This window comes from Carcharodon carcharias, chromosome 1 (genome assembly GCF_017639515.1).
Source record: "Carcharodon carcharias isolate sCarCar2 chromosome 1, sCarCar2.pri, whole genome shotgun sequence".
NCBI lineage: Eukaryota > Metazoa > Chordata > Chondrichthyes > Lamniformes > Lamnidae > Carcharodon > Carcharodon carcharias.
The window spans coordinates 245,513,344-246,495,464 of NC_054467.1; the positions used below are offsets into that span (position 1 = coordinate 245,513,344).

At 43.6% G+C, this 982,121-nt stretch overlaps 2 protein-coding genes and 1 long non-coding RNA gene across 4 annotated transcripts; 2 read left to right on the forward strand and 1 right to left on the reverse strand.

Moving 5' to 3' along the window:
- Nucleotides 1-139,859: 139,859 nt before the first annotated feature.
- On the forward strand, nt 139,860-302,953 carry gfra4a (GDNF family receptor alpha 4a). The gene is made up of 9 exons (XM_041183680.1): nt 139,860-140,103; nt 209,644-209,744; nt 211,746-212,073; nt 246,081-246,161; nt 255,526-255,871; nt 281,069-281,178; nt 281,546-281,680; nt 285,823-285,986; nt 302,813-302,953. The coding sequence occupies exons 1-9, from the start codon at nt 139,860-139,862 to the stop codon at nt 302,951-302,953; spliced, it is 1,650 nt and encodes a 549-aa protein (XP_041039614.1).
- Nucleotides 302,954-303,277: 324 nt separating this feature from the next.
- LOC121279917 lies at nt 303,278-381,979 on the forward strand. Its single transcript, XR_005943525.1, has 5 exons — nt 303,278-303,413; nt 368,654-368,703; nt 368,992-369,167; nt 377,578-377,659; nt 380,573-381,979. It is a non-coding gene; the product is annotated as an uncharacterized LOC121279917 (long non-coding RNA).
- atrn (attractin) lies at nt 347,437-714,400 on the reverse strand. 2 transcript variants are annotated; one of them, XM_041191464.1, is made up of 29 exons: nt 714,048-714,400; nt 651,568-651,651; nt 639,001-639,114; nt 613,201-613,329; nt 590,594-590,799; nt 584,386-584,548; nt 581,307-581,397; nt 577,751-577,994; nt 569,259-569,442; nt 566,184-566,338; nt 554,082-554,166; nt 550,888-551,108; nt 549,655-549,776; nt 547,374-547,512; nt 541,821-542,002; nt 535,349-535,568; nt 528,633-528,818; nt 524,621-524,842; nt 524,333-524,470; nt 519,752-519,845; nt 515,575-515,627; nt 512,875-512,969; nt 512,201-512,279; nt 510,215-510,372; nt 472,463-472,524; nt 462,844-462,922; nt 397,374-397,481; nt 364,245-364,359; nt 347,437-354,948 (listed from the first exon to the last, which is right to left on the reverse strand). In XM_041191464.1, exons 1-29 carry the CDS (start codon nt 714,320-714,322, stop codon nt 354,824-354,826), a joined length of 4,128 nt encoding a protein of 1,375 aa, XP_041047398.1. In that variant the 5' UTR covers nt 714,323-714,400; the 3' UTR covers nt 347,437-354,823. The 2 variants fall into 2 exon arrangements, with proteins under 2 accessions (XP_041047398.1, XP_041047407.1); XM_041191473.1 differs by lacking the exons at nt 347,437-354,948; nt 364,245-364,359; nt 397,374-397,481; nt 462,844-462,922; nt 472,463-472,524 and adding an exon at nt 503,654-503,708.
- Between the last annotated feature and the right edge of the window lie 267,721 nt (nt 714,401-982,121).

The following is a 982,121-nucleotide window of genomic DNA, read 5'->3' on the forward strand; positions in this document are numbered from 1 at the left end:
ATACAGAGCACTAGTGAGACCACATCTGGAATACTGTGTACAGTATTGGTCACCTTATTTAAGGAAGGATGTCAATGCGCTGAAAGCAGTTCAGAGAAGGTTCACTGGACTAATAACTGGAATGGGCAGGTTGTCTTATGAGGAAAGGTTGGACTGGCTAGGCTTGTATCAACTGAGTTTAGAAGAGTAAGAGTTGACTTGATTGAAACATATAAGATCCCGAGAAGCCTTATCAGGGTGGATGTGGAGAGGATGTTTCCTTTTATGGAAGAATCTAGAACTAGGAGTCACTGTTTAAAAATAAGGGGTCACCCATTTAAAACAGAGATGAGGTGAATTTTTTTCACTCAGAGGTTCATGAGTCTTTGGAACTCTCCCTGAAAAAATGATTGAAACAGTCTGAATATTTTTAAGGCAGAGGTCGGTAGATCCTTGATAAACAAGGGGGTGATAGGTTATCAGGGGTAGGCGGGATGCAGATTTGAGGTTACTATCAGATCAGCCATGATTTTATTAAATGGCAGAGCAGGCTCGAGGGGCCGAATGGCCTATTCCTGCTCTTTGTTTGTATGTCTGCATGTGTGCTAGCGTGACTGATGCCACAACCTGTAGAGAGGAGAGGACCATGCTCTTATCAATGTGCAGCTTGTTTGCAGCAAGCTGCACCACATCACAAAATGGTTGCTCAGCTCCTTGAGACTTGCCAGAACGCTTTCATTTTAAGGCAGCCCACCCTGTCTACACTGTTTTGCCACAAAGTGAATTCCCTGGGGGAGATTCCTGAGAGTTTGAGGCTACACTTTGCAACCGTGGCTGTTGTTATCTGTGTGGTTTCCAGGACACAGGCCAAGCACTAGAAAATCAAGGAGTTGGGAAAAAATGGAACGCACCATTGACTTGTTGAATGAATGTTCCTGGTGCCTAAATCAATCAGGAAGGTGTCCTGCAATTTCTTCTAACTGAGATGTCAAAAATCGTGTTTGGAATCTAAACTTATCTTACAAAGATGCCCCAAAGGAGAAAACCCCTGAATAGCAGCATCAAAACATTAGGAACATGAGTAGGCCTTCCAGCTGTTTGGGCCTTCCATGCCATTCAGTTCGGCTCATCTGTACCTGGACACCTGTTTTCCCATCCTTGCTCCATATCCTTTGATACTCTTACCTTTCAAAAATTTATCTCTCTCAGTCTGAAAACTCCAATTGACATTAGGGAGAATAATGACATGGTTAGCACATTATTTCTGGTTGGGGCTGTGCCCAATCAGAAAATCTAAGCTCTTCAGCAAGGTTTCCGGTTCCTGGGGTGAAGCAAAATGTGATCGACCCTGGGGCAGAACTGGCAGAATACAGCTCATTCCAACAATCTGAAAGAATTCCTCACTTTATTGACCAACTCAGTGTCAAAATGCTTCTCCCTTTCTGCCAGAATATCTTCTTATCCTAATTCATGAGCTTTTATGCAAAAGGTTAATTCACCAACCACATAGCAATGGTATGTCAAAGTTAGGACGGAAAGAGATTGGGTTACACAAAGCCTAGTTCAGCAATATTCCATAGCACCTTCTTGATTGATCCAGGCACCTGAAAAGTGGCTTCAATAATGTGTTCAGTTATTACTCTGGATTTCATTTTCCAGTGTCTAGCTTGTGTCCACATAGGTGTCATCAACCATGGCTGCAATGGGTAGCTTCAATCATCCCAAAAATTTCCCAGAGATAGGGGTCACAATAAGACCATAGGGTTATACCTTACTCATATCCATGGGTCTTTAAATTTGTTCAAAGCTGGGTTAGACAGATTTTTGATAGACCTGGGACCCAAGGGTAATGGGAGGAAGACAGGAAGGTGGAGCTGAGACCAGACCACAACCAGATCAGTCATGATCTTATCGAATGGCGGAGCAAACTCGAAGGGCCAAATGGCTCACTCCCGCTTCTAAGTCCTATATTCTTATGTTCCTATGGTCCTACTTGTTGATAACAGCCTTCTCTTTGCTCGATAATTTCAATAATTAATCCAAGGTCCCTTTTTCTGCTGATAAAGCAATGTCCAATGTCTTCATGTGCTTGATGCTACCAAACCAGTGCCAATTAACTTGCTTTTAGGATTGTATTAATGGTAGCTAAAGGGCTTAAATTGAAGATAATGGACAAGCCAGAGGTGAGGAAAATTTCTTTTACTCAAGTAGTTGTTAGGATCTGTCGGGGTGGTGGAATTAGATTCAACAGGAACTTTCAAAAGCACACTGGATATAAACTTATAAACAAGTTTTCATGGCTATTAAGGAATGAGAAGGGACTTATTAAATAGCTCTTCCAAAAGGCATGATGGACTGATGGCCTCCTTCTGTGATGAACGATTCCATGATTAAAATTTCCTGGCCGTTTCTTTGGCCCAGCCCTTTAATTGACCTGGATCTATTATTGACAGTTACTGATCCATTCAGTGCCCAGAGCTGTATATCTAATGCTACCATGCAGACAATTTAGCATAGTGCCCACAGTCACAAAGACAATTCTGTTGGTTCTGACCAGCAATTTTAAAGTATCAAAAATAGCAAGGAGAGAAGGCTGACAGACATAAGGGACCTCCACTATCTGCCTTTATAACATGTATCATTATGAGGAAATTTCAGAACATGTAAAGGAAAACGAACAGATAGTAAACCCACCTCATAACCATTCTCCTCAGGGCTCTGATCTGAATAAGATATTGAGCTAATGATAAAAATATCCACAGGTTTGTCTGGTTTCATATAATTATTTTTCCTCAAACTCCCGGAAGATTGACAGCCCCATGTGAACCTTGATTGGAAATCTAATTCTATCCTCTCCTACAATATTCAGACATAGCTCAAAGCATCCTTATAAATTACTTTTCCACACAGTACTCAATTAAGCTCCAAAGCTGCCTCCAGATCTCAGCAGAAAATCATACAATGCAGCAGCCAATTTACACACAGCAAGCTCTCACATACAGCTGTCAGATAATGGCCAGGAAATCAGTTTTAATGCTGGTGGAGTAGTAAAGATTGTACAGGACACTCACACAAGAGAGCTCTTTCTTCCCATGACAGTGCTAACCAAATGAGTAAGTACCCCACCCCTCAGCGAACAGCACTTCCTTGTCTTGTTCTTCAACCCTCAAAAACAAGCAACTTAACTCTGTTACATTTGCTAATCGATGGTTTCTCGTTGCGGGTTTCGGAATAGTTGGTTTTGTTGCTATGGTCACATTAATGAATTGACAGTCACGGAGACTTGAGCAGAGACTTACAGGGCTAATGTTAATCTTTGGCACTGAGGTGCAAATTGGACAATGCCAGATCATCTGTCCATTATACACCCCACCAGATTATCATTCCGTTGAAGCTGATATCGCCCATTTTTCAACATTACTGGGAGTTAAAATTGCTCCCAACCCCATGAAAATGAAGACAAGGTTCAAGGGGGTACCCAAGAAAGGTGATGAATTAACCTTTCCAATAAAAAGGTCATTTAAGCACAAGAATGAAAGGACTGTTAGGAATGAGAAAAACCCAAGAGGCCTGACCCTTTTTTGATAACTCTCCATGGAACTCATCCCACCTTCCTCAACAAATTACCTAAGCTCTTCCTGTTTCTTCTATGTGTCAGCTATGACTCAGTTGGTGGAATTCTTGCTTCTAAGTCTGAAGGTTGGGGATTCAAGTCACACTCCAGACATTTGAACACAAACTCTGGGCTTGCAGTGTATAGGTAGAGATGTGCTATTTCTCAGATGGGATGTTACCTCTCAGGTAAAAGATATTGTGATATTTGAAGAAGAGCAGAGCGTCCTGTGCAATCTTTACCTCTGATTTTCTGGTCATTATCCAATTGCCTTTTATAAGAGCTTGCTGTGTGTAAATTGGCTGCTGCATTTCCTACATTACAACAGTTTATTTCAAAAGTGCCCAGTTGTCTGTAAAGTGCATGGGGATGTCCTGAGGTTATACAAGTGGTAAAAATACAAGTTTTTCTTTTTTACCTTTCTCTCTTTTCTCTCCACAAACATAAGTTGTCTCTTGAACGCAAAAGGCAAGTTAGAATATTTATTAAAGAACCCAATTGGGACGAATTTCCTCTCATCAATAATTTCACTAAAGTGCTAGTGCGAGTGTTAAGTGGAATTGTGTACTCAGGACCAGAAGCTTAGGTGAAGAACGCTCTTCTTACCAGAAGACTACTTGACAGTGTTCCCATTTTACATTGTTACAGGCAGGAAGGGGGTTTAAATTAAAACAGCCCTGATTTCTCCACTCACTACCCATCTGTAAGCAGAAAGGTGTTTTTGATTTCTGATTTCCCCCTTTTAAAAGTGGTAGCTTATTTTCCCCAACCCCTCAGTTTTTGGAGTAATCCAATCCTCTATTAATAACTCCACAGCAAACTTGAGATAGTGTAAAATCAGAGGGTTAGTTTATTCTGCACACACTCAAAACACGGGGAGGGGGGCTGTTGATACGTAACTCTGGTACATCCATAGGATAAAAGAGGGGTAAGGGAAAGAAAGAGCAAAGAAAGGGCAAAGACCACAGACAAAATAAGAATTATTGTTTCATGTGAGTCCAGAGTCCAGATTCAGAAGTCCAATGGTGTATTCCTCCTGAGAGGGTAGCCAGCAGAAACCGATGTGGAGTGATCCACTTTTCTAGTAGCACTGGCTTCAATGATGGGAGAAGCACATAGGGATGAATCAGTTTTGCAGTAGGCACTGGTACAGGAGTTCAGATGTTCTAGTAGAAAACAGTTTAGATGAGGGCCAGACAATTTAAACCTGTTCAGGCCTCTGTTTCTGCTGCTGCTTTGTTGATGGAAGATGGCAGACCACTTTTGTTCACCTCCACAAGGCAATGTTACAGGTTCTAGCAGCTTGGGAGTGGGGGGATGTGGGGGGGGGTGGGGGGGGGGGGGGGGTGGTCATGTGACATAACTCCTATTTCTCCCCCCTTGGTTTTGACAAAGGATGCATATTCCTGGGCCAGGATTTTACAGCCCTGCCATAGCGTGTCTTCCCCCGGCAGGTGTGGTGAGCCATTTAAATCTCCATTCAGTTCAGTAGGACCATAATATCCCAAAGGGAGGGAGGGGCTGTAAAATACTGGCCCTTGTCTAGATTCTTGAGGTAGTTACTATGGCATCCAATGTTAAATTTCAGCGGTTCCAGCGTCCCTGTGTCATCACAGACGTATATTCTCTGTTGACCAGAGCTCTGCCATGGAAATGTAAAATTTCCTTGGGCATTACCTTGGAATTTGATTTCTACAGTCACAGGGGGCATTGCAGCCTCTTTAGAGGTAATGAAGTCCTGAAGAAGAGTCATATGGACTCGAAACATTAATGCTGTTTTTCTCTCCTCAGGTGCTATTAGACCTGCTGAGCTTTTCCAGCATTTTCTGTTTATGTTGCTAATGAAATCCTTGTAGTTTTCTGAAGGCTAAAAATTCCTATTGTGTGAGTTGTGCCTAGTCAGGCTTCAGTCAGTGTGAAGCCTTTGCCCATTTTGAAAAATATAATAATTTTATAAAGTAGCCAGGATGATATTGACATAAATATATATTTTTTCCTTCATGTCTTCTGCGCAAGACAACGTCTAGATTCTTAATCATTTAGCAGTACAGAGCTTGAGTATTTCCGAGAAAAGAGACATGCTATCAAAACTTCTTATCTTGCACTCATCCAGATAGCTCGCAAAAAAATTGCCAGCAGTAACGGGGGAACAACAATTCATAGTTCATGGGAAGAGAGTTCTCCAGTGTCTTGTCTCAAATGTTATTCCTGGTATTCCATACAAGCTGCTTATCACCCAGTAATGAAAGAAACCCTTCTTCGCATCCATTCTAAATTTGTCCATCACAACCTTGAACCGAGGACTTATTGCTCTGGTATGTCTGAATTAACATTTATTGTGTTTGAAATAACTATTTTCTGCTTGACTGGATATAAAGCAGTTAAGCACTTGGTTTCAAACCTCAGGCAGTGGATTGAAAGCTGCAATCCTCAGCATTACAGGATTGTGTTCAAATCCAACTAAAAGTATTAAGCAGAATTTTGCTGCCTGTACTTGTTCACCCTATGCCTGCTGACCAACGTTAGCTGCTGACCCACCAATTCTAAAATTCTCATCCTCATGTTCAAATCCCTCCGTGATCTTTCCCCTCTCTATGTCTGTAACCTTCGCAGAGCCCCACAACCCTCTGACAACTCTGCATTCCTCTAATTCTGACCTTTTGCACACCCCCCCCCCACCAATTTTCTTTGGCTCACCATTAGTGGCATTTGCCTTTAGCCATCTCAGCCCCAGGGATATCTCTGTGATCAAGCTCTTTTTCATCTATCGTAATGCCCCCTTCTTGGCCTCAGTTTCAATTTTTGTCTGATCTCTCTTATGAAGTGATTTGGGATGTTTTATTGAATTAAACATGCTACATAAATGCAAGTGGTTATGTTTTGATGAATGGATTCATCTGGAATGTCCCATTATCCCAAATATTATGAAGAGAGATGCCTGTGCATTTCCCTTTACTTCTCAGTTTGTTTGCTGTGGTTTGGCAGATATGATTGTTCAAATATAAATAGTGAAGAGAGTTATCCATTCATGTATGACAGCCGGTGTTTCCTATCCCTATATCCAGCCCAATTAAAAGGAGCAGATAGAAAATCACGGGCTGGGGAGCTGGGGAAGTGGAATATCTTGCTCATGCGTATCTCTCCAAAGTGCTTGAAATTACCTCATGTAAAAAAGGATTACCTTGAAATGCAGTGACAGTAACAGTTGTTGCACTGACAAAAACAGCAGCTGTCTGTGTGCATCAAATTTCCACCTACAACAATGAATCAAAATAGTCTTCCATCCAGTTTTTTTGATGGAGGGAGAAAGAAAAACTTGCATTTATATAGCACCCTTCACAATCTCTGGACATCCAGGGATAAATCCTGGTCAGGACGCCAGAGAGAATTCCTCTGTCCTTCTTCACCAGCAGCCATAAAATGGTTACACGTCAGAAGGAAGCCATTCAGCCCATTGTGTCCTTGCCAACACTCAGCAAGAGCAACAAATTTCTTCTCTTCGGATAATGATCCAATTTCCTTTTGAAAGCCACAATTGAATCTGCTTACACCACACACATAAGCAGTACATTCCAGGTCCTAACCACTTGCTGAATAAAGCCGTTTTTCCTCATGTCAACTCTAGTTCTTTTCCCAATTAGCTTAACTCAGTGTCCTCTGGTTCTCAATTCTTGTGCCAATGGGGACAGTTTCTACCTATCTACTCTGTCTTGGCCTCACGTGGTTTTCAATACCTCAATCGACTCTCCTCTCAACCTCTTCTTCTCTAAGGAGGACAGCCTCAGCTTCCCCAATTTGTCCACATAACTGGAGTCTCTCAGCCACGGAACCATTCTTGTAAATCTTTTCTGAGCCTTCGCTAATGCCTCACACCCTTCCCAAAGTGTGGTACACGGAATTGGACACAATGGCCAAAATCTTACGCTGCTCTTGCAAGCACGTGCCCAAACTGGAAATGCGTGAAATCGCGCTGCCGCTCATCCCGACATCATTCTGCTCACGCGCAACATTATGGTCGGCCGCGTGTGGAGGGACTCGGGAGCACACCCGCCGACAACTAAGCGGAGAATTAAGCCCATTAAGGAGGTAATTGTCAGTGATTTTACACAGCCTGTTCACTTTTACAGTGGGCGGAAGGGCCAAACGGCCTTCATATTTTCGCTACAAACTACAACCAGGCAGGATGAAATGTCCAGGATTAAATAAAATAAAAGAAGACAATTGAAGCTTGGTCTGCTATGTGGTCTGCTGCCAGGTGCTTGCATTTACAGCACTGTCACAGCTTACAGCAGTTTACTCAGCTCATTTCATTTTTAAATCACTGCAGCTCCCTGAGGCAGCTCCACAGCCTTCAAGGAGCACGAGCCCACACCCTCCCTTCTCTCGGCGCCCGCCCTCTTCCCGCATCCCCCATTCCTCCCCCGGCAGTGCTGAGCCATTCTCTGCTGGCTTGATAAGCTCACCCAACGAACGTAAGATTCAGGCCAACACTCCAGTTGAGCCCAAAACAGTGTTTTATAATAGGTTCATCAACCTCCTTGCATTTAAGGCTCTATTTATAAAACCCAGGATCCCATATGCCCAGGATGTAGAAACAGTTTAGGTAGAAATGAGAAACGATAAAGGCAAGAAGTCACTTGTGGGAGTAGTGTACAGGTCTCCTAACAGTATCCACATTGTAGGGCAGAGTATAAAGGAAGAAATAATGAGAGATTGTCCGAAAGGTACGGTGATAATCATGCGGGATTTTAATCTACATATAGACTGCATAAATCAGGTGGGAAAAGTTAGCCCAGATGAGGAGTTCATAGAGTGTTTTAGCGATAGTTTCTGAGAATAGCACGTTCTGGAGCCACCCAGAGAACAGGCTATAAGAGACCTTGTATTGTGCAATGAGACAAGATTAAATAATGATCTCATGGTGAAGACACCTCTATATAGCAGCAATCATAATATGACTGAATGTTACACTCAGTTTGAGGGAGAGAAGAGTGGGTCCAAGACTAGTATTTTAAACTTAAGTAAGGGCAATTAAAACGGCATGAAAGCAAAACTAGCTAAAGTGAACTGGCAAATGAGGTTAAGATGCAGTTGCAGACATTTAAAGGGGTATTTTAGAATACTCAGAATAGGTACATTCCAATGAGAAAGAAAAATTCCAAGGAGTGGATCCACCATCCAAGGTTAAGTGAAAAAGTTAAAGGTAGTATCAAACTTAAAGAAAAAGCATATAATTGTAAAAGGATGGGTAGCAGTACAGGAGACTGGACAAAATATAAAGAATAGAAAAGAAAGGTTAATAAGGAGGGAAAAATTAAGTACAAGAGAAGGCTAGCTAGAAATATAAAAACAGATAGTGAGAGTTCCTATAGATATTCAGATAAGAAGAGTCAACAGAGTGAGCATTGGTCCGATAGAAAGTGAGTCCGGGGAATTAATGAAAAATAAGGAGATGGCGTATGAATTGAACAGGGCTTTTGCATCAGTCTTCACTATAGACGACACAAGTAACATCCAAGAAATAGCTGTAAATCAGGAATTGGAAGGGAGGGAGGAACTCAGGAAAATTACAATCTCCAGGGAAGTGGTATTGAGCAAATTGTTGGAGTTGTGGGCTGACAAGCCCCCAGGACCTGATGGACTTCATCCTAGAGTCTTAAAAGAAGTGGAGTGGCTAGTGAGGTAGCTGATGTGCTGATTTTAATTTCCTAAAATTGCCTTGATTTGGGGACAGTTCCATTAGATTGGAAAATAGTGAATGTTTCAAATGTTTCTTTGTTATTCAAAAAGGAAGGGAAACAGAAAGCAGGAAACTACAGGCCAGTTAGCTTAACATCTGTCATAGGGAAAATGTTTGAAGCTATTATTAAAGGTGTTATGGCAGGGCACTTAGAGAAGCTCTAGGCAATCAGGCAGAGTCAACACGGTTTTGTGAATGGGAAATCATGTTTAACCAGCTTATTGGAGTTTTTTGAAGGAGTCACATGTGCTGTGGATAAAGGAGAACTGGTGGGTGCACTGTATTTAGGTTTTCAGAAGTCATTTGTGCCTTCAAATCAAAGGTTATTGTAGAAAATAAAAGCTCATGGTGTAGGGGGTCACATATTGGTGTGGATAGAAGATTGGCTAGCTAACAGGAAATAGAGAGTTGGCATAAATGGGTCTTTTTCAGGTTGGCAAGATGCAACGAGTGGTAAACCACAAGAATCAGTGCTGGTGCCTTTGACTTTAATGAAGGGACCCAAGATATGGTGCTAAATTTGCCAATGGCACAAAGATAGGTAGGAAAGTAAGTTGCAAAGAGGACATAAGGGGGCTACAAAGGGACATAGATAGGTTAAGTGAGTAGGAAAAGACCTGGCAAATGGAGTAAAATAGGCAAATGTGAAGTTGTCCATTTTGGCAGGAAAAATAAAAAAGAAACATATTATCCAAATGGTGAGAGATTACAGAGCTCTGAGATTCCGAATGGCCTAAGTGTCCTTGTGCATGAATCACAAAAGGCTAGAATCACAAAAAGCGGGTAATTAGGAAAGCTAATAGAATGTTATTGCCAGAGAAATTGAACATAAAAGTGGGGAGGTTATGCTTCAGTTATACAGTACACTGGTGAGACCATATCTGGAGTACTATAGATGGTACTGGTCTCCTTATTTAAAGAAGGATGTAAATACGCTAGAAGCAGTTCAGAGAAGGTTTGCTGGGCTAACACTGGGAATGGGAGGGTTGTCTTATGAGGAAAGGTTGGACAGGTTAGACTTGTATCCGCTGGAGTTTAGAAGAGTAAGGGGTGGCTTGACTGAAACCTTTAAGATCCTGAGGGGTTTTGACAGGGTGGATGTGGAGAGGATGTTTCCTCTAGTGGGAGAATCTAGAATATGAGGTCACTGTTTAAAAATAATGGGTCGCTCCTTTAAGAAAGCGATGAGGAGAAATTTCTTCTCTCAGCTGGTAGAGGGTCTTTGGCCTCAATCTTACATTCCGAGGTTGGGCACATGCCCCACCCGAACGCAGGTAACATTCTGCAAAAAGACGTCGGGCTTGCATCCTGACATCATTGCCCACATGTGCAATATTGAGGCCGGTGGGCCCACATGGGAGTTGGAGCAGCGCCCTCCGACAATTAAAGGGCCAGTTAAGATCATTAAAAAGCCTATTGACTGTGATTTTACGTTGCCCGTGTGATTTCGAGCTCATTGCACAGGCAAAATGGGTTGGCAGAATTCACGTTTTTATCATTTATCATTTCCTCATCCACGGGTGGGATCAAAGGCTCCTGGACCAGCAGCACTTTCTCTGTCATTGCCAGTCCTTTGCTGTGTGAGCACAGAGCTGTCCCAGAGTTTCTTGGCATCTCATTTGATTGTCAAGCCTGCCTTTCAGCATCTGGAAGGTTCCTCTAAGTTTTGCAGCACAATGATCTTTCGTTTTCAAGGCAATGCTCCATGAATCCCATCTAATGGGGATAGTACATTCCGCTGGTAGTGCCTCCTCTGATGAGGAAAAGAGGGGCAGGAGGGAGAGGAGGCCAGGTGAGCACAGGCAGCATCCCAAGGGCAGGCCTTCAAGAGGGGAGGCACGGGCTCAGTTGGTTCAGGGCCAACAGGGAAGCCAAGGCGGGAGAGCATGCTGAAGACACCTCTACCCAGTGTCTAGAATGTTCAGGCAGTGCTCCAGCTACCTCCAGCTGTCGGAGGTTCAGCGCAGCAGGAGACTCCGCCTCTCCAGGGACACAGTAACAGCAATGTGTCACATGATAGGTTCAGAAATCGCCTCCAACTGCGTGGGTGGATACCCCATGCCGGCGACTTTGAAGGTCACAGTGGCCCTGACCTTTTATGCCTCCGGCTCTTTTCAGGGCTCAGTGGAGGATCTGTGCAGCCTTTCTCAACCAGCGGCAGAGAGAGCACGAGGCTTCGCTGAAATGGCTGGCTTCCCCCATGTCCAGTGTGTAATAGACTGCACTCATGTGGCCATCAAGGCACCAGCAGGTGAGCCTGGAGCTTTCGGCAACAGACATTCAATTCAATGAATGTTCAGATTATCTGTGACCATAGGACACAGATTCTCCAAGTTTGTGCCCATTACCCTGGGAGCTCACACGATGTTTATGTCTTGTGGCATCACAGGTACCAAGGCTGTTCATGCCTCCTGCACAAGTGGATGGATGGCTCCTGGGTAACAAGGGCTATCCCTTGTAGAGGTGGCTGATGACCCCACTCTGTCACCCAAGGACTGAGGCTGAGGAGAGTTACAACAGTAGTCATGGCTCCACAAAGTCGGTGGTGGAGAGGACCATCGGGCTGCTGAAGATGTGCTTCAGGTGCTGGACCAGTCAGGGGAGCATTGCAGTATCCTCCAGAGTGTGTCTCCCTCATAGTCATCACATGCTGCGCTCTGCACAACCTGACTCTGGCAAGACTCACTGGAGGCTGAAGAAAGCAAGGCAGCTCCACAAGCCACGGAGGATGACTCTAATGGTGGCTCAGAGGAAGAGCTTGGGGAGATGCAGGGTGAGGACCATGAGGCAGAGGACTGGAACCCTCATGGAGGCAGGGACACCAGGGATGCTTTGATGCAGCAAACCTTCTTCTAGGCATCCAAGACAATGATGCCTCATCAAGCCAATGGCACTGTCTCCTTTGTTAACAATCAGTAAATGAGAACCCAACCCAGTACGCCAGCACCACACACCACACTTTTACAAGCCTGTGCTGCATCCGGCACCTATGAAACCATCCAACCAACTCAGCCCATTTAAGTCAAATAAATGTTTATGTTACTTCACTTGAACAAACAAATAACAAACAACATGTCCATCACTAACACGAGTCAAAATTATTAACACAAAAAATGTCACCCGTGACATGCCCCTGCTGTGCTCAAGGTGCCTTCAACTTACATCTGTGGGTGCTCTGCCTTGGTGCCCCCATTCCCCTTTGCTGACAGTGGCGTTGGAGGCTGCCTGCTGGCTCTGCTGTCCTGGTGGCCCTGATGACATTGGCGGTCGTCCTCTTGCAGTAGGAGCCTAAGCAGGCTCTGCCTGGGAGAGAGCATCCAGCGCCATGGCTGGGCACTTCTCGGTTGTTGCAGCATCATCAGAGGAGCTGGTGCCCTCATCCACAGTGCCCTGAGAGAAGCTCATAGAGACGACAGGCAGCTCGTCTGCCAGTGTGAGGTGCATTGGCACCTCCCTGCTCACCATGATGAGGACCTTGCAGGGAGACTAGGCGCCTCATTCATCTCTCACATTGGCCGTGACCTCCTGAGGTCAGTGCCTGTGTGAGTGTTTGCAGGTGCAAGTGCAACCCCAGAAAACCCTGAGTCTGCTCCTGAAATTACCTCTCCATGTGAGTCGACACTCTCTCAATGGAGGAGGCTGTATGCTCGGAGTTAAGGATCAATGTAGAATTCATGCTCTGTATGGACTCCTCCATGACAGAGACCATGGCACGCAGACCCCCCACGCATCCTGCTGGACATCTAGCATCTGCTGCCTGATGGACAACTCCAGAAGCTCGTCATCTGCCTTGGCACTGGTCCCTATCGGCTCCCTGGAGCCTCTCTGCCTCCGTCAGCCCCTCATGTGAGTGTGATGTGCCCTCACCACTGTGTGTTACCCGCGGAGCTAAATAACTAATGCCCACTGACTTGTGAGTATCTGCGCTGGTGTCTGGTTCGGAGAGACAGTGTGACACTGGTGCAGGTGTGATGTCTTCCTCGGAGTTCAATGGGGGGTCCTCGGGGTCGCTGGCAGCTCCTGCGGATGGTGCATCTGAGGGAGGGAGGCAAAAGATCAGTACATTCAATCATCAAAGCTACTATGCTTACTAGGCGGGCTTACTTGCTGCATGGTGCCATCTGCATTGGAGCTGCAATGGGCTCTCTGGCCACCACAGCTCAGTTTCTGATGAGAGGAGCCCATATTGTTTCCAGTTTCCACCACACAATCTCCTGTCACCTGCACGCTTACCTTCATCCGAGACCCCCTACCTCACCACAACCGGAGAAGCAAGCTGGAGGGTGGCACTCCCGCTCCAATGCATCAGTCTCCTGCTTCATGAGGATGGACAGATTTGGCACTCCTCCACCCATTCTGTAGCGCTCCGCAGCATTATAACTGCTCTTCTCCTGACAGGGAAAAATAGCTTCATTATTGCTCTGTCTCTCTGAAGGTCCTTTCCTGGTTTCCACCCGCCCTCCCACATGAGCATTTGGTAGGCCATGTGACTGTGGCACATCTCACCCTGCAATGTCCTGAGGCCAATCCTGCTGACATCCCAGCCTTGGCAGGGCAGGCTTAAGTGCCAGTTGGCACACAGACTCTTAGACCCCTGAATGTTCCTAGCAACGGGCACCCAACTAAAGTTCTCTGCACAGGTCCATGCCATTTCTGCACTTACCTTTGCTGACCACAGCAGATCATTGAACCTTTTGCGGCAGTTAAGCCACTGACCTGGGCAGCGACCTCTGTCCAGGTGGGGCGGCCTTGGTCAGGTGGGACGGCCTTCTCTTGCCATCCTTAGGCATTAGGATATGCCGCCTGGGAATGACCTTGACTAGTACTCCCAGGCACTTATCCGAGAAACAGGGGGTCAGAGTGCCCACCCGACCTGCCCTCCCACCTTCCATGATGACCAGGCGCTGAGGCCATGTCTGTACACCAGGACATTTGTTGGATTGCTTCCAAACACCTCCCTCAGCCTCCCCCCCACAACTCCCGGCAGCCTTGAGGGAGGCGCCTCTCCTGTTTTTTGAACACCCCACTGGGTCCCCATTGCACCCAGTGCCCGGTGCGTTCCCACCCCCGTGCACAGAAACCACATCCAGAGGTTGCGTTTAATGGTGGCCGAGCCCTAGTCGGCCACTCAGTAAAGGGTCGCGTTCACAGTGCGAGCTCGGCCGGGAGCGGGTTTTCCATCAGCTTCCGGCCGTGCCGAATTCGGGTGCGCCCCGAGGGTAGAATTTAGGCATTTGGAACACTCATCCTCAAAAAGCAGTGGAAGCAGAGTCTTGGGATATTTTTAAGGCAGAGGGAGCTGGATTCTTGATAAACAAGGGGGTGAAAGTGTGAAAGGTTATTAGGGGTAAGCGGGAGGTTACAATCAGATCAGCCATGATCTTACTGAATGGCAGAAGAGGCTGGAGGGGCTGAGTGGCCTATGCCTGCTCCTAATTTGTATGTTCATATGTATGTGTTAACCAATTTCTCAACCCACCCGGACACCTTCAATGATTTGTGCACATATACCCCCAGGTGTCCCAGCTCATACACTGCCTTTAGAATTGTACCCTTTATTTTACATTACCTCTCCTTGTTCTTCCTTACAACATGCATCACTTCACTTTTACATCCATCTGAGAGGGCAGATAGAGCCTCAGTTTAATATCTCACCTGAAAAGCAGCAAGTCCAACAGCTCATAATCCCCTCAGTGCTGCAGTGGAGTGTTAACGAGCCAAGAATTGTTGTTCACTTTTCTAAAGCAGGACTTGAACCCACAACTTCCTGATGCAAAGGCAAGCATGCAGCCCACTGAGGACTGGTCAGGACTCTGGGGAGACTCCCTGCTGACCTTTCTCTTTTCCTCCCTGCATTGAACTGAAGCCAGTTAGGGCTCTGTTACTGCTGCTTTGACTGAAATCAAGGATGCATTACAGACTGAGGATTCGTTGCATTAGGGTTTATTGATCGATCAGACATGAACTATTTTCAAAGCCATAGGTTTACACGCACAAGCGTTGCATGATGTATTAAAGAGGAGTTTGGTGTATCAGGCTCCCACTGGTGCCACAAAGGTGAGGCAGCTACTGGGGGATAAAATAAAAGTAAACAATCATCAATCGGCAGGATCCAAGTCATTTCTGAGGTCAATGCAGTTTTCTCTTGAAATGTTCCTTGCAGAATGAAGATTCTGATGTCACTGTTGACTTTCCCCATTCCCATCCAACAATACCCACCTGGTGAAGATGTGCACAACCTTAGCTCTCCATAGTTTTATCACAGATACATGAGCTAATTTTTCTAAGGCCTCCCAAAAAGCAACTGCAAAGGTTTTCCATTTTATGATGAGTTTCTTGGATGAAAGAACACATTAAACTCACTTTTCAAGGTGGAGAGATAGACGCAGAAGAAATGAAAGGGATTTAGGTGGGATACTAAGGGCAGAATCTGGCACTCGGCATAAGGGCACACACCCGACACGCCCGAGGGTAAAATGACGCGCGATGACATCGGGCTATTTATCAATCTACGTGAATTCAAATTTAAACTGCCCATCCAACCTTACATTTTTTAAGAAACCTCATCCACGAGTGGGATGAAGTTTCCTAAAACAAATAAACATTAAATAAAAACTTTATTTTGGAATTAAAAACATGTCCCATCTCACGTGACAGAGTCACATGAGGGGACATGATTTTTTAAAAATTTTTCCTGTCTTTAATAATTTTTTTAAAAAGTGCTTCAATCTCCCTGAGGCAGCTCTGTGCCTCAGGAAGATTTGAAGCGCTCTTTCACACGCATATGCAAGCTACGCGCCAGACCCGCTCTCCCACTTCCCCCCGCCTACACAGGTAGCGCTGAGCGCTGCCACTCACGATCCATGCAAGGCTTCCTGACCTCCCCCGCCCACTCCCGCCGAGCCCGCCCAACGAGGGAAAAATTCTGGCCTAAAGGCGCAGTCAAAGATTAGCTCTGAAGGGTCTTTTGAAGACAACGACTTAATTTGGAGGCAATGTGGTTTTTGAAGAGAGTCCCAGAGGGCTGGAGAATTACGGGAGATGTTGATTGAGATTATGGAGAACAGGAACAAGCAGCAGGCTGGAGTTCAAGGACCCGTGAGAGTGCTGGGAATGAACTTCAGGCTGGAGTGCCATGGAGGGATTTGAAGACAAGGATGAGAAACTTGAAGCTGAGTCACTGAGGTAGATGGAGCCAAAGTTGAGAGGTGATGGCGATGAAGACTTTGAGTCAAGAGAATAGTTCACAAAGAATAAAGGGTTCGGAAATTAATCCTCAAGGTGAAACAGGCATGAATTTGGGATTTTCAACAGTGCAATGTAAGAGACAAATGATTCAGAATGGAAATTGTATAGTCCTGGCCTCAGACTGGAAGTGGGAATAACTCAGGACTTTGAAGCTGCAAAGAGAACAGGGCTCTGAGAATGATTTTCCAATCTTCACTAGATACAGGGGAGGTACCGGAGGACTGCAGAAATGCAAACGTAGCTCCATTATTTAAAAAAGGATCAAAGGAAATGCCAAACAATTAAAGGCCAGTTAGTCTTACATCGGTGGTGAGCAAATTAGTAGAATCAATCCTGAGAGATAGGATTACCTGTCATGTGGAAAGACATGGACTAGTCAGGGATGGTCAGCATGGATTTGTTAAAGGAAGGTCTTGCCTCACAAATTTGATTGAATTCTTTGAGGAAGTGACAAGAAGCGTTGATGAAGGTAGTGCAGTGGATGTTGTGTACATGGATTTTAGCAAGGCATTTGACAAGGTCCCACATGGCAGATTGGTCAGGAAAGTAAAAGCCCATGGGATTCAGGGTGATGTGGCAAACTGGATAAAAGGTTGGCTTTGTAACAGGAAACAAAGGGTAATGGTCGATGGATGCCCTTGCGAATGGAAAGTTGCCTCAAGTGGTGTTCCACAGGGCTTGGTGTTGGGACCCTGCTGTTTGAGTTATATATTAACGATTTGGACGTGAACATGGGGGGCACGATTGGGAAGTTTGCAGATGACACAAAGATTGGCCAAGTAGTGGATAGTGTAGGGGATAGCCATAATCTCCAAAACGATATAGATGGGTTGGAGGAGTGGGTGGTAAAGTAGCAGATGGATTTTGACAGAGAGAAGTGTGGGGTCATACATTTAGGGAGGTCAAACAGTTACAGGGATTACAAAATAAATGGGACTAAGAGGGGTAGATGAAGTTAGAGATCTTGGGGTACAAGGCAGCAATTCAAGTAGACAAGGTTGTAAAGAAGGCATATAGAATGGTCTCCTTCATTGGCAGAGATATAGAATATAAAAGTAAGGATATAATGTTCGAATTGTATAAAACACTGGTGAGGCCACAACTGGAGTATTGTGTGCAGTTCTGGTCACCACATTACAGGAAGGACGTAATAGCTCTGGAGAGATTGCAGAGGAGGTTTACAAGAGGAGGGTTAGAAAAGTGTAGCTATGAGGAGAGATTGGATAGGTTGGGGTTATTTTACTTAGAACAAAGAAGGCTGAGAGGTGACTTGATTGAGGTAGACAAAATTATGAGGAGAATAGATAGAGTAGACAGGATAAAATTGTTTCCTTTGATGGAGAATTCTAGAACCAGAGGACATAGATTCAACATAAGTGGCAGAAGGTGTAGGGGGACATGAGGAAGAACTTTTTTACGCAGCGGGTAGTGGGTGTCTGGAATTTGCTGCCCAAGTTGGTGGTAGAGGCAGAAACTTTAAACTCTTTTCAAAAGTACCTGGATCTGCACCTAAAGTGCTGTAAGCTGCAGGGCTATGGGCGGGTGCAGGAAGGTGGGATTAGAAAGGGCACCTGGGTATCCTCGGGCTGGCATGGACAAGAAGGGCCGAATGGCCTCCTTCTGTTCTGTAACTTTTCTATGGTTTCTATGGCAAGCAGATCAGTGTTGGGTTGCTCTGGCGAAGAGCCGAAACAGATGTTGACTGAATTGCCGCCTTCTTCACTGTAAATATCTATGGCTCTATAACTGGGTTCAAGTTAAGAAGGGAATTAATGGTATTGGGTCAACACAGACAATGACATCAGCAGGAAACTTGATACTCTCTTTCTTCAGAAAACTGTGAGGACGGGAAATTTCCTCATCCGAGTTTGATAGAATTTTGTTTGTCAGATGGGATATGGATCCAAGGTGGTTAAATGAACTTAGATGCTGATCAACCATAAACCAACTGAATGATGGAGCATCTCGTGGGGCTGAGTGGCCTACTCCTGTTCTAACGGGAAAGATGGTCTTATTTTGCCACCAAGCCCAATGGCATCATTAACTCTCGCCACTTTTAGATTTACTGGGAGATCCAAGGCCAAAAAATTGCCTGAGAAAGAAAGAGACAATAATACCACTTTCTGTCGACACAGCTGACGCTCTTGTTATTTGAAGTTGATTATTTTGGTAGATTACAGCGGCTGATGTTTCTCTGAGTATTTGATCATTGGTTGCCCTATAGCCTCCATACACAATCTTAACCAGGGTATGTCTTTCTGTCTTGAAGGACAAAGAACAGGAGACACCAGTGCTACAGACCAGAGGGGAATTAATTTAAGCAGCCCTGATTTCTCCTCTCACCATCCGTCCGTAAACAGAAAAGCGTCTTTGATTTTTCATTTTCCCCCCTTTATAAGTGGTGGCATATTTTCTGCAACCCTTCAGTTTTAGAGTTATCCAATCCTCTATTAATAACCCCACAGCATACTTGAGATAAAGTGAAATAAGAGTAGTTTATTTGACACACACACAAAATGTGGATAGGGGTTTCGCAACATCGTCCCTTTTTGCATTCGTACAATAAAAGAGGGGTAAGGGAAAGAAAGGGGTACGGGGTAAGACCACGATAAAAATAAGAGTTATGGTTTTCACGTGAGTCCCAGAGTCCAGAATCAAAAGTCCAGTGGTATCTTTTAGGTGGTTTTGTCCAGTGGAATTTCTGGTTTTGGTCCAAGGGGCTCGGCTGCGGGTTGAGTCCATTGAAGATGCAGCAAAGTATCTTGTATCCTGAGTATTAGTTCACTCTGTAGGCAAAATACAAGGTTCTTTCTGGAAATCAGGCTTGGAGAGAGATGGAGGTCAAAGGCAGGCTGCTCCCCGGAATCCGGTTTTTCCTTCAGAGGTTAGGCCGCAACTGAAGATAAAATTCAAAAGCTGTATAACTAATTCTTGGTCTTGTGACAGCGTGGTTTTGGGTTGAGCTATTCAGCTAATGAGGTGCCTGGTGGAAACCCATTGTGTTTTGGAGCAGGTAACGACGGGGTCATTCGTGCCACATTGGAGATTGGGAGTCACAAATAGTTCTGCCTTTGTCCATAGCTGGCTGGTGCAGACTTATGGTTTATGAATCCTTTGTGTTGGCTTGGCTGGCATGTTTATGCAATACAAGTCAGATTCCAGGGTGATAATGTGGCCTTTGTCCATTGGAACAGCTTAGAATCTTCCAGAAACCAGCATCTGATCAGCTGTGGCCATTTTTATCAGCTCAACCATTTGTCCATTTAAAAAAACAGAAAAAAAATTTTTATAAAGTAGCTGAGCTGACGAAGATTATTATAGATATTTCCCTTCCTGGCTTCTGGCCGGGATACCAGGTTAACTGCTTTTGCTGAAAGTCTGCCCCATATAATCACTACTCTGGTGGGAAATTCTTTTCATCTCCAATCACACTTGAGGCCTGTTAATCTTGTGCTTCTGTTCTCTCCCCAATGCATTCTTTTCAGGAGGCTTCAGAGGAATGGAGCAATGGAGTGTCTCTGTTATGGACACAGCAGGTGCATAAAACTAGCAGAAGACAGGTCATTTTCCACTCACCACCACAGATGTTGCAAATGTGAAAGTAAATCACCCCAAATGCAGCTTGGCACCTACGGCAATACAGCACTCCTTCGGTTCCGCACTGGGGTGTCAGCCTGGAAAATATGCTCAAATTTCTGGAGAGGGTCTTGGAAGCTTCTCCTTCTGATTCAGAGGCAGGAGCCCTACTGAGCTATGGTTGGAGCCTAAAGCAAAATGGTAGTGCCAGACAGGAGCCTGCAACTCAAATCTTCTTGAGCAATGAATTTGGCTGGCTGATGACATTGTGATGCAAAGAATTTGCAATGAACATTAGGAATTTATAGGATTAGTTTATCGGCTTGAGAAATAAGGGCACCAGCCTAACGAGAAAGTCCTCTTCTCCAGTGTCTGTCAAGTCTCATCCACTGAGCACAAGAACTGGGTGTTGTGGAATTTGACATTGTACACGAGCAATCCCTGTAAATGAAATCAATACCAGGAGGAGATTAAGGAGCTGTCTCTCCCATGAGTCCTCCTAGATAGAGTTAGCTCTGTTTCTGTCATTGTCAAGCAGAAATTTATAAGGCCACTGTAAAGCTGCAAACTGTGAGCTGTGTTACCATTATCAGTGGTAAAAATTAATCAGTTTTATCATCCCGTTTCTCTCCCTCTTTTGCCTTGCTTTTGGCTTTTAGCTCAATTCTCTCTACATTTTCATTTGCAGCCCCTTCCTCCCCCAGCTCAGGAGTTTAAACCCCTACCCCCAGCCCAGCCCTGGGGTCACACAAAGTCTGAGGCATTAAAATGAGTTCACACCAGGGAAACACTCCATGCAGCAGAGGACAGCAACATGCTGATTTATTCCTTGGAGTGGGACATTTCACCCAGGGAGTTGGAGACATATTTGAGAGAAAATAAGAAACTTCAGACTGAGAAAAAAATGCCTGATGCAATTCAAACATCAACATCCCAAAAAAAAACCAGATTACCTATTCGTTAGTTTATTCCGATTTTTTGGAAACTTGCTGTGTGCAAATTAGCTAGCATAATAGGGACTGTGCTCCGGACTATATTTTCATTGGCTATAAAGTGCTTTGAGATGTCCTGAGGTCAGGAAAGGCACCATTTGGATGCAAACCTCTCTTTTTTTCAGTGACAACAGACCAGTCGCCAGGAATAGAGAGTTCTAGCCGAGAGGGAGGATTACTTAAACTGGTGCTGTTTTCTTTGGAACAGAGGAGGCTGAGGGGAGATTGAATTGAAGTGTATGAAACTATAAGGAGCTAAGGGTGGATAGGAAGTGTTTATTTCCCTTAGCAGAGACTCAAAACCATGGGGCATAGATTTGAGGTATTTGGTAGAAAGATTAAAGAGGATGGGGGGGGCAGGGGTAGTTGAGGAGAAATCTTTTCATCCAGAGGGTGGTGGGGGGCTGGAACTCATTTCCTGAAGGGATGGTAGGGGCAGAAACCCTCATCGTATTTACAAAATATTTGGATATCCCCGTGCATGTGTCGCAATGTACAACGCTACATACCGAAGTTAGAAAGTGGGATTGGGCTGGCTGGCTCTTTTTCAGCTGATACAGACACGATGGGCTGAATGGCCTCCTCCTTTGCCATAAGCTTTTTATGTTTTTATTTGCCCTATAATGGGTTTGCTCAAACTCACCCTAAAAGGGTGGAATTTAATGGTGGCGATGATGGCCCAGTCGACTGGCTGGAGAGCCCTTGGCAACCCCACTGCAGCCAATTGCAGGAGCCCCGATAGGATGGAGCCCCAATCAGGCAGCCTGCTGGCTACCTTCCGGGTTCCTGGGTCCTGCAGGGGGAATGGCTTGCCTCCCAGGGCTGCCAGCCAATCAGAGGCCTGCAGCTCTTTAGTACCAGCAGTGCTGCTGAGGGCGATGTTCACTGCCAGCACTGCAGTAGGCCCGAGGAGAAGAATTATCGATGGAAGCCCCGGAACACAGGTATGTGGCGCAGGCTCACTGGGGCCAGTCAGGCAGGACCCAGCAAGGAGGTTGAGGGAGCTCAGTGCGAAGGCCAGGGAAGAGTCTTCCCACAAGAGCAGCCCTTGCTGCCGGTGAGTCCCATGTCCTGGGCACAACCCATCCCCCCACCCCACCCCAACCCAACCATCAGGCTGCAGGCAGACCTGCCAATGTATGCTTGGTGGCTTGCTCACGGAATGTGGCCTCCCTCCCACCACTGGTACAATGCCAGCAGCGGCAGGTTGAGTGCCACTTAAGGGCCTCAATTGGCCCCCCCGGGTGGGAAAGCCGTCCTTAGCCCTTCCCGCCCCAGATTTAACTCGGGGGGAGTTGGGAAGGCAACAGGCTCTCCGGCCTAATCTGTTCCACCGATTATATGCCCATCCCCCTCTATCCCACCACCCAGCTTTCCAGGCATTGCTGGGGGGAGGAGGAGCACATCAACTTCTGCCAAATGTATGAGGGAGCTTCCTTAATTAGATTCAACATTGCAGGATATCTTCTTGGACTTTTCTCTTTCCCCTGCTAACTGACCTGTTGTGTTTTTCCAGCATTTCTGATTTCCACCCGGACATTTTTCCCTTTTCCCCTCATACGAGTATCTGTGGGTTTCTATTCCACTCGTGCTCTAATTTTATCATCCACTTTGAAAGATGTTATTATTAATGATATGGAAGCCTGGGAGGAACAGGGTGGAACATCAACATAGAGGGAGCCTCAGGGCTCCAGCATGTAGAGCTGGGTAGTGTCGACTGGTTAGGGTGTTCCAGCACTTGTGGAAAAGGCAACATACCGCATTCATATAGCACCCATGAGGCAGAAAAACATCCACAAGACGCTTTGCAGGAGCAATGTCAGACAATTGGTGAGGGTCAAGCATCGAGATTGTGGGCATAGACTCAGGAAAGAGAGCTTGCAGATGGGAGCTTAGGCGGATCCACTTCATGTACTTCTCTTGGTTTCACGGCAAGCACTTGTTATTATCAGGCATTGCAAACAGCTTACATTCAACCCTATTGCTGAAGGAAACTTTACTCATTGAGTACACCTTACTGGTGTCACCAAAATTAACATCATGGAGTGCTCAAAGGAAGAACCATATCTTTCATAACATACTCAGCAGGGTGCCTATGTGTCTTCTTGTCCCACCGCCCCCCCACCCCCAACCCCCCCTCCCCCCCTTAAACCAGCTTATATTTCACCCCTTTTCTATTTTTCCTTAGTTCTGTTGAAGAGTCATGCGGACTCGAAACGTTAACTGTGCTCCTCTCCACAGATGTTGCCAGACCTCCTGAGTTTTTCCAGGTATTTTTGTTTCTGTTGTGCTAGGCTCAGTTATTATGTAAAACAAAAACAGAATTACCTGGAAAAACTCAGCAGGTCTGGCAGCATCGGCGGAGAAGAAAAGAGTTGACGTTTCGAGTCCTCATGACCCTTCGACAGAACTTGAGTTCGAGTCCAAGCGAACTCAAGTTCTGTCGAAGGGTCATGAGGACTCGAAACGTCAACTCTTTTCTTCTCCGCCGATGCTGCCAGACCTGCTGAGTTTTTCCAGGTAATTCTGTTTTTGTTTTGGATTTCCAGCATCCGCAGTTTTTTTGTTTTTATCTCAGTTATTATGTCACCAGTCACTCTGTTTTTGCCCATCTTAATTAGCACGTACATGTTAAGTGAGTGGCTAAATTGTATTTAACAGGCTTCTTGCTATAGATTCACTGCAGGGTTCCACAAACAGAATGACTTTATTTTTTGACTGCCAGTTGAGATACACAGTGATTGCGGTCTTTACAATTCCATTAACTTTGCCTGCTAACTAACCAGCCTGTAAGTGCATAAGAATACACACCTATGCAATATTAGGATTCTTATAGACCGAGAAAGGAACTTTCCACAACTTTATTGCACTTGTAATAGTTTCACTGTCGTTCATTCTCAGGATGTGGGCATCACCAACAAGGCTGACCATTAATCACTATCTCTAGTTTCCCTAAGAAGATGCTTCATCTTAAACCCTCGGTTGGGGTTCTATACCCTCCTGGGCCATTTCACAGGGGCAACTGGAGTCACACAAAGGCCAGACCAGTAAAGATGGCAGGTTTCCCTCCCCTAAGGAATTAGTGAATCAGTTGGATTTTTACAACAATCCAAAATTTTCATGGTCCCTTTTACAGATACCAGCTGTTTTATTTTCAGATGATTAAATCTGTATTAAATTTCTCAAAGTGCCATATTGAGGAGCGCAGCAGGCCCCAGACGCTGAGCATTGCTGGGGGCCTGGAGAAGAAGGCAAGTGGATTGGGCTTACAATGGCCCAGGCAGGCCCCAGCAAGCGAGGGTGGTGATCAAGAGGCGGGTGAGGGGACTTTAAGCAGGGGCAGCCCTTTCTGCTGGTAAGGCCCTGCATGAGGCAAAGGTTGCCCAAACAGGAGGAAAGCCCCACTCCCCCAGCCTACCGGCAGGCTAGGTTATACCTGGCAGCCTTGCCACCTAGTGTGGGCACCCCAAGTCACTGGTAAAATACCAATGGAGGTAGGTAGGTGACAGGCACAGTGCTATCCCACCCAATTGTATGCATCCCCACATCTGGCAGACTGCTCCCAGGGCTAGTGATTTCAAAACAGGTTAGAATTGGAGACCCACATGGTGAGCTTCACCATCTTTATACCAATGAATAATGAGTTGGTTCCACCAAAGGTCAGGGGTGGTATTTAGAGTATACGGCGCCAATGGCCATTCAGCCCATCAAGTCCATGCCGGCTCCCTGCAGAACAATTCAGTCAGCCCCACTCCCCTGCCCAGTCCCTGTAGCCCTGTAAGTTGATTTCCTTCAAGTGCCCATCTAGTTTCCTTTGAAATGATTGATGGTTTCCACATTGGCCACCCTTCTGGGCAGTGAGTTCTAGGTCATTACCACTCACATTCCCCCTGCACCTTTTGCCTAAAATCTTAAATCTGTGCCCCCTAGTCCTTGTTCATTCAGCTAATGGGAAGAGATTTTCCCAGTCTACAATACCTAATCCTGTCGCAGGGCCAGAATTTTCTGTGCCTGCTGGCGGGTGAGCAGACAATATGGCAGGAAGGCCAAAAATCAGTTTCACGCCATCATGAAACACCTTTGCAGCCGTCCGCTCCACCCATCAATGCTGGGCCCGCGTTTCCTGCCTTCAGACATCAGGAGTTTCATTGTAATACATTTGCATATGATTATAAGCCCAGCTCATCGGAATCATCCCCCACCTCAAATTTACCACCCATGTAAGGGGATCAAAGGTTACGGGGAGAAGGCGGGAGAATGGGGTTGAGAAACTTATCGGCCATGATTGAATGGTGGAGCAGACTCGATGGGCCGAATGACCTAATTTCTGCTCCTATGTCTAATGGTCTTATGTCGGTGGGAAAACACGCCGGTGCAGAACACGTCTTGCTAAGTGTGACATGCAGAAGTTGGGACTTATCCCCAGGGTCTTGCTCACATCATGGACATCCAAGAAACAGAAGATGCTGGAGCCTGACAGTAACAGGATCCTGGAAGAACGTCCATGGCATGCTGGGTGGATTCTCATGGACATGGTTCCACCACAAAGCACAGCACAGGAGGTGGGAAATCACTGTTGAGGGTCTTCTTAGGGACTTCAGTGTCTTGGAATGGTCCGCTACAGATGATCGTCGAGGGGGTGGAGAGGAAGGTCCAGCTGTGAGTACAGGAGATAATGTACCTGGGGGGAGTGGTAGTAGAGGAAGGTTTAGGTTTGACTGGGAGAGGAAGGTATGCCAGGGGGTAGGGGGGGGGTGAGGTTGGAAGGGGTAAACAAAGGTGTTGGGGCAGGTGAGATTGGGAGGGGGAGGGGGATGGAGTATGGGGGAGGGAGGAGGTAACAGGGGAGAATAAAGCAACTGGGGAGGTAGGTGTATGGAGGGGAAGAAGGTGTAGGGGGGGACTTCAGAGGGGCTTAGGAGTCTGGAGGGTGGAAAGGAGTCCAAAGAGGAGAAGGAATCCAGGGGGAGGATGGCATCCGGGGGAGGAAACAGTAAGGGCGGAGGGAGAAGTCAGGAAGGTGGAAGGAGTAAGGCTGGAGGAAGAAGCAAGAAGCGGAAGAAGGATTCCAGTGAGGGAAGGAATAAGGGTGGAGGAAGGGGTCAGGAAGGGGGAAGGAGAGGGGAGGGAAGGAATCCGGGGTGGTGAAGGAGTCCAGAGGGGGGAAGGAGTTCCAAGGGGGGAAGGAATTCCAAGGGGAGGAAGGAGTAAGTGGGAAGGGTGGGGGTGAAATGTCCAGGTGAATGTGCAAGGGAGGGTGCTGCAAAGTAGATGAATGCCTCCCGGGGAGCGAAATGAGGGTGGGTGTGGTAGGAGGGACTGTTGAGAATGAGAGAGGTCAGAGAGAGGCAGTAGGGTGGGAGGGTGAGGATTCGACAGTATCGGTAGAAGGAAGGGCAAAGATGGCTGATGGGGGTTCAGAGGCAGACACGGACCCAGGGTGTGGGAAGGAGGAGGCTGGGGAGGTAATGTGGATGGGGTAGGATTTTCAGGAAGGTAGGGGATACGCATGTTCACCTGGACATCCCTGAAAGAAAAGGGTTCTGGTTGGCAGGTGACGATGAGATGATGCCAGGGGGTCAACCGTAATGGGGAAAAGAAATGGGTGACTGGGGCTGTGGGGGGGGTGGGTCGGGGTTGGGCGGGGGCGGGTGGAAGGACAGAGGTGCTGAAGAAGATTGATAAACACATCATGCTTGCAAGTCCAAAAGTGAAAGGAGCCTCGTGTTGGGCGGGAACAGGTGCTGCATGTGAGTGTGGTCAGTGGGTGGGCGGAGATGCAGATCAGCTCAGATAGACAACTGAAAGCAAACCCCAGCAGGCAGCATTGAAAATGCTCAGGAGAGTGAGGTGAGTGTGATGGGGGAAGGTACTTGCACGAGGCTCCAAAAGGCCCTGCCACACAATCACTTCTCCCTCTAGAATCATTCGTGGGCTGGCTGTGTGAAGTTGAACTGCTCATGGGGTGGTGGATGCAGGGGGAGGACTCATGAAGCCTGTCAATGAAGCTGAAAGACAACATGACACATTATTCGGTGAAAGTGAATGTATTTTCAGTTTATAAAGTGACAAAATGCGTTCATCCGTGCAATCAACTGCGATCAGAATGTCTTAACTTTTCTAGGCCTAACACCTCTAGGTGCTGCCCTGACACTCGCAGCAGGGGTGGAGACAGCCTGTGCAATGGTTGGCCCTGTTGCGTCTGATGACTTTGAAGTGGGTCTTCTAGAGAGCCAAGGCCTTGGCATCCTGTGGGCTGGTTGCTCCCTCTGTGGACGAGGTTGAGGGGGTCACAGGCAAAAGGGATGCGGAGGGAGCGAACAGCCTCTGGATGACTTAGGGATATCCAACTACGGCTCCTCTTCCTTTCGGGTGCCTGAAGGCCATGGCCTGACTCCTTGAGGGGAAGGAGCACCTGGAGAGACATCAAGGTGCCCCGTTTCCCTCTCGTGTTGCCACTGCAGGAACTCACCCATGGCTACCGCAATGGAGTACAGGTCTGCAAACATCTCCGCTTTCTGCTAGGCCAGGGACTCCATGGCATCCACGTTCCTTCACATGGAGACCTCCATACACGCACATGAGAGCACCACTTCATTAGAGAGCAGGCGGACGCACTCCCTGATTCACATTCCACTCTGTTGAGGGCTTCCAACAGCTCTACGTGATGTTCCCCTGCCTTCTGCTGACTCTCCACGATGAGTTGGAAGGCTGAATCCAACTGGCTCGGACCTCACAGATGCTTCTCCCCTAGCAGTTCTCCGAGTGCCGGGGAGCTTGGCCGCACCTGCCTCCTCTTGCTGCAAACACGTGTCTGTGTGGTGACCACCAGATTGTGAACCCGAGCCTGCTCTAGATCTAGGTCCCACCGAGGTGTGTGTCTCTGCGCTGGTGGAGGGTGTGGGTAAGCGCTGAAACAGATATTCCAGGCTGCTTATTTCCAGTTCTGCAATGGAGGAGGTGTCCTCTTGGTTGGAGGTGAGGACCTAGATAGAGCTGGGGATCTGGCTGGCTGAGGGTGTCGTTCGCTTGGCAGAGCTCCCTGTGAACTAAAGTAATGAAAATTAGTGCATGGCAACAAAGTCAAAAACAGGAAAGAGAGCACCACAGTTGCATTGAGAGAGGGATGATGTGGTGCAGGATCCTCACGAGGCTGTTCGCCAGAGACCTCAATGTCACTGCAGGCACGGTCCACGTCCTCACCAATCAGCACAATGGCACACTCCTCAAAGCGAGTGAGGGGCCTAACGTGGGCCACTCCACCCCTGGTCTGGGACCTCTCCCTGCTGATATGAACAGGATTCTCCTGGATGAAAACATGGGGGAGGATTTTCTCCCCATCGCAGAGGTTGGTTTTGCGGGAGCGGGCGCAAGTGTGCGCGCAGCCAATTGCCGCCCGCAATCGGCTGGGCACTGCCATTTTACATGGGCGGGCCAAATAAGCCTCGCCCAATGTGACACGCATCCGGAAGCACTGAGCACTACCTGTGCAGACAGGTGGGGGGGGAAGGGTTGCCTGAGTCGGGGCCTGTGCTTTTTCGCGCATGCACACAAAAGAGAGCAGAAATCTCCGTGAGGCACAGAGCAGCCTCAGGGGGATTAGTTTGAGTTGAAAAAAACATTTTTAGGACATGTCCCCTCATGTGAAACTGTCACATGAGCTGGGACATGTCTATGAATTTTATTAAAAGTTTTTTCAAGCCATTAAAACCTTCATGAAACCTCATCCCGCCCATGGATGAGGTTCCATGAAAAATGCGAAGGCCGCCTGCCCCAGCCACGCCCCCCCCATCCCCACCCCCCAACCCCAACAACCTTAAGGTTGGACAAGCAGCTCAGTTTATTGTTTTAATTGATAGTTAACTGGCCTTAATAAGCCCTTGACAGTTCGAAGGGTGCGCAGCTGACTCGGGTGTGTGCCCGCCGAACTGAAAACCTGAATGACGCGCGATGACGTCGGGACACACGCCCAACATCACCACATGTCATTTTATGCCTCGGCGAGTGGGCCCCGCCCTCAATTGCCGAGCCGAAGATTCTGCCCGTGGGGAGTGTGTGAGTAGGACACTTGGCAATGCGTGGAATGTTTGTGTGGTGACAGGATGGATGGCTGTTGGTTGACAAGTGCTGTCTGTTGATGGCTTATGACGCCTCTCCACCACCCAAGAACAGAGGCAGAGCAGCGTTATAATAGGAGTCATGCCTCCACAAGGGCGGTGATAGACAGGACCATAGATCTTCTGAAGATACGCTTCCAATGCCTGGACCGTTCAGGGGGAGAACTATAATACCTCCCCCAGAGTGGGTGTCACTGGTTGTGGTTACATGCTGCACTCTCCACAATCTAGCACTGTCAATGGGGGGCCCGCTGGAGGAAGAGGATCTTGACGCAGCTCCACAGGCCACAGAGGATGAATCCAGTAGTGATTCAGAAGAGGAACAAGGTGAGGAGAACGCTGAGGGTGTGGAGGCGCACCTCAGTAACCTCCAGGGAGGCAGGGATGCCTTGATCCAATGCTCCTTCAGCTAGGCCACCAAAGATCAGCTCCCACCTCATACCAGGGCTGCCACCTCCATCCACAATGTCCGAAATGCCTCTGGCATGTGAACCTAAAGTCCACTCAGTGCCTGTGCTATAAAGTTTAGAGCCACTCACATCCAGTATTACATACTGGCGTACCCTGCACCAAAACTAAAAGGTGGAGCATACTCAGGCCATCACAACAAAAGCAAATTTAATGTTATTGTCACGTTGAAATCACATTGACATGACCATTACTGGTGATGATGTCCACATCAATAGACATATAAACCAAACATAACTGAACAGAAGATCACCCATGAACAGTCCATCTTGTGCTCATGGTACCTTAAACTTATGTTTGTGAGTGCTATGTCTTGATGCCCCTTCCCCTTCACTGGCAGCTGCATTGGGGGCAGCCTACTGACTCTGCTGCCTTGTTGGCCTGAATTGACTTTGGTGGTCATCCTCAGGCCAGTGGAGCCTGTGCTGGTCCCATCTGGGAGGGAGCGGTCAGTGCCACGGCTGCATCTCCCCTGTCATTACAGTCTCATCAGATGCCATGGTCACTGGCGGAGCGGCGGAGGAGCTGCTGCCATCATCCGGAGCACCCTGAAATGACGAGCAGGTGGTGCACCAACGTAAGGTTGCTCTGGACCTTCCTGCTGGTCTACTGGGTGCCTCATCCATCTCCCACACTGGCACTGACCACCTGAGGTCATTGCCTGTGTGAGGGCTTGCAGGTCTGAGTACAACCCCAGGAGCCCCTGATTCTGTCGCTGGAGCTGCCTCTCCATGAGAGTCTCCGCTCCCTCACTGGAGGAGGCAGTGTGCTCGGTTATGAGGGCCAACGCAGTGCTTATGCTCCACATGGACTCCTCCACAACAGAGACCTGTATCTGCGCTGGTGCCTGGTTCAGACCGCAGGTGTGATGCAGGTGCAGGTGAAGCCCAGCAGTCCTCTGGCATCAAGGGTGGGCCTTCAGGGTCCTCCTATTGAATGCGTGCTGGTGACTCTAAGGGAGAACAAGGACATGTCATTAGTTAAAGTCATCAAACTGTCACTGTGCATGCCAGGCACCCTGGTGAGACAATGGAGATCTGCATCATAGTGCCATAATCTTTCAATGATCAATGGGGACTCCATGTTTGAGGCTCCCATCAACAAAGAGACTATAATGGTTGCACCATCTGAAACTCTCACCTCTGTGCACTGCATTCTTACCTTCGTCCGATGCCGCAGCCTCTCTGCAACCAGTTGCATGGGGAGCTTGCCGGCTCTCCAGTTCCAGGGTGTCCTGCTCGAACCTGGTCAGCAGCAGCTGGTTGGGTGGGCTCTGCCTGTCCGTGACCTCTCCAATTGGTTATGGCTTGTCTTCCCCTGAAAGGACAGAGGAGCATTGATTAGTCCACTCTCTACCTGCAGCGCCATTGCAGCCTGGCCAACCCCAGCTGAAGAACACCTTCCAGGGCACATCCGAGTCTTGGCCCTGGAGCTGCATGACAGTCAGTCCATGCAGCCAGGGCTCACCCCTTTGGCCAGCTCTAGTTTCATTGACAGTTGGCACTCACCCCTGAGCTCCATGGGGGGGATAGCCAGCCCTTAACATTTCTGCACACTGATCCATGCGAACACGGTACTCACCCTTCCTGAACGCAGCAGGTCATTGATCCTCTTGCGGCAATGCACCCACATGCGCCGCACCACCACACCACATCATGGCCACTGACCTGCACTGATACCTCCTCCCAGGCTTTCTTCATCAGGTGTGTGGCCTCCTTCTGTCAAGGGTGTCCCTCCCAGCAGCCATCTCCTCCAGGAGCACGGCGAGGCGCTTGTCTGAAAAGTGGGGGACCGAGCGCACACCCGATCTGCCCTTCCGCCTGGCATCTCCAGCTGCTGCCAAGGCAATAGGTGCCGTCTCCGCAACGCAGACTGTATGCTTATTCACTGGCAGCTTTCAGGGGGCTGCCTGTACCGTTTTTAAACTGCCCGCCGGGTCACCATTGGACCCGGTGAATGACATGCTGCCCCCTACTTTTGTATGAATTCTGCCAAGGCAAGCTCAGAATGTGTGCCATCAGAGGTGAATGCAGGGTTGATGTTAGTCAAACCCTACTCCTTAGCTAGGCCCTGGTCCCTTCCCACTTCCATGATGACCAGAGCTTGCAGCCTAGTCTGTCTCTCTCCAGTTCTGCTTCTTAAGTGAAAAAGCAAACAAAAGTTTGGTTCATTAACTCCGCTGCTTGGCACTTTTTAATGGTAATTTTCATTAATTACTCAATTTTTCAAATGACCAGTTTATCGCTCTGACCGCAATTATTTGTTTTTGCTCAGCAAGTTGTTTGTGTTTTCTTCATACCTTAATTATTTTTTTTTAATTCATGCTGAAGTTCTGCCAAACCAGATCTTAGGCAGCATTTTTTTATTCATGGGATGTGGGCATCGCTGGCTAGGCCAGCATTTATTGCCCTTGCTCAGAGGGCATTTAAGAGTCAACCACATTGCTGTGGGTCTGGAGTCACATGTAGGCCAGGCCAGGTAAGGACTGCAGATTTCCTTCCTGAAAGGACATTAATGAACCAGATGGGTTTTTACAACAATCATTTCATGGTCATCATTAGACTTTTAATTCCAGCGTTTTATTGAATTCAAATTCAAACCCAGGTCCCCAGGACATTACCCTGGGTCTTTGACTTACTAGTCCAGAGACAATACCACTACACCATTGGGTTTCTTGCTGATGGGGAAAGGGGCTCAGAATAAGGCTGATTGCTCTTTAGAGGGCTGGCTAAAGGACTTATTTTTGCTCCAATAGAAATGATATGTGTTGGAAATGCTCAGCACATCTGGTGGCATCTGTAAAGAGAGAAACTGAGGCCAGTGACCCTTCATCAGACAGTGCAGACCACGGACCTGAAGAATTTACCCTGTTTCTCTCTCCACAGATGCTGCCTGACCTACTGAGCATTTCCAGCAGGTTTAGATTCCATCATCTCCAGCACTTTGCTCTGCTATTATATGTTCCATGCCAGGCATTTATAAGTATGGTTAGTTTCAATTAAAAATGAGAAAATATTTATCACTCAATGTAAAGTGTATTTTTCTGTTAACAAAGCCCACTTGTGTGGATAGAAATACTACGTTATCACACGTGAATTGGTTGGTCCTAACTTACTGGAAGATTTTGTCATTTTTAAACTTGGAAATGAAACCAAGAGTCATGCACCCATAGAATAGGTCACTATTAGTTCAAGATGTTCTCATTTCTACATGGGATTTTTGTTTGCGGTGCTTGTGAGGTTCAAAGCTTTTTGATGTTGCTGTCCAGACCCTACATAGGGACAGGTTCAAACAGTTGGAGCTGGTTACATAATATGAACGACCAAGTTGTGTGTAATTTTCTGACAAAGCTGTGATTGTTAAGTATATGACATTGAAATCTGAGCATTTGATAAGCTTTATAATTAGAGGCATAGACTACAAAAGGCAAGAAGTTTTGCTAAACCCATATGAAATGGTTTGACCTCACTGTGACTATGGTTGCCAGTCCTGGGGACCCAAAGGATGTGAAGAGGAGGCTTAAAGGGGAGGGGGAGAAATAAGGGGCTTGGAAGCAGGAGAAGAACCAGGGCCAATGATTTCTCTCCCTCATTCTGGATCCAAATCACTTATAGAAACATTGAAAATAGGAGCAGGAGTAGGACATTCGGCCCTCTGAGCCTGCTCCACCATTCATTAGGATCATGGCTGATCATCCAACTCAATAGCCTGCTCCTGCTTTCTCCCCATACCCTTTGATCCCTTTTGCCCCAAGAGCTATATCTAACTCCTTCCTGAAAGCATACAATGTTTTGGCCTCAACTATTTTGTGTAGTAGCAAATTCCACAGGCTCACCACTCTCTGGGTGAAGAAATTTCTCCTCATCTCAGTCCTAAATGGTCTTCCTTATATCCTCAGATTGTGTCCCCTGGTTCTGGACTCCTCCACCATCGGGAACATCCTTCCTGCATCTACCCTGTCTAGCCCTGTTAGAATTTTATAGGTTTCTATGAGATCCCCCCTCATTCTTCTGATCTCCAGCGAATATAATCTGAACCGACTCAATCTCTCCTCATATGTCAGTCCCACCATCCCAGAAATCAGTCTGGTAAACCTTCGCTGCACTCCCTCTATAGCAAGAACATCCTTCATCAGACAAGGAGACCAAAACTGCACACATTATTCCAGGTGTGGTCTCACCAAGGCCCTGTACAATTGCAGCAAGACATCCCTGTTCCTGTACTCGAATCCTCTCGCTATGATGGGCAACAAACCATTTGCCTTCTTTACCTCCTGCTGCACCTGCATGCTTACCTTCAGCGACTGGTGTACGAGGACACCCAGGTCTCATTGCACATTCCCCTCTCTCAATTTATAGCCATTCAGATAATAATCTGCCTTACTGTTTTTGCTACCAAAGTGGATACCCTCACATTTATCCACATTATACTGCATCTGCCATGCATTTGCCCATTCACTCAGCTTGTCCAAATCATACTGAAGTCATCTCTGCATCCTCCTCACAGTTCACCCTCCCACCTAGCTTTGTGTCATCTGCAAATTTGGAGATATTACATTTAGTTCCCTCATCTAAATCATTAATATATATTGTGAATAGCTGGGGTCCCAGCACCGATCCTTGAGGTACCCCACTAGTCACTGCCTGCCATTTGGAAAAAGACCCCTTTATTCCTACTCTTTGTTTCCTGCCTGCCAACCAGTTTTCTATCCATCTCAATACACTGCCCCCAATCCCATTGACTTTAATTTTACACCCTAACCTCTTATGTGGGACTTTGTCGAAAGCCTTCTGAAAGTCCAAATAAACCACATCCACTGGCTCCCCCTCATCAACTATACTAATTACATCCTCAAAAAATTCCAGTAGGTTTGTCAAGCATGATTTCCCTTTCATAAATCCATGCTGACTCTGTCCGATTCTGCCACTGTTTTCCAAGTGCTCGGCTGTTAAATCTTTTATAATGGACTCTAGAATTTTCCTCAATACCAACATCAGGCCGACTGGTCTATAATTCCCTGTTTTCTCTCTACCTCCCTTTTTAAGTAGTGGGATCACATTAGCTCCCCTCCAATCTGGAGGAACTGTTCCAGAGTCTATAGAATCTTGGAAGATGACCACTAATGCATTCACTATTTCTAGGGCCACTTCCTTAAGTACTCTGGAATGTAGATTATCAGGCCCTGGGGATTTATCAACCTTCAATCACATCAATTTCTCCAGCACCATTTCCCTACTAATACTGATTTCTTTTAGTTCCTCCCTCTTACTAAACCCTGTGTTCCCCAACATTCTTGGTATGTTATTTGTGTCCTCCTTTGTGAAGACAGAACCATATATATATATATAAAAGCTGTCTCTGTTATATATAGCAAAAAAAGCTGTGCTCCTAGTATTGACCCTTATGAAACACTACTGCCTACTACCCTCTAGTCTGAAAAACAACCATTGAACACAACTCACTGCTTTCTGTCCTTAAGCCAATTTTTTCCAATTGCACAAAGGCCCTGCTATTCAATAAGCTTCAATTTTGTCAACGAGCCTTTTATGTAGTGCCTGTCAAATGCTTTCATAAAATTCATTGAGACAACATCCACCACATTCCCTTCATCAGCCGTCTCTGTTACTTCATTAAAAAAAATTCAATCTGATTAGCTAATCATGATCTGCCTTTTACAAATCCATGCTGGTTCTCTTCAATTAACTTAAACCTCTTCAAGTGGCTGTTGACATTTTTCCTGAGTAAGATTCAAAACCATACCCATCCCTATTGTTAAACTAAATGGCCTGCAATTGCCAAGACTGTCCTTGTACTCTTTCTTGAATAAGAGTGTCATATTTACCGCTCTTCAATTCCCTGGTACCTCAGCCATATGTAGAGAAGCTTGAAAAATTAAGGCAAACCCTTCTACTATCTCCACCCCTACTTCCTTTAGCAACTTGGAATGCCAGTCATCCAGACCAGGTGACCTATCTACCTTAAGCATTGCCAGCCTTTCCAGTAACTTTTACCTCTCAATTTTCACACTATTCATTGCCTCCACTATCTCCACTTCTGACAATATTTTATCAGATTCCACATCCTTAGTAAACACTGATACAAAGAATTCATAAAATATTCTATGCCTGCCTTGCAACTCAACGTATACTTCACTTTCTTTGCCTCTTCTAGGACCCACTCCACCTCTTACCCTCAATTTACTGTTAACATGCTGGTAGAAGATTTTTGGGTTCCATTTTATGCTGATTGACACTCAATTCTCATTCTGTCTCTGTCAGTCTCATTTTTCTATTCACCTCCCCTCTTAGCCTATTGTATTTGGCCTGGCCTTCACTTGAAGAACTCATCTGAATCATGCACCCTCCTTTTGTGTCTCATCATAATCCCTATCTCCCTCGTCATCCAACGATCCATGTTTTTGGCTCCCCTAATGTGCCTAGCCTGCACCTGTAGCTTCTTTTCCTTAAAGATCACCCGTTGCTCCATTTCAGTTTTTCCTGCCACTTCCTGGATTCATTTTACCCTGGCCTGCAATTGCCAAGACTGTCCTTGTACTCTTTCTTGAATAAGAGTGTTATATTTGCCGCTCTTCAATTCCCTGGTACCTCTGCCATATGTAGAGAAGCTTGAAAAATTAAAGCAAACCCTTCTACTATCTCCACCCCTACTTCCTTTAGCAACCTGGAATGCCAGTCATCCAGACCTGGTGACCTATCTACCTTAAGCATTGCCAGCCTTTCCAGTAACTTTTACCTCTCAATTTTCACACTATTCATTGCCTCTTTGCATGGAAATTAGCCCTCTTCCAATATATAAGTTCTATATTAGATTGTTCCTTGCTCTTCTCTATTACTAATCTAAACCTATGACACAATGATCACTCTTGTCCAAGTGTTCCTGCATAGACACTTGGTCCACATGGCCTACCTCATTTCCCAAAACCAGATTCAGCAATGCCTCCTTTCCATTTGGGCCGAGAACTGTGGATTAAGGAAGATCCCCTGAACAGAATTCAGAAATTCCTCCCTCTCCTTACACTTTACTCTAACATTACCCCAGTTAATATTTGTGTAATTAAAGTCCGCAAGAATCACCACTCTATAGTTCTTGCAGATATCTGTTTTTACCTCCATCTCGCTCTCACTATTTGGAGGCCTATAAATTAACCCAAATTTATTTTTTTTTGCAGTGTACTGCCATTCCATCACTGCCGCTGTGTCAAAGTCCTGGAACTCTCTTCCTAAAAGCACTGTGGGTGTACTTATGCCACATGGACTGCAGCGGTTCAAGAGGGCAGCTGCTCAAGGGCAATTAGGGGTGGGCAAAAAATGCTGGCCTTGCCAGCGATACCCACCTCCCGTAAATGAATGGAAAAAAAAAAGTGCAAAAGATAAGGTTAAATCATTTGCAACAACTTCAGCCAGAAATGCCCGATGCATGGTCCATCTCAGCCTCCTTCGGAGGTACCCAGCATCACAGATGCCAGTCTTCAGCCAATTCAATTCATTCCACATGTTATTAAGAAATGGCTGAAGGCACAGGATACTGCAAAGGCTATGGGCCCCGACAATATTCTGGCAATAGTACTGAAGATTTGTGCTCCAGAAATTGCCGCGCCCCTAGCCAAGCAGTTGCAGTGCAGCTACAACACTGGCATCTATGGGCAATGTGGAAAATTGCCCAGGTATGTCCTGCCCACAAAAAGCAGGACAAATCCATCCAGCCAATTGTTGCCCCAATTAGTGATTGTCAATAAATGTTGGCCTAGCCAGTGACACTCACATTCCGTGAAAGAACAAAAAAAGGTTTTGGCAACATGTCTCTATTTTCATGAACATTGTAGTATTGGAAAGAGAGGATTTACATAAAGACACTGCTGTTAGGGAGGGAGTTCCAAGATTTTGACCCAACAACAGTGAAGGAACAGCAACATGTTTTCAAGTCAGCATCGTGAGTGGCTTAGAAGAGAATTTCCAGGCGGTGGTGTTCCCAGGTGTCTGCTACTCTTGTCCTTCTAGATGGTAGTGGTCAGGGTGCTGACTAAGGAGCTTCGGGGAATTTCTGCAGTGCACCTTGTAGATGGTACACACTGCTGCCACTGTTCGTCGGTGGTAGAGGGAGTGAATGTTTGGAAAAGGGACACCAATCAAGTGGACTGTTTTGTCTTGGATGGTTTTGAGCTTCTTGAGTGTGTGGGAGCTGCACTCATCCAGGCAAGTGGAGAGTATTCCATCACATTCCTGACTTGTGGCTTGTACATACGAAACTACGAACAAGGAGCAGGAGTAGGCCATTCAGCCCCTCGAGCCTGCTCCACCTTTAATAAGATCATGGCTGATCTGATAGTAACCTGAAATCTGCATCCCACCTACCCCTGATAACCTATCACCCCCTTGCTTACCAAGAATCTATCCACCTCTACCTTAATAATATTCAAAGACTCTGCTTCAACCACCTTTGCAGGAAGAGAGTTCCAAAAACTCATGACCCTCGAGTGAAAAAATTCCACCTCAACTCCGTTTTAAATGGGCAACCCCTTATTTTCAAACAGTGATCTTTAGCTCTAGATTTTTCCACAAGAGGAAACACCCTCTCCACATCCAGCCTGTCAAGTCCATCAGGATCTTATATATTTCAATCAAGTCACTTCTTACTCTTCTAAACTCCAGTGGATACAAGCGAAGTCTGTCCAACCTTTCCTCATAAGACAACCCACCCATTCCAGGTATTAGTCTGGCAAGCTTTCTCTAATCTGTTTCCAATGCATTGACATCCTTCCTTAAATAAGGTGACCGATACTGTACACAGCAATCCAAATGTGCACACACTAGTGCCCTATACAACTGAAGCATAATCTCCCTACTTTGGTATTCAATTATCCTCGCAATAAATGATAACATTGTATTAGCTTTCCTAATTACTTACTGTACTTGCATACTAATCTCTTGTGATTCATGCAGTCGGAAGCCCAGATCTTTCTGCATCTCAGAGCTCTGCAATCTCTTGTAGATAGTGGACAAGCTTTGAGGAGTCAGGAGGTGAGTCAGGATTGCTAGCCTCTGACCTGCTCTTGTAGCCATAGTATTTATATGACTAGTCCAGTTCAGTTTCTGGTCAATGGTAACCCCCCAGGAAGTTGAGAGTTGGGGATTCAGTGATGGTAATGCCTTTGAACATCAAGGGGCAATGGTTGGATTCTCTCTTGTTGGAGATGGCCATTGCTTGTCACTTGTGTGGCATGAATGTTACTTGCCACTTGTAAGCCCAAACCTGGATATTGTCCAAGTCTTGCTGCATTTGGACATGGACTGTTTCAGTAGCTGAGGAGTCGCAAATAGTGCTGAACATTGTGCAATCATCAGCGAACATCCCCACTTCTGACCTTATGATTAAAGGAAGGTTATTGATAAAGCAGCTGAAGATGGTTGGGCCTAGGACACTATCCTGAGGGACTTCTGCAGTGATGTCCTGGAACTGAGATGACTGACCTCCAACAACCACAACAATCTTCCTTTGTGCTAGGCATGACTCCAACCAGTGAAGAGTTTTTCCCCTGATTCCCATTGATTCCAGTTTTGCTCGGACTCCTTGATGCCACACTCAGTTGAATATAGTCTTGATGTCAAGGGCAATCACTCTCACCTCACCTCGGGAGTTCAGTTCTATTTTCCATGTTTGAACCAAGGCTGTAATGAGGTCAAGAGCTTGAGTGGTCTTGACAGAACCCAAACTGAGCGTCAGTGAGCAGGCTATTGCTAAGCAAGTGCCACTTGATAGCACTGTTGATGACCCGTTCCATTACTTTACTGATGATTTACAGCCAATGAAGTATTTTTTGAAACATGGGGTGGAATCGTCCCAGATTCGCACTAAGTGCGGTAGCGGGCGGGTAAAACGTTTTAGTCGCCAGCCTCAATGGCAGCTTCTCACACCGTATCATCCAAAACCTGCCGTCTTAATTATGCATTCCCAGGAACCACGCCGTTTCCATGGCGACTGAGCTCTCATTCGCCCGCCATGCCATCACCTCGCCGCTTCATCACGCTGGCTATATTTAAAGTGCAGCTTTGCGCACACCTCTCAGTGCTTCCAGCCCAGGGCTGCCCTGAAAGGCAAAAAGACTACAGCCCCCAGGTTTAGTGAGGCATCCCTCATGCACCTTTTGGACGCTGTGGAGACCTGCCATGATGTCCTCCATCCCCGTGCAGGATCGGAATCCCCTCCAAACGGACTTTATGAAATATAAAAACTCCAAAACTCACAGACACAAGTACCGTGAATAAACAGGCCAAACCTCAACACAAAAACACACAGAGGCAGGCTACACTGTCAGGGGTTCATTTTCAAAACATTCCAATTTCGAGCAAAACCTACACTATGAAGAAAGCAAAATACTGCGGATGCTGGAAATCTGAAACAAAACCAAAAATTGCTGGAAAAACTCAGCAGGTCTGACAGCATCCGTGAAGGGAAAGACAGAGTTAACATTTCAAGACCATATGACTCTTCTTCAGAACGACAGAGAAGTAGAAATGTGGTGCACTATATACTGTTTAAGAAAGGTGGGACAGGTGAAGCTGGATAGAAGGCCAATGATAGGTGGAGGCAAAGGAGAGATTGCAAAAGATGTCATAACCAAAAGGGCGAAGGGGTGCTGATGGTGGTATTTTTGTTTTTGTCCCTATACTATGAAACTTCTACTATGAAAGGACATTTGGACATTAACACAACAATGACACAAGATAGTTGCCATCAGATAAACTCAATTAAGAAAAAAGCAAAATATTGCGGATGCTGAAAATCTGAAACAAAAACAAAAATAGCTGGAAAAACTCAGCAGGTCTGACAGCATCTGCGGAGAGGAATAATGTTAACGTTTCGAGTCCGTATGACTCTTCATCAGAACTAAAAAAATAGAGATTCTGATGAAGAGTCATACGGACTCGAAACATTAACTGTGTTCCTCTCCACAGATGCTGTCAGACCTGCTGAGTTTTTCCAGCTATTTTTGTTTTTGTTAACTCATTTAAGAAGCTGGGAAGACCATTGTAATAAATGAGCCCCAGACAACAGCTGTCATACAAACAACATCAACAACGGCCAAGAAAGAGAGGAACCTGCTACATGCACATCAGTCTGGGAGCCAGAGATGCTTGACCAGAGTGGGGTCCATTGTTTTGGTTGTGGAAAGAACATCAGCGATGAAAGGGTCTGTCTGGACCAAGGTGGGTAACAGGCTAAAGAGATCAAAGGGTTCTAAGCACTGACCATCTGGCAGGATGACTTCAGGAAATATGTTCAGCATATCCATTCTTATATTTTCGATAAGTATCACCATAAAAGGCCAAGATCGAAGTGTCCAGCACTGCAGTCGGGAAGAGGGCTCAGGAACGGTCAGCCTGACTCATGGACCTACAACTTTCTCCGGAAGGATCAACCGTGTGGGGATTTGTAAATTATCAGCCAAATCCAAGGGACATTGGGGCTGAGGTTTAAAGGGTAATTTAAGTGTAACAATCAAATCCTGAGGGGGTTGGGTAGAATTAAGGAAGGTTTTGGGCAGAAACGTGGGGTTTTGCCTGTGGTTTGTCTGTACAAGCTTTTTAAGAAGTCATGGGTATTTTTTGCGTATTTACGGGAAGCCGAGGTTAAATTGTGGAGGGATTTGAATCGGGCTGACCAATTAAGTGTTGTGTAGTGTCACTTGCACTAGTTTAAAGCTCTTGTATCAGGTCATTAGGAGTGTTTTAATAAACGAGCTGGTTGTTGAGCCAACCCCCGTGTCTGCGTAATTTTGTCCTTTATAAAATCCTAAAGCCAAGAGCCATCAGTACAGGGAAACGGGAGTGTGAACCTCTTACACCCACTCTGGCCGCATGATGGGCAGTGACGTCGCCAATCCAGCATGGGAGGCAGTGGCAGTAGTGGTCAGTGCCAATGCCCTGCAAAAGAGGACAGCCACCCAGTGCCACTGCAGGGTGAATCCAGTCATCTGGTCCGCAAGGGTAACTTATTCTTCTCATCACTCTCGACTCACACACTCACAATCCCATCACACATCCACAGGGTTCTCACACTTCAACAAGGGACAACACCACTAGCTCTCACACACACCCTCACATCTCCATCAGGCTCATACACTCTCGCGCTCGCATCCTCATCCTGTCCATGGCTCCACTCACCACACAAACATTCCGGGCAATGCCAAGTGTCCTGCTCACACTCTGTCCAACTGTTTTCATGCAGGAGAAGCCTGCTCACATCAGCAGGTAGAGTTACCAGACAAGGGGTGGAGTGGCCCACATTAGGCCTCTCGGTCACTTTGAGGAGCGTGCCATTGGGCTGACTGTTGAGGACATGGGCTGTGCCTGCACTGATGGTGAGGTAAGCAGCGAACACCCTCATGAGGATCCTGCACTACATCATCCCTCCCTCAACGTAAATGTGAATGCTCTATCTGCTGATTTTGTGGATGTGTGATGGGTTTGTGAGTGTGTGAGTCGAGAGTGATGAGAAGAGAAAGTTACCCTTGCGGACCAGATGACCGGATTCACCCTGCAGTGGCACTGGGTGGCTGTCCTCTTTTGCAGGGCATTGGCACTGACCACTACTGCCACTGCCTCCCATGCTGGATTGGTGACGTCATGTACTAATTATCTCTATTTTGGTTCACAGGGAGCTCTGCCAAGCGACCAACACCCTCAGCCAGCCAGTCCTTCAGCTCCATCCACGCCCTCATCTCCAGCCAAGAGGATACCTCCTCCATTGAAGAGCTGGAAATAAGCAGCCGGGAAGACCTGTCACAGCGCTTACCCAGACCCTCCACCAGCACTGAGACACACACCTCGGTGAAACCTAGATCTAGAGCAGGCTTGTGTTCAGAATCCGGTGGTCAACGCATGGACACATGTCCGCAGCAGGAGGAGGGAGGTTCAGCTGAGTTCCCCGGCACTCGGAGGACTGCTGGGGAAAAGGCATCTGTGAGGTCTGAGTCAGATGACAAGGCTCTGGATTTGGCCTCCCACTTCAGCCTGGAGAGTCAGCAGAAGGCACCAGAAGGGAACATCATGCAGAGCTGTTGGAAGCCCTCAACAGAGTGGCACATGAGTTGGAGGAGTGTGTCTGCCTGCTCTCTGATGAAGTGGTGCCCACGTGTGTGTGTATGGAGGTCTCCATAGGAAGGATGGCAGATGCCATGGAGACGCTGGTCCAGCAGAATGCGGAGATGTTTGCAGACCTGTACTCCATCGCAGAAAGCATGGGTGAGTTCCTGCAATGGCAACGCGAGAGGGAAATGAGGCACCTCAATGTCCCTTCAGGTGCTCCTTCCCCTCAAGGAGTCAGACCCGGGCCCTGGGCACCCGAAGGGAGGAGGAGCGGCAGCTGGACACCCTTGGGTAATCCACTCAGTAGTCTCAGAAGCTGTCCTCTTCCTCCAAGTCCTGTTTGCCTGTGAGCCCCTCAACCTCGTCCTCTGTCACTGCAGAGGGAGCTGCTGGCCAATGAGTGATTCTGGAGGGAGAAGCATGTGTGTGTTTCGGGGCCTCATGCAAGCTCTCTCCCAGGCACTCAGATCCTTCACGTTTCACACTCACCTCAATGTCCAGAGCGTTTTGAATGCTTCCTGCTGGGGGTCACTTTCAGTTGTCCATCTAAGCTGACCTGCGTCTCCACCCGCCCAATGATCACACTCCCATGCAGCACCTGATCTTGCCCACCATGGTGCTCGTTTCACTTTCAATTTGGACAGCATGAATTTGAATCGAACTTTCATGCGTCTTTTCCTCTACCACAGTCACCCATTCCCTTTCCCCCATCCCTGTTGACACTCCGGCATCACCTTCACCTCCCCTCCATGACCTTTTCCTTTTCCCTTTTCCTTCGGGGATGTCCAGGTGAATGTGCACGTTCCCTTCGCATGGATCACAGAATCTTAATGACACAGAAAGAGTCCATTCAGCCCATCATGCCTGCACAGGCTTTCCAAATGAGCATTATGACCTAGTGCCATAACGTCCATGACTTGGCACATATTACAGGACGCATATTCCACTTGACTGAGTTGCCCTGCCATGTCTTAACTCTACTTCCCTCACATTAACTTTATTCTACTTTGGATTATTTATATTACTTTATTATATTGGCCCTAAATTTCCCTTATTCCTGATGCTTCACAGTTAAATCCGAGTATAGGACATTAAAAACGCTTCTTACAGGGTATTACATGGGAGATTACTGGAGAATATTTTGGAATTGAGGGGATGATAGCAAGTTGGATATAAAGTTGTTTAAAAGAGAGCCGGGATTTTCCACTCCCATTTGCAGCAGGTGTCATAGCGAGTGGGAACAGAAAATATCGGGAGATCGCAAAAATCGGTTTCACGTCATCGTAAAACCAGTTTCCGTCAATGGCAGGCTGTGTTTCCCATCGCTGCGCATCAGGAAGCTAATTTGATACATTACAAACATACGAGAAAGGAGCAGGAGTAGGCCATTCGGCCCCTCAAGCCTGCTTTGCCATTCCATAATATCATGGCTGATCTGATAGTAACCTGAAATCTGCATCCCGCCTACCTCCCGATAACCTATCAACCCCTTGTTTATCAAGAATCTATCCACCTCTGTCTTAAAAATATTCAAACGCTCTGCTTCCACCACCTTTTCAGGAAGAGAGTTCCAAAGACTCGTGACCCTCCGAGAGAAAAAATTTTGCCTCATCCCTGTCTTAAACCGGAGACCCCTTATTTTTAAACAGTGACCCCTAGTTCTAGATTCACCCACAAGAGGAAACATCCCTTCCACATCCACCCTGCCAAGACCCCTCAGGATCTTATATCTTTCAATAAAATTGCCTCTTTCTCTTCTAAACTTCAACGGATACAAGTCTAGTCTGTCCAACCTTTCCTAATAGGACAACCCACCCATTCCAGGTATTAGTCTGGTAAACCTTCTTTGAACTACTTCCAACACATTTATATCCTTCCTTAAATAAGGTGACCTATACAGTACATAGTATTCCACTTGTGGTCTCACTACTGCTCTGTATAACTGAAGTATTACCTCCCTCCTTTTGTATTCAATTCCCCTCACAATAAATTATAGCGTTCTATCAGCTTATAATGAGATTAGAATCTCATTATAAACCCTGCTCGCTGGAATCATACCCCCATGCTGGATCGTGACATCATCACACTGACGTGTTTCATGGTACATGAATCACCTGACGAGCTGCACTTTACTTGGGGCTTCGAGGTTTGTTTGTCTACCTTGCTTCAGGCAACACTTGCAGTCATCAGCGCCAGGCTTCACAGGCATAACCACAACATTTTTGAGGGGGGGGGGATCTCAGGCAAGTCTTTACCTACCAGAACTGCATTAAAGCGGGGGTGGTTTTTCAATGTCTGCAGGGCTAGGGCTTGCTTGGGAAATGGGGAGAAGTGGCCTCAGCCAAGGGAAGAGGCTGTACTGGGGAAGGGGGGTATCCCCAGGGTGTATGAGGAGGGACCTGTTGATCTGTGCAAGTGGCCTCAAGATGGTGAGGGCTGAGGAGCAGTCTCCAGAGGAGATGAGCCCAGACAGATATGTAAGGGTGTGTGTGAGAGAACGAGTGGTGATGTCCCTTGATCTGCCAGTGAGTGAGATGCTAGTGAATGTGTAATGAGCTTGTGACTGTGTGAGTTCAGAGTGATGAGATGGTTGCCTTACCCAGGTGGTATGGATGAAATCATTCATCCTCTTTCTGCATTGGATGGCCAACCTCTTCTGTGCAGCATTAGCACTGACCACCACTGTCATCACCTCCCAAGCTGGGGCGGTGAAATTGCTGGACCTCCTGCGGCCAGAGCGGGGGTGAAGGACATCACGGCTGGCCTCCAAAAGGCATTCCAGTGATGGGTCACTGCACTCTTCTTGGCTTTTGTGGCCATGTCGTCACTGGAGCAGTCCTGGGCTGCAAGCACTGAGAGCTGTCTGGGCGGCTGCAGTTTAGATATGGCACCCGGGCTGAGGAAACAGTGAGGTAATGCATGGCGGATGATTCAGAGGCCACCCGCCAGCGATACAACGTGTTTCCTGTGGCTGCGTAATTAATGAGACGGCAAGCAGGCGCAAAAACCGCCATTGCAGCTGGCAGGAAATATGACCTTTCTCCATGCCCGCCAACGCACACTCGGTGCAATTCAGGGAAAATTCTGGCCAAAGAATGGGGTTTAAGGGTGGTTTTTCAGAGTGGTTAATTGGCAGTGGACAGTGGTGTTCAACAGGATTCACCTCTGTTCACTGCGTGAAAATTGATGATTTGGATCGCAGCCAATGGTTGAGTGGTATTGAAATTTGGAGATGAAACTGAAATAGAAGGCATCATTAAAACTTGCAAAACTAAGGAAAGCTGCAAAGGGATAAGATCGGGGGATGGGCTAAAAATTGGCAGAGGGAATCCAATGTCAGGAAATGCGAGGTTTTACATTTTAGTTATAATAAAACCCAGCAGTAATTATTTTCTGAATGGAAGTAGGATCAATACAGTGGACGAGCAGAGGTTTCAAAGATATAGATTAACAAAGCATTGGAGGCAGCACTTCACATTAATAAGGCGATAATAAAAGCTAATAGAATTCAACATTTTACAACAAGAGTGTGGAGGACAAATAGTAATGATGAAACTATATAAAACCTCAGTTAGAACAATATGTGCAATATAGGAAGGTTATTAATGCTATGAGGAAGACACAATAAAGTATTTTAGACAGCAGAGAGGGACAAACGGAACTTCTTTAACCTCTCCCTGCCTGTCCACAAGCAAGTTTTTCAATTGTTTTAAAAACTAGGTTGTGGTGTGTTTCCCCAAACCATCAGTTAGTGTCGTCCAATTTTATAAGTAACATGCAGGAAACTCACTTCATGATTAACTCAGAAGGTTAATTATTTCATACTCAAATCTGGGGTAAAGGATGTTCGCAGCTGCACACATACACATACATATACACAGACACACACACACACACACACAGAGAGACAAACACACATACACACAAACACTCCCACACACATAACACAAAAAATAGGAGCAGGAGTAGGCCTTTCGGCCCTTCAAGCCTGCTCCACCATTCATCATGAATGATCATCCAACTCAATAGCCTGCTCCTGCTTTCTCCCCATATCCTTTGATCTCTTTCACCCAAAAGCTATATCTAACTCCTTCTTGAAAACATACAATGTTTTGGCCTCAACTACTTTGCGTAGTAGCGAATTCCACAAGCTCATCACTCTCTGGGTGAAGAAATTTCTCCTCATCTCAGTCCTAAATGCTCTAACCCATAACCTCAGACTGGGACTCCTGGGTCTGGACTCCCCCACCATCGGGAACATCCTTCCAGCATCTACCCTGTCTAGTCCTGTTAGAATTTTATAGGTTTCTATGAGATCTCCCCTCATTCTTCTGAACTCCAGTGAATATAATCTTAATCGACTCAATCTCTCCTCATATGTCAGTCTTGCCATCCCAGGAATCAGTTGGGTAAACCTTTGCTGCACTCCCTCTATAGCAAGAACATCCTTCCTCAGATACGGAGACCAAAACTGCACACAATATTCCAGGTTTGGAATACAGGTCTCACCTGTATAATTGCAGCAAGACATCCCTGCTCCTGTACTCAAATCCTCTCGCTATGAAGGCCAACATACCATTTGCCTTCTTTACCGCCTGCTGCACCTGCATGCTTACCTTCAGCAACTGCTGTACGAGGACACCCATGTCTCGTTGCACATTCCCCTCTCTCAATTTATAGCAGTTCAGATAATAATCTGCCTTCCTGTTTTTGCTACCAAAGTGGATAACCTCACATTTATCCACATTATACTGCATCTGCCATGCATTTGCCCACTCACTCAGCTTGTCCAAATCACACTGAAGCATCTCTGCATCCTCCTCACAGTTCACCCTCCCACCTAGCTTTGTGTCATCTGCAAATTTGGAGACATTACATTTAGTTCGCTCCTCTAAATCATTAATATATATTGTGAATAGCTGGGGTCCCAGCACCAATCCCTGCAGTACCCCACTAGTCCACTGCCGGCCATTCGGAAAAAGACCCCTTTATTCCTACTCTTTGCTTTCTGTCTGCCAACCATTTTTCCATCCATCTCAATACACTGCCCCCAATCCCATGCACTTTAATTTTTACACATTAATCTCTTATGTGGGACTTTGTCGAAAGCCTTCTGAAAGTCCAAATAAACCATATCCATTGGCTCCCCCTCTACTAGCTACATCCTCGAAAAATTCCAGTAGATTTGTCAAGCATGATTTCCCTTTCATAAATCCATGCTGAGTCTGTTCGATTCTGCCACTGTTTTCCAAGTGCTCAGCTGTTAAATCTTTTATAATGGACTCTAGAATTTTCCTCACTACCAACATCAGGCTGACTGATCTATAATTCCCTGTTTTCTCTCTACCTCCTTTTTTAATTAGTGGGGTTACATTAGCTCCTGTCCAATCTGTAGGAACTGTTCCAGAGTCTATAGAATCTCAGAAGATGACCATCAATGCATACACTAAGACTGCCAATGCATCCACATACACAAACACTCACACACATATGCACAAACACTCACAAACACACACACACAAACACACACACACACATACACACACAGATACACATACACAAGCATATACTCATACACAAGCATATACTCATACACACAAACACACACACATACACACAGAAACAAACACAAGTCTTATACACACACATGTACCCACAAACAAACACACTGTACACACACAAACAAACACAGAAATCAAACACACATGCAAACATATACACAAACATATGCACACAGATACATACAACAAACACACACACAAACACACACACACAAACAGACACATACACACAAACATATACTCACAAACAAGCAAGCACACACAAACAAAAACACACAAACATACACAGACACACACAAGCACACACACATAAGCACAAACACACACACAAACAAATACACGTATGCTCACACACAAACTTCACAATCACACATTCATATACACAAATACACAAACACATACAAATATATAGACATACACACAAACACACAGACTCACATACACATATGCAAACAAACACACACATAAGCACACACAAACACACAGACATGCACAAAAACATATACACATACATATAAACACTCAGACACACATACACAAACAAATATACACATATACACACAAACACACTAATATACACACAAACATATACACATATACACACACACACACACACACACACACACACACACACAAACAAACACAAACACATATATGTACATGCACCTACACACTCCGTTATGATGTGGCAGGTGCAAAGGCTTTTTAACACAACTTTAGTTACTGGACACAGCAGACTTCTGCAAACGTGGCTGGAGGCTTCCCCCAAGGCTGCTTCACATGGTGTAAAGGCATAGCCTTCCATCTTTCTTTATAATGTTTCTCTTTCTTTAATGTGTAAAATCCTATAGTTCTACAGGTCTTTGGAAATGTACTTTTCCCATAATATAAGAATCTTTCACGTTGTCAATCTGGCCTCTTTCCTTTTTTAGGAAAATAAACATAGGGCAGAATTTTCCGTTGTTGAGGGGGTGAGCAGGTGCGGGTGGGCGTGGACCTGGTCGCCGCCCATGATCGGTTCCGCCCTGCCATTTTACACGGGCGGACCAAGTGAGGTCCGCCCAGCGTATTTGCTGACTCCCGTGGATAGCGGGAGTGTGCTGGCGGCGGCGGGAGTGCACAGACCGCCGGGTCCGATGGCGACCCGGCAGTCTGTCTAAAAGAAGGCCTGGCAGCCTCCTGTAGGCTGCTGTCATTGGCCAGTTTGAGGGCGCACCACAGGGGGTTGGCTGAGCAGGCCAGGCTGGAGGGAAGAGCAGAGGAGCGGGGCAGGCTGCGGGGTAGGCCAACAGCCGGCCAATGTGCCCCTCGTTTTTCAGATGACTGCCTTGCTGTCCTTCTTGAGGAGATGGCAGCACGGCGAGAGGTGCTGCCCCCCACCCCAGGATGGGAGGAGGAGTCCCCTCCACCTGACCAAACGTGCCTGGGAGGTGGTGGTGAGCTCCCGTGATGTGGTGCAGCACACCTGGATCCAGTGTCGCAAGCACTTCAACAATTTGTCGCGCTCTAGCGGGGTGATACCATGTTGGCGAGCATTTAACCAAGCAGGTAGCCTTAGCCTTTGAGGCCCCCCCCCCTCCACCCAGCAATTCTTATTGTCGTGACTGCATTGAATCATGTATGGCATTTTTCCTTCGCTGGGTGGCCAAGCAGATAGTGCCCATGCTTGGATCAGCCTCAGTGGTTCATGAGGAGATGAGTTCTCCCCCGCACCATGTGTCACACGAGTAGTCTGGGGGCAACCTGCAGGAGATGCAGCTAGGCGCATACTTTGAACTTCAGCACATGTCCTATTCAGGGTGATGAGATGGTGGAAGGGGAGCTTCAAGGTGTCGTGGCAAAGAACAATCTGCTGCCCTCACCGCTGGTGCGGACCCTTGCTATGGGATCAAATACCATATGGTTCCTAAAGTGATGGACGCAGCAACTGGGGGAGTTGGGAGCAGGCATATTATCTTTGTGTGACTGATTAGCAGTAGCGGTGAGAGAAGGCACTGGAGGCCTGGTATGGCCCACTGTGGTTGGGGTGCGGCTTGCACTTGCAGTGTCTGTGTACAATTTGCCATAATGAATGGTCTTCTCTCTTTCTCAGGAGAAGAATGCTCATAATGCCTCAGAGTGTGCGAGGACTGGAGCCAGCCAGGCTCACCTCCTCACCTTTAGCAGATTCAAGCAGGAGGCTCTTGAGCTGGAGAGGCAGCATGCACCCAGGTGAACCAGTGTTGGTGAGGCTGGGGTGGCACGGCCAGGTATTTGAGGCCAACAGTGAGATCTGCAAAGTCTTCCCAACATCCATAGCACTGATGATTGGAAAATTTGTTATTGTTGCAACATTGCTCGGTCACTGAGTGATAGAGTCAGAGGTGTGGATCATAGAAAAAGGCCCTTCAGCCCATCAAGGATTCGCGGGTCAAACACGTACCTAACTATTCTAATCCCATTTTCCAGCACTGGGGCCATACCCTTGAATGCCATGGCATCGCATGTGCACATCCAAATACTTCTTATATGTTATGAGGGTTTCTGCCTCTACCACCCTTTCAGGCAGTGAGTTCCAGATTCCCATCACCCTGTGTGTGCAAAAGTTGCTCATCACATCTCCCATAAACCTCATGCCCCTTACCTTAAATCTATGCCCCCTGGTTATTGATCCCTACGTCAAGGGGAAATGTTCCTTCCTGTCTATCTTATCTATGCCCCTCATAAGTTTATGTACCTCAGTCATGTCCCCCCTCAATCTCCTCTGCTCCAGGGAAAATAACCCCAGTCTATGCAATCTCTCCTCATAACTGAAACTCTCCAGCCCAGGCAGCATCCTGGTAAATCTCCTCTGCACTCTCTCTAGTGCAATCACATCCTTCCTATAATGCACATTTCAGAACTGCACACAGTACTGTAGCTGTGGCCTAGGCAGCGTTTTCTACAGTTCGAACAATACTTTCCTGCTCCTATGTTATATGCCTCGGCTAATAAAGGCAAGTATGCCATATGCCTTCTTAAACGCCTTATGTACTTGTCCCACTACATTAAGGGACCAGTCGACATGCACACCAAGGTCCCTTTGATCCTTGTTACTTCCTAGAGTCCTACCATTCATCGTGTATTCCCGTGCCTTGTTTGTGCTGTACAAGTGCATCACCTCACCCTTATCCACATTAAATTCCATTTGGCACTCATCAGCCCATCTGACCAGCCCGTCTATATCCTCCTGTAATGTAAGGCTATCCTCGTCACTATTTACCACCCCATCAATGTTCTTGTCTATTGGTTCTGGAAGGTCGTGCACATAATGAGCCAGGGGGAAATGGACAAAGTGTGTCAGTTGTGTGCACGCTGACTGATCCACTGTCCTTGTCGTTCCTTTCAGCATCATCAGAACACAGCTGGCAAGAGGAGCTGCAGATGTCCCCTCTCACACCTGAGGGCCCTCAATTCTCACCAGCGTCACACCATTTCTGCGAGGCAGGCACCAGCGCAAATAGTAGCACCTTGGTGGGTATTGGAACATTGGCTAGTGTCCCGGGGCACAGATGTGAGGGCACTTCACATTCACTGGAGGAGCTGGCAGAGACAGAGAGTGCCGATGGCGCCAGCAGTCGGAGGGCTGCAGGAGACCAGGCATATGCTCAGTCGGTGCCTGATGATGTGCCTCTGGAGTTGTCTGCAACGCAGCAACTGCAGAAAATGTGGCCGGGTGTGAGGGAACATCTGGGTGTGATACATGAGGCTATGCTTGGCTTGCTGTCCGTGGTGGAGGAGTCTACGTGGACACCTGCCGAAGCAATGAGCCACAAGTCCGAGTGCCATGCGTCCTCCATGGAGAGAGTGGCAACTCTCATGGAGTGCCTCCTCCAGGAGACCCACCAGAGCTTCCTGAGGATGCGCTCTAACCAGCAAGCCCTCACATCGGCATTGACCTCAGCTGCTCACTGCCATTGTGGGAGATGGTGAGGGGATCAAACTTCCCAGCTCGTTGCCCATCCATCCATGGTGAGCAGGGAGGTCCGAGGTGACCTTACGTCGGTGCAGCAGCTGCCTGTTGTCTCGGCAGGCACCTCTCAGGGTGCTCTGGATGAGGGCAGCAGCTCTTCCGCCCCTCTCCCAGTGACCGTATCATCCGGTGAGGCTGTGATGACTGGGGAGATGCCAGCTGTGGAACTGGTAAACCCCTCCCAACAGGACCCAGCACAGGCTCCACAGACCAGAGGACGACTGCCAAGGTATCGAGGCCAACAGGACAGCAAAGCCAGCAGGCTGTCTCAGGTTCCACTCTGAGCAATAGTGCAGCACCAAGATGTAACACCCGGAAATGGAAACATAAGGCACATTAGGCACACCACAGGTTTCTCGCTGGTACTTTTGTGTTGGGTTGAGCTTAGGTCCTTAGGATTTCTTTTTGTCTGATTACAGTATTGTTTAATAACTGGGAGAACTTCTGATTTGAAAATTAAAATTCAGATGTGTGACCATGGCTGAGGGTGGCTCATTTGTTCTGCATGTGTATGTTTAAGAAAGCTATAGGCCCGCAAAAGATTCCTGACTGCAGAGAGCTGACCTGAAGGTTAAAAATGCACAAAAAGCTGCTGGAATATGTTCTGAACTACTGCCGATCACACAGGCAAATTAAAAATACTTTCTCCAATAAATACTCCACAAAGCAGATTGATGACCCCACTGAGCCCTTTTATCCCACCTTTGGGTGAGGTTCATAGAAAAGTCTCCTATCCGCCTGCCCGTTGCGCCTGTGCGCCGACCTGAAAATCGCACGGGCGCCTGAAAATCGGCGTCGATTGGAGGCTAAAGGGCCTTAACTGGTTCGTTAATTAATGGCGGGTGCGCGTCGGACTTCATCGCACGCCCACCCAGCGAAATGTTGCAATGGCGCACGGTGACATCGGGACACTCGCCCGGCATCACCATGTGTCATTTTACACGCGGATGTGTGGGGCCCTCCCCCCATACATCAAACTGAAAATTCTGCCCATAATAACCTTGCCCTATTTACCATAACAAAAACAGAATTACCTGGAAAAACTCAGCAGGTCTGGCAGCATCGGCAGAGAAGAAAAGAGTTGACATTTCGAGTCCTCATGACCCTTCAACAAAACTGACCATGTTAGTCGTAAACATCCTACCAACCCTTTGAAAATCAAACAACCCCTTCACTTAACTAAAAAGACAAATTTCCTTCACACCTTATCTGCAGACCATTATAATCTAGCTCACTCATTGGCATTTCAAATACCCTTTTTACACATAACCCTTTTGCTAACTTCCATCTTGCAGTCTACCTGACTCTAATTCACTTAAATCGGTCACACACATCGGGCAGGATTTTTCAGTCAATGTGCAGGGTCGGGCCCGACACGTGTAAAATGACGCGAGATGACATTGGGCGTGCGCCCTGACTTCATTGCGCTGAGTAGCAATGCACATACACACACACAAACAAATGGGGGGACACACACACACACACACACACACACACACACAAACAAACAAGCACACATATACACACACAATAAGGGAGATGGAAAAGAGGGGGTATTTACAACTGTGGATAACGACATTAAAAGAATCAACAAAATGAATATTAGTTCACGTGAATTCCAGAGTCCAGAAAGTCAAAGCCCAAAGTGTGTTTCCTTCATGGAGGTGTTCATTTCTGGTGAGTTCTTGGCTGGAGACAGCAGCATGAAAGTCCCTGAAAGCAAAGGAGGATGCAGCACGATAGAGTTTCCACACATAGGCTGTTCAGCAGGTAATGGTCAGATGCTTTTAAAATAAACCAGGCTTCGAGGAGTTGACAGATGGTTGCTAGCTGCTTGGTCAGCCAGGAGACCTGCTGGAGTTCATTCTGGCTGGTGTTAAATTGAGCTATGAGGCTAGAAATGTAACATTAAAATGGTCCAAAAGGCTAGAAGCATGGGGGTCATTTGATGTGGCCCATTAATGAGTCAATTACTGATGATACAAAGATAGGTAATAATAATAAAAATAATAGAGGACATAAGAAGGCTACAAATGAATACTGAAAGGTTAAGTGATTGGGCAAAGATCTGGCAAATGGAATATAATGGGGGAAAATGTGCAATTGTCCACTTTAGCAGGATGAATAAAGAAGAAGCATATTATCTAAATTGTGAGAGATTGCAGAGCTCTGAGAAGCAGAGGGATCTTGATGCCCTGGTGCATGAATCACAAAAGTTAGCATGCAGGTCCAACAGGTAATTAGGAAAGCTAATAGAATGTTATCATTTATTGCAAGGGGAGTTGAATACAAAGGTAGGGAGGTTATGCTTCAGTTATACAGGGTATTGATAAGACCACATCTGGAGTACAGTATTGGTCTCCTTATTTAAGAAAGGATGCAAATACATTGGAAACAGTTCAGAGAAGGTTTACCAACCTAATACCTTGAATGAACTTTTAATTCATTCATGAGATGTGGGCTTCGCTGGCTGGGCCAGTATTTATTGCACATCCCTAGTTGCCATTGAGAAAGTGGTGGTGAGCTGCCTTCTTACAACCGCTGCAGTCCATGTGGTGTAGGTACAGCCACAGTGCTGTTAGGAAGGGAGTTCCAGGATTTTGACTCAGTGACAGTGAAGGAACCGTGATTTTTTCCAAGTCAGGATGGTGAGTGACTCGGAGGGGAACTTCCACGTGGTAGTGTTCCCATCCATCTACCTTGTCCTTCTCGATGGTAGTGGTCGTGGGTTTGGAAGGTGCTGTTGAAGGAACCTTGGTGAATTCCTGCAATGCATCTTGTAGATGGTACACACTGCTGCTACTGTGCTTCAGTAGTGGAGGGAGTGAATGTTTGTGGATGTGGTGCCAATCAAGTGGACTGCTTTGTCCTGGATGGTGTCAAGCTTCTCGAGCATGTAGGAGCTGCATTCATCCAGGCAAGTGAGGAGTGTTCCATCACACTCCTCACTTGTGCTATGTAGATGGTGGACAGGCTTTGGGGAGTCAGAAGGTGAGTTACTCACCACACTATTCCCAGCCTCTGACCCGCTCTTGTAGCCACAGTATTTATATGGCTAGTCCGGTTCAGTTTCTGGTCAATGGCAACCCTCAGGATGTTGATAGTGGGGGATTCAGTGATGGTAATACCATTGAACATCAAGGGGCGATGGTTGGATTCTCTCTTGTTGGAGATGGTCATTGCCTGACACTTGTGTGGCGCGAATGTTACTTGCCACTTGTGAGCCCAAGCCTGGATATTGTTCAGACCTTGCTGCATTTGGATTCAGTGAAAAGAAACATATAAGATCCTGAGGGGTCTTGACAGGGTGAATGTGGAACCGATGTTTCCTCTTGTAGGAGAATCTAAAACCAGGGGACACGGTTTAAAAATAAAGGGTCACCCATTTAAGGGAGAGATGAGGAGAACATTTTTTCTCGCAGAAGTCTTTGGAACAAAAACAAAAATAGCTGGAAAAACTCAGCTGGCCTGACAGCATCTGTGCCGAAGATGACAGAGTTAACGTTTTGAGTCCATATGACTGCTCATCAAAACTAAAGAGAAATAGAAATGAGGTGAAATATAAGCTGTTTAAGGGGGGTTGGACAGGTGGAGCTGGATAGAAGGCCACTGATAGGTGGAGGCAGAGGAGAGATTGCCAGAGATGTCATAAACAAAAGGTTAAAGGGGTGCTGACAGTGGTGATATTAGCTAAAGGATGTGCTAATGGTGACATTAAGGGTAGAAAGCAGGACGAGCAACTAACAGATGGCCCTAGTGGAGGGTGGGGTGAGGGGGAAGGGATCGAAATAGGCTGAAAGGTGGAGATAAAACAATGGATGGAAAAAAATTCTAAAAATAATAGAAATAATATGGTAAAAGAAAAATACATATATAAAAAATATATAATAATGATTAGAAAAAAGGGGGATCAAAAAGGGGATGAGGATGGAGGAGAGAGCTCATGATCTAAAATTGTTGAACTCAATATTCAGTCCGGAAGACTGTAAAGCGCCTAGTTGGAAGATGAGGTGCTGTTCCTCCAGTTTGTGTTGAGGTTCACTGGAATATTGCAGCAGGCCAAGGACGGACATGTGGGCATGAGATGTGTCTAACTCCTTCTTGAAAACATAATGCTTTGGCCTCAACTACTGTCTGTGGTAATGAATTCCACAGGCTCACCACACTCTGGGTGAAGAAATTTCTCCTCATCTCAGTCCTAAATGGTCCACCCCATATCCTCAGACTGTGACCCCTGATTGTGGGCTCTCCCATCATCATGAACATCCTTCCTGCATCTACCCTGTCTAAGTCCTGTTAGAATTTCATAGGTTTCTATGAGATCCCCCCTCATTCTTCTGAACTCCAGCAAATATAATCCTAACTGACTCAATCTCTCCTCATATGTCAGTCCCGCCATCCCAGGAATCAGTCTGGTAAACCTTTGCTGCACTCCCTCCATAGCAAGTACATCCTTCCTCAGATAAGGAGACCAAAACTGCACACAATATTCCAGGTGTGGTCTCACCAAGGCCCTGTACAATTGCAGCAAGACATCCCTGTTCCTGTACTCGAATCCTCTGGCTATGAAGGCCAACAAACCATTTGCCTTCTTTACCGCCTGCTGCACCTGCATGCTTACTTTCAGCGACTGGTGTACGAGGACACCCAGGTCTCGTTGCACATTCCACTATCTCAAATCTATAGCCATTCAGATAATAATCTGCCTTCCTGTTTTCGCCACCAAAGTGGTAACCTCACATTTATCCACATTATACTGCATCTGCCATGCATTTGCCCACTCACTCAGCTTGTCCAAATCACACTGAAGCATCTCTGCATCCTCCTCACAGCTCACCCTCCCACCCAGCTTTGTACCATCTGCAAATTTGGAGATATTACATTTAATTCCCTCATCTCAATCATTAATATATATTGTGAATAACTGGGGTCCCAGCACCGATCCCTGTGGTACCCCACTAGTCACTGCCTGCCATTCGGAAAAAGACCCCTTTATTCCTACTCTTTGCTTCCTGTCTGCCAACCAGTTTTCTATCCATCTCAATACACTACCCCTAATTCCATGTGCTTTAATTTTACACGCTAAGCTCTTCAGCAGAATTTTGCCCTCGGATGGCGTTCAGGCCCCACCAGCTCGGCGGTGGGCGGACAGCCAACCCCCGCCACTGAAATGGGGCCCACCACCATTTTGAGTGGGCGGGCCAATTAAGGTCCGCCCAGCGGCCTGCCCGATGGGAAGCGCTATGCGCTTCCTGTGAGGGGGTGGGGGGGAGGGTTTCCCCATCTGTCAAAGTGCACTGTTTCGCAAATGCACACGAAAGAGCACACTGCTCCCTGAGGCTAAGTGCTGTCTCAGGGAGATTAGTAACAGGTAAAAAAAAACACCAAAAATAGAAAAATATTAAAATTATTAACATGTCCCCCTCATGTGACAATGTCATACGAGATGGGACATGTCAATAAGAAACACATTAACTTTATGAAACTTTTTAAAAACGGACATAAAACCTCATCCCGCCGGTGGATGAGGTTTCATGTTTTATCAGAAGCCGGCTGGGGCTCCTGGCCTGCCCAGCAGCCTTAAGGTTGGACGGGCAGGGCATTTAACAACCTTAATTAGCCTGTCAATGGCCTTAATTGGCCATTGACAGGTCGGCGGGTGGACAGCTGATTTCATTGCTTGCCCGCCTCCCTGAAAATTTAAAGGGACCGGGATGACATCTGGGGTTCCTCCCGATGTCATCCCGCGTCATTTTCCCATCGGCGAGCGGGCCCCACACCCAAATCGCTGACCGGAAAATCCTGGCCCATGTGGGAGTTTGTTGAAAGCCTTCTGAAAGTCCACATCAACTGGCTCCCTTTACTGGATGTAAAGTGCCAAGAGATGGCCGCCCATTGATGTTGAGTCATTGCTTTCATTGTTTCCACATGCACTGCATCCTGAAATGGCTGAACTCCCGCAACATTTTCGCATGTGCTGGCGGAAGGCGGAAGTTTAAAGAGTGATGAAGAACAGGAGAATGTGAATGAGGAGTCCTCCATGCTCAAAATCAGACATGTTAATTACCCCTGCCTAGTGGGCTCTCTGTACGGACCTAAGCATCCTTTACCTAAAAATTATCGCTGCTGAAACAGGCAAGACTTCAAATGGTGTCCTAAAAATCTGAAATTCCCAAGCAAACAATCCCAGTAGTTTTATGAGATTGAGTCCGTTGGTGCCCTCCTAGTGCTGGCCCCACCCTAAAGTTTGTCGGGTCAATGGGAATGCAGCTCATTTGCAGGGGACTGGTTAATATAAGTGTCGCTACAGGTGTGATCCTGGTGTGTGCATGCCCCCATGCGACAGCAATCTGTAGCATCCACCTGCCAACGTTGGGGCGGTTGGACAGTGTCTATCTGTGCTCCTACCCAATCCCTGCTATTTCCTACCTGGACATCACTCATGGGGCCCAGATCCATTCACCTGGAGATGCCGAGGCCTGAACTCACTTCAAAAGCTCAGCGACACAAGCAGAGATTCCCAGAACATGGAGTTCCAGCCCCTTCTGCCCTCAACAAAAAAAAAATGCCATATCTGGGGTGGGTGAAAATGGGCCTCTGCCATTTTCTAGAAGATTCTGCTTGGCCTTAGCCCCTGCTGGATTTATGACAAGAGAGTGCCAGAACCCCCAAGAAATTCTAGTTGCCTAATCTCTAAACAGTTACACAACAGGTACATAATACCTCAACGTGATACTAAACTACTTGCAGTACCTACGTATCAATAGTATACTCAATAGTTTCCCGTTAAGAGTGTGGTACATAATCCCCCAAAATAATCTGCCATGAAAGGTGAGCTCTAATTAACTATAACTCCACAATGATCTTCGCTTGAGCATTTTTCCTCAGCGTATATGGCAGAAGTGGAACATAGTTCGTTGTTTATACACATAAATATTTTTTTAAAAATGATCATAATGAAAGAGGTGAGAATTCACAGGCTGACACATCTGGCTTTGCAGAGATCAGTAACACTCACAGGTGGGAATAATAGCGGTGCTTATTGTTCCACAATGAATCATGGAGAGAGACAGCAGGCTGCCACTGTGAGTCATTCCCAGCCCTCCGACAATAAGTCAGTGGGGTGGGGGCTGGAGGGGGGAGGTGGTGGGCATGAAAGGCAATGTGAAAGACTGCACGTGAAACACTGCTCCAAATGGAGAACATATGAGAGACAATAACAGCTGAAAGCTGTTCGCCAGTCATCTCATCATCCCTGGGAAGTAGATTGTCTTAAACTGGCACTGTCTTTAAGAACAAGAAGTTTATCAAGCCGGCTTCAGTTTCTTTCTTTTAACTCTTTCCCTCATTTTGACCCTGGATTTTTTGATTCTGTGAGGGGTCTACATGGTGTCAAGTGTGACTCAGTGGGTAGCAGTCCAAACTCAGAGTCAGAAGGTTGTTGATTTGAGACCCACTCCAGAAACATGAGAGCACCTAAGTTAAGGAAGTGCTGCATTGCTGGAGGTGCTGCCTTTTAGGTATGATATCAAACTGAAATAAAAGCAAGAGGCAACCATGGCTGACAAAGGAAGTCAGGGACAGCATAAAAGCTAAAGAGAAAGCATACAATGCAGTGAAGAGCAGTGGGAAACCAGGGGATTGGGAAGCCTACAAGGTCCAACAGAGGACAACTAAAAAAGAAATAAGGAGGGAGAAGATTAAATATGAGGGTAAACTAGCCAGTAATATAAAAGAAGATTGCAAGAGTTTTTTTAGATATATAATGGGTAAGAGAGAGGCTGCTGGAAAATGACGCTGGAGAAGTAGTAGTGGGGAACAAAGAAATGGCGGAGGAACTGAATAGGTACTTTGCGTCAGTCTTCACAGTAGAAGACACGAGTAACATCCCCAAAGTTCAAGAGAGTCGGGGGGCAGAGGTGACTATGGTGGCCATTACCAAGGAGAAGGTGCTAGGAAAACTTAAAGGTCTGAAGGTGGATAAATCACCTGGGCCAGATGGATTACACCCCAGAGTTCTGAAGCAGATAGCTGAAGAGATAGTGGAGGCGTTAGTGGTGATCTTTCAGGAATCACTGGAGTCAGGGACGGTCCCAGGGGACTGTAAAATTGCTAATGTAACCACCCTGTTTAAGGAGGGAGTGAGGCAAAAGACAGGAAATTACAGGCCAATTAACCTGACCTCGGTTGTTGGTAAGAATTTAGAGTCCATTATTAAGGATGAGATTTCAGAATACTTGGAAGTGCATGGTAAAATAGGGCAAAGTCAGCATGGTTTCATCAAGGGGAGGTCATGCCTGACCAATCTGTTAGAATTCTTTGAGGAGGTAACGAGTAGGTTAGACAAAGGAGAGCCAATGGATGTTATCTACTTGGACTTCCAGAAGGCCTTTGACAAGGTGCCGCACAGGAGGCTGCTCAGTAAGATAAGAGCCCATGATGTTAGAGGCAAGGTATTAGCATGGATAGAAGATTGGCTGTCTGGCAGGAGGCAGAGAGTGGGGATAAGGGGGTCCAGGATTCTCTTCAAGTTAACTTGCAGGTTGAGTCGGTAGTTAGGAAGGTAAATGCAATGTTGGCAGTTATTTTGGGAGAATTAGAGTATAAAAGCAGGGATTTGCTGCTGGTAAGACCACATTTAGAATATTGTGAGCAATTTTGGGCCCCGTATCTCAGGAAGGACGAGGTGGCCCTGGAGAGGGTCCAGAGGAGGTTCACGAGAACGATCCCAAGAATGAAAGGCTTAACATATGAGGAATGTTTGAGGACTCTGGGTCCATACTCGGTGGAGTTTAGAAGGGTGAGGGGGGGATCTGATTGAAACTTTCAGAATACTGAAAGGCCTAGATAGAGTGGACGTGGGGAAGATGTTTCTATTAGTAGGAGAGACTAGGACAAGAGGACACAGCCTCAGAGTAAAGGGAAGACCTTTTAGAACAGAGATGAGGAGAAACTTCTTTAGCCAGAGAGTGGTGAATCTATGGAATTCATTGCCACAGAAGGCTGTGGAGGCCAGGTCATTGAGTGTATTTAAAACCGAGATAGATAGGTTCTTGATTGGTAAGGGGATCAAAGGTTACGGGGAGAAGGCGGGAGAATGGGGTTGAGAAACTTATCAGCCATGATTGAATGGTGGAGCAGACTCGATGGGTCGAATGGCCTAATTTCTACTCCTATGTCTTATGGTCCTATGTCTTATACACTGCGGATGCTGGAAATCTGAAATAAAAAGAGAATGCTAAAAAAAACTCAGCAGGCCTGGCAGCATCTGTGGAGAGAGAAAGAGAGTGCATTGCAAATCACCATAACATGCGGTTAAAAACATTCCTCTTCATTTCCTCCCTCAAAGTTCAACTGATCAGCCATTTTAAATCTGTGTCCACTGGTTACCCACTCTCATAGCAGTGGAAGCACTTCCTCATCACCTACTCTACCTAAACCTCTCATCATTTTGAGCACCTCTATTAAATCTCCTCCGAACCTTTCTCTATCAGTCCTGGCTTTTTTCTCGTCTCGCCACATAACCGAAGTTCCCTCATCCTTTGTACCGTTCTAGCAAATCTCTTCTGCACCCTTGGCACTTGTGTAAACAGAACAGACATTAATATCTGATACCCAGAGGTTGTCTGGAGAAGGTGTTTCGAGCTGTAGCTAATTCTCATTCTACCTCTCCAGAATCTCACTCATAGATCAAAGGAATGCTGACTACTGTTTTACTAAAGAAGTCTATCGGGAGAGTTAAGGGCTCCCAGTGCAGTTAGAGAAAACAGCTGCCGGCTTTATCAGAACAATTTCTGTTTTGTTTCTCATTGCAATTTCCAGACCTTAGTTCAGATCCCATCAGCAGATTTATGACTGTAGTCAGCTCCTCTCAAGAGCAATGGGCACATTCCTGCAACAAAAAGAAACTATTATTAAGTGAATGCTGCGCTTTATTTTTAAAGGATTGGTCACATACACAAAAGTGCCTTGAGAACCAGTGTTCCTGGTACAACAACCTTAGTGCAAATATCATTTTTAAGTATAACCCCTACTGTCTACATGCTTTCATTCAGTGCAGTGAGCAGAGCCTGAGCTGTTAACTGAGTGGCTGGTGCATGTGAGGTTTATTAGTTAAGGGTAGCACAATGGAGCACATGCAGGTAGGTAAATGGGGTTGAGGTACAGAAAAACTGTAATCCTATTGAATGACTGAACAGGCTGAGGAACAGAGTGGCCTACCCCTGTTCTGAAATTCTTCCGCCTGGTCACCCCCCTCACTGCTTTCAAGGGACTCACAAAAGTCTTTTCTTGTTGACTTTGATTTCAGTTTCACTCCTGGCCCCCTTCCTGCCTTCAAGTTTACTTTAATTCTTGTTGAAAATTCATTTTTCCCACAACACCGAGCGATCTTTCTGTAATTGACAATAATGATCCACTTGCCGTCATAACTATTTGGCTGACATCCCAGCTGCCTCTTTTTACTTAGGGTCAGCCAGCTTTGGTTTGGAGACTTTTATGCAGGTTGCTTGGTTTCCTGGCAGATACCCATCTTCCAGTCTTCAAACCAAGTGACTGAGGACTCCGTACTCTCAGTTTATGTTTGCCCAATGCCCCTTATCCGCCGATGCTGCCAGACCTGCTGAGTTTTTCCAGGTAATTCTGTTTTTGTTTTGCCCCTTATCCATAGTCAGACAGATTAGACACAGCTTGACATAAACGGATTGGCACAAAGTGGGGTAGCGGGGTGGGAAAACTGTCGTTTTACCCGCCGGCCGCAATGGTAGGTTTTCGCGCTGTATCATCCCATTCCTGCCTCATTAATTATACATTCCCAAAAAAACATGCTGCCTCGTGGGTGGGTGACCTCCAATGTGCCTGCCGTGCCATTACCTCACTGCTGCCTCACGTAGGGTGCCATATTTAAACTGTGGATGCGCAAGGGCTGCCAGAAGCAGGTGGAATTTTCCATCGCCATTGGCTTTGGAGGTCATGGTGGGCGTTGGGGGGTCATGGTGGGCGTGAGCGGCCAGTATGGCAGGAAGGCAAAAATCGGTTTAACGACATCGTGAAACCAGTTTGCAATCATCTGCTCCACCCATCAATGGCAATCATGCCAACGGGCCTGGATAATCCAGCATCGGAGGGCGATTCCCACGAAAGGGCTTATAATGACATGCAGATTTATTAAAATGACATTCTCGACATCCAGCAGAGGGAAAGACACCCCACCAATGATAGACGGAGCAGACAATTGCAAACTGGTTTCATGCTGTCGTGAAACTGATTTTTGGCTTTCCCACCATATTGTCCACTCATGCCCGCCCTGATACCCGACGCTAACAGGGATGGAAAATTCCACCCATGGTCTGGCTTTTAGGGACCACCACTTTTGCACAGGGGTTTAACCAGCTAAAACAGCAGTCAGCAACCTGAAGCTCCTCTGCACGCAACTCATTAAGGACTCATGAGCTGTTCCCAAACTTGCTTGACCTTGATTTTTCTCATTAGTAATTTTTAGAAAATAGTTATCGCGATGTGCTTCTAATTGGAAAAGAACATCAGAGATTTAAAAATCTCCTTGGTGATGGATATTTTTTAACCGATAACAGCCGGAACTTGTGAAATGTTTAATCATATATGAAATATGAAATTCTGGTGAAAACTTGCTTGGATCAAAAGTCATGACAAGCTACAGTTGCACTGTTTTGTCAAACAAATTGATGTCATGTGCCAAACCGACTCCCATTTACACCTCTGTTAAGGCAACAGTAAAAACAAATAGTTTTCAACAGACCCAGGCAAAGCAACACAATATCCTGGATAGCGATGTTCATAGTGAGTTTTCTTGGCTTCGGTTCTTGTAGGCAGCAACTTGCTACTTTGAGGCTGCGGGCTTTTCACACTTATTGGATCTTAGGATGTCTTCTGCTTACACATAACATCTCCTTTATACAGGTTTCCCCCTTTTTAATGTAAATTCTATTGTCCCAAATATGTCTTTGCAACTTTAACTTTTTCCATAATTTAAATCTTCCATAGTACTTATATCATCAGCGATCTAATACTTGGTTTAGCCTCTGTTGACTAGGTGTGACACCTTACCATCTCTTTGAAAGTCACAACTCTGCTTTATCGAAAAATGCAAATGTTCTTCACACCTCCCATTCTAAAACTTCAGCCATGTTTACATATTTAGCATTTCAAACCTAGCTTCTCTTTTGATAAGTCAAAAGCTCCAGACTAGCTGTCTACAATTCAAGTTAGACCCCCACACATACATACACAGAGAAACTAATCCAAATCCCACCACTTACCTATCTTTACTATAAATCACAATAATATTATGAAAATTATATTTTCGTGACATCAGTAACACTGTACAGGATATTAAAGCCAACAGATTTTTTTAAGCTGATTAACATTTGAATTTAATTTGAAAAAAAATTGACATAATTAGACCCATTGAAACGTCAACAAAGAAGAGAAAAATCCAAGATGAGGATTGAGAATTTCAAGACTAATGAACTGATTCACCCACATTCATTCCGAATGGCCTCCCTGACGGATTCGTTTGCAATCAGAAATTCACCAACAACAAAAAAAATAAAATCTTGAAAGGCATTTTACTCAAAAGAACACTACCTTTGCCGAAAAGTATCCACTTGGAAATGCCAGAGAGAAAGCTATGGGTGAACTGGAGAACAAGGCAGACAAATCTAGGACGATGTCCGCTAACTGGATGAAATCATCAAGTAGTTCAAATACTTCTCGTTTTGTGACAGCTGAAGAGATTATGGGAAGGGGACACCAATGGCTAGTATGTAAAAGAGTGGCAATCAAAAGTATGAGAGCAGTCATACAGTGATTTTAGAAACAAAAACAAAATTATTTTAAAAATTAAAGGCAGGCATTTATCTGCAAAGCCTGTAAGGGGCCGGACAGTGAAAATGGCCATTGATATCACCAACCTGCTGATTAAGGATATAAATTCAGCTCCGGGCTTCTCTTCTGCTTGTGATGAATCATGCTGGTATGTGAATGAATAGCAGTAAAAAAGTGTTACATAGAAATCCATAAATGTCTTGCTAATCATTATTACTGGCAATTAAGCAATAGCATTGTGCCTCTTAAGATATTACATTTTTGCCTACATTTTAAAAATGTCTCCCCTGAACTAAACCATGGCACAGAGGAAACTTCTCATCAACCAAGGGCACGAGGGTTTGAGCACTCACCACGCAGAAACAAATAGGGGAGGTGCCCATGAGCATCATGAGTCTAACTCACCACCAAATGGCCAACGCATTGCCTCAAATCTCCTGACCAATGTATGGGAAATGCGCCATATGCTTTTGGACAGCAGTTCCATCAGTTGAAGCTTAGCAGTTTCTCTGAAAACGTTGGATGTAGGAGCATTCCAAACCCAGCCTCCAGCTAATGTCTATCCAAGTCTCATCAGCTAAGTTAGACATCTGCCTTGAGTGGTGTGGACAGGCCTAAGCAGAGCAACATGTGAGTTCCAAATGTTCTCATCAGACACTAGGCTTACTCAGATACTTAAAGCAGGTCCTCCAACATAGGACTTTTGCAGAGAGGTGTACCTGCCAAAAATAAAGAAATGCCTGACTTTGTATAGTGTCTTTCACAGCTTCAGGATGTCCCATTGCACTTCACAGCCAAGAGACAGTAGGAGGCAGTGGTGGTGTTGTATTATCACTGAACTAGTAATCCAGAGACCAGGGTAATGGTCCTATGGACCTGGGTTTGAATCCCACCAGAGCAGATGGTGAAATTTGAATTCAATAAAAATCTGGAATTAAAAGTCTGATGATGACCATGAAACCATTGCCGATTGTTGCAAAAACCCATCTGGTTCACTAATGTCCTTTGGGAAGGAATCTGCTGTCTTTACCTGGTCTGACTCCAGACCCACAGCAATGCGGTTGACTCTTAATTAGGGAAGGGCATCAAATGCTGGCCTTGCCAGTTACACCCACATCCCATCAAAGAATAAAAGAACTACTTTTTGAAGTGTGGTCACTGTTGTAATTGTTACAATTATGAGGATTATAAGATCGTTATCTGTTGGGATGTGTTTTTAATTAAAGGTAAAGTGAAGGGGGATCATGTGACCTGTTCTGCAGTTTGCCTGACAGTAAGCCTGGGTGGATTAAATGTTAAAGCTTAAAGGGAGCCCAGGTTGTTTTACTGGGAAGGTGAAAGGTGCTCACACTTTGAGAAAATGACAGCAGCCTGTGTGCTAACAGGGTATAGACTGTGAGTCTCTAAAAGTCCCAGAGAAGTGTTGAGAATGTTGGTTTGTAAACAGTTGAGCTTTAAACTGTCATTTACTTCCAAGATGAAAAGAATTGGAGTCTCAAAGATAGCTAATCAGCATTTATACCTGAATACAAAGGTCCATGTGATTCATGTTGCCATGAAATTGGGCTTTGAGAGGGGAAGGGTTTCTATATATCCCTGAAAACTCACGAAGTTAGCCTGCCAGGATTGGGGGGGGGGGGGGGGGGGGGGGGGAGGAGAAAGAGCAGCTATAGGCAAAAGGTTTCTGTGGTTCACTGTGTGGGCGGGAGCTTGCGCTCGGATTGGAAAGGCCAAATTTATGAGTCGTTAAAATGAGGCTGGAAGATTTGCCCAGCTTTAGCTAGAGGGAGAAGTCTCCAGGAAAATTTACATGAAAGACAGCTCTAGAGTTAAAAGGATCCAGGCTAGGAAAGGAAAAGATTGGAAGTAAACCTCTGCGAGCTAAGAATCATTTTGGCCTGGTTCCAGGAGAATTGAATATCTACTTAAAGGGCAGTGTAATATTTACTTGGTAGTGGGTGTTTTGTTCATGTTAAAGGTTCTGTTATGTATTTGAAGTATAAGTTGCCTACAAAAATATTGTATAGTCAATAGTGCTTTTCGTCTGTTTGTTACGGTAAACACCTTAAAACTTGAAATCTTGTTGTCTCATCCATTCAGCTATTAACAAGATTTGTATTTTTAAAAATTATCAGTTTCTACAAGGATCATAACATAATGTAAGAAACACTAAGTGGAAAATGTGTACTTCACACAGTTTCTGCCAAATCTTGCAGCAGACTCCTAAAACAGGCAGTACTTGGAAATCTCTGGTGATTAAATTGGGAATAAATCACTCCCGATTTTGACACACTTGAAACTACCATGTTCCACTGGCTAGCTTATTGCTCTTTAGTGTTTTCTTCAGGACGTGGGCATCACAGGCAAGGCCGGCATATATTGCTCATGCCTATTTGCCCCTGAAATGGTGCACACTTCTGATCCCTCACATGCCTTGGATTTGATCTCTACAATCTCTTCTGTAACCCGTAGCAGAAACGATAGTGGATCACTTCACATGGTTGAACCAAAACAAAAATAAAAATATCTGGGAAAACTCAGCAGGTCTGGCAGCATCTGCGGAGAGGAACACAGTTAATGTTTCAAGTCTGTATGACTCTTCAACAGAACTAAGTAAAAATAGAAAAGAGGTGAAATATAAGCTGGTTTAAGGGGGGAGGGTAGAGCTGACTAGAGGGCCAGTGATAGGTGGAGATAACTAAAAGATGTCATAGACAAAAGGACAAAGAGGTGTTGAAGGTGGTGATATTATCTAAGGAATGTGCTAATTAAGGGTAGAAAGCAGGACAAGCAAGGTACAGATAGCCCTAGTGGGGGCGGGGTGGGGTGAAGGAATCGAAATAGGCTAAAAGGTAGAGATAAAACAATGGATGGAAATACATTTAAAAATAATGGAAATAGGTGGGAAAAGAAAAATCTATATAAATTATTGGGATAAAGGTTGGGGGGGTGGGGGGAATTGGAAAGGGGGTGGGGATGGAGGAGAGAGCTCATGATTTAAAATTGTTGAACTCAATATTCAGTCCGGAAGGCTGTAAAGTGCCTAGTCGGAAGATGAGGTGCTGTTCCTTCAGTTTGTGTTGAGCTTCACTGGAACAATGCAGCAGGCCAAGGACGGACATGTGGGCATGAGACCAGGGTGGAGTGTTGAAATGGCAAGCGACAGGGAGGTCTGGGTCATGCTTGCAGACAGACTGAAGGTGTTCTGCAAAGCGGTCACCCAGCCTGCGTTTGGTCTCTCCACTGTAGAAGAAACCGCATTGGGAGCAACGAATGCAGTAGACTAAATTGAGGGAAGTGCAAGTGAAATGCTGCTTCATTTGAAAGGAGCGTTTGGGCCCTTGGACAGTGAGGAGAGGGGGAGTAAAGGGACAGGTGTTGCACCTTCAGCGGTTGCATGAGAAGGTGCCGTGGGAGGGATTTGAGGTGTAGGGGGTGATGGAGGAGTGGACCACGGTGTCCCGGAGGGAACAATTCCTATGGAATGCCGCCGGGGGGGTGAAGGGAAGATGTGTTTGGTGGTGGCATCATGCTGGAGTTGGTGGAAATGGAGGAGGATGATCCTTTGAATGCGGAGGCTGGTGGGGTGATAAGAGAGGACAAGGGGGACCCTATCATGTTTCTGGGAGGGAGAGGAAGGTGTGAAGGCGGATGGGCGGGAGATGGACCGGACACGGTTGAGGGCCCTGTCAACCACTGTGGATGGAAAACCTCGGTTAAGGAAGAAGATTAATTGAACCAGTTGGATTTTAATGAGAATCCAACAGTTGCGAGGACAATTTTACCGACAGGTCCCCATCACTTGTGTGTGAACTCATGTGTTCCTGCTCTATGTGATGACACAAACAGAATTATCTTTTATAAGGAGCAGGTGGTCTAACATTGAGCTTTCTGGAATAATAATAGTCATGTTTTTGGTTGTGGAGTGCTGCCAGCCCATTGTTCTTTGCTCATGCAGACTAACCGCAGCTGTCACCTATGGCCCCGTTTGCTCTGTATAAGCTAACAAAGGCAGACGACCACTACTTGTCTCCACTGAGCAAAGTCGAAATGTGATTATAGGGAGGTGGGAAACAATCAGTGTCTCCTCATTCGACAATTCACTAACTCTGTTCAATGTATTTATAACCTCCTCCACTTAGACAAGAAACAAAACAAAGGAGCAATGATTCTGACATTAGAAAAGATCAGTTCAATCTTGTCTCATTACCAGTTTACAGTGTGTACATTATTGTTTGTAAATAGGCATTTATCCCATTATGTTAATTGAACACTAACAAGGTGCAAAGCTGTCTCTGAACAAAATAAAGAGAGGATTTATAAAATGAGCAGGATAGAAGCAGGCCAATCGGTCCAACTGGTTCATGCTGGCATTTATATTCTATAGAAACTTCCTTCCACCCACTCTACATCCAACCATAACTGCAGAACTCTGTTAATTTCTTCTTCATGTATCCATCTAATTTTCCCTTAAATGCGTCAATGCCAAGCAACTCAACCAGTCCTAGTGGCAACAATCTAACAGGGAGAATGACAATGAGGACAATGTAGACAGAGAGAGAGAGACAAAGAAAAACTGGTCCCATTTGCTGCTGGCACAAGGACTAATGGACAGAGATCTAAGATTTCAGGCAGGTGTTATGAGGAAGCACTTTATTCATGCAGCAAGTGCTCATGACCTGGAACACACTGCCCACTAGAATGGTGGAAGTAGAGACGATGAATGATTTCAAAAGGAAACTGGATGGTCATGGGACTGATTGGATTGCTCTACAGAGAGCCAGCATGGACTTGATGGGCCAAATGGTCCTCTTCTGAGCTCTACATTGAATGATTCTATAACTGTCAACATTGAAATTGATGTTAGGGTAAATGAATAATGGTTAACATCTTGTGGCCAATATAAGCACTGCCAACTTCAAATGTGGATATTTTAGTTGATGCGGACTGTACCAACTTATTATGTCTAGAGTGGATTATCACAGAATCAGAGAATTGTTACAGCGCAGAAGGAGGCCATTCAGCCCATTGTGTTTGCACCCGCTCTCCGAATTAGCAATTCACTTTGTGCCATTCCCCAGCTTTCCCCCTTTAACCCTGCACATTCTTCCTTTACAGATAACAGTCTAATTTCCGTTTGAGTGCTTCGATTGAACCTGCCTCGACCACACTTTAGGGTGGTGCATTCCAGGCCCTAACCACTTGCTGTGTGAAAAAGTTTTTTCTCACATCACTCTTGCCAATTACTTTCAATCTGTGCCCATTCATTCTTAATCCTTTCACGAGTGCATTTTGCGCTCAGCACCCACACTGTGGCAAAACTGAAGTCAATTTTTTTTAACTGTTTTCTGCCTGCCTTTCCCTGAAGGTGCTGGTTCATCTGGCATGTGATTCTATAGGTATTTGTTACCTTTCAGTTGCCTTGCCAAAGTAGTCACTCAACGTGAATCAATGGATTGAGGGTGGGAGGTCTTGCAGCACAATGGGGAACATCCCTGCCTCTGAGCCAGAAGCTCTGGGTTGAAATCCCACTCCAGGACTTGATGACCAAGGATGGCACAATGTAATGGCTTAATAGTTATGGTAATTAGTTAGTGATGTGTATCATGGTGTAGCAGGGACATCAGGGGTCAAGTGCTAGAGACTCTGTACAACAGTTGGTTCATTCTTCATCACAGAGACAACATCCACTGGACCCTGAGTGCAGATTGAGATTGAAGCTAGACCGGAGGATGTGGACACAGAAGACACGGCAGTGTACAATAGCCATCCGCAAAAAAGAACCTTTTGGACCTGGGTTGGCTCTTTCCTGAAGAAGGTTATGAGAAGGAAGCCGTTGAAGCACCTAGTGATCCATGGGAAGACAAGGTCCTACAGGTTGGTGTAATATTCAAATCTATTGCTGAACCATGTGAAGTTTCTGGTTTCTTTTTCTGAGCTGTCTTTGCTATGGAAGAGCATCTTTGTCCCATTGAATCCTCCAATGCAATGCCTTGTATATCGCCAGTTGACCATAAAGAGTTGTCCAGGGAGAACAAAATGCTTGATTTTACAGATGATCACACTTCCAGAGTGATGGTGCAGCCTATCACTTTTACTTCGAACTTATCAGAAAATCTTCCCACTAAAGCTGCCCTTCAGCGCGGAAGCTGAGGCCGAATCTTCAGAGCTTCGGCAACTTCAGAATCCCCTGGATTCATCTTCATATCATTCTAGAGATTCATTCCATTGCTGAAAATGGTGTTGCCTTATCTTCTTATCCTGACACAATCTTCCCATTGCCCATGGTGGAGCAGCCTGAGGAAAGAATGGCAGTGTTACCACTACCTACGAAAAGTGAAAGTCATTTCCGAAATTTTGTCCTGGGAAGCCATATCTTCTTCGTTTCCTGCAATGTTCCAGGAATTTTGTCATTCTTCTTGTCATTGTCCAAATTTGTTCGAACCCCAGTGGTGCTGACCTTTTACATCCTCAATGCAGCAGTGAATGACATAGCTATGAAATTCTTCTTTGGAGCTGAAGATACTTTATCTTCTCAGGTCTTTCCCCAGTGTGCTAAGAGGGAGCAGGAGATCCCTGTGCCATGGCGGGACCCACCATACTGGGGTATGCGGCAGGCCAGCCAAAAGTCCATTGCCTTTTGGCGGGAACAGACAATCCCGGCAGCAGACGGGGCCGGAAAATCCCGCCCCTAGTCTGTCTTCTTCCAGTTCAAGAGAGTTCAAGTGTCAAAATCTTTCAGTCTTCTCTCTTAGATCAGTCTTTCTTTGAAAAGGTTCCACAATCTTCATAGCTGAGCTTTCATGAAGTTCACACCCTAATTACCAGCAGTTCTGGTAATTCACCAATGATGATGCCCTCCAAGAAAGAAAGGATTGCCGCATGTACCCTCGACGTCTTTCCAGAGAGCCAGCAACACTGTGGGAGATTGAATCCCTCATAACAGTGACTTATGTAGGGGGAAGGGTAGGAAAGGAGTTGGATAGAATCTGTAACAGCAAAAGAAAGTTACAGAAATGTAATGTAAATAGTTTAAGACTTTGTTTAACATTGTTTTTAAGGAAATTGATATTATGCTCGGAGGCAGGTACAGTAAAATGGGTTAATAGTTATGGTAATAAGTTAGCGCCAAGTATCATGATGTAACAGTGACATCAGCAGTCAGGTTCCGTAGGGCAGGTGGAATAGACTGCACTAAAGAGAGATACCTACCCTGTAGCCTATCTTGCCTTTAGTGTTAATAAAGCAGTTTTAAATAACCTACATGAGTCAGACCAAAGTTACTCAAGATAAGATAAGCCACACGGCCAACATACAAAACAGAAGGTGCAGTTATAACGCGGCCAAACAGGTAAATCCTTCCAACACATGCCAATGGCAGGTGGTAAGAGTGGGAGAGATTCATGGTCAGCCATTTGATGGAAACCTCAACCATCACTACCCATAGCTCCAGCCTACAACATGCATGTAAAAGTAGATGTTGCCACAGCAACGTGGACTCCTTGTGGGAAGGTGGGGGGCAGTTGGCACAATTGGCTGGACAGCTGGTGTGGGTCAGATTGGTGCTGTTGTGATCCTGGACCCCCAAGTTTTTGTAAGATCTGGATAGCGCCCAATAACGTTTTGTTTACAGCAGACAAAGTTTGAGATTCAAGACACTTACTAAGAGAATAAAGCCACAAGATTCCACAGGTTTTGAACAAACAAAACAAACTTTACTATACAAGGTCAGAAAAATAAAATAATTTACAATATCTATCATATATAGGGTAAATATGAGGTACATGTGAATTAACAGGCAAACTGTGTTCAAACATACCACACCACACAATAATTGTCGCTGGGTTCAAAATCCTGAAAAGATCTCCCTAACTGCACCGTGGGTGTACCCACACCACAGGGACTGAAGTGGTTTGAGAAAGCAGCCCACCAACACCTTCTCAAGGGCAATTAGGGATGGGCAACAAATGCTGGCCTAGCCGGCGATGCCCACATCCCATTAAATGAATTTTTTAAAAAGTCAGTAAACACTGTGAGTCAACCAATCTCACTGAAACTCTCTTTCTCACAAGGGATTCCAGTCTTCACTTTTGAAGATCTAACCCCGGAATTCACTCCAAAAGTTGCTCCAACTCAGACAGGCACCTCGCAGGGTTTGGAACTCGTCTCCCAAGACTCTGTTCCCCTGGATCCCTGAGTATGCACTCAAGCACCAACTCACAATTGCTACTTCAGATCCTTGGCCTGAAGAATTTAAAATGCTGAATTGTACACATGCAGCCTGCTCCCAGTCAATGCATGTGAGGTCCATCCGGACTTGGAGTTCTGAACCTCTCGCTGGACTTTTAGGGTGAGTCGGATTTCATAACAGTCCCAACAATGGGTGTAATCCCATTCCAGCTGGGGTGGATTCAGGACCTGCAGCCTTGGCCCATCACGTGGTGGAGGCTGTGGTGGTGTGGGTCGGACCTGCCTTCAGACAGGGAACTGATGAAGAGGGGTTGGCGGCGCAAAGGTGTGGGGATTATCCTACCCTCATTTAACATTCCCACACCCACACATTCCAAGTAAAATCACTGGACAGCAGACAAAGAAGGGACCTCAACAGTGGGTAGAGGATGCATCTGTCTTGGAAGCAAGGAGAAAAATTGAAGGGGAATGGCACTGCCTGGATGCTCTGCAAAGAGCCGATGGGCCAAATGGCTTCCTTCAGTGCTATAAAGACTCTATGACTCTAGGAGTTGCACTAACTGGATTGCCTTCAGAAGAGCTGATGCAGACTCGTTGGAACAAATGTCCTCCCTCTGTGCTGTATTATATGATTCAAACCAGACTATCAAAGCTAAGGTTGTAATACTGAATAAGATATGATATGAATGAGGCAAGAGCAAATGGCAATTGTACCCAAGTTTCTTTACCATTTACCCTGCCTATTTCAGCACATGGTGAGGGGGCGGGGGGGGCGGAGTCTGTGGGATGAACTGGACACTCTTGTCCCATTATTTCTCCTTTTGATGATCCTAGATCAGGTGTAACACTAATTCTTGGAAACTCTGATAAGCTTAGACGAGAATAAGAGGAGGTTGATGTGAAGCACAAATAGCAGCATGGAGCAGATTTTTAAAAATTTATTCTTTGATGGGATGTGGATGTCAATGACAAGACCAGCATTTGTTGCCCATCCTTAATACTGAATGGCTTGCCATACCATTTCAGAAGGTAGTTAAGAATCAACCACATTGCTGTGGGTCTAGAGTCTCATGTAAGACAGAGCAGGTCAAGACAGCAGATTTCCTTCCCTAAAGGACATTAATGAACTAGAAGGGTTTATACAACAATTGATGATAGCTTCACAATCAGCATTCCAATGACTAGCTTTCAATTCCAAATTTAACCAATTGAATTTAAATTCCAACCTGCGGATATGGTGGGATTTGAACCCATGCCCCCAGATCATTAGCCATGGCCGTCTAGATTACTAGCCGAGTGACATTACCACTATGCCACCATCTCCCCATCATGGCCTGTTTCTGTGCTGTAAATTCTATGTAAATTTACTCAAACTTGATGTTGTGCCTGGCAACATGCAGTTAAGTGATTTATTTGAAGGCATCAATCTGTGGTCTATTACAAAGGTCCAGTTGGCACACACCTTCCTAAACAGATCACTTCAAGCTTTTTGCATGGCTATTCAATAAATGTGCCAGTGTTGCCCACTCCATGAAAACAGATTTTAAAAAAGCACTACAGCTACCAATCTCAGAGCTTCCACTGGAGGTTTATACTTACCTTGAAACTACTGGTTCAATACCTGTTTACGGCAATCTGGTGATGTTTACTTATAAAGAATTAAGTCCAGCATCTTTAAGAGGCCAATTATTCACCTATGGGGCATCTCAGTGACAAAAGAAACTACATAACTGTGAGGTTTGCATAATATATCAATCTATAATTCACTTTCATCCTCCCATTTAACTGCAGGTAAAATGTGCTCGTGCATATAATGGACACGCAGCTTTTTGCTGCACTTTGCAATATAAATTAGTGTGCTTTCTACATGAAAAATGCTGGTATTCATTGCAACTCTCACAGGTTAATTATATGCCATGTGGGATCAATTCATGGCTCATTGCAAACAATGGGACAGATAATTGCCATTGGGAATCTGACTGTTCTGACAACTAAAGCTGAGAGCTAATAGCTCATGACAGATAGCTCTGGTCCATGACCTTCAGGGACCCTGTGGTGCAATGGTGACTGTGACTGGATTTGATGCTCCTTCAGCATCTGACCTGCACAACACCACTTCTCTGCCTGAGAGGAGAGAGGTTGGAGATGTAGCTGTCAGTCGTGACTCAGTGGCAACACACTTGCCTCTGTGCCATTAGGTTGTGGGTGCGAGCCTCTGCAGAGGGACTTCCATCTTAGTGTGTAATCAAGGCTAATTCCCAAGTACTGTAGGCAGGGAGATCTGCATTATTGGAGGTGCAGTCTTTTGGACGAGATGTTAAACTCCATAAAAATAATGGTATTTTATTCAAGAAACACAATTGCAGCCCCAATGCTGAATTGCAGTGTGACTTACATCAAAAGTTCATATGTAGACTAAGTAATCAAGTTAAAAACGTGGAAACATGTAACAATCATGTAGTAACTTCCAATTTCTTTCAATGGGATGGGGGGGATCTCACCGGTAGAGCCAGTATTTCTTGCCCATCCCTAATTGCCCTTGAACTGAGTGGCTTACCAGGCCATTGCAGAGGGCAGTCAACCACATTGTTGTGGGTCTGGAGTCACATGCAGGCCAGGCCATGTAAAGATGGCAGATTTCCTTCCCCAAAGCACATTAGTGAACCAGATGGGTTTTTACAAAACACTCGATGATAGTTGTCATGGTCACCATTACTGAGACTAGTTTTATGTTCCATTATTTGAATTCAAATTTGACCAGCTGAAGTGGTGGGATTTGAACCTGTGTCTCAAAGCATTAGCCTGGACCTCGGAATTTGGCAGGTGGGTGCTTTGGGTTAGGATTTAGAGGGTGTCCTGGGAGGGGCTGGGGGCCCAGCCAGTTGTGCCAGCCTCAGGCCTGAAACGGACACTCCCCCCACCCCCCCTCCCTGCTTATGGCCCCCATGGCAAAGTGTCCCTTATATTTCTTCCCCAGAGTTGGTCACGCTGTTCAGAGAAGACGTTAAAAATTGCACTATTTTGAAGAACAACAGGGGAGTTATCTCCCTATTTCCTGGCCAACATTTATCCCCCAATCAACATCACAAAAAACAGATTATATGGTGATTATCACATTGCTGTTTGTGGGATCTTGCTATGTGCAAATTAGTTGCCAGTTTCCTACATTACAACAGTAACTACACTTCAAAAGTACTTCACTGGCTATAAAGGCTTCTGGTGGGCATGAGAAGTCCAAGTCTTTCTTTCTTTTGCTGTTTGTGGAATCTTGCTCTGCTCAAATTGGCTGCTAGGTTGCCTTAATTACTCATAGACTCATAGGTGCTTACAGCACAGCCATTCGGCCTATAATGTCTGCGCTGGTCAACAAAGATGTGACTACATTAATCCCATTTCCCAGCACTTGGCCCATAGCCCTGGAGTCTATAGCAACGCAAGCAAATATCTAAATACTTCTTAAATCTTACGAGAATTTCTGACTCAACCACCTTTTCAGGCAGTGAGCTCCAGACTCCCACCACCCTCTGCGTGAAGAAATTTCTCCTCAACACCCATCTTAGTCTTCTACCTCTTACCTTAAATCTATGCTCCCCCTGGTTATTGACTCCTATACTAATGGAAAAAGTCCCTTCCTATCCACCCTATCTATGTCCCTCATAATCTTATACACCTCTATCAGGTCCCCTCTCAACCTTCGCTGCTTCAAGGAAAACCCCATCCTATCTAATCTTTCCTCAAGGCTCAGACCCTCCAACCCAGGCAGCGTCCTGGTAAATCTCCTCTGCACCCTCTCCAGTGCAATCACATCCTTCCTATAATGTGATGTCCAGAACTGCACACAGTACTCCGGTTGTGGCCTAACCAGCGTTTTATACAGTTCCAGCATAATCTCCCTGCTCTTCTATGCCTCGGCTAATAAAGGCAAGTATCCCATGTGCCTTGCAACAGTAAAAGAACTTCAAAAGCTCTTCATTGGCTGTAAAGCAGTTTCGAATGTTCTAAGATTGCGAGAAGAGCCATACAAAAGCAAGACTTTCTTTCCTTGGATTAATTAACCAGCCACAAATTTTAACTGCTAAATCAATCATACCTACTGAATGGAGGTTTTATCCCCTTCATTTCTGCTCAGCCATGGGGTGAAGAATTGGAACAATGTAGTTCTCAGTCCACAATGCAGGGTTAAGATCCTTCCCCAGAATTCAGCTACAGATTCTACAGTGATTACCCAGTTCTTCCCTGTAAAGGGAAAAAGCTCTGAATAAGTACTAAACGGCCTTTGAAGATAGTGTAGAATAGCTCCAGAATATTCACCCACCCTCACAGCTTGTTCTTTAACTTTAGTTTGCTGCCCTCCATGGACAATTGCCCTACCATCAACCTCCTGCTGCCACTGAAACCAGTGCAAGTTCTTATTTTCTCAGTCTATGCTCTACAATGTTTTGTATCATTTTGACAGAGGAAGAGGTGATCTTTGTGAAACGGTTTTTAAATTCAAGCGTAGAGCTGAATGACCAAGTCCACCATCGTACAGCTGTTTCTTGACGTGCTGTTGGGGGAGATGAAGCCCCTGCAAGGATCTAATTCCAGGCTTTCCTCTCACCATCTAAGGTCGGAAACAGGGTACAAAGTAAACTCATCAAACACTGTCTCCAGCTACATGATGGCTACACAATGAACATCAAAGATTGATGCTTCTGAATCAGGAATTTCTTCTCTCTGGGGGAATTGCCTTCTGGCAAGTAATAATCTGTTGCTAAAGTGGGAAGGAGGCAGGGACTCTGACTGTTTTGAAATGTATCAGAGACAGAGAAACGCTGTTTTATTGAAGAGCTACAGATGACTGACCCCCAGTTTGTTCAGAGTGTAAGATGGGAGCAATGCAATACTGGGGAAGAGATGATAAAATTCTTCCAATCAACAGGGATTGATTCAGGAGAAGCTACATGGAATTACATACATGGCATTACATAGATATTACAGCAAAACGCAGTAACATAATGCCTATGGCTAATAATCTAGAGAGCTGAGTTATTGATCTGGAGACATGTGTTCAACTCCCACCACAGTAGTTGGGAAATTTAAATTCAGTTAACTGTGTCAGGGACAGTACTCTGGCAGTAATGATGCGGGACAAGTAGTAGTTCAGAGACCCAGGTCAATGCTCCACAGGTTCAAATCCCACCGTAGCAGATAGTGCAATTTTAAAAAGGGAGATAGTGGTAATGTCACTGGACTAGTAACCCAGAGGCCCAGGTGAATGCTCTAGGGTCAAGGGTTCCCACGACAGCAGCTGGTGGAATTCAAATTGAATTAATAATCTGGATTGATATGATACTTTCAGTAATGGTGACCTTGAAGGCATTGTTGATTGTTGTAAAAACCCATCTGGTTCACTAGTATCCTTTATGGAATCTGTCATCCTTACATGGTCTAGCCTACATGTGACTCCAGACCCACAACAGTGTGGTTCACCCTTAACTGCCCGCTGAATTGGTGTGGCAAGCCACTCAGTTATACATATCTACACATCCATGTGTTTCAATTAGTTTGTTTGTTTAGCTGTTAAATGAGAGGTAGAGAGACTGAGGCCACACTGGGATACCAACTAATATTGTTCTCTTTTGGAGTGCACTGGAACAGAGTGGAATTACTGTGAGTTTGGTGAGAAGGGAGTGAAATTTAAAATTCTAAGCATTAATCTTTCATAAAATCTAGTATTACCATAGAACTACAGAAACCATAGAAAAGTTATGGTGCAGAGAGAGGCCATTGAGCCCATCGTGTCTGCACAGCCATAAAAAGAGAAAAAAGAAGCTAGCCACTCATTTTTAATCTCACTTTCCAGCACCTGGTCCTTGCAGGCTATAGCGCTTCAGGTGCAGATCCAGGTACCTTTTAAATGAGTTGAATGTTTCAGCCTCAAACAACAACTTAGGCAAATAGTGAAGCAACAGCCTGACATAGTCATACTCATGGAATCATACCTTACAGATAATATCCCAGACACCACCATCACCTTCCCTGGGTATGTCCTGTTCCACCGGCAGGACAGACCAAGCAGAGGTGGCAGCACAGTGGTATACAGTCGGGAAGGAGTTACCCTGGGAGTCCTCAACATTGACTCCAAGCCCCATGAAGTCTCATGGCATCAGGTCAAATATGGGCAAGGAAACTTCCTGTTGATTACCATATACCGCCCTCACTCAGCTGATGAGTCAGTGCTCCTCCATGTTGAACACCACTTGGAGGAAGCACTGAGGGTGGCAAGGGCACAGAATGTACTCTGGGTGAGGGACTTCAATGTCCATCACCAAGAATGGCTCAGTAGCACCACTACTGACTGAGCTGGCTAAGTCCTAAAGGACATAGCTGCTAGACTGGGTCTGCAGCAGCTGGTGAGGGAACCAACTAAAGAGAAAAACATACTTGACCTCATCCTCACCAACCTGCCAGCCACAGATGCAACTTCCATAACAGTAATGGTAGGAGTAACCACTGCACAATCCTTGTGGAGGCAAAGTCCCATCTTCACGTTGAGGTTACCTTGCATTGTGTTATGTGGTACTACCACTGTGATAAATGGGGTAGATTTCGAACAGATCTAGCAACTCAGGACTGGTCATCTACGAGGCACTGTGGGCCATCATCAGCAGCAGAACTGTATTCGAACATAATCTCTATCCTCATGGCCCGGCATATCCCCCACTCTACCATTGAGACCAAGCCAGGGGATCAGCCCTGGTTCAATGAAGAGTGTAGGAGGGCATAAAAGGAGCAGTGCCAGTATACCTAAAAGTGAGGTTTCAATCTGATGAAGCTATAACACAGGACTACTTGTGTGCCAAACAGCATAAGCAGCAAGTGATAGACAGAGCTAAGCGATCCCACAACCAACGGATCAGATCTAAGCTCTGTAGTCCTGCTGCATCCAGTCGTGAATGGTGGCCGACAATTAAACAACTCACTGGAGGAGGAGGCTCCACAAATATCACCATCCTCACTGATGGGAGAGGCCAATATATCAGTGTAAAAGATAAGGCTGAAGCATATGCAAGAATGTTCAGCCAGAAGTGCTGAGTGGATGATCCACCTCAGCCTCCTCCGGAGGTCCCCAGCATCACTGATGCCAGTCTTCAGCCAATTTGATTTGCTCCACGTGATATCAAGAAACAGATCAGCCACGATCTCGAGGGGATGAATGGCCTTCTCCTGCTCCTTGTTCGTATGTTCATAAACGGCTGAAGGCACTAGATACTGCAAAGACTATGGGCCCTGATGATATTCTGGCAATAGTGCTGAAGACTTAAGCTCCAAAACTTGCCATGCCCCTAGCCAAGCTGTCCCAATACAGCTACAACACAAGCATCCACTCAGCTATGTGGAAAATTGCCCAGGTATGTCCTGTACACAAAAAGCAGGACAAACCCCACCTGGCCAATTACCACCAACCTCCCCCCCAACCCCCTCCCACCCCAATCAGTCTACTCTTATCTCGATCATCAGTAAAGTGATGGAAGGGGCCATTAACAGTGCTATCAAGTGGCACTTGCTTAGCAATAACCTGATCACTTACGCTTAGTTTGGGTTCAGGATCACTCAGCTCCTGACCTCATTACAAATATGGACAAAAGAGCTGAACTCACAAGGTGAGGTGAGAGTGACTGTCCTTGACATCATGACAGCATTTGAGCAAATGTGGCATCAAGGAGCCCTAGCAAAACCAGAGTCAATGGAAATCAGGGGAAAACTCTCTGCTGGTTGGAGTCATACAACAAAGGATGTTGATTATGGTTGTTGGAGATCAATCACCTCATTTCCAGGACATCACTGCAGGAGTTCCTCAGGGAACTGAGGAACTGTCCTAGGGCCAACTATCTTCAGCTGCTTCATCAATGACCTTCCTTCCATCATAACGTCAGGAGTGGGGATGTTTGCTGATGATTGCAAATGTTCAGCACCATTCACAACTCCTCTGATACTGATGCAGTCCATGTCCAAATGCAGCAAGACCTGGACAATATCCAGGCTAATGCTCAGTGGCAAGTAACATTCGCACCACACAAGTGCTTGGCAATAACCATCTCCAGCAACAGAGAATCCAACCATCGCCCCTTGACATTCAATGACATTACCATTGCTAAATCCCCCATTGGTAACCCCCAGGATGTTAATATTAATCAGACACTGAAAAGGACTAGCCATATAAATACTGTGGCTACAAGGTCAGGTCAGAGGCTAGGAATCCTGTGGTGAGTAACTCACGTCCTGGCTCCCCAAAGCCTGTCCACCATCTACAAGGCACAAGTCAGGAGTGTGATGGAATACCCTCCACTTGCCTGGATGAGTGCAGCTCCAACAACACTCAAGAAGCCTGACACCATCCAGCACAAAACAGCCCATTTGCTTGGAACTCCATGCACAAATATTCACTCCCTCCACCACTGACATACAGTGGCAGCTGTGTGTACCATTTACAAGATGCACTGCAGAAACTCACCAAGGCTCTTTCAACAGTTCCTTCCAAACCCATGACCACTATCATCAAGGGCAGCAGACACATGGGAACATCACCACCTGGAAGTTCGCCTCCAAGCCACTCACCATCCTGACTTGGAGATATATCACCATTCCTTCACTGTCGCTGGGTCAAAATCCTGTTACTCCCTCCCTAACATCACTGTTGGTTTACCTACACCACAGGGACTGCAGTGTTTCAAGAAGGCAGCTCACCACCACCTTCTCCAGGGTAGTTAGGGATGGACAATAAATCCGGCCTAGCCAGCAACACCGGCATCCCATGAATGACTAACAAAAAAATAATAGGCTTGAGTAGGGCTAATCAAGCAAACCAAGCTCTCTGCTGAAGAACAGGTGAGATCAGCAAATTGAGTAACTGGCCTAATCTGGTTCTATAACTATTTCTATAATTTCTGATCTCCCTTTTTCCAATAATTAATATTTTTTAAATATATTTTTCTTTTCCCACCTATTTTTAAATCTATCATTTTATCTTCACCTTTAGCCCATTTCGATCCCTTCCCCCCACCCCACCCCCACTAGGGCCATCTGCCACTAGCTTGTCCTGCTTTCTACGCTTAATGTCGCCATTAGCACATTCCTTAGATAATATCACCACCGTCAGCACCCCTTTGTCCTTTTGTCTACGACATCTTTGGCAATCTCTTCTTTGCCCCCACCTATCACCGGCCCTCTATCCAGCTCTACCTGTCCCACCCCCCTTCCCACCCCCCCACCAGCTTATATTTCACCACCTTTCTATATTTCTTTAGTTCTGATGAAGAGTCATACGAACTCGAAACATTAACTGTGTTCCTCTAAGCAGATGCTGTCAGACCGGCTGAGTTTTTCCAGCTATTTTTGTTTTTGTTTCTGGTTCTATAACTGCCAGTTTCATCTGAATCTCAGTACTATAAATAAGAGAGGTTCAGTACACTGTCATGCAGTGCACTGGTACAGAGTGGAATTACTCTGAGTTTGGGGAGGAGGGAGAGTGGTGAGCAGGGGTGGTGACCTTTTGCTTTTCTTTCTCAGCCTGCAGACCAGGAATTGAACAGCTGCATGAGAGGGCTGAGTTTTGAAAACATACAAGAACTTTTTTAGCCAGTACGTAGAAAGCCCAACAAGGGAGGGGGCAGTTCTGGACCTAATATTTGGAAACGAGCCTGGGCAGGTGAAGGCGTATCAGTAGGGGAGCATTTTGGAGATAGTGACCATAACTCAGTTAGATTTAGGATAGTTATGGAAAAGCATAAGTTTGGGCTGGGAATAAAAGTTCTAAACTGGGGAAAGGCTAATTTTACTAAGATGTATATACTAGAATATAAAAGTAAGGATATAATGTTGGAATTGTATAAAACACTGGTGAGGCCACAACTGGAGTATTATGTGCAGTTCTGGTCACCACATTACAGGAAGGATGTAATAGCTCTGGAGAGAGTGCAGAGGAGGTTTACAAGAATGTTGCCAGGGTTAGAAAAGTGTAGCTACGAGGAGAGATTGGATAGGGTGGGGTTATTTTCCTTAGAACAAAGAAGGCTGAGAGGTGACTTGATTGAGGTGTACAAAATTATGAGGGGAATAGAGTGGACAGGATAAAATTGTTTCCCTTGGTGGAGAATTCTAGGGTAATGGGTGTCTGGAATTCGCTGCCCAAGTTGGTGGTGGAGGCAGAAGCTCTAAACTCTTTTAAAAAGTACCTGGGTCTGCACCTTAAGTGCTGTAAGCTGCAGGGATATGGGCCAGGTGCAGGAAGGTGGGATTAGAAAGGGCAACTGGGTGTCCTCGGGCTGGCATGGACAAGATGGGCTGAATGGCCTCCTTCTGTGTTGTAACTTTTCTGTGGCTCTATGGTTCTATGAGATGTGATTTAGCCCAAGTGGACTGGGAGCAGCTATTTGCAGGTAAAACTGTCAGAGCAGTGGGAACCATTCAAGGAAGAAATAGCAAGAGTATAGGGCAAATATGTTCCTGTAAAGACAAAGGTGGGGACCAAGTCTGGAGAACCCTGGATGTCAAAGGACATAAAGGTTAGGATTAAAGAAAACAGAGAAGCTTACGGCAGATACCGAGGGCTCAGTAGGCAGGGTAGTTAAAGGAGTACAAAAAGTGCAAAGGGGAACTTATAAAATAAATTTGGAAACCTAAGAGACTGCATGAGAAAGCTTTGGTTGGTAGAATAAAGGAAAACCCAAAGGGTTCTTTTTTAAATATATAAAGAGCAAGAGAATAACTAGGGAAAGTGTAGGGCCAATTAGAGACCATAGAGGTAATGCGTGTGTGGACCCAGAAAATGTGGGTACAGCCCTCAATGAATACTTTGTCAGTCTTCACAATGGAAAAGAGCGATGCAGATATGGACATCAGGATGGAGGACTGTGAAGTATTAGAGGAAATTAACATAGAGAGCGAGATGAGGTATTAGCGGGTTTAGCAGCCTTAAAAGTGGATTAATCTGCATGGCTGGTTGAGATATATCTCAGGCTGTTGAGGGAGGTCAGGGAATCAGAGGCCCTGGCAGTAATTTTCAAATCCTTTCTGGCCACAGGTGAGGTGCAGAGTACTGGAGGACTACTAACATTGTCCCAGTGTCAAAAAAGAGAGGAAGGGATAGGCCAGGAAATTACAGGCCAGTCAGTCTAACCTCGGTGGGGAAGTTACTAGAAAGAACTGAGTAACAGAATATATCTGCACTTGGAGTGACACAGATTAATCAGGGATAGTCAGAGAAGGTGGTGTTTCACAAATTTGATCGAATTTTTTAAGGACGTAACCAGGAGTGTTGATGAGGGTAATGCATTTGATGTGATCTACATGGACTTTAGCAAGGCTTTTGATAAGGTCCCTCATGGCAGACTGGTCAAGAAAGTAAAAGCCCATGGGATCCAAGGCAGAGTGGCACGTTGGATCCAAAATTGGCTGAGTGGCAGGAAGCAGAAGCTGATGGTGGAGGGATGTTTCTGTGACCGGAAGTCTGTTTCCAGTGGTGTTCCGCAGGGCTCAGTGCTGGGGCCCTTGCTGTGTACATAAATGATTTGGGCTTAAGTGTGGGGGGGGGGGTGATCAAGAAGTTCGCGGATGACACAAAAATCAGTAGGGTGGTAAATAGTGAGGAGGATAACTGTAAACTGCAGGATGATATCAATGGACTGGTCAGGTGGGCGGAGCAGTGGCAAATGGAATTCAACCTGGAAAAGTATGAGGTAATGCACTTGCAGAAGGCTAACAAGGCAAGGGATTACACTATGAATGGTAGGACCCTGGGAAGTACTGAAGATCAGAGGGACCTTGGTGTGCATATCCATAGGTCCCCGAAGATAGCAGGACAAGTAGATAAGGTGGTTAAGAAGGCATATAGGATATTTGCCTTTATTAGCTGAGGCTTAGAGTGCAAGAGCAGGGAGGTTATACTGGAACTGTATAAAACACTGGTTAGGCCACAACTGGAGTACCATGTGCAGTTCTGGTCACCACATTATAGGAAGGATGTGATTGCACTGGAGGGGGTGCAGAGGAGATTTACCAGGATGCTGCCTGGGCTGGAGGGTCTGAGCTGTGAGGAAAGATTGGATAGGCTAGAGTTATTTTCCTTTGAGCAGCAAAGGTCAAGAGGGGACCTGATAGAAGTGTATAAGATTATGAAGGGCATAGATAGGATGGATAGGAAGGCACTTTTTCCACTAGTAGAGGGGTGAATAGACAGGGGGCATCGGTTTAAGGCAAGAGGTAGAAGGCTAAGAGGAGAGTTGAGGAGCAATATTTTCACCCAGAGGATGGTGAGAGCCTGGAACTCACTGCCTGAAAGGGTGGTTGAGTCAGAAACTCTCATAATATTTAAGAAGTATTTAGATATTCACTTGTGTCCATAGCCTCCAGGGCTATGGGCCAAGTGCTGGAAAACGGGATTAGTGTAGTCAGATCATTGTTGACTGGGCGTGGACATGATGAGCCGAATGGCCTCCTTCTGTGCTGTAGATTTCTGAGTCTGAGTGGCATCACAGGAAAAACGTAAGTTCATCGGTTGGTGAGAAACTACAGTTAGGGAGGGTCTTCACGTTGCTGAAATTTAGAAAAATGCATTGTTTTTAAAAGGAGCTACTTAGATTTCAGTAAGAAACACACACAATAGGGAAGTAAAGTTAAGTCAAGGCCAGGGAAAATAAACTAATATAAGTGAACCAAAGTAAAATAAATTTAACATAAGGGAAGTAAATTGAAGCCATGGCAAGACAGCTCGGTCGTGTTGAATGTGTGCCCTGTGATATGTGGGAAGTCATGGATGCTACCACCGTCCTAGATAACCACATGTACAAGTGTCACCAGCTGCAGAACCTTGAGCTCCAGGTTTCAGAGCTCAAGTGGCAGCTGGAGTCACTGTGGCACATCCATGAGGCTGAGAGCTACATGGACAGCACGTTCAAAGAGGTGGTGACAGTGCAGCTTAGTAACTTGGAGGCAGAGGGGGAATGGGTGCTTGCCAGGCAGTCCAGGAGAACTAGGCAGGCAGTGCAGGAGTTCCCCGGGATCCTGCTCGCCAATCAGTTTTCCATTTTGGATACTGGTGAGGGCATTGGTTTCTCGGAGGAGTAGAGTCAGAGCCAGGTTTATGGCACCACAGGCAGCTCCACTGTACAGGAGGGGAGGAAGAAGAGGGGAAGAGCAGTAGTAACAGGGGATTCATTAGTTAGGGGAACAGGCAGGAGGTGTTTCTATGGTTCTGTGCGTGACTCCAAGATGGTATGTTGCCTCTCTGATGCCAGGGTGAAGGGTATCATGGAGCGGCTGCGGGGCATTCTTCTGGGGGAGGATGAACAACCAGAGGTCGTGGTCCACATTAGTACCAATGACTTGGGTAGGCAAGAGGATGAGGTCCTGAAAGCAGATTTTGGGGAGCTAGGAAGGAGATTGAAAAGCAGGACCTCTAAATCAGTATTCTCAGGATTACTCCTGGTCCCACGTGCAAATGAGTATAGAAAATGAGCAATTGAACATGTGGCTAAAAAGCTGTTGTAGGAGGGAAGGCATCAGATTTCTGAGGCATAGGGAACTGGTTCTGGGGAAGGTGGTTCTGTAGAAGCCGGACAGTCAACACCCGAACAGGACTGGGATGAACATCCTCACAGGGAGATTTATTAGTGCTGTTGAGCTCCAGGTTTAAACTAGATTGGCAGGTGACTGGGAACCTTAGGGCAAGTTCAGAGCAAGGAACAGGAGATGGAAAATTAGTGAGTTACTCTGAAAGACAGAAGTAGCACAGGTTAAAAAGTGTACAGCACAGGAATTTGGCAGGATTAAAAGACGTATATGTAAATACATGGAGCATAGTAAACAAAGCCAAAGAGCTGAGGGCACACAGATAGACACATGGCAGCATGATATCATTGCTATAACGGAAACTTGGCTTAAAAAGAGGCAAATGTGGCAGCTCAATATCCCTGGATAAAGTTTTCAGGCAGGATAGAGAGGGGGATAAAAATGGTGGCGGTGTAGCATTATTGGTTAAAGAAACATTACAATTGTGAGGAGGGATGATAAATGAATCATCTGATGAGGCCATATGGGTTGAGCTTAGAAATAGAATAGGGGCAGTCACATTGCTAGGAGTGTACTATAGACCCCCAAATAGTGGAAGGGAGTTAGAACAGCAAATATGTAGGTAAATCTCTGAGTAAAAAAAACAATAATGCAGTAATAATCAGAGACTTCAACTACGAATAGTGTGAAGGGCACAGAGGGTGCAAATTTCTTGAACTGTATTCAAAAGAACTTTTTCAGCCAGCACGTAGAAAGACCAATGGGAGGGGGCGCAATTCTAGATTTAGTCTTAAGAAATAAAACTGGGCAAGTGGATGAAGTAGCAGTGGGGAACATTTTGTAGATAGTGACCATAATAGTTTCCTGCCTTTTCCCCATAACCTTTGATTCCCTTACTGATTAAAAATCTGTCTATCTCTGCCTTGAATATACTTAATGACCCAGCCTCTATAGCTCTCTGTGGTAAAGAGCTCCACAGATTAACTACCATTTCAGGATTAGTTAAAATAAGGAAGTTTATGATAGTCACAAAAAGCTTAATACTGTAGATAGCCCAGAGGAGTATAGAAAGTGCAAGCTGAAGTAAAAATGGAAATTAGGAGAGCAAGGAGAGGATATGAAAAAATATTGGCAGGTAAAATCAAAGGAAATACAGATGTTCTACCAGTACATTAAGAGCAAGAGAATAACTAAGGAAAAGGGTAGGGCCTATCAGAAATGTGCATGGTAACTTGTGCGTTGATGCAGAAGATGTGGGCAGGGTTTTCAGTGAGTGCTTTGTCTCTGTCCTCACTAAGGAGAGGGATGATGCAGACATTCTGGTTAAGGAGGAGTGTGAAATGTTAGATACAATAAGCATAATGAGAGTGGAAGGACAGGCATCCTTGAAGGTGGGCAAATCACCAGGGTCAGATGGATTGTATCCCAGGCTTTTGAAGGAAGCCAAGGTGGAAATAGCGGATGCTTTGAGGATCATTTTCCAATTCTCACTAGATACAGCCAAGGTAGCAAAGGATTGGAGGTCTGTGAACTTTGCACCAATATTTATGAAGGGAGCGAGTGACTGGCCAAAAAATTATAGGCCAGTCAGTCTGACTTTGGTGGTAGGCAAATTATTGGAATCCATTCTGAGAGACAAGATAAACTGTCACTTAGAAAGGCATGTATTGACTAGGGATAGTCAGCATGGTTTTGTTAGGGGAAGATCATGTCTTACTAACTGAATTGAACTTTTTGAGGAAGTAACAAGGTGGATTGATGAGGGTAATGCAGTGGATGTTGTCCACATGGATTTCAGTAAGGCATTTGACAAGGTCCCATATGCCAAGGCTGGTCAGGAAAGTGAGATTCCATAGGATGCAGGGGAAGGTGGCGAGTTGGATCCAAAATTGGCTCAAGTGACAGGAAACAAAGGGTAATAGTCAATTAATGTTTTTGCAAATGGAAAGCAGTTTCCAGTGGTATTCCACAGGGCTCAGTGTTGGGGTCCTTGCTGTTTGTTGTATATATCAATAATTTGAATTTAAATGTAGGAGGCATGAATGGGAAATTTGCAGATGACACAAAAATTGGCCGTGTAGTTCATAGTGAAGAAGATAGCTATTGCCTCTAGAAAGATATCAATGATTCGGTTGAGTAGACAGAAAAGTAGCAAATGGAATTCAATCCAGAAAAGTAATGCATTTGGGGAGGGTGAACAAAGCAAGGGAATACTCATTAAATGGGAGTATATTGAGAGGGGTTGAGGAAGTGAGACCTAGGAGTGTATGTCCACAGGTCCTTGAAGCTGGCAGGACAGATGCATAAGGTTGTAAAGAAAGCATATGGAATGTTTTCCTATATTGGGTGAGGTATAGAATACCAAAGCAGGGATGTAGTGATGGAACTATATAAAACACTGGTTAGGCCACAACTGGAATTTTGTGTACAGTCCTTGTCAGCAAATTACAGGAAGGACATAATTGTTCTGAAGAGAGTACAGAGGATATTTACAATAATGTTGCCAAGGCTGGAAAATTGCAGCTATGAGGAAAAATTGGATAGGCTGGGGCTGTTTTCCTTAGAACAGAGGAGGCTGAAGGGGTGACCTAATTGAGGTGTACAAAATTGAGGAGCCCAGATAGGGTAGGTAGGAAGGAGCTGTTTCCCCTTGCTGAGGGTCAATTACCAGGGGGCATAGATTTAAGGCGGTTGGTAGAAGGACTAGAGGGGACATGGGGAAAAACTTTCTCACCCATTCAGTGGGCATCTGGAATTCACTGCCTCAATTGATGGTTGAGGCTGAAATGCTCAACTCATTTAAAAGGTATCTGGATTTGCACCTGAAGCGCTGTAACCTGCAAGGCTATGGCCCATCGGGTGTGCACCGACACGTGAGAAACACCTGACCTACCTACCTAATCCCATTTACCAGCACTTGGCCCATGGACTTGAATGATATGAAGTGCCAAGTGCTCATCCAGGTACTTTGTAAAGGATGTGAGGCAACCCGCCTCCACCACTCTTCCAAGCAGCACATTCCAGACCGTCACCACCCTCTGGGTAAAAAAGTTTTTTCTCACATCCCTCCTAAACCTCCTGCCCCTCACCTTGAACTTATGTCCCCTTGTGACTGACCCTTCAACTAAGGGGAACAGCTGCTCCCTATCCACCCTGTCCATGCCGCTCATAATCTTGTACACCTCGATCAGGTCGCCCCTCAGTCTTCTCTGCTCCAACGAAAACAACCCAAGTCTATCCAACCTCTCTTCATAACTTAAATGTTTCATCCCAGGCAACATCCTGGTGAATCTCCTCTGCACCCCCTCCAATGCAATCACATCCTTCCTATAATGTGGCGACCAGGTACTGGGAAGTGGGATTAAAATTAAGCAGCTAGTTTTTTTTTCTCTTTTTTTGGCTGGCGCAGACACAATGGGCTGAATGGCCTCTTTCTGCACTGCAATTGGTTTATGCCAATTTTTACGCCTCACATGAACCTCCTTCGTCATATTTCATCTAATCCTATCAGAATTTTCCTCTATTCCTTTCCCCTCATGTAATTTTCAATCCTCCCCTTAAATGAATCCATGCTATTTGGCTTGCTCTAAATGATAGCAAGTTCTATTTCCTCACCACTCTAGATAAAGAAGATTTCTCCTCAATTCCCTATTGAATGTATCAGTCACTGCATTATATTTGTGATTCCTAGTTTTGGTTTACTGCACAAGTGGAAACATCATTTCCACGTTTAACCTTTCGAACACACTTTCATAATTTTAAAGACCCCTATTGGATCACCACTCAGCTTCACTTTTTTTTTGAAAAGAGCTATAGCCTGTTCAATCTTTCCTCATAATTATGTCAGTTCTGTAAATCCTTGTAAAGCTTTTTCGCACCCTCTCCAGTGCCTCTATATCCTTTTCGTAATATGTAGACCAAAGCTGTTCACAGTACTCCATATGTGAAGGTTCTATACTACTTTAACATAACTTCCCTGCATTTCAATTCTATTCCTCCAGAAATGAATCCCAGTGCATTTGTTTTGTTAACCTAAATTGCTACTTTTAAAGATCTGTGACTCTGTACCCCTAGATTCTTTTGTTACTCTACTGCATTTGGTGTCTTATTTTCCAAGAAGTATCGGGTACATAAGAACATAGGAAATAGGGGCAGGAGTAGACCATACGGCCCATCGAGCCTGCTCCTCCATTCAATACAATCATGGCTGATCTTTGGCATCAACTCCACTTTCCAGCCGACCCTTCATATCTTTTATTCCCTGAGAGACCAAAACTCGGTCTAGCTTAGCCTTGAATATGTTCAATGATAGAGCATCTGCAGCCATCTAGGGTAGAGAATTCCAAAGACTTACAACCCTTTGAGTGAAGAAATTTCTGCTTACCTCGGTCCTCCTTATTCCTCCTCCCAAAGTATACCATCTCACACTTGTCTATATTGTAATTCATTTGCTTTCTAAGCACCCACACACTTATTTATGCTTTCTTGTACTTTGTCGCTGTCTTGCTCAGTATTAGATTCCCCAAATTAGCATCACCTGCAAATTTTTATGTTGTACTTCCCATTCCCAAGTCATTTATATTTATGTAAATGGTGAACAACAACATTACATTTAGGGTGTTTCTGAGAGAGGTGATAAGGTGCTCTATGATGAATGCACCTTCTATCTCTTCCTAACAGCACTGTAAGGACCTACACCTACAGGGGATGGACTGCAGCAGTTCAAGAAGGCAAGGGCAATTAGGGATGAACAGCAAATGCTGGCCTTGCCAGGAACACTCACATCCCATGAAAAAATGGGGGGGCGGGGGGAGTGCTAATTTTATGGTTCATCTGGATTAAAATCCTACAAGAATGTACCCCATGACAAGCTGTCTGGTGAAATGGGTCACTTTACAAAGACAACTTTTCAATACCTAGCGGCAGCTGTCTGCTCCCCACCTCTTGGCATTATGCCCAACAAAGCCTCTTTCAAGTAGGTCGCTGCTGACTACCACTGATAAATTTGAGGACATTTATTACCCTTTGTGCCCAACAAAGCCTCTCTCAAGTGGGTCGCTGCTGACTACTACAGATAAATTTGAGGACATTTATTACCCTTTGTGCCCAACAAAGCCTCTCTTAAGTAGGTCACTGCGGACTACCATTGATAAATCAGGACATTTATTACCCTTAAACCAGAGATATGTACATCTGGATTTCCACCTCATCCAGAAGCAATGAAACAAATTACTGACACAAAAGCAAAATATTGCAGATGCTGAAAATCTGATATAAAAACAGAAAATGCTGGAAATATTCAGGATACTCCAGCAGCATCTGTGGATAGAGAAACAGAGTTAACGTTTCAGGTCAATGACCTGAACAATTCTAATGCATTGGACAAATTACAATGTATTTTGAACAATCCAATCTAACTAACATGAATCTAGAAAGGGGGTGGGGTGCTACAGGGTAGTAAAATAGAGCACAGAAGATTAGGTGCAGATTTAATGGAGGTGTTTAACATTTTGAAGATTTTTTACAGAGTAAATAAAGAAAAATTGTTCCCACCTAATGATACATCAGTCTTCCAAATTAAGTGGGGAGGAGATTCTGGACATGTTTGGAAATTAGAGAACATAAAACATGAAATGCTTGGCTCGATTAGCAGCAGTGTCACCACCGAGTGAGCATGTTGTAACTTTAAGCCCCACTCCAGAACAGTAGCTAGTTTAGGCTGGCACCTCATGCAGTGGTGAGGGTGTGCTGCACTGGCAGCATTGCCACCCCTTATGAGACATTAGAACTCTGACTGTCTATTCAGCTGGGTGATAAATGATCCTATGGCACTAGAAGCGGTGCAACTAATTCTGGAACATAAATCCTCAGTACACAGCCGAGATATTGTCAGGGCCCATGGCTTTTTGTGTATCAGTGTCTTCAGCCATTTCTTGATATCAAGTGGAGTGAATTGAATTGGCTGAAGACTGGCATCTGTGATACTCAGGACCTCAGGAGGTGGCCAAGATGGATCATTCACTCAGGACCTCTGGCTGAAGATGGTTACAAATGTTTCAGCCTTGTCTTTTGCACTCATGTGGAGGACTCTGCCAATGGCAATATACATTCCTTTACTTTTCTCTTTTGCTTATCCAATGACTTGACAGTTAACTTTAAACTTGGCCTCACCTAGTCACTACTTCCCAAAGCTCCTCATTCATTCACACTGTCTTCAACAATTGTGTTGACCTATTCTCCAGTCCTTAGTCTTTCACCCAAAACTCCTCAGTGTCTGAAAAATATGCACAAGCTGACATTGGGGGGTATATATTTCTCTGTGTTTCAAGTTTAAGAAAATATCTTTAACAAAATATTGCTAGTTTATAGTAACTGCTTTGTAAATATTGTAATTTTACATAGATATATTCTAGAGCTCCTTCTCATTATAACTCATCGATTGAATTATCACTTCCCAACTCACTACCATCCTTCTGTACTTAAAGAGCAAAATGCAAAGCATTTTAACACAACAAAACATAGATGCACTCAACACAGGAGGCCACTCAGCCCATTGTGCCTGTGCCAGCTCTTTGAAACAGCAATCCAATCAGTCTCATTCCTCTGCTTTCCAAGAATCTACCCAATTCGCTTCTGAAAGTTCCCATTGAATCTGCTTCCACCGCCCATTCAGACAGTGCATTCCAGATCAGAACAACTCACTGCCTTAAAACAGTCTGCTCATCTCCCCTCACCATGCATGCAAGGGGTGTTTTTCTTTCGCTTCACTTCCAGGGCGGTGGAGAGGTGGGAGCTGCTCTCTGGGATTTCCCGGGCACGATCGTTAACGAACGCCAGACCAGGCAGTCACAGATTAAAACTGGAATGAAGCGAGTCTTCCACCAAGCTGAGCAAAAGTGAGCCTTTCACTCCCTCCTCCCGGAAAGAACTGGCAATTCTATATCAATTAAAGGTGTTCTTTATCTAAAAACCACAAAACCCGTCAATGATGTGCCTTCTTGTAAACACTTCCTTGTGCCCATTTACCTCTTAATAACACCGCCCAAGTGTACGTGAGAAAACAATGTGATTGGCAACCAGTCTATTTACGAACCATATATCCCCATTCCTCTGCATCAAAACGTCAATAATTTGTTGAGACTTGTTCGGTTTGCAAAAAAAGAAAAGAAAATCTGTTTGACATGTCGTCAGGCATTCCAACCTGTGGACATAAATAAAAAGCTCCACTCACGCACAAGTTTCAAAAATGACTAATTAAAATAACTTTCTGCACAGCGCTGACAACAGCACCCCCTGTAGGAGGTAGCCCTGCAGAGCGACAGCTTGGAAAATCGCCTTGTCCGAAGTCAATCAAGTCATGCCGGAGATTTTAGAAAGCATGTTTTTTTTTTGGCTTCAGCAATATTGTGAGGAGCCTTAGAGATTCGGTGGGGCGTGTGCGTCAATAACAGATGCAGTTTGTCGGCTGTATCGAGTGAATGCATTAGCTATTGATCCCCTGACGCCCTGTTGCAGGAACTCAGTGCTATTTTTGCTCAGTTTTGCAATGCTCGCCTCCTGCCATCACCACCCTCCCGCCCAAACCGCCTTCCTGTCCTCCGCGCCTGGAGGTGATGACTTTTGCTGGAGCAGAGTTTCCGCAGTTGGACTATGGAGGGCATCACAGAAAGGCAGCTGTGTCAGGTGGCATTTATCCCGCCAGGCAATTCTTTCATGGGATCTGGGGGCCGCCGGCAAGGCCAGCGTTTGTTGCCCATCCTTAATTGCCCTTGAACTGAGTGACCATTTCAGAGGGCAGTTAAGAGTCAACAGCATGGCTTTGGGTCTGGATCACGTGTCGGCCAGACCCGGTGAGGACTGCAGATTTCCTTCCCTAACGGGCCATTAGTGAGTGTGGGGAGGTAGGGGAGCACACTGGAATTGGCACCTGGGTCAAGAAGAAATGGAAGAGTTCTGCATTTGAAAGGGTGGCAATAAGAGTGAGAGGGTGCCCAGTGAGAGTCCGAATATAGTGAAGTATACTTGCCTATTGGAAGCAGTGTCTTTCACCCAATGACCCAAGTTACAAGTGGGGACATGAAGAGGATCAAGGTAGACCATTATATTAGAAAGGACAAGTAATTATTTAATTAGTTTACCTCTCCCTGCAGAACAGATGCATTTATTTCTTCAACTTATTTTTAAGCAGCTCTTTTAAGATTTTTACAGACATTGTGGCACAGGAGAGCTGATGAGTGAATTTACCTTGGTGGCTAGGCCAGCATTTATTGCCCATCCCTAATTGCCTTTAAGGTGGTGGTGGTGAGCCGCCTCCTTGAACCGCTGCAGTCCATGTGGTGTAGGTACACCCACAGTGCAGCTAGGAAGGGAGTTGCAGGATTTTGACCCAACGACGGTGAAGGAACGGCGATATATTTCCAAGTCAGGATGGTGAGTGACTTGGAGGGGAATTTCCAGGTGTTGGCATTCCCATGTATCTGCTGCCCTTGGATGCTGCATTGTAACACTGAAATCCTGCACAGCTGAGCAGCCAGGCATGGCTTTATGTCAACAATCCGCTTGAAATACTGGGTTCCCTATCTTGGCGGCATTAATTTGGGGCTTGGAGGAGCAATCTGACAGAGGGCCACTCTCTAGCGACCAGCCCTCATCCCTCCCCGCCAAATCACATGACCATTGACAGGGATAGAGGAGAGGATTTTCAAAATCTGCTGCCAAGATAAATATTACTTAAAATTAAAATGGAATTTGAGAAATTTAGTATCAGAGAAGAATCCTTTAAGGGGAATCTTATATAAGCAAATGAGAGAGAAAGGTTATGCTAATTGGTTCATATGAAGGGAGGGAGAGAAGGCTTATATGGTATGGAACATTTAGATAGAAAGGCCTATTTCTGTGTGGTGTGTTCCAATTCTATGTAAAAAAAACCCTTTAATTTAAATTTTGATTAGTGTATATATAAATTACACAAACAGTAAAAATATGACACTTTAAGATTTCATTTCTTCCACAAACATTCACTCCCTCCACCACTGACGCACAGTAGCAGCAGTGTGTACCATCTACAAGATGCACTGCAGAAACTCACCAAGGCTCCTTAGACAGCATCTTCCAAACCCACAACCACTACCATCTAGAAGGACAAGGGCAGCAGACATATGGGGAACACTACCACCTGGAAGATCCCCCCCCCAAGTCACTCACCATCCTGACTTGGAAATATATCGCCGTTCCTTCACTGTCACTGGGTCAAAATCCTGGAACTCTCTTCCTAACAGCACTGTTACCTACACCACATGGACTGCAGTGGTTCAAGAAGGCAGCTCACCACTACCTTCTCAAGGGCAGTTGGGGATGGGCAATAAATGCTGGCCCAGCCTGTGACGTCTACATCCCATAAATGAATAATAATAAAAACATTGATTCACTTGACAAAGCCAGAGCAGAATTTGATCCACACACAGACGCCAAGAAAGAATATAGTAAAGTGCAGTTTGTTTCCAGACAGCTGACCTGAGCTAGGTGGGTGGCAGCTGCCTCTGCAAAAAGAAATGGAAAAGTGGTGATTTTCTGATGGCAATTTGGTGATTCTGCCTTGACCTCACCACCCCCACCCCCAACCCCAACACACCTCCGTGGATATCAGGTCAGTGTAAATATAACACTTTAAAAAAGTCACTCAGAAACTTGATCAGCTCAGCTCCGAGTCTGGGGCTTGTGATACCTTCATCGCAGAAGGAGGCCGTTCATCCCATCATACTCATGCCAGCTCTTTGAATGAGTAATCCAATTAGCCTCATTTTATACGTAGCCCTGCAATTCCCGCCATCCCCCTTTGCTACTCAAGTATGTATCCAATTCCATTTTGAAGGTAACTATTGAATCTGCTTCCACCTCTGAACAGTCTCATTCTCGGATTAGCCTCTGACACCGAAAATACCCAGAGTCACATTTTATTGGAAAGCAGTCGCAAGGTACCAGAATACACCTGTATCCCATGAAACCAAAATCACCGGGTGGGAGGAATCCCGATTATTTCCCCACCCGCCCCAATTTCGAACAAGAGAAAAAGCCAACATTAGCAATGGGGATAAAATATATCTTTGTAAAACTTTTAATGTGGTCGGTTCGGGGGGTTGGGGGGTACGCTGAGGGGGTGGATGTGGATGGTGGCAGTGGTCGGGCATGCCCATTTCGAGAGAGCGCTTGAAGGGTTAATCCCCAGGCATCCAACACATGCTGATCATTACCGGTCAGAGAGACTTGGGGGAGCCCAGGTGAAAGTGGGGGGGGAAAGCTGTCTTGCTTTAAGCACTGGCTTATTCCCACTGACGCGAGGCGGCAGAAGTAGAGAAGGTAAATGCTTGAGAGAGAGAGAGAGGGGCGGGGAGGGGGAATTAAAGCTGGATCGAGGAACACCAATATTTCATACTCTTTCCTCTTACAAAGTAGGTCGGAACAAACAATAGGACAATGATTTACTACCTAAATACGATGGATTTAAGACGTTCCCGTGCTCGGACCAGCGGGACTGCATTGCAAACCCTCATTCTCATCTAACAGATTCCCAGCTTCTTCCTCGTTTGAAGAAACATTTAAAAACTGGGGGTTTAAACAGGAGTTCCATTTTTCTCTCTCTCTCCCTCGCTCTCTCTCTCTCGCTCTCTCTCCCCCTCAAGCCAAAAATTGATCGGACTTTTTTTTTATTTTGCATCGAATCCGAAAAGGAATGATTCCAAAGAAAGATCCCAGCAAAACCCAGCGGATTATATTTTTTATACGAGATTGGACAAGTGATTTTTGAATCGATTTCTGTTTGTGAGGCGGGGAGTGTGCTGAGGGAAAACGGCTCTCACGCAATGTTGCTGATGGGGATTTGTTTAATCTTGACACTTATTGGTAAGTGCCCAGTTATCTTTAATCGCGAAGGTGTAATAAACGGGGTGCCACTATTTATAATGCATTTAATGCACATGAAGGAACGTCCTAAGCAAAGACACTTTGCAAGCATCAAATGTTAGCAGTTATTTTGTTTTAGCATTTACCATGTGGCTTCTGTCACATCAGGGTTACTTTGAGTTCGAGTAGACAGTTAATGTGCTTCTGAAAATTAAGGTCTTTTTTCGGTTTTAATTATCCCAGCAATTTTGACTTTTTGAGGAAAATAATCTTCAACTTTTTAAAATAATCTTCAACTTTTAAAATAAGCTCCGACTTTTTTTTAATCTCTAAAACAAGAGATGTTTCTTTGAGCGTAAAATTATGCTGGGAGTCCACATTCGGGAAAATATTATTTGTGTTAGCGATCAAATTGTTGCCTCATATTAAGGGAGAAAAAAATAGGGAGAACTTTACTGAAGCGTAATGGTTTCGGACGCAAGGAGCCAGCTACGGCTGAGAGAAAAAAAAATGTTCATTTGAATGGGACAGAATTATCTCCAGGACATTAATATCGACTTTTCTTATCAACATGAAGCGATTTCACAGCGTTGCAAAGGCAAGAATGGACTGAAAATAAAAGGCTGGAAAAAAAAATTGCTCGGCTTGCGTTCTGTTGAATGCAATTGGCTTCTTGATATACGACACGATCTGTTTTTTGAAATATACTTGCGTGTGTGTAATTATGTGTAAGTAAGTGAAGGTATGTAAGGATGTGCGTGCGTGTGTTTAGATGTGTGCGTACAAGTGTGTAAATGTGGATGTGTGTGTGAATGCTTAAGTATGTATGTGTAAATGTGTGCAAGTGTGTTTGAGTGTGTGTCAGTATATGTGTGTGAATATGTCAGTCTATGTGTGCGTTAATGTGTGTGTATGTGAATATGTGTGAATGTGTGTTTGTGTTAATGTGTGTATGAGTTAATGTGTGTGTGAATGTGTGTGTGTGTTAATATGTGTGTATTTGAATGTGTTAATGTGTGTATGTGAATGTGTTAATGTGTGTGTATGTGAACATGTGCATGAATATGTGCAAGTATGTGTGTGAAAGTATGTGTGCGTGAATGTGTGTTTAAGCACATATATGTTTAAGCATGTATGTAAAGTACATGTTTAAGCACATGTGTATATATATATATATAAAGCTATTCAGCAGTTAATGAAACCTAGTACCAGGTAGAGATTCCCATTAGTCCCCATTTGAACCGTTATCCCTTGTCTCTTGTTTTATGGATTTATTTAGCATGTATGCCTATACTCTACCTAAATTAAGATATATTAAATATATCATTAATAGTCACGCAGTTTACATGTTACTGCGTCTTTTAAAGATCAGTATAGATTTTTATGGGGTTAAGTGGGGCTGCGGCGGGAGTCGGGAGTGGTTGGGATCTATAAAATGTACTTAATCCTGCCCTTTTATTCAAGAATTTTACAAAAGCTTAAGTTGGCAGAGAATGCGGGTGAGATGCATTGTGAAGAAAGCAGATTTGGATGTTTGGTGCAGAAGGGGTTAATATGGCAGGTGCTGGTTTTTATCTCTTTCTCTGGCTCCCCCTCTGTTCCTCTGTCAGTCTCTGATATAAATGGGAAATATGTCCGCTATTTGTTTCAAAGCACAGCAGACCTTAATAACTGAACTGAAACATCCACTAACTTACCCACATCAAGGTATTTTTAAAAAACGCAAAACCAGAATGTTGGAAGTGCGCAGTAAGTCAGTCAGAATGAGCAGAGTGGGAAAAAAAAACCTTTTTAAGTTCCACACACATTGCCCCTGCCTCAGAACCCCTGACTTCCAAAGGAATAGGGTCTGTCAGAATTACGAAAGCTGTCTGAGCTCTCCGCAGATTCTGACCTTCCAGCATTGCAAACTTTCCTTTCAGATTTCCAGCACTTGTAGGGTGTTATAGATCCATGGAATCATACGATGCAGAAGGAGGCCGCTCAGCCCATTGTGCCTGTGCTGCCTCTTTGAAAGAGGCCTCTTCGAGTTCCCTTGTGAAATTTCCTATCAAATCTACTTCCATCACCCTGTCAAGCAATGCATTCTAGATCATGTCAAGTCATTGCTAAAAAAAAAAACACCCTCATCTCCCTCCTGATTCTTTTATAAACCCATTTCTAAAGAAAGCAAGTCTTTAAAAAGGGGGACACTTGGAATGGAAGGAGATTCAATTCAGAATCATATTTATTAAAATAAAATTAATTTAATCAATGAATAATTAATTTAATAAATAATTGATTTAATGAATAAAATTAATAAAATTTAACTGAAAGAATGGCATTTTGAGTATAAAAGAGGCATAACAGGTGTGGTGCTGAACTAGTCTCACTCAACAGGAATGTATTTTTTTCAATACATTGTTTTGTAAATGTTATTGGTAAAGTTGAACATGCATACACTCACTATTGGTGTTGTCCCCATTGTATGAGATCAGTCAGTAAACTGAGTGTGTGTCCATTGCTGTAACTTGCACGATCAGTGCAGACAGTTGTGGGGTGGAGGAGGAGGATGGTGGTGGTAGCGGTGAGTTGAGAAGCTTGGATCAGGCATCACGTAAAGAGGTGTCGCTGCTAATGGAAAAAAAAACATTCGGCCAATCTTTCATTCTATCCTGCCAAATTTGGCGATGCAGTGACCGTGGTTCACTGTCAGATCTGCTATTGTGTCACCAGAAGTGCTGCTATGTGCTCGTGAGTGAAAACACAATGACAGAAAAATGACTCCATTCTCAGCAATAAAAATGGTCCCCCGTTAATTCTATCTTAATCTTTACTAATCAAACTTCTTAAAAAAAAGCCATGATTACCCTGATGTAATGATAGGAGCATATACACCTATACAGATTTATATTGATGGCTCTATCAGACAAGTAGAGGAAGATAGAGGGAGGGAGTAGGACAATGGGATCAGTGGTGGATTGTTCTAGCAAAGAGCTGGCACAGAAAAGCTAAATGGTCATATGTACCCCTTCTTGTCTATGGTTCTCAGTAATGTAAACTACCGAGGAAACTCTTGTGAAAATACACTTGAATAGAAGTCAAGTCTGTGTTTTAAAAGCTGTATTCCATTAGTGCATTTGGATTCACAGAATCACAGAATTTTAATGGCACAGAAGGAAGCCATTTGGCCCATCATGTCTGCACTGGCTCTCCAAATGAGCATTATGACCTAGTGCCATTGCCCTGTCTTTTCCCTGTACCCCTGCACATTGGTTCTGTTCAAATAATCATCTAATGCCCTCTTGAATGATTTGATGGAACCTGCCTCCACCACACTTCCAGGCAGTGCATTCCAGACCTGAACCACCCATTGTGTGAAAAAGTTTTTTCTCACATCATATTTGCTTCTTTTGCAAATCAGTTTAAATCTGTGCCCTCTCGTTCTTGATCCTTTTACAAGTGGGAACAGCTTCTCTTTTTCTTCTCCACCGATGCTGCCAGACATGCTGAGTTTTTCCAGATAATTCTGTTTTTGTTTTGAATTTCCAGCATCCGCAGAATTTTGTTTTTATTTACAGCTTCTCCCTGTCTACTCTGTCCATCCCCTTCATGATTTTGAACATCTCTATCAAATCTCCTCTTAGTCCCACCCACTGAAGATGCATCAGACTCTACAGTCCTAGGTACACCATCAATTTTGGGTCTTTCACAGCAAAGCAATCACGGCAGTATAGCTTTAAACCGATTCTATGTTATTATGAAACACACTGCATTTACGCAGAATGTCCCTCTGTGTTTTCTTCCCTGCATTTGTTAACTCATTTCGGTTCAGCCCTCAAACTTAGGACAAGCACAAAGAGGGAGTTAGTCCACGTCCATTAAGTGTTTGGAACAGCCAGTCAGGTCATTTTTAACAATTGCTGGAAACACTCAGCAGGTCTGGCAGCATCTGTGGAAAGAAAAACAGAGTTAATGTTTCATGTCAACAAGCTGTCTTCAGAGCTGAAAGATGTTAGACACAAACAACTTATAAGCAAGAACAAAGCCAGGGAAAAGGTTGGTGGGGGATTGCCGGGGCGGGGGTGGTGGATGGTGGGACGGTGATCGGGTGGAGTGACAAAAAGGATGAGGATGCAAGGCAAAAGGGGTGATGATGAAACAAGTCAAAGTAAAAGATGGGTCCAGAAAAGAATAAATGGTTACAGCAGAATAGCAGAGAGAGATTTTTTTTTTTCTTTCATTTATGGGATGTGAGCTCCACTGGTTGGGCCAGCGTTTATTGCCCATCCCTAGTTGCCCTTGAGAAGGTGATGGTGAGCTGATAATTATCCTGAAACTTGCTAGAAATCAGGACATATTCCATTTCCAGACTGCACCAGTTGTTAGACACACCTGGCCTTCCCCTTCCCCAGTGTAACCCTGGTGTGGTCTCAGGGTGGAGCCCAGAGTGCCAAACACAGAGCAGCAGCATTAACCCGAACTTTATGCAAAATTGAACTTGAAGCTGAATGGGTCCGATCCCATATGTATGTCGCTTGCATAATTGAAGACTAGTTGACAACCTCCCTCCCCCCACCCTCACCCACCCCCAAAGCAGTAACCACATTGTCGCAATGTCTAAGATCTTCTCTTGTATTGCAGCTCGATGGGATAGAAGGGCTGTATATAAAAGCAGCTGCTTGTTCTCATGCCAATTGTAATGCTTATTGAGGTTAAGACTCTAGCAGAAACACATTGCCGCAGCCCACCCTTATTAAACAATGAGTATTGAGGAGGTTAAGGTAAAACCAGAAGCAACTTTCTAACTGAAATCTACGTACAATGCTACACGCTCTCACCACTGTATATTTAAGGCAATCTTCGGTCATACAGTACATCACACTGTGTTGCCACCATTTCTTCTGTCTCACTCAAGGAAATATATTTTCTCCAGCAAAATGTCTATCAAATGTTACACCAATAGCTCACAACCAGTATTCTGCTAATCATAGCTCCTACATTGACATCAGTCAAAGTCTTGGTGCATTCACTGATGCCACTTTTCAAGGGCAGGAATGCTTTATGGGAATTTAGTGACAATGTACATTCCCTTATTTCACCCTTTTTCTCTTTTGCTCCATTGACTTTACAAACAGTTAGATTCAAGCTTGGCCTCACCTAATTACTGCTTCTCAATAGGCCTCATTCATTCCTGCATTGTATGGGCCTGTTCTATGGGCCTTAGCCTTTCATGGTTTTACCCAAGGCTCCTCAGTGTGCGAAGAAAGCTTTCAATCCCAGAGATTCTCCTCCTATTAATGAAACATACATGCTTTGAAACGTATATATTTTCCCCATGCTTGAAGTTTAAGAAAAAAATCTTTACTGAACTATCACTGGTTTATAGTGACAGTTTTGTAAATATTGTAACTTTAGACAGACATTGTACCCTAGAGCGTTTTGTCATCATAACCCATCGATCGAATAATCACCTCGTAATTCACTGTCAACCTTCTGTACACTGTCTCCAGCAATAGAACCTATAGAAAAAAAGCAATTCACTTTAACAAAACGTAGAATCATACAGCACAGAGAGAGACCATTCTGCCCTTTGTGCCTGTGCTAGCTCTTGGAAATGGCAATCCAGTGAGTCCCATTCCCTTTTCTTTTCCACGCAAATGTTTACTTTTGCAAGTAATCGTTCAATTCCCTTTTGAAAGTTAGTTCCACCAAACACCCTTTCAGGCAGTGCATTCCAGAGGGCAGTGCATTCCAGATTCTAACTGGTCCAGATAGTGACCATAACTCAGTTAGATTCAGGATAGTTATGGAAAAGGATAAGGTTGGGCCAGGAATAAAAGTTCTAAACTGGGGAAAGGCTAATTTTACTAAGATGATGTATGATTTGGCCCAAGTGGATTGGGAGCAGCTACTTGCAGATAAAACTGTCATAGAGCAGTGGGAGCCATTCAAGGAGGAAATAGCAAGAGTACGGGGCAAATATGTTCCCCAGAAGACAAAGGGGGACCAAGTCCAGAGAACCCTGGATGTCAAGAGACCTAAAGGTTAGGATTAAGAAAAAAAAGAGAAATTTATGGCAGATACCGAGGGCTCAATACGGCAGAGTCCCTGGATGAGTATAAAAAGTGCAGGGGGGGCCTTTAAAAGGAAATTAGGAAAACTGAAAGAGTGCATGAGAAAGCATAGAATAAAGGAAAACCCAAAGGGATTTATTAAATATATAAAGAGCAAGAGAATAACGAGAGAAAGAGTAGAGCCAATTAAGGACCATAGAGGTAGCCTGTGTGTGGACCTGTAAGACGTGGGTGTAGTCCTCAATGAATACTTTGCGTCAGTCTTCACAAATGAAAAAGACGAAGCAGGTATAGACAGCAGGTATAGATTAGGGACAGAGAAAATTGATCAAATTTTTTGAGGAGGTAAACAGGAGTGTTGATGAGGATAATGCATTTGATGTGGCCTACATGGATTTTAGCAAGGCTTTTGATAAGGTCCCTCATGGCAGACTGGTCTAGAAGCTAAGAGCCCATGAGATCACACAGGTGGAAGACTGCGAAATATTAGAAGAAATTAACATAGAGAGAGAGGAGGTACTAGCGGATTTAGCAGCCTTAAAAGTGGATAAGTCCACAGGCCAGGATGACTTGTATCCCAGGCTACTGAGGGAGGCTAGGGAAGAAATATCAGGAGCCCTGACAGTAATTTTCAAACCCTCTCTGGCCACAGGTGAGGTGCTGGAGGACTGGAGGACTGCTACCATTGTCCCATTATTAAAAAAGGGAAGAAGAGATAGACCAGGAAATAATAGGCCAGAATTGTGAGGGACAGAATATATCTGCACTTGGAGAGACACAGATTAATCAGGGATAGTCAGCATGGATTTGTTAAGAGAAGGTGGTGTTTGAGAAAATTGATCAAATTTTTTGAGGAGGTAAACAGGAGTGTTGATGAGGATAATGCATTTGATGTGGCCTACATGGATTTTAGCAAGGCTTTTGATAAGGTCCCTCATGGCAGACTGGTCTAGAAGCTAAGAGCCCATGAGATCCAAGTCAAAGTGGCACGTTGGATCCAAAATTGGCTGAGAGGCAAGAAGCAGAGGGTGATGGCAGAGGGATGTTCCTGTGACTGGAAGTTTGTTTCCAGTGAGGTTCCACAGGGCTCAGTGCTGGGGCCCTTGCTCTTTGTGGTGTACATAAATGATTTGGGCTTAAGTGTAGGGGGTATGATCAAGAAGTTCACAGATGACACGAAAATTGGTAGGGTGGTAAATAGTGAGGGGAATAGCCATAAACTGCAGGAGAATAGCAATGGACTGGTCAGGTGGACAGAGCAGTGGCAAATGGAATTCAACCCGGAAAAGTGTGAGGTGATGCACTTGGGGAGGGCTAAAAAGGCAAGGAATTACACTATGAAAGTACTGAAGATAAAAGGGACCTTGGTGTGCATATTCACAGATCCCTGAAGATAGCAAGGCAGGTAGACAAGGTGGTTAAGAAAGCATATGGGATGCTTGCTTTTATTAGCTGAGTCATAGGATACAAGAGCAGGGAGATTATGCTGGAACTGTATATAAACGCTGATTAGGCCACAGCTGGAGTATTGCGAGCAGTTCTGGTCACCACATTATAGTGATTGCACTGGAGAGGTTGCAGAGGAGATTTACTAGGATGCTGTATGGGCTGGAGGGTCTGAGCTATGAGGAAAGATTGGATAGGCTGGGGTTGTTTTCCTTGGACCAGCAAAGGTTGAGAGGGGGCCTTATAGAGGCGTATAAGATTATGAGAGGCATAGATAGGATGGATAGGAAGGCACTTTTTCCATTAGTAGAGGGGTCAATAACCAGGGGGCATAAATTTAAGGTAAGAGGTAGAAGGCTAAGAGGGGAGTTGAGGAGAATTTTTTTCACCCAGAGAGTGGTTGAGTCAGAAACTCTCATAACATTTAAGGAGCATTTAGATATTCACTTGTGTTGCCATAGCCTCCAGGGCTATGGGCCAAGCGCTGGAAAATGGGATTAGTGTAGTCAAATCTTTGTTGACCAGTGCAGATACGATGTGCTGAATGGCCTTCTTCTGTGCTGTAAACGTCTATGAGTCACTCACTGTGTACATTTTTTTCCCCACATCTCTTCGTTGATTCTTTTGCCAATTATCTTAAATTTGTGTTTTCTAGTTACCAACTCCAACCCCTGCCCCACCCCCTTCCCAGTGGAAACAGTTTCTCACTCTTTACCAGAACCCTTCATGATCTTGAAATGTTAAAATTATATTCTGTGATGTATGATACAGTGTCAGGTTTAACTGTACATTCCTCAATGCTGTGAATTGTTACAACCCAATTCCGTGATAACTTGTAAGTCAGGTCAGTAACTGTTGGGACACATGATTGGAAGAGAGGAAAAGGCGAGGGGATTTTTGGTGTGCACATAGAATCATAGAATGGTTACAGCACACAGTGAGGACATTTGGCCTTTTGTGTCTGTACTGGATCTTTGCAAGAGCAACTCATTAGTCCCACTCTCCCGCTCTTGCTCTGTAGCTTGCAAATTTTTTCTCTTCAGGTAAATATCCAATCCCCTTTTGAAAGCCATGATTAAATCTGCCTCCACCACACTCTCAGGCAGTGCATTCCAGATCCTAATCAATCGCAGTGTAAACAAGTCCTGCCTATGGTTCTTTTGCCATTAAATTCGTATCTCCTGGTTTTTAACCCTTCTGCCAATGGGAACAGTTTCTCTCCATCTCCTCTGCCCAGGCCCCTCATAATTTTAAACACCTGTATCAAATCTCCTCTCAACCTTCTCTTCCTTAAGGAAAATGGTCCCAGCTTCTCCAATCCATCCGCGTAACTGAAATCCCTCATCCCTGGAACACTTCTCCTAAATCTTTTCTGCACCTGCTTTACAATGTCTTCACATCCTTCCTAAGGTGGTGCCCAAATTTGGACACAATACTCCAGTTGAGACCAAACCAGTGTTTTTCAAAGGTTCACAGTAATCTCCTTGTTTTTGTCCTCTCTGCCTGTATTTGCCAGGATCCTGGATGCCTTATTAATCACTTTCTCAACCTGCCCTCCCACCTTCTACGAATTGTGCATATATGTCCCCAGGTCCCTCTGCTCCTGCATTCCCATTAAAATAGCACCCTTTATTTACTCTCCTTATTCATCACTTCACACTTCTCTGTATTTTATCTGCCACATATCCACCCATTCCATCAGTCTTCTATGCCATCTTTAAATCTATCACCTCACAATTCACAATACTTCCAAATTTCATATCGTCTGCAAATTTTGAAATTATGCCCTGCAGGCTAAGGTCTAGGTCATTTATATATAAATATGGAAGACTAGCAGCCCTAATACTGACCCCAGGGGAACCCCACTCTACACCTTCTCCTGTCCTACCAAATATCCATTCACCACTGTGATAAAATCATAACACTGCAGAAGCTGGAAATCTGACATAAAAACAAAAAATGCTGGAATAACTCAGCCGGTCTGGCAGCATGTGTGAAGAGAGAAACAGAGTTAATATTTCGTGTTCATATGACTCCTCTTCAGCGCTCTGTCCCTTCCATTCCATAACATTCAACTTTGCTGACTTAGCCTGTTATGTGACATTTTATCAAAGACTACATCAATCGCATTACTCTCATGGACCCTTTCTGGTGCCTCAGCAAAAGTACTCAAGTGTGTTTGTTAAACACAATTTTCCCTTGACAAATCTGTGCTGGCTTTCCAATCAATATGGTAGTGGTGGGAAAAGGAACAATTTCAACTTCAGGACACTCAGATATTGGATCCAGCAATAAGGCAATACTCCAAGCTAAAACCAATCAGCCGGAGTATCAGACAAAATTGGTCCTCTTGCACCACAGGGACTATCCCAGTGTGGGCTGAAGATACCTGCCGCACCACAAGAGCCAATGTGCTGGTTGCGAAGAAGGTGAAGACTGGGGACACTGGGCCAAGCATGAACTGGGGGCTTGGGGGAAGGAGATGGTGGGGGTCGGAAGGGAGATGTTACTGGTAATAGCAGCCAACCTTTTTAATGAAGGAGTGCCCTTTCCTCCACATTCAGGAAAATATATATTTTTTTGTTCTGTTTCTCTCTTTTGGTGGCAGCCTTCAGCGGTCCCCTTCAAGATTATTAGTTTGGCTATGTGTCACCTAGCGTGACGTGCAGCCAAATTCCTGCAACTGTAACAATATAAAACTTTTACCTTGCCCGTAACACAAAGACCTCCCTGAATGAGACACCCAAGAAGGTGGAGGTATTTTGGTGCTGTGACTTCAGCACCACTAAGTGCTTTTGGTTCATCAGTCTAGGCTGGATGTAAGGCAGGGAGGTGCTAGACCCAGTAGCTAACCAACAGAACCATCCAGTCCTCCAGGGAGATGGGCTGTGCAAACAGAAAGCAGCTCTGAAAAAAAAGGGTAAGATGAATTGAACCGGTATTTTGCATCAGTATTCACTATAGAAGTAACAGCCCAGAAATAGCTGTAAATCGGGAATTGGAAGGGAGGGAGGAACTCAGGAAAATTACAATCACCAGAGAAGTGGTGCTTAGCAAATTGTGGGAGCTGCAGCCTGACAAATGCCTGGGCCCTGATAGACTTCATCCTAGGGTCTTAAAAGAAGTGGCTAGTGAAATAATTAATGCGTTGGTTTCAATTTTCTAAAATTCGCTGGATTTGAGGAAGGTGCCATTAGATTAGAAAATATAAATGTAACTCCTTTATCCAAAAAGGGAGAGAGATAGAAAGCAGGCAACTGTAGGCCAGTTAGCTTAACATCTGTCATGCAGGTAAAAAAGTGATTAGGAAAGCTAATAGAATGTTATCGCTTATTGTGAGGGAAATTGAATACAAAAGTAGGGAGGTTATACTTCAGTTGCATAGGACACTGGTGAGACCACATCTGGAGTATTGTGTACAGTATTGGTCTCCATATTTAAGGAAAGATGTAAATGCATCAGAAGCAGTTCAGAGAAGGTTTCCTGAACTAGTGCCAGGAATGGGCGAGGAAAGATTGGATAGGCTAAGCTTGTATTTGTTGGTATTTAGAAGAGTGAGAGGTGACTTCATCAAAACATGTAGGATCCTGAGGGGCCTTGACAGGGTGGATGAAGAAAGAAATGAGAAGAACTTTTTTCTCCAGGGGTAGTGAGTCTCTGGAACTCCCTTCACAGAATCACAGAATCAGCCCATCGAGTCTGCACCAACATGTGAGAAACACCTGACCTACCTAATCCCATTTACCAGCACTTGGCCCATAGGCTTGAATGCTTTGACATGCCAAGTGCTCATCCAGGTACTTTGTAAAGGATGTGAGGCAACCTGCCTCCACCACCCTCCCAGGCAGTACATTCCAAACCGTCACCACACTCTGGGTAAAAAAGTTCTTCCTCACATCCCCCCAAACCTCCTGCCCCTCACCTTGAACTTATGCCCCCTTGTGACTGACCCTTCAACTAACGGGAACAGCTGCTCCCTATCCACCCTGTCCATGCCCCTCATAACCTTGTACACCTCGATCAGGTCGCCCCTCAGTCTTCTCTGCTCCAATGAAAACAACCCAAGTCTATCCAACCCTCTCTTCATAACTTAAATGTTTCATCCCAGGCAACATACTGGTGAATCACCTCTGCACCCCCTCCAGTGCAATCACATCCTTCCTATAATGTGGCGACCAGAACGGCACACAGTACTCCAGCTGTGGCCTCACCAAGGTTCTATACAACTCTAACATCACCTCCCTAGTTTTGTAATCTATGCCTCGATTGATAAAGGCAAGTGTCCCATATGCCTTTTTCACCACCCCACTAACATGCCCCTCCACCTTCAGAGATCTATGGACACACATGCCAAGGTCCCTTTGTTCCTCAGAACTTCCTAGTGCCATGCCGTTCATTGAATACTTCCTTGTCAAATTACTCCTTCTAAAGTGTATCACTTCACACTTTTCAGGGTTAAATGCCACTTATCTGCCCATTTGACCATCCCGTCTATATCTTCCTGTAGCCCAAGGCACTCAACCTCACTGTTAACCACCCGGCCAATCTTTGTGTCATCCACAAACTTACTAGTCCTACCCCCCATCATCTATGTCGTTTATATAAATGACAAATAATAGGGGACCCAGCACAGATCCCTGTGGTACGCCATTGGACACTGGCTTCCAGTCACTAAAGCATCTCTCTGTCATCACCCTCTGTCTCCTACAACTAAGCCAATTTTGAATCCACCTTATCAAATTACCCTGTATCCCATGTGCATTTGCCTTCTTTATAAGTCTCCCGTGTGGGACCTTGTCAAAGACTTTGCTGAAATCCATATAAACTACATCAACTACACTACCCTCATTTACATACCTATCATCTCCTCAAAAAATTCAAACAAATTTGTTAGGCATGACCTCCCTCTGACAAAGCCATGCTGACTATCCCTGATCAAACCTTGCCTCTCCAAGTGGAGATAGATACTCTCCTTCAGAATTTTCTCCAATAGTTTCCCTACCATTGACGTGAGACTCACTGGCCTGTAGTTCCTTGGCTTATCTCTACAACCCTTCTTAAATAGTGGAACAACATTAACTGTTCTCCAGTCCTCTGGCACCTCCCCCGTGGCCAGAGAGGAATTAAAAATTTGGGTCAGATCCCCTGCAATCTCCTCCCTTGCCTCCCTCAGCAGTCGGGGGACACAAGTCATCCGGACCTGGAGATTTGTCCACTTTCAAGCCTGCCAACACCTCCAATACCTTGTCACTCCATATATCAATTTGCTTCAGAACCTCGCAGTCTGTCTCCCCGAGTTCGATACCTTCATCCTCATTCTCTTGGGTGAAGGCGGACATGAAATATCCATTCAACACTGTAGCGATGTCCTCTGGCTCCACCCATAGATTGCCCCCTTGGTCCCTTATGGGCCCTACTCTTTCCCTGGTTATCCTCTTCACATTGATATACTTATAGAATATCTTGGGATTTTCCCTACTTTTACCAGCCAGAGCTTTCTCATATCCCCTCTTTGCTCTCCTAATTGCTTTCTTAAGCTCCACCCTGCACTGTCTTTACTCCATTGATGCCTCTGCTGAGTTCCTTCCCATGTACCTGCTAAAAGCCTCTCTTTTCCTTCTCATCGTAACCTGAATATCTCTTGTCATCCCTGGTTCTCTGGGCTTGTTACTCCTTCCTATCACCCTAGAGGGAACATGTTGAGCCTGTACCCTCCTCATTTCCTTTTTGAACACCCCCCACTGTTCCTCCCACAACTAACTGTTCACAGTCTACCTTGGCCAGATCCTGCCTTATTTGACTAAAATCCACTCTCCCCCAAACCAAAACATTTTTTTGCAATTTGTCAATTTCTTTGTCCATAACAAGCTTAAACTGTACCATGTTGTAGTCACTATCACTAAAATGCTCGCCCACCACCACCTCAGCCACCTGTCTGGCTTCATTCCCCAGAATTAGGTCCAGCAATGCGCCGTCCCTTGTTGGACCCTCTACATATTGACCTAAAAAGTTCTCCTGTACACATTTCAAGATATCCACTCCATCCAAGCCCTTAACACTATGTCTATCCCAATTATGTTGGGCAAGTTAAAATCACCTAATATAATTACCCTATTGTTATTGTTTTTACACACCTCCGCAAATTGTGCACATATTTGCTCTTCAATTTCCTGCTGACTATCTGAGGGTCTATAATAAACACTTAATAATGTGGTTGCACCTTTTTTATTCCTAAACTGTACCCACAAAGCTTCATTTGATGCCCCTCCAAGATATCATCTCTCCTTACTGCAGTAACTGACTCCTTAACTAATAATGCAATGCCTCCTCCTCTTTTACCCCCTCCCCTGTCTTGCCTGAAGATTCTATATCCTGGAATGTTGAGCTGCCAATCCTGCCCTTCCCTCAACCATGTCTCAGTGACAGCTACTATATCACAATTCCACGTGTCAATCCTCACCCTTAACTCATCTGTTTTAATTGTAATAATCCTGGCATTAAAGTAGAGGCCATCCAGCCTTGCCTTACTCCCTTGAAACTTAATGCAGCTGTACTCCCTCTGACTTGATTGTTTTACTGTATTATGACGTGTCCCTATTCTGCTAACATTCTGTGTCCCCTCCCCCTGCCGAATTAGTTTAAACTCCTCCCAACGGCACTAGCAAACCCACCCGCAAGGATGTTAGTCCCGCTCTGGTTCAGATGTAGACCGTCCCATTCCTTAGAAGACAGTGGAATCAGAATCTTTGAATGTTTTCAATGCAGAGTTAGATAGATTCTTGATAAACAAGTGGATGAAGGGTTATCGGAGGTAGGCGGGAGGTTACAGTCAGATCGGTCATGATCTTATTGAATGGCGGAACAGGCTCAAGGGGCCACGTGGCCTACTCTTGTTCCTAACTCATATGTTCATATGCTTGTATGTATCTGATCAAGGCATTTAAAATGTTAAAAGGATTCAATAGGTAGATGAAGAGAGACTATTTTCTCTGACGTGGGAATGGGTGCGGTGTCTTCCGAGAAAAGGTTGGATAGGCATAATCTTAAAATTAGAACCAAGCCCATTTATGAGGAAAATCAGGAATCATTTTTTGCCTCAGTTGCTGTAGTCATCTGGAACTCTCTCAGGTAGATGCTGGGGGCCAATTGCAGCTTTCAAGACTGAGTTCAATAGACCAATGATCATCAAGGGATTTGGAGGTATGGCAGGAAAATGGATTTGAAGTACATGTCAGCTGTGATCAAATTAGACGTTGGAACAGAATTGAGGGGCTGACTGGCCTTCATGTCTTCTTGCATTACTATGTTTGTACAGGACACCATTCTATTTACTTTGAGACATAGTTCAAAGATGTGATTGAACAAGAAAGATGTAAAAATGATCCCATGCATTTCTTCAGCAACCTGCTGTCCAATTTGGCTGATTTAATCACTTGAGCTACTTGCTGAGGAGGAAACCCTAAATTTTCCTGCAGCTCGTAGAATGTGCTTTAAAACAAAGCAAAACATCCCATGGGATGTTGGAGGATTCGTTGTGAGGGTGAAAGTGTTTGAAGCTAATTCAGGACAGGTGTGTGTGTGTGTGTGATATAACAGGGTAGGCACAAGGCTCAGGCCGACAAGAGAATGCCTTAGGAATGCTTAACTACTGCCTTTTAATTGGTGTTTATTCAGCTTTCTTGTCCCAGTAAGGCTTGTTAGCTTTACTGAAGTAGATTGGAGAGGTTGGGACTGTGTTCCTTGGAGAAAAGAAGGCTGAGAGGAGACTTGATAGAGGTATTCAAGATCCTGAGGGGTATGGGCAAGGTAAATAGTGAGAAACCGTTCCCAATCAAGAGAGCATCAAGAACTAAAGGATACAGATTCAAAATAATTGGCAAAAGGAGTAAAAGAGATGTGAAGAAAAAACTTTTTACCCAGAGGGTGGCTGAGGTCTGGAACGAACTTCCTGAAAGGGTGGTGGAAGCAGCTTTGACCGAGGTATTCAAAAAGGAATTGGATTGCTACCTGGAAAGAGAGAATGTGCCAGGTTACGGGGATAAAGCAGGGGAGTGGGACTAGGTGGAATGCTCTTACAGATAGCCTATGCCGATTCGATGGGCCAAATGCCTCCTTCTGCACTGTAAAGATTCTGTGATCATGTGAAATGTATTGCGTAATCAGGAGTGTGATTCAAATGTTCCTGATAGACAGGCGGTTCCAAGCATTTGGTTGGCCCCAAAGAATTTTTTTACCCCAACTCACCAATCTTGGTAAGCTGTCTGACTTGACAGTAGATCCCCCTTCCCTCTCCTAGATAGTGTCATTCGTTTCTTGCCTAATTTGCAATGCACTGCCATGCTGAAGGTGACTGGAACTGTGGTGATATTGGTGTACTGTCTGTGTTTCCAAGGGACTCAAAACACTGGAGTTTTTGTCCTTCAAACTCTAGGCTTCTAACATTCAAACTCAGTGTCATCTATACATTTTTTTCTGATTCATTTTGTCATCCTTCCCACCCTTCTCAACCAATACTACTTGACCTTCACCCAGAGTTTTTTTTTTGTTCTCTGGATGAGGGTGTCACTGGCAAGGCTGGCATTTATTGCCCATCCCTAGCTGACCTTGAGAAGTTCGGGGGAGAGGTGCTGGGGGCAGTGGCCTTTCTTTGAAATGCTGCAGTGGTGAAGGAACTTCCACAGTGCTATTGGGAAGGAGTTCCAGGGTTTTGAACCAGCGACGATGAAGGAATGACAATATGGTTCCAAGTTAGGATGCTGTATAGCTTGGATGCGGTCTTGGAAGTTGTGGTGTTCCCATGTACCTGCTGTCCTTGTCCTTCTAAGTGGTGGAGGTCATGGATTTTAATTCATGGAGACTCTAGGGAATTCCTAGAGGATTGGCAATCCTACTTGTGGGCTTTGAAGGATTCAGGAGGTGAGATACACATCACAGAATATCCAGTCCCAGACTTGTTCTAGTAGCCAACATATGCATGTGACTGGTCCAGCTAGGTTTAGTGTCAAGCTTGACACCGTCCAGAACAAAGCAGCCCGCTTGATTGGCGCCACATCCACAACCATTCACTCCTTCCACCACCAATGCACAGTGGCAGCAGTGTGTACCATCTACAAGATGCACTGCAGGAATTCACCAAAGCTCCTAAGACAGCACCTTCCAAACCTACAACCACTACCATCTGGAAGGACAAAGGTAGCAGATAAATGGGAAGGGAACACCACCACCTGGTAGTTCCCCTTCAAGTCACTCACCATCCTGACTTGGAAATATATTGCCGTTCCTTTACTGTCACTGGTTCAAAATCCTGGAACTCCCTTCCTAGCAGCACTGTGGGTGCTCACCACATCTTCTGACGGGCAGCTAGGGATGGGCAATAAATGTTGGCCCAGCCAGCGAAGCCCACATCCCACGAATGAATTTTTAAAATGTTGATGGTTTGGTGATGGTGATGGCTTTTTATGTTAAGAAAAGGAGGTTCAACTCTTGTTGAAATAATAATTTCCTGTCCCTTATGAGCATGGATATTACATGTCACTTATTAACCCATGACAGGTCCTGCAACGTTTGGACACAAACTGCTTCATTATCTGAGGAATTGCAAGTGGAGCTAGAGACTGTGCTTTCATCAGCAAAGAGCAGTGTCAGCCTAAATTATGTGGTTTCGGGCTTAATGTTGAGTTCAACAACTTCAGATCATGAACTCTTTCTGCATCCCCACTCCCTTTCTGATCCCCCTTTTTCCAATAATTTATAATTTTTAAGAAATATGTTTTTCTTTTCCCACCTATTTTTAAATTAATTTAGATCTATTATTTTTCCTCCACCTTTTAGCCAATTTCGATCCCTTCCCCCCACCCCACCCCCACTAGGGCCATCTGCCACTTGCTTGTTCTGCTTGCTACCCTTAATGTCACCATTAGCACATTACTTAGATAATATCACCACCGTCAACACCCCTTTGTCCTTTTGTCTATGACATCTTTGTCAATCTCTTCTTTGCCTACACCTATCTCTGGCCCTCTATCCAGCTCTACCTCTCCCATCCCCCCCTCTACCAGCTTATATTTCACCTCATTTCTCTATTTCCTTAATTCTGATGAAGAGTCTTACGGACTCGAAACGTCAACCGTGTTCCTGTCCGCAGATGCTGTCAGACCTGCTGGGTTTTTCCAGCTATTTTTGTTTTTGTTTCAGACTTCCAGCATCTGCAGTATTTTGCTTTTATCTAGGTGCTGAAGTATCTGGATTGGAGTTCCAGTCCTATAGCCCTGCAATATGTTGGCACTCCTCCAATTTTGTCCACTGGCTCATCCCCAATTTTAATCGCCCTACCCTTGGCAGCCTTGCTTTCAGCTCTAGAATCCTCTCTCTAAATCTCCCTGCCCCTCTCGATCTCTCTCTCTCTCTCTCTCTCTCTCTCTCTCCTCCTTTAAGATATTCCTTAAAATTGACCTGGTTGGCCAAGCATATGTCATCTGTCATGACATCTCCTTATGTGGCTTGGTGTGAAACTTAATTTTCTAACGCTCCTCTGAAGCACATTGGGACATTTTATTGCATTAAAAGTGCTGTTTAAATGAAAGTTGCAAGATTCCACAGCAAATTGGCTGTCACTGAGACAAGATTGACACTGTCAATGTCTCTATGGCTGGGATCATTTGAAACAAGGCAACTTTGACATCCTTGCTGGATTGCACATGTGCAAACTCAATAAAATGCATATTTAGTTCGTGGCAAAAAGAAAAGGAACATGTCAAGCAAGATGGCAAAGTGGCTGTAAGTATGGATATGATTTATATTGCACTGCTCTTAAATTCATTCATGTTGATCACTGCATTAAACTTGCATCAATATATTTATTTCTTTGTCTTGTGATGAACTTTACTGCAGTTACCATGTTTCAAATTTCTTTACAGTACTGAAACAAATAATTGAAGCATTAGACTGCATTCAAGCTGCTTGTGTAATTTCCCCTTCCCACTCCTCCCCAACCACCACACCCCCCCACCCCACCGCACCCCCCACCGCCCCCCCCACCCCCCCACCACCCACCCCACCCCCCACCAATCCTCTGTCTTTTTCTATTTACTCCCTTCACCCAAAGTCAGTTACAGAGATTAGATAAGGTGGCCTGGAAGCCAAGGCCGGAATTTTCCAGTCCCATTAGTATTGGGCATCATGGCAGGCGGTGGGGGTTGGGGTGTTGGAGTGGGTGGTGGGGGGGGGGGGCTGCAGTGATGGGTACAGGAGGGACAATATGGTGGGAAGGCCAAAAATTGGTTTCACGCCAGCGTGAAAGCACAGTGGGATCATCCGATGGCGTCCGCCATGGTAGAATGTCAATTCCACCGGAGGCTGGTGTGAAGCCATTCTGCACCCCCCTAATGGGATACAAAGTAAGGACCGACCAGAATTGTCCCCCCCACGCCAGATTTTCCAATGGTTGTCTGGTTCTAGAGAACTTGAGTATTGCTGCAAAAAATACATTTTGTCAAGGCTTTTCATCTTTCACTCATCAGGACAATCGCAAGAATGCCAATGTCAGGGGAAGCAACAACATTATACTGTATGAGAAGAGAGTGCTGATTGGGTGGCAAGTGGATTCTGATTGGTAGAGGCGTTGCCATGGTGAATGCACCGGTTAATGGTAACTGACAGTTAACTGCCAAGAATTGTTTGAAATTTAAACCAGGATGCTTGACTCTGATTGGTCAAGGCATTGCCCTGAGGAAAGAACCAGCAAAGGGCCAACACTTAGTTTGTTTAGCTGAAACGGGCACCAGTGCGTTTACACACATTGCGCCTGTCTCAGCTAAACAAAATTAGTGATAGCCATTCATCCTCTTCCTGCACTGGATGGCTAACCACATTTGGGGTCCAGTGGTGCTGACCACTGCTGCCACTGCCTCCCAGGTCGGATTGGTGACTTTGGTGGACCTCCTGTGGCCAGAGTGGGGGTAGAGGATATCGTGAAGGCCTTCCTCTGTGACCAGAGAGGCATCGCTTAAATTTGTGGGCTGCCTTCTTCTTTGCTTTCAGGGCCATCTGTCACCTGGAGCAGTCCTGACCTGAAGACCTGAGGTAGGCATGCACCATGGTTCCCCCTAAATATGGTACCCAGAGCGAGGAAGCGCTGAGGTCATGGTGTGGCGGGCCCACCAGAGATCCGGCATGTTTCCCGTGAATGAATTATTAATGAAGCAGGATGCACGAAAAGCCACCATTGCGGCCCGCAGGTAAAACACCCTTTTTCCCGCCCGCTACCACACGTGGGACAATTCTGCCCCATGGCTCAGTTAATTGCCCAAAGTTGTGTCTGCTGCACCTGCAACCCCACCTCCGAGGTAGGATGACCCCCTTCCAAGGGCCGCCGGCCATTCAGAGGGTCAGAGGTTCGTGTAGCAGAACTGGCACGATACTCATACTGAGAGGACAAATTAGTCAGACAGCCCAATGCAGTGGCAAGAACGTAGACCTGGAGTTCCAGATCATAGAAGGGATGCAACAGCCACTCATCTCAGCTGACGCAAGTCTAAAGCTTGGGCTGGTAACCTTAAACGTGCCAACAGAGATTTACAATGTGCCGCAGCGCACAAAACCCTTGACTGCTGAACAGGTCCTAGAGGAGCACAAAGATATGTTTACAGGGTTGGGATGTCTATCAGGTGAATATCATTTTGAAGTAAATGAGAGTATAAGACCAACTCAGCATCTGCTGAGAAGAGTTCCCACTGCCTCCAAGTCAAGCCTAAAAACAAGATGGAAGAGCAGGAATAGAAGGGAGTAATCAAGAAAGTGACAACTCCGACAGACTGGATTAGCAGCCTGATAGCATTGAAACAGTCTGGAAAGCTGTGAGTATGCTTGGACCCTAAAGGGTCTAAATAAAGCACTGAAGAGATCTCACTACCCCATGCCAGCCATTGAAGGAATTTTGCCAAGGTAAAGATCTTTACTACCTTAGATGTGAAGGATGGTTACTGGCGAGTGAAGCTAGATGAAAGCAGCAGCTTTCTAACAACATTCTGGATGCCGTTTGGGAAATACCAGTGATTGTGCCTACTGTTTGCATTTCCACAGCTCCAGAAGAGTATCAACACAGGCAGCATGAGATAGTCAGTGATCTTCACGGAGTGGAAGCCATATTGAATGATCTACAGTCTATGGATGTGGAGACACAATGGAATGAACCATAGCTGACCATGACCAGAATTTAATACGACTGCTGGAGAGAGCTCACCAGATAAACCTGAAGCTGAACAAGAAAAAATTGCAATTGAAGAAGCCAGAATCCAAGTACATAGGTCATGTACTAACAGTAAAAGGGCTTTGTTCGGATCCTGACAAAGTGAGAGCTGAAGCAGCGATGCAGTGACCGACAGACGTGAAAGCAGTGCAACAATTTGTTGGATTCTTGAACTATTTAGCAAAGTTTGCCTATTTGTGTATTTAAGACCGAGATAGATAGGTTCTTGATGGGTAAGGGGATCAAAGGTTACGGGGAGAAGGCAGGAGAATGGGGTTGAGAAACTTATCAGCCATGATTGAATGGTGGAGCAGACTCGATGGGCCGAATGGCCCAATTTCTGCTCCTACATCTTATGGTCTTATAATTTTTCATCTGAGTGTGAGCCATTATGCAAGCTCACTGCCAAGGAGGTGAACAGAACCAGAAGCAGCGCTCACTAGAATCAAACAACTAGCGACAACAATGCCAGTGCTGAACTACTATGACATCAATGATGAAGTCACTTTGCCAGCGAGACAGGTCTTGGAGCAACCCTAATGCAGCAAGTACACCGGTCTCATTTGCATCCAGGGCATTAATGTAAACTGAACGGCACTACGCTCAGCTGGAGAAAGAGTGCCTGGGTATTGTTTATGCTTGTAAGCATTTTCATCAAATCCTGCTTGGGAGAGAAAAAGTAACAGTGGAGTCCGACCACAAGCCACTTCAAATATTTTTTCTCAAACCACTGCTGTCTGCTCAAAAGTGTTTGCAAATAATGTTACTTTGTTTACAGAGATATCATTCTGGACGTGACATACAAGCAAGGGAAACAGATGTGCATTGCTGACATGCTGTTGAGAGCAGCATTCCCCATGAAGAAAGTTAAGGACACTACTACAGAATGTGAAATCTTCCAAATTCAATGTGAAGCAGCTTGACATGATCTGGAAGTCATCAACTCTGCAGAGGCATTGAATCTGACAGCACAGCGCCTTGCTTAAATCAAGCAAACAAGGTGCAACACTCCAAGTGCTGCAAGAATTAGTGATGAAAGGATGACCTGAGATCATCAAGGACACACTTGTGGTCGCAAGAGCATATTGGGCATGAGATAAATTGACAGCCCAAGATGGCATTTTGTACAAAGGAAATAGAGTCATCATCCCTAAGGAGATGAGAGGGGAGATGTTGAAGCGCATCCATGCAAGTCTTCAAGGAATTAAATCGAGCCTGAGGAAGACCAGAGAACTGCTCTCTACTGGCTAAATGTGAGCAATGGAATTAAAGACCACATCACCCAGTGCGGTGCTTGTAACCAGCTAGAGAGCTGTTGATAACACGTGACATCCCAGACACACCATGGATGAAGCTGGGAGTAGACCTCTTCACTTTAGCAGGAACTGACTATCTTGTCACTGTAGACTACTATTCGGACTACTGGGAGTTCCACCAACTCACTTCAACGATGAAAGGAGAGATAGTAGAATGCCTGAAAGCACACTTTACTCGTTATGGCATTCCAGACATTGTGATGAGTAACAATGGCCCTTAGCTCACGAGTGAAGAATTCAGCCACTTCACCAAGGATTGCGAAATTCAACACCACACATCATCTCTGCGTTCTCCCCAGTTGAAAGGAAAGGCCGAGGCAGCAGTGAAAATCGCCAAAGGGATCATCAAGAAATCAAGCAAATCTTGCATAGATGTATACAAGGCAATCCTCAAGTGGAGACACAGAGCGACTGAAAGGAGTCCAGTCCAAAGACTAATCGCATGCCGCACCCAAGCTACTCTTCCAATAACAAAAAAGCTACTGAAACCAGAAGTTGAAAGAGGCGTGTGTGAAAAAAAATCATGGTGAAATGGCAGAAGGTCAAATTTCATTTTGACAAGACTGTCAAACCATTACCACAGTTGAGCATTGGATAGCCAGTCAGGGTACAAATCTTCAACAGCCTCAATAGGAATCAGCCCTCATGGAAATTTGGGACATGTATAGAGTAGTTGTCAGCTCAATCATGTGTGGTGGAAGCAAACGACCATTGATACCAATGTAACCACAGGCATATAGGAACCACAAGAGAAACTGTTCCCTCAAAGCAGGTCAGGAAGTTGGGATCTCACCAGCTGCACAGAGTACAGAACAATCATCACTCCCAGAGGTCCACCAGTCCCCAACAATGGAAATGGAACAGCAGCAACAGTTAGCATAGCAACAAGCGCCCCAGGAACAATACTCCCCAGACGAACAGCCAATGATAACACACATGTGTACTATTAAGAGACCTGCATGATTTAACGACTATGTACGCAATGTATATGCAGCAATTGACGAAAATAACGGACAGCTTGTTAATGAATGAGAAGAATTGTGGTTTAGTGGGTGACTTGGGTAGCTCACAGTTACACATGATAGTGCATGCAAATTTGTATTTCGTTTGTTAGAACAAGGGGGATGATTGTGTCTTTTGTTTATTATGAAAAGGGAGATGTTTGGGTTTTGAAATGCAATCATTACTACCTATCCTAGCTGTCTTGCTGTAGTCATGTGACCTCTGCTATGAGGGACTCCCTGCAGGCAGTCATCTAACAGTCCATTCAATAAAGGCACTACATTAGGAAAACTAGTCTTTGAACTCATAACAAGCCCCTCCTGCCATAATTGAGCCCACTTCAAAGAACTTCCTACGCTATGAAACAATGTGAAACAAATTTTTGAGTCTGCAGTTGGTGGATTCAAGTCCTATTCCAGTGATAAAAATCTAGGCTGACACTCAGTGTCAGTGCTACACTGTCAGAGGTGCTATCCTTTGGATGAGACATTAAACCCTGCTTGCTCTCTGAGGCGGACATAAAATATCCCATAGCACTATTTTGAAGAAGAACAGGGAAGATCTCCCTAGTGTCCTGGCCAATATTATCCTTCAGCCAACATCACTACATTTGATAATGGTGATTGGCCCATTTCTGTTTGTAGGGCCTGCCATGCACAAATTAGCTGTCGTGGTTCCTACATTATAACAGTGACTAAACTTCAGAAACATTTCATCAGTTGTAAAGCACCTTGGGATATCCTGAGGTTGTGAAAGGCGCCATAGAAATGCAAGTCTTTCTTTTCCCAAAATTCTCAACTTATATGGGTGACATTCATCTGCCCTACACTGGGGCCTGGTTATTTTTGTATAGTAAAGAGGCCAGGCAGCACACGGTGAAGTGGGTACTTGCCAGCTCATGTCCTCTCTTCTGGTTCCTGCCTTGTCACCTGCGATTCATGTCCCAATGTCCTGGGTCTTGCAAAAACACAGCAGAAATGTCATGAAAGCGCAGTGTTGCAGGAGCGAAGACTACCATTTGGCAACCAACTTCCTGCTAAATCAATGTTCAATGCAGTACATTAAATTCAATGATCAATTCATAGAAAACATTCATACCCAGAAAACACTCACAGTTCAAATGCCTTTATCAGAAACCGACTTGGACACTCGGTCAAGTAACAGATGTTGGTTTCTGAGGTCAAATCATCATTGTGTATAGACAATATGTCTTATTAATAGAATCTTATATACAAATGTATACAAAATACACCTTTGCACTCATGAATAGGGTAGGAAACCTTCAACAGTGACTGCCATCTGCTGGGCATTTCCTTGAATTACACACCAACTTCACACATTGGGCAATTGACTGCTATTGACAGTTTTTTTTCACTGTTCATTCTTGGGATGCCAGCGTCGCTGACTAGGCCAGCATTTATCGACAATCGCTCATTTTTTTTATGTTCATTCATAGGATGTGGGTGTCACTGGTTGGGCCAGTATTTATTACCTATCCCTAATTGACCTTGAGAAGGTGGTGATGAGCTGCCTTCTTGAACGGCCATAGTCCATGTGGTGTAGGTATATCCACAGTGCTGGGAGGGAGGGAGTTCCAGGATTTTGACCCAGCGACAGTGAAGGAATGACAATATATTTCCAAGTCAGGATGGTGTGTGGCTTGGAGGGGATCTTCCAGGTGTTGGCATTCCCATGTATCTACTGCCCTTGTCCTTCTAGCTGGTAGTGGTCATGGGTTTGGAAAGTGCTGTCTAAGGAACCTTGGTGAGTTCCTGCAGTGCATCTTATAGATGGTACATACATTGGCCACTTTGTATCAGTGATTGAAAGGAGTGAATGTTTGTGGATGGGGTGCAAATCAAGTGGGCTGCTTTGTCCGAGATGGTGTTGAGCTGCACTCATCCAGGCAAGTGGGAAGTGTTCCATCACTCTCCTGTCTTGTGCTTTGTAGATGGCGGACAGGCTTTGCGAATTCAGTAGGTGAGTTACTCGTCACAGGATTCCGAGCCTCTGACCTGCTCTTGTAGCCACAGTATTCTGGTCAATGGTAACCCAGGATGATGATAGTGGGGGATTCTGCGATGGTAATGCCATTGGAAGTCAAGGGGCGATGGTTAGATTCTCTCTTGTTGGAGATGGTCATTGCCTGACACTTGTGTGGCACGAATGTTACTTGCCACTTGTCAGCCCAATCCTGATATTGTTCAAGTCTTGCTGCATTTGTATGTGGACTGCTTCCGTGTCTGTGGAGTTGCAAATGGTGCTGAACATTGTGCAATCATCAGTAAAAGATCATTGATGAAGCAGTTGAAGATGGTTGGGCCCAGGACACTATCCTGAGGAACTCCTGCATTGATGTCTTGCGAGTGAGATGATTGACCTCCAACATCCACAACCATCTTTCTTTGTGCTCGATGTGACTCCAGCCAAAGGAGAGTTTTCCCCCGATTCCTGTTGACTTCAGTTTTGCTCGGGCTCCTTGATGCCACACTCGGTCAAATGCTGCCTTAATGCTAAGGGCAGTCACTCTCAACTGTAAAGTATGGTTCCGTGAGTGTGACTATGTCAGGTTGCTGCTTGAATAGTCTGTGAGACAGCTCTCCCAATTTTGGCACTAGCCCCCAGATGTTAGTAAGGACATCTTTGCAGGTCGACAGGGTTGAGTTCCAGTGCCTAGGTCAATACATGATTCTTGCATAAAAGCAAGTTCTGATAAAGAATCATTCAGACTTGAAACGTTATCTGTGTTCCTCTCCGCAGAGGCTGAGCTTTTCCAGCTATTTTTGTTTTTATGACATGATTCTTGCAATTGTGATAAACTGAGTGGCTTGCTAGGCAATTTCAGAGGGAAGTTAAGAGTCAACCATATTGCTTTGGATCTGACATTAGTGAACCAGATGGGTTTTTACAGAAACAGTGGTTTCTTGGCCAGAGTGGGGGGATGGGGCCGGAGCTGAGAGGGGGGAGTGAAGGGGGAGTGGGTCAGAGCCAAGAGGGGAGAGTGAGGGGGGAGTGAGGTCAAATCCTTGAGTGGGGAGCAGGGCTGGAGCCGAGAGGGACTTTTAATTCCAGACTTTTTGAATTCAAATTCCACCACCTTCCATGGTGGGATTCAAACCCAGGTGCCAGAGCATTCAGGTAAAGGCAAAATACTGCGGATGCTGTAAATCTGAAACAAAAACAAAAAATGCTGGAAAAACTCAGCAGGTCTGACAGCATCTGTGGAGAGAGAAACAGAGTTAACATTTCGAGTCCGTATGACTCTTCAGAGCTAAAGAGAAGTAAAAATGTGGTGAAATATATACTGTTTAAGGGTGGTGGAACAGGTGAAGCTGGTTAGAAGGCCAGCGATAGGTAGAGGCAAAGAAGAGATGGCAAAAGATGTCATTGACAAAAGGTCAAAGCGGAGTTAATGGCGGTGGTACTGGCTAAAGGAGGTGCCGATGGTGACATTAAGGTCAGAAAGCAGAATGTGATAATAGCAGGACAAGGGTAAGCACACTGGAAAGAACAACATGAACAAGTGACTGATGGCCCAAGTGGGGGTGGGGTGGGGGAAGGGGACGGGGTGGGAAATAAGATCGAAAATAGGATAAAAGGTGGGGATAAAACAATGAATAAACATGGAAGTAAATTTTAAAAATAATAATAGAAATGTGGGAAAAAAATTTAAAAGTAAAAATGAATATTGAAAAAAGGGGATCAAAAAGTGGTGAGGATGGAGGAGAGAGTTCATGATCTGACGTTGTTGAACTCAATGTTAAGTCCAGAAGGCTGTAAAGTGCCTATTCGGAAAATGAGGTGCTGTTCCTCCAGCTTGCATTGAGCTTCACTCAACAAGGACGGACATGTGGGCATGAGAGCAGGGTGGAGTGTTGAAATGGCAAGCGACAGGGAGGTCTGGGTCATGCTTGCGGACAGACTGGAGGTGTTCTGCAAAGCAGCCACCCAGTCTGCGTTTGGTCTCTCCAATGTAGAGGAGACTGCATTGGGAACAGCGAATGCAGTAGACCAAATTGAGGGAAGTGCAAGTGAAATGCTGCTTCACCTAATAGGAGTGTCTGGGCCCTTGGATGGTGAGGAGGGAGGGAGTAAAGGGGCAGGTGTTGTACCTTCTGTGGTTGCATGGGAAGGTGCCCTGGGAGGGGGTTGAGGTGTTGGGGGTGATGGAGGAGTGGACCAGGGTGTCCTGGAGGGAATGGTCCCTATGGAATGCCAACAGCGGGGGTGAAGAGATGTGTTTGGCGGTGGCATCATGCTGGAGTTGGCAGAAATGGATCGGACACGGTTGAGGGCCCTGTCAACCACTGTGGGTGGGAAACCTCGGTTAAGGAAGAAGGAAGACATGTCAAAGGCACTGTTTTGGAAAGTGGCATCATCGGAACAGATGCGACGGAGGCGAAGGAACTGAGAGAATGGGATGGAGTCCTTACAGGAAGCGGGGTATGAGGAGCTGTAGTCGAGGTAGCTGTGGGAGTCGGTGGGTTTGTAATGGATATTGGTGGACAGTCTATCACCAGAGATTGAGACAGAGAGGTCAAGGAAGGGAAGGGAAGTGTCAGAGATGGACCATGTGAAAATGATGGGGGGGTGGAAATTGGAAGCAAAATTAATAAATTTTTCCAGGTCCAGACTAGAGCATGAAGCAGCACCGAAGTAATCATCGATGTACCGGAGAAAGTGTTATGGGAGGGGGCGGGAGTAGGACTGGAGCAAGGAATGTTCCACATAGCCCATAAAGAGACAGCATAAGCACCATCACCATTAACATCCCCTTTGACCTTTTATTTATGACATCTTTTGCAACCTCTCCTTTGCCTTAACCTATCACAGGCCTTCTATCCAGCTTCACTTGTTCCACCACCCTTAAACAGTATATATTTCACCATATTTTTACTTCTCTTTAGCTCTGAAGAAGAGTCCTACTGAGTCAAAAGGTTAACTGTTGTTATCTCCATAGATGCTGTCAGACCTGCTGAGTTTTTCCAGAGTGTTTTTGTTTTTGTCCCTAGAGCATTACCCTGGGTCTTCGGGTTACTCATCCAGTGACAATACCACTATGCCACCACCTCCACCTGCCCTTGAGAAGATGGTGGTGAGCGGCCTTCTTAAACTGCTGCAGTCCATGTGGTGTAGGTACCCCCACAGTGCTGTGGGAATGAGTTCCAGTATTTTGATCGAGCAACAGTGAAGGAACCGCAATATAGTTCTAAGGCAGGATGGTGTGTGGCTTGGAGGTGGCGGTGTTCCCCTGCTGCCCTTGTCCTTCTAGGTAGTAGAGGTCAGCTATGAAAGTTGAGTTAAGAGTCAGTTTTCCATTGGAGATGCTATGAGCTGTTTTGAAGCATTTTAGTGCTTGTAAAACCATAAGACATAGGAGCTGAAGTAGGCCATTCAGCCTATCGAGTCTGCTCTGCCATTCAATGAGATCATGGCTGATCTAATAATCCTCAACCCCACGTTCCTGCCTTTTCCCCATAACCCTTGATCCCCTTACTGATTATAAATCTGTCTATATCAACCTTGAATATACTTAATGACCCAGCCTCTACAGCCCTCAGTGGTAAAGAATTCCAGATTGACTACCCTCTGAGAGAAGAAATTCCTCCTCATCTCTGTCTAAGTGGGCGACCCCTTACTCTGAGATTATGCCTCTAGTCCTAGACTCTCCCACAAGGGGAAACAACCTCTCAGCATCTACCCTGACAAGCCCCCTAAGAATCTTATATGTTTCAATAAGGTCACCTCTCATTCTTCTAAACTCCAATGGGTACAGACCCAACCTACTCAACCTCTCCTCATAGGAAAATCACTCTATATCCGGAATCAACCTAGTGAACCTTCTCTGGACTGCCTCCAATGCCAGTATATCTTTCCTTAGATAAGGGGACCAAAACTGTTCACAGTGTTCTAGGTGTGGTCTAACTAGTGCCTTGTTTAGCTTTAGCAAGACTTCCCTATTTTTATACTCTATTCCATTTGAAATAAAGGCCAACATTCCATTTGCCTTCCTTCCCTATTACCTGCCGAATTTGTATGTTAATTTTTTGGGATTATGCACAAGGACTCCCAAATCCCTCTGGGCTGCAACTTTCTTCAGTCTTTCTCCATTTAAATAATATTCAGCTCCTCTATTCTTCCTCCCAAAATGCATAACCTCACATTTTCCCACATTATATTCCATCTGCCAAGTTTTTTCCCACTCATCTAACCTGCCTATATTCCTCTGCAGACTCTTTGTGTCATCCTCACCACTTGCCTTCCCACCTATCTTTGTGTCATCCACAAATTGGTGATAGTACATTCACTTCCCTCATCCAAGTCATTAATATATGTTGTAACTAATTGTGGCCCCAGCACTGATCCCTGTGGCACTCCACTAGTTACAAGTTGCCATCCTGAAAATGCCCCCCTTATCCCAACTCCCTGTCTTCTATTAGTTAGCCAATCCTCTACCATGCTAATATTCTATCCCTAGCACCATGGGCTCTTATTTTATTAAGTAGCCTTATGTGTGGTACCTTACTGAACACCTTTTGGAAATCCAAATATATTACAGCTACTGGTTCCCCTTTATCTATCCTGCTTGTTACCTCCTCAAAGAATTCTATTAAATTTGTCAGGCATGAATTCCCCTTCATGAAGTCATGCTGACTCTGCTTGATTATATTATGCATTTCTAAATGGTCTGCTATTACATCCTTTATAATAGACTTCTAATATTTTCCCAATGATGGATGTTAAGCTAACTGGCCTATAGCTACCTGTTTTTTGTCTCCCTCCCTTTTTGAATAAGTGCATTACATTGGCAGTTTTCCAATCTTCTGGGATTTTTCCAGAATCTAAGGATTCTTGGAAATTTACTACCAGCGCATCCACTATCTCTCTAATACCTTAGGATGCAACCCATCAAGGTCCAGGGCACTTATTGGCCTTTAGCCCCATTACTTTTCCTGGTACTTTTTCTCTAGTGATAGTTATTGTATTTATTTCCTCCCCCATAATTATTTAGTATTTTTTGGAATGCTATTAGTGTCTTCTACTGTGAAGACTGATGCAAAGTATTTATTCAGTTCTTCTGCCATTTCCTGTTTCCCCATTATTGTTTCCCCAGCTTCATTCTGTAAGGGGCCTATGTTCACTTTGGCCTCTTTCTTCCTTTTTATATGTTCAAAGAAGCTTTTACTGTCCATTTTTTATATTACTTGCTAGTTTACCCAGTTTATTTTCTCCTTTATTATTTTTTTGTTCATCTTTTATTGGTTTTTCAAACTTTTGTAATCCCCTGGCTTACCACTAATCTTTGCAACATTGTACGTTTTTTCTTTCAATTTGATATATTATCCTTAACTTTCTTGGTTAACCCATTGTTGGTTTATCCCCTTCCTATAACCCTCCTTCCTCGCTGGGATATATCTTTGTTGTGAGCCTTGAACTATTTTCTTAAACTCCTGCCATTGTTCATCAACTGTCTTTTCTGCTAAACTCCTTTCCCAGTCCACTCCAGCCAACTCTGCCCTCATTCTCTTGTAATTACCCTTATTTAAGTTTAGCACAGATGTTTCCGACCCAAGTTTCTCACACACTAGCTGAATGCTGAATTCTACCATATTTTGGTCACTGTTTCCTCAGCTATTTTGTACTCTGAGATCATTTATTAAACCTGCCTCATTACACAATACCAGATCCAAAATAGCCTGATCCCTGGTTGGATCCATAACATATTGTTCCAGGAAACTGTCCCAAATACATTCTATGAATTCTTGCTCATGGCTATCTCTGCTAATTTGATTTTCCCAATCTACATGAAGATTAAAGTCACCCATGATTAATGTGCTGCCTTTTTTACTGCCCTCATTGCCTCCTGATTTATTCTCTGTCCTACAGCATGGCCACTGTTAGGGGGCTATAGACTACTCCCATCAATGTCTCCGTCCCCTTGTTATTTCTCACCTCCACCCATATGGATTCTGTATCTCCCGATCCAAGATCATTTCTTGCTGTTGTACTTATTCCATCTCATGCTAACAAAGCTACCCCACCACCCTTTCCTTCCTGCCTGTCCTTTCAAAAAGCCACATGCCCCTGAATATTTAGTTCCCAGCTTTGAGCTTCTTGTAACCAAGCTTTCATAATGGCTCTAAGATCACACCCATTAATCTCTATTTCTGCCGTTAATTCATTTATTTTTTTTCGAATACTACATGCTTTTAAATAAAGAGACATTAATTTTGCCTTTTTACCATTTTTTTCTCCCTTTGACCCTATTGGCTGCTATTTTTTAATGTTTGTAAACTTCCTGTCACACTCTGGGTATCATTACCTAAATAGCTGTCCTGCAATGCCGCCATATCCTTTTGCTTTGTAAGCATAAGTATCCCTTTTCCAGAACCACAACCACCCACCCCACCTCCTCCACACACACACACACACCCCCCCCCACCCCCCCAACTCTATTTAGTTTAAAGCCCTCTCTACAGCCCTATTCCCAACACAGTTCAAATGAAGCACGTCTCATTGGAACAGCTCGCTTCTACCCCAGTACTGGTGCCAGTGTCCCATGAACTGAAACCCATTCCTCCCACACCAATCTTTGAGTCATGCATTTAACTCCTTGACTTTATTTACCCTATGCTGGTTTGCCTATGGCTTAAGTAGTAATCCCAAGATTATTACCTTGGATGTTCTGCTTTCTAATTTAGCCCCTAACTGTTCAAATTCTTTCAGCAGAACCTCCTTTCTAGTCCTATTAATGTCGTTGGTACCAACGTGGACGACGACAACTGGATCCCTCCCCTCCCACTCCAAGTTCCTCTCCAGCCCTGAGGAAATGTCCTTAACCCTGGCACTGGGCAGGCAATACAGCCTTTGGGTCTCACGCTCACAGCTGCAGACAACAGTATCTATCTCCCTAATTATACTGTCCCATAAAACTACTATGTTCCTATATCCTCCCCCCACTTGAATGGCTCCCAATACCCCAGTGCCGTGGTCAGTTCGGTCATCCTCCCTGCAGTCCCCACTCTCATCCATACAGCTTGCACGAACCTCATAACTGTTGGACAGTTGCAGGGGCCGAGGCTCCTCGAACGCTAGCCCCTGGGTCCCCATACCTGCCTCACCTACAGTCACACCCTTCTGTCCCTGATCACAATCAAATTTGAATTACCTAATCTGAGGGGTGTGACCCCTTCCTGAAGCAAAGTGTCCAGGTAGCTTTCCCCCTCCCTGATGTGGTACAATGTCTGCAGCTCAGACTCTAGTTCCTCAACTTGAATCCGTAGTTCCTCGAGCCTCAAACACTTAGTACAGATGTGTTCACCCTGGATCACCTTGGTGTCCAGCAGCTCCACATGCTGCAGCAGCAACACATCACCCGTCCTGCCATCACTATCGTATTTTATTTTATTTATTAATTAATTACTCTAGTATTCCTGCTCCTTACACTTGAAGAATCCCCCGCTCTTTACACTTCATTGTAATTATTTTTTATACACCAGTAGCGATCTTATACTTAACAAGCTATTTTTAAGAGAAAGAGAAAAACAGGACTAGAGACCTAAACACAAACTAAAGACCTTACTTTCATTTTAAAGACTAGAAGCACTCGCCAATCCTAGTCACCAATCAGCCGCTCTCCACGCTCTTTCCCCTTTCACGCTCTTTAATGGTCTTTCACCTCTCTCCCTCTGCATTCTTTAATGGACTCTCGTCTTTCTCTCTGCGTTCTTTAGTGATGTCTCGCCTCTCTCTCCATGCTCTTTAATGGACTCTCGTCTCTCTCTCTCTCCGTGCTCTGTGATTCTTCTGGCCACTTACAAGTCATTGCACAGAAGTAATTTTCACAGCATTTCAAGTATGTGTTGATGAGGTTGAAGTTGCTTTGTGCTCTTTATGCATAGCAAGATGCCAAATATGGCAACAAGATAAATTACATTTCACTCTGTTTCTGGTGGCGATAGTAGATAAATTTGCTAAGAATACAGAAAAAAACATTCTGCTTTTTTTTCTGAATAGTGAAGGAAAGAACCTACATTTATATTAGCACCTTTCTCAACCTCGGGTAGTTCTAAAACATTGCAAAGCCATTGAAATATAGCCACTGTAGTGATGTCTGAAGCACACAGGCAACATGCACACAGCAAGAACCCATAAACAGAAATAAAATAAATCGACCAGATCATTTGTTTTTGGTCATGAGATTGAGGCATAAATGTTTTTCCTGTCGCCAACCTCCCCTGCACTTCTTTGCAAAGCGAATCTTTAACATCTACCAGAGAAAGCAGGCGGGGCCTCGGTTTAATGTCTCATCTGAAAGATGGCACCTCTGGCAGTGCAGCACTCCCTCAATACCTCAATTTAGTGACAGCCTAGATGAAGGATGTAAGGGACTAGCCATTTAGAACTGAGGTGAGGAGGAATTTCTTCACTCAGAGGGTGGTGAATCTTTGGAATTCTCTTCCCCAGATGGCTGTGGAGGCTGTTATTGAGTATGTTCAAGACTGAGATTGATAGATTTCTACATATTAAAAACGTCAAGGGACAAGGGGATAGCAGGAAAATGGTGTTGAAGTTGAAGATCAGCCAGGATCTCATTGAATGGTGGGCTCAAGGGGCTGAATGGCTTACTCCTGCTCCTATTTCTTATGTTCTTATGAAGCACTCAGGTCCTTGAATGGGACATAGAATCATAGGCCAGTTGTATCTGTTCATTGAAAAGACTACCTAATTAGTCCCACATCATGCCTTTTGCCCATAGCCCAGGAAATTTTCCCTTTTCAGCTGTTTATTGAATTCCATTTGGGAAGTTACTAATGTATCTGTTTTCACCAACCTGTCAAGCAATCCCTTCCTGATCTCAATCCCTTCCAACTCGCTGTGTAAAAAACAAAAACTCTCCTTGTGTTGCCTTGGAACCACAACCTTCTGACTCAGAGGTGAGAGTGTTACCAACTGAGCCAAGGCTGATATCTTGGCGCCATATACTGTTCAACAACCACCTGCGCTGATGGACGAGGGCTCAGTTTTAACGTCTCATCTGAACAATGGCATCGGTAAGAGGAATCTGGTGTGTTAATAGTAAGTTTAAAGGGACATTGCCCTGAATGGGCTGACTCTGAGCCCAAGTGGAAAATGACTAGCACCAGGAATCATGCTGGAACCAGCCGGCAGCGCCTGCCACTGCCAAATATTCCAATTCCTGACTCCTTAGGTCTTGCCAGCTTGAATATTTCCTGTGGATATATCTCACTGGCAATATTATATCACGTTCCACCCTATCTGTAAATCTTGCTATTTTTAGGAGCCTATTATAATATTGAAGATAATTTTTCATGAAACATCCTTCCCTAATTTATATTTGAACAATGCGAGACACCTTTTGAGTCCCTCTGATCCACCTGTGAGGTCCTGGGTCCACCTGTGAGGTTCTGGGTCCACCTCTCAGTGCCTCCTTCCACCCGCGAGGTTTTGGGTCCACCTCTTAGTGTCTGGCCTGGTTCCACCTGTGAGTTGGGGGGTAGGGCCAAGGGGATCAATTTAAACACTGCCGGGCTGATTCTATATTGTAGTCAAGCACTGCTCGATTCCGTTGTCGAGACTGTCAGGAAAGCCAAGAGGAACTTTTCCTTTTATTATTTTCCCTCTCTCCCAAAGCACCTAGGGGTTGCCAACTCTCCTGGATTGCCCTGTTATCTCCAGAAATACAAACGTATGAGCTAGGGGCAGGAGCCGGCCATTCGGCCCCTCAAGCCTACTCCACCATTCAATAAGATCAAGGCTGATCTAACTGTGGCCTCAACTCCACTTTCCTACCCCCAATAACCTTTGACTCCTTTGTCAATTAAGAATCAATCTAACTCAGCTTTAAAAATATTCAATGACCCTGCCTCCACCACTCTTTGGAGAAGAGAGTTCCATAGACACACGACCAGTTACAATTTTCCACATAGCTGGGTAGATGCCAGTGTTGTCACTGTCCTGGAATAGCTTGGCTAGGAGTGTGTCAAGTTCTGGAGCACAAGTCTTCAATAACATAGTCAAAATTTTTTGAGAATCCGTAGCAGTATCCAGTGCCTTCAACGGTTTCTTGATATTATGTGGCATGAATTAAATTGGATGAAGACTGGCACCTGTGACCTCAGGGGTAAGCTGAGATGGATCATCCAATTCAGGCTGAAGGTTGTTGTAAATGCTTCAGTCTTGTCTTTTGCATTAATGTGCTGGGCTCCTCCATCATTGAGGATGGGGATATTTGTGGAGTCACCTCCTCCTGTGAGTTATTTAATTGTCCACCAATTCAAGACTGGATGTGGCAGGATGCAGAGCTTTGACCTGATCCATTGTTGTGGAATTGCTTAGCTCTGTCTACCACTTGCTGCTTATGCTATTGGCATGCAAGTAGCCCTGTGTTAGAGCTTCATCAAATTGACACCTCATTTTTAGGTAAGCCTGGTGCTGCTCCTGGCATGCCCTCCTGCACTCTTCATTGAACCAGGATTAGAAATATAGAAAATAGTGGCGGGGTAGGTCATTCAGCCCTTCGAGCCTGTTCCGCCATTCAATATGATCATGCCTGATCCTCTATCTCAACGCCAAACACCCGCTCTCTCCCCATACCCCTTGACTCCTTATGTGTCTAAAAATTTATGATTCCTTCTTAAACATATTCAGTGGCTTGGCCTCCACAGCCTCCTGTGATAGAGAATTCCACAGGATCACCACCCACTGAATGAAGGCGTTTCTCCTCATTTCAGTCCTAAATGACCTACCCCATATCCTGGGACTGTGACCCCTTGTTCCAGACCACCCAGCCAGAGGAAACATCATCCCTGCATCCAGTCTGTCCAGCCCTGTCAGAATTTTACACATTTCAATGAGATATCCCATCATCATAAGTTTCAATGATCCACTGGCTTGATGGTTTGGTGAATGTGATAAACTTGGTGTACCGGACAGGTTTCTAGTTAGAAACGGTAAAATTTATTTACAGAGCTCATCCTTTAAAAAGTACCTGGATGAGCACTTGGCACGTCAAAACATTCAAGGCTATGGGCCAAGTGCTGGTAAATGGGATTAGGTAGGTAGGTCAGGTGTTTCTCACGTGTCAGTGCAGACTCGATGAGCCAAAGTGTGCTTCTGTGATTCTGATTCTGTGAAGCTACATGCTTGAACCTGGTCCAGGACTAGAAAGCTCCGCCCCTAAGACTACCTCTGTTTAGGGCTGACTCGTCTTCCACTTCCACTTGGTATGACAAAGGTCTTGTTTCAGAGACAATTATACCAGGAACCCATCTCCAAAATTTTGCACAAAAACCATCTCTCCCACAGTAAATTTTCGATCTTTCTTGTGAATATCATGAGTCACTTTCTGATTACTCTGGTTCTTCTCTACCTTCCTCTCTACTTCCCCTCTAAATTAGGGAACACCAGACTCAATCTTGTACGAAGGTGGCATTTCATTAGTAATTCAGATGGTGTTGGACCCATAGTTGTATGAGGAGTTGTGCGATAGTTGAGAAGAAATCACAAAATTCATGCTTCTAACATTCCTTCAGATAATTTCTTCATTCCTGTTTTAAAAGTTTATACTGCTCTTTCTGCTAACCCATTGGATGAGGGATGATATGGGGCTGTTTTAATATGTTTAATCCCACTTAAGTTCATAAACCTCTGGAATTCCGAACTATTGAAAGCAGTACCATTATCCAAAACAATGACTCCTGGTAGGCCATGTACACTAAAACATTGGCACAGCTTTTCAACAGTAGCACACAATGTCAGTGATCTAACTTCATACACATCCACCCACCTAGAATGCGCGTAGATAGTCACTAAAAACATGGTACCTAAAAATGGACCTGCATAGTCTATATGTAGTCTTACCTAGGATCAACCAGGTCACTCCCACGGATGCAGTGGAACTGAAATGGGCAACTTCTGTTGTTGCTGACACTGGAGGCAGTGTTTAATCATTTTCTTCTATATCACTGTCTATACCTGGTCACCAGATATAGCTTCGTGCAAGCCTCTTCATTTTCAAAATGCTTGGATGCGCACTGTGAATCTCTGTCAGTAGTGGTTCTCTTCCTTGCGAAGGGATGACAACTCTTGCTTCCAACAACAAGATCCCCCCAACAAGATTCCATCTCGACAACATAATTCAGTTTTACGGGCATAGAATGGTTTTGACTCTTCAGAGACTTGTGCATTCGACCATCCTTGTTCTCAGACGCTTGATAAAGTTTGATCCCGGTTTGTCCAATTATTTATCTGCTTTGCACAGACCGTTGAGGAGTCCAGGAAATTCAACGCAAGTATAACTTCTTGAGGCACTGGAGCATGTATAATGCTACCTGGCAAAGGAAGCTGACTGAGAGAGAAACAAAAATAGCTGGAAAAACTCAGCAGGTATGACAGCATCTGTGGAGAGGAAGACAGGGTTAACGTTTCGAGTCCATATGACTCTTCATCAAAACTAAAGAGAAATAGAAATGAGCTGAAATATAAGTTATAATGCTGAACGTTCAGTGCTCAGGAAAGGGCTCAGTTTCATATCCTTACATCCTCACCTCAATGAATTTCGGGCTCGGCACGATGCTGAACTCTTCTTCCGGCGTCTTCATCTCTGTGCTCACTTCTTTGGGCAGGAGTCCTCTCCCCATTCAATGGATGTTTTACCCACCTCTAATATTCTCCCTCCAGCTGGACCCCTTCCTCTGGATTCTTACCTTCTCTTGATCTTTTCATTGAGAACTATCGGCGGGACATCAGTCATCTCAATTTCTCTGCTCCTCTCACCCACTCTAGCCTGTCTCTTTCTGAACTTGCCGCATTCCGTTCTCTCAGGTCCAACCCTGGCTTTGTCATCAAACCCACTGACAAGGGTAGTGCTGTTGTTGTCTGGCGCACTGACCTCTAACTCGCAGAGGCTGAGCATCAACTCGCAGACACTTCCTCCTACCTCCCCCTGGACCATGACCCCACCACTGAACATCAAGCCATTGTTTCCAGGACTGTCACTGACCTCATCTTCTCTGGAGATCTTCCCTCCACAGCTTCCAACCTCATGGTCTCCCAACCTCGGATGGCCTGCTTCTACCTCCTACCCAAAATCCACAAACAGGACTATCCCGGCAGACCGATCATGTCAACCTGTTCCTACCCCATGGAACTCATTTCTTGCTTTTTTGACCGCATTCTCTCTCCCCTTGTCCAGTCTCTTCCCACCTGCATCCACGATTCCTCTGACGCCCTACATCATATCAACAATTTCCAGTTCCCTGGCCCCAGCCACCTCCTCTTCACCATGGACGTCCAATCTCTCTACACCTCCATCCCCCACCGGGATGGACTGAGGGCTCTCCGCTTCTTCCTCGAACAGAGGCCCAAACAATCCCCATCCACCACCACTCTCTTCCGTCTGGCTGAACTTGTTCTCTCACTGAACAATTTCTCCTTAAACTCGTCTCACTTCCTCCAAATAAAAGGTGTGGCTATGGGTACCCGCATGGGCCTCAGTTATGCCTGTCTCTTTATGGGCTATGTGGAACATTCCTTGCTCCAGCCCTACTCAGGCCCCCTCCCACAACTCTTTCTCCGGTACATCGATGACTGCTTCAGTGCCAATTCACGCTCTCATCTGGACCTGGAAAAACGTGTTAATTTTGCTTCCAATTTCCACCCCTCCATCGTTTTCACGTGGTCCATCACTGACACTTTCCTTCCCTTCCTTGACCTCTCTGTCTCAATTTCTGGTGATAGGCTGTCCACCAATTTTCATTACCAGCGCACCGATTCCCACAGCTACCTCGACTACAGCTCCTCACACCCTGCTTCTTGTAAGGACTCCATCCCGTTCTCTCAGTTCCTTCACCTCCGTTGCATCTGTTCTGATGATGCCACTTTCCAAAACAGTTCTTCTGACATGTCTTCCTTCTTCCTTAACCGAGGTTTTCCACCCACAGTGATTGACATGGCCCTCAACTGTGTCCGGTCCATCTCCTGCACATCCGCCCTCACACCTTCCTCCCCCTCCCAGAACCATGATAGGGTCCCCCTTGTCCTCACTGATCACCCCACCAGTTTCCGCATTCAAAGAATCATCCTCCGCCATTTCCACCAACTCCAGCATGATGCCACCACCAAACAGATCTTTCCTTCACCCCCCCTGTCAACATTCTGTAGGGACCGTTCCCTCCAGGACACTCTGGTCCATTCCTCCATCACCCCCTACACCTCAACCCCCTCCCATGGCAACTTCCCATGCAACCACAGAAGGTGCAACACCTGCCCCTTTACTTCCCCCCTCCCCACCGTCCAAGGGCCCAAACAATCCTTTCATGTGAAGCAGCATTTCACTTGCACTTCCTCAATTTAGTCTACTGCATTCGCTGCTACCAATGCGGTCTCCTCTACACTGGAGAGACCAAACGCAGACTGGGTGACCGCTTTGCAGAACACCTTTGGTCTGTCAGCAAGCATGACCCAGACCTCCCTGTCACTTGCCATTTCAACACACCACCCTGCTCTCATGCCCACATTTCCGTCCTTGGCCTGCTGCAATATTCCAGTGAAGCTCAACGCAAACTGGAGGAACAGCACTTCATCTTCCTATTAGGCACTTTACAGCTTTCCGGACTTAACATTGAGTTCAACAACTACAGATCATGAACTCTCTCCTCCATCCCCACCCCCTTTCCGATCCCCTTTTTTCTAATAATTAATATATTTTTTTAATATATTTTTCTTTTCCCACCTATTTCTATTATTATTTTTAAATTTACTTCTATCCATTGTTTTACCTTTCAGCCTATTTCGATCCTTTCTCCCCACCCCACCCCATTCCATTCCCACTAGGGCCATCTGTACCTTGTTCATCCTGCTTTCTACCCTTAATGTCATCATTAGCATATCCTTTAGCTAATATCACCACCATTGACACCCCTTTGTCCTTTTGTCTATGACATCATTGGCAATCTCCCCTCTGCCTCCACCTATCACTGGCCCTCTATCTAGCTTCACCTGTCCCACCCCCTTAAACAGCTTATATATTCAGTTCATTTCTATTTCTTTTTAGTTTTGATGAAGAGTCATACAGACTCGAAACATTAACTCTGTCCTCCTCTACACAGTTGCTGCCAGATCTGCTGAGTTTTTCCAGCTATTTTTGATTTTGTTTCAGATTTCCAGCATCCGCAGTATTTTGCTTTTTATCAAGATGACTGAGAGCGTCTGCATTTGCTATTTGCATACCTGGACTCTGCATTAAAGTACACTCATATGCCAACGAAATCAAAGCCCATCTTTGAATTCTGGCAGAGGCTATCGGTGGAATTGCTTTATCTTCACTAATTTAACCCCTTAGTGGCTTGTGATCTGACACTGTGGTGAAATGTTGACCATGCAGATTCTGATGGAATTTCTTTACTCCAAATGTGACGGATAAGCCGCCTTTTTCAAGTTGTGAGTAACCCTTCTCGGTTGCAGAGAGGTTTCTGGAGACATATCTTATTGGCCTTTCGGATTTGATTACTGTCTTTTCTTCTTGTGTCTGCCACATGGTTTTATCACATCCTTCGTTCTGATTTCACAGTCGGCCAACTTTCTGTCTGGTGAAATCTTAACTTGGTTTGGTTTGGGGGTTGGGCCACCCATGGCTTTGTTACCCACTCGCATCTTGGAAAGTTCCATGACTTTTCCTTCTACTGCCTCTCTTGTCTCAATCAACTGATTCTTCAGTGCTTCAGTCTCCTTTTTGTACCTTCTGGCTTCCTCTTGGAACATTGAACATTGTCGAGCTTTTCCTGCCAACTGTTTCTTCAGCTTGTTCAGAGTGGCTTCTTTTCATGATTTTCCTGCAAAGCTCCTTCAATTCTCTTATCTCATTCCAAAAGACACCATCACATTCCCTTAAGGACATAGGATTTCTTCCTGTTCTGGCTTGAAAAATTTCTGACCAATTATGCTTTATTTCTTTTAACTAATCGTGGCCCAGAAGGCTAGGTCCTTCGCCTGTTACAACAATCACTGGCAGCTGCTGCCTGTAGGATATAACTGTATTGCCTCTCCAGTGTATGTCTTCAACTGAGCTGTGGTTTGCTCCAGATTCAGTGGCTGGGTACCTTCGCTTAGGTATTGAAAGACGTGTTCTCTCACCACTGTGGTCGCTGCTCCTGTGTCAACCTCCATGACTAGAGGCTTCCCATTTACCTGAGAGGTGATGATGATTGGTTCAGTTTTCACGGCTTTGACATTGTACAGGGAATGGATATCAGTATCAGCAGCTTCTGGTTCAGTTATATTGTGCACTTCAATCATCTTGGTCTGCCGTCTGATTGGTTGTCTTGATTTCACCTTGCACTGCTTTATAACATGCCCTTTTTGTGACAGTGGAGGGATTCTGCCTCTTTAAATCTGCAGGTTTCCACTACGATGTTAATCCCACATTGGTAGCAAATTAATTTCTGAGTCGCTGGTGAGATGCTTCCAGTATTCCTTTTCATTTTTCGAGTGGTGGAGACTATTTCCCACTTTGCTCTTGTCTCCCTGGTTTTTGCACCATGCCCAGTGGTAGGTTCCCGCCCAAACTGCAGAACGGTGCCATGTTGCACACTCAGCCATGCCTGCAGATCCCTCTCGACACTCTCCATTCCTAGCGCTATTTCCATGGTGCGCTTCAGATCAATATTAATTTCTGCAAGTAAACGGCACTGAATGGTGTCGTCCTGTGCACCTCAAACCAAATGATTTCGCAACATGTCATCGAGGGTGTCCCAAAATCACAGTGCTCCGTTAACTGCTTTAACTTCGTGATATATGTTGCGATTGACACAATCGGGGCCCTTACTCTAGAGTAGAATTTGAATCTTTGCATAATGACCGATGGCTTAGTCTGAAGATGTGTCTTCACGAGGTCTACAAGCTTGTTAAAGATTTGGAATTGGGTGCATTCGGGGCGATCAGACTACGGATGAGGCTATATGTGGTTGCTCTGGCAGACAGAAGAGTTGCTTTCTGCTTCTGCATCTCCTCCGCTGTTATTTCATTTGTCACAAAGTTGAAACCTGGGCGCTCTATGTACTGGCTCCAGTCTTCCATAGACAAGTCGCACAGGTCGATTCTACCGAAGGGTGGCATGACTGGTGAGTACACTTTTCTTGCTTCCCTTAAAAAGTGAAATACTCACATTCAGGAGGCAAGGTGCAGCACAGAGCTCTTTATCCTCGTCACCAATTGTAATTCACTTTGTGTAATGGACAGGTTCCTTGTTAGTAACAATAAACTTTATTTACAGACCTCATGAAGAAGCTACATGTTCAAATCAGGTCAGGACTATAAAGCTCCACCGCTAAGATTACCCGCACTTAGGGCTGATTCATCTATACAGTCACGTGATCCCCAAAATAGTGTGAAAAGGTTTTACTAACATCACTACAGTGAAGTGAAGGACTTGTCAAGCCATGGAGTTACAGATTGTGGTTGAAGACACTTTTGTTGCTGTTGATGGCACACAGCATTTCATAGATGCTCAGTTTTGCGCTGTTAGGTCTGTTCTGAATCTACCCTTTTTTGCACGATGGTTGTGCCACACAACACGATGAGCGGTATCGTCATTGTGAAGATGGAACTTGTTATCCACAGGGACTGCGCAGTGGTCACTCCTACCAATATTGTCATGGAAAGATAAATCTGCAACATGTAAATTGGTGAGGGTGAGATCAAGTAGGTTTTACCCTCTTGTTTATTTCTTCACCAACTGCCCCAGGCCCAGCCTGGCAGGTAGTCCTTCCTTCTGCCAGCTATAGTACTACCGAGCTACACTTAGTGGTAGACATTAAAATCTCCAGACAGAGTATACCCTGTGCCCTTTCCACCCTTAGTGCTTCTTCCAAGTGGTGTTCAGGACGGAGAAGCATTGATTCATCAGCTGGGGGGTGCAGAGCATGGTAATCAGCAGGAGGTTTCCTTGCCCTGTTTTACCTGGTGTCATGAGGTCTCATGAGGTCCAGAGTCAATGTTGCGGAGTCTCAGGGTCACTCCCTCCTGACTCCCACCACTGTGCCACCACTGCAGATGGGTCTGTCCTGTCAGTGGAACAGAACATAATCAGGGATGCTGATAGGACATTGTCATACTTACTGAATTATACCTTAGAGTCAATGTCAGGCTGTTGCTTGACTGGTCTGTGGGACAGCTCTCCCAATTTTGGCACAAGTTCCCAGATGTTATTAAGAAGGACTTTGCAGGGTCAACTGGTAGAGTATTCTTTTGAGGTTTTTGGTGCCTAGGTCGATGTCAAGTGGTCAGTCCAGTTTTATCCTTCTTTGACTTTTCAGTAGCTACTTGATACAACTAACTGGATCACTGGGCCCATTCAAAGGACAAATAAGAGTCAACCACAGTGCTGTGGGTCTAGAGTCACATGTGGACCAGACCAGGTAATAATGGAAGATTTCCTTCCCTAGAGGGCATGAGTGAACCAGATGGGTTTTTATGACAATCCACTAGTTTCATTATCATTATTAATGAGACTAGCTTTTCATTCCAGATTTATTAATAAAAAAAAACAAAAACAGAATTACCTGGAAAAACTCAGCAGGTCTGGCAGCATCGGCGGAGAAAAAAAGAGTTGACGTTTCGAGTCCTCATAACCCTTCGACAGAACTAGGTAAATCCCTAGGAAGGGGTGAAATATAAGCTGGTTTAAGGTGGTGGTGGTGGTGGTGGTGGGGGTGGGGGGGAGGTGGGGGGTGTGGTTGGGTGGGGGGAGAGAAGTGGAGCGGGGTGGTGTGGTTGTAGGCAAAAGCAGTGATAGAAGCAGATCATCAAAAGATGTCACAGACAACAGAATGAAAGAACACATAGGTGTCGAAGTTGGTGATATTATCTAAACGAATGTGCTAATTAAGAATGGATGGTAGGGCACTCAAGGTATAGCTCTAGTGGGGGTGTGGGGAGCATAAAAGATTTAAAAATATTTAAAAGTAATGGAAATAGGTGGAAAAAAGAAAAATCTATATAATATATTGGAAAAAAAACAAAAGGAAGGGGGAAGAAACAGAAAGGGGGTGGGGATGGAGGAGGGCGGTCAAGACCTAAAGTTGTTGAATTCAATATTCAGTCCGGAAGGCTGTAAAGTGCCTAGTCAGAAGATGAGGTGTTGTTCCTCCAGTTTGCGTTGGGCTTCACTGGAACAATGCAGCAGGCCAAGGACAGACATGTGGACAAGAGAGCAGGGTGGAGTGTTGAAATGGCAAGCGACAGGGAGTTTTGGGTCATTCTTGCGGACAGACCGCAGGTGTTCTGCAAAGCGGTCACCCAGTTTACGTTTGGTCTCCCCAATGTAGAGGAGACCGCATTGGGAGCAACGAATGCAGTAGACTAAGTTGGGGGAAATGCAAGTGAAATGTTGCTTGAAAGGAGTGTTTGGGCCCTTGGACGGTGAGGAAAGAGGAAGTGAAGGGGCAGGTGTTACATCTTTTGCGTGGGCATGGGGTGATGCCATAGGTGGGGGTTGAGGAGTAGGGGGTGATGGAGGAGTGGACCAGGGTGTCCCGGAGAGAACGATCCCTATGGAATGCCGATAGTGGGGATGAAGGAAAGATGTGTTTGGTAGTGGCATCATGCTGGAGTTGGCGGAAATGGCGGAGGATGATCCTTTGAATGCGGAGGCTGGTGGGGTGATAAGTGAGGACAAGGGGGACCCTATCATGTTTCTGGGAGGGAGGAGAAGGCATGAGGGCGGATGCACGGGAGATGGGCCGGACACGGTTGAGAGCCCTGCCAACGACCGTGGGTGGAAAACCTCGGTTAAGGAAGAAGGAGGACATGTCAGAGGAACTGTTTTTGAAGGTAGCATCATCGGAACAGATGCGATGGAGGCGAAGGAACTGAGAGAATGGGATGGAGTCCTTATAGGAAGCGGGATGTGAGGAGCTGTAGTCAAGGTAGCTGTGGGAGGCGGTAGGCTTGTAATGGATATTAATAAAATTTCAATTCCACAAGCTGCAATCTTGGGATTTGAACTTGTATCTCCAGAGCATTAGACCGGGCTTCTAGATTACTAGTCTAGTATCGATACCACAGTGGGCGGAATTGTCCCAGGTATTCAATAAGTGCGGTAGCAGGCATGAAAAAAGACGTTTTACCCGTTGGCTGTAATGGTGAGTTTCACACCATATCATCTTCTTCCCGCCTCATTAATTATGCAGTCACAGGAAACACGCTTTCTCGCTGGCAGGCAGCCTCGCCACTTCCTCACACAGGGCGCCATATTAAACTGCAGTTTAGATAAACACTTCTCAATGCTTACAGCCCAGGACTGCTCCAGTGAAGAGATGGCCCCAAAAGCCAAGAAGAGTGCAGCCCCCCGGTTCAGTGACACATCCCTGGGACGCTATGGAGGCCCACTGCAATGTCCTCTACCCCTGCTCTGGCCACAGGAGGCCCATCAGTCTCACTATTTCAACCTCGGAGGCAGTGAGAGGTTGTCAGTGCCAACACTGCACACAAGAGGTCAGCCATCCAGTGCAGAAAACAGATGAATGATCTCATCCATGCCGCCTGGGTAAGGCAACCATCTCATCACTCTAAACTCACCCACTCACAAGGCTATCACATTTTCACTGGTATCACACTCACTGCCGGCTCAAGGGGCATCACCACTCGCTCTCTGTCACACACACTCACATCTCCATCTGTCCTCATCTCCTCTGGAGACTGCCTCCTCAGCATTTTGAGCCCACTTGCATAGATCAATATCTGTCCCCACACATAACCTGGGACACCCCTCCTTCCCCAGTACAGCCCCCACCCTGCGGCCTCTTCCCTTGCCTGAGGCCATTTCACCCGCTTCCCCAAGCAAGCCCCAGTCCTGCAGCCATTGTAAAGCCACCCCCACCTTACAGCCGGTCTGGTAGGTAGAGAGCTGACCTGTGACCCCTAAAAGTGATGTGGAGCTGCCTGTGAAGCCTGGCGCTGATGATCGCGAGTGCTGCCCAAAGCAAGGTAGGCAAACAAACCTCAAAGTCCCGAGTCAAGTGCAGTTCACCAGGTGCATGTCGCTTATGTACAGTTGTGAAACGTGTCAGCATGGTGCCCTGATGATCCAGCGGGGGGGGATGATTCCAGTAGGCAGGACTCTTAATGAGATGCTAAAGTATTGAAATTAGGTTCCCGATATGCGACAGCAGGAAACACAGCCCGCCACTGACAGGTGGAGCGGACGATTGCAAACTAGTTTCACGACAGCACAAATCCAATTTTTGGCCTTCTCACTTTATTGTCTGCTCACGCCCACCATGATGCCTGCTGCCAACAGGACTCCATCCTATATTATTACTTTAGGTTGATCACCTGAACTGATGGGTCAAATGGCCTGTTTCTGTGTTGTACATCCTACATAACATCTACATCCGAAGATGTAAGAAAAATCTCACAAAGGCAGAGAGTAGATCCAGCAGCTGAAGTCATTTATAGAAAGGTTCTCTCTGCAGTTTGCTGAGTTCACTGCATACGTAGATGCCACAGTGATAATCTCAAGCCTTTGGAAACTGACTTCCCTCAGAGAGGAATCTAAAATATAGAGGCCAAATACACCTAGAATTCAAAGAAAAGAAAAGTACAGCACAGGAACAGGCCCTTCGGCCCTCCAAGCCTGCGCTTGAGAGTCTGAAAAGATCTAAAGAGGAACGAACACACCTCAGTCATTCTGTACTTCAGATATATTCTGATTGTTGTGTACCCGTAATATTAGACGTAATGTGTAGTGCATCAGGGCTGTACACTGATCTGTCATTACAACAGACACCATTGTAAAATTTTTCCCTCACAGTGTTAGCCATTACTGAGGAAGGATAAATTCAGTCTCGTTCCCTCACCAACCCCCCTTACAAATACACCCCTGCACATACACCCCAAACAGTCACCATCATCCCTCACAAACACACACACACATTTGGGAATCAATAGAACAAGTTCACCCAAGATGTCAGACTGTTAGTCACTTTGCTTCCTACAGTAGATGTGTGATGAATGAACACTTGCTCAGAGTGCGTGCCTTCTTGGTGTTCGGTAATTGAATCTATGTTGGGATTCCTCGGCACTGACTCATGATAATAATAAAGACAGCCATCATCATTACTAACACTCACCCTGCCTACCACAGACGTAAAAACAAAACAACCCAGGTTTCAAACTAGATACAAGAATCCAATTGATATAGCACATTTGCGGTTTAGCACAAGATTGTTTACGATTAGTGGGATATTTATGAGTCCCAGAGGTAACATGGGTGAGACAACTGGAGTATATCTTACTGAACTGCTGGAAATCTCAAAATAAACTGGCTTAAGCTGTGGTGCTGCTTAGCAAAAATGGCTGCAACTGAAGGCACAGAATGATGTAAAACATAGGCATGACTTTTAGCGTTAGTGGGATTGTGGTAGAAGAATGGAAATCACCTGTTGAAATCACACCCAAGGCCTACCCCACTCGATTTTCGAATGATTCTGCTCAGAACAGGTAGGAGCATCATTTAAATATTTAAGCTAGAGTCGCAGTGCCTATATGGAATTCTCCGGCACAAAAAGACAATCCGTCAAGATAGTGAGAAGTGTACACGAGCAAAACGTTTGACTTAAAGCCAGTGAGCATGGAATTACAAGCCTCTAGATTACTAGTCCAGTATCGATACCACTACGCTCCTACTTCAGGCTATCATCTGAACTGTTGGGCCAAATGGCCTGTTTCCGTGCTGTACATCCTAAGTAATATCGACATCTCTCTAAACCTGAAGGTGTGAGAAAACTCTCACGGAGGCAGAGCAGATCCAGTAGCTAAAGTAATTTATAGAAAGGTTTTCTATGCAGTTTCCTGATCTCACTATCAGAAACTTACATAGATATGGCAACGACTGAAGATAATCTCAAGCCATTGGAAACTGACTTCCCTCAGAGAGCATAGAATTCACGAGCATGGTCAGGGAGTGGCAGAGTGGACCAACTCCCATTGTTTTTTCCTTCAGCAATCTTATTTCACTTCTTCTCATGTGAATTCTCATTGAAGGCCAATCAATTTGGGCTGATATCCACTGTTATCATGTTCGTTCTGGTGGGTCTCCATACATGAAGGCAACCAGATGGATTAGATATGCCACATAAGGCCTGGGTAAGAGTGAGTAGGCAATCCCAGCCAGCAGTCAGCAGTTACAATGGCAATAAGGTATGAGTTTCCCGGGGGCTCGAATGGCTAGATGGATAGATTATGATGCAGAATGATGCCAGTGACATAGATTCAATCTCTGTACCAGCTGCGGAAGTTCATGGAGGCTTGCCACTTCTCCTTGCCCCACGTTGCCCTTCAAGCTATCACAGAATCACAGAATTGTTACAGTGTAGAAGGAGGCCATTCGGCCCAGCGTGTCTGCACCGGCTCTCTGAGCATTTTAACTTAGTGCCAGTCTCCTGCCTCTTCCCCATAACCTTTCACACTGTTTCTGTTTAGATAATCATCTAATGCCCTCTTGAATTCTTCAATTGAACCAGCCTCCATTACACTTCCAGGCAGTGTATTCCAAACCCCAACTACTCGCTGTGTGAAAAAGCTTTTTCTCAACTCGCATTTGCTTCTTTTGCAAAACACTTTAAAATTATCCCCTCTGGTTCTCAATCTGTTTGCAAGCGGGAAGAGTTTCTCCCTTTCTGCTCTACCAGGCCCCTCTCAGCCTTCTCCTCTCCAGGGAAAACAGTTCCAACTTCTCCAATCTTTCCTCATAACTGAACTGTCTCATCCCTGGAACCATTCTCATAAACCTCTTCTGAACTCTCTCCAATGCATTCACATCCTTCCTATAGTGTGGCACCCAGAACTGTGCACGATATTCCAGCTGAAGTCTAACCAGTGTCTAATATAAGTTCATCATAACCTCCCTGCTCTTGTACTCTATGCCCCTATTAATGAAGCTTAGAATATGGCATGCTTTAGAAACAGCTCTCTCTATCTGTCCTGCCACCTTTACTGACTTATGTACATATATATCCAGGTCTCTCTGCTCCTGCACACCCTTTAGAATAGTATCCTTTATTTTATACTGTCTCTCCATGTTCTTTGTACCAAAGTGTATCACCTCATACTTCTCATAATTGAACTTCATTTGCCACCTATCTGTCCGCTGCACCAATGTGTCAGTGTCCTTTTGAACTCCTACACTGTCCTCCTTACCATTTACAATTCTCCTAAGTTTTGTGTTGTCCACCAACTTTGGAATTGTCCCCTGCACACCAAGATCTAGATCATCTATATATATCAGGAAGAGCAGGGGTCCCAGTACCAACCCCTGGGGAACTCCACTACAAACCTTCCAGCCCGAAAAATACCCATTAACCATTCCTCTCTGTTTCCTATCCCTCAGCCAATTGGTATCCACGTTGCTGTTGCCCCTTTTATTCTATGACCTATAACTTTCTTCACAAGTCTGTTGTGTGGCACTGTATTGAATGCCTTTTGGAAGTCCATATACACCACATCAACGGCCTTGCCCTCATCAACTATTTCTGTTAACCCTTCAAAAAACTCCAGAAAATTAGTTAGACACGATTTTCCTTTAACAAATCCATGCTGACTCTTCCAAATTAATCCAGATTTTTCCATGTGACTATTAATTCTATCCCGATTAATTGTTTCTCGAAGTTTCCCCACCACTGAAGTTAAACTGACTGGTCTGTAATTGCAGGGAAGATCTTTACAATCTCTTTTGAACAAGAGCATAATGTTTGCAATTCTCCAGTCATAGAGTCATAGAATTATACAGCACAGAAACAGGGCCTTCGGCCCATCGTGTCCATGCTGGCCATCAAGCACCTAGCTATTCTATTCCCATTTCTCAGCACTCGGCCCATAGCCCTGTATGCTATGGCATTTCAAGTGTTCATCTAAATACTTCTTAAGTGTTGTGAGTCCACCGGCACCTCCCCCGAATCCAGGGAAATTGAAAGATTATTGCCTGTGTCTCTGCAATTTCCACTATTACTTCCTTCAGTATTCGTGGATGTATCTCATTCAGTCCCAGTGCCTTATCAACTTCAAGTACCAATAGCTTATCCAATATCTTCTCCTTATCAATTTTAAGTCCATCTAGTGGCTGAGTTTCCTCCTCTGTCACCATGGCCTGGGTAGCATCTACCTCATAGGTAAAGACAGATGCAAAGTGTTCATTTAACACCTCAGCCATACCTCTTGCTTCTATGTGTAAATCTCCTTTTTAGTCCCTAATTGGTCTTACTCCTCCTCCTCCTTTTACCAATAACCAGTTGTCTCTCTCTAATGGAGAGAGATGCCCATGGTCCTTTGTGGACTATGGCTAATTACTTACCCATTGGCTTATTGGAGACCATAATGGGATGCATTGCCAGGGTTACCCTAGAATGATCTCAGACTAATTCTCTAGGTTTCTAAAGGGCTCCCCTGCACTCCACCCCTAGAATTTCTTAAACAGGGCAGGGTCACACTGTACAGTTCCTGAATCTGTCAGATGATCTGGCAGCCCGCCCTCATCTCCACCCTCCAGTTTTGACCCTCGTTCTCTGATTCATGATGGATCTAGCGCATCTACCCATCTGGGACGGACATGATGGACTGACTGACCTACTTCTGTGCTACAGATAATAATGAGAATGCAACCTCTGCTGGGTTAGGAAAACACTCATTAGCTCTGTAGCATTATGTTTACGCCTTTCCCTCAGGTGTTCCCAGTCTGTTCAGGTATCTCTTCAATACTGAAATTGGTCGTATGCTACTCATTTGCATTCCTCATCTTGCTTTGTTTTGATAGTTCAATGAATAAGAAGGAATAAAACTAGATGGACCACCCGGCATGGACCTAGGCACTGGAAACGACAACAGCAAACCCAGCCTGTCAACCCTGCAAAGTCCTCCTTACTAACATCTGGGGGCTAGTGCCAAAATTGGGAGAGCTATCTCACAAACTAGTCAAACAACAGCTTGACATAGTCTTCGTCATGGAAAATACCTTACAGATAATGTCCGAGACACCACCATCACCATCCCTGGGTATGTCCTCTCCCACCGGCAGGACAGACCCAGCAGAGGTGGTGGCACAGTGGTATACAGTCAGGAGGGAGTTGCCCTGGGAGTCATCAACATCAACCCTGGACCCCATGAAGTCTCATGGCATCAGGTCAAACGTGGTCAAGGAAACCTCCTGCTGATTACCATGTACCGCCCTCCCTCAGCTGATGAATCAGTGAGTCTCCAGGTTGAACACCTGAGGGCGGCAAGAGAGCAGAATGTACTCTGGGTGGGGGACTTCAATGTCCATCATCAAGAGTGGCTCGGTAGTCCTACTACTGACCGAGCTGGCCAAGTCCTAAATGACATAACTGCTAGACTGGGCAGGTGGTAAGGGAATCAGCAAGAGGGAAAAACATACTTGACCTCATCCTCACCAACCTGCCTGCTGCAGATGCATCTGTCCATGGCAATATCAGTAGGAGTGACCACTGCACAGTTGTTGTGGCGACGAAGTCCCACTTCACATTGAGGATACTCTCCGTCGTATTATGTGGCACTACCACCGTCCTAAATGGGATAGACTTCAAACCAATCTAGCAACTCAAGACTGGAGGCCTTGAGGCGCTGTGGGTCAACAACAGTGGCAGAATTGTACTTGATCACAATCTATAACCTCATGGCCCAGCATACCACCCCCATCAGCAACAAGCCGGTGGGTCAACCCTAGTTCAATGAAGAGTGCAGGAGGGCATGCCAGGACCAGCACTAGCCATACCTAAAAATGAGGTGTCAACCTGGTGAAGCTATAAAACAGGGTGACTTGCATGCCAAACAGCATAAACAACAAGCAATCCCACAACCAATGAATCAAATCTTAGCCCTGCAGTCCTGCCACATCCAGACATGAATGGTGGTGGACAATTAACTCACTGGAAGAGGAGGCTGCACAAATATCCCCATCCTCAATGATGGAGGAGCCCAGCACAACAGTGCAAAAGATAATGCTGAAGCATTCGCTACAATCTTCAGCCAGAAATGCCGAGTGGATGATCCATCTCGGCCTCCTCCCCCAGCATCACAGATGCCAGTCCACAGCCAATTCAATTCACTCCACATGACATCAAGAAATGGCTGAAGGCACTGGATACTGCAAAGGCTATGGGCCCTGACAGTATTCCAGCAATAGTACTGAAGACTTGTGCTCCAGAACATGCTGTACTCCTTGCCAAACTGTTCCAGTACAGCTACAACACAGGCATCTACCCGGCTATGTGGAAAATTGCCCAGGTATGTCCTATACACAAAAAGCAGGACAAACCCAACCCAGCCAATTACTGCCCTATCAGTCTACTCTTGATCATCAGTAAAGTAATGGAGGGGATTAGCAACGGTGCTATCAAGCGGAACTTGCTTAGCAATAACCTACTCCCTGATGCCCAGTTTGGGTTCTACCAGGGCCAGTCAGCTCTTTACAGCCTTGGTTAATGGTCATGTAATAAAAAGGATAGTAGCAACATGGATACAAAATTAGCTAAAAACAATAGAAAGCAGAGAGTAATGGTCAATGGATATTTTTCAGGCTGGAGGAAGGTTTATAGTGGAGTTCCCCAGGGGTTAGTATTGGGACCCTTGCTGTTCCTGATACATACTAATGACATAGATCTTGGTGTGAAGGGGACAATTTCAAAGTTTGTGTATGATACGAAGCTTGCGAGTGTTGTAAACTGTGGGGAGGATGGGTTGAAACTTCAAGAGGACATAGACAAGTTTGTGGAGTGGGCAGATAGGTGGCAGATGAAGTTCAATGCGAGAAGTGTGAGGTGATGCATTTTGGTTGGAAGAACATTGACAGACAATATAAAATAAGGGGTGAAATTTTGAAGGGAGTGCAGCAGCAGGAAGACTTGGGTGTATATGTGCATAGATCATTGAAATGGCAGGACAGGTGGAGAGAGCAGTTAATAAAGCATATAGTATCCTGGGCTTTATTAATAGGGGCATAGAGTACCAGAGCAGGGAGGTTATGCTGACTTTATATAAGACACTCATTAGACCTCAGCTGGAACATTGTGTATAGTTCTGGGCACCATGTTATAGGAAGGATGTGAACACATTGGAGAGAGCGCAGAAGAGGTTTCGAAGAATGCTTCCAGGGGTAAGAAATTTCAGTCATGAGGATAGAATGGGAAGGTCGGGACTGTTCTACTTGGAGAGAAGAAGGAAATTTGATAGAGATCTTCAAAATCATGAGGGGGCTGGACAGAGTAGATAGGGAGAAGCTGTTCCCATTCGTGAAAGGATCAAGAACAACAGGGCACAGATTTAAACTGATTTGCAAAAGAAGCAAGTGTGATGTGAGAAAAACGTTTTCACATGAGAGGTTTGGGTCTGGAATGCACTGCCTGGAAGTGTGAAGGAGGCACGGTCAATCGAGGCATTCAAGAGGGTATTGGATGATTATTTGAATAGAAACAATGTGCAATGTTACAGGGAAAAGACAGGGCAATTGCACTAGGTCATAATGATCATTTGGGGAGCCAGTGTAGACATGATGGGCTGAATGGCCTCCTTCACTGCTGGTAAGATTCTATGATTCTGTCATTGGTTCAAACATGGATAAAAGAGCTGAACGCCCAAGGTGAAAGCAGCTGCCCTTGACACCAAGGCCGCATTTGACCTAGTGTGGCATCAAGGAGCCCTAGTGAAACTGGAGTCAATGGGAATCAGGGGGAAAACTTTGCACTGGTTGGAGTGACACCTAGCACAAAGGAAGATGATTGTGGTTAATGGAGGTCAGTTACCTCAGCTCCAGGACATCACTGCAAGAGTTCCTCAGGGTAGTATCCTCGGCCTTCCTTCCATCATAAGGTCAGAAGTGGGGATGTTCGCTGATGATTGCACAATGTTCAGCACCATTTGCAACTCCTCTGATATTGAAGTAGTCCATGTCCAAATGCAGCAAGACCTGGACAATATCCAGGCTTGGGCTGACAAGTGGCAAGTAACATTCACGCCACAAAAGTGCCAGGCAATGACCATCTCCAACAATAGAGAATCGTACCATTGCCCCTTGATATTCAATGGTATTATCTTTACTGAGTGCCCCACTATCAACATCCTGGGGGTTATGATTGACCAGAAACTGAACTGGATTAGCCATATAAATACTGTGTTGAGTAACTCATCTCCTGCCTCCCCAAAGCCTGTCCACCATCTACAAGGCACAAGTCAGGAGCGTGATGGAATACTCCCCACTTGCCTGGATGAGTGCAGCTCCAAAAACACTCAAGAAGCTTAACAGCATCCGGAACAAAGCAGCCCACTTGATTGGCACCCCATGCACAAACATTCACTCCGTCCACCACCAACGTACAGTTGCAAGAGTGTGTACCATCTACAAAATGCAGTGGAGGAATTCACCAAGGCTCCTTGGACAGCACCTTACAAACCCACAACCACTACCATCTAGAAGGACAAGGGCTGCAGGTAGATGGGAACACCACCACCTGGAAGATCCCCCTCAAGTCACTCACCATCCTGACTTGGAAATATATCGCCGTTCCTTCACTGTCGCTGATTCAAAATCCTGGAACTCCCTTCCTAACAGCACTGTGGGTGCACCTAAACCACATGGACTGCAGGGATTCAAGAATGCAGCTCACCACCACCTTCACAAGGGCAACTAAGCATGGGCAATAAGTGCTGGCCTAGCCAGCGATGCCCACATCCCGTAAAATAATTTTTAAAAAGCGAATACATTCAGAAAAAAATACTCACACAAACATTAATAGTGCAGACACCTTATCCCAGTATCTTGACGAATGTTAACTAAAATATGTAATCTGGTCTTGGTCACAGAATCACAGGGTCACAGAATGTTTTAATGGCATAGAAGGAATCTGCACAGGCTCTTCACATGAGCATTATTGCCCTGCATTTTCTCCATGCCCCTGTGCATTGTTTCTATTCAAATATCCATCTAATGCCCTTTTGAATGCCGCGATTGAACCTGCCTCCACCACAATTCCAGGCTGTGCATTCCAGACCCAAAAAACTCGTTGTATGAAAAATATTTTTCCTTATGTCACACTTGCTTCTTTTTCAAATCATTTCAAATCTGTGCCCTGTCGTTCTTGATCCTTTTACGAGCAGGAATAGCTCCTCCCTATCTACTCTGACCAGCCCCCTCATGATTTTGAACATCTCCATCAAATCTCTTAGCCTTCTTCTCTCCAAGGAGAACAGCCCCAACCTCTCCAATCTATCTTCGTAACTGAAATTTTTCATCCCTGGAACCATTCTTGTAAACCTCTTCTGCACTCTCTCCAATATGTTCACATCCTTCTTATAATGTGGCACTCAGAACTGTACACAATATTCCAGCTGAGGTCTAACAAGTGTCTTATATAAATTCGGCATAACCTCCTTGCTCTTGTACTCTATGACCCTATTAATAAAGCCCAGGATACTATATGCTTTATTAACTGCTCTGTCCACCTGTCCTGCCACTTTCAATGATCTGTGTACATATACGCCCAGGTTTTTTTGATTCTGCACCCCCTTCAAAATTTCACCACTTATTTTGTATCGTCTCTCCATGTTCTTCCTAACAAAATGAATCACCTCACACTTCCCCACATTGAACTTCAACTGCCACCTATCAGCCCCCTCCACCAACTTGGCTATGTCCTTTTGAAGTTCTACACTGACCTCCTCACAGTTCACAACACTCCCAAGCATCATATCATCTGCAATCTTTGAAATTGTCCCCTGCACACCAAGATCTGGATTATCAATATATATCAGGAAAAGCAAGGGTCCCAATACTGACCCCTGGGGAACTCCATTACAAACCTTCCTCCAGCCTGAAAAACATCCATTGACCATTACTCCCTGCTTCCTATTTTTCAGCCAATTTTGCATCCACGTTGCTACTGTCCTTTTATTCTATTAGCAGTAACTTTTCTCACAAGTCTGGTGTGTGCCACTGTATCAAATGCCTTTTGAAAATCCATGTACACCACATCAACAGCATAACCCTCATCGACATTTTCTGTTACCTCTTCAAAAAACTCCAGCAAGTTAGTTAAACATGATTTCCCCTTTAGAAATTTATACTGGCTTTCCCATATCAATTTTTCCATGTGACTACTAATTCCATCCTGAGTATTTGTTTCTAGAATCTTGCCCACTACTGAAGTTAAGCTGACTGGTCTGTAATTGCTGGGCTTATCCTTACAACCTTTTCTGAACAAGGGCGTAATATTTGCAATCCTCCAGTCCTCTGGCACCTCCCTGAGTCTAGGGAAAGATGAAAAATTATAGCTAGTGCTGCTGAAATTTCTACTCTCACTTCCTTCAATATCCTTTGATGCATCTCGTCTGGTCCCCGTGCCCTGTCAACTTTAAGTACTGACAGTCTATTCAGCACTTCCCCCTTATCAATTTTGAACCCTTCTAGTGACAGATTTTCCTCGTCTGTCACCATGGCCTGCGTAGCATCTACTTCCTTGGTAAAGATGGATGCAAAGTATTTATGTAATAACTCAGCCATGGCCCCTTCGTCCATGTGTAAATTCCCTTTTAGGTCCCTAATCAGCTTTACTCCTCCTTTCAGCACCCTTTTACTATTTAGATGTCTGTAGATGAATTTGGGATTCCACTTTATGTTGGCTGCCTGTCTTTTCTCATAATCTCTCTTCACTTCTCTAATGTACTTTTTCACCTCCCCTCTGGACCTTCTGTATTCTGTACTGTTTGTGTGAGCTTGCTGTGAACAAACTGACCACTGCGTTTCCTACGCTGCAACAGTGACTACTCTCCAAAAGTACTTTATTGGCTGTAAAGTGCTTTGAGATGTCTAGGGAAAGGTGCTTTATAAACGTAAATTCTTTCTTTAGTGAAATTAACAGGAAAGAAAATTGAGTTTTATGATGGGCGGACATTCTAATCCAGCCACTTAACACTCAAAATCAGTGGGTGAAAATGACACCAGGAAGTGGGAGGTGTAGGTGAAGGTCAAGGGTCAGTGTTGCTACTGACAGTTCGATAATCAGTGACCAGGTTTTGTTTCATTTTAAAAGCTGGAAAGAGGTTAAAAAAAAATTACAGCATGATGTGTAAAGATGATCAGGCAGTGCAAACCCCTTAGAAAGACAAAAGAGGAATAAAAACATTTTCAAAATTAATGGGATGTAGGTGGAAGAAAAAGGCAGGAAAATGGGGGAGAAGGTTTAGGTCTGAAATCCATATTTTGACCAGAGGGCTACATGCTGCTCAGGAGGAACATGATGTAGAAGCCCAGAGCTTCCTCTTCCCTCATTCCACCACCCCAACATTCAGTAAAGTTACCTCATCCACTCAAAGGTCAGGATCAAGGTTCAGAGTCATTGGGGGAAGGGAGTTGGTGGGGGGGGGGGGGGGGGTGCGGGGGGGTGGTGGTCGGGTGATGTGGGGCAGGGATCTTGGGGCAGTTAGGATCGGAATAGCAGAGTCAACAGTAATTTCCAAAGGGGAATTGGATAAATACTTAAGAACATAAGAAATAGGAGCAGAAGTAGACCATTCAGCCCCTGGAGCCTGCCCTGCCATTCAATGAGATCCTGGCTGATCTCCTATTTCAACACCATTTTCCTGCACTATCCCTGTGTCCCTTGATGTTTTTAATGTGTAGAATTCTATCGATCTCAGTCTTGGACATGCTCAATGACTGAGCTTCCACAGGCAGAGAATTCCAAAGATTCACCACTCTCTGATTGAAGGAATTCCTCCTCATCACGATCCTAAATGATCTGCCCCTTATTCTGAGACTATGTCCCCTGGTTCTAGGTCCCCCCAGCCAAGGGAAATATCCTTCTTGAAGGGGAATATGTTTACAGGGCTACAAAAGGAGAGTTACCTTTAAATCCTTTATGTCTACTTCTCCCTGTTGAATAAACTATTCTCCTCACTCTCTTTGTGAGAGGTTTGGATGGATGACCTCTATGTCACTGACTCCCTGATTCGTCTTTTCCCAATCACCTTCTAAAGTCTTCCATAATTCTTTTCTAAAAACAACTCATTGAGTCTCCTCTGAGCTCTCTCTACTTCAGTGGAAATAATCCCAGCATCTCAAGCCATTTGCTGTGCCCTTGCCTCAAGGTCATTGGTACATCAATGTGTTGGAGAGCACACCAGGAAGCCGCATGTTTGAATGCTGGGGAAGCTCTCTATTAACTTGTGTGAGACTCTGGTGCATGGCATCGACTTCTCTGCCATTAACAATGGAGTATCTCATCATCCTAATGTGCACCGTGGAAGGGTCATACTTCCAGCAGTTAATGGTGCAGCAGAAGCACCTCTCAGGGGTTCTCAGACTAGCCCTCCTGTTGTTATGGAACATGGGGCAGGATTTTCAGGCTATCGGGCGCACACCCGCCCATGGGGTGTAAAATTCTACCCATAGTGCCTGAGAGGGTGATGGAAGCAGGTTAAAGTAGGAACTTTGAAAAGACAGTTGAATAAATATTTGCAAGGGAAAGATTTGCAGGACAGTGGGGAAAATCAGGGACTAATTGAACAAATTAATTAAAGAGCAGACATGAACCCAATGGAATGATTGACTCCTACTGTGATATATTATTCTTTGATCTGCATTTTTTTTAAATTCTTCCACAGGATGTGGATGGCATTGGCAAGGCCAACATTTATTACCATCCTTAATTTCTCAAACTGAGTGGCTGGTGTGGCCATTTTAGAGGGCAGTTCAGAGTTAACATAGAGACCAAACTGGGTAAGAATGGCAGATTTTCTTCCTTAAAGGACTTTAATGAACCAGATAGGTTTTAATGCCAAGCCAGTAATTTCTTGATCACCATTACTGACAGTAATTTTTTATCCTAAATTTGTTTAATTAACTAACTGAATTTAAACTCCCCCAGCTGCAGCACTTGAAGTCATACCTCTAGATCATTAGTCAAGGCCTCTGGACTACTAGTCCAGTAGCATAACGACTATGTTAATGTACCCCATTGATAAACATGTCTATGGATCTAATGTTTGTTTCAGGCATGGATAAAAGATTCCTCTTGTTTGTCCTTATCCAATATGGTAGTCAACACACTTCCAGTCAGAAGTGTGTGTGCTCATCCTGCCCTCCAATCTGGGGGTGTATGAGGCCATGTAGCCCCTAAAAAAAACCAGCTCCTCGTGACCCAATTTCTAGGCCAATACACAGAAAAGCCCTTCATCCCAAGTGACTATTAAAATTAAACTACTTTCTGCCCGGGTAGGAACGCTGGCCATTTACCCCTCCGAAATGCAGCGGTGGCACAAAGTGGGAGGGGTTCTAGCTGAACAGAGCTTCTGCCTTACTAGTGGGACAGCCAGCATGGAGTGGGGAATCCAGTGACTTCTCTTAAAAGCCCTTGCAAAGTTTTGTCAGGGCAGTGTAAGAGATGGAATGCAGAAAGATCAGCGTGGCAATGGTATAAAGCTTCTTTTTACCCGTGAGAGCCCCCCCAGTTACAGGTAAAATTAATTCCCTCTTGTAAGGCACATTTTAATAGCCACTCACTGAAGTCAATTATCCGTAAAATCTCCAAGAAGATAAAGCTTTGTGAAATGCATCCCTGGCTCCCTAAAGTAATGTAGTGAAACTTCAGGATATCAATCTAACAGTACAATCTGCATTATTCAATACTGGCCAGTTGTATCCTGGAGAGCAAGAGAGATTCTCCCTTGGTCCCAGCGGCACATGTTCAATAGACTGTTTGATCATCTCTCTCTACTTATCCTTCTAATCTCCAAACTCAGTCTTGAGCAGATGTTCTCTCAGCTCCCTTCGGACTGTATTGTGTGCTCTCTCTACACACTGAGCTCAAAGATCAGAAAGGTATGGACAGATGATGGAAGTTATTCAACTCATTTATTTAATCCTTCGATATACGTTTATGATCTCCCCAATAGGTTTCAAAGTTCCAGAGTTTTTCTCTTTTATCCAGGGGATCATTCCAGTTATTAATAATTCCTTGAATGAAAGTGCATTAGTTGACAAAAGTAGTGAGCTTGCCTTTTATCAGCAGGTATGTATGTTCTCCTGCCCCTACAAAGTCCTTTCTTACACACATCCTTTCAAGGCTGAAAGGTTCTTATTTTCTATCTTTTTTCTCATAATTCGCTCTTCTGATACCAAGGGTATTAAGACTTAAACAAGTAGGAAGATCAGCAACCCAAGGAAAATTTAGGATCTGGGAATTCACTGCCTGAACAGTTGGCGGCATCAGATTTATAGAATCATAGAATGATACAGCACATTCGGCCCATCGTGCCTGTGCCAGCTCTTTGGTGGAGCTATCCATGTAATCCCACTCCCCTGCTCATTCCCCAAAGCCTTATAATTGTTTCCCTTCAAGTATTTATCCCATTTTCCTTTGTGTGTTATCACTAAATCTGCTTCCACTACCATTTGAGGATGTGTAAAGCAAATGTTTCATGTTGCATCTGGATCTTTCGCCTTAAATCTGTGTCCTCTGATTATCGACTTTTCTGCCACTGGAAACCATTTCTCTTCTGTTCCTCTATCAAAACTGTCCATTATTTTGAACACCTCCATCAAATCTCCTCTTAACCTTCTCTGCTCTAAGAAGAATAACATCCACTTCTGCAGTCTTCCCACGTAACTGAAGAGCACCTTCCCTGGTGCCATTCTCATAAATCTCTTCTGAATGCTCTCCAAGGCCTTGACATCCTTTTTCAAGTGTGATGCCCAAAATTCAGTAGTGACTTTTAAAAGCAATCTGGATATACCCTTAAAAAGGGGAAAAAGTGCAGGGCTATGAGGGAAGAATTAGGGGAGTGAGATGAACTGGATAGCTCTTTCAGTCGTGTGTTTTTATTTATTTGCTCAAGAGATGTGGGTGTTACTGGCACAGCCAGCATTTGTTGTCCACCCATAATTGCCCTTGAGAGGGTGGTGGTGAGCTGCCTTCTTTAACTGCTGCAGTCCATGTGGTATAGATACACCCACAGTGCTGATGGGACAGAGACCCAGCGGCAGTGAAGGAATGGCGATATATTTCCAAGTTCAGATGTTATGTGGCTTGGAGGGGAACTTGCAGGTGTTGGTGTTCCCATGCATCTGCTGCCCTTGTCCTTCTAGGTGGTAGAGGTCACTCACAGGTGTGGAAGGTGCTGTCGAAGGAGCCTTGGCGAGTTGATGCAGTGCATCTTGTAGATGGTACACACTTTTTATTGTTTACTGTTGTAATGTAGGAAAGTTCTTTTAAAGGATATCAATCGATGCAGAATGAACAACCTTCTGTGAGAGTCTGGCTTCTTTGAGGGTTGATATTGATGAAATCAAGCTGCATGTAGTGTAAAGTGGAACAAGAAGAAGAATCTAGTGAACAGTGGCAAGAATTAATGTTATCCAGGAGGGGGCTCGCAGGACAAACGATCTACTGGATAGGGGAGGGATGTTCTCTGGAGAACAGCAGCCCAGGATGGATAGTGAAGATATAATTTATGAGCATTGTGCTTGATTACCTTTAAGGATCAGGTAATATTTATATGCAATCATTTCTCGGGAGAATAACCGGGTGATGGAATAATTAAAGAAGGGTGTGTTTTCACTGGAAAAGAGAAGGTAAGAGTGGTGATAGAAGTGCTGTTTTTAGGATTCTGAAGTGACTGGATAATGTAGGCCATGCCAAGTGGTTTCACCGTGTCCAGAACAGTAGAGCTGGGGATATAGCCTGCACTTGAAGAGCAGTGAATTCAAAACTGACCTGCAGAAACAATAGCCCGGATTTTTCTGTCAGCAATGAAGGAATGATATTCACTGACAGCTGCCCACAATATTTCTCCAGGGTATAGAGCAGTCTTGCTCTAATCTGGTATCTGATTCTGTGCATTAATTTTTAATAGAGGATCTGGTCCAACTGTAAGCAGGTCATGAGGTTCTTCAACCAATCGTATTGAACAATCCTCACTAGATGATGCAAGTTATAACTAGGAAGCATAAAGTTGGAAGTATGAATCAGACTTAAATGATGTACAGAAAATGAAATAAAGGTTGGGAAATACAGACAGACAGAAAAAGTAAAAAAAAGACTTGAATCTACAATGCTAATTAACTTCTGAAGGAATGAGATTCCACACTTCCAATTTTCTGGGCTAGAGAGGTTGCTTGGCAATAACAATCACTTCTTATGCTGTTGAAAACTCACTTACTCATGAGTGCACCAGCCCTATTTTTTTTTAGCCGCTTTTAGCGGACAAATACAGCAAATTTACCTCATTGCCTTGATTTCAATGCTGAGTTTATTGATGAGCAAAAGTTGGCCATTCAGCCCATTAAGCTTGCTCCCCCATTCAATGCAATTTTGCCTGATTTTCTGCCTCAATTCTACTTTTTCACCTGCTCCCTGTATCCCTTGACTCCCTTAGCGCCCAAAAGATTTATCAACCTCAGCCTTAAATATCCACAGCTCACTGAGGTAGAGAATTCCAAAGATTCACAACCCTTTAAGTGAAGAAATTTCTCAACTTAGTCCTAAACGATCATCCCCTTATCTTGAAACTGAGCCTCCATGTTCTAGATTCTCTAGGGGAAACAACTTCTCAGTGTCTACCCTGTCAAGCCCCTTCAGAATCTTACTGCAATCTATCCTGTCGAAGACCAGGTGCCTCTGACAGCAACTCCCTGATTTTCAGGTTTAACTACATGTGTGGATGCTGGAAGTTGCTTTCCCATTACAATGATGAATGCTGTTAGCCTTAACAGTATCATCTATGCAAAATCCATGCCAAATATTTCAGTGACTGAATGGTCAGCCTGTGGAGCAGAATCCCAGGGAGATCGTGGAAGCTATTACTATTGATTCCTCCAAATGCATATTAAATAGTTTTCTTTCAGAAAATAACATTTTGGGATACAGTGAATGAATAATTCGAACCATAGCATGAGGTAAGCATCGTAAATGTGTGAGGAAAAGTGAGAGTTTAGGTTCCTAAGTTTTCCAGCACTGGCAATTTGTCACTTGATGTGTCTGGTTCCAATCGATAGAGATTGATTACTATGATGAGTTAATAACTCATTGTCATTGTATTATACCAGGATGGTAGATGGTGAACTGGATGGACTTAGATGATAAAGAGACCAAAGTCCATCCAGAAATTGTTAGATGATAAAGAGACCAAACAATTTCTATGTTATTAAAGAGCTTCTATTTCTATTGTTCCTTCCACACCTCCAGTCATCCCGTTGGACTGTAGAATGATTAGATTAGTTAGGGTTAATTTTTCTGATTACATATCATGAGGGAGGAGGTAGCCTTGCCTTTCAGCTATCCTACCAAGAAATCACTAGCACGTTAACCATTATTTTCTTTCCAAACTATAATGGGTAGTGTATCAGTTAAAAGGTTGGGCCAGGAAACAGGGAGTCTTGATCCCACCAAAGCAAGTCGTGAAACTAAATTAAATAAACCTTTGTCTTTTGTGGACTGGCTGCAGAAAAAAAATGGCCATGATAAACCTCCAGGTTGTCTTAAAAACCAAGGTGGTCCACTAACATCCATCAAGAAAATGAGCATGTCACTCTTACCCAGTCTGACTTTTGTATGATTCCAGCCCCACACTTTTGGGTTTTGATCCTTGGAGAAACCTAATGAGCCACTCCATTCTGGAGCAGCAGTTCAAGGATAAGTCCCACTGCCACTACTTTGTTAACACAACTAGACATGAGCGACAAACAAAGTTTCCTGTGGTATTGCCCTCCACCCCACGCACCCCCACCAAGCGGCATCCTGAGATTTTTTTTTTAGTTTCTTTAATATTACTGGGACTAACAAGATTATTAAACCATTAGGGCACATCACATTGACTAGACTTGTATTCCCTTGAATGTAGCTGAATAAGGGTGATCAACTGAGTTGATTAAGAAGATTAAAGGAGTTTGATAGGGTAAATGGAAGAAAATTGTTTCCTCTGGTGAGGAAGCCTAGAATAAGGGTGCATAACCTTAAAGCTAGAGCAAGGCCATTCGGGAGTGATTCTTGAAAATACTTCTTCACACAAAAGTTAGTGGAAACCTGGAACTCTTCCCCAAGATTTACAGAACCAACGTAGGACAGACAGACAGAGTGAGTTGAGGTACAGATTAGTCATGATCTAATTGAATATCGGAATAGGCTTGAGGGGCTGAATGGCCTGCTCTTGTTCTGATGTTCTTTTTTTGATCTATTCTTTCTTTGATTGTGACACTTCAGGTTGACCTTAGTTCTAGAAAATAATTTCAGGCTGTTTCTGTCATGGCTTTTTACAGTAATTCCCTCAGGTCAGAATGAATAGAGGAAGATCATTTCCTCTGGTCGGGAAGTCAGTAGTGAGAAATCATTCATTTAAAATTGTTACTAAGAAAGTAGGGTGACAGGGTGAGTGGAAAATCCTGCACACAGAAAGTTGTTGCAGCTTGGAATGCTTTGCCACAGGATGTAGTATGGGCAGAGACAGTAATATCCCTCGATAGCGTGATCTAAAAAAAAATTTGTCAATCTCAGTCTTGAAAGCTCCAATTGATCCCTGGCATCCACAGCCTTTTAGGGCTGAGAATTACAGATTTCCACCACACTTTGACTGTCAGCTCAAGGCCCTCTTACAGCTGAATCACAAGGATCTGGGTTCAAGTCCCCTCAGGGCTTGAGCACAGAAATCACAGCTGGCACTCCAGTGCACTACTGCTGGAGCACTGAATTACTGATAGTGCTATTGTTTGTGTAATGGGGAATTCAAGCACATGACTGCACTAAGGTTATAAAACAGGGATCCTTTACTCCACTGGCATCAAATCTTTCTAAACATTAATTAAAAAGCTTAACTTAGAGGAACAGACTATTTACAGTGGATATTTATGACTGACGCTCCAGATCCACCAGGATACTGTGAGAGTGTAACTCTACATCGCTAATCAGCCGGGTAGCAGAGTTCAGTTCGTGGGGTTCCTACTGCTAATCACCCACGATCATGTGACCTGATTACCTCGTCTCCCAGAAATGAGGGGAATCTCACTGTCCTTGAATGTTCTCGGACTCAGGGGAGCTGCCCAGCTGGTCCGACTAGCTGTCCAGCAGCTGCATGCCCACTCCACTTCACTTTCCTGGTTCTCTAGCCACTGTCAGAGCTTTGAGCCACCCTTTTCATGGCCTTTTGGGACAGTTGATTACTCAGGAGATGATGGTGTGATGGTAATGTCACTGGCCTAGCAATCCTGAGGCCCAGGCTAATCCTCTGGGGACACAGGTTCAAACCCCACCACGGCAGCTGGTGGAATTTAAGTTCTGCTAACAAAATCTGGAATTGAATGCTAGCCTCAGTAATGGAGACAGTGAAATGGTAATCAATTATAATAATAATAAATGTAAAAACCCACCTGGTTCACTAATGTACCTGGTCTGCCTTACATGTGACTCCAGACCCACAGCAATGTGGTTGACTCTTAGTTGCCCTCTCAAATGACTTAGTAAGCCACTCAGTTCAAGGGCAATTCGGAATTGGCAGCAAATGTTGGCCTCGCCAGCAATGCCCACTACACATGAAAGAATGAAGAAAAAAAGGTGTCATAGCTCTAATCTTAAGTTTATGTCCCCTTGTTCTTGATTCTTTGAGCAAACAAAATAATTTGTCTGTATCAACCCTGTCAAATCCTTTAAACACCCCAATCAGAAGCGCCCTCAGTACTCAAGGGACTACAAGCTAATTTTATGCTAAATGGCCTCTAATTTTTCTCTCATTCCACCTAACCTGCTATACTGAGCTCAGGAACAGTTATATTGCTGACTGAGGCCTCAAGCAAATGCAAGCCTGAATTATCCCAATTTCCTAACTTTTAGATTTTCAGACATTGGTTTGGTACATGCTCATCTCATTATCCCCTGACACTCATATCCAAATTTTGCTCAGTTATTGATACCAAGGGGCACATGAATTAATTTGCTCAGTGCTAGCATTTCAGGAGCTCCTTAACACACTAAAATATCTCAATATGCTGCTCATGAGGAGATATTTTCAAAGCGCAGTGATTAAAATTATTCAATCGTGCAGATCAGAAGACTATTCAGCCCCTTGTGCCTGTGCTGGCCCTTTCATCTATCCCTGTTCCAGTTCTTATGTCCATTATCTTTAATTTGCGTTTTCTGGTTATTGACCCACCTGCCATGGGAAACATGTCCTCCCTGCCTACTCCATCAAAATCCCTCATTATACTCCCCTCTAGAAGATTCCACGTTAGCCACTCTGGGCAAGCAGTCATGAGATAAATGGCCAAGAAATCTGTTTCTGGCGGGATTGCCTAATGGGGAATGTTGCTCAGGAGACAGGGGTTTGGGGATGGGGGGAGTGAGGGGGAGGGGGAGTGCAGTTGGGTTGGGTGTGGGAATGGTAGGGGGAGCCCCATGCCCTTTTTTTAAAAAAATGTACCATGGAGTTTTTGATGCCCCTTTGAGCTGAACAGGCAACAGGAGGCAACTCAGTGAGGCAGACAAGAGATATAATATTTGCAATTTGGGCATTGAAAATCAGCGGGCCACACAGTGCATTCTGTGTATTCGTTTTAATTTGTTTTAATCCACATCAGGAAACTGCTTGGTAAACAAAAAAGGAGAATTGTTCATGACACACATGGCCAATTGGCCACTTCTTGGTGGGGAGCGTGTGATACCTGCAACACTGGGAATCTGGGGCACTGTAACAACCCTGACCCAATACTGAAGTAAGTCGACTTAGAATATCTCTCCCATATTACAAAACTGCCCGGATTCAGAAGATGTTCGAAAGCAGTTGAGCTTTACAGCTCGCAATTTATATCCTCTGCATCCCTGTAGTGTGTACCCCAGTCATGCGATGAGAAACTGAGCACAAAACAACACATTTGGCAAAGTTTTAGAACTGCCTCTCTGAAGAAAGTTGCTGTCTGCTTATGTTTCATTCCTCTCCATTCCAGTTGCCAAAAGGACAAATTTCTTGAATTGGTTTGTGAATTTAAAGGAAGACTGTGCCCTTTGGGAATGGAATATATTTAGGAATTATACCTCCCCAAGCACCACAAACCATAGCCCTAGTCTGACCTGAATACAACCTGCACCCTGTCCACTAATCTGAATAGGTATAAGATCATTGACTTGTGGGTTCATAATTCGCCAATGCCTCACTCTCTGTGAGCATCGCTCCTTGTGGGAATCATCCCTTTTAGATTTCCCTGGCTGTAAATATTATTTTTGAGATTTGGTATTCTTGCAATTCTGTCCTGGTTGAGGTTAGATAGAGTTGGGTTGTTTTCATTGGAGCAGAGAAGACTGAGGGGCGACCTGATCGAGCTGTGCAAGATTATGAGGGGCATGGACAGGGTGGATAGGGAGCAGCTGTTCCTCTTAGTTGAAGGGTCAGTCACAAGGGGACATAAGTTCAAGGTGAGGGGCAGGAGGTTTAGGGGGAATGTGAGGAAAAACTTTTTTACCCAGAGGGTGGTGACGGTCTGGAATGCACTGCCTGGGAGGGTGGTGGAGGCGGGTCGTCTCACACCCTTTAAAAAGTACCTGGATGAGCATTTGGCACGTCATAACATTCTAGGCTATGGGCCAAGTGCTGGTAAATGGGATTAGGTGGGTAGGTCAGGTGTTTCTCACGTGTCGGTGCAGACTCGATGAGCCGAAGGGCCTCTTCTGCACTGTGTGATTCGGTGATTCTGTGATGAGTGCAAGGCGAAAAGCTTCGCCAGCTTGTCTCTTTTTTCAGCAGTACCCAAATATTATTTTCTAATTGTTTTTTGACCGTAATAGGTGCAATGCTGATAAATTGTTGGCGTTAGAGGTTGGTGTTTAGTGAGTAACGTAATGAGGGGACTCTCTGCCTCAGTCACCCTTAGAGACAGGTGACCAATCTTATTCACTAGATCTACCAGACAGTTGGCATTAGCCAAGATTATTCTGGATTTCTGCCAGCTGTACAAGACCCATGTGTCAGGAACCTAGCTATATATAAATACATAGGGGAGAATTTTCTGCATGTCGGGCGGGCTGGTTGGGAGTGGGCGCAGGCGGGCACGGAGCCGATCGTCACCTGCAATCAGCTCCGCGCCACCATTTTACATGGGTGGGCCAATTAAGGCCATTGGGGAAGTAATTAAGATCATTAACAGTGCTGTTAATTATCTTAATTACTTCCCCAATGGCCTTAACAGGCCTTTGACAGTTCCGCGGACATGCAGCCACCTCCTGCACATGCCCGCCCAATGAAAGATCTAAATGACGTCAGGACGCACGCCCCACATCATCGTGGGTCATTTTATGCATCGGCGTGTCAGGCCCACCTCCACACACCGACGCCAAATTCTGGCCATCAATTTTATTTTGTTGCGAATGGTTTTTCCCATTGTTAGATTCCCAAGCTCTGGTAAAACTAGGTAAGTTGCATTTGTAAGTAGCTCAGGGCATTTATAGGATTGTATATGCATTCAGATATAACCTCTGGACAAAGTTTGTGTTTCTAACTCAGCAAAGAGGCTGCGCCAGCCTGGACAACAACAATAAAATGACCCAAGAACACGTCACAGCAGCATTCTCAATCATAAGTTGATGCAAAGCCATATAAGACATGAGGATAGATGACCATAGGCTTGGTCTGAGGTAGGTTTTTAAGGGGTATCCTGGATATCCTGGAGGAGGTTAGAGAGGTGGGGTAGCAGGGAGGTTTAGGGAGGGAATTCCAGACCTTAGGGTTGAGGGAACTGAAAGCATAGTCCTTTAGCAGAAGTAGGACTAATGGGAAACAAAGCAGCAGTTTAGCGTGTTGGGGGGGATGGATTCAACTTCATGGAAAATTATGAAAAAACGGAAAAGAAAGGAGAGCCCTGGAGAGGCTATTAAAGTCTCCAGAACACAAAATAGGACAGAGTGTTTGGAAAGGGCGAGGAATCTAACTTCAAGCACATCAGATAAAGGGACGACAATGAGAAAGGGGACGGGAAATACAGGACTGAAGGTGTTGTCTCTGAATGTACGCAGTATACGAAATAAGGTAAATGAGCTTGTGGCGCAGATTGAAATTGGCAGGTATGATGTGGTGGGCATTACGGAGACATGGCTGCAAGGGGATCAGGACTGGGAGCTAAATATCGAAGGATACACATCCTATCGAAAAGATAGGCAGGTTGGCAGAGGGGGTGGGGTTGCTTTGTTAGTAAGAAATGAAATTAAGTCGATAGCAAGAAATGATGTAGGGTCAGATGATGTAGAATCTGTGTGGGTAGAGTTGAGGAACCGCAAAGGTAAAAAAACCATAATGGGAGTTATGTACAGGCCTCCGAACAGTAGTCAGAATGTGGGGCACAAGATACACCAGGAGATAGAAAAGGTGTGTAAGAAAGGCAAGGTTACAGTGATCATGGGGGATTTCAATATGCAGGTAGACTGGAAAAATCAGGTTGGTAGTGGATCCCAAGAAAAGGAATTTGTGGAATGTCTACGAGATGGCTTTTTGAGCAGCTTGTGGTGGAACCCACTAGGGAACAGGCAATTCTAGATTTAGTGACGTGTAATGAGACAGATTTGATAAGGGAGCTTAAGGTGAAGGAACCCTTAGGAGGAAGTGACCATAATATGATAGAATTTACCCTGCAATTTGAGAGGAAAAAGCTGGAATCAGATGTAACGGTATTACAGTTGAATAAAGGCAACTACAGAGGCATGAGGGAGGAGCTGGCCAGAATTGACTGGGAGATGAGCCTAGCAGGAAAGACAGTGGAACAGCAATGGCAGGAGTTTCTGGGAGTAATTTGGGAGACACAGCAAAAATTCATCCCTAGGAAGAAGAAGCATAGTAAAGGGAGGACAAGGCAACCATGGCTGACAAGGGAAGTCAGGGACAGCATAAAAGCTAAAGAGAAAGCATACAATGCGGCGAAGAGCAGTGGGAAACCAGGGGATTGGGAAGCCTACAAAGACCAACAGAGGACAACAAAAAAAGAAATAAGGAGGGAGAAGATTAAATATGAGGGTAAACTAGCCTGTAGTATAAAAGAAGATTGCAAGAGTTTTTTTAGATATATAAAGGGTAAGAGAGAGGCAAAAGTGGACATTGGGCCGCTGGAAAATGACGCTGGAGAATTAGTAGTGGGGAACAAAGAAATGGTGGAGGAACTGAATAGGTACTTCGCATCAGTCTTGACGGTGGAAGACACGAGTAATATCCCCAAAGTTTAAGAGGGTCAGGGGGCAGAGGTGAGTATGGTGGCCATTACCAAGGAGAAGGTACTAGGAAAACTGAAAGGTCTGAAGGTGGATAAATCACCTGGACCTGATGGATTACACCCCAGAGTTCTGAAGGAGATTGCTGAAGAGATAGTGGAGGCGTTAGTGGTGATCTTTCAGGAATCACACGAGTCACAGAGGGTCCCAGAGGACTGGAAAATCACTAATGTAACCCTCCTGTTTAAGAAGGGAATGAGGCAAAAGACGGGAAATTACAGGCCGATTAGCCTGACCTTGGTCGTTGGTAAAATTTTAGAGTCCATTATTAAGGATGAGATTTCAGAATACTTGGAAGTACATGGTAAAATAGGGCAAAGTCAGCATGGTTTCATCAAGGGGAGGTCATGCCTGACAAGTCTGTTAGAATTCTTTGAGAAGGTATCAAGTAGGTTGAGTAGGTTAGACAAAGGAGAGCCAATGGATGTTATCTACTTGGACTTCCAGAAGGCCTTTGACAAGGTGCCACACAGGAGGCTTCTCAGTAAGATAAGAGCCCATGGTGTTAGAGGCAAGGTACTAGCATGGATAGAAGATTGGCTGTCTGGCAGGTGGCAGAGAGTGGGAATAAGGGGGTCCTTCTCAGGATGGCGGCCAGTCACTAGTGGAGTTCCGCAGGGGTCAGTGTTAGGACCACAACTTTTCACTTTATTAATGATCCAGATGAAGGAACTGAGGGCATCCTGGCTAAGTTTGCAGATGATACAAAGATAGGTGGAGGGACAGGTAGTATTGAGGAAGTGGGGAGGCTGCAGAAGAATTTGGACAGGTTAGGAAAATAGGCAAAGAAGTGGCAGATGGAATGCAACCTGGGGAAGTGTGAGGTGATGCACTTTGCTAGGAAGAATAGAGGGATAGACTATTTTCTAAATGGGGAGAGAATTCAGAAATCTGGAGTGCAAAGGGACTTGGGAGTCCAGGATTGTCTTAAGGTTAACTTGCAGGTCGAATCGCTAGTTAGGAAGGCAAATGCAATGTTGGCATTTATTTCGAGAGGACTAGAATGTAAAAGCAGGGATGTGCTGCTGAGGCTTTATAAGGCTCTGGTGAGACCACATTTAGAATATTGTGAGCAATTTTGGGCCCCATATCTCAGGAAGAATGTTCTGGCCCTGGAGAGAGTCCAGAGGAGGTTCACGAGAACGATCCCAGGAATGAAAGGCTTAACATATGAGGAATGTTTGAGGACTCTGGGTCTATACTCAATGGAATTTAGAAGGATGAGGGGGGATCTGATTGAATCTTACAGAATACTGAAAGGCCTGGATAGAGTGGACGTGGGGAAGATGTTTCCATTAGTAGGAGAGACTAGGATCCGACGGCACAGCCTCAGAGTAAAGGGAAGGCCTTTTAAAACAGAGATGAGGAGAAACTTCTTTAGTCAGAGAGTGGTGAATCTATGGAATCCATTGCCACAGAAGGCTGTGGAGGCCAGGTCATTGAGTGTATTTAAGACCGAGATAGATAGGTTCTTGATTGGTAAGGGGATCAAAGGTTATGGGGAGAAGGCGGGAGAATGGGGTTGAGAAACTTATCAGCCATGATTGAATGGCGGAGCAAACTCAATGGGCCGAATGGCCTAATTTCTGCTCCTATGTCTTATGGTCTTATGGCCTTAGCGCTAAGGTCCCTCAGAACACAAGATTCATAGAAACAAAATAGTTTTTTTTTAAATTCAGTGCCTTAGCTCTTTGCATTGAAATCAGTTGCCATAAGTTGTACCCAGTATTTCAACTAAACCCCCGAAAGAGACACATTCCGCTGTTTTGTTATTGAGACAATGTGAAGGCTACAGCTTCCTTCTGACACATTCTAAATCATCGCACACGGTCCAAAATTCCCGGACATTCAAATTAGAAATTTCAGGCATGACACATTTCATTTCTCACCATGCATTCATCTAATCAAATCTAAAATAATGTTATATTATACCACAATAACAACATTTTATAGCACCATTTTACTTAATTTAATTCATTTCTGGTTATCAAACTGCTACTGCAAGAGGCAAAATGCCCCAGATTTAAAGCATTTTTTTTATTGGAATGATACCGCTGATCAGCGACTTCAGTTATATGGAGAGACTGGAGAAATTAGGATTGGTCTACCTACAGCAGAGAAGAGTAAGAGGAGATTTAATAAGAAGTTTTAAAATCATAAGAGGGTTTGATTAAGTGAAAAAAGGAGAAACTGCTTCCATTGGCTGAAGGGTTGAGAACCAGAGGGTACAGATAAAAGATAATTGGCAAAAGAAGCAGAGGGGAAATGAGGAGAAATTATTTTACAGAGTGAGTTGTTATGATCTGGAATCCGCAGCCTGAAAGGATGGTGGAAGCAGATTGAATAGTAACTTTTAAAAGGTAATTGGATAAATACTTGACAAGAAAAATAATGCAACGCTAATGGGTGGGGAAGTGGGTCTAATTGGATAGATGTTTCAAAGAGCCAGCACAGGAATGATGGGTCAAATAGGCATCTTCTGTTTTGTATGATTCTGTAATTCAAATAGGATGGCTTGTGAATCAGGGGAGTCTTCCAACCACTTAATGAGTAAATCCATCATGCGAATATTGCTAAACTATACAGTCCAGATGGCCTCCAGGTTATATTTCAGTTAATCTCAGCATTCTTGGTCTCTAGAATTCAGCAGGATACCACTGAATAGAATGAGCCAATGCTCTCTGGAGTTTTGAAGAATGAGAGGTAATATTGAAACATTTCAGATTCCCAGACGGCTTGACAGGATAGGTGTTGCAAGGCTGTTTCCTCTGGTTGGAGAATCTGGTACCAGAAGGCATAGCATAAGGATAAGAGGATGTCCATTTCAGATGGAGATGAGGAGAGATTTCTTCACTGAGGGGTAACGTTCCCACCAAGCCGTATGCGTGTGTGGCTGCACAGTTACCTAGAAGCAGGGTGACCAACTGTCCAGAACTTTCCAAGACTGTTCCAGAATTCCACTTTTCATCCCACATCCCGATATGAGCTTCCAGGGACACCATTTGTTCCGGATTTCTCTAGTGTCTGAATTTTATATGTCGGTGCGTGCGTAACGTGCTGCTCTGCATGCGTAGGCCTGAACCCACTCAGCTATGAAACAGCAGAGGGAGCATTGGCTGGCACTCTTCTCAGAGAGCTGCTCAGCTTCAACTAGTTGGGTGGTTTGGGTTGGGGGCTGGAGAGTGTCCAGCGGGTGTCCGGGTGCAGCCTCAGACCTGATTCGGGGTGGGGCGGTGGTTCCAAATTCAGATCAGGCGGTAGAGGCAGTCTCCGGCCCGAGTACAGGCTTGAAACCACCCACCCTGCCCACCACCCCTGCTCCCACAGACCCCATGGTGAAGTGTCCATATTGTCTTTCACCAGAGTTGGTCACCTTGCCTGAAAGGTACCACTTGTTCAATTTAAATACACATGGAAAGGGAATACGTATGGAAGAACCTGACTGCACACAACAAGGAAATTTTATAGGGAATATTTCTCAGAGGTTCGTGAATCTTTAGAATTCTGCATGCCAAAGAGCCATGGATGTTCAGTCAATGACTGTCATCAAAACTGAGATTGTTAGATTTTGTAACTCTGAATCGAGGCATGTGGAGATTAGGTGGGAAATTGGCAGAAGATTAACCATGATCGTACTAAATGGCAGAGCAGGTTCAGGGGGCTGTATGGCCTACCCTGCCTGTATTTCATATGAAATAGCCTCGGGACCAAAGAGGAAAAGACTCTTACAGTTTCTGCTCCTAATCGCAGGCTTTGTGGAAAGTATGCTTTCTTGGATATCAGTTCTGGCTCGGCTGTAATCGCCACTTTAGATGAACAGCTCATCAGCACTTGCTGACCAGGCTTACATAAGAAGAATGGTCATTGAGTGAGAGGGGCTGTCAAACTGTATCCCAGTATGAGTGAGCATTTTCAGACACGCAGAGAACTGAAGTGGACAAAATGCAAGTTGGCACACGTGGGATACGGTGACCCAGTCATTAGTGTTTACAAGCTTGAGTTGGTGAAGGTCACACACAAAATCATAACATCGTACTGCATAGAAGGAAGCCATTTGGCCCATCATGCCTACGCCTGGTCTTTGCAAGAACTATCAATTGACCCCATCACCTTCTCTTTCCCATTGTCTTGCAAATTTTTGGTAGGCTTTCCACAAAACTTATATTCCTCATCCTTGGCATCATCCTCATAAATCTCCCCTGGACCCTCTCCAAGACTTTGGTATCCTTCCAGAATTGGACACAATACTCTTTGAAAGAGCTATCCACTTAATTCCACTCCCCTGCTCTTTGCTGAGATGTCTGCATATTTTTTTCCCTTGCAGGTAGATATCCATTTTCCTTTAGAAAGTTACTGTTGAAACAGGTTCCACCTCCCTTTCAGTTGGTACGCTCCCCATCGTAACATAGTACTGGCAGTGTTGGTGGGATTTATCTTCTGAGTTGGGGGTGAAGCATTACCTCAGCTCACAGCTTGTAGCAAAACTGTAAACATAAGGATTAAGACAATGGCCTAGGATTGGCTGGGAAAATAACAGCGCAAATTATGGGCAAGCCTTTGCCAATGTGTAAAGAACCCAGCAGTTTGTGGCAAGGAGGGGGACATGCTGTGAGTTGCAAGTTGTCACATTTTGCTGGAAAACTTAAACTGTTCAGTCATTGATCTCAGAAATACTAGATCATGTTGTCAAATTCCCCATGAGCTTTAAGAAATTGCTTGATTTAGGGGGTAAATATGAATTAAACTCGTGCAGAATGTTAGGGAGGCTGCGATATTCCTGATTTCAATACGTACACTATTGGTGATGGGCCACCAGAATCCATCCTGTGGATTGATTCATGACTTAACTCTGAGAAAAGAAATGGTGGTAAAATACTTCATTCCCAGCAATGACAGAATGAACACACAAGTTCTCCTCTTTAAAGGGCAAATGTACAGCCCTGGGTACTCACTGCTATCAGCAATGAACTATCACAGTGAAATCATTTGAAAACTGATTGTGAAAGCATTTCAGAAATTCAACCCTCGGACATATGACTAACTTTGACAGTGATGTGAGCCTACGCAGTAGTCATTAGATGCTTTCCAAATGAGGCATTCCACCATAAACTTGTTAATTGAGAGTGTGTTACTAAAGCCTCATTATGCTGTGCTTCTTTAACCTAGAGAAATAAAGGTTTCAGAGTGCCTAGGATTTTTGACTTGGAATCAGATTGATTTGAGATATTTCAAACAACAAAAACAAAATCTCACATTTATATAGCACCTTTAATGTTGTAAAACAACCCAAAGCATTTCACAGGAGTATTAGCAAATAAAAAATTGACACTGAGCCACATAAAGAGACATTCGCACAGATAACCAGAAACTTGGCCAAAAGAGATTTCTTTAGGGACTCTCTTAAAGGAGGGAAGAAAGAAAGAGAGGTTTTATGGAGAGAATTTTACAGCTTAGGGCCTCATCAGCTGAATGCATGGCTGCCATTTGTGGGGTGATGGAAACTGGGGGCATGTGAGGGACCAGAATTGGAGCAATGCAGATATCTCAAGGGGTCAAAGGTTTGGAGGAGATTACAGAGATAGGGAGGGGCAAGGCCATGGAGTAACCTGAAAACAAGGATGAGAATTTTAAATTCAAGATGTTGCCAGACTGGGAGCCAATATCACACAGTGGTGATGTTTGAATTGGACTTGGTACGAGCTAAGATCTAGGCAGCAGGGTTTTGCATTTAATTGCAGGGAATTTCCATTGAAATTCAGGTGCAGTTTATGGGCCGTGGTAATAACAGTCACTCAGCTGCTGGCAAAATTATATTTTCAAGGCCAAATATGTTCAGTTCCACATGTAACTCCTGAGATACTGATGCAGACCATGTCCATATGCAGCAAGATCGATACAATACCAGACTTGGGCTGGTAAGTGGCAAATAACATTCATATCTGCCAGACAATGACCATTCCAACAAGGGAGAATCCAACCATCTCCCCATGACACTCAATGACATTACCATCACTGATTCTCCCACCAACAACATCCTGGGGGTTACCATTGATCAGAAACTTTACTGGAACAGCCACATAAATACTGTGGCTACAAGAGCAGGTCAGAGGCTGGGAATTCTGCAGAGAGTAACTCACCTTCTGACTTCCCAAATCCTGCCCACCATCCACAAGGCACGAGTCAGGAATGTGGTGGAATATTCATCACTTCCTTGGACGAGTGCAGTTTCAATAACAGTCAAGGAGCTCAACACCATCCAGGACAAAGCAGCCCGCTTCATCGGCACCCCGTCTACCACCTTAAAAGTTCACTTTGCACCACTGATGCACAGTGGCAATAATGTGTACCTTCTACAGTATAGCAACATAGGAATTAAGAGCAGGAGTAGGCCATTTAGCCTTTCCAGCCTGCTCCTCCATTCAATATGATCATGGCAGATCTGATTGTGGTCTCAACTCCATGTTCCTGTATGGCCATCATAAAACTTCCCATGCCAACCAAAAATTTGCCTAACTTAGCCTTGAATAAATTCAATGACCCAGCCTCTGTTGCTTTCTAGGAAAGAGAATTCCACAGAGAATTCCACCCCCTGAGAGAGAAAAAATTCTCCTCATCCCCACCTTAAAAGGAAAATCCCTTATTCTTAAACTTTGTCCTCTGGTTCTAGTCTCACCCACAAGTGTAAATATCCTCCCAGTATCTATCCAATGGATTCCCCTCAGGATCTTATATGTTTCAACAAGATCACCTCTCATTTTTCTCATATCCCTCAATGGGTATGGGACCATCTCTTCAATCTTTCCGTAAACTTTCTCTGAACTGCTTCTAACACAATTGTATCCTTTTTCAAATAACGAGGCCAAAACTGTACACAGTACTCCAGATGTGGTCTCACCAAGGCCGTGTACAGCTGCAGTAAAACTTCCCCACTTTTATGCTCCATTCCCCGTGCAATAAACACCAATAATCCATTTGCATTCCTAATCACCTGATGTACCTGCATACTAACTTTTTTGTGATTCATGTATCAGGACACCCAGATCCTTCGTCCGAGTCATTGTAAATAGTTGAGGTCCAGCACTGATTCTTGTGGCACTCTACTAGTTCCAACTTGCCAACCTGAAAAAGACCCATTTATCCCTACTCTCTGCTTCCTGTTAGCTAACCAATCCTTAACCCATGCTAACATGACATGAGGAAAAACTTTTACATGCAGTGAGCGGTTAAGGTTTGCAATGCACTGCCTGATTATGTGGTGAAGGCAGGTTCAGTTAAGGCATTCAGAAAGGAATTATACTGTTATCTGAAAAAGAGGAATGTGCAGGGGAATGGCACTAGATGAATTGTTCATTCGGAGAGTTGGTGCAGACACAATGGGCTGAATAGTCTCTTTCTGCGCGGTAATGATTCTGTGATTCTGTTACCCCTCCAACATAAAGTTTCATTTAGTATAGTAACCTTTGATGTGGCATCTCATCAAATTCCTTGAGGAAATCCAAGTAAACCACATCTACAGGTTCCCCTTTATGCACCTTGCTTGTTACTCCTCAAAGAACACTAATAAATTAGCTAAACGCGATTTTTTCATAATATCATATTGACTCTGCCTGATCCCGATATGAATTTCCAATTATCCTGCTATAACCTCCTTAATAATGGATTCTCGCAATTTCCCTGTGGCAGATGTTATGAGTTAAGAGCAAGAGTACATTAGGAGCACCATTTGGCCCCTTAAACCTGCTCTGCCATTCAGTAAGATCACAGCTGAACTGAATAACCTCAACCCCACATTCCTGCCTACCCCGATAACCTTTCACCCACTTGATAATCAAAAATCCATCTAGTTTTGCCTTAAAAATATTCAAAGACTCTGCTTCCACGGTCTTTTGAGGAAGAGAGTCCCAAAAACTCACAACCCTCTGAGAGCAAAAATTTCTCCTCATCTCTGTCTTAAATGAGCAGCCCCTTATTTTTAAACAGTGAACCCTAGTCCTAGATTGTCCCACAAGATGAAACATCCTCTCCACATCTACCCTGTCAAGACCCCTCAGGATCTTAAGGGTTTCAATTAAGTCACCTCTTACTCTTCTAAATTCCAGTGGATACAAACCTAACCTGTCCAGCCTTTCCTCATAGGAAAACCCGCCTATTCCTGGTATTAGTCTAGTAAACCTTCTCTGATCTGCTTCTAATGCATTTATATCTTTTTTTAAATAAGGGGACTAGTACTGTACAAAATACTCCAGATGTGTCTCACCAATGCCCTGTACAACTGAAGCATCATTGTAATCTTTGTAATCAATTCCCCTCACAATAAATGATAACATTCTATTAGCTTTCCAAATTATTCGCTGTACCTGCATACTAACCTTTTGCAATTCATGCACTAGGACACCCAGATCCCTCTGAATCTCAGAGCTCTGCAATCTCTCACCATTTTGATAAGTTTCTTTTTTATTCTTCCTGCCAAAATGAATGATTTCACATTTTCTCACATTATACTCCATTTCCCAGATCTTTTCCCACTCACTTGACGTGTCTATGTCACTTTGTAGCCTCCTTACGTCCTCTTCACAATTTACTTTCCTACCTATCTTTGTGTCGTCAGCAAATTTAGTAAGCATACCTTTTGTCTCTTCATCCAAGTCATTGATAAGAATTGTAAAAGTTGAAGCCCCAGCACTGATCCTTGTGGCACACCACTCGTCATATCCTGCCAACCAGAAAAAGACCCATTTATGACAACTCTCTGCTACCTGTTAGCTAGCCAATCTTCTATCCACGCCAGTATGTTATTCGCTACGCCATGAGCTTTTATTTTCTGCAGTAACCTTTGATGTGGTGCCTTATCAAATGCCTTCTGGAAATCTAAGTACAGTACATCCACCGGTTCCTCTTTATCCACAGCACATGTAACTCCTTCAAAGAACTCCAGCAGATTGATTAAACATGATTTCCCTTTTACAAAACTATGTTGACTCTGCCTTATTGTCTTGGATTTTTCTAAGTGCCCTGCTATAACATTTTTAATAATAGCTTCTAACATTTTCCTATGACAGATGTTAGGCTAACTGGCCTATACTTTCCTGCTTTCTGTCTCCCTTTTTGAATAAAGGAGTAATATTTGCTATTTTCCAATCAAATGGAACCACCCCAAATCTAGGGAAATTGGAAAATTGAAACCAGTGCATCAACTGTCTCACTAGCCACTTCTTTCAAGGCCTTAGGGTAAAGTCCATCCAGCCCTGGATATTAGTCAGCCAACAGCCCCAACAGTCTGCTCAATACCACTTCCCTGGTGATTATAATTTTCCCAAGTTCCTCCCTCCCTTCCATTTACTGATTTACAGTATTTCCAGGATGTTACTTGTGTCCTCTATAGTGAAGGCCGAAGCAAAATACCTGTTTAATTCATCCGCCATCTCCCCACTTTCCATTATCAATTACCCAGGCACACTCACTATAGGACCAATGCTCACTATGTTAATTCTTTTATTATTTAAATACCTATAGGAACTCTTACTATATTTCTTTACATTACTAGCTGGCTTTCTCTCATACGCTCATTTTTCCCTCCTTATTAATCTTTCTGTCATTCTTTGCTGTTCTTTATATTCTTTCCAATCTTCTGACCTGCCATCCATCGTTGTGTAATCATATGATTTTTCTTTAATTTTGATACTGTCTTTAACTTCTTAAATTAACCACAGGTGGGCCCTCTGTTTGGAATTTTTCTTTCTCATTGGAATGCATATATTCTGTGTATTCTGAAATATTCTGAAATTCCTTTTAACTGTCTGCCACTGAAATTCTATCAACCTATCCCTTAACCTCATTTGCCAGTTCACTTCAGCTAGCTCTGCTTTCAAGCCCTCATAGTTGCCTTTATTTAAGTTTAAAATACTAGTTTTGGACGCACTCGTTTCTCCCTCAAAATGAATGGAAAATTCAATCATATTATGATCACTGCTACCTAGGGACGCCTTCACTAGGAGGTTATTAATTAATCCTATCTTGTTGCCCAATACCAGGTCTAGTATAGCCTGCTGCCTGGTTGGCTCCAGAACGTGCTGTTCTAGGAAATGATCCCGGAAACATTTTATGAACTCCTACGCTACCTTTGCCCATCTAATTTTTGCAGTCTATATGTAGATTAACATCCCCCATAATTATTGCTGTATCTTTCTGGCAAGCTCCCATTATCTCTTCTTTTATACGCTGTCCTACTGTGTAGTTATAATTAGGGGGTGCGTACATCACTCCCACAAGTGACTTCTCGCCTTTATCATTTCTCATCTCAATCCAAACCATTTCTACATCCTGTTTTCATAAGAACATAAGAAATAGGAACATAAGACCATAAGACCATAAGACATAGGAGCAGAAATTAGGCCATTCAGCCCATCAAGTCTGCTCTGCCATTCAATCATGGCTGATAAGTTTCTCAACCCCATTCTCCCGCCTTCTCCCAGGAGACCATTTAGCTCCTTGAGCCTGCTCCGCCATTCAATAAGATCATAGCTGATCTTCTTGTGTTTCGGTTTCCATATTCCCATCTATCCCTGATAACCTTTGGTTCCCTTGCCTAATAAGAATCTATCTAACTCTGCCTTAAAAATATTCAATGACCCCACCTCCACCACCTTCTGAGGCAGAGAGTTCCAAAGTCGCACAACCCTCTGAGAGAAAATATTTCTCCTCATCTCCATCCTAAAAGGGTGTCCCCTAATTTTAAAATAGTGCCCCCTAGTTCTGGACTCACCCACAAGAGGAAACATCCTTTCGACATCCACCTTGTCAAGACGGTTCAGGATCTTGTATACTTCAGTCAAGTCACCCCTCATTCTTCTAAACTCCAGTGGAAACAAGCCCAGTCTGTCCAACCTTTCCTCATTTAACAAACCAATCATCCAAGGTATCAATCTAGTAAACCTCCTTTGAACCGCCTCTAATGCATCTACATCCTTCCTTAAATAAGGAGACCAAAACTGCGCACAGTATTTGAGGTGCAGTCGCACCAATGCCCTGTATAAGTGAAGCATAAAATCCTTACTTTTATGTTCAATCCTGAACTTAGGTCATCCCTCTCTAATGTGCTAATACCATCACTAATTAACAAAGCCACCCCACCACCTTTTTCCTCACTTCCTGTCCTTCCTAAATACCCTTCAATATTCAGGTCCCAATCTATGCCATCCTGTAGCCATGAGATTAGTTTTGCCAGTATCTTTTCCCTGGTGATGGTTTTTGTTTTAATTTTTTTCCTCCCTTTCACCTCTTGATTTTCAAGTATCTTTGGGAAGTTCTCTAAGTCCTCAAAGTCTCAAAGATGCATTGCATCTTCAATGCATCTTCAATAGCACCTTCCAAACCTGCAATCTCCACCAGCTAGAAAGACAAAAGCAGCAGAACAGCACCACCTGCAAGTTCCCCTCCAAGCCATATGCCACCCTGACTTGGAACTGTATCGCTGTCCCTTCACTGTCATTGGGTCAAAATCCTGGAGCTCCCTCCCTAACAGCTGCGGTTCAAGAAGACGGCTCAGCACGACCACATCCATGAGCACATGAAAAAAGTCTCTGAGAGGTATAGAACTGTCTTCGTAAACCTAATTTACCTTTCCATTGCTCTCTTTAAGAGTGATATTTCTGCATTTTCTACTGCCATCTTGTAGGTTACCTGTTGTTGTCCTTCACCCAATAGGAATGGAGTTGATCCTGCTTAAAATAGTTTTCAATAGGATCCTTAAGAGTTATTCGAGATTCCATCCGGACAATCTGTACTGCAGCTAATCCCAGGTTCTAGTGATTATCTGTCGCACAGTACACAGTGGGATATGGAACAAAAGCGGATAAATGGAGATGGACTCCCAAACAATTGTCACTTAATTGAATGGTGGAGCAGGCTCGAGGAGCCTAATATTCCTATGTCACAGGAAATGGAAATCGGGAGCCATATATAATGGCTAGTTGATCCGATATTACCTGTTTCGTACGCTTGCCTGAAGTCAAAATTAGGCCCAGTCAACCATTAAGTGAATTTTACATGCAGTGATTTTTGAGGATTGACTAATGCGATTGACAGACAGGAGCATAGTATCACAGTGACAGTGGATCATGCCATTCCACTGAACCCTGCCTGCGTTTCTTTGCATTTTGCTTTCGTTAGCTGAAAGAGATCTGCTTCTCAGCAACGAGCAAGTAATAACTGCCAGTGCCTTAATTTCAGCATTTTTTCATTAACCCTGGCTGCAAACACTGAAGAGCATTGCAATGAGAGCCAGCCACTGTTGGAACCTGCTTTGACAGGCTGGATAGATGGATATCCGATTGCTTGAAGGGTGACAGGAGTAAGCAGAATCATTTTGGCAGTCTGAAATACTGCCTGGCTTGCCTTCTCATTTTCAATGCTCCACATATCGTGCTTTTAGGCTCTTATTATGGGTAAAAGTTGAGGCTTCATACAGGCTAGTCAATCAAGCAATCAAGGAATGATTGCGGTATGCAAATACATCTTGGTGAAGCGACACCAGAAATCTAAAGGGTCATAAAGGCCCGTTCTGCTCACTGCCTTGTTCTTTGCTGCTACAGAGGTGTCATGAATTGCTGGTTCCACACTTTAGATTGGTTGTCAGATGTCAGTCTCTGTTGGCCATCGTTCCACTACAGGTGAGGCCATTTAGAGCGTAACTGAGGAGAGAGTTCTATGTACAACTGGCCGCAATTCTTCAAGGTTACCATAGCTATAGGCAGTCATTCAATGAAAACATTAGGAAAGGCACAGCAAAAATCTGCTCCAGAGCAGGAGTAAATCTTTGCAAGCAAGCTATTTAAAAAAAAAAGGACTTGCATTTATACATGGCACCTTTCAGGCTGTCCCAAAACACTTTACAGTCAAACGCTTGTGAAGTGTAGTCAATGTTGTAATGTAAGAAATGCAGCAGCCAATTTGTGCACAGCAAGCTCCCACAAACAGTAATGAGATGATGACCAGATAATTTGTTTTAGGTAAAAGCAAAATACAGCAGATGCTGGAAATCTGAAACAAAAACAGAAAATGCGGGAAAAGCTCAGCAGGCCTGACAGCATCTGTGGAGAAACAAAAGCAAAGTTAACGTTTCGAGATAATATGACCCTTCTTCACAGCTGAAGAGAAGTGGAAATGTGATTAAATTTATACTGTTTAAGGGGGGTGGGGCAGGTGGAGCTGGATAGAAGGCAAGCGATAGGTGGGGGCAAAGGAGGGGTTGACAAAGAATTTGTTTTAGGTAAAAGCAAAATACTGCAGCTCTGAAGAAGAGTCATATGGACTCAAAACGCTAACTCTGTTTTTCTCTCCACAGATGCTGTTAGACCTGCTGAGTTTTTCCAGCATTTTCTGTTTTTATTTGTTTTGGTATTGGTTGAGAGGTAAATATTTGCCAGGACACCAGGGAGGAGGACTCCTGTCCTGTTTGTCCAGTAGTGCCATGGGATCTTTTACGTCCAGCTGACAGACAGGGCCTTGATCTAACATCTCATTCAAAAGACTGCACCCTGACAGTGCTGCACTCGCTCAGTACTGCACTGGAGCCCCAGTCTAGATTTTCTCTGGAGTGGGACCTGAACCCACATTCAACAACAATAACAACAATTTGCATTTATATAGCACCTTTAATAAAAACCTCCTGAGGTGCTTCAGGGGAGGGTTATCAAGTAAAATTTGACATTGAGCCACATAATGAGTTGCTCCAGAAAGGTAGATTTTAGGAAGAGTCCAACAAGAGGAGAGAAAGAGAGGTTTACGGAGGGAATTCAAAGGCGAGGGTCTAACCAGCTGAAGGCAGAGCCTCACTGCTGGAGAGATTAAAATCAGGGATGTATAAGAGGCCAGAATTGGAAGAGTGCAGAGATGTACGCCACAGCGGTTCAAGAAGGCAGCTCATCACCACCTTTTCAAGGGCAATTAGGGGTGGGCAATAAATGCTGGCTTAGCCAGCAATGCCCACATTCCGTGAACAAATAAAAAAAAACCTCAGAGAATTGTGGGGCTGGAGGAGGTTGCAGAGATGGAGAGGGGCAAGGATAGAGAGGGATTTGAAAAAAGGATAAGAATTTTAAAAATCAAGGCACTGCCGAACTGGGACCCAATATAAGTCATTCAGCACAGGGTGATGCATGAACGGTACTTGATGCAAGTTAGAATACAGGCAGCAATGTTTTGGATGAGCTCAACTTCAGGAAGAGTGTAAAATGGGCAGCCAGCCAGGAAAGTATTGAAAACAATCTATTCCAGAGATAACAAAGATATGGAAAAAGGTTTCATTAGTGGATGGGTTGAGATAAGTGACTTACTCTGACTCAGGGGAGGGTTATCATGATCTTTAAGGACTAAATGCTTTAACCAGTTGGATTAGGGATAAAACAGAGAGAAGTGAGATTAGTATTAAGTGAATTCATCTAGTCCACGAGACCTGCTCTCTCGTCCCTGTTCCCACTAAACTACTGACTACCCAACTTCCCTTCCTGGCTCCCATGTTAAATTATTAACATTGCTGACATTGAGCTCTGTCCCCTTAGATTCCATCCCTCATTCCTTCAAATCTGCCATCATCACGTTCTCCTTAAAAAAACCAACCCTTGACCTTGTAAACTACCATTCCATCTCCAGCCTTCCTTTATTCTCCAAAGTCCTTGAATGTGTTGTTGCCACCAAAAATCATGCGTCTCTTTCCCGGAGCTCCATGTCTGAGCCCCTCCAATCAGGTTTCCGCCTCCGCCACAGTACTAAAATGGCTCTTGTCAAACTAATTTATGACACCCTGTGTGACTGTCACAAAGGCAGATTATCTTATCATCCTTCTCGACCTGCCTACAGCCTTTGATACAATAATCACACCATCGTCCTCCAAAGCCAGAGAAGAAGCAAGATAATGGCAACAGCCCCATGATCACAGAATCACAGAATTGTTACAGTGCAGAAGGAGGCCATATCGCCCATCGTGTCTACACTGGCTCCCCGAGTGAACAATTCACTTAATGTCATTCCCCTGCCTTCTGCCCGTCACCCTGCACATTCTTCCTTTTCAAACAACAGTCTGATTCTCTCTTGTAAGCCTTGATTGAACCTACCTCTGCCACGCTCTCAAAGCGGTGCTTTCCAGACCTTAACCACTCGCTCGTGAAAAAGTTTTTCTCACATCGCTTTTGCTTCTATTGCGAAAGCGACATGAGAAGAGAAAAAGTAAAGCTGTAGTTACAATGAACAAACGAACATTGATCTCTTCCCAACAAAGCCTTTGTTGCAACCTCGTCTGGATAGCAAAGTGACCAGGGTGGTCAGGTCCCTTTGTCTTGGGAGACTATCTGGTCATTATCACATTACTGTTTCATTCATAAATGTTGGTGAAATACAGATGTTAGTCTGTGATGCCAACATGACCAAAACAGAAACAGAAGTGTGTTTGTTGATCTCTGTTGAATAACCGCAACAAACGATTGGAATTGCAATTGCAATATCTGTAGTTTAATGTACAAATAATTTAATAATGAAAATGCTAGAACTTGGACTCCTGCACTCTCCGTACACTGGTTTTATCTTGCTTTCACTGAATCTGTAGTTTAACAAACCATACATAACAATCCCAGAGTGTTGATGCGACATCATCAATATACAGGACATTGCAGCATAATGTTTATATTCTTTTCATGGGACATTAGCATCGTTGGCTGGGCCAGCATTTTTATTGCTCATCCCTAGTTGCCCTAGAGAAAGTGGTGGTGAGTTGCCTTCTTGAACCACTGCAGTCCATGTAATGTAGGTACAACCACAATGCTGTTAGGGAGGGAATTACAGGATTTTGACCCAGCGACAGTGAAGGAACAGCGATATATTTCCAAGTCAGGATGGTGAGTGACTTGGAGGAGAACTTCCAGTTGATGGTGTTCCTATCTTTCTGTTGCCATTGTCCTTCTAGATGGTAGTGCTCATGAGTTTGGAAGGTGCTATTGAAGGAGTCTTGATGAATTCCTGCAGTGCATCTTGTAGATGGTACACACTGCTGCTACTGTACATTGGTGCTGGAGGGAGTGAATGTTTGTGGATGTGGTGCAAATCAAGTGGGCTGCTTTATTCTGGATGGTGTCAAGCTTCTTGAGTGTTGTTGGAGCTGCACTCATCCCGGCAAGTGGAGAGTATTCCATCATACTCCTGACTTGTGCCTTGTAGATGGTGGACAGGCTTTGGGGAGTCAGGAGGTGAGTCAGGCTGTGGGGAGGTTGGGAGGGGGTAATGATGGTGTCAGTTTGGGGGGAGGTTGGGAGGGGAGGTAATGAAGATGTCAGATTGGGGGGAGGTTGGGATGGGGGAATGAAGGAGTCAGGATGTGGGGAGGTTGGGAGGGGGTAATGATGGTGTCAGGATGGGGGGAGGTTGGCAGGGGGGAATGAAGATGTCAGGTTGTGGGGAGGTTGGGAGGGGGGAATGAAGGTGTCAGGTTGGGGGAAAGTTGGGGAGGAGGGAGAACTGGGTTGAGGGGGATAACAGGGGAGAAGGCTGCAACTGGGGAGGTAGGTGTAAGGGGGGGCGGTGGTGGTGGAAGGTGCAAGGGAAGGAATAGGATGGGTGTCCAAGGGGAGGAAGGGGCGCAGAGAAGGCAAGATGTCCGGGAGCAGGAGGGGGTGCGGAGAGGGGAGGGTGTAAGCATTGAGGAAGAAGAGAGTGGAGGAAGGAGTCAGGAAGGGGGTAGGAGTAAGGCTAGAGGAAGAAGTGAGGCTGGAGGAAGGAGTCAAGAGGGAGGAGGGACTAAGTGGGGAGGTGAATCTAGAGGGGCCTGGAGGAATGGAGGGGGGCTTCCGGGGGAAAGGGGTTCCAGGGGGAAGGGGTGCGGAAGAGGGAAGGGGTGGGGGGGATATACAGATGAACGTGCATGGGAGGGGTCGGATAGGTCCATGTCTGCCTCCTGGGGAGTGAACTGAGGGTGGGTGTGGTATGGAGGAAGGGTGAAAATGACTGAGGTTCCAGTGAGGCGATAAGGTGGGGGAGTGAGTGTTGTACGGTAGTGGTGGAAGGGATGACGAGGGTGGTTGATGGGGATTCGGAGGCAGACACGAACCTTGGTGAATGTGGATGGGAGTGGGATTTTTGGGAAGGAAGGGAACGTGCATGTCCACCTGGACATCCCCGAAGGAAAAGGGTTGTGGCTGGTCACAGAGAGGAGGTGGAAGGTGATGCCAGGAGGTGATGGAGGAGAGGAAATGGGTGTCAGGGGGAGGGTAAAGGATGGGGCAGTGAAAGTAAAACTGAATTAGCACCACGCTGTCTAAATTGAAAGTGAAACGACAGTCATGGTGGGTGGGAACAGGTGCTGCATGGGAGTGTGATCAGTGGGTGGGCAGAGCTGCAGATCAGCTCAGATGGACAACTGGAAGGGAACCCCAACAGACAGTATTGAAAATGCTAGGGACAGTGAGATGAATGTGAAACATGAAGGATCTACATGTATGGGAAAGTATGCACAAGGCTCTGAAAGGCCCTGCTACACACACACCTTTCTCTTCAGAATCACTCGTGGACCGGCTGCTCCCTCTGCGGTGATGGGTCTTCCAGGCTGCTTATTTCCACTTCTCATGGAGGAGGTGTCCTCTTGGCTACAAATGAGGACGTGGATGGAGCTGAGGGATTGGCTGGCTGAGGGTGTTGGTCCCTTGGCAGAGCTCTCTGTGATCCAAAGTAAAGATAATTAGTCCATGGCAGCAGAGTCAACAGCAGGAGAGAGAGCAGTTACATTGAGGGAGGGCTGCTGTGGTGCAGGATCCTCATGTGGGTGTTCATTACTGATGTCAGTGTCGCCGTAGGCATGGTCCATGTCCTCATCAGTCTGCGTGATGGCACACCCCTCAAAGTGAGCAAGGGGCCTAATGTGAGCCACTCCACCCCCGGTCTGGGACCTCTCCCTGCTGATGTGAGCAGGCTTCTCCTGCACGAAAATGGAGAGAGTGTGAGCAGGACACATGGCGCCACGTGGAATGTTTGTGTGGAGAGCAGAGCCATGGACAGGATGAGGATGCGAGTTCCAGAAGATATGAGCCTGATGGAGATGTGAGGGTGTGCGTGAGTGTTAGTGGTGTTGACCTTGAGGTGTGAGATCCCTGTGGATGTATGATGGGTTTATGATCATATGAGTTGAGAGTGATGAGAAGAGTGACTTACTCTGGCAGAACAGATGAGACCATTCGTCCTGTAGCGGCACTGGGTGGCAGTCCTCTTTTGCAGGGCATTGGCACTGACCACTGCTGCCACAGCCTCCCAAGCCTGGTTGGGAACGCCGCTGCCCATCCTATGGCCAGAGCGACGGTAGAGGAGGTTATGGCAGGCCTCTAAAGCATCCAGTGTCTCGTTGTTGAACCCAGGGGCTGCAGTCTTTTTACCTTTCATGGACTCTTCCCTGCAATGGTTGTGGGCTTGAAGCACTAAGAGGTGTGCGCGTGTCTGGACTTTAAATATGGCGCCCGGCATGATGAGGAGGTGAGATAATGGCAGGCGGGCGAATGGGAACCCGCCTGCCATGGAAACAGCATGTTTCCCAGAAATGCATAAATAATATGGCGGGTTTGCGATGATACAGCGTGAAAACCTGCCATCGCGGCCGGCAGGTAAAACATCATTTTACCCACCCCGTGCCGCACTTAATGCAAATCTGGGAAGATTCTGCCCAGAGCATACATCACTGCCTTTTAGTCAATTTCCTAAAAATTCACTGCAAGTCCCATTTTGATTTTAAATTTTGATTATGAATTAGAATGCCAGATCTCTTTCTCACTCAATCTGCTTCAATGTTTTTCCCTGAAGTGTTTAAGCACATGGATTTACCCCTAGCTTATATGCGTAACGCTGTGCTATTCCAAGTTAAACATCCATGGCTTACAAGGGAAATTAGAGATAGTATTAGATCCAAGGAAGAGGCATTCAAATTGGCCAGAAAAAACAACAGACCTGAGGACTGGAAGCAGTTTAGAATTCAGCAAAGGAGGACCAATGGATTAATTAAGAAAGGGAAAATAGAGTACGAGAGTAAGCTTGCGGGGAACATAAAAACTGACTGTAAAAGTTTCTATAGGTATGGGAAGAGGAAAAGACTGGTGAAGACAAATGTAGGTCCCTTACAGTCAGAAACAGGAATTTATATTGGGGAACAAAGAAACGGCTGACCAACTAAATACATACTTTGGTTCTGTCTTCACAAACGAGGACACAAATAACATACCAGAAATGTTGGGGATCACAGGGTTTAGTGAGAGGGAGGAACTAAAACAAATCAGTACTAGTAGGGAAATGGTGTTGGGGAAATTGATAGGACTGAAGGCCAATAAATCCCCAGGGCCTGATAATCTACATCCCAGAGTACTTAAGGAAGTGGCCCCAGATTAGTGGATGCATTGGTGGTCATCATCCAAGATTCTATAGACTCTGGAACAGTTCCTACAGATTGGAGGGTAGCTAATGTAATCCCACTATTTAAAAAGGGAGGTAGAGAGAAAACAGGGAATTATAGACTAGTCAGCCTGACGTCGGTAGTGGGGAAAATTCTAGAGTCCATTATAAAAGGTTTAGTAGCTGAGCACTTGGAAAACAGTGGCAGAATCAAAGAGAGTCAGCATGGATTTACGAAAGGGAAATCATGCTTGACAAACCTACTGGAATTTTTCGAGGATGCAACTAGTAAAGTTAATGAGGGGGACCCAGTGGATGTGGTTTATTTGGACTTTCAGAAGGCTTTCAACAAAGTCCCACAATCTCCCACAGAGATTGGCGTGTAAATTTAAAGTGCATGGGATTGGGGGTAGTGTATTGAGGATGGATAGAAAACTGGTTGGCAGACAGGAAACAAAGAGTAGGACTAAACAGTCTTTTTCCGAATGGCAGGCAGTGACTAGTGGGGTACCGCAGGGATCGGTGTTGGGACCCCAGCTCTTCACAATATATATTAATGATTTAGATGAGGGAACTAAATATAATTTCTCCAAATTTGCAGATGACACAACGCTGGGTGGGAGGGTGAGCTGTGAGGAGGATGCAGAGATGCTTCAGTGTGATTTGGACAAGCTGAGTGAGTGGGCAAATGCATGGCAGATACAGTATAATGTGGATAAATGTGAGGTTATCCACTTTGGTAGCAAACGCAGGAAGGCAGATTATTGTCTGAATGGCTATAAATTGAGGGAGGGGAATGTGCAACAAGACCTGGGTATCCTCATACACCAGTCGCTGAAGGTAAGCATGCAGGTGCAGCAGGCGGTAAAGAAGGCAAATGGTATGTTGGCCTTCATAGCCAGAGGATTTGAGTACAGGAATAGGGATGTCTTGCTGAAATTATACAGGGCCTTGGTGAGACCATATCTGGGATATTGTGCGCAGTTTTGGTCTCCTTATCTGAGGAAGGATGTACTTGCTATAGAGGGAGTGCAGCGAAGATTTACCAGACTGATTCCTGGGATGGCGTGACTGACATATGAGGAGATTGAGTCAGTTAGGATTATATTCACTGGAGTTCAGAAGAATGAGGGAAGATCTCATAGAAACCTATAAAATTCTAACAGGACTAGATAGGGTAGTTGCAGGAAGGATGTTCCGAATGGTGGGGGAGTCCAGAACCAGTGGTCACAGTCTGAGGATATGGGGTAGATCATTTAGGACTGAGATGTGGAGAAATATCTTCACACAGAGAGTGGTGAGCCTGTGAAATTCGTTACGACAGAAAGTAGTTGAGGCCAAAACATTGTATGTTTTCAAGAAGGAGTTAGCTATAGCTCTTGGGGTGAAAGAGATCAAAGGATACGAGGAGAACGCAGGAGCAGGCTATTGAGTTGCATGATCAGCCATGATCACAATGAATGGCAGAGCAGGCTCGAAGGGCAGAATGGCCTACTCCTGTTTCAATTTTCTATGTTTCTATTTGGTTAATCACCCAGCACACTAGGATCTATCTGAAGCACCAGACCATTGTTCAAAGTCCTGACATTCATATGGATCTCTATATCATCTACATATTTACAGATCATGCCCTCAACACCTACATCCATCAGAATAGCAAAGTGCAATGGTTTGAAAACTGGACCCCCAGGACTTCACAGGTCCTCCAAACAGATCTCCAAACAGATCCAAATCTATCTCTGCTTCTCTGCTGTGCTCCTGCGTTGCCCTATGCTCCACTGTGGGCACGCTGTGCTCTGCTCCTCTGCCGTGGGCCCACTGTGCAGTGTTCCTCCACTGTGGACAGACTGTGCTCTGATCCTCCACTGTGGGCCCACTGTGCTCTGCTCCTCCGCCGTGGGCTCACTCTGCAGTGATCCTCCCCTGTGGGCACACTGTGCTCTGCTCCTCTGCCGTGGGCCCACTGTGCAGTGTTTCTCTGCTATGGGTTCAGTGTGCTCTGCTCCTCCACCGTGGCACACAATGCACCTCCACTGTGGGCCTACTGTGCTCTGCCCTTCCGCCAAGGGCCTGCTGTCCTCTACTCCTCTGCTGTGGGCCTGCTGTGCTCTGCTCCTCTGCCGTCAGCCTGCCTGTGCTCTGCTCCTCCGCCATGGGCCTGCTGTGATCTGCTCCTCCGCTGTGGGCCTGCTGTGCTCTGCCCCTCCGCCATAGGCCTGCTGTGCTCTGCCCCTCCGCTGTGGGCCTGCTGTGCTCTGCTCCTCCGCCATGGGCCTGCTGTGCTCTGCTCCTCCACTGTGGACCTGCTGTGCTCTGCCCCTCCGCCATGGGCCTGCTGTGCTCTGCTCCTCTGCTGTGGGCCTGCTGTGCTCTGCCCCTCCGCCAAAGGCCTGCTGTGCTCTGCCCCTCCGCTGTGGGCCTGCTGTGCTGTGCTCTGCTCCTCCGCCGTGGGCCCACTGTGCTCTGCTCCTCCGCCATGGGCCTGCTGTGATCTGCTCCTCTGCCATGGGCCTGCTGTGCTCTATCCTCTCCAGTTCCCTTGGTGCTCCTGTCAAGGATACACAGGCACGAACAAGAAACAGGTACCTTCTGATATATAAACACCTGTTTCTTAAAAACACTTTAAGGCACTCTTTTAACATAGTACTTTCATACGGGGTTGTGGCCTGTGATTAGTAACCATTTGAAACAGGTCCTTTGGCCAAAAAAAAAGTTTGAGAATCACTGCACTGGTCGTACAGGATGTACCTCTAGCCCTTGCTATACCTGGATCTTCTCCTGTTGTCCACGAACAGTGAGCTGCTGGCAGCCTCCACCAGTCTCTTGCTTCTCAGCGTGACCTCTTTGACCTCTCGCTGGCGGCTCCTGCCCCTTAGGGTTGGGGCTGGGGGCTGTAGTTTCCTGACGATTGGATGCTTCGTCTTGTTGGGATGGTTCTGTTGTGGATGGGCACTTGGCCCATGGGTTTATTTTGCAGCTCAGGTAGCATAGGGTAAATTATAGCCTGGTGATAATGTCATTAGACAAATAATCGAGAGGCCCAGGCTAATGCTGTGGACGTGGGCTCAAATCCCACCACAGCAGCTGGTGGAATTTAAATTCAATTAATAATCTGGAATTGAAAGCTAGCCTCAGTAATGGTAGCTGTGAAGCTATTATTGATTGTCATAAAAACCCATCTGGTTCACTAATGTCCTTTCGGGAAGGAAATGTGCCATCCTTTCATTTCAGAGTTACTGGCTAGTGCAGAATTTATTGCCTATCCCTAATTGCCCTTGAGAAGGCTAAGCCACCTTCTTGAACTGCTGCAGTCCATGTGGTACAGTGCCCACAGTGCTGTTAGGGAGGGAGTTCCAGGATTTTGGCACAGCAACAGTGAAAGAATGGGGAAGTATTTCCAAGTCAGGTTGGTGTGGGCTTGGAGTGAAATTTGCAGGTAGTGGTGTTCCCATGTATCTGCTGCCCTTGTCCCTCTAGGTGATAGAGGTTTGGAAGGTGCTGTTGAAGGAGCGCTGGTGAGTTCCCTGCAGTGCATCTTGTAGATTGTACACACTGCTGTGTGTTGGTGGTGGAGGGAGTGGATGTTTAAGGTGGGGAATAGGGTGCCGATCAAGCGGGCTGCCTTGTCCTGGATGGTGTCGAGCTTCTTGCGTGTTGCTGGAGCTGCACTGATGCAACAAGTGGACAGTATTCCACCACACTCCTGACTTGTGCCTCATAGACAGTGCCTTAACTAGTTTGGCCTACATGTGACTCCTGTTCCACAGTAATGTGGTTGACTCAACTGCCCTCTGAAATGGCCTAGTGAGCCACTCAGTTCAAAGGCAACCAGGGATTGGCAACAAATGCTGGCCATGCCAGCAATACCCACATCCCATGACAGAATTTGAAAAAGCATTGCTGGTGAAGGGAAGAGACCCAGGGATCCCCAACATCCCCTCCCTCTTTGGTTTCTATGGCTCCATTGTTGCCTTGGTAACACCTCGCCCTAATGATGATGAGCCTTCTCTCTTTGCCTGACACCCAGCAGCTATGAGGCCTAAGTTCTGCATCTGGTGCCTTACGCTGTAGGCCTCTGAGGGGAGAATGATGCAATGAACCTCCTTCACCTCAGGTGGGGCCACGATTATACCCAGGTAAGAGGGAGGATTTTTTTAAACGTTTTATGGAAAAGCATTTTCAGATGCATTTATATAAAGAGCTCTGACCTGTTAGGGATTAAATAAACCATTATTAAGATTTCTAAACCGATTGTCAAGCTATATTGTTTTATGTGCAGATTTTTACACAGATCTCTTGATTTCAACAGTTTGTCTCATTATTTATGAAATGGTGGGGTTAATTGGCATTACTGCAAGCTGCAACTTCATAACTACTTCAATCAAATTTGTGCAACATGAGCTTTTTTTGAAGCATTGAAATTCTGAGCTTTAACCTTTGCTCTGAATTGTTGATATCCCCTCTCCTATCAAACTAAATTCTATGTCAAGCACCAAATCACAAAAATTTGCATATATAACATATCTGTAAATGTTGCAGAACTACACAACCTTATTGAAAGATATTTGCATACCATCGTCATAGCAACAGCTCCTTTTACGCAAAAGGTGCTGATTACTTTTTTTTTAAAAGAGGGCAGTGTATGGATTTTGTGCTTATCGAGTTAATGGATGTTACTGGAAGGGAACTTTGAAGCATCTAAAAGGAGCTTCATTGTGTGTCTGACTGCTATACCCAACTCCAAGCATTTAGAGGTAAAGTAATGCTCCTTTTCACTTCTGGCCCATAGATAGAATCTCAGAATAAAACAGAATAGTTACAGCGCAGAAGGAAGCCATTTGGCCTTTTGAGCCCATGCTGGCTCCCTGAAAGAGCAATTTTTCTAGTTCCCCACTACCCTTTCTCCATAAGCCCTTTGAACTTCATCCCTTCAGGTGCTTATCCAATTCCCATTCGAAAACCACATTTGAATCTGCCTCCAACACACGCCCAGGCAGTGCATTCCTGATCGCTGCAGCAAGTAGCTTTCCTTCATGTCATCTTTGGTTCTTTTTCCAAACACTTTATACATCCGGCTCTCAATTCTTCTGCCAATGGGAATAGTTTCTCCTTATTTACCCTGTCTAGACCATTCATGATCCTGAACACCTCTATCAAATCCCCTCTCAACCTTGGCTTCTCTAAGGAAAACTGTCCTAACTTCTCCAATCTATCCTTGTAACTGAAGTTCCTCATCCCCTGGAGCCATTCTTCTAAATATTTTCTGCACTCTCTCTGATATCTTCACATTCTTCCAAAAGTGTGGTGGCCTGAATTGGATGCAGTACTCCAGTTGAAGCCAAACCAGTGTTTCATAGAAGTTCACCTCGCTTTTACTCTATGTCTCTATTTATAAAACTCAGGATATGAACCCATATGCCCAGCTAGTTAGGCAGGATACTAGATGGGCAATAATGTGGAATTAAATTAAACTCAGAGCTACAGCAGTTATAGCTTTAAAATAATTGGTAAGACAGCTATATGGAAGCAAGGAATAAAATCCACTTAAAGAGGGCTATTATGATCTGGAATGCGATACCTGAAAGGCTGGAGGAACCAGAATCTATAGGAACTTTCATAAGGTGATAGCACATGTACTTGAAGAGGGAAAATGGGGAAAAAGATAGGGTATGGGACTAAATTAGATAGCTTTCAAAGAACCAGCACAGGTGTGATGGGTCAATGGCATCCTTCTCAAAAGTCATTAAGAGCTACTTATGGCACAGAAGGAGGCCATTCAACCCATTGCATCCATCTATGCTAGACTGTGCTGTAAGATTCTATTCTATGATCCCATATTTGAAATACTGTGCATATCATTGCATTACCTGTCAGATCATTGTGCCCCTTTCCGTTTGGCTGTCTGGTTCCTCCTTTTAATCTGTGTAGTATTGTCTTATCCCCCTTCTTTCCAGAGTTTTCTCCCTTTCCTCCATCATCTCATCTCTCTTAAGGGTGTCTGGGATACAGTTGTAGATGTATCAGCCATCCTCTAGCACCTCCACATGGCAATTCTTCATGTACGTGAGCCACAAAGCTATATACCAGCTAGCTATTCAACAGCACAAGGTGTCACAGCCAAGCTGATGCTGGGCCCTGCTCCTTTAAAGAAATGTTAAACGGTGCTGCAATTTTCTTTTTCCCCAGCAGTCAATATAACATAATATCACAGCCAATTCGTTGCTGCAGAATGATTTGTGACATAAAAGGAATATAATCTTTTCAAAAGATCTGAAGGTCTTTGAGGACTCAAAGTGTTAACGGTCTGCAAACTGCTGATAGATGAAACGAGCATACACTGTCATTTATTTGTGGCTGAAGAAATTATTTCTAATTCTGGATCTGAATTTGACAGATAGTTCAGTCTATAATTTCTAGATGTTTCATTTTTTATTAAAAGAAAAAAATTAATTCCATCACGTTTGTACTTCATAGTCAAACTAACTCACTGTTCTGTAATGCTTTGGGGTATTTTACTATCCCTTTTGATCACTGTTGTACAAAGTGGCGTATCTGTACCAATGGTATCATTACTTCAATGCAGGAGTCTTAGGCATCATAAAATGATGGACACAACCAGTGAATTATGTTGAAAATTTAACTCCAATTGCTTCTGGATCTTTTTACAATATCCTAAGATTACATTGACTGGCATTCCACCAACGCCCTGATTTTAAACACTTCTTTCTCAAGTTCAATTCTCTCAGTGGCCTCCCAATCTCTGTAACCTGCTCCTGGCCTGCAACCCACCGAGATCTCTGTGTCCCTCCACTCATTATTCGTTCATGGGATGTGGGAGCTGGCTCGGCCAGCATTTATTACCCATCCTAATTGCCCTTGAGAAGGTGGTGGTGAGCCGGCTTCTTGAACCGCTGCAGTCCATGTGGTGTATGTACACCCATACCCATCCCCATTTCATTCACTCCACCATTGGCAGACATGCGTTCAGCTGTACAGGCAAAGCTTCTTTGGAATTGCTCGATTTAATCTCCGTGTCCTCCTGTAAGACCCTCCTTATGACCTACCGCTTTGCTCATGCTTCTGATCACATGGCTCAGTGTCTCCTTTGTTGAGTCAAATGTCAATTTTTTGTCTGAAAACAATCTTGTGTTCTACTCCAGATTTCCAAGCAGTGAAGAATACAACTAGAGCCTAGTACGTATTTATCCATTCTATAAGCTTTTATTTACAGAAACGCTCATTACAAACATGCACCTCCTAACCCAACAGCTACAGTTTCAGCCTACTCCTATATATAGGGGCACAGGTGAACCCCAGTTAACATCCACCACTAGAGAATGCAAGTAAATACTCAATTACAATATAATTAACACTGTGAATCACTTTCAGGTGTTTTTCTACATTAAAGATGCTATAATAATGTTGGTCTTTGTTGTTTTAGATAAAAATGTGGTGGGGGTAGTGGATGTTAAGGTACTGGATGGGGTGCCAACCAAATGGGCTGCTTTGTTCCGGATGGTGTCAAGTTCCTTCAGTGTTGTTGGAGCTGCACTCATCTATTTCTCATACCTACCTCCTCCATTCCATCTCTAGCCCAGAGTTGCAGAGTTTCTTTAGTAAATTGGCTCCTTAGGATGGAGGTGGGCTGTAAAAGCCAGGAAAATTCAACCTTCTGTCCCCAGTTTGCAATGTGCTTGCTGGTCTCAAGCAGCATTCTACAAATGTGCCCAGCATCTCTGGGCTAGAGATGGAGTGAAGGAGGTGGGTATTAGGAAAAAGCCATGACGAGTGTTGCTGGGGCATTACGGGGCTTGGAGGGGAATTTCCAGATGGCGGTGTTCCCATGCATCTGCTGCTCTTGTCCTTCAAGATGGTAGTGGTCGTGGGTTTGGAAGGTGCAGTCTAAGGAGGCTTGGTGAGTTTCTGCAGTGCATCTTGTAGATGGTACACACTGCTGCTGCTGTGCGTCAGTGGTGTGGGGAGTGAATGATTGAGGATGGAGTGCCAATCAAGCGGATTGCTTTGTCCTGGATGGGTCAAGCTTCTTGAGTGTTGGAGCTGCACATGTCATGGCTTTTTTCTAATACCCTCTCCTCCACTCCATCTCTAGTCCAGAGATGCTGGGCACATTTTTAGAATGCTGCTTGAGACCAGCAAGCACATTGCAAACTGGGGTCAGAATGTTATATTTTCCTGGCTTTTACAGCCCATCTCCATCCTAAGGAGCCAATTTACTAAAGAAACTCTGCAACTCTGGGCTAGAGATGGAGTGGAGGAGGTAGGTATGAGAAATAGATCATGATGAGTGCAGCTCCAACAACACTGAAGAAGCTTGACACCATCCGGGACAAAGCAGCTCACTTGGTTGGCACCCCATCCAATGCCTTAACATCAACTACCTCCACCACATTTTTATCTAAAACAACAATGAGTCACCATCCTGACTTGGAAATATATCGCCGTCCTTTTGCTGTCGCTGGGGCAATATCCAGGGACTCCCTCCCTAACGGCACTGTGGGTGAACCTACATCACATGGACTGCAGCGGTTCAAGAAGTCAGCTCACCACCACCTTCTCAAGGGCAATTAGGGGATGGGCAATATATTCTGGCCCAGCCAGCAATGCTCACTTCCCATGAATGAATTTTAAAAAAGCATGCAGATACAAGGGGTGTGATTGCAACTCCATGGCAGCAGAGCTAGCTGACAGAATAATTGAGCTCATGATAACATCTATCTCAATGGAAGCTTCCCTATAAGCCATCTTGGACCAACCCAGCACTGCTACAAAGCAGACACAAGTATGAAGCCATACTAATGGGTAGGCATAATCTACAGGTTGTGCATAATTCGTCCACCATTGACATGATAGCCAATGCAGGCAAACCTAGTAAGCAATGCAGGTGGTGCCGCCTCTTACATATACTAAGAAAATGCCCAGCTTTTAACACTGTATACAAGGCATGTGGCACCAGAGGACACTGGAAGCGCCAATGCCACATCCAAAAGCCAGACAGGTACAGCATTCCAACCAACCAACAGCACGTACTAAACAACATCAAGACAATATCCATGAAATGTCTAGCCAAGCTGGACGATTAGATAATGAGGATGACCAGACCATGGGCGCATGCAGTGAGCAGACATTCAGCATGGTGAGCGTAAAAGAATGTATTGGTACAGTGGTACCTACAGAAGGCTTTGTCACTGTACAGATTATATGCCCACAGATGCAGAGTCAACATAATCCATATGCAAAACTGGATAGAGATGCAGATATATTAAAATGTACCGTATATACCCAAGTAATGCTCGACCTTAGTTTTTCATATATCTTGTGCTACTTTAGGGAGTGAGGTTGGTGGGAACAGTCCAGTGAGTTTTTGTCACAAGTGCTCTTTTCTGATTTAAACTAGCAGAAATAGATTGCCAGGGTGTTCAGAACCATGGTCAGCAACCACTGGGACAGTGTTGTTATCGGTCATTCGGCAGTTCTCGGTATGGATTTCAACCCACCAAAAGTAGTACTCATGTAAAAGTCAACTCCTTTTTGCCTAAATATCTGGTCCCAAAAATTAGTCTTTTATACAGGTAAATACGGTATATACTCAGACTGGACAAGCGATGATTCAACCAACCACTGCCAAACTCACCATGTACAACGGCTCAAAGATTTCATTCCTTGGATCCATTACACTCAATTTTCACTCCGAAAACTCACCCTTGTAATCCCAGAAATTTCATATTGCGGACACCTCAGGTCTAGTGATCACAGGCCTACCGCTGTGCAAGGTCCCGTCCTTGGTCACCAGCCATGGTATCGTCAATGACGAGGACCAGAGACCACAAGGAGTACTATTGAAAACCCTGTGCTTAAACTGGGAGAAGATCACCTAACTCTGCAAAACAGGTCATCAGCCTACTGTACATTCTTTGAATCGAGTAGGTATACCCATTCTGAATTTGCAAATGTCATACTGAGGAATTGCTATTCAGCAACCAGATGCAGACAATATTACCCTGTCTTTACTCGTCGTTACTCCCAGGAGTATGTGATGCATTACTCAAAAAACAAGGGAAGATGAAAGATGCCCACAACCAGCCTGCAGGTGTCAAATTACTTAACCTGAACATCAAGCAGAAAGAACAAATACAACACCCAACTGATGGCACCTGGAATCCAGCAGAAATTGTCAGCATATGCCTAGAACTAAGATCGTATCAAGTACAAACAACAAATGGTGCGACAGTGTGACGAAACAGATGCCAAATCAGAACCGGACCACCATCAGAACACCAAATAATCCTACTGAGAACAGAACATGGTCCAAGATGCAACACAACCAAAGCACCCCTCACCTGCATTCTGAAAATGTGCAGCAACCTTCCACAAAGATCACCATAACTAAAACTGGACAGATAAGCAAACTGCCGATACAGTTCAGGGATGTGTAAATTCATTGCTCTGAACTAAAGTACATTCAGACACAATGTTATTTTATTTTGCTTTCATGTAAATAGTTTGATTCCTTAAAGAGTAAACCTCTAGTTAGAAAAAAATGGGATGTTGTGATATGGTGTGCATGCACTGTCAATCATTACCACCTCAACAAGATGTGACATATCAGTCCCATGACTTGTAGTCAGTCTACATGCAGCAGTAGTAGAGATAAGAGGTATTATAATTAGCCTTCTGGTGAATACTATCTGTATATAGTCCTATCTTAAAGAAACCACATTATTGTTTCATCAACCCTTGTGTATGATTGGTACATTCATGGCAGAGAGAAGAAGAAAGTAACATTACTGAGACTAGCTTTTTATTTTAGGTTTATTTAATTAACTGAAATTAACTTCCCAGCAACCATCATGGTATAAACTCATGTTATTGGATCATTAGACCCAATCTACTTGATTACTAGTTTAGTAACATAACTACTATGCTACCATTCCCACCCAGCACCATGTGACCTCCTTATCTTCCGTAGTCCAAGGAAGATTTGCTCAAATGGAATCTGGCATTAAGCCAACAGATATGCTTCTTAACATTTAAACAAATGAGTGCATATTACTTGTTTACAGTAATTAGTAATTATCCTTGAAATAGCGAAACAACAGTTAATTTTTGACACAATCACTTTTTAATCACCCACACTAACCCTCACCATAAAGTTGATTCTTGGAACGCAGTCACTCATCGCTAACACTGCCATGGGACCACTGAGTAAACACAATCTGTCAGCTAGTGCAAAACTCCTGACTGAGTTAAAATTAGATGTCGATGCACCAGCAAAAGAGATTGGGTGCAACATTGGTATTATGGGATAGTGCAAAAATGGGAGACACCGAGCTAGCCCCTTTTGTATCTTTTGCCATTTTTATTTCTATTAGCCTGTGGAATTGGGGGAGATATAAATGAGCTGCTGACTAGCTAGCATCTGCTTTACAGTATTCTAGTGGGGGGCAGATGGTGGAATTGTGGCATTGTGGTAATGTCACCAAGCTAGTAATCAAGGGGTCCAGGCTAATTCTCTAAGGACATGGGTTCAAATCCCACTGTGGCAGCTGATGGAATTTAAATTCAATTCATAAATCTGGGAAATAAAGCTAGTCTAAGGATTGGTGACTATAAAACTATCATCGATTGTCTGGTTCACTAATGTCCTTTAGGGAAGGAAAACTGCCATCCTTACCCCATCTGGCCTACAGGAGGAAGGCCAACTGTCACAGAACAGAATTGCCCCAAACATTACATTGCTGTACTGTTTCCATCCCCCCCCTACTCCTCAAACCCAAAAAAAAGAGAGGGAGAGGCAGTACCTTCAGGAGTGCACCAGACCTGCGAGGTACACTCTTCTGAAAGTGGATTTTTAAAAAAAGCAGCTGATTGGTGAGTAAATCCTGGTGAGTTTTTTTTCAATCTATTAAAGTAATTCATTGCTTAATACTGAGGTAGGAGCTAAAAAATAAAAGTAGAGAGTAGTACTCTACAAGTATAATTAGTCAAGAAACAAGGTTCCTAGCTAACATAAATAAGGCCCCAAGCTAGCGTATTTTTTAATTGAGAGGCAGGAGAACTCAGCCCCTTGATATGCTCCTCCTGGTGGGTTTGGGAAATGACGCTTCCAGCGCCCCTGGTGACCATGTGTGTGGAAGGTGTGTCCAAATGCAGCTTCTAGCTAACGGGACTTTGGAGCTGGAGCTGCGGGTGGACTAATTGTGGAGCATCCACGATGCTGAGCAAGTCGTGGTTAGCATGTTTAGCAAGGTGGTCACACCACAGGTGAAGATTACACAGGCAGAAAGGGAATGGGTGACTATCAGGAACAGTAAAAGACTCAGGAAGGTAGTGCAAGACACCCCTGTGGTCATCCCCTTCTCTAACAGATATACCGCTTTGGATACTGTTGGGAGGGGCTGGCCTTTCAGGGGAAAGCAGCAACAGCCAAGTTCACGGCACTGCGGGTGGCTCTGCTGCTCAGAGGGGTGGGAGGAAAACAAGTGGCAGGGCTATAGTGATAGGGGATTCAATAGTTAGGGGCACAGACAGACGCTTCTGTGGCTGCAAACGTGAATCAAGGATCCTGGTGCCAAGATCCAGGATGTCACGGAGCGGCTGCAGGACATTCTGAGGAGGGAAGGTAAACAGCAAGTGGTCATGGTACACATTGGTACCAAAGACATAGGTAAAATAATGGATGAGGACCTGCAAGCTCAGTACAGGAAGTTAGGAGATAAATTAAAATGCACGGCCTCAAATGTAGTAATCTCAGGATTACTCCCAGTTCCACGTGCTAGGGAGAGCAGGAATAAGAGGATGGACCAAATGAACACGTGGCTGGAGAGATGGTGTAGCCGGGAGGGATTCAGATTTTTGAGGCACTGGGACCAGTTCTGGGGCATGTGGGACCTGTACAAACCAGACGGGCTGCACCCAGGCAGAGCTGGGACCAGTGTCCTTGCAGGGGCTTTTGCTAGTTCTGTTGGGGAGTATTTAAATTAGTGTGGCAGGGGATGGGATCCCAGGTGTAGGTTCAGATAGGTCAGATTCAGATCAGAAAAATGGAGGTAGAACATTAGCTAGGGACATTGTGATGGACATGGAGTTACAGGAGAAGCAAAGTTTACAAAGTGTCCAGCAAGGGAAATTGACGGGGTTGAACTGTTTATACTTCAATGTAAGGAGTATTACAAACAAAGTAGATGAGTTAAGGGCACAGGTAGACACATGACAGCAGAATGTCATTGCTATAACGGAGACCTGGCTAAAGGAGGGATAAAACTGGTGGCTTAATATCCCTGGTTATAGTCTTCAGACACGATAGAGTAGGAGATAAAAAAGGAGGGGGAGTAGCACGAATGGTTAAAGAATCAATTCCAGTTGTGAGAAGGGCCGATATACTAAATGGGTCAACAAACGAGGCTCTATGGATTGAGCTTAGAAATAAAAAAGGGGCAGTCACACTACCGGGAGTATACTACAGACCCCCAAAAAGTTGTCTCAAGTGGTGTTCCACAGGGCTCGGTGTTGAGACCCTTGCTGTTTGTGTTATATATTAATGATTTGGACGTGAACGTTGGGGGCACGATTGGGAAATTTGCAGATGACACAAAGATTGGCCAAGTATTGGATAGTGTAGAGGATAGCTATAAACTCCAAAACGATATAGATGGGTTGGTGGAGTGGGCGGTAAAGTGGCAGATGGATTTTAACATAGTGAAGTGTGAGGTCATACATTTAGGGAGGTCAAACAGTTACAGGGAATACAAAATAAATGGGAATATACTAAGAGGGGTAGATGAAGTGAGAGATCTTGGCGTACAAGTACACAGGTCCCTGAAGGCAGCAGTTCAAGTAGACAAGGTTGCAAAGAAGGTATATGGAATGCTCTCCTTCATTAGCAGAGGTATAGAATATAAAAGTAAGCATATCATGTTGGAATTGTATAAAACACTGGTGAGGCCACAACTGGAGTATTGTGTGCAGTTCTGGTCACCACATTACAGGAAGGACATAATAGTTCTGGAGAGAGTGCAGAGGAGGTTTACAAGAAAAGTGTAGCTATGAGGAGAGATTGGATAGGTTGGGGTTATTTTCCTTCGAACAAAGAAGGTTGAGAGGTGACTTGATCAAGGTGTACAAAATTATGAGGGGAATAGTAGAGTGGGCAGGATAAAATTGTTTCCCTTGGTGGAGAATTCTAGAAACAATGGACATAGATTCAAGATAAAAACAGAATTACCTGGAAAAACTCAGCAGGTCTGGCAGCATCGGCGGAGAAGAAAAGAGTTGACGTTTCGAGTCCTCATGACCCTTCAACAGAACTGGATCTGTTGAAGGGTCATGAGGACTCGAAACATCAATTCTTTTCTTCTCTGCCGATGCTGCCAGACCTGCTGTGTTTTTCCAGGTAATTCTGTTTTTGTTTTGGATTTTCAGCATCCGCAGTTTTTTGTTTTTATAGATTCAAGATAAGTGGCAGAAGGTGTAGGGGAGACATGAGGAAGAACTTTTTTTACACAGAGGGTAGTGGGTGTCTGGAATTCACTGCCCAGGTTGGTGGTAGAGGCTGAAACTCTAAACTCTTTTAAAAAGTACCTGGATCTGCACCTAAAGTGCTGTAAGCTGCAGGGCTATGGGCCGGGTGCAGGGAGGTGGGATTAGAAAGGGCACCTGGGGTGTCCTCGGGCTGGCATGGACAAGATAGGCTGAATGGCCTTCTTCTGTGCTGTAATGTTTCTATGGTTCTATGGTTCTATATGACTCCAGACCCACAGCAATGAGGTCGACTCTTAACTTCCCTCTGGAATGTTTAGTTCATGGCCAATTGGGGATGGACAGCAAATGCTGGCTTTGCCAGTGACACCCACATCCCATGAAAGAATAAAGAAAAAAAATCTCCTTCCCAGTAAAACCGCATGGTCCAGGATTTCCTTGAAGCTACCCCTGCTGTGCCTTCATGTATAAACAAGTGTTCCATCGCAATTCTAGCGCAATCACAGCAGCAGAAAGGATACAGATCTGAAGAAATTCCTACTCTGAGCTGCATCAGGTAGACTTGGTGTCCATTACATAAGATGCTTCAACCTACTGGCTCATTGCTTGATTCATTGATTTCATTGTCTTCAGTGCAGGTTAGAAACCAGAAATCCATGCACTGTCTCCAGTAGAGATTACAAACCAGAGATCCATGCACTGTCTCCAGTGGAAATTGCAAACCAGAGATCTATGCACCATCTCCAGTGCTCAAATATCTCACTTGTGTCTTGGTAACCAGAGGCGGACATAGATATCAGTGTGGGATCTGTCTAGCACACTGTACAGTCTGAGTATGACTGCTGACTGGTAGTCTACTGCTTGGGATATATAGTTCAACATTCTATTTTCATTATTGATTGTTCCTTTGTAATTTGAACGTGTTGGTAATAATGCAAAATGGGCGATCGTGAATCAGGTGCTTGTTTTACACCCTGCTTGATTTTCTTGTTTCATTTTATGTTTTCTACATTATAACAGCGACTAGACTTCAAAAGTACTTATCTGGCTATGAAGCACTTTGGGATGACCAAAAGTTATTGGAAGGTGCTGTATAAATTCAAATCCTTTATTGACTTCAATAAAAAATAAAATTGGATGTAAAATGGGCTGAAGATTTGCTACCTTCCATTTCCTGCCTCAGCCCAAGACTGATTTTACTTTCATCGATTTCTTGGTCTTTTTCAGTTTCATCCTTAGCAATCTTGACACCAGCTCTACAATGCACATGTTACCCAGTCTTTCTTCCAATAGGCAGTACCCTGCAATCAGAATCATAGGAATCATACAAAACAGAAAGAGGCCACCCGGCCCATTGACCTGTGCCAGCTTTTTGAAAGAGTTGTCTAATTAATCCCACAGATCTGCTTTTTTCCTCATTGCCCTGTCTTTTGATATTCCCTTGTGACAGTTTCTATTGAATCTGCTTCCAACACCATTCCAGTGTGTTCCAGATTGTAACCAGACACTGCTTGTAAAAATATTCTCCTCATCTCCCCTTTTTTGCCAATGCTCTTAAACCTTTAGCTAATTTTTCTCCATATTAAATTTCATGCACCAATTGCCCAGGCCACGTAGATATTTAATTGAAACAAAATAAACTAAGGGGTCAGGCTGGGGTCAAGCAGCGATGGTGTGTGAGTACCAATTGCTAAGCAATTTAGATATAAACACATTGTGGCATATGGTGAGAGATACTTAAATCTGCGAGGGCACCTGAAGTGTTTTCATTAGTAGGAGAGGGCTGAAAAGGAAGAAGCAGCAACATCGACCTTTAATGACGGATGATTCAATGCCCAACACATTGTTACTGCAGCATTAGCAGTTTATTGGTACAGCTCAGATCCTATGACGCTGTACTAATGAATAATAATGGTGCTAACACAGTCAGCTCATTCTTTTTTTAAATGGGATCTTCACTCCTCCATAGTGTAACAGAACAGATGATTTACATCCAAGTTTGCATTCGACATCAGCCATCATCTTTCATCCTTTCAAACCTGGATCACATTTCCTCCCAATCTGTTCTTTTTTAAAACTGCAATCAAAACAATCTCCATTCCGTAACCTGATAATTTAACACCCTGACTCCCAAAGTGCTCCTTGTCACTCTACCCTGAAACTTCCTGCAGTGCACCAAGCGCCTTTTGGAAATCTGATGCACCACGTGTGCAGGATAATACAAAACTCCTCTTGCTAATGAACTGGTGATATACATATATGCAACATGACAACTGGTGCTCCAAAGTACAGTTACATTAACTTGAGATGCCTTTCATTTGCCGATTATCTTGACAGTTAAGGAGAGGGATAAAGAAAGAAAGACCTGCACTTATATACCGTCTTTCGCATCCTCAGATCATACCAAAGCGCTTTGCAGCAAATGAAGTTCATTGTTGAAGTGTAGTCACTTTTGTAATGTTGGAAGGGTGGCAGCCAATTTCCACATAGCAAGATCCCATAAACAGAAATGTGATAATGACCAGATAACTTGCTATTTCTTGTGATGTTGATTGAAGGATAAATATTGACCAGGGTACTGGGTATTATAATATAAAGGTATCTGACATAGCAAGGGTTAATGTGGTAGCAGGAAACAGTACTGCCCACAGTATTATGTAGAGAATCATGACCTGAGACTAGAGTCAGTGATGGACTGGAGAGAGTATAAAAATATACATTTATTTATGGCCTCATCAGCGCATCTTCAGACTCATGGAAGACAATCATCCTTGCTAGTGAGCATATACCGAGCAATGTGGAAAATTGCCCAGGAATATCCTGTACACAAAAAGCAGGACTAATCCAACCCAGCCAACTACCACCCCATCAGGCTGCTCTCGATCAGCAGTAATGTGATGTCATCAACAGCTATCAAGCAGCACATGCTTAGCAATCACCTGTTCACTGATGCTCAGTTTGGGTTCCGCCAGGGTCACTCAACTCCTGACCTCATTACAGCCTTGGTTCAAAAATGTACAAAAAAGCTGAACTCCTGAGGTGAGGTGAGGTGAGAGTGACTGCCCTTGACATCAAGGCAGCATTTGTCTGAGTGTAACATCAAGGAGCCCTAACAAAACTGGAGTCAGTGGGAATCAGGGAGAAAATCCTTCACTGGTTGGAGTCATACCTAGCACAAAGGAAGATGGTTGTGGTTGTTGGAGGTCAATCATCTCAGCTCCAGGATATCACTGCAGGAGTTCCTCAGGGTAGTGTCCTTGGCCCAGCTATCTTCAGCTGCTTCATCAATGACCTTCCTTCCATCATAAGGTCAGAAGTGGGGATGTTCACTGATGATTGCATAATGTTCAGTACCATTCGCCTCTCTTCAGATACTGAAGCAGTCCCTGTCCAAATGCAGCAAGACCTGGACAATATCCAGGCTTGGGCTCACAAGTAAGAAGCACCATTCGCGCCACACAAGTGCCAAGCTCCTTAGGCAGCACCTTCCAAACCCACGACTACTGCCATCTGGAAGGACAAGGACAACAGATACATGGGAACACCACCACCTGGAAGTTCCCCACCAGGTAACTCACGATCCTGACTTGGAAATATATCGCTGTTCCTTCACTGTCGCTGGGTCAAAATCCTTGAACTCTCTTCCTAACAGCACTGTGGGTATACCTACACCACATAGATTACAGCGGTTCAAGAAGGCAGCTCACCACCACCTTCTCAAGGGCAACTAGGGATGGGCAATAAATACTGCCCGAGCCAGGAAGCCCACATCCTGTGAATGAATAAAAAAAATATTATGAATGGGCAATAAATGCTGGCCTAGCCAGCAATGCTCACATCCCATAAATGAATAAAAAAAATTGCTTTGCATTAAAGGCAAATTATTGACCTGATTAGGTAATTGGATGCGTGGGAGGAGACAGAGTAAGGTTAAAGGGCATGTACTGTAATTGGCAGGATGATCCCAATAGTGTCCCACAAGGATCTATGTTGGGACCTCAGATTTTCACTGTACTCCCTTATGAATTCGATGATGGGATCGAAAGCCAAATATCCAAATTTTACCAATGACACACTGATAGGCAGTATTGTAAGCATTGTAGATGGAAATATAAAATTACAACGTGACGTTGATAGCATTACTGAAAAAAGAGACATGCTGTTGATGCTTTTTGTCTTGTGCTCATCAGGACAGACGCTAGAAAACCAAATTTCAAAGGGAGCAACAGTTCACACTGCATGAGAAAAGGGTGCTGCTGAATGGTTGGCAAGTTGACTCTGATTGGTCCAGGTGTTGCCATGAAGAATGTAGCAAGGAACTATAGTCCTCTATAAACTCTATAAACTATAAACTCTTTTGTTTAACTCAAAAAAGGCATCTGAACGGGGTAGCTATTAACCCACTAGATAGCTTTGATAAGCTTTATTTTGCAGTTAAGTTTGCAAGGTGAACAAATGGCTTGGGCCCTGCAGGATAATGGCTACCCCGTTCAGATTATTTCTTGCTTGAATAATGCTTACTCCCAAATGGGCCTAATTTTGTGTTTTTATAATGATATAAAATCACCAATCACTCATAAAGGATTGGGTAAAGACATTGTGGGCTCATTTATTGAGACTAGGCACATGAGGACATTTATACAGAGGCATAAAGCTTGGAGACATCAGCAGCAGAGCTGTCTGTGTGTGTGCTCTGCTTAAAAGCAAAATTGAAACTAAACTGGATTGCATGACACGCTTCCTTTTTAGTGATGTCATGCCCCTATACTTAAAGGCATTTTGCAACACAAAAGGCCCCTACTTTCTAGGCATCCTTGAAATTAGTGCTAGGTACAATTATAGGTTTGGACTTCAGATCAGAACCCTGCCTTTGTTGGTAGGGAGGTCATTTGGGAAGCAGCAGATATTCTGGGCTGAATATTCCTGGTCTCATGATGGTGGGCCTCAGAAGAGCATAAGTGGCATTGGGGGTGGTGGAGAAGGGGGGGCTGGTAAAATAGGGAGAGTCGAGTTGGGATGTCTCCCCATTCCTGCTGCGGAGGAACTTTCCCAGGGCAGACAGGGACTATGATCGGCTGCACAGAGGGAGGTACCCAATTAGGTGTGATTTTATGGGCTTGTCAGTAAGGGAAGGGCTAGCCATTCTGGAAGTGGCGTCCCTGTGGCAGGCTGGAGTTCACTAAGGCTCCATGACCCAAAGAAGGGGCAGGAAAGGCTGCAGCCACAGCCAAAATGATTCCCTCGGAGGGCTTCCCCTTCCACACCAAGGGGCCTAATGTCTTCACCCCCTAGAAATTTTAATTTGGATGCACACCTCACAGAGTGCCTCCATTTTGAGGTACCTGCCCAGCCCCCAACCTGCCTCGCCTGGTGGGCTTACAGAGAATTCAGAGCTGCTGATTGGATCAGCAGCATTGGGAGTCCACCGAGATCCTTAATTGAGCCTTGAGCGTGGAGACGGGGAGTTAGGAGGCCACCTCTGTCAATCTGGCTGCCGGCACATGAGGGTTCAGGACCTCCTTCTGGTTCAGATGTTGGGGGTCCCGAAGCTCACGGTAAAATCCGGCCCTGAGTCCGGTATTAAATATGATGCAGGAATTTGCATTAGACAGTGTGTTGTGTTTGGTATGTGACATGTAGATTGTGGCAAAGCTTTCCTCATTATATAACTAGCAAACGAGGGGCAATGAAGTTAAGCTAAAAATACAATTCATTGAACCATTTAGAGGCCAGAGCATGCAAGTAAATTGTGACGGTTGACATAGCAAAATCGTATGAGAAATGTTGACGACAATTTACAATAGTAATTGTTGAGAGATAAGCAAATGTTGAAAGGATACAACATGGAACATACTGCGAACTATCTTCTCTGTTGTGGGTTTTCACCACAAGAGGGCATAATCTTAAAATTAGAGCTGGGCCATTTTGGTGTGAAATCAGGAAGAGAAGCACTTTGTCAAATAAAAAGTGGTGGAAGCCTCCGAAAAGGCTGTGGACGATTGGTCAGTTGGAGGCACGGAGGGATTTGAACAGGAAGAACTTTACAACTGAGGTCAACATTTTCAGTATCAAGTAATATCAGGAGATATGGAGCAAAGGCGGGTAAATGGAGTGCGTGCAGGCACAGATTAAGCATTATTTGATCAAATGGCATCACAGGCTCGAGGAGCTGAATGATCCATTCCTGTTCCTCTATTCAATTTAATTATTAAAACACCTCGTAACTTAACTTTCTTTGAAATGCGCCCAAACTTTTCAAGCGTTTCCTCACAGCTGTAGCCCTTTATCCTTCCGTATTGTTTTGATGAATATTTTCCCATGCCTTTTTTATGACCTGGACATCTCTTCCAAAGTACCGTGCCCTAAACTAATTGTAGCTGGTGCAAGAGGGAGGACAAGTGCTTGCGGAACCCAGTAATATGAGCGGCTGGAGGCATAAGGGAAGAACATAAAAGGGGCTTGTGAGGGGAGCTTACAACATAGGTTCCAGGTGGAAGAGTTTTGGAGACTTGCTAGACCATGGTGCACTGTGAATGAGGTATTTTTGACTAGTGAGAGACGAGGAACTGCCAAGCAGCAAAGAAATGGTGGTGTCCATTTACACAAGTCACTGAAGGTTGGTGGACAGACATGAAAAGCAATTAAAGATGCCAATCAACTGTATACCACTGTATACTACAGTGGGACCAATAAGCAGGAGTTTCTCCTGACTGGATTCGTAGGGGCCCTTTGATACTGTACCAGCAGCTACTGAAGCCATTCATCAAACCTTCATTGACAGCAAAAGCAAGCATGAAAACCCAAGCCACTATCCCAAACCCATACTCCAGTCCCGTTCAATCGCTGCCTCAGGAAAAGAATGGGGAGCCCGAGATCCAACAGCTCGTGAGGCAGTGCTGGAGGTTGTAGCATTCCCTTATATTTGTTTTGTTTCCATTCCCCATCTTCCACCAGTTTTCTTTCCTTCTCAAAGTGCTGACGCTTACCTGGGAGAGTTCCACAGGAGCAGGGAGATCTCCAAGCTACATGTGCGCCTAGGTTGTAAATGTTGTTGAGCTGTTTGGCTGTGGGAACAGCGCAGAATAAAGAATAAGTGCTTAGCAGCATCTGTCATTGGCTAGCAATCCAGGAAAAGGAGCCCTGGCTCAGTTTTCCTTCTCCGCTCCCCCCACTCCAGCCCAGGGAGTCAATTGCAATCCCTCCCTACTCTGCTCCAGCTGAGGTAATCCAGCTAAAAACACGATGCAAGCTGCAACATTCCTGTACAGCTTATTAGCACAGCACATCATGCATTTATCCATTAGACCATCTGGGTAGCTCTACCAAATGGTTTTAAGCCGATTGAAATGTTTTGCCAGGTGGTTTTGCACTCAGGCAGTTGTGACATTTGAAGGAAGCGAGAAATTAAACCATCTACGGTTTCTGCAAGATGTCACTTTATGTTCTGAGGGATCTGTCTAATCCCAGGCACAGGAGACCAGGTGGCAGATGATGTGCTTTATTCTATTCGCAGTCAAAACACAATGATGGCGCTGGAAGGTCGAGGCAGCGTTGTTTCCTCAACTCTGGTGGGTTTTAGTCATCAAACATCAGTTTGACTGGAACAAATAGCTTGTGGGATCTTGAGAAAGATCAGGATTAATGGAAGCAGCTTTCTCTGTGTATGGAAAATCCCATAACAGCAAAGAGTATTTGTAATACTTTCTTTTGGACAATCCATTACATCTCTCGTGCAATATAGTGTGGATAGAGCAAACAAACTCCTAATGTAAAAGTTAGGTCACACTGAGAGCAGGGCATTATGCCTTGGATTGGTGGTTTAAGTAAAAACAATTCCCTATCTCTCTATTTTTAGGAATTATTTCACAAAACATTATCTTCGTTTCTCTTGCTTTGGTCGTTTGCCCAGCTCCTGCTCAGCACCCTCCATTCTACCCCTTTACCTGTATGTTTTGTTATTCTTCATCCTCATCTCCCCACTTGCCCCTACTCTCCAATCCTCACCCCATCTTCATCTCCATCTGCTGAGATGCACCCTGACTAACATGCCAATGATTTTCATATGTGAGTAAGTCATTGAAGAAACGCAGGCACATCCCCCTCCCTTCCAAAATGCTACAGACAAGCTATACTTTTAATTGAATTAGTGGAGCAGGCATGAAGGGCTGAATGGCCTACTCCTGTTCCTAATCTATCACAGAATCACAGAATTGGTACAGGGCAGAAGGGGGCCATTCGGCCCATCGTGTCCACACCAGCTCTCTGAGACTCAGTGCCATTTTGCTGCCTTTTCTCTGTAACCCTGCACATTGTTTCTATTTAAATAATCATCTAATGCCCTCTTGAATGCCTCGATTGAACCTGCCTCCATCACACTTCCAGGCAGTGTATTCCAGACCCAAACAACTCATTGTGTGAAAAAGTTGTTTCTTACATCACATTTGCGTCTTTTGCAAATCACTTTAAATCTCCCAATCTCGATCCTTTTATAAGTGGGAACAGTTTCCCCCTATCTACCCTGTCCAATCCCCTCATGATTTTGAACACCTCTATCAATTCTCCTCTTAGCCTTCTCCTCTCCAAGGAGAACAGTCCCAACTTCTCCAATCTATCTTTGTAACTCAAGTTTCTCATCCCTGGAACCATTTTTGTAAACCTCTTCTGCGCTCTCTCCAAAGCGTTCACATCCTTCCTAAACTGTGGCACCCAGAATTGTACACAATACTCCAGCTGAGGTCCAACTAGCTTCCTATACAAGTTCAGCATTAACCTCCTTGCTCTTGTACTCTACGCCCCTAATAATAAAGCCCAGGATACTGTATGCTTTATTAACTGCTCTCTCCACCTGTCCTGCTGCCTTTACTGACTTATGCACTTATAGACCCAGGTCCCTCTGCTCCTGCATACCCTTTAGAGCTGGACCTCTTATTTTATATCGTCTCTCCATGTTCTTCTGATCAAAATTAACCATCTCACATTTCTCTGCATTGAACTTCATCTGCCACCTATCTGCCCACTCCACCAACTTATCCACGTCTGTGAAATAAAATGCAATAAATTCTTTTCAGGGCAGTGAGAAGGACACATGTCCCTGAGTCAGGAGACAAAAAAAAATATGAACAGCCAGCATTCCCATATCTGGTCACCATAATGACTATTAAAAAGTGCATCTGTGTGGATTCCGAGCGAGGGAGGTGCAGCCTAGGTTGCATTACTCTTCACTGTTGAATATCCAGTTCCATTTTGAAAGTTAATTTTGAATCTGTTTCCAGCACACTTTCAGGGAGACTCCACATCACAAGTTGCCCTGTTAAATAATGCTCTCCTCATCTCCCCTCTTTGAGACATTTTTCGTTTGCCAAAAGTGGTATAAGAATGCTGATTGATCAATGGAAGCTTGATATGAAATTGCTATGTAGAATCACAGTCTTAGCGCAAAAGGATGTAGCGCAGCCCATCATACCTGTGATGGCCCTTTGTAATTAGACCCATTTAGCATTTCAATGTTAGAATCTGGCATAAAATAATATATTCCACGAAAATCTTTCCAAGATTTGATCAGTAACTAGAGACATTTCAGTGATGTGGACTTTTTTTGTTCCTTTCCTCCCTTGGTAGATGGACTGTCGAATGTGGAAGGGGCCCACAACGACTGTTTGCAAGCCAGCGAGACCTGCATCAATGACCCTAAATGTAGCCCCAAGTACAGGACGTTCCGCCAATGCATGGCAGGCAGCAGTGCCGCTCCGCTCGGGCCTGGAGCCAAGAACCAGTGCATGAGTGCGGTCATGTCACTTCTGTCCAGCCCCCTGCACAACTGCAAGTGCAAGCGAGGCATGAAGAAAGAGAAAAACTGCCTGGGGATCTACTGGAGCCTGCATCAGAGCATGACGCAAGGTTAGTCCTTCCAACCTTTCTTTCTTGGCTGTGCACAGTGACACTCCAAGTCCTGGCCAGAACAGAAACGGACAGGTAATTCCTCCGCCAATCACACCTGGAGACCCACACTGCTGTAAGTGACTGGGATTGACTTTCCATACATAATGTATGTGATGCAACTATCCTCCATTCACTGCATTTTGCATTTTTCTGGGGTTCCTGTAGTTCCAGTCAAGTTTAATTGTAGTCAGTGGAGATTTCTCTTAAATATTGTTAACTGGACACTAGACTATGCCCTGAGGGAGGAAGCACATTGTAGCAATCACTCACAATCTAAGCTGTTCTCTTCTGTTATTCATGGGTGGAATGGTCCAGAGGATCTGGAAATAAACGCGACTGGTTATTACGACACCAATTGGAGTGTTTATTCAAACACTGTGAGTTTCCCAGCTCTGTCATGCCATCAGAGGGAGACGGAAAAAGTGTATGCAAAGGCTTCTTGATCAAAAAAATTAGGAAGGCAAGATGTAAACAGAAAATGAAGCCCCTCACGGGTAAAGGCCTGGGAGTAAGCTCTTAAGCTGTCCCCTGGTGAGGTTTGCCAACATTCTGTTAATGGAGAAACTCAGCAGGTCTGGCAACATCTGTGGAGAGAGAAACAGAGCTAATGGTTCAAGTCTGCATGACTTCTTCAGAGCTCTGAAGCTCCAGCTCTGAAGAAGAGTCATACGGACTCGAAACATTAACTCTGTTTTCTCTCGACAGATGCTGATAGACCTGCAGAGTTTTTTCCAGCATTTTCTGTTTTTATTTCAAATTTCCAGCATCCGCAGTATTTGGCTTTTATTCTGTTAATGGAGATTAATTTCCAGGACATTGATGCAAGCAAACCAAGGGGGAAAACCATAGGGGCATTTAGAAAATTGATTTTATCTTTTCATTTTCTTTAAACATTTTTGTTTCTAAGTTTGAAGAATGTAGACAATGCGAAAAAGGTTGACCAACAGTCAAAATTCATCCAATCAGGTCATAAAGAGTCTAATCGCTTTCTAATTAGTCGGTGATGTGGATGAGGGTGGATGTGTTGGGCACCCCATGGCAGGAGCACGGGGCAGGCCAGTTAAAGGTGGGAGGTCTCGTGATGGAACCACCAGAAATCTATCCGACCAGAGTTGGCAACGCTACACGCAGCGTAGAGACGCATAGAATGAGGGGGAAAGAAACAACGCCACAATTTCAGTTCAAGTTTTTAAAACTTTTTGCAACTCTGAAAATCTAAAATAAAAACAGAAAATGCTGAAAATACAGGGCAGCTCAGTCAGCATCTGTAAAGAAAGGTTAATGTTAGGGGTGTAAGACATTGAGGTGGGTTTTGTATTTGAAACATTAATCATGCCTGCTGCATATTTTAATTTAAGGTCTTTTCTTTGTTTGTTGAAGATATTTCAGCTTTGTGCTCAAAGGGAATGATAGCATAGTGGAACTGCTGCTGGACAAGTAATTAAAAGCCTGTACTAATGTGCCAGGCACATGGGTTCAAGTCTCATGGTGGCAACTAGTGGAATCTCAATTCAATTAATTAATAAATTGCTGAGAGAAGGGAGGTGTTTTGCCAAAGCTTTTCATCTTGTACTCATCAGGACAAATGCAAGAATGCTAAATTTCAAACGATTGGAGTAACTTATACTACAGGAGAAAAGGGGTGCTGATTGATTGGTAAGTTGACTCTGATTGGCCGAGGAATATCCATGGAGCAAACACTGGAGAATTATAGACTCCTCAAACCTCTGGGTAATTCAAAAAAGGCACAAGGCTTGAACATGTTCCTTTTGTTTGCAGAGAATGGGTCCCTGTGTATGAATGTATGTCACATCTAGCAAGCATAAATGAGCCATGCTGACTTCAACTGATGATCTTAAACTGGTTGTTAGTGTAGCTATTAGCACATTCAGGATTGTTCAACAGGTGCTGCCCAATCGCAGAATCACATCGAGCAGCAGACGTCTTGTTTTGGGTTTTGCAAGCGCTGGTCGGTTCATTATGGCCTGTACTCTGCCTATTATGAACAGCCAAAGCAATGTCTTGTTTGATTCAATCAGCCAATCGTTTGGACATACAGCCGGTGCAATTCTGTTAGATGTGATTCCGCAGGGTGGCAACACTTGCTGAACAATCGTGAGTGCGCGACTAGGTACACTAGCAACCAATTTAAGATAGTCAGTTGAGCTCATAATGTGGCTGGTTTATGCTTGCTAGAAGTGACATACAGTCTTACTCAGGGACCCGTTCAATGTATCTGTATGTTGCTCTTATAATGTTCAAGCTTTGCATCTCTTTTGAATTACCCAGAGGCTTGGGGAACTTATAGTTCCCTGCTGCTTTCTCCATGGCAATGCCTCAGCCAATGGAGTTGACTTGCCAACCAATCTGCACCCTTTTCTCCTGTACTATAAATTGTTGTGATCGTTTGAAATCTGGCATTCTTGTGTTTGTCCTGATGAGTACATGATGAAAAGCTTCGGCAACATGCCTATCTTTTCAGCAATATTCAAGTTCTGCACTGCCAAACAACTGTTAATTAATAAATATAGGATAAAAAGCTCAGTCTCAGTAATTGTGACCACGAAACACTAGATTGTCAAAAAAACCTATCCGGTTCACTAATGCCCATTAGGGAAGGCAGCCTGCTGTCCTTAGTTGGTTTGACCGACATGTGACTCCAGACCCACAGAAATGTCTCTCTGAAATGGCCCAGCAAGATGGTCAGTTGTATCAAATTGTGTCAGAAAAGTCATTGCGCACCATTTGGCATCAACGTTAAGCACCGGAAATAATAATGGCATACCCATCCCTGTTGACCCTGCAAGGTCTTCCTCACTAATATCTGGGGGGGTTGCACCAAAATTAGGAGAACGTTCCCACAGACTAATCAAGCAACAGCCTGACATAGTCATACTCATGGAATCATACCTAACAGATCATGTCCCAGACACCAACATTACCATCTCTGGCTCTGTCCTGTTCCACAGGCAGCACAGATCCAGTAGAGGTGGCGGCACAGTGGTACACAGTCGGGAGGGAATTGCCCTGGGAGTCCTCAACATCGACTCCGGACCCCATGAAGCCTCATGGCATCAGGTCAAACATGGAGAAGATAACCTTCCGGTGATCAGCACTTACCGCACTGGTGCCTGCCACCCGCAGCAGCTCCGCCCCCCCACCCCCACCCACCCGCTCAGCTGATGAATCAGGACTCCTCCATATTGAATACAACTTGAAGGAAGCGCTGAGGGTAGCAATGCACTTGGAGTGGGGTCTTCAATAGTGGGAGCACTACAGCTGACAGAGCTGGCTAAGTCCTGAAGGACAGTATCTGCTCGATTGGGTTTGCGGCAGCTGATGAAAGTAACAACAAGAGGGAAAAACCGGCTAGACCTCATCCTCACAATCTACCTGTGGCAGATTGTTTTTCTTTCAAACATATACTTCATTTATAAATTTGTAAAAGTACATTACATACTGTTCAAATTTGACATTACGTAAAGTGCCATACAGTTCAATTTTTTTTCAAGACTGTGTATGTCATTCACTACACTTAAAATGTAAATGTAACAAGTAATTTTATGTCAAACCTTCTCTGGTGCATATAGTTTATATGGGTTCCAGCCCATGAGGGCTGGAATGAGGGCCTTAGACTGTGGCCTTTTCCAATTGAACCTCTGCAGTGGTTCTGAGCTTTAGTGCACCCCTCTGTAGATAACCCTGGATCTTGCAGTGCGCTAGTTTGCAACACTCGGTTGTGGACAGCTCCTTGTACTGCAAGACCAACAAGTTTCAGACAGAATAAAGAGCACCTTTCACTGAGTTGATGGACCTCCAACAGCAGGTTTGTCTTGGTGTGAATCCCTGGGAACAGCCCATGGAGCAGAGTCTTGCACAAGGGATCTGCTCAAGATGAACCTTGACTAAAAACCCTGCATCCCATTCCAGGCTTGTTTTGCAAAGCACACTGTTGGGCGACAGTCTATTCCCCATCACAGCCACTTTACGATGGCATTGAGACTCAGGATCTGACAGCAAAGGCACTTCTCACCACCTGTCAAGTTAAATATTGGTACATGTTTGAAAGTTCTCTTGATGAGACCTTCTGCCAAATGACAGCCTGCTTGGGGACTCTTCCAACGGGATCCTCCATTTCCTTTATCCACGGGTGCTTGAGGACATTACCTGAGTGCCAGGGTGGTCAGGGTGTTTTTCTACACAAAATTCTGCACAAAGGACAGGTGGTGTAGCATGGTCCAAGTGAATGGCGCATTCTGAGGCCAGACTCATCTTTTGCAATACCAGGCACAGTTGGAAGCTCAGCACTTAACAGTTACTGTTTGTGTACTGAGGGTCTACACACAGCTTGATGCAGCCACACACAAAGGTAGCCTTCAGGATGAGGGTGACATTGGACACATTTCTCCACCCTAGCCCCCACTTTATCTAGACAACTATATGTGGCGTTCTTATGGACATGCTCCATTTTTGATTGGAGTAGAGGCCAGATCTGCGCCACATAGAGTAACACCAAAAGCACCTCGCACCTGATTATCAGGATATGTTTTGTATACTCTCACAGAATGTGTGCATTGCTGGCTAGGCCAGCACTTATTGCCCATTCCTAATTGCCCTTGAGTAGAGGGTGGCAATCTGGCCTTTTGAACCGCTGCAGTCCATGTGGTGTAGATACACCCATAGTGCTGTTAGGAAGGGAGTTCCAGGATTTTGACCCAGTGACAGTGATGGAATGGCGATATATTTCCAAGTCCGGGTGATGTGTGACTTGAAGGGAACCTGCAGGTTGTGATGTCCCCATGCATCTACTGCCCTTGTTCTTCTAGGTGGTAGAAGCAATCCATGTCTGAATGCAGCAAGACCTGAACAATATCCAGGCTTGGGCTGACAAGCAGCAAGTAACATTTGCGCCACACAAGTGTAAGGCAATGGCCATCTCCAACAAAAAAGAATCCAACCATTGCCCTTTGACATTCCATGGCATTACCATCACTGAATCCCCCATTATCAACATCAGCATCCTGGGGGTTACCATTGACCAGAAAAAGAACAGGCTAGCCAAATAAATACTGTGTCTATAAGAACATGTCAGAGGCTGGGAATAGTGTGATGAGTAACTCACCTCCTGACTCCCCAAAGCCTGTCCACCATCTACAAGGCACAAGTCAGGAGTCTGATGGAACATTCTCCACTGGCCTGAATGAGTGCAGCTCCAACAACACTCAAGAAGCTTGACATCATCCAGGGCAAAGCAGCCCTGATTGGCACCACATTCACAAATATTCACTCCGTCCACCACAACCGCCTAGTGGCAGCAGTGTGTACCCCATCTACAAGGTACACTGCAGGAACTCACCAAGGCTCCTTCAACAGCACAACTACTACCATTCAGAAGGACAAGGGTGGCAGACACTGTCAGATAGTCTAACCTGACAGTGAAAGGGGCAAAGGATTGGTCGGCCCAGTTCCCAAAGAACATGGCTCACTCTTTCTGCTATTTACTTGGGGTCCACCAGTTTACCTTTTGCAGATGCATCTGTCCATGTCAGCATTGATGGGAATGACCACACCTGATCCTTGTGGAGGCTAAGTTCCAACTCCACACTGAGAACACTCGCCACTCCATCGTGTTGTGTGGTATTTCCACCGTGCTAAATGGGATAGATTCAGAACAGATCTGGGAGCCCAAAACTGGGCATACGTGGGCCATCAGCAGCAGCAGAATTGTATTCAACCACAGTGGAAGCAGCATGCAATAGACAGAAATACAAACAGAAAATGCTGGAAAACTCAACAGATCTGGCAGCATCCGTAGAGAAAGAATTAACGTTTCATGTCCATATGACTCTTCTTCAGAACATGAGTCATACGGACTCGAAACATTAACTGTTTCTCTCTGCACAGATGCTGGCAGACCTGCTGAGTTTTTCCAGCATTTTCTGTTTTTATTTCGGATTTCCGGCATCTGCAGTATTTTGCTTTTAATTCATGCAATAGACAGAACTAAGCGATCCCACAACCAATAGATCAGATCTAAGCTCTGCAGTCCTGCCACAGTCAGTCATGAATGGTGGCCAACAATGAAGCAACTAACTAGAGGAGGAGGCTCCACAAATATCTCCATCCTTAATGATGGGGAGCCCAGCACATCAGTGCAAAAGTTAAGACAAGCATTTGCAACTGTCCTCAGCCAAAAGTGCCGAGTGGATGATCCATCTCGGCCTTTCCTCGTTCGGTCTAGAGTATCACAGTTCCCAGTCTTTAATAATTTAATTCCTTCCACTTAATGTTAATAAATGGCTGAAAACACTGGATACAACAAAGACTGTGGGCCCTAAAAAATCCCAACAGTAACACTGAAGACTTGTGCTCCAGAAGTAGCTGCACCCTTCGCTAAGCTGTCCCAGTACAGCTACAACAATGACATCTACCCAACAATGTGAAAATTTGCACAGGTATGTCCTGTACACAAAAAATAAGACAAATCCAATCTGGCCAATTACTGCTCCATCAGTCTACACTCGATCATCAGCAAAGTGATGGTATCCTTGACAGTGCTGTCAAGCAGCACTTCCTCAGCAATAACTTGCACACTGATGCTCAGTTTGGGTTCTGCCAGGGCCACTCAGCTTCTGACTTCATTGCAGCTTTGGTCCAAACATGGACAAAAGAGCTGAAATCCCAAGGTGAGGTGAGAGTGACTGCTCTTGACATCAAGGCCCCATTTGACCGAGTGTGGCATCAAAGAGCCCTAGCAAAACTAGAGTCAATGGGAATCGGGGGAAAACTCTCCACTGATTGGAGTCATACCTAGCACAAAGAAAGATGGTTATGGTTGTTGGCAGTCAATCATCTCAGTCCTGGGTCATCACTGCAAGAGTTCCTCAGGGTAGTGTCCTAGGTCCAACCATTTTCAGCTACTTCATCAATGGCCTTCTTTCCATCATAAAGTCAGAAGTGGGGATGTTCGCTGATGATTGCACAATGTTCAGCACCATTCGCAACTCCTCAGATACAAAACAGTCCATGCACATATGCAGAAAGACCTGGATAATATCCAGGCTTGGGCTGACAAGTGGCAAGTAACATTTGCGCCACACAAGGGCCAGGCAATGACCATCTCTAAAAAGAGAGAATCTAACCATCTCCCCTTGACATTCAATGGCATTACCTTCGCTGAAGCCCCCACTATCAACATCCTGGGGGTTAACATTGACCAGAAACTGAACTGAACTAGCCATAGAAATACTGTGGCTACAAGAGCAGGTCAGAGTCTGGGAATTCTGCATAGAGTAACTCGCCTCTTGACTCCCCAAAGCCTGTCCACCATCTACAAGGCACAAATCAGGACTGTGATGGAATACTCTCCACTTGCCTGAGTAAGTGAAGCTCCCACAATACTCAAGAATCTTGACACCATCCAGGACAAAGCATCCTGCTTGAATGGCACTCCATCCACCACCTTCAACATCCACTTCCTCCACCATCGGCGCACAGTGGCAGCAGTGTGTACAATCTACAAGATGCACTGCAGGCAACTCACCAAGGCTCCATGTTGTGACACAGCAGTTGGTAAAGGCTGAGTTATTTAAAATTCCTGAGGAATCTTTAAACAACTGTCATAACCTATATTTTCAATTGGTGTTTGAGATGCAACTCTGAATTCAGAAATGAAACCACCAAGCCTCCAGAGGTTTTTTTTATATAAATTAAATTAAACATTTATTAATTATACAAGGTAGTAAACACATATGCATATACAAATTATTGCCATAATAACTATTAAACAAATCTTCAATTAATTACTCCCAAGTAATCTTCCCCAAGACAACAATAACCCATACATTTAAACAGACACCAGGCCAAGCACATTTTTATCTTACGAATTCAAAGTGTGGTCCCTTTCAGTTTGTTCCTTCACAGAGACAGTGGTAAGGTTTACAGGCTGCTTAGACCTCACATGCCTCTAATTTCCACACACAAAACTCTTCTGTATATGCCTAGCCTTCGCTTTGAATGTAAATTCTCATTGTATCACCAGGCCCTTTGAACTCCACCTCTTCTAACAATAAAACCCCTTTCATAGGACCAATGTTATTAGTAATATAAACATATTGCTTGGTGTCTCCTAGCTAGGTGCAAGATTTCACCCCCAGTCTTTGAATGGTTTATTCAACAAAATGCAAATATACCCTTTACCTTACTGTTTACATCTCAAAACTACTATATATCAAAGCACCCAGACTAGCTGGCTTTAATCCAATTAACATACACACACTCACAGAAACAGACCCTGCCACAAGTCCAATTTAAAATAATTTCCAAAAACGTTATATGCATGACTTGGAAGGGAGCTTCAAGGTGGTGGTGTTCCCATCTATCTGTTGCCCTTGTACTTCTAGGTAGTAATGGTCATGGGTTTGGAAGGTGCTGTCTAAGGACCCTTGGTGAATTCCTGTGATAGCACCTTTCTTGTTCCTTAGCACTAGCCAAATAGATTCTGTCCTTGGCCCCTCTGGCTCATCCTCTTCTTCCAGCACTGCAATGTTCTCCTTAATCAATACTGCCACGCCTCCTCCTTTTCCTCCTTTCCTATCTTTTCTGAACACCTTGAATCCAGGAATATTAAATACCCAGTCCTGCCCTTCTTAGTGCTAGATCTCTGTTATCACCACAACATCACAACATGCCTCTGCATCTGCAACCCACTAATCTTGTTTACCACACTCCACACATTCACATACATGCACTGTAACCCTAATTTAGACTTTATTACTCTCCCTCTTAACGCTGAAACAACCTAATGCCTTACGTTTTCCTACTCTAGTGCTATTTGTCTCTCCTAATATTCTGTACACTTTGGTATCCCTCTCTGATATGACCTCATAGTTCCCCAGCCAAGCTAGTTCAAACCAATCTCAAAGCACTAGCAAATCACCAGCGAGGAAACTGATCCCAGCTTTGTGCAACTCGTCAGGCCTGTAGAAGTGTCAGTTCCCCCAGAACTGATTCAAATGTCCCAAGAATTTAAAGCCCTTCCTCCTTCAGCATCTCTCCAGCCACACATTCATCTGCTCTATCCTCCTATTTCTGTACTCACATGAGTGTGATACTGAAGTAATCTAGAGATCACTACCTTTATAGTTCTGTTTGCTAAGTTCTTACCTAGCTTCCTAAATTCTGATTATGGGACCACACCTCTTTTTCTACCTATGTCATTGGTACCAATGTGGACCACAATGTTTGGCTGTTCATGCATCACCACCACCCCACCAACACCTCCATTAAAATGCTCTGCAGCCACTCAGTGACATCCTTGACCCTGGCACCAGGGAAGCAACATACCATCCTGGATTCATGTCTGCAGCCACAGAATGCCTGTCTGTTCCCCTGACTATTGAGTCTCCTATCATTATTGCTCTTCCAGTCTTCTTTGTGCCCCCACCAACCACCTCCCCCCACCCTCTGTACAGCTCAGCCAGCCGTGGTGCCATGGACTTGGCTCTGGCTGCACTTGCCAGATTAACCAATACCTTCAAAAGCATTCAGAATTGATTGTTGGATGGAGAGTGTGATGCACTCAAGGGACTCCTGCACATCCTGCCTATTTCTTTTTGACTGCTCAGTGGTCACCCATTCCCTCTTCCCTGCAAACTCTTAAGCTGCGGCATGACTACATCTATAAGTGTGCCATTCACAAAGTTCTCAACCTTGCAGATGTGTCACAGTGACACTAGCCAAGAATTGAGGCTGCTATAGCTGATGACACTTGCTGTAAACATGGTTATACAGGAAACAGGAAATGTCCTGAAGTTCCCACGTGGAACAGAATGTGCACACCAGGGGTCGGAGCTGTCCTGTCATTCCTCTATCTATTAGATAATAAAATTTGCTACTTAAAAAAAGGACCCACCAACTTCTCATTTCTCTTCTTTGATTGCCAGTTAAATATAGGGAGATGAATTGAAATGCTTTACTTAACTGTTATTATCAAAAAAAATCCCAGCTCCTGATCCAACTTGTTAACTTTGGAGAGAGGAAACAAAGGTACAATATTCAGCAGCCAATCAACTTACAGCCTTCGTGTGATGTCACAGTTTAATTTATTTTTCTTTGACTTCAGTGATCGCATCGCCTCACAGAGATCCCAACCTGCTGTGTAATCCTCCCGGTCTGATTCACAGTGATTCTGACCTGCTGTACATTCCTCCCAATCTGCTTCACAGTGATCCCAAACTGCTTCACACTCTTCCCAGTGTAGGTTATATATGGAGTATTTTAATTGATCTTAATTATTAATCATACAATTATCTGACTTCATATTAATTCAATAAAATCCAACAAATGTTTTGGCTCGAACAAAACTTAGCCATAAGGCAAGATGAACTCTCAAATAGCACATTAAAAGAGAAAGGTCATTTTAAAAAGGAAAAGATATACTTAACAACACAAAATAGACTTTACAGCTTTAAACAAGTGATCAGTCGCTGAAGAGTAAGGTTGTCCTCTGGTTCCTTCTTGACAGCAATTCCTTCAAGTTCTGCCTCGGGAACATCCAGTGCGTGACTAGATAGCAAAGTTGTCATTCAAAGCTAAAGCTAAATGTTATTCCCTAAATTATCAATACCTCATCTCGTACTATGGGCGGAATCTTCCCAGATTTGCACTAAGTGCAGTAGCAGGCACAACAAAAGTCCTTTTACCCGCTGGCCGCAATGGCAGATTTTTGCACCATACTGTCCCCTTCCTGCCCTGCCTCATTAATCATGCAGCCACAGGAAACAGGTCAGTCTGGCTGGCAGGTGGCCACCGATTTGGCTACCATGCCGTTACCTCACTGCTTCTCATGCCGGGCACCATATTTATACTACAGCCATGCGCACAATTCTCAATGCTTGCGGCCCAGGGCTGCTCTGGTGAAGACATGGCCCCATCCAGTTCAGTGAAGCATTGCTGGGATGCCTTCTGGACACTGAGGAGGTCCACCCAAATGTCCTCTGCCCCCACTCTGGCCGCAAGAGACCCATCAGTCTCACCACTCCGGCATGGGAGGCGGTGGCTGAGGTGCCAACGCTGCAAAGAAATGTCGGCCATCCAGTACAGAAAATAGATACATGATGTCATCCATGCCGCCAGGGTAGGGCAGCTATCTATCACTCTAAACTCTCACACTCACAAGCCCATCACATATTCACTGGCATCCCACTCACTGCCAGCTCAAGGAACATCACCACTCACTCTCTCACACACACCCTCACATCTCCATCTGGCCTCATCTCCTCTGCAGACTGCCTCCTCAGCCCTCACCATCTTGAGCCCACTTGCACAGATCAACATGTGTCCCCACGCACACCCTGGGATACCCACCTTCCCCAGTACAGCCCTAGCTCTGCAGCCTCTTCCCTTGCATGAGGTCACTTCTCCCCCTTCCCCAAGCAAACCCTAGCCCTGCAGCCAATTAGAAACTGCCCCCACCTTACTGACCTTAAGACCAAAAGACATGGGAGCAGACGTAGGCATTCAGCCCATCGAGTCTGCTCCACCATTCAATGAGATCATGGCATATCTGATAATCCTCAACTCCACTTTCATGCCTTTTCATGACCATAACCCTTTATTCCCTTACTCATTAAAAATCTGTATCTCAGCCTTGAATATACTTAACAACCAAGCCCTCTGAGGTAATAACTACAGTCCTCTGCGGTAAAGAATTCCACAGATTCACTGCCCTCTGAGAGAAGAAATTCCTCCTCATCTCTGTTTTAAATGGGCGCCCCCTTACTCTGAGCTAATGCCTTCTGGTCCTAGACTCCCCCACAAGGAGGAACAACCTCTCAGCATCTACCCTGTCAAGCCCCCTAAGAATCTTATATGTTTCAATAAGGTCACCTCTCATTCTTCTAACCTCTGAGTACAGGTCCAACCTACTCAACTTCTCCTCATAAGAAAAACCCTCCATACCTGGGATCAACCAAGTGAACTTTCTCTGGACTACCTCCAATGCCAGTATATCTTTCCCTAGATAAGGGGACCAAAACTGTTACATAGAAACTAGGAGCTGGAGTAGGCCATTTTGGCCCTTCAAGCCTGCTCCGCCATTCAATGTGACCATGGCTGATCCTCTATCTCAATCCCATATTCCCGCTTTCTCTCCATACCCCTTGATGCCCTTAATATCCAAAAAATTATCAATTTCTTTCTTGAATATACTCAGCGAACCGGCCTCTACCTGTAGTAGAGAATTCAACAGGCTGATCACCCTCTGAATGAAGAAATGTTTCCTCATCTCAGTCCTATATGTCCTGCCCCATATCCTGAAACTGGGGAATCTGGTTCTAGATTCCCCAACCCGGGGAAACATCCTTCCTGCATACGGTCTGTCCAGCCCTGTTAGAATTTTGTATGTTTCAATCAGATCCCCTCTCATTCTTCTAAACTCTAGTGAATACCAGCTCAGTTGAACCAATCTCTCCTCATACGATAGTCCTGCCATCCCCGATATCAGCCTAGTGAACATTCGCTGCACTCCCTCTATGGCAAGTATATCCTTTCTTAGGTAGGGAAACCAAAACTACACACAATACCCTAGGTGTGGTCTCACCGAGGCCTTATATAACTGCAGTAAGACATCCCTACTTCTGAACTCAAATCTTCTTTCAATGAAGGCCAGCATGGAACACTTGCCTTTATCAATCGAGGCATAGATTACAAAAGTAGTGTTGGAGTTGTATATCAGTGGAGATTCACCAGGATGTTGCCTGGGATGAAACATTTAAGTTATGAAGAGAGGTTGGATAGATTTGGGTTGTTTTCGTTGGAGCAGAAAAGACTGAGGGGCGACCTGATCGAGGTGTACAAGATTATGAGGAGCATGGACAGGGTGGAAAGGGAGCAGCTGTTCCCCTTAGTTGAAGGGTCAGTCATGAGGGGACACAAGTTTGAGGTGAGGGGCAGGAGGTTTAGGGGGGATGTGAGGAAAAACTTTTTTACCCAGAGGGTGGTGACAGTCTGGAATGTGCTGCCTGGGAGAGTGGTGGAGGCGGGTTGCCTCACGTCCTTTAAAAAGTACCTGGATGAGCACTCGGCACGTCATAACATTCAAGGCTATGGGCCAAGTGCTGGTAAATGGGATTAGGTAGGTAGGTTAGGTGTTTCTCATGTGTCAGTGCAGACATGATGGGCCAAAGGGCCTCTTCTGCACTGTGTGATTCTGTGATTCTGTGAACATACCATTTGCTTTGCTAATTGCTTGCTGCACCTGCCTGTTTATTTTCATTGACTGATGTGCAAAGGCACCCAGATCCCTTTGTACATCCACATCCCCCAATATATCACCATTTAAATAATACTCTGCCTTCCTGTTTTTACATTTATCTACGTTATACTGCATCCGCCATGTGTTTGTGTGGTCTAACTATTGCCTTGTATACTTTTAGCAAGACTTCCCTATTTTTATTCTCCATTCACTTTGAAATAAAGGCCAACATTCTATTTGCCTTCCCTATTACCTGCTGAACATGTATGCTAGCTTTTTGTGATTCATGCATGAGGACCCCAAAATCCTTCTGTGCTGCAGCTTTCTGCAGTCTTTCTCCATTTAAATAATATTCAGTTCCTCTATTCTTCCTGCCAAAGTTCATAACCTGACACTTTCCCCACATTATATTCCATCTGGCAAGTTTTTGCCCACTCACTTAACCTGTCTATATCCCTCTGTAGACTCTTTGTGTCATTCTCACTACTTGCCTTCCCACCTATTTTTGTGTCATCTACAAACTTGGCGATAGTACATACAATTCCCTCATCCAAGTCATTAATATATATTATAAATAGTTGTGGCCGCAGTACTGACCCCTAGTTACAGGTTGCCATCCTGAAAATGCCTCCCTTATCCCAACTCTCTGTCTTCTATTAGTTAGCTAATCCTCTACCCATGCTAACATACTACCCACAACACCGTGGGCTCTTATCTTACTAAGTAGCCTTATGTGCGGCCCCTAATCGAAGTCCTTTTGGAAATCCAAATATGTTACATTTACCGGTTCCCCTTTATCTATCCTGTTTGTTACCTCCTCAAAGGATTCTAATAACTTTGTCAGGCATGATTTCCCTGCCATGAAGCCATGCTGACTCTGCTTGATAATATTATGCATTTCTAAATGTTCTGCTGTTACATCCTTTATAATAGACTCTAACATTTTCCCAATGACAAATGTTAAGCTAACTGGCCTATAGGTACCTGTTTTTTGTCTCCCTCCCTTTTTGAATAAGGGTGTTATATTGGCAGTTTTCCAATCCTCTGGGACTTTTCCAGAATCTAAGGATTCTTTGAAGATTATTACCAGTGCAATCACTATCTCTATAGCTACTTCCTTTCATATCCTAGATTGCAACCCATCAGGTCCAGGTGACTTATCAGCCTTTAGCCCCATTAGCTTCCCTAGTACTTTTTCTCTAGTGATAGTAATTGTATTTATTTTCTCCTGCCCCCTTTTGCCCCTTGATTATTTAGTATTTTTGGAATGCTATTAGTGTCTTCTACCATGAAGACTGATGCACAGTATTTATTCAACTCCTTTGCCATTTCCTGGTTCCCCATAATTATTTCTCCAGCCTCATTCTGTAAGGGGCCTATGTTCACTTTGGCCTCTCTCTCCCTTTTTATATATTTAAAGGAGCTCGTACTGGCCATTTTTACATTACTTGCTAGTTTACCCTCAAAGTTTGATTTGATACTATCAAATCAATTTGAAACTATCCTTAACTTCCTTGGTTAACCATGGTTGGTTTAGACCCTTCCTAGAATCTTTCTTCCTCACTGGGATATATCTTTGTTGTGAGTCATGAACTATTTTCTTAAACATCTCCCATTGTTCATCAACCATCTTTTATGCTAAACTCCTTTCCCAGTCCAATCCAGCCAACTCTGCCCTCATTCTTTTGTAATTACCCTTAATTAAGTTTAGCACAACCCAAGTTTCTCACTCTCAAATTGAATGCTAAATTCTACCACGTTATGGTAATTATTTCCTAGGGGATCTTTTATTCTGAGATCATTTATTAAACCTGCCAGCTGGTCTGGTAGGTAGAGCCCTGCCCATCAGCGCCAAAATGATGTGGTGTTGCCTGCGAAGCCTGGCGCTGATGACAATGAGTGTTGCCTGAAGCAACGAAGGCAAACAAACCTTGAAGTCCCGGGCAAAGTGCAGCTCGCCAGGTGCACGTTGCTTATGTACAGTTGTAAAACAGATCAGCGTGCACTCACGCTGACATGCCTGGATGATCCAGAATGGGGGTCGATTGAGCAGGGGTTATAATGAGATGCTAAAGTATTGAAATTAGGTTCCCATCATGCGGTGGCAGGAAAAGTGGCCCACTGTTGATGAGTGGAGCAGACGATCGCAAACTGGTTTGACTACAGCGTAAAACTGGTTCTTGGCCTTCTCGCCATAGTATCCGCTCGTGTCCGCCATGATGTCTGTCACCAACGGGACTGGACAATTCTGCCTAGGTCTGTGTAATTTCATAATTGGTTAATTTAATTATTGGTTTGTTTTAGTTGGAGTTTAACTATCTCTTTTCAATGTCTCTTAAAAGGACAATGTTTCTTATGCAGTGTCTTTTGTTGTCTTACTTTTCTCTATTTGGTCATGGCTTATGCTGAGTTTAGCACAAAATATCTGATTTGATACTCGTCCAAACCAGAAACTTTAAACTTTTAAGCTTTTAAATCCAGCCTTAACATAATTACTTGATTAATTACTATTTCTTCAATTACAGGTTAATTGAGGTACACCATTTGGTTCCTAATTATGTAATAACCCTTAATTAATAAATGTGAGTGATTATAAACTACAGAGCACAAAATGGCTGCTTATCTGTGTTAGCACAAAAATGGTGTTATGGTGTTGTTAGCTTATTACATTGAACATAACATGAAATTAATCTATAAAGAATATATCGGATTTTAAGAAACTATTCTATCTTGAATGTAGAACTTAAAAAGGTGAAGTAATACTTTTAAACTTAAAAGTTCTGCTAAGTAAGTAGTGTTAATTCTTTGGCTTGTCGCCAAGGTACATTGCTTTTAATTAATCTGTTTCTTCTGGCATGTGTTTAAGTATGTTATCATAGTTACAGGCACGCATATATCTACATTGTTTCTAAATACATTAAATATTAAGTGTACATATTGTTTTGCTGACTCTCTAGGTGTTATGCGCCAAACTTAAAGTGGTTGTTTCTAACTGTTTTTACATAATTCACTGAAAGTTAGGTAAATTGACTTAAAACGGGCCTAAAAACAACTTACACCAGTCTGCTTCACAGTGATCTTGATCTGCTTCACACTCCTCCCGGTCTGTTTCACAGTGATCCTGATCTACTTCACACTCCTCCCTTTCTGCTTCACAGTGATCCTGATCTACTTCACACTCCTCCCGGTCTGCTTCACAGTGATCCTGATCTGCTTCACACTCCTCCTGGTCTGCTTCACAGTGATCTTGATCTGCTTCACACTCCTCCTGGTCTGTTTCACAATGATCCTGATCTGCTTCACACTCCTCCCGGTCTGCTTCACAGTGATCCTGATCTGCTTCACACTCCTCCCGGTCTGCTTCACTGTAATCCTGACCTGCTGCACTCTCTTCCTAGTCAACATTCACCCCTCTGCCTCTTCTAACCCCAGCCATTCTCAGCTCTGCCCCAGCACAATTTCCTCACCTTTATACACAGGGGTAGAATTTTCCCAGGCTGGTGGTGGTGAGTTTGGGGGTGGCGGAGGTGGGAAAATCGCAAAAAATTATCCCACCCCCTTCAAGCTTCCCAAGGGTTGGGTTGGAAAAGTGGCAGGGAACCGCCATGCCGCAAGCCAATTGAAGCTCTTAAAAGGCAATTAGGAGCAATATTGAATTTCCTCTTTCCCAATACAGCAAGTGAATAGGAAAACAAACAGTATGTTGGTCTTTATTACAAAGGCATTGGAATACAAGATTAAAAATAGTTAAAAGCAAAATACTGCAGATGCTGGAAATCTGAAACAGAAACAGAAAATGCTGGAAAAACTTAGCAGGTCTGACAGCATCTGCGGAGAGAGAGAGTTGACATTTCGAGTTCGTATGACTCTTCTTCAAAGCTGTGAAGAAGGGTCATATGAACTCGAAATATCCACTCTGTTTTTCTCTTCACAGATTAAAATTGCCCTTGAACTGAGTGAGTTTGTTGGCCATTTCAGAAGACAGGTAAGAATGAATCACATTGTTGAGTCACATGTAGGCCAGCCCAAGTAAGGATGGCAGATTTCCTTCCTTAAAGGGTCATTAGTGAACCAGATGTTTTTTTTACAACAATCAATGACAATTTACTGGTCACTATTACTGAGACTAGCTTTCAATTCCATGGCGAGAATTGAACCCGTATCGCCAAAGCATTAGCCTGGGCCTCTGAATCAGTAATCCATCGACATTACTACTACACCACCACCTCCCTGAAATTTGCCATCCAATGTATTCTATTTTATCCCTGGAACATTGCCCATCTGTATCTCTATCCTTGACATTCCATCGCCAAAGCGCAATTGTTTTTATCATCTCACAGCTGGATGCCACCAAGATTCGCCTCACAAATATCCCTTCTTTAATATTTATAAGTCATCTGGGATACCCATGACTTCCCCTACATTAAGGTCTATATTCCTATCACCACAGGTTCTAACTAAGCATCATTGTCTTCCCATAAGAACATAAGGAATAGGAGCAGCAGCAGGCCATTTGGCCCCTCAAGCCTGCTCCACCATTGATTAAGAACATCACTCATATGATCGTGGCCTCAATATCACTTTCCTGTCTTCCTGCCATAACCCTCGACTCCCTTGTAAATCAAAAATCTATCCAGCTCAACTTTGAATATATGCAATGACCCAGCCTCCACCGCTCTCTGGGGAAGAGAATTACAAAGATTAACAACCCTCTGGGAGAAAGAAATTCCTCCTCCCCTCCATCTAAAATAGGAGACCCCTTATTTTTAAACTGTGCCCCTTAGTTCTAATTTCCCCCATGAGGGGAAACATCCTCCCAGCATCTACCTTGTCAAGCCCCCTTATATCTTTAAATACGGTCACTTCACATCCTTTTTTTTTATTCATTCAAGGGACGTGGACTTCGCTGGCTGGACCAGCGTTTATTGTCCATCCCTAGCTGCCCTTGAGAAGGTGGTGGTGAGCTGCCTTCTTGAACCACTGCAGTCCATGGGGCGCAGGTACACCCACAGTGCTGTTAGGAAGGGAGTTCCAGGATTTTGACCCAGCAATAGTGAAGGAACAACAATATATTTCCACGTCAGGATGGTGAGTCACTTGGAGGGGAACTTCCAGGTGTTGGTGTTCCCATCTATCAGCTGCCCTTGTCCTTCTAGATGGTAGTGGTCATGGGTTTGGAAGGTGCTGTCGAAGGAGCCTTGGTGAATTCCTGCAGCGCATCTTGGAGATGGTACACACTGTTGCTACTGTGCGTCTGTGGTTGAGGGAGTGAATGTTTGTGGATGTGGTGCCAATCAAGCGGATTGCTTTGTCCTGGACAGTGTCAAGCTTCTTGAGTGTTGTGGGAGCTGCACTCATCCAGGCAAGTGGGGAGTATTCCATCACACTCCTGACTTGTGCCTTGTACATGGTGGATTGGCTTTGGGGAGGCAGGAGGTGAATTACTCATCGCAGGGTTCCTAGCCTCTGACCTGTTCTTGTATCCACAGTATTTATATGGCTAGTCCAGTTCAGTTTCTGGTCAATGGTTACCTCCAGGATGTTGATAGTGGGGAATTCAGAGATGGTAATGCCATTGAACATCAGGGAGCAATGGTTGGATTCTTTCTTGCTGGAGATGGTCATCGCCTGACACTTGTGTGGCGTGAATGTTACTTGCCAGTTGTCAGCCCAAGCCTGGATATTGTGCAGGCCTTGCTGCAGTTGGGCATGGACTGCTTCAGTATCTGAGGAGTCACGAATGGTGCTGAGCATTGTGCAATCATAAGCGAACATCCCCACTTCTGACCTTATGATGGAAGGAAGATCATTGATGAAGCAGCTGAAGATGGTTGAGTCGAGGACACAATCCTGAGGAACTCCTTCAGTGATGTCCTGGAGCTGAGATGACTGACCTTCAGCCACCACAACCATCTTCCTTAGTGCTTGGTATGACTCCAACCAATGGAGAGTTTTTCCCCTGATTCCCATTGACCCCAGTTTTGCTAGGGCTCCTTGATGATATTTTGCTTTTCGCAAATGTTTGGAAACTAACCTCCTGTTGGACTGTTGCTTTTGTGTTTAATTAGAGTTGAAGCACTTGCAATTTCTGGAATGCTTTTTGTTTGTCTTGCCTTGATGTCAAGGGCAGTCGCTCTCACCTCACCTCGGGAGTTCAGCTCTTTTGTCCATGTTTGAAACAAGGCTGTAATGAGGTCAGGAGTCAAACTAGGAGTCAATGAGCAGGTTATTGCTAAGCAGGTGTCGCTTGATAGCACTGTTGGTGACCCTTTCCATTACTTCACTGATGATCAAGAGTAGACTGATGGGGCGGTAATTGGCCGGGTTGGATTTGGCCTGCTTCTTGTGCACAGGACATTCCTGGGCAATTTTCCACATAGCCAGGTAGATGCCAGTGCTGTAGCTGTACTGGAACAGCTTGGCTAGGGGAGCAGCAAGTTCTGGAGCACAAATCTTCAGTACTTTGCCGGAATATTGTCAGGGCCCATAGCCTTTGCAGTATCCAGTGCCTTCAGCCGTTTCTTGGAATCCTGTGGAGTGAATCATATGGGCTGAAGACTGGCATCTGAAATGCTGGGGACTTCCGGAGGTGGCTGAGGTGGATTATCCACTCGGCACTTCTGGCTGAAGATTGTAGCAAATGCTTCAGCCTTATCTTTTGCGCTGATGTGCTGTGCTCTTCCATCATTGAGGATGGGGATATTTGTGGAGCCTCCTCCTCCAGTGATTTGTTTTATTGTCCACCACCATTCACGACTGGATGTGGCAGGACTGCAGAGTTTAGATCTGATCCGTTGGTTGTGGGATCGCTTAGCTCTGCCTATCCCTTGCTGCTTGCATTGTTTGGCATGCAAGTAGTCCTGTGTTGCAGCTTCACCAGGTTAATGCCTTTTTTTTAGGTATGCCTGCTGCTGCACCTGGCATGCCCTCCTGCACTCTTCATTGAACCAGGGTTGATTACCTGGCTTGATGGTAATGGTAGAGTGGGGGATATGCTGGGCCATGAGGTTACAGATTGTGTTCGAGTACAATTCTGCTGCTACTGTTGGCCCACAGCGCCTCATGGATGCTCAGTCTTGAGTTGCTAGATCTGTTCGAAATCTATCCCATTAAGCATGGTGGTAGTACCACACAACAAGATAGAGGGTATCCTCAATGTGATGGTGGGACGTCATCTCCACAACGACTGTGCAGTGGTCACTCCTACTAATACTGTCATGGACAGATACAGGCAGGTTGGTGAGGATGAGGTCAAGTATGTTTTTCCCTCTCGTTGGTTCCCTCACCACCTGCTGCAGACCCAGTCTACCCAGCTATGTGATTTAGGAGCCAGCTCGGTCAGTAGTGGTGCTACCAAGTCACCCTTGGTGATGGACACTGAAGTTCCCCACCCAGAGTACATTCTGCGCCCTTGCCGCCCTCAGTGCTTCCTCCAAGTGGTGTTCAACATGGAGGAGCACTGATTCATCTGTTGAGGGAGAATGGCATGTTGTAATCAGCAGGAGGTTTCCTTGCCCATGTTTGACCTGATGCCATGAGACTACTTGTGGTCCGGAGTCAATATTGAGGATTCCCAGGGCAACTCCCTCCTGGCTGTAAGCCATTGTGCTGCCACCTCTGCTGGGCCTGTCCTGCAGTTGGGACAGGACACAACTAGAGATGGTGATGATGGTGTTTGGGACATTGTCTGTCAGATATGTTTCAGTAAAAATGACTGTCAGGCTGTTGCTTGACTAGCCTGTGAGACAGCTCTCCCAATTTTGGCACTAGCCCCCAGATGTTCATGAGGGGGCTTTGCAGGGTCAATAGGGCTGAGAGTGCCGTTGTCGTTTCCGATGCCTAGGTCGATGTCAGGTGGTCCTCTGGTTTCATTCTTTTTTTGTGACTTTGTAGCAGTTTGATACTGCTTAGTGGCTTGCTAGGCCATTTCAGAGGGCATTTAAGAGTCAACCACATTGCTGCCACATGTAGGCCAGACCAGGTAAAGACATTTGATTTCCTTCCCTAAAGGACATTAGTGAACCCAAATTGCAATGAGTCCCATGTCCTGCAGTAACAACTTGACGCCCTCCATTTATTTCTCCTTCCATGTCCATGTACACAGCCTTTTATCGTCGAACATAGGCCTTCATTTTATTCTCCATTCCCTTCATCACTGCTCCTTCAGACAATTGGAACTCCAGCTTCAACACCTTCCGCAGTACCGCCCTCACCTGCTGTTAAGAGCTGAAAGACTACAATCTTTCTGGTGTAGTGTCTTTATTCAACTGAATGTAACATGGCTACATCCAGCTCTGTGCCTCATGGCAGAAGTCGCATGACTACAGCAAGTCAGATAGGACATATTGTAATGATTGCATTTCAAAACCCAAACACCTGCTTTCATAAAACCCCTTAATACAACTCCACACTGGTTTGATGCTTACCTGCTACCCTGTAAAAGATGCCCTTGGTACATTATGAGTGCTGTAGAAATGTATTTGTTGCTTGAGTTAGTTCTAGCTCCAACCTATCTCTCTCTCTCTACCACCTTTTCATGTCTATTTTTATAAATCCCCCTTTTATCAGTTTTTTTAATTGTTCATGGGATGTGGGTGCCGCTGGCTAAGTCAACATTTATTGCCCATCCCTAATTGCCCTTGTTCAGGGGACATTTTTAAGAGTCAACTGCATTGGTGTGGGTCTGGAGTCACATGCAGGCCAGACCAGTTGAGGACAGCAGATTTCCTTCCCTAAAGAACCAGATGGGTTTTATGATAATCGACAATGGTCATGACATGGTCATCATTAGACTTTTAATTCCAGATATTTATTGAATTCAAATTCCACCATCTGCCATTGTGGGATTCATACCTGGATCCCCAGAGCACTACCCTGGGTCTCTGGGTTACCAGTCCAGTGACAATGACACTACTCCACTGTCTCCCCACAGAGTGTTCCTCTGAGTTCCCTCTCTTTTTCCTTTTAAGCACCTATATTTTAAGGTGATCGCCAAAGAACCAGGAAGAGATTGATGATATGAGACAGCCGTTTGGTAAAGCTGAGTTATTTAAAAATTCCAGAGGGAAACTTTAAACAACTGTCATAACCTATATTTTAAGTGGTACGTTTGAGTTGCAACTCTGAATTCAGGAATCAGACCACCAGTTCTCGAGAGATTTTATTTCAAACTAAATGAAACATTTTATTAATTCACACAAGGTAAATATATGCACATGATTACAAATTACTACTATCGTAGCTTCTAACAAATTCTCAAACTAATCTCCATTAAGGCAACAGCAACCCATAGATTTTTAACCAGACACCTGGCAAAGCATTTTCACCTTACAAATTCAAAATGAGGTTCCTCTCACTTTGGTTCCTGTAGAGACAGTTGTAGACTTACAGCTGCTTTGATCTCACATTGCCTCTGCTCCGCGCACACAAAACTGCTATCCTTAGACCTAGCACAGCTCATTGAAGGTAAATTCTCATTGTATCACCAGTCTCTTCTAACAATAAATCCCCTTTCATAGTACCAATTTTTTTAGTAATATAAACATATTGCTTGGTCTCTGCTAGCTAGGTGCCAGATTTCACCCCACTTCTTGAATGCTCTGTTCCAACATACACTGCTGTTCAGTTTAGGTTCAGTTCTCATGCTGATGGTAGCTATCTATGAGGATGCTGATATTCCTTCGATCTTTGAAAGAGATCGAGGCAGCATCGTTCTGCTCTTCAATCAGTAGTCTCAGCAGTCTTTCCCATCTGCATAATTTCGTCCCCGGTGCTACTGACTCAAGTGTTCATCATGTATGTAGACCATCTCTCTGTGGCTGTTCATCTCGTAGGGCGTGGGGTTCCAAACATACACAGGAGCTGTCTTGGTCTGCTGCGTATTATTAATAAAAAGAACATAACAACATAAGAACATAAGAAATAGGAGCAGGAGTAGGCCATTTAGCCCCTCAAGCCTGCCCCGCCATTCAATAAGATCATGGCTGATCTGCCCCAGGCTTCAACTCCTCTTTCGTGCCAGCTCCTCATAGTCCTCAACTCCCCAATATTTCAAAAATCTATCTACCTCCTCTTTAAATACTTTGTGTTCTAGCCTCCATCACTCTTGTGAGTTGGAGAATTCCAGACATTCACTACCCTCTGAGAGAAGAAATTCCTTCACATCTCAGTTTTAAATGAGTGTTCCCTTATTCTGTAACTATGTCCCCTAGTTCGACATTCTTTCACTAGTGGAAACATCTTCTCAACATCTACCCTGTCAAGCCCCCTCAGAATCTTGTATGTTTTAATAGGATCGCCTTTCATTCTTCTAAACTCTAATGAATAAAGGCCTAACCTGTTTAGCTGTTCTTGATAAGTCAATCCCTTCATCCCAGGAATCAGCCTAGTGAATTTCTTTTAAACTGCCTCCAGTATATCCTTTCTTAAATACGGGGACCAAAACTGTACACAGTACTCCAAGTGCAGCCTTGCCAACACCCTGTACAGTTGTAACAAGACTTCCCTAGTTTTAAACTCTAACCCCCCCTAGCCAAAAAGGCCAAAAACAAAGTTTAGAGCAACATGTTTTTTTCAATATATGTTGAGGAAATATTTCAGAAAACTAAAGTACTTTGCCTGATTTTTTCTTCCTTCCCTTTCAGAGTGACTCCTTAAATTGGACCTACTTTGATTCACTTCCACAACGGGAGCTTATTAACTTTAATATGACAGTGGGGATGATATCATTCTTTAAATTGACTGTCCACCTTTAGCAAAATTGCATTAACAAAGATATGAAACCCTTTGGCAGCCAGTGAGTGACCCCTGTGAAAGGATTGCTTTCATTTGGCAATATTTATTGGAGTAGATCATTAGGTATGGGAGAAGCTGGTGGGGGGTGGGGGGTGGTGGTGCTGCAGTGGTGGTGGGGGGGAGGGTGAGGTTGCCTGTTTTACTCTTTACTGATGAAAACCAGAAGGAAACATCTGGAAAGTATGTCAATGGAAGGGGAATAAAATGGCCCTTAAGGAAGCTTTCAAATTCTATCATTCCACATCCCGGAGGGGACAAAAAAACATAAAACACAAAGGATGGATGGTACTCGAGAGGATGCAACACATCTTTCATCATTTTCTTGGAACATGTTGCGATGTTGATGTTGGCCATTCTACCTAAGTTTCTAAAGTTTTTAAAGAAAATAATTTAAGGAACAGAGGCTTCAGCTGAAAATGGTCTTTGAAATGTTGGATTTTTTTTGTTGGAAGGCACTGAAGCCCAGGTGGGTTGCTCCTGTTGCTTGGACGCAGGGCAGCACACGTCTAACTAGGCTAGCTGCCTAATTAGTTGCCATTAGGAGCAGTGGCACTGGGCAATTTTTAAATGCTGAGGGCTCTTTCTCTCCGTGATTGATGATTTGGTGTAACTAAGGACTGTCCTAGTTCCAACTCAGATACCACAAGCAATACCACCGCCCCCCCCCCTCCTCCCCCCTTGTACCGTCCAGCAGTGTAGAAAGGTGGATTTGTTTTATGTAAAAAATAAATCACTGAAGATGACCCAGTTAGCTCCATCATTTTCAGTGGCGGCCTGCGCTCAAATTCTGACAGGATTCATTCACTCAGCCTTGCGGAGGTGAGTGCTAGCTATTACAATGTAAGGAGAAGAATGGAAAAGTTGGTGAGGGTGGTGTGCTTGCCAGTTTGGCACAAGTATTGCTTTCGTGGCTGGAGGTAGTTGAAATCAGGTCAGCAGCAGCTCGGGCTTCCATCGGCGTCCAAGATGCCAAATCGCTCATTTTCCCAATTTCCTGCTGATCTCTTGTGAAGCAGATTTCTATAAGAGATCATACAAAATGTGATAATAGCCAGATAATTAGAGGTAGTGAGTTGAGACTGACAGCTCAATAGGTGGGCAGAAACCCAGCTCTTCCTATTTAATGTTACAGGTGCTTGGCGCTCTTTGGTACTTAGTCACCACAGAGCATGAGCCTTATGGTTTCATCGCCGAAGTGACAACAGGTGCCTTCGCTGATCATCCTACTTCACAGTATAGCTGTGGAGAACGGCGCCCTGAGAAATGATTTGTTCCTCAGCAATCTATGTATCCATCCTACATACTGTCACCCGCAGAATCACAGCAATGACAGGACAGAATAGAAAGAGACACACCATGCTAGTCCATTGTTATGACCGTGCAGGTGGTACAGCAGAGTTATTAAAACATCCCAGAGGGAAACTTTAAACTGCTGTCATAACTATAGTTTTAAGTGTTATGCTTGAGACGCAATTCTAAATTGAGGAATCAGACCACTAGTTCTCGAGGTTTTATGATAACACAGATTTATGATAATTGATAAAATATATGGGTGGGTGGGAGGAGTAATGATGAGAAATTTTTTTTTACGCAGTGATTAAACTAAATGAAACATTTTATTAAGTTACGCAGTTAAAATATATATACACAAGACTACAAATTACTACGATCGTAACTTTTAACAAATTCCCAAACTAATCTCCATGAAGGCAACAGCAACCCATAGGCCTGAATTTTTCATTCGTCAGGTAGGTTCGGTGGGAGCGGGCAGGGGCTGTTGGGAAGTCGACCTCCGCCCGTGATCGGCTCCGCACCGAGATTTCACGCTTGGCCTGCCCTGTGTGGATCACGAGCGCTAGTGCTGAGCGCTACCTGTGCGGGTGGGAGGAGGAGGGAGAGTCAGGCCTGGTGCGCAGTTCACGCAAGCATGCGCAAGAGAGCTTCAATCACCCTGAGGCACGGAGATTGAAGCGCTTTTTAATAAAATAAATAAAGACATTAAAAATTTAATGAAACATGTCCCCTCATGTGTCTATGTCACATGAGAAGACACATGGTTTTATTTTCAAAATAAAGTTTTAATTTAATTTGCATTAGCTTTAGGAAACCTCATCCCGCTCGTAGATGAGATTTCCTAAAAAATGTAAAGGCCGCTTGGCCTTTTCACCTGCCTGCCAACCGTTAGGTTGGACGGGTAGCGTAAACTTCAGCTTAATTACCTTGTTAATGGCCTTAATAGGCCTTTCAATTATCGGCGGGCACACAGCCGACTCCAGCGCACGCCCACCGAGAGAAATGTCGCACAAGTGCGCGATGATGTCAGGACACACGCCCGACGTCGTTGTGCGTAATATTACACTCGCACGCACGCCAAAGGTAAAATTCTGGCCATAGACTTAACCAGTCACCAGGCAAAGCATTTTCACCTTACAAATTCAAAATGAGGTTCCTTTCACTTTGGTTCCTTGCAGTCACCGTGGTAGGCTTACAGGCTTTGATCTGACATTGCCTCTGCTCTGAAAACTGCTGAAGTTATACCTCGCAGAGCTCAATGAATGTAAATTCTCATTGTATCACCAGCCTCTTTGAACTCCACCTATTAACAATAAAACCCCTTTCATAGTACCAATTTTATTAGTAATATGAACTTATATATAACTTGTATTACTTAGTAGCTGCTAGCTAGGTGGTCGTTTTCACCCCACTTCTTGAATGCCCTATTCAAAAAATGCAAATACACTCTTTCTCTCTTACATATCAAAACTAGTACACATCAAAGCACCCAGACTAGCTAGCTTTAATCCAATTAAGACAGAGCCACAGGCTAAACCTCTACTTTAAAAGAAAACTATTTTCCAATATTATTATATACATTAATAGGTTCATGACACCCATCAACTAAAGCTGGCAGAAACCTACACACAGGAGGAAGACATCTAGCCTATTGTAATTGTGCTTTTTGAAAGAGTTATTTAATTAGTCTCACTTTCCTCTGCTGTTTTCAGCAACTTTTTCCCTTCAAGTGTTTATCCATTTCCCTTATAAAAGTTACAAATTAATCAGCTGCCAGGCAATGATATATGGATCACAACTCGCTGCTTAAAAAAAAATTCTCATCATTGCCCGCCCATTTATTTTATCAATTATCATAAATCTGTGTTCTCGACAAGTGGAAGTAATTTCTCCCTATCAACTCTTTCAAAACCCTTCATACTTTTGAACACTTTGGTTAACTTTCCCCGTAATATTCTCTAGTAAAGCTGTTTAGTCTGATTTCCTTCTACTTCCCTATATCCTTTTAGGCTCCTTCTTTCCAAAGATGTTTTTTATTTGTCCTCATGATGTGAGCATCACTGGTAAAGTTGGCATTTATTGCCCATCCCTCCCTTGAGAGGGTGGTGGTGAGTCGCCCCCTTGAACCGCTATAACCGTTATAAATACAGGCCAAAAGTGGAAAGTGGGATTAGGCTAGATGGTTACTTCACAGAATCACAGAAACACAGAATTTTTAACGGCACAGAAGGAGGTGATTCGGCCCATCGTGTCTGCACCGGCTCTCCAAATGAGCATCATGACCTAGCGCCATTGCCCTGCCTTTTCCCTGTACCCCTGCATATTGTTTCTATTCAAATAATCAGCTAACGCCCTCTTGAATGCCTTGATTGAACATACCTCCACCACAATTCCAGGCAGTGCATTTCGGAGCCAAACCACTCATTGTGTGAAGAAGTATCTTTTTCATGTCACATTTGCTTCTTTTGCAAGTCACTTTAAACCTGTGCCCTCTCGTTCTTGATCTTTTTACCAGTGGGACCAGCTTCTCCCTATCTACTCTGTCCAGCCCTGTTATGATTTTGAACATCTCTATCAAATCTCTTCTTAGCCTTCTTCTCTCCCAGGAGAACAGTCCCAACCTCTACAAACTATCTTCATAACTGAAGTTTCTCACCCCTGGAACCATTCTTGTAAACCTCTTCTGCACTCTCTCCAATGTGTTCACATTCTTCCTATAAAATGGTGTCCAGAAGTGTACACAATATTCCAGCTGAGGTCTAATGAGTGTCTTTAATAAAGTCAGCATAACCTCCCTGCTCTTATACTCTATTCCCTATGAATAAAGCCCAGGATACTATATGCTTTATTAACTGCTCTCTCCACCTGTCCTGCTACCTTCAATGATCTATGCACATATACACCCAGGTCTTTCTGCTCCTGCGCCCCCTTCAAAATTTCATCCCTTATTTTATATTGTTTGTCCATGTTCTTCCTACCAAAATGCATCACCTCACACTTCTCCACATTGAACTTCATCTGCCACCTATCTGCCCACTTCACCAACTTGTCTATGTCCTTTTGAATTTCTACACTGTCCTCCTCACAGTTTACAACACTCCCAAGCTTTGTATCATCCACAAACTTTGAAATTGTCAAATGCACACCAAGATCTAGATCATTATATATCAGGAAAAGTAAGGGTCCCAATATCGACCCCTGGGGAACTTCACTACAAACCTTCCTCCAGCCCAAAAAATATCCACTGACCGTTACTCTCTGCTTCCTATTTTTCAGCCAATTTTGTTTCCACATTGCTACTGCCCCTTTTATTCCATCAGCAATCACTTTTCTCACAAGTCTGTTGTGTGGTCTTTTGAAAGTCCATGTACACCACTTCAACAGCATTACCCTCATTGACCTTTTCTGTTACCTCTTCAAAAATCTCCAGAAAATTAGTTAAACACGATTTCCCCTTTAGAAATCCATGCTGGCTCTTCCTTACCAACCCATATTTTTCCATGTGACTACTAATTCTATCCTGAACAATTGTTTCTAGAATCTTGCCCATCACTGAAGTTAAACTTACTGGTCTGTAATTGCTGGGCTTATCCTTACAACCTTTTTTGAACAGGGGCGTAATGTTTGCAATTCTCTAGTCCTCTGGCACCAGTCCCGAGTCTAGGGAAGACTGAAAAATTATGAGCAGTGCCCCTGCAATTTCTACTCTCACTTCCTTCAATATCCTTGGATGCATCTCGTCCGGTCCCGCTGTCTTGTCAACTTTAAGTACTTGTTGACCAGCACAGCCACAATTGGCTGAATGGCCTCCTTCCATGTGGTAAATTTCAATGACTCCCTCTCACAGGAGGAAAGCTGGCAGGAAAAGAGTTCCCGAATTTTGATCCGGTGACAGTGAAGGAATGGCGATATCATTCCAAATTTCTAGTCTCAATAATGGTGACCATGACAATGATCATCAGTTGTTGTAAAAACCCATCTGGTTCACTAATGCCCTTTAGGGAAGGAAAGCTACCATCATTACCTGGTCTGGCTTACACGTGACTCCAGATCCACAGCAGTGTGGTTGACACTTAATTGCCCCCTAAAGTGGCCTAGCAAGCCACTCAGTTCAACAGCAATTAGGGATGGGCAGCAAATGCTGATCTCACAACGATGCCCCACATCCCATGAAAGAATAAAAAGAAGCCAGCATGGTGTTTGACTTGGAGGGTAACTTGCAGATGGTGGTGCTCCCATCTGCTGTCCTTCTCCTTTTAGGTGGTAGAGGTCATGGGTTTGGAAGGTACTGTTAAGGGAGACTTGGTAAATTGCTCCAGGTCATGTTGTATATAATACAAACTGCTGCCATTGTGCATCGGTAGTGGAGGGAATGAGAGTTGAAGATAATGAATCAAATGCCAATCAAGCACTGCTTTGAGCTTCTTGAGTGTTGTGGGAGCTGCACTCATCCAGGCAAGTGGAGAGTATTCCATCACACTCCTGACTTGTGCCTTGTAGATGGTGAACAGGCTTTAGGGAGTCAGGAGGTGAATTTCTCATCAGAAAATTCTAAGCCTCTGACCTACTCTTGTAGACAGTATTTATATGGCTGATCCTGTTAAAGTTCTGATTCCAGGATGTGGATGGTGAAAGATTCAACAATGGTAATGCTATTGAAAGTCAAAGGGGGATGGTTAGATTCTCTCTTGTTGGAGATGGTCATTGCTTGACACTTGTGCATGAACACTTGCCAGTTATCAGGCCAAGCCTGGATATTGTTCAGTTCAAACTGCTTTTGGGCATGGGTTGCTTCAGTATCTGAGGAGTCATGAATGGTGCTGAACATTGTGCAATCATCAGCTAACATCACCACTTCTGACCTTATGATGAAAGGAAGGTCATTGATGAAGCAGCTGAAGATGGTTGGGCCTCGGACACTTCCCTGAGGAACTCCTGCAGTGATATCCTGGAACTGAGATAATTGGCCTCTAACAACCACAACCATCTTCATTTGTGCCAAGTATGACTCCAACCAGCGGAGGGATTTCCCCCTGATTCCCATTGACTCCAGTTTTGCTAGGGCTCCTTGATGCCACACTCGGTCAAATATTGCCTTGATGTCAAGGGCAGTCACTCTCACCTCACCTCGGGAGTTCAGCTCTTTTGTCCGTGTTTGGGCCAAGGCTGTAATGAGGTTTGGAGCTGAGTGGCCCTGGCAGAACCCAAACTCAGCATCAGTGAGTAGGTTATTGCCAAGTAAGTGCCACTTTAGGGCACTATTGACGACACCTTCCATCACGTTGCTGATGATCAAGAGTAGACTCATGAGGCGGGAATTGGCCAAATTGAATTTGTCCTGTTTTATGTGGACAGGACTTACTTGGGCAATTTTCCACATTTTCTGGTAGATGCCAGTGCTGTAGCTGTACTGGGACAGCTTAGCTACGAGCACAGCTAGTTCTGGAGCACAGACTTGGATGTTGTCAGTATCCATAGCCTTTGCAATATCCTGTATTTTGCCATCACGTGACGTGAATTGAATTGTCTGAAGACTGGCATCTATAATGGTGAAAACCTCTTGATGATGCCAAGATGGATCATTTGCTCAGCATTTATGCCTGAAGATGGTTGCAAATGCTTCAGCCTTATCTTCTGCACTGATGTGTTGGGTTCCCCCATCACTGAGGATAGGGGTATTTGTGGTACCTCTCCCTCAAGTTAGTTGTTAAATTAGGCAATATCATTCCTGACTAGATGTGGCAGGCCTACAAAACTATTCCTTATTGTGGGATTGGTTAGCTCTACCTATAGCATGCTGCTTCTGCCTAGCATAAGTCAAGTCCAGTGTTGTAGCTTCACCAGCTTGACACCTCATTTTTAGGTAAGCCTGGTGCTGCTCCTGGCATGTTCTTCGACACTCCTCATTGAACCAGGGTTGATTCCCCAGCTTGATGGTAATAGTAGAACGAGGGATATGTCCGGCCATGAGTTTAGAGATTGTGATTGAATACAATTCTGCTGCTGCTAATCCACAGCACCCCATTGATGCCCAGTTTTGAGCTACTAGATCTTTTCCCAGTCCATCCCGTTTAGCACAGTGGTAGTGCCACACTACATGATGGAGGGTGACCTTAGGGTGAAGGTGGGACTTCTTATTCACAAGGACTGTGCGGTGGTCACTTCAGTCAATACTGCAGGACAGATGAATCTGTGACAGATAGATTGGTGAGGACAAGGTCAAGTATATTTTCCCCTCTTGTTGGTTCCTTCATCACCTGCCACACCCAGTCTAGCAGCTATGTCCTTTAGGTTTCAGCCAGCTCGGTCAGTAGTGGGGCAACTGAGCCAGTCTTGGTGATGGACATTGAAGTTCCCCCCAGCCTCCCCCCCTCCGCCAGAGTACATTTTGTGCCATTGTCACCCTCAGTGCTTCTTCCAATTGCTGTTCAACATGGTGAAGTGCTGATTTATCAACTGAGGTGAGGAAATAGGTGGTAATCAGCAGGAAGTTTCCTTGTCCTTGTTTGACCTGATGCCAAGAGACTTCATGGTGTCAGGAGTCAATGCTGAGGACATCCAAGGCCTCTCCCTCCTAATTGTATACCACTGTACCACCACCTCTGGTCGGTCTGACCTGACTGGAATGAAAATGGAGGAGTCTGGGACATTGGCTATAAGGTATGATTTGGTGACTTCACTAGTCTATGGGACAGCTCTCCCAATTTTGGCCCAGGTGTTAGTTAGAGCGAATTTGCAGAGTTGAATGGGTGTGCTTTTGCTGTTTCCAGTGCTTAGATAAATATTAGTCTCTTTCTTATTCGATGATTTTGTAGTGGTTTGGTACAACTGAGTGGCTTGCTTGACTACTTCTGAAAGCACACACCAGTAGACCAGACCAGGCAGGGACCCACAGAGGTTTCCTTCCCTGAAGGGCATTCGTGAACCAATTACTGGTAGTTGAATGATTATTATTAATGAGACCAGCAATTTATTCCAGAATAATTAATTGATTGTAAATTCCCCTCAGCTGCTGCGGTGGGATTTGAACTCATTCCTCTGGACCATTAGTCCGTGCCTCGGGATTATTAGTCCAATAACATTACTGCTATGGCACTGCCCCCCTTATTATCCAATTCCCTTTTAAACGGTGTTACGAGGCAGGATTTTCTGAGGCCTCATGTCACCAGCGGGGCTTCACAAGCAGCTTGGTGGAGCATTTTGGCATTTCCTCTGCAGGGGACAGAGAAGGGTGGTCTGCCTCTGAGCTTTCCCCCTCTGCCGCGGTGACATAACAGAGTTTGGGCATAAAATCCTGGTGAGGCAGGCGAAGCTCTGAGGAAATTCACCCCGCCCCACCCCTGCCCCCACCCCTACCACACTTGCCTCAAAGATCCACATGTGGTAAAGCATTGAAAGAAAGTGCTTTCCTCTTTTTATCCGTGGATGTGGGTGTCACTGCTCGGCCACTTCAGAGGGCAGCTAAGAGTCAGCCACATTGCTGTGGGTCTGGAGTCACATGTAAGCCAGACCAGCTAAGGACGGCAGATTTCCTTCCCCAAAGGATGTTAGTGAAGCAGATGGGGTTTTTACAACAATCAATGATAGTTTTATAGTCACCATTACTGAAACTACCTTTCAATTCCAGATTTATTGAGTTCAAATTCCACCAGCTGCTGTGGTGGGATCTGAACGCACATCCCCAGAGCATTAGCCTGGGCCCGTGTATTCCAGTGGCATTACCACTATGCCATTGCCTCCCCCTGACTTCCCCCAATTTAGTCATTTCACCCAGTACTTGTAGGGTGGCGGGGTTTCCCTTCCCACCATCCAAAGAGTCGGCAGGGACACTGCCTCCCACAGCCATTTAACGCTCCAACGAGCGCTTATTGACTGGAGGCGAGACTTCTGCCCTCACTTGGGAGGAAGTCCCACCTTGGGGGCTGTCAATCTGATTGGCCAGCGGCTGTCCAGTCCCTACAGCGCCAGAAGCTGCGGTGGGCAGGACTGGGACTGCAATCAGTCCCCCAGAGCCTAAGTCCCAGGATTCCAGGAGAAGGTAAGTTTTGGGGATCCCAGGGCAGGGAGGGTCGGGGAAGCCTGGGGTGGGGGTGGAGGGGGTGTGGGCAAAGGGGAATTGGGGTGTGGGAGAGGCTGGGGGTTGGGGAGTGGGGGAGGCTGGGGGTTACTGGACCTGAAGTCGGGGGGGTGGTGGGGCCCGCCGGATGAGGCCTGAACCTGATTTATTTTCAGGCGTTCCCCCATACCCAGGAACCCCTCCCACCAGCCTGAAAATTGAAGCTGGGTGGGAAATGGCCCTTAGGTGGTCAATAATTGACCACTTAACCGCCTCAATTGGGGCAAAGGCAGTGGGGCCCGCTGAGGCCTCACCCACCCCAGCTTGAAATTCCGGAGATATCCGGGCAGGCAGGAACCCAGTGGGGAGCCCATCCGGGAAATTTTACGCTCGCACCCCCACCGCCCCCCCAACCCCCCACTCAACCCTGTCTACAAACCTGCCGGCAGGGAAACGTAAAATTCAGTCATACATTTCATCCCATTTAAATGGAGAGCTGGTTAAGAAAGATAAATTGACTGAAGCAGGCAGATGTGAACATAATGTTGTGAATCCTTTGGTTTGCAGGTGAAGAAATGGATGACAGTTCACCCTATGAACCCAGCAAGAGGGGGTATGACTATGCCAGACTGGCCTCAATAACAGCAGGTGAGTCTCCTACCCAATAAATAAAAAGCTGCTCCAGTGCCCGTGGACATAGCCTTGAGTATTTGATTGGGCCTGTTTAGCAGATCCGACGTGGTGAATGCCAGCAGCACTGAGTTGTACCACTCGCTCGCTCCACCTTACACCATGCTGAGGCAAATATCTCTTTACTGAATTCCTTGGGGCTGGATTCTCAGTCTGGGTTTGGAAACCTGAAGTCAGGTTCAGCTCTGGGCGCGGAGCATGCTCGCCGTCCAGTTATGGATGGTTTATGGTGGGCTTCCGAAGGTGGAGCGGTCGATGAGAGGACTAACACATTGGTAGCCGCACCGGGCCAAGGTGGGAACTGCTAATTCATGATGGCAGGAGAGAAAGAGAAAGAGAGAGACATGCTGCCTCAACATGAAGGTGGTCTTGGAAGCAAAGGTCAGCCATTTTTCATATTTACAAATGCTGAAGCTGTCTCACTGTGATCCATGGGACGGCTAGCAGTCATGGATATGGCCCAACAGCCATGACTGGTGTACTCCATCTGCACCCCCCACCCACACCACCCCCCCCCCCCCCCCACCACTTTTTCCAACATGAGATCATCACGGTTGTCTGACCATGGTCCAGGCCGATGTCTCCTGCCTGCATTACTAACTGAAATCACAGTCGGCGAGGGAAGTAAGGCCCCATTATTGGCCCTAATATCACTCAATTGGCTATTGGCTGCTTGTGTGCAGGTAGCTGTTCCGTTCCCGACTTGGCCTCTTCTAAACTGGCTCGGGCTCCGGATCGTGGTACCGAACTGGCTCCACAGCTGGTGGAGCAAAATTGCGGTGCCGACTCCCTCCAATCCCAACACAAACCTGTCTCTAAAACGCAGCTCCAAGTGTCTATACCAGCACGTTTTTCAGCAGGGGAGGCTGAGTAGAGATCAGGCTCTGGATTCATCTGTTTTGGAGCAGGGGATGGGATGCATTTGGCAGTAAACAGAAAAAATGCATTCTAAAGATACCGCCTCAAGTCCACCAAAAAACCCTTAATAGTTGAGTTCATCCAACAAAATATCAATTCCCTTTAAGGCCCACTGCAAGTCCATTCTATCACATTTAAATAGGGTCAAATGGGCATGGCTAGCCACTTATCATAGAATTGTTATAGCACAGAAGGAGTCCATTTGGCCTGTCATATCTGTGCTGGCTCTCTCCAAGAGCAAATCATCTAGTCCCTTTCTCCCTTGCCTTTTGCCGTAGCCCTCCCTCTCCCCATTTCAAATAATTATCCAGTTCCCTTTTGAATGCCATGATTGAATCTGCCTTCACCACAATCTCAGGCACTGCATTCAGATCTACCCACTCGCTGTGTGAAAAGGTTTTCCTGCATGTCGCCATTGCTTCTTTTGCCAATTTCCTTAAATCTATAACTTCTGGTTCTCAATCTTTGCACCAAAGGGAACAGTTTTTCCCTGTTTACTCTGCCCAGACCCCTCTTTGACTCACTGCCAGTTCATTTCTGCCCCATATCTGCCAGGTCACCCTCAGGTAGCTACCACACTGAGGAGGGCATTGTATGTGCGTCTATGGAAAGTAGCCACTTGCTTCTTTAAGGATTCAGTCATGGCTTTTGCTGCTAACTATACTCCATTCACCTCAGAGTATTGCTTTGACTTCTGATGACATATTTTGATGTTATGAAGAGGAGGAGGATGAACACATGGAAGAAGCCAGATTGAAAGCTCTCAGAGTCAGTCATTCTGAAGGTATCCTTTCACTATACATCACTGCTCATGCACCAGGGTCTACAGAACAGGAAGGGTTCACAGCATGAGGATGGTGCATAAGATGGAGAAGGAGTGGAACAGGGCAGCCAGCTGCTGGAACAAGCACAGCACAAATGAGAGCCAAGGACTTTCAATAGTTTAAGATTGACCTGCCAAATAAAGTCAACACATCTGCCTGCTCCCCATCTTCATCCCTCACAAAATCCCTCACTTCCTAAAAATTCTGACAAAGCCCTTCAGAAGTCCACAATTCCCACGCAATCATCTAACTCACAAGAGTTGAAAGCAGATGCGGAAATGAACTCATAACTATGTGACCAAGATGTCTTTACTTGAAACAACATTCAACAAGAATTATAAACAAAATATGTTCTTTATTTCTGCATCTACTTTTTAACAATATGACTAACCTCCAGCTAACTTGCTCCAGCTCTTAATTTTCTACTTCTAAGAGGTGTTCACTAGGTGTCACGATTGAACTGTGGGTGGCTGGGATGTGTCCCCCCTTGGAGCTTTACATGCCTGAGACGACTCTCAGGAATGACCTTTCTGGTCTTTACAATAGACAGGGTTACCTGATTAAAAACAGAGATAAAAACAAAAAACTGCGGATGCTGGAAATCCAAAACAAAAACAGAATTACCTGGAAAAACTCAGCAGGTCTGGCAGCATCTGGCAGCAGTGCTTCCTTGGATTCGTCTAGTTCTGTTGAAGGGTCATGAGGACTTGAAACGTCAACTCTTCTCTGCCGATGCTGCCAGACCTGCTGAATTTTTCCAGGTAATTCTGTTTTTGTTTAGGGTTACCTGATTCTTGCCTGAAGCTCTCCCATGTGAAGGTATTGGGAGGGAATTTAAGCAAGTGGGCTCACTGGCACTCTGTGGAGACACCATTACTTCTGTGCCTACTCCTTGAAGCTGGGAAAATACTCAGAGGTGCTACAGACCAAATAGTCCTGGTGAGGTCTTGGAAGCTCTGTGAAGGCGCGCTGTATAAAACATCTAACTTAAGCATTGGTAGGTTCTACTCCAAGGGACATCAATGTCCTTAGACAACCAATGACAAACCTGTCTAATTCCTTGTGAGGGTTATCTGCACACAAAGGTTCCAGGACACAGTTGGCAAGAACATGGCACAGCTTTTGGAAGTGCCCTCGGGTTCCTTGGGAGTGGCTGGCCTCTTCCTCCAAGGCAATTAAAAAAAGAGAGGTGTTTGTTTAGCTGTGCATGCAGCAAAACCTGTCCTTGAAGAATTGCTATAACAATTTTATGATTTTAGCAACCTTCTCTTGCCACTTAACCTCCAACCTCACCCTCTCCTATCCATCTGATAATTTCATCTCCTGGTTGTCCTTCAATGGCCTTTTCTCCTGTACGGGGAGAAAAGACAATGTTACACACCAGTGAGTGGCAAGAAGACTTGTCCTGTATGATGTCATTAAAAGTCCATGTATTTCAAACATCTGGCTAACTTAGCACAACCAGAGTTTGAAATATTTGTACTTTTAATTATTTTCCTTATAAATGAGCTTTGTCAGCTTTATGGCAGAGATTTCAGAGAAGGACAGGCACTGGGAGAGTCCTCAGTTGTGCCACCATGTTAGCTGCCAGATGGAAGGACCATGGCACCAGACTTACCTGAGGCTGCCTGTATACAAATCCATTAAGACACATTGCAAGGTAACTATGTCCCCTTTAAGAAAAAGATGATCCACTAATTCTCAGTAAAACTAATTCTCAGAGTTATACTCTAGTCTCTCTTTAAAGATCCTGAGTATTGATTGCCAATAGCTGATCTGATGTTCCATTATTTAGTCCGATATTTTCGGGACAATTTCTTAGAGCAGCACCTGCTAGAGCCAACCAGATAGTAGGTTATTCTAGATCTGACAATGTGCAGTGAGACAGGACTAATTAATTACCTCATTGTAAATGAGTGCCTAGGTAGCAGTGATCATAACATGATTGAATTTCGCATTCAGTTCGAGGGAGAGAAGGGTGGGTCTAAGACTAACTTTTTGAACTTAAATAAGGGCAGTTATGAGTGTATGAAGAACATAGAAAGATAGGAGCAGGAGCAGGTCATTTGGCCATTGAACCTCCTCTGCCATTCAAACAGATCATGTCTGATCATCTATATCTATACCTGTTTTTCCCCACTATTTCCATATCCCTTGATGTCATTAATGTCCAGAAATCTGTCGATTTCTCTCTTGAACATGCTCAATCGCAGCCCTCTGAGGTAGAGAATGCCAAAGATTTACCACCCTCTGAGTGAAGAAATTCCTCCTCATTGCAGTCTTAAATGGCTTGCCCCTTATTCTGAGACTGTGTCCCCTAGTTTTAGACTCACCAGCCAGGGGAAACATCCTATCTACATCTACCGTGTCAGGATTTTGTAAGTTGCAATGAGATCACTTCTCCATTGTGTGAACTTTGGAGAATACAGGTCGTTTCCTCAATCACTCCTCATAAGAGAATCTCGCCATCCCAGGGATTAGTCTGGTGAACCTTGGTTGCACTCCCTCTATGGCAAGTTTATCCTTCCTTTGATAGACAGAGTTGGGTAAAGTGAACAGGGAAATTAAGTTAAGTGATAGGTCAGTAGAGAAGTAGTGGCAGACATTTAAGCAGATATTTTGTAAGACTCAGCAAAGATACATTCCAGTGAGAAAGACTCTAGGGGAAGGATGTACCGTCCGTGACTAACTAAAGAAGTTAACGATCACATTGAAAGAAGAAACATATAATTCCGCAAAGATTTAGTGGCAGGTTCAAAGATTGGACAGAATATAAAAAACAGCAAAGAATGGCTAAAAAAAAGGAGGTTGAAAATAGAGTAGGACAAAAAGCTAGCTAGAAATATAAAAAAAACAGGTAGTAAGAGTTTCTATAGATATTTAAAAAGGAAATGAGTAAGTAGAGTGAACTACTGGTCCTCTGCAGAATGAGTCTGGTTAATAATAGGAAATACGGAAATGGCGGATGAATTGAATAGATATTTTGCATCTGTCTTCGCTCTAGAGGATACAAATAACATCCCAGAAATAATTGTGCATCAAGAGGTGAAAGGGAGGGAGGAGCTTAAAACAATTACAATCACCAGGGAAAAAGCACTGAGAAACTTATTATAACTAAAAGCTGACAAGTCTCCAGGTCCTGATGGACTTCATCCAAGCGTCTTAAAAGAAGTGGCTGCTGAGATAGTAGATGCATCAGTTTTAATTTTCCAAAATTCCCTAGATTCTGAAAAGAATTTTCCCATCAGATGGGAAAATATCAAATGTGACTCTTCAATTCAAGACAGGAGGGAGACAGAAAGCAGGAAAGTACAGGCCATTAGCTTAACATTTGTTATGGGGGAAAAGCTGGAATTTATTACTAAAGAGGTTATAGCAGGGCAGTTAGAAAATCTCAGTGCAATCAGGCAGAGTCAACATGGTTTTATGAAAGGGAAATCATGTTTGATCAGTTTGTTACAGTTCTTTGTGTTATGATCCCAGCTGATGTTACTACTGGGCAAGTCCGGCCGCAGAGTGGAACCCAGCTTGATAGATCCTGACTTTTTTTAAAGTAGGTGGAGAGTGGCTACTTAACAGAGTCACAGGAGTCAGCTGATGAACTTTTAACAAAAGGATAAAACATTTATTAAACAAGAAAAGATAAACTATATTACAATACTCCTTCACCCACATTTATACCTTTTACAGATAAATACAGATTTGTAAGGATAATACAAGCTACAAAAGCTATCTTATGCTCTAATGTTCACAGTAAATACACAGCTCATGTAAACCAATAGGTGATCTGTGGTCAGAAACACCACACTCTGAAACCAAGTGACAGCTGCCGCCCCAGCCACCTCAACTCCCACCAGACACTTGTCACACTGTGGCCAACCGGTCTCACTTAACTCTGTCTTTCATATGAGGGTTTCCAATCACCATTTTCCAAGAACTCGCTTTGGAATCTTCTCCCAAACTGACGCTTTCTCTCAGACACCTACCACAAGGATCCACCTCCAGGTTTTTGAACTCTCCTTCCAATGTTCCTCTCCCCACATGCCACTGCATTCAAGCTTTCTTCCACGCACTCTCTCCCTGACTCAGCCATGCCAACAGAACACCACGACTTCACATGCCCATGGTAAAGATTTACAGACCTTCGACTGTCTCCTTGGATCTTCTGGCTTCTCGCACGCCTATATAACTTCAAATATGCGTCCTGTCCTTTAAGCTTGAAGCTTGGATCCTTCCCCTCTGCTCCTTACTTTCACTTCCACAGAACAAGACCTTTTCCAGCTTCCTGTCCTTGTCTTTTGGCTAGACTGTCTTCTTGAGACCTTTCCTGTTCCACTCCCCTGGACTTGGGGACTTTCTTCTTTAGTTTCTGCAGTTTCTTCTCCTGTCCTGCTTCTCCTGGCAGCTGTCTTCAACTTTAGTTTGGGACTTGCTATCTGTCCCTCTGCTATTCAGCCTCTCTGGAATCCTGGCTTCAACTGAACTGAAACTGCCTTTTTTAGGGGGGGGTGTGTGTGTGTGTGTCTGGCCTCTATCTCTGGACTCCTGTTGCTAGGCAACAGCAAAGCTTTGCTGCAGTTGTGCAGGGTTTTGGTGAGACCACATCTAGGCAACTTTCTATAGTTTCGGTCTCCTTAAAAAAAGACGTAGTTGCATTAGAAACAGTTCAGAGAAGGTTCACTTGACTGGTTCCTGGAATGATGGTGTTATCCTATGAGTAAAGATTGGACAGGTTGGGCCTATATCCATTGGAGTTTAGAAGAATGAGTGGTGACCTTATTGAAACATATAAGATCCTGCAGGGCCTTGATAGGTGAATGCTGAAAGGATGTTTCCCTTTATGGGAGAGACTAGAACTAAGGGAGATGGTTTAAAAATAAGTGGCCCCCCAATTAAGACAGAGATGAGGAGATTTTCTTTCTCTCAGAGAGTCCTGAGTCTGTGGAACTCGCTTCCCCAGTGTTTTTCTACTTTTGTTTAACTTCTTTTTAAGAGTCGTAAAATCTTCATTAAAAGGCAGGCACCTTTTAAAGTGAAACTAAAAACAACCTCACCTTTTCTTAACACACAAATACAGAAAGACAAATTAAACTTAAAGCTAAAACTTAAACCTAAAAATATATCTTATTCCTAACATACCCAAATACACATATAACTTACTTAAACTATCTCTATTTCCTTACATTTGAGTAAGTAACAAGCAACATGGATAAAGTGGAACCAGTGGATATGCTGTACTTAGATTTCCAGGAGGCATTTGGCAAGGTGCCACATCAAAGGTTACTAAACAAAGTAAGAGCTCATGGTGTAGGAGCTAACATATCAGCATCGATAGAGGATAGGTTAGCTAACAGGAAACTAAGAGTAGGCATAAATGGCACATTTTCAGGTTAGCAAGATGCAGCAGTGGAAAGCCTCAATAATCAGTGCTGTGGCCATAACTATTTACAAGCTATATTAATTAATGGCTTGCTGATGTATCGAATGTATGGTTGCCACATTTGCTGATGACATAAGATGGGTAGGTAAGGAAGTTATGAAGAGGACATAAGGAGTCTGCAAAGAGATATAGATAGGTTAAGTGGGTGGGTGAAAATTTGACAGATGGAGTATAATATGGGAAAATGTGAACTTGTCCATTTTGGCAGGAAGAATAAAAAAGCAGCAAATTATTTAGATGGGGAAAGATGCAGAACTATGAGGTACAAAGGGATCCAGGTGTCCTGGTACATGTATCACAAAAAGTTAGTATGCAGGTACAGCAAGGGATTAGGAAGGCAAATGGAATATTGTCATTTTATTGCAAGAGGATTGGAATGTAAAAGTAGGAATGTTTTGCCACAGTTGTATTGGGTTTTAGTGACACCACATCCAGAGAACTTTTTATAGTTTCAGTCTCCTTATTTAAGAAAGGACATAATTGCATTGGAAGCAGTTCAGAGAAGGTTCACTCAACTAATTCCTGGAATGAGTAAAGATTGGACAGGTTGGGCCTGTATCCATTGGTGTTTAGCAGAATGAGAGGTGACCTTATTGAAAAATATAGGGGAGAATTTTCTCCTCATTGGGGGGTTGGACGGGAGTGGACACGGGTGGGTGTGCAGCCGATCGCCGCCCATGATCGACTGCGTGCTGCCATTTTGTGTGGGCTGGCTAATTAAGGCTCGCCCAGCGTGACGTGCACCCAGTAGCGCTGTGCACTCCCTGTGAGGGAGGGGGGGGGGAGAGTCGGGGCCTGCACTCTTTCACACATGCGCGCAAAAGAGCGCAGAAGTCTCCCTGAGGCAGATTAGTTTGAATTTCAAAAATTTTAATGAAGAAAAAAATAATTTTTAAGACATGTCCCCTCATGTGACAGTGTCACATGAACTGGGACATGGCAATGAATTTTATTAAAAATTTTTAGTAAACTTTAAAAACCTTCATGAAACCTCATCCCACCCGTGGATGAGGTTTCATGATAAATGTGAAGGCCGTCTGGGCTCTTCACCTGCCCGCCAACCTAAATGTTGGAAGGGCAGCTCAGTTAATTATTTTAATTGGTTTTTAAATGCCTTAATAGGCCTTTGACAGTTCGGCGGGCATGCAGCTGACTCCGGTGCACGCCCGCCGAACTGAGGATCTGAACGACGCGCAGTGACATTGGGATGTATGCCCGACGTCACCACGTGTCATTTAACGGGTCACCGACCCGAAGATTCTTGCCATAAGATCCTGAAGGGACTTGATAGGGTGAATGCTGAAAAGATGGTTCCCTTTGTGGGAGAGACTAGAACTAAGTGACACAGTTTAAAAATAAGTGGATGAGAAGAATTTTTTTCTCTCAGAGGGTCCTGGTCTGTGGAACTCTTCTGCAGACAGTGGTGGAGGTAGGGTGATTGCATATTTTTAAGGCTGAATTGGATAGATTCTCAATTGATAAAGGAGGCAAAGGGTTAAGGGGTAGGAAGGAAAGTGAAGTTGAGGCCACAATCAGATCAGCCACGATATAATTGAGTGGTGGAGCCGGCTGGAGGGGCTGAATGGCCTACTCCTGCTCCTAATACATATGTTCAAATATTCGTATATTGCCCTAAGAAAGCTCCAGACTTCTCCTCTGGCCTCCTGACTTTGAAATTGTCACTTAGCATTGGGGAAATGAATGGAGAGACAAGTTGCTCTTCCTTTGTCTTGTCTACAGGCATCTAAAGTCCAGATTTGGGCTTCTTGATTCTTGATTCATCAAAACTTCTCTCCTGCAGCAGCTAATAACAAAAAACATAAATTAAACGTTCATTCATCTTCATGCTGGTTGTGGAATCTTGCTGTGCTCAACATGGCTGCCATGTTGTAACAAAAGTGACGCCAGTTCAGAGCAATTCACGGCATTTTTGGGATGTTTCTAATAGAGTCGGTCAGATGTCGCATAAGTCCAAGTCTTTCTCTGTCAATGTAAATGTCATCATCCACTGCGGAACTTGGTTTCTCTATCAATGTAAGGTTGCTGTCTCTGCGGTATGTGCTCTGATTGTTAGCTATTGTCACCTCAATTAGCACAAGGTCTATAGGAAGGTTCAATGTTTGTCCAATTGGTTTCACAGGATCTGACATTGGCATCACACGGGCCAACCGCTGCCTGGACGCAGCCAAAGCCTGCAACGTGGACGAGTCATGCCAGAAGTTACGGACGGAGTACGTCTCCTCCTGCATCAAGCGCTCCAGCAAGTCTGAGACCTGCAACCACCCCAAGTGCCACAAAGCCCTCCGCAAGTTCTTCGACCGTGTGCCCGTCGAGTTCACGCACGAGCTGCTCTTCTGCCCCTGCGAGGACACGGCGTGCGCGGAGCGCAGAAGGCAAACCATCGTCCCGTCGTGTTCCTATTACGTTAAGGAGAAGCAGAACTGCTTGACATTGCTGGAGTCATGCAAAATGAATGTTGTTTGCAGGTAAAGAGATTGGAGCGTGCGGACCAGCTGCCTCAGTGAGTTGACACACACACACACACACACACACACACACACACACACACACACACACACACACACACACACACACACACACACACACACACACACACACACACACACACAGTGACTTTGTGAAATAGTCCAAACGAGTTGGCAACCTGTTTTACATCCATTTGGCTTCAGTGGAAATAAAAAAACTGTATAAGGGGGTGGTTGTTTTACACTATCGCTTCCCCCAGCTCCCCCCTGCTGATTCTTTGCCCAGAGGATCAGAGTTTGAATGGTTAGAAGGGTTTAAGATCTCCTGTCTCGGCCAGCTGGTTAGGTTTCTACATGAAACAAGGTTAGTACAATGTCAACAAAGCTCCCAGGAGAAGCATAAAACTGTCCCTAATTTGGCATTAAATTGATATCCTATTTGAAACAGACACGAGTGTGGGAAATACAAAATTTCACGCTAATGCAGTAAGGGGTGTTCTATCAAAGCTGGAACTAAAGCGTGTTGCAGGGAAATACTGAGTTTCAAATTGCATACAATTTTTGCTAAACCTGACCGTATGTGCTTGCCGTTGATCCTAGGTACCAGTGTTGGCAACTCTCACTTTAGTAAACAAGTAGATTAAATATCTCGCCCCCACTCGCTGACTGGAAAAAGCTGCCCCTACATTCTGTTGTTCACTCTCAGCTAGCGAGGTGAACTAAGATGCAATTTTCTAGCCCTGTACTGTCAGTAGTATCATTTTTGTAATAAGCAGGCTTCTTTTTCTCATGTTAATTATTCCTGCCTTTCCTCATCTCCAGAAGATATTGATTTTGCCTGGCAGGTTTCCACAGGGGTGAGAAACCATGTTCACACCAAGTTGTTGGGAGGCCATTATCCATTGTGAGGGGTTGGAGGACACCATAGCAAAACCAATCCAGTGTTCTCTTGATTTACACATATGCAAATATTAGATTTTATTAGATTTAGGGATTGTGGCATTGCAAAAGAGTCATTGATCAGTGGGTCGCATCCTTCACCTTGTTACTAACATCACTGGGAGTAATAGTGTTTTAGAAGCTTCCGTCAGCTCTGTTTTTGGTATTCCCTCTGTATAACCATGAGGAATCCTGTACATTTTTTCACTGTTAGCTTACTTATGAGGTAGATTCCCTGAAGTCCAGTGTAGCAGGCCCAGATCTAATGACTAGTATCAAACTATATAGCAGCAGAAGAGAAAAACAGATGCCCTTCATTGTGCTAATTGCTACTTCAGCCTCTAGAGCAATTGCATCATTAACTAATACGAACGTACAAATTAGGTACAGGAGTAGGCCACTGGGCCCCTTGAGCCTGCTCTGCCGTTCAATAAGATCATGGCTGATCTGATTGTAATCTCAACTCCACATTCCTGCCTACCTCCATAACCTTTCACCTCCTTGCTTATCAAGAATCTATCCACTTCTGCCTTAAAAATATTCAAAGATTTTGCTTCCACTGCCTTTTGAGGGAGAGAGTTCCAAAGACTCATAACCCTCAGAGAGAATGAAATTTCTCCTCATCTCTGTCTTAAATGGGCGCACCCTTACTTTGAAACAGTGACCCCTAGTACAAGATTCTCCCACAAGAGGGAACATCCTCTCCACATCAACCCTGCCTAGACCGCTCAGGACCTTATAAGTCTCAATCAAGTCACCTCTTACTCTTCTAAACTCCAGCAGATACAGGCCTAGTCTATCCAATCTTTCCTCGTAAAACAACCCGCCCAAACCAGGTATTAGTCTAGTAAACCTTCTCTGAACTGCTTTTAGAGAGTAATGGTCAATGAACATTTTTTGGGCTGGAGAAAGGTTTGTAGTAGAGTTCCCCAGGGTCAGTATTGGGACCCTTGCTTTTCCTGATATATATTAATTATCTAGATCTTGGTGTGCAGGGACAATTTCAAAATTTGTGGATGATACAAAGCTTGGGAGTGTTGTGAACTGTGAGGAGGATGATGTGGAGCTTCAAGAGGACATAGACAAGTTGGTGGAGTGGGCAGATAGGTGGCAGATGAAGTTCAATGCAGAGAAGTGTGTGGTGATGCATTTTGGAAGGAAAAACGTGGACAGACAATATAAAATGAGGGGTGAAATTTTGAAGGGGGCGCAGGAGCAGAAAGGCTTTGGTGTATATGTGCATAGATCATTGAAGGTGGTGGGACAGGTGGAGAGAGTAGTTAATAAAGCATATAGTATCCTGGGCTTTATTAATAGGGGCACAGAGTATGAGAGCAGGGAGGTTATGCTGAATTTATATAAGGCATTCATTAGACCTCAGCTGGAATATTGTCCACAGTTCTAGACACCATATTATAGGAAGGAGATGAACACATTGGAGCGAGTGCAGAAGAGATTTACAAGAATGGTGGCAGGGATGAGAAATTTCAGCTATGAGGACAGATTGGAAAGGTTGGGACTGTTCTCCTTGGAGAGAAGAAGGCTGAGAGGAGACTTGATAGAGATGTTTAAAATCATGAGAGGGCTGGACCGAGTAGATAGGAAGAAGCTGTTCCCATTCATAAAAGGATCAAGAACGAGAGGGCACAGATTTAAATTGATTTGCAAAAGAAGCAAGTGTGATGTGACAAAAATCTTTTTCACACAACGAGTGGTTTGGGCCTAGAATGCATTGCCTGGAAGTGTGGTGGAGGCAAGTTCAATTGAGGTATTCAAGAGGACATTAGATGATTATTTGAATAGAAACAAGGTACAAGGGTACAGGGAAAAGGCAGGGCAATGGCACAAGGTCATAATGCTCATTTGGAGAGCCGAATGGCCTCCTTTTGGGCCATTAAGATTCTGTGAGACAACATTTGCCAGGTCTTTGCCCACTCGCCTAACCTAACTATATCACTTTGTTGCCTCTTTGTGTCGTCTTCATGTCTTACTATCTTACCTAATTCTGTGTCATCAGCAAATTGAGCATCCATACCTTTGGTCCCTTCATCCAAGTCATTGGGACCCCAGTACTGATCCCTGTGGCACATCACTGATTACATCTTGCCAACCAGAAAAAGACCCATTTATACCTACCCACTGTTTCCTGTTAAATAGTCAATCTTCTATCCATGCCAATGTTATCCTTACACGATGAACTTTAATTTTTTGCAATAGCATTTAATCTAAATACACTACATCTACCAGTTACTTCTTCAAAAAACTCCAATTGATTGGATAAACATGATCTCCCCTTCACAAAACCATGTTGACTCTGCCTGATTGCCCTGAATTGTTCTAAGTGCCCTGCTATAACATCTTTAATAATAGCTTCTAACATTTTCCCCATCACATATATTAAACTAACTGGCCTGTAATTTCCTGCTTTCTGTCTCCCCCACTTTTTGAATGAAGGAGTTACATTTGCTATTTCAAATCAAATGGAATTTGATTGGTAAGGGGATCAAAGGTTACGGGGAGAAGGTGGGAGAAAGGGGTTGAGAAACTTATCAGCCATGATTGAATGGCGGAGCAGACTTGATGGGCCGAATGGCCTAATTTCTGCTCCTATGTCTTATGGTCTTACGGAACCTTCTCCGAATCTAGGGAATTTTGGAAAATTAAAACCAATACATCAACTATCTCATTAACCATTTGTTTTAAGACCCTAGGATGAAGTCCATACGGACCTGAGAACTTGTCAGCCTGCAGGTTCAACAATTTTTCTCTGTACCACTTCCCTAGTGACTGCAATTTTCCTGAGTTCCTTTCTCCCTTCCATTTCCTGATTTACAGTTATCTCTGAGATGTTACGTGTATCCTCTATTGTGAAGACCAATGCAAAACGCCAGTTCAGTTCATCTGCCATTTCCCCTTTTTCATTATTAACTCCCTAGACACACTTTCTATAGGACCAACGCTCACTTTGTTAACTCTTTTCTTTTTTAAATGACTATAGAAACTCTTACTACCTGTCTTTATATTACTAGCTAGCATTGTCGCATACTCTAATTTTTTCTTCCTTATCAACCTTTTGGTCATTCTTTGCTGTATTTTATATTCTGCCCAATCTTCTGACCTGCCACCCATCTTTGTGCAATTATATGCTTTTTCTTTAAGTTTGATACCATTTTTAACTTTTTCGTTAACCACAGGTGGGGAGTCCTCCCCTTGGAATTTTTCTTTCTCGTTGGAATGTATCTATTCTATATATTCTGAAATGTCCCCTTAAATGTCTGCCATTGCATCTCTATTAACTTATCCCTTAACCTAACTTTCCAGTTCACTTCAGCAACCCTGTTTTTATTCCCTCATAATTGCTCTTATTTAAGTTTAAAATACTAGTCTTAGAACCATCCTTCTCTCCCTCAAATTGAATGCCAAATTAAATCATATTATGATCGTTGCTACCTAGGGGCACCTTCACTATGAGGTCATTAATTAATCCTATCTTGTTGCAGAATATCAGGTCTAAAATAGCCTGCTCTCTGGTTGACACCAGAAAGTGCTGTTCTGAGAAACTATCCAAAAAACATTCTACAAATTCCTCATCTATGCTACCTGTGCTCATCTAATTTTCCCAGTCTATATGCAGATTAAAATCCCCCATGAGTATCGCCGTTTCTGACAACCTCCCTTATATCTTATACACCATGCTACCAGATGGTTACTGTTAGGGGGCCTGTACACTACTCCCACAAGTGACTTCTTGCCATTATCATTTCACATCTCTACATCCGTTTCTACATCCTGGTTTCCTGAACTTAGGCCATACCTCTCTACTGTGCTAATGCTATCATTAACAGAGCCACCCCTCCACCTTATCCTAGCTTCCTGACCTTCCTAAATGTCACGTACCCTCAATATTCAGGAACCATTCAATGTCAGCCTGCAACGTGTCTCTGTAATGGCTATCAGATTGTACTTACTTATATCTATTTGTGCTTTCAGTTCATCTGTTTTGTTTACAATGCTGCATGCATTCAGATACAGAGCCTTTAGTTTTGTCTTTTTATTATCTTGTAACGTCTAGCCTTATCTGCTGATTTACCCTTAGCTTTGTACTCTATGTACTCTCTGTCTCTTCCTGTCACAGTCTGTTTATCACTTCCCACAATATCTTTCTACCTTGCCTTTGCTCTATTCTTTGATTTACCACATCTTCCTAAATTGATCCTACTATTTGCAGGATCGGGCAATCCAAAGTCGTCTTCAGTGGTGCATACGTTTTGTTTTTCCCCCTTACTTTCTCCTATTCATTACTGTCAGATGTCAAAAGTAAAAGAGCAAGGCTTTGCCAAGATGCTGACAAGGTGAAAAGAAGTGGAAATGGGAAGGTGGGACAAATCTAAAAGGTCAAAATCAGTTGAGGCCATGCCTTGGTTTGTAGAAAAGAGGATTAAAAGAGATGAGAAATACCACAGTTTAGTTTAAAACCCTGTCTACTTCCCTAGCTATGCAGCTCACGAGAACACTGGTCCCAGCACGGTTCAGGTATAGACTGTCCCGACGGTACAGACCTCATCAGTTATAGTAAGATGTTTCTTTCTTATACTTTGACCCATGAATTGCAGTAACATTGGATCCTGTATCTCCCACTTTTTTTTTATTCTTTGAAGGGATGTGGACATCACTGGCAAGGCCAGAATTTGTTGCCCATTACTAATTGCCCTTGAACTTAGTAGCTTACTAGGCCCTTTCAGAGGGCAATTCAGAGTAAACCACATTTCTGTGGCTCTGGAGTCATATGTAGGCCAGATGGGGTAAGGATGGCAGATTTCTTTCCCTAAAAGACATTAGTGACATTAGGGTTTTAATGACAATTAATGATAGTTTCATGGGCACCATTACTGAGACTAGCTTCCAGTTCTTGTTCCCAATTCCATAATTGAGTTACACTATTAATAGCAGCACCCAAATTATGCCTTGTAATGCAAGTAACTTTTCCCCAAGACCTCAAACAGTGGTATTTCTCATCTCTTTTAATCCTCTTTTCTACAAACCAAGGCATGGCCTCACCTGACTTTGACCTTTTAGGTTTGTCCCACCTTCCCATTTCCACTTCTTTTCACCTTGTCAGCATCTTGGCAAAGCCTTGCTCTTTTACTTTTGAAATCTGACAATAATAAATAGGAGAAAGTAAAGGGGAAAAACAAAACGTATGCACCACTGAAGACGACCTTGGATCGCCCGATCCTGCAAATTCCTTGGATATCCTTGTTGCAACTGCTGAATTTTCCGACTGGATAGCGATCAGGATTAGCTTATTTTTCCTCTCTCTCTAGCCCAAGATGTGAAGGCATGCTTGTAGCAGTCCCTACTGCTACCCCAGCTTTGAATCATTCTTCTTCCCCAGGCAACATCCTCAATTATTCGAGGGTCGCCGAACCACAGCTTATGCCATGATTTATACTATGGGGCAGGGTCAGGAGGCAGGCTCCAAGTCTACCTCAGTAGGAACAGGGATTGTGCCCCATGCTTTTGATATTATTCTGAATCAGAATCACATTAGCTGTCTAGCCAACAGAGCTAATACTGCCCCCACCCCCTGCCGACCCCCCCCCCCCACCCCCCTCCCTCCACCACCACCACCCCCACCCTCCCCCCCACCGATCATTAACTTGACAGAAATGGTAGATATTTAATTTTTACCCTATAATCCTACTGCCTTTATCTGACTAGAATTGGCTGGGGATGAATGCTATCACCTGAAGCTAACAATATTGGATCAATAATGAAGTGCTACTACATTCTGGAAATATTAATGTTTGCCTGGCAACAACAACAACAACTTGTATTTATATAGCACCTTTAATGTAGTAAAAAAAAGACCCAAGGTGCTTCACAGGAGCTTCATAAAGCAAAATTTGACACTGACCCACTTTAGGAGATATTAAGGCAAATAGCCAAAAGCTTGGTCAAAGGGATAGATTTTAAGGGGCATCATAGAGGAGGGAAGAGAGATGGAATGGTGTAGGGAGGGAATTCCAGAGCTTAGGGCCTAGGCAAGTGAAGGCACAGCCACCAATGCTGGAACAATTAAAATCAGGGATGCACAAGAAGCTAGAATTAGAGCAGCATAGATGTCAGCAAGTGTTAAAGGGGTTACAAAGATGGGGAGGGTGAGGCCATGAAAGTATTTGAAAACAAGGATGAGAATTTACAAATTGATGCATCGCTTAACTGGAAGCCAATGTAGGTGAGTGAACACAGAGTTGACAGGTGATTTCATTGTGGTATTGTCACTGGACTAGTAATCCAGACACCCAGGGTAATGCTCTGGGCACCTGGGTTCAAATCCCACCATGGAAGATGGTGAAATTTGAAGTCAATAAAAATCTGGAATTAAAAGTCTGATGGTGACCACAAAGCCATTGTTGTAAAAACCCATCTGGTTCACTAATATCCTTTAGGGAAGGAAGGAAATCTGCCGTACTTACCTGGCCTGGCCTACATATGACTCCAGACCCACAGCATTGTGAGTGACTCTTAAATGCCCTCTGAACAAGGGCAATTAGGGATTGGCAATTGATGCTGGCCTAGCCAGCGACACCCACACCTTGTGAATAAATTTAAAAAGGGCTTGGAACGAATAAAGACACAGGCAGTAGAGTTTTCTGAAGAAGTTGTATTCCACTCCACATGTGAATTCTGTCCACAGATGCTGCCAAAGCTGCTGAATAGTTCCAGCATTATCTGTTTTTAGAATTAGTGAGGGAGAAATATTGGCCAGGGCATGGGGGTGGGGGAGGGAGAGAGGTGTGGGATGGGAATGTCCCTAAGTGCAAGGGATATATTGCCTTGGGATCTTTTACAGAGGGCAAACAGAGCCTCAGTTTAATAATTCATCTGAAAGACGGCACCTCTGACAGTGCTGTACTCCCTCAGCTTAGATTTTAATGCTGAAGTCTCTGGAGAAGAACTCAAACGCACAACCTCATGATTCAGAGACGAGAGTGTTACAAACTGAGCCATGGTCACAACCAAAGCAGGCCAATGAGTGAACCACTGATGGGTCACATTGTTCATTCTTATATATAATGTTAATTATTCATATATCCCTTAATATTCAAGATTCACAAAGTTTTTGGGTTGTGTGGAAGGACATCTCCTTCTGGTAAATATCCCCTGCACCCTCTCTAGTGCAATCACATCCTTCCTATAATGCGGAATCCAGAACTGCATGCAATGCTCCAGCTGTGGCCTAACCAGCAGTTTATATAGTTCCAACATAACCTCTCTCCTTTAAATGCTATGCCTCAGCTAATAAAGGCAAGTATCCCATATGCCTTCTTAACCACCTTATCTACCTGTCCTGCTACCTTAAGGGGCCGGTGGACATTCACACCAAGGTCCCTCTGATCCTCGGTACTTCCCAGGTCCTACTATTCATTGTTTATTCCCATGCCTTGTTTTTCCTGCCCAAGTGCATCACCTCACACTTATCCGGATTAAGCCTGCCAGACCACTTAGAACCTCCTCCCTTTCTATGCTAATTTCTTTAATTATATCACAGTCCTTCTGCCTGATTTCCATACCCACTTCGTCCCTCTCACTTGTGAACACCGACACAAAATGTTCATTTAGAACCCTACATACATCTTCCGGCTCCACACAAATTACCACTATGGTCCTTAATGGGCCCTACTCTTTCCCTAGTTATCCTCTCAATGTACTTGTAAAATAACTTTGGATTTTCCTGTATTTTACCTGCCAATGTTTTTTTCATGCCCACTTTTTGCTCTCCTAATTTCCTTTTTAAGTTTCCCCCCTACACATTCTATATTCCTCTAGGGCTTCTGCTGTTTTGAGCCCTCGGTATCAGCCATAAGCCTCCTTTTTTCTCTTTATTCAATCCTATATATTCCTCGACATCCAGGGTTCCCTGGATTTGTTAGTCCTGCCCTTTGTCTTTACTGGAGTATGTGGGCCCTGTACTCTCCCTATTTCCTTCCTGAATGAGTCCCACTGCTCTGTCGCAGATTTACCTAAAAGTAGCTGCTCCCAATCCACTCTGGCCAAATCATATCTAATCTTATTAAAATCAGCCTTCCCCCAATTTAGAACTCTGATTTCTGGCCAATCTTTGTCTATTTCCATAACAACCTTAAATCTAAAAGAGTAATGATCACTATCGGCAAAATGCTCCCCCACTGATACGTCTACCACTTGTCCGGCTTCATTCCCTAAAATTAAGTCCAGGACCGCCCTTTTTTGTCCTCTCTTGTAGAACCTTTGATGTACTTGCTTAAAAAGCTCTCCTGGATGCATTTTAAGAATTCCGCTCCCTCTAAACCTATCACACTCTGACTAACCCAGTTAATGTTGGGGAAGTAGAAATCCCCTACTATTACTACCCTATTATTTTTACACTTCTCTGAAATTTGCCTACATATCTGCTTTTCTATTTCTCTTTGGCTGTTTGGGGGCCTGTATTACACTCCCAGCAATGTGATTGCTCCTTTTTTGTTTTTCTGTTTTTCAGTTCTATCCATATGGCTTCATTTGAGAAGCCTTCTAAGATGTCATCCCTCCTTACTGCTGTAATTGATTCCTTGATCAATATTGCGATACCCACTCCTCTTTTACCTCCTTCCCTGTCTCGCCTGAAGACCCTATATCCTGGAATATTGAGCTGCCAATCCTGCCCCACTCTCAACCATGTCTCTGTGACAGCAATTACATCATTATTTCATGTGTTAATTTGTGCCCTCAACTCATCTGCCTTATTTGTCAGACACCTTGCACTAAAATAAATACCATCCAACCTTGTCTGTGATAGGGGCAAAGGCAGCAGGGAGGGTCTGTGATAGGGGCAAAAGTGGCAGGTAGGGTCGGTGATAGGGGCAAAGGCAGCAGGGAGGGTCTGTGATGGGGCAAAAGTGGCAGGAAGGGTCTGTGATGGGGCAAAGGTGGCAGGAAGGGTCTGTGATAGGGGCAAAGGTGGCAGTGATTCAATGACAAGCCAAAAGAAAATGATAATGGGACAAGTAAAGAAACTAGAAAAGTTTTAAGAGGGAATAGCAGCATCTGCTATCTGAAAAAATGGGGCCAGAGTTTAAGGTCTGAAATTGTTGAACTGCGAGTTTGGATGGCTGTAATGGCCTAACTGATTGAAAATAAGCTCTTGTTCCTTGAACCTGTGTTGAGTTTCATTGCCTGTCAGTTTAATTCTCTACCCTTAACCTTGTGCATTGTTGTAATATATGGGTAGGCCATTTAGGACTGAGATAGGGAGAAACTTCACACAGAGTGTGGTGAATTTGTGGAATTCTTTACCACAGAGGGCTGTGGAGGCCAATTCACTGAATATATTTAAGAAGGAAATAGATAGATAGATTTCTGGACTGCCAAGGGATATGGGGCAAGAGCGTTGAGATAACGGATCAGCCATAATCATTCAATGGCGGAGCAGGCTCGAAGGTCCAAATGGCCTACTCCTGTTCCTATTTTCCATGTTTCTATTGAGACATGTTCATAGTGTCTGGACATCATCATCACTCCCTCAAAACGAGGATGATAACTGTTCATAGAACATGGAATTGCCATAGAACATGAAATTCGACCTATTAACTCTGTGTCAGTTATCTGCCAGAGCAGATAATGATGTAATTGCTAGAGGCTTCTTTGACAGCACCTTCCAAACCCAGGACCGCTAACATCTACAAAGACAAGGACAGCAGATAGATGGGAACACCACTAACTGGAAGTTCCCCTCCAGGTCACTCACCATCCTGACTTGGGAATATATTGCCATTCCTTCACTGTTGCTGGGTCAAAATCCTGCAGCTCCCTTCCTAACAGCACTGTGGGTGTACCTACACCCCATGGACTGCAGCAGTTCAAAAAGTAGCTCACCACCACGTCAAGGGCAATTACAGATGGGCAATAAGGGCTGGCCCTGCCAGCGAAGCCCACATTCCATGAATGAATTTTTTAAAAAATTCAATCCCCCACCCTTTCCCTGGGGCCCTGCAATTCTTTTCTCTTCAGGTGCTCTGCCAAGGAGAAGAGTTTATCGCTATCTACTTTGCTAGACCCCTCATGATTTGGAACACCTCTATCAAATCTCTTAAACTTCTCCCTGAGTAGAATTACCCCAGCTTCTCCAATCTATTTACATAAGTGAAGTCCCTCACCCTGGAACCATTCTCGTAAATCTTTTATGTACCCTCATCCTTCCTAAAGTGCGGTGACCAGAATTAGACACAATATTTCGGTAGAAGCTCAACCAGTGTCTTATAAAGGTTCATCATAACTTAACTTGGCTTTTGCACTCTAGGCGTCTATAAAGTCCAAGATCCTGTATGCCTTTTTAACCACTTTCTCGACCTGTCTTGCCACCTGGGTTTCTTTGTTCCTGCACCTCTGTAGAATTGTACCCTTTAGTTTATATTGCTTCTCCTAGATTTTCTAATCAAAATTTGTCACTTCACATTTCTCTGCATTAAATTTCAACAGCCATGTGTTTGCCCACTCCACTAGCCTGTCTATGTCCTCTATCATTATCTCTTAAGGATTCACAATACTTCCAAATTTCATATCATCTGCAAATTTTGGAATTGTGTAACGCACACCTAAATCATTAGTGTATATTTCAAAAAGCAGTGGTCCCAATACCGACCCCTGGAGAACCCCACTGTAATCCCTGCCCCAATCCAAAAAACAATCATTCACCGTTACTCTTTGATTTCTGTTACTTAGCCAATTTTGTATCCATGCTGCTACTGTTTTCAACTTTGCTGGCCAGGCTTCATGATTTGTGTGTCTCAGGTGACTCAGCAGGCCAATCCTGGAGCCACGGGTCTTTGGGCAGAGAGGACACAGGTTGTCTTGAGCAAAGGGGGTTCTCAAGCTAGGTTTCTGCACTCTCTCGTTACGTTTTTGTTGTTTTTCCGCAGCAGAGTTTATGCAAATAGTTTCCGACTGTGTTGCAGCTTATTGGATGAGACACCATCATGTGGCATGGTTTGTGCAATTTCCTTCTTTGCACCGACGTCAATTTTTCTCCTTTTCAATGAGGCCTTCAGAGTTGCCATTCTTAAGTTGTGAAAAGTGGATCTGCTTCAGAAGTCGATTATTTGGCAGGCGGGTGCAACACCCAGACCAGCAGAGCTGATTTTGCATGATCGTGGTTGTGATGCTGGAGGTATTGGCTTCAGTCAGGATGCCGGAGTTTGATCACCTTTCTTCCCACTTGCCTTTGAAGGGATACAACAGTATTGTAGACTAAAGCCTTTTTCCTCTTATGGAGACCCAGTTGCATAATTTTTAGAAGGCTGCACTGGCACAGTTGATTCTCTGCTGGATCTCTTCCTCGATAGTGACCTTTTGAGGAATATATCCGCTGGAGTTCAGAAGAATGAGGGGGGATCTCATAGAAACCTATAAAATTCTAACAGGACTAGACAGGGTAGATGCAGGAAGGATGTTCCTGATGGTGGGGGAGTCCAGAACCAGGGGTCACAGTCTGAGGATATGGGGTAGACCATTTAGGACTGAGATGAGGAAAAGTTTCTTCACCCAGAGAGTGGTGAGCCTGTGGAATTCATTACCACGGAAAGTAGTTGAGACCAAAACATTGTATGTTTTCAAGAAGGAGTTAGTTATAGCTCTTGGGGCAAAAGGGATCAAAGGGTATGGGGAGCAGGCTATTCAGTTGGATGATCAGCCATGATCAAAATGAATGGCGGAGCAGGCTCAAAGGGCTGAATGGCCTACTCCTGCTCCTAGTTCCTATATTTCTGTGAGGAAGGTAGCTGCCGAGATTTGGGAAGTCCTCAATGACTTTTAAAGTCTCCCCATCAACAATATCTGGAAGTCTATGTGCTTGTCCAGGGAAGGGCTGGTGGAGGATTTTGGTCTTGTTGCTGTTGAGTGAGAGACTAACTCTTTTGTACGCTGACCTGAAGAGGTTGAGGGTGGTCTGAATGTCGCTTACATTGTGGGCCACAGGTCATCAGCATGTTGTAAGTCATGGATGTGCTGGAGAGTCAATTGAGTCTTGGCTCTCATCCTGTTAAAATTGAAAAGCTTCCCATTGAGTTAGCCTTCTCTATCCACCACATATTCTTGATGACATTCTCATTCTCTGAGCTTTGGATTTGAGTAGTAAGTATTCTTCTCATTTCTGTTGTGATGTAGGGTGATTTTGACACGTAATGGAGACTTGATGTTTCTGATCAAGAACATATTTCTATATCTTTCTTGTCAAGCCAGTTTTGGGTGCCTGTGAGATTTAAAACCGATGATCTGGGCGCATATCTCTTAGATCTCAGATTTGATCTTGTCCCAAAGCCCTTCCACAATGATACTGGCATTATTGGAGCCTGCAAGAGCAAGATGGGAAGAAAGTTGCACATGGAATTGTTCTCTTGGTTTCATATGCTGCAGAATGTGGATGTTAAACCTTCTGGATTTCTTTGAGAATCTTTGATCTTTAAGTGCATGGTGGAGCATGCAAGTCTGTGTTCTGTCCAGCAGCTGTTTGCATCCCAAATGGCTCAGAGGATGTGCACATCCTTCCTATCCTGGGCTCAGACAATGGCATAGTTCAGGAGATGCCAATGCTTGTACTGGGAATGGTTCCACATTATCCTGTATTTATCTTCTTGATGAAAGGATGTATTTGGAGTGGTCAGCGATCAGGCAATATCCTTGCACTGTTTTTTTTTATTCATTCACAGGACATGGGCTTCACTGGCTGGGCCAGCATATATTGCCCATTCCTAGTTGCCCTTGAGAAGGTGGTGGTGAGTTGCTTTCTTGAACCGCTGTAGTCCACAACGATGTTAGGGAGGGAGTTCCACGATTTTCACCCAGCGAGTCAAGTCAGGATGGTGAGTGACTTGGAGGGGAACTTACAGGTGGCGGTGTACCCCTCTATCTGCTGTCCTTGTCCTTCTAGATGGTAGTGGTCATGGGTTTGGAAGATGCTGTCTAAGGAGCCTTGGTGAATTCCTGCAGTGCATCTTGTAGGTGGTACATACTGCTGCTACTGTGTGTCGGTGGTGGAGGGAGTGAATGTTTGTCAATGAGGTGCCAATCAAGTGGGCTGCTTTGTCCGGGATGGTGTGAAGCTTCTTAGTGCTGTGGGAGCTGCACTCATCCAGGCAAGGGGGGGGAGTATTCCATCACACTCCTGCATTGTGCCTTGTAGATGGTGGACGGGCTTTGGGGAGTCAGGAGGTGAGTTACTCATTGCAGGATTCCTTGCCTCTGACCTGCTTTTGTAGCCAGTTTAGTTTCCGGTCAATGGTAACCCCCAGGATGTTGATAGTAGGGGATTTAGTGATGGTTAAGCCGTTGAACATCAAGGGACAATGGTTGGATTCTCTCTTGTTGGTGATGGTCATTGCCTGACACTTGAGTGGCACGAATGTTACTTGCCACTTGTCAGCCCAAGCCTGAATATTGTCCAGGTCTTGCTGCATTTGGACAGGGACTGCTTCAGTATCTGAGGAGTCGTAAATGGTGCTGAACATTGTGCAATCATCTGCGAACATCCCCACTTCTGACCTTAGGATGGAAGGAAGGTCATTGATGAAGCAGCTGAAGGTGGTTGAGTTAATGACACTACCCTGAGGAACTCCTGCAGTGATGTCCTGGAGCTGAGATGACTCACCTCCAACAACTACAACCATCTTCCTTTCTGCTAGGCACGACTCCAACCAGTGGAAAGTTTTCCGTCTGATTCCCATTGACTCCAGTTTTTCTAGAGCTCCTTGATGCCATACTCGGTCAATTGCAGCTTTGATGTCAAGGGTTATCACTGTCACTTCACCTCGGGAGTTAAGCTCTTTTGTCCATGTTTGAACAAGGCTGTAATGAGGTCAGGAGCTGAGTGACCCTGGCAGAACCAAAACTGGGCATCAGTGAACATGTTATTGCTAATCAAGTGCCATTTGATAGCACTGTAGATGAACCCTTCCATTACTTTACTGATGATGGAGAGTAGACTGATGGAGCGGTAAATGGCTGAATGGATTTGTCCTGCTTTATGTGGACAGGACAAACCTTGGCAATTTTCCACATAACTGGATAGATGCCAGTGTTGTAGCTGTACTGGAACAGCTTGGCTAGGGGCGTGGCAAGTTCTGGAGCACAAGTCTTCAGTACTATTGCCAGAATATTGTCAGGTCCCATAGCCTTTGCAGTATCCAGTGCCTTCAGCCATTTCTTGATATCACGTGGAGTGAATCGAATGGCTGAAGACTGGCATCTGTGATGCTGGGGACCTCCGGAGGAGGCCGAGATGGATCATCCACTTGGCACTTCTGGCTGAAGATTGTTGCAAATGCTTCAGCCTTATCTTTTGCACTGATGTGCTGGGCTCCCCCATCATTGAGGATTGGGTATTTGTGGAACCTCCTCCTCAAGTGAGTTGTTTAGTTGTCCACCACCATTCAGAACTGGATGTGACAGGACTGCAGAGCTTAGATCTGATCCGTTGGTTGTGGGATCGCTTAGTTCTATTACTTGCTGCTTATGCTGTTTGGCATGCAAGTAGTCCTGTGTTATAGCTTCACCAGGTTGACACCTCATTTTTAGGTATGCCTGCTGCAGCTCCTGGCATGCCCTCATGCACCCTTCATTGAACCAGGGTTGATCCACTAGCTTGATGGTAATGGTAGAGTAGGGGATATGCTACGCTGTGAGGTTACAGATTGTGTTAGAGTACAATTCTGCTGCTGTCGATGGCTCACAACGCCTCATGGATGCCCAGTCTTGAGTTGCTAGATCTGTTCAAAATCTATCTATGCACTTAGCATGGTGGTAGTGCCACACAACACGATGGAGGGATCCTCAATGTGAAGGCGGGATTTTGTTTCCACCATGACTGTGCAATGGTCATTCCTACCGATACTGTCATGGACAGATGCATCTGCGGCAGGCAGGTTGTTGAGGATGAGGTCAATTATGTTTTTCCCTCTTGTTGGTTCCCTCACCACCTGCCGCAGACCCAGTCTAGCAGCTATGCCATTTAGGACTCGGCCAGTTCGGTCAGTAGTGGTGCTACTGAGCCACTCTTGGCGATGGGCATGAAAGTCTTTCACCCAGAGTACATTCTGTGCGCTTGCCACCCTCATTCTTCCTTCAAGTGGTATTCAACATGGAGGAGCACCGATTCATCAGCTGAGGGAGGGCGGTACGTGGTGATCAGCAGGAGATTTCCTTGCCTGTGTTTGACCTGATGCCATGAGACTTTATCGGGCTCAGAGTCGATGTTGAGGAATCCCTCCCAACCATATACTGCTGTGCCGCCATCTCTGCTGGGTCTGTCCTGCTGATGGGACAGGACATACCCAGGGATGGTGATGGTGGCATTATGGGACATTATCTGTAAGATATGATACCATTGGGATGACTAGTCTGTGAGACAGCTGTCCCAATTTTGACACTAGACCCGAAATGTTAGGGAAGAGGACTTTGCAGGGTTGTTTCCAGTGCCTAGGTTGATACCAGGTGGTCCACCCCGTCTCATTCCTTTTCTGTGACTTTGCAGCCGTTTGATACAACTGAGTGGCTTGCTAGGGCATTTAGGAGTCAACCACATTGCTGTGGGTCTGGGTTCACATGTAAGCCAGACCAGGTTAGTATGGCAGACTTCCTTCCCTAAAGGACTTTAGTGAACCAGTCCAACAATTTCATGGTCATCATTAGCTGTTTAATTCCAGATTTTTATTGAATTCAAATTCTACCATCTGCCATGGTCGGATTCAAACCCAGGTCCCCAGAGCAATTACCCTGGATCTCTGCTCCAGTGACAATACCACCACACCCTCGCCTCCCCTGGTTGTGCAAGATACCATTCAAACTTATACAGCTCATGTAATTGAATGAAGAAAGATAGTGTTTTAGGTAGTGTTGACACACCAGTAAATCCTAAATGTCAATATGGATATAACTGACCTAATGGTGTGGATTTCACCAGGAATCCCCAGTTACCAACCTCTGTGCCACAGGGAAACTCAGGGGGAAAAAAGGTATGTCTTTTAATGCTTTAGGGCCCATTTTCCTTTTCTTTGCTGTTCAAAACCAATTACTTGTAGACAAATGGTACCAACACAGTTATGCTAAGCCAACATTGCTATCCCATCTCCATCTCCCTGTGTACTCTCTCTGAAATTGGGCATTTTAATATTACTTGGTGTCAGCACTCTCCAGCATTGATCACTTGACCTATCTTGTCTTGGCAGTCGTGAAAACACATTTTGCTTCTACCTTCACTGTGGATCTACCCGGCTTTTTAAAGGCTGGCAGCCAAGTTGAAATGTGAAAAGTAAGTTAGTCATTTTGTCATTGTGCTGTCAGGCCTTGGACTGTGCCGAGCCACAATATAGAGGTATTGTATATTTAAAAAGACACAACAGGTAGGCCCATCTTGCAATGCATATCTATCTATCTCAGTTTGAATCTTTCAATTTACTGAGCTAACAGCTATTTGGAGAAGAAAATCCCCGGTTTCCACTGCCTCCTGTGTGAAGAAATGCTTCCTAACACTCCCCTAAGCAACCTAGCTCAGCTTGGACTCCCCTACCAAAGGAAATAGTTTTGATCAACTGTCTGAAACCCTTTAATAATTTTAAGAAGACATAAATTAGATAAACACCTCAGTCAGATTACTATGCTGGACTGAGGTAGTGATGCACATTTAGAGCTGTCATCCTCTGGTTCAGATTTTAAACTAAAACCCTGTCTCATTGATTTGGTGATTATTAGATGCATAATGGAAAGATGATAGTTTTGAGGTCAAGAGGGACAAATGCTTTCATCCTTTGAGCCCATCTTGTGACATTTTCTAATAAGACCAAAACATGTTTTCACCAGGGAAGGGACAACACCTAAGTGCAAGACACCATCAAACTTTAAAATGATGGGAAAGAAGACAGCTTAAATCGAGATTAAATTTGATTTTATTGAACTTTTCAAGATATTCAGGGAAACTATTTGAGTAGATAGAGAGAAATTCCTTTTGCTGCTTGGATAACATACAACTAAGGAAATGACCTAAAAAATTAAAGCCAGACCTTTCAGGAGTATAGTTAGGAAACACTTATAAACACAGAAAGTGGCAGAAGTCTGGGAACTCTCTCTCTGGGTAATGGATAAGTTGTTAACTTTAAATCTGAGATCAATAGAAATTTGCTAACTAAAGATACTGTGTGGAGTTCTGGTCACCCCATTACAGAAAGGATATAATTGCATTACAGAGGGTACAGAGGAGATTTACGAGGACTGGAAAATTGCAGCTATGAGGAAAGGTTGGATAGGCTGGGGTTGTTCTCCTTGGAACAGAGGAGGCTGAGGGGAGATTTGATTGAGATGTACAAAATTGTGAGGGGACTGGATAGAGTGGACGGGAAGGGCCTACTTACTTTAGCAGAGAGGTCAGTGACGAGGGGGCATAGATTTAAAATGATTGGTAGAGAGATTAGAGGGGAGATGAGGAAAGGTTTTTTCACCCAGAGGGTTGTGGGGGTCTGGAACTCACTGCCTGAAAGGGTAGTAGAGGCAGAAACCCTCAACTCATTTACAAGGTGCCTGGATGTGCACCTGATGTGTCATAACCTACAGGGCTACAGACCAAATGCTGGAAAGTGGGATTAGGGTGAGTGGCTTGTTTTTTTGGCCAGCGCAGACACGACGGGCCAAGCAGCCACTTTCTGTGCCATAAACTTTCAATGATTTTATATTAAGTGATATGAGGCAATGGCAGGTATATGGAGTTAGGTCACAGATCAGTTGTGATCATGCTGAACAGCTAGCAGAACAGGTTCAAGGGGATACATGGCTGACTCCTGTCCCTGTGCTCCTGACCTCCCTGGTCGGATTGAATTATTTGCAACGCACCCCATTTTACTTCCTGCTGAAGTCAATAGCTACTAATATCAAGCGATGTAACATAGATGGCAGATCCCATCCATGAACTGATTAGGTTAAAATTACCCCCCTCCACCTTGAAGCAGAGGACACTGAGGGAGATGAGGAATGAGTGAGCAGTTAATGTACCTTTATCTTCTTATTTATTTCGTGTGGATGTTAAGTTACTACTGCACTACTGAAACTATTTAAGCTTGTTCTTATTTTACTTCTGACAGTCCAGGGGGACTGACAAAAAATATATCTCCAGATGTTTCTCATAGAACTAAGTATTTCAGATTTCCAATGTAATAGATATTTTCATTGAAATTGGAGGGTTTTTTTTCTTTGAACAGTTATTGTGGTCCGTAGGTAGTTAGGTTTTTCAAGGCCTGCTTTTCATTTGATTTTATAAACCCCTGTGATCTGACCTAAATATGATTTATTATTCATCTCCAACAACGGCTGAACAGGGATATTATTTTGTGCGTGTAGCTTTCCAGATAGTGAATCCCAAGTGAGGAGAACTTGGAGGGGTCAAAGAGTCCCTCTGTGGAATAAAAGCAGACATGCATCATTGTGAAGAGGCTCTGCACTTGAAGGCTGCATTCATAACAGCTCCTTTATCACCATTTCATCAAACTGCTGAAAACAAGTTACAAGGAAAAAGACTCAAAATCCAGCAAGGGAAAAAGAAACTTATTAACCTCTTCTCTGGAGTGAAATATAAGTTTACCCTCATCGATGGGCCAGAATTTACTGTCAAAATAAGAGCAGGGCTCACATTTATTTATGCACAAATTGCACAGCAACGTCAATCAAGGACAGATGTATGGTTAAATGTAAAAATCTGGGAGCTGATGTTCAACATATGTGGCTCTGCTCTTAGCTTTTCGAAAATGGCATCCCGCTGTCGTGCCTTACCATTCAAATGCATCAAACAGTGTGAAATTCCTGCATTGGCCTGGTAGACATGAACAAAATTTTCCACGGCAAGTTAGGACTTATCCATTCCAGTCTCAGGACCCTTTCTCGTAGCATGAATGATACAGTGCAGGAAAAGGCCATTCAGCCTACTGTCCCTGTGCCAGCTCTTTGGTAGAGCTACCCATTAGTCCCACTCCCCTACTCTTTCCCCATAGCCCAGTAATTCGTTTCCCTTCAAGTATTTATCTTTTGAATGTTATTTTTGAATCTGTTTCCACCACTCTTTCAGTACAATCCAGATCACAAGAACTCACAGTGTAAAATAGAATGTTTCCTCATGTCCCGTCTGGTTCCTTTGCCAATCACCTTAAATCTGTGCACCCTGGTATCGACCTTTCTGTCACCGGAAACAGATTTTTTTCTTTATTCACTATCAAAACAATTCATGATTTTGATCGCCTCTATCAAATCTTGAACATTTCTGCCAAACTTATTTTAAAAGTATGAAAAGTATTGATTATTGCCAGACAACTTCTCTGGGGCTGAAAAGCATTAATTTTCATATGTAGACAGTTGACACCCAGCTCTCCTTCACCACCACCTTTCAACTCCTGCACTGTTGCTAAATTATCAGACTGCTTATCTGACATCCAGTACTGGATAAGCAAACATTTTCTCTAATTAAATATTCAGAAGACTGAAACCATTGCTTTTGGTCCCCAAACTCCATTCCCTAGCTACTGACTCCATCTCTCTTCCTGACAACTGATTAAACCAGACTATTCACACACAACCTTGGTGTCGTAATTGACCCCAAGATGAGCTTCTAACCACATATTTGCACCATCAGTAAGACCACTTATATCCACCTCTATACCAGTACCCGACATCGCCCTTGCCTCAGCTCATCTGCAACTGGAACCCTTATTCATGTCTTTGTTAATTCTAGACCTGACTATTCCAATGCACTGCTGGCTGGTCTCCTACATTCTACCCTTTGTAAACATGAGATCATCCAAATCTCTGCTGGACAAATCCCAATTCATAACAAGTTCCATTCACTTATCAATCCTTAATAAGGGGGGATGTGAGGAAAAACTTTTTTACCCAGAGGGTGATGACGGTCTGGAATGCACTGCCTGGGAGGGTGGTGGAGACGGGTTACCTCACATCCTTTAAAAAGTACCTGGATGAGCACTTGGCACATCATAACATTCAAGGCTATGGGCCAAGTGCTGGTAAATGGGGATTAGTTAGGTAGGTCAGGTATTTCTCACATGTCGGTGCAGACTCAGTGGGCCTAAGGGCCTCTTCTGCACTGTGATTCTGTGAATCCTGTGCCAGCTGACCAACTTGGCTCCCAGTCAAGCAATGTCTTGATTTTAAAATTCTCATCCTTCAGCCCCACAACCCTTCGAGATATCTGCGCTCTTCTGCTTCTGGTCTCTTTAGCATCCCCAATGTTAATTGCTCCACGATTGGTGGACAGGCTTTCAGCTGCCTAGGCCCTAAACTCCAAACTTCTCTCTCTAATCCTCTCTACCTCACTTTCCTCCTTTATGACACTCTTTGACCAAGCTATTTTTCGTCTGACAATATCGAGGCTTGGGTTGACAAGTGGCAAGAAACATATGCCCTACACAAGTGCTAGGCAATGACCATCTCCAATAAGAGAGAATCGAACCATAGCCCCACTACATTATCATCACTGAATCCTCCACTATCAACACCCTGGGGGTTACCATTGACCATAAACTGAACTGGACGAGCCATATAAATACTGTGGCTATGAAAGCAGGTCAGAGACAAGGAATCTTGCGGCGATTAACTCACCTCCTGATTCCCAAAGCCTGTCCACCATGTACAAGGCACATGTCAGGACTGTGGAGTAATACTCGCCACTTGCCTTGATGAGTGCAGCTCCAACAATTCTCAAGAAGCTGGATATCATCCAGGATAAAGCAGTCCGTTTGGTTGGCACCCCATCCACAAACACTCCCTCCGTCCACCACTGATGCACAGTGGCAGCAGTGTGTACCGTCTACAATTTGCCATTGAATTCACTATCCTGAGTTGCACGTCTTGGTTCAGATTGCACACTGCAAACCTCAATCTTTCAATCTGATTGGTTCAGGGGATACAAAGTTGCCCTGTAGAGGACGTTGTGCTGTTTCCATCTCCTACTCACAACAATTTGCCGTACTAAAGTTCATGGAAATTAAATGGAACGGGCATGCTTGTCTGCTATGGTAAATTCAGGCCTTTTTTTTGTTTTCATCTTGTTGTTTCAGCAATGGCTCAGCTGATAGCACTCATGCCTCTCAAACAAAAGATATGCAACATCCACATTTAACTGCCCTTGCTGCAGGAACTTGATGTCCAATTTCCACCTAAATAATGGTGAACACTGTTAGCCTCACCTTTACTTGAACAGAGAATTCCATACTTCTTTCTCAAGCAGCTGATTACCTTAAAAGAAATTTGATGAGGAGAAATGTTCTTTTTCATTGGGTCTGAAGAATGTGCGCAGTTCCCAGGCTCAGTGAAGAGGAATTGGGGACAGAGACCTATGCCACCAAGTCTCAAGGGATTTCTGGAGGTTTTTCATATCATCCTAGCTGGCAGAAGAATGGGCATTCCAGGCATTTGGCCTCACTTTCTTCTGTGTATGACAGTGAGTTATCCAATTGGACTGGCACTCTGAAAAACCCGGAACCATCATGGCTTACACTAACGGCTGCTGAGCATCCGGAGGAGAATTGGCCAACAGCCAAATGTGTTCCCGGACTTTTGTGTCACTGCTTTGTGAGCACCATCAGAGGACATGTGAGAATAGCCCCTAAGATGAAGTTTTCCTTTCTCTGAGGAAAGCTGGCATCTGCCTCACATTTAACAGTAACTACACCTTAAGCTCAAAGACACACTATACGGAAAGCACATAAGCCAGTATTAAAAACCCACATTCCACGACTCCACGGTGCATCAACCCTCCACCAAGGGTTGAACATTCTTGTTGCTACTTGCTCCATTTTCTATTTCACACTGAGGCCTCTCCTTCCTTCCTGTATATTGCTAGCCTTATACTTTATATGGACCTGTTGGGCCAAATGGCCTGTTTTTGTTTCTGGCCTGTGGAATTCTACATATGTAAATCAGCCATGTAACAGGGACTATCTAGGCTGTGGAACTGCTGAAGAACATTGTTAAAACCTGACGTCTGGTCAGTGATGCAACTAGACTCATTTTTGCCACTTCTCAGGTAATGTGTTGAAAACCAAAAAGGAGAAAGCGGTAAAAAAAAAAGGCATGCAGGAATTTGGGTTTTATAAATAGAAGCATAGAGTACAAAAGCAAGAAAGTTATGATGGAGCTTTATAAAACATTGGTTCAGCCTTAACTGATGCAGTGTGTCCAATTCTGGGCACCACACTTTTGGAAGGATGTGAAAGCTTTGGAGAGGGTGTAGAAAAGATTTACAAGAATGGTACAAGGGATGAGGGACTTCAGTGATGAGGATAGATTGGAGAAGCTGGAGTTGTTCTTAGAGAAGGAGAATTGATAGAGATGTTCAAAATCATGAGGGATCTAGACTGAGTAGAGAGAAACTGTTCCCTTTGGTGGAGGAGATGAGAACTAAAGGAAACAGATTTAAGGTGATTGGCAAAATAAAAGGCGACAAGTGGAAAAGCTTTTTTACTCAACAGTGGTTAGGATCTGGAATGCACTCCCTGAGAGTGTGTTGGAGGTAGATTCAATTGTTGCTATCAAAAAGGAATTGGATAAGCACCTCAAGATAAAAAAAAAATACAGAGATACAGGGAAACGGCAGGGAATTGTATTAGCTGATTTACTCTTGCAGCCGGCCGGCATGGACTCAACTGGCCAAATGGCCTCCTTCTGTGCTGTAACCATTCTGTGATTCTAGATGGTACGATCTTGGCTGCATAGAGGGATGAGTCTGAACTAATAGGAGGAAGGAGTGTACCAGCAAATAAGTCAGCTGGATTGTAACATAACTCTTGTTATTGGTTACAGTTTGAAAATTACCAAAGAGTTCAAAAAAAGGACAACAGAAAATAATATAGTTTATTAATGTCTTGAGGATTAGCTTTCCAAAGAAGAAGTTCTTAGTACGTTAGTTGAAGAAAACGTGAGGATTGGTGGAAGGTTGGCATCATAGAGTGGGCCTGCTGATTAATTGTCCTGGAGAAGGTGGTGGTGAGCCACCTTCTTGAACCACTGCACTCTGTGGGGTGTAGGTACATCCACATGGCTGTTAGGTAGGGAGTTCCAGGATTTTGACCCAGCAACAGTGAAAGAACGGCAATATATTTCCAAGTCAGGATGGTGAGTGACTTGGAGGGGAACTTCCAGCATTTTGACCCAGTGGTGATTTCGGTCCAAGTTCCTCCCTTCCTGACAGCACCATGGGTGTAACTCCGCCACATGGACTGCATCGCTTCAAGAAGGCAGCTCACCACCACCTTCTCAAGGGCAACTAGGGATGGGCAACAAAAATGCTGACCCAGCCAGCGACACCCCCATCCCATGAAAAAAAATGAAAAAGTCAGGGTGCTGTGTGACTTGGAGAGGAACTTGCAGATAGTGTTGATCCCATGCGCTTCCTGCCCTTGTTCTTCTAGGTGGTAGAGGTCGCAGGTTTGGAAGATGCTGTCGATGGAGCCTTGATGTCCTGCTGCAGTGTGTCTGCAGTGCAGAGAGATACCTCACTCTTCTCATCTCTTTAGCAGCACTTGAGCAGCTTATGGATGGGATGCTGAGGTGGAGATGGAGTTGATGATGCAAGAAGGCTGAATGCTGGCTTCCAATTTGCCATGTCAGTTCCTTGCTGCCTCAATAAGGTACAGAGAGAGTAGGATTGAAAGTTATTCTGATTTTACAATTACCTTCAGATTATATTGATGACCTTTACTGCCAGTAGGATGATCAATCTGATTCTTTGTGTTTTACTTATTAGGAAGTGCAGGAAGTCAATTTATTTGTGCAGTTAACTACATAATACCTTTAAATTCAGAGCTTCCTATTCTTCAACAGCTGACTTTTATAAAAGCCAGTCTGACATCTTTTCTTGTACATCTGGTGATGTCTCACTAGGGCTCTTAAACTTTTTAAAATCTAAATCTTAAATAATATGCTTACTAGGTTAAAAGTTGGTAACTTTGCCCTATTCCTCAGGTCTACACCGTGCTCTGAGAATACAAATTGGGCTGTAGCAAGCATTTGAGTCACTCTTAGTGAAGTAAAAGAGAAATATTTATGATGGAAACATCCTAACTGTTGCCCTGGTGTTGTGACAGATTGCGTCCACAAGTATGTTGAAGGGGAAGTGTTCATTGTTTTACTTTCTCTTGGTTCAAAAGTCATCCAACCTCAATTTCTATCTCTACCTTTCTTTCTCCTCCCTGACAGATCGAGGTTAGCAGAATTCCAAACGAGCTGTCAGCCTTCCACACAGTCTGAAAGTGGTTGTCTCAGGGAGAACTATGCTGCATGTCTGCTCTCATACACTGGGATTATAGGTAAGATCCAGAGTTCTTGCCTTTTAGCTGTCTTGTTACTTCCATTTTGTACTGAATTCTATGCTTGTTAAGGTGAAGGATAATACTGCTGGGAAATGCAGCCTTTCCAATTCAGAACCTCACTGTCATCAGTAAACATTCCCCAGTGTTTGCACACATCATGGCAGAATAATACGGGGGTGAGGCAGGTTGGGGGGAGGGGGGATGTAGGCAGACAGTATGACCCCTGGAAACCATGTCGGGAGCTGATATGCTCCATGCCGACCTGCCCTGCAGCCATAAAGGACTAACGAGGGCTGAGTGAGACTTCTGCCCATTGAAATTTCCTCAGTTGTGACACTGTTTTATTCTTTATCTCTTTTATTAGGTACTGTGGTCACCCCAAACTACATTGACAATTCCAGCTCTAATGTAGCCCCATGGTGTACCTGCAGTGGCAGCGGAAATCAGAGGGAGGACTGTGAGAGCTTCTTCAACCTCTTCACGGATAATATCTGCCTCAGTGAGTAAGGCTGCTTTGTATCGGGAAGTAACTGACATTTAATTTATTCCCTAAAGCAAAACTGAAATTCTGTGGATGCTGGAAATCTGAACTGAAACAGTCCTCACATTAGTGAATCACTACAGCAGAGCCAGGGAGAGGGGGAGGTCTGGGCTGGTGCTCTCCTATTGGTACACAGCCCTGGGGTTGGTCCACACCCTTGAGGTCGACCTTGTCTTCTTCCATGACATTCCTTGGCCACAGTCTCTTCGCTTTGCCAGATAATCAATATTTTCTTCTGCCGCAAACAGTTACACCTTCTCTGGACCCAGCTTTATTTCTTTGCTTGCCCCACTATTACCTCCTTTTGTCTTGCACCATCATCAATTTTGTCATTCTGACCTCCACCCTGTCGAAGACCTTTCCCTTTAATTCTCTCCTGCTCTTCTTTTCCTGGCTCAGTCCTTGAAAGACAGAAAGACCTTAATTTATAAAGCATCTGTCACAACCTCCGGATGTCCCAAAGCACTTTGCAGCCAATGACGCGTAGTCACCGCTGTAATGTTAGGAAAGCTGTTCATTACCAGCATCTTCTGGTTCAACAACTACTTCTATTTGAATAGCACCCTTAACATAAAATAGGGACATTATCAATCAAAATTTAACACAGCCACATGAAGAGATATTAGTGCAGATGATCAAAGTTTGGTCAAAGAGAAGAGCATCTTAAAGGTGGAAAGAGGTGGAGAGGTAGAGAACTTTAGGGAGGGAATTCCAGAGCTTTGGGTCATGGCAGCTGAAGACATAGCCACCAATAGTGGAGTGCATTCAAATCAGGAATGCTCAAGTCAGAATTAGAGGAGCACAGATATCACACTAGAAATTACAAATAGGAAGAGACCATGCCATGAAGGGACTTGAAAGCATGATAAACCCTCTCCACTCCTTGCCTGGCATCCAGCAGCTGTAAGGCCTGACTTGTGCATCCATGTTTTCTCATGATTTATGAGATGGTAGGGTTGGCATTCCTACAAAGGCATAAAGAGTCTTGCAGCAGCAGAGATAAGCCGAGGCATGGGTGCAGTCAGGCGATGTTAAAGAGGTGGAAATAGGTGGCCTTAGTGATGGTGTGGATATGTGGTCAGAAGGTCATCTCAGGGTCAAATATGACACCAAGGTTGCGAACAGTCTGGTTCAGCCTCAGACAGTTGCCAGGGAGAGAGATGGAATCTACAGAACAGAGTTTTTGGTGGGGACAGAAGACAATGACTTTGGTCTTCCCAATGTTTAGTGGGAGAAAATTTCTGCTCAATCAGAACTGGATGTTGGAAAAGCAACCGGACAATGGAGGGGTCGACAGATGGTGGCAAGATAGAGCTGGATGTCATCAGTGTACAGGTGAAAATTGACCCTGCGTGTTTGGATGATGTTGCCAAGAAGTAGTATGTAAATTTTTAAGAGGCGGGGCTATCGGCCTGAAACCGCTTTCTCTCTCCACAGATGCTGCTGAATTTTCCAGCACTTTATTGATATATTTATTGACATAGACATGTTTTTTGGCAGTGTATGTACTGCTGTCATTTGGTAAGCTTTGACAAGTCACAATGACAAAGACTTCTTGAAGCACTTGCACCCAACATAAACCCAACAGTGGGTTTTCTGAAATAAAAACAGAAAATGTTCAATACATTTAACAGTTCATGCAACATCCGTGAAGCGAGAGAAAAACATATAGTGCAATTTCAAAATTTAGCCAATTTGCATAAGCACCACAAGGTGTATTGCAGAAAAAAGAGACATGTCGAAGCTTTTTATCTTGCACTCATTCAGGACACTTTGCAAGAATACCAATATAAGGGGAAAACAACAATTTATACTGTATGAGAAAAAAGTGCTGATTGGTTGACAAGTGGACTCTGTTACAACCAGGAAGGGAGGAGTGTGCGAATTATCAAGCCCCACTACTCCACGGGCCATACCATTAATTTAAATGTTTAATTATCTCACCAAAATGGCTACTTGTGTACCTATACTTCTGGTACCCAAAGGAAAAGAGACTCTGACTAGGCTTCTTTCAAAGACTCAGAATGATTAATTTATTTTAAAACAAAACTTCTTTTATATAGTTGCAAGTACTGGTCAACACGCAATTGTAATCGGGAAGTATAACTAACTATCTCTTCCTAAAGAATTCCCCCAGCACACACATACAGGCAAACAAAGGACAACAGATAGAATCACTCTCTGCAGAGATGGGCTTTGGAGGATGGGTGTTATAAAATAAAGGGTAAAGTCCACAGGGTCTCGACACTGTTCTCTCGTGTGCAGACGGGCCACTAGTCCGGGTAGATGCCTGGAAGTTCCCACCAACTATCCAGCTTTGCAGGTCCAAATGCAGACTAGTTACGCTCCAATGAGTGTTCTCTGGCTACAGCTTGATAGCCACACACAATTTCAGGCAAGGTAGAGAGAGAGAGAGCCTTCTTTCCTCAGCTTGTTCTCCAACCAGATTGCCTTCAAAAAAGCAGGTTTATAACTTAAGCTTTTCTTCTCTCTCCCATACGATTGCCTTTTTTGTCTCCCAGCTTCATTAATTAAAATACTTTGCAGCACAACACAAACAAAACAACCCCTTTTCAAGTACCATATAAGTCAGGTAATTTCTTGGAAGAGGCCAGCTTGTTTACAGTTCCAAGGTGAATTTATGACCTTTTTTATACAAAAAATAATCCCAGGTTAATATCCACATGCCCAGATCATGGCAAATACTTCCATTTTGTAAAAGAAAACTTCAGTCTTGAGAGATATGATTCTAACAACTTTGATTGGTAGAGGCATTGTCATGGAGAATGCACCAGTGACAGTGACTGACAGTTAACCGCCAAGCATTGTTTGAAATTGAAACCAGGCAGCTTGACCCTGATTGGTCAAGGCAATGCCCTGAGGAATTAGTCAGCAAATGGCTGCCACTTATTTTGTTTAGCTGAAACAAGCATGATGTGTGTACATGTTCTCAATGTTTGTGTAATAAGCAGTTAAGAATATAAGAAATAGAAACAGAAATAGATCATACTGCTAGAGAGTAGACTGAGTCTGCTTCACCATTCAGTAAAATCATGGCTGATTCTCAACCTGAACTCAATTTTTCCACTCAGTCTCCATATCCCTTGATGCCCTTAGAATCCAAATATCTCACAGCATTTACCCTGTCAGGTTTACTAAGAATTTTGTATGTTTTTGTGCGACCGCCTCATTATTCTAAACTCCAGACAATACAGGCCTATTCCACAGATGTGTACAGTAATTGAGAAATAGCCATTTGATCATAAAGAATATGAGTATTTCTGAAAAAAGATACTTTGTCAAAGCTCTTCGTCTTGCACTCATCAGGACATTCAGGCCATATGTCCCAAAGACTGGTGGATCATATCAAACAGCATGTCCATTCAGCTGTTCGCAACAGGCAAGGTATTGACTGTACCCAACCAGCCCGTGCTTGCAAAACTCAAAACCTAGGGTCCAACATTAGATGTGATTCCGCGATTGAACCACATTTGCTAAACAGTCCTGAGTGTGCTAAGAATTACACTCACAACCAATTTAAGATAATCAGTCAGGCTCACAGTGTGGTTCAATATGCATTCTCAAAGCTACATCCAGAGTCCTGTCCTTTGTAGACAGAAAGAACGTGTACAGATTGTGCCTTTTTCAACTAAACAAAATAGGTGACAGCCATTCTCTGGTTCATTCCCCAGAGCAAAGCCTTGAACAATCAGAGTCAACCCTCCTGGTTTGAATTTAAACAAAGCTTGGCAGTTAACTATCAGTTATGTTAATTGGTGCATTCTCCATGGCAATGCCTCTACCAAACAAAGTCCATTTGCCAACTAATCAGCACTCTTCGCTTGCAGTATAAATTGTTGTTCCCTTTACAATCTGGTATTCTTGCAAATGTTCTGATGAGTACAAGACAAAAAGCTTCGACTACATGTCTCATTCTTTCGGCAATACTCAAAATTGAGAAGTAGCAAGTGATTTAAAACTGAAAATAGTGGATCACAGCATTTCAGAAGATAGGAAAACATTTCATACAGAACATTGGATCAAGACTGAAGCCCTGTTCTTCCTGTGTTTAAACCTGTCATCTCTTTCTTTATCTGCAGAGAATGCATTTCAAGCATTTGGAAATGGGACAGATCTTAATACAGGTTCCAGTGTTCAACAGTCAACTCTCCCCACATCGCAGACCCGAGTGGACAAACACACAAATGACACGGATCTTTCACACCAAGAAGATAATATGTTCAGTCCATCACTAACCACACAGGTAGGAATGGAAGGTATTATAGGAGAAAAAGATCCTCCAGTAAGATCTCATTTTAATGCTTGCTGAAGTTGGCAATCTCAAACAATCTCCTTGTGCTAAGGAGGTGAAAGAAATCAGTCAGGATCCCTGTTGCTGACAGCTATGTTTGTAGGCGATCCTTGTTAGTAGGGGTATTGTACATGACAAGTGAGGATATGATTGGACTCAGTTGTGATGCTGAGTTTGAATAGCCACATTGACTATACTCAGACTTAAAGAACTACTGCTTACACAGAGTATTGGAAGGCCATGAGCAACTTCTAATGCCCTGCCAGTCAGAGCTGTATTAACCAGTCACTTGCTCGAGTGTTTCTCATCACAGTAATTCTCAGGGCTCCTTCCTTTCAGCCACTTGTGTTAAGGAAGTCTTATGAGATAGGTAATATGAGGGGGATTTGAACATCAGATTCAACAGCTCTGTGCTGAAGTTCCTCTAGACGCAGGCAGTTACTGCAGATGTGGTTTCTGGGATTGTAATGGTCTCCACAAACTCCAATATGCTGCAGTTGCAGCACACCACCAGCCACACTATCCCTATCCAATATTGTTTTATTTATTTAATTTATTTATTTAATTCATTATGCAAAATCAACTTAGCTTAAAACTTTCAGTCTTTTAACTAATTATTTTGATCTAGTTTAAATGTGATGGTAGATTAAATTCAATATTTATCTGTAACACAAACCAGTATATGTATTGGAGGCAAAAAAACAGCAACTCCTTCATCCTCTGCACCAAATTCCCACTAGCCAAACTCCCAGCTTTTACACTCTGTGACACACGGCAATCTCAAAGGAACTGGGCAGGGCAACAAGCAGGCCGCACACAGCAAAGAGAAATTTAAGGGAACTTTGCTACTCACTCAATACTTATTTTATACGGTTTGCGATGCACTCCATTGTACGACTTCTCTGTAATACCCACATCTCAGATACTTAGTTGGCTGTCAAGCACTGTCTTTTTCCTCCAGGTGAGAGATTTTTGGTCACAAACTGAATATCGAATGGATCACCACACATCCAAAACAGAATTCATAGCTAAAAAGTGACAAGCGAATTGCAAATGATGTTAATACAGTCTCTTTCCCTCCTTTTGCTCTCCCTTCACAGACTGCCTGAATGTTCTGTAACCTAATGGGAATGCTATAGAGGTGGGATTTACCAATATACTGGAGGATCTTCCAGTTGGCGAGCAGGGGCAGAGCCCGCTCGCCCGATGCGTAAAATGATGTGGGATGACGTCGGGTGGAACTCCCAAATCACCCCATGTCATTTCCATTTTCAGGTCAACAGGGGTGCAGCTGAGTCAACTGCACGCCCGCTGATCTGTCAATGGCCTATTGAGGCCATTTAAAAAGTAATTGACCTCATTAATGGACCTGCCCTTAGGGTTGGCGGGCAGGCCTGGAGCCCTGGCGGGCTTAAGAAACAGCATGAAACCTCATCCATGGGCGGAGTGAGGTTTCATGAGGGTTTTTAAATATTTAATAAAGATTTCAGTAAAAGTGATGGACATGTCCCAACTCATGTGACAGCGTCACATGAGGGGACATATCAGGGAAATGTTGCTATCATTTGCTTAACATTTTTAAATTTGGAGCCGATCTCCCTGAGGCAGCACTTAGCCTCAGGGAGATCAGTGCGCTCTTTCGCACGCATGCAAGGAAGAGTGCACCCTCGGCTGAGGGAATCCCCCCCCACCCCGCACAGGGAGTGCAAAGCGCTTTCTGACGGACGACACGCTGGGCAAGCCTTAATTGGCCTGCCCACATAAAATAGCGCTCCTGCACTTCCCCCCCCTAACAGGGGGAACGTTTTCCCCTATAGCTGTGAAGGCACTTGATTAAAATTAAGGGCCCTAATTTTGATACAGGGTTTTCATTTTTCCTATGAATGCTGGGATGGCCCTTACATCACAGGATTCTCTTCCTCGTACGACAAATGCTGGATTTGCCAGCAAACTACATACTTGTGGAAGGTTGCATAATTATCCATTAAATGGAGTAGGACCAGGTTTTATTTTATTTGTTCATGGGATCTGGGCATCCCTGGTAAGGCCACCATTTATTGCCCATCTCTAATTGCCCTTGAGAAGGTAGTGGTGAGATGCCTTCTTGAGGCATGGTGTAGGTGCACCCACAGTGCTGTTAGGAAGGGAGCTCCAGGATTTTGACCCAGCGACAGTGGAGGAATAGCGATATAGTTCCATGTTAGGACGACGTGTGACTTGGAGGGGAACTTGCAGTCAGTGGTGTTCCCATGCATCTGCTACCCTTGTCCTTCCAGGTGTTGGAGTTTGCGTGTTTGGAAGGTGCTATCGAAGGATCCATAGTGAGTTGCTGTAGTGCATCTTGTAGATGGTACACAGTGCTGCCACTGTATGTCAGGAGTGAAAGGAGTGAATGATCAAGGTGGTGGATGGAGTGCCTATCAAGCGGGCTGCATTGTCCTGGACAGTGTCAGCTTCTTTGAATGTTGTTGGAGCTGCACTCATCCAGGCAAGTGGAGAGTATTCCATCATACTCATGACTTGTGCCTTGCAGAGGATGAAAGGCTTTGGGCACTCAGAAAGTGAGTGACTCACTGCTGAATTCTTAGCCTCTGACCTGCTCTTATAGCCACAGTATTTATATGGCTAGTCTAGTTCAGTTTCTGGTCAATGGTAACCCCCAGGATGTTGTTGTGGGGGATTCAGCCATTGAATGTCAAGGGGAGGTGGTTAGATTTTCTCTGTTGGAGATGCTTATTGCCTGGCACTTGTGTGGCATGAATGTTACTAGCTACTTATCAGACCAAACCTGACTGTTATTCTTGACAAAGTTGATATGAGTAGGAAGATCTCAGAAACTATTTTGACTGAGATGATCAATGAGTATTGATGCCTTTAGAGAAAGAGCTCTTGGGAAGGGTGATGCATTGTTCATTTTCATATCAATGAATCAGTAGCAAAGTCAGGGATGAGTGAAGTCCACTAGGTCCAGCGATGTTCTTCATTTTTACTATTCATTTTCAGGATGTGGGTGTTCCTGACAAGCCCAGCATTTATTGTTCATTCTCAGTTGCTCTTGTTAACAGTGATGGTGGGCAGCCATCTTAAACTGTTAGTAATTTGATGCAACAGAGTGGCTTGCTAGGCTGCTTTGGAGGGAAGAGCCAACCATGTTGGTGTGTGGAACCGTAATCACATTAAGGTCAGATCAGGCAAGCATGGCAGGTTTCATTCCCTCGAAAACATCAGTGAACCAGTTAGGTTTTTATGACAACCAGGGTCATAAACCAGGCTCATGGTCACTTTTACTGATACCAACATTTTATTTCCATGTTTTTCATAAAAGTGAATTCAATTTCTTTAACTACTGTAATGAGATAGAAATTTATATTCCCTGTGGACTAGGCTTCTGAATTGCGAGTCCAATAATATAAATACTGCACTATTGTACCCTGTCAGTCATGATATGTCATCCTCTATTCTAATGGTACATTAAATGACAATAATCCAAAAGAGCACTGGAAGCAGACACAGATCACAGGATGGTTTAACTTGACCATGCAAAATGAAATCACAGAGCAAATCTGGCCCCTCAGATTTTTTTAATTCATTCTTGGGATGTGGGTGTTGCTGACTAGGCCAGCATTTATTGCTCATCCCTAATTGCCCTTGTTTAGAGTCACCATTGCTGTGGGTCTGGAGTCACATGTAGGCTAGACCAGGTAAGGACAGCAAATTTCCTTCTCTAAAGGATATTAGGAAACCAGATGGTTTTGTTACGACAATTGGCAATGGTTTCATGGTCATCATTAGACTTTTAATTCCAGATTTTTTTCATTGAATTCAGATCTGCCATGATGGAATTCAAACCCAGGTCCCCAGAGCAATATCCTGGGTCTATGGATTATCAATCCAGAGACAACACCAGTGCGCCATTGCCTCCCCAGTTCGTATGTCAATAATAGAACTGAAACACAAAGTGAAAATATTAGATATGCAGCAAAAACTGTTTTTAAAATAGGACTCGTCCACATTCTTTTAAAGTGAATTGGAAGTGGAGGAACATAAGGTGACTCTGATTATATCACTAATACACTGCAGCCTCAGCCTCTCTATGCTTATCTCTGAGAAATAAATTGAGGGCACAGAATGTAGTGAGGAACTGAGAAAACACTAAGGTAAATGGTTTATCAATCAAGTGGAAGAAGATCTCATGAAGGACAGTGACAATGGGTTTGAAAGTTCCAAGTAGGATAAACTGCATTAAATGTACTGCTTTTGACACTGCCTACATAATACTATAAATTAGCTAACTTGAAAAGTTACTTTAATATTAGGGCAGAGTGTGCTATTAGGTGGCATGTCTTCTTTTTAAAATTCCCAAGAGTATGCATATAGTTCACACCACTAAATCTGTCCACTTTTAAATTGAGCAATCATTTAAATTGATCAGACAGTGCTAACAATTTACCAATCACAACAGGTAAGGGTGCACCTAAAATTGAAAAGACCATAGAGCATTACAGGCTATGGTTCTATGTCAGATTTCCAGAATTTTGTTTTTCTTCACATATTTAATTCTTTCCTACTAAGATCTTCCTCCAGATCTTCACTATCCCAATGTTTTACTGAGCTTTACAGATTAGGAAGATTCCCCATCTTCAATTAACTGGTCCATGCTGTTAACAGAACCAGACAACTGGTCAGATTGCAAAGGAAAGGGGGTGGGGGTGGGGGTGGGGGTGGGGGTGGGGGTGAGGGAATCAACTTTTGCTGGGAACTGGGATTGTCAGATAGAAAGATTGGTGGATGTAACTGCTCACATAGCCTGTCAATGCTTACAGCCTGTCTCTTCTATGAAGACGGCCATTAGTACTGGTACTGGAATTTCCTGTAACTGCACCTTCAGGAAAGGAAGAAAATCTAGGGATGGAGGAAAGCACTTGTCTCCCTTTACTTGTGTCTCCCAGAGACCTCATATTGATAATACTTATTCTGAGAAGATTATACGGGTTTACTAAGAACCTTTGTGCTAAAAACGTGCAAGAATATTCTTAGACTGGAATCAACAGGGATTTCCCACAATAGATGTTGCAGAAGATGTGAAAACCATTTTGTGATGGAGACAGGAGTTCCCTAAAGGAATAACTTAGGCATTCAGTAAGAACTGTCTTAGGTGAGGATCTAGTGTACCATCTTCTCAACTGCACTGGTGTTTTTACATTACTATGTCTAGTACCTGCATCTTGTGCTGGCCTTGATGCAGATTGTCTTCCTTTCCATCATCACATGAAACACCTCCTGTTGTTGGTTATAAATTTGCTTCTCACCCATTCCATTTATATCCTCTGGGTTCCACTTTTGTGGTGCATTCCAGGGTGTCCTTGCAATAAATATAAATGTCCAGTTCACACATCATCTTTATATAGGGATGAGGGACTTCAGTTAATTGATTTAATTGAAAGGAAAATCTTGCATGGCTATGGGAAAGAGAAGGGAAGTGAAATTAATTGGATCACTTTCAAAGGGTTGGCACAGGCACAATGGGCTGAATAGCCTTTTTTTGTGCTTTCGTTTTATGATAGATAGAATTATAGATAAGTAGTGCAAGAAAGGAATAAATAGATAAACATAGACAGATAAATGGACAGATAATGACTGCTTGATTAATTTATAGGCGTTGAATTAGACCCAATGAGAGATTAATAGATAAACAGAGCTAGAAAGATTTATTGGTGGATAGACATGGTTAGATAACAAGGCAAATGATGGCTCGTTATATAGATAAGTCTTCTTCAGGTGCCTTGTTTTACAGCATCAGCATTATGGCCCTCCAACTTTCACTGTCCTTGATAGCAGCCTTGGTGTTGTTCTCAAATCTTGTCTCTGTTCTTCTTCTAAAGCTGCTGGTGTATTTCCTCCTTTTTGTCCCTCTTGTTCTATTACCCTCAGTTTTACCGGTCACTACCAGATATTCTTTCTATCTCCTAGGTATGTGTCCAAGAAATTGGAGTGTCTCTTGGTAATCATTTGCAAAATCTCTTCCTGTTGCCTGCTTTCTTCAAAGCTTCCTCATTAGTTGCACGTATTAGGAATATAGGAACAGAAGGCCATTCAGCCTGTCAAGCCAGCTCTGCCATTCAATTAAGGGGGAGATGGTAGCATAGCAGTATTGTCACTGGACCAGTATTCTAGAGACCCAGGGTGGGGACCTGGGTTCAAATCCCACCTTGGCAGATGGTGAAATTTGAATTTAATAAAAATCTAGAATTGATTTAGCCATTATTGAGTTGATCACTATTGTAAAAACCCATCTCGTTTACTAATGTCCTTTAGGGAAGGAAATCTGCCATCCTTACCTGGTCTGGCCTGCATGTAACTCCAGACCCACAGCAATGTGGTTGACTCTTAAATGCCCTCTGAACAAGGGCAATTTAAATGCTGGCCTAGCTAGCGATGCCCACATCCCATGAACAAATATTAAAAAAATGATCATGGCTGATCAAACTTTTACCCACACTATCCCCATATCCCCTTTATTATTAAACAGAAATCTATCAATCTCTACCTTAAACATACTCAATGACTGAGCTTCCACAGCTCTCTAGGGTAGAGAATTCCAAAGATTCACAACCCTCTGAGTAAAGAAATTTCTCCTCATCTCGGTCCTAAGTGGCTTATTTTGAAGTTGTGTCCCTGGTTCTAGACTCCCCAACCAATCTTACCCACCCTGTCTATTCCTTTAAGTATTTTGTAGGTTTCAATGAGATCACCTCTCATTCTTTGAAACTCTAGAGAATACAGGCCCAGTTTGCCCAATCTCTCCTCATAACACAGTTCCGCCATCCCCAGAACAAGTCTGGTGAACCTTCATTGTACTTCCTCTATGGCAATAGTATCCTTTCTGAGGTAGGAGGACCAAAACTGCACATAGTACTCCAGGTGCAGTCTAATCAAGCTTCCAAACAATTGAAGCAAGACTTCACCACTCCTGTATTCAAAACCTCTTGCGACAAAGGCTAACATTCCATTAGCTTTCCTGATTGCTTGCTGCACCTGCATGTTAACCTTCAGTGACTTATGCACAAGTACACCCAGGTCCCTTTGTACATCTGCACTTTCTAATCTCTTATCATTTAGGAAATACTCTGCACATCTGTTCCTTTTACCAAAGTGGATAACCTCACATTTTTCCACATTATATTCCATCTGCCATGTTCTTGCCCACTCACTAAGTCTGTCCAAATCCTCCTGTGGCTGCTTTACATCTTCCTCCAAACACACATTCCTGTCTAGCTTTGTATCATCCGCAAACTTTGAAATATTACATTTGGTCCCCGCATCCAAATCATTTACTACCTTCCAATCTTCAGGAACCATTCCAGAATCTATTGAATTTTGGAAGATGATCACCAATGCATCCACGATCTCTATAGCAACCTCTTTCAACACTCTGGGATGCAGGATATCAGGTCCTGGGGACTTAGCAACTTTTAGTCCCATCAATTTCTCCAAATACAACCTTCTTACTTATACTAATTTCCTTCAACTCCTCATTCTCCCTACTCCCTTGCATCTCTAAATCTGGAAGGTTTCCTGTATCTTCCTCAGTGAAAAGACTCAAAGTAATCATTTAGCTTCTCTACCATTTCTCTATTCCCCATTATGAATTTTCCTGACCCTGCCTGTAATGTACCCACATTTGTCTTAGCCAAACACTTCCTTTTTACATAGCTATAGAAACTTTTACAGCCCGTTTTTATGTTTTTTGCTAGATTGCATTCATATTCTATTCTCCCTTTACCAGTTTTTTGGCCTTCCTCTGCTGTATTCTGAAAACCTCCCAATCCTCAGGCTTACTACTATTTCTGTCAACTTTATAAGCCTTTACTTTTAATCTTATACAATCCTTAACTTCCTTTGTCAGCCACTGACTTTTTGGGGTTTTTGCATCTTAAAGGAATGTATAGGTGCTGTAAGCTGTGTAATAGTTCTTTGAAGACTATCCATTGCCTGTGTACAGTCATATCTTTTAATGTATTTTCCCAATCCGCCTCAGCCAATTTGTCCCTCACACCTTCATAATTTCCTTTATTCAACTTTAACACCCTTGCTTCAGAGTGAACTATCTCACTTTCAAACGTAATCTAAAATTCTATCATAGTGTGGTCACATATTGTGCTGAATTCAAAAAACCTCCCAATCCTCAGGTTTACTACTACTTCTGGTATTGTCCAACAAATCCCCATCATACATCTCAGAAGCCATATCCCTGTTGACTTTAATTTATCTTCCCTTGTCTTGCTTATCACAGAATTTTTATAGCGCAGCATCATGTCTGCACCAGCTCTCCAAATGAGCATTTCACTTCGTACCATTCCCCCACCTTCTCCTTGTAAGCCTTGTAAGTCTTCTTCAGATAACAGTCTAATTCCTATTTAAATGTTTCAATTGAATCTGCCTCCACCACATTCTCAGGCAGCATATTCCAGACCTTAACCACTCATTGTGTGAAAAAGCTTTTCCTCATGTCGCATCTGCTTCTTTTACCAACTACTTTAAATCTGTGCCCTCTTGTTCTCAGCCCTTTCATGAGTGGGAACAGTTTCTCCCATATCTAATCTGTCCAGACCCCTCATGATTTTGAATACCTCTATCAAATCTCCTTTCAGCCTTCTTTTCAATCTCCTCTCAGCCTTATATTCCAATTTTCACATCCATATAGGAACGTTGACCAAATGTGGCATTTTAGTAATCTCATAGATGTTCTTATGTCTAACGAAGTCTGACATTTTTGAGAAGGTTTGTATATTAGATAAGACGGATGGTTATTGAGTGTCATATTGTCATATTATTCATAAAGAGCCAGGAACTAATTGCTATGTGAAGCCTGGGGTGCTACTTTCACTGCTGCACTGCAATCATGTACCGAGTAACATTGTATTAGTCTACCAGTTAGATGGAGAGCAGCAAGAAATACACTTGGTGAAGCTCCAGCATTTTGAGTCTAAAGTGTGATTATTTCTTACTTATGGGAACCATGGTAGCAGTGGTTGTCTGTGACTAGAGATCCAAACATTTTAAATGAAATTAAAGCTGAATTAGGTTGAAAAATTAACCTGAATTAGTGCCAGAGAGAGAAGAAAACTCAGTGAATTGTCGGAAACCGAAATGGTCGCTGCAGCAATAAACAGACAGCTCCGGCCCATTGGGAAGCTGATAATCTCATTGGAGAAGCTTAAATAGAAGTACAGGCTGACATTTAGTAGCTTTCTAAAAGGCACGAGTGAAGAAGAAAGGGTCGGCTAAAAATTCTTTAGTGGGCAGGAGAGAGAGAGGGTTAAATTTGTTTAATAGCCAGGAGCTGAGTAAAGACAACAGCAAAAACCCAGATAAAATTTTGGAAAATTCAGCACACATTTCCAGCCAAAGTCAAATCACCGGATCTACTGGTATGAATTTCTAGGCCTGAGGCAGGAATTGGGTGGGCCTGTTCACAATTTCATAAAAAGATTGAAAAATGCAGCCAGAAAACATAAATTTAAGGATACAGATGAAAGGCTGTTAGATCAGCTCATTTGGGGCTCCGCACCCTCTGAAGTACAAAAAGATTTAATTGGACAGGACAAACTCACAATATTGCAAGCAGTAGACACTGCCAGAGTACATGAAGCCATAAATGGACAGATGAAGAAAGTTGACTACCCAATCGAATAGCTTTCAGTTAAGTCAAGAGAAAGGCGGTAGGGTTGATTCAGTGAAATAGCAACAAAAGAATGCAAACCAGAGAGAAAGATGTGTAAGAGCTGTGGACAACCACATGAGTTCAGAGACAGAAGGAAATGTCCTGCATACGAATTAAACTGCAGAACTTGTGGAAAGTCAAATCACTGGAAAAAAACTGTGCAGAACAAAGAAAGAAGATGGTAAACCAGTTAGAGGCAAACCATCAGAGCAAATGAGAAGTAGAAAAGAACCAAAGCATCTATACCCTGGAAGTTTGAGAACACAATAGGCATAGGAACCACACAACTGCATGAAATGGCTAGGTGCGACAGTCCCCAGAGTAAAGAAATTCAAGAAACCATTCAGATCAGGAAGAGAGTGAGAAATAATTCAGCAACAATGAATCTGGATTTGAAGTTTGATACCGGAGCACAGAGTAACATCATCCCACTCAGCCTATACCAGAAGATCTTTCCTAAAAATTTGAAAAAATAGTTATACAAGGGAGGATGCTCTGAAATCGTGCAACATCATGCTAATGACATATGGTGGAACTGAGATTTAACAGCTAGAAACAACCCAAATCAGAGAGACACACAAAGGAAAATATGTCAACTGTATGTTCTACGTCACTGAAACAGATGGTCCTTATATCCTGGGTTGAGCAGTTGTGAAGAGCTGCAGCTGATCTCAGTAAATCATGAGGTGAAGGAGGCAATACTAGGGTTGAAGGTTGTCCACCCATTGGAAAAGCACCCTACGATCAGAAGCAAGGAAGATCTGGTACAAATGTACCCAGAGTGTTTTGATGAGATGGTTGGATGCTTTGAAGATTTTCAGTATTGACCCAGCAATGAAACCAGTGATTCACCCCCCACAGAACGTACCAACAGAACTAAAAGGAAACCTTGAAAAAGAGCTCCAAGATATGGAAATGAAGATGAGCACCAGAGTCACAGAACTTACAGATTGAGTGAAGTCCATCCCAGTGAGAGAGAAGCAAATTGGGTGGCTAAGAATTTGCCTAGGTCCCAAAAATCTTATTCAAGCCATAGAGGAATCACTACCCTATTCCAACACTGGAAGAGATCACACCATCACTGGCAAAGGCAGAAGTTTTTAGCAAGCTTGATGCTAGAAATGGCTACTGAACATGAGCTTGATGAAGCATCTTTGCTACTGACAACATTCAACACACCCTTTGGCTGATACAAGTTCCTGTGTTTACCTTTTGGCCTTAGAAACAGTGCAGAGGAGGTTCATTTGCAGAGGTTGTCTTATGAGGAAAGGTTGGACAGATTGGGCCTGAGAGGCGGTCTTAATGAAACATATAAGATCCTGAGGGGACTTGACAGGATGGATGCTGAAAGGATGTTTCCCTAATGGCAGAGACGAGAACTGGGAAAACAGTTTAAGAATAACAGGTCTCCCTTTTAAGACAGAGATGAGAATTTTTTTTTCTCTCTGAGGGTTGTTAATTTGTGGAATTCTCTTCCCCAGAGAGCAGTGGAAGCATGATCATTGAATATTTTTAAGGCTGAGTTCGGTAGGTTTTTGACTGACAAGGGAGTCAAAGGTTTTAGAGGGTAAACAGTTAAGTAGAGACCACAATCAGATGAGTCATGGTCTTATCAAATGGCGGAGCAGGCTCGATGGTCTGAATGGCCTACCCTATTCCTAATTCATATGTCTTAAAGTGAACCAGGATGTGTCCCAGCAAAAAATATAGCAGACATACTGAGGATGTAAAGGAGCATTTGCCATAGCTGATGATATCCAGATCTATGGTGTCGCTGAAAAAGATCATGACCACCATCTACAATGAAGCCATGGAGAGAACCAGAAAAGCTGGGATCAAGCTAAACACAGAAAAAGGCACTGTGAAGGTGACAGAATGCCAGTTCTTTGGAATGATATACACACCTAACGGAGTTAAGTCAAGTCCTGAAAAAAATCACAGCCATCTTTGAGATGGAAGTTCCAAGAGATGAGGAAGAGTTGAGAAGTTTCCTTGGCTTGATCTAGTACATGAATTTCATACCTCAAGTCCAAACACACAGCAAACCTATGAGAGCTGATGAAAGAAGATGTTGAGTGCCTGTGGTCAGAGTTGCACAAGAGAAAGAAACCTGTCACTTTGCAAGTAGATGCTTCAACAAGAGGACTGGGAGCAGCCCTGGTCCAAGAGGGAAAACCGATAGCATTCACATCCAAAGCTATAACATCAGCTAAGAGCAGATATGCCAGCATAGAAAGAGAGCTTGTGTACTGATGTGAGAAATTCCATACATATCTCTTATGAAAGTTCATAGTGGAGGGTGATCATCATCCACTGGAGCAGATCTACAAGAAAAATCTGTGCAGAGTTCCAGCAATATTGCAGAGGTTATTCTTGAGGCTTCAGAGTTACGATTTCACTCTGAAATACAAGCCAGGAAGATCCATCACCTGGTGAATGTAATACCCATGAAACTGAGTCAGGTTAGAGAAGAGACCAGCAAAGACTAAGAGTTACAGATGGTCTCTCAAGCAAGTGATCCAGGGATGGCCTAAGATACAGCAAACACAGCCAGCAATATGGCAGTATTGGTCTATCAGAGATGACATCTCACTAGAGAATGGAATTTTACTACTGGATCCCAAGTAATCATACCCAAAATGATGCAGGAAGGACTTTTCCAGAGGATACATGAAGGGTGCATGGAAATGGAGAAGTGTCAGCTCACAGCCAGATCAGCTGTCTACTGGATAGGCATATGCAAAGACATAGAAAGAATGGTATCTACATGCAATGTATGACAGAAATACACAGTAGAAAGAGGAGGCGATCTCTGCTGAAGTACCACCCAAACCATGGCATACTGTGGGAGCCGATTTATTCACACACAATCAAGAATGGTGTCTCATAATTATTTTTTATTCATTCATGGGATGTGGGCATCACTGGCTAGGCCAGCATTTATTGCCCATCCCTAATTGCCCTTGAGAAGGTGGTGGTGGGCTAAAGAAGGTGAGATAATTGCAACTTACTACTCAAAGTTCCCTTTTATCCAAAATGTGAAAGATTTGAGAGCTACAGCTATCATCCGAATAGTACAAGTTCTGTTCACTGAGCAAGGGATTCCTGAAAGAATAATATGTGGCAATGGAACCCAATTCACCTCCAAAGAATTTAAGCAATTCACTGAACAATATGAGTTTAACATCTTCACCTCATCACCACATTACCCAGGGTACAAGGGTTTATAGAGAGACGCGTCCAGACAGTCAAATGAACACTGCTAAAATGCCGAGGGACAAAGGAAGACCCAAATCTTGCCTTACTATCATTCCAATCTACACCCCTTAAGCTGACATGACATCACCTGCAGAGCTATTGAATGGAAGAAAGTATAAGACAACTCTGCCAAGCAAGGTAGTCCCTCCAAGTGACCAGGAGGAAGTAAGACAACAATATACTTGCCATGAAGAGACTGTAGTATGTTCACCAGACTGATCCCTGGGATGGCAGGATTGTCCTATGGGGAGAGATTGAGGAGGCTGAGACTGTATTCTCCAGAGTTTAGAAGAATGAGAGGCGATCTCATTGAAACATACCAAATTCTCACAGGGCTCAATAGGGTAGATGCAGGAAGGATGTTTCCTCTGGCTGGGGTCTGGGATCAGGGGACACAGCCCCAGAGTGGGCGGTAGGCCATTTGGCACTGAAATGAGGAGGAATTTCTTCACTCAGAGGGTGGTGAATCTTGGGAATTCTCTACCCCAGAGGCTGTGGAAGTTCAGTCATTGAGCATGTTCAAAGCAGACGTTGATAGATTTATAGATACCAATGACATCAAGGGATATGGGGATAGTACGGTAAGATGGCTTGAGGTAGAAGATCAGCCATGATCTAGTTGAACGATGGAGTGGGCTTGAGGGACTGAATGGCCTACTCTTGCTCCTAATTCCAATGTTCCTAACTCACTGATGCACAGGCAGGGGAAGCTCAATACTTGAACAAGCATGCTGAATCCCTGCCTGAGCTATTGAAAGGACAAACGATACATGTACAGACTTCAATCATGAAAAAACTAGAACCCAGCAAAGATTGTTGGTGGAGCTTAGACTCCAAGGTCATTTATCATTGAGACTGAAACCTGTAGGCAAATGAGAAGGAATAGAACCTATATTCGATTTGCTGAATATTCAAGCTGAAAAAGCAGACAAGATAATCATCTACACCAGCAACATCACTAACCAGGAAGACAACATAACAGCATCACCAACAAGCAGTGCAACATCAACATAACCAGCAAATGAAACATTAACAACATTTTATTTATTCTTCCACAGGAAGTGGGCATTTCTAGCTAGGCCAGCATTTATTACCCATCCCTGATTGTCCTTGAGAGGGTGGTGGTGAGCTGCCTTTTTGAACCGTTGCATCCATATGATGTAGGTACACCCACAGTGCTGTTAGATAGGGAGTTCCAGGATTTTGACCCAAACATCAAGCATGACTCCAAGCTGTCCCAGTACAGCGACAACACTGATATCTACTTAACAATGTGGAAAATTGCCCAGGTTATGTCCTGTCCACAAAAAGCAGAACAAATCCATCCAGCTAATTACCACCCCATCAGCCTACTCTTGATCAACAGTGTGATGAAAGGGGTCATTGACAGTGCTATCAAGCGGCACTTACTCTGCAATAACCTGCTCACTGACGCTTGGATTCTGCCAGGGTGACTCAGCTTCTGACCTCATGACAGCCTTGGTCCTAACATGGACAAAAGAGGTGAGGTGAGAGTGACTGCCCTTGACATCAAGATAGCATGTGTGGCATCAAGGAGCAGTAGCAAAACTGGAGTCAATAGGAATCAGGGGGAAAACTCTCTGCTGTTGGAGTCATACCTAGCACAAAAGATGGTTGTAGTTGTTGGAGGTCAATCATCTCAGCTCCAGGACATTACTGCAGGAGTTCCTCAGGGTAGTGTCCTATGCCCAACCATCTTCAGCTGCTTCATCAATGACCTTCTCTCTGGCATAAGGTCAAAAGTGGGGATGTTTACCGATGATTGCACAATGTTCAGCACCATTCACGACTCCTCAGATACTGAAGCAGTCCATACCCATGTTCACCAAGATGTGGACCACATTTAGCTTTGGGCAAATAAGTGGCAAGTAACATTCATGCCATACAAGTGACAGGCAATGACTATTTCCAACAAGAGAGCATCTAACCATCAACCGTTGACATTCAATGGCATTATGATTGCTGAATCCCCCACTATCAACATTCTGGGCATTACCACTGATCAGAAACTGAACTGGACCAGTCATATAAACAGTGTGGCTACAAAAGCAAGTCAAAGGCTGGGAATTCTGTAGAGAGTAACTCACCTCCTGAATCTCCAACACCTCTCTGCCATTTATAAGGCACAAGTCAGGAGTGTGATTGAATACTCTCCAATTGCCTGGCTGAGTGCAGCTCCAACAACAGTCAAGCAGCTCAGCATCATCCAGGACAAAGCAGCCTGTTTGATTGGTACCCCCTCCACCACCAACCAGACAGTGGTAGCAGTGAATACCATCTACAAGGTGCACTGCAGCAACTGTGCAAGGCACCTTCCAAACCTACAACCTCTACCTCTTAGAAGGACAAGGACAGCAGATACATGGGAACACCACCATCTGGAAGTTCCCTTCCAAGCCATTCACCATACTGACTTTGAACTATTTCGCTGTTCCTTCAATTTTGCTGGGTCAAAATTCTGGAACTCCCTCCCTAACATGTACCTACAGCACATGGACTGCAGTTCAACAGCAACAGCAACAAAATCACACAGTGCAGAAGAGGCCCTTCGGCCCATCGAGTCTGCACTGACACGTGAGAAGCTCCTGACCTACCTACCTAATCCCATTTACCAGCACTTGGCCCATAGCCTTGAATGTTATGATGTGCCAAGTGCTCATCCAGGTACGTTTTAAAGGATGTGAGGCAACCCACCTCCACCACCCTCCCAGGCAGCGCATTCCAAACCGTCACCACCCTCTGGGTAAAAAAATTTTTCCTTCAGTTTTTCCAACAATTCAAGTATTGGCAACTCATCTTCTCAAGGGCAATTAGCAATGGGCAGGAATATATGAAAGAATATGAAAAAACACCAGAGTTATATGCACTACATTACCTATGCACCATGCCAACTCACCACTGAAATCCACAGTATTAGGCACAACATCCTATGGCCTGAGCAAAACTGGGAATAATGTTTTTCTGAGAAAAGAAAACAAGCTATTCAACTCTATGTTTATTTTAAAGTCATTTGTTATATTTTGTAATTTAGGAAAAAATAGTTAATGGTTGGAACAGTTATATTGATATAGAGTTTTTTTTGAATAAAGAAGGATGTTATATTATGTTCTTTATGAAGTGTTAGAACTAACTGTTATGTGAGTATAAATCCTGGGATGCCACATTTCACTGCTGATTTCATGTGCCGAGTAACAATGTGTCAACCACATGGAGAGCTGTAAGAAATACACTCCATGAAGTTCCAGCATTTTGATTCTAAAATGTGATTATTTCTAACTTACGGGAACCAGGAGACAGGGAGACGGAGACCTGCATGGCCAACTTCCAATAGGGAATTGGGTATATATTGACAACAGGGTGACCAACCATGCCAGATTTTATGGGATTGTCCTGTAATTGAGGTGACTGCCCTTTGTCCTGGGTTAGATTTTGCTGGAGGCTGCTTGTCCTGTATTTGAGACCTTAAAATGTTGTGCATGTGCAGTGTGCATCAGTGCATTTGCACTGCTCCCAGCTATCCGCTCATAATCCCACATGTGCAGCAGCATCTCACCCCCTGCCCACCCCGCCTTCCTTTCTGCCTACTCGTATGGTCCCCCCCCAAAATGCCAAAGCGACCCTTAATTTTTCTCCCCAAGAGTTGGTCACCCTGACTGGCAAAGGAAAGCGTGCGCAGGGCAGGGGAGAGTGGAACTAATTGGATAAGGTTATACTCCATTGAATAGTCTCATTCCGTGCTGCATGAATGACTTGTTTTGCTGGTCTCTCCTTGCAGGTCGCTGACGAGAGGCCGCTGTGGAGAGAGTCGACGCACTCGGCCTCAGAGGCCTTGGGCCTGGCAGTGGCTGTGGGCAGCCAAGTGGAGCTGGTCTGGGGTCTCCTGCTCACCTCGATCCACCTTCACTTTACAATGTGAATAATTTAGACACTGGGCTGGAAGGATCACCATCAACCTCTGTCCACACACACACACACACACACAAACACACACAATGTATATTAACTTCATTCACCTCCCTCCAGGCCGAGAAAGATTTTACATAAGAGACACAAGAGGTTTTGTGCCGTCAAACGCCATTTTGTTTTTAAACCGGGCGAAGATTCGAAACGGCCATCTGAGCAATGGAAAGTCAACACCGACACCGGAAACACTTCCATCGAGGAAACCATTTTTCGACGCACACTTCACCCGGGGAGGCCATTTTGCGACGTACACAGTTCCGGGGAAGCCATCTTGAGGTGCACACTTCCTCCTTGGGGGAGACTTTGGTGTCTGGCATCAGTTGGTCACTATTTCTGCTGGTTAGTCATTGTCAACAACAGCAATTATATAATCCTGGAGAACTTTCAACTTCTGTTCACACCGCCTTCTGAACGTAAGGATATTTTTTTTTAGAAAAAGAGCAGCAGCTAAGTAACCAGTTTAACCTGACTTCACCTGCCTGGGTGGAGAAGGAAGCCTGTGGCCCCAGCTGGACATCGCAAAGTTTTTTTTCTTTGCTTTTAAACAGTTTTTGGAGGTACTTAATTCACCAAAATTAATTAAAGACGACTAAAAAGTTATAATAAACTTCAGTACCCATTTTGTGGCGTTCAAGGTCGGATCTCAATGATCCGTTTTCAATAGATGTAAAAGATAGGGAATGAATTTAAACCCTGGTTATCCTTGTCCTGTTGAATTAAAGAGGAGATTGGCACATTTATTTTTCACGAATTGCCATTTAGTTCCTCTATTTAAGGGTTAACAGGTAGTTCTCATTGCCACAGATAAAAACAAGAAAGAGAAATTCCAATACTTCAGGCTTTAGGTGGAGGACAGTAGTCAGTATAGGCACAGGCTTGGGGACTCTGCAAACCTTCAGAGACACATCTACAGGAAGTCCCAACCCCCTCCTTCCATATACCCACTTTTGAAAGAGAGCATTAGCTACCCAAAGTAAAATGGTAGTCAATTTTGACATTTTTTATCATTCTACGGTATGAAAGAATGGCTTGCATTTGTATAACACCTTTCACAACTTCAGGATATCCCAAAGTGCTTTGCAACCAACTAAGTACTTTTGAAGTGTAGGCGCTGTTAGAATGTAGGAAACACAACAGCCATTTTTTGCACACAGCAAATAGCAACATGATGATCAGATTTAATTGTAATGATGTTGACCGAGGGGTAAATATTGGCAAGGACACCAGGAGAGAACTCCCTTACTCTTAAATGAAACAGGGCTGTGGGATTTTTATGTCCACCTGAGAAGGCAGACTGGGCCTCAGTTTATCTTGTCCGAAAGACAACAGCTCCAGTACTGTGCTGGCCTTTTAGTCTAGCTTTTTGTGTTCAAAACTCTGAAGTAGTAATTGACCCAAAACCATCTGATTCAGAGATGAGAGTACTGAGCCACAGCTGATACTTGACAGAAATTACATACAAATAATTTTTAAAATACAGAATTCTTGAGACAGTTTGTTCACGGCCTAGCTCAGTTAAACAGAAATCTTAGGGTCTCGTAAACTCCTCTAGAGTTCATGGACCCCTAATATGAAAGCCAAGTGGTAAAGACCATGTATTTTCTCGGTTGTAATGCAGGAAGAAGTTTCATGTCATTGCTGCAAGATAATATCTACTGTTGCCCCATTACTTTGTGTCTTTTTAGGTGTCTTTGCTCTTTTATACTTTAGATTTGTTTTATAATCCAGACTCTGCTTGCTGACCTACATTGGCCCTTGGTCCGATAATGCCTCATTTAAAATTTTCACACTTTTCAAATTTGTTGTTGACCTTTCCCGTCTCTGACTCTATCAATCCTCCAAGGACTCTGTGTTCCTCCGTTGGTGGCGTGTCTTAAGTTGCTTAGGCTCTGAACTCTGGAATTCTCTCCATAAACCTCCCTACCTTTCTCTCCTTTAAGATGCTGGTTAAAACCTACCTCTTTGACCAAGCTACTATCTGCTTTTGTGGCTCGGTGTTACATTTTCATAGTATCGCAGTATCTTTACGGTGCAGAAGGAGGCCATTCGGCCCATCGAGTCTGCACTGGCTCTCTGAAAGAGCATTCCACCTACTCCCTTTCCCCTGCCTTATCCCCGTAACCTTACACATTCTCTCTTTTCAGATGGCAATCCAATTCCCCTTTGAATACCTTGATCGAACCTGCCTCCACCACCCTTTCATGTAATTTGTTTCAGACTCTAACCGCCCTCTGACTGAAAAAACTTTTCCTCATATCACATTTTGCCAATTATTTTGAATCTGTGCCCTCTAGTTCTCTTGAGTGGGAACAGTTTCTCAGTATTTGCCCAATCCATGCCCCTCAGGATCTTGAATACCTCTATTAAGTCTCCCCTCAGCCGTCTTTTCTTCAAGGAAAGGAGTCTCAACATCTCCAATCTATCCTTGTAACTAAGTTCTTTATCCCTGGAATCATTCTTGCGAATTTCCTCTGTACTCTCTCCAAAGTCTTTACATAATTTCTCAAGTATGGCACCCAGAACTGGACACAGTACTCAAGTCTGTTAATGCTCCTGTGAAGCACTTTTACTGTGTTAAAGGAACTATATAAATGCAAATTGTTGTTTTGTGATTTTTATCCCGGACAATTCCTAAAGCTGAGCCTTGGGTCCCTAAGTCCCAAGGAGAATATTTTAGCTTCCCCAGACATCTGGGTAAATTTATAGCAAACGAACATAGAATCACCTGAAGTTTATTTAATCTCACAACCCTCTTTTCAGATGAAAGCAGAAAAACTGCACAGAAGAGTTTGATTTCAGCTTTAAGTACAAAATTAATTGCTTATTTTTACTTAATTAGATGTACAGTGCTTTGGGATATCCTGAGGTTGTGAAAGGCACTATATAGATGAAAGTTCTTTCTTTACTGCTTCTCTGACTGAAATCACAGCAGTACTTGTGACTCTGGACCACATGCAACCCACCTAGCTATCCAAGGAGCCTTCTCTTTATTTTTGTTACAACTTACCTTGTATTGGGTTGCTTTCACCCTCGTCCCTAAAATTAATGACCTCAACGGTTTAGCCTTGATCTGTTTTAAAATAAAACCTGATTGTTAACACTAAGGTATACTTTTGCTGATGGTTAACCTGTGTGTTTTGGATCAATTTAATAAACTCTGAATCCTGGGTCAAAATCTTGGAACTCCTTACCAATAGTATTGTGGGAGCAGCTTCACCAAATGGACTGCTGTAGCATTAATGCAGCTCAAGGGCAACAAAAAGCAGTGGTCCTAGTACTGAATCTGGGGAACTGCACTGTATACCTCTGTAATATCAGTCATTGAAGGAGAGATAAGCTTGAACCTTACACAGTGTAGAAGTATAAGTATCCACTCCTCTCAGTGAAAACCAATCTATAGAAACAAGTGGAATAGCAACACTTTGTGCTGTTGCCACTTTCCACTTCCTCTTAGCCAGTCCCCAAATCATATTCTCTAAGTGACAGTAGATAGGAACACCATCTTGGACACCATCTTCCTGTGATGTTCGTACAGGTTTCAGACATTAAGAATGGAATCTTACAGGAGACAACCTTTAGCAGCTGCCTACAAAAATTTACACTCAAGTTGCGCCTTGTAAAGTGATGAAACATGGCAATGTTCTTCACAAAAGGGTAAACTGGGCACCAGACGATGGTCTGTGGAAATTACCGATGGCATGTTCAAATAGGTAGGCTATCTGGGAAGAGACATCTCTAGAAAGACAGTGGAGTTTAGGAAAATAGTTCCAGAGTCCTGGATTATGATGACTAAGATGTTGGAGGAGACAGCTGAAGACATAAGAGTGGAAAATGCCAACTGGGATTTAGGGTTGGAGGACCTGCTGATGAAGGAAGATTATGGAGCAACTTAGGGAGAAAATTGACCAAATTGTTTCCTCAGCAGGATAAAAGCAATTCCGCTGGCCACTACAACAAGGTGCTCCCCTGAGTTGTTGGGAAAGTACTTCTGGAATGGAAAGCAGATGCAATGGTCTGCAACTCTCTCACAATTTTGACAAACCAGTGAACTGTTCAGGCTGATTCCAACTGGACACAAAGTGGAATGCTTTAGGCTGTGGATGGTTGGTGGCAATTGGTCTCTTTGGAAATCAGTGAGAGCCAGTGTTGAAATATGAACACCTAGACACTGACAAACAGGAGCTTTTGCCCGCGGAAGCATCCTTTGATCAAATGGTTAGCTAGATTAGGTTCTATGCCTTGCAGAAAAGATCCTTGGTGATCCAGTTTATTTACCACCTACTTGGCCATTGGTAGTGGCACCCAAAGTGATGTACACTTCCAAAGAGCCATATTGGACTCAAAATGTTAATTTTGTTTCTCTCTCTACAGATGCTGTCAGACCTGCTGAATTTTTCCAGCATTTTTTGTTTTTATTTCAGATTTCCAGCATCAGCTTTATTTTGATTTTATTTTAGTGATACATTTAAATTGGTCACCTGACAGATCATTGGGAACTCAGAAGGGATGAAATTGGTTATTGGCAATAATGCAAAATGGGCTGATAGCAAATCAGCAGCCTGGTTCATCTGACATATGGAAAGCATGGCACATGGGGTATGTTACTGTCTAGTAATCCAGAGACAGGAGTTCAAATCCACTCCTTGTTTCTCTCTCTCCCCCCCCCACCCCCCCCACCAACCCACCACCACCAAATGGAGAATTTAAATTCAGTTAATTAAATAAAATGTGGAAAATCTGTCATCCTTGCCCAGTCTGGTCTCCATGCATTTCTGGATCTGCAGCAATGTACGCTTAATTGCAATCTGAAATGGCTTAGCAAGCCACTAAATTGCCAAGAAAGTCGATCACAACCACTTTCTCAAGGGCAGATAAAGATGGGCAATAAATGCCAATGAATTAAAAGAAGATTGACTTTGTAGCCAGTTGACTTTTTTTCCATCAATTCATGTGATGTATGTGTCACTGGCTAGGCCAGTATTTATTGCCCATCCCTAATTCACAGAATCAGAAATCTTTACAGTGCAGAAGGAGGCCATTCGGCCCATCGAATTTGCACTGGCTTGTTGAAAGAGCAATCTACCCCCCTCCCCTGCCTTATCCCCGTAACCCTGCACATTCCTTCTTTTCAGATACCTCAATCAAACCTGCCTCCACCATCCTTTCAGGAATTTCTTTCCAGACTCCACTGCCCTCTGGCTGAAAAGAATTTTTCCTCACATCACTTCTACTCCTTTTGCCCATTATTTTGAATCTGTGTCCTCTAATTCTTGATGTACTCTTGAGAGGGAACAGTTTCTCACTATTTACCCTGTCCGTACCCCACAGGATCTTGAATACCTCTATCAAGTCTCCTCTTAGCCTTCAAGGAAAATAGACCCAACCTGTCCAATCCATTCCCATAGCCACAGTTTTTTATCCCTGGAATCACTCTTGTGAATCTCCTCTGTACTCTCTCCAATGCCTTCACATTGCATGGATAGAAGATTGGCTGTCTGGCAGGAGGCAGAGAGTGAGGATAAGGGGGTCCTTCTCAGGATGGCGGCCGGTGACTAGTGGAGTTCCACAAGGGTCAGTGTTGGGACCACAACTTTTCACTTTATACATTAATGATCTAGATGAAGGAACTGAGGGCATTCTGCCTAAGTTTGCAGATGATACAAACATAGGTGGAGGGACAGGCAGTATTGAGGCGGGGAGGCTGCAGAAGGATTTAGACAGGTTAGGAGAATGGGCAAAGAAGTGGCAGATGGAATACAACATGGGGAAGTGTGAGGTCATGCACCTTGGTAGGAAGAATAGCGGCATAGACTATTTTCTAAATGGGGAGAGAATTCAGAAATCTGGAGTGCAAAGGGACTTGGGAGTCCTAGTCCAGGATTCTCTTAAGGTTAACTTGCAGGTTGAGTCAGTAGTTAGGAAGGCAAATGCAATGTTGGCATTTATTTCGAGAGCACTAGAATATAAAAGCAGGGATGTACTGCTGAGGCTTTATAAGGCTCTGGTCAGACCACATTTAGAATATTGTGAGCAATTTTGGGCCCCATATCTCAGGAAGGATGTGCTGGCTCTGGAGAGGGTCCAGAGGAGGTTCACGAGTATAATCCCAGGAATGAAAGGCTTAACATATGAGGAACGTTTGAGGACTCTGGGTCTATATTCGATGAAGTTTAGAAGGATGAGGGGGGGATCTGATTGAAAGTTACAGAATACTGAAAGGCCTGGATAGAGTGGACGTGGGGAAGATGTTTCCATTAATAGGAGAGACTAGGACCCAAGGGCACAGCCTCAGAGTAAAGGGAAGACCTTTTAGAACAGAGATGAGGAGAAACTTCTTTAGCCAGAGAGTGGTGAATCTATGGAATTCATTGCCACAAAGGGCTGTGGAGGCCAGATCATTGAGTGTATTTAAGACCGAGATAGATAGGTTCTTGATTGGTAAGGGGATCAAAGGTTATGGGGAAAAGGTGGGAGAATGGGTTTGAGAAACTTATCAGTCATGATTGAATGGCGGAGCAGACTTGATGGGCCGAATGGCCTAATTTCTGGTCCTATGTCTTATGGTCTATTCTTCCTCAAGTATGGTGCCCAGCACTGGATGCAGTATTCCAGATAAGGCCTAACTAGTGTCTTATACAAGTTTAATATGACCTCCTTATTCTTGTACTCAATGCCTCTATTAATAAAGCCTAGGATACCTTATGCTTTATTAACTGATTTCTCAACATGCCCTACCACCTTCAATGACTTATGTACATATACATCGATGCCCCTTTGTTCTTTCACCTCCTTCAGAGTTTCTCCCTTTGTTTTATTCTCTCCACATTGCCAAAATGAATCACCTCACACTTCTCTGCATTGAACTTCATCTGCCATGTGTCTGCTCAATCCATCAACATGTCTTTGCCCCTACGAAGTTCAAGACTATCCTCATCACATAATGTTTCCAATCGTCGTATCATCCGCAAATTTTGAAATCATATGCTGCAGTCTAGGTCATTAAGATAGTTCAAGAAGAGTAAACGTCCCAACACTGACCCTGAGGGAACTCCATTACAAACCTTCCTCCAATCTGAAAAACAATCATTTATCACAACACTTTGTTTCTTGTTACTCAGCCAATTTCTTATTCAAGTGCCTACTTTCCCTTTTATTCAATGAGCTAAAATTTTACTCACAAATCTGCTGGGTGGCATTGTATCAAATGCCTTTTGAAAATTCATATGCACAACATCAACAGCATTGCCCTTATCAACCTTCTCTGTTGTCACCTCAAAAATCTCCAAGTTAAACATGATTTTCCCTTAATGAATCCACGCTGGCTTTTCTTAATTATCCCACAGCTGTCTAAGTGACTCTTGATTTTGGCCCGGTCTATATAGTTTCCAAAAGTTTCCCTACCACTGAAGTCAAACTGATTGGTCTAGTTGCCGGCATTATCCTTGCACCCCTTTTTGAACAAGGTTGTGACATTCGCAATTTTCCAGTCCTTAGGCACCACCCCTGTCCCTAAGGAAGACTGGAAGATAATCACCAGTGCCTCTGAATTTTTCCATTCTCACCTCCCTCAGTATACTTGGATGCATCTCATCCGATCGTGGTACCTTATCAATTTTGAGTAAAGATAGCCTTTCCAACACTTTCCTTTCAATTGTACGTCCTTCTAGTGTACCAGTTATCTCCTGTCTCACCTCAGCCTGGGTAGCGTCCTCTTCATTTGTAAAGACAGATGCAAAGTATTCGTTTAATACCTCTGCTACTTCTCCAGCCTCCACCTGTCCTAATTGGCCCTACTCTTTCTTTTACCACCCCTTTATTATTCACATGCTTACAGAAGACCTTGGGATTCCCATTTATGTTCATTGCTAGTCTCTTTTCATGCTCCCTCCTTGCTTTTCTGATTATTTTTTTTCATTCCCCTCTGGCCCTTCTACATTCAGCCTGATTCTCCATTGTATTTTCTACCTAACATTTATCATACCCATACTCCTTTTCATCTTCACCTCTACCGCTCTCGTCATCCAGGGTGTTCTAGATTTATTTGTCCAACCTTTCCCCTTTAAGGGAATATACCTTGACATTGCTTGCTATATTGTCTCAGATGCATCTCATCCCTTCGATGTTGGCTTTCCCCCAATTAATTATCCCTGCTCTGGATTTCTCCTTGTCCTTCTCCCTGGCCAATCTAAACCTTATGATACAGTGGTCACTGTCCCCTAAATGCGCTCCCACTGTTATTTGATCTACCTGGGCCAACTCATTCCCCAGAACAAGGCCCAACAGTGCATGCCCTCTCGTTGGACTGGAAACATACTGCTGCAGAAAATTATCCTGACCGCACTCCAGGAACTCTTGCCCCTCTTGTCCCTTTGCAATATTCCTATCCGAGTCTATATTTGTACAATTGAAGTTCCCCAATATAATTACTCGATAATACTTGCACCTTTCTGTAGTTTCTTTTCAAATTTGTTTCTCCACATCCTTTCTGCTAGTTGGTGGTCTATATGCCACACCGATCAATGTTATTGCATCTTTTTCATTCCTTACCTCTCGTCAGAGATTCCATCTTTGACCCTTCTCGCTCCCCAGCACTGTAATACCATTTTTAATCAATACTGCCACTCCCCACCGCTGCTTTTCTTTCTTTCCTGTCTCTCCTAAACACCTTGTACGCAGGAATATTTAACACCCGGTCCTGCCCTTCTTTGAGCCAGGTCTCTATTTTAGCAATAAAACCACAGTTCCCTTTGTCAACCTGTGCCTGTAGTTCACCAACCATTAGCCACACTCAGTGCATTCACATACATGCACACTAATCTTGATTTAGGCTTTTTAACTTTCCCTCTCGCTCTGACCCCATCTAATGACTTACTTCTAGCAAACTCTCCAAGTATTCTGTTTAACTTGATATTACTCCCTGATATATCCTCCTTTTCAGTTAATGCTTCTCTACTTCCCATTGCCAATTGTTCACCTCTCAGAATTTGCCCTCAGGTTCCCATCCCCCTGCCAATCTAGTTTAAGCCCTCCCATTAGCACTAGCAAACCTCCCCGTGAGGATGTTAGTTCCAATCCTAAAGTGTAACCTGTCCTTGTACAGGTCCTTCCTGCCCCAGAACCCTGTCCCAAGAGCTCAGAAATCGAAAGCCCTCCCTTCTACTCCATTTCTCCAGCCACATGTTGAACTGTTCAGTCTTCCTATTCTTATGCTCATTAGCACGTGGCACTGGGAGTAATCCTGAGATTACAAATGTCCCTGTGAGGACATTAGTCCCAGTCCTGTTAATGTGTAAACCATCCTTCTTGGATGGCCCCACCCGCCCTTGAGAAGATGGTGGTGAGCTGCCTTCTTGAACGGCTGCAGTCCACGTCGTGTAAGTACACCCACAATGCTGTTATAAAGGGAGTTTCAGGATTTCGACCTAGCGACAGTGAAGGAATGTTGATATAGTTCAAAGTCAGGATGGTGTGAGACTCAGGAGAGGAACTTGGAGGCGTTGGTGTTCCCATGTGTCTGCTGCTCTTGTCCTTCTGCTGTGAAGTCTCCTTCTGATTTCAAAGATCCCAAGTGAAAATAGCCTTCAGCCAGTTCCCAGTGATACTAGCTGACAATACACATGCAATTCTATAGTAATCAAATAGAGCTGTTTCACAAAGCTGAGCGTAACCATGATGAATTGTGTGAAGTAGTGGAAGGATTTGCAGACATTAATAGTCACAATATTAATGCTCCTATGACCATAACCATCTTTCTATCACCCAATAAGATGCATAGACCTACACAGAGGCAAGATTTTATGGCTTTCCTCGGTCTGTGCAATAGTGGGGAGTCACCCATACTCACCAGGTGAGAGAACCCCCTGATATGAACTCAGAATTCAAAACTGGAACTGTGTGGATCAAGGTTTAACTCCCCTGCACCTTCTGACTTAGAGGTGGAAATACTGTTACGAAGCTAAGGGCTCAGTTGGAGACACATTATTGGTGCAGTGGGGAGGGAGCCCTGAACCATCTTCAGACCAGACCTTGTACTGCCTTCAATTGTTAATTGGTACAAAGCTGACAATGAGCCATTTCTTGAAAATCTGGCAGAGATTGAGGGGGTGGAGGGGGGAAAGAGATACTGAGCGACTAACTCTTGTAGCAGTGCTTGTTGGAATCTCACCCTGCTGCAGCTTATTCAGCAAAGACCATAAGCTAGCAACATTGCTCAAGTTTATGAAACATTATCAAACATTTTCTAAAATTATAGATGTTTCTGTACGGAAAGTCTCTCTAAAAACAAGCTGATTTTCTGAGGTATATGTGGCCACGTTCTATGACGTAAGCAGGTGTATGTGTTATTAATCATGTTCCTGGCTGATTTTGTCAACCATCATACGGGATGGGAAACTAAAAGGGTTAACATTGCAATTTAATGTATTACCATTCCTTTCACACACTACTTTATGTTTTTACTTTAAATGTCAGTGTACTGATTTGGAACCTGGGTGTCCTGTTCTGTGGTGTACAATGTCTATTCTGGCAAATCTCTTCCCCTTCTCCCCCCCCCCCACTTCTCTCCACCCACCATGCAAAACCATTTTGTTCATGCTAATATTCTCATTATGGCAACAAGCCCTCGTTGTTAGGAAGCTATGTATGAATTTTCTTTTGATTGTAACGAGTGATTTTTATTATCCATATTAAAATGTAAACAAATGAGGTTTGCTTGTCCTTTTATTCACATTACATCATCTGCAAACACACAAGAGCCTAGAGCTTAGAGTGAGACAAGTTCATCCTGTTCTTTCCACAGTCAATGCACGACCACCTCATTAATGAATCCCCACCTCCAAGATCTCTCTCCTTTACCACTTATTCCCCATGTCAGTCAACCACTTCTTCTCTTCCCCACCCTTGTATTGATCCAAGTTCCTTCTTTAAAAATTTCAATTGACCCTGAATGAACTATGCTTCCATGTTGTGTTCCACACATCCATCGTCCTTTGGATGAATAAAGTAATCTGTTCTTCCTCAAGGTTTCTGACTTTTGTAATTCTTTGCTCATTGCCCATTATATAACCATCTAACTTTAAACTTAATTTTTTATGCTAAGGACTTGCATTCTTTATTTGTGAACCTCATCATTAAATCTCTGCAGGCTAACTGACAAGCTCTTCTCTATCTCTGTAACCTCCTCCAGCCCTACACTCTTCGAAGACCATACATTCCAAGAGCTCTGGGCTTTTACACATCCACCACTTCTTTCATTCATCAGCAGATGTGCATTCAAATGTCATGGTCCTAAAGATTGGAAAGTGCTTCTTAAATCTCACCACACCTCAATCCCTAAGCTTTGAGGCGCTCCTTAAAATGGACTTGTGACCATAATGTGTAGGAGCAGAAGTAGAACATTTGGCCCATCGTGTCTGCTCTGCCATTCATTGAGATCATGGCTGATCTCATAATCCTCAACTCCACTTTCCTGCCTGTTCCCCATAATCCTTAATTACCTTACTGATTAAAAATCTGTCTCAGCCTTGAATATACTTAACGACCCAGCCTCTACAGCCCTCTGCAGTAAAGAATTCACAGATTCACTACCCTCTGAAAGAAGAAATTCCTCTCATCTCTGTCTTAAATGGGCGACTCCTGACTCAGATTATGCCCTCTGGTCCTAGACATTCCCACAAGGGGAAACAACCTCTCAGCATCTACCCTGTCAAGCCCCCTAAGAATCTTGTTTGCTTCAATAAGGTCGCCTTTCATTCTTTTAAACTCCAATGAATACAAGCCCAACCTACTCAACCTCTCCTCAAAAGAAAATCCCTCCATACCTGGGATCAACCTAGTGAACCTTCTCTGGACTGCCTACAATGCCAGTATATCTTTCCTTAGATAATGGGACCAAACTGGTTACAGTATCCTAGGTGTGGTTGAACCACTGTCTTATATAGTTTTAGCAACTTCCCTTTTTTATACTCTATTCCCTTGGAAATAAAGGCCAACATTCCATTCACCTTCCCCATTATCTGAACTTGTATGTTAGCTTTTGGGGATTCATGCACAAGGACTCCCAAATCCCTCTGTGCTGTACCTTTCTGCACTATTTCTCCATTTAAATAATATTCTGCTCCTCTATTCTTCCTGCCAAAATGCATAACCTCACATTTTCCCACATTATATTCCATCTGCTAAGTTTTTTACCCACTCACTTAACCTGTCTATATCCCTCTGTAAACTCTGTGTCATCCTCACTGCTTGCCCTCCCACCTATTTTGGGTCATCCGCAAACTTGGCAATAGTACATTCACTTCCCTCATCTAAGTCACTAATATATATTGCAAATAATTGTGGCGCCGAACACCTTTTGGAAATCCATATATTACATTTACCGGTTCCTCTTTATCTATTCTGCTTGTGACCTCCTCAAAGAATTCTAATAAATTTGTCAGGCATGATTTCCCCTTCATGAAGCCATGCTGACTCTGTTTGATTATATTATGCATTTCTAAGTGCTCTGCTATTACATCCTTTACAGTTCACCTCCCTTTTTGAATACTGGCAGTTTGGCAGTTTTCCAATCTTTTTTGGTCATCTTTTCCAGAATCTAAGGATTGTTGGAAGATTACTACCAGTGCATCCATTATCTCTGTAGCTACTTCCTTTAATACCCTAGGATGCAACCCATCAGGTCCAGGGGACTTATCAGCCTTTAGCCCCATTAGTTTCCCTGGTACTTTTTCTCTACTGATAGTTATTGTATTTATTTTTCTCTCCCTTCCATGCACCACCCTCTTCCCCCCACCTCCTTGCCCCTTGAATATTTAGTATTTTTGGAAAACTATTGCTGTCTTCTACCATGAACACTGATGCAAAGTATTTATTGAACTTCTCTGCCATTTCCTGGTTCCCCATAATTATTTCCCCAGCCTCGTTCTCCAAGGGGCCATTGTTCACTTTGGCCTCCCTTTTTTTATACATTTAAAGAAGCTCTTACTGTCTGTTTTTATATTACTTGCTAGTTTACCCTCGAAGTTTATTTTCTCCCTCATTTTTTGGGTTATGTTTTGGTAGTTTGTAAAACTTTCCCAATCCTCTCTTTTACCACTATTCTTTGCCACATTGTGTTTTTTCTTTCAATTTGATACTATCCTTAACTTGATTAACCATGGTTTGTTTATCCCCTTCCTAGAATCGTTCTTTCACACTGGGATATATTTTTGTTATGAGTCATGAACTATTTTCTTAAACATCTGGCATTGATCATCAACCGTCTTTTATGTTAAACTCCTTTCCCAGTCCACTCAGTTCCAGGATATCACTGCAGACATTCATCAGGGCAGTGTCCTCAGCCCAGTCAGCTGCTTCATCAGTAACTTTTCTTCCATCATAAGTGGGGATGTTTGTTGATGAATGCATAATGTTCACCTTTCGCAATTCCTCAGATGCTAAAGCAGTCTTTGTCCAAATGCAGCAAGACCTGGACAATATCCAGGCTTAGGCTGAAAAGTTGCAAGTAACATTCGCACCACATAAATGCCAGGCAATGACCATCTCCAACAAGAGAGAATCTAACCATCACCCCTTGATGTTCAATAGCATTACCATCGCTGAATACCCCAATATCAACATCCTGGGGTTTACTATTGATCATAAACTGAACTGGACTAGCCATACACTGTAACTGCAAGAGCAGGTTAGAGGCTAGGAATCCTGCAGTGAGTAACTCACCTCCTGACTCCCCAAAGCCTGTCCACCATCCACAAGGCACAGGTCAGGAGTGTGATGGAATGCTCTCCACTTGCCTGCAACACCATCACCTGGAAGTTTCTTTCCAAGCCAGTCACCATCCTGACTTGGAAAAATATCGCTGTTCCTTCACTGTCGCTGGGTCAAAATCCTGGAACTCCCTCCCTGACAGCATTCTGTGTGTACCTACACCACATGAACTGCAATGGTTCAAGAAAGCAGCTCACCACCACCTTCCCAAGGGCAGTTAGAGATGAGCAATAAATGCTGCCCTTCCACAATTCCCCTTGCAATAAAGCCTATTCCATTTTCCTTTCCAATTACTTACTGTACCTGCATGCTAACGTTTTGTGATTCATGTACATGGACATCTAGATCCAGGGAGGCGGTGGCATAGTAGTATTGTCATTGACTAGTAGTCCAGAAACCCAGGTTCAAACCCCCCAACAGCAGATGCTGAAATTTGAATTCAATAAAAATCTAGATGATGACCATGAAATCATTGATGATTGTTGTAAAAACCCATCTGGTTCACTAATGCCCTTCAGGGAAGGAAATCTGTTGTTCTTACCTGGCCTACATGGAATGTGGTTGACTCTTAAATGACCTCTGAACAAGAGCAATAAGTGCTGGCCCAGCCAGTGATGCCCAGATCCCATGAATGAATAATTTAAAAATCCCTCCTTTTTTTTGTTCCTTCACAGAATATGGACGTCGCTGTTTATGCAAACATTTATTGCCCATCCCTAATTGAGAAGCTGGTGGTGAACCACCACCTTGAACCACTGCAGTCCATGTGGCGTAGGTACACCCACAGTGTTGTTAGGGAGGGAGTTCCAGGATTTTGACCCAGCGACAGTGAATTAACGGTGATATATTTCCAAGTCAGGATGGCAAGTGGCTTGGAGGGGAACTTGAGGTAGTGTTCTCATCTATCTGCTGCTCTTGTCCTTCTAGATGGTAGAGGTCACGGGTTTGGAAGGTGCTGTCAAAAAAGACTTGGTGAGTTTCTGCAGTGGATCTTGTAGATGGTACACACTGCTGCCACTGTGTGTCATTGATGGAGGTATTGGATGCTAAAGGTGGTGGATGAGGTGCCAATCAAGTGGGCTGCTTTTTCCTGGACGGTATCAAGCTTCTTGAGTGTTGTTGGTGCTGCACTTATTCAGGCAAGTGGAAAGTATTCTGATTTGTGCCTTGTAGGTGGTGGACAGGCTTTGGGGAGTCAGGAGGTGAGTTTCTCTCTGCAGAATTGCCAGCCTCTGACCTGCTTGTATTTATATGGCTGGTCCAGTTCAGTTTCTGGTCAATGTTAACACCCAAGATGTTGATAGTGGGTTTCAGCAATGGTCGTGCTATTGAATGTCAAGGGGAGATGATTGGATTCTCTCTTGTTGGAGATTGCCATTGCCTGGCATTTGTGTAGCGTGAATGTTACTTGCCACTTATTAGCCCAAACCTGAATGTTGTCATGGTCTTGCTGCATATGGGCATGGATTCCTTCGGTATCTGAGGCATTGCGAATGGTGCTGAATATTGTGCAATCATCAGTGAACATCTTCACTTCTGACCTTATGACGGACGGAATGTTGTACCTTCACCATATGCACTGCAGGGGTTCAAGAAGGCAGCTCACCACCACCTTCTCAAGGGTAATTTGAGATGTGTAATAAATGCTTGCCTAGCCAGTGGCACCCACATCCCATGAATGAATTTAAAAATGTAAATGTCGCTTGATAGCACTGTCAACGACCCCTTCCATCACTTTACTGATGATTGAGAGTAGGCTGAGGGGGGCGGTAATTGGCTGGGCTGGATTTGTCCAGCTTTTTGAGGACAGGACATACCTGGGCAATTTTCCACATTGATGGGTAAATGCTAGTGTTGTAGCTATACTGGAACAGATTGGCTAAGGGTGCAGTCCGTTCTGGAGCACAAGTCTTCAACGCTATTGTTGGAATACTGTCGGGTCCCATAGCCTTTGCACTATCCAGTGTCTTCAGCTGTTTCTTGATATCACGTGGCGTGAATCGAACTGGCTGAAGACTGGATCTGTGATGCGGGGGACCTCTGGAGGAGGCCGAGATGGATAATCCACTCAGCAATTCTGATTGTTGCAAATGCTTCAGCATTGCCTTTTGCATTGATGTGCTGGGCTCCCCCATCATTGAGGATGGGATATTTGTAGGCCTCCTCCTGTTAGTTGTTTAATTGTCCACCACCATTCACAACTGCATGTGGCAGGACTGCAGAGCTTAGATCTGATCCGTTGCTTGTGGGATCACTTAGTTCTATCACTTGCTGCTAATTCTGTTTGGCACACAAGTAGTCCTGTGCTGCAACTTCACCAGGTTGCACCTCATTTTTAGGTATGCCTGGTGCTGCTCCTGGCATGCCTTCCTGCACTCTTCATTGAAGCAGTGTTGGTTCCCTGGTTTGACGGTAATTATAGAGTGGGGGATATTCTGGGCTGGGAGGTTATGGATTGTGGTTGTATACAGCATCTCATGGATCCCAGTTTTGAGTTGCTCTGTTCGAAATCTACAACATTTAGCACGGTGGTGCCAAACAACACGGTGGAGGGTATTCTCACTGTGAAGATGGGACTTTGTCTTCATAAGGACTATGCGGTGGTCACTCTACCACTACTGTAATGGACAGATGCATCTGCAACAGGTAGATTGGTGAGGATGAAGCCAACATAGAAACTAGGAGCAGGAGTAGGCCATTTGGCCCTTCGAGCCAGCTGCGCCATTCATTATGATCATGGCTGATTATCCAACTCAATAGCTTGCTCCCGCTTTCTCCCCATAACCTTTGATCCCTTTCGCGCCATGAGCTATATCTAACAACTTTTTGAAAACATACAATGTCTTGGCCTCAACTATTTTCTATGGTAGCGAATTCCACAGGCGCACCACTCTCTGGGTGAAGAAAATTCTCCACATCTCAGTCCTAAATGGTCTACCCCGTATCCTCAGACTGTGACCCCTGGTTCTGGACTCCCCCACCATCGGGAACATCTTTTCTGCATCTACCCTGTCTAGTCCTGTTAGAATTTTATAGGTTTCTATGAGATCCCCCCTCATTCTTCTGAACTCCAGCGAATATAATCCTAACTGACTCAATCTCTCCTCATATGTCAGTCCCGCCATCCCAGGAATCAGTCTGGTAAATCTGCGCTGCACTCCCTCTATAGCAAGTACATCCTTCCTCAGATAAGGAGACCAAAACTGCACACAATATTCCAGGTGTGGTCTCACCAAGGCCATGTATAATTGCAGCAAAACATCCCTGCTCCTATACTCGAAGCCTCTCGCTATGAAGGCCAACATACAATTTGCCTTCTTTACCGCCTGCTGCACCTGCATGCTTACCTTCAGCGACTGGTGTACGTGGACACCCAGGTGTCGTTGCACATTCCCCTCTCTCAATTTATAGCCATTCAGATAACAATCTGCCTTCCTGTTTTTGTTACCAAAGTGGATAACCATTATACTGCATCAGCCATGCATTTGCCCACTCACTCAGTTAGTCCAAATCACACTGAAGCATCTCTACATCCTCCTCACAGCTCACCCTCCCACCCAGCTTTGTGTCATCTGCAAATTTGGAGATATTACATTTAGTTCCCTCATCTAAATCATTAATATATATTGTGAATAAATGGGGTCCCAGCACTGATCCCTGCAGTACCCCACTAGTCACTGCCTGCCACTCAGAAAAAGATCCATTTATTCCTACTCTATGTTTCCTGTCTGCCAGCCAGTTTTCTATCCATCTCAATATACTACCCCCAATCCCATGTGCTTAATTTTACATGCTAATCTCTCATGTGGGACTTTGTCGAAAGCCTTCTGAAATTCTAAATAAACCAGGTCCACCGGCTCCCTCTCGTTAACTCTGCTAGTTACATTCTCGAAAAATTCCAGTAGATTTGTCAAGCATGATTTCCCTTTCGTAAATCCATGCTGACCCTGTCTGATTCTGGCACTGTTTTCCAAGTGCTCAGCTATTAAATCTTTCATAATGGACTCTAGAATTTTCCTCACTACCAACATCAGGCTGACTGGTCTATAATTCCCTGTTTTCTCTCTACCTCCCTTTTTAAATAGTGGAGTTACATTAGCTACCATCCAATCTGTAGGAACTGTTCCAGAGTCTATAGAGTCTCAGAAGATGGCCACCAATGCAGCCATTATTTCTAGGGCCACTTCCTTAAGTATTCTAGGATGTAGGTTATCAGGCCCTGGGGATTTATTGGCCTTCAATCCCATCAATTTCCCCAACACCATTTCCCTACTAATACTGATTTCTTTCAGTTCCTCCCTCTCACTTAACCCTGTGTTCCCCAAAATTTCTGGTATGTTATTTGTGTCCTCCTTTGTGAAGACAGAACCAAAGTATGTATTTAGTTGCTCAGCCATTCATTTGTTCCCCATTATAAATTCCCCTGTTTCTGACTGTTAGGGATCTACATTTGTCTTCACCAATCTTTTTCTCTTCACAACCAATAGAAACTTTTACAGTCAGTTTTTATGTTCCCCGCAAGCTTACTCTCGTACTCTATTTTCCCCTTCTTAATCAATCCCTTGGTCCTCCTTTGCTAAATTCTAAAGTGCTCCCGACCCTCAGGTCTGTTGTTTTTTCTGGCCAATTTGTATGCCTCTTCCTTGGACCTAATACAATCTCTAATTTCGCTTGCAAACCATGGTTTGGTCACCTTTCCTATTTTATTTTTGCATCAGACAGGAATAAACAATTGTTGCAGTTCACCCATGCACTCTTTGAATGTTTGCCATTGTCTATCCACCATCATCCCTTTAAGTAACGTTTCCCAATCCATCATAGCCAACTCACACCTCATATCAAAGTAGTTTCCTTTATTAAGATTCAGGACCCTAGTCTCAGAATCAACTATGTTACTCTCCATCTTGATGAAGAATTCTATCATATTATAGTCGCTCATCCCCAAGGGGCCTCACACAACTAGATTACCAATTATTCCTTTCTCATTACACAATACCCAGTCTAGGATGGCCTGTTCTCTAGTTAATTCCTCAACGTATTGGTCCAGAAAAACATCTCGTATACACTCCAGGAATTCCTCCTCTATGGTATTGTTACTAATTTGATTTGCCCAATCTATATGCAGATTAAAGTCACCCATGATTACTGATGCTCCTTTATTACATGCGTCTCTAATTTCCTGTTTAATGCCATTCCCAACATCACCATTGCAGTTTGGGGGTCTATAAAGAACCCCCACTAACGTTTTTGCCACTTGGTGTTTCTCAGCTCTACCCATACAGATTCCATGTCGTCAGAGCTAATATCTTCCCTCACTATTGCATTAATTTCCTCTTTAAGCAGCAATGCAACTCCACCACCTTTTCCTTTTTGTCTATCCTTCCTAAATACTGAAACCCCTGGATGTTCAGTTCCCATCCCTGGTCACCCTGCAGCCGTGTCTCTGTAATCACAACTATATCATACCTGATTACATCTATTGGCACAGTTAATTCATCCACTTTATTGTGAATGCTCCTTGCTTTAAGGCACAAAGCCTGAAAGCTTGTCTTTTGAACATTACTTGTCCCGTTCCCACTATTTTTCACTGAGGCCCTGTTTGATTCTTGCCTTTGATTTCTCTGCCTATCACTTTTCTTATTCCGCTTTCTGTCTTTTGTTCTTGTTCTTGATTCCCTCTCCTCTGACTCCTTGCATAGGTTCCCATCCCCCTGCCATTTTAGTTTCAACCCTCCCCAACCACTCTAGCAAATATTCCCCCTAGGACAACAGTCCCGATCCTGCCCAGTGTAACCCATCCAGTTTGTACTGGTTCCATCTCCCCAGAACCGGTCCCAGGAATCTGAAACCCTCCCCCTCACACCATCTCTCCAACCACGTGTTCATCCAATATATCCTGCTATTTCTACTCTGACTAGCATGTGGCACTGGTAGTAATCCTGAGATCACTACCTTTGAGGCCCTACTTTTCAACTTACTTCCTAACTCCCTATATTCTGCTTTTAGGACTTCATCCCTTTTTTTAACCTGGTGCTGTAAAGAAATGGGGCATGGTCTCCTTCGCTTCGACTCTCCTGCACTTCAACACTGGGCTCCTGGGACGCGCTGCACTACCTGGATCTTGCCTAGCAGGAATCAGAAGGTTGGGTGAGACAGGCTGTGAAAAAAATTAATATAAGTAATTGGACAAAGAATGGCAATCCGATGCTGATTGCCATTCCGAGGAAGTTTAGGCCTCACGTTGATTGTATTATGATTTTCTAAGTGTCCTGCTACTACTTCCTTAATAATGGATTTCAGCATTTTTCCCAATGGCAGACATTAAGCTAATTGGCCTATAGTTTCCTGCTTTCTGTCTCTCTCCTTTCTTGAAAAGGAGTGTTACATTGACAGTTTTCCAATCTGCTGGGACCTTTTCAGAATCTAAGGAATTTTGAAAGAAGGCAGTCACTGTCTTTACAGCCAATTTTTGTTTGATGATGCTGTGAAGCCCTTCGGGATATTTTCCTATGTTAAAAGTACAATATAAATGCAAGTTGTTGTTATAGGCACCATCACAGTTGAACCAGTCGTGTCCTCGTTTGATATTGAGACGCATGTTTTATCAAGCATCATTGAAAAGCAATAAGGAGCAGGAACTTTCTCCCACTCCATTACGTTGAAGGCAATTATAACATTTCTCAACACTACTCTGGCCCTGATTAGCTAACTCGATACTGATCTGGAATGCAACCTGTGTGGCCCGTTAGAATTTATCCACAAGCTCATCATTGGCTGCTGATAATAGCTGAAGGCTATCCGCTCCAGCTGTCAAAGTTCATGGCTCTAACCTTGAAGCTTTTCACCGTATTCTCAGACTGGCGATTGTCCTTGCTTTAAAGCTTGACAGTGAGTGGCAGCAACCAATGGAGAGCATTACATCTGAGTCACTTTGCTCTCTCATCTGACAATCATTGGCATGCAGTTTCCAGCCGGAGATGCTGGAAGGTAATGATGAGTTATAATCTTTCTCCCTAGTTCAAGGACACTGGGGCTAACTGTAGCTGCCTATTGCCCTGCCAGAGATCGGCTTTCAGCTTCTGCACAAGCCAAGGGTTGAAACTGCAACTTGGTGATTTGCATGGTGTTGAACCAAACTGGGAGCTGCCTCAGGGTCACTATGTTAGAACTAGGGGGCAACAGGATGGGGAAGAGATTGTAAAGATTTAGACTTGTAAAGGTTGGAGACTGGTCCTTGGGACACACTACTACAATTAATCACTATCTTCTGTTCCTAATTATTTAGCCAATTTATTATCCAATTCACCCCTTCCTAGCAATTTTCAGTTTTACTGGCAGGTGTGTTGTGAGGGACCCTCATCGAATTTAAAGACAACAATAGGTATGAAGCATCAAATCAGCTAGGCCCAAACTGGCTTTCATTAATCATGTTGGTTTTGATTTGTCATCTTTAATTTTTTTTAATGCACTTAAATCACTGACTTTATAATTGACTCCTTTATAGATGTCTAGCTAACAGGCTTGGAATTCCCGGTATTACATTTGACCTTTTTGTATTTGAAAATCATAATATTAGCTACTTTCCAAGCTCCTGACATTTCCCTGCATTTAATGAGATGTTTTTCTAACCACATGTGTAAACTGATAATTACTATACACCATCAATTTGCATTTGGTTTGCGTCTTTGCACTCATTGGGCCTTGATTGCAAATATTGGCATTTTTTGGTGCAGGATGTGCAATGATGCTTTTCTGTTGTTTTCTGCTTTTTTTTTCAATTAACTTATAAGTGTTCGAAAGCCATAGACATATAGCAACAGTAAAAGGGCAGAGAGCCCCACCATGTTTTCGTGTGTGGATCTTGCTCTTCTTGTGCTAGATGTAAACTCTGTATTCCCAATGAGATCTAACCAGAGCTTTATATTACAATGGTATAACATCTACTCCTTTGTATTCCAAAGTTGTGCTCAGTGATTCCTGATTGAGGATGGCCATGGATGGCTAGGACTTTGGTGGTGAGGCCTATAGAGTTCTAATAGCCCATGGAAACTTGACCACATTCCTCATGGTCTAGAAGTCTGTCAAAACTGACTGTGCCAGTTTGAGTGAGATGCTTGCAGTCTTCTGATTCAGGAACCCCCTCTCATTGGTAAGAGAGGAGATACCAATTGGATGGAGAAAAAGAAAACACAGATTACCCTTATAGCTGACAGCAATTTTCATGGCGTTTTGCTATCAGCTGTATTCAGGCCATGACACAAAGCAATTGCGCTGATTACTTACTGTATGACAACACCAATTACAACCAGACTCCCAAATGACTCAGATCCTTCGTTGCAAGCTCACTCCTTCACCATTAGGCATTTGTTCTCCTAGACAAAACACAGAAGCTGCTAAACTTGTGGCTGTAAAGTTGCCAGCTCTTCTGCTGTTAGCTTCAGCTGATTCTAAACATGTATTACTTGGTCTTACCAGCAAAAAATACAGCGTGAAGAGAGAGGAGGGCCCTGGAATGGAGACCACATCCATATGAGTGTCTGGTGGGAGCACACCTTACCTTCACTGAGCAATAAGTCAGGCACCTTCACTGCACCATGGAGGGTATCACAGAGCTGTTCCACCTTCCATAACCATGACTGGAGCTTGAATTGGAGTATGGGCAGCACTGTCAATGACCGTAAACCTTCACTTTTATGCCAGATGGATCCAGGCTTCATCTGTCACATCTCCTAGTTTGTTGTTAACTGTTGTATCAAGGAGGTCATGAAGGCGTTCTACACCAGAAGGATGTTACGCTACTTACCCAGTGGAGAGAATGAAGCAAGAAGCGAAAGCATGAGGCTTGCCCTGGGTGCAAGGTGGCACAGCCTTATGTCTTTCCCTTTGCCAGCCTGACAAGGAACAGGCCCACCTGTTCTGCGAGCTCAGGCGGTGGCCAGTTAAAGAGATGAGTATAAATACGAAATTAAACTAAAATATGCTTTTGAACGAAGGGAGAACCATGAATGCAAAGTGCTTCTGGAAGAAAGTTCCAGAAAATAGGAGATATTGGCTGGAAAGATTACACTGTTAGGCTGGTGTGGAGAGAGTAGTAGTGGAAGGAGCAGTGGGGGGAATGGTGAAGTTAAGTGAAGAAGATATCGGAGCAATCAATCTGCAAGGCGATTGATTAATGTTTCAACAGCAGTAAGGTGGAGTAGATGCATGAGTGGGCATTGTTATAGAGGTAGCAGGAGTCATTGTTGTGGCAGATTTGATGTGGAGCTTAGAGGTTCAACTCATGATTGAGCAGAATGCCGAGTTTAATCAGTCACAGAGTTTGATGGAATTAGAACCTAAGCCAATTGAGAGCCCACAACTAGTTTCAGTGTCTCATTGTTGAGCTGCAAGAAATTTCAGATTATCAGGAATCATCTGGAGGTTGTTGATTCATGGAGCAACATCCCTAGTGTTAATGATGACTTGGGAGAGACAGGGATGGATATAATGGGATGCCAGCTGACTTCATTCCTATGATTAATGTCACTGAGGATAGACCATGTCCAGAATAGTAGAACCAGAGGTCGAGGCCTCTGGTAGATGGGCCCAAGCTAAAATATGCCTTGGAAGAATTTTCAAAGGGATACATGCCAGCTGCTTCAGAGGGCAGCTATTCACAAGCTTCAACAACAGGATGGAAAATGCAAAAGAGAACAAAATACCTTTAGGCAGATGGGCTGTTGCTTCCTTTTCCATTGGAGCAGGCCACTGAAGCTTTGCACCCCCACCTCTGCCAGATCCTACCGCAAGCCCGCAATGGAGGCAAGGGAAGACCATCTCTCATTGTGAATGCCACAGCGGGGCCAGAACTATATCCAAGATCAGGGTGCAAGTCTGGGATGGGTGGAAGTCACAGCCACTGGAGATCCACTTCCCCATCTGAAAACCCAAGCCCATATACTCACAGGAGAAATATGACTTTCTTTCAAATGATTGAAAAAGCCAGATTAGATTTTTCTGATAACACCTTAGGTATATAAAGCACCTTTAACATAATAAAACAACCCAAGGCACTTCCCAGGACTGCTATAAAACGAAAGCAAGCCACATTAGGAGATATTGGGTCAGGTGATCAAAAGGTTGGACAAAGAAATAGGTTTTAAGCAGTATTTTAAAGGAGTAAAGTAAAGGATGATAAATAACTGTTTGTGCTTTCTAACAAAGCCCTCTGGACATACGAGTATAATGGAATTTACCTTACTGGGCATCAGTCCAAGTTCCATCTCAAAGGAATTCTTCTTGCTGCACAGACAGTCTTTAGTTAGAAGGTATAATAAGAAACATGGCAATCTGTGGAATTTGTACATGACAGCCCCATTAACATGGAGACCTACCTTTCCACCTTTTCGTATTCCTATAGTGACGCAGCCCCTCATTGACTTTCAGCCTCATCCTTCAGTGTTCTGGACATGTGCAATATTGCCTGTAACATATCAGTTTAAATTAGTTACTGAATAGCTGAGAACAACCAGTCCAGATTCTATTTGGGCTAGTTCATTGACTTATTATGTTTAGCAAACCACATGCAACTACAGGGTAGTTAAGGCAGGGGAGGGTTTCTTACCTAGTGCACAAGTAGTTGCCATGGTGCCAGCCTTGATGGCTGGCCTCGGTAACACATGCACATCAGCCATAAGATTTGTGGGTTCAGGCTTCACTCCAGAGACTAGAGCACGTAATCTCAGCTGACACTCCCAGTGGAGTTTTGTACCGTCAAGGATGCTGTCTTTCAGTTGAGACATTAAACTGAGGCTCCCATCTGCCTTCTCAGATGAATGAAAACAATCTCGTGGCATTGCTTAAAGAGCAAGGCAGGTGTCCTGGCCAACATTCATCCCTAAATTAACATCACCAAATACAGATTATCTGATAACTTATCTCATGGTAAAGGGACCTGGCTGTGCACAAATTGGCTAACAAAAGTAATTTTTTTGTCTGCGAAGTGAGAGAGAACAACACACACTGAGGAGGTACAGAGGGAATCACAAACTAGAGAGGAACATAGAGCAGCGAAAAACTAGGGAGGGTGAGAGACAGGGAACAAACAATAGGGAGAGTTAATGCCGGATGGTGAGATGCGCAATTGTGCAAAGTGTTTTGTTCTGGGATTCAGACAGCTATGATGTTGCTTTCTGAGAAATCAGCCTCACCTCCCTGTAGTTAGTATTCAGGGATGGAATGTGGGAGTGAATGAATCAATTATAGTTTGGTTTTTGCTTTTATTTTATAATTTGATGTGTATCATTAAAAAGTAATAACATTTTATTAAAATTAGTCATAGGTTACTTAAATTTTCAATGAATCAGTTTTTTAAAAAAATTACACTTCACTATTCTTAAATCATGATTGAATACCATGATCAAATCTCCAAGAACATGTCCAACCCAAGTTGGCAATCTGTGCTCTTGTCCCTGTGTCTGACTGGACTTGTTTCTTCCTCTCCCTCCAAGTTTTAACTTGTCTCTCTCTGTACGAAAGCTTGTCTGTCTTTCTCTTATGGCTCTCCCTCTCCATGCCCAAACTTTCCTCCCGGTATGTGAACTTGTCTGTCTCTCCCTCCTGCTTAACTTGCCCTTCTCTCTCCCCATGTCTGAACTTGTCTCTCCTTCTCCCGTGCCATCATTCCTTTTTTTTCAACTTTCTCCATTTTGACCTCAAGATTGCTAGCTGCTCTCTGTAATGTCCTGTTTCCTTAATGAAACACACATGGTACCTACAATATACATTTGAACAACTGTTTTGTAAGTCTATGTATTGTAAAAAATGGTGATCTGCAGGTTTCCTGGCTGCAAGGAGCAGCTAAAGTGCGTGGAGTAGTGGCAGTGACGGGTTGCAGGAGTGCCAATGGTACCTCAGGGTTAAAAGCCAGATAAGCTGCCAGAGATAGTGGCCTGGAAGAGGAGTGCTCTTCAGCCCCACTCTGGTCTCTCACTGTTTACCTTTTCGCTGATTAAACTTGACCCGTTTGAATTCCCAGGACTACAGACTGTGACCGATACCTATGGCTCTGAAACCTGTTTTACCCTAAATCATGTGAAGAGCAAAAGCTCCAAATTTACGACTGTGTTTTCCAATGCAAATTTGTGATGCATTACTTGTCTCTGTGCCTTTTTTTTCTTTAATGCATCTAAGCAGCTTTAATATCAAATGGGGATCAGTGGAGTTGATTTGTGCTTTTAGATCATCACTCCAGAGCAGTAACTAGAATGATATACTGCAGACTCAAATTAAAGAAGTTAGAAAGAAATATTGTAGCAGGTCAGAGGCTGGGAATTCTGCAAAGAGTAACTCACCTCCTGACTCCCCAAAGCCTGTCCACCATCTACAAGGCACAAGTCAGGAGCGTGATGGAATACTCGCCACTTGCCTGGATGAGTGCAGCTCCAACAACACTCAAGATGACACCAACCAGGACAAAGCAGCCCACTTGATTGGTATCCCATCCAGCATAAACAGTCAATCCCTCCACCGCCGATGCACAGTGTCAGCAGCGTGTACCATATACAAGATGCAATGCAGCAACTCCCCAAGGTTCCTTTGACAGCACCTTCCAAACCCAAGAGCTCTACCATCTAGAAGGGCAAGGGCAGCAGACACATGGGAACACCACCATCTGCATGTTCCCCTCCAATCCACTCACCATCCTGACTTGGAAATACATCACCGTTCCTTCACTGTCGCTGGGTCAAAATCCTGGAATTACCTCCCTAACAGCACTGTGGGTGTACCTACATCACATGGACTGCAACAGTTCAAGAAGGCAGCTCATCACCACCTTCTCAAGGGCAAATAGGAATGGATCATAAATGCTGACCTTGCCAGTGATGCTCAAATCCCATGAAATAATTTAAAAAACCTTTCTCAACCTAAGAATGTCCTAAAGCGCTTTATAACTAAGAAGGTGTGTGGCCACTGTTGCTACTTAGGAAACATGACAAAAAAGTAATAACATGTCCTTGAGCGCTTCTCAGGAGCATTATAAAACAAAATATGACACTAAGCCACATATGAACATATGAACATACGAACTAGGAGCAGCAGTAGGCCACTCGGCCCCTTGAGCCTGCTCCACCATTCAATAAAATCATGGCTTATCTGATATTAACCTCAGCCCCACATTCCTGCCTACTTCCGATAACCTTTCACCCCCTTTGCTTATCAAGAACTTTTCTACTTCTGCTTTAAAAATATTCAAAGACTCTGCTTCTACTGCTTTTTGAGGAAGAGAGTTCCAAAGACTCACGACCCTCAGAGAAAAAAATTCTCCTCATCTCTGTCTTAAATGGGCGACCCCTTATTTTTAAAAAGTGACCCCTATTTCTAGATTCCCCCACAATAGGAAACATCCTCTCCACATCCACCCTGTTAATACTACTCAGGATCTTTCATGTTTCAATCAAGTCGCCTTTTACTTATCTAAACTCCAGCGATACAAACCTAGCCTGTCTAACCTTTTCTCATAAGACAACCCTTCCATTCTAGGTATTAGACTAATAAACTTCTTCTGAACTACTTCCAATGCATTTACACCCTTAATTTAATAAGGATACAAATACTGTACACAGTACTCCAGTTGTGGTCTCACCAATGTTGTATAAACTGAAGGTCAGATGACTAAAAGCTTAGTCAAACAGGTAGGTTTTAAGGATTGGCTTAAGAGCAGGAAAGTGAAGTAGAGAGGTGGAGAGCTGCCTTATTGAATTGCCGCAGTCCATTTTATGTACGTCCACCCACAGCGCTGTTAGAGAGGGAGTTCCAGGATTTTGGCCCAGTGACAGTGAAGGAACGGCGATATATTTCCAAGTCAGGGTGGTGTGTGCCTTGGTGGGGAACTTGCAGGTGCTGGTGTTCCCATGCATCTGCTGCCCTTGTCCTTCAAGTTGGTCAAGCTCCCGGGTTTGGAAGGCGCTGTCGAAGGAACCTTGGGCGTACGAGAGTCTATGGGTCTAGGTAGCTGAAGGCACAGCAACTAATGATGGAACAATTAAAATTGGGGATGCTCAAAAGGCCAGAATTGGATGAGCGAAGATATTTTGGAGGGTTGTGGGGCTGGAGGAGATTACAGAGATAGGGAGGGGCAAGACCTTGGAGGAATTTAATAGCCAGTATGAGAATTTTAAAATCAAGGTGTTGCTTGACTGGGAGCCAACATAAGTCAGCGTGCACAGGGATGATAGGGGAACTGGATTTGGTGCGAGTTAAGCCACAAGCAGCAGAGATAGGAAACATAGACAAATATAAGCAAGAGTAGGTTATTTGGCCTTTCAAGCTCTGCTATTCAATACGATCATGGCTGATCCTCCATCTCAATGCCGTACATCTGCTCTCTCCCCATACCCCTTGATGCCTTTAGGGTCTAGAAATCTATCTATTTCCTCAAATATATTCAATGATTTGGCCGCCACAGCCTTCTGTGGTAGAGAATTCCATAGTTTAACCAATCTCTGAGTGAAGAAGTTTCTCCTCATCTCAGTCCTAAATGGTCTACCCCGTATCCTGAGATTGTGACCCCTTGTTTTAGACACCCCCCAACTGAGAAAACATCATCCCTGCATCCAGTATGTCCAGCCCTGTCAGAATTTTATACATTACAATGAGATCCCCTCTCATTCTTCTAAACTCCAGTGCATACAGGCCTAGTCAGCCCAATCTCCCCTCATACGACAATCCTGCCACCCCAGGAATCAGTCTGGTGAACCTTCACTGCACTCCCTCTATGGCAAGTATATCCTTTCTTAGGTAAGGAGACCAAAACTGCACGCAATACTCCAGGTGTGGTCTCACCAAAGGCCCTGTATAGCTGCAGTAAGACATACTTGATTTGGATGATCTCAAGTTTGTGGAAGGTAGAACATGGGCAACCAGCCAGGGGTGCATTGGAATTTGCTAATGACAGAAAACTAGGTAAGATTGTAAGTTGTGAGGAGGATACAAGAGGCTTCGAGGGGACTTGGACAGACTAATTGAATGAACAATTACATGGCAGATGGAATATAATACGAGTAAGTGTGAAGTCATCCACTTTGGCAGAAAAAACACAAAAAAAAACATTTCTTAAATGGTGAGAGGTTGGGAAATGTTGATGTCCAAAGGCACCTGGGTGTCCTTATTCAAGTGTCACTAAAAGCTAGAATGCTGTTGCATAAATGGTATGTTGGCCTTCATTGTATGGGGATTGAATACAGGGGCAAAGATGTCTTACTGCAATTGTATAAAGCCTTGATGGACTGCGTCTGGAGTATCCAAAACAAAAACAGAATTACCTGGAAAAACTCAGCAGGTCTGGCAGCATCGGCGGAGAAGAAAAGAGTTGACGTTTCGAGTCCTCATGACCCTTCGACAGAACTTGAGTTCGAGTCCAGGAAAGAGCTGAAATATAAGCTGGTTTAAGGTGTGTGTGTGGGGGGCGGAGAGATAGAGAGACAGACTTGGAAAAATTTATTAATTTTGCTTCCAATCTCCACCCCTCCATCATTTTCACGTGGTCCATCTCTGACACTTCCCTTCCCTTCCTTGACCTCTCTGTCTCAATCTCTGGTGATAGACTGTCCACCAATATCCATTACAAACCCACCGACACCCACAGCTATCTCGACTACAGCTCCTCACACCCCACTTCCTGTAAGGACTCCATCCCATTCTCTCAGTTCCTTCGCCTCCGTCGCATCTGTTCCGATGATGCTACATTCAAAAACAGTTCCTCTGACATGTCCTCCTTCTTCCTTAACCGAGGTTTTCCACCCACGGTCGTTGACAGGGCCCTCAACCGTGTCCGGCCCATCTCCCGCGCATCCGCCCTCACTCCTTCTCCTCCCTCCCAGAAACATGATAGGGTCCCCCTTGTCCTCACTTATCACCCCACCAGCCTCCGCATTCAAAGGATCATCCTCCGCCATTTCCGCCAACTCCAGCATGATGCCACTACCAAACACATCTTCCCTTCACCCCCCTTATCGGCATTCCGTAGGGATCGCTCCCTCCGGGACACCCTGGTCCACTCCTCCATCACCCCCTACTCCTCAACCCCCTCCTATGGCACAACCCCTTGCCCACGCAAAAGATGCAACACCTGCCCCTTCACTTCCTCTCTCCTCACCGTCCAAGGACCCAAACACTCCTTTCAAGTGAAGCAGCATTTCACTTGCATTTCCCCCAACTTAGTCTACTGCATTCGTTGCTCCCAATGTGGTCTCCTCTACATTGGAGAGACCAAACGTAAACTGGGCGACCGCTTTGCAGAACACCTGCGGTCTGTCCGCAAGAATGACCCAAACCTCCCTGTCGCTTGCCATTTTAACACTCCACCCTGCTCTCTTGCCCACATGTCTGTCCTTGGCTTGCTGCATTGTTCCAGTGAAGCCCAACGCAAACTGGAGGAACAACACCTCATCTTCCGACTAGGGACTTTACAGCCTTCCGGACTGAATATTGAATTCAACAACTTTAGGTCGTGAGTCCCCTCCCCCATCCCCACCCCCTTTCTGTTTCCCCCTTCTCTTTTTTTTTTTTTCCCAATAAATTATAAAGATTTTCCTTTTCCCACCTATTTCCATTATATAAAATAAAAAAAAAAAACCCACTAGAGCTATACCTTGAGTGCCCTACCATCCATTCTTAATTAGCACATTCGTTTAGATAATATCACCAACTTTATCTTTAACACCTATGTGTTCTATTGTACTATTGTTGTTGACATCTTTTGATGATCTGCTTCTATCACTGCTTGTTTGTCGCTACAACCACACCAACCCCCTCCACCTCTCTGTCTCTCTATCTCTCCGCCCCCCACACACACACCTTAAACCAGCTTATATTTCAGCTCTTTCCTGGACTCGAACTCAAGTTCTGTCGAAGGGTCATGAGGACTCGAAACGTCAACTCTTTTCTTCTCCGCCGATGCTGCCAGACCTGCTGAGTTTTTCCAGGTAATTCTGTTTTTGTTTTGGATTTCCAGCATCCGCAGTTTTTTTGTTTTTATCTCTGCGTCTGGAGTATCATGTACAGTTTTGGCCTCCTTATTCTAAAGAAGGATACACTTGCTGTAGAGGGAGTGCAGTAAAGGTTCACTAGATTAATCCCTTGTCTTGAGGAGAGATTGAAGAAATTTGGCTTGTATTCTGTAGAAGAATGAGAGGTGATCTCATTGAAACTTACATAATACTTACAGGGTGTGACAGGGTGGATGTATTAGGATGTTTCCCCTGACTGGTGGGTTTAGAACCAGGGGACACAGTTTCAGAATAAGGGGCAGGCCATTTAAGACTGAAATGAGAAGGAATTTCTTCACTCAGAGGGTGGAGAATCTTTGGAATTCTCTGCTCCAGAGGCTGTGGAAGCTCAATCATTGAGCCTGTTCAAGACAGAAAGCGGTAGTTTCCTGGATATGAAAGACATCAGGGATATGGGGATAATGTGGGAAAGTGGCATGGGGTAGATGATCAGCTGTGATCTAATTGAATGACGGAGTGGGCTCGATGGGGCAAATGACCTACTCCTGTTCCTATATAAGAAAAGCATGTGTGAGAGCTTCAGCAGCAGAAGGACTGAGGCAGGGACAAAATTGGGCGACGTTATGGAGATGGAAATAGGTAGACTTGGCGATGGCACAAATGTGTGTTCAGAAACTCAACTCGGGGTCAAACGTCACCAAGGTTGTGAACAGGCTGACTTACTCTCCGGCAGTTACCAGGGAGAGGGAATGGAGTTCGAAGCAGGACCAAAAACATTGGCTTTAGTCTTCTCAATATCTAATTGGAGGAAATTTCTACTCATCCAGAATTGAAAGTTGGAGAAGCAAGCTGATAATTTAGCTACAGTGCAGTAGCTGAGAGAGATGGTGGTGAGGTAAAGCCGGGTGTTGTCAGCACGTGAAAACTAACTGCTTTTGGATGGTGTTGCCGATGGCAGCATATTGATATGAAACAGGAAGCATCAAAGATAGATTGCTGAGGGGACATCAGAGATTACAGTCCGGGGGTGGGAAAAGAAGCCATTATAAGAGATACTCATGACTATGAATGGATAGATAAAAATGGAACTAGGTGAGAGCAGTCCCACCCAGCTGGGCCACAGTATATATGTATCAGAGAAGGATGGTGCAGTCAACTGTTAGATGCTGCAGACAGAAGAGGACGGACGAGGAGGGATGGTTTACCCTCATCATCGTCACATAGGACAACTGTGGTTTTGATAAGAGCCATTTTTTTATTGAGACGGGGTGAAAACATGAAGTTCCCGGAAAGATGGTCACAGATTTGGGAGGCGACAACATGATCAAGGACCTTGTGACAATGACCAGTAATCTGTTTTATTGATGTTGGTTGAAGTATAAATATTTGCTAATACGCCAGGGAGAACTCTCCAGCTTGTTTTTTTTCAGAAGTAGTGCCATCTGTTTCATCCCCGTGAGAGGGAAGACAGAGCCTTGGTTTACCGTCTTGTTCCACCTTCAATAGTGCAGCACTCCCTCAGTACTGCACTCAATTATGTTTCAACCTGAAGTGCTCAAGTCTCTGGGGTGGATTGAATCCACAACCTCCTGACTCAGAGGCAACAGTGCAACCAACAGAGCCAGCATTTCACAGAAAGTGCAGAAAGACAATCACATGATTACATTTCTTAAAGTATGCGTGTGAACATCTTCCTGAGTACTGCAGGCAGTAGCCATATGCAGTTTATAACTTCAAAAGTTTTCAAAGTGGAAAAAACCCTTCCAACAGAAAGCATATATTTGAAAGTATGACCATGACGCACAGCCAATTTATTAAGCTTTTAGTTGATATGTTGAGTGTCACTTATATTTCCAGCTTCAATCTAGTTGCATACTGAATGACAGAAGTCTTCTCTTTAGTCTGGGGGTTGACACAGGGCAATATTGCCCCCAACTAGCTTAGCTCCAACATTACGAAGAATCTGATGACAGAAAGCCACTTAAAGTATTTAGTGAAAGCTGACTACAAGTGTTTCTGACAATGCAGATTGGTGCATAGATTGTACACAATGTTACCTATTTTCACAAGAAATTCACCAGGGAAAGTGCTCAAAGCTTGGCACAAATTGACTCCGGTGCGTAAGATGATTGACACTTCTCATTAGGCAGCTGTCTGTGTATCAATAAGTGAAGAATTCACTTACCATAAAGCAGGCAAGAAACAGACAAGCCAACTCAACAACCACGGGAGGCACAAGCAACAGATTTCCAACAGCATCAAGTAAAAGTCACGTGCCGGGATTTTCCGGCCCCAAAGTGGCAGATGCAGTGGCCCATTAACTTTTGGCAGGACCGGACCATTCCGGCGGCAGGCGGGGCTGGAAAATCCCACCCAGTGTTTGCAGGTGTGTCACGTGGCACATACTATACGTACAATTTCTCCACTGAATGCCACAGTTGGCACCTATTATGCCAAAACCCACTTTGATTTAGTACCAAGTAGTTATACGCTGCAACAGACAATCATGTACTCAACTGACTGCGGAGCCTGAATTCTGTCGTGTAACAGTTCACATGTTGAATAAACATGATTTCACCAGCCGTCCAAGTAATTTTTGTTAACATGCCATTTTACGTGGACTGGAAGGCCCTGCCATGTAAACTTTGTATTTTGTGGAGGAGGTGATGAGTTTAGATGGGCAGTCCCTTCAAGGACATAGGGTTTCATCTGTGCCCCACAGAAAATATAGCAAGAAGGCCAAAAATCGACGTCGTGAAACCAGTTTGCGATCAAACGCTCAGCCGGCCGATGGCGGGCAGTGTTCCCCCGCCATTGGCAGTCGGGAACCTCATTGTAATGCATCTGCATATCATTATAAGGCCTATCATTATAAGGCCAGCCCGACGGACTTATCTCCACACCCCCCCCCCCGCCCCCACCACTGGATCGCCTGTCCACGTCGGCATGGTCACATGCTGGTGCAGAACACGTCTTAACAAGTGTGACGTGCAGAACTCATGACTTACCACCAGGGCCTTCCTCATATCACAGATATCCAAAGAGCAGAGGGTGCTGGAGCCGGACAGCAATGGCAGACTGGAGGAATGCCCCTGGCATGCTCACAGGATTCTCATGAGCACGGCTCTGCTGCGAAGCAGTTAATGGAAGTTGGAAAGTCACCATTGAGGTTCTGCTCACAACAGATGATGGTCAAGGAGGTGGAGAGGAAGGTCCAGCTGTGCTTGGGAGAGAAAGATGTACAGGGGGGTGGGAGAGGAAGATCTAGGATTGACTGGGAGAGGAAGAGGTCTCAGGATGGGATGAGGCTGAGGTGGGAATGAAGGTGTCAGGGGTGAGGTTGGGGTGGAAGGAGTACGGGGAAGCAGGGGGTAATGGGAGAAGACAGCAACTGAGGAGATAAGTGTAAGGGGGTGGAAGGTGTAAAGTGTAAACGAAGGAGTTTAGTGAGGGAAAGGATTGCAGGGAAGTTTACAAAATCAAAACAAAACAAGTGAGCAGAAGTGCAGGATAGTGAAGAGGCGAAAAATAATCAAACTGTGACAGGAAGGGGCAGAAAATATGAGCAGAAGAGTGCAGCAGAAATTAGAAACAAGTTGAGTAATAATGGTAAAAAGTGGAAGCTTAAGGCTCTTTATCAGAATGCGCAAAGCATTTGTAACAAGATAGATGAGTTGACGGCACAGATAGAAATAAATGATATGATTTGATAGCAATTACAGAGATGTGGTTGCAGGGTGACCAAGACTGGGAACTCAATATTCAAGGGTATTCGATGTTCTGGAAAAATAGGCAAAAAGGAAAGGGAGGTGGGGTAGCTTTGTTAATAAAGCAATGTATCAGTGCAGTGGTGAGTAGTGATATAGGTGGCATAGATTGTAATGTGGAATCAGTTTGGGGGGAAATAAGGAATAACAAGGGGAAGAAGTCATGGATGGGAGTTGTCTATCAGCCCCCGAAGAGTTGCCTTACTGTAGGACAAAGTATAAATCGGGAAATAATGGAGGCATGTAAGAAGGGCGCTGAAATTGTCATGGGTGATTTTAATCTGCATATTGACTGGACAAATCAGATTGGCAAGGGTAACATGGAAGATGAATTTGCAGAGTGCACCAGGGATTGTTTCTTAGAGCAATACATTGCAGAACCTACCCGAGTACAGACTAATTTAGATCTTGTAATATGTCATGAGGTTGGATTAATAAGAGATCTTGTAATTAAGGATCCTCTACGGGGTAGCTATTACAACATGGTAGAATTTCAAATTCAGTTTGAGTGTGAGCAACTCGGGTCTCAGACCAGTGTCCTCAGCTTAAATAAGGGCAATCACAGAGGCATGAAGAAAGAGTTGTCTAAGGCAGGCTACGAAAATAGACTAAGGGGAAGGGCAGTGGATGAGCAGTGGCAGATATTTAAGCAGATAGTTCATAATGCTCAGCAAAAATTTACCCCGGTCCAAAAGAAGGACTCAATGAGAAGGAGGAACCACCGTGGTTAACAAAGGTGGTCAAGAAGAGTATCCAATTAAAAACTAAAGCATACAAAGTGACAAAAACTAGTGGTAGGCCAGAGGATGGGAATTTTTTAGGATCCAGCTGCAGATGACTAAAAAGCTAATAAAAAGGTAGAAAATTGATTGTGAAATTAAATTGGCAAGAAATATAAAAACAAACAGCCAAGAGCTTCTACAGATATAAAAAAGAGAGTGGCTAAAGTGAGCGTGGAACACTTGGAGGATGTGACTGGAGAATTGATAACGGGGAGCTGGGAAATGGCAGATAATTTAAACCAATATTTTGCATCAGACTTCACGGTGGAGGATACAAAAACATTCCAAAGATATCAGATAAACAAGGAGCTAATGGCCAAGATTTCCTGGTCGGTGAGCGGGGGCAGGGCGTGTAAAATGATGCGGGATGATGTCAGGTGGAACTCCAGATGTAACCCCGCTCCATTTAAATTTTCAGGTAGGCAGGGGCTCAGCTGAATCAGCCCGCTCTTAAACTTCCCCCCACCCCCGACAGGGGAGAATTCTGCCCATTGGGAGGAAAGATCTTGTAACAGTCTCTATCACAAGGGACAAAGTATTTGATAAATTTAATGGGATTAAAGGTAGACAAGTCGCCAGGATCTGATGGCCTGCACTCAAGAGTTTTGAAGGAAGTGGCTGCAGAGATAGTGGAGGCATTGGTCGAAATATTCCAGAACTCATTGGATTCCGGAAGTGTCCCAGAGGATTGGAAAACCGCTAATGTGACGCCCCTGTTCAAGAGGGGAGACAAAAAGCAGGAACTATAGGCTAGTCAGCCTAACATCTGTAATTGGGAAAATGCTAGAGTCCATTATTAAGGAAGAGATAGCAGGACATTTAGAGAAGATTAACACAATCAAACAGAGTCAACATGGTTTTGTGAAAGGGAAATCATGTTTGACAAATTTGCTGGAGTTCTTTGAGGATATAACAAGCAGAGTTGATAAAGGGGAACCAATAGTTGTACTGTATTTGAATTTCCTGAAGGCATTCAGTAAGGTGCCACATAAAAGGTTATTGCACAAGATAGGAGCTCACAGTATTGGGGATAATGTATTATCATGGATTGAGGATTGGTTAACACAGAGACAGAGAGTTGGGATTAATGGGTCTTTTTCAGGTTGGAAAGATGTAACTAGCTGAGTGCCACAAGGATCAGTCCTAGGGCCTCAATTAATTACTATCTATATTAATGAATTGGAGGAGGGGGCAGAGTGTAATGTATCCAAATTTGCGGATGATACAAAAATAGATGGGAGGGCATGTTGTGATGAGGCCATAAGGAATCTGCAAGGGGATATAGATAGGGTGAGTGAGTGGGCAAAAACTTGGCAGATGGAATTTAATGTAGGAAAGCGTGAGGTCATGTACTTTGGTAGGAAAAATCAAAAGGCAGACTATTATTTAAATGGGGGAGACTCCAAAAAGGTGCAGCACAGAAGGATCCGGGTGTTCTTTTACATGAAACACAAAAAGTTAACATGCAGGTGCAGCAAGTAATTAAGAAGGCAAATGGAATTTTGACCTGTAATGCTGAGGGGGTTGAAGTTTAAGAATAGGGAAGTCTTGTTACAACTGTACAAGGTGTTGGTGAGGCCACATCTGGAGTACTGAGTACAGTTTTGGTCTCCGCATTTAAGAAAGGATATACTGGCATTGGAGGCAGTTCAAATGAGATTCACTAGGGTGATTCCTGGGATGAAGGGGTTGACTTTCAAGAACGGCTAAACAGGGTTAGGCCTTTATTCATTAGGGTTTAGAAGAATGAGGGGTGATCTTATTGAAATGTTCAAGATTGTGAAGGGGCTTGACAGGGTAGATTTTGAGAAGATGTTTCCACTAGTGGGGGAATCTTGAACTAGGGGACATAATTACAGAATAAGGGGACACTCATTTAAAACTGACTTGCGAAGGAATTTCTTCTCTCAGAGGGTAGTGAATGTTTCTTATTTCTTATGTTCTTATTACTTCTTATGTTCTTATTTATTGGGGTTAGATGGGAATGTGGAAAATGAAACACAGCAAGGTCAGCCATGATCTTATTGAATGGCAGAGCAGGCTCGAGGGTCCAAATGGTCTACCACTGTTCCTATTTCTTATGAATGTCTGGAATTCTCTACCCCAGAGAGTTGTGGAGGCTAGATCACTGAAAGTATTTAAAGAGGAGGTAGATAGATTTTTGAAATATCGGGGAGTTGAGGGCTATGAGGAGCTGGCATGAAAGAGGAGTTGAGGCCTGGGCCAGATCAGCCATGATCGTATTGAATAGCGGGGCAAGCTTGAGGGGCCAGATGGCCTACTGCTGCCTCTATTTCTCATGTTCTTATGTTGTTATGAGTCTGGGGGGAGGAAGGATTGTGGAGTGGGGAGGGAGTCTGGGGGGAAGAAGGGGTGTAGAGAGGGGAGTCTGTGGGGAGGAAGGAATGCAGAGAGTGGAGCGAGTAAGACTGGAGAAGAAGTAAGGGTGTCTGAAGGAGTCAGGAAGAGGGAAGGACTAAACAGGGGGTGGACTCCGGGCAGGGAACGAGCAAGTGGAGGCAGTGGGGCGAAAATAGTTGGGAAGGGGAAGTGGTTCCAAGGAGGGGGGGAATGTCCAGGTGAACGTGCAAGGGAGGGTTCTGATGGGTCCATGACTGCCTCCTGGGGAGCAAACTAAGACTGGGCGTGGAACAAGGGAATGGTGAGAATGACCGAGGGCAGAGTGAGGTGGTAGGGTAAGGTTTCGACGGTAGCAATAGAAGGGACGGCAAGGGTGGTTGGTGGGGATCAGAGGCAGAGCCGGACCCCAGGAGTGGGAAGGAAGTGGTCGGGGGGATGAATGTGGATATGAGTGGGATTTTCGGAAGGGAGGGAGCGTGCACGTTCACCTGGACATCCCCGAAGGAAAAGGGTTGTGGCTGGTAGGCCACGGAAGGGAGGTGGAAAGTGACGCCAGGGGCATCATTAGTGATGGGGGGAAAGGAAATGGGTGGCTGGGGGAGGGGAAAAGATGGGAGACCGAATGAAAAACTGAATCATGACCATGCTGTCCAGATCAAAAGTGAAACGAGAGTCGTGGTGGGCGAGATCAGGTGCTGCATGGGAGTGTGATCAGTGGGTGGACGGAGATGCAGGTCAGCTCAGATGGACAACCGAAAGCGAACCCCAGCAGGCAGCATCAAGAATGCTCAGGACATTGAGGTGAGTGTGATACATGAAGGATCGTGTGTCTGGGAGAGTGCTTGCATGGAGCTCTGAAAGGCCCTGCCACACACACATACTTCTCCCTCCAGAGTCACTCGTTGGTCAGCTGCTCCCTCTGCAGTGACAAAGGACAAGGTTGAGGGGCTCACAGGCAAAGGGGACTCGGAGGGAGAGGACAGCCTCGAGGTTACTGAGTGGATGACACAGGGGTGTCCAGCTGCTGCTCCTCCCCCCTTCGGGTGCCCCGGGGGTCCTGACCAAACTCCCAGAGGGGACGGAGCACCCGCAGGGATGTCGAGGTGCCTCATTTCCCTCTTGCATTACCACTGCAGGAACTCACCCATGGCTCCCGCGATAGAGTGCAGGTCTGCACACACCTCTGTGATCTGCTGGATTAGAGTCTCCATGGCATCTGCCACTTCCCCATGGAGACCTCCAAACACACACATGGAAATAAGCACTTCACCAGAAAGCAGGCAGATGCACTCCTCTAATTCACGTGCCACTCTATTGAGGGTTTCCAATATCTCTGTGTGATATTCCCAAGCCTTCTGCTGACTCTCCAGGATGAGTTGGAAGGCCAAATCCAGAGGCTTGAATTCTGACTCGGACCTCACAGATGCCCGCTCCCCAGCAGTCCTCCGAGTGCCAGGGAGCTCAGCCTTGCCTCTGTCTGCTGAGGACATGTCTGTGTGATGACCACCAGATTGTGAACCTGAGCCTGCTCTAGATCTAGGTCCCACTGAGGCGTGTGTCTCTGTGCTGGTGGAGGGTGTGGGTAAGCGGTGTGACGGGTCTTCCAGGCTGCTTATTTCCAGCTCTTCAATGGAGGACATGTACTCTTGGCTGGAGGTGAGGACGTGGATGGAGCTGAGGGACTGGCTGGCTGAGGGTGTTGGTTGCTTGGCAGAGCTCCTTGTGAACCAAAGTAGAGATAAGTAGTGCATGGCAGCACAGTCAAAAGCAGGAAAGGGAGCACTCACATTTGTATTGAGAGAGGGATGATGTGGTGCAGGATCCTAATGAGGGTGTTTGCCACCAACCTTACTGTAAGCATGGTCCATGTCCTCACCAGTCAGCGCAATGGTACGCTCCTCAGAGTGAGCGAGGGGCCTAATGTGGACCACTCCACCCCCAGTCTTGGACCTCTTCCTGCTGATGTGAGCAGGCTTCTCTTCCATGTAAACAGATGGAGAGAGTGCGAGCAGGACACATGGCACTGTGTGGAACGTTTGTGTGGTGAGCGGAGCCATGGATGGGATGAGGTCGCAAGCTCAAGAGGGTATGAGCCTGATGGAGATGTATGTGTGTGTTAGTGGTATTGTCCTTTGAGGTGTGAGATCCCTATGGATGTGTGATGGATTTGTGTGTGTGTGCTAAGCGTGATGAAAAGAGTGAATTACCCTGGTAGAATGGACGAGCCAGCAAGGTAACTCACTTTTTTCATCTTGTAGCGGCACTGAGTGGCTGTCCTCTTTTGCAGGACATTGGGGCTGACCACCACTGCTACTGTCTCCCATGCTGGATTGATGATGCAGCTGCCCATCCTGCAACCAGAGGTCATGAGGGTGGGCCTCTACTATGTTCAAAAGGCCTTTGAGGGACACATCACTTAAGTGGGGGTGGGCTGCAGTCTTTTTGACTTTCGGGGCTATGCTGTCTTCCATGTGGCAGTCCTGGGCTGGAAGCACTGAGAGGTGCGCGCGCAGCTGCACTTTAACTATGGCCACAAACTGTATATCTCACATTGTAAATTATAACTGGAATATGATGAAGAATGAATTTAATGAATTTTGGTCAAACGGGTGTCTGATGAACAGAGAATCCCATCATGTTTAAGTCTCCAGAATCCTTGGTCACACAGCTGTACCTGTTCAAAGCCCATTATTGATCCACCACCAGTGCCTTGGAGTACTGTAGATCTGCCTGTCTAAGGCACTGAATTATCAAGTCATTCACAAGGGTTCATATAATTCATAACTTACATCTTTATATCACTTTTATCCCAAAAAGATTCTACTTATCTATTCCCACTGTCACTAGCTGATCATTAGACACCAACCTTTAAGTAGATAGCATTTTGTCACAGCCTTGGGATACCTGGAAGTGTTTCTCAAGTAATCAATTGCTTCGCAAACAATTAATTGCAAAAATGGCTTTGACCCTGACTAAGTGGAGGCCTCACTTGAGAGCAGTGTCGTTCATCACAAAGCAGGAATAGGTCAGGTCTTTCATTGTGTGTTCTCAGATATGTTCATGTGAGCATCAATGCCAGATAGGAGCCTAGATATTATTTAAAAAGTTCAGAATGTTCTTGATTTGAAGGTCTGGTTTCAGGGACATAGTTAAGATTTCCTCTTGCACCATGCAAAACCAATTCTCACTGCCTCAGCTCCTCAGAACTATAGCGTCTACATAAAAAGGAGTGTCACAGTTTTCACTGAAAATACTGGAACAGGAAATGAGGCCATCCATTATGAAGTCAGATATTTCCCTTGCACATTTAAGTATTTAAATTACCCTTGCTTACTCTTGTTCTGCTTTTAACACATTCTGCTTTCCTACCTTTATGCCACAATCGGCACCTCTCACCACTACCATTAACACTCCCTTTGCCTATTTGTCGATAACATCTTTGTCAATCTCTTCTTAGTCCCCACCTATCGCTGGCCTTCTAACCAGCTTCACTTGCTCCACCAACCCCTCCAAAACAGTATAAATTTCATCACATTTCTACTTCTCTTTAGCCCTAAAGAGGGGTCATACAGACTCGAATGTTAACTCTGTTTCTCTCTCCACAGATGCTGTCAGACCTGCTGAGTTTTTTCCAGCATTTTCTATTTTTATTTCAAATTTCCAGCATCTGCAGTGTTTTGCTTTTGTCTAAGTATTTAAATTTTTTGTGTCACAGATTGCTGAAAGTACGAGCTGAAAACAGCACAGAAAAGAAAATGGGACCTGATAGTGGTGAACAGAGCAATGAATAGGGTACCTCCTTAGATAACACTTTCTCACAACCTCTGTTTAAAGGATTGGGAAATAAACTGAAGGACTGAGAAGGAAGTGTAAATTAAATGAATTCAATATCAAATCAGGTATAGGAAGGGAAATAAAGTGAGGGAAAGAAAGCAGACGAAGACAAAAAGTGACTTAAAATTAATACCTGAAGGAATGAGATTACACTTATAATAGCTAATATTTAGTGCCAGAGAGGTTGATTGGCAGCAATTAAGAGTTACCACGTTGCTAAAGGGCACAACTTTCTCTGGCTCATATCTGTGCAAACAACTTCATGCCATTCAATGCATGTCAATACTGAGGTAGAGCATGTGTGGCAGTGAAGAATTTTACCATCTCTGCTTTTGAGAGAAACAGCTTTGCAGAGACTCTTTAAATGTTATACTGATCTTGGAGCTGGGGTACAGGTGCTGGATACAATCCAAAATTTGGTCATATAATTCCATAGCTTCCAGCTGCTTCACAAATCCCGCATGAGGCATTAGATCAACACGTGTGAATTGACTGAAGTGACATCAAGTCCTCTGAATCATACAACGTTCTGCAATCCTGTAAAAAAAGCCACAACCTGCCCTACACATTTCTCAGGAGGACAGATCCAGCCTGCTCATTTCTGAATACTGCACAGGATTTGATATCCAATTTGTATGCTGCAATGGCCTGAAGAATCACCAAGTGCCAGTGGTACCAATGGGATCCCTTCCTGCATTTCAGGATGGAAACCAAAATGTGTATTCTAATACACCAAGGGTATGTCTCAATAGAATTCAACAGTTTCAGAAAGGTGTGTTGGTGCTCTAGGTCGGCCTGTTCTTGTAAACCTTCGCCATTCATCTACCTTTCACCAGAGCATCTTTTGACTGAGCACAAGCACTGTCCAAGTCTGCCATGCTGTTGTTAGTTGGCTGACAGTGTGAAATCTATCGTCTCCCACTGAACTGGCTCATTAAACCCCATCCAGCGCGATAGATTTTCTGAACTTCATGAAATGGATCTCAAGCGTAAAATGTTAGCTGAGATGCCAACTTAAGAGAATGCTCTCTCCAGGCACCAAAATACCTTCACACCAAATTGATCAGTCATTGGCACTGGTTCAGAGAAACCCCTTGTAAGGTAAAAGATTATTTTGGGTCATTTAAATGTCACAAACTTTTGGGCTAATGGAAAACGTACTCTGTAAATTAACCAAGTTGTCTTATCTGCTGCTAAGGAAAACAAGATAGATCATGGCATTGAACACTGCAACAAAAATTAATAATGGTGTTTTACGGGAGTCAACTAAGTCTCAAAAAACTATGAAAAGGAGAGGCAATCATCAGGAAGGGTGAAGATAAGGAATAATTACTTAAGTAAACATTCTCAAGCTCGAACGAATGTTTTTGTGTGAATATTGTTTAGAGCTTGCTGTTGTTTGGTAATTAGATAGTGTTTCATAATCTTAGTACTAGTTTTGGTAGTTGTCTCTGGTCAAGGTTAGAACTAGTAATAGGGATAATTAATAATATACTGCCCTTAAAAGTTTGTTCTTATTTATGGTGAAAAGGATAGTTTTTCTACAAATTCAGTCCACTGCTCTGTTGCTTCACTATTCTCATCTCATGACATTCTGTCGTTATGCCCCCTCCATTTCTCTAAAAGGGTTTCAGGTAATGTTTTAAAGTCTCTATGATTTCACCTAACCACTTTCCTTCTCTTTGAGGTTATTTCAACAGGGTGATATATTGTGTATGGACAGCTGGCAGGCTCCTAACCTCAGTATAATTCCAACTTCAGTTGCAGAGGCAATGAAATTATTGGAAACAGCCATTGCCAGTGTCTAACAGACCCAGGGCCAGTCTTTACGGTTAGCCACTGCCTCTCCAAGCTGACCATGTTGGCCCAATCAACAGATAGAATATGAAACTTAAAACCGAGTCTTGTGAAGTTCTATTTTAGGATTCTAAGAAAGCACAGTGGCAATCAGCCAGTCCAGCTTTGCATCCAGATAGTTAAAAGGGCAGCACTTGGCTAAGAAGCTAAACTGCAACATTGCAGGCAAAGATTTTCTTTACTTGGCATCTTAACCAGTAATGAATACATTCAAAGCCTGGAGTAAAATTATAAATGGGAAAGGAACTCAAATTGAACTAGGGCTTGACACCAAAGTCAACACCATAATTTCCCATAGATCACTATCCAATTTCTCCCACTCCTTGCCCATAGCCCTGCATTTTTCCCCTTTCAACAATAAATTAAATTCCCATTTTGAAAGTTCCCATTTGCTCTCACTATGCTTTCAGGCAGTGTGTTCCATCTCCTCATGGAGATGAGGATAATCACTTTAACGGAATACTGAGATTATCCCTAACTTTGTACTATGGAGACACTGTCACCATGTTCTCTGAAGAGCATTTCACTATTGTAATTTGACAGCACCAGCTACTTGCTGTTATTGCCTGGCATTTCGCATGGCACTCGTGTTTCTGCTCAGATTTTGTAACCTGCCCATCTCTCCTGATTCATGTACAGTACAACTCTAAATCTCTCCAGCACGAGGCTCAAGTTTTTATTTATTGTCTACAATATATTGATTATCGGGAGTGCTGCTCAACCATGGTAGCAATCCCATGCTAACCTGATCTTGACCTCCTCTGAAGCATTGTCTTAAGACATACAAGAAGTATGTTTAAAATTAGTTTAAAATTAAAGCTGAAGTGAATTTGCTAAGGGTGCAACAAGAGGTATGTTGCTGCCAATTACCTCCTTCCATGAGTCTATAAACTAGAAAGGGCTTGTGACAGCTAAAGCACAGTAAAAAACACTAGCCTTTGCGGCAATGCACAACAAAGAACGGACTTGCATTTATGAAGAGCTTTTTACAACCTCAGGATGGCCCGAAGTGCTGCACAGATAAAAAAAATCTGACAGGTAGTCACTGTTGTAATATAGGAAATCACCTTCATATTCACAGTATCACAATTGGAACTAGTTTTATTTCAGTGAAATTTCATCCTTTATTTACATGTGTATTACAGGCCTTTTCCCCCATTTTGAAGTCCTCCATTATTTTCATTTCAATTCAAATTTCAACCATTAAATTAGCTGTTATTTTACAATACAAAAATTATACGAAAAAGTGCAATCCTAAATGTTACCCCCTCAACACTCCCCCTCGCAGTGAAACGGTTTACAATACTTACTCAATATTTACATACCAGTGCAATCGATGCTAAATTATACATATTAACAAACTACTAATTTTATGCACATGGAAGTAAGAATACAGGAAGAACATTCTGGAAGCAGTAGGTGAAGACTTTACAGAAAAATCAGCCATTGGCTTATATGATGCCTTGTTGTGCGTTTTCACAGCTCACGGTTCAGGATCAACACACATTCAGGGATCAAGGAAATGATACATCAGGAAAAGACTAGTGAGCAGCTGGTCCCAAGGTTTCAAGTACAAGTTTTCTGCTGTACGCATCTGTTAAGATAGGGCGTATTAAGAGATGGGAGCGCGGGACTCTTCTGGAGAGCAGCAATTGGGAAGGATTTAGCATCTTTGCCATCATCACTGGACTAGCAGGCCCCATGTACATAAGTCCAGCTTTACCCTAAAACAGGACACAATTGTGGAATGTAATCCTTAAAACAATGGTAAAATCCAATTCCATTTTGGGATTCTGGAAGATTAAGTCACCTTGATCCTTAAGATGCCAGTGACTTACTTATTTCCTTTGTTTTTTTGCAATGCAGTACATCTTAGAAAGGATTGGAAAGCTATGCCAATAATTTTCCAAAATACCCCACTCCTTTTCCAAAAAAGAAAGCTTTTTTTTTCATCATTGAATTCTCCTCTTTCTGGGTTTCCCAAGATAGTAGTTCAAGGACAGGCCCAACATTTGTACTGATTAATCACTTTTTTATAAAAAGATTACCAGACCAATTAAATGCACAAGTTGAGGTGGGGTCCAGAATGTTTTTCCTCCCCCACCCCCCCAACAAACAGCCATTTGACTAAACTCAGTGATTGTATAAAATGAAGATAGCTATCATCCAAAAGACATTGCATGCACATTTTCAGTTGTGCACATAAGGTGGGATTGTGTGGGCACTTCAGTAAAATGCAGTGTTCATAGAAAGTTATCTTTCAGTCTCTTTGCAGTGCTATCACTAGAATTTAATCACATCGCTAGGTTTTCCTTTACTGCATCTCACGTTAATTTAAGTCTACCTTCAAGTGGGGCTATCCTGTTCAACAATCAGATGAAGATGAGGGCGATTTTTGTGTGGGAGCATTACAAACAGCATATGATGAAAATCTGAAACAAAAACAGATGATGATGGAACTACTCAGCAAGCCCATCAGCATCTGGAAACAAAGGCATGTTACGTCTTTTTCAGAACCCCTAATTCGTCTTTTCTCTACTCACATGATGAACCTGCTGTATATTTATGATGTGTTACAGCAAGGTGCTAGACTTCCATATCAGTTATTAAAATAGTTACTAACTTCTCAGCCGTGCAATCACCTATGTCACATCATATAACTACAGGAAACTATTATCCCTGCAGAATTTTCTATAGCAGCCCTCTCAGTAGAAAAGAGAAATCACTGCTTCTACACATTATGCAAACAATGCACCTGGCAACATAAACATTTTCACCTCAAACATTTGCTGTTTAAAACACTTTACAATACACAACAGGCTGCGTGTTCTTCTTTGTGTGTTAAAAAAGTTTTTCTAAAGTAGAACTTACTGACTCCCAAAATAGTTTGCACACAAAAAACAAAACACACACAAAAAAATTAATAGTTCAAAGTTCTGTGTCTGCAACTCTTCAATGCTCTGATTTCAAGGTTCGATCCAAGTTAGCAATTAAAAAAATCTTCTCTGATTTATTTGATTGCTACAGCTAATTAGAATATTTAAAATTTGTTAGCGAAGACCGGGCTCCCAAGGAGATTAAAGTATTTACATTTTTAACTTTAACAATCTCTCTCTGCAATGCATTTTAAAAAATATCTGATGGAATACTCTACTCGACTAACAATTACAATTCTCAACTCTTGCTTTGAAGGTGACCTGTGGGTTTTGTTTAGAAAGGGGTGCAGCAAAATCAAACCCTCTCCCCTTCTGAAACTGGAACAGGATGCAAAAGTGACTAACTGGAAGGGCAAAATGTGACACTTGTTCTAAAGAGAAACAAGTTGCACAGTGCATTCTTCATATAAAATTTTATGAAATGTTTAATAGTGCTTTTGAAGCTACAAACCATTTGGTAATGGCATAACTTTTGCTTATTTTATATATACATATAAGTAACAAGTGAGATAGGAAGTTGAATAGGTTGATTATCTTTTCTAGAAAATTCTGTTAAAACCTGGGTTAACCACTAACCCCAAATGGAAAACGCCAACTAATTCAAGGTAACATGTCACTTTTATTGGCCTACACAGAATATAACCGTCGAAGTGTTGAGGTCAGGTCCTGAAGGGATAAAACAATCCTATTGTCAATAGACCAGGTGTTAAATGAAAACAAGTCTCATTGGTTGTGTATGCGGGGGCTTGGAGGAGGAAGAGAAGAAAGGAAAAATAACATCAGCAGCCGAGTTGTCCATCAAAAGGTTTTGAAGTACAGCCAAAAAGTGAGGTTCACAAAGTCATTCTGTCTTGCAAACTTACATTGTGGCTAATTTCAGCTACTTGCAACAGCCAGTTAGGTCAAATATTGGCCCTACCTAATCTCTAACAGAAGCCCAACAATATTGGATAAAACAACTTTCTGATTAGTTGAATATTTAAAAAGTACTTGAATTTTAAGAAATAAATTAGAATTGATAAAATGTTAGCATGGGCAAGGGACAAATCTCTAGGGTAGGAGAGGCCACTGAAGGCCTTAAAGGTTCAAATGCTGAAGGAAAAGAAAGAAACTGCCACTTGCGATGGATGGGTAAATGCATCAAGTCTACCTTAAAGCTGGCTAACAGCAATAAGTCATAGTTTCTTCTCTCTCCTTCTCCAGCCAGAAGCTTTGGGAGATTCTATTGTGTTGAACTCCTCCACGCCTAATATATTTACTAGAAAAAAAATTGTATTTGCGTAGCACCTCATTACATCCTCAAGACATTCCAAAGTACTTTACAATCAATGAGTTGCTGTTGAATTGCAATTAATGTAGGGATATACAGCAGCTAATTTGCACATACAAGATTCCATAAACAACTAATGACTGAAAGGTCAACCTGTTAATTTATATCTGATGGAACTGGTGGGGAGAGGAATGTTGGCCAGTTCACCAAGAGAGCTCTCTGCTGAGCGGACAGTCAGGGCCTGAATGTATTATTTAGAAAAGTGGAATATTTACAATTTTCTCCCTCCTTAATAGCTGCTCACCTTTTCTGAATCATTGCTTCTAGACATTTGGACATTAAAGAATAGTTTTTTTTCACTGTTTGAGGAAATTGAACTCTAGCATCTAAGGAAGTAGGGTTGAGCATCAGTGGGAACACTGATTTATTTGAAAAAGCCTTCATTCATTTCACCTGGAAACTGTAAAAGCAGACTAAATTTCAGATCTGAACAGGAAGGCGCTGTTTCCTCTTCTATATACGTTGGTTAGAGTTACAATGCAACCAAGGTTTCAGCTTAACATAACCAGCTGAACCAAAAGTGCCTGCAGAGGGGCATTAAAGAACAATATCACTGCCATGCAGGCTCATGTCACTGAGGTAAAGGAACGTTTGGATGAAGAAATATAAGTGTTAATGGGGGATAAGAGGCCCTCGTAGCATAGCATTAAGGAATGCAGGCTGATTCCCCATAGACATAGTTGATAAGAGACCATCAGAGGACTAAATTTAATCCCTTCTTCGTTATTCCAGCTGCTAGCATTTGCAAGTTCTACATGATTCAAAGCATGCATGATTGAGGAGAAAATAATTCACCCTCATTATAAACACAAGAAAGTGCTATACCTATGCTATATTTCTTGAGGGCAATTAGGGATGAGCAACAAATGCTGGTCTTGCCAGCAACGCCCACATCCATGAAAGAATAATTTTAAAAAAGTCCTATCTCAATTTTGCACTCATGATCCAAGTGGGCAGGTATGGTTCCCAGTCCCATCTGTACAATAGTAATGAACAGAATTGTTCACAGGGAGGAAGACAAAAGGAGAATTGTTAATGTTCTTGCTTTACTTTAAGGCAAAAGAAAATAGGAGCTTTGTGAACTGGCTTGACCAGTCAGTGGCTACTTGCCCCTCCTCTTCACTGATGGCAAGACAAAATAAATTATTTTGTGAGGGAAATATAAAGGTGAATAGCAAAGGGAGACGAGAGCTGCACCAATCATAAATTATCTTTTAAATTACAATCTTATGAAGAGGAAAGAAAAATAGGTTGACTGTTTCTGCTTCTTGATAAAAGATAAATTCTTCAACTAGCTTCGATTCCCTGATAAAATTTGCATTAGAGAACAAATGGTTTGAACAAAAGCCTCTCCATGTGTGTATGTTTCTGTTTCAGTTTAGAAGATGCCTTTCTGACTTTCCTTCCAGTCCAAAGCTTGGCTATCTATGAATGTCAATGATGTCAGCATATTCACTTTCTAAGCTTTAATGTAAAAACGCCCCCAAAATTTAAAATCTAGTGAGTGTAAAAGTAATACCGCCTCCAAACAATAAAAAGCCACAGGGGTGTACCACCTGACCAGCTAATCTAATTACTGTGAATATAAAAGGTCCTTTTGACAAACAGACCAGGAGCTCAGAATTTGTTGGCGTCTATTTTTCTCAATTTATTACATTGAATTCTAGGGAAGCATTTAGATTCCAAATTATGTTTTTACTCATTATGCTTGAAAGCCATCAATTTTGACAGCCATTATGTATCTACAACATATTATAGTCGTAGTGTGGCTTTCTGAAAGATAATAACAATTTACTCTGGATTACTCGAGGATTACTACAAGCACAATATGACTTGGTCAGTTAAAGAGTTGTAGTACCCCAAACTGTCTTGTTCTCATCCCAATGAGAATAAATAGGAACAAAAGTCAAATGACAAACTGGTTTCCCCAGTGCCAAATATTCAAGTTTTCTATAATGTACATGTATTCTTGGAGTGCATGGTTTGGGCACTGACTTCTGACCTTGACAGGTGCCCTGGGTTGAATGACCGAGTTGAATGGTGCCAGTACAGTGTGCTGTTAACACTGCTGGAAAAAGCTCAAAACACTTTAAGTAAACAATTTGGAATCAGTCAACTTTCTTGCACCATTTGTGACAATCATGAACCATTACAATTAATATTGATACAATTAATAATCTAGAAGGGTCTGAGCCTTACTAAAAATAGTAAAACAAATATAGGTAAGTCCTGAGAGCCCTTACTTTTAAATTAAGTCTCTGTCCCTCCCTGTAACAGTGTAAGTTAGTGATCAGTATCAGTTAGTTATATTTCTGGGTCGCTCGAATGCCATGAATTAAATCAAGATCAGTTTAAATTTCTGATAATTCTGAGTTTTGGAATAATTGAATTAAATTTGAACGCGCACTAATGCTGGTTTTTAGGTTAGTCATTTGTGATACAGTTCAGCAGGAATAACAAAAGAGGAGTGATTCGGAGATAGCTGAGAATGCTGTAAATTCTGAAATAAAATTTCTTTTACAATATCAAGAATTGTTGGAATCACACTGCAGGCATTTCAACATTTTAAAAATAAATTAAAGATTAACATTTTTGGTGTAATTCAATGTCAGAGCTATTTTTGATGAATACTTCCATCTAAAACATTAATTTTTGATCATTCTTTTTAAAATACTGATCAAGTTGAAGTAATGTTCAGTTTTACACGAGAACCACGCTCGAAACATTGATCTGTTTTCCCCACAGATGTTGACTGGCCTGTTGTGTTTCCAGCATTCTTAATTTTTAATTCAAATCTCCATTATTTCCAGTTTTAAATCTGTAATTACAACATTATTGGCTCAGCAAAACTGTTTAAGTAGTTCAATAGAGAGAAACCGACAACATCAATGGCTTAACCAGCTTTCAGGTCATAAGACCATCATAGTTTGTGCATCAAGGCTTCCTGTAAAACAGAAAGGTGTGGAAGCTTGTTTTTCACATCCATAAAAGGAAGTGTTCGCAACAGAAAAGTAGAGAACAACATTCTGTTCAACACGCTTTCACCAGTGGCTAGCAGAAAGTGTTAAAGACATGATGTATAGTACAGAGCACTCAAATCACAGTGGCCAGTCCACCAAGTTATCATGGAAAGTCGATAATTACTGCTGACAATAATGTCTTATTTCTGTTCCTCATAAAAGCTTATATGTAGAATTTGATCAAGATTTATTGTTGATCAAGCTGCACGAGACATGCAAACCACTTTCATAGGTGAACTATTCCTTTATGTTTGAGCAAGGCAGCTTCACAAAGATCAAGCATCAAATATAAACAGACCATTTCTATTGCTACGAGGTTCTTACTAACTTTCATTGTTTAGGGCGTAGATACAAAATTCATGACCAAGTTTCCCTTAATAAAAATGATGCAAATCACTTTTCTTTCAATTTAGCGTTTCTTACCAAATTTCCCATGGATTGAATAAGCACATGGCTATCTGCTCACCTAGACAGAACTACAGAAAAAAGAATAAAAATCAGGTAGTTTAATTCAAGAATAGTTTTTGTTCTGTAGTGTTCTTGGAAGGCTCCTGGATGTTATTAAAATTGAGATGCAGCAATTCTAAATGACTATATATACAAGCTGAGGTATGTTATCAGTGTCCCTGTGTAGATATGATCTGTGATCATTCTGAAACAAGTCAACAGAGCTGGCATCCCTGGTGACTTGAGACAGACAGTACTTACTTCCCCCTTCCTAACAATAGAGCTGTAATCTGTTACAATGGTCAAAAGCATGTAATATTTTAATCTCGCCTTTTTTTTTTATACATCATGAAGTTTATAAAGTCTTCTCTGGCCTTCCCTCGCCTAAAGTTCCTAGGGATGAATAAAAATGTTTAAAAAATAGATATTGCTTTAGATCATCATTTCCTCTTTCTCCAGGCAATGTGATCTTAACAGGATTTCACTAAGTGAGTGCAAAAAAAACAAAAAGTAATGTGGCAGGATGAGAAACTCTGTCTTGGAAATATAGACACTAGCACATAATCTTCAGCGAGCAAATATCACACATGCACAGAAGAGGGGTAGATGGAGATATGTGTTTCTCAAAATGATTTTAGTCCCTTTTGGCCACATATCGGAACGGAAGTGGACCGGCACCGCAAGCTAAGTTTTTTTTAAAAATCCTTCAGAGATCGACAAAATGAGGCTTTGAAGTGTCAAATGCAGGTGGCCGGCTGTGCAGGAGGAAGGTGTTTCCTATTCCGCACGGCTCCAGACTTTTCTTTGTGATCCATTGATTTTTGTTGGGAAATGTCAACTAATGCGCTGGCTACAGCAAGACCTAGTGAAAGAACAAAACAAAGAAAATTTAGTACAAGAAAAGCTATGACATGGCTATTGACAAATTAACACGATGTGGCTGGCGGGAAGTCATGTGAGACGCAGACATGTGAGAATTTCCACACGTGGTACCGTCAGTAGAGGGTGCGGTGTGAGAAGGGGATCATTCATAGGATAGAATCTGGAGGGGAAGAAAGTGGGTGCCACCTTCACATTCCTGTGGCAGATAAATTGAGGGACATCAGCAGCCTACCCTCAATACCTTGTGGCAGATTTATCACTCCAACCCAGGAAAGATCCTTGTAAAGAAGAAATTTTTCAAACAAAGAGTAATAGGGCACAGAATGCATTATCATGAGTAGCTTTTCAGTCACTCATAACATTTAAACATTAGGTAAAAGGAAGGTGTTGAAGGGAATGAAGAAAGGCAAGTGGGTGGAGTGACAGTTGGCAACCATATCGGGGACAGTGATCACAATTCAGTTAGATTTAGCATTACCATGGAAAAGGACAGAGATAAGGCAGGAGTAAAAGTCTTGAACTGGGGGAAAGCAAATTTTGCAGAAATGAGAAGGGACTTGGCTGAGGTGGACTGGACAGCACTGCTGGAGGACAAAACAGTGGAAAACCAGTGGGAAGCACTAAAAAGCGAGATCCTAATTGTACAAAGTACACACGTCCCCGACAAAAATAAGAGTGGTACTGCCAAATCTAGACCCCTCCTGGCTGTCTAGAGGAATACAGGGGAAGATCAAACAGAAAAAGAAAGCGTACAATAGGCACAAAGAACTAACCACAGCAGATAGCCTAGACGAATATAGGAATGTAGGAAGTGCAGGGACGAAGTAGAAAAGGAAATAAGGAAATCAAAGAGAGGGCATGAAAAAAGATTAGCAAGTAAAGTTAAAGATAACCCAAAGATGTTCGACCAATACATTAATGCTAAAAGGTTAGTTAAGGAAAAAGTGGGGCCTATCAGAGATGAAGATGGAAACTTGCGTGTAGATGCAGAGGCTGTGGGAAGGGTTTTGAATGAATATTTTGTCTCCGTGTTTACAAAGGAAAGGGAGGATGTAGATATAGTAGTCCAGGAGGAACACTGCGAAATATTGGACGGGATAGTCATAAAGAGAGAGGAAGTACTCGAAGGGTTGAAATCCTTGAGAGTTGATACGTCACCAGGGCAAGATGGATTGTTTCTGAGGCTGCTGAAGGAAGTCAGGGAGGAGATAGCAGATGCTCTGAGGATGATTTTCCAATCTTCACTAGATACAGGGGAGGTACCGGAGGACTGCAGAAATGCAAACGTAGTTCCATTGTTTAAAAAGGGATCAAAGGAAATGCCAAACAATTATAGGCCAGTTAGTCTTACATCGGTAGTGAGTAAATTAGTAGAATCAATCCTGAGAGATAGGATTAACTGTCATGTGGAAAGGCATGGACTAGTCAGGGATGGTCAGCATGGATTTGTTAAAGGAAGGTCTTGCCTCACAAATTTGATTGAATTCTTTGAGGAAGTGACAAGAAGGGTTGATGAAGGTAGTGCAGTGGATGGATGTTGTGTACATGGATTTGGGCAAGGCATTTGACAAGGTCCCACATGGCAGATTGGTCAGGAAAGTAAAAGCCCATGGGATTCAGGGTAATGTGACAAACCGGATAAAAGGTTGGCTTTGTAACAGGAAACAAAGGGTAATGGTTGATGGATGCCCTTGCGAATGGAAAGTTATCTCAAGTGGTGTTCCACAGGGTTCGGTGTTGGGACCCTTGCTGTTTGTGTTATATATTAATGATTTGGATGTGAACGTGGGGGGCACGATTGGGAAATTTGCAGATGACACAAAGATTGGTCGAGTAGTGGATAGTGTAGTGGATAGCTAAAATCTCCAAAACGATATAGATGGGTTGGTGGAGTGGGCGGTAAAGTGGCAGATGGTTTTTAACATAGAGAAGTGTGAGGTCATACATTTAGGGAGGTCAAACACTTACAGGGATTACACAATAAATGGGAATATACTAAGAGGGGTAGATGAAGTGAGAGATCTTGGCATACAAGTACACAGGTGCCTGAAAGCAGCAGTTCAAGTAGACAAGGTTGTAAAGAAGGCATAAGGAATGCTCTCCTTCAATGGCAGAGGTATCGAATATAAAAGTAAGGATATATTGTTGGAATTTTATAAAATACTGATGAGGCCACAACTGGAGTATTGTGTGCAGTTCTGGTCATCACATTACAGGAAGGACGTAATAGCTCTGGAGAGAGTGCAGAGGAGGTTTACAAGAATGTTGCCTGGGTTAGAAAAGTGTAGCTACAAGGAGAGATTGGATAGGTTGGGGTTATTTTCCTTAGAATAAAGAAGGCTGAGAGGTGACTTGATTGAGGTGTACAAAATTATGAGGGGAATAGATAGAGTGGACAGAATAAAATTGTTTCCCATGGTGAAGAATTCTAGAACCAGGGGACATAGATTCAAGATAAGTGGCAGAAGGTGTAGGGGCACATGAGGAAGAACTTTTTTATGTAGAGGGTAGTGGGTGTCCAGAATTCGCTGCCCAAGTTGGTGGTAGAGGCAGAAACTCTAAACTCTTTTAAAAGTACCTGGATCTGCACCTTAAGTGCTGTAAGCTGCAGGGCTATGGGCCGGGTGCAGGAAGGTGGATTAGAAAGGGCATCTGGGTGTCCACGGGCTGGCATGGACAAGATAGACCGAACGCTGTAACTTTTCTATGGTTCTAATGAGGAGTGGGACAAGGTAATGGAATGAAAATTCAAGAGAGGATCAAAGATACAGGCACAGTGGGCCAAATGACCTATTTCTGTACTAAAATTTCTATGATTTGAAAATGAGCAAATAGGATTAAAATCTTTATAAAGCCTAAACCTTTTTTTTTAGAAAAATGAATTTAGTATTTGAATTTTTAAAATAACCTCTGCTGGGTTTGTAATAGGCTCATGATAAAATCATTCCGGCTCATTTTGGCGGGAAAAATGCCTGCATGCCAGAGGAAATGACTTGATTTGGGAAGGAAAATTAATAGAGAGGTATAAATACCATTTTTGAAAGGGCTATCAAAAATTAATAAAACCTGGAAAATGGGAAGAATGAATAATAGAATGTTATAGCACAGAAGGAGACTATTCATCCGTGTGCTAGATCTTTGGCAGAGCTATCCAATTAGTCCCACCCACTCGCTCTCATCCCATAGAATGGTATATTTTCTCTTCATTTATCCAATTCCCTTTAGGAACATACTATTGAATCTGCCCCTTCAGGCAGTGCATTCCAAATTCCAACAACTTACTGTGTAAAAAAAACAAAGTTGTCTCATGTCACCTCTGGATCTTTTTCTAATCACTTTAAATTTGTTTCCTCTGGTTACTGACCCCTCTGTCACTGGGAACAGTTTCTCCTTATTTACTCTATCAAAACCATTTAAGGTTTTGAACACTTCAATCAAATCTCATCTTAAACCTTCTTTACTTTAAGGAGATCCTTCTCCACAGAGACAAAGTCCTTCATCCATGGGATCATTCTAATCGATCCCTTTTTCACCCTCTCTTAAGACTTTGACATCCTCATTAAAGTGCAGTGCCAAGAACAGAACACAATACTCCAGCTGAGGCTTAACCAGAATTTTATAATTTCCTTCTTTTGTACACAATGTCTCTTAATAAAAAGCGTATAAGATCATTGGCTTTATGTTAAAAAAAAATCCTTCTCGGCTTGACCAGCTAGCTTCAAAGTTAGTTCCAAATACTTGGATCAACTTGCATGTGAAAATACAAAGCATCCAAAACAAAGCTGAGAGTTCTATAATGGAGACATAGTTTAAATTTGGACAGACTACAGAATTTAATAATTTCAGGAGATGGGAAGGAAAGGAAAATGGGAGAAGGTGGGCTGGTAGTTTTAGTAAAGTATACGGGTCCCAACACCAGGACAGAAGGATACACAAGGTAATTATGTCAAGACAGAATCCATATGCAGAGTCAATAAATGATACAAAATTTATTGTGTATCTCGTATCACTAAACAGTGGAGATGAAATAGAGGGAGAAATCTGCAAATAATTTAGGATTGTATAAAAAGAGGGTAATACCTTTGGGTGATTTACTGTATCTCAAAATAGACTGGAATAAGACAATGTATGTAAAATGTGGAATGCTTTTAAAAATGCATGCAGTATTGCTTCCTCTATCAATATGTTTGATATAAGCTTTACACAATTTTTGAAGATTGTAAGGAGAGATGGTGGGGCAGTGGTAATATCATTGGACTCGTAATTCAGGGGACATGGGTTCAAATCACACTATGGCACTTGGTAGAATTTAAATTCAGTTCAATTACTAAAATCTGGAATTAAAAGCTAGTAATAGTGATCATGAAACTGTTGTCAATTGTTATAAAAATCCATCTGTATCACAGGGAAGGAAATCTGCTGTCCTTACTTGATCTGGCCTACATGCAAAAAAAAAATAAAGATGGAGAAAATAAACTTTGAGGATAAACTATCAAGTAATATAAAAAGGGACATTAAGAGCTTCTTTAAATATATAAAAAGGAAGAGAGAGGCCAAAGTGAACATAGGCCTCTGAGAGAATGAGGCTGGGGAACTAATAATGGGGAACCAGGAAATGGCAGAGGAGTTGAATAAATACTTTGCATCAGTTTTCACGGCAAGAGACACTAATAGCATACCAAAAATACTAAATAGTCATGGTGCAAAAGGGCGGGGGATGGAAATAAATACAATAAATATCACTAGAGAAAAAGTACTAGGGAAACTAATGGGGCTAAAGGCTGATAAGTCACCTGGACCCGATGAGTTGCATCCTAGGATATTAAAGGAAATAGCTGCAGAGATAGTGGATGCACTGGTAGTAATCTTCTAAGAATCCTTAGATTCTGGAAAACTCCCAGAGGATTGGAAAACTGCCAATGTAACACCCTTATTCAAAAAGGGAGGGAGACAAAAAACAGGTAACTCTCGGCCAGTTAGCTTAACATCTGTCATTGGGAAAATGTTAGAGTCTAATATAAAGGATGTAATAGCAGAACATTTAGAAATGCATAATATAGTTAAGCAGAGTCAACATGGCTTCATGAAGGCTTGACAAATTAATTAGAATTCTTTGAGGAGGTAACAAGCAGGATAGTTACAAGGGAACCAGTAGATGTAATATATTTGGATTTCCAAAAGGCGTTTGATAAGGTAGTACACATAAGGCTACTTAGTAAGATAAGAGCCTATGGTGTTGGGGGAATATATTAGCATGGATAGAGGACTGGCTAACTAATAGGTGGCAGAGAGTTGGGATGCGTGGGGCATTTTCAGGATGGCAACCTGTAACTAGTGGAGTGCCACAGGGCTGGGGCCACAATTATTTACAACATATATTAACGGCTTGGATGAGAGAAATTAACGTACTAAGTTTGTGGTTGACACAAAAATAGGCGGGAAGGCAAGTGGTGAGGATGACACAGAGAGTCTACAGAGGGATATAGGCAGGTTAAGTAAGTGAGCAAAAAACTTGGCAGTTGAAATATAATGTGGGAAAGTTTGAGGTTATGCACTTTGGCAGGAAGAATAGAGGAGCTGAATATTACTTAAATGGAGAAAGACTGCAGAAGGCTGCAGCACAGAGGGATTTAGGAGTCCTTGTGCATGAATCCCAAAAAACTAACATACAAGTTCAGCAGGTAATAGGGAAGGCAAATGGAATGTTGGCCTTTATTTCAAAGGGAATGGAGTATAAAAATAGGGAAGTCTTGCTAAAACTACACAAGGCACTAGTTAGGCCACACCTAGAATACTGTGAACAGGTTTGGTCCCTTTTATAAGGAAAGATACACTGGCATTGGAGGCAGTCCAGAGAAGGTTCACTAGATTGATCCCAGGTATGGAGGGATTTTCTTATGAGAAGCTGGGCCTGTACTCATTGGAGTTTAGAAGAATGAGAGGTCCTTATTGAAAAATATAAGCTTCTTAGGGGGCTTGACAGGGTAGATGCTGAGAGGTTGCTTCCCCTTGTGGGTGAGCCATAATCTCAGAGTGAGGGGTAGCCCATTTAAGACAGATGTGGAGGAACTTCTTCTCTCAGAGGGCAGTTAATCTGTGGAATTCTTTACCATAGAGGACTGTAGAGGCTGGGTCGTTAAGTATTCAAGGCTGAGATAGGCAGGTTTTTAATCAGTAAAGAAATCAAGGGTTATGGGGAAAAGGCAGGAAAGTGAAGTTGAGGATTATCAGATCCGCCATGATCTGAATGAATGGTGGAGCAGACACAATGGTCCAAATGAACTACTTATGCTCCTACGTCTTACGGTCTTATGTGATTACCACAAGAGGTTAATTCTGAACTGCTCTCTGAAATTGCCTAGCAAGCCATTCAAATTAAGGATAGTTAGGGTTGGGCAATAAATGCTGGCCAAGCCAGGGACACACTTGGGCAGGAAAAACAAGGCACGGGAATACGCAATGAATGGTAGGACCCTAGGTAGTACCGAGGATCAGAGAGCCCTTAGCGTGCATGTCCACCGGTCCCTTAAGCTAGCGGGACAGATAGATAAGGTGGTTAAGAAGGCATATGGGATACTTGCCTATATTAGCAGAGGCATAGAATATGAGAGCAGGGAGTTTATGCTGGAACTGTATAAAACACTGGTTAGGCCACAGCTAGAGTATTGCGTGCAGTTCTGGAATCTGCATTATAGGAAGGATGCGATTGCACTAGAGAGTTTGCAGAGGAGATTTACCAGGTTGTTGCCTGGGCTGGAGAGTTTTAGTTATGAGGAGAGATTGGATAGACTGGAGTTATTTTCCCTGGAGCAGAGGAGATTGAGGGGGGACATGATTGAGGTGTATAAAATTATGAGGGGCATAGATAGGGTAGACAGGAAGGAACTTTTCCTCTTGGTGGAGGGATCAACCTATTAATTAGATTTAACGTAAGGTGCAGGAGGTTTAGAGGGGATGTGAGGAAGAATTTTTTCATCCAGAGGGTGGTCGGAATCTGGAACTCACTGCCTGAGTAGAGGCAGAAACCCTCATAACATTTAAGAAGTATTTGGATGTGCACTTGCAATGCCAAGGCTTAATGCTGGAAAATGGGATTAGAATAGTTAGGTACTTGTTTGATTGGCGCGGACTCGAACGGTCTTTTTCTGTGCTGTAGGCCTAAACCTAATTGCCCTCATTCAGAGAGCATTTTTAAAAGTCAACCACATTGCTATAAGTCTGGAGTCACATGTCGGCAGTTTTCCTTCCAGATTTATTTTTTTTTTTTACAGCAATCGTAATTTCATGATCACCATCAGACTTAATTCCAGATTTTTACTGAATTCAAATTTCACCATTTGCTGTGGTGGGATTTGAACCCAGATCCCTAGTCCAGTGACAATATCACTGTCCCACCGCCTCCCCCCGGCAAGACTGATGCTGAAAATATGTTTTTCCTCGTGGGGAAATCTAGAACTGGGTGGTGGGGGGGGGGGGCGGGATGGGTATTGGGGCGGTGGGCGATGGGGCACACAGTTTACAAGTAAGGCTTCTCCCATTTAAGATGGAGATGAGGAGGATTTTTTCTCTTGGAGGGTCATTTGTGGTATTGTCTTCCAGAGACAGCAGTGGATTATAGGGTCATTGAGGATATTCAAGGCTGAGCTGGACACATTTTTCATCTACAAGGGAGTCCAGGGTTATAAGGGGCAGGAAGAAAAGTGGAAAGATGGCATGATCAGAATAGCCATGATCTTATTGAATGGTGGAGTGGGCTCAAATGTCTATTCCTGCTCCTATTTCTTATGACCTTATTTATTTCTAGGAAGTTAATTAGTGTAAATAAGTTACGGAGAGCAGAGCAGAACAATTGAGAAGTGGTGGCTACAACAGGATCAAGACTAGAAAAGGATATTGGATTAGGCATAAGGATGCTAGACAGGAAAAGCGAAGTTCAGAGATTTGAAAAGGAATCGGCCCTAAAATAACATGGTGGAGAAATCAGCAAAGAGATTAACAGCGGGAAATCTTTAAATAGGATGCAAGGTCAAAAATAAAATATGATAAAGCAAAATGAATGAATATAAAGTAACAGGTGTAGAATTCCATGGACTAAGAGATTACAGCTAAACAACTGCACTTATTTATATTGCACTTATAATGTAGCAAAATGTTTCAAGGTACTCAACAGGTGCATTAACAGACAAAAAGAGGACACCGGGCCATTATGACAGGCACCAAAAGCTTTGTTAGAGAGTTAGGTTTTATCAAGTGACTTAGAGGATGAGAGAAAGGCAGAGGTTTAGAGAGGGAACTCCAGAGCTTATGGCCTAGGCAACTGATGAAGCAATTAAAATAGGGGTCTACAGAAGGCTAAAACTTAAACAATAAAGTTAGGATAAGAATATTGGAGCATGTAAGGCTCTGGAACAGAAATCACTACAATTTTAGAGGAAAGATTTGTAAATATTTGAAGTGGAGGAAGATATAAGGATATTGAAGGACATCAGGGTTGAGGTTAATTTTCAATTGCTCTTGGTCTTAAGGTAGTGAAATCAGTAAGCATTATTTCCACAAGGAAGAAATCTGGTACTCTCCCCCTCAAAAGCTGGGACAATTGGATTCTTCAAAATGGAGATTGACAAGTTTTTTTTTAAAAAGCAAGAGTATCAAAGGATATGGATCAGAGGTGGATAAAATAGAGTTGAGGTAAATTCAGCCACGATCTAGCTGAATAATAGAACAGGCTTGAGGGGTTGAATGGTCTCCTGCTTTGCTCATGTTCCAGCGATGAGCCAGTAGAGGTACAATGGACCAAACGCCTTCCATGCTGTAAACTTCTAAACTTGTTCTCTATGTTCTATGCAGGATTTTGATTTAATTGTGCACACAGCTTCCTATGTACTGTGCAACATTTAAGAAAAGGATGTTCTTTAATTAAAAGCAGGATTCCATTTGGAAGCAAAGAGCATATTTGTATCAAATGTCAGAAAGTCCTCAGAGGGGAAAACAACAGAGGCTACACAGCAAACCTTTTCTTCTGCTTAACAAAAATGCACTCTTCTACACAAGTTCATCAAGTAATCACAAATCCTTAGTCCTTCCAGAGTGTGAAAGTTACTAAACAGCAAAAGAACATGGCCCCTTCCCATCCCCTCAACTACTTAAAAAGTCTTCTTAGGCCTCCATTCCACTGAGCAAGGATGTTTTTTTTTAAAAAAATACAAACTGTTTGGCAAGGCATAGAATCCAGGAACTAAGCATTCATTGTAAGTTAGGCAAGGAACTGTCACTGACCTGACTGTCCTGGTGGTGGTATTCCTCCCACTCCTCTTGGTAATCGTACAAATATTGAGAGGATAGCTGCTTTATTACCAAAGCACGGCTCTAATGCAATGGGCTTAGGGATACTCTGCAAGAGAAGAAGAAACAAAATATTTTGTAATTGTATAAGAGCACTTTAAAGATGGAGCAGATATAAATTGGATTGGAAATAATTGATCTTTATGTGACTGACATATCCAGATACGGATCTAAAACATTTTTTTTTAAAAGCAGGTTTTTGGCACTATATCATATTTCTAATAAAAAGTTACATTCAGCACCATTTATTGTTATTAGCTTTTTCTTGAACACTAGGTCCCTTCATTTTGTGAAGGCAGCAGCCCAGTGAATACTAATGAAACACATTGTACACATAAATGTGTAAATAAAACTTGCAAAGCAATCTTCACAGTTAAATCATGCCCGGCCACCTAAAAACCATCCTCGTTTTGCAAAATTTGGATGTAATATTTTGTCAGTACTGAAGCCCCCTTCTGTAAATTTGGCTCAGTAGCTTGGTTTGCACAGATGGGTTGGCAGGGCTGATGTTCAGATTGGCAGTCGCCATGTTAAGTAATTTGTACTGCTCCTAAATTAAGTTGCATGTGCACATATATAGGGACACGTTAATTTTCTCCCACAGTGGCAAAGAGTCAGCAGTTAATGCAGCAGACAAGAAATAATGAATGGGAGGAGGTGAAGTGAATATTAATGTCTACTAACTATAATATGGTAATCTTTCCTCCCACCTAGACATTCTGAAGGAATCAACTCCTTACCGGATCTCAATTTTACAGGCATTGGTAAACCTCTAGAACCTTGTCAGCAAGATATCTAACTGAGGAAACATCACGTACGAGCCAGATTCTGTCCTCAAGGAGGACACATACACTTTCACTGGGAGTTGCTTAATAGTGATCAGAAGCAGGAACCCTAAGCCAACTTCTCTCTCAATTGAGGAGCTTGGAGGTCATTTGTAAGACTCAACTCATAGTTTGCAGTACTGTATGTTAGATATTTACTCAACTTTAATATCACCAGTTACTCTAATTGTATTTTATGAATACAAATCCCCAAAGAAAAGCAATGGCCTTCTCATTTCCTGAGTTTAAGGTGTTTTGAAACTGATTTAGCTTTCTCTTGAGGCAGAAGGCAGGAGGTTTCTCAGAATGAGGCCAAGGACTACAATCCCCAGCAACCTGCCAGTTTTGGCCAATCTACAGTGCAGGTAGCTTGTCTGGCTGTGTATACCATGTTCTGGGTTTCTCTTCTTGCAGTTAAAGGGCTCATCCATCCTGACAACAATGTAACTGTGTGGAAAAATGGTGCAAGGAGAGAGTCCCGAGCCAAAGGTGAGGAGCTACTGGGGAAGGCCCAGAGAGAGGAAAACCACCCGGGAAGGAACCCAAGGACAGGTGCCATACAGAGGACCCAGAGAGAGAGAGAGATGACCGGTAGGAACACCAAGCAGAGAAACCCCTGGGGGGAGCAGCAAAGGAAGAGACTCCAGGCTGCAAAAGTACTGCAATTGACATGCTTCAGGTAGTGAGGGCTTGGGAAAATCCCTGGAAAGCTAAAAAGGCTTTGGAAGGTTGGTGACTCTGTGCTGTGTGAGACTGGGGCAAAAGGTAACCCTTTGGAGCAATGATGTTCTGCTTGGCACGGCTGAGGAGCTGGAGCTGTGCCTGAGAGTTGGCGCTGGAGTGTAGCCTTGGGAAGCCATTGGAAGTAGTCTCAGTTGAAGAGATTAAACCATCAGGTGGTGAGTGGTCATGGAGGCAGTCCGAGTTGGAGCAACTTTTGGGGGGATTTCTGAGGACAGACCTTCGAAGCTGAAGGCTGGAAATCCCTTGTGAGGGAGACAGTGTTTTAACGAGATTGTGTAACTCACAGTGGACACGATGTCTGTGAGGGTTGCTGAGAAATCTGTGCAATCTCTCTTGGTCGCCTTTGCCATTTATTGTGCAGTGTAATGTGTTTGACCACAGTTTGATTGTTAATTCACATGTACCTCATATTAGTTTTGAATGTTAAGAGTGTAAGATAGATATTGTAAATTGTACACTTTTCTGACTACACATAGTAAAGTTTATTTTAGTTTGTTTAAAACTGTAGTTTTTAAAATTCATTTATGGGATGTGGGCGTCCCTTATGGACTCTCTTAGGAAGGACCTGGGATTTCAAACTTTGTCTACTTTAAACAAGAAGTTACTAGTCTCTAGATGGATCATAACCAAACTTGGGGGTCTAGTTCAGGATTATACAAAAGGTGATTAGTCTACCATTTAGTCTGCAGTTACACCGATAAGCAGACCTCGCATCCCTTATCTGGAGTGAATCTTTTCTGTTTAATATTTAGGCAGATGGCACTGGTAGCATAATCCATGGATTGTAACAAAGAACTCTTACTCCATACAATGATAATCCAAATTAGTACCACACAAATAGAGACCAATCTGTCTCAGCAAACAGATTGCTAAGAGACAGTCTCTTTGTGAACCCTCATGTTTCAGTCAAGGAGATGGGCGTTTGGGTTAAAATGTCAATCATGGTTAGTGCTCTTTAATATGGTAGGAAACTCCTGTTGTGCCTGCCATTGTGGCAATGCACAGCATAATACGAACATACATATGAACAAGGAGCAAGAGTAGGCCGTTCGGCCTCTCGAGCCTACCCTGCCGTTTAATAAGCTCATGGCTGATCTGATAGTAACCTCAAGTCTGCATCTCGCCTGCCCCCGATAACCTATCACCTCCTTGCTTACCAAGAATCAATCCACCTCTGCTTAAAAATATTCAAAGACTCTGCTTCCACGGCAAGGAGCCATCGCAAGTAGCCATCTTTTCATAACAGCCTGAAATGCCTGATATTTTACTTATTGGTTGTGATTTAACGGGGGTGACAGGGGTCTAGCCCACCAGTTGGAGAACAAGTGGGAACCCTGCTTCACCTGACGAAATTAATCTCCTGTAAGGCACTTAACTGGCCATCATCAGTCATTCCCTGAGATTTAGGATGGCTCGGGTGGAAAATTCCACCCCATGAGAACTATAGACCAATCAGAGGCTTACAGATCTCCATTGTCCGTAGCACCACCGGGAGTGGAGCCCGCTGCGGTAATGCTCCAAGGACTTCACCAGGATCGACGCTGCATCCCTGGACAAAGGTGACTGAGGCAGGATGGGGGTGGTGGAGAATGGGTTGCCAGAGGAAGGGGCATTGGAGGCAAGGGCAAGTGGGTGGCTTTCAAAGTCCCCTCTTCCTGATGCCAGGTCCCTCGATCAGGCGCTGTGAACAAGAGGGCCCCCCCCTGCACGCACCCCGCCAACAAGGCAAATCCAACAGGGTTTGCTGGGTGGCCTTCGGGAGGTATGAGAACACGTGCAGCTCCCGTTTAATCCCTGAGCTACCACTAAATTCCAGTGGGCTCAGTGGTAATTGGTGTCGAGAGGGTCACTCATGAGCCTAATTGGCATCTTCCACGAGCGGGTGAATTGCTCGAATCGGCCCCTTCCCACCCCCCAACTTAATTGAGGGAAGCTTTCTTGCTGCCAACAGGCTGATGCATGGCCTCCCATGCAATTTTGTGGGCCTGGCCACCAAGCAATCTAGCATAGCATAAATACTGCATGTAAAAAAAAAATCATCTCAGGTAGCATAAAGTCCAAATTTGACACATATCACAGCTTAGTCTTAGCTAGATCAGCTAACCTGGGACTTTCCTAGTCTGTATAACTTAGCTACTTATAGAATAAACTCACTAAGCAAGCATAAAATATTGGCATCATTAGGTTCAGGGAGGAAGTAAGTTAGAAAGCATAAGATTTTTTAATAACATGGAAGAAAATATACAGCTATACCAAAGTATAATCAGTTACATTTGTTATGGTCTAAAAAGTCAGTTGGTGAAGTATTTAATTTGAACCAACCTTGACACATTTTAAAAGCATTTATTTTTCAGTTATTGATTACAAACAAGCACCTCACCAATTCAACAACCACAGTTTATGTCAGTGTCTATTTCGAGGGACACAAGTGAATCCCCAGTTATTGCCAACCACCTGCTGAGAATTAAACACAATCAATACACAATTAACATTTCCCAAATCACAGGGAGCAACATCTAAATGAAAGGGTTGTTGAAGAATCACCACAGGAAGATGGTTGAGGAAGAAGGCAGCACATGTTTTTGCGTCATATCCTAAAGCAGTGCTTTTCTGACCACAAACAACTTTGTTATCACCCTTCTGGATAATACACACCCTGCTGTTTATTAAGCAAAGTAGATCGTTTACTTCCAAGTTAAAAAAACACTCTTGGTTCCGCCAGAAATTTTTCTTGCCCTCTCTTTAACAACTGCAATATTCTTGTTTTGCCTACAGCAACATAGCCAAGATGAGGATTCTGGAGCAGGAGATGAAATTGTGGTGAGGTAAATTGTCAATATCCTGACATAGTCTTAATTATAACAAAGTTTATTAATAAAAATATACTTGGTAAAATACTAACATCATCTTTTCTGAAAAGCAGAAACATTCTCTAAACTTGAATATCTAGATGATTTTTGCTTTTTAAAACTCATACTGTATTGTTGCTGCAAAATTGGTCCTTCTGTTGCAAAGTAAGCTCGCAAACATCCAACAATTTTATTCACTTGAAAAAGACCCAGAGGCTATTTAGCTGCATATAACTCTTCACATGTGTGCTGATTATATCACAGATTCTTTGAAGGAGTTGCTGAGGTGCTAATGTGAGGCAGCTGAACGCTCAGACAATTGAAGCCAAAGCAGATCCCCATCCTGGGTTTATGATTAATCAATCTCCTGTTCATGTGAACTACAAGGAAATACACAGAAGTCACAACTTGGACAAAAGTCTTGGACTCAACCAACCTGGGTTAGTGTTAACCCTCCATGAGAACAAATAAATACAGACACACCTCGGGGTTCAAATAGATAGGGAACAATTACAACATTGCTTGCGTCTTGGAAGACCCACAGAGAATCTGGTGAAATGCTGATCTAACATCCCTGCCTAATATTAATTTGTTGACTTTGATGGAGAGCAAAATCAGTTGGGTGCAAAACCAACATTTCATCCAATCCTGTCAGTTACCTGGATACGTTAAAATTGGCCCCACTGGGCTGGGTGTAAAATCAGCTTTTCACTTAGTCCTGTGGTTTTCCCACTTAGCAATTTTGGTTAAAAATTTCCTGCAATTCCCAACTTGTTACATATCCCTGTAAACTCCTCTTCTTCATCCATCAATCCCATTTAATCTTAAATGCAGACATAATTTTTTTTTCTATAACAATAATTTCACAATTTAAAAAAATGCATAATATATACAACTTTTAAGATGAAGACATGTGGATGTTAAAGAAGAGGAAATGGACAGCAAGTTCAAGCCCATCCTTTCGGATTACGCCCAAGTGTAACTTTTCAATATGTATTTTTTTCTCTTTCAAAATGTACCATAAACCCATCAAAAGCATCAACATCAATGTTCAACCATGGTAATTTATACTGACCATATTATGACCATTATTAAAACAAAAGCTGTCTACTTTTTAAGTAGAAGGGCCAGTAACCAGAGGGCACAGATTGAAGGTTACTGACTGAAGAACCAGAGGCAACATGAGGAAACCTTTTTTTTTTAAAAAAAGGCAAATTGTTATATCCAGAAGACAATGTCTGAAATGTGATGGAAGTAGAATCAGTAATAAAACTTTTGAAAGGGAACTGCATAAATACCTGAAGAGGAAAGTTTTGCAAGGCTGAGAGGAGTGGCACTAATTGGAAAGCTCATTCAAAGAACCAGCCTAGACATGATGGGCCAAATGGCCACCTCTATGCTATGTCATTCTATAATTCTATTATTTTTTTTTATCTAATCACTTCTGGTATTAAAACCCTTCATCACCAGGGACAATTTACATGGAACAACTTTGCCATCCTCCCCAGAAAGTTGTGAAAATTTCAGTAATGGCACTGGAAGTTGCCATTTCTCCCAAAGAAAACAAAGCTGAGCTTCCTTAATCATTACCCATAACTGAAATTCATATAACCATTCACATCTACATCATAGAAAGAGGCTATTCAGTCCAGCGTATCTGCGCCATCTTTATACTACTGTAACCCAGAACAAATCCTACTGCTCCTCTCTCCCCTTCTAGCCTGCTTCATTCAAATTTCTCTTAAAACATGCATTGGTCCCTATTGCAAACATTTCCATACTCCAACCTCAACTGGTGGTCTCACTGAGAATTTTAAATTTGCGATCCCTCATCATTACCATAAGACATAGGAGCAGAAATTAGGCCATTCAGCCCATCGAGTCTGCTCCGCCATTCAATCATGGCTGATAAGTTTCTCAACCCCATTCTCCCGCCTTCTCCCCGTAACCTTTGATCCCCTTACCAACCAAGAACCTATCTATCTACATCTTAAATACACTCAATGACCTGGCCTCCACAGCCTTCTGTGGCAATGAATTCCATAGATTCACCACTCTCTGGCTAAAGAAATTTCTCCTCATCTCTGTTCTAAAAGGTCTTCCGTTTACCCTGAGACTGTGCCCTTGGGTCCCAGTCTCTCCTACTAATGGAAACATCTTCCCCACGTCCACTCTATCCAGGCCTTTCAGTATTCTGTAAGTTTCAATCAGATCCCCCCTCATCCTTCTAAACTCCATCGAGTATAGACCCAGAGTCTTCAAACATTCCTTATATGTTAAGCCTTTCATTCCTGGGATCGTTCTCGTGAACCTCTTCTGCTATCTCCCCAAACCAGGGCTAACTCTCCAGAAATTTTGAAAACCTCTTAAATTTCTCGTAACCTGTCTGTTAATTTTTTTTTTTTTACCCAACTGCTGTGTTTTACAAAGTTAATTGCATGATAATTCAAATAATGTTCGCATCAAAGAGTTGCCTTCCTAAGCAACTATGTCATTTGTGTTCTGATGAAAAGTTATCGACCTGAAACATTAAATCTGCTTCTCTCCATTAATGCTGCCTGATCTGCTGCGTATTTCCAGCATTTTTTTGGTTTTATTTATTTTTGTAACATTTGCCTTTATAACTAGAGGGTTAAAATATAAAGGGGAGGAAGTTCTGTTTTGAGTGTACAAAATCCTAGTCAGACAGGAATATTGTATACAGTTCTGGGCATCTCACCTTAGAAAAGATTTACTGGCCTTGGGAGGATTGCACACAGATTCATCAATGTTACCAAGGGTTATATCAAGGAGAGATTGCAGGAACTAGGTTTGTATTCCTTAGAATACAGAAGGTTAAAGGGTAATTTAATAGAAGTTTTTAGGATCTTGGAAGGAACTGGTAGAAGGGCAGAGAGAAACTGTTTCTGCTAATGGGGTATACAGGACAAGGGTCATAAATAAAAGGGTTTTGTTAAAATCAGAGCCAAGCCATTTCAGAGAAGTTAGGAACACTTCTTCATGTAAAAAAAAACAATGAATTTTTGTTAGTCAAAAGTACGAAGGGATCTGGAAGCAAGGTGGGTGAATGGAGTTAGGACACAGATCAGCCATGATCTCATTGAATGGTGGAAAAGGTTCAAGGGATCGAATAGCCTACAGGTACTCCTGTTCTGATGTTCATTATTATAGTGGCAACTGTCCAAGTATCCCAAGTTTCTCCTCATTACTAAATCTTTGGCATCATCTTGGTGAATCTATATTTTACTGCTCTCTAGGGCTTTAATGCCCTTTCCATAATAGAGTGCCCAAGACTGCAGACATGACTCTCTGATATAACCAATGTTTTGAATCAACTCATCGTTACTTCTTGACACTTGTACTTTATCCCTATTTATAAAAGATCATTGGTCTTAATTATAGGTGGTGATGACGTAATACTGTCGCTGGACTAGTAACTCAGAGACCCAGGGTAATGCTGTGGGGTTCGAATGCTGCCACGGCAGATGGTGGAATTTGAAATCAATAAAAAGCTTGAATTAAAAGTCTGATGATGACCATGAAACCATTGTCAATTGTTGTAAAAACTCATCTGGTTCACTAATGGTCCTTTAGGGAAGGAAATCTATCGTCCTTACCTGGTCTGGCCTACATGTGACACCAGGCCCACAGCATCATGGTTGTAACAAGCCGCTGAAAAGTCACAAAAAAGAATGAAACCAGTTGGGCCACTTTGGATCGACTTAGGAACTGGAAACAACAATGGCAATCGCAGCCTTGTCGACCCTGCAAAGTCCTCCTTACTAACATCAGGGGGCTAGTGCCAAAATTGGGAGAGCTGACTCTTTGACTATGTCAGGCTGTTGCTTAACTAGTCTATCTCACAGAATCATACCTCACAGATAATGTCCCAGACACCACCATCACCATCTCTGGGTATGTCCTGTCCCACCAGCAGGGCAGGCCTAGCAGAGCTGTCGGTACAGTAGTATGTAGTCAGGAGGGAATTGCCCTGGGAGTCCTCAACATCGACTCCAGGCCCCATGAAGTCTCATGGCATCAGGTCAAACATGGGCAAGGAAACCGCTTGATAATTATCACGTACCGCCCTCCCTCAGCTCCTCCATGTTGAACACCACTTGGAGAAAGCAATGAGGGTGGCAAGGGTGCAGAATGTAGTCTGGGTGGAGGACTTCAATGTCCATCACCAAGAGTGGCTCGGTAGCACCACCACTGACCAAGCTGGGCGTGTCCTAAATGACATAGCTGCTAGACTGGGTCTGCAGCAGGTAGTGAGGAAACCAACAAGAGGGAAAAACATACTTGACCTCATCCTCACCAACCTGCCTGCCGCAGAACCATCTGTCCATGACAGTATCGGTAGGAATGACCACTGCACAGTTGTTGTGGAGACGAAGTCCCACCTTCACATTGAGGATACCCTCCGTGTTGTGTGGCACTATCACTGTGATAAAAGGGATAGACTTCAAACAGTTTTAGCAACTCAAGACTGGGCACCCATGAGAAGCTGTGAGCCATCAGCAGCAGCAGAATTCTACTCGAACACAATCTGTAACCTCATGGCCCGGCATATCCCCCACTCTATCATTACCATCAAGCCAAGGGGATCAACCCTGATTCAATGAAGAATGCAGGAGGGCATGCCAGGAGCAGCAGCAGGTATACCTAAAAATGAGGTGTCAACCTGGTGAAGCTATAACACAGGACTACTTGTGTGCTAAACAGCAAGTGATAGACCAGAACTAAGCGACCCCATAACCAAAGGATCAGATCTAGGCTCTGCAGTCCTACCACATTCAGTCATAAATGGTGAACAATTAAACCACTCACTGGAGGAGGAGGCTCCACAAATATCTCCGTCCTCAATGATAGAAGAGCCCAGCATCTCACCGCAAAAGATAAGACTGAAACATTTGTTACAATCTTCAGCCATAAGTGCCAAGTGGATGATCCATCTTAAATTCCTCCGGAGGTCCCCAACATCACAGAAGCCAGTCTTCAGCCAATTCGATTCACTCCATGTGATATCAAGAAATGGGTGAAGACACTGGATACTGCAAAGGCTATGGGGCCTGGCAATAGTGCTGAAGACTTGTGCTCCAGAACTTGCCGTGCCCCTGGCCAATCTGCTCCAGTACAGCTACAACACTGGCATCTACCCAGCTATGTGGAAAATTGCCCACGATAATGTACTCAAAAAGCAGGACAAATCCAACCCGACGAATTACCCCCCCTCCATCAGTCTACTCTCAATCATCAGTAAAGTAATGGAAGGGGTCATCAACAGTGCTATCAAGCAGCACTTGCTTAGCAATGACCTGCACACTGACGCCCAGTTTGGGTTCCGCCAGGGCCACTCAGCTCCTGAGTTCATTACAGCCTTGGTTCATACATGGACAGAAGAGCTGAACTCCCGAGGTGAGGTGAGAATGACTGCCCTTGACATCAAGGCTGCATTTGACAGAGTGTGGCATCAAGGAGCCCGAGCAAAACTGGAGTCAATGGGAACCGGGGGAAAGCTCTCCACTGGTTGAAGTCATACCTAGCACAAAGGAAGATGTTGTGGTTGTTGGAGGTCAGTCTTCTTAGCTCCAGGACATCACTGCAGGAGTTCCTCAGGGTTGTGTCCTTGACCCAACCATCTTCACGTGCTTCATCAATGACCTTCCTTCCATAATAAGGTCAGAAGTGGGGATGTTCGCTGATGATTGCATGGTGTTCAGCACCATTTGCGACTCCTCAGATACTGAAGCAGTGCATGTCCAAATGCAGCAAGACCTGGATAATATCCAGGCTTGGGCTGACAAATGGCAAGTAACATTTGCGCCACAGGCAATGACCATCTCCAACAAGAGAGAATCCAACTATCGCCCCTTGATGTTAAATGGCATTACCATCACTGAATCCCCCACTATCAACATCCTGGGGGTTACCATTGACAAGAAACTGAACTGGAGTAGCCATATAAATACTGTGGCTACAAAAGCAGGTCAGAGGCTAGGAATCCTGTTATGGGTAACTCACCTCCTGACTCCCCAAAGCCTGTTCACCATCTACAAGGCACAAGGCAGGAGTGTGATGGAATACTCTCCACTTGCCTGCCTGGGTGCAGCTCCTACAACACTCCAGAAGTTTGACACCGTCCAGGACAAAGCAGCCCGCTTGATTGGCACCACATCCACAAACATTCATTCCTTCCATCACCGACGCACAGTAGCAGCAGTATGTACCATCTACAAGGTGCAATGCAGGGATTCAGCAAGGCTCCTGAGACAGCATCTTCCAAACCCACAACTGCTACTATCTAGAAGGACAAGGGCAGCAGATAGATGGGAACACCACCACCTGGAAGTTCCCCTCCAAGTCACTCACCAGACTCACTCTCTAGAGGACCAACATCAGCCTTAATTACTTTTTTCCTATATAAATCTCTCTGCTCCAGTTCCCTGTCAGGCCCCCATAATCTTCAACTCCTTGAAGATCAAAAACCTGTCTAACTAAGCCTTGAATGACCCAGCCTCACCGCTTTCTGGGGTAGAGAATTTCAAAGGTTAATGACCCTTTGAGAAGAAATTCCTCCTCAACTCTGCATTAAATGGGAGAGTCCTTAACTGTTCCCCCCTCAATTTAGATTCCCCCACGAGGGGGAATGTTGACCATGACAGGCTGTTCCACTTATCCAGACCGTAGAAACAGAGGGCATGGCCTGCACTTGAAGGGGCAGTAAATTTAAGATATATCTGCAGGAACAATATTTCACTGAGATTCAATCTATGGAACAGGCTCAAGAGCAGCAAAGTGTTGACACGTTCAAATTTGATAGATTTCAAGGAAATATTTTGGGATACGATATATGTTAATTTGAGACATGATATATTGTAAGTGGCGTATGCTTGGCAGGAACACGTGACTTTACCCATGAATCTTGAAGTTCTCCACCATTGGGATTGTTCTCACATCATGTCTTGCTGGGTCTGTTGTAGACTAATTCATAGAAATTGTTTGCCATTAGTCAACATCTCCACTGTTATATCTTGCAACAACAGGATGAAAGTGAATGAGATGGACCTTCGTGAATGCTATGTTCAATACAATGTTTAAAGATAGGAGAGTTGGTGTTTCAGGTGTGGGTCGTTCACTTGAACAGAGTTGTTTTTTATTCATTTATGGGAGGTGGGCATCACTGACTGGGCCAGCATTTATTGGCCATCCCTAATTGCCCTTGAGGCGGCATTGGTGGTGAGCTGCCTTCTTGACCTGCTGCAGTCCCTGTGGTGTAGGTACACCCACAGTGCTTTAGGAAGGGAGTTCCAGGATTTTGACCCCGCGACAATGAAGGAACAGCAATATATTTCCAAGTCAGGATGGTGAGTGGCTTGGAGAGGAACTTCCAGGTGGTAGTGTTACATTGGCACGATGCAGGGAATGTTTCCAACATACCCCATAACTGTGCCAATGTACTACATCTGTTTAAAGAGGGAGAAAGGAATATATTGGATAACTTACAGTTAGCTGTACATCAGTAATAAGTATAATTAATACTCAGTTAGAAAGGAATGATTTAATTAAAGACAGCCAGCATGGATTTGTCTCAACAATTTAATTGAATTCTGAGGAAATAATGGAGAGTATTAAGATAGGAAATTAAATGAATGCGGAGCATATGGATTCTCGATCCATGCTTGATAAGGTATCTCATAGGAGAACGGTTAATGCAATTAGGGAAGACATTAGTGAATGGAATGTTTCAGTTTGGATAGGAAGTTGGCTAAAGGACAGAAAAATTAGAGCTGTGGCTAATGGATGTTTTTTGGACTGCAGCGATGGAAACAGCGATTTCCCAACAGGATTCAATGTTGAGAGCATTGTTCTGTTAATAATCTGAATTCAGATGCGGCAAGGGCAGGAAGGTAGGGGAGCACAGTTTAAAAAATGGGAGAGCATGGCTAACTGTGACAGGGCTAAGCACTTTCAAAGGAAAATAGACAGACTGGGCAAACAGAGGTCACAAAAAACTTAACACAGAGAAATGTAACGTGATACACTTTGGGAAGAACTATAAGGAAAATAAATAAACTAAATGCAAGAACTTTAAAAAAGAGTAGAAGAGCAAAGAGATTTAAATAAACATTTTAAATGTTTCAATAGTAATATTTTAAACGATTCATTTTAAAAATAGGAGAACACGTTGTTTGCTAAAAAGACTTGTATTGTACCTTCCATGACCTCATGACATTAAACTTCAGGGGGAGACCAGAAATCAATCTTTACTCAGTTTTAGATTCATCCACAAAATGAGACATTGCAAATGTATAGCTCCTGACCCTACAACCCACCAGTGTCAATAAAAGTGTCTCTTTATACTCTTTTGATGTGCACAAGTAATTATTCAATGTAGATATTTAAGCTTAATTTATACAATTACACTTTACAGTCAATGAATTAATTACTGCTAAACAACACATCTGGCACAAAAGATCAACTTTTACAAGTGTGCAGTATCATTTCTTCTGATTTCAATTATTGCTGTAAATTTTAAAAAAAAGTAAATGAGTTAATGCACAGTGTCTTGCTCTGTTTACATAGGTCACAAATCCCCTGTAGTGATTGCTGCTCTCTAATTTCTATTAGGGTCTCGTGCAGAATCCCATAGAAAGCTTATGAGCAAGTTCAATTAATGGATGGCTAGTCAAATTGAATTTATGACCTCCAGTTACTAACTCAATAACTAGTGGAACTCACTAAACGATGAAGACAGTAATGACATTAAAAAATTGAAGTTTGAACGCCTATCAGGTCTTTCAACCACTCCGTTCTTGTGAAAAAAATGTCTGCTTGCTCTTTCCACAGATCTTATCTCTTGTATCCTAATACATCTCTGCTGCATCTGTTCCATATCCTTATCATCTGGAAGAAAGGTATCCAAAGTTAGGTGAGTATTTTAAATTACTGACTTAACTAATAATTTGTATAGGTTTTGCATTACTCCATTTCTTTTATAGTCAGTTCATAAAACCTAAAACCACAGATGTTCAGTTATGGCTTAATGGAGTCGCACATTCCAGGACAGGATGAGAACACCAGGACTCGAGCACAAAAAATAAAACTGACACTCCGGTGCCATACTGAGGGACGGCTGCATCTTTCAGGTGTCATCTTTCAGATGAGACATTAAACCAAGGTTAATGAAACACAGCAGTCATATTTGCGCTTAGCAAGCTCCCTCAAATGGAAATATGGTAATCCGTTTTTGTGATGTTTAGTCACTGTTTAGTGAGTTCCACTGGTTATCAAGTTGGTAACTGGAGGTCATAAATTCAAGATCACCAGCCGTCCATTACTTGAACTTGCCCACAGGCTATGAGATTCTGCACTGGAATTTAATACAAATTAGAGAACACCAACCTCTACAGGAGATCAGGGACCTTTGTGTTCAGGGCAAGACACTGTGCATCAACTTAACCAATGAGGTTGAAAAATAATTAACAAGCACTTCAGACAATGAGCCTTGAGCCACAGAGGGCATCACAATAACAACTTATATTTATAAATGCCCAAAGTTGCTTTACAGGAGCATTATGAAACAAAATATGGCACTGAAACACATAAGGTTATTACGAAGGTAGATGACCAAAAGCTTGGTCGAAGAGGTAGATTTCAGGGAGTGTCTTAAAGGAGGAAAGGGAGGTAGAAAGGAGAAAAGAGAGATAGCGAGAGAGAGGAGGAGAGGCATATGGGGGGAATTCCAAGGCTTTAACGCAACAGCAATTAAATACAGGAATGCACTAGGAGCCAGAATTAGAGGAGCTCAGATTATAGAGATAGGGAAAGGAGTGAAGTCAACGTGGATTTATAAAAGGGAAATCATGTTTGACAAATTTGGAGCTTCTTTGAGGATATTACTTGTAGCATTCATAAAGGAGAGCCAGTGAATGTGGTGTATTTGGATTTTCAGAAGGCTTTTGATAAGGTCCCACACAGAAGGTAAATTTAAAGTAAAATTAGAATGCATGGGATTGGGGGAAATATACTAGTATGGATTGAGAATTTGTTAACAGACAGAAAGCAGAAAGTAGGAATAAATAGATCATTCTCAGGGTGGCAGACTGTTACTAGTGGGGTACTGCAACAAACAATGCTAGATCCATAGCTGTTCACAATCTACATAAATGATTTGGATGTGGGGACCAATTCTAATATTTTCAAATTTGCTGATGACACCAAACTGGGTGGGAACGTAAATTATGGGGAAGATGCAAGGGGGTTTCAAGGGAACCTGGACAGGCTAAGTGAATGGGCTAGAACATGGCAGATGGAATATAATGTGAATAATTGTGAAGCTATTCACTTTGGCAGAAATAACAAAGGCAGAATATTTCTCAAATGGTGTGTGGTTGGGAAGTGTGGGTGCCTGATGGGACCTGGGTGTCCTTGTTCATGAGTCACTAAAAATTATCATGCAGGTGTAGCAAGCAATTAGGAAGGTAAATGGTATGTTGGCCTTCATCACAAGGGGATTGGAGTACAGGAGTAAAGGTGTCTTGCTGTAGTTGTACAGAGCCTTGATGAGACCTCAAATAGAGTATTGTGTACAGTTTTGGTCCCGTTCTCTAAGGAGGGATATACTTGCCATAAAGGGAGTGCAACGCATGTTCACCAGATTAATCCCTGGGATGGCAGGATTGTCTTATGAGCAGAGACTGGGGAAACTGGATCTGTATTCTCTTGAGTTTCAAAGAATGAGGGTGACCTCATTGAAAGTTACAAAATTCTTGCAGGGCAGATGCAGATAAGATGTTTCTCCTAACTGGTGAATCTAAAACCAGGGGACATAATCTCATGATAAGAGGTGGCCATTTAAGACTAAGGTGAGGAGGAATTTCTTCACTCAGAGGGTGGTGAATCTTGGGAAATCTCTAGCCCAGGCTGTGGAAGATCAATCTCTGAGCGTGTTCAAGACAGAAATCGATAGATTTGTGGAAACCGATGACATCAAGGAATATGGAGATGGCGCAGGAAGGCGGTGTTGAAGTAGATGATCAGCCATGGTTTGACTGAATGGCGTAGTGACTCAATAGGCTGAATGGCCTACTCCTGTTCCTATGTTCTCTACAACTGAAGACTCTGAGGTCTGCAGTTTCCTACTTCCTCCTGTCTTAATGCAACATTTGCGATTTTTAATCCAAAAGAAGAATCCCAGAATCTTGAAAGCTTTAATAAATTATGACTAATGCATCTGTAATTTCCTTACCTATTTCTTTTTAATATTTGCCTTGAAGCCATCAGATTTTGGCGATTATTCTTTAGTCGTTTGGTAGTACAGAACTTGAGTATTGCTTTAAAAAAAAAGACACATATTGAAGCTTTTTGGCTTGCACTCATCAGGACACTTTGTGAGAATACCAATATAAAAGAAATACAACAATTTATACTGTGTGTGAAGAGTGCGCTGTTATATTGGCATTCTTGAAGTGTCCTGACGAGTGCAAGACAAAAACTTTCATGTCTCTTTTTTCAGCAATACTCAAGATTATTCTTTCTCAAGTCTCATTATACTCTCCATTAACATTTAAAAACATATAAAATCGAAGTTGCTTCTCTTGAATTATTTCCACTGGTGTTGTCTCTCTGCAGTAACAAAGTTTTCACTTAACAAGCATGCCACTTCTTTTCAGCAATTATAGTTTCACAAGTATCTAATTTTAGATCTGCAAACCCCTATACTCCACTCTTTCTCAAGATATTTACAACAACTTTTACTGTTAGCTTTGATATCCCTTGCAAGATTTTCTTATTCCTTTTTGAGCCTCTTCTGACTTTCCTTGGGTTATGTTCTTTTCTACAGCTCTGGAACAACAAGGACATTGTCTGAGAATGAGGACGAGACACACTCCTTTGGCAAAATATAAGCTGCTCTACACTTTTTCCAGGATTTCAGCAAATCGCATCAAATCAATCTCTGCTGTTCTTCTACAGTTACACTCAACTGAGCGTGCTCAGAAGATCTTTCTCTTTTTCTATATCCATCTACAACTGGCTTCTACGGGAGTATGGCTCCATACACAGGATTGTTTGAATGATTTTGTCCTCTTTTGAGTTTAAAAAATATTTCTGCAATAAGAATAATTTTGGGGAACTGCCTGGATACAGGCCCTGAGCCAATTGTGTTTGATGGCAAAAGAACCTTGATGCACTGATCTGTTTTCAGGGAGTTTAGCAGAGCACAAGAAGGGGTCATTGCTTGGACATCAAATCACAGATCCATGAACAAATACACTTACATCACTTCTACGCAAACAAAGTATGCTACACGATTCTTATCTGAGTGAAGCTGACAGTGTTAGAATTGTGCATCTGCAGCTTAGTATTTCAAGTTCCTTTCATCCAAGCTTTTGTTCAGTTTGGGTCCTGGAGGCAAAATTGTTGGTCCCTAGCCAAGGTGTGGAGAGAGATTTAGCAATGTAGAATATTGGCTCAGAAGCTAGATTCTCACAATCTAAGTTAAAGCGAGTACTAGTGATAAAAAAGTGTGAGAGGGCATCACATGCACTTATGTCAGTATGATCACTTGACACGTCAAGTTTTATTGTTCACTCAATCATGAAAATTCACACAGAAAAATAGAGAGGCATTTACACTGCATATAGTACAGATACATTTGTTGATGTAACAGAATTAAGGGAGCATAGGGAAATGATAGCGTAGCTTTTGGACAACAAAGATATAAAAAAATGACAATGTTTTAAAACTGCACCAGGAAAAGCTGAACAATAGATGGGTCAGTGCCTGAAACAAAAAGACAGATCATCATTGTTGTGAGGCAGATGAAATGGTCTGACAAATGGCTTCACCTGAAATTTAAAGCTGTTTTTGCTTTCAGACTGACTGGCTGGGCCATCTCCACCATTTTCTGTGAATTATGTTATTCTGTATTTCCTATTATTCAATGGCTCAATATTATACCCTCTACATCACCAGCTTTGTATCTTGGGAAGTCACCTAAATACATAGCTTTTGAGATGGATCATGTGTACATGGCTAGCATACTACAGGCTGATTCTGTGACCTGTGCTCCATTTCTTGGGAGGCTCCATACAGAGCCTTGTAGAACATGATGATTAACTTCTTGTTTCAATTAATTTGCATAAATCTTAAATTGTTGGTAGTAATATGCACTCATTAAAGATTTATTCAACAGTACTGAGAACAATCATTCACAAGCCTGCAGGCCAATAAAATTTAACCAGGACAAACCAACAAATTGACTGAAATATTTGGGATTTATTTCCTCTTTTATCTATTTAGGTACTTTTGAAGTGTAAGCACTGTTGTAATATAGGGGAACTCATCAACCAAACTGCAAACAGCAAACTGTCAGTCAGTAATGGGATAAATAACCAGCCAATAGTTTTAAACCACAAGATTTTTTGCATCCACCCAAGAGGTCAGCACCTCCCACAGTGCCACACAATCAGTACAGTACTACAGTGAACTGTCAACTTAGATTACGTGCTAAGTGAGGCTTGAACCCACAATGTTCTGACCTAGAGATGAGAATGTTATTACTGAGTTTATGAGGCTGCACTTTCACCTCAGAGTCAGAAGGTTGCTGGTTCATCTGTAAATGGAACAGAATCTGTTGGAGTTTTGAAGGGCAGATTGCCAGGACACTTGAGCTGCATGCAGCCTTTGAGCTTAGTTTAGATACTGCTGTTTTAGCCTTTCTGCAGAACAATTTACCACACCCCTCTGAGAGAGGTTCCACATTGAACAAGTGAAAAGTATCACATATAAATGCATCAATCTTTATTCTTCGAAATATCCACCCACTTATAATGAAATTCCATGTCTTAATCATCTATTTAGCCTACCTGAACGGATGCAAAATCAACTCCTCAATAAATTAAATGTGATACCATCAGACACCATATGCTTCATCTCTGTTGACATACTGACTGAATCTCTTAATAAGACCATTTTAAAAGCGGTCATTTCAATTCAACTGTCGTGAACTGTCCATCTCGAGGGTGCAATGAAACCTCTTTGATGAAGTATGCAGTCAGTTTCAGGTTAAAATCTTGATGAGAAATTGACTAGATGTTTCATCAAAAGGTTGCAATCCCAAGACTGACTGTTTATTGTAATTGAACTTGAAGCTTTTACTATTTCATCAACCTGTCAGTAGGCAAGGCTCAATCATCCAGCTTGTGAGATGCTGAAATTTGGTTATGGAGAAAATTGCTAATGACAGAAAAGGGGGTTGGAGTGGGGCTCTAGCTACAAGGTAAATTGGATTCACAAACACTTGCTGTGCTGGCTTGGCTCACTATAACAAAATATAGTGATATAATTTTGATATACAGCAGATCAAGTGAGATACTGTGCAGGCCATAAATCTTTGAGTAATCAGCTACAGACACAGTCAACAGTATAATCAGCACTCAGTGTACAGAATTTCCAGAATTGGTTGCAGAAAACTGAATCATCTGATGTGCACTTGTAACTTTTATTGAAATTTTATGTACGGTGTGGTTTTCTGAAGTTACAATTGAATTACCAAACATTTTGATAAGCCATAAAACTGCATAAACCCCCAACAACTCAAATCCACCTGACAGCAATGTCACCAACACTGGTCACATCAACATTCCCACTCTCTATCAGTCATCCGTCTGTAGAAGAGAATATGATAACACTTGCTCCAGGACATATATAAATCAGTCTCTGTTGACAATGACATCCAAGACAGCAGAAAGTTCCTAAGGCATTCAATATGTACGCTTGACTGCACTAGCTAGCTTTCCTGACGTGATAGGAACACAGAGTCAAGACTCAGTAGCATACTTCAGTCTCTCTTTCTTATGGCTGATGTAGATATAGAGGAACAATTATAATTTTAATTCAGGTGGTTAAGCCAGCTAATTGCATCAGCAGTAGCAGAGTGCATCACTCCGAAGGCTCCTTTGTATGTGAGAATCAGGCACTGAGCCATTATATGCTTCTTGGCCTGTTGTGCGGAACTACAGATGTGCACTGGAGAGTTTATAATTTTCCATTTGTGCATCAAGTACCTGCATCTGACATGGTTTGTATGGATGCAGTTGCGGGTTGTCCATGAACTTTGTGGAAGATGTAAGCCAGAGATTTTCTGCATCTAGTCTTTCACAAGGTGTTTGCTTGCGACCTCTTGTTAACTCCATTCGACATTTAAGCTTCATTAGAGTTACTTTAGAATGCAAGATTGTAACAAAACAAACTTTGTTCAATAGAAAAGATAGGAATATATACACACAAAATTCATAAGAACTGGAGGCTTTCATTCTTCTGCAAGTTAAAATGACCTTAAAAGTCACATTTCAGAATAAATCTAGATTGCAGGCTATGTATTGTGTAGGTGAATCTTGTGAGCCAAATGGTGCCATTTTACTTCAGTAACCTGCAATTGTGTGACAGGTAGTAAACTGCCTTTGGAACTCTGTATTATAGTTTTTCTAAAACTACTTGCAAGTAGAGGAACTTGTGGATTTAGCGTTCATCAAATACTTCAATGCACATGCTGTCAATGTTTGTAAACTGCACACCTGGATAAGGTTTTGCATAGTGATTAAGTGGTTTCATCTGACCAATTTATCATTACCAAAGTAAACACAACTTGTAACAGTATTTTATCAGTTTTACACTGAGTTGCACTTAAATTGCACAAAACTCCTCAGGCTTCAGCTAATCACAACCATGAACACTTGACTGCTCCAGAAAATAAATACTGGTTTCAGTTGATTTTTAGTATCAACAGCTGATATATAAATGGAAGACTGTTAAATAGTACAATTTGAAATTCTAAAGTGTTAGTGCTCTGTCATGGGAACTTATGAGAATACAGAAATTCAAATCAAGGTAGCAATTCTTTTTTGGAAATGGGCCAGCTGAACTCTATTACCTGGTTCTTCTGACTCACAGACTTGCAGTCAAAAAATGTCACATCAAAGTGGGATGAGACACAGCTACGCTGCTATTCAAATTAGCTGTTTTTCTCTAGTTTCTCCTTTAACTTCTCTATAAGATGCGACTTGTATTGGGGTAATTCTACAGGGGATTACAGCTATGCAATTCCTCACTCAAAATGCTTTTCCACCTATATGAAGTGTGACAGTGAATGTAGGTGCCCGTGATAGGGGAAGATACATCGAACTTGCATCTGATATTCACATGCATGCTTGCAAGCACAATTCCAACAATTGTCACAAGGATCTCTGAGGTTCTCTCCTCTGGCCCAATAATATCAAGATATGCTGCAGAATCCAGTGCCACCCAACAGAAAACAGGCACCATATAAACCAGAAGCTGTTTAGTCTCTAGGTCAGAGCCACATCATGTTGGCCAAGAAGTCATCTTGATTGGGGTGGGGAGGTAGTGCATGTGAAGCAGCATTCTCTTCAAAAAAGTTTGATGTCCTGCCCTGCTTGTAGCTACTCCGATCAAAAGATCTGTTGTCATGGTATGTCGGCTCATCTGTCTTGTGCCATCCTTACATACCCATTATAGCATGTCTTTGACCAATTTGTGACATCTGTCGTCCAACTACACCTTGGTTGATCCCTCTTTCTGCTGCACTCCACTTTGCCCTCTGTAGCTTTTCAGCACTGATGAAATGGCCAAAATACTGATACTTTTTTTGGATGTCACTTTTTAAGAGTTCTTTTTGGTTACTAGCTGATCTCCAGTGGTGTTGCTCACTAATTAAAACAAGTCTTCTCTCAACAAAGGACTTCATCTGTGATACTTCGCTTCAGGTTTCCCTTCTGCACTGGCTCAAGTTGTGACCCTGCCCTACCTATTACATACCTATTCACAAGAGCCATGCAGTTCCAAAGTGGTCAACCAAATAATGCAGCCACAATGGAAGCAGTAACAATTGAGGTTGTTGCATCCTCCCTCACTTCTCCCTCATCCTAGGGCCACCCACATATACACATCACACACGAGCTCAACTTTCGGGTGTTGCCAAACCCAAATTTGGCCATTCGCCCAGAGTCTTGTTCTTGATCAAAGTACTAATGGCTGCAGAATGCACCATTTCCATTCCCTTCCCAAATCCCAGGAATCTTCCTAACTCTTAAAAGCTGAAGTATCCAATTTTGTAGTCATATAAAAGTACAATGAGCATAGCCCTCTCCTACTGTAAGCCAACATGGTTCCAAACACCAAGAAATTGGCAGCACACAACACAGTGGGCTGAATTTTGCAGCCCTCCATCCAGGTGTGCTTTTGGCAAGGGCACATAAAATACAAGGGGTGGCTACTCCACCACCTTTCTTACCTACTCCTGATTCTGATCCCCATAATATTGGGTTGCGGGGGGGGGGGGGCATGTGGAGAACGGGCACCAAAATATATGTAACATGTAAATATACTATATGTAAGTAAATAATTAAGGATCAAATGAATTTGTTTACAAGCCTAATGACCTCAGTATTACGCTGCCCACGCCATTACATGTTTGACATGGACAGGCAGGTGAGAGTGGGCAGCCACTCTTTCAATAAAGTTTTTAAAAGGGCAGGAAGGAAGGCGGGGGTACTATTTTTGGAGTGGTGCCCTTAGCACATCTGGGCAACCCCTCACTCACCAAAGACAGTACCCCCCCCAATTCCTTCCTCCCTGGCTGCACAGCCACACGACGACCCCTCTCCCTAAGGTGCCCGATCCCTTCTTGCCCAATACCCCTGACTTATCAGAGTCTGGGATCCATTGGGGCCTACATTCTGGGCCTGCTTGCAGTCCCAGCAGTAACCAATACTGAGTTCTGGCGCTGATGGGACTTCAAGAGAAACTGGCTAAGCAGATTGGCCAGCAGCTCCCAGTCAACAGCTGGGCGAGCAGTACACACCACCCCGTAAAATCCAGGCCATGGTTTTTTTCGATTAGCAGCAGTGAACCGGACAAGGAGTAGAAGCAATTTTAAAAGAATACTATTTTCTAGTAAGCTAAAAATATTACACAATTCATGAGGTTGTCAGAAACCTTCACAGAACTAAATGTACAGAAAAAATGAAAAAGGTCACAAAATATCATAATTCATGAATACAATGAAAGTTAAACTGACAGTTTTAGTGCTTCAGAAGTGTGTTGAATATACCATTCTCCCGGAAATGCATGAAGAATAGACATTTGAGCAAGGTACAAGATAATTTCTGGTGCTTGTAGGACCATCACCCAGCACCTTCAGCACACAAGTATAGATGTTTTTGGGGCTGGTGACAGAATTAGGCAATGTGTAAACATATCCTTAAGAAAGCATCACGTTGGACCTTTGCATCGGTAATCAAAATAACTGAAGTATGCTTCTAGGCTTAAGCAAATTAGAATGAGACCATAATAGTATGACTGGACTCTAGTTGGGCTTCAGTGCATAGCCAATGACTGCATCTAAAATTAATCTTGCAGGTTGTGGCAGATCAAACTTGAATTGCATAGGACAGTGTAAATGCCAACTACAGCAGTGGACTCTCTTCATTCATGTTTTTAGAAGAAAATACATGGCATTAACAATGAATTACAAAACTGGAAATTATCTGAATTATCAGATTTACAAGGATGATACCAGAAATGTGTGGGTATACATGCCAGGAAAGGTTTCTTTACATGTGGAAAAAGGCTGAGGGGCAAGCCAATATAGGTCTTTAAAATAGTGGAAGTTTTTGATAAGAGTGAACACAAGAGAGAATGTTTCTACTTGTGGGAACAGTATAACTAAAGGCCATCAATATAAGATAATCACCATGAAATCCAAAAGAGAATTCAGAGGGAGCTTCTTTACTCAAGTGTGGTGAGAATGTGGAATTCGATACCACAGACAGCGGTTGAAGCGAATAGTATAGATATATACTAAGTGAAGCTAGATGAGCATTGAGGGAAAAGAGGGTTACCATGATAGATTCAGATGAGAAAAGATAGAGGCAGTTCAGAGGAGGTTTACTAGATTGATAACTGGAATGAGTGGGTTGTCTTATGAGGAAAGGTTAGACAGTCTGGGCTTGTTTCCATTGGAGTTTAGAAGAGTGAGGGGTGACTTGATTGAAGTAGTTAAGATCTTGAACGGTCTCGAGGTGGAGGACTTGGAAAGGATGTTTCCCTTTGTGGGTGAGTCCAGAAGTAGGCGGCACTGTTTTAAAACTAGGAGTCATCATTTTAAGACAGAGATTAGGAGAATTTTTTTTTCTCAGAGGCAGAGGGTTGTGCGACTTTGGAACTTTCTACCTCAGAAAGTGGTGCAGGTGGGGTCATTCAATATTTTTAAGGCGGAGGTAGATAGATTCTTGTTAGGCAAGGGAATCAAAGATTATCGGGAGTAGATGGGAACGTGGAATTTTAAACACAAACAGATCAGCCATGATCTCAGTGAATAATGGAGCAGGCTCAAGGGGCCGAATGGCCTATTTCAGCTTCCATTTCGTAAGTTTGTATATTAGGAGGCTTGAGTGGAGCATAAATGTCAGTCCTGTATGGGCTGGCTGAGCTGAACAGCTTGTTTGTGTGTCACATATCCTATGTAATGTAAACCTATGTAGAACTGCCCAATAAAGCTACCATACTGAAATGAATATAGCATTAAACGTTTTCCAGTTCTTTTTATTTCAACCAACAGAAGCATCAAAAATGAAATTTCAATACCTTGGATGACTTTGCTTGAATATTTGTATCTCTAATGTTTCATGAATTTCAGCTAGTAAAGCAACTTAGTTTAGGCTACTGTCGGCTACTTTCAGACACTTTTCTTAGATCTGTTGAGGCTCACTTAGTCAGTCACAAAGGCACAAAGCTGGTAGGGGAACTTTTGAAGAATATACCTAAGATGTTCTAAGCTCCAAGGTTCACTTGAAGAAGTTGCAGATGATCACAACATTAATCTCAAGAAGACAACGTGAAATTCCCAACAGCTTTCCTGTACATGAGCAATTTAAACAGTGAAACTAGAATTTACTCAGTAAGTCACTTTTCTTAAATCTAAGCTTAACACTTATTTCCTCACTATCTCCAAACCATGCCAAAAGGAAAAAGATTTACAAAGAGGAAGGCGGGGGAGCTAAACTCAGTGTCTTCACCAATATCTCTCTGAACTGACAGAAGCATGGTCCAGCATGGCCCTCCTGTGGCTAACAGCATGCTTTAGGGTGTCAGCCTTCATTCCGTGGTAACATTATCACCCAAGAGAACTATCCAGGCTATCATTTATCCCTCCATTCATACCACCAAAGTCACTAAAATGAAATATCTGGTCACTATCTCAAGGTTTATAGAGTTGAGGCCACCATCAAATCAGCCATGATCTCACTGAATGCTCCTCTCTCTTGTGTTCTTGCTTCTTGCAAGACCCTATGTACAAAAAGACTTTCGTCATTCCTAAATTGCCATAGCAAGTAAATTTCATTATCTTTGATATGCTTTGACATGTCTTGAGCTCAAAAGAGCCATTATATACACACTTTTTGGCACTTTCAAACAAAAACATGAAAGCAAGAAACCACGCAGACAGAGCAAAACAGAATTAAAGTCGCTATCATTGCACAATTCCACCCTACTAGCCAATAACTTTCATTAGTTTAGGTACTGAAAATCTCCAGGAAAGCACCAAACTACAGATAGAATCAGAAATGTCAAAGATCATGAAATACGATTCAAGAAACTAATCTCATTTCACCAGCTGGTAATGAACTGGTTAAAGCTTGTTGCTAGAGCTGACCTCATAAGGCACACTTGCAAGGTATGAAATGCTCCTCACGGGGAAAGTGCTAAGATGAACACTGTCAATACAATGTGACTGACTTTCACCATGCTGATACATGCCATTCATTGGATGATTCTGGGTGAATTTTCTGCTAAGAGTAATTGAATGTTTACAGCTATCTGAATAAAAACTTACATAGCACCTTTAACGTAATAAATGACCCAAGGTACTTCACAGAAACAAAACATGACAGAACCAAATAAAGAAAGGCCAGATGACCAAACACAATCAGTACAGCTAGGTTTTAAGTTGTGTCTTAAAAGAACTGAGAGAGCAGTGTAAGACGGGAATTCCAGAGTTTAAAGCCTAGGCAACTGAAAGCATAGCCACTAATGGTAGAGAAATTAAAAATTGAGAATACTCAAGATGCCAGAATTAGATGAATGCAGATATCTGAGAGGCTTCTGGGGCTGGTGCTTACAGAGTGGCAAGGCCATGGAAGGGTTTTAGAACAAGGATGAGGACTTACAATCAAGGCGTTGCTTAACCAGGAGGCCATGCAGGTCACAGAAATGTTACAGTGCAGAAGGAGGCCATTTGGCCCATTGGCATGTTAATGGGGTGGTGAAAAAGGCATATGAGACACTTGCCTTTATCAATCGTGGCATGGATTACAAAAGTAGGGAGGTCATGTTGGAGTTGTATAAAACCTTGGTGAGGCCACAGCTGGAGTACTGTGTGCAGTTCTGGTCACCACATTATAGGAAGGATGTAATTGCACTGGAGAGGGTGCAGAGGAGATTCACCAGGATATTGCCTGGGATGAAACATTTAAGTTATGAAGAGAGGTTGGATAGACTTGGGTTGTTTTCCTTGGAGCAGAGAAGACTGAGGGGCAACCTGATTGAGGTGTACAAGATTAGGAGGGGCATGGACAGGGTGGATAGGGAGCAGCTGTTCCACTTAGTTGAAGGGTCAGTCATGAGGGGACATAAGTTCAAGGTGAGGGGCAGGGGGTTTAGCGGGCGATGTGAGGAAAAACTTTTTTACCCAGAGGGTGGTGTCTGTCTGAAATGCACTACCTGGGAGGCTGGTGGAGGCAGGCCTTTAAAAAGTACCTGGATGAGTACTTGGCACTTCATAACATTCAAGGCTATGGGCCAAGTGCTGGTAAATGGGATTAGGTAGGTAGATCAGGTGTTTCTCATGTGCTGGTGCAGACATGATGGGCCAAAGGGCCTCTTCTGCACTCTTTGATTCTGTGTCCGCATCGTTTCATCGATTGAGCTACTCACCTAGTTCCATTCTCCAGCCTTCTCCATGTAACCCTGCACATTCTTTTTCCAATAATACTCAAATTCCCTTTTGAATGCTATAGTTGATCCTGCCTCCACCACACTCTCAGACAGTGCATTCCAGACCTTAACCACTCGCTGTGTGAAAAAGGTTTCCCTTATATCACTATTGCTTCTTTTACTTATTAATTTGAATCTGTGCCCTTTCATTCTCTAATCTGTCTTCAGAACTGAAGTTCCTCATCCCAGGAATCATTCTCATGATACTTTTCCTGCACCCTCTCCAATGCCTTCATATCCTTCCTAAAGTGTTATACCCAGAACTGGACACAATACTCCAACTGAAGTTGAACTAATGATTTTCACAAGTTCAACATAACCTTCATCTGTTCGTCCATTCCACCAACTTGTCTATGTCTTTTTGAAATTCTACACTATCCTCCTCACAGTTCACAATGCTTCCAAGTTTTGTGTCATCCACAAACTTTGAAACTGTGCCTTGTACACCAAGGTCAACATCATTCATATATATCAGGAAAAGCAAGGGTCCCAACACTGAACCCTGGGGAGCTCCACTACAAACCTCCCTCCAGCCCAAAAAATATCTGTTAACCACTACTCTGTTTCCTGCTGCTCAGTCAATTCCGTAACAATTTTGCTGCTGTCTCTTTTATTCCATAAGCTATAACTTTGCGCACAAGTTTGTTGTGCAGCACTGTAAAAAGCCTTTTAAAAGCCAATATACACATCAACAGCATTGCCGTCATCAACGTTCTCTGTTGCCTCTTCAAAAAACTCGAGTAAATTAGTTAAACATGATTTTCCCTAAGTCCGTGCTGGCTTTCCTTTAATTAACCCACATGTCCACGTGACTATTAACTTTGTCCTGAATTATTGTTTCTAGAAGTCTCCCCACCACCAAAGTTAAACTGACTGGCCTGTTGTTGCTGGGCTCATCCTCACACCCTTTTTTTTCCCAACAAGGCTGTCACATTTGCAATTCTCCAGTCAGCTGACACCACCCCCTGAGTCTAAGAAAGATTGAAAAATTATGGCCATTGCCTCCACAATTTCCATTCTCACTTCTTACAGTATCCTTGGGAGCAACCTCATTTGGTCCTGGGGCCTTATCAAATTTAAGTACAGATAATCTATCTAATACCTCCACCTTTTCAATTTTAAAACCTTGTACTGCCTGAATTAGCTCCTCTTTTAGCATCTTCTTCCTTGGTAAAGACAGATGCAAAGTATTCTTTTAATACCTCAGCTATGCCTTCTGCCTCCTTTCTGGTCCCTCATCATCCCTACTCCTTTTACTATTTATATGCCTATAGAAGACTTTGGGATTCCCTTTTATGTTAACTGCCTCTTTGCTTCTCTTATTTGCTTCTCTGAACCATCTATATTCAGCCCGGTTCTCAATTGTATTTTCTACCTGACACCTGTCATAAGCACACTTTTTCTTCTTTATCTTAATTTCTATCTCCTTTGTCATCCAGGGAGCTCTGGATTTGTTTTTCCTACCTTTCCCTTTCGAGGGACTATACCTCGACTGTGTCTGAATTATCTCTTCTTTGAAGGTAGCTCATTGATCAGCTACCATTTTTCCTGCCAACCGTTACCTCCAATTTATTTGGCCCATATCTGTTCTTAGCCCATTGGAGTTAACTTTCCCCTGCTAATTTTTCTTACTCTGGACTGTTCTTTGTTCTTTGCCATAGTCAGCCTAAACACATGATACAATGGTCACTGTCCCCTGTGTGTTCTCCAACCAACACTTGATCTACTTAGCCCACTTCATTTCTAAGAACCAGGACTAGCAGTGCCTCCTTCCTTGCTGGGCTGGAAACATACTGAAGGAAACTTTCCTGATTACACTTTAAGAACTCTTGCCCCTCTCTGCTCTTTACACTACTACTATCCCAGTCTATTTGGGGATAATATAAGTCCCCCGGTACGAGTACTCTATAATTTTTGCTACTCTAATTTCCTTGCAAGTTTGTTCCTCCACATCCTTCCCACTAGTTGGTGTCCTATAGACTACACCAAGCAATATAATTGCACCATTTTTGTTCCTTGTCTCTAGTCAAATAGATTCTGTCCTCGACCCCTCTGGGTCATCCTCTTTCTCAATCACTGCAACGTTCTCCTTAATCAGTGAGCGCAGGAGTAATATATGAACTGACTTGGTCTGAGTTAAGACATGGGCAGCAGAGTTTTAGATTACATCAAGTTTACAGAGGGTAGAATGTGGGAATCCAGCCAGGAAAGCATTAGAATAGCTAAAAGTCTAGAATTAACAAAGGCATGAAAATGAAGCTTTCTGCAGCAGATAAGCTGAAGCAAGTTGAAATCGGGCAATGTACTGGAGGTGGTAAAGGCAATCTTAGTGATGACTGGAGGTTCATCTTCGGGTCAATTTTTAAAATTCCTTCTTGGGATTTGAGCATCTTTGGCAAGGTCAGCATTCATTATCGATTCTTAATTGCCCTTGAGGTGGTGGTAGTGAGCTGCCTTCTTGAACCACTACAAGGGATTTTAGAGAGGGGCGGCAATCTGCAAGGATGGTAGGGTCAAAGGTAGTTTTTTTTTGAGGAGAATAGTGATGACGGCAGATTTAAAGAGGACGACAACACCCAAAGAGAGAGAACCATTAAGAGTATCGGCTAACATGGGAACCAGGAGGGGTGGTAGACATGAGGGAATAAGGTTGAAGAGTGGATCTCATGGACAAGGTGAGCTTGGAGAGTGCAGGAGGGGGGATAGGAAAGAACGAAAAAGGGGACAGCTTTGAATTTTTGCTTGGTGGGCTAGTGGAAGGAGAGTAGCGGCAGAGGCAGCTGATGGAATGGTCTTGACTTTAGTAACAAATAAGTCCTTGAGCTCTCGCACTTATTGTTGGGGGGAGGGGTTTAAGAAGATGGTTTGCAGTGGAGAAAAGAAGCCAAGGGTTATATCTTTGTAATCCAGGATGAGCCTGGAATGGTGAGCAATTATAACATACAAGAGTAGGATCCAAAAAGATGGCGAAGCAATTTGCCTGGCAAATCCTTTCAAGCCTGCGTCCCTTAGACCTAATGGAGCGAAAATGAGAGCCAAAACTGGGGAATGGCAAGGGTGAGATGGAGTAATGTTTTTACTGATGACTAGGGTATCGAAGGTAGAGGTGAGTGTGTCGCTGCTGCTGCAGAAATGTTGGAGGGCCAAAGTTTAGGCAGTCGGATTTTGAAAGTGCAGGTTTCAATGAATTGGGGAGCAGTTCTTTTTTCCAGGGGTTGGATACAAAAGAAGGTATGGCTTGGGCGTGGAAGGGGAATTTGGGTAGGAGGACAGAGAGGGTAAAGGGGCTGTGAACACAGAGGGGAGAGAGCATGATGAGGTTCAAACATCAACTGTGGAAACACATGCTCCTTACATCCTACTTTGAAAACCCTTATGAGCCAAACAAGAACATAATGTTATAACTGGGTGCACCCAATAATTACCATAAGTCTCTGCATGTTACAGCACAGAAATAGGCCACTTAGCCTGCATCACTATTTTTCTCCTTCAACCAGCTGGTCTATTTGCAGTCTCCTGCTTATTCTCAAAACATGAACTTTGCTTCAACAACAGTTGTGACACAGTTAAACCAAATTCTAACCAGTCTCTTAAAAAAATAAAAATTCTAATTTCTCATTTAATTACCTCTGACACTAAAGGTGGGTGGAGGTAATGCTTTTTGCCCCTGTTTGTTAGTCTGATTGAAACACTGTATCTCAAAAACTAATGGGCAGATTTCAATGAAACTTGGTACACACCATAGGTTATGCCCCAAGGAGGAGTTGTTTTTGGTAAAGATTTGGATCCTGGAATTTTTAAAAAGGATCCATTAACATTGGGAGATAGGGCAAATTGACTATTTTTTTAAGAATGCTGTTGATTGTTTGAAAATATTTGTCACAGTTTCAAAACATGCGCAGGTCTTAGAGCAGTATGTTGGATGTGGATTGGCCTGAAGCTTCTTCCGTGATATGGAAGCTCTTAATAAAAAGCAGCTTTTTAATTACAGATCATCAACCAGCCAGGGTTTCAATCTTACCACAACAATATCAAAGCCAGAAGCAGCATTGTGACTCTGATGCATTATCCGTGCTCATCCCCTCTGCAGCCCTTGACATAGTTGCCAAACTATACTGATCTGCTGTCTCTGCTCCACTATCTACCTGAATAGGGCTGCCTTGGTTCTTTCAGCTCTAACCTGTCCAACCATAGCCAGAGCATTTTTACCAATTTTACCAACACTTCAAGGGTCCCCATCTTAAATGCACGCCTCTTCTGCATCTAATTGCTGATGACAATCTTTCTACCCACTCTCTTGACTACCCCTCCACTTGTTTTCTCGCTCCTAGACTGCTTGACTGTCATGCAGTTCACAAAAAGCTGCAATTTTGTTCAGTAAAACACCAGAGAGACCGAAACCATTATATTTTGCCCCCATCAAAACTTCTGTACCACTACCACCAACCCCACCCTCCATTGTCTCAGACAGAAACGAGCTGCTTGCAACCATTGCATCTTATCCTGAGCTGAATTGATAGTTCAGATGTGGCCTACAAACTTTTTCTGTCCATCATTTTTGTATGTTTATATGTTGAGTGCCATGATAGACAAAGGTAATTTGGCTCACTTGCTCCCCTTTTCAGAGGCAATCTGACAGATTGCAGATCTACACCAAACCTTTGCACTGTTTTCCACCATGATGAGAAGTGCTCTTAACTCTAGGAAGGAGGGGTGTCTTAGAAATGGAAAATGGTAGTTTTGAATTTATGATGATATTCTGCATAATTTCTACTTCACTGTATTGTACCCTATATAAAATGTCACTGAAATAGACCAAGAAACCTGAAAGTCATTACTCTCACTTAAAGTAATATGAGCTCCCTCTCTTCAGGAAACCTTTCTTTGCTCACTTTATTTTTTTCTCCTCCAGGTAGGAGTAGCCTAGCCCTGATGAATTGACAGTGCCACACTTTATAGCAGTATTGTGTACTCCATGTGTTACGATCCCAGCTGATGTTAATATTCGACAAGCCAGCTCCCAGATATATCCTAACTTTTTTTTTTAGAAACCGTGAAGGAAAGTTACTGAACAAATTCACAGGAGTCTGCATCACAAGAAAAGTGAACTATATTACACCAGGCATAAAGGTTGTAAAGATCTCAATACAAACACAAGATGACCATTCAAATTCACACTATTCCTTTACCCCAGCAATATATTTACAGACACACAAACCAGAGAAGAGTTACCACTAGCTTGACACAAAGGCTTCTCACTTGGGACTGGCGCAGTTGCAAAGTTTTCTTCCAATGAATTCCTGAGCATTTACTTAATTCTTCTCACTCGACTTGTATCCCTCCGAGACACACAAAACCTGCATTCTGAATTCACTGTTTCTTCAGAGCAAACAATTGAGTTCCCCAAACTCAGTCTTCCAGTATCACCTTTGGTAAACTGATCACTTTACTGAGTCTTATGACTGATTATTCAGTTAACTACTGTCTCAATAACCTTGTAGATTTTCTTCTCTCAGAACTCAAAATCCCTGTCTTCGCTCTCTGACATATCTCCCTCAATAAGTGGCAGGTGCGACCAACGTAGATTCCATGGATTTCTTCACAGCCCATCCAGGCGTTTGTCACATTGTGAGCCAACTAATCTCACTGAAACTTTGTCTTTCTCACAAGAGTTTCCAACCTCCACATTTGAAGATCTCACCTTGGAATTCTTTCCAAAAGTCGCTCCTGCTTGGGCAGTTTCTACAATGGCCCACCTCACAGGATTTCAATCTCGCCTTCTGAGATTCCTTTTCTCTAGATTTTTGGGTACACTCGAGCATCATCTTCTAAGCTGTGTTAAGCAGAACACCACTGATTCAAAGGGGAACCTTTGCCCCAACAACCCACAGCATGGAGTCATCAACCTTCCGCAGACTTCTTGGATCCTCAGCGCTTCTCTCAAGCCCACTTCACTTCAAGTCTGCTCACTGCAGCTTTCTTTAACTCAGAGCCTATTACTCTACTCCTTTCTTTTAGATTAACTTAATGAGACCTATTTCTGATCGCTGTTTTTGTCCCTTAGCTGGGAAGTTCTTCTGAGACCTCTTCTTGTGCCTCTCCTTGGTTTGAGACTTCTCCCTGGGACACCCACTTGGTGTTGGTGCTCCAGTTCAGATCATCTGACCTGCTTTTCACACTGTTTGCACTTCCTTGCATCTGCACAGGTGTGCAGGATCAGTTCCTGGCTCGAAGGTGGTAAAATAAATGAACTGCGCATGTGCGGCCATTTCCCAAGTGTCGCATGCGCAAAAAGCCCGGGGCTCCTCTGGAACTGAAGTTCCCAACCTCTGAATTCAGCTTAAGGTAAGTGTTTGAGTTTCATCACACAGGTTGATAGAGAGAACAGAGGCAATGTTATGAATAGTCGACAGCTCTGTACCACAAACCTTAATAAACACTGGGTCAGTCAGACACTTTGCAAATGGTACAAAAACGTACACATAATCCAGCAACACAGGCAGAAACAATGATTTATCAATGGTTCTTCCTTAAAATAATAGGCAAACAAAGCAACTTCTGCTTACCTTGATGCTTCCTCCAATGAGATCAGGTGGCTCCTCTTCTGTCTCCAAGGCAACATTGATGGTGGCAAAAGGGCGACTGGCCATCTGCTGCATCTCTCGTAGAAGTTGCTAGGAGACACAAGTATACACAGAAGATAAACAGCAAAGTCCATAGTATCATTCTTAACTATGTATCATGATTCTCTAACAGCCATCACTCTGGCTTCCCAATGGCATTACAGCTCATTTAGCACAGCAGGTATATCATCAGCTAACATTAAGGTTCTGTACCACACACCAAATCCCATATTCCTTTGTAGCTGCTTAAATTTGTTTACCAAAGTGGGGGAGGGAGAAGAGGTAGACAGAGAAAGGTACATTAATGACTGCCAATTTTGTGCTTCTCTAAATTATGCTAATTTGTTTTACATGTGTATTATTTTTGAAGAAAATAAAGAGCTATTCATATTAGAACTTTCAAATAGCTACCTCTGCACTGAGAAAAATGACTGATCATAATTGCAGAAATAGAACAGAATTTTCTGTAGCAAGGCATTTGCCATAAGACTTGCTCCTGCATCCTTCAGCTCAAAATGTTGCTCAGTTTTTGATGTTATCAGTTTGTACTTTCAGAGAGAGAATAGAGACCTATTCTGAGACCTAAGCGAACAGGGTATCTCCCAAACCAATCAGATTAAAGAATTGAGAACAATGAGAACATCAAGAAGGCAGTATAAATTAGAGTAGGTGAATTCAATGTCCAAAATTGGGCACAAATGAAGAGAAGGACAGAAAATTTAGGTTTAAAATCCCCAACAATTAATACTTCCAATTGTTAATTTTTCAGTGTTGGAGAAGTTGATTAGCAATAATGAAGAATCACTTAATTAAAAGGCTTGAAATGAAGACATTTAACTTACTGTGGTGATTTTAACTCATATCTACCACGCAAATAAAGCACCTTCACGACATTCAGTGCATGTGATTGCAAGGCAGACAATGAACTGTAATTTTCATGAAGTTAACTGGGGAGCAGGACATCTTAGACAGCAATTTATACATACATATTTGCATTTAACCCTGCTCACTTGAAATTTCTATACCAATTATGCACAAAAACTGGTAAGAGCCATTAGCCTCAACATTATTTTGACAGTAAAATCTGGCCCTAAGTTACTCAGTTTAAAAATTTAGAAAAAAATAAATCCAAAAAGTTGATGACAATTTTCACAATCCATTTTCCATGTTACACAAGGCCAACATAATATTTTTATATTATTCGTTCATGGGATGTGGGCATTGCTGGCTAGGCCAGCTTTTATTGCCCATCCCTGACTGCCCTTATTCAGAGGGCATATAAGAGTCAACCACATTGCAGTGGGTCTGAAGTCACATGGAGGCCAGACCAGGTAAAGATGGCAGGTTTCCTTCCCTAAAAGACATGAATGAACCAGATGGGTTTTTACAACAATCAGCAATGGTTTCACGGTCATCATCAGGCTTTTAATTCCAGATTTTTATTGAATTCAAATTTCACCATCTGCCGTGGTGGATTCAAACCCGGGTCTCCAGGGTCACATAGACCCTGAGTCATATAGAAAGCTTTGTTCTGACTAAGTGCATAGCTCTCTCTCAGAGAAATGGTGCAGAAGTGGTGGGCCAAGTGGACTTTTTGTGTTGTAAAATTCCATGCTTCACATGGACCTATAAGGTCAAGCAGGCTCCATCCAAAGATATCCAAAGCTGGGAAAATTCCTGGGAAACTAATCTGACAATTTTTCAAATGGCCTCCTGCACATACTGCATGCACTGTCATCCCTGTGTATAGGCTGCACCCAAACTTGAAGCTCACACCAAAAAAAAATTGTTCACGTGAGTTGAACTGTTTTTGAAATTGGTCTATGTATGAATAAAATATTAATTGGAGTGGGCAGAGGGAGAAAAAATAGAATGCTATCCATCAAGATTAGCAAAAAAAAATCCCTGTGAATAGAAATTTTGAACCTCACGGAATTAAAAGGCAGACATCAAGAGTTGGAGCCTCAAGGCAATGTCTTCCTCTGTTGCCACAAAGGCATCACTGCAAAGACAGAGACCGAATAAATCAGGGGAGCACCAGCAATTATACCTAAAATCTGTCTGGTCTGTACTACAGCCACCATACTTGCTGCAGACATTTCAGTTATGGTAATGCCACTGAACATCAAGGGGTGATGACTGTATTCTCTCTTGCTGCAGATGGTCATTGCCTGGCACTTGTGTAGCGTGAATGTTACTTGCCACTTGTCAGCCCAAGTCTGGATATTGTCCAGATCATGCTGCATTTGGACATGGACCGCTTCAGTATCTGAGGAGTCACGGATGGTGCTGAACATTGTGCAATCATCAGCAAACAACCCCACTTCTGACTTTATGATGGAAGGAAGGCCATTGATCAAGCGCCTGAAGATGGTTGGGCTGAGGACACAACCCTGAGGAACTCCGGCAGTGATGTCCTAGAGCTGAGGTGACTGATCTCCAACAACCACAACCATCTTCCTTTGTGCTACATATGACTTCAACCAGTGGAGCGTTTTCACATGGTTTTATTTGGCTTAGGCGTACTTTCAAATTCCACTGTAAATGGTTGCTTTTTTTTTAAATCACAAATTGGATATTACTAAACTTGAACAGCTTTGCCAGAAGTTAGTTGCTTTAGCTCCTTCCAATTACATGATTTTGTCTAACTGGGTTTTAAAAAGCAACATTCATACTCTACTGGAACTTTGGCTATTGGCAAGAATTTAAGGCCATGAGTACATCAGTGGGAGTCAGAATTTCAGCAAGTCAAGACTTGTAGCTTAGGACCTTGGAAAACGATGATCAATTTTAAACGCTGCTGTTTCCTGCATTTCCAATGGCAAAACTAATGGCCATTAATGCTCAAGCAAACTACTCTCCAGGGTGCATACATCATTGTTGTGGTCGTGAGGAGGATTAATGCAAGAACAAGCAAAAAAATCAAGAACTTCCAACATTAAAAATAGCTCCATAATAATTAGAGGGAACTGTCAAATTGAACTGACTTCAGCTGGCAAAGGCTACATAGAATTTATGAACATTGTCTCCAAAAGCAAGCACTTCTCAGGCAAATCAGAAACTGAGAGATTGAGTTGGGGATGTCATGGGGAAAAGAGTGGGTAGAAGTACACAAACGAGGTGCGTAACTCCTCTTAAAATGCAAGCTTCTATGGATGACCAGAAAAACATAAATTTTACCAAATAACCCAGACTGTATTGGACAGAAGCCTACAAAAGGAAAACCTTGGATAGTTTTACTCTACTTCCCGCATGATGGTTTTGTGGTTTATTTTAAGGAGGCCAGTAGAAGTGTTTAGTCAGAGACTGATTGAAATCACTCAAAGTCACACTAATTACAAAATTAGCCAGAGTTCACCTGCCCATCAAACAGAATTTGTTTGAGATTACATTTCCCGAATTGAAAGTGAGAATTTAATGCAGAAGATTCTTCAGTTGCTTTCCAAGTTGTCCTGATAACATACTGTATTATATAATTTCAGTTGTCACATGAGGCATACACCTCTAGCTCCTGTAACATAATGATGCTTCAGTACTTCAAACTTATTGCACTGTTACTGCACTGACAATATAACATTTTAAAATATCAACTTTTTTTTTTATTCATTTAAGAGATGTGGGCTTTGCTGGCTAGGCCCATCCCTAATAATATGCATATTATACATATTAGAATAATATGATTTGGTTGCTCTCTACTTTTAAATGGCTCACTTTCCTCACCATTCATAATGTTCTAAGCAGCGCTTATTTTTAAAATATATAAAACAGACAGGAAGTGTCAGTAATTCATTCTTGAAGAGTGAATATGATTTGTCACTTTCACTATCATATTTTATCTTAACAGCTGGCTTTCTGGTTGTGATGTTGTCAAGAAGAAGCACTTAAGAATCGCTTTAGGGAATAATTACGCTAAAGACTAAAGCAATCTGCTTCTCACAATCACTTTGTCTTCCTTTATAAGAAACACAAGGGTACAACCCACAGATTTGAAGCACTTTCCAGAGAGAGTGAGAGAGATGGGGAAAGAGAGAGAGAGAGAGAGAGAGAGAGGGAGAGAGAAATATGAACATACACAGACATGTGATAAACCACCAAGGGGCTTTTGTCGAAAAGGTCAAAACGTCATACTCAATAATTCATCTGGAGCTCAGGTTACATTGAGAAAGGCACGGTGGTCCATCAATATCCGTTACTTATCAACATCTGAAATACCCATGTGAATGCATCAGTTCAAGCGTGTGCAGCACAGGGCTGGTATATGCCAGGACTCTCAAATTCACAAATGGTTGAAGGGAGCTGGGGACTGCTCACTATTAACTCTTTGCACAGCATCAACCAGCAACAAAATTTTGCCTATTACGTTACAGCAAGTCATGTTTAGGACCTACTTACTATATAGTTTTCAAGTAATATGGGTTGAGATACTATGTAAAGTAAAAAAAAAGTTAGTCCGCTCTCACACTTCAATGCAAAATTGTTCCTATCTAAGGTAATTTACCTCTGTGCTCCACTGTCCTCTGTTTACCTTTCCAAAACTTATGAACTCTATAATTTAGGGTCTCTGTTTTGGCTCACTACTGGAGTGGAGCAAGGAAACAAACCTGGAGTAGAACTGTTCAAGTAATAAATGTCTGTAACAGTGAAAATGAATAGGAGATCATATCCACACTAAACTATATAAAATCAGGTTTAGCTTCCTTTGTTTTGGTTGGGGCACGGATCTGGGAAAGGAAATAAGAGAAAACAATAACAATTAAAATTTACTATTTAATATTGAAGATGTGATCACTGTAGATCCGAGCCTGGTCATTTAGTTTTTAAAAAAATGCACACTGCACTCAAGAATTGATGCTTTCTTTAAATCTCTTTTTTTAAAAAAAGATGTATTCATGGAATGTGGGCATCATGACATTTGCCCATCCATAATTGCCCTTTCCACCTACTGTCAAACTTGACTGCTATATAAATTATTTCTCAGTTTAAGTTCATTGCCCGGAAGCTTTAACTCTCTTGCTGAATTATTTGAACTAAACCTGAAGCAAACTGGGTACAAAAGCTAAAATATTCCTTGTAACAGAAACATAAGATTATAATACACAATGCAAGACCTGTCAACTGAATAGTTACATATTAAATTTAGTTGCTCTACGCTCTCTCCCTGTACTTTACTTCCACGCTGGAATATAAAACTAGTGGGGCTAGCATGCAATTCAAGCAATGTGGTTACTCATTTAGTTTCCCACGTCATGACCTTTGATTTTAACCTGCAATTCAAAGGGAATAATCCATTCAATAAATTTTTAATTTCCCATAAATGTTACGGGGAGAGAGGTTACAATCATGTAAAGGAGCAAAAGCTGACTCAGGCAGATGTTAAGGCTTTGGAGGAACATGGGTCTTGCCATCTCCTTCTGCACCTTCTCCCAGTCCTGAAACCAAAAATTCAAACAGGAAAGAATTTTTTTTTGGTCCCATGTTGTGTGATTTCCAAACCATTTTGGTAAACTTTACAGAAACCGCCACAACGCACAGAGAACATTCCTTCTATTTAGCAAGGGCCAGCACAAGCATCGGCCATCGATTAATTAACCACCAGTATAACCAATCATAAATAACTGCAACTCACACAGCAAGCTTTCTGTAACAAGTTGCTAAGTTGTTAGGCCACTTAACTTTTCTGGAGGGAAAAAAACCCCGAATAAAACCCACATTTGTTATGCGCTTAAAGAGAAAGCAATGAATTGCACAAGAACAAAACTGTACACAAAAAAAGGGAAAAGTTTTTCCACAGGATGTTTTTCTGTGAAAGATAATCTGGGGGTTAGCAGGGGCAGAACAGAGTGTTATGCACTTTAACATTTCAGTGGGGATTTAGGAAAAGCTGCACTGTTTAACCCGTTTGCCTGAAGACTTCAGCTCTGGTTTGAGCAACAAACCCGAGGAGGGCTGAGGATAAGTTAAAATGGCCATTACAGACAAAAAAGCCATAATACATAACTTTTCCATTGAGCAATTGCATTATCAATTCCACTTCCCTTCAACCTCACTTTATCGAGCTAATGTGGGAACTATTGTGGAGCATTATGAAAAAGGGTTAATATGCAGTTTGTGCAATGTGGTTGGCTCATTTGCTTTCAATGATTTGTAGTTGGCAATCTTTTGATCCAATATATACACGTGTTCCTCTCAATGCTTTTTTTAAAAAAAGAAACTTGAATATAATTTTCCTTCTCCTCCCAGTTCATGAAACTATACAGGTTTACAGGACAAAGGGAAACCCATTCAAGCCATTCTATACGTGCTGAGTCCTTGATTGAGCAATCCATTAGTCCCATTTCTTCACACTTTGCCCATCACCTTGTATATTTCTCTGCTTCAAATATTCATCTAATCTTTACATTAAAAGATGACTTGCAGCAAAGCATTCTACGCTTATAAATACTCTTTGTAAAGAAATTTCTTTAACTTGTCCTCACTCCATTACTGCCACATCACTGACTTCCCCCAACTAAAGGGAACTGTCTTTTCCTAGTCAAAAATCCTTCATTTCTTTTAAAAACCTTGATTAAGTTTCCTCTTGATTGAGATTCCTCCAATGGAAATAGTCCCCAAATCTCAAATCTCTCAATTATAGCTTCCTATCCCTGCCATCATATGAATGGATCCATACTGCTCAATTTCTGTGGATTTTGTGCCCTGCCTATTGTTACATCCTTAATCCTTCATTTCCCCCCTTCATTTTTACTTATACTTTATGTTGTACGTTAGTTCATTTCACTCTTAAGGGTCCCAATGATGTGCCTTCAGGTGCAACTGGGGCAACTGCAGCCAGCAAATTCCTACACAATTTGTAACAATAGTTGAGTTTCAGCTGATGCCATCACAAGCCAGGTCAGTGGTATGTATTACTGCAGCTGATGGGGTGACCCGTTCATTGCTGACTGTACTAAGATCCTTCAAACACCAACCTTTAGCGCCCTCCCTTGATAGTGCTTCAGCTGCTAACTCTCGCCCACACATCTATTTTTGTTGCTTGAAGTCTGACTTTGCTACTTTTGCTTACCAAGGGACTTTAAAAAAAAAGAATTTCTCTGTAATTGGAGTGGCAATAAATTACTGCAGTGAATAGATTTAATTGCACTTCTGTGGATAATGCAGAATATTGAAATATGCAAATCCTGTGGAATAAGATGTTCTACAAACACCACAGACGAGTGAAAAGGATGCTCTCTCAATGGACCAGATCACACTCTCCCTAACTGTTGCTTCATTACCGAATGGTAATTCTGTTTGTGAGTAATTCGAATGAATTTCAAGGGATTGGTTTTTGCTCTTATCTCGACATTAAGCAAGATTAACGATCACTCTTGGTACCAATGTAGTGAAGACAGAGATAAAAAACAGAAAATGCTGGAAATACTCAGGAGATCAGGCATCAACCATGGAGGGAGTAAAACAGAAACAGTAAGATTTCAGGTCAATGGCCTTTCATCAGATGTCAGTTTGTCAGGTTAATAACTTGAACTGTTATCTCTGTTTCTCTCTCCACAGATGGTGTCGGACCTCCTGAGTATTTCCAGCAGCTGATTTTATTTCAGCTTTACAGCATCTGTAGTATTTTAATTTTGTATATGTCATAAAGCTATTAATGTATATAATATTTTGGAAAATATTTTTCTTTTAAAATAGAGGTTTACTCTGCGGTTGTGTCTTAATTGGATTAAAGCTAGCTAGTCTGGGTGCTTTGATATGTACTAGTTTTGATATGTAAGAGAGATAGTGTGCATTTGCATTTTTTGAATAGAGCTTTCAAGAAGTGAGGTGAAAACTTGACGCCTTTCAAACAACTACCAAGCAATATGTTTATATTACTACAACAAAAACAAAAATACCTGGAAAAACTCAGCAGGTCTGACAGCATCTGCGGAGAGGAATACAGTTAACGTTTCGAGTCCGTATGACTCTTCAACAGTTCTGATGAAGAGACATACGGACTCGAAACGTTAACTGTATTCCTCTCCGCAGGTGCTGTCAGACCTGCTGAGTTTTTCCAGGTATTTTTATTTTGGATTTCCAGCATCTGCAGTTTTTTGCTTTTATGTTTATATTACTAATAAGATTGGTTCTATGAAAGGGGTTTCATTGTTAAAAGATAAAGTTCAAAAAGACTGGTGTGACAATGAGATTTTGAATTCAATCAATCAGTGGTGGTAGATATAACTTCAGTAGTTTTCGGGTGTGCAGAGCAGAGGCAAAAATCAAAATGCAGCTGCATGCTTCCAACTGGCTCCACAGTGAAAAGAACCTCATTTTGAATTTGTAGGGTGAAAATGCTTTGCCTGATGTTTGGCTAAAAGCTATGGGTCGCTGTTGCCTTAATGGAGATTAGTTTGGGAATTTGTTAAAAGTTATGATAGTAATAATTTGTAGCCATGTGTACATATATTTTAACCGGCGTAAATTAATAAAATGTTTAAATTAGTTTAATGTGAAGCCTCGAGAACTGATGGCCTGATTCCTGAACTTAAGGTTGCATCGCTTAAAATTATTGGTTATAACGGTTGTTTAAAGTTTCCCTCTGGGATTTTTAAATAACTCTGCTTTACCGACTGCAACTGGTCGTTAACAGTACGAGTCTGAGCAAAACTTGGTTTTAGAGTTAGTGAAAGTTTGGGATCTAAAACACCAACTGGAAACTTCTCTTTTAAGTTTAGTAAGAGGTAAAAAGCCAAGGTTCAGGTTGCATAATACACAAAGTTGGACGGTAAGAAAGAAGACAAGATATATTAAGTAGTTTTTTTTTATATTAAGTAGTGATTATCTTATATATCTTGATTTTATTAGGGAGGGGGAGTTTGCATAAGTGGCTGGGAGTATGAGTCGAAAAGCAACTGTCAGTAGCAAGAAACCAGGGAAATTTTAAACTCTCGGGCCTTATCAGAAATCCCCTCTAGCTACCCCACTCCTCCCCCAAACAAATAGGTTGCCTGAAAACTGCGTCTGGTTGGCTGACAGGGGGTGGTCAGCTGGATCTAAAGGTGCAGAAACCTGCTTTCAGTTAAGTTCGGTGAAAGGGTATAGAGAGGTCATGAGTGGGAAGTGGCAGGAGGGAAACTTGGGGCAAGAAAATCCTTTCTTTGTAGGACCCAGAGGAACACTCCTTTGCCACAAAGCCTTTCCCACTCAGGCTACTGGCTAAAGTTACAGTTAGGCCTCACCTTGCATATTTAAAGGGTCTGGTTTCAGTTTGGTGTCATTGCCTTGTCATGAAAATGCCTAGAGTTTTGAAAAATGATTTAAAAAATCATTCAACTGACTGGAAATTTGATACTTTAAAACATGAGATAGCAAAATGCTTTAAAATGTGAGGTCACCTTCCAAGGTGAATGTGAGAAAAGCAAACATGAACCTCCTCCAAAAGGGAGCATGAAGAGAGACAGTTGAAAGGAAACCTACAGACATCAAAATCCAACACTCTAAAGAGGGGATTAAAAATGCTAAGTGCTGAATTTTAATCAACAATAAAAACAATGTGAACCACTAACCAACCAAATACAGCCAATAAACACTCAATGCCAACAGGCCCCCGCACCCCCCCCTGCCCCCACCCCACCCCCCCCGAGAATGACAAAATACCCCAAAATGTGATGTCTTGTTCTCCAACAAAGACTGCTAGACACATTAATCAAATTCCTTTTTGGGAATATACAGACAGGAGGTTTTTGAGAACTGGTTTTGCCAAGACAGACACAGAGGTGTCATCTGGAAAACAGATAAAGGAAGTAGTAAGAAATCTCTCCCTCAGTTTGAGAAAAGCCCTATCTCTATGGTATAAAAATCCAACCTAAGAGATAGTGACTATACATTGGAGAGAACCTCTGGAGAAACCCATCGATTTCTGGGAGACTGATTACAGAATTAAAAGGAAGAAAACTGTCTCCAGCGCAGTTATCTGGATTTCAGTTCAACTCCATGATTTTAAAGGGAGCCAGCGCACTTCAAACGGCCGCAATGTCAAACAATCTATGCCTTAAGGATAAGCAAAGGACTTAATTATCATATACATTCTTTTAACTTTTATTTGAACTTTAACTTTTCTTACTTCTGATATGTGTGCGCATGTGCGCACGTGTGATTGCGTCTTTTATTATTTTCATTCGGGTTTAGTAGCTTATAAACTTGCTCTTTCTTTGACTCAAGAAAACCTAGTTTAATTAGCTCCTTATTAAAAAGCAAATACAGTGGGATTGGAAAAGGGATCTACGGGGAAAGAAATTTAAAAACACTTGTTGCAACCAGCTAAGGAGCCTGAATAAAGGGGAGTCAGTTTGTCCCTCCTCACCCAGTTTTAACAGATTTCTCATCAGAAATCGAAGTCAGTGAGAACAGAGTAGTACATTGGGACACAAGGGCCAAATGCAACTCTCTAAGAGTCCAACTGGAACTGCCTACCTTATCAAAAAAGATGAAAAATGGCCCCATGAGTTTCCATTTTAGAAGTTTCATCTGTTGGAGGAGGACTCCCCAGTCCAATGTCAATGTGTCTGAATGTTAACTACCTCAGAAGGAGCCCAACAAGTTAGTTTGCCCAACACCATTTTCAAGGGCCAACTAGAGAGGGGCAATAAAGCCCATCTAGCTAGTTATGCCCTATCTCAAAAATGAATAGAAACAAATAGGAAGGAGGTTTGACAAGGAGAGTGGCGGGGGCTTCCATTTCAAAGTGGGTGCGGAGGGGGCTTCCGTTTGAAAGGGGGTGCGGAGGGTGGTGGGGACTTGACTGGGGGGGCGGTGGGGACTTAAGTTTAACTTTGAGAGAGAGTGATTAAAACTGCAGGACGTCGGGAGAGAGGTTAAAACAGCGAGACTCAAGTAGGCGTAAGGGTAAAATAAAAGCAAGGTTCATGCCTATTTAGTTATGTCTGGGGAGCTCAGTCTCGTGATTTGCACATCCTGCACTATGTGGGAAATCCTAGATATTTCTGGTGGTCTGGTTGACTATGTGCAGGAGGTGTCTCCGACTAGAGCAACTTGAGTTCTGGGTTTTGGAGCTTGAGCCACAGTTGGGGGCACTATGGTGCATTCACAAGGCTGAGGGGTTCATGGATAGCACATATCAGGACATTCTCACCCCGCAGCTTAAGGAAGTGCAAGCAGAGAGGAAAGGGTGACCGCCAAACAGAAGGGGACCAGGCAGGTAGTGAGGATTGATCAAGGAATCAATACTAGCAGTGAGGAGGGATGATATCTTGAAAGGATCATCAAATGTGGCCATATGGGTAGAAGTAAAAAAACACAAAAGGGACAAACAAGCTATTGGGTGTGTACTAAAGGCCCCCAAACAATCAGGGAGAGATAGAGGATTAAATATGTAATCAAATTTCAGAGAAGTTAAGAAGAATAATAAAGTAGCAATGGTAGAGGATTTTAACTACCCAATATTAACTGGGACAGTTTTAGTTTGCAAAGTAGAAAGGGAGCAAAATTCTTAAGTTGGATCCAGGAGAACTTTTTTAACCAGTACGAGGAAAGCCCAACAAGGGAGGGGGCAGTTCTGGACCTAATATTAAGAAATGAGCCCGGGCAGGTGAAGGTAGGGGAGCATTTTAGGGATAGTGATCATAACTCAGTTAGATTTAGGATAGTTATGGAAAAGGATAAGGTTGGGCCAGGAATAAAAGTTCTAAACTGAGGAAAGGCTAATTTTACTAAGATGAGATAAGAATTGGCCCAAGTGGACTGGGAGCAGCTACTTGCAGATAAAACTGTATCAGAGAAGTGGGAGGCATTTAAGGAGGAAATAGCTAGAGTACAGGGCAAATACGTTCCTGTAAAGACAAGGGGGGGGGAGACCAAGTCCGGAGAACCCTGGATGTCAAGGGACATAAACGTTAGGATTAAGCAAAAAAGAGAAGCTTATTGGCTGAGAGGCAGGAAGCAGAGGGTGATGGTAGAGGGGTGTTTCTGTGATTGGAAGTCTGTTTCCAGTGGGTTCCGCAGGGCTCGGTGCTGGGGCCCTTGCTGTTTGCGGTGCACATAAATGATTTAGACTTAAATGTAGGGGGTATGATCAAGAAGTTTGTAGATGACATGAAAATTGGTAGGGAGGTAAATAGTGAGGAGGATATCTGTAAATTGCAGGAGGATATCAATGAGCTGGTCAGGTGGGCAGAGCAGTGGCAAATGGAATTCAACCTGGAAAAGTGAGAGGTAATGCACTTGGGGAGAGCTAACAAGGCAAGGGATTACACTATGAATGGTGGGATCTTGGAAAGTACTGAAGATCAGAGGGACCTTGGTGTGCATATCCACAGATCCCTGAAGGTAGCAGGGCAGGTAGATAAGGTGTTTAAGAAGGTTTATGGAATACTTGCCTTTATTAGCCAAGGCACAGATTACAAGAGCAGGGAGGTCATACTGGTTAGGCCACAATTGGAGTACTGCATGCAGTTCTGGTCAGCACATTATAGGAAGGATGTGATTGTATTGGAGAGGGTGCAGAGGGGATTTACCAGGATGCTGCCTGGGCTGGAGGGTCTGAGCTATGAGGAAAGATTGGATAGGCTGGGGTTGTTTTCCATGCAGCAGCGAAGGTGGAGAGGGGAGCTGATAGAGGTATATAAGACTATGAGGGGCATAGATAAGGTGGATAGGAAGGCCCTTTTTCCATTTGTAGAGGGGTCAGTAATGAGGGAGCATAGGTTTAAGGTAAGATGTAGAAGGCTAAGAGGGGAGTTGAAGATAATTTTTTTCACCCAGAGGGTGGTGGGAGTATAGAGCTCACTGCCTGAAAAAGTGGTTGAGTCAGAAACTCTTGTAATATTTAAGAAGTATTTAGATAATCAATTGTGCTGCCATAGCCTCCAGGGCTACGGGCCAAACATTTGAAAATGGAATTAGTGTAGTCAGGTCTTTGATGATCAGCGGAGACACGATGGGCTGACTGGCCTCCTTCTGAGCTGTAAACATCTATGAGGCAACCCACAGATACTTTCCTGCAGGTGGTTAGTGTTGTATGCTGGTTGTGACTGGCTAAGGAACGGTTGCAAAGGCATAGATGTCTGAACACTGTTTATTGTATGAACATAACTATTTACAGATATACAAGACTACAGGTGTTACTCAGTCTAAGCCATGAGCTTTCTCCTGCTAGACTCAGTCATGTGACTCTCTTACATCATGTCGGCAGGACTGTTTCTCCAGTCCCACATATTAACTCTTTCAGCCCTGAACGCCCAGTTAGCTTCAACTATGTATAGATTAACTCCTTCGTACAGCCAGACTCAATTTTGGTTCCAAATCAGTTGTACAATGGCATGACTACTTGCTGTTAGAAACAGAAATATTTAAAAGATTGACAAAGTAAAAGTGTTTTCTTTTTGTTTGAAGAGGTCACAAATCAAGCTTTCATGCTCGAAATAGCAGATTGTAACCTCAGCCCGAGGCAGTTCAAGGCTTAATGTGCAGGACTGCAAAAGGAAGATAATAAAACAGTGAAGAAAAATCTTGCGTTTATACGCCACCTTATCGCGGCTGTCAGAAATGTCCTATAGCAATTCACATACAATGTATTACTTTAAAGCATAGTTACAGTTATGGGTTGCTTTCATTAGGACAGAGGAGATTAAAAGGTGATTTGACAGAGTTGTTTGAAATTGTGGAGGGATATGACAGTAGATAGAAACAGTGATTGAGGGGTCTATAACAAAGGGACAGAAATATGAGACATTTAGGACAGAAAGGAGAATTTTCTCTTGATATATATACACACAAAACTGAGAGGCTTTCAAATCTACTGCCAGAATGAGTGATTAAAGCAGAGACCATGTCAGCAATCTGGATTGATGATGGAAGGAAAAGGGAATAGAATTATATAGAAATAGGATGAGTACATAGGAACAGGGTTACTACTTGTGTGTCAGATAAACGCAGATGAGTTGGGCCCATCAGCTTGTTCCTGTGTTGTGATTTCTATGTAAAAGGAGCAACCATTCTATGCACAGCAAAGTTCCACAAGCAGCAATAAAATTAACGACCAGTTATTTGTACTTTGGTGATGTTGGTTGTTGGAGAAACATTGGTTAAGGGTGTAGGAGAACTCCCTACTCCTCTTCATATAGTATTATAGGACAGATATTCAACTTTTGGTTCACCATTAGAACACGTAGAGAGACTTGTTTCAAGATCAGGATCTTTGGCAATGCAGCCCTGACTCAGCACTAAATTGTCAACCAAGATTGACTTCAAATTCTTGGAGTGGGGTTTAAAACCACAAACTTCTCATTCGGAAGCAACCCTGCCAGTTTAGCAAAGCTGACACATTGCTTGTCGGGCAGGGAGCTGACATACATTTCAACTGCATAAAAGGAGCAGCTTAGCATTTCCACTTCTGTTGTGCCTGTTCATGGAGCACCACAATCAGCCAACATTCAATCTGCTATATATACCAGATGTGTGTACAGCATAGACATGTTTGTGAGGCAGATGCAAGAAGCATGCTAGAGCTGACATTCACCTGAATGTTTTTTTCTCCCCAACCTCATCCTTTGACAAATCCTTCGAACTGAGGTTCCGTTTGCCTGGTTATTTGTTCTGGTTGTTAAAGATAACATAGCACTATCTGAAAAATAAGGTGCTCTTATAATAATCTGGTAATATTCTTCCCTCAACAAGTACCATCAAAACCAGAGCCATTCATCTCATTGCTGGTACAAAATGCTTCCTTTCATTATGCCATTGTACTACAGAAGCAATTCAACTTGTCAAGCGCATTGCAATGTTTAATTAAATGCTATATACATGCAAGTATTAATTTGGTTCTCATGAGAGGTCACAGGCCTGAAACTTTAATGATATTTCTCTCTCCACAGATGCTGCCATATCTGAGGATTTTCCTATCTTTGGCTTTTAATTTCAGATTTCCAGCATCCACAGTATTTTGCTTTTATGTCACACTTATGCCGAGATTAGGAATTGGGAAGGGGGCAAATACAGACACATGTACCTCTTCCCTGGGAACATATTAACTCACTCATTTGTTTTTGATCTCTATTGTTACTGCAGCAATAAATGTTTTTTTAAAAACTTGCATTTCTATAGTGCTTTTCATGCCCTCAGGATGTTACAAAGTGTTATATAGCAAATTAAATATTTCTTAAAGGTAGCAACTCTTGCAATGTATGGAATGCAGCAGCCAATTTAGGCATAGCAAGGTTCCACAAACAGCAAAGTGCTGACGATCAGATAATCCCAGGGTCAGCAATTTTCAGAAGTGGCAATGCTAACTCTTAACTTATTCACACTAATTCAAGATTTTACGTTCCTGTAATACATTTTAATGTTTATAAGGTCTAGTCAAAACAGTTTACAAAGCGCACCAGAGCCTTGCCACAACTTATCCACCAAATGTTGCTGTGAAGTGGAATGTCATTATAAGCATTGTCCATCTCTTCCAGCAGTGCTCGAAGCTGTCAAAGCAGATCGAGCAACAAGGAAATTCACAACTCGCACCACCGAATTCATCACATTATTAAGCTCTGAATTAGAAATTTTAGCACACAGGCTTTCTTGATGGATGATACAGTGAAATTTGACAGTCGGGCGGCTGATTTGATCTTCAAGTAACTTCACAAATCCCCTTTGTTTTCCCACATTGGCAGGAGCACCATCTGTTGTCACACAAAATATTTTTCTTATGTCAACAGCTCATTCTTCAAAATGGTTCACAAAGTTTCCACTGTATCTTCCCGCTTTGTCGTGCCATGCAGGGGTTTTAGGCACTCTCGGATTTCATCTGAAGCACAATATCTTGCAACAACTGCCAAACGTGGAATAAAATTTATATCTATGCTCTCATCGAGTGCACTGCTAACCACTGCTGTGTCTTGTAATGCAGTCATCTGCTTTCCGTTAATGCTTTCTGCTGTTTCCCATAGGCGTCTCTCAATGATTCTGGCAGAGACAGGCAGTTTTTTTAAATTCTAGATATGATCATGTCTTTATTTGGCAAATCAGTGAACACAACACCAAACTGATAAGGAAAGCTTCTTTTATATATTCCCAATTTGTAAACAGCTGTCCATTTTTTGTAATGTTCTGTGCAATTTTATAACTTCCATCTGTCACTTGATTTTTACTTACATTGGAGTGTTTAAAAATATTGCTTTGCTTCTCAGATTCTTCTACTGCCTTTTTGATCAATTCAATCTTGTCCACTTGGCCACAACAGGTGTTCTCGTGCTTCATTTGAAAATGTCGTTGAACACTTGACGTGCGACAGACAGAACTTTCACAACAGAAAACACAGACAGCACAGCACGGTCCTTCTTCGGAATAAATCCAAATTCATCTGTCCAAGAAGGCTGAAACGAACGGACATCTAACTTTGCTTTCTTTGGAGCTGATATTTTGTCAAATGTACCCCTCAACTTACAAATGCACTCTGCTCTTCTGCATTACATGATATTGATGTAAGCAGGAAATTGGGACTTTAAAATATCCCAACAATTAATAAAACACAAGCATTTACCATTCAAATTCTACGTATCTTTCATCAATGTAACATACCTTCTCGGAATAAGTAAATGACAAGATTTTTTTTCTTCAGAACTTTTAATGCCGTTAATTGGACTAGCAGTGCAAATGCCACTCAAAATCAACTCATGTGCCACCTTTGGCACATGTGCCATGGATTACCAACCTCCTAAAATAATCTGTGAAGTTGGTTGAGGTTTAACTATTGGCCAGGACGCCAGATGTTACTCTTCCTCAACATAGTGCCATGGGATCTTTTACACCCAACCAAAAGGGCAGACAATGCCTCAGTTTAACATCTCAACCATACAGCGCATACGACAGTGCAGCACTCTCACAGTACTGTGCTGAAGCTTCAGCCTGGATTACATGTTCAAATCTCTGGAGTGGGATTTGAACCCACAAGCTTCTGACTCAGGGGCCAGGGTCAAATATGCAAAAATAACAATGTTATGATACAAGGTCCTATTCGAACATTAATCAGTCATTCTGTTTCAGATGCAGGCTGACCACAGCGCATTTTCTGTAAGTACCTTCAGAAACAAGAATAATGAAATAAAAACAACAGGTCTGGAAAGACACCACGCCAAACAAAACCAAGGTGGTCAGGTACTGATGTTGATAATTTATTTGCAACATCTGTTTCTATTACAGATGAACAGTTCTTTTTACTTGCGTCAAGCATTTAGTATCCAAAAAATGTGATTTAAATGTTCTATTTATTTAATCAAATTGAACAGCACAAATAGTGATATCTTAATTTCCTGGTCCTCTGCAAAATTCTTTCAACTCAAGGAAATTTTAAGTCTCTAAATAACTTATATCATTCATTGCTCTAACTTTATCTGCAGTTTGATGCGTACCATGCTCTGAGCGCACTCATTATCTGAGTTAGCAGAACGTTGGCATTCTGTACCATATGTCTCAATGGCTGATAGATACTGAAATCTAAAGACTGCATACTCTAGTGCACCTCCTGCTCCAGGGTGCACATTAAGTCATTAGCACGCAAAACCCGTTTCACCAGAAAAACTATTTCCTGGCAAAGACTGGTCCCCCCCACCCCACCCCCATAATCTCTCAAATCTCTTAATAGTGGGAAACATGCACTTTACAACCAACTTTGACTATAAGGAAGCCTGGAGCCATAATCCAAGTTCTGCATTCAAATTAAACAGTCTATTGGTTCACAAAGGCATACAAGCTTCTTTAAATTACAGAGCAGGTTCATAAATTGAGGGGATGTGTGGGTGGTTGGTAGGTTGGGCTGCGAGAACTAAATTTCTGTCTCAGCTACTCCAGCCCTTCTACTACATTCGCTGTTCCTTGGGTTTACCCAAGATGTTATTCTGCCATGCCACATTTAGAATCACAGAATTTTACTGCCAAGCAAGTGGCCCATCATTCCATTATAGCTTCATCAGTCTCAAACACTATTTATATAGTGCCTTTAATGTAATAAAACATCCCAAAGTGCTTAACAGTGGTGTCATAAAACAAAAATAAGGAGATGTTAGGGAGGTGAGCATAAGTTAGTCAAAGAGGCAGTAATGCTTTTGGAGGAAAATGGGGGGATATAGGCAGGGAATTCAAGAAGTTAAGAGTTTGGGCAGCTGTAGGCACAGCCACCAACAATAGAGCAATTAAAATCAGGCTGCTGAAGAGCTGAGAATCAGTGTAAATGTCAGCCTATATTGTTGACATTTGAAGCCTTGAAACATCCCTCCAAAAACAGGGGTCAGCTTATACACTGAGCATAAATGTAAACTGCCAGCATGGGTTTGGGTGATCACCATTTCAAACATCATTGGCATCCAGTGCAAAGAGTGGGCGTGTCTTAAAATCCCATGCATCTTCACAACCCAGCCTGTATTGCCTGCTTGATCCCTTATGCCCAGTTATAAGGTACCAATAAGTAAAATGTGCATTTGTGGGGTGGGAAATTGAGACTGACTACTAATGCCAGGAGCATGTCATGGCTGAAAAGGGAAGGCGGGTGGGGGGGGGGGGGGGGGGGGGGGGGGCGGTCAACTTATACGCCAAGCAAATTTAAAAACATGATTTTGGAGGCTGGAAAAATGGGGTCATCTTATGCATCATCATTTACAGTAGATGAACATAGAGACTTCAGAGATTACAGAACTGGAGGATATTACAGAGATAGGGAGGCCATGGACTTTGAAGACAAGGATGATAATCTAAAATAGAGGAATCCAACTGGAAGTCATGGTAGGTCAGAGACCACAGGGGTGATGGGTGAACGGGACTTGGTGCAAGTTAGGACAGGCAGATTTTTGGATGACCTCAACTTTACGGAGAGTTGAACATGGGAGTCCAGGTAAGAGTGTGTTGAAACAGCCAATCCCATTGCCCTTGATAAGGTCGCCAGCCATCTTGTTGAACCGCTGCAGTCCATGTGATGTGTGTAGCAATGCTGTTAGGAAGGAACTTCGGGAATTTGACCCAGTGACAGTGGAGGAACAGCAACATACTTCCGAGTCGTTGACAGCATGCAACTTGAAGGCTACTGCGTTCCCATGCATCTAATGCCCATTTCTTTCCAGGTGGTGGACTTTGCGGGTTTGGAAGGTGCTAGCCAAAGGAACCTTGATGAGTTGCTGCAGTGCACCTTGTTGCAACTGTGCTGGAGATGGGGGTGGGGTTTGTAGTGCATATTTAAGGTGGTGAATGGGATGCCAATCAAGCAGGCTGGTTTGTCTTAGACGGTGTTGAGTTTCTTGAGTGTTGTTGGAGCTGCATTGTTCCAGGCAAGTGAAGAGTGCTCCATCATGCTCCTCACTTGTGCCTTGTGCATGGTGTAAAATTATCAGGTTACTAACCAGAGTACTAATAGTTCAAATTTAGCTTGTTTTTATTAGAAACGTCTAACTTGATTAGGAAATTGTCTTGCTAGTATAGTAAAGTGAGAAAACTTAGAAGTAGGGCACAACAGAGAAAAGATGCTAAGGTAGATGGATTCTCGGAATTGTCAAGTTTTGCTGTTAACTGTAGCAAAAAGCTGAGACCTTGAAGGCTGTAAGAAACTGCTTGTGTAAGGACGAATATAGGTGTGACTCTCTATCAGATAAGAAAGCCCAGGGTGTAAAAGCCTTCAGATACAGTGGCAAATGCAGAAGACATTATGTAAATATCTAAGGTTAGCAACAGCTACAAAAGCCTTTAATCTGTAACATCTCCCAATTGATGGAAGGTCATTGGCCTGAAAAGTTAACTCTGTTTCTCTCTACACAAATGCTGTGTTTCTTTCCAAGCAATTTAAAAAAAAATTTAAGATTGCTAGCATCCACAGTACTTTGCTTTTGTTCTTTGCTCATTTCACTATAGCACGAAAGGAGTGCATTTTGGCTGAGAAGTTAAACCAATCTCTGCCATTTGGAAGATTACCTGGACAACAAAAGTCTGAGTTGCAGGTTTAAAACCAAGCCCATGATGAATGTGACCCCAAACCTCATGTTGCATTAGTCAGATGGAAACAAAGCTAAATTTTGTTCATGCGCTTTTTTTAAAAAAGAGTCTTGGGCCAAGAGTGAATGGACCCATACTGTGAAGACTGTCAGTGACAAACAGTGAGCTTTTGATGGATGGCCATGTTAATGGCGCTGGAAAATAAGACAACAAACAGCATGTTCTGTAAATGACATTCCTACATCAAATAATACCAAACTATAACAGACCTACACTCAGGAATCATTTTTTTTTAAATGATTGATTCATTAAGATTGAAGTTGAAAGAAGTAGAACTCTCAAATCTCCTTGCTATTGACTGTTTGGTTTGTTCAAACCTCACAGAAGCCAGAGTGATTTGCACCCTGCTGCTCTCCTAATAAGAATACGGTCCATCTAAAATCATAAAGGCTCCCCTGAATCCTTTCAATGTAGAGGAAAGTATTCTGAGACTTAAACTGGCAGGTATTTTTGAGCTATGTGTCTCATTTTTCTCTTCTCTCTCCTCAGCTTCTTGTGTGACAGATTGTCAGACAGAGGGCAAGAATAGAGGGAGTGCTTCTGTTAAATTAATCACTTTTCTCGAATTGCAGAGAGATACAGGATGAATAAAAGATGAACTGCTATAAATTTGCTGGATTGCCAACACCGGTCTTTGAATTCCATTCACTGACAGATGTCTCAGATCCAAGATTCACACAATTGCAAGATGTTTATGGAACTTCAAAAATTGTGCAATCAGAACTGAAGCCAACATTACATTAGGAAAACAACTGGCTAGCAATTTAGCTGAGGAAATCTGTGTTACAACTGTACAGCAATCGTACAGTTCTTATTAAATAAGCAATGCAAGCCTCCAATCAAAAATAACTTGCTGTCAGAATAACAAAGTAATGCAAAGTAATTTCATATCAAAACATCACCACCAAGCAGTGTCAAGTCAGTCATTTATTGCGCTGATCTGCAGCATGCATTTCTTCTGTAAGGTGAACAACTAGAAAGAGTAGTAAAAATGCTTGTTTTGCTTCCACCATCATTACAGGTACTGCATAAAAAAATTCTCATTTGGTCATGGTGAACAAGTTTAGCCTGAAAAGACTATTGTACAGCATAACTTTAAGTTCTGATGAAAGCTCATCACGCCCTGAAATGTTAACTGTTTCTCTCCACAGATGCTTTTTTGTTTTTATTTCAGATTTCCAGCATTTGCAGTATTTTGCTTTTGTCCAACTTTCTGGGATTTGAACATAAATTTTGCATTATAGTTACACTGCAATTCAATCATAAACCAGCCCAGCATTTAAATGGATGGGAATTATTGGTCCAATGTTCAATTTTAAAACTAATGACTATCATCCTAACATGTGACTCATCTCAAGTTTCTGCTTTACAATTAATACTGAAGTACCTACTGTATGTTTCATTTGCCTAGCATCATCATGACAGTGAAACGGTGTAAAGACAACAAGCCTCATCTGAAATCCTTTTTATTGCAGTTCCTAAAGAAACTACACCCTCACTAGTTTATGGTCTTATGATTTGGAAACATCCATTTGTAGATTTTTTTTAAAAGAACAAATCATTTATTGTAGGAATACTATTCTTAAAATGGACTCTTGCACTGCCAGCCAGGAAATAGTTTTGCAATTTTCCAGCATTTTCTGTTTTTATTTCAGATTTTCAGCATTCATAGTACTTTGCTTTTGTGTTACTTCTTTCATTACTCTGTTCAAAGTATATTACTAGAAAGATGCAAGCCAACCAAAAATTGAAGATTACCACATGTCAATACTGTATCAAGGAGGAGAAAAAACTCACCAAGTACAATCACCATCACAGATTTTCTGCAGAAGGCCTTGCATGTTCATTGCCTGAGCTTTTAAATAGGAACTGATTTTTTGCAAAGGACATGAGTAAAATTATGGGTGGCTGAATGAAGGGGTAAAGAAACATGGTGGATATATGAAATTGGGTGTTCAGCTCATGTGGAGGATAAACACTAATTTCAGTCAGAAAGCAGAATACTGCCATTTCTGGAATTCTGAAATAAAAGCAGAAAGTGCTGGAAATACTCAGCAGGTAAAGCAGCACCCGTGGAGAAAAGATCAGAGTTAACGTTTCGGGTTGATGACTTTTCATCAGAACCAGAAAAAGTTAAGAGATCTAAGGGGTGGGTGGGATAAGGGCAAAGGGAAGGTCTGTGATGGGGTGAAAGGCAGGAGAGATTTGAATAAAGCACTTGCAAAATATAATCACTTGTAAACATGGCAGCCAATTTCACACGGGAAGGTCCCACGAACATCAATTAAATTGACCACACAATATGTTTAGCAGTGATGGCTGAGGGATAAATATTGTCCAGGAAAACAGCTTAGCTTTTATTCAAAGGGATTTCATGGGGTTAGTTATGTCCACCTAAGCTTGGTCTAACATCTCATCTGAAAGACCATAAGACATAGGAGCAGAAGTAGGCCTTTCGGCCCAATGAATCTGCTCCGCCATTCAATGAGATCATGGCTGATTTGATAATCCTCAACTCTACTTTCCTGCCTTTTTCCCCATAGCCCTTGATTCCCTTACTGATTAAAAATCTGTCTATCTCAGTCTTGAATATACTTAATGACCCAGCTTCTACTGTAAAGAATTAAACAGATTCACCACCCTCTGAGAGAAGAGATTCTTCCTCATCTCCGATTTAAATAGGCTACCCCTTACTCTCCAGATTATGCCATTTGGACCTAGACTCTCCCACAAAGGGAAGCAGCCTCTCAGCATCAACCCTGTCAAGCACCCTAAGAATCTTAAATGTTTCAATAAGGTCACCTCTCTTTCTTCTAAATTCCAATGAGTACAGGCCCAACCTCTCCTCATAAGAAAACCCCTCCATACCCAGGATCAACTTAGTGAACCTTCTCTGGACTGCTTCAATGCCAGTATATCTTTCCTTAGGTAAGGGGACCAAAACTGTTCACAGTATTCTAGCTGTGGTCTAACTAGTGCCTTGTATAATTTTAGCAAGACTTCCCTATTTTTATACTCCATTCCCTTTGAAATAAAGGTCAACATTCCATTTGTCTTCCCTATTGTCTGAACTTGTATGCTAGCTTTTTGTGATTCATGCATGAGGACTCCCAAATCCCTTTGTGCCACAGTCTTCTGCAGTCTTTCCCCATTTAAATAACATTCAGTTCTTCTGTTCTTCCTGCCAAAGTGCATAACCTCACATTTCCCACATTGTATTCCATTTGCCACATTTTTGCCCACTCACTTAACCTGTCTATATCCCTCTGTAGACTCTTTGTGTCTTCCTCACCACTTGCCTTCCCACTTATTTTTGTGCCATCCGCAAACTTGGCGATAGTACATTCATTTCCCTCATCCAAGTCATTACTATCTATTGTAAATAATTGTGGCCCCAGCAAGTAATCCCTGTGGCACTCCACTAGTTACAGGTTGCCATCCTGAAAATGCCCTCCTTATCCCAAATCTTCTATTAGCCTCTATCCATGCTAATATACCACCCTCAACACCATGGGTTCTTATCTTATTAAGTAGCCTTATGTGTGCTACCTTATCGAACACTTTTTGGAAATCCAAATATATTACACCTACTGGTTCCCCTTGATTTACCCCGCTTGAGACCTCCTCAAAGAATTCTAATAAATTTTTCAGGCATGATTTCCCCTTCAGGAAGCCATGCTGACTTTGCTTGATTATATTATACATTTCTAAATGATCTGCTATTACATCCTTTATGATAGACTCCAACGTTTTCCCAATGATGAACATTAAGCTAACTGGCCTATAGTTACCTGTTTTTTGTCTCCCTTCCTTTTTGAATAAGGGTGTTACCTTGGCAGTTTTCCAATCTTCTGGGACTTTTCCAGAATCTAATAATTTTTCTCCAGTGAAAGTTAGTGTATTTATTTCCTCCCCATCTTTTGCCCCTTGATCATTTAGTATTTTTGGAATGCTATTAGTGTCTTCTACCATGAAGACTGATAAGATGGCACCTCTGAGGATTCAGCATTCCTTCAGCACTACAATGAAGAATCCAGCCTCCATCAGGCGCTCAAGCCTCAAATTTTTAAGTTAATGTCACTCTCCATGCTAACCCCTGCTTACATCACCATACCTGTCTAGGAGAAGTTCCCCTCCAAGTCACTCCCCATCTTGACTTGGAAATATATTGCCGTTCCTTCACTGTCGCTGGGTCAAAATCCTGGACCTCCGTTCCTAATAGCACTGTGGGTGTTCCTACCCCATATGGAATGCAGTGGTTCAAGAAGGCAGCTCACTACCACCTTTTCAAGGGCAACTAGTGATGGACAATAAATGCTGGCCCAGCCAGCAAAGCCTACATCCTGTGAAAGAATTTTTAAAAATCTCCTCTTTCAGGATGCTTTCATGTATTCTACCCACAACTCTTGTCTACAGCTCTCTAGGTCTTCTCTGTGGCATTTCTAAACGATTGTTACAGGTAGCTACTTTGCAATCCTAAGACATTACTCTAGTTTTTAATGATGCTAAAGATGTGACCAAAGTTGCTAGTCACTCCTCGAAGTACTTTTGACAGGAAGGTCATTTAGACTGGTGTCTTGTCTTCTTAAACAACTGTAGTCTACCAGTGATTGTTCGTCTGAAGCTTCTATTTCTACCTCTCTAGAAATTCAATGCTCGCTGCTGGGGAAATTGCCCAGATTGCCTATGTTTCTTGCCTGTACACACAACAATAATTCATTTAGTACATTTGCTGTACTTTGTTCGCTTGTAAGGTTCAGTATATTTCAATGGCCTCCCTAGTTCTTTTCATTTTTTTGTAACCCAGGATATGCAAATATGATGAAAGATATGCCAGGAATTTTTCTGCTATTATTCCCCACTATCCTAAGCTCATTTTCTGTTTTAGCTTTCCTAAGCAGTTACTTAGCTTCTTTTAGTTCTATTTCAAATTTGTCTCGGTCCACTGTGCTACCTGAAGCTTTATACTTTAGAAACATGGTTTTGCTTATATTTCCTTCATTGCTTCCAATGTTACCCGCATCAATCAATTTCCTCTTCCTTAGTGATATACATTTGTTCTGTATTTTGTGTGGAACTTTTATTTGTATGGTCCACTTTCTTTGCATGTGTTTCTCAAATTGTTCAGTCCAGTTTCTTTAACTCTTTCCTGAGCCATTCAAAATCTTCCACTAGAAAGTTGGTGGTTTCAATTGCCTTCATATTTGTTCTCCTCATAGTAATTCACTAGTAATAAAGCTACTTTATAGGTCATTTTTATTTTTAATTTGAAGCAGTGTTTTTCAATACGCCATTAGCAACTGATCCACTGACGACTCATACTGCCTTAATTGCGCAAATATATCTAAATCAGGCAGAGATTAAAAAGCCATTTGTCATAATCTCACTTCATGACATAATGAAACAATACCCTCCATTTAAGGAAATGAAGATCAACCATTAAATGATATGTAGATCATCCACTGCACTTAGTTTATTAGCATCCAAATACAGCCCACACAATTATGTAGGAGAGATCTGTTATTCAAGTGCAAAGATGTGGAAAATTCTCAGTCATTTCAGATACAATCATTGTGAACTGCTGCTGCATGCTCAATTACCTCATGTTTGTTAAAATATTGGTGAACGCAGCAGAACACAGACAAGTCAAAAACTGATGTCTCCCTCTTTTTACCATTGTATTTCAGTTTGCTTCTGGATTTCTTAAAGCCAGTAATATTAGAGAACATTAGAAACCATGACACACAAAAGCATGAACGACAGGTTTCAGGTAGATTGACTGGCCCTCGATTTGCTGGAGTCTAGGAATGCAGAAGAGAATTTCATGCAGGGGTGGGGTGGTGGTGATTGGACCAGGAATCTGGTGTGTACATCGCTTCTGTAAGGAATTACTTTGAAATTCTGGGAAGTGGATGCCAGTTTTGAATCTTCCCTATGTCCAAGAGCGGTGGCCCAATCAGTTCCGCTGATTCCTACAGGTAAATTCACACTAGCCAAGGCTTGGCAGGAGGACCAAGCAAAGAACCCAGTCCCCTATTGGAAAATGTAAATCAATAAGCCACATGGCCCACTTGTTCCACCTGTAACTAAAAATCTAAGCAGCAAGGCGCAATTGCTTTATCCACCTGTGACTTCTACAAGAGCACAGGTAAATGAGGTAGACCATTCAGCCCATCCTGCCACATCTAACTAGAAAGCTGGTCTTTCTCCCATCACAACATTCCTGCAATTTAAAGTATACCTTGAAGTCCTGGCTTCCTCTCACCACTAGAGTGACATGGTGATGCTAAAATATTCTAACAGCTGGTTTGAGGCAGGCACTGTTGATGGCCCTGCCTCAGCAAATGACCCCAGGCCTGCAATTTGCAATGTCAGACACAGGAGGCCCCATGTTGGTTTGAATCTTAATGGCACAGGAGCAGGGTGCCATTTGATTTTCTCTGTGCTGTAATTTCTATGATTCTATTACAGGCATCTGATACTTAGCAAAATGGGAAGCAATTTCAAGATATTCATTTAAGAATTGGATGCTATGATGGGGAAACTGTAAGCAGCATCGGCTGAATGGCCTTCTTCACTTTCACTTATCTTATAATCTCATAAAAGTAGGTGGACAAAGCAATAGGTAATATTTTTCTCTGTATTTTCTCCGGCTTCCAAATGATTTTAATATCTAATAATTTATATATTTTACCAGAAAAGTGAAGAACCCCAGTTTTGTTATTTTTTTCCCCTCAGGCATCCAGTGTCGGTGTCAAATGAAGCACAATTCAAGTGTGGATTAAAGCTTCTTCCAACTCTGTCCTCCCCTGTTTTAACCAAAGCCTGACAGAAGTATCTGACTGCACAAATTTGTCATTTCCATTTCTTACATCAACCACTCTTGCAGGTTCTGAATAACACAAACCCATTCCAGGCTGAATATGTCCAGTTTTGCTCTTTGATCTAGGTTGAGACATCGCAAAATGATTTTCCTTAGTTATCTTTAGCTGGCAGAGAAAGGAGACTTCCATCCATCATCCTGATTTAGATTTGAACAGATCCTTGAACATAAACCTACATTTACTGTGACTTAAACTGTATATAAAAGCTCATACTAGCCAAAGTATGGTCACAGGAAAATAAATCTATTAAATGAAAAATTAGATTCGAGCTTTGTCCCAAGAGCACTGGTCACCTCAATGATTTCTGCTAGCAGTGTTCACAAATTATGTGCTTTACCACAGAGATTAGTTACTTTACGACCTTATTACCATGAACAACACTGTTACTTTAGTTACTGTCCATCAGCATCAGTAGCCATCTCAGGAAAGATCCCTGTAGCACTTTATGTAAAATTAATTACAAATATCACAAAAATTGCAGTACAGAGTAAGTCATTCAGCCCATCGTGTCTGCACAAATGCTAACTCTTCACCTAGAGTTGTCCAATTTATCACTGCTTGTTCCCTATGAGGAAAGCTATTACCTTTCTGCTCTACAGGGGCATACAACACCCAGTTTGGCAAAGGTACTGCCACATTCCAAATCAAGAATCTCCCTTGCATGAGACAGGTGCTTCACACCACAAGGTCATGTGCCAAACCAATTAAATTAAAACAGCAGCAGGACATAATTATACGAAGACTACTTTACAAATGACAAATTTTAATGCATGTTATAATAGCTTTCAAGTCACAACTAAAATCTATCACTCAATCAGGTGTCAAAAAAAAGCAGCGGGTTTCATTTGGTATTATATTAAAAGCACTAATGACATGGGAGATGTAGTTTCCCCCTGCTGTTACCTATGCTCTACTAGCATCACAAAATAGCACAGCTCACAGAGGCTTGCAAGGCATTTGTATTCATGTGCATGCCAATGCTTTCTGACTGTGCTATTATCTGTTTACCCAAATGGTTTACATTAGTCTTTTGGGTACTGGGTTTCTGAATATACTCGCAGCATATAAAGTAGTGTTTACCACACATCAAGTTTTGTTTAACCACTCGAATGCTGGTCATGCCAAGTACATCAGCTATGTAGCATTTGATGAATCTTCATTATTAAAAGCAGATTTTTATATTAACCTGAAGGTACTGAATATTGCTGCAATATTGTTCCATCAGCACAGCTGGACCCTTTTGGTCCTTCCCTAATCTTCTGCCATATACAAGTCTAACCCCGGAAGGAAGACATGCAATCTCTCAATGAAGGGCAACGTAGAAACATTTTCCAACTTTGGTCACCAGATAGCAATCAAGAAGTGGGAATTCTGACTGAGTGGGACTCTGCTGAGGATGCAGGGGTCAATGAGGTTTCAATCAGTGCCTACACTGTAACTTCAGCTGACAAGGCTAACTCACGTAGCTGAGGATTACATCGCAGGAAACTTTGAAATATGTACTGAAAAAAGAACAGCCCTTTATGTTAGCTGTGGCCAGAATGCTTCCTTTATTATGCATTTGGAAACATCTTTAGCCAGAAATGCTGAATGGTTTGTTCACCTTGGTCTCCTCCTGAGGTCCCCAACATCAGAAATGCCAGTCCTTAGTCAGCTCAACACTCCACATGATATTAAGAAGCAGCTGAAGGCACTGGATACAGCGAAAACAATGGGTCTTTACAACATCTCAGCAGTAATACTGAAGACTTGTGCTCCAGAACTAGCTGTGCCCTTAGCCAAGCTGTTCCAGTACAGCTACAACACTAGCAACCTACCCAACACTATGAAAAAAGGCTCGGAATGTTATGTTTTACATAAAAGCAGGACAAATCTAACTCGGTCAGTTACAGCCCCATCAGTCCACTCTTCATCATCAGCAATGTGATGGAAGGGGTCATCGACATTATTATCAAGCATCACTTACAAATCAATAACCTGCTCACTGATGCTCAGTTTGGGTTCCGCCAGAGCCACTCAACTCCTGATTTCATTACAGCGTTGGTCCAAAGGTGGACAACAGAGCTGAATTGCAGAGTTGAGGTGTGAGTGACTGTCTTGACATCAAGGCAGCAGTTGACTGAATGTGGCATCAAGGAGCCCCAATTAAATCAAAATCAATGAGAATTGGGGAAATGCACCACAGGTTGGAGTCATGCTTAGCACAAAAGAAGATGGCTGTAGTTGTTGGAGACCAATCATCTCAGCCGCAGGATGTCACTGTAGAAGTTCCTCAAGGTAGTGTCCTAGGTACAACAATCTTCAGTTGCTTCATTAATGATCTACCCTCCAAAATTTGAGATTTTGCTGATGATTGCACAGTATTCAGTATAATTCGCAACTCATCAGATATTGCAGCAGTCTGTGTCCATATGTAACAAAACCTACTCAGCATTCAGACTTGGTCTGATAACTAGCAAGTTACACTCATGCCACAAAAGGGCCAGGCAATGACCATCTTCCCTTGACATTCTATGGCATAACATCATTGAATCTCCCACCATTGACTTCCTGGGGGTTACCATTGACCAGAAACAGAACTGGACTAGCTATATAAATACTGTGGCTACAAGAGTAGGTCAATGGCTAGGGACCTTGTGGCAAGTAACTCACCTCCTGACTCCCCAAAGCCTGCACATCATCTATAAGGTACAAGTCAGAGGTGTGATGGAATACTCTTGCCTGGATGAATGCAGCTCTAACACCACTCAAGAAGCTGGACATCATCCAGAACAAAAAAGCCCGCTTAATCGGCACCCCATTCACCACCTTAAACATTCATTCTCTCCACCACGGACACGCATGGCAGCATTATGTACCACATACAAGATAAATGCAGCAACTTGCCAAGGCTTCTTTGACAGCACCTTCCAAACCAGCACCTGCACTACCCATAAGGACAAGGACAGCAGATGCATGGGAACATCACTCCCTGCAAGTTCTCCTCAAATCATACACCATCATGACTTAGAACTATATTGCCGTTCCTTCACTGTCTCTGGATCAAAATCCTGGAACTCCCTTCCTAACCGAAATGTGGGTGTACCCACACCAGATGGTTCAAGAAGCTGGCCATCACCACCTTCTCAAGGGCAATTAGGTATGGGAAATAAATGTTGGCCTTGCCAGCGACTCCCACATCCTACAAAAGAATAAAAAAATTCAGTCTTCCTCTTTCCTGTAGCCTTTTGAAGCCCAGGCATGACATCATCATTAATTCATTACTGCAGCTGATTAATCTATCTTCTTCCTCTTTAAATCTGGGTGTTAAGTTGCATAATTGGCCCCGGGTTCAGTGTTTTATTTTTAAGTATGAAACTGAGGACACAAATCAAAAAAAAAATCATCTGAAAACTATGTAAATTCATCACACACAGTATTTCACAACCAAAAGTGCAGATTTCTAATGCTTAGAAATAGGGCAGCAAAAACCTCCAAGTCACACACAATCCTGACTTGGAAAAATATCACTGCATCACAATTTGGAACTCTCCATCTGACAGCACCCTGGGACTATTTTCACCACACAGGATTCAGCTATTTATGACACTTTCTGAAACGTAACTAAGGATGGGCAACAAATGGTGGCCTTGTTAACGATGCCCACATCAAATAAATAAAAAGATCTGCACACTCAACACTATAAGCAGACTATGTTATTTGTTGAAACAGCTTCATAAAATAATGACTTGGACCCTCCAACTTTCGGCAACTTAACATGACTTTCTCCATTAGATTAGCAATACCCATTAAAAATCCATTTGCAGAATTAGTTAAAAGAACACCTTCTAGACAGGGTCATTCAGTAATTCTAAAATGTGTCAACAGAACAGCAACATCACAATACAAATGGACAAGAGACAAGTTTAAAAAAAAGCAGCTTTACTTGCAATGAATTCACAGCTCATTGGTTGTCAGCAGAATAGTCAGGCCCGAAAATAACCGAGGGCACTACTAACAGTGATCAGTGAAAACATTTTCAACAAGTGGAATACTTCTCTTAAAATTCCACCCCTCACAAAATAATTAGTCACTGATAGAACATCTGCTTCAGCATAAGCTTTACAAAAGCAAGGTTATTGAAAGTAAGGTTTCAGGAACTGAACCTGTAAGAAAATTCCCTGAAGAGTGATGATATCTCTTCATGAGTAGTAAGGCAAAGAACACTAATTCAGGCTGCAGAACAGCAGAGCAGATTTATTAGAATGATACCAGGGATGTGGGGCTTCAGTTACATGGAGAGACGAAAGAAGCTGGAATTGTTCTCCTTAAAACCAAGGTTATGGGGAGATGTAATAGAGATGTTCAAAAGCATGAAGGAGTTGGACAGCATAAATAAGCAGTTTCCACTGGCAGCAGGATCAGTAACAAGAGAACACAGATTGATGATAATTGGCAAAAAAATCATCGGAGAGATGAAGAAAAATTATTTACACAGCAAATGATTATGATCCAGGGTGCCCTAAAAGGATAGATTTAATCGTAACTTTCAAAAGGGAATGGTATATATACTTGAATAAGAAAATGGTAAAGCTATGGGGAAGAGGCAGGGGAGTGGAACTAATTAACTAATTCTTTCAAAGAGACGGCACAGGTATGATGGGCTAACAGCTTCTTTCCATGCTGCAAGATTCCACGGTGTTACTATGTCTTTGGAGTGTAGCTATATTCAGCCCAAAATTCTAAAAGCACCTTCAAAACTCAGAAATGGTTTTGTTTGAATGTTTCAGAGCACAAATGCATTGGTAAGCTGTTACCACTAGGAATATAAATTCTTGTGCAACTTTAAATAGCCACCAAGCACTCACTACTAGCAACTCCTTAATTTTTAGAGCCAACTTCATGTAATACCACTTTAGTCTGCACTTAAGCACAATAGTTGAGAAGTTGTATTGTCTGAACACAGAAAAATCACCATTATCTGTTCAGATTTCTGAGAGCGGTACAGTTTCTGCATTTCTCTATAATAGTCGCTCAATATAGTGATCATCAGGTGAACTTCTTGCTTTACTTCACATACTGCAACAAGATCACAAAGTACCTTAAGCTCTGAAACAGCTAGAGAATGCGCTATGGTTCAATGTCTCATCCCAAGGACTGTACTTCTCACAATGCAGTTGACCGCAAAACAGAAGTGAAGTGTTAACCTAGATGATGTTCTTCAATCCCAGGCTTAAATCCACACAGTGTTCTCACTCAGAAATTCATGTGTTATCAACTGAGCCAAGCTGACATTAGTATTTTAAAATGAGCTCCTATGAAGTCCTATTTAAAATGAGTTTGAATGGCCTTGATCCAACTTACTATATTTTTTAATTCATTCACGGGATGTGAGCTTCACTAGCTGGACCAGCATTCATTGCACATCCCTAGTTGCCCTTGAGAAGGTGGTGGTGAACCTCTACAGTCCATGTAGTGTGGGTATACCCACAGTGCTGTTAGGAAGGGAGTTCCAGGATTTTGACCCAGCGACAGCAAAGGAACGGCGATTTTTCCAAATCAGGATGGTGAGTGACTTTGAGGGGGACTTCCAGGTGGTTCTGTTCCCATCTATCTGCTGCCCTTGTCCTTCTAGATGGTAGTTTGAACCAAGGCTGTAATGAGATCAGGAGCTGAGCAGCCCTGGCAGGACCCAAACTGGGCATCAGTGAGCAAGTTATTGCTAAGCAAATGCCGCTTGATAGCACTGTTGATGATCCCTCCCATTACTTTACTGATGATGGAGAGTAGACTGGTGGAGTGGTAATTGGCTGGGTTGAATTTGTCCTGCTTTTTGTGTACACGAAATACCTGGGCAATTTTCCACACAGTCGGGTACATGCCAGTGTTGTAGCTGTATTAGAACAGCCTGGCTAGGGGCGCTGCAAGTTCTGGAGCACAAGTTTTCAGTACTATTGCCGGAATATTGTCAGGGTCCATAGCCTTCAGTCATTTCTTAATATCACGTGGAGTGAATCAAATTGGCTGAACACTGGCATCTGTGATGCTGGGTACCTCCGAAGGAGGCCGAGATGGACCATCCACTCAACACTTCATGCTGAAGATTGTAGCAAATGCTTCAGCCTTATCTTTTGCACTGATGTGCTGGGCTCCTACATTATTGAGGATGGAGATATTTGTGAAGCCTCCTCCTCCAGTGAGTGGTTTAATTGTTCACCACCATTCATGGCTGGATGTGGTAAGACTGCAGAGCTTAGATCTGATCCGTTGGTTGTGGGATCACCTAGCCCTGATTATCACTTGCTGCTTATGCTATTTGAACCAGGTTGACAACTCATTTTTAGCTATGCCTGGTGCAGCTCCTGGCATGTCCTCCTGCACTCTTCATTGAACCAGGATTGATCCCCTGGCTTGATGGTAATGGTAGAGTGGGGGATATGCCGGGCCATGAGGTTACAGATTGCGTTCGAGTACAATTCTGCTGCCACTGATGGCCCACAGTACCTCTAGGATGCCCTGGTTTTGAGTTGCTAGATCTGTTTGAAATCTATCTCATTTAGCACTGTGGTGGTGCTGTACAACATGATGGAGGGTACCCTTGGTGTCAAGCCGGGGCTTCGTCTCCACAATGACTGTGCGGTGGTCACTCCTATCAATACTGTCATGGACACATGCATCTGCAGCAGGCAGCTTGGTGAGGATGAGGTCAAGTATGTTTTTCCCTCTTGTTGGTTCCCTCACCACCTGCCGCAGACCCAGTCTAGCAGCTATGTCCTTTAGGACTCAGCCAGATCGGTCAGTAGTGGTGCTACCGTGCCACTCTTGGTGGTGAACATTAAAGTCCCCCACCCAAAATATGTTCTGCGGCCTTGCCACCCTCAGTGCCAGGGTGAGCGGAAGTTCAAGAGAACAAGTAGTGTTCAACATGGAGCAGCACTGATTCATCAGTTGTGGGAGGGCAGTACGTGGTAATCAGCAAGTTTTTTTCCTGGAGGTTACCATAAGACTTCATGAGGCATGTGCTCATTCTTCATGTACATGTGCTCAAGCATTCAAATGCTGTTGCTTCAATGCCAAATGGTTCCAAATCGGCAATCTTACACAGAGCTGCCACAGCATGGCTAATACGGAGGGCAGAGAAACGTCATTTTGATGTAGTTCCAAATTAGGAGGCTGATTCCCATTACAGGAAGCTTAACCGCACCTACACCTGACCTGGAAATGCTCATCACTGACAACAAGCACTCAAAATAGAAAATGTTCCATTCTTTAGCACCAAGATCCCACGACTTAATGAGCACAAACTTACTGAAGAAAACAAATCGTCTTTGGTTACAGTTATCTTTTGACACTTTTCTAACCCTGAATCTAAATTATTTTTGCTCTTGTATCTTAGAACGCACTCACAAACGAGTTCTAACCAACCACACCTGTGGAATTTAACCCTTGTCTGGAGATTAAGGTAAACTTTTGGCCCATGTCCAGATAAATGAACTGCAAACAATGTTCAGTAACTGCTTGTAGATACCAGGCTATTTTAAGTAAAAACAGAAAACAATGGAAATACTCAGCAGGTTTGGTGGCATTTGTGGAGAAATAAACAGAGTTAACATTTCAGGTCTATGACCTTTATCAGACTATTTTACAACTGCGTGAGATTTCACTTCACTCTTCAAAAAATGATCAAACAGAACATTGAGCCTTGATTGGAGTTTAAAATATGAAGTAAATATAAAACATGAATCCTGGATAGGCAAAAACTCTGACTGCAATGCTTTATCTTGTGTGCATAGAGAAAATAATAAAACTCACGATTCTAAAATAGTATCTTTTGTAACTTTCTAAAGAAAAATTTCCACAGATTGTCTTTTTGTCCTGGAAAAGTGGCACTTCTTGGATTTTGAATGTTTGACCTCTTAAATTCAAAAATGAATTGTCAAATTCCAAGTCAAGCAATTACAAAATCTGTCCATATTTAAAAATTGTATTACATTCCCAATAAAGTTGTAACAATGTGCTGCAAGTTTCGTAAGTTTGGTACTATTTGAATAGAAGTCAGGATATTTTGTTTGAAAAAAGGATTCCCTAGATGAAGTGCAAAGTGGAGAGGAGAAAGTGGACTTGTGGGAAACGTAGACTGCTTTAGCAAAGTCAAAGGGCTAGAGAACCTGTGCTACAGCTTTGTTACAGTGGCATCATTCTCAAGCAACAGGACAGAGCTGCAAAGTTGTATCCAGAGCATTGTTCTTCAGTAAACTGAATAATCCCACGAATATTTCATCTCTTTATATGGAAGGGGCAGAGGAGTGGGGCTAGCTGAGAACCTCTTGCAGAGACCTGACATGGACACGGTGGACCGCACTGCCTCCTTCTGTACAGTAACTGTTCTACGATTTGACGATTAAGCATTTAAAATCATGGAAAAATAATTCGCAAAAGGGATAATCTGCTTCCCTGCCTAGAGAGGCCGCATGGTCACGGTGAATTAACTGTTACTTTTTATTCATGTGCCCTTCTCACATTAAGTCAGAGGTCAACAAATGAAAATTGCGAGGGAAATAAAACCCATCTCTAGTTACTACTCATTACAATAAACACATAAATGATATATTAATAGCCAAGGACTCCATTGATGGTAGTCAATTACCACTGAGGGATTAATTAAATCAGCTGCTGTGAAGACACATTTGCATGTAAAGTCATGGACTGCGCATTGGCATACATCTTAAAACTGTTTTGTAACATGAATGATTTTGCTTTACAAGCTGGTTTTGCAAAGGAATGTTTACTGAGAATTTTGTTTTAAACTCACATACATACGAACATATGAACTAGGAGGAGTAGGCCACTCGGCCCTTCAAGCCTGCTCCGCCAATCAATAAGATCATGGCTGATCTGATTGTAACCTCCCGCCTACCCCGATAACCTTTCACCACCTTGTTAATCAAGAATCTATGTGCCTCTGCCTTAAAAATATCAAAGACCCTACTTCCACTGCTTTTTGAGGAAGAGTTCCAAAGACTCATGACCCTCAGAGAAAAAAATTCTCATCTCTGTCTTAAATGAACAACGCCTTATTTTTAAACAGTGGCCCCTAGTTCTATATTCTCCCACAAGAGGAAACATCCTATTCACATCCACTCTGTCAAGACCCTTCAGGATCTTAAGGTTTACTCTTCTAAACTGCAGTGGATACAAATCTAACCTGTCCAACCTTTCCTCATAAGACAACCCACCCATTCCTGGTATTAGTCTAGTAAACCTTCTCCAAACTGCTTCTAATGCATCTACATCTTTCCTTAATTAAGGAGATCAGTACTGTACACAATGCTCCAGATGTGGTCTCACCATTGACCTGTACAACTGAAGCATAACCTCCCCCCGTTTTTGTAATCAATTTCTCTCATTATAAACGATAACATTCTATTAGCTTTCCTAATTACTTGCAGTACCTGCATACTAACCTTTCATGATTCATGCACGAAGACACCCAGATCACTCTGAATCTCACAGCAATCTCTCACCATTTTTATTCTTCCTGCCAAAATGGACGATTTTACATTGCCAACATTATACTCCATATGCCAGGTCTTTGCCTACTCACTTAACCTTTGTCACTTTGTAACCTCCTAACATCCTCCTCACAACTTACTTTCCTACCTAGCTTGTGTCGTCAGCAAATTTAGCAACCAGACCATCTGTTCCTTCATCCAAGTCATTTATATATATTATAAAAAATTGAGGACCCAGCACTGACCCGTGGCACACCACTCATATCCTGTCAACCAGAAAAAGACCCATTCATGGCTACCGTCTGTTTCCTGTTAGCTAGCCAATTTTCTATCCATGCCGACATGTTACCCCCTATATCATGGGTATTTATTTTCTGCAATGACCTTTGACGTGGCACCTTATCAAATGCCTTCTGGAAATCCAAGTACAGTACATCCACCGGTTCCCCTTCATCCACAGCACATGCGATTCTGTCAAAGAGCTCCAATAAATTGGTTAAACATGATTTCCCTTTCACAAAACCATGTTGACTCTGCCAGACTCTGCCTATTTACTTTTGTTTGAGTTTGCAGCTCAGTGAAATATAAAAAGCAACAATTTTACAAAGCTTCAATCAACAGGCTTAAAGCTCCTTTAATTTTAGTAGTGTTCAAACAAGAATTCATGTATTCTGCACTGCAAAAATAACTTTAAAACAAACATTCAAATGATTTAATAAATTAGCATGCACAATACTGCTTTCAATGAAGTATGCAAAGCAGATAATTGCCATTTTGACCATCAAGCCAAAAAAAATATTGAATTTTACTGTCTTGGACAGAAGCATGCCAAATTATTAGCAACATTTAAGGTGAATCAAAATAGATTCAGTTCACATCTGCTGAAAACATACATGCAATTAAAAATTGGCTTTAAATTAGAAATATATTCCAAATTCACAGAAGCTGAATGAGAGGAAAAATAATCAACAGGCATTATGGAGGGATGACTAAAAGATTGGTCAGAGAATTTCAGAGGGTTCTTTTGAGGAAAGCGAAATGGAGAAATTTAAGAACATAAGAAATAGGAGCAGGAGTAGGCCAGTCAACAAGATCATGGCTGATCTGTCCCAGATCTCAACTCCTCATAGCCCTCAATTCCCCAATATTTCAAAAATCTATCTACCTCTTGAAATAGTTTCAGTGATCTAGCCTCCACAACTCTCTGGGTTAGAGAATTCCAGACATTCACTACCCTCTGAGAGAAGAAATTCCTTCGCATCTCAATTTTAGATGAGTGTCCCCTTATTCTGTAACTATGTCGCCTAGTTCGAGATTCCCGCATTAGTGGAAACATCTTCTCAACATCTACCCTGTCAAGCTCCCTCAGAATCTTGTACATATCAATAAGATCGCTCATTCTTTTAAAGAGCGCTTCCAGGTGTGCGTCATGCTGGGTGGGCCTTAATTGGCCCGCCCACGTAAAATGGCAGCGCACACCAGATCGGGGGTGCCGATTGGGTTTGTGCTTGCTCCCGCCCGCCCCCACACAACACCGCCCCCCCCGCCACCGCCAAAAGTGGGGGGGGGGGGGGGGGGGGGGGGGGGGGGCGGAATTCAGCCCCTTGTGTTTCATGCACAAGAACATCCACATCCCTCTGTGCTGCATTTTGTTTGGAGTCTCTCTCCATGTAAATAATAGTCTGCCTTTTGATTTTTCTTACCAGAGTGCACGACCTCACACTTTCCTACATTAAACTCCATCTGCCAAGTTTTTGCCCACTTACTCATGGGAACATTTTGTCTTTGTCTACCTTATCTAAACCTGTCATAATCTTGTTCTCCTCTATGAAATCTCTCTCAATCTCCTTTGTTCCCAGGAGAACAACCCAACCTTCTCCAATCTAACAATGTAGCTAAAATTTCCTCATCCCTGGAAAACTGGTAAAGCATCTCCACACTCTCTGATAGGACCCTCACCACCCTTCCTAAAGTGTGATAACCAGAACTGGACGCAATAGTCTTTCCAGAGCTTTAAATTGGTTCAGCATTACTTCCCTACTTTTCCACTCAATGCCTCTATGTATGAAGCCCAAGATCCCATATGCTTTGCTAACTATTCTCTCAATATGTCCCTGCTAACTTCAAAGGTCTATGCACATGAATCCCCAGGTTCTTCTGTCTTTGGAACTGTGCAAAGTATGTCTTTCCCATTGCTTCTGCTAAAATGCATCAACTCACACTTCTCTATATTCTTCCATAGGCCACTTGCCTGTCTCTTCAAGAGTAAGAGCGAGTGCAGGGAGAGAGAGAGAGAGGAGAGAGAGAGACAGACAGAGTCTCACCCTTCACTGACTGATGTCAGTGATACATCATCATCTACATCATACAATAGTATATTCCATCTATTAATCCTTTATTGCACACCTCCTCCAAGTATACTAACAAATTTTCAACAACAATACAAACCTATGTCTTTAATTATTTACACTGCATTTCTGTAGCTCCCTTTTTACAACTACAGTTTCTACCCAACTCGTGCTCTTCCCCCTCCCCAAGTCATGGTCCTAAGGGATTCAATCTCCCACAGTATTCTCAGCACTTAGGGAAGATGTCTTGGAAACATGAAAGTTTTCCTCTACATCTGGGAAGACATCATCATCTACAGAGGAGGACAAGAATTTAGCAGCATTGCTGGTAAGCAGAGTGTATGTTTCAGGATAGCTAAACTGCAAGGACAATAAGAACTTTTCAATGAAAGACTGGTCCAAGAGAGAAGACTGAAGCGCATCGACCTTTAGACCCTCTGGGATGAGAAGAGAAGAACTTGTTGCTCCCTCAAAGCACACAGGGAAAGAGCTTCAGTAGAGATTTTCAACTCCAGGAAAGACTGTCACAGCCATATCATTCACTTTTGTATCGAAGACTGAAAAGGTGTTGAAGGTCTGAGATTTCAATGAACTTTACGAGGCTGCTCCACTATGGGCAATGGGAAAAAATGCAGAGGATATGGAGACAACACTGCATCATCTTCTGTAATGAGACAAATTTCTTGCAGATAATTAAGTTGGAGACAAAAGACCTGTACAGGAATGTGCAGTTTCAGATGTGCTAAAGATTCTGCTGTAACTTGTGTGCTGACCTTCAGCTCTGGAGGAAAGATGACTTTCAGCTGGGACTGAAATATGGGTGTGAATCGACTTTCACCTCTGGAAAGTACCAACACCGTGACAACATGATCCTCCATGGACTCAGGCAAGGCATCCTCTCTGGAAGACTCTTCACAGACAATGAGAGATAAGCCAGAACAAAAACAGAATTACCTGGAAAAACTCAGCAGGTCCGGCAGCATCGGCGGAGAAGAAAAGAGTTGACGTTTCGAGTCCTCATGACCCTTCAAAGAACTGATTGAATGTTTAGAAGAGGGGTGAAATATAAGCTGGTTTAAGATGGGGGGGCGGGTGTTGGGGGAGAGAAGTGGGGGGAGGTGGTGTGGTTGTAGGGACAAGCAAGCAGTGATAGGAGCAGATAATCAAAAGATGTCACAGACAATGGAACAAAGAACTGTTGAAGGTGGTGATATTATCTAAATAAATGTGCTAATTAAGAATGGACGGCAGGGCACTCAAGGTACAGCTCTAGTGGGGGTGGGGTGGAAAGACTGGCCTGGCATACAAGATTTAAAAATAATGGAAATAGGTGGGAAAAGAAAAATCTATATAAATTATTGGAAAAAACAAAAGGAAGGGGGAAGAAATGGAAAGGGGGTGGGGATGGAGGAGGGAGTTCAAGATCTAAAGTTGTTGAAATATATATTCAGTCTGGAAGGCTGTAAAGTGCCTAGTCGGAAGATGAGGTGCTGTTCCTCCAGTTTGCATTGGGCTTCACTGGAACAATGCAGCAAGCCAAGGACAGACATGTGGGCAAGAGAGCAGGGTGGAGTGTTAAAATGGCAAGCGACGGGGAGGTTTGGGTCTTTCTTGCAGACAGACCGCAGGTGTTCTGCAAAGTGGTTGCCCAGTTTACATTGATAAGCCAGGCAATACACTGGTAGGTTCAATGGAACCTACCAATTCAGGTCCAGCAGGTCTTCATGCGGATAGTCACCATCAGCTGCAGTGCCTTCTGTATCTGCCACCTCTCGTCTTACTTTGTTTTGTTTTTAAAAATTCTTTCATGGGACATGGGCGTCTCTGGTTAGGCCAGCATTTTTGTTGCCCATCCTTAATTGCTCTTGAAAAAGTGGTCATACGCCACCTTCTTGAACTGCTGCAGTTCACGAAGAGCTGAGAGGTTCATAACTTCATTCTCCGCCCAGAGGCTAATGGATGATGTCTCTGTAAAAGAAAGGAGCTTGCTGCTGATTGTGCAAACTTCCTCAGCTTCTGAAGGTTAAAGTTCCTCTGGTTCTAAATAAAAGGTTGAAGATTGTTCCATGAAAGACAGTGAGTTGTTCAAATGGTGGACAGCATCTAGCTTTTCTAAAATTCCTAGAAGTATGCCAACATTGCTACTCAAAAAGGATTTATATTGATTGAGAAGAACATAGCAAGAATCAACAATCTGTTGCCCTTTGTAGCAAAGAGCACTAATCTGCCTTTAATTGAAAGGTCCATGTCACCTGGACATTTGATGTCTGAAAGGTGAAGATTCATTGGCTGAAGCCAGTAGTGATCATCTGCCAGTATGTTAACAACAACTCCAGTATCAATTTTAAAGGTGGTATCAAAGCCATGAACTTGCACTGGAACTGACCAGCTCCCCGCTCTTCCTCGGAATAGTGTCATAGGATATTTTACATCTACTTGAGTGCAAGCACGGCCTCAGTTTAATGCCAGATCCTAAGGATGGCACTTCTGACAGTGTAGCACTCCTCAGCACTGCACTGGAGTATCAGCCTTGATTTTTGTTCTCACATTCTGGAGTGGGACTTGAACCTTTGTCAGATGAGAATGCTACCAACCAAGATGCAGCAGAAACTAATTAGAGCAATTAGAAAATGAAGCAGGTTCAGGGATAGGTGCAGCTGAACAGATTCTCCAAATCTTTGTGACAAAGTCATCCATGAGCTCCTCGAATTTGTTATTGGAGTTAAAGATGTTAGGGTTAGGGTAGAGACAGTCAAAGAGAAATTTGGAACTGGAAAAAAAACAGATTAACTTTGCTTTTGAGGGTGATTCTGGAGTAGTAGCAAGATGTGGCAGACGAGAACGAGACTCAATAATGCTGGATGTGGTTCAGTCAGATGCTGGTAGTCTGTTAGTTCTATAATAACTACACTGCTGTTCTGAAGCAGCTCAGGGAGCATTCACAATACAACTGCAATGCTCTGTCACAATGACAGTGTAAATGCAGCTTAAATCTGAAGTTAGGTCTGATCTGACATCTCCAAGAGGAGCAAGATTTCCTGAAAGAAGCCTTGCTCCATTTCACTCCAAACTAATTTCAAGCCTCAATACAAGTTTGGCATCAACTGCTTTGCACAGCTTCTCTAAACCTGTAATGTTAACAATTAAAACCAATACAACAAATAGTCCTGTGGCAATGTAATATGTCAAATATGCCATCTTAAATGCTATATTACTGTCTCTGCTTTTCACAATGCAGTCTTTTGGTAGTACAGCACTTGAGTATTGCTGGAAAAAGACATTCGCCAAAGCTTTTCATTTCATACTCATCAGGGCAATTGCAAGAATACCAATGCCAGGGGAAGAAACAACTTTATACTGTACGGGAAGAGTGCGCTAATTGGTTGGCATTAACATGGAGAATGCACCAGTTAATGGTGACTGATAGTTAACTGCCAAGCGTTGTTTGAAATTTAAACCAGGCAGCTTGACTCTGATCAGTACAAAGTTGTTGCTTCCCCTGACATTGGTACTCTTGCAATTGTCCTAGTGAGCGCAAGACAAAAAATTCTGACAAAATTTTTTTATTTTTTATTCATTCATGAGATGTGGGCATTGCTGACTGCGCCAGCATTTACTGCCCATCCTAATTGCCCTGAGTGACTTGCTAGGCCATTTAAGAGTTAACCACATTGCTGTGGGTCTGGAGTCACATGTAGGCCAGACCAGGTAAGGGTGGCAGATTTCCTTCCCTGAAGGACATTAGTGAACCAGATGGGTTTTTACAACGAGATAAAAACAAAAAACTGCGGACGCTGGAAATCCAAAACAAAGTTCTGTTAAAGGGTCATGAGGACTCAAAACGTCAACTGTGCTCTTCTCCGCCGATGCTGCCAGACCTGCTGAGTTTTTCCAGGTATTTCTGTTTCTGTTTTTGTTTTGGGTTTTTACAACAATCAACAATGGTTTCATGGTCATCATTAGTCTTTCAGTTCCAGATTTTTTTTTATTGAATTCAAATTTCACTGTCTGCCACAGTGGGATTTGAACCTGGATGCCCAGAGCTTGACCCTGGGTATCTTGAGTACTAGTCCAATGACATTACCCCAAAAATGTCTTTTTTCAGCAATACTTTTACAATGGTTCACATATAAGGGCAATCTCTATTTTTTACTGACTAAGTTTGCAATGTATGTGTCATTATTTTCACAGCTTCACGTTTTACCATAGCTTTTTAACTTAACCACTTCTATGCTTTAAGTTTACTTGTTTTTGTCAGCGTCACCATCCAGCTGGTCAAAAAAATATGAAGCTTCATCCCAGATCTCCAGAAAAAAAGTCATATCACTCCTTTCTTTGAGCACTAAGATCACAATAACGATACATGAGTGTTTCAGGACTTGTGCACCAAATTTCTTGTCCTGTTACGTGTTTCAAATAAAGTTCTCTGAATTTAGACTAACTTAGACCGAGAAAATCTTAAATATGTAAAACAAATTACATAGGTTACATGTGTTGCTGAGTGGACAGAACTTTTAAGTCTAATTTTAAATATGATAGGACAACATATATTTCAAGCCAAATCTATGAGAAGTGGAAGTGTGGAACAATTTTGTTAACACAGGTGATTACAACATATATTCATAGGAACACGGGAACAAAGGAACAGGAGGCGGCTATAGAGCCTGCACCGCCGTTCAATACGATCATGGTTGAACGAACACTTCAATGTGTTTGATCCACACTATCCCCATATCCCTGTTATTGTTAATCAGAAATCTATCAATCTCTACCTTAAACGTACTCAATGATTGAGCTTCCATGGCCCTCTGGGGTAGAGAATTCCAAAGATTCACAACCCTCTGAGTAAAGAGATTTCTCCTCATCTCATTCAGTATTGCAAATTTGGCTTCCAGACCACTAGTTTTACCAGCAATCTTCCAATTTCCATAGGCCTCTGATGGAAGCTTTGGCTAGATTTTGCCCATCACAAACAAGACACAAGACAAAATGCAACTTGCCTAGCTATCTTTCCAAACAACACTGAAGCAAATGCTGGAAGATTTCCTGCCCCAACCCCCCCCGTAATCTTTTTTCACAGCTGCAACACACGGGCCCCACAAAGTTCAGCTGCTAAAGAACGCAGCATATACGAGAAAGCTCCAGGAACATTCCCCAGAGCCATCCTGTCAAACAACAAAATTCATCAACTGGAAACACAGCCAAAAGTACAGCTACTCAATTGTATGTAGCTAAATTCTATGAACTAAAAATCTGGTGGCATTATACTCTGCTGTCTCTCATTTAGGCAAATAGGAAGCAGATTATTTTTGCACTGAAAGAAAGCTGATATACTTCCAAGACTCAATTAGCTTCACTGCCGTTGAGAGATGTAAAACACCAACAGGAAAAGCCAAGTGTTTTTTGTTTTTTTAAAATCGTGACTCAAATGAGTCAAAGTAAAACACAAATGTGTTTGCAATTTAATCAATAACTAATGAGATTAACAGTCACAAACTACTCTATATCAAAATTAAGTACCACTTCAGCAGAAATTGCAGCAATATATACAGCAAAGATAATATATACCAAGGTATAAATTCTGCATAGTCCTTCAGAAGAATACAAACATGGCTTGACAGAAGTAACTGCTCGACTTCAAAAAAACTTGAATACCTTATTAGTCTAATGAAGCAAGCGACCCAAATAATTGCACCCAAGATGCGACACATATACAGTCATTAATTTCAAACTATAGCACTTGGCTTAGCAAGTTATTAAGACATTTCTTTTTCTTCGCTATTTCAAAATTGGCATTAAGTATATGAATCCCCACAGCGTAAAACTCAAGTTCTAGCAGAGAAATCTAGGACACGTAGGGACACTCATGATAAATGAACAAAGTGCAAAATTTTCTCTCAGAACACCAACAACATTTTGATTCATTTGAAGATAATATTACATTCCAGGAGACTGTAACAAACACATTTCTGAAGGATATATTAACCCTGTCAACTGTTTCCAAATCCATTCCAATTCCTGTTTGTTGTCTATTGTGGTGTTATTTGTTTCTTTTTTTTAACCTAGAAATTAATCTGACTGAGAAGTTTAGCCTGTGGACAACAGGTAAGAGTTAAGAAAGAGAGGTGAAGCAATCAAGGTCTTTCAAAAGACAGAGAAGCAGCAAGGCAGAGCAGGAGAACATCAGATGGTGGCCCTGCCAAGGCTGATAGGAAGTTGTTGGGATGGGGAAGGGGCACAAGTTCAAAGTCAAAGCTGCAAGGGGCATAGGCTAGGCTTTAGGGCTCATTAAGGCAACAAGATATATTTGGACACCCATTTGAGGCTTTATAGAACACTACACGACACAATGGATAACACAAAGGGTGGTGGTGGGGGGTGGGGGGGGGTGGTGTTGTTGCAAATAAAGACAATAACTATCGCCAGAGTAAAAAGTACTAGGGAAATTAATGGGGCTAAAGGCCAATAAGTCACCTGGACCTGATGGGTTGCATCCTAGGACATGAAAGAAAATAGCCGCAGAGATAGTGGATGCAATGGTAGTAATCTTCCAAGAATCCTTAGATTCTGGAAAAGTCATAGAATCTCTCAGTGCAGAAGAGGCCCTTTGAGTCTGCACTGACATGTGAGAAACACCTGACCAACCTACCTAATCTCATTTACCAGCACTCGGCCCATAGCCTTGAATGTCATGGCATGCCAAGCGCTCATCCAGGTACTCTTTATAAGATGTGAGGCAACCCGCCTTCACCACCCTCCCAGGCAGTGCATTCCAAACCATCACCACCCTCTGGGTAAAAAAGATTTTCCTCACATCCCCCCCTAAACCTCCTGCCCCTCACTTTGAACTTGTGTCCCCTTGTGACTGACCCTTCAACTAAGGGGAACAGCTGCTCCCCATCCACCCTGTCCATGCCCCTCATAATCTTGTACACCGCGATCAGGTCACCCCTCAGTCTTCTCTGCTCCAACGAAAACAACCCAAGTCTATCCAACCTCTCTTCATAACTTAAATGTTCCATCCCAGGCAATATCCTGGAGAATCTCCTCTGCACCCCCTCTAGTGCAATCACATCCTTCCTATAATGTGACGACCAGAACTGCACAGAGTACTCCAGCTGTGGCCTCATCAAGGTTCTATACAACTCCAACATGACCTCCCTACTTTCGTAATCTATGCCTCGATTGATAAAGGCAAATGTCCCATATGCCTTTTTCACCACCCCACTAACATGCTCCTCCGTCTTCAGAGATCTATGGACACACATGCCATGGTCCCTTTGTTCCTCAGAACTTCCTAATGTCATGCCATTCATTGATACTTCCTTGTCAAATTACTCCTTCCAAAGTGTATTACCTTACCCTTTTCAGGGTTAAATTCCATCTGCCACTTATCTGCCCATTTGACCATCTCATCTATATCTTCCTGAAGCTCATGACACTCAACCTCACTGTTAACTATCTGGCCAATCTTTGTGTCATCCCTCCCTTCTTGAACAGGGGCGTCACATTAGTGGTTTTCCAATCCTCTGGGACACTCCTGGAATCCAGTGAGTTCTGGAATATTTCGACCAATGCCTCCGCTATCTCTGCAGCTACTTCCTTTAAAATCCTTGGGTGCAGGCCATCAGATCCTGGTGACTTATCTGCCTTTAGTCCCATTAAATTTATCAAATATTTTGTCCCTCGTGATAGAGACTGTTACAAGATCTTTCCTCCCATTGGGCAGAATTTTCCCCTCGTTGAGGGGGGAGATTAAGAGTGGGCGTGCGGAGGCGCACCGCTACTTTACGTGGGTGGGCCAATTAAGGCCCGCCCAGCGTGACATCCGCACGGAAGCACTAAGCGCTTCCTGTGCGGGTTGGGAGGGAGTGATTCCCTGAGCTGCGAGTGCGCTCTTTCACACATGCGCACAAAATTGCGCACTCATCTCCCTGAGGCTAAGTGCTGCCTCAGGGAGATTGGCTCTACAGTAAAAAAAAAATGTGAAAAATAGAAAAAAAAATTTCCCTGCCATGTCCCCTCATGTGACACTGTCACAAGAGTTGGGACATGTCCATCATTTTTAAATACAGTTTAATTAGATTTTTTAAAACCTACATGAAACCTCATCCCGCCCATTTATGAGATTTCATGCTTTGTCTAATGCCCGCCAGGGCTCCTGGCCTGTCTGCCAACCTTAAGGTTGGACAGGCAGGTCCATTAATTACTTTAATGACTCTGTCAATGGCCTCAATTGGCCAATGACAGGTCGATGGGCGCACAGCTGATTTTGTTGAGCCCCTGCCTACCTGAAAATTTAAATGGAGCAGGGTTACGTCGGGAGTTCTGCGACATTAGCTCCTTGCTTATCTGATATCTTTGGAATGTTTTTGTATCCTCCACCGTGAAGTCTGATGCAAAATATTGGTTTAAATTATCTGCCATTTCCCTGCTCCCCGTTATCAATTCTCCAGTCACATCCTCCAACGGTTCCATACTCACTTTAGCCACTCTCTTTTTTATATACCTGTAGAAGCTCTTGGCTGTTTGTTTTTATATTTCTTGCCAATTTAATTTCACAATCAATTTTCTACCTTTTTATTAGTTTTTTAGTCATCCGCAGCTGGATCCTAAAAAATTCCCATCCTCTGGCCTACCACTAGTTTTCGTCACTTTGTATGCTTTAGTTTTTAATTGGATACTCTTCTTGACCACCTTTGTTAACCTAGAGAAGGTTCATCCTTCTCATTGAGTCCTTCTTTTTCATCAGGATAAATTTTTGCTGAGCATTATGAACTATCTGCTTAAATGTCTGCCACTGCTCATCCACTGACCTTCCCCTTAGTCTATTTTCCCAGCCCATCTTAGACAACTCTTTCTTCATGCCTCTGTGATTGCCCTTATTTAAGCTGAGGACACTGGTCTGAGACCCGAGTTGCTCACACTCAAAGTGAATTTGAAATTCTACCATGTTGTAATAGCTACCCCATAGAGGATCCTTAATTACGAGATCTCTTATTAATCGAACCTCACGACCTATTACGAGATCTAAAATAATCTGTTCCTGGGTAGGTTCTGCAATGTATTGTCCTAAGAAACAATCACTGGTGCACTCTGCAAATTCATCTTCCATGTTACCCCGCCAATCTGATTTGTCCAATCAATATGCAGATTAAAATCACCGATGACAATTGTAGAATCCTTCTTACACGCCTCCATTATTTCCCGATTTATACTTTGTCCTATAGTGAGGCAACTCTTCGGGGCCCGATAGATGACTCGCACCCATGACTTCTTCCCCTTACTATTCCTTATTTCCACCCAAACTGATTCCACATTACGATCTATGCCACCTGTATAACTACTCACCACTGCACCGATACATTGCTTTTTTAACAAAGCTACCCCACCTCCTTTTAATTTTTGCCTATTTTTCTGGAACATTGAATACCCTTCAATATTGAGTTCCCAGTCTTGGTCACCCTGCAACCACATTTCTGTAATTGCTATCAAGTCATATTCATTTATTTTTATCTGTGTCATCAATTCATCTACCTTGTTACAAATGCTTTGCACATTCTGATATTCTGATAAAGAGCCTTAAGCTTTGACTTTTTACCATTATTACTCATTCTGTTTCTAATTTCTGCTGCACTCTTCTTCTCATATTTTCTGCCCCTCCCTGTCACACCTTGATTATTGTTTGTCTCTTCACATTACTGCACCTCGGCTCTCGTTTCTTTTTGATTTTTTAAACTTCCCTTTAATTGAACCCTCCCCCAACTAATGAGTTTAAAGTCTAATCTACAACCCTAGTTATAAGGTTCGCCAGGACACTGGTCCCAGCATGGTTCAAATGAAGCCCATCCCAACGAAACAGCTCCCTCCTTCTCCAGTAACGGGGAATGGCGGGGGAACACGGCCCGCCATCGACTGGCTGGTTTCACGACATCGTGAAACCGATTTTTGGCCTTCTTGCTATATTTTCTGTGGGGCACAGATGATTCTACCCTATGTCCTTGAAGGGACTGCCCATCTAAACTCATCACCTCCTCCACAAAATACAAAGTTTACATGGCAGGGCCTTCCAGTCCACGTAAAACGGCATGTTAACAAAAATTACTTGGACGGCTGGTGAAATCATGTTTATTCAACATGTGAACTGTTACACGACAGAATTCAGGCTCCGCAGTCAGTTGAGTACATGATTGTCTGTTGCAGCGTATAACTACTTGGTACTAAATCAAAGTGGTTTTGGCATAATAGGTGCCAACTGTGGCATTCAGTGGAGAAATTGTATGTATAGTATGTGCCACGTGACACACCTGCAAACACGGTGGGATTTTCCAGCCCCGCCTGCCGCCGGAATGGTCCGGTCCTGCCAAAAGTTAATGGGCCACTGCATCTGCCACTTTGGGGCCGGAAAATCCCGGCACGTGACTTTTACTTGATGCTTTTGGAAATCTGTTGCTTGTGTCTCCCGTGGTTGTTGAGTTGGCTTGTCTGTTTCTCGCCTGCTTTATGGTAAGTGAATTCTTCACTTATTGATACACAGACAGCTGCCTAATGAGAAGTGTCAATCATCTTACGCACTGGAGTCAATTTGTGCCAAGCTTTGAGCACTTTCCCTGGTGAATTTCTTGTGAAAATAGGTAACATTGTGTACAATCTATGCACCAATCTGCATTCTCAGAAACACTTGTAGTCAGCTTTCACTAAATACTTTAAGTGGCTTTCTGTCATCAGATTCTTCGTAATGTTGGAGCTAAGCTAGTTGGGGGCAATATTGCCCTGTGTCAACCCCCAGACTAAAGAGAAGACTTCTGTCATTCAGTATGCAACTAGATTGAAGCTGGAAATATAAGTAACACTCAACATATCAACTAGAAGCTTAATGAATTGGCTGTGCGTCATGGTCATACTTTCAAATATATGCTTTCTGTTCGAAGGGTTTTTTCCACTTTGAAAACTTTTGAAGTTATAAACTGCATATGGCTACTGCCTGCAGTACTCAGGAAGATGTTCACACGCATACTTTAAGAAATGTAATCATGTGATTGTCTTTCTGCACTCTGTGAAATGCTGCCTCTGTTGGTTGCACTGTTGCCTCTGAGTCAGGAGGTTGTGGATTCAATCCACCCCAGAGACTTGAGCACTTCAGGTTGAAACATAATTGAGTGCAGTACTGAGGGAGTGCTGCACTATTGAAGGTGGAACAAGACAGTAAACGAAGGCTCTGTCTTCCCTCTCACGGGGATGAAACAGATGGCACTACTTTTGAAAAAAAAAACAAGCTGCAGAGTTCTCCCTGGCGTATTAGCAAATATTTATACTTTAACCAACATCAATAAAACAGATTACTGGTCATTGTCGCAAGGTCCTTGATCATGTTGTCGCCTCCCAAATCTGTGACCATCTTTCCGGGAACTTCATGGTTCCACCCCGTCTCGGTATAAAAATGGCTTTTATCAAAACCATCGTCCTATGTGACGATGATGAGCGTAAACCATCCCTCCTCGTCCGTCCTCTTCTGTCTGCAGCATCTGACAGTTGACTGCACCATCTTTCTCTGATACTTATATACTGTGGCCCAGCTGGGTGGGACTGCTCTCACCTAGTTCCATTTTTATCTCATTCATAATCATGAGTATGGTTCTTTTCCCACCTCCGGACTGTAATCTCTGATGTTCCCGCAACGATCTTTGATGCTTCCTGTTTCATATCAATATGCTGCCATTGGCAACACCATCCAAAAGCAGTTGGAAAACTGCCAATGTAACACCTTATTCAAAAAGGGAGGTAGACAAAAAAGGTAACTATAGGCCAGTTATAAAGGGTGTAATAGCAGAGCATTTGGAAATGCATAACATAATCAGAGTCAGCATGGCTTCATGAATGGGCAATCATACCTGGTAAATTTATTAGATTTTTTGCAGGGGTAACAAGCAGGGTAGATAAAGGGGAAGCAGTAAATGTAATATATTTGGATTTCCACAAGGAATTCGAGAAGGTACCACACATCAGGCTACTTAATAAGATAAGAGCTCCCGAGGGGAGGCGATGGCGTAGTGGTATTGCTGCTAATAACCCAGAGATCCAGGGTAATGCTCTGGGGACCCTGGTTCAAATCCTGCCACAGCAGATGGTGGAATTTGAATTCAAAAATCTGGATCTAATGATGAAACTATTGTTAAGTGTTGTAAAAACCCATCTGGCTCACTAATGCCCATTAAAGAAGGAAATCTGCTGCCCCTACCTGGTCTAGCCTACATGTGACTCCAGACATACAGCAATGTGGTTAACTCTTAACTGCCTCCTAAACAAGGGCAATTAGGAATGGGTAATAATTGCTTAACCGCGATGCCCACATTCCATGAATGAAGTTTTTTTAAAAAATGGTATTTGGTGTAGTATATTAGCATGGATAGAGGACTCGCTAACTAATAGAAGACACAGTTATGGGGATACCGGGGGGGGGCGGGAGGGGGGTGGGGTTGCATTTTCAGGATGGCAACCAGTAAGGGGCCACAATTATTTACAATATATACCAATGGCTTAGATGAGGGAAATGCATGTACTGTCACCAAGTTTGCAGATGACACAAAAATAAGTGAGATGGCAAGCGGTGAGGATGACACAAAGAGTGATATAGATAGGTTAAGTGAATGGGCAAAAACTTGACAGATGGAATATGATGTGGGAAAATGTGAGGTTATGCACTTTGGCAGGACAAATAGAGGAGCTGAATATTATTCACATAGAGAAAGACTGCAGAAAGCTGCAGCACAGAGGGATTTGGGGGTCTTTGTGCATAAATCACAAAAAGATAGCATACAAGTTCAGCAGGTAATAGGGAAGGCCAATGGTATGTTGGCCTTTATTTCAAAGGAAATGGAGTATAAAAATAGGTAAGTCTTGCTAAATCTATACATGGCACTAGTTAGACTACGCCTAGAATACTGTGAACAGTTTTGGTCCCCTTATCTAAGAAAAGGTGTACTGGCATTGGAGGCAGTCCAGGGAAGGTTCACTAGGTTGATCGAGGAGATGGAGGGATTTTCTTATGAGGAGAGGTTGAGTAGGTTGGGCCTGTACTCATTGGAGTTTAGAAGAATGAAAGGTGACCTCATTGAAACATAAAAGATTCTTAAGGGGCTTGACAGGGTAGATGCTGAGAAGTTGTTTCCCCTTGTGGGTGAGGCTAGGACTAGAGGGCACAATCTCAAAGTGAGGGGTCGCCCACTTAAAACAGAGATGAGAAGGAATTTCTTCTTTCAGAGAGTTGATCTGTGGAATTCTTTACCACAGAGGGCTGCAGAGGCTGGGTTAAGTATATTCAAGGCTAAAATAGGCAGATTTTTAATTAGTAAGGGAATGAAGGATTATATGGGAAAGGCAGGAAAGCAGAGTTGAGTATTATCAGATCAACAATCACTGAATGGCAGAGCAGACTTGATGGTCTGAATGAACTACTTCTGCTCCTACATCTTACGGTCTTATATATCTTTATTTAACATTACAAACTAGATGAGCAATGAAAGCTACATTTTAATTTTTATCTGTTTAATACAATATAGGGAAAAGTAGAATCAACACTGGTAACACTAACAAACAGCAGGGAAGTTTTTTGACTCTGCTTGGAAATAATACAAAAGAATGGATACTAAGCTGTACACAGCCACTGCATGGTCTGACGAAAAAGCTTTGATCTGGGGGTAGGGGGATGCAGAGGGATTTGATGCTTTTGATAGGAAGTTTTAATAATAAACCTGTAAGCATCAACTAAGAAAAGGAAATTCAAAATCCATCAACAATCAGGGCAAGAGCAAAAAGATCAAGACTGACATTTTGAGACAAAGGAAATCAGATTATTGTGGCTTTTATTTCTGCCTTGACTTCAATTTTGTAATTTACAGTCATACTCCCATACTCGAGATATGGTTATCATTCCCCTGTTGCTTCCAATTCCATTTTCCTGTTCCATCTGCTCAACTGCTATAATTTTAAGTTCACAGGTATACACTTCTAGAATGAAAGAAAGGCAATCAGCATTGCCATAATTTAACCATATATGTATTGTTTTAAATGTTCCACTACTAATTTCTTTTAGTTAAGATAGGTCAAATTAGCAACATAAAAATAACCCCCTCAAAACATCTTTTTGAGGAAAACTCAGGCTTCAGTAAAAAAGGAAAACAGGTTTTGCAAGACTTAGTGAACATAAGGTAAAAGATCAGAAGTTGAGTAGTTTTTTTTCAATCATCTACTTGGAAGAAGTCAGAGTGTCCCTAATTTTGTTAACACATACAAAACATCTGTATGATGCAGTTTTCTGAACCTGATTAAAAACTCAAATTTACTACAGTTACAGACTGGATTTAACATCTGAAAAATTCCCAAAGGAGAAAGGAAACATACATCACTTACCGCATGCACTTGTAATGCCCATTAAAGAGACAGAAAGACAAAGCAGAGAGGCTAGCAGCATGGCCTGACAAGTGGCAGGTGGAGCTTAATACAGAAAGTGAGAGGTGATACATTTTGGCAGAAGGGACAGCGAGAGGCAATATATGCCTAATGACACAGTTCTAAAGGGTGTTCAGGCACAGAGGGACCTGGGTGTTCACGTCCATAGATCTTTGCAGGAAGCAGGACATTGTGAGAGAGTAATTAGCAAAGCAAGTGGAATCTTGGGATTGATTATTAGAGGTATTGAGTACAAAAGCAGGGAAGATTTGCTGAAAGTTTATACAGCTTTGGTTAGGCTATAACCAAAATGGTTTATTGATTAGCTTTGCTGCTTTTTAATTTTTATGAATTACTCCTTTTTAAAATTATCAATTTATTGCTTTGACATTAATTTAAACAAAATATATTTTTGAAATTCATATTTCACGTTGTCCCAAGCCTCACCTTTCCGAAATTTGTTCATTAGCCCCTTGAGACAGAAAAGAAGTGAAATTCGGCCCCTCAGATGAAAAGATTGGACAACCCTGAACTAAAGTATTGCATCCAGATCTGGTTTCCACACTTGAGGAAGGATGTGAGGCTCCTTGAGAGGGTGCAGAAGAAATTTATCAGAGTGGCTCCAGAGGTGAGGGATTTTAACTACAAGGTTAGGTTGGAGAAGCTGGAGTTGTTCTCCTTGGAGCAAAGGAGAACAAAAGGAAAGAGAGACAAAAACAAAGGAGGGGGATTTGATAGAGATGTACAAGATTATGACAGTTTTAGATAAAGTAAACAAAAGATACAGCGGGGGCTGTGAGGGAGAACTTTTTAATGCAGTGACTGGTAATGATCTGGAATTCGCTGTCTGCGAATGATGGTGGAAGTGGAAACAATCAATGACTTCAAAAGGAAATTAGATGGGCAGATTGAGAGAAATAAACTTGCAGGGCTACAGATATCGAACAGGGGAATGGGACTGACTGGATTGCTCAACAAAGAGCCAGCATGGACTCGATGTACCGAGTGCCCTCTTCCTGTGCCATTATAACTTAATGACTATAATAAGAAGAGGCTAAGAAAAAGGAAAGAGAGAGAGAGAAAAACAAATATCACTTAAGACTGCAATTTCGAGTTTCACCCCTAAATTTTTGTTGGAAAAAGCTGACTGGATATAATGTGCACTGGCGCTACAATATGACAAATTTTGCTTGCTAATTCTTCTGTGAAATGCCTTGCGATGTTTTAGTACACTAAAGGCACTATATAGATAGAAGTTGTTGTTGGTGGTTTAATCTCCATTCCACTGGGTTTCTCAAGTCAGCTACAAGGTGTCATTTGAGGAGTGAACTGAACAGAGGCCCGGACAGCTCTGCACATGGATCAAAAAAACTAAATCCTCAGAGATTCTCTGTTCAGCAGTCTGCTTTCCTGAGTCTCCTGAGAGCAACTGAACAGTGCCAATGAAGGCAAATGGAGTATGACAGCTGTGACAAGTGTGAAGCTTGGGGTACCAAATAAGGATAAATATGGAAAGAATTTGGGGAGAACTTGGAGCAAGAACTGAGTGAAATCCATATTTTCCAACCTGAAGTCACATATTGAGCCAGAAGACTTTAAGCTGCAGCATATGATTTACAGAAAATTATTATTCACAGCATGCAGAGTGAGCAAGGCTGATTTTTTAAAAAAAAATACTGCCCTTCTCCTAACTGCCTGAGTTTTTAAAAAATATTTGTTCATGGGATATGGGTGTCACTGGCTAGGCCAGCGTTTACTGCCTTGCCCTTGATCAGAGGGCATTTAAGAGTTAATCGCATTGCTGTAGGTCTGGAGTCAAATGTAAGCTAGACCAGGTAAAGATGAAGAATTCTATCCCTAAAGGACATTAGTGAACCAGATGGGTTTTCATGACAATCAGCAATGGTTTTACGGTCATCATCAGGCTTTCAATTCCAGGTTTTTCCAGCTGGTGTTGTTGGACCTTCTCCTTGACTACCGTAGTCACACTCCAGAGACTTGAACACATAATCTAGATTGACACTTCAGCACAATACTGACAGATAAAAGCAAAATACTGCGGATGCTGGAAATCTGAAATGAAAACAAAAAATGCTGGAAAAGCTCAGGAGGTCTGGCAGCATCTGTGGAGAAACAGAGTTAACTTTTCAAGTCTGTATGACTCTTCTACAAAGCCAAATGTGATGGATTTTACTCTGTTTAAGAGGGGGTGGAACAAGATAGGAGGTGGGAGCTAAGGAGTGATTGACAAAGATGTCATGGGTACAAGACAATGGGACTGTTAACGGTAGTGGAAAGACTAAAGAAGATGCTAATAATGACATAAAGATAAGAGCAGAATGTGATAAGAGCATAACAAGGGTCAGCAGACTGAGCAAAAGTGTGTACTGTACTTGCTGATCCCAACTTGCTCTCCTCTACATTAGGGAGACTATACGCAGACTGGGTGACCGCTTTGTGGAACACCTTCACTTGGTCCGCAAGCATGACCAAGACCTTCCTGTCGTTTGCCGTTTCAACACACCACTTTGCTCTCATGTCCATCTTTGGCCTGCTGCAATGTTCCAGTGAAGCCCAACGCAAACTGGAGGAACATCACCTCATCTTCCGATTAAGCACTTTTCAGCCTTCTGGACTTAAACCAAGTTTAACAACTTCAGACCATGAACTCTCTCCTCCATCTTTACCCCTTCTATAATCCAATTTTTAAAAAATTTTAATTTTTATTTATTTATTTTTTAGTACTTTTTCCCACCCACACCACTACTACAGGGCCATCCGTCACTGGTTTCTATGTTGTGCTTTCACAGAGTGCTGACCTCTGTTCTATTAACACATTCTGCTCTTACCTTTATGCCATTATTAGCACTTTTAGACTTTACAACTACTGTTAACATTCCCATTGTTTTGTGTCCATGACATCTTTGTCCTTAGCTCCTACCATCCCTGACCTTCTATCTAGCTCTACCTGCTCTGTCCCCTCTTAAACAGTATAAAATCCATCACATTGCTACTTCTCATTAACTCTGAAGAAGAGTCATACGGACTCAAAGTGTTAACTCTGTTCCTCTCTCCACAGATGTTACCAGATCTGTTGAGTTTTTCCAGCATTTTTTGTCCCAGACACCACCATCACCATCCCTGGATAAGTCCTGTCCCACCGATAGGATAGGCACAGCAGAGGTGGTGGCACATTGGTATACAGTCAGGAGGGAGATGCCCTAGGAGTCCTCAACATCACCCCGGACTACATGAAGTCTCATGGCATCAGGTCAAACAAGGGCAAAGAAACCGCCTGATTACCACGTACCTCCCTCCCTCAGCTGATGAGCCAGTACCCCTCCATGTTGAACACCACTTGGAGGAAGCTCTTCCCTATCTCAATAGCACCACTAATGACCAAGCTGGCGGAGGCCTAAGAGACATAGTGACTAGACTGGGTCTGCGGCAGGTGGTGAGGGAACAATCAAGCGGGAAAACATACTTGACCTCATCCTCACCAACCTGCCTGCCGCAGATGCCTCTGTCCATGACAGCATCACTAGGAGTGACCGCTGCACAGTCCTTGAGGAGATGAAGTCCCATTTTTACATTGAGGATACTCTTTCATCTGGCACTACCACCATGCTAAGTGGGATAGATTTCAAACAGATCTAGCAACTAAAGACTGGGGCATGAGGCACTGAAGGCCATCGGCAGAGGCAGAATTGTACTCGACCACAATCTGTGGCCTCATGGCCCGACATATCCCCCACTCTACCACTGCCACCAAGCCAGAGGATCAGCCCTGGTTCAATGAAGAGTGCAGTAGGGAAGACTAGGAGCAATACCTGTCATACCCAAAAATGAGGTTTCAATCTGGTGAAGCAATAACACAGATCTACTTGCATGCCAAACAGCGTAAGCAGCAAGAAATAGACAGAACTAAGCAATTCCACAATCAACAGATCAGATTTCAGCTCTGCAGTCCTGACAATTCCAGTCATGAATAGTGGTGGATAATTAAACAACTCACTGGAGGAGGCAGCTCCACAAATATACCCATCTTCAATGATGGAGGAGCCCTGCACATCAGTGCAAAAGATAAGGCTGAAGCATTTGCAACAATCTTCACCCAGAAGAGCCGAGTGAATGATCCAACTCGGCCTCCTCCAGAGGTCCCCAGCATCACAGATGCCAGTCTTCAGCCAATTCTATTCACTCCATGTGATATCAAGAAACAGCCGAAAGCAATGGATGCTGCAAGGAATCTGAGCCCTGACAATATTCCTGAAATAGTATCGAAGCTTGTGTTCCAGAACTTGACGCGCCCCTAGCCAAGTTGTTCCAGTACAGCTACAAAACTGGCATCTGCCCGGCTATGTCTTGTCAACAAGATTTTAAAAAATTTATTTTTGGTATGTGGGCGTCGCTGACTAGGCAAGCATTTATTGCCCATCCCGAATTGCCCTTGTTCAGAGGGAATTTAAGGGTCAACCACATTGCTGTGGGTCTGGAGTCACATGTAGGCCAGATCAGGTAAGGAGAGCAGATTTCCTTCTCTAAAGGAAGTTAGTGAACCAGATGGGTTTTTACAACAATTGATAATAGTTTCATGGTCATCATTAGAAATAGGACAAATCCGACTTGGCCAATTACCACCCCATCAGTCTGCTCTCGATCATCAGTAAAGTGATGGAAGGGGTCATCAAGAGTGCTATCAAGCAGCACTTGCTTAGAAATAACCTGCTTACGGATGCTCAGTTTGAGTTCCGCCAAGGTCACTCAGCTTCTGACTTCATTACAGCCTTGGTTCAAACATGGACAAAAGAGCTGACCTCCAGGTCAGAATGATTACCCTTGACATCAAGACTGCATATGACCAAGTGTGGCATCAAGGAGACCTAGCAAAACTCTCCGCTCGTTGGAGTCATACCTAGCACAAAGGAAGATGGTTGTGGTTGTTGGAGGTCAATCATCTAATTCCCAGGACATCACTGTAGGAGTTCCTCAGGGTAGTGTCCTAGGCCCGACCATCTCCAGCTGCTTCATCAATGACCTTTCTTCCATCATAAGGTCAGAAATGGGGATGTTCACAGATGATTGCACAACATTCAGCATCATTTATGGCTTCTCAGATACTGAAACAGTCCATATCCAAATGCAGCAAGACCTGGACAATATCAAGGCTTGGGCTGACAAGTGGCAAGTAACATTCGCACCACACAAGTGCCAAGCAATGACCATCCCCAACAAGAGATAATCTAACCATCATCTAGTGACATTCAATAGCATTACTATCGCTGAATCCCTCACTATCAACATCCTGGGGGGTTACCATTGACCAGAAACTGAACTGGACGAGCCATATAAATACTGTGGCTACAAGAGCAGGTCAGAGGCTAGAAATCTTGTGGTGAGTAACTCACCTCCTGACTCCCCAAAATCTGTCCACCATATACAAAATGTAAGTCAGGATGTGATGGAATACTCTCCACTTGCCTGGGTGAGTGCTCCAACAACACTCAAGAAGCTTTACACCATCTGGAACAAAGCCTGCTTGATTGGCATCCACAAACATTCATTCCCTCCGTCACCAATGCAGTGGCTGCAGTGTGTACATCTACAAAATGCACTGCAGCAACTCACCAAGCCTCCTTAGACATGGGGAGCAGATGCATTGGAACACCACCACCTGGAAGTTCCCTTCCAAGCTACACACCATTCTCACTTGGAAATACATCGCTGTTCCTTCACTGTCGCTGGGTCAAGATCCTTCAGCACCCTCCCTAACAGTACTGTGGGTGTACCTACACCACATGGACTCCAGCATGAAGGCAGCTCACCATCACCTTCTCCAGGACAATTTGGGATGGGCAATAAATGATGGCCTAGCCAGTGATGCCCACATCATGTGAATGAATAAAACAACATTCAGGCTGCAAACTGAATGCTTTATCAAGTTCTTGTTCCCTAGAAACAGGGCATGTTTTGAGCTTAAGAGGGAGTGAAAAAAAAGGAGATCTCCAGGTACAAGGAGCAGCAGTAGCAGTAAATAAAATCTATTACAATAAGTACCAACACCCACACCGAATGCCAGGATGTCAGATCATGGCTCCCACCTCCACATAGAGAGGTTAAAGTTAAGCAAAATTGTGCAAGTGGAATCAAGTTTGTTCTCTTGGGTATACATTTTGTCAAAGACAGAGTATGAGAAAAACACTTCAGAATTGTAGGGGTTAAAGTCTGTTTATAGGTTCTGCTGTTCATCATTCTAAGATAAGATAGTTTAAATCATTCTTAAAAGGAAAAAAATGACAGAACACTTATACCAAAAGAAGGGATGAAGGCAAAGCAGGAAGCTGTGATTGGGTGAAAACAACCTTTGGTTTTAAAAGTCAAGTTGTAGGAGGAGAAGCGAGAGAGATGCAGAGTTGCACAGTTTGAAAAATAGAAAAACTAGAATAAGGCACATGTGTTGCAAGACAGTAAGTGGGGAGGGAGAAGAAATGGTGCATAGGACAACATACTTGCAGCTCATAAAATAACTAGGGAAGCATGTTTAGGTAAACATAATCAAATTTTCCAACACTTAAGGAACCCCAGACACTTCCAATGTTTCTCTCTCCCAAATTACTCCCAAACTCACTTCAGTCAGTCATCTATTTGTACCATAATTTAAAAGCAAAAAACTGCGGATGCTGGAAATCCAAAATAAAAACAAAAATACCTGGAAAAACTCAGCAGGTCTGGTAGCATCTGCGGAGAGGAGCACAGTTAACATTTCGAGTCCGAATGACCCTTCAGTTCTGTTGAAGGGTCATTCGGACTCGAAATGTTATCTGCGCTCCTTTCCACAGATGCTGCCAGACCTGCTGAGTTTTTCCAGGTATTTTTGTATCTATTTGTACCATCTAATTCTGATGATTCTAAAGCCAAAAAACTTTACCAGCAGCATACTACATCTCGGCATTTTTGTACACCACTCAAGTAATTTAGTAAATTCAGAAATATTTTAACTTTGGTAGTGGGAGAACTTCCAGAAACAATAATTAGGGACAAAATTAATAGTCACCCGAACAAATGTGGGTCAATTAAGGAACACCAGTGTAGATTTCTTAAGACAAAGTCACGTTTAACTAACATGAAGTTTTTTTTTTGAAGAGGTGACAGCGAGGGCAATGCTGTTGATGTGGTATACTTGGGTCTTCTAAAAGGGGCTTTATACCGTATCACGCAACAGACTCGTGAGCAAAGTAATGCTCATCGAATATATGGGAAAATAACAACATGGATATGAAATTGGCTGAGTGACAGGAAACATCTAGCAATGGTTAATAGATATTTTTCAGGCTGGAGGAAGGTTTATAATGGAGTACCCCAGAGGTCAGTGTTGGGACCCTTACTTTTCCTGATATATATTAATAACCTACACCATGGCATACAGTGCACAATTTCAAAATTTGCAGATGATACAAAACTTGGAAACATTGTGATCTGCGAGGACGACAGTGTAGAATTTCATAAGAACACAGATAAATTGGTAGAATTGTCGGACAGGGGACAGATGAAGTTCAATGTGGGGAAATCTGAAATGACTCATTTTGGTAGGAAAAACATGGAGACAATATAAAGGGAACAATTCCGAAGAGAGTACAGGAGCATAGGGACCTGGGTGTATATGTGCATAAGTCATTGAATGTGGCAATTCAGGTTGAGAGAGTGGTTCAAAAAGCACAGAGAATCCTAGGCTTTATGAATAGGGGCATAGAGTATAAGAGCAATGAGTTTATGTGGAGCTTGTATAAAACACTAGTTCAGCCTCAGCTGGAGTTCTGGGCACAGCACTTAAGGAAAGGTGTGAAGGCATCGGAGAGAGTGCAGAAAAGATTCATGAGAATGGCTCTGGGAATGAGGAACTTCAGTTATGGAGACAGACTGGGGAAATTAGGATTGCTTTCCTTGGAGGAAAGAAGGCTAAGAGGAGATTTGTTTGAGGCATTCAAAATCATGAGGGGTCTGGCCAGAGTAGGTAGGGAAAAAACTGTTCTCACCCGTGAAAGGATCAAGAATGTGAAGGCACAGATTTAAAGTAATTTGCAAAAGGAGCAAAAGCAATGTGAGATAAAACTTTTCCACAAAGCAAGTAGTTAATTTCTGGGACGCACTGCCTGAGAGTGTGGTGGAGGCAGTTCAATTGAGGCATTCAAAAAAAAACTAGACAGTTATCTGAAAAGGAACAAGATGCAGGTTTATCGGAAAAATTGCACTAAGTAAATTGCTAATTTGAGAACGGGTGCAGACCCGATGAGCCAAATAGCCTCCTCCTGTGCTGTAAGAATTCTGTGATTTCAACACTAACAATCCAATTTATAATCTGGGTATATTTGCAATTGATCATTTTTGCCTTTCAGTATCAGTGATTGGCAGCTCAGCAACTTATGGAAATGTCAATTTTTCCTGTATATTAAAATGGACATTTTAAGAAAATTCAGTTTGCCACAATTAATCCAATGAACGGTCTTTTTTTTTTGTTTTGGGTGATGAGCAACATTCTCAAAGTCTGGATGTTTTTCTAATACCACTTTGCAGGACTATGAATTTAAAAAAGGAGGGCAAATCACAGCATTCGATTAGGAATGCAGACATTTACGAAAGCTTCAAAAGTAAACAAAGAAATCTTCCATCCACTAGCTTTTGGGGCATTCTATTCACTTTCAGCGATCCACAAGAATCTGCAATTCACGCCTAATGCTTAAAGATCAGTTGTCAGTTTTGACCAGCTTCACTGGATTTAATGTAAAAAAAAAATCTATGGTAACTTATTCTCCTCTTCATATGATACAATCCTTTTCCCAACCAACAGTATTTCTGTGCTGCATAAGCCAATGCTAAATGCCGAGTTAGCCTTGAGCTTACTGTATTTTGCTATCTTTCTCCAATGCCTGTTTTTATCTAAGGCATAAGGGAACCTTAAACTAAGCTTAAAAAACCTGCAGCAGAAATCAACAGGGTGAAACCACAACACTATAAGGTCATAATTTAACAACCACAAGGCCACTAAACAGTACACTAGAAAAAGACATGAAGAATACCTTTTAATATTAAACTATCACAAAGCCTTCACCTCTGCCAACTCAATATATTAAAATGGCAGTAGCTTTTCTCTATTGCAAGTAATTCCACTGATCTTCCTATCAAGGCATTAAATATGCAATTTCTTAAATTTTTAATCATTTGCGTTCTGATGCTGCCTGAATAATTTCAACACTCACCCTGCCAAAACCCACCCATTTCTACAGTATGGAGGTTGGCCTTGCACATATCATGCATGATAATTCTGGAAGAGTACTTACATTGGTGTGTTATCCAAATATAACTCTTATCCAAGAATGATACTTGGATAACACAGCAATCCTCATATCTACATTCCTCTTTGACCTTGGATGGTCTTTAATAGGAACAGGAGTTGGCCATTCAACCCAAGCCTGTTCCATAATTAAATTAGATCATGGCTAATCTGTACCTTAACTCCATCACTCTTCCTTGCCCAATAAAAATCTATCAATCTCAGTATTTTAAATTTTCTATTGACCCCAGCACAACTTTCTGGGGGAGGGAGTTCCAGATTTTCACTGCCCGTTTGTGAAGAATTGCTTCTTAGATAATATCTGAATTGCTCCTACCAGAGGATTTGGTTCCTCTCTATCTACCCTATCAACTCCTTTGATCATCTTAAACATCGCAAAGTGATCATCCCTTAATCTTCCACACTCAAGGCAATACTAGCCAAGTCTATGCAAGCTGCCTTCATAATTTAAGCCTTTTAGCCCCAGCATCATTTAGGTGAATCCATGTTGCGCCCCATCCAAGGCCAGTATTACTTTCACACCTTTGTATTTCAGCTCGAGGTAAGACCAACATTACATCAGCCTTTTGTTTTGTGCCATTCCACCAGCTTTCACTGATTTCTGCACTTGGAGTCCTAAATCTCTCTCTCATCCTCGCTTCATGGCATTTAGAAAATAGACTGATCTATCTTACTTGGAACCAAGGTGGATGACAATGGGGAACTGCTGTCCTAAAAGAGAAAAAAATATTTAGATACATATCACTTTTTTTACTGCTAAAAATTAAAGGGAGTGGTTTAATGATAAATGTAGACTGAAAAAATGCAAATCGCAGGAAAGGACATATTGGGGAGCAGGTAATGCTCTGGATCTGACAACTATTACCCTAGGCTTCTGGAGGATTTGGTTCAATTGTTACAAGACCTTTTGCGAAGGTTTTCCAAAGCTCACTGAGCTTGGGCAAATCCCAGAGGATTGGAAAATAGCAAATATGGTTCCCATCTTTAAATGAAAATGAGCATCAAATGTGTTATCTAAAAGCATGCTCTTTCTGCCCTTCTCTTCAGTAACTGATGAAAAGCCAATTACCATATTACTATCATCACTTTTCAGCATTAAATATTTATGCAAAAAAGTGATAAAAATTCCTCCATTTTCTGTAAGCATTTCTTGTTTCCTGATATTCTTATATAAAATAGCCATGATACAGGTCTCAAACAGCAGCGCTGTAGTTGACATGTGACTTTCACTTCAAATTACTTATTCCCAAAGTGGAGGGTTTTAAAAATTGTGATATTGGAAGGTTAAAATTTTGAACAAGGCTTGAAAGAAACTATTTTATAGACAGCCTTACAACTTCTCACCAATGTTCCTCTTGTGTAAATTTTCATTATGTATTACAAGTCAGTTTTAGTCATCCACAGAGAATAGGTGCATAAAGAAAAAAAGCTTGAAAAAATTATATTCACAGCAAAACAAAGCACAAAGATCTAATCCACAACTAACCTTGCACAGCTCAGTAAGCTAAACCTACAATAATGTGAAGTGCTGTCTGCATTTCAGGTTCCCATAACACAACCAAAGATATGCAAGAGATCCAAACTACATGCAATACTTCATTTGTGCTGCCATGTCTTGCATGAAAACCACTAAGAATTATAAAGGCCATACTTAGATAATGCAAGATTAAAAATTAATTTATTCCATGGTCGCAACTCCTAGCGTATAAATTTATAGTCCAGACCTGATGACCTATCAATAAGTGTACTATTTTGGTATAGCAATGAGATGCATAGCAATGTGGCGTCAGGGTCAATCCAGATCCTATGCTGTTGGCCAATCTTTGGCATTCCAATTAGTTTCGGCATTCCTGAGATAAAGGGGAGATAAATACCGCAACACAAGACTCAAGCAGCTGTAGGAGACACCAGGGGAGGGCCGATGGACTGATCTGTCATGGTGTCTATGGCCAAATATCCCAATATACACCATTCTGACTCACATGAAGATACACCACTTGGGCAAAGACATGAAGTTTGCAGTGCCACATGAAGCCACACTCAAATGTCAGCTTTTTATTTCACATTTCTAACCACAGTATTTTGCTTTTAACTCAAATGTAAGCTGTTGCTTTTAGAAAAGCAGCAATAAGGGGGTAGCACCTAGAGAAATGTTAAATAAAGTCTATTTGCTGCAACGTGTACACCGTTTACCATAATTCATCAATGCATCAAATATTGCAGCTCTTGTCATATTTAAGGACCTGTTTTAAGTTAATGTCCCACTAAAAGAACTGTTCATGGATTTTATGGTTTTAATTACATCACTATCCCCGAACAAAACCATGCATGTCCATATATTTTATTCTATTGATTCAGTACTAATAAGACGCTACCACACAAAGCTATAATTCTAGCTAAGTTTTATTTCGTAAACCTGTTATTTCTTTATTATAGTGGACAGATTAAGTCACTTAACGCAAATTTTGCAGCACAAAAAGGGCCTTGTCTACCAAGTAGACAAGCCATTTACAGACACAGAAACCAGATACTGAGACAATAAAACTTCCTAAGGTATCACTGTAACAATTTTGATGATCACTATCAGGTATCAAATCTGCATACTTTTGCATCTGTTACACTGACTGATTGACCTGGTACCTAATCGAATTAGGTTTGTTTCGGCATGAATTGTTGAAACCTGCACAACAAATGGACACAGCTCATTTAAATGTGACAATTATTCTTGGAAATAAGAGAGAGTTCAATGAGTAATCTTGTATTGTAAGGAAGTAAGCTTCAACTTATAATAGTTTAAGGACAAATACACAGGTATAGATTAGTGGTGATGGAGTGAGGCATAGTCAGTTGGTATCTCTGTGAACACAAGCTTACCTCTCTCCGCCTCGATGCCCAGCAGCTTTGTTTAATCTTCCACACCACAGCAGCCACCAACAGTAACGACAGAAAACAACTGCAAAATATTTTTTGCAAAATGAACAGTCAACTTTGCGAAATACATGTATACTACTACACTGGCAGGCAGTTTGATGTACTGAACTAAAGATAGTCAGGAAAAAAAAATGAAATATCTGCTTAATGACCTATAGCAAAGATCAGCCAATTTTAAAAACTAACTACACTGACTCAAAATGATCTATTTTTATATTCGAGAGGGATTCCTTATTGAAGGCATTGTTAGACCAGTAGTTCAAACTTCTGTATGAAACATCCTACAAACACCTTCACTGAATCTCCTGCAAACACTGAGTATCTGCAGATCCCTATTAAAGTTACTTAGAAACAGCATTAAGTTCCTCAAGTTACTTAAAAACAGCATTAAGTTCCTAAAGACAGCTATTGCAGAAAATATCGATTAGAATACAAGTAAACAGAATGTTAATGAGAGAATTCGAGACACTGTCCTCAGGTCATGCCCTGAGCCAAATAGGTAGGATATCAAGGATTCAGATCTCCAAGGATCCTTGCATTAGAACCCTAGGATCTGCTGATCCCAGTTTCAAAATGTACACTCCAGTTCATATCTAGACACCACTGTACACATTGCTTTTTAATGACATTTTAGTGCAGACTATAAGCACTCTCATCCGAGCGAGAAAACTTTTGTGTTCAAACTCGGCTCAAGGAGTAAGTCTAGCTCGAATCCATTACAGAACCAAAGCATGGATAGGAAGTGGTGCCCTTTGGAAGAATGTTAAAATTATTCCCAAAAGTTCAGATCCTATGGCACTGTTTGAAAAACATGGAGTTCTCCCAGGTCATGGCCAAGATTCTTCCTTTAATCACCAAAGCAAATGTTCACCTGAGGATTGTTGCATTTTTTTAAGCTTCTATAAAATAATTCAAAATGCATTAAGCCCTTGGAGATTTCAGGAAAATCGGGGAAAATGATACATGCACACGAGTCTTCACTGCTCAGCAAAATGAAATAATTCAAATATTGTATATTTAGTTATTTTTAAAGATTTTTGGTTAGTAGTCAAATGTATGAAGTTTATCACAAAAGGAACTTTAAAGAATAGCTGGTAAAAATTGAGTAAAAGTATCACCACACACCAAACTGTTTAAAATGAAATTTATATTTTTAGGATTCCAATACAATGAGATCCAGTTGTTAAAAATCAATGCTGCCCAAATCAAAATCTGCTTTGGATCTAAATATTTTCCATGCCCAAAATGTTCATCTCACTCAATAAGTTCTGATGGTATGGTGTGGAAGATCATTGCTGAAACGGGACATTTATATTTGAGTGCACTGCCATCCTTCTCATACTATAACTTTACTTAAATGACTAAGTTTGATCCTAAAAAAATGCAAATATTGTTTGGTCACAGAATACTAGGCAGCAACTTGTCATTACTAAATTCTGGCAGTAGTTGGTAGCTACAAATTACTCATGTAGTCCTTCAGATATTTGGTGACTACAATGTGAAATCTGAACTACTGCTACTACAAACTTGCAATTCGTTTGCAAAAAATGCTGGTTAATTGCTCTAGCCCTACATTCATGCTCTTAGTGCTTCACGTCATGTTCTACTTTTGGCACTCAATAAGCTTCTCAACCGGGGTGTTAATCTGTAAATTAATTGTATATTAAACAAATGCAATTTGGAGCAGGCAGATGAAAAGCTAAAAATTCTCCATTCTCAAGGCAATGCAGTTCATGACTTTTTTGAGCACATTTCAGGAAAATTAAATCTTTTCTTGCTTGTTCGAAAATACAATTTTCATAGCTGCGTAATGGAGTACAGAATTAAAATTGAATGTGTGCATGATTATGTAGAATTTCAATGTGGTTCAGCAAATGTGAGAAGACAGGCACATAAGATCAAGTAACTGAAATGGAATCTTGGGACATTTTTCAAAGCAGAGAATAGTTGGACACATCACAAGCTTTGAGCTGATTGCACATCTTACAGATCACTGAATCGTTACAATGCAGAGGCAGGTCATTGGACCCATTGTGTCTAGGGGAGGCAGTGGTATTGTTGCTGGACTAGTAACCCAGAGACCCAAGGTGGAATTTGAAGTGAATAAAAATTTGAAATTTAAAGTCTAATGATGAGCATGAAACCACTGCCGATTGTCATAAAAACCCATCTGGTTCATTAATGTTCTTCAGGGAAGGAAATCTGCTCTCCTTACCTGGTCTTGCCTACATGTGATTCCAGACACACAACAATGTGGTTGACTCTTCAATGCCCTCTGAAATGGTCTAGCAAGCCATTCAGCTGAATCAAACCGCTATGAAAGCTCACTGTGGGTGTAACTACACTTCTCCAAATAAGCAATTCACCAAGTAATATTTCTCCGTAACACTATATATTGTTCTCTTCTGAATGCCTCAATTCAACATGCCTCTGCCATGTTCTCATGTAGTGCATTCCAGACCTTAACCACTCACCGCTTGAAGAAGTTTTTCCTCATGTTGCTTTTGCATTTTTTTTTGGCCAATTGCTTTAAATCTGTGACATCTCATTCTCGATCCTTTCACTAGTGATAACAGTTTCTCCCCATCTACTCTGTTCAGACCCCTCATGATTTTGAACACCTCCATCAAATTCCACTCAGCCTTTTTTCTCCAAGAAAAACAGTCCCAGCCTCTACAATTTATTTCCATAACTGAAGTTCCTCATCTATGGAACCATTCTCATGAATCTTTCCTGGACTCTCTCCAATGCCTTCACATCTTTTCGAAAGTTCAGCACCCAGAACTGGATACAATACTCCAGCTAAGGCCGAACTAGTGCCTTACACAATATCAGCAAAACCTCCTTGCTTTTGTACTCTATGCCCTTATTAATGAAGCACAGGATACTGTATGCTTTATTAATTGCTCTTTCAACCTGTCCTGCCACCTTCAATGACTTATGCACATATACACCAAGGTCCTCAACCGCTGCACACCCTTTAGAGTTGTATGTACCCTTTATTTTGTATTGTCTCTCCATAGTCTTCCTACCAAAATGAATCACTTCACATTTCTATATCCTTTTGAAGTTCTACACTACCCTCCTCAGTTCACAATGCTTCCAAGTTTTTTATCAACTACAAATTCCGAATTTGTGCCCTGCGCACCAAGGTCTATATCAATAATATATATCAGGAAGAGCAAAGGTCCCAACAATGCTCCCTGGGGAACTCCACTACAAACCTTCCTCCAACTTGAAAAACATCCACTGCTCAGTTTCCAATTTTGTATCCATTTTGCTACTGTCCCTTTTATTCCATGAGCTATAACTTTGCTCACAAGCCTGTTTTGTGGCACTGTATCAAATGCCTTTTTGAAGTCCATGTACGCATCAACAGCATTGCCCTCATTAACCCTCTTTGTTACCGTTTCAAAAAACTCCACCAAGTTAGGTAAACATGATCTTCCCTTAAATATGTGCTGGCTTTCCTTAACTAACCTGCATTTGTCCACGTGACTATTAATTTTGTTGTGAATTATTGTTTTTAGAAGTTTCCCCACCACCAAAGTTAAACTGACTGGCCTGTAGTTGCTGGTTTGTCCTTGCACCCTTTTTTGAACAAGGGTGTAACATTCGCATTTCTTCAGTCCTCTGGCACCACCCAAGTCTAAGGAAAACTGGAAAATTATAGCTAGTGCCTCTGCATTTTCCAATCTCACTTCCCTCAGTGCAGGAACATAGGAGGAGTAGGCCATTCAGCCTATTGAGCTTGCACCGCCATTCGATATCATGGCTGATCATCCACTTCAATGTCTTTCTCTCACAGTATTCCCTTATCCCCTTACGTAAGTGGTATTTAGATATCTGTCAATCTCTACTTTAAACATACTCAAAGACTGAGCTTCCACAGCCCTCTGTGGTAGAGTTCCAAAGATTCACAACCCTTTGAGTAAAAAAAAAATTCTCCTTATCTCGGCCCTAAGTGGCTTCCTCCTTACTTTGTGATTGTGTCCCCTAGTTCTAGACTCCACAATAAGGAGAAACATCTTAGCTGCATCTACCCTGTCTATCCCTTTAAGTATTTTGTAGATTTCAAAGAGATCACCTATCATTCATCAAAACTCTAGAGAATACTGGCCCCGTTTCCCCAATCTCTCTTCATAGAGAGTCCCGCCGTCCCAAGAACATGTCTGGTGAACTTTCGTTGCACTCCCTCTATAAGGTCCCCTAAAGAAAGGGCACTAAAACTGACACAGTACTCCAGGTGCGATCTAACCAAGGTTCTATACAATTGAAACAAGACTTTGCTACTCTTGTACTCAAAACCTCTTGCGATAAAGGCCAACATTCCATTATCCTTCGTAACTGCCTGCTGCACCTGCATCTACCCTTGCATGCATCTCATCCAGTCCCGATGCCTTATCAACTTTAAGTAACGCCAGCCTTTCTGATGCCTCCTATCAATTTTAAATCTTGCTAGTGTATTATTTACCATAAGACATAGGAGCAGAAATTAGGCCATTCGGCCCCTCGAGTCTGCTCTGCCATTCAATCATGGCTGATAAGTTTCTCAACCCCATTCTCCCGCCTTCTCCCTGTAACCTTTGATCCCCTTACCAATCAAGAACCTATCTATCTCGGTCTTAAATACACTCAATGACCTGGCCTCCACAGCTTTCTGTGGCAATGAATTCTCTTAGTATGGCATGGGTAGCATCTTCCTTCTTGGTAAAGGCCGATACAAAGTATTTATTTAATATCTCAGTTATTGCCCTCTGCCTCCATGCGTAAGTCCCCTTTCTGGTCCCAAATTGGCCCTACTCCTCCTTTTACCACCCTTTTACTATTTAAGTTCCTATAGAAGACTTCAGCATTCCCTTTTTTGTTAGCTGCTCTCATACTCTCAGTTTGTTTCTCTTATTTGCTTTTCCACTTCCCCTCTGAATCTTCAGTCCAGTTCTTCATTGTATTATCTGCCTTACCATCTATCATAAGCACAGTTTTTCTTCCTCATCTTAATCTTGACCTCTTTTGTCATCCAGGGAGCTCTGAATTTGTTTGTCCAATCTTTCCCCTTTGAGGAATATACCTTGACTGACCCCAATTTTCTCTTCTTTGAAGGGAGCCCATTGTTCAACTACCGTTTTTCTTGCCAACCTTTGATTCCATCTTATGCAGCCCTAACGTAATTCTTACCTCATGGAAGTTGGCTTTCCCTCAATTAATTATTCTTATTCTAGGTCAGTGTTGCTCATTGCAAGGCGTGTGAACCAGTGGCGGCTCCCTGACCCGTGGTGTAGTGCTGCTGGACACCAAACAGGGCCCGGAGAGCAGAGTCCGGCGGTGCGGAGTACTGGAGTCCCGGGGTCTCGGGAAGGAGAGGCTGGCTGCCAGTTCCAGGAGTGAGCCGCTGCAGAGTGGAGACCCAGGTTGTTGGGAGGGGTGGGATGAGATAAGACCATCCAACTTCCAATTTGTAATACAGCATTATTTTAGCGTGTACAGAGATACAGATAAGTGCAAATTGATTTAATTGAATATTTTAGGAGAAAAGCAAGGCTCTAAGCTGTGCTGGCTTAAACAATGTCATCCTCAGAAAGCAACTGTAGAAGTGTGGAAATGAAAAGAAAAAAGCTTACATGCATACAATACCTTATCACAACTCACAATGTCCAGATGTATTTCATAATAAATTAAATGGTTATCTATGTAAACTAATGCGGTAGCTATTTTCTGAACAAGCAAGATCGCGTCAAGCAACAATAATAAACCTGATCAAACTAGCCAAGAAAACTCAAACTCTCCATCAGTAAAAGCAATGTGAGCATTGAGCCATTGGGGTGCGGTGAGAGGCACAAGACAACTGTTGCTCAGACTCCTTTGATCATCTTGAGATATCCAATAACATTCAAACGTGCATCACAAGATACTGCCAGAGATGATTCTCTCCTTATTTTGTGTTTTCACTCTCAACGGAAACAAAAATCTGTAACTGTTACCTGACAAACTACAGACTGAAGTGGGTATAGACAGTTTTAAATAAAAACACTGTTCTTTTAAATGCCACCGACTCGCATAAATGAAAGCTGTTTGTCACAGCTGACACCAAGCCAGTTCAGTAAGTCCCATTTCTCTCCTGCACCTACTGAAAAATGACAGCTCTATTAAAAGGAAGAATTCTTTTGATGTACCTGTCATAAAGCCTGCACCTGGGAGTACAGAAATCTCACATTTCAGAGGTACTTATTTCCAGTTCTGATACCTAGTATATTTCATGAGATTTACTTGTATATAGCACCTCCTTGTGGACATTACTGGTGCTGAATTATAAAGCAACCTTTTTGATTTATATTTCATAAATACAACTACATTTATTAGTTAATTAACTTCTTTCTCTTCATCCTGAATTAAAATAAGTGATACATTCTCCCCCCCCCCCAAAAATCAAGATTTATTGCTTGCTCTCGCTCATTTTTTTTGAGCCTTTCAATATTGTCATTTACTTCCTTCAGATTTTCTACTCCCTACAGGCTTAAAGGTTCAAACCAAATTGATGATTTTTATGCACATTCTCTGTATTTATAAATTGCGCAAAGCTATAGAAAGCCATAATTCCAACCTCTGCTTAAAGTGCTATAAGGACTCAACTGTTGTCACTGAAATATAACAAGATTTGTGTCTGCTTCCGTTCTTGGCTGGACCTTTGCCTTTCAGCAAAGTTTCTCAATTTTACATGTACGTATTATTTCAGAATTTCAAGTTTCCAATCGGTCTGCAGAATCCAGTGACAAATACATAGCACATTATAGTTGTGTCTGTCCTGTGTTTAACCTTTCAGTGTCAGGCAGTCTACCCTGTTACAGCTTGACCTAAGTATTACTTTCTAAGCTATTGATCTAGGCAATTTTCAACGATGGTGATGAAAATGTAAATTCTAAATATTCATTGTAACTACACCAAGACTTCACTGAAACTCTTCAAATTGCTTTAGCCTCTTTAGATGATTGGCTAAAAGAACTCGACAAGAGTCGAATTTCTGACATCTTCATCTTATAAACATGTTCCTACAACGCCCTCTCCCTACACTACAGCAGCAGCTACTGAGCCATTATCTTCACACATCATTCTGCTTCACAGAATGACATATCACCTTGAACAATCTTCAGTACATTAGCTGGCCATTTCTTACATGTATCACGAGAGATTACTGTGATCTGTCTACCCACTCATTTTACAATAACTCAAGTCTCAGAAATTGGGGTAGTCATCCTAAAGTTTGTTACAGTATCAGAAAATATCTGTGCATAACTGCAGAAAACAATAACATGGTGGTTTCTACGAGTCTGCGCTTTGTGAAAATAAACTACTTGAAGGCAAACTGACGATAAGCATAGAAAGCTAGTTGTAAGTTACTGTTTAGTTAGCCCTTGTTAACATACGGACATACAAATTAGGAGGAGTAGGCCACTCGGCCCCTCGAGCCTGCTCTAACATTTGATAGGATCATGGCTGATCCGATTATGGCCTCAACTCAACATTCCCACCTACCCCCAATACTCTTGTCAAGAATCCATTAACCACTTATTTTAAAATTGTGTTCCCTACTTCTAGTCTCTCCCACAAGGGGAAACATCTTTTCAGCATCCATCATGTCAAGTCCCGACAGGATCTTATTTGTTTCAATATGATCACCTCACATTTTTCTAAACTCCAATGGATACAGGCCCAGCCTGTCCAACCTTTCCTCATAAGATAACTCCCCCACCAAACCCAACTAATAGGCAAGTGAACCTTCTTTGAACTGCTTCTAACGCATTTCTATCCCTTATAGTATGGCATTGAGATAGAGAATCAGCCATGATCATACTGAAAGGCGGAGCAGGCTCAAAAGGCCGAATTACCTAGTCCTGCTTCTATTTTCTATGTTTCTTTCTTAAATAAGCAGACCAAAACTGTACACAGTATTCCAGATGTGGTCTCACCAACGCCCTGTACAACTGTAGCGAAACATCCCTACTTTTATATTCCATTCCCCTTGCAATAAATGGCAACATTCCATTTGCTTTCCTAATCACTTGCTGTACCTGCATAATAATTTTGTGATTCCTACACCAGGGTACCCAGAAGAGTTCTACAATCTTTCTCCATTTAAATAATATGGTGCTTTTCTATTCTTCCTACCAAAGTGGACACATTATGCTCCATCTGCCAAATTTTTGCCCACTCATTTAACCTATTTATATCTCTTTGCAGGCTCCTTATGTCTTCTTCACAACTTACTTTCCTACCTATCTTTGTGTCATCAGCAAATTTAGCAACCATACCTTCGGTCCCTTCATCCAAGTCATTGACATAAGTTGTAAATAGTTGAGACCACAGCACTGATCCCATGGAACTCCACTCATCACATCCTGCCAACTTGAAAATGGCCCATTTTTGCCTACTTTGTTTCCTGTTAGCTAACCAATCCTCTATCCATGCTAATATATTTCCCCCACACCATGAGTTTCTATTTTGTGTAGTAACCTTTGATGTGGTACCTTGTCAAATGCTTTCTGGAAATCTAAGTACAGCACTTCTACAGGTTCCCCTTTATTCATGCTGCTCGTTACTTCCTCAAAGAATTCCAATAAATTAGTCAAATACAATTTCACTTTCACAAAATCATGCCGACTCTGCTTGATTGATTTAAGGTTTTCTTAATGCTCTGCTATAACCTCCTTAATAATAAATTCCAGCATTTTCCCTATGATAGGTGTTATGCTAAGTCGCCTGTACTTGCTTGCTTTTTATCTCCATTCTTTCTTGAATAGAGGAGTCACATTTGCTATTTTCCAATCGGATGGGAACTTTCCAGGATCATGTTAAGTCATGAGTATCCAAATTCTTGTGCCTTCCACATTACTGTCAGTGCATGTCATCCAGCATGGACCACATATTAAGTTGAAAATCAGTTCCTACTAGTTTGCATATCTCAATTTGTGGATAACATTTGTCAGGGGTTTCTGTGATATATCCACAAGTAGGATGGTAGTGCCAAGAACAATTCTTTACATACCTCCATCAAAATTCAACTGGACCCAAACCAGAGAAGAAACATCAATACAAACAGAATATCAAATTGGGCTCTCAGGACTTGCAGAATGAGTGTGACCCAGGGGCTGCAGTTTAAATACATCTATCATGCAGTACAGCATTTCAACAAAGATATTGCAGTTCTAGGTGACGCTGAGCACAAAGAGCACTTAGAGAGTTGGTATGCTCAATTTAGGATGCAGCCACTATTATAGAAACTAACAGTGCAAAATTGCATTGGTATAGTGATATAGGGCTTATCAATGTGTTTTTAAATGGAACACTGCGACCTACTCAACAATTTTACTACATAATATATGCTGCTTTGGCAATTCCAGGTTATCAGCTGAACTTGTACACTGCTCTTTAAAAGGATAAATACTAGGGCAATAATTACAAAATTCTGCAAACATGCACCTTTTGATTAAGATGAGTGCAAGTGGACTGTAGATTTAAAAAATCAGCAATGTATTTTATATGAATCAGATATATACTTTTGACTAACCTGAAAAATGTGACGAAGAACTGCACAAGGTCCATGAAGTTGCTGTGCTGAGAAAAGGCAATCTACAGAGAAAAAGGATACACATAAAATTTAAAACAAAGCTAACAAATAGATTGAATATGTTATGACCATAAAGACATTACTTAACTGAATTTTGCAGTTAATTGAATTTAGTGTACTCTCTCTGACCAAGAACAGACTCCAGGATTACAATAATCAGAACCCCAGGTAACATTAAGATAATTTCACTGATCTCATTCAGCAGTGCGCTAGGCTAGAGAGGGATTTGGATTGGAGATGTGACTGCAACACTGTTCCTTTTCAATATGGCTTCTGGTGGGTGGTGAAAGGTTAGTGAAAATTTGCTATTATTTGGAAAAATTGATAGTGATTAATGAATATTTTCATGATTTCTGAAGCGGCTATTTTACACTATTAACTTGCACCAGTCTGGAGTCAAGCAAACTAAAAAGAATCTGGGGTTAAAAAGGACCTGGAATACATTAATCTTTTCCACAACTGTCAGTCATGAGGATTAAGCATGGTCACCCTTGACCAATTCAGTTGAGAGTTCAGTTGCATCCAAAAAGAAGTGCACTGTATTTTCAATATGCAATTTGGTCCACAGTAAGGATCACTACCCCTTAGGCAGAAGTCTTCCTTTTAAATGAACAACAATTTTTATTTAGTAAATTATTTTCTTCTATAAAACGGATCGCTGTTTGCCTGTAGCCATCCACTGACCTTTTCAAATACTTACACAACATTTTTGTTAATGTCATAAATCGTGTAACATGGTGAGATAGTGATAACGTTAATCTCCTGCCTTTTTAAAATAGTTCTCAATGAACTATACAAATTTACATATAGGAGGCCATTCCACCCCATTGTGGCTGCATTAGCTCTCCCATGAGAGGCGACTCTATTCCCCCTTTTTTTCACCAAAGTGATCAAACAAGTGGAATTGCTCAATATTCAAGCAGGACCACAACATAAAATGTTTTGCATGTGATTAGATGCACAGTGATATACAATCATGACAGAATTAAAATCCATTCATTCTGAAACTATTGTCAATCTGGAACACAAACACATTAAACAGCAGCTGAAAGTCAGAGTTCAATGTAAGTTGGGTGCATAATATTGCAGATTTCCAATTACAATAATTCAAATAAACAGAAGAGTACAATATGAGAATTTAATACAGTGGAAAATGGTGAAGCATGACATTTATCAGCAAAATGATTCAGTGCTTTAAAATAAACCTACCAATAAACAGTATAAATGTACTGAAGGTCTTACCTCTTCAACATCCATAACATTACCTCACAGTGAAAAGATTTTAAGCATTCTCCTGTACTAAAAAGTGCAGCCCTCGAACTGCTTTACAACTTTTCAAAGAAACAAACCTCCCAATTATCAAACAACTCACACCAAGAGCAGCAACGAGACATGCAATTCAGGAGAATATAAATATGAAGATAATGACAGTGACACGCATTATAACTTGGATCCAAGCACTGCATTAAAAGACCAAATGAAGTTTTAAAATGCTGTTGAGAGATAAGTGAAAAGTAGTGAAAAGACAGACTGGAAAGTTATGGGGCACACTGGATTAAACTCTCAAAGCTAAGTACAAGATAGAACAACAAGAACTGCATTTGTTCCTTTCAGGAAATTCAACGCCTTTCTATGAACCTCCCGTTTCCTTTCCTGATAAACCTTGTACTACAGCACAAACTTAACTCTTTCATAATAGATCATGAAAAAGAGCACAGAATAAAAACCCTTTAGACTTTCTATTACAGCTCCTCCTACCTACTTCAAGTGCATGCCAGTGAATAATCCATCTTAGCCTCACCAATGCCTCAACATCACAGATGCCAGGCTTCCAGGCAAATCGATTAATTGCACATGATATCAAGAAATAGATTAAGGCACTGGACACAGTAAAGGCTATGGGTCCTGATAACATTCTATCAGTAGTACTTGGACTCCAGAACTAGCCACTCTCTTAGCCAAACTGTTGCGGTACAGCTACAACATTGAAATTTACCCAATAATGTGGAAAACTGTCCTGCCTATAAAAAAGGAGGAAAAATCTAATCTGGCCAATTACCGCCCCATCAGACTACTCTCGATCGTCAGCAAAGTGATGGAGGGTGTCGTCAATAGTGCTATGAAGTGGCACTTACTCAACAACAACCTGATCACTGATGCTCAGTTTAGGTTCTGCCAAGACCACTCAACCCCAGACTTTGGCCCAAACTTGGACAAAAGGGATGAATTCCAGAAGGCCGTCCTTGCCATCAAGGTAGCATTTGACTGAGTACGGCATCAAGGAGTCCAAGCAAAATTGATGTCAATCGGGGGAAAACTCTCCACTGGTTGGAGTCATACCTAACACAAAGGAAGATGGTTGTGGTTGTTGGCCCCAGGACATCACTGCAGGAGTTCCTCAGGGTAGTGACCTAGGCCCAACCGTCTTTAGCTGCTTCATCAATGACCTAACCTCCTTCAAAAGGTCAGAGTGGGGATGTTCACTGATGATTGCAGCGTTTAGCACCATTCGCAATTCCTCAGATAGTGAAGCAGTCCATGTCCATATGCCTAGACAACATTCAGATTTGGGCTGATTTCTGGCATTCATGCCAGACAAATGCTTGGCCATGACTATCACCAACAAGAGAATCTAACCATCTCCCTTTGATGTTTAACAACATTACCATTGCTGAATGCTATATCATCGTCCTAGAGGTTACTATTTACTAGAAACTTAAATAGAGCAGCTATTTAAATACTACGGCTACAAGAGGAGGTCAGGGGCAAGGAACTCTCTAGCTACTAACTCTCTAGCTCCTGACTCCCCAAAGCCTGCTCACCATCTACAAGGTATAAGTTAGGAGTGTGACAGAATACCCTCCACATACCTAGATTAATACAGCTGTGGCAAGAAGCTGCACAACACCTAAGATAAAGCAACCCGTTTGGCCGGCAGCCCTTCCACCACCTTAAACATTCACTCCCTCCATTATCGGCACATAGTAAGAGCAAGTGTGTGCCATTACAAGATGTACTGTAGCAACTCACCAAGGCTCCGTCAACAGATATTAATAGACTGGTCTGGTGGGCAGAAAAGTGGCAAATGGAATTCAACCCAAAGAAGTGTGAGGCGATGCACTTGGGGAGGCCAAACAAGGCAAAGGGTTACACAATAAACGGGAAGATACTGAGAGGTGCAGAGGAAGTGAGGAACCTTGGAGTGAACGTCTACAGATCACTTAAGGTAGTAGGACAGGTTGATAAGGTGGTTAAGGCAGCATAAGGAATCCTTTCATTTATTAGCCAAGTTATAGAACATATGAGCACGGAGGTTATGCTGGAACTATATAAAGCACTAGTTAGGCCACAACTTGAGTACAGTGTGCAGTTCTGGTCACCTCATTACAGAAAGGATGTAATTGCATTACAGAGGAGATTTATGAGCATAAAAACAAAAAAACTGCGGATGCTGGAAATCCAAAACAAAAACAGAATTACCTGGAAAAACTCAGCAGGTCTGGCAGCATCGGCGGAGAAGAAAAGAGTTGACGTTTCGAGTCCTCATGACCCTTCGACAGAACTTGAATTCGAGTCCAGGAAAGAGCTGAAATATAAGCTGGTTTAAGGTGTGTGTGTGGGGATAATATCACCAACTTTAACTTTAACACCTATGTGTTCTATTGTACTATTGTCGTTGACATCTTTTGATGATCTGCTTCTATCACTGCTTGTTTGTCCCTACAACCACACCAACCCCCTCCACCTCTCTGTCTCTCTATCTCTCCATCCCCCACACACACACCTTAAACCAGCTTATATTTCAGCTCTTTCCTGGACTCGAACTCAAGTTCTGTCGAAGGGTCATGAGGACTCGAAACGTCAACTCTTTTCTTCTCCGCCGATGCTGCCAGACCTGCTGAGTTTTTCCAGATTTATGAGCATGTTGCCCGGACTGGAAAACTGCAACCATGAGGAAAGATTGGAAAGACTGGGGCTGTTCTCCTTAGAATAGAGGAGGCTGAGAGGAGATTTATTTGAGATGTACAAAATTGTGAGGGGCCTGGATGAGAGGATGGGAAGGGTCCAGTTACTTTAGCAAAGAGGTCAGTGGCTAGGGGGCATAGATTTCAAGTGATTGGTAGAAAGATTAGAGGGCAAAGGAGAAAAATCTTTTTCACCCAGAGGGTTGTAGGGCTCTGGAACTCACTGCCTGAAAGGGTAGTAGAGGCAGAAATCTTCAAATCATCTCAAAGGTATCTGCATAGGCACCTCAAGTGCTGTAACTTGCAGTGCTATGGACCAAAGATTGGAAAGTGAGATTAGGGCAGTTGGCTCGTTTTTTGGCCAGGGCAGACATGATGAGGCAAGTGGCCTCTTTCTATGATGTAAACTTTCTATGATTCTATGACAGAATCTTCCAAATCTGTGACCTCTATCACCTAGAAAGACTAGGGCAGCAGATGCATGGGAACACCACCACCATCTCAAATTCCCCTCCAAGTCACATACAATCCCGATTTGGAACTATATCACCATTCTCCACTATTGCTAAGTCAAAATCCTGGAACTCCCTTCCTAACAACACTGTAGGTATTCCCACAATACATGGACTGCAGCGGTTCAGGATGATCGCTCACTTTTCAAGGATAATTAGAGATGGGCAATAAATGGTGGCCTAGCCAGTGATGCCCACATCGAATAACGAATAAACCAATCTGTACCTCAACTCCATTTCACCAACTTAGTTCTGTATCCTATGATGCAACTAACTAACCAAAATCTATTGATCTTAATCATGAAAATTTTAATTGGCACAGTATCCAGGGGCTTTAGAGAAGGTCGTTCCAGTTTTCCACTATCCTTTGAGTGAAAACGTGCTTTCTGAATTTACTCCTAAATAGTTGAGCACCTGAGAGGACAGCTAAGGCCTTAGTTGTAATTCCATCCAACAGACAGCATCTCCAGCAATGCAGCACTCCCTCAGTGCTGCACCAAAGCACCAGCCCCAGCAATTTTCTTCAGTCTCTGAAATGGAACAGAAGAAATAAGAGCAGGAGAAGACTATATGGCACATCAAGCCTGTTCCGCCACTCAATATGATCATTGCTGATCTGGGCCTTCAACTCAACTTTGCCCCAGCTCTCCATATCCCTCAATTCCCTGAGACACCAAAAATTTGAGAATTCCAAAGGTTCACTGGGCATTGACTGAAGAAATTTCTCACCTTACTTCTAAATGATCGGCCTCTTATCCTGAAACTATGCCCCTTGTTCTATATTCCCCAGCCAGGGAAAACATCATCTAAGTACCTACCCTGTCAAGCCCCTTCATAACCTTGAATGTTTCAATGAGATCACCTCTCATTCTTCTAAACTCCAGAGAATATCGACCCAATTTAATCAGCCTTTCATCATAAGTCAACTCTCTCATTCCAGGGACTAATTTAGTGAACCTTTGCTGTACCGCCTCCAATGCAAATATATCCTTCCTTAAACATGGGGACCAAAATTGCACACAGCATTCTAGGTTTCAGCAACACACTGTATAATTATGGTAAGCCTTCTTTATTCTTGTACTCTAATTTGTTATTTGGTTTCCCAGTTGCTTTCTGTGGGCGCATGCTAACTTTTTGTGTTCCTTATACGAGTACACTCAAGCCTCTTTGAACCTCAACATTTACAAGTTTCATGCTTTTCAAAAATTCTGCTTTTCTAATCTTACGAACAAAGAGAATAACTTCATACTTCCCTACATTATACTCCATCTGCCATCTGTTGCTCACTCACTTAACCTGTATATCTCTCTTTGCAGCCTGTTTTTTTCCTCTGCTCAGCTTACCTTCCCACCTAGCTTTTTACTGCCAGCCATCTTAGATATATTACTCTGTCTCTTCATTTAATTCATTAATATATAGATTGTAAATAGCTGAGGCCCGCAGCACTGATCCTCGCAGTACTCCACAAGTTGCAGCCTGCCAACCTGAAAATGCTCCCATTAATCCCAACTCCCCACTCCCTGTCCATTTGTCAAACAGGATTTCCCTTTCGTAAAATCAGTGTTGACTTGTTCTAATCATGCTATACATTAAGTGGATTGTTAAGGCTTCCTTAACAATAGATTCCAGCAATTTTCCCAATGACTGATGCCAACTAACTGGCGTGTAGTTCCGTGTTTTCTCCCTCCCTCCTTTCTTGAATAGCAATGTTAAATTTAATTGTTTGGCAGTACAGAACTTGAATATTACTGAGAAAAGAGATATGTCTTGCACTTATCAGGACACACAAGAATACCAATATAATGAGGAAAACAACAATTTATACTGTATGTGAAGAGAGTGCTGATTGGCTGGCAAATGGTGTTGTCATGGAGAATGCACCACTGATGGTGACTAACAGTTAACTTCCAAGCATTGTTTGAAATTTAAACCAGGCATCTTGACCCTGATTGGTCAAGACATTGCCCTGAGGAATTTTGTTTTGCTGAAACAGATGCAATGTATGTACATGTTCTTTGTCTGCAAAGAACAGGGCCCTGTGTATTAGTATATGTAGCTTTCAGGACATGCAAATATGCCACATTGTGAGCCCAACTGACAATCTTAAATTGGTTGTCAGCATAATTCTTAGCACATTGAGGATTATTTAGCAAATGTTGTCCAAATCGCGGAATCATATCTAATGTTGGATACTGTTCTGAGTTTTGCAAGCAAGCAAGCATGGGCTGGTTGGGTATGGCCTGTGCCCTGCCAGTTGCGAACAGCAGCTGGGACATTGTTAGGAAATAGAGATAGTTTAAGTTATATTTGTACTTGTGGGTGTTAGGAATGAGTTTTAGCTTTAAAGTTTAACTTTAGTTTGCATTTCTGTATCTGTGTGTTAAGAAAGGTCAAATGGAGTTTTAGTTTCACCTTAAAAGGCTGCTTGCATTTCTAATGAGAAGTTTATGATCCCTATAAAGTAAAAGTAAACACACAAAAGTAGAAAGAACAATGTTGTTGCCTAGCAATAAGGGGGCCAGATAGGCAGGTTCCTCCCACAGGCATACTAAAGAAACAGCAATTTTAAGTTCAGTTGAAGCCAGGATCCCAGAGAGACTGGACACTGGGAGAGAGAGCTGCAGATTTCCCAAAAAAACAACAAGGTCTCAAGCAAAGAAAAAACCCAAAAATCCAGGAGAGTGGAAGAGGGGAAGTCCAAAGGAAACCTTGTAGTCAAAGGAAGGACAGGAACCTGGGAAAAGGTCCTGATAAGTGAAGGTAGAGTGAGGGACAGAGAGAAAGGCTCCAAGCTTCAGATTTAAAGTGAGAACAGCTTGCAAGAAGCAAGAAGGATCAAAGAGACAACTGAAGGCGTAATTCTTTGCCATGGGTATGCGAAGCAGTGCTGTACTGTTAAAGGCTGAGTTGGTGAGAGAGAGTGCATGGAAGACAACTTGAATGCATGTGGTGACTCAGAGAAGAGGAACATCAGAAGGAGAATGCGAAACCCTGGAGGTGAATCCTTGTGGAAGGTGTCTGAGAGAAAACATCAGCTTGGGAGAAGATTCCAAGGTGAGGTCTTAGAGAATGGAGATTGGAAACCCTCGTGTGAAGGACAGAAATCAGTGAGACCGGTTGGCTCATTTGTGACAAGCGTCTAGGGGGAGTTGAGGAGAGATCCATAGCATCCAGTTGAGGTGGCATCTGTCACTTGAGGTGACTGACCACAGGGTGCCATAGGTTTACATGGACTGGGTGCTTACTGTGTACAGTAAAATGTAAGATAGCTTTCATGCCTTGTGTTATCCTTACAAATCCATATATATCTGTAAAGGTATAGTTGCAATTGAAGGAGTATTGTAATATAGTTCATCTTTTCTTGTTGAAAAATGTTTTATTATTTTGTATAAAGTTCATCAGCTGACTCCTATGACTCTATTCAGTAGCTCCTCTCCATTATTTAAACAAACAAATAAAAGTTAGGATCTATCAAGATCTCTGGGATCTTGGATCAGGGATCAGGCTTGTCTCGGGGTAATCTCAGCTGGAGATTATAGCAGGCCTGCTGTTTGATATGATCCACCAGTCTTTGGGATGTACAGCCTACATACTTCGCATCACAATGGCACTAAAATTCATATGTCATATTACTCATTTGAGTACAAAACAAAAATAAAAATATCTGGAAAAACTCAGCAGGTCTGGCAGCATCTGTGGAGAGGAACACAGTTAACGTTTCGAGTCTGTATGACTCTTCAACAGAACTAAGGAAAAATAGAAAAGAGGTGAAATATAAGCTGGTTTGGGGGGGGGTGTGGTGGTGGGACAGGTAGAGCTGAATAGAGGGCCAGCGATGGTGGAGATAGCTGTGGGAGGGGGTTGAGGTATAGGGGGTGATGGAGAAGTGGACCAGGGTGTGCTGGAGGGAATGATCCCTGTGGAATGTCGCCAGGGTGGGGGGGGGGGGGGGGGTTGCGGTGTGTGTGTGTGTGTGTGTGTGTGTGTGAAGGGAAGATGTGTTTGGTGGTGACATCATGCTGGAGTTGGCAGAAATGGCGGAGGATGATCCTTTGAATGTGGAGGCTGGTGGGGTGATAAGTGAGGACAAGGGGGACCCTATCATGGTTCCGGGAGGGAGAGGAAGGTGTGAGGGCCGATGCGCAGGAGATGGGCCGGACACAGTTGAGGGCCCTGTCAACCACCATGGGTGGAAAACCTCGGTTAAGGAGGAAGGAAGACATGTCAGAGGAACTGTTTTTGAAAGTGGCATCTTCCTTCCTTCCAACTTCAGTCTCCCAATCTTGGATGGCCCGCTTCTACCTCCTACCCAAAATCCACAAACAAGACTGTCCCGGCAAACCGATCATGTCAGCCTGTTCCTGCCCCATGGTACTCATTTCTTGCTATTTTGACTTCATTCTCTCTCCCCTTGTCCAGTCCCTTCGCACCTACATTCGTGATTCCTCTGACACCCTACATCATATCAACAATTTCCAGTTCCCTGGCCTCACCTCCTCCTCACCATGGACGTCCAATTTCTTTACACCTCCATCCAACAGGATGGTCTGATGGCTCTCCGCTTCTTCCTCGAACAGAGACCCAAACAATCTCCATCCACCACTACTCTCCTCCGTCTGGCTGAACTTGTTCTCACACTGAACAATTTCTCCTTAAATTCCTCTCGCTTCCTCCAAATAAAAGGTGTGGCTATGGGTACCTGCATGGGCCCCAGTTATGCCTGTCTCTTTGTGTGGTATGTGGTATGTGGAACATTCCTTGTTCCAGTCCTACTCCGGCCCCCTCCCACAACTCTTTCTCCGGTACATCGATGATTGCTTTGGTGCTGCTTCGTGCTCTCGTCTGGACCTGGAAAAATTTATTAATTTTGCTTCCAATTTCCACCCCTTCATCATTTTCACATGGTCCATCTCTGACACGTGCCTTCCCTTCCTTGACCTCTCTGTCTCAATTTCTGGTGATAGACTGTCCACCAATATTCATTACAAGCCTACCGACTCCCACAGCTACCTCGACTACAGCTCCTCACACCCCGCTTCCTGTAAGGACTCCATCCCATTCTCTCAGTTCTTTCGCCTCCGTCGCATCTGTTCCGATGATGCCAATTTCAAAAGCAGTTCCTCTGACATGTCTTCGTTCTTCCTTAATCGAGGTTTTCCACCCATGGTCGTTGACAGGGCCTTCAACTGTGTCTGGCCCATCTCCCGCGTATCCACCCTCACACTTTCCTCTTCCTCCCAGAATCATGATAGGGTCCCCCCTTGTCCTCACTTACCACCCCACCAGCCCCCGCATTCAAAGGATCATCCTCCACCATTTCTGCCAACTCCAACATGATGCCACCACCAAACACATCTTCCCTTCACACCCCCGGCGGCATTCTACAGGGATCGTTCCCTCCGGGGCACCCTGGTCCACTCCTCCATCACCCCCTACACCTCAACCCCCTCCCACGGCACTTTCCCATGCACCATCCAAGCGCCCAAACACTCCTTTCAAGTGAAGCAGCATTTCACTTGCACTTCCCTCAATTTAGTCTACTGCATTCGTTGCTCCCAATGCGGTTTTCTCTACATTGGAGGGACCAAACGCAGACCGGGTGACCGCTTTGCAGAACACCTTCAGTCTGTCCGCAAGCATGACCCAGACCTCCCTGTCGCTTGCCATTTCAATACTCCACCCTGCTCTCATGCCCACATGTCTGTCCTTGGCGTGATGCATTGTTCCAGTGAAGCTCAACGCAAACTGGAGGAACAGCACCTCATCTTCCGACCAGACACCGTACGGCCTTCCAGACTGAATATTGAGTTCAACAATTTTAGGTCATGAACTCTCTCCTCCATCCCCAACCCCTTTCCGATCCCCCCCTTCTTTCCCCAAAATTTATTTAATTTTTCTTTTCCCACCTATTTCCATTATTTTTAAATGTATTTCCATCCATTGTTTTATCTCTATCTTTTAGCCTATTTTGATCCCTTCCCTTCACCCCGCCCCACCCCCACTAGGGCTATCTGTCCCTTGCTTGTCCTGCTTTCTACCCTTAATTAGGTCATTCCTTAGATAATATAACCACCTTCAAGACCTCTTTGTCCTTTTGTCTATGACATCTTTTGGCTATCTCCACCTGTCACTGGCCCTCTATCCAGCTCCAACTGTCGCACCCCCCCCCCACCCTTAAAACAGCTCTTTTCTATTTTTACTTAGTTCTGTAGTTCTGTTAAAGAGTCATATGGACTCGAAACCTTAACTATGTTCCTCTCCGCAGATGCTGCCAGACCTGCTGAGTTTTTCCAGTATTTTTATTTTTGTTTTGGATTTCCAGCATCCGCAGTTTTTTGCTTTTACTCATTTGAGTGATAGGCAGAAATGTCTTTTTGGCTTTACGGCAACATCCTGTTAATGGCGAATATCACTCATGTTATGACTGCATTGTAGCATGAAACAGCCAGATTCACCTGTTGCTCAAATATTTGAGATACCTCGGAATGTGGTGCATTTGCATGTACTGGAAGCTACATATATTACTACACAGGGCCCTGTTCTTTGCAGACAGAAAGAACATGTACGTACATTGCGCCTGTTTCAGCTAAACAAAATAAATGACAACTATTCGCTGACTCATTCCCTAGGGCAATGCCTTGACCAATCAGGGTGAAACTGCCTGGTTTAAATTTCAAACAATGCTTGGAAGTTAACTGTCAGTCACTCTCGGTGGTGCATTCTTCATGGCAACTCCACTTGGCAACCAATCAGTACACTCTTCACATTATGTAAACTGCTGTTTTCCCCCTTCTGTTCATATTCTTGCAAGTGTCTTGATGAATGCAAGACAAAAAGCTTAGATATGTCTCTTTCCATAGCAGTGTTAAGTTTGCTAATTTGCAATCTGCTGGGACCATTCCAAATTCAAGGAATTTTGGAAAATCATAGCTAGTGCATCCACTATCTCCTTTAGAACTCTAGGATGTAGACCATCAGGTCCTGGAGATGTTGGATTGTGGTCCCTTGAGTTTCTCCAGTACTTTTGCTCTATTGATATTAATTACTTGAATCTCGTCCCTCTTTTTAGCCCTAAGTTTCCCTCTATTTCTAGTACGTAACTTGTGCCTTCTACTGTGGTTACAAGGTGACCAAGTTGGGAAACAGATATTCCCAGGAACACAACATTTTGAAAGAACAGGTAGAATGAAAAAGTAGGATGGGTAGTCATTACAATAAAGGATGACATAAAGACATTCAACAGCATTTACTGAATTACCTGAATCACTTCCTGAATCACTTACCATCGACATCCTGAGGGTTATCACCATTGACCACAAACCAAGCTGCAGCAGCCACAAAAGCTGTGCCTGCAAGAACAGGTCAGAAACTGGGGATACTGTGGAGAGTAACTCATTTCCTGATTCTCCAAAGCCTGCCCACCATCTGCAAACCATAAGCCTGGAGTGTGATGGAACACAACTCATCTGGATGAGTGCAGTGCCAATAACCTTCAACAAGTTTGACACAACCCAAGAGAAAAAGCAGCCCGCTTGTTCGGCATCCCACTTTCTCCACCACAAGCATACAGTGGCAGCAGTCCATATCATCTACAAGATACACTGCAGCAACTCATTAGGTCCTTTGACATTACCTTCCAAACCAGTAACCTCTACCACCTGAAAGGTCAAGGGCAGCAGACAAAAGGGAACACCACCACCTGCTAATTCCCCCATGAGTCTTACATCATCCTAACTTGGAGCTATAATGCCGCTTCTTTACTGTCACTGGGTCAAAATCCTGGAAAACCCTCCCTAGCAGCAGTGTGGGTATACCTACATCACAAGGAGTGCAGTATTTCAACAAGGCAGCTCACTACTGCCTTCACAAGGGCAATTAGGATAGGCAATAACTGCTGGCCTTGACAGGACGGTCACATCCCACAAATGCATTTTTAAAAATGCTGTACATTAAACAAATTACATGACTTCAGTGGTACAATTCAGCTATTGGATGGAAGGGGTTAATAAGAGCACTTCCCAATGCACCAAAATGCTTGCTAGTACTTTCTGCAGGAGTGATAAGGGTGTTCAGTGCAATCCTAGTATAGATGATTGTAGACCAAGTATGTTTTTCTTTGTACATGAAAGGTTCATAAACAGCATAATGGGACCATCTAATTTCACTGTTTATGTGCAGAAAATCTACAGCATATTACAAAATGACAAACCATCAGAGTGTCATATTACAAAAGGTAGAACAAGTGATGAGATGGCACAAGATTGCCCCTAGACAAAACATCTCCAGAGTTTGATTGGCAATTTTATCCTCAGAAACTCTGAAGAGCAATTTTTAAAAAAAAAATCATTGTACCATTACTGAAAGAAAACAATACTTTGTGTTTATTACAGTAACACAAAATTCTGTGGTGCAACGTTTATACGCTCACATTGTCATTATTACAAAACTTGAGGTTTTTTTTTGAAAAGTCATTTCACAATTAGGAAAACCAGAGTTTAAACCAACCAACGTAACAGGCAGCATCAGTGGCTTCAGGCAGAAAACGACATGCTTCATATAACTGAACTGGACACAGCTGTTAGGCTGATTGCAAGTTAAAGGACAAAGCATAATGTAATGTAATTCAGTTTCAGGCTGCAGCAATTGGGGCCAAGATAATTTAATGTCAACTCCAATTAGCTCCATTTGATTAAGACACTGTAATTCACCAGAAGAGATTATAAATGGTCATTTTACAGTCACAAATTGAAGCACTAGCTTCATAGCTGTTCTGCTCAGCATCAGTGATTAAAATACAGCACATTTTAATGAAATTTAATGAACTAACTCTTCAAGTGTCTGTTAGTAAAATAATCAGTCACAGTTTAATCATCAGTTGGAAAATTGCTAAATAATTTGTTTATTTTACTTTGTAACAGTGATATTTCGAAATAATGAGAGATCCCGTATGCACATGTGCAGCCAGTTCGTCCGCCATGTGCAAAACCATATTGTGTTAAGCACGATAATGTGAGGGATTTTATCCAAATATTTGCAGACGCTGGAGGAGAATATTGCTATATGGTCAATATTTTAGAAATATTGTTTTTGAGGAAGGGAAAGGACAATGAAAGAAACGCAAAAAAACGGAGCCTGGGGGTTCTAGTGATGTTCACGCAACTCTGAATTAGAGCAAGGTTGACCCCGGAGGGCCAGGCTATAAGTCAGCAGGCTGCATGAAGTACAAGCCCCCAGCCGGGTCAACGCCTGCTGGCTCAGGAAAGCCTAAGGTGAAGACAGTTGCAGCTGGCTCCACGGAGTCAGGCGGCAAAACCGAAGTCAAAGTTGCTGGACCCAAGAAGTCTGACAGACAGAAAGGGACGACTGACCCTCCCATGGAACGGCTGGAAGCAACGTTTTTGGAGTCAAGGGAGGAAAGCAAGCATGTGGAAACCATGGTTGAAGCTCTGCGCACCAAGTGATATTGTGAAGATGGCGGGGGCGGCGCGGCAGTTGGTGACCGGCGGCCGCAAGCTTGCCCTGGCTGTTGCTAATTACTCTAAACCACGTCTGGCTATCTTCTGGAAATATGCTTGGGTGGAGCTTACTCCTCCAACTCCTGGAGAAATTCCAATGGCTGTTGAAAACTTCAAGGGTCTTGTGGCTTCATTTAAGGCCAGGAGTTACAAACAAATAACTGTAAAGGATGCCCTGAGGGACACACTTGTGGCCACGAAAATTGAGATGTTGTTTTACATTGGCAAGGTCATTGGCCTAAGAAGCCTGCTTGGATATAATGTCCGAACTCTACCCTGTGTTGGACCAGCATTCCATTACAAATGAATGAATAATATTTCAAATTAAATAAAACCATTATTAGAACTAAACAAAATAACAGTGCCAATAGTGGCAATGCCAGCGGAGCTAATCACTCACATCAGACAAGAAGAAGCTACCACAGTCAAGCAGGCCTGCACGAAGACTTGGCTGATTATGAGCAACACTCTGAGTCAATCTCCTATGATGGGTTTGCTGAGCAGGAACATGGGAGCATTAATCATGAATATGATTACTTCATACCCCCAAGTTGAGCAGTCACTGGAGCAATAGTTTCAGATTCTGATGAACCAACTGATACTGATAGATCTGGATCTGGTGCTCCAAAGATGGACCACCCATGGGTAAACAATTGGCAGTGGGTGGCAAAACTACAAAACAGCATGAAAAACAATCGATTGGTTTCACATCGAAATTTGCGTTCCCCCCTCTAATGAGGGATCCGCTGAGTGATGTGAATTTTCTTCTAACAAGTCCCCCTGAGGAGAAGTACATATCAGAAACATGCCATAAGTACCTAATGCCAGGTAACCACATTTTGATGCTCAAAGGTAAATTCCTTGATTTGGAAAAACCGGAACCACTCAGTCGCTGCTTGAACATGAAACAAAATGACATTGCTCTCGGTGAAATTCAACAGGATGCTATTGCTCTGTTAGCCAATGCCAGCTTTGAGCTGAATTAGCTCAAGAAAGACCTAATAAAGCCTGATCGCAACTCGAGATACACACATCTGTTCAAACATAGTGGCTGTTCGGAGATGACCTTGAGAAGACTGTGAATGAAATGGACGAGGAACAAAAGACAGTAGTGTGATGAAGTTTAAGGCACCCTATAACTCCTATCAGAGGCAGTGCAAGCCAGCTCTTTCTTCTTCAGAAACACCAGGATGCTAGATGGTTGCTATCCAAAGGGTAACTACCTCAGCCTTTTCTAGGGGTCGAGCACCAGTTCAACCCCCCCACCGTATCTGCAGATCAGGCGTGAACAGGGACAAAGGCTCCCAAGGCACAGACCGCAGTAAACCGTCCACCACCCATCAGCTGTCAGAACAGACATCAACCGAGCCAGAATTGGAAACCTTTCAACCTCAACAGCCTGTTCTAATGCATCTCAAGTAAGTGAAAGTGTACAGCGTTATTTTCATGTCAAAACTGAAACTGAGCATATCGGAGGTCGATTGAGCAGCCATAAAGATGCTTGGGAAGCTATTACATCGGATCAAACCATTTTGAACATTGTTTCTGGATATGAGTTAGAATGTGAATGTAATGACCCAGCCAAGCAAGCTTTTATACCACAACAAAACAATCTGAACATTGAGAAAAATTATAGCTGTTGATGAGGACATCTTTAGACTTCAACACAAAGGGGTGATTGAAAAGACTGCCCGAGCATGGAGACAGTCTCAAAAATATTTTACTCAACAGAAAAACGATGGGTGAATACCACATGAACACATGATTCTAGATCTATCAAATCTGAACAAACTTTTAAATACGACCATTTTAAAATGGACATTTTATATGTTGCTGTACAACTCCTCAACGAGGTTTGTTTTATTGCCTCAATTGACCTCAGAGATGCATACTATACTGTGCCAACTGCAAGATAAAGTTCAGATGGAAAAGGAACATGATGGCATTTAGAACATTACCAAATGGACTGAGCTCAGGACCTTGTATTTTCACAAAGTTGTTGAAACCACCATTTGCAACTATGTGGAGCAACAATCTGTAGTGGCAGACATAGGTGGTATCTTACTGGTTGCCAAAGCAGAACAGGGAGCATTGGATGCCGTCAGATAAACTGCCCAAACACTATTTGACCTTGGCTTTGTCATACACCCACACAAATCAGTCCATGACCCCGTACACTAAATGATCATTCTAGGCTTCATCCTGAACTCCTCCATAATGCAAGTCAGTCTTACTGAAACAAAAGCAGATGAAATATGTTGCCTCTGAAGATGCTTGTTGGCCTCAAATTTACCATCAAAATGATTTGTTTCCTTCAAGATTGGCAAATTAGTGGCTGCTTTCCCTGCTGTACAATATAGGCCACTGCATTACAGAGAACTTGAAAAGGGGAAAAAAAAGAGCTTTGAAAGAAAACAAAGTGCATTTTGACAGAAAAATGGATCTTTCCCCTGCAGCTTGTGATGAGGTCACTTGGTGGATTGAAAATGTGTCAACCACAGTCCATAACATTGATAAGGGGGCACCAACAATACACATCATAAGCGATTCCTTAGGCTTAGGATTGGGTGCATCCAATGGTATCTCACACGTTGGAGGAAGACAGAATACTGAAGAGGAAGCACGAGCAGAAAGAAATGAAATTAATTACTTAGAATTAAAGGCTGCTTTCTTTGCCTTACAAGTTTTCTGTTCACATAATAGTCACGGACATACTGCTATGCAACTAGCTAACAAACCTGCAGTGGCCTACATAAACAGGATGGCAGGAGCAAAATCACATCCATGTAATGAACTAGTCAAGACTTTCTAGAAATGGTGCATACCTAGAGACATTTGGGTCACTGCAAAACATTTGGAGTCTTGAATTAAATAGCTGATGATAAATCAAAAAAATTCAATGACCCATAGCTGTGTAATTTATATGGGAAACCAGATGTTGATCTTTTTGCATCATGTTTAAATGCACAAATAGAAAACTATGCTTCTTGGCTACCAGACCCTGGCACAATAGCAACAGGCGCTTTTGTCAATCACTTCACAAAGCTATTTTTTTCTATGCATTTCCCCATTTTTTCTGACAAATAGATGCTTACAGAAAATTGAAGGGGAAGAAGCCAAGGGTTTCATGATAGTACCAAGGTGGCCAATACAGCCATGGTTTGCAATGTTGTTGAATTTACTAGAGCAGGAACCAGTGACACTCCCAACAATGAAGCACTTAATTTCTCAAACTACTTCAACATTATGTCACCTATGTTCTAACCATATATCTTGCACATTATCAGGAAAAAACCGACACGACAAGGGCCTTGGTGCAGAAACTACCCATATCATTCTGTCTGATGGCCATCGACCAGGAAGCAGTACATTACTTACATCGAGCAATGGACACGTTTCTACAGTGGAAACAAATCAATCCACTGCATATATCTGTGGAGACATTGCTGAAATTTTTAACCTCATTATTTCACACACTGGGCTACAGGGTCACGAACACAGCAAAGTCAGCTTTGTCTTATTTTGTTGTATTGCCAGATGGGCACACTTTGGGCTCACATTCCCCGGTCACCTGTTTTATTACAGTTGTGTATAACTCCAAACCACCAGTGCAAGATATAACATCAGATAGGATGTGAAGCCTGTGTTAGATTGCCTCAGAGAACTTTAGCCTGTTTCGTCACCAACTCTTCAAGAGTATTTCAAATTTGTATGTTCACTGCTTTGGTGTCTGCACACCGTCAACAGACCATACATCCACGAGAAACTAGCAATATACAAAAAGCTCCTACTTCCTTTATTTTCCAATTAAATAATCTTTTGAAGCAAAGCAAATCAGGGAAAACCGGTTGCCAACTTGCACTAAGCATACCCATCAGACCCATATTTACGTGTCTACAAGCATTTGCGAGAATATCTGCTTCATACTGAACAACTTTGAAACAGTGAGAAATACCTTTTTGCAAGTTTCATAAAATTACACAAAAGGGTGGCCACAGACACTACAGCTAGATGGATATGTCACACCATGATCAAAGCTGAAAATTGACGTCAATGTGTTCAAACCTCATTCTACAAGAGCTACAACTGCATCTAAAGTTAATTTTAGCCATGGTCCCAGTAGTGGACATTATGTAACACATAGGATGAGCAGTGAAAAAACTTTTTCTAACATTCAACAAGCCCACAAAAGACAATGCAAATACATTTGTAACTGCAGTCTTGGGGATTAAAAGTACACTTGTCTCTTTTTTAATTAAGGGACATGCTTGTAAGAACAATGTTTTCAGAATGAAAGCCCTGAACTGTTTCCAGGATTCTAAAGGAGGTAGCTGTGGAAATAGTGGATGCGTTCCCTGTCATGTTCCAAAATTCTATAGATTCTGCAACAGTCTAGGCAGATTGGAGGGTGGCAAATGTCACCCCACTATTTAAAAAGAGGGAGAAAACCGTGAATTACAGACTGGTTAGCCTTGTTAATATGGCAATCATCTTGTTAAAACCAATTGCTGGTTAAACAGGTGATGGGCATTGATTATCCCATCTAAATGGAATAAAAAGATACAGCTGAAACACTCTGTGGAAGCCAGTAGCACTGAGGAGTTGTCTGGAAAATAAACCAGCAAAAGACCAGCCTGGATTAATTCTTCCATCATGACTTCTTATTGTAACATGGTAGCAGAGGATGAACTTTAAGCTTTGCTGATTGATTGCTGTATATGAAGATTTTTGACTCAATCCTCTGAAAGAAAAGAAGTGTACTGTTGCTGACAATTTAAATTACAGAATGGTGGAAGGATGGTACAAAATTGCAAAGTTTTGACTATTCACCAATTTTTTCTGACTCTGAACCTTATCAGCAATGGAAGGCTGAAGTTGAAGTGTGCACCCGGGCTACTTCCATACCCTGGAAGAAGCAAGGTGTGGCTTTGATGTTATCATTACCAGCCAAAAGTAAGATAAGGAGTAAGGTATTTTCAGAGTGGAATGTGGATGATTTGGATCATGAAGAGGGATTGAATCTTCTGTTACAATTTCTGGATAATTTTTACGAAAAGGATGAGTTATTGGATGTGTATGAAGCTTGGATGATCCTTGACAGGTTTAGGAAATCAGATGATCAGTCCATGGAAGAATATATCATGGATTTTGATAAATGGTACAGGAGATTACAGAGATTTGAATTTGAAATTCTGGAATCGGTACTGGCATTTAAATTACAGGACTGTGTTCACATTTCCCACATTGACAGTCTTTTAGTACTAACAGGGGTTCAATTCTGGGGGAAAGAACCCCTCTCAGATCAAATGGCTGCTGCCCTGAAAAAAATTTCTATGAAAGCAGTCATTCCATGCCACTTTCTTAGCAAATGTGAACTACTATGCTGTGCAACAAAGGATAGAGGATTCAATGGTGGCTGAATTTTGAGGCTGACCAAATATTAGATTCCAAAACAATGATGAGGTTAATGACAAGAGGTTTGAAAATTGTTGTAACCCTAGCCAATTGAGAGTCGGGACAAAAAGTGTGTCTGGGATGGTGACTGTAGGTGTTTAAACGCAAAAAATGCATAGGGAATGGTTAATCTGATTTCCAGTGTCATTACACGGATTCATCTGAAAATGATGGTGATTGTTATGATGGAATTGTATTGATTACTGAGAGTTTGAATCTGGTAATGAGTATCTTGATGGTAGATTCCTTCAACTGTGCAGTTCTGGACAGTGGTTGCACTTCTATGGTGTGCGGCATGGACTGGCTTGACTGCTATCCAGAGCCTCTTGATGAGGCAGATTGGCAGAAGGTCAAGAAGTACGAAAGCTCTGCCTGCTTAGGTTTGGAGAGGACAGTACATTAAAGTCCTCCCTTGTAAGATAGCAGGGATCAATCTGTTTGTCAGTGCTGATGTGGTTTCTAGTGAGATACTGTTATTGAATCAATCTGCGACTAAGGCTCAGATGACACTAGATATGAAGAATGATAGAGCAGCTGTGTTTGGGAGAAGAAATGTGGATCTACATTTAACTTGGTCAGGCCATTACTGATTACCACTAAGGAAGCCAGAGATTTCTCATCAAAATGTTCATATGTTTTGTTAACTGTTGAGAATAAGAATTTGCTGGACAAAAAAGATCCTTTGGAAATTACATAATTTGCACATGTGGCACCACAGAAGCTGGAAGACAATACTTCAAGATGCAGGAGTGATCGATAAAGGATATGATCACCTTATTGAACAAAATCAATAAGTGTGAAATTTGCCTTCAATATCGCAAGACACCACCGTGTCCTGTTGTAAGCTTGCCACTAGCCAGGGAGTTTAACAATGTATTGGCAATAGACTTGAAAGTTTGGGACAAGAATAGGGGTATTTTTTTTACTACACTTCATAGATATGGCAACCAGGTTTAGCCCATCCACTGAAACACAGTGAAGACAAAAAGACCATTGTTGATAAGGTCATGGAGAAATGGGTAGGAACAGGATTAGGAACACTAACGAAGTTCCTCACAGATAATGGTGGGGAATTCGCCAATAAGGAATTTTGAGGTCAGAGAAAACGTTAACATCATAGTTATGCACACTACAGCTGAGAGCCTGTTTAGTAATGGTCTTTGTGAAAGAAACCATGTGGTAATAGACGATATGCTGCATAAAATATTAGCTGATCAACCAGATTGTAAATTGCAAATGGTGCATGAAAAGAACTCTCTGCAAATGGTTGGGGGGTACAGTCCCTATTAATCGATGAATGGAAGAAATCCGAAGTTACCTTCGGTGTTGTCAGAACCTCCCTCTGTTCTAGAAGGGACTAGCATTAGCTCCACCTTTTCTGCTCACCTGAATGCTTTGCATATGGACAGAAAAGCTTTAATTAAAGCTGAGGTTTTGGAGAAAATTCTACAGCATCACACAAGACCATCAGAATACAGTTTAGACAAGACGACATGGTATTTATAAAAGGGAAGGCCAGGAAGAGTGGAAAGGACCTGGCAAGGTAATAGGGAGCGATGGGCAAGTAGTAATTGTGCAACACAGCAATCAAACTGTCAGGGTACATTCTCCACGGTTAATTGGTACTGACTATATCTTTACAGGTTCTGAACAGGACATAACGTGAGGAGGCACCATGCACTTCAAATACATTGAGTAGTTGAGGAGGAGACAGCAGCAGATACAGGGTTGACTGACTATGAACAAAGTAATACTGAAGTACAGGACAATGCTATTTGTCCAAAAAGGCAACTACCCAAAGTAGGAACAAAGTAACATAAATGCCAGAAGGGACCAGTATGTGGAGGGATGCCACCATCATAGGGAGAGCAGGAAAGGCCACTGGTAAATACAAACATTGGCCAGATGTGCAGGATGAAGGACAGGAGACAAGACCTATTGATTGGCAAACCAAGGTAAAGATGTCAAAACCCACAAAGCACTGAGTTCTGACAGTGGACCAGAAAGTGGTCATGACCCCGTAAAAAAAATCACAGACTTACGACGGAGTTCTGTTCGCATAGGAGAACGATCATATAGTAGCAGTCCAGAAAGGGAGAAGAATGTGAGTAGAGGCTGTACCTTAACAAGGAGGACGAGAAAGCAAGCTAGCAATCTCAGCAGAAGTCCTTATGATAGATTCTAGTAGCTGCCAATAAATTGGAAAGTAAGCTGATAAAAGGAAGCCAAACAGAGTTAGAAAGCTGGAAGGAATTTGGGGTATATTCTGAAATACCTGGCCAAGGATGGCCAGCCTTATCTCATAGATGGATCTGTACAGAAAAGGTACTCTCAGACAGCACATACATGCCAAAGCGAGATTAGTTACCTGGGGTTTTGAAGAGATGCTAGGAGATCAGGATGTCAGTGAACTTGCCTACAGTGGGGAAAGTGAGTTTGAAGATTTTTTTTAAGCTATTTTGGCATCCTATTCCTGGGAGTGCAATCAGTTGATATTAAGGCTGCGTTTTTACAGGGGGAGAAGTTTCAAAGGGAGGTTTTTTGAAACCACCCAAAGAAGCTGGGGATGTAGGAGGAAAGCTGTGGAAATTGAATGTGTGTTTATGGGTTGAATGATGCATTGAGTATGGTATTTTTCTGTGAGGCCTGTGCTGTTGAAAGCAGGTTGCAGTCAGTTCAAGGCAGACCCCACAATATTCTACTGGTACCATAATGAAAAACTAGCTGGAATCTTTATCGTACATGTTGATGATTTCCTATGGGGAGGTTCTGTAGAAATTGAACAATGAGTAATTGAGAAGATAAAGGAGTTCCAGGTCAGAAATCAGGCTTTTGGGGCCTTTAAATACACAGGCTTAGACATTAAGCAGAGCAAGTTAGGAATGACATTGAAGCAACAATCTTATCTAGAAAATGTTAATCATATCCCAATAACTCGTGGTAGATCCTCACCAAAGAGGATCCTGCTACTAAAGAAGAAACACAACAGTTGAGAAGCTTGATTGGGCAGTTGAACTGGTTGTGCACTCAGACTCGGCCTGACAGTTAATATTGTTGTGTAGTAGCTGAATAATGAAACATGCTACAGTTGAGCATGTTCTGAGAGCAAATAAAACACTTTAAAAATTAAATTGTGTGCTCAAGTTTCCAGAAGATGAGGTTGGTCATTTTTAATGATGCTTCACATGCCAATCTTCCAGATGGGTACTCTAGGCACAGCAGGGTTTGTCATATTCTTGGTGGGAAAGAATGATAAATGTTGCCCACTGGCTTGGGAGGTCAAGAAAATAAAAAAGGTAGTGAAAAGCACCTTAGCTACTGAAACGCTGGCCTTGATAGAAGCATTAGATTTGGGGGTTTACTTATCCAATATATGGACAGAAATTTTATATAAGGGGCAACGTGGGAAAAGTTTGCCAGTAGAATGTTATGTTGATAACTACTCTCTTGGAACAACCTTCATTCCACAAAGTGTCACTGAAAAAAGGCTACGAATAGACCTAGCCAGCTTAAAAGAAATGTTAGAGAAGAGAGATCTGTAAGATAAAATTGGTTGACACAAGTTACCAACTATCAGGCTGTTTAACAAAAAGAAGCGCCTGCTGTAAGAAATTATTAAATGTGTTGGAAGAGGGGTGTCTTATAATGATGGGAAAAAACATTTTTGTTAATTGTTTATATATATGGTAGAAGTAGTTCTGGAATTATAGATGTGGAAATACATGACATTATTTCCTTCTGTCTTTTTTTAAAAGAATGTTCTTTTTAAGATTTTTTGAGTTTTACAAAGAGGGGAATCTGTTAATATGACAATCACCTTGTTAAAACCAGTTGCTAGTTAAATGGGTGATGGGCATTGATTATCTCATCTAAATAGAATAAGGATACAGCTGGAACACTGTGGAAGCTACTTGGAAGTCAATCGCACTGACTTGTCTTGAAAATAAACCAAAAGACCAGCCTGGATTAATTCTTCCACCACAACTTCTTGTTACTTACTATCAGCAATAGGGAAAATGCTAGAGTCTATTAAAGGATGTGATAACAGGATGCTTTGCAAATATCAACAAAGTCAACAGGGATTTATGAAAGGGAAATCATGTTTGACAAACCCACTGGAGTTTTTTTTGAGGACAACACTAGCAGAATAGGTAAGGGAGAATAAGTGGACGTGGTGTATTTGGATTTTCAAAGCTTTTGATAAAGTCCCACAAGAGGTTAGTGTGCAAAAATAAAGAACATGGGATTGGGGGTAATATATTGGCATGGGTTGAGAATTAGTTAGCAGACAGGAAACAGAAGGAATAAATGTTTTTTTTCAGTGACTAGTGGGGTACCACAGAGATCAGTGCTTGGGGCCCTAGCACAATAGTGTTCACAATAATATCAATGATAATATCAATGATTTGGATGAGAACCAAATATAATAGTACCAAGTTTGTTGACGGCACAAAATTTGGTGGGAATGTGAGTGGTGAGGAGGTTGTTAAGAGGCTTCAAGGCAATTTAAAGTGAGTGGGCATATATATGGCAGATGCAGTATAACATGGATAAGTGTGAAGTTTTCCACCTTGGTAGGAAAAACAATGGCAGGGTATTATTTAAATGGTATTGGATTGGGAAATGTTGATATTCGAAGGGACCTAGGTGTCTTTGTACACCAATCGCTGAAAGCAAGCACGCAGGTGCAGCTAGTAGTTAAGAGGGCAAATGGTATGTTGGCCTTCATTGCGAGATGACTTGAGTACAGGAGCAAGTATGTCTTACTGCAGCTGTACAGGGTCTTGGTGAAACCACACCTGGAGTATTATGTGCAGTTTTGGTCTCCTTACCTAAGAAAGGATATACTTGCCAGAGAGGGAGTGCAGCAAAGTTTCACCAGACTGATTCCTGGGATGGCTGAATTGTCATGAGGAGAGATTGGGCTGACTAGGTCTGTATTAACAAGTTTAGAAGAATGAGAGGAGGTCCCATTGAAATGTATAAAATTCTGTCAGGACTGGATGCAGGGATGATGTTTCCTCTGGCTGGGGGTGTCTAGAACAAGGAGTCACAAGCTCAGGCTACGGACTGGGCCATTTAGGACTGAGATAAGAAACTTCTTCCCTCAGGTGGTGAACCTGTGAAATTCTCTACCACCACAGAGGGCTGTGGAGGTCAAGTCACTGAATATTTTTAAGAAGGAAATAGATAGATTTCTAGACTCTAAAGGTGTCAAAGTGTACAGGACGAGAGCGGGAGTATGGTGTTAAGACTATCAGCCTGATCCTATTGAGAGATAATGTGCCCTTCACCCCCTCCCGTGACTTTTCATACTTGTTTTTTCAGTAACTTTGTTACTGATTACATGTGCCAATCTTCACTGCCTAGTACAAAATGAAATTCAACAGTTGGCACTAAGAGCTCAAACTATGCCCTCACTTTTAAGACTGTATGCACATATGTTAACAGGATCTCACATTATCTCACTCCTACTTCATAAAATCGAGTTCAAACATCAAAAAAGTAAGTTCTCATTTAATCTTTCAATTATATTTCAGGCAATCAAAATTTCTGAGATGAATAGAGAAATGTAAGGAAACTCTGATATTTTAATCAGCAGTTGCAGGTCAGGAACTACAGTTCCCAGTGGCCTCTGGTCTTTTGCGCATATGCCAGCTAGGAAACGGCCACACACGCAGTTCATGTGGGTTCATCAGGCCACGACCAGCCCAGCACTCGTGCAGAAGAAAACCAGTCAAGCAGCGCAAAAAGTTCAGGTTACCTGTTAATCGTGCACCACTGCAGAGTGTCCCAGGGAGCAGGACACTGGGAGAGGGACAGAGAGGGGATCCCAAACCAGGAAGTGGGATATAAAGAGGTCCTAGAAGAAAGTCCCAGACAGGGATCAGAAAGAGGTCCCAGAAAGTTGAAAGAAAGGAGCAGAGCAATATGCTCCGATTTCAAGAACCTGAGATGAGCAGACTTGAAGCAAAGCAGGCTTGAGAAGCCCTGAAGATATGAGGTGGCAGCCAAAGGTTGGTGACTCCTTACTACAGGCCTTTGGAGCAATGGTGTTCTGGCCAGGGATCTGATTTTTGTGCTTGGAAGGTGAAGTTTGAGTGTACTCAGGAATCCAGGGGAAAGGAATCTCAGAAGGCAAGACTGAAATCTTGAGGTGGGCCCATTGTTGCAGCCACCTGAATGTGAGCAACATTTGGAGAGAATTCCTAGGTAAGTTCTTCATTGGAAACCCCCGTGAGGAAGACAAGACTATCATGAGACTGGTTGGCTCACAATGTGACAAACATCTGGGTCGGTTGTGTAGGATCAGAATCCCCTCCAACTGGACTGTATTAAACATAAAAACCCCAGAATTACCTGGAAAAACTCAGCAGGTCTGGCAGCATCGGCGGAGAAGAAAAGAGTTGACGTTAAACGTCAACTCTTTTCTTCTCCGCCGATGCTGCCAGACCTGCTGAGTTTTTCCAGGTAAATCTGTTTTTGTTTTGGATTTCCAGCATCCGCAGTTTTTTGTTTTTATAAAAATCCCAGACCTTGCTTCATGGATATAAACACTGCAAAACAACGTAGGTCAAACCTCAACTTAGAGGCAGGATGTACTGCAAGGGGCTAATCTTCAAACATCATCGATACTGTGTAAAGAAACTGAGGCATTTTCATCTCAGACACAAAACAGGTGCCATCAGACAATCCAACTGAAGAAACTGGGAGACCATCACAGCAAACGGCCTTAAGACAACAGCCATCACATAAACAAACATCAACAACAGCTAAGGAGAAAAGGATTTTATCACATGCACATTAACTTGAGATCCTGAGACATCATACTGGGATGGGGTCCATTGTTTCAGTAATGGAAACAACATTGCGACAAATGGGTTGTCTGAACCAAGGCAGGAACCAGACTAAAGAGGTGAAAGGATGCTAAACACTGACCATCTAAACAGAATGTGCTCCAGAAAACATACAAATCTTGGTTATAGTATCAAAGTAATAGAAGGGCCAAGGCCATGGGGTCTGGCACTGCAGTCACCAAGGAGAATCAGGAACGGTCAACCTGATTCACTGACCTACAGCTTGTAGGATTTTGGGGCTGAGAATTAAGGATAGCTTTAAGGTTAGTAACTAAATCCTGAAAGGGGGTTTGAGTTGGCCCAAGTAAGTTTTGGGGCAGAAATGTGGGGTTCTACTTTTCAGTGGAGTTTAATAAATGAGTTTGTGGTTTAGAGTGTTGTGTGACCTCACTGCTCTCGTTTAGAGCTCTTGTATTAGGGGCAGTGGAGATGTTCTGCCAATAAGTTTGTGGTTGAGCCTAATCCCCTGTGAGTTTGACCTCTAAAATCCTAAAGTCAAGAACCAATGGTGAGGGTAAATGATTAATGATTGAACCCCTTACAGTTGTTAAGTGATCCATGGAATCTGCTTTGGTCTCATCTGCTGTTTATTTTGGAGTGTGTACGACCACAGTTCACATGTACCTCCTAAGTATAAGATGGGTATTGTAAATGTTTTAGCTTTCTGAACTTGCATATATCTGTAAAGATATTGTGGAGGTAAAAGGAATAGTAAGAGTGAATAATCTACTTGTTTGTCCTGAGACCTTTCTAACTTTTTTGTCTGGTGTAATATAGTTAATTTTTTCTTAAGTATTTTATTCTTTGTTTAAAAGATCATCAGCAGACTCCTGTGAATTTGTTCAGTAACGTACCTCTATGGTGTCTCAAAGTTAGGATCTCTCAGGCCAGCTATCACTCTGGGATCTGACTTGCAATAGTTGGGATTGAAACAAATCTTATACAAACATTCCTACAAAAGAATCATCTACCCTAGATTAGCTCCAAAATCCAGGTTGCAATTTGTGTTAACATAAAGAGGCTTCATAATTGCATTGACATTAAATCACCAATTTTTAAAAACTTAATTTATTGAAACCATATTCCTTTAAACTGCACTGCGCATTGCCTAAGTATCCGCAACACAAACAGGGATAAGACCATTTTGAACAGGGTATTACCTTTGGCAGAATCAAGAATTGCAGATGAACAAATTAACTGTCTGCACACTAATATTTGCTCATTAGTGGCAGCAAAATGTTCCATCTACAAAATACACTACAACTTACTGAGGCTCCTTAGACAGCACCTTCCAAACCCATGACCTCTACCATCTAGAAGGACAAGGGCAGCAGAAAGATAGGAACACCACCATCTGGAGGTTCCCTTCCTAGCCACTATCCTAAATTGGAAATATATCACCATTCCTTCACTGTCACTGGGTCAAAATCCTGGCGCACTCTCCCTACACCACATGGACTGCAGCAGTTCAAGGCCACCTTCCCAAGAGCAATTAGGCATAGGCAAGGACAATAAATGCTGGCATAGCCAGCAACACCCACATCCCATAAATGAATTTAAAAAATCTTAAGTACCAAATATTACAAGCAGGGTATGGTTCAGGTTACAAGTTTTCCGCAATCATGGCTGCAGGAACAAGGTTAATCCATAATTTGCAGTAGAAATAACACATGAAGCTAAATACTGGCAAATTACAAGAACTGGTAACATTTTAAAATTCCTTGAAGTTTAGATAAATCAATCAATCACTAATTGGGCTTGAGGCCTGTTAGCTTCAACTAAGTTTCCAGAAACAATTTGCTATTATTAATAGGTCTTTCTTTGCATTGAATCTTACTGGATCAACATGTATTAAACTGACCAGGGTACTATTGTTCTCCTCACAATGCAACTCCCCCATCAGGGAGATATCTCAGGAACTTTGTTCTTCAAGAGGAAACAATGTCTTGTGAAAAAATGTTTTTGTACTTGCCAAATAAATATCTATTCAAAATCTAAAAGGAAAATTAAAAATAAGTGCTATTCCAGACAGAGATTGTGAAAACAGATGATTTAATATCAATGCAATTGTGACATTTCCTCCATATTATGTCTCTATAGTTGTTCTATGTGGTTCCCTCAGCACTGTCCCTAGTCACAGGGCACATTCTGGCAAAGGAGGCAGCCAATTAGCCCACCAATTCCACAGTGACTCTAAAGCAATCCAGTCAGTCCCACGTCCCTGCTTTTTCCCTATTGTTCTGCAAGTCTCTCTTCCTCAACAAGGTGCCTGCACTTTTAGATAAATAAAATTCCATGACCGTTTCAATTTGGAAATGGAATGTTTCATGGGCATTTTTTTCTTTCAAACACATGGCAAATTCTGGTAATTGCAGCTTTACACAAGCATTGGAATCTTGCATTGTGCATCTGTTATCCAATAACCTAAATTTTTCACTCAGTGCTTGAGGTCAGCAATCGATTTACCTGTACTTTATTCTGGGCATGCAAAGCGAGGCAAACAATTATGGAGAGAGGAAAGTGGATATTGGAAAACGTTAGAAAAGATTGGAATTCTGCCCAAAGTCAAAAAAATTCTCATCCGTGTCCATAGAACCATAGAAAAGTTACAGTGCAGAAAGAGGCCATTCAGCCCATGGTATCTGCGCTGGCCAAAAAGAGAAACAAGCTGCTCATTTCAATCCCACTTTTTAGCATCTGGTCCGTAGCCTTGCAGGTTACAGCACCTCAGGTGCAGATCCAGGTGCCTTTTAAATGAGTTGAGTGTTTCGGCTTCAGCTACCAATTTAGGCAGTGAATTCCAGATGCCCACCACCCTCCGGGTGAAAAAGATTTTCCTCATGTTCCCTCTAATCCTTTTACCAATCACCGTAAATCTATGCCGCCTCAGCGGGTCTATCCTGTCTAGCCTATCTAGGCCCCTCATAATTTTGTACGCCTCAATTAGGTCACCCCTTAGCCTCCTCTGCTGTAAGGAAAACAATCCTAGATTATCCAATCTCTCCTCATAGCTGCAGTTTTCAAGTCCTGGCAACATTCTTGTAAATCTCCTCTGCACTCTCTCCAAGGCCTTGTGTGTAATTGTGTCCTTTGTGTAATGTGTACACAATTCCAGCTGTGGCCTAGCCAGCGTGTTTTTTTTTTTCACAGCTCCATCATTACATCGCTGCTTTTGCATTCAATACCTCGTCCAATAAAGGAAAGCATTCCATACACTTTCTTGTCCACCTGCCCTGTCACCTTCAAGGACCTGTGGATATGCACTCCAAGGTCTTTCACTTCCTCAACCCCTCTCAATAACTTCCCATTTACTAAGTATTCCTTTGCTTTGTTTGCCCTCCCCGAATGCATTACATCACACATTTCCAGATTGAATTCCATTTGCCACTTCTCCCGCTCAACCAAACCACTGATATAATTCTGGTGGTGACAGCTGTCCTCTCCACTACAATTTTTGTGTCATCTGCAAATTTTCCAATCATGCCACCTACATTTAAGTCTAAGTCATGAATATACACAACAAACAAGGACCCCAACACTGAGCCTTGCGAAACACTACACTTACTGCATTAAAAAATTCTTCTTTACATACCCCAAGTATCTCTTTCCCAAAATCTTAAATTTGTCCCTTAGTACTTGTACCATCAGCTTATGGGAACCACCTTATCTAAACCTGTCATAATCTTGTACACCTCTACCAATATTCCCCTCAACATTCTTTGCTCCAAGGAGAACAACCCTAGCTTTTCCAACCCAACCTTGTAGCTAAGATCTTTTGCCCCTGGAACCATTCTGGTAAATCTCCTCGGCACCCTTATTTAAGAATCTTCACCACCTTCCTGAAGTGTGGTCACCAGAACTGGACGCAATACTCTAGTCGTGGCTAGAGTTTTATAAAGGTTCAGCATAAATTCCTTGCTTTTGTACTCAAAAGTCTCTACTTATGATGCCCAAGACCCCACATTCTTTGCCAACAACTCTCAATATGTCCAAAATATCAAAGATCTATTAAAGATGAACCCTCGGGTTCCCTGCACAATATTTAGAACTCAGTTGTTAAGTCTATATTACCTATCTCCATTCCTTCTGCCAAAATGCATCACCTCACACTTCCCTCTGCATTAAATTCTATCTGCCAATTCTACTAACTTACAATTGACTGCAACAGGATGTACCATCCTCTGAGTTAGCCATACCTCCAAGTTTGGTATCATCAGCAAATTTTGAAATTTTATTCTATTACAATATCTGTCATTTATAAATACTGCAAAGGCTATTGGCCCTAACAAAATTCCGGCAATAGTACTGAAGACTTGTGCTCCAGAACTAGCCATGCTCCTAGCCAAGCTGTTCCAGTTGAGCTGCAACACTGGCATCTATTCGACAAAGTGGAAAATTGACCATACCAACAACAAGCAGGGCAAATTCAATCCAGCCAACTAGCCCATCAGCCGCCTCCTGATCATTAGCAATGTAAGGGAAGGTGTCATCCGAAGTGCTATCAAGCAGCCCTTGTACAGCAATAGCCTGATCACTGACATTCACTCAGTTTGGAGTCTGCCAGGACCACTCAGCTCCTGACCTCACTACAGCCTTGTCCAAACATGGACAAAAGAGCTGAACTCAACAGGGGAAGTAAGAGTGACAGCCCTTCACATCAAGGTAGCATTTGACCGAGTGCAACATCAAGGAGCCCCCCCCAGCAAAACAGAGTCAATGGAAATCAGGGGGAAAACTCACCACTGATTAAAGTCATACCTAACGCAAAGGAAGGTTGTTGGAGGCCAACCATCTCAATCCAAAGACATCACTGCAGGAGTTCCACAGGGTAGTGTTCTAGTCCCAACCATCTTCAGCTGCTTCATCAATTACCTTCTTTCCTGCTGAGGTCAGAAGTGGGGATGTTTGCTGATTGCACCATTTGCGACTCCTCAGATACTGACAACATTCAGCCTTGGGCTGATAAGTGGCAAGTAACATTCGTGCCACACAAGTGGCAGACAGTGGCTATCTCTAACAAAAGTAAATCTAACCATCTTCCCTTAACATTCAATGGCAACACAAGCAGCCTGTCTGTACAGGAGGGGAGGAAGAGCAATAGCAATAGGGGATTCTATAGTCAGGGGAACAGGTAGGCGCTACTGTGGCAGTCAACGTGACTCCAGGATGGTGTGTTGCCTCCCTAGTGCCAGGGTCTGGGATGTCACTGAACAGCTGCAGAGCACTCTGAGGGTGGAGGGTGATAAGGCAGAGGTCATGGTATATGTTAGTACCAATGACATAGGTAGAAAGAGGGATGAGGTCTTGCATCAAGAATTCGGAGTTAGGCAGTGGACTAAAAAGCAAGACCTCTCAGGTTGTAATCTCCGGATTACTCCCAGTGCCATGTGGTAGCGAGCTCAGAAATAGGAGAATAGCACAGATGAATACATGGCTTAAGAGTTGGTGCAGGAGAGAGGGTTTTAGATTCCTGGATCACTGGGACTGTTTCTGGGGAAGGTGGGACCTGTACAAGCGGGTCGGTCCACATCTGTACCAGAGCGGGACTAACATCCTTGCAGGCGGGTTTGCTAGTGCTGTTGGGAGGAGTTAAAACTAATTTGGCAGGGGCAGGGGACACAGAATGTTAGCAGAATAGGGACACATCATAATGCAGTAAAACAATCAAGTCAGAGGGAGTACAGCTGCATTAAGTTTCAAGGGAGTAAGGCAAGGCTGGATGGCCTCTACTTTAATGCCAGGAGTATTACAAGTAAAACGGATGAGTTAAGGGTGAGGATTGACATGTAGAATTGTGTTATAGTAGCCATCACTGAGACGTGGTTAAGGGATGGGCAGGATTGGCAGCTCAACATTCCGGGATATAGAATCTTCAGGCGAGACAGGTAGGGGGTAAAAGCATTATTAGTTAGGGAGTCGGTTACTGCACTAAGGAGAGATGATATTTTGGAGGGGGCATTGAATGAAGCTTTGTGGGTAGAACTTAGGAATCAAAAATGGGCAGCCACATTGTTAGGTGCTTATTATAGATCCCCAGATAGTCAGCGGGAAATTGAGGAACAAATATATGCACAATTTGTGGAGGTGTGTAAAAACAATAATAGGATAATTAAATTAGGTGATTTCAACTTTCCCAACATTAATTGGGATAGACATAGTGTTAACGGCTTGGAGGGAGTGGATTTCTTAATGTGTACAGGAGAACTTTTTTTAGGTCAATATGTAGAGGGTCCAACAAGGGACGGCACAGTGCTGGACCTAATTCGGGGGAATGAAGCTGGACAGGTGGCTGAGGTGGTGGTGGATTTTAGTGATAGCGACCACAACATGGTACAATTTAAGCTTGTTATGGACAAAGAAATAGACAAGTTGCAAAAAAATGTTTTGGATTGAGGGAAGAGTGGATTTTAGTAATATAAGACAGGATCTGGCCAAGGTCGACTGGGAACAGTTACTTGTGAGGGAATCTACAGAGGAACAGTGCGGGGTGTTCATAAAGGAAATGGGGAGGATGCAGACTCAACATGTTCCCTCTAGGGTGATAGGAAGGAGTAACAAGCCCAGAGAACAATAGATGACCAGAGATGATCAGGGTATGATGATAAGGAAAAGAGGCTTTTAGCAGGTACAAGGGGAGCAAATCAGCAGAGGCTTTAGTGGAGTAGAGGAAGTGCAGTGTGGAGCTTAAGAAAGCAATTAGGAGAGGAAAGAGGGGATATGAGAAAGCTCTGGCTGGAAAAAGTAAGGAAAATCCCAAGATATTCTATATCAATGGGAAGAGGATAACCAGGGAAAGAGTAGGGCCCAGCAGCGACCAAGGAGGCAATCTAAGGGTGGAGCCAGAGGACATCAGTAGAGTGTTGAACGAATACTTCACATCCGTCTTCACCCAAGAGAATGAAGATGAAGGTATGAAACTCAGACTGCGAGGTTCTTGAGCAGATTGATACAGGGAGTGACAAGGAATTGGAGGTAAAAACAAAAAACTGCGGATGCTGGAAATCCAAAACAAAAACAGAATTACCTAGAAAAACTCAGCAGGTCTGGCAGCATCGGCGGAGAAGAAAAGAGTTGACATTTCGAGTCCTCATGACCCTTCGACAGAACTTGAGTTCGAGTCCAAGAAAGAGGTGAAATATAAGCTGGTTTAAGGTGTGTGGGGGGGGGGGCGGAGAGAGAGAAGTGGAGGGGGTTGGTGTGGTTGTAGGGACAAACAAGCAGTGATAGAAGCGGATCATCAAAAGATGTCACCAACAATAGAACAAAAGAACACATAGGTGTTAAAGTTGGTGATATTATCTAAACGAATGTGCTAATTAAGAATGGATGGTAGGGCACTCAAGGTATAGCTCTAGTGGGGGTGGGGAGAACATAAAAGATTTAAAAATATTTAAAAATAATGGAAATAGGTGGGAAAAGAAAAATCTATATAATTTATTGGAAAAAAAACAAAAGGAAGGGGGAAACAGAAAGGGGGTGGGGATGGGGGAGGGAGCTCAAGACCTAAAGTTGTTGAATTCAATATTCAGTCCGGAAGGCTGTAAAGTGCCTAGTCGTAAGATGAGGTGTTGTTCCTCCAGTTTGCGTTGGACTTTACTGGAACAATGCAGCAAGCCAAGGACAGACATGTGGGCAAGAGAGCAGGGTGGAGTGTTAAAATGGCAAACGACAGGGAGGTTTGGGTCATTCTTGCGAACAGATGTTCTGCAAAGCTGTCGCCCAGTTTACATTTGGTCTCTCCAATGTAGAGGAGACCACATTGGGAGCAACGAATACAGTAGACTAAGTTGGGGGAAATGCAAGTGAAATGCTGCTTCACTTGAACGGAGTGTTTGGGCCCTTGGACGGTGAGGAGAGAGGAAGTGAAGGGGCAGGTGTTGCATCTTTTGCGTGGGCATGGGGTGGTGCCATAGGAGGGGGTTGAGGAGTAGGGGGTGATGGAGGTGTGGACCAAGGTGTCCCGGAGGGAGCGATCCCTACAGAATGCCGATGGGGGGGTGAAGGGAAGATGTGTTTGGTGGTGGTATCATGCTGGAGTTGGCGGAAATGGAGGAGGATGATCCTTTGAATGCGGAGGCTGGTGGGGTGATAAGTGAGGACAAGGGGGACCCTATCATGTTTCTGGGAGGGAGGAGAATGCGTGAGGGCGGATGCGCGGGAGCTGGGCCAGACACGGTTGAGGGCCCTGTCAACGACCGTGGGTGAAAAACCTCGGTTAAGGAAGAAGGAGGACATGTCAGAGGAACTGTTTTTGAAGGTAGCATCATCGGAACAGATGCGACGGAGGCGAAGGAACTGAGAGAATGGGATGGAGTCCTTACAGGAAGCGGGGTGTGAGGAGCTGTAGTCGAGGTAGCTGTGGGAGTCGGTGGGTTTGTAATGGATATTGGTGGACAGTCTATCACCAGAGATTGAGACAGAGAGGTCAAGGAAGGGAAGGGAAGTGTCAGAGATGGACCACGTGAAAATGATGGAGGGGTGGAGATTGGAAGCAAAATTAATAAATTTTTCCAAGTCCCGACAAGAGCATGAAGCAGCACCGAAGTAATCATCGATGTACCGGAGAAAGAGTTGTGGAAGGGGGCCGGAGTAGGACTGGAACAAGGAATGTTCCACATACCCCATAAAGAGACAGGCATAGCTGGGGCCCATGCGGGTACCTTTAACACCTATGTGTTCTTTTGTTCTATTGTTGGTGAAATCTTTTGATGATCTGCTTCTATCACTGCTTGTTTGTCCCTACAACCACACCAACCCCCTCCACTTCTCTCTCTCTCCGCCCCCCCCCCACACACCTTAAACCAGCTTATATTTCAACTCTTTCTTGGACTCGAACTCAAGTTCTGTCGAAGGGTCACGAGGACTCGAAACGTCAACTCTTTTCTTCTCCGCCGATGTTGCCAGACCTGCTGAGTTTTTCCAGGTAATTCTGTTTTTGTTTTTAATTCCTCTATGGCCATGGGGGAGGTGCCAGAGGATTGGAGAACAGCTAATGTGGTTCTGCTATTTCAGAAGGGTTGTAGAGATAAGCCAGGAACTACAGACCAGTGAGTCTCTCGCCAGTGGTAGGGAAACTCCTGGAGAAAATTCTGAAGGAGAGAAAAGGGATAGTCAACATAGCTTTGTCAGAGGGAGGTCATGCCTAACAAATTTGATTGAATTTTTCGAGGAGGTGAGCAGGTGTGTAGGTGAGGGTAGTGCAGTTGATGTAGTTTATATGAATTTCAGCAAAGCCTTTGACAAGGTCCCACACGGGAGACTTATAAAGAAGGCAAATGCACATGCGATACAGGGTAATTTGATAAGGTGGATTCAAAATTGGCTTAGTTGTAGGAGGCAGAGGGTGATGACAGAAGGATGCTTTAGTGACTGGAAGCTGGTGTCCAGTGGCATACCACAGGGATCTGTGCTCAGTCCCCTATTATTTATCATTTATATAAACAACATAGATGACTTTGTGGGGGGTAGGATTAGTAAGTTTGCAGATGACACAAAGATTAGCTGGGTGGTTAACAGTGAGGTTGAGTGTCTTGGGCTATAGGAAGATATGGACGGGATGGTCAAATTGGCAGATAAGTGGCAGATGGAATTTAACCCTGAAAACTGAGGTGATACACTTTGGAAGGAGTAACTTGACAAGGAAGCATTCAATGAACGGCATGACACTAGGAAGTTCTGAGGAACAAAGGGACCTTGGCGTGTGTCCATAGATCCATGAAGGCGGAGGGGCATGTTAGTGGGGTGGTAAAAAAGGCATATGGGACACTTGCCTTTATCAATCGAGGCAAAGATTACCAAAGTAGGGAGGTCGTGTTGGAGTTGGAAAGAACCTTGGTGAGGTCACAGCTGGAGTACTGTGTGCAGTTCTGGTTGCCACATTATAGGAAGGCTGTGATTGCACTGGGAGGGGTGCAGGGGAGATTCACTGGGATGAAACATTTAAGTTATGAAGAGGGGTTGGATAGACTTGGGTTGTTTTCGTTGGAGCAGAGAAGACTGAGGGGTGACCTGATCGAGGTGTACAAGATTATGAGGGGCATGGACAAGGTGGGTAGGGAGCAGCTGTTCCCCTTAGTTGAAGGGTCAGTCACGAGGGGACATAAGTTCAAGGTGAGGGGCAGGAGGTTTAGGGGGGGATGTGAGGAAGAACTTTTTTACTCAGAGTGTGGTGATGGTCTGGAATGCACTGCCTGGGAGTGTGGTGGAGGTGGGTTGCCTCACATTCTTTAAAAAGTACCTGGATGAGCACTTGGCCCATAGCCTTGAATGTTATGATGTGCCAAGTGCTGGTAAATGGGATTAGGTGGGTAGGTCAGGTGTTTCTCACGTGTCAGTGCAGACTTGATGAGCCAAAGGGCCTCTTCTGCACTGATTCTGTGATTACAATTAGTGAATCCCCCACTATCAACATCCTGAGGTGTTTCCATTGGCCAGAAACTGAACTGGAACATTACAGGTCAATAACCATTCAGCATTTTCTGTTTGGATTTGATATTTTTAATTGGTTTACAATAAACTAGTCAGAGAATGGCTGCTGAGGGAAGTAGAAAAATGTCCCAGTGGTACAGTTGAGGTTGCTAGCGTGAAACTTGTATGGTGAAATATCTGTTGCAACAGAAAAGTCTGATCTGAGTGCTCAATGCCACAACATGAGGTCAAAATGCAGTATTCCTTGCACTAACATTAACATCCTGTACCTTCAGGGACATCATCTGCCAACAAACAAATTAAACAAAACGGTAGTAAGCTATTAACCAATTTTCCCCAGTGTTGAGCAGCTCCAAAGCCAATCACCTCTAATGCAATTAATGGGCCGACCTCTGGCCATCTAGGGTTCGTCAGTAAAGCTCCTGCAGTCCTAGAGTTGAGCAGCTATAGGTACTTGGGTTTGGTTCAGAAATGCGATTCTTTTTAAAAGGCTGAAATATTAACTCTGTTTCTCTCTCTGCAGATGCTGCCTGACACAACAACACTGTGGATGTACTACACCACATGCACTGCAGTGGTTCAAGGCAGCAGCTCAACTTCTCAAAAGCAATTAGGGATGGGCAATCAATGCTAGCCTAGCCAGTAACACCCACATCCCATGAACCAATAAGAAAATCCTAAGTATTTCTAGCATTTTGTTATTATTTCTAGTATCCACACTATTCTGTTTTGCAATTAAAAATTTCAGTCAGATTAAATATAATAGTAAGGGAATTAAAAATAAGAAGCTTAGCAGCAAGCAGCTCTAGAGCTATTAATTAAAATGAATAGTTTAAACAACATGCTAACTAGATTCTAAAAGGAGCAAAGTTTTTCTTTAAAAATTTCTCTTTAAAAGAGAACAACAGTACTCCGCTAAACTTTATTTTCATTAGAATAATCCAATTTGGAAGAAAGCAACCTGTATTTTAATAGGCCAGGTGAAGTTGTTGACATATACAAAGAAGGTTATATTAGGATTGTTGCTGAAATCAAACTTCTCATTGGGGAAGCTGTCCTTGTATTCCTTGATGTTGGTCTTTGAAACGATTGGCATTTCTTCTCCTGGCGGTGTGCCTGCTAAAGTACAGAATGAAAATTCAGTTTTTTAAAACCAAACAGGAAACTCAATAGCACTAACGTTGAGGAAAAACCATTCATGATTGTAAATGCTGATGTAAGATGGAGACAAAAACATGAAGCTAAACCTATTTTATACAGCCGTTGTAATCTCTGAAGCAGAGCAAGAGCACATTTACACACAGCTGCTTTGATGTTAGACACAACAAAAAAATCACAAAGTTCCCTCACATCATGTATGCAACTAAGACAGTAACTTGTAATTAGATAGTCTTTAACAAGGAAAAACATTCCAAGACATTTTACTGAAGCTTATTAGAAAACAAAATTTAACACAGACCCGCAAAACGAGATATTAGGGAAGAAAACCCAAAGCTTGATCAATGGCATGCGTTTGAAGGAGCGTCTTAAAGAGAGGAAAAAGAGGTGGTGGCATAGTGGTAATGTCACTGGACTAGTAATCCAGAGTAGCAGGCTCTGGGGACGTGGGTTCCATTCCCACCACAACAGCTGGTGTCCCACCACAACAGCTGGTGGAATTTAAACTCAATTAATAAATCTGGAATTTAAAAAAATTTAGTCTCAGTTATGGTGACGATGAAACTATCATCGATAGTCGTAAAAACGAGTTCAGGGAAGGAAATCTGCTGTCCTTACCTGGTCTGGCCTACATGTGACTCCAGACCCTCAACTATGTGGCTGACTCTTAAATACCTTTTGAAATGGCCTAGTAAGCCCGCTACAAACCACTATAGCTTATTAAAGGAACAAAACCCAACAACAACCTGGGTATCGGAAATAACAAAGGCATGCCCAGCCCTGTTGAATCTGCAAGGTCCTCCTTAACTGGCAGCTAAAAGTTGGCAAGCTGTCCCACAGGTTAGCCAAGCAACAACTTGACAATCATACTCGCTTCTTGGGTCAATCCTCTGATTTAGTGAACCTTTGTTGCATCCTCTCGAAGACAATGAGATACTTCCTTAGGTATAGAAACCAAAATTGCACACAGCACTCCGGGTGTGGTCTCACCAAAGTTCTGTACAATTGCAACCAAACTTCCTTACTCTTGTGCTTCAACCAATAAAGGCCAACATGGCATTTGCTATCTTAACAGTTGGCTGTATTTGTAAGAAATGGCCTAGCAAGCTACTCAGTTCTGAAATTTGCAATGGGTAACAAATGCGGGTCTTAACAGTGATGCCGATATCCCATGAATGGAAAAAAATGATTTGAATTGACTCACCAAACACAGCATTTTACAGGAACAGAGTTCCAGATTCCCATTACTCTTGGTGTGAAAATATGATCCCTGATTTCACTCTTAAATGGTCTAGTGCTAACTTTAAGATCATACTCTCCTGTTCTGGATACTACAACAAAAGTCGTTCTCTTCTGCATTTTCAGCTAGATCATCTCATCTAAATCACATCATCTATACTCAAGTGCATCTAAATAAATCCCAGCAACCAGACCTCATATTTTAATTGTTCCTAGTGCTTGTACATTTGTGATAATGCATTGGAGTAATCGTTTAGTTTCAACAGTTGGCTTAAGAGTTAATAATACAAGCTGTGAAGTATTCCTTGCAGAATGGTAAAGCAGTCTGGTCTTACTGCTAATCTCTGTCTGACCATCTGACAGTTAACAAAAGGGATAATGACTTTTTTTCCTTATATTCTCATCAGGCAGGAGCTAAAGAATGTACATCATTCCAAGAATAAACTAGCTAAATCATAAATTCTTGCTTCTAGTTTCTGCAGAAATACGCAATATTACATTAAATCACATCTCCTTAATACATTTGAATGGCTGTTCTCATCAATCTTACCTAAAAAGCTACTGGACCACGTGATATTGAGGTTGAAATTTTTTGAAGCATTAATAAACATGTCCAAGTCTCGGTTTTGCTGAAAGAGAATGAGCAAAATGTTTGTTTAAAAAACAAGTTTCCAGAGAATTAAGATTTAACTATTAATGGGATGGAGAGAGCAATAAGCAGTGCTGAAGGTTGCAAGACCATGGATCACGGTTGAAAAATGTTGACATATTTCTAGAACCTATGAGACATTATTTTTTTTAAATAAACTTTTGAAACCATAAAAAGCTACATAATTTGCACAAAAACACAATAATAGGATCAGGCACCACTATACACTCAAGCTCGGAATTCAGAACTTCACAAGATGAAGCATCGAATATAAGTGAAGGCTGCAAAACTTACAAAGCAGCAGCCGAGATAATAACACAAAAGTCCATTCAGACCGCCCAATTGCCAAAGTTTTCACCTGAAGCCTGTACATGTTTCCAACTCCATGTTTCACTCTATCCCTACAGGATCTCTGAACAGGATTGTCAAATGAATAGCCACTAGTGCCTAATGAGATTTTGTGTCCTGCAGATTTGTCTGCAAGAAACAGGCCAAAGACACACAAACTCACTTCTAATGGAGACAATGAACTAGATTAAAGCTCTACCTAAAGTCAGTCACCAGGAATAACTTACTTCCTCAGGGGTGGCTACAAAGTTGATGGCAGTGTAGTAACGATCATCCTCTTGAGAGAGGCTGAAGGTGAATTGGTAGTCGATCAGCAGAGTATCTGTGAAAGAAAAACTAAAATTATGAACTGAAATGTTGGACTACGCCAATAAGGGACAGAGGCATCTATTTCAAGTATAACATTTTTTATAGGGTCTCAAAGATATTCCAAAGTACTGTTCAGATAGCTATTTAAAATTGAAGTTACTTTCATTACAAAGATAAGCCATCACTCACAGTCGTTTAAAATTTAGTGCATTTAACATAGCAAAATATCCAAAACAACAAAATGTTAAAACAACAAAATGTGACATCAAGCCACATAAGGAAACACCAGGGGTGATGACCAAAAGCCAAGTCAGAGAGGTGAGGTGTGGCAATTCCTAAGGCTGCATCATTTCTGTGTGCCTGTCCATGACAGCATTGGTAGGAGTGACTACTTCATCATTCTCCTGGAGATCAAGTCTCATCTTCACAAGGAAGACGTCCTTCCACTTTTTCACATGAGGAACATCTTCAAGTGATAAGTGAGAGGAAGAGAGGCTTAGGGAGGGAATTCCAAAGCTTAGGGCATTGGCTGCCAAAGATAGAACAATTAAAATAGGGATGTTCCAAGAGTTCAGAATTGGAGAAGATATGTGGATTGTAGGGCTAGAGGTAATTACAAAAATAGCAAGGGGAGAGGCCATGGGGGGGAGGTGGGTTGGGGATCTGAAAATAAGGCTGAGAATTTTAAAGTGGGGGTAGTGCTTAACTGCAGCCAATGTAGGTCAGCAAACACAGGGGTAATGGGTGAAACAGAGTTTATGCCAGTTAGGACATGAGCAGCAGAGCTTTGGATGACCACTAGTTTAGAGGGTAAAATGTGGACGCTAGGCAAGAGTGCATTAGAATTGTCAAGTCTAGACGTAGCAAAGGTATGGATCAGGGCTTCAGCAGATGTCTGAGGGAGGGACAGTGTCAAGCGAAGTTAGAGAGGTAGAAATTAGCAGTCTTAGAGATGTCACAGATGTGGTCCTATGCTCCTACGGTCATAAGATCGTTTCACGGTCAAAAAAAATTCAAACTTCCAAAAAAAATCAAAACTTGCAATTCTTAAGGCTGAATCCATTCCTGTGTGTCTGTCCACGACAGCACTGGTAGGAGTGACTACTTTACTATTCTCCCAGAGATGTCCTTCACAAGGAAGATGTCCTTCAATTTAATCACATCAGCCTCCTAAATGGAACAGATTAAGAATAGACCTGACAGCTCAAAATTGGGCATCCATGCAGTGCTGTCCAGCATTAGTAGCAGAACTATATGCCACAATCTGTAACCTCATGGCCCTGCATATCATTCGTTCCAGGTGCCTGACCCTATTTTAATGAAACATGTAGAATGGCATGCTGGGGGCAGCACCAGCATCAGTTTAAAAAGAGCTGCCAAACTGATGAAGCTGTAACAGAAAGCCAAATGTATTCTAAGTAGTAGAAGGAATAGGCAATGTAATCCCACAATCAATGGTCGAAACTCTGCAGCCCAGCCATAGTCAGTCATGAATTGTGGTATACAATTAAGCAACTAACAGGAGACAAAAACTCCATGAAACACCCCATCCTTAATGAAGGTGGAGCCCAACATGAGGGCTCCATGTCTTATGAGGGAGGTTGCGATGGTTGCCTATACTCATTGGAATTTAGGAGAATGATAGGTGATCTTACTGAAACATATAGGATTCTGAGGGGCTTGACAGGGGAGCTGTTGAGAGAATATTTCCCCTGATGAGGGAATCTAGAACTAGGGAACATAGTTGCAGAATAAGGGCCTGGCCATTTAAAATGGAGATGAGGAAGAAATTCTCCCAGAGTTGTGAAACTTTGGAATTCCCTATCACAGAGGGCTGTGGTGGCCAAGTCATTGAAGAGATTCAGGCTGATCTTTGAGCTTTTTAAGAGTCAAGGTTTATGGGGAAAGTGGAGTTAAAGCAAGACCAAATCAGCCATGATCTTATTGAATGGCCAGCAGGTTCAAGAGAGTATATAGTCCACTCTTCCTATTTTGTATGTAAAATGGCTGGCCCTCAGATTCGAATCGACACAGACTCAAAAAGTTTTTATTGGTTTCGTGTTATCTTTTTGCTTTTGCATTCTATACCACAATTTATGAAACCTAGGATTCTATATTCTCTAATTAATGAAAAAGTTTTACTGTCTTATCTACCCATATTTATAAATGCCCATCCAAACTCTGACATCACTCTTCCAATATTCATTTAATGCTCTCCCTCCAAAAATGTATTTGCTACAATTTTTGTTGAATTAATTGAGGGACTTTCTCTATCTTGTAGCTGTGCAATAAAATCTCATAATCCATTTATAAAGAATAGTTTTATTACAAATACAAAGGAAAAACTTGCCTGTTTTGTTTAAGGTCTTAATATTACTCTTCAAAGCAACTTGCAGCCCTGGGCCTCACCAATTTCTTAGAATCATGATATTGGAACAAGTCTTGGCTCTTAGACCGATAAAAGTTTAGTTAAAATTTCACAGATAACTGAAGACTACTGATAATACAGCAAAATATGCCAAGCAGTGCAGAATTTCTCACTAAAAGGTTTTGTCAAGTTATTCAATTTAATTCACTTTTATTTTTCTTCCACTTAATCAATGTACATAAATACTTACAGTAACAGGTTCCTTTCAGTGGGTTGCCCTGGTATCGTGTTTCAACATCACATCTATAACCAAATGTAATACATATTAATCAAAGTAGTAATGAATTTTCTCTAATTTATTTTGTTCGGCATTGTAGTTATATAAAGTTTATGGACTGAAAACATTTTACTTTCCAAATACAAAAGCTAACAGCTCCTATAACTGGATGCCAAGAACATGAAGGAGCGAAATGTTTACTACAGCTATACAAAGCCTTGGTAAGACCAGATGTGGACAACTGTGTACATTTTTGAGCATCACACCTTAGAAATAATGAACTGCCTTGGAAGGAGGTGGATTGAGTTAAGATACAGATCAGTCATGATCTCACTGAATCAAGAACAAAAGTGTTTTTATTTCAGCCCTTTAAAAATGTGCTGGAAAAAATCAGCAGTTCTGGCAGCATCTGTGTAGAGAGAAACAGAGTTAACGTTTCAAGTCCAATATCACTCTTCTTCCAAACTGAAAAGACGTAGAAAGGTGATGGGTTTTATTCTGTTGAAAAAGGGGGGAGGTCGTCAGGTGAAACAAAAAAGGGCAGGGAGAGGTTAGAAGGAGGGGGAGATTAAATCCCAAAGATGTCACGGAACAAAGGGCAAAGGAAGTGGTAATGGTAGTAGCAAAGAAACAAAGGATTGATCCAGAATAGGTGTTAATAGCAAAATAAAGGTCAGCTCTGAAAGCGAAAAAATGAAAACAAGATACAAACTGGCAATTGGGAGAAAGAAAATCAAAATGGAGGACAGAGTTCATGGTCTCAAGTTGTTGAACTCAATGTTAAGTTCAGAAGGCTGCAAAGTACCTAATGGGAAGATAAGATGCTGTTCCTCCAGTTTACGCTGGGGTTCACTGCAACATTGAGCAGGCTGAGGACAGAAATGTGAGCATGACAGTAAGAAGCCAAATTGAAAATGACAAATTACTGCAGAGTCAGGGTCATGTTTGTGGACTATGCAGAGGTGTTCCACTAAGTGGTCACCCAATCTGCGTTTGGTCTCCCGATGTCAAGACCACCACATTCTGATCAATGAATACAGTAGGCTAAATTGAAATAAATGCAAGTAGATCACTGCTTCACTTGGAAGAAGTGTTTGGGGCCTCGGACAGTGAGGAAGGAGGGGGTCAAGGGGCAGGGGTTACACCTCCTGCGATTTCATGGCAAGGTACCCATGGGAAGAGGATAAAATGTTGGGGGTGATAAAAGAGTGGACCAGCATGTCACGAAGGGAATGGTCCCTTTGGAATGCTGATAGGGGAGAAGGGAGATGTGTTTGATGGTGACACCATGCTAGAAGTGGCAGAAATGAAGGAGGATGAGCCTTTGAATATGGAGGATGGAGGAGTGGGGACCCTCTTGTGGTTCTGGGAGGGAGGGGGGAGGGGTAAGGGCAGAAATGCAGGAAATGGGTTGGACATGGTTGACGGTCCCATCAACCACAATGTTTGGAAGGGGGGGTTGCTTGGGGGCAATCTTCGGTTGCGAAGAAAGATAAGAGAAGCACCGCTTTGGAAGGCAGCATCATCTGAGCAGATGCGGCGGAGATGAAGAAACTGGGAGACTGGAATGGAGTCTTTACAGTAAGCAGGGTACGAGGAAGTGCAGTCGAGGTAGCTCTGGGAGTCCGTGGGCTTGTAGCGAACATTAGTGACAGTCTATCCCCAGAAATGGAGACAGAGAAGTCAAGGAAGGGAAATGTTGGAGACGGACCATTTGAAGGAGTAGGGTGGAAATTGGAAGCAAAATTGATGATTTTTCCAGTTCAGGACAAGAACAGGAAGTGACACTGATAGTCATTGTTGTACCAGAGAAAGAGTTGTGGGAGGGGCCCGAGTAGGACTGGAACCAAGGAATGTTCCACATACCCTACAAAAAGACAGACATAACTAGGGTCTATGCAAGTACCCATAGCCATACCTTTTTTCTGGAGGAAGTGAGGCAAGTTAAAGGAGAAATTGTTCAACGAGAGAACAAGTTCAGCCAGGTGGAGGATGGTGGTGGTGGACAGGGACCGTTCTTGGTTGAATCATCAATGTTGCCAAGATATTGGATGAACTCTGTTCGTCTCATAGTCCAATGTGATGCTTTACACCCAAAAAGAAACTGTTTCTATTGACGGGAGAGTTAACCAGAAGACAGATGCAAGATAATTAGAAAAAGCAGCCAACGGGAGATGAGATTTATTCTGATCTGGCATGCACTGCCTGCAAGAATGCTGAAAACAAATTCATTGCCAAAATAAGTAGCAATTCTTCACAATTAAAGCTCAAAATGGTCACTTGTATAAAATAATAGCTTTCTATAGAACTCCCTGCATGCAACATAATTACAAGAAACAGGAGTGCAGAATAAAACATTTTATCCCAGCTATTAGTGTGCTTGCACAAAGTCCCAAGATTCCACATCAGCTCTCAGGTAGGTTCAAAATCATAAACTCCATTGCTTAAAATCGAGTTGTTCTGTGATATTGCAGACAGGAATTACCCCTATGAGCCCTGAATAGATATTTTTAATTCTGATTACCCCAATTTTCTCCCCATCTATTCTAAAGGCTTCAACTGGTGTAGCAGCAGAAACGCCCTCTGAAGACCTTCACCAGCAGGCATCCTTCATGCATGAAGCGAGAAAGCAAGAGAACATGCCACTTGCAGCACACACAAAAACATTTTTCATAAGCAGACGGTGCATCATATGGGTGAGAGACTGAGCCACTTTGTCCATAAAGGCTCCTAGATTAATTTTCAGTCTGTGCTCAGTTAGTTCACTCTAGGGAAAGGCAATAAATGAAATGCTGGCCTTGTCAGCAACACTCTCATCCCATGAGCAAATAATTAGAAAGGCAGAAGACTGTCAAGGTGCTGCCTTTGGCAGGTCTTTCTGGACTGGGTTGGGGGTGGGGGGGAGGGGGAGGATGCAGGGTTAAAGATAATAGCTAAAGTGGGTGAACAAACTGATGACATACTTCTGCTATGAAATAGATGGCTATGTTTGGGTAACAACTGAAGAATTATGGAACAAAAGTTGACACGATGCCATATAAGGTGGTATTACACCAAATGAACAAAATCGGTAGCAAAGGTTTAATTAAAGAGGTAGGTTTTAAGGAGCATCTGGAAGGAGAAAAGAGGGGAGAGTGTCAGAGAAGTTTAGGGAAGGAATTCCAGAGCTTCGGGTCAAAGCAACGAGGTTGCAAATGGTGGCGTGATTAAAATCAGGAATGCTGAAGAAACCAGAACTGACTGTGTGCTGAGATCTTGAAGAGTTGTAATACTTAAAGGGAATTACAGAGATGAGAATTGGTGGTGGGGGTCGGGGCAGTGGGATGGGAGGCCATGGGGGGGGTGGGGTGGATTTGGAAACAAGAATGATTATTTAAAAAAATTAAGGCATTGCTTAACTGGGAACCAATGCAGATCAGCAAGCAACGGGGAGGATGATACTTGGTGCGAGTAAGGACACGGCCAGAGTTTTGAATGACCTCAAGTTTGTGGATGGTAGAATGCATAAAGCCAGTCAGGAGCGTGTTGGAATAATCACATTTAGAGGTTGCAAAAAAATAGGTTTCATCAGCAGGTAAGCAGAGGCAAGATCAATGTTATGGAGATAGAAATAGGTGGTATTAATGATAGTCCAGATTTGTGATGAGATGCTCATCTATTTTCTGCCCCCATAATGTATATTCTGAGCATGACGAATATAACCAGCTCTACGATCAACATAAAGGATAATTTTTTTCAAGACTTTAAATTGATGCAATCCACAAAGTTTAACTTAAGGTTCAATCTTTTGATTGTTTTGCTGGCATTTCTAGATCAGAATAAGGCCTTAATATCAAATAGTGTGTGCAGTGGATGTCCAAAACAATGTTGGATGCAAAAACTGAATAAAGTAATAAAGTATCTTAAATTGTGGCAAGAAATGAAATAATATCTTCCTGCGCTTTGTGTATCTCGAAACAACAGATTCCTTCAGTTTATATGGGGTTCTTTTTAAATTACTCTCCAAACACTCAATTTGATTACGTTAGCTTGCTCATTAATTGAAAATGTCATGGTCACAAAGTGGAACTGAAATATATGGAAATTTTATAACAGCCATAAACCTCCACCAAAAGCAGCATGCACATAAAAAGCGCTGAATGTAACTTACAGCTGACACTTGTCGCCTTTGATTCCTTTTGTTGTGCAGAAACATTTTCCTGACTCCGTATTGCAGATGCTCGCATGTCCATTGCACTTGCAGGCTTGGGTAAGTAGTAAACAGTATCAAAAAGGCAGCAAATCAAAAATTACAAAAACATCTATTTATCTTTGCTCACCATACATGAAGGAAACAGGCTAATTTACAAAGAGCTTTTTATTATCATGCTACCGACACCAAGATACAACAGCTTAGTGCCTTTAATGTAATGAAACATCCCAAGGCTCTTCACAGGATTATTATAAATCAAAGTATAACACTGAACCACATAAGGCGATGTTAGGTCAGATGACCAAAAGCTTGGTGAAAGAGGTAGGTTTTAAGGAGTGTCTTAAATGAGGCAAACGAGATAGAGAAGCGGAGGGAGGGAATTCCATAGCTTGGCACCTAGGCAACTGAAGGCACAGCCACCAGAGGTGCAGGAGTTAAAATTGGGGATGCAGAACAGGCCAAAATTTGAGGAGCACAGATATCTCAGGAAGTTGTGGGGCTGGAGGAGATCACAGAGATTGGGAGGGTGCAAGGCCTTGGAGAGATGTGAAAACAAGGATGACAATTTTAAAATCAAGACAAGTGACTCGAGAGCAAACATAGGTCAGCAAGCAAAGGGATGCTAGAAGAATAGAACTTGCTGTGAGTGGACACAAGCAGCAGAGTTTTGGATAACTTCAAGTTTACAGTGAGTAGAATGAGAGAGACAATCCAAGAGTGCATTAGAATTGTTGTGTCTGCAGCTAATGAAGGGATGGATGAGGGTTTCACAGCAGCAGCTGAACTGAGACAGGGACAAAGTCGAGCAATGTTATGGAGGTGGAAATAGGCGGTGTTAGGGATGGACCTCAACCCAACTTTGGAAAAGGACCCACTACTGCACCATCGTAGCAATTCCATTATCTTAATATGACAGTAAATGCATAGAGAAATTATAGGCCACTTCATACAGCAGTCAGGGCTAAGGTTGCTCCATTCAAGCAGAGAGGAGATTCTTGACCAGCCAGAACTAGATTCAAATTGTAAACAGGGATGAAAGGACAATGAGCTAACACATTACACCACCCAGTCAGACATAGTTATTTATCAATCAGCACAACGTACTCTCCAGTTTCAGGACTGCAACTGAAATGGCCATGAGTTATTTCTACTCAATCATACCATGTCACAAAGGATTGATTTGGCACATGCCATAATTTATTGATTGAATGAATTCCTGGTTAAAACTGTGCCATTGAGGGACCATGTTAAACCCAGTTACTTCCACAGGAGAGGGAAGTTTTTTCACATATCCTCAGCAAAAAAATTAGAGCAGCACTGGAAGCATGTCATCCAATCATTCTGTCAGCTGAAGGATAGGCATGACGCAGAAGGAATGATTCTACAGGAAAGATGATCCTAAATCACGTGCAAAGGGCAACTCCTACAGAGAAACTGAATCAATATTTGAGAGATTTCAGTGTGGAAAGGAAACAATAGAGAATCAGGCAAAGCCTTTGATGTAGCCTTTTCCACCCAGACTGGATGTTAGTAGTTTGAATATTCCTATTCAGGAGAGAAATAGAAAATGACCTACTTCACGCATTCTGTTTTCCTACCTTTATCCATCATACGTTCTAAACAAATATCCTGACCAAATTCACCCCTTCCATTTCTACCCTAAAAAAAAGAGTTCTGGTATCTGATTCTTGCCATCTTTTCTTGTTGTGCTTTTGTGGCTTTCTCATTTAGTTGTTCAGGTGTTAGTCAAATTTCTCAGCTTTCTGTGACAAGAACATGTCTTCAACCAGCTACGTATCTCAGAAGGGAGGACCTTGCTCTCGCTTTCTCCCAGCCAGAAGTAAACATTTTTAAAAATGTATTTTTTCATGCGGTGCAAGCATCACTGACAAGGCCAGAATTTGTTACCCATCCCTAATTTGCCCTGAACTGAGTGGCTTGCTAGGCCATTGCAGAGGGCAGTTAAGAGTCAAGCACATTGCTGTGGATCTGGAATCACATGCAGGCCAGACAAGGTTAGGATGCCAGATTTCCTTCCCTAAAGGGCATCAGTGAACCAGGTGGGTTTTTACAACAATCGATGATAGGTTTCATGGTCTCTAGCTGCCGTGGTGGAATGTGAACCTTGGTCTCCCAGGGCATTAGCCTGTGCCTCTGGATTACTAGTTCAATGGCATTACCGCTACACCATCGTCTCCCCACTTGTGGAGTATGAGAAATTGATTTTTTTTTAATTGCTTTGAGGGAATATTGTGTTATTCTGTGGATAAGGCTGTTTATGCACATGTGTGTATGATTTAATTAAGCTGGGCAGAGATTAATAGGAGACAGGTTGCTTGGGGGGTTTAAAACATGCAAAGGACAGAGTTACTAGGTTTAAGGTACAAGTAAATAGGTTGGATCCAACATTTGCATTTTTAGATAAGTTGAGAGTTTGATTGAATATCAAAGAGAAGTCAGAGGTACCAAGAAACATGTTTGCATCTTGCAGGAGTTCCATAGATAAACAGAAATGGGGATATTATGTTTTATTCACCCAAAAGAAAAGATAAGATGGAAACATAAAAGGTCTTGTATTTGGAAGGATTTGAGTTTCAAAGAGGTGTAAAAACAATGAAGCCTGAGATGACAGGGGGCAAAAAAAGGTATTTAGAGTTACAGTGGCGAGCTCAAGGGAGCTGCTTAAGCAGTTGTTGAGCTGGAGCTGTGAGGTGTAGCTGCTCAGTTGTGGTTCTGGGCTGAGAGAAGGTGCAGGCTTGAATCAGCCATTCAGTCAAGCTAGAAAAGTCTTGGGCTGCAAAAAGCAGTTTTATTCTGAAATTTGGTTTTCCACAGCAGTATGAAAAAGAGTTACCAGAGTGAAAAAGAGTTATAGGCCATGTGGTATGCCTTTGTTAAAGCTGCAGCAGTTTGCCTTGGGGAACATTCCTGGATTTTTATAGTTAAACATCTATGAGGGAATGTTGCCTAGAAGGTGTTTACTTGTGGATCTGACCAAGTAGAGTGTGTTTCTGTGGGGAATGATTCGTAAGACTAACCTTAGTTGTGCTTATGTTTCCTTTTATCCCTGTTTATAAAACTTTTACTTATAATTTTTAAAATCCTAAAAGTGTTACTGGACTTCTTGCTGCTGAGATCAATACGCCTTCTTCTCATTTTCAGAATGCAAAAAAAAAGGTATGGCTCATAAGCCAAGTTTCCCTCTGGAATTTGGTTTACACAGCAATTAACATCGGCTGTGGTCTTAAACAGGAGGAAGGCTAAAGCCAACTGTGGGCCTGTGCTCAGGAAATCCTGAGTGACAAGGGCAGGCAGGAGTTCACCTAGGACAAAGCATGACAGCAAGAAACTTGTGGCAACTGTACTGGGTCTGGTTATTACAGATCAATGCACCTCTCAACCTTTGCCCTCCTACAAATAAAAACACTTTGCAAGGATAAAAACTCAACTTCAAACTGTTCCTCCGAACTTCTCATTTCAAACCACTACGCCATTGTCTGGAAAAGGCCTTTTTTCTTCAATTAAAATGTGGGCCAAAGTGTCTAATTTAATTTTGAACTCCAACTTTGCGAGGCATGATGATGCAGGCAGGCAATGATTCTTTAGTACAAAGCATAATCGCACAGCACAAGACCATAGAACTATAGAACACTACAGCACAGAAAACAGGTCATTCGGCCCTTCTAGTCTGTGCCAAAATATTATTCCACTAGTCCCATTGACCTGCACCCAGTCCATAACCTTCCAGATCTCTCCCATCCATGTATCTATCTAACTTATTCTTAAAACTTAAGAGTGAGCCCGCATTTACCACATTAGATGGTAGCTCGTTCCACATTCTCACCACTCTCCGAGTGAAGAACTTCCCCCTAATGCTTTCCCCTTTCACCCTAAAGCCATGTCCTCTCGTGTTTATTTCTCCTAATCTAAGTGGAAAGAGCCTACTCGCATTTACTCTGTCTATACCCCTCATAATTTTGTAAACTTCTATCATATCTCCCCTCATTCTTCTACGCTCCAAGGAATAAAGTCCTAACCTGTTTAATCTTTCCCTGTAACTCAACTCCTTAAGACTCGGCAACATCCTTGTAAATCTTCTCTGCACTCTCTCAATCTTCTATTCAAAGAACCTTCTATTCAAAGAACTCAGGTTTCCAGAAATATTACAACATTCTAATCAGGTGTTGTAAATTGATCTTCTTTGTACAAATGCAACATATGACTCGCAACAAGTTCAGTTCAAAACAACATTACCATGGGAGCACTAACAAACCAAACAAAAAAATAAATTACTGACGATCAATTATTTTTCAATTGCTCAATAAGTCTAGGGAGCTCTTGAGCCATAAAGTCATCGGATTTGTTTCCCAGAATCTTTTTGCCAATCATCGTGAAGCTTCACAGGTGATGGCTATTTCCATTTTACCTACAACATGCCATAGGGCAGCTGGCATCTGTGGAACTATGACCCAGAAGTCAAAATCTTGGGAAGGAGGAAATTGAGAGAAATTAGAAACTTGTCAATAAATTGATACTTACACTGGCAACTCCCTCCATTTTTAGGGTCTCCATAATAACCAGAGATGCAAGTTTCACAGTGCTGGCCAGTTGTTAGATCTTCACATTTCTCACAGATACTTTCATTAACACACTTGCAATGGCCATTACACTGGCAAGCTAAGGGAAACAAAAAAAAAAATGTTTTCATCTTATGAGATATAAAATGACAAGCACCAGTTCCTCTCACCAAACATTGCATGTTTCTTCTGGGACTAAATACATAAGAATAAATAGTTTCTATTTGTCTGAGATAAGTCTTTTACTAACCTGGACACTGGATAAAGGACCAGTTGTATTTTGTTTCTGCTGGGCACATGCTGATGTTCAGAATGGGTAAATAGGGGGTATTTGCAGTGGGGATTTTCACTGGTCCTCGATAAGATCCTTCTATACACTGTCCCTTTCCTGTATTGCTGGGGTCAGTACACCACCCGCATCCTGGCTGCTCCAAGCACTGACTGCATGTTCGATAACCAGAACAATTTTCAGCTAACATGACAGAAAAGACATACATCATAAGCACATTCTGTTCCCACCTTCTCTGTGATTCCACATGTTAAACACATTATTCATATACAAGACGGCAGGGGTAACGTGTGAGGACAGAGTGTAACTAGAAAAATGTGCCCAAAGGGGTTTTAAAGCAAAGTACAGGAATGAGAGTGGCCAAAGACAATAAGGTATGAAAATTAGGCCCGAATACAAAAAGATATGAATTTTTTTCGTGACCAGCAAATTATGGTGCTAAAAGTCACTCAAGTGAGGAGCTGGAAAATTATAACTCTTTTTATCATCTGTGGTGCAATGCAAATGTTTCTAGGCCACTTCAAATGGATGGAATTGTAAAACTACCATGAAATGAGCAGTTACTAGTACCTCACACAAGGTCCAATTATTTTAGTCTTGAGAAGCTTAAAATAATTGGAAGGTTAGGTATTTATGCTTGCACTGACATTTCAGCAACTAAATGTTATATTCAAGCATAATCTCATTTACTGAAGAACAACAGTTTGACCTACATTTAGAAATTGTGAAAGTATGGGGTGGGGCGTTAAGAGGAGGAGGAAAAGATGAAGGGAGATAAAAAGAAACAACTACTGTGAAGGTACTATGCAATCACACAGAAAACTGTTACATGCAGTAACTACTTCTTAATTTGAAAGATGGGGTTTAAATTTAAAGTCATGACTAAAAAAGGGAGAAAGAAGAGTATGAGCGAAAGTTGGTTGTAATATGAAAACAGATAGTAAAAAGAAAGTATTTAAATACAAGTATTTAAATAGGAAAAGAGTAACTAAAGCTAGTGATGGTCCTCGAGAGAAGATAAGTCTGGGAAACTGATAATGGAAAACAAGGAAATGGCAGAGGCATTGAACAGGTAGTGTGTCAGTCTTCACTGTAGAAGACTTGGAAAACTTCCCAAAGATACTTGAAAATCAAGAGGTGAACAGGAAGGACAAACTTAAAACAATCACCATCACTAAGAAAAAGGTGCTGGGAAAACTACTAGAATCATAGAAAGTTTACGGTACAGAAAGAGGCCACTTGGCCCATCGTGTCTTCACTCTTATGGAGTGGAGCAATTCACACCATAAGCCCACATCATTTAGGCCACAGAATGTAGAATGTAAGAATCAGTTCTTCAATACCAAGCATATGCACGGGTACTTCTGGAGTTTAACCAGAATCCTGGTTGTTTCCCAATACACCCGAGGCCATCCTATCTATGTTGCAAAGTTATCTGTGGAGCTGAGTGAGCAAGAACTACAGCCACCTGTGACATCTCTACCCATCTATATCCCATTAATAAGCCAAGCCAGCTGTCAATCAAATATGGAATAAAGTACAGCGGGCCTGCCTTGCCGATGAACTGCCACCAAGGATCAACTTATTTCCCATTACCAAGGCTCTCATTTTTGACAGTGAAGAAACTCTCACATCGTAACAGGAAGTATCCAATTATTACTTTCGTATTTCCTCCAACTAACAGTGATAATATACAAATAAATAATGAGAGAGGTAGGCAAGCAGCTAGGTAACAGTTTTGATTACCTCCAGTGTTGTTTACATTAAATAAATATGAAAATTTGAAATGGCCAACCAATGTTTATGACATTACCTATTTTAAAAAGATTTGAACTGTTAACCAAAGTCAAACCGTACAGGTTAATCCAAGTGGTTTCCTTTGACACTAAGTCAGCTTTTTAATTTCATGGGGCATATAGGTAGTTCAGTCGTTTGACACTGGCTTTTCACCTTTGACATAGGGGACTTTTATTCCATCGTCTATTTGCTGCCTTGCTGCAAGAGTCCTCCATGAAACACGTGGGGATGAAAACATTGCACAAAACTGCCAGAGTTTGTCATTAAACTGGTAGTCTCACCAGAAATGGCCACAATATGCGTGTGTGATGAATGGAAATGATGCAATAGATATCTTTGTGTTTGAGCTGAAGTGCGTCATTAGCGCTCTAAAACTTCAATCCAACCATTGCGTGGAAGCACATGGTGATGATACTGGGTGCCCAGATTAGAGTCACATTTCAGCAAAGACATCATTGACCTTGAGCACAAAATTAACACAGCAGAAAAAAAAAAAATCCACAGTGCCAAACTCTTTAAAAATCAAAATAATCTTCCAATGCATTACCCTTCAAATAAAAGTGATGCTGTGGTAAACAAAGCCACTTCTGAGGCTACATTAAAACCTAGTTATATGAAACTTGTTTGCCAGAACTCCCTTACTGCATCTTTGATTACATGTATAATTGTGATAATTGGACATTGTTAACTTTGGTGGCATGTAACATGCAGAAATATAATTTAAACACTTAAATATCTAATCTGTCAATAACATGTTTGTTTCCATTGTAAAATTACACAATTAGCTACTTAAATTGAAAGACTGTGCTCAGACAGACGATTCTGCCTAGTTACGGTGAAATAAAGCCTGAAACTGGGATAAAGGGGCTCAAATCTATATTATATTATCAGGGCACCACATAACATTCCTTGGCTTCTGAGGCCCATCACTATAATGCAGAATTCAGGGAATTTTTATCTTTAATTGGAACAACAGTGATGGCAGCCATCAGGGATACAAGTTAATCACCTTCAGGTCTACATGCAAATTACCTTTACAAGGTGGGGTGTTTTGAGCATGTACAGAAAGAAAGCTATGAAGCATGATAATCAAGGTAGAGAAGAGGAGGCACAGAAGTTCAACTAAGGATGATGGAGAGAACAACAATAAAACCTGCGCAATTACCACAAAATAGGACAACGAAAGAGACTTCTTGCCTAACTAGGGTGGTAAAACAGGTCTGACCTATGTTAAATGATTTTTAATTTTCCACTAAATAGCCAGGATCAGCATGTGAGGCATTAAACCAGCATCAGAGAGGGAGGAAAAACGTCAGTAAGAATGTTTGTAACTTGCAGTAACGAGCTGGAAATGTTAAATGGTATAGAATGCAATACGAGACTGACAAACAAAATAATGTCTAATGCTTAAGTTAGGTAGAGAAAAGCTCTCTCTGATAACTTCATTCAGTTAATTCATGTGAAGACAACCAATTGTTCTTTTGAGGCCTGTGTCTTGATTAGCTAAATTGGCGATCCAGTTTTTAGTCTATAAACACATTGCGGTATATGATGCATTCTAATAGCCTGTGTACACAGCAACAGTTCTCCTTATGATTCTTGGGTTATGGTGTCATTTATTTGGAAAGAGGGCAAAAAAATATGCTTGCGGATCAGAAGAGAAGTAAGATCCACTTATAGGTTCATTATGACACAAAAAGTCACGAACTATGATGCTGAGGAACAACATTTTGGGTCAGTGAATTCAAAGAATGAGAAGGGGAATGGAGTTGTTTTGTAAAATGGAGAGTATGCATTGATATATTGAGATATTAAGATTAAACGCAGGCCTTGGAATTGATACAGAGATTTACCAAAATGCCACCAGGGATGAACAACATCAATTTTGTGGAGAAGCTAGAGAAGTTGGAATTGTTCTTGGTATAGAACAAATATTTTCACATTATTTTGGTGTATATAAGACATGTTAAAACAGTATTTAAGCAAATAAAATTCCTTAACATGGCAATGACAAGTAAATTTCGAGAGAGCTTTAATGAAGATTTAAAAAGTCCACCTAGAAAAACAAGCAGCTTTAAGTTGATTACAATTAGAAATCATCAAACTCAAAGTACAGGAATATGTGGCAAGAACCACAAACAATGGTAAGGCAGAAAGGAAATAAATTTTTACTCACGTTGACAGCTATTCTTGGTGTACCACTCCATACACTGGCCAAATGGAAAGGAAGGCACATATGCATTTGCGTCCACACAGTGCTTCATGTTACTACACCACATACACTCAGAGTTGCCACTGGTGCACTCACCGCAGGTTATCCTCAGTGCACAAGGTGTGCGGCACTGCTTTGCACTGTGGTTCGCTATGAATGGAAAAGATAACACTGATTTCAATGACATTTTAATTTCCTGCCCTTATTTCACTTTGATGCATCTTCCTCCAGCTGAAGGATGATCAGAATAAACCTCAATTCCATTGCTAAAATTCTTGGCAGCAACTTAAAGTGAAAAATGTTGTTTTCTCAAACTTTTCCAAAATCTCCCTTTTCCTCCTCTGCCCCCAAGCCAGTGTCTGCTAAATTAACTACATTGCACTGCACTGTTCTGCAAAGCAGTAAACCTGAACAATTGTGTCTAAAATCCACCATGTTTCTGATCACAAGCTTAGTACTGGAAAAAGCCAATTCACAATCTGTAAACCATGCCTTGAGAGACCACTTCATTTTAAAACTTAAATTAAGAGCAATTTTCAGGGCGCAAGCTCATCGCGATGTTCACTTGCCAGTTATAAACGAGATTTATTTTTCCAATTTAGAAAGCCATTTAGCAGTGTCAGATATTCCAATAGTATTATTCTGAAATCCCCATTATTCTCTGCATCAACATTTCTAGAGATCTCTAACCTTTCAGCCTTCAGGAGCCCAAAACTCAACTGAGAGATATCAAGCTGAGAGTAATTCACTATCAGATTTTCAGAATAAACATTCATTTCTTCTATCTGAGGGCCAAAACAGATGATCTAGGATCAACTTTAACTGGAAAGGAGTCTCAAGTAAATTCAATATCTCCTGGCAATATTATTCTGCTCAGACTTGCTTTAATGTGAGAAGAGTGGGAGAGGTGACAAGAAAATAAAAATTATATTTGTCTTGGATCACAATGACAAGATCTAAGGGGCTTTTAAAGGAGATAAATTGTTCAACAGCATCTGTCATTGATTTCTTCCACAATGAAGGAAGTTTGTTTTTAATCCAAACCTGCATGCACAGGTGTCAGCTTTTTGTTTCATTCTTCATTCCCGGGATGTGGACTTTGCTGATTTGGCCAGTATTTATTGCCCATCCCTAATTGTCCTTGAGGAGGTGGTGGTGAGCTGCTTTCTTTAACCACTGCAGTTCATGTGGTGCAGGTACACCAACAGTGTCATTAGGGAGGGAGTTCCAGGATTTGGACCCAGCGACAAATTTCCAAGTCAGGACGGTGAGTGGCTTGGAGGGTAACTTCCAGGTGGTGGCGTTCCCATGTGTCTGCTGCCCTGATTCTGCTAGATGGTGGTGGTTGTGGGTTTGGAAAGTGCTATCTAAGAAGCTTTGGTGAGTTCCTACAGTGCATCTTGTAAATGGCACACAGTGTTATCACTGTGCATCGGCAGTGGAGGAAATGAATATTTGTGGATGGGTGCCAATTAAATGGGTAATTTTGTCCTGGATGGTCTCAAGCTTCTTGAGTGTTGTTGGAGCTACATTCATCCAGGCAAGTGGAGAGCATGCCATCACACTCCTGACTTGTGGCTTGTAGGAAGTGGACAAGCTTTGGGGAGTCAGAAGTTGAGTTACTCGCTGCAGGATTCTTAGCCTCTGGCCTCCTCTTCTAGCCATAACATTTAGTCTGGTTCAGTTTCTGGTCAATGGTAACCCCCCCCAGGATGTTGATAGTGGGGGATTCAGTGATGGTAATGCCATTAAATGTCAAGGGATGTGGATTAGATTCTCTCTTTTGGAGATGGTCATTGCCTGGCACTTGTGTGGTAGGAATGTTACTTGCCACTTGTCAGCCTAAGTCTGGATATTGTCCAGATCTTGCTGCATTTGGTCATGGACTACTTCAGTATCTGAGGAGTCACAAATGGTGCTGAATATTGTGCAAACATCAGCAAACATCCACACTTCTGACCTTATGATGGAAAGAAGGTCATTGATGAAGCAGCTGAAGCTGGTTGGGCCTAGGACTACCCTGAGGGACTCCTGCAATGAGGTACTGGGACTGAGATGATTGACCACCAACGACAACAACTATCTTCCTTTGTGCCAGGTATGACTCCAACCAGTGGGGAGTTTTCCCCCTGATTGCCATTGACTCCAGTTTTGCTAGGGCTCCTTGATGCCACACTCAGTCAAATGTTGCCTTGATGCCAAGGGCAGTCACTCTCACTTCACCTTCAATGCTATTATTTCCATCATCCTAGTTGTTCACAGGTTCTGACTTTGTCATTTTTACCTTTTGCTAAAGAAAAATATGAAGCATTTTCCTGGTCCAGCATTAAATAATGCCTTTTGATTAATGTTAATAATGACAACAGTACAACACACAGAAGGTGTCTCGCATATTAGGCCTTCATCAGCTTTCAATTCCATTGCCATTTCTCCCCATGTCCAGTGGAACTCCTTTAATAAGACCTACACAAATCAAACTAAAAACTGCGGTGACAGAAAATTTATACTTCATACTGTGACTTTGTATTTGAAAACTTAATTCATGCATATGTTAATTCATTGCTCAAAGCAACCTGTCAGGCAGAAATCTGACCAGTCTATAATTTCCTGCTTCTGTGCCAAGTTCCCATTTCTCTCAAGAAAGTGTTCACGTACTCAAACTTTGAAAGCCATTCCCATCACATTCTGTGCAGAAACCTACCAAGTAGAGCCCTGCAATTTCACTGTCTTTCAGTCATTGAAATTGCTTTGTGACATTTTCAGCAAGTACGTGCTGACGTATCTTGACATTTAGTAGCAATTGTTTTACAAAAACGTGACATATCCAAAATGTCAGTTGACAGAATTCTTCAAATTTTCTTTTTTTTTTAAAAAAAGTCAGTTAAAACTGAAACTTTCTTTTTCAGAAAATAGCTTTGGAATAGATAAAACTACAGCTTGACAAATCTGTCAAGACATTTTTGAGTTTGTGACCAGCAAGTGGATAAGGGGGAACCTGCGCACCTAGATAAAAGCAAAATACAGCAGATGCTGGAAATCTGAAACAGGGAAATCTGAAGGGTCATATGGACTCGAAACACTAATACCGTCTCTCTCTCCACAAATGCTTCTAGACCCGCTGAATTTTCCAGCATTTTCTGTTTTTGGATCCTGTGCACCTGCTTGGAGCCATCTTTCTCCAACGCCTCTCCACCGCCGTTCAACCAGGTTGGACTGCATTCACCTGATTCCATTCTTATCTATCTACCGTAACCAGGGAATGGCCATCAGTGACTTCTCTTCCCATTCCCATAACCTCTCGTGTTTCCCCCCGCCCCCGAGGATCTATCCTTGGCCCGCTCCTATTTTTCATCTATGCGCTACCTCTCAGTCACATCACCCAAAGGTATGTCAGTTGCCACATGTATGTCAATGGCACCCAGCTTTACTTCACCATTGCCTCTCAATCACTCCAATGTCTCCAGCTGGTCAGATGGCTTATCCGAAGTCTGATATTAATGAATCAGCAGAAAATTCCTGCAATGAAATATCGGGAAGACCACAGCCATTGTCCTCAGTGTCCACTACAAACTCCGCTCACTCATCACTGACTCCACCTCTCTCCCTGCTCCTGTTTGGGTTTGAACCAGACAGTTCACAACTTTGGTGTCATACTGCACTCAAAAATGAGCTTACAACCACATATCCATGCCTTCACTAAGATCACCTATTTTCAACTTGGTAATATTACACGACTTCAGCTCTTCTGCTGTCTTCATTAATTCCAAATTTGATTATTCTCTCACACTCCTGGCTGATCCCCCACATTCTACTCCCCTGTAAACTTGAGTCCCGTTCATCCATTACCCCTTTGCTCAGTGACCTACATTGGCTCCCGGTTAAACAATGCCTCTGTTTTAAAACTCACAGCCTTGTTTTCAAATCCCTAAATGGCCTAACCCCTCCCTACCTCTGAAATATCCTCCAGTCCAACAATCCTCAAGTATCTGCACTCCTCTAATACTGGTCTTGTGTCAGTGATTTTAATTGCTCCACTACTGGTGGCCATGCCTTCAGTTGCCTGGACCCAAAGCTCTGGAATTCCCTCCCTAAAACTCTCCGCCTCTGTACCTCAATTTTCTCCTTTAAGGCACTGTTTAAAACCTACCTCTTTGACCAAGCTTTCAGTTCTCTGCTCTAATGACTCCTTATGTGGTTCGTTATGTGGTTATGTTCTAAAGTATGCCTAAGCATCATGAAAACACAGATGATGGGGAAAAAAAAAGCTCGAGGAACACAAAATGCACATAATGCAACCCTAGTCACAGTTAGTACCTGAAGTCTCAGCACACACCAGACCTTGGGTAAATTCCAATAAATGGGTTATCAAGCAAAAATTCAAGACCTGGGACATTGGGCAGAATTTTGCCCTTGGATGGCGGGCGGGCAGCCGAACGCCGCCACTGAAACAGGGCCCACCGCCATTTTAAGTGGGCGGGTCAATTAAGGCCTGCTCAGCGGCATCCCCAAGGGGAAGCGCTATGCGCTTCCTGTGCGGCGAGGGGGGGGGGGAGGTTGGAGGATTCCCCATCTGTCAAAGTGCGCTCTTTCGCGCGAGCGCACTTCTCCCTGAGGCAAAGTCCTGCCTCAGGGAGAATACTGACAGTGGTAAAAACTTTAAAAATAGAAACATTTAAAAATTAACATGTCCCCCTCATGTGACAATGTCACAGGAGATGGGACATGTTAATAAAGAACACACAAACTTTATTATTTTTGTACAAAATGTTGTTGAAGATTTACTGGCATGTGCAAAAGGTTTGTCACGTGCTGAAGCCAAGTTGTTGGCCAAAGAAGCTGTTGACGATTGTCTGAATGTTGACATGTTCAGGTTCACCTCCAGCTCTTAGACAGTGAAATGTGCGACATGGTCATGAATAAGAACGAAGAGAATGAGGGCAATGGTGATGATGATGATGATGAGAATGGTGCATTGGACGAACAGGAAAAAGAGCCTATTGACAGATGCATAAGCAATACAGAGGGATTGATTGGTGGAATGGAGCAGAAGAGCTTCAGTACAGAGCAGCACGCTATGTGGGTCTACAAAATAAAACCTTCAACTTCCTCAGCCTGTGTCTGTACACCAGGCATTCTTTGATGTTCACTGTTGAGATGAAATTTAATAAAATGAAAAAATAAAATAATAAAACAATAGAAGAAAATAAAACCCTTTTATTCCTGATTTCTCTTATTTTATTGCATGTATTATAAGTGCACTGTACATGCTAACCTAGGACCCAAAATCTGCAAATCCAGCACACCACCATCCCAAGCTTCTCAGATATGGGGTTCAGTACCTTCATATTCACTCCTTCGTTTTCTATATTCTAATCTCCCCACATGTTTCAGGTTGGATTAATGGATGTCCAAAAGTCCTTGACCACTAATTGCACAATAAATTCATTTGGATTTGCAACTGCTGAAACCGACACAATTGACTTCCTGGTTTCTTTTTACTTTTAAAATCTGGATGAACTAATGAATTCCAAAAGCAGTGGATCCAAGTAAAAGACTGTCTCAATTAAAAACAAGCATCTTCTGCTTTGACTAATCTACAAAAGGAAGTCTGAGGCAGAATATGTCCAGTGTAACCTGCACTTTTTTAAAAACCAGAAAAACAAGCCTGTTCTCATCCCAATCACAGAATTCAACAACTTCTTAAATGACTCCAGAGCATTTATCAACCACCTGGAAATCCATTTCAAGTATTGGTCACTTTTATTAAAATCTTTTTGGCATCATTTGAGTCCATGCCCTTTTTTCTGCACATCATGACTTAAGTAACATTATGGCCTATAGCTTGCGAGTCCGATTAGTCAGTGGGGCAGCGTGGGGTCAAAGGGCAGGGGTGGGAGGGGGTTTTTCAGCAAGGGGATGGTCATTGGGGGAAGGAGGTTAGGTGGTCAGTGGGGGTTGGGGAAGGTAGTTGGAGGGAGGGGAGGGCAAATCAGGTGGTCCTGTGGGGTGGCTGGATGCAACCATCGGCGGGGGGGGTGGGTTGATGGGGTGTGGGGAGTCCTGTGGGGGGTCGGGGGGGGAGTAGTGGGTAGTACTATAGTTACCCAAAAGTTAGAAGTGGTTTTAATTCTTTTAACCTTTTAATTATTTTAATCTTCTCTGGGTAACTAATTCTGTAAGATAGTCGGAACCATCCGAAGTTTGCAATTTATATTATACTTTCGGATGATTCCCATTGCAGTTTGAACTTCCAGGCCAATTTTCCATACAATCCTTGCTTCTTTCAAACAGTGAAATGCCCCAAATTCTCCAGGTGTTCTTCAGAACTTACTGCTCTGCAGGACGTCAGCTTTTAGACCTGTCAATGTGCAGATGCCAGTACAAAGATACCCTCTTGGGTCGCAGTAATCAAAACTGGGCAGAGTATTTAATAAATACAATTAGAGTATTTAGCAGTTTAAGCACAATTTTACCTAACTTGCTTGATTAATTTGGTCACACGGTTCAGCATCTTGTTACTTGGCTGCTTCTTGCAAAGTGGCCAGTCTACCAACATGTCATGATGTCTAAACTTAGCTTTCATATGTTTTAATCAACTTTATTCTTGCTCTTAAAGATGCAACATAACAAATTACAACACTTCTAGGAAACCGAGCAAACAATTTCAAGTCGTCACTTACCTGGTCTTTCACACACACTTCCATTCACTGGGTTGATGCAGGTAGCTGCTTTCAAACTAGCATAATTAGGTTCTGCCAAATAACCACAGAATCCAGCATCACTTGGCTCTCCAATCATCCACTGCAGTGATGTGTTTGTGAAGGGTGACATGTCTTCCCAGCACCAATATGAAACATTGATTTTCCGTAATCCAACCCATGGGGTTATGGTAGCTTTGGACTGTAATTTTAACAATTGCACCAGTGTTAATGTGGATAATATATGCTAAAATAGGAACAGAAAAGACATGTATTCCTGAATTGGAGATCTTGCAGCATTAATCTGACTTTGCTTTTTCAGATTGACTGAATTAATGCAAATTTCCAGGATTATATGCTTTTTTCAGATCAGATTATTTTCTGTGATTTTACACAGGAACATAGCAACAGGAGTAGGCCTTTCAGCCCTGACAAGATATATACAGCGCTCTGTGACATTATGATTAATCTGCACCTCAATTTCATTCCTCAATCTTTTCTGTATTTCCCATGATAGACTTAGTTAATATTACAACCATACCTTTACTTCAAAGTATTACAATGGCTGTAAAGTGCTTAGGGTCATCCTACAGTCGCAAAAGGCTCTTAATGAATGGAAGTCTTTTTTTTAACAAAATTCTTTTGATCTCAGTCTTGCAAATTTCAACTGTCCCAGAATCCACTGTTTCTTGCGAAAAGTGTTTTCCAGGTTTCCGCTACTGTGGAAAATAAAGTTCCTGATATCACTCCTAACTGGCCCAGCTCAATATTTCGTCATGCTACCTTGTTCTGTATTATCCCATGAAAAAACTGTTCCTCTATATCTACATTAAAGAATAATTGTCATTAAAAATACCAGATTAGATCGCCCCTCAATCTTTTAACCGCATGGTAATGCAAGCCATGTTTGTGCAATGTGTCCTCATAATTTAACCCTTGGAGACCTAGTTAAGTTCTGGTGAACTTGCACAATACATAGTAACACCACCACCTGCAAGCTCCCTCCCAAGCCACACACCATGCTAACTTGGAACTATATCGCCATTCCTTCACTGTCACTGGGCCAAAATCTCTCAACGCCCTTCCTAACAGCACTGTGGATGTACCTATACCACATGGACTGCAGCAGTTCAAGAAGGCAGCTCACCACCACCTTCTCAAGAGCAATAAGGGATAGGCAATAAATGTTGCCCCAGACATTCTACAAAAGGAATAAAGAAGTCAAGAGGCCAATATATCCTCTTGAGTTCAGTTGCCCAAAACTACAGATGGGATCTGGCTTAACCTCCAGAAATGCAGCATCATTTGCTCATTATTGCATTCTAATCTCTCGAGATAGAGGCCAACATTCCATTAGGCTTTGATTGCTTTTGCACCAGAGCATTAAATCCCATTGCTCCTCTATAGTTTCTCATCTCTTATCCTTGAGAAAATATTCTAATTGCTCTTTCTTGGATGCAGATAGAATGACCTCACACTTAGCCAGATTGAAGACCATCTTTCCAGTTTTGTCCAATCACTTAGTCTGTCCATAAGCCTTTAATTTCCTGCTTCCATCCACTCAACTTCCTATGCATTCTAACTACTGTTATCTGTAAACTTGGGCCTGCAAAGCTCTATTCCTTAATTTAAACCATTAATATATCTGGTGAAAATCTGAGGCCTCAGTACAGATGCATGCAGAAAACTGCTTCTCACAGAGAACATTCTCTTTGTCCCTACTTTGTCTCCTAAAGAACGACCGAATACCAACCTATATCAAATGGCTAGGTCAATTCCATGTGCTTTAATTTTTGATGATTGCCTGTATGGAACTAGATCCAATGCCTTTTGGAAGGCTATGTAGACACTTCCTATTTTTGTATCTCTGTTTTTTTTATTTAATTTTTCCAGTCTTCTAGATTTAAGTTACTCCTTGCATTTCTGTAAAGCATTTCTTTTAGCTTGATACTGTCTTTTATTTTATTTGTTGACCATGATTACTTTACAGCAAAAATGAACGCTTAACCATTTGGGGGCTATGTATGAATTCTGAATCTAACAAATACTTCTCACTTTGTCTGTAGAATTTGTCCATTAACAGCTCAGCCCAGTTTACTGCAAGTAATTAATTTATCGTCCCTTTGAAGCTCTCCTAACTTATTTTATTCATTCATGGGATGCGGGCATCAACGGCAAGACCGGCCATTGTGGCCAACTGTCCCATAATTAGGCTTTTCGTCCCACATCCTAGATCAGGCCGTCCTGGGATGTGTTTTGTCCCGGATCTCTTGTGCCTCTGCAGGCTGTGTGTCTGCACATCGTTCAGCTGAGGCAGGTTGGTGCTTTGTGTTTGGTCCCAGATTTTAATTTAAAACCTTGGCGGATAACTCGCTTCTCCTCAATCACATTATGGTCACTATTCCACAAATATTTTCTTAACCATCAGATTGCTAACTAATCACAGTTCCTTACTCATCGTTAAATCTAGTACGGCCTAGTTGTTTGTCTCTTCTGAAAAAGCTAAATATCCAAGGACATACATCCTATCGAAAAGATAGGCAGGTTGGCAGAGGGGGTGGGGTTGCTTTGTTAGTAAGAAATGAAATTAAATCGATAGCAAGAAATGACATAGGGTCAGATGATGTAGAACCTGTGTGGATAGAATTGAGGAACCGCAAAGGTAAAAAAACCATAATGGGAGTTATGTACAGGCCTCCGAACAGTAGTCAGGATGTGGGGCACAAGATACACCAGGAGATAGAAAAGGTGTGTAAGAAAGGCAAGGTTACAGTGATCATGGGGGATTTCAATATGCAGGTAGACTGGAAAAATCAGGTTGTAGTGGATCCCAAGAAAAGGAATTTATGGAATGTCTACGAGATGGCTTTTTGGAGCAGCTTGGGTGGAGCCCACTAGGGAACAGGCAATTCTAGATTTAGTGATGTGTAATGAGGCAGATTTGATAAGGGAGCTTAAGGTGAAGGAACCCTTAGGGGAATGTGACCATAATATGATAGAAATTACCCTGCAATTTGAGAGGAAAAAGCTGGAGTCAGATGTAACGGTATTACAGTTGAATAAAGGTAACTACAGAGGCATGAGGGAGGAGCTGGCCAGAATTGACTGGGAGATGAGTCTAGCAGGAAAGACAGTGGAACAACAATGGCAGGAGTTTCTGGGAGTAATTTGGGAGACACAGCAAAAATTCATCCCTAGGAAAAAGAAGCATACTAAAGGAAGGCAACCATGGCTGACAAGGGAAGTCAGGGACAGCATAAGAGCTAAAGAGAAAGCATACAATGCGGCGAAGAGCAGTGGGAAACCAGGGGATTGGGAAGCCTACAAAGACCAACAGAGGACAACTAAAAAAGAAATAAGGAGGGAGAAGATTAAATATCAGGGTAAACTAGCCAGTAATATAAAAGAAGTTTTTTTTTAGATATATAAAGGGTAAGAGAGAGGCAAAAGTGGACATTGGGCCGCTGGAAAATGACGCTGGTGAAGTAGTAGTGGGGAACAAAGAAATGGCGGAGGAACTGAATAGGTACTTTGCGTCAGTCTTCACAGTGGAAGACACGAGTGACATCCCCAAGGTTCAAGAGAGTCGGGGGGCAGAGGTGAGTATGGTGGCCATTACAAAGGAGAATGTGCTAGGAAAACTGAGAGGTCTGAAGGTGGATAAATCACCTGGACCAGATGAATTACACCCCAAAGTTCTGAAGGAGATAACTGAAGAGATAGTGGAGGCATTAGTGGTGATCTTTCAGGAATCACTGGAGTCAGGGAGGGTCCCAGAGGATTGGAAAATCGCTAATATAACTCCCCTGTTTAAGAAGGGAGTGAGGCAAAAGACAGGAAGTTACAGGCTGATTAGCCTGACCTCGGCCATTGGTAAGATTTTAGAGTCCATTATTAAGGATGAGATTTCAGAATACTTGGAACTGCCTGGTAAAATAGGGCAAAGTCAGCATGGTTTCATCAAAGGGAGGTCGTGCCTGACAAATCTGTTAGAATTCTTTGAGGAGGTAATGAGTAAGTTAGACAAAGGAGAGCCAATGGATGTTATCTACTTGGACTTCCAGAAGGCCTTTGACAAGGTGCCGCACAGGAGGCTGCTCACTAAGATAAGAGCCCATGGTGTTAGAAGCAAGGGACTAGCATGGTTAGAAGATTGGCTGTCTGGCAGGAGGCAGACAGTGGGGATCAGGAGGTCCTTCTCAGGATGGCGGCCGGTGACTAGTGGAGTTCCGCAGGGGTCAGTGTTGGGACCACAACTTTTCACTTTATACTTTAATGATCTAGATGAAGGAACTGAGGGCATCCTGGCTAAGTTTGCAGATGATACAAAGATGGGTAGAGGGACAAGAAGTATTGAGGAGGCGGGGAGGCTGCAGAGGGATTTGGACAGGTTAGGAGAATGGGCAAAGAAGTGGCAGATGGAATACAACGTGGGCAAGTGTGAGGTCATGCACTTTGGTAGGAAGAATAGAGGCATAGACTATTTTCTAAATGGGGACAGAACTCAGAAATCTGGAGTGCAAAGGGACTTAGGAGTCCTAGTCCAGGATTCTCTTAAGGTTAACTTGCAGGTTGAGTTGGTAGTTAGGAAGGCAAATGCAATGTTGGCATTTATTTCAAGAGGACTAGAATATAAAAGCAGGGATGTGCTGCTGAGGCTTTATAAGGCTCTGGTCAGACCACATTTAGAATATTGTGAGCAATTTTAGGCCCCGTATCTCAGGAAGGGTGAGCTGGCCCTGGAGAGGGTCCAGAGGAGATTCACGAGAATGATCCCAGGAATGAAAGGCTTAACATATGAGGAACGTTTGAGGACTCTGGGTCTATATTCGATGGAGTTTAGAAGGATGAGGGGGGATCTGATTGAAACTTACAGAATACTGAAAGGCCTGGATAGAGTGGACGTGGGGAAGATATTTCCATTAGTAGGAGAGACTAGGACCCGAGGGCACAGCCTCAGAGTAAAGGGAAGACCTTTTAGAACAGAGATGAGGGGAAACTCTTTTAGCCAGGGAGTGATGAATCTATGGAATTCATTGCCACAGAAGGCTGCGGAGGCCAGGTCATTGAGTGTATTTAAGACCGAGATAGATAGGTTCTTGATTGGTAAGGGGATCAAAGGTTACGGGGAGAAGGCGGGAGAATGGGGTTGAGAAACTTATCAGTCATGACTGAATGGCGGAGCAGACCCGATGGGCCAAATGGCCTAATTTCTGCTCCTATGGCTTATGATCTTAATGTTTTCATACAACCATAAAATAGTTGAAACACCTTCTCATTCCTGCCAGATTCTCTATAAGAACTCAGCAACTTCCACTCCCTGCACTTTTCCTGTAGCTCTGCAATTTCTCTTTTTCTGTTCAGATAATTATCCAATTCCCTTTTCAAAGCCATGACTGAATCTGCCTTTACCACTCACTGACAGTGCATTCCAGTTCCTCAGCACTTGCTCCAAAAAAAGTTTATCATGTTGCCTTTAATTCTTTTGTCATTCATCTTAAATCAAGTGCCCTCTGTTTCTCCACACTTCCACTAATTGCTTTATTAAACAAACCAGAGTCCATGCTAGAAATTTACTGTCTTCACTACTCAATTGTTGTTCTCCTATTCCATGCAAAGATTAAAACTTGCCATCAAAAGCACTTAATTTAACTGCATGGTTCCCATATTTATACATTTCTCGCAACAATTTCACTCCTACTTGTCTGCAAACAACAAGCAGAGACTTGCATCATTTGTTAATTCTTAATTCATTGCTGTTTTCACTGCCTGATCACCTCACTGAAATCCCTTCATTCCCCTAATTTTATCATAAATGCCCCATTTTTTCTCCAATTCCCCTTTCTCTTCTAAATATCCTGTAGCCTGGAATATTTAGATCCCAATCATGCCCAGTTTTGTTCATGAACAGGTTTGCTTTAAATTTTAGGAATATAACAGGTGATATTTCCGAATGCATTCGTTCAGGCTTTTTCAGTGGACTGAGCCTTATCCAAGCTCAGGGTGTTGCGTTAAAATTTTAGCTTTTGGTTTAGGACTTATGCCTTTGTTGTGGGAAATATTCTTAGATTTGCTCAGTCCCAAACCACATAGTCAATGCACACACCAATCACAAAAAAAAACAGAAATGCTACTTTCACTCACGCACAGATGTTTGATTCAGAATGGAGAAAAGTTCAGTTTAACCCTGGGGAGTCAGGAGGTGAGCTATTTGTTGCAGGATTCCTAGCCTCTGAGCTGCTCTTGTAGCCACAGCATTTAAATGGCTAGTCCAATTCATTTCTGGTCAATGGCAACCCCCAGAATGTTGATAGTGGGGGATTCAGTGATGGTAATGCCATTGAATATCAAGGAGGTGATGGTTGGATTCTCTCTTGTTGGAGATGGTCACTGCCTGACACTTGTGTGGCGCAAAAGTTACAAGTAAGATATGCTGAAAGCAAATGAAACTCACCAAAACATGCATTATCTGTAATTCCTTGAGAACAAATTCGACTTTCTTCTGCGATGTAAGTGAGGCAAGTGCTGCATTCTGACCCCTACAGAACAGCTTAGCATTATCATAGTTATCCTTTGCGGTGGTGATCGTCAGACATGAGTTTCCCACCAAGTGCCAACTCTCTCCACAGATGGTTTCTGTAGTCACCAATTTGAAAAGTAAACACTTCAAAATGAAACACAATACTGTTTTCCTTCTATTTCTATTTGAAAATCAAAGACACATAACTGCAACCGCATTATGAAAGCCATACAGGAGACTGTTTCAAGGTTGTTCAAAAATATGCATCGCTTTTTTTCTAATTCATTCACGGGATTTGGACTTCACTGGCTGGCCCAGCATTTATTGCCCATCCCTAGTTGCCCTTGAGAAGGTGGTGGTGAGGTGCCTTCTTGAACCACTGCAGTGCATGTGGTGCAGGTACACCCACAGCGCTGTTAGGGAGGGTGTTCAAGGATTTTGACTCTGTGACAGTGAGGGAAAGGCGATATATTTCCAAGTCAGGATGATGAGTGGCTGGCAGGGGATTCCCATCTACCTGCTGCCCCTGTCCTTCTAGATCATAGTGGTTGTGAGTTTGGAAGGTGCTGTTGGAGGAGCCTTGGTGAATTCCTGTAGTGCATCTTGTAGATGGTACACACTGCTGCTACTGTGCATCAGTAGTAGAGGGAGTGAATGTTTGTGGATGTGGTACCAATCAAGTGGGCTGCTTTGTCCTGGACATTGTCCAGCTTCTTGAGTGTTGTTGGAGCTACACTCATCTAGGAAAGTTGGAAATATTCCATCACACTCCTGACTAGTGCCTTGTAGATGGTGGACAGGCTTTGGGGAGTCAGGAGGTGAGCTATTTGTTGCAGGATTCCTAGCCTCTGAGCTGCTCTTGTAGCCACAGCATTTATATGGCTAGTCCAATTCATTTCTGTTCAATGGCAGCCCCCAGAATGTTGATAGTGGGAGATTCACTGATGGTAATGCCATTGAACATCAAGGGGGTGATGGTTGGATTCTCTCTTGTTGGAGATGGTCACTGCCTGACATTTGTGTGGCACAAAAGTTACTTGCCAATGGTCAGCCCAAGCCTGGATATTGTCCAGGAAATTACAGGCCGGTAAGCCTTACATCAATGGTAGGGAAATTATTGGAGAAGATTCTTCGTGACAGGATTTACTACCATTTGGAAACAAATGGGCGTATTAGTGAGAGGCAGCATAGTTTTGTGAAGGGAAGGTCATGTCTCACTAACTTGATCGAGTTTTTCGAGGAAGTGACCAAGATGGTCGACAATGGAAGTGCCGTGGATGTTATATACATGGATTTCAGTAAGGCCTTTGACAAGGTCCCTCATGGCAGACTGGTACAGAAGGTAAAGTCGCACGGGATCAGAGGTGAGCTGGCAGGATGGATACAGAATTGGCTTGGTCATAGAAGACAGAGGGTGCTTTTCTAAATGGAGAGCTGTGACTAGTGGAGTTCTGCAGGGTTCAATGCTGGGACCTTTGCTGTTTGTAGTATACATAAATGATTTGGAGGAAAATGTAACTGGACTAATTAATAAGTTTGCAGACGACACTAAGGTTGGAGGAGTTGCAGATAGTGAAGAGGATTGTCAAAGGACACAACGGGATATAGATCGGTTGGAGACTTGGGTGGAGAAATGGCAGATGGAGTTTAATCCGGACAAATGCGAGGTGATGCATTTTGGAAGGTCTAATACAGGCAGGAATTATACTGTAAATGCCAGTACCCTTAAGTGCACTGATGGGCAGAGGGATCTGGGTGTAGAGGTCCACAGGTCACTGAAAGTGGCAACGCAGGTGGATAAGGTAGTCAGGAAGGCATATGGCATGCTTGCCTTCATTGGCAGGGGTATTGAGTATAAAAGCTGGGAAGTCATGCTGTAGCTGTATCGAACCTTGGTGTGGCCACACTTGGAATATTGCGTACAATTCTGGTCGCCACATTACCAGAAGGATATGGAGGCTTTGGAGAGGGTCCAGAGGAGGTTTACCAGGATGCTGTTTGGTCTGGAGATTATTAGCTATAAGGAGAGGTTGGAAAAACTCGGATTGTTCTCACTAGAGCGACGGAGATTGAGGGGCGACTTGATAGAAGTTTACAAAATTATGAGTGGCATGGACAGAATAGATCGTCAGAAGCTTTTTCCCAGGGTGGAAGAGTCAATTACTAGGGGACATAGATTTAAGGTGAGAGGAGAAAACTATAGACGAGATGTGCGGGGCAAGTTTTTTTACGCAGAGTGTCTGGAATTTGCTGCCAGAGGAGGTGGTGGAAGCAGGTACGATAGTGGTGTTTAAGAGGCAGCTTGACAAATACATGAATAGGATGGGAATAGAGGGATACGGACACCGGAAGTGCAAAATGTTTTAGTTGACGGGCAATATGATCGGCACAGGCTTGAAGGGCCGCAGGCCATGTTCCTGTGCTGTACATTTCTTTGTTCTTTGTCTTGCTGCATTTGAACATAGACTGCTTCAGTATCTGAGGAGTCACAAATAGTGCTGAACTTTGTGCAATCATCAGCGAACATCCCCACTTCTAACCTTAGGATGGAAGGAAGGTCATTGATGAAGCAGCTGAAGATGGTTGGGCCGAAGACACTAACCTGAGGAACTCCTGCAGTGATATCCTGGAGCTGAGTTAACTGACCTCCAACAACCACAACCATCTTCCTTCGTGCTAGGCATGACTCCAACCAGCAAGGAGTTTACCCCCGATTGCCTTTGGCTCCAGTTTTGCTAGGACTCCTTGATGCCACACACGGTCAAACGCAGCCTTGATGTCAAGGGCGGTCACTCTCACCTCACCCCACGAGTTCAGCTCTTTTATCCATGTTTGAACCAAGGCTCTAATGAGGTGGGGGGCTGAGGGGGTGGCTGGAACCCAAGCTGGGCATCAGTGAGAAGGTTACTGCTTAGCAAGTGCTGTTTGATAGCGCTGTTGATGACCCCTCTCATTACTTTACTGATGATGGACAGTAGGCTAATGGGGCAGTAATTGTTCGGATTAGATTTGTCCTGCTTTTTGTGTACAGGACATATCTGGGCAATTTTCCACATAGTTGGGTAGATGCCAGTGTTGTAACTGTACTGGAACAGCTTGACTAGGGCCGGAATATTGTCAGGGCCTAAAGCCTTTGCAGTATCCAGTGCCTTCAGCTGTTTCTTGATATCGTGTGGAGTGAATTGAATTGACTGAAGACTGGCATCTGTGATGCTGGGGACCTCTGGAGAAGGCTGAGATGGATCATCCAATCGGCACAGCTGGCTAAAGATTGTTGTGAATACTTCAGCCTTATCTTTTGCACTGCTGTGCTGGGCTCCTCCATCATTGAGGATGGGGATATTTGTGGAGCCTCCTCCTCCAGTGAGTTGTTTAATTGTCCACCGCCATTCACGGCTGGATGTGGCAGGAGTGCAGAGCTTAGATCTGATCCATTGGTTGTGTGATCGCTTAGCTCTGTTTATCACTTGCTGCTTATGCTCTTTGGCACACAGATAGTCCCGTGTTATAGCTACACCAGGTCAACACCTCATTTTTAGGTATGCCTGGTGCTGCTCCTGGAACGCCCTTCTGCACTCTTCATTGAACCAGGGTCGTCCCCTTGGCTTGATGGGGGATATGCCGGGCCATGAAGTTACAGGTTGTGTTCGAGTACAATTCTGCTGCGGCCCCTCATGGACGCCCAGTCAAGCTGCTGGATCTGTTCAAAATCTATCCCATTTAGCACGGTGGTAGTGCCACACAACACAATATCCTCATTGTGAAGGCGGGATTTCGTCTCCACAATGTGCCGCAGAGATTCCTACCAATTCTGTCATGGACAGATGCATCTGTGGCAGGCAAGCTGGTGAGGATGAGGTCAAGTATGTTTTTCCCTCTTGTTGGTTCCCTCACCATCTGCCGCAGACCCAGTGTAGCAGCTATGTCATCTAGTACTCAGCCTGCTCGATCACTAGTGGGGCTACCGAACCATTCTTGGTGATGAACATTGTTGCTACATTAGCGTGTTTACGACCATTTACATCACATGGATGAGCAGCATTTGTCTGCTTGGCAGAGCAGGGGAGGCGGTGGCATTGTAGTATTATCCCCCACCCAGAGTACATTCTGCACCCTTGCCACCCTCAGTGCTTCCTCCAAGTGATGTTCAACATGGAGAAGTGGTACATGGTAATCAGCAGAAGGTTTCCTTGCTCATGTTTGACCTGATGTCATGAGACTTCATGGGGTCTGGAGTCGATGTTGAGGACTCCCAGGGCAACTCCCTCTCAACTCTATACCATTGTGCCGCCACCTCTGCTAGGTCTGTCCTGCCGATGGAACAGGATGGGGAGTCTGGGACATTATCTGTAAGGTATATTTCCATGAGGAAGACTATGTCAAGCTGTTGCTTGACTGGTCTGAGAGGCAATTTTGGCAATTGACAACTTTGGCACTAGCCCCCAGCAAGGAGGACGCCAGGACTGAGTTTGCCATCTTTGTTCCCTGAAAGGCATTAGTGAACCAGAAGGCGGGACTCGAACTCCGGTCCCCAGAGCATTACACTGGGTCTCTGGCTTACTGGTCCAGCAACAATACCACTACACCATCACCTCCCCTGCTCTGCCAAGCAGACAAATGTTGCTCATCCATGTGATGCAAATGGCCATAAACACGCTAATATAACAGCAAGCTTCTTCATTTCCCTCCATCACCACTATTCGTCTTCCGCATGTCCATGTCACAAGCTGTATGAATGATGGTAAAACAAGTAAACTGAGCAGCTTCTTTATAGCAAGCTGAAGTGGGAACTATTTGACACTACATGCCACCAATTCCTTCCTATACTGCTTTCAAAATTCAAATGCAGGTTATAACAGTCTTAAAGCACAATTAGGCTGACTTGATAACTGAAGTAATGATGATTCACATGCAACAAAAATGAACAATCAACACAACTAGGATATAAAATTGTGTCTCATGGCTCTTTACCACAAATACTATTTAGATATCGTATCATTTGAAATTACAGGTAAGTAAATTCAAATGTAAAATGTACCACTGTGCTGTTAGTGATGATGTGGGACTAGTCCAGGGTACCATTTTAATGACATACTGTGTCAATAACATAATCTTCATGAAATATGAAAAACATTCCATACAGATTAACCACAACATGCAGCATGACAGAAGTTGGCAATTAAGTAAGGGTGATGGGGTTTGGGGTGATGTAGCGGCTCAAATTACCAACAAATGGAACACTCAGGAATAGAACTATCCCGATGACGAGAATACACAGTTACTAAACTTACATGTTATCCTCCCCACAATTGTCCACATGCACGAGTATTTCTTCTTTGTTCAACCATTGTAATTTACATTCCTAGGGAACAACACCTGCAACATCAAGACTTGGGAGCTGGCAAAAGTCACCAGGGATGCCCTGAACAGATCGGAGCATTGCAAGGTATTTCAAGTGTGACAAACAAACACAAACTAAAAACCTACCAGGTAACGGGATGCATTCCTGGTTCCTGGGTTCCCATTGACAGTTCTGGTCCATGGCACAGCTTTTACAACTAGTCAGTTTATTACAAACATACTCAGGTTTATCTTTTGGACAGGCCTCATAATCCCAGATTGATGCCTGAAAGAAAAATTAAAATATGTTTGTTGCGTTACACATTTCATAACATTATTTTATTACGATATGAACTAAAACTCAAGATCAGAAAACTTAAAGGTGATGGCATTACATCATTACCAATTTGTTACCTCAAATTTTGACTATTCCAATGCTCTCCTGGCGGGCCTTGTACCTTTCACTGTCCCCATAAACTTGGGCTCATCCCAAATGCTGCTGCCTGCATCCTAACTTGTTGATCCTGATCACCCATTAACTCTGTTCTCGCTAGCCTATCTTAACTTATGGTCTATCAACAACCTCTGTCTTAATATTGTCATTCTTGGGTTCAAATCTCTCAATGGCCTCAACATCCCCATCGCTGTAACCTCCTCCTACCTGATAACGCGCTGATATCTTGCCATTCCTCCAGTTCTTGTCCCTTGTGCATTCCTGATTTTCATCGCTCCACCATTGGTGGCTACGCATTCAATAGTCTAGGTCTGGAATTACTTTACTAGAGCTTCCCATTCTTCTGCTTCCTGTCCTCCATCAAGATGCTCCTAAAACCTACCTCCCTGATCAAGCTTTTAGTCATCAGTCCTAATTTCCAATTTTGTTCAATAACACTGTGAAGCTCACTGGGGCATTTTAACTACACTAAATATGCTAATGAGTGCAAGGTTTGTTGTTTCAGCAACAAGAAGGTTCAAGATACATTCCATCTCACAGCTGATCCCTCGTCACAACATTTTGCACTATTTGTATCAATGCTACTAACGATGACCAGTCTTCCGAAATTGGCTCGACTGGTCCTCCAACACTTTAAAAATGCCATGAGAGGCTCTTCATGCTGCATAAGATCTCTATGCCAAAATTAACCTTCAATCTCCTTTCCATCATCTACCAGCAACTCCAATCTGTGAAAACCCTTTTCTTTAGTCTTTCAATCCTCTTGCAACCTTCAAGGTTGGTGTTACCTAACCAGAACTTACTGATCCACTTCATCCTCTCCCACTTTTCTAGGTTGCATGTTGCCTGGCAAAGTGGATTGCTTAGCCTATCAACTAATATTGATAATAAATATTCACCACAATATAGCCATTCCAACAATAAACGACACACAAATGAGGGAAGATTTAAGCAATTTGTCACTTTAAGCAGTCGATTTCTTTCAGCCCTCCTTAGTTGTCATCTCTTCACCAGTATTGTGGAAACACATCATTTGTTACTCACTACTATTGCCTCATTACTTGGAATGTGATTACTTGCTTATCAGTAGAAAAAGTTTAAGAAGTTTTTTTTAATCAATCGCACAAAAATCATAAGATTGTAGGATTAATGATTTTTCTGTCTAAATGAATGGAATGTGTTTGCAAACAGTTCGTAAAGTGGGTACTATCTGATGTATAAACAAAATATATAAATGAAACACTTTGTATTATTCATCCCAATATTTTTTTATGTATGTATATATATATATATATATATATATATACAGTTAGAATTTATCAGCCCAGCATGACCAATTGGACTTTAGTTTTCCAAGGTTGTGGGCTCAAGTCCTGCTCCAAGACATCGACGCATAACCTGGGCTGACATTCGAGTGGTGAAGTGGGAGTGCTGCATTTCAAGGGGTGTCATTCCTCAGACACAATATTATATCAAGGCTCTAACTGCTGTTTTAGTTGGTTCATGTGGATATTAGGGATTAGGGATCCCAAGCCATTATACGAAGAGGAGCAGGTAAGTTTCCTCTGATGTTCTGGCTAACCTTCCTCTCTCAAACATCACCTCCATAACCAAACTGTGAATGCCCATCTCCTACATTTTCTGGGATCTTGCTGCGTGAAAATAGCCTCGAGGTTTGTTTAACTAATAATCACAAGTGTTTGAAGTTGTAAACGGACTTAAGACATTTGAGGAATTGTGAGGTGCTATACAAGTGCAAATCATCTTTTTCCTTCGTACTTTATACCAAGATGAACAGCAGGGCGTACGCATATGTCCATCATATTCTGAACTGAAACAAGTCCATTGTTGTCATTTTGTTTCAACACAACCAAAAATAACTTGTTTTACAGTTCAAGACTATCCTTCTAGAAGGATGATAGTTAAAGGGCAATTAATTAAAACCCATTTTGAAGGGTTGGTCACTATACTCACAGTGGCTTCTGTGCAGTTACTGTTCTTAGATGAGCACTTATCATGACACCACTGGCAGCCATTTGTGTTTACTGTACAGCTGAAGCAATCAGTATACTGATCACACTTTTCATTATCTGCATCTGTAGGATAGTTGGGAGGAAAAAAAAATCATTTTTAATTAATGTACAATTAAGACATGTTCAAGGCCTGGCATTTCCTCCCATTCATGAAATTCATGTATGGAAATATGCTCTGCATCATCTAATAAGGTTAATTCCACCTTAACTAAACACTCAGCACTCCTACCACCAGCAGGGCCTAGTGGTTGTTCTGCTGATACGACAACAGGGAATTTCCAAACTGAGCTTGATCCAAAATAGTATTGTAAACATAAAAAGATTTCCATATAAATGGGTTTTTGTACTGCAACCCACTTAATGCATATCTTAAGTGACAAATCTTGGTAAATGCATTATATAAACTATGTGCAAATCAATCTTTTCACCAGGAAGAGGCCAATTCAAAATGAAGTAAGCCCCATTTGTGTTCCCTAAGCTGTTCTAATGAAGCATTTTGTAATTTTGCCACAATTAGTTATAGTAGCAGTATTATAGCTATTTTGTTGTTGCTCAGTCAGCATTAACAATCCCCATGAACACGATCAAAACATTTTACTCAGTGTTGTGCAGCACTGCTCTCTTCATAAACACAACAGTTACAACAAGCCCTTTCATTGTATTGAATGTCAACCGAATCAAACGAGAAATCAGGCTCCACATAATACCTGACACAGGGAAGAGCCAAGTTGTCCATTTCCCAATGAAGAGAGCAGACTTCAAACTTGCCGTCACTAATCTGAACTTAGAAGAAACAAATGAAAAGTGAAAGCAAGGCCACCACACCAGTGCTCACACCTAGCTTATCACACCAGCCAACTGCTTTTCATGCTTATTTCCAAGCTTTGGTGTCCGGTGTGGGGGGCTGGGGAACGGTAGGGGGACCGTCAGGAAAAAAAGCCCTAGTCAACACTCGTGCAGATCCTATCCGTCCTTGAGGAAAAGCATTAATGGCAGCCTGTGGAAATCATGAAGGGTTTGGTCTTTCAGTTGAAAAATATTGGCAAGCCAAAGTTTCAAAATGCAAGCAGGAAAGCACAAGGCATTTTTTTAAAAAACATTCAGATGTACAAAATGACACATTTAAAATGAACTTAGCAGTGTCAAAAAGGAGAAACAAACAATAAAAACATACATGTCTTGCTGGGGCACATGTCCAGAATCTGTTGCTTTTCTTTTGCCGTTGCCATTTCCCAGGACACACAATGCGCCATGTTGGTGTTCCACACACAGCGGATTCCAGGGGCTGCACCAACACATGCCGCTTCTTCAGTGAAAGCCTCACAGCTGGCTGGGGTATACATCAGAACATCGCTTAGCAGAAGACTGTTGAACCCAGCAAAAATGTACATTGTGCTGAAAACAAGCAAGGAAAACACTGATCAGAATCCTGCGTTTGTCAGGATACTACTCAAAAATCTTTCTTGAAGACAAAGGTAAAATCTCCAGTGGGAAACGTTCATTCCAACTTGATTCCATCCAGAGCAACCGATTGTTCGAAAATGACTTCCCCATCACACGTTACTTGAACAAAATTTAACCTGGTCTTTCCCTGCCGTACAAATGCTACTGGCCCTACTGAGTGTTTCTAGAATTTTTTTTTTAATTTACTTCAGATTTCCAGCATCTGCACTGTTCTCCTTCTTGCATCTTAAGCTGCAGGCATTCCAATAAATCCCAAATAAAAATTGAATAGGATACAAGAATTGAGTCAGGAAGAATGGTAAAAAGACAGAATTAAAGGTTCTTTACCTAAATGCACACAGCATTCATAACAAGATATATGAATTGATAGCACAAATAGAAATAAATATGATATAATGGGCATAACAGTGTCATGGCTGCATGCCCACAGCTGGGACCTGAAGGTTCAAGGTTATTTAACAATTTGGAAAGGCAGGAAGAAAAGAAAAGGAGCCGGGTAGCTCTGTTAATCCAGGATGAGATTAGTACAGTGATGAGGAGTGATCTTGGTTTGGAGGAGCAAAATATAGGATCAATTTGGGTGGAGGTAAGAAATAGCTGCTAGGAGTGGTTAATAGCTCTCTGACAGTAGCTACACTATAGGATAGAGTATTAATCAAGAAATAATGGGGTTTGTAAGAAAGATACTGCAATAATCAAGGGAGATTTTAATCTTCATATAGATCAGACAAATCAAATTGGCAAAGAAGGGTGAGTTCATAGACTGTATTCAGGACAGTCTCTCCGAACAATACAGTCTGGAAACAGGCTTTTTAAGACCTGGGTAATGTGTAAAGGGATGAAACTAAAGGCTGGCACATCCCATGAACTCGATGCCCTGCAATGGTCTTAAAGGAAGTGGCTGAAGAGGTAGTGGATACAGTGGTTGTAATCTTCCAAAATTCACCAGATTCTAGAAAGGTCTCAGCAAATTGGCAAACCTCAAATATAACATGGCATTCAAGAAAGGAGGGAGGCAGAAAGGAGGAAAATATACACCAGTTAGTCTAACATCTGTCATTAGGAAAACACTAGAATCCATTAAGGACGTAGTTAAAAGGGCCTTTATAAAATCATAATACAATCATAATACTATGAGGCAGTCAACATGGTTGTGTGAAAGGGAAATAACATTTGACAAATGTATTAGGTGTTCTTTGAGGATTTAACAAGCAGGGTGGACAAAGGGGAAACAGTAAATGCATGTATTTAGATTTCCAAAAGGTGTTCAATAATGTGCAGCACAAAAGGTTAGTGCAAAAGGTAGGAAGGAAAGCAAGTTATGAAGAGGATACAAAGAGCCTGAAAAGGGATATAGATAGGTTAAGTGAGTGGGCAAAAAATTGGCAGATTGAGTATAACGTGGGAAAATGTGAGGTTGTCCACTTTGGCACGGAAAATAGAAAAGCAGGTTATTATTTAAATGAAGAGACCCCACAGAATGTTGCAGTACCAAAGGGGTCTAGGTATCCTTTTACAAGAATCAAAAAAAGTTAGCATGCAGGTATAGCAAGTCATTAGGAAGGCAAATGGAATGTTGGCCTTTATTGCATGGAGTGATGGAGTATAAAAATAGGTAAGCCTTGCTACAATGGTACAGGGCAATGGCGAGACTGCACCTGCAGTAAAGCGTACAGTTTTGGTCTCCTTACTTAAGGATATATTGCATTGGAAGCAGTTCAGAGAAGGTTCACTCGACTGATTCCTGGGCTGAAGGAGTTGTCTTATGTGGAAGGTTGAGCAGATTGGAGTTTAGAAGAATGAGGGGTGATTTTATTGAAACACATGGTTCTGAAGAGCTTGAGAGAATGTTTCCCCTCATGGGGGAGTCTAGCAATAGGGGGCACAGTTTAAAAATAAGGGGTCTCCCATTTAAGTCAGAGATGAGGAAGAATTTATTTTTTCAGAGGGTCATGAGTCTTTAGAATTCTTTTCTAGGAGTAGTGGAGGCTGAGATAGCACGGCAATCCAACCATACAATGATATGTCTACCCACGTTTAAATGATTTGTCTCAACCGTTGAACTCCTGTGGCCAAACTGTAAATACTACTTACAAGCCAACAAGCTCTCTGTTCCAGTATGCCTGCATGTGCACCCACATCCCCTGGAAATGCTAATCCTAAAAACTGTTTCGTTCGAGCAAACTTCAGTCATCAATCTGATGATACTGATGAGCCAGAATCTTCCCATCGAAACACCTTCATATGTCTGATTGCCTGTGTTTTCTCTTGACTAGTATATTCACTTCTTTGTGTTTCATTTAAGGATGTTTATTTTAAGCCCAGTTCCAAAGACCTGTGGAACACTAGGAAGCAAAACTTGGCCTATTTCTGAAAATTGTCCATTAAAAATGGCCATTTTTGCTGTCCTGTCTTTTGAACTTTTTAAATGTTGGTTTCCTTTAACCTTTTATTTTCTTGAGCTATTCACAAACTCAGGATGTGCGAATGTTGCAAAATGCAAGGTGGCATAATCAAAAGCGGAGGGGTTTGTGACAATCATTGTCACGGGTTCACCTACCTACAATGATGCAAAGACTCTAATAATGAGGGGCAGTGCTGAGGAGAGATTAGAAATGTTGCTGTGAAGGAACATATCCGAAGACAGAGGAGCTCACAAGGGTGATTTTTGTATATAAATAGGAAAACAGATGGTGTTCAAAAATGCTAATGCTGCAAAGAGCTAATACATGATGTTTCTGAAGGAAAAGTTCATATTGAAACATTTCTCAACTGTACTTAAACATCTAGCTTGTGATGCATGTAAACATTGAAGACTGAAAATATTTCAATATCTCTAGATTTAAATAGACAAAGTCTTAGCTGTGATTGCTATCAATTAACAATTGAATCTCTGTTCCTTACCCATTGCTGAATACTGCTGAATGACCAAACCGGTTGACATCTTGAGAAAGATCAGGTGTTGGCAGTACAGCCCATTCATCACAAGCTGTGGACACATAAAAGCAAGTTAACCAAAAGACCATCAAGCTTAGCCATGAATTAAACCAATTAAACCATATTATAACGTGCATAAAATTTACTCTAATCACCGACACAATTAAACTGAGATTGATTCATTAACATAAGGTTTACTTAAGAAATTTACAGTTTACACTATATTATTCACAAGAGGCTCAACAATTATGTGCTACTTGTTTTATTGTCATAGTTGTCATGAGGGTATCAACCAAATAGTGTAGGCATGGAGTCACAAGCAGACCAGTAGAGTTACTTAACATGATGAGGTGTGATCTCAGGAACTCTGGGTGATTGGTTTCATACCATAATAATCACACAGCCATATCCTACTTTGACTTCGACTCAGATCCAATTTCTCCACCTTCAGACTGAAATGATCAACTCATTGAACCCTTAACATTTAAAAACAACATATGGACAGGCAAAAAACAGTCGGTACTGTACCCATTCAATCGCAGGTGGGATGGTCCTATACAAATCATCCCTAAAAATGAACAAATCTCAAAACTTAACTAACCAGTCCCTTAACGTTGTTCAGAACTGCTCTACTGCCATCTAGAGATAATTTCCCACCCCCCCATCAGTAGCACAGGAAAACAACTAATAGAGTCAAATCTCCTATAGGTTACTGAAGTTGTCGAACACACTGACATTTGAGAATATGAAATGTGAATTTTTTTTTCATTCATTCATGGGATGTGGGGTTCGCTGGCTTGGTCAGCATTTATTGCCCATCTCTAGTTGCCCTTGAGAAGGCTGCCTTCTCGAATTACTGCAGTCCATGTGGTGTAGGTACACCCACACTGCTACAAGGAAAGGAGTTCCAGGAATTTGACCCAGAGACAATGAAGGAACGGCAATATATTTCCAAGTCAGGATGATGAGTGACTTGGAAGGGAACTTCCAGGTGGTGGTGTTCCCATCTATCTGCTGCCCTTGTCCTTTTAGATGGTACTTGTCTTGGGTTTGGAAGGTGCTGTCTAAGGAGCCTTGGTGAATTTCTGTAGTGCTTCTCAATGTTAGATGGCATAAAAGGTTAATCCAGAGTTAAATAGCACCTAGCAGAATTGTTCACTCTAACTCATTACTTGGAACAAACACCAAGCCAAATGCACAGTTTGTAAATGCAGTGGCTCATTCTGCTGGCAGAGCTCTTGTGACATAACTATGGAAGAGATAATTAAATGAAAAGATGCACCTAGCAAGCCTTTGTAGCTGAAACTTTATGGAGTCATTTTAATTGGTACAGGCTATTAAGGTACCACTTCAGAAGCTTTTGGAAGCCTTCTATAAATAGGAAGGACAGCTCCAGTGCCGGAAACACATGTTGCAGCTCCAGTCATGCCGTTAGAGGAAGGACTGTTCATCTGATGCTGAACAGATCGGGCCAACTTTGGGACAGTGCAATCCACCACCATCAAAAACACCATTAAAAAATATATTTACTGAGTGGGTTGAAACAGGATAAGTTTTAATAAGACTGATGACAATATTTTTAATGCAGTTCTCAAAATGGCTGAACGTTTACATAACTTCACCCTGAAAATTACAGAAGGGAGTTGTGCTGTCTGGAAGCAGCCCATCAGGGCAATCAGCTTAGATGAGTGGCCCATCCTCTGAACTACTCTAAGGCATCTGGACATAATCCATCTATTCAGGTGAGTGCAGACCAAGCCATTAAATTCAATCATTTTGGAAATGGACCCAGGCTGAGGAGAGGCTTCATTGACCATTTAGTCTAACCACTGTAAACAATAGAGCTCGAAGGAGGGTTTCAGAGCTTGCAATAACCAGATTTTATAACTGGCTAATTTGTGAATGGAGTCTTGTGATAGTATGCTAATACTTTGTGTTAAAGAAGACACTGATACTTTCCAGAGTTGGCATCAGACAAACCACAAATGGGTAACAGCGAGAAGAGAACTCGTGGTCTCCCTTCACTCTCTCCAACCATTCTGCAAGTGTGAGACCTGCCTGTATCTGACCAACAAAACACCATAGGCAGCGTCTTCAACAGAAACTGCTGACTTCAGAGGAAAAGACAGAGATTGCCTATCAAGATTTTAAAATCATCTTCGTGCAGAATCTGGAAAAATCACCGATCATGGCCTGAAACCATCTATCACATCAATGCACTGGATCCATATATGATTGACTTCCTTTTGGATGCTCTTAAACAATTTAACCTACCCTCCCTCCTTATAACCTACTTGTGTGTGTGTGTGTGTGTGTATGTATGTGTGTGTATATATAAGAGAGTTGGATGTATTTGAGAGTGTGAGTTGGAGAGTTTTTATTATTTTTTAATCAATCAATCAGATGTTAAGGACAATAAACACTATTTCATTTTCTTTTAAATCTTACATGAAAATCTGTGTGTAAGAGTCTTTCACAGTCACAGCACTGATGCGGCCAACCAAGAAGTGGAAAGAAAGGGGAGCCGTAGCGAATGGTACTCAATGCTGCTGATAGCAGTATTGAGTACCATTCATAACTCCTCAGATAGTGAAGCAGTCCATGCCTGTATACAGCAAAACCTAGGCAACATTCAAACTTGGGTTCTCAAGAGCAAGTAACATTCGCACCTTAAGTGCCAGGCAATGACGGCTGCCATCAAGAGGGAATCTAACCACCTCCTCTTGACACTTAATAGCATAACTATTGTTGAATTCCTGACCATCAACATCCTGGGGTAAATCATTGACCAGAAATCAGCAGAGAATGACTAAAATGCTAATAAAGAGGGAAAAATTAAAGTATGAGAGAAAGCTGGGTAGAAATATAAAAGCCGAGCAAGAATTTTATAAATATTTAAAAAAGAAAAGTTAACCAAGTGAGCACTGGTCCTACAGAAAGTAAGTCTGGAGAATTGATAATGGAAAACAAGGAGATGGCAGATGAACTGAACAAGTATTTTGCATCAGTTTTCACCATAGAGAATACAAGTAACATCACAGATGCAGTTATAAATCAGGGGAAGTAGGTCAGGAAAATTGCTGTCACCAGAGAATTGGGACTGATTAAATTGTTGGTGCTACGGGCTGACATGAGCCTGGGTCCTGATGGGCTTCAGCTCAGGGTCTTAAAAGAAGTCTCGTGAGATAGGTTGGTATAAATTTTCCAAAACACCCCAGATTCGGCGAAGGTCCCATTAGATTGGAAGGTAGCAAATGTAGCTCGCCATTTTTCAAAAAGGGAGAAAAAGTGGGAAACTACAGGCCAGTTAACTTAACATCTGTCATAGGGAAATTAAGGACAGTGTCAAATTGAAAGAAAAAACATACAATGTGGCAAAGATTAGTAGTAAGCCAGAGGATTGGGAAAATTTTAAAAACCAACAGAAGGTGACAAAAAAAATAAAGAGGAAGACAATAAACTGACGGTAAACTAGAAAGTAATATAAAAACGGACAGTAGGAGCTTCTTTGAATATATAAAAAGGATGAGAGAGGCCAAAGTGAACATAGGCCCCTTAGAGAATGAAGTTGGGAAAATAATAATGGGGAACCAGGAAATGGCAGAGGAGTTGAATAAACACTTTGCATCAGTTTTCACTGTACAAGATGCTAATAGTATTCCAACAACACTAAATAATCAAGGGGCAAAAGTGGGGGGAGGGGGAAGGAAATAAATACAATAATTATTAGAGGAAAAGTAGTCGGGAAACTAATGGGGTTACAGGCCGATTAGACCCCTGGACCTGATGGGTTGCATACTAGGATATTAAAGGAAGTAGCTACACAAATAGTGGATGCACTGCTAGTAATCTTCCAAGGATCTGTAGATTCTGGAGAAGTCCCAGAGGATTGGAAAACTGCCAGTCTAACACCCTTATTCAAAAAGGGATGGAAACAAAAATAGGTAACTATAGGCCAGTTAGCTTAACATCTGTCATTGGGAAAATGTTAGAGTCTATTATAAAGGATGAAATAGCATTTAACGCATTTAGAAATACATAAACTAATCAAGCAGAGTCAGCATGGCTTCATGAAGGGGAAATCATGCCTAACAAATTTATTAGAGGTCTCTAAGGAGGTAACAAGCAAAATAGATAAAGGGGAACCAGCAGATGTAACATATTTGGATTTCCAAAAGACGTTCGATAAGGTACCACACATAAGGCTACTTAATAAGATAAGAGCCCATGGTGTTGGGGGGTAGCATGGATAGAGGCTTGGTTAACTAATAGAAGACAGAGAGTTGGGATAAGGGGTGCATTTACAGGATGGCAACCTGTAACTAGTGGAGTACCACAGGGATCAGTGCTGGGGCCACAATTATTTACAATATATATTAATGACTTAGATGAGGGAAGTGAATGTACTATCGCCAAGTTTGCAGATGACACAAAAATAGGTGGGAAGGCAAGTGGTGAGGATGACACAAGGAATATGCAGAGGGTTATAGGCAAGTTAAGTGATTGAGCAACAAGTTGGCAGATGGAATATAAGGTGGGAAAATGTCAGGTTATGCATTTTGGCAGGAAGAATAGAGTACAGCAAGTAATTAGGAAAGCTAATATGTTATAATTTATTGCGAGAGGAATTGAATATTATTTAAATGGAGAAAGACTGCAGAAGGCTGCAGCACAGAGGGGTTTGGGAGTCCTTGTGCATGAATCCCAAAAAGCTAACATACAAGTTCAACAGGTAATGGGGAAGGCAAATGGAATGCTGGCCTTTATTTCAAAGGGAATCGAGTATAAAAATAGGGAAGTCTTGCTAAAACTATACAAGGCACTAGTTAGACCATACCCAGAATACTGTGAACAATTTTGCTCCCCTTATCTAAGGAAAGATATGCTGTCATTGGAAGCAGTCCAGAGAAGGTTCACAAGGTTGATCCTGGGTATGGAGGGATTTTCTTATGAGAAGAGGTTGAGTAGGTTGGGCCTGTACTCATTGGAATTTAGAAGAATGAGGCGTGACCTTATTGAAATATTTAAGATTCTTAGGGAGCTTGACAGGGTAGATGCTGAGAAGGCTGTTTCCCCTTGTGGGAGAGTCTAGGACCAGAGCGCATAATCTCAGATTAAGGGAGCGCCCATTTAAAACAAAGACTAGGAGGAGTTTCTTCTCTCAGAGGGTAGTCAATCTGTGGAGTTCTTGACCACAGAGGGCTGTAGAGGCTGGATCATTAAGTATATTCAAGGTTGAGACACAGGCAGATTTTAAATCGGTAAGGGGATCAAGGTTTAAGGGGAAAAGGCAGAAAAGTGGAGTTGAGGATTATCAGGTCAGCTGTGATCTCATTGAATGGTGGTGCAGACTCGATGGGCCTAAAGGCCTTTATCTGCTCTGTCTTATGGTCTTAAAATGTTAGAAGCTATTATGAAAGAAGTTGTAGCAGGGCACTTGAATAAGCTCAAGGTAATCAGGCAGCGTCAACATGGTTTTGTGAATGGGAAATTGTGTTTAATCAACCTATTGGAGCTCTTTGAGGAAGAAACATGTGCTGTGGATAAAGGGGAGCCGGTGGGAGTACTGTACATAGACTTCCAGAATACATTTGATAAAGTGCAACATCAAAGGTTATTCTGGAAAATAAAAGCTCATGGTATAGGGGGTAACACATTAGCATGGATAGAAGATTGGCTGGCTAACAGGAAGCAGAAAGTGGTTTTTTTTTAGGTTGGCAAAATGTAGAGAGTGGTGTGCCACAGGAATCAGTGCTGGGACCTCAACTGTTTCCAATTTATATAAATGACTTGGATCAAGGGATTGAAGGGATGGCTGCCTAATTTGCTGATGACACAAAGACAAACAAGTTGTGAAAAGCACATACGGAGGGTACAAACAGATATAGATATGTTAAGCGAATGGGCAAAGATCTGGCAGATGGAGTTTCATGTGGGAAAACGTGAAATTTCTCATTTTGGCAGGAAGAATAAAAGAGAAACACATCTAAATGGTGAGAGATTGCAGAGCTCTGAGGTGCAGAGGGATCTGGGCATCCTAGTGCATGAATCACTAAAGGCTAGTATGCAAGTACCGCAAGTAATTAGGAAAGCTAACAGAATGCTATTATTTATTGCGAGGGGAATTGAATACAAAAGTAGGGAGCTTATGCTTCAGTTGTACAAGGCATTGGTGAGGCCATATTTGGAGTATTATGCACAGTACTGGTCACCTTATTTAAGGAAGGGTGTAAATGCATTGGAAGCAGTTCAGAGAAAGTTTACCAGACCTTCCTAATGCCTGGAATGGGTGGACTGTCTTATGAGGAAAGATTGGACAGACTAGGTTTGTATCCACCGGAGTTTAGAAGATTAAGAGGTGACTTGATTGAAACATAAAAGATCCTGAGGGGTCTTGACAGGCTTGATGTGGAGAGGATGTTTCCTCTTGTGGGAAAATCTAGAACTAGGGATCACTGTTTAAAAATAAGAGGTTGCCCATTTAAAACAGGGATGAGACGAAATTTTTTCACTCAGAGGGTCGTAAGTCTTTAGAACTCTCTTCCTCAAAAGGTAGTGGAAGCAAAGTCTTTGAATACTTTTAAGGCAGAGGTGGATAGATTCTTGGTAAGCAAGTGGGGTGATAGGTTATCAGCGGTAGGTAGGATGCAGGTTTCAGGTTATCAGATTAACCATGATCTTATTAAATGGTGGAGCAAGCTCAAGGGGCTGAATGGCCTACTCCTGCTCCTTGTTTGTTTGTTAGCTGGACCAGCCATTTAAATGGCTGATACAGCAGGTACATCTGCATTCTGTGGCAAGTAATTCACCTCCTGACTCCCCATAGCCTGTCCATGATCCACAAAGCATAAGTCATGAATGCAATGGAATATGTGCCTCCATGAGTGCAACTCCAAAAACACCCAAGAAGCTTGACATGGTACAGAACAAATGGACCATTTGATTGGCACCCCACTGACCTCCTTAAACTTTCACACACACTACCACCAACACACCAATCTGCAAAGTGTACCACCTACAAGATACACTGCAGAAACTCACCAACGTTTCTTCAACAGCACCATTTGGGCCTACAAGCTCTCCCGCCCAGAAAACAAAGGCTGCAGGCACATGGGAAAGCCATGACCTGCAAGTTCATTCCCGGTCACCATCCTGATTTGGAAATATATCACTCTTCCCTCATCGTCCCTAGATGAAAATCCTAGATCTTGTTCCTGAATAGCACTGTTGGTGTACCTACACCACATGGGCTGCAGCGGTTCAAGACAGCAGCTCAAGGGCATTTGGGGATAACAATAAACGTTGACATGGCTAGTGATGCCCACATCCCAGGAATGAATTAAAAAACTCTATTTTGTTAACTGGCTTTTCTTAATTAAACCAGGACAACACTAATTAAATTCAATGCCTTAATAGGCCTGCAATTGATATTCCCCATCTTGTTGTTAACACGAGCTGCATCACTCTGATTGACCAAACATTTGAACTAGCATAACTTCTATCCAAACAACATAAGTTTAGAAAACAAAAAAAGAGCAAATTACTTAATTTCATCGCTTTAATACTTGTCAAGTACAATAATTTGCAGCAAAGCTAAGCTAGCTGCAAGTATAAAGATAAATACATTCACAATATGTATCAATAATATATCAATATATCAGTAATATTTCCAAGTTTGCTGATGACACAAAACTAGGTGGGAATGTGAATGGTGAAGAGGATTTTAAAAGACTGCAATGCGATTTAGACAATTAAAGTGAGTGGGCAAATACATGACAGATGCAATATAAAGTGGATAAGTGTGAAGTTATCCACTTTGGTCAGAAGAAGAGAATGGCAGAGTATTATTTAAATGGTAATAGATTGGGAAATGTTGATGTACAAATGTTGATGGGTGTCCTTGTACACCAATCACGCAGGTGCAGCAAGCAGTTAAGAAAGCAAAGGTTGGCCTTCATGGCAAGAGGACTTGAGCACAGGAGCATGGGTGTCTTACTGCAGCTGCATAGGGCCTTGGTGAGACAACACCTGGGGTAGTGTGCACAGTTTTGGTCTCCTTACCTAAGAAAGGATATACTTGCCATAGAGGGAGTGCAGCGAAGGTTCACCAGGCTGATTCCTGGGATGGCAGGATTGTCATATGGGGAAAGATTGGGCTGGCTAGGCCTGTATTCACTGGTGTTTAGAAGAATGAGGGGAGATCTCATTGAAACATGTGAAAATCTGACAGGGCTGAACAGACTGGATGCAGGGATGATGTTTCCTCTGGCTGTGGCGGGGGGGGCGGGGTCTAGAACAAGGGGGTCACAATCTCAGCATACGGAGTAGGCCATTTAGAACAGAGATGAGGAGAAACTTCTTCACTCAGAAGGTAATGAACCTGTGGGACTCTCTACCACAGAAAGCTGTGGAGGCCAAGTCACTGAATATATTTAAGGAGGAAATAGATGTCTAGACTGTGAAGGCATCAAGGGGTATGGGGACAGAGCGGGAGTATGGTGTTGAGATAGACGATCAGCCATTATCATACTGAATGGTGGAGCAGGCTCGAGGGTCCGAATGACCCACTCCTGCTATGTTTCTAAATATACAAAATTTAAATTTCTTGGGTAAGCAAGTTAACATTAGAAAGTTTGCACTGTACTGAATAGTTCCTACATTAGATATATAAAGAAGACATGAAAGATAAAAGTGAAATTTTTTTATTGTAGAGATAAGAATCAAACACGACGCCAAACGCAAATAGTTGAATTCTGAATTGCTCCTAAGTTTTTCAAAGTATGGGCCAGACTTCACCGACATACTCCAAAAATAATTGGATTGTGTAGTGACTTCAGGATTGCTGCATAAAACTGTCTGGCTATAATTTTAAATTAAAAATGTCTTTAAGCTTATTAATCTCAGGAAGAATAATATATCACCTTTATCCTCTCTAACCTAAACTGGTTTTTAGTGTATCAAAACCTCAAATTTCCTTAGTTTTGTTACAATTTCCACCTCTGTAATCCCCTTCAGTATTGCAACTATGTTCATTAAACTTTCCTTTCCTCCAGCTGAGACTTTTTGGTCAATTCCCTACTCAGAACCTCAACATTAGCAGCCATGCCTTCAGCTGCCCAAGCCTGATGTTTTGGAACTAACGCCCTATGTGTGATTCTGTGAGTAAACCCTCAACTTTGCTCCAGTTAAAATCACTCACTTTTTTACAATGGTTTTATTCACCCCTCCCTAGGTCTTTTCTTTTGGTTAACTGCTCTTACCCCACCTCGACCCCCCCAGCTCCCCCCTACATTCCTCTGTCAAGTCCCTTTGGACAGTGTTAAGGATTCTATATAAATGCAAGCAGCTGCTGGTGAAACCACCTGGTGCAGCATTAAATCTGCCATTAACCTTGCGTTGCAACAGTGAAAGCACTTCAAAAATTCATTTCATGCTTTGACATAACCTGTAGGTCTGGAAGGCAATATAAATTCAGGTTCTTTCTTTCCATACCAGCTTTAGCACTGCGTGCTTTGAGGTTATTCTAAAAGTGTTATGTGGATGCACAGAGAGAAAGGTAAACAGAAATGAAGAGACATTCAGAATTCTTTGTACAAACAGCCAAAGGAAAGCCTTAAAAAGCACATTACATTTAAATGGCAATGCTGCCCTCTACTGCATATTTTTACACAACGTACAGCACATAAAATGTCTATTTTAAGTCACAGCAAAATCAGGGCATTAATAAAACTTACCTTTCTGCTTAATTGAGCAGAAACTGCTCCTGATTGACTATTACCCCTCTAGCACTCAAACACATATTGAAAGTGCAGGCTGCACAAAAAAAAATCAGTTTAGAAAAGTGAAGACAGCCGATGTGAATTGTTCATATGTTTTTTTTCCCCAGAGTTCACTTCTTTTTGGGGCCCGGGGGGCGGGGTGGGGGGGAGATGGTGGAAGATGGGGTTTGTGTGTTTACCCATCGAAATAACAGAAAGGTAACAAATTAGCGCCTAAAAGAAATGCAGGGACTGTTCTGAAAAAGATAAAACATTTTTGGGCTGTAATCCTAAATAAGTACTTTGCTTTATTCCTGATGCTGACTGGTTTGCTGTGCACTTCCAGTGTCTATTTGTTTTTAGTGCAGAGCTGTGGCATTCACAGCTCCTCGTTATTTTAGTCTCAGAAAGAGAAAACCAGGTTAAATTATAGGTCTTGTTTCAGATGCTGAATGACCTGCTATGCATTTCCAGCATTTTTTGCATAACATTCAAAACGACTTTTATCAGCGTAGGAAACAAAAATAGTAGTTTACTGCACGAATGGACTCTATTTACTGTGGACATATTTTTTTCTGTGTTGAGCTTCATAAAACCCTTCAGCATGAAAAGAAATACTTGCATTTATTTATACATCCTTTTAACAAATCAAAACATCTCAAGCAAGTGAAGGGGGCACACAGTAGAGTGCATATCCCCAGGCTGTGTTAATCACACAGCTCTTCCTTGAGGCTTTTCCTTGGTTGATGCTCAGTAACTACAAAGCTGAAAAAAAATCTTCTTATTAAAAGCTTTCATCTCACTGAGGAGGCTTCAGGGCAATCTAGTTCCAACAACCTGCATTGAAAACTCTGCTCACATTTTGACAGCTGTGACAAATTCCATCACAAGTGCTGAGATAATCCATAACATTCTAAAACAATCAACAACATTCTAAATAAAACAGTTCTTAAAAAAAGTCAATTTGCCCTATTTCCCGTTGTTAATGGATCCTTTAAAAAAATTCCAGGATGCAGATCTGCATCTTCGTCAAGTAGTGATCAGTTCTTCCATGGGCCATACCCTATCTACCATTTGTTGAAATCAGTCCATTATTTTCGAGATAGATGGTTTATGAAAAGGAGCAAAACATTACTTCACCCATTTTCTGCCATATTTTCCATTTGTCTCTGAGTGAAATTGATAAATTACTGCCAAATTAGGAGCAGCATTGTACTATAGGCCTGTGACTGCTTGGAACTAGATTGGAACTGGACGCTTATTGGAGAATCTAGATCTGATTTGAACCTCAATCACAAGGATGAAACACCAGCATTACCACACCATTCAGTTCTATTGGATACTGTTAATCTGATCAGAACCTTTAGGGCAGTGCTTCCCAAACTTTTTCCCACTGTGGCCCCACTTTGAGGCTTGGCAATTGCAGTGACCACAGAGCATGAGACAGGTTGAGAGGAGGGGGGTGGGGGAAGAGCTGAGAGCAGGGTAGGTGTTTAAACTGCAGGGTTTTGAAATAAAAAGCACCTACCATTTCACCGGCTTTTCTGGAGCAGGAATCAGACCTCAAAATATTGGTCAGTTAGGCCATGCCCATCGTTAAAAAAATGCAAGTATTTAAAGGGGCCTCGTAGCTGTTAACACTCGGTCAGAGCTCCACTTCTGCCTTGGAGCTTGTAACCCCAAAATTTCATCTCGTGGTGCCACTGGGGTCACAACCCTCAATTTGGGAAGCCCTGCTTTAGGGTTTTTGAATAAAGACAAGATCTTTTTCTATGCCTCAGGTGTGACATATAGCTTTAAAAGTGGGGATAGCTGACATGCAAATTATCAGCATGTGTGGCTGGTCTTCTCCTGTTGCTCCCTTTGCACAGTTAAATGACTAATATGAGCTTCTTCCAGAAGGGAAAAAGGGTTAAGTACTGTATCTGCATCCTTCCTTGAACAGTGAAGCTCAACGCAAACTGGAGGATGTGTATCTGAAACCCTTGGGGCCGATTGCGTTTCAGTATTCAGATTTTTGCGGATCTACCGTATATACGGTAGGCCTACTTACATTACAATAGCCTAAATCTAAGCTAGCTATAGTCTACAAATACTAGGTTGTTTCTCAATTTGTCAACTCTCTCACTCCCTACTTCTTACCTGTTAACACTTAATACACCTGTAGTGTAATATTACATTGCATTATTAACATACAAATTAACTGCATAGCCATTCAAAAAAAAGTTCGATTTTTGAATGTGTTCGGTTTTCAGACGTATGGATAAAGGATAGTCGACCTGTATAAAACACAGATCATCCAGCAGCTTACCCAAGTCATAAGCCAAGAAGTCCGAAGAGAAGCATTTAGCTCCATGGCTCATCGATGTGTCATTGTGAGTGTTTCCACCAAATACCAACATGGTTCCACTTTCAATAATAGCAGTGTGCAGGTAACGGAAGAAGCCTTGGTCTTTCAAGATTGTCCTTTTGAAATGGAAAATGCACAACTATCATTCCATACGTCTTTAATGAGTTAGTACCACTTTAAACTAATGTTTGTACATCTGGAGCATGAGTGGTGGGGGTGGGGGGCTCTCTTACAGTATCAGAACAGTCTGGAGAGACAATGCAAGCATAGATAAATTTCCAGGAGATCCTCTCCCTAAACTAATAAACTGCCAGGAAATTCCTGTAAAATATTGTCACATGCTTGGAAGCTCCCTGCCAATACACTCAATGGCCCTGCAGCTATTTGAGATCATCTCAAAAATGCAGATACATTCCCAGGCAGCTACTGACATCTTGAACCAGTTTTCAAAAAAAAGTTACTCAAACTAAAACACTACTAGTGGGAAAAAATGCTTTGTACAAAGATAAACAATGTGCTAGCAAATCAAAAATATTGAATACATTGATGAAGATCTTGTACCCCTGGCAGCAAATGAACAAGAAACTCCAGAACAATCTCTTAGACTCTTAAGGTCCATTATATCAGTTAGACACGTAGTGTGCAAAAGTAAGACTACCCAATAATCTCTCAGTGAAAGCCAATAAGTAGTGAGATCAAAAATTCCATTTTTAGGTTAGCTCCTAATATCCAGTGGGCTGCAATTACTCTAGTACAATTTAAAAATTTTTTTTTTTAAGTATTCCAATGTAAGGTCCTCATTATAATGGCACTTAATTTGAAATTTATTGCCTTCCGTTTCTCATCTTTACCATCACATGGTCATCTACTGCAAAATGGCTCTGGAGAGATTCATGTTGTGGGTTTGTAACCCCGAACAATGAAAGCCATATTTCGGTCCCCAAATAACACACTTTTTGTGGTGACAGATTGTCATCAATTTTAAGGTTTTCTTAACGAAATTAGCATTTGTTATTGAATTTCTCAATTGAATTTCTCCTCGCAGGCCCTTGTTTTTAGGGAGGGAGGTGCCAATCAGAAAAAGGCAAGACATCTCTTGGACTTTAAGGATACCATTATTGCTGGGTTCCTCCACCAACGATTTCTTTGAAGACACCACTGACCAGCAGATTAATTTGACCAGCCAGATTAACATCGTGGCCATGAGCAGTGCAAAAATAGGGTCATCTGAAGATGGCTCAATACCTGATCCCTCAAAGCTTCACAAAGATCAGTATTGTGGATAGAAGGATTGTGAACTGTGAGGATAGTGCAGAACTTCGAAAAGAAATAGACAAGTTGGATGCATGGACGGGCAAGTGGAGATGAAATTCAATGAAGGCAAGTGTGAAATGATTCATTTTGAGAGGAAGAACTGAGAGAGGCAATATAAAGGGTACAGGAGCAGAAGGACCTGAGAATATATGTACATAAATTATTGAAAGTGGCAGGATGGGTTGAAAAGGCAGTTAGTAAAGCATAAAGTTTCCTATGATTTATTAATATGGGCATGGAGTACAAAAACAAGGCGTTTATGTTAAACTTATATAAAACATTGGTTCAGCCTCAACTGGAGTATTGCATCCACTTCTGGGCGCCACAGTTTAGGAAAGATGTGAAGGCATAAGAGAGGGTGAGGAAAGATTCACGAAAATAGTTCTAGCGATGAAGAACTTCAATTACGTTGATAGACTGAAGGTGACTGCTTTCCTTGGAGAAGATGAAGAGGAGATTTGATAAGAGTTATTTAAAATCAGGAGGGCTCTGGAAAGAGTAGTTAAGGAAGGTGGAAGGATCAAGAACCAGAGGGCACAGGTTTAAGATAATTGACAAAAGAAGCAATGGAGACATGAGGAAAAACTTTTTCACACAGCGAGCAGTTAAGATCTGGAATGTGCTGCCTGAAAGTATGGTGGAAAGCAGGTTCAGTTGAGATATTCAAGAGGGAACCGCATTATTTGAAAAGGGACAGTATGCAAGGTTAGGGGGAGAAGGTGGGGAATTGGCACAAGGTGAATTTCTCATTCAGGCAGCCAATGCAAACATGACAGGCCAAACAGCCTCCTTCTGCACTGTGACAACACTGTGACAACACTGTGAATCTGTGAACACTCACTTGAGTGAGAGCAGTGAAAATTGGTCAAGCAGTTTGTCATCACTCATGTGCAACCCACTTGATCAGCTCACATTATTGGACTCAAAATCTGCAACCTGCCAAGGACAGTACATACTATCTACAAGAAAGACTGCAACAACGGGCAATGCATAGTGCTTAGTTAAAACCCCACAATATATAAGACTCAGAAGGACAAGTTCAGCCTTGTCGTGGAAGACGATCAATCCCACCCTGACTTGAACATGCATCACCATCCCTTTGTAATCTCCAGATCAAAATCCTGGGATTCTTCAATGGGGATTCCCTTGCCACAGAAACTCCAATAGTTCAAGAAAGCAGCCCAGTCACAGGACAATCATGGATAAGGGCTAAATGCACTCCTGCTTAAGTCACCCAAATACAAGAAAACTAAAAATTCAAAGTAGCGACTCACTCCTACTCTCTGCTTGTCTCCCAGTAACAGGCTACGATCCACTTATCAACACAGGAATTCATTTTTGACAGTTAGTCGATACAGCAACTTGAAATACACCTATACATCATCGACTGAATTCCTTTCATCTCTGCACACTGTGATCTCAATAAAATTCAACAGCATAGAAATATCAGATGCACTCCCTTTAATAAATCAATGCTGATTGCCTATGATTTGACAGTGCCATTCTAAATTGCCCACAATCTGACCCTGTCTTTTCAACTCACCAATCTTGCATGGTTATAAAGTTCATTGAGCTTCTAATTTTTTTGTGATCACTTTGTGTGAAAAAGGGATTATCTTCAGGATGAAAACTTAATCATCAAATTTATAGCAAAAGCTACTTCGGGCAAAACCAACAAAAAAACATCAACCCCTTACACTCAATTTCATTGTAAACACTCACCATGTACTTGTATTCACATCATACTTGTAAAGGTCATCTGTAAGGCCATACTTATTAGTGCTGACAGCTTTGTATCCACCATGTATGTAAATTGCCCTTGTCTTGGGGTCATAAACACTGCTGTGACCATATCCTCCTTGAACCAAGGCCCCATTTGTTTGCAGTATATGCCATGTATTTTTACCTGTTTAAAAAAACTGCATGTTACTTCAAAGTCATATCTGAAACACAATCAATTCACGTTGAATCGTGAAATACAGCAGGTCTACATTACGACAGAAAAGAGGTCACTTGTTTAAGTTATGCAGACGCTGCCTGCCAAATAATAATATATTTAGTTCTATAAACAAAAAACTGCGGATGCTGGAAATCCAAAACAAAAACAGAATTACCTGGAAAAACTCAGCAGGTCTGTCAGCTTCGGCGGAGAAGAAAAGAGTCGACGTTTCGAGTCCTCATGACCCTTTAGCAGAACTGAGTAATATTAGGAGAACGGTGAAATATAAGCTGGTTTAAGGTGGGGGGTGGTTAGGGACTTGCTTGTCCCGACAACCCACCCCCCCACAACCTTAAACCAGCTTATATTTCACCCCTCTCCTAATATTACTCAGTTCTGCTGAAGGGTCATGAGGACTCGAAACGTCAACTCTTTTCTTCTCTGCCGAAGCTGCCAGACCTGCTGAGTTTTTCCAGGTAATTCTGTTTTTGTTTTGTAATATATTTAGTTCCTTTGCTCTACTTTCTCACCATACCCTTTTAATTTTTTTGAAAAAGGAATAAACTCAGATGTTTTTCCATGCAAATCATCTTAAACATCAACTTCCACTCAGTTCCACTGTGGGGCCTTCATTTCCTCAATGGCTGTTTGTGAGACAGGAAAGCCAACAGCACAAAACTGCAGCCAAGCTGATCTGAGAGCAGATAGGTTTGGCCAGAGGTTCTGATGGCAGTTGGGGAAGCGGGCGTGTCCAACGATGGTCAGAGAAGTCAATGGGTAGCTTGCTGGGCCTGGAGGAAACACCATTTACCAACAAGTAGTGCTGTAAAGATACTTACTTCATGGATTCAGCCTTTTCAGACCTGATGAGTTTCCCAAAGGCTAGGAAACCTAGCAAATTGTGGATTAAAGTTAAACCACGGTTAAAATGAAGGCATGCAGCCTTATTAAAATGCTTAAAATGGCCGACCCAACTTTTGCAAACCGATTGGTCACCCACACATGGACAAATTCTGTTCAAACAGAAAGTTGTCAAGACCAAGGCGAGTTGGGTTCCTGTTTCAGACTTTGAATTTTAACTTCTGACCCCATCCCCCTGTTCTTGAGAGTTAAGACTCATCCCAGTGTTTCACTCCACATATATATCTTGCACAGTCCCCATGGTTTTTAATATGGACTCTGTTTCGACAATGGCTTGTGATAAAGTGCTCCACAGTCTAACCACATTTTGTGTAAAAAAAGTCACTAATTAGGGCAGTCACAATCCAGCAACACCCATTGCAAGTGCTAACTGTGTAGGCGTTGGGCAAAGATGGATTTGGTATACAAAAGCAATATATTTAAATAGCCTCTTCGCACTTAGTGCCATGTAGCAGAACTATAATAGCTACCAGGGAAAATTCCAGACAGTAATTAGCACCAGTGGGACTCAGTTCCTTCAAGGGAAGGGCAGAATCCTGAAAGTATCTGTTTTAATATTTAAAATAAAAGTCCTTCACGCACATAAACCAACCGAATCTGTAGATTTCCAAGGAAGCCTTTTCCGAATACCCATCATTGGAACATGGCCATTCCACAACCTTATGGAAGATATATACTTATTTATCCATTTAATGTTATACTAGTTTCCAAAGCAACCTCAACAATGACTCAAATGACTCAACCGCCTAAGTCACACCGCCTGCAAACAAAACCTTCATTCAAGCAGAAAATATAACAAATCATCCAGCTTTTAATGCTCAGCAACACCAGTGAGCTCATTATATTTCACACTGCCAACAAAAGCCTTTCAGTGGTCTGACCAATGCCATAAGGAATGGTTGTTATCATTTCTAGAGACTGAATTGAGAATCACAGAATCACACAGTGCAGAAGAGGCCCTTCAGCCCATCAAGTCTGCACCGACATGTGAGAAACACCTGACCTACCTGCCTAATCCCATTTATCAGCACTTGGCCCGCAGCCTTGAATGTTATGACATGCCAAGTGCTCATCCAGGTACTTTTTAAAGGATGTGAGGCAACCCACCTCCACCACCCACCTAGGCAGTGCATTCCAGACCGTCAACACCCTCTGGGTAAAAAGGTTTTTCCTCACATTCTCCCCCTAAACCTCCTGCCCCTCACCTTGAACTTATGTCCCCTCGTGACTGACCCTTCAACTAAGGGGAACAGCTGCTCTCTATCCACCCTGTCCATGCCCCTCATAATCTTGTACACCTCAATCAGGTCGCCCCTCAGTCTTCTCTGCTCCAACGAAAACAACCCAAGTCTATCCAACCTCTCTTCGTAACTTAAATGTTTCATCCCAGGCAACATCCTGGTGAATCTCCTCTGCACCCCCTCCAGTGCAATCACATTCTTCTTATAATGTGGCAACCAGAACTGCACACAGTACTCCAGCTGTGGCCTCACCAAGGTTCTATACAACTCCAACATGATCTCACTACTTTTGCAATCTATGCCTCAATTGATAAAGGCAAGTGTCCCCATATGCCTTTTTCACCACCCCACTAACATGCCCCTCCGCCTTCAGAGATCTATGGACACACATGCCAAGGTCCCTTTGTTCCTCAGAACTTCCTAGTATCATGCCATTCACTGATTACTTCTTTGTCAAATTACTCCTTCCAAAGTGTATCACCTCACACTTTTCAGGGTTAAATTCCATCTGCCACTTATCTGCCCATTTGACCATCCCGTCTATATCTTCCTGTAGCCCAAGGCACTCAGCCTCACTGTTAACTACCCGGCCAATCTTTGTGTCATCCGCAAACTTACGAATCCTACCCCCCCACATTGTCATCTATGTCATTTATATATTTAACAAATAATAGGGGACCCAGCATTGGACACTGGCTTCCAGTCACTAAAGCATCCTTCTGTCATCACCACTGTCTCCTACAACTAAGCCAATTTGGAATCCACCTTATCAAATTACCCTGTATCCCATGTGCATTTGCCTTCTTTATAAGTCTCCCATGTGGAACCATGTCAAAGGCTTTACTGAAATCCATATAAACTACATCTACTGCACTACCCTCATCTACACACCTGGTCACCTCCTCAAATATTTCAATCAGATTTGTCAGGCATGACCTCCCTCTGACAAAGCCATGCTGACTACCCCTGATCAAACCTTGCCTCTCCAAGTGGAGATAGATACTCTCCTTCAGAATTTTCTCCAATAGTTTTCCTACCACTGATATGAGACTCACTGGCCTGTAGTTCCCTGGATTATCTCTACAACCCTTCTTAAATAGCAGAGCCACGTTAGCTGTTCTCCAGTCCTCTGGCACCTCCCCTGTGGCCAGAGAGGAATTAAAAATTTGGGTCAGAGCCCCTGTGATCTCCTCACTTGCCTCCCTCAGCAGTGTGGGACACAAATCATCCGGACCTGGAGATTTGTCCACTTTTAAGCCTGCCAACACCTCCAATACCTTGTCACTCCCTATATCAATTTGCTCAAGAACCTCGCAGTCTCTCTCCCAGAGCTCGATACCTTCATCGTCATTCTCTTGGGTGAAGATGAATGTGAAGTACTCAGATCCAGAAGTGTGTAATATTCCAGGTGGTAAACTGGAGCCCAATCTTTGCACTTTATTAACTTATACTTAAAGAGATAAACGTTAAAGCATACACCTCTAAAGCCAACAACTGCAGTTTCTATCTGCTCCTATACAAAAGGAGCACAAGTGAATCCCAAGTTAATGTCTCCCATCCCACCTGCATACAATTAAATACTAAATTACTGTACAATTAACAGTAAGATTTGGATGCAGGAATGATGTTTCCTCTGGCTGGGGGCTCTAGAACAAGGGATCACAATCTCAGGATACGTGGTAGGCCATTTAGGGCTGAGACGAGGAGAAACTTCTTCACTCAGAGGGTGGTGAACTTGTGGAATTCTCTACCACAGAGGGCTGTGGAGGCCAAGTCACTGAATATATTTTAAGAAGGAAATAGATAGATTTCTAGACTCTAACGGCATCAAGGGGTATGGGGAGAGAGCAAGAGTATGGTGTTGAGATAGAGGTTCAGCCATGATCATATTGAATGGCGGAGTAGGCTCAAAGGGCCAAATGACCTACTCCTGCTTCTATATTCTATGTTTCTATCAAGAACAAGAGCAATGGGAAATAGTTGTAGTTTTAACCAATCCCCTGGAACAACATCTTTAGACAAAAAAATTCTTCGATTCCCATTGCTCAGTTATACTGACGATATAGCACAGGAACAATTTACAAATCATCTCTCTTGCAGATGCGACAAAATGTGTTCCATCCATGTCTGGTCTCCACAACTGTTCGCTCAGTGGGATTCTCTTGCCAGTAAATGACAGAGTGAAATAAATACTCCAATTTCAATACAAGTAAAATGCTCCGCATGGAAACTAGTTAATGAAGCAATTGGGCTCAACCCCTTGTTTTCCTGTTTTGAAAACAAAAGCTTTCCATCATCTACAAACACAATTATTAAAAAATTCTTTCATGAGACGTGGGCGTCTCTGGCTAGGCCAGCATTTATTGCCTGTCCCTAATTGCCCTTGAGAAGGTGGTGGTGAGCCACCTTCTTGAACTGCTGCAGTCCATGTGGTGTAGCTACACCCACAGTGCTGATCGGGGGGAGTTCCAGAGTTTTGACCCAGCGACAGTGAAGGAACGGCAATATAGTTCAAAGTCAGGATGATGTGCGGCTTCAAGGGGACTTGCAGGTGTTGTTCCCATGCATCTGCTGCCTGTGCTCTTCTAGGTGATAGAGGTTGCAGGTTTGGAAGCTGTTGGCAAAGAAGCCTTGGTGAGTTGCTGCAATGCATCTTGTGAATGCTACACACTGCTGTCACACTCAGTGGCGAAGGTGGTTGATCAGGTGCCAGTCAAGTGAGCTACATGGTGTCGAGCTTCCTTAGGGTTGACGGAGCTGCACTCATCCAGCCAAAGGGAGAGTATTCTATCATACTCCTGACTTGTGCCTGGTTGATGGTCAACAGGCTTTGGGGAGCCAGGTGGTGAGTTATACACTGCAGAATTCCCAGCCTCTGACCTTCTCTTGTGGCCACAGTATTCATATGGCTGGGCCATTCATGTTTCTGGTCAACGGTGACCCTCAGAATGTTGACTGTGGGGGATTCAACGATGATAATGTCATTGAACATCAAGAGCCAATGGTTAGATTCTCTCTTGTTGGAGATGGTCAGTGCCTGGCACTTGTGCGGTGCAAATGTTACTTGCCACTTGTCAGCCCAAGCCTGCATGTTGTCCAGGTCTTGCTGCATATGGGCACAGGCTTTTCAGGAGTGTGATGGAATACTCTCCACTTGACTGGATGAGTGTGGCTCCAATCTCATCATCCAGAGTGGGAGCTGGGGTGAGGGACACAAGTGCCTAGCCTCCACCTGACAACTGTCCAGTGCCATGATTAAAAACACAAGCTCACTGAGAACAAGAGATTTAGATTAGCATTCCATCACTCTGATGCAGCCTTTCTGAAGATAAACTAAAAGATAGCAATCTGACAGAAGGTGCATTTGCTGCAGATACTAATGTAGGGGAAGGGGATCACTTGCGTCCACTCCTCCAATGTCAGGCAAAGTATGGTATGAGAACAGTCATGCTTGTTCAACATTGCTCAAATAACTGAAATTCATCCAGACCCTTAAAGGCACCCTCTGTGTTCCCCGCATCAGTATAGCGGCATTGTTGAGTGAGACTGGCAATTTTCACCAAATTTTGAGGTGTTTTGTGCTGCAGTACCATGCTCATGAGGTACTCGTTTGACAATGCGCAGTCAGGATTCTTAGAGCGAAAAAAACTTTTCATCAGACTGTGTTGGGTTTGAATGGAAATTTCAGGGATAAAAGAAAAACAAATGAACACTATTTTTTCAACTGACAGCATAGAACAGCCATAATGCTATTGAAAGGAGCATATCTTCTATTTTTTGTACATTAATATCATTAAGCAATTTTTATATATTATCACCCTCAAATTCCCAACATCAACATCCTTAGGGGACAGGGGTATTAACGTTGACCAGAAAGTTAACAAGCCCAGCCAAATATTGTGGGTACAAGGGCTGGTCATAGGCTGTGAATTCTACAGCAAGCAATTTGCCTCCAGACTCACTCAAGCCTGTCCATCACCTAGAAGCACAATTCAGGAACGAGATGGAATGCTCGCCACTAGATGAATGCAGCTCCAATATCATCATCCACAGTAAAGTAGCCAACTTAACCGACACCCCATCCACCACCTTAAAGATTCACTCCCTTCACCATCTGTGTATCATGGCCTGCAGCGGCTATCATCTACATGATGCACTGTAGCAACATGCCAAGGCTTCTTCAGCAGCACTTCCCAAACCCATGATCTCTGGCACTCAGAAGTACAAAGGTAGCAGGTGCATGGGAACACCACCACCTGCAAGTTCGCCAAGTCACACACCATCCTGATTTGGAACTACATTGCCTTTGCTTCACTGCCAGTGGGTCAGAATCCTGAACTCCCTCCCTGACAGCACTGAGAGAGTACCTACATCACATGGACAGCAGTGGTTCAAGGCAGTGGCTCATCACCACCTTCTCAAGGGCAAATAGGGATGGGCAGTAAATGTTGACCTAGCCAGTGACGGTCATAATCTGTGACTAAAAAGTTAAAGATCCAATCTGAGCATGATGCAAAACCATTACGAAAAAGCTTTACATTAGTGTTGAAACTGACACCTGAATTTCATTTTGTTTGTCTGCTGTCCCAACTGCCCGTTTGCCACTTTGTGCATGAAAGTGACATTGCTGAATTAATTGTAAATCATGCTCAACATCAATCATTTTACAAACAAGACATTTTTATGCTATTAATATCTGATTCCAACAACTTGCACATAACACCAAACTGAACAGAATCAAAAAACCATAGTAATAAATCCCATGTGAAAATAAAGCAAATGGCTTGATTCAATCCTAGCTGCAGTGGCTGAGGAATAGCAGCTTGTACATGGCTATTCCAGGAAATGTCACTGGTTTTCAACTTCCCTAGAGAACCAGGCAAAGTTGTGCAACGTAATCCTCTAAACTCCGGTAAAAATTCCAGAGTTACATTCAATAAAAGTGGAATTTAATCTTTTTCAGTCACTGCAAATCAGGATCTGGTTATGCACTATTTGTCTAAGCAGAGGACTGTGCTTTTTCCTGTATTTTCCCTTGAATTTCACAGTTAAAGCCCATGCAAATTTGATGCCAACTTTAAGCAGCAGCAAAACCTGAGCAACAGCATAAAAAAAACAAAAGCACAGATGCAGATTCAAAAGGCATTTACTGAAAAACAGCCTTGAGTATAGATCTGATACAATGAAAGTGCAGTGTGACACTTGAAATGCATCATTTAGACTGCAGCTATAATCCACATTCCAACACTTGCAGCAACAATGATGTTCCCCTATTCCTTGTAGAGACACAAAGCTCTATAATCGACTCCTCCTGCTGCTAATTCTGATTGCAAAATTGTTCAAAACTTCTTTGTGGTTTCCAGACACAGAGACGCACCCTTTTCCTGGCCTATAACCAGCCATGATGATCTTCAGTTACCTCAGTTTTATTCCAGCGACATTCACATTCCTCCTAACAAATATAGACAAGCAGTTGCCAAACAGCTGCTGACCTGTAAAATCCAGGTACATTATGAATCTAATGAGCTTTTTTTATTCTTTCATGGGCATGGGGGCTGTTGCCCATCCCAACTTGCCCTTGAGCAGGTGAGGCCGTGCGACTTTTCAAAACAGCTGCAGTTCATGAGGTGTAGGCATACCCACCCCACACAGTGCTGTTAGGGAGGGAGTTCCAGGGTTTTGACCCAGCAACAGTAAAGGAACCAAGTCAGGAACGTGTTGTGGCTTGGAAGGGAACTTGCAGGTGCTGGTGTTCCCACGCATTTGCTGCCCTTATCCTTCAAGGTGGGTAGAGGTCATGGGCTAGGAATATGCTGTTGAAGGAGCTTTGATGAATTCCTGCAGTGCACCTTGTAGATAGAATCTAATGAATTCTTCACATCTATTTCACAAATTTTCTTTCCCCAACAGACAATGCACGTGCAATATTCTATTCAGCCAGCAGATGCCGTCAATATTAGAAAGAATACTTACTGTTAAAAAATAATTGCACAAAAACTGTGGGTGTAAGATTACACTTTCAAATGTCTGAAGCAAATTGGTGCTGTCTCTTTTTCACCTGCTTAAATAGGAACAAAAGCTTTGGTTGGTGTTCTCATCTTGTTAATACTCACCAAGATTGTATTCCTGTATTTTGCTGATGTATCCATAAAGTGGACAGTGCCCAAAGATGACCAACATCACAACACTACCATCTTTCAATTGCACAATATGTGCAGAGTGGCCCACAACGGCATATTGTTGCTTAGCCTTTGGAATCAGTGGCATCCATGATTGATTCTGAATGTTAAACACCCAGAGCTGGTTTGTGACATTCCCTGTCGAATCGATTTTACCGCCATACATATAAATTTTATCCTAAAAATTTAAAGAAAAGTTTCTAAATGAAGGTCAGCATTGGTTACACTGATGAAAATAAAAATGGAGCATACATATTCGAAAGATTAAACATGAATTGAATACATAAAGTAAAATCAGTTTCAATGAAGTGACATTGTGAACTTCAGGCATCAGAAAATAACAGAAACCCTGTGCACTTTACAATTATATCAACACAGGGCTTGGATTGCATCCTGCACATGAAGTAGCAAAAATCAACTACAAAATAACATGTCGAATAATTTTACTAGTACTGGAGAGCCAGGCAAGTCCCACAAATGTCCCCTCACCAAGGAAGCTCTTCAGTTTAACAAGTCATGACTAATTCCATATAGTCAAGATTGCTGAAAAAGGAAGCAAGTCGAAACATTTCATCTTGCACTCAATAGAACATTTCACAAGAATACCAACATCAGGGGGAAAAAGCAATTTATCTGTATAAAACAGTGCTGATTGGTCGGCAAGTGGAGTCTGAATGGTCGAGGCATTGCCATGGTGAATACACCAATTGATGGTGATTGACAGTTAACTGCTACGCATTGTCTAAAATTTAAAGCAGGCAGCTTGACCCTGTTTGGTCAAGGCAATGCCCTAAGGAATGAGTCAACGAATGGCTGTTTAGTTGAAACAGGCACAATGTGTGTACACATTCTTTCTGTCTGCAAAGAACAGGGCCTTGTGTATTAACATAAGTAGCTCCCAGTACACGAGTTCCAAACAACAAGCCCAGCTGACAATCTTAAATTGGTTGTCGGTGTAATGCTTAGCGCACTGAGGATTATTTAGAAAATGATGTCCAATTGCAGAATCATATCTCATATTAGACACTGTTTTGAGTTTTGCAAATAATCCTAAGTATGCTAAGCATTACACTTACAACCAATACAGGATCGTCAGTCGGGCTCGCAGTGTAGCATATTTGCGTGTACTGGAAGCTACATATATTAATACACAGGGCCCTGTTCTTTGCAGACAGAAAGGACATGTACACACATTGTGCCTTTTTCAGCTAAACAAAGTAAGTAACAGCCATTCACTGACACATTCCTCAGGCCATGCCTTGACCAATCAGAGTCAAGCATCCTGCTTTAAATTTCAGACAATGCTTGGCAGTTAACTCTAGGTCACCATCTATTGGTGCGTTCTACATGGCAACACGTCTACCAATCAGAGTCCACTTGCCAACCAATCAACACTCTCTTATGCAGTATAAATTGCTGTTTTCCACTGATGTTGATATTCTTGTGAAGTGTCCTATTGAGTGTAAGATAAAAACTTTCAACATATCTCTTTTTTCAGCAATACTGAAGCTTTGTACTACTAAAAGACTATTTGTACAGCCAAGATCACTGTTTTTCCTTTGTAGAAGCACGGCAGCTGTTTCGTTCATGTATTTGCCAGCAACTGACACCTGGGTAATCCGCTGCTAGGGGAGTGGGAGCACGGGGACACCCCAGAGAGGGGGGAAGTGGAGCGCCAGCATTTCCCACAGACAGGCAACATCAGGAGTACTGCCAGATGCAAACTGCATGGCCAACAGAACAAACAAAATATGGTGAACGTTGCAAGCCTCCTTGCTCTGAAGCACCAATGCTGCTAAATACTGAAACAGTCCATGACCAAATGCAGCAAGGCCTGGACAATACCCAGGCTTGGGCTGACAAGTGGATTGTAACATTCGTGCCACATAATGGCCACGCATTGACCATCTCCAACAAGAGAGAATCCAAACATCTCCCTTTGATGGCCAATGGCATTCCCATCACTGAATCCCCAACTTTTAACATCCTGGGGGTTACCATTAACCAGAAATTGAACTGGACTAGCCATATAAATACTGTGGCTACAAGAGCAGGTCAGAAGCTAGGAATCCTACAGCAAGTGGGCAAAGATCTGGCAAATGGAGTATAGTATGGGCAAATGTGAAATCGTTCATTTTGGCAGGAAGAATAAAAAAGAAGCTTATTGTCTAAATGGTGAGTGACTGATGAGCTCTGAGATTCTGAGTGATCTGGGTGCATGAATCACAAAAGGTTAGTATGTGGGTGTAGCAGATAATTAGAAAAGCTGATAGAATGTTATCATTTGTGAGGGCAATTGATTACAAAAGCAGGGGGGGGTTATGCTTCAGTTGTACAGGGCACTGGTGAGACCACATCTGGAGTACTGTGTACAGTGCTGGTGTCCTTATTTAGAGAAAGACGTAAAGGCATTAGCAGTTCAGAGAAGGCTTACTAGACTAATACCAGGAATGGGCAGGTTGTCTTATGAGGAAAGGATGAACAGACTAGGCTTATATCCACTGGAATTTAGAAGAATAAGAAGCAACTTAATTGAAACCTTTAAGACCGTGAGTGGTCTTGACAGGGTGGATATGGAGAGGATACTTCCTCTTCTGGGAGAACTAGAACTAAGGGTCACTGTTTAAAAAAAAGGGGTCACTCATTTAAGACTGAGATGAGGAGAATTTTTTTCTCTGAGGGTTGAGTGCCTTTGGTACTCTCTTCCTTAAAAGGCAATGGAAGCAGAGTCTTTGAATATTTTTAAGGCAGAGCTAGATAGATTCTTGATTAACAAGGAGGTGAAAGGCTATCGGTGAGTAGGTAGGAATAAGGGGTTGAGGTTACAATCAGATCAGCTATGGTCTTATTGAATGGCGGAGCAGGCTCGAGGGGCTGAGTGGCCTACTCCTGCTCCTATTTTGCATCTTCGTATGAGTGACTCACCTCCTGACTCCCTAAAGCCTGTCCACCAACGACAACACACAAATCAGCGGCGTGACAGAACAAGCTCCACTTGCCTGGATAAGTGCAGCTCCAACAACACTCATGAAGCTTGACATCATCCAGGACAAAGCAGCCCAATTGATTGCAGCCAATTCCATAAACATTCACTCCCTCCACCACCAATGAACATTGGTAGCAGTGTGTACCATCTACAAGATGCACTGCAGGAACTCAACAAGGCTCCTTAGGCAGCATCTTCCAAACCCATGACCACTACCATCTAGAAGGACAAGAGCTGCAGACACATGGGAACACCACCACCTAGAAGTTCTCCTCCAAGCCACTCACCATCCTGACTTGGAAATATATCGTCGTTCCTTCACTGTCACTGGGTCAAAATCCTGGAACTCCCACTATGGGTGTACATACACACAGGGTCTGCACCAGTTCAAGAAGGCAGCTCACCACCACCTTCTCATGGGCAACTAGGGATGGGCAATAAACGCTGGCCTAGCCAGCGAAGCCCACATTTCGTAAATTAATTTAAATAATGCAAGTTTATTACCTTGTATAAAGCCACGGAATGCCCATATCTCCCAACTACCATGTTTGCAGATTTCTTCAATGGAAACCATTTCAGATCTCGCAGATCATATCTGTGGGCAAGAAGCAGAGATTTTTTTTTACAGCCAACTCTTATATGACTAACAAGCCTGTTGAATTTTCCACCACAATCTGAAACCAAATTAAAACAAACCTGGGACAGAAGGAAGGAAGGTGAGTAATGAATTGTAAATTGCTGCTGAAAAAAAAAGACATTTTGTCAAAGCTTCTCGAATTGCACTCATCCGGACAATCGCAAGAATGGCGATGTCAGGAGAAGCAACAACTTTATATTGTATGAGAAGAGTGTGCTGATTGGTCGGCAAGTGGACTCTGATTGGTAGAGGGATTGCCATCGAGAATGCACCAGTTAATGGTGACTGATATTTAACTGTCAAGCATTGCTTGAAATTAAAACCAGGCAGCTTGACTCTGATTGATCAAGGCATTGCTCTGAGGAATGAACCAGCAAGTGGCTATCACTTACTTCGTTTAGCTGAAACAGGCGCAAATTGTATACATGTTCTTTCTATCTGCAAACAGGGCCCTGTGTATTAATATATCTGGGTTCCAGTACACATAAATGCACCACACCGTGAGCCCGACTGACAATCTCAAATTGGTTGTCAGCCTAATTTGTAGCACAATGAGGATTATTTAGCAAATGTTGTCCCATCGTGGAATCACATCTAATGTTGGGCACTATGTTTTGAGTTCAGTTGAGTTCAAGGTACAATCTGTACCTTGCCAATTGCAAACAGCAGAAGGGACATGCTATTGGCACTGAAATTCCACGTGATTTATTTGTGAGGCAAGCAGAATGTCCTTTTGGCTTACCAGCAGCATCCTGTTAGTGGCAATCACCACTTGTGTTGCTACTGCATAGTACCAGTGTAAAACAGCTAACTTCACCTGTTGCTCAAATTTTTGAGATACCTCAATCTCCCAAGGTAATCTCAAGTATACTGGGCCTTTGGCCCTTTCATGAGTTTGCACAATATACAGCGCGAAATATCTGATCAAGGTAGCCATTATCCTGCAGGGTGTCTTTGATGCGCCCTATTTCAGCATCAAGCTTGCATGGTGAACAAATGGCTTGAGCCCTATTTAAGAGGTTGCTGATAAGGCCATTCTTATAGCGCATGGAACTGTAAGAATCCTAAGGCGTGTACTGACCAGTGAAGGTAGGCTTCTGACACACCGTGGTAGAGAACCCCGTGCAGATTTCTCAACTAGTACGTCAAGGAAAGGGAGTTCATTTGACTGCTCCATTTTAAAGATGAGTTTGAGCACAGGATGGAGCCCAATACGACACGCAAGGAAATTATTACATGCTGTATTTAAATATAGCAAAGGTATCATCCACATATCAGAAGTGTGCAAGTGGTAGGAGGTTCGAACAAAGATGTGCGCGAGAGCTGAGCCTAGAAGTGATCCCATGGCAACACCATCTATTTGGGCATACATGGTGTCTTTAAAGCTGAACTCAACTGTGTGAGTTACTGGGTTCATAAGCTCAATGAATATTGATTCACGCAATGGTGGCAGGTCTAGGTCCGCCATGATATAATGCTGTAGCGCAAATATCTATGGCTTCCTTAAGTGGAACATTGATTAATAGGCTAGCAATGTCAAATAAGCACATGGAGACAGCATCGGTATCGATATGCAAATCCTGTTTGGTCTTCACAGATGTGAAGGAATCCTTCACCATGTATCTTGTAACAATTCACCCAGTCATTTGGCCAAATCATACTATGCAGAACCGGTCATAGTTAAGATAGAACATAAAGGGGCAACACTTCTGTGTGTCTTGGTCAGCCCATACATATGCGGACACAGCAAGTCATGAGGACGAACTCTGTCATATATACCCATGCTCATCGCTCTTACACAAGTCCAGCAAGCGTTTTTTTTTAAGCTTACTTTCAATCAAGGCTGTCCTGTTATGTTGAGCGGCAGGTCCAATGGATTTGAATTTGGACCTGTCATTAAGAATATCGTGCATTTTGTTGACATAGTCACGCCTGTTAAGGATGACTGTTCCTGTCCCTTCACAGTTAAATGTTAGTCATCGTTAACTGGTGCATTTTCCATGGAAAGTCCTCGACCAGAATCCACACCAACCAATCAGCACTCTTGTCATACAGAATAAAATTGTTGCTTCCCCTGACATTTGTATTCTTGCAATTGTCCTGATGAAAAGCTTCGAGAAAATGTCTCTTCTTTTCAGCAAGCCTCAAGTTCTGTACAACCAAACAATTAATTGTAAATCAAAAACAGAATTACAGTAAATTATTGCCATCTCTGCAATGCAAACTAGCACCATCCTTCATCCAACCTTACTGTCATACATTATAATTCTAGGCGGTTGGTGAAATACGAAACAAAGCAAGACTGTTTTCTGAAAACACTATTAGAAATCCTCACAATTAGTTAGTGCAGAGGCACTGCAGATCCAGCAGGGGGCACTTGTTAACAGAATTTGCATCCATTGGCAGAACCTGCTGGACAGATGCAATTAACTTTTGATCATTAAGATAGAGCTTGGATGAATTAAGTTGACACTACAGTACATTAACCTAACATACTCCAAGTACTTCGGAATGCAAGATCCAACTAAAGGATAAATAACAATGGATCAAACAAAGTCAACTAAACTTACACTTGCTGAACCTGCAACATACAACATTACTCTTGGGAACGTTTATATTTAGATCTGTTTTTATTTAATAACTAATGCAGCCTCAAGAATGACATCTGAGACACTTTGCCTCTGCAGAAGTTTGAAGAGCCTGTAATGTTAAATGGAAAGGAAGTGATCATGCTTACAAACTTGTTCTGAAACATAAGCACACAGACAGACAAAAAGCATGAAAAGTTGACAGCAGATTTTTCACAGGTTTTAAAACCTTTCAGGACTGGGAAGAGAGCAAATTTAGAGAAAAGTGACTATACAGGCATGAAGACGCAGCATGAAATCGATGACAGAGTGATCAAAAGGTTAGCTTCAAAACAGTGCAGTGATTTGCTCTACTTACGCTGCAACCATCTGGTACTCTGAATAATTAAATACGTAGCCTCCAATAACCCACATGATGTCGTCACTGACGACTGCCTTGTGGGAAGCCCGAGCAAGCATAGGTACCCCATATTCTTTCCTGTCCCAAAAGGGCTGATTACTGGGCAATGAGCAGTCAGGACCTGCAAGATAATTGAAAAAGAGTATTCTGTATAAACGCAGATTTGCAGAATGCATGATCACCCCATTAAAGACAAATTTCAAAGGTAAACCATCATAAAACCTTTCTGACCATGGACTGCAAACAACCACCTCATTAATGTTTGATATTCAACGGAACAAACACATTTTGGCAAATATTCAACCTTCATCAGCAATAACACATTGTAGAATTTCTTTGGTACACCCTGTAGACAGAAATACAATAAATATCACCACTTATCCCACACACAAGTCCTCAGCAATTTGAAGGAATAGATCTCCAATTTATGCCTATCCACTCATATTTAACATTTATTAGCCATCGTTCACAGTAACGAACTAGGCGCAGGTGATCATGAGTTGTTGTAAAAACCTAAACTGGTTTACCAACATTCTTCATAGAAGGAAACCTGCCATCCTTACCCAGTCCTAAAAGTGGCTCCAGATACACAGCAACGTGGTTGACTTTTCACTGCCAATAATATGGCCTAGGAAGCTGCTCAGTTGGATCGAAACCACTTTGAGAAATTATAATAAACATAAATACCAATAAATGGACAATGGCTCAGTCGGACTGGGCTGGCAGAGTCCTAAATGGCTTACCTACAGACTGGGCTTGTGGCAGGTGGTAACACAAGGGAAAATATTACCTAACCCGGTCCTCAGCAATCCAGTAAGTTGTAGATACACCAGTCCATGACAGTATTGGTAGGACATTGCCTTAGGGCATTTTATTGTGTTAAAAGTGCAAGTTATTGTTGTTGAGTACAGACTCTGTCCTTCATACTGAGGAAACCCCACATAATTTTGTGTGGTCCGCCACCGTGCTAAATATGATAAATTCAGAAGAGATCCAGCAGCTCAAAACTGAAGAAAAATGAGGCACTGTGGGCCATCAGCAATAGGAGAGTTACATTCTAGTACAACCTGTAAGCTTATGGCCTACCACGTCCCTCACCCCACCATTACCATCAAGTCAAGGGACAAAATTTGGTTCAAAAAGTGTAGGAAAACATGCCAGCAGCACCAGCAAAAGATGTACCTAAAAATGAACTGCAAACCTGGTGAACCTACAAGTGCAGAAGCAGCTAAGTGATCCTACAAACAGCTATCAGATCAAAGCTTTACAATCCCGCCATGTCCAGTTCTGAGTGGTGGTAGACAATTAAACAACGAACAGGAGGAGACAGCTTCAGAAACATCCCTATTCACCATCCCCAATGGTGTCGAAGTCCAGCACACAAATGCAAAAGACAAGGCTCATGTGTTTGAAACTATCTTCAGTCAGAATGCTGAGCGAACAATCTGATAGAATTCTGTCCATTTGCCTGAATGAGTGCAACTCATGACATTTAAAAAGCTCAAAACTAACCAGACAAAGCAGTCTGTTTCAGTCAAAGAATTTGTTGAAGGAAGTGACTGAAGGAGGATTAAGGTGATGTAGAACAAGAGGGAAAAAGACACCGTAAATATTCATTGCCTCCACCTCTGGCGCAATATGACAGCAATGAGCTCAATCTGAAACGGTTAGCTGCAGCAATTCAATGAGGGATCTCCAACAGCACCTTCCAAACATGCAACTTCTGCTGCCTAGAAAGATATGGGTAGCAGCTGCATGTAAACACCAACACCTATTAGTCTGCCCTCCAAATCACATACTGTCCTGACTTCGAAAAACATTGCCGCTACTTCATTCCCCCAGGTAAAAATTTTCAAACTCCCTCCATGGCAGATGGTGGAATTTGAATTCGATAAAAATCTGGGATTAATAGTCTAATCTCTTCTTATCGTGTCCACCGACAGTCTATACATGGCCCAGCCAGAACTGGACACATTTTTGCACCCTGTTGTTGAATTCGATGAGATCTGCAACAGTGCAGGGTTCCTCTAGCGATAGGCATTGCAGGTGACGTTGCATAGTCTGTGGCTCAGTTCCACATTCACAAGTTGCCGGGTTGGTTGTATATCCCCTTTTGCTTAGTGACACCTTTAAATGACCTACACCAGTCCTAAATCTGTTAAGGCACTTCCAGGTTGCCCGGTTGCAATTAGCGCCTGGGGGAAGGCTTTCATCCAGTAGAATTTCCATCGCTGGGGGTTGTTTGAGACTGGTGAGCCGGTCTTTCCACAAGGCAATGCGGGCTTCAGATGGGGTTGATTGTAATGGAACAACACTGTTCATGAAGCTCTTTCTTGACTTTAGGCGGCTGAGTGTAGGTGTATGACCATGTAGAGGGTGCCTCTCACCTGATGTTTGACGGAGTCGCTCTTTCTTGCTGGCTACCGTTCTTCTTATATCAGGCGAAGCGATACCCGCCAGGATATATAGGCTGTTGGTGTTTGTTGGTTTTAAACAACCTGTGATAAGTCGGCAGCTTGCAACCAGAACGGCATCCATCTTCTTAGCACGAGTAGATCTTTCCCACGCAGGGCAGGCGTATTCAGCAGTGGAATAGCAAAGAGCAAGTGCACTGATTTGTAATGTTCTCGGGCTTGCTCCCAATTTTGTGTTAGTGAGCTTATTCAGGATGTTGTTTCGTGCGCTCACTTTTGCCTTTGTCTTTTCGATGTGGTTCTTGAAACCATTGTCGATTGTTGCAAAAACCCATCTGGTTCACTAATGTCCTTTAGGAAAGGAAGTCTGCTGTCCTTACCTGGTCTGGCCTACATGTGACTCCAACCACAACAATGTGGTTGACTCCTAAATGCCCCCTGAACAAGGACAATTAGAGATGGGCAATAAATGCTGGCCTAGTCAGCGACGCCCACATCCCATGAACAAATAAAAATGCCCCCTGGTAACTGACCCCTCAGCTTGGGGGAACAAGTCTTTCCTGTCTACCCTATCTAGGCCACTCAATTTTGTATACCTCAATAACCTCCTCTGTTCTAAGGAAACCACCCTGGCCTTTCCAATCTCTCCTCATATCTGCAATTTTTTAAGCCCTGGCGACATTCTTGTAAATCTCCTCTGCTGTCTCTCCAGAGCAATCATGCCCTTCCTGTAATGTGGTGGCCAGAACAGCAGAAAAAATTCCAGCTGTGGCTTAACCAGCATTTTATACAGCTCCATCATTACATCCCCACTTTTGTAATCAATACCTCGCCCAATAAAGGAAAGCATTCCATATGCTTTCTTGACCACCTTATCCACCTGTCCTGCCAGCTTCAATTAACCTCTCCAAGAACAATCCCTGCTTTGCCAATTTATCCATCTAACTGAAATCTTTCATTCCCAGAATCATTCTCAGGAACTTTTTCTGCACCCTCTCCAGTGCCATTGCATCCTTCATAAAATGTGGTTGATAATTGTATTAATTGAGGTTAAGTACAAGAGGTGGTGGGCATTGATTGGATGGTTACTTGGGCATATATAAAGAGACACTTACTGACACAGGTGAGACTCGAGTGAAAGCATTATTCAGTTTGTCTCCTGTTTTTGGCACACAAACATGAGCAAGCTTGAAGACTGGGCATTGAATATGCAGGGCTTGGCTATAATCGCACTACATTAACCTTCTCCATCCACAACCTGCTGTATGTCTGCAACAAATCTGCTTCTCTCATGTTCCTTTTGGGCTGTAACTTAAAACCTGATAATCTTAATCCTGAACTTCATTTTTTTAATCTTTTAAAGAAAATCATGCTTTGCTTTCTGATAATTCTAAGTTGTGCATGATGAAGAATGAACATCAAGCTGCCTCTTAGTAAAAAAGGACAGCTGATCATTTATGACATACTACTTCGTGGAGTGGAGTCAGGAGATTATATACCTGTAGTGTTTCACTCTGTGAATAAATCTATTCCAAGTAAAGACTGGCTCAGGTTTCTGCCTTCACCAACTGGTTATCCAGAGTTTAACAGTGGTGCCCAGAATTGGACACAATACTCCAGAAACACAGAAAAATAGGAGGAGTAGGTCATCCCACCCTTCGAGCCTGCTCCGCAATTCAACATGATAATGGCTGATTACCTATCTCAATGTTGTACTACCACACACTCCCCATACCCCTTGATGACTTTAGAGTCTAGAAATCTATTTCCTCCTTAAATATATTCAGTGACTTGGCCTCCACAGCCTTCAGTGGTAGAAAATTCCACAGGTTCACCACTTTGAGTGAAGAAATTTCTCCTCATCTCAGTCCTAAATGGCCTACCCCGTATCCTGAGACTGTGACCCCTTGTTCTAGACAACCCCCAGCCAGAGGAAACATCATCCCTGTATGCAGTCAGTCCAGCCTTGTCAGGATTTTATGTTTCAATGAGATCTCTTCTCATTCTTCTAAGCTCCAGTGAATACAGTGAATCTGTTCTGTCGAAGGGTCATGAGGACTCGAAACGTCAACTCTTTTCTTCTCCGCCGATGCTGCCAGACCTGCTGAGTTTTTCCAGGTAATTCTGTTTTTGATCCAGTGAATACAGGTCTGGTTGGCCCAATTTCTCCTCATACGACAATCCTGCCATCCCAGGAACAGTCTGGTGAACCTTTGCTGCACTCCCTCTATGGCAAGTGTATCCTTTCTTAGTAAAGGAGACCAAAACTGCACACAATACACCATGTGTGGTCTCACCAAGGCCCTGTACAGATGCGGTAAGACATACTTGCTCCTGTACTCAAGTCCTCTTACAATGAGGCTAACATGCCATTTGCTTTCTTAACTGCTTGCTGGCTGCATACTGGGTGACTCCTTTACAGTGAGCAACTACGATGCAGTAAATATACTGATGAAAGGTAGATTGTGTCTCCCTCCCAGTTTCTTTGTCTTCGGGTGATGATGAAGATGATGATGATGATGATGATGATGATAGGTCTGAGGATGCAATTCCTCTCACAATGAAGGCCAATATACCATTTGCCTTCTTAATTGCTTGCTGCACCTGCATGCTTGCTTTCAATGATTGGTGTACAAGGATACTCAGGTCCCTTTCTACATCAAGATTTCCCAAGCTATTACCGTTTAAATAATAATCTGCTATTCTGGTTTTCTTACCAAAGTGGATAACTTCACACTTATCCACGATACTGCATCTGCCATGTATGTGCCCACTTACTCAGCCTGTCTAAATCACCTTGAAGCCTCTTAACACCCTGTTCATTGCTCACATGCCCACCAAGTTTTGTACCATCAACAAACTTGGAAATATTACATTTGGTTCCCTCATCAAAATCACTGATATATATTGTGAATAGCTGGGGCCCAAGCACTGATCCCAAGTACCCCAATAGTCACTGCCAGTCACTCCGAAAAAGACCCACTTTTTCTTGTTTGCTAATCAATTCTCAATCCATGCCAATATATTACCCCTAATCCCATGTTCCTTAATTTTACACGCTAAACTCAGATGTCAGACTTTATCAAAAGCTTTCTAAAAATCCAAATACCCCACATCCACTGGTTATCCCTCATCTATTCGCTAGTTATGTCCTCAAAAAACTCCAGTAGGTTTGTCAAACTTGATTTCCCTCTCATAAATCCATGTCGACTTTGTCTAGTCCCCTTGATATTTTCTAAGTGTCCTTGAGATCGAACCGGAGGTGTTTATTTACTCTAAGCCTGATTTTAAAGAGAAATGTTTCCAATAGCTGAAAAGCCAATCATCAGGAGCACAGATTTAAGATAAAAGAACATGAGGGAAAACTTTTGTAGGCAATGAGGAATTAGGATTTAGACTGAACCTGATAAAGTGGTGGATATAGATTCAATACTAGCCTTAGAAAGGAATTGGGGAATACATAAAGGAGAGAAAAATTGCAGGATTTGGAGAAAGATCTGGGAGGGATCTAACTAGGCTCTTCGGAAGAGTGGGCGCAGACTCCAATGGACAAATGGCCTCCTTCGGAGCTGTACTAATCTTTGGTTCCAAGTTGCAGTTGCTAACTGGTGACACAATAGAACCTTATCCCAGCTGCTTCAATAGTATGGGGAGAAAATGTATTTGGGAAGGGGTGGAGAACAAGTGGGGAAACAGAACAGATCAGGTAAACTTGCTTCCTTTCTTTTAGAAGCATCCACAAAGAGACTCACCTTGCCAGTTATCACTGCACAGACATGCTTTGGTATCATTCAGGTCACATATCCCACGATCTGGATACCCACAATTGTCCCTGCAGTAAGGGACGTTGCATGATTCTCCTTTCCAGTATTCACTGCACACACAATACACAGTGCTGTTGTCAGTATCTTCCTGGCATTCTCCATGGCCTGAACAGTTGTTTGGGCAGGAGTTGATGCTGTTTGAAAGCAAAGCAAAAAATAATCAATTAAACTATACGTGAAAAATAAAAGGCAACACACTAATATTGAAACTGTAAACTTCTTCATTATTAACCACCCTGAAACATCTCAACAACTGAGTGTTCTTTCCAGAAGACTCAAGCTCCACAATGGACACAATGACCATTCAACAGTTTGAGAAGGTGCTGCACCACACAGAGTAAGAAAATATCAGGTATTACCTCTCTTATAATGGCTTTCAGCCAAGTTATCTGATCGTAGGTGAAACTGCAAAAGGGGTTTTGAAAGTTCGATATATGTCTCCAAGCAAAGTGGCTGATGCAGGACAGTGAGATGCAAAAGGGCAGTTTTGCTTTCAATGATCGCCCAAAGCATGAGAATCAAAATTTGCTGGCAACACACAAGTAAGGGATTTAGCAAAAAGCAGAGAGGACAAAGAAAGACTTAACGTGTAGTGCCGAATGCCACATTACAGGAAAGATGTGAAAGCTATAGAAAGCATACATCGCAGATTCACTTGGATGACACATGCGAGAAACAATTATCAATAGTGCTATTTCCACTTAAGCAGCTAAGGCCAACGAGTTTAACAGTTTAATGAGTTTAAAATCATGGAATGTTCTGATATTTTGATTGGAGAAATGAATAAAAAGACATCATGTAAAAATTATGAATGTAACGAGAAGTAGTAGACCATTCAGCCCCTTGAGCTCACTTGCCAATCAATTAGATCATGACTAATCAGTATCTCAAATTTGTCTCTTAAATAATGAGGTGCGTGTTTTCAGAGGCGGTTCCTTACAAACAATCTACTACATTTTTAAGGGAAGACCACACAAATACAGGGGTGCAGAAGGACAACAGGGCAGTGAGGTTAAATTGCTCCAAAGAGCTTCAGGTTGCAATGGATTAAATGGGCTTCATGAATACTATAAATGTTGATAGTTCTAAGACAGATGTTCTAAATTCCCTTTAAGCCGTGCACCTGCGTGGTCACATACCACTCCATCAAGTGCTGCGGTCTTGATTATTAGCGCTGCTCACATAGAGTGTGGAGAATGTTCTGCTGCTCAGCCAATCAATGCTTCGTGAATCTATGACACCAGGCATGGCCAGATCTCCACTGGTTCCCGATCCCGCTCAATGTAGCCAGCCAGACTACTTGGCAATAGCTGACTGGCTGGCAGCCTGCCCAGTAAGAATGCAAGAAAAGAGAGCGAGCTCTGGAAGGCGAATAAAGGAGCCATCATTTGAAAACTTGAGGAATTTGAGTGAGTAGTTACTGAGGGACCCTGAGTTCTGTAGGTCTGGGTTTGATTTATGTTAACCCAACAGAGATGTGGCTGCTCACATTGGCTGGAAGGGACGTAGTGTGGACCCGGAACATGTACAGAATAAGCTATGCTTGGGACAGGCAACAAGCCGAAGGGTTCAGGGGAGACTCTCCCAACTTGCCAACCCCCTCACCCGCCATTTCTCCCACTTTATCGCTTCGTTCCTGTTCGCCACTCCCCATCAGAATCCTTCTGCTCACCATCTCTCCCACTTTGCCATCATCACAACCCTCCCGCTCACCATTTCCTCCCGAGCCCTCTTTTTTGCCACCTGTCCTGACTCACCGCAGCAAGTGAAAGGGTCAGTGAGTGGGGGCTTCAGGGGGGGAAGAGGCGAGGCAGGAGAGGTATCAAGTGGGAGGGAAGTGACAAGGAGGAAGGAAGGAGCAGCTGTGAGCCGGAAGCAAGTGGCAAGCGGGAGGGTCAGTCAGGTGGGAGAGCTGGCGGTGGGAAGCAGCGAGCAGGTGGTGAGTTATTGACAGTTGCTAAGTTATTAAGAATTGGGAATTTCAGGTATAAAAAAAGCAAAAAAATTATTTTATGCATCAATACCAATAAAATATTTTGTCATCAAGATGATAATTTCTTTTATTCCTCAAAGGAATAGATACATCTAAGATTGTAAATGGATACTAGAAATTTTCTTTTTATTTGATTTGTGAACACATCCACACAACCCATGTGAATATTTCTTCAACTCCAAGTCAGGTTTAGAGGGAAGACCAAAACATCAATATCAGTTAAAGAGCTGGCCAACATCTACTGTGCCAATTCCCTTAATCATGAGCAAAGGCATTTGACGGAGCTATCCAAGGGCTGCTATTACCTTATAGAATGTTAACTCCAACATCACCAACTCCATAAGCAGAAACAAAATGCATAAATTTCAGGCTCCAATAATGTGCAATCACAACATAAAGGAAAAATAACGCCAACCCCCATTTTCCATGGGCCATTGTCAAGTCATCTGACAAAAGACAAGAAAATAAATCATTTTCTATGTATTACAGCAGATCTCCATCAGTCAGCTATGATCCACAATATAGACATAGCAGCATTCAGACACCAATGGAACTGCAGATATTTAAAAACCTGAGCCTAATCATGCATCACCAGGCTAAAGGGCCCGTGTCCGTGACATATATGTTAAGGCACCTATCTCTGTTTTTTACATTCTGCATAACAGTACAGCCCAGCAACAGATTGTTTGTAAAAATAGCAACAGTACTAAATAAAGGTCCTGCAAAGATGCATTAAGAAACGGACAGTGCACAAGGGTCGATTTTTTTTTCTCTGATGTCTGGGTTGAAAAGCAATGAACTCTTCTGAGAATCATATCTCAAAAGCTTCTCAGAATACTAAATAACATCTGAGACTGGAAATTTCTTCTTTGTTAATAGCAGTGCAAATTGGTTCTGAATGCACATAACCCTGTTTCAACACCATTAAAATTCTGTCTTGTTTCCTACCACACAGTTTCAACAGAGCAGAAAATCCCCTTCAATTATTTCCTCCCCAACAAGTTAAATTGCATTTCTGCCAGCTAAGTGCACCAGATATCAGTTTGTTTACTTCAAAAATGGAGCTAGTGGACAAAACAGAACTATCTAGAATTAACTGGGACAAAAGGGTCACATTTTGCAGTCACTTGGAAATGAATGTTTGTTTTAATGACTTCAAAATAGTCAAATCTCATTTTCAAAATGCACAACAAGTATTTGTGAATGAAACTTCAACTGTACAACTTAAAAATTACAAGTGGTGAATGTAGAATATGAAGCAGCATTTTAAAAATGCTAACACTGTATCACTGCCCCTACTTTAGCCATCAAAGTTGGGCTCGTCTCCAAACGAAATGCCATTTCACTAGAATGTTTCAAATTTCCATTGAAAGCAGGCTACAGGGAATATAACCTTAACTCTGGCTGCAGGTACCTCTCAGGTAATGATTTACAACCAGCAGGACCTTAACTTTACTGCCAACTGCAAATCCATAATACCCATGTTATTCATGGTTTGACGCTGTAGAAGATGACAACTTCCTCAACTTGGCTTTGAATTAGTCAGCTTGGGTGAGGTGGCAGTACTCTCACCTCTGACACTCCAGGTCTTGAGCACAATCTACACATGAACCTTCCAATGCAGGGCAAAGGGGGCAATGTATGCTGTATTGCTGGAGATGCCTTTCTGCTGATCACACATTAAGCTGAAGGCTTGTGTCTATTCCAATGGCTGTTAACAATCTAAGAGCAGGAAGACCTTTTCATGTCCTGGACAATATTAATCCTTCAACCAGCACCGGCAAAATACAGTTTAACTGGTTAGTAACCAAATTGCTGTGCAGAAATTGCCTTAACAGACACCAAACTTAAAAATAAATCATACTTTATCATGTGCTGGGGCATTTCGGACGCATGATAGGTGTTTTATATATGTGCAAGTCTTATGGCAATGCTTCAACTTACATTAAAATTTTTTTATCTGCAAACAATGGAAGGTAGGCTGGCCATTTAGAGCTGCGTAAACATTAGAGTATGAAAATGGTACAATAAGGTACACATTAAATGTGACCAATGAGTTGCAAATAAATTACCAACGGCTAAAACTAATGGACTTAAATGGTAACCTTTATCATCAACATCATTCTCCCTCTAATTTACCCCACACAAAGAAACATTTGGAATTTCATCAACTACCCTCATTTAACCACTTGGTGTTTGTCTGTCAGGCTGTGTGATTGGTCAGTGGGTTGATTTGATAGGCAGAGCTTAGTGCACACAGAAGCACGTGGGGCACACAAAGAACTGGAGTCTGTGATGCGTGCTCAGCAAACATGCAAATGACTATAGATAAAAGCAAAAAACTGCAGATGCTGGAAATCCAAAACAAAAATAAAAATACCTGGAAAAACTCAGCCGGTCTGGCAGCATCTGCGGAGAGGAACACAGTTAACCTTTCGAGTCCGAATGACCCGTCAACAAACTAAGTAAAAACAGAGGGGTGAAATATAAGCTGGTTTAAGGGGGGGTGGGGGGGGGGGACACAAGTAGAGCTGGATAAAGGGCCAGTGATAGGTGGAGATAACCAAAAGATGTCACAGACAAAAGGACAAAGAGGTGTTGAAGGTGGTGTTATTATCTAAGGAATGTGCTAATTAAGGGTAGAAAGGGCTATATGCACCTTGCTTGTCCTGCTTTCAGTTTAAGGGATGTATCTGTTGGAGGGTTTCCTGCTGAACAGGGGTGTAGAGAAGGCCTGTGCACAGTGGGGTGGGGGGGGGGGGGGGGGGGGGGGGGGGGGGGGGGGGGGGTGGAAAGAGGGAAGGACTGTGGTGTTGGACGGGCAGCTTAGAGGAGTGGAGAAGGCCTGCTGGGGATGGTGGGGTTGCGGCTATCAAGAGGGCCTGCCTGCGAAGGGTGGTTGTTTTATTCTTTAATGGGATGTGGGCATTGCTGGCAAAGCCAGCATTTGTTGCCATCCCTAATTGCCCTTGAACTGGGTGACTTGCTATGCCATTACAGAGGGCAGTTTAAGAGTCAACCATATTGCTGAGAGTCTGGAGTCACATGTAGGCCAGGCCAGTTAAGGGCAGCAGATTTCTGTCCCTAAAGGACATTAGTAAACCAGGGGGATCTTAACGACAAAAGCAAAATCCTGTGGATGCTGGAAATCTAGAACAAAAACAAAAATACCTGGAAAAACTCAGCAGGTCTGACAGCATCTGTGGAGAGGCATACAGTTAACGTTTCGAGTCCATGACCCTTTATCAGAACTAAGACATATAGAAATGAGATGAAATATAAGCTGGTAGAGGGGGGTGGATGGGGCAGGTAGAGCTCGTTGGGGGCCAGTGATAGTTGGAGGCCAAGAACAGACTGCCAAAAATGTCATAGACAAAAAGACAAAGGGGTGTTGACGGTGGTGATATTATCTAAAGGATGTGCTAATGGGGACATTAAGGGTAGAAAGCAGGATGAGCAAGTGACAGGTGGCCCTAGTGGGGGTGGGGTGGGGGAAAGGGATCAAAATGGGCTAAGAGGTGGAGATGAAACAATAGATCAAAATAAATTTTAAAATAGGAGGGAAAAGAAAAATATATTTGTAAAAAAATTATAAATTATTGGAAAAGGGGGGATCAGAAAGGGGGTGGGGATGGAGGAGAGAGTTCATGATCTGAAATTGTTGAACTCAATATTCAGTCCGGAAAGCTGTAAAGTGCCTAGTAGGAAGATGAGGTGCTGTTCCTCCAGTTTGCGTTGAGCTTCACTGCAACATTGCAGCAGGCCAAGGACGGACATGTGGGCATGAGAGCAGGGTGGTGTGTTGAAATTGCAAGCAACAGGGAGGTCTGGGTCATACTTGTGGACAGACCGAAGGTGTTCTGCAAAGCGGTCACCCAGTCTGTAAGACTAACCGTTCTGTCATTCAATCTCTCCTGTCTTCCACCCTATCAGCCTTGCCCAATCCACCCTTTGCTCAAAATCTATTATACCTCTAACTTGTTCCTAGTTCTGATGAAAGGTTGTTGACCTGAAACATTAACTCTGTTCACTTTCCACACATGTTGCCTGACCTGCTGAGTACTTCCAGCATTTATTTCAGTTACCCCTGGCACCCTGGCCAATCTTTGCCTCTGATCAAAACGTCTAAAAACAATGTCTGATAAGATTGCTGTTCGTGCGAGCTTGCTGTGCACATATTCTCACATTTCCTACATTATAACTAACAATACTTCAAAAGTACTTCGCTGGTTGTAAAACTTTTCTGGGATATCCAGAGATTATGAAGTGCACTACATAAATGCAAATATTGCTTTAATATAGGAATACAATTTGTGCTGGTGAACCAAGAATGAATGAGACATTGAACAATCTGTTCCAGCATCAGCATTTCATCAGCTTTAGCTAATATGCTGAACTAAATTCAGCAGAATGAGCTTCCCTCGCTGCACAGAATAGATTTATGAATAAAACAAGATGTTACTGCTTAGTGTACTTCTTTCCCCTCAGATGCCCACTGTAGTGGTGATATTATTTCAGACTATCAGATGTTGCTGAGGTCCTGAATCATTTAAAATTGCAGCCTCCTTCAGAGATCCCCAGCATCACAGATGCCAGTCTTCAGCCACTTCGATTCACTGCACGATATCAAGGAATGGCTGAAGGCACTGGATATTGCAAATTGCAGGCCCTGACAATATTCTGGCAATAGTTCTGAAGACTTGTGCTCCAGAACTTGCCATGCCCCCAGCAAAGTTGTTCCATTACAGCTACATCACTGGCTTTTACCCGGCAATGTGGAAAATTGCCCAGCTGTATCCTGTATACAAGCAGGACAAATCTAACCCAGCCAATTACCGCCCCATCAGTCTACTCTTGATCATCAGTGAAGTGATGGAAAGAGTAATCAACAGTGCTATCAAGCGGCACTTGCTTAGAAATAACCTGCTCACAGCTGCTCAGTTTGGGTTCTGCCAGGAGCACTCAGCTTCTGACCTCATTATAACCTTGGTTCAAACATGGACTAAAGGCCTGAACTCCAGAGGTGAGGTCAGAGTGACTGCCCTTGACATCCAGGCAGCAATTGACAGACAGTGGCATCAAGGAGCCCTAGCAAAACTGGAGTTAATGGAAATCAGGGGGAAAATTCTCCGCTGGTTGGTGTCATGCAAAGGAAGATGGTTGTGGTTGTTGGAGGTCAATCATCTCAGTTCCAGGACATCACTGCAGGAGCTCCTCAGCCTGGTTTCCTCAGCCCAACCATCTTCATCTGCTTCAGCAGCGACCTTCCTCCCATCATAAGGTCAGAATTTGGGGATGTTCGCTGATGATTGGACAATGTTCAGCACCATTCGCAGCTCCTCAGATACTGAAGCAGTCCATGACCAAATGCAGCAAGACCTGGACTGTACCAGGCTTGGGCTGACAATGGCATGTAACATTCACGCCACGTAAGTGCCAGGCAATGACCATCTCCAACAAGAGAGAATCTAACCATCGCTCCTGGACATTCAATAGTATTACCATTGCTGTATCCCTCACTATCAACATCCTGGGGGTTACCAATGATCAGAAACTGAACTGGACTAGTCATATAAATACTGTGGCTACAAGAGCAGGTCAGAGGCTAGGAATCCTGCAGCGAGTAACTCATCTCTGCGGGCACAGTGTCCCCACAAAGGAAAAGGGTGGTAATGCCAAATCTCAAGCCCCCTGGTTATCTAGAAGTATACAAGGTAAGGTAAAGCAAAAAAAAAAGCTTATGACAGTCACAAAAATCTTAATACTGTAGAAAACCTAGCGGAATATAGAAAGTACAGGGGTGAGGTAAAGGAGGTAATTAGGAAAGCAAAGAAAGGATATGAAAAAATATTGGCAGGTAAAATCAAAGAAAATCCAAAGGTGATTTACCAGTACATTAAGAGCAAGAGAATAACTAAGGTAAAGTCAGGGCCGATCAGAGATGCACATGGTAACTTGTGCTCAGATGCTGAATATGCAGGCAGGGTTTTCAATGAGTACTTTGTCTCTGTCTTGACTATGGAAAGAGATGAAGCAGATATTCTAGTTCAAGGAGTGTGAAATATTAGATACAATAAGCATAGTGAGAGAGGAAGTACTGGAGGGACTGGCATTCTTGAAGGAGGGTAAGTCACCAGGGCAGGATGGATTGTATCCCAGACTGTTAAAGGAAGTCAGGGAGGAAATAGTGGATGCTCTGACAATCATTTTCCAATCCTCGCTAGATGCGGGCAAGGTACCAGTGGATTGGTGATCTGTGAATATACCATTATTTAAACAGACCAAATAATCAGGAATAGTCAGTTTAGTTTCATTAGGGGATTGTCATGTCTTACAAATTTAATCAAATCTTTTTGAGGAAGTAACTAGGAGGATTGATGAGGGTAGTGCAGTGGAAGTTGTGTACATGGATTTTAGTAAGGCATTTGACAAAGTCCCACACGGCAGACTGGTCAGAAAAGTAAAAACCCATGGGATACAGGGGAATGCGGCAGGTTGCATTCAAAATTGGCTCAGCGACAGGAAACAAACGGCAATAGTTGATGGGTACTTTTGTGAAAAGAAAGCTATTTCCAGTTGCGTTCCACAAGGCCCAGTGGTGGGTCCCTTGCTGTATGTTGTATATATTGTTTCGGACTTAAATGTGGGTAGCATGATTGGGAAATTTGCAGCTAACACAAAAATTGGCCATGTCTTTGATAGTGAAAAGGATAGAAGCCAACTCTAAAACAATATCAATGTTTTCACTGAGTGGGCGGACAAGTGGCAGGTGGAATTCAATCCAGAGAAGTGTAAGGTAATTAGGGAGGGCGAACAAAGCTAGGGAATACACAATAAATGGGAGGATATTGGGAGGGGTAGAGGAAGTGAGAGACCTTGGAGTGCAGGTCCACAGATCCCTGAAGATGGCAGGACTGGTGGATAAGGTGGTAAAGGAAGCAAATTGAATGCTTTCCTTTATTGGACGAGGTATGGGATACAAAAGCAGAGATGTATTGATGGAACTGTATAAAACGCTGGTTAGGTCACAGCTGGAATTTTGTGTACAGTTCTAGGACCCTTGCTCTTCTTTATATATATTAATGACCAAGACTGTAGTGTGCAGGGTATGATTTCAAAATTTGAAGGTGGTACGAAGATTGGAAATGTTGTCAGCTGTGATGGGGATGGTCTTGAACTTCTAATGAACGTAGAAACATCGGTGGGCAGACAAGTGGCAGATGAAGTTCAATGCAGAGAAGTGTGGGGTGTTTCATTTTGGCAGGAAAGTTACACTGAGACAGTATACAATAAAGTGAGAGCCTCTAAAGGAGGTGCAGGATCAGAGGGAATTCGGTATATATGTAGGTAGGTCATTGAAGATGGCAGGGCATGTTGAGAGAAAAGTTAATAAAGCATATAGTATCTTAAGCTTATTAATAGGAGCATTGAGTACAAGAGTAAGAAGGTCATGTTGAACTTGTAAAAGATACTAGTTAGGCCTCATCTGGAGTACTGCGTCCAGTTCTACCCTTGAGGAAGGGCGTGCTGGCATCGGAGAGAGTACAGAGGAGATTCACAAGAACGATTTCCGGGATTGAAGAAATGTAGCTATGAGGGTGGATTGGAGAGGTTGGGTCTGTTTTCCTTGGGGGAAAAAAGGCTAAGAGGAGACTTGATAGAGGTATTCAAGGTCCTGAGGGGTATGGACAGGGTAAAAGTGATAAACTGTTCCTACTCAAGAAAACATCAAGAACTCGAGAGCACAGATTCAAAATAATTGGCAAAAGGAGTAACTATAATGTGAGGAAATTTTTTTCACCCAGAGGGTGGTTGGAGTCTGGAACAAGCTTTCCGAAAGGGTGGTTAGAGCAGGTTTAATTGAGGTATTCAAGAAGGAATTGGGTTGCTACCTGAAAAGAGAGGATGTGCAAGGTTACGGGGATAAGGTAGAGCGTGGGACTAGGCGGAATGCTCTTTCAGAGAGCCAGTGAAGACTCAGTGGGCTGAGCGGCCTCCTGCACACTGTGAAAATACTGCGATACTATGACATAATTGCTCTGGATAGAGTACAGAGGAGATTTACAAGATTGCTGCCAGAGCTTGAAAACTGCAGCTATCAGGAAAGATTGGATAGGCTGAGGTTGTTTACCTTGGAACTGAAAAGGCTGAAGTATACAAGATTATGAAGGACCTAGATGGAGTAAGCAGGGGTGCCCTGTTTCCCCTAGCAGAGAGGTCAATTACCATGGGGCACAGATTTAAGGTGATTAGTAGAAGGATTAAAGGGAACACGAGGGAAAACATCTTCATCCAGAGGGTGATGGATGTTTGGAATTCACTGCCTGACTTGGTGTTAGAGGCAGAATGCCTGAACTCATTTAAAATGCACCTGGATCTGCACCTAAAGTGCTGTAACTTGCAAGGCTACAGACCAGATGCTGGAAGGAAGATTAAAACGGGCAGCTAGTTTTTTTTTAACATTTTTTTTTTGGCCGGAACAGACACGATGGGCGGAATGGCCACTTTTTGTGTTGTAATGTTTCTCTGGCTCTGTCTCCTGACTCCCCAAAGCCTGCCCACCATCTCCAAGGAGTGTGATGGAATACACTCCACTTGCCTGGATGAGTGCATCTCCAACAACACTCAAGCAGCTTGACACCATCCAGGACAAAACAGCCAGCTTGAATGGCACCCCACCCACAATCATTCACTCCCTCCACTGCCAACGCACAGTGGCAGCAGTGTGCACAATCTACAAAATGCATTGCAGGAAATCACCAAGGCTCCTTGGAAGCCCACAACTGCTACCATCTAGAAGGGCAGGGGTAGCAGATCATGGGTCCACCACCAGCAGCAAATTCCCCTCTAAGGCATACACCATCCTGACTTGGAAATATTTTGCCGTTCCTTCACTGTTGCTGTGTCAAAATCCTGGAACTCCCTCCTTAACAGCACTGTGGATGTACCTGCACCACAGGGTCTGCAGCGGTTCAAGAACCATCACCTTCTCAAGGGCAATTAGAGAAGGGCATTAAATGCTGGCTTTGCCAGCCAGGCCGACATCCCATGAATGAAGAAAGAAAAAATTTAACATAAGACTGAAAACACGCTTGTAACAGAATCAAATTAAATACAAGTCTCTGTACACTTCTGCATCACTGAAGACACATGCAGCAAGCAAACAGCTTGTAATGGGATAAAGAGATCTTAATCTGCAGTAAACTATATTTAGTTTTGAACAAACAGCATGCAGACATCAATGACCCACATTTGTTTAGATTTACTTTGCCAGTTTGAGCAAGTCACAGTTGTGCATTTTACCTGGATGAAAAGCTCAAACCAAACCCAACATACAATTCTTTATTTTGAAAAACTGATCATCCATAACTGCTACTTAATTTTCACCAAATGGTAAAAAAGTTCAATTGTTATGCTCTCCAAAATGCAAACGTTTATTAACGAGGATTTAAAATATACATTAAAAAAGGAGAGCACAAATCAAAATTCAAGACGACAAATTTTACTCTAGTGGAACACAGCAAACACAGGTAAGCCCTAATAGGAGAATAAAAATTCAGTCTTCACAATACTTTCACCACAGTAATTACTGCCTACAAACTACTTGGAGCTCACATTCTACAGCATCTGTTTCTGATCCTATTCATAGAAGGGGTGACAAAATTGACCTATCACCAGTCACTAGCCAATAAAAAAAAAAGTGATGAAACTAAAATATCACCAGGTCTAGATGTACATTTCCACAGCGGTTAAGAAGGTTGTGAAAGAGACAGCAAAGCTGCTAACTTAAAACTTTTCGAAAAAGAAATAGAAAATGCTGGAAACAGTCAGGAGGTCAGGGAGCATCTGTGGAGAGAGAACCACAGTTTATTTTCAGGTCAATGACCCTTTGTCAGAACTGGAAAATGTTAGCTATAATTTCAAACAAGTACGGAGACAGGGAAGTTGCAGGGAAGGTGGGGTTAGATTGCGTGTTAAGTTCAAAAGGCAACATGTTAGATGTCATGAAAATAACATTTTTTCATATTATTGCGGCTTATTGTAAAGTAGGTTTATGGGTGTGAGTGTAGATGGTTCTGTCTGAGATATTTAATTGAATTACAGTCAGAAAGTTAGGGGTAAAATGCTAATGAGTAAACATGGATGAGCGCAGCATGTAGGGTGTAAAGGAAATTTGCATTTTTAGGTAAGTGAAGGGGTTGTTTAGATTACAAAGAAACAATAGGATGTTTGCAACTAACAAGATAAGCAAGGCCAAGCAGTGTATTTATTTTTCCCAAAGGTACTAACCATAATGGCAACGTGAAAGATTTTTATAAAAGCAAAAAACTGCATATGCTGGAAATTCAAAACAAAAATAAAAATACCTGGAAAAACTCAGCAGGTCTGACAGCATCTGCACAGAGAGGAGCACAGTTAACGTTTCGAATCCATATGACTCTTCAACAGAACGCTTCTGTTGAAGAGTCACACGGACTGGAAACGTTAACTGTGAAAGATTTTTATATTGTTAAATTTCCAAGGACATATAGAACAATGGAATTTACAGATGAGAGAGAGAAAACATAAATAATGAGGGAAGAAAGACTAAGTCGGGGTGTGGTCATGCAAAATCCTGAAAGGTACACCATATGACAGACTTGGAGAAAGCCTCTAGCCACTTTTGTAGATGTCTGCTGTGTCCAGTAACTAAAGTTGTGTTAAAAAGCCTTTGGGATTCGACTGTCAAATGGGTGCATATAGTAAACCTGCTGAATTGTCTATCTAAATTTAAAATCTATTTTGGGACTGTTGCCTTAAAGGGGGTGTGTAGTTGGGAGTCAGTTTAATTAGGAATTTTGGGATTTGTTATGGTACTAAGTAACTAATCTTATGTGCTTGAAATTTTTTCTTTTGTTAATAAATGTTTTAGTTTAGTTTTTAAAATCTCCAACGGCGTTAGTGGATCCATTACTTCTGAATTCAGTGCACAAATCTTCTCATAATAAATACAAATTGCAAAACCTTTGTGATAACATGGCCAAGTTTCCCTTGTGGATTTGGTCCGCCTGGCACACATCACCCACCACATAATAACAAAGGCAGAAGAGATTAAATGACAAATGGGATGATGGTCCAGGCAAAAAGAGATTATAATGGGACAAGAAAGAATAAAGAGTTCTAGAGGAAGGATAAATGGAAATAACAGTCAACAGCTGCCATTAAAAAAATGAATTAAATGGGGCAGAGATTAAGATCTCAAATTGTTGGGTCCAGAAAGCTCTAAGTGCCCCATCAAAACACGATATGCTATTCCCTAAGCTTACATTTGACGTCACTGGAACAACATAGGAGGACGAGGGCTAAGAAGACAAAGTGGGAGTGGTGCGGAGACTTAAAATGACCGGCTGCCAATGATTGGGTCAAGCATTCAAACTCAACTGAAACTTTTCACAAAGTGGTTACCCAAACTCCATATGGTCTCCCCAATGCAGCGGTGCCGGCACCATGAGCAGCAAATACATTATACTATATTGAAAGTACAAGTAAATCACAAGTTCACCTTCAAGGAATGTTTGGGACCAATAATTTTAGATCATAAGTTCTGTATCTTTTTTCCCTAGCTATCAGGTGCTTATGATGAATCTGCATTTTCCATTCGCACATCCGGCAATCCTGCCTTTGATTTCTTTACTTGTCCCAACTCCTTTTGCCCTATATCATCATGCCCTTTTGTCATTTAATCTCTCCTGCCCTACATTCTAACACCAACCTTCTCTTTTGTTCTTCTCCCCATTCCCTTTGATGTTTTTGGCCTCTGTACCTGTAAAACTTTCTCTAGTTCTGACAAACGGTCATCAACTTGAGACATTAACTTAGTCTCTCTCTCCAGAGATGCTGCTGGACCTCAGTATTTTCAACATTTTCTGTTTTTATTTTCGCATTAAAGTGTATGTAACACATGATTAAAGAGATGGTTAGAGTAAGTAAGTACAGAGTAGGGATCAATCACATGTTTTAGTTTAGCCCCAGCAATCTGTGCTGGGACCGTTTTTGGTTTCCCATTTATACAAGCGATGTGTCACAACACATTACAAGGAAATATTTAAGCGACAACAAATTATTAAAGTGGGCTAACGTGAGAGATACAATTAAATGCAATAGATACGTGAACAAATGTACCTTGGCAAAAACAGTTCAAGGGAGGACAGCCTAAATGATCAGATGGAACAACATGTAAGATGTGTCTCACCACATCCCTTTCCCCACCACATGGGTGAAAATTGGCCCTTTAGTTCTCATCTGCATACAATCACTGAGTGACATCATAGCAAGACATCATCAGATTCCAAACGTCTTCCTTTTTCTTCTTAAGACAGACCCTTGGGGCCGAGGATGATGTTTTTCCACTGCAAGTTGTGGGTCCTGAGGTGACTCAAGTTCCAAATGTATAGTGACAACTAATGTCCTTTAAGGAAAGAAATCTGCCATTCTTACCTGTTTAGCCTACATATGGCTCCAGATCCACAGTAATGTGGCTGATTCTTAACCGCCCTCTGAAAAGGCCTAGCAAACCAATCAGTTCAAGGGCAATTAGCAACAGGCAACAAACGCTAGCCTTACCAGTGGCAGCCACATACCATGAAAGGAGAAAGGAAAAGAAACACAGTTCCACCTTACCATCATCAGTCTTGACTTATGCACAGCCTCCATGCTCATCAGACTGCTTGGCTGACATCCAGTCCTTAATGAGGTGTATGTCCTCCGACTAAACATGGGAAGACCAGAAATACTGCATTGGCCCCCCCATAACCAAATTCATTCCTTCACCGCTATTTCCAGTCCCTCACTGGCCACCACCGCAGGTTGAACCAAATTGCACACAAATTTTTGGTTTAATCGATACTGTTGTATCTGAGCATTGTTAGCAACACCAATATTTATTGTCCATCCTAATTGCCTTTGAGAAGGTGGTGGTGAGCCATCTTCTTAAAGCCCTTCAGTCCATGTGGTCTATGTACACACACAGTGCTGGGAGAGTGTTCCTGAATTCTAACCCAGCGACACGATGACAAGATGTTGTAGCTCCATGTCAGGATGGTTGTGGCTTGCAGCGGGTAATGTTTCCACGTTTTTGCTGCCTTTGTCCTTCTAGGTGGGTTCGGAAGCTGCTGTCAAAAAAGGCTTGCCGAGTTGCTGCAGTGCATCTTGTAGATGGTATATAGTAATATGCCATTGTGCCACGCGGGTGGTAGGAGTGAATATTTCAGGTGGTGCATGGAGTATCAATTAACTAGCTGCTTTGTCCTGGATGGTGTCAATGTTTGACTGTTGTTGGAGCCCCACACATCCAGGAGTGTTGAGTATTCCATCACACTCCTGACTTGCACTTTGTAGATGGTGGACACGCTTTGGGAGTCAGGAATTTGCTGCAGAATTCCCAGGCTCTGACCTGCTCTTATAGTCTGTGTGTTTATGTGGCTGGTCCAGTTCAGCTTTTGGTCAATGGTAACCTCCAGGATGTTGAAGGAGGAGTTTCATGATGGTAATGCCATTGAATGTCAAGAGGAGATGGTTAGATTCTGTCTTGTTGGAGATGGCCATTGCCTGGCACTTGTGTGGTGCGATGTTACTTGCCACTTATCAGCGCACACAACTGAATTTTTTCCCTGCCTTGCTGCATGCAGGCATGGACTGCTTCAGTATCTGAGGAGTTACGATTGGTACTGAACATTGCTCAATCATAAGCCAACATCCCCACTTCTGACATTACAATGAAGGGAAGGTCATCAATGAAGCAGCTGAAGATGGTTAAACGTAGGACACCATCCGGAGGAATTCATGCAGCGAAACCGTGGGACTAAGATGATTGGTTTCTGACAACCACAATCATCTTCCTTTACTCTAGATCTGATTCTTGCCAGTGGAGAATTTTACCAACACCTACCACTGACTTAAATTTTGTTAAGCCCCTTGATGCCACATTCAGTCAAATGCTGCCTTGATGTCAAGGGCAGTCATTCTCACCTCACCTCTGCACCATTATCTATCATTTATAATGATATGACACCATGGGCTTATTTACTGTACGAGACACAAGGCACCAATTGCTCATAAGGGATTGCAGGTTTATTTATTAAGACTAGGCACATGAGAACAGAAATACATAGGTATAACGCTTGAAGACACCAAAGCTATGTGTGTGCACTCTGCTCAAAGCAAAAGTGAAACTAATTCTGGATCACGTGACATTTCACTTCTCATGATGTCATGCAAATATGGCATATTACAACATCCCCTTCCTTTTAAAAGATACTTGCGCCCCCCCCCACTTCTACAGAAGTATAACTATTTACATGTTCATATTTAGTTACCATTACCTAAGTGCATAGAACCAATGAATCGGAGTCTTTAAAGTGTAAAAGTAATCTACGCGAATGCCCAGATCTTGTGATGGTAACATTGTCTGGAGGTTTCTTTAATTGCTCACAGTGATTTGTGGGATTGTCATTCTTGGATGTCATTCCTGGTTGCCTAAAATGCAATAGGACTGTACGGTGGTTAATGATCAGGAATAGATCTGGTTTGTCCTTAGTTACACCTCACATGTAAGCTTTTTTGTGTAATAACTTCATAGAGCTTTGGTTCTGAAATTTCTTGTCACCTCAGCTGGTTGCCAAGTGGGATCCTGAATGCAAACTTGCTATCCCAACTGTAAACTTGCAATTCTGTGCCTACATTTTTATCGTGCATGTTGGCCATCTTCTCTGGTACTTTAGAAGCTGCTCTCTAGTTTCTCAGGAACTAGAATGGGTAAATTGGTATGCATTGGTCTGTCAAACACGAGCTCTGCTAGTGATGGAATAACTGCACTTAAAAGTGCCGCTCTCAAATGTAACATTGCAATGTGTAGATCTTGTTTGGTCGGTCTGTCTATATTGGAGCATTAGGGATTTCACCATGCGGATGGATCACCCGTTCAGTTAGGCCACTGGATCAAGAGTAACGATCAGGAGAAGCAGTAGCATGAGCGATATTCCACTTCTCACACCTGAAATGGCTTACCAATAAATTGAAGGCCATTTTCCGTAATGATTTCTCCAGGCACACCAAATAAACTGAAAATAGACAGTTGTGCTTTATGTATTGGGCAAACGCTGGATAACGGGGTACTTGGTAGTAGTCAATGATGACGATGAAGTCAGTGCCATGGACATGAAAGAGGTCAGATGTGATTTGGGACCAGGTATGGGTAAGAACTTCATTTGGAATCAACAGTACTTTGTGCTGACTTGGCATATGCTCTTGACATGCCTCGCACATCTTGACAACAACTTCAATATCATTGTTCACACCCGGCCATAGACTGTCTCTCTTGCGGGTCTTCTCATGAAATCTATGCCCATGTGTGAATCATGAAACTGAAGAATATCAGGTCACAAAGATTCTAATATGCCTGCTTGCCTTTAAAAATGACTTTCCAGGAGATGTCTGGCTCATCCCAATAAGGTCAAAATGGTATCTCGTGTTCGTGGGCATGTTGAATTGAATCAGGCCATCCTTCAATGATGGCTTTCCACAGCTTCTGTCACGTAGAATCTTTTGCCATTTCTTCTTGTAGCTGCTGGCATTTATGTTGCATAAAATGTACCTGATTAATTTGGAAAGCATCTTCAAGTTTGATGGCAATTAACTCAAGTTTAGATCTAAAGAGATATCTTTTCTTTTCGCTGGGTTAGGCAATCTGCTCAGTGCATCCAAAGTGACCATTAAGTTACCCTGGCTTATACCTAATCTCACAGTCGTAACCTTGAAGCTTTATCAAGAGATGCTGCAATCTCAGCGATCTACTGATTAATGGTTTTTGCCAAATCATCTCCAGTGTCCTGTCTCAGTGCCTCTAACACAAAACTTTTGCCAAATAGATAAGTAAGAAAACGCAGGATTCTGAATACTAAAGCTCACATTTCGTACTCAATATTGGAGTAGTCGGATTGCATTACAGACAGAGATTTTAAAGCACATGCTTTATCTTTTTGTAGTATGCATGCTCCCAGACCTTTCTGCAAGCTATCTATATCCAGGGGATCATAAAATTACAATGTTGACACTTTTAATAATGACTGCTTCAGTACTTCAAAGAGGTATTGATGGTCTTCATGCCACAGGAAAGGTACATCCTTTCTCAACTATTTCCTTAGCAATGAAGATTTTTGAGCGAAATTGGGAATGTATGGGGACAAAAAATTAAAGAGGCCTAGACATCTTCGAAGATTGTCCTTGTCTTGAGGAGTTGGCATGACATTAATATCCTATATTTTACTTGGAACGGGACATATACCAGCACTGGAAAAAATAGAACTGAAGAAATTCATCCGCTGCACATTGATGTCACATTTCAGCCTGTTGAACATTAATCCTTCATTACGTGTCGCTTGCAACCATTAGTGCAAATTATGGTCATTTCTTGCTTTGTTCTTCCCACAACAGCTTTATCATCTGCTATATAGATGTATCTTGATACAGTGCATGTATATACAGTGCATGCAAGCTTGAAAGAGATACTGGCTAACAGATATTCCAAAAGGAAGTTATTGAAAACAGTATCGCTCGAATGGGGTACAAAATGTGGTAAGCTCTTGGGGCTTCTCCGCGAGATGTACTGACCAGTAGCCATGCAATGGCATCAAACGTCCAGAAGAATTTTGCACCTGCAAATCTCTGATTTAACTCTTCTAATGTGGATATTTTGTAACAACAACATTTCAAAGCTATGTTTAAACATCATGGATCGAGACATACTCTCAGTAATCTGTCCTTCTTCATGATACATGATTGAGCTGCATCAATCTATGCTCTTGTACTCTTATATGGATTCCATCTTTCTCCATTTTGTCTAGTTCAACCTTCAATTTATCTTGTATGTGTATGCTGCACTTAAGTGGTGGATCAGTTGATGGACACATATTCTCCTGCAAGTGTAACATTGCAGCTGCCTTGAAACTGAAATTTGTCAAAACATTTTGGATATTTCGATGTTAGGTCATGAACAGAGGTGATGGTAGCTGTTTCGGAGGCTAGTCTGCCTTGTGATCACTGACTGATTCCAGGATTGTTATTAATGTGAGGTCACAACATGCTGTTAGCCATGCCACCACAATGCCTTTAGTTTCCACAATGCAGAGCATCGGTGACACCCAGGAAGGTCAAATGTACTTGCATTCTAGGACTATAGATCATGCACATAGAATTAGTCAACCAAGTTTCACAGTAGTAGGTTTCTCTATGGCCTTCCATGTCTGTGGATATGTGTCTTTTAGAATTCACGGAGGTAGTATGTTGACGCTTGCCCATGTATCAATATTGGCCAATAGTTACCAACTCTCTCAGGACAGATAATTTGAATCTTGGGAAATACTTCAGGCTGTTTGATGGCATTATATTTTCCACGAGATTGACGGTATTAAACATGTTCATCACTCTTAGTCTCATCGTGCACATAAACATCATTGTCATGTTTTGGTTTGTCAATCACCTCATGTATATGTCTCTAATGGTCATTCTTATTACTTAAAAGTAATCATTGTGTACTGTCAGACTGGATCAATGCACAGTTCTTTGTACTTGTATCAGCCTTTGCTCTGGTGCACTGTCACTGACCCTTTCTGCCACATGCCATACATATTGATGAAGAACTGAGCATTTCCTTGGTGCATGCAGAAAACCAACCTTCCACATGTTTTGTAGGTTTGGGTGTTCTAGTGAGTGCATCAACAATTGGGGCTGTACTTAGGATCTGGAAGCTCTGTCGAACTGCAATGATCTCTTCATACTCATCCATCCTTGAGTAGCTCTTCGATACTGTACATCTTGGGCTTGCCTAGCAGGTCATTCTGGAATGTTTCCTTGAGCATGTATGCAGTCACCAACTCAACAATTCTGTCTCCTAACTTGCTTGTCTGGATCAGACACACCCGGATCAAGAAACCATAGCTCTGCACACTGTTTAAATATTTTGAATTTGGATAGTAGATCAGCTGCATCCCAAATCAAACTGGGGAATTTTGTGGACATTCTGACAATATCGCTTTGACTTGTTTCTTCTGTAGTACTTGGGGTGAAGGTTGATGCAGCCACTTTCGCATGCTTTTCTGAAACAATGGCCACAAAGGCATGCTGCAGCAGGGACCCACCACGGAGTAATGGCATCTTTGCTTTTGCTTCAATTTAGTGTTCATTAACTCCTGAAGCCACCCTTTGTAATCGCAACCAATCACAGCCTGATCACGATGATGGTTTTCTAGGGTTTTTTTGTTTGACTTCCTCATTATTGATCCGGCCCACATCCTGGTCGCTTGCCTTCCTCCACTGAGCTCACCTGGTCCTGGTCCTCTCAATGAGCTTATGGAACTGACAGGCTATGTACTGCAACCTCACCACGAGGGATCCGTCTGCTTGCCAGCACTTTACTTGAGCACAAGCTCGATGCTACGTCTCCAAAGCTTTCCTTCGCAGTCACCACACTGCATTTTCAACACTCGCTGATGCTGCAACATTATTGCGAACTGACCAATACATCAAGGGTCTTCTCATGCCAGGCAGCATGATCCAAGGCTGTTCACCATGTCATACATGTTCCTAATTTTTGCTGCCACCTGTCTCACCGCCACTGATCACCATGTGTTACTATTGGGATATAATACACCAGGCTTATTTACTGTACAAGGCACAAAGCGCCAATCACTCATAAAGGATTGGGTAAACACATTCTGGTTCATTTATTAGGACCAGGCACATGAGAACAGTTATATATAGGTACAAAGCTTGAAGAAGTCAGAGCTGTGTGTGCGTGCTCTGTTCAAAGCAGAAGTGAAACTCAGAATGGATCACATGACACATTTCCCTTCATGCTGATATCCCTTAATGGCATATTGTAACACTGTCCATGTTTGGATCAAAGCTGAAACGAGGTCTGGAGTTGTGGCCCTGGTGGAATCCAAACTGAACATAGTCAGCATGTTATTGCTTACTAAGTGAAGCTTGATAGCACTGACGATGACACTTTCCATGACTTTGCTGATGACTGAGAATGGGGTGGTAATTAGCTGGATTGGGTTTGTCCTGCTTTTTGTGCACAGGGTGTACCTGGGCAATTTTCCACATCTGTTGGGTAGATTGCAAGTGTTGTAGCTGTACTTAAAACTGAACTCTTCATCTTGACCTCGATATCCTGTCTGTCAGAGACCAACTAGTTACAATTCCATAACATTCCCCCTTTTTGCCTCAGATCTTCAGCCTTCATTTTTGCCTTTCTCATTTCAAGAGTCAATTATGGCAGCTTCATCCTGGGCGGGTTCCACCTTGCACCATCCAAACCACTGTTGCCCTTATCAATTTTTATCTGATTACACCTATGTTGAAAGCACCGTATCAATGCAAGTTGTTTAATAAAATAACAAGAGCCAAAGAAACAATATTGTTGAGAGGTAAACAAAAGCTTGGAGAGTTGACTTTTCAAAAAAGGTCCTAAATGCAGGAGAGCTTTCAAAGTGAATTCCAGAGTGTGAGAAACTGCTGCTGAAAGCATGGCCACCAATTGCAGGCCAGTGATAGGGAGTGAGTGCAAAGCATTTTTCTGCAAGCTACTGAATAATTGTCAACCTTATGAGGAAGCAGTACAATTTTTGTCGAAGTAACCTTGTTTGGATGGTATGTATTTCATGAAGCCGTTGAGTAAAGCACCGTCTCTATTGGTTATCTTATGCTTATAGAGTCATGAGATGGAAACTCTTAGTTGTCGTTTACTGCTTATTGTGAAATGTGCACAAGCTAGCAGGGAGCTGTTTGACTTGGGAGACATTGAAATTGATCAAGGCATGTTCCAAGTCTCTTAAACTAATAGATTCTTTTGTTGTATACATGTCTGGGTTAAAGCATAGGTATTACAAGGCCACCAGGATTTGACTACCTCAGAACCTGGTGATCATTTTGAGCTTTGCCAGGTTGTATTGCAACATGTTTCTTAACAGAACACTTCGTATTTTAACATTTCCCTTTTTGTACTGTTGCCTCCATAACTGTTGGATATTCTGCAAATTGTATGAAAACATGCTGGCTACTTTTACATGGATAAAAAACAAAACTTAATAGAAACAGAAGTAATCACCAAATAGTGGAATATTATGCCATCCTGTAAATTAGCACCCTCATGAATTCAAGAGGAACTCAAAAGAGCATGGTGTGACTGCTGTTAAGGCTCATTTCAAAGCTGAAGTACATGATTTCAGGACATCAGAAAAAAGATGCACTATGACACTGGATGTGGGTAGGTTCCAGTTGGGACTTTGAGATACCCTCGTACTCATCTAACTAAGTAGGCAATAAGAATTCAAATCTTTCATCATGCAATTTACCAATCAACAGCAAGTTTAGGTTGGTATTGCATTTGAAGTCTTACTTACTGAACCCATACTTCCATATTCTCTATTTTATTAATTCTCTTTTGTGAATTTGGTTTAACTGTGAACTCTCAGTATGTATTTCCAAACTGCTTGGTACTTACTTGTATGTTATGTTAAATCCAGTCAGATTATAGGCAGCATCACTGAAAAAATGTAGCAAAGCATAGCCAGATCTTGAAACAACGTCAGGTACAGTCTCATTCCCATTCTTCTCGGGTACGATTAAACCACTGACGGAGAAAAAGAGAACAAAAAAATTAGTTGGTGTTTTGGAAACTATAAAGCACTCAATTTTAATCAGTCATGAAGTGCGCATTTCATAAAATTTACACAAGCTATGTGGGCAAGTCTCTGTCTCCAAATTCTGTCCAGGGTATGCAGACAAAAAACAAATGGAGAGGACATTTCACCAATCATCCCTACTGCCAAAAAGCATCACCTCACTTCTCTGCATTAAATTCCATCTGCCACTTGTCTGCCATTCAGTTAGTTTATGTCCTATTTTTGTCAATTAAAATCAGCCTCACTGTCTACCAGTTCTCCCAGTTTGTTACCTTCGGCATATTATGAAATTTCACTCAGTATTCCAATATCCAAGTCATTTTTATACATCACAAGAACACAAGAAATAGTAGCAGGAGTAGGCCAAGTGGCCCATCAAGCCTGTTCCAGTGTTCAATAAAATCATGGCTGCTCTGGACTTCAACTCCATTTTCCCACTCGCTCCTGACATCCCTTAATTCCCTGAGACAATAAACTTCTGTCCATACCAGGTTAAAATGTATTCAACAGTGCAGAATTCCAAAGATTCATAACCCTCTGAGTGAAGTAATCCTGAAGACTGTGCCCCTATGTTTTAGACTCCCTGACTAGTGGAAACAATCTCTCAATGTCTATCCTATTGAGCCCCTTCAGAATTTTGTAGATTTCAATGGGATCGCCTCTCATTCTTTTAAACTTCAGAGAATATATGCCCAATTTACTCAGCCTCTCGTTATAGGACAAGCCCCTGATCCCAGGGATCAATTAGTGAACCTTCACTGTACCGCCTCCAATGTAAGTATATCAACATCCTGAGGGGTTACCATTGACCAGAAACTGAACTGGACTGGCCATATAAATCCTGTGGCCACAATAGCAAGCCAGACACTAGGAATTCTGTGGTGAGTAACTCACCTCCCCACTCCTCAAAGCCTTTCCACCATCTACAAGACACAAGTCAGGAGTGTAATGGAATACGCCCCACTTGCCTGGATGAGTGCAGCTCCAACACTCAAGAAGCTTGACACTGGAAAGTATAAAGCAGCCTGCCTGATTGGCACCACATCTACAAACATTCGCTACCCTGACACACAGTGGCAGCAGTGTGTACCATCTACAAGATGCACTGCAGGAATTCACAAAAGGCAGCACCTTCCAAACTCATGATCGCTACCATCTAGAAAGGTAAGGGCAGCAGACACACGGGAACACCACCAACTGGAAGTTCCCCTCTAAGCCACTCACCAACCTAATATGGAATTATATCGCCACTCCTTCACTGTCACTGGGTCAAAATCCTGGAACTCCCTTCCTAACAGCAATGTGGGTGTACATACACATGAATTGCAGTGGTTCAAGAAGGCAGCTCACCACCACCTTCTCAAGGGCAATTAGGGGTGGGCAATAAATGCCAGCCTAGCCAGCAACACCCACATCACATGAACAGATTTTAAAAAATCCTTTCTTTAATGTGGAGACCAAAACTGCACACAGTAATGCAGATATGGTTTCACCAAAATGCTGTACAATTGTAGCAAGACCTTTTTATTCTTGTACTCCAAACCCCTTGCAATAAAGACTAACATGCCACTTGCCTTCCTCATTGCTTGCTGTACCAGCAAGTGAATTTTCTGCATTCCTTGTATGAGCACACCCAAATCTCTTTGAAACATCAACACTTATAAGTTTGCCACCTTTTTAAAAAAAAGTCTGCTTTTCTATTCTTACAACCAAAGTGAATAACTTCACACTTCCCTACATTATACTCCATCTGCCATCTTGTTGCCCACTCTATATCTCTTTGCAGCCTCTCTGCATCCTCCCCACAGCTTACCTTCCACCTAGCTTGGCATCATCAGCAAACTTAGATACATCTAAGAAGAATGGAGGGCATACAGACTCAAAGTGTTAACTCTGTTTCTCTCTCTACAGATGCTGTCTGACCTGCTGAGTTTTTCCAGCATTTTCTGTTTTTATTTTAGATATGTTATTCTGTTCCTTCATCTAAGTATTAATATGGGTTGTAGATAGCTCAGGCCCCAGCATTGATCCTTGCCGCACTCCACTGCTTGCCAACTTGAAAAAGCACCATTTTATGCCCACTCTGTTTCTATCCATTGACAAATCCTCTATCCATGCTAAAATATTACCCCCAGTCCATGAGCTTTTATCTTGCCTATTAATCTATTGTGTGGCACCTTGTTGAATGCCTTTTGAAAATCCAGGTATACTACATCTACCCTACTAGTTACATCCTCAAAAAAAAACTCTAATAAATTTATCAAACAGGTTTTCCCTTTAGTAAAACTATGTTGCCTTGTTCTATTCATACTATGCTTTCTAAGTGCAATGTTAAAACTTCCTTAATAATTGATTCCAGCATATTCCCAACAATCAATGTTAGCATGTCGTTCACTGTTTTCTCTCTCCCTCCTTTCTTGAAAAGCAGTGTAACATGTGCCAACTTCCAATCTAATAGGGCTATTCCCAAATTTAGGGAATTTTAGAAAAATAGTTATCAAAAGCAGTTGCCCTAACACTGAACCTGCAGGAACTATCCCCCTGCCTGAAATGCCAACAACTCACCACAACTCACTCTTTTTGGTCCTTAAGCCAAATTTTTATCCATACTGATAGATAAGTCCAGTTTAATGTGGACATTAAAATCAGCCTTACCTAACTCTAGAATTTTAGTGGTTGTTTCACATTTCTCCCTTTCTACCACTACATGGAATTAAAACATAGTACGCCATCAGGCAAATGTTCTTGCACCATTAAGTTAATAGCTAAACCAGGCTCAATAACAAATCTGCTACAATGTGCTTCCTTGTTGGTTCTAGGATATATCATTCTAGGGAACTATCCGTGATACACAATAAACTCGCAATGTTGTTGAAAAGTGTTAATTTGCTTATCTAATCTAGATGAAAATTAGAATAATTAAAAACATTCTGCCTTTGCTACATGACGATATGATGAACTTTTGTGAAACACTGGCTCAGACTCAATTGGAGCATTGTGTTGAATACTGGGCAGTGCTTCAGAAGGGGTGCTGAAAAGATTTGCAGTAGTCATCCAGGGATGAGGGAGTTCAGTTACATGGATAAACTGAAAAGGCTGGGACTGGTCCGAGGAGGTTCAGACGGTATTTGATAGGGGTGTCCAAAATCATGAGGAGTCTGGGCAGAGTAGATAAAGAGAAAATGTTCCCATTGGTGGACACAGATTTAAAGTGATTGCCAAAAGAACCCAAAGGCAACAAAGACCTGAAACAGTGGTGGAGGCAATTTCAAACATGGCTTTCAGAAGGGAACTGGATAAGCACCTGAAGGGAAAAAAAAATTGCAGGGCTATGTGGAAAGAGCAGGCAAATGGGATGAGCTAAACTGCTCTTGCAGAGAGTCGGCATGAACTAGACAGGCTGAATAGTTAGAACACTGAAGAAAGCCACTCTGTGAATGTATACTTGTCTCATCTCTACATTTATAAGATCCAACACAACAGTTGCTACCATAGGGCCTATGCACAACTCTTGATTCTTTTTCTATTTTTTTATTTTTCCCCAGAGTCTCTACTCATTTTCGACATATAAAAATCATTCATGCCAATTATTGGGGTTAAACATAGTTTGAATTGATGATTGGCTAATTGACAGAAAACAGAATGGAGTGATGCAAGGATTAATGCTTCAACTTCAAGTACTTACAAATTAAATCAATGTTTTAGATGAGTGCACCAAGGGCAGAAATTTTCCTGCGTCAGACGGGCTCGGTGGGAGCGGGCGGGAACCCGACTGGCACCCGTGATTGGATACACATCGCCATTTTATGCGGGTGGGTCAATTAAGCTCCACCCAGCGTAATGCGTGTTTCCAAGATGAACATGAAGGGGCGGGCGGGGGCGAGAGCTCAATATCTGCCATGTCCAATGGTGACCCAGCAGTCTACTCAAAGGCTATTCGAAGGCTGCCACAGACTTTGGAGTACCATAGCAATGTAGAACGTCATTGCAGAACACGGCAGGTGGGAGGACAGGTTGGTGGGGCAGTCAGCCCCGAGGTTTTCTGAGAGTGTCTCGCTGGCCTCCTGGAGGCGGCAGCACGCCGGGATATCCTTGTCCCAAGGGACAGAAGGAGGTGGTTCCCCCACCTCACCAAAATGCCCAGGAGGAGGCTGCATGCAGGGTCAGCTCCAATAATGTGGTAAGGCGTACATGGACTTTAATGGCCTCCAGTGATCGGGAAGGGTGAGTACCATGTTGGATTGGGTGACTTAGCACAGCAGTTAGGAGCACCCCCCCCACGCCACCACCGCCCCCACCCCTGCCCCACCACCGACCTCAAGAGTTCTTAGAGTGTAAGTGGCAAATGTGAATGAGCCAGCATCAGGGCAGGGGATGAGCCCTGGCTGCTTGGACTGAGTGTCTTGTGGCTCCAAAGTCACAAATCGGCTGAGCCCTGCAAGGTTTTCCTCAGTTGGGGTTGGCCAGGCTGCAATGGCGCTGCAGGTACAGGGTGGACTAATCTATGCCCCTCTCTCCTTTCAGGAGAAGACATCCCACAATAACACTGAGAGACTGCGGACTGGCGGGGAACCACCCCACTTTCTAATCTTGACCAGGTATAAGCAGGAGGCACTGGAGTTGGAGAGGCACCATGCGCCAAGATCAATCAGCTGCAGTTAGGTTGGGGTGCCACAGGGAGGTAAGAGTGCAGTGCACTGTGGTCAGAATGTCTGCCATAGCAACCATTCCTCTGTTGTCTCTATATAGATGTGAGCCTCCAATATGGAATCCCCATTGATAAAGGAGAGACAAGAGCACCTGATCAGAGTGCCAGGCATGCACAATAACAGTGTAATGACTTCAACTAATGACATGTCCTTGTTCTTCTTTTCAGGCTCACCAGGAGACCTGAGGTCAGGAGCCTGAAGGCTCACCCCAGAGGACACAGAGGATATAACCGCACCAGTGTCACACCCTCTCAGCCAGGCAGGCACCAGCACAGATATCAGCACCACAGTGGGCATTAGGTCATCGACTAGTATCTCAGTGCACAGCGGTGAGGGCACTTCACACTTGCTTGAGGTGCAGGTGGAGGCAGAGTGTGCCCAGGGCGGAGGCAGAGTGCACCCAGGGTGCCAACAGTCAGAAGGCTGCTGGGGACCAGGAACATGCTCAGTTGGTGGCTGATGATGTGCCTCCTGAGTTGTCCCTGAAGCAGCAGATGCTGGAAGTCCAGCAGGATGTGCAGGAGGATCTGGCGGAGGTACATGAGGGAATGCATGCCATGGTCTCTGTTGTGGAGGAGTCCATGCGGAACATAAGCAATGCAATCACCCTCATGGCCGAGCGCACTGCCCCCTCCATGGAGAGAGTGGCGACTCTCATGGAGAGGCTGCTCCAGGAGCTCAGAGATTCCTGGGGATGCACTCAGACCTGTAAGCCCTCACACCAGCAATGACCTCAGGTGGTCACTGTTAATGTGGGAGATGGATTGAGCATCCAGTATCCCAGCTCAGTGACTATCCATCAATGGTGAGCAGGGAGATCCAAAGCGACCTAACGTTGACACAGAAGCTGCCTGTCGTCTCTGTGGGTTCCTCTCAGGGCGCTCCAGATGATGGCAGCAGCTCCTCCGCCCCTCTGCCAGTGACTGTGGCACCCAATGAGGCTGCAGCAACTAGGGAGATGCCAGCCATGGCACTGGCTGCTCCCTCCCAGGCGCCCCAGCACAGGCTCCATAAGCCAGAGGACGCCCATCAAGGGCAACAGGACAGCGGAGTGAGACGGCTGTCTCCAATGCCGGTGCCAGTGAGGGGGGACACCTAGATGTAGCACCCATAAATGCAAAGTTAAAGCACCTGAGGCACAACACCAGCTTATCACTGGTGTTATTTTTTTGCACCACTTTTAAGTCGTTTATGAGTTGGTGTGATGGAGGATACTTTTACATTTAATTTGATTTATATATGCCAGGCGCCACACCAGTAAATGCATTTGTTTTCAACAAGCCTCATTTGATGCTTCATTAGCGCTGCAGGTGAAGGGTAACCCATGATGTTATGAGTGACTTGATTATCATTGAGCTTTATAGAAATGGCACATAGTGCGTGCAGTTCACCAAACAAATGTTCCTGTCAGTTATCGAGCATGGAGCCTGCAGCCCTGGCACATGGTGGTGGTTCATCGTTGGTAGGCTAGCTGAAGGAGTTTTGAATCAAAGCCCCCTGGGTGTCCCTGCCTTCCTGGAGGTTGTCCACGTCAGCGTCCATCCCCTCAGCGTTCTCCTGACTGTGCTCATCCTCGGATTCACTACTGGACTCATCATCTGCTGCTAGAGCAGCTACGTCAACATCATCTTGTTCCACTGCATCCCCCCTTTCCAACACTAGATTGTGGAGAGCGCAGCATGCAATCACAATCAGTGAAACACGATCTATTGGGTTTGGCAGTGCACCCCCCTGAACGGTCCAAGCATTGGAAGTGCATCTCAAGAAGACCGATGGTTCTCTCTACCATGGCACTTGTGGAGGAATGGCACCTATTGTACTGCTGCTCAGCCTTTGTTCTTGGATGAAGGAGAGGCGTCATGAGCTACCTTTTGAGGGGATAGCCCTTGTCGCCCAGCAGCCATTCAACCAGCCAGGCTGGAGCACTGAAGAGCCTCGGCACCTGGGAGTGTCTCAGGATGTAAACTCATGGGAGCTGCCTGGGTACCTTGCAGAGACTTGCAGAATCTGCATCCTATGGTCACACACTATCTGCACCTTCATAGAGTGGGATCCCTTCCCGTTGACGAAGGCTTGATGGCCACGTGTGCAGTCGATTGCATCCTGGATGCAGGGTAGCCCAGCAATCGCTGCAAAGCCTCTGGCTCGTTCTGCCAGGCTGGCCTTGTCCGTGCAGTAGTGAATAAAAGTCAATGCACTGTCACCAGCTTGACACAACTATGGCCAGCTGATTGGGAGACTCCACAAAGATCACCCACCAACCCCTGGAAAGAGCAGGAGGCATAGAAGTTGAGGGCCACCGTGACCTGCACTGTGGTCACCTGCATGGGGTGTCCACCCACACAGTTGCAGCTGATCTCAAGGCCGATCATTTAACAGACGGAGCTCACACTCTCCCTTGAGGCAGAGTCTCCTGTAAACCCTGGCAACAGGATAGTGGCGTCTTTTGCGGCCACTTCCGCCTTGGACTTCCTGTTGGCCCTGCGCCCATCCTCCCACAGATCGGTGCCCCGGGAGACTGAATAGGGACACCTGGCCTCCTCCCCCTTCTGGCACTCTATTCCTCCTAAAAGGAGGTGCCTCCAGAAAAGACAACAATCCCCCCCCAAGTTAAAGGAAGGCTGTCTGATACCTGGAAAGCCCCAAGTGTTATGACTCCTCCGGAGTTCTGAACTGAAGCTTGTTATTTCTGTAAAAGCAGTTCTGAAGCGAAATGAAGTTGTCCTGTTCACACAAGCAAGTAGCAGTAATTTCAAATATAAAGTACTAATAACTCGCATTAACAAGCCCACTCACCCCTCTAATCGCACCCGTGAATGAGGTTTTTGAAAATGTGGCTTAACCGCCTGCCTGTTGCACCCGTGCAATGCCCTGAAAATTGCACTGGCTGCACAAAATCAATTTTAATTGATGCCTCAAAAGCTTTAACTGGCCCGTTAATTAATGGTGGGCATGCCTCCGTCCTCATAGCGCCCACTTTCCGAGATATCGCAGTGGTGCACGGTGACGTTGGGCCTGCCCCTGCACACCAACCGTAAAACCCTGGCCCAAGCGTAATGTATCCAAGTTTATTGATCACATAAAATAGGTGACAGAGGTTACAGTTACATAGGAACATAGAAAATAGGAGTAGGCCATTCGGCCCTTCGGGCCTGCTCTGCCATTATTCATGAACGTGGCTGATCGTCGAACTCAATAGGCTGCTCCCGCTTTCTCCCCATATCATTTGATCCCTTTTGCCCCAAGAGCTATATCTAACTCCTTCTTGAAAACATACAATGTTTTGGCCTCGCCAATTTCTGTAGGAGTGAATTCTACAGGCTCACCACTCAAAGGGTGAAGAAAATTCTCATCTCAGTCCTAAATGGTCTACCCCGCATCTTCAGACTGTGACCCCTGGTTCTGGACTCCCCCACCATCGGGAACATCCTTCCTGCCTAGTCCTGTTAGAATTTTACAGGTTTCTGTGAGATCCGCCTCTCATTCTTCTGAGCTCCAGTGAACATAATCCTAACCGACTCAATCTCTCCTCAATCGTCAGTCCCACCATCTCAGGAATCAGTCTGGTAAAGCTTCGCTGCACTCCCTCGATAGCAAGTACATCCTTCCTCATTAAGGAGACCAAAACTGCACACATTATTCCAGGTGTGGTCTCACCAAGGCCCTGTATAATTGCAGCAAGATATCCCTGTTCCTGTACTCGAATCCTTTCGCTATGATGGCCAATATACCATTTGCCTTCTTTACCTCCTGCTGCACCTGCATGCTTACCTTCAGCGACTGGTGTACGAGGATACCCAGGTTTCGTTGCACATTCCCCTCTCTCAATTTAAAGCCATTCAGATAATAATCTGCCTTCCCGTTTTTGCTACCAAAGTGGATAACCTCTCATATATCCACGTTATACTGCATCTGTCATGCATTTGCCCGCTCACTCAGCTTGTCCAAATCACACTGAAGCATCTCTGCAACCAACTCACAGCTCACCCTCCCACCCAACTTTGTGTCAACTGCAAATTTGGAGATATTACATTTAGTTCCCTCACCTAAATCATTAATATATATTGTGAATAGCTGGGGTCCCAGCACCGATCCTTACGGTACCCCACTAGTCACTGCCTGCCACTTGGAAAAAGATCCGTTTATTCCTACTCTTTGTTTCCTGTCTGCCAACCAGTTTTCTAACCATCTCAATACACCACCCCCAATCCCATGCACTTTAATTTTACACGCTAATCTCTTACGTGGGACTTTGTCGAAAGCCTTTGAAAGTTCAAATAAACCACATCCACTGGCTCCCCCTCATCAACTCTGCTAGTTACATCCTCGAAAAATTCCAGTAGGTTTGTCAAGCATGATTTCCCTTACATAAATTCATGCTGACTCTGTCTGATTCTGCCACTGTTTTCCAAGTGCTCAGCTGTTAAATCTTTTATAATGGACTCTAGAATTTTCCCCTCTACCGACGTCAGGCTGACTGGTCTATAATTCCCTGTTTTCTCTCTACCTCCCTTTTTAAATAGTGGGGTTACATTAGCTACCCTCCAATCTGTAGGAACTGTTCCAGAGTCTATAGGATCTCAGAAGATGCATCCACTATTTCTAGGGCTACTTCCTTAAGTATTCTGGGATGTAGATTATCAGGCCTTGGGGATTTATCGGCCTTCAATCCCATCAATTTCTCCAATATCATTTCTCCACTAATACTGATTTCTTTCAGTTCCTCCCTCTCACTAAACTTTGTAATTCCCAACATTACTGGTATGTTATTTGTGTCCTCCTTTGTGAAGACAGAACCAAAGTATGTATTTAGTTGGTCAGCTATTTCTTTGTTCCCCATTATAAATTCCCACTTCTGACTGTAAGGGAACTACATTTGTCTTCACCAATCTTTTTCTCTTCGCATACCTATAGAAACTTTTACAATCAGTTTTTATGTTGCCTGCAAGCTTACTCTTGTAATCAATTTTCCCTTCTTAATCAATCCCTTGGTCCTCCTTTGCTGAATTCTAAACTGCTCCCAATCCTCAGGTCTGTTGTTTTTTTTTAGCTAATTTGTATGCCCCTTCCTTGGATCTAATACTATCTCTAATTTCCCTTGCAAGCCATAGTTTGGCCACCTTTCTTATTTTACTTATATTTACAGACAGGAATAAACAATTGTTGCAGTTCACCCAGGTGCTCTTTGAATGTTTGCCATTGTCTATCCACCATCACTCCTTTAAGAAACATTTCCCGATCCATCATAGCCAACTCCCGCCTTACACCATCGTAGTTTCCTTTATTATGATTCAGGAACCTAGTCTCAGAATCAACTACGTCACTCTCCATCTTGATGAAGAATTCTATCATGTTATGGTCACTCATCCCCAAGGGGCCTCGCACAAACAGATTCCCAGTTATTCCTTTCTCATTACAGAATGCCCAGTCTAGGATGGCCTGTTCTATAGTTGGTTCAGAAACACATCCCGTGTATACTCCAGGAATTCCTCCTCCACGGTATTGTTACTTATTTGATTTTACCAATCTATATGCAAATTAAAGTCACCCATAATTACAGATGTTCCTTTATTGCATGCATCTCTGGACAAGGTGAGAATGTGGGCAAGAAGGTGGCGTATAATGTCGGGAAATATGAAACTATCTGCTTCTAAAAGGTGAGACACGAATAAATGGTGTGCAAATGAATTTGGATCTCCTTGTACTCAAATCACAAAGTTAACATCTTGGTACAGCAAGCAATCAGGAGGGCAAATGGTCTGTTAGCTTTTATTGCAAGGGTGTTGGTGTTTAAGAACTGTTACTGTGTTGAGAGATTGAGACGTACCTTGTCATGGGGTGGGGGGGTGGGGTGTGGCAGCGTCGGAGGGATCAGGGCAGGAGCTGGGAACTACAACTTTCAGGGTGCTTTGGCAGTTTCCATGCATGCGCAGACTGGGAGCAGGCAGCACAGATGCAACACAGCATTTTGGAGTTCTCAGGGCACCTGGATGAAGAGAAAATACAAAGAAACATGGCAAAAACAGAGCCATGGGACCTGGGAACAGAGCACCATAACCAGAAAAGAGACCCAGGCAGGGGACAGGGAGAGGGGAGAGGGAGATGACCCAAATAAAAAGAGAGGAGCAGAGAGAAAAGACTCCAAGTAGAAAAGGGCTTCACTTGATAATCCTTAAATCGAAGTGAGCTCAGGAAAAGCCGAGGCAATCAAATACGGGTCACGAGAAGCCCTGGCGATCAAAGGCGACAGAAGGTTGGTGATTACATGCTGCCAGTCATTGGGGAAAGGTATTCCTTTGGAGCAGTAGCATTCTGGTCGACGCAGCCGAAGAAATGAAGTTGTGCCCGTGAGTTGGTGCTGGATTGCAGACTTGGGAATCCAGGGGAAGAGTCTCAGCCAATGAGGTGTATCGTTGTTGATGCCAGAGATGGGGTGACTTCTGGAGAGAATTCCAAGATGAGATCGTCGAAGCTGAAGTTTGGGTTCCCTTGTGAGAGAGACAAAGTTTCAACGAGATTGGTTGACTTAGTGTATGTCTGGGTGGGTTACGGAGAAATCCATGGAATCTGTCTTGGTCACATCTGCCATTTATTGTGCAATATGGTGTGTTCAACCAAAGTTTGCCTGTTAATTCACTTTATCTTATACTCACGCTGAATGTTACAGAATAAGATAGATATCACAAATTGTTTATCTTTCTGACTTTGTATCGCAATATTTTTTATTTGTTTCTTCAAAACCCGTGGAATCTTGTGTCTTGAATCTCAAACTTTGCCTACTTCAAATTAAAAGTTACTGGTTCCTAACCAGATCTTGCCAAAAACCTGGGGGTCTGGTCCAGGATCATTACAATTAGAGTACTGTGTACTGCTTTGGCATCCTTAACCAAGGAAGGTATACTTTCCATGGACAGAAAGCAACAAAGATTCACTAGATTGATTCGTGGGTAAGAAAATAGTCCAATTAAGAAAGATTAAGTAGACTAGGCCTATATTCTCTAGAGTGTAGAAGACTGAAAGGTATTTAAAAAATAAGGGGAGTTTTTAAATCCGACCATGAGATATAGCAAGGTAAGAATTTATTGTCCATCAAGAAATGTTCTCAATAAGATAGTGGTGAGCTGCCTTCTTGAACCACTACGGTCTATTTGGTGCAGGTACAGCCACAGTGCTCTTAGGGGCGGGGTTCTAAGGTTTTGGTCCAGCGACAATGAAGGGACGGTGATATAGTTCCAAGTCAAAATGGTGGGTATCTTGGATAGGAACTTGTCGGTGATATTACCATGCATCTGCAGTCCATGTTCTTCTAGGTGGAGGAGATTGTGGATTTGGAAGGAGCTGTCAAAGGAGGCTTGGCAAGTTGCTGCATTGCATCTTGTAAATAGAAACATAGAAAACAGGAGGAGTAGGTCATTCGACACTTTGAGCCTACTCTGCCATTCAATTTGACCATGGCTGATCCTTTATCTCAACGCCATACTCCCACTCTCTCCCCATGCCCCTCGATGCCTTTAGAGTCCAGAAATCAATTTCCTTCTTAAATATATTCAATGACATGGCCTCCACAGCCCTCTGTGGTAGAGAATTCCACAGGTTCACTGCCTTCTTAGTGAAAAAGCTTCTCCTCATCTCAATCCAAAATGGTCTACCCCATATCCTGAGATTGTGATCCCTTGTTCTAGGCCCCTGCCAGAGGAAACATCATCCCTGCATCCAGTCTGTCCAGCCCTGTCAGAATTTTATGTTTCAATGAAATCTCCTCTCATTCTTCTAAACTCCAGTGAATACAGGCCTAGCTAGTTTCTGCTCATACGACAATCCTGCCATCCCAGGAATCAGTCTGGTGAACCTTCACTGCACTCCCTCTATGGCAAGTATATCCTTTCTTAGGTAAGGAGACCAAAACTGCACACAATACTCCAGGTGTGGTCTCATCAAGGCCCTGTTTAGTTGCAGTAAGACATCTTTGCTCCTGTATTTAAGTCCTCGTGCAATGAAGGCCAACATACTATTTGCCTTCTTAATTGTTTGCTCCACCTGCATGCTTGCTTTCAGTGATTGGTGTACAAGGACACCCAGGTCTCTTTGTATATCAACATTTCCCAATCTATCACCATTTAAATAATACTCTGCCATTCTGTTTTTCCTACCCAAGTTATACTGCATCTGCCTTGTAGTTGCCCACTCACTCAGCTTTTCTAAATCGCCACGAAGCCTACTAACATCCTCATCACCACTCACATTCCCATCTAGTTTTGTCATCAGCAAACTTGGAAATATTACATTTGGTTCCCTCATTCAAATCATTAATATATATTGTGAATAGCTGGGGCCCAAGCACTGATCCCTGCACTATTGTTTTACTGATTTCCTTCAGTTCCTCCTTCTCACGAGACCCTTGATTCCCCAGTATTTCTGGCAAGTTATCTGTGCCTTCCTCCGTAAAGACAGAGCTAAAGTAGTTGTTAAATTGCTCTGCCATTTCCTTGTTCTCTATTATAAATTCTCCCATTTCAGTCTGTAAGTGACCTAGATTTGTCTTCGCCAATCTTTTTCTTCTTACAATACTTAAAGAAGCTTTTATTGTCTGTTTTCATGATCCTTGCAAGTTTACTCTCATACTCTATTTTTCCCCTCTTCCTCAATCTCTTGGTCCTCCTTGCTGAATTATAAACTGCTGCCAATCCTCAGGCTTGCTGTTTTTTCTTGCAAATTTATATGGTTCAGAGGGGGGCAGGATTGACAGCTCAATATTCCAGGATATAGAGTCTTCAGGCAAGACAGGGAAGGAGGTAAAAGAGGAGGGGGTATCGCAATATTGATCAAGGAATCAATTACAGCAGTGGCCGGGGGGGTGGTGACATCTTAGAAGGCTCCTCAAATGAAGCAATATAGGGTAGAACTGAAAAACAAAAAAAGAGCAATCACATTGCTGGGAGTGTACTGTAGGCCCCCAAACAGTCAGAGAGAAATAGAAGAGCAGATATGTAGGCAAATTTCGGATAAGTGTAAAAAAAAATTGGATAGTAATAGTGGGGAATTTCAACTTCCCCAACATTAACTGGGTTAGTCATAGTGTGATAGGTTTAGGGGCAGTGGAATTCTTAAAATGCATCCAGGAGAGCTTTTTAAGCTAGTACGTAGAAGGTCCTACGAGAGGGGGCAGTCCTGGACTTAATTTTAGGGAATGAAGCCAGGTAATTGGTAGAGGTATCAGTGGGGGAAGCATTTTGTAGATAGTGATCATAACTCCGTTAGATTCAAGGTTGTTATGGAAAAGGACAAGGATGGGCCAGAAATTAGAGTTCTAAATTGGGGGAAGGCCAATTTTAATAAAATCAGATATGAGTGGACTGGGAGCAGCTACTTCTCGGTAAACCTGCGTCAGAGCAGTGGGACTCATTCAAGAAGGAAATAGGGAGAGTACAGGGCCAACATATTTCAGTAAAGATAAAGGGTGGGACCAACAAATCCAGGAAACACTGGATGCCGAGGGATATACAGGATTAGATAAAGAGAAAAGGGGAGGCTTATGACAGATACCGAGGGCTCAAGACAGCGGAAGCCCTAGAGGAGTATAGAATGTGTAGGCGGGAAACTTAAAAAGGAAATTAGGAGAGCAAAAAGGGGGCATGAAAAAACACTGGCAGGTAAAATAAAGGAAAATCCAAAGTTATTTTAAAAGTACATTAAGAGTAAGAGGATAACTAGGGAAAGAGTAGGGCCCATTTAGGACCACAGTGGTAATTTGTGTGTGGAGCCGGAAGACGTAGGTAGGGTTCTAAATGCTTAGTTTGTGGTGGTGTTCACAATTGAGAGGGACAACGTGGGTATGGAAATCAGGCAGAAGGACTGTGATATCATTAAAGAAAGTGGCATAGAAAGGGAGGAGATTCTAAGTGGTCTGATTGGTTTAAAAGTAGATAAATCTCCAGGCCCGGATGAAATATATCCCAGGCTGTTGAGTGAGGCAAGGGAGGAGGTAGCAGGGGTGCTGGCAATAATTTTCAATACCTCCCTGGCCACAGGAGAGGTGCCAGAGGACTGGAGGACAGCCAATGTGGTACCGTTATTCAAGCAGGGAGGGAAGGATAAACCAGGGAACTACAGGCCAGTCAGTCCAAGATCAGTGTTGGGGAAACTATTGGAAGCAATTCTGAGGGACTGATTTAATCTACACTTGGAAAGGCAGGGATTAATCAAGGACAGTCAGCTTGGTTTTGTTAAAGGGGAGGTAACGTCTGACCAATTTGGCTGAATTTTTCGAAGAGGTAACCAGGTGTGTAGATGAGTGCAATGCATCTGACGTCGTCTACTTGGACTTCAGCAAGGCTTTTGATAAGGTCCCTTAAGAGAGACTGATAACGAATGTATGAGCCCATGGGATCCCAGGCAGTTTGGCAAATTGGATCCAGAATTGGCTGAGTGGCAGGAAGCAGAGGGTGATGGTCCAGGGGTGTTTTTGTGACTGGGTGCCTGTGTCCAGTGGGATTCCACAGGGATCGGTGTTGGGTCCTTTGCTGTTTATGGTATATATAAACGATTTAGACTTGAATGTAGGAGGGTTGATCAGTAAGTTCGCGGATGACATGAAAATCAGTGGGATGGTAAATAGTGAGGACGATAGCCTTAGATTACAGGAAGATTTGTACAGGCTGGTCAGATGGGCTGATCAGTGGCAAATGGAATTTAATCCGGATAAGAATGAGGTGATGTACCTGGGCAGAACAAACAAGGCATGGGAATACAGGATGAATGGTAGGACCCTGGGAAGTACTGAGGATCAGGGGGAACTTGGTGTGCATGTCTGCCGGTCCGTTAAGGTAGTGGAACAAGTAGATAAGGTGCTTAAGAAGGCATGTGGGATACTTGCCTTTATTAGCCGAGGCACAGAACATAAGAGCAGGGAGGTTATGCTGAAACTATATAAAACGCTGGGTAGGTCGCAGCTAGAGTATTACATGCAGTTCTGGAATCCGCATTATAGGAAGGATATGATTACACTGGAGAAAGTGCAGAGGAGATTTACCAGGATGTTGCCTGGGCTGGAGAGTTTCAGTTATGAGAAGAGATTGGATAGACTAGGGTTATTTTCCTTGGAGTAGAGGAGATTGAGGGGGGACATGATTGAGGTGTATAAAATTATGAGGGGCATAGATAGGGTAGACAGGAAGGAACATTTCCCCTTGGCAGAGGGATCAGTAACCAGGGGGCATAGATTTAAGGTAAGGGGTAGGAGGTTTAGAGGGGATGTGAGGAAGAATTTTTTCACCCAAAGGGTGGTGGGAATCTGGAACTTACTGCCCGAAAGGGTGGTAGAGGCAGAAACCCTCTTAACATTTAAGTATTTGGGTGTGCACTTGTGATGCCATGGCATACAAGGCTATGGGCCTAGTGCTGGAAAATGGGATTAGAATAGTTAGGTACTTGTTTGACCGGCGCAGACTCGATGCGCCTTTTTCTGTGCTGTATACATCAATGGATCTAAAACGACCCTTAATATCTTTTCTTAGCCATGGTTGGGTCATTTTTCCTGTTGGTGCACACTGTTGCCAATGAACGCCGGCGGTGGAGGGAGTTTATTTTTATAGTGGTTGATGGGGTGCCAATCAAGCTGCTGCTTTGTCCTGAATAGTGTCAAGCTTGTTGACTGTTCTTAGAACTGCACCCACCAGACAAGTGGAGAGTCTGGAACTAGGGATCGTTGCCTCAGAGTAAGTGGTAAGCCATTTAGAATTCCCTGTCTCAGTATTAAAACAAAGGTCAACAGATATTTGGGCACTCAGAAAATCAAAGCACATGGTGGGAAAGTGAAGTTGGGGTAACTTATCACGAGCTCACCGAATGGCACAGTAGGCTCAAGAGTGTTACAGGCTGTAATTTCTTTGACTGAACAAAATTTGTGGCTGAGATTTACAGAAGCCTTTCAATCCCAAGGGAGGATCTACTGTTTATTTTTTTCTTCCTTTTATCTTTCCTTCACCCTGGGGGAGTGCTGGTTCTAGTTCCTCTGCCTCATCTTGGCTGAGAACACCTAACTCAGACTTAAGACATAGGACACTGTCAGTCTGCACGGCTCAGTTTCACACTCTGCAGTGAACTCATCCACACTGAACCATCATAGGTAATTTCTTAAAGATGGATCTCAGAATCCATTTAATGTTGATTGCTCTGGACAGCTTACAATACAAAATGCAGGTCACAAACAGAGGTCTGTTGGCTGTAACAGCTGTAAACAAACATGTTTAAAAGCTATGCTTTTGTCAGATCAGAACTTTGAAGAAGTTCCACATCTACAAAAAACCTGGAGACATGAAACAACATTTAATGGAGCATGGGGTTTTGCCCATTTGGAAGGCCCACGTCATTCTCTTTAGGGAATGCGCACCAAATTAATTTTTTAAAATTCTGCACCCTCAACAACACTCCACCCCCCCACCCCCTTAGAAACTGGCAGCTGTGTGATGCTTGGCAGTGCCAGCAGAAGCAGTGGTTCCTGTTGGAAAATACACGCACCGGAGGTCCTGGATTGTCAAGGGACCCAGGCCACATGTGAGTGATGGTGAGATGGGGTTCACAGGGGAGGCAGCAAGGGCATGAGTTGGCGCTCAACGCCTCTCATTCCCTTGCTGATGCTGGTCCCTGAATTAGGCACTGAGTGCCACTAATGAGGGACCTCCTCTGGAAGCCTGCAAGAACCCCCAAGAGGATTTGCTTTTCAGGCTTCCCAAATGGCGGGACCCCCACCCTCCATTGAGTGAATTCCAGCAGCAGTGGGATGTGGCCCTTAAATGGGCTCACCCATGACTCTTCCGCCCAATTAAACGGCCCACTCTTCCTCCACACTTGCCTTGGGGGAGGGCATTAAATTACACCCATGATGTCTGAGGTAGGTTTTAAAAAAATGCTAATACAGTTTGTCTCAAGTGTTTTGAAGGCTACAAGAGAGAACATAAGCTGATGTTGATCACCAATATCTCCTTCTGAAGTGCACAGAAACTAGAAATCTCCAGTATTCTGATAGCAGAAGCTTCTACAAGTATATAAAAGGAAAGAGAGTAGCTAAAGTGAATGTTGGTCCCTTGGAGGATGAGACTGGGGAGTTAATAGTGGGGAATACAGAAATGGCAGAGATGCTCAATCAATATTTTGCTTCAGTTTTCAGTGGAGGACACATGTACTACCCCAATAGTAATAGATAGTGCAGAGGGTATAGAGAAGGAGGAACTTAGAACAATCACCATCACTAGAGAAAAAATACTGAGCAAACTATTGGGATTAAAGGATGACAAGTCCCCAGGACCTGATGGCCTACATCCCAGGGTCTTAAAGGAAGTGGCAGCAGAGATAGTGGATGCATTGGATATAACATTCCAAAATTCCCTGGATTCCGGAAAGGTTCCAGTGGATTGGAAAAACGCTAATATAACGCCCTTATTCAAAAGATGGGGGAGGCAGAAAGTAGTAAACAATAGACCAGTTGGTTTAATGTCTTTCGTTGGGAAATTGTTGGAATCCATTATTAAGGAAGTAGTAATGGGACATTTAGAAAGTCAAAATGCAATCCATCAGAGTCAGCATGGGTTATGAAGAGTAAATCGTGTTTGACTAATTTGCTAGAGTTCTTTGAAGATGTGACAAGCAAAGTGGATAATGGGGATCCTGTAGATGTAATATATCTGGACTTCCAGAAGGCCTTTTATAAGGTGCCGCACAAAAGATTAATACACAAGATAAGATCACATAGAGTTAGGGGTAATATATTAGCTTGGAAAGGGGATTGGCTAACCAACAGAAAGCAGAGAGTCGGGATAAATGTGTCTTTTTCTGGATGGCAAGCTGTAATGAGTGGGGTGCCACAGGGTTCGGTCCTTGGGCCCCAACTATTTACAATCTATATTAATGACTTGGATTCAGGGATAGGAGGTACTATAGCTAAATTTGCAGATGACACCAAAATAGGTGGGAAAGTAAGTTGCAATGAAGAAATAAGAAATTTACAAATGGATGTGGACAAGTTCAATGGGCCAAAATCTGGCAGATGGAGTTGAATGTGGATAAGTGTGAGGTTATCCATTTTGGTCAGAAGAATAAAAAGGTGACTTATTATTTAAATTGAGTGAAACTTCAGAAGCTTCAGTGCAGAGGGATCTGGGTGTCCTCGTGCATGAATCCTGAAAGCTAGTATGCAGGTACAGCAGGTAATAAGGAAGGTAAATGGAATTTTGGCAGTTATTGCTAAAGGAATTGAGTATAAAAATAGGGAAGTGTTGTTGCAACTGTACAAGGCATTGGTGAGACCACACCTGGAGTACTGTGCACAGTTTTGGTCCCCTTACTTGAGGAAGGATGTAATTGCACTGGAGACGGTTCAGAGGAGGTTCACTAGATTGATTCCAGAGATGCAGGGCTTGTCTTATGAGAGATTGGGCAGTTTAGGCCTATACTCGCTAAAGTTTTGAAGGTAGCTACAAGGAGAAATTGGATAGGTTGGGGTTATTTTCCATAGAACAAAGAAGGCTGAGAGGTGACTTGATTGAGGTGTACAAAATTATAAGGGGAATAGATAGACTGGACAGGATAAAATTGTTTCCCTTGTTAGAGAATTCTACAACCAGGGGAAATAGATTCAAGATAAGTGGCAGAAGGTGTAGGGGGGACATGAGAAAGAACTTTTTTTACGCAGAGGGTAGTGGGTGCCTGGAATTCGCCAAGTTGGTGGTAGAGGCAGAAACTTTAAACTCCTTTAAAAAGTACCTGGATCTGCACCTAAAGTGCTGTAAGCTGCAGGGCTACGGGCCAGATGCAGGAAGGTGGGATTAGAAAGGGCACCAGGATGTCCTCGGGCTGGCATGGACAAGATGGGCCGAATGGCCTCCTGTGATGTAACGGTTCTATGGTTCTATGGTTCTATGAGAAGAGATCTAATTGAGGTATATAAGATGCTTAAAGGGGATAGACAAAGGAGACATGGAACAGATGTTTACCCTTCTGGGGTATTCTAGAACGAGAGGCCATGTTTTAGGCTAAGGGGTAGTAGATTTAAATCAGAGTTGAGGAGGAACTACTTTTCTCAAAGGGTCGTGAATCTGTGGAATGCACTACTGCAGAGTGCAGTAGATGCCGGGACGCTGAATAAATTTAAGGAGGAGATAGACAGATTTTTAATTAGTAATGTGTTGAAAGGTTATGGGGGAGGGGGAAGGGGCGGGGAATTGGAGTTGAGGCCAAAATGATATCAGCCATGATTGTAATGAATGGCGGGGCTGGCTCGAGGGGCTGAAATGCCTACTCCTGCTCTTAATTCTTATGATCTTATATTCCAAACAGCATAGTTATAAAAAGTCAGGAAATTATTTTATTGTCCAATGATCTAGGAAAGAAGTTACTGATAAAAACCTTAAAAGCATTGGTAACAACCAACAGGGATGGAAATTACTGAGGGGGCAAAATCAAAGTGCTGGAAAAACTCAGCAGGTCTGGCAGCATTTCTGGAGGGAGGTACAGGGTTAACATTTTGAGATATAAGAGACTAGAAAACAGAGATTGAGAAGTGCACTAGAGAAGATCAATCAAATAGTGAACACAGCCAAACTTAGAGTTTATAAAACTGTCACAGAAAGGGAAGCCTAAGAGGTAAAGTATTTCAACAAATTTACAAATGTGACACTAAGTAGTAAGAAATTAAGTGTCAGGGAATACAAATAAATTTTGAAGGTTGCATAGAAAGCAAACAGGCTAGAAGCTGAGGTCACCTCACCCAGAAATGGGCTCCAACCTAACATGAGACCACATATCTGTTAATTCACGACTGACTTTGAATAGTTCTCAGAAATACATTCCACTCTGGACTTTAAAAAGATTTTTTGTTGATCGTGTCTTGGAAAAAACGTCACTTCACTGACAAACAGTGACCTCCACTCATGGAGCCTAGTAATCTATTGCTGAAAGCGTGCCAGTGTCAGAAAGTAAAATTAAGGCAGCATCAGTGCTTTGCATTTCAAAGAAACATTACTGGCATGTTTCACAAAATAGCATAGAAATCTAATTTCAACTAACGTTTCCAGCACAGTACGTAGTCTTCTGAAAAACTGATTGTGCCAGTTCTTTTCTATAACAATCCAAAATTCATGTCTTTGGTCTGAACTCTCCCTATAGCCCCAAGTCTCTCTCTGTATCAAATGCTTATCTGATGACAAGTGTGTCTTATATTCCAAAGTTAAGTCTTTCAATTGATAAAATTTGACTTTTCCCCGCACACAAAGCACCACCTACCCCATTCATTTAATCTCCTCGGGTCAAGTTATGCATGATTTTCCCGATTCCCAAAAGATAAAGAATGATCAAATCCACATACAACATTTTCACTCTGAAATCTTGGCTTGTTGTCCTTTGTAAATAAACTTTTCATAAAAACACAAGAATATGTCTTGACCTCCAAACAGGTTATAAAACAAGCAACATTCATTTACTTCTTGGTCTATCAATGTCCAGAGATAAATGACACAATAAAGGAAGTACAACCAGTAAAATAAGCAGATAGCAACTTGTTCGGAAGTGGTGGACTGATAACAGACAAGGGGCAAGGAGGTCTTGTAAGCATCACCCATACCTCAAGAACATTGACAAAGTTGTCAAACTACACTTTAGTTAGATTTACTTTAATGTAAAACAAAAGCCCTGGGAAGATGATACTCAAATTTGCAAAGATACTTGAGAGCAGGTAAACCGAACTCCAATATTAATTTCAAGACTGCCACAAACTCGCTCTTAAAAAGAGGGAAGATTCAGAGGTAGTTTATATATTTAATGCAGAGGATAGGGAATGGACTATCAGGCAAAATGCAGTGGAAGCAGGCAATACAAATATTGAAGGGTGCAATTAAGAAAGTAAACAATTGAAGAGATGTTAGTTTTTGAGATGCCCTCCAGAGCCTCGAGTCCTGCGCTTTGATTTACTTCTCAACTATCCCATAAATTTGAAGAATTAGATCACATTACAATTAAAACATGCACTAATCTGGCATATCTTTATAATGTGCAGATGGCTAAGATTTGAAATACAATCAGACGTAAAAAACTCGTTCAGGACCCAAAATATTTGGGCTATGAAATCGTACCAATTCCTGTAACAACATTTTTACCCCTGCAAACTAGAAAAATAGCACAAACACTAAATGCAATAGTGATAAATAGATCTCCCAGACTGATACAACAGTTAAAAGACAATGCAGATTATAAACAGCTGTAATAAGTGGTAACGAATGCACCATCTTCTGTAGACTAAGATTAGAAGCCAGAGCTCAGAAACTGTTGCAGATGGCTAAGCAAGAGTAGGATCACGATAAAAATACCAGAAAAAAGTGCATCAGGGAAAGGTTGGTTGATGGCAATGGGGTAAAGCTTAATTACTTGATTAAAACCAAACGGAACAAAGAAACATTTTTCAGCAAAAGAGAGAAACCACACTCAACACAAAAGTACTTCTGCATGCTGAAGCCATATATGGGTTGATGAGCTTCAGAAAAAGAAACAAACACCAAGATAATTACATTCTAATCGATAGCATGGCATACAGGATAAAAGACAAAAATAACCCCAGAAAATCTAAATCCAAATCCTGATTCAAGCTTAGTTGATTAACTTCACAAATGTTGAAATTAAAAGATAAAAAGGCTGAAAAAGAAAAACACTGAATGTATAAATGACGGCAATAATTTGGATACTATAGAAAGATGATTTGAGCAACATGATGATAATTGTTGAATTGACTTTCCATTCCTATAATTAAAGTGATGTTTTTCACTCCCATAATCAAATGGTGACTTTTAAATTGCCGCAATAATTCTCATGAAAGAAAGCTGTCACATGATACTGTGATGTATTAGGTAGAACCCAACTCGGGGATAAGAACTGATTCAATTATCCAAGAGATTAATCAAACAAGTAAAAGGTTTTAAGAAAGCTGTGAAAGTTAAATGCTCACAACATGACATGATTAACCAACATAAGAAATAGGAGAAGTAGGCCATTCAGCCCCTTGAGCCTGCTTTGCCATTCAATAAGATCATGGCTGATCTGTCTGTGTTTTGAATTCTACATTCCCATCGACAGCGTTCGATTCCCTTACCTAACAAGAATTTATCTACCTTTGCCTTATAAATATTACATGACCCCGCTTCTAAGGCAGAGTGCTCCAAAGTCAAACAACCCTCAAAAATTTGCTCCTCATCTCTATCCTAAAAGGGCAATCCCTAATTTTAAAACAGTGGCCCCTAGCTCTGGACTCACCCACAAAAGGAAACATCCTTTCCATGTCCATCTTGTCAATTCCATTCAGGATCTTATGTGCTTCAATCAAGTGACCCCTCAATCTTCTATACTCCAGTAAAAACAAGCCCAGTCTATATAACCTTTCCTCATAAGACAACCTGCTCATCCCAGGTATCAATCTAGTAAACCTCCTTTAAACCACCTCCAATGCATATATATCCTTCTTTAAATAAGGAGACCAAAACTGCACACAGTATTCAAGATGCAGTCTCACCAATGCCCTGTTTACCTGAAGCATAATATCCTTACTTTTATATGCAGTTCTTCTTGTAATAAAGGACAGCATTCCATTCACCTTCATAATTACTTGCATATTAACTTTTTGTGACTCATGCACCAGAACACCTAAATCCCTCTGCATCTCAGAATTCCACTTAAATACTCTGCTTTATTATTCTTCTTACCAAAGGAAACAATTTCACATTTTCCTAGATTACATTCCACCTGCCAGATATAAGCTCACTCACTCAACCTATCTATATCTGTCTGCCACCTCCTTCAGAAAGTCCTCTTCACAACATACTTGAACTCGTTGAAAGAGAGAATGTGAAAATTGCATTGAGGATATGATTGCCCTTCTCAAAGAATGTTAAAATATAGTCACACAGAAGGAAGACCTCCCCAGGGGTCTCAAAATGACCACCTGTAAAAGTATCCTGGTGTCACAGTCATGGTGACAGCCAAGAAGAATCTCAGCTGATCACATTTCCTCAACCCTTACAGGCGAGATTCTAAAATGAGCCCCTGATTTGACTGGAGAATTATTCCTCACAAATCATCACCAAAGGAATAATTTCCTAGCTGGCCAAAGGAACAGAGAAATTTCTTTTTTTTGGAGTTTGACATTTCAAATATAATCATCTGGTCTTTGCTGCCGTACCACTGAAATCAGAAATACAAATTAAAAAAACAATGAGAACTACTTTGGCTTTCAAATTGTGAACAAGGAATCTGACTGTACTTATAAATGAATTTACAAGATTACAAATATTTCTAAAGTATAGACATGCATCAATGTCCAAACTCCTTGAACATATATCCAAAGGCACCAAGCAACGGAGTTGTAAGTGGGATGGAGCTGTGTCTTAAACTTCTTTTCACCTTGATTATATGCAGAAAAAGAGTAATTGACTGGAAAATTGTCATGTTGCATCAATTTTTTCAAAGTCAACAATTAGGTTTGGGTATTGTTAAACTATAAACTGTTACAACACATCTGCTACCTGACATATATTGCTGGCAAGTCACTGGAATAGAAAAGAATTAAATAAGTGACTATGATCCACCCTTGTTATGAAAAATTTTACTGAGGGGCCCCATTTTTACACGGGCCTGTTAATCTGCTCCGATCTAATAATGTCTGTGCTTCAGAATTTATCCATTGGTTGTCAAACTCTTGGGTTACCTTGACAACATGATGAGGTGCACCCATCAAATGCAAGTTGTTAGTTTTTATTTCACTATTACGTTACTCCATAAATGCTAGTATGATTGGTTTGCCAATCATTAAGCTTTTGTGAGGCTTAGTTTGTTTTTCAAAAGTTTCTGTTCTTCCATACAATAGAGTTTTGTTTACAGACATATTTTGGCCTAGTTTATCTAATTATAATGCCACTGACAACACATCAAAATGAATGAGTACCCTCAAAGCTATTGTAAAACCCAGGACTCGGTTTTCAATATAATCATCAGCAAAATATAATTTCAAACGTTTTGTCCAGTGCTATTACTGATCTTTAGTTAGAATTTCTTGCTAATTAATTTAACTCTTCATATCCTTGGTTATTCAATTTGAAACTTTGTTTTCATTCCAAAAAGTACTTTTATATTCCATCCCCCTTGCAATAAAAGCCAACACTCCATTTGCCTTCTCAGTTACTTGCCTTACCTCCTTGCTAGGGCAAGGAGAAAGGAACGAAGGAATATAATTAACTGAGAAAGAACCTTAAGAGTCAATAACTTGAGGACTAGATTTCTGAATTAGATGTTGACTGAAGTTGAATATAATCAACTTAAATGGTACCTGGATAACTTAGTGAACCAAGAGCAACCAATTTTGTAAAGTCAGGGAACCAGCTTAAAACAGTTGAGTCAGCAAGTTACACATAGCAGATTCAACCATTATTTGGCTTTAACTGATGACTGACTCTTGTTGAATGAACAATGTGCAGAAATCAAAGTGTAATCTCTTATTACTCTGAATGACTTCACCTGGTCCCATGTGAAAAGCTTGGCAATCTATTAACTGTGCGAAGTATTACAAAGCAGATATTTAGTGACAAGTTTAGATAACATCAACCATGAAAGCAAATCTATTATGAATTTTCATCCAAGGCACAAAATCAATTTAAGGCTTTATAATTGCCTTAGGCTCCAATTTTACTTGGAGGTATTATTCCATAAATTTTTCACAACAATAAATTATCTATGCCTTAGATTTTAAATATTAGCATGGCACACCCATCATGTAGGACATTATGGCTGCGGCTTTAATTCAGCAATCATTTGCATTTAGTGGGAAATTTGATAATGAAAGCATTCTAAATCCAGTTGAACAAGCTAAGCAACTCTCCTTACCTGAACACGGCTAATAATGGTGCATAAACCGAGTCTCCATCATACACATATAAATGATCCCAGCTGCACTCTGTGGCAAAGTGAATGAATCGAAGCCTCAATATTGTGTTTGGCCTAGATGTTAAAAACAAATTCAGGTTAAGGCATTCTTTATTTATAATCAGCATTAAAAACTGTCCAAAAAGTTCATCTCACAACAACCTCAATGTCTATGAACATTATGATAAGACCATAAGACATAGGAGCAGAAATTAGGCCATTCACCCCATCGAGTCTGCTCCGCCATTCAATCATGGCTGATAAGTTTCTCAACCCCATTCTCCCACCTTCTCCCCGTAACCTTTAATCCCCTTACCAATCAAGAACCTATCTATCTCGGTCTTAAATACACTCAATGACCTGGGCTCCACAGCCTTCTGTGGCAATGATGCAGCACTGAATCACATAAAACAAGAGAGATTCACGATCAGATCCACTGAACTATGTTTACTCAAATCAGCAAGCATGGTAATAAGCTTGGTCCAATTATGTGCAAGGTCCCTCCACCAGTTTGAACAGGTTGGAGGGGATGATTAAACAGAGGGGGAGAAGACTAATAGGGAGACATAACCAACAGTCAAGATCCTCTATTCTGACTGCTAGCCATTGGTCTTCCTTGGAAATGGCGTTGTCAGATATGCACTTGAATCCCTAATGTAAATAGAGTGCTGACACTTGCTTTCCAGGCCCGCACTGAAAAATCCCACTTGGATAAAGGATCAAAAGCTTCTCCGTACCAACCCCTTCACTCATGGGATGGGTGCTTCACTTCTTAAGGATGACAATGCTATCCATCAACGCTGGAAAGAACACTTTCAATAACTCAATTGTGAATCCACAGTGGCAGTTAATACTTTCCAGGCTGTGTCTCAGTATCCCATGGTAGAATCCACGGGAAAGCTGCAACAAGCAAACAGATGAAAAACAACAAAGCTTGCAATCCCAATGCTATTCCAGTGAAAGTCTTCAAAGCTGGTAGACTTTTGCTCACATTAAGACTCCATGCACGCATCCTACAGATTTAGAAGGAAAAATAATCCCCCACCAACTTCAGGAATGGGACAATTGCAACTACTTCAAGGAGAGAGAGATAAATCATGAAAGAGAACCGTCAAGGTATTTCCCTGGAAAACTCAGCAGGTCTGGCAGCATCGGCAGAGAAGAAAAGAGTTAACGTTTCAAGTCCTCATGACCCTTCAACAGGTAATTCTGTTTTTGTTTTGGATTTCCAGCATCCGTAGTTTTTTGTTTTTATCTCTTAAGGTATTTCCCTTTTGTCCATAGCAGGGAAAATCCCGGCACACATTCCCTTGAATCACCTACTTCTTGTGGCTGAGGAAATTCCCCCACCCATAGACACAGTGTGGTTTTAGAACTTCCAGAGGAAGCTCCAATAATCTTTGTTGCCAGACAAATCCAAGAAAAATGTCAAAAACGTCACCAAGAATTCTTCATTGCATTCATCAACCTGACCAAAGCATTTGACTCCGTAAATTGAGGCTGTGTGTGGGTTATGCTCCAAAGATTTGGATGTCCAAGAAAATTCATCACAATCCTGCAACTGCATCATGATGATATGACTGCAATGCCAGAGTGAGAAACCTGAAACAGACGCCTTCAAAATCTGGACAGGAGATCAAGCAAGATTGCATGATAGCCCCCAAAGTTTTACAATGTGGCTATAAAACTCAAAGATCAACTGCCCTCTGGTTTCAGTACGAAACACCACCTAAATGGAAAATTCTAATCTCAGTCACCTTCATGCCGAAACTAAACTGACCACTATAGGCACAGATGATCTACAGTTTGCAGATGAATGGTGTCGTTGCATACTTTGCATCCGATTTGCAAGCCACTCTCGATCTCTTCCATTCTATGCACAAGAACCTCAGCCTTCCTTGAAAGTTGCGAAAACAAACTCGTATCACCCCACACCTGGTCAGTCAAGTATTCCACCTCCCATATATGGCAAGTAGAGACTCCGGAAGATGTCAAGCACTTCCCACATCTTGGCAGCCACCTCTCTGAAAAGGCCATCATTGATGAGGAGATCCAACGCCAGATCAGCTGCATCAACTCAGCCTTCTACAAACTATGGCAGTGAATATTTGACAACAAAGGACTCCGGAAGTCAACAAAAGCCCTAGCGTACTAAGCAGTCCCACATTGCACTGAGACCTGGACTGTCTATCAGCAACACATAACAGCGCTCGAAAAATTCCATCACCAATGCTTCCGTCACATCCTCTGGATTAAATGAGAGGGCTGTCAAACAAACACTAGTGTCTTTCTTCAGGCCAGCTCCACAGCATTCAGGCAAAACACCTGCAAGAACAACTTTGATGAGCTGGACACTCTGCCCAGATGGCACTGATTTCAAAAGCCAGAAGTCACAGTATTTGAATGGGCTGACGTTGTGTCAAGGAAAAGGCAAGAATCGTTAATTAAATAAGTGTAGCTAGTACATCCAAACTGAAGCACAAGTCCATTATGACTCATCGCAGATAAAGTAAAGTTTATTTTCTCCTTGTATACATCTCTTGAAGGAGTTTATGATGTACTGTCTTACTATATTATAGATTCAGCACCCTCAATACCTCAAACAAATGGTTATTTGTGTGCAAACCTTTATAGGGAACAGCAATTTTACCATTGTAAGGGCTAAAGACATTGCACACATGCCACACTGGGAAGGCCACAAATTATTTCCTAATCCTTACTGCCCTGTAAAGTGTTTTTGCACCTGCATTGAGCAACTGGTGGCAGAAAGAGGTGCGCAGTACACAAGGCTTAGCCCAAGCGAGACGTAGATTGATTGAGAAGTTAGGAATTTAGTTCAGGTGGAAATTTGGGTAAAAGGGGGCAAGAGATCGTCCAATGTCATCTCCAACCTCAGTACAGAACATTGCATTCATAGAACAAAAACAAAAATATCTGGAAAAACCCAGCAGGTCTGACAGCGCCTGCGGAGAGGGATACAGTTGACGTTTTGAGTCCGTATGACCCTTCATCAGAACGAAGACATATAGAAATGAGATGAAATATAAGCACTTCCCTCAATTTAGTCTACTGCATTCGCTGCTCCCAATGCGGTCTCCTCTACATTGGAGACACCAAATGCAGAACACCTTTGGTCTGTCCACAAGCATGACCCAGACCTCCCTGCCCCTCGCCATTTCAACACACCACCCTGCTCTCATGCCCACATGTCCGTCCTTGGCCTGTTGCAATGTTCCAGTGAAGCTCAACGCAAACTGGAGGAACAGCACCTCTTCTTTTGACTAGGCACCTTACAGCCTTCCAGACTTAATATTGAGTTCAACAATTTCAGATCATGAACTCTCTCCTCCATCCCCACCCCCTTTCCGATCCCCTTTCTTCCAATAATTTATCATTTTTTTGACAAATATATTTTTCTTTTCCCTCCTATTTTAAATTTATTTCGATCTATTACTTCATCTCCACCTTTTAGCCCATTTTGATCCCTTCCCCCCACCCTACCCCCACTAGGGCCATCTGCCACTTGCTTTCTAGCCTCAATGTCCCCATTAGTACATCCTTTAGATATCACCACCGTCCATACCCCTTTGTCCTTTTGTCTATGACATCTTTGGCAGTCTCTTCTTGACCTCCACCTATCACTGACCCCCTATCGAGCTCTACCTGTCCCACCCACCCCCCTCTACCAGCTTATATTTTATCTCATTTCTATATGTCTTAGTTGTGATGATGGGTCATACGGACTCGAAATGTTAACTGCATCCCTCTCCGCAGGTGCTGTCAGACCTGCTGAGTTTTTCCAAGTATTTTTGTTTTTGTTCTAGATTTCTAGCATCTGCAGTATTTTGCTTTTAAGTGCATTCATGCATATCATTAGTAAAATCTGAGACCCCTGTACAGATCTCTGAGGAACACCAGTTGTCAAATCCAACCAATTAGAGAACATTTTCTTTGTCCCATCCCTCTGTCTCCCATCTCTTAAGTAATTGTCAGCCCATATCACAAGGTTACAATTCCACTCTTGCTAATAATTAATACCTTGTATGAAAGATTGTAGAAAGCGAGTGGTTAGGATTGAGAAAACATTGCCCGCAGCTTTCAAAAGCGAATTGGACAATTATCTGAAGATAGATAAAAACTGGAGGGTTAATGGGAAAAGGGGTGGACTGGGACAAGGTGAACAACTCTTGCAGAGAGCCGGCATGGAAACAATAGGCCAAATGGCCTCCTTAGGTGCTGTAACAGTTCTATGATTCTATATGGGTCGAGCTCAGCAACATAAAAGGAGCAGACACACTGCTAGGAGTATATTATAGACCCCCAAATAGTGAGAGGCAGATAGAAGAGCAAACATGTAGGCAAATTTCTGAGTGCAAAAACAATAGGGCAATAATAGCTGGGGACTTCAACTACCCTAATATCAACTGGGATATGAACAGTGCGAAAGGCAGAGAGGGCACAAAATTCTTAAATTGCATACAAGAAAACTTTTTTTAGACAGAAACTAACAAGCCCAATGAGAGGGGGCACAATTCTAGATTTAGTCTTAGGAAACAAAGCTAGGCAAGTAGATGAAGTAGCAGTGGGTGAGTGTAATACAGTTAGACTTAGCATCATTATGGAAAAGGATAAAGATAGAACAGAAGTGAAAGTTCTAAATTGGGGGAAGACAAATTTTACAAAGCTGAGAGGTGATCTGGCAAAAGTGGACTGGTTACAGCCACTTGAAGGAAAATCAGTGACAAATCAGTGGGAGGCATTCAAAAGTGAGATTCTACAGGCACGGTGTAGACACGTCCCCACAAAGAAAAAGGACAGTACTGCCAAATCTAGAGCCCCTTGATTATCCAGAAGCATAACAGGTAAGAGAAAGCAGAAAAAAAAAGCTTATGACAGTCACAAAAAACTTAATACTGTAGAAAACCTAGAGCAGTATAGAAAATACAGGGATGGGGTAAAAAAAAAAAACAGGAAATTAGGAAAGCTAAGAGAGGATATGAAAAAATATTGGCAGATAAAATCAAGGAAAATCCAAAGATGTTTTATCAGGACATTAAGAGCAAGAGGATAATTAAAGGTAGGGCCTATCAGAGATGCACGAGGTAACTTATGCGTGGATGCAGAAGATGTGGGCAGGATTCTGAATGAGTACTTAGTCTCTGTCTTCACTGAGGAGAAGGATGATGCAGACATTTTAGTTAAAGAGGAGGAGTGTGAAATATTAGATACAATAAGCATAATGAGAGGGGAAGTACTGGAAGGACAGACATTCTTGGAGGTGGATAAATCACCAGGGACAGATGAAAAGTATCCCAGGCTGTTAAAGGAAGCCAGGGAGGAAATAGCAGATGCCCTGAGGACCTCACTATATACATGCGAGGTATAATAGTTAAAGGAATGACGGTGGATAAGCAATGGCAAACATTCAAAGAGCACCTGGATGAACTGCAACAATTATTTATTCCTGTCTGGCGCAAAAGTAAAATAGGAAAGGTGGCCAAACTATGGCTTGCAAGGGAAATTAGAGATAGTATTAGATCCAAGGAAGGGGCATACAAATTAGCTAAAAAAAACAACAGACCTGAGGATTGGGAGCAGTTTAGAATTCAGCAAAGGAGGACCAAGGGATTGATTAAGAAGGGAAAATTGATTACGAGAGTAAGCTTGCAGGCAACATAAAAACTGATTGTAAAAGTTTCTATAGGTATGCGAAGAGAAAAAGATTGGTGAAGACAAATGTAGTTCCCTTACAGTCAGAAGTGGGAATTTATAATGGGGAACAAAGAAATAGCTGACCAACTAAATACATACTTTGGTTCTGTCTTCACAAAGGAGGACACAAATAACATACCAGTAATGTTGGGAATTACAAAGTTTAGTGAGAGGGAGGAACTGAAAGAAATCAATATTAGTGGAGAAATGATGTTGGAGAAATTGATGGGATTGAAGGCCGATAAATCCCCAGGGCCTGATAATCTACATCCCAGAATACTTAAGGAAGTAGCCCTAGAAATAGTGGATGCATCTTCTGAGATCCTATAGACTCTGGAACAGTTCCTACAGATTGGAGGGTAGCTAATGTAACCCCACTATTTAAAAAGGGAGGTAGAGAGAAAACAGGGAATTATAGACCAGTCAGCCTGACGTCAGTAGAGGGGAAAATTCTAGAGTCCATTATAAAAGATTTAACAGCTGAGCACTTGGAAAACAGTGGCAGAATCAGACAGAGTCAGCATGAATTTATGAAAGGGAAATCATGCTTGACAAACCTACTGGAATTTTTCGAGGATGTAACTAGCAGAGTTGATGAGGGGGAGCCAGTGGATGTGGTTTATTTGAACTTTCAAAGGCTTTCGACAAAGTCCCACATAAGAGATTAGCGTGTAAAATTAAAGTGCATGGGATTGGGGGTGGTGTATTGAGATGGATAGAAAACTGGTTGGCAGACAGAAAATAAAGAGTAGGAATAAATTCACAATGTATATTCATGATTTAGATGAGGGAATTAAATGTAATATCTCCAAATTTGCAGATGACACAAAGCTGAGTGGGAAGGTGAGCTGTGAGGAGGATGCAGAGGTGCTCCAGTGTGATTTGGACAAGCTGAGTGAGTGCGCAAATGCATGGCAGATGCAGTATAATGTGGATAAATGAGAGGTTATCCATTTTGGTATTAAATACAGGAAAACAGATTATTATCTGAGTGGCTATAAATCGAGAGAGGGGGATGTGCAATGAGACCTGGGTGCCCTTATGCACCAGTCGCTGAAGGTCAGCATCCAGGTGCAGCAGGCGGTAAAGAAGACAAATGGTAGGTTGGTCTTCATAGCCAGAGGATTCGAGTACAGGAACAGGGATGTCTTGCTGCAATTGTACAGGGCCTTAGTGAGACCATACCTGGAAGACTGTATGCAGTTTTGGTCTCCTTCTCTGAGGAAAATGTAATTGCTATAGAGGGAGTGCAGCGAAGGTTTACCAGACTGATTCCTGGGGTGGCGGGACTGACATATGAGGAGAGATTGAGTCAGTTAGGATTATGTTCGCTGGAGTTCAGAAGACTGAGGGGGGTCTCATAGAAACCTATAAAATTCTAACAGGGCTAGACAGGGTAGATGCAGGAAGGATGTTCCCGATGGTGGGGGAGTCCAGAACCAGGAGGCAAAGTCTGAGGATATGGGGTGGATCATTTAGCGCTGAGATGAGGAGAAATATCTTCACCCAGAGAGTGGTGAGCCTGTGGAATTCGTTACCACAGAAAGTAGTTGAGGCCAAAACATTGTATGTTTTCAAGAAGGAATTAAATATAGCTCTTGGAGCAAAAGGGATCAAAGGGTGTGGGGAGAAAGCAGGAGCAGGGTACTGAGTTGGATGATCAGCCATGATCATAATGAATGGCGGAGCAGGCTCGAAGAGCCAAATGGCCTACTCCTGCTCCTAGTTTCTATGTACCAGAGGATTGGAGATCTGCAAAAGTTAAACCATTGTTTAAAAGGGGTTCGAGGGATCGGCCAAATAATTATAAGCTGGTCAGTCTGACTTTGGTGGTTGGCAAATTATTAAAATAAATTCTGAGACACAAGATAAACTGTCACTTAGAAAGGAACAGATTAATTATGGAGTGTCAGCATGAGTTTGGTAGGGGACAGTCATGCTTTACTAGTTTAATCAAACTTTTTGAGGAAGTGACAAGAAGGATTGATGAGGGGAGTGGAGTCGATGTTGTCTACATGGGTTTTAGTCAGGCATTTGACAAGGGCAGACTGGTCAGAAAGGCAAAAGCCCATGGGATTCAGGAGAATGTGGCAAGTTGGATCCAAACTTGGCTCAGCAACAGGAAGCAAAGGGGAATAGTCAATGGGTGTTTTTGCAGTTTTCAGTGGTGTTCCACAGGGCTCAGTGGTGGATCCCTTGCTGTTTGTTGTATATATTAAAGATCTGGACTTAAATGTGGGAGACATGATTGGGAATTATGTAGATGACAATGAAATTGGCTGTGCAGTTGATTGTGAACAGGATTGTTGATTCCAAAATGATATCAATAATTTGGTTGAGTGGGCGGGAAAGTGGCAAATGGAATTAAATCCAGAGAAGTATGAGGTAATACATTTGGGGAGAGCAAACAAAGCAAGGGAAAACAAAACGGGAGGATATTGAGAGGGGTAGAAAAAGTAAGAGATCTTGGACTGCAAGTCCACAAGTCCCTGGAGGTAGCAGGACAAGTCGATAAAGTGGTAAAGAAAGCACATGGAGTGCTTTCCTTTCTTGGACGTGGCATAGAATACAAAAGCATGGATATAATGCAGGAGCTATACCAAATGCTGGTTAGGCCACAGTTCTGGTCAACACAATACAGGATGGACATAATGTGAGGTGAGGACAACTGCCCTTGACATCAAGGCCACATTTGACTGAGTATAGCATCAAGGAGCCCCAGCAAAACTGGAGTCAGTGAGAATCAGGGGAAAATTCTCCACAGCTTGGGGTCATACCTAGCACAAAGGAAGATGGTTGTGGTTGTTGGAGGTCAGTCATCTCAGTTCCAGGACATCACTGCAGGAGTTTCTCAGGGTAGTATCCTAAGCCCAAGCATGTTCAGCTGCTTCATCAATGACCTTTCTTCCATCATAAGGTCAGAAGTAGGGATGTTCGCTGATGATTGCACAAGGTTCAGCACCATTCGTGACTCCTCCGATACTGAAGCAGTCCACGTCCAAATGCAGCAAACCCTGGACAATATCCAGGTTTGAGCTGATAAGTGGCAAGGGACATACACGGCACACAAGTGCCAGGCAATGACCATCTCCAACAAGAGAGAATCCGATCATCACCCCTTGATGTGCAATGGCATTACCATCACTGAATGCCCCACTCTCAAGGTCCTGGGGCACACCATGGACCAGACAATGAACTGGACTAGCCATATAAATAGTTTGGCTACAAGAGCAGATCAGAAGTGAGGAATCGTGCGACGAGTAACTCACCTCCTGACTCCCCAAAGCCTATCCACCATCCGCAAGGCACAAATCAGGAGTGGAATGGAATACTCCCCACTTGCCTGCAGCTCCAACAACACGCAAGGAGCTTGACCATCATCCAGGACAAAGCAGCCAACTTGATTGGCACCACATCCACAAACATTCACTCCCTCTACCAATGATGCACAATAGCAGTAGTGTGTACCATCTAGAAGGTGCACTGCAGGAATTCATCACGGCTCCTTAGGCAGCACCATCCAAACCCACGACCACTATCATCTAAAAGGGCAAGGGCAACAGATAGGTGGGAACACCACCACCTGCAAGTCCTCCTCCAAGTCACTCACCACCACATTCTCAAGGACAACTAGGAATGGGCAATAAATGCTAGCCCAGCCAGCGAAGCCCACATTTACAAGATTTACAAGAAAGTTGCCAGGGATTGAAAATTGCAGCTATGAGGAAAGATTGAATGGACCAGGGTTCTTTTCCTTGGATAAGAGGAGGCTCAGGGGTGACTTAATTGAGGTGTACAAGAATATGAGGGTCCTAGATAGAGTAGCAGAAAAGACCTGTTTCCCTTAGGGACAGGTCAATTACCAGGGGACACAGATTTAAGGTGATTGGCAGAAGGATTAGAGGGGGCATGAGGGAAAGCCTCTTCACCCAGAGGGTGGTGGGTGACTGGAATTCACTGCTTGGTTTGGTGCTGGAAGCAGAAACCCTTAATTCATTTAAAAGGTAGCCGGACCTGATGTGCTGTAACCTGCAAGGCAACAAACCAGGTGCTGGAAAGTGGGATTAGAATAGGTGGATAGTTTTTTTCCTTTTTTCTATTTCAGTTGCGCAGACACGACGGGATGAATAGCCTCTTTCTGTGCCGTAACTTTTCTGTGGTTCTAAGTGATTCCAGCTCCACACCAATCTGGTTGAGACAAGGGCTGATTGAAACAGCCTTGAGAACTATGGAGTTGCATCAAACTGCTACAAGGAATGTGGTTTGCAGTGGTTCAAGTCCCCACCACCAGCTTCGCAGGGCAACCAGGAGTGGAATAAAAATGCCAGCTTTTCCAGCAATGCCTACATCTAAAATGAATAGGAACAGGAGTAGGACCCAATGAGCCTGCTCTGCCATTCAATACAATCATGGCTGATCATCCACTTCAAAACCATTTTCCCCCATTATCCCCATTTCCCTTTATGTCATTGGTATTTAGAAATCTGTCAATCTCTGCTTTGAACATACTCAATGACTGAGCTTCCACAGCCCTATAGGGTAGAGGATTCCAAAAATTCACAACCCCCTGAGTAAAAAAACATTCGCCCCATCTCACTCCCAAGTGGCTTACCTCCTCATTTTGAAATTGTGCCCCCTGGCTCTAGACTTCCCAACCAAGGAAACATCTTACCTGCATCTACCCTGTGTATCCCTTCTGTCTGTTTCAAAGAGATCATCTCTCATCTTTCAAAACTCTAGAGAATACAGGCCCAGTTTCCCCAATCTCTCTTCATCTAACAGTCCTGCCATCCCAGGAACTCGTCTGTTGAACTTTCGCTGCAGTCCCTCTGTAGCAATAATATCCCTCCTCAGTAAAGGGGACCAAATTTGAATAAAATTGGAGATGGCTGGATTGCTTTTGTCCGCCACTCAAAAAGTAAGAATGTAACCTGCCACTTTTTGCTCAAAGCAGGATGGCATCCAGATCCTGCTGTAGGTTAATTACGGGATGCTTCATTTTCAGAGAAATTATACACTGTGGTGCTTTTCTTTATTCTTTCATGGGATGTGCGCATCACTGGCAAGGCCAGAATTTGTTGCCCACCCTTAACTGCCCTTGAACTGAGTGGCTTGCTAGGCCATTTTGGAAGGGAGTTAATACTCAACCACATTACTATGGATCTGGAGTCACATGTAGGCCAGGCCAGGTTCCTTCCCTAAAAGACATTAATGAACCAGAAGGGTTTTTTTTTACAATAATAGATGACAGTTTCATGGTCACCATTACTGAGGACAGTTTTTTACATTCCAGATTTATTAACTAAATTCAAATTCCACCAGCTGCCATGGTGGGATCTGAACCCATGTCACCAGAGCATAAGCTTGGGCCTCTGGGTTACTAGTCCAGCAACATTATCACTATGCCACCTCATGACCAAGAGTGGGACATTTTTGAAATCATCTTGGGTCCAACCACTTTCAAAGTTCTGCAGTGAATTGCTGGGCTACAATGACTGGCCTCTTGATCACCATAATATCTTCTTTTACATCAGATATGACTCATGAAATTTCCTTTCAACTCCATTCCCTTTGACCTCAGCTTTGCTGAACCTCGTTTCCAAAGTAATTGAAAAGTGTCCTGATGTCAAAGGCAGTTATCACAGAATCACACAGTGCAGAAGAGGCCCTTCGGCCCAACGAGTCTGCACCAACATGTGAGAAACACCTGACCTACCTACCTAATCCCATTTACCAGCACTTGGCCCATAGCCTTGAATGTTATGACGTGCAAAGTGCTCATCCTGGTACTTTTTTACGACCACATCTTCTGTACTAATAAGCTTCCTCCATGTATATACAGATCAAAGTTGTGATGAGCACTGCTGCTGACTCCTGCCAAGACTTTCCCAGATTATTGGGGAGAGGTCAATGAGGCTGCAATTGACCAGCTTCGACATCCTGATTTTTGTAGATATAGAATTAACTGGGCAACCCTCTGCATTGTTGGGAAGACACCAGTGTCATAGCTGCACTTCAACTGATTGGTTGGGGAAGCAGTTAGCTCTGGAGCACAGGTCCTTCAGTATTTTGGATGAGATATTGGTTGGGTTCATTGCACTGATCTGCTTATTTGTCAGGTGGAATTAGACAAACTGGCTGGACACTGGCAAATATGATAATGGAACTGATGGCACTAGCAAATACCTCAGTCTCATCTCTTCCACCTGTGATCTAGGCCACACTTGGTTGAGCTGAAGGATGCCCAGATTTGTTGTTTCCTTTTGTTTGCCTGGTCCTCAGCCACTATACTCAACTGAATGTGGTGGGACTTCAGAGTAATGCTTTGATCCATTGATGGGGACTGCTTAGCTATCCACAGCCCACTGCTTTTAGTCTTTAAGCACACAGGAAGCTGTTTGGTAGCTTCACTAGATTGATTTCTCATTCTATGATATGCCTGGTGATATTCCTGTTGTATCATGGAATGGGGAGTTTCCTGGCTTGACCGCAACCCATGGCTTGAGGAAGTGTCAGCATATGAGAGGACATACGTGAGAATTATTTACACTGTCCGGTAGATGACTTGTGCCTTAACTTGTAATTGGATCAAATGGGAATCTTTACAGGTCAGCTGATTACTGAATATGTTTAGAGATTCACTGGGGAGTGATCAGCTTTCTGAACTGCTCAGGCACTTCCTCAGCAATTGCTGGGGCTTGAGCAGCTATGTAAATAGAAAACCCCTTTCCCTACACCTGAAAATGCAAATTGAAGGAAAGACTTTAATACAAGATTAGACACTGTACTTTGAAAGAAGACGACTCAAATACTCACTGTCCTTCAATGAGCCAAGTGCATTTTGTTTTGTATTTATAGTTCCCAGGTCCATCAGTAAGATATCCAAATGGTCCAGTTAATCTGTAAATGAAATGAAACTACAGTTATCGTCTGTACATTCAAAATGTAAGGTTCCTTTGCAGTTTGGCACTATCAAAAAATAGTTCAATACAATTATCAACTTCTGGGAGCGGACAGGTGAAGAAAGAGGAGACGAGGCATATAACTAAAGAACCACTGATCATGATTGGCTCTTAAATGCTCTCTGAAATGTCCTAGCGAACCGCTCAGTCGTAACAAAACCGCCACAAAATCACAAAGAAGGAATGAAGCCGGACGGACCACCCGGCATCGGCCTAGGCACCAGAAACAACAACGGCAGTCTCAGCCCTGTCGACCCTGCAAAGTCCTCCATACCAACATATGGGGGGGCGAGTGCCAAATTTGGGAGAGCTGTCTCACAGGCTGGTCAAGCAACAGCCTGACATAATCATCCTCACGAAATCATACCTTAGAGGTAACGTCCCAAACACCACAGTCACCATCCCTGGGTATGTCCTGGCAGGACAGACCCCAGCAGAGGTGGCAGCATAGTGCTATAGTCGGGAGTTGCCCTGGCAGTCCTCAACATCGACTCTGGCCCCAGTGAAGTCTCATGGCATCAGGTCAAACATGGGCAAGGAAACCTTCTGCTGATCAACACGTACCATCCTCCCTCAGCTGATGAATCAATGCTCCTCCATGTTGAACCCTGACTTGGAGGAAGCACTGAGGGTAGCAAAGGCACAAAATGTACTCTGGGTGTGGGACTTCAATGCCCATCACCAAGAGTGGCTCGGTAGCAGCACTACTGACCGAGCAAGCAGAGTCCTAAAGGGCATAGCTGCTAGACTGGGTCTGCGGCAGGTGGTGAGGGAACCAACAAGAGGGAGAAGCATGCTTGACCTCATCCTCACCAACCTATCTGCCGCAGATGCATCTGTCCATGACAGTATCAGTAGGAGTGATCACTGTACAGTCCTTGTGGAAACAAAGTCCCACTTTCACATTGAGGGTACCCTCCATCGTGTTGTGCGGCATTACTACCATGCCAAATGGGATAGATTTTAAACAGATCTAGCAACTCAAGACTGGGCATCCATGAGGTGCTGTGGGCCATCAGCAGCAGCAGAATTGCACTCAACCACAATCTGTAACCTCATGGCCTGGCATATTCCCCACACTATCATTACCATCAAGCCAGGAGATCAAACCTGGTTCAATGAAGTGTGCAGGAGGGCATACCAGGAACAGCACCAGGCACACATAAAAATGAGGTGTCAACCTGGTGCCAAACAGCATAAGCAGCAAGTGATAGACAGGGCTAGGCGAACCCACGACCAAAGGATCAAATCTAAGCTCTGCAGTCCTGCTGTATCCAGTCGTGACTGGTGGTGGACATTTAAACAACTCACTGGAGGAGGAGGCTCCACAAATATCCCCATCCTCAATGATGGAGGAGCCCAGCACATCAGTGCAAAAGATAAGGCTGAAGCACTTGCTACAATTCTTAGCGTGAAGTGCCCAGTGGATAATCCATCTCGGCCTCCTCTGGAGGACCCCAACATCACAGATGCCAGTTTTCAGCCAATTTGATTCACTCCATGCGATATCAAGAAACGGCTGAAGGCATTGGATACTGCAAAGGCTATGGGCCCTGACAATATTCTGGCAATAGTACTGAAGACTTGTGCTCCAGAACTTGCCGCACCCCTAGCCAAGCTGTTCCAGTACAGCTACAACACTGGCATCTGCCCAGATATGTGGAAAATTGTCCTGTGCACATAAAGCAGGACAAATCCAACCCTGCCAATTACCACCCCATCAGTCTACTCTACATCATCAGTAAAGTAATGGAAGGGGTCTTTTACATTGCTATCAAGCGGCACTTCCTCAGCAGTAACCTGCTCACTGACGCCCAGTTTGGGTTCCACCAGGGCCACTCAGCTCCTGACCTCATTACAGACTTGGTTCAAACATGGACAAAAGAGCTGAACTCCCAAGGTGAGGTAAGAATGACTGCCCTTGACATCAAGGCAGCATTTGACAGGGTGTGACATCGAGGAGCCCCAGCAAAACTGGAGTTAATAGGGATCATGGGGAAAACTCTCCGCTGATTGAAGTCATATACCTAACACAAAGGAAGGTGACTGAGGTTGTTGGAGGTCAGTTATCTCAGCTCCAGGGCATCACTGCAGGAGTTCCACAGGGCAGTGTCCTAGGCCCAGCCATATTCAGCTGCTTCATCAATGACCTTCCTTCCATCATAAGGTCAGAAGTGGGGATGTTCGCTGATGATTGCACAATGTTCAGCACCATTCGCGACTCCTCAGATACTGAAGCAGTCCATGTCCAAATGCAGCAAGACCTAGACAATATCCAGGCTTGTGCTGACAAGTGGCAAGCAACATTTCGCATGCGCAAACGTCAGGCAATGACCATCTCCAACAAGAGAGAATCCAACCATCGCCTCTTGATGTTCAATGGCATTACCATCACTGAATCCCCCACTATCAACAATCTGGGGGTACCACTGACCAGAAACTGAACTGGACTAGCCATCTAAGTACTATGGCTACAAGAGCAGGTCAGGGGATAGGAATAGTGTGACAAGTAACTCACCTCCTGACTCCCCAAAGCCTGACCACCATCTACAAGGCACAAGTCAGGAGTGTGATGGAATACTCCCTGCTTGCCTGGATGAGTGCAGCTCCCACAACACTCAAGAAGCTTGACACCATCCAGGGCAAAGCAGCCCATTTGATAGGCACCACATCCACAAACATTCACTCCCTCCACCATCGACACACAGTAAGCAGCAATGTGTACCATCTACAAGATGCACTGCAAGAATTCACTAAAGTTCCTTGGACAGCACCTTCCAAACCCATGACCACTTCCATCTAGAAGGACAAGGGCAGAAGACAGGTGGAACACCATCGCCTATGAGTTCCCCTCCAAGCCACTCACCATCTTGACTTGGAAATATTTCGCCATTTCTTCACTATTGCTCAGTCAAAATCCTGGAACTCCCTCCCTAACAGCACTGTGGGTGCACCCACACCACATGGGCTGCAACTGTTCAAGAAGGCAGCTCACCACCACCTTCTCAAGGGCAACTAGGGATAAGCTACACATGCTGGCCCAGCCAGCAAAGCCCACATTCCATGAATTAATATTTTTTAAAAAATAGTCCTAGTCAACAATGGGGAGACAGTGATGCAGTGGTAATGTCACTGGACTAGTAGTTTGGAGGCCCAGGCAACTGCCCTGGGGGCATGGGTTCAAATCCTCCAACAGCACAAGAGCGTAAGAAATAGGAAAAGGAGGAGTAAGCCATTCAATCCCTTGAGCCTGCTCCGCCACTCAATAAGATCATGGCTGATCTGCTTGTATTTGGAATTCCTCATTCCCATCTACCCCGACAACCTTTGAATCCCTTGCCTGACAAGAATATATCTACCTCCGCCTTAAAAATATTCAATGACCCTGCCTCCACTCCCTTCGGAGGCAGAGAGTTCCAAAGTTGCACAAGCCTCAGAGAAAAAATTTAGAGTCATAGAGTTGTACAGCAAAGAAACAGGCCCTTTGATCCATTGTATCCGTGCCAGCCATCAAGTACCTATCTATTTTAATCCCATTTTCCAGCACTAGGCCCATAGCCCTGTATATTATGGCGTTTCAAGTGCTCATCTAAATACTTCTTAAATGTTGTGAGGATTCCTGCCTCTACCAACCCCTCAGGCAGTGTGTTCCAGATTCCAACCACCCTCTGGGTGAAAAGATTTTTCCTCAAATCCGCCCTAAACGTCCTACCCCTTACCTTATATCTGTGCCTCATAGTTATTGACACCTCTGCTAAGGGGAAAAGTTTTTTCCTATCTACGCCCTTCATAATTTTGTATACCTCTATCAGGTCTCCCCTCAGCTTTCTCTGCTTGAAGGAAAACAAGCCTAGCCTATCCAGCCTCTCGTCATAGCTGAAACACCTCTACCAAGGCAACATCCTGATGAATCTCCACCTTCTCAAATTTAACTAGGGTCAGGCAATAACAATGCACACATCCTGAGGAGCAATTTAAAATATCTGCCTAATGTTTTAATCATTATTCCATTAGAGTATAATTATAAAAAAACTGCACTGCCCTTTAGCAGCATGAAATATTTCAGCTAATTTCCCGAAGGCAAGCAGATGAAAAGAAATTGTACCAAACTGATTTGCTGTTAATGATGTCTTTTTGCTTTAAATTTCTTTGCTTTAGATCAAGTAGGAATGACTAAAACTTTGATATAAAACATAATTCAGAATAAAATCTAACCGGGGGGGGGTGTTACTGTACTATTTGAAGTAAGGTTCTCTGAGGGCTTTTTTTGTTACAGTGACACATTTGGTAGTTCACTGGCATAAGCCTATAGCACTCAGTTTACTTTGATGCTATTACAGTAACATTGAACCACACTGCCTTTCATTATTCAACAATGCTGCTATTTTACAAAATGTTAGTTAAGAAAAACAACACTTTTTAAAAGATCACAAGCTAAGAATGATGATCTGATTTATCTCAGGCGATCTGTAAAAAAATCCTATGATTCCCCCGAACCCCAACCTGGTCATAAAATACAAATGGCACAACTTCCACAATCTTATGCAGAACACTATTCAAAATCACAAAAGAAAGTATTTCCAGAATATTCGCCTTACATTTTCCCAATTGAGCCCAGTGGCCTGGGCTCAGCTACCTTCTTGGTAATACAAGAAGCTGAACACCCTATGCGTAGAACTGTGTCTTCGTGTTTGTCCTAAATATATTCTTCACAACTCCGAGCTTGCACACTGCTCTCCTCCTGCCTCAGCATATCTAATCATAATGTTTAAGATTTACAAATTTAAGTGAGTATATTACTGTATTACTGCTTATTAAGTGAGTATATTACTGTAATAGCATCAAAGTAAACTGAATGCTATAGGCTTATGCCAGTGAACTACTTAGTGTGTCACTGTAACAAAATTTAAGATCTACAAAATGTCTAGCAAGGGTGTTGATGACTTATTGTGCGAAGGGCAGCTTCTGAGTTTTCTTGAACTCCATATTTTCCTTTCACAAGTTGCACCTGAGTCCACTTATCTAACAGCTGCCTCTTTTCACAATATGTAAGCGACTGAGGCAGTAAATTCATGCTAATGTGGGGGGGAGGTGTGGAGGGAACAAGTTCCATATGTTGTGCAAAACTTAAATTAATTTGTTTACAGCCTGTACATAAATAAGCTTCAAGTAGTTGAATATAAAATAAATTAGGGACTTCAGTTAGGTGTAGAGACAAGAGTAGTTGGGATTGCTCTTTTCAGGGCAGAAGAGGCTGACAGGTTTAATAGAGGTGGTCAAAATAATGAGGGGTTTCCATAAGAGTATACAGGGAGAAACTGTTCCTACTGGCAGAAGGGTTGGTAGCCAGAGGACAGATTTATGTAGTTAGCAAAAGAAGCTGAGGTGGGATGGTTTAAATTGTTCTGGCCAAGAACTAGCAGAGACTTAACTGCATTAATGGCCTCCTTCCGCATTGTCAACTTGTAAGTTGACTTGTAAGTTGCCTAAGTGGTCATCATTCCCAGCTGGAGTTCAACAAAAGTCCATTTAATCTTTCAACGTCCCCACCAAGTTCATTCAATCCTTCAATATCCACTTACTTACTTAAGACACTAGTTCGGCCTCAGCTGGAGTACTGCGTCCAGCTCTGGACGCCTCACTTGTGGAAAGATGTGAAGGCAGAAGACGTTTAGGAGAATGGTCCCAGGGATGAGGAACTTGAGTTATGAGGATAGATTGGAGAATTTGGGCTGTTTTCCGTGGGGAAGAGAAGATTGAGAGGAAATTTGATTAAAGTATTTAAAATCATGAGGGGCCTGGACAGAGTAGATAGGGAGAAACTTCCCACTTGTGAAAGAATCGAGAATGAGGAGGCACAAATTTGAAGTAACTAGCAAAGGAAGCAAAAGCCATATGAGAAAAAACATTTTTCACACAGCGAGTGGTTAAGGTCTGGAATGTACTGCCTGAGAGTGCAGTGGAGGCAGGTTCAATTGAGGTTTTCAAAAATGAATTAGACAATTTTGAAAGGGAAGAATGTGTAGGGTTATAGGGAGAAAGCAGCAGAATGGCACTAAGTGAATTGCTCATTCAGAGAGCTGGCACAGACACAATAAGCCAAATGGCCTCCTGCGCTACAACAATTCTGAGATGCTGTGATAATTATCCTGCGCTGGAAAGTAAGAGCAACTCACATTGCTCACCTTAACCCAGCATCACTTAAGGCTCTTCACTATTCCAGGTAAGATCAGTTAATGAAACAACTGCAATGTTTTCTGGTTTTCATGGCTCAGTTACTAACTGGATGAACTAGTAATCAGGCAGTGTCAACATGATTTTGTGCAAGCGAAATCATGTTTAGCCAATTTATAGAATTTTTTAAAGGAGCCACATGTGCTGTGGATCAAAGGGAACCAGTGGGTGTACTGTACTTGGATTTCCAGAAGGCACATCAAAGGTTATTGCAGAAAATAAAAGTTCATACTGTAGAGAGTAATATATTGGTATGGATGGAAGAATGGTTAGCGAACAGAAAACAGTGGGTAGCCATAAAAGGGTCTTTTTCTGGTTGGCAGGATGTAATGAATAATGTACCACAAGGATCAGTGCTGGAGCCTCAATTTCTTACAGTTTATATAAATGACTTGGATTTCGGGACAGATGGTATGACAAAGATAGGTAGGAAAGTAAGTTGCGAGGATGACATAAGGAGGCGACAAAGTGACAGACAGGTTAACTGAATGGGCAGAGATCTGGCAAATGGAGTATTAATGTGAGCAAATGTGAAATCGCCCATTTTGGCAGGGAGAATAAAAAGAAGCATATTATCTAAATGGTGAGAGATTGCAGAGGGATTGGGGTGTCCGAGTGCATGAATCACAAAAGATTAGTATGCAGGTACACCAAGTAATTAGGAAAGCTAATAGAATGCTATCGTTTATTGTGAGGGGAATTGAATACAAAAGTAGGGAGGTTATGCTTCAGTCATACAGGGCACTGGTGAGGCCACATCTGGAGCACTAAGTACAGTATTGGTCTCCTTATTTAAGGAAAGATGTAAATGCATTAGAAGCAGTTCAGAAAAGGTTTACTAGATTAATACCAGAAATGGGCAGGTTGTCAGAAGAGGAAAAGTTGGACAGGTTGGGCTTGTATCCACTGAAGTTTAGAACAGTAAGAGGCGACTTGATTGAAACCTTTAAGATCCTGAGGGGTCTTGACAAGGTGGATGAGAAGAGTATGTTTCCTCTTGTGGGAGAATCCAGAACTGGGATCACTGATTTAAGGGAGGGATGAGGAAATGTTTTTTTCTCTGAGAGAGTCAATAGTCTTTGGAACTCTCTTCCTCACAAGGCAGTGGAAGAGGGTCTTTGAATATTTTTAAGGTAAAGTTAGATTGATTACTAAGGGGGTGGCAGGTTATCAGGGGAGAGGGGAAGTTACAACCAGATCAGCCATGATCTTGTTGAATGGTAGTAAGCCGAGTGGCCTACTCCTGCTCCTAGTTTGTATGTTTGTAACTTGCTGAGCCATTGCAGAAAATGGATTACTTTTAATTTCAAGATCTGACTGTATGAATTTCAGCATTTTAATCAACTAGACATTGAAGTTACATTCAGTAAAGGTTTCAAATGACAAAGTACCTGGAAATTTTTAACAGCAATTAGAAACCATTACTTGCATGGAGCTTTGTTGTGTGGTGGCCTTGAAAACTATAGGGAGCCCACTCAGTATTGAAAGGGTTAATGGAGAAATTGAATTAAATGCTTAGGCCTAAGAAAAATACTGCAACCTTGAAGAACAATAGCATCTTGTCTGACCACTATAGCAGGATGGGCCTTGAGACATTCCATGTGTCTCTCCCTTGGGCCAAATGTAATCAAAGTTGTGATAGTCAAATTATAAACAACTGCACTTGTGGAGTAGGAATGGAAATTTACTGAAACATGGATTGGTCAGTTAACATATGCAAATAAATGGATTGAGATGTGCAAAATTTACTGATTGGCTGTAAAACGCTTTTAAGCAAGTGTTTGGAGACGGCACAATAGTTCTCGTTGTATTGTTCTCCCTTGTGCACAAGTAATAAATTGGGTTTCTATGTATTAATGATGCCTCGGTGTGATTAATCTTCAACAGTTGTTCCCCATCAGATTCAAAGCAATAAATAAATGATTATCTAGTTAGCTGGGGGAAGGAATTCTCAAAGCATTAAATGATCCTCTGCCAGGATTTTCTTTTATTCAATCATGGGATCTGGGTATTGCTGGCTTGACCAACATTTATTGCCTAAGGGCATTTAAGAGTTAACCACATTGCTGTGGGTCTGGAGTCACATTTCCTTCTCTAAAGGACATTCATGAACCACCAATGGTGGTTTCATGGTCATCACTTCCAGATTTTTATTGAATTCAAATTTCACCATCTGCCATGGTGCAATTTGAACTTAGGTCACCAAAGGGTCTCTGGAATACTAGTCAATGACAATACCACTATGCCACCGCCTCCCTCTGAATGCACATAGCAACAATGTTGTGTTCATTTTGCTCATAAAATTGAAAACCAAAATATCAGACAATCATCACTGATTTATTTACAAGCCTGTGACCTCAAGCACAAATAAAAGTTTATTCTACACACGAGACTGGATTTAACATTCCCCTGCCAGCAGGTTTAAAGGCAGGAGGGAATATTAAGTTCAAATGGCCTTCCGGGTGTCTACCCGGCCATCCTGCCTACCGCAATTTTACCAGCGGATGGGGTGGCACAGGTGGCCCACCCACGGCCATTTAAAGGTCTCATTCCGCCAGAATTAACCCGCGGCAGGAAAGGCCAACAGCTTTCCCTGCATGGGCTGTTGATGGGGCCGCTGGGTTTGGGGGGGGAAGAGGGAGAGGGTCCTCCTTAACTAACCCACTGGGCCCATCGGAGGCCCTCCCCCATGCATTGACACTGAACGCTTCCACAAGCTCCCAGTGCACAGTCCCAGCAGTGACCATAGTGGCATGGCTGACATTTGAGATCTGCCAGTCTCTGATTGACCAGCAGCTCTGTGAGGCAGGACTTCCTGTCCCTGAAGGGCAGAAATGCCATCTCCAGCCTGTTAACAGTCAACAGCTATTTTTCCCTTGGGTAAGCTGCCCCACTAACATTTTAACTGGAACTGGGAGGAGTGGTGAGCACATGTGGGGACCTTGGCACCTCATATAATTCAGTATATGATAAAAAGAACTACTTGTCCCATGAGGTATAAGCAATTTAGATACAACTGTGCGTTTGCTATTTCAGCTAACAACTGTAACCGTGGCAATTCCTAACCAGAATCAGCTGGTATTCTGCAAAGTAGTGTTAAAAAATACATAAAATTTCATTTAGACATTGAGGAAAATAGTTACCTGTAAAAGTTTTGAATATTGAAACACTATTCCCTTCAACAAAGCAGCCCCACTTGATTAGCACCCCATCCACAAACATTCGCTCCCTTCACCATCGACAGCAGTGTGTACCATCTACAAGACGCACTACAGGAATTCACCAAGGCTCCACAGACAGCACCTTCCAAACCCACCACTGTTACCATCTAGAAGGACATGGCCAGCAGATGCATGGGAACACTACCACCTGCAAGTTCCCTTCCAAGTCATTCACCATCCTAACTTGAAAATATTTCGCTGTTCCTTCATTGTCGCTGGTTCAAAAATCTGCAATTCCCTCCCTAACAGCACTGTGGGTGTGCCTACACCACCTGGACTGCAGCGGTTCTGGAAGGCAGCTCACCAACATCATCTCAAGGCAATTAGGACGTGCAATAAATGCTGGCCTAGCCAGCAACGCTCCGATCCCATGAATGAACAAAAAAAAACTCCTCTAAGAACTCTTTTTCATTCATTCAGCACTTCTCACACCCTCAGAACATCCCCAAGCGCTTTAGAACCAAGGGCGACCTCTTGAAGAGCTCTCTCACTTTTTATGCAGGCAAACAGAGAACCCATTTAGTCACAGCAAGGTTCCAAAGAGGATTAATTTGCTTTTGGTGGTGCTGGTGAAGGCACAAATGTTGGCCATGACACCAGATAAATGTGCTGCTTGTCTTCAAATAATGCCATGGGATCCTGATCAAAGCTGATAGATGGAGTCTTGGTTTTAAGCTCTTTAATCAAGAGACAACATCAACAATCCGACAATCCTTGTACAAGGGCACAAGCTTAAATTGCATCTTCAAGCCCATAGTTAAGCCTCAACAAGGAACCTTCTAACTCAGAGCCCAAAGTCCTACCAACTGAGTCAAACTGAACTTCTTCCATGGTTCAAATGCTGATCCCATCTCTAGGAAGGCCTTTCAAGAAACTACTGTAACTTCCAGAGAGTGTACAGGAAAATTACATAACCAGATGGATACTCAATTAACCTCATCTCTAGCAGAACATTTCCCAGCTGAGATCTGTTATAACTTTCCTTGCCTTTAGCTTATGCAGCCAGGTAAAATTCTGAACTTTCTTTGAACCAAAATGCTGCTTCATTGAAGAGTTCTGAGCACAATGTTTTCAGATTTATTGCAAACTTAAGATAGGCTTGAATTTTGTGCTCGTCGGGCACGTGCAATTGGCAGGCCCAGAAGCGGACACAAAATGCACTTCCATCCGCAATCGGTTGCCCCCACTGTGATCTTATGCTGGTTAGCCAATTAACGGCCAGCCAGCGTGAAACGCCCCCAGAGGATGGCACAGCACTGCCATCGGGGGTGGAAAGACGGCAGGCGCTGACTTCACCGCAGGCACACTTCGAGAGAGCTCCCTGAAGACAGACAGCTGCCAAACATGACCTGCAAATAAGAAAATGAAGCCCAAAAAAGTTGCAAAATAATGTCCATGCAGCAACAAACAAGCACCTGAAAGCAGACCTCAAAAAACAGTCCCCAGATATTTATTTTTATTTTAAATCCTGATGGTGATTTCATCCCTCCCTTGGTTTCATCAAAAAACGTAATGTCCACTTGGCTGATTGGCCATCTGCCAACCATAAGGTCAGACAGGCCATGAAAAATCGCTGACAATTGGGGTGTTAATGGGCTTAATTGCCCATTTAATTGTTGGCAGGTGTTCTCTGATTTTTGCGTGCACCTGCCAAGCAAAATGTCGCACGAGTGCACGATGTCATCTCACACGATTTCATGAACGTTCAGGTCTGGCACGTGCCCACCCGCGTGATGTAATATTCAGGCCACAAAATAGCACATGTGCCTATTCAGTTATTTTGAATTCAGGCTACCACTATGACGTTGCCTCTTTTACTTTATTGGATTAAGCATTCAAAGACAGAAATATTCCTGCATCCCATTATGATGATTCGGGGCCGTGCAACCAAGACCAAAGCATTTCAAAATTTAAGCTATAACATTTAGAAGCAAATGTAAAGAGATTTCTGAAATATCTTAGCATTTTAAACATGACCTCCATTCAACCAAAGTTCAACTTTTAAGCCTAGACCCAACCATCTTGAGTTGTTTCATTCATGGCCTTCCCTCCATCACAAGGTCAAAAGTGAGGATTGTTCACTGATAATTACAGTTTCAGTACTATTTGCAATTCTACAGATGCTGAAGCAGTCATACCCGCATGCAGCAAGACTTGATGGAATACTGTCCACTTGCCTGATAAATACAATTCCAAGAACACTCAACACCATCCATCATAAAACAGTCCACTTAATCGGCATCCCATCCAACATCTAAAAATTCGCACCCTCCGCCATTGCCACGCAGTAGTAGCAAGGTGTACCGTCTACAAGATACATTGCATCAACTCATCAAGGCTTAATCTAGGCGTACAAAAGAGAGTGAGAATTATCTGAGGAGAAAACGTTTGCAGGGGTGCAAAGAAAATGCAGGGGAATGGGACTAGGTGAGCTCTTGTTGAGAGTTGGAATGGATGCAACAGGCCAAATGGCCTCCTTCTGTGCTGCAATCATTCCCGGATTCTTTCGGCAGTACCTTCCAACCATTACCTCCACCATCTAGAATGACAAGGGAGGCAAACTCAGAAAACGATCACGTGCAAGTTCCTCTCCAAGCCAGACATCATCCTGACATGGAACTATATTATCTATCCTTTACTGTTGTTGGGTCAAAATCTGGGAACTCCACTGCTAATAGCAGTGTGGATCTACCTATGCCATGTGGACTGCAGAAGAGCAAGAAGGCAGGCTCACCATCACCTTCTCAATGGCAATTAGGGATGAGCAATAACTGCTGCATCTTACTAGCAACTCCCAAGCTTGGCCTAAATGGCCAAGTGGTTATGGTACTGGACTTATAACCCCAAGATCAAAAGTTCAAATCTCACAATGGCAAACTATGTAATTTCATCTGAATAGGAACAGATGGAAATGTGTTTGTGCTCAAAAGAGTTACAAAGATTTGCTTGGCCTAAATAGCCAAGTGGTTACGTTACTGGGTTTATAACCCCAAGATCAAGAGTTCAAATCTCACTATGGCAAACTATGAAACAATCTAACTTCATCTGAATAGGAACAGATGGAAACGTGTTTGTACTCGAAAGAGTTACTAGCAACTCCCAAGCTTGGCCTAAATGGCCAAGTGGTTATGGTACTGGACTTATAACCCCAAGATCAAAAGTTCAAATCTCACAATGGCAAACTATGAAACAATGTAACGTCATCTGAATAGGAACAGATGGAAATGGGTTTGTACTCGAAAGAGTTACATCTTCTTGGCTTGGCCTAAATAGCCAAGTGGTTATGGTACTGGGTTTGTAACCCCAAGATCAAGAGTTCAAATCTCACAATGGCAAACTATGAAACAATGTAACTTCATCTGAAACAGATGGAAACGGGTTTGTACTCGAAAGAGTTACTTGATTTGCTTGGCCTCAATAGCCAAGTGGTTATGGTACTGGATTTTTAACCCCCAGATCAAGAGTTCAAATCTTACCATGGCAAATTATGAAACAATGTACTCCAAGATGCTTTTGAGCTTGGCCTAAATAGCCAAGTGGTTATGGTACTGGGTTTGTAACCCCCAGATCAAGAGTTCAAATCTCACAATGGCAAACTATGAAACAATGTAACTTCATCTGAAACAGATGGAAACAGGTTTACTCAAAAAGAGTATCAAGAGTTCATTTTCTTAACGATCTCGTGGAGGCAATTGTGGATTCAGTTGGTTTCCTGATACTGAGGAGAGAAGGTGTGTGGTGTTGGTGTTGCTGCTCCTCAGTGTTTCAACTGTTTCTGCTGCTGCCTTTGGGGTTGTTGCTTCTGCTGTGTGCTGCTGCTGCCCCTGCACTTGAGGGTGTTTGCTGCTGCTGCTGCCCCTGCACTTGAGGGTGTTTGCTGCTGCTGCTGGACCTGCACTTGAAGGTGTTTGCTGCTGCTGCTGGACCTGCCCGTGTGGAGCAAAAGGAGAGAGAGGGAGGCCAGGAGGCCAGGACTGTGTCTGAAAACAACATCCTAGGTGGGTGTCCAACATTACTGTTTGTGTAAGGTGGGGGCAATAAAGGACTGTGTTTTGTAGGGGGAGGAAAGAAGACTGCAGGAAGGTTTGGGGAAGGAAGAGAGGGGGGTGTGTGGTTAAAACCACCATTCTGCTACCCCCCCCGCCCCACCCAGCCCTTTCCCAGTAAGGCCAGCGGTGGCTGGTGAAGACATCGCCTCCCCCTGCAAGAAGATCATCACACCCCACCCAACATCCACCTTTCACTGGAGACACCCACCTGGACTCTTCCCTTTTCCCTCCTGTGCCTCCCTGTCCTTCACTCCTCTCCCTCCTCTCCTCTCCTGTACAAAAGGGGGAGGTTATTACTACCTCCCTCCCTAGGGAGGAACATTGTATATTTAATAAAAAAAAAATATATATATAAAAAAATATATATAATTTAAAAAAAAAAATGGCCAATCCTTCCCAGGGTGGGCGTGGCTCTGGCCTTAAAGCCAGTTCAACATCTCCTGTGGCCGGGCCCTCAAGGGCTAATGTGGAGGCGGCTTTGTCACCGGTGGCAGGGCCTACAAAAAAGACTTATGCGGGGGTGGTTGCTTCTGCAGCTCCTGCTGCTCCCGCTGCCCTGTCGCCATTCCGTCTCCTCACCAGGGCCCTCGGGGTAAAATGCTACGCTCACCCTGAGATGACTATTGAGGCCTGCGTTAAGGCTATGGCTGGGGTTGTCGGCCCCTCAGCCATTGTCGCGGCCTCAAAGATGTATGGGAGGGCCATCTTTTTCTTGAGGTCCGAGCGGGCGGTGCGGCTCGCCCTGCAGAAGGGGCTCACTGTGGGCGGGACTTTTCTGGCGGTGGATCCCCTTGAGGCCACCGCCCAGAAGATTGTTATTTCAAATGTCCCGCCCTTTATACCATGTGGGCTCCTCCTCCCCCACCTTAATAAGCTGGGGGAGGTCAGGTCGGGGGTTGCACCAGTCCCGCTCGGCCTCAAAGACTCGGCCCTCCGCCACGTGTACTCCTTCCGGCGCCAAGTTTTCGTCCGCTTGGCCCGGGAGGAGTGCCTGGAGGGGGCCTTCTCAGTTAATTTTGAGGGGACCGCCTATCGGGTCTTCTGGACCGCGGAGGGTGTGCGGTGCCATGCCTGTAAGGAGGTGGGGCACGTAAGAAAGAACTGCCCCGCCTCCAAGGCCACGAGCCCCACCCAAGCGGCCGCGGCGGGCACCGCCCCTCCTCCCCCCGCCACCACTCCATCTCCCTCCCCGCAAGGGGAAGCGAACCCGGCAGCAGCTGCCATCTCGGCTGCCGGTGAGGCGGGGGGAGAGCCCCCGCGCCGTAAGAAGGCGCGGAGGAAGACCCGAAATTTGGAGGCGGCCCCTGAAACGCCCCAAACCCCCCAAACACATGGAAAAACCGGCTCGGGGGAAAAAACATCATCCGGCCCCGGCGTCATGTCCGCGTGTGCTCCCGGGTCCGTGGGCGCTAAGGCGCCAAGTGCTGGGCCCGGCGTCGTCCCTGCGCGTGCTCCCGGGGCCGGCGGGGAAAAGACGCAGGACCCCGAGCCGGGGAAACAAACATCAAAAACCCAGAGGGTGGAGTGTCCGGGAGGGCTGGACAAGGAGGAGGGGGCCTCGGAAATGGAGGTCTCCCTAGCCCCCAGCCTGACCCGGAAGAGACGTCACGCTTCGGAGGAGGAAGTGGGCGATGCCCAAACTGAAGAAGTTGGGCGTGTCCCTTCCCCTGATGAAGAGGTGGTGGCGTCTCCACCCAGTAAAACCTCGCCCTGCCCTCTGGGGGAACCCGAAACTCCTACCCCTACCACTGTTCCCCCTACCAGTCTGCTGCAGTCCCCTGAACAGGACCCCTCGGGGGTCACTGAGGGCACCTCCCTTGAGGTGGTGTCCATCTCCAGTGCACTTAACACCCCTGAGGTACCTTCTGGCTCGTCGGGGGACTGCAACTTTGAAAATTTAAAAAATATAAATGCGTCATTGGGTGGCGGCGAAAAGGAGGGCCTTCCCGCTCCCTCCCAAACCTTGACACCGGGCGTCCTATGTTTAGGTCAGGAGCTTGTCCTGAGCTCCCCGGACGACCCGGTGCCGGGAGGAGAGCGGGCATCAGAACTGCCGCTGCCCTCTGGCCCAAAAAGTTTAGAGGAGACCAGAGAGGACTCCTCTGGCCTTGATCCTGGGGGTGGGATCGAGGCACAGATAGAGCCAGCTGGCAGCTCCGACTCAGCCCCTATACTCAATGTGGGGGAGGGGTCGGAAGCTGGAGGCGACGACCCGGAGGAGGACGAGGTGTCGGTGGTGAGCGTTGGGGATTACGCGGAGTCGCTCTCAAGCGAGGCGGTGGATCCCCTGGTGCCCTCTACTGACTCCCCCCTCATCCCCCCAAGGGAACTCCGGGACTTTTTGTCGGGGCACCGCGGTCGCCGAGACAGGGTTCAGTTGGCCTTGGACCGGTGGCATTCGTTTCCGCTGGTGTTCTGGTCCACTCGCGAGGCTCTCAAGTCTCCCGAGTTGGATAGGAACGCGCGGCGGAGGGTCCAAACGTTTCTCGCTGGGCTCCTGAAGGAGAGGAAGGACTAAAAAGTCCTCTTCTTCTTTTTAATGACTTAAGGTGAAGGTTTGGTGTACCTTTGACAATGAAGACAACTATAGCCAGCCTCAACATCCGCGGCAGCAGGGCCGCACAGCGCAGGTTCCAGAACTTCTCGGTCCTCAGGGACGGGAAGTACGCGTTGTGCTTCCTGCAAGAAACCCATGCCGTTCCGGGAGACGAAGCCACGTGGCTCCTGGAGTGGCGAGGGGGGGTCTACATGAGTCACCTAGCCTCCAATTCTGGCGGGGTGGCTATCTTGTTGGCCCCGCATTTTCAGCCGGAGATCTTGGGGGTCAAGGAGCCGGTGCCAGGCCGGTTGCTGCACCTGACTGTGCGTCTGGGGGGGGCGGTGCTTCACTTTGTGAATGTGTACGCTCCCCTGGGCACGCAGCAGCAAGCGAGCTTCTTTGAAGAAGTGTCCACTCATCTCGGCTCCATCGACGCTGGCGAGTGCATCGTCCTCGGGGGGGATTTCAATTGCACCCTCGGGGTCCGGGACCGTCACGGTACCCCGCACTGCACGCGAGGTGTGAGTAAGTTGCGGGACCTGGTCAGGTCCTTCGACTTAGTGGACGTCTGGCGAAATCTCCATCCTGACTCCAGCGTGTTCACCTTTGTGTCACCTGGAGTCGGAGCGTCCAGACTCGACCGCCTTTACGTTTCGAAGGCGTACGTGTCCTGCGTTCCGGCTGCTTCTATACAGCAGGTTCCGTGCACGGACCACCGTCTGGTGTGGGCGGAGCTCACTTCGTTCTGCGCTCGGACGGGGTCCGCGTACTGGCATTTTAATAACCTGTTGTTGGAAGACCAGCGGTTCCTGGACTCGTTCCGTCGCTTCTGGGCCGGCTGGAGAAGGAAGCGGGGAGGCTTCCCCTCCTTGAGGCTATGGTGGGACGTGGGCAAGACTCACGTCCGAGTTTTCTGTCAAGAGTACGCGAAGGGGTCGACAAAGAGACGCAAATCCAGGGTCGAGGAGTTGGAGAAGGAGGTGCTCGACCTGGAGGCACGTCTCCGTCAGCCCGACGCGGACCCGGCCCTGCGGTCGGTGTACGATGAGAAGAAGGGCGCGCTGCGGGACCTGCAACTGGTCGGGTCTCGGGGCGCGTTCGTGAGGTCGCGGATCTGTTTCCTTAAGGAGATGGACCGTGGCTCTCCCTTCTTCTACTCACTGGAAAAAAGGCACGGGGTCCGTAAGCAGCTCTTTACGCTGCTGGCCGACGACGGATCACTTGTCTCGGATCCGGAGAGCATCAGGGCCATTGCCCGAGATTACTACACTGCCCTTTTCTCTCCGGATCCGTCCAGTGAGGAAGCTTGCAGAGTTTTGTGGGAGGACCTGCCGCAGGTCGGCCCGGAGTGCGCCGGAAAGCTCGACTCCCCTATAAGTCTGGGGGAGCTGACCGGCGCACTCGACGGTCTTTCTAGGGGCAAAACCCTGGGACTAGACGGGCTGACCGTGGAGTTCTTCAGGGCGTTCTGGGACGTCTTGGGGAGCGACTTCGCGGGGGTCCTGGGGGAGAGCATTGCTACCGGGGAGATGCCCCTTTCGTGGCGCAGGGCCGTGATTGCCCTGCTACCGAAGAAGGGGGATCTCCGCCTTCTTCAAAACTGGCGCCCGGTCTCCCTCCTCAGCACGGACTACAAAATCTTCGCCCGAGCCATGTCTTCTCGGCTCGGCACCGTGCTGGACCACATGATCCACCCTGACCAGTCCTACACCGTCCCGGACCGAACCATTTATGATAACATCCATCTGGTCCGGGACATCATCCACCATTCCCAGAGGGCTGGTCTGTCGAGCGCCTTCCTGTCTCTCGATCAGGAGAAGGCGTTCGACAGGGTGGATCACGAATACTTACTCGGAACTCTGCGAGCTTTCGGGTTCGGGACGCATTTTGTCGCCCGGATCCGACTTCTATACACTGCCGCGGAGTGTCTAGTGAAGGTTAACGGGTCCCTGACGGCGCCCCTTCGCTTTGGGAGAGGGGTACGTCAGGGCTGCCCCCTGTCTGGCCAGTTGTATTCTATTTGCGTGGAGCCTTTCCTGCGCCTCTTGCGGAGGAGGTTGTCGGGATTGGTTCTGCGCGGGCCGGGCATCGGGGTGGTCCTTTCGGCTTACGCCGATGACGTGCTCCTTATGTTTAGTGACCCGGCTGACCTGCGGAGGATGCGCGAGTGCCAGGAGGTCTACTCTGCCGCTTCTTCTGCCAGGATCAACTGGGGTAAGTGTTCTGGACTCCTGGTCGGTCAGTGGCAGATGGATCCCCTACCCGAGGAGCTCAGGCCTTTCACCTGGAGCAGGACCAGCCTCCTCTACCTGGGGGTCCATCTCTGCCCCGCTGAGGAATCCTGGCCGGCAAACTGGCAGGAACTGGAGACGAAAGTCACCGCTCGCCTGCGGCGCTGGACAGGACTGCTCCGAGTGCTATCTTACCGAGGTCAAGTTCTGGTCATAAACCAGCTGATCGCCGCCATGTTGTGGTATCGGCTGGTCACTTTGACCTCTCCCCCGGACTTTGTCACAAGAATCCAGAGATTGTTAGTCGACTTCTTCTGGGACAAAAGATTGCACTGGGTCGCTGCCGAGGTTCTGAGTCTCCCGCTTAGGGAGGGTGGTCAGGCGCTAGTGTGCCTACGCACACAGGTGGCGACTTTCCGCCTTCAGACCCTGCAGCAATACCTCTACGTCGAGCCTCCTCCTAGATGGTGTGCCCTGATGACGTATTTCTTCCGTCAGGTGCACGGCCTGAATTATGACGTGCAGCTCCTGTTTATAGAACAGCTGGGCCTCGGTGGCTCCTTGCAGGCGTTGCCCGTCTTTTACCAGGACCTGATCAAAGTCTGGAAAGTGGTCGCCTCGCGATGCAGCTCTCCCCCGTCAGGAATAGCGGCTATCGTCAGAGAGCCGCTGCTCAGGAATCCGCCCCTCCGTCCTTTTCAGTGGTTGGCGGAGAGGAGGGCTGTGGCCGCAGGGGTGACCAGGATTGGGGACGTGCTGGGTGGCGGAGGACTGGGCTGGATGCTCCCGCAGGAGTTGGCGCGACGCGCGTCTGTGAGTGTCCAGGTCGCAGCCGATGCCATCCAAGACCTGAGAACGGTCGTGCTCGGACCCGACGTTATTTTGGGTCTTGAGGTGGCCCAGGTGCGCGGTGGTCTTCCGTCTGAGCGTTCCCCTGTTCGGACGGAATTCCACATTGGCCCCAAGCCCCGAACCCTCCCTCGGGTGCTGGTGCCCCGCAATATGAGCCGCCTCGGGGACATGCCCTCTGTGCCTTTTGGCACAGCAAAGAGGGGTTTTTTTGTACGGGCTGCTGCTGCACACCTTCCATTTTCTCGCCCTTGTCCATCGCCCGGACACGCCTTGGCGTGCCTTGTTGCCGTCCGGCGGCGGAGGCCCCCGATGGGAGGCCCTCTACGGAGGTGTCCTCCCCCTTTCTATCGGGGACCTGGGTTGGAGGATGTTGCATGCAGCAGTCCCTTATAATAAGAGGATGCATAGGTTCACGGACTCTCAGGACACGTGCCCTTTTTGCAGTCTTGTGGAGTCCGTGGACCATGTATACATAGGGTGTTGTAGGCTGCACTCCCTTTTTAGTTATTTGAAAAACCTTTTATTGATGTTTTGTTTGCACTTCAGCCCCACGCTCCTGATCTATGGGCACCCGGTGCGGAAGGGGATCGGGAAGGAGGAGGACCTCCTCGTGAACCTGCTCCTGGGCCTGGCCAAGTTGGCCATTAACAGGTCCAGGCAGCGGGCGATCGACGGGGGAGTCCCGCCCGATTGTTTGTCCCTCTTCCGTGGCTACGTTCGCTGCCGGATGTCCCTGGAGAAGGAGCACGCGGTGTCTGCTGGCACTCTCGAGGCCTTCCGTGCTCGGTGGGCACCGCGGGGACTGGGGTGTTTTGTTGACCCCTTTAATCACATTTTGATTTAAAGTTTGTAAGTTTCCTTTAAACTTTGTTCTTGGTTTTACAGCTGACCTGAATTAGGGGCTGTGCCTGATTTATCCCAATTTTGTTGATTTGGTTTTCATTTAAAAGATTATCAAGAGTTCAAATCTCACAATGGCAAACTATGAAACAATGTAACTTCATCTGAAACAGATGGAAATGGGTTTGTACTTGAAAGAGTTACTAGCAACTCCCAAACTTGGCCTAAATGGCCAAGTGGTTATGGTACTGGACTTATAACCCCAAGATCAAAAGTTCAAATCTCACAATGGCAAACTATGAAACAATGTAACGTCATCTGAATAGGAACAGATGGAAATGGGTTTGTACTCGAAAGAGTTACATCTTCTTGGCTTGGCCTAAATAGCCAAGTGGTTATGGTACTGGGTTTGTAACCCCAAGATCAAGAGTTCAAATCTCACAATGGCAAACTATGAAACAATGTAACTTCATCTGAAACAGATGGAAACGGGTTTGTACTCGAAAGAGTTACTTGATTTGCTTGGCCTCAATAGCCAAGTGGTTATGGTACTGGATTTTTAACCCCCAGATCAAGAGTTCAAATCTTACCATGGCAAATTATGAAACAATGTACTCCAAGATGCTTTTGAGCTTGGCCTAAATAGCCAAGTGGTTATGGTACTGGGTTTGTAACCCCCAGATCAAGAGTTCAAATCTCACAATGGCAAACTATGAAACAATGTAACTTCATCTGAAACAGATGGAAACAGGTTTACTCAAAAAGAGTATCAAGAGTTCATTTTCTTAACGATCTCGTGGAGGCAATTGTGGATTCAGTTGGTTTCCTGATACTGAGGAGAGAAGGTGTGTGGTGTTGGTGTTGCTGCTCCTCAGTGTTTCAACTGTTTCTGCTGCTGCCTTTGGGGTTGTTGCTTCTGCTGTGTGCTGCTGCTGGACCTGCACTCGAGGGTGTTTGCTGCTGCTGCTCCTGCACTCGAGGGTGTTTGTTGCTGCTGCTGGACCTGCACTCGAGGGTGTTTGCTGCTGCTGGACCTGCACTTGAGGGTGTTTGCTGCTGCTGCTGCTCCTGCACTTGAGGGTGTTTGCTGCTGCTGGACCTGCACTTGAGGGTGTTTGCTGCTGCTGCTGCTGGACCTGCCCGTGTGGAGCAAAAGGAGAGAGAGGGAGAGAAGAAGAACAGCTTCTGTTGTTACAGGACAGGAAGGCCAGGACTGTGTCTAAAAACAACATCCTAGGTGGGTGTCCAATGTTATTGTTTGTGTAAGGTGGGGGCAATAAAGGACTGTGTTTTGTAGGGGGAGGCAAGAGACTGCCAGAGGGGTTGGGGAAGGAAGAGAGGGAGGGTGAGTGTGTGTGCTGAAACCATCTTTCTGCCGCCCCTCCCTCAACCCAGCCCTTTTCCCCGGTAAGGCCAGCAATAGCTGGTGAAGACATCGCCTCCCCCTGCCTGAAGAACATCAGGCCCCCACCCACCGTCCATCCACCATCGAGGACACCCACCAGGACATTTACCTCTTTCCCTCCTGTGCCTCCCTGTCTTTTACTCCTCTCCCTCCTCTCCTCTCCTGCCTAAAAGAGGGGAGGTTGTTTCTACCTCTCTCCCCCACCCCCTTTCCTCCCTATATTTCTAAAAAAAGAAAAGAAAAACAAAATGGCCAATCCTTCCCGGGGTGGGCGTGGCTCTGGCCCTAAGGCCAATTCACCATCGCCTGTGGCCGGGCCCTCGAGGGCTAATGTGGAGGCGGTTTTGTCACCGGTGGCAGGGCCTCAAAAAAAGAAAACCTATGCGGGGGTGGCTGCTTCTGCAGCTCCAGCTGCTCCTGCTGCCCTGTCACCATTCCGCCTCCTCACCAGGGCCCTTGGGGTAAAGAGCTATGCTCACCCTGAAATGACAATAGAGGCCTGCGTAAAGGCTATGGCTGGGGTCGTCGGCCCCTCAGCCATTGTCGCGGCCTCTAAAATGTATGGGAAGGCCATATTCTTCTTGAGGTCCGAGCGGGCGGTGCACCTCGCCCTGCCAAAAGGACTCACTGTGGGCGGGACTTTGCTGGCGGTGGATCCCCTTGAGGCCACTGCCCAGAGGATCATTATTTCCAACGTCCCACCCTTTGTATCCAGTGAGCTCCTCCTCCCCCACCTTAATAAACTGGGGGAGGTCAGGTCGGGGGTTGCACCAATCCCGCTCGGCCTCAAAGACTCGGCCCTCCTCCACGTGTACTCCTTCCGGCGCCAGGTATTTGTCCGCTTGGCCCAGGAGGAGTGCCTGGAGGGGGCCTTCACTATCAATTTTGAGGGGACCGCCTATCGGGTCTTCTGGACCGTGGAGGGCATGCGGTGCCATGCTTGTAAGGAAGCGGGGCACGTGAGGAAGAACTGCCCCGCCTCCAAGGCCATGAGCCCCACCCAAGCGGCCACGGCTGGCACCGCCCCTCCTCCCCCCGCCACCACTCCATCTCCCTCCCCGCAAGGGGAAGCGACGCCGGCAGCCACTGCCATCTCGGCTGCCGGTGAGGTGGGGGGAGAGCCCCCGCACCGTAAGAAGGCGCGGAGGAAGACCCGCAACCTGGAGGCGGCCCCTGAAACGCTCCAAAGCCCCCAGACACCTGCGGGCACCGGCTCGGGGGAGAAAACATCATCCGGCCCCGGCGTCGTGTCCGCGTGTGCTCCCGGGTCCGTGGGCGATAAGGCGCCGAGTGCTGGGCCCGGCGTCGTCCCTGCGCGTGCTCCCGGGGCCGGCGGGGAAAAGACGCGGGACCCCGAGCCGGGGAATCAAACAACAAAAACCCAGAGGGTGGAGTGTCCGGGAGGGCTGGACAAGGAGGAGGGGGCCTCGGAAATGGAGGTCTCCCTAGCCCCCTGCCTGACCCGGAAAAGACGTCACGCTTCGGAGGAGGAGGTGGATGATGCCCAAACTGAAGAAGTTGGGTGTGTCCCTTCCCCCGATGAAGAGGTGGTGGCGTCTCCACCAAGTAAAATCTCGCCCTGTCCTCTGGGGGAACTCAAAACCCCTACCCCTAACACTGTTACTCCCATCAACCTGCTGCAGTCCCCTGAACAGGGCCCCTCGGGGGTCACTGAAGGCACCTCCCTTGAGGTGGTGCCCGACTCAGGAACCCTCGATACCCCCGAGGTACCTTCTGGCTCGTCGGGGGACTGTAGCTTTCAAAATTTAACAAATGTTAATGGGTCATTGGGTGGCGGCGAAAAGGAGGGCCTTCCCGCTCCCTCCCAAACCTTAGCACCGGGCGTCCTAGTTTTAGGTCAGGAGCTTGTCCTGAGCTCCCCGGACGACCCGGTGCCGGGAGGAGAGCGGGCATCAGAACTGCCGCTGCCCTCTGACCCAAAACCTTTAGAGGAGACCAGAGAGGACCCCTCTGGCCTTGATCCTGGGGGTGGGATCGAGGTACAGGTGGGGCCAGCTGGCAGCTCCGAATCAGCCCCCGTACTCAATGCGGGGGAGGGGTCGGAAGCTGGAGGCGACGACCTGGAGGAGGACGGGGTGTCCGTGGTGAGCGCTGGAGATTATGCTGAGTCGCTCTCAAGCGAGGCGGTGGATCCCCTGGTGCCCTCCACTGACTCCCCCCTCATCCCCCCAAGGGAACTCCGGGACTTTTTGGCGAGTCATCGCGGTCGCCGAGACAGTTGGCCTTGGACCGGTGGCATTCTTTTCCGCTGGTGTTCTGGTCCACTCGCGAGGCTCTCAAGTCTCCCGAGTTGGATAGGAACGCGCGGCGGAGGGTCCAAACGTTTCTCGCTGGGCTCCTGAAGGAGAGGAAGGACTAAAAAGTCCTCTTCTTCTTTTTAACGACTTAAGGTGAAGGTTTGATGTACCTTTGACAATGAAGACAACTATAGCCAGCCTCAACATCCACGGCAGCAGGGGCGCACAGCGCAGGTTCCAGAACTTCTCGGTCCTCAGGGACGGGAAGTATGCGTTGTGCTTCCTGCAAGAAACCCATACCGTTCCGGGAGACGAAGCCACGTGGCTCCTGGAGTGGCGAGGGGGGGTCTACATGAGTCACCTAGCCTCCAATTCTGGCGGGGTGGCTATCTTGTTGGCCCCGCATTTTCAGCCGGAGATCTTGGGGGTCAAGGAGCCGGTGCCAGGCCGGTTGCTGCACCTGACTGTGCATCTGGGGGGGGCTGTGCTTCACTTTGTGAATGTGTACGCTCCCCTGGGCACGCAGCAGCAAGCGAGCTTCTTTGAAGAAGTGTCCACTCATCTCGGCTCCATCGACGCTGGCGAGTGCATCGTCCTCGGGGGGGGATTTCAATTGCACCCTCGGGGTCCGGGACCGTCACGGTACCCCGCACTGCACGCGAGGTGTGAGTAAGTTGCGGGACCAGGTCAGGTCCTTCGACTTAGTGGACGTCTGGCGAAATCTCCATCCTGACTCCAGCGTGTTCACCTTTGTGTCACCTGGAGTCGGAGCGTCCAGACTCGACCGCCTTTACGTTTCGAAGATGTACGTGTCCTGCGTTCCGGCTGCTTCTATACAGCAGGTTTCGTGCACGGACCACCGTGTGGTGTGGGCGGAGCTCACTTCGTTCTGCGCTCGGACGGGGTCCGCATACTGGCATTTTAATAACCTGTTGTTGGAAGACCAGCGGTTCCTGGACTCGTTCCGTCGCTTCTGGGCCGGCTGGAGAAGGAAGCGGGGAGGCTTCCCCTCCTTGAGGCTATGGTGGGACGTGGGCAAGACTCACGTCCGAGTTTTCTGTCAAGAGTACGCGAAGGGGTCGACAAAGAGACGCAAATCCAGGGTCGAGGAGTTGGAGAAGGAGGTGCTCGACCTGGAGGCACGTCTCCGTCAGCCCGACGCGGACCAGGCCCTGCGGTCGGTGTACGATGAGAAGAAGGGCGCGCTGCGGGACCTGCAACTGGTCGGGTCTCGGGGCGCGTTCGTGAGGTCGCGGATCCGGTTCCTCAAGGAGATGGACCGCGGCTCCCCCTTCTTCTACTCGCTGGAAAAAAGGCACGGGGTCCGTAAGCAGATCTTTACGCTGCTGGCCGACGACGGATCCCTTGTCTCGGATCCGGAGGGCATCAGGGCCATTGCCCGAGATTACTACACTGCCCTGTTCTCTCCGGATCCGTCCAGTGAGGAAGCTTGCAGAGTTTTGTGGGAGGACCTGCCGCAGGTCGGCCCGGAGTGCGCCGGAAAGCTCGACTCCCCTATAAGTCTGGGGGAGCTGACCGGCGCACTCGACGGTCTTTCTAGGGGCAAAACCCCGGGACTAGACGGGCTGACTGTGGAGTTCTTCAGGGCGTTCTGGGACGTCTTGGGGAGCGACTTCGCGGGGGTCCTGGGGGAGAGCATTGCTACCGGGGAGATGCCCCTTTCGTGGCGCAGGACCGTGATTGCCCTGCTGCCGAAGAAGGGGGATCTCCGCCTTCTTAAAAACTGGCGCCCGGTCTCCCTCCTCAGCACGGACTACAAAATCTTCGCCCGAGCCATGTCTTCTCGGCTCGGCACCGTGCTGGACCACATGATCCACCCTGACCAGTCCTACACAGTCCCGGACCGAACCATTTATGATAATATCCATCTGGTCCGGGACATCATCCACCATTCCCAGAGGGCTGGTCTGTCGAGCGCCTTCCTGTCTCTCGATCAGGAGAAGGCGTTCGACAGGGTGGATCACGAATACTTACTCGGAACTCTGCGAGCTTTCGGGTTCGGGACGCATTTTGTCGCCCGGATCCGACTTCTGTACACCGCCGCAGAGTGTCTAGTGAAGGTTAACGGGTCCCTGACGGCGCCCCTTCACTTTGGGAGTCGGGTACGTCAGGGCTGCCCCCTGTCTGGCCAGTTGTATTCTATTTGCGTGGAGCCTTTCCTGCGCCTCTTGCGGAGGAGGTTGTCGGGATTGGTTCTGCGCGGGCCGGGCATCGGGGTGGTCCTTTCGGCTTACGCCGATGACGTGCTCCTTATGTTTAGTGATCCGGCTGACCTGCGGAGGATGCGCGAGTGCCAGGAGGTCTACTCTGCCGCTTCTTCTGCCAGGATCAACTGGGGTAAATGTTCTGGACTCCTGGTCGATCAGTGGCAGATGGATCCCCTACCCGAGGAGCTCAGGCCTTTCACCTGGAGCAGGACCAGCCTCCTCTACCTGGGGGTCCATCTCTGCCCCGCTGAGGAATCCTGGCCGGCAAACTGGCAGGAACTGGAGACGAAAGTCACTGCTCGCCTGAGGCGCTGGACAGGACTGCTCCGAGTGCTATCTTACCGAGGTCGAGTTCTGGTCATAAACCAGCTGATCGCCGCCATGTTGTGGTATCGGCTGGTCACTTTGACCCCTCCCCCGGACTTTGTCACAAGAATCCAGAGATTGTTAGTCGACTTCTTCTGGGACAAAAGATTGCACTGGGTCGCTGCCGAGGTTCTGAGTCTCCCGCTTAGGGAGGGTGGTCAGGCGCTAGTGTGCCTACGCACACAGGTGGCGTCTTTCCGCCTTCAGACCCTGCAGCGATACCTCTACGTCGAGCCTCCTCCTAGATGGTGTGCCCTGATGACGTATTTCTTCCGTCAGGTGCACGGCCTGAATTATGACGTGCAGCTCCTGTTTATAGAACAGCTGGGCCTCGGTGGCTCCTTGCAGGCGTTGCCCGTCTTTTACCAGGACCTGATCAAAGTCTGGAAAGTGGTCGCCTCGCGACGCAGCTCTCCCCCGTCAGGAGTAGCGGCTATCGTCAGAGAGCCGCTGCTCAGGAATCCGCCCCTCCGTCCTTTTCAGTGGTTGGCGGAGAGGAGGGCTGTGGCCGCAGGGGTGACCAGGATCGGGGACGTACTGGGTGGCGGAGGACTGGGCTGGATGCTCCCGCAGGAGTTGGCGCGACGCGCGTCTGTGAGTGTCCAGGTCGCAGCCGACGCCATCCAAGACCTGAGAACGGTCGTGCTCGGACCCGACATTATTTTGGGTCTTGAGGTGGCCCAGGTGCGCGGTGGTCTTCCGTCTGAGCGTTCCCCTGTTCGGACGGAATTCCACATTGGCCCCAAGCCCCGAACCCTCCCTTGGGTGCTGGTGCCCCGCAATATGAGCCGCCTCGGGGACATGCCCTCTGTGCCTTTTGGCACGGCAAAGAGGGGCTTTTTGTACGGACTGCTGCTGCACACCTTCCATTTTCTCGCCCTTGTCCGTCGACCGGACACGCCCTGGCGTGCCTTGTTGCCGTCCGGTGGCGGAGGCCCCCGATGGGAGGCCCTCTACGGAGGTGTCCTCCCCCTTTCTATCGGGGACCTGGGTTGGCGGGTGTTGCATGCCGCAGTCCCTTATAATAAGAGGATGCATAGGTTCACGGACTCTCAGGACACGTGCCCTTTTTGCGGTATTGTGGAGTCCGTGGACCATGTATACGTAGGGTGTTGTAGACTGCACTCCCTTTTTAGTTATATGAAAAACCTTTTATTGATGTTTTGTTTGCACTTCAGCCCCACGCTCCTGATCTATGGGCACCCGGTGCGGAAGGGGGTCGGGAAGGAGGAGGACCTCCTCGTGAACCTGCTCCTGGGCCTGGCCAAGTTGGCCATTAACAGGTCCAGGCAGCGGGCGATCGACGGGGGAGTCCCGCCCGATTGTTTGTCCCTCTTCCGCGGCTACGTTCGCTGCCGGATGTCCCTGGAGAAGGAGCACGTGGTGTCTGCTGGCACTCTCGAGGCCTTCCGTGCTCGGTGGGCACCGCGGGGACTGGGGTGTTTCATTGACCCCTTTAATCACATTTTGATTTAAAGTTTGTAAGTTTCCTTTAAACTTTGTTCTTGGTTTTACAGCTGACCTGAATTAGGGGCTGTGCCTGATTTATCCCAATTTTGTTGATTTGGTTTTCATTTAAAAGATTATCAAGAGTTCAAGTCTCGCAATGGCAAACTATGAAACAATGTAACTTCATCTGAATAGGAACAGATGGAAACGTGTTTATACTCGAAAGAGTTCCATCTGCCTTTGGGCTTGGCCTAAATAGCCAAGTGGTTATGGTACTGGGTTTGTAACCCCAAGATCAAGAGTTCAAATCTCACAGTGGCAAACTATGAAACAATGTAACTTCATCTGAATAGGAACAGATGGAAACGTGTTTGTACTCGAAAGAGTTACTAGCAACTCCCGCTTGGCCGAAATAGCCAAGTGGTTATGGTACTGGGTTTGTAACCCCAAGATCAAGAGTTCAAATCTCACAATGGCAAACTATGAAACAATGTAACTTCATCTGAAACAGATGGAAATGTGTTTGTACTCAAAAGAGTTACTAGCAACTCCCGCTTGGCCTAAATAGCCAAATGGTTATGGTACTGGGTTTGTAACCCCAAGATCAAGAGTTCAAATCTCACAATGGCAAACTATGAAACAATGTAACTTCATCTGAATAGTTACAGATGGAAACATGTTTGTACTCGAAAGAGTTACAGGCTTTAGTGCTGGTATTTTGCTTGGCCTAAATAGCCAAGTGGTTATGGTACTGGGTTTGTAACCCCAAGATCAAGAGTTCAAATCTCACAATGGCAAACTATGAAACAATGTAACTTCATCTGAAACAGATGGAAACGGGTTTGTACTCGAAAGAGTTACTAGCAACTCCCACATACAGAATCAGAGTGCAGAAGAGGCCCTTCGGCCATCGAGCCTGCACCGACACCTGAGAAACACCTGACCAACTTACCTAATCCCATTTACCATCACTTGACCCATAGCCTTGAATGTTATGATGTGCCAAGTGCTCATCCAGGTACTTTTTAAAGGATGTGAGGCAACCCACCTCCACCACCCTCCCAGGCAGTGCATTCCAGACCGTCACCACCCTCTAGGTAAAAAAGTTCTTCCTCACATCCCCCCTCAACCTCCTGCCCCTCACCATGAATTTATGCCCCCTTGTGACTGACCCTTCAACTAAGGGGAACACCTGCTCTCTATCCACCCCGTCCATGACCCTCATAATCTTGTGCACCTCGATCAGGTCGTCCCTCAGTCTTCTCTGCTCCAATGAAAACAACACAATCTATCCAGCCTGTCTTCATAACTTAAATGTTTCATCCCAGGCAACATCCTGGTGAATCTCCTCTGCACCCCCTCCAGTACAATCACATCCTTCCTATAATGTGACGACCAGAACTGCACACAGTATTCCAGCTGTGGCCGCACCAAGGTTCTATACAGCTCCAACATGATCTCCCTGCTTTTGTAATCTATGCCTAGATTGATAAAGGCAAGTGTCCCATTTGCCTTTTTCACCCCACTAACATGCCCCTCCGCCTTCAGAGATCTATGGACTCCTTCCAAAGTGTATCACTTCACACTTTTCAGGGTTAAATTCCATCTGCCACTTATCTGCCCATTCGATCATCCTGTCTATATCTTCCTGTAGCCCAAGGCACTCAACTTCACTGTTAACCACCTGGCCAATCTTTGTGACATCTGCAAAATTACTAAACCTACCCCCAACAACGTCATCTATGTCGTTTATATAAATGACAAATAATAGGGGGCCCAGTACAGATCCCTGTGGTACGACACTGGCTTCCAGTCACTAAAGCATCCTTCTGTCTTTACCCTCCTACAACTAAGCCGGTTTTGAATTCACCTTATCAACTTTCCTGTATCCCATGTGCATTTACCTTCTTTACAAGCCTCCCATGTGGGACCTTGTCAAAGGCTTTGCTGAAATCCATATAAATTACATCAACTGCACTACCCTCATCTACACACCTGGTCACCTCCTCAAAAAATTCAATCAAATTTGTCAGGCATGACCTCCCTCTGACAAAGCCATGCTGACTATCCCTGATCAAACCTTGCCTTTCTAAGTGGAGATAGATACTCTCCTTCAGAATATTCTCCAACAGTTTCCCTACCATTGATGAGAGACTGTAGTTCCCTGGCTTATCTCTCCAACCCTTCTTAAATAGCGGAACCACATTAGCTGTTCTCCAGTCATCTGGCAGCTCCCCCATGGCCAGAGAAGAATTAAAAATTTGGGTCAGAGCCCCTGCGATCTCCTCCCTTGCATCCCTCAGCAGTCTGGGTCACAAATCACCCAGACCTGGAGATTTGTCCACTTTTAAGCCTGACAACACCTCCAATACCTTGTCACTCCCTATATCAATTTGCTTAAGAACCTCGCAGTCTCTCTCCCCGAGTTTCATACCTTCATTCTCATTCTCTTGGGTGGAGACGGATGGACTCTAGCAATGTCCTCTGGTTGCCCCCTTGGTCCCTTCTGGGACCTACTCTTCCCCTGGTTATCCTCTTCCCATTGATACACTTATAGAACATCTTGGGATTTTCCCTACTTTTACCATGAACAAATAATAAAAACTGTAGCTATTGGATTCAGCTAAACAAAGTAACAAAGGTAGAGGTCACATTATAAGAGCAAGTCATTCATAAATTCCATTTCAACTGATTTTTCAAGGGAGGGGTACAATGCAACCTTGTTGCAAAGGTTTCAGTCTAGTGTCATGGTGCAGTGAAAGTTTCATAATGAAAAGACACAGCAGAAGAACTGGAGTCCATTTTACTGAACTTGCAAAACAAAAACAGAATTACCTGGAAAAACTCAGCAGGTCTGGCAGCATCGGCGGAGAAGAAAAGAGTTGACGTTTCGAGTCCTCATGACCCTTCAGCAGAACTAGTTGTTCTGCTGAAGGGTCATGAGGACTCGAAACGTCAACTCTTTTCTTCTCCGCCGATGCTGCCAGACCTCCTGAGTTTTTCCAGGTAATTCTGTTTTTGTTTTGGATTTCCAGCATCCACAGTTTTTTTGTTTATATTACTGAACTTGCAAGCTCATTTGCAACTTGCAAGCCGTAAATGTGTCCAGTAAAATGTAGCTTACATGCACATAGTAGAGTAAGTAATGGCAAGTAACTAATTTGATGCGATAACTTAAGGATATCTGAAGGAAACACATTGGCTTAGTGATCTTTCCCATAGCAAACTGGTACTAATACGATAAATATGCTTACTGTTAAGATGCAAAACAGTTACCACCATTTATTCAGAACATTTCACAACATTAAAACCTGTAACAAGGCAAACTGGAAGTGTCATATATATTGTAGGAATAAGCTTTCAGAAAACTTTTATAGAAGTGGTGACCTCAGAAACAAGTTACAGAAAACAATATCTACTAAGGGCACAACTGAAGCATGCAATAATCTACATAATGCAAACATTATAGTGGTGCACAGAAATAGAGCTATGTGTAACAGTTCACAGATAAGAGTTTCTTGTGATTCAGAGTTCAGCACAATACGTGTCAGAAGATTATATGGTACAGTGGGGACTGTTGCAATTAAGGAAATCATTCTCCTGTATTTGTTGGCACATGGTTGAGCACATTCAGTGTGGCACTAGTGCAGAACATCACAATCCAAGAGTTTCCAATTATCAATTTCTAATACAAACAGGGATATTTAGAAAGCCCAGTGACTTGAAGGGGAATTTCCAGGAGGTGGTGTTCCCAACTATCTGCTACCCTTGTCCTTCCAGCTGGTAGCAGTTGTGGGTTATGAAAATTGGAAGATATGAAGATTGGAAATGTCAACTGTGATGGGGATAGTCTTGAACTTCAAAAGGGCGTAGGCATATTGGTAGACTGGGCAGGCAAGTGGCAGATGAAGTTCAATGTAGAGAAGTGTGAGGTGTTTCGTTTTGGCACAAAAGATATGGTGAGACAGTACAAAATAAAGGGAGAGCCTTTAAAGGAGGTGCATGAACAGAGGGACCTTGGTGTATACGTACATAGGTCATTGAAGATGGCAAGGCATTTTGAGAGAGCAGTTAATAAAGCATATAGTATCTTAGGCTTTATTAATAGGGGCATTGAGTACAAGAGTAAAGGGGTCATGTTGAACTGTATAAGGCACTAGTTAGGCCTCATCTGGAGTACTACATCCAGTTCTGGGCGTCATACTTGAGGAAGGAAGTGAAGGCATTAGAGACAGTACAGGGGAGATTCACAAGAATGATTCCGGGATGAAGAACCATAGCTATGATGACAGATTGGAGAGGTTGGGACTGTTCGCCTTGGAGAAAAGAAGGCTGAGAGAGACTGGACAGAGGTATTCAAGATCCTGAGGGGTATGGACAGGGTAAATAGTGAGAAACTGTTCCCACTTAAGGGAACATCAAGAACTAGAGGGCACAGATTCAAAATAATTGGCAAAAGGAGTAAATGTGATGGGAGGAAAATAATTTTTCATCCAGAGGGTGGTTGGAGTCTGGGACAGGCTTCCTGAAAGGGTGGTGGAGGCAGGTTCAATCGAGGTATTCAAAGGGAATTGGATTGCTACCTGAAAAGGGAAAATGTGCAAGATTACAGAGATAAGACAGGGGAGTGGAGCTAGGTGGAATGCTCTTTCAGATAGCCAGTATTCACTTATTGAGCCGAATGGCCTCCTTCTGCACTGTAAAGATACTGTGATAGTAAGGAGAATAGAAACGTTGGGAGAAACCATATCCACTGGTCAGGGAGTATAGGACTAGTCAGCAGTGTCTGGAGATTAGGCTCGACCTTGTTAGGATTTTGGAACTCTGCTCTGCCAACAGCTAGTGCTAAAAATCTAAGGGATATAGGGCAAAGGCAGGTATATGGAGTTAGTTTGCGGATAGCAATAACCTCATTGAATTGTAGAACAGGCTCGGGGGACTAAACGGCCTACTCCTGTTCTTTGGTGGGCTGCAGAGCCTTTTGTATCAATAAATTAAGATGGGTCAGGTGGCTTTCCTCACCTGAGCTTAGTGTGCATTGTGTTCCAGTTATCACAAACAATTTCAATGCCCAAATGACTTGGATCTCTACTTAGTAAAGTCATCACAGTCCAACATTTTGAGGATCAGCAAATCCTTTTATGCCAAATTGTATGACGTGAAGCCCACAGACAGCACGGCCTCCCAGTCCTTCCTGTCCTCTATCACGGAGGTCTTAGACGACAGTACACGGGAAAGCCTGGACAAACCACTAACTCCTAACAAACTGACTAAGGCCCTTGAGTCCTTCGAGAAGAGTAAAACTCCCAGAAGCGACGGCTTGCCGGCGGAGTTGTATTCGGCTCCGTGGGACTGGATCGGCCCAGAGCTGCTAGAAGTGTACGAGAGTGTGCTCCTGGCCGGCAGTATGGCAGAATCCATGAGGAAAGGCATCATCACCCTCATCTACATGCACAAGGGGGAAAGGGAGGAAATTAGAAATGGGCGACCCATTTCACTGTTGAAAGTGGACCATAAGATTCTGTCCAAGGTCATCGCCAATCAGGTCAAATCTGCTCTGGAATTGGTGATCTGCCCTGACCAGACCTGCACTGTGCCGGGCAGGAAGATCTCGGACAGCCTCGCGCTGCTCAGGGATACGATTGCCTACATACAAGACAGGGGTGTGGATACCTGCCTCATCAGCCTGGATTAGGAGAAAGCCTTTGACAGAATATCGCACACCTACATGGTGGATGTGCTCTCCAAAATGGGGTTTGGGGAGGGAATTCGCAATTGGATCCAACTGCTCTACACTAACATCGGTAGCGCAGTCTCAATCAATGGGTTGGAATCAGATAGCTTTCCAATTAAATCTAGAGTCAGGCAAGCCTGTCCTCTCTCGCCTGTTCTTTTCGTGTGTTGCATAGAACCCTTTGCTGAGTCCATCAGGAAGGATCCGGGCATAAGAGGAGTGACGATCCCAGGCAGTGGAGGCACTCAGATCAAAGCCTCCCTGTACATGGACAATGTCGCCGTCTTCTGCTCGGATCCGCTGTCGGTCCTCAAACTGATGCACATCTGGGACCAGTTCGAACAGGCCTCGGGAGCCAAGGTGAATCGTGGAAAGAGCGAGGCCATGTTCTTTGGGAACTGGGCTGACCGATCCTTTGTCCCCTTCACTGTCAGGGCTGACAACCTGAAGGTGCTGGGGATATGGTTCGGAGGGACCAGGGCACGCGTTAGAAACTGGAAGGAGCAAGTGTCTATGGTGAAAAGGAAACTGGGCATGTGGGAGCGATGCTCCCTCTCCATTGCGGGTAAGAACCTGGTCATCAGGTGTGAGGCACTCTCGCTGTTGCTGTACGTGGCGCAGGTCTGGCCCATTCCACACTCCTGTGTGGTGGTGATCACCCGAGCCATCTTCCGCTTTATCTGGAGGTCGAAAATGGATCGTGTCCGCAGGGAAGCGATGTACAAGCCTCTAGATTAAGGGGGAAAAAATGTGCCCAACATCGCCCTCATACCTTTGTGTGTGGCTGCATCAAGCGGTGCGAAGACCCTCAGTACACAAACACCAAGTGTCACTACGTGCTGAGGTTCTACCTGTCCCCGGTGTTGTGAAGGATGGGTCTGGTCACGCTGCCTCGGAACGCTCCAAGTAGTTGGAACATGCCGTACCACCTGTCCCCCGTGGAAAAATTTATGCAGAGAAACACCTTTGACCACAAGTCCATCAGGCAGTGGTCGGCACGTAACCTCTTAGAGGCCCTGAGGGAAAAGGAGAGGGTGGATCCAGTGAGATGGTTCCCTGAGCAGACTGTCAAGGTCATTTGGCAGAATGCCTCATCGCCAAAGCTTTCAAACAAGCACCAAGACGTAGCTTGGCTGGTGGTGAGAAAAGCCCTCCCTGTCAGATCCTTCCTACACGCCAGGAGTCTCACCCCCTCAGCACGTTGCCCTCGAGGTGGCTGTGATGGGGAAGAGACGGTTGTTTACCTCCTTGTAGATTGTGCCTTTGCAAAGAAGGTCTGGAGAGAGTTGCAGTGGTTTCTGTCGAGTTTCATCCCGAGCAGTTCTGTGACACAGGACTCTGTGCTCTATGGGCTGTTCCCAGGGGGGGACACCGAGACAAACATCAACTGCAGCTGGAGGATCATCAACTCGGTGAAAGCCGCTCTTTCATCTGCCCGAAACTTGTAGGTCTTCCAGTGCAAAGAGATGTCCCTGACCGAGTGTTGCAGACTGGCACATTCCAAAGTCCAGGACAACATGCTGAGGGACGCTCTACAGCTTGGGGCAGCTGCCGCAAAGGTGCAATGGGGAAGGGTTGCTGCCTAAGACCTTTCTGCCACAGTGCACCAAGGGACTGGGTACTGGTTAGAGCCCCTCGGGCTGAACAGCTCAAAATGAATGTCTGCTAATGATTGTAATATTCATTGTTTGTGCTGATGCACCTTGTGATACATGTTGTAAAAGTTGAACCTGATTGTATTTTTGGTGTGTTTGAAATGATTGGAAATGTTGTTGAAGATTTTTTATGAATAAAGTATATTTTTGCAAAAAAAAAATAATGCATAATATTGAGAATGTTGGAAATCTGAAATAAAAACAGAAAATGCTGGTGAAACTCAGCAGCTCTGACAGGGTCTGTGAAGACAGAAACAGAGTGAACGTTTCAAGTCCATACGTCTCTTCCTCTTGCAGGCTGATCCTTCAACTCTGATGAGTCATATGGACTCGAAATGTTAATTTTGTTTCTTTCTCCGCAGATGCTGCCAGACCTGCTGAGTTTTACCAGCATTTTGTTTTTATTTCTTAAAGCCAACAGATTACTTTTCCACAGCAGTGAACTGTTGTTGCATAGGCAAAACTGAACAATATGCATAACAACAAGGTCTCACAAGCACCAAATAAATATATTTCTAGATAATCCACTTTTCTTGGTGTTGGTGAGCTGGGTAACAGGGGAAAATCTCACTGTTCTTCAAAATGCCATTAATAGAATCTTTTGCATCCACCCAAAGGTTCAGGGTGTTCGTTTAAAATCTTATTAGAAAGATGATGCCTTCAACCATGCAAACACTTGCTCAGAGTTTTCCTACTTTTCCATCTGCTGTGTATCGCAACTTCTGTTTTTTTTATTTTTCAGGATGTGACTAATGTTAGCAATGCTATATTTATTGTGCATAAGTGGGCTGTTACCCCTCAGCAACTGAGAGGCTCGCTAGAGGACTTAAGAGGTATTAAGTCAATTTGGGATTGAAAGCATTCATTGGCCAGTTGAGGTAGAGGTGCCAACCCATCTAAATCAGCAGAGAACTGGAAGTGAGCACCCCTGGCAAGGCTGCATTTATTATCCATCCCTAGAGATTATTTTGTACAATTCATAGAACCATAGAAAAATTACAGCACAAGAGGGAGGCCATTTGGCCTATCTTGTCCATGCCAGCCCGAGGACACCCAGGTGCCCTTTCTAATCCCACCTCCCTGCACCTGGCCCATAGCCCTCCAGCTTACAGCACTTTAGGTGCAGATCCAAGTACTTTTCAAAAGAGTTTAAAGTTTCTGCCTCTACCACCAACTTGGGCAGGGAATTCCAGACACCCACTAGCCTCTGCGTAAAAAAGTTCTTCCTCATGTCCCCCCTACATCTTCTGCCACTTATATTGAATCTGTGTCCCCTGGTTCTAGAATTCTCCATCAAGGGAAACAATTTTATCCTGTCCATTCTATCTATTCCCCTCATAATTTTGTACACCTCAATGAAGTCACCTCTCAGCCTTCTTTGTTCTAGGGAAAATAACCCCAACCTTTCCAATCTCTCCTCATAGCTACACTTTTCTAACCCTGGCAACATTCTTGTAAACCTCCTCTGCACTCTTTCCACAGCTATTATGTCCTTCCTGTAATGTGGTGACCAGAACTGCACACAATACTCCAGTTGTGGCCTCACCAGTGTTTTATACAATTCCAACATTATATCTTTACTTTTATATTCTATACCTCTGCCAATTAGGGAAAGCATTCCATATGCCTTCTTTACAACCTTGTCTACTTGAGCTGCTGCCTTTAGGGACCTGTGTACTTGAACACCAAGATCTCTCACTTCATCTACCCCTCTTAGTATATTCCCATTTATTTTGTAATCCCTGTAACTGTTTGACCTCACACTTCTCTATGTTAAAATCCATCTGCCACTTTATCACCCACTCCACCAACCCATCTATATCGTTTTGGAGATTATGGCTATCCTCTACACTATCGATTACTCAGCCAATCTTTGTGCCATCTGCAAGTGTCATTTGAAGAAGAGCATTTAACGGCATTAGTCTTGCCCTTTCACGTTTAGGTTTTTACATTTATTTTGTGTGGCAAGAAGCTAAAAGTATGATCTACAACAGTACAGCAAGGGAAACAAGGCATCTGGCAACCAATCAATCAGATTGAAAGACAGAAATAAACAGCACAAGGACAGAAAAGGAAGTGCAAATTATTGGGGTAAAATCAATATCAAATCAGGTAAAGAGAGGGGGGAAAATTGGAATAAGAGATAAAAAAAGTAATTTTTTAATTTTACATTTAAATCTCCAATTAATGCCTAAAAGAATTTAATGGCATACTTATACTAGTTAATTTTGAGTGTCAGAGGTTGACTAAAAGTAATTTACATTCAGCACATCAAAAACAACTTATATTTATCTTGCATCTTTTAATGTGATGAAACGCCCCAACACACTTCACATGAGTTTTAACAAGCAAAGTATGACACTGAGCCACATAAGGAGATACTAGGGCAGATGGCCAAAAGCTTGGTCATCAAGATAGGAGCATCTTAAAGAAGGAAAGTGAGGTAGAGAGGTTGAGAAGAGCAGGGAGGATATCCCAGGGCTTGGGGCCTTGCGCCCGAAGGTGCAGCCACCAATGATGGATGATCAAGTATCAAAAAAGGAATGAAACCGGACGGACCACCCAGCATCAACCATTCACAGAATCATTCCTTACAGATAATGTGCCAGACACCATCATCGCCATCCCACTGGCAGGACAGACTCAGCAAAAGTGGCGGCACAGTGGTATACAGTCGGAGGGAAGTTGCCCTGGGAGTCCTCAACATCGACTCCGGACCCCATGAAGTCTCATGGAATCAGGTCATGTTTGACCACGTACCGACCGTCCTCAGCTGATGAATCAGTGCTTCCTCCATGTTGAGCACCACTTGAAGGAAGCACTGAGGGCGGAAAGGGAGCAGAATGCACAATGTCCATCACCAGGAGTGGCTTGGTAGCACCACTACTGACCAAGCTCGCTGAGTCCTAAAGGACCTAGCTCCTAGGCTGCGGCAGGTAGTGAGGGAACCAACATAAGGCAAAAACCTACTTGACCTCATCCTCACCAAATGGCCTGCTGCAGATGCATCTGTCCAGGACAGTATCGGTAGGAGTGACAGCCATACAGTCACTGTGAAGACGAAGTCCCAGCTTCACATTGAGGGTAGTGCAGCTGATGTAGTTTATTTGGATTTCAGCAAAGCCTTTGACAAGATCCCACATGGGAGACTTATAAAGAAGGCAAATGCACATGGGATACAGGGTAATTTGATAAGGTGAATTCAAAATTGGCTTAGTTGTCGGAGACAGAGGGTGATGACAGAAGGATGCTTTAGTGACTGGAAGCCAGTGTCCAGTGGCATACCGCAAGGATTTGTGCTGGTTCCCCCATTATTTGTCATTTATGTAAACGACATAGATGACTGTGGGGGGTAGGATTAATAAGTTGCAGATGACACAAAGATTGGCTGGGTGGTTAACAGTGAGGTTGAGTGTTTTGGACTACAGGAAGATATAGACGGGATGGCCAAATGGGCAGATAAGTGGCAGATGGAATTTAACCCTGAAAAGTGAGGTGGTAATCTTTGGAAGGGGTAATTTGACAAGGAAGTATTCAATGAACAGCATGACACTAGGAGGTTCTGAGGAACAAAGGGACCTTGGTGTGTGTCCAGAGGTCTCTGAAGACGGAGGGGCATGTTAGTGGGGTGGTGAAAAAGGCATATGGGACACTTGCCTTTATCAATCGAGGTAGAGATTACAAAAGTAGGGATATCATGTTGGAGTTGCATAGAACCTTGGTGAGGCTACAGCTAGAGTACTGTGCGCAGTTCTTGTCACCACATTATAGGAAGGATGTAATTGCACTTGAGGGAGTGCAGAGGAGATTCACCAGGGTGTTGCCTGGGATGAAACATTTAAGTTATGAAGAGGGGTTGGATAGACTTGGATTGTTTTCGTTGGAGCAGAGAAAATTGAGGGGTGACCTGATTGGGGTGAACAAGATTACGAGGGGCATGGACAGGGTGGACAGGGAGCAGCTGTTGCCTTTAATTAAAGGGTCAGTCATGAGGGGACATAAGTTCAAGGTCAGGGGCAGGGGGGGATGTGAAGAATAACTTTTTTACCCAGAGGGTGGTGACGGTCTGGAATGCACTGCCTGGGAGAGTGGTGGAGGTGGGTTGCCTCACATTCTTTAACAAGTCCCTGGATGAGCACTTGGCACATCATAATATTCAAGGCTATGGGCCAAGTACTTGTAAATGGGATTAGGTAAGTAGGTCAGGCGTTTCTCACGTGTCAGTGCAGACTCAATGGGCCAAAGGGCCTCTTCTGCACTGCGTGATTCTGAGATTCTGTGAACATGGCCCAAAAAATAAGAGTTTTCTCCATTTTGTGTCTCCTTTATTTCTGAGGCCATTTTATCAGCTGCCTCTGAATTCATGAACCAGATAGGTTTTTGCAATAATCCAGTCATTGCACGGTCACCATTACTGACACTAGTTTGTTTATTCCAGGTTTATTTAATTAACTGAATTTAATTTCCTCACCGTTGGTGGGATTTGAACTCACATCTCCAGATACCATCCATCTATGTGAGATGCACTGCAGCGACTCTCCAAACCACTGTCGAGAGCACCTTCCAAATCCACGACCTCAACAACCTAGAACAGGTTTTTCCAACATACGGCCTGCAGGCCACAACCCGGCACACAGAGCCAGCGTTCAAGGGAGATAGGAAGAAACTGTCCCCACTCGTAAAAGGGTCGAGAACAAGAGGACTAGAACGAGAGGACACAGATTTAATGTGATTTGCAAAAGAAGCAAATGTGATGTTGGTAAAAGCTTTTTCACAGAGTGAGTGGTTTGCATCTAGAATACACTGCCTGGAACTTTGGTGGAGGCAGGTTCAATCAAGGCATTCAAGAGGGCTTTAAATGATTTTTGAATAGAAACAATGTGCAGGGTTATGGGGGAAAGGCAGGAGAATGGCACTAAGTCATGATGCTCATTCGTGAGCCTGTGCAGACACGATGGGCCAAATGGCCTTCTTCTACACTGTAACAATTCTGTGATACTGTCCTGAGAGGACTTGACACTGTGGATGTGGAAAGGATGTTTCCTCTTGTGGGAGCATCTAGAACTAGGGATCACAGTTTAAAAATAAGAAGTCACCTATTTAAGACAGAGTTGCGGAAAACTTTTATCTCTCAAGGTTGAGTGTCTTTGGAACACTCTTCCTAAAAGGCACAGTCTTTGAATAGTTTTAAGGCAGAGGAAGATAGGTTCTTGGTTAGCAGGGGGCAAAAGGTTATCGGAAGTAGGCAGGAAGATGGAGTTGAGGTTAAAATCAGATGAGCCATGATCTTATTAAACTGCAGAGCAGGCTCGAGGACTAAGTAGCCCATTTCCTGCTCCTAATTTTTATGTTGCTTGACCGGGAGTCAATGTCAGTCAGCGAGCACAGGGGTGATAGTGAAACAGGACTTGCAGCGAGTTAAGACATGGGCAGCAAGGTTTATGATGACCTTAAGTTTATGGAGATTAGAACGTGGGTGATCAGCCAAGGCATATCTGAATAGTTAAATCTAGAAGTAATAAATGCACAAATGAGGGTATCAGCACCAAGTGAGTTGAGGCAGGTGCAAAGTCAGACAATGTTACGGAGGTAGAAATAGACAGTCTTAGTGATTGCATGAATCTAAGGCTGCAAGCTCATCTCTTGGTCAAATGTGACACCAGTGTTGGCTGGCTTAAGCTGACTTTATTGCCAGGGAGAGGGATGGAGACAGTACTAGGCAACAGAGTTTGGAGGGGGACTGAAAACAATGGTTTCAGTCCTCACAATATTTAACTGGAGGAAATTTCTGCCATCCAGTACTGGATGTTGGAGAAGCAGCCTGATAAATCCTTCACTGTTGCTAAATTGAGAGAGATGGCTGCAAGATAGAATTGGGTGTCATCAGCATACATGCGAAAACTAACTCTGCGCCTTTGGATAATGTTGTCATGGAGCAACATGTAGGCGAGAAATAGGATGGAGTCAAAGATAGATCCTCGTGGAAAACCAGAGGTAACTATGCGGAAGCAGGAAGGGGAGCAACTGTAAATGCTCCTCTGGTTCCGATTAGATAAGAATGAAACCAGGTGAGAGCAGTCCCACCCATCTGGATGACAGTGGAGAGTTGCTAGAAGAGGAAGCTGTGGACAACCCTATTAAAGGCTACAGACAGATCAAGAAGGACAAGGAGACATAGTTTGCTACAGACAGATCAAGAAGGACAAGGAGAGATCGTTTTTTTTACAGTCACAGTCAGAAATGGCATTCTATGCGACTTTGATATGAGCTGTTTTGGTACTGTCGACATGTAGAGATTCAAGAAAAGATTTAGATGGGTGAATACAGCATATTTAAAGCAGAGAGAGTAAACACCTTAAGAGAACAATTTACAACATCAGCTAACATGGGGGCCAGGAGGAAAAGTTGGTGACGAGCAGTTTAGTGGAAATAGGATCGAGAGAACAGGGGGTAGGTCTCATGAGCAAGATGACCTTAGAGGGGGCATGAGGGGAGGGGGGGAAATTAGAGAAAGAGGGACATTCAGCCCTGGGGCAGCGGAGTATTATAGGAGGTTTGACAAGCTGCTCTAGTGAAAGGGAGCAACGTAGCACAGGCAGCTGATCGCATAGTCTCAATCTTAGTGTCAAAGAATTCCATGAGCTCCTGAATTATAGTTGGAGAAGGGTTCAACAAGACAGTTTGCAATAGAGAAAAGAAGTCAGGGATTATCTTTGGAATCCAGGTTGCTTGGCAAATAGTAAGCAATTTTGGCAGATCAGAGCAGGACCTGAAAGTATTTTAAGTGATCTCGCCATATCTGGCAGTGGATCACTAAAACAGCAGTCCATCATATTTGTTCAAGTATGCATAACTTGGACTTAAAGCAGCAGAAATGAGAGCCATACTGGGGGGATCAGCTAGGATGAGAGAGAATAATAATTTCCTTGGGGACCGGAACAAAGGCAGAGGGATGTCGCTGTGGTCGAGTAAATCAGTTGCTGTGACGAACACGGGGCCAAAGGCTACATAGTTGGGGTTTTCAAGTGCACTTGTGGCTTTCTCCCAGAACAGATACACAAGGACAGAGGGTTGGGCTGTGAAAGCGGTGGTGAGTGATCAAAATAAGTGATCAGAGATAGCCTTATCTGTATTTGTACCTCGTAACATCAAGACTTAACTTTCTGTGACAAGTTTATTTGCATCTACAATGCAAACACAACAACTTCAAGCCATTCAACTTATATAGACAAGCAGCAAAGTGATGTTTTCAAGAAGCTGAAGGTGGAGCTTCACATCTTGGACAGCAACAATTTGGATATTTATATTTCATCATCTATACCAAGTCTGAAGCTACTGTACCATTTGCACACAAACACCACAAATAGCCTCAGCTTGAGAGCAAAATCTGGCCCATTGTATCCAATTCTGAGCACCACACTAAGCAAAATATCAAGGCCTTGGAGAGGGTACGGGGAGATTTACTAGAGTACATCAGCGTGGCTCTTCCAAAGAGCCGGCACAAGCATGATGGGCCGAATGGCTTTCCGTGTTGTATGATTTTACAATCAGTGCTTGACAATGCAATCTGCAAGAAACTTCAATTTTCAAGTTAAGCTCTGAAAGGTTAACATTTGACAAAACATATTGTGTAGCACCAAGTTAAATTTTCATGGCAGGATAGGAAAAAAAGTAATTTAAATGTATTCTTGGTCTTTTGCAGTTGCCAGTGTTAAATAGTATCAGACAAATCACATACTTAAGCTGGCCAAGTCAGGCCATCGCCGAAGAAAAATACGAAAAAAAAACTCTCTACTTTTATTTGTTTCAGCTTTATTGCCATGCAAGGTTCACAGCTACTGTGTACAACAAAGTATGAGTAATAACTAAGCATTCCAAATCGTCCAAACAACTTGAAGGACAAGCTGCTAATGCAACTGCATCATATTATTATCCCATGGATACAAATGTTCTAGTAGTCGAAAGAGGCTTATAATTCAACGTGCTTTTTTTTAGAAAAAGGAAATTATCTTTTATTATATCCGTTTTTTGGATGTGAACATCACTAGCAAGGCCAGTCTTTATAGTCCATCCCTAATTGTCTTCTGCTCATGCTAATTGCTGTGTTACCAGGTCGAGAGTGCTGAAGCGTACCTTAAAGATGTAGGCATCAGTCTGTCTCGGGAGACAATGGACTGTGCCCGGGGTCTGTATGTCACCTCTGGATTGAGCATCATCTGTTACGGGTGTAGAGGCTGACTTGTTAAAAGGCAGTCCCTTCCACAGCTGGCACAGATGAATTGTGTTAGTCCTAGATCAGCTGTTTTTTTTCCCTTCTGCCGGGGTCTCTTTTCCACCCTCTGGTTGATTCTTTCGTCCTCGGATTTTTTCACGCCCTTCCTGACTGCTTGTCTTCAGGCACTCTGGTCAGCAACAAATACTTCCCATGCATCAACACCAATCCCAGTCAACATGACATATCATTTGCAGACAACTCATGTGGCTTGTTCAAGTTTACATCAATGCACTGCGTTCATGTTTCTTTTCTTTCATATTTCCCTGCCTATTTAGTCCAAACTACCCTATCCCTTTCGAATACTTTATATTACTCATCATTACCCGAATTCAACGGCAATAAAGGAGATCTATTGACTGCCCTCTCTTATTCACCACATATTTAAAATGTCAACCAATATCTGCACTACCATTTATAGGAAACTGGAGCAACATATAACATAAGGCTGCAAGCACAGCAAGTCACCAGCACTAAAGAAGTCACAGCTCCAGCATCTGAGTAATCGCACATTTTGAACTGCTGCATCATATTAACCATCTCAATGCAAAGGTCCAGATGCCCACACAATATAGCATCAAATGGCATAAAGGTAACTTAAGTTGGAGACCACAACTCCTGAAAACAAATGTTACAGAAGTCCCAGTTCATTGCTGCTCATCATCCTTGGTCTGGTGTTACCTCACTGGCTCTTCACCCAAATGGGAACCATTAAAAATGAATGTAAACCTGCTCAGGTACACCACAGTCAATGCTCAAGCAGCTTTAGTATGTGATTTGTCTGATACTATTTAACATTGGCAACTGCAAAAGATCAAGAATACATTTAAATTACTTTTCTTTTCTAAACTGCCATGAAAATTTAACTACTTGCCACACAAAATATTGTTTTGTCAAATATTAACCTTTCAGAGCTTAGCTTGAAAATTAAACAGCAGTTTCTTGTACCACTGTCAAGCACCGATTGCTTTGCTTCAATAGCAGCCCACAGACGTTAAGAACACAAGAAATAGAAGTAAAAGACCATCGAGCCTGCTCTGCCATTCAATGTGATCATGGCTGTTCTTGGGCTTCATCTCCACTTTCCCCACCCACTCTTCATATCCCTTAATACCCTGAGACATCAAATATCTGCCCAACCCAGCCTTAAACACAGTCAACGATGAAGCATCCCACAACCCTCTGAGGTGCAGAATTCCAAAGGTTCAAACCCTTTGACTTTTGTTTTCTTTCAGGGGATGTGGGCATCGCTGGCTAGGCCAGCAGTTATTGCCCATTTCCAATGGCTTTTGAGAAGGAAATAGTGAGGTGCTTTCTTGAACCAGTACAGTCCACGTGGTGAGAACACCCACAGTGCTGTTTAAGGGAGGCAGTTCCAGGATTTTGACCCAGTGACAATGAAGAAATGGCAACATATTCCAAGTCAGGGTGGTGTGTGGCTCTGAGGGGACCTTGTAGGTGGTGTTCCATGCATCTGCTGCCCTTGTCCTTCGAGGTAGTAGAGGCACTGACCCAGCTAAGTGGAGAGTATTCCATCACACTCCTGACTTGTGCCTTGTAGATGATGGACAGGCTTTCAAGAGTCAAGGAGTGAATTACTCTGGTGAATTCCCAGCCTCTGACCTGCTCATATAGCCACAACATATATATGGCCAGTTCAGTTCTGTTTCAGGTCAATCATAACTCTAAGTATGTTGATAATGGGAGATTCAGCGATGGTAATGTCATTGAATGTCAAGAGGAGATGGTTGAATTCTCTGTTGTTGAAGATGGTCATTGCTTGGCACTTGTGTGGTGCAAATGTTACTTGCCACTTATCAGTCCAAGCCCGAATGTTGTGCAGGTTTTGCTACATATGCACACGGACTACCTCAGTATCTGAGGAGTTGCCAATGGCGCTGAACATTGTGCAACCATCAGTGAACTTCTCCACTTCTGCTAGAGGGAAGGTCAGTGATGAAGGAGCTGAAGATGGTTGGGCCTAGGGCATTATCCTGAGGAACTCCTGCAGTGAAGTTCTGGGACTGAGATACCTCCACAACCGTCTTCCTTTGTGCTAGGTATGACTCCAACCAGTGGAGAGTTTTCTCCCTGATTCCCATTGACTCCAGTTTTGCTAAAGCTCCATCATGCCACACTCAGTCAAATGCTGCTTTGATATCAAGGGCAGTCTCGCTCACCTCACCTCTTGAGTTCAGCTCTTTTGTCCATGTTTGGACCAAGGCTGTAATAAAGTCAGGAACTCAGTGGCCCTGGCAGAACCCAAATTGAGATTGAAGAAATTCCTCCTCAGTAGTGTTGTGGTACTGTCACTGGACTAGCTGGACTAGTGACTGAGAGGCCCAGGCTAATGGTCCTGGGACAAGGGTTCAAATCCCACGATGGTAGCTGGTGGAACCTAAACTCAATTAATAAATCTGGAATGTAAAGCTAGTTTCTTGGTCACTATATTTGAAACTATCAGTTGTCATAAAAACTAAACTGGTTCACTAATGTCCTTTTGGGAAGGAAATCAGCCATCCTTACGTGGTCTGGCCTACATGTGACTCCAGACACACAACAATATGGTTGACTCAACTGCCCTCTGAAATTGCCTAGCAAACCACTCAGTTCAAGGACAATTAGGGATGGGCAACAAATGCTGACCTTGCCAAAGACGCCCACATCCCATGAAAGAATAAATTGAAAAAAAGATCTCAGTCCTAAATAATCAGCTGGTTATCCTGTAACTGTGCCCCTTGTTCTAGATGCCCCAGCCAGCAGAAACAAACTCTCAGTAGCTACCCTGTCAAGCCCGTCCATAATCTTGAACGTTTCAATGAGATCATCTCTGATTCTTCGAAACTCCAGAGAACATAGGCCCAATTTTACCAGCCTCTAAGCATAGGGCAACCCTCTCATCCCAGGATCCAAACTGATTTAACCTTCTTCATTGTATTGCCTCCAATTCATGTATATCCTTCCTCTAACATGCACACAAGAAAATTGCAACACAGTACTTCAGGTGCGGTCTCATCAAAGCCTCATAAAATTGCAGCAAGACTGATTTATTCTTGTACTCCAACCCCTTGCAATAAAGGCCAACATGCCATTTGTTTTCCTAATTGCTTGCTGCACCTGCATGCTAACTTTGGGTGCCCCTTGTAGGAGTACATCCAAATTTCTCTGAACATCAACATTTACAAGTTTCATGCTTTTTAAAAATATTCTGCTTTTCTATTCTTACAGCCAAAGTGAATAACCTCACACTTCCCCTCATTATACTCCATCTGCCCCCTTGTTGCCCACTCACTTAACCTATCGGTATCTCTTTGCAGCCTCTGTGTCCTCCTCCCAGCTGGCATTCCCACCTAGCTTCATTGCATTAACGAGCTTAGATACATTACTCACCGTCTTTTCGTCTGAGTCATTAAGACAGCAAAGTGATGGCAGGTGTCGTCGACAGTTCTGTCAAGCAGCTCTTACTCAGCAATAACCTGTTCACTGATGCTCAGTTTGGGTTCCGCCAGCTCAGTTCCTGACCTCGTTACAGCTTTGGTCCAAACGTGGACAAAAGTGCTGAATTCAAGAGCTGAGGTGAAAGCGACTGCCCTTCACACCAAGGCAGCTTTTGACTGAGCGTGGCATCAAGGAGCCCGAGCAAAACTGGAGTCAATGGGAATAAAGGGGAAAATTCTCCACTGGTTAGAGTCATACCTAGCACAAAAGAAGATGGTTGTGGTTATTGGAAGTCAATCATCTCAGTCGCAGGACATCAGTGCATGAGTTCCTAGGCCCAACCATCTTCAGATGCTTCAATGACCTTCCCTCCATCATAAGGTCAGAAGTAGGGGTGTTTGCTGATCATTGCACAATGTTCAGCACCATTCACGACTCCTCAGATACTGAAACAGTCTGTGCTCATATGCAGCAAGATGTGGGCAACATTCAGGCTTGGGCTGATAAGTGTAAGAAATTGGAGTCTTTCATAAACTGTATTTTCCGCATAGTATAGATTTTACGTAATTAGCTAAACAGCATTGATTCTCTCTCTTGAAAAACAATTTCTAAACATTTTGACTTCTAAATAGTCCAAGGAAATAGCAAAGTCACTTGGTTCAAGCTGTCATGCTGACATTCCTAAGTTGCTAGGGTGGTGTCTTGTGTACCCCTGGTTCTATGCAAGTGTTTAGAAAGGACCAGGATATGACCCTCAGCATGATGTAAACAAAAAAAGTGACCTCAAAAAGGGTGACAAACATTGAAGGAGGGAACCACTGTAACATTTTGGGTACCTGTCCTGTATCCATTGATCAGAAGGGTTTGAATAGATGATTGGCACTGGGTAAGCTACCAGTGCCGAAAAAAAGGGTATATTAACAAATACTCAGGGACAAGAAAGATGCAGTTCTGGTGAGGTGGCAGCGCTTATCAGGCAGCCATCTTCAGAGAGAAGAGGAGGAGGACAACTGACAGAAGAGTTCCCTTACACTTTAACTAGAGAGCAGGATGTGGCCATCACATGCTGAGATGAACACACTGTGCCAATTGTCCATTCATTCTCTGGGATCAGTAAGCCACTCAACTGTCATAGGTTGTATACTTTTTCTGTCTAATTAATTAATGCATCATAACTAAACTGTTGCTTCTTAATAAACTGTCTTAAAATTATTTACGAATAGTCGACTGCCTATCAAGGTATCTATGGCCCCGAATCTAAAAATCTTACAGATTGGCGTCAGAAGTGGGATCCACAGCAGTCAAGGAATCATTGGCTTGGAACTTGAGAAGCAATAATATTAGGTTGTAGTTAAATATGTGGAGTAGTTATTAATTGAAGCCATGAGTCACAATGGCAGTGGCATATGCTAGAATGCAACTGATAGTTTGACAAAGGAGAGAGGCGTATCAGGAGTAAATGATGTACTGGAGATTGTAGAAGAGTGCAACAGAGATTATGAGTGTATCCTTGATAGGCTTTCTAAAGAGATTCAGATAGGAGGCAGTGAGTTGGAGAAAGTCCTAGCACACGTGTTTACCTTACAACTGAGAAGTGGCAAGTGAAATTCGTGCCACACAGGTGCCAGGCAATGACCATCTCCAACAAAAGAAAATCCAACCACCTCCCTGTGACACTTAATGGCATTATTGTGATTGAAACCCCACTATCAACATCCTGGACGTTACAATTAACCAGAGCTGGACCATACATAAATATGTATACATAAGTATTGTGGCATGTCAAAGGCTGGTCTCCTTATTTAAGGAAAGATGTAAATGCATTAGAAGCAGTTCAGAGAAGGTTTACTAAACTAATACCAGGAATGGGCAGATTGTCTAATGAAGATAGGTTGGACAAGTTAGGCTTGTATCCAGCGGAGCTTAGAAGAGTAAGAGGCAATTTGAATTAAACCTTTAAGATCCTGAGGGGTCTTGACAGAATGAATGTGGAGAGCATGCTTCCTCTTGTGGGAGAGTCTAGAACTAGGGGTCATGGTTTAAAAATAAAGGGTTGCTCATTTAAGACAGAGATGAGGAGAAATTTTTTCTCTGAGGATAGCGAGTCTTTGGAACTCTCTTCCTCAAAAGGCAGTGGAAGCAGACATTGAACATTTTTAAGGCAGAGCTAGATAGATTCTTGATAATCAAGGGGTGAAATGTTATCGAGAGGTAGGCAGGAATGTCGAGTGGAGGTTACAATCAGATCAACCATGATCTTATTGAATGGCGGAGCAGGCTCGAGGGGCTAAGTGGCCTGCTCCTAATTCATAAGTTTGTATGCATTAGAGTGAGTGCAGAAAAGGTTCATGAAAATGGTTTTAACAATGAAGAATTTCAGGTAGATTGAAGAATGTAGTTCCGTTTTTCTTGAAGAGAAGGCAGAATGGAGATTTGATTTATACAAAATCATGAGGCATCTGGACAGAGTAGATGGGGAAAAGTTGTTCCCATTGGTGGAATGATTCAGAACAAGGCAGCAGAGATTTTAATGTAGGTGGTAAAAGAAGCAAAAATGATATGGTGTTAGGCTTCATCCAGGTAATGACCTTTCTACGATACAAGAGACCTCCCTTCAATCAGACCTTACATTTTGGATCTGAGAAATATAAATCAAATACTTCTTCATGGTGAGACACAAGGAGCTGTATAATTATATCACTATAGTCAATTCAGGAGGCTCAAGAAAAAAAGCAATCAAAAAGGTTGATAAAAACAGAAAATGCTGGAAATACTCAGCAGGTCTGGAAGCATTTGTGGAGAGAAACAGAGTTAACATTTTAGCTCTGTAAACTTTCATCAAAACAGATGAATCCGATCCAAAGGCAACAGACCCAAAACATTTCTCTCCATTTCTCTCTCCCACATGCTGTCAAACCTTTGAGTATTTCCAGCATTTTCTGCTTTTATTTCATATTTCCAGCATCAGCTTTTGTATCAAAAAAGGCTAATAGAATGTTGGCCTTTCGCTTAAGGGAGTTAAAATTCAAGTGAGGGAGTGATGATTCAGTTGTGCAAAGCCTTGGGCAGACCCTATCTGGGGTATTATGTTCTGTCTTACATATTGAACTTCATGAAAGATATAGCTGCTTGGGTAGAGAAACAGCGCAGATTCACCAGAATGGTACTGGGGCTTAAAAGGGTAAATTAAGAGGACAGGTTGCATAACTTGGTTTATTAAAATTCCCTTGGAAAGATAATCTACTTGAATTTAAAATGACAGAGGAATTCAATAGGATGGATCCAAATAAACTATTTCCTCTGGTGGGGGAAATCAAGAACAAGGGTGGGTGGAGGGATATAATTTTAAATGTAGATCCAGGCCATTTATAAAAGAAATCAGGAAACACACTTTCATGCAAGGGTAACGGAAATTTGGAACTCTCAAGAGGTTATAGATACTAGGTCAATTGAAATATCCAAGATTGAGATAGAGGTTTTTTGGTAAAGGATAGGGAGGAATATGGAGTCCAGCAACAGATCGACCATGATCGAACTGAATGGTGAAACAGGCTCAATAATATACAGTTGCTACTCTGTCAGCAGGTCATTTCAGTATGTAGTTTGGAACTAAGAGAGCGAAACATTGAAACAGAGAAAGATTTTAGTGGTTCATGGGATTAGAGAAACTTTGATAGTCAGCTTTATGGCAGCTATTTTTGATATAAAGATCGATGAATAATCTTTGGTTGGCCTTCCTGTCACATGCTGTGGGAGTGTTGCTCTGCCTGAAGTGCCATCCTTTACACATTAAACAAACGTGAAATCCCATCATCTGATTCAAGTGAACGACATGGCACTACTTTCAAGAGCAAGTGCTCAGTTAGAGATATGCTATTCCAGGATGTGGCTGCTGCTGAACAAATTTCAAGTTTGTTTTATGACTATTGATACATTCCAAAAGCACCATTTCAAGAGTGTGGTAAGACAGAAAAAAGCAGATAACTGTTCCTACTATGCACACATGAGCCACACCCTTGTTTGTTTTATTCAAAATGAGAATCAGTATATATCTTTTATAAAATTACAAAGAACAATTCTGAGAGAGAATTCAATATTGAAGTAAACAGATTCAAAAACAAATTATGGCAGCAGAGGAATATGTATAAGGAATTCCTGGAACATGACCACTCATGGGAACTGAATTAATATAACAGAATGTCTTTCACCAAGTGGATTTCAGTGATTATATTCCTTCAAGCACCAACGTTGAAAGAACCCTTCAGGAAAAGGTAAAAAAATATCGTACTTCTCCCTTACCAAGACACCTTTATTGAAAATTAATTCTGAACATGACATTTTGTAAGTTTATCTATTGCTATAACCAATCTGTACATCAATTTAACAAACGTTCCTTCGATCTCACAATGACTCATATCCAAGTACAATGCTCCAATTTCAACAATGGCTCAGTTCATTTATTACAGTACTTTCTTACTCTGTATAAACACCTGTAACACCATATTGTCAGAAGCATTCTGCAGTGCACTGCAACCATTACTCTGTAGGACAGACTGCTTCAACTGCAGCAACCAGTACAGACAACAAAATCACTACTGCTTCTCCTTTATTAATCCATATTTGTCCAAGCAGTTGTAAGTTTTTCCTGAATCATTGGGCCGTAACCACCAAGCTCCCCAGCGTCAGATTTGGTGGGGTATCCAGAGATGAGCTGGGGAATCCCTTTCATAAGTTCCCAGGTAAAGGTTTGCATGGCAATTGCCCAGAAATGCATACTTCCTTTGGACAATTGTCCTGCTCTGGGAACCATCCAAAAATGTGGTTTAAATCACAAACTTCAGATGGTTCCACCTAGGTTACACCAATAGTTACTGCGAAAAAGTTAGAAGAATTAAAACCACTTCTAGCTTCTGGGCAACTATTGTAGAGACCTAGACCAATCCCAAGGGACTCACCCTACATTACACTTAAAGTACTTAATTGGCTGTAAAGCGCTTTGAGATGTCCAGTGGTCAGGGAAAGGGCTACATAAATGCAAGCCTTTCTTTCCGTTATTGGCAACACTACTATATATAAACAAGATTTAAAAGATTGAGGCCAACATCTCTTTAATTACTTCCCTAAATAACCAAGGATGCATCTCCATCAGACCAGGTGACTCATCCACTAGTACTGCCAGCCTTTCTAGTACCTTGTCTTCATTTCTATAGAGCAACCATTATGGCTCCTAACAACATCCAGAACTAGCTGAGCCCTTAACAAAGCTGTTTCAGTACAAGCATCCATCAGACATTGTGGAAAATTGCCCTGATCCACACAAAGGACAAATCCAATCTGGCCAATTTTTTAAATTTATTCTTTTATGGGGTATGGGCATAGCTGTCAAGGCCTGAATTTTTTGCCCAACTCCAATAATGAATAGCTTGCTAGGCCATTTCAAAGGGCAGTTAGGAATCAACCACATTGTTATGGGTCTGGAGTCACACGCAGGCCAGGCTGTGTAAGGATGGCAGATTTCCTCCCCTAAGCCAGATGGGTTTTTACGACAATTAATGATAGTTTCATGGTCATCATCACTGAAACTAGCTTTCAATTCCAGAATTTTTTTATTAACTGAATTCAAATTTCACCAGCTGCCATGATGAGATGTGAACCCATGTCCCCAGAGCAAAGAGCCTGAGCATCTGGATTACTAGTCAAGTGATGGTAACACTATGCCACCATTGCCCTCTAATTACCGCTCCATCAGTCATCCCAATCACCAGCAAAGTGATGGGAGGTGTCATAGACAATGATATAAAGCACTTACACAGCAACAACATGCTCGCTGATGCTTAATTTGGGTTCCACAAGGACCAATCAGCTCCAGACCGAACTACAGCTTTGGTCCAAACATGGACAAAAGAACAAAATTCCAGAGGTAAAGTAAGTGACTATCTCTGACATAAAGGAAACATTTGACAGAGTATGATGTCAAGGAATCCTAACAAAACTGAAATCAATGGCTATCAGGTATAAAACTCTTCATAGGTCAGAGGCTATAGTTAGTAAAAAGGAGTCGTCTTTTTTCTTTACTCTTTCATAAGACGTGGCATCTCTGGCAAGGCCAGTATTTATTGCCTGCCCCTAATGACCTTGGAACCGAGTAGCTTAAGCCATTTCAGAGGGCAGTTAAGAGTCAACCACATTGTTGTGTGTCTGAAATCACATGTAGGCCAGGCCAGGTAAGGACAGCAGTTTTCTTTCCTAAAAGGACATTAGTGAACCAGATGGATTTTTTTTTACAGTTGATGATAGTAAAGGACCATGACCATGACCATGAAAATGAGACTAGCTTTCAATTCCAGATTTTATTAATTGAATTTAAAATCCACTAGCTGCCATGGTGGGATTTAAACCTGTGCTCCCAAAGTTTAGCCTGGATCTCTGGATTACTAGTCCAGTGACATTACCACTACACCACCTTCTCCCATCTGAGTTATTGGAAGTCATCTCAGCCCCAAGAAATCACTGAAATCCCTCAGGGTAGTGTCCTAGGCCCAGTCATCTTCAGTTGCTTCAGTGACATTCCCTTCATCATATGTCACAAGTGGGGACCCTCCATCATAGGTCACAAGTGGGAATGTCCTGCAATATTTACTAAATGATCAGCACCTTTCGCAACTTCTTGGATACTAATGCGGTCCATGCCCTAATGCACAACATTCAAGCTTGGGCTGATAAGTGGCAATTAAAATTTATGCCACACAAGTGCCAGGCAATGATCATCTCCAACAAGAGAAAATCTAACCATCTGTCCTTGACATTCAATGGCATTACCTATCTTTGAACGCCCACCAACATTTTGGTGGTTACCAATGACTAGAAACTTAACTGGGTTAGCCATATAAATACTGTAGCTACAAGAACAGGTCAGAGACTGGGAATTCTGCAGCACCTCCTCGACACAGGTTCACCATCTAGAAAACACAAGTCAGGGGTTATACTCCACTTGCCTGGATGAGTGGAGCTCCAACAGCATTCAAGAAGCTCTACACCATGCAGGACAAAGCAGCCCACTGCATCCTACCCACTGCTTTAAACATTCACTCCATCCACCATTGACACGCAGTGGTAGCACTGTGTACCATCTACAAGTTGTACTGCTGCGACTCATCAGCAACTGCTACAGCACCTTCCAAACACCCCAAGCCTCTACCACATAGAAAAGACAAAGGTAGCAGACACATGGGAAGCAAGTTCCCCTCCAAGTCACTCACCATCCGATATCGCTGTTCCTTCACTGTCGCTGAGTCAAAATCCTGGAACTCCCCTTCTCCCTGCATGCTCCTTGCTTATTGACCATAATTCAGCAAGTTTCAAGGTACTAGTGGATAAGGATAACAGGAGTCCTCGGGTTAAGGTGCTTCGTTGGGGGAAGGCTAATTATAACAATATTAGGCAGGAACTGAGGAATCTTGACTGGAGGCAGATGTTTGAGGGCAAATCAACAACTGACATGTGGGGGGCTTTCAAACGTCAGTTGATAAGAATTCAGGACTGGCATGTTCCTGCTAGGATGAAGGATAAGTATAGCAAGTTTCAGGAACCTTGGATTACGAAGGATATTGTGAGATTAGTCAAAAAGAAAAGGGAAGCGTTCGTAAGGGCTAGAAGGCTGGGAACAGATGAAGCCTGTGGAGAATATAAAGAAAAGTAGGAAGAAACTTAACCAGGGGTCAGGAGGGCTAAAAGGAGACATGAAAAATCATTGGTAACCAGGATTAAGGAAAATTCCAAGGCCTTTTATACATGTGTAAAAATCAAGAGGAAAGAGTAGGCCCACACAGGGGCAGAGGTGGGAATCTGTGTTTGGAGCCAGGAGAGAAATGGAATGAGTATTTCTCATCAGTATTCACCAAAGAGAAGGATTTAGCAGTCGATTTGTCTAGGGAAGAGTGTGTAGGTAGCCTGGATCATGTTGAGGTCAAATAAGAGGTGTTAGGTGTCTTGAAGAATATTAAGGTGGATAAGTCCCCAGGGCCAGATGGGATCTACCCCAGAATACCGAGGGAGGCAAGGGAGGAGATTGCTGGGGCTCACTGGCTACGGGTAAGGTCCCAGAGGACTGGAGAATGGCCAATGTTGCTCCATTGTCTAAGAAGGGTAGCAGGGATAATCCAGGAAATTATAGGCCGGTGAGCCTTACGTTAGTGGTAGCGAAATTATTGGAGAAGATTCTTCATGACAGGATTTACTACCATTTGGAAGCAAATGGGCGTATTAGTGAGAGGCAGCATGGTTTTGTGAAGGGGAGGTCGTGTCTCACGAACTTGATCAAGTTTTTCGAGTAAGTGACAAAGATAATCGACGATGGAAGGGCAGTGGATGTTATCTACATGGATTTCAGTAAGGCCTTTGACAAGGTCCCTCATGGCAGACTGGTACAGAAGGTAAAGTCGCACGGGATCAGAGGTGAGCTGGCAGGATGGTTACAGAATTGGCTTGGTTATAGCAGACAGAGGGTAGCAGTGGAAGGGTGCTTTTCTGAATGGAGACCTGTGACCAGTGGTGTTTCGCAGGGATCAGTGCTGGGACCATTGCTGTTTGTAGTATACGTAAATGATTTGGAGGAAAATGTAACTGGGCTAATTAATAAGTTTGCAGACGACACTAAGGTTGGAGGAGTTGCAGATAGTGAAGAGGATTGTCAAAGGATACAACTGGATATAGATCGGTTGGAGACTTGGATGGAGAAATGGCAGATGGAGTTTAATCCGGACAAATGCTAGGTAATGTATTTTGGAAAATCTAATACAGGTAGGAATTATACAGTAAATGGCAGAACCCTTAAGTGCATCGACTGGCAAAGGGATCTGGGTGTACAGGTCCACAGGTCACTGAAAGTGGCAACGCAGGTGGATAAGGTAGTCAGGAAGGCATATGGCATGCTTGCCTACATCGGCAGGGGTATTGAGTATAAAAGCTGCAGCTGTACAGAACCTTGGTTAGGCCACCCTTGGAATATTGCGTGCAATTCTGGTCGCCACATTACCAGAAGGATATGGAGGCGTTGGAGAGGGTGCAGAGGAGTTTACCGGGATACTGCCTGGTCTGGAGGTTAATAGCTATGAGGAGAGGTTGGAGAAACTCGGATTGTTCTCACTAGAGCGACTTGATAGAAGTTAACAAAATTATGAGTGGCATAGACAGAATAGATAGTCAGAAGCTTTTTCCCAGCGTGGATGAGTCAATTACTAGGGGACATAGATTTAAGGTGAGAGGAGATGTGCGGGGCAAGTTTTTTTACGCAGAGGGTGGTGAGTGTCTAGAATTCATTGCCAGAGGTGGTGGTGGAAGCAGGTACGATAGTTGTGTTTAAGAGGCAGCTTGACAAATGCATGAATAGGATCGGAATAGAGGGATACGGACCCCGGAAGTGCAAAATGTTTTAGTTTGACAGGCAATATGATCGGCACAGGCTTGGATGACCTGTTCCTGTGCTGTACTTTTCTTTGTTATTATAGCTTTGGCAATTTGTTTTTAAAATCATGAAAGCAATGTATTGATTATTTTCTTCTATAATCTATTACTTTCTTCTATAAAAACAGCACAGATCGCAACAAAAATTATCTTTCTTGAGACTTTCATTTCTCAACAACTGCCAAATCACCAAAAGATCACAAATTTTCTTTGCGGCATCATTCCTTTGAAGCCTAATCTTGAGGTTACGCTCCACTCTTTGAAGCTGTAATCAAACATTAGTGGGATTTTTGGAAAGAAGGGTGTATTTTGTGAAGTGCTGATTGAGATTATGAAGGGAAGCAACACAGCTTTCAACCATTAAAATCAGACTGACTGATGGGTCTCGCACTTCAATACAAATCAAATGACAATGAATTCTGTAGATTTAAGTTCAAATTAACTGCCCTTGATCCTAACATTCCCAGGATCGAACATAAAGCTATTGTCTTGTTCCCATCCCCAAAGCACATTCTTGTAGGAATCATGGTAACCATCTTGCAAATGAATAAAGCAGTCTCAATCCAGCACAACCAATAGGACTTGAGGCTATGAGGCTACAAGAGCAATCAATGACCCTTTCTGGGCATTTCCACAGGGACCCTATTCACATTCCTCACGCTTTCCCGCTTTTCTTCTCTCTTGCAGCAAACTACAGCTAACTGCTCCACAAACTTTCCACTCAAATTTCTCTTGCTTTTCAGGATATTCTCACAGAAAAATAAGAGACAGAATAAAGAGAGTCAAATTATTCAAAATTCCAAGGGAGTAAACTTCACAGAATGTGAGTCATAAAAATATACACACGCATGTTCTGTAGAGGACTGCTCAATTATTCAGTTAGTCAATTATGAACAATGGTGCATTTATTGTTAGTTTGAGCTTGGCACCAAGCTGTGCCTATCAAGAGCTACAAGCAATATTGGTGTGTACTGAACTCCCTGAATAATGTACACTATTGAATTGTTTAAAGCCTTCATTTGTAAATTGTGCGCCATTTTTTGAACTTCTGCATTTTTTTATGAAGGTAGCAAAGGGAGCAAATTCATTTATCATCTGTCTGTCCTCTCTAAGTACTCTCAAGCAATCATACCTTCCTTCTAACTTACTCCAATCAGAGTCAGTCCTGAATACACAAGGTGCTCAGTCGTATTTTTCATTCTGGAAACAAACTGGCATCTTGTGTGGTTTGCGGTATCAGGTCAGAAGTTAGACATGTACAAGTGTTGCAGCAAAATTAGAATGTCAGTTATAACCACCCTTTCCTGTTCCTAAAAATTCTTAATGAATGACCTTAAGCTAGAAAACGTTGCCACGTAAACAACTTTTTAAAAAATACTTGAAAACGCATCACAGTTTCACTTTCCACAATTTTTTAGTGCACTTTTGGTACAGGACTTTCTTTGGTTTCATGGTCACATGTGTAATCATGACATCAAACGGAAAACATCACTGACTTATAAATACAGTTAACTCCTAAAAGTTCAAAGTCTTTTTGTAGGCTAAAACTATCCCAATAGTATGAATTCAGAAAAGTCAATAACTAGGCAAAGTGGGCACCTAGCACTCAACAATACATGAAATAACAGATAATTCAAATTGGACAGATTGTATTTCCTCTCCTTTTCACATCCTTCCCAAATAAAAATATGTCTGACGACAGTGCATGACTGGGTAAGTGCCATGTCACTTCTGTCAAATATAATATTGGAGAGAACAAGTGAAAATCTTTCACTGAGTTGCTAACTCGTGGAGATAACATGCTGCATTTATACCTGCGCAGTGTAAAATTCAGTCATATTGTTGATATAGGACATTTATATTGGCATCCTCATTACACAACTCAACTGTGAACCCACAGCGACAGGTGACACCCTCCAGGCTATCGCCCAGAAAACTGTGAATCCACAGGTGAACCACTATCGATGGGTGGTTCGACAAGCTGAAACTAGTAATGAAATTGATGAAAAACAACAAAATTTGCAGTCCCGATGGTATTCCAGCCAAGGTCTTCAAAGCTGGTGGGCTTTTGCTCACATCAAGACTCCATGTATTCACCATATGGATTTGGGAGGAAAAAGAATTCTCCCTCCCAAACTTCAGCAATGCGACAATCTAACTATCTTCAAGCAGGGGGAGGAATCACGCTGTGGAAACTATTGAGATATTTCCCTCTTGTCCAGAGCAGGGAACATCCTGTCACACATTTTCCTGAATCACCTACTTCCTACTGCTGAGGAATTCCTCCCAGAGATACAGTGTCACTTCAGACCTTCCAAAAGGAACCTCTTAACATGGTCTTTGTTGCCAGACAAATCCAAATAAATGTTGAGAACACCACCAGAAACTCTTCATTGCATTCACTGACCTGACTCGTTTGGCTCAGTAAATCCTGAGGTTCTGTGGAATGTACTCCAAAGATTGGAGTCTAGATGGCCGTAAAGTGTCTCCCTCATCAGATCCTGTTTTCTCAATTCTCAAATGGCCAGAGTTCCGGGGTGGAGGGGGATCCACGAAGAAAACACTTCAAAAACACTGAAGCACTCCATGAAGTGCGGAAGCAATGACATGTGAGGAGCTTGCTACCAATCGTTCAAAATGGCAACAACTCATTCATCGAGCTGCATCATGCCTTGAGTCACAACGCCTTAATGAGGAAACAGAGCTGTGGCAGAGAAGGAAAGAAAAGGAAGCAAATCGTGCACTCCAGATCCCACTAACTTGTGGGACATCTTGCTCCATGTGCTCAAAGATCCGCGGGTCAAGAATTGCTATGTTCAGTCATATGAACACCTAGGCAGAAACCTGCAACCCTGGGTAGATGCCAGCCTCAAAATGAGGGTCAGCCGATGGTACAACTTAGGCAAGATGATGGATGCAGTAATTAGCTGCTATGCAAAAGTGAAAAAAAACTAATTTACTGTGGACACATTCCCAAACTAAAACAAGTATTTTCACTTGTGTTAATTTAAACAAACTACATGAAAAAAAAACCAACATCACAAATACAAGTTCTCACCTCAAACTGCTCCTCTACCACCAATAACAATCCAGTAACAACTGATATCACTAATATATAATACACTAAGGGTTGTTAAAAAAAACTGGAATTCCCTGCCCCAGAAGTCTGCAGATGCTGGGACAATTGGAACTTTCAAGAACAAATTCAAAAGATTTTTGTGAGACAATGGTATCAAGGGATATGGAGCTCATGCAGATAAATGAAGTTCAAATACAAGATGATTTAATTAAAGGCAGAGCAGGCTCAAGGAGCTGAATGGCCCACACTGTTCCTATAACAGAGTTGAGTCTGCTCTTTAATAACAATGAGGAGTTTCATTTCATAACTATTTAATAATGTACCATTTTCTACTTAAGGGGTTCCTTATGTAGATACATTAGGGATCCCTGACTTCTAATCATATTTATTTATATGCAGGTGCTGGACACTAACTAGGGATTTACTTGTATCCCTAGGAATAGGGACAGAGTGAAACTATGGACCTTGGGTTAGGAGGTGCATGTTTGGAATGTGCATCTCTGTAAATAAATGTTTCTAAAAGTAAGTAAAGATTGACTCCAGTTCAATCCTTCGTCATCTGCCTTTTAAGGTCATAACACAGACAACTCATTTAGAAAACAAGTGTATAGTTTCATTGTGAGCCATTTTTCACAATTTAAATGCAGAAAGGCCCAGAAATATTCAGTTTCACTTCTTAGTGATTCCTCTAGAACATTGTAACAACCTCAGGAAATAGCTTCAAATGAGTTTTCTGCTCAAGTAACACTTAACACTTGCACAATCCAACATAGCCCGGCAGTATTCGAGGGGGTTAGTAAACTGAACATAGAAGACCAATCACATATTTGGGGAAGACGGTGGTGTAGTGGTAATGTCACTGGACAAGTTGTCCAAAGGACCAGGCTCATGTCATGGGGGCACGTATTCAAATCCCACAATGGCAACTGATGGAATTTCAATTAAATTAATTAATTAATAGAAAGTTAGTAATGAAACGACCATCGATTGTCGTAAAACCCCATCTCACTATTGTCCTTTACAGAAGGAAATCTGTCCTTACCTGGTCTGGCCTACATGTGACCCAGATCCACAGTAAAGTGGTTAGCTCTTAATTGCCTTCTGAAATAGCCTAGCAAGCCATTCAGTTCAAGGGTAATTAGGGATGGGAACAAATGCTGCCTTTGCCAGTGATGCCCACATCCCAATAACAAATTTTAAAAAGGAATTACTTGACTTATCCATGCACAACAAACATATTGTCAAGGATGGTGATGTTGCTGGTGCAATGTTTAACTGAAAAGCCATCACCCTCATCAACAGTCCCAACTTTTCTCACGTTCTTTTAGCAAGAAGTTCTGAACAAAGCTAGAGCGAAAACAAACAGCACCTATAAAACAATCTAATAATTTTACAGATTATACTTCCAAAAAAATTCTACCCTGGACTTCAATAAATATCCTATTTCACCCAGGCCAACAGCAAAAGTTATAAATAGGATATGGAAAGCATAGAGAACGTGGCAAGCCTAAAACCTGAAGTATTAAAAATTCAAAAAACTGCAGTGAGCCATTCGAGGTCCAGATACATAGATCATTAAATTGTAACGAACAGATACAGAAAATAATCAAAAAGGCTATGGAATGCTGACCTTATTATCTGGAGGATTAAATGTTAAACTTCAGCTATACAAAACCCTAATAAGATCACAGCTAGCGCACCGACAGCAGGTCTGAGCAACGCACCTTAGGAAGGATATATGGTTTTGGAAAGAGTATAGCTTAGCTTAGGCTCCAAAAGTAAATTACTAGAAGACATTACATAAACGAGGATTGTATTCCCTAGAATTTAGAAGGTTTATGCGTGATTTGATTGAAGCATTCAAGACAATAAGGCAAACAGATAGGTAAATAGAGCGAAGGTATTTCCACTCGCTGTAGTCTATTACTAGAGGGCATCAGCCAAACTTTTCAGCAGTGAACTAGGAAGAAATTCTTCAAACGGTGGTCAAAGCTCAGAATTATCTTCTGCAAAGGGCAAGGGAGGCAAAGTCAATAATTAATTTGAAATCTGAGATTGATAGCTTTTTTTTAATGGAAGGTTATTAAGGGGTGTAGGGCAATGCTAAGGATAATCAGTTCAGTGGCAAATCAACCACGATCCTACTGAATGGTGGAATAGGCTCAAGGGCCTCCTCCTGTGGGCAGAGACTCGGGCAGGCTGTGGGAGTGGGGAGGACAGAGCACAGACGGGGGGGGGGCAGCAGATGTGGAAGTGGGCGGTCAGACCGTGGGTGGGCAGACAGGTGGGGGGGGGTGGTATTGGGGGTGTTGGGATAAGCAGATAGGCCAGGGACAAGGGGGGGGGTGGGGTGGGCTGGGGTTGGGGTAGGCAGACAGGCCGGGGGCAGGGAATGAGGGGTGAGGGGTTGAGGTAGGCAGACAGGCCAGGGGCAAGGCGGGGGGGGGGGGGGGGGGGGGGAGGGGATGTTTGAGGTAGGCCGACAGGCTGGGGGCAAGGGGGGGGGTGGTTTGAGGTAGGCAAACAGGCCGGGGACAACGGGTGGGGGTGGTTTGAGGTAGGCAGACAGGCTGCGGGCAAGTGGGGAGTAGGGGGGAGGGTTTGAAGTAGGCAGACAGGCCGGGGGGGCGGGGGTGGTTGAGGTAGGCAGACATGCCGGGGGGGGCGGGGGAGGAGAGAGAGAGAATTAAGGTAGGCAGACAGTCCGGGGGCGGGGGGTTGAGGGAGGCAGGCAGACAGGCCGGGGTGGGGGGGTTGGAGTAGGTAGGTAGGTAGGCAGGCAGGCAGGCAGACGGAGGGGCGGGGTGGGTAGGCAGACGAGGCGGGGGTGGCGGATTGGGGCGTTGTGTATTGACAGAGACAGACCAAAGGGGGCGGGTGGGGGGGGAGACAGGACAGGCAGGGGGGAAGAGGCAGGTCCCTGGGTTGGGGGGGATGGATGGATGGATGGAAGGGGGGGTGGAATGAAGGTTAAGGAGGTTGGGGGAGGTTGGAGCCCGGGGTCCAGAGGCTTTTTACTCACTTGAACCTGCCGCCGCAGTGCTGACACAGCTCCCCGACCCAGCCGGCTTGACACACACACTGTCCGCCCGCTGCACTGCAGTTCCCGTGCACACACCGCTTCTCACACTCCTTGCCCTGGGCTCCGGGCCAGCCGCACACAGACATAAACAGCGCCAGCAAGAGGCCCCACTTCAAGAAACTTCCAGAAACCGCCGCAGCCCTCGCTGCTAGGAGCCGCGGCCTGACACCAGGCCGGAACGGGGGGGACCCAGTCCGTCGCTGCTCCGCCGCCATATTCTCAACTTTCCGTCCGAGCCGCAGACTGTCTCCGGGAGGAGAAGGAAAAACACAGCGCAGCCTCTGCGCCTGCGCGCCCACTTGCCGCCGTGAGCATTTGCGCCCTCCCTGACCGCTGCACCTGCGCGTCCGCTGACCGACGCGCCTACTTGGTTCACTGGGCATGCGCGCTTTCCTCCCCCCTCCCCCTCCTCCCTCTCTCTCCGCCCCCACCATCACCACCGACAGAAGTTCCTCCAATGCGCATGTGTGAAACTCTGATGTCTTGGAACAGATTCAAGGGAGAAGGTGGTATCAGTGTGGAATTTTTCCTGTTCAGATACACCATATGGATCAAAAAATATTTATTGACGAGGGTGGCCATTCATTGTTGCAACCAATTGTTTTTCAAATAATTCCAAGGTTTAGTGTCCACTATTCTTTCCAAATGTTTATCACTGTATTGTGTGGGGTTTTTTTTGGCCTGCTTTCAGTCTGAAAGGTACTCCATTAGTGTTTGAGCCAGCTCTACTCCCACAGTCACAATTAAAGCAATATTCAGAGTTAAAAGTCTGATCGTACCAATTATTGACAATCTTGTATGCCTGTAAAGGCTGAAGAGGGCAGTTGAACACGCCCATCCCCTCCATGCTGACCTGTACCATCCCTCAATGCAATGAATCTAAAATCCAGGTCCTTGTCTTCAAATTAGCACCCAGCTTTTCTTTTCCAACATTCTCACATCGCTTCCTGAACTCTTCAATCCTTCCCTTCTTTTATGGAATCCCACAGCACAGAAGAAGGCCATTCAGCCCACCATGCCTGTGTCAGCTCATTGAAGGAGTGATCCCTGCTCTTTCCAATAGCCTGCAAATGTATTCTTTTTCAATTTATATGCAATTTCCATCTGGAAGTTGCATTTCAAACCACTTCCACCACTGAACTCCAAGCTGCTCTTTGAAAAAATCCTCATACTCCATCTCCCCCCCGCCCAGTTCTTTGGCTAATTATCTTATCTCTGTATCCTCTGGTTACCTATTCTCCTACCAATGGAAACAGTTACTTCCTATCTATTAGATCCACAGAACCATAGAAAAGTTACGGTGCAGAAAGAGGCCATTCAGCCAATCATATCTGCGCTGACCAAAAAAAGAGGAAAAAAGAAATTAGCCACTCATTTTTACCCCACTTTCCAGCACCTGGTCCATAGCCTTGCAGGTTCCAGCACTCCATGTACAGATCCAGGTAACTTTTAAATGAGTTGAGTGTTTCAGCCTTAACCACCAATTTAGGCAGTGAATTCCAGATGCCACCCTCTGGGTGAAAAAGTTTTTCCTCATGTCCCCTCTAATCCTTCTCCCAATCACATTAAATCTATGCCCCCTGGTAATTGACCCCTCAGCTAGGAGAAGCAAGTCTTTCCTGTCTCCCCTATCTAGGCCCCTCATAATTTTGTACACCTCATTTAGGTCACCCCTCTGTTCTAAGAAAAATAACTCTAGCCTATCCAATCTTCTTTCATAGCTGCAATTATCAAGCCCTGGCAACATTCTTGTAAATCTCTTCTGTACTCTTTCCACAGCAATTATATCCTTCCTGTAGATTAGTGACCAGAACTGTACACAAAATTCCAGCTGTGGACTAACCAGCATTTTATACAGTTCCATCATTACATCCCTGGTTTTGTATTCAATACCTCATCCAATAAAGCAAAGCATTCCATACGCTTTCTTTACCACCTTACCACCTGTCCTACCACCTTCAGGGACCTGTGGACATGCACTCCAACGTCTCTCACTTGCTCAACCCCTCACAATATCCTCCTGCTTTGTTTGCCCTCCCCAAATGCATTACCCAACACTTTTCCAGATTGAATTCCATTTGCCACTTTTCTGATACTCAGCCAAACGATTGATATCATTCTAGAGATTTTTGTGTCATCTGCAAACTTTCCAATCATGCCTCCCACACTGAAGTATAAATCGTTATTATACATGACAAACAGCAAGGCCCCAACACTGAGCCCTGTGGAACACCACTGGAAACCACTTTCCATTCACAAAAACAACCATTGACCATTACCTTTTGTTTCTTGTTGCTGAGCCAAATCGCCACCTTCCCCTGTATCCCATGGGATCTCACGTGTCTGACTAGTCTGCCATGTGGGTCCTTACATGGCCCTACTGAAATCCATGTAGACAACATCCACAGCACTGGCCTCAGCAATCCACCTTGTTACTCCCTCAAAATATTCAACAATGTTAGTAAGACATGATCTTACCCTAACAAAACCATGCTGACTATCCCTGGTCAATCCATGCCTTTCTAAGTGACAGTTTATCCTGTATCTCAGAATTGTTTCCAATAATTTGCCCATCACTGAAGTCAGAATGACCAGCCTATAATTTTATGACCTATCCCTTGCACCCTTTCTAAATAATAGTGTAACACTTGCAGGCCTCCAATCAACTGGTACCGCGCTTGTATCTAGTGAGCATTGGAAAATGATCGTCAGAGCATCCGTTATGTCCTCCCTGGCTTCCTTTAACATCCTGGGACACAATCCATTTGGCACTGTTGATTTATCCTCTTTCAAGGATGTCAGTCCTTCCAGTACTTCCTCTCTCATTCTGCTTATTGTATCTAATATTTCACACTCCTCCTCTTTAACCAGAATTTCTGCATCATCCCAATCCTTAGTGAAGACAGAGACAAAGTACTCATCTTCAGCACCAACACGCAAGTTACCATGTGCATCTCTGATAGGCCATACCCTTTCCTTAATTATCCTCTTGCTCGTAATCTACTGATAAAATATCTTTGGATTTTCCTTGATTTTACCTGACAATAATTTTCCTTTCCTCTCTTTGCTTTCCTAATTTCCTCTTTCACTTCACCCCTGTATTTTCTATGCTCCTCTAGGCTTTCTACAGTATTAAGATTTTTGTGACTGTCATCGGCTTTTTTTTTCTGCTTTATCTTACCCTGTGGTTTTCTGGATAACCAGGGGGCCCTAGATTTGGCAGTAGCAGCCTTTTTCTTTGTGGGGACATGTCTACACTCTACCCGTGTAGTCTCACTTTTGAATATTTCCCACTTTTGACACTATTTTCCCTTCTAGCAGTTGTATTCAGACCTTTTTCACCAGTTCACGTCTCAGCTTTGTAAAATTTGTCTTCTCCCAATGTAGAAATTTTACTCCTGTTTTTTCTTTGTCCTTTTCCAAATGATGCTAAATATAACTTTAAAAAGGTCACTACCTCCAAATGATCACCCACTGCTACTTAATCCACTTGCCCAGCTTCATTTCCTAAGACTAAACCTTGAAATGTGCCCCCTCTGTTGGGTTTGTATGCATTGCTAGCTGAAAATGTTCTCTTGAGTGCAGCTCCCACAACACTCAAGAAGCTTGAGACCTTCCCGGACAAAGCAGCCCGCTTGATTGGCACTCATTCCACAAACATTAACTCCCTCCACCACCGACGAACAGTGACAGCAGTATGTACCATCTACAAGGTGCACTGCAGAAACTCACCAAGGCTCCTTAGGCAGCACCTTCCAAACCCATGACCACTATCATCTAGAAGGACAAGGGCAGCAGATACATGGGAACACCACCACCTGGAAATTCCCCTCCAAGTCACTCACCATCCTGACTTGCAAATATATCACTGGTCCGTCACTGTCGCTAGGTCCTGGAACTCCCTCCCTAACAGCACTATGGGTGTACCTACACCAGAGGAACTGCAGTGATTCAAGAAGGCGGCTCACCACCACCTTCTCAAGGCCAATTAGGGATGACAATAAATGCTGGCCCAGCCAGTGATGGCCATATCCCATAATGAATTTTAAAATGTTAGGAATTTTGTACCCTCTGTGCCCTTCTCACTGTTCATATCCCAACTGTTATTAGCATAGCTGAAGTCCCCAAGTACTACTGCCTTATTGTTTTTACACTTAGAAATTTGCCTACAAAAACTTGCTCTTCTAACTCCCTTTCACTGTTTGGGTGTCTATAGTACACTCCTAGCAATGTGGCTGCCCCTTTTTAGTTCTGAGCTCAACTCATATGGCCTCATGTGATGCTTCATTTAGTATATCATCTTCCTCACAGCTGTAACTGATTCTTTAACTTATCATGCTACACCCCCACCTTTTTTATCCCCCACCCTATCCTATCTCAAAACTCTATATCCAGGGATGTTGAGCTACCATTTGTGCCCCTTTTTAAGCCAAGTTTCCATTATAGCGATGATATCGTGCTGCCATGTGTTTATCTGTACCCTCAGCTCATTGGCTTTATTGCATTTACAGAATCAGAATCACAGTGCCCATTTACCTTTATACATTTTAACACTGCCAAGTTCTTGTGCTGTACATTTATTAACCTGCATTCTATCAAAATCCTTAATAAATTTGAACATTTTTTTGAAAAAAAGAATGAGTTTGACATTTACAGCACAGAAGGAGGCCATTCAGCCCATCGTGTCCGCGCTGGTTAACAAAGATCTGGCTACACTAATCCCATTTTCCAGCAGTTGGCCCATAGCCCTGAAGCTATGGCAGTGCAAGTGAATATCTAAATACTTCTTAAATGATACCAGAGTTTCTGACTCAACTGCCCTTTCAGGCAGTGAGTTCCAGACTCCCACCACCCTCTGGGTGAAAATATTTCTCCTCAACACCCCTCTTAGCCTTCGACCTCTTACATTAAATCTATGCCCCCTGGTTATTGACCCCTTTAAAAGTGCCTTCCTATCCTCCCTATCAATGTCTCTCAGAATCTTATACACCTCAATTAGGCCCACTCTCAATCTTCGCTGCTCCAAGCAAAACAACCCCAGCCTTACCAATCTTTCCTCAGATCTCAGACCCTCCATCCCAGGCAACATCCTGGTAAATCTCCTCTGCATCCTCTCCAGTGCAATCACATCCTTCCAATAATGTGGTGACCAGAAATGCACACAGTACTCCAGCTGTGGCCTAACCAGCGTTTGATACAATTCCAGCATAACCTGCTCTTGTATTGTATGCCTCGGCTAATAAAGGCAAGTATCCCATGTGCCTTCTTAACCATCTTATCTACCTGTCCTGCTACCTGCAGGGATCTGTGGTTATTCGCAACAAGGTCCCTCTGATCTTGAAAGGGTAAATAAGGTGGTCAACAGGACTTTAAACTAGAAAGTGGTGGGGGGAGGGAAGGGTAAAACTCCAAGAAGTATGACTATTGGGAAACAAAGCAGCAAGTTAGCGTGTTGGGGGGGGTGGATTCAATTCATGGAAAATTATGAAAAAACTGAAAAGAAAGGAGAGCCCAGGAGAGGCTATTAAAGTCGCCAGACATAAAATAGGACAGAGTGTTTGGAAAGGGCTGGGAATCGAACTTCAAGCACATCAGATAAAGGGACGACAATGAGAAAGGGGATGGGAAATACAGGACTGAAGGTGTTGTATCTGAATGCACGCAGTATATGAAATAAGGTAAATGAGCTTGTGGTGCAGATTGAAATTGGCAGGTATGATGTGGTGGGCATCACGGAGACATGGCTGCAAGGGGATCAGAACTGGGAGCTAAATATCCAAGGATACACATCCTATCGAAAAGATAGGCAGGTTGTCAGAGGGGGTGAGGTTGCTTTGTTAGTAAGAAATGAAATTAAATCGATAGTAAGAAATGACGTAGGGTCAGATGATGTAGAATCTGTGTGGGTAGAGTTGAGGAACCGCAAAGGTAAAAAAAACCATAATGGGAATTATGTACAGGCCTCCGAACAGTAGTCAGAATGTGGGGCACAAGATACACCAGGAGATAGAAAAGGTGTGTAAGAAAGGCAAGGTTACAGTGATCATGGGGGATTTCAATATGCATGTAGACTGGGAAAATCAGGTTGGTAGTGGATCCCAAGAAAAGGAATTTGTGGAATGTCTATGAGATGGCTTTATGGAGCAGCTTGTGGTGGAGCCCACTAGGGAACAGGCAATTCTAGATTTAGTGATGTGTAATGAGGCAGATTTGATAAGGTAGCTTAAGGTGAAGGAATCCTTAGGAGGAAGTGACCATAATATGATAGAATTTACCCTGCAATTTGAGAGGAAAAAACTGGAATCAGATGTAACAGTATTACAGTTGAATAAAGGTAACTACAGAGGCATGAGGGAGGAGCTGGCCAGAATTGACTGGGAGATGAGCCTAGCAGGAAAGACAGTGGAACAGCAAAGGCAGGAGTTTCTGGGAGTAATTTGGGAGACACAGCAAAAATTCATCCCTAGGAAAAAGAAGCATACTAAAGGGAGGACAAGGCAACCATGGCGGACAAGGGAAATCAGGGACAGCACAAAAGCTAAAGAGAAAGCATACAATGCGGCGAAGAGCAGTGGGAAACCAAGAGATTGGTAAGCCTACAAAGACCAACAGAGGACAACTAAAAAAGAAATAAGGAGGGAGATGATTAAATATGTGAGTAAACTAGCCAGTAATATAAAAGAAGATTGCAAGAGTTTTTTAGATATATAAAGGGTAAGAGAGAGGCAAAAGTGGACATTGGGCCGCTGGAAAATGATGCTGGAGAAGTAGTAGTGGGGAACAAAGAAATGGCGGAGGAACTGAATAGGTACTTTGCCTCAGTCTTCACGGTGGAAGACACAAGTAACATCCCCAAAGTTTAAGAGAGTCAGGGGGCAGAGGTGAGTATGGTGGCCATTATCAAGGAGAAGGTGCTAGGAAAACTGAAAGGTCTGAAGGTGAATAAATCACCTGGACCAGATGGATTACACCCCAGAGTTCTGAAGGAGGTAGCTAAAGAGATAGTGGAGGTGTTAATGGTGATCTTTCAGGAATCACTGGAATCAGGGAGGGTCCTAGAGGACTGGAAAATTGCTAATGTAACCCCCCTGTTTAAGAAGGGAGTGAGGCAAAAGACGGAAATTACAGGCCGATTAGCCTGACCTCGGTCGTTGGTAAGATTTTAGAATCCATTATTAAGGATGAAATTTCAGAATACTTGGAAGTGCATGGTAAAATAGGGCAAAGTCAGCATGGTTTCATCAAGGGGAGGTCATGCCTAACAAACCTGTTAGAATCCTTTGAGGAGGTAATGAGTAGGTTAGACAAAGGAGAGCCAATGGATGTTATCTACTTGGACTTCCAGAAGGCCTTTGACAAGGTGCCGCACAGAAGGCTGCTCAGAAAGATAAGAGCCCGTGGTATTAGAGGCAAGGTACTAGCATGGATAGAAGATTGGCTGTCTGGCAGGAGGCAGAGAGTGGGGATAAGGGGGTCCTTCTCAGGATGGTGGCCGGTGACTAGTGGAGTTCCGCAGGGGTCAGTGTTGGGACCACAACTTTTCACTTTATACATTAATGATCTAGATGAAGGAACTGAGGGCATCCTGGCTAAGTTTGCAGATGATACAAAGATAGATGGAGGAACAGGTAGTATTGAGGGGGCGGGGAGGCTGCAGAAGGATTTGGACAGGTTAGGAGAATGGGCAAAGAAGTGGCAGATGGAATACAACGTGGAGAAGTGTGAGGTCATGCACTTTGGTAGGAAGAATAGAGGCATAGACTATTTTCTAAATGGGGAGAGAATTCAGAAATCTGGAGTGCAAAGAGTTTTGGGAGTCCTAGTCCAGGATTCTCTTAAGGTTAACTTGCAGGTTGAGCCGGTAGTTAGGAAGGCAAATGCAATGTTGGCATTTATTTCAAGAGGACTAGAATATAAAAGGAGGGATGTGCTGCTGAGGCTTTATAAGGCTCTGGTCAGACCACATTTAGAATATTGTGAGCAATTTTGGGCCCTGTATCTCAGGTAGGATGTTCTGGCCCTGGAGAAGGTCCAGAGGAGGTTCACGAGAACGATCCCAGGAATGAAAGGCTTAACATATGAGGAATGTTTGAGGACTCTGGGTCTATACACGATAGAGTTTAGAAGGATGAGGGGGGATCTGATTGAAACTTACAGAATACTGAAAGGCCTGGATAGAGTGAATATGGGGAAGAAGTTTCCATTAGTAGGAGAGACTAGGACTCGGGGGCACAGCCTCAGAGTAAAGGGAAGACCTTTTAGAACAGAGATGAGGAGAAACTTCTTTAGCCAGAGAGTGGTGAATCTATGGAATTCATTGCCACAGAAGGCTGTGGAGGCCAGGTCATTGAGTGTATTTAAGACTGAGATAGATAGGTTCTTGATTGGTAAAGGGATCAAAGGTTACGGGGAGAAGGCGGAAGAATGGGGTTGAGAAACTTATCATCCATGATTGAATGGCAGAGCAGGCTCGATGGGCTGAATGGCCTAATTTCTGCTCCTATTTTTTATGGTCTTATGATCTTCAGTGCTTTCCAGGGTCCTACCACTCATAATGTAATCCCTTGCCTTGTTAGTCCTCCCCAAGTGCATTACGTCACACTTTTCCGGGTTGAATTTCATTTGCTATTGCTCTGCCCACCGGACCAGTCCATTGATATCCTCCTGCAGTTTACGGGTATCCTCCTCACTATTTACCACCCTATCAATTTTTGTATCATCCGCAAACTTCTTGATCATAACCCTTACATTTAAGACCACATTATTTATGTACACCGCAAACAGCAAGGGCCCCAGCACCAAGCCTTGCAAATATGAAATCTCTACATATGAAATCTCCAATTAATTCTCTCTGTCTTAACGAGAAAAATCCCAGTTTGTCTCGTCTGTCTACATAACTGAAGTCCCCTATACTTATATTATTCACTAAGACAATCAAGGAAAATGGAGATAGAGGAGGAAAGTGATTGAGGCAGCAAATCAGGATGATTTAGTGGTGTAGTAGGAACGTCACTGGACGAGTAATCCAGAGACCCAGGTGAATTCTCTGGGGACATGGCAGCTGGTGGAATTTAAATTCAATAAAATAAAATCTGGAATTAAGCACTAATCCCCATGAAAACCACAAAACTATCAGCTATTGTTGTAAAAACCCAACAGGAATTATACTCTGCCACAATCTGTAACTCATGACCCAGCATATCCCTCTCTCTATCATTACCATCAAGCATGAACCCTGGTTCAATAATGGTTTTGGAAGAACATGCCAGGACCAGTGCTGGCCATACCTTAAAATGAGTTCCCACATGGCGAAGCTGCAACACAGAGTTACATGCTTGCTAAACAGTGGAAGAAGCAGACTACAAAAGTAGGTCAGAGGCTGGAAATTCTCTGGTGCGTAACTCACTTCCTGACTCGTTAAAATCTGCCCCTATCCACAAGACATAAGTCAGGAATGTGAGAGAATATTTCCCACTTGTCTGGATAAGTGCAGCTACAAGGACATGCAAGAAGGCTAACCATTATCCAGGACAAAGCAGCCTGCTTGATTGGCACCCTGTTCACCACCATAAACAATCACTTCCTCCACCAGCAGCACACTGTGGAAGCAATTGTCCGATCTACAAGATGCGCTGCAGCAACTCACCAACAGCAACTTCCAAACTCACAACCTCCACCACCTGCCAGGGCAGAAGGTGTATGGAAATGTCAACAACTGCAAATTCTCCTCCAAGTCACAGACTATCCTGACTTGGAATTATATCATCAATCCTTCACTGCCATTGAATCAAAAACTTGGAAATCATCCCAATAGCACCGTGGGTGTACCTACACTGCAGAGGCTGCAATAGTTCAAGAAGGCAGGTCTGCACGCCTTTCCAAGAGCAATTCTGGATGGGAAACAAAGGTTGGCATTTCCAGCACATCCCACATCCCATGAACAAATTTTTAAAATTATGAGAATGAATTAAAAATAATGTTTATTTTCCATTCTTGTTCAGTTTGTAGCTAAGCTTCTGTTAACACCATTGCCTCCAAAATAATTGCATCTAGTTACCTTGATTTATTTCCCACATTCCATGTATTGTATTTAACCTTTTTTCTTGCTTTTTTACAACACTCTTCTCTTCTGTCCTTAATATCGTTTGCTTGAAAAACCCCTTTTATTTTTATAACTAGTCCATTTCATTTTATTCTGCAACTCCACATCCCTCTTGCTAATTTGTTGTTGACCTGAGTGTTATCTTCATCTATTCCTTCCTTCGCTATTAGCTGATACTTACCGACTTTATTTTCCAGTCTCCCTTTCTGGTTTAAATGAGTCATTACTTCTCTACTTAATTATTCTGTCAGTGCATTTAAATCCTCCCTGTTCTGTTATAGTCCATTCATGTGGAGTAGGTTTCACCTGTCCCAGAATTGGTGCCAAGGCCAAACCATGCATTCAGCAATACATTGATTTCCCTAATATTTTTGTTCTTCCCTACTCTGGTGCAGAGCTGGGCAGGTAATCTTGAGTTTAGCAACTGTGGATTATTGTTCCTAAACATGTTTCCTATAAAGAAAGAACAAACTTGCATTAATATTGCACCTTTCGCGACCTCAGCATGTTCCAAAGTGCCTCATGGTCAATTAAATACTTTACAGTGTATTTACTGGTGTAATGTAGGAAATTTGGCAGAGTATTTGCCCTCAGCAAGGTTCCCTCAAACAGTAATGAGATAATCGACCAATAAGACACTTTTAGTCATGTTGGTTCAGGGATTGTTCACCCGGACACTGGGAGAACATCAATGTTCTCATTCAAAGGTTGGAATGGGGTCTCTTATGTCCACTTGAGAGGGCAGACAGGGCTTCAGTTTAGCACAAAAGCAAAATACTGCGGATGCTGGAAATCTGAAATAAAAACAGAAAATGCTGGAAAAACTCAGCAGGCCTGGCAGCATCTGTGCAGAGAGAAACAGAGTTAATGTTTCATATGACTCTTCTTCAGAGCTAGAGAGCATTAGAAATGTGATGGATTTTATACTGTTTAAGAGGGGATGGAGCATGTGGAGGGTCTGGGATTGGTGGGAGCTAAGGAGAAATTTGACAAAGATGTCATGGACACAGGACATAGGGAGGGTTTTAATCGTAGTGTTAAAGACTAAAGAAAGTGCTCATAGTGGCATAAATGTAAGATACCAGAATGTGTCAGTGCTCTGTGAAAGCAAAACATAAAAACAAGTGACAAGTGATGAGGGCGGGATGGGTGGTTGGGGAAAAAGGGATTAAAAATGTTTTTTAAATGAATGAATAAACAAATAAATAAATAAATAAAATTAGGGGGACAGAGTTCATGGTCTGAAGTTGTTGAACTCAATGGGGAGGATGTTCCCCTCGTTGGGCCGGTGTGGTGGGTGGGACCAGGAGTGGCTGCACAATGGTCTGCCACCTGCAATCGTTTCCTTACCGCGATTTCACGCTGGCCGGCCAATGAACAACCAGCCAGCATGAAATGCGCACTGATAACCTCAGTGTTGCCTGGGTGAGGGAGGGAGGAAGCACGAGTGCTGAAGTGTGCGCATGTGCGGGGTTGCGCTCAGTGAAAGCCCCCTGAAGGGGCAGAATGTTCCACCCCAGGGTGCTGAAGATTTTTAACATGCGAAATAAAGATTTTGAAAATAAGGAAAACATGTCCCCAAATGTGACTCGGTCACATGAACAGATAAATGTGAAAAATGAGTTTTTAAAAATTTTATTTTATTTTATTTTATTTTATGTGGATGAGGTTTCACAAAAAATGCAAAGGCCTCCCTGGCCTATTTGCCCACCCACCAACGGTAAGGTTGGACAGGCAGTGAAAAGTTCAATTTAATTAATTGATTAAGTGGTTTAATATCCCTCTTAATTGTTAGCGGACACGCTGTCGACTCTCACGTGCGCTGCCGACTGAAATATCGCGTGAGCGTGAGATGATGTTGGGACACTCACCCGACGCCATCGCGCGCTATTTCGCACTCATGCGTGTCGGGCATGCGTCTGCACGTCGAGCTGAAAATCCTGCCTGATGTTAAGTCCGGAAGGCTATAAAGTGCCTAATTAGAAGATGAGGTGCCGTCCCTTCAGTTTGCGTTGACCTGCACTTCGTACATTGCAGCAAGCCAAGGCCAAGCATGAGAGCAGAATCGGCCCATCGGCCCATCGAGTCTGCACCGACACGTGAGAAACACCTGACCAACTTACCTAATCCCATTTACCAGCACTTGGCCCATAGCCTTGAATGTTATGACATGCCAAGTGCTCATCCAGGTACTTTTTAAAGGGTGTGGGGCAACCCACCTCCACCACCCTCCCAGGCAGTGCATTCCAGATCGTCACCACCCTCTGGGTAAAAAAGTTTTTCCTCACATTCGCCCTAAACCTCTTGCCCCTCACCTTGAACTTATGTTCCCTTGTGACTGACCCTTCAACTAAGGGGAACAGCTGCTCCCTATCCACTCTGTCCATGCCCCTCATAATCTTGTACACCTCGATCAGCTCACCCCCTCAGTCTTCTCTGCTCCAACGAAACCAACCCAAGTCTATCCAATCTCTCTTCATAACTTAAATGTTTCATCCCAGGCAACATCCTGGCGAATCTCCTCTGCACCCCCTCCAGTGCAATCACATCCTTTCTGGGCATGCGGTCTGTCGGCAAGAATGACCCAAACCTCCCTGATGCTTGCCATTTTAACACTCCACCCTGTTCTCTTGCCCACATGTCTGTCCTTGGCTTGCTGCATTGTTCCAGTGAAGCCCAACGCAAACTGGAGGAACAGCACCTCATCTTCTGACTAGGCACTTTACAGCCTTCCGGACTGAATATTGAATTCAACAACTTTAGATCTTCAACTCCCTCCTCCATCCCCACCCCCTTTCTGTTTCTTCCCCTTTTCTTTAGTTTTTTCCAATAATTTATATAGATTTCTCTTTTCCCACCTATTTCCATTATTTTTAAATCTTTTATGCCTCGCTAGTCTTTCCAGCCCACCCCCACTAAAGCTGTACTTTGAGTGCCCTACCATCCATTCTTAATTAGCACATTCTTTTAGATAATATCATTACCTTCAACACCTCTGTGTTCTTTTGTTCTTTTGTCTGTGACATCTTTTGATTATCTGCTCATATCACTGCTTGCTTGTCCCTACAACCACACCCACCCACCCAACTTCTCTCCCCTCCCCCCGCCCCACCACCCCCACCTTAAACCAGCTTGTATTTCACCCCTCTCCTTATATTCGCTCAGTTCTGTGAAAGGGTCATGAGGACTCGAAACGTCAACTCTTTTCTTCTCTTCCGATGCTGCCAGACCTGCTGAGTTTTTCCAGGTAATTCTGTTTTTGTTTTTTCTCACTGTTAACCACCCAGCCAATCTTTGTGTCATCTGCAAACTTACTAATCCTACCCCCCACATAGTCATCTATGTTGTTTCCTTAAATGACAAATAATACTCAGCACAGATCCTTGTGGTACATCACTGGACACTGTCTTCCAGTCACTAACTGTCATCACCCTCTGTCTCCTACAACTAAGCCAATTTTGAATTCACCTTATCAAATTACCCTGTATCCCATGTGCATTTGCCTTCTTTATGTGGGACCTTGTCAAAGACTTTGCTGAAATCCATATAAACTACATCACCTGCACTACCCTCATCTACACACCTGGTCACCTCCTCAAAAACTTCAATCAAATTTGTTAGGCATGACCTCCCTCTGACAAAGCCATGCTCACTATACCTGATCAATCCTTGCCTCTCCAAACGTAGATGGATTCTCTCCTTCAGAATTTTCTCCAATAGTTTCCCTACCACTGACGTGAGACTCACTGGTCTGTAGTTCCCTGGCTTATCTCATAACCCTTCTTAAATAGTGGAACCACATTAGCTGTTCTCCAGTCCTCTGGCACCTCCCCCGTGACCAGATAGGAATTAAAAATTGGGGTCAGAGCCCCTGTCGTCTCCTCCCTTGCCTCCCTCAGCAGTCTGGGACACAAATCATCCGGACCTGGAGATTTGTCCACTTTTAAGCCTGCCAACACCTCCAATACCTTGTCACTCCCTATACCAATTTGCTCAAGAACCTCGCAGTCTCTCTTCCCAAGTTTGATACCTTCATCCTCATTCTCTTGGGTGAAGACGGATGTGAAGTATTCATTCAACACTCTAGCGATCTCCTCTGGCTACACTCATAGATGTCCCCCTTGGTCCCTTATGGGCCCTACTCTTTCCCTGGTTATCCTCTTCCCATTGATATACTTATAGAATATCTTGGATTTTCCCTACTTTTACCAGCCAGAGCTTTCTCATATCCTCTCTTTGCTCTCCTAATTGCTTTCTTAAGCTCCACCCTGCACTGTCTGTACTCCACTGATGCCTCTGCTGATTTGCTTCCCATGTACCTGCTAAAAACCTCTCTTTTCCTTCTCATCGTAACCTGAATATCTCTCGTCATCTATAGTAATCTGGGCTTGTTATTCCTTTCTATCACTATAGAGGGAACATGTTGAGCCTGTACCTTCCCCATTTCCTTTTTGAACACCCCCCCCCCCCACTGCTCCTCTATAGATCTCCCCACAAGTAGCTATTTCCAGTCTACCTTGGCGAGATGCTGTCTTATTTTACTCAAACCCACTCACCCCCAATCCAAAACATTTTTTTGCAATTTGTCTATTTCTTTGTCCATAACAAGCTTAAACTGTACCATGTTGTGGTTGCTATCACTAAAATGCTCCCCCACCACCACCTCTGCCACCTGTCCAGCTTCATTCCCCAGAATTAGGTCCAGCACTGCACCATCCCTCTGCATATTGACCTAAAATGTTCTCCTGTACTCACTTCAAGAAATCCACTCCATCCAAGCCCTTAACAGTATGTCTATCCCAATTAATGTTGGGAAAGTTGAAATCACCTTACACAATTACCCTATTGTTATTGTTTTTACACACCTCCACAAATTGTGCATATATTTGCTCCTCTATTTCCCGCTGACTATCTGGGGGTCTATAATAAACGCCTAACAATGTGGCTGCCCCTTTTTTATTCCTAAGATTGTGTGTTGAAATGGGAAGCAACAGGAAGATCGGAGTGATGCTTGCAGACCAAGGAAAGGTGTTCTGCAAAGTGGTCACCTAGTCTGTGTTTAGTCTCCCCAATGTAGAGGAGACCACACTGGGAGCAGCGAAAACAATAGACTAAATTGAAGGAGATGCAAATGAAGCGCTGCTTTACCTGAAAGAAATGTTTGAGGCCTTGGTCACTGAGCAGGGAGGAGGTAAAGGGGCAGGTGTTGCACCTTCTGCGATTGCATGATAAGGTGTTGTGGGAAGTAGATCAGGAGTTGGGAGTGATGGAGGAGTAGAGGGTATCACGGAGGGAATGGTGTATATGGAATGCTAATGGGGGTGTGAGGGGAAGATGTGTTTGGTGGTGGAATACTGCTGGAGTTGGCAGAAATGGCAGGGGATGATCCTTTGAATGTGAAGGCTGGTGGGATGAAAAGTGAGGACATGGGGGACCCTATCGTGATTCAGGGAGGGAGGGGAAAGGGTGAGGGATGAGGTGCGGGAGATGTGTAGGACAAGGTTGAGGGCCCTGTCAACCACAGTGGTGGGGGGAAGCCTCAGTTAAGGATAAAGGAAGACATGTCTGAAGAACCGTTGTGGAAGGTGACATCATCGGAACAGATGTGACAGAGGCTGAGGAACTGAGAGAATGGGATAGTGTCCTTACAGGAAGCAGGGTGGGAGGAGCTGTAGTCGAGGTAGCTGTGGGGGTCAGTGGGCATGTAATGCTCATTAATAGACAGTCTATGACCAGAAATGGAGGCAGTGATGTCAAGGAAGGGAAGGAAAGTGTTGAAGATGGACCTTCAAGTTTTACTTCAATTTAACATCTTATTTGAAACATGCCCCTCCCGACAGTGCAGCAGCCCCTCAGTACTGCACTGAAGTAACAGCCAAGATCATGTGTTCAAGTCTTGGAGTGGGTCTAGAATCCACAGTCTTACCAGTTAGAGGCAACAGTGTGACCAACTGAGCATAATATGATGATGATGCCTCCCAATATTCATATGAAGAACTATTCTGTTGTTAAAAGCTCCCTTTGATTATCATTTCTGTTAATAGCTTACAAAAATTCTTCTTTCGAAAAGTTCCAGTCTTTGCCATATCGCTGTAGCTCTTCACCAGACTTTTCCTTGGGATTAATGCCCAAGATGCCAGTTGCATGTGGATCCCTGGGCATATCTCTGGGCACTCATCCATTGAGAAGCATCTTAATGAAAGTGTACTAAGCTTCACTTCTGTAGCAGTGAGTGAGTTTCTACCCTGCAGCACTATTCACCCCTCATAAACTGTCCCAGAGTTAAAATCAGACTGCGGATCTAATCACACACTGGGTTACCCATGGTATGCTAGGGAATAATTTAAGTGCAGACCTTTCAAGGTTGGGACTTTTGATTGTTCCCTTTACTTTCATTTGGATGACCCTGAAGAATTAGCTTGAGACTGGTCACAAAGCATGACTAATAGCTTTAGTAACTTGTGGCTGCACAGACTTAATGACTCTCTTTGATCAGTAAATGATACAATTGCTGCTTTCAGCTACAGCAATGTAACACTTTAGTTTCAAAACATAAATGTTAATGCAGCATGTCAGAAAAGGTGTCGCCATTCCCTTTTTGTTGGTGGAAAAAAAAGTCTGATTGATGCATGTTACTGAACCTTTAATAGAGCCTGACTGCCAAGGCATCTTATTTTCGTAGAAGATTATCTGGCAGGTTTTCCTCTTTTCCTCTTGGGTGTAAAAATATCGCCTGGACAAAGCACATGGAGGAAAATCAAGGACAGCGGGTCAGTGATGATTCAGTCTTACCCCTTACACACTCTTACCTCTTGCTCAGAGGTTGTGGGTTCAAGCTTTGCTGAACAAAAACTTCACTGTCATAGGTGTTGCCTTTCAGATGGGATATGAAACCAAATCCCTGTCTGCTCTCTCAGGTGAATATAAAAGATTGTGGATTGTTATTAGAAGCGATAAATTAGATCCAATCATTTATTTATCAGTCATTTATTAACAACTAGGAAACAGGTTATTTTAGATCTGGTAATGTGTAATGAGACTTAATGATTATATTGTAATGGATCCTCAAGGGAAGACTGATCGTAACATGATAGATTTTCACATGCAGGTTTAGGGGAAAAACTTGGGCCTGAAACTAGTGTTGTTAACTTAAATAAAGGCAATTACAAGGATATTGATATGACACAGCAGTTTGTAAAGGCTGAATTATTTAAAATCCCTCAGGGAAACTTTAAACAACTGTCATAGCCTATATTTTTCAATCAATTTGAGTTGCAGCTCTAAATTCAGGAATAAGACCACCAGTTCTCCAGAGGTTTTTGTATCAAACTAAATGAGACATTTATTAATTTACAACAAATTAAACACATACACATGGCTACAAATTACTACTGTCATAACTTTTAACAAATTCCCAAATTAATCTCCACTAAGGCAACAATAACCAATGGATTTAAACAGATACCAGGCAAGACATTTTTCACCTTATGAATTCAAAATTGAGGTTCCTTTCAATTTGGTTCCTTTTCATACACAATGGTAGGCTTACAGGCTTAGAACTTACATTCTTCTGACCTGCAAACATGAACTCCTTTTTGTTATACCCAGCCTTCCCCTTTGAATATAAATTCTCATTGTATCACCAGGCCCCTTGAACCCCTTTTATAGTAACAATTTTATTAGCAATATAAGCATTGCTTGGTGTCTCCTAGCTAGGTTCAAGATTTCACTCCCATTCTTGAATTGTTTATTTAACAAGATGCGAATGCATTCTTTACCTTAGTGTTTACATCTCAACAATTATACATCAAAGCACTCAGACTAGCTGGTTTTAATCAAATTAATACACACGGACTAAACCTCTATTTAAAAAAAATAATTTTCAATAACACTATATACATTAATATCTCTTCATGACCACATGAAGACAGAACTGGCAACAGCAGACTGGGTAAATAAGTTAAAAAGTAACATGGTTGACAAGAAATGGCAGACACTTACGGAGATTTTTAATAACTCTCAACAAAGATATATTCCACTAAGAAAGAAAGACTCAATGAGAAGGATATACCATCGATGGCTCACTAAGGGAAATAAGGATGGTATCAAATTTAAGGAAAAGATATACAATGCTGAAAAGACTAGTAATAGACCAGAAGACTGGGAACATTTTAGAAACCAGCAAAGGATGACTAAAAAATATAAAGAGGGAGAAATTAGAATATGACAGTAAATGAGCAAGAAATATGAAAACAGACAATAAGAGCTTACACGAATATATAAAAAGAGAATAGCTAAAGTAAATGTTGGTCCTTTAGCAGATAAGACTGGAGGATAAATAATGGGAAACAAGGAAATGGGAGGAACTTTGAACATGCATTTTATATCTATCTTCACTGTAGAAGACAGAAAAAGCATCACAAGAGTAGTAGAAAATTAAGGGGAAAAAAATAAGTGAAGAACTTAAAACAATCACTATCACTAGAGAAATTTACTAGGTAAACTAATGGAACTTAAAGCTGACAAGTAATAGAATAGAATCATAGAAAGTTTACAGCACAGAAAGAGGCCACTTGGCCCATCATGTCTGCACTGGCCAAAAAATGAGCCACCCAGACTAATCCCACTTTCCAGCATTTGGTTCATGGCCCTGCAAGTTACAACATTTGAGTTGCATATCCAGACACCTCTGAATTGAGTTGAGGGTTTCTACCTCTTCTACCCTTTCAGGCAGTGAGCTCCTCCTACAACCCTTTGGGTCTCTGCCCAGTTGACTAGTCCATTGATATCTTCCTGCAGTCTACAGCAATCCTCCTCACTATATACAACACAGGCAATTTTTGTGTCCGTTGCAAACTTCTTGATCATTCCCCCTACATTTACCTCTAAATCATTAATATATACCACAGAAAGTAGGGGACATAGCACAGAGCCCTGCAGAACCCCAATGGAAACAGCCTTCCTGTCACAAAATCACAAGAAGTCTGCTGGAGCTGGTGGCCTGCATTAGAAGTAGCTGCATAATTAGTGGATGAAATGGTTGTAATCTTTCAAAATTCCATAGATTCTAGAAAGGTCCCAACAGATTTGAAAACCACAAATGTAACACCTCTCTCTAATCAAGAAAAGAGGGAGACAGAAAGCAGGAAAGCCTATCTATCTTAAGGAGAATGCTGAAATCCATTATTAAGGAAGGGGCAGCAGAACATTTAGAAAATCAAACCTACATGCGAACATACGAATTAGGATCAGAAGTATGAGGCTTAGTCCTTTAAGCCTACTCTGCCATTCAGTAAGATCATGGCTGACCTGACTGTAACTTCAGCCCCACATTCCCACCTACCCTCGCTAACCTTCCACCCCCTTGCTTATCAAGAATCTATCTACCACTTCCTTAAAAATATTCAAAGACTCAGCTTCTACCGCCTTTTGAGTAAGAGAGTTCCAAAGACTCATGACACTTTGCGAGAAAAAATATCACCTCATCTCTAACCTAAATGGATGACCCCTTATTTTTAAACAGCGACCCCCTAGTACTAGATTCACCCACAAGAGGAAACATCCTCTTTACATCCCCCCTGTCAAGACCCGTCAGGATCTTATATGCATAAATCAAGTCACCTCTTACTCTTCTAAACTCCAGTGGTTACAAGACTCGCCTGTACAGCCCTCCTTCATAAGACAACCCACCCATTCCTGGTATTAGTCTCGTAAACCTTCTCTAAACTGCTTCTAATGCAGTTGCATCCTTCCTTAAATAAGGTGACCAATGCTGTGTACAGTACTCCAGATGTGGTCTCACTAATGCCCTGTATAACTGAAGAATAACCCAGCAACAGTGAAGGAACGACAATATATTTCCAAGTCAGGATGGTGAGTGGCTTGGAGGGGAACTTCCAGGTGATGGTGTTCCCATCTATCTGCTGCCCTTGTCCTTCTAGATGGTAGCAGTTGTGGGTTTGGAAGATGCTGTCGAAGAACCATTGGTGAATTCCTGCAGTACATCTTGTAGATGGTATACACTGCTGCTACTGTGTGTCGGTGGTGGAGGGAGTGAATGTTTGTGGCTGTGGTGCAATCAAGCGGGTTGCTTTGTCCTGGATGGTGTGAAGCTTCCTGAGAATTGTAGGAGCTGCACTCATCCAGGCAAGTGGGAAGTATTCCATCACACTCCTGACTTGTGCCTTGTAGACAATGGACAGGCTTTGGGGAGTCAGAAGGTGAGTTACTCGTTGCACTATTCCTAGCCTCTGACCTGCTCTTGTAGCCACAGTAATTATAGGCTAGCCCAGTTCAGTTTCTGGTCAATGGTAACCCCCAGGATGTTGACCAGAAGCTGATGGTGGTGCAGTAATAATGTTACTGGAGTAGTAATCCAGATACCCAGACTAATTCTCTGGAGACACGGATTCAAATCTCACCATGACAGCTGGTGGAATTTAAATTCAGTTAATAAAATCTGGAATTAAAAGCCAGTCTCAGTAATAGTGACCATGAAACTGTTGTTGATTGTTCTAAAAACACATCTGGAAATCTGCCATTCTTACCTGACCTGGCCTACATGCGAGTCCAGAATCACAGCAATGTGGTTGACTCTTAACTGCCCTCCGAAATGACTGAGGAAGCGACTGCAGTTGAAGGACAAGTTCTGGCCTTGCCAGTGACTCCCACATCCATGAAAGAATTTAAAAAAAACTTACCATCTTATTCTGGGACTGGCAGCTGCTGGATTTTGGGGACCAGACACTTTGGAATTTAAGCATGGAAAGGTTTTCGCCAATTTGTTTCACCGAAAAATAAGGGAGTTAGGGGCCAAAGGCACAGGAGCAGAGTGGAGTTACTTTGTTAAAATATACTTGTTTGTGTTGACAAACTACATTGAAATGATATATCTACAGGATTTCCAAAGTTTGAAATCAAGATATGCAAAATTTGTGTTTCAAACTGTGTAAAAAATGTTACTTGTAAGTTTTTCGATTGCAGGAGCAAATGCAAAAAAAGGGCCAGGTCTACAGGATTGCCACCAATAATCTCCTGTTCAACACTGCACTTTTGCTTTGGATACATTTTATTCTCTCCTCCTCTTTTTTTTTGGCCTCCCAACGGAGCTTAAATTCCCTAACTGAGAGGGTGGATGGACCTCAGATCTTCATCAGCAGGGCTCAGGAGGTCAAGGGAACTCCTGACTTCAGCAATTGGCCTCATGTGACCCCCCCATCCAATAAGATCATAGCTACAGTGACGTCTGGCAAGTTCTAAATTATTTTTCCTTGGGCACCATAATCATTGTGTCAATGAGCTCTCTGTTATGTTTTCAGATACTTGAGAAATCCTACAGGCTTGGAAGCAAGAAAAATGTTTCTATTTAAAAAGGCAACAACTTGGTCCCTAGAAACAAGCAGGCCCATTCAGCTTACATCAATGCAGGGTAATATAATGGAATTTCTGGCTGGGAGAGAATCTGTTCAGAGTTTTTGAACACAAAAGGGAATCAAGGGACGAGAAAGTGGAGTTTGTTAGAAGATCCATCGATGTTCTTATGGCGGAGCAGCTTCTAGGGTTTGTAACTAACTCTGACTCCTACTTCCCATGTTCTTATAACAGCTCTAAAATAAACTGTCAGATTGGATTTAGGAACAAAGTGTGCTTCTTAAAGAATTTCCTCAGTATTTTGAAGACATTACAAATCATAGAATCATAGATTTAGAACAACACGGAAGGAGGTCATTTGGCCCATCAAGTCAACTAGACAAAGTGTCTCGGGCCCAAACTCTCTGGGCCCTAAAATCCAGCAGCTGCCAATCCTGGAATAAGATGGTCAGCTTTTTAAATTCTTTCAGACTTTAAAAGCGTACTAGTTGTTCTGATTCTCTCACTCTTTCCCTATAGAACTGCAATTTTTGCTCTTGTAGGTAATTCCTTTCGAAGACTACTATGGAATCTGCTTCCACCACCCTTTCGGACGGTGCATTCCAAATCATAACCAATCATTGTGCAAAAAGGCTTTTTGTCATGCCATGTACACTTCTTTGGCCAATAGCCTTAAATCTATGTCCCCTGATTATCGACCCTTCAGTCAAGAAAAATAGTTTCACTTTATTTACTCTTGTCTAAACCCTTCATGATTTTAAACACCCACCACTATCAAATTTCCTCTCAGCTTTCCCTGCTCCAAGGGGACCAACCCAAGATTCTTCAGTCTATCCATGTATCTTAATTCCCCATCCCTGAAATCATCCTGGTAATACTCTTTTATACCTTCCCAAAGCCTTCACATTCTTCCTAGATCATGGTGCCCAGAATTGACAGCGTAAAACAGCTGGGATGAATGAGTGCTTTATTTATTATTTAATATAACTTCTGAGCTTTTGTACTTTACGTGCCACCCGCTGGTGGGAAAGCAGGCAGGTGGACTGAAAGAAGGGCAGCGTGACATTGGTGGGGTGGTCATTACCGGCTTGACCACCCCTGCTCCAACGTGATTTTACAAGTGGTGAGGAGGCATTGGCTGGGCCGCCACCCATGACCCAAATGAGGCCCTTAAGTGGGCAATTAATGCCCACTTAGGGGCCTGATCCCACCACCGCTCAGATTTAATGGGTGGCAGAAGTGGCCTGCACCCAATGTGGCCTCCTCCCCAGGTCTCCAGCATCACAGATGCCAGTATTAGAGTCATAGAGTTATACAGAACAGAAACAGGCCCTTTGGCCCATTGTGTCTGTGTGACCATCAAGCACCTATCTATTCTAATCCTATTTTCTAGTACTTGGCCTGTAGCCCTGTATACTATGGCGTTTCAAGTGCTCATCTAAATACTGCTTAAACATTGTGAGGGTTCCTGCCTCTACTGCCCCCTCAGGCAGTGTGTTCCAGATTTCAAACACCCTCTGGATGAAAAAAACTTTCCTCAAATCCCCTCTAAACCTCCTGGCCCTTACCTTAAATCTATGGCCCCTGGTTATTGACAGCTCTGCTAAGGGGACAAGTGTCTCCTTATCTACCCTATCAATGCCCCTCATTATTTTGTACACTTCTATCAGCTCCCCCCTCAGCTTTCTCTGCTCTGAGGAAAACAACCCTAGCCTATCCAGTCTCTCTTCATAGCTGAAGTGCTCCAGCCCAGGCAACATCCTGGTGAATCTCCTCTGCACCCTCTCCAGTGCAATCACATCCTTCCTATAGTGTGGCAACCAGACCAGTACTCTAGCTGTGGCCTAACTAACATTTTACACAGCTCCAACATAACTTCCCTGCTCTTATATTCTATGCCTTGGCTAATAAAGGCAAGTATCCCATATGCCTTCTTAACCACCTTATCTACCTGTGTTGCTGCCCTCAGGCATGTACACCAAGGTCCCTCTGATCCTCTGTGCTTTCTAGAATCCTACCATTCATTGTGTAACTCTTTCAAGTACAAACCTGTTTCCATCTATTTCAGATGAAGTTACATTGTTTCATAGTTTGCCATTGTGAGATTTGAACTCTTGATCTTGGGGTTACAAACCCAGTACCATAACCACTTGGCTATTTAGGCCAAGCCCATTCATTGTGTATTCCCTTACTGTGTTAGTCTTCCCAAAATGCCTCATTCAGTCAATTCGATTCACTCCACATGATATCAATAAACGGCTGACGGCACTGGATACAGCACAGTCTATGGGCCCTGACAACATCCTGGCAACAGTACCGAAGGCCTGGGCTCCAGAACTAATTGCGCCCTTAGCCAAACTGTTCCAGTACAGCTACAACACTGGCACCTACCTGACAATGGGGGCTTGGCCTAAATAGCCAAGTGGTTATGGTACTGGGTTTGTAACCCCAAGACTCAAGAGTTCAAATCTCACAATGGCAAACTATGAAACAATGTAACTTCATCTGAAACAGATGAAAATGTGTTTGTACTCAAAAGAGTTACCTGACAATGTGGAAAATTGCCAATGCATGGCCTGTCCACAAAAAGCAGGACAAATCTAATCCAGCCAATTACCACAATGCCTCACCCACCCCACCCCCCCAATCAGTCTACTCAATCATCAGCAAAGTTGTCAACAGTGCTATCCAAGCAGTGCTTAATTAGCAATAACCTGCTCACCAGTTCAACCAGTTTTCACCAGTGCTACTCACCTCCAAAACTCTTTACAGCCTTGATCTAAGCATGGAGAAAAGAGCTGAATACCAGAAGTGAGGTGAGAGTGACTGCCCTTGACAACAAGGCAGCATTTGACTGAGTGTGGCATCAAAGAGCCCTAGCAAAACTGAGGTTAAGGGGAATCAAGAGGCAAACTCTCCACTGGTTGGAGTCATACCTAGCACAAAGGAAGATGGTTGTGTTTGTTGGAAGCCAATTATCTCAGCCCAAGGCTTCAGCCTTGTTTTTTGCATTACTGGGCTTCCCCATCATTGACGATGAGAATGTTCATGGAGCTTCCAGGTCCAGTTAATTGTTAAATTGTCCACCACCATTCAAGAAGGCAGCTCACCATCATCTTCTGAAAGGCAATTAGGGATGGGCAATAAATGCCCACATCCTGTAAGTGAATTAAAAAAAAATGGCTGAATGACGCAGGACTGCAAAGCTTTGACCTGATCCATTGGTTGTGGGATTGCTTAGTTCCGTCTATAGCATTCCTCTTCCACAGTTAGCATGCATGTTGTGAATTATTGAAGCTTCTTGGGTTTGAATCTCATTTTTGGTATGCCTGGTGCTGCAACTGGCATGCTCTCCTTCATCATTAAGGTTTGATCCCTTGGTTTGATGATTATGGTAGAGTAAGAGGTGTGCCAGTGTGAGGTTGCAGATTGTGGCATTATACAATTCTGTCATTGCTGATGACCACTGCACTTCATGGATGCCCAGTTTTGAGCTGCTAAATCTGTTCTGAATCTGTCTTATTTCACACAGTGGCTGCACAACACAATGAAGGGTGTCCTCAGTGCAGGGATGGTCTCTAGAATGAGTGTGCAGTGCAGTAATGAGAGAGAATTTACCTTCCGTAATCAACTCATAAAGGAAAACTAAAAAGGGGGAGAAAAATATGTAGGGCTATTGGGAAAGAGCAAGGGATTGAAAGTAATTGGATAGCTCTTTCTGGACCAAATGGCCTCCTTCTGTGTTGTATGATTCTATGAAAGCCTGTGAAGAAAACCATTTAGGGTTGTTTACATAGGCAGGCGTGAAGCTAAAGACAATCTTCAAAAATAACTAAATGTTTAGTTTGTTGCTGGAGACTTGTCTTTTTTTTTTGTTTTTTACATTTCACCCTCATTGTTTGTTCTGTTTTTGTAGCTCAGAAACCTATAGATGGGTTGGTGGAGTGGGCAGTAAAGTGGCAGATGGATTTTAACATAGGGAAGTGTGAGGTCATACATTTCGGGAAGTCAAACAGTTTCAGGGATTACACAATAAATGGGAATATACTAAGAGGGGTAGATGAAGTGAGAGATCTTGGTGTACAAGTACACTGGTCCCTAAAGGCAGCAGTTCAAGTAGACAAGGTTGTAAAGAAGGCATATGGAATGCTCTCCTTCATTGGCAGAGCTATAGAATATAAAAGTAAGGATATAATGCTGGAATTGTATAAAACACTGGTGAGGCCACAACTGGAGTATTGTGTGCAGTTCTGGTCACCACATTACAGGAAGGACATAATAGCTCTGGAGAGAGTGCACAGGAGGTTTACAAGAACGTTGCCAGGGTTAGAAAAGTGTAGCTATGAGGAGAGATTGGATAGGTTGGGGTTATTTTCCTTAGAACAAAGAAGGCTGAGAGGTGACTTGATTGAGGTGTACAAAATTATGAGGGGAATAGATACAGTGGTCAGGATAAAAACTGTTTCCCTTGATGGAGAATTCTAGAACCAGGGGACATAGATTCAAGATAAGTGGCAGAAAATGTAAGGGGGACATGAGGAAGAACTTTTTTACGCAGAGGGTGTTGGGCGTCTGGAATTCACTACCCAAGTTGGTGGTAGAGGCGGAAACTCTAAACTCTTAAAAATTACCTGGATCTGCATCTTAAGTGCTGTAAGCTGCAGGACTATGGGCCAGGTGAAGGAAGGTGGGATTAGAAAGGGCACCTGGGTGTCCTCGGGCTGGCATCGACAAGATGGACCAAATGGCCTCGTTCTGTGCTGTAACTTTTCTATGGTTCTATGGTTGTTCCTTGATCCATTTTCCCTGTTATGGCGAGGAAGAAGGAAGGGGAGAGGGGCAGAAGTAGGCCATTGAACCTCTCCAGCCTGTTCTGACATCCAATTAGCCCATAGTTCACCTGCACCATCTGCATGTTCAAATGCCTTTACTCCAAAACCTTTGATGCCTAACAAGGATTTAGTCATTTGGTCGGAAAGAACTTGAGTATTGCTGAAAAAAGAGACATACTATCGAATCTTGTGCTCATCAGGACAGCTACCCAAGATAAAGCAACAGGAATGGGAACAACAATTTAAGTTGCATGAGAAGAGATTACTGATTGGTTGGTAAGTGGACTCTGATTGGTGGAGACATTGCCATGGAGAATGCAGCAGAGAACAGTAAATGTTAAAGGCCAAGCTTTTGTTTCAAAGACTGACTGATCAAGGCATTGCACCAGCCTTTGTTTAGTTGAAACAGGCATAATGCACAGGCATTTTCCTTCTGTCTGCATTTTTAATTTGTTGATGGGATGTGGCATCACTGGCTAGGCCAGCATTTATTGCATTCAGATGGCATTTAAGAGTAACATTGCAGTGGATCTGGAGTCACAAGGAAGCCAGACCAGCAGGTTTCTTTCTCTAAAGGGCATTCATGAACCAAATGGGTTTTTGCATCAATCAACAATGGATTTTTTTAGCTATCATTAGACTTTTAATTCCAGGTTTTTAATCTTCCATGGTGGGATATGAACCCAGGTCCCCAGAACATTACCCTAGGGCTGTGGATTATTAGTCCAGCAACAATGCCACTACACCACTGCCTTCTAGCAGCAGTAAGTGAGTTACTTCAGAGGGCAGTTAAGAGTCAACCACACTGCTGTGCGGTTCTGCTATTTAAGAAGGGTTGTAGAGATAAGCCAGGGAACTACAGACCAGTGAGTCTCACGTCAGTGGTGGGGAAACTATTGGAGAAAATTCTGAAGGAGAGAATTTATCTCCACTTGGAGGTGCAAGGTTTGATCAGGGATAGTCAACATGGCTTTGTCAGAGGGAAGTCATGCCTAACAAATTTGATTTAATTTTTTGAGGAGGAGACTAGGGTAGTGCAGTTGATGTTGTTTATATGGATTTCAGCAAAGCCTTTGACAAAATCCCACATGGGAGACTTTTAAAGAAGGCAAATGCACATGGGCTACAGGGTAATTTGATAAGGTGGATTCAAAACTGGCTTAGTTGCAGGAAACAGAGGGTAAAGACAGAAGGATGCTTTAGTGACTGGAAGCCAGTGTCCAGTGTCGTACTACAGGGATCTTTGCTGGGTCCCCTATTATTTGTCATTTACATAAACAACATAGATGAATATGTGGGGCATAGGATTAGTAAGTTTGCGGATGTTACAAAGATTGGCCGGGTGGTTAATAGTGAGGTTGAGTGTCTTGGGCTACAGGAAGATATAGACACGATGGTCGAATGGGCAGATAAGCGGCAGATGGAATTTAACCCTGAAAAGTGTGAGGTGATACACTTTTGAAGGAGTAATTTGACAAAGAAGTAGTCAATGAACAGCATGCAATAGGAAGTTCTGAGGAACAAAGGGACCTTGGTGTGTGTGTCTATAAATCTCTGAAGGCGGAGGGGCATGTTAGTGGGGTGGTGAAAAAGGCATATGGGACACTTGCCTTTATCAATCGAGGCATAGATTACAAAAGTAGGGAGGTCATGTTGGAGTTGTATAGAACCTTGGTGAGGCCACAGCTGGAATACTGTGTGCAGTTCTGGTCACCACATTATAGGAAGGATGTGATTGCACTGGAGGGGGTGCAGAGGAGATTCACCAGGATGTTGCCTGGGATGAAACATTTAAGTTATGAAGAGAGGTTGGATAGACTTGGGTTGTTTTCGTTGGAGCAGAGAAGACCGAGGGACAACCTGATCAAGGTGTACAAGATTATGAGGGGCATGGACAGGGTGGATAGGGAGCAGCTGTTCCCCTTAGTTGAAGGGTCAGTCACGAGGGGACATAAGTTCATGGTGAGGGGCAGAAGGTTTAGGGAGGATGTGAGGAAAATCTTTTTTACCCAGAAGGTGGTGACGGTCTGGAATGCACTGCCTGGGAGGGTGGTGGAGGCGGGTTGCCTCACACCCTTTAAAAAGTACCTGGATGAGCACTTGGCACATCATAACATTCAAGGCTATGGGCCAAGTGCTGTTAAATGGGATTAGGTAGATAGGCCAGGTGTTTCTCACGTGTCGGTGCAGACTCAATGGGCCAAAGGGCCTCTTCTGCACTGTGTGGTTCTGTGATTCTAGAGTCAGGGTCAGACCAGGTAAGAATGGCATATTCCTACCCCTAAGGGACATCAGTGAACCAAATGGTTTATTTTCAACAATCGATGATAGTTGTCATGGTCAACATTACTGAGACTAGCTTTCAATTCCAGATTTATTAATTGAATTCAAATTCCACCAGCTGCCATAGTGACATTTGAACCCGTAACACCAGAGTATTAGCTTCAGCCTCTAGTTTACTAGTCCAGCGACATTACCACAACACAGCCATCTCCCATAACTCAGGCCACTGACAAAATGGAACAGCCTCAGAAGCTCATCTCTGCACAACTTCCAGTGTCTGGTGGTCCCATACAACCAAAACTGGATGCAGTATTCAAGATGTAGTCTGACAAGAGCATTGTACAGTTTCAACACAGTTTCCTCTGACTGTATCCTACTATTATTGTATAGTTCAACATTGCCTTTGTTGATTCAAAGTTCCTGTCAATTTTACATGTAAACGTTGGCTTTTTGTGAATTTTACAATGGCTGCCTGCCATTATGATGACACATCACTCACAACAATGGTTAGTGACAAGTTATTTCCCTATCTAGGGTCAGCATGTCAAAAAGTACAGTATCATCCTGAAATTCTTGTCCCATGTTTAATGAATCATCCTGAAGACCTGTTTCCAGCACGACTTCATCCATTTTATCTTTTTCCCTGTAAAATAGACACAATACCCAAATGCTGACTTCTTGTATATTAGCAGACAAGCTTAAAAATGTGAAGGATGCTTTTGTAGATTTAAGAGATCATTTCAGTACATCTGTGTGTAATTTAATGCTCACTCTGTGACTAAGCACTGTATCAGTGTGTAATGCATATTTCCTTGCTGCAGCTGGCTGAGGTCAATGCCTTTTAACCACCTTCACCTTCCAACCTGGGTGTTGATTGGGCTTTGACATCAGAACCACAGCAACAGTTTGATAACCTTCTGACCAGCGAGCCTAACAAGTTACTGTGTCATTCTGTGCAAACCAATTGGAAACTGATTTTTAGCCATTGCTTGCGCTTTCTTCATCTGAATACTCAAAAAATGTTTTTTAAACCCTTTGGTATTTGTTCCTACCCTGGACCACTGAGAGAAACGGAGGGATAGCCTTGGCTTTATGTAGCACCACCTCATAGTGATACCAGTCAACCTCAGCAGGGAAGTGGGGAAGGTACTGGAAGGTCACCTGTTATCTGCCCCCATGCAATTTTATATTTCCACTTGCTCTGTGGACAAGCAAACAGGACCAGGGTATAACAGGGGGCCAATTTAATAGCCGCCTGTTTTCACTCCACCTCTGAAGTTGTGAATTGCCCCTCCACATCTCTGAATACTTTAGGCGCTCTGAATTAATTTGAAATGTAGTAACTGTTTAGGGAAGTACAGCAGCTAGAACCGCAGTTGTAATAAAAAGTCTTCACCTGAAAGAAAGAACCTCCCTTTTTTACAGGCACCTTTAAAAAAAAACAAGGATGGTACTGAGTTCCCCAGTGCCTTCAACACAACAAACAAATTCACACCTGTCTCCACCTCATCAACCCACAACGAATAAAGGAGCTCACAGGTAAAATGTATTTAACCATATTTCAATTTTAATTCAGATTTTCAACACCCTCAATTTTTGAAAAAAATGATAGTTACTATCTAAATCTAAAGTTGTTTCTTTGCCTCTTTTCAAACCTTCAAGCTCTGATTTTAACCTAACCTGTCCCTAGGGAATGAGGTGGGTTTTGGTCGATGACTCGTTTTTACATCTTATCTGATTTTACTCTGTCGGTTTTAATTGGGAATACAGGACGTCAGCTAGAACCTACTCATGGTTAGGTTAAAATCAGGGCTGCTGTGTTTGAACTTGAATGCCTGTCAGAAGCCTGGAGAATTTAATCCTCACTAAGTGGTTCAATTAGAAGATTTAGACACAAGATTTGCAACCCCCAATAAGCGCAAGTCAAAATCGCTGAATAGGAGTCATGCGGACTCGAAACGTTAACTCAGCTTTACTCTCCCCAGATGCTGTCAGACCTGCTGAGTTTCCCCAGCATTTTATGTTTTTATTTCAAAAATTTCATTGCAGCTTTCATTGTACCTATTGCTGCCCAAGCAATGTCAGCAGTCATAACTACTCTCTGTCTAAAGAAAGGAGCGGAAAGATCAAAGAGCAAAAATACTGCAGATGCTGGAAATCTGAGATAAAATGCTGAAAATACTTAGCATTTCATCAGGGTCGCCGACCTGAAACATTGGGTGGGATTTTCTGGCCCCTCCCAGCGGTGGGATCTTCCAGTCCTACCGAAGTCAACAGAGATCTGAATGGCCTACCGCTTCCCCACAGCAGGGCCAGAAATTCCGGCCCTTAACTCTGCTTCCCTCCACAGGTGCTGCCTGACCTTAGTAAATAGAAAGAACTTGCATCTTTCATAACTTCAGGATGTCCCAAAGCACTTTACTACTAACAAAATACTTTTATTGATATATGGACAGGTTCAAATCCAACTATGGCGGCTGGTGGAATTTGAATTCGGTTCATAAACCTGGGATTGAAAGCTAGTCTCAGTAATGGTGCCCATGAAACCATTGATGATTGTTGTAAAAACCCATTTGGTTCGCTAATGCCCTTCAGGGAAGGAAATCTGCCATCCTTACCTGGCCTGGCCTACATATGACTCCAGACTCCACGGCAATGTGGTTGACTTTTAACTGCCTTCTGAAATGGTCCAGCAAGCCATTCAACTCAAGGGCAATCAGGAATGGGCAACAAATGCTGGCCTTGGAAGCAACACCCACATCCCATGAAAGAATAAAAAAAGGAGAGCCCTGAGCTTCTATGGATAATGCTGTTAGGAACCTTTACACCTGCCTGAGATGGCAGATGCTATCTCGGTTTAACATAAGAAAATGGTATCTTCAGCAGTGTGCGTCATTAAAGAAAGTTGATTGCATTTTCCGCTCCCCTCTTCACCCAATTGCAGAAAGAATAGTGGCAGTACCATAATGGAATATTGGCGAGAACACTGAGGGCAATAATGTTTCTGATAATCATAAAGTCAGCTTGAGAAATGTTCAAATCTATCTGAAGTTGGAATCAGAAGCAGTGGTTACAAATGATCCACTCAAGTCATTAGCCACCATAGAAGAGCTGATGAAACATTAGCTGCCTAAGTTATTATCAGTTTTTCAGGCAAACCACTCCATGTAAAAGCAATGTGCACTCTTTAGACCGTATGAAGCCCAACTCTCGAAATCATAGGTCGGAATTTTCTGTCCCTGTTGGCACTGGGCATCATGGCAGGAGTGAGCGGACAATATGACGAGAATGCCAATAACCGATTTCAGGCTGCCGTGAAACCAGTTTGCGATTGCCCCTGCCACCCATCAACGGCGGGCCGCATTTCCCACCGTTGCATGTTGAGGACCTAATTTTAATACTTTAGCATTTCATCATAAGCCCTGCTCGCCAAAGTGATCCCCCCAATGTTGGACTGTCCGGGCATGTTGGCGTGATTGCACGCTGATGTGTTTCACAACTGTACATCAGCGACGTGCACCCAGCAAGCTGCACCACTCGGGACTTCGAAGTCTGTTTGCCTACCTTGCTTTGGGCAGCATTCGCGGTCATCAGTGCCAGGCTTTTCAGGAAGCACCACATCACTTTTAGGGGGGCTCATGGGCAGGTCTCTACCTACCAGACCAGCTTATTTTCCAATAAGGCCTTTCAATGGATGCAGGGCTAGGGCTTGCTTGGGGAAGGGGGAGAGGTGGCCACCGGTAAGGGCGAGGGCTATATTGGAAAGCAGCATTTCCCAGGGTGTGTGTGTGGGGCACATGTTGACCTGTGCAAGTTGCCTCAAGATGGTGGGGGCTGAGGAGGCAGTCTCCAGAGGAGATGAGGTCAGGTGGAGATGTGAGGGTGTGCATGAGAGAGCGAGTGGTGATGTCCCATAAGGTGGCAGTGAGTGAGATGCCAGTGAATGTGTGATGGCCTTGTGAATGTGTGAGTTTAGAGTCATGAGATGGTTGCCTTACCCTGTTGGCATGGAAGAGATCATTCATCCGTTTTCTGCACTGGATGGCCAACCTTTTGTGTGCAGCATTGGCACTGACCACCTCTGCCACCCCCTCCCAAGCTGAACTGATGAGGCTGATGGGCCTTCAGCAGCCAGAGCTGGGGTAGAGGAAATCGCTACGAGTCTCCACAGGTGTCCAGTAGGCATCCCAGGGATGCTTCACTAAATCAGGGGGGCTGCACTGTTCTTGGTCTTTGGGGCCTGTCCTCACTGCAGCGGTCCTGGGCTGCAAGCATTGAGAAGTGTGCGTGCAGCTGAAGTTTAAATATGGCGCCCAGCATGTAGAAACAGTGAGGCAACGGCATGGTGGGCAAATCGGAGGCTGCCCACCAGCGAGATGGCGAATTTACTGTGGCTGCATGATTAATGAGGCAGGAATGGGACAATATGGCGTGAAAAGCCGCCATTGTGGCCAGCGGGTAAAACATCCTTTTTCCCGCCCGCTACCTCATATTGCAAACCTGGGACAATTCCACCCGGGGAAGCTTACAAGCACAGAAAGAGGCCATTTGGCCAATCATGCCTGTGCTGGCTCTACGCCCGCTCACCTCCGCTTTTCCCCCATAGCCCGCTAAATTTTTATTCTTCCATCATATGATTTCCACACAACATGAATTCTCATGAGAGCCGAGCCGAAGGTTATTTTCCAATATGAATTTCACAGCGCTTAAAATACACAGTGTAGTTCAGCATCAACATCGCCAGAGAAGTAAAGAAAGGGGACAGAATCAACTTCATGTACATTTAACAGAGAGTGTACCTCTCTGCTGGGATGCACTGATAGAAAAACAAAGGCTCAAAGCTTTCCCATTTAAGAGATCACACACTCAGCGATAAACAGGACAAAGACACCTGCATGTTGCATTATTCGATCACCCAGACTGTGCTCATGTTCCACCTGCAATGAGACTTTGTTGTTTTTGTTTAGCAGTTCAGCTTATATATGGACGTTAAAAATTGTCAGAGTGGAAATGCCAGCAACTGTCTTGCTTGTCAGACCCTCTGTCACTGACCTTTACAGGTGATTAATGGGGGATGGTGGGGATTCAGCTTTGTGTATCCAAGGCAGGGAATCACATCATGATGTGTGTCTGCCTGCCTGCTCCCACAGGCTGGAAAATTGATCATGCTTTGCCAGTCCAAGGAGCTGACAGGTCTCCAATGGGAAGATATTTATGGCCCCCTCAGAGCCCTTTGTGAGGAGGGTCAATAATTTTTGAAAAGTAAAACATTTCTGACTGCCAAGTCTCCAATGGTCCAGCATCAGATGAAGAAGCATCCTTACCCGCTCTCAATGTCATCCTTCCATCTCGTAAGACGATGGTTTGAGCCATGCGGTCAACTCTGTGTCAAGCACCGCCTGTCGTGGTTCAGAAACCCCACTCGGCATGGCAGCCTCTGCCACATCTGCTGCAGAGGGAGACAATGGGCTGAGAAGGGGCACGGTTCTCTGGCCCCTGTTCTCCCTGGGCCCTCTTCTCAGCCAGCTGAGCTTTTCATTTCAGTTCGTCCCTTCGAATGCCCTTCGAAGCAGACACATGCGGACGGGACCTGGTCCATATGTGACTTTAATTTCACATTAACATGGTTGAATCTAAACCACACTCTCAGGTGGCCTAGTTGCCACCAGATTGTGAGAAGCCTTTACTTTTGCTATGATTAATCTGTGCACAGCTCTTTTGACTGACTGGTCAATTTCCTTGTTAGCCCTGCTTCCCCATGAAACCCACCGTCAGCCACAAACATGCATAATTCACACATATACATTTTTAAAATACACTATATGTGATCAGTAGCACCAATTTTGATATACTTGAGTGACACTGATAACAGAGACAACGTTAAATACAGGAGATTAAAAGCCTGGAGTTACATGATATCACTGCACCCCCTACTGTCTGATACCAAATGTTTGAAACTGTCTGAGTCAAGTTCTGCATTAGCTTTCATAATTTTTGAACATAGGCGCAAATCACCATCATTTTCATGATAAAAGTTCACCCTCATTCTTAAAAGTGAGATTGAGAAAGATGGAGAAAGAGGTTCATGGAAATTGGGCTTCGGGCCTCACCTGCATGAACTGGTAACATGCAAATTTATTTTTTCTTTGTTCTTTCATGGGATGTGGGGGTCGCTGGCATGGCCAGCATTTTCTGCCCATCCCTAATTGACATTGAACTGAATGACTTGCTCGGCCATTTCATAGGACAGTTAAGAGTCAGCCACAGTGTTGGGGGTCTGGAGTCACATGTAGGCCAGACCAGGTAAGGATGGCAGATTTCCTTCCCTCAAGGACCTTAGTGAACCAGATAGGTCTTTACGACAATCAATGATAGTTTCATGGTCGCCATTACGGAGACTAGCTTTGTATTCCAGATTTATTGATTGAATTTAAATTCCATCAGCTGCCATGGGAATGCTAGTCTGGTGTCACAAGGCTGCTCTCTGATCAGGTGATCAGGGCCTTAAGAAGTTTATTAAAAGTCAAATTGGGATCTTAAGAAGTTGAGCTGGCTCCGATGACAAGCAGGCCATCTAGGCAAGCCCTAAGGGTGAGGGTGGGAGAAGGACGCATCAGAGGAGGTGGGCCCATTGACATTGTTTTTTGTGGAGCTGGATGACTCTGAGTGAGACTCAGGTGGGCTGTGGCGGGCACTAATGCCCTGACCACAGGGCTTCATCTGCACACCCATGGTCAGTTTTCTGCTTAAAGTGGCAGCTGATCAGTGGCCAGGAACACAATGCCAGGCAGCAGGAAATATCGCTGACATTCAAATAAGTTGGATGGAGGGAGGGGAGTCTTCAGAAGGGTCTCACTATCAGGAAGTGCTGGGTGGGTGGGAAGTGGAATATAGGAACATGAGTAGGCCATTCAGCCTCAAGTCTGTTCCTCCTTTCAGATAGATCATGACTGATCTGTATTTTACCTCTATCTACCTAAATGGTCAGTCACCCTTTTCCAAACAAAAATCTGTTAAAGTCAGTTTTGAAGTTTCCTTGTGAGGCCTGGAGGAGCACTCCTGACCTTAGTGGTCTCACAGGAAAAGTGAATCAGAACTGAAACAACATACTTGTTCAGGCCTGTTCTAACCAAGAGAGAACCTTCCCCGCTTAGGGACAATCACACCACTGGGAGTGCACCATAAACTCCCAAACAGTCAGAAGGAGATGGAAGAGAAAACATGTAGGCAAATCTCTGAGAAATGCAATAACAATAGAGGGGGCTTTCAACATCCTTAATATTAACTGGGATAGAATTAGTGTGAAAGGCACAGAGGGAGCAGAGTTCTTAAAATGCATTCAGGAGAACTTCTTTAGCCAGTATTCAGCAAGTCCAATAAGAGAGGGGGCGGATCTGGACTTAATTAGAGGGTGGGCAGGTGGAGGGGGAGCATTTTGATATAAGTGATCATAATTCAGTTAGATTTAGTTGTGGAGAAGGAAAATGGCAGACCAACAATAAATGTTTTCAAGTGGAGAAATGCTAATTTTATAAGCTTGTTGTGTGATTCAGCTAAAGTGGGAGGCAGTGGGAGGGAGGCATTCAAGGAAGAGGTGGTGGGGTTCAGAGCAAGCATGCTCACTAAATGAAAAAGGGTAGAACAAACAGACCCAGAGATCCCTGGATATCAAGGAGAGAATAAAGGAAAACATATGTTAAATAACAAGGTCTCAAAGCCACAGAAAACCTAGAGGAGTATAAAAATGTAGAGGTGAAATTAAAACAGAGATAAGAAAGGAAAGAGAAGGCATGAAAAGATATTGGCAAGTAAAAGCAAGGAAAACCCAAAGATTTTTTTATAAATTCATAGAGCATAATGATAACGAAAGAAAAACTAGTGCCTATTTAGACCATAAAGGATAAGATGTGTGTGGAGGTGGAAGACATTGTTATGGTTCTAAATGAAGACTTTGGCCTGGATTTTCACCGGGTCGGGCTGAGTCAGGAGGCCTTTAAAAATGGCAGGCGGGACCCATTTCCAGGATTCCCACCCCAATTCCATTTCTGGCTATTTTGGCCAGCGCAGGAAAGGGTATGGGTAGCCAGCTCGCTTGCAGCATTCCCACACTTTCAGGTTCCATTACAGCTCAAACCACACCCCCCACCCCTACAATTTTGATGGAGTTGGACCTGTTGCGTTTGTAGACATGGTTCACTGCACCTCAGAGGAGTTGTTAAGCACGTTAAGACTCTAATCCCGAATGAAGAACTGAAAAAAAGAGCCACCTGCTCCTGGAATTCTTTGAATGACAGGCCATATGGTGTAGCTTAGAAAAAAAAATACGGCATGTGTTCTTTCAGTTTCAATAGGCTCCATTTTCTGCAGCTGTAATGGTTTTTTTTAAGGCTGAATCCATTATGAATACTTGGTTAAGTTTCAAAAGCTAATGAACCACTTAACTCAGCAGAAGATTATGTTCACAGTTTGATTGACAGTTCTAAGAGGTTATTAAAGGATTATCTGTTTTTGAAGTGGTTTATGGATAGATGTTTGTTTGTTTTTGCAACTGAATGACCAATTGAGGGGATTTAACTTTGTTTGCAATGGATCTGGAGTTTCTTCTAGGATGAATGGTTGCATTTCAGGGACAGCTCCATTAGATTGCTAATAGTTTAATTTTTTTCATGTCTGTCTCAAAGAGTTCCCATTGTTATTGCATGACTCCTGATGTTTGTCCTTAGTGGATACTTGGTGAGTACCTATGGAGGATACATGGGGACTTGGAGGGGGCATAGGATTCTGAGGAGGCATGGGGGTATGAGGGGCCATGGTGTGGGGGGATGAGGGAGGTGAGGTCTTGATTACATCTGGGTTGATGTGCCAGTAAACAGAGGCAGGCATTCTAGACTGCCGGTCTTGCCATCTGCCCGCCTTTGTGGTCACCTTGGGCCTGCCTCCGAAGGGAGCGGGCCTGACTCCACCCTGCCTGCGCACCCCGGAACAAAAATATGGTGGATGGGGCTCCCCTTAATGAAGACAGGTTTGACTATTGCTGAAAAAAATACACATGTTGTCAAAGATTGCTTGGTGAGAGGATTCTGTTTGGTAGAGGTGTTGCCATGGAGAATGCACCAGTTAACTGATAACTGACAGTTAGCTGCCAAGCTTTGTTTAAATTCAAACTAAATAAGTTGACTCTGATTGGTTAAGGCTTTGCCTTGGGGATTGAACCAGGAAATGGCTGTTAACTGTTTTGTTTAGTTGACAAAGGCGCACTATCTGTACATGTTCTTTCTGTCTGCAAAGGACAGGGCCCCATGTATTAATATATGAAGCTTCTAGCACATGTAAGTGAGCCACACAGTGAGTTGATAATCTTAAATTGATTGTCAGTGTAATTCTTAGCAAACTCAGGATTGTTTAGCATATGGTGTTCAATTGTGGAGTTGGACACTATGTTTAGAGTTTTGCAAGTACGGGCTGGTTGGGTACAGTCAGTACCTTGCCTGTTGTGAACATGCTATTTGATATGATCCACCAGTCACTGGGACGTATGGCTTAGCATCATTCTAGCACTGAAATTCATTTATCACTTTCATCATTTGTGGGATAGGGAGGATGTCTTTTTGGCTTGATGGCAGCATCCTGTTAGCAGTGAACACCACTCGCATTGCTACCACATAGTAGCATCGTGAAATGGCTAGCTTCATCTGCACCTTCTCAAGGGCAACTAGGGATGGGCAATAAATGCTGGCCTAGCCAGCAAAGCCCACATCCCTTGACTGAATAAAAAAAATCAGAACTGCGTATTTCCAATGTTTCAGTTTTTATTTCAGATTTTCACCATCCTCAATGTTTTTTTTTAACTGATAATCACCAATTAAATCCAACATTGTTTCTTTGTCTCTCTTCAAACCTGCAAGCTCTGGTTTTAACCTAACTCATCCTTCGGGAATGAAGTGGATTTTGGTCTGTTGCTTGTTTTTACACCTCATCCGATTTTACTCTCTGTTGACTTTAATTGGGCATAAAGGGCATCAGACCAGAACCTGCTCCAGATTAGGTTAAAATTAGGGCTGCTTGAATCTCTGTCAGAAGTTCTGATCAAAGGTCATGCTGAGGGGTCCATAGCCAGGGGGCATAGATTTAGATAAGAAGTAGGAAGGATTTGAGGGGAGAGAGTGGTGAGGATCTGGAACTCACTGCCTGAAAGAGTAATAGAGGCAGAAACCCCCATCACATTTAAAAAGTACTTGGATGTGCACTTGAAGTGCTGTAACCTGTGGGACTACAGACCAAAGATGCTGTGTAGGATTAGGCTGGAAAGTTACATGCCAGACAGTTAAAATTGCAATGGGGAATCCAATTACATCAGCTTTTTACCCATCCACAATTTTTTTAAAATGACCACGTAGCTTCAAGCAGGTATCCCTACCATGGGTTCAGAAGAACAGGTTAAAATTAAAGACAGAGTGGGAACTGAACAGGGTGTCAATGGGTAAGACTCTTGGCCAATGCTTACTGAATGTTGACCTGATTTCTGCCAGGGAAGTGGGGTTAATATTGCTGCTCGGATGCCGGAAATGGAAACTGTCCCATTCCTCACCTTGATGAGAGTATAAAGAAGTATGTATTCTGATTCCAGATGAAGGTAGTGACTTGACCATTCAGCTCATCCTTCAGTAGGAGCCTGTGATTCCCCCAGTCTTACAGCATCTAAACACTGGTTGAATGATTGCAGAGTTTCTGATTCTCCATAGTAAAGATCATTCCAGGAATTAGTTACGCACCAGCAAACTTGGAAATATTACAATTGATTCCCTCATCCAAATCATTGTGAATAGCTGGGGCCCAAGCACTGATCCATGCAGTACCCCACAAGTCACTGCCTGCCACTCTGAAAAAGACCCATTTATTCCTACACAGAGATAAAAACAAAAAAACTGCGGATGCTGGAAATCCAAAACAAAAACAGAATTACCTGGAAAAACTCAGCAGGTCTGGCAGCGTCGGCGGAGAAGAAAAGAGTTGACGTTTCGAGTCCTCATGACCCTTCGACAGAACTTGAATGAGTCCAAGAGGACTTTCTTGGACTCACTCAAGTTCTGTCGAAGGGTCATGAGGACTCGAAACGTCAACTCTTTTCTTCTCCGCCGACGCTGCCAGACCTGTTGAGTTTTTCCATTTATTCCTACTCTCTGTTTCCTTTCTGCTAACCAATTCTCAATTCATGCCAATATATTACCCCCAACCCATGTACTTTAATTTTACACATTAACCTCTTATGTGGGACTTAAAAGCTTTCTGAAAATCCAAATACACCAGCTCTCCCCTATCTATTCTGCTAGTTACATCCTCAAAAAAACTCCAGTAGGTTTGTCAAACATGATTTCCCTTTCATAAATCCACGTTGACTTTTTCTAATCTCGTTGATATTTTCTAAGTGTCCTGTTATTACGTCCTTTATAATAGAATCTAGCATTTTGCCTACTACTGATGTTAGACTAACCGGTCTGTAATTCACTGTTTTCTCCCTCCCTTCTTTTTTAAATAGTGGGGTTATATTTGCCACCCTCCAAAAGGAGTGTACCAGAAGCCACATAAGTTTGGAAGATGACAACCAACACATCCACTATTTCCATGGCCACCTCCTTCAGTGTTCTGGGATGTAGATTATTGGACCCTGGGGATTTATCTGCTTTCATTCCCTTTAATTTCTCCAGCACTATTGTTTTAGTAATTCTAATTTCCTTCAAGTCCTCCTTCTCACTAGACCCTCGGTTCCCTAGCATTTCTGTGAAGCTATTTGTGTTTTTCTCTGTGAAAACAGAATTAAAGTAGTTGTTTAATTGCTCTGCCATTTCCTTGTTTTCTATTATAAATTCTCCCACTTCAGACTGTCTTTAGTTTTTCTGTCACAAGTCTTTTACTTCTTACATACTTATAGAAGCTTTTACAGTCTGCTTTTATGTTATTTGCAAGTTTACTCTCATACTCTATTTTTCCCCTCTTAATCAATCTCTTGGTCCTTCTTGGCTGAATTCTAAACTGCTCCCAATCCTCAGGCTTGCTACTTTTTCTAGCAACTTTATATGACTCCTCTTTGGGTCTAATGCTATCCTTAATTTCTTTTGTTAGCCATGGTTGGGCCCCTTTTCCTGTTGTACCCTGAGGAACTCCTGCAGTGATGTTCTGGAACTGAGATGATTGACCTCCAACAACCACAGACATCTTCCTTTGTGCTTGGTATGATTCCAAATGTTATTAACTCGGTGAGAAATGTTTGCCTTTTAACCGTCAAAATGAATTATTAGGAATAATTACAGATGATTATTTTCCTCATTGCAGTGCCAGTGAAATGCTCATCCATCGTGGAGAGGAAAATGTGAGTGTGAGAGCTTCAACTCTACTTCACTGCCCCTGGATTTCCAGAGCTTTTCCATATTGGCAGACTTGAGTATGTGCCTACAGTCGGTGTATGCCCAGAATCACTAAGGAAGATCCATTGCCAGCTTTCACAACCCAAGCTTCCTCTTTTTCTGAAGAAAGGTTCCTTGGCCTAAAACGTTAACTCTGTTTCTCTCTCCACAGATGCTGCCTGACCTGCTGAGTATTTCCAGCATTTCCTGCTCTTATTTCAGATTTCCAGCGCCTGCAGTATTTTGTTTCTGTTCCTCTTTGTCTACCCGTGTGGCAGGCCAAAAGCAGTGGGTGGCCCCAAAATGTTGGTAGTGGGGCTTGTGCGAGCGAGCACCCTCCAAAGGTTGGAGGGCCAGAGGGTGGGGTAAGGGAGGGGTGGCCTGGGAGAGAAACAGCAGGAGCAAAGTGAGATTTTTTTTTGTCTCCCTCCATCTGTGGGATCTATGAACAACAGGATCTTCTGACTGAAAGGCAGATGCCAGGCTGGCTGGCAAATTTTTGTCAGTCTCCTCTGTTACAGTTTCTGGCTCACACCAAACGTCAGACTTGACAGATGGCAGAGAATTACGTGCCCGGGCCTCTCAACAGGGTAATTCTTGGATTGCCTGCATAGTTAGACTATTGCCTCGCAAAACTGAGTCTCATTTGAAAATTCAGCATCGAAATTAAGATCAGCTATGGTCAGTTAAATGGCGGAGTAGGTTCGAGGGGCTGAATGGTCTGCTGGCTTCAGAGGCCATGCTGCTGCACCCCAGTTCTGGTCCAGCTTCCAAACACAATGGCCCAGAACTGAATTCTTGACAGGCGCGGTGCATCTTGGGTAAGCTGTGATCGCCTCATTCCCAGTGCAGGAGGAAGGAAAATTGGCCCTGTGTTTGTTCGTTGCATGTCGATCTTTTCACAGTGTCCTCTGTGGCTCTCACCTTCAAGTCAGAAGGTGGCGAATTCAAGACCAGAGACTAGAACACAAAATCTAGGCCCACAGCACCAGGGCCAGTACTGAGAGAGTGCTGCACTTCTGCCTTTCAGACATGATGCTAACCTAAGGCACCATCTTGCCTTTCAGATGGATATAAGAGATCACATGACACAATTTGGAAGAAGAGCAGGCAAGTAATTCCTGGTGTTCTAGCTAATATTGGTTCCTCAAGCAACAACACTAAAACAGATTATTTGGTCATTATCACATCACTGCTTGTGGGACCTTGCAGTTGCAAATTGGCTGCTGTGTTTCATACAGCCAAGTCTGTATTTATTGATTGTAAAGCAACATTGTGAAATGTAGTATATAAGTTCTTCCTTGTTCTTTGAATATCTAACTCACAATCCAAAATATACACATTTCTGTATATGAGGCTTTATGAGTGTCCAGTTGAATGGTAAACTCAGCGTAGGCCTGTCACTGCTAGAACAAATGACAGTTTTATTTAGGCTGCATGTACTTTGATAGTGATACTGGCTGAAGCATGAAGTGTTCAATGTAAAGACTTTTCTGAAATTTCCCTCATTTCCAGAGTTTCTGCAGTTCTGTTTAAAACTTTCCCCCTGATGGAAAGAGCAAGCTCCGAGTGATCAGAATAATTATCAAATGATAATAATTGATGGAAATATATTCTCTTTATTGTCCTGAAATCTGAATGCAGTAATTAGCATTTTAATTTAAATTTTTGTCAGTCTCCTCTGTTACGGATTCTGGCTCACACCAAACGTCAGACTCGACAGATGGCAGAGAATTACTTGCCTGGGCCTCACAGCAGGATAATCCTTGGATTGCCTGCATAGATAGACTATTGCCTCGCAAAACTGAATTTCATTTGAAAATTCAATATCGAAATTAAGATGTTGAGTGAGAATGAACTGCACAAAAACTAGTAAAAAAACGCAATATTCTCTTATTAATGGCAACTATGACTAAGGTTTCTGTCTGGTATTACCCTACAGACATAGTTATTGTTATTTTCATATTTTGTTTTATAATGCTCCTCCTCAGGGCAGCTACTTGACATAAATCTTGTCCAAATTTATCTCAAACTTTTGGCATTTTCCAGAGTACTTAGCAACATAGGAACATAGGAGCAGGAGTAGACCATTCAGCCCCTCGATCCTACTCTGCCATTTAACGGACCATAGCTGATCTTCTTCAATGCCATCTTCCCGCACTACCCCCAGTAACCAAAGGGTATTTAGAAATCATCTGTCAATCTCTGCTTTAGACATACTCAACGACTGATTTCCACAGGACTCTGGGATGGAAAATTCCAAAGATTTACCACCCTCTGAGTGAAGAAATTTCTCCTCATCTTGGACCTAAATGGCCTACCTCTTATTCTGAAACTGTGTCCCCTGGTTCTAGACTCCCCAAACCAGGGGAAACATCCATCCTGCATCTACTCTGTTGACTTCAGTAAGAATTTTGTACACTTCAACGAGATCACCTCCCATCCTTCTAAACTCTAGAGAATACAGGCCCAGTGTCCTCAATCTTTCCTCACAGGACAAATCCACCACCCCTGGGATTAATCTGGTGAATATTTGTTGCTCTCCTTCTATGGTCCAGTATATCCTTCCTTAGGTAAGGATACCCCAGGTGTGGTCTCACTAAAGCTCTATACAATGGCAGCAAGAATTCCTTATTCCTGTTCTCAAAGCCACATGCAATAAAGGCTAACATACCATTTGCCTTCCGAATTACTTGTTGCACCTGCATGTTAAGTTTAAGTGACTTATGAACAAAAACACCCAGGCCCCTTTGGACACCAACATTTCTCAATCTCTGCCCATTTAAGAAATACTCAGTGGGTGGAACAGTCCCAGATTTCCTCTAAGCGTGGTAGCGGGTGGGAAAAGCGACGTTTTACCCGCCAGCCACAATGGCGGCTTCTCAAGCCTTATCGACCCAAACCCGCCACATTAATTATGCATTCCCGGGTAACATGCCGTTTCGATCGCGGGCACGCTCTCATTCGCCCTCTACGCCATCATCTCCCTGCTTCCTCACTCCGGGTGCCACATTTAAAGTGCAGCCGTGTACACGCCTCTCAGTGCTTCCAGCCCAGGACTGCTGCACAGAAGACAGGATGGCCCTGAAGGGCCCTTGGTTTAGTGGCGTGTTCCTTGAGCGCCTTTTGAACACCGTGGAGGCCCGCTGTGATGTCCTCTACCCCCCTCCCCCTGGCCGTAGGATGGGCAGCTGCATCACCAATCCAGCATAGGAGGTGGTGGCATTGGGGGGTCAGCGTCAATGTCCTGCATAAGAGGACATCCACCCAGTGCCGCTATAGGATGAATGGTCTCATTTGTTCCACCAGGGTAACTCGCTCTTCTCATCACTCTAAACTCACACGCTCACAAACCCATCACACACCCACAGGGTTCTCACACATCAAGGGACAACACCACGACCTCTCTCACACACCCTCACATCTCCATCAGGCTCATACCCTCTCGAGCTCGCATCCTCAGGCTGTCCATGGCTCCGCTCACCACACAAACATTCCACACGGTGCCATGCATCCTGTTCACACTCACTCCATCTATTTCCATGCAGGAGAAGCCTGCTCACATCAGCAGGGGGAGGTCCCAGACCGAGGGAGGAGTGGCCCACATTAGGCCCCACACTCACTTTGAGGAGCGTGCCGTCGAGCTGACTGGTGAGGGCATGGACTGTGCCTGCAGTGATGGTGAGGTCGGTGGCAAACACCCTCGTGAGGATCTGGCACCACATCATCCCTCTCTCAATGCAACTGTGAATGCTCTCTCTCCTGCTTTTGACTGTGCTGCCATGAACTAATTATCTCTACTTTGGTTCACTGGAAACTCTACCAAGCGACCGACACCCTCAGCCAGCCAGCCAGTCCCTTGGCTCCATACAGGACCTCACCTCCAGCCAAGAGGACAACTCTTCCATTGAAGAGATGGAAGTAAGCAGGCTGGAAGACCTGTCTCAGCGCTTACCCACACCCTCCACCAGCGCAGAGACACACACCTTGACGGGAGTTAGATCTAGAGCAGGCTCAAGTTCACAGTCTGGTGGTCACTGCACAGACACATGTCCACAGCAGGAAGAGGCAGGTTCAGCCGAGCTCCCCGGCGCTCGGAGAACTGCTGGATAAAAGGTACTTGGGAGGTCCGAGTCAGGTGACGATCCTCTGGATTTGACCTTCCAACTCATCCTGGAGAGTCAGCAGAAGACGGGAGAACGTTATGCAGAGCTGTTGGGAGCCCTTAATAGGGTGGCACATGAGTCGGAGGAGTGCATCTGTCTGCACTCTGATACAGTGATGCCCACGTATGTGTGTATGGAGGTCTCCATGGGGGGCGCTGGCGGACACCATGCAGACCCTGGTCCAGCAGAACGCGGAGATGTATGCAGACCTGCATTCCATCATGGGAGACATTCCTGCTGTGTCAACACCAGAGGGAAATGGGGCACCTTGATGTTCCTCCAGGTGCTCCTTCCCCTCAAGGCATCAGGCCGAGGCCCCGAAGGGAGGAGGAGCGGCAGCTGGGCACCCCTGGAACATCCCCTCAGCAGTCTCAGAGGCTGTCCTCTCCCTCCAAGTGCCCTTTGCCTGTGAGCCCCTCAACCTCATCCTCTGTCAATGCAGAGGGAGCAGCTGGCCAGCGAGTGATTCTGGGGGGAGAAGTGTGTGTGTGGCAGGGTCTTTCAGAGCCTCATGTAAGCTCTCTCCCATGCATGGGGATCCTTCCCATATCACACTCACCTCAATGTCTTGAGAATTTTTAATGCTGCTGGGGTTCGCTTACAGTTGTCCATCTGAGCTGACCTGCATCTTCGCTCATCCAATGATCACACTCCTGTCCAGCACCTGATCTTGCCCATCACCACTGTCATTTCACTTTCGATTTAGACAATGTGGTGGTGATACAGTATTTCATTCTCTCCCCTGTCCTTTCTCCTCCCCCTTTTCATATCCCTCATCACTATTCACCCCCTGGCATCACCTTCCACCTCCACTCCATGACCTACCAGTCACAACCCTTTTCCTTCCAGGATGTCCAGGTGAACTTGCATGTTCCCTTCCTCTCACCCCATCCCTCCTTGGCCTCCTTCTTCCCACGCCCGGGGTCCGTGTCTGCCTCCAAGTCCCCACCAACCACCCTCGCCGTCCCTTCTACAGATACCGTCGAACTCTCACCTTCCCACCCTACCACCTCAATCTGCCCTCAGTCATTCTAACCATTCCCTCATACCACACCCATCCTTAGTTCACTCCCTAGGACGCAGTCATGGACTCATTAGTGCTCTCCCTCACATGTTTACCTGGACATCCCCTCTTCCAGATTCCTTCCCCCCTTGGACCAACTTCCCCCATGGAACTCCTTCCCTCCACTTAGTCCTTCCCCCTTCCTGACTCCTTCAGTCACCCATACTTCTTCGGCCGCCCTTAGTCCTCCACCAGCCCCCTGCCCTGACTCCTTCCTCCAGCCTTACTCCTTCCTCCACCCTTACTTCTTCCTCTAACCTTACTCCTTCCCCCTTCCTTACTTCTTCCTCCACCCTTACTTCTTCCTTCACCCTTGCTTCTTCCTCCACCCTTACTCCATCCCCTCCCCACACTCCTTCCTCCCCGTCGGACTCCCTCCTGTCTCTGCACACCTTCCCCCCTTCGAACAGCCCTTACACCTTCCACCCCCCCCCTTACACTTACCTCCCCAGTTACCATCTTCTCCCCTTTACCCCCTCCTCTTCCATACTCCTTACCCCCACAAACTCCCTCCTTCCTCTCCCACCCTCAGGTACATCTACCTGTCCCGGCAACACAACTGGACCTTCCTCTCCACCCCCTCAACCATCATCCGTTGTGAGCAGACCCCCAACAATGGGCTTCCGTGAGCTGCTTCGCAGCAGAGCCATGTCCGTGAGAATCCACCCAGCATGCCATGGAACTTCCTCCGGGATTCCTTTTGTGTTGGGCTCCAGCACTTTCTGCTCCTCAGATGTCCATGATGTGAGCAAGGCCCTGGCGGTAAGTCCCAACTTCTGCACATCACACTTGTTAAGGCATGTTCTGCATTGGTGTGTTTTCCCTCCAACATGGATGGACGATCCAGCATGGAGGGATGATTCCAGTGGGCTGGCCTTATAATTCTACAGGTGTACTGCAATGACGTTTCCAAAGTCTGATGACGGAAAATGCAGACTGCTATCGACTGCTTGAGCGGACAATTGCAAACTGGTTTTACAACATCGTGAAACCAATTTCTGGCCTTCTCGCCATATTGTCCGCGCTCACACCGCAGAACATGCCCGATGCCAGGGGGCACGGCAAATTCCGCTGTGCATCTCTGTTTTTCCTATCAAGATGGATAACTTCACCTTTCCCACATTATATTCCATCTGCCATGTTCTTGCCCACTCACTTAGCCTGTCTAAATCTCCATGAAGCTTCTTTGAATCCTGCTCACAACTCACATTACCACCTAGTTTTGTGTAATCAGCAACCTTGGAAATTGTGAATAGCTGGGGCCCAAGCGCTGATCCTTGAGGTACCCACTAGTCAAAGCTAACCTGAGAATGACCTGTTTATCCCTACTCTCTGTTTTCTGTCCGTTAACCAACCCTCAATCCCCTAATTTTGCTGACAAACCTCTTGTGTGGGAACTTTTTCCCTTATTGGCCCTGGATTATTTTCTCTTTTTTAAAAATTTCTCCCAGGTAGCCGGTAAATAGCTGTCTGGAATGGTGGGTAGGTTGAAGGGGGGTTGCGGGTAGCCATGGTTGTGGAAGAGGAGGGTAGTCTAGTCGTGATGCTCCTGCCATCATGGTGTGTAACAGGGTTGCTGGCCCAACTAGTCTTTGCCTGTCCATTAATTTGCAAAGGCTGTGTGTTGCAAGTTTTGCCAGTTATTTGAAATGCTTGAGAGAGGAACCAAGCTAGCTTTGAATAGTCACCGACTGCGAATTGTTTAGTTATGAACCGATAAGAGTGTCACATCCCTCCTGGACTCCATTCTCAAGCAGAGCCAGAGGGATGCGGAGGGCCAGCCCCAGGAGAGTGGTCTTGTCTCTGTGGACCAGTTGTCCTCCTTCAGAATGATTGTGTGCCTATGTCTGTGCCAGACACTCCACCCTGTGCCCATGTCAGTCCCACACAGCCAGCTGACCCTCCCAGCCCATTCGAGATGATGCAGTCTGAATCTGAGCCCTCTAGGCCGAGAGCTACTCAAAGTCAACTGCTGTGACCATCTGAAGTGTTCTCAACGATTTTTCCAATTACACCAAAGAAAACAACAAATTCCAAACATCTTGCATCACTTACACAACCTGCCTCAGCAACCATAAACAGTAATGGAATAGCAAAACACTGCAGATGCTGGAAATCTGAAATAAAAACAGAAAATGCTGGAAAAACTCAGCAGATCTGGCAGCATTCGTGGAGAGAGAAACACAGTTAACGTTTCGAGTCCATGCGGCTCTTCCTCAGAGCTGTGAGAAGAGTCACATGGACTCGAAACAAAAACAATAACCTGCATTTATATGGTGTCTATAAAGCAATAAAACTCCCCAAAATGCTTCACAGGAGCATTATGTCAGAGAAATTGATAGAGTAAATAAGAAGAAACTGCTTCCACCTGTAGGAGGGTCAATAACCGATGGACACAGATTTAAGATAATTGGCATTAGGGAAGATATGAGGATTTTTTAAATGCAACAAGTCCTTGTGATCAGGAAGCTACCGTCTGAAAGGGTGGTGGGAGCAGACTCACTGGTAACTTTCAAAAGGAAATTGGATAGATATTTGAAAAGGAAATATTTGCAGGGCTATGAGGGAATTGGGGCTCCTTGAGTAGCTCTTTCAAAGAGACAGCACAGACACAATGGGCTGAATTTTTCTGGTCCTTGTCGGGACTGTTCGCCAGCACTCTCCTGCCTCCAGATGACTTTCCAAAGGGCGTGCTCCCATGCTACAGGGCAGGCAACAAAGGCAAAGAAGGCCCCAATCAAGGGTCATTCACCTCTTAGTGCTGCTGCAACATTCCCACACGCACGTGCACACACACCACCCACCTCCTCACAACTGCGTCAGGAGCCTGGCACCACTGTGGAGGTGGCTCGTCAACAGGACGTTGGTGGGCCATAGGTAACTGAGTTAATTGGTAGCGTCAAGGGCCGCAATGTTCACAGGGGCCAGAACAAGCTGCAGACACTCATCTGCAGGGCTCAACCCACAACTGTGAGGCCTTTTTCAGTATTTTGTCATATTGAGATTTGGTATTCTTACAAATCTGTCCTGGTGAGTGCAAGACAAAAAGCTTTGACTGCTTGTCTCTTTTTTTCAGCAATACTCATTTAATATTCTAGCCTTGTCCTGTGTCTGTAAGCATATATCGTCCTCTTTTTCCCTAATAGGACCTACTCCACCTCTTACTACCCTCTTACCAGGGAATACACAATAAATGGGAGGATATTGGAATGAGTAGAGGAAGTAAGAGGCCTTGGAGTACATGTGCCTGAAGGCGGCAGGACAGGTGGATAAGGTGGTAAAGAAAGCATGTGGAATACTTTCCTTTATTGGACAAGGTATTGAATACAAGAGCAGGGATGTAATGATGGAACTGTATAAAACCCTGATTACGCCACAGCTGGAATTTTGTGAACAGTTCTGGTCACCACATTGCAGGAAGGACATAACTGCTCTGGAGAGGGTATTGTGATTTACAAGAATGTTGCTGCTATGAGGAAAGATTGGATTGGCTGAGGTTTATTTCCTTGGAACTGAGGGGTGACTTGATTGAGGTGTACAAAATTGTGAGGGGCCTAAGATAGAGTAGACAGGGATGCCCTGTTTCCCCAGGAGAGAGGCCAATTACCAGGGGACAAAGATTTAAGGTGACTGATAGAAGGATTAGAGGGGACATGAGGAAAAATTTCTTCATCCAGAAGGTAGTGGGTGTTTGGAATTTGCTGCCTGGTTTGGTGGTGGAGGCAGAAACCCTCAACTCATTTAAAAGTTGAGCTGGATCTGCAGCTGAAGTACTGTAACCTGCAAGGCTACAGACCAGGTGCTGGAAGGTGGGATTAAAATGGGCAGCTAGTTTTTAAATTTTTTTTTCCTTTTCAGCCAGTGCAGAAATGATGGGCTTAATGGCCTCTTTCTGTGCTGTAACTTTTTCTATGGTTCTATGGTTTGTGTGGTTCTACTGTGTGCATGCTGGTAGGTGATTTTTGTGTTCCCTTTTATGTTACCTACCATTGTATTCTCTCCTTGCCAATCATATTTTCCTCTTCACCTCCCCTCTCAACTTATTATATTTGGCCTGGTTCTCAGTTGAAGAATCCATTTGACATACATCATATTCCCTCTTTTTTGTTTGTTTCATCATATTCCCTATCTCCCTCACCATTCAAGGAGTCCTGACTTTGTTTTTCCTATGTTTCTCCCTTGTTAGAATGTATCTAGCCTGAACCTGAAACATATTCTCCTTAAGTGCTCTTTAGTTACAGTTTTACAAATTACAGTTTTTCCTGTCAATCTTTGGTTCCAATAAACCTGGTTGGATCCCCTGTCATTCCATTGAATTTAGCCCTCTTCCACTTTAGAACTCCTCCTTTAGATTGTTTCTTGCTCTTCACCATTGCAAATTTGAAACATATGATGAAATGATCACTCTTACCCAAGTGTTCCCCCTCACAAACTTGGTCCACCAGGCCTATCTCATTCCACAGCACCAGATCCAGTAATGCTTCCTTCCTAATTGGACTGAGATGATCCTGGTTAAGGAAGTTCTTCTTAACACATTAGAAATTCTTCTAAGATTACAATCACTCTTTTATGCACCTTATTCATCTTTTGTACATCCATATGTTGGTGGAATTTCCCTGCCAATTTAGCTCCCAACCGCATGAGGCTTGCCATGAGGAAATTGGTCCCAATCTGGTTGGAGTACAACCAGTCCCATCTGAATGGGTGCCTTCTGCCCTAGAGCTGGGTGCAGAATATTCTTCAGGAGAAGAGAAAGAAAGTTGAAGAACACGTCGGTACCAAAGACATAGAGACGGCAGGTATTTAGGTCCTACAGTCAAACTTTCAGGAGCTAGGGAGGAAATTAAAAAGAAGGATCTCAAAAGTGGTTTTCTCTGGCTGCTCCCAGTGCCATGTGCTAGCAACAGTAGAAACAGGAAGATAGGGAGGATCAATGCCTGGCTTAAGGTAGGGGGTTTTCAAATTTTTGGTCATTGGGACCAGTTCTGGTACGATATGGTAGCATGATCAGGCAAAGTCAACTTTGTTTTGTGAAAGGGAAATCGTGTTTGACAAATTTATTAGAGATTTGAGGATGTAACCAGTAAGGTAGGTAAAGGGGGATAAGTAGAAGTAATATACCGAGACTTCCAAAAGGCATGTGATACAGTGCCACACAACAGACATATGAACAAAATTGGTGATATATGGTTGTTTTGCAAATTGGAGGAAGGTTTGTAGTGGAGTTCCTCAGGAGTCAGTGTTTTAATATTTATTCATTCATGGGATGTGGGCTTCGCTGGCTGTGCCAGCATTTATTGTCTTTGAGAAGGTGATGGTGAGCTGCCTTCTTGAACCACTGCTGTCCATGTGGTGTAGGTACACCCACAGTGCTGTTAGGAATGAAGTTCCAGGATTTTGACCCAGTGACAGTGAAGGAACAGCAATATATTTCCAAATCAGGATGGTGAGTGACTTGGAGGGGAACTTTCAGGTGGTGGTGATCCTATCTATCTGCTGCCCTTGTCCTTCTAGATGTTAGTGGTTGTGGGTTTGGAAGGTGCTGTCTCAGGAGCCTTGGTGAATCCCTGCAGTGCACCTTGTAGATGGTACATGCTGCTGTTACTGTGCGTCAGTGGTGGAGGGAATGAATTTTTGTGGAAATCGTGCTAATCAAGTGGGGTGCTTTGTCCTGGACACTGTCAAGCTTCTGGGGTGTTGTGGGAGCTGCACTCATCCAGGCAAGTGGGGATTGTTCCATCACGCTCCTGACTTATGCCTTGTAGATGCTGGACAGGATTTGGGGGGTCAGGAAGTGGGTTACTCGTCATACTCTGTCCTGCTCTTGTAGCCATATGTATTTATATGGCTAGCCCAGTTCAGTGTCTGGTCAGTGGTGACCCCCAGGAAGTTGATGGTTTACTGATGATACAAGGTGGAAATGTGAGTTGTGAGGAGGACACAGAGAGGCTGCAAAGAGCATAAACAGTTGGGCGGAACCATCCCAGATTTGCGTTAAGTGAGGTAGTGGGTGGGAAAAAGAATGTTTTACCCCATGGCCGTAACGGCAGCTTTTCAAGCTGTATTGTTCCAATCTCACCTAATTAATCATGCATTCCCAGGAAAATGCCGTTTTGCTGGGGCCTCCGATTTGCCCACCACATCATCACCTCACTGCTTCCTCCTGCCAGGCGCCATATTTAAAGTGCAGCCCCATGCGCACCTCTCTCTCTCTCTGCTTACAGCCCAGGACTGCTGCACAGAACACATGGCCCCAAAAGGCAAAAAGACTACAGCCCCCCAAATTCAGTAATATGTCCCTGGAAAGCCTTTTCAATGCTGTGCAGGCCCGCTGTGATGTCATCTGCCCCCGCTCTAGCCGCAGGAGGGGCAGCAACATCACCAATCTGGCTTGGGAGGTGGTGGCAGTGGTGGTCAGTGCCAATGCCCTGCAAAAGAGGACAGCCACCCAGTGCTGGAAGAGGATGAACAATCTCTTCCGTTCTGCCAGGGTAAGTCACTCTTCTCATCATTCTCAACTCACACACTCACAAACCCATCACACATCCACAGGGCCCTCACTCACTTCCAGTTCAAGGGACATCACCATTCACTCTCTCACACACACCTTCATTGTCCTCATCCCATACATGGGACCACTCACCACCCACACATACCAGGCATACTTATCTAGCCTGGCAGGCGTCCTGCTTACACTCTCTCCATCTTTATTCATGCAGGACAAGCTGGCACACAACAAAAGGGAGAGTCACTGGGCACAGGTATTAATCACTTTCACATAATGTTCACTTTGTTAATAAACTCCCAAGAATATCTCTCTCCTCGTTCTGATGAGCAGTGTTCGTGTCACTCAGGTGTGAAACCTTGGTCCCTGCGCAAGATGTGTCAGTTCAGTGTCTCTTCCCTGTGCTTTGTGCAACCTTCCCAGCACACTGATGATGCATCTTCACAGTTACTGAACACATCAGTCATGCCTGCACCTCGATGGGCCTTGTCATTGCTGTCAGGATTTCCTGGGCCAGCAGCACAGAGTTCTGTCATTCTCTGTGTGTGCTCCCAGCACCGTTAAGGTGCGGATGGCCCCCTCATCTAATCAGCAACTGTGTCCATTGACAGTCCTGAAGGGTTCAGCTCACGAAGAATGCCACAGGATCAGAAGAAGTTCAAGTTTCCCTGCTGTGTCTCCACGATATAACCCAGTTCACAGAATGCAAGTGAGGTGTCATGAGCCAGACAGGAGTCAGACATTCACATAAGCTACGTGAGGATCTATGGAGTTTGCCACTACATTTCGTCATCGTCTGCCTGGAATGTAGGGACTATGGGCATGCGCAGTGTCCCCATGACAGGAGCTTTATTACAGAGGGTATTTGCACTGCCATAAGTCAGACTGGAGTCAAATGTTCACAGGTGCAATGTGAGGATTTATGGGGTCTCCTCACTGCATGCCATCATCATCCTCCATGAATCCAGCAGCTATGAGCGCCTCCTAAGTAAGCCTGCCTCTTCTGGCCAGTGCGATGGCCTCATTGCCATCATCCTTGCCTTCAAGGACCTCCCAACCCTCACCCCCATCAGCATCCTCCTCTTCGGGGGAGACGTGCAACTCCTCCACCTCCTCCTCGGCCAGCTCCTCTCCCTGGTGCAGCGCCAGGTTTTAAAGGGCGCAGCAGGCGATGATAACGCGTGACACCTTCTGTGGACCGTGTTGCAGGGCTTCACCAGACCAGTGCAGGGACAGAAAACTCATTTTCAGCATCCCGATGGTTTGCTCCATCAAAGTGCGAGTTGCAGCATGAGCCTCACTGTACCTTCTCTCTGTTGCGCTCTGAGGCCACTGCATGGGTGTCATTAGCCAGGTCATCTGCAGGAAGCCCTTGTCCCCGAAAAGCCAACCCTTCAGCCTCAGTGGACCCTGGAAGACATCAGGGATCTGAGACCTACTGAAAATGTAGCAGTCGTGGACAATCCTGGGAACTGTGAGCTGCAGGATTTGTTTGAGGTGGTCACACACCAGTTGAACATTCAGCGATGGAAGCCCTTACGGTTGATGTAGTCGACCGCTTGTTGCTACGGAGATTTGAGTGCCACATGAGTTTCGTCGATGGCACCCTGCAGCTGTGGGGAACCTGAGATCTGGGCAAATCCCAGGGCTCCTGCTTCCTGGCTTTCCTAATCCTGGGTGAAATACACAAAGTTGTGTGCCTTTCTGAATATGGCATACATGACCTCATGGATGTATTTGTGCATGGAGGCTTGTGATATCTCAGAGGTCACCTGTGGAGGCCTGAAAGGAGCCACTAGTGTAAAAATTGAGTGCCACGATCACTTTCATGGCCACTGACAGTGGATGCCCTCCATGTCCCCATGGCGCCAAATCCTGCAGCAGATGGCAGTGACCAACCAGTTCCCTGGACATGCACAGTCTTGAGTGACACTGGTTTTCGGTTATCTGCAGGAATGACATGTGTTGCCTATAGACCCTGGGTCTAGTTAGGCGCTGACCAGCGATGGCTCGCTGCGGATCTTCAGCATTGTGTGTGGAAGCCCCAGCCGCCCCTTCTTCCTGAGGCTGCTGGTCTTCCCTCTCCCCAGCCAGGCATCTCCGTCACTCTCTTCTCATTCACCTCCGCTCTCCATAAGCCATGAGGCAGATAGGTCACCAGGCTCCATGATCCTGATATACTCCACTTGCAGGATGAAAGAGAGGGACATGTGGGATAGATTGGGTGTACTAACAACCTTTCTTGTTTAAGCCTGAAGCTTCCTTAATGCATCCAAGAGAGTGCTGGCCACCACTTGGATGGCCAGAGTTTAGTGTGCTCCATGGCTGCCCGAAACCCCACCCACCTCTACCCCACTCCACCTGACCGATTGGCAGCAGCTTTGCCCACTGGACTCCATGCTGTGCTCTCAGCTCAGGCATTCTCCTAACCCGCGCTGCAAGGCTGCACTCTTAGCTTGAACCATGAAGACTGGTCCAAACCTGTGACTGCTCCATGGCCAGCTTCCGCAAAGGAGATTGTATATCATGTCCAGTCGTCCAATTGTTCTGAAGTCCACTAAAACACTCATTCGTTTGTGGTCTGTGCCCGAGGGGTGAAAAGCTCTGAAGCATTTGGTGGCACTTGCATGCCTCTGAGTTGCTTGAGTGGGCAGATAAGCTAGAGACCTGACTCCAAGAATGTCAATGTTGCTGTGCCTGAACTGTCTCAGCTGCGAAGGAATGGACACTTTATACAAGGTTTCCCTAATGTGTGGCCGCTTCCGTCCCTCCACCCCTCCCCGGCGCATGCTTGTGCACTAGGGTCAACCACAGTGCAGCCCTTCCCCACCAACTCACCTCAATCTCAATCACAGGGCAGCCCTTATCCCCGTCAACTCACCTCAACCGCAGTTCAGCCCTTGCCCAAACCCTCCCCACCCAACTTGTTTCAACCACAGTGCATTCCTTGCCTTGGCACTGCACTGTCAGCAAGCTGGGAAAATGTGACTTGCCTGAATGTGTGGCACCTCAACCTTTAGGTCCAAATGTTACTGCGCACTCACCTCCAAATTCCCCTCGAAGTGCAGCTCTCCAGGCACATGCCTTATAAATACTGTTGTGAAACACATCGATGTGATCGGATGATCCAGGATGAGGGCGTGATTCCGGCAAGCTGGCCTTATAATGATATGCAGATATATTACAATGAAGTTCCCAATGTACAATGGTGGGAAACGCAGCCAACCATTGACGGATATAGCGGACGATTGCAAACTGGTTTCACGTGAAATCGATTTTTGGCCTTCCCACCACATTGTCTGCTCACGACCGCCATGATGCCTGGTGCCAGTGGGCATGGAAAATTTCACCCATTAAGTGAGTGGGCAACAAGATGGCAGATGGAGTATAATGTGGGGAAGCATGAGGTTGTTAACTTTGGTCAGAAGAATAGAAATGCAGAATATTTTTTAAAAAGTGTGAAATTTGTAAATGCTGATGTTCATACAGATTTGGGTGTGCTTGTACCAGTAACACAGAAAGTTAATACACAGGCCCAGGAAGCAGTTAGGAAGGCAAATGGCATGTTGGCCTTTATTGCAAGGGGATTGGCATACAAGAGTAAAGAAGTGTGGTACAATTGTACAGGATTTTGGTGCGACCACACCTGGAATACTGTATGCAATTTTGGTCTCCATATTTGAGAAAGGATATATTTGAATGAAGGTGGTACACTGAAGGTTCATGAGATTTCTCCCTGGGAAGGGGTTGTCCTTTGATGAGACATTGTGTAAATTGAGCTGGAGTTTAGAAGAATGAGTGGTGATCTCATTGAAACACATGATTCTGAAGGGGATTTAGAGTGTAGATAGTGACAGGTTGTTTCCATTGGTCAGGGAGTCTAAAACATGGGGGCACAGCCTCATGATAAGGGAATAGCCAAATGAGGATTGAGAGGAGGAGAAATTTATTCGCTCAAAGGGTTGTGAATCTTTGGAATTCTGTATCTCAAAGGGTTGTGGATGCAATTAAGGCTGAGGTGGGCAAATTTTGGTCTCTCAAGGAATCAAGGGCTGTGGGGAGCAGGTGGGAAAGTGGAGTTTAAGCCCAAGATCAGCCATGATCATATTGAATGGCAGAGCAGGCTCGCTAGGGAGTATGGCCTACTCCTGCTCTTATTTCTTGTGTTCTTGTGCTATTGCAGAATGGGGGATGGCAGGTGGAGGCACGGGCAGGAGAGCCACAGTGGGCCTCTGTGTGTCACAGCCTTCAGGAGGTGAGAGGAAAAGAATTTCATTTAAAACAACTCCAGCTTTAAGATAAATGGTTCGATAAATGTGCTGGGTGAGTCTGCTCTTTCCTATGGTAAGGCAAATGGTTGGTCTAATTGCTGGCTTTTCCTGCTCCCGCTGTAAGGTGAATGAATAGACATCCGTTCAGTGTTAGTCCACTCCTGCAGTAAGACAAATGGTCAGATATCAGTGCTTGAATAATCTATCTTGATAGGACCACTGCACCTACCCACTGATATAAATTGCAGATATTGTGAATAGATATATCATAAAAATAAAATTGGCCACATGAAAACATAGATTATACTCTTGTTGAACAGTGAAATGTGAATTATTTGAAGTAAATATTGATTTATCAGGCATTGATAATTGAATCTGTCTCTGAAAGAGTTTTAGCAGAAAGGGTTGTACCAGCGATGCATTTGGATTCACAATTTTTGTAATACTAAAAATAAACCTCCAGTAATGCTGCAGGGGAAAAAAAAACCAGCCACATTATCTAAGGCTCCACCCACTGCTTCCTTACCATCAAAAAATAGATCTAGCTTACACAGCGACATGTTGTTTCACAGAGAATAATGAGGCTGCAGGAACTGGCAGTAGTTTGGCACAGCACATCCTCAGGAGCTCCCGAACCAATCTTGCAGATAATGAACGAGAAGAGTGACTTCATAAAAACTGATATATGTAATGTTAAAACCATTTCATTGTTATGAGATGCATTGTTGGTATTGGATTTCCCAACTGTTCATAAGAATACAAAATCGATTATAAAATGTCAGGCCATTAGGTCCATCTTGGTTCTTCTGCTTAGAAGCAAATTGTAATTCATAGAATCTAAGGGATAATTTAAATCCCCCCAAAATGGGTGGGGTTTGATTCAGGTGGGAGGTTAATAAGTTAACAATCTGAAACACAAATCCAATCCACCTCGAACCTGCCCACATTGGGTTTTAAAGGAGTCCGGCTGAGAAGTGGGGGATCAAACTACTTGCAAGAAGTTGGTCTGGTGCTGAGAGGAGGCTCTGTGACTCATTTCAACAGGATTTCTATTTTTAACCCATTTTGGCCATCTTTTCTAGGGAAAACCAATAAGTGAAAGGGGGGGGCAAAAAGGTTTGGATCCATCAGTTAAGTGCTTTTCCAGCACAGCTGGCGGGCCAAGAGGAATAGTAATGTATCCTCATGGCCCAACAACTGGCCATGTGGAAAATTGCCCAGGTATGTCCTCTACACAAAAAGCAGGACATTTCCAACCCGACCAATTACCGCCCCATCACTCTGCTCTCCAGATTCTGTGATTCTGTGTCATTCTGTGATCTTCAGGAAAGTAATGGAAGGGGTCATCAACAGTGCTATCAAGCGGCACTTGCTTAGCAATAACCTGCTCATTGATGCCCAGTTTGGGTTCCACCAGGGCCACTCAGCTCCTGATCTCATTACAGCCATGGTTCAAACATGGACAAAAGAGCTGAACTCCAGACGAGAGGTGAAAGTGACTGCCCTTGACATCAAGGTGGCATTTGACCAAGTGTGGCATCACAGAGCCCTAGCAAAACTGGAGTCAGGGGGAATCGGGAAAATTCTTCACTGGTTGGAATCATACCTAGTAAAAGGGAAGATGGTTGTGGATGCTGGAGGTCAATCATGTCAGTTCCAGGACATAATTGGAGGAGACCCTTAGGCTAGTGTCCTAATCCCAACCATGTTCAGCTGCTTCATCAATGACCTTCCTTCCATCATAAGGTCAGAAGTGGGGATGTTCACTGATAATTGCACAATATTCAGCACCATTCACAACTCCTCAGATACTGAAGCAGTCCATGTCCAAATGCAACAAGACCTGGACAATATCCAGGCTTGGGCTGACAAATGACAAGTAAAATTTGCACCACACAAGTGCCAGTCAATGACCATCCCCAACAAGATAGAATTTAACCATCTTCCCTTGGCATTCAATGGCATTACCATCACTGAATCCCCTACCATCAACATCCTGGGGGTTACCATTAACCAGAAACTGAACTGGACTAGCCACATAAAAACTGTGGCTGCAAGAGCAGGTCAGAAGCTAGGAATTTCTGCAGTGAATAACTCACCTCCTGACTCCCCAAAGCCTGTCCACCATCTACAAGGCACAAGTCAGGAGTGTGATGGAACATTCTCCACTTGCTTGGATGAGTTCAGCTCCAACAACACTCAAGAAGCTTGACACTGTCCAGGACAAAGCAGCCCACTTGATTGGCACCACATCCACAAACATTCACTCCCTCCATCACTGACGCACAGTAGCAGCAGTGTGTACCATTTACAAGATGCACTACAGAAATTCACCAAGGCTCCTTAGACAGAATATTCCAAACCCACTACCGCTACCATCTAGAAGGACAAGGGCAGCAGACAGAGGGGAACACCACCACCTGGAGGTTCCCCTCCAAGACACTCATCATTCTGACTTGGAAATATATCTCCGTTCCTTCACTGTCGCTGGGTCAAAATCCTGGAGCTCCCTCCCTAACAGCATTGTGGGTGTACCTATACCAAAGGGACTGCAGTGGCTCAAGAAGGCAGCTCATCACCACCTTCTCAAGAGGAATTAGAGATGGGCAATAAATGCTGGCCTAGCCCGCAACACCTACATCCCACGAAGGAATAAAGAAATGCTAACCATGTAAACTACCCTCTCCTGCCCTGAGATTGGACCACTGCCTCTCCATTCCCCAGACAACGATCTCCACTCATCTGTAATCTGTTTATTCCCTTGTCCTTGATCAGAGCTGGCCACCACCATCTTCTCCTCCCTGCACTGATCAGATGTCCTCACACCATCTGCTGCCCCAACCATGTTCTGTCCCTCAACCACCATCTCCACACTTGCAATCTCTTCCACTCAACACTAGAACCCCAAGAGTCACCTCCCCTTTCTGCTTCGGGCTTTCCCACCCAACAGGGGACCAGGCTGTCAATCAGGTTGTCAGCCAGGCTGGCTGACAGGTGGGAAACCTGGGAAAAAAAAACTTGAAAAGGCTTAAAAAAGCATAAAACTGCAGGATGATTCCATAGTTAGTAGAACACTCAGGCATTTCTGTAACTTTCAATGTGAGTCCCGTACCATGTGTTGCCTCCTGGGTGCCAGGGTAAAGGACATCATTGGAGAGGGTGCAGAATACTCTGCCAGAAGTTGCAGTACCTATTGGTGCCAACAACATAGAGAGGGCAAGTATTGAGGTCCTGCAGTCAAATTTTCAGGAACTAGGGAGAAAGTTAAAAAGGCAAACCTTGGAAGTTAGTAATCTCTGGATAATCCCTAGTGCTACACATTATGAGAGAAGAAATAGGAAGAGAGGATCAAAGTTTGACATGAGGCATAGTGTAGGATGGAGAGCTTCAAATTCTTGAAACATTGGGAAACACCCATTAGAAGGGGTGGGTTGCACCTCAATAGACCTGGGGCCATTGTACTTGTGGCAAGGTTCATTAGTTTGGCTGGGGAGGGTTTAATCAAACTGGCATGGGGATTGGAACCAACATATGGAAGTAGAATGGAGGAATAAGTTGCAAAAAGGAGTGACGGTTTTGGATCATTCTAGACAAGGAAGTAGTACCAAATTAGATAGGACAGGTTAAGAAGGACTATGAGGAATAGAAAATCAGGTTTGTGTGGTGGCTAAGGTTGGTGAGCTATAAGCACATGAAGCCATTTGGGAATACAATGCAGTGGCAATCATGGAAACATGGCTTAAAATTGGCAAGGATTGGGTGCTAAATTTTCAGGGATACAAAGTGTTCCAAAACGATAAGGAAGGAGAAAAAGAAAGTGGGGTAGAAGTACTGATTAGAAAAGAGTGTTGGAAAGAGAGGATATCCTGGAGGGGGCAATGAATCCATTTGGTTAGAGTTAAGAGGCAAAATGGGGATGATTATGCTTGGAGTATTCTACAGGCCTCTAAATAGTAAGGGAAAGATAGAGGAACAAATCTGCTGGTAAATCACAGAGATGTTCAAGAACTATAGAGTGATGATACTGGTGGACTTTAACTACTCAAATATCAATGGGGATGTTGTTAGATAAAGGGGAAGGAGGGTGAGGAATTCCTGAAATGTGTCTTCCTTAACCAGTATGATCTCAGTACAGCTGGGAAGGAGGCATTGCTCAATCTAGTGCTGTGGAACGAGAAGACCTGTTGGACCAAGTGTCTGTGGAGAAATACAAGTAGAAGCTCTAAAGCAGAAGAGGGCTAACTTCAAAGAGATGAGAGGATATCTCATGAGGGTAAAATGAAACCAAACATTGACAGGAAGAATTATAATGGAACAATGGGTGATCTTCAAGGAAATTATGTTTCAGGTACACGCTAGGTACATTCCAACGTGGGTGAAAGGTAAGGGAGCCAAAACCAAGGGTCATTGGATGGAGAGGAAGACAGAGAATATGATGAAAGAAAAAAAATGAAGATGTATGATGCATGTCAGGTGAATTCTTCAAGCTAGAACCAGGTCAAATCCAATAAATTGGGAGCGGGAGTGAAGAGGAAACTAAGACTGGCTAAGAGAGAAAATGAGAATAGAATAGCAGTTAACATATAAATGAATCCAAAAATCTTCTACCAGCATGTAAGTAGTAACCGGGTTGTAAGAATGGGTGGGACTTATTTGGGGAAATGAGTGTGATATTTATTTAGAGCCGCAGGACAAGGGTAGGATACTTAATGAATACTTTGTATCAGACTTTACCAAGGAAAGGTAGGCTGATTAAATATTGGTAGAAGCAGAGATGGTAGAGGTAACAGATGAGGTGAAAATTATTAAGAAATATGTACTGGAAAGGCTGGCTAAGACCATAAGACCATAAGACATAGGAGCAGAAATTAGGCCATTCAGCCCATCGAGTCTGCTCGGCCATTCAATCATGGCTGATAAGTTTCTCAACCCCATTCTCCCGCCTTCTCCCCGTAATCTTTGATCCCTTTACCGATCAAGAACCTATCTATCTCGGTCTTAAATACACTCAATGACCTGGCCTCCACAGCCTTCTGTGGCAATGAATTCCATAGATTCATCACTCTCTGGCTAAAGAAGTTTCTCCTCATCTCTGTTCTAAAAGGTCTTCCCTTTACTCTGAGGCTGTGCCCTCGGGTCCTAGTCTCTCCTACTAATGGAAACATCTTCCCCATGTCCACTCTATCCAGGCCTTTCAGTATTCTGTAAGTTTCAATCAGATCCCCCCTCATCCTTCTAAACTCCACTTAGTTTAGACCCAGAGTCCTCAAACATTCCTCATATGTTAAGCCTTTCATTCCTGGGATCATTCTCGTGAACCTCCTCTGGACCCTCTCCAGGGCCAGCACATCCTTCCTGATATACTGCGCCCAAAATTGCTCACAATATTCTAAATGTGATCTGACCAGAGCCTTATAAAGCCTCAGCAGCACATCCCTCCTTTTATATTTTAGTCCTCTTGAAATAAATGCCAACATTGCATTTGCCTTCCTAACTACTGACTCAACCTGCAAGTTAACCTTAAGAGAATCCTGGATTAGGTCTCCCAGGTACCTTTGCAATCCAGATTTCTGAATTCTCTTCCCATTTAGAAAATAGTCTATGCCTCTAATCTTTCTACCAAAGTGCATGACCTCACAATTCCCCACATTGTATTCCATCTGCCACTTCTTTGCCCATTCTCCTAACCTGTCCAAAGCCATATGCAGCCTCCCCGCCTCCTCAATACTACCTGTCCCCTCATCTATCTTTGTATCATCTGCAAACTTAGCCAGGATGCCCTCAGTTCCTTCATCTAGATCATTAATGTATAAAGTGAAAAGTTGTGGTCCCAACACTGACCCCTGCGGAACTCCACTAGTCACCAGCCGCCATCCTGAAAAGGACCCCCTTATCCCCACTCTCTGCCTCCTGCCAGACAGCCAATCTTCTATCCATGCTAGTACCTTGCCTCTAACACCATGGGCTCTTATCTTGTTGAGCAGCCTCCTGTGCGGCACCTTGTCAAAAGCCTTCTGGAAGTCCAAGTAGATAACATCCATTGGCTCTCCTTTGTCTAGCCTACTCATTACCTCCTCAAAGAATTCTAACAGATTTGTCAGGCATGACCTCCCCTTGATGAAACCATGCTGACTTTGCCCTATTTTACCATGCACTTCCAAGTATTCTGAAATCTCATCCTTAATAATGGACTCTAAAATCTTACCAACGACCGAGGTCACGCTAATTGGCCTGTAATTCCCTGTCTTTTGCCTCACTCCCTTCTTAAACAGGAGGGTTACATTAGTGATTTTCCAGTCCTCTGGGACCCTCCTTGATTCCAGTGATTCCTGAAAGATCATCACTAACACCTCCACTATCTCTTCAGCTATCTGCTTCAGAACTCTGGGGTGTAATCCATCTGGCCCAGGTGATTTATCCACCTTCAGACCTTCCAGTTTTTCTAGCACCTTCTCCTTGGTAATGACCACCATACTCACCTCTGCCCACCAACTCTCTTGAACTTTGGGGATGATACCTGTGTCTTCCACGGTGAAGACTGAGGCAAAGTACCTATTCAGTTCCTCCGCTATTTCTTTGTTCCCCACTACTACTTCTCCAGCGTCTTTTTCCAGCGGCCCAATGTCCACTTTTGCCTCTCTCTTACTCTTTATATATCTAAAAATACTCTTGCAATCTTCTTTTATATTACTGGCTAGTTTACCCTCATATTTAATCTTCTCCCTCCTTATTTCTTTTTTAGTTGTCCTCTGTTGGTCTTTGTAGGCTTCCCAATCCCCTGGTTTTCTGCTGCTCTTTGCCGCATTGTATGCTTTCTCTTTAGCTTTTATGCTGTCCCTCACTTCCCTTGTCAGCCATGGTTGCCTCGTCCTCCCTTTAGTATGCTTCTTCTTCCTATGGATGAATTTTTGCTGTGTCTCTCAAGTTACTCCCAGAAACTCGTTTCATTGCTGTTCCACTGTCTTTCCTGCTAGGCTCATCTCCCAGTCAATTCTGGCCAGCTCATCCCTCATGCCTCTGTAGTTGCCTTTATTCAACTGTAATACCGTTACATCTGATTCCAGCTTTTTCCTCTCAAATTGCAGGGTAAATTCTATCATATTATGGTCACTTCCTCCTAGGGGTTCCTTCACCTTAAGCTACCTTATCAAATCTGCCTCATTACACATCACTAAATCTAGAATTGCCTGTTCCCTAGTGGGCTCCACCACAAGCTGCTCCATAAAGCCATCTCGTAGACATTCCACAAATTCCTTTTCTTGGGATGCACTACCAACCTGATTTTCCCAGTCTACCTGCATATTGAAATCCCCCATGATCACTGTAACCTTGCCTTTCTTACATGCCTTTTCTATCTCCTGGTGTATCTTGTGCCCCACATCCTGACTACTGTTCAGAGGCCTGTACATAACGCCCATTATGGTTTTTTTACCTTTGCGGTTCGTCAACTCTACCCACACAGATTCTACACCATCTGACCCTGCGTTGTTTCTTGCTATCGATTTAATTTCATTTCATTTCTTACTAACAAAGCAACCCCAGCCCCTCTGCCAACCTGCTTATATTTTCGATAGGATGTATATCTTGGATATTTAGCTCCCAGCCCTGATCCCCTTGCAGCCATGTCTCTGTGATGCCCATCACATCATACCTGCCAATTTCAATCTGTGCCACAAGCTCATTTATCTTATTTCGTATACTGTGTGCATTCAGATACAACACCTTCAGTCCTGTATTTCCCGTCCCCTTTCTCATTGTCATCCCTTTATCTGATGTGCTTGAAGCTAGATTTCTAGCCCTTTCCAAACACTCTGTCCTATTTTGTGTTCTGGGGACTTTAATAGCCTGTCTTGGGATCTCCTTTCTTTTAATTTTTTTCATAATTTTCCATGAAGTGGAATCCACGCCCCCCACCCCCCCACCCCCAACACACACACTAACCTGCTGCTTTGTTTTCCATTAGTCATACTTCTTGGAGTTTTACCCTTCCCTACCCCCCCCACCCCACTTTCTAGTTTAAAGTCCTGTTGACCACCCTATCTACCCTTTTCGCTAGACCATTGGTCCCAGATCGGTTCAGGTGGAGACCGTCCCAATGTTATAGATCCCTCCTGTTCCAATACTGATGCCAGTGCCCCATGAACTGGAACCCTTCTTTCCCGCACCACTCCTTTAACCATGTATTTACTTCTCTTATTCTCGCGTCCCTATGCCAATTTGCACGTGGCTCGGGTAGTAATCCAGAGATTATAATCCTTGGGGACCTGTTCTTCAATTTAGTTCCTAGCTCCTGATAATCCCCAAACAGGTCCTCTTTCCTAGTCTTACCTATGTTATTTGTCCCGACGTGGACCATAACAACTGGATCCTCCCTCTCCCTCTCCAATATCCTTTCAAGCCGGTCAGAGATGTCCCTCACCCTGGCACCAGGCAGGCAACATACCATGCGGGAATCTCGATCCTGCTTATAAAGGATGCTGTCAATTCCCCTAATTACAGAATACCCTATGCTTAGAATGGTTCAATTGCCTGATCTGGATGACTTGCATCCAGATTGCTAAAGGAAGTTGGGTTTGGAGATAGCAGAAGGGCTTGATATAATCTTTCAATCTTCCCTAGATATAGCAAAATGCCAGAAGATTGGAGAGTGACAAATGTGACACCCTTATCCAAGAAAGGATGTGAGGGCATTTCTGGTAACTATAGGCCAGCTAGATTAATGTTAGAGGTGGATAGGGTGTTAGAAACAATGATCATGGAAAAAAATCAACAAGTGAAGTTGGAGAAGTTTGAGTTAATTAAGGAGAGCCAGCATAGAGTTGTAAAACCAGATGGTGTTGGACGAATCTAATTGAATTTTTTGATGAAGTAACAGAGAGGGTTGATGAACGGAAAGCATTAGATGTTGTCCATATGGATTTTAATAAAGCCTTTAGCAAAGTACCACCTAGGAGGCTGGTTAATAAAATTGAGGCTTCATACATGCCCATAGCATTCCCAGCGTCAGCTTAGATAAAAAAATTGGCTTAAGGACAAAAAGCAGCCTGTCATGATAAATGGTTCTTTTTTAGAAAGTACAAACGTACAAAATAGGAGCAGAAGTAGGCCATTCAGCCCCTCTAGCCCACTCTGCCATTCATTAACATCATGGCTGATTTGTTTGTTTTTTCAGTTCCACATTCCCATCTACCCTCAATAACCTTTGATTCCCTTGCCTAACAAGAATTGATCCACCTCCTCCTTAAAAATATTCAATGACCCTGCCTCCACCGCCTTCTGAAGCAGAGAGTTCCAAAGTTGCACAACCCTCTGAGAGAAAAAAATTCTCCTAATCTCTGTCCTGAAAGGGCAACTCCTAATCTTAAAACATTGGCCCCTAGTTCTGGACTCACCCACATCATATTCTCTGTCCACATCCAGCTTGTCAATACCGTTCAATCAAGTCACCCCTCACACTTCTAAACTAAAATGGAAACAAGACCAGTCTGAATAACCTTTCCTCATAAGACAACCCGCTCTTTCCAGGTATCAGTATTGTAATCCTCCTCTGAACCGCCTCCAATGCACTTACATCCTTCCTTAAAAAAGGAGACCAAAACTGCACACAATATCCGAGATGTGGTCCCACCAGTACCCTGTACAATTGAAGCATAACATCCTTCCTTTTATGTTCAATTCCTCTCATAATAAAGTATAGCATTCCATTTGCCTTCTTAATTTCATACTCTACCTGCGTACTAACTTTTTGTGGCTCATGCACTCGAACACCTAGATCCCTCTGAGGCTCAGAATTCTGCAGCTGTTCTCCATTTAAGTAATACTCTGCTTTTTTTATTCTTCCAGCCAAAGTGAACAATTTCATTTTTTCCTACTTTATACTCCATTTGCCAGATTTTTGCCCACTCACTCAACCTATCTGTATCCGTTTGTAAGTCTGTTATGTCCACTTTCCAACCTATCTTTGTGTCATCTGCAAAATTTAGCTATCATGCCTTCGCTCCTCTCATCTAAGTCATTGGTATAAACTGTAAAAAGTTGAGGCCCCAACACAGACCCCTGTGGGACTCCACTCGTCACATCTTCTCAATCAGAAAAAGACCCATTTGTGCATACTCCGTGTTTTCTGCCAGCCAGCCAATCTTTTATCTATGCTAATAAATATATTAAGGCCAAGTTGTACAGATGTGGGACCACATTTCGAATATTGTGTGCAGTTTTGGTCTCCTTGTTTAAGGAAGGATGTAAATGCATTGGAGTCGGTTCAGAGGAGGATTACTAGACTGATACCTGGAATGTGCGGGTTGTCTTATGAAGAAAGAGTAGAACCTATTAGGGACAAAAGTGGCAATCTGTGCATGGAGCCAGAGTATATAGGTAAGGTTTTGAATGATTACTTTTCATCTGTGTTCACTATGGAGAAGGATGATGTAGGTATAGAAATCAGGGAGGGGGACTGTGATAGACTTGAACAAATTAGCATTGAGAGGGAGGAGGTATTAATGGTTTTAGCAGGCTTAAAAGTGGATAAATCTCCAGGCCCAGATGAGATGTATCCCAGGCTGTGTGAGGTAAGGGAGGAGATTGCAGGGGCTCTGACACTAATTTTCAAATTCTCTCTGGGTACAGGAGACGTGCCAGAGGACTGAAGGATAGCGAATGTGGTAACATTATTCAAGAAGGGTAGTAGGGATAAACAGATAATTACAGGCAGTAAGTCTAACATCAGTGGTAGGGAAACTATTAGAAAAAAATTCTGAGGGACAGGATTAATCTCCACTTGGAGAGGCAGGAATTAATCAGGGATAGTCAGCATGGCATTGTTAGGGGGAGATCATATCTAACAAATTTGATTGAATTTTTCGAGGGGGTGACTAGTTATGTAGATGAGGGTAGTGCAGTTGATGTAGTCTACATGGACTTCAGTAAGGCTTTTGACAAGGTCCCACATGAGAGAATGGTCAAGAAGGTAAGAGCCCATGGGATCCAGGGCAATTTGGAAAATTGGATCCAAAAGTCACTAAGTGGCAGGAGGCAGAGGGTGATGGTCGAAGGTTGTTTTTGTGGTTGGACGCCTGTGATGAGTGGTCCGCTGCAGGGAGTGGTGCTGGGACCTTTGTTGTTTTTAGTGTACATTAATGATTTAGACATGAATATAGAAAGTATAATTAGCAAGTTCATAGATGACACGAAAATTGGTGGTGTTGTAAATATTGAGGAGGAAAGCCTTAGATTAAAGGACAATATAGATGGGCTGGTAAGACGGGCAGAGCAGTGGCAAATGGAATTTCATCTTGAGAAATGTGAGGTGATGCGTTTTGGGAGGACTAAGATAGCAAGGGAATACACAATGAATGGCAGGACCCTAGGAAGTACAGAGGATCAGAGGCACCTTAGTGTACATGTCCATAGATCCCTGAAGGCAGCAGCATAGGTAGAGAAGGTGGTTAAGAAGGCAAATGGGATACTTGCCTTCATTAGCTGAGGCATAGAATATAAGAGCCGGGAGATTATGTTAGAGCTGTATAAAATGCTAGTTAGGGCACAGCTGGTGTATTGTGTGCAGTTCTGGTCACCACACTACAGGAAGGATGTGATTGCACTGGAGAAGGTGCAGAGGAGATTCACTAGGATTCACCAGCCTGAGCTGGAGCGTTTCAGCTATGAAGAGAGACTGGAAAGGCTGAGGGGGGATCTGATAGAGTTATACAAAATTATGAGGGGCATAGATAGGGTAGATGGGAAGATACCTTTCCCCTTAGCGGAGGTGTCAATAACCAGGCGGCATAGATTTAAGGGAAGGGGCAGGAGGTTTAGGGGGGATTTGAGGAAAAGATTTTTCACCCAGAGGGTGGTTGGAATCTGGAATACACTGCCTGAGGGGGTGGTAGAGGCAGGAACCCTCACAACATTTAAGAAGTATTTAGATGAGCACCTGAAATGCCATAGCACACAGGGCTACGGGCCAAGTGCTGGAAAAAGGGATTAGAATAGATAGGTGCTTGACAACTGGCATGGACACGATGTGCTGCATAACTCTCTGACTCTATGATTCTAATATGTTACCCCCTACACAGACTAGAGGATGTTAGTAGTATTTCCCAAGGGTCAGTGCTATGATCACTAGCTTTTTGATTTATATAAATGACTTAGATATTGGAATACAGAGTAAAATTTCAAAATTTGCCAATGATATCAAACGTGGAGGTATGATTGACAGTGAGGATGCTACCAATTGACAGCAGCAGGACATAGGTAGGCTAGCAGAATGGGCAAGCAAGTGGCAAGTGGAATTTAATACTGAAAAGTGTGAGATAATATGGAAGAAGGAATAGGGAGAGGCAAATTAGACATAATGGCACTGCTCTAAAGTATATGCAGGGACACGGGGCCTGGGGATTCATGTGCATTGATCTTTGACTGTGCAAGATTCATATTGAAAGCAATTAACAAAGCTTTTGGGATCTTGGGATTCATAAATAGAGATATCGAGTACAAAAGCAGGGAAGTTATGCTGAGTCTGTATAAAGCACTGGTTAGGCCTTAACTAGAGTATTGTGTCCAGTTCTGGTAACTACAATTTAGGAAGGATGGGAGGATCCTTGAGATGGTGCAGAGGAGACTTACTAGAATAGTTCCAGGGGTGAGGGAGTTTAGCTCTAAGGTTACGCTGGAGTTGTTTCCCATGGAGCAAAGAAGGCTTACAGGAGATTTGATGGCGGCATACCAGATTATGACAGGTAGACAAAGAAAAGCTGTTCCTATTAGTTGATAGTACAAGGACAAGGAGACAAAGATTTAAAGATTTGGGCAAGAGATGCGGGGGTAATGTGAGGAAGAACTTTTTTCCATAGTGACTGGTAATGACCTGGAATTTGCTGCCCATGAGGGTGGTGGAAGTGGAGATGATGAATGACTTCAACAGGAAATTGGATTGGCACTTGAGCAAAATAAAGTTACAGGGCTTTTTTCTTATTTACTTATGGGATGTGGGCTTCGCTGGCTGGGCCAGCATTTATTGCCCATCCCTGATTGCCCTTGAGAAGGTGGTGGTGAGCTGCCTTCTTGAACCACTGCAGTCCCAATGGGGTAGGTATACCCACAGTGCTGTTAGGGAGGCCGTTTCAGGATTTTGACTCAGCAACAGTGAAGGAAAGGCAAGATACTTCCAGCTCAGGATGGTGAGTGACTTGGAGGGGAATGTCCAGGTGATGATGCTCCCATGTATCTGCAGCCCTTGTCCTTCTTGATGGTGGCAATCATGGATTTGGATGGTGCTGTCTAAGGAGCCTTGGGGATAGAGGGAGAATGAGATTGATTGGATTCCTGTACAGAGAGTCAGCCAGGAACTAAATAACCTGAATAGACTCCTTCTTTCCCTGACGGATCTCTGAGTTTCTGGGAATCCATATTTTTGGGTTTCCTGTTTGCAATCCTTCTTCCCCTTGACAACGCCTCAGAGATTATATCAGGGGCTAAGTATTTCCTGCTTCTTTTAGTCTCTATTGTCTTGTGTGACTAATTTTTGAAGATTTTTAAAAAGTATTATAAATATCTTGCATTAACTATGATTTTTTCAAATAGAAAATTCAAGGCGTTCACTATACGTTGCAGTGTTATGAGTGAGACATTTTACTTGCAGATTGGACATTTATAGTTAATAAAAGCCAAGTACTTATACACAAAGTCTAATTGCCTCTGCAACCATGGCTGTCAGTCTCCAGTCCATTAAGCACTCAGCATGAAATGGTAAGTAGCTGAACCAAGGCACCCTAGAAAATAATTTGACTTTCACAAATGTCTTCTCAATCTGTGGCTCTAAGAATCCTAAACAAACAGCTAATTTCTACACCTCTGCCATATTTCCTTCGACAGTATCTTCCAAACCCACAACCTCTACCATCTAGAAGGACAAGGGCAGCAAATACATGGGGACACTATCACCTGGAAGTTCCCCTCCAAGCCACTCACCATCCTGACTTGGAAATATATCGCCGTTCCTTCACTGTCGCTGCGTCAAAATCCTGGGACTCCCTACCTAACAGCACTGTGGCTGTACCTACACCATTGGGACTGCAGCAGTTCAAGAAGGCAGCTCACCACCACCTTCTCAAGGGCAATTAGGGATGGGCAATAGATGTTGGCCTAGCAAGTGATGACCACATCCCATAAATGAACAATAAAAACAAATTACTGCAGTGAAAGACAGTGGGCTGAGCAGGTGCAAAATTCACTGGCCTCTGTTTTCTCTGGGCCCTCTTCTCAGCCAGCTGAGCTTTTCCTTTCTGATCACCTCTTCCAATGCCCTTCCAAACAGTCAGCATCCAGTGGTCATTGCCATCAGTGACTGAATCTCAATTGTTAAGTGTCAATGTTCACAATCTTCACATCTAATTTGCAGGTGTCCTTGTGGTGGAGGTATGGATGCCTAAAAGGTCATTACACAGTGGTCAGTTCACTGTACAGAAGGCCTTTGGCTATACGACCATCATCCATCTCATGAACCTGGCTAAGCTAGTGCAGACATCATTGACTTAGCTGGTGACCTTGTCCTGTCAAGAGATGTTGAAGATATAACTGAGACAGTGAAGGTGGAAACTTTTCAAACTTTTCTCCTGGCTAGAAGCCTGGTGTCCAGGTCTCACCACTGTAGAGGAGTACGCTTGAGGATGCAGGCTGGGTAGACTTGCGGTTCTCAGTCAGGTTGCTGTTATTCTCAGGTTACTCTCTTACTCAGCTTGGACATGGCAGCTGCAGCTTTTGCAATATGTGTGACAGATTGCTGGTGATTATGGAGCCTCGATATGTGAAACCATCAAGAACCTCCAGAGGGACTCTCTGATGAGGATTTAGCACAGGTGGTCAAGATTGACCAGTTTTCTGTCAGTTCTGTTATGTAATAGGCACCCTTTATAGATGACCTGAAGACTTGTGACAGCAGCAAAGAGAACAACATGCCAAAGAGTTTCGATCGTTGTTTGATGCCACTGTGGATCTCAAAGCATTCTGATATTGCCCTGTCATAGCTGACCTTACCCACCATGTCATGGAAAGAAGAGATCACACTGAGCAGCTTCATTGGGCAGTCAATTTTCTCCAGCAGCCTCTGCTCACATGGCTGAATGCCTTGGTGAGATCGATGAAGGCATAATGGTCTCCTTTGTTCAAGGCATTTCTCTTACGGCTGCCGTACTGAGATGGTTATGTGAATTGTAGATCTTCTAGATCTGAAGCCACATGGGTTTTGGGATAGATGTGTTCAGCCAGGATCTGCAGCCTGACAAAAGCAACATGAGCAAATGCTTTTCCCACCATTCTCAGCAGGGAGATGCCTTGGTTATTGTTACAACCGCTGCTGTCACCCTTGTTCTTGCACAGGGTCACAATCTTTGCAAAACTCATACCCTGGGGCACTGCTTCACCCCTCCAGAAGAGTTTGTGCAGATGCTGCAGGATTGCCAGTTTCAGTTCAGGCATCAGCACCTGGAGCTTTGTCCATTGCAAATGAATCAGTAGCTTTGCTAAGCTCCTCCACTGCGGATACACTATCCAGCTCTGTGATTAAAGGCAGGCTTCCTATGCTGTCTAGAACTTCCTCAGTGACAGTGTTCTCCCTAGAGCTCAACTCAGATCAGTGTTCCACCCATTTCTCTAACTGGCATTGCAGTCGGTGATGAGCTCCCTGCCTTTGTCTTTAGTGGAGCTGTTTTCTTTGCTGATGGACCTATTGCCTTTTTGATCCCTGTGCTGAAGTACATCTGGATATTCTGGCAAAGTTGTAACTAGTAGTCAATATGTTGTGGATCGAACCAGGGATCAGGCTATTTTGGATCTAGTAATGAGGCAGGTTTAATAAATGATCTCAAAGTAAAATATCCCTTAGGAAACAGTGATCATAATATGGTAGAATTTAGCATTCAGTTTGAGAGTGAGAAACTTGGGTCAGAAACAACTGTGCTAAACTTAAATAAGGGTAATTACAAAGAATGGGGGCAGATTTAGCTGGAGTGGACTGGGAAAGGTGTTTAGCAGAAAAGATGGTTGATGAACAATGGCAGGTGTTTAAGAAAATAATTCTTAAGTCACAACGAAGTTATATCCCAGTGAGGAAGAAGGATTCTAGGAAGGGGATAAACCAATAATGGTTAACCAAGGAAGTTAAGGATATTATCAAACTGAAAGAAAAAACAAGCAATGTGGCAAAGATTAACGGTAAAACAGAGGATTTGGACAACAAAAGGTGACCAAAAAAAAAATAAAGATGGAGAAAATAAACTCTGAGGGTAAGCTATCAAATAATATAAAAATGGACAGTAAGAGCTTCTTTGAATATATAAAAAGGAAGAGAGAGGCCAAAGTGAACATAGGCCCTTCGAGAATGAAGCTGGGGAAATAATAATGGGGAACCAGGAAATGGCAGAAGATTTGAATAAATACTTTGCATCAGTCTTCATGGAAGAAGACGCTAATAGCATTCCAAAAATATTAAATAATTATTTATAATCAAGGGGCAAAAGTGGGGGAGGAAATAAATACAATAACTACCACAAGGGGCAAAAGCGGAGGATGAAATAAATACAATAACAAGCAGGATCGATAAAGGGGAACCAGTAGATGTAATATATTTGGATTTCCAAAAGGGGTTTGATAAGATACCATACAGAAGGCTACTTAATAAGAGCCCATGGTGTTGGGGGTAGTATATTAGCATGGACAGAGAATTGGTTAACTAATAGAAGACAGAGGATTGAGATAAGGAGGGCATTTTCAGGATGGCAACCTGTAACTAGTGGGATGCCACAGGGATCACTGCTGGGGCCACAATTATTTACAATATATATTAACGCTTGAATGAGGGAAGTGAATGTCCTGTCGCCAAGTTTGGAGGTGACACAAAAATAGATGGGAAGGCAAGCGGTGAGGATGACACAAAGAATCTAGAGAGGGGTATAGACAAGTTAAGTGAATGGGAAAAAACTTGGCAGATGGAATATAATGTGGGAAAGTGTGGGGTCATGCACTTTGACAGGAAGAATAGAGGAGCTGAATATTATTTAAATGGAGAAAGACTGAAGAAAGCTGCAGCACAGAGGGATTTGGGGGTCCTTGTACATGAATCACAAAATGCTAGCATACAAGTTCAGCAGCTAATAGGAAAGGAAAATGGAATGTTGGCCTTTATTTCAAAGGGAATGGAGTATAAAAATAGGGAAGTTTTGCTAAAAACTAAACAAGACACTTGTTAGACCACACCTAGAATACTTTGAACAGTTTTGGTCCCCTTATCTAAGGAAAGATATACTGGCATTGAAGGCAGTCCAGAGAAGGTTCACTAGCTTGATCCCGGGTATGGAGGGATTTTCTTATGAGGAGAGGTTGAGTAGGTTGGGCCTGTACTCATTGGAGTTTAAAAGAATGAGAGGCAACCTTATTGAAACATAAAAGATTCTCAGGGGTCTTGACAGGGTAGATGCTGAGAGGTTGTTTCCCCTTGTGGGAGAGTCTAGGACCAGAGGGCGTAATCTCAGAGTAAAAGGTTGCCCATTTAAGACAGAGATGAGGAGGAATTCCCTCTTTCAGAAGGTAGTGAATCTGTGGAGTTCTTTACTGCCGAGGGCTGGGCTGGGCCATTAAGTATATTCAAGGCTGAAAAAGATGTTTAATCAGTAAGGGAATCAAGGGTTACGGGGCAAAGGCTGGAAAGTGGAGTTGAGGATTAGCAGATCAGCCTTGATCTCATTGAACAGTGGAGCAGACTTGATGGGCCGGTTGGCTGCCTTCTGCTCCTATGTCTTATGGTCATTGATGTACCGTCTAGCAGTCTGTTGGATTTCACTTGGAGTGGCTAATAGTGCATTCAGAGTTTTCTTTATGGGATATTTCTTCTAATTAATGAGAGCAGATTACTTGGCTTCATGGATAGGTTCTAGCACAGTGATTTTAGCTTCAAACCAGTCAGCATTTTTCCGCTCTTACTTCCCATATTTTGCCAGTGCCATTTGTAGATGTTGTTTCATTTAATTTACTCATTGAATGGACATGGGGATCGCTGGCTAAGCCAGCATTTATTGTCCATCCCTAATTACCCGTGGGAACGTGATGGTGAACTGCCTTCTTGAATTGTTGCTGTCCATCTGGTGCTGTTAGGAAGGGAGTTCTAGGACTTTGATCCAGCAACGTTGGAGGAATGGTGATACCTTTCCAAGTCAGGATGGTGTGTAGCTTGGAGGGGAACTTGCAGGTGGTGGCATTGCCATGAATCTGCAGACCTCGACCTTCTAGATGGTAGAGTTTGTGGGTTTGGAAGATGCTGTCGAGAGAGACTTGGTGAATTGCTGCACCTTGGAGCTGGTATACAGAGCTGCCACTGTGCATTGTTGGCGGAGGGGATGAATGTATAAGGTGGTGGATGGTGTGCCAATCAAAATATATTGCATTTTGCTTTTGTGATTTTGTGTGGGAATGTTGGAGAGCACCTATTCAGTTGGGCTGAGGAACTGTTGGTTTATACCTGGGTAGGCAGTATTGCTGATGTTGATATGAGGATGGTATATCTGCTTTGAATGAAAGAACTTCAAAGGTTACATCCTCGCCCTGGTGCACACTGGGGAGCGATCTTTTGGGATGTTCTACCATGGTAAAGATGCTATATAAATATAAGTTGTTGTTGTTGCATGACAGTTCATTTACAAAGTGGCCTACTGCCATCAAGAGGACCAGTATTTAATGGGGGCCTTGCCCGTTGGCTGGAGAGCTGACAAGAGCCCAAGGTTGCATCATTTCGGAAGACCCGGTGAATTAAGTGCCAATCAAACACATAACAGGGCATTGGCTGATCTCCCGGGCAAAAGTCCAGCCTGCCGAGAGCTACTAGACAGATAGAAGCTAGAAACTCTTCATTGCTCAGCAGCGTCATGGGGGAGGTAGTGACTGCTGCTGGTAATGCACCCGCCTGAGGCTTAGGATCACCGATATACCCTGGTACAGGGGAGCGATGGAGGGAGGGTAGTATTAGAATGGGTGTTGCAGGGGAGGGGAGGGGAGGAGGAGGGAGCAAAGATAAGGGAGTGGCTCCCAACCCTCCCCCTGCAAGGCAGGTCCTTTGATCAGGCACAGAGTGCCTTTGAACCAGCAAGCACCTAGGAGGCCCAATAGAGTTGGCTTTTTGGGCTTCCTGCATGGCGAGCCTCCTGCCCGTCACTGAGTAAACACTAGCAGTGACTGGATGAGGCACTTCAGTGGACATTAATTGTCCACTTGAGGGCCTCAATTGGCGCGGGGTAAGGAGGTCATCCATGAGCATTCCGGCCATGGGTTAATCAATGTCGTGACTAGACTGCGGCAGAGTCCCCACCCACCATCCTCCTGCCTGATTAAATGTCTCCCGCACCACCAAACGCACTTTGCGGAAGGGCATTAAATGCTACCCGAGGTGACTGTCCTCTGCTGTGAATGCATTACGCATTTAATTAAGCATTGTCACTGGATATGTGGAACTGCCAGTGTTTGGAGATGCAATGGGGTTGCAGCAGTGTGAGTTTTAATGAATACGAACAATTAAAATTAATAATCAAATTATAATACACTGCAAAGGCTGATGAGTCAAGCATAACAAGTGTTATTTGCAGGGAGGAGCAAACAGTCATATTCACGCTAGAAATTAAATCTCTTTCCTTCAATAACCATATTCCTCTTATTGGAATCACCAAAGCTGTAAACTATGCCTTTGCGTTGAAATTGAATGAAGTCATATAGATAAAATTATAGTTTAAGTTCTAATAATCTCATTGCACCTTCAATCTAACTCTTTGCCTTCACATGCTCTAAGCTCTTGCTCAGGATTGGTTTAGAACTATCAATTTATTGAAGTTAGTTTACTTAGTTAGCCTCTATGTGAAAGGGAAAGCAAAGTTAAACTTTCAGGTAAGACACCATCAGGACAGTCAGATCCACATGGGCTGAGACTTGTGCTTCCTGAATTGATGAAATGATAATGTTGTTCTACCCCTATAGCACAGGACCATCCTTTGCTAAAAAGTATTTGTTTTCAAATACACAATGTGATGATCAGAGTTGCTTTGACTTGCAACATCACTTGCACATGAAATCATTGTGATCAAAATAATGAGCAGCTTGGTAAAGACAGTCTTTATGGGGGCAGGATTCCTGAATGTGAAAGTATTTAAAAACTTTTCATGCAGCCATAAAACCGTTGAGTTTTACTACATCAGAGGCTACTTGGTTTATTGCTCCTTTGCTCTCTGAAAAAGCTAAACACTGAGGGAAGGCCATCGTCTGGAAATGTTTACTCTGTTTCTCTCTCTCCGCCCTTGCTGTTGGACCTGACATGACCAGCATTTTCTGTTTTAATTTCAAATGTAAAGTTCCTGCAGTATTTCGCTTTTCTACAAGAGAAACCCCATTCTCGTGCTCTTTAATACAAAGGGAAAATATAGAGGTTACTCAAATCTCAAATAAAAACAGAAAATGCTGGAAATAGACAGCTGGTGGCAGATTAATTTTAATGCACAGAAGTCTGAAGGAGTATATTTTGGTCAGAAGAACAAGGAGATCATTACGATCAAAATAATGAGCCGCTTGGCAAAGTTATTTTGAATAAACTGGGGGGTTGGTGGGAGGGTGTTGGTGGGGGGTGGGTTTGCAATGGGGTTGTGGGTTAATGGAGGTGCAGGAATGTGCAGTCATAAAATCATTGCATTTTACAAGATCAGAGATTATTTGGCTCATTGCTCCTGCACTCCTGAAGGAAGGTCACTGCCCATTAATGTTAACTCTTTCTCTCTCTCTCTCCCTGGTGTTGATAGAGCTGCCAGCATTTTCTGTTTTGATTTCAGATTGTCAAACGGCCCCTTTCTGTCTTATAACCATTCCATGATTCTAATAGAGAGGATGTAACTGCCAGGAAAGATTGGGAAGGAATTTCCCTGTAAAAATAGATGAAGAGGTGACTTGGTGGAGGAATTTAAAATTGTGGAAGGGTTTGATTGGGTGAGTGTGGAGGTACTTGTAGGGGAATCCAGAACAAGGGCTGTGTGGCACAAATACAAGATAGCTACTAACAGACCAAAGAAAGAATTTAGGAGAAATATCTTTACACAGAAGGTGGCCAGGATTTGGAACTCATTACCACAAGGACTGGTTGAGGGTGAGGGAATAGAAAGGCATTGCCATGATTTTAAAATTCTCATCCTTGTTTTCCAATCCCTCTGTGGCCTTGCCCTTCCCTATCTCTGTTAGCTCCTCCAGTCCTGCCAGCACTACGCACCATGGTCGGGTTGGAAGGAGTTGGGTTGTGTGGGCTCAGGTTGTCGGCTGCCTGGAATAGGCTGAGCATGGAGCTCACCCCGCTCTCCACACTCGGCCTGGTAACCAGGGAGCCTGAGAGCAGGAATGAGTGCTTAACTGTCGCTTTCCCTAAGACGCTACTAATTAACCCTCCCTCATTGCACAATACTAGATCTAAAATAGTTTTCTCCCCGATAATAATGTAAAAGCAAAATCATGCAGTTGCTGGAAATCTGAAATAAAAGCAGAATGTGTTGGAAAACTCAGCAGGTCTGGCAGCATCTGTGGAGAGAGAAACAGAGTTAATGACGATTCAAGGGAGCCTCTGATTGGTTTACAATGCATTGTTCCATTAAACTGCCACAAACTCATCTTCCAGTCCACCTTTGCCAAATTGATGGGTCCAGTCTATACGAAAATTAAAATCTTCCACATTTATTACATTGCCTTTGTTACAAGCTTTGATTATTGTTTAATGTTCTGTCCAATGGTATATCTACTGTTAGGGGGCCTATAAATTACTCTCACCAGTGTTTTCTGACCCTTGTTATTCCTGATTTCCACCCATACTGATTCTGCTTCCTGACTGCCTGAGCTAATATCCTTCCTGACAAATATCCTTATGTCATTCTTTCCTATAAGGGTTACTCCTCCTCCTTTTCCATTCCACATGTATTTTTGAAATGTGTATCCTGGAATATTGATTTCCCAAACTTAGTCACCTTGTAACTATTTCTCTGTAATGGCGATTAGATCTCTGTTTGTCCACTAATTTGTCTATCTAATTGTAAATGCTTTATGCATTCTGATAAGAGTCTTTAATCTTTTTACTACCATTCTTTGTTCGAAGATGCACTATTACAGATAAATTCTTTGTCTCTTCCAGTCCCACTCTGCTTGGCTTTACCCGAATCAGATCATTGCCTGCCGTGTATCACACATACTCACGAATGAGCCTAAGACCTCAGGCCTGAAAAGCACCCAGTCTACCCCAGGTTACCCTGGAAGGGTGAGGTATCTCAAAAATTTGAGCAACAATTACTGTGCAGTGGCAACATGAGTGGAGACTTCCAATAACAGGATGCTGCTGTCAAGCTAAAAAGTCATTCTGCCTACTGCATAAATGAATAATGTGGTATACAAATTCCAGCATTGGCACAATGACAAGTACGCAGGCCGCATTTCTCAATGACAGGCAGATCATATCAAACAGTACATCCCTTCGGCTGTTCACAATGGGCAGAGTACTGACCGTACTCAACCAACCCGTGCTTGCAAAACTTAAAACATAATGTCTAATATTACATAATGTCTAATATTAAATGTGATTCTGCAATTGGGCAGCACTTTCTGAACAATCCCATGTGTGCTAAGAATTACACTAACAACCAATTTAAGGTTATCACTCAGGCTTGCAATGTGGCTCACTTACACTTGATAGAAGCTACACAGATTTATATGTAGGGACCTGTCCTCTCTAGGCAAAAGGAACATGTCCAGGCATTGCACCTTTTTCGAATGAAAGAATAGCATGTGGGACAATAGTTCACTGGTGTATTCTCCATGGCAACGCCTTGACCAATCGGAGTCAACTTGCCAACAAAACTTTTCTAATGCAATATAAAGTGTTGCTCCCTTTGAAATTTGGCATTCTTGCATCTGCCCTGATGAGTGCAAGATGAAAACGTTTGGTTCTTTATTCTTATTCAAGTTTGTGTTGCCAAGTAAGAGCTTTGTTTATAAGCAGCATTTAGTAATCAAAAGAAGTTAAAATTGCTACAGTGCAATAGGTAATTAAGTGTGTTAAAAGGTCTGTTTTAAATGGGCTTTGAATCTTCTGTTAGCATATTTGCTATATTTAAGCCTTGAAGCCTGAGGCACCTGTTTTGTGTAGAATTAGAGGAAGCTGCAGTCTGTTCAGTGCATACATGAAAAATCAAGGCCTTTGGGCATCAATAGGAATGACTTCCTGTTTGTAAACCAACTTGTTTTTTTTAACATCAGATGGTTTTGCCAGCGCGGACAAAAACATCTTGCTGCTTGTCTCCAGCTCCCATGATTAAAAAGGAGCATGAGCAGTTTTTTTTTTATATATTCCATTTCCAGAATTGTTTTACTTTGGAGAGTTCAGCCTGCTGTAGCCTAATGATTTCAAGGCTTTTTTGGCAAGTTGCGTTTGAAAATACATCTTTTTTCATCTCATTAAGTGTGTGGCTGAAACAAACATAAGAATATAGAAATAAGAGCAGGAGTAGGCCATTCAGCCCCTTGAGTCTGCTCTGCCATTCAACGAGATCATGGCTGACCTGTTTGTGTTTTGAGTTCCACATTCCATTCTACTCCCAATAACCTTTGATCTCCTTGCCTAACAAGAATCTACCTCCGCCTTAAAAATATTCAAAGATCCCGCCTCCACCGCCTTCTGAGGCAGAGAGTTCCAAAGTCGCACAACCCTCTGAGAGAAAAGATTTCTCCTCATCTTCGTCCAGAGAGGGCGATCCCTAATTTTATAACAGTGCCCCTTGGTTCTGTAATCATGTCTGTGTAACCCAGCTACCATAAAGCTGTAGGACTGCTTGAGGGCTGAAGGTTTAGGTTTCAGCTGCCTATATTGATCTGAATTCCACGCTAAGATCAAAATATGTATCCATATAAGACAACTGAGAGTAAGTAATCAGCTCTGCTCGGAGTGGGTGAATAGTCCAGGTTGGAAACTGAGCTGGTCAAAGCCTCCATGTTGCTCCTTACTGGGACTGCATTAGTGAGCAGACAGTGCAATTCAGCCTGTCAAATACAGCAGCGTAAAAGAGTCCTGGTCTAAATATTCATTTGAGGCTAGGGCCCACGTCATGATTGTTGGCCTCAAATTGAAATATTTTACGAAGGTTTACTTTTTTTAAGAAGTGATTACAAAATGCTTTTCAAATGTTGTCAGCAATAACATGCATCTTTAAAGTTCTTCAATGTAGAAAAGTGTTTCAAAGCTCTTTCCAGAGGCATACAAATTAAAAGATCTTTATACTGGAACTCTCAGCTTACAAAGGTGGCAGAAACCGGAAAAATCAATAAGCTTAAAAAGGAAATCGGATAGGCACTTGAAGGAAATAAACTTGCAGGGCTATGGTGATAGAGTGGGGGAATGAGACTGACTGGTTTGCTCTGCAGGGAGCTGACATTGACTCAATGGGCTGAATGGCCGTCTTCTGTGCCATAAGTGTCTCTATGGACAGAATTTTCCATCCCCCTGGGTGTCATGGCAGGCGTGAGTAAACAATATGGCGATAAGGCCAAAAATCAGTTTCACAACCAGTTTGCAATCGTCCGTTCCACCCGCCAAGGGCGGGTTGCATTTCCAGCCACCGGATGTCGGAAACTGAATTTCAATAATTTAGCATCTCATTACGAGCCATGCTCGTTGGAATCATCCCCCCATGCTGGATCATCCAGGCACATCGATGTGATTGCAAGCTGAGGTGTTTCACAACTGTACAAAAGCGACGTGCACCTGGTGAGCTGCACTTCACTTGGAGATTCGAGGTTTGTTTGCCTACCTTGCTTCGGGCAGCACTCGCAGTCATCAGCGCCAGGCTTCGCAGGCAGCGCCATGTCACTTTTAGGGGGGCTCGTGGGCAGGTCTCTACCCACCAGACCAGCCATATGGCAGGGGTGGCTTTTCAATGGCTGCAGGGCTGGGGCTTGCTTGGGGAAGGGGGCGTAGTGCCCTTAGGCAAGGGAAGAGGCTGCAGGATGAGGCCTGTACTGGGGAAGTGGGGGGTATCCCAGGGTGTGTGTGGGGGCACATGTTGATCTGTGCAAGTGGCCTCAAGATGGTGAGGGCTGAGGAGGCAAGTCTCCAGAGGAGATGAGGCCTGATGGAGATTTGAAGGTGTGTGAGAGAGAGTGAGTGCTGATGTCCCTTGAGATGGCAGAGAGTGGGATGCCACTGAATGTGTGATGGGCTTGTGACTGTGTGGGTTTAGGGTGATGAGATGGTTGACTTACCCTGGCAGCAAAATGAGATCATTCATCTGTTTTCTACACTGGACGGCCGACCTCTTCTGTGCAGCGTTGGCACTGACCACCTCTGCCACCGCCTCCCAAGCTGGAGTGGGGAGACTGATGGACGTCCCGTGGCCAGAGTGGGGGTAGAGGACATCGTGGCGGGTCTCCATGGCGTCCAGAAGTCATCCCAGGGATGCGTCACTGAATTGAAGGGCTGCCTTTCAGGGCCATGTCTTCACAGGAGCAGCCCTGGGCTGTGAGCACTGAGAACTGTGCATGCAGCTATAGATTAAAAATGGTGTCTGGCGTGAGGAAGCGGCGAGGTAACGGTGTGGTGGACAAATTGGAGGCCGCCTGCCAACCGGACGGCATGTTTCCTGTGGCAGCATAAGTGTCAATGTATAAATAATCACACTGCATGGCAATCAGCTTGTTAAAGACAATTGCCAGATGATGGGCAGTGATTATCCCATCTAAATAGAATAAAAAGATACAGCTGGAGACTGGATAAGTTATTTGGAACTCAGTAGTACTGAGGAGTTGTCTTGAAAATAAACCAGCTTGAACCAAAAGACCAGCTTGGATTAATTCTTCTGCCACAACCTCTTATTGTGAGTAATAGGAAGGGGATGGGACAGTGTGAAATCCTGCCATTGTGGCTGGCAGTAAAATGTCTTTTTTTCATGCCTGTTCCTGCAGATAGTTCAAATCTGGGATGGTTCTGCCCTATGACTTTGGCTCTAGTGCCTTGCATGACCTCTATGTCCCAAAGCACTTTACAGTCATTTAAGAATTTTTTGATGTATAGTTGTATACTTTGTTGTAACATAGGAAACACAGCAGTCTTTTTTTAAACAGCATTGCTCCCCAAACAGCAGATAACCTGTTTTTTTTTAGTGATGTTGGTTGAAGGATAAATACAGGCCAGGACACTGTGGAGAACTGTCTGCTCCTCTTTGAAATAGTGCCAAGGGATCTTTTAAATCTACTTGAGAGAATGTTACATCTGAAAGACAAGATCTCATTACTGCATTGGAATATCAACATATGTTTTATGTTCAAGGTTGACTCTGAGGCAATGAACACTGAACTGAAGGAGGAAATATTGTAATGGATGAGCACTGGAACATTTTCCAATCCTCTCTGGCTATAGGTATACTGCCAGAGGATTGGAGGACAGGTGATGGATGTTTAACCATTGCTTAAAAAGGGGAGCCGATTGACTGACTAATTACAGGCCAACCAACCTAACCTCAGCGGTAGAGAAGTAATTGGAAAAAGTTCAGAGGGACAGGAGAAATCTTCATTTAGAAAGACATAGATTAATCGAAGACAGTCAGGTGGATTTATTGAGGGAATGTCATGGCTGGTTAACATGAATACATTTTTTGATGCATTAACAAGAAAGGTCGATGAGAGTAGTGCAATTGGTGTAGTCTATATGGATTTTCGTAAGGCTTTTGATGAGGTCCCATATGGCAGACTGGTCACAAAAGTGGGAAAATCGGGTCCAAACTGACTGAGTTGGGAAGCAAAGGATAATGGATGTTTTTGTGACTGGAGGGCTTTTACCAATGAGGTTACACAGGGCTCAGTACTAGGGCCCTGCTTTCAATGATTTGGACTTGAATGTTGGGGATATGATTAAAGTATTTGCAGGTGTTACCAAAATTGGCCATGTGGTTAATAATGAAGAAGAACACTGTAGACTGCAGGAAGATATCAATGGATTGGCCAAGTGGGAAAAACAGTGGCCTATCAGGTTTAATCTGGAGAACTGAGGTGAGGTATTTGGGGAAGGCTAACAAGGCAAGGAGATATGGAATTACTGAGAAGTGTAAAGAAAAAGAAGGACCTTACAGTGCATGTCCACGTATCTGTGACAGATAGATAAGGTGGTAGAAAAGGGATATGGGATATTTGCCTTTATTAGCCAAGGTACAAAATAGAAGAACTGGGAGGTTATGCTGGAACTGTATAAAATGCCAGTTAGGTCACAGTTGGATTATGGTGTGCAGTTCTGGTCACCACAAAATAGGAAAGAAGTGATTACACTAGAGAGAGTATAGAGGTGATTTGGGAGGATGTTGCCTGTTAGTAACACCCTTTTTTTTTTAAAAAAATTTCCAGCAGGTTCCTCAAACAGGATTTCCCATTCATAAATCCTAGTTGACTATGCTCAATCAGATCTTTATTATCCAAGTGTCTATTTATTGCACCCATTAGAATAGATTCTAATATTTTCCCTCCTACTGATGTAAGGCTAACAGGTCTGGAAGTTTCCTGTTTTCTCTTTCTCTCCCTCTTTAAATAGTGGGGTGACATTTGCTACATTCCAACCTGTAGGAACTATTCCAGAATCTATGGAATTTTACATATAGAATGTCTAATTTATAATTTATAATTGGCTGCAATTTGCCTGTTAATTGATGTTTAATTAATGTTGACTTTGGATTTTATAGTATAGTTGATTTAACTAAGGTAGCATTTAGTGTTTGCTTTGTTTGATTCTTGCATAGTAAAAATTCTTCTGTTTTTATACTGTGGAATCTAGTAGCTTCATTCTTTTAATAAGTACCTGGGATTTTGGATCTTTAAGGAATTACTAGTCTCAAGACCATAACAATGAAGACCTAAAAGTGGCTAAAAGATTTACTTTCATATAGTACTCTTCATGTCCCCAGTCATCTCAAAGTGTTTTAAGGCCAATGAAATACTTTAGAAGTGTAGTCACTGTTGTAACGTAGGCAGTCAATATGCATGCAGCAAACTCTCTCAAAGAACAGTCTAATGGTGATCCAGATAATCTGCTTTTTGTGATATTGACAGAGGGATAAATATTGGTGGTACACCAGGGAGAACATCCTGCTCTTCTCTGAAATAATGCCATGGGATCTTCAGTATCCACCCAGGCAGCAGGTGGGACCTCGGTTTAACATCACATCCAAAAGACAGCGCACCCAACCGTGCAGCATAACTTCAGCATTACAATGTCAGCCTTGATTTTTGTGCTCCAGCCCTGGAGTGGAATTTGAACCCAGAACTTCTTGATTCAGAGACAAGAATACTACCAACTGACCTACAGCTGACAGGCAGTCAGGTGATTTTAAGAGGAAGAAATATGGTTCCTTTTGCAACGTGGGGGAATCAATTACAATGCGAGCATAGAACAGGAAGAAAAGTGGGTGTTCAGCAATCTTTAGTGAGATGAGATGAAGGGAGTGGAACATAAGTCTTGTGGATGACATGAGTTTGGAGAGGGGGAAATGGGAGAGAAGCTATTGAGATACAGGGTTTGGGCAAGGGTAGCAGGTAGCCTGGGGAGGCTTGGCTTGATGCTGAAAGGAGGGAGTGGAGGAGCACATTACCCCAATCTTGAGATCTACGTGCCCCTTGTACTTACATGGGGATAATGGGAAGGAAAGAGGCTGCAGTTTGTGACAGATTAACTTGTAAAAATTAACTGTAAAGATAAACCCAGCATGTTCAGGCCAGTCAGGTTAACTTGGTGGTGGGGAAGCTTTTAGAAATTGTAATTAGGGGAAATTTAATAGTCAGTTAGGCAAATGTAGGTTATTTAAGAGAAAGCTACATGGAATTGTTAAGGCAAATCATGTTTAATTTCCTTGGGTTTTTTTGAGGTAATAGAGAGGGTTGATGAGGGTAATGCTGTTGATGTGGTGATGTGGACTTCCAAAAGGCATGTAATAAAATGCTGCATAACAGACTTGTGAGCGAAGATAGAGCACATGAAATATAAAGGACAGTGACAACAAGGACATGAAATTGGCTGAGTAACAGGAAATAGAGTAGTGGCGAATGATAAAAATACCTGGAAAAACTCAGCAGGTCTGGCAGTTAGGGTAAACCTGTATAAAAACACTGGTTTGGCCTCAACTGGAGTACTGCATCCAGTTCTGGGCACCACACTTTGGGGAGGATGTGTAGGTGATAGAGAAGGTGCAGGAAAGATTCATGAGAATGGTTTCAGGGATTAGGAACTTCAGCTTCATAGATTGGAGAAGCTGGGGAGAAGATTAAAAGGAGATTTGATGGAGGTATTCAAAATCATGAGAAGTCTGGACAGATAGGGAAAAACTATTCCCATTGGTGGAAGGATCAAGAACAGGGCAGGGATTTAAGATAATTGGCAACAGAAGCAATGGCAACATAAGGAAAACCTTTTTTATGCAGCAAATGGTTAGGACCTGGAATGCACTGCCTAAGAGTTTGGTGGAGGCAAGTTCAATTGAGGCATAACAGAAGGAATTGGATCATTATCTGAACATTTTTCCTTCTCAGGACAATTGGGGAAAAAGATGGGGGGAGTGGCACGTGCTCCTTGCACCTCCTGTGCTGTAACCACTATGATGCTTTGCTGGACCTTCCTGAATTTAAACTGACAAATTTGATTTTTGATTATTCGACTGGCAAATTTTCCAGTGATCCCAGCCAGGCATAACTTTGCCCCTGAGCTGATTTTGATGCTGCCTTGCATTAACGGGCAGCCAAATCCCAGTCACAGATACCTTCTTAGCTTGGTTTATTTTCATGTAGTAGTAAAGAGAATATTCACAAGAACTGTGCAGTAACATGCAGGTTGCTATTATTGAAACTTGGTTAAAATAGAGCAGGAGTTGATGGTCAAGTTTTTCTCCCTGCCTGCAAGTTAACTTTACAAAACTATAAACACGGCACCTCCATGAATGCTGGCATCAGTGAGCTTTAACATTTGCATATTAACCATGTGATTTGTGGTGGGATGAGTTGTTAGAGCTACTACAGATTGCAATATAAAATTACACATCTAAAATGAGCTTATATTGGTGGTAAACATGGTTACGATAGAATACAAGACTGAATAAAAATACTTTTGTGTATATTAATACTCTAGAGTTCATGAGTTGTATGATAAAATGTCAAGTCCTCACCTGTGGTAATTCATCTTGGTAAACCATACTTGTAAACCATATTGGATAATCTGTAAATTCCTGACAGCTTTCAAAGCACTTTATTGCCTCAACTCTATTTTTACATTAAGGTTTGTATGTGGTAGGTTCTCCTTTGTTCTTGTACAATAACAGCATAAATAAATGACTTTAATCCTTTTTTTTATAGATTTTATGACTGTTAAATACAGAATATAAAATATGACCAGTTATTTCAACTATTAAAAGCAAAATACTGCAGATGCTGGAAATCCAAAATAAAAACAAAATGCTGGAAAAATTCAGCAGGCCAGGCGGCATCTGTTGGAGAGAGAAACAGAGCCAATGCTTTGAATCAGTATGACTCTTCTTCAGGGCTTTGTTTCTCTCTCCACAGATGCTGCCTGGCCTGCTGAATTTTTCCAGCATTTGCTGTTTTTATTTCAACTATGTTTTCTGTTCTGTTTTTTGTAGCTGCAGTTGTCTTCGACAAGTTCAAGCTATCCTGAATTACAGCAGCAAGCCAAAATCTGATGGAATTCTCTGCATTCTAGGTATGTTCAAGGTCTTAGAATTCTTGTCTCCAGGCTTTGACCACAATGATGTAGCTATTTATTTGCCAAGTGAGTTGGCTAAATGTTCTCTTTCTATGGTGATGAATATATTAAAAAATGATAACTTGATAGTTAAGTACCCCAAGCATCCTCTTAATTTTACCATGCCCAAAATACTTTCCCTTATTTTAATATTACAGATTAAAGGAGCACTTTGTGGTTAATTTTTTAAACAACTGATTATTATAAAATTCCTTTTGTAAGCAGATTCAGAACACATTAGGCCATGCGAAACTGGGCACCTGTGAAGTACTGTGGGCCATCAGTAGCAGAATTGTATTCAACCACAATTTGTAACCTCATCCACCAATTGTACCATTGCCATCAAGCTTGGGGCCAATGCTGGCTTAATGAGGGGTGTGGAAGACTATTCCAGCTACACCACTAGATGTATCCAAAAATGAAGTGTCAACTCAGAAGCTACAACACAGGGCTATGTGCATGCTAAACAGCAGAACAACGTGCTAGAGACAGAACTGAGATGCCACATGCTGGGCTCTGCCATCATTAAGGATGGGAGTTCATGGAAGCTCATCCTTCTATGTGGTGTTTAATTGTACACCACCATTCTTGACTGGGTGTGACAGGACTGCAGAGCTTTGGTCTTTTTTTAATCCACTTACGGGTTGTGGGCATCGCTGGCTAGGCCAGCGTTTATTTCTCAGCCCTAATTGCCCTTCAGAAGGTGGTGGTGAGTTGCCTCTTTGAACTGCTGCAGTCCCTGCAGTATAGGTGCATGCACAGAGATGTTAGGGAGGGAGTTCACCAGGATTTTGACCCAATGACCAAGAAGGAAAGGTGATGTATCTCCAAGCCAAGATGGTGAGTGACTTGGAGGGGAACTTCCAGGTGGTGGAGCTCCCATGTGTCTGCTGCCCTTGTCCTTCTAGATGGTAGAGATCATGGGGTTTAGAAGATGCTGCCTAAGGTGCCTTGGTGAGCTTCTGCAGTGCATCTTGTACACACTGCTACTGTGCATTGGTGGCGAAGGGTTTTTTAATTTATTCATGGGATGTGGGCATCACTGGCTAGGCCAGCATTTATTGCCCATCTCTAATTGCTCTTGTTCAGAGGGGATTTAAGAGTGAACAACATTGCTGTGGGTCTGGAGTCACATGTAAGCCAGACCAGATAAGGACAGCAAATTTCCATCTCTAAAGGACATGAGTGAACCAGGCGGGTTTTTACGACAATGGTTTCGTTATCATCATCAAACCTTTAATTCCAGATACAAATTTCATCGTCTGCCATGGTGGGAATTGAAGCCGGGTCCCCAGAGCATTACCCTGAGTTGCTGGAATACTAGTTTAGTGACAATACCATTATACTACTTTCGCCCACCCCCCGCTAATGTTTATAGATGTGGTGCCAATCAAGTGGGCTCTTTTATCCTGGATGCTGTCAAGCTTCTTGAGTACTGTTGGAGCTGCACTCATCCAGGCAAGTGAAGAGTATTCCATCATACTCCTGACTGATGCCCTGTAGATGATGGACAGGCTTTGGGGAATCGGGAGGTGAGTTACTCGCTGTAGGATTCCTAGCCTCTGACCTGCTCTTATAGCCACAGCGTTTATGTGGCTAGTCCATTTCAGTTTCTGGTCAATGGTAACCCCCAGAATGTTGATAATGGGGGATTCAGTGATGGTAATGCCATTGAACATCAAGGGGAGATGGTTAGATTCTCTTGTTGGAGATGGTCACTGCCTGGCACCTGTCAGCACAAACCTGGATATTGTCCGGGTCTTGCTGAATTTGCACATGGACTGCCTTGGTATATGAATAATGCTGAACATTGTGCAATCATCAGCGAATATCACCACTTCTGACCTTATGATGAAAGAAAGGTAATTGATGAAACTGCTCAAGATAGTTGGACCTAGGACCCTACCCTGAGGAACTCCTGCAGTTTTCAGCACTATTTCAAGAATATTGTCAGGGGCCATAGCCTTTGCAATGTTTAGTGCCTTCAGACATTTCTTGATATGTAGAGTGAATTGCATTGGCTGAAAACTGGCATCTGAGATGCTTGGGGCCTACGGAGGAGGCCAAGATGGATCATCAACTCGGCACTCCTGGCTGAAGATTGTTGCAAATCTTTTGCACTGATGTGCTGGGCTCCCCCATCATTTGAGGATGGGGTATTTGTGGAGTCTCCTCCTCCAGTGAGTCGTTTAACCGTTCACCACCATTCACGATGGCAGGATTGCAGAACTATAATCTGATCCATTGGTTGTCGCATTGTTTAGCTCTATCACTTGCTGTTTGACATGCAAGTAGTCCTGAGTTGGAGTTTCACGAGGTTGAAGTATGCTGATGCTGCACCTGGCATGCCCTCCTCCACTCTTCATTGAACCAGGGTTGACTCCTTGCCTTGATTGTAATGGTAGAGTGGGGGATATGCCAGCCATGAGGTTACAGATTGTGGTTGTGTATGTTGTTGCTGCTGCTGATGGCCCACAGCACCTCATGGATGCCCAGTCTTGAGTTGCTAGATCTGTTTGAAATCTATCCCATTTAGCACATTACGACGGAGGGTGTCCTCAATGTGAAGACAGGATTTCATCTCTACAAGGACTGTATGGTGGTCACTCTTACTGATCCTGTCATGGATGTTTGCATCTGTGGCAGGCAAATTGAGGATGAGGTCAAGTATGTTTTTCTCTCTTGCTGTTTCCTCACCACTTGCCGCAGACTCAATCTAGCAGTTATGTCCTTTAGGTCTTGGTCAGTAGTGGTGCTATTAAGCCACTCTTGGTAATGGGCATTGAAGTACCCCACCAGAGAACATTCTGTGCCCCTGCCACTTCCTTCAAGCAGTGTTCAACATGGAGTATTGATTCATCAGCTGCTGATGAGGGTGGGTGGGCATATGTGATAATCAGCAGGACATTCCCTTGCTTATGCTGACCTGGTGCCATGAGACTTCATGGGGTCTGGAGTAGATGTTGAAGATTCCCAGGGCAACTCCCTCCTGATTGTATGACACTGCCACCATGTCCTATGCCAAGTACCTTAGTACCTCCATGTTTCCTTAAGGTCCCACCTTATGGTATCCTGGACAAGCCTCCAATATGTTACATTTGCAGTTGATGATAATGCTGGACAAGTCTGATCCCAGACTAGAAGCTGGCTTGAAAGATCCAAACTTTTTATTTATTTTGTTCAGAAACCATAGAGAGGCAGTTAATGAACATATTCATAGGAGTCCACTCGTGTACTTTCTTAACAAAAGAACAAAACATTTCAATAAGAAAAGATGAAGAATATTCCACTACTCCTTCACCCCAACTATACCTTTACAGATATACACAAATTTGTAATGATAACACAAGACGCAAAGTCTATCTTCTTCTCTAATGTTTACAGTAAGTATACAGCCCATGTAAAATATTAGGTGAACTGTGGTTGGGACAAGCCACACTCCAAAACAAAGTTTCTATGGATTTCTCATGAGCCCCCCCCACCCCAGCCTGTCCCACTGAGCTAAATGATCTCACTGAAACCCTGTTTTTCCTCACGAGGGCTTCCAATCTCCATGTTCGAAGAACTTGCCTTGCAATTCTCCCAATCAGCCCTTCAGTTGGTCATCTTCCACAAGGATCCACTTCTAGGGTTTCAGCCTCTCCTTCTGATGTTCCTCTCCCCAGGATCGCCATGTATATTCAAGCTTCACCCTCTCTCAGACTCTGCGTGCTAACCAAACACCACTGCTTCACAGGCCTATAGAAAGGAGTCACCAACCTTTTTAGCTGTCTCCTCGGATATTCTGACTTCTCGCAATCCGACTTTGCCTTGATTCTGCTCCCCACAACCTTCTCTCTTTAATTTGGAGCCCTTTCCTTTGCTCCTTACTTTAATCTCACTGGATTTTGTTCCAGATTCCTGTCCTTGTCATTTGACTTAACTCCAAGATCTTGGGGCCTTTCCATTGGTATCCCCCTTGAGATCCAGAACTCACTGGATGTTCACTGTTACTTTTAGAGAAACTCAGCCAAGACTCTTAGACTTATTTTCCTCAGCAATCTGCTGGTATGTCCATCACCTTTTGAGCATAATCACCAACTGAACTCTAACTGCTTTCTGTTTCTCCCTGTCTCTTTGTGGGCCCCCTGTTGCTAGGCAACAGCACAGTTTTCCCTACTTTTGTATTAACATCTCTAAGCCACTTCAAGGGTCATAAAAGTTCATTAAAATGTAGGTGTACAAATAAACCCACGGACTAGTTGATTCCACTCTAAAATGATACCAAAAATCAAGGCTTTACCTTTTTAACACACAAAAAGGAAAAAAATAGCATTCAGTAACAATAATTTAGCTTTTAGTTTAAGTTTAGTTAAAACTAAGTCCGGTTCCTAACAACATCTATTCAAAATACATAGATGTTATAAAAGCCCTTTCCTCAGACAATTTAAGCTCTAATCTAGATCGCTCCCTCCATGTGACTTTGCTGTAAGTATTCTCTCTGGATTTTTCAGCACTGCCTCTTAGTTTGAAGCTAGTCAGAGGATGGCTGCTGAGAGAAACAAAAAAAAAACCCTTCAATTTTCACTGAAGCTGCGTGGAGGAATATCTGTTAGAACAGACTTTGCATCGAACCTGGCCATATTCTGGTTTTGGGATTGCTTTGTGTTACAATACTGGATGGTTAAAATGCTGCTTCCTAGTGTCAACACTAACATCCCACAGCTTGAGCACTACCTTCTGGCAAAAAACTTAATTTTTTTTTAAATAGGCATCAAGCCATTAGCCTATTTTCCCAGTATTGTACAGCTCCCAAGTGTGTCCAATCATTCTTTGGCAATCAGTGCACTACTCTTGGACATATAGTGTTCTTGGCTGTTAGTAAAGCTCCTGCAGTCCTGAATTTGAAACAGAGGGACTTCAGTTTTGGTTCAGAAATGCAATTTTTAAAAAGTAAACTGCCAAACTTTTTTTTTAAGGAAAAGAACAAAAGTAGCACTAGACTATATTATGTAGGCACCTTAAAAGGGCCAGATGAAGTTGTTGACCTACACAAAGAAGGTTATAATGGGATTGTTGTGAAAATCAAAATTCTTGTTGGAGAAGCTGTCCTTGTATTCCTTTTATAGCAGTTGGCATTTCTTTTCCTGGTGTGCCTGAAGTACAGGAAAATCAAAATTCAATTATTTTCTTTAAATCGCATACAAAAATAGGAAACTCAACAATCCTAAAAGTGAGAAAAATCATTCATGATCGTAAAGGAGTTCAGGTAAGAAGGAGACAAAACTGTTAAGCTAAATGCATTTTTATATAACCATTGTACCCTGGACCAGAATGAAGGCACAACTGTTTTGATGCTAGGCACAGCACAAAATCACTAGTCAAGTTCCCTCACAGGATGCAGCCAAGAACAATAACTTGTAATTAGATAGCCCCTTTTAATGTAGTTAAACACTCCAATTAGCTTCGTTGGAGAGTTATTAATCACGATTTAACATTGTGGGTGGAATCGTCCCAGATGTGCACCAAGTGCCATAGCGGGTGGGGAAAAAGGACATGTCATGTGTTGGCTGCAATGGTGAGTTTTCGCACTGTATTGTCCCATTCATTAATCATGCATTCCCGGGAAACACGCTTTTGGTGGTGGGTGGCCTCTACTTCTCCTTCCATACCATCACCTTGCCACTTCCTCACGCCCGATGCCATGTTTAAAGTGCAACTGCGTGCATGCCTCAGTGCTTCCAGCCCAGCACTGTTGCACAGAAGACATGGCATCTACAGGCAAGAAGGCTGCAGCCTCCCATGATGCATCCCTGGGACACTATTGGAGCCTGTCGTGATTTCCTCTACCCTCTCTCTGGCTGCAGGAGGCCTGTTGGTATCACCACACCAGCTTGGGAGGCGGTGGCAGTGGTGGTCAGTGCCAACGCTGCAGAGGTTCGCCAGAAAGAGAATGAATTATCTCATCTGTGCTGCAGGGTAAGGCAACCACCTTATCACTCTAAACTCTCACCACCATCACATATTCACTGGCATCTCACTCACTGCCAGCTCAAGGGACATCACCACTCACTCATCCTCACATCTCCATCTGGCCTCATCTCCTATGGAAACTGCCTCCTCAGCCCTCACCATCTTGAGGCCACTTGCACAGATCAACATGTGTCCCCACACATACCCTGGGATACCCCACTTCCTTAGTATTGCCTTAGCCCTGCAGCCTCCCTCTTCCCCAAGCAAGCCATAGCCCAATAGCCATTGCAAAGCCACTCCCACTTACAGCTGGTCTCGTCAGTAGACAACTGCCTGTGAGCCTCCCTAAAAGTGACTTGGTGCTGCCTGAGACTGGCACTGATGAACGCTAGTGCTTCCCGAAGCAAGCTAGGAACAAACCTCAAAGTCTTGAGTGAAGTGGAGCTCGCCAAGCGCATATTGCTTATGTTCAGTTGTGAAACATGTCAGCGTGTACCTGGATGATCCAGCATGTGGGGATGATTCCAGAGAGCATGGCTTATTATGATATGCAGATGTATTAAAATGAAATTTCTGGTGGCTGGAAAGGCACCCCACCATTGTTGCGCAGAGCGGACGATCGCAAACTGGTTTCACAACGTCGTGAAACCAACTTTTGGCCTTCCTGCCATATTGTCCGCTCATGCCCGCCATGACACCCGATGCCAAGGGGCACAGAAAATTCCGTTTTGGGAAGATGAACAAGATGATCAAGGAACTATGTATTAGGCAGTGCTTTAACAGAGGGAAAGAGGCAGAATAGTTTGGAGGTGGGGAGCCATCTCCAGCACAAGAGTATCCAAAGATCTCTTCTTGACATTCAATAGCATTACCATTGCTGAATCTTCCACTATCAACATCCTGGGGTTACCATTGACCAGAAACTGAACTGGACTAGCCATATAAATACTGTGGCTAAACAAGCAGGTTCGAGGCTGCAAATTCTGCATTGAGTAACTCACCACCTGACTCCTCAAAGCCTGTTCACCATCTACAAAGTACAAGTCAGGAGTGTGATGGAATATTCCCCACTTGCCTGGATGAGTGCAGCTCGCATAACACTCAAGAAGCTTGACACTGTCCAGGACAGAGCAGCCCAGTGGATTGGCATCACATGAACCACCTTCAGCATTTACTCCCTCCACCACAGTGGCAGCAGTGTGTACCATCAATAAGATGCACTGCAGCAACGCACTAAGGGTTTTTTGACAGCATCTTCCAAACTTGCAACTTCTACCAGCTAGAAGGACAAAGGCTGCAGGTGCACAGGAAAAGCACAACCTGCAAGTTCCCCTTCAAGTCACACTCCATCCTGACTTGGAATTATATCACCATTTCTTCACTGTTACTGGGTCAACACCCTGGAACTCTCTTCCTAACAGCACTGTGGGTGTACCTACACCATAAGGACTGCAGCGGTTCAAGAAGGCAGCTCACCACCACCTTCTCAAGGGCAATTAGGCACATGCAATAAATTCTGGCCTGGCTAGCGATTGCCATACCCTGTGGACAAAAAAAAAATGCAGAATTCAGCAAATGGCCTTTTGAAGCTGCCCTGTCATTTTACCAGATCATGACAGATCATCAACTTCAACACCACTCACCCCGATGATCCTCATCTCCCATGATTCTCATGGCCTGGATTTCTGGGAATGGGCAAATTTTAAATCCCGCCCCTGAACCAGGCATTTCCCATCTTTGTTGGGGGCAGGGCTGGGATTGGGCCAGGATACGTGCATGTGTGATTCACGGAAGCAGCTGGCCATTTTAAAGCACGTTTCTAACTCCACTGAATTAGGATTTTGGATACCCAGGAATGTGGATCTGGAGTGTGCAGGTTAGAACAGTTAAGTGGAGACTTGAACTTGGTGGATTTGTTTGGATAGCCAGGGTACCACTTTGGAGAAGCAAAGTACCCTTTTTGGAGTTAGACTTAACTCTTGGGGCGAAAGGGATCAAAGAGTCTGAGGAGAAAGCGGGAGCAGGCTTATGAGTTGGATGATCAGCCATGATCATAATGAATGGCAGGGCAGGCTTGAAGGGCTGAATGGCCTACTCCTGCTCCTAGTTTCTATATGATCCCAGGACAGCTTTGGGAGAGGCAAGGCACCCTTTGGGATTGTTAAAAGTAATCATGATTATGCACTTTTTACACAAACTCATTGGAACTCTCCAGCTGTCAAGGAACTGTTTAAAAAGCTGTCAGGAAGTGTTAAAGCTGTTCAGGGATACCAGGTGAGTTGGCTTGGGGGGGTGGGGGTCTTGAGCTGGCACTAAGTTGGCATGGGAGTATGAGGACAATGGGGTAGATAGAGGAGCACTAAGTTGGCATAGGAGTAGGGGCAATGGGGAGGTGGGTAGAAGGCCCTAAGTTGTCATTGGGGTTATAGGGACAATGGGGATTTGGTGGATGGCATAGGCTGGAGGGATTTTGTTAAAAATTCAGTTACACACAGTGCAGTCCTCCCACCCAGCCCACCTCTGCACCCAGCAGCCTCTGCACTTCTTATGGTGTTGCCTGGCTCAATTCCTATTTCAGCCTGCATCCCCGCCTCCCTCCCCACCCCAGAGCAAAATTCTGACCTGCGTGTGCACGATTTTAAGGGTTGGGTTCACCAGGTCGAGGGGTCTCCTCGGCTCTGCGAACCTGACCCGGGGATGAAAATTAGAATCCAAAATCTATCCCGCTCAGCCTTAAATATATTCATTGACTTAGCATCCAAAACCTTTTTTTCTGGTAGGGATTTCCAAAGATTTACACCCAATTGAGGTAAGTTTTTTTTTCTCATCTCAGCCCAAAATAGCTGTTCCTTTATGCTCTGAGAATGGCCCGAATTCTAAACTACCCAGCCAGGGGCAACAGCCTCTCAGTACCTACTCTGTCAAACCATCTCCAAATCTGATGTTTCAGTGAGATCACCTCTCGTCCCCTCTGAACTCTGACCAATTCACTCAAATTTCTCCAATTCACTCATCCCAGAAATCAATCTTTGCTGCAGCCCCTCCAAGGCAAATGTCCTTCTGCGTGTGCAGAGACCAAAACTGTACACAGCACTCTGGATTATACCCTCTTGTTCTGTATTCCCCAATGAGAGGTATTAGTTACCATTTTGTACTTTCATTAGACCATGCCTCAGCCTTCTAAACCCAAAGGATTATAAATTAAACTTTTGCAACCTGCCCTCATACTTTAACTCTTTAAGTACAAGTATGATTCTATTGCACCTGCGCTGCACCCCCTAATACTGTAATAAACTAATTGGAGTGTTAGTTTTGTTTAGTTTAGTTTCACCAGTTGATATAAAAGAAAGTCAGTCAAATCATGAAACAGTCCAGAATGGTAAATTAGTTTGGTCTTGCTGCTGCTAAGCAGAAAAGATCATTCTGTCCCACCATCTGTTAGTTAACAGAATTGAAATAATTGCTTGCTTTTTCCTCATCAGGCAGTAGCTAAAGAATGATCTACATTGTCCCAAGGACCATAAACTAACTAAATCATATATTGTTGCCTCACATTGTTAGGAAATAGTTTAAGTGAGTTATATGTGTATTTGGGTGTGTGTGTTAAGAATAAGGTGTAGCTTTTAAGTTTAATTTGTATTTCTGTATTTTGTGGGTGAAAAGGATGAAACCCAAATTTTAGTTTCACTTTAAAAGATGCCTGCGTTTTCATGAGATTTTGTAACTCTTAAAGGGGAATTAAAACAAACAAGGTCAAAAAAACTGCTGTTGCCTAGCAACAAGGGTCCAGAGACAGGGACCCACAAGACAGAAAAACGGAACAGTAGTTTTATTTCAGCTGGAAGCAGTTGCCAGCAGAAGCAGCATAGGAGAGGAGCAGATAGCAAGTCCCAAACTAGAGTTGAAGCCAGCTGTCAGGAGAAGCAGGACACAGGAGGGGAACCTGTAAGGAGCAAGTTCCAAAAGCTAAATAAGGAAGTACCCATGTCCAGGGGAGTGGAACAGGAAAGGTCCCTAGAGGACAATTAAGTAAAGGACAAGGACAGGAATCTTGAAAAGGTCCTGTTAAGAGTGAGGAGCAGAGAAAGGTTCCAGGTTTGAAGTTAGAAAGCTGCAGGAAGCATACCTAAATCAAAATAGGCTTGCGAGAAGCCAGAAGATCCAAGGAGACAGCCGAAGATCTGTAACTCTTTACTGTGGGCACGTAAAGTAGTGGTGTTCTGTTGGTACAGCTGAGTCAGAGAGCAAGTGTGTGGAAAGAAGCTTGAATGCATGTGGTGATCCAGGAGCACTTGAAACCCTGGGGGTGGACCCTTGTGGAAGGCAGCTGAGAGAAAGCATTGTTAGGGAGAAGATTCCAAAGTGAGTTCTTCGAAAATGGAGATTGAACTTTGCCTTTCACACATGGTTTCCAATGATTTCAGTTGGCTCATGGTGTGACAAGCCTCTAGGGGAAGTTGATGAGAGATCCATAGCATCTATTTGGTGTGGCATCTGTCACTTGGTTTCAGAATGTGGTATGTCTGACCACAGGTCACTTATTGGTTTACATGGACTGTGTACTTACTGTGAACAATAGAATATAAGATAGCTTTTGTAACTTGTGTTATCCTTACAAATCTGTATATATCTGTAAAGGTATAGTTGTGGGTGAAGGAGTATTTTAACATAGTTCATCTTTTCCTGCAGCTCTGTTCAATAGCCACACTCCTCGTATCTAAACAAAAAATAAAAGTTAGCATCTATCAAGCCGGGTTCCACCCTGGGATCTGGCTTGTCCAGTAGTAACTTCAGTTGTGATCATAACATCTCCATAATACATTTGAATGATTGTTCCCATCAATCTTACCTAAAAAGCTACTGGACCATGTGATGTTGAGGTTGAAACTTTGATGCGTTAATCTATATGCCCAGGTCATGGTTTTGCTAAAAGAGAATGAATAAAATTTTCTTTTTAAATGTTCCCCAGGGAATAAACAATTAGCTATCTAGAGGGTGGAGAGAACAATAAGCAGTGCTTGAGGATTGCATGTCGAGAATATATAACATTAAACTTCTGAAATCATGAAAAACTAATTAAGTTGCATGAAGAAACATGATGATAAATAGAAGCAGGCATCATAAAAATCCAAAGCTATGAATGAAGAACTCCTAAAGATTAAGTACTGAGTATAACTGAAGACTGGCAAAACATTTAAAGCAGTTAAAGTAAGAATGCAAAAGCCCATTCAGCCGACTCAATTGTCCAGGTCTTAATTTGCAGCCTGTATATGTTTCCATCTCCTTTGACACTCAAGTGCCCACATTTCTCCATCACTGCTGGGTCTCTGAACAGGATTACCAAACGATAGCCACTGGTGCCTAACGTAACTTTGTATCCTGTGGATTTGCAAGAAATAGGCCAAAGGTAGGACAAATAGGACAAGCTCACTTCTAATCGAGGCACTGAGCTAGATTTAAAGCTCTACCGAAAGTCAATCACTGTGAATACTTACTTCCACAGGGAGTATGTTGAAGTTGATGGCAGTGTAGTAACAATCATACCCTTGAGAGAGGCTGGAGGTGAGCTGGTAGTCAATCAGCAGAGTACCTGCGAAAGAAAAAAAACTGAAATGTTGGGCGACACCAGTAAAAGACAGAAACATCCATTTCCGATATTAAGCTTTATATTTTTATAGAGTCTTAACACATCCCTCAGTTCCAAAGTACTTTTCATATAGTTCCTTTAAAGTACTCAATGCTGGGTACTAGTTTGAGAATGGCACAGACCCCAAAGACTCCTGCACTTCCTGCTTCTTCCCATTCTTTGCATTGGCCACCCATTTACTATTCTGAATGCTCTACCTGTGGGGTGGTCACTTTGTGGAGTGTACTCTCAGCTTTCCTGATGCTCTGCAGTGACTCCAGTTGCCTCAAGCTTGGAAACGCTGAAGACATTTGTTACATATCTGGTCCCCCAAGACACGGAGAGACCTGAAGTTCCTTCAAGACACAAGAATTGCAAGCAACAGTTGCCAATCTATGATCCAAAAAAGGGAGCATCGAAGCCAACTTGATAAAACACAGCTTCGGTAGTGTTTAGCTCGGGAATTTGGCAGGAATTTTAAGGATTGATCTTTCTAAAATCTAGTCAAGTTGCATTTAGCATAAAATCTAACTTAAACCTTTACTTGTGATTTATTTTCAGTGTTAGCCAGTGATAAACAAGCTGCCTGCTAGTAGCAGTATACAGTTAAATAGGTGAGTAGTTGGAGCAGGTTGCCTAGTCAGCAGGGGCTGACACATGTCTTTGGAATTCTTGCTAGTATAAAGGCTTTTGCTAATGCACAGGGCAGCATGGAAGCCAGCTCAACTGAGAACTTCTACCAAGTAATTAACATGGGAACTTGGTGTGTGAAGGAATTCGGTGCAGTGAGGGAGGAGATGCTGTTCCAATTTTAATTCAAGACAAGGTGCTATCTGTGAGGGTGAATGAGAGACAGTGAAACCTCAAAGTTTAGGTCTAGAGGCATAAACTTTTTGAGCAGGTAGGCGATTGAGTTTTTTCATTTATTTCTCTGAACTGGGGCAGTGGTTTAAGGAAGGACTGGAGAGATATACGCACTATATTAAGTATACAGCTCAACCTGTTAAATTTATTTAATATAAATACAAATAATTTTTAGTTAACTAAAATATAATAGTGATGGCAGGGAAGGTGATCTGTTGTAGCTGTAGCATGTGGTAGCTGATGGACACCAGCGTGATCCCAGCAACCACATCTGGAAGAAGCCTCTGCTCCTTGAGGAACTTCAGCTTAGAGATGATGAACTGGATTCTGAGGTTTGTGATGCATTAGGGACAGGGAAGGTTTCCTGGACATCTTGTTTCAGGAGACAGTCACACCCCTTAGGTTAATTACTTCAGATTGGGTCCATGGTTATGGACAGGAGGGTGAGACCTCAAGATTGGAAGGTATGGGAATCTGGAATGTAGCACTAGATGACCCTCAGCCCTTGCACTTGTCCAACTGCTGTGGAGGTTCGTGCAGCCTGCATGGACAGGATAGACTGAGCAAAGTACCATGGTACGGGGGGGGGGGGGTGGGCATTCAAGTTGTGGGGGTAAAAAAGAATGCAGTGCGTCTACACTGGAGTGCTATGTTTGGCTGCAGCCAAGAGCTTCGGTTGGAGTTTGGTGACTGAGGGAGTTTAAGGGTTAAATTCTATCTAAAGTTTCGTCTTTCTTTAATTTAGCAATTAACTAGCTGATGGATTGGAGGAAGGTGAGTTTTAGTCTAGCCTTAAAACGGAGTTCATACAGGTTCTGCTTGCAGCTGCAACTAGTTAACCTGATAAAGCCAGTTATCTAATTTTCAGAGGCTAGGTTCAGAGCATAAAATTAGGCTATCTTATAGTGCTGACTTTGTCTGCACTGGACTGCTGTTTTTGGCTGCAGTCGAGTGCTTCAGTTGGAGTTTGGTGACTGAGGGAGTTCGGTGAGAAGGGAGGAGGTGCTCCTATCTTCAAAGAAAAGTGGCGGCCTTGGTAAGTAGGAACTAGTGAGTAAATTGGAAAAGTATAATATTTTTAAGGTTGCTACACTAGATTTAACTGAGAAGTGCCAGGAATAAGTAAAATTTAGGGCCAAAATAATTAAGTAATTTAAATAATCCAAAGTAGAATAGAGTTAACATAAGGGAAGTAGAGTTAAGATATGGCAGGCCAGCTCAGTTGAGTGGAATGCATGTCCTGTAATATGTGCGAAGTCATGGATGCTACCAGTGTCCTAGGTGACCACATGTGCAGGAAGTGCTGTCAGCTGCAGAAACTTGAGCTCTGGGTTTCAGAGCTTGAGTGGTGGTTGGAGTCACTGTGGCACATCTGTGAGACTGAGAGCTACGTGGATAACATGTTCAGAGAGGTGGTCACACCGCAGCTTAAGGGCCTAGAGACAGAGGGAATGGGTGACCACCAGGCAGTCCGAGAAGTAGGTAGGCTGTGCAGGAGTCCCCTGGGGTCCTGCTCACAAATCAGTTTTCTTTTTTGGAAGTTGGTGAGGGCACTGGTTCCTCAGAATGCAGTCAGAGCCAAGTTTGTGGCACCACGAGCAGCTCAGCTGTACTAGGAGGGAGGAAGAAGAAAGGAGGACTAATAGTGATAGGGAATTCATTGGTTAGGGGAACAAAAGGTGTTTCTGTGGTCGTAGATGTGACTCCAGGATGGTATGTTGCCTCACTGGTGCCAGGGTCAAGGATGTCAGAGCGGCTGTAGGACATTCTTCTAGGGGAGACTGATCAACCAGAGGTGGTTGTCCACATTCTTACCATGGCTTAGGTATGAAGGGGGGTGTGGCCCTGCAATCAGAATTTAGGGAGCAAGGTGTAGAAAAATAGCAAGCAAGACCTCAAATGTAGTAATCTCCAGTGCCACGTGCCAGTGAGTACAGAAATCGGAGGATGAGGCAATTGAATGCTTAGCAGGAGGGAGGGTTTTAGATACCTGGGACACTGGCACTGGCTCTGGGGGAGATGGCACCTGTACAAGCTGGAGGGGTTGCACCTGAACAGAGCTGGGACTGAGTTCCTTGCGGGGCATTTTGCTGGTGCTATTGGGAGGGTTTTAACCTAACGCAGCAGGAGTGTGGAAACCAAGAAAAAATATTAGAGCGGAATACCAGGGTACATAAAATACTGGGAAGGACATATAGCACTATTAAAGAGAATAATAAGTTAATAGGCAAAGTTGGGGCAAGGGAGAAAGTAACAATCTAAATCAGGGCTACTATGCATGTATGTAAAAGCATGGAGTATAGTAAATAAGATTGGGGGTTGGGGGGGTGGTTACAGGTGCAGATTGCTTTGTGGAAATATGATGTTATGGCAACAACAGAGACCTGGCTCAAGGAAGGGCAGAACTGGGTGTTAAATATTCCCGGGTACAAGGTGTTTAGAAGAGAAAGGAAAGGAGGAGGGGTGGTGGTATTGGTTAAGGAGACCATTGCAGTGCTGGAGAAAGAGGATGTCCCAGAGGCTTCTAGGACAGAATCAATTTGGCTAGAGTTAAAGGAATAAAAAGGTTGCAATTACATTGTTCGGTGTACTCAAGAGACCACCAAATAGTGAGCAGGACGTAGAAGAATAAATCTGCAGGGAAATTAAAGGTGCAAATGTTATAGAGTAGTTATAATGAGGGACATTAATTACCCAAATGTAGACTGGGACAGTGGTAGTGTAAAGGGCAGAGAGGGGCAAAAGTTCCTAGGTTGTCTTCAAGAGAATTTTCTACAGTATGTGTCCAATCCAACAAGAAAAGGTGCACTGTTGGACCTGGTTCTTGGAAATGAGGTGGGCCAACTTGAAGAAATGTCAATGGGCGAACATTTTGGAGATAGTGATCATTGTATTGTATGTTTTAGGATGATGGTAGAAAAGGATGATAGGAAATCCAGAGTAAGAATAATTAACTGGACAAGAGTCGACTTTGATGGGGCAAGAACAGAACTGGGTCAGATAGAGTGCAACAAAAGATTGGCAGGATAAACTGTAGCTGAACAATGGGCTACCTTCCCAAAAAAAAAAATTGTTTTGGGCACAGTCGAGGTATATTTCATTGAACGTGAAAGGTAGGGCAGGTGGTAGCATAGTGGTATTGTCACTAAGTAGTATTCCAGAGACACAGGGTAATGCCCTGGGGACCCGCATTTGAATCCCACCATGGCAGATGGTGAAATCTGAATTTTAAAAAAAATCTGCAATTAAAAGTCTCTGACGACCATGAAACAATTGCTGCCCTTAGTTGCAGAATCAAAGACCAAGGCAAACAGAGAAATTAGTCACCGACACTACTTGGGTTATCTACATTTTTGGAGGCAGTCAATGATACCATGATGTTAAGTAATAGATTATGTAAGGTTAGCTCAACTGTAAACCATTGCATCAAAGCAATCCTTCATAACAGTATGACAAAATTATGTTTGCTGTTTTAGATTGCAGTAACGTTTTAGTAAGTTTACATACAAGTTCCACATTCTAGCACGAAAGCTCCACAAAGTAACTTTAGGTGTTTCTTATCCCAGGATCCCACTCCAGACAACCTCTGCATGATTGTTTCTTACTTGGTGTCAGCTGGTGACCTTCTGCCACCCAAAATTTGGATCCTGTCCACCTGTTTTGGGTAGGGTCTCTGTCTGATGGCATGTATGTATGTGAGATGCTGGAGTTAAAATCACAAGCCAGCTGCTACTAAAGTAGAATGGTGATGGTTGGGTGGGTGGAATTGTTGTAATTTGATTTGACATTATCCAAAACACTGCTGGCCATGTTCAAACTCACACCATATCCTGTTTCATTGACTGGCACTGTGTTTGCTGACCAACTTTGGCTCCCTGTTTTGCAACGCCTCGAGTTTTTAAAAACATTTCAAACCCTCCCCACGATCTCGCCCTTCCTTATCTCTGCGATATCCTCCAGCCCTGCAACCTCTGATTCTGGCTGACAATGTTAGAAATGCAGGCCCTTTAAGAGTAAACCAGGACAAGTGTCAGAGTGAACTGAGAGCAGGGGATGCTCATTGAAGCCTGTGCTTAAGAGCTGGGATTTTCCCCAGGAAGGGGGGTGGGGGGCTGTTTTGCTTCAGGGGTAGGATCCAGAAGGGGAGAATGGAATCTGGTATTTGTACTGAACTACAATTTAACAATTAAACAGTTGTGTTGTGTTTCATAGAATGCCCTCTGCTGCCTGATTCGGTAATTGAATATCCACTTATTAGACACTGGTCTCGAGCATCCTCGATTTTAATGACTCCACCACTGGTGGCTGTGTCTTCAGCTGCCTGGACCCAAAGTTCTGAATTTCTTCCCTAAGCCTCTCCACCTCTTTCTTTTGCTCTAAGATGTCCAGTAAAGCTTTTAGTGACCTGCCCTTACATCCCCTTTATATGTTTTGGTGTTAAATTTTGTTTCATAATGCGCTTGTTAAGACCTGGGGATGTTTTATTTCACTAAAAGTGTTCTATAAATATGAATTGTTATTGTTTCCTCTGTCCCTGTTGAAATTAGGCTATAATAACTCAAATGAACCCTGATATATGACTGTCTGGCTCATCATTTTTAGTCTGAGGTTTACCTTACCCAAAATAAAGCTGTTTGCTTTCAACAACATGTAGTTATGTAGCACCCATGATGTGCTAAAAGGTTCAAAGGCACTTCACAGAAGCATTATCCATCAGAATGGCACTAAGTCAGTTGGAGATATTAGGAAAAACCTTTGTCAGAGGTCCGTTTAAGCACTGTCTTAAAAGGAGGAGAGAGGGGTAGAAAAGTGGAGAGTTTTAGGGTTCATAGGAAATAGGAGCAAGAGTAGGCCTTTTAGCCCCTGAAGCCTGCTCCACTATTCAACTAGATCATTGCTGATCTAGTTATTATAGACTTTAATAACTAGAAGTCTATCCATCTCTGTCTTGAAAGGGAGGGATTTCCAGGGGTAAGGACCGAGTCAGCTGAAGTCATAGCCTCGACTGGAGAAGTGATGCAAATCTGGAATGCGTATGAGGCCAGCTCTAGAAGAATGTAGAGACCTTGAAGCGTTCTGAAGCTGAAGGAGGTTACAGATACAGAGCTTTCTGTATCCAGTGTACTGCTAAATAGCAACATTTTATTTGGAAAAAATCGCTAAGGCAACAAATTAACCCCTTTCACAGTCTAAGGTATATTTCTGTATCATGGAATTCGATTAATGTGAAGAATGCACATGGCTCAGAACAGAAAATTTGTGGCCTGTTGGCAGTGATTTTGTCCTATCCTTTAAGAAAGAGGTCAGGGATAGTCGAGATGGTGGGTGAGATTAAATGACAAAGATGACATAGAACACAAGGCAAAGAGAGTGGTAATTATAGTATTAAAGGCACAAAGCATTGGTCCAGAATGGGTGTTAATAGCAGAATAAAGATCAGCGCTGTCTGAAAGCAAACATGAGAACAAGATACCGACTGGCACTTGGGAGGAAAAGAATCAAAATGGAGGACAGAGCTCATGGTCTGAAGTTGTTGAATTCAGAAGGCTTTAAGGTGCCTAATTGGAAAATGATGTGCATTTGCGTCAGGCTTCACTGGAACATTTGTAATAGGCCAAGGATAGAACTGTGAGCATGAGAGCAAAGTGATGAATTGCAATGGCAAGCCTCTGGAAGGTCAGGGTCATGCTTGCGGACTGAGTGAAGGTGTTCTGCAAAGTGGTCACCCAGTCTGCGTTTGGTCTCCCCACTGTGCAGAAGACCACATTATGAGCAGCGACTACAGTAGACTAAATTGAAATTAGTACAAGTAAATTGCTGCTTCACCTGAAAGGAGTGTTTGGGGTCTTGGACATCGAGAAGTGAGGAGGTATAAAAGGGCAGGTGTTACACCTCCTGCAATTGCATGGTAAGGTGTCATGGGAAGGTGATAACATGTTAGGGGTGATAAAGGAGTGGACTTGGGTGCCGCGGAGGAACAGTCCATTGGAATGTTGACAGGGGAAGGGAAGATGTCATGCTGGAGTTGGCAGAAAAGGCAGAGGATAATCTTTTGAATATGGAGGCTGGCAGGGTTGAAAGTGAGGACAAAGAGAACCCTATTGTGGTTCCGGGAAGGAGGGAAAGGGGTGATGATAAAAGCGTGAAAAATGTGTTGAACACGGTTCAGGGCCCATGGTGGGGGTGTATACTCAGCTGAGGAGAAAGGAAGACATGTCAGAAGCACTGTTGTCAAAGGTAGCATCATCAGACCAGATGTGATGGAGACAGAGAAACTGGCAGAATGGATTGAAGTCCTTCCAGGAAGCAGGATATGAGGAGGTGTGGGAGTCGGTGGACTTGTAACGAATATTGATAGACAGTCTATCCCCAGAAATGGAGTCAGAGAAGTCAGAGGAGGAAAGGGAAGTGTCAGAGTTGGACCAGGTGAAGGTGAGAGAGGGGTGGAAATTGGAAGCAAAATTGATTACGTTTTCCAGTTCCAGACAAGAGCAAGAAGTGGTACCAATACAGACATCAATGTACTGGATAAAGAGTTGTGGGATGGGGCCCAAGTAAGACTGGAACAAGGAATATTCTACAATGGGGTTATTATTGACCAGAAACTGAACTGGACTAACCATACAAACACTGGCTACAAGAGCAGGTCAGAGGCTAGGAATCGTGTAATGAGTAACTCCCTCCTGACTCCCCGAAGCCTGTCATCCATCTATAAGGCACAAGTTAGGAGTGTGATGGAAAACTCCCCACTTGCCTGGATGAGTGCAGCTCCCACAACGCTCGAGAAGCTTGACAGCATCCAGGACAAAGCAGTCCGCTTGATTGGCACCACATCCACAATCATTCACTCCCTCCACCACTGACGCACAGTAGCAGCAATGTGTACCATCTACAAGATGCACTGCAGGAATTCAGCAAGGGTCCTTTGACAGCACCTTCCAAACCCAAGACCGCTACCATCTAGAAGGATGAGGGTAGCAGATAGATGGGAACACCACCACCTGGAAGTTTCCCTCCAAGTCGCTCACCACCTTGACTTGGAAATATATCGTCATTCCTTCACTGTCACTGGGTCAAAATCCTGGAACTCCCTTCCTAACAGCACTGTGGGTGTGCCTATACCAGCGGTTCAAGAAGGCAGCTCACCACCGCCTTCTTAAGGGCAACTGGGGGTGGGCAATAAATGCTGGGCCAGCCAGCGAAGCCCACATCCTGTGAATGAATAAGGGAAAAAAAACAAGGAAAGTTATCTGATGGGGACAGCCTTAGTAAAATGGAAACTACGGGTTGTACCATGAAAATGGTTCCTGTAAAAAAAAAAAGCTAAGTGTCCGAATAAAAATGCTTTGAAGAACTTAAAGTTGGTTCCTGAGTTATGGAATTAAATTACGAAATCCTGAGTTTTTAACTGGAATTAGGTATCACAGCATTTCTGGCTAAAGGGCCTATTGGGAATGAAACTGTGGAAACGTTCACTAGCACTCAGGACAAGGGATACTGTCAGTTGATACCAGGAGGGAACAGGGAGGAGAAAGGAGACCAGGGATGAGTATAGTATGGAGTTGATGAGGCAGGAATAATTCATTTTGGGTGAGAAACCTAATCGGTACAAGCCTCAAATGGGTGAATCTTCAGAGAAATGTCACACTTGCAGCTGGAAGTCAATTAGCCAATCAAATCAATGCACATTGCCAAAAGCAACACGACTATATATGATACAGATTAAATAAGGTGGGAGAAAAGAAAAGAGAGGTACAGAGATCTAGAGACCTTGCATCCCCTCAGGATTCCAAGGTGCTGTTATTCATCTTGAAGTTTAATCACTGCTGTTTTGGAGGCAAACTCGAGAGCCAACTTATACATAGCAAGCTTCAACAATCAATAAGGTAATTAACCAAATGATTGATTTTGGCAATCCTGGTTGAAACAACAAAGTTGACAAGATGTTTGGTGAACTCTGTCATCATTTACATCCAAAATAAACTTGTTTTTATTGGTAGGAAGGTTAACCAGAGGACACATATAGCTGGCAAAAGCATTTGAGAGTAGATGAGTTTTTTTAAATGCAGTGAGTTACGATCTGGACTGTACAACCTCCAGGGGTATTGGAAGCAAATTCATTAAAAAAAAAAGGCAGATGTTTGGTGTCTCAAAGGGATATGAGGAGCAGGCAGGAAGGTGGAGTTGAAGCCCAAGATCATCCATGATTGTACTAACAGGCGGTACAGGCTTGACTGCCACATGGTCTACACCTGCTCCTATCTGTTCTTGTGAGACTGAACCATTTCATCCATAAAGATTGCTGAATTGATTTTACAGTCTGTGCTGAGTTAATTCACTCCAGGGATGGGCAACAAATGCTGGCCCTGTCAGCAACACCCACCTCGCATGAATGAATTTAAAAAAAACACAAAGAGTGCAAAAATTGGCAGCCTTTCTGTACAGGAAGGGGAGGTGGTGGTGCAGGGGTAAAGATAATAGCTAAAATGAATAAACTGATGATATACCAAATCTGTTGTCTCCGTAATGGTGACTATGAAACTATCATTGATTGTTGTTTTAAAAAAAAAACAAGCTGGTTCAACAATGTCTTTAAGGAAGGAAATCTGCCATCCTTAGCTGGTCTGGCCTCGATGTGACTTCAGACCCACAGCAATGTGGCTGACTCTTAATAGCCCTCTGAAATGACCCAGCAAGGTCGGTTCAAGAGCATTTAGGGATGGACAAAAACACTGGCCTTGCCAGTGATGCCCACATCCCATAAAGGAATAAAGAAAAATCATGCATGCTTTAACATAAATGTCAGTGTTAATTAACACACAATATGAAAAATGCAAAGAGAAATTCATAACTATGGTGGGGGGGGGGGGGTGGTGGCGGTGGCGCGGGGGGCGGGGTGCGGCGGCGGCGCAGTGGCTTAGTGGTATTGTCACTGGACTAGTAATCCAGAGACCCAGAGTAATGCTCTGGGGACCAGGGTTCGAATCCCACCACAGTGAAATTTGAATTCAGTAAAAATCTGGAATTAGAAGTCTGATGATTGTCGTGATAATAATTGATTGTGGTAGTGGGCTACAGTATTAGATATCATACGGTGCTCTGTACTAGATTTAGGGTCACCTGACCTGGGGGTTGACATTCAGATAGCACATGTTAGTGACTATATGTGCTTATGTTAGGAAAATATGTTATGAATAGAGTTAGCTCAGCTACGATCTTGAAGGCCTGTGTGCATCATTGAAACAAAAAGCAAGATATGGGGGAGAATGTCCGGGGGGGGGGGCCGGCCGGGAGCGGGCGTGGGCAGGCACGGAGCCGATGATCGGCTGCGTGCCGCCATTTTAGGTGGGCGGGCCAATTAAGGCCCGCCCAGTGTGACGTGTACCTGGTAGTCAGCGCTGCCTGTGTGGGTGGGGGGGAAGAGGGAAGAGCGCAGAAATCTCCCTGAGGCAGCTCTGTGCCTCAGGGAGATTAAGATCAAAATGAAAGTTTCAAATAAAGAGAGAATAAAATTATTTAGACATGTCCCCTCGTGACAGTGTCACATGAGCTGGGACATGTTTATGAATGGTGTGAAAAGTATCAACTTAATAAAACCTTCATGAAACCTCATCCCGTCCGTGGATGAGGTTTCATGCAAAAAGCGAAGGCCGCTTGGGCTTGAGAATTAATTTAATTGGTTTACTTAATGGCCTTAACAGGCCTTTGACAGGCGGTTGCACGCAAATGTTATTCCCATAAGCCTGTATCATAAGATAAGCAAAGAAAAACAGCTAACAAAACAAAAGTGAAGCTGTCTACTTATATAGGTGAAAAATTGCAGTAGAAGGCAAGTGCACACTTAAAATGAACTTCAAAAAACAGTCTCGAGCACTTCCATTCATAGTGGTGAAAACTGATTCCCATTCTTGGAATTGAAGCTTGTGAAAATCTGAAGCTAATCAAGAGAATAATGACTGTCAGCACTGATGACATCCTGAGCAAGTATAAAGATGTGTTCTAGGGTATTGGCTGCCTTAAAGGAGAACACACTGTCAATGTTGATGAAACTGTCACACCCAAAATGCACCCACCCAGGAAAATATCAGGAATGCTGAGAGACCAACTGAAAGCAGAGTTGGACACAATGGAGAAACTTCACCTCATCAAGAAAATTGAAGAACCGACAGAATGGGTTAATCCAATTGTAATTGTAGAAGAATCAGATGGGAATCTACGAGTCTTTCTGAATCCCAGAGACCTAAACCAGGCAGTACAAAGAGAGCATTACCAGCTGTAACAGTAGATGAGATCAGGTGTACGCTAGCCGATGCCAAATACTGTTCAGTCTTGGATGTGAGTTCAGGTTTCTGGCAGGCCAAGTTGGATGAACGCAGCTCCTATCTCTGTACCTGCAACACACCATACAGGCGATACAGGTTTTTACGCTTACCTTTTGGTATTAATTCAGCTCCGGAGGTGTTCCACAGAGCAGCGAAGCAGCTGCTTGAAGGGTTAGAGGGCGTGGACACCTATATCAATGATGTGCTGGTCTGGGGAGCCTCACGAGAAGAACACAACCACAGACTGAGGCAGGTGTTGGCCAGAGCTAGAGAAAGGAACCTCAAGTTGAAGGAGGAAAAGTGCAAAATAGGTCTTCATGAAATCAAGTACTTGAGACATATGCTAACAAGTGAGGGACTGAAATTGGACCTGAGTAAAATCAAAGCAGTCGTGAACATGCCACCCCCAGAATGTAAGAAAGACTTGTAGAGGTTTTTGGGAATGGTGACCTATCTTGGGAAATTTATTCCAAACATGCCAGACCTGACAGCACTGCTCAGAGAACTTCTACAAAATGATGTGGAATGGCACTGGGAACAAAGTCAACAGGAAGTGTTGACCAGTCTGAAGAGAACACTAACCCAGGCACCAGTGTTAAAGTATTTTAATGTCAGTCAGCTGGTCAAGATCTCAGTGGACGCTTCAAAGTCTGGCCTGGGAGCCGTCCTCTTGCAAAACAAGGCACCAGTGACATACATTTCAAAGGCAATGAGTGAAACACAGCAGCGGTATGCTCAAATAGAGAAAGAAATGCTAGCAATTGTGTTTGGCCGAGAACGTTTCCATCATTTTGTCTATGGCAAAGACATGGAGGTAGAATCGGATCATAAGCCTTTGGAAACTATACTTAAAAAAACCGCTGAACTGTGCACCACCAAGAATCCTAAGATTTCTAATGCATCTGCAGAAGTACCAGGCCAGAATTAAATACAAACTGGGCAAGGAAACGTACATCACAGATACTCTGTCATGTGCACACCTACCCATCACGGAGGAAGAGGATAAAGGACAGAAGCACAGGTTCACATGCTGACAAAGAACTTACCTGTGGCTGTAACCAAACTGGATGAGATCAGGGAAATGACCAAGAATGACGCCACCCTGAGAAAACTGCAGTAGATTGTGCAAACTGGCTGGCCCACACATCGGAGCGGAGCCCCTTCTTCTACAGTTGGAGCCACTGAGGTGCATCCATGAGGCAGAGAAGGACACGGATAGCACATTCAGAGAGGTGGTCACATCACAAGTTAGGGGCAAGCAGGCAGATAGGGAATGGGTGGCTGCCAGGCAGTCCCAGAAACAGGCAGCTAGTGCAAGAATCCCCAGAGGTCCAGCTCACTAACCAGTTTTCCATTCTGGATATCAGTAAGGGTGTTGGATCCTTGGAGGAGTGCAGCAAGAGCCAAGACCTTGGCACCATGGGTGGCCCAGTTGTACAGGAGGACAGGAAGAAGAGCGGAAGGGCAGTACTGATTGGGGATTCTTTAGGGGAACAGACAGGCATTTCTGCAGCCGTCAACATGACTCCAAGATGGTTTGTTGCCTCTCTGATGCTAGAGTCAAGGATGTCATAGAACGGCTGCAGGACATTCTTGTGGTTGAGGGTGAATAGCCAGAGGTTGTGGTCCACGTTGGTACTAATGACTTAGGTAGGAAAGGGAATGTGGTCCTGCAATTGGAATTTAGGGAACCAAGCAGAAAATTAGCAAGCAGGACCTCTAAAGTAGTAACCTCCAGATTACTCCCAGTGCCACGTGCAAGTGAGTACAGAAGTAGGAGGATAAGACAGATAAATGCCTGGTTGAAAAGACGGTGCAGGAGGGAGGGATTTAGATTCCTTTGACACTGGCTCTGGGGGAGATGGCACCTGTACAAGCCGGACAGGTTGCACCTGAACAGAGCTGAGACTGAGTTCCTTGCAGGGCGTTTTGCTAATGCTGTTGGGGAGGGTTTAAATTAACTCAGCAGAGGTGTGAGAACCAGAAGAGAATATTATACATTAATACCAGGGTGCATGGAATGCTGGGAGAGGCAGATAGCACTAAAATAGACAATATTAAGTTAATAGATGAAGTCAGAGTAAGGAGGAAAGTAATTAAGTCTAAATCAGAGTTACACTGCATGTTTGTGAATGCACAGAATATAATTAATAAAGTTGGGGGAGTTACAGGCACAGATTGCCTTGTGGGATTATGGTGTTGTGGCGATAACGGAGACCTGGTTTAAGGAAGGGCAGATCTGGGTGCAAAATATTCCTGGTTACAAGGTGTTCAGAAAAGATAAGAAAGGGAAAAAGGGAGGAGGGGTGGCATTTTTGGTTAAGGAGGGTATTGCAGTACTGGTGAAAGAGAATGTGTCAGAGGATTCAAGGACAGAATTGATTTGGCTAGAGCCAAGGAATAAGAAGGGTGCAATATCATTGCTCAGTATAATGTATAGACCCCCAGCTAGTAGGAAGGATATAGAGGGACAAATCTGTAAGGAAATTACAGAGAGGTGTAAACGTTATAGAGTAGTTATAATGGGGGATTTTAATCACCCATATGTAGATTGGGGCAGTGGTATTGCAAGGGGCAGTGAGGGGCAAGCGTTCCTAGATTGTGTTCAAGAGAATTTCCTACCGCAGTATGTGTCCAGTCCAACAAGAATGGAGGCACTGCTAGACCTGATTCTTGAGAATGAGGTGGGCCAAGTAGATCAAGTGACAGTGGGGGAACATTTAGAGGACAGTTGATCATTGTATCATGTGGATTATGATGATGGTGGAAAATGACATAGGTCAACCCAGAGTGAGAAAATTCAAGTGGCAGAGAGTGGACTTCAATGGGGCAAGAAGGGAGCTGGGCCAGATAGACTGGAGCCAAAGGTTGGTGGGAAGAACAGTAGCTGAACAATGGGCTACCTTCAAAGAGGAAATGGTTTGGACGCAGTCAAAGTATGTTCCCTCAAAAGGGAAGGGTAAGACAAACAAACCCAGAGCTCCCTGGATGACAAAGGAGATAGAAATTAAGTTAAAGAAGAAAAAGTGTGCTTACGACAGGTGTCAGGTAGCAAATAAAATTGAGAACCAAGCTGAGTACAGAAGGTACAGAAGGAATGTGAAAAAGCAAATACAAGAAGCAAAGAGGGAATCTGAAAAAAGACTGGCAGTTAACATAAATGGAAATTCCAAAGTATTCTATGAGCACATCAATGGTAAAAGGGTGGTAAAAGGAGGAGTAGGGCTGATTAGGGACCAAAAAGGAGATTTACACATAGAGGCAAGAGGCATGGCTGAGGTGTTAAATGAATACTTTGCATCTGTCTTTACCTATGAGGCAGGTGCTGCCCAGGCCATGGTGACAGAGGACACTGGAAGGGTTTAAAATCGATAAGAAGGTATTGGCACTTAAAGTTGATAAGGCACCGGGACTGGATAAGATGCTTCAAAGAATATTGAAGGAAGTGTAAGAAGAAATTGCAGAGGCACTGGCAATAATCTTTCAATGTTCCCTGGATTCGGGGGAGGTGCCGGAGGACTGGAGAATGGCAAACATTACGCCTTTGTTCACAAAAGGCTGTAAAGATCTGCCCTGCAATTATAGACCAGTCAGTTTAACTTCGGTGGTGGGGGAACTTCTGGAAACAATTATTCAGGATAGAATTGATAGTCACATGAAAAAATGTGTCAGATTGATTTGGAAGAGTCAACATGGATTTGTTAAAGGAAAATCCTGTCTGACTTGCTAGAGTGTTTTGAAGACGTAACAGAGATGGTTGGTGAGGGCAAGGTCATTGATGTATATATGGACTTCCAAAAGGCATTCAATATAATGCCATGCAACAGACTTGTGAGGAAAGTTAATAGGTCATGGAATGAAAGGGACAGTAGCAACATGGATACAAAATTGGCTGAGGGATAGAAAATAGAGAGTAAATAGAGAGTAATGTTTATTGGATATTTTTCAGGCTGGAAGAAGGTTTGTAGTGGAGTTCCTCAGGGGTAGGTATTGGGACCTTTTGCTTTTCCTGGTATATATAAATGACCTAGATCTTGGTGTGCAGGGGACAATTTCAAAGTTTGTGGATGACACAAAACTTGGCAGAATTATAAACTGTCAGGAGTACAGTGTAGAACTTCAAAAGGACATTGACACATTGGTGGAATGGGCAGATAGGTGGCAGATGAAGTTCAATGCGGAGAAGTGTGAGATGATGCATTTTGGTACAAAGAACATGGAGAGACAGTATAAAATAAAATAGAGTATACTATTCTAAAGGATGTGCAGGAGCAGAGAGACCTGGGTGTAAATGTACATAAGTCATTAAAGGTGGCAGGACAGGTAGAGAGAGCTGTTACAAAAGCATACAGTATTCGAGGCTTCATGAATAGGGGCATAGAGTACAAGAGAAGGGAGGTTATGATGAATTTATTTAGGACACTGGTTAGACCCCAGCTGGAATATTGTGTACAGTTCTGGGTGCCACACTATAAGAAGGACGTGAATGCACTGGAGAGAGTGCAGAAGAGATTTACGAGAATGATTCCACAATGAGATGCTTCAGTGATGAGGAAAGATTGGAGAAGTTGAGACTGTTTTCCTTGGAGAGGAGAAGGCTGAGAGGAGACTTGATAGAAGTTTTCAAAATCATGAGAGATATGGACAGAGTAGACAGGGAGAAACTGTTCCCACTCGTAAAAGGATCCAGAACCAGAAGGCACAGTTTTAAAGTGTTTTGCAAAAGAAACAAATGCAACGTGAGAAAAATCGTTTTCACACAGTCAGTAGCTAGGGTTTGGAAAGCACTGCTTGGAAGTGTGGTGGAGGCAGGTTCAGTTGAGGCATTGGATGATTATTTAAATAGAAACATGGTGCAGAGTTATGGGGAAGAGGCAGGAGACTGGCACGAAGTTAAAATGCTCAGAGAGCCGGTGCAGACACGCTGGGCCGAATGGCCTCCTTCTACACTGTAACAATTCTGTAATTCTGCTGTACAAGAGAACTGGAACTTTCATGTAGCAAAAGGAATAGTTTTCAAGGGAGGAAAGATCATAATTCCTGCAACACAGAGGAAAGAAGTGCTGTAGAGTGTACATGAAAGTCACCTCGGCATAGAAACATGAAGGAGAAGAGCTCAAGATGTAATGCATTGGCCAGGACTGAGAGAACAAATTGGTGAAATGATGAATGCGTGTGCAGTGTGCCAAAAGTACAGTAAATCACAACAAAAAGAACCACTTCAATCATACAGTGTTCCAGAGAGGCCCTGGCAGAAAATTGGAGTGGACTTGTTCAAATTTGACAACAGTGAGTGCCTATTAGCAGTAGAATATTACTCAAAGTTTTTTTGAGACTGCTGCTGAGAAATTATAGTGAGAGCATCACTGTAATAAATTTATTTAAAATCAATTTTTGCTCACCACAGTATACCTGAAGTGCTCATCTCAGATAATGGTCCACAATTCTCAGGCACTGAATTTTGCAAAGTTGCACAGGACAGGGAGTTTTGTCACACTACATCGAGTCCCATATATCCACAATCCAATGGAATGGTGGAACGTACCGTGCAGGTCTTAAAAACTCCTGTTGAAGAAGGCAAAGGCGGACGGAAGAGACGCCTCCCTGACTCTGCTGGATTTCAGGAATACTCCATTAGAGGGTATTGGATCATCTCTAGCATAGCTCCTGGTGCAGAGAAGATTAAGAACTACGCTTCCAACTGCACCCCAATTGTTAATTCCACATCCAGTGAGCCAAAGCGTGCAGGACCTGCTCAAACTGAGACAGCAGAAGCAGAAACAGTACTTTGATCGAGGCGCCCGACCTCTGCCTGACCTGAACATGGGAGAGACAGTGAGGGTTCAGCACGGAGAGATCTGGAATCCTGCTGTTGTTACAGCAATCACAGGAGAACCAAGATCTTACATAGTGCAGACTCCAAACAGACAACAGTACAGAGAAAACCAGGAATTCTTATGGAAAACAAATGAAATGCAACCCTGCTCTAAACCAGAAAGTGTAGCTGAAGATCAAAAACCAGAATGCACCATTGAAGCAACAGATAACCGGACAAAGCCTGAGAGTCCTGAGACCTATCCAAGGGGTGAAAATGACACAGAACTGGAGAAGGCCCCTTGTTCTTTAGAATGACCTCTGTCACCTTTCAGAACATCCAGTAGAAGAATTGTGAAAAAACCACAGATGAGTAAAAGACGCAACAGACTGATCAAAACAATGTGAGAAAGAATAGGTAAGAGACTTGGTGTACTTGAGTTGTATAAAAGTTTTTTTATAGAAGGGAAATGTCATGATAATAGTTGATTGTTGTAGTGGACTCAGTATTAGATACTATACGGTACTCTGTACAAGATATGGGGCCACCTGACTTGGGGGTTGATGGTCAGATAGCACATGTTGGAACCTGTGTTGATAGAATTCAGTTAATGCAGATACATGTTTATGTTAGGAAAATGTGTTATCAACAAAGTTAGTTCAGCTACAATGTTAATGAGCTGTGTTCATCATTGAAACAAAAACAAGACAATGATGACCAGGAAACCATTGCCAATTGTCATTTAAAAAAAAACCCATCTGGTTCACTAATGTCCTTTAGGGAAGGAAATCTGCCATCATTACCTGGTCTGGCCTACATGGGATTCCAGACCACAGCAATGTGGTTGACTCTTAAATGCCCTCTGAATAAGGGCAATTAGGGATGGGCCATAAATGCTGGCCTTAGTTTGAGGTGCCCAACCAGCGACATCCATGCCTCATGAACGAATTTTTAAAAATGACTAAAAACTTGGTTTTAAGAAGCATCTTAACACAGGCACAGCAACCAATGGTGCTCGAGGCCAGAATTGGCAGAGCGCAGAGACCTCACACGATATAGGGTTTATGGAGATTACACATAGCGAAGCAGTGGTGTGCCAAGGATGAGAATTTTAAAAATCGTGGCATTGCTTGACCAGGAGCCGATATTGCTCAAAAAAACATTGGTGTGATGCGTTAGCAGCACTTGGTGTGAGTTAGGGCCTAGGCAACAGAATTTTGACTGATCTCAACTTTGCAGATAGAACATGGGAGGCCTGTCAGGGGAGAAATGGAAAAATCAAGCCTAGAAGTTTAAAAAAGGCATGGATTAGGATTTCAGCAGCAGATAAGCTGAGGCAAGGTCGATGTTACGGGAATGGAAATAGGCAGCATTAGTGATGGTGCAGATGTGTAATCTATTTTCTACCCCTATAACTTATTCTATAATATACAGTGCTGAAAGTTAAGAATAACACTGACCATAAGGACACCATTCTTTAAAGACTTAAACATCTAAGATTGAATCAATTCAAACATAAGGCACAATTGTTGATTGTTTTGCTGGTAATTTTGGATCAGAGTGAGGCCTTAATATCAAATGCAGAGTCCATAATAGATGTTCAAAAGAATGTTGGATGAGAAGCCTGCATATTTCAAAGAAACAAAGTATTTTAAATTGTGACAAGAAACAAATCAAAGAATATCCTCCTGCACTTTTTGTATCTCAGTTTATGAGGGGTTCTTTTTAAAATACTCTCCACTCAAATTGACCTTGCTGAATAATTGAAAATGTCATGGTCGCAAAGTCCAATTGAAATAATACCAGCCATAAACCTCCACCAAAAGCAATGTGCACAAAAAGATCTGAATGTAACTTGCAGCTGACACTTGTTGCCTTTGATTCCTTTTGTTATGCTGAAACATTTTCCTGACTCTATATTGCAGATGGTTGCATGTCCATTGCACTTGGGTAAGTCGTGAACAGAATCAAAAAGGCCGTAAGGGAAAACTACAAAAACAACTATTTATCTTTGCTCACTGTACATGAAGAGAAAAGGCTAATTTACGAGGAATCTTTTAATTAGCATGCTACCCGCATCTCAACCCCAACTACGGAAGAGGATCCACTACTACAGTGTAGCAGTTCCACTTCCCACGCCAGCTTTATGGCCTGCTCAACAAGACATCAAATGCTTAGAGAATTGTGAACCGTTTTGTACTGTTGCCTGGGTTGAGATCTCCCCAGTTCATCTCATCAATCAGGCAGATCTTGACCAGCCAGACTGGATTCAAATTGTGAACAGATTACACCACCCAGTCAGACTTGGTAACAGGGAAGGCTCTCCAGTTTCAAGAATTCAGTTGAATGGCCATGGGTTATTTCTATTCAAATATGGCATGTTGCCACAGAAGGGATTGATGTTTGTGAAGTTCACTGTTTTCACATATCCTCAATGAGCATTTAAAGAGCACCACTGAAAGCATATCATCCAACCATTCAAGACTTCAAGCCTTTCACCCTGCTTTAAATAAAATCACATCGGTAAGAATAAAACCTTCATTTCAAACAGCTACTCTGATACTTTTGTTTCAGCATAACAAAAGGAATCAAAGGCGACAAGTGTTAGCTGTAGGTTACATGGACTCCAGGCATGGGACTTGGATCTTAGATGGACTGTAGACACACTCTGGTATTTGCTCAATACTTGTTTATTAGTGCTACATCTAAGGAGGTTACAGAGTAGGCATGTTGCTCTTAGGCATGATTCCACACTCTCTCTCTCTCTCTCTCTCTCTCTCTCATCTAACACATGACTGACTACTGTCAGTGGTACATCATCATCTGCATCACACATTGGCATATCCCATCTGTTAGCCCTTTATACTACATTGGGACCACTACAAATGGACAATATATACTCAACACCCCACCCCTCAAAAAATACACTATAAAAAAACCCCTCAGATCAAAAAAATCTGTATTATTCATAACCAATTATTTCTTAATGCCTCAAAGCTATGTCAGGAGTTCATAAAGGAATTAGATTTGATTCCTAGAATCTTCTTGCCCATAGTCATTGTGAAGTTTCACAGATGAAGAATGGTCACTTTCATTTCACCCACAACATGCCATAGGGCATCTGGCACCTGTGACCCAGGGGTCAAGATCTTAGCAAAGGAGGAAAATGTGAGGAAATTAGAAGCATCAATGAATAGACACTTACATTGGCAACTCCCTCCATTTTTAGGATTCCCATAATAACCAGAGATGCAAGTTTCACAGTGGTTACCAGCCGTTAAATCTTCATATTTCTTACAGATGCTTTCATTAACACACTTGCTATGGCCATTACACTGGCAAGCTAAGGGAAACAAAAAAACATGTTTTCATCTTATGTGAGATATCAAATGATAAGTACTAGTCAATGCACCAGTCCCTCTCTCCAAACGTTGCATGTTTCCTCTTGGACTAAGTATATGAGTATTAACAGTTTATATTTGTCTGCGATAGGTCTTTTACCAATCTGCGCACTGGATAATGGACCAGTTGTATTTTGTTTCTACTGGGCACATGTTGACATTCAGAATGGGTAAATAGAGGGTATTTACTGTGGAGATTTTAACTGGTCCTCAATAAGATCTTTCAATGCACTGTCCTTTTTCCTGTGTTGCTGGGGGCAGTACCTGCATCTTGGCTGCTCCAGGCACTGACTGCATGTTTGATGACCAGAATAATTTTCAGCTAAGACAACAGAAAAGACATACATCAAAGCATATTCTATTTCCACCTTCACCTCTGATTCCATACAAAAGTATATTTACACATTATTCATATACAGGAGGGCAGGGCTAATGTGTGAAGACACTGTGTGACCAGAAAAAAAAAACTGTCCAAAAGGATTTCACAGCAAAATACAACAAGAATTGTCATCGACCCAAATGAGAAGGTATTAGGACGGCTATTAACAGCTTGGTCAGAGGTAGGCTTTAAAGGATGCTGTTAAAGTTTGTCAACTGCTTTAAGGAAGGGGATGCTCCTTGAAACACAGCTCGCAAATTATTTAGTCAATCCTGCTGCTATCTCTTAGCATCCAAATTCATTTCATTACCTGTCTGTGAACTACACACAAGATGCTATATAAATGCAAGCTGTTGTTGATTTCATCAGTGCTGGGGCCTCAGCTATTTACGATCTATATGAATGACTTGGCTGAAGGAACCAACAGTAGCTAAATTTGCTGATGACACAAAGAAAGGGAGATATAAGGAGGATACGAAAAGTATGCAAAGGGATATAGATAGGTTAAGTGAGTGAGCAAAAATTTGGCGGAGTATAATGTGAGAAAATGTGAACTTGTCCAGGGAAACTGGAAAAGCAAATTATTATTTAAATGGAGAGAGATTGCAGAATGGTGCAGTACAGAGGGATCTGGATGTGTGTATGTGAATCTGAAACAAGTCAGCATTCTTGAAGGACATTAATGAACCAGATGGGTTTTTACAACAATCGACAATGGTCATCATTAGACTTTAATACTAGATTTTGAATTGAATTCAAGTGTCACCATCTGCCATGGTGGGATTTGAACTCAGGTTCTCAGAGCATTACCCTGGGTCTCCTGGATTACTAGTCCAGCAACAATATCATTATGCCACTACCTCCCCGCAGAGGCAAAAAGATTCTAGCAGATTGGAAAATAGCTAATGTAACACTTTTTGATTTAAGAAAGGAGGGAGTCAGAAAACAGGAAACTATAGGCCCATTAGCCTAACATCTGTCATAGGGTAAGTGTTAGAATCCATTATTAAGGAGGTTACTTAGAAAATCATGCTTTGACCAGGCCAAGCCAACATGGTTTTATGAAAGGGAAATCGTGTTTAACTAATCTGTTAGAGTTTCTGATGAAGTAACATTCAAGGTGGATAAAGGGGAACCGATAAATGTGGTGTATTTGGATTTCCAAAAGGCATTTGATAAGGTACCACATCAAAATTAACTCGCAAGATAAGAGCACATGGTGTAGGGGATAACATATTAGCATGGATAAAGGATTGGTTGGCTAATAGGAAGCAGAGAGTAGGGATAAATGTTTTTTTTTCTGGATTGGCAAGCTATAACTAGTGGAGTGCCACAAGGATCAGTGCTGGGTCCTCAGCTATTTACAAACTATATCAATGATTTGGCTGAAGGGACTGTATGGTATCTAAGTTTGTTGATGACACCAAGGTAAGTAGAAAAGTCAGTTGTCAAGAGGAGGTAGAGAATCTGCAAAGGGATATGGATAGGTTAAGTGAGTGGGCAGAAATTGGGCAAATGGAATATAATGTGGGTAAATGTGAACTTGTTCACTTTGGCAGGAAGAAGAGAACAGCATGATATTATTTAAATGGAGAAAGATTTCAGAACTCTGATACAGAGGGATCTAGGTATCCTGGTACATGAATCACATTAAGTTAGTATGTAAGTACAGCAAGTGATTAGGAAGGCAAATAAAATGTTGGTGTTTTTTGCTATAGGAATGGAATATAAAAGTGTGGAAGTTTTACTGCAGCTGTATAGGGGCCTTAGCGAGACCACATCTGGAGTGCAGAGTGCAGTTTTGGTCTCCTTATTTTAAAAAATATATAATTGCTTTCAAAGCAGATCAGAGAAGGTCCACTGGACTGATTATTGAGATAAAAGAGTTTTCTTATGAAGAAAGGCCTAACCTGTTCAGCCTATACCCATTGTAGTTTAGACGAATGAAAGGTGATCTTATTGAAATATATAAGAACCTGAGGCACTTGATAGGGTAGATACTTGGAGGCTGTTTCCTCTTGTGGGGAGACTAAAACTAGAGGACATAGTTTAAAAATAAGAGGTCTCCCTTTTAAGACGGAGATGAGGAGAAACCTTTTCTCCCAAAGGTGTGTGGACTTCTCTTCTGCAGAAAGTAGTGGAGGCTGGGCCTTTGAAATTATTCAAGGCTTTTGTTAAGCAAGGGAGTCCAGGGTTATGGGAGAGCAGACAGGGAAAGTGGAGCTGAGACCACAACCAGATCTTATTGAATGGTGGAGCAGGGTGAAGGGCCAAAATGGCCTACCTCCTGCATTCCTAGATCAAACCAAGCACTGTTGTAGTTCATGATGATTCCAGTGGAGCAGTACAGTCAATCTGTTCCAGAAGCTGAGAAGAAGCAAATATACAGATATTGCAGCTGTTTTTGTTACTTCAGGATAACATTGGTGGATCTACACCATGTTGAGGTTCTGCAGACATGTGCCATTTAGGAGAAGAGCATATCTGTGGAGTTTGGGTTGGTTGTGCACTGCTGGCGTTCTCTTTTTTTAAATTTGGGATTTCGGCATCACATTTATTGTGCTTGTTCAGAGGCATTTTAAGAGTCAACCACATTGGTGCGAGTCACATGTAGGCCAGGCCAGCTAAGGACAGCAGATTTCCTTCCCTAAAGGGCATTAGTGAACCAGATAGGCAATGGCTTCATGGTGATCATCAGACATTCTAGACTTTTTAATTGAATTTGAAACCTTCTCATCTTGGTGGGTTTTGAACCCAGATCTCCCAGAGTATGACTCTAGGCATCTGGAATAGTCATCCAGTGACAATACCACTATGCCACCACCTCCCCATAAGGCTCAAGCTAGCTCCCAGGAGAGGTGCTGAAGTTGGTCTAGAGGAAGACAAAATTTTGAAGGATGTTGTGACCAATATGTTGAGTGGACTGTCGGGCCAATTGGTAAGATCTGTCTTAGTTGTATCTGTTATTTAATATGTAACTTATAGCTTATAATCAACTAGAATTTGCCTGTTACTTCATGTTTAACATATGTTGATTTTGGATTTTTGAGTAAAGGAGATTACCTAAAATAGTATTTAGTGTTTGCTTTGTTGACTTTTCCATAGTAACTATTATTTTGTTTTAAACTGTGGAATTTTGTGGCTTCACTCTTCGAGCAAATAACTGGGATTTCGGATTTCTTCTTGTTTTTAAAAATGGGTTACTGATCTCTAACAAGATCATGACACAATTTAAAAGTTTTTTTACTTTTTGCATCAAAATTTCTAAATATTTCTATCCTTTGAGCCATCAGGAGGCCAGAACTCAACTGAGTGAATTACTCCCAGCTTAAAATCTCTCTCAGATTTCAGAATAAACATCTTCCTTCAGATAAAGGATATTCGACCTGTACATAAATTGCCCAACAGCATCTGTCACTGATTTCTTCCACAATGAAGGAAATTCACTTTTAATCTAAGCCTGTATTCTGAAAAGACAATCACAGAGGTCAGTTTGACCCTTAAACGCTGTTATTTCCGTTATCTTAGTTGTTCTCAGGTTTTGACTTTGTCATTTTAATGTATTTTTTAAGAAAAGGGTAAAGCATTTTACAGGTCCAGCTTTAAAGAATGCCTTTTGATTGATGTTAATAATGACAATAATAAATCATACAGAAAGTGCCTCACATCCTAAGCCTTTATCAGGTGTCAATTCCATTGTCATTTCCCCACTTGTCCATTGGAATTCCTACAATTCAACCCTGCAGAAATCAAATTTAAAAATTGCACAGACAGTGAAAAGAGAGCTTATGCTGCACACTGTTACTTTGTATTTGAAAACTTTAAACTTAATTAGTTCATAGCTCTCACAAGCCTGTCAGGCAGAAATGTGATCAGTATATAATTTCCTGCTTCTGAAGTAACTCACAAAAGTATTCACGTACTCAAAACTTTGAAAGCCATTCCCATCACATTCAGTGCATCAACCTACTTGGGTATAGCCCTGCAATTTCACTATTGTTCAGCCATTAAAATTGCTTTGTGACATTTTCCAGCCAGTGTATGCTGACATTTAGCAGCAATTGTTTTACAAAACGAAACATTCCCAAGGTGCCAGTTGACAGAAATTTTCCATCTTAGAAAAAGTCAGTTAAAATTGCAACTTGTTTTAAAAAAAATACGGACTGGAATAGGTAAAAATAAAATGATGGCTCGACAAATCTGTTAGACATTTTTGAGGTTGTAACCAGCAAGTAGATGAGGGGGAACCTGTGAACCTGTTTGCAGTTTTTCACACAGCTGATCACACCACCCTCCTCCAACGCCTCTTCACTATTGTCTACCTGAGAGGGTCTGCGCTCCTGATTCCATTCTTATTTATCTAATTTAGTCAGGGAATGGCCATCAATGGCTTCTCTTCCTATTCCCATTACCTCTGGTGTTTTTCCCCCCCCACCTCCACCCACCACCCCGAGGATTTATCCTTGGCTGTCTCATTTTCATCTACGTGCTACCTCTCGGTGACATCATCCAAAGACATGTCAGTTTCCACATGTATGTCAATGACACCCACCTTTACCTCACCATCACCCCTCAATCACACCACTATCCCCAACTTGTCAGATGGCTTATCCAACATCCATTAATGAATGAGCAGAAAATTCCTCCAATGAAATAGCAGGAAGACCAAAGCCGTTGCCCTCGGTGCCTGCCACAACTCCACCCACTTACCACTGACTCTATCCCTCTCCCTGGCTCCTATCTAGGACTGAACCAGACAGTTCGCAACTTTGGTGTCATACTTCACTCCAAAATGAGCTTACAACATCACATAGCCAAATAGCACAAAATACTTCAGGTGTGGCCTCAACAAGGTCCTATACAATGGCAGTAAAAATTTAGTCAGCACTCCAATCCCTTTGCAATAAAGGTTAATGTACCATTTGCTTTCCTAATTGATTGCATACCTGCATGTTAGTTTGTGTGATTCATGTACAAGGACACATGGAGTCGACTATATGGCCCATCAAACCTGCTCTGCCATTCATTTTGATCTTGGACTTCTTCAACTCCAATTCCTTGCCCATTCCCCACATGCCTGGATTCCCTGAAAAAGCAAAAATCTGTCTATTCCATATTCAATGATGGAACATGCACAACCCTATGTGGTAGAGAAATCCAAGGATTCATTGCCCTTTTGAGAGAAGAAATTTCTCTTCATCTGATTCCTAAATGATCGTCCGCATATCCTGAGACTGTGCTTCTGAATCTTAGACACCCCAGCCAGTGGAAAGATCCTCTCTCTATCCTATTCAGCCACTTTAAAATCCTGTATGTTTCAATGAGGCCATCTCTCATTCTTCTAGACCTCCCACCTCAGGGACCAATCTAGTGAACCTTTGCTGTACTGCCTCCAATACAAGTATGCTCTTCCTTGAATATGGAGACCAAAACTGCACACATGCATTCCTGTTGTGATCTCAGTATCACAGTATCTTTACAATGCAGAAGGTGGCCATTTGGCCCATTGAGTCTGCACTGGGTCTCTGAAAGAGCATTCCACCTAGTCCCACTCCCCTGCCTTGTCCCCATAACCTTGCACATTCTTTCTTCACCAAAGCCCTGCACAGGTCCCCCTGAATATCAGCATTTCCCAGTGTTTCACCATTTAAAAAAGATTGTGCTTTTCTGTTTTTCCTTCTAAAGGGGATAACTTCACAATTCTCCATCTTGTATCCCATCTGCCATGTTCTTGTTCACTCATTTAACCTGTATTTTTTTTCTTTTTGCAGCCTTTTTGCATCCTCCTCGGAGCCTACTTTCCCACCTGGCTTTGTATTATCAGCAAACTTGGATGTATTGCGCTTGGTCACCTCACTTAAATCATTGATATAGATTGGAAATAGCTGAGGCACAAAAAGTGACCCTTACGGTCCCCCACTGTAAAGGCGTGAAATGCAAAAAATGTTCCCTTTACTCTATTCTTCTCCTTTGTTTTTTTCTTAGGGACAAGGGGGGGCAATCTATGGTTGGAGCCAGAGGACATCGGTAGAGTGTTGAACAAATACTTCACATCCGTCTTCACCCAAGAGAATGAGGATGAAGGTATCAAACTCAGGGACAGAGACTGCAATGTTCTTGAGCAAATTGATATAAGGAGTGACAAGGTATTGGAGGTGTTGGCAGGCTTAAAAGTGGACAAATCTCCAGGTACGGATGATTTGTGTCCCAGACTGCTGAGGGAGGCAAGGGAGGAGATCGCAGGGGCTCTGACCCAAACGTTTAATTCCTCTCTAGCCATGGGGGAGGTGCCAGAGGACTGGAGAACAGCTAATGTGGTTCCGCTATTTAAGAAGGGTTGTAGAGATAAGCCAGGGAACTACAAACCAGTGAGTCTCACGTCAGTGGTAGGGAAACTATTGGAGAAAATTCTGAAGGAGAGAATCTATCTCCACCTGGAGAGGCAAGGTTTGATCAGGGATATCAGAATGGCTTTGTCAGAGGGAAGTCATGCCTAACAAATTTGATTGAATTTTTTGAGGAGGTGACCAGGTGTGTAGATGAGGGTAGTGCATTTGATGTAGTTTATATGGATTTCAGCAAAGCCTTTGACAAGGTCCCACATGGCAGACTTATAAAGAAGGCAAAGGCACATGGGATACAGGGTAATTTGATAAGGTGGATTCAGAATTGGCTTAGTTGTCGGAGACAGAGAGTGATGACAGAAGGATGCTTTAGTGACTGGAAGCCAGGGTCCTGTGGCGAACTGTGCTGGGTCCCCTATTATTTATCATTTTTATAAACAACATAGATGGCTAAGATTAGTAAGTTTGCAGATGACACAAAGATTGGCCAGGTGGTTAACAGTGAGGTTGAGTGTCTTGGGCTACAGGAAGATATAGACGGGATGGTCAAATGGACAGATAAGTGGCAGATGGAATTTAACTGAAATGTTTGAGGTGATACACTTTGGAAGGAGTAATTTGACAAGGAAGTATTCAATGAACGGCATGACACTAGGAAGTTCTGAGGAACAAAGGGACCTTGGCGTGTGTATCCATAGATCTCTGAAGGCAGATGGGCATGTTAGTGGTGAAAAAGGCATATGGGATACTTGCCTTTATCAATCGAGGCATAGATTACAAAAGTAGGGAGGTCATGTTGGAGTTGTATAGAACCTTGGTGAGGCCACAGCTGGAATACTGTGTGCAGTTCTGGTCACCACATTATAGGAAGGATGTGATTGCACTGGAGGGGGTGCAGAGGAGATTCACCAGGATGTTGCCTGGGATGGAACATTTAAGTTATGAAGAGAGGTTGGATAGTCTTGGCTTGTTTTCGCTGGAGCAGAGAAGACCGAGGGGCGACCTGATCGAGGTGTACAAGATTATGAGTGGCATGGACGGGGTGAATAGGGAGCAGCTGTTCCCCTTAGTTGAAGGGTCAGTCACTAGGGGACATAAGTTCAAGGTGAGGGGCAGGAGGTTTAGGGGGGATGTGAGGAAAAACTTTTTTTTACCTAGAGGGTGGTGACGGTCTGGAATGCACTGCCTGGGAGGGTGGTAGATGTGGGTTGCCTCACATCCTTTAAAAAGTACCTGGATGAGCACTTGACACATCATAACATTCAAGGCTATGGGCCAAGTGCTGGTAAATGGGATTAGGTAGGTAGGACAGGTGTTTCCCAAGTGCAGACTCGATGGGCAGAAGGGCCTCTTCGGCACAGTGTGATTCTGTGATTAATATTCATTCACGTGATGCCTAAGCCAGCATTTATTTTCCATCCCTAATTGCCCTTCAGAAGGTGATGGTGAGCTGCCTTCTTGAATCACTGCAGTCCATGAGGTGCAGGTACACCCACAGTGCTGTTAGAGAGGGAGTTCCAGGATTTTGACCCAGCGACAGTGAAGGAACAGTGATATATTTCCAAGTCAGGATGGTGAGTGACTTGAAAGGCAACTTGCAGGTTGTAGTGTTCACATGCATCTGCTGCCCTTGTTCTTCTAGGTGGTAGTGGTCGTGGGTTTGGAAGGTGCTGTCTAACTGTTTACTAACCAGTGCTCAATCCATCCAAATATATCCCCCAATCCCATGGGCCCTACTTGTGTGTAACCATGTCTTGAATGTCTTTTGAAAATTTGAATTTACTTATATTTAAATATCACATTTAACATGATAACATGCCCAAAGGGCTTCACAGAGACATTATGAAACACAATGGGCTGAAGTTTATGGTCTGTGATCAGGAGTGTTTCTCGTTTCGCGGTGTGTATTATGTGGTGTGATGGCACTGGGCACCATTCCTGATGTCATCATGCTGGTTTCCGATAATATCATGCGTGGGGCTGGTCAAAAAGTCAGGAAGTCGCCCTGCATTATTCAAATATCAATTTAAATGCCTATTGAAGCTATTAACAACTCCCCTGCCTGCAATAATATGGCTAGAAGGCAATAAAGCACCTTCATGTGGGAAACACATTTCTTTAAGGGCAAGCTTATTAGGTCAGGTTTTTAAATTGCAGCTGAGAGAAGTGACTCAGCCTTGCAGTTCAGAAACCTTTGGCTGCATGAAGTGCTCATTTCACTGGGCAGAGAATAATTTTACATATTTTCTCTTCAGAAGGACTCTCCTCTCAGTGAGAGGGGTCTTCTGAAAACTCATTTAATACTCTGTCCGTAAACCAGGGGGGCCTCGGACACAGATGGAGATTGTGCTCTCAGTAGGAGTCTCAGCCTCCAGTGAGGAGAAAAGCAGACTTAGGAGGAATAGAAGGAGGAGAAAGGTGAGAAGACTAAGGGAGGGAGGCCTAGGAGGTTGTGGGCCCTCAGGATGGGGACAGAGACTCCCAAAAGCCTGTACACCATCTACAAGGCACAGGTCAGGAGTGTGATGGAATACTCTCCACTTGCCTGGATGAACGCAACTCCCACAACACCCAAGGAGCTTGACACCGTCCAGGACAAAGCAGCCCCCTTGATTTGCACCACATCCACAAACATTCACTCACTCCAACAACGGCACACAGTGGCAGCAGTATGTACCATCTACAGGATGCACTACAGCAATTCGACAGCACCTTCCAAACCCATCACCACCACCATCTAGAAGGACAAAGGCTGTAGACACATGGAAACACCACCACCTGCAAGTTCCCCTCTATTAAGGAATGCTGTGGTGCTATATAAATGCAACTCATCCCTTTTTCTTGGTAAATGTTTTATACCAAGATGAACAGCAGAGCATACACATATGTTCATTGTATTCTGAACTGAAACAAGTCCATTGTTGTCATTTTGTTTCAACGCAACCATAAATAATTTCTTTTACAGTTCAAGGCTGTCCTTCTAGAAGGAAGATAGTTGAAAGAACAATTAATTAAAACCCATTCTGAAAGGTTGGTCACTATACTCAGTGGCTTCAGTGCAGTTGACAATTGAGCGCCATTTGTGTTTACTGTACAGCTGTAGCAATCAGTATACTGATCGCACTTTTTATTATCTTCATCTGTAGGGTAATGGGGAGAAAAAATCATTTTTAATTAATATACAAATAGGACATGTTCAAGGACTGGCATTTCCTCCTAGTTATTTGTACAAAAATATGCTCTGCAACCTGATAACTGCTATTTGTAGTCCTATCACCGGCTTGGCCAGGTGATTGTTCTGCTGTTCCAAGTCCAAAAAATTAGTTTTGTAATACATCCATGTAACACATATTCTAGGTGACAAATCATGGTAAGTATGAATGTATTGTCACCAAGAAGCACTAACTTCAACTGAAGTAAATTCCATTTTCCTGTCTCCTCTGATCTGTTCAAATGAAGTATTTTGTATTGTTGCTCCAATGAATAACAGTGGCAATGTTGGCTGAGTTACACTCAGCTTCTGACCTCATTACAACCTTGGTTCAAACATGGACAAAAGAGCTGAACTCCAGAGGTGAGATGAGAGTCTTCTTATCGTGTCCATAGACAGTCTATACATGGCCTAGCCAGAACTGGACACATTTTTGCGCCTTGTTGTTGAATTCAGCAAGATCTGCAACAGTGCAGGGTTCCTTTAGTGATAGGCATTGCAGGAGATGTTGCATAACCTGTGGCTCAGTTCCACATTCACAAGTTGTTGGGCTGGTTGTATATCCGCATTTGCTTAGTGACACCTTTGAACGACCTACACCAGTCCTAAGTCTATTAAGGCACTTCCAGGTTGCCCAGTTGCAATTAGCTCCTGGAGGAAGGCTTTCATCTGGTAGAATTTCCATCGCTGGGGGTTGTTCGAGACTGGCGAGCCAGTCTTTCCACAAGGCGATGCGGGCTTCAGATGGGGTTGATTATAATGGAACAACACTGTTCATGAAGCTCTTCCTTGACTTTAGGCGGCTGGGTGTAGGTGTATGACCATGCAGAGGGTGCCTCTCATCTGATGCTTGATGGAGTCGCTCTTTCTTGCTGGCTACCATTCTTCTTATATCAGGGGGAGTGATACCCATCAGGATATATAGGCTGTTGGTGTTTGTTGGTTTTAAACAACCTGTGATTAGTCGGCAGCCTGCATTCAGAATGGCATCCATCTTAACATGAGTAGATCTTTCCCACGCAGGGCAGGCGTATTCGGCAGTGGAATAGCAAAGAGCAAGTGCACTGGTTCGCAATGTTTTCGAGCTTACTCCCCATTTTGTGTTAGTAAGCTTATTCAGGATGTTGTTTCGTGCGCTCACTTTTGCCTTTGTCTTTTCGATGTGGTTCTTGAAGGGTGAGGCATCTGTCAAGGGTGACTCCTAAGTAGATAGGGTGCTCGTAATGCTTTAGTGTTGCTCTACACCAGGGTACTTTAAGCTGGCATTTGGCTTCACGTTTTCTGAGGTGGAATGCACATACTTGAATCTTTAATGGGTTTGCGTGACGGTGGTTTTCTTCATAGTAGGATGTTAGTCCCTCCAAGGCCTCAGAAAGCGTTTTCTCCACGGTGTTAAAATCAGTGCTTTGGGCAGTGACATATAAGTCATCAGCATATATAAAATGGCATGTGACACCATCTATAGGTTGGTCAGTCGTGTAGATGTTGTACAGCAGCGGTGCAAGCATGCTTCCCTGAGGAAGACCATTCTTCTGAATATGCCGCCTGCTGCGCTTTCCACCTAGTTCAACATAGAACCAGTGATTCTGAAGCATGCTTTCTAACAACTCTTAAGTGAATACCTTTTGTCATCTTTAGGGTCTTGCAGAGGAGACGTCAATGGTTCACTGTATTGTATGCTGCTGATTGGTCTACAAAACCAGCACCTGTTACCATCCCTTGCTCAAAACCATCTTCGATATGTTGTGTGAGGTTGAGCAGTTGGCTTGTTGTTGATTTGCTGGGGTGGAACCGGCTTGCTCTGGAATGATCTTCTCATCTACAGTTGGTGCTATCCTATTGAGTATCAGGCATTCAAACAGCTTATTGGTGTAGCAAAGCAGTGAAATTGGCCGAAAACTCTTAGGATCTGAGGGATCTTTTCCGGGCTTTAATAGTGCTATTACATGTGCCTACTGCCAAATAGTAGGCAGCTTGTGTGTTGCCAGACAGTGGTTGAACAATTGTAGGAGCCATTTCTTTGCTTGCTGTCCAAAATGCTTTATCTGCTCCGTTGCTATGCTGTCAAGACCAATTGCTTTCCCATGTTTTAGACTAGATATACCAGTTTCCAGCTCTTCCATGGTGTATGGTCCAGAGAAGCCAGGGTCATCACTGTACTTCTTCCTATCTAGTTGTGCTCTTGGTTGTTTCTTGTTGATTTTTTCATTTAGGAGCAACTGGTGTGCAACTTGGTTTGCAGACACATTTGGATGTTGGGCAGCTTTCTTGGGATCACCTCCAAGTTTGCATATGAGAGACCATGCCTTCTTGCTGTTTTTTGTAAGATCTGTTGTCTCTATCAAGGTGTCCCAGGTGTTTTGACGCTCTTGAGAGATACTTAACATCACCTTCTCACCGGTAGATATTGTTCCCTCTGAGAAGGGGTCAGATTCAAACATTGAGACATACTCCCAGTAGATTTCAGCATTCTCCTTGGTGAGACCAGAAATGTATTGTGCTCTACAACCTCGGGGGATCTTCCTTCTGGCTGTTTTCTGGACAGCTTTTGCAAACAAGTTGTAGTGCTCAGGTAATGGTTTAATGCATTTTACCTTGCGGTCAAATGCTTGTATGAACCCAATCGGTCTTCTTGAAGTTGAGGCACCTTTTGAATGGTATGACGTTTGGTAACACTGCTGCATTTACCTGGATACCAATAGGACGGTGTTGTGTCTGCGGTATTGGGTCTGTGACAAGCTTCTTGCAGAGGCCAGCGATGTCGTTGCTGACAATGGCAAGATCTGGGTTATAACTACACTTCCAGCGGGCACAGTGGAAGGAGGCTGGCACTTTAGGATTGTGGATGAGAGTAAGCTGGTTAGCGTCCATCCATTCTTCGACTGCTTCTCCATCGTTGTTAGACTCCTTGTGTCCCCATTGGGTACTGTGGCTATTAAAGTCTCCAGTGATGATCTGTGGTTTACTGTGCAGGTTGGGTACAGGGTTAGAGAAGCTGAAATCTGTGCCAGGTCGCTTGTACACTGAGGTCACCACTACTCAGCTCAGCTCTACAGTTAGAATTTCAATGTGGTCCTCCTCTGTTTTAGAAGTAGCTTCTACAACTGAACCAGCTCTAACAAATACAGCACTGCCATATTGTTGATGAGGTCTTTCAATAACCAGGAACATTCCTGGTATTTTTGGGCGGTTGTTCTCACTTCCTTTGTGTCTCCCGCAGGCAGAGGACATCACATTGCAACTCATTGCATAATGTAGCGAAGATGTTTTGTTTAGCTACAGAGAACCCTTCAACATTAGCAGATATAACAGTCAATGGCAGTGCTTGAGAAAGACCCGTGTTTCTGACATCGACGTCTTCTGTCTTCAGGCATGATGTTGGTACTTGATCAAATTTGCGGTACGAAAATGTTGTATACACTACTTGCCATGCGTGGTGGTGGTAGAATTGATTGAAACAGGGCTGCGACGTGAACACTTCTACCTTGGCCCCGAGGTGAGAGTGACTGCCCTTGGCATCAAGGCAGCTTTTTACTGATCGTGGCATCAAGAGCCTTAGCAAAACTGGAGTCAATGGGAATCAGGGGGAAAATTCTCCACTGGTTGGAGTCTTGATCAAACCATGTAACTCAGCATTGTGTAACATTGCTTTCTTCACAAACCCAGCAATTACAAGCTAGCCCTTTTATTGATTCTGTTGATATATGATACAAGTGAGAAATCAGACTCAACATCAACCCTGAGAGAGTGAAGAGCTTCATTGCATTTCCCAAAGAAGGCAGCAGACCTCAAATGTGATATCACTGATCGGAACTCATAAATATATGAAAAGTGAAAGTAAAGGCTATCACACCATAGCTCACACCTTGTATATCACTTTCCCCAATTGTTTTAGATGCTAATTTCCAAGGGGATGGTGGAGTGGGAAGCATATGGTGCATTTCAAGGATACAGAGAAATCGCTGCATCACTTTCCAAAGCATTCAAGCAAACTTCAGGGTAATACCATCATCTAAAACAGGAGTAGATATAACGCTGCAGGCCTAACTTCCTGAAAAGATTCCCACATGTTTAGGAATAGAGGTCTCTATGGCACCAAAGACCATTTGTAAACTCAATCCTTCACACATGTATGAAATCAATCCTGCATTTGAATAAATCACTTCACTCGCTTAGGGGACACAGAGGAAATAATGAAAGACAGATTTCCTTGCCAACATTTCTCCATCTTCTCATCACCCTTGAGGAAAAGCATCAACAACGGAAGAACAAATCAAGAGTTTGGTTTTTCTGTTGAAGAACAGTGGTAAGCCAAAGGGAAAGCACAAAAAATTTTTCAATGTTCAGAAGCACAGATGTAAAATCTGCTTCCATTACAAATGCCAAAAAGGGAGAAAGAAATATTGTGGATGTACGTATCTTCTTGGGGCACAAGTCAAGAAATCTGTTGCTTTTCTTTTGCTGTTACCATTTCCCAGGGCACACAATGCATCATGTCAATATGTCACTTAGGAGAAGACTGGTCAATCTGCCAAAATTGTACATTTTTCTAAAAACATGGAGGAGAAAGCTCGTGTCAGAATACTGCATTTGTCCAAATTCCTTATCAACAATCATGCTTAAGATCCAGAAGACAAGGATAAGATCCCTCGGGGGAAATGATCATTCCAAATCCAGCCCCATGCAGAGCACCTGATTTGTTAGATATTGACTTTTCCATCACTGGTTGACATCCTATTGAAATTTAACCTTACATCTTTCCTTCCCACAGAGGCTGCCCAAAATGCTGAGCGTTCCAACATTTTCTATTTTATTTCAGATTTCCAGGATCTGCAGTGTTTTACATCTTGCAGCTTAAGCCATAAATCATGTAAATAAAAATCTGAAGGCGATACAGGAATTGGAGACATCAGAACATATGAAATAGGAGCAGGACTAGGTCGTTTTGTCCCACAAGCCTGCTCCACCATGAAACAAGATCATGGCTGATCTGATTGCGCCTTATCACCGCTTTGCTGCCTGCCCCCATAATCCTCGACTACCTCTTAGATCAAATATCTGTCTAACTCAGCCTTGGATATATTCAATGATCTGGCCTCCACTGCTGTCTGGGGTAGAGAACTGCTAAGATTAACTCTGAAAGAAATTCCTCCTCTTCTCTGTCTTAAATGCATTACCCCTTATTCTGAAACTGTGCACTCCAGTTATAGACTCCCCGCCACCTAACAAGGGGAAACATTCTCTCAGCAACAACACTATCAAGTCCCCTCAAAATCACATATACCTTAGTAAATTCACTGATCCTTATGGCACCCGCTCCCCAGCTACAGTTTGCCAACCTGAAAATGGACCATTTATCCTGACTCTCTGTTTCCTGTTAGTTAGCCAGTGCTCTATCCATGCTTATATATTATCCCCAAGACCATGAGCTCTTATTTTGTATGGGAACTTTATGTGGCACCTTATCAAATGCATTTTGGAAATCCAAATACGCTCCATCTATTGCTTCCTCTTTATCAACCCATCTTGCAGCATCAAAGAGCTCTAATAAATTTGTCAGTTTCCCTTTCACAAAACCATACTGGATTCTGCTTGATCCTGTTATGATTTTCCAAAAGCCCTGCTCCTATTTCCTTGATAGAATCATAGAAAAGTTACAGTGCAGAAAGGGGCCATTCAGTCCATCGTGTCTGCACGAGCCAAAAAGAGAAAAAAGAAACTGGCTGCTCATTTTAATCCCGTTTTCCAGCACCTGGTCCATAGCCTTGCAGGTTACAGCATCTCAGATGCTGATCCAGGTACCTTTTTAAATGAGTTGAGTGTTTCAGGCAGTCAATTCCAGACACCCACCACCCTCTGGGTGAAAAAGTTTTTTCTCATGTCTCCCTCTAATCCCTCTACCAATTGCCTTAATTCTATGCCCCTGGTAATTGACTCCTAAGCTAGGGAAAACAAGTCTTTCCTTTCTACCCTATCTGGGCCCCTAATAATTTTGTATATCTCAACTAGGTCACTCCTTAGCCTCCTCTGTTCTAAGGAAAACAACCCTAGCCCATTCAATCTCTCCTCATAGCTGCAATTTTCAAGCCCTGGTAACATTCTTGTAAATCTCCTCTGTACTCTTTCCAGAGCAATTATGTCCTTCCTGTAATGTGGTGACCAGAACTGTACACAAAATTCCAGCTGTGGCCATAACCAGTGTTTTATACAGTTCCATCATTACATCCCTGCTATTGTATTCAATAGCTTACCCAATAAAAGAAAGCTTTCCATATGCTTTCTTTATCACCTTGTCCACCTGTCCTGCCATCTTCAAGAACGTGTGGACAAGCACTCCAAGATCTCTCATTTCCTCTAGCCCTCTCAATAACTTCCCATTTATTGAGTACTCCCTTGCTTAGTTTGCCCTCCCCAAATGCTTTACCTCACAATTCTCCAGATTGAATTCCATTTGTCACTTCCCCGCCCACTCAACCAAACCACTGATATTCTGGAGTCAACATCTATCTTCTACTCTCTCAACTGCACGGCCAATTTTTGTGTCACCTGCAAATTTCCCAATCATGCCGACCACATTTAAGTCTAAATCATTAACACATACAACAAACAGCAAGGGCCCCAATACTGAGCCCTGTGGAACACCACTGAAAACCCTTTTCTATTCACAAAAACAGCTATTGACCATTATCCTTTGTTTCCTGTCACTGAGCCAATTTTGGATCCAACCTGCCATCTTCTCCTGTATCCCATGCGATCTCATTTTCCTGACTAGTCTGCCATGTGGGACCTTGTCAAATGCCTTATTGAAATCCATGTAGACAACATTCACTGCACTACCCTAATCCAGCCTCGTTACTTCCTCAAAAATGCTGTTAAGTTGTTACGACACGATCTTCCCCTAACTAAACCATGCTGACTATCCCTGATCAATCGGTGCCAAAGTGACCAGTTAATCCTGTCTCTCAGAATTGTTTTTAATAATTTGCCCACCACCGAAGTCAGACTGACTGGCCTATTATTTTCTGGCCTATTATTTTCTGGCCTATCCCTCACACCCTTTTTAAATAATTGTACAACTTTTGCAGATCTCCAATCTTCTGCGACCGTGCCTGTATCTAGTGAGGATTGGAAAATGATCCTCAGAGCATCTGCTATTTTCCCCCCTGGCTTCTTTCAACAGCCTGGGATACAATCCATCTAGCCCTGGTGATTTATCCACCGTCAAGGGTGCCAGTCCCTCCAGTACTTCCTCTCTGTGTAATATTTCACACTTTAACTAGAATATCTGCATCACCCATCTCCTTAGTGAAAAAAAAGAATGGGGAGCAGCTTATGAAGAGAATATTGCTGAAAACAGGCCTGAAGATCTAGGAATCCAAACTATATGTTGATTTGCAAATGTAAATATTAAAACAGACGGAGCCCGAAAATGCCGATTGTCTCAAACAGCTGATACACACGATGTTCTTGAAGGAAAGACTGATATTAATTTTTTTAATGAACTGTATTTGAACGTTTAGCTTGTGGTGCATACAAACATAAAAAAGTCTTCAAAAGATTTTATTACCTCCAGATTTAAATAGACAAAGTCTTAGTTGTGATTGCTGTTAATATTGCAATGAGATCTCTGCTCCTTACCCATTGTTGAACATGGCTGAGTGATCAAACTGGTAAACATCATCAGAAAGATCAGGTGTAGGCAGTACAGGCCACTCGTTGCAAGCTGTGTACACATAAAAGCAAGTTAACCACAAGACTAGCAATCTTGGTTATGAATTAAATGAACCAAAATTAAACTATATATCATTGTGCATGCCATTTACTCTAACCATTGTCACAATTACATTGAGGTTCATTTATTATCTTAAGGTTAACTTTAGACACTGCCGAAAGAAGACACATGCTGTCGAAGCTTTTCATTGTGCGCTCATCGGGACAATTCGTAAGAATAGCAAATTGTAAAGGGAACAACAATTTATACTGCATGAAAAGAGAGTGCTGACTGGTTGGCAAGTGTATCACAAAATTAATAATGTGGTATATGAATTTTTGTGTGATTTTTACCTTCCAGTCCTAGTTTCAGCAATGATATGCTATACATGAAAAAAAATCCCTTATATAATTTGCATTTTGCTATTTCAATTTGTTTTTGGATTGTTTATAAACACCTTCATCTTTTTTATTCTTCTCTGTAATACCTGGTTCAGTGGGGCTGTAGCTGATTTATTCTTAGCAGTGCAGCTCTTGCTTTGCATCAATACATTTAACCTAATTTTCATACACATGAGATGCCAGGAACAATCAACAATGGATGATGCTGGTCAATGCAGAAAAACTTCATCTGCTCTCAACATGATGTAAGACTAGAGTGTTCTGAACTTGATTTATTTAGTCAGAGGAACATATGACCTAGGAGCAGCCGTAGGGCATTCAACCCTTCAAACCTGCTCCATCATTCAATAGGATTGTGGCTAATCTGGTAGTGGCTTCTAATCCACTTTTCTGTCTGCCTCCATAACCCTTTGACTCCCTTGCCTATCAAAAATCTGTCTAACCATGCCTTGAGTAAATTCAATGAACCAGCTTCCACTGCTTTTTGGGGAAGTGAATTCCTTGGGGTGCGAGCATCACAGACAAGGCCAGCATTTGTTCATCAACCTTAAATGCCTTGAGAGGGTGGTGGTGAGGCATCTTCTTGAACCGCTGCAGTCTGTGTGGTGTGGGTACACCTACAGTGACCCATAAACTTGAGGTCATCCAAAACTCTGCTGCCCGTTGTCTTAATTCACAGCAAATCCCGTTCCCCTATTGGCCCTGTGCTTGCTGTCCTACATTGGCTCCTCGTCAAGCACCATTTGATTTTAAAATTCACATTTTTTTTTAAATCCCTTCAGAGGCTTGCCCCTCCCTCTTTCTGTAATCTCATTGAACCCTATAACCCTCTGAGATATTAACACTCATCTAACTCTGGCCTCTTGAGCATTCCCAAACATAGCTTTGCCATGACTGTTGGCCATGCCTTCAGCTGCCTAGGTCCCAAACTCTGGAACTCGCTCCCTAAACGTTCTGCCTCTCAACTTTATTTGCCTTCTTTAAGAGACATCTTAAAATCTGACACTTTGACCAAGCTTCAATATCTCCTGCTGAGTTTTTTCCAGCTATTTTTGTTTTTGTTTCAGATTTCCAACATCTGCAGTATTTTGCTTTTATCTTCAATATCTTCTCATGTAGTTCAGTGTCACACTTTGCTTTATAATGCACTTGTGAAGTGCCTTGGGATGATTCATCAATGACCAAAGACAAAACACTGTTAACTAAATATTCTTTTCCTTTTGTAGAAAACTTCTAAATTAAACCACCAAATAGTGTTCCTCTTTTTACTTTTAATGACAACCCAAAGCCTCCATTTTGTTACATTACCTGAGTCTCTTAAGTAGACTTCCAGTCTCCTGGAACCAATCCAAAGTGTTTTGCAGCTCCCAAAGAGTTTACTTTTGCTTTTTTCCTTTCCTAATACTATCTTCCACTGTGAGAGTTTTTCTGGGGATTCTCACTCTAGTTTCAGCTAGACGAACACTTCAGCCTTGTTTAATGTCCATAAGACATAGGAGTAGAAATTAGGCCATTTGGCCCATCGAGTCTGCTCTGCCATTCAATCATGGCTGATAGGTTTCTCAACCCCATTCTCCCGCCTTCTCCCCGTAACCTTTGATCCCCTTACCAATCAAGAACCTATCGATCTTGGTCTTAAGTACACCCAATGAGTCCTCAGGATTTAGGTGATCAAACTGAGCGCAAGCTCCCACTCCCATTCTTCGTGGTTGCAGGCCTGGCTAACATCTATCTCTTTATGTTCCCCCGTCCCAGTCAGCTGCAGACACAAGGCCGCACCTGACCCTGTCTGTGATATTTCTCGGCTGAGAAAGAAACCTGTAAACGGATCCCCAAATGACTTTTTCCATCCTGCTCTCCATGGCAACAGGAAACACATTAGCCTTGTATCTAAGTAGAAATCTTAATCAGCTATGTCTGATCACAACTGCCTTTCATCTTAGAAACGAAGGAACAGGTTCCAGTGCAACCGTTTACAACGTGATAAAAGCAAAATACTGCGGATGCTGGAAATACAAAAAAAAATAAAAATAGTTGGAAAAACTCAGCAGGTCTGACAGCATCTGCACAGAGGAACACAGTTAACGTTTCGAGTCCGTATGTCTCTTCATCAGAACTGAGGAAATATAGAAATGAGGTGAAAAATAAGCTGGTTGAGGGGGCTGGGGCAGGTAGAGCTGGATAGAGGACCAGTGATAGGTGGAGGCAAAGAAGAGACTGCCAAAGATGTCATGGACAAAAGGACAAAGGAGTGTGGACGGTGGTGATATTAGCTAAGGAATGTGCTAATGGTGACATTAAGGGTAGAAAGCAGGACGAGCAAGGTACAGATAGCCCTAGTGGGGGGTGGGGTGGGGTGGGGGGGAAGGGATCGAAATAGGCTAAAAGGCAGAGATGAAACAATGGATGGAAAACATTTAAAAATAAATGAAATAGGTGGGAAAAGAAAATTATATTAAAAAATATAAATTATTGGAAAAAGGGGGAAAAATGGAAAGGGGGTGGGGATGGAGGAGAGAGTCCATGATCTAAAATTGTTGAACACAATATTCAGTCTGGCAGGCTGTAACGTGCCTGGTTGGAGAATGAGGTGAGATGAGGAAGGTGAGATTCCAGTGAAGCTCAACGCAAACTGGAGGAACAGCACCTCATCTTCCGACTAGGTACTTTACAGCCTGCCAGACTTAACATTGAGTTCAACAACTTCAGATCATGAACTCTCTCCTCCATCCCCACCCCCTTTCCGATCCCCTTTTTTCCAATAATTTATATTTTTTAATATATTTTTCTTTTCCCACCTATTTCCATTATTTTTAAATGTATTTCCATTCCTCGTTTCATCTCCACCTTTTAGCCTGTTTCAATCCCTTCCCCCCACCCCACCCCCACTAGGGCTATATGTACCTTGCTCGTCCTGTTTTCTACCCTTAATGTCACCACTAGCACATTCCTTAGCTAATATCATCACCGTCAACACCCCTTTGTCCTTTTGTCTATGACATCTTTGGCAATCTCTTCTTTGCCTCCACCTATCACTGGCCCCCTATCCAGCTCTACCTGTCCCACCCCTCTCAACCAGCTTATATTTCACCTCTTTTCTATATTTCCTCAGTTCTGATGAAGAGTCATACGGACTTGTTATGCTAACTGTATTCCTCTCCTCAGATGCTGTCAGATCTGCTGAGTTTTTCCAGCTATTTTTATTTTTGTTTACAACCTGATGTCACAAACACCTTTCTGGATCTTAGGAGACTTAAGGTCTTCTTACTGTGGACTTAAAAACAGTTGTCATTGTCCCCAGGTATAAATATCTGGCACCTCCCTCTCAATAAAACAACCTGAGTCCCTTTGATAACAAAAACAGAAACAGAAATACCTGGAAAAACTCAGCAGCTCTGGCAGCATCGGTGGAGAAGAGTACAGTTGACATTTCAAGTCCTCATGACCCTTCAACAAAACTAAGTAAAAATAGGAAAGGGGTGAAATATAAGCTGGTTTAAAGGTGGGGCGGGGGGGGAGAGGGGTGTTGTTGGGACAAGCAGCCAGTGATAGGTGGAGATAACCAAAAGATGTCACAGGCAAAAGGTAATATATCGCCTTTTGTCTGTGACATCTTTTGGTTATCTCCACCTATTACTGGCTGCTTGTCCCAACAACCCCCCTCCCCCCCTTAAACCAGCTTATATTTCACCTCTTTCCTATTTTTACTTAGTTCTGTTGATGGGTCATGAGGACTCAAAACGTCAACTGTGCTCTTCTCCGCCGATTCTGCCAGACCTGCTGAGTTTTTCCAGGTAGTTCTGTTTCTCTTTTTGTTTTGGATTTCCAGCACCTGCAGTTTTTTGCTTTTATCTCTTAGTCTCTTTGACCTTGATGAATTAAACCTCTCAGGCTGATTGTCAGGCAGATTCTCGAATAGGTCATATGATCTCTTTCATTTACCTGAAGTTTAAAGATATAGTAACATACCCAAAAGATATAGTCCCAAAACACAATAATCCTATGAACCTCATAATTGTAACAACTTGCAGGTGGTACTGTTCCATGCGTCTGCTGCCCTTGTCCTTCTAGGTGGTACAGGTTGCAGGTTTGGAAGGTGCTGTTGAAAGAGCTTTGGTGAGTTTCAGCAGTGCACCTTGTAGATGGTACACACTGTTGTCAATATGCATTGGTGATGCAGGGAATGAATGCTTAAGGTGGTAAATGGGTACCAATCAAGCGGGCTGCTTTGTCCTGGATTATGTCGAGCTTCTTGAGTGTTGGTGGAGCCACCCTTATCCTGGCAAGTAGAGATTAGTCCATCACACTCCTGACTTGTTCCTTGTAAATGGTGCATGGGCTTTCGGGAAGTGAGTTACACACCGCAGAATTTCCAGCCTCTGACCACCTCTTGGAGCCACAATGTTTTTATAACTTTTTTATTCATTCATGGGATGTGGTGTCACTGGCTAGGCCAGCATTTATTGCTCATCCCTAATCTCCCATGAGAAGGTGGTGATGAGCCACCTTCTTGAACTGCTGCAGTCCATATGATGTGGATATACCCACAGTGCTATTAGGAAGGGAGTTCCAGGATTTTGACCCAGCGACAATGAAGAAATAGCGATATATTTCCAAGTCAGGATGATGAGCGGTTTGGAGAGGAAATTCCAAATGGTGGTGTTCCCATGAGTCTACTGCCCTTGGCCTAGATGGCAGTGGTTGTGGGTTTGGAAGGTGCTGCCTAAAGAGGCTTGGTGAGTTACTGTAGTATATCTTGTAGATGGCACACTATCTGCCATGTGCATCAGTGGTGGAGGCAGTGAACATTTTGATGGGGTACTAATCAAGTGGGCTGCTTTGTTCTGATGGTGTCAAGCTTCTTGAGTGTTGCTGGAGCTGGACTCATCCAAGCAAGTGGAGAATATTCCATCACACTCCTGACTTGTTCCTTGTAGATGGTGGACCGGCCTTTGCGAATCAGGAGGTGAGTTACATGACACAGGGTTCCTAGCCTCTGATCCACTTTTGTAGCTACAGTATTTACATGGCTAGTCCAGTTCAGTTTCTGGTCAAAGGTAACTCCCAGGATGTTGATAGCAGGGGATTTAGTGATGATAATGTCATTGAATGTCAAGGGGCAATGGTTACATTCTTGTTGGAGATGGTCATTGCCTGGCACTTGTGAGGTGTGAATGTTACTTGCCACTTGTCATCTCAAGACTGGATATTGTCCAGGTCTTGCTGCATTTGGACATGGACTGCTTCAGTGTCTGAGGAGTCAGGAATGGTGCTGAACATCATGCAATCATCAGTGAACATCCCCACTTCTGACCTTATGATGGAAGAAAGGTCATTGCTGAAGCAGCTGATGATGGTTGGGCTGAGAACACTACCCACAGTAACCCCTGAAGTGATGTCCTGGAACTGAGATGACTGACCTCCAACAACCTCAACCATCTCCCTTTGTGCTAGGTACAACTCCAACCAGCAGAGAATTTTCCTCCTGATTACCTTTGATTCCTGTTCGGCAAGGGCTCCTTGGTGCCACATTCAGTCAAATGCTCCCTTGATATCAAGTCACTCTCACCTCACCTCTGGGGTCCAGCTCTTTTATCCATGTTTGAACCAAGACTGTAATGAGGTCAGGAACTGAGTGATCCTGGCGTTACCCAAACTGAATGTCAGTGAGCAGGTTATTGCTATGCAAGTGCTGCTTGATAGCACTGTTGATGACCCCTTCCATCTCTTTACCGATGATCGAGAGTAAATTGATAAGGCGGTAATTGGCTGGGTTGGATTTGTCCTGCTTTTAGTGTACAGGACATACCTGGGCAATTTTCCACATTGTTGAGTAGAAGCCACTGTTGTAGCTGTTCTAGAAGTGGCTAGGGGCGTGGCTTGTTCTGGAGCACAAGTCTTCAGTACTATTGCCGGAACATTGTCAAGGCCCATAGCCTTTTCATTATCCAGTGCCTTCAGCAATTTCTTGATATCATGTAGAGTGAATTGAATTGGCTGAAGACTGGCATCTGTGATGCTGGGACCTCCGGCGGTGGCTGAGATGGAACATCCACTCAGAACTTCTGGCTGAAGATTTTGCATATGCTTCAGCCTTATCTTTTGCACTGATGTTCTGGGCTCCTTCATCATTGAGGATGGGGATATTTATGGAGCCTCCTTCTCCGGTGAGTTGTTTAATTGTCCACCACTATTCACAACTGGATGTGGCAGGACTGCAGAGCTTAGATCTGATCGGCTGTGAAACACAGTGAATGGTATCCTCAATGTGAAGACGGGACTTCATTCCGCAAGGACTGTGCGGTGGTCATTCCTACTGATGCTGTGATGTACAGATGCATCTGCAGCAGGTAGGTTTGTTGAAGATGTATGTTTTTTCCTTCTATGGGTTCCCTCACCGCCTGCTGCAGACCCAGTACAGCAGCTATGTCCTTTCGGACATGGCCAGCTTGGTCAGTAGTGGTGCTATTCTTTGTGATGGTCATTGAAGTCCCCCACCCAGAGTACATTCTGTGCACTTGCCACCCTCAGTGCTCCCTCCAAGTGGTGTTCAACATGGAGGAGCACTAATTCATCAGCTGAGGGAGCGTGGTACATGGTAATCAGCAGGAGATTTCCTTGCCTCTGTTTGACCTGAAGCCATTTTGAGGACTTGTAGGGCAAATCCTCCTCACCGACTGTCTACCATTGTGCTGCCACCTCTGCTGGGTCTGTCCTGCTGGTGGGAACATTATCTGTAAGGCACAATTCAGTGAGTATGACTATGTCAAGCTGTGGCTTGACTAGTCTGTGAGGTATTTCTCCCAACACTAGCGCCCAGATGTTAGTAAGGAGGACTTTGCAGGGTCAAGTTTGCCATTGTAATTTCCAGTACCTAGGTCAGTGCTGGGTGGTTTGTCCGGTTTCATTCCTTTTAGCAGTTTAATACAACTGAGTGGCTTGTTAGGCCATTTCATTTCATTGTTGCGTGTCTGAAATCATATGTAGACCATACCTGGTAAAGACTGCAGATTCCCTTCCCTAAAGGAATGAGATTTTGTGACAATTGTTTCATGGCCGTCATTAGACTTTTAATTTCCAATTTTTATTGGATTCAGATTTCACCATCTGCCATGGTGGGATTTGAACCCAGGATTCCAGAGCTTTACACCAGATCTCCGGATTATTAGTCCGGTGACAATACCACAACACCACTGCCATCTCTTGGAAATTTGTGGTTAACAGCACTGTGGGTGTACTTATACACCATGCCCTTTTGCTGTGAGACAGCTCACTACCACCTTCTCAAGGGCAATTAGGGATAGGCAATAAATGCTCACATTGCCAATAACACCCACATCCCAGGAGCAAGTAAAAAAAATGGTGCTATTGGTCTCAGTTAACCCAAGTAATCAACTGACTTTGAGATGTTTATTCAAGGTAAAGGCACAGCACAGCCTTGTTGCTCAGATTTCAGTCAAGTGTAATGAAATAGCATAGTGAAAACACCCAGCAGGAGAATTAGAGTCCATTTTACCAAACTTGCAAGGGGATTTTGAGCCATATAAGAGTCTAGTAAAATGGAGCTTATTTGCATCATAGCAGAGTAAATAATTTGGTGTGATAATTTGATAATATCTAAACAAACAATTTGGTTCAGTGATCTTTTCCATAGCATACTGGTACCAATAAGATAAATACATTGACTTATAAGATACAAAACACTTAGCACCATTTATTCGGAACATTTCCTAACCTTAAAACCTGTAACATCAATGTGCAGAGTTATGGGGAGAAGGTTGGAGCATGGCACTAAGTAAATTGTTCATTCAGAGAGCTGACACAGACGTGATGAGCCAAGTGACCTCCTCCTCACTAACAATTCTGTGATTCTGAAGGGCCAAACTGGAAATATCATATATATTGTAGTAAGAAGCTTCCAGAAACTCTCACAGTAGTGATGTCAGCAACAAATTATAGAAAATAATATCTACAAAGGGTGAAACTGAAGCAAATACATGCACATGTGCAGTAATCTACATAATGCAAACATTATAGTGGTGCACAGAAATAGAGCTGTGTAGCAGTTCACAGATAAGAGTTTCAGCACAATAAGTGTCAGATGATTTGTATGTACAGTGGAGATTGGTGCAATTAAGGAAGTAATCATCCTGTATTTGTTGGCATATGATTGCTTTTCATGACTGAGCACATTCAATGCAGTGCTAGTGCAGAATGCCACAATTCAGGAGTCTCCAATTATCAATTTCTAATACAAAAAGGACTTCTTCGAAAGTCCAGTGAGGACCAAAAAAAACTGGATATGAAATTAGAAGGGAGAGATTTATGAAATCGTGGCAGTTGGTGAGCCACTATGACCATTCTTAAATCCATTTCAAGCTTGAGTCAACAGTTCTCTTAAATTTCTAGTGAAAGGTAACATTGCAGTATTTTTCTCACCCTTTCTCACAGGAGAAAGGTTTTCTGACATGAATCTTTGCGCACACCCAGCCTTTTGAATAAGCCATTTTGTTAAATCCTTATGCTCAAAGCTCCTCTTGCTCTTAAACTCCAAATATACTATTCTACACAAAAGATTTTGAATGGGCTGTAATGGGAAAATACTGGGAGGTTGTCGCCATTGGCATATCAAGCAGTAACGGAGTATACAAGTTGTATATCTAGACTTCTAAAAATTCTTCAATAATGTACATGTAATAGACTAATACAGTCAAAGCACATGGAGTGAGAGAAATAGCAGAATGGATTAGTTGGCTGTTAAGACAGAAAGCAGAGAGAAAGTGTAAATGGCAGCTATTCAGATGGGCCCAAGATGGGAAGTGAGGTCCCACAAGGATCAGTGCTGCAACCACTGTTATTCACAATTTACATTAATGATTTAGACTTTAGAATCAAAAACACAACATAGATGACAATAGATATACTTGGATTACTATGTGCAGTTCTGGTCACCATATCATAAAAAGGATATGGGCAATGGTGAGGGTGCAAAAAAGATTTACAAGGATGATACAAGAATTGTAAAGTTATATTGATCAGGAAAGGATAAACAGCCTGGATCTCTTTTCTCTTAAAACGGAGTGGGTGCTTCCTCTTGTGAGGAAGAGCAAAATCACCAGGAAATCAAATAAGGAAGTCAGGAAACTCTTTACCCAGAGTGTGGTGGGGCTTGTATTGGTGGTTGATATGAATAGATACAGATACATTTAAGAGGAAGCTAGATAAGCAAATGAGGGAGAAGGATATGGAGGGCCAAGCTGATAGAGTTAAATGAGAAAAAATAGGTTGAGTTTCAAACTTGACCAGGACTGGTTGGCTAAAATAACCGGTTTCTGTGTTGTATATTGTATGTAATTCTATTTTAGCCATGAAAGCTTTTTCTCCCAAAAAATGATTAGGCAATGTAAAAGGCTGTGCTCTTTTTAAGAAATATAATTTGACAATGATTAAATTCAAGAGAATGACAAAAGATTTAAGCATCATAAAAAATGGAAGAGGGAGGGTTCCTTTCAGGTAAGATCTTGGGTCATTATAGATTGATCATAATACCAAAATAATTGTACTTTAATTTCATCTTCATCAAAAAAAATCTGCTAAATATTAAGGAGGAGCTCGTCCAAAACAAAGACCCCACCAAGATGGCCAGATCACATGTTTAATGACATCATCATGCATTGGGCATGCTCAACGTAAAGACATTTGGGGAAACAGTGTAATGAACTATTTACAGGTACACAAGCTACACAACTTCAAAAACAAGTTAACAAATCTCTGAATATTCACACTTGGCAAAATAACTGACTTTTTTTCCCTTTAAACTGTGTAGACTCAGATGTTTACAGCACAGAAGGAGGCCATTTGACCCATCGTGTCCGCGCTGGTCAACAAAGATCTGACTACACTAATCCCATTTCCCAGCGCTTGGCCCAAAGCCCTGGAGGCTATGGCAATGCAAGTGAATATCTAAATACTTCTTATTATCTTTAAATCAAGTCTAAGAACTGGTTAATAACTACTGTGTCTAATCTGCTGGGAACTTCAGCACAATCTGGGCGTGTCACACCTTCAATATTTCTGAGGGCCCCATTTAACTACTTGCCTATTATCAATCACCCTCAGCAGGCCAAGGACCTCTATTTATGGCTTGTCCACTGGTGTGGTGGATTAGGAAATTTCTCTTAAGTTAAAAAGAATCAGTACATGGAATTAAAACAGAAAATGCTGGAACAACTCAACAGGTTTGGCAGCATCTGTGGAGAGAGAAGTTTCTCTTTCCACAGATGCTGCCAGAACTGCTGAGCTTTTCCAGCATTTTCTGTTTTCATTTCAGATTTCTAGCAACTGCAGCATTTCGCTTTTATCTCAGTACATCGAATTGCCTTATGGTTAGTCTAATGGTGGCCCTTGGCAAAAAGTGAATAAGCTTCAGTCGACAGCAATCAAGAATAGAACATTGAATGCCTGAGTGTGTGGTGGAGTCAGATTCAATCATGACTCTCAAAAGAGAATTTAATACATATCTGAAAAAAAAAATTTGCAGAGCTATGGGGAAAAGGCAGACGAATTGGACTCGTTAAGTTGCTCTTGCAGAGCTGGCATTGACACGAAGGGCTGAATGGCCTTCTTCTGTGATGTAGCCATCCAAGTTTCTATGAACTGATCTGGCTTTTTGCACTTACTTTTTATTCAGATCTAACTTAAATTTTCAAATTCATTAAATTTGTATTTACGTAGTACCTCATTGTGTAGTCAGGCTTCAACGCACCTGAGTGCCAACAGATTGCCTTTCCACTGCATTGAACTGCTATTGCATAGGCAAAAGAGTAATATGCATAACAGTAAGGTCTCACAAACACCAAATTAATATATTGCAGATAATCTGCTTTTCCTTGTGTTGGTTAAGAGAAGAATGGTGACCTGGGTAACAGGAGAAAACCTCATCGTTCTTCAAAATATGACTGATGGATTCTTTTGCATCCACCCAAGGTTTAAAACCTTGGTTTAAGATCTTACCTAAAGGATGATGCTTCAACAATGCAAACACTTTTTCAGTATTTTACTATTCTTTCGTCTGCTCTGTGTGACAACTTCTCTTCTTTCAAAAGTAAAATTCTTCAGCATGTGGTCAACATTAGTATTACCTTATTTATCATGCCAGAAGATTCTCACCCTTCAGGTACTGAGAGGCTCACCAGACTCATTATGAGGTATGAAGTCAGTTTGGAACTGGCAGCCTGCATTGGCCAGTCTAGGTAGAGGTGCCAACCCATCTAAATCAGCAATGATCAGAGTAGTTTAAAAAAATGCTGGAGGTGAGCATTACTGATAAGGCTGTATTTGCTTCTATTTCTAGTGATTAGTTTATACAATGCAGTGGCCTGTCAAGCCACCTAATAGCTAACCCATGTAACGTGGGCCAGAGTCACATGTAGGCCAGATCAAATAGGGCTGGCATCAATGAACAAACAGTTGAATTCATATGAAAATAAGCTTTCATGCTTATTTTCCCAGTGCTAGCCCACAAACTGAGATTCATGTAATTCAATATGGAACTCATGACCAAAACCTCACTGATTCAGCACCATAAGCACCACAGCGTCATAACTCTGCTCAGATAAAGAAAACAAATACAAGGAAGAAAATGGAAATTATGCACATTGGGACCAAAAATGAGATAATATTTTGGAAGGAGGGTGGATGGCTGAAGTACTGAAGAATTTTGCAACTCTCTTTTCTAAAGACTTGCTGCCAAAGTCACAGGAAAGGTGAAAGAAGAGAAATTGGATGGGATGAAAATAAATAGCAAGTTGGTACTTAAAAACATTAACAGCACGCTAAAGTAGATAAGTCATTCAATTTGCATTGCATTTATCATAGATTGTGGAGGTAAATGGAAATAGTGGAAGTTCTGCCCTTAATCTTCCAATCTCCCTAAAATATTAAGTTCAAAGGGACTGAAGTACTGCAAATGTTACATCTTTGTTCCAAAAATGAGGGGGTAAACACGTTAATACAGGTCAGGCAGTGAAGAAACATTTAGAGATAATAATCCAGTGCAAATTGAATTGTCACTTGGAAAAAAGCACAAGTTAATGAATGAAAGCACTTAGATTTATTGAAGACAAACTCGCTTGTTTTTTCTTGAAGTCACAGAGAGGACTGATGAGGATGTTGTGGTTGTTGTGTATGTAGACTTTCAAAAAGAGATTGACAAAGTACCACATTATTTAGGCTTGTTAAGAAAATTAAAGCACATGGGGTAAAAAATATTGTGGTTGTGGGAATACAATATTGGCGAAGGAACAGAAAGCAGAAAGTATTGGTGACCAGTTGTTTATCAGGCTGGAGGGAAGTATGCAGTGGTGTTCCCCAGAGGTTAGTATTAGGACCATTAATCTTTTTGATATATATTAATGACCAGGACTTGAGTATAGTGGACATGATTTCAGAGTTTACAGATTACATAAAATTCAAAAGTAGTGAGGAAGACAGGAGCATACTTCAGGAGGATATATCAGATGAAATTTAATGGAGAGAAGTATGACAATACATTTTGGAAAGAAGAATGAAGAGAAGTGATATAAATTGAATGGTTCAATGCTAATCAAAAAGTTGTTGTTGAAAAATACTCTTGTTTGTCGTTCAAGGTGAAGATAACCATGCTCATCATCTGGGCTGCTTGGTAAGGTTCTGGTGAGTACATAAGTGACTGTTAAGGCTGATCCACACCAGAACATTCTGATGGAAATAGGACCAGGTACTGCAGACAGCTGAGTTTTGGATGAGTTGCTGGCTTAGATTTATTCTCACAGCATTTCCTCTCTGCCTTTTTTAAATTCATGCAGGGGATGTGGGCTTCACTGGCTGGGCCAGCATGTATTGCCCATCCCTAGTTGCCCTTGAGAAGGGGGTGGTGAACTACCATCTTGAACTGTTGCAGTCCATGTGGTGTAGGTACACCCACTATGCTGTTGGGAGTTCCAGGAATTTGACCCGGTGACAGTGAAGGAATGGCAAATTATTTCCAAGTCAGGATGGTGGGCGACTTTGAGGGGAACTTCCAGGTGGTGGTGTTCCCATGTATCTGCTGCTCTTGTCCTTCTAAATGGTAGCAGTTGTGCATTTGGAAGGTGCTGTCTAAGGAGCCTTGGTGAATTCCTCTGAAACTCTCTTGCTTTTGAAGGAAGCTCATTTTTTATTTGGTTGCGCCAGGTGTAGCAATTCTGGGTGAGCTTCTCCTAGGACTTTCCCATTCACATTGAGGATACCCTCCATTGTGTTGTGAGGCAATATCACCATGTTAAATGGGATAGATTTCAAACAGATTGAGCAACTCAAGGTTTGGCAGCCATGAGGTGCTGTGAGCCATCAGCAGCAGCAGAATTGTCCTCGAACACAATCTGTAACCGCATGGTCCAGCATATCCCTCACTATTATTACCATCAAACCAGTGGATCAACCCTGGTTCAATGAAGAGTGCAGGAAGGGATGCCAAGAGCAGCACTTAACAATGAGACGTCAACCTGGTGAAGCTATAACACAGGATTACTTGCATGCCAAACAGCATAAGCAGCAAGTGATAGGCAGAGCTAAGCAATCCCACAACCAACTGATCAGATCTAAGCTCTGACTGGTGGTGGACATTTAAACAACTTACTGGAGGAGGAGGCTCCACAAATATCCCCATCCTCAATGATGGAGGAGTCCAGCATATCAATGCAAAAGATAAGGCTGAAGCATTTTCTACAGTCTTCAGCCAGAAGTGCCAAGTGGATGATCCATCTCGGCCTCCTCTGGGGGTCCCCAGCTTCACAGATGCCAGTCTTCAGCCAATTCAATTCACTCCACGTAATATCAAGAAACAGTTGAAGGCACTGGGCACTGCAAAGGCTATTGGCCCTGACAATATTCTGGCAAGAGTACTTAAGACTTGTGCTCCAGAACTTGCCGCACCTCCAACCAAGTTCCTCCATTACAGCAACAACGCTGGCATCTACCCAGCTATGTGGAAAATTGCTCAGGTATGTACGCAAAAAGCAGGACAAATCCATCATGGCCAATTACTGCCTCATCAGTCTACTCTCGATCATCAGTAAAGTAATGGAAGGAGTTCGCAACAGTGCCATCAAATGGCACTTGATTACCAAAAAACCTGCTCACTGGTGCCCAGTTTGGGTTCTGCCAGGTCCACTCAGCTCATGACCTCATTACAGCCTTGCTTCAAACATGGACAAAAGGTTTGAATTCCTGACGTGAGATGAGAGTGACTGTCCTTGATATGAAGGCAGCATTTGACAGAGTGTGGCATCAAGGAACCCTTGCAGAACTGGAGTCAATGGGAATCAGGGGGAAAATTCTCCACTGGTTGGAGTCATACCTAGCACAAAGGAAAATGGTTGTGGTTGTTAGAAGTCAACGCCAGGGCATCACTGCAGGAGTTCCTCAGGGTAGTGTCCTCAGCCCAATGATCTTCAACTGCTTAACCTTCCTTCCATCATAAGGTCAAGTGTGGGGTTGTTCGCTTGGGCTAACAAGTGGCAAGTAACATTCGCACCACACAAGGGTCAGGCAATGTCCATCTCCAACAAGAGGGAATCCAACCATCACCCCTTGATGTTCAATGGCATTACCATCACTGAATCCCCCACTATCAACATTCTGGTGGTTACCATTGACCAGAAATTGAACTGGAATAGCCAATAAAATACTTGTGGCTACAAGAGCTGGTCAGAGGCCAGGAATTGTGCAATGAATAACTCATCTCCTGACTCCATAAGGCCTGAAGAGTGTGATGGAATACTCCCCACTTGCCTGGATGAGTGCAGCTCCCACAACACTCAAAAAGCTTGACAACGTCCAGGACAAAGCAGCCGCTTGATTGGCACCACATTCACAAACACTCATTCCCTCCACCAGTGACGCACAGTAGCAGCAGTGTGCACCATCTACAAGATGCATTGCAGGAATTCATCAAGGCTCCTTCGACAGCACCTTCCAAATCCATGACCACTACCACCTAGAAGAACAAGGACCACAGATACATGGAACACGGTGGAAACTCCCCTCCAAGTCACTCATCATCCTGACTTGGAAATATATCGCCGCTCCTTCACTGTCACTGGGTTAAAATCCTGGAACTCCTTTCTTAACAGCACTGTGGATGTACCTACATCACTGCAGCTCTACTGCAGCGATTCAAGAAGGCAGCTCACCACCACCTTCTCAAGGGCAACTAGGGATGGGTAATAAATGTTGGCCTAGTCAGTGAAGCCCACACCCCATGAATGAATTTTTAAAAAACTCAAAGTTGATATCAAAACTCCTAAGTGAAGCCTTCAGAGTGCCCTTGTCATACTTCCTTTGACTGCCATGAGAGTGCTGCCCAGACTCAAGCTCTCCAAAAACAGATTTGCTTTGGCAAGCAAGTGTCAGGCATTCTGTCTAAATGACCAGCCCAACTCAACTGTGACTGTCTCAATATGATGTGGATGCTTGGCACACCAGCTCGGGTGAGCACCTCAATGTCTGGTATTTTGTCCTGCCACCTGATCTTCAGAAGCTTTCAAAGACAGCTCAAGTGCAAATGGTTGAACTTCTTAGCATGGCGCTGGTACACAGTCATACCACAGTCCAAGTCTCACATGCATAGAGGCAGAATGGACAGACTATTGCTCTTTCAGAGACTTTCAAGACTTTCAGCTTGGTAGGCAGACTTACTCCTCTTTGTTCCCAGGCTGATGTTTAAATTCTGCCAAAAGCTACATTTGCTCTGGCAATTCTTGTACTTGTCTCTTCATCAATACAGACAGTTCAAGTGTGGTGCCTAGATAAAAGAACTTATCCACAGCTAATGTGTCCTGGTCATGGACTGAAACTTTGCCCTTGAATCAGGGCTTTCCTGGAGCAGGCTGGTACATTAATAAGTTTTATTTATGCTGATCGTAAGGTCAACATTGTCACATACATTGGTGAACAAGTCAAAGCTACATTATATGTCCAGCTTTGAACCAACGGTTAGTGTAGTCATCAGCAAATAGGAAATTTCAAAATACGTCCTTGCAGACCTTAGTCTTTGCATGGAGTCATCTCAGCTTCCAGCCCCTGTACTATATGATTTCAATGCCAGGATCACCATCGTGGAAGGCATTGGAGAGCATGGCAGAGAAAAACATGCTAAAGAATATTGACACTAGCAAGCAGCCCTGATTAACCCCATTGTTGACTGGTGACATCTTTGGATTCTTGTGGGATTCTTTCTATACAATACTAAAGGGGGCATGAACAGAGAGACCTGGGGGTGCACTTACACAAGTCCTTCAAGATGTCGACAAGTAGGGAAGACCATCAAAAGGGCATAGGGGATCCTTGGCTAATTTAGGTGTAGACGACTAAAGCAAGGAATTTATGATAAGCCTCAGACAGAGCCAGAATTTGATGAATCAGAGAATCTAACTGTTTTAGAGTCGGTCTTGCATGTTTAGACTTTTACACTTTTGAAAGAAAACAGAAAATGTTGGAAAAACTCAGCAGGTCTGGCAGCATCTGTGGAGAGAGAAAACAGAGCTAATGTTTCAAGTTGTATGACTCATCTACAGAGCTGAAGGGAGGTAGAAATAAGATGGATTTTGACTTGTTTTGGGATGAGGTAGGGGTTGGAGCAGGTAGAGCAAAATAGAAAATCAGGGTTGCTGGGTGCTCAGGAAAGATTTGACAAAGATGTCATGGATACAGGACAGGAATGATAATGGTAGTGTTAAAGGCTAAAGAAGGTGCTAATACTGGCATAGAGGTAAGAAAGCAGAACGCATTAATAGCAGAACAAGGGTCAGCGCCCTGCGAAAGCAAAACATAAGAACTAGTTACAGGTGAACCTGTGGGTGGAGGGGGGTTGGGAAATTTTTTTTTAAAGGATCAAAATGGAGGACAGAGTTCATAGTCTGCATTTGTTGAACTCAATGTTGAGTCTGGAAGGCTGTGAAGTGCCTAATCGGAAGATGAGGTGCTGTTCCTCCCGTATGTGTTGGGCTTCATTGGAATATTGTAAGAAGCCAAGGACAGAAATGTGAGCATGAGAGCAAGATGGAGTGACAAGAAGGTTGGATTAATGCTTGCGGACTGGGTGTTCCACAAAGTGTTCACCTAGTCTGCGTTTAGCCTCCCCGATGTGGAGGAGATCGCATTGTGAGCAGTGAATGCAGTAGACTAAATTGAACGAGGTGCAAAGTGAAGCGCTGCTTTACCTGAAAGGAGTGTTTGGGGAGTGTTATACCTTCTGCAATTGCATAAGGACATGCCATGGGAAAAGGATGGGGTGCTGGGGGTGATGGAGGAGTGGACCAGGGCGTCATGGAGGGAACGGTCCTGTTCAGGCTCAGCACGACATTGAATTTCAGGCTCGGTATGATGCTGAGCTCTTTCTCTGCCGCCTTCGACTCCGTGCTCACTTCTCTGGGCAGCAGTCCTCCCCCCCACCGCCCCTTCCACCTCACCAACATTCAACAGATCCTTTCACCCGCCTCCAGTATTCTCCCTCTACCTGGGCCCCTCCTTCTAGACTCTTACCTGCTCTTGATCTTTTCACTGAGAACTGTCTCAATTTCTCTGCTCCTTTCACTCACTCCGACATGTCTCCTTCTGAATCTGCTGCACTCCATTCTCTCAGGTCCAACCCTGACTTTGTTAAAAAATCTGCTGACAAGAGTGGTGCCATTGTTATCTGGCATGCTGACCTCTACTTTACAGAGGGTAAGCACCAACTCTGAGAGACTTCCTATCTCCCCCAGACCATGATCCCACACTGACCATCAAGCCATTTTTTTCCAGGGCAGTCACTGATCTCTTCTCCTCTGGAGATCTTCCCCCCATAGTGTTGTGATGTGGCAGGCGATATGTACCAGGCAGACCAAATACACAAGGGAAACTTGGCCTTGTTAGCATAATTGTTTTGCAATTTGTATTTATTATGAGAAAATTTGTGTAGTGAATTCAGAAGTAATGAGTCTACTAACACCTGTAGAGATTTTAAAAACTAAATAAAAATATTTATTAACAAAAGGAAATATTGCAAGCACATACACAAGATTACAATTACTTAATACTATAACAAATCCCAAAATCCCAAATTAAAGTGACTCCCAACTATACACCCCCTTTAAGGCAACAGTCCCAAAATAGGTTTTAAATTTAAATAGGCAACCAGCACTAGCAAGATCCCGTCCAAGTCGTACACCATTCTGTCTTGGAACTATATCGCCATTCCTTCACCATTGCTTGGTCAAAATCTTGGCACTCCCGAACAGCACTCTGTGTGTACCTGCACAACATGGACTTCAACCGCTCAAGAATGCTGCTCACCACCACTTACCACTCACCACCTCATGCTCAAGAGAATGAGGACGAAGGTATTGAACTCGGGGAGAGAAACTGCAAGGTTCTTAAGCAAATTGATATATGGAGTGAAAATGTATTGGAGGTGTTGGCAGGCTTAAAAGTGGACAAATCTCCAGGTCCGGGTGATTTGTGTCCCAGACTGCTGAGGGAGGCAAGGGAGGAGATCGCAGGGGCTCTGACTCAAATTTTTAATTCCTCTCTGGCCACAGGGGAGGTGCCAGAGAACTAGAGAACAGCTAATGTGGTTCCACTATTTAAGAAGGGTTGTAGAGATAAGCCAGGGAATTACAGACCAGTGAGTCTCACGTCAGTGGTAGGGAAACTATTGGAGAAAATTCTGAAGGAGAGAATCTATCTCCATTTGGAGAGACAAGGTTTGATCAGGGATAGTCAGCATGGCTTTGTCAGAGGGAGGTCATGCCTAACAAATTTGATTGAATTTTTTGAGGAGGTGACCAGGTGTGTAGATGAGGGTTGTGCAGTTGATGTTGTTCATATGAATTTCAGCAAAGCCTTTGACAAGGTCCCACATGGGAGACTAATAAAGAAGGCAATGGCACATGGGATACAGAGCAATTTGATAAAGTGGATTCAAAATTGGCTTAGTTGTAGGAGGCAGAGGGTGATGACAGAAGGATGCTTTAGTGACTGGAAGCCAGTGTCCAGTGGTGTACCACAGGGATCTGTGCTGGGTCCCCTATTATTTGTATAAATGACATAGATGACAATGTGCGGGGTAGGATTCGTAAGTTTGCGGATGACACAAAGATTGGTCGGGTGGTTAACAGTGAGGTTGAGTGTCTTGGCCCTTTTCTGCATTGTGATTCTGTGATTCTGTGAAATTAGAGATGGATAATAAATGCTGGCCTTGCAAGCAGCACTTGCATCCCAAGGACAAATGAAAGAAAAATTATCTCATATCCCAGCAAGGTCCTCGCTTATTATATCTCTTGCAATTTGAAAGAAAAGTGTTGATGATCTATTATTTTCTTCTATAAAAACAGCCGGGATCTGAAAGCAAATTGTGTCTCTAGACTTTCCTTTCCCAATACCTACCAAATTACCAAAAGCTTACAAATTTTCTTAGCTGCATTATTTCTTTGAAGTTTAATCTTGAAATTATGCTCCACTCTTTGAAGATGTAATTGAATATTAACAGGATTTTTGGAAAAAAGATTTATCTTGGGAAGTGCTAATTGAGATTGAGGAGAAGCAATGCAGCTTTCAACAATTAAATCACATTTCAATATGATTTAGTTTCAAGGACAGTTAACTTGAACCATAACATTCCCAGGACCAAATACATTCCCATATCCACGGCACATTCTTGGAGGAATTTTTTTTCATTCATTCATTCATTCACAGGGTATGGGCGTCGCTGGCTAGGCCAGCATTTATTGCCCACCCCTAATTGCCCATGTCCAAAGGGTGTTTAAGAGTCAACCACATTGCTGTGGGTCTGGAGTCACACATAGACCAGACCAAGTAAGGATGGTAGATTTCATTCCCAACAATTGGCAGTGGTTTTGTGATCCTCATCAAACTTTTAATTCCAGATTTTTATTGAATTCAGATTTCACCATCAGCTGCGGTTGGAATCAAACCTGGTCCCCAGAGCATTACCCTGGGTCTCTGGAATACTAGTCCAGTGACAATACCACTATGCCGCCACCTCCTTTGAAATCATGTTAACCATCCTGCAAATGAATAAAGCAGTCTCAATCCAGCACAAACAATAGGACTTGAGGCTATGAGGCTCCAAGAGCAATCAATGACCCTTTTTGGGCATTTCCACAGGGACCCTATTCACATTCCTCATGCTTTCCCACATTTCTTCTCTCTTGCAGCAAACTAACTGCTCTACAAACTTTCCACTCAAATTTCTCTGGCTTTTCAGGATATTCTCATTGAGACGGAATGAAGAGAGCCAAATAAATCAAAATTCCAAGATAAGGGAGTATAAACTTCAGAAAACATGAACCATAAAAATATACACACGCATGTTCTGTGGAGGACTGCAAAATTATTCAATTAGCCAATTATGAACAATGGTTGCATTGATTGTTAGTTTGAGCTTGGCACCAAACTGTGCTATCAAGAGCTACAAGCAATATTGGTGTGCACTGAACTCCCTGAATAACGTACACTATTGAATTGTTTAAAACCTTCATTTGTAAATTGTGCCATTTTTTGAACTTCTGCATTTTCTAATGAAGGTGGAAAACTCATTCATAATCTGCTTGTCCTCTGCAACTACCCTCAGCTGATCAAACCTACCTTCTGAGTTACTTTAATCAGTAATATGGAAACAAGTTGGCGTTACATGCGGTTTGAGGTTTAATGTTAAAAGATAGACATGTGCGAGCGTTGTACCAAATAATACTGCTGGTCATAACCACATTTTCCTGTTCCTAAAAATTCTGACTACTGAATGACATAAAAATAGAAAATGCTGACATGTAAACAAGTTTTAAAAAAATACCAGAAAGCTCACAGTTTCACTTTCAGTAACTTTTGAATCTTTCCAGTTTGCGGTGCTTTCTGACAGGGCCGGTGCAAGAGTATAAGGCGCCCGAAGCAAACCTTCAGCCTTGGTACGCCCTCCCGCCTGGCCGACAATTAACTTTCGAAAATGAATACAACAAAATGGTGCTAACACTTGTTCCCCATCAGTCCCACTGTTCTGCAGCAATACGTCCCAACAGCGTTGCTCGCTACGTGAGGCACGCGCACACCTCTCTTGAGACCTCAACATCCATATTACCAACAAGATCACCCAGGAGCTTTCTGATTGGTTGAAAAGTGTAGAAGCTTTTTAAATTCACTGTTTTATATTTATTCATTCTAATTGATTTCGATTCAATTTCATTCGCGCAGTGAACTTTAAACCACGAAGCTTATTTGAAATTAAATTTTGAAAGTCACTGGTTAAATTTATGAAAGAAATATTAATTAAATTCATTTTATCTGTGTGACTGGGCGGATGGTTCACTAACACTCGGGGGAGGGGAGACAGGAAGGTGGAAATCCGAACAAAGTAAACATCATCTGTTATTGTTTCCTGGCTTCAGTGTATTTTCAAGAACAATTTTGATGTTTATAAATGATAACCTTCTTTTCCTATGAGTCTGTTAGTGAAGGAATCCAGCTGGCTTTACAGATTTCCTTGTTTTATACAGAGGTCTTGTGGAAATGTCCTATATCTTTCCTTCTGTCTGTTGTCTGTCTGTCTGTCTCTCTCGCATGTCTGCCCCTCCATCCAAACCAGCCCCTCCCTGCCTGCCCCGCACCCCACCCAGCCCCCACCAAACTCCCATGCCCTCCAACACACCCCGCTCCGGCCCGTCTCCCTACCAACTTCCTACCCCCACCCCCCGCTCCCTTACCCACCCCTAACCCACCCTCCCCCTCCACCCGCCTCCACGCCAACCACCCTCACCCCCCTCACCAACCACCACCCCCGGGCCCCCAACCCTCTCACCAACCATCCAATCCCCCTGGCCCCCAAAGCCCTCACCAACCATCCAACCCCCCCTGACCCCCATCCCTCTCACCAACCACCCCCACCCACCTCACCAACAACCCCCCTACCCCGGGCCCCCTTCCCACTAACCACCACCACCCTCAGCCCCCACCCACCCCTCACCAACAAACCCCCCAAGCCCCCTCCTACTTCATCAACCACACAATGCTCCCACACCCCACCCTGTTCACTAACCACCCTCATGCTCACCAACCACCCCCCCCAGGCACCCTACCCCCACCGCTCTCACTAACCACTCAACCCCACCCCCCTCACCACCAACCACCTCTCCCATCCCCCACCCCTCCTCACCAACACCTCCAAGGCCCCCCACCCCCATCACCAACCACCCCAGGCCCCCTCACCAACCACCACCTTCACACTCACCAGCCAACCCCCCTGTACCCCCAGACCCCACCCTCTCACCAACAAACCCACCTGCCCTCACCAACCACCATCCCCCCCAGCTCCGCCCCCTCACCAACCACAATCCCCTCAACAACCACCTCCCCACGCACCACATCCCGCCCCCCCTGCCCTTCCACCTCACCAACCAACAACCCCCCTCCCTGGTCCCCACTCCCTTACCAACCAGCCCTCCTCCACCTCACCAACAACCCCCTCCAGCAGTCCCCCCCTTCACAAACAATGTCACCCTGACCCCCACACCCCTCACCAACCATCCCTACCTATGTGGCAACAAGGTCAGTTCAGAGGCTAGGAATCCTGCAGCAAGTAACTCACCTCCTGACTCCCCAAAGCCTGTCCACTATCTACAAGGCACAAGTCAGGAGTGTGATGGAATACCCTCCACTTGCCTGGATGAGTGCAGCTTCTACAACACTCAAGAAGCTCAGCACCATCCAGGATAAAGCAGCCTGTTGATTGGCACCCCATCCACCAAACATTCACTCCCTCCATCAACGCACAGTAGCAGCAGTGTGTACCACCTACAAGATGCACTGCAGGAACTCACCAGCCTCCCTAGACAGCACCTTCCAAACCTATGACCACTACCATCCTGAAGGACAAGGGCAGCACATAGATGGGAACACCAACAACTGGAAGTTCCCCTCCAAGCCACTTGCCATCCTGACTTGGAAATATATCACCGTTACTTCACTGTCAGTGGGTCAAAATCCTAGAACTCCCTCCCTAACAGCGCTGCGGGTGTCCCTACACCACATGGACTGCAGGGATTGCAATATGGCAGCTCACCACCACCTTCTCAAGGGTATCTAGGGATGGGCAATAAATGATGGCCCAACCAGGGAAGCCCACATCCCGTGAATGAATAAAAAAAAAACTGATCCTTGTATGGGAGCCTCAGACAAAGAGGGAGCTGTGGACCTTTAGGATGGTTAGGCCCGGAAGGAGACAGCTCATCAAGGGAGGAGCAGAGAGGAGGTATCGGAGGCAGAGGAGGATGACGCTGACCAGAGAGATGCCCCTACTGTATGACAAGGTTGCCCCCTCCTACCACCGTCTGGGAACAAGACCTCCCTCCCCTCCCTCACAGTCTCCAACATTAGATCCAGGTCGGCTTTGGTGAAGCAAATTTCAGCTTGGGTGCCAGAGCTGTGGCTCAATTTCTTATGTAAACATCCACTTGTCTGTGAATTTCAACAATGTTTATGCACAGCTGCCCACCATTATGATGACAAATAGCACACAACAATAGTTAGTGACAGGTTATTTTCCCGTCTGGAGGCTGTGAATACAATTTCATTCCTAGATTCTTGCCCCGCAAGCCATGAATCATCCTGAAGATCTGTTTCCAGTGCTCCTTCATCCATTTTATCTTTTTCCCTGTAAAATAGACACAAATGCTGACTTCTTGTTTATTAGCAGACAAGCTGAAAACTGTAAAGGATGGCTTTGTGGATTTAAGAGATCATTTCAGTACATCTGTGAGTAATTTAATGCTCGCTCTGTGACTAAGCACTGTATCAGTGTGTAATGCACACTTCCTTGCTGCAGCTGGCTGAGGTCAATGCCTTTTAACCACCTGCACCTTCCAACCTGGGTGTAGATTGAGCTTTGAGATCAGAATCACAGCAACAATTGAAAGGCAGGTGCAGCGAGCAGTTGAGAAGGCAAATGGTATGTTGGCCTTCATTGCGAGGGGACTTGAGTACAGGAGCAAGAATGTCTTACTTGCAGCTGTACAGGGCCTCGGTGAGACCACATCTGGGGTAGGGTTTTCCCTTTGTCAGGCCGATGCGGAGGGCAGCCCCAGGAGACAGGCTGCCGCCGGGAAGGCTGGCAGGGAGGACATCCCCTGAGCTGACACCATGGACCCGAGTGCAGCTGGACACGGCAAGCGGGAGGGCAGGTCGGGTGGGCACTCAGCACCCCCCCCGCTTCCCTGATGAGTGTCCCGCTGTCCTCCTGGAGGGGGTGGCTCCCAGAGATGGGAGGAGGAGGCCACTGCACCTCACCAAGAGGGCATGGGAGGAGGTGGCAGCGGTGGTCAGCAGCCGTGACGTGGTGCGACGCTCCTGGCTGCAGTGCTTCAATGACTTGCTGCGCTCAGGAGGGGTAAGGACCATGTTGGCATGGGTGAGTGTGCAGATGTGTTAAGGCCTGGCCGCTGGCCGCTGCCCCAGCACCCCCTCATGGACCTCAGGCTAAAGCCTGAGTGCCAACTGTCAATCACATTGGATCTGGCCAAGAGGGTGAGCCCTGGCTGCTTGGGCTGAGTGCCTTGCAGCTGAAGGGCCACGACTTGGATGTGCCCTGCAAGGTGCTCCTCAGCTGGGGTTGGCCAGGCTGCAATGGTGCTGCAGGTACAGAGTGGACTAATCCGTGCTCCTCTGTTGCTTCAGGAGAAGGTGGCTCACAACAATACAGAAAGGACAGGGACCAGCTCATCTCCTAATCCTCTTGAGATATGAACAAATCGCTCTGGAGCTCGAGAGCCAGCACACCCCACGTGCAACCGAGCGTGGAGAGGCTGGGGTGCCAGACGAACCTAAGAGCGCAGTACACAGAGGTGAGAATTTTGGCTTGTGCAATTATTCTAGTGTAGTCTCCTCATTGACGTGAGCCTCGCACCTGGAGTCCCCATTGACCACTGGGAGACGAGGGCACAGTGATGCAGATGTCCATTGTCTCACCAGGGTGCTTGGTACGCACAGTGACAGTGATGACTTTAACTAATGACATGTCCTTCTTCTCCCTTTTAGATTTGCCAGCAGGCGTTCGCTCACTGGACCCCAAAGGGCCACCTCTGACACCAGACAACCACTGAGCATCATTTGCACCTGTGTCACACGAAGCAGGCACCAGCACCTCGGTGGGTATTCGAACAGTGGCTAGTATCTTGGTGCACATTGGTGAGGGCATTTCACAATCACTTGAGGTGCAGGTGGAGGCGAGAGTCAGAGGGCTGCTGGTGACCAGGGCGATGTTCAGTCGAAGGCTGATGACAAGCCTCTGGAGTCATCCATTAGGCAGCAGACACTTGATGTTTTTTTTTATTTGTTCATGGAATGTGGGTGTCACTGGATGGACCAGCATTTATTGCCCATCCTTAATTGCCCTTGTTTAGAGAGCATTTATGAGTCAACCACATTGCTGTGCACCTGGAGTTACACGTAGGCCATACCAGGTAAGGACAATGGATTTCCTTCCCTAAAGAGCATTAGTGAACCAGATGGGTTTTTACGACAATCGGCAATGGTTTCATGGTCATCATCAGGCTTTTAATTGCAGAGTTTTATTAAATTCAAATTCCATTATCTGCTGTGGTGGGGTTTGAACCCAGGTCCCTAGAGCATTACCCTAGATCTCCTGGATTACCAGTCCAGTGCAACACCATCATGCCACCACCACCTACCCTGCGGGAGAAGCTGGTGGAGATCCATGAGGGTGTGCATGCCATGGTTTCCATGATGGAGGAGTCCATGCAGAGTGTGAGCACTACATTGACCGTCATGGCTAAGCTCTCTGTCTCCTCCATTGATAGAGTCTTATGGAGAAGCAGCTCCAGGGACAGAATGAAGGGTTACCGGGGTTGTGCTCGGAACTGCAAGCCCTCACACAGGTGCTGACCTCAGGTGGTCAGTGTCAGTGTGGGAGATGGATGAGGCACCCCATATTCCAACTAGGTGTCTGTCTGTCAATGGTGTGCTGCAAGGTCTAGAACGACCTCATGTTGGTGCATGAGCTGTCTGTCGTCCCTGTGGGCTCCTCTCAGGGCACTCTAGATGATGGCAGCAGCTCCAGTAACTGTGGCATCTGATGAGGCTGCTGTGATTGGAGAGATGCCAGCTGTGGACTGGCCGCTCCCTCCCAGGTGGGGCCAGCACAGGCTCCACAGGCCAGAGGATGACCACCAAGGTCATCAAGGCCAACAAGACAGCAGAGTCAGCAGGCTGCCTCCAATGCTGGTGCCAGCGAGGGGGGATCACCTAGATGTAGCATTCGTAAATGTAAGTTAAAGGCACCATGAGCATAAGAGAGACTGGTCATGGGTGATTATATGTTCATTTTTGTTCACCTTATGTACACTGGTGTTGAATACCAAAAACTTTTCTATTAAGATTATTGACCTGTCAGAATGACATAAATTGTGTTTTTGTCATCATGGCCTGAGTATGCTTGACCTTTTTATTTCATTGGTGCAGGGAACGCCAGGATGTAATGCTGGACATAGGTGGCTCTGAACTTTATTGCACAGGCACTGAGTGTTCTTTGGGTTCAAATGAAAGTATCTTTTCAGACATCCGGGATGGAGGAAGTAGCCCTGGCATGCATTGAAGCTGATCTTTGGTAGCCTAGCTGAAAGAGCATTGGATCAAGGCATCCCTGATGTCCCTGCCTCCCTGCAGGTTACCGAGGTCAGGCTGCATGCCTTCAGCATTCTCCTCACCATCCTCCTCTTCAGACTGAATACTGGACTCATTATTTGTGACATGTGGAGCTGTGTCAATATCCTCTTCCTCCAATGGGACCCCCGTGTCAATGCCAGATTATGGAGAGTGCAGAATGCAACCAGGATCAGTGACACCTGCTCTGGGGGGTATTGTAGTGCTCCCCTGGATGGTCCAGGCATTGGAAGCGCGCATTGAGAAGACATATGGTCCTCTCTACCACCCCCCTTGTGGAGGCATGACTCGCATTGTAATGCTTCTCTGTCTCTGTTCTTGGATGGCAGAGAGGAGTCATGAGCCACCTCTTCAACAGATAGCACTTGTCACCCAGCAGCCATGCATCCAGTTGGGCTGGAGCATTGAAGAGCCTTGTCACCCTGTAGTGTCTCAGGATGTACACATCATGGAAGCTGCCAGGTTACCTTGCACAGTATTGTAGAATCAACATCCTGTGATCACATACTATCTGCACGTTCATGGAGTGGGAGCCCTTCCTATTGATAAAGATACAGGGTTCACCTGCTGGTGCCTTGATGGCCACATGTGTACAGTCTATAGCACCCTGGACACGGGGGAAGCCAGCAATGGCTACGAAGCTTGTGGATCACTCAGCCTGGTTGGCCTCGTCCATACAGTAAAGAATAAAATTCAGTACCCACCTGAACAGAGCTTCTGTCACCAGCTTGATGCAACTGAGGACAGCTGATTGGGAGACTCCACACAGATCACCCACTGAGCCCTGGAAAGAGCCGGAGGCATAGACGTTGAGGGCCTCTATGACCTTCAGAGCCACTGGCATGGGGTGTCTACCCACACAGCCAGAGCTGATCTCAGGCCCAATCATATGACAAAAAGAGTTCATGCTCTCCCTTGAGAGGCTGAGCCTCCTTCGGCATTGCACCTCAAATACATTGAGGTAGCTGCATTGCAACCCTGTAAACCCTGGTGGTGGGAGAGTGGCATCTTTTGTTGCCCCTTCTGCCTTAGACTTCCTTGCGCCCCTTGTGCCTGTGCCTCTCCTCCCACTAGTCACTCCTTGGAGGCTCCTCCCCCTTCTGCCCCTCTCTTCCTTCTCAGAGGAGGGGCCACCAGCGGAGACCACAATCCCCATTACCAGGGTAAGGGAAGGCTGTCTGATACCTGGAAGGGTCCACATAATCTGAATCCTCCTAGGGCCTGGCAGAGAGCAATGAGTCCGGAAATGAAGCCTGGAAATGCTAAGAATGAAGCCCCGAACAGAGATAAAGCTGCCAAGTACCAGCTGCAATCTATCCATAGTTTGCCATAGTTTTAGGCTAATGGGTGGTGGATTTAAATCAGAGATGAGGAGGAATTACTTTTCTCAAAGGGTCGTGAATCTGTGGAATTCACTACCTCAGAGTGCAGTGGATGCCGGGACGCTGAATAAAATTAAGGAGATAGACAGATTTTTAATTAGCAATGGGTTGAAAGGTTATGGGGAGAGGGCGGGAAATTGGAGTTGAGGCCAAAATGAGATCAGCCATGATCGTAATGAATGGCGGGGCAGGCTTGAGGGGCTGAATTTCCTACTCCTGCTCCTAGTCTTATGTTCATATCTCCGAAACTACTCTCACTGGTGATGCTACTGACCCTTCTTATCCCAGCCTTGGATGAGGTTTGTGAAAATGTCGGCTGGCCACCTGCCATTTTTGCCCATGTGATGAGCAGAAAATCACACAGGCAGAGAAAAATCACTGTCAATTGAACTGTTAAGGGCCTTAAGTGGCCACTTAAGTGGCCGCTCCAGCACCCATGCATGCCCGCTGTGTGAGTGCGCAATGATGTCAGGACTCTCGCCCGACGTCATCGCGCACTATTTTGCTCCCAATCAGGTTGGGCGCGCGCCTGCCCATGGGACAAAAAATTCTGCTCCTGGAGTGTTGTGTGCAGTTTTGGTCTCCTTATTCAAGAAAGGATATACTTGACACAGAGGGAGTGCAGCAAAGGTTCACCAGACTAATTCCTGGGAAGGCAGGATTGTTGTATGAGGAAAGATTGGGCCGACTAGGCCTGTACTTACTGGAGTTTAGAAGAATGAGAGGGGATCTCATTGAAACATGGAAAATTCCACCAGGGCTGGACAGCCTGAATGCAGGGATGATGTTTCCTCTGGCTTGGGGGGGCGTCTAGAAAAAGGGGTCATAGTCTCAGGATAGGGGGTAGACCTGTTAGGACTGAGATGAGGGGAAATTTCTTCACTCAGTGGGTGGTGAACTTAGGGAACTCTCTACCACAGAAGGCTGTGGAGGCCAAGTCACTGAACATATTTAACAAGGAAATAGATATATTCCTGGACTCTAAAGGTATCATGGGATATGGGGAGAGCGCAGGTTTATGGCATTGAGATAGAGGATCAGCCATGATCATACTGCTTAGGGGAGCAGACTCAAAGGGCCGGATGACCTACTCCAGCTCCTATTTTCTGCAAGCTCCTGACCAGCAAGCCTAACAACTTGCTTGTCAATCTGTGCAAACAATTGGAAACTGATCTTTTAGCCATTGCTTGTGTTTTCTTCATCTGAATATTCCAAAAATGTTTTTAAAGCTCTCTGGTTTCAGTTCCTGGCCTGCAGCACTGAGAGAAACAGAGGGATAAAGTCTTGGCTTTACGTGGCACCACCTCACAGTGGCAGGGAAGGTTGGAAGGTGCTAGATGGCCATCTGTTATCTGCCCCTGCATGATTTTATGTTCCATTGGCTCTGTGGACAAGAAAATCAGATGCGGTGTATAACATGCAGCTAATTCAATGCCCCCTCCACATCTCTGAATACTTTACGCACTGTGAGTTAATTTGAAATGCAGTAACTGTTTAGGGAAGTACAGCAGCTAGAACCACAGTTGTAATAAAAGGTCTTCACCTGGGAAGAAGAACCTCCTTTTTTACAGGCACCTTTAAAAAGACAAGAATGGTACTGAGTTCCCCAGTGCCACCAACACAACAAACAAATTCACACCTGTCTCCACCCCATGTTTAAATGGGCACAACTAATAAAGAAGCACTTAAAATAAAGGGCAGTACATGTGCCCTCCCACATGGCAAGCTTGGAGGCGGGGGGGGCGCATTTAATCAGGCAGGAGGATAATGGATGGGCACCCCGCCACCTCCCACCTTTCACACCATTAAGTCTGTGGTAGGAAGGACCATGTCCTTCCTGCCCTGCCACCGCTTGAGACACTTAATTGGGCAATAGATGCCCACATAAAGGCCTCATCCTACCACTAATGGTATTATTAACCCAGTGGTGGGTAGGGAGCTTGCCATGTAGGGAGCAGGACAAGCAAACCTGTGCAGGGTTACTTGCAGAGTCCCAGGTGGGGGTGGGTCCCTTGTTCCAAGGCACCTAGGGCCTGATTGAGGGGCCTGGCAAGGGGAAGGTGGGGCTCATAGAGCCAGCCCCCTACCCTTGCTCCCGACTTCCTCCCACCCACTACCCCACCCTGCAACCCCCCCCTCCTCCTGCCATCGTTCACCTGTGGCCTAGGATCCAGCAATGCTCTCGGGCCTAGGTGGGTGTCGTACCGGCACTGCTCCCTGGTGGCACTGCTATCAATACAGCTGTTGGCCTCTAATGGGCTGGCAGTTCTTGGTGGACGGGACTTCTGCCCCAGTGTTCTTCATCCTCAAGTTGGAATAGATGGATAATTTTCAGTTTAGCAAACCAACTAGAGGAATGCTACATGTAGGGTCTTGCCTCTTCTCACAGCAGCAAGAGAACTGCTGATAAGAGAGATACACCCAAAGCCACAGCGTAACATTTTTTTTGTAAACTGTCGCGACCACAATGTAGTATTTGATAAGATGATTTTATACTGATAGCCCTAAAGCAAAGCCAACTGAAATTTTTATAAAGCTTGCTCAACCCAAAAATGACATCATAGTCTTAAAACACAGACGTATGACTCATGCAAATTGACCATCATAGACCAATGTGGCCTTGTTTCCTTAGAATCAATGAGGGGCAGACCTTACCTGGAAATTTACAGCTGTCTGATTTCAAAATCAAAGAGGGCTACATCTACTTAAAAATTAACACGGATAGGGATAGAAAACTATTGGAGACATAAAGGAGGCTGAACCTAATTAACATGCCACCCCTATATGTAAAAAATTAGTTATACAGTGCAATAAAACACTATAAATGTTGAGAGCATACATTAGATTGCCAGTTTTGTTGAATTCTTTCCAGCGTCTCTTACAATAAAGGTACAACTATTGAGGCACAGCAACGACAATTCTCTTCCTAACACGGGCAGCGTTATCTCGCCAACTCTCTAATCTTCACTTGGGGGTTAAGGTAAATGCTGCTTTAGTAATTGATCTTGTTGTGGGATAAAAATAATAAACCAATCACTCTGTTTACTTGAAACTCACAGGCTCAAAGATTTAAATACAAGCATATGCTGGGAGAAGTATTCTGATTAGTTTCCAGGGTCTCTCTCTCTCTGTCTCCGAAACAAATTTAGTTCTCATATTTCACTACACTGCTTGGTACAATTTTCAATTACTTTAACACATACATCACAAAACCTAATTAACGAGCTGGAAAATTCAAGCTCACAAATGTTCCCTGTTATCTCACCTTTTTGGCCTCAGGAAGTTTGTTAGCGTCTGCTGTCCAATAACCCCCTGTCATTGTCTTAAATTAAAAAATTTAAAAATAAATAAAAAAATAAAAATAAATTTTTTTTTTAAAAAAGTGTCTTATCTCCTTAACACCTTGTTCATCCGAGCTGTGAAGGCCATTAAATTTTACGACTTGCATTCTCAATTAGATTCCCACAGTAATGGCTATACATCCCATCGTGCTCGGACAGGGCTGGCTACATTGTCTACTCTAAAGCTATTAAATGTTATCTTTTCCTTATTCTTTCATTGGATATGGGCATCGCTGGCAAGGCCAGCGTTTGTTGCCCAGTCCAAATTGCCCTTGAACTGAATGGCTTGCTAGGCCATTTCAGAGTCAACCACATTGTTGTGGGACTGGCGTCACCTGTAGGCCAGACCAGGTAAGGATGGCCGATTTCCTTTCCGAAAGGACATTAGTGAACAAGATGGGTTTTTATGACAATCAATGATCGTTTCATGGTCACTAATACTGAGACTAGCTTTATGTTCCAGATTTTTTATTAATTGAATTTAAATTCCACCATCTGCCATGGTGGGATTTGAATCCATGTTCCCAGAGCATTAGCCTGGGCCTCTGGATTACTGGTCCAGTAACATTACCACTATGTCTCCATCTCCCCACAAACATGAAATAATTCCATTTATCGCACTTCAATGGGTATCCTTCTTAAAATATTTCACTGTAACAATAATGAATTTAAAAACTGGGTTCTTGACCAGAAATAAGATTATATCTTCTCTCTTTACCTAGAATGTATTGATGCTGTGATTGACTGTTTTCATCACAACTGTGAATTGCATATTCGGTTCTTTAATAAACATCTATATAATTCAGAATTTATATTGCCTCACATCGTCTTCCGAATCACTATGAACCTTTTTTTGTGAAAGGGTACATTACTGAGGAGTTACTTGTGGACCCTAATTATATCCAGGATATTATAATCTGTCTGAAACCTGTTTGAAAGGCTGTTTAAAAGAGGCTGGTAGTTTTCTCAGGGGGCTTCTTGCCTTCAGAAAAATCTAAATCAGTCCTTCAGAACCATTTAGCATCTTTAGGATCTGTCTTTCTCAATCTAAAATTCAGAGGGATCTTCTGAGAGCCATGCATGATCTGACATCTTCCAAAAAAAGTGACTTTTTAAAAAAGTCACCAAAGGGCCTCAATTATTTATAAGCTATATGCATGACTTGGATGAAGGGACCAAACGTATTGTAGCCAAATTTGCTGACATTACAAAGAAAGGTAGGAAATCAAGTTTTGAGGAGGCCGCAGGGTGTCTGCAAAGAGATATAGATAGGTTAAGTGAGTGGGGAAAAATTTTGGCAGATGGAATATTGTTATAGAGTTGATCTTCCAGACAACTTTTCTTAGTGGACACATTTAACTTTACTTATAAGGCAGCAGCAGCAACTACACGTGTGCATCAAACTCCATAACTAAAGAAGAACTCTCTACTAGAGGTTCTCTGCTCTGTTAACACATTGGTTTACACAGATCATGTGATCTTACAACACAGGATTACATTTAAAGCTACAGTCCTACATTTCTCAAAACTACAATTACTACATTCCTCCCTTTAACTTTTCTGTCCATTTTGTATTAACAAAGATATGTATCTGATGACATTACAATATTTACACAGGTCATGAAATTACAAGTTCAGTCTTTCAGGTGGTTTGCTGATCCACGCACATCTTCGCAACTTCAGACTCTTTTGCAAGAGCCACATTCTCTGGAACTGCTTTGACATCAGGTACCTTATGAGGCACATGCAGTTCAGTGTCTTCCACTCCAACAGAGACATCGGGCATGTCTGTCCTTTGTTAAGCAACTTCAACAGGAACCATTGGTTCAGCAATGGTTACAATGGAACATCATTTTGTTGGGGTATCTTCCTCTTTCTTCAATGATCCTCATGCTTACAGATGACCTGGCCCGCCACTTCCGTGTGGTACGACAATGGTCCGGTCACAGAGCTTACTTTACCAGGTAACCAGTTTGGTTGTCATGAAGCTATTGATGTATATTATTGGAATTTTTTTTAAAACATAGGTTTAATCTGTGGGTGTGTCTTAATCGGATTAAAGCCAACAAGTATGGGTGTTTAATGTATACTAGTTTTGAGATGTAAGAGAAGTAGAGTGCCTTTGCATTTTGTTGAATAGAGCATTCAAGAAGGGAATGAAATCTGGCACCAGAGACCAAGCAATGTTCATATTACTAATAAAATTGGTACTATGAAAGGGGTTTTATTGTTAGAAGAGGTGGAGTTCAAAGGGGCTGGTGATTCAATGAGAATTTACATTCAATGAGACTTGCGAGGTATAACTGATAGCAATTTCATGTGTGTAAGGCAGAGGCAATGTAAGATCAAAGCCTGTAAGTCTACCACTGTTTCTGCAAAGGAACCAAAGTGAAAGGAACCTCATTTAGAATTTGTAAAGTGGAAATGCTTTGCCTGGTGTCTGCTTAAAATCTATGGGTTGTTGTAGCCTTAATGGAGATTAGTTTGGGAATTTGATAAAAGTTATGATGGTAGTAGTTTGTAGACATGTGTATATATTTAACTTGTGTAAATTAATAAATGTCTCATGTAGTTTGATATAAAAACCACTCGTGAACTGGTGGTCTGATTCCTGAATTTAGAGCTGCATCTCAAACATACCATTTAAAATATAGGTTATAATGGCTGGGATTTTTAAATAACTCAGATTTACCAACTGCTGGATCACAACTTTGGTCCTTCACTAAAATTCTTACATATATTTCTACTCAAACAGTAAATCACGACTATGCAAATCATGACTCACTTTTTGGTTCCCTTGTCTTTTCTCCACTTTCCCCTCCACATTGGGAAGTATTAGGCTTAGTCTTGTTCAAAGATAGTGCCTTATCAATTCTGCAGGTGTTGCTCCTGTCGTAGTGTGGGGGGGTTGTTCTGTCGTGAAATAGGGAACCAGCAAGTCTAGTTCCAACAATTCACCTGTTAACTTTTTCATTCTCACCTTAAAAGTTTGTACTGCTCTTTCTGCCGATCTGTTAGATGATGAATAGTACAATGTAGTCTTCACGTGGTTGATACCATTGACGCTGACAAATTATTGAAACTTAGCGCACATAAATGCAATACCATTATCTGTGACAATTACCTCTGGCAATCCATGGATGGTGAAGTTCTAACATGGATTTTCTACAGTAGCGCCTGACATTGGCGATTTTACCTCTAAACACTTGGAATGAGCATCTGTAATCAGTAGAAACATGGTTCCAAGGAAAGAATTGACATAATCTAGGTACAATCGCACCCAGGGTCTAATAGGCCACTCCCACGGGTGTAATGGGGCTGACATTGGCAACTTTTGCTGCAGTTGACATTGCACACAACGTTTTACCACCTTTCATTATCGTCATCCATTGCAGCCACCAAGGATAACATTGTGCTATCATCTTCCTTCGAGAGATTCCTGGATGGGCACTGTGTACCTCTACTAAGAGTGGTTCCCTTCCTTGTGAAGGAACTACTACCCGTGCACCCCATAATAGAATACCATCTTGACTGCTCATCTCATGTCTTCGGTTGAAAAATGGCTTCAATTAATCAGAGTCTGGTTCCTGCGACCAACCATGTAACACTTAGTCTCTTACTCAAGACAGGACAGGATCATGATTTGTCCAGTTTCTTGGCTGCTGCACACAGACTGGTGAGAAATCTAGAAAATTCATCACTACTACGAGCTCTTGGGGAATTGGGACGCAGTCATTGTTCTCTTGCAAAGGAAGCTGACTTAGGGCATCGGCATTTGCGATATAAATATGGGTCTACACACAAAGGTGTATTTATATGCTGCCTCTCTGATTGCTTAACCTCTGTGTAAGTGTAACCATTGGGAATCTATCCAGTGGTCCACATAAATGACTCCACCTGCCTGAAAAATGCATTTTTCCTCCTTCAGGTGCACTCCTGCTTCTAAAAATTGTTTCAGGACTTCCTCTAGGTTTTCCAAGTGTTCCTTTTCTGTGAATTTAGTTATCAGTACATCGTCCAGGTCGACCACAACTTGAGGCAGCCCCTGTAGCAAGGCTTCCATTATCCTCTGAAAAATGGCACAGGCCAAGGAAACACTGAAGGGCAGCTGTGTGTATTGATACAACCCTTTGTGGGTATTTATGGTCACAAATTCCCAGAGGCATCATCCAGCTCCAGCTGCTGATATGTGTGCTTCATGTCAAGCTTTGTACACATTGTCCCTCCTGTTAGTTTGCAATATAGGTCTTCAATCTTGGGAATATGGTACCTGTCCAGTTTGGCTCCTCTGTTGACTGTTAGTGGTCCACAGATCTGGACAGTCTGGTCTGGTTTAAGGACAGGGACTAATGGGTGCTGCCCATTCTGAGAACTGAACCGCATTTACGACACCCAGTCTCTCTAGCTGGTTCAGCTCAGCGTCAACCTTCACACTCAGAGAGTATGGCACTGGTCTTGCTTTCAAAAAGCGAGGGTTTGCTTCTGTGTCCACATAAATCTTGGCCTGTAAGCCTCAGAGTTTTCCTAGATCATCCTTAAAGACGGTGTCATTTTTTTTAGCAGCTCTGGTAGTCCCCCTGTTCTCAACTGGAAGATTTTGGACCAGTTTAATTTAATCTCTTTCAACCAATCATGCCCTAGAAGGTTTGGTCCTTCACCTTCTTCCACATCACTGGTAGCTGTGCCGATTGGTATTTATAATGAACAGTCACTCTGATGATACCTTTTACCTGAATTTCTTTGCACCCTGTGTATATTTTCAACTTGGCAGATGTTTGTTCCAAACTTTATTGTTGGGCAGCTTTATTGTCTGGAAGCCCATTTAAGTTGCGCTTTGCACTGTTTCATTATGTGTCCACTTCTGTGACAAAAATAATACTCTACTTTTATAAGTCAGCAATCATTAAAAGTATGATTCTTTCCACGTTGATAAAAATTAGTTTTCGACTGATAGCATCTTCTTGCATGCCACACACTAAACGATCCCTGAACATGTTATTCAGGGCTTCACCGAAATCACAACATTCCATTAGGTGTTTTAATTTTGCCATGTAGGCAGCAATGATCTCCCCCCCGCCACCTCCCCCCCCAACCGCACCCCCCTCCTGCCGAGGCTCTATTCTATGAATTGAACCTGAACATCTGCATTGTAACATTGCTGAGGGCTTGGGTTGAAAATGTCCTTTAACAAGGTCTACTAATTTACTGAAAGTCTTTGAATCTGGGGCACTGGGAACCATTAAGCTTCAAATTAAATTGTACGTCTTGCTTCCACAAATACTCAGGAGAATCACTCTCCTCTTTTCATCCCTTGGTAATTTTGTTGGCTTGAAAGTAGAATGCAAGATGTTCCATATATTGAGACCAATCATCTGTGGCTGGCTCAAGGGGATCGATTTTGTGAAATGGATGAGTATATCTTCTTTTCCTGTTAATAAACTTTGATACTCACAATTGCTGGGCAAGGTACAGCAATGAATCTGATTTATCCTCGTCACCAGTTTGTAATGGACTTAATCTTCCAGACAACTTTTCTTAGTGGACATATTTAACTTTATTTACAAGAGAGTAGCAGCAAGTACATGTGTGCATCAAACTCTATAACGAAAGAAGTACTCTCGACAAGAGCTTCCCTGCACTGCTAACACATTGGTTTACACAAGATTATTCTTAAAGCTACAGTCCCACATTTCTCAAAACTATAATTACTACAAGTATGAAGTGGGAATATGTGAGGTTGTCTACTTTAGTGGGAAAAGCAGAATATTATTTAAATGAGGAAGGACTGCAGAATGATGAGGTACAGACAGATCTGTGTATCCTCGTGTGTGAATCACAAAAAGTTAGCATGCAGATACAGCAAGAATTAAGAAGGCAAATGAGGAGGCGGTGTTGTCACTGAACTAGTAATCCAGAGACAAATGTTTTTGGGGACACTGTAGATGGTGATATTTGAATTCAATAAAAATCTGGACTTAAAAGTCTAATGGTGACCAGGAAAGGGAAGTAATCTGCCATCAAGCTATCAAGTGGCACTTGCTCAATAATAACCTGCTCACTGATGCCCAATTTGGGTTCTGCCAGGGCCACTCAGCTCCTGACCTCATGACAGCCTTGGGTCAAACATGGACAAAAGAGCTGAACTCTCAAGGTGAGGTGAGAGTGACTGCCCTTGACATCAAGGCCATAATTGACCGAGTGTGGCACCATGGAGCCCTAGCAAAACTGGAGTCAATGGGAATCAGGGAGAAAACTCTCCACTAGTTGGAGCCATACTAGCACAAAGGAAGATGGTTGTGCTTGTTGGAGGTCAGTCATCTCAGCTCCAGGACATCACTGCAGGAGTTCCTCAGGGTAGTATCCTCGGCCCAATCATCTTCAGCTGCTTCAACAATGACCTTCCTTCCATCATAAGGTGCAAAGTGGGGATGTTCGCTGATGATTGCACAATGTTCAGGACTATTCATGACTTCACAGATACTGAAGCAGCCCATGTCCAAATGCAGCAAGACCTGGACAATATCCAGGCTTGGGCTGACAAGTGGCAAATAACATTTGCGCCACACAAGTGCCAGGTAAAGACCATCACCAACAAAAGAGAATCGAAGCATTGCCCCATGACGTTCAATGGAACTGTCATCATTGAGTCCCCCACTATCAACATCCGGGGGTTACCATTGACCAGATAGTGAGAAAGAGAGAGGAGCAGTTTGGCCATTAACAGTGAGAGAGTTCATGAAACAGCGGAGCCCTTAACAGTGAGAGAGCGAGAGGAGTAGCGGGGCCATTAACAGTGAGAGAGCGGGAGGAGCAGCGGGGACATTAACAGTGAGAGAGCGAGAGGAGCAGTGTGGCCTTTAACAGTGAGAGGGTGAGAGGGGCAGTGTGCCCATTAACAGTGGGAGAGGGAGAGGAACAGCATGGCCATTAACAGTGAGAGAGCGAGAGGAGCAGCGGGGCCATTAACAGAGAGAGAGTGAGATGAACAGCGTGGCCATTAACAATGAGAGACCGAGAGGAGTAGCAGGGCTATTAACAGTGAGAGAGTGAGAGGAGCAGCGGGGCCATTAACAGTGAGAGAGTGAGATGAACAGCGTGGCCATTAACAATGAGAGACCGAGAGGAGTAGCAGGGCTATTAACAGTGAGAGAGTGAGAGGACCAGCGGGGCCATTAACAGTGAGAGTGAAAGGAGCAGCAGGGCCATTAACAGTGAGAGAGTGAAAGGAGCAGTGTGGCCATTAACAGTGAGAGAGTGAGATGACCGGCGGGGCCATTGATAGTGAGAGAGCGAGAGGAGCAGTGTGGACTTTAACAGTGAGAAAGCGAGGGGAGCAGCGGGGCCTCTAACAATGAGAGAGCGAGAGGAGCAGTATGGACTTTACCAGTGAGAAAGCAAGAGGAACAGCGGGGCCATTAACAGTGAGAGAGCGAGATGAACAGCGTGGCCATTAACAGTGAGAGAGTGAGAGGAGCAGCAGGGCCATTAACAGTGAGAGAGTGAGAGGAGCAGCAGGGCCATTAACAGTGAGAGAGTGAGAGGAGCAGCAGGGCCGTTAACAGTGAGAGAGTGAGAGGAGCAGCAGGGGCATTAACAGTGAGAGACCGAGAGGACCAGCGGGGCCATTAACAGTAAGAGAGTGAGAGGAACAGCATGGCCTTTAACAGTGAGAGAGCGAGAGGAGTTGTGGGACCACCACCAGTGAGAGAGTGAGAAAAGCATTGGGACCATTAACAGTGAGAGAGCGAGAGGAGTAGCGGGACCATCACCAGTGAGAGAGTGAGAGGGGTAGCGGGACCATCACCAGTGAGGGAGTGAGAAAAGCATTGGGACCATTAACAGTGAGAGTGCAAGAAGAGTGAGAGACCATTAAAGAGTTTGGAGAAAGAGGCAGGAGACCATTAACGAGCGCTGTTGGGTCGGATTGGTGAGTATTTCTAGTCTGTAAATTAAAAGTAAGGTCTTCAGTTTGCATTTAGGTCTCTAGATTTTTTCTTTTTTTTTCTTTTCTTAAAAATATCTCGTTAAGTATAGGATCGATATTGGCGTGTCATCAAAATTACAGTAAAGCATAAAGACCGGTGGATTCTTCAACCGTAAAGCGCAGGAATGCTTGAGTAATTAATTAAGTAATTAAGTGAAATATGATAGAGATGGCAGGATGGATGGTGTGTTGCTGCTGCAGCATGTGGGGTCTGCTGGACACCAAGGTGACCCAGAATGAACACACCTGTAGCATGTGTTTGCAGCTTGAGGGACCTCGGATCAGTCCGAGCTGCACACATTGTGCTACATCAGGGAGGGGGACGTTGCCTAGACACTTTGCTCCAGGAGGGGGTCACACCCCTCAGATTAGGTAATTCAAATTTGCTCTGTGATCAGGGACAGGAGGGTGTGACTGTAGGTGAGACAGGTATGGGGACCCAGGGGGTGGCATTCAAGGACCCTCAGCCCTGCAACTGTCCAACAGTTACAAGGTTCGTGCAGGCTGTGTGGATGAGAGTGGAGACTGCAGAGAGGATGAGCAAACTGACCACGGCACCGTGGTACAGGGAGCCATTCAAGTGGGAGGAGGAAATAGGAACTTAGTAGTGGTAGGGGACAATATAATTAGGAGGGTAGATTCTGTTCTCTGTAGCAATGATAGTGAGTCCCGGAGGCTGTGTTGCCTGCCCGGTGCCAGGGTTAAGGACATCTCCTCAGGGCTGGAGAGGAACTTAGAGTGGGAGGGGAGGGATCCTGTTGTCAACGTCCAAATTGGTACCAACGACATTGATACAACCAGAAAGGAGGTTCTGCTGAAAGAATTTGAACAGTTAGGAGTTAAATTAGAAAGCTTAAACCCCATCTAACCTGATTGGAAGTTTTGTATCATCATCTACAAAACTGATTCATCTTTGTGTGCCTCTTTCACCACTAGAAAAGCGGATTTTACAAGGTCAGTTTTAGCCCAGCAACCTTGGGAAAGAATTCGTCATTGGCCTTTGATTATGGACTCTGGGACTCATTTATTTTCTCTGTGGTCTCTGTACTGTAAAACCTTCTTTTCTCTATCCCTCCCTTTACTGTAGGAGCACAGAGGGGGAAGTTGAGGACCTTTCTTTTCGTAGGTTTTGAATCTGTATAATAAACTAACTTTCTGAGTTAATCCTGCCTCGAGTTTGCTGTGGGTTTACTGGTAGAAATCGGATCACTCAAAAACGGAGGGGTTGGGAAAAATGCCGCCACTTATTGAAAAAAAATTCAAAACACCTTCTGTTATGGACGGGCGGCAAGAGGAAAAATCAGTGCTGTTCGAACTGACCCCTCTCCTGTCCTTAACAAAAGAAGTGAACACTCGCCTTGGAGGCAATTCGGAGAAAGTTCACTAGGTTGATTCCTGGGATGAAGGGGAAAGGTTGAGCAGGTTGGACCAATACTCATTGGAGTTCAGATGAATGAGAGGTGATTTTCTTGAAACATATAATTTGGAAGAGGGTTTGCAGGATAGATGCTGAGAGGATATTTTCAATCCTGGGGGAATCTAAAATTATGGAACATAGTTTCAGGATACGGAGTCTCCTATTTAAGAAGGAGTTCAGGAGAGATTTCTCTCAGAGAGTTGATAATCTTTGGAATTCAACCCAGAGAGCAGTGAAGGCTGAGTTATTGAACATATTGAAGGCTGAGTTCAACAAGATCTACAAGAGAGTGAAGACATATGGGGACAGGCAGGAAAGGAGTTAAGGCCACAGTCAAATTAGGCATGATGTTATTGAATAGTGGACCAGGCTCAAGAGGCTGAATGGCCTACGTCTGCACCTATTTCTTATGATCTAATTGGGAGATAAAGAAACAATGCGGGAAAGGTTATCAATGAGTACAGGTCACAAATTTCATTTGAGCTTTAGAAGATAAGACCATAAGACATAGGAGCAGAAATTAAGCCATTCGGCCCACCAAGTCTGCTCCGCCATTCAATCATGGATGATAAGTTTCTCAACCCCATTCTCTCGCCTTCTCCCCGTAACCTTTGATCCCCTTACCAATCAAGAACCTATCTATCTCGGTCTTAAATACACTTAATGACCTGGCCTCCACAGCCTTCTGTGGCAATAAATTCCATAGATTCACCACTCTCTGGCTAAAGAAGTTTCTCCTCATCTCTGTTCTAAAAGGTCTTCCCTTTACTCTGAGGCTGTGTCCTCGGGTCCTAGTCTCTCCTACTAATGGAAACATCTTCCCCACGTCCACTGTATCCATGCCATTCAGTATTCTGTAAGTTTCAATCAGATCCCCCCTCATCCTTCTAAACTCCATTGAGTATAGACCCAGAGTCCTCAAACGTTCCTCATATGTTAAGCCTTTCATTCCTGGGATCGTTCTCGTGAACCTCCTCTGGACCCTCTCCAGGACAGAACATCCTTCCTGAGATACAGGGCCCAAAATTGCTCACATTATTCTAAATGTAGTCTGACCAGAGCCTTATAAAGCCTCAGCAGCACATCCCTGCTTTTATATTCTAGCCCTCTCAAAATAAATGGCAACATTGCATTTGCCTTCCTAACTACTGACTCAATCTGCAAGTTAACCTTAAGAGAATCCTGGACTAGGACTCCCAAGCCCCTTTGCACTCCAGATTTCTGAATTCTCTTCCCATTTAGAAAATAGTCTATGCCTCTATTCTTCCTGTCAAAGTGCATGACCTCACACTTCCCCACATTGTATTCCATCTGCCACTTCTTTGCCCATTCTCCTAACCTGTCCAAATCCTTCTGCAGCCTCCCTGCCTCCTCAATACTACCTGTCCTTCCACCTATCATTGTATCATCTACAAACTTAGCCAGGATGCCCTCAGTTCCTTCATTTAGATCATTAATGTATAAAGTGAAAAGTTGTGGTCCCAACACTGACCCCTGTGGAACTCCACTAGTCACCAACCACCATCCTGAGAAGGACCCCCTTATCCCCACTCTCTGCCTCCTGCCAGACAGCCAATCTTCTATCCATGCTAATACCTTGCCTCTAACACCATGGGCTCTTATCTTTCTGAGCAGCCTCCTGTGCGGCACCTTGTCAAAGGCCTTCTGGAAGTCCAAGTAGATAACATCCATTGGCTCTCCTTTGTCTAACCTACTCGTTACCTCCTCAAAGAATTCTAACAGATTTGTCAGGCATGACCTCCCCTTGATGAAACCATGCTGACTTTTCCCTATTTTATCATGCATTTCCAAGTATTCTGAAATCTCATCCTTAATAATGGACTCAAAAATCTTACCAACGTCCGAGGTCAGGCTAATCGGCCTGTAATTTCCCGTCTTTTGCCTCACTCCCTTCTTAAACAGAGGAGGTTACATTAGCGATTTTCCAGTTCTCTGGGACCCTCCCTGACTAATTCCTGAAAGATCACCACTATCCTCCACTATCCTTCAGAACTCTGGGGTCTAATCCATCTGGTCCAGGTGATTTATCCACCTTCAGACCTTTCAGTTTTCCTAGCACCTTCTCCTTGGTAATGGCCACCATACTCACCTCTGCCCCCTGACTCTCTTGAACTTTGGGGATGTTACTCGTGTCTTCCACCGTGAAGACTGACTCAAAGTACCTATTCAGTTCCTCTGCCATTTCTTTGTGCCCCACTACTACTTCTCCAGCGTCATTTTCCAGTAGCCCAATGTCCACTTTTGCCTCTCTCTTACCCTTTATATATCTAAAAAAACTCTTGCAATCTTCTTTTAAATTACTGGCTAGTTTACATATTTAATCTTCTCCCTCCTTATTTCTTTTTTAGTTGTCCTCTGTTGGTCTTTGTAGGCTTCCCAATCCCCTGGTTTCCCACTGCTCTTCGCCGCATTGTATGCTTTCTCTTTAGCTTTTATGCTGTCCCTGACTTCCCTTGTCAGCCATGGTTGCCTCGTCCTCCCTTTAGTATGCTTCTTCTTCCTAGGGATGAATTTTTGCTGTGTCTCCCAAATTACTCCCAGAAACTCCTGCCTTTGCTGTTCCACTGTCTTTCCTGCTAGGCTCATCTCCCAGTCAATTCTGGCCAGTTCCTCCCTCATACCTCTGCAGTTGCCTTTATTCAACTGTAATACCATTACATCTGATTCCAGCTTTTTCCTCTCAAATTGCAGGGTAAATTCTATCATATTATGGTCACTTCCTCCTAAGGATTCCTTCACCTTAAGCTCCCTTATCAAATCTGCCTCATTACACATCACTAAATCTAGAATTGCCTGTTCCCTAGTGGGCTCCACCACAAGCTGCTCCATAAAGCCATCTCGTAGACATTCCACAAATTCCTTTTCTTGGGATCCACTACCAACCTGATTTTCCCAGTCTACCTGCATATTGAAATCCCCCATGATCAATGTAACCTTGCCTTTCTTACATGCCTTTTCTATCTCCTGGTGCATATTGTGCCCCACATCTAGACTACTGTTCGGAGGCCTGTACATAACTCCCATTATGGTTTTTTTACCTTTGCGGTTCCTCAACTCTACCCACACAGATTCTACATCATCTGACCCTACGTTGTTTCTTGCTATCGATTTAATTTCATTTACTAATAAAGCAACCCCACCCCCTCTGCCAACCTGCCTTTTTTTTCGAAAGGATATATATCCTTGGATATTTAGCTCCCAGTCCTGATCCCCTTGCAGCCATGTCTCCGTGATGCCCACCACATCATACCTGCCAATTTCAATCTGCGCCACAAGCTCATTTACCTTATTTCAAATACTGCGTGCATTCAGATACAACACACTCAATGCTGTATTTCCCGTCCCCTTTCTCATTGTTGTCCCTTTATCTGATGTGCTTGAAGTTAGATTCCTACCCCTTTCCAAACACTCTGTCCTATTGTGTGTTCTGGAGACTTTAATAGCCTCTCCTGGGCTCTCCTTTCTTTTCAGTTTTTCATAATTTTCCATGAAGTTGAATCCACCCCTCACACACTAACCTGCTGCTTTGTTTCCCATTAGTCATGCTTCTTGGAGTTTTACCCTTCCCTTCCCCCCCACTTTCTAGTTTAAAGTCCTGTTGACCACCCTATTTACCCTTTTCACTAGAACGAAATATAAAAGAACGAAATACAAAAAACGAATAGTCCTAGATTGGTTCAGGTGGAGACCATCCCAATGGTACACATCCCTCCTGTTCCAATACTGATGCCAGTGCCCCATGAAATGGAATCCCTCTTTCCCGCACCACTCCTTTAGCCACGCGTTTACTTCCCTTATTCTCACGTCCCTATGCCAATTTGCATGTAGCTCGGTTCATTGTACCATATTGCCTAAGCAATCTCTGCAGCCATACCTGTTTTCCATCTACAGAAAGAAACAGAAAGAACTTGCAGACACAGAATCCCTTTTATGACTTCATAATGTCCTAAAATGTTTCACAACAAATGAAATACTCCCACTGATCAGTGTTGACCAGGATAACCCTGCATTTTGAATAGTGCTGTGGGTCTTTTCACATCTGCCTGAGATGGCAGAGGGGCTTAAGTTTAACACTTCAAATGTGGCATTTTCAGTTATACAAATGCAAATCCTTTCTTTCTGGAAAGTGTTATCGTTTTCCTGTCATTCTCTTTACACTTTTTTTAATATTCTTTCAGGGGATCTGCTGCCCTTGTTCTTTCTAGATGGTAGTGGCCATGGATTTGGATGGTGCTGTCTAAGGAGGCTTGCTGAATTCCTGCAGTGCATCTTGTTGATGGTACACACTGCTGCTACTGTGTGTCGGTGGTGAAGGGTGTGAATGTTGAAGGTGGTGGATGGGCTGCCAATCAAACGGGCTACATTGGCCCTGAATGATGTTGGACTTGTTGAATATTGTTGGAGCTGCACTCCTCCAGGCAAGTGGAGAGTATTCCATCACACTCCTGACTTTGACTCCAGTTTTGCTAGGGCTCCTTGATGCCATTCTTGGACAATTGATTCCTTGATGTTAAGGGCAGTCAATCTCACCACACCTCTTGGGTTCAGCTCTTTTGTCCATGTTTGGACTAAGGCTGTAATGAGGTCAGAACCTGATTGGCCCAGCAGAACGCAAACTGAGCACCAGGTTATTGCTGAATAAGTGCCACTTCATAGCACTGGCCTGAAAAATAGTTTAGGCAGCTCACGTTTCATCAATGCTACTAGGGTGGCAAATGATTAGGTATGAGATTTTGAAACTCTGCTTCTGATTTCAACTTGAGAGAGAGTTGAACATTTCTCAAATTCATTTTCTTATCACCAGAAACATTATTGTCTTCAGTGACCTCACCAATATTCCTTTAGGAGGCATTCAAAACCTGTCATTATTATTTCTGCAACTCAACCTGTAAGCTCATGGCCTGGCCTATCCCCCACTCTACCATTACCATCAAGCCAGGGGATCTACCCTTGTTCAATAAAAAGTGCAAGAGGGCATGCCAGGAGCAGCACCAGGCATACCTAAAAATGAGGTGCAACCTAGTGAAGCTGCAACATGGGTCTACTTGTGTGCTAAACAGCAGAAGCAGCATGCGATAAATAGAACTAAGCGATTCCACAACCTACGGATCAGATCTAAACTCTGTAGTCCTGCCAATTCTGGTCGTGAATGGTAGTGGACACTTAAACAACTGATTGGCAGTGGGGGCTCCATAAATATCACAAATATCTCCTGAGACGGTCTACATCTGAACCAGCGCAGGACTAACATCTTTGCGGGCTGGTTTGCTAGTGCCATTGGGAGGAATTTAAACTAATTTGGCAAGACGAGGGGACACAGAATGTTAGCAGAATAGGGACACATCATAATACAGTAAAACAATCAAGTCAGAGAGAGTACAGCTGCATTAATTTTCAGGGGAGTAAGGCAAGGCTGGATGGCATCTACTTTAATGCCAGGAGTGTTACAGGTAAAACGGATGAGTTAAGGGTGAGGATTGACACGTGGAATTATGATATAGTAGCCATCACAGAGACATGGTTGAGGGAGGGGCAGGATTGGCAGCTCAACATTCCGGAATATCGAATCTTCAGGGGAGAGAGGGGAGGGGGTAAAAGAAGAGGAAGCGTTGCATTATTAGTTAAGGAGTCAGTTACTGCAGTAAGGAGAGATGATATCTTGGAGGGTGCATCGAATGAAACTTTGTGGGGCAGCCACTTTGTTAGGTGTTTATTATAGACCCCCAGATAGTCAGTGGGAAATTGAGGAGCAAATATGTGCACAATTTGTGGAGGTGTGTAAAAACAATAACGCTCAGGTAATTATGTCAGGTGATTTCAACTTTCCCAACATTAATTGGGATAGACATAGTGTTAAGGGTTTGGATGGAGTGGATTTCTTGAAATGTGTACTGGAGAACTTTTTAGGGCAATATGTAGAGGGTCCAACAAGGGACGGCGCATTGCTGGATCTAATTCTGGGGAATGAAGCCAGACAGATGGCTGAGGTGGTGGTGGGGGAGCATTTTAGCGCTAGCGACCACAACATGGTACAGTTTAAGTCTGTTATGGACAAAGAAATAGACAAGTTGCAAAAAAATGTTTTGGATTGGAGGGGAGCAGATTTTAGTAAAATAAGGCAGGATCTTACCAAGGTAGACTGGGAACAGTTACTTGTTACACTTCTACAGAAGAGCAGTGGGGGGTGTTCAAAAAGGAAATGGGGAGGGTATAGGCTCAATATGTTCCCTCTAGGGTTATGGGAAGAAGTAACAAGCCCAGAGAACCATGGATAACCAGAGATATTCAGGGAACAAAGAGAAGGAAAAGAGACGCTTTTAGCAGGTACAAGGGAAGCAAATCAGCAGAGGCATTAGTGGAGTACAATGCAGGGTGGAGCTTAAGAAAGCAATTAAGAGAGCAAAGAGGGGATATGAGAAAGCTCTGGCTGGTAAAAGTAGGGAAAATCCCAAGATATTCTGTAAGTATATCAATGGGAAGAGGATAACCAGGGAAAGAGTAGGGCCCATAAGTGACCAAGGGGGAAATCTATGGGTGGAGCCAGAAGACATCGGTAGAGTGTTGAACGAATATTTCGCATCCATCTTCACCCAAGAGAACGAGGACGAAGGTATTGAACTCGGGGACAGAGACTGCGAGGTTCTTAAGCAAATTGATATAGGGAGTGACAAGGTATTGGAGGTGTTGGCAGGCTTAAAAGTGGACAAATCTCCAGGTCCAGATGATTTGTGTCCCAGACTGCTGAGGGAGGCAAAGGAGGAGATTGCAGGGGCTCTGACCCAAATTTTTAATTCCTCTCTGGCCAAGGGGGAGGTGCGAGAGGACTGGAGAACAGCTAATGTGGTCCTGCTATTTATGAAGGGTTGTAGAGATAAGCCAGGGAACTACAGACCAGTGAGTGTCACATCAGTGGTAGGGAAACTATTGAAAAAAGTTCTGAAGGAGAGAAGCTATCTCCACTTGGAGAGGCAAGGTTTGATCAGGGATAGTCAGCATGGCTTTGTCAGGGGGAGGTCAGGCCTAACAAATTTGATTGAATTTTTTGAGGAGGTGACCAGGTGTGTAGATGAGAGCAGTGTGTTTGATGTAGTTTATATGGATTTCAGCAAAGCCTTTGACAGGGCCCCACATGGGAGACTTATAAAGAAGGCAAATGCACATGGGATACAGGGTAATTTGATAAGGTGTATTTAAAATTGGGACAGAGGGTGATGACAGAAGGCTGCTTTAGTGACTGGAAGCCAGTGTCCAGTGGCGTACCACAGGAATCTGTGCTGGGTCCCCTATTATTTGTCTTTTATATAAACGACATAGATGACTATGTGAGGGGTAGGATTAGTAAGCTTGTGGATGACACAAAGATTGGCCGGGTGGTTAACAGTGAGGTTGAGTGTCTTGGGCTACAGGAAGAAAGAGACGGGATGTTCAAATGGGCAGATAAGTAGCAGATGGAATTTAACCCTGAAAAGTGTGAGGTGATACACTTTGGAAGGAGTAATTTTACAAGGAAGTATTCAATGAACGTCATGACACTAGGAAGATCTGAGGAACAAAGGGACCTTAGCCTGTGTGTCCATAGATCTCTGAAGGCAGAGAGCATGTTAGTGGGGTGATGAAAAGGCATATGGGACATTTGCCTTTATCAATCAAGACATTGATTACAAAAGTAGGGAGGTCATATTGGAGTTGATAGAACCTTGGTGAGGCCACAGCTGGAGTACTGTGTACAGTTCTGGTCGCCACATTATAGGAAGGATGTGATTGCACTGGAGGGGGTGCAGAGGAGATTCACCAGGATGTTGCCTGGGGTGAAACATTTAAGTTATGATGAGAGGTTGGATAGACTTGGGTTGTTTTCGTTAGAGCACAGAAGACTGAGGGGCGACCTGATCAAAGTGTACAAGATTATGAGGGGCATGGACAGGGTGGATAGAGAGCAGCTGTTCCCCTTAGTTGAAGGGTCAGTCACGAGGGAACACAAGTTCAAGGTGAGGGGCAAGAGGTTGAGGTGGGATGTGAGGAAAAACTTTTTTACCCAGAGGGTGGTGATGGTCTGGAATGCACTGCCTGGGAGGGTGGTGGAGGCAGGTTGCCTCACATCCTTTAAAAAGTACCTGGATGAGCACTTGGCACGTCATAACATTCAAGGCTGTGGGCCAAGTGCTGGTAAATGGGATTAGGTAGGTAGGTCAGATGTTTCTCACGTGTCAGTGCAGACTTGATGGGTTGAAGGGTCTCATCTGCACTGTGTGATTCTGTGATTCTGTCAGAACGTTAATTATGGGAGAGCCCAGCACATCAGTGCAAAAGGCAACACTGAAGTACTTGCAACAATCTTCAGCCAGAAGTGCCGATGATCCATCTCATCCTCCTCCTGAGATTCCCAGCATCACAGTCTTCAGCAAATTTGATACACTGCACATAATGTCAAAAAACAGCTGAAGGCATTGGACACTTCAAAGGCAATGGGCCCTGACAACATTCCAGCAATTGTACTGAAGGCTTGTGCTCCAGAATTTGCCGCGCCCCTAGCCAAGCTGTTCCAGTACAGCTACAACACTGGCATCTACCCAGCTCTGTGGAAAATTGCCCAGGTATGTCCTATCCACAAAAATTCCAACACTGCCAATTATCGCCCCATCATTCTCCACTGTTCATCTTCCGCAAAGTGATGGAAGGGGTCATCAGCAGTGCTATCAAGTGGCACTTACATAGGAATAACCTGCTCACTGACACTCAGTTTAGGTTTTGCCGGGGCCATTCAGCTCCTGACCTCATTACAACCTTAGTCCAAACATGGACAAAAGAGCTGAACTCTTGATGAGGTGAAATGAGAGTGACTGCCCTTGATATCAAGGCAGCATTTGACTGAGTGCAGCATCAAGGAGCCCTCTCAAAACTGAAATCAGAAATGCTGATGTTCATTGATAAGTGCACAATGCTCAGCACTGTTTGCATTGACTCAAGTACTGAAGCAGTCCATGTCTAAATGCAGCAAGACCTAGACAATATCCAGGCTTGGGTTGACAAGAAGCAAGTAACATTTGCACCACACATGCCAGGCAATGACCATCTCCAACAAGAGACAATCAAACCTTTTCCCTTTGACACTCAATGGCATTGCCATCACAGAATCCCCCAATATCAACATCCTGGGAGTTACTATTGACCAGGAGCTGTATTGGAACAATATAAATACTGTGGCTACAAGAGCAGGTCAGAGGCTGGAAATTCTGTGGCGAATAACTCACCACCTGACTCCCCAAAGCCTGTCTACCATCTACAAGTCAAAAGTCAGGAGTGTGATGGAATAACCTGCACTTGCTTGGATGAGTGCAACAACACTCAAGAAACTCAACATCGCGTTTCAGACACAAGAATGGGCTTGTGGTGCAACAATAGCATGTCTGATTCCAGACCAGAAGGTTGCATGTTCATATTACATCAGGCTCATGGAGTTTATATCTGGAGAAAGCTCATTGTGTGGTGATGCTTGCAGAATGATGATTTTCAGATGATTTTCTTTTCTCGCTACTTCCGATTTAAACACTCACTTTTTGGTGCCAGGGTTCAGGACATCTGCTCAGGGTTGGAGAGGAACTATCAGTGGGAGAGGGAGAATCCAGTTGTCGTGGTCCATATAGGTACCAATGACATAGGTAGAACTAGGAAAGAGGTTCTGCAAATTCAGTATGAGGAGCTAGGTACCAAATTAAGAAGCAGAACCTCAAACGTAATAATTTCTGGATTATTACCTGAGCCATGTGCAAATTGGCAAAGGACAAATGAGATTAGAGAGACAAATGCGAAACTGCTACTGACTTGCCAAGACAAGGGGAAACATCCTTTTAGCATCCACACAGTCAGTCCCCTCAGAATTTTAAATCTTTTAATAAGATCACCTCTCAATCTTCCAAACTCCAGTGGATACAGGCCCAACATGTTCAATCTTTCCTCATAAAATAACAACTCCCCATTCCATGTATCAATCAGGTGAACATTCTCTGAACTGCATCTAATGCATTTATATCTTTTCTTAAAGGAGGAGACCAAAACTGTACACAGTACTCTAAATGTGATCTCTCCGACATTGTCCAACTGTAGCAAAACATCCTTGCTTTTGAATTTTATTCCCCTCACAATAAATGACAACATTCCATTTTCCTTCCTAATCACTTGCTGTAGCTGCATACTGACTTATCCTGATTCATATGCCAGGACACCCAGATCCCTCTGTACCTCAGAATTCCTCAATCTCTCAGCATTTAAATAATATGTTAATTTTCTATTCTTTCTGCCAAAGTGAGCAAGTTCATGTTTTCCCACATTAGACTCCATCTGCCAATTTTTTGCCCACCTGCTTAACCTATCTATGTTCCTTTGCTGACTCCTTATGTCCTTTTCACAGTTTACTTTCCTACTCTATTTTGTGTCATCAAACAATTTAGCAAACATAGATTCAGTCCCTTCAACTAAGTCATTGAAATGATATGTAAATAGTTGAGGGCCCAGCACTGATCCCTGGCACTCCACTCATCATATCTTGCCAACCTAAAAAATACCCATTTATCCCTACTCTCTCTTTCCTGTTAGTTAACCAATCCTCTATCCATGTTAACATGTTACCCCATACACCATGAGCTCTTATTTTGGGTAACAGCCTTTGATGTAGCACCTTGTCAGACACCTTCTGGAAATCTAAGTACAGATGTCCACAGGTTACCCTTTTTCCAGGTTACTTGTTACTTCCTCAAAGAACTCCAGTAAATTAGTCAAACATGATTACCCTTTCATAAAACTAGGTTGACTCTGCTAGATTGCATTGAGATTTTCTAAGTGTGTCACTATAACCTCCGTCATAATAGATTCCAGCATATTCGCTACTACAGATGTTAAGCTAACTGGCCTCCAAAAAGCTATTAATGGGTCTTGTACTCAGGCCTGGGGGTGAGTTGGGTGAGAGCTGGTGAGCCTGGGAGAAAAGCAGCTGTAACTAAGTGATTTTATTTGACTTCCTCCTTCTGTAAGACCTTTGAGCAGCAGGGCCTTCTGACTGGGACTGAAAGATAGAAGCCAAGCTGGCAGACGAGAATGAAGCTTTTGGCTGCTGCTGCACTCCAGTTCTGGCCAAGTTTCCAGTGCAAAGCCCTGCCAGGCCAATGGCCCAGGGCTGAACTCTTGACCGGCACTGTACACCTTGGGTATGATGTGACTGTCTCATCCCCAAAGTGGGAGGAAGGAAAATTAGTCCTGTGCATGTTCGTTGAATGCCAAATGCTTTGCAGTGTTAGTTGTGGCTCAGTGAGTACCCCTCTCAACTTTGAGCCAGACAGTTGTGGTAAATGCAGGTCTGTCATTGTCGAACAAATGACAGTTTTATTTAGGCTGCATGTACTTTGACAGTGACACTAGCCGTAGCATAAATCATTAAATATAAGGAATTTTCTTCTGGAATTTCCCTCATTTCTAGAGTTTTTCCCGGCTCTGTGTAAACCTTTCCCACTATGGGAAAATGCAAATAAGATGTGAGCAAGCACTGAGTGATCAGAATAATTATCAAATGATAATAATTGATGGAATTATATTCTCTTTATTGTCCTGAAATCTGAATGCCGTCATTAGCATTTTAATTTAAATTTTTGTCAGTCTCCTCTGTTATAGATTCTGGCTCACACCAAACGTCAGACTCGACAGATGGCAGAGAATTACGTGCCTGGGCCTCACAACAGGGTAATTCTTGGATTGCCTGCATAGTTAGAATATTGCCTCGCAAAACTGAGTCTCATTTGAAAATTCAGCATTGAAATTAAAATGCTGAACGAGACTGAACTGGATGAAAACTCGTAAAAAAAGGAAATATTCTCTTATTAATAGTAATTATGACAAGGATGAAGCTTTTTAATCTGGTATTGGCTTACAGGCATTTTCATCGTCATTGTCATATTTTATGTTATAATGCTCCTGTGAAGCATCTTGGGACCTTTTATAACTGCCACTATATAAAAGGCACTCTATAAATATAAATTGCTGCTGTGTCAGGCACTGGGGAAAAATTTGTCAGCAACTTGTTCAAATTTAACTCAATAAATGTTTGGTATTTTCCAGAGTGATATTCACCTTATGTGCTCTGCCTTTCTCCTCTGTTTTTTCCTTGCCTCTCCCAGGGTAACCAGCTATCTACATGGGATGGCGAGTGGGGTGTTGCAAGAGAATGGGGATGGGAGAGCAGGAGGGTTTAATGGGCTAGCTGGTCTTTGCCTGCTGACTAATTTGCTATGGTCATATGTTGCAAGTTTTTCCATTTCCCTGCAATGCTTGAGAAGGGAATTAAACTAGTTTTGAATAATCGCAAACTGGTTTGTTCCTATTTGTTATTCGTTGGCAAGGCAACATTTATTGTCTGTCCCTAAATGCTCTTGAAAAGGAGGTGATGAGTCACCTGCTTGAACTGCTACAGCCCATTTGGTAAAGGTATGCCCACAATGCTGTTAGGAAGGGACATCCAGGATGTTGACAGCAAAGGGATGGCGATATAATTCTAAGTCAGGACAGCGTGTGCCTTGTAGAGGTACTTACAGGAGGTGGTGTTTCTGTGCATCTCATGTCCTTATTCAGCTAGGTGATAGGGGTCATTGATTTACCCTTGGGCATGTTTCTTTTTTTTCTTTCATGGGATGTGAGTGTCGCTGGCAAGGCCAGCATTTGCTGCTGAACTGACTGGCTTGCTTGCAGAGCCATTACAGAGGGCAGTTAAGAGTCAACTCCATTGGCAAGGCACACTGGAGTCACATGTAGATCAGATCAGACCAGGTACAGATCATAGATTTCCTTCCCTAAAGGGACATTAGTGAAACAGATGGGTTTTTACAACAATTTATGATGGTTGTCATGGTCACCATGACTGAAACTAGCTTTATGTTCCATATTTATTGATTGAATTCAAATTCAACCAGCTACCTTGGTGAGATTTGAACCCATATCCCCAGGGCATAGCCTAGGCCTCTGGATCATTCATCTAGTGAGATTACCACTACATCACCATCTTGCCTTGTCTATAATATGTCTTGTAGATGGTGCACACTGCTACTGCTGTGCTCTAGTGCTAATGGGAATGAATATCTAAGGATGGGATGTCAATCAAACAGGCTGCTTTGTCCTGGGTGATTATGATCCTCTTAAGTGTTGTTGGAGCTGCAGTCAGCAAGGCGTGGAGAGCAATCCATGTAAATCCTAACCTGTGCCTTGTAGTTGGTGGACAGCCTTTGGGGAGTCAGGAGGTGAGTTACTCACTATAGAATTCCTAGCCTCTGACCTGCTCTTATAGCCACAGTATGGCAATGCCATTGAATGTCAAGGGGAAATGGTAATTGCCTGGCATTGTGTGGCGCGAATGTTACATGCCACATATTAGCCCAAGCCTGAATGTTGTTCAGATTTTTTTGTATGTGGGCATGGATCACTTCAGTATCTTGAGGAGTCACCAATGGTACTGCACATTGTGCAATCATCAGCAAACATTCCTACTTCTGGCTTTCTGTTGAAGGGAAGGTCATTGATGACAGAGTTGAAGATAGTTGGGCCTAAGGCATGACCCTGAAAAACTCCTGTAATGATGTCCTGGACTAAGATGATTGGTTTTCAAAAATCACAACCATCTTTTTAAAAAAAAATTTTCATGGGGTGTGGGCATCACTGTCTAGCCCAGCATTTATTACCCATCCCTAATTGCCCTTGAGAAGGGGGTGGTGAGCTGCCTTCTTGAGCCACTGCAGGCCATGTGGTGTAGTCAGACCCACAATGTTATTAGGAAGGAAATTCCAAGATTTTGACTCAGCTGGAACGGTGGAGGGGCACTTGCAGGTGGTGGCGTTCCCATGCATCTGCTGCTCTTATCCTTCTAGGCAGTAGAGGTCGGGGGTTTGGAAGGTGCTGTTGAAGGAAGCTTGGAGAGTTGCCATAGTGTATTATGTAGATGGTGCAGTGCATTGGTGGTGGAGGGTGTGACTGTTGAAGGTTGTGTGTGGGATGCTAATCAAGCAAACTGCTTTGTCCTGAAGGGTGTCGAGCTTCTGGAGTGTTGTGGGAGCTGCGCTCATTAAGGCAAGTGGAGAATATTCCATCAGACTCTTGACTTGTGCCTTGTAGATGGCAGAAATGTAGTGGGGAGTCAGGAGCTGAGTTACTCACTGCAGAATTCCCAGTCTCTGACCTGCTCTTGTAGCCACAGCAGTTCCAGTTCAGTTTCTGGTCAATGCTCACCCTTATGATGTTGATAGTGTGGGATTCAGCGATGTTAGGACCATTGAATGTCAAGGGGACATGGGTTGGATTCTCTCTTGTTGAAGATGGTCATTGCCTGGTACTTTTGTGGCGCAAATGTTACTTGGCATTTATCCAGGTTGTCCTGGTCTTGTCACCAATGGTACTGAACATTGTGCAATCATCAGCAAATGTGCCCATGTCTGACCTTATGATGGAGGGAATGTCATTAACGAAGCAGCTGAAGATGGTTGGGCCTAGGACACTACCCTGAGGAACTCCTACTTTGTGCTGTATACGACTCCAACCAGTGGAGAGTTTTGCCCTGATTCCCATTGACTCCAGTTTTGCTAGGGCTGTTTGATGCCACACTCGATCAAATTCCACCTTGATGTCGAAGGCAGTCACTCGCACCTCAACTCTTGATTTCAGCTCTTTTGGCCATGTTTGAACCAAGGCTGTAATGAGGTCAGGAGCTGAGTGACCCTGGAGAACCCAAACTGGGCGTCAGTGAGCAGGTTATTGCTAAACAAGTGCCACTTGATAGCACTGTTGATGATTCTTTCCAATACATTGCTGATGATCGAGAGTAGACTGATTGGCCGGGTTGGATTTGTCCTGCTCATTGCAGCTTGGACATACCTGGGAAATTTTCCACATTGCTGGGTAGATGCCAATGTTGTAGCTGTATTGGGACAGCTTGGCTAGATGTGCGGCCAGCTCTGGATCATATTAAAATTATATTGTCAGGGCGTGTGGCCTGGCAGTATCCAGTGCCTTCAGCCGTTTCTTGATATCACATGGAGTGAATCGAATTGGCTGAAGACTGACATCTTTGATGCTGGGGACCTCCGGAGGAGGCCGAGATGGATCATATGGAGCCTCCTCCTCCAGTTAGTTGTTTAATTCAGGACTGAACGTGGCAGGACTGCAGAGCTTTGATCTGATCCTTTGGTTGTGGGATTATTTAGGTCTGTCCATCACATACTGCTCATGTTGTTTGGCATATAATGAGGCCTGTTTTGTAGGTTCACCAGGTTAACACCTCATTTTTTGTGTGTCTGGTGCTGTTCCTGGCATGCCCTCCTGCACTGTTCATTGACGTGAAATTGAAGTGCAGTTATACGTAATTTGGGGGAGAGTATTTTCCAAGGGTTTAGTGATCACAGGATTACAGCATTTTAACAGCACAGGAGGAGGCTATTTGGCCCATCGTGTCTGCACCGGCTCTCCAAACGATCATTACGACCAGGTGCCATTACCTTGCCTTTTCCCCATACCCCTACACATTGTTTCTATTCAAATAATCATCTAATGCCCTCTTGAATGCCTCGATTGAACCTGCCTCCACCACACTTCCAGGCAGTGCATTCCATACCCGAACTGTTGTGTGAAAAAGTTTTTTCTCACGTCACACTCCCTTCTTTTGGAAATCTTTAAAATCAGTGCCCTCTCGTTCTTGATCCTTTTACAAGCAGGAATAGTTTCTCCCTATCTACTCTGTCCAGCCCCTCGTGATTTTGAACATCTCTATAAGTCTCCTCTTAGCCTTCTTTTCTCCAAGGAGAAAAGTCCCAACCTCACCAATCTATCCTCATAGCTGAAGTTTTTCATCCCTGGAACCATTCTTGTAAACCTCTTCCACACGCCTTCCAACACCCAAGTCTTTCTGCTCCTGCACCCACTTCAAAATTCCACCCCTTATTTTATATTTTCTGTCCATGTTCTTCCTACTAAAATGTATCACTCACACTTCTCTGCATTGAACTTCATCTGCCACCTATCTGCCCATTCCACCAACTTGTCTGTGTCCTCTTGAAGTTCCACACCATTCTCCTTGCAGTTTACAACACTCCCAAGCTTTGTACCACCTCCAAACTTTGAAATTGTCACCTGCACACCAAAATCTAGATCATTAATATATATCAGGATAAGTAAAGGTCCCAGTACCGAACCTTGGGGAACTCCACTGCAAACCTTCCTCCAGCCTGAAAAATATCCATTGGCCATTACTCTCTGCTTCCTATTTTTCAGCCAATTTCATATCCACGTTGCTACAGTCCCTTTTATCCCATGAGAAATAACTTTTCTCACAAGTTTGTTGTGTGTATTGTATCAAATGCCTTTTGAACGTCCATGTACACCACATTGTTCTGACACAGCAGATGGCAAATGCTGAGCTGTTCAAATCCCACAGGGAAACTTGAAATGACTGTCACAACTAATTTTCAATTAGTATATTTCAAGATGCGGGCTTTGAATTCAGTTAAAGGACCACCGGGTCTTAAGAGGTTTATATAAAACTAAATTAACCATTTATTAATAAAACAAAACATTTTAAGTGCATACTTATGTCTACAAATTACTACCAAAATAACTTCTAAATCCTCTAATGAATTTAACTCCCAGCTACACTTTCATTAAGGCAACAGTAAGACATGTAGATTTTAAAAGACTCAGGCAAAATAAATGATGTCTGAACAAAGTGAGTTCTCTTAACTTCAGTCCCTGCAGGCAAATTCCCATTGTTTCACTATGTCTTTTGAACTTTACCTCTCTATTAGTAAAAAATCTATTATTGTACCAATTCCACCAGTAATCTTTGGGAAAAATAAATAAACACACTTCTGCTGGCTAGTTATACATTATACCCCCTCTTATGAATTTAAGCCACTATAGTTTGTTTAAAAATGTAACGGTTCCCTTTACACTTTTCCCCTTTAGAAATCCATGCTGGTTCTTCCTTATCAACCTATATTTTTCAATGCTCTACTAATTCTGTCCGGATAATTGTTTCTAGAATCTTCCCCACCACTGAAGTTAAACTGACTGGTCTGTAATTTCTGGGCTTATCCTTACAACCTTTTTCAAACAAGGGCGTAATGTTTGCAATTTTCCAGTCCTTTGGCACCTCCTCTGAGTCTAGGGAAGACTGAAAAATTATGGCCAGTGCAATTTCTACTTTCACTTCCTTCAGTATCCTTGGATGCATTTTGTCCAGTCCCAGTGCCTTGTCATCTTTAAGTACCGACAGTATATTCAACACTTCTTCCTTATTAATTTTGAACCCTTCTAATGACAGAGTTTCCTTGTCTGTCACGATGGCCTGGTTAGCATCTACCTCCTTGGTAAAGATGGATGCGAAGTGTTCATTTAATACCTCAGCCATGGCCCCTTCATCCATGTGTACATTCTCTTTTAGGTCCCTAATTGGCTCTTTTACCATGCTTTTACTATTATATGACTATAGAAGACTTTGGGATTCCCCTTTATGTTGGCTGCCAGTCTTTTCTGATAATCCCTCTTTGCTTCTCTAATATGCCTTTTCACTTCTTTTCTGAACCTTCTGTAGTCCTCTTGGTTCTCAATTGTATTTTCTACCTTTCATAAGCACACTTTTTCTTCTTTATCTTAATTTCTAGCTCTTTTTTCATCCAGGGAGCTCTGGATTTTTTTACCCCACCTTTCCCTTTCAATAGAATATACCTTGAATGTGCCTGAACAAATTCTTTTTTGAAGGTAGCCCATTGTTCCGCTACAGTTTTTTTTGCCAATCTTTCATTCTAGTCTATCTAGCCCAGCTCCGTTCCTGCCCCATTGAAGTCAGCTCTTGTTCAATTAATTATACTAACTCTGGATTACCTATCGTCCTTTTCTATCATTATCCTAAAACATACAATTTAATGATCACTGTCTCCTAAATGTTCCCCCATTGGCACTTATCTACTTGACCCACCTCATTTTCAAGAACCAGGCCCAACAGCGGACCTTTTCTTGTTGGATTGGACACATACCGCTGTAGAAAATTCTCCTGAACACAATCTAGGAGCTCTTGCCCCTCTCTGCCCTTTACACTCCCACTGTCCCAGTTTACATTCAGGTAATTAATGTCCCTCATTATAACTACTCTATAATGCTTGCATTTCTCTGCAATTTCCCTTCAGATTTATTCTTCTACGTCCTTCTCACTAGTTGGCGGTCTATAGACTACACCGAGCAATGTAATTGCATCCTTTTTGTTCCTTAGCTCTAGCCAAATTGATTCTGCCCTTGAACCCTCTGGGAAATCCTCTTTCCCCAGCACTGCAATGCTCTCCTTAACCAATACCACCATCCTTCCTCCTTTCCTTCCTTTCCTATCTTTTCTGATCAACTTGTACCCGAGAATATTTAACACCTTGTTCTGCCCTTCCTTGAGCCAGGTCTCTGTTATTGCCACAACATCATATTTCCACATGGCAATCTGCAATTCTAACTCCCAATCTTATTTACTATACTCCGCGCACTCACATACGTGCATAGTAACCCTGATTTAGACTTTGTTACTTTCTCCCTCACCCCGACTTCATCTACTAACTTACTATTCTCTATACTAGTGCTTTCTGTCCCTCCCCAGTATTTTGTGCACCCTGGTATTCCTCTCAAATATTTTCTCCTGATTTCTACACCTCTGCCGAGTTAGGTTAAAGCCCTTTCAACAGCACTAGCAAGGAATTCAGTCCCCAGTTCTGTTCAGGTGCAACCTGTCCGGATTGTACAGTTGCCATCTCCCCCAGAGCCAGTCCCAGTGTCCTAGGAATCTCAAGCCCTCCCTCCTGCAACATCTTTCCAGACACATATTCATTTGTCTTAGCCTTCTCACAAGCACGTGGCACTGGGAGCAATCCAGATTTTACTACATTTGGGGCCCTGCCTGCTCATTTTCTACCTAGTTCCCTAAGTTCTAATTGCAGGAGCACATCCCCCTTCCTACTAAGTCATTGGTACCAATGTGGACCACGACTTTTGGATGTTCACCCTCCCCCAGAAGAATATCCTGCAGCTGCTCAGTGACATCCTTGACCCTGGCACCAGGGAGGCAACATACCATCCTGGAGTCACATCTGCGGCTACAGAAACGACTGTCCGTTCCCCTATCCAATGAATCCCCTATCACTATAGCTCTTCCTTTATTCTTTCTCCCCTCCTGTACAGCCGAGCTGCTTGTGGTGCCACAAACCTGGTTCTGACTGCGCCCCTCTGAAGAACCGGCTTCCAAAACGGAAATCCAATTTGTCAGCAGGACCCCAGAGGACTCCTGCACAACCTGCCTACTTCTCTTGGACTGCCTGGTGGTCACCCATTCCCTCTCTGTCTCCAGGCCCTTAAGCGGTGGTGTGACCACCTCGTTGAATGTGCTATCCACATAGCTCTCAGCCTCGCAGATGCACCACAGTAACTCCAACCGACGCTCGAGCTCTGAAACCCAGAGCTTAAGTTTCTGCAGTTGACAGCACTCCCTGAACATGTGGTCAGCTAGGACACCGGGAGCATCCATGACTTTACACATATTACAGGGTTAAAGGAAATGGTGGGAAACAATATTGTTTGTGACTGAGACTACGGGAATTAAAATCAAAATTGGAAGAAAACTATTCACAGGAAGGGTGAATGCAGAGAGAATGTGGAGCACACTGCCCAAGACGGTTATGGAGGTGAAATTGACCTACATTAGTTTAACAAAATAGGCTCATAAAGAAAAAGCACTCTGTTTTATACCACGCCTGATTTTCTTTTCCATTACCTTGTTTAACACAGGAAGCCTAAACTATATGGGCACGACACAACCCAAATGCACCCCCCCACCACAGCCAAGGCCCGACCCAAACCCCTCCCACCGCCAAGACCCAACCTGAACCCCCCCCCATCACCAAGGCTCGACCTGAGCCCCCCTCCCCACCGCCAAGGCCCGACCCCAACCCCCTCCCCTACCACCAAGGACCAACCCAAACACCCCTCCCCACCACCAAGGCCTGACCTGAACCCCCCTCTCACATCACCGAGGGCCAACCCGAACCCCCCCACCACCGCCAAGGCCCAACCCCAACCGCCCCCCCCCTACCGCCAAGGCCCGACCCAAGCCCCCCTCCCCCACGGCCAAGGCCCAACCCAAAAACGCCCCACCACAGCCAAGGCCCAACCCAAACCCACCCCCCCCAACCACCAAAGCCCGACCTGAACCCCCCTCCCCCACCACCAAGGCCCGACCCAAATCCCCCCACCACTGCCAAACACTGACCCACATCAACCTCTCCCTTCTCCCGCATATGCTACCCATTTACCTTACACAATTACCTGTCCCTGGCTTGTCAAAGGCCTTTAAACCTGACTGGACCTTTAAAATTACCTGCTTTATGGCAGCTAGTGCTGTAAAAAAAGGGACCTGGCCTCCTTCCCTTTGATGCAGCAGTGCCTGACAGGAGGCTTCAGGAGTGCGCTGTCCTGCACAGTCCTCTCCCAGACTGCATCAGAAGGTTGGGTGAGACAGGATCGAAAAGATTGAGAGGTAAGAAAGTAGAAGTGGAGTGACAATCCGACTCTGATTGCCACTCAACTGTGGAAGTTCAGGCCCATTATCAATGAAAATAAGGAAATGATGGGCTTGCTGAATGTTTACTTTGTGCCAGTATTTACAGTAGAGTAGCAGGTCAGCATATGACTTCCCAAGGAAATTAATGAAGCTAGTGTAACTAGTATTCAAAAAAGGTGAAAGGGGGGACCCAGAGAATTATCGGCCGGTTAGCCGAGCATCTGTTGTAGGAAAATTGCTGGGTCTAAAAAGGATAGGGTGACTGAAGACATTGAAAATTTTCAGCTGATCAAAGTGAGTCATGCCTGACGGATCTGATTGAATTTTATGAAGACATGCCTGTAGTGGACAGGAGAATGTCTATGACTATTCGTTATATGGACTTCCAGAAGACATTTGATGAAGTCCTTCATAAGAGACTGTTAGCTACAGTTGAAGCTCATGGAATTGAAGGCAAATCATTGGCCTCAATAGGAAATTGGCTGAGGTGCAGGAGACAGAGTAGGGATAATGGGAAGGTACTGTAATTGGCAGGATGTGACTAGCAGTGCCCTGCAAGGATATGTGTTGTACCTTGTTAAGGCTGCAGCTGATGGTAATGCTGAACAAGCCAGATCTCAGGTTGAAATCCGTCTCATCTGATGATAATCTTTTTTTTCTATTGTAGAAACAAATACGGAAAGCTACTGATCTCAAAAGCACAGGACTCCAGTGATAACTTTTAGAATTGGAAGAATTAAAATGCTTATTAAAAGATGGAAAAGAAAAGATAAAACTTAAGCAGATTTAAGATAAAAGATACACAGTTAAAGAAATCTTACAAAACAATCCCCAAAATGGTTTATCAAAGGTACACAATAAAACTATCTTTTTATCAACAGCCCTTAAGAGATTCTTAACAGTAAAATCCAGGAAATATCACTCAAACTGAGAAATTACTTTCACTTTAAACAGAAGTACAGTCCCCGACTTCCCAGAACAACTCCACGCTGATGTAACTTTTGTCCAAAGGGAGATCCGAAACAAATTGCTTCTCAGGACAAATATTCTCCTGGCCCAAAACTTGAGTTGATTTTCTCCAATTAAAAGAGTTCCACAGCTTTTCCAGCACACTCCACACATACAGGAATTGACCTTCAGTGGGACGTCCCTCCCCACAGCAACTCACTACAGTAGAAGCCCTGTTATAATAAATACCCTTTTCGTTCTTTTCATCTTAGTCCCCCATTGCCTTCAAATATCTCTTTGAAAACTCAGTTTCCCAAATATTAAAACCTTTTATGTTCCTATTTCACCACTATTGTGGGTCAATAAAATTTTAGGACATCTGCTCCCGTTTACTCAAAAATCTCCTGTAAAATGCAAATGTTCCTTGTAACCTTTGAAACAACTTTGAAATGCAATAACTACACATCAACCCCAAATGCAAATTTCAAATCTACTCTGTTCATTTGTAAGTCAAAACCCGCCATCAAGCCTCATTACAAAATGCAAGAAGGTAACACTTCTACTCTTTTATCCCTTACTTTCTACAGACAATCTGGCTCCAACAACCTCGCCTTTGATTAACCCTACACAGAAAATATACATAAACATAGAAAAATTAAAAATATACGCATATCATTACAGCTTCAATTGTTCAGTGTATTCATTGGCAATGGAATAGAAAGCCGTAGATCCAAATTTGTTGATGACACACGTGGAATTATAAGCAGTATAGTTGGAGGCATACTATCACAAAAAGATAATGACAGATTAAGTGAATAGACAAATGGATTTGAATGTGATTTATGCATCTGCTTTATACCTAAAAAAGAATAGAACAGGGTACTTTTGAAATTGTTAAAAACTAGAATCAGGGAAGGTCCTGTTACGTTCTGATTAGGGACCAGTAACTTTTTATATAAAGTAGACCAAGTTTAATATCCCAGTTACCCACTGAGAGAATGAAACTACAAGATTCCACAGTTTTAAACAAACAAAATAAACTTTACAAAGTCATAAAAGAAAAACAATTTACAATCTTATCTTATACTCTAAAATGAGGTAAATATGAATTAACAGGCAAATTGTGGTTGAACACACCACACTGCACATTAAATGGCAGATGCGACGAAGACAGATCCCACATATTTCTCAACAACCCATCCAGATGTCAGTGTCTACTGTGAGTCCCAAAACCTCATTAGAACTCTGTTTCAACTCTTCACTTAAGATATATCCTCTGAACTTCTTCAAAAGCCACTCTGACTCAGACTGCCACAACAACTGCTCACCTCCTGATGGTTTAATCTCTTCTCCTGAGACTGCATTCCATAGGATCCAGAAAGCTGCACTATTGCCTCTAATTACAGCACACTTCCAACTCTTTCCCAGATCACTAGGTTCACTAAGCTGGCACTGCTCCTTGGGTTTCTCTGCACTCCAGTCTCCCAGCTGCACCGAGCTATAAGTGGTTCCTGGGGCTTCTTTTAAGCGCTCACCCTTTCCGGCATGAAACAGTGACCCTATGCCACCTTCTCAACTCATCCGGACTTCTTCTGAGCCCTAACTACACCGAACAATACCTAACGTTTTCAGAGTTCTAAGTGCATGGAGTTGCTAACAGCAGCACTTTTTTGGTCCAGCCTCTTCCCCTGCTGCAGAATTCTCACTCACCCATATAAATAAATTGAAACCAGAGAACCTTCTTAAGCTTCACCCATCTCCATGATGACATGGCCTGCTCTGGCCTATCCTCAAACTGACCTCCAGCCAATCGTCCCTCCTTCACAACTTCTCCAGCTAAATAAGCCCACTTGCTGTTTTATGGCTCTTACCTTTCAACTGTTAACCCCTTAGGTCAACATGGCCCTAACCTTTTAAATGTAATAGACTTCAAGCTGCTTGAAAGGGCACCTGGGTGTCCTCGGACTGGCATGGACAAGATGGACCGAATGGCTTCCTTCTGTGCTGTAACTTTTCTATGGTTCTAATTGCATTTATCCCATTTTCTACAGTTAAACTTTAATCTTCCCAGAACTATACATTTCATCTAAAATATCAACATGAACCATGAACCAGGGCCAGGATATTGTCAGCATGTGGGGGCGGGCTTGACACGCCAACATGAAAAATGACACGCAATGTCCTTGGGCGTGCTTCATTTAGATACTTCATTCAGCAGGCATGCACTGGAGGCAGATGCACGCCCGCCAAACTGTCAAAGGCCTATTAAGGCCGTTAGGAAAGTAATTTTGCTAATTAGCAATGCTGCCTGTCCAACCTTAAGGTTGGCGGGCAGGCGAAAAGACCAAGCGGCCTTCGTATTTCTCAGGAAACCTCATCCGCGGTCAGGATGAGGTTTTCTGAAGGTTTAATAAAATCTATAAATAAATGTTACTAAATTGACAAACATGTCTCAGCTCTTGTGACACTGTCGAAATAATTTTTCTCTTTCTTTATTAAAAAATTTCAATATGTACTTAATCTCCCTGAGACAGCTCCGTGCCTCAGGGAGATTGCTGCGCTCTTTCATGTGCATGCGCGAAAGAGCGCATGCCCCAACTTTCCCTCTTCCCCCACCCGCACAGATAGTGTAGAGCGCTACTGAACATGTTTTACGCTGGGCGGGTCTTAATTGGCCCACCCACGTAAAATGGTGGCGCGCAGCCGATCACGGGTGGCGATCCGCTCCACACCCCCATCCCCCTGTCCACTCCCACCTGGCCCGCCCGACATAGGTAAGTTTCTGGCCCAGATATCTGTCACATTCCAAAGAGACTTGGGGTCCAGGTACATAAATCATTAAAAAAACCATGAACAATTACAGAAAATAATCAAAAAGGCCAATGAAATACTGGCCTTTATCTCTAAAGGATGAAAATACAAGGGGGTAGAAGGCATGATTCTGGTTTGCAAGGCCCTGGTTAGACCACACCTGGAGTAATGTGTAAGAATTTGGACCTGGTTAAAATTTAGGACTGCTGGTATCATTAGTCAATTTAACTTAGGATCCCAAATTCACAATGTCCACAGGTCCCCCTGAGCTGACATACAAGGTACATTCAAGTAATGGAGGCTATCAGGCATAGTCAATCCAAACAAAATTTATTAAGCAAGAATGGTAACTATTCTTAACAAAATGAAATGAAGACAGAAACAAAAATACCTGGAAAAACTCAGCAGGTCTGGCAGCGTCTGTGGAAGGGAGCACAGTTAACGTTTCAAGTCCGCATGACTCTTCAACAGAACTAAGGAATAATAGAAAAGGGGTGAAATATAAGCTGGTTTAAGGGGGGGGTGTTGGGACAAGAGAGCTGGATAGAGGGCCAGTGATAGGTGGAGATAATCAAAAGATGCCACAGACAAAAGGATAAAGAGGTGTTGAAGGTGGTGATATTATCTAAAGGAATGTGCTAATTAAGGGTAGAAAGCAGGACAATTAAGGTACAGATAGCCCTAGTGGGGGTGGGGTGGGGTGAAGGAATCGAAAAAGGCTAAAAGGTAGAGATAAAACAATGGATGGAAATACATTTAAAAATAATGGAAATAGGTGGGAAAAGAAAAATCTATATAAATTATTGGAAAAAACAAAAAGGAGGGGGAAAAATCAGAAAGGGGTGGGGATGGAGGAGAGAGTTCATGATCTAAGATTGTTGAACTCAATATTCAGTCCGGAAGGCTGGAAAGTGCCAAGTCAGTAGATGAGGTGCTTTTCCTCCAGTTTGCGTTGAGCTTCACTGGAACAATGCAGCAGGCCAAGGACGGACATATGGGCATGAGAGCAGGGTGGAGTGTTGAAATGGCAAGCGACAGGGAGGTCTGGGTGATGCTTGCGGGCAGAATGAAGGTGTTCTACAAAGCGGTCACCCAGTCTGCGTTTGGTCTCTCCAATGTAGAGGAGACCGCATTGGGAGCAACAAATGCAGTAGACTAAATTGAGGGAAGTACAGGTGAAATGCTGCTTCACTTGAAATGAGTGTTTGGGCTCTTGGACGGTGAGGAGAGGGGAAGGGAAGGGGCAGGTGTTGCACCTTCTGTGGTTGCATGGGAAGGTGCCGTGGGAGGGGGTTGAGGTGTAGGGGGTGATGGAGGCGTGGACCAGGGTGTCACGGAGGGAACGATCCCTACAGAATGCCACCAGGGGCGGTGAAGGGAAGATGTATTTGGTAGTGTCACTATGCTGGAGTTGGCTGGAGTTGGAGTTGCCTCCCCACCCCCCCCCCCCCCCGGTGGCATTCCATAGGGATTGTTCCCTCTGGGACACCCTGGTCCACTCCTCCATCACCCCCTACTCCTCAACCCCCTCCCACGGCACCTTCCCATGCAACCACAGAAGATGCAACACCTGCCCCTTCCCTTCCCCTCTCCTCACCGTCCAAGAGCCCAAACACTCATTTCAAGTGAAGCAGCATTTCACCTGTACTTCCCTCAATTTAGTCTACTGCATTTGTTGCTCCCATTGCAGTTTCCTCTACATTGGAGAGACCAAACGCAGACTGGGTGACTGCTTTGCGGAACACCTTCGGTCTGTCCGCAAGCATTACCCAGACCTCCCTGTCACTTGCCATTTCAACACTCCACCCTGCTCTCATGCCCACATGTCCGTCCTTGGCCTGCTGCATTGTTCCAGGGAAGCTCAACGCAAACTGGAGGAAAAGCACCTCATCTTCCAATAAGGCACTTTACAGCCTTCCGGACTGAATATTGAGTTCAACAATTTTAGATCATCAACTCTTTCCTCCATCCCCACCCTTTTCTGATTTTTCCCCCTCCTTTTTGTTTCTTCCAATAATTTATATAGATTTTTCTTTTCCCACCTATTTCCATTATTTTTAAATATATGTCCATCCATTGTTTTATCTCTACCTCTTAGCCTTTTTCGATTCCTTCACCCCACCCCACCCCCACTAGGGCTATCTGTACCTTTCTTGTCCTGCTTTCTACTCTTAACTAGCACATTCCTTTAGATAATATCCCCACCTTCAACACCTCTTTATCCTTTTGTCTGTGACATCTTTTGGTTATCTCCACCTATCATTGGCCCTCTATCCAGCTCTTTTGTCCCAACACCCCACTTAAACCAGCTTATATTTCACCCCTTTTCTATTTTTCCTTAGTCTGTTGAAGAGTCATGTGGACTCGAAACGTTAACTGTGCTCCCTTCCACAGATGCTGCCAGACCTGCTGAGTTTTTCCAGGTATTTTTGTTCTTGTTTTCAATTTCCAGCATCTGCAGTTTTTTGTTTTTATTTTTATGAAATGAAAACAGCATGGCTTCCCCCTCAAAGGCCACAGATCACCTGAGTGCCAACAGCACAGGCAAAGCCATTGTCTTTGGCCAGATTGATGTTGAGCTGGGTCTCAGGAGATTTGTCACCAAAGAACAGATGTGTGACTGTGCCAACAGTGTTTTGAAACCTTTGCTACTTATCCTTAATTCTGAGTGTCCTTGGACATGGATTGTATTAATCCTTTCAATTGCTTAAAATCACTAGCTTTATCTTCATCTCCATGGTTCAGGTCATGTAACCAGTAGCTGAAAACAGATATTCATTCTTATACTCAATACTATCTTTAGATGTTACATGGGGAAAAACTTTCCCCCGTTAGGGGGGAAGTGCGGAGGTGGGCGCACCTCTGATTGGCGCCCCCGATTGGGGGTGTGCCGCCATTTTACGTGAGCGGGCCAATTAAGGCCCGCCCAGCGTGACACCCGTTCGGAAGTGCCATGCACTCCCTGTGCGGGCGGGGTGGGGGGATTCCCTCAGCCGGGAATGCGCCCTTTTGTGCTTGTGTGCGAAAGAGCGCACTGATCTCCCTGAGGCTAAGTGCTGCCTCAGGGAGATCGGCTCAGGTTCAAAATTTGTAATACAAATGATAAAAAAACATCCCTGACATGTCCCCTCATGTGACACTGGCACATGAATGGGGACATGCCCATTACTTTTAATGAAACTTTTAATAAAAATTTAAATACCCTCATGAAACCACATCCCACCCGTGGATGAGGTTTCATGCTTTTTCTGAAGCCCGCAAGGGCTCCCGGCCTGCCCGCCAACATTAAGGTTGGACGGGCAGGTCCATTAATGACTTTAATTAGTTTTTCAATGGCCTCATTAGGCCGTTGACAGGTCGGCAGGCGTGCAGCTGACTCGGCTGCGCCCCCACCAATCTGAAAATGGAAATGATGGGGGATGACATTGGGAGTTCCACCTGATGTCATCCCGCGTCATTTTATGCTTCGGTGAGCAGGACCCGCCCCCACTCGCCGACCGGAAGATCCTGCCTATGAATTAGAAGTACAAGTGACATTGGCCTCCACCTATCACTGGCCTCCTATCGAGCTCTCCTGTCCCAGCCCCTTCTACCAGCTTATATTTCATCTCATTTCTATATGTCTTAGTTCTGATGAAGAGTCATATGGACTCGAAACGTCAACTGTATCCCTCTCTGCAGATGCTGTCAGACCTGCTGAGTTTTTCCAGGTATTTTTTGTTTCTGTTCCCAAAAACCATGTTGCTTTCTTACCACAATATATGGCCAATATGGCCATTTGGCCTCCTCAAGTTGTTTTCATACACACATAGGAACAAGTTACGCATGTCCAGAGAGCCATTAGTACCAGGTGGTAAGCGATGTTTCTCGTGGTGGCACAGGAAAGATAAGCAAAGATGTCTGAAATGACTTACTCCATTGATACAGTTAAATGATCATTGTGTCAGGCAACTATTCTAATTAAAAGATATGTGTGTTGTACTAGCCCTTATCACTTACAGGGAGAAATTCATACTGAGGGTAGAACTCTTAGGTCTTGGACGGTTCTTAGTGTAACTTTAAAACAAGGGGGTGCTGGGAACATCCTTAGACATTTAGGCATCTAACTCTTATCAGCAAAACAGTTCTTCACACCGCTGACAGCCTTGAGTTTTTTTAAGCTGTTTCACAGCTGCAAATTGCTAGCAGCTTGGTCTTTAACTGTTTAATTACTTCTCTGTCTCACCAGGCAAGAGCTTAAGCTGGTCTATTTAAACAGTAGTAAATGAGATTCCCAAAATTTTAGTCCCTATTAAGATAAAATCCTAAAATTAGTAGATTATCAAAATCTTACAACTGTGAGCTAAGCAGTTTTGGGCATCACATCTTAAGAAGAATTGGCCTTAGATGGAATGCAACACAGATTTTTTAATCTTTTAGTTAAATTCCAAGAGGAGATTACATAAACTAGGAAGGCTCTTTTGGAATTCCTTGGAATATAGATGTTAATGGGGTTTCTTGATTGACTTTTTCAAACTACTAAGGGGAACTGATAGGGTACATAGAGAGATTGTGGAGGTGGTTGTGAAGTTTAGAACAAAAGGGTACAGTCTAAAAATCGGAGTCAGGACTTTCAGGAGTGAATTCCAGAAACTGTGTTAGCCTTGGTTTTCAGTTGATAGCACTCTTGCCTCTAAATCATAAAGTTCTGGGGTGGAATCCTATGGAGGCAATGGGGGTCTTGGCTGCCAGCTGGAGAGAGCTGGTGAGACCCCTGCATTGCATCTTTTCGAGAAGGCCCGTCATATCATGTGCTATTCAGGCACTGAACAGGCCAGTACTGGGCCTTTCCCTGGGATCAAGGACCCCAGAGGAAGTCCCACCAAGAGCGACCGGAAAAATCAGAGGCTGGCGGCTCTTCTGTACTAAGCAGTACCGCCAGGGAGATGGTGGCTGCTGCTGGCACTGCATCCACCTGAGGCCACAGACTGAGGAGGGACCCAGGTGAGTGATGGCAGCTGGCAGGGGTGGGGCCACGGTGGTGGTGGGGTGTTGGGGGGGGAACAGGGTCGGTAGCAAGGCAAGGGGATGGCTCTCTATTTTTATATGGTAAGGAAGCAGTGGCTGGAAACTTAAATAACGTGGCTGTTTTTTCCTGCTGGGTTAATACCAGCAGTAGCAGGATGAGGCACTTAAGTAGCCATTAATTCACAAGATTCCTCCCCAGGTTCAAAACCCACTCCAAAGCATGAGAATAAAAATCAGGGCTGTTTCTCCAGTGCAGCACTGAGGGAGCACTGCATTGTCAGATGTGCCGTCTTTCAAATGTGACGTTAAACTGAGGCCTCTCAGTCTGCTTGGGTAGATGAAAAAGATCCCATGTCACTATTTCGAAAAAGAGCAGGGGGGTTATCCTCATTGTCCTGGCCAATATCTACTCCTCATCAGCATGCCAAAAAACAGATTATCTGGTCATCCATGATCACATTTCATGAAGTGATCAATATGACTTAAGTTTTCACTTTCCTGCCAATGATCCTTCTCAGAGCAAAACTGTTGTGGTAGACAGGAATAGTTAAATGGTTCTGATGGAAGGTCACAGACCTGAAATGTGAACTCTGCTTTTCTCTTTACAGATGCTGCCCCCACCCGCTTAGTATTACCAGCGTTTTATGTTTTTATTTCGGATTTTCAGTGTCTGCAGTAAAGACACAAAAAATGTATTTTGGTAACATATTGTGGAGTGAGGGGAGGGGCTTAAGTGAGACTACATGAGTCAGATGAGGGAAAAGAAGGTGAGGGAAAGAATTGGAAAAATTATTCAGTATCTTAAATTCTCTTTGTTTAAAGGCTCCAACATTAAGGTAAACAATTGGAAGTCAGTGCTGGGTGAGCATGCTCCTCCAGCAAGGCAAATGGTTAGATATCTGTGTTGAATTAGGCTGTTCCTATAGTAAGACAAATGGTTGCTTATCAGGAGTGGGTTAGCCAGCACCTACTGCAAGGCAAATTGTTCCTTATCAATGGTGGCTTATTCTGCCCCTACTGTAAAATGAATGGTTAGACATCAGTGCTGCATAATCCACGCCTGCAATTATGCAAATGGTTAGATATCAGTGTGAAGTTAATCTTGATTACCTACTATCATTGATATAAATTGCAGATATTGTAAATAGAAATAAAAATAAAATTAGTCAGTTGAAAACATAGGTTGCTGAACAGTAAAATGTGAATTATTTGAATTCAATATTGATTTATTATGCATTGATAATTGAATCTGTCTCTGAATGAGTATTACCAGAAAGAAAGATTCACAACATTCAATCATTTGGATCCACAATTTTTGTAATACTAAAAATAAATCTACAGTAATGCTACAGGAAAAAAAACAGCCACATTATTCTAAGGCTCCACCCACTGCTTCCTTACCATCTAAAAATAGATCTAGCTTACACAGGGACATATTGCTTCACAGAGAATAATGAGGCTGCAGGAACTGGCAGTGGTTCTGCACAGCACATCCTCAGGAGCTCCCGAACTAATCTTGCATATAATGAACAAGAAGAGTGGCTTCATAAAAACTGATATCTGTAATGTTAAAACCATTTCATTGTTATAAGATGCATTGTTGGTATTGGATTTCCCATCTGTTCACAAGATTTTGAAATTGTTTATAAAAACAGGCCATTAGGTCCATCTTGGTTCCTCTGCTTAGAAACAAATTGTAATTCATAGAATCTAAGGGATAATTGAAACCCCCAAAAATGAGTGGGGTTTGATTCAAGTGGGAGGTTAATATATCAACAATCTGAAATCCAGATCCAAACTCACCCATTTTGGGTTTTAAAGGAGTCAGGCCAAGAGGTGGGAGACCAAACTGCTTGCAGGAGGTTGGTCTGATGTTGAGAGGAAGCTGTGTGCCTCATTTTAACAGGATATCCATTTTTCCAGGTCTCAGGAAAAGGAGGCAAGAAGGGCTGGATCCATCAGGTAAGTGCCTTTACAACACTGCTGGTGGGGCAGGAGAAGCAGAGGTGTTTCCTCACGGCCCAACAAGCTAACCCTGTAAACTAGCCCTCTCCACGATTAGATCTACCAATGACCATGATTTCTACATATCTGCATTCAGTCTGTTTCTCTTCCCTTGACAGAACCTGCCTTCCACCATCTTTTCCCCCCCCTACCCCATGATCAGACTCCCCGCCACCATCACCCCCAACCATAGCCTACACCTCAATCACACCTGCAATTTTTCCCAACCCCACACTAAATCCTGACAGCAACCTCCCTCTTCTAGCTTCTCCAATGCATCCTTCTGCTGCAGGCTTTCCCATCCGACAGGGAGTCAGCCTGTCAATCAGGCTGTCAGCTGGGAAACCTGGAGAAAAAATTTAAAAGGCTTGAAAATCAAAAATTGCAGGACATTCTGGAGCCTTGTACCTCTGGGTTTCCTGTGCACAACTCCTCCCCCTCCACACTAAAAACATCTCAGAGATAATATCAGTGGCCAAATGACTCCTAAATGATTTATGGTTCTTTTTATCCCTGTTACTCTGTGTGGCCATCCTTAGAAGAATTTTTTAAAAAGTACTGTGAATGTCTTGCACTTCCTAAGATTTTTTTCATTAGAAAATGCAAGACATTCACTATACTCTTGCAGTGTTATCAGTGGGATAGTGGAATGATGATGCTGAAGTTATTGATATTACTGATGATAATGATGATGAAGAAGACAAGGAGGATCCATATGATAATGTTATACAATCAGGCTATTGGGACAAATTGTTCAGTGATTTAGATGGTGATTAGAGTGATTTCAAAGGATTCGGTGTGAAATGTTTTAGATAATTTTTTATGGTATATATTTTAATTGTGTTGGATGAAATTAATATCATTTGTCATGTTATAAAATAAATAACCGTTAGAGAGTTAATATGAATTCTTTAGTGTTGTTAGTTTTTACTTTGTTTCATTGTAATGGCCTTTATAGAGCCCAAATCAAGCACACGTGTCAATCCCTCAAAAACATTACCCATGTAAAAGTTGACACCATGACTTTTGGCCTAAAAAATTGGTCTCAAAAATTTAACTTTTACACAAGTATATATGGTTACAAAATACTTGTACACAAAGCTCAATTGCCTCTGTAGCCATCAGTCTCCAGTCCACTGCACAAAGAGCACAAATTCGTGAGGGGCCAAATAAAACCATCCTGCTACGTAACTTGAATGTCATGTCTTCTTGCTCTATTATCATGTGTTCTAACCAAAAGACTAATTCCTATCTCATGGGTATGGATTCATTTTCCCAAACTGCTCAGAAATTTACTGTCTTAGAAGCTTTTGATTATGCCTTATGCGGGGAGTAGAAACAGCACTGGTGCAGTAAAGGTGAGATGTTTAAAGTTGGGGGGAAGGAACATTTTTGGCATGGAACATTGGGATCTTTACTCTGCGCTATACCTGAACTGATGCTAACACTTGGGGTTGAGTTCTTAGGCCCCTATGGGGATGAGCATGCGACAGGTGGGCATGTAAATTCACGCAGGTGGCTGGCATGCCAGTTTGCTAGCTCCATCCCACACCAGGATGTTGGGGTGGTGGGGTGTTAAACAGTTAAGATAGTTGAAGGCATAGTAAGGCCTATTGTCAGACGCCGACTGGAATCTTCCAATAGGCCTCCAGCCGCCCACCTCAAGGAGCCATGAACAGTGTAGCTGCCTGCAGATAGCCTTCCAGTGGCAGACCAGGGGGAGCTAAGTGTTCCAGATATGAAGAGACCCTCCAAACCTGCCTGGCTTCAGCTGTATCCATAAGCTGCCTTGATGGCCCAGGATTTTTTTAACATAAAAGCTTAAAAGTTCACTGGTTGACCATTTGTCTTTCAATGTCTCTAACAGTGATTTTCCCCTTTGTCTCTTGATAGAGGTTTTCAGAGAGGGCAGGCTATAGAGATATGAGGAGAAAAAGCCAGCTAACTATTCTTGTCAGATTACTGGAATCTTACACACACAGGAGAGAAAGGTTTTAGGTCTTTTCCCTTTCAGGCTAGGAGCTATTCAGCTGCACTGCTGCTCACACAACTGCTGTTGTCAGGCAGCTCCCTTGGTCCAGCACTCCTTTCCAGCACCATCCCGTCTTTCATGGCACACTCTGTTCTAGAACTGCAACATTGTATATATCTCTCATCCTGTCCCTGTAGACATTTCTTCCAACCTGCAGCCATAGTAATTTTATCACAGTCCAACAGAAAATAAAAATATATGTTCTTTACAACAGTCCAATAGAAATAAAAAGATATGTTCCTGATAAATTGCAGACAAACTGTCTCCCCAATCTGAACTATCACAAAAGAAAGAGATTGAAACTCATTATACCGGAAGAGACACTAATAACCACCCCACCTCTCTCTTAAGCGGGACAATGGAATTCTGGCCATATTTTTAAATTGCAATCAACCCTTAATGGGCCATGCCACATGACCCAGGTCTCTGGGCTTTTGGACAGTTTTAACATTACATTTTTAGCCTCACAGGCAGACTGCTATTTTAACATCAACTGGAAAGGACTCCAGCTGCCCGGCTGAACACCCAATTGATTACCATCACTCAACTCCATGAAGCCTGCTTGACTTTAAAAGTCTGTGATCAATGCCTACCAAGTGAGCATCATTCATTTCAAGGATTTTTGTGTTGCTGTTTCCAAATAGAACGTCATCAGAACTGAACTCAGCACGAAGGAAGCACCCTCTGGACTTTGACTTCTCAGACATTGTAAGTCACATGAACTAATATTCATCTCTGTGGCTCTTGTACTGTTACTATCTATAGTTGTAAAACTCTTTTTTCTATACCCCACCTTGACTGTGTGAGTGTGCCTATGTACTTGTGGGCTGAATTTTCCGTTTGGCAGGCGGGCAGACCTGAAGCTATTGCGGGCTGCACCGCCATTTTGCGTGGGTGGACCAATTAAGGCCCACCCAGCACATTTCACACTCCCATGGAGAGCAGGACTTTTAAAATTGCAGCGGGCGTGTACAGACTGCTGGTTCCAATGGGGAACCAGCAGTCTGTATAAAAAAAGGCCGGGTAGCCTCCTCACCATGGCCAGCTGCAGGGGGTCTGCACAGCAGGATGTGGTAGAGGGAAGGCCAGAGGAGGAGGGCAGGCTGCAGGATAGGCCAGTGTGGGGGCCAATGAGTCCCTCGCTTCTCTGATGACTGCTTTGCTGCCCTTCTCGAGGTGGCAGCATGGTGAGAGATCCTGTTTCCCCAGGGTGGGAGGAGGAGGGCCCCACATGTGAGGAAGCGTGCCTGGCAGGAAGTGGCGGAGGTGGTCAGTTCCAGGGGTGTGGTGTGCCGAACGGGGATCCAGTGTCGCAAGCGCTTCAATGATTTGGTGCACTCTGGAATGGTGAGTATCATGTTGGCCTTGGCCATTTTACCCAGCAGGTAGCCTTAGCCTTTGAGCACCCCCCTGCCCAACGTCTTAGTGTCATTACTGCATTGGGCATTTGGCGCATGCTGGGTGATCAAGCAGATAGTGACCATGCTTACATCAGCCTTAGTGGTTGATGAGAAGATGGGTTCTCCCCACACCATGTATTGGTCTTTGCCGCACTTGAGCAGCCTGGGGGGCAACTTGTAGGAGAGGCTGCTAGACACATACACATAACTCCAACACATGTCTTATTCACAGTGATGAGATGGTGGAAGGGGAGCCTCAAGGTATCGAGATCGAGCCATCTGGTGGCATCGGCGCCGCACTTAGCTGCGCCTCCTTGCCATGGGCGCTAAGACACTTGTGATATTCAAAGTGATGGATGCCGAATGTGTCCGAGGTGGTCGTTGGGGGAGGGGGTTAGGAGCAGCCATACTATCTTCTGGTGACTGATCACCAGTCGTGTGGATAGGAGCCGCTGGAGGCCTCAGATGGGCCACTGTGGTTGGGGTGTGGCATGCGCGTGCAGAGTACATGAGCAATCAGCCCCAATAAATGGTGTTTTCTGTTCCACAGGTGAAAAATGCGCATAACATCTACAAGCGTTCGCACACTGGTGGTGGCCAGTCCATGCTTCTCATCCTCAGCCATTTCGAAGATCAGGCCTTGGAGTTGGAAAGCCGCCATGCAGCCAGGTCGGTAGGTGTCGGCGAGGCTGGAGTGCAGTGGCCAGGTATTTGAGGCCCACAGTTCCATCCACTCTGTCTTCCCACCATCCAAAGCACTGATGATTGCTGCAATCGCTAATGCAGCAACACTGCTCATTCACAGACTGATAGAGTCAGGCGTGTGGGTCATACGCAAAGGTCCCTCAGCCCTTTGAGGATGCGTGTCTCTAGCACCTTCCAAAGTCGCCTTATCCCATTTGTGACCACTATCCCCATAGCCTAACACGCCATGGCATCGCTGCTGCACATCCAAATACTTATAGCATCTTAGGAGGGTTTGTACCTCCACCACCGATTCAGCCAGTGCGTCCCACATTACTCTGTCCAAAAGGTCCTCAGCACTTCACCTGTCAACCTCATGCCCCTCAACTTAAATAAATGCCACCACGTTAGTCATCCCTGCGCCAAGGGGAAATGTTGCCTTCTGTCCAGCCGGTCTATGCCCCTCATAACGGTATGAAGGTCAATAATATGACCTGTCAATCTCCTGTGCTCCACGACAAATTTCACAAGTGTTTGCAATGTTTCCTCATAACTCCAATTCTCCAGACCAGCATGCATCCTAGTCAGGAACCTCTGCACTCTCTCTACTCCAATGCCATTCCTCCCATGAAGCGCAGGTCACAACTGAATGCAGAAGTATAGCTGTGGCCTTGACAACTTTTTCTGCACTTGCAGCATGACCTCTCTTTTCCTACATTCTATTCCTCGGCTAATAAAGGCAAGTCTGGCTTTTACCTTGTTAAACGCCTTATGTTCCTGTTCCGCTACCTTAATGGGCCTGCCCAGCAAGGTCTATGTAATCGTTGTGACTTCCCATGGTCCTACCATTTCTCCTGTATTCCCGTACCTTGTTTGTCCTGCCCAAGTGCTTAACCGAACATTTATCCACATAACATTCCATGTGGCATTCCTTAGGCCATCTGACCAGCCTGTCTATATGTGCCTGTAATGTTTGGGCCTCCTCCTGACTATTTACCACCCCACCAATATTCATCTCCTTAGGTTTTGAAGGTTGAGCGCATTATGAGGCGGGGGGGGGGGGGGGGGGGGGGGGGGTGGGCGGGGGGGGGGATGAATTGTGTTACTGAGTGAACGTTAACTGATCCACTGATCTTGTTGTTAATTTCAGCATCACCACCACTTGGTGGCCAGGAGGACGTCCAGATGCTCCCTTCCACACTGAGGGGCGTCAATTGTTATGACCGTCACACCATTTCAGCGAGGCAGGCACCAGCGCAGCGATTACCACTTCGGCTAGTGTACTGGGGCTCAGTGGAGAGGGCATTTCACAATCGCTGGAGGAGATGGCGCAGACAGAGAGTGCCGACGGTGCCAGCAGCCAGAGGACTGCAGGGGACCAGGCACATGCTGAGTCAGGCAGTGATAATGTGCCTCTAGAGATGTCAGCCATGCAGCAGCGGCAGGACAAGTGGCTGGGTGCATGGGAGCATCTGGCAGGGTTACATGAGAGTGTGCTTCACTTGGTCTCTGTGGTGGAGGAATCCAGGCAGAGTGTCAATGATGGCATGAACCTCAGGACAGAACACCAGGCTTCCTCCACGGAGAGATTGGTGACTGCCATGGAGAGGGGCTTCCAACAGATTGATAATCATCTGATTGGGTTACGCTCTGACCTGCAAGCCCTCACAGTGCTAATGGCCACCAGTGGTCATTGGCAATGTGGGAGATGTTCTGGGCACCAAGTGTCCCAGCTCGGTGCCCATCCATCTGCGGTGAACAGGGGGGTCCAATGTGACCTCATGTCGGTGCAGCAGCTGCCTGTCGTCGCTGTGTGCTCCTCTCAGGGCTCTCCGGATGAGGGCAGCAGCTTCTCCGTCTCTCTGCCAGTGACTGTTGCACCTGTTGAGGTTGGGGAGATGGCCACTGGGGAACTGGCCGCTCCCTCCCAGGCGAGGCCATCACAGGCTCCATGGGCCAGAGGACGTCCGCCAAGGTCATCGAGGCCAACAGGACAGCAGAGTCAGCAGGCTGTCTCACAAGCCACTCCGAGCGATGGGGCGGCACCTAGACGTAGCACCCGCAAACATAAGCATAAGGCACGTTAAGCACTTCACGGATTTGTCACTGGTGATTTTCTATTAGGCCTAGATTAGGGAATTTATATTTTTTAATGCCGGAACAACGTTTTGTTTTGATTTTATGGCACCATCTGATGGATGGATGGAAATAAAATCCACATTTGTTACCATGGCTGAGGGTGGCTCCTTTATGCTGCATTTGTATGTTTTACAGACATATGAGTGTTTGAGTGGACATTGATGTTTATGTACTAAGCCCTTAGTTGCTGCTGATAAGGTGGAAGATGCAGCACTTAAGTGCCGCGTATGGATGCACCCAGGCAATGCAGGTCCTGCAGATCCATTTGTGTGGATGAAGGTCAATGCCCATCTGAACAAAACGTCTGTGACCTGCTTGACACAAGTGTGGACAGCTGATTGGGAGACACCACAAAGATCACCCACCGAGGCCTGGAAGGAGCCGGAGGCATAGATGTGGAGGGCAACTGTGACCTTCAGAGCTGCTAGCATGGGGTGTCCGCCCACACAGTTAGGAGGGATCTCAGGGCCAATCATCTGACAGAAGTAGTTGACTGTTTCCCTTGACAGTCGGAGCATCCTTCGGCACTGCACCTCAGTCATATTGAGGTAGCTGCTTTGCTGCCTGTATACCCTGGCAGCAGGATAGTGGCATCTTCTGCAGCCCCTTCCGCCTTGGACAACCTCTTGGTCCTGCGTCCCTTGTGCCTGTACCTGTCCTCCCAAAGGTGGCTCCCCTGGAGGCTGATTGTCCACTCCTGGCCTCCTCCTTATTTTAGCCCTCCCTTCCTCCTCAAAAGAGCTGCCTCCAGTGGAGATATCAGAACCCATACCCAGGCTAAATGGAGGTCTCCAGAAAGCCGCAGGCCCGATAAAGATTCCTGACTGCAGACTGGTGAGATGAAGCTTCAAAGTACAGAGAAAGTTGCTGGAATTCGTTCTGGACTGCTACAGATCACACAGGCAAGTTTAAAAAACTTTCTGCTATAAATACTTCACATAAAACATTGACAAACCCACTGAGCCCACATATCCCACCAGTGGATGAGGTTTGTTAAAAAGTCACTTACCCGCCTACCCGTTGTGCCCATGTGCCGAGCCAAACATCGCACGGGCGCCTCAAAATCAGCAGCGATTGCCGAGTTAAGGGCCTTAACAAGCCCTTTAATTAATAGCGGGCGCGTGTCACATTTCATCGCGTGCCTGTCCAGCTAAATATCACGATGGCGCGTGGTGATGTCAGCATGCTTGCTCGACGACACTGTGTGCCATTTTAAGTGCTGATGTGTGGGGCCTGTCCCCCGCATGTCACACAGAGAATTCTGCCCTGTGTGTGTGCCGTGCAGTGGGAAATTGCAAAGACTCCCCCCCCACCCACCCCGGGTTTTGAATATGGAGTAAATTTCTGAGTTAATCATAATGCAAGTTTGCTGCGAGTTATTAGTAAATTGGATCACATAAACCGAGGGTTTGGGAAAACACGCCACACTTTAAAAATAATTCAAAGCACCCTCTGCTTATGGACAGTTGGTGATAGGAAATAAGTACAGTTTGCCTGTCTCTCTCATGTCTATATCACTTTTTTTTCATTATTCATTCATGGGCTGTCCCTAATTGCCCTTGAGAAAGTGGTGATGAGCTGCCTTCCTGAACCACTGCAGTCCACCCACAGTGCCTCGGTCACTGCTGAGCAGTCCATCCAGCTTCATTCCTTTTTTATGACTTTGCAGCAGTTTGACAGAGTCTGGAGTCATATGTAGGCCAGGACAAAAGATTTCCTCTCTTAAGGGACATTAGTGAACCAGATGGGTCTTTACAACAATCTTCAATGGTTTCATGGTCATCTTTAGACTTTTAATTCCAGATTTTTTTTTAATTGAATTCAAGTTCCACCATCTTCTATGGTGGGATTTGAACCCAAGTACCCACAGAACATCACCTTTAGTTTCTGGATTATTAGTCCAGCAAACAATACCACTACACCATCACCTCCCCCTTAAGTACAAGAGATTATGGGGTTGTCTAATCAAGGTTTTTTAAAATGATTAAAGATTAGTTAGAGAAAAATGAATCCAGAGCAAAGGGACGTAACCTTAAATTTAGACATGGCTCTTCAGTGATCATATCAGGAAGCAATTCTTCACAGGAAGTGTAGCAGGAATCCCCCCAAAAACCTGTTGAGGCTGTGGGGTGTAAGGAGGTGTCATAGGCATTCTCATCCTGCTTTTATCAAATTTCTCTAAACAGAGGTGCATGGTAACTCATTTAAAGTAGTTGTTGTCTAGGTTGGTATGGTACTTCACAGCTTATTTTATTGGAGTGTAATGTGAGTTCAAATCACACCATGGCAATTTGAAAATTTGAACTCAGTTTTTGGCAAAATCTAGGGAAGGAAACTAATCATCTTTAGCTAGTTTGGCCAACCAAGTCATGCACTTTGTTAGGAAGAACCAAAAGGCACACTATTATTTAAATTGAGAGAGGCTCCAAAAAAGTGCAGCACAGAGGGATCTGGGTGTTCTTGTGCATGAAACACAAAAAGTTAGTATGCAGGTGCAGCTAGTAATTAAGAAGACAAATGGAATTTTGGCCTGTATTGCTAGAGGGTTGGAATTTAAAAATAGCGAAGATTTGTTACTACTGCACAGAGTGTTGGCCGCACCTGGAGTAGAAACATACATAGAAAGTAGGACCAGGAGTAGGCCATTCGGCCCTTCGAGCCTGCTCTGCCATTCATTATGATCATGGCTGATCATCCAACTCAATAGCCTGCTCCCACTTTCTCCCCATGACCTTTGATCCCTTTCGCCCCAAGAGCTATATCTAACTCATTCTTGAAAGCATACAATGTTTTGTTCTCAACCACTTTCTGTGGTAGTGAATTCCACAGGCTCAACACTCTCTGGGTGAAGAAATTTCTCCTGATCTCAGTCATAAATTGTCTATCCCTTATCCTCAGACTGTGACCCCTGGTTCTGGACTCCCCCACCATCGGGAACATCCTTTCTGTATCTATCCTGTTAGCCCTGTTAGAATTTTATACGTTTCTATGCAATCCCCCCTCATTCTTCTGAACTCCAGCGAATATAATCCTAACTGACTCAGTCTCTCCTCATATGTCAGTCCCGCCATCCCAGAAATCAGTCTGGTAAACATTTGCTGCACTCCCTCCGTAGCAAGAACATCCTTCCTCAGATAAGGAGACCAAAACACAATATTCCAAGTGTGGTCTCACCAATGCCCTGTACAATTGCAGCAAGACATCCCTGCTCCTGTACTCGAATCCTCTGGCTATGAAGGCCAACATACAGTTTGCCTTCTTTACCGCCTGCTGCACCTGCATGCTTACCTTCAGCGACTGGTGTGCGAGGACACCCAGGTCTCGTTGCACATTCTCCTCTCTCAATTTATAGCCATTCAGATAATAATCTGCCTTCCTGTTTTTGCTACCAAGGTGGATAACCTCACATTTATTCACATCATACTGCATCTGCCATGTATTTGCCCACTCACTTAGCTTGTCCAAATCACACTGAAGCATCTCTGCATCCTCCTCACAGCTCACCCTCCCACTCAGCTTTGTGTCATCTGCAAATTTGGAGATATTATATTTAGTTCCGTCATCTAAATCATTAATATATATTGTGAATAACTGGGGTCCCAGCACCGATCCCTGCGGTACCCCACTAGTCACTGCCTGCCATTCAGAAAAAGACCCGTTTATTCCTACTCTTTGTTTCCTGTCTGCCAGCCAGTTTTCTATCCATCTCAGCTGGGTACAGTTTTGGTCTCCATATTTAAGAAAGAATATATTGGTATTGGAAGCAGTTCAAAAGAGATTTACTTGGCTGATTCCTGGGATGAAGGGATTGACTTATCAAGAATGGCTAAACAGATTAAGCCTTTATTCATTAGAGTTTAGAAGAATGAAACGTACAAAATTCTGAGGGGGCTTGACAGGGTAAATGTTGAGAAGATGTTTCCACTAGCGGGGGAATCTCGAATTTGGGGACATAGTTACAGTATAAGGGGTCACTCATTTACAACTGAGATGTGAAGGAATTTCTGCTCTCAAAAGGTAGTGAATGTCTGGAATTCTTTACCCCAGAGAATTGTAGAGGCTAGATCACTGAAGGTGCTTAAAGAGGAGGTAGATAGGTTTTTGAAATATCGGGGATTGAGGCTATGAGGAGCTGGCACGAAAGAGGAATTGAGGCCTGGGATCAGCCATGAAGTTTTTGAATTGCATGGCAGGCTTGAGGGGCCAAATGGCCTACTCCTGCTCCTATTTCTTATGTTTTTAACTGTATATGTGCAGTTGGTCCCACTTAGACTCTTAACTGCCCACTGATGTGGACTTGAAAGCCTTTGAATTGTATCAAACTACTTACGGTTCATGAATGAGACCCAACACCAGCATCTCAGGGCAGCTAGGGATGGTCAAAAAGTGCTGGCTGTGCCAACAATATCTACATTCTAAGAATGAAGCAAAGCACATTAAGGGTTCCATCACTTAATCTGAAATTTATGATACACTCATAAAAACTATATGTTTATGCAAAATTTCTAAACAGCAGCTTCTGTTGCAATGAGCAGTTAAATATTATTCTGGAAAGAAAGATTTGAACTAATGTCTTACCTTAAAACAACCTAAAGTGCTTCACAGCGGATGATAAACTTTTAAAGTGCCGTTACTGTTGCAATGTAGGAAATGCAGCAAACAATTTGTGCACAGCAAGATCCCAAGAACAGCCGTGAGATGATGATCAGATACTCTGTTTTAGTGATTTTAGTTTAGCGATGAATATCAACCAGCACATTCGAGACAACTTCCCTGCTCTTCCTTGAAATAGTGTTACTGGATATTCTACATCCATCTGTGAGAACCGACAGGGTCTCAGCTTAAAGGCCCCTAACTTCCGTGGAGTGGCAATCGTGGTCAGATTGCCACTCCGCTTCTACTTACGAACCTGGACATGAAGTTGGTCCTTTCTTACCCAACCTTCTGACTCAGGCCGTAAAACACGTAAGTATAATGGTCCAGCCGCTTTGATAAGCCAGGGAGAAGGTAGGTTTGTAAGGTAAGTGGGTAGTATTGGAGGATGGAGGGTGGGGGAATGGGGGCTGGGTGGTTTGGGGTTGGCCAGTGGGGGTGAGGGGTTGGGTGGTCAGGTGGTTATGGGGGTGGTCAGTGGGGGTGTGTTGAGTGGGGGGATCAGGTGGTCAGTGGGGGCATCATGTGGTCTGGGGGTGGTCAGTGGGGGTTTGGGAAGGGCAGTCGGGGGGAGGAGAGGGCAGTCAGGGGGCCCCATGGGAGTTTGAGGGGATGGTGGGAGTCCGGTGGGGCTTAGGATGGGAGGTAGTCCCAAGGAGGGTCAGGTGATGGGGCACGAGGTGGGGGTGCCAACACTATAGTTAACCAGGAGTTAGAAGTGGTTTCAATTCTTCCAACTTTTTCTGGGTAACTAGTACTGTAAGACAACCTGAGCCGTCTGAAGTTTGCGATTTATATCGTAATTTTGGATGGTCCCCATTGCAGGGAAATTTCCCAATGGAAGTTTGAACTTCCTGTGCAATTGCCATGCAATCCTTACACTGGGACTTCTGGGGACAGGGGAGAAGGTGGGGGAGCTGTTCCTGTGTTTTTTGGGTACCTCCCAGTTATGATGCCCTGGAGCTCAGCAGTTACAGGTTAACATTTTACCCTCAAGGCAGCACCACTGACAGTAAAGAACTCCTTCAGTTATGCACTGGGTTATCATCCTGGATTCTGTGTTCAAGCCTCTGGAACAGGAGTTGAACTCACAACTTTCTGACTCAGGGGCGAAAAAGAGCTAACATTTTGCCATGGCTAATACACAATTTTATTGTAGAAACCAATTTATTTCGATCGTAGGTGGTAGAAAGCAGATAATGTTCTTCCTCACTCAGTTGTAATGTGAGCCAGTTGACAGTAATGAAATTATACACACATGATTATGTTCCATTTATCTCCTGATGTGCAGTGCATGACCATCTGGCCTATTCAGGGAGATTAAACTATAGTTAGAGGTCAAGATTATCTCTGGCTGATCTTCAAGTTAAATCACTTTAGTAAGAAACACAGAAAATCATGCAGACATCAATAAACTGTTGCTACACAACTTGAATCCTAAGCAAGGCTTTGTCAAGGAACACAATTGATTGTTAGGAGGCTGTTTTCTTCGATGATAGGTGCTGAAATTATAATTTGCAGATGCCAAGAAAGTAGTGTTTATTCCTCAAATAATATTGAACCCATCAAACATGAATGTGCCCTTTCAACTCAGGAGAAAACAGTTATATTCATAGACTCATAAATGTTTACAGCACAGAAGGAGGCTATTTGGCCCATCGTTTCCACACTGGTCAACAAAGATCTGACTACACTAATCCCATTTTCCAGTGCTTGGCCCATAGCCCTGGAGGCTATGGCAATGCAAGTGAATATCTAAATATTTCTTAAATGTTTTGAGAGTTTCTCACTCAACCACCCTTTCAGGCAGTGAGTTCCAGACTCCCACCACCCTCTGGGCGAAAAACATTTTCCTCAACTCCCCTCTTAGCCTTCTACCTCTTACTTTAAACCTAAGCCCCCTGGATATTGACCCCTTGACTAATGAAAAAAGTCATCTTATACACCTCTATCAGGTCCCCTCTCAACTTTTGATGCTCCAAGGAAACAACCCTAGCCTATCCAATCTTTCCTCATAGAACAGACCCTCCAGCCCGGGCAGCATCCTCGTAAATCTCCTCTGCACCCTCTCAAGTGCAATCACATCCTTCCTATAATGTGGTGACCAGAACTGCACACATTACTCCAGTTGTAGCCTAACCAGGGTTTTATATAGTTCCAGCATAACCTCCTTGCTCTTGTCTTCTATGCCTCGGCTAATAAAGACAAGCATCCCATGTGCCTCCTTAACCACCTTATCTACCTGTCTTGCTACCTTCAGGGAACTGCGCATGTTCACACCAAGGTCCGTCTGATCTTCAGTACTTTCCAGGTGTAATCCCTTGCCTTTTTAGCCCTCCCCAGGTGCATTACCTCACACTTTTCCAGGTTGAATTCCATTTGCCACTGCACTGCCCACCTGACCAGTCCATTGGTATCCTCCTGCAGTTTACGGCTATCCTCCTCACTATTACCACCAATTTTCATGTAATCAGCGAACTTCTTGATTATTTTTAAATTAGGCATTCACAAATGACTATAAACAAGTCACAATGCCAGATTCTTGACAAAATTTGTATTTCTATTTCAAGGCCTGTTTTTACACATGGACAGTTTTATGTAGTTTTTTCCAGAGTGAGAAGTTTTGATCCTTTTCAAGTTTTTGCTGAAAGAATAACTAGAAATCCTGCATTTAAAGAAGTACTGTTGCAATAAAGATGCTAATTTGACCACAAATATTTTGTGGGTCTCTACTAGTTATGAATGAATATGTACATAGGACATACATTATCCAAATTTGGAAGCTATCACATTAGCCAGCGGGGCTTTGTGGCATCAGGAAAGTGTTAACTTGATGTCTTGTGGAGATGCAGAGAACTCTTCTGCTGAAATGCTTCGCAGGCCACGCAAGAAGCAGCCTGCAGCGCAGAGCACACCCACAAGAATGTTTTTGAGCCCTTTATTTTCTTGATTTCCAAATACTTGGAGGGAGAGGATTTGAAAAATAAACATTTAAAATCCCAGATGATTGCCAATGGAAAGGAGAATATGACATTCTTAGTTTTGATTTTAGGATTGCCTGATTTATTTTTCTAGGTGGAACTTTTGAGGTAAGAACACGGATCCAGATTCCTTCTCATCTTGTGAATCAAACACAGCACCCGGAAAAATAAAAGGCAATCAAAACAGTTCTGAAACAAGAACAAATTCCCCTAATTTTTCATTTAGTTCCCTGTCTGCAATGTATAAACTTGGGTTGCAGAATTAAAGCATTTAAAATATTTTTGTAACTAAAACAAGAGTTATTTCAATTAACTATTTTACGGGGATGGAGTGGGAGCGGATTAGTAATATCGCAAAAAAGCTTCTAGTGACACCTGAGACAATATGTTGGCAGAAGACATAAATAGATGACATTGCAATTTTCCTGGACGTGTTTGTGGTCTGGGGTTAGAAATATTCCTCCGTATGGAACAAAGTATGAAACTAATAGACACTTGATTCCAATGAGGTCCACTCCTTTCACAGCCCTTGGATTACCTGCTTTATAGTTGACTCCACTAAACTAAGTATCTGCAGGGAGTTAAGCCCTATTTCAAAATGTTGTGGCAGATACATCAAACCTCTGAAACAATAAACCTTTGCCAAGTTTACCATGACCTCCAAAGTTAACTAAACAAAGGTCTAGAACATGAATCAAATCGAAGAGCCACATTTCCTACTCTGACCAGTTACAAGTCACAGAGAAATTCATAGAAACATAGAAAATAGGGGCAGGAATAGGTCTTCTGGCTCCTCAAGCCTGCTCTGCCATTCAATATGATCATGGCTGATCCTCTATCTCAACGTCATACTCCCTCGCTCTCCCCATACCCCTGACACCTTTAGTGTGCAGAAATTTATCTATTTCCTTCTTAAGTATATTCAGTGACTTGCCTTCCACAGCCTTCAATGGTAGAGAATTCCATGTATTAAGACTTTCAAAATCCTAAAAAAAATGCTCAATAAAGTCACTCATTAACCTATATTCCGAGGAATGCAAGCTGAGTTGATGGGGTGCAATTTTACATTCCGGGATTAAGTCCTATGGCGGGGGCGGGGACGGGAACTGTTTCCCGCTGCAGAGGCCACTGGGAGTTTGCGTGGTGTGATGTGACCCCTGCCTCATGAATTACGCAGCCGGGGGCTTCCCGTCATATTGTGCTGCCGAGCGCACGCCATCCAGCCCATCCCTCCGTCATATCCTGGCGCCATTTTTAAAACACGCCCGGAAAGCAACCTACACAACACTGAGGGAGGAGATCACCCAAAGAGGACAGGGAGCTCCGGTACCCAAATTCAGTAATGCCTCCCTGGGCGTCCTGCTTGATGAAGTGGAGGCCAAGAGGGATGTCCTCTATCCAGAGGATGGTAGGAGGAGGCCAAGCAAGCACACAAACCCAGCATGGGAGGAAGTCTCCAGGGCAGTCAGTGCCCACGTATGCACCAGAGGACTACCCTGCAGTGCAGGAAGCAGGAAGCAGATGAATGACTTCATTCGCTCCACCAGTGTAAGTGAACCCTCAACTGCTCACACTCACCTCACTGAATGGTAGAGGGGACATGGATCTCAGAGGCAATGTGATAAAGCTCACAGTCCCACTGCACTCCATCTACTCTGCAGGTGGAGAAGTCACACACAGAAACCTCACATACTGTCTGGGTTTGGGGGGGCGGGATGGTGGACGACTTGTGGGGAAGGTGGTCAGGCATGCCCCTTTGAGCCTTATCCTTACACCAATGTGGGCTCACTGCTCTGGATGGTGCAGCCCCAGAACCCTCCTGCACAGCTTGTAGTTCATTAATCACACGGCACAAAATCCAGTGGGTTATTTGTAAGACTGGAAACATGAGGAAGATACATGAAACTCAATTGCTCTCAACCCTATCTTCTCTCTTTGCTCAGGAAAAGCTAAGCCATAATAAGAGAGAGAGGGAGAAGATGGGAGGGGGCTGGCCACACTTCAAAGACCTCACTGACTTCGAATAGCAGGCAGCCCAGCTGGCAGGGGTGGAGCGGGACAGCGCCTGCAGAGATAGAGAGATTGGCTTGTGGCCTCCATCCAATGGGGATCCATGCATGTCATAGAAAGCTAAGAGTCAAGTGTGTCTCCATGTTGAAGGCAGCTCATGCAGTCACTCACTTTCTCCTCTCACTTACAGGCATCAGCAGGAATAGGGCAAGGCCCAAAAGAAACAAAGCCCTGTCCAGCATGCAGGCAAACCTGGAAAGGACCGAGGACATTGTGCAGGAAGGAAATGCACCTGTAGAGGCGTCACAGCAGTCACTTGCACCCTTCACCAGCCCGGAGACACACACCTCGATGGGTATTAAATCTAGTTTAGGAAGAGTCTCACATTCTGGTGGTCACTGCACGAACACGTGTCCGCAGCAGGATAAGGCAGGGTCAGCCAAATTCACCTGCACTTGGAGGATTGCTGGAGAATCCTCACCTGGCACCTGCGAAGTTCGAGTCTGATGACAAAATTTTGGAATCAGCCTTCCACGAGATGCTGGAGAGGCAGCAAGAGACAATGGAACATCAGGCAGAGATGACGGAGGCCCTCAACAGAGAGGAGTCTGTCCGCCTGCCTGCTTATGAAGTGGTGCCAACCTGTGCACGCATAGAAGTCTCCAGAGGGAAGGTGGCGGACTCCATGGAGAACCTGGTCCAGCAGATTCTGCTGGAGATGCGGGCGACCAGCACTCCATTGCTGTAGCCATAGGTGAGATTTCACAGTGGCTATGTGAGAGGGTGGAGGGTGTCTGGCCCTTCCAAATCCCCCTTGCCTGTGATTCCTTCAGCCTCATCTTCTGTGACCACAGAGGGAGCAGCTGCCCCACAGGACAGCGAAAGTAAGCCAGAGCCCTCCAGGTCTCAGGTCTCCAGAAGATGACCGCCAAGGTCATCCAAGGCAACAGGGCCAACAGGTCAGTCAATCTGCCTCTACCCCTGCTGTGAATGCCAGGGGAGCACTTAGGAGGAAGTGGTAGGGAAAGAAATATTAAGAAGTTCTGATTTCACAAATGGTTGCACGGGCGCACTATGATTGTTACACTTAGCACACTTTTGTTCATATAGTTCACTTGCACTTTAACCTTGTCTGATGTGGTTTATTTGCGATAGTACCTCCTCCATCCCCAACATCTTCCGAGGGACACCCCACATCTCCAGGAATCAGGCATGTACAGGGAGACAAGGGTCTTTGCCAGGGCCCCTGTGGGCCATGTACAAGAGGGTTCCCGCATACGTTGAGCCTTCGCCCTTCACACTATTATCTGCCCCAATGCCCTAGCACTGTAAATGCTACATGCTGGGGTTCCCTTTCAGTTGAGCTGACCTGTATCTCTGCCCACCCTCAATGACTCAACTCCCATGCAGCATCTCAGGATCTCCACCACGAGGCTGTGCATAATTGTGAGCAGCCATAGTGCAAGTGACATTTCAAGTGGAGTCTATACCTTTTCCCCTCCCCCCGTCACCCACACCCTCCCTGCCATAACCATTGACCCCCCATCACCCACACCCTCCCTGCCATAACCATTGACCCCCCATCACCCACACCCTCCCTGCCATAACCATTGACCCCCCATCACCCACACCCTCCCTGCCATAACCATTGACCCCCCCATCACCCACACCCTCCCTGCCATAACCATTGACCCCCCGAGATGGTACATTTAACCTCCCACCATCACCCTTCACCCCTCCCCAGTCACCTTCCATCCTGTGCAGGTGAATGTAAAAGTCCCGAGTTCCTGGTGCCCACCCCGTGACAATTGACATGGCCTCTCCATCCCGCCAACCCCCAGAATCCGTATCATCTTCCGCAACCCCTTCAACAACCCTCAGCGCCCCTCAACCACCATGCTGTAAGCTCACACTTCAACACTACTAGCTCCCACTGCCTCCTCGAGGCATCACCATCACCATAACCATCACCATCCTGTCCTATCCCTGGTACCCTGAGAATGCCTCCCAGGGCTCCTCCATTGACTTTATAGACCCCAGCTTCTGAACCCCTTTTCCCTCTTCTCCCCATGCCCATACATGCCTCAACTCCCCCCTCAATGCCCGTCCACACCTGAACACCTCCCATGCCTGTTCTCACTTGCACACTCCTCCATGTCTCTTTACACCTGCACACCAACCCCCATCCCTCCCACCAACACAGAGCATTGCTGCCCAACAGTACCTCCTGCAGCCATCCACCTACAATCTGAATATCGGCATCCTGGAAGAAGCTGTTGCTTGAAAATTGACCAGAAACAGAACTGGACTAGCCATATAAATACTGTGGCTACAAGAACAGGTCAGAGGCTAGGAATCCTGTGGTGAGTAACTCACCTCCTGACTCCCCATAGCCTGTCCACCATCCTCAAGGCACAAGTCAGGAGTGTGATAGAATACTCTCCACTTATCTGGATGAATGCAGCTCCCACAACACTCAAGAAGCTTGACACCATCCAGGACAAAGCAGCCCGCTTGATTGGCACCACATCCACAAACATTCACTCCCTCCGCCACCGTGCACCATGGCAACAGTGTGTACCATGTGCAAGATGCACTGCAGGAATTCACCAAGGCTCCTCAGATAGCATCTTCCAAACCCACGACCACTACTGTCGAGGGCAGCAGATGCATGGGAACACCACCACCTGGAAGTTCCCCTGCAAGCCACTCACCATTCTGATTTGGAAATATTATCATTCCTTCACTGTTGCTGGGCCAATATCCTGGAACTCACTTCCTAACAGCACTGTGGGTGTACTTACATCACATAGACTGCAGCAGTTCAAGAAGGCAGCTCGGCCCCACTTTCTCAAGGGCAACTAGTGTTGGGCAATAAATGCTGGCCTAGCCAGCGATTCCCAGATCCCGTGAATGAATAAAAAAGGAGCTGCTGATTGAAGATCCAAACCCTGGAAGAAGATGTGCTGAGAACAACCACCTCTTGGATGTTGCTGTACAGAGAAGATCCAGGTGGTTGATGTTCCACTGCTATGCATGGTGTTCCAGAGTCAAGTGACTGGAAGCCTCCATATGCCCTTTGGATCACTGTGAGCTTCCCCAGGCTCTCTTCAGGTAAGTGCCAACATGTACACTCCACATTGGTCCTGATATGTTCTGGACCAGTGTGATTACCCACTGGCGGAGTGGATGTAGGGGAGGCCCAATTCCAGTCGGGCCTTCATCTGCTTCCCATTAATGGGATGCAAATCGGTTCCACTCCAGCCTCTGACTTGAATGGCGACCTGCCATGGAGGGCGGGAGCAAAGTTCCCACAGTCATCCAGGAAACCGATTTTTCAGTTCCAGTCACATTGTAGCCCCCCTGCCTGCCATTAAAACCGTTGCAGGGGGTACTGGAAAATTCCGTTTGATGTAATCTCTCTTCAAAATTTAATACTTGCATCTGATGACTCTGCAGTGGGCTCCTTCCAAAACTGATATGTCCTTTCTAAGGTGTGGTAACGAGACTGTGCTCAGTCATGTTCCCGTTAAGCTGTGCAGATAAGCAACCACACAGCAGCCTGAAAAGGTACCATGTCGGCCTTGTTGTAGGGTAAATAATGCATATGGGACTAGGCGCTAAAAAAACGAGCAGTGTACAGCAACTAAGTTTTAAAGGGAACATTGGAACACAGTACTCCAGATATGGTTCAACCAGGCCTTTGGATAGCTTAGCAAAACCTGCTGTGCTTTTTATTCTAGCCTTCTAATTATAAAGGCTCACATTCATTTAGTCTTTGACTATTTTGTGTACCTGACCACTGCATTTTAGTGATCTTTGTACAAGGACCCCTAAATCATTTTGGATGTCCACCAAGACTAGTGTTTTACCACTTAAAAAATTCTCAGGTCTTCGTTCTTATGTCCAAAATGGATGATCTCACAATTACCAACTTTGAAATCCATCTGTCACTGTTTTGTCCACTCAATCTATCAATGTCCTTTTGTAATTTTATGACCCATCTACATTAATAATGATACCACTGATCATGGTGTCATTTTTAAAATTTAGTTACAGGATGTGGGTGTCACTGGCTAGGCCAGCATTTATTTCCCATCCATAATGGCCCTTAAGAAGGTGGTGCCGAACTGCCTTTTTGAACCACTGCAGTCCATGTGGTGTAGGTACATCCACAGTGCTGTTAGGAAGGGAGTTCCAGGATTTAGACCCAGCGACAGTGGAGAAACAGCGATATATTTCCAAGTAGGATGGTGATTGGCTTGGAGGGGTACTTTGAGATGGTGGTGTTCCCAGGTATCTGTTGCCTCTGTCCTTCTAGATGGTAGTGGTCGTGGGTTTGGAAGATGCTGTCTTAGGAGCCTTGGTGAGTTTCTGCAGTTCATCTTGTATATTTTATATTGCCACTGTGCGTCGGTGGTGGAGGGATTGAATGTTTGTGGATGTGGTGTCAATCAAGCTTTGTCCTGAATGACGCCAAGCTTCATAAGTATTGTTGGAGCTACACTCATCCAGGAAAATGGAGAATATTCCATCACGCTCCTGACTTGTGCCTTGTCGATGGCGGACAGGCTTTGGGAAGTCAGGAGGTGAGCTACTCACTACAGGATTCCTAGCCTCTGACCTGCTCTTGTAGCCACAGTATTTATATGGCTAGTCCAGTTCAGTTTCCGGTCAATGGTAAGCCCCCAGAATGTTGATATTGGGGATTCAGTGATGGTAATGCCATTGAATGTGAAGAGGCAATGGTGGGATTCTCTCTTGTTGGAGATGGTCATTGCCTGGTATTTGTGTGGTGAGGTGGTGGCTGCAACCATTCGAGCCCCAAACCAGGGGGTACGTAACACCATTTGGGTGGCAGGGAAGGAGGAACACCCATAGATCGTGCCTTCTTCATTAAGCGAATCCTTTTGGAGTCATGTGGATTTGAAGCCGTGGAGATCTACTGCCAGCAGGACTTCCCCAGCACTGGATACTTCGATGTGACCTTCAAGAATGTTGCTGCCTGCATCAAGTTCCTGTAGGTGTTTAAGGAGAAGAGAAACCAGCCGCAGATGAGGATCCTGATGGTGGAGCCGCTCTTTGCTCTGCCGTTGCAATGGGACCGCGTGGTGACTGCATCTCTACAACCCCCACGTCCCTGTTGCCGATGTGCTCACTTTCCTCGTCAGGTATGTCGACAAGGTTGGGAACTGCACTGAGGTTAAAGACTCCTTCGGGATTTGGACCAGCAAACACCAGGTCAAGGTTACGCTCAAGGCGGATGGTAAGGGAGCCATCCTCCACCCTCCTTCCAGCTTCGCTACTGGGGGAGGCCGTGGCTACCTTGTCTACACTGAGCAGCCCAAACTTTGTCGCTCAAGCGGCAAATCTGGTCATGTGGCGGTCAACTGCAGAGCCATCCTCTGCAAGAATTGCAAACAGGAAGGGCACCAGACAAAGGACTGCTGCTCTTCGAATGAAGAAGGGCAAGGGTGGCACCAACAGAAGAAGCAGCAAAGCTCTAGGGAGTTGGAGGATGATACGCCTGAGCTCCAGAACATTGGAGACAATGAGAAGAGCAGCGCACCCCAACTTTGTCCACAACTTAAAGAGGCCAGCGCACCCCAGACTCAGGAATCTGGGAGCAGTGAAGCGCTCAGTGCACCCCGGCTCCTGGAGGGGGAGTGGATTGGAGAGACTGCTCCAACAGAAAATAATTCAAAGCTCGTTCCTTGCACGAACCCACAGATGCCACCTGAGCGGATCATCTCCAATGGGGCAGTTCAGGGCAGTTTCCTCAGCCCATCCAAAGTGAGACAATTTGTGAATACTATGGGTTTGGTAGGAGCAGATCAAAGGTCTGGAATTCTCAAAGACAACAGTTTTGGATAGCGACAAAATGCTTTAAAAACGGGGATAAAGATTGCATCATAAATGTGCGTAGCATTAAATCTACTACGTGATGTGTTACGAACTTGGATTACCTTGCCAAGGTCAAAGCTGACCTGCTATTTCTGCAGGAGTGTGCAATACCGCACCTCAGCTCCTACAGGCAATGGTCACCATGAGGGTCTCTTGGGCCATCGATCTGGTCGGGAGGAAACGACTGGGTATTCTACACCAACATCAGTAGCGCAGTTTCAATCAATGGGCGAGAATCAGATAGTTTTCCAATTAAATCTGGAGTCAGGCATGGCTGCCCTTTCTCCCCTGTCCTGTTTGTGTGTTGCATAGAACCCTTTGTCGATTCCATCAGGAAGGATCCGAGCATAGGGGGGAGTGAGGATCCCAGGCAGTGGAGGCACTCAGGTCAAAGCCTCCCTGTACATGGACGATGTCGCCGTCTTCTGCTCGGATCCGCTGTCGGTGCACAGACTCATCCACATCTGCGACCAGTTTGAACTGGCCTCGGGAGCCAAGGTAAATCGTGGCAAGAGCAAGGCCATGTTCTTTGGGAACTGGGCTGATCGATCCTTTGTCCCCTTCACCGTCAGGTCAGAAGGCCTGAAGGTGCTGGGGATATGGATCGGAGGGAATTGGGCATGTGGGAGCAATATTCCCTCTCCATTGCAGGCAAAAACCTGGTCATCAGGTTTGAGGCACCCTTGCTGATACTGTACGTGGCGCATGTCTGGCCCATTCCTCATTCCTGTGCAATGGCAATCACCCGAGCCATCCATCGCTTTAGCTGGAGGTCAAAAATGGATCGTGTTCGTAGCAATGCGATGTACAAGTCTCTAGATAAAGGGGGGATAAACGTGCCCAACATCGCTCTCATCCTGATGGCCACCTTTGTTTGCGGCTGCATCAAGCTGTGCATAGATCCTCGGTACGCAAACACCAAGTGTCACTACGTGCTGAGGCTCTACCTGTCCCCGGTGTTGCGAAGGATGGGTCTGGCCACGCTGCCGCGTAATGCTCCATGTAGTTGTACCACCTGAGCCTCGTGGAAAAATTTATGCAGAGAAACACCTTTGACCACAAGTCCATCAGGCAGTAACCTGCGGGAAAAGGAGATGGCGGATCCTATCGGATGGTTCCCCGAGCAGACTGTCAAAGTCATTCGGTAGAATGTCTCATCACCAGAACTTTCCAACAAGCATCAAGTTGTAGCTTGGCTGGTGGTGAGAAAGGCCCTCCCCATCAGATCCTTCCAACACACCAGGTGTCTCACCCCCTCTGCACGTTGCCCTCGAGGTGGCAGAGATGGGGTAGACACCCATCCTCCTTGTGGAATGTGCCTTTGCAAAGAAGGTCTGGAGAGAGATGCAGTGGTTTCTGTCAAGGTTCATCCCAAGCAGTGACACAGGACTCTGTGCTCCATGGGCTGTTCCCAGGGACACAGAACCAAAGAATTGGACAATGCAGAAGAGGCCCTTCAGCCCATCAAGTCTGCACCAACACATGAGAAACACCTGAGCTGCCTACCTAATCCCATTTACCAGCATTTGGCCCATAGCCTTGAATGTTATGACGCTGCCAAGTACTCACCCAGGTACTTTTTAAAGGATGTGAGGCAACCCGCCTCCACCACCCTCCCAGGCAGGGCATTCCAGACCGTCACCACCCTCTGGGTAAAAAGTTTTTCCTCACATCCTCCCTAAACCTCCTGCCCCTCACCTTGAACTTATGTCCCCTTGTGACTGACCCTTCAACTAATGGGAACAGCAGCTCCCTATCCACCCTGTCCATGCCCCTCATAATCTTGTACACCTTGATCAGGAAATCCCTCAGTCTTCACTGCTCCAATGAAAACACCCCAAGTCTATCCAACCTCTCTTCATAACTTAAATGTTTCATCCCAGGCAACACTCTGGTGAATCTCCTCTGCACACCCTCTAGTACAATCACATCCTTCCTATAATGCAGTGACCAGAACTGCACACAGTACTCCAGCTGTGGCCTCACCAAGGTTCTATACAACTCCAACATGACCTCACTACTTTTTTAATCTCTGCCTCGATTGATAAAGGCAAGTGTCCCATATGCCTTTTTCACCACCCCACTAACATGCCCCTCTGCCTTCAGAGATCTATGGACACACACGCCAAGGTCCCTTTGTTCCTCAGAACTTCCTAGTGTCATGCCATTCATTGAATACTTCCTTGTTAAATTACTCCTTCCAAAGTGTATCACCTCACACTTTCCAGGGTTAAATTCTATCTGCCATTTATCTGCCCATTTGACCATCCCGTCTATATCTTCCTGTAGCCCAAGACACTCAACTTCACTGTTAACCACCTGGCCAATCTTTGTGACATCTGCAAACTTACTAATTCTGCCCCCCACATAGTCATCTGTGTCATTTATATAAATGACAAATAATAGGGGACTGAGCACAGATCCCTGTGGTATGCCACTGGACACTGGCTTCCAGTCACTAAAGCATCCTTCTGTCATCACCTTCTGTCTCCTACAACTAAGCCAATTTGGAATCCACCTTATCAAATTACCCTGTATCCCATGTGCATTTGCCTTCTTTATAAGTCTCCCATGTGGGACCTTGTTAAAGCCTTTGCTGAAATCCATATGAACTACATCAACTGCACTACCCTCATCTACACACCTGGTCACCTCCTCAAAAAATTCAAACAAATTTGTTAGGCCTGACCTCCCTCTGACAAAGCCATGCTGACTATCCCTGATCAAACCTTGCCTCTCCAAGTGGAGATAGATTCTTTCCTTCAGAATTTTCTCCATTAGTTTTCCTACCACTGACGTGAGACTCACTGGTCTGTAGTTCCCTGGCTTATCTCTACAACCCTTCTTACACACACTGAAACAAACATCAATTGCAGCTGGAGGATCATCAACTTGGTGAAAGACGCTCTTTGGTCTGCCCGAAATGTGTTGGTCTTCCAGTGGAAAGAATTGTCCCCGGCCGAGTGTTGCAGACTGGCACATTCCAAGGTCCAGGACTACGTTCTGAGGGATGCATTAAAGCTTGGGGCAGCCGCTGCAAAGGCGCAATGGGGAAAGGTCGCTGTCTAAGACCTTTCTGCCATAGTGCACCGAGGCTGTACAGCTCACAAAGGTTGTATGTGGTGAATACTAAATGTATCATAATTGTATTGAAGCACCTCAGAGCGCAACATGATGTATGTCGATAAATCCAATCTCATTGCACTGTCTGACTGTCTGTAATGACCATATTGAAATGACTAATATTCATTGATTGTATTGAAGCACATTGCGACCCATGTGTAAAAGTTGAATATGATTGCACTTTTTGTGATGGCCATTTAGAAATGTTTTGTAATGTTCTTCCAGGTATTTTATGAATAAAGTATATTTTTCCAAAAAAAAAATGTACCTAAAGCTCTAGGAAGTTCATCTGAGTTAATGAGCTGGAGCCTGAGCTCTGGACAATGCAATGCATCAGGAAGGGGGAAGCTTTGGGAGAATCTGGACATTTCATTCCAGGAGGCAGTCACACCCCTTAGGCTAGGTAATTCGAATTTGGTCAGGGTTAGGAGGATGTGACTGCAAGTGACTGCAAGTAGGGGGATTCATAAGGAAGGAGCCTCAGGCTTTGCAATTGTCCAACAGGTCTGAGGTTCATGTAGCTGGTGTGGATTAGAGTAAGGACTGCAGGGTGGACAAGCAAACTGAATGGCATTGTGATGCAGGGAGCCATTCAAGTGGGGGGAGTAATAAGGAATGTAATTGTATTTGTAGTGGACCGTATAGATCAGGGCGATAGATCCTTTTTCTTACAGCAACGAGCATGAATCCCAAAGGTTGTGTTGCATGCCCAAGACCAGGGTTAAGGACATCTCCTCAGGGCTGGAGAGGAAGGATCCACTTGTGGTGGTGCATGTGGTAAGACTAAGAAAGGGATTCTGCTGAGGAAGTATGAGCAGTTAGGGGCTAAATTAAAAAGCAGAACCACAAAGGTAACAATCGCTGGATTACTACCTGAGTAACAAGTGAATTGGCATCGGGTAAATAAGATCAGAGAATATGTGGCTCAAAGACTGGTGTGGGAGAAATAGGTTTCAATTCATGGGTCACTGGCACCAGTACTGAGGAAAGAGGGAGCTGTACTCAAGGACGCTCTTCACCTGGCCTGAGTGTCGTAGTGAATCATATTACTGGGGCTGTAGGGAGGGCTTTAAAATAAATAGTGGGAAGGAGGGTTCATGTGAGGTAAGATGTGGAAAGTTTAAAACAAAGGACAAGGTAATAGTGCAGCATAGCGATATGGGTAATGATAACCAGAATGTATCAGGAAGGAACAGAGCATACAAACATAAGAGTTCACCAGTAAATATGGTCAGAGTAGGGAAAAATGGCTTTAAGCTAACAGAGGAGTGCTCAGGTGAAGGGAGATTTAGAAATCCAAAGATAAAAGTTGAGGCAATAAGAAAGTATATTGATGTGGATAAAGACAAGCTGAGTGGGACAAGAAGGCACAGAGAGTTTATTGGTAATAGTACATCAGAGAGAAAGAACCATGCTGGGAATAGTACTTTAAAAAAAAACATTGATGTTGCTTTATCTGAAATGCATGGAGCATCCACAATAAGATAACTGAACTAGTAGAACAATAGAGATAAATGGTTAAGATCTAATCATCATTCTACAGACATGGTTACAAAGTGACCACAGTTGGGAAATAAATATTCCAAGGTACGCAACTTTTCAAAAAGACAGGCAGAATGGAAAAGAAGGTTAATAGGCCAAATAAGGGCTCATGGAGTTGGGGGTGATATTATTAGCATGGATAGAGGATTGCTTAATGGACTGGAAGTGAAAGAGTAATGATAAACGGGGCATTTGCAGCATTTGAGGCATTTTGCGGAGTTGGTGGTAGAGTGATAATGTCACTGGACTAGTAATCCAGAGGCCCAGGCTAATACTCTGGGGATACGGGTTCAGATTCCACCATGGCAGCTGATGGAATTTAAATTCAATCAATAAATCTGGAATTGAAAGGTAGTCTCAGTAATCGTGACCATGAAACCATCATTGATTGTTGTAAAAACCCATCAGGTTCCCAATTGTCCTTAAGGGAAGGAAATCTGATATCATTACCAATCTGGCCTACATGTGACTCCAGACCCACAACACGATGGATGACTCTTAGCTGCCCTTTGAAATGGCCGAATAAGCCACTCAGTTTAAGGACAATTAGGGATGGGCAACAAATGCTGGCCTTACCAGCAATGCAGGGATTCCATGAAACAATAAAGAAAAAATATTCAAGTTGGCTGGCTGTGAGTGGTGGAATGCGGCCAGGATCAGTGCTGGGGCCTTAGCTATTTATAATTTATATTGATGAGTTAGTTGAAGAGACAGAGAGTAATGTGTCTAAGTTTACTGATGATACAAAGCTGGGTGGGAATACAAGCTGTGAGGAGGACACAAAGAGCCTGCTAAGAGATATAGACAGGTTAAATGAGTGAGGAGCAAGGCAGCAGACGGAATATAATGTGGGGAAGTGTGAGGCTATTCACTTTGGGCTTAAGAATCTAGTTCATGGTTCATAGTAGTATTGTAGAAGTAATTTTTAGTTCTGGGAAGATTAAAGTTTGACTGTAGGAAATGGGATGAACTCAACTAACGCAGCTTGAAGACTGTTACACTTAAAAGGCCTGGGTTATGTTGACCTAAGTGGTTAACAGCTGGAACGGTGAGATCATAAAACAGCAGGTGAGCAGGTCAGTTGGAGAATTTGAGACAACATATCTACACTAATGTTAAAGAAATGCAGCCCAGAGAGTTGTTTTGTTTTGGGAGCTACAATTAATTTAAAAGGATTCAGTGAGCGCTATGTCATTATGCAGATGGGTGGAGCTTCAGAAAGTCTGTGGTTATCAATGTATTTGTGTGTTTGGTGGGGGAGTGAGCATTCTGCAGCAGGGGAAAAGACCGTACCGAAAAGGTGCTGTTCTTAGCAGGCTCCGGGCAGTGCCTGCCTCTGTGTAGCTGGGGCTTAAGAGAAGTCCCAGGAGCCACTTGATAGCTTTGTGCAGTTAGGGCTCAAGAGAAGTCCTGGGGAGCCATTTATAGCTTGTGGAGATTTGGGATTGATGCAATCCAGGGGCTGTGCCAGCTCAGTGAAGCCAGCTGGCTATTAAAGAGCTGAAATTATGCCAGCAAAGTAGAGGCTGGAGTCAGACTTGGAAACCAAGGGGAATGCCGTCTCGGGAGATGAGATTGAAACCCTGGGAGATGTACAGTCGTTGAGGCAGTCCAAGTTGAGGTGATTTTGAGGGAATTCAGAGGCTTGATCTTTGAAAGTGAAAAGTTTAGAGTCCCTCATGAGGAAGACAGAGTTTCAATGTGATTGGTTGGCTCACAGTGTTTACTGATATCTCAGCTGCTGAGAAATCTGTGGCATCTGTCTTAGATGCATTTGCTATTTATCATACAGTGTGGTGTGTTTGACCACAGTTTGCCTGTTAATTCACATGTGCCTCATATTAACCCTGAATGTTAGAGTATAAGATAGATATTGTAAATTGTTTTATCTTTTTAACCTTGTTTATCTTTGTTTGTTCAAAGCCCATGGAATCTTGTGGCTTTATTCTCTTAGCAAGTATATTGTATCTCAAATTTTGTCTACTTTAAACAAAACTTTATAGGTCCCGAGTTGGATCTTACCAAAACCTTGGGGGGAGGGGATCTGTTTGAGGAAGATAACACAAGGAAAATATAAAGTTAGTACACAGGTACAGCAAGCAATTAGGAAAGCAAATGGCATGTTGGTCTTTATTGCAAGCGGATTGGAGTTTTTTTTTTTATTTGTTCATGGGATGTGAGTGTCACTGGCTTGGCCAGCATTTATTGCCTATCCTTAATTGCCCTTGAGAACTGAGTAGCTTGCTAGGCCATTTCAGAGTCAACCACATTGCTGTGGGTCTGGAGTCCCATGTAGACCAGACCAGTAGATTTCCTTCCCTAAAGGACGTTAGTGAACCAGATGTGTTTTTATGACAAATCAACAATGGTTTCATGGTCATCATCAGACTTTTATTGAATTCAAATTTCATCATCAGCTGTAGTGGTATTTAAACCCAGGTCCCCAGATCATTACCCTGGGCCTCTAGATTATTAGTCCAGTGACAAAACCACTATGCCACCGCCTTCCCCATGTCATGGGGTAACTGAGCATAGGAATAGCCTCTTCCGGTTCAAACACTTGGGTACTGGAAACTACTTGGCTGTTGAAGTTGGCGATGCCAACCCAGATTACCAAGAAGATTCTCAAGAATCCCGGTCATCGATTGACTCTGATCAGGAAGCCTTGAGAAACTGAATATGTACTACCAGGAGAAGGTGATGTACACGCTGGTGTCAGTGCCTGATGGGAATCCTATCTCCTCCATCTTTGAGCTAGATACAACTACCCTGCAAAGAGGGGACTCTCTTGTTCCAAGGAACTCTTCTGTTCGACTCCGGCATCTCTGCACAAACAATGGGGGAGAATTTTCTCCCCGTTGATGGGTTTGGACAGGAGAGAGCATGGGCCATTTTACACAGGTGGGCCAATTAAAGCCTGCCCAGTGTGTGCGCACCCGGAATCGCTGAGCGCTCCCTGTGCGGGCAGGGGGAGGAAGCTGAGTTGGGGCCTGCGCTCTTTCGCACGTGTGCGCGAAAGAGTGCAGAAATCTCCCTGCGGCACAGAACTGCCTCAGGGAGATTAGTTTGATTTTTTAAATCTGAAAAAAATTTTTTTAAGGCATGTCCCCTCATGTGACAGTGTCACATGAGCTTGGACATGTCAATGAACTTTAAAAAAACTTTTACTCAATTTATGAACGCTTCATGAAACCTCGTCCCACCTTAAGGTTGGATGGGCAGTTCCATTAATTCCTTTAATTGATATTTAAATAGCCTTAACAAAAACAGAATTACCTGGAAAAACTCAGCAGGTCTGGCAGTATCTGATGCTGCCAGACCTGCTGAGTTTTTCCAGGTAATTTTGTTTTTGTTTTGGATTTCCAGCATCCGCAGTTTTTTTGTTTTTAAATAGCCTTAGTAGGACTTTGACAATTCAATGGGCACACAGCTGACTCTGGTGCGCGCCCACCGAACTGAACATCTGGATGACGCACGGAGACACTGGGACATCCTCGCTCGCCGACACGAGAATTCTGGCCATGGATTCATAGCACCAATATTCCAATAGATAAAGATGAAGAGAGGCCAGTTATGCTGAAGATTGGCACCTCTCCAACTAAAGAGGATAAAGAAGCATTTGCTTTTGTACCCGTTTCATGAGCTGAAGTGAGAGACTTGGACTTTGCCAATGATGCCAGTAAAGTGTTGGCCTCAATAGCTCGCAAGCTTGAGAAGGGCACTATTACTCAGAATGAAAGAGGTTTTGTTGCAAAGCTTCTGGAAGACTTGGTGTTCTTTGTTTCAGATGTTCTAAATTCAGGTCAAGATGTGCTTAAAGTGGTGATCAATAAGCACCAGAATAAAGAAGTCTTGCTACAATTGTACAGGGCTTTAGTGAGACCACATCTGGAATACTGTGTGCAATTTTTGTCTCCTTATTTTGGGAAGGATATACTTGGTAGAGGCAGCACAGCAAAGGTTCACTAGATTGTAAATTGGGCCTATATTCTCTGATGTTTAGAAGAATGAGAGGTGAGCTCATTAAAACATTCGAGATTATGAAGGTGCTTGACAGCATAGATATTGAGAGGTTGTTTCCTCTGGTTGGGAATCCAAAACAAAGTGCACAGTTCCACGATAAGGAGCCGACCATCAAGGACTGAGACGAAGAGGAATTTTTTCACCCAAAGGGTTGTGAATCTTTGGAATTATCTACCACAGAGAGTTGTGGATGATCCATTATTGAATACATTATTGAATACCTGGGATAGACAGGTTTTTGGTCTCCAGGGAATCAATCCAAATCTCTCTTTAAATAACCGTTCCAATTTCACCTGTTTTGTCTTATGTTTTAATTTACATGATAGTATAAGTAGAGTGGGGTAGTTATCTCCATGATCTTGCCTCTCGTTTTACTCTTCTCCTGTTGGAGAGTATAATAACGTTTTTGTGAAAGCGCCACCTCTTTTACCAGTTTTGTTAAACACTCGAGTAATGGCAGGATATCATACCCAAAATGAAATATTACCGCTTGGTCAATTGTCTTTTGCCAACCATTGGTGACTAAGTGTTTCTTCCCACTTAACTAAGTTACATACATATTTATCTAAGCAGTTACTCATTTTACAACATCCCTTCTCTTTCTTTGCAATTGCATATAATCATACAGACATCTGGCTTTCTTACATCAATGTCTTCTCAAACCACACAGTAAATATAATACAATAACGAATTGCATGATAACAAAAAATGAGGAGCAATACAGATCCAGGGATGGATCTGAATATCAGTGCCAAACTCCATTCCTAGTGTCACTGATCTTTTTGGGGTGAAACAGCTTATCCATTGTAACTTTAATGTGATCTCTGAATAAGATACCCCTTTTGGTATGACACTCCCGACCTGCAGATCACCTCACTCAATATCATTAAAATTACATCATGCATGGTCTTAAAAGATCCTCCAGCTCTCCCTTCATCTGTATCCATTTTGTGGTTCCTCACTCAGGGGTTGCTCACCGATCTTGTGGAGCTCACGCAAGGGTCTTGCAATTTCTGTGCTTTTGCTCACCTGTCTTGTGGATTCTCATTCAGGGGTCTTGCAGTTTCTATGCCTTTGCTCACCCATATTGTGGATTCTGACTCAGGGGTCTTGCAATTTCTGTGCTTTTGCTCATCTCAAAATTGTCCTAAATCCAAATAACAGTTGTTGGGAAGACAGATTTCTTGTAATATTTAATTCACTTCTTCCTCAAAAGGAACCCCTTTTTTTATATCCGTAGAAACACATAGATGGTCTGTGTATGCCTTTTTGTTTTTCCAGAATCCCTTTTGAATTTCAGATAATTTTCCCTCAAAATGTTTAGAGTACTAACCCATATGAATTAAAATTAATTCATCAATTCCAATTTCATATGCCCAGACTTCCTGGTTTTGAAATGCCTGACACTCATTGGTCAATGTGTTTACATCAGATTTCCTATACAGAAGCATTTTGTTTGGGAAATAACCAATGGCCTGAATGGGTTCAGGCCAAATTCCTCTTAGTTTTCCTTTTTTAAAAAGGGGTCTTTAGTCCATGACTATTTTGTCGTAGCTACTGCAGATCTTGTTACTTGCAGTTTACCTGTAAAAAAAACACAGAAAATCAATTTTGCTCGGGGCAAAATGGGTAAATTAACTATTTAGTCCAAACGTATCTGACAATTTTGAAACTTAAAAATTTTGTAATGCCCAACACAACTAAATTTTAGAAAACAGAACTTTTTCTACGTTTTGAATTCTCATGATATCTTTAACAGACTTGCTCAGATTTCTTAACATTCTCCTCAGACAGTATTTTAAATTACACTTCCAATTGTTTAAATTCCAAGCTCTCTTTTTTATTTCCCCTACTTTTGGCAGTCTGAACTCAAGTTCCAATTAGTAGTATCTAATCTCAAAATTTCCCCTTTTCTAGGGACAAAATTGCCAAATCCTTAAACTTTGTAACAAGTTTCTAACCCAAAACCAATCCAATTAGGATTAGTCATGATCACTTCAAATATCCCAGATTCCAATCAACCCTACCAAACATTAAAGCTACCTCGTCCTCACATGTATCTGGATTAAAATTCCCAAGTTTATCAAAATACCCTGGAATCATGATTCTAGCCAGTAATCATGACTCCAGGTTCAAATCTTGAAGATTTTACTTCACTAATTACACCTCGCTTTTAAAATAAACATCACAGTTTCAGGAGAAATTTTAAAATATATTCATCCATGCAAATTCTTTATCACACACACATTCTCTCACAATATTACAACTTTTGAAACACATTAAACAACCAACTGTTTGAAAACCACGTACGAAAACAGATCACAAGGGGTTAAGCAAATTTTAAGTGACACAGACACTGCCTTGCAGACACACAGACAAATCAAAGAGACAAAGACCCACTCTCTCTTTCACCTAGCACAAGCGTATAACCCAATGGATTTGACACTTCCAACATCCACTCATTGACAGGCACTGGGGCACAGACACACAAATTCAAACAAGACACTCTAGTAAAACACACAGACAGAAACTGAATCCACTCATATACACACAAGGTTTCTTTTACCGCTCACACAGCATTTTAACTATACCGCGGGCATATCAACTGAATTTCTTTCTTTCCCCTAACCATTTTCCATGACCCCAAAGTTTCTCTTATATCTCAACCTTACGCAAACAGCTGGACCATGGTCTCGCTGAAAGAGGACCTCATATTTTCTCATCTCAGTAGGAACCAGTACCTGTTGCCTGCCCATTTTCAGTTTTAAGTTCCAAATTTCCTTGCATGCCCTGCATCTTACATTCTCTGACTCCTGAAAAACCTTGGCACATTTTTTCTTCATCAAACAGTTAACTACTGCTTCCCTGTCTGAGGCTTGTTTCCTCAGGATCTGTACTTCTTGCCTGAGTTTAATATTTTCATACTGATCTTTACAGTGTTGATGGTTGTATCCACACAATCACACTGCCATTTCTACCTTCTTTCACTCCTCGACCCCTCGACCCATCCTAATGCATCCTCTGAATTAGTTATTTCCCTTAACCAAGCCACACTTGGCTTTAGCTTCTCACAGATCTCCTTCTGTAACCTCATTTCCATTCCCATGGGAGGATCACTTTTCCTCCCTCACTTTGTCCATGGTGCTGTCTGTTCAGCCATATCACCTTTGGTGTCCTGTCATGGTCACCAATTCTGTAGGGTTTTCCCTTTTCCCTCAGAGACTCTCCCCACACTCAAGTTCGTGACATCAGATTCACAAGGGTATGGCTTGAACAGAATACCAGTGGGATAAGTTTCTTCTGATATTTCACAAATGCTTTATTGAATCACCCACAACCGCACAGTACAAAACCCAAAATTTAAAATTTATTCCCCAGTAACTGACACAAAGTCACCACGACTCAGTTAAAACTAAAGAAAACATAGGCAAAACACCTGTGCTGAAACCTTAAGAAAAAAATCCCTCAGACCAATATCACCAAGATGTAGCTGAAACAAGTTACAAGGTACCATAGAACCTAGAACAAAAACAGAATTACCTGGAAAAACTCAGCAGGTCTGGCAGCATTGGCGGAGAAGAAAAGAATTGATGTTGCGAGTCCTTGTGACCCTTCAACAGAACTAGGTGAATCCAAGGAAGGGGTGAAATATAAGCTGGTTTAAGGTGTGTGTGTGTGTGTTGCGGGGGGGGGGGGGGGGTTGGTGGTGGGGGGAGAGAAGTGGTTGTAGGAACAAGCAGTGATAGAAGCAGATTATCAAAAGATGTCACAGACAACAGAACAAAAGAACAAAAACAAAAAAACTGCGGATGCTGGAAATCCAAAACAAAAACAGAATTACCTGGAAAAACTCAGCAGGTCTGGCAGCATCGGCGGAGAAGTCTTTCCTGGACTCGAACTCAAGTTCTGTCAAAGGGTCATGAGGACTCGAAACATCAACTCTTTTCTTCTCCGCCGATGCTGCCAGACCTGCTGAGTTTTTCCAGGTAATTCTGTTTTTGTTTTAGAACAAAAGAACACATAGGTGTTGAAGTTGGTGATATTATCTAAACGATTGTGCTAATTAAGAATGGATGGTAGGGCACTCAAGGTATAGCTCTAGTGGGGGTGGGGGCAGCATAAAAGATTTAAAAATATTTAAAAATAATGGAATAGGTGGGAAAAGAAAAATCTATATAATTTATTGGAAAAAACAAAAGGAAGGGGGAAGAAACAGAAAGGGGGTGGGGATGGAGGAGGGACTTCAAGACCTAAAGTTGTTGAATTCAATATTCAGTCCGGAAGGCTGTAAAGTGCCTAGTCGGAAGATGAGGTGTTGTTCCTCCAGTTTGCATTGGGCTTCACTGGAACAATGCAGCAAGCCAAGGACAGACATGTGGGCAGGAGAGCAGGGTGGAGTGTTAAAATGGCAAGCGACAGGGAGGTTTGGGTCATTCTTGCGGACAGACTGCAGGTGTTCTGCAAAGCGGTCGCCCAGTTTACGTTTGGTCTCTCCAATGTAGAGGAGACCACATTGGGAGCAACGAATGCAGTAGACTAAGTTGGGGGAAACGCAAGTGAAATGCTGCTTCACTTGAAAGGAGTGTTTGGGCCCTTGGACGGTGAGGAGAGAGGAAGTGAAGGGGCAGGTGTTACATCTTTTGTGTGGGCATGGGGTGGTGCCATAGGTGGGGGTTGAGGAGTAGGGGGTGATGGAGGAGTGGACCAGGGTGTCCCGGAGGGAACGATCCCTACGGAATGCAGACGGGGGGGGTGAAGGGAAGATGTGTTTGGTGGTGGCATCATGCTGGAGTTGGCGGAAATGGCAGAGGATGATCCTTTGAATGCGGAGGCGGGTGGGGTGATAAGTGAGGACAAGGAGGACCCTATTATGTTTCTGGGAGGGAGGAGAAGGCGTGAGGGTGGATGTGCGGGAGATGGGCCGGACACAGTTGAGGGCCCTGTCAACGACCGTGGGTGGAAAACCTCGGTTAAGGAAGAAGGAGGACATGTCAGAGGAACTGTTTTTGAAGGTAGCATCATCGGAACAGATGCAACAGAGGCGAAGGAACTGAGAGAATGGGATGGAGTCCTTACAGGAAGCAGGGTGTGAGGAGCTGTAGTCGAGGTAACTGTGGGAGTCGGTAGGCTTGTAATGGATATTGGTAGACAGTATATCACCAGACATTGAGACAGAGAGGTCAAGGAAGGGAAGGGAAGTGTCAGAGATGGACCGCGTGAAAATGATGGAGGGGTGGAGATTGGAAACAAAATTAATACATGTTTCCAAGTCCCGACGAGAACATGAAGCAGCACCGAAGTAATCATCGATGTACCGGAGAAAGAGTTTTGGAAGGGGCTGGAGTAGAACTGGAACAAGGAATGTTCCACATAAAGAGACAGGCATAGCTGGGGCCCATGCGGGTACCCATAGCCACACCTTTTATTTGGAGGAAGTGAGAGGAGTTGAAGGAGAAATTGTTCAGTGTGAGAACAAGTTCAGCCAGACGGAGGAGAGTAGTGGTGGATGGGGATTGTTTGGGCCTCTGTTCGAGGAAGAAGCTAAGGGCCCTCAGACCATCCTGGTGGGGGATGGAGGTGTAGAGGGATTGGACGTCCATGGTGAAGAGGAAGCGGTTGGGGCCAGGGAACTGGAAATTGTTGATGTTATGTATGGTGTCAGAGGAATCATGGATGTAGGTGGGAAGAGACTGATAATATCACCAACTTCAACACCTATGTGCTCTTTTGTTCTGTTGTCTGTGACATCTTTTGATGATCTGCTTCTATCACTGCTTGCTTGTCCCTACAACCACATCACCCCCCCCATACACACACACCTTAAACCAGCTTATATTTCATCCCTTCTTTGGATTCACCTAGTTCTGTTGAAGGGCCATGAGGACTCGAAACGTCAACTCTTTTCTTCTCCGCCGATGCCGCCAGACCTGCTGAGTTTTTCCAGGTAATTCTGTTTTTTTGATTTGGATTTCCAGCATCCGCAGTTTTTTGTTTTTACCATAGAACCTAGTACCGGCAAAAAAACACCAAGGCCAGAATTTTCCATCGGCGAGTTGGGGGCGCGGCCCACTTGCCGAGATGAAAATGACGTGGGATGACATCGGGAGGAACCCCCGACGTCATCCCGCCCCATTTAAATATTCAGGAAAGCAGGCGGACAACAAAATCAGCTGTCCGCCCGCCAACCTGTCAATGGCCAATTGAGGCCATTGACAGGATAATTAACCCAATTAAAGGCTCTGCCCGTCCAAGCTTAAGGTTGGTGGGCAGGCCAGGAGACCCAGCGGGCTTCTGAAAAAACTTGAGACCTCATCCACCGGCAGGATGAGGTTTCATCTCAATTTTTAAAAAGTATAATAAAGTTTCAGTCATATTTATTAACATGTCCCATCTCGTGTGACAGTGTCACATGAGGGGGACATGTTAATAATTTTTTTATTTTTCTATTTTTCAAGCTTATCAAACTGTCAGCGCTCTCCCTGAGGCAGCACTTAGTCTCAGGGAGCAGTGGACAGACCAGCCATGCCACTTTGACAATTGGGGAATCCCCCCCCCACCACCAACCACACAGGAAGTGCATAGCGCTTCCAGTCGTGTGGCTTGTTTTCCTTTTCCACATTTGCATTTTCTGGGGCATAACCTTGAAATCACCATTGCTGTATAGCCTGTGTGTTTTGCAATAAAATTGTTTGAAGTCAGAAAGATATAATTGCAGTTTAAATTATAATAATCTCACTACACCTTCTGTCTTTTAAAAAGTGTTTTTTATTCATTCATGGGAAGTGGGCTTTGCTGGCTCTCGCTTCGCTTCGCTAATTCACAAACCTAATCTCTATTTTCAGGATGGGTTTAGAATCGTCAACTTTATTGAAGCTAGTTTACTAAGTTAGCGTAGGGAAAGCAAGATTAAATTTTCATGTAAGATATCATCATGACGTTCAGATCCACACAGGTTGAGACTTGTTTTTCCTGAAGAGATGAAATTATAATGTTGTTCTACTTTTACAGCACAGGACCATGCTTTTTTTTCAAATACACAAAGTGATGGTCAGAGTTGCTTTGAGATGCAACATGACTTACACACAAAATCATTGTGATTTTTTTTATTATTCATTCATGGAATGTGGGTGTCACTGGCTAGGCCAGCATTTATTGTGATCAAAGTATTAAGCTACTTGGTAAAGACAGTTTTTATGGGGGCGAGATTCCTGAATGTGAAAATATTTAAAAGCATTTCAAGCAGCCATAAAACCGTTGAGTTTTACTACATCAGAGGCTATTTGGTTCATTGCTCCTGCTCTCTGAAAAAGCTAAACACTGAGGGAAGGTCATCGTCTGGAAACGTTTACTCTGTTTCTCTCTCCACCCATGCTGTTGGACCTGACAAGGATTCCTGTTTTAATTTCAAATGTAAAGTTTCTGCAGTATTTTGCTTTTCTACAAGGGAAACCCCATTCTCTTGCTCTTTAATGCAAAGGCAAAGTATCTCAAATCTCAAATAAAAACAGAAAATGTGGGAAATAATCAGCTGGTGCCAGATTAAATTTAATGCACAGAAGTCTCAAGTAGTATATTTTGGTAGGAACAACAGGGAAATGTAAAATAAAGGGAACAATTCTAAATAGGAGTGCAGGAGCAGAGAGTCTTAGGGGTATATGAGAGCATACTGTAAAAGGTGGGAAGGCAGGTTGAGAACATGGTTCATAAAGTATATGGGATCCTGGGCTTTATTAATCGAGGTATAGAGTACACAAGCAAAGAAATTATGATGAACCTTTATAAAATTCTGATTGGGCCTGACTGGTGGCACCTGTAGGGAAACCTCCTTTTTCTCCTTCAGAGGCTCTCCCCACACTCAAGTTTGTGATACCAGATTCACAAGTGTATGGCTTGAACAGGATGACCTGCGAGAAAAGTTTCCTGAGTTACCTACAGCCCTCAGAGAAGGACTGAATTCAGAAATCACAAAATACATTTACAATTACAGTTACCCAGAGCCTTGTCCCATCAGGTGCTAAACTCCCACCTCGTTCATAGCTTAATACTTAAATCTTTATAGCCTAACTTAGTACTTAAAATTGTCCTTTGGTTGGTTTTCCAGTGGTGTTGCAGGTCCTTTGGTGGAGTTGACCAGACTCTACCAACTTCCTTGACTGCCTGCAGAAAACAGTGGCGTCCTATGATTTCTGCCCTCAATTCTATCATTTCTATTGCTGGCCTGGCCATCTCATTTCAATAGGCAGAAATTTCAGCACGTGGGGGTGGGCCAGACACGCCGGAATGTAAAATGAAAAGTGATGATGTTGGGTGTGTGTCATTGCGCTGTCTAATGATATTTCATTCGGCAGGCGTATGCTGGAGTCAGCTGCATGCCCACCAATAATTGAATAGCATATTAAGGCCATTAACAAACTAATTAATTTTACATTTACACTGCCTGTCCAACCTAATGGTTGGCGGGCAAGCAAAAAGGCCAAGCAGCCTTTACGTTTTTTAGGAAACCTCATCCACGGGCGGGATGAAAGTTTCCTAAAGCTATTACAACTTCAATAAAAGCTTTATTTGAAAAATGAAAACATGTCCCATCTCATGTGACGCAGTCAAAAGAGGGGACATGTTTCATTAAATTTTTATTGTATTTATTTTTTTAATAATCGCTTCAATCTCCCTGAGGCAGCTCCATGCCTCAGAGATTGAAGTGCTCTTTCAGAGCATACACGAAAGAGTGCTAGATCCAACTTTCCCTCTTCCCCCCGCCCACACAGGTAGTGCAGCACTACCGCTCACATTCCATGCTAAGGCCCGCCTGTGTGAAATCCCTCCGCCCCCGCCCACCGAGCCCACCTGACCAATGAAAATTTCTGGCCAATGTTTTTTTTTAATTCATTCACAGGATATGGACTTTGCTGGCTGGGCCAGCATTTATTGCCCAGCCCCAGTTTCCCTTGAGAAGGTGGTCGTGAGTTGCCTTCTTGAACCGCTGCAGTCCATGTGGTGTAGGTACACCCACAGTGCTGTTAGGGAGGGAGTTCCAGGATTTTGACCCAATAAAAGTGAAGGAACGGCGATATATTTCCAAGTCAGGATGGTGAGTGACTTGGCTTGGAGGGGAACTTCCAGGTGGTGGTGTGCCCATGTATCTGCTGCCCTTGTCCTTCCAGATGGTAAAGGTTGTGGGTTTGGAAAGTGCTGTCTCAGGAGCCTTGGTGAATTCCTGCAGTGCATCTTGTAAATGGTACGCACTGCTGCTACTATGTGTTGGTGGTGGAGAGAGTGAATGTTTGTGAATGTGGTACCAATCAAGTGGGCTGCTTTGTCCAATAGTTAGCACTCTTAAACAAAAATAAAAATACCTGGAAAAACTCAGCAGGTCTGACAGCATCTGCGGAGAGGAACACAGTTAACATTTTGAGTCCATATGACTCTTCAACAGAACTAAGGAAAAATAGAAGAGAGGTGAAATATAAGCTGGTTTAAAGGGGTTGGTGGGACAGGTAGAACTGGATAGAAGGCCAAGTGGAGGTAGACAAAAGATGTCATGGACAAAGAGGTGTTGAAGTCATATGGACTTGAAACGTTAACTGTGTTCCTCTCCGCAGATGCTGCCAGACCTGCTAAGTTTTTCCAGGTATTTTTATTTTTGTTTTGGATTTCCAGCATCCGCAGTTTTTTGCTTTTAGTTAGCACTCTTAGTTTATTCTATGCTTAGTCCAGATAAATATGATCAGCTCGTGCTGGTTGAAACAATAGGTTTTCCATGGAAAATATATCCCGGGCAAATCTGATCAGCTCTCACATTGTTTAAACAATTCTCCTGATGTCTTGAGGTTCCAAGGTCAATAAAAGCCTGAATATTAATGGCCCATTCCTTGTGCCATTGTATCAGGTAATCAGTCTCTTAATTGTGTTAGTCAATGGCAGGTAATGGTATTTCCCTGGTACCATTGTTCCATGATAGTCAATCAGTCAATGTCCAAAACAAAAACAGAATTACCTGGAAAAACTCAGCAGGTCTGGCAGCATCGGCGGAGAAGAAAAGAGTTGACGTTAAACGTCAACTCTTTTCTTCTCCGCCGATGCTGCCAGACCTGCTGAGTTTTTCCAGGTAATTCTGTTTTTGTTTTGGATTTCCAGCATCCGCAGTTTTTTTGTTTTTATCTCAATGTCCAAAACCCTTTTGATGAGCCACTGTGTTTTACTAAATGTCTGGTTTAACCCCTTGCTGCACAGCCCTGTGCTGTTGGCTGCAAGCTTAGTTTCTGTATTGTAATAAAAATCATGAGGTCAAAACATGTCCATTTGGGTTTTATAATCCAAAAATTTCCCAGTTGGAGGGGATTCCGATCCTACACCGCTCGCTGTTAAATGAATTGAAGCTAGATGGTGAATTACAAAACAAGACACAGATCTTTTACTTGATAGTAGGTTTATACATAGGATGCAGCATTACAGGTCTCTGCCTCCTAACTACAACGCCCAGTATACCAACTGATTCACTTTATATGTGCTCTCAGTCCTTAGTCAAACAATGCCCATTGCCTGCGTATTTTTAACAGAATCAACCAACCATTAACACCCGTAAGCCATGGGTGGCCAATTGTAGTAAATAGAGGCCTATTAAAGCAGGCTGAATGGAATTTTTCATTCGGCCTCGGATCCAGGCAGGTGACAAGGGACAATTTAGCTGCTTGGATGTGGCCTCCTGGTGGAAGATCAGGGCTTGGGGTCCCACATTCCAGGGAGGCCTAGACACCCTCCCTCTTTGTCCACCTGGATTCAACAGCAGCTGCAGACAACCCTATGGAGTGGATCCCCCCAGCTCTCTGCTAACTATGGTGGCCCAGGAGCAAAGACATTCTCTTATTTTAAACTTTAAGATACTGTAAAGAAGGGACCTCCTCTGTGGGGCACCCCTCTCTCTCACTTAGCTGCTATGGCATCTGCTGCCGCTTTCAAACTGGAAGGCCTCCTTCTTGCAGTTGTAGTCAAGAGGCAGAGATCTGAAATGCTGCATCCTATGAATAATCCTACTATCAAGGAAAAGATCTGTGTCTTGTTTCACACTTTGCTATCTGACTTGGATCCATTTAACATGGTTGCCCAAAGGTGAAGATTGGAAACTAAGAAATTTTTTGTCTGTACAGTGTGGACTCCTGACTCCCATATGAGCCTGATGGCAGGGTTCAGAAGCCCATAGGGAAAATCCCGCCCTCTGATGCAATCATTAGAAAAGATTGGGCAGGCTAGGAGCTGTTTTCTCTGCAAAAGATACTGAGAGGAGACCTAAACGAGGAATTAAAAATTATGAAGGGGTTTGATAGGGTAAGCATGGAGATTCTGAAATAAAAACCTAAAATGCCGGAAAAACTCAGCTGATCTGGCAGCATCTGCGAAGAAAGAAACAGAGTTAACGTCTTGACTCGCCTTCAGACCTTTTGCTTTTATTATGATGGAAGTTCTGAGTCCAGATCAGGGAGGCATAAATACAAGATGGCTATTAACAGGTCGAGTAAAGAGTTTGAGAGGAATATCTTTACACAGAGGGTGGTAGGAATGTGGAACCCATTACTACATGGGCTGGTTGTAGCAGATGTCATTGACATATTTGATGTGAAGCATAATGAATGCCTGAGGTAGAGGGAATAGAGAGGCACCATCACAAGTTAAAGTTCTTATCCTTATTTTCAAATCCCTCCTTGACCTTGCCCTTCCCTATTTCTGTAACCTCCTCCAAATCTACACATTTGCGAGATTTCTGTGATCCTCCAATTCTGGCTACTTTCCAAGCCCCAATATTTTTCAATTCACGATTGGGCCTTCAGCCCAAAGATCTGGAATTCCCTCCCTAAACCTTTCACCTCTCTTTTCACTCTTTAGGAAGCTTCTTAAAACTGATCAAACTTTTGCTCACCTGTCCTGATATCTCCGAACTTGGTTTGGTGTCCGATTTAATTTGAAAATGGTACGTGTTAAGTGCTTCGGAATGTTTTGTTAAAGGTGCTATATAAATGCAAGCCGTTGATGATACAGAAGCAGGATGAAAGGTAAACAGAGTGGGATGAACATGTAGGAACAGAAGAACATGAGAACAGGATACACCATATTTCCCTTTGAACCTGATCTATCATTCGTCAATGAGACCATGATCTGTGACCTAACTCCATATATTTATTATCTTTGTCTCATAACCCTTCAATCCTTTGGTTAACTAATATCTCTCAGTATCAGATTTAAAATTAATTGATGTATCATCAAAGGCATTTGTAGAAGAGAGTTCCAAACTTTTACCATCTTTATAATATAGAAATATTTCCTAATTTCACTCTTTAAATGTCTGACTCTAATTTTTAGACTATGTCCCTTGGTCTGAGATTCTCCAACCAACAGAAGGATTTTCTGTCTACCATATCTATTCCACTTGATATCTTGAATAATTTGATCAAAGCACCTCTTAATCTTTTAAATTCCAGATAATACAGGCCTAGTTTGTGTAACCTTGCCTTGGAATTTAAACATAGAAAATAGGAGCAGGAGTAGGTCATTCGGCCCTTCGAGCCTACTTCAATATTCAAAATGATCATGGCTGATCCTCTATCTCAACGCCATACCCCCGCTCTCTCCCCATATCCCTTGACACCTTTTAAGTCTAGAAATCTATCTATTTCCTCCTTAATTATAGTAAATGACTTGGCCTCCACAGCCTCCTGTGGTAGAGAATTTCACAGATTCACCACCCTCTGAGTGAAGAAGTTTCTCCTCGCTTCAGTCCTAAATGGCCCTCCCCATACCCTGAGACTGTGACCCTTTGTTCTAGACCCCCCAGCTAGAGAAAACATCATCCTTGCATCCAGTCTGTCCAGCCCTGTCAGAACTTGATACGTTTCAATGAGATCCCCTCTCATTCTTATAAACTTGACTGAACCTTGGCTGCACTCCCTCTATGATAAGTATATCCTTTCTTTGGTATGGAGACCAAAACTGCACACAATACTACAGATGCGGTCTCACCAAGGCCCTGGAACAAGACATCCTTGCACCTGTAATCCAGTCCTCTCGCAATGAGGTCAGCATACCATTTGCCTTCTTAACTGCTTGCTGCACCTGCATGCTTGCTTTTGGTGATTGGTGTATAAGGACACCCAGGTCCTTTTGTACATCAACCTTTCCCAGTCTATCACCTTTAAATAATACCCTGTCATTCTGTTTTTTTCCACCAAAGAGGATAACCTCACACTTATCCACATTATACTGCATCTGCCATGTATTTGCCCACTCACTCAGCCTGTCTAAATTGCCTCGAAGCCTCTAAACCCCCTCCGCACCACTCACATTCCACCAAGTTTTGTGTCGTCAGAAAACTTGGAAATATTACATTTGATTCCCTCATCCAAATCATTGATATGTATTATGAATAGCTGGAGCCTAAGCACTGATCTCTGCAATACCTCACTAGTCACTGCCTGCCAGTGCAAAAAAGACCCATTTATTCCTACTCTCTGTTTCCTATCTGCTAACCAATTCTCAATCCATGCCAATGTATTACCTCCAATCCTATTTTACACAGTAAACTCTTATGTGGGACTTTTTCAAAAGCCTTCTGAAAATCCAAATACACCACATCCACAGGTTCTCCCTTATCTATTCTGCTAGTTACACGCTCAAAAAACTCCGGTAGGTTTGTCAAACATGATTTCAATTTCATAAATTCGTATTGACTTGTTCTAATCCTGTTTATAATTGCTAAGTGTCCTGTTATCACATCCTTTATAAAAGATTCTAGCATTTTCCATACTACTGATGTTAGGCTAACAGGGCTGTAATTTGCTGTTTTCTCCCTCCCTCCTCTTTTAAACAGTGGGGTTACATTTGCCACCCTCCAATCTGCCGGGAGGCGGATACTGTTCCAGAATCTCCAGAATTTTGGAAGATGACAACCAACACATACACTATCTCCATGACCACCTCATTTAGGGCCTTGGGATGTTGATTATCAGGTCCTGGGGATTTATTGGCTTTCAGTCCCCTTAATTTCTCCAGCACTATTTTTTTAGTCATACTAATTCCCTGCAATTCCTCCTTCTCAGTAGACCCTTGGTTCCCTAGCATTTCTGGGAAGTTATTTGTGTCTTCCTCCATGAAGACAGAACTAAAGTAATTGTTTAATTGCTCTGTCATTTCCTCGTTCTCTATTGTAAGTTCTCTCAATTTGGACTGTAAGGGACCTACATTTGTCTTCACTAATCTTTTTCTTCTTATATACTGATAGAAGCTTTTCCAGTCCACTGTTAAGCTTCTTGCAAGTTTACTCTCATACTCTATTATTCCCATCTTAATCAATATCTTGGTTCTCCTTTGTTGAATTCTAAACTGCTCCCAATCCTCAGGCTTGCTACTTTTTATAGCAACTTCTAACCCTAACCCCAACTCCACTAGGACTATCTGCCCCTTGCTCATCCTGCTTTCTAACCTTAATGGCACCATTAGCACATTTCTTAGCTAATATCACCACCTCTTTGTCCTTTTGTCTATGACATCTTTTGGCAATCTCCACCTATCACTGGCCCTCTTTCCAGCTCTACCTGTCCCGCCGCCCCCACCCCCCCGCCCCACCCCACCCCCCCCGCCAGCCCCCCCACCCACACCCCCACCCCCCCCCGCCCCCCCACCCCCCCGCCACCCCCCCAACTCCCCCCCCCCGCCCCCCCCACCCCCCCCCCCCCACCCCCCCCACCCCCCCCCCACCCCCCCCCGCCCCCCCCACACCGCTCCCGCTCCCCCCCCCCCCCACCCCCCCCCCCGCCCCCCCCCCCCCCACACCCCCACCGCTCCCGCCCCCCCCCGCCCCTGCAGATGCCGGAAATCCAAAACAAAAATAAAAATACCTGGAAAAACTCAGCAGGTCTGACAACTCTGTTCTGATGATGCCACTTTCAAAAACAATTCCTCTGACAGTTCCTTCTTCCTTAACTGATGTTTTCCACCCACTGTGGTTGACAGGGCCCTCAACCGTGTCCGGTCCATCTCCCGCGTATCCGCCCTCACACCTTCCTCTCCCTCCCAGAACCATGATAGGGTCCCCCTTGTCCTCACTTATCACCCCACCAGCCTCCGCATTCAAAGGATCATCCTCCGCCATTTCCGCCAAATCCAGCATGATGCTACCACCAAACCCATCTTCCCTTCACCCCCCTGGCGGCATTCCGCAGGGATCGTTCCCTCCGGGACACTCTGGTCCACTCCTCCATCACCCGCTACATCTCAACCCCCTCCCACGGCACCTTCCCACGCAACTGCAGAAGGTGCAACACCTGCCCCTTTACTTCCCCCCTCCTCACCGTCCAAGGGCCCAAACACTCCTTTCAAGTGAAGCAGCATTTCACTTGCACTTCCCTCAATTTAGTCTACTGCATTCGCTGCTCCCAATGCAGTTTCCTCTACATTGGAGAGGCCAAGCACAGATTGGGTGACCACTTTGTGGAACACCTTCAGTCTGTCCGCAAGCATGACCCAGACCTCCCTGTCGCTTGCCATTTCAACACACCACCCTGCTCTCATGCCCACATGTCTGTCCTTGGCCTGCTGCATTGTTCCAGTGAAGCTCAACACAAACTGGAGGAACAGCACCTCATCTTCTGACTAAACACTTTACACCCTTCCAGACTGAATATTGAGTTCAACAATTTTAGATCATGAACTCTCTCCTCCATCCCCACCCTCTTTCCGATCCCCCTTTTGCCCAATAATTTATATAGATTTTTCTTTTCCCACCTATTTCCATTTTTTTAAATGTATTTCCATCCATTGTTTTATCTCTACCTTTTAGCGTATTTCGATCCCTTCCCCCCACCCCACCCCCACTAGGTCTATCTGTACCTTGATCATACTGCTTTTTACCCTTAATGTCACCTATTAGCACATTCCTTAGATAATATCACCACCTTCAACACCTCTTTGTCCTTTTGTCTATGACATCATTTGGCAATCTCTACCTATTACTGGCCCTCTACCTAGCTCTACCTGTCCCACCACTCCCCTTAAACCAACTTATATTTCACCTTTTTTCTATTTTTCCTTAGTTCTGTTGAAGAGCCATACGGACTTGAAACGTTAACTGTGTTCCTCTCCGCAGATGCTGTCAGACCTGCTGAGTTTTTCCAGGTATTTTTATTTTTGTTTTAGCCTGTTCCCTAGTCGGCTCCTCGACATAATGGTCTAAATATCTATCTTGTACGCACTCCAGAAATTCATCAGTCACAGTATTATTACTAATCTGGTTTGCCCAGTCTCTACGTAGATTAAAGTCACCCATGATTACTGTAGCACCCTTGTTACATGCATCTCTAACTTCCTGTTCAATGCTGTCCCCTACCTTATCACTCCTATTTGGAGGCCTATATACAACTCCTACTAATATTTTCCACCTCTTGTTGCTTCTTAACTCCACCCAGACTGATTCTACATCTAGATTTTCTCAGCCAATATCCTCTCTCATATCGCACTGATTTCATCCTTAACTAACAATGCAATGCCACCTCCTTTTATTTTTGCCTGTCCTTCCTAAATATACAAAACCCTTGGATATTCAGTTCCCAGCCTTTATCATCCTGCAACCATGTCTCTGTAATCGCAATCATATTGTACCTGTTTATATCTATTTGCACTGTTAATCCGTCTATCTTATTGTGAATGCTCCGTGCATTCAGATACAGTGCCTTTAGAGCTGTCTTATTAACATTTTTACATATCTCTTTTTGTACTATGGCCCTATTTGCTGCAAGTCCTTGTTTCCTCCGCCTTCCATTTTTGCTTTCTTCTTTTCTGTCTTTCACTCCTATCGTTGTTTCCCTCTCTTGTGTCTCCCCACTCAGGTTCCCAAGCCCCTGCCATTCTAGTTTAAACCCTACCCCACAGTACTAGCAAATATCCCTGCAAGGATATTGGTCCCAGTGATGCTGGGGTGAAACCTGTCCAGCTTATACAGGTCCCATCTTCCCCAGAATTGATCCCAATGCCTCAGGGATCTAAATCCCTCCCCCCTACACCATCTCTCCAGCCACACATTAATCTGGTCTATTCTCCTATTCCTAATCTCACTTGCATGTGACATATGGAGTATTCCTGAAATTACCACCTTTGAAGTCCTGCTTTTTAATTTATTTCATAGCTCCCTATATTCTGCTTTCAGTACTGCATCCTTCTTTTTACCTATGTTGTTGGTACCGTTTTGAACCTCGATCTCTGACTGTTCACCCTCCCCCTTAGAATGTCCTGCAGCAGCTCAGTGACATCCTTGACCCTGGCACCAGGGAGGAAACATACCATCCTGCAGAAACATATGTTCCCCTTCCGATAGAATCCCCTGTCGCTATTGCTATCCCACTCTTTCTTCTCCCCCTCTGTGCAGCTGAGCCACTTGTGGTGCCACAGACTTGGATCTTGTGGTGGCATAGTAGTATTGTCACTGGACTAGTATTCCAGAGACCCAGGGTGATGCTCTGGGGACCTGGGTTCGAATCCCACCACAGCAGATGGTGGAATTTGAATTCAATAAAAATCTGGAGTTAGAAGTCTAATGCTGACCATGAAACCATTGTCGATTACTGTAAAAACCCATCTGGTTCATTAATGGAAGGAACTAGGGAAGGAAAAATCTGCTGTCCTTACCTGGTCTGGCCTACATGTGCCTCTAGATCCACAGCAATGTGGTTGACTCTTAAATGCCCTCTGAACAAGGGCAATTAAGGATGGACAATAAATGCTGGCCTAGCCAGTGACACCCACATCCCATAAATTAATTTAAACAAAGATTTCCCTGAGAAACCATCTTTCCCAGCAGAATCCAAAATGGAAAATTTGTTAGAGAGGGAGATGGACCCAGGGGATTCCTACACTACCTGCCTAGTGCTTTTACTCTGCCTGTCAGTCATCCATTCCCTTTCTGCCTGTGCACTCTTTACCTGCAGTGTGACCACCTCACTGTGTGTGCTATCCACGAAGATCTCATCCTTGTGGATGCTCATAGTGACTCCAGCCACAGCTCCAGTTGCAAAATGTGGATTTTGAGTAGCTGCAGCTGGAAACACTTGTTGCACACGTGGTCACCCTGGACACTGGAAGAGTCCTTGATTTCCCACACCACATCAGGAGGAACATTCCATTTGGCTGAGAAGCCCTGCCATGACCTATTCTTAAACTACACGCTTTACTGTTACTTCTTCTTCTTTAGAGGATATTAAGGACAGTAGAAACACTCACCAAGTACTACTTACCATTCTTCTTACTGAGGAAAAGTAGAAAATGAAAGGATCCCTCCTTCTGTCTTCACTGAACTCTCATCAAACTCCAACTTAAGCACTCTACTGCAGCCAATAGCAGCACTCCAGGGCAGACAAAAGCAGCACTTCAGGTGGCTTGCTTTTTATGCTGTCTGAATATAGCTTCTGAAAACCTGTTTCAGCCAGTTAACTAATTAACTAGCTGCAGCTACAAGCAGAGCCTGTATAACCCCTGTTTTAAAGCTGGACTAAGACTCACCTTCTCCAACCCAAAGAGCAACTTTTAGTTGGTTGCTAAATTAAATGAAAATTAGACTTCAGATAGAAATTAACCCTAAAAAGTCTATCTCTCGCCAGTATGGCCAAACCTCGGAGTTCAGATATCATTCTGGTAAATCTATGCGGGACTCTCTCCAAGGCCAATATATCCATCCATAGTGTGGTGGCCAGAACTGCTCCAGGTATGGTCTAACTTTGTATAGCTGAAGCATGACTTCTACCCCTTGTATTCTTGTCCTCTAGATATAAAGGTCAGTATCCCATTAGCCTTCTGACTATTTTCTGTACCTATAACCATGTTATGTGCTGGAAAGGATTTGCTCTGGCAGTCTGACTGACTACAATTGCCATAAGTAAAACTATTGTTTGCCCTGATACTCCAACTAAAATCAAAATGTGTAAAGAAATTTATTGGCCCAGATTTTGAGCCAAAATAAGGCATGTTTAATGAGCATGTCATTGTTATTTAGTAAATCATCAAGGAACTAATGACAAGGAAGAGATAACCCATAAATTGAAAATATCCAAACATTGCTCCACCCATTAAGTCTCATGAAATGGCAGCTCACCTTTAACCTACAGTGAATTTCAAGAATCTCTCCATTTGCACATCAAGTGCCAATTAAACTAGCTGCAGAATGTCAGTGCTACTAATTAATAGCATAGGGACCTTTTTAATGAGGAGTTGTATGTTTTTGTCATGCCAATCAACCTCTCTGGCCCAGAAAGGGAACAACTGAATCTGTGGAGCTACTTGTGGGTAATATGTGGTTCTTAATGAATGTTAAAATTTTGAATTGATTAAATTTAATCAGGCCCAGTGTTTTACACTGGCAGTGTGGTGCTAAACTCCTAGCAAATTATGGCATTGCTATAATATATTCCAATGAGAAAGAAAGACTGTATAAGAAGGATGCTCCATTTGGGGTTAACTAAGGGAGGTATCAAATTGAAAGGAAAGATGTCCAATGCTACAAAGATTTGTGATAGGCCTGAAGATTGGAAAAATTTTAGAAACCATCAAAATATCAAAAAAATAAAGAGGGAGAAATTAAAGTATGAGAGTAAACTAGCAAGAAACATAAAATAGACAGTAAATGATATATAATGGTATATAAAAAGGAAAAGAGTTGGAAGGCAAGTGGAATGTTCGCCTTTATTTCAAGGGGGATAGAATATAAAAGTAGGGTATTCTTGCTCCAGCTGTAAAGGGCATTGGTGAGGCCGCACCTGGAGTACTGTGTGCAGTTTTGGCCTCCTTACTTAAGGAGGGATATAATTGCATTGGAAACAGTTCAGAGAAGGTACACTCGGCTGATCCTGGGGTGAGGGGTTGTTTTCTGAGGAAAGGTTGAGCAGATTAGTTATTGTAGTTTAAAAGAATGAGAAGTGATCTTATTGAAACATAAAAGATTATGTGGTCTTGACAGGGTAGATGTTGAGAGGATGTTTCCTTCTTAGGGAAATCTAGAATTAGGGGACATAGCTTAAGAATGAGGGATATCATATTTAAGACGGAGATGAGGAGGGATTCAAGGGTTACGGCCGGATGGTGGAGTTAAGGCCACAATTAGATTAGCCATGATCTTATTGAATGGTGGAGCAGGATCGATTGCCTACTCCTGCTCCTTTTCCTTATGATTTTATGATATACAACTGTGGAATTATTCATGAATGCTAATATTTCATGGAATTTTAGCTGTGATCATAGTGGCATCTGGCATTATTTCCCCATTACTCCAATCTATCAGCCCAGTAAATTCCCTGCCATTGACAAAAGTTAGAACAAAAAGCCTATCTCTATTCTACAGTGTACATCATTCTACTCAAATGGCTTCAGAATGCTTTGAGTAACCTAACTGAGAAGTAACCTAACTGAGATCTTTAAAATTATGAAAGGTTTTGATAAAGCCACCAGAAAGCATCCTTGGGAAACAGCAAAGCTATAGGGCCCATGATAAAATACATGGCAAGAAATTTAAAAAAGGAGCTTAGAAGAAGACTGGTGAGAATTTGGAACTTGCTAATGTTAGTCGGGTGCATAGTTTAGCTTTTCGTGATCACCATCCATCACAAAGCAATTTGCAGCCAATGAAATAATTTTCGAAGTGTAGTCTCTGTTATATTTTAAGCAATGCAGCACTCAGTATGCACAAAGGAAACACAGCAATGTAATATTGACTAGATAATCTGTTTTTGTGATGTTTATTGAGGAATAAATATTGGCCTGGGATAATTAAGCTCTTCTTCGGAATAGCACCATGAGATCTTTTTAATTAAGCAAGCAGTAGGGTCTCATCCAAAAGCCAGCACCTCTGTAATCACAGCACCTCCTCAACACTGCACTGAAGTGGGATTTGAACCTGACCTTGTGACTTAGAGACGAGAGTGCTACCAACTGAGCTATGGCTGATGCTTGAGAAAGGTGAGATGAATAGAGTTAGATGAGGAAAGGTTCAAGGAGGCGCAAGTGGAGTATAAATGCAAATATGTTCCAGCGGGGCAGAATGGACTGTTTCTATGCTGTATATCCTGTGCAATCCTGTGTTTCTGAAAATCAAAATAGAAATGCAAGTCTTGCTTTTTTCCCTATATTGTATGCAATTCTACTGTTTATGCCATTCCAATGCCATACATTTTATTTGATTAATATCCAGATCCAATTAACCAGCCTTCCAAGGGACAAAGAACTGAGGCTGGAGGATGGGGCAGAGTGCGTGCGTGTGTGTGTGTGTGTGTGTGTGTGTGTGTGTGTGTGTGTGTATAGAACACTAGTTTGGCCTCAGCTGGAGTAGTGCTTCCAGTTCTGGGCACCACACTTTAGGATGTGAAAGCATTAGCGATGGTGCAGAAAAAATTCTGAAGAATATTTCCAGGGATGGGGAACTTTAGTTATAAGGACAGACTGGAGAAGTTGGGACTGTTTTACTTGGAGTAGAGAAGGTTGAGAGGAGACCTGATAGAGCTGTTCAAAATCATGAAAGACTTGGACAGTGTAGATAGGGAGAAACTTCTCCCATTGGTGGAATGATCGAGAATGAGTAATTGACAAAAGAAGCAATGGCGTGTGGTTGGGGTCTGGAATGCACTGCCTGGAAGTGTGGTGGAGGCAGATTCAATCAAGGCATTCAAAAGGCAATTGGATTGTTACCTGAAAAGAAAAAAAGTGTAGGGCCACTGGGAGAAGGTGGGCAGAATGGCATTTATATATGAATGGCACTTGGTGAAATGCTCCTTCAGATAGCTGGCACAGATATGATGGACCAAATAGCTTCCTTTTGTGCTGTAACCATTTGTGAACAGTATATTTTATATTTAAAAAATGCACCCTTTGTTGTGGGGTGGCCGAGTTGCCTATTTGTAATAGAGTTGAACTGCAAACACTTCTTGGGTGGAAACATGAAGTGTATTAACAATATACTCAGCAGCAACTACACATGTACTTTCAACTCCAACTCTATCTCTATAATGGCAGCTGAGGTGACCTATACTACTCTCTTATTGGTTACTACAGATCATGTGATCTTCCCTAACAAGTATTATTCTTAAAGGTACATTACACACTAAATGAAACCATAATTACTCCATTCCTTCCCCTTTGACTCGGCTATACATTTTATATTTACAAATACATATTTTTCAAGACAACATAATATTTACACTGGATAAGGAATTTACAAGTTCAGTCTTTTAAGTGGTTTCCTGGTACGTGAGGAGCGTCGCAGCTCCACAACTCCAGATTCATTGTCAGGAACCTTCTATTCCAGAATTGCCTGAGCATCAGGTGCTTCGGTGGGCACTTGCAGTTTGGTATCCTCAACTCTTACGGGAACATCAGACATGTCAGTCCTGGGTTGAGTATCCTCAACAGGAGACACAGACCCGGTCATAGTAACTGGTAGAACCAAATCTTGGCGATTTGTGTCTCTCTTCCTTAAATGGTCCACATGTTTACGGATGATCTGGCCTTTCACCTCCATGTGGTAAGATAGAGATCCAGTACTGCACTTATTTCACCCGGTAACCACTTTGGCCTTTCCTGAAGTTTCTCACATATACTGGCTCTCCTATGGTAAATTTCCTCTCACGGCTCTGTCAGTTGTGTCTAGTTTTCTGGCTTCCCTGACTCCTTTCCACCTTCCCCTTCAAATTCAGCATTATTAAACTCAATCTTGTACTGAGACAGCATTTCAACAATAACTCCGCAGGTGTGACACCTGTTGTTGTGTAAGGGGAAATCCTGTAATGAAAAAGGAAGTCTGCTGGTTTGGTTGCCAAGGAATCGCCAGTTAGCTTTCTAATGCCTGCCTTGAATGTTTGAACTGCCCTTTCAGCCAGTCCATTTGAGGAAGGGTGGTATGGTGCACCATATCAGTTGAGGCTGACAAACGTTGAAATTAAGTGCTATGCTGTTATCAGAAATGACTACTTCTGGTAGTCCATGAATGGCAAAACTCTAGTTTCTCAATTGCAGTGCCTGATGTTGGTGACTTCACCCCTTATGCTTCCAACCATTTTGAATGGGCATCGACAATGAGCAGAAACAGGAAAGGTCCAATGTAGTCAATGTGTAGCTGCACCCAGAGTCTACCTGGCCACTCCCATGGGTGTAATGTCAGTGGCAACTTTTGCAGCTGCTGACATTGCACACAGTGCTTTATTAAACTCTCTATTTTGCCATCCATCCCAGGCCACCATAGATAGCTGCGTGCTATGGTTTTCATTCAGGAAATTCCTGCATGGGCACTGTGGAGTTCCTCCTCCTGTTCCTTTGGAGGAACTATCACTCATGCACCCCACAATAAGTTGCTATCCTGGCTGGGGTCATGTCTTCTGTTGAAGTATGGTTTCATTTAATCATATACGGGTTCCTGAGACCAACCATGTAGCATTTGTTCTTGTACTTGAGATAGGACTGGGTCCCGACTTGTCCAGTCTCTGATCTGTCGAGCACATACCGATGAGGAATCTAAGAAATTTAACAGTAAAGCAAGTTCCTGTGGAACTGGGACGTGCTCATCATTTTCTTGTGAAGGCAAATGACTAAGGCATCGGCGTTTGCGATTTGATTGCCTGGCCTATGTATGAAAGTGTATTCATATGCTGTCAGGATTAAGGCCCATCTTTGTATTCTTGCTGAGGCTATGGGTGGTATAGCCTTTTGCTCACTAAACAAACCTAGCAGTGGTTCGTGGTCTGAAGCGATTGTAAAATTGCAGCTGTGTACGTACTAGTGAAATTTATTGACACTAAAGAAGATGGACAATCTTCTTTTTCTATTTGTGAGTATCCCTTTCCTGCTGTGGTGCGTGTCCTTGGTACATAACCTATTGGCCGTTCCGTGCCGTCATCCATCCAATGAGGTAGCACTGCTCCCATTCCGTAGGGAGATGCATTACATGTTAGCACCAATCTTTCATCTGGTCATAACACAGTAATAGATTGGACGAGTGCAACAATTGTTTCACCTTTATGAAAGCTTCTTTCTGGGGTGCCTCCCAAGATCAATGTTGGTTCTTTCCCAGTAGAGAATGTAGGGGAGCCAGAACTGTTGACAAATTGGCCCGCGATAGTTGATCATTCCTAGGAATGATTTGAGCTCTGAGGCGTTCTTTGGCGCAGGTGCCTCTCTTATCTCCTCAACTGGGTGGAGGCCCGGTGAACCTACCTGGTGACCCAGATAGATTACCTCCCTCACTTGGAACGTGAACTTTTCTTTTTTTAGTCGCACTCCAGCTTGAAAAAAATGTTTTAAGACTTCTTATAAGTTTGCCAAATGCTCTTTTTCAGTGAATCCTGTTACCAATACATTGTCTAAATAGACATAACCTGGGGCAGTCCCTCCAGTAAGTTTTCCATTGTTTTCCGAAAGATGGCACAAGCTGAGGAGACACTGAAAGGCAATCGTGTATAGTGGTACAACGCTTTGTAGGTATTAATTGTGACAAGTTCCCTGGAGGCATTATCCAATTCTAGTTGTTGATAAGCTTGACTCATGTCAAGCTTTGTGTATATTGTCCCTCCTGCCAGCTTGGCATACAGGTCTTCAATTTTTGGAATGGGGTGCCTGTCCAGCTTGGCAACTTTGTTAACCATCAGTTTGTAGTTCCCACAAATTCAGAAGCTAAGGTTTAAGGATGGGGACTATGGGTGCTGCCCATTCTGAGAACTGAATGCTTGTATAATGCCCAGTTTCTCTAAGATAAAAGCAAAAAACTGTGGATGCTGGAAATCCGAAACAAAAACAAAAGCACCTGGAAAAACTCAGCAGGTCTGACAGCATCTGTGGAGAGGAACACAGTTAATGTTTTGAGTCCATATGACTCTTCAACAGAACAAAGGAAAAATAGAAAAGAGGTGAAATATAAGTTGGTTTAAGGGAGGGTGGGACAGGTAGAGCTGTATAGAGGGCCAGTGATAGGTGGAGATTGCCAAAAGATGTCATAGACAAAAGGACAAAGGGGTGTTGACGGTGATGATATTAGCTAAGAAATGTGCTCATGGTGACATTAAGGGTAGAAAGCAGGACAAGCAAGGGACAGATAGCCCTGGTGGGGGTGGGGTGAGGGGAAGGGATCGAAATACGCTAAAAGGTAGGGATAAAACAATGGATGGAAATACATTTAAAAATAATGGAAATAGGTGGGAAAAGAAAAATATATATAAATTATTGGAAGAAGGGGGATCGGAAGGGGGGTGGGAATGGAGGAGAGAGTTCATGATCTAAAGTTGTTGAACTCAATATTCAGTCTGGAAGGCTGTAAAGTGCTTAGTCGGAAGATGAGGTGCTGTTCCTCCAGTTTGCATTGAGCTTCACTGGAACATTGCAGCAGGCCAAGAACGGACATGTGGGCATGAGAGCAGGGTGGTGTGTTGAAATGGCAAGTGGCAGGGAGATCTGGGTCATGCTTGCGGACAGACCACAGGTGTTCCACAAAGCGGTCACCCAAACTGCGTTTGGTCTCTCCAACGTACAGGAAACTGCATTGGGAGCAGCAAATGCAGTAGACTAAATTGAGGGAAGTGCAAGTGAAAAGCTGTTTCACCCCTCCATCATTTTCACATGGTCCATCTCTGACACTTCCCTTCCCTTCCTTGACCTCTCTGTCTCAATTTCTGGTGATAAACTGTCCACCAATATTCATTACAAGCCTACCGACTCCCACAGCTACCTTGACTACAGCTCCTCAAACCCCGCTTCTTGTAAGGACTCCATCCCATTCTCTCAGTTCCTTCGCCTCCGTTGCATCGGTTCTGATGATGCCACTTTCAAAAGCAGTTCCTCTGACATGTCTTCCTTCATCCTTAACCGAAGTTTTCCACCCACATTGGTTGACAGGGCCCTCAACTGTGTCCGGCTCATCTCCCACGCACCTGTCCTCACACCTTCCTCTCCCTCCCAGAACCATGATAGGGTCCCCTTTGTCCTCATTTATCACCCCACCAGCCTCCGCATTCAAAGGATCATCCTCCGCCATTTCCACCAACTCCAGCATGATGCCACCACCAAACACACCTTCCCTTCAACCCCCCCGGCAGCATTCCGCAGGGATCGTTCCCTTCGGGACACCCTGGTCCACTCCTCCATCACCCCCTACTCCTCAACACCCTCCCACAGCACCTTACCATGCAACCGCAGAAGGTGCAACACCTGCCCCCTTACTTCCCCCCTCCTCACTGTCCAAGGGCCCAAACACTCTTTTCAAGTGAAGCAGCATTTCACTTGCACTTCCCTCAATTTAGTCTACTGCATTCGCTGCTCCCAATGTGGTTTCCTCTACATTGGAGACACCAAACGCAGATTGGGTGACCACTTTGTGGAACACCTGCGGTCTGTCGGCAAGCATGACCCAGATCTGCTTATCGCTTGTCATTTCAACACACCACCCTGCTCTCATGCCCACATTTCCGTTCTTGGCCTGCTGTAATGTTCCAGTGAAGCTCAAAACAAACTGGAGGAACAGCACCTCATCTTCTGACTAGGCACTTTATAGCCTTCCGGATTGAATATTGAGTTCAACAACTTTAGATCATGAACTCTCTCCTCCATCCCCACCCCATTACCTGTCCCCCCTCTTCCCATAATTTATATATATTTTACTTTTTCCACCTATTTCCATTATTTTTAAATGTATTTCCATCCATTGTTTTATCTCTACCTTTTAGCCCATTTCGATCCCTTCCCCCCACTAGGGCTATCTGGCCCTTACTCGTCTTGCTTTCTACCATTGTCATTATTAGCACATTTCATAGCTAATATCATCACCGTCAACACCCCTTTATCCTTATGTCTATGACATCTTTTGGCAATCTCCACCTATCATTGGCCGTCTATCCAGCTCTACCTGTCCCACCCACCCAAAGCTTATATTTCACCTCTTTTCTATTTTTCCTTAGTTCTGATGAAGAGTCATATGGACTCGAAACATTAACTGTGTTCCTCTCCACAGATGCTGTCAGACCTGCTGAGTTTTTCCAGGTATTTTTGTGTTTGCCCAGTTTCTTTAGCCTGTTCAGCTCAGTGTTGATTTTTTCTCACAGGGCATATAGCACCGATCTCACCTTCATGAAGCGAGGGATTCCTTCTGGATTCACATAAATCTTGGCCTGCAGGCCCTAGATTTTCCCCAGTTTGTCCTTGAAGATGGTGGTGTCCTTTCTAAGCAGCTCTGGTAGCCCTTTCTCTCAACTGGAAAATTTCAGCCTGTTCTAACTTAATCTCCTTGCACCAATTTTGCCCCAGGAGACTTGGCTCTTCACCTGCTACCAGCATCATGGGTAGCTGTGCCAGTTGTCTTCCATAATGGACAGTTAACTCTACTTATGCCTTTTTTTTGAATGTCTTCACTCCTA

Bases quoted from the DNA above. Each gene is read 5' to 3' on its own strand.
- atrn (XM_041191464.1), bottom strand. From the start codon at position 714,322: ATGGCGGCGGAGCAGCGACGGACTGGGTCCCCCCCGTTCCGGCCTGGT. The intron at 590,800-613,200 runs GTAAGTACCAAG...GCTTTCAAACAG, and splicing joins GGATTTAACATAACATACAA to CATCAACTCCTGCCCAAACA. The intron at 554,167-566,183 runs GTAAGCTGCTGG...ATGTGTCCACAG, and splicing joins CTTCTTGGCTTATGACTTGG to CTTGTGATGAATGGGCTGTA.
- gfra4a (XM_041183680.1), top strand. From the start codon at position 139,860: ATGTGTCTTCACGAGGTCTACAAGCTTGTTAAAGATTTGGAATTGGGT. The intron at 140,104-209,643 runs GTGAGTACACTT...GTCTAATCCCAG, and splicing joins ACCGAAGGGTGGCATGACTG to GCACAGGAGACCAGGTGGCA. The intron at 255,872-281,068 runs GTAAAGAGATTG...CCTCCCTGACAG, and splicing joins AAAATGAATGTTGTTTGCAG to ATCGAGGTTAGCAGAATTCC.